Source organism: Taudactylus pleione, unplaced genomic scaffold (assembly GCF_031769625.1).
Source record: "Taudactylus pleione unplaced genomic scaffold, aTauple2 ptg000520l, whole genome shotgun sequence".
Taxonomy (NCBI): Eukaryota; Metazoa; Chordata; class Amphibia; order Anura; family Myobatrachidae; genus Taudactylus; species Taudactylus pleione.
The window spans coordinates 9,373,731-10,527,163 of NW_028284922.1; the positions used below are offsets into that span (position 1 = coordinate 9,373,731).

Genomic DNA, 1,153,433 nt, shown 5'->3' on the forward strand with positions numbered 1-1,153,433 from the left:
ATGATTCAGTGGTGAGCGTGACGATGGAATGAGAAGGTGAGGAGGTCCTGTAGGTAAGGTCAAAAGGAAACGAGAAGGAGAGGAGTTTGCAAGCGGCAGCTTCCATGGAATTATCAAGTGTAATTAAGTCATCCAAGATCTGGGATGGAAGGTCAGGAGAGGGAAAGTGGGACAGCCAGGCCACAAAGTGGCAGGTGGGACCTGGATGATGGGCAGAGAGCTTTCATAAAGGGACACAAGGAAATACATCAGGCTTTAAGTGATGCAAAAAGTGAATCATTCTCTTTGTGACACAGTGGGGGTCAGTGGCGTATCTATAATGGGTGTCTGGTGCACATGGGCCCCACACCACACACCCTGTACCCATGTTCTACAATACTACTCTGGAGTCCTTCGTCGACGGCACTGCAGAAATCTCTGAGAAAATGGTGCAGTGCCCCTTTCCCTGACTATTTGTCCATGCACGGTAGCAAAATTGCTGGAGAATTGGCTGCCACACCATTTTCCCTGGAGACCTTTGTATTCGCAGTGGACTCTGGCTAGAGAGGAGGGGGTCCGGACATACTGAACACGTGCCTCCACCTCTCATAATATAGGGTGATTCGATTAAGAGCGAACTGTTATAGTTTTACAATTTAACCTCATGCGCAGTTCTATTGTAAAGCGTGTACCCTGGGGTATGTCCGCCGGTCTCTATACTGACAGTGTAATTCCAGCAAGGGATTTAACATCGGCGTCGAAATACCGATGTGGGAACCCTAACCCCCGTCTTCCCGATCGTCGCTGACCGGGTAAGTCTTACACTTAGCCTGGGGATGTTGAGGTTAGGTTTAGGGACCCTTGGGGGACTTAGAGTTAGGCTAGGGGAAGGGGGGATTAGGGGTAGGCACCCCCCCCGGGAGGGATAGGTGTGGGGTGGGGGGGTTAAGTTTAGGCACCCCTGGGGGGGAGGATAGGGTTAGGCGGGGTCAGTGGCGGGCTGGGCCGGGGGGCAGGGTGCGATGTGCCCCCCGGGCCACACCGCCATGCAGGCAGTCTGTGACACAGGCTGCACCGCGTGTGTAACGCTGACCGGATGGAGTTTGGTTAACGCTACACTGACTAACACACAGCCGCCGGCTTCGGCAGCTGTGTTTTTGTTTTGATCAGCAGCCAATGAGAGTCTGACAGACTCATTAGCTGCTGCTGCGCCCACTGCAGGAGCCGCTCCATCTTCCGGCTTCCGCAGTGGGTAATGGGAGAGGCGTCATGACATCATGACGTCTCTCCCATAATTTAGAGCAGCCCGGCCCGGGAGGACAGACGGAGGAGCGGATGGCGGTGGCAGGAGCCGGGTTCGGGTAAGTGTTTTTTTTTGGGGGGGGGGGGGGGGGTTTGTATTACGTGTGTCTACTGCGGCGGGGCTGGCACTACAAGGGGGACACCACTACTGGGGGCACTGCAAGGGGGGAGGGGGCTACTACTACTGGCGGCACTACAAGGGGGGGACTACTACTACTGGGGGCACTACAAGGGGGGGGACTACTACTACTGGGGGCACTACAAGGGGGGGCTACTACTAGGGGCTCTACAAGGGGAGGGGACTACTACTAGTGGCACTGCATAGGGGGGAGGGGACTAGTACTAGGGACACTACATAGGGGGAGGGGACTACCACTGGGGGGCACTGCATCGATGGACCACTGCTGGGGGCTCTATATAAAGGGCAATACTGGGGGTACTGCATAGGGGGGAGACTACAACTGGGGGCCACTATTTACAGGCCACTGCATAAAGGTTACCACTATTAGGGGCACTGCATGGGGGGTGGACTGCTACAGGGGGCACTATATAAGGGGCAATGCATAGGGGGTACCACTATTGGGGGAACTATATAAGGGGCTTACTACTGGGGGCACAAGGGCACTGCACAGGGGGGACCACTACTGGGGGCACTGTATAAGGGGCACTGCATAAAGGGGGATCACTACTGGAGGCCTGCATAAGGGGATCCTCTCCTGGGGCACAGGGGCCACTGCATATGGGCACTACGTCAGGGGGCTGCCCCTAATCTTTATTTTTACTTTACATTAATCCCATATGAACCCGCCTCCTCCCTGGAACACTTGAGGGGGGGGGGCACCGTAGCACTCACGTTCTTCGGGCACCCTGGCTACATGCTACTCCTCTGCCAGGGCGCCTGCATGCATTTGCCCCCCAGGCTAAAAGTTGCCAGCCAGTCCCTGGGCGGGGTTGAGGGTTAGGGATAGGGAGCATACTTACCTCTGTTGGGCTCTCCACCGTCGGCCATCTGCTGTCGGGTTTTGAATCCCATTCCGTACCCTGGTAATTGCTGACCAGTGTGGTGTACATAGGTGGGAGTAGTTTTAGGTCTAAAAATATGCCACACATAAAACTTCTACCAAGTAACTGATTATAGACTGTCTGGGTTCTGTGCTGTTTCTGTAGCTTGTCTTGATACCTATTTTTTCATCAAAATTGAATTAAAATCTGCATTTGTACTGCAGCAAGCACCATAGTTTGATCTCAGTATTCATATTGTTTTAGAGAATAAAATACATCTGTACATCTTTAGAAATGGCTATTATGTATTTATAAGGTGTTTCAGTATAGTGTAGAAGTTCAGCAGATAACAAATGTAGTTTTAAAAAGCAGACGCCATTACTTGCCTAAACCAACAAAGAGCATGCAAAGAGCCTTACAGATGTGGACAAATGGTAAATGAATATGTTGGAGACAGTAGTATGCAGGATGTTAATTCTGATGCTAAAGTAGAATTTTGTTGTATGGTTTTATGGGCAAAGGGCTTCATTCACAGATTTACACAATGCCAACACTTACACAGATCGAGGGATTGTTTGCCACTGCGCCTGCGTGTAAGCCCCATTGCGCACGTGCAGCAATTGGTTTGCGATTGTGCTTGCACAGCGGATTCATTCATAAAGTGAGTGACAGGTAGTCAGCGTTTGGGGGCGGTTAGGCAAATACAGGCGTGTCTGATCGTTTGAATGCTATCCCATGGGCGTGTATAAATTAGCCATGGCAATCTCCTTCGCAGAATGAGTGCTTTCAGCGTATCAGGAGAGCTGTAGAGTTTGAGGCAGGTCAGACTTACAACCTGCGTGGCTGCCCGTTGTGCGGCGATGTTTACGCTGTAGTCGGGCGTATATGAGAAGGCAGCATCGGGCGTCCCTATGCCTGGGTAAGCTTTGGAAACATTAGCATATTTTCGCAGCTGTGTTCTGTGTGAAATTGCAGCCGTGATTGCATCAGTTTACAACTCTGAATCCTTCCCAAAGTGTGAAGGAAAAGATGATCGTTTTTTATGTATATATATAAAGTATTGTGGTTAAAGTGGGGTACGTCGCACACGTTACAAGATTTGTAACGTACACTTACTCACCACTGTGTTTCCATTTTAAACTACATTTTTAATTATCTTCATAGGAATTATAGTAAAAGCAGAACCTTTGGTGCAGGCTTTCTCTAAAGTAACCCACACACACTCACACTAAAACTGAAACCCATACACCATCTGTTGTTGATATTTCCCCCAACCAACTAAATAACTGATTTGCAGGGAAAGTACTTAAACACCACAAATGTTTCCAGTATTGAACATACAACAATGCATCCATCACATGCAAGTTATACGCTTACAGTATTTTACTTTTATGAAAAAATAGTAAAGATATTTCTATAGTAACATGTCTGCCCCACATTGAACAACATACATCTCTTTTATTCTTTCAAAGGAAAGTGATTGGGGAAATATGGCAGCCATTACAATAAGGTTGCCTCTCTTTTTTAGGTTAGGTAGTGACGGGTAGACAGAAAAAGTACTCAAGCTGGTGTATAATTCCTCCTCCCCTGTGTCTCTTTTGTCACTAAGCACAGGATGGTCAGGCAGTGTTCTGTTACTTTGTGTAGTGCAGGGACTAGTCTTCTCTTCTGTCCCGGCAATGCACCACCTGATGCTACAAGCTGAGGATAGGGCTGAATACTCAGGGACCAGTCTGCTACCTCTGGGAGCAGATCTGGTTGTAAAAATTAAAACAAAAAAAAACGTGCCTGTAAGGAAGCCAGTTTTCTGCACACGTACACCGTTTATCGGCTAACGTTCCTGAATGCACACCTACTGTATGCAGTTATCAGGCTGTTCAGCCGATATCGGGTGATCGGCCTGATGACTACATAGGTGTGTACGAAGAGATTGACTGACTGTGGGTTCTATTTACTAAACTGTGTTAGGAGATAAAGTGAACGGTGATAAGCTACCAGCCAATCAGCTCCTAACTGCCATTTTTCAAACACAGCCTGTGACATGGCAGTTAGAAGCTGATTGGCTGGTACCTTATCACCATTCACTTTATCTCCTAACACAGCTTAGTAAATAGACCCCTGTATCTCTTAAATAATTGGACCAGAGTTTAAATCCTTCTGATGAAATTGCTGGTTACCAGTGAAGAAAGAAACCCATTAAGAGCTTGCTACGCAGGGCTTGGGAACTATTTTACCTGCTACAGTGCCGCAATTAGATACAATTCTGGGATCGCCTGTCGTCACATGTCTCTGACTGTGCATGGTGTTAGCGTTACTTCTAAACCAGATTGGCAACAACTAAACTGCCGGTGACAGTTCGACAGCTGTACCAGACGTGTTACATACCTACGGTGTTTGTGAGATCACTGTGATGGAAAATGTGTCCTTCACAGGAAGTTAGACCAGAGGGACTGCTCCAACTGGCAGTTCCACAAATTACATTTTCACCTCCTAGTTAGGGGTATTTGAAGTGTGAACATTTGACCGTGTTTATATCCATCACCTTTTCATTACTTGTGGAATGAAAAATTGTTAGTTGTGTGTTTTTGGATTCTGCATGCAGCAGCATTATCAGGCAGTCATAATAAAGCATCTATTGGCAACTGGCATTAGAGATGGTACATCAAAAGTCAACATTAATGTTATTGATGTGGTTAACATCGGTCACAAAACAATGATGCTGCTCAAATATTATTCATGGATCATCAATATTTTAACTAAAAAACATAACTACAAATATAATTAAAAATAAAACCACATACAAGTGTATATTATTGCCTGTATTAAAATACACACATGATTTTGGAGGGGATTCAAACTCCAAACCACATGTGTCACACATTTAACAAGAAAGCTATCTGTAATTATGAAGCATGTTCTTGCACCATAGTAATGGTAGCTACTTCACTGACTTAATCCCACTTTATTAAAATACACAACACTCCAAGAAAGGGATTTAACACCAAACTTCCTATACCCATATCATATTCTGGCATCTAGCTTGTGAGCTATAAGTTATAGTGTAATATTTCTACACCTAGTCAGTAATAACTCATTTAAATACCCCATAGTATTTTAAACACAGATTGCTCAGTATACAATATAGGGTGCAAAAACTCATCTATTGCTGTCAGACACTTTCATTTTGATCTATTTGCTCCAGTGTAGATGTAGAGATGTAATTATTAGTTTTGACCACTGCAGCTAAGCAAATCAAAAGTACCCTGTTGGAGGTCTGAGCAAATGTGTGTTTTAGATATAAGGGAGATTTAAATGAAAAGGAAGAATTGATAAGATGCACATATTCTTTCTACCTTGGGGCTATGGGTTAGGTGTTGCTGAGATGAAACTGATGTGTCGGCAGAAAGGACTGTGCTGAGGAGGGGTGCATATGACCATCGGTCCTTGTTAGCAATTGCCAGAACTGCCAGATATGGATGCACAGGGCCAGGCTAGCTATGTCCTAGCTGCACTTAGCTACCTGCACGGAGGAGTGCAGGGCCGTTGGTTTGTTGTCACACTGCGGTGCTGGAGTGACCTGTCTCCTGACCAATCTCCAGTGCAGTCAGTCACATCATACAGTGGTACTTGCTGAGCGCTGCTGAGTAGTCCCAAGTCGAAAGGAAAGGGTAGAAAGGGGCTGTCCAGTCACGAGAACCAATCAGAAGCCATAAAAAAGACATTGTAGGAAAACCATCATTTGTGTCCACATTTTAGTGTCGAAATATTAAATATCGACCTTTTGAATGTGTCGACCATTTAACCCTGTTGACCTAAATACATGTCTACAGAATGGTCAACCATGTCGACCTATTGACTGCCAACACTCAGAATGTGTCGACATGTTTATTGTTGACCATTCGACCGGTATTCCTGCCATGATAGCTACCTCACATTATGTCACTGCTCTTAGGGAGTGTGTTGTCTGCATTTTCATAGCAATAAAATGGCTGCCTGCACTGTGTAGGCAGCTGGTGCATGTCAGGTCTTGCAACTGATTAATGTGCAGTGCAACTTGATAAATGTTTCTGCTCTATGAGAAGAGTCATTCGCTGTTTGCGTTATACAAATTTTCTTTGTTTGAACTTCTCTAATTTGTTAAAGAAAATCTGGACCAATTTTTTAAAATTTATGTATGTAAAAGTACACTTGACACCTACTTACATCACGTAACTGGTACGAGTGGTCTCTCAAAACCTATTACTGTATGTCACGTAACTGGTACGAGTGGTCTCTCAGATTAATTGTCGGCCATAACTGTAATTTATACTCTTGGAAACAAATGCTTCTTTTTTTTCTTGGAATGTTTTAGAAAGGACAATCAGTTGTGTGTACAATACACCATCCAAAAGAAATACAAAGTGTCAGATAAAGACATAGTACAATTTTATTGGCACACCAAATTTACATTGTAACTTGTTTTTCTGTAACTATGACTTGCCATCACTTTATTTTGGTTAGGAAAAATAGGAACCGTAAATAAAATTATACAGTAAAGAGTATCTCTGACCAAAACAAAAAATATGACATGTTTAATACAGTCTGGAAAGAATCTGTGGACTTCGTGACTTAAAGACACAAGTACTAAAGTTATAACAATAAGTAAAAAAACCTCAAAAATGAACAATCCATAACATTATTACCTACTTAGTATAAGAGGTATATGAGACCAGAGTATGACATAACTTATGTCAATTTATTTTTAGCAATTTAACTGTACAGACTAGAGCACCTGCTTGTTCCTTGGTCAAGGACATAATTGCTGGAAGGTAGATGAAAGGTGGATATGTAATTGTGAACCTTCGTGATTGCCATCTATTACAAAGCAGCGTGCAGTCTGAGAGACTGTTTCAGTTAAAGGTTGAAGCTATGTCTAATTGTACAAGCTTAGATTAATAACAAACAAACCACTAGATGGCACTAGTATTCCACTAATAGGATTTCCAGACAATTCTTTTGTCTCGTCTGCTTGGTGTCTTTTAAAAATCCAATTCCTGCTTTTTCAATGAATAAATGGTAAATCTTGCCATTTGGAAAATCAATATCCACTAAATATATTATTTAAAATAAAATACTTTTCTGTAATATTACTGAACACTGAGAGAAATGTGGTCATAAATATTTGTTTACTTCTCTAACCATGTTACTGGCACAACTATGATTTTCATAATTCATCCTGTTTTGAGACTGACAGCCTGGCTCTAGTGATGGGGAGAGTATAGCTGTTTCTCTGTTGAAAGTCCAGGATTTGGTCATATTGCATGTGGGAAATTTTAATAAGCCAGTCTCTATAGAGGAGATTCTACAGTACATTAAGGGGCTTATTTACTAACATGGTGCAATGTGTACACATATTTTGTTAACAAAGCAACCAGATAGTATTTACTTCTTATGTAATAAAATAGTAATATGCACACAGATGTACTTATAGTAACCAGATGCTGTCTATTTGTAGTGGTATATGAAAGCTAATGGTTACTACAATATTATTTGTTATTATATAGCACCATTAATAATGCAGTGAATAGTTGTCATTCACAGTCCCAGCCCAATTGAAATTTACAGTCAAAATTCCCTGACACACAAGCAGGGGATGGCTGGCAACTTACCGGCTGGGGGGCAAAAACAAGCATGTGGCCCTTGCTGTTCTACGGGAGTAGAAAAATGTGACTGAAAACAAATATATAAATATATATATGTGTTTGTGTGAGTGTCCGTCCCACAGGGACCTTACCTTCTCTGCCGACCTTGGTTTTTCACCGTAGGGGTCAGTGTCACTCCTCAGCTTTCCATGTGCCAGATTCTTTACTCCGCTGGCTACTTGATTCTCAGCGGACTAAACCTGAGCAGCATGGAGACTGGTATTAGAGAGAGAGAGAGCGAGAGAGAGGTTGTCTATCACCTGAATTGCCCACATTCTGGTGTGATCAGCTCCCTCCAAAGGAGAGGAAAACAAGACTGGCACATTCTGCAGCTGCAATAGAAGTTTGGAACTCCGGGTTTTCTGTGCTGCACAGCTCAAAGTGGAGTTATGGAACTCCGGGTTTTCCAGGTTGCCCAGGGCCAGCAGGAAGTCAGCAAAACAGGAAGTGTTTAAAACTCATCTGCCTGATACTTTTCGCACTGATGCTGACTAGCGGCCAGTTAGTAGGAGAGAGTGTTGTAATGCCAGGGACCAATGGCTATGTTTGGAAATCCCGGTGCTGTGTACCTATTAGCCAATCCTCCAAATCAGGGGTTAATATTAGGGTTGCAGCAAGGACTATAGACAAATTCTGTGTAGATTTGCAAATTCATCAAATATATACATGCGTAATAGTCTGTGCCACCACTAAATAATATCCCACACAAACTCTTGTAAAAGCTAATAATATGATGATAATAATAATGTAATAGTGGTGTATAAATAAATGACAAAAGAATTATAACTACAGTATTTGAATTATAACAAAAAGGACATGCAATGCTGTCCAAATATTGGTCCTGGAGATAATAAAAATGGGATGTGTCAGATCTAAAATAAATTAAAATTGACCCACTTACAATCTTACAAATAATAAATTTATCAAATACACAATAGACATAACATTCACAAAATCACATACATATTATCCAATGTAACAAATATAAAATATAACAGTACTGTTGCAGATCTCTTAGATTCTTTTGATAGTAAAAATCATTCAGACAATTCTTTTAGGCTTGCTCCAAGAACAGTCCTTAAAGGTGCGTACACACGCAGCGATTTTTTTGGTCGACTGAACAATAACGTCCAAAAAAATTGTCCAGTTTCTGCCCCAAAACGATGAAAGATAACTGCAAATGCGCGCTCCTGTAGTTGGTAGTTATTGTTCATCGCCCGAACCTCCCGTCTAACCTGACGATAATGTCAGGTTGAACATGTTCGGGGATGAGGGAGGGTGGCCGGCACTGAACGAAATCGTTCTTGATTTTGTTCAGTGTTTCTGCTCAGTGTCCTGCCGGGGACACACGGGACGATTTCATTCATGGAGCTAATCGTCCCGTGTGTATGCACCTTTAGTAGTCAAGGAATTACCTGCTATATATTATTAACAGTAACGCCTCAGTAATAAAAGGAAGAAGTAAGGTCCCGGTTGTATCCCTTGGATTGAAGAAAATAGGTGTATGTACTCTGTTATATATAATTAGGCCTACAAATCCAGTTACTTCAATATCGGTTGCAAGATGATGATTGTTGGCTTTCTTAAACCTGTAATACCTTGCAGTACACTTATCCTTAACACCAATGTCTGGTTAATAAATATTATGCCTAGTTTTGAACCTCCTCTGTTGCATTTATAGAAAATGACAATCACTGACCAATAAGGGAGTGGTATCAGTACTTACGTACCCTCCTTAGCTCCTACATGTATGTATCCACTACTGGTGATACTCACGGACCTTAATCGGACAGCCAGCAGCGGTCAATTTGATAGTGCTCTGAACCCGGGTATATCAAATGGCAGCTAGCTTACATATTACCGGTGCCTTACTCCGGTAAGTTCTGTTATGTGCCTGTGTGTGTCCAGGCTTATGCTCACGTATCCTAAAGTGCAGTGTCTGCTGCTATTAAAGACACTGCACTGAGGGCCTGATTCAGAACCGCTCGTGAGCGCATAGTGCTCGCAAGCGGGTCGATGGTGGGGTACTGCGCACACACAAGCCCCGGAGCGAGAGAGAATTTCTCTCGCTCCGGGGCTCACTACAAAAGGGGCGGCTGTCAATGTTGATCGACAGCTCGCCCCATTTTGTAGGCGGGGAGGGGGGGTGGCTACACAAATGGAGGCGTTCCCGAAGGAGCAGGAAGCTCTCTGGGGCTTGCGACGCACGAGACCCTTTCACAAGGGTCTCGTCGCAAGCCCTAATGGTCGCAACCATCACCTGGCCGCTGTGGGTGGTCACCCACAGCTTAGCAGGCGGCCAGGAGGCCGGAACAAAAAAGAAAAAAAATGCCCTGATTCAGAGCGAGCGCTCTTCAAGGCTCTGAATAAGGCCCTGAGTTCATAGACGAGGCCCACGGAACCTTCAAGATTTGAAGACTGTTTGTGTGGAAGAATGGGCCAAAATCACACCTGAGCAATGCATGTGACTAGTTTCTCCATACAGGAGGCGTCCTGAAGCTGTCATTACCAACAAAGTCTTATGTACGAAGTATTAAATAAATTTCAGTAAGCGTGTTGAATACTTTTTCCCTGTTTCATTTCACATTACTACACATAACTTAATTTATGGACATCTATGGTTTGATTTCTTTGCATGTGAGGATGGCATTGGTTGTTGCTTACATTTGGTGAAAATGTCATTACAATAGCCCCATTACAAATATATTTACTGAGAAAAATGTTGATGTGTTCAATACTTATTTTACCCACTATATATTCACACATATACACATGTGCTCCCATCTTAAACTGTGTTCCCCATCCCACACTGTACTTCCATATCCAACAGTGTTCTCCATATCCCACACTGTGCTTCCATATCCCACACTGTGCTCCTCCTTCCCACACTGTGCTTCCATATCCCACACTGTGCTCCCCTTCCAAAACTGTGCTCCCCTTCCCACACTGTGCTTCCATTTCCCACACTGTGCTCCCCCTTCCCACACTGTCCTCCCATATCCCACACTGTGCTCCCCCCTCCTGCACTTTGCTTCCATATCCCACACTGTGCTTCCCCCCTCCTGCACTGTGCTTCCATATCCCACACTGTGCTTCCCCCCTCCTGCACTGTGCTCCCATATCCCACACTGTGCTCCCCCATCCCGCACTTTGCTCTCCCCTCTTGCACTGTGCTCCCCCATCCCACTGCTTCCATATCCCACACTGTGCTCCCCCCTCCTGCACTGTGCTCCCCATCCCACCCTGTGCTCCCTTATCCCACACTGTGCTTCCCCCCTCCTGCACTGTGCTTCCATATCACACACTGTGCTTCCCCATCCCACACTCCCCTCCTGCACTGTGCTTCCATATCACACACTGTGCTTCCCCATCTACTACTGTACTCTATCAATCTCGTCCTCATCCCACATTGTGCTCTCACATCCCTAATCCCACACTATGCTCCCCCATACCACAATGTGCTCTCCTCTCCTGCACTGTGCTTCCATATCACACACTGTGCTACCCCATCCCACACTCCCCTCCTGCACTGTGCTTCCATATCACACACTGTGCTTCCTCATCTACTACTGTACTCTATCAATCTCATCCCACATTGTGCTCTCCCATCCCTCATCCCACACTGTGCTCCAAACCCTATCCCATATATTCTGTTCCCCCCTCCCACCAAGGCTGCACTTACCTACAAGGCCAGCCAAAAAGAGAAAGCCCTGGGCAGTCTTTTGTGTTCTTAACAGACTCAGAGTCCTGCTTGCTAGCAGCTCGCTCCTCCAAGTCTGACTGTGACTGCAGTCTGCTGTGTTACTGTAGGTTGCTGCCCATGCCACTATTCCACAGGAAGCTGCTGCTAATTGCTGCTAGGCGGGACTGAAGAGGCTCAGCACTGGGGTGGGGGCGGGGCTGCCTGATGACTCCTCGTGTTTCTCACCCAGTGATCCAAGGAATCAGACAGTTAAACTTACATCAGACTTCTCGTATCACTAGCTGAGAGATCCGAAGAGTCATCGGGCAGTTGCCCCGCCCCCACCCCAGTGCTGTGCTCTCCAAGCCAGGAATCAAGCTCATGACCTTATTGTTTTGAGGAAGTAATGCTAACCACTGTGCCAACAGTGTATTTTTTCACATAGAATAGTTTTGATTTTAAATAAGCCCAAAGATAACTTCACATATTAAAATTAAGTAAAGACAAATACCAGCATATTTTCTGAAAGTTTTGCTGTGCAGAAATTGGAACCCATAGGTTTTAGAATTTCTGCTTGTCTGTACGTTTAATTAATACATCATTATCATTTATTTGTAAGGTGTCACAAAACCCAGCTGTGCTGGATAGGTGGAATATTCATTATTTATTACCAGTTATTTATATAGCGCACACATATTCTCAAGCGCTTTACAGAGAATATTTGTCGATTGACTTCAGCCACTGCTCGAGTGGAGTGACCTGTTGGGGTGGGGGGGGGCTTTGAGAACTGAGTTTGGGAAACAGTGGTCTAGGATAGTGTTCTCCAACTCACATTTGCACAATATATCATACGGTACATTGTATAGTGTGTACCCATCTTAAGTGATGAGATCCAGAGCCTGTCACTAATTTTAGCTTGTACGCTGCAGCAATCACCTCTCATGAATGACCAGCAACATCAGACCAGACATTGGGTCTGATTCAGAGCCGTTCGCTATTTGCGGTCGTTCGTTCAAAAACAAGGGGTGGCTATTCAAATGATCCGTTCGCAAATTGCAGTCTGTTCACACCTCTAAGTCTGAACGAGCGAGCAAAACATACGCTCGTTTATTTGATAAAAACGCCCCCTGGCCGCTCGCACCATACGTCATGTCCGCTATTTATTAGATTAATCGAGTACATCGTACAGCGTATGAACTGCTCGCTATTCTTGTGGTTGGTTTTTTCAACCGCTATCTTGCGAGCAGTTCTGAGTTAAAAAAAAACAAGTGACGTGGTCAATGACGCTGCTGTATTAATTATGCACTCCCTTAAAACGCCCGTTTTGACCTTTAAGCACGCCTGCGTTCGAATTCCACTCCCCCGTTTTCAAGCACCTTCCCCTGTTACCACCCACATACGCCTCATTCTGTCACTCAAAATAGCAGGCACTCGCTATATAGCGTACAAACGATTTTCGGCCGCACTGACTGGTTTGCACATGCGTACTAAAAACCGTACGCATGCGCAGATGTGCAAACATCGCTCGGAATGAGCGTACTGCCGCTAGCGAGCGGCTCTGAATGAGGGCCATAATCCGATCACTAGCCCCAGAGTGCCGCTTTAAAGATCAGTCAAAGTTTAATCCTTCTTGTCCAAGTCACACTGCCTGCCTGCTCACCTTACACGTCTCTGGTAGTTTTCCCATCCTCCTCCTATGGAATGTGCTTGGAGCCCTGGACAGTAGTCAGTTCCTGGTTCCCTCAACATTGGCCAGCTTCTTGCTTAATTAATACAAAATGGGGAGGGGCGGCCCCTGTATTAGGATGGAAGAATATCAACGGAGAGTGCTTATGCCAGCATCAGAGAAATACTGCCCTTACTATGGCTCTATGTGTCTGATGGTTGGGAGGCAGGCAGTGGATCCTCCTGAGCTGTAACCAGGCATTTCAGCGCCTTGGGCGAGAGAGAATACCTGCACACACATCCCATTGTGGTGGGCCAGTAGTAGTCACTCCTTGTGGTGGGACTTGTATCTCACCACTTCAGCTATGGCTACGTTAGTATTTTTGGTAATCTATCAGTTATCAATTAACTTCTTCAATTCATCAACATCGGTCCCAACCGATCAAGTTCATCAATTCATTAATATTGGACTCATATCAATGAAGTTCTTCAATTCTTCAAAATCAGTGTCAACCCGATCAAGTTCATTAATTTGTCAACATCGGATTCAAATCTATCAAGTTCTTCAAATCATAAACATCCGGTCTCAAACCGATCCAGCTCTCAATCCAGCATCATCGGTACCAATCTGATTCTGCTCATTCATTCAGTATTATCATCTCCAGCTCTCATTCCAATCTGCTGTTTACTAAAGATTCCATTCTTGTTCTCGCCTTTGGGCCCATCATCCTCTGCAGCTCCTCTACCTCTTCACAGCAATTCATGAGGAAGTCCTGGCTCAGGTCACCCAAGTTTTTTCAACTCCCAAGTCTCCTCTTCAGTATCCCACGCCTGTTACAAACCAAACCAACCCTCAGGCGTGACATTGCAGATACCATACCTCATACACTGACCTACCCCTCACTCACCACTACTCCTTAACCCCATATCTCACCCACTGAAATACTCCCCATTCACCATCATGCCCTCTCCCCATACCTGTCACAAATAACCTTTCCAAAACCTAAAAAAAAACCCAGCCAAATAAAATAGTATAACATTTCCATTTCTTAAAATTGTCCTACTTTTCATTGGACCCAATTGCAATTCATTCCTGCTGGCTGTATTTTCCCAGCCTGAGGCTATTACTGCATTCATGGGACACTGGAATCGGCCGTTCGCTATAGATATATATATATACATATACATTTACACACAATGCAATATATATTATGATTGCAATAGTAATGTTAGTATAGAGGCTATCTATCTGAATATGCAAACCTAAAGCATATTATAGAGGTAAGAAATAAGTAATATTGAGGTTGCAGACCCAGTTTACTCTCCTAATAAAATGTTTGAGGTTTATATATTTGGATTAATAGCATTTGTACTAACATTAATATTGCATTTTTAATATACTGTATATTCCTAAGTATTCTTTTCATGTTACAAATAGTTTTCTTTGTATTGTCTTCTGTCCTTCCATGTGTCTTTATGTACCCCTTTATGTGTGTATGTTGTGTAATGTTCTCAACTTCCACATCTGTATGTGGTAAACTATGCCTTCCCTTCTCCCGTCTACATGGCCTGTATTATGTTGCTCTCCCATCTATATGTCCTGTAGTGTGCTTCCCCACTGCCTTGTTTGTATGTTTTTTTTATTGTGCTATTCCTTTTCTCTCATCTGTATTTCCATTATTGTGCCCCCTCCCCATCTGTACACCCATTATTGTGCACCTCTCCCTATCTGTATACCCAATATTGTGCGCACTTCCCATTTGTATACCCATTATTGTATACCCCTCCCCATCTGTACCCCTCCTCATCTGTATACCCATTATTGTGCATCTATCTCCTTCTGTATGCCCATTACTCTGCCCCACTCCCCTTCTGTATACCCATTACTGTGCCCCCACCCTATCTGAGTATTTTCTATTCTCTGTTCCCTCCCCTGCAGGAGTTAACTTGCTTGATTTCTTCTCGAGTTCTCCTGTCTTATCCAGCACCATAACAGGGTGGCAGCGCTGTGCCGACCTCTCCACCTAAACCTGTAGTGTCATGACATCATGTCTAGGGGGTGGGGTCCCCGGGTCTGCAAAGTTGAGCACTTGGAAGGTTCTAAGAGGCTGATCTAGCAGTGCATGCTAGTGAAGTTCCAGATAGCAGGGTGTGGACCCAATGTGAGCTTCCATCTGCATGGGTTCCTATACCACAAGTAACATCCGAGTTCGGTGTTCAAGGGGTGACTGCTGTCCAGTCTATTGTCCAAGTTATGACTGCTGCCCAGTCCCAGTGAGGGCCATCCGAGATACCGGCTCAGTGGGGGCCATCCAAGATACTGGCCTAGTCAGAATCATCCAAGATACTGGCCAAGTTGGGGCCAACCGAGATTCATTTTGGGGTGCAGTTCTAAGTTCACCCAAAATGACAGAAGTACTTTGATTATTCTTTGACTAGCGCACACACAGGGAAATTCCCAAAGATGTAAATGTTAGTAGCTCAGCTGCAGTGTATTGTAATAGATACTGTATAAAAGTTCCCCTTTGCCCAGCTGTATTTCTGCCATCTTCGCAAACTAGGCCTGATTCAGAGGTGGGCGCAGACATGGTGTTGGCTGCGTCTTTTGCCACAGTCACATCTGTATCTTGCTCCTGAGGAAGCTGGATGGATTTTAACCAGTGAAACGCGTTGAGCTTTTTATATTCTATTTGGAGATACACCTTCCTGTCATTTGGCGATTATCCACCTTGGACTTTTAAACACCTGCTGATTTTGGCGACTTGTTATACTTCCGGAGGAGGCTGACAACCCCATCTACAATTGTACAGGACACTGCATGTGCCCAGGGACTGTAGCATAACCCCCATCTACAATTTTCCGGTAATCCTCTCGCCTAAAGGGAAACTTGAGTCCTAATTGATTATCTTCAGCCTATATGAATGTGCAATATTTGGGAAGGAGGTTCCATTGAGGATTTAACAGACCTGTAATTTTGGTATCATTATGTCGCTTTCATTTACTGATTCACTTGTATTTTAGTTTTATGTGATTTTTTTTTGTCATAATATTGTAATAAATTTGTGTTTTTGTGACATAATGTCCATTGGTAATTTTCTACAGCACTGTTTTTTTCACCTTTTGTGTTTACTCATTTCTGGGGCTGACAACCCCTTTTCCAGCAGCTCTCTGACAGCGCTTAGGTTCTTTTTGTTGTTAACCAATGTGAGCTTCTGACTGTATGGGTTCCTATACCACAATTAACATCCGAGTTCGGTGTTCAAGGGATGACTGCTGTCCAGTCTGGTGTCCAAGTTATGACTGCTGCCCAGTCCCAGTGGGGGCCATCCGAAATACAGGGCCATCTGAGATACCGGCCCAGTCTGGGTCATCTGAGATACCGGCCCAGTCTGGGTCATCTGAGATACTGGCCCAGTCGAGGCCATCCGAGATTCATGTTGGGGTGCAGTTCTAAGTTCACCCAAAATGACAGAAGTGCTTCGATTATTCTTTGACTAGCGCACACACAGGGAAATTCCCAGAGACGTAAATGTTAGTAGCTCAGCTGCAGTGTATTGTAGTAGATACAGTATAGAAGTTCCCCTTTGCCCAGCTGTATTTCTGCCACCTTCGCAAACTAGGCCTCATTCAGAGGTGGGCGTTGGTGTTGGCTGCGTCTTTTGCCACAGTCACATCTGTATCTTGTTGCTAATGCTGCCTCGGATTGGTAAAGAACTGAGATGCCCATTTGCAGCATCTTAAGACAGTCAATTTCCATCTGGTGCATCTTTAGACGCACCATAAAAACTTTCACCAGCCCTATGGCACATGCAGTTTCTTCATCTGACTATGGCCTCCTGTGTGATGGCTGTGCATCTTAGAACCCAACTACTTTTAGCGACATGCAAACCTGAGCTTCGCCACCACTCAGGAATACTCCTAATTTCACAGACTGTACATCCGATTCTCTGCAAAGACAGTCTGGACACATGTGCAGGCTTAGCACATTGGCTGTTTGTGTTCACCACCAACACTGCATCCACCCCTGAATCATGTCCTCTGTGCCTGTAATACCTTTCCCATCTATGCCTCTGACCCCTTCACCATTTATGTCTCTGCCCCCATTCCCATCTATGCCTCTGACCCTTTCACCATTTAGGTCTCTGCCCCCAATCCCATCTATGCCTCTGACCCCTTCACCATTTATGTCTCTGCCCCCATTCCCATCTATGCCTCTGACCCATTCATCATTTATGTCTCTGCCCCCAATCCCATCTATGCCTCTGACCAATTCACCATTTATGTCTCTGCCCCCATTCCCATCTATGCCTCTGGCACCCAACCATATTCAATTTCACACCTAAGGATGGCAGGTAAGAATGATTTTTTTATTTATTTTTTGTATATTTTTTTATCTTTATCTTATTAAAGCAAGACATGTCAGTACATTGAAAAAAAAATTATAATAAATTCTCATAGTAACGACAACAGAAGAACAAAGAATGATGCTTCCCCAAACTTTCGAGAAAGACGAGTCGCTGTAATAGATGACAGCTTTAAAATGTAGATCACAAACTATAACAATATAACCATAGTACATGTTTACATATGAAGTATACAACGAATGAATGGAATGTGTCACCCGTCTCCTGGAGAAAAATAAAAGAATATGTATGAAAACATATGCTCCTATACATTAATCAAAGGGTCCCCTTCCATCAATCTCAACCCATACCAAGATGTCAGGCGTAAATAATAGTGTATTTTTCTCTGCATCGTATTAGGCAGAGTTCCTATATAGCTCTCCCAGACATCAAAGAACCCTCCGACTCGTTTCTCTTTCTCAGAAATGGGGCGGTATTCAATTAGTTTTGCACCCGTGGAAAAGTTTTGACTTTTGGCCGACATCGCGTGTTTTGGACGGGGAAGCTTATTGTGCGCGTCTCCGCTTTTAGCTGTTTTCAATTCCTAAACAGGCAAAAAGTCAAGCGGCAAATGCAGAACAGGCAGACAGTACTGTCAGACTTGGGGAAATCAGCCTTACCTCCCCAAAAAGATGCACTAACATTGGGGATCAATGTAGAAGTGTTCCAATAGCCCTAATATAACTAATTGGGGTAATGAAGTTTAAAAACCTTGTTATTAGCGTCCTTGCAAAGTGTTGAAGAATGGAATTAAGCAGTATTTTTTAGTGAAAATAAGTTGTCCCATCAAAATTGGGGTGCTTGAAAATGGCTACTAGCATATTTTAATGTCTCTAAAGTGAAGTTTTAGAAAAGTGAAATTCCTCCGTCATACAAGCACCTGCAATCCCAAAAACACTTGGCCTCTTCTTAGAGCACCCCCAGAAGCTTATTTCGCTAGTTTTTGAAGTTGTCACCCCACCTTTGTCATTTTCACTCCCAATTTCAAAGGTGTTTTTTGGGGGAATCCTGGAATTTTTTAATTATTTTTTTTGGGGGTGAATTGTCCTTTGGTGGGGGGTGTACCAAGGGTTTTGAGTGGTTTCCCAACATCTGCACCCCAAAATATAGATTTTACACTTTTTTTCACCTGCTATTCTGTGGAGAAAAAGTATTGCCTATTTCAGTGCCTTGACTTTCCGCATAGGCGAAAACGGAATGGAATTGAATACGGATTAAAAAAAAAACGCAAAATTATCGTTAACTACCACGCGAAAATGGCTTTTCGCTTCTAATTGAATTCGGCCCATGGTTTCAACCCAGTCCTTCCTAAAAATATGATAACGTTTTTCTTTATATAAATTAAATAAAGGAGGACCTGGATTAACCAAATTCTGAAGTATGGTCTTTTTGGCTGCAGAGCTTATAGCCAGCAAAAGTTCTCTTCCGCCCTTAGTGACTCTTTGAGATTTAGGAAGAAATCCAAATATAGCCCATTCTGATGTGAAGGGGACATAATTAATCAACATACTTTCTGCATCCTGTTTCACCCTCAACCAAAATCCTCTAATTATTGGCCAATTGCAAAGAGAATGATATGTCTTCCACCTGGTTATTACATTTGGGACAACAGTATGATGAAGACAATCCCATAAGGCAGTGGTTCCCAAACTGTGCGCCGTGGCACCCTGGGGTGCCTCGGGACACTTCCAGGGGTGCCTCAGCACCAAATCAAATTATTTATGGTCAATGTAATGTAAATATGTGGACAAACAGAAGCTGAAACCTGTCCACCACCACATAACTGAGCCTAAGAATGACAGCTAAGCACAATTTACTTCACTTTAATACTTTACTAAAAAAATTTCTGAATCTCTCAATAACAAACTTTTGGCTTAGGGGTGCCGTGAAAACAATGTTGTTACTCTAGGGTGCTGTGGTACAGAAAAGTTTGGGAACCTCTGCCATAAGGTATTGTCTATTTGGAGACAGATATGTTCTGTGAATCACATTGTAAAACAATACTTAAACATACTCGAGGACAGTAGATTACAGGCAGTATGGAGAATTCATAGGAAATCCTGGGTAGAAAGAGTAGGAAAGTGGACAAGCCACTGTCCCATTCCTGTTTGAGAGCTGTATGGTCTATAGGAGTTTCCAGTGACACATAGTAATAGGATATAGCCTTCCTACCCATAGGCATACAGTACTTGCCTACCTTTGTTGTCTCTTCCCTGGGAGTGGAGTTGCGAAGGGGGCAGGGCCTGACGGGTCGTGGCATTAAGACCCGGCCCTTTGTGATAAATGACTGCGATTGACGATAATTTAAATAGGGGGCATGACTAAATGGCACAATTCATCGAGAATCACATCATTAAGCCCCGCCCCCTACACGGGGACCCGCGATCACTGTGGAAATTCTGCCCTAACTGCCCACTTCACTAGGAAGTGGGCAGAATGCGGGAGAAGTGCCTACCCTTCCAGGGGTGCAGGGGGTTACCTGAAAAATCAGGAGCCTCCTGCGAATTCCAGGAGGGTAGGCATGTATGCACATAGGTCCCCACCTCAATAATTTATCAAAAGGATTACCCAATCAGAATCCCCCAGATCTCTAATCACAGTAGATATATAATGTTGTGCTTGTAAGAACACCACAGGAAAAGCCTGAATTATCTCAATTTTGTCTACCGCCTCTAAATAAAGAAGTCTTTTGTTCTGAAAGTGGACCAGACTATCTAAAGAGTTAATTCCCCCTGTCCTACAAATATTGAAGGGGTAGGCAGACATGCCATCCTGAAACTCTGGATTTTTACAGAAACGAAGGTTCAATGAGTGATGAGCATTAAGCCCCTGTCCGTGTCGTGAAATATGCCAAGTTCGTCTTATAGTCAACAGAAGGGGATTATATTGTTTCAATGGTATATTATGGTCTTGTAAAAGTAAAAATCTAAATATGCTCATATTGTCCACAAATTGAGCCTCCAAAGTAGTGTTAGCATATATTACTCCCCCATGCAACCAGTCAGTTAGATAATGTAATTGGGCAGCATGACTCTCTCGTATTATATCTGGAAAATTGATACCCCCCATTGGCTCTCACTTGGCACAATTTTTGTAGACTAATTCTAGGTCTTTTCCCATGTCATATAAAAAACATTAAATTTTGCATTAATCAATTTTACTTCCCTTTGGATGAGAAGAAGAGGCAAAGCTTGTAAGAAATATAATAACCTGGGGAACGTAACCATTTTGATCAAATTTGCCTAGCCAAGATACAAGAGTAATAGGTAATCCCACCCTCTGAGCTCCTCAGCTATGTGTAGAATCGCCCTTGTTATATTATGACTATAAAGATCCGCCGGATTCCTAGTTAGGGTAATCCCCAAGTAAGTCAAAGATGAGGCAGCCCATTGTATAGGTATTGAATCCCTCCAATTATTAAATAAAAAGTTTTTATCTTTAAAGATTTTAAAATATTTTTAAAATTTTAGAAAAATAATTTTAATATCTTCTGTAACTTTCTATTTTTTTGTGTGTGTATGTCATATGGAAAGGTCTGATGGCATGTGGTAAGGTTAAGGTCCAATGGCTTAAATTAGAGATGAACGGGTTCGGATTTTTCCGGCAAAAAACGGGACTCAGAAAGAGGCAAAACTTTTTCATGAACAAACATAATCATTCCTGGACTTTTGTCTAATACATTAATCCAGAGGCAGCATCACTCAAAGGGTTCAGCGACCCCTTCTTCAGGAATACACATGATAACAATGCATAAAAAAGTGAATATAAATACCTTACCCCTTGTGCCCATCACACTGACTCTCACTGTACTCCCGCCAGCGCTCAGACCATCCACAATCTCTGTCACATCACTCTTTATTCGTTTAACTCTCAACATTTGAGAGTATGGTAATCCATGACGTAAGGCTAATGGATGGAAACTATCATTGGTCAATAATGTGTCCTTATCAGTTTCTTTTGTAAATAATGAGTGATGCATCAGAGGTTGGGGATGCACTTGATGTATTGGTTACTAAATTCCTACAGTGGGGGTACAAAACATCTCATTCGAAAATGGTTAAACTAAAGGTAATGCAAATGCCTCGTAGTAAGAAGTTTGGTCCTAAAACAAAAAACATGACAGATAAGCATCCGACACCATGGGTAAATTGTTATACTAATGCTAGTGTTAACATCAATAAAAAGGTCAAACAGTTAAGGCCCATAGTAGAAAGTGACAGAGATTTGCCATTATTAAATAATACCCGATTAATGACAGCTTATACAAGAGGTAAAATTGTGAAAGCCCTATTGGTCACATATGACATTACTGATCTGAATAAACCTACTACCACAGCACACTTTTTGAGTAAAAAACCCGTCTGTCACCGCTGTACAAGCTGTGTGACTTGCCGTTCTCTTATTCCAGGCAGCACAATTAGCCACCCATATACTGGCAAAAAATTATCACAGTTTGTGATATATGCTCTGTCTTGCCCATGTGGTAAATACTATGTGGGCAAGACAGAGTGCCAGTTTAAAGAAAGAATGGCTAATCATCGTACAGCAATTAGGGCAGCTCTCCAGAATGGAGTGGAAGAACAACCAGTAGCACGACACTGTTTAGAAGCGGGACATAATATATCTAGTATACGTTCAAAAATGATTGATCAAGTACCCCAGTCTAGGGAATAAATTTACTAAGATGGGAGTTCTAGAAGAAGTGATGTTGCCCATAGCAACCAATCAGATTCCAGATATTATCTTCTAAAAGGTGCTAGATAAATGAGAAGTAGAATCAGATTGTTTTTAATTATATGTCGGTGAGTTAAGATATTGCACATTTTTATGGTAAATCACTTAAATAATAGTTTAATTATTCGCCAATTTTAATGTCTGGGCTGTTGGTTGAGGTCACATGCTCGCATTCAGGTGCTTGCTGGTGAACATCACTGATCACCCTTCACAAGTGAACACAATTAGTCAGATGTGGGAGGGAGTTCTTGGTTATAGAAATGTATTTTAGTGTGAGGTATGTTAATACCTGATGACAGGCTTCTGTCCGAAACATATGTTGGATTACAAATAAACATTGGTGTTTGAAGAGAATCTTGAGAGTGCCACCTTTCATCTATTCCTTGTGTGTCTATTATTAATACCTCTAAGTCGTTATTTAGCGCTGCAAGTCGCTTAAGAAAGAATTGCTTTCCAGTCCAATCATATGGTTCCAAAGCACAAAAAGTTATTTATGTAAAAGGGATAACATGATGTAAGATTTAACAATTAGAGTAAAAAGCAATGAAAATAGTAACAGCCGATACATACGCGTGCACACTGGTCCCGGTATACAGTCATCAATCCAGACGTCTGTGGTCGCAAGAAGATGTGTGTACACTGAGCTCAGGACACAGCTAATATACTTTACAGATTTCTGAGTTAACAAAGGGACAAATTGAGAGGTTCTCATTGGTTCTTGCTTCTGGTCAATCTGGTCATTGGTCAGTTCATACGGTGTCATCAGGGGTATGACTCAATCTTCCAACAGTCACATTGTGTAGCTTACCGCCGAAGAACTGGTTAATACTGGCTACAACACTGCATACTAGTAAAAACATTCTATTCAATAACATCCTATCATCCATAACTAGTGGACGCATGATGCGATTTCTTTGCCGAAAGATGTCTGCAAATAAACAGGGATTAGTATACCAAACATGACATGTCCACTATATTCTGAACCATAGATCTCATTTAAGTACATCTTACATCATAATTATTAGCTAACAAATACTCTGGTTATTAACTATAATGTGTGGGAACCATTTTATATGTATGCGTTCGCATATGTGCGTCTGTGTATTGAAATAGAAAATATGTGTCTATGTTTATGTACGTGAATATACAGTCAGGTCCATAAATATTGGGACATTGACAGAATTTTCATGTTTTGGCCTCTATTCACCACCACAATGGCTTTGAAATGAAACAAACAAGATGTGATTTAACTGCAGACTTTCAGATTTAATTTGAGGGTAATTACATCCAAATCAGGTGAATGGGGTAGGAATTACAACGGTTTCTATATGTGCCTCCCACTTTTTAAGGGGCAAAAAGTAATGGGACAAACTAAACAATCCTAAATCTAACTTTCACTTTTTAATACTTTGCTGCAAATCCTTTGCAGGCAATTACAGCCTGAAGTCTGGAACGCATAGACATCACCAGATGCTGGGTTTCATCCCTGGTGATGCTCTGCCAGGCCTCTACTGCAAATGTCTCCAGTTCCTGCTTGTTCTTGGGGTATTTTCCCTTCAGTTTTGTCTTCATCAAGTGAAATGCATGCTCAATCGGATTCAGATCAGGGGATTGATTTGGCCATTGCATAACATTCCACTTTTTAGCCTTAAAAAACTCTTTGGTTGCTTTTGCAGTATGCTTCGGGGCATTGTCCATCTGCACTGTGAAGCGCCGTCCAATGAGTTCTGAAGCATTTGACTGAATATGAGTATATAATATTGCCCAAAACACTTCAGAATTCATTCTGCTGCTTTTGTCAGCAGTCACATCAGCAATAAATAAAAGGGAACCAGTTCCATTGGCAGCCATACATGCCCACGCCATGACACTACCGCCCCCATGCTTCACTGATGAGGTGGTATGTTTTGGATCATGAGCAGTTCCTTTCCTTCTCCGTACTCTTCTCTTCCCATCACTCTGGTACAAGTTGATCTTTGTCTCATCTGTCCATAGGATGTTGTTCCAGAACTGTAATGGCTTTTTTAGATGTTGTTTGGCAAACTCTAATCTGGTCTTCCTGTTTTTGTGGCTCACCAATGGTTTGCATTTTGTGGTGAATCCTCTATATTCACTCTTGTGAAGTCTTCTCTTGATTGTTGACTTTGACACATATACATCTACCTCCTGGAGAGTGTTCTTGATTTGGCCAACTGAAATAATTCTTCTGTCATCCACCACAGTTGTTTTCCGTGGTCTTCCGGGTCTTTTTGAGCTCTCCGGTGCGTTCTTTCTTTTTAAGAATGTTCCAAACAGTTGATTTGGCCACACCTAATGTTTTTGCTATCTCACGGATGGGTTTGTTTTGATTTTTCAGCCTAATGATGGCTTGCTTCACTGATAGTGACAGCTCTTTGGATCTCATATTGAGAGTCGACATCAACTGTTTCCAAATGCAAATGTCACACCTAGAATCAACTCCAGACCTTTTACCTGCTTAATTGATAATGAAATAACGAGGGAATAGCCCACACCTGCCAATGAAATAGCTTTTGAGTTGATAGTCCCATTACTTTTGGCCCCTTAAAAAGTGGGAGGCACATATTGAAACCGTTGTAATTCCTACACCGTTCACCCGATTTGGATGTAATTACCCTCAAACTAAATCTGAAAGTCTGCAGTTAAAGCACATCTTGTTTGTTTCATTTCAAAGCCATTGTGGTGGTGAATAGAGGCCAAAATCTGAAAATTCTGTCAATGTCCCAATATTTATGGACCTGACTGTATACAGATGAGCGTCCATGTGTAAGTATGTGAATACGCATATGATCGTCTGTGTATATATAAGTATATATATATGTGTGCGTTATGTGCATCAGCGTATGTGTGTTGTGAATACGCAGTTTAGCGCATCGGATTGCACCCACGCAAAGTAGCGTCCTAGTAACACGTTATCAGACCATAGATGACTATATCGTCAGATAATAATTGTACAGCGATCATATCCAATTATTTGACTTTGACAGTATACATATATATGTATATATATGTGTGTATGTGTGTGTGTATATATATATATATATGTGTATATATACACACACAAACACACACACACACACATATATATATATATATATATATATATAGTTTAATCGTCAGTATTAACCTTTAATATATTCCTGCCTATAAACCTCTAAGATTCACCTGCCTAGAACCTCTAAGACAAAAACCTGCCTATAACCTCTAAACAGAATGCTAATTGCGTACGCAGTATAACCGCAAATAAAGACAGGAGTGGAATCTGTGTTTCCAACGCACAAGTATTATTCAGGTAAAAGTACAGTCAGTTACACGCAATCTATACATACACAAGTTAGGCGTAAAAGGAAATAATACAGACCCAAGTACAGTTATACATACGCTGCGCCTCTGGACCCAGAGATAGACCTCAGGCTAGATATCCTCAGTACACCCAAAATTCAGCATGAACTGGCAAACCAGTATTTGGACACATGTATTTATTCCCCCCCAGACTGAAACAGGACAAAGGGAAAACTTCCTGCTGATCTCATTGGTTCCCAGAGGAGAAGCATATGTTACGCCACATTTAACAGGTTGTTTCAAATAGACTTTCCCTGCCTCCGACAACAGGGGTCTTTCTAGTAACGCCTCCTGTAACATTCCATCAGCTAAACATTTTGTTGCTTGTAAGTTCTGCGATCCGTAACTTGAGTTTGCATGATGCGATCTCTCCACCGATAACACCGGGATGCTGAAAAAAGCGTACGCATCAGAACGAAACCAAACACACCTTGCTTATCATGTATAATACCTTAGTTATCAAAAACCTCTATTTCTTAGCATTTAAACTAACTTAACCAACTTGAATCATACAATTTGATGCTAATGGAACCTTGTGTGCAAATATGTAGTGTGTGGGTATTCGGGGTTTGGTATAAGGACGCTAGTTATTAATGGGTGAGATTTAAGTGCATAATCTCTCATACACGAAGTGAACATCCAGCAGTGTGGATGGCTGAGGGTTGTAGTTCTACATGCCCTCTGTCAGCAGGCCCCCACCTGTTGTGTGTTCAAAGGAATACAAAACCTCTTTTGTTCTCACAGACTCTTGTGTGAAATGCAAATGTATTACCACCTCAAGCTGTAGAGTTTGGGGCCATCCTGTCTAGGATTCAGACAAATCCAATTGTGTAGATCAATGCCTGGATTATATTACAATTGCCACAACTATACTTTATCTGCATCCAGGGATTCCCAATTTGTATGTAAAAATACCCATTGTCTATTCTTATTTACTTTTACTCAGAAAGCTTGTTTTTCCAGTTGCCCTTGGTAGGTTAACAAAAACATTGCCATCTGTTCTTAGCTCCTGAGTTATAACTTGAATTGATGCTGGCCACAAAATGGTGTCCTGCGATCTCATTTCCAAAATGGAGTCTTGCGGCCATTCGCAAGATGGCGTCGCCGCGATTAAATTTTAAACTGAACTTGTCTCAGCCAATTATTCAGCTTCGACAATATATATATATATATATATATATATATATATATATATACAGCATGTGATGGATATTTGGTAAATCATAAGGGTAGATTGGTACCTATAAAATTTTGCGATTGCCACTGTCATAGTTCTCATTCTATTATATGTTATTATGGGTTTTACATTTGTAACCAACATCCCCAAAAACCTGCATTAACCCCTGCAGCCTACATTTATTTAAGTCTACCAGGAGTTCAAATTCTAAGTATATATATCCAAGTATAGATTAGCTTGGATGTGTGCCGAATATTGTAACCAACCTATAGGGCAGTATTCAGTTTGAGGTGAAAACCCGTTATAGGCTATAATTTTTGCCTGTTTTAATTATCCCCGTATTCAATTTCAAAGACTTTTCGCCGGTGCGAAAAGTCTTTGTAAAAAAATGGGGATAACTTTTCATATTTTACGTGGTGAAAAAAGTGCAGAATTGGGGTTTAGGGGTGCAAGCTTAAAAAAAATAGCATGCACCCCTGGGAATGGCCCCTAAAATTAATGTGTCAAAAAAAGTTTTTTAAAAAAAATCGGGACACCCCAAAAAATTAGCTTGAATTTTGGGGTAAAAAAAAACAAAATATGGGGGACAAAATCCTAAAGTAGCGAAATAGATTCCACAGTTGTCCCAAATATGCGGCAGGTGTTTTCTTCATTGCAGGTAGTAGCGGCAGGTGCATTTTTGAAGAATTTTTAAAAATAACTTTAGGGACTTAAAAATATACTTGCACCCATTTTCATGTACCCCAAATTTGATGGAAACAGTTTAAAAAAAAAAAAAAAAAATCTAAGTGCTAGTCTTCACCCCTTCTTTTTAAGCCGCATTTATGCACCTGCCGCAGCTATTACAAACCCCGACTTCCTTCAGCAGACAAAAATGGGGGTACCCATAGTGATCTGAACATCTTTAGGGGGGTGCCAGGAACAATTCCCGAAAATTCCCTGATTTTTTCTATACTTACCTTTCCTCCGGGTTCCAATTCCACAGCTTCTGGAGTTGAATACGGGGTTAAGTGGGCACGTGCCCGATACTTTATCCCCTGCCAAACCTCCCATGTGGAGCGAAAAGTCCGGCATGTGAAAAGTCCGGACTTTTCGCTCCAATTTGAATACCCCCCATAGATGGGATGTAGTTGGCATCCCGGCTAATGTTCCAGCATTTGTGGTCACAGGTTGCAGCTAATGTTGCAAAACAGCTGTTGTGGAGGCAAGTGCCTAACCCTAAATGCAATGTTGGCATTTCACTTGTTGACATTTGTGATGTGATTGTGAACATGACAACATTTTGCAGATGTCGACATTATGACTGTCTAAAAGTCGACATTGTGACCGCTGATATGCTGACCGCATTGCCAAATTATGCAAATTAACTTAGACCAAAGGTTCCCAAATGCGGTCCTCAAGGCACCCTAACAGTTCAGGTTTTAGATATATCAATGGTTGGGTATGGGAAGCTGGCGCTCGGGATGCCGGTGGACAGAATCCCGACGCATGCATCCCGACAGGGTTAGGATAATGACAACTGTTGGTCACTATCCTAACCCTCTACCTACCCCTAACTCTCCCTTCGTGGGGCCTAAACCTATTCTCCCACCCTAGTACCTAAACATAACCCTCCTTCCTTAGTGCTTATCCCTAACCCTCCCCCTAGTGCTTAACGCTAAACCTCTCCCTAACCCCGCTACTTACCTTCGGGATGCCAGTGCCGCATCCCCAATGGTTGAACACAGATGGTTAAATCAAATTGACTGAGGTACTATTTAAGTCACCCTTGGTCAAGCATAGAAATCCTTAAAACCTGGACTGTAAGGGTGCTTTGAGGACCGAGTTTGGGAAATTCTGATTTAGACTGTCCAATCAATTACTTTATAGGAAACCAATAAATTTCCTATTGTGAGATTTTTTTCATTGCATCTTTACAGTTTGGGAATCAAGGGTGAATCCATTTTGGGGCTAACCCCCCCCCTTTTCCTTGTAAAACTTTTTACCTGTCCACTACGGCACATCAGGCAGTGAGAGAGAGGAAACTGTGGCGCTCATTCAGAGTTCGTCATGAGCGCTGAGCACTCACAACCGACTCGATGTTGCCCCACAGCGCATGCGCACAACGGAGCTGGTGCACCGTCGTTAGGGGTCTCGTAGCAGACAGGGCGAGCTGTTGATGTTGAGTGACAGCTCGTCCCATTTACTGGGCATGCCCGGCCAAACGGAGGCGTTCCAGTCGGAACGCTTGCCATTTGGGGGCGGCCCCACTGACATCATTGCTGATGTCAGTGGCGAACTTCCTGCTCAAACAGAGCAGGAAGCTCCCTGGGGCTTACGAGTGCCCAGACCCTACCCTAGGGTCTGGTCGTAAGCCCCGATGGTCACGATGGTCTTGACCATCGCGACCATCACCCATATCAGTCGTTAGAGCTGTGGGTGTTAACCCACAGCTTAACGATTGACAAGGAGGCGGCTGTTCAGGATGCAAGCGGCCGTTCTGATTCAGAGCGACCGCTTGCATCTAACGACCGCCTCTGAATGAGGCCCTGTGTCACCTGAGGTCAATCCAAAAAATAGACGACCTCAGCCAACGCCCTGCGCTCAAGAGAACAAATTTCTAATAGTATAATAGTTGTATTCAAAATATATTGTAATATATATCTAGAAAATGTAATAAAATGATCAAATTTCACAGTGCTGCAAAAGCTAAATGTCAGTTGCTAGTCTGACATAAAAAACTACAATCATAGAGAAACGGGAGATTGGTATACAGACTGCGGTGTTGGATGGACACCGGCCTCAGCACAGCCGCCACTTCGCCTCACATGCCAGATGGTCAATTCACGGCAATGTCACTGCTGAGGGCTACCTAGCCTTGTGGACCATTCCATCTCCAACGACATTTTTCCGTAGCAAGCCGGCGCACTACAAGTGCCAGTTGGAAACCAATTCACATCAGGCTTTTGCGTGGTGAGCATTTGACCCTTTATTTTCACAAATTGAACTCAAAACAAAGGAAAAATCCCTTATTGGGTAAAGATTTACTAAATGGATACTTTTTAAATGGCCATATGAGTTGTTGCAACAACTGTATCACTGTGATATATACTATTATCCAAGAGTTACATCTTATGAATTTATGAATATTGTTTTATTGTATGTTCAATAAATGTTGTTGGTTATTTTTTGATTCAGAGAGACTAATGTGATTTTCTGATTAATCAAGCACATGTTAGTATCCAGTCACAGTAGCAGTGTCTCTCTATAGTGAGAGAGAGGAGACTGCCCCTCCCTCCTCAGTCGATGCTGCAGAAGGTTCAAGTGAAGCTGCTACATAGCATACAATGGCATAGCTATGCAGTGGCCAGCGGTAGTGGTTATGGGGTGGATCTCTTGTTGTGAATAAGCATTTAAGACTTTGCTATATGGCATCTGGATTGGGAAGTCGATGAGTTGGAGAGGCCGGCTAGAATCATGAGGGATGGTAGACAAAGGTAACAATAGCCAGGCTTAAAGACTTAATAGGAGTCAGCGGCCTGTATTCAATTAGCCACGAAAAGTCGGACTCCGCGAAAAAGTATCACTGATTGCGACTTTTCACCAGGCGGAAACTTATCTCCATATTCAATTGCAAACACTTTTCGCGTACTCGAAAACACAATGCAATGTAATAGGCAAAAAAGATTCACCTCTGAAGATGTGCAAAATCGCTATTTGGGGTGTTAAGGTGGGAAACCACTCAGCACCCTTGGGACAGCCCCCCAAAGGATAACCGTAAAAAAAAACCTAAAAAAAAGTGAGGAACACCCCAAAAAGGCACTTTGAAAATGGGGCGAAAAAGTGCAAAGTGGGTACAAACTTAAAAAGTAACAAAATAGACTTTTGGAGGGTCTGAAAGTATGGGTGAGGTGTTTTTTTGATTGCAGGTGCGTTTTTAAAGTTTTTTTTAAACTCTACTTTAGAGACTTAAAACCATGCTTGCACCCATTTTCAAGTACCCCAAATTTGACAGGACTACATATTTTCACAAAAAAAACCTGCTTAATGCTATTCTTCACCACTTGTGCAAAAACGCTAATTAGAAGATATTGACTCACCTTAAGTACCCCAAATAGCTTTATTAGGGCTAATCGGGGGCATGTACATTGATCCCCAATGTTAGTGCATCTCTTAGGGGGTGTCAGGCTGGTTTTCCCAATTCTGACAGCACTTTTCACCTGTTTTGCATTCGCCGTGTTGCGTTTTTGCGTCTTTTGGAATTGAATACAGCGAATCGAGGGGACGCGTGCAATAAGTTTCCGCGGCTAAAATACACGATGTACTGTAGGCGAAAAGTCCGGCATGCGAAAAAGTATTGCGGGTGCAAAACTAATTGAATACGGCCCAGAGTTATGTAGATTTGGGAGGGTCATGTCCAAACCGACATCTAAATTGCAGTGTAAAAATAAAGCCAGCATTTGTGGGCTACATGCAAAATCAGCCGGTATTTACATTGCATGCCAAAAATAAATGTATTTGCACTCTTTGCTTTGCAACTTGGTTTGTTGTTACTTGCTTTTTTTTAGCTTTGCTCCCGTCTCAGGCTCAGCCCCATCCAAAATCATCTCCTAGCAATCAGCTGTCTGTGTGACCATGATTTAAATGCAGGAATATATATATGTGTGTGTGTGTGTGTGTGTGTGTGTGTGTGTGTATGTATATATATATATGTATATATATATATATATATATATATATATATATATATATATATACTTTTGTTTGTTTGTACTTCATATGTTATTCAGATTTGACCTTTTTCTGTCTGTGTCTGCTGACAATTCAGATTCTCTCCTAGTGGGAGATCAACATTGTTTTACCAATATTTTTGCCCTATCTATCCTGTCATAGGAATATAATTTTGATTTCCTCATACAGGATTAAAGCTATAAAGGTGCATACACACACAATGATTTTTTGAACGATTTAACGATAACGACATCGTTATCGTTCAATCGTTCAAAAAATCGTTAAGTGTAAAACGATGAACGATTATCGTTCATGCGCATTCACGTTTGTCGATTGTAGTTTGTAGTTCAGTCAGACTGGCCAACTGAACGATTTTCAATCGAAGTTGCAACATTTTTCCTTCAACACACAGAAAATCATTTATTAAGTATAGTAAAACCAACTACTTTGTAAAACGATTTTCGTTCACTTTTTCAAAGGAAAAACTGAACGAAAATCATTCATTACTTACATTGTTGTGTGTGTACGCACCTTAAACAATTATATACCTTTGTTTATTTTTATTATTGAATTTTCAGTGCCTTGGTGCACTAATTTTTTAATGAGTAATAATTAAAAATTTATGTTTTATTAATATGCAATCATATCTTACATAATTTTTGTATTAGTATTATACTTAAGAGTGCCCCACAAAATAGTCTACTTGACCTGCCTGTGCAGGAAATCCTTTCTATACAATTGAACCATTTGACTATTGGGAGCACCACCAACATGTGTAATCAAATAGAGAAGCTGTTTCTCTTAGTTACTTCCATAATTGTTGGTTTATTTACAGACATTTAATTACCGTTTATACTCTTGTGCAGAATCTTTTTCCCAGTCCCTTTTTCCCATTTTTACAATGTCTAGATAGACACCAGATGTTAGACAGTCAATAGGTCGACATGGACAAAAGGTCGACACACTAAAGCTAGACATGTAAGAAGGTCTACAGGTACAAATGGTCATAGTGTCAAAAGGTCGACACGAATATGGTCAACACATGTTTTTTGGGGTTTTTTAGGGTTAGGGACTTACCCTGAGGGTTAGGCACCAGGAGGGAGGGTTAGGCGCTTACCGGAGGGTTAGGGTTAGGCACTAGAAGGAATGGTTAGGGTCAGGCACCTACCCTGAAGGTTAGGGTTAAGCACCAGGAGGGAGGGTGAGGGTTAGACACCAAGAGGAGGGTTAGGGTGAAGATTAGGGCTAAAAAAAAAAATCACATGTCGACCATTTTTGTGCTGACCATTTTCGTGTCAACATTTTGACCCGGTCGACCATTTGAACCTGTTGACCTTCTTACATGTCTACCTTTAGTGTGTCAACCTTTTGTCCCAGTCGACCTATTGACTGTCTAATATCTGGTGTTAATCTAGACACTGTCGACCTTTTTACTGTCTATCTGTTAATCTACACCCCTCTCACACTGCCTCTTTTTTAGGAGCAGACTCCAGATGCCACCTTTTTAGGCTTGGCAGAAAGGCTGTGTAATCAGTTGATTTAATCCAAGAGCAGTTTTCTGGACTGAGGGGTCTATTTACTAAGCCTTGGATGGAGATAAAGTGGACAGAGATAAAGTACCAGCCAACCAGCTCTTAACTGTCATTTTTCACACACAGCCTGTGACATGGCAGTTAGGAGCTGATTGGCTGGTACTTAGCTTAGTAAATAGACCCCTACATCCCTTTCCATACACCAAGAACTTCACACATTTCCCTGATCTGCGGCAGTCATTAAACTATGTTTTCATGGCAGCTTTCTACTGTGACTGCGAGAGGAGAAACCAACAGTTCATCATGGGTTTCAATAGGGAGTCTTGAAACACTAAGAGGGGTATTCAATATGAAAAGTTAACTTTCCTGGCGAAGTTAACGTTTCATATCGGAGTTTTTTTCTGCGTAAAGGTATGGTGCGCGCTCCCGCTTATCCCCGTATTCAATATCAAATTAACGAAAACGGGAAACTCAGAAGTTGGATTTGCGTAAAGTTACGAATTTTTCCTTAAAATAATTGTAAGACCCCCCCTAAAGTTGTAAAGACATGGGGGAACACTATGGGTACCCCCGTTTTAGCCTTTAATTGAAAGTCGGGGATTTAAATAGCCGCAGCAGGTGTTTTTTTCCCGACATTGAAGAAGTGATGCAGAAGAGCACTTAGATTTTTTTTTCGTTTTTTTAAGTGGTCCCATCAAATTTGGGGTACATGAAAATGGGTACTAGCATATTTTGATGTCCCTAAAGTAAGTTTTTAAAAATTCTGCATTTGTGCACCTGCCGCTATAAATCTATTCTAGAAAACACCTGCCACATACTTGGAGAATAGCCCTGAACCTATTTCCCTATTGTTTAACAATTTTTTACCATTTTTTTTTTTTGCACCCCAATTTTTAAATTTATTTTTTGGGGTGGCCCTATTTTTTTTAAACTTTTTTTTACACAGTTCTTTTTTAAATGTCAATCTCAGGGGTACAGGCTATTTTTTTTAAGCCTGCACCCCTAAACCCCAATTCTGCAGTTTTTTTCGACACCTATTCAATGGTGACAAGTTATCCCCGTTTTTATCAAAGACTTTTCAAAACTGCGATAAGTCTTTGAAATTGAATACGGTGTAAATCTAAAACCAGTGATATTAACGCAAAAAAGTTAAAAAGTGCGATATTAACGCAAAAAATTATGTTATCGCACCCATATTGAATACCCCTATAAGTGGATACAAAAGAATGGTGGTAGCCACTACTGCATTTATCTTCCTTCTGATTGGATATTGACCAATATATTTAGACCTCAGTATAAATTAGGGCATCTTAAGGATGATGCGGGAGAGCCATACGTTATTGCCCACTAAGAACAGTGGCACATTTCATCTACTTTGATCTGCAAACCATTTTTGGTTGGCTACCACTATCTTAAGCCACCCCTGACGCCTCTTCCACAGTCCCTGGAGAGTTTACACATGCCTATCTGCAGAGGTTTCCCAATAGGAGCTCACCATAGGAAGCATGAAATTTGGATGACCACAAACTGGAAAATTTGGTTAAAGTAGAATCCAGCACCAGGTTGCGCTATACAAGCAATTAGGACCAGTCATTCTGGAAATTTCAGACACAGTACACACCGTCACTGTTCATCTGGGGGTGGTACTCTGACAAGAAGTGGAGTAAAATTACCATTATGTTGCAGTAGGCAATCTAAAAGTGACAAACTGGACATTTTGGCTGGAAATGATATCCCTTGAAAGTGCATTCAACTTGAAGATTCACTTTGGTGATAATCTAAGTTATAGTACAGACAGCGTTTTATTTTCAGGGCTGTCAAGTGGGTGGAGGAAATGATCTGCTACCAAATGAATGGGCAGAGGCATCAGGAGCCAAAATTACAATTTCTGTGGCACTACATTAGGTGCATGCATAGGCAGAGTAACCCAGGATGATTTGTTGGGTGTAGATCAGGGATGTGCATACTCCATATCAGACTGCAGAGTTTTGGCTATAAAAAATATTAGAATACTACAAATAAGATATTTATAACTTATAAATATCTACTTTGTATTTTTTTATAGGCAAAACTCACCAAAATTGCAGCACTCCCTAGAAATACAGGGAGAGACAAGAGATGAGGCAGCAAGAGCTCAGCCTCACCTCAGATATCCAGACACTGCCTGGAGCACAGGGCTGGGCCACGAAGCAGCCACTAGAACACAGAGAAATAGAGCTAATGGAGGCATGCCTCGCTGTTGGGGGGCATACCTTGAGCTTTGATGGCCACCACTGATGATCAGGTGACCAGCCCAGCAAGGGTTAGGTCTTAGATGAAGTGGGCTCGTCCAAGAAGTACTCAGACAACGGTATTCAGCAGCCGCACTGAGGAGGGAAGGAAATGGAATATGCAGGAAACACAAGGAGAAAAAGGTGAGGAGGGTCCACTATGGACAACAGGACACTGTCTGGGGGCTTGTAAATCACTATGTGACAGGATAGGGGTTTTTCCTGCAGACTCCAGTAGCTGGCACCTCATCACTATGCAGTGATGGCACCTTCTGTGTAAGGGGTGGGGGATTTTCTCTGTTAGGGGGAGATCTGTGTGTGTTTGTGGGGGAAATCTTTTGTGCTGGGGGGGATCTTTTGTGCTAGTGGGAGATATGTGTGAAGGAGGATCTGTGGGGGGGGATTTGTGCTATATATTTGTGGGTAAATCTGGCTCTGATACTAGCTAGTGCCTCCCCAGCCACTGACCTCACCGCACGTCCCTGGTGTAGATGGTATTTAATGAGATCAGTTCACAGAGACTGGACTTGACATACATCAGCACACAGAAAGTGTCATGTGTTACTGATACTGGTGCTATGGGCCATCTATCCACAATTTCTACAGGCATTGGCCTGATCTTCTGAACAAAGGTAATTCTCTATAGTTCCACTTCTGGACACCAAGAATCCTTGGTTTATATGGAGCAGGATCTCTAAATGCCTTACTTGCCATGATGTGCGAGTATTATATGCCATGTAGGCCTTATGGTGCATACACACGGTTAGATTTTCTGTCAGATCTGAACGATATTGATTCTAAAAATCGTTCATATCCGAAAGAAAATCTGACATGTGAGCCTGCAACGATGAACGATGCGCGTTCCCGCTTGTCAGATAACAATATTTGACATCTGATGTGTTTGCAGTCAGATTTGGACGATTCCATTCATTTTAATACAGTCTAAAATCATTCAATCATTCAATCATTCAAATCATTGGTAAAATCGTTCAAATAGTTCAATCGTTCATCGTTCATCTGACATATCTGACCGTGTGCATGCACCATTACAGTTTGCATGGTTAGGCATGACCTGAAATGAGTAGACTTGCATGAAGTTACCAGTACATGGGGCTTGTTACCAGCGGTACCGACCCAGCTTCCTGTGAACAGCACATTGCCAGTTTATTCAACCTTGTCTCTGTGAACCAACAGAACTATGTACCTTTCTTGCTGCTTTCCAGTGCTTGACCCCCTGGCTTTCTGGGAACTAACTTTCTGGCTACTGACTCCTGGTTCTGTGCTGCAAATGTGCTGAGAGGATTATAATCATCACACTCCCTTCAGGGGATGTAGTTATGACGCCTATGTTAAATCCCATTTCCCCTTCAGTTATGGCCACACTGTACATGTATAGAAGACCCTGATATTCACAAAAGGACATGCCCCAGTATGATCTCCAGTGACCCTGCTTCATAAACAACCTTCTCTGGCTCTGAGTCCCTGGACTTTGCTATACTAAAGTTCCAAAGCTTTTCCTCTGTATTAAAAGGTATATTACACCCTTTTTTTATTATATACTGTTCCTGCCATCGTTATCCTCCAAACCAGTAGCCACTATACAAATATCATCCTACCTCACCAGTCTGCTGCAGGACTTTCTTTGCCGAATCTGAGTAAACCCTGGATGCACATCTTGATGGACTGCAGTACTGATTTAGTGATTTTTAAAAGCTTTTCATTTTTGGAGGGTTGTACTAGATCATTTTGGAGGGACCCCTATGATGTGTGTCCATCCCCTCCATAGATTCCCACTCCATCCTTCTGTGTATCTGTGGGAGACCAACGTGTGTGCAGTTATGGCACATTTGGGCTGACTGAAAAGCCAAATAGGGCCATATTGATCATATATCAGCCTCCACATATTGTCAGAAGGATGGAGCGGAGGACCTCAGTAGATCCATCACTGACAGGAGGACCACATGTATGCACAGACACCTACTTTCCCTGCCTCATCTTCTCTGTCATACTTTCATATATTTCGAATATACATATTACTGAATTTAGTGCTGGTGAATGCTGAAATTCAGTGTTAATAATGGAATTGCTTTTGGGGTGAGGGGGGGGGGTGGTTTACAGTTTAATTGTTCACATATTTACTCAATTCGTTGATCTCAGCCCTCTGCCACCCGGGGAAATGACATCCTACTGTGTTTATTCAACCCTTATATGCAATGATTATGTTATCAGGCTAGCCAGGCAAAGAGGGAGGAGCAAATCTAATTTCAAAGCAGGATTAGGTTGAAATAATGAGGACACCACGTTTCAGTTACCATGGAAACATCACATCTTGAAATATAGCATAACTGCTGTACGGCTGAGAGAGAAGGCAGGTTAGCTTTTCTCTGGGTTTTTTTTTTTTCAATTCTCCCTTGTTTAAAGAGACCTGCTGCCTAATTATATGAGAAATATATTTATGTGGGTAACAAAAAGCAAAAATACTCTTTGTATTCCTTTTCAATATTTCTGCCAGGAATGCAATGCTTAATACTTACAGAAATGTATTTGTAAATTCTATGCCTATGTTATTATTTCTAAATATTTTTGTTATATAAAAGCATTCCAATGTAGTGCAGAGTTTATTACCTGTAAATATTTTTTTAGTAGAGACATTTTATGTTGTGGATAAAAGCACTATGAAGACTACAGACATTTAAATGTTCAAAAAAAAAAGCAAAATAAATGTAGGTTTATTTAATTTTTTTCCTGTCTGGTACATAGTTTTTAGGTGGTGCATAGTGATTTTGGGTAGATACATAATTGTTCAGTTCTTTGGGGTTCTCTCAAGTGTTTATCACCAATTTGCGCATGTGCCAGAGGGATCTATTTACTAAGCTGTGTTAGAAGATAAAGTGACTGGTGATAAGGTACCAGCCAATCAGCTCCTAACTGCCATGTCACAGGCTATGTTTGAAAAATGGCAGTTAGGAGCTGATTGGCTGGCACCTTATCACCAGTCACTCTAACTCCTAACACTGCTTAGTAAATAGACCCCCTAGTCTCACTGTGCATGTATCCAGTTTAATTACTGTTGTTACTCGCTGTGAGGTTTTATTCACAAAGTGATTGATAGACAGTGACTGTTTCTGGCCAGCAATGGGGGGGGGGAGTGTCTCAGCTCGTGATTGTTATCACATACGGAATAGTCCCATAGTAAAAATGGCTCCGGGTTCTCAGTTAGGACTACTCAGAAGATCAATTATCGACTGATCCGCTACTGAAGCTGCGTTGCTTGGATTTACGGAGCTGCTGGTGGGCGTCTCATCCCGGGGGCTGCGACATTTGCATATATTTACGCACAGTCACAATCAGACTCCTCTCTGTTATGTCTCTTTGGCTACTCTGCTCAGGTGATTCATACGCAGAACAAGCATCAAGCAGCGATTGTTTTTTGGGATTCCGCACGTACAGAGAACCCATTCGCAAAGTGACAGGTAGTCAGCGTTTGGGGAAGGTAACAGGGGTGCTTAGAAAAATTCAGATGTGTCTGACCGTTTAAACGCCATTTCATGGTCGTGCATAAATTAGCCATGGTGATCTCACATGAGAGATCTCTGCATGTCTGTAGAGTCGCTGTATTTTGAGGCTGGTTAGATCTTCCGCAAGGGCTGCATGGCTGGTGGATATGCATTGATGTTACTGATGTTTACGCTGGTACGTCATGTCGGACACTGATGAGAAGGCAGCAATGGGCGTCCCTAAGCACAGCTGCAGTCCTTGAGAAATTGCAGCTGCGATAGCATTAGCGTCCATCTCTGAAGGCCCTTAGTTCAGACTGTCCTCTGTATAACCCCTGGGGCATACTGTGGGGTCTATTTACTAAGCTGTGTTAGGAGATAAAGTGAACGATGATAAGGTACCAGCCAATCAGCTCCTAACTGCCATGTGACAGGCTGTGTTTGAAAAATGGCAGTTGGGAGCTGATTGGCTGGTACCTTATCATCGTTCACTTTATCTCCTAACATAGCTTACTGTAGTAAATAGACCCATTAGTAAATAGACCCCGGTGTCTGTGAAACTCATGTGTACTAGACCCTCGGCTGGTTGACTATGTTAAGCACAAATGTAATATCCAGGATGATTTTGGCTTAAAGCTAATTGCCATTTTAAATCTAGTGGCTCACTTGCCAAAATTGTACATGTACTCGCAAACAGAACACTACTACATTACTACATTAGGGCCTGATTCGGATTTGTATGCAACGCCGATGATTTATGTACAAAACCAATGGTGGGGATGTGCAGAACGGGTCCTGCATGATTTCACACAGTGTTCCCTAAGCCGACGTCTGATTGACAAGCTGCAGCCGTTTGGGGGCAAGGAGGGGGCTGTGACTGGGTCCATTCCACAAAAATGAGGACATGGCCTGGCAGCGTGAACAGGGTTATTCAGATGGCCGATGTTCACATAAGTGATCCGATGGCTGTGTTTTCAGATGCAGCTGTGTATCACAGAAGCATGTAGGCGGTGTCTATTTACACAAGACCCCTCCTGCTGCTTTTGCATTTTATAGTACAAAGATGCAGTGACTGTGCTGTGCTACTCCGTGAAAACGTGAATAAGGCCCTTACTGTTTACTTCCATTCACGATGGCTCCTACCCTCTTAGAGGAGGGGGCTGCCAACACCGAAAAGAAGAGGAGACTGAAGAAAAAACTCACCCACCTCCTACTAGCTGGGTCCCGGCGCCAGCAAAATCAATCTGACAGGCTCACCCCACCCTGTTGGTGGGGTGAAATAGCCCCATCCTTGACAAAGCACCCACAACTGGTGTGAAACGTGTTGGAAACAAAGAAGCAGTAACAACCAGGACATTCCACCTTGGTAGTGGATAGATCCCCTTTGGGAGATGTACCCTAACGTCAACAGTTACTGCCCAACGTCTGTCACGGACTCTGAGGAGATTTCCCCTGTTAGTGGGGTGAAAGCTGAGGTCCTGGGTTGAGGGAGGAACCGGAGGCGTGGTGCCTGAATATAATATCTCCTCATCCACGGATGTGAGAAGTTGACGAGACCAGTACAAAGGTGCGGAGTCTAACCAGCCGGGAGGTGTTCGCCCGTGACCCCTCCAAGTGGGATATGGGCTCAGCTGCACCCAGCTGGCAGGTCACTGTCCTTTGCACTGGTGTCTGATACCGTGGGAATAGAGTCAAATAAACAATGGGCCTGTAAATATACTTCAATAAGAAGTAACACAGAGGGTGGAACCTAGGACTGGAATGCTGGAGACGCAGGTATAATAAAGGATAGGTTCTTGTAAGTGAGTAGGAACCTGACTTGCACACAGGCTGGATGTTAATACACTGTTGCAGAGAGAGGCTGGAACTTGTCTTGCACACAGGCTGGATGTTAATACACTGTTGCAGAAAAAGGCTGGAACTAGATCACCAGTAAACACAAGCGGACCTGGAACGAGGTAGCAGCAAGAATACACTGGTAGTGACAATGTTGCACAGGCAACTTCCTGTGATCCAGACTCTGGCTTTATCCCCTGCAGTAGCAGATCATTGGTGGACAGCGTCAGCTGACCAGCACCATGCTACCATTGGGTATGGAGTCATCAGGTGATGAAAACTGTCATGGCCGCATCCACGATGGCAACCACAGAAACCAGGCACGGAGCAGTCCAAAACAGTTCACATGGCACTAGGCAGGCTACACAGCACGTACCCTCCGCTGCCCCTGACATCTGACCCCACAGGAGATCAGGAGAAGCCGGCACAAAGGTGAGTAATGGCCAATCCTAGGCCGCAACCTGACAGTACCCCCCCTTTTAGGGTGGACTCCGGATGCCCACAAGGCTTCTCAGGGAATCTTCTATGAAAGGCTCGTTCTACTGGACCATAACCTCTCCAATCCATAAGGTACTGAAGAGTATTTCCCCAGTGACGGCAATCCGATCTTCTCCACCTCGTACTCAAGTCCCCGAAGAGTCTGAACCTGAGGAGTCTTGGGAGGAGACTGCTGGAACTGATTAAGCACCAAAGGGCATAACAATGATACATGAAAAGTATTACAAATCCTGAGTTGAGGAGGAAGTTCCAGCTTGTATACCACAGGATTAACTACATTAAGAATACGGTAAGGATCGATAAAACGAGGTGCCAGTTTCATGCTTTGGACTCTCAGACAGATGTTCTTTGAAGATAGCCACACCCTGTCCCCAACTTTTAGGAGAGGAACAGCTAGACATTTCCTGACCGCAAACTTCTTATAATTATGGGAGGTTCGTTTCAACAAATAATGCACCTCCCTCCATAACTCTGAGAATGACTTCATCAAATCAGCAACTGCAGGAACTTCCACACTAGGTAGGTCTAGAATGATATCTAAAATTATGGGCTATCTCTGCCCAAGGCAAAAGGTCATCCCAGTCATCCTGCGAGGAGCCCACAAAGAGTCTGATGAATGTCTCCAATTCCGGGTTTACCCTCTTCATCTGGCCGTTAGTCTGAGGATGATAGGCTGATGAAAACTTCAGTTTGATCCCACAGGAAGTACCAAGAGCCCTCCAGAATCTTGCTACAAACTGTACTCCATGGTCAGACACAATTTCCTTTGGCAACCTATGGAGCCTGAAGATCTGCAGAATGAATACCTTAGCCAACTGTGGAGCTGAGGGAAGACCGGTTAGAGGGATGAAGTGGGCCATCTTTGAAAAGCGGTCAACCACAACCCAAATTGTATTATAACCCATTGATGGCAATTCAGAGATAAAATCCATCGAGATATCAGTCCAAGAAGCATCTTGCACCAGTAGTGGATGAAGAGGACCAACAATTTTACTTCTACTGGACTTATGCTGGGCACACTTAGTACAGGCTACAATGAAGTTATGAACATCCTCACGCATGGAAGGCCACCAGTAGGAATGCTGCAGGAATTTATATGTCTTGTGAATGCCGGAATGCCCATCAAACAACAGAGAAGCATGGGCCCAAGACAACAACTTCTTTCTCAAACAAAATTCCACAAAAATTTTGCCTGGTGGAGGAGTTAGTACCTGTGTGGGAGCCAGTACAAAATGGTTTAAAACGGTTTGCTCCTGTGGGAGATCTTACTCCAAGGGAGATAGAAAAGACCGCGAGACAAAGCATCAGCTTTTTTGTTTAAGACTCCAGGCCGGAATTGCTATTTGAAATTGAAGCGTGTGAAGAAGAGGGACCAGTGTGCCTGTCTGGCATTCAAGCGATGAGCTGTCTGAAGATAAAGCAGATTTTTATGGTCCGTGATGATGGTAAATGGGAGCTTCGCCCCCTCAGCAGATGTCTCCACTCCTCTAAAGCCAGGTGCATGGCCGGTAATTCTCGATCACCAATTGTGTAATTCTTCTCAGCTGGAGAGAACCTCCGGGAGAAAAATCCACAAGGATGAGACTTCCCATCGTCTCCTGCCTGCGAAAGTACTGCCCCTACTCCAACAGAGGACGCATCTACCTCCAGAACAAAGGGTTTCCCCAGGTGTGGTTGATGAAGAATTGGGGCAGGGGAAAATGCGGACTTTAATTCTTCAAAGGCCGAAAGGTCTAAGGGAAACCAGTGGGAAGGGTTAGAGCCTTTCTTGGTGAGGGCTGTGATAGGTGCCACTACTGTAGAGAAATTTTAAAATAAACCTTCTGTAGTACAGTAGTTCGAGAATCCCAGAAAACGTTGTGTGGCCTTCAGTGTGGTTGGTTGAGGCCAGTCTCGAATGGCCTTCAACTTCTCGGGGTCCATTCTCAAACAGTTGCCAGAAATAATATGTCCCAAGAATGGCACAGAGGATTGTTCGAAGAGACATTTAGAAAGTTTCCCGTACAAACTGTGTTTTCGAAGGCGGGCCAGGACTTCCTTGACATGACATTAGTGGGACTGTAAGTCTTTGGAGAAAATTAATATATTGTCCAAGTATACCACTATGAATTCATAAAGCTTATCTCTGAATACTTTATTAAAATATCCTTGGAAGATCGCTGGAGCGTTGCATAATCCAAATGGCATTACAAGGTACTCAAAATGTCCATCCTGCGTGTTGAACGTGGTCTTCCCCTCATCTCCAGGTTTGATGCAGATTAAATTGTATGCTCTGCGTAGATCCAACTTGGAAAAACACAGCCTCTCTGCACTCTATCAAACCGTTCCGAAATGAGAGGCAAGGGGTAACGGTTCTTAACTGTAATTGCATTGAGGCCCCTATAGTCAATGCAAGGTCGAAGTGTTTTTTCTCTACAAAGAAAAATTTGGCACTAGCAGGAGAAGAAGAAGGTCTAATGAAACCTTTGGCCAGATTTTCCTTGATATACTCTGTCATTGCTGCAGATTCTGGTATGGACAGAGGATAGACACGACCCCTAGGAGGCACCTTCCCTGGCAGATCAATGTTGCAGTCACAAGGGTGATGAGGAGGTAGCTTATACGCCGATCTCTCATTAAAAACATCTGCGAACTACTGGTAAGCATTCGGCAAGCAGGGCTCAGAAGGCTCTTTTCTGAGTTGGGACACCTGAGGAGACTGTGTGGAGAGAGAGTGACCATAGACCGTTATAACCCGGGAAAGACACTGATGACCACAAATTGATCCCCAAGCTAAAACTTGCATCGTGGACCAATCCAAAATAGGATTATGCTTCCTGAGCCAGGGAAGTCCTAACACTATCTCGTATGACTTCCTAGAAAGAACGAGGAATTCTAGTGTCTCCTTATGAAGGCAGCCCACTTGAAGGGTCACTGAGTGAGTAATGGAGAAGATTGGGTTACCCAGGATTATGCTACCATCCACCCCCGAGAGGTCCAATTTAGCAGAGAGGTGTGTCACAAGAATACCAAGGAAAAGCGTCATGGCCTCGGAAATGAAATTCCCCACTGCTCCCGAATCCACTAAAGCTTTTAGGTCTCTCGTCTTCTCCTTATAGCAAAGAGTGACAGGTAAATAACTATCCATGATGTGGGTGGGTTTGATCAAAACCCCTAACTGGACGCACCCAGAGCCAGTTAGGGTCTTGCGTTTTCCGTAAGGAGAGGACAGTTCTTCAAGACATGGTCTGGAGTGGCACAATATAAGCAGGCTTGTTTTGAAAGCGACGGGTTCGCTCAGTGGAAGACAATCGAGAGCAGTTAACCTGCATAGGCTCGTCTCTGCTGGAGCCAAGAGTAGGAGAGGAATATGCTGCTGGAGGCGAAGAACTCTGAATACGATCCCATCGACCTCTGCTGGTTGTACGCTCCCGATGGCGCAGATCAATCTTAATGCAAAGGGATATTACGTCCGCGAAGGACTCTGGTAGATCCCGGGAGGCCAGTTCATCCTTCATCCTCTCTGACAATCCATGGAGGAAGGCTGCTTTCAGTGCCTCCTCATTCCATTTTAGCTCTGAGGAGATGGAACTGGACTACGGTACTGTCCAACCATACGGATCCCCTGACGAACTCGTAATAGGTCCGCGGATGCATAGGCAGTGTGACCAGGTTCATCGAAGATTCTCTTGAAGGAGGAAATTAATGAGTCATAATTGGACACCATGGAATTGGCCTGTTCCCAGAGGGGAGAAACCTAGTCCAAGGCCGTCCCAGACAACAAGGAAATAATGTAGGCCACTTTAGACCGTGGTGTTGGGAAGTTTTGTGGTAAACACTCAAAGTGAATTTCATATTGGTTAATAAGCCGACGACACCGTCATGGATTTCCGTCAAAGCGTTCCGATGTAGCCAACTGGAGATGAGACCTCGGACTACCGAACCCTGTAGGAGGAACTGGTGGGTTAGGTGGTGGTACAACTGCAGGCAATGGTAAAAATGTTGCCAGAGATGCTTGTATATTCATCAGTTGCCCAGAGAGCCCTTGCAGATATTGACCCACTTGACGTTGGGCCACCTCCTGGTTATCTATGCGAGTGGCTAAATTCTGTAGCGCACTCGCCGCCTGGGACTCGGAAGCTTCCATTTGGCCTGTGCAAACTGTCACGGACTCTGATCAGATTTCCCCTGTTGGTGGGGTGAAAGCTGAGGTCCCAGGTTGAGGGGGGGAACCGGAGGTATGGGGAATGAATATAAGATCTACTCATCCATGGATGTCAGACGTTGATGAGACCAATACAAAGGTGCGGAGTCTAACCAGCCGGGATGTGTTCGCCAGTGACTCCTCCAAGCGAGTATGGGCTTAGCATGCACCCAGCTGGCAGGTTGCAGTCCTTTGAACTGGTGTCTGATACCGTGGGAATAGAGTCAAATAAACAATGGCCCTGTAAATATACTTCAATAAGAAGTGACAGAGGGTGGAACCTAGGACTGGAATGCTGGAGGCACAGGTATAATAAAGGATAGGCCCTTGTAAGTGATTAGTAACTTGACTTGCACACAGGCTGAATGTTAATACACTGTTGCAGAAAGAGGCTGGAACTTGTCTTGCACACAGGCTGGATGTTAATATACTGTTGCAGAGAGAGGCTGGAACTTGTCTTGCACACAGGCTGGATGTTAATATACTGTTGCAGAAAGAGGCTGGAACTTGATCACCAGTAAACACGAGAGGACCTGGAACGAGGTAGCAGCAAGAATACACTGGTAGCGAAAACATTGCACAGGCAACTTCCTGTGATCCAGAGTCTGGCTTTATCCCCTGCAGTAGCAGATCATTGGTGAACAGCGTCAGCTGACCAGCACCATGCTACCATTGGGTATGAAGTCATCAGGTGATTCAAACTGTCATGGCTGCGTCCATGACCGCAACCGCAGAAACCAGGCACGGAGCAGTCCAAAGCAGTTCACATGGCACTAGGCAGAATACTCAGCACGTACCCTCCGCTGCACCCAACGTCTGACCCCACAGGAGATCAGGGGAAGCCGGCTCAAAGGTGAGCAACGGCCGATTCTAGGCCGCAACCTGACAACGTCATTAGTTACTATCCATGTGGACATAGAGGGGAACTATAAAATTGTGGCGAGCGAAGCAAGTCACCGTGCCGAAGCGTGGCAAGTGAAACGAGCCCGCAAGGGGACAAATTTCTTATTTTGGTGGCCTTTATGGGAACAGCACTTCTGCCCTCACTCCACGTACATAACTTACAGGTACATCTACTGAAGGGCATCTATACACTACCAATCCACCTTGAACATCGGGCAGCAGGTGATATCATCAAGCGGCACTGTGGTCACACGCACGGTACATGCCGGGCAGCTGCTGGACACCACCAGAAACTGCACCCAGGAGGTTTGGAAGTGCATCAGCCAGTAGGGTAAGGTAGGGAAAGTATACATCTTTGACCAGTAACCTCACAGATTGTTGCATACTGTGTATGCATCGCAGTGTGCAAACTAGCAACTGTGATCGCAATGACTATACAGACCCTTCGTAGAGTGATTTACAGGAAGTGCCATTTGTGGGTGGTAACGAGGGGGGGGTGGTCGGGTGAAAACAGACGTGCCAGTGTGTTTCAACAATGTTGCAGGGACGTGCATAAATTATCCTCTGCGATGCCCTACTCAGCCTGAGGCCTCATAGCATGCGATAAAGTTAGCAATTTCTGAGTAAGGTCAGGGCTTGTGCAAGTGTGCGTGATGCTGTGATGGTACACGATTGTACCGATGGTTTTGCAGTTCTGTAAACATTAGGGATGTGTACCAAGAAACGTGGGCGTCCTTGTGTAGTACAGCAGCATACTATCGCAGTTGAACTGTATGCGTAATAACTATTGCATTCGCAGTTGCATTCCTTGCTGAATCAGGCCCACAGTTCTTTGCTGAACCCTGCAATACACTGCAATACTCCGGTTGAAATCCGAACACTGGGACCTGCTATTCACTACCAAAACTATCAAGCAAAAGCTGTAGAAAATATATTTGTATTGTCCTATATATTTTTTTCAATCGTGTTATTCTTCTTTATATTCCTTTTTATTTTTGTTTTATTTATACATTATTCATCAATTAAGCGCTCGTGTTATATGCACTTTTGCTTGCAACTATAGCCAATTTGCGTGCGACTCAGAATCAGCCCTTTAGTATCTAATAACACGTTTCTACAATATGTATTGGTTTGGTTGGAATCTCAGCTCTCTACCCTCCAGCCTCTGTCTTGGAATGAATGGTACACAAGAGGGTTGCCCCTTTTTATTCCTTTTTTGACCTCCTAATGGATTCCCTAGCTACCAGGATTCGACACACTGAGGGTGGAAACTTTCACTGTACTCTGACAACACCCTACCAGTTTGGTTTTGTCTTGCCAAACATTACCGCTTTTAAATTTGACTAGTAACTCCATGAAATCTGGGCAATTTCAGAATCCTTCACCCTATTACATGTGGCCCAATGTCCGTTCCAAGCACTGCCAATAAATATCACCCTATGAGCGCTGTCACCCTGCACTAGTTGATGTCTTTATTTGTATGGGTGCCTTCTCCACCAGGGTATCAGGTCTGGGTGGACACAATCCTGCTTTGCTCTCCACATCAATGTCCATTATTCTCTGCTCTCCCGGCTCATTCTCACCCATTGTTTGGTCTGTTCCTTTTATTCCTTAGCTCCCACTCCCACAACTGTCTAGGCCACTTTTATACAATGTGGACTTCAATCGTGGTCTCACTCCTTCTGCATTTTTCCACTTCTATAGAACCTTGAGGATGTTTTTGATGCTGAGGACTGCTTTGACATATGGTTGTTTATAAACAAATCTTCTATTTGTGTCCGCATTAATGAAAATCCATACAACCTCCTATATTGGTTGTATCTGGTTCTGATCAAATATATCCCACTGGTTCTCCTCTCTGTTAGAGAGGCTGTCTGGACAATATATATTGACAGTGTGGATATTCAGAATGTCGTCAATTACAGAATGTCAACATAGCATAATGTCGGCAATAAAATGTTGACAATTTTTTAAACGATTTTAGGCTTCGGGTTAGACTGTGGTTCTGGTTACGGTTAGGGATACTTCAATGCAAAACTACATGGTAGAAATGCCAACATTCACAATGTCGACAAATTGTTCAAGTAAGAAATGAGGGGGGGGAATGCAGCACACTTTCTTTATCTCTATGTCATTATTATTTTTATCTTCTATTTATAATGTGCTGGCATATAATAATGCAGCACTATACTATAAGGGTATCATGCTATATATAAATTACATACAAAGACATGAAACAGATGGTGAAGATGCCAGGTAGTGGAATAACAATTATATTTGCCGGTGGGGAAAGTGCATGATGACTGTTGTCCCCAAAATTGATTGGTGGCAGCTGCTGCCACCAAGTAGGTGGCTGAGATGACAGCAGCAATGACAAGGGGCAGCAGATATTGGACCCCCACTTGGTCCAGCTGCTGAACTGAGACAATATTAGGGGGGTCTATTTACTAAGCAGTGTTAGGAGACAGAGTGAAAAATGATAAGGTGCCAGCCAATCAGCTCCCAACTGTCATTTTTCAAACACAGCCTGTGAGATGACAGTTGGGAGCTGATTGGCTGGCACCTTATCACTTTTCACTCTGTCTCCTAACACTGTTTAGTAAATAGACCCCTAGAGCTTCTAAATACCCTGGTCCTTGGTGTCATGGCTCCTTGGCACTACCATGTAATCTACTATACTGCTTTTTAGCTGTCTTAAATTTGTGGGAAGATGATTATGTGGGAGGTTGGCACAGAGCTTATCTATAGTACTGCCACCCACGTGCAGCATGTCATGTACTGTAATGTTCTTTTCAGAAATGAAACATGCTCAGTATTTGGATTCTTGGTCAAGTATCAAATGAACAGAAGTAGCATCACTACAAATGTACTAATTGCTATTTACTGAAACGACTTTTCTCCTTAAACATCCACATACTGAACTGGTACATTATTCTCAAAAACTTTCTTAACTTCACAACAGTCTGTGCCTGGAATACATGCTGAGATTTTCTGACTTAACTGATCACGTCACTGATTTATATGATAAGCAGCTACAGTATTGTGATGGATATAAAAGCTAGTTATTGGGACTGCACTTTGTTGTGGTAACAGCTATTTGTGAGCAAGTGTGTGCTGTACAGACGTGTCCTCATACACTGTGGCTTCAGTTGTGCCAAACAGCGCCTCTTGGTGTGCCATGTCCTGAGCAACTTGGCCACGCCAAGTGTCTTATTCACTCAAATTGTGTGTCTTATTCGCACAAATAAAACGACGACTGAAAGCGACAAGACTGCTTTGCTAGGTTGCACTGATCAATTTGATGTGCAACATTTGTAAATCTGTGTGCGAATGAGTCTAAATCTGTATCCAAAGTGCTACGATGTAGCAGCCATGGCTTTTTCTAATTCCAAGTTCAGTTGTGCTTCACCTGCTACTTTGTACGTGTTTGCATGTTTAAATGATTTCCTGTGAGGTTAAAGTGTTTTGCTGTATCTGCGATGCAAATAAGATGCAACATTTAAAGAGAAATATGGTAGAATCAGGGGTGACAAGAGAGGGAGGGGGCGATATTGCATCAACTGCATCTGGGCAGACTCCTGTCTTCCCAGACGATTCAACGCGTCCTGGGTGGAACCAGGGCCCTGAGTACCAGTACAAACTGTCACAGACTGAGGAACTTGGAGTTGTGTACCCGAACTGGGGTGTTGGACAGAGACATCTGGATCATTAGATGGTTTGAAACTGGAAGGTTTAATATAATTTCTGCTCATACAGTTGAAATAAAAGAAGATTGTAGTGTAAGATGAAATACTAGAGTCGTCTGAGCAGAGATAACGCAACTAAAAGATGCTGAATAAGATTGTAGGGGAAAGTCTCTAACTAGTCGTTGAATTTGGAAAAGGAACTGTACACTTGGAACTTGAATGAACTTGATCTCTGGACTGGAGTATCGTGGACTGAACTGAAGAACTTGGATTTAACTCCGGACTGGAGTACTGTGGATTGAACTGAAGAACTTGGATTTGACTCCGGACTGGAGTACTGTGGATTCAACTGAAGAATTTGGAATTGACTCCGGACTGGAGTACTGTGGATTGAACTGAAGAATTTGGAATTGACGCCGGACTGGAGTACTGTGGATTGAACTGGAAAACTTGGATTTGCTTTGTTGTGCTGGAAAGCATAGGTTTCACACCTCGAGCTCAGGAACATAGGTCATGCTGCAGCAACGGATATTGTTGTATTGGCAACCAGCATTTGTTACAGGGAGGTCCTTGACAGCACCAGGCTGGAGCGGATTGGCTCTGACTAGATGCATCGGTATCACCTGACCTGGCCCAAAATGGCTGCGCCCAGGTCCTGGAGAGTTTGAATGCTGGCGCGCCGTGTGCGCGCGCAGGGATCTGCGGCAGCAGGACACAGGCAACAGCGGGGATGTTGCAGCCAATCCTCCAATGGAGGCCCTGCATCGGAGATCGCCAGAGTAGCAGGCCAATGGCACAGCAGAGTGCGACGGCACAGACGCACAGGAAGGTACAAGGGTCTGGGGCAGAGGTCTCTGGCACGGTTTGTGACAACCTCATAGCAGCCCAGCACACGCTGCTGTGTGCTGGGCTACAGTGGGAGACTGCTCTCGGCAGCAGTCTCCTATGCCTGTGTGAGGGAGCGACCACACCCTCCCCAGCTGTGCGCCAGGCTGAGGGACTCACAGCGCACCCTTCCCCAGCGTTCAGCGCCGCTATATTACTTTGAATCCTAAGGGGGTGTGGCCATGCCTCCCGCAAAGAAGCCACTCCCTCTTCCCCCAGGCCTTGCAAGGCTCTCTATGCCCCTGGGTAGATTACACCTGTCGGAGCAGCTCGGTTGTGCTGGGCATCTTGTGCTATATGGTGTAATGAGGTTAGGTGCATGAGGACACATCTATATATAGTCATAACATACTTGCCTACTCTCCCAGAATATACGGGAGACTCCAAACGTTTGTGGAGCTCTTCTGGATTTCTGAGAGAGTATACCCAGCCTTCTGGAACCAGCACATCCTATAGCAAAAACTCCTAAGTTATTATACTTACTTATTCCTGCTGTTATACTGCCTATCAAAGCATTGTCATAAACTGATTGGAATATGTGTTTTCTATTTATAATGTGTTTTAAAGGTAACCTTTCTAATTTAATTATTTCCCTGTTTACTCAGATGTGATTGATCTAGATTGAGGGATGTAGACAAGCAATAAGGTATTCTAGGGAATTGCATTCACAAGACTAGTTTACGGTGAAAATTGCATTAAGTGTCGGTCTTACAATTTAGAGATTGTGGTTATGGATAATGGCACTGGGGTATGCCAGGGATATGCTGAAGTAGTTACTATGCGTTTGCTATTCTGTTTAAGTAACCAACTTGTTTCCTTTTACACAGCCATAGTGACTCTTTGGGGGCGATTCAATTATTTTAACTAATGGGCGTCTGACGAAGCATTTCAATTGTTGCTCCGTTTGGGCATGCATAGCAACGGTTACACACATTTCTGCTCACAGCTTTCTGAGGCGGCGAGCAGAAATGTGCGATAAGTCGGTTGTTTGAGCGCCCAAAGCAGGACTTTTCGTGGCTGTACGCGGCTTAACCCCGTGCTTTGGGGCGCACACACGTGGCACGGGTACCCAAATGGAGCATCAATTAAATTGCTCTGTTGGGGCCCAAATAATAATTGAATCTGGCTGCCAGATGCAGATCCTGTAAAAATAGATAGAAAAACAAATATTTTAATATGTATTAAACAAGAAAAATACTTTATTTGAATAACCAAAAATGTTTTCTTGTTGCATCTGCTATCGCCATCCTAAAGGAAAGCCTATGCTATTGATGGCAGAGAGCCCGGCATGGAGATTAGCCCTACCCCCGACAGGACCCACCTCTGATTTCCTGCTGCACAGTGTGTCATGGCCCACACAGCCCAGCTCCCACCATCGATGTTAACCACTGCAGGCACAATTGATGGTAACCATTGATTGGAAATCCACTGATGGCCATCCCTAGATATAGGTATAATTGATGCCAATAATACATTTGTGATACACTGCGATGGCCATAGCATCCTGCACTGCTTGATATATTGCAAGAAAAATTCACATTTTTTCTGGGTATAGGGATTTTAACTCTTTAATAAATAAACTCCTTAGACTCTTATGAAACAAATGACTTTGTTTCTACATGCATTTAATTGTTATGCATGTTGGTTCCCTGTAATTTGTTAATCACCTCTATATAAATCTATATATCTATATAAATATAAATAGTGACAAGACAAAACAAAGGTAACCCTTTTCTTGCAATGGGATGTAGTGATATTGCCGGCGGATGGGATGCCGGCTGTCGATATACCGCCGCCGGAATCCCGCCACCCAGCATAATACTGATGCCAATATCCTGAATGACATCAGGATACCGGCATCGGCATCCCGAACCGCCGGAATCACGAACGACCATGGCCGGGTAAGTATTGTCATGTCCCTGTGGAAGGGGGGGTTAGGTATAGGCACTCCGGGGGGAAATTAGGGATAGGCACTCCCCACCCCCCCTTCCAGGAGACTTAGGTTTAGGGTGCCAGGATATATCTGTGAACAACGTTAATCACAGACATATCAGGTTGGCCCTGCAGCACAGCCAATGCCTATATAACTGACAGATATATTGGTGCATTGACCCACCGCCCACTCGTACACTGGCTGCAGGGACTGCCAACACTGATATTACATATTATTGTGATGTCAGGCCAGACATATTGAGCGGCCGATTGGTAAGCTATGCTTCTCAATCAGCCACTCGGGTAATGAATCAGTCTCCTGCCCAATCTGTCATCTATGTGTTTACCCAGCATTAGGGTAGATTCTAAAGCTGGTCTATTCTTTCTTAAAAGCTATTTAGTGCAGTGTACTTATTATACAGTTTCATTAATATTGTAGCTTACAGAAAATATGTAACAAATAAAGAGCGCTTGTGAATAAACATGTATGAATGTAACGCAATACCTGTAAAAAAAAAAAAAAAAAAAAGGGATTAGTAAAAGATGTTTAAAACCCTTTTTTAATTTTAGGAAAGTCCATAATTGACATCAGGGTTCCGATAACATGCCTTGCAGTGCGGTGTGATACTGGAGTCAGACGTGAAAAACTAACTGTCTCTCCCTATATCTGCCTACCTTTAACGGCTTCCGCTCCGTCCGGCTGGTTCCCTGCACGGGGTGATCGTCTTCTTCGTCCGTGTAAACGGCCCGATGCTGCAAAGGTGCAGTGTGATGACGTCACTATGTCTCTGCTGTGTGTCAGATGTGCGCTAAAACCAACGCGTTTCAGGCTCCTGGCCCTTTTTCAAGGATAGAAAATAGAAAGTCAGCCACTTAAGGGTGTAATGTACATCATATATTTCTTTGCTAAAAATGGCACTATAATCACACAGAATCAACATAATTCTAAAAACAATATAAATTACTTATCACGTAAGTCCTGAATAGTTATTATAACTTATTACTGGATATTACCAGATGTGTATGTTTACAAATCTGATAAGGAGGCTTCTAGCTGTAAAATAGTTTATTGTGTCTTACATGATATGGCAATGACTAAATGTAATGTACTTTATCTTGCAAAAGATGAGAAGATTTCCCATAGTCAATACTGGATTTTTGTATATATCCTTTAGTGACAGGATGGACTTTGTAACTAACTTTGCACCATCTGTATTTGGATTTTTACAAAAGACCCACCTGTTCTTGACTGTCTTGCGTCCCCGCAATTGGTCAAATAGGACAGAGATCAAAGGCAGAGGATAGGAATTTTTCACGGTGATCTTGTTAATACCTTGAAAGTCTATGCAGGGCCGGAGGGATCCATCTTTCTTTTGGACGAAAAACAAACCAGCACCTACCGGGGACTTGGATGGCCATATGAACCCTTTCTCCAGAGCGTCCTGGATATATTCTTGCATAGCCTTACTTTCAGGAACTGACAAGACGTACAGTCAGGTCCATAAATATTGGGACATTGACAGAATTTTCATATTTTGGCCTCTATTAACCACTACAATGGCTTTGAAATGAAACAAACAAGATGTGATTTAACTGCAGACTTTCAGATTTAATTTGAGGGTAATTACATCCAAATCAGGTGAACGGTGTAGAAATTACAACGGTTTCTATATGTGCCTCCCACTTTTTAAGGGGCCAAAAGTAATGGGACAAACTAAACAATCCTAAATCTAACTTTCACTTTTAATACTTCGTTGTAAATCCTTTGCAGGCAATTACAGCCCGAAGTCTGGAACGCATAGACATCACCAGATACTGGGTTTTATCCCTGGTGATGCTCTGCCAGGCCTCTACTGCAAATGTCTTCAGTTCCTGCTTGTTCTTGGGGCATTTTCCCTTCAGTTTTGTCTTCATCAAGTGAAATGCATGCTCAATCGGATTCAGGTCAGGGGATTGACTTGGCCATTGCATAACATTCCACTTTTTAGCCTTAAAAAACTCAGTCACATCATCAATAAATACAAGGGAACCAGTTCCATTGGCAGCCATACATGCCCACACCATGCTTCACTGATGAGGTGGTATGTTTTGGATCATGAGCAGTTCCTTTACTTCTCTTCTCTTCCCATCACTCTGGTACAAGTTGATCTTTGTCTCAGCTGTCCATAGGATGTTGTTCCAGAACTGTAATGGCTTTTTTAGATATTGTTTGGCAAACTCTAATCTGGTCTTCCTGTTTTTGTGGCTCACCAATGGTTTGCATCTTGTGGTGAACCCTCTGTATTCACTCTTGTGAAGTCTTCTCTTGATTCTTGATTTTGACACATATATATCTACCTCCTGGAGAGTGTTCTTGATTTGGCCAACTGTTGTGAAGGGGTTTTTCTTCACCAGGGAAATAATTCTTTTGTCATCCACCACAGTTGTTTTCCGTGGTCTTCCAGGTCTTTTGGTGTTGCTGAGCTCTCCCGTGCATTCTTTCTTTTTAAGAATGTTCCAAACAGTTGATTTGGCCACACCTAATGTTTTGGCTATCTCTCTGATGGGTTTGTTTTGATTTTTCAGCCTAATGATGGCTTGCTTCACTGATAGTGTCAGCTCTTTGGATCTCATATTGAGAGTTGATAGCAACTGATTCCAAATGCAAATGTCACACCTAGAATCAACTCCAGACCTTTTACCTGCTTAATTGATAATGAAATAACGAGGGAATAGCTCACACCTGTCCATGAAATAGCTTTTGAGTTGATAGTCCCATTACTTTTGGTCCCTTAAAAAGTGGGAGGCACATATTGAAACTGTTGTAATTCCTACACCGTTCACCCGGTTTGGATGTAATTACCCTCAAATTAAATCTGAAAGTCTGAAGTTAAAGCACATCTTGTTTGTTTCATTTCAAAACCATTGTGGTGGTGAATAGAGGCCAAAATCTGAAAATTCTGTCAATGTCCCAATATTTATGGACCTGACTGTAGAGCCTACCCTTGGGGAGTCTGGCATCAGGTAAAAGATCGATAGCACAATTGAAGGACTGATGAGAACATCGGCTTTCTTTTTAGAAAAAACCTCCGCCAGGTCACGATATGGAGCAGGAATGGTGGGAGTTTCTGTAGAAACGACTGCGGCAAGATGAACAGAATGAGACAACAATGAACAAAACAGGAGGAATCCCACTATAGAATCTCCCCAGGCTGCCATTGGATAACTGGGTTGTGTTTATTTAACCATGGTAAACCCAGTACAACGGGAGCCATTGGACACTGGAGGAGAAGAAAGGACAGTACTTCCTGATGAAGAACACCAACGGTTAACTGGGGTGGTGTCCGGAAGGAAATAGGACCTGAAGAGAGATTCCTACCATCAAGAGCAACAACAATGACTGGGTTATCCAGAGGTTCAGGAGAAAGTGCCAAAGTCTCGAAGAATACCTGGTCCATAACATTTTCTGCGGCCCCACTATCAATAAAGGCAGAGACTGTGACCTGGCCATACGAAGACTGGAACAAGGTGGGGAAAAGGACTGACCTTAATCTGTTCCGATAGACCCAGTTGGAACTGACTTTGCAGAGCAGATTTGTTCCATCCAGAGTCCACGGCCCACTTCCGAAACTCAGTACAGTAATCCTCCACCGTCCAGTTTTCCTGTCTCAGAGACCGAAGGCTAGCCTCTGCCATAGCTGCTTTGTCTGGGTCATCATATAATAGTCCAAGAGCTGAGAAAAAGGAGTCCATGGTCTGAATTGCCGTAGAAGTGGAGAGGAGACCGAATGCCCAAGTCTGCAGGTCCCCTTGCAGGAGGGAAATAATTATCCCAACTCGCTGGACCACGGAATCTGAGGATTGAGGCATAAGTTTGAAATAGAGTTTGCAGCTTTCCTTAAAGTTAACAAAGTCCTTACAACTCCTCGAGAAACGGTCGGGAAGATTAAGTTTGGGCTTACCAACCATGGGGTGGATTGGTGCTGTCCGCGTCTTCTCTACTTTGATGGAAAGTTCCTGTACTTTCTGGGTAAGCACCTGAAACAGGGCTGCTAGAATTTGTGCCGGATTCTGTCCAGGTTCCAGGACTAATCCTCTATTAGTCTCTTAGGCTGGCCGGTGATAATGCTAAGAACGGAGGGTTATTCGGGTAGAATAAAGTCTAGTGACAGCCTTGAGGACTGGTATACCTTGCTAGTTGTGGCCTGAAGGCCGAGGGCAAGATGCAGCCTTTAGGCTGTGGAAGCAGCCTTGAAGGCTGGTATGTTTTGACTAGTCATGGCCTGAGGGCTGAGGGATAAGATGCAGCCTTTGGGCTGTGGAAGGAGCCTTGAGGGCTGGTATGCCTTGACTGGTCATGACCTGAGGGCCAAGGGTGAGATGCAGTCTTTGAGCTGTGGAAGCAGCTTTGACTAGTTGTGGTCTGAGGGCCAAGGGTGAGATGCAGCCTTTGGGCTGTGGAAGCAGCCTTGAGTTCTGGTGGGTCTTGACTAGTTGTGGCCTGAAGGCCAAGGGTGAGATGCAGCCTTTGGGCTCTGGGGGCAGCCTTGAGGGTTGATGAGTCCAATGTGCACAAAGATGTGGAGGTGCGGCCAGTGTCGCCAGGTTGACACTGGTGGTGGTGCACCAGATTGCACACTTAGGACGCTGAGGTGCAGCCTATGTCGCTGGGTTGACACTGGTGGTGGTGCACCGTATTGCACACTTTGGATGCTGAGGTGCAGCCAATGCCACCGGGTTGACACTGGCGGTGGTGCGCTGGATTGTACACTTTGGACGCTGAGGTGCGACCAATGTCGCTGGGGTTGACAATGGTGTTGGTACACTGGATTGTGCACCCGGGATGCTGGGATGCAGCTAATATCGTTGGGTTGACACAAGCCGCCGGATGCTGGCAGGCGCCCCTGGATGAGGATGCATGCTGTGCTGCCTAGATGACACAAGCAGCACTAGCAGATGGTATGCAGATCGAGCCACCTGGATGGAACAAACGGCAACGGGAAGACACAGCAGAACTGGACTCTGGAACTCAACTGATCAACAGGAGACTGGCACAACCGGAAACACGAGTAATGCTATCACCGGCATTGGAGCAGTGTTCACAGCAGCATGATATGGATTTAGGAACCAATCCAGATCAGCCCAAGAATAACAGACAGGAGGTAGGCGGAGACTTCAATGAATGCTGGGCTGGCGTTCAGCTCGCACAGCACTAGCAATGTGGCGGCTTGTGACATGAAGTTTGGCCCATGAGAGTAAGTAAGTCCCTCCAGCTATTTAATTGCAGAAGTATTTTGGTGAGAAGAGGGGTATAATTAAATTTATAAAGGTTGCGGAGCATGAATGTAATTTATATATTTCATGACATCATGTGAAATGTAGAGGAAATACATTTATCACGTCTAGATTCTGACATAGACTTACTGCCTGTTGCATGTGCTGTTGTGGCTCTCTGCCTGATTGGCTCTCAGTCGCTTCCTAGCTACCTGGACTCTGGCTGCTATGTGCAGCTGCTCACCTGTGGAGTTTTCTCATTACCTGACTGTTCTGTCTCTGCCTCCCTACGCTGATTGGATCTCCTTCCTTCTTTACCTCTGCTGGTTCTCTGCTCTGGTGCCAGCTATAGCATTTGTGGCTTCCAGTTCTAGTGAGAAGTTCATCCTCCTGTGTGTTCCAGCTCCTCTTGTCCCAGTGTCCATGTACTCCCTGCTAGTTACATCTTAGTGGCTGCCACTTCCCAGTATCAGTGTAGATTCCTTGCAAATAACATGAGAGCAGTGTCTGCCACATTTCAGCGTCTGTGTAGATTTCCTGCAAGTACATCATAGCAGTGTCTAATTTGCACTTCAGTACTGTGTGAACTTTTTGTGTATTCATTCCAGCAGTCTCAGCAGCTCCTCTGTGTCTGTGTGGCCAATCAGCTAAATTACACCCAGCTGTCTGCACTGCAATTCAGTGTTTATGTGCACTATCTGCAATTTACAATTCCTCAGTTCAGTAGCAATGCGTTTGTCTGCATGTTCAAACAGCAATTAAGAGTTTCTGATATAACCAAGTGCATTCCAGCTCTCAAGGCTGCAACTTGCCAAGTGCATACCAGCTCTTAAGGCTGCAACTTGCCAAGTGCATTCCAGCTCTCAAGGCTGCAACTAGCCAAGTGCATACTAGCTCTTGAGGCTGCAACTAGCCAAGTGCATACCCTTCTCAAGGCTGCAACTAGCCAAGTGCATACCAGCTCTTGAGGTTGCAACTAGCCAAGTGCATACCAGCTCTCGAGGCTCCAACTAGCCAAGTGCATACCAGCTCTCGGGGCTGCAACTAGCCAAGTGCATACCAGCTATCGAGGCTGCAACTAGCCAAGTGCATACCAGCTATCGAGGCTGCAACTAGCCAAGTGCATACCAGCTCTCGGGGCTGCAACTAGCCAAGTGACAATGTGGACAGTGGACTGTCGAGTACTGCATGCTGACACGGTAGCAATATGATTTAAAGCATTGTAACATGTAGACATTATGGGGTCTATTTACTAAGCTGTGTTAGGAGATAAAGTGAACGGTGATAAGGTACCTGCCAATCAGCTCCTAACTGCCATGTCACAGGCTGTGTTTGAAAAATGCCAGTTAGGAGCTGATTGGCTGGTACCTTTATGACTGTTCACTTTAATTCCTAACACAGCTTAGTAAATAGACCCCTATAACTTTAAACATGATGGTAACGTATCATGTTGAAAGTTCTAATGCTGACACAATTACAGTGCTTTATTGCATGTCGTGTTCAACATTCTGCTGTCGGTGCTGACATTGTGACTATCAACTAAGGGATCTATGTACTGTACTAAGCCTTGTAGAGCGAGAAAGTGGATGGAGATAAAGTACAAACCAATCAGTTCCTAATTGTCATGTTATAGGCTGTTTCAAAATTACAGGAGCTGATTGGTTGGTTCTTTATCTCCATCCACTTTATCTCTCTCCAAGGCTTAGTACATCTACCCCTAAATAACTACATAACTACATATAATTAGTAATAATTCTAGAGGAGGGGTCAATGCATAGGGCACTATTAGGATTATGGACATAGAGCCTGATTCAGACTTGTATGCAGCCACTGGCCTTGGCACGCACAAAATGGGGTCGACACGACCTAATTTTCTGACCCGCTGGCCGTCGTGCCCTGTTCCTGTTTCCAAATGGCCACTGACTTCAATAAGGTTGCGGCTTCTCCGACACTGCAACCAGATCATGCCCAGTCCATACATCATCGAAGCTGTATGCAAACCATTGGGTTTGCTTACTACTCTCTATCAGGACCATAGGCAATAAATGCTAATTTATTTTTAACAATTGGGCTGTGAGAGTGCCTCGCTTGAGGAATATTCTTTTTAAAAATACCTGTCAAACTATATCAATGCCCATTCATAAAATCCAACAATGCTGTACATGATATATATTTATACTCAGTGGTCGAAGTGGGGCAGTGTATGGCGTATGACATACTGCCACTTCCTGGCCCCACTTCATTTTAGATGCAGAGGAGAATGTACCAGTGCTGGGATCCAGTATGGCATCCCAGCGCTGGAACAGCGGTGGCAATGTGTAGAGATGTGTCCCACAGGGGACACATCTCGATCGAGGCAGCGGAGGCGCTGGCATGTAGCCGGGACAAAGAACCGGGTCCTGGCTGCACTAGAAGCACCACGCACTGGGCGGCCGCCAGCCAATCACGAGGCTCGCGGCCGCCAGCCAATCACGAGGCTCGCGGCCGCCAGCCAATCACGAGGCTCGCGGCCGCCAGCCAATCACGAGGCTCGCCGCCGCCCGCCAATCACGAGGCTCGCCGCCACCAGCCAATGAAAAGCTGCCAAATGGCAGCTTCTCATTGGCATGCATCGACGACAGATAGCAGCAACGGAGAACCGAGGCTCTCGGTGGCTCCATTCCAGCAGCGCTGGTCAGGGAATTAGAGAGACGGGAGGGTGTAAGAGAGGGGCAGACAGAGGGAGGCAGGCAGTTAGTATTGCAGGGGGTGAAAGAGAGAGAACCAGTAAGTGAGAAGGGCAGGGTGTGAGAGATGGGAGCAGGCAGGGAGAAGTGTGTGTGTGTGGGGGGGGGGGCGGTGAGAAATACAGTGAGGTGTTATGGAAGCAGGGGCCCAAAGGGGGGGTGGGGAGATTCAGTCTCCATACCCCCACCTCTAAATTCCCACTTCGAGCACTGTTTATACTCCCTACTGCATATACAGCAAAGCAGCAAAAGTTATTTTTAAATATTTGTGTGTATCATAAATTCACATGAATTCTGAGGTGTTGTTTGTTCTGTGGCATCTGCTATTTTTTTTTTGTAGTCTAATATTACTTGATATTACATTTGTATGTTAGAGGAAAGAAAAACAAACCTTTGGTCTGAAAGATAACATGTAGCACAAATAGAAAATGTGTTTGCATAAACCTGAGTCGTTGCCAACAATCACGTCCATGTAGCAACTATTGGATTGGCCTCTCATAAACACCCTTGCCAAAACGTATTCCATGTTTGCAGGTCCGGTTGGAAATGTACACGGTGGAATAAGTAAAAAAGCTGCTTCAAAGTTGGACTATTTTAAAGCTACTCCAATATTTAATCATTTTCTTTTCCTCAGAAAATACATAAGTTTGTCGTCATTTATGTCTTAAATTAATCAAGAGCGAGGGAATATTAGAATTGTTGCGTGGATGGGACTACAAAGTCTGGGTGGTATATTTACTAAAGTGCAGGTTTTTAGAAGTGGAGATGTTGACCTTAGCAACCAATATAATTCTAGCTATTATCTTATATAAGGTGCTAGATGAATGTTAAGTAGAACCTAATTGGTTGCTATGGGCAACATCTCTACTTGTAAAAACCCGCAGTATAGTAAATATACCCCTGGGCATCTATGCTACAGGCCCCCCGTATTCCTTAGGTGTCCTCTCCCCCTCTCCTTGCACCTTTCTAATCTTGGTGGTGTCGTCTTCTGGCTGCTCATGATTCGGATCCATTATGCCCAGCATGACTTCCTGGTGCTGAAAGGTCTGTGGGCTGCCGATGTTGGAGCTATTGCTGGGCCCTGGGAGCAGCACCATCGATGCCCCTCTCAGCCCCTGTATCTGGTTAGCAGGGTACCTGGACGCTCCGGCCAGTGCTTCGCTCATGGTGTTAACCCCTTGTGGTACAGTCTTATGATGATGTCCCCCATACTCAGATGCATGCCTCTATTAGCTCTCTTTCTGTGCAGCTTATTGCCTGTGGTGTGGCCCTGCTCCCAGCACTGCAATCAGTGTCTGACTATACAGAAGCGAGGCTGAGCTGTTGCTGCCTCATCTCTCGTCTCCATGCAGTCCCAGGGAGCTCCACAAAGCTGGTGAGTGTTAACTATAAAAATGATTACAATAAGCAAAGAAAATGTTTATAAGTCATAAATATCTTCTTTGTATTATTCTAATCCTTTTTATATCAAATCCCAAGAGTATGACAGGGGAGGATCTGCCTCCCATGACTGCACGTCCCTGGAATTTACAGACGGTACTACAGTAGCAGGCTTGATTACTTAGAGAATCATTGGCCAATCTCTGCCAATGATGAAGGACATTTTTGCTAGATGGAGCTTAGCAAAAGCTAATAAGATAATTGCTGATCCTAGTCACACGTGTCATTCCCTTTTGTCCATGTTGCCCTCAAAGAAATATTACAGATGTTTTAAATGCCATACTAGCAGGATTGCAAAATAGTTTTTCTACTTCAGGGCCCATAGGGTATCCACAGGATACCTTGGGGGTATAGGTGTGACGTCAGTCATCGGGCACCATAGAGTTAAGCTTTCAGCCTCCCAGGATGCACTAGGGTCCCCCTCCTATACCCCGCCCCCGAGCCAAGGCACCTCAGTTTCGTTTGGTGCCCGACCGGAGTCGGGTGCACCTGTTGGAGTGGGGGCTAGAAGAGCTCCTGAAGCTTTTCTCCATGCAGTTGTGGCTGCACATCTGGATGTAGAGCATGGACAGTCAGTCCTGACGTCCATGCTGTCTTCCCTACACCCCCGCCGGTACCAGAACGCCGGTACCAATCCGGGGATGCTGGTGAGCATCTGGGGTCACAGCTAGCGGTGACCCCAGATGTTCCGGACCATGGTCGAATTCAAGGGGGACAGCAAGGTAAGCAGCGGGGTCCCGCGGTGGGTCCCCGCTGTTCCATGGTCCAGAGTCCCCAGGCAGGGGGCTCCCTGGGGACTAGCTGCAGCGTGGAGCCAGGTAAGAACCTGCGCTTCCACTACCTCCCTGGGACAGCGGACCGCAGCTGCGGCGTCCCGGGGGTTAAATGCATGCCAGGGGAGCGCGCCTTCCCTGTCTCACAGCCTGCGCCTCCCCCGCTGCACACAGCCCTCTCTGCACACTGCCGACTGGTCCTGTAGCAGCGCTCCTCCCCCAGGCCAGCCTCCTCTCTGCTCCTCGGCGGCCATCTTTCCAGAACGCATGGTGAACGCTGCTGGAAGCACTGGACGGAAGCATCGTGGTCTGGGTCCCCCCGCATACCTCTCCTCCGCTGTGGTCAGGTCTGTGTATGCAGCGCTGTGTCCTACCAGGCCCTGCGTCTGCGTAGTTGAGTGATCAGCGCTGTTAGTGCAGGAATTGATTTTTCTTTGCATTGTATGTGACTGTACTAGCGCTGCTGCCTGTAACTTTTCTTCTGACTGTCAGCTTTATTACTGTCCCTGTCCTTTCTGCTAAGCCCTTGTGGTGTGGTGCTGCAGGGTGGTCTCTCGCCTATTTAATATATAATTGGTGAGAGGGGTCACATACTTGGTGCCATCATGTCTGAAAGTGATTTTCCTCTCCGGCTACAGTGTACTACGTGTAAAGTACCGTTAGCGGAGGGGGAGGGTAGCGCGGAGGGCCTCTGCCGGCAGTGTTTGTCTATGGCGCGGCCTATTACGGTTACAGCACCGCGGTACAGGAGCCGCCCTGGGCTTGTTTCGCTCAGACGCTTACGACCTTAGTGGGCCAGTTAGCTCCGCAGCCCGCGTTTACACAGATGGGTTTGTCCCAGCAGTCAGTGGTGTCGTCACCCATGCAGGGTTTCCCACGACAATTGGTGGTACCCTACAGTCTCCCTATTTCCCCGCTCCCGGTTTCTCAGGAGCCGGCGTGGGTTAACTCCCTGACGAGTTCTGTACAGCACTTGTCGGATGTGTTGCAAGGGGAGTCTGTGATGCGGCCACATAAACGGCCGGTGGCGTCTCTGTCGGCTCCTTATGAGGATGACGAAGGGACGTCTGATGATGGGGAGATTCTGGATCCTTACGATCAGGAACCTCTCCATACTAAGGACGCTGACGCTAAGTCCAAAGTATATATTCCTGGACTTATTCAGGTAGTCCGCACAGCCTTGGTGATTGAGGATGAAGTTCCCCCAACGGCTAAATCCAAGTATGCCTTTTTTAAAGATGTGAAGAGCGATGCCACAGTCTTTCCTCTTTCGGGTCAGTTAATGGACCATTTAGAGGAGGCGTGGAAACAGCCTGGCAAACGTTACCAGCCGCAAAGGCACCTGGCGGTGGCTTATCCGTTCGCGGATAATTATTTTGCAAAGTGGGAATCCCCTCCACAGGTGGATTCTCACGTGACCCGTCTTGTCCGTAGTGCCACATTGCCGATGCCATGCATGTCCTCCCTTAAGGATGCTACGGACCGCAAGGTGGAGATCTGCCTGAAGTCCGCTTATTCCCTTGCGGGGGGGGGGGCAGCACGGCTGGCTATGGCCATTTGCTGGGTTGCCAGAGCGATGGAGCGCTGGGCGGATTCAGTAGAGGTGTCTTTTGATTCCGACTGTCCGGCCGATCAGGCGGAGTTGATTGGTAATCTCCGTGATTCGGCCACTTATATCAACGAGGCGGCCTTAGACATTAGTACCCTGGTGTCTCGAATTTCTTCAGCAGCGGTGGCCGCTCGTCGCACCTTGTGGTTGCGATCCTGGAAGGCGGACGCTGATTTCAAAAAGGGTTTGGAGGCGTTGCCATTTACCGGAGAACTTCTCTTCGGTCCGGATCTAGACAAGATTGTGGCCACGCTGGCGGCAGCCAAATCGGCATGTCTCCCGTCGGCCGCTGCTCCTTCTGGTTCTGGACCATCGTCCTTTCGGTCTTATAGGGCCCAGGGCAGGCCCAAACCACAGTCTTTTCCTCGACAGGCTGGTCCTAAGAAATCGGCCAAGCACCGGAAGCAGGCATGGAGTACCAGACGTCCGGCCCCTAAGCCAGATGACAAGCCTGCGGCCTGACGGTCCGGGCCTCCCTTTGGGGGATCCCAAAGTGGGAGGCCGCCTGCTGCAGTTCGCCCGGTGTTGGTCGGTTACCACGACAGACACTTGGGTTCTCGAGGTGGTCTCCCAAGGGTACGCCCTCTTTCCGGCACAGACCCCCGGCTCGATTCTTCACCACGGGTCTACCATCAGACCGGAACAAGGCCACGGAGCTGCGGAAGGTCTTGCACACTATGCTCCAGGCTGGAGTTATAGGGCCTGTTCCATTCTCCCAGAGGGGCCAGGGTTTCTATTCAAATCTTTTTTTGGTGCAGAAACCCAATGGGTCGTATTGTCCGATTCTAAACCTCAAAGCTCTCAACAAGTCTTTGCGGGTGCCGAAGTTTCGGATGGAGACCCTACGGTCCATCATTCTGGCGCTGGAACCTGGGGACTACATGGTGTCATTGGACATACAGGACGCTTACCTGCATGTCCCTATTCTTTTGCTCCATCAACAGTTCCTCAGGTTTGCAATCCGCAGCGACCACTTCCAGTTTCGGGCGTTACCTTTTGGCCTGGCGACAGCACCGCGTGTGTTCACCAAGGTGATGGCGGTCATGGCGGCTTCTCTGTGGCTGCAGGGAGTCCGTATGTTGCCGTACTTGGACGACCTTTTATTAGTGGCAGGATCTCCCGAGCTCCTTCTACGCCACTTGGACCTGACCATTGCACTACTGCAACGGCACGGCGGGTTAATCAACTGGCAGAAGTCCACTCTAATCCCGTCTCGGTGGATTCTGCACCTCGGAGCCTTATTGGACTCAGGACAGCATCTTCGTGACGAGGGAAAAGATCTCTGCTTTACAGTCGCGGGTGCGCAGTTGTCTGCACAGCCGCCGGGTGTCTCTACACTCGGCGATGAGGTTACTGGGCTCCATGGTGTCGGTGTTCGACATGGTGGAATATGCCCAGTTTCACTCCAGACCTCTGCAGCACCTGATCCTGTCCAAGTGGAACGGGCTGCCTCAGTCTCTGAAGTACCAGACGATTGTGCTCACCCCGGAGGTTCGCCTGTCCCTTACCTGGTGGTTACAGACGACCCATCTCAGCAAGGGACGTCCGTTCTGGGTTCCAAATTGGGTCCTGTTGACAACGGACGCCAGTCTTCGGGGCTGGGGAGCAGTTTCGGGTCCACACTTATCCCAGAGCAGGTGGACCCCGACAGAAGCGGAGCTTCCAATCAATATATCTTGGAACTCCGTGCGGTCTTCAATGCTCTCCGGAAGGCACATCGGGTTCTCCGGGGTCGTCCGGTACAGGTCCAGTCGGACAATGCTACCACCGTGGCCTACATAAACAGGCAAGGAGGAACCCGAAGTCGGGTGGCTCTCGCGGAGGTCTCTCGGATCCTGGTATGGGCGGAGCGCAATCTTCCGGCCATATCAGCGGTCTTCATCCCGGGAGTGCTAAATTGGGAGGCGGACTTTCTAAGTCGCCAGGACGTTCATCCGGGGGAATGGTCCCTGCACCCGGACGTTTTTCAACTGCTGGTGGACAGATGGGGTCTTCCAGAGATCGACCTCATGGCGTCCCGGCACAACAACAAGTTGCCGGTGTACGGGTCTCGTACAAGAGATGAAGGGGCGTCTCTGGTGGATGCTCTGTCCGTCCGGTGGACGTTCCGGTTCGCATACCTGTTTCCTCCGATTTCCCTTCTTCCACAGGTAATCCGGAAATTCAAACAGGAAGGAGAGACGCTCCTGTTGATAGCTCCCGCGTGGCCCAGACGGCACTGGTTCTCAGACCTTCAAGGTCTGTCCGTGGACAGTCCTCTGCGGTTGCCGCTACGACCAGGGGGTTTTCCAGCTCTGTGGTGCGTATCATGTTACGAGCTCGGAAGCCGTCTTCCGCGAGGATATACCATCGCGTGTGGCATACGTTCTTCCAGTGGTGTCGACCGAGAGGTTATGCACCGCGGGAATTTCGTCTGTCTCGGATACTCGCCTTCCTACAAGCGGGACTAGATCATGGGCTTTGCCTTGCTTCTTTGAAGGTACAGGTTTCGGCCCTGTCTGTCTGGTTTCACCGTAGGATTGCTACAATCCTGGATGTGCGCACCTTTGTGCAAGGTGTTCTCCGCATTCAGCCGCCCTTTGTTCCACCTGTGGTGCCTTGGGATTTGGCTGTGGACCTGAGGGCTCTCCAGGGACCGTCGTTTGAACCACTGGGCTCAGTGGATCTTAAATGGCTAACAGCTAAGACTGTTTTCCTTCTGGCCATAGCTTTGGCCAGACGTGTTTCTGATTCAGGGGCTCTCTCTTGTAGACCCCCTTTCTTGATTTTTCATGGGAACAGGGCAGTGCTCCGCACTCAACCTGAATTTCTTCCCAAAGTTGTTTCCCAGTTTCATGTTAAGGAGGAAATAGTTGTTCCGGCCTTTAACTCACCTGGTCTTTCAGTGGGTGAGGCCACTTTGGATGTTGTGCGGGCCTTAAGGACTTATGTTGACCGCACTTCTTCCTTTAGGAAGTCGGACGCCTTGTTTGTCCTCTATGGCTTCCGTAAAAAGGGTTGGCCTGCTTCAAAGCAAACTTTGGCAGCCTGAATCCATATGGCTATTTCTGAAGCTTATCTTCATGAAGGCCTGCCGATTCCTCCTTCTGTGAAGGCTCATTCCACTAGGTCTGTGGGTCCTTCGTGGGCAGCTCGACGTGGTGCCTCTGCAGTCCAGATCTGCAAGGCTGCTACGTGGTCCTCTGTCCATACCTTCGTGGGGTATTACAGGTTTGACACCTTCGCCTCTCAGGATGCTTCCTTCGGGCGGCGGATTCTCCTTTCAGCACAGGAGCGTCCCCACCCTTAAAGGATACTGCTTTGGGACATCCCCAAGGTATCCTGTGGATACCCTATGGACTCTGAAGTAGAAAATATGAGATATGGTAAGAACTTACCTTTGTTATCTCTATTTCTACGAAGTCCATAGGGTTCCACAGGACTCCCGCCCTGTCGCACCTGTGCTGCAGATGGGCTTTGCTCTGGTCACCGGTTTTTCCGTCTCCCTCTGGTGAGAATGTGATTCTTGTGTGTGTCCAGATCTTTTTTCTCTCTCTTCCTTCTCCTCCTCTGGCCTATGGCTTGGTAACTAACTGAGGTGCCTTGGCTCGGGGGCGGGGTATAGGAGGGGGACCCTAGTGCATCCTGGGAGGCTGAAAGCTTAACTCTATGGTGCCCGATGACTGACGTCACACCTATACCCCCAAGGTATCCTGTGGAACCCTATGGACTTCGTAGAAATAGAGATAACAAAGGTAAGTTCTTACCATATCTCATATTTTATCAACCTGTAATTGTTAGCTTAAGTTCTTAATATTTGTTGTACTTTTCAATATTTTATTGGAGCTGTCAGATCTCATTGTAATTTCAAATATGTATTTTAAATGTTGAAGTGACAAATAAATAAATTTAATTTGTTGTTGCTCCCTGTTTTGGCTTTATTATGTTCCATTCACAGTACTGTGATTGGCTGACCATCCCATGCTTAGCAATCAATAACCAAATGTTTGTATCTCCAGGACGGGAGGTCTGACCAGTAAACAAATATGCAGACAAGGCACATAGCTTTCAGCTTAGGATGGAATGGCAAAGCTGCATGCAAGCAGCAAGCAATCCTGTCCTTGCTAATATGCAAATGTAACAGGACGTGTATAACACCCCCTACTGGATTTGCGATCCCAGCACTGCGACCAAGGTCACGATGGTGGATGGTGCTGGGCTGCTGGCTAGCTGAGTAAGCCTCGGTGTACGCAGGCTGGCCGGCTTGCGAGGCCAGGAAACTGTGTTCGTGGTTGCAACCCCTGGCCTTGTCACTCCAAGAAAATGTGGCCGACACGCCCCACTTCCAGGAATGCCAGGAGTTGCGTGCGATCACGCAGGACCTGTTCTGCACATTCGTAGAACTGGTCCTGTGTACGCGCAGATTCCCGATGATGCAATTACGCACAATGCTGAATTAGCCACATTGATACAAAGTCTATAGGTGTGCCATTATTTTTAAATAAAAAAACAAAACACTTTACAGATTTATCCCACTTAACCTTTATTGCTGACAACTTTGTTTAACACACCACATTTCATGACCTTTCTATGAAGAATCATTCTTGCCTCTATTATTACAGGTACAGTATTTATTTCTCTAAAACCAGTGTAGGATCTCCAGTGTTTCCCTTTTATACCTGAAGATGGCAGCAGGAGGTCACAAACACAGAAATAAGGTTGGAGTAATGATATTTGACTATTTGCAGCCACAGTTGAACACAACAAAGCCTTTTAAAGTAATATTATAAGAAAATAAAATAAAAAAATAAAATGGGTACACAAGTCTGTTTCATCGACTGCAGCTTACACCTGTGTCAAATAAGGATTCAGCCTGAAATTGTTATAAGCAATATTATCTATGCTGCAAATAGGAGACTTTACAGTGTTATTTCTAAGTATTTAAAATAAAATCCAGTACACAAGCAGAGGTGTAACAGTGGCAGTTTCTCCTATCGTCTTTACACAGAGATTTACAGCCAGTGTTCTGTAGCACTGCAGTATGCACAAGAATGGTTCACAGATGAGTCACTGGAGAGACCTACCTATTATCACATGATCCCCAACACCAGTCACTCTGCAGTGTGCTCTGATTTGACACATGTCTTATGCTGGGTACACACTGGCAGATATATTGGGCGATCAGTTGATCCGGCAATATATCGTGTGTGCGTCAGCCAGTGTGTACCAGCGATATCTCTATGAACGACGTAATTCCCAGACATATTGCGTCTGCTGTGTAGCAGGGCCGATGGCAGATATATCTGCTCATCGTGCTATGTGTACGGGCGGTCAGCTGACCACCCGCACACTTGCTGCAGAGGCTGCGGGGAGGGGGGCGTGAGCGACCCGCGGCCAGATGATATTTGTTCAGTGTGTATGAACAACCATCATCTGCAGATATATCTTTTAGGAGTGTACCCAGGTTTAGATACATGCTGCGCAAAGGGGTGCAGAGAGGGGGGTCCGGCGCCTGGGTCCGGCGCCGCTGTCCCCCCTCCCTCTTACCTCGCAGCAGCCCAGCACATGCTGAGCAGCAGACGCAGCAACCTCCTATGCCTGTGGCAGGGAGCGATTACACTGATTGCACCTCCACCTGGCTTTGCGGTGGACTGAGGGGCTCACAGATATAATTTTTATCCTAAGGGGGCATGGCCACGTCTCCCATGATTAGGCCACACCCCCTGTCCTCTGGCCTGGAACAGCTCTCAACTCCCCTGGCTGCGCTGGCTCAGTATCAGCCATGTTCATGGAGAGTATACTAATAATAATAAGATGGGGGATGGGCACTTAAGAAGAAAAAGTTATTGAGAAGTGCAACATAGCCAGTAGTGAGCAGGCCAGGAAAGCACAGGAGACTTTCCTGAGGAAAGGTGCACTCCATGTTTTGCCTTGCATAGTATTGCCATTTTAAATTTCCTGCTGAAATAGTGTGTCTGGGGATGCAGTCCATCTCACACTGCAATGCTCCATACAAAGTCTGCATGGGGGGGCCAGGGGCACTTCCAAAGGTGGACAGTGGGTGTGGATGTGCATGGAGATGAAATATCTGCATTTACATAAAACATACTGAACATCCACGTGTGTGAAAGGAATATTACCTTCCTTTCACACATTGAAATATTTTATTACACCTCTTATTACACTATGCTTGCCTACTTTCCTTCCGGGATCTCCTGGTGTTGAAGACCAGGTGGGAAATTTAGGTGCGTGGTAACGCATTTTGCATCATTGCTCTCCCTCTTGCAAAGCCACAATATGTACAATTGCACAGCATGGTATGGGACCAAGATGAAGTGACTCTCTGCGAGGAGGGTGGTCTACAATCCCGGGAGTTCAGGAGAACGCAATTAAATTTGTGAGTCCCCCTGAACATTTCAGGAGAGTTGGCAATATTGTATTAATCATAGGCTGAGCCACAGATTTATCTTTTCTGTGTTTTGGTAGAAAGTAGGGATGGACATCAGAAGCCCACCATGAAATGATGGCTGGGCTTCCGCCACCAAAACTCGACTGTAACTAACCATCTCATTAAAAGAATTTGATAAGAAAAATATTTCAATGGTTTGCACATGTGCGAAACACATGGTCATTCCTGATGTTAAACAGCTGAATTCTACAAACCACTCCCTGCAACGGGTGTCAACACAGGGAGGCACGCCAATAAGTTTGCTGGAGTTTTTGCTGGAGATAGGGCTTCTCCCTATCTATGAGAGGCTACCTGTGAGATTTGCTTACTTTCTACAGCGAAAACGTTCACATGTAAAGAATGTGGAAGCCTATGTAACAAGGAAAGCAGAATTGTATCCAAAAAGGTGCTATTGTGGTTCACATACATAAAATGTAAGAGTGTCCATATAAGTGCAATACATTGTAGAGAAAATATAGTCTTACTCTTTTCATTTAATATGAAAGAATGCCTTCTTTATTCCCACTGTTCAGTAAATGAACCAGTTTGGTCTCCGGAGGGTTCCTAATACTTGTCATCCATTGATAGAGATCACAGACTCTTTTGAAAAATAAGCAAAATAATTAGCCACAAATAGTGCAGTACCCTCATATAAAATCAACGTTTATTGATTTCTACCTCCAACCTCTGGTGAAATCAACAAAAGTGTATCTTAAAGACACGAGAGATGTTTTAAAATAAATATTTTTTAGTGAGTGCTGACTCCACTCTTTATACAATTATAGAAACAGAAAAAGGTTTGGAGGCAGTATCATAGTTTTTAAATAGATCATATTTACATGAGAATGTGAAAGATTTTATCCATGAAAGTATTCAATTTATCCTTGCGAGTCATTATTTTTATCTTAATGACGCTTACTATCTCCAACAGATCGGTACAGCAATGGGTACCAAGTTCACCCCCAGTTATGCCAATTTTTTATGGCCTTTTGGGAGGACCAGTCATATGGCAGCAAAGTAATCAGCTGGGGGCGAACTTGGGATCCTGGAAGCGTTTTATTGATGATATTGTATTCATATGAAGAGGCACTGAAGAGGATCTTCATACCTTTTGTGATAAATTAAATGTAAATTATCTAAATATTAAGTTATCCTTCTCTATAAGTAAACATGAGATTGTATTTTTAGATCTTAACATTTATGTCAAGGAAGGGAAAGTTTACACAAAAAAATAACAAGCCAACAGACTCAAATAGTTAAATAAATAGGAACGGGCATTCTCTATGGACAATTGATAAGTTAAAAGAAACTGCACAGAAAAAGAGGTATGTGAGTCACAGATTAGTGAATTGGCCGAATGTTTTATAAGAAATGGGTACAATCGTCAGAGTATTAATAGGGCTAAAAACAAGATTAATGAGATAGAAAGAGGAGATCTTTTATCAGAGAAGGTTAGTTCTGTAAATCAGGACAACAAACAAAAATTTGAGTGGGCTTTTATTTGTGATTTTAATCCACAGTTTCAGGACATTTTTAGAAGAAACTGAAAGTTTCTGAAAAAGGACCCAGTTTTAGGTGACAAATTACCAGAATATCCATCTTTTATTTATAGAAGGACTGCATCCCTTAAAGATAAATTGGTAAAGAGTGCTATAGAAGATGATAAAATAAGTAGTGTAAGATGCGGTGGCTTCCACATTTGTGGGTTATGTTTAATGTGCAGGACCACCAAGGGCAATAGCAAAATAAAGGAGTTTGAGAGAAATAGGGTAACATACTCAAATCAAGAATTCATAACGTGCAACTCAAAAAATGTTGTGTATGCTCTTGAGTCCAAATGTGGACTGTTATACATCGGGAAGACAAGTAGGTGTCTTAAAACTGTACTTTCCGAGCACATTTATAACATTAGAAAGGGTCTTGAAACCCATACTGTATCGGCCCATCTTAAGCAAAAGCACCAATGAAAAGAATGTTATATAAAATATTTTTTGGCAATTCAGCAAATTAACCCAACTTGGAGGTCCAGGAATGTAGATACTAAATTATCACAGTGCAAAATGAGGTGGATCTACAAATTAAAAATCCTCACCCCTAATGGCCTCAACAGCGATTTTGAACTCAAATGTTTTTTTATGAATTCTATGAGTTCCCTATGTTTACCTGTTAATTTTTCCCTTTTATATTTTAACATATCTTATGGGTTTTTATATATGTTTATAATTATTTAAAATTTAATTTTATTGTTTTGCTCATTGTACTATATTATTTTAATACATTTTTATATTTTTCCTTTTTTATAAACTTGTCACTGCATTTACCATGTTTTGGACATTATATGGACTGCAAATAAGATGTTTACACCATCCAAATTCATTGATAAAAGGATGCCCCCCTTTTAAAGAAATAGTAAAGTAATGGAAACCGAGCAGCCACCTCACTTCCGGTAACAGAGATGGTATAATCACAGTGTACCTAAACATGAAAAACAAATCTATTTAAATCTTGTAATTGCATTGAAACTGTAAAATAATAGATTTATATTTATTTATATATTTATATAAGTTTTAATTGGGAACATTGAACTGTATGAACAGATGTATAGCTATCTAAATGAGTTATTCAATATTCAGATATTTCGAAACAGACCCATTGATATACATATGAATGGTATAATTGTTTATATTTATATTGTGCCACCAATATACGCAGCCCTGTACAGGGAATATTTTGTCATTCACATCAGTCCCTTCTAGTCAGTAGCTAATTAACCTGCCAGTATGTTTTTGGAGTGTGGGAGAAAACTCTCACAAACATAAGGAGGACATACAAACTCCACACAGAGAGGGTCCTTGGGGGTAATTCAGAGTTGTAAACTATTAGCGTCTTTGGATGCAGCAGCGATGATGAAATATGCTAATTATGCATGAGACATCTTGTGTAAATAGACGCTTCCTGCATGCTTCTGCGATCCGCAGCTGTGTCTGAGGACGCAGCCATCGGGTCATCTGCAAAAAAAATCGACCATATGAGTAAACCATAGGTTACTCAGGATGGCCGGTGTTTTCACACTACCGGGGCCAGGGAGGGCCACTGACCTCGGCATACCTTGAAAATGGGGCCGACACTCCCGTTTTAAGAACGCTGTCCAGCCCGACCCTCCCTGCCCCCACATGGCTGCAGCAGGTGCATGTGCCAATCACTGTTGCAGTCAGTGATTGGCACATGCGAAGTACAGATCCTGTGCATACGCCGATCATTAAACATCGGACTTCTCAGGAATCAAACTTATCACCCTAATGCTGTAAGACAACAATGCTAACCACTGTACCACTTCTCTGCCCAATAAGCACACATCTGCTTTTGATTAGTTGCTGCTACGCTGTCTGATTACTTGCTAGTGTACCAGCTCATTTCTGCACATAGCACTATATTATGAGATAAGCCCCATTGTCAGAACTGCATATCTTCATTTATTTATATGTGCTATGCAGTGTAATGATTTCACTATACTTCATCGCTCATAAACTCTGTTCTGTTGTATAGAATAAATGAAGATATAAGGGAAACACATGTGCATTGAAAGGACAAACAAGTCCCATTATTTGATCTTTGCAGTACTAGCAATTCTAACCACTGTGCCGCTGTGCGTCTCCATTGTACACACATCTCCTTTTAATGAGATTCTATGTCGCCTGATCACTTGCTATGTGCCACAGCACATTTACGTACATACAGTAGCACTACATTATGAAGTAAGCAGCATTGTTACAAGTACAGCTTTTTTTTTCATTTATATGTGCTATTCAGTGTAATCATTTCACAGTACTTTATCACTCATAACCTCCAATCCGTTCTATTGAATGAAGATATAAGGGGGATGAATATGCATGGATAGGACAAATAAGTTTAATTTGATCTCTGCAGTACATCACTGGGAATCCGTTCCAGTTTGTGTTGCAGATGACTGAATAAAGCTTATCACTCTGACTATCGAGAGCCTCTATTGCTGTCTCTTAATAATGCCAGTTCTTGAGGCAGAAGACCTGTATTGGGTGCTTCTAATTGATAAGCATCTGATACATTCCCCACACCTTTGTATTCTACAGGTCTCTGCTTCAAGTGTTAATAAATAAGGTCTGTAGCAAAATGATAAGCGCCTTTCAATTTCAATAGAAGATTATGCAAAATAAAATGTATGAAATGTGGAGAAATGGAGGCAAACGCTTGTCATTATTAATATCTTTAAATTAATTGTTCCCTAGTGGGAAACATGTTTTAGCTTTTTTTTCCCCAGGGGTTGTCACGTCAGTCAATTTATAAATATATGATTAGAATTGAAAGCACTTTTATATGTTAATGTAATCTCTTACCCTATGAGTAGACTGCTATAGTGCTGAGCTTTAAATAGGCCCATTCATTGTCACGTACAGGACATAAAGGAAACGTTTACTACATAATTCAGCTCAACTACTTGTATTAAGAGCCTGCGATATTTTTTTTTTTAAGAAAACCTATGAGAAACAGCTAAAATGTTACTTACTAAGGGGTCTATTTACTAAGCAGTGTTAGGAGAAGTGATAAGTGAAGAGTGAAAAGTGATAAGGTGGCAGCCAATCAGCTCCCAACTGTCATTTTTCAAACACAGCCTGTGAGGTGACAGTTGGGAGCTGATTGGCTGCCACCTTATCACTTTTCACTGTGTCTCCTAACACTGCTTAGTATATAGACCCCTAACTAACCTATATTGAAAACACAAAAGATACACAGCTACAGATTTTTTATTACAGTGTCACATACAGTATGGGACATTTCATAGATGGCCCAATAGAGCAGTTCCTATGGGAATAAAATGATGGTGTTATATTTTTGAGAATTAGTGCCAGTTTCCCTGCTGTTCTCATGTAGAGGTGTCTTGATACTGTATGCGCTCCGAACGGGCGCAGGGAAAAACTACGCACTTAATATAGGAGGAGTATCCATAAACTCTATCTATGTCAGCCTACATTCATACACAGGTTACACTATAACTTATATAAAATAAAGACAATGAGACTTACTGGCAGGGAAAATCATCATTTGTTTTTAGGGAAAGGGTACAGTGACGAAGAAAGAACGGCCCCACATACAGTGAACCATCTGTTCCCAGCAAGATCATTTTAAATGGGGGCCACTGCCAGCGCATAGCAAATAATACTCCAAATCTAGATGGTGACCAACTGCCAGCCCATTACTCAACTCAACTCCTTGATGGGGGCCAACTGCCAGCCCATCACTAATCGCTCAAGATATCCAACTCACCTCCCAATACACAACAAAGCCCACAGGGACCGGTGGTGGTGCTGCTGACTTCAGTAGGCTAGAATCAGCCTAACCAATGAATTGGCAGGGAAAGCACCCAATGCCTACAAAAACCAGCCACTGCTACCATTGTTTCCTGACAACTAAGGTTTCCTTAAGGAACCACAGTCGCTACCATACCAAAACGAAAGACCTCTAAGACGAAGATGGGATTTGTACAGAGTCGTCCACCAGGTGCGGAGCTAATCCGCCGCTGTGTGTATTAGTACACACCATAGGTCGCCCCATCAAACATTGCACCAGTCCTATGGAGGCGCAGATTATCCGTCTGAACATGGTCGCAAGTGATGCATTCGCAGTGCACTGATCTTTTGATTGTGGGAGGAAACCAGAGATCTATGTATGCATTTTATATGCATGTTAGCTTGCAGGCTAGAGATTAATTAATATTTTTCAACTTTATTGAATCACACCAAATGCACTGAAATGTACAAAGAACCGTTCAAAATAACGCCTCAGCATGTAGTTCACATCCCAACGCATAGAATGCTGGCACTCATAATCCCTTCACCGGAATCCAGAAGGGTCAGAATTCCGTCTCAAGAATCCCGGTGGCTGCAATCCGGACTGTAAGTATTAGGGTTAGTGGTAAGGTTTAGGGGTTAAGGTTTTCGGAGCAGCTGTTCCCACACCGGAGAAATGATGAATTGCTCAGGTGATAAGTATGCCCTGCTCCGATGATGAATAGGATCTTATATTTGCGGAGGAACTTGCAGGTGACTGGCCTCCAAACTGACTAAAGGGTTACATGTGCAATTCTTTGTTTATCGAAGGATATGTTTCTTTGTTGTTGGTGAGTGGTCTGATCTATGTGTCCCTGAGAGTTCTGCAATAAGCCTTTGCTTGGATGGTTTCAGCGTATAGATTTGGGGATAAGCTGAATTTTCTTAAGAATCAAAGGATTTAGTTTAAATGTAGAAAAATCTGATTATTTATACTTTTTATATAATTATCCGCTATCTGCACATGAATGTCCCAACTCTACCTGACACACTCACAAAATGGAATTTATTTTCCTTTCTTCCAAAGTCACCCCTCCCCCCAATTCTCCTTTACTGTCGGTAACACCACAAATTCCTCAAGCTCCCTGGCACTGCCCTCTCCACTCCTCTCTCATCTAGTCTATCCCAATCCTCTTCCATCCATGAAACATTACCAGAAAATGCTGCTTTCTTATACAAGATTCAACTAAAGCAGGTCATACACTGAATGGTTATCATTCAGATCAGCCGATCAAACAACTGCTTTGACTGATTATCGTTCAGTATATGGACGGCTTAAAATGGTCTTTGGTTTGGTTATCAAACCTGTCCAATCCTCTTGACCATCGTTCAGCTGGCTCCATGCTGTTAAATGCAGATCGCCTCCATCAAGCAGTGTATCCGATAATCATGCCATCGTTCCATCCATCCTGCATTGCACCGGATTGCAACTCAATCGTGGATGCTTTTACTTTGCGTGCACAGAAAAAAATGTATATATTCACCTACTGAACATTTGAAATTTCTATGCATCTGTACACTGAGGGTCTGATTCAGCAGCGAACGGAGTTGCTATCGCAGCTGCTTACATGGTATTAGCTGCGATAGCTCTAATATGGTAATGCAGCAGGAGGCGTAATGCATGCATTACTGATCCAAGTTGTGTTCTAGAATGTAATATTGCATCATAAATTATTTGGTAAAATCCCTTGCAGGGACAGAGCTTGCGATAAAGCTCTGTCCCTGCGAATCCCCTCCGCACACTTATCACGGTATTTTCACAAAAAATACCGTGACAAGTGCCGACGCATGCGCCGACCGACCGTTGCTAAGCCCCGCTCCTGGTACTAAACCCGCCCCCGCGATTGCAGACCCCCTCCACCCCCACAACTCCCCCTCCCTTAATTACACTTACCTGCAGTCATCGGTGCTCCAGTGATGTCCTCCGTGGCTCCGGTCAGCTGACATCCCGTACTGCACTGGAAGTCAGTCAGGTGACGACCGGGCACCAGTGTAGGCTGGGAGACCAGCTAACCAGAGTGTGGACAACACGGGAGCCCCGATCTACGGTCCCTGGACTCAGGTAAGTTTTTCTTTTTACTATTATTTTTTCTTTTTTTTTAGCAATGATCAGCATGTGGTCTGTTTAGACCACACAGCTGATCACTGTGGCCGGCTCCAGGCTCTGCTCTGCCCATTAGAGCAGAGCAGGAGTCCGGTAACCGGGGGAGACTCTGGATAACGCCACCTCCAGGTGGCGTTATTATCACAAGGCTTTCCCCTGTATTTTTTCACAATTTATTTTTAGTATTTTTGGCCAGATCGCATTTCCCATTACAATTATGGGAAATGCGATCTGCTTACTAAAAATAAGTGATACTTAGGGGTTGGAGTAGAATTTTACGAATTCTGCTCCAATTGCCCTTTAGTAACTTTAGGTGATACTAAAATAATGTGAAAAGGGTGTGAAAACACCCTTTTTCACTTTATTTTAGTAAAAATAATGTTAATAAATAGAGCCCGTAGGGAGAAAGTAGAGAATTTGTAGGCAGTGCCTGTCCAACTATTAGGCTATATGCTGCAGCCTAAAGTGCAAGGACTTGGGGGAGGGGTTGCCACTTAGATGGCAGCTGGGGAATGAAATGAAGACCTAATTCAATCCAGGATGGCGCTGCCTGAAGAGCTTGGCTACATCTGCAGGTACATCTGCTGATTATAGTTGTTCATACACACTGAACAACCATCACTGCCATCGAAAGATATATCTGGCCGGTGGTCGTGTTTCGCTCCCCTCCTCAGTGACCCATGCAGCAAGTCTACGGGTGGTTTGCTGACTGCCTTTACACCAGAGATGCCTACCGGCAGGGGGCTGCCAGATCGGCAAAATCGGGGGGCGTGGCCGGCGCTTGTGGGCAGAACTGGGGGCGTGGCCACGCCTTCGCATCATTTTGATCCCCCGCTACACAATACCGATAATCCCGGCATTGTGAAGCAGGGGACGGGGCTAAACTGAAGCAATTTGGCGTGAATCTTGTAATTGCGGTGGGGCAGGAGGGGTCGGCAGCTGCCAGGAGACTTGCCTGCCTTCCCAGGAGGCCAGGAACGGCACCCGATTTTCATGAGGCTCCCGACCAAATCGAAAGTGTAGGCAAGTATGCTTTACACACAGCACGATGCACCCATATATATCTGCAGGGGATGTAGTCAGTATCCCACTGTGCAGGATGCCGACGTGTGAAATCCCGGCACCGAAATCCCGACAGCGCCGCAATCCCGGCACCAGAATCTTGACAACCGGCATCCTGAAGGCAAGTATCGGGCGTTAGTGGGAGGGTTAGGGTTAGTCACCGGGGAGGGAGTGTTAGGTTTAGGGTGCGGGGAGGGGGAGGTTAGGTTTAGGCACTAGGGGGGGAGGTTAGGGTTAGGTATCAGGGAGGTAGGGCTAACAGTTAGTCTTACCTTAATTCCTTATGGGTGTCAGAATTCTGACTGTCGGGATGCCGCTGTTGGTATTCTGACCAGCGGCATCCCGACCGCCGGGATCTCATACCCAATCCTATCTGCAGATATATAGGGCATCGGCTGTGCAGCAAAGCCTACGCGATATGTCTGTGAACAACATCATTCACAAACATATCGCTGGTACCCCCTGGCCGACGCACACAGGATATATCAGCCATTCAATTGAACATCCGATATATCAGCCAGTGTGTACCCAGCATTACAGTTCTCAAACTGCATGGAGTTCTACCTAATTACTGGAGGAATTCATCATTCCCCCTCCCCATAACTATCTATTCCGAAAAGCTGTCATTTTTTGCGATGACAGCTTTTTGGGAAATAGATACTTTTCCCAAACTACGCTAACTTACCGCAGCTGTAATCAGTGCTGCGCATACGCTGTTACATTCATAAAACCAGCGCATGTGCGCACTCCCTACAGCTGCGGTAATTGTGCAATGGGCAACATCTCCACTTCTAAAAACTCTCACTTTAGTAAATTTACCCCTCTGTCTGGAGGAATCCAGCTGGCTTGTTTGTTTCCAATTGCTCTGACAGTAGGGGGTAAATTTACTAAGAATTGAGATAGGTCGAGATGACCATCTCGGGTGACTTATTCATTTTTTTCCTGCTTGCAAATTTACTAAAGGCAAAGTCGGGTGAGTTCGAGAGAGATTTCTCTCATCTCACTCGTAAAACTCGAGTGAGATAGCAATCTCGAATCAAATCACCATCGGGCCAAATCGGAAGTACTTTTCTACTAAAACATACATCTCTCAAATTTACCAAGAATCGGAATGACAAGCTCGGGTGAGATAGGAGCAAACTCTCTGTCAAAATCACTTTTCAAACTCTCAACCCCCTGAGCTGCGAGATGGTCAAAAACATACACAAATCATTGTGATTTGTGTATGTTTCTTTGTGTAAACGGTTAAAATAGGGTTACGTTAAAAAAAAAAAAACGTGAGGTCCCCCCCAAAAAGACTAACCAGCCCCAGGCTTGCCGGCCTGTCCTGGTTCTTAATTTACAGGGTAAAAAATGTGTAGGGTACCACTGTAAATTACGAACCAGCACTAGGCAGCAGGGACAGAGCTGGTTTTAAATATATGTAGAAAAAAAAATGATGTGAGGTTCCACGTATATTTAAAACCAGCCCTTGACCCTTTCTAGCGGGGGGCTGATGCCACAGCCAGGGGTGCCCTTTCACCGGGCTCCCCAGCCGCAGCATCAGTCCTGACCGCTAGTCAGCCCAGGCCAGGGATCCCTGGGGAGTTGAGTACCCCTCCAATAAAGGGGTACCCCTCTCCAGGGCACCCCTGGCCTAGGCTGATAGCCCGGGGCTATCCCCGCCACACCTGGGTGGTGGGTGACAAGTTGATTGTGGTAGTGTAGTATAAAAATAAGAATAATTCACATTGTCTTTACAGTGTCCATTGGAATTACCTGAAAAAAAAAGCCAATACTCACCCTTTTGTCCCTCGATGTTCTCCGCAGTAATTCAGAGGTGCCCGGCTACTCTGTATCAACATGCATCAGCATGTTGATACAGTAACAATAATGAGAACTCAGGGTGGAGGAGTTGCTCATTGGCTAAGTCCATGTGAGTCCCAGCCAATGAGCGGCCGCTAATGTAAGCCGCTGCTGATTGGCTGACGCCCCGGCAATAATGAGAGCTCAAACCCTGAGTTCTCATTATTGTTACTGTATCAACATGCTGATACAGGATTACTGTGGAGAACATCGGGGGGACATAAAGGTGAGTATTTTAACAGGTAATTCGTTGGGATACTTTACATTGACAAGGGGACGGGAACATCTGGAAACAGGTGAGTATGTGTAAGTGTGTTTATGGATGCAATAAAGCTTTATTTTCACGGTGTGTTGTGTGTTTTATTAACCATTTCTTTACAGGTGAACTACAGGTACCAGTGGGCCATTAATGCCCTGCATGCTGGTACTTGTGGTTCTCCAAGTACCAGCATGCGGGGGAGGCTTGCTGGGACCTGTAGTTCCACTGTAAAAACAATTAAGAAAATTCAAATTTTTATACTACACCTAACACTATCAACCCGCCACCCACCACCCAGGGGTGGCGGGGATAGCCCACGGGCTATCAGCCTAGGCCAGGGTTGCCCTGGAGAGGGTAACCCCTTTATTGGGGTGTCCCTAACTCCCCAGGGATCCCTGGCCTGGGCTGACTAACGGTCAGGTCTGATGCTGAGGCTGGGGGGCCCGGTGAAAAGGGTCCAGGGCTAGTTTTAAATATACGCGGACCTCACATAAAATTTTTTCTCCGTATATTTAAAACCAGCTCTGTCCCTGCTGCCTAGTGCTGGTTCTTAAATTACAGTGGAACCATACACATTTCTTACCTGTAATTTTAAGAACCAGGACTAGCTGGCATGTCCAGGGCTGGTTAGTGTTTTTTGGGGGGAACTCACGTAATTTTTTAAAAAAACAACATTTATCTATTTTTTACAAGTATTAACACACAAGCAGCAAGCACATATCTCACTGATATGTGCTGGCTGCTAGCTCGGGAGAGATTTGCAGAGAGAAAACACTGCAATCTCGAGTGAGTGATCTCCTGCAAAATGAGTTACTCGGGAGAGATATCTCGTTCTGCTTCACCATCGGCAAACTCGTTTAGCCTTAAATCGCCTGTTGGTAAATTTGGAATAAAAAAAGGGATTAAATCACCCGAGTTTTGGCGAGTACCTGCGAGATAAATCACTTTGAAAATCGGGACCATCTCAAATCTTAGTAAATTTACCCCTAGGTCTGATCTCTCCTGCCTCCAGCAGGATTCCCACAGCTCCCCACTGAGATGTCTTCTCAACTCCCAGATGATCCACAGGTGAGAGTTGACATATCTATACTGTATCTTCCCTTATTGAGCAATAAGGCAGACTATTATGGCACTAATTGACTAAGAATTAACACCAATAAATAATTGCTTACTTAATTTTGTGGCATAAATAGATATAGGTTGCTCATATTTCTGTGCTATCAGTTCTCATTAAGCCGAAGAAATATAATTAGCACAAGCTGACTTAATGTATGGTAATTAACATAGTCAAACATAGCGCTCAATGGAATCTCTTTATTGATAACTGACAGTTCAGACTGAAGCAGGAGATCACCTAAACAGGCTATTCATTTACAGATGAAGAAATTCTGTGTTTAGGGCTTCTTTAGTTACAGCAGATTATGTTAATATTAATAGAACATATGTCTGTTTAATAATAAATCTGGTACAAAAGGAAATCCAAACCTAATTTAGCGAGTAATTAATTAAAGCTAATAAAGCTGTAAAGTTATTACTTTTGCAAATCAACTGTTGAAATGTTATCAAGTAGATGTGGAGAGATGCAGTCTCTAATACCCCTTTTCTACCTAAATTCTGGGTCTGACCCGGAGTTGGAACAAAGGCCCTCATTCAGAGCTGTACGCTCTGAGCAGAGCGCACGCTCTGAATGAGGGCCGGCCTCCATGAAAATGGAGCGTCCTCCTGGACGCTCGTATAGCTGTGGGTCACCACCCACAGGCTATACGAGCGTGCAGTTTGATGGCCGCGATGGTTTTGACCATCGCGACCATCGAAACTGCGAGCCGGAGCCTGCGGTTGAGGTTTTCAACCGCAAGCTCCGGAGTGATTTTGGCTCTATCAGAGCCAAAATCACTCCCACTGACATCACTAGTGATGTCAGTGGGCCGGCTTCTGACGGGAGGCGTTCCCGTGGGAACGCCCCCGTAAGGGAGGCACGCCCCCGGCACGCCTACCAAAGGGGGCGTGCTGTCAATCAACATCGACAGCACGCCCCCTTTGATCAGACACAACGAGCGAAGGACTTTCCTTTCCGTCGTGCACATGCTCAGTCCAGAACATCGACCCACTTGCGAGCGGACAGCCGCTCGCGAGTGGGTCTGAATCAGGCCCAAAGTTCCTATCTGGATCAGACCCGGAATTTTGCCGGCGCCGACTCGGGATATTCCCGAGTCAGCGCCGCTCACACTGGAGTCGGGTCTGCATAGACCCGGCTTTTCCGGAGTGAAAGTGGTCGCTCGACCCGGCGATCCAACCCTCTTTCCTTTTACACCAGGGAGCTGCCCGGGTTAACCCTTAAAAAACCCGGGTTTTAGCTCCAGTGTAAAAGGAGTATAACATTAGAACTATTGCTCAGCGATAAAATAATTTAGGGGTTATTTACGAGCAAAGAGGAAATGTGCAGAATTCCATTTACGCCAAATATTTCCCTTCTGTAAAGGTCATTAAGGAACTGCACACTATGGGCCTGATTCAGACCCACTCGCGAGCGGCTGTCCGCTCGCAAGTGGGTCGATGGTGTGCACTGCGCATGCGCACGAGGGAGGGAGCTCCATCGTGCGCATGCGCGAGACGCGACGAGCGAAGGACTTTCCTTCGCTCGTTGTGTCTGATCAAAGGGGGCGTGCTGTCGATGTTGATTGACAGCACGCCCCCTTTGGTGGGCGTGCCTCCCAGACGGGGGCGTTCCCAAGGGAACGCCTACCGTCAGAAGCCGGCCCCACTGACATCACTAGTGATGTCAGTGGGAGTGATTTTGGCTCTGATAGAGCCAAAATCACTCCGGGCCTTGCGGTTGAGAAACTCAACCGCAGGCTTCGGCTCGCAGTGGCGATGGTCGCGATGGTCAAGACCATCGCGACCATCATCCTGCACGCTCGTATATGCTGTGGGTGGTGACCCACAGCTATACGAGCGTCCAGGAGGACGCTCCATAATTATGTAGGTGGGCCCTGATTCAGAGCGAGCGCTCTGGTCAGAGCGTCCGGCTCTGAATTAGGGCCTATGTTGCCAGGTATATATTTAATTTCATGTAATTGCACTTAATTGTCCGCTTTGCATATGAGTAACAAGGATCATGCTCAGATTCTGGTTTTTGCTACTCCCTAATCCAGAGGTTCCCAAACTCTGCTTTTACGGTCCAGATTTTAAGGATATCCATGCTTGAGTCCAGATGGTTAAATGACTGTAAATTGACTGAGGTACTAATTAAGGGCCTGATTCAGACCCACTCGCGAGCGGCTGTCCGCTCGCAAGTGGGTCGATGTTATGGACTGAGCATGCGCACGACGGAGGGAGCTCCGTCGTGCGCATGCGCCAGACGCGACGAGCGAAGGAAAGTCCTTCGCTCGTTGTGTCCGATCAAAGGGGGCGTGCTGTCAATGTTGATTGACAGCACGCCCCCTTTGGTGGGCGTGCCGGGGGCGTGCCTCCCTGACGGGGGCGTTCCCACGGGAACGCCTCCCGTCAGAAGCCGGCCCACTGACATCACTAGTGATGTCAGTGGGAGTGATTTTGGCTCTGATAGAGCCAAAATCACTCCGGAGCTTGCGGTTGAAAACCTCAACCGCAGGCTCCGGCTCGCAAATTCGATGGTCGCGATGGTCTCGACCATCGCGACCATCACAATGCACGCTCGTATAGCCTGTGGGTGGTGACCCACAGCTATACGAGCGTCCAGGAGGACGCTCCATGAAAATGGAGCCCGGCCCTCATTCAGAGCGTGCGCTCTGCTCAGAGCGTACGGCTCTGAATGAGGGCCTAAGTCACCTGTGCTCAAGCATGGATATCCTTAAAACGTGAACTGTAATGACGGAGTATGTGAACCTCTGCCCTAGTCCCTCCTAAATTAGGTCTGTACCTACCTTTTGCAGTTCATCCAGAAATGCACATGATACAGATAGTAGGATTTACATTTTACCCATTGTTTTACTAACATCTACTGGGGGAAATGTACTAAGCCTAAAGAATGATAAAGTGGAGAGAGATAAAGTACCAACCAATCATCTCCTAACTGTCACTTTACAGACTGTGTAGGGTATAGTCTACCTCAAGTGCTGAATTTGCTTCCGATGGTACCCAATGTACCGATGGTTGCATACTCTGCCTGGAGAAGACGTGCGCTAGTGGGCATCTTAAGACAGACTGGTGGGCTTCTGCATACACAAAGCGATCGCACGGCCAGACATAGCGGGCGTATTTATGGCTTGCTGTGCATTCGCCTGCCATGCCGTCACTTAGCCGAATTTGCATATGCTACAAAAGTGCATTCGCATCTAGTGACCGGGTCTGAATTGAGCCCAAAGTCCTTTTGAAGAGAGAGAAATCAGCTGCTGACCCCCTAAAAATGACAATGCCCACTCCTAAACACACCATTTCCCCCATTTAATCTCTTATACATACAGGGGGCTATTCAATTCATCGTGCTGTTGGGTCAGACTTAAGGATTTCTTCTCGTACACCCCCCTGGCTGTTTTACTGCTTAGCGCAGCGATGACAGACGCGCAGCCAGCGCTTTAGTTGGAGAATGCCGGTTCTCACGACTAAACACCCAGGTTAAGTCATGAGAACGGCATTCTCTGACTTTACCACTTGCCGACTAAGCAGATAGCGCAGTGAGTTGAATAGCTCCGGGAGCTCCATCCTGGAGCTAATCAGCATCGCGCTGAATTAAATCGCCCCCTCAGTATCATGTCCGACTAAAGAAATCCCATGTTCGCATGTAAAATGAGTGTAAGCTTACAGTCCAGTGGGACATGACTCCAGACATATGCGGTTTTGCACTTTCATAAACGACCTCAACAGTGTAACATGCTCTAACTTGCCCAAAGCTAATTGTTGATTGGTTGCTGTGCATATTACACATTGTAACATTTGAACTTTGGAGGCTATTTTTGAAATTAACATTTTTGAAATGGATAAAAAAAGTTTTCTAAGTTATTTAATATTATTTATTTCTTATTGGGGCAGCTGAGCAAAACTCAGCTATCACAGGGAAATCAATGTAGCCCATAGGGGTTACTTATCATCATAAAACTCACATTCTGATGAGGTACAAGGCAGTCATGTACATGTGGGGAACTGGAATATTAGTTTGAGCTTACCATTAAAGTTGTAACACACAACAACAAAAAAAATATATAAAAGGATTTTAAAATATATGGTAAATGTAGCCATCACTGCATACTACAAGCACCAGCATAACCCTATAGGTTCCTGGCTGCAACTGGATATGCTGCACCCTGTACATGCTGCCGATTGTATTAACCTTGTGTTATTCTGCACCTGTTCTCTTCTGGTTAAGTTTATTTGCTGTATGGACTGACCTCCACCGTACACTGCTGCCACCTACCGCCATCAAAGATCAGCCAATAGGTTATGGCCCAGGCACCAGCGTTTGAAGATAGACGATAAAATGAAGAAAGACTACAGAAGCCCAGAATAAGGGGATAGTAGTAGTAACACACATCTCCTTTGCCAGCATCCTGCTATGTCCTTAGACTAGTAGTCTTTATTTTAACCCTTATATAACACTAATAGTAGCCAAAATGTAAAATATGGACACTCTCTAGACCTAGGGGTATATTTACTAATGTTTGAATTTGATTTTAGTGTGATTTGACATTGGATATTCATAAAATTTTCGATTTCGCATTTGCAGATTAACTAAAGACAAAATCATAGGTCAAATTGAACATAAAACAGAATTCCACTCAGATCCCACTCAAAATTAAAACATCGGTAAAAGATCGATATGTTTACATAAACCAACACACAAATCCCTTATTTACTAATATTTGATTTAAAATCAAACACAAAATCGAACTTCAAATCCCCAAATGAACAGACCTGCTTCATGCTTTCGATTTTAGCATGAGCAGGTATGTATGAAACAGATGTATGCACAGATCAGTGAGATTTGTGCATATATTTGTGTGTAAAAAGCTTAGAAATTGTTAAAATTAAAATAAAAAATGTAATGGGGGTCCCCCCCCTAAAATCACAACCTGCCTCAGACTTTTCAGGGCCAGTCCTGGTTGTATAAATACTAGGGGTGTGCACCGGCCACTTTTTGTGTTTTGGATCTGGATCTTTCTTCGTGTTTTGGATCTGGATTGGTTTTGCCAAAACCACCCTTCGGTGTTTTGGGTTCTGGGTTTTGTGTTTTGGATCTGTATTTTTTTTTAAAAAAGCATAAAAACAGCTAAAATCACAGAATGTGTTGATTTTTCTGCTCCTATGCTATTATTAACCTCAAAAACCTTAATTTCCACTCATTTCCAGTCTATTCTGAACACCTCACACCTCACAATAGTGTTTTTATGACCAAAAGGTTGCACCGAGGTAGATGGATGACTATGCTAAGCGACACGAGTGGGCAGCACAAACACGTGGCCCATCTAGGAGTGACACTGCAGTGGCAGACAGGATGGCAGTTTGAAAAACTAGGCCCCAAACAGTACATAATTCAAGAGAAAAAAAAGAGGTGCAAGATGGAATTGTCCTTGGGCCCTCCCACCCACCCTTATGTTGTATAAACAGGACATGCACACTTTAACAAACCAATCATTTCAGCGCCAGGGTCTGCCACACAACTGTGGTTGAAATGATTGGTTCGTTTGGGCCCCCACAAAACAAGCTGGCAATTAATCTGTCCCTGCACAAACTGGCTCTACGGAGGCAAGATGTCGTCCTCATCCTCATCCACCGATTCCTCACCCTCTTCAGTGTTGTGTACATCCTCATCCTCACAGAGTATTAACTCGTCCCCGCTGGAATCCACCACCACAGGTCCCTCTGTACGTTCTGGAGGCTGGTCTCCCTGGAAGAGTTGATAATTCATTTTTATGAACATCATCTTCTCCACATTTTGTGGAACCAACCTCCTACGCCTTTCACTGACAAGGTTCCCGGCTGCACTAAACACTCTTTCGGAGTACACACTGGAGGGGGGGCAACTTAGGTAAAATAGAGCCAGTTTGTACAGGGGCCTCCAAATTGCCTCTTTTTCTTGCCAGTACAGGTACGGACTGTCTGACATGCCTACTTGGATGCTGTCACCGATGTAATCCTCCACCATTCTGTCAATGGTGACAGTATCATATGCAGTGACAGTAGACATGTCAGAAATTGTTGCCAGGTCCTTCAGTCCGGACCAGATGTCCAAACTTGGTCCTGCCAGCCCTGCATCACCGCCAGCGGGTTGCTTAGGATACCTAAGTTTTTTCCTGGCAGCCCCAGTTGCGGGAGAAAATGAAGAAGGAGCTTGTTACGTTCTGGTTTATTTGTGGACCCAGGGTGGTAGCAGGAGCAATCACAGAAGCAGATTTGTAAATAAAACTAGGATTTTTAATAAGTGCTCGAGTGGACATATAATGTGGCAGTAAATAAAAGTCCAGGAAAATATAAATGTGCACAAGAGTTCTGTGGTGGAAGCAAAAGGGTTAATGTCCAGGTAGAAACAATTACAGCAGTCCAGGTGTGCAGGTAGTGAAACTGAAAATAAACAAGTCAGGTTTGCAGATAGTGAACTGAAGTGCAGGATGTCAGCAGGCTCAGGCACTCAGGTATGGGCAAGGGTGATGGAGGTAGCGGGGTAGTCCAGTGGGAACTAGGAGCTGACAGGCAGACTGGCAGACAGCGGATTCACAGGAACAGGAAAGCACAGAGAACTCCCTCTTAGCTAGGCTGAGATACACGTTGCACTGGCAAAGAAGGAAGGCACTGACCCTTCCTAAATACCCCATGCCGTGCTGTTACTGGCCGGAGGGAACATGTGACTCACCAGGATTGGCCAGCCGCATCACATGGCCAGAAGGCAAGATGGCAGCGCCCATGCCAAACGGAATGGAGACGCCACCCAGGCCTTACCAGCGCAGAGTGACAACAGGCCCGCACAACAACGCGTGCAGCCAAAGCCCCCCGCCAGACACCAGCTCCGCCACCAGACAGCCCGCGCCACAATGACCTCACAGGTAACACTCGCCTAGCGCCATGCTGAAATACCCTGGCCGTGACAGTACCCCCCCGTTTTGGGGTGGCCTCAGGACACTCACCAGGCTTCTCCGGATGGGCAGAATGGAATCTCCTGATGAGCGTGGGAGCGTGGACATCACGAGCATCGGTCCAGCAACGTTCCTCTGGACCGTAACCTTTCCAGTCCAGCAAATACTGTAGATGACCTCTGTGTAGACAAGAGTCCAAGATCTGGGCGACCTCAAACTCAACTCCTCTCTCCGTCTGGACTCGAGGAGAAGCAGGTAGAGCACTATGGAATTTATTCAGGACCAGGGGCTTCAATAAGGAAATATGGAAGGAATTACTGATTTTTAGGTATGGGGGTAACTGTAGACGATAGGCCACTGGATTAATGACTTCTGTTATGGAGAAGGGACTGATGAAGCGTGGTGCAAATTTCATAGAAGAAACCCTCAGACGAAGATTCTGGGTGGATAACCTGACCTGGCTTCCAACTTGCATGCGTGGAACTATTCTACGCTTCTTATCAGCCTGGGTCTTATAGCGAGAGGATGCCTTCAACAAATCAGACCGTACTTGAGTCCAGATGGCAGCAAAATTCCGCACCATGTCCTCCACGGCTGGAACATCGAAAACAGGCAGGCTTCGAAATTCGGGAACACGAGGATGAAGGCCATATACAACCTGAAATGGCGTTTGGTTAGTTGACGAGTGGTAGGAAGCATTATGTGCAAACTCAGCCCACGGCAGCAAGGCAGCCCAATTGTCCTGGGAAGATGACATAAAAATTCTTAAGAAAGTCTCTAGATCTTGATTAACTCTCTCGGTGGAGCCGTTGCTTTGCGGATGGTAGGCCGTGGAAAAGTTTAACTTCACTTGAAGAACAGAACACAAAGCCCTCCAGAATTTTGCAGTAAACTGCACACCACGGTCAGAGACAATTTCAGCAGGAAGGCCGTGTAGACGAAATATGTGTTGGACAAACAACTGTGCCAGGTCAGGGGCAGAAGGTAACTTCTTCAACGGTATATAGTGGACCATCTTAGAAAATCGGTCTATTACAACCCAGATAGTGTTGAAACCTTGAGAGACTGGCAGGTCTGTGACGAAATCCATGGAGAGATGCGTCCATGGACGTGATGGAGTAGGTAATGGAAGCAATTCCCCAGCTGGAGCTTGTCGTGATGATTTATGCTGGGCACAGGAGGAGCAGGAAGAGATAAACTCCATTATGTCTGCCTTCATAGAAGGCCACCAATAGTGTCTTTTCAGGAACTCCAAGGTCTTCCGAGTGCCTGAGTGCCCTGCGAAGCGAGAGGAATGTGCCCAAGTGAGAAGCTGCTTCCTTAATTCCGGGGCCACAAATGATTTTCCCGTAGGAGGCTGAAGTTGTAATGCGGCGAAAAATCTTGATTCCAAGACAGGGGTATTGCTTTGATTTTCAGATTGATCATCACAGAGGAGAGATCTCGATAGGGCATCAGCCTTCTGATTAAGTGCTCCAGACCGAAAGGTCAGGGTGAACTGAAACCTGGCAAAGAATATTGCCCAGCGGGCCAAACGAGGACTCACACATTGGAGGTTTTTGAGAAATAGGAGATTTCTATGGTCCGTAAATACAGTAAATGGAAACTTAGCGCCTTCTAGCAAATATCTCCATTCTTTCAACGCCAACTTTACAGCTAGTAGTTCTTGCTCACCTATGGCGTAGTTCCTTTCGGCAGGAGAGAATTTTTTAGAAAAGAACCCACACGGATGGACTCGGTTGTCCTCATAACGTTGAGACAAGACTGCTCCCACAGCTTCAGATGATGCATCTACTTCCAACAAAAAAGGCCTGTCCAGATCTGGTTGTCGAAGGACTGGTGCTGAGATGAAGGCCTGTTTTAGAAGATGAAAGGCAGACTCTGCCTCAGGTGACCATTGGGCAGGATTAGCACCTTTGCGGGTCAAGGCTGTAATGGGAGCCAGCAGTGTAGAAAATCCCTTAATGAAGCGTCTATAATAATTGGCGAAGCCCAACAATCTCTGGATGGCCTTCAGTGTCTGAGGTCGGGTCCAATCCAGAATTGCTTGTACCTTCTTGGGGTCCATTTCTAAACTGGAGCCAGATATTACATAGCCGAGAAAAGGTACACTGGGCACTCCAAAGACGCACTTCTCCAGTTTGCAGTAAAGGTGGTTTTCTCTCAAACTGGTCAGGACCTCCTTAACATGTTCTTGATGTTTAGCCACAGAGGGTGAAAAAATCAGTATGTCATCCAGATAGACAACAACCGAAACATATAACAGATCCCGGAAAATCTCATTAACGAAACTTTGAAAGACAGCAGGGGCGTTACATAATCCAAAAGGCATTACCAAATACTCGAAATGTCCATCTCTGGTATTAAAAGCGGTCTTCCATTCATCGCCAGCTCGGATATGAATGAGGTTGTAAGCCCCTCTTAGATCTAATTTAGAAAAAATGACAGAGCCCTTGACCCTATCAAACAACTCAGTAATCAGGGGAAGAGGGTATCGATTATTTACAGTAATGTCATTAAGGCCTCGATAATCGATACATGGTCTTAGACCACCGTCCTTCTTGCCAACGAAGAAAAACCCAGCTCCGGCAGGTGAAGTAGAGGGGCGGATGAACCCCTTTGCCAGGTTGTCCCGGATGTACTCGGTCATGGCTTGAGTCTCAGGCAAGGACAGCGGATAGGTACGACCACGAGGTGGCATCTTATCAGGTATCAATTCAATTGGACAGTCCCATTCCCTATGAGGGGGTAAGATATTTGCTTGTTGTTCAGAAAAAACGTCGGCAAACATCTGATATTCCTTGGGAATGGCAGAAGAAACTAATGAAACGGTCTTTCTCACAGGTCGAATTTTTGGAAGACAGGATTTCTGACAGTCCATACCCCATGACAGAATCTGCATAGAACTCCAATCAATCCTGGGATTATGTTTACGTAACCAGGGTAGACCAAGAACAATTTCTTGAGAGGCCTCTGATATCACCAGGAATTTTAAGGACTCAGAATGAAGTGCCCCAATTCGGACCAATACAGGTTGAGTCTCTTTGGTGACTATCCCGTTAGTCAGAGGGCGTCCGTCTATCGAGGTCAGAGAGATAGCATGGTTGAGAGTCAAACAAGGTATCTGAAATTTATCAATGAAACTAGACGTTATGAAATTTCCGGCTGCTCCTGAGTCGATTAGAGCAGTAGCAAAGACAGGTTTGGGTTTAAGATCCAAGGCTAGGGTAATCGTGAAATCTTTAATTTTTGGAGGCGGGTTCATAACTCCTAACTTGATGTCTCCAGGGTCAGTTAGGATTTGGCATTTCCCGGTTTACGGGGACAGGAGATCAGCAGGTGACCAGACTCTCCGCAGTACAGACAGAGGTTCTTTTGCATTCTTCTCTGACGTTCTTCTTTGGAGAGGTGTGTATGATTCACCTGCATAGGCTCGTCTTCAGTGGGAGAAGGAATGGGACGGGTAGAAAAGGAGGGGGTAAATGACCTTTGCCGGTCAGTTCTGTTTTTTTCAGCCTGACGTTCCCTGAAGCGTAGGTCAACTTTGATACACAATGAAATCATGTCGTTCAGATTAGTAGGAAGCTCTCGAGTGACTAGATCATCCTTTAGTCGGTCTGACAACCCATGCCAGAAGGCCGAGGTGAGGGCTTCCTCATTCCATTTGAGCTCTGATGCTAAAATTTGAAATTGCACGGCATATTGACTGACAGGATGGACCCCTTGCCTCAGTGTCATGATGTTTGATGATGCTGATACAGTACGCCCAGGTTCATCGAAAATCCTCCTGAAGGATGACACAAAGCCTGCGTAATTATCCAGCAGTGGATCTGAGCGCTCCCAGAGTGGGGAAGCCCATTCCAAGGCCTGGCCGGATAACAGAGAGACTATATAAGCCACTTTAGTTCTTGCAGTTGGAAAGTTGTCAGGCTGCAGGGTAAAATGTATGTCACACTGATTTAGGAATACTCGGCAGAGTTTATGATTGGCGTCAAATTTATTTGGTAAAGGAAGACGTAAGCGGGGAGATGATCTGCCTCCTGTATTCCCAGACGCTGATGCGGATGTAGTTGCTGGTACTTCAGGGGTAGAAAAGGAAGTTTGCAAACTATCCTGTCGCTTGGACATCTCTTGCAGAAATTTAGCCATCTGATGCTGCATGTTTTCCAGATTTTCCAATCGACCAGAAATGCACCTGAACAAATCCACTCCTGACTCCTGATCCGTGGCCGGCTCCATGAGGCCAGTGCAAACTGTTACGTTCTGGTTTATTTGTGGACCCGGGGTGGTAGCAGGAGCGATCACAGAAGCAGATTTGTAAATAAAACTAGGATTTTTAATAAGTGCTCGAGTGGACATATAATGTGGCAGTAAATAAAAGTCCAGGAAAATATAAATGTGCACAAGAGTTCTGTGGTGGAAGCAAAAGGGTTAATGTCCAGGTAGAAACAATTAGAGCAGTCCAGGTGTGCAGGTAGTGAAACTGAAAATAAACAAGCCAGGTTTGCAGATAGTGAACTGAAGTGCAGGATGTCAGCAGGCTCAGGCACTCAGGTATGGGCAAGGGTGATGGAGGTAGCGGGGTAGTCCAGTGGGAACTAGGAGCTGACAGGCAGACAGCGGATTCACAGGAACAGGAAAGCACAGAGAACTCCCTCTCAGCTAGGCTGAGATACACGTTGCACTGGCAAAGAAGGAAGGCACTGACCCTTCCTAAATACCCCATGCCGTGCTGTTACTGGCCGGAGGGAACATGTGACTCACCAGGATTGGCCAGCCGCATCACATGGCCAGAAGGCAAGATGGCAGCGCCCATGCCAAACGGAATGGAGACGCCGCCAGGCCTTACCAGCACAGAGTGACAACAGGCCCGCACAACAACGCATGCAGCCAAAGCCCCCCGCCAGACACCAACTCCGCCACCAGACAGCCCGCGCCACAATGACCTCACAGGTAACACTCGCCTTGCGCCATGCTGAAATACCCTGGCCGTGACAGAGCTGTTGACGTGTCACGTTCCGCTTCAGCTGACAGTGTTTTCACCAGCAGGTCTTTGCACCTCTGCAGGCTTGTGTCGGCCGGAAAGAGAGACACCACATAGGCTTTAAACCTAGGATCGAGCACGGTGGCCAAAATGTAGTGGTCTGATTTCAACAGATTGACCACCCTTGAATCCTGGCAAAGCGAAAGAAGGGCTTCATCCACAAGTCCCACATGCTGAGCGGAATCGCTCTGTCTTAGCTCCTCCTTCACTTTCTCCAGCTACTTCTGCAAAAGCCTGATGAGGGGAATGACCTGACTCAAGCTGGCAGTGTCTAAACTGACTTCACGTGTGGCAAGTTCGAAGGGCTGGAGAACCTTGCACAATATGGAAATCATTCTCCACTGTGCTTGAGTCAGGTGCATACCCCCTCCTTTGCCTATGTCATAGGTGGATGTATAGGCTTGAATGGCCTTTTGCTGCTCCTCCATCCTCTGAAGCATATAGAGGGTTGAGTTCCACAGTGTCACAACCTCTTGCTTCAGATGATGGCGGGGCAGGTTCAAGAGTGTTTGCTGGCGCTCCAGTCTTCGGCACGCAGTCGCTGAATGGTGAAAGTGGGCAGAAATTTTTCGGGCCACCCAAAGCGTCACCTGCACGTCCCTGTCGCTTTTCAGAAAATTCTGCACCACCAAGTTTATTGTGTGAGCAAAACATGGGACGTGCTGGAATTTGCCCAGATGTAATGCCCGCACAATATTGGTGGCGTTGTCAGATATCACAAATCCCCTGGAGAGTCTAAGTGGGGTAAGCCACTGGGCGATGATTTCCCTCAGTTTCTCTAAGAGGTTGTCGGCGGTGTGCCTCTTACTGAAACCGGTGATACACAGCGTAGCCTGTTTTGGAACGAGCTGGCGTTTCTGAGATGCTGCTACTGGTGACGCTGCTGCTGTTGCTGCGTAAGGTGATACATCTACCCAGTGGGCTGTCAAAGTCATATAGTCCTTAGTCTGCCCTGTTCCACTTGTCCACATGTCCGTGGTTAAGTGGACATTGGGTACAACGGCATTTTTCAGGACGCTGAGGACACTTTTGTTGACGTTTCTGTACAGTTTCGGTATCGCCTGCCTAGTGAAGTGGAATCTAGACGGGATTTGGAACCGGGGACACACTACCTCCATCAATTGTCTAAATCCCACTGCACTAATGGCGGATACCGGATGCACATCTAACACCAACATAGCAGTCAAGGCCTCAGTTATACGTTTTGCTTCAGGATGACTGCTGTCGTACTTAAAGGACTGTTGGAGGGTCAATTGTTTAGTAAAAGTAGTGGTGTTCCTACTTCCTCTCTGGGATGATGAACGACTCCCAGCAGCAGCAACAGCAGCAGCGGCAGCAGGAGGTGTAGCAATGCAGGATCCTCCGGAGGAATCCCGGATAGGAGAGTCAGTCATGCCAGTGACATGGCCTGCATGACTACTTCCGATCCTGACTAAGGAGGAAATTGACGAGGAGGGAGTTGACGGTGTGGTTTGCAGGTGCTTGGATACATCAGGACAACGGGATTTAGTTGTCCCTGGACTGTTTACGGTCTTAGCCAAAGTTTCTGAACTTGACAGTAACTTATTATGAACGCGCTGTAGGTGCCGTATAAGGGAGGATGTTCCTAGGTGGTTAACGTCCCTACCCCTACTTATTCCACGTTTACATATGGTACATATGGCAAGACAGTTGTTGTCCGGATTTGGATAGAAATATTGCCAGACCAAAGAGGTGGAATGTTTGGTCTTCTGCCCAGGCATGACCGTGATGGGCTTTTTCATCCCACGGACAACAACTGTCTCCCCCGGAGCCTGATTTAAACAAACCACATCACCATCAGAATCCTCCTCGCCAACTTCCTCCTCAGCGCCAGCTACACCAGTATCCTCATCCTGTTGTACTTCAACAGTGACATCTTCAATTTGCATATCAGCAAGTGGACTGTGGGTGCTCCTTTCAGCACTTGCAGGGGGCGTGCAAATGGTGGAAAGAGCCACCTCTTCCCGTCCAGTGCTGGGAAGGTCAGGCATCGCAACCACCACCACACTTGGACTCTCCTTGGGGATTTGTGATATCTTCTTAGAACGCACAGTTCTTTGCTGTGCTTTTGCCAGCTTAACTCGTTTGATTTTTTTAGCGGGAGGAGGGCTTCCATCGTCATGTGAAGCTGAATCACTAGTCATGAACATACTAGTCATACTAGTATGACACACACTAGTCATAGGGAAAGACCTTAGCCGTTCCTTGCCACTCCGTGTCATAAATGGCATATTGGCAAGTTTACGTTTCTCTTCAGATGATTTAAATGTTTTTTTTAAGGTCATTTTCCTGAACTTTGTCATTTGGGATTGTATGTGGCTTCTACTATGACATTGGGCATCGGCCTTGGCAGACGACGTTGATGGCATGTTATCGTCTATGTCATGACTAGTGGGAGCAGCTTCAGCACTAGGAGGAAGTGGTTCTTGATCTTTCTCTATTTTATAGAGAAAGTTTGGTCCTCCATTTATGTTATATCGATTTGATATATACGTGCGGCTAAGGCGCACACAAACACAGAAAATATTTTTTTATTTTTGCTGGAGAGTAGTGCACTTTGTGGGTTACACCACCCTTTAAGAAATGTGCCAGCCGGCCCTTTACTTATGACACAGGCGCACGCTTGGCACTACTTCGTTGATGCACATGCGGCTGCTGCGCACACAATTCACAAACACAGAAAATATTTTTTTATTTGGTTTGGAGTGTACTTTGGGGGTTACAGCACCCTTTAACGGTCAAGCCAGCCGGCCCTTTACTTATGACACAGGCGCACGCTTGGCACTACTTTGTTGATGCACGTGCGGCTACTGCGCACACAATTCACAAATACAGAAAATATTTTGTTATTTGGTTTGGAGTGTACTTTGGGGGTTACAGCACCCTTTAACGGTCAAGCCAGCCGGCCCTTTACTTATGACACAGGCACACGCTTGGCACTACTTTGTTGATACACGTGCGGCTACTGCGCACACAATTCACAAACACAGAAAAAATATATTTTTTTTTAGCACTTAGGGGGAGCACCCCTGACGGACAGGGCACCCCCTGGACAACACTACAGCACCCCTTTAGGACTGGGACACTGCACAGGACTTTGGAGTGGACACAGCCCCTATGGACAACTGACTGCACAACACAGTCCAGCCAGCCCCTATGGACTTTGAAGTAGTGGACACAGCCCCTATTAACAACAGCAGCACAGCACAACACAGCCAGCCCCTATGGACTTTGAAGTAGTGGACACAGCCCCTATGGACAACAGCAGCACAGCGCAGCACAGCACAGCACAGCACAGCACAACACTACTCTGCACTACACTACACTACACAGCCCAGCCAGCCCTAACTCCCACCCTCCCTCTTCACTGTCCACAGCCGAGTGAGAAAATGGCGCCGACGCGGGTACCTTATATAGGGTCCAAAACCCGCGAGACTCGGAAGGCGGGATGATGACGTTTTGCCTTGATTTCAGAATCCGAGTCAGGCGGGAAAAGTCGAGCCTGACTCGGATCTGCCTCGGATCGGGGGGGTTCGGATTTCAGAAATCGGAACCCGCTCACCCCTAATAAATACGGATGACAAAAGACTTAGGGGTCCCCTTTATTTACCACAACCGGTACTGGGCTAAACGAGCCGGTCCTGGTTTTGGAAATACAGGGGACAAAATGAGTAGGGGTCCCCTGTATATAACGTAACCAGCACCGGACTCTTTCTCGCGGGGGTGTAATGCCACAGCCAGGGGAACCCTTTCACCAGGTCCCTCGGCCAAAGCATCCCAGACCGGGGATCCCTGGGGAAGTGGGGACCCTCAATAAAGGGACCACCCTCTCCAGGGCACCCCAGACCGATAGCCGTGGGCTATCCCTGGCACCCCTGGGCGTTGGGTGCCAGGTTGATAGTGTAAAGTGTAGTGTAAAAATAGATGTAAAAACATTGTCTTTCATAGTAGAACTACAGGTCCCAGCAAGCGTCCCCCGCATGCTGGTACTTGGAGATCCACAAGTACCAGCATGCGGGGCATTAAGGGCCCGCTGAGTGAGCTCCAGCCTGGCCCTGGCAGTGGGTGCAGCAGCCAATGAGAGTCTGTCTGACTCTCATTGGCTGCTGAAACACACACATCGCCGCCAGCGCCGGTGGCGATGACTGTGTAACTGTAGTGTGGACCGCACTCACTGCGGTCTGCACTACACTTAGTGATTAGGGTCTGTACCGTGGCCCCCAGCGCCCAGAGCACGAGCCCCGTCAGCCCTGCCCTAGTTACGCCACTGTTTGTGGATTCATAGCATCATTGGTCTATTAATCTCACAACAGTACTATGATGTAAATGAAGAGAAGGAAATGTAAAGGGCCCCATTAATCTGCGATGGATTGCCACGATCCCGCGATGGTGCAGCCCGGCATCGCAGGATCGCAGATATCCAACATGTTCGATTTTCCTGATTTGACGATCGCTATCAAAAAATGATCGTGATTGTCTAATCGGGGACATTTAACATGTAAAAATTCAGCGATCCTGCGACGGATCGCTGATCATCGATGGCTGGCGGTCAGCGTTTCCATTCGTAAACGCCGGCATTTCCCATCGCATTGCTTCATCGCGACAATTCGTCGCAGATGTATTGGCAGCTTTAGATAGTTTCAGGAGCCTGCTTTGTTACACCCAGCTGACGTATCAGATGTTGGTGTGGCCTGTCCATGAATAGGGCATAATTAGCACTTTTCCAGCTTTCCAGCTTTAATATGTATCATGCAAAGTGTATTGTGTGTTATAATTCCAGCATATACAGGACCAGTGATCACAGTAAGCTAAGTAGGGCCATCCTGCCTGAACTAAATCTTTTTTTTCAGATGTGGGCTCCTTTCTAAGGCATTGGAGCAAGTCTGGTTGCCTGGGGAAGCAGCAGAAGAATCTAGCACTGCCCTGGACATATATGTACATATTGGTCTTCTTATGCACTACATAGTGTATTATTATATAGTATTAATAATTAACCCTATTGTAGCAGTGCACCCCTAACAGTGTATGTAGAAGATTCACAGGTTTTGCTAATTATTTAATTTTGTAATAATGAGAACATGCAGCACTAGTAAAATTCTATTATATTACTTTTTATATTGTGGTCATGGTGTGGGCTGGGGAAGGGAGTTTCCAAGCAACCGGAAACCCCCTCCTGCATTTGCCTATGGCCGTTGTGCCTGCTCAGAAGTTTGTGATGTTGTGTTGCTGGCATCCATTTCCATTTCTAATCAAATAGAAAAAAAGCTATTTAAAAGCACCATGTAATTTGTTACAAATGCCATGGCTGTGTAATAGCATAAACTTCTGCACATACAAAACCCATCTTAATTACATAGACTGCATGTAAAATCCTGATCCATACTTGTATACTTTTGAAAAAGTATTTCAGGGATAATGTGAAAGCACCACCTACAGTATGAGTGCGGCGGTAAAGTGGGCGTGTACTGCTACATCTGAGGGGCGTGTCATAACACTGACTTACATCCAAATGTAAATGAGCCCCAAAGCAGTTAGTAAGATCTATTTGTTGATGAAAACATACTGATGCTTTTGAGAAAATGTATGTAGCCATAGGGATCATTGTGCCCTCTAACCAATGCAGGGAAATGATACTAATGATCCCAATTGAATGTATATATCTCTGTTTTATTTAAATATAACAGCTACATAATGGGAGTAAGGTGCAATCAGGGTGATTACTAGACTTTTCAGGGAGATTGCTGCTATATCAGGAAGTCTCCCTGACAATGAGGGAGAGTTGGCAAGTACTGTATGTCCTAATCACCCCAGTCCAATTTATCCAAACTGTAAATTGTATTACTCATTAGTAGAGATGAACGGGTTCGGATCTCAGAAATCGGAACCCACCCGAACTTAGGGGATCCGAGTCAGAGCTGAGTCGGCTTGGGTTTTTCCGCCTGACTCGGATCTCAAAACAAGGCAGAACGGCATCATCCCACTGTCAGATTCTCGCGGGTTTTGGATTGTATAAAAGGTTCCACGATCGCCGCCATTTTTCATTCTGGCTGTGGAGAGTGAAGAGGGAGGGAGCTGGGAGCTGTGCTGTGCTGCTGTGCATAGGTGCATAGAGGTTATCAGTCACTCAGGGGCTAGCTGTTGTCCATATAGGGGCTGGAGGTTGTCCTGTCCATAGCGGCTGGCTGGCTGTTGTCCATAACATAATCCATATAGGGGCTGGCTGGCTGCTGTCCTGTTCATAGGGGCTGGCTGGCTGTAGTCCATAGGAGCCGGCAGGCTGTTGTCCATATAGGGGCTGGCTGTTGTCCTGTCCATAAGGGTTGGCTGGCTGTTGTTGTCCATAGGGGCTGGCTGGCTGGCTGGATGGCTGTTCTGTTGTGTTGTAAAGGGTTTGCTCTGTCCATCAGGGGTGCTCTTCACCCCCAGTATGAAAAAAATAAATATATATTTTTGTATTTCTGTTTGTGCGTTAGCCACACTTATTATTATCAGCAACGTAGGTGCGCAGGTGTGCTGCCTGTGTCTCATTTATCAAGGGGCTGCTGCCTCGTTCAGGGGTGCTTCCCCTCCCCCCCCCCAGTGTGGAAAAAATAAAAACAATTTTTTGTGTGTGCGTGTTAGCCACACCAGCCGTGTGCAAAAAATAAAAACAATTTTTTTGTGTGTGCGTGTTAACCACACTTATCAGCAACGTAGGTGCACAGGGGTGCTGTGCATCTTGTGTCATTTATCAAGAGGCTGCTGCCTCGTTCAGGTGCTCTCCCTCCCAAGTGCCCCAAAAAATTTAATTCAGTCAATCAATCAAAATCAATCAATCAATCAATGTTTTTTTGTGTAAGCGTTATCACCAGCAATGTAGCTGTGCAGAGGTGCTGTCTGTGTTGTTCATCAAGAGGCTGGTGCCTCGTTCTGGTGCTAAAAATGTATTTAATCAATCAAAATCAGTCAATCAATGTGTTTTTTTTGTTTGTGTGTACGCGCGTTAGCCACACTTATCACCAGCAACGTAGCTGTGTAAGGGTGCTGCCTGTATCGTTTATCAAGAGGCTGGTACCTCATTCGGGTGCTAAAAATTAATTAAATCAATCAATCAATCTCAATCAATCAATGTGTTTTTATTTGTGTGTGTGTGCGTGTTAGCCACACTTATCACCAGCAACGTAGCTGCGCAAGGGTGTTGCCTGTATCGTTTATCAAGTGGCTGCTGCCTTGTTGGGTTCTAAAAATTAATTAAATCAATCAATCAATCAATCTCAATCAATGTGTTTTTTTTTGTGTGTGTGCGCGTTAGCCACACTTATCATCAGCAACCTAGCTGCGCAGGGGTGCTACCTGTGTCGTTTATCAAGAGGCTGGTACCTCATTCGGGTGCTCTCCCTCCCAAGTGCCCCCCCCCAAAATAATTAATTAATCAATCAATCAATGTGTTTTTTGTGTGTGTGTGTGTGTGTGTGTGTGTGTGTGTGTGTGTGTGTGTGTGTGTGTGTGTGTGTGCGTTAGCCATGGCATCAAAAACGTCTCTGCTGAGATTTGCATAAACCTTTTCAAAGGTGAAAATAGAGGATATGGTTTAAACAATGGAATAAAGCAGCTAAAACTGCATTCTCTGATTATAGTGTCCCTACTCCCTACCCATGGCTTCTCTACATGACTTTCAGTGAGTCAGAGAGGCAACTCCATGCAACCGTATTCCAGAGTGCAGCTGCTCCTCCTGTAGCCCAGGTCAGAAAATATACAGGGGGTGTGGGGATGATATGGACTAAAATGGAGCTCACATGCACTAATGTGGACAATGAATGTCCAATCTAACAGGAGGTGCAGCTGTAATTTATACACAACACAGGATGGGATGACGATATAGGCTTGGGTGATGGTATAATCTGGGATGATGTATACATCATCTTCTTCACACAATATTAATTTGTCCCCACTGGAATCCACAATTAAAGGTGCCTCTGTAATTTTTGCACGTAATTGACGGTAAAGGTCTTACTCATAGAGTTTGTAGTTCATTTTGATGGGCATCATCTTTTCCACATTTTGGGGAAGTAGTCTCAGGCCGATCACTAACAAGGTTCCCGGCTGTGCTGAAAACTCTTTCTGAGTACACACTGGAAGGTGGGCAGCTCAAGTAAAGCAAAACCAGTTTTGTGTAAGGGCCTCCAAATTGCCTCTTTTTTCCTGTCAGTAGTTATTTGCATCTCTTCAGATCTGTGTCCGTTGGGAAGAAAAAACAATGTCTTCATCCCTTCTTCAATCTTAAATGTTGCATTTGCTACTCTGTTCCGCTTGTCCACAATATCTGCTCCGGTTAAGTGGACAGTGGGTACCACGGCAGTTTGAACTGAAGGCCACTAACTAACTATATTTTTTTTAATTATATATAGTTGCTGTTCGCGCTCTGAGGTCTGACAATGTTCTATAATATACAATCCTAGTGTGTTAGTTGAGGTATAAGGACCTAAGTGAGTAAAAGTAATGATGGATTCTAGTGTATATATTGTGTTTAGTGGACCACTTCGTCCGAATCTTGCTTATGCAGTCCTGGTGTAAACCACCTGTGTAGAACTGTAGGGTGGCTGTTCTTAGAACATTAGTCCCAGTGACATAAACTAGTTTGCTATAACATTAGGCAGTGTGTTCATCTGTATATGCATCAACATTCAGAATGATGGTATTAAAAGTTAATGTTACACTGTTCGTAATAGGGATGTATTGTAGATGTATTCTCCCCTCTCCAATGGTCTCTGTACCAGGAAACTGCCACTCCACCTCAAGGATTCACAAAACAAACCAGACAAACCACAGTATCAGGTGCTGATAGATACTTTGGTGCGGAAGATAAGTGGCATAAGGAACTTACCCAGCTCTCGGCATGATCCCGCAGGTCCACCAATGGCACTTCCTTGTTGGCTGTTGAGTGTGGGTGTAAGGGGCAGGGGACACAAGGTCCAATATTAGCTGGACAGAACACTATACATATATGGAAGGGTTAAATACATTTATTTCTCTGTGCCCTTGCCTGGTTGCGGCCATAAGGGTCTCAGAGCAAGTATTAGAAGGTACTGAAGCAAATCAATATGACATGCAATCTGAAAGTTAAGTCAGGAAGATCTTAAATAAACACTGGCCTTTACTCCATATGGATGAGAGGCTGCACACTATTTTAATGACACGACCAGATCTGGTCTTAAAAAAGGCACCAGACCTGGGAAGAAAATTAGGGGTGAACCATATAAACAGTAAACAACTGCACAAACAATCCACCTTAGATAGACAGGTAGTGAAATCAGGTTTTTACCACTGCGGGCAATGCAAGGCCTGCAAACAACTGCGATACAAAAGCACTGCACCAACAGAACAACTGATCGCTCTAAATACTGGGAAAGTATATAAAATTAGGAGCATGATTACATGTGACAGTCGTAACATCATTTATGTCCTACAATGCCCTTGTAAACTACAATATGTAGGGAGAACAACTATACCCCTAAAAGTAAGGATAAATTAGCATATTAACAACATTAATAAAGCCTTTGTTGGGCATAGTGTATCACACCATTTCAGAAGCATGCATAATGGTAAACTAGATGGCCTTAAATTTATTGGGATAAAAACAGTAGAACCCAACTGGAGAGGGGGGGGATCACTCAAGTAGGATCGATAGAATAGAAAGCCGTTGGATCTTTGAGATGAGGACCCTCCAACCAGAAGGCCTTAACATAGACCCTTAAGAATGGGTTTTGGTTTCTGTTTCCCATAAGACACTATTCAGGTGTTGCCATCGCCAGGGTCCTCTGGGCGATGGGACCTTAATGCAAGGAACATGGACACTGACTAGAAAGGGCACTCTACAACATCCCACACAGCTGTTGATATAACAAGATGATCATACTGCAAAGGCTTCAATTAAAAATAAGTTCAAAATAAGATAAAGTAGATTACCAATGAGATTGCAGAAAACCATGACTTAAGCAGCAAAAAGAGGAAGTACTTGGTAATCATTATTATAGTCACAAGATAACAAATCTCAGCTACATCATATTGTACTTACAGTCAAGAGTATGCAATACAGTAAATACAATTTTGAAATATGTACTAGCTCATATTATGCCCAAGGACTTTAGTAGCAATTGTGTCAAGAATCTACCTGCAAAAGAATGAGTGTCAAAGGTATTATTAATACAATAGAAGACAGTATATGAGGATGCATATAAATAATCACACCAAAGATGGCCGCTCACGTGATGGAGACATTATTTCCACCATTACAACAGTGGATAACATAACAACAGATGAGCTGCAGGAGAAGAAAGCAACAGTATCAGGTTACAGCGTGTCTGCGCACAGACGAAGGAGCATGCGCAGTCCCTATGAACACTACGTGGTTATGCATCATCACAGGACAGATCGCGCTCCCGCGGATGATGTGGGGGACGGAGCTACACCGGAAAACTGGAAGTAATGGACAGGTGATGGAATGAACGCTACTCATAAGGTATTTAAACCCCGATTTGGGAACAACAATTCACCTACCCTTGAAAAAGTCCCCACATGGGATGAAACGCGTTGGGACTATATTTCCATAGATACTTGACTTTACGTATTTTAACTTTCAGATTGCATGTCATATTGATTTGCTTCTGTACCTTCTAATACTTGCTCTGAGACCCTTATGGCCGCAACCAGGCATGGGCACAGAGAAATAAATGTATTTAACCCTTCCATATATGTATAGTGTTCTGTCCAGCTAATATTGGACCTTGTGTCCCCTGCCCCTTACACCCTCACTCAACAGCCAACAAGGAAGTGCCATTGGTGGACCTGCGGGACCATGCCGAGAGCTGGGTAAGTTCCTTATGCCACTTATCTTCCGCACCAAAGTATCTATCAGCACCTGATACTGTGGTTTGTCTGGTTTGTTTTGTGAATCCTTGAGGTGGAGTGGCAGTTTCCTGGTACAGAGACCATTGGAGAGGGGAGAATACATCTACAATACATCCCTATTACGAACAGTGTAACATTAACTTTTAATACCATCATTCTGAACGTTGATGCATATACAGATGAACACACTGCCTAAAGTTATAGCAAACTAGTTTATGTCACTGGGACTAATGTTCTAAGAACAGCCACCCTACAGTTCTACACAGGTGGTTTACACCAGGACTGCATAAGCAAGATTCGGACGAGTGGTCCACTAAACACAATATATACACTAGAATCCATCATTACTTTTACTCACTTAGGTCCTTACACCTCCACCAACACACTAGGATTGTATATTATAGAACATTGTCAGACCTCAGAGCGCGAACACCAACTATATATATTTGGGAAGGTGGGGATACCTTCCAGGTGTTCAGCAGCTATTACTCATTAGCGCAAAACCTTATATCTATCTATATTTTTTTTAATGCCTTTGTACAGGTTGGGAAATGCTTTTTTGGAAGGTTTGCAAAGGATTATTTAACACTGAATTGTTTTTGGAAAGCACTGTTCCTAGTCCCCTTCTGGGATCAAAATCCACTCCTAGCCGCAGAAGCAGGCGCAGGATTCTCAAGAAAGACACAACTTAAGGCCTTAAATCGGGTAGCCAACCTCGGTCCTCGAGAGTTACTAACAGTTCACATTTTCCAGACCACCTAGCTGGTGCACAAATGTATTCATTACTCACCAACATATTTGCAAAGATCCACAGGTGGAGTTAATTATTTATTACACTTGTATTAAACATGCACTGTTGGTAGCTCTCAAGGACCAGGGTTGGCTTCCCATACCTTAAATCATAGATCTTACACTTGTCCACATATCTGTGCTGGTTAAGTGGCACTTTGAGGCCACTAACTATGTTTCTTTGAATGTCCCTGTACAGGTTGGGAAATGCTAGGTATGAGAAAATCCACTCCCAGCAGCAGTAGCAGGCATGGCCCTCAAGGATTCTTCTGGGGTAAGGACTGATGTGAATGTGTCAAATTTTTTTTGTAAATGCCTCCTCCCCTCCCCTTCTACCTCATAAATTGACTTTGGAATAAAAATATGAAATTAAATTTACTACCAATCAACCCTTCCTGTCCCTGCCCTGCCCTGCCTTCAACTACATACGTACTCCAACTCCCTCAGGCCTCTCTTGAATAATAAAAACATTTGCTTCCTGATGTGCCATGTTGGAAGTTGAATTGCCATGTGTTTGTGCCGCCCACTGCTGACGCTTAGCTTAGTCATACAGGAAAAGGGGAAGAAGATTGATTGCACAGGAAAACAGTTAATTCTAACGATCTAATTATAGATTCATTGGATACACGTATCTAGGTATATTTCAAAAACTGGAGGTGCATCCCAGGAGTAAATATTATCAAGGTTTAGAAGAGGAGAGAAAAAAAAAAAAAAGAAAAGGCTCCTATCAGGGCACACTCCTGTGATGTATTGATGGCTACAAAATTAGTATTGGAGAAATAGGACAAACTGATTACATCTAAGTGAGATCATAATCATATGTGAAATTGACATTAATGTCTCAATTAGCAGACAGACCACCATATATTTACCCATTTAATATATCTGAAATAGATGTATTGATGTTGATATTAAAACTAAAGTTTATTAAAATCTTAAAATGAAACATTGACACTCGAAATCAACTTATTATACAAAGACAGCATAGACAAATAAGAACATTAATAGTGTATGATACACTATATCTATTAACAGTGATCCACTATATCCAGGTCTATTTGACAGTACTGGAAGTATAGTTATAAATATTTGCTAATGATATACACAATTGAAATCGACAATTCATCGAAATGCCACCCTAAATAGTACACATGCGATACTTCACTAATCACAGAAACCATGCATATGGTGCTGGGGGTATAGTTATAAATATATGCACAATTGGAATAGATAATTCATCAAAGTACCACCCTACCTAGTACACATATTAAAATGCAATATTTCAATGATCACAGGAAACATACATATGTTATGTCTAGTGAAAGTAGTCCCTCAGTAATCCACCGGAACCAGTGAAAAAATAATACATAGGATGAGCCCACCACAGCCTTCTAATGTGATATTAGTTAATAAAGGTGTAATGTACTGTTATCTAGGGTAGGATATTCTAAGGTTGAGTGGATCCACCTGTATATTTAGATATACAAATAACATATAAATATAAAAAACATGTATCACAATTGACATACAAAACTAAAGGCGAAATAATAAACAAATACATACAACATGCAAAAGGTATAATGATACCACAATATTAAAATACTGAACACCACGGATACCACCTATATATATAATATGGAGGTTATTAGAGGCGTCCCTCTATTCCGATCTGGGAGAGTACATATGGTACTAAATATTTTCCTGATATAGATACAGGTATAGAGTGGTGTGCTTATATGCCCAGGATCTGCTGTTGCCTGTCTTAGATATTAGAGGACAGGGAATGAGAGTCCCAGGAACTGGCACCAGAAATTAGAAAGCTGCTTCTGCTGTTACAGCCCAGTCTCACCAGTATCCCTGTTGCCGTACAGCAGCGCAGGGAATCCAGGCAGCTGGCTATAATGAGAGAGCAGGAAAAAGTAGAAGGAAGACAGTACCTGCCAATATTGTCTCCCTTCTGTATGATCGTCCGTGGTGCAGGGGTCCAGAGTGCGCACTGTGGAGCCCACCAGCAGGCTGTCTGACACGTGTTTCGCCGGGGCTTTATCAAAGGAAGAATCCAGATCCAAAACCGAAAAGCAAAACATGGAGGTGAGGTTTTGGCAAAACCAATCCAGATCCAAAACCAGGGGAGATCCAGATCAAAAATCAAAACCAAAACATGGGGTCAGCGCACATCTCTACTCATTAGTAAATCCTTCACCTCTTCGGGTCACTAGCCTTGTACATCAACCAAGACTACCACCAGACATTGTGGGTCCCAGTACAAATTAAACAGGTAGACTCCCTTAAACCATCACCTTTTTCCTGCCCCTTCTTCTTCCCCTACACCTCCCTCCATTTACCCTGCCACTTTGCCACTTTTACCTATATGGGCACCTTTGCAACACTACTTTATAATTTATGCAACTAAACTTTGGACTCATTAATCCCTGTGTAAAATGCATCTTCTATGTAAAGTACATGGGTTAGAGCAGAGATCAGTAGCAGCAAATAAGCAACGTTTCCTTCTTGATTCAAAGTCAATTTTCTTAAATATCACTATATTATGTTAAAAAGTGTGAATTCTAAGATAAATAAACACCACAAAGCATTAATATAGGTTATATAATGTTGGTGCTGAAGTATTATGTGCAGCAGCCAGTAGCAGCACTGTCACTATATAAAGGACAGCTTACGGCAGGCCCATGGGCCCCTTACAGTTGCATCCCCCTGACAGTGGACCTGACTACTGCTGTTACATGTGGAATGCAATAGGTTTGTTTGTAGTAAAGGCCTTACAACCATTGTGTCTCATGTCACCATAGTCAGTATTGCTGTTATCAGCATGTTCTAGGATTGTAGCAGTGTCCCACCTGTGTTACAGGGCCTGATTCAGAGATGGACGCAGGTCACATCGCTGCTGCATCTTAGGATGCAGCAGCGATGTGAATGTAATGCTAATGCAGCAGGAGGCGTCTGAGGAGAAAAGGCGCATACTGACAGCATTGCACATCCGAGTACTGCATTCGAAGCTGCAGCATCGGTTCACCTGCGTAGCCGAGGCCAGGATATCTGCGTCTTTCGGCCCTTGCCTCGGCACTCTCAATAAATGGGGGAAACATGCTCCAGTTTCCGGAAACGCAGGCTGGTGCCTCCCCCTCTTCTCCCCCAAATGACTGCAGCCTGTAAATCAGCTTGAGACACTGCGAGCGAACGCACACATGGAGGGCTGTGGGGGCCAGATTAACAATGGGTCAGATGGAGCTACAGCTCCAGGCCTCCACATAAAAATAGGCCAATCAGCATGATGATGGCCAGCTGCCTAGCTGGTCGCACAGTCAGCCATAAATTCTAAGTATTAAAATGTGTATTTATTTTTTTTCTCATAAAATGATGCAATTTTTTTCTATGTTGATGTATTTAGGGAGACAGTGGGGCTGATAGTGTATGGGGTGTACACATCCACCTGGCTCTGGCCACACCCACACAGCACTGTTTATAGCTCTTCCCCTTCTCAATATAGGCCTTTGAACATTTTGTGCTCCAGACCCAGTGGCCCTTAATCCGGCCCTGAGGGTTGCAGGAGCGCAGTATACACCCTGCATCCTGCGCATGCACAGTCCTTCCACCATCAGAGATGTAGGGAAACCATAGTGTTTGCATACATTTCTGATTGAGGCCCACAGTCACACTGCTTATAACAAACATGTTTAATACTCATTTTTGTTTTTCACATGCTAAGAGAACAGTAGTGGGCATGAGGTCAGTGGCGTATCTATAACAGGTGCAGGGTATGTGGTTCATAGGTTCTAGGGGGGCCCGCGCCACACGCTCCGCACCCATGTTTTATACTCACCTCTCTGGAGTCCTGTATCGATGGGACTGCATAAACTATCAGTAAAATTATGTGGCTGCCATTTTATCAGCGATTTGCGGCTTTTGCACATGATCATGGAAACATGCACATATGCAGTAAATTCTGGCACCATGCCAGATCTACACCCCTGCCGCTGAAGGAGAGGTGGTCCCACACTGAGGCTGCACACAAGCCCCCTCCTCTCTTAATACGCTCCTGCAGGAGGTCCATGATGAGTTTATTTAATTTTTTGACCCTCTTTCTGCAGCCTTCATTCAAGATTATGCACACTAGGTGGAAATGTAATAGTCTGCGAGAAGTAGGGATCAGCGCCATTCTGTAAAGTCTGGCCAATGTTTTTAAGTACCACTAACTTAAAAGGCAAAATGGCAATAATTTAAAAAGCAAAACCAATCTAGTTTTGCCTTTAAAATTATTGCCTCTTTAGTGTTGGAAATTATGTATGTACAGGTGTTGGTACTGTAGAATTATTTAAGTCCACAGCAGTGGATGACTCAAACTATGAACAGCCCAGTTTCTTAACCAGTGGTGTTGGTTTATTGATAGATAACAGGTACAGCCGTACTCACTGTTACACTGGTAAAGAAGCAAAGATCACCAGCCGGTGAGTGTATGCTGCAGACAGGTAGTGGTGCAGGGATGCTGGAACAGCTTTATATCAGTAAATAAACAGGTCTCTCACATGGAGCTAAGCAGGAAACTACTGTCTCCCACCATGTCATTCTACACAGTACTAAGATGACTGCAGTCACATGTGGCTGCAGCACATCAGGTTGGAGGTCAGACCTCCCTGCAGTCTTTGTGTGCTCAGCAGCATGTATGCACAGTGGGAAGATGGTGGAGGGGTGCACTGCTTTCTAACACCCCCCCTCTTTGCTACGAGCTTCTCCAAGATACACAAGCATTTAATTTCAGCCTTCTGTAGTGACCTGTAAATGAAACTGGGTTAAACACATAAAAAGGCATCAACACATCATGTGACTTCAACTTGGCCTTCTCGGAAGATTCTTTAGCAAAAGTTCCTTCACTGGTAGCATGGGCCTTAACAAGTCTCTTTTCCTATCTTGAATTTCCATTCACACCAATCAAAATTTTTTTTTGACTTCTGGATCTCCGGGGACTCACTGAATGCAAGGTTTGCTAATTCCTTTTCATATCTCCTGGGTGGTTTGCCAATATTTAAATTTGCAGAAGATCTTCTGTCTGGTTCAAGGTCCACACTGAAAGTCTCTGTTTCTGAAATATCTTTAGTAGATATGTGCTGGTTGCCGGGTTCAATTTTATTCGGTCCTTTTTCGCCAAATTAGTGCAAGTTCGGATGTATCTTATTGGCTATCCAAAACACGTGGGAGCCGGATAGCCAATGTGATGCCGTTTTTGAGATCCGAACATAAGTGAGTAAAACCGAATGAAACCGAAGCCACACATCTCTAATCTTTACTTACTGGTATGTCCAGTGACACATACTGTACTATACTCTATATATCAGCTTCCAACTTTTCTTCAATTTGCAGTTTCTTTCTTTTATATTTCCTTGGGGTAAGTAACTGATTAGATGTAGAACAATATATAAAGCCACAATGAGTGGTAGAAGAACACAGAAATAGGTCAATACAGTACATACAGAATGATAAAATAAGCAGTATTATTAACAATTCTATAATAAATAAAATGTCACAATAAATATGATAATCAAAAATTGATCACAGGCGCTGGCTCCCTGTATGCTCTTGGCTGCATTTGGAGAAATACTTCTACCCTGTACCTGCTGTTGCACGTTGTTAACCCTATGTTATACTGCACCTGTTTGTACCGGTTAATAAACAAATCCCTGGTTAAGTTGATCTCCTGTGTGAACTAACCTCCATCACACACCACTGCCACTTACCATCGTAGTGTCTGTCAATATTTTCCTCATTCCCTGGCTTTTTAACATTTCTGTAGTACAGTGATTTACATAATTAAACCCCACTCTATACTCCAGCAGCAGCAACTATTAAGGTGAAACCCCCTGTCCTCCCTCCCCCATTTGAAGTCCTGCAGTGCTGAGATATGAGTCTGACTCATCCTTAGCTCTAAACAAGTCAACAAATCACCTTCTTCTTTTGTGATTTGACCAAAATCACCTGCGGTTTGGCAGGGCCGTAACTGGGATGGTGCGACCTGTCTGTGCCATGGCACAGTGCACCGCAGGGCAGGGGGTGCTGTTCGGACCTGTCAAGTTTCCTGTTTATTATCATTCTCACTTGTAGCTTCCTCTTCTTTTATCCCCAGCTTCTCCTGGCCTCCCCTATCTCTTCCCTCTCCTTTCCCCATGAGGCCATGGTCCTTTTTCAGGTGCACTATCTCATGTCCCTATTTAAAAATTGTGTGTGTGGGGGGGGGTTGACGCCAATGCTCTCTCTGGCACAGAGCACCAAAAAGTCTTGTTACGGCTCTGCGATTTGGGACTTCACAAACAGAACACAAATCTGCTTAGTAAATCTCCCTCCACATCTTATAACAATAGTAAACATTGTTGGTGCTACTGTAGTTCATTTATTGTATGCTGTATCATGCTACAAAAAAAATAGTAAATATTAGTAAATAAGATATTTTTTATGTTATTCTTGTTGCAATCTACATCCTTTCCTATTTCACTTTTGATTTGTATTTATAATCCAGTCCAATAGCAGTTAAAGAGATGAATTTGCTTAAACTGAATTTTATTTTTGCTCTCTCACTGAGGGTAATTGCTGCTCTATCTGGGAATACCACTATTAGTCACATTTAAACCTTGTTAGTTATTTGGGAAATTCACAGTACATAACAAATAAGTAAAATGTGTATGGTTATCATCTTTCTGACAGACACTTTCGCATTTATGCTTTGCATCTGTTACCCTGGGATTATTGTTGTCAGCACTTGGTTTACCCAGGTGAATGTTGTTTATTTATTTATTAGGACATAAGTCGCTTATGCTGGGCATACACTGCCAGATAAAATGTCTGTCAGACCGACAGACATTTTATCTGGCTGCCTGCAAGCTGCAGATGTCGCCGGCATACACTGTGAGAGAAATCTCACAGTGTATAGCCCGACATCCGCGCTCCGCCCCCGGGGGAGGAGACATTTCCCTGTTCCTTCCGTAGGAAGGAACACAGGAAATGTCTATCTGTCGGCCACGCTGGGCATACACTGCCCGATGCGGCCGACAGTTTCCCGGGTAAATATCGCATCGGACGGGCATGCTGGACAATCCAGCATGCCCGACCGAGCAATATTTAACCCTCGGTCGCCCGCATACACGCTGCAATTATCGCGGCGATCCGCCGATATCGGGCGGATCGTCCCGATAATTGCAGAGTGTATGGCCAGCATTAGCAGTTGATGGCTTCATCTATGCAAAGCCAAAAAAAAACCTTAAACCATCTTATCTTAATCCAGAAATAAGACACAGGGACATGACTGGCGATAAAAAGTTGCAGCTTTTATTAATAGTAATCAAGTAGAGATGGGTGGTGACTGGGAGAGCAAAATACATAATAATCAAGTGAGGGCATACATACACCCCTGGTGCCTGGTGTGGGGAACCTCCTTCCTCTTAACTGTTACGCTACCATAGAGAAAGTGCCCGGGTCTCCACACATAGGTAGTACCAAACTCACTTCCTTTCAAAGAGAAAATAATCATAACCTACAACCACCTCTTGCCACAGCAATGCCCACTGAAGGGCAGTGCTTTCCCCTAAGGCTGTGCCTCCTTGGTAAGAAAAAACATAAACATTAGAACAAAACAGTTATGTCAAAAACAATGGCAAAGTGATAATAAAATAGGCAGTTAGAACAATGACAAGTTATCCGAAATATAACAAAAAAAGGTTGGTCTGAAGGGAATCCAAACTGTAAAGAGAAAGACACCTCCCCCAACCAATCTATTTATCCCATCTACACCTCTTATCCCATAGGCTAACCCCTCAACAAGCAGCCCATCAATCTTCCAAGGTACACTCCACCCCCATATACCAGCAAACAGTCTATGTCAGACATCCCCTCCAATCTGGGCACTTATGTGCCACCAGCTAATTGAGCTCTCAACTATCTAATAGAGCTTCAAGTAGTAAAAATTTAACTTTTGGTTTTTTTTCAGACTGATAGGGGGTAATTCCATTCACAGCTACTTTATGTGCAGTTGTGATGTGTGGCTGCTCACATCATTTGGAATTACGGTAGAGAAACACTGATCATTTTGCTGAGAAAATGAGTAATGTTGCCCCTCTCCTGGATCCACCCACGCCGCAGCAGCACTGCAAAAGAGGGACAATGTCCTCTTCAGCAGCTGGCCCGGGTAAGTAGTATCCACTCTACTCCCCCACTCGGTGTTCCTGGTCCAACTTTGTACCAGTCCCTAAGTGTTTTTCTGTAGAATCAGGGACACCTACAGTAGTGGAAATAATGGCGGTGCATCAGGTGCACCCCACTGCTGTTCCTGAGAGCTCAAGGGTCTGCCGCAGCGCAGACTGGAAAATGCCATTGATCTCGGATTCCCGATAGTCACTGACCTGGTTTGTCCCAGCCATTACTGTACCTGTGCGGCTGTTACCGTGGAGCTAAAGAGCTTGTGAGGTGACACAACCCGGAAAATGCCAGCATGATGAGCCGGCTACTGTCAGGCACTAAAGTAAGTCCTAAGCTGGGTACACGCTTGTCCAATTCTCATCCAATCCAACTTCAGACCACCTGGTTTGTCAGATATTGGTAGAGTGTGTATGCTCACAAGACTTCTGGTTTCATACAATCTTGGTCTTGTGAAAATATTTTTAAACCTGCTGAAAAATTAGGAGACCAGATTGCTAATCACCAGACCAATTTAGATGTGTTCGCTCCCAAGACTGGTTTGTCCAATTATTCTCCCAATGAGTGGCAGACTGGAGGAGTGTCTATGGTGATTCAATCCTTTCAGCAGGCTGTTTCAGCAGATGCAGGTTGGAAGTCTGTTGACAAATTGGACAACTGCGTATGCATAGATTGGAAGTAGAATTGGCGACCAGGTCTACAGAAGGATTGTATAAACAGTCTGATTTGGGGTCTGATCTCCTGAGGATTGGACAAGTGTGTACTCAGCTTTACTGTATATGAAAGGGTGGGGTGAATGTGGGTGGGGGCCCCACCAGTTGCTAGCACCCAGGCCTATCACTCGCTAGTTCTGCCACTCGGCACCTAAGCTGTGTGTTGCTATGTTTCTTAACATTATTGTACAATTTTTAATAGAGATTGCCACTTACTGTGATGGAACTCGCAGGAAACCCCAGACACTTTCTACGGGTTCAGATGCAGAAAATCTTAAATATATAATAATCATCTTTCATACAGTAGCTCTCTCACGGGCAGACAGTACTGCAATTTGGAACAGACACTAGTTAATTACTTGTTTTGTTGTATTTTTCAACAGCATTTTTTTTTTTTCATTTTTGGAATCCTAGATAGCAAGTTACCTTCATATATTACCATTTTTAGTGGTGTAAGTCTGTCATTTGGTAAACACTTTCAGTTGGCAATCAATTACTGGTGTAATATACTAAATGTAAGTAATGCTCTTTATATTATTCTGGCTTATAGCTCTACCTTATTTTCCTGTTTAATTATTTGAGAATAAAAATGAATTCTGGGTACAAAAAAAAAAAGAAAGAAAATGAATGATGCTTAAGTAACCCAAAAAAAAAAATCTAGCTTTTAATGTTCTGGAAATAAAATGACAGCGGATGAAGAAGAGACAAAAAAAAAATCACGAGACATATTTAAAAATTCTGAGCAGGTTCCACTTGTGTCTGCGGGAAGAATGCCTAATGGGTATATTTCCACTCTCTCAGCAGGATGATGCTTAGCATGAACTAGCTCCCAAGAGAGATCGTTGTGTGCTCGCTCCATGCAACAAAGTTGAAACACCAGATTCACATAGAAGAGAAAAAACATATACTGGCTGTAGCATTCTCTTAAAAAAAATTTAATTCTTGTCTTGATTAATTGTAGAACTGTTTATCAAGCTTGCAACAAAACTGAGTTAATAGTGGTCTATTTTTTTTATTTCTGCGTGTATATTAGATTAGAGTAACAAATTCATACACTATACTACATTTTAATATGACCAGTTGTTACAACATTTTTTTTCATGAATTACTTTCTATAAATTCTATTAGCCTCATGCGGAAAGACCAGCCCTGTTAAACAGTAATGATGAATACCTGCTAAAATAATTTTTTTTATTTTATTTTGAGAAATCATAATCCTGCCTATCGATGGGTAGTAGTCATATAGTCGACTCACTCGAAACATCGACAGTCAGTATGCCAAATGGAGAATGCCTTCGGCATAATGCCTATATGGTTGTAATGTTACTTAAAGCAATTTTAACTGTGTCGATATTATAAATTTAAGGTGATGCTTTACAATCATGTTTAAAGTTATAATGTTGACATGGTGAAAATGCTTTAAGTAACATTGCTATATCCTAGTTGTAAGATATCTGTATGGTACTTGAATTGTTTATTTTATATGTATTATTTGGTATAGATTATTATTAACATAAACATATAAACTCCACACAAATCGAACTCCGTCCCAAAGCCTTATACTACAGTAGTTTCACGGTGATAATATATTTTCTCCTTCTTGACTAACCAAACATAAGTTAAACTTTTGTTTTGACTGTGTGTTTATCTTGGTTTGTGTACTGTATGAGGCATATTAAATTGTGTGCGAGAATAGCAAAAATCCCACACATGCGAGGTTTTGCCTGTATGTGTGGGATTTTTGCTAGTCAATCAGGAGCGGGGTTTTTCACTTTTTGCGCGTTGGGAGGCTTTTCTTTGCGCACCTCCAGACCACGACCAATTTTTCCTAAAATCCACAATTTTAGGAAAGAAGGACGGTGCCCTATGTGTTGCAAGTCACAGGGACGGGTTACGGGCGAGCAGCATTGCAGCATGCCCTTCTCTCTGCATGCTGCCAGAACTGCTCGGCCAGGCTTTTGGGCCGGACCAGTTAGAAAAAAAGAAAAAGGAGGGGGGTTTAACCGCCTATTGTTCCTCAGCACACTGAATAGTACCTGCAACAATATATGAAAACAATATGGTCATAGAAATCAGAGATATTAGTTGCATGCATTTGCAAATACATGGGAAGCTGCTAGGCCACGTCACGGCTTCTCTGTCACTAGCAGTCCCTAACACTAAGGGGTTCACATCCAGGGCGCAGTGCTCCCTGAAAAACGTCCAGCCCAGGACCCCCCCAGGGCATCACAAGAAAAATGGAAAAAGAGTGACAGTGCAGTGTAAAGTACAGATGTGTAAGACTAATTAATGAGTGTTGGAAAAAGGGGTTAAAATATATGTGAATTATTACATGAAAAAAATACAAACATAATATGTGATGTAAGAAGCAACTATGTGTATTAAGTGGTGATGCCATGAGGGGGCCCAGCCAGACCAGCCCCGGGGGCCTTACGCCCGAACGCTCACCCCAAATGTAAAATATACCAATTATAAGGCCTCATGATAAAGGCACATATAAATTTTGTCAAATGTAAGGCCTCCTGATAAAGGCACATACATAAATGTATCCACATTGAGAGCCAGCTTACCTGAGAGTCACCCCTGGGAACTCCAACTAGCACTACTAGAACCAGCATGCCCTACTAATGCTGGCTCCTTCATGCCTCTCATACCAAACAAACAAAAAATGGCAGCTGCTCAATCAATCTAGCCGTACTAATCAGGTGCATGAAAGGGAGGGGTCATACTAAGTAGAAAGTGGATGGGGGTTTAACCCCCTATTGTTCCTCAGCACACTGAATAGTACCTGCAACAATATATGAAAACTATATGGTTATAGAAATCAGAGATATTAGGTGCATGCCTCCCTTTCATGCACCTGATTAGTGCTGCTAGATTGATTGAGCAGCTGCTATTTTTTGTTTTTTTGGGCGGGACCAGCCTGTCAAACCAATAAAGTGCCAGATGGTCCTGGTTGTGTGGTGCACTGGGTCTTGAGCACACAGATGCAAGTGTATCTTACACAATAGTACTGAGGTTGCATTATAATACTATGCCATGTTCTCTATGGGATCGCCTATTCAGTGGCTGGTCATACCCCTTCAGTGGTCCCCTGCCATCACTTTCCCCTGGTGGGCTCTTTATTCCCCAGTCTAACACTTGATCAATATGTAATATGAAGATGCCAAAACATCTCTCCGCTATTCAAAAATATTTAGGATATTCGTGCGGTGGAGGCGAATGCAACATTCTGTGTATCCTGGGTTGATGATCCTCCTCTGCTACAATATTGACTACAAAAACACCTAAAAATATACTAACTCCACTCCCAAATAACGCCACTTTGAAACACCCTCAGTAAAAGATCTGTGGCATTTTTTTAAAAGCACCAAATTCCAATTTGATGAGGTTTCACTAATTTTGCGTATCAGAACCACGAGCAATTTTCTGAATTTTCTAAGTTTTCAAAACTGCCACTTGATACTGTGGTGAAAGCAGGGTGTAGGGTGTAATAAAGTTTAAGCCCCTCTGGTATCCACTCTCATGCAACGGGAGATGCATCATCCCTTTGAGAGAGACAAAGTACAGAAGTTACCCATAACAGCCAAACATCTTCTAGCTATCATTTATCTAGCACATTTTATAAAATGACAGAAGCTGATTGGTTGCTATAGATGACTTCTCCACTTTTTCTGTATCTCCCCCCAGTAAGGTAATATGTGCTTTGTATTGTTAACTGCAATTATGCATTTCAAAGTGTTTTATTTTACATTTACTTAAATGTCGCCAGGTGTATTCTGCTGGTATTGCTAGCTTCTTCAACATGCCCCCTTTTAGAGCTGTACTCACCAGAGTTCTTATGGCAACCAGTTACCCGGAGGCACCAGGAGGTATTATGGCAACCAATAGCTAAAGACTTTGCGATATCGCTTTGCCGAATATGCTGGCCAGCTGGAGAAACATATTGGTACAAAAAGACACACATAGGTTAATGGTGGAAAGGACATTGGGCACAAGTGTCTTATCCTATATGACTTGTCAAGTGTTGCTTTGTTTTTTATCTTGCTCAAATAGATTCACTGATGCTGATCCTGGTGTGATACCCCAACAGGTGTTGTAAGAGTGTGTTTTGGTGTTCTGTTCTCTTTCCAAGATAGTGATGGACTGTCAAACTCTTTATTGGTTCTCTTGTTCCTCCATAGAGGTAGGGAGAGTTGTCCCACACACAATACATACGTTTTTCTAAAGGAGCATTTCTTTATTAAAGAAAAGATTTGTCCAAAAGGAAACAAGTCATCTATTAAACATACGCGGCTGCTGAAAACTTAATTGTATCAAGAATGTACATTCACAATAACATTAAATATGTCACACACTGTAAAATTCAGAAATTAAACTTTATTTAGCAGGAACTTCTTCAATGCTTCTACTGTAAAGGAAATTTGGATTAGCATCCCTCAATAGTTGCTAACACTATTCTATCTAGAGCAAAGTTCCTTCATCAACAAATTATCAAATTGGTAAACTTTACACTTTTACACTTAACTCTACACTTGAGATCTTATCCTACTTTCCTAATCCTAAATTATAATAATAATAATAATAATACTACTAATAATAATAATAATATATCTTATTGCACTAACAATTATCATATAATATCAGTAAAGCACTATAACAATCTCCTAAATGGAGTTCCCACCTTTTGGCGAGTATTCGTGCGTTGGTGCACTTTTATTATAAAGTTTGGGGGACCGAATATTAATGTCACTAACATCAGGACTACGAAATCAATCCGATATCCAAATAGTTGTATCCTCTTTCTTGCAACTAGGTTTCTTAGGTCTATTGAACTAATCACTGAATTATGTATGTGCCTAAATAATAATAATAATAATGCCTAAATAATAAATAATACATTTCTCCTCCTTTTGTTATAGGGTAGTTTTTATAACTTATAAATTAAATCCTGGAGATATATAGTTCACTTGTGACATCTTGTTGTCCCTCAGGTAGCTGCACTATGCACTATGCACGATGCCGGGTCTGACTGGAATTTGCTGCCTCTGTGCAGCTAATGCCTGACAGACTTTGGTTACTGGCTAGCCTTTAGTCACTTACTCCTGCCATAACTTGTCATAAAGGACCGGTTCCTTATACCGAAGTCTGTGGGGCCTATTCATCAAAACTAAAATAACATTTTTAATGACATTTTCCTTAATTAACGTTATTTTAGTGTTCATGAAGAGACTTAACACAGGAGATATCACTGATATCTCCTGGTTAAGTCCCCCTGCGTTAATTTCCACACTCCCCATACATTAGTACATTATTATGGGGATATGGAAATTATGGTATACATCAAATTCTGAAAATGATGTATTTTTGGAATTTGATGGAGTTACTATCCGCCACTGTGAGATGGCGAATAGCAGGTGACACCTGTGGCAGCGTGGGCAGGTCCCCGGCATCTCCCTCTGGCGCTCTGGTCCGTCCTCTGGCTCCGGTGGCTGCTCTGACACTGTGTTCCCCCAGCAGAACACAATAAAGTTTAGGAAAAAAAAAAAAAAAGTATATATTTTTTTAAACTGTACTGTGTTCTGCTGGGAGAACACGTGTCAGCACAGACATCGAAGCTGGAGGCGGCCTAAGCGGGCAGGTAAGTCGGGGACAGGGGGGGAGGTGAGAGGAGGTGGACACAAAATTACCGCAGGTGTAGGCCGTGCTGCACATGCACTGGTTTTACAGATGTAACAGCGCATGCACAGCACTGATTACAGCTGCGGTAAGGTAGTGTAGAGAGGGATAACTATCTATTTCCCGAAAAGCTGTCATCGCAAAAATGACAGCTTTTCGAAATAGATAGTTATAGGGAGGAGGAATGATGAATTCCTCCAGTAATTAGGTAGAACTCCATGTGAGTTCTAAACCTAATTACCTCCATCAGGTTTTTAGGTATGATGAATAGGCCCCTCAGTTACAGTAGCCATACAGGGCAGGCAGCTAAAGCTCACCCCTGCTTTATTTCACTAGCTGCTTAGTGTTTGTTGGAACAGAAGTAATGAAGAGGTTACATTTAGCCAGTGCCAGATTAAGGCCTGGAGCTGAAATTTATGAAGGGCATGTTGTGTGCCGTGGCAGGGGTGTGTGACAAGCGATGTGTCAGCGTGACTAGTGATATGGAGGCATGATAAGTGTGTGGGTGTGGTATACACAGGGAGTGTGACTATCTCTATGGGGGGCATATCTGGCACCTACCTTCAACCACTTTAAGGTGGAGCTATAACAAGAAAAGTTTGTGTTTTTTTGTGAAATGGTGAGAACTGTATGGTCTGCCTTTCCTTGACTGCTAGAATAGTATAGATTAATAAGGGAAAAAAAATCCAAAATTGTTCCCTGATTTTGGCATATTTCTATACATTTCCATTCCAGATCCCTAGCCACTGCAGTAAATTAATAAATGAACTGCCTTCTTAGGTGTTGCCTTTTAAAAAAAAGAAAATAATGGTAATACTGGACCAGGGCGGTCAGGGTTATTAGATGTGTTTGTGGATTCCTCTATATCGGTGTGTGTGTGTGTGTGTGTGTGTATGTATACAGAGAGCATTACAGTGACCACCATATAATACAGAAAGCATCGCAGTCTCCACCATTTATTACGCAGAGCATTACAGTGGCCGCCATATAATACAGAGAGCCTCGCAGTGAGTGCCATATAATACAGAGCATCAATGCCCACCATATAATGCATTAAGCATCCTAGTGGCCCCTGAAATAGGGTAAAACAGATAGCAAGCAGCTGGCAGATCTATATTGATAATACAGCACAGCCCCCAGCCCACCTAACTCCTCCATCCTTCACTTCCATTCCCCTCCATACCATGTGCACCGCTACTTTGTCAACACGCACACACTGAGCTTGCGGCTGCGTTGGTCAAGACAAGAGGCCAACACAGCTGTAGTCTGTGGTCTGCGACGCCCCTGATGAGTGATGATTATTGATCATCATCAGCCTTCATTGATCCAGCTGCAGCAGCGCTCTCTCTCTCTCTCTCTATATATATATACACACACACAGTATATACATATATATATATATATATATACAGTGTAGATAGATAGATAGATATCTACACTGTGTGTATATATATATATTAGGGGTGAGCGGGTTCGGATTTCTGAAATCCGAACCCCCCCGAGCCCCCCCGATCCGAGTCCGATCCGAGTCAGGCTCGACTTTTCCCGCCTGACTCGGATCTGAAATCGAGGCAAAACGTCATCATCCCGCCTTCCGGGTCTCGCGGGTTTTGGATACTATATAAGGTACCCGTGTCGGCGCCATTTTCTCACTCGGCTGTGGACAGTGAAGAGGGAGGGTGGGAGTTAGGGCTGGCTGGGCTGTGTAGTGTAGTGTAGTGTAGTGCTGCTGTTGTCCACTACTTCAAAGTCCATAGGGGCTGGCTGTGTTGTGCTGTGCTGCTGTTGTTAATAGGGGCTGTGTCCACTACTTCAAAGTCCATAGGGGCTGGCTGGACTGTGTTGTGCAGTCAGTTTTCCATAGGGGCTGTGTCCACTCCAAAGTCCTGTGCAGTGTCCCAGTCCTAAAGGGGTGCTGTAGTGTTGTCCAGGGGGTGCTCTGTCCATCAGGGGTGCTCCCCCCAAGTGCTAAAAAAATAATATATTTTCTGTGTTTGTGAATTGTGTGCGCAGTAGCCGCACGTGCATCAACAAAGTAGTGCCAAGCGTGCGCCTGTGTCATAAGTAAAGGGCCGGCTGGCTTGACCGTTAAAGGGTGCTGTAACCCCCAAAGTACACTCCAGTCCAAACCCCAAAAAAAATTATTTTCTGTGTTTGTGAATTGTGTGCGCAGTAGCCGCACGTGCATCAACAAAGTAGTGCCAAGCGTGCGCCTGTGTCATAAGTAAAGGGCCGGCTGGCTTGACCGTTAAAGGGTGCTGTAACCCCCAAAGTACACTCCAGTCCAAACCAAAAAAAAAAATATTTTCTGTGTTTGTGAATTGTGTGCGCAGTAGCCGCATGTGCATCAACAAAGTAGTGCCAAGCGTGCGCCTGTGTCATAAGTAAAGGGCCGGCTGGCTTGACCGTTAAAGGGTGCTGTAACCCCCAAAGTACACTCCAAACCAAAAAAATATATATTTTCTGTGTTTGTGACTTGTGTGCACTGTGGCTGCACGTGCATCAACAAAGGAGCAGCGCCAAGCGTGCGCCTGTGTCCCATAAGTAAAGAGCCGGCTGGCTCATTTCTTGAAGGGTGGTGTAACCCACAAAGTGCACTACTCTCCAGCAAAAATAAAAAAATATTTTCTGTGTGTGTGTGCGCTTTAGCCGCACGTATATATCAATATAACATTAATGGAGGACCAAACTTTCTCCGATAAAAATAAAATAGGGAAAGATCAAGAACCACTTCCTCCTAGTGCTATTGCTGCTGCTGGGAGTTGTTCATCATCCCAGAGAGGAAGTAGGAACATCACTACTTTTACTAAACAATTGACCCTCCAACAGTCCCTAGCGATGAGGATGAAGTACGACAGCAGTCATCCTGAAGCAAAACGTATAACTGAGGCCTTGACTGCTATGTTGGTGTTAGACATGCGACCGGTATCCGCCATTAGTGCAGTGGGATTTAGACAATTGATGGAGGTAGTGTGTCCCCGGTTCCAAATCCCGTCTAGATTCCACCTGCATCCTCAAAGCAGCAGCGACAAGCGTGCGTCTGTCTGTTAAAGGGTGGTGACACCCTCAAAGTGTGCTACACAAACAATAAAAATATTGTTCTTTTTTTTTTGGTCTTTGTGAAATGTGTGGGCTGTAGCCGCACTTGCATCCTCAAAGCAGCAGCGACAAGCATGCGTCTGTCTGTTAAAGGGTGGTGACACCCTCAAAGTGTGCTACACAAACAATAAAAATATTGTTCTTTTTTTTTCTGTCTTTGTGAATTGTGTGGGCTGTAGCCGCACTTGCATCCTCAAAGCAGCAGCGACAAGCGTGCCTCTGTCTGTTAAAGGGTGGTGTAACCCTCAAAGTGCTCCAAAAATTAAAAAACTATTTTTTTAATGTGTTTGTGAAATGTGTGGGCTGTAGCCGCACCTGCATCCTTAAAGCAGCAGCGACAAGCGTGCGTCTGTCTGTTAAAGGGTGGTGACACCCTCAAAGTGTGCTACACAAACAATAAAAATATTCTTCTTCTTTTTTCTGTCTTTGTGAATTGTGTGGGCTGTAGCCGCACCTGCATCCTTAAAGCAGCAGCGACAAGCGTGCGTCTGTCTGTTAAAGGGTGGTGACACCCTCAAAGTGTGCTACACAAACAATTAAAATATTGTTCTTTTTTTTCGGTCTTTGTGAAATGTGTGGGCTGTAGCCGCACCTGCATCCTTAAAGCAGCAGCGACAAGCGTGCGTCTGTCTGTTAAAGGGTGGTGACACCCTCAAAGTGTGCTACACAAACAATAAAAATATTGTTCTTTTTTTTTTGGTCTTTGTGAATTGTGTGGGCTGTAGCCGCACTTGCATCCTCAAAGCAGCAGCGACAAGCGTGCGTCTGTCTGTTAAAGGATTACATCGGTGACAGCATCCAAGTAGGCATGTCAGACAGTCCGTACCTGTACTGCAGGAAAAAGAAGCAATTTGGAGGTCCCTGTACAAACTGGCTCTATTTTACCTGAGTTGCCCCCCCTCCAGTGTGTACTCCGAAAGAGTGTTTAGTGCAGCCGGGAACCTTGTCAGCGAAAGGCGTAGGAGGTTGCTTCCACAAAATGTGGAGAAGATGATGTTCATAAAATGAATTATCAACTCTTCCAGGGAGACCAGCCTCCAGAACGTACAGAGGGACCTGTGGTTCCAGCAGGGACGAATTAATACTCTGTGAGGATGAGGATGTACACACTGAAGAGGGTGAGGAATCGGTGGATGAGGAGGATGAGGATGACATCTTGCCTCCGTAGAGCCAGTTTGTGCAGGGACAGATTAATTGCCAGCTTGTTTTGTGGGGGCCCAAACGAACCAATCATTTCAGCCACAGTTGTGTGGCAGACCCTGGCGCTGAAATGATTGGTTTGTTAAAGTGTGCATGTCCTGTTTATACAACATAAGGGTGGGTGGGAGGGCCCAAGGACAATTCCATCTTGCACCTCTTTTTTTTCTTTGCATTATGTACAGTTTGGGGCCTAGTTTTTCAAACTGCCATCCTGTCTGCCACTGCAGTTTCACGCCTAGATGGGTCACGTGTTTGTGCCGCCCACTCGTGTCGCTTAGCATAGTCATCCAGCTACCTCGGTGCAACCTTTTGGACATAAAAACACTATTGTGAGGTGTTCAGAATAGACTGGAAATGAGTGGAAATTAAGGTTATTGAGGTTAATAATAGCATAGGAGCAGAAAAACCTACAAATTCTGTGATTTTAGCTGTTTTTATGCTTTTTTTCAAAAAAATACAGATCCAAAACACAAAACCCAGAACCCAAAACACGGAAGGGTGGTTTTGGCAAAACCAATCCAGATCCAAAACACGAAGAAAGATCCAGATCCAAAACCAAAACACAAAACGGTGGCCGGTGCACACCCCTAATATATATATATACATTATATAGATATCTACACTGTGTATATATATATATATATTGCAAATATGTAATATGTATGTTCGCATGGCCAGTCGCAGGCTGCTGTAGAAGGAAAAAAAAATCCTGTCTAAGGCAGCATACTCAGCAGCTGCATCTGTGAGCTTATTCTGATGGTGGGCCTGGAGCTGTAGCTCCATCAGCCCCTTTATTAATCCGGCCCTGCCTTTAGCACAGAACACAGCTCGCTCACTCTACTGAGATGGAGAGGTATCAGCTACTTCTTGGGTCTTAAGGAATGTACCTGTTAACTTGCTCTGAATGATGTTCTGAGGTGTATAATAAGCTGACAGACCTGGTCCTTGTGTGCACCACCAGAGGCTGGTACAGCACTTCCTATCCAGCTCTGAGCCTCAACTGTCACTCAACAGGGAAGAGACAGCTTCAGGGGTGACACGGAGTTCATTTCCCACAGAGCTTACTGACATTCAATACAGGAAGTCCCGGTCTCATGCAGCAGACAGCCCCTGCGCTGACTCTCTCCCTCAAAGTTGTCCAGTAGCAGCTGCCTCCATTAGTCACAGCTGACAGCTCTCAGTCAGTGCAGCTCCTACCCCCCAGACAGTTACTCCTTAGTCCCCCAACTGTCAATGTGGGGCTCCTATTTATACACTTCGGTCCAGTGGTCGAAGTGGGAATTTTATAGTGGGGGTATGGAAAATCTAAGGTTGCACTTATGTGCGCACCGGAAAAGGGTGCGTGTCCTTACGATGCGCTCTTTTTCAGTAGTATAGTGTACCACACTGTAGTACCCCTTATACACATTATTCCACACAATAGTAGTGCCCCCTATGCAATGCCCACAGTGCCCACAGTAGTAGTGCCCTTTATGCAATGCCCACAGTAGTTGTGCCCTTATACAATGCCCCCTATGCAGTACCCACAGTAGTAGTGCTCTTTATACAACGCCCACAGTAGTAGTGCTCCTTATAGTAGTGACCCCTATACATTGCCCCACAGTAGTAGTGCCCTTATACAATGTACACAGTAGTAGTGCCCCTATGCAGCGCCCCTGGTAGTAGTGCCCCCTATACAATGCCCACAGTAGTAGTGCCACTATACATTGCCCACAGTAGTAGTGCCCCTATACATTGCCCACAGTAGTAGTGCCCCTTGCAGTAGTGCCCCCTATTCATTGCCCACAAGAGTAACAGTGCCCCCAATACATTGGCCACAATAATAGTGCCCCTTGTATTAGTGCCCACAGTATATAGTAGTAGTGCCCCTTACAGTAGTGCCCAGAGTAATAGTGCCCATATTAGTGCCCCTTGTAGTAGTGACCCTTGAAGTAGTGCCCTTAGTAGTAGCAGTAGTGCCCCTTGAAGTAGTGCCCATAGTACTAGCAGTAGTACCCATAGTACTAGTAGTAGTGCCCCTTGAAGTAGTGCCCATAGTAGTAGCAGTAGTGCCCCTTGAAGTAGTGCCCATAGTAGTAGTAGTAGTGCCCCTTGAAGTAGTGCCCATAGTAGTAGCAGTAGTGCCCCTTGTAGTAGTGCCCATAGTAGTAGTAGTGCCCCTTGAAGTAGTGCCCATAGGAGTAGCAGTAGTGCCCATAGTACTAGCAGTAGTGCCCCTTCAAGTAGTGCCCATAGTAGTAGAGTAGTGCCCCTTGAATTAGTGCCCATAGTAGTAGCAGTAGTGCCCCTTCAAGTAGTGCCCATAGTAGTAGCAGTAGTGCCCCTTGAAGTAGTGCCCATAGTAGTAGTGCCCCTTGAAATAGTGCCCATAGTAGTAGTAGTAGTGCCCATAGTAGTAGTTCCCCTTGAAGTAGAGCCCATAGTACTAGCAGTAGTACCCATAGTACTAGTAGTAGTGCCCCTTGAAGTAGTGCCCGTAGTAGTAGCAGTAGTGCCCATAGTAGTAGCAGTAGTGCCCCTTGAAGTAGTGCCCATAGTAGTAGTAGTAGTGCCCTTTGAAGTAGTGCCCATAGTAGTAGCAGTAGTGCCCCTTGAAGTAGTGCCCATAGTAGTAGTAGTGCCCCTTGAAGTAGTGCCCATAGGAGTAGCAGTAGTGCCCATAGTACTAGCAGTAGTGCCCCTTCAAGTAGTGCCCATAGTAGTAGAGTAGTGCCCCTTGAATTAGTGCCCATAGTAGTAGCAGTAGTGCCCCTTCAAGTAGTGCCCATAGTAGTAGCAGTAGTGCCCCTTGAAGTAGTGCCCATAGTAGTAGTGCCCCTTGAAGTAGTGCCCATAGTAGTAGTAGTAGTGCCCATAGTAGTAGTTCCCCTTGAAGTAGAGCCCCCTTACACATAAACACACAGACAAACACACATGAAAGCATACTTACGTGAAGCCCCGCTCCGGTGCCTGTCGCCGTCCGCCAGCTCCTCACTCTGCACTGTGGGAGAGGACTCCCACAGTACACAGTGCATAGTCCTCTCCCGTCAGCTCTGCGCTCTGCATTGTGGGAGAGAGAGAGACGACATGACGTCTCTCCCCAACATGCACTGCAGGAGCTGGGAGGCGGACCTCAGGAGTGAGCTCAGTCCTCCGGCTGCAGGGAAGGAGTCGCCGGGGGCCTGCTGGTAATGCAAACTCAGCAGGTGCGCATCATATGGAGAAGGCAGCATCAGCGCCTTATCCATATGCCTCTCGGCGGCGGGCGGGTCAGTGCTGGAAGTGCCGGTATACCATACTGTTGTATACCGGCTCACTTCGAGCACTGCTTCGGTCACATACTCATAGTGCAGGCAGGACTCCGAATTCTATTAGAAATGGGAGACTCTGTGACATGAGTCCACAATCCGGCACCACAGTCTCGGCTGGCTGGATCACACCACTTACCTTCTGTGAGGGAGTTTACATAGACATATATACATAAACCATTAAGTTCCTATATTAAACAACCTAGGTTAAACTAATTAAAATTAGGAGTGAGCGAGTTCGGTTCTACTCGGTTCCGTTCGGTTTTAAAAACCGAATCTTATTGGCTATCCAAAACTTGTGATAGCTGATAGCCAATAAGATTCGGTTTTTAAATCCGAACGGAACCGAGTAGAGCCGAACCCGCTCACCCTTAATTAAAATATGTATATACCCAAAACACAAAACATATGTTATAGATATTAGCGATATCTGTGGAAATAAATAAATTATTGTTGTATATAACATTTTTCTTTATATATATATATATATATACATATATATAATATTCTATATACATTCCATAGACAAAGAAACCTTACGGTTTCACATGTCCCATTAAGGCTTCGTAGACATGATCTGAAACTTCACAAAACCTATTGAATTTCTGCCACTCAAACTTCAAAAAGCAATGAAATTACGATCATTAAGGCTCACGCCTTAATGGATGTGTTCCTTGCGTAATACAGATATGGTATGCTATTACACCCTGTGGTTAACTGCAGATTCAGCATTCTCACTGAGTGAGATTGCTGTCACTCACAAAATGGTGGAGCTGCTAATTCACACAATTGTGTGCTCATTGGAATACACACATGCAGTCTATGCAACTGAGGTCTGAGCAGAACATAGAGCTCCGCAGATGGGATAAGAGTATGGTGGATGGGGGAAGAAGACAGAGTGGTGTGGATGGGGCAGACAGAAAGGCGTGGAAAGGGGAAGATTAAGCAGTACAGATGGGGGCGAGCCAAAGTGATGCAGATGGGTGGAAAACAGTGGTGCACATGGGGGGAGATAGAGTTGCATGGTTTGGGGGAACAGAGCGACATGAATGGGGGGTACAGAGTGGCATGGATGCGGGAAGACAGAACACTGGGCTCTGAGCCGGTCTTGGTTCTGGAAATACAGGGGAAAAAATTAGTAGGGTTCCCCTGTATTTTCCAGAACCAGCACCGGACTTTTTCTATCGGGGGGATAATGCCACAGCCAGGGGTGCCCTTTCACCAGCCGAAGCATTAACCCTGGCCGCTAGTCACCCCACTCTCGACGGGATATACAGGGTGGCCCTGATAATTTTTCCCCCCCGTATTTCCGGAACCAGGACCGGATCAGATCCCAGTGCTGGTTGCGCTGAACACGGGGGACCTCTACGTCGTTTGTCCCCCGTTTTATGGCAACCAGGACTGGTTACGATTAGCCTGGTGCTGGCTGTGCTTAATACGGGGGACTCCTACTTCGTGTCCTCTGTATTTTGCACAACCAGCACTGGGTCACTAAAAGCCCGGTGCCGGTTGCTCTTTTGGGGGAGGGGGGGGGCATGCCTTTTTTACATGTTACATTTTTTTACTCACAGATGCAGGCTTCACGAGCCTGCATCTGCCGCAAGTGCCGGCTACCTCCCCCAGGTCCTATTGACCGCCGCTCGCCCTGCCTAGACCACTAATGGCCGCACCACAGCCTGCCTTCTCCCCTGGGTCTCAGCCAATGCTAACGCCCACTACATACCCCCCCCCTCCCGGGTCCCAGCCACAACAAACGCCGGCTTTCTTCATCCTGGTCCCGGCCCCCGCTACCGCCTGCAGAGGCCAGCCATCTTGGCGCATGCAAGTGAAGCCAAAGTGAGTACACCTGCTGTAGGCTCCTACTGAGCCTGTGCAAGGAATTGAATCTTCCTATCTCTACAATGGCGCCATTGTGAGGTAATAGTTTCAAAACTGTAACTTTCTCAATTACCTGAACCCCAAGAGACCCTAAATGGAACAATAGCTACCTAATAAAATAAACCCCAAGTCTAAATTTGCCCCCTACCCTGAGTTATGCCTTCACAAAAATCCCCCATAGAGAATAGCAGAAAAGTGGTCCTAACTGAGAATGTCACAAAAAACTGACAGTTGGAAATTTAGATCACTCCCAAATCCTCATTTTTAAATTTTTATGTTGCCCTGAAATTTGGCATGCAGCACCGAGCGAAAGTTCTAGCCGCCCACGCCAAATTTCAGCTTGGTACCTCCTATAGCTTCTGAGGTGTAGCCCCTTGAACACCATGTCTCCCCTCTGGAATTCTGTATGGAGCTTTCTGGTTTTTTTCAATTCAGCCTGATATAAGGGCACAACTGTGCCCTTATAATGTATATATAATATTTAACATTTGCATTTGCACATGTGACTACACACATCATATATAAATAACTTTAGTGGGGTGCCACACTGGTAGTGTTCCAGCTGTTACCCTAGGTCATGAGGAGACTCCATTTTGCAGGTACCCATTCCAGTGGGAAATTGGTATCTAGGTCACAGTTACGACGGGATGTAGTTTAAATACCCAACCCGTTACGACTCCTGTTGGATTGGTCTTGGAATATGCTAGAGCTGATGGGCAATAGAGCTGACTATTGACCAGGTACCACACATTATTTCACAAACAGTATTCCTTTGTGTAAAACATTCAAGGTGGTGATCTCAGATTGGAATCGGTATGTAATGCCGCTGGATATAATGCCGGCAGACTAAATACCGACAGTGGAAGGCCGAACAATAAAGATCCCGACTAGGGCTCGTAAGTACCCTAACCCTCTTCCCCAAACCCTCCCTTAGGGGTGCATAACCCTAACCTCCCCCCAGTGGTGCCTAACCCTAAATCCCCTACAGGGGTGCCTAAACCTGACCCCCCCTTCTCGCACCCTAAACCTAACCCTCCCGGGAGCGTGCCTAAGCCTAACCCCCCTTTCCCCTAGCATAACCCTCCCCGGGGGGTGCCTAACCCTAAGTCCCCCCCAAGGGGGCCTAAACCTAACCCCCCACACACGGCTAACAGCTACAAAGTCTCGGCTTACCTTCGTTTGGGATGCCAGGCGTCGGGATTTTGGCATCAGGCTATAGATAGGCGTCAGAATTTAGACGCCTATCTTTAGTCCCTCGTCGAGTTTCCGGCGTCGGGATTCCAATGGGCGGCATTCCGGACGGCGGTATGTTAACCACATCCCCTCAGATCTGGTATTTATAAAAAAAACAAGTTTTATGTGCAGGTTTGTCTTTGGTAAGTGTGGCAGTTTCAAAACTGCACAGAAAATCCCCTCAAACGGTTTAAAAGGAAAAGCAGGCGAGGCACTTGTGGGAGACTTACAGTTTTGTAAAAGATGCAATTATACTTAACAATATGTCTGTGTAAAAGTAAGAAAGTTGTACACTAGCAGTTGTTACTTATTTTATTTCATAATGTATTGTTAAATGTGCTTGTTGGGAATATCAGTACACAGACTTGCCTGACCGCGTCCTCCAGCAGCATATGACATGAATCTTGACAGAAACATAAAATAAATTGCCTCATTATAAGCAAAATGTATCATGTAAGGGACCATAACCGGCACAAAAGACTCACAGTGATATTTTTTAAGTAGAAACCAGACATAGTGTAAATTGTGAATGTAAGTGACATCTGATTCACATGACAGGTTGGGTGGAGTCAATTAAGGTCAGGATAATATGTTCATTGTAGCTTGAACTGGTAATGGCAATCAGACGTGTGACCTTACATTGTGCAGGTCACATGTGATAGTGATTATTCTTTTATTTAACATAACATGCATTATGTATCATGAGGGGCAAAGTAATGTCATCTATAATGTGGATATGCAGAAATGGGCGGGGAGGCTCCAAACAAACAATAGTTACATGTGATTACTGGGTGCTCTCACAAGTGGCCTGTCAGGTAAAGTCAATGACTCCCTAATGGACCTACTACATTTGTTATCTGTGGAATTCTTGTCCAACAGTCAGACAGAGAAGCCGCCCATCATACTGAAATATGTGGTATCAATAACCGCTCATATTAAATTATACCCTTATACATGCTTAAAGTAGGCACCTAGTTTGTGTCCAGAGGTCCAGGTACTCATAACTAGTCCAACAGTAGGACCTGTATAGACACCATTGGCTACACAAATGAAAAATGTTCCCCCAGCACACAGCAAAGGACCAGCAATGAGATTATATAATAGAATACTACATAATAAAAGAAATACAGAGATCTCAGCTCACATATATTTGTAAACATATGTTTAAGCCACCATGGCGTATCAAGGCTTCTCTGTATTGGTGGTCCCTAAAGCTACATGATAATACTGTAGCACCCACTTTCGGTCATATAATTGTATACTGTTTAGCTACATGACAATAGCTCATACATTATTATATCTAAATTGAGAACCCCCAAATCCTCACATGGCACTACAAGAACCCGCACACCCTCCAAATGCCACCATTAGATGTACTTAAGTGGTTGCCTAGAAGCCATTTTAGGGGTTTCCTAAACACTGAATGAGTAACATTATGTCACTCAGCCAGCGTAGTGCTGGACGCAGTTATTGGCTGCCCCTCCATGTCGGCGATGGGAATGTAGTGCTTGGTTTTTAAATCATAGCCAAGTGTCACGTTCCTGCTCTGAAGAGCGATGGATGTTTCTCCCACTTCCTGTCTGCTAGGGTAAGAAGCAGCGGGAATGGGGGTGTAACTTTCGAGAAGGAGGTGAGTTCCGCCTTGGGTGCGCCAGAGTATACACAGGCCCTGTCTTCATTGTATAAGGCTGTAAAGAAATAACAGAAATCCTACATATTAATCAATGGACCAACTAAGGGAAACAGTAGATGGAAACTGACTTTATCAGGTCCAAGACCCATAATTTCAAAGTCTATAGCTCAAACTGGGCCTTATTGTGAAGTAGTAAATTGGAGAAAACAAAGGGGGGGGGGGTTTGGGACTGCGCTCGACCCTATGCGTCAGGCTATATTTGTTGCTGCTTAAAAACGTGAGTGGGGTTCACTACCTAGCTCACTTAAAGTTTCAATGATAGAAAAAAGGGGGGGGGGACGTTTAAGCACATCCAATAGCCAGGAGAAAAAAATTGTAATTTCTTAAAAGTAAACACGTGCAAAAATATGCATCAATTATATGATTTGGTTGCTGTCTACCCACAGATGGAGTGTACAGGTCCAATGATCTTATATTGTAGTATAGCACAGTGATCCTGACACAGCCGCCAGCGCTACACGCGGACGTGATAGGCAGTCTGCCGGCAGACCACCAGCTCGTCGGGACTCTGGAGCGGATTCACCGCAAGAAGATTCATGCCTAAGGATATAATCCTACAATAATGTAAACCGCTTTAGCGGACAGACCCGTTAACAAAGACATTTCTACACAAAGGATTCCGTCTCACCGGCCAGTACAGGAGACTGATCTCTACATAAGAGACTTATTGGGGAATTACCCCACATCCGGAAAAAGCTACTATAGAACTTTTTACCCTTTCTTAACCAGTGTTTAATCCTAATTAGGATCAGCAATTACACATACACAGTCTTGTATATGTCCTTGTTATATGTTTTATGTTTTCTAGATACCTGTACCACATCCCTATTAATTTTATATACACTGTTATGTATTGCACAATTAAATAATTAAATAATTTATTTTTAGTAACCACGCCACTGTGCTTATTTTTGTACCTTGACTTATATATGTGACTGCATTGATTTTACTAAAACACTGTATAGTTACCCATTAATGAGCCAGAGAGAGCCGACTCAGTTGTGATACCTATTAATGTATAACACTGCTAAATACCTTTAACTCTATATATTTAGTGACCAGGCTGCTATATTTATTTATTTATCGATTCATCAATTTATTTATTTATATCGAATTGTACAAACCATATAAATTTGTTTAGGTATAAGAGAATGGCCTGACCAACTTTGTTCCTACATTTTACTACGATGTTATATACATTGTTTATTGTATTGTATATTTACAGAGACCACGCTGCTATATATATTTAACATTATACAAATTTAATCAATTGTCTATACTACAATATAAGATCATTGGACCTGTACACTCCATCTGTGGGTAGACAGCAACCAAATCATATAATTGATGCATATTTTTGCACTTGTTTAATTTTAAGAAATTACTATTTTTTTCTCCTGGCTATTGGATGTGCTTAATCGTCCCCCCCCCCCCCCCCCTTTTTTTCTATCATTGGGCCTTATTGTGCATGCATCATTCCTGTATAAAAGGTTTTTGGTCCCGATTAGGACATAATTGGTAGCAGGGCCAGACTGACCATCTGGAACTTCTGGCAAATGCTGGAAGGGCTAATGGGCTGATCCAGCCTCCCTAAGTTAGGCTGAGCTGATCCACCTCTGGCACTCGGCTTGGCCAACACGCAGAGAAACGGGGTGTGCCATGCCCCATGACTCACGGTACGCCTCCATGAGGCATGATTACACTCCTTTATCATGCAGTAAGGGATACTGGGGCGAATTACAGCGCCTGTCTGTCCCTGGTTGGTAGATTTATCCAATTAAATGATGGCTGTCAATGCATGAGTTAATGAAGGGATATTTTCATGCTACCTCTGCTTCCAGGTTCAGGCTCACTGCGCCTTCTGTGGATGTGCGGCTGTCGGCCTGCGCTTGCGCCAGTGGGGGCAGGCGAAGAGGGATCCTGGGGATTCCTCTTCAAAATAATTGACGATGGAGTAGCCCATAGACAACCCTAGAGTGGTGCTTTATCTGTGATTGGGTAGTGTAAGAAACCATACCATATACAGCATCCTGCCCATCTATTAAGAAGGCATGCTCACCAGAGATAAACTCATTATACATTTTCGGTGCTCCCTGGGAGCAGTCCTTTCTATTTGATAAAAAAAACAATACAGTATGTATTATGCATCTGCCGCCCCAGCAAAGATATATTTTTTTTACTAAATTGTGGCGATAGAAAATTCTTTTGCTGTGAGAGTCGCCAATAAAATTTGTTCTATCTCTTCAAAATGGGATGTAGTGATGAGACCGGTGGCCTCAATGCTGACAGCGGAATCCCAGCAAGGGATGTAACATTGGCGTCGAATCCCGACGCCGAAACTCCCATGACGCCAGCCCAAATGAAGGTAAGTCCGGGGCACCCTTAGCGTTAGCCGTGGTGGGGGAGGGTTAGTATTAGGGAGTCTAGCGGGGATAGCGGTAGGTTTGGGGGTGGAGATTAGTGTTACAGTATGCACCCTTAGGAGGGAGGGTTAGGGTTAGGCACCACCGGGGGGAGGTTAGGTTTAGGCACCCCTCCAGGAAGGTTAGGTTTAGGGTGCGTGGAGGGGGTGTTAGGTTTAGAAACCCCTGGGGGAGGAGGTTAGGGTTAGGCACTTTGGGGGAGGTTAAGGATAGGCACCACTAACGGAGGGTTAGGGGGGGGACAGGGGAGGGTTAGTATAGTTACCTACCCCAGTCGGGATCTCCTCAGGTTGGCCATCCGCTGTCGGGATTTCAATCCCGTTCCCTTCAAAATGACAGCTGTACCCCTAAGTATGCAAATACTGTCATTAAAAGAGCTTAGTGCTGAAACAAACTTAAATGTTTTACAGATTTGTACAGCACAGCAAAAAATAAACAAAAGAAAACTCTTGATCTTGTATTTGTTTCATTCTATTTGCATACCATTCTGCTGTTACATGGGATACCACAAAATCCCTGCTTAATTAGTGTGCTCCCATTGCATGGCAATCATCTTGATTATCAGATCAGTCTGTGTAGTAGGCTAGCACTACCGTAATTACAATACAATGCAATCCACCAGCCCTCTACGTAAACTGAATGCAAACACATCACAGCCTGCAAAAAAATTATAGCAGAAATTCAAGAGCATAATATGATTTAATTAATCAAAGCATGTAATTAGTCAAGTGTCATCAATGGAAAAATGTGGCATATGTACAGTATATATACTAAAAAATCTGCATATTAATATTGATAGATTTTATGCCCTGTCTTGCAAAATACATATAAGGTTCAAAAAGCCTCAGGACACAAATGCAGGAGTTGACAGATATTAAAGAAGAACATTTACAACCTTTTAGATAGTTCAACTTATTTTAGGGTCAGGTATCAGTCCTACAGTAGAATAGGGATAAAAATCTATGGAAAAATTTCCATGTAGAACATACTTCACTGTTGTCTCTGGAATGTCCATGAGACTCCCAAGTTTCGTCTAGTTCTCCCTGACTCCTGTGAGAGCAGAATTCCTCCTGGGTGTCACCCTCTTCCTTAGATAAGTGGATGGGACAGAGGTTTCATGATACAATTTTCATCGTTATAGTGCTGGCCTTGCTAGGTGAAGGCAAGATTTTCTGCATTGCGGGGCCATGCTGAAATGAATCGTGTCACCACTTGGCTCTTGGACCTCCTCTCCAGATCTCCTGGAGTGGAGGTCCCAAAAGTAGTTGAGTATGCTTTAGAAAGATCCCAGTTGTAGGTTAGAAACCCACGACCACTCAAAAAAGTCAATGAATCTTCTAAAAGGACATGAATTATGCCAACATATAATGTATAATATATGGATATCAAAGTAACATTGCAGTGAAAGTAAAATCCAAGTGCAAAGCATGGTCATAGAAAAGGGTTGTGCTAACAATTTTCCCATAGTAAAGTACTTTAAGCTGCTCTACGATCTACAAGTTACATTCTTCTAGTTTTGCCATATTCATTTAGTTTTGCCATATACATTTCCTCATCCCATGGCTCCACGTCAAGTAGGATGGAAGACTTTGTGGTAAGTGCTGTATTTTTTAGATTTGTTAGATGCATATTGTGCCAGACATTCCTCTCTAATTCTCTTAGACCCTTCACTTACCTCCTTCTCATCGGAGCCAAACAAGTCAACGTCATCATTATCCACATCTTTAGCGGCCTTTGCAACACTGTCTGTTGTGTCTTCAAATTTCATATACTTTTGTAGAAATTAAGTATTGGGGCCATTCATTATACTGGTAATGTAGGAGTTACCAGGGATATCTCTTGCTTACCTTTTCAACCCCAATCGGTCCCGCTGTCCTCATACACTAGTATGGGGACCTAAATTCATGAAGCTCTGAGATATTACGTTTTCAAAGCTTGACAGAGGGAACTTTTGCCATCACCAAATGGCATTTGTTCCCACACCCCTGGTCCTTCCTTATGGGAAGGATCCCCGATTGCGAAGAGGGATCCATTTAGATCAATCTGCCATTGTTTGGCTCCTTCCTACGGAAGCTGCGCATGCCTTAACCCAGTTCACTAAGGTAGCTACTAAAGTAGTGGTGAAAGGAATCGCGGGGACAGCTGATCTTCTGATCAGCAGTCTCCACACCGGAGTAATGTTGAATTGCTGCGGCGCTTGCAGCAAATTAGATACTTAATTATCAGGGGTCAACCCACCCCCACTAATTAACAAAATGAATAGACCCCTAAGGGGAAAGTATATTATTAATCAAATATTTCATGCGAAAATAATCATGACAATAATAAAGGACTTTTCATCCTATTGTATCAAAGTGAATTCAAATTCAAAAAGAGTATTCCTGCGATAAGTAGAAAAGTGGAAAAATGGTCTCAGCATAAGACCACCAAAATCATCTATAGCAAAGCTGATCTTACATTTAGTAATCTTAAGTTTATTAAAACTATTTCAAAGCTATTATATTGAAAAACAAATCATGGACATGGTACTGAATTATTTTACGGTACCAACTGGGGACAATAAAACACAAACTGTGACAATGGATGGACTGACTTAAGGGTCAAACTTACATTTTATAGGGTTATTTGAGAAGATTATTTTTCATACATTTTATTGGATATGACAAATATTAAATAAAGATATTAAGTGATCATGTTAATATAGGTAGTGAAGTAATTAGTGAGGACAGTGCTAAGTTTAGCTAAAGTGAGAGTAGGTGGGTGCATACATACAGTAGGTAGGGGGTTTTAAAATATCAGATGTTTTAACAAATGGAGAAAATCTTTTCAATCTTCTGGTGCTGTAAGGGGTGACTGTGGGAGTAAGTCTGCTGCGGTGCAGGTGTAGACGGACACTTACCTCACGCCACTCGCTCTCACCTTCAGGCCGTAGATGACGCTCCATCACTGGTCACAGACCATGCAAAGGAAGATAAACGCGCTAAATCGGGATGATATCCACTCAGATCAGTGAAATGTCATCATTGTCACTTTTGGCCTCAGACTTTGTTACACATAGTGTTCATTCTAGCAGTTCTTCTTTCCTGCCTGGGGTATCACTCTCTGCTCTGGTGCTTCTAGCACAAAAAAATGCTGTATATCAGTAGGTTGTTGCATCAGCTGGGCGTGCTAGAAGGAGCAGAGAGCGATACCCCAGGCAGGAAAAAGGAACTGCAAGGGTTGGGACGGATGCAGGGTGCTAGAATGAAGACTATCACTGCCCAGCACCGAGATGCAACAGACTGATTTCGTCCAAAGGGAAGAGGACGGGGATAACACACAAAACACGGAGTAACTCGCCAAATGCATTCTTGTCATTTGCAGCCAACGATGAGAATTGAATCGTCACCATACTCTGGAGTTTTGGGGTTAAGTCGATTATGACAAACATTTCCCAAAGATAGGTTTTCTTTATGCAATATCACTCCACGTGAAATTTTTAAAATAGAAGCCCCAGAAATTGTTGCAAAGGATATGACTGACTGAGTATCCCTAAGGGATTGCCAGCACATAATGGATTTGGCTAAGTAGGAGTATTTATTTCTCATTTCTTTCACATACGTGACTAATCAGTTTATAAGTATTGCGGCTACAGTATATAATAGTCAGCAACCAATCAAAGCATCCCAATGTTAATAGCACAGAGTATTTCAGTCATGGCTGCCTTCCCTCCCGGATACTGCAGTAGACTTCCGGATCAAGGTGAAGTCTCTCACTCTCTATGGCAGACTGTGCAGTCCGGACTTGACGGGAAAGAACACACTGCATACAAAATGTTATGGCAATTTGTGGTGCTCTGTCCCCTTTCTGCCCACCTTGACCTCCCACTTTGTGGACCTCGAAGAGAGGGGCGATGGACTGTGCATGTACAAATCCAGATGTTAGGGGGAAGAAGGGCGAGCGGCATTGAAAATTTCTTGGGGAAGGAGATATCATGATGGATTCCCTGCCTCAGTAGAGCTTACAATCAATATTTCCTACCACATACACATACAGCACATCATTGGTTTTTGCATGATGTTATTATCCCACAAAGTTAGCAAAGTGGCCTGTGTTACTATACGCAGCCAATGCCTGCTACCTTTTATCTGTTATCGCTGTTGTTTGCGGTGATGACAGATGAGGACTAATTAGTGCTTTTTAAGGAGAAACTGTTGCAGGGACAGCAGCTCAGTAAGAGGATGGTGAGGTGATGAGTCTGAAGTATATCAATAGCTTTCACTATCACTATAATTTCGGGTTACAGCCCAACTTTTCTTCTGTGCAAGCACGGCCATTAGGCTGTGTATGTGCAAAAGAAATGATCTGCCAAGATGGAGAGAAGGAGCTGTGTAGCCTGCCGGGGAGGGACCAGATGATCCCAAATCAGGTTCTCTGTCACCCATAGATAAGACAGATGGCATTAGCGAAAAGGAACAAGCTGTGACAGTTTTTTGGAGCTTACCATAGTTCTCTATTACCATAGAGAACTATGGGGGTGGCTGATGCAATCAATTTAGTACAGACCACAGGAGATAACGGAGATATCTCCTGCGTTACAGTGTTCATAAATCACAGGGATATCATATTGTGAGCAATAAATAAGGAAAATAAGGCACCACCTGGCATCAGCAGTGTGCAAATAGCCAATCATAAGTGTTTTACTAATGGTGATGACCATCATTATTCTCATCTGTACCAGCCATTGGTTGTCACAAGGGTTGGGTATGGGATGCCGGCAGTTGGGATCCCGGCTGTCAGAATCCCGACAGGGCTAGAATACCGACACTTGTTGTTCGGTATGCTAACCCTCCCCCTCTCCCTACCCTAACCCTCCCTGCTTGGTGCTTGAACCTATCCTCCCCCTCCCCGCACCCTAAACCTATCCCTCCCCCCTTAGTGCCTACCCCTAACCCCTAAACCTAACCCTACCCAACACACAGCTACTTACCTTCAATATCCCGGCGGTCGGGATGCCAGCGTCGGTATTGTGAGAGGCATCAGGAATCCGGCACCAGTAATTACAGCGGCGGCATCGCGGCCCCGGAATACTGACTGTATCCCATCACAAGTTATGGCGACTTTCTCAGACCTATTTGCATAATAATTACAAGTATTTTGGAAACATCTCAATATGGAAAAGGAATATTAATAAAAATTACATTTTACGTTAAAATTATGACAGCGAAAACACTGCAATGCAGACAAATCCCGCTGAAGTACCACAATCTACGAGATGCAGTAAATAGCTATTTTATTATCATTTTGAGACTATTAATACCTAAAAGAACATACACATGAACCTATTTATACTTTACTATGAGAAACAGAAAACACCTTTTCTGCTGAGTAAATTGGCACATTACAGTGTCCTTACTCCAGCCTGAGGCAGCACAACGGCTGACACCCATCTAAAGATCTGGCTCTCATTCCACACTGGAAAATCGAGGATTTCGCATAGGGGGTAACTTGATCCTCTTACAGACTTCTCAGAGTGCTGAGCAACAGAACGAGCCTTCTCTAATAGTAACCCTCTGCATTGCAGCAAGAAATGTGAGGAATAAATGTGAAACACATTGTGCTTATAGAAAGGAACGTACACTCAAGCTAGGTGGTCTATAGCATGCCAGCTGTTATGGTACATTAAAGCTGGGTACACACTGGAGCGATGTCGGTCTGATATGCTACATCGCTCAGTGTGTACACTCAATATGCACGTGACCGCGGTCGCTAGTGATGTAAGGTTTGACGTGCTGCACATCAAACCTGACTATGGCCCTGATTCAGAGCCGGACGCTCTGACCAGAGCGCTCGCTCTGAATCAGGGCCCTCCTCCATTAAAATGGAGCGTCCTCCTGGACGCTCGTATAGCTGTGGGTCACCACCCACAGCATATACGAGCATCCAAAAAGATGGTCGCGATGGTCTTGACCATCGCGACCATCGGACTTGCGAGGGAAACCCTGCGGTCGGGTTTCCCAGCCACAAGCCCTGGAGTGATTTTGGCTCTATCAGAGCCAAAATCACTCCCACTGACATCACTAGTGATGTCAGTGGGGCCGGCTTCAGACGGTAGGCGTTCCCATGGGAACGCCTCCGTCTGGCCACCACGCCCCCGGCACGCCCACCAAAGGGGGCGTGCTGTCAGTCACCATCGACAGCACGCCCCCTTTGGTGCGAGACCCCGAGCGACGGATTCCCCATCGCTCGCCGGGTCTCGCGCATGCGCACGACGGAGCTCACTCCGTCGTGCGCATGCGCAGCGGGGACCATCGACCCACTTGCGAGCGTACTGCCGCTTGCGAGTGAGTCTGAATGACCCCCCCTATATTGCATGCGACCTAATGTATGATAATGAAGGACGGAATGAGTGATTGTTCTGTCATTCATTAATCATTGTAGTGTGTACCGGCAATCATGCACGGATTGCCGGTCGTCTCAGTGTGTACTCAGCTTAAGATCCACAATGCTGAAGAGAAATTGCCTATTTCCCTAGACTGTAGAGTGTAAGCTTGCGAGCAGGGCCCTCTTACTTCTTTATCTGTCTTTTATTAACCAGTCTTGTCTTATTACTGTTCTGTTACTGTTTTATTCCCAATTGTAAAGCACAACATTATATGCTGGTGCTATATGAGTAAATGGTAAAAAAAAACGAACGGAACCGAGTAGAACCGAGCCTGCACATCCCTAGTACTTACCTTCAGTCCATGTCAATCCAAAGGCTCAGTTGCTAAATTGCCGCAAATCTCTCTAGCAATTGTCTAACTCGCACAGACAGTATGAAAAAGGTCTTTGCAGCAAACATTACCCACAACAGATTAGTTCATGGTCACTGTTTATCACTGTTTATCATCCTTCTTCATTAAATAGCATCTTTTATCGTTGCTACTGAATTTGTGGTGCTTCAGTACTTCGGTGGAATTTATCAAGAGACTGTTGCTGGGACAACACATCCGATAAGATGCTGTCTCTGTAGTTTCAGCATATCTCCCAACATCTGCGAGATGAAACTAGGACACTAGGTCCGAAAAAGGAAGTGGCCACGTGGGGATGGTGCCGTGGCATTGCAGCACGCAGCCATTTTCACCACTCCCGGATAGTGGGCTGCAGTGCTTAAAGTGGTCCTAGAGAAGTGAGGGAACTCACCCTCCGTGTCCTGCAAAAAATGACAATGCGCGCTGCAGGCGTGCAGCGAAAAAGGGGTGTGGCTCCAAAAAGAAAGGGGCGTGGCCACAAAATAAATGGGCGTGGTCACACAATCGTATTCCCAATTCAAATTACACCACTCAGTAGCACAATCTTGATTCATCCGATTCACATTACACCACATAGTAGTGGCCCTTATTCATGTATTACACACAGCAGTGCCCTTTTAACACAATGCCCACAGTAGTGACCATTTTACACAATGACCACAGTAGTGACCCTTTTACACAATGCCCACAGTAGTAATGCCCCTTATACAATGCCCACAGTAGTAGTGCCACTTATACAATGCCCACAGCAATAGTGTCCCTTACATAATGCCCCCAGTAGTGGTGCCCCCTATGCAGTCCCCTTAGTAGTAGGGCCCCCTATGCAGTGCCCCCAGTAGTATGCCCCCCATTAGCAGGCCCCCAGTAGTATGCTCCCAGTAGTATGCCCCCCATTAGCAGGCCCCCAGTAGTATGCCCCCCATTAGCAGGCCCCCAGTAGTATGCCCCCATAAGCAGGACCCCAGTAGTATGCCCCCAGTAGTATGCCCCCCATTAGCAGGCCCCCAGTAGTATGCCCCCCCAGTAGTATGTCCCCCATTAGCAGGCCCCCAGTAGTATGCCCCCCATTAACAGGCCCCCAGTAGTATGCCCCCGAAGTAGTATGCCCCCCATTAGCAGGCCCCCAGTAGTATGCCCCCCATTAGTATGCCCCCATCAGCAGGCACCCCCGGAAGTAGTAGCCCCCCCCACTAGCATTAGCAGGCCCCCATACACATAAAAAAATAATAATAAAAAAACCTTACCTGCACACGGGGATAGACAGGCGCGCGGTGATGTAATCGTGCTGTCTGTCTCATTCCCGCCGGCACCAGAGGAGAGGAGGCAGGGCGGGCAGTGGGCCAAATGTCAATCAGGAGATGATTGACTGACTCTAGTAGCCCCGCCCGCCACCATAACTGATTTATAAATGATTATTATATGGGTGGGCTGGGCAGCGTTGGTGTGCAGCACAGAGCCGACCGGGACAAGCATGATGCGTAGACGATCATACACTACACTACAGTAAAAAAAAAACACCCTTACATTTTGGTGCTACGCAGGCAACGCAGCTCTTTTAAGCGCACCATGTAATGCAGATATTGCTGACCTTTGTGCTGTCACTGTCTGTGTCCTAATTTCTGTCAGTCTCACTGGCTGCCTCAGTCTTTTTCTCTCTTAATCAGATCCCGGCGTTATGCTGAGCAAGGAGAGTGGGCAAAGGGGGCGGGACGGACAGGCATAGGGGTCGAGCCAGCCGGGCAGGCTTATCCAGTGAGAACGTACCTGAGTCACCCCACATTCAGGCTGACAGCCGCAGGTCTGCAGCCGGCAGCTGACAGTTTCCAAAGCCAAGCTAAGCGGGCGGACTGCTCCCATTTGAAGTGACGGAACGCAGTTCTGCCCCGTTCCGGCCCACTTTAACCCCTGGTGGGCTGCCCCCAGACTGTTTCCAACATTGTGCAGATGCTATTCAGAGCAACGTTGAGAGTGCTCCCCCCACTGTGGCCTATGGATGGAATGGTGGGACAGTCTCTGAACAGCTGGACTGTCCTGCTCACAGTGGGGCAGTAGGGAACAGGGGTGGCTCAAGGGGTAGGCTGACAGGGATATTGGCCAGGGCGCTGCGGCCTCAGCGTGCATCCGCAGTCACCACCAGCGCTGCAACCACACTCACTATTGCTAAGGTCACACAGCCAAAGGTGGATGTTATGGGGCCCGTACCACCTCCAGGGCCTCCTCTTCCATCTAGTCACACTGCTGTATAGAACTACAGCTGCCTGCAGGTTCTTTGTAATCAGTGGCAGCATCAGAGTAAGGGGGGCAATGCGGGGGATGAGCAGCTGTGCCTCGCTGTACTCCTCTCTTGGCAACCTTTGGAGTAGAGATGGCTAGTGAGTGAATGTCTCGACAAAATGACTCGAATCATTTAGATGTTCGAATGATTCAAGTCACTCAAAGTTTGGTGTGTCAAGACACCCACCTCTCTAGCCTCTCTCACTCACACAGTCAGAGGGAGCCAGGAGGCAGAGGCAGTGTGTCAGTTAGTGTGTCATTACTGTAATCTGCGGCAGCTCCGTGAGTTGGGACTCAGGAGAGTCATCATTGATGTAATCCTGTCAGTGTGCCCATGCTGCGGGTGCCTTCACTGACTCGGGAGACAGCAGTGCAGGGCTGTGGGTGGCAGAGCTGCCAGCAACTCACTCAGAGTCACGCTGCTAGCGCTGGGTTCCGGGGCGAGTGCACTGACTCAGGAGAGTCAGTACGGATGAATCAGCAGCAGTGTGGGGCTGTGGGGGGCAGAGCTATCAGCGACCCACTCAGAGTCGCCGGCGCCCCTGCTTGCCAATGCTCAGTAGTCTGCACAGTCTAAAAGAATTGTGTCCCGAGACACTGTCTCGAGAGCCGACACTCCACTGAGCTGAGCCATGAGCTCTGCCCATGACTACTTTGGAGGCATGCTCATGACATTATGATGTGATGCGTGCCACGTCAGTGTTAAGTCCGCTCACTGTCCGGATAAGCATTGAGCCTAGTTCCACTTCATCCAACAAGTGCAGAGCCACGAACAGGATAGTGCCGCTAATCGTTACACTGGGTGTGCTACAGGAGACAAGACCAGAAAGGAGTTAAGTGCTGGTGCTGATGCTGCTTGGGGGAAGCATTGCGTTGAGAGGGAGAGTGCATGCAGAGAGGGGTGAGTGCTAAGAAGGACTCATTATAGGCTGCTGGCAGTGGGTCAGTGTGTACTGGAAATGGGTCAATGTGTGCTGGAAGGGGGGAGGTGCGTTATGGAACAGGGTCTGTGCATGCTGGGAGGGGTCAGTGCCTGCTGGAAAGGGGTCAATGAGTGCTGGGAGGGGTCAGTATGTACTGCGAGGGGGCGGTGAATGCTAAGGAGGATTCTGTATGTGCTGGCAGGGGGTCAATGTGTGTTGGTCAGGGGTCAATGTGTGTTGGCAGGAGGTCAGTGTGTGCTGGGAGGTGGGTGGTGTGTACTGGGAGGGGGATGATGTGTTCTGGAAGAGGGTTAGTGCATGCTGGAAAGGATTCAGTGTGTTGTGGGAGAGGGGTGGTGTGTGCTAGGAGGGAGTGGTGTGTACTGGGTGGGGGGTGCAGTTTGAAAGAGGGTTGGTGCATTCTGGGAAGGTCGATGCATGCTGGGAGAGGGTCGGTGCATGCTCGGAGGGGGGCGGTGCATGCTGGGAGTGCTGGTAGGGGTTCAGTGCATGCTGGAAAGGGGTCAATAAGGTCTGGGAGGGGTCAGTGTGTGCCAAAAGGGGGAATTTAGTACTAAGAGGGATTCAATATGTGCTGGCAGGGGGTCAGTGTGTGCTAGAAATGGATCAGTGTGTTTTGGTTGGGGGTGGTGTGTGTTGAAAGGGAGCAGTGCATTCTGGGAGTGGGTCAGTGCATGCCGCAGGGATATAAAAGTACAGTCTAAGAGTCTCCTCATTCCCAGAATGTCGGACATGATGACATCATGCCATGTGACATCATCAAGCCTGCCACTCGTGAATGAGCCAGAGTAGCAGCTCAGCATTACTATACCTGTGCATGCATAGCACCATCTTGTACACTTTATATGAAAAATACAGTAGAGGACTGCTGTCCTCCCCCTAGCCCCTGAGACAAATACCTGCATATGACCACTGTTCCAGTTTCCAGTGCTTTCACCGTTACCGCAATACCTGGGCCAGTCACTGGCTGGTGAGCTGCCTAACCCCGCTACAAGCTTCGCTTCAAGATCTGGGCATCCAGAGTAACTGTTTCATCCCCTACTCACTGTAACTCTCCCCTCACTACACTAAACTTCACTATCAATTCATTCTCCTACCTGCACCACTGTGTCTTCTCTTGCTGCTGCTAACAGCTCCGATTTCTAAACACTGCAGTGCGCCTGGTCACATGACACATCCAAGTTATCCATCAGTGCACAAGGCACACCCTCCATACTCGGAGGCATGCCTCTATTAGCTCTCTTTCTGTGCAGCGTACTGCCCGTGGTGTGGCCCCGCCCCCATTTTTTTGCATTCAAAGACATGCGGTAGACAGTTTTGTGACATCACTTTTAGTGTTGCAGCTGTGGCATTTTTCACTTCATCATCTGTTGAGAACTTCTTTCCACACAGTTGTTTTTTCAGGGTTGGGAATGCCCAGAAATCACAGGGCTATATGGAGGGTGTTCCAGTGCTGTTTCAGTAATTTCAACAACAGCAGCAACATGTGGTCGAGCATTGTTTGGTGCAAAAACCACTGATTCTTCAGCAAATGTGGTCTTTTCTTCCTCATGGCTCCACGCAAATGGGTTTTCAGGACATTTGCATAGTAGTCACCATTAATTGTCTGTACATGGGGAATCCAGTGCTGTAGGATCATACCGTGCACATCAAAGTACAGCAGAAGCATACAGTATATTTACACACCAAAGGAATCACACAGAATTTTTTGGGCAGAGGCGAATTTGCTTGTTTCCATACACTGGAGTGTTGTTTGGATTCCGTATCATAATGACAAATCCATGATTCGTCACAATCGATGTCAGGAAATTGGGTATCCTCTCCGACATTCGAACGGTGATTCAATTCGTCATCATCTGCTCTTCTGTTAGATTTCTGGGTACCCACTTGACACACGGCACAAACGCAATGCATTTTCAGTTCCTTTGTCACAATATGCTAAACCCGATTCCATGTGAAGCCGAAAGTTCGGGTATAGTTAACCTGTCATTTTTCAACATCTCAGCAGCTTTGGCAATGTTGACATCTGTAACCTCGCTGGATGGTCTCCCAGAATGCACTTCGTCAGTCACTCGCGTATTACCCTCTTTGAAGTGCTTCCACCACCAAAATACTGCAATACAGCTAATTGTTTCTCCACCGTATGCTCGCCGTAACATTTCCTGAGTTTCATTTTCGCTGTTTCCAAGTTTATAATCTCACAGACACAACTTCCTCATCCACCATGATGAAACATACGAAGATCTTCCACTCGCTGTGACCAAACAAAGAGGACTACGACTGTCCACCCGCTGGTTCAGACACATCGATATATGAGCTTCATAGTAACCAGCATAACATTGCCACGTCCTTATGGGACAGAAAAACAGAGGCAGTCACATTACTTTTCAATCAGCCCTCGTATTTAGACTTTTTGATGCCAACTCTTATAACTCGTTACTATTACCTGTTATACATATACAGTGAAGCTTCAGCATTGTGATTGGTTAAGTTTATTCTAAATAGAGATGAGCGGGTCTGGTTCTCAGAGAACCGGACCCACCAGAAAATAGTGGATCCGAGTAGGATCCGTGTCAGGCTCTGGTTTTCCCGCCTGACTCGGAATCCAAAATGTCATCCTCCCACTTTCGGATACTCGTGGGTTTTGGGTTGTATATGAGTACCTCCCCAAGGTGATTAGTGCCATTTGCTTGCTGAGTCTCGGGCTGTTGGGCTGTGCTGTGATGTGCTACGTCCAGGGGGGCCTGTGTTGTCCAATCCAGGGGTGTGCTGTGCTCTGTCCAGTGGGCTGTGTTGCCCATCCAGGGGTGTGCTGTGCTCCATCCAGGGGGCTGTGTTGTCCAATCCAGGGGTGTGCTGTGCTATCCATGGTTGTGCTGTCCATCCAGTGTGCTCTGCTGTCCATGGTTGTGCTGTCCATCTAGTGTGCTGTGCTGTCCAGGGTTGTGCTGTCCATCCAGGGGTGTGCTGTCCAGGGGTGTGCTGTCCATCCAGTGTGCTGTCCATCCAGAGGTGTGCTATCCGTTCATGGGCTGTAAAAAAAAGTCAATAAAAGTTAAAGCAAATAATAAGTTAAAAAAAAGTTTCAAAGTAGATTTTTTTGTGCTGTACCTCAGTGTATCCATATAAGCACTGTGATGCTGCAGGCCGTAAATGCCCCCTCCTCCAGAGTATCCATATAAGTACTGTGATGCTGCTGCCCATGCCGCACTGTAATATTCATACAAATAATTGTGATGCTGTAGGTCATACCGCAGTGAAATATTCATACAAGTATTGTGACACTGCCGGCCATACCGTAGTGTAATATTCATACATGTATTGTGACGCTGTAGGCCATACCACAGTGTAATATTCATACAAGTATTGTGACACTGCCGGCCATACCGTAGTGTAATATTCATACACGTGTTGTGACACTGTAGGTCATACCGCAGTGTAATATTCATAGATGTATTGTGACGCTGTAGGTCATACCGCAGTGTAATATTCATACACGTATTGTGATGCTGTAGGCCATACCGCACTGTAATACTCATACACGTATTATGACGCTGTAGGTTATACCACAGTGTAATATTCATACAAGTATTATGATGCTGCCGGCCATACCGCAGTCTAATATTCATTCAAGTACTGTGATTTATGACGCTGCCGGCCGTACCACAGTGTAATATTCATACAAGTATTGTAACGCTGCTGCCCTACCGCAGTGTAATATTCATAAAAGTATTGTGACGCTGTAGGTCATACGGCAGTGTAATATCATATAAGTATTGTGTCACTGCAGGCCGTACCCCAGTGTATATATATAAGCACTGTGCGTTTGTGCCGTGGATTTGTGTTGCTGCTCTGACGCTTACTTTTTTTGTGTCATACTGTATTTATTTAAACTAAAATCACAAATAGGTGCAAAATACTCTTATGCCATTTTTCAACCTTGATTTGTAGATGCCAACCTGGTGGGCTTGGCTTTCCTTGATCATAACAGCCATGTTTGGTCAAATACAACTCAAGCACCAAATGGAGAGGCTATTTTGTGATGGTATCTGGAGATGTTCTCCCTCCTCCCCTCCCAGCCTTCTCATATACAGTCAGGTGCATAAATATTGGGACATTGACAGAATTTTCATATTTTGGCCTCTATTCACCACCACAATGGCTTTGAAATGAAACAAACAAGATGTGCCTTAACTGCAGACTTTCAGATTTAATTTGAGGGTAATTACATTCAAATCAGGTGAATGGTGTAGGAATTACAAAGGTTTCTATATGTGCCTCCCACTTTTTAAGGGGCCAAAAGTAATGGGACAAACTAAACAATCCTAAATCTAACTTTCACTTTTTAATACTTTGTTGCAAATCCTTTGCAGGCAATTACAGCCTGAAGTCTGGAACGCATAGACATCACCAGATGCTGGGTTTCATCCCTGGTGATGCTCTGCCAGGACTCTACTGCAAATGTCTTCAGTTCCTGCTTGTTCTTGGGGCATTTTCCCTTCAGTTTTGTCTTCATTAAGTGAAATGCATGCTCAATCGGATTCAGGTCAGGGGATTGATTTGGCCATTGCATAACATTCCACTTTTTAGCCTTAAAAAACTCTTTGGTTGCTTTTGCAGTATGCTTCGGGTCATTGTCCATCTGCACTGTGAAGCGCCGTCCAATGAGTTCTGAAGCATTTGACTGAATATGAGCATATAATATTGCCCGAAACACTTCAGAATTAATTCTGCTGCTTTTGTCAGCAGTCACATCATCAATAAATACAAGGGAACCAGTTCCATTGGCAGCCATACATGCCCACGCCATGACACTACAACCACCATGCTTCACTGATGAGGTGGTATGTTTTGGATCATGAGCAGTTCCTTTCCTTCTCCATACTCTTCTCTTCCCATAACTCTGCTACAAGTTGATCTTTGTCTCATCTGTCCATAGGATGTTATTACAGAACTGTAATGGCTTTTTTAGATGTTGTTTGGCAAACTCTAATCTGGTCTTCCTGTTTTTGTGGCTCACCAATGGTTTACATCTTGTGGTGAACCCTCTATATTCACTCCTGTGAAGTCTTCTCTTGATTGTTGACTTTGACACATATACACCTACCTCCTGGAGAGTGTTCTTGATTTGGCCAACTGTTGTGAAGGGGTTTTTCTTCACCAGGGAAATAATTCTTCTGTCATCCACCACAGTTGTTTTCCGTCGTCTTCCGGGTCTTTTGGTGTTGCTGAGCTCTCCGGTTTTGTTCTTTCTTTTTAAGAATGTTCCAAAAAGTTGATTTGGCCACACCTAATGTTTTTGCTATCTCTCTGATGGGTTTGTTTTGATTTTTCAGCCTAATGATGGCTTGCTTCACTGATAGTGACAGCTCTTTGGATCTCATATTGAGAGTCGACAGCAACTGATTCCAAATGCAAATGTCACACCTAGAATCAACTCCAGACCTTTTACCTCCTTAATTGATAATGAAATAACGAGGGAATAGCCCACACCTGTCCATGAAATAGCTTTTGAGTTTATAGTCCCATTACTTTTGGCCCCTTAAAAAGTGGGAGGCACATATAGAAACCGTTGTAATTCCTACACCGTTCACCTGATTTGGATGTAATTACCCTCAAATTAAATCTGAAAGTCTGCAGTTAAAGCACATCTTGGTTGTTTCTTTCAAATCCATTGTGTTGGTGAATAGAGGCCAAAATATGAAAATTCTGTCAATGTCCCAATATTTATGCACCTGACTGTATACGCTCAGAAGTACAATGATAAGAGATGTTTAGTACCAGACTTTTAAATCCCTCTGCCCCCTTCCTGCTCTGCTCAGAACTTCAAGAATCGAAATGGGCAGGTGCATTACTCCCGTTGGTGGGAGGGCCCAAGGACAATTCCAATTGGCACCCCTTTTCTTTGCATTATGCACTGTTTGGGGCATTGTAGACTGTCTTTTTGTGTAGATGACAAACATTATTGTTATAGTTTATTAAACTGCCATCCTGTCTACCACTGCAGTGCCATTCTCTTTCCTAGATATGCCATGTTGGTAATTGAACTGCCACAGCCGCTGAAGTCTTCGACATGCGGTTGCTGAATGCCAAAAATGTCCAGAAAATGTTATGGCCACAGACAGCATCTCCTGCATGCCCCGTTTGGTTTTTTATTTTATAAATGTGGAACCCCCAAAGAGCTCAACTGGGGCAAGGACTGATGTGAAGATTAAAATATTTTTTGTAAATGCCTCCCCTTTTCCCTTATAAATTTGCTTTAGAATTAAAAATTTTAATTAAATTTACTATGAATCAACCCTTCCTTTCCCTGCTTTCAACTACATACACACTCCAACTCCCTCAGGCCTCAGTCTTAAATTAATAAAAAAACATTTGTTTCCTGATGTGTCATGTTGGAAGTTGAACTGCCACAGCCACTGAAGTCTTTGACATGCAGTTGCTGAATACGAAAAATGTCCAGAAAGTTTTATGGCCACAGACAGCATCCCCTATATGCCCCTTTAATTTTAAAAAAAAATTCTGAACCACCCAGTTGATTGGGTGGGCAAAACATGGCAGATTTTCAAATTTACCCAGTTTTTTTCATTGCTCCCCTTCCCCCAACCCCAACCGATTGCTCCAGTACCCTGGTGAATTGATAGGCTGTAATAAATAATGGTTCAGCTCACTAAACACCTGCCTACTTTGTATCTAGGTTACTCTATGCATAATAACTGAATAATGTAGATGGTGGGTGTCATGCAAGAGACCGGAAATATGAGCAGCAGCACAGAGCATCATCCTGCTAGGATGTGTGCAATAAAGTGCAAATACGTTCAATGATAAAATTAGTTGTGTATATTGGTCACATACATACATATTTACATGCTACATATGGTGCATAAAGCAGGCTGAGGCATGCCACCAAACAGGCCCGGCAAACAGTATGGATACTGGGAGTTGTAGTTTAACCGGAGAGCTACAGGCTGCTTTCCCCTGATGTAAACAGCAAGTCTTGGTCCCATTATCCCTAACAACTTCCCTGAGCACAAAGTAAACATCTGTTTACAATGTGTACTATTTAGCAGTACCTCCACAAGCAAGGCCACCGCATTTCTATTAGATGTATAAAAAACCTCCTCCAGATCAAAGATGTCTTTCAGGAACTGAAGAACTTGATCCTACATTGATCCTCCCTCATAAATTTTCTTCAGAATCAAAACCTTAAAATAAATACATTTACAAACTAATCAATCCTTCCATCCTTTCCCTGTCTTCAGTCCATAAACATATTCTAACTCCCTTGGGCCTCTGACCTAGTTCTCGATGAGTGAAAACATAATTGGTTTTTAAACTTCCTCTGGGGTTGTATAGTTTATTAAACTGCCATCCTGTCTACCACTCTGTGCCATGTTGGAAGTGCCACTCTGTGCCATGGTGGAAGCTGAAGTGCCACATGTTTGTGCCAACCACTGCTGTAGCTTAGCTTAGTCAGCCAGCTAGCTTGATGCAACCTTTTGGCCTAAACTGGATGAAATCAATATTGTGAGGTTGTCAAAATTGATTGGAAATGATTGGAAATATATGTTATTGAGGTTAATAATACTGTAGGGACAAAAACAGGCCCAAATTATGTGATTTCAGCTTTTTTTATTATTTTTTAGAAAAAAATACAGATCCAAAATCAAAACACGCAAGGACAGTTTTGGCAAAACCAAATCCAGATCCAAAACACGATGGAGATCCTAAACCAAAACATGGGGTCGGCGCATATCTCTAATTCTAAACCTGTACATAAACTCATGTACAAGTTTGCAGCTTGTTACATTGCAGCTTGTTACATTGCAGCTTGTTATTATTAATATTATTATCATTCGTCATTTTATTATCATCATTACTATAATTATTATTCTTTAATTCTTTGTTTACATAGCACCAATATACTATTATAATACCAATGCACTGCACATTCAAGGAGTCATTTTTGAAATCTAGTATATTGGACCTGGCATTCTTCCCCCAACACACATACCCCAGTTGCACTTTCCCTTCTCTCCATCCCCTCATAATCAAAGCTGGGATGGGGGGAGTGGACATGGGTGCGTGTCTGTCCCTTGTCATACATGCTCTTGCTGGGCATGACTGACTTGGGACTGACTTTGTAGAAATATTATATAGATATTATGGGTAATAATAAAGTAACAATAAAACAAAAGCCTCACCAGGGGCTCTATTATCATTATTTTTAATAAAATAAAGTGAAAAGGGTGTTTTCACACCCTTTTCACATTATTTTAGTTTCACCTAAAGTTACTAAAGGGCAATTGGAGTAGAATTCGTAAAATTCCACTCCAAGCCTTAATTATCACATATTTTTACTAATCAGATCACATTTCCCATAATTATAATGGGAAATGCGATCTGCCTGGTAGTATTGGCGATCTCCCTGTGATATTGGCTGAATTCGCATTCAAAATGCGGATTGTAGTAAATAGAGCCCTAGATCTTACAAAGTAAAGAAGTTGAGAGAAATGAAAGATAAGGTAAACAGTGCAGTGGATCAGTCCTGTTTCACCTTTGCGAAGTGGTCATTTTGTGGTGCATTGGAAAATTTTGGGCCAGTGGGCTAACCCCTAAACATAGCAATCAGCTATTTTTGATTTTATTATATATAATGGGATCCCAACCACTCCATTAGGCATCCCACACTAATTGTCACCCTTCTGTGAAATTTTCATCCAAATCCATCCAGTGGAAGGCCCAGAACAGGCTCCCGGGTCAAAATTCTGCCCAGCATGCCCGGGTCAAAGTTCTGTCCAGCGTACACCTGCCCGGGTCAAAGTTCTGTCCAGCATACACCTACCCTCCAGTATGTCTTCTGGGATCCAATGCTATGACTTTGTGAAGTTTTCGTCCAAATCCATCCAGTGGAAGGCTCACAACAGGCTCCGCGGGTGAAAGTTCTGCCCAGCGTACACCAACAGGATGTTGACCGGGACCCTAACCCCCTAAAATTATATATACATATATATATATATATTTCGTACGGAAAGTATTCACAGTGCTCCACTTTTTCCACATTTTGTTATGTTACAGCCTTATTCCAAGATGGAGTATACAATACCCCTTAATGACAACGTGTAAAAAATTTTTTTGAGATTTTTGCAAATTTAATAAAAAAACCCCAAAAAACTAAGAAATCACATGTACATAAGTATTCACAGCCTTTGCCATGAAGCTCAAAATTGAGGTCAGGTGCATCCTGTTTCCACTGATCATCCTTGAGATGTTCGTACAGCTTAATTGGATTCCACCTGTGGTAAATTCAGTTGTTTGGACATGATTTTGAAAGGCATACACCTGCCTATATAAGGTCCCACACTTGACAGTGCATGTCAGAGCACAAACCAAGCATGAAGTCCAAGGAGTTGTCTGTAGACCTCCGAGACAGGATTGTCTCGAGGCACAAATCTGGGGAGAGGTACAGAAATACATCTGCTGCTTTGAAGGTCCCAATTAGCACAGTGGCCTCCATCCTCCATAAATGGAAGAAGTTTGGAACCACCAGGACTCTTCCTAGAGTTGGCCTGCTGTCTAAACTGAGCGATCGTGGGAGAAAGGCCCTAGTGAGGGAGGTGACCAAGAACCCGATGGTCATTCTGTCAGAGCTACAGCATAACTCTGTGGAGAGAGGAGAACCTTCCAGAAGGACAACCATGTCTGCAGCAATCTGTTCATAAGGCCTGTATGGTAGAGTGGCCAGACAGAAACCACTCTTTAGTAAAAAGCACATGGCAGCCCGCCTGGAGTTTGCCAAAATGCACCTGAAGGACTTTTAGACCATGTGAAACAAAATTCTCTGGTCTGATGAGAAAAGATTGAACTCTTTGGCATCAATGCCAGGCATTATGTTTGGAGCAAACCAGGCACTTCTCATCACCAGGCCAATACCATCCCTACAGTGAAGCATGGTGGTGGCAGCATCATGCTGTGGGATGTTTTTCAGTGGCAGGAACTGGGAGACTGGTCAGGATAGAGGGAAAGATGAATGCGGCAATGTATAGAGACATCCTGGATGAACACCTGCTCCAGTGCTCTTGACCTCAGACTGGGACGACGGTTCATCTTTCAGCAGGACAACGACACTAAGCACCCAGCCAAGATATCAAAGGAGTGGCTTCAGGACAACTCAGTGAAAGTCCTTGAGTGGCCCAGCCAGAGCCCAGACTTGAATCCGATTGAACATCTCTGGAGAGATCTGAAAATGGCTGTGCACCAACGCTTCCCATCCAACCTAATGGAGCTTGAGAGGTGCTGCAAAGAGGAATGGGCAAAACTTCCCAAAGATAGGTGTACAAAGCTTGTGGCATCATATTCAAAAGTACTTGAGGCTGTAATTGTTGCCAGAGGTACATCAACAAAGTATTGAGCAAACGGCTGTGAATGCTTATGTACATGTGAATTCATGTTTTTTTTTTAAAAATTCAGTTTGCAAAAATCTAAAAAAACTTTTTACTCATTGTGATTATGGGGTATTGTGTGTAGAATTTTGAGGACAAAAATGAATTTATTCCATTTTGGAATAACGCTGTAACATAACAAAATGTGGAAAAAGGGAAGTGCTGTGAATACTTTACGGATGCACTGTATGTGTATATAATATATATATATATATATATATATATATATAGTTTTTTAAACATACATTGTAAATCTGTTCTGTTGTTCAGATGAATAGCAAATTGCAGCATGTGTTAATTCATTAATCAGAAAAATAAATCCGGATTTTTTTCTCCATGACACTACAGTATGTTTGTCACTATGCCAACTGAGATTTCTAAATGAATCTGATTAGGGTTTATACATTTTCTCATGGAAGAAAAAAAACCCTGAAGTCAAACACTGCATACTAAAACTAATTTGATATATCAAAGCTGATGGCAAATGCTGTGTAGTACCAAGAATTCAGTATGTAGTCAGTGGGGTTCTGGTTCACTATATCCTGACATGACGGAGTCGGTGCAGCCAGTTAGAATGAAACTAGTTTTTGCTTTTTACAACCAAGTTTTTTCCATTATCCGTAAATGGTTTTCCCATTCAAACTTTTTTTTTCCTCTTTTATGTATTTTTGGAGGTTCCCCTTTCTCTGGCCTCCTTTTCTATCCGTCACTAAAAAGTCTTGAATTCCCCTCAGTAATCATAATTATAAACATATGCTTTAAGCCCAGGCTACCATTTGGCTTGCAGTGTACACTACAAAATGATGGCTATTTTTTTTTTTTTGCTTGCATTTCTCATGCCCGTGTTTGGTTCCCCCTTGATCATTAAAATGAAGAAAAGTGGCACATCCTGTATAAACCATCGGTTTCTCTAAGGAGCCTGTGTTTCAGGTCTGAGAAATATATCTTGGCTTGAGCATTACACAAGAAAAGGCTGAGTGAAATGGAGAAGTCTTAATTGGTTAGGACACAAGGAGGCTGCAGAAAGTACAGTAGCTTTACACGACACTGAGCAAGGTCTCATTTTGGGGAGTGGATGGGTGTGTGGGTAAATATTATGACAATTTCCAGCCTATAGTTCACAGTTGTAATTGACATTCTCAGAACGGTCTCTTTGTAGCAGTGAAAGGGTGAACAAGCTCAAACATTCTGAATGTAATTGGGTTTTCCAGCTACGGCAGAGCTTCTCTATTTCAGGAAATTTCAGGAAAAGTTGTTGTATTAAAAATAGCATATGTCTGCCAAGGAAAGTCTCGCAAATCGTGTGTTTTTCTTCATGTACTAAACACATGTTCAATACAAACTTTGCAATTTTCAAATATATATATATATAATATATATATATATATATATATATATATATATATACACAGTATAGCTATATATATATATATATGTATATATATTTATATATATATATATATTATATAGTTGCAGGTAAAGCAACATGAAGATACATGCACGTCATAAAGATACTTATCTTACGTCAATAAAATAAAAAGATTTATACTCAACTCTAAATGACCCCCTCAGAATCTAGACTGGTGATAGCTCCGTGGCTGGGACGCTTTTACTGATACTGATACTGTTAGTCCTTGTGGTCCAGGGCCACCAATACATTCCTGTAACAGGCCTGTGGTTTTTTCTCCAACACATGGGTCCAGCCTCCTTTCTTCTATCCTGCTCTCACCAGAGAAGAACATACAATATACACAAGTTGCTTTTGCTTAGGCAGATTTTCCAACAAGTCCTCATCATCAGCACGTCCTTGTACCTCTCTATAGCATCTGCACAGGATAAGCCTTCAAACTGGTGCATTTGTGAATATTTAGAGGTCTGCTTTGCTGACATTTGAAGTTTACCTACGTGATAACACCTCTTCACACCCCAGTTCTGCCTTTCTGGTCATGAGGCTTATTGCGCCCAAATTGCGTACCATTCTGCATATCCATGTTCAGATGGAGATCCTGCAGCTCCAAAGGGCTTGTGCAATCTCCAATGGTTCGACTGATGGTGCGTATCAATATATACAGCGATGGATTTGCGCCACAGTCGGTGGGCATCATTGGCCGAGGCATAAAGACACAGTCGCAGCGGTGGCGATAGAGACAGTCGCTGCTGCAACTGTGCCCACCTCTGAATGAAGCCCCATGTATGGCACTTTATGAAGCCACACATTGCTGGGATTCCAGTGTGTCTGCTGGAAATAATGAAATAATATAATAAATAAAATGTGTACAGTCCCCCCCACTAAACAGAATCAGCACTAGTGCTTCTACCTAGGCCAGTATTGAAAATGTCAGAGAGACAAAGAGCATGCCCCCCACCCCCAGCTTTCCAACCAGCCATAGGCTTGACCTGCCAGGGATAGTGGAACCATAGAGGGGAGACCCACAGTGTGGGGGCCCCCCACCTTCATTCTACCAGCCCTAAGTCAGTTGGCACCAGGGCTGGTTTACCCAGGGAAGTGTTCTTTACAGTTGGACTACATGTCCAAAAAAAAAAACATAATAGGTGACGTGGCTTGTCCCTTTCGGGACCCCGCCAGTGATGAGAAGTCACTAGCAGACATTCTACATAGACATGAATGTGCCCACCGATTGGTCAGAGTGTGGCAGTTCCCATGATCTTACCAATCAGCATGTCCCAATCATCATCCCGGTTTTATTTATTGACTATAAATTCGAAGTGAAGTTCCGCAAAATGCCATAGTAAATGCGAATCTAAAAATTGCATTTTCTGAATTTCGCACTAATACATAACAACCTGTTACATTACAAATTGACTCTAAAATAATAAAAAAAAATAAAAAAAAATGACTAAACTAATTTTTATTTAAAAAAAAAAAAAGTTTAATAAAATAGGTGTTGTGTGCAATTTTTGTTCTTGTTTTCAATGTTTCACAGCATGACACTAAATTAAAATACACACATTTCTAGTAGAATACCCTTAGTTCATTCTTTTTTTGTTTAACTGTGCTGTTACACTTGCATCTCTTTTTGGCATGTCAGTTATTTTAACACATGTCTTTATCTTTACAGTGCACTAGCTTGTTTTGTAAGGTATTTTTTTTCCTTCTTTTTGTCATTTTGAACATTAAAAGAAGCTTATAAAACATCCCTTGTCTGAGTGGAAGCAGGAATATTCAAACAACCTTTCTGTGAAATTCGTTAAACTATTCTAGAGGTCACTATCTTTATCAATTTTATTCCACATTTATTGCAGCGTTGCATCGGAATCTATTTTACCTACAGTATGAACACATGAGTTTTTCTACCCTTTCACTTTTAAATAAAAAGGAAATATGAATATAAAAGCATTCGACTTAACATATTTTTACGCCTAAGCAGAGAATATTTACTCTATGTAGTTTACATGAAAATGTAAAAAAATATTTCCATTCCAATGTGTTAATGTTTGGAAAGTCAAATTTCTTTTTAAGGGGTCTATGTACTCAGGGCCTGATTCAGACCCGTTCGCTATATGCGTGCGTTCGCAAGTGGCCTGATGTTCTGTGTACGTGCATGAGCACACTTCGTTCTGCGCGTGCGCGAACTACTCACTGCGATCGCATACCGCTCGCTCGCCCTGCAAAGACAGCCCAGTGTAATGAGTGACAGGAGAGGCCGTTTCTGGGTGGGGTTGGAGATGCGAACGCAGGCGTGCCAGAGTGTTTCAACGCCATTTTAGAGGCGTGCATAATTAACAGGCAGCATCATAGTACACGTCACTTGCCTTTTTTTACACTGATTTCCTCGCAATGCTTGCGGTAGGGTAAAGCTACCTCAAGCACTGCGTTCACATCCGATGGTGCTCGATGTACCAATGTTTTAATGCACTTCCTGGAAATGACGTGGTGCTGGTGGGCGGCTCTGCCTGTGCGATTGGGCGTACGCATACACAAAGTGGCCGCTCACTAAGACATGGTGGGCGTGCTTATGCCTTGGCGAGCGATCGCTTCCCGTGGCGTCACTTTGACAAATTTGCATACGCATCCAGCGAGCATACGCAGATAGCGAATGGATCTGAATCAGGTCCTAAGCTTTGGAGAGAGATAAAATGGACGAAGATAAAGTACCAACCATTCCGCTCCTAACTGTCAGTTTGCATGCTGTGTTGGAAAATTACAGTTACTGTAGTAGCTGATTGGTTGGTACCTTATCTCCATCCACTTTAACTCTCTCCAAGGCTTAGTACATAGACTCCTAAGTGTGTAGTACCCAGCTAGGCCATGGCATCTCCTAGTGGTGATGAGTCATGTTCCTTATCCATTTGGCTTCAGCTGGAAGTGGAGTGTCTGGTCTATTTGGTGAATTAGATACTTTCAGTGGGTACACAATGTCGACACTCATAATTTCAACAACACAATGTCACCAGTTATGCAGAATGCCGACGTTAGGGTTCGTCTGTGGGAGGGGATGGTTAGGGTTAGACACTAGGGGGAGGATTAGGCTGTGGTGGAAGTATTACAGTTAGTGATAGGGGTAGTGTACTCACTGTCTCTGGATCAGATGCTGATCCCAGAAGACTCCGCTGCACCATCAGAGCCACTGGAGTCGCAACCAGGTACATGATCACCACACTGCCGAAACATACAGTTTTATCAACATTCTAATCATGATGTTATATTTCATTAGTGTCCACATGATGAATGCTGACATGGCCATTTGGCTACATTCTTTTAGGCTGCAGTGACCAATCATACAAGGCACATTCGGTGCTGTCAGATTGTTGTCATTCTCTAACTGTACTATCATACAGTCTCAATCGACTTATCTAGGCCCTGGACATTCAGAAAAGAAAACGGTAACAAATTAAGCAATAGCAAAGAAACAAAAAAACACAAAGTAAGGGGAACAGAAACTAATAAGTAACAGATACATAACTAATAAATAATCATTGTGAATAATCAGCCTAAAGAGGCCAACAGAGAACAAATACAGTATGAATAAGTGGGATGTTTGACATCCTGGTGGTCAGGATGCCGGTGCTCAGAATGCCAGTTACAGAATCCCGACACAAGTCAGAATCCCGTTGCCAGCATCCCGACCACCGGCATCCCGATGGTAAGTATTGAGGTTAGGGGGAGGGTTAGGGTTAGGCTGCTGGGGGAAGCGTTAGGGTTAAGCTGCGGGAGGTTAGGGTTAGGCTGCGGGAGGGGAGGGTTAGGTTTAGGCTTCGGGGAAGAAGGTTTAGGGGTAGCATTAGGGAATTTACTAGCAAGTGTCGGCATCCTAACCCAGTCGGGATGAGTGCCGTCATCCTGCACCCAACCCAACCCAAATAAACAAAATGTTCAATGCTGTGTCTGACCTAGGGAGCAGCACCGCCCCCCCTTTTCAAATAACAGTCCCAGGATGGAGTAAGGGAAAAAAGGGCAGAGAATTTTTTTTACTTAAAAGCATAACACCCCAACAATAGACTACCCTAACATTAAGAGGAAAGTCTAATCGGGGTGGGGCGGGGGGGGGGGTCTCCAGCAATAATACGTAGTTAATACCAGGTAGTGTTATGAAGGCAACTCATAAGACAACGTTTCATGTGGTCTGGAAGGGAATCTTAGTAATGCTGGGTACACACTATGCAATATATCATTCGTACAATCGACAAACTATATATCACGAGTGCCTCGGTGGCTGTATACACCTGATGTCTGTGTATAATGTTGTCCACAGACATATCAGGTCAGCCCTGCAGCACATCTAGTGCCGATATATCTGAAACATATCGGTGCATATGCATGTGTGTACAGCTGACCCGTCGACTGCCTGTACACTTCCTGCCTGGATCCCCGACACTGACATCTCAACTGGGCTGGCAAATCTAAATGCCCGCTCAGTTGTGATGTCACCCCAGACACATCGAGCGGCCAATTGGTAAGTGTGTATCGCTTACCAATTTGGATGGCGGATCGGTCTGCTTAAGCCACCCCTTAAGGAATAAGAAACGTGTTCCTTATTCAATTTGCATTTAGCAGGAACAGGAGTGACAGGTCTTTAAAATAAATATGTCAGCCTCTGTGGTAATCTGCGGAATTTCTCTTCCCGTTTTGGAAACAGTGGACATGAAACTTGACTCAAGGTTCTCATCCATATTGTAGAAACTTGTATGACAGTTAGAGAAGGTGTACACGTAATCAGGAGGTGTAGCGTGTGTGGAGCATGTGCTCCGGGAGTTGGATGGGACAGGGGGCGCCGCCAGAGGCAGTTTACCATGATTTTATATTTGACAGTTCTAGTGACTGACTGCTGGTATCACCCACCAAGTTCCCGGTGGCACATTAGTGTTAAGATGACCATAAACGAAAGCACCGAGTGCACAGACAACATGCACTTACTGTATTCCTATAGGGGCTCAGCTCTTCATCTTCATATGCTGTGCCTCCTGACCCTCTGCTCCACCTCCTCCATCTGAATTACACAGGGATTGTGGCTGTACTTGTACTGCCACAATACCTATTCTGATTAAAATCATTCATTCATTTAAAAATATATATATTTTGTCCTCATCTACAGCATTTGTTTTAATATGTAAAGGTTTTTAAATATTTTCAGTGTGTTTTAATTAAATGTATCTATTTGTAAACTGTTTTATTATGTTGTTCCAATTTATGTACATTTGGATAATAAAGGGAAAATATTGCCCACACCACAAAACCATACTTGTTATCTTAAAAGTGACTGTGAGACAATTGTCTAAATTGTTATCCAGGTAGAGCATATTCTATGTATTTTCCAGAATCCAAACCTCCCATACATATCCTTATAGCATTCTGTAATCAGTATTTCATAATTTTATTTATAACTAACTATTTGTGGTAGAATCTGATTGGCTGGTATGGAAAAACAAGAGATATGGTAAGAACTTACCTTTGTTATCTCTGTTTCTACGAAGTCCATAGGGGGCACAGGGTTGACCTTGGGGTATAGGTTGGGTACCAAATCCGGGCACCACGCAGTTAAAGCTTTCAGCTCCCAGGATGCACTGGGTCCACTCTCCCTATAACCCCGCCCCAAGCCAGAGGCACCTCAGTTTGTAAGTAGCCAAACGCTGAGGGAGGAAAGAAAGAGAGAGAAGACTGGAACACTCAAGAACCACACTCACAGAGAAGGAAACGGGAAACTAGTGACCAGTAACACAGCCCATATGAAGCCAGGTGCATCAGGGTGGGCTCCCTGTGGACTCTATGGACTTTGTAGAAACAGAGATAACAAAGGTAGGTTTTTACCATATCTCTTGTTTTCTACTTCAGGGTCCATAGGGGGTCCACAGGGTTGACCTTGGAGATGTCCCAAAGCAGTCCTTATAAGGGTGGGGACACTCCTGTGCTTAGAGGAGAATCCGTCGCCCAAAGGAAGCATCCTGAGAGGCAAAGGAAACCAATGCATAGAACCTTAAAAAGGTGTGGACAGAAGACCACATGGCCACCTTGCAAGGCAGAACAGCCGAGGCCCCACAGCGAGCCGCCCACGAGGGGCCCACAGCCTGAGGAAAACAAGGATCAACAGAAAGGCCTTCCTATGTGTAGGCCCCTGAGAAAGACTTACGAAGCCATCCAGCCAACATCTGGTTATAGGCCAGCCAACCTGTCCTGTGAAAACCAGAAATCCCAGACCACAAATAAGGAGTCTGATTTCCCTAAGGAGCTTGAACGGATCACATAAATCAGTCAATGAGGCCACACCAGCCGAGAGGACTGGAGACTGAATGGCAGTACCATAAGTACCAGAATAATCTGGAATCTAAAAACCACTTTAGGAAGAGACACAGGTCGAGTGCAACTCACACCCTGACATGATGAACCATCCAGAAGAGGGAGCCACATGAGAACGCTCCCAATTCCTACACTCTCCTGGCGGATGCAAACGCCATAAGAGAGAGAGAGAGAGAGAGAGCCTAAGCAATAGACCATGTAATGGCTATCACAGCCAGTGGTTCAAATGGATGTCCCCGGAGGGAACGAAGAACCACTACTAAATCTCAAGGAGCCCCTAGGGGGTACAAAGGGAGGCATAATCCAGAAAACACCCTGAAGGATGAACCGGATACCAGAGAGTGGAGCAATTCCACATCCAAACCATACTGACAGTGTAGAGATCTGCATTGTCAGAAAGGCCAGTCGGAGGGTGAGACCCAAGCCAGATGGAAGGAATGCCAGAATTTCTGGAAATCCTAAACACCGGAGGATCGTAGCGACAGGTACGATATCATAAGAATTATGTATGCCAGTCTGTGGTAGATCCCAGCAAAAGCTGATCTATGTGCTCTAAACATCTCAATGATGACAGAGCCAGGGAAGCCTTAGGACCACAGTAGGGACGCAGTCAAAGACAAACAATCCAGGTCCAGGGCAAAACAAGGACCCTGAGACAACAGGTCCGGATAGTGAAGCAGCAGGAATGGAGTATCGATAGGGAGACTCCGAAAATCTAAGTACCCGTGACGTCTGGGGCAATCAGGAGCCACCAGCAGGAAAGCATCTCTGTCTCAATTGAAAAACCTTCCGAAGACCTTGAGGAGGAAGGGAGATCGGAGGAAACATGTACACAAAGTGGAAGGACCACTGCACTGACAATGCATCACAGAAGGTCAAAAGGCCATGAGGACCCCCTCTGGGAGACCCCCTATGCTCACTAGGAGTTGAAACCTCTCTAGGAGAAGAGACCAGTCCCTGTAATGCACGTTGTGATGGCTGAGGAAGTCTGCTTCCCAATGGAGAACTCCCAGAATGAACACTGCAGAGATGGCCAGGGGGAGACTCTCGTCAGAAATTGTGACACTCTCGTCACTGCTACCTAACGACCAGTGTCTCCTAGATGTAGACCACTGTTGTGACAATGTCGGACTGAACCGATTCAGGTTCACCATGAAGCCTGTGTTAGGCCAGAGTGAGGGCCCAAGACAGCCTAAAGTTCCAACAAGTTAATGGGCAGGGCGGAAGTGACAGACATCCAACAGCCCCGAAAGGAGTACGGACCGATCACAGCACCTCAGAGACTGGCGTCCGCAGTAAGGATTAACCTAGATGAGATGGCCATAACCACCCCGATAGAGACAGACACATCTTCGGAAAGAACATCTCTAAACAGTGATCCGATGGAAAAAAACGTTCCATCTGGAGAGGATCAGTCTTTGCAAAGGCCTGGAATGGAACTGAGCATATACCATCCTTCCAAAGGTAGACACCCTGGATTCCAGAACCCACATGACAGAGTGTATAGACACCTGTCAACTGTGGAGACATCTGCGCACATGTAGTTAAAGAGTGGAGATCTTGTCTGATGTCAGAAAAGATTCTCAGATTCTGAGAATCCAGCAGAGCTCCCAGATGAATCATATACTGTGAGGAATTCAGGGAGGACTTTTTCCCAGTTGATTAACCCTTCGTGCTAGTGAAGGGAAGCAATGGATAACCGGAAATGGCTTCAAAGAACCCTGGAGATCCTGTAAAGAACAGGAGGTCTTTTGGATACAGCAGCAGTCGCATACCCTGAACAGGTGGACCGTCATAAAAGCCATAAATCTGGTAAACCCCGGTGGGGCTGTGGACAGTCCAAAGGGCAGAGCCTGAAAATTGGAAGAGTTGCTGTGGCACAGCAAACCTGAGCTATCGCTGATGAGAGGGCTCTATAGGTAGCTGTAGGTACGTTCCTGAATAACCAGCGATATCATAAGAGTCCCCAGGATCCTTAGCTTGGCTGATTGAGCGTAGGGGTACCCTCCTGAACCTAGGCACCTTTAGGAATTGGTTCAGGGATTTCAGATAGATGATAGGCCAATGAGGACCATTCGGCCTCTGCACCAGAAAGTAGAATAACCAGTCCCTCACTGAGATAGCGGGGCTGGCATAATTATCCCTGCTTATCGCAAGGACTGTATGGCTTTCTGGACCTGTAAGGCCTTGTTTGGGTCTGAAGAAAGGCCTGTGTAGCAAAATATGTGGGGAGGCAATCTGAGCAATGAGATGACGCACCCATGAGAAACTTCAACTCGTACCCAAGCATCCGTGGTGACTTGACACCCACACTGGGCGAACTGAGAAAGTCGGTCTCTCACTCTGGGATCCCCCAGATGAAGACCTGTTGCATCAGGCTGAAGGTTCATCCTCCGGTTTAGAAGCAGGGCGTCTGGATGTGCAGGTCTGCCCGGTACCAGGTATGGTGGCCCTCGTGGAGACCGACAGCCTTTAGGCTGTCCTTGAGGACAAAAAGACTCAACAGATGTAGTCCGAGGCCTCGTAGTGGAAGTAGCTGAAGGCGGAAACTTGGCAAGTGAAACTGCCAACGTTGCTACAATCTTGTAAAGGTCAGGACCAAACAAGATCTCCCCAAAATAGTGTAACCATTTTAAGGCCTATCTTGGAGTCTACCTCTACCGTCTATGAGCGCAGCCATAGGGTTTGGTGGTGGATACAGTCACAGTCGAACCCTGAAGAGTAGGAGACTGGCATCCAATGTTGTTGCTCCAACATATGAAATTGCATATTTTAAATGTGAGCGACAAAAGGCATCTGATCCCCAGAAGTTTTTGAGGGAAAAAAGGTCTACAAATGCAGCGGCCCAACACTCAATAGCATTAGCCACCCCTGCGATAGCCATGGTTGGACAGGCAACAGCCCCTGAAAGCGTGTATATTGATTTCAGGCAAAGTTACCACCTACGGTTCCGTAGAATCCATCCCGGCAAGGATGGGAGGCGTAGTAGTGCTCTTAATCAGACAAATAACATGAGGATCCACCCCAGGAGGTGATTCCTATTACTTGCAATGACCCTCAGGGAATGGGAAATATGAGGCCCAACGCTCTTGTGATACCTCTTATCCATCCATTGCCCGACCTCCGCCATGTGATCTACCCACTGGTCAGAGAGGGGGAAAACAGCCGAAGACACATTAATTGCTTAAACTGAGGGTATTTTGATTTTAGGTGTAGGTTCAACATCCTCTATAACCAGGATGGACATGACCACCAGCACCAAAGCAGGGATAAAAAATACATGATCCAGGCACCCCCTCGTGTGAAGGAGATCGACACCTCATCCGGTGCACCCTTGGCTGACGATCTGTGTTAGACAGCAGTGCAAAGTGGGCAGTAACCACAGGGCATTTATTACGCCATTTTGTGTCCCATAGAAATGACATCCACCCAGGGTGGCTGTTGTGGTAGTCCCTGCCAGGGAAATGACAGACTGTTACCTGAGGGAATATTAAAAATCCCGGTAGGGAGCATAGTCTGTGTCACAGGGGTAATTGCAAAAACTGCGAGATACCCTGAGAGGGAAGGGTAATATGTTGAAGCAAACCAAAGTGGGTTACAACTATGGGGGCCGCAAGGCGATCTGCAAGGGAGGTCAGTGTCTTGAGAAACAAACTGCCCCAGGGGGATTCTGAAAGGAGCCGGCACCTCATACCTAACCCTTCCGAGTCAAATCCTCCGCATTCACACCTGCAGCACATGACAGGCAGGATAGCAAAAAATGGGTGCAGTATCATGCTATATTCCCTGGTCAGACATATCTGACTAACACTCGTGGAAATATCAAGCAGCGCTATACTGGTCCTGACTAATGCTAAGATTAGCTGCAGGGACCCATTATCAGCGTATGCAACACACAGTTCCATCTAAATTATGGCAACATGCAGCACGCAACAGTATGTGACCGACCTCACAAATATTGACAAGGGACTGGACCAACTGCCATCCTGAGAGATTTCTGCTGCACCACAGAGAGAAAATGGCCACTGGAGACCTCAGAGGAAGCGTGGCCCATGGTGAAAGCAGCTCAGCGACGCCAGACTATAGTTACTGAAAGGCGCGCTGAGCTGAGGGGAGGAGCCGCTACAACAGGGAAGGCTTCCTCCCCTGGCTGGCTATTAACCCCCGGGACGCCGGCTCCCAGAACCAATCGTGAAGTCTCTGGTGGTCTAGTGGATACGCGGGGTATGCCTCCATGGAGGGGGAACCCGCCACCACTGCCAGCGCCTCCGGTCTGTCCCCAGAGACCGGAGGCATTGGACTGCATTTTTAAATGCGCGGATCACCGCAAGCAGTGACTCGTGACCATACCTGCTCCCCGACGATCCGGCAGCAGTCCTGGGCACCCGCAGAGTCCGGCTAGTACACACTCTGGGGTCCTGCTAAGATCCCCAGATCTGTACTGGCGTCTCAGCACCGGCGGGGTGACGGAGCGGCAGCTTGGACGTCCTATGGACAGTCTGATGCTGCCGCTCTGAAGAGTCCAAAAGTAAATTGAAAAACCTATGAACTCATAAAAATAAAATAAGCTTAGGGGCTGCTAATCAGCCCCCCTGCGAAAACGGTGACCCGACTCCAGCCGGGCACCAACTTAAACTGAGGTGCCTCTAGGCTTGGGGCGGGGTTATAGGGAGAGTGGACCCAGTGCATCCTGGGAGCTGAAATCTTTAACTGCGTGGTGCCTGGATTTGGTTCCCAACCTATACCCCAAGGTCAACCCTGTGGACCCGCTATTGGACCCTGAAGTAGAAACAACTTTTATTTTAAGAAGCTTTAGTAAATCTACCCCTTTGATACTCAAAGCATTTTGGAACACAGATAATTGTTGACTCACACAATCAGCAGATAATGTAAGCTCGGTCCCAGCATAACGTAGCTCAATTTGTTTATCAGTTCTTCCAAGAATTCTCTGCAGCATTCTTCAGGAACGAAGTAGATTTTGGTCTATAGAGTAAGCTATTAAAACAATATATGCAACACACAGGGACCGCTATGAGGACTAGATTTGTGCCAAGTTATGCAAATCTTTTCATGTGTAAGTGGGAGGAAGATTGCGTTCGGAGGAGGCATGATTTTGGCGTAAATCTAGTCCTATGGAAAAGATACATAGACAGCGTCTTTTTCATCTGTCAGGGACCTGAAGGCCTCCTCAATAAATTAATTGACTACATCAACGACAGGAATCTTATTTTCACTACAACATACAATGTTGAATTCCTTGACCTAGACATACACATGGGCAATTACAAATAGAAATGAAAACATTCTATAAGAGCACAGACATTAACAGTTACATACTGTCCACCAGCAGCCATCACCCCAATTGGTTAAAAAAAACATACCACTAGGACGGGATGAAGTCATTTTGCTGGCGGACGGAATACCGGGCGTCGATATACCGAAGGTGAACAGGATATCGGCATCTGGAAGAGCAGGAATCTTGATCGTCCGGATGGGTAAGTCATTGCTCTCTCCCCCGGGGAAGGGGAGGTTAGGTTTAGGCACCCCTCGAAGGGAGGTTAGGGTTAGACACCCCTGGGGAGGGTTAGGGTAAGGCTAGGGGAAGGGGAGGGAAATAAATACAAAGGGATACAAATACAAACTCTCTGAGTTAGTAGGGATGTGTGTGTCAGATTACTGCTGCACATAGATGATGATGATGATGATGTTCTGGAAGTGGGTGATGTGAGGACAGGACAGATGTGTGACTGTATAGGGATTACTTACTGTATTATCAGTATCAGCTGCACAGAACCCTGATGTAGGACATAACTCTTTTCTTATTCACTGCCGCCATACATATTGGTGTAAAGGGTCATATTTTAACAGGTGCTACATGGACTGAAGAGAACATGATCCAAGGATTTTGTAAGTATTATAGTGGTAAGAGAGGGATGTGTGGGGGAGTGTAAATACTACAACAGTCAGTGTGTGTGTGTCTTGTCTTTATTGTTATAGTTATTGTCCGGGCATGGTGGTACTCCCAGACTTGCTGGGACTTGGAAAGAACCTGTAAAGAACAATATTTGTAACTTTCAATTACCAAACAATCCTGCATTCACTGACATCAGGAATGAGGGAAATAGCCCTTTCAGCCCAGAGCTGGTTATCCCTCAAGAGAGGGGACCCCATTTTTTATGGGGTTCTGACTTTCAAAAGGATTCCAGCCCTGGGCTGACCATTTTGGGAGCTGGTTAATGTCATGGCAGATGGACTAATAATAATAATAATAATAATAGTGTTATAGCAGCGAGACTGTGTGTCTCGCTGCTATAGCATTATCCCAGCAGCTGGTTCAGCCCCATGCTGGCTATTAAAAAATTGGTGGAACCCCATGCCCTTTCTTTCCCCTATGTTCCAATACCAGCTCAGGTTCAGATGTCCAAGGCTATTGATTTGAGGGGCACCCAGTTTTTATTAACTTTAATTATTTGGCTGCTCCTATGCTACAGCATCAAAAGCACCAGCTCTCAGATGTGTCTTTAGCAGCACTGGCTGTAAGCAGCTGTGTTATTTTATTATTAACTGTCTACATTTTTTTATTCAATCTCATTATTTTGACTGTCAAACTTATGATCCTGTCACCCTTATGTCCATGTCTGCATTATATTTCCCCTGTATTATACTACATGTCTCAGCATGGCAGTACCTCCTATTATGTTTAAAATTAGGGCGTGCAGTCCAAGCCCCCCCTTACATGTCTACATTTTGTCAGTTGGCATTTTGCTGTCTAAGTTTTTGACTACATTCTTTGCAAAACTATGGTCCATATTAATTCAGTAATATCAAAACCAGATGTTGCTGATGCAGTGGTAATACTATGCAGAAGAGCTCGCTCGCAGTACCCCCTATGCCGTGGCACCATTTGGGTGTGGAGAAGGGGCAGGACTGTCTCCCAAAATGGACAGAAGCTGTTCCCAAAAAGTGCCAAGTACAGTGCCTGAATAATTTGATGCAGATTTACTGGCCTTGGCTACAGATACGGCTATTCTGAGTGGCCTTAGGTTTACTCAGATGGCTGAATCCCCGACCGATGGTCATGATGGTGATCCAACGCAGCACTCGGATCTGCAATGCCATAAGGGGGCATCTTTTGTCTTCAGATGCCTCCTGCGGTTTTAGCCAACTGTGCTGCCTCATGCTATTGTTAATTAGTTTAAATTAGTAGCAAAAGCTATGTCAAAGGTAACTGGTTGTGTAGATGCACACGAGGTTGGTGACACAAAAGACCACTGGTCAACAACCAGATATTTGTTAAATATGGAAATGTTACTAGATGCTGAACCAGTAGAAAACAAACAGTACGAGCATGAATGTAATGTCATGGTTGTACTGCAATACCGTTACACTTGGACTATTGTATGCAGAGATCTAAGTCCTACCCAGAGAGCACCATGAGGTGATCATGAAGAAGAAGAATGATGTGGAATAATCCTCATACTATTGAGATGGGGAGTTGGAGTTATAATGCACAAGAGAGAGATTATTCCGCAGTGCCTGAAAAAGTTAATAGTTCCATATAACTAATTACTGCAGAGAGGGAAAATGGTTGCTAGGCAATGTAAGCATATCAGTTATATGTAAGCCTGTGTTTTTTTTTCTTCTTTTCCTGTTTTATTCTCCCATGTTATGATACTTTACAGACAAGTCATGCTGTTATACTTATCTCATGTGCACTGAATACAGCTGAGTTCTTGTTGCTCAAATTCCTCCTTCTGTTCTCGGTAACAAAGTTCCTGAACTTATAGAGCAATATTCTATCACTAGGAGAACAACTGAATGTTTATTTTGAACCTGAAGGAAGTTACAACCCAAGAATGTGTCTTGTTAGGAGTCATAATAAAGTTTTTATGTAAATAGTGGGAGGACAAGGCTGTTTGGGCTGTTGGGGATTTGCTGCTGGTTTGGTCAAGCTCAAGGGGCCCTAGCTGCTGATGTTTCTGAGATTCTGGGTGCTGGTGTGTGTAGTGGTGAGGCAGCGGCCATACCCCTGAACCCAACACCGTGAGAGTGGCCTTCATGGCCATTACACTCATGGTGTCGGATTCGGGGGTGTGACCGCTGCTGTGTATGCATCCCCTGGTGTCTTGGCATCAGTGAGTCTCTTGGCCAGAGGCGTAACTAGGGTTTTTGGAGCCCAGGGCAAATTGAAAAACAGCACCTTCCCCCCAAAATAAAAATCTATAAAAGAATTATATAAATCTTAAATTGATACATAAACTATTAACCCCTAGGTTGGTCAAGGCTTTCCTCAGCTCTCCCCAGAAGGAGAGAACCTCAGAAAACTTAGAGCAAGGATAGCCCATAACATTAACCCCTTACTGCAGCAGCAGCAGCTCCCACTTTGTTAGGGCTGCTGCCAGGAGTGTGACCGCAACACCAGTGTCACGCTCCCTGAGCTTCAGCCTGCTACTTGGCCTCACCGTCCCCGGTGGCTCCCAGCTGAAGGTATGGGGGGAGAGGAGAGACACACAGGGAGGATACATTTCTTCAGAGATTCCACATTGTGAGAAACCATCATATAGGTAAGGTGCATATGGTATGGAAAGGAATGTTCCCAGAGTGACAAGAAATGGGTGGTGTGTCATTTTGACACGCCCTATTTTCAGTAGCCATGCCCCTTACGGTATGTGACAATGTCCATTTTTTTACTTTGGCTTGCACACATAGTTTAGTTTGTGATTGTGTGTATGTGGGGGCACCGTTCTTCATCTTGCCCTGGGTGCAGAATACACTACTTACATCTCTATGGTGGGGGCTGGAGAGAGACTGTGGGGGCTGGAGAGAGAATGTGGGGGCTGGAGAGAGAATGGGGGCTGGAGAGAGAATGTGGGGGCTGAAGGAACACTGGGCCTGATTCAGACCCGGTCGCAAGCGCTGAGCGCTCACAACTGGGTCGATGGTGGCCCAGAGCGCATGCACACAACGGAGCCGGCTCTGTTGTGCGCATGCGCGAGACCCGGATAGCGATGGGCAATCCGTCGCTCCGTGTCTCGCACCAAAGGGGGCGTGCTGTTGATGTTGAGTGACAGCACGCCCCCTTTGGTGGGCGGGTCGTAGGGGTGGCTGCCCAGATGGATGTCAGTGGGAGAGCTTTCGGCTCTGTTTGAGCCGAGAGCTCTCTGGGGCTTGCGGCCACGAGACCCTACCACAAGGGTCTTGTCGCAAGTCCGATGGTCGCGATGGTCTTGACCATCGCGACCATCAACCTGGCCGCTCGCCTTAGCTGTGGGTGGCAACCCACAGCAATGCGAGCGGCCAGGAGGCCGCTCCATAAAAAAAAAAAGACGCCCTGATTCAGAGCGAGTGCTCTGTCAGAGCGTCCGGCTCTGAATCAGGGCCACTGCTATATGTCAATGACATATATTCCTATGCAAACTTGCATCTTCTGGACCATGTGATTTCTAACATAACTACCGACTGAAGTCACCATCTACCCAGGAAGGAACAATTCCTTCAGAGGTTTCTCATTGCAGAGAAACCACATATAGGTAAGGAAGACTCTCAAATTAATGGCCTGTACCTGCCAGGGACCTGGGGATGCGGGGCCCCTGAAAAAATAGGTGTACTGGGCCCCATGATTTCTATTGCCGGCCCGGTAGCATACTACTATTTCTCTGGAAATGTGGGTGAGTGCAGTAACATGCGTAGCCACTAAATTTGTCATAAAACTGGTCATAAGCAATCCCTGCTTTGGTATAGTTATAGCATCAATAATATGCCAAATTACAGTATACGCAAGATCCATACAAAATAGATTTCTTTTTTTTGTGATGAGGTATACAAAAGAGCTGCACGGGTGGTATTACACATATATTTGGTTTATTTCTTATTTTTAAATGATGGGAGCTAAGCTGGCAATTATACAGTTGTGTCCCTATAAACCTATGGGTAAATTTACTAAGCGTTGGTTTTTCAGGGGTTTTGAAACATCTGTTTTACTTTATTTTTTTGAGTTTTATAATGGGATTTTGACCAAACCACCATAAAACCGATGCATATATCTGGCCAATCAAAAGGAGAGGAATAACCGTGCAATTATAATGAAGGCAATTATTATTATTATATATTGCAAAAAAAAAATCAGAAACTTTTATTGATAATTCCCTTATAAGGGAAATACTATTTTATTACTATATTAGTGGAAAACTTATTGTGTAATTTTATTAAGAGAGCAATACTATTTATTAATTATATTAAAGGGGCAATATTAAGTACATTTTAATTTGTATTTAAAATGTTTATTTTTTATGTCTATGTAAGTGTTATCCACATCATAAAACATATAGGGCCTGATTCAGACCCACTCGCGAGCGGCTGTCCGCTCGCAAGTGGGTCGATGTTATGGACTGAGCATGCGCACGACGGAGGGAGCTTCGTCGTGCGCATGCGCCAGACGCGACGAGCGAAGGAAAGTCCTTCGCTCGTTGTGTCCGATCAAAGGGGGCGTGCTGTCAATGTTGATTGACAGCACGCCCCCTTTGGTGGGCGTGCCAGGGGCGTGCCTCCCTGACGGGGGCGTTCCCACGGGAACGCCTCCCGTCAAAAGCCGGCCCACTGACATCACTAGTGATGTCAGTGGGAGTGATTTTGGCTCTGATAGAGCCAAAATCACTCCGGAGCTTGCGGTTGAAAACCTCAACCGCAGGCTCCGGCTCGCAAATTCGATGGTCGCGATGGTCTCGACCATCGCGACCATCACAATGCACGCTCGTATAGCCTGTGGGTGGTGACCCACAGCTATACGAGCGTCCAGGAGGACGCTCCATGAAAATGGAGCCCGGCCCTCATTCAGAGCGTGCGCTGTGCTCAGAGCGTACGGCTCTGAATGAGGGCCATAATGTTTCATCCTTCATTAAAAGCATTTTTAAACCATACTAACCAATCGATCAATTACTTTTATCATCTAAACTACACCTAACTGTATTGCTAATTGTTGAATCCTACTGTAAGGAATTATATGATAAATAAATTATGGTAAAACGCGTGGTGTATTAAGGAGTAAGACGTAAATGTTTTGTGTAATGATGGTGGGAAACTAAATATGGTATGAGGTAGTACTTCGTGGTAATGTTACATTTGTGTGAGTCCCACCTTTCAAACCATAATAATTTTACACATCACATGTAAAGTTGGATCTCGGCAACGGAATCGGTATGAAATACCGCCGGCCCTCTGGCCGGCAGTTCGAATCCCGGCAGCGGCAGGCCGACAGAAGCAGAGATCCCGGCAGCGGAAGCCCGACAGCGCTGGAAATCCCTATCGTTCGTAGGTAAGTAAAATCTAACCTAACCTTACCCCCTAACCCTAACCCTACTTAGGGGTGCCTAACCCTAACCTGCCTCCCAAGTGCCTAAACCTAATCCCCCCTCTAAGTGCCTAAACCTAACCCCCCCTTTCCCCGCTGCCTAAACCTAAGTCCCCCGGGGGGGTGCCTATCCCTAACCCTCCCTCCCCCTAGCCTAACCCTAACCCTCCCGGGGGGGTGCCTAACCCTAACCCTCCCTCCCCCTAGCCTAACCCTAACCCTCCAGGGGGGTGCCTAACCCTAAGTCCCCCCCGGGTGCCCTAAACCTAACCCACCCCCCCGCGGCTGTCTGCTCGCTGTGCCCGGCATCCCTTCGATCGGGATGCCGGGCGCCGGTCTCCCAGCATCGGGCAAATGACAGGCATCTAGATATAGACACCTGTCATTTAACCCTCGCCGGGATAAAGCAGTTGGGAAGCCAGCTGTCGGGATTAAGACAGCCGGTTTCCCGATTGCATCCCCTCGGCAACATGTCTGTACACATATTCATGACATATTTGCCTACTCTCCCAGAACATCTGGGAGACTTACACTTTTTTGGGGAAGTCCCGAAGACTCTGAGGACAGTGTGTTATTCTCCAGCTTCCTGCCCACTTCCTAGTGAAATGGGCAAAACAACGACATGATGATGCAATTCCTAATTACTTTTTTTTTTTACAACACTTTAAAATATATCTACAGGCTTCCCCTTCTCTATTTGAGTTTGAAGCATTCTTTACTTGTGTAAAATGAGTGTTCAATGCAGTGCAAAGTGATTTGTTTATACACTGTTGCAGCAGTTTGCATAAATGGAAGTGTTTTAAATGCTTACAACCAATAATACACAATCATCATCATCAGTATAGAATTTACACCAGAGTTATAGCACCCGCAAATCAGACCTCTTCAGCTAGCTATGCTTCCGACATTTTCCACCCCTGCTAACAACTCTGCACACTGTAATTAAGTTTCTTACCTAAACATATCCTACATTCTATTACAATGTGTAAGGTTGACGGCAGTCTAATACAGTGTTGCTGAATATATAACAGGCATAAATAGATGTCAAATATAGTTTGTGTATTCAATGACAAATTTAAGAATAAATCTAATATTTTTGGGAATTGTTCTTCCTGGTATATGGAGATGTGATAATATATCTTTAATTTTGGTAACCGAGTGACTGGCTCTTTTTACGAGTGTGACACATTGCACCACATTGGCGCCCAGCTGAGAATTTGAATCCTTGAATCCTTTAAGCCTAAATGCTTTCTTGTTGAGATATTGTGCTTAGTACTGTACGTGCTAGGAAAGTTTATTTAGCTATATGAAGGTGGAGGCATACAGATTATATTGAATTGTGTTTAACAGCTCAGTGTACCTGGTATTTGGTAAAAAGAGACATTTTCTCTTAAGCACATTATTACTTTAATATTATTGAAAAATTTTTTTATAGCAAACCATTTTGTATCACCAAAATTGTGTTATTATTCATAATGTAATTTCTATGTATTTTTTTATTTTAATAGCTCAAATAAAAGCAAATCGTTGCAATTAAATTAGCGCAAATGATAGCACATTGCAAATATTGTAGATGACATTTATTGAATTACTCCCTTTGTTAGAAGATGGTAGTGAAATCTAGTATTATTCAAATATTTATAAACATGATACTGTACCCAAACTTAAGTTCAGATCTTACAGCTGTTCTTGGTTTCTAAAATAAACTGCATGGTCTATTGTATAACAATAGTCAAGATAATGGTATTAAAAAGTAATGGGAGTCAGATAAATTTACTATAATTAATTAACAAAAAAATATACAGCATATACACAAATAAAATGAACAAATACGGAAATTACCGAAATACGGAATTTTTTTTTACCATGTCTGAGATAGTAAAACCTTTGTTGTTTGATGGTTTAATGTACACAAACTTTATTTAAAGTACAAAATTCTTAAAAATATTGTATGAAATTACCTGCAGGCTATGTGTATAAGGTGTATGTAACACATAAATGCATTCTGTGTTTAGATTTGGGTCCCATTCTCAATATATTTCATTATGATATGCACATATTCCAAAATACGGAATATTCCGATATACAAAATACTCCTGGTCCCAAGCATTTTGGATATGGGAGACTCAACCTGTAAATGTATCAATAAAAAGTCTAAAAAACACAACACTAATAAGCCCTTATTGCGTCCGCGTGCTTTAGCACAGGAGATTTAAATAGTACCTTAAACTAAACTGCAGCAGTGTAGTAAAAATGCCTGCAACTTAATGAGTAATGTACAAAGTTCCATATACCGAATTAGGGCTACACTTATGAAGCACACCAGGCTTTACAATGAATGTGATTGCTGCTTTAAATTTTCAGCTCCTACCCAACTAATTAGTTAACCCAGCATAATTTATCCGTATGGATATCCTTAGTGGTGGAAAGATGGAGAACAGGATATCTGGGTAAAAGATTATTGAAAATCCACTTTGTAAGCATAGCTCCTGTACCTGCAATAAATCTGTCCCCAGTTGATCACCAGGATATTGGTAGGGGTTGGGTACGGGAAGCCGGCACTCGGGATCACAGCGGTCAGTATCCCAACAGGGTTAGGATACCGACACTTGTCAGTTAGTATCCTAAACCTCCCTCTCTCCCTACCCCTAACCCTTCCTCCCTAGTGCTTAAACCTAACCTCCCTCCCCCAGTGCCTAAACCTACCGCCCCCTCCCTGCATCCTAAACGTAACCTTCCCCCTGTAGTGCCTAACTCTAACCATCCTCATAGTGCCTAACACTAACAATCCCATTAGTGCCTAAATCTAACCCATAAACCTAACCCTCCCCCTAACCCCAGTACTTACCATTGGGATGCAGGCGGCCAGGATGCTGGTGCCAGGATTCTGACTGGTGTCGGGATTCCGGTGCCGGCATTCTAAATGCCGGCATCCCAACTGTCTGGATTTTGACCGGATCCCATTTGTAGATATGAGCTACCCATAATGCCCTAGGCAGAGGTAACAATGGCTATGGCCTGGTCCGTTATCTGCATAGTCAGAGAGAACATAACATCGCTGGACAGATGCTGATGAAAACGCTCTGCAGTTTGGAGAAAGTATTCTGCTGGATCCGTATGATGCAATCTTGGAGAAGGTGAAAGGAGCTGCCACTGTGGAGTATCTCCAGACAGCTGACGCGTTTCATCACATGACCCATGATTGTGTCAAAGGAATATATTTATTTGACACTGTAACCAAATCTAACTGCAGATCTTGCAGCTTTTTTGTTTTCTAAAATAAATTTCATGGTCTACTGTATAACAAACTTTGTCTTAATGGGATCCAGACTATGCAGATGTGTCCTCATATACTGTAAATAGCCCATCTCGGTGCGCCAAGTCCCGTGTGTCTCAGCCAAGCCAAAGATCTTTCTCTCTCAAAATGTGCATATTTGTTTTTTGCATAAATAAAACAACTGGATGTGACAAAACTACATTGCTAGATTACACTGATCAATTTTATGTGCGACATTTGTACATCTTTGTGCGACTGAGTCTGGCTCTGTAAGAAATGCTCCCACGCAGCAGCCGCTACTTTTCCTTACGCCAAGTTCTGTTGAGCTTCATTTGCGACTTTGTAAGTGTTTATAACTAGAGATATGCGCCGACCCCCATGTTTTGGTTGTGGATCTGGATTCATCTTTGTATTTCTATTTTTGCAAAAACACCCTCAAGTGTTTTGGTTTTGGAAAAAATCAATAAAAACGGCAAAAATGTCCAAATCCAAAACGCAAGTTTGGTTTTTAAATCCCAGTTCCGAACCGGCGACAGATCCAAACCAGGACTCGGTTTTAACCGGGGACTCGGTTTTAACCGGGGACATAGACAGGCTTTGGAGTGTAGGCTATTCTCCTGAGAGTCCATGGAAACTCGACAAAATTCAGGAGTCTCCCAGTCATTCTGGTACAGTAGGCAAGTATGCATGTAAGTCTGTTACAGGCTGATCTCTGAGCTGACCTGGCTACAGTACAGTACCCTTTGGTGAACATTATTATTATCTCATTGTTGTGCATCTTAAAAACCCTTTTTTATGAGACTTGCATCTTATGGTGCGTACAGATGCGACAATAGACAACGATAACTACATCGTTGTTCGATCTCCCGGGTGTGCTGGATGATCGATATTGATCACCCAGCACACCACCAACTCACCAACAACTATAGCGATCCATGATCAACGATTGCGGGTCCCTATAGTAACCTGGTCAATATCGACCAGGCTGGCCTGCATGGACGGCCGATGGTCGATATTGACCATACCTTCCCGTGCATCGCAGGCCTTTGGGCACCGAAAAATTAACGATAACGATATGATCGATATTGTTCATATGGTCCATTTTAATCGTACCTTGTGTACGTACCATTACACACAGAATAAAAGAAACTGCACTATACAGTTGGTTAGTACTGATAAAACAGGGATATTTCAAGGACAAAATTAAATCTGGGGCAAAATCTGAGACTGCCACTGTAAAATAGGTATAGTTGGAGCACCGGGAGCTTAGCAGTCACAAAATGAGATAACCTTGAAATGCTGCATTTGTACCAAACAATTGTTTAATTATTCTTTGTATTTGTAATTGTATAGTTGTATATTATTACATCCGCCGACACTGTTCAAAAATCAAAGAATGTTAAATGTTTTGAAGACATAACACCTTTAATAAGTTATTATTACATTTTTTCTGCGCACTCATCTATTTCTCTTTTCCCATTTCTCTCCTTATCGTCCATGCCTTATATTCCTAATTAAGCATTTCTTTGTGTACTATCTGCACTACTTCCAATCCTGTTCTGCAATGGTCTGACATTCTATTTGCATAAATTATAAATCTTTTATTCATTTTTATAAAATATATACTGTTCATCAGGAGTCTTTTTACTGATTGATCAGTGGTACCTCCAGTACCAAATTAATTTTATTCTCATTTTGACAATATGTGGGTGATTGAAATGTTTTTTTTGGGTGCCCTAATACAATGGTCACCCAACGGAGCAATTCAAGTCGCTCCAAATGGGGTCATCCTTGTATTGCCACATTGGAGGATCCTGGGGTACATCCAGGTGAGTTGGCACCTAATTTTAATTTACAAAATTACATGTATGATCCAAAGTGGTGCTATTATCATGTAGTGTAGGACCACCAGAGCTGAGACACCTTGCCGTGGCTGGTGGCTTTCCGTATGTTTGATAATGTATATACTGAGATCTCTGCATTACTATTATCATGTAGAATTTAAGTCTCTTTTGCTGGCTCATTGTAGTGTGCTATGGGAATTGTATCTGTTTTTTCTTGTCTAGATTAAGGCCTCCCTTGCATGCACCTGTGATGGGCCAATAAATTGATTGAGCGATGACCATCATGTGTATCACTATACTGTCCCAGAGTGCAAGGGTTAACTTAGCGGTTAGACCGGCCAGTCTGGAAGGGGTAAGCATATACAGTACATGGAAAACTAAACACAACCTGCCTAAAAATACTGTAAAAATGGATGAAAAAATGAAATACAAATGAGTCAAATGACAAAATATATACATTTTCTATTCATTTTATCCTGTTCTTTTTTAATAGGCAAAACCCAGAGGGTGCTACTGCCACTGATGCAATGTTATTGTCATATGATGAATATGGACCTAGATATTTATTTGTTGTGCATTTCTCTATACTCCACAGCCCGGCCAGTAGGGGACTGTTTTTACCTACTGTACATCAAAGTCAATTCCTGAAATATACTTTCCTCATGTATGACCTACTTATATAGCATCAGTGTGTCTTTAATGATGCTTTCTCAACAATGCTTATCCCTGAAATATTATATCTGCTCGCCAGGCACTATCAATTACATTTTGCAGGGAAAATACTATTGTTGCAGGGCTGGGGAAAGAGATGTTATTTAAGTCGACTGGGAAATTGTCAGCATAGAATAGGAATATTCAGTCAAGACATTCATAGTTATGAAATTAAATTTCAGTGCAATTTTAACTTATTTTCTACAGTGAATGTAATAAATCTTTTTTTTTTTCTGTTGGCCAATAATTACATATACCAATAATTATGCAAATAAGCTAAATTATGACGGCGCTGCAAATGATGAATAGGATTAAAACTTTTAACTCTACTTTTCCAATCTTTTTCAGGCACTGAAATGAGCATCTATGACTGAAAATAATACCAATCAAATATAATGGTGTATCTTTATTATAGTTGCAACAAGTAATGCAAAGTCAGTCATTCAGCGATGGATTCCTGTCTGTGTCCGTAATCGCAGCGTGATCGCCGCTCATGCGCAGTGTGGTGCATACACATGCGCAGTATGCAACAGTTGGCCGATCTGCGTACTCGGTTGCAATTGCCATCCATGCTGAGTTAGGCCCAATGTTTAGTATGTGCTGCAGCTCCAACATGCAAGGACTGTGGCTCTTCTCAAGTCCTTCAACTCTGTGGCATATTAACAATGGGTGCAGGGTGTGCACTGCACATGGGCCCCAGGCCGGGAGGTAAAGAGTTAATTAGAATTGCATTCCAGACTACAGTCTAGGGATGGCATCGACCATCGATTATTAACAACCAATGAGGATTAACTACCGATGGCTGATGGTTTTGCCATAGATGGCGGAGATCCAATGGTTATTCGCCAATGTTTTTTAATTTTTCCTGCTGGTGCAAGCAACAAGGAGCTTAGCCCTGGCCCCCAGTGGCCTGCTGAGTCTCACCCCCAACACTGATTGGTCCCTGGCTCGTCATGCTCCCCAGCAGCGGTGACCATCAATAGGTGAAAACCATTAAAGCTTTTGGCTTTGCCGCCATCTTCCATACTGCATGTCTGTCACTCAGTCTCAGTTCTCTTTCTCTCAGCCAAAACTTCATTTATGACATTATGTTTACACTAGAGACACCACCCACAGTTGTTTAACTGCTTAGGGATCTGGAAACCTTGATATGGAGCAGCGGACTGGCCTAAATGATTTAAGGTATGAACTTGAAGTGCATTAAAATAAAGGAGACATAAATTATTACTATCTGCACAGAGAACAGGTAATAAACTCAACTGATGATTCATTTATGCTGCTGCTGACTTTCTTCAATGAGGTTTCTCTTAGCTAGTTGGTGCCCTAATGTTTTCTTTCACGCCTTAAGAAAATAATCTGGCCATCCAGGGAGGTTAAATACCTTTCCAAAACGAAATAACTGCCATTTAACACTTATTAAAGAATCACCTTCTGTTTACACACATCACCTGTTGTTTACACTAATTACACCCAAGACAGCGCACAGCATTGCCCATGTACAGTAGCTGAAGCCCCTGCTTCAACTACATGAGCAACGTTGTGCGCACTAAAGTTAATTGTGCCCAGCTCTCACAGAGCAATGTGAAGCAGAACAAAAGCACTCATTGCAATCTCCAAAATCAGAATGGCTCCATCAGAGTCAAATCAGCTGGTCAACTGCTCTGCTGTCTTCTACTGTTATTTTAGCCTCCACAACCTGCTGCTGTGGTGTATGGCAATCTGGATTCTGGAATGCTGAGGGCAGGGACGTTTAAAAAAAAAAAAAGGTAGTTGAAATATTGAAAGTTAAGCAATGAGTGAACAACTAGTGTTACCTTTTTCCAACCAACCCTGACATTAAATCAATGGTACCACATTTAATAAATATTCATACTTGCCTGCTACCAGCCTCTACATTACATAAACAGCATTGACACTTAATAAATAAAACTATTTCTTCCAACCAACCTCGACATGAAACTATTAGCGTTCATGTTTAAGAATTATGTCTATTCCCCTCAACCAGCTCCAGCAGCAGTATATTTAATAAAAGCATCCATCCATCCCAATGTTAAATGAATCGCATACAGAATTAATAAATATAACTCCTTCACGTTGGAAGGACTGTGCTCCTGCGGTGCCTCCCTCCAGCACCTGACAGGAAGGACTGAGCCAGCGGTCACTAGAACCGGCTGGAGTCTGTCAGACAGGTCCGACCTCTGACACGAGCTACTGCGCTTGTGCAGTATCTCAGAGCGTCTTTCCTCCCAGCCATTCCATGAGGAGCCATGACGGACCCATAAGACTCTCACAGTATAGTCACTCAGAGCCACATGGCTGGACCACAAATTTACTATACATCCACCATTATAGTACAGGATATCACAGCTACCATCCAACGCGGTATTAGTCACCACCACACCAGTCGCACTGCAAGGCCCAGCAACACCGTGAGCTCCAGGTTGCCTATATATATATATATATATATATATATATATATAATATATATAACCTGGTATAGTCAACCACCCCTCCGGGGGTTAAACACAGCACAGCACTGCAGATTTTCATATAGAATTAGTTCTTTATTACCCACATCATTTCGAGGTGCTAAACCCCGTCCTCAGGTGAGACAATAAACATAGACTTAACATATTCTTACCTTATATCCCCCCGGTCTTGTTTGTCCTCTCCAATGAGGCTGCTAGTACCAGGCACCCGTATACAGTCGGGCGGCTGTGGCGCCTAACATGTTACTCACCACTGAAGACCCGGTTGCTTAGCAACCTGGGCTCAACAACCCCGGCTAACCGCAGCTACATAAGAGGAGACAACACAAAAATATGTAAAAATTTTAATCTATGTGCACCTTATAATGCTATATCAGGGAACTGATAATTATATATTATAATAAACATAGAAATATATAATGTAACATGATGAGTTAGTTAACATTGTAGTAGGTCCACAGCCAAATGCAAGACAATCTAATATTATAATTATAACAAACATGTATGTTACAATGTTGACACTGAAACTGAGAAAATATAAATAAACAAGTTATGATAATTGAACTGTTAATTAGAAAGTATGCATAACTATAACAATGTATTCCATGAGATGCGCTCACTAAGGGCTCTATTTATTAACATTATTTTTACTAAAATAAAGTGAAAAGGAGTGTTTTCACACCCTTTTCACATTATTTTAGTTTCACCTGTAGTTATTATAGGGCAATTGGAGTAGAATTAGTAAAATTCTACTCCAACCCCCAGTATCACTTATTTTTAGTAAAGCAGATCGCATTTCCCATAATTGTAATGGGAAATGTGATCCGACCACAGTTACTAAAAATAAATTGTAAAAAAATACCGGGGGAAGCCCTGTGATAATAACGCCACCTGGAGGTGGCGTTATCCAGGGTCTCCCCCGGTTATCGGGCTCCCACTCTGCTCTAACGGGGAGAGCAGAGGCGGGAACCGGTACCAGTAATCAGCTATGTGGTCTAAGCAGACCGCAAGCTGATTGCTATAAAAAAACAAACAAAAAAATTAAACATTTTTTTTTTTACTTACATGAATCCAGGGACCTGTGATCGGGCCTCCGGTGATGGCTCCTCTCCGGTCAGCTGGTCTCCCATAGTACACTGGGGCCCGGTCATCAGGTGATTTGGCCCCAGTGCAGTATGGGAGATCACCTGATCGGGAAGCCCAGAGAAGATCACCGGAGGCCAGGAGGATGCAGGTAAGTGTAATGAAGGGAGGGAGGGTCGCGGGGGTCTGCGATCGTGGGGGGTGGGGCTTAGCACGGGGGCGGGGCTTAGCGTCGGTGGGGGGGTAGTAGCGGTGGTCGGTCGGCGCATGCGCGGGCTCTTAGTCGCGGTATTTTTTCCGAAAATACCGCGACTAGAGTGCGGATGGGATCCGCAGGGACAGAGCTTTATCGCAAGCTCTGTCCCTGCAAGGGATTTATAGTAAATCCCTGTGAGATTGCCTGAATTCGCAATGCGAATTCACTCGGTAATATCACACTACAATCCGCATTCAATATGCGGATTGTAGTAAATAGAGCCCTAAAACCTCTAGGAGATACTGTGTCCAATCTATATATCCATGAGACTTCACGCCTTATTAATGTTCTGGATCTATCCCCACCTCGGATAAAATCAGGAATGTGATCGATGATATTATACCGTAGTGTAGTCAATTGGTGTCCATGTTGTTTAAAGTGTACTGCTATAGGTTGTTCCATTGGTTTACCTTCAAGAGCTGCTTTAATTGCAGACCTGTGGAATGCCATGTGCTCCTTAAATTTGCGGGTTGTCATGCCGTCATAGTTTAGTCCACAAGGACAAACAAAGATATAGACTACATAATTGGTATCACATGTTAAAACATGTTGGATATGAAATATCTTTCCGGAATGCGGATGTTTAAATGTTGATCCCGTTATTAGATAGTTACAAGCGACACAGTTGGGGCATTTATAGCAGCCTGATTTTTTTCTGTATATTTCAGAGGATCTCATGTTAGCTTATGTAATGCCCCACTATGCAAGATATTACACCTGACACCGTTCATCGCATTACATCGCATGTCTGTTATTACACAGACAGACAATTCAAAGCAGTTTCAGCAGCAGCTCAGGAGCAGGTCACATGACCAGTGTCAGGTGGTAGGAAAGTGACAGTTGGGAGCAAGCAGCAGTTGGTCAGAGAGTATGCTGAGGTACCTGAGGATGGAGCAGGGGTGTTGCTAACCTTATGGCCAAAATAAAGCCCTGTGTCACAACAGTAGAGGTGGCACATACTGAGGGGAGATTCTCCTTCCACCATCAAAGCTGTACTCAGTGACTGACACCAGAGACAGGCTGAGAAGCACTTGGAGAGCCAGCTACAGACACCAGAGAAAACTGCCCCTAGTTACTTCAGTCCACCAGTACATAAAGGAGGACAGCTGAGAGCTAAAGAAGCAGTGAGCCTAGAATAGTGAGTACTGAAGCTCCTGAGGTAACGCAATACATACCTTAGGCCAACCAAATCACCAGCATATTACACCACAAAGGCAGTGAGTCTCATCACTAGCAGCGCAGATAGCCGAGGAGGGAGCTGTGATACTGAGCATAAAGACAGACACTATCCAGTCACCAACTGTTAGTTCAGGTGCTATCTCCCCAAATGTATGGACAGACTGAGCAGCTCTTCACTCAGTATAGGCTGTGGGACAAGGAGTAAGAAAAGCCCATCGCTGCCGCATATAGTTATAACAATAAGCGCTGCGGACTGTACTTTAAGGAGAACAGCAAAATATTTAAAGGAGTTTAAGAGATAAGCTAGACAGACTCTGTAATTTGAGAACTAGCTATTACGCCCAAGACCAGCACCTAATGTAACCCGCAGCCAGTTATCCAGGAGTCACTGAAAAGAGGAGAGAGAGTTGTGCACCACCGAGGTTATAACCTAGTTACATCACAAGTGACATTTAGGGGTGGCTGGTTATTTTATACAGCAGTATAAAGTTTAAAGAAAAATTATTATGATACAGTTGTAATGCTTATATGTGTTTACCAAATCTTCACTCGAAAATTATTATTTTATGATACAGTATGTAGGAAAAGTTGATTCAAAAAGGTTATTTATAGAGTTTTGTAAGTCATTTATTCTAAATTATATTTGTAATACTTGGCACAAGTTGTTTGGTGTGAATTGGTTCCTCAAAGGAAAAAGCTGCTGGAACGAGCCTGAAGAATAAAGATAACATTTTCTTACCTAATTTGTGTTTATTCTGGAGGAAATCATTGTACAATAACCAATTTCTAATAACGAACCTGTTAAGCCACGAAGTATAGTGGACTGTAAGTTTGGGGGTACCACACTTGTCCCATGATATCCGTCTGTACTAGTAAATCACGTAGATTTCTACCACGCCTATAGCATGCCATCAGTCTAGATGGATAGAAACAAGTTAACTCTATCACATGGCCTCTGCACTCACCATAATAACTAACAATAATAATGAACAGTGTAGTTTTGGTTCATAAACTGATGCTGGTGAGTGCCATGGATTAGTGATATATATATATATATATATATATATATATATTTATATATATACATATATATATATATATAATCGCCATCAGCAACAAAACTGTGTTACATATTTAACACCACATGCATCTTGGTCAAGCACATTATACCCTGGTTTAACACTATTGTCTGGAACACTACTGCTCCCAGCACAATCTGCATACATATTATAGTGACAGTCTACCCGGCTATCAGGACATACCCAGCCTGCTGTCACCACGATACTCTGCTAATACTTCAACAACAACAACATTCAATTAATGATTAGACCCAAACCTCACCACACCTATAAGTTAAGAGCCCACACACAAATTACAGTAAGTGCTTTCCAAGACCATCAGCAATCATTAGTATCATCCTTTACAAGCACAAATATATTGAAAAGCGCCATATTGCATTGCAGAAATGCTGGAGGCGCAGTCCAAGAGTCTCCTAAGGTCTCTTATGGGGCCCATACATCTACGATCCCAATTCCTCATTCTGCCAAATTGGCGGGCAATTATGATCGGCAATCCATCAGCAGATTGGGGAAATTCAACATGTAGAAAATTCCCGCCTCGTTGATACCGAACGTTTTGGGTCGGGAATCGAGATTCTTCAACATGTTGGGCCAAATGTAATACTGTGAGAGTTTAGAAAATGTGAGAGTTTATCAGTAAACTCTCACACTTTTTAAACTAGGCCAATGAAATAGTCTGAGAACATGCAAACTTGCATGTTTTTAGACTAAAAAAACTCTCACGATTTAAATTCTAATCGAGATATTTTCCCATTTTGAAGATGAAACTCGACCAAAGTGAGAATTTACTGCTAAACTCTCACATTTTCTACACTCTCACCGTATTACATTTGGCCCGTTGAATTTTCCCGGCATCGGCAAAACAGAATTGCGGCAATCGGTCGCAGAGGTATGGGCCCCTTAAGATGCAAACTATGTGCCTATGTGCCTATTTCAGGGAAATGCCGCAAACGGTAAGTATGCAAATCTGCACAAGATGACGTGTTGGGATGCAAGGAACAATGTAATTCGAACAAATTAGATGTAATTAGATGTAATTTTTTATTATATAAATGAATTACATATGTACATGCCTGTCCAAGAATGAACTTAAAATGTATCATTACAAAAGGCAATTTTATGGTCCCTTACATCCATGAGTTATACAGATTTGCCCTCGTGCACTGTGACTTCAGTCGCAGTAAACAGCCCCTCTCGGCGTCTCAGTTCCTGGGCGACTTAGTCGCGCTGAGCGTCTTTCTCGCTCAAAATGTGCATCTTATTCACATAAATAAAACAACTGAAAGCAACAAAACTACTTTGATAGATTATACTGAACTACCTGATGTGCACATTTGTATGTCTTTTTCTCATGCCAAGTTCTGCCTTTGTGTTTAAAACTAATTCCAGCGCAGTTAAAATATTCTACACTCTGATTGGTATGTCATTGCGTATGTGATGCAAATAAGATGCAAAATGTAAAGAAAGCAGATCAGTTGCTCTGAGCATCACGTGCCGTATGGCATATAGACCCTGGATGTACGCAGGCCCGGCGACAATGGGGTCTAAGGGGACACCTGTACCGGGCCCTAAGATCCAGAGGGCCGAGATCCAGAGGGGCATAATATGGGTCGTTGACTCACTGCTCCAGTTGGTGCAGTGTGGCCGCAGCCGGGACCCATACCCACCGCTGCACATCTCCCTGCAGCGCTGGGCTCTGCCAGGTTGTTCAGATCCACCCCTTGCCAGGTGTGACCTAGCAGTCAGCAACGCAGTGGCGTGACATCACAGGTCATGTTGCCGGCGCTGTTGCGATGTTCATAGCTGTGGACAGGTGAAGATATGGTAATGCAATAGTGGCTGGGACTTGTACTGAGATGTCCACATGAGCCACCGTAGCTGTTTGCACCTGCCTACACATACGCAGCATGGGACGCAAATCATGCAAACAAAGTTTTCCTTAGTGAGTCTATGGTCAGTTCCCGTGACCATTCTGCACAATCATATGGTTGCTCAGGTGTCCAATAATGGAAGGACCTGTGACCATACATGCGTATTTGTATGCAGTTGCTTGGATTTGCGATGCCATCAGTGGGCGTCTCGATGCAATACCCGGTGGCTGCGACATTTTCAGATTTTTTTTTGCACATCTGCAGCTACATACAGGATGGCAGCTATGTACAGGATGGCAGCTATGTACAGGATGGCACCCGTGGTGACATTAGCGTACAACGCTGACTTAGGCCCAATATCACACTATACAAGTAACAGTCTATTGAAGATATGGAACCAACAGCTTAATATTATTATTTATTGTCCTCTTTGATATTTGTGTGTTATTCCTCTATGCTATGCCTATATCAGTAGCTTAATGTTTTCCTTCAACATCAGTGATCTGTGCATTGTACAGTATGTAGAACCTTCAAGAGCTTTCAAGACTCATTGGGCTCAATCCAATTACATGAAAAGGGTGTGAGTTGCTGCTGCAACAGCGTTAAAATGCCGGCAACAGCACTGCATCTTGCATCCTTTGCGGCCAGCTCCAAGTCCAAATTTGCATAATTTTGCTCAGAGCCCTATGGGACTGCGAGCACTTTATGCGAATTTGGGCTGTCGTCAAGTGTGCCCGTTGTTGCAATGACTCGCACCTGCGAGTACATCACAGGTAATTGGATTGACCCCTTAGACATAAAGAATGTATTTATACTGTATTGGTATAGTAGAATGTTGTTGTTATCTTTTTCTATCTCAATATTATGTATGCGGTAGCGCAATGGTAGATCATTTGGGCTATTTTCTTTCTCTATATTACATTTGCTGCTATTTTAAGCCATAACTTATATTAATTTCCATAGTTGGTAATAATGAAAAAAAAAGTGCACCCATTCTAAAATTAGATGTATTGATCCAGAGCAGTGGCAGACGTGTGGCATATTATAATCTGGAGGCATTGCTCTAAGGCAGGGGTGGGGAACCTTTTTTTCTGCAGAGGGACATTTTGATATATATAACATTATTCATGGGCCCGGTGCAGGCCACGCTTCCTCCCTGTGATGTCACATGGGGGGGCCACAATCGCCGGTGTTTACAGCAATGCCCTGAGCATGTGGGGAGCTGTAAGGGCAGCGGTGTGACCATATGAAGCATCCTAAGGACGCCCCAGGCGGCACTGCTGCATAGATTCTGATGAGGCTAGCAGAAAAAAGCTCAGAGGGCCAGACCAAATGATTCCTTATACGGCCCCAGGCCTGTAGTTCCCCATCCCTGCTCCGAGGCACTACTATTCATCGGGGGTACTTTTGTATGCCATATGAATTGGGGCACTGATGTGTGGCATGTTATGAATTTTGGGAACAAATGTTTGGCATATTATGAATTGAGGGCACTGCTCTGAGGCAAATATTATTTGGGCACTACTGTGTGGCATATTATGAAATGGGGGCACAGATGCCTTGCATATATGAATTGGTGACACTGCTGCATGGCATATTACTATATGCATCTCATCACAGTGAGCAAAACTGAAATCTAAACGCATTAAAAATACATTTATTTACATTAATTGTTTATTACAGATGTGTCCTCACTCGCCTAGCAGTTTTTACATAGATAACCAATTTGTACTTTTGCATCATCTTTGCTCTACGTACATATCATCTTTTATAGCACCACATTTGCATACCAGCAGATTTGTAGTGTACTGGGTACTTAGGATTTGCACTTTTCTCGCAATTGTGGCAGTGTAAATTTGCACAATGATGCATGTCATGGCTCATTCATATCGGTCCCCGGCCTCTTGCCTTTTTTCTCAGATTTGTGTCTTTTTTGCATGGCTGTAGCACACAAATCCACTAGTGCGCAAATTAAGTAATAAAAAGTGAGTGAAACAGATGTATGATGCGACTTTTCGCATGTTTCATGGCGTGCCAAATGAGGCTTTTTGGTGCGATTTGAAGATTGGTGTACGTGGACACAACTGTAGTTTTAGTGTTTCTTAAAATATTAATTACTAAGCATAGAACCCTTACCTAATTGCTGGGATGCTAACTGTCAAATATAGTTTCAAAGTAATTTTCTTAATACTGTATGGCACTGCAAGAAAAAAGTGATAAAAGATACACATAAACCTGCGCTGTAGCGCTAATAAAAAATTAAAAACCACTTGTAATGCCTAATAGATATATAGTAAAATGTAATTGTTAATACCAATCTGACATTAAATATGCTAAGTATACAGTACATATACATTATAAACGTGATAAAAGAAAACTCTCAAGAGGTCATAGTATAAAGAGAACGTTCAACATACTGAGCCTTACAGTTTTAATGGCCCTTAATTTAGCTCCACAAAAGGTAGCGATATAATAGTTCAACAGATATTAAAGTTAATGGGCTTAAGCCATCCATAAATGTGTAATGTTCACAACTCTTTCTGAATCTTTTACAATAATCCTATGAGCCTGTTTGAACGTACAGCCAGTTCTTAATGGCAAAAATAATAGCCACATTGGTATGTTGGTTCTAATTGATGTTTGGTGATTGATTTGTGTGTGTTTTAAAGGCTTTCACCTCTTTGTCAGCTGTCAGTTATAGCTTCATGCCTTGGTGTAAACTAGCTGATCTGAATACCTGGTGAATACTCTGTACTGCTGGTATCCTGAATCCTTGTCTGTTAATTCAGTTTGATCTATGGTCTCCTGCTCCTTGCCTCACCAATTGTTAAGTATCACCTTACTTAATACTGGGAAGTGTCATTTATTTGCAGTTACCATTATCAAGCTACCTGTTGTTAAACAGCTTCTGTTGTTATTGTAACAAAACGTTTCATTATAAAGTCTCTTTGTACTTGTATATTGTATTCTACTAATCCAGCTTTAACCCTGTGATCACCTGTTTATTGTATAAACCTCTACTACCCTGAGTTTAAGAACTGGCGGCATCTCAGTACCGGTGAGAGGGTCTCTTTCTATGGAAAAAGGGCAGTTGTTATAGGCAGAGGACCTCTGTAGTGTGGTTCTAGAGGTTTTATGCAATTGTTCAAGTGTATTATAACATCAACAAGAGAAAAAAAGTATTTTGTGACCACATAAATGGCAATTTGAATCATCAGATTAATTATTGATATCACCCCTAATAAAGTAACCTAAAATAATAATGTCACTTAAAATATCTAGAAATATAACTACCATTTTTACAACACCCAGTCCATCTTTACAACTTATGTTGGTAGAGAATATGAGTATCTCAGCAATTAAACATCAACTACAGACATTCTGTGCAGCCTCTGATCACGTACACTGGAGACCCAGTCTCCTAGCAATGACCAGGACCAGCATGCAAAGCAGCTACTCACGCTGGCATTCAGACCTCCTAGCAACCAGCGGGACCTGTGGAGGTTGTGAGATGCCCCGCTGGCCACCGCGGCTCATTCATTTCAGAGTAGACTGCTAGGCCGTTTAGGTTGTTAGGGTGTTTAGTATCTAAAGTGTTTTGTTCTAAAGTGTATTGAGCATTTAAAACGAGTATTGGTGTTATACCAGAGTTCTTGTTAGCTGTGAAATGACACTGCCATCTTTCATCCCACAGGTAAATTGATCACTGCCTACTCCCATCAGATGCAGCTGATCTATGTTTTTATAGCTTAGCAGCAATTACATTGCATAGGTAAATAATATTAGTTGCTTTAAGTTGTTTTTAAACTTGCACTATGTTTTATAAATTAAAGGAAAAGAGTGGTATACTGACCTCACTATGCACAGATTTGATTAGCACATTTTGCTGTGGGTGGAGGGCTGTTTGTAAGGGGTGGGGTAATCAGGATGCACTGACGTAACTAGGGTATTTGGAGCCCAGGGAAAATTAAAAAATGGAGCCTCCCCCTCCCTATGTGCGCGCACCAAAAAATTAGCGTGGTCACGAGGGGCGTGGTCACTTAAAAATGGGGTGTGTCAACATGACGCACACCCCATTCTCGTCACTCTGAACATTCCTTTCCATTCCATATGCACCTTAATGCAATGCCCCTTATACAGTCCCCCTATGCAGTGCCCCCCAGTAGTGGTCCCCCTAATGCAGGCCCCCAGTAGTGCCCCTTATACAGTACCCCCAGTAGTGGTCCCCCTTATGCAGGCTCCCAGTAGTGATCCCCCTTATGCAGTGCCCCATGCAGTGGTCCCCCCTATGCAGTGCCCCCAGTAGTGGTCCCCCTTATACAGGTCCCCAGTAGTGATCCCCCCTATCCAGTGCCCTTTATACAGTGCCCCCTGTAGTGATCCTCCCTATTCAGTGCCCCCAGTATTGGTCTCCCCAGTGCAGTGCCCCTTGTGCCTCCAGTAGAAAGACCCTTACAGGGTGTCCCCAGTAGTAGTCCACCCAGTAGAGGTACCCCCCAGTAGTGCCCGCAGTACTGGTCCCCCCTGATGCAGTGCCCCCAATAGTAGCCTCCAGTAGAGGTCCCCCCCAATGCAGTGCCCCCAGTAGTAGTCCACCCCAGGAAAGGTCCCCCCCGATGCAGTGCACCCAGTAGTGCAGACAAAGATACACGACGAGTGAAAAAAAATTTAAAAAACACTTACCTGAATCCACGCTCTGGCTCCCGCTGCAGTCCGCACCTCAGCCCTCCCGGGCTGGCGCACTCTGCATTATGGGAGAGACGTCTCCCAGTACCCACTGCAGGAGCCGGAAGGCGAAGCTCATGAGTGGCTCTTGCAGTGGGTGCAGCAGCAGCCAATGAGAGTCTGTCTGACTTTCATTGACTGTGGAAACACACGCATCGCCGCCGTAGTGTGTGTAAACGCACTGGCGGCTCTAGGCATGGGCTAGTAGGGCCGTCACCCGGAGCGCAGCCATACTCCCTGCCTGAGCACTGAAAAGGCTCGCCTCCCACCCTTCGTCTGGCGCTATTGGGTAAGCGGGGGGGGCACAGCTGCACAGCACAGGACGGCGCTGGGCTCAGGGAAGCCTAGCGTCGGTCCTGAGTAAATGTGTAGTGCTGACTGCACTCACTGTGGTCTGCACTACACTGGCTAACTAGGACAGGCCAGTACAGGGTAAGCTGCTAGGCCATTTAGGCTGTTTATATATATATATATATATATATATATTGAAATAAAGCCGGCACTCCACAGGTTATATGAAATACTGGTGCCTGGGTGCCATCTGATGGTCTAAACAGGCCAAAATGTATACATGCAATCAGGGCCATCTCTACCTATAGGCTAAATGGGCAGTTGCCCAAGGGCCCCTGGATTCCAAGGGCCCGTGGCCGATAGCACCCCTACCCCCATCGCATAGCTGCCACCGCTGATAGTCCTGCATGGGGAGGAGGCAGCAGCGGGTACTGGCTCAGGGCAATGCAGCCGATGCATTGCACCGGGGCCCGCTGTGGTGCAGGGGCCCATAGCTGCCGCTGCACCCCCACTAGTGTCCCCAGGGTCCCAAGTGTAGGGTAGACCGCAGTGAAAGCGGACACAGGCATAGGGGGATTACTACTGGGGGCAATGCATAGGGGGGACTACTACTGGTGGCACTGCATAGGGGGGACTACTAGTGGGGGCACTGTGTAGGGGGGACCACTACTGGGGGCACTGCATAAGAAATTGGTTGTACTGTACATGTTCAGACGTTGACTTGTGTTTTTTACCTGTAAATGATTTCTGTTTTTCTGCCGATAGCCAACACCCCCCCTCCCTCGGCACAGCCTCCACTGATAGCATCCCATCCCCGGCAGAGGATTGTTTGATAGGGGCCCCAGTGCATTGCTTTGCCCAGGGGCCTGCACTGCTGCTAAGACAGCCCTGCATGCAATAAACAGCGGCACTCACAGGACTTGCAAAGAAGACTCCAGACTCCCAAGGTCAAGTTCAACGTTTCAGTCAAACAACTTTTATCAAGAACCATAGAACAATGAAAAGGTACATACCTATATACCAGCATACATCCCATAGTGACAAAACGTGTAACCTGCCCAGCGACTCCCGCCGGATGAAATGACGTCATCAAAGCGGACCCGCCTCCTCTTGATGATGCGGCCATCAGACGCATTGTTGCCATAGTGATGCTCCACAACAACGGAGCTCACTACGTGCAGGCGTCAGGCCGATCATGTGACCAGCCCCGCAACTGACCAGTAAGGTCCGTTTACTGTGTGTCAGACCGGGGTGGTAACAGAGAACATAGTGCATGCAGTGAACGGTAACTAAGGAAACCAATGTAAACAGCGCTGCGAACAAAAACAGCACAATTAAATGCAATGAAATAAACAAACTGCATGCTCCCCGATATGTTGAAGCGGGTACCTGGGCAGGCTATAATCATGTGTGAAAAACAAAGTGGTGTTACCATGACAATAGGTGCTCATGAACAATAGTGGTGACAATAAAAATATGAAATAGTGAACATTGTACTCACAATAAAGCGGCCATAAACCTGTGCACACATTTTTACATATACATAAACTGAAAAAACTATAAACTCTGGAAACACCGGGTAAGGATGACAAAGAGATCTGAAATCCATGTACTGTGGAAAGTAATCTACTGACTAAGTAAATCTAGGTAGGTTATGCATATGCAAAACATAAGGCTCAATAAGTCTAAATGCAAAAAACAAAGAGGAGTTAGAAGTAACCGCTGAAAACATGAGTTCATCGAATGAACACCATGTTAAAAATGCTTACAATATACATTGTGGATCTCCCAATGTCAAGGTTTTACTAATATGCCCCATATGACATGTCAAGGATCAATAGTGAGTCAAAATCCATCAGGTCTTATGAAAAGAATGAATGTCCATACCACACCAGTGGTAGCTATTCAACCTGTGAAGAGAATATATAATTAATCCCTCCAACAAAAATAATAATAAAGTAAAGGAATCTATATTCGATATGAATAAAGAGAAGAAGACAGAAAAAAGAACAACCTGAGTAAAGAGACAGAAAATATACAATGGATGGAACAGATGTGAGACGACTAAGGATCTCAGTATGTTACAGCACCAGGTATTCCATGGAGGTCTCCCATCCAAGTACTAATCTGGCCTACACTGCTTAGCTTCCAAGATCTGACGGTATAAGGCATATCCAGTGTAGTATGACTGTAACAAAAATGTATACAATCCAAATTATTAAGTCCTTGATCACTCTGAACCTACCATCTAAGATCATAGGGAAATGAGAAAAGAACAAACCATAAAAAGAAGATGAATAAACAAAGAAAAGAATGAGGAATTGGAAAAAACCAAAACAGATTGTAAGACCATCAAGAAAGAACATGGGATAATGGGTAATAAATGCCCAGTAAGTAGTTGCAGGGTCAATAGACTCTGACAAATAATGAATGTGGTCTCATTTTCAAAAGAAACATGAGAAAGATAATTGTTCATTGAGTCCATGAGGAGATACAGTGTTCATCTTATGGATCCAAAACACCTCACGTTGTAGAAGTTTCTTTTCACGGTCACCTCCCCTTTTGTTGGGTGGAATATGGTCGATGAATTTGTATACCAAACTCGATAAAGGATGTCTTGAATTCTTAAAATGGCGGGCCACCGGCTGGTCGATTTCTTTACCTTCAAGGGCCTGTCTTATGGCAGATCTGTGTTGAGCCATTCTGGTTTTGGCTGTGCATGTAGTTTTTCCAATGTAGACCAGACTGCAAGGACATCGGATCATATATATAATGTATTTGGAGGAACATGTTAAAACATGATTTATTGGTATGCGTTTCCCTGAGTGAGGATGTGCGACATCCGGACCTGTCTCTAAAAAACTGCAAGTGGTACAACCTGTGCATCGGTAACATCCGGGTTTTTTAGCCAGAAAATGCTGTTCACTTTTGCGCGGACCATAATTTACATCATTATGGACTAGCCAATCTTTCAGGTTCCTACCCCGTTTATATCCAAGCATAATTCTGGAATTCCTCAATGGTTTAATAGAGTCATCAGTATTGATGATGGGCCAAAGGCGTTTTGAAGTGGAATTGATGAATTTACTGGCAATGTTATGTTGGTTAATGAATAACATGGTGTTCGTATTTTTCGATGTGGAAACATTAAGTACAGAAGTCTGTTTATTCCGTTCAATAGCTCTCTGTTTAGCTAAATGAAGATCTTTCTGTTTGTATCCACATTGTATGAATTTTACAATCATGTTGTCAATTTCTTTGTCTGCAAGCTGTGGATCACTTGTGATTCTGAGTGCTCTTAGGAATTGTGAATATGGAAGACTCCTTTTGAGTGAAGTAGGGTGATGGCTTTGTGCATGCAATAAAGTATTGCTATCTGTAGGTTTGTGATAGACGGATGTACTAAATTGAGAACCTGACCACACAATGTTGATATCCAAGTAGTGCACATTGCTGGAACTTTGTTCAAATGTGAACGTGATGTGGTTATGCAAGTTTATATGAGTCATAGCATTAATAAAATCTGTTTCAGTTCCTGACCATAGGACCATAATGTCGTCGATGTAACGGATGTAAAACACCAAAGATTTGTTGAACTCAGGATTATTCAATAAAAATGTTCCTTCTCTACAGAAAACATGTATACATTGGCCAAAGATGGAGCTACATGCGAGCCCATAGCGCAGCCTTTCTTCTGCAAGAAAAATTTGTTGTCAAATAAAAAGTAATTGTTGTTCAAAGTCTGTTTCAAAAGACATATGTAGAAATCAATGTTTGGTCCATGATAATCCTGATGTGACTTCAAAAAAGATTCCATGCAATCACATCCATCTTGTTGTGGAATGCTTGTATATATAACGAGTTTACGTCTATAGTACATAGAAGTAAATCATGTGGAAGATCGTTTAAATTGCCAAGTTTTTCCAATAGTGAATTAGAATCTTTTAAAAAGGTGGGTTCCTTACCAATCAACGGTTGTACATAGAAATCTAAAAATTGTGATATCTTACTGTACAGGCTGTCCCTGGCTGAGATGATGGGACGACCAGGGGGGGCAGATAAAGACTTGTGTATTTTTGGTAATGTGTAGAGTAAAGGAGTGATGGGTTTATCAACTGTAAGAAATTGCATGGTATCTTTAGTTATAATGCCATTCAAAAGTGCTTGTGCAAGGCAGTCATCTAGTTCTTTTTTGAATTTCAACACTGGATCAGAACCTAAGGGTAAATATGTCTCCGTGTCGCCTAATTGGCGATAAATTTTTTTTATGTACTGTTGTTTGTCTTGAATAACGATAGCTCCCCCTTTATCTGCAGACCGAATAATGATAGAGTCATCATTACTCAGAGAGATAAGGGCTTGGTATTCGTTTTTGGTAAGATTATGCTGTATGGAGTGCCTGCCTTTGTACTGTGTGGAAACTTCATAATCCAACAATCTAATAAAGCTTTTGATGGAAGCATTGTTAGAGGCAGGATCAAAAGATTATGTGGTTCTGAAGGGAGTAGTATCAGTAGATGGTAAAGTGATATCTGAATTACTAAAAAATTCTTTGAGTTTGAGACTTCTATTCAATCTCCACAGGTCCTTTTTCCAGTTGAAGCTATTGAAAGAACAAGTTGGATTAAAGGTTAAACCTTTCTGTAATAATTTAGATTCTGCCATGTTGAGTGTCTTACTAGATAGGTTTACCACTATGTTGTTTTCTTGTACACTTTTTTGCCTCGACCCCTGTTTCCCCCGTCTAGTGTGGGACCGTTTCCTTTTCTTGCGCGTGTTGCTACCCCTAAAGGGGGACGCTATGTGACTGTGAGTGAAGTAGAAGGAAAATCCTGGTCACTTTGTGATGAGTTTGCACCACTAGATTCTTCGGTGTCTAAAAAGCGTCTGGGAGTTCTAAAGCGGGTTCTTTGGGGCCTAGAATTTAATGTTCTGCCAGTGGCCCAGGAGTAAACTCTCTGTTCCTGATAATCAATAGTCACTTTGGCCAGTTTCTCCTTTTTGTATTTAATCAAATTTTTCTTGTAATCTTCCACCTGAATGCTTAATTTTTCAAGCCAATTGTTGGAACTGTCTGTTGAAAGACAAGCTTTATGTGCACTCTCAAAATTTTTAATTTTATCCCGAATATTGCTGAGTTCCTTGCCAGATTCTTCTATGACCAATAATATTAGATCGAGGGAACATTTATTAAGGACAGCAACCCATCTTCTACAGAAATCTACATTATTTCTGCCTATAGTCGGGATATTTTTAATCCTAAATCCTCTCAGAATTTTACGCTCCTTGTGGTAGTCAGAAAGGTTAACTCCGTGTAAATAGTAATCTAACTCCTTTTTCTTGAGTTTGAGTAATTGAACATATAATTCATCTGCAGAGGAGGCACCTGCAGTGTTCAAAAAAGTGTCTTTGAAGTAAAGATTCTCCGCTTCGGACTCACTGAAACTTAATATCTCACCTATAGGTAGTTGTATGTTAAGAAAACCACTCCCGTCAGTTGGAGTTGTGGTAGCCCCTTTGTTGATTTGAGACATAACCAATATGATGTAGAGTCAAAAGGATATTATTGACGGACAACAAAAATTAATCTTAATGAAAAAGTCAATACAATAATAGTGGTATGAATGTAGTTGCAGAAAACTGATTGTAACCATATGCAAAGTCAAATCCAAGGTGTTCCAAAGAAATAATCAACAGGTTTATAAAGCAGCTTACAAAAACAGAGTAAAACAAAGTCCATAGAACTACCCTAAACCAAGAAAAAATGTGAGGAAAAAATTAAAGATAACTTAAAAAAATATATATATTTACACGATGTTCTGATTGATAAGTAGAGTAAATGAAAAGAAGGGGTGCCATGCAATCCAAATGAATGAAAAAAAATCCTAACCAATTGGAAAAATATATTGAAATAAAGCCGGCACTCCACAGGTTATATGAAATACTGGTGCCTGGGTGCCATCTGATGGTCTAAACAGGCCAAAATGTATACATGCAATAAACAGCGGCACTCACAGGACTTGCAAAGAAGACTCCAGACTCCCAAGGTCAAGTTCAACGTTTCAGTCAAACGACTTTTATCAAGAACCATAGAACAATGAAAAGGTACATACCTATATACCAGCATACATCCCATAGTGACAAAACGTGTAACCTGCCCAGCGACTCCCGCCGGATGAAATGACGTCATCAAAGCGGGACCCGCCTCCTCTTGATGATGCGGCCATCAGACGCATTGTTGCCATAGTGATGCTCCACAACAACGGAGCTCACTACGTGCAGGCGTCAGGCCGATCATGTGACCAGCCCCGCAACTGACCAGTAAGGTCCGTTTACTGTGTGTCAGACGGGGGTGGTAACAGAGAACATAGCGCATGCAGTGAACGGTAACTAAGGAAACCAATGTAAACAGCGCTGCGAACAAAAACAGCACAATTAAATGCAATGAAATAAACAAACTGCATGCTCCCCTATATGTTGAAGCGGGTACCTGGGCAGGCTATAATCATGTGTGAAAAACCAAGTGGTGTTACCATGACAGTAGGTGCTCATGAACGATAGTGGTGACAATAAAAATATGAAATAGTGAACATTGTACTCACAATAAAGCGGCCATAAACCTGTGCACACATTTTTACATATACATATACTGAAAAAACTATAAACTCTGGAAACACCGGGTAAGGATGACAAAGAGATCTGAAATCCATGTACTGTGGAAAGTAATCTACTGACTAAGTAAATCTAGGTAGGTTATGCATATGCAAAACATAAGGCTCAATAAGTCTAAATGCAAAAAACAAAGAGGAGTTAGAAGTAACCGCTGAAAACATGAGTTCATCGAATGAACACCATGTTAAAAATGCTTACAATATACATTGTGGATCTCCCAATGTCAAGGTTTTACTAATATGCCCCATATGACATGTCAAGGATCAATAGTGAGTCAAAATCCATCAGGTCTTATGAAAAGAATGAATGTCCATACCACACCAGTGGTAGCTATTCAACCTGTGAAGAGAATATATAATTAATCCCTCCAACAAAAATAATAATAAAGTAAAGGAATCTATATTCGATATGAATAAAGAGAAGAAGACAGAAAAAAGAACAACCTGAGTAAAGAGACAGAAAATATACAATGGATGGAACAGATGTGAGACGACTAAGGATCTCAGTATGTTACAGCACCAGGTATTCCATGGAGGTCTCCCATCCAAGTACTAATCTGGCCTACACTGCTTAGCTTCCAAGATCTGACGGTATAAGGCGTATCCAGTGTAGTATGACTGTAACAAAAATGTATACAATCCAAATTATTAAATCCTTGATCACTCTGAACCTACCATCTAAGATCATAGGGAAATGAGAAAAGAACAAACCATAAAAAGAAGATGAATAAACAAAGAAAAGAATGAGGAATTGGAAAAAACCAAAACAGATTGTAAGACCATCAAGAAAGAACATGGGATAATGGGTAATAAATGCCCAGTAAGTAGTTGCAGGGTCAATAGACTCTGACAAATAATGAATGTGGTCTCATTTTCAAAAGAAACATGAGAAAGATAATTGTTCATTGAGTCCATGAGGAGATACAGTGTTCATCTTATGGATCCAAAACACCTCACGTTGTAGAAGTTTCTTTTCACGGTCACCTCCCCTTTTGTTGGGTGGAATATGGTCGATGAATTTGTATACCAAACTCGATAAAGGATGTCTTGAATTCTTAAAATGGCGGGCCACCGGCTGGTCGATTTCTTTACCTTCAAGGGCCTGTCTTATGGCAGATCTGTGTTGAGCCATTCTGGTTTTGGCTGTGCATGTAGTTTTTCCAATGTAGACCAGACTGCAAGGACATCGGATCATATATATAATGTATTTGGAGGAACATGTTAAAACATGATTTATTGGTATGCGTTTCCCTGAGTGAGGATGTGCGACATCCGGACCTGTCTCTAAAAAACTGCAAGTGGTACAACCTGTGCATCGGTAACATCCGGGTTTTTTAGCCAGAAAATGCTGTTCACTTTTGCGCGGACCATAATTTACATCATTATGGACTAGCCAATCTTTCAGGTTCCTACCCCGTTTATATCCAAGCATAATTCTGGAATTCCTCAATGGTTTAATAGAGTCATCAGTATTGATGATGGGCCAAAGGCGTTTTGAAGTGGAATTGATGAATTTACTGGCAATGTTATGTTGGTTAATGAATAACATGGTGTTCGTATTTTTCGATGTGGAAACATTAAGTACAGAAGTCTGTTTATTCCGTTCAATAGCTCTCTGTTTAGCTAAATGAAGATCTTTCTGTTTGTATCCACATTGTATGAATTTTACAATCATGTTGTCAATTTCTTTGTCTGCAAGCTGTGGATCACTTGTGATTCTGAGTGCTCTTAGGAATTGTGAATATGGAAGACTCCTTTTGAGTGAAGTAGGGTGATGGCTTTGTGCATGCAATAAAGTATTGCTATCTGTAGGTTTGTGATAGACGGATGTACTAAATTGAGAACCTGACCACACAATGTTGATATCCAAGTAGTGCACATTGCTGGAACTTTGTTCAAATGTGAACGTGATGTGGTTATGCAAGTTTATATGAGTCATAGCATTAATAAAATCTGTTTCAGTTCCTGACCATAGGACCATAATGTCGTCGATGTAACGGATGTAAAACACCAAAGATTTGTTGAACTCAGGATTATTCAATAAAAATGTTCCTTCTCTACAGAAAACATGTATACATTGGCCAAAGATGGAGCTACATGCGAGCCCATAGCGCAGCCTTTCTTCTGCAAGAAAAATTTGTTGTCAAATAAAAAGTAATTGTTGTTCAAAGTCTGTTTCAAAAGACATATGTAGAAATCAATGTTTGGTCCATGATAATCCTGATGTGACTTCAAAAAAGATTCCATGCAATCACATCCATCTTGTTGTGGAATGCTTGTATATAACGAGTTTACGTCTATAGTACATAGAAGTAAATCATGTGGAAGATCGTTTAAATTGCCAAGTTTTTCCAATAGTGAATTAGAATCTTTTAAAAAGGTGGGTTCCTTACCAATCAACGGTTGTACATAGAAATCTAAAAATTGTGATATCTTACTGTACAGGCTGTCCCTGGCTGAGATGATGGGACGACCAGGGGGGGCAGATAAAGACTTGTGTATTTTTGGTAATGTGTAGAGTAAAGGAGTGATGGGTTTATCAACTGTAAGAAATTGCATGGTATCTTTAGTTATAATGCCATTCAAAAGTGCTTGTGCAAGGCAGTCATCTAGTTCTTTTTTGAATTTCAACACTGGATCAGAACCTAAGGGTAAATATGTCTCCGTGTCGCCTAATTGGCGATAAATTTTTTTTATGTACTGTTGTTTGTCTTGAATAACGATAGCTCCCCCTTTATCTGCAGACCGAATAATGATAGAGTCATCATTACTCAGAGAGATAAGGGCTTGGTATTCGTTTTTGGTAAGATTATGCTGTATGGAGTGCCTGCCTTTGTACTGTGTGGAAACTTCATAATCCAACAATCTAATAAAGCTTTTGATGGAAGCATTGTTAGAGGCAGGATCAAAAGATGATGTGGTTCTGAAGGGAGTAGTATCAGTAGATGGTAAAGTGATATCTGAATTACTAAAAAATTCTTTGAGTTTGAGACTTCTATTCAATCTCCACAGGTCCTTTTTCCAGTTGAAGCTATTGAAAGAACAAGTTGGATTAAAGGTTAAACCTTTCTGTAATAATTTAGATTCTGCCATGTTGAGTGTCTTACTAGATAGGTTTACCACTATGTTGTTTTCTTGTACACTTTTTTGCCTCGACCCCTGTTTCCCCCGTCTAGTGTGGGACCGTTTCCTTTTCTTGCGCGTGTTGCTACCCCTAAAGGGGGACGCTGTGTGACTGTGAGTGAAGTAGAAGGAAAATCCTGGTCACTTTGTGATGAGTTTGCACCACTAGATTCTTCGGTGTCTAAAAAGCGTCTGGGAGTTCTAAAGCGGGTTCTTTGGGGCCTAGAATTTAATGTTCTGCCAGTGGCCCAGGAGTAAACTCTCTGTTCCTGATAATCAATAGTCACTTTGGCCAGTTTCTCCTTTTTGTATTTAATCAAATTTTTCTTGTAATCTTCCACCTGAATGCTTAATTTTTCAAGCCAATTGTTGGAACTGTCTGTTGAAAGACAAGCTTTATGTGCACTCTCAAAATTTTTAATTTTATCCCGAATATTGCTGAGTTCCTTGCCAGATTCTTCTATGACCAATAATATTAGATCGAGGGAACATTTATTAAGGACAGCAACCCATCTTCTACAGAAATCTACATTATTTCTGCCTATAGTCGGGATATTTTTAATCCTAAATCCTCTCGGAATTTTACACTCCTTGTGGTAGTCAGAAAGGTTAACTCCGTGTAAATAGTAATCTAACTCCTTTTTCTTGAGTTTGAGTAATTGAACATATAATTCATCTGCAGAGGAGGCACCTGCAGTGTTCAAAAAAGTGTCTTTGAAGTAAAGATTCTCCGCTTCGGACTCACTGAAACTTAATATCTCACCTATAGGTAGTTGTATGTTAAGAAAACCACTCCCGTCAGTTGGAGTTGTGGTAGCCCCTTTGTTGATTTGAGACATAACCAATATGATGTAGAGTCAAAAGGATATTATTGACGGACAACAAAAATTAATCTTAATGAAAAAGTCAATACAATAATAGTGGTATGAATGTAGTTGCAGAAAACTGATTGTAACCATATGCAAAGTCAAATCCAAGGTGTTCCAAAGAAATAATCAACAGGTTTATAAAGCAGCTTACAAAAACAGAGTAAAACAAAGTCCATAGAACTACCCTAAACCAAGAAAAAATGTGAGGAAAAAATTAAAGATAACTTAAAAAAATATATATATTTACACGATGTTCTGATTGATAAGTAGAGTAAATGAAAAGAAGGGGTGCCATGCAATCCAAATGAATGAAAAAAAATCCTAACCAATTGGAAAAATATATTGAAATAAAGCCGGCACTCCACAGGTTATATGAAATACTGGTGCCTGGGTGCCATCTGATGGTCTAAACAGGCCAAAATGTATACATGCAATAAACAGCGGCACTCACAGGACTTGCAAAGAAGACTCCAGACTCCCAAGGTCAAGTTCAACGTTTCAGTCAAACGACTTTTATCAAGAACCATAGAACAATGAAAAGGTACATACCTATATACCAGCATACATCCCATAGTGACAAAACGTGTAACCTGCCCAGCGACTCCCGCCGGATGAAATGACGTCATCAAAGCGGGACCCGCCTCCTCTTGATGATGCGGCCATCAGACGCATTGTTGCCATAGTGATGCTCCACAACAACGGAGCTCACTACGTGCAGGCGTCAGGCCGATCATGTGACCAGCCCCGCAACTGACCAGTAAGGTCCGTTTACTGTGTGTCAGACGGGGGTGGTAACAGAGAACATAGCGCATGCAGTGAACGGTAACTAAGGAAACCAATGTAAACAGCGCTGCGAACAAAAACAGCACAATTAAATGCAATGAAATAAACAAACTGCATGCTCCCCTATATGTTGAAGCGGGTACCTGGGCAGGCTATAATCATGTGTGAAAAACCAAGTGGTGTTACCATGACAGTAGGTGCTCATGAACGATAGTGGTGACAATAAAAATATGAAATAGTGAACATTGTACTCACAATAAAGCGGCCATAAACCTGTGCACACATTTTTACATATACATAAACTGAAAAAACTATAAACTCTGGAAACACCGGGTAAGGATGACAAAGAGATCTGAAATCCATGTACTGTGGAAAGTAATCTACTGACTAAGTAAATCTAGGTAGGTTATGCATATGCAAAACATAAGGCTCAATAAGTCTAAATGCAAAAAACAAAGAGGAGTTAGAAGTAACCACTGAAAACATGAGTTCATCGAATGAACACCATGTTAAAAATGCTTACAATATACATTGTGGATCTCCCAATGTCAAGGTTTTACTAATATGCCCCATATGACATGTCAAGGATCAATAGTGAGTCAAAATCCATCAGGTCTTATGAAAAGAATGAATGTCCATACCACACCAGTGGTAGCTATTCAACCTGTGAAGAGAATATATAATTAATCCCTCCAACAAAAATAATAATAAAGTAAAGGAATCTATATTCGATATGAATAAAGAGAAGAAGACAGAAAAAAGAACAACCTGAGTAAAGAGACAGAAAATATACAATGGATGGAACAGATGTGAGACGACTAAGGATCTCAGTATGTTACAGCACCAGGTATTCCATGGAGGTCTCCCATCCAAGTACTAATCTGGCCTACACTGCTTAGCTTCCAAGATCTGACGGTATAAGGCGTATCCAGTGTAGTATGACTGTAACAAAAATGTATACAATCCAAATTATTAAGTCCTTGATCACTCTGAACCTACCATCTAAGATCATAGGGAAATGAGAAAAGAACAAACCATAAAAAGAAGATGAATAAACAAAGAAAAGAATGAGGAATTGGAAAAAACCAAAACAGATTGTAAGACCATCAAGAAAGAACATGGGATAATGGGTAATAAATGCCCAGTAAGTAGTTGCAGGGTCAATAGACTCTGACAAATAATGAATGTGGTCTCATTTTCAAAAGAAACATGAGAAAGATAATTGTTCATTGAGTCCATGAGGAGATACAGTGTTCATCTTATGGATCCAAAACACCTCACGTTGTAGAAGTTTCTTTTCACGGTCACCTCCCCTTTTGTTGGGTGGAATATGGTCGATGAATTTGTATACCAAACTCGATAAAGGATGTCTTGAATTCTTAAAATGGCGGGCCACCGGCTGGTCGATTTCTTTACCTTCAAGGGCCTGTCTTATGGCAGATCTGTGTTGAGCCATTCTGGTTTTGGCTGTGCATGTAGTTTTTCCAATGTAGACCAGACTGCAAGGACATCGGATCATATATATAATGTATTTGGAGGAACATGTTAAAACATGATTTATTGGTATGCGTTTCCCTGAGTGAGGATGTGCGACATCCGGACCTGTCTCTAAAAAACTGCAAGTGGTACAACCTGTGCATCGGTAACATCCGGGTTTTTTAGCCAGAAAATGCTGTTCACTTTTGCGCGGACCATAATTTACATCATTATGGACTAGCCAATCTTTCAGGTTCCTACCCCGTTTATATCCAAGCATAATTCTGGAATTCCTCAATGGTTTAATAGAGTCATCAGTATTGATGATGGGCCAAAGGCGTTTTGAAGTGGAATTGATGAATTTACTGGCAATGTTATGTTGGTTAATGAATAACATGGTGTTCGTATTTTTCGATGTGGAAACATTAAGTACAGAAGTCTGTTTATTCCGTTCAATAGCTATCTCTGTTTAGCTAAATGAAGATCTTTCTGTTTGTATCCACATTGTATGAATTTTACAATCATGTTGTCAATTTCTTTGTCTGCAAGCTGTGGATCACTTGTGATTCTGAGTGCTCTTAGGAATTGTGAATATGGAAGACTCCTTTTGAGTGAAGTAGGGTGATGGCTTTGTGCATGCAATAAAGTATTGCTATCTGTAGGTTTGTGATAGACGGATGTACTAAATTGAGAACCTGACCACACAATGTTGATATCCAAGTAGTGCACATTGCTGGAACTTTGTTCAAATGTGAACGTGATGTGGTTATGCAAGTTTATATGAGTCATAGCATTAATAAAATCTGTTTCAGTTCCTGACCATAGGACCATAATGTCGTCGATGTAACGGATGTAAAACACCAAAGATTTGTTGAACTCAGGATTATTCAATAAAAATGTTCCTTCTCTACAGAAAACATGTATACATTGGCCAAAGATGGAGCTACATGCGAGCCCATAGCGCAGCCTTTCTTCTGCAAGAAAAATTTGTTGTCAAATAAAAAGTAATTGTTGTTCAAAGTCTGTTTCAAAAGACATATGTAGAAATCAATGTTTGGTCCATGATAATCCTGATGTGACTTCAAAAAAGATTCCATGCAATCACATCCATCTTGTTGTGGAATGCTTGTATATAACGAGTTTACGTCTATAGTACATAGAAGTAAATCATGTGGAAGATCGTTTAAATTGCCAAGTTTTTCCAATAGTGAATTAGAATCTTTTAAAAAGGTGGGTTCCTTACCAATCAACGGTTGTACATAGAAATCTAAAAATTGTGATATCTTACTGTACAGGCTGTCCCTGGCTGAGATGATGGGACGACCAGGGGGGGCAGATAAAGACTTGTGTATTTTTGGTAATGTGTAGAGTAAAGGAGTGATGGGTTTATCAACTGTAAGAAATTGCATGGTATCTTTAGTTATAATGCCATTCAAAAGTGCTTGTGCAAGGCAGTCATCTAGTTCTTTTTTGAATTTCAACACTGGATCAGAACCTAAGGGTAAATATGTCTCCGTGTCGCCTAATTGGCGATAAATTTTTTTTATGTACTGTTGTTTGTCTTGAATAACGATAGCTCCCCCTTTATCTGCAGACCGAATAATGATAGAGTCATCATTACTCAGAGAGATAAGGGCTTGGTATTCGTTTTTGGTAAGATTATGCTGTATGGAGTGCCTGCCTTTGTACTGTGTGGAAACTTCATAATCCAACAATCTAATAAAGCTTTTGATGGAAGCATTGTTAGAGGCAGGATCAAAAGATGATGTGGTTCTGAAGGGAGTAGTATCAGTAGATGGTAAAGTGATATCTGAATTACTAAAAAATTCTTTGAGTTTGAGACTTCTATTCAATCTCCACAGGTCCTTTTTCCAGTTGAAGCTATTGAAAGAACAAGTTGGATTAAAGGTTAAACCTTTCTGTAATAATTTAGATTCTGCCATGTTGAGTGTCTTACTAGATAGGTTTACCACTATGTTGTTTTCTTGTACACTTTTTTGCCTCGACCCCTGTTTCCCCCGTCTAGTGTGGGACCGTTTCCTTTTCTTGCGCGTGTTGCTACCCCTAAAGGGGGATGCTGTGTGACTGTGAGTGAAGTAGAAGGAAAATCCTGGTCACTTTGTGATGAGTTTGCACCACTAGATTCTTCGGTGTCTAAAAAGCGTCTGGGAGTTCTAAAGCGGGTTCTTTGGGGCCTAGAATTTAATGTTCTGCCAGTGGCCCAGGAGTAAACTCTCTGTTCCTGATAATCAATAGTCACTTTGGCCAGTTTCTCCTTTTTGTATTTAATCAAATTTTTCTTGTAATCTTCCACCTGAATGCTTAATTTTTCAAGCCAATTGTTGGAACTGTCTGTTGAAAGACAAGCTTTATGTGCACTCTCAAAATTTTTAATTTTATCCCGAATATTGCTGAGTTCCTTGCCAGATTCTTCTATGACCAATAATATTAGATCGAGGGAACATTTATTAAGGACAGCAACCCATCTTCTACAGAAATCTACATTATTTCTGCCTATAGTCGGGATATTTTTAATCCTAAATCCTCTCGGAATTTTACGCTCCTTGTGGTAGTCAGAAAGGTTAACTCCGTGTAAATAGTAATCTAACTCCTTTTTCTTGAGTTTGAGTAATTGAACATATAATTCATCTGCAGAGGAGGCACCTGCAGTGTTCAAAAAAGTGTCTTTGAAGTAAAGATTCTCCGCTTCGGACTCACTGAAACTTAATATCTCACCTATAGGTAGTTGTATGTTAAGAAAACCACTCCCGTCAGTTGGAGTTGTGGTAGCCCCTTTGTTGATTTGAGACATAACCAATATGATGTAGAGTCAAAAGGATATTATTGACGGACAACAAAAATTAATCTTAATGAAAAAGTCAATACAATAATAGTGGTATGAATGTAGTTGCAGAAAACTGATTGTAACCATATGCAAAGTCAAATCCAAGGTGTTCCAAAGAAATAATCAACAGGTTTATAAAGCAGCTTACAAAAACAGAGTAAAACAAAGTCCATAGAACTACCCTAAACCAAGAAAAAATGTGAGGAAAAAATTAAAGATAACTTAAAAAAATATATATATTTACACGATGTTCTGATTGATAAGTAGAGTAAATGAAAAGAAGGGGTGCCATGCAATCCAAATGAATGAAAAAAAATCCTAACCAATTGGAAAAATATATTGAAATAAAGCCGGCACTCCACAGGTTATATGAAATACTGGTGCCTGGGTGCCATCTGATGGTCTAAACAGGCCAAAATGTATACATGCAATAAACAGCGGCACTCACAGGACTTGCAAAGAAGACTCCAGACTCCCAAGGTCAAGTTCAACGTTTCAGTCAAACGACTTTTATCAAGAACCATAGAACAATGAAAAGGTACATACCTATATACCAGCATACATCCCATAGTGACAAAACGTGTAACCTGCCCAGCGACTCCCGCCGGATGAAATGACGTCATCAAAGCGGGACCCGCCTCCTCTTGATGATGCGGCCATCAGACGCATTGTTGCCATAGTGATGCTCCACAACAACGGAGCTCACTACGTGCAGGCGTCAGGCCGATCATGTGACCAGCCCCGCAACTGACCAGTAAGGTCCGTTTACTGTGTGTCAGACGGGGGTGGTAACAGAGAACATAGCGCATGCAGTGAACGGTAACTAAGGAAACCAATGTAAACAGCGCTGCGAACAAAAACAGCACAATTAAATGCAATGAAATAAACAAACTGCATGCTCCCCTATATGTTGAAGCGGGTACCTGGGCAGGCTATAATCATGTGTGAAAAACCAAGTGGTGTTACCATGACAGTAGGTGCTCATGAACGATAGTGGTGACAAATTAAAAATATGAAATAGTGAACATTGTACTCACAATAAAGCGGCCATAAACCTGTGCACACATTTTTACATATACATAAACTGAAAAAACTATAAACTCTGGAAACACCGGGTAAGGATGACAAAGAGATCTGAAATCCATGTACTGTGGAAAGTAATCTACTGACTAAGTAAATCTAGGTAGGTTATGCATATGCAAAACATAAGGCTCAATAAGTCTAAATGCAAAAAACAAAGAGGAGTTAGAAGTAACCACTGAAAACATGAGTTCATCGAATGAACACCATGTTAAAAATGCTTACAATATACATTGTGGATCTCCCAATGTCAAGGTTTTACTAATATGCCCCATATGACATGTCAAGGAGCAATAGTGAGTCAAAATCCATCAGGTCTTATGAAAAGAATGAATGTCCATACCACACCAGTGGTAGCTATTCAACCTGTGAAGAGAATATATAATTAATCCCTCCAACAAAAATAATAATAAAGTAAAGGAATCTATATTCGATATGAATAAAGAGAAGAAGACAGAAAAAAGAACAACCTGAGTAAAGAGACAGAAAATATACAATGGATGGAACAGATGTGAGACGACTAAGGATCTCAGTATGTTACAGCACCAGGTATTCCATGGAGGTCTCCCATCCAAGTACTAATCTGGCCTACACTGCTTAGCTTCCAAGATCTGACGGTATAAGGCGTATCCAGTGTAGTATGACTGTAACAAAGATGTATACAATCCAAATTATTAAGTCCTTGATCACTCTGAACCTACCATCTAAGATCATAGGGAAATGAGAAAAGAACAAACCATAAAAAGAAGATGAATAAACAAAGAAAAGAATGAGGAATTGGAAAAAACCAAAACAGATTGTAAGACCATCAAGAAAGAACATGGGATAATGGGTAATAAATGCCCAGTAAGTAGTTGCAGGGTCAATAGACTCTGACAAATAATGAATGTGGTCTCATTTTCAAAAGAAACATGAGAAAGATAATTGTTCATTGAGTCCATGAGGAGATACAGTGTTCATCTTATGGATCCAAAACACCTCACGTTGTAGAAGTTTCTTTTCACGGTCACCTCCCCTTTTGTTGGGTGGAATATGGTCGATGAATTTGTATACCAAACTCGATAAAGGATGTCTTGAATTCTTAAAATGGCGGGCCACCGGCTGGTCGATTTCTTTACCTTCAAGGGCCTGTCTTATGGCAGATCTGTGTTGAGCCATTCTGGTTTTGGCTGTGCATGTAGTTTTTCCAATGTAGACCAGACTGCAAGGACATCGGATCATATATATAATGTATTTGGAGGAACATGTTAAAACATGATTTATTGGTATGCGTTTCCCTGAGTGAGGATGTGCGACATCCGGACCTGTCTCTAAAAAACTGCAAGTGGTACAACCTGTGCATCGGTAACATCCGGGTTTTTTAGCCAGAAAATGCTGTTCACTTTTGCGCGGACCATAATTTACATCATTATGGACTAGCCAATCTTTCAGGTTCCTACCCCGTTTATATCCAAGCATAATTCTGGAATTCCTCAATGGTTTAATAGAGTCATCAGTATTGATGATGGGCCAAAGGCGTTTTGAAGTGGAATTGATGAATTTACTGGCAATGTTATGTTGGTTAATGAATAACATGGTGTTCGTATTTTTCGATGTGGAAACATTAAGTACAGAAGTCTGTTTATTCCGTTCAATAGCTCTCTGTTTAGCTAAATGAAGATCTTTCTGTTTGTATCCACATTGTATGAATTTTACAATCATGTTGTCAATTTCTTTGTCTGCAAGCTGTGGATCACTTGTGATTCTGAGTGCTCTTAGGAATTGTGAATATGGAAGACTCCTTTTGAGTGAAGTAGGGTGATGGCTTTGTGCATGCAATAAAGTATTGCTATCTGTAGGTTTGTGATAGACGGATGTACTAAATTGAGAACCTGACCACACAATGTTGATATCCAAGTAGTGCACATTGCTGGAACTTTGTTCAAATGTGAACGTGATATGGTTATGCAAGTTTATATGAGTCATAGCATTAATAAAATCTGTTTCAGTTCCTGACCATAGGACCATAATGTCGTCGATGTAACGGATGTAAAACACCAAAGATTTGTTGAACTCAGGATTATTCAATAAAAATGTTCCTTCTCTACAGAAAACATGTATACATTGGCCAAAGATGGAGCTACATGCGAGCCCATAGCGCAGCCTTTCTTCTGCAAGAAAAATTTGTTGTCAAATAAAAAGTAATTGTTGTTCAAAGTCTGTTTCAAAAGACATATGTAGAAATCAATGTTTGGTCCATGATAATCCTGATGTGACTTCAAAAAAGATTCCATGCAATCACATCCATCTTGTTGTGGAATGCTTGTATATAACGAGTTTACGTCTATAGTACATAGAAGTAAATCATGTGGAAGATCGTTTAAATTGCCAAGTTTTTCCAATAGTGAATTAGAATCTTTTAAAAAGGTGGGTTCCTTACCAATCAACGGTTGTACATAGAAATCTAAAAATTGTGATATCTTACTGTACAGGCTGTCCCTGGCTGAGATGATGGGACGACCAGGGGGGGCAGATAAAGACTTGTGTATTTTTGGTAATGTGTAGAGTAAAGGAGTGATGGGTTTATCAACTGTAAGAAATTGCATGGTATCTTTAGTTATAATGCCATTCAAAAGTGCTTGTGCAAGGCAGTCATCTAGTTCTTTTTTGAATTTCAACACTGGATCAGAACCTAAGGGTAAATATGTCTCCGTGTCGCCTAATTGGCGATAAAAATTTTTTATGTACTGTTGTTTGTCTTGAATAACGATAGCTCCCCCTTTATCTGCAGACCGAATAATGATAGAGTCATCATTACTCAGAGAGATAAGGGCTTGGTATTCGTTTTTGGTAAGATTATGCTGTATGGAGTGCCTGCCTTTGTACTGTGTGGAAACTTCATAAATCAACAATCTAATAAAGCTTTTGATGGAAGCATTGTTAGAGGCAGGATCAAAAGATGATGTGGTTCTGAAGGGAGTAGTATCAGTAGATGGTAAAGTGATATCTGAATTACTAAAAAATTCTTTGAGTTTGAGACTTCTATTCAATCTCCACAGGTCCTTTTTCCAGTTGAAGCTATTGAAAGAACAAGTTGGATTAAAGGTTAAACCTTTCTGTAATAATTTAGATTCTGCCATGTTGAGTGTCTTACTAGATAGGTTTACCACTATGTTGTTTTCTTGTACACTTTTTTGCCTCGACCCCTGTTTCCCCCGTCTAGTGTGGGACCGTTTCCTTTTCTTGCGCGTGTTGCTACCCCTAAAGGGGGACGCTGTGTGACTGTGAGTGAAGTAGAAGGAAAATCCTGGTCACTTTGTGATGAGTTTGCACCACTAGATTCTTCGGTGTCTAAAAAGCGTCTGGGAGTTCTAAAGCGGGTTCTTTGGGGCCTAGAATTTAATGTTCTGCCAGTGGCCCAGGAGTAAACTCTCTGTTCCTGATAATCAATAGTCACTTTGGCCAGTTTCTCCTTTTTGTATTTAATCAAATTTTTCTTGTAATCTTCCACCTGAATGCTTAATTTTTCAAGCCAATTGTTGGAACTGTCTGTTGAAAGACAAGCTTTATGTGCACTCTCAAAATTTTTAATTTTATCCCGAATATTGCTGAGTTCCTTGCCAGATTCTTCTATGACCAATAATATTAGATCGAGGGAACATTTATTAAGGACAGCAACCCATCTTCTACAGAAATCTACATTATTTCTGCCTATAGTCGGGATATTTTTAATCCTAAATCCTCTCGGAATTTTACGCTCCTTGTGGTAGTCAGAAAGGTTAACTCCGTGTAAATAGTAATCTAACTCCTTTTTCTTGAGTTTGAGTAATTGAACATATAATTCATCTGCAGAGGAGGCACCTGCAGTGTTCAAAAAAGTGTCTTTGAAGTAAAGATTCTCCGCTTCGGACTCACTGAAACTTAATATCTCACCTATAGGTAGTTGTATGTTAAGAAAACCACTCCCGTCAGTTGGAGTTGTGGTAGCCCCTTTGTTGATTTGAGACATAACCAATATGATGTAGAGTCAAAAGGATATTATTGACGGACAACAAAAATTAATCTTAATGAAAAAGTCAATACAATAATAGTGGTATGAATGTAGTTGCAGAAAACTGATTGTAACCATATGCAAAGTCAAATCCAAGGTGTTCCAAAGAAATAATCAACAGGTTTATAAAGCAGCTTACAAAAACAGAGTAAAACAAAGTCCATAGAACTACCCTAAACCAAGAAAAAATGTGAGGAAAAAATTAAAGATAACTTAAAAAAATATATATATTTACACGATGTTCTGATTGATAAGTAGAGTAAATGAAAAGAAGGGGTGCCATGCAATCCAAATGAATGAAAAAAAATCCTAACCAATTGGAAAAATATATTGAAATAAAGCCGGCACTCCACAGGTTATATGAAATACTGGTGCCTGGGTGCCATCTGATGGTCTAAACAGGCCAAAATGTATACATGCAATAAACAGCGGCACTCACAGGACTTGCAAAGAAGACTCCAGACTCCCAAGGTCAAGTTCAACGTTTCAGTCAAACGACTTTTATCAAGAACCATAGAACAATGAAAAGGTACATACCTATATACCAGCATACATCCCATAGTGACAAAACGTGTAACCTGCCCAGCGACTCCCGCCGGATGAAATGACGTCATCAAAGCGGGACCCGCCTCCTCTTGATGATGCGGCCATCAGACGCATTGTTGCCATAGTGATGCTCCACAACAACGGAGCTCACTACGTGCAGGCTTCAGGCCGATCATGTGACCAGCCCCGCAACTGACCAGTAAGGTCCGTTTACTGTGTGTCAGACGGGGGTGGTAACAGAGAACATAGCGCATGCAGTGAACGGTAACTAAGGAAACCAATGTAAACAGCGCTGCGAACAAAAACAGCACAATTAAATGCAATGAAATAAACAAACTGCATGCTCCCCTATATGTTGAAGCGGGTACCTGGGCAGGCTATAATCATGTGTGAAAAACCAAGTGGTGTTACCATGACAGTAGGTGCTCATGAACAATAGTGGTGACAATAAAAATATGAAATAGTGAACATTGTACTCACAATAAAGCGGCCATAAACCTGTGCACACATTTTTACATATACATAAACTGAAAAAACTATAAACTCTGGAAACACCGGGTAAGGATGACAAAGAGATCTGAAATCCATGTACTGTGGAAAGTAATCTACTGACTAAGTAAATCTAGGTAGGTTATGCATATGCAAAACATAAGGCTCAATAAGTCTAAATGCAAAAAACAAAGAGGAGTTAGAAGTAACCGCTGAAAACATGAGTTCATCGAATGAACACCATGTTAAAAATGCTTACAATATACATTGTGGATCTCCCAATGTCAAGGTTTTACTAATATGCCCCATATGACATGTCAAGGATCAATAGTGAGTCAAAATCCATCAGGTCTTATGAAAAGAATGAATGTCCATACCACACCAGTGGTAGCTATTCAACCTGTGAAGAGAATATATAATTAATCCCTCCAACAAAAATAATAATAAAGTAAAGGAATCTATATTCGATATGAATAAAGAGAAGAAGACAGAAAAAAGAACAACCTGAGTAAAGAGACAGAAAATATACAATGGATGGAACAGATGTGAGACGACTAAGGATCTCAGTATGTTACAGCACCAGGTATTCCATGGAGGTCTCCCATCCAAGTACTAATCTGGCCTACACTGCTTAGCTTCCAAGATCTGACGGTATAAGGCGTATCCAGTGTAGTATGACTGTAACAAAAATGTATACAATCCAAATTATTAAGTCCTTGATCACTCTGAACCTACCATCTAAGATCATAGGGAAATGAGAAAAGAACAAACCATAAAAAGAAGATGAATAAACAAAGAAAAGAATGAGGAATTGGAAAAAACCAAAACAGATTGTAAGACCATCAAGAAAGAACATGGGATAATGGGTAATAAATGCCCAGTAAGTAGTTGCAGGGTCAATAGACTCTGACAAATAATGAATGTGGTCTCATTTTCAAAAGAAACATGAGAAAGATAATTGTTCATTGAGTCCATGAGGAGATACAGTGTTCATCTTATGGATCCAAAACACCTCACGTTGTAGAAGTTTCTTTTCACGGTCACCTCCCCTTTTGATGGGTGGAATATGGTCGATGAATTTGTATACCAAACTCGATAAAGGATGTCTTGAATTCTTAAAATGGCGGGCCACCGGCTGGTCGATTTCTTTACCTTCAAGGGCCTGTCTTATGGCAGATCTGTGTTGAGCCATTCTGGTTTTGGCTGTGCATGTAGTTTTTCCAATGTAGACCAGACTGCAAGGACATCGGATCATATATATAATGTATTTGGAGGAACATGTTAAAACATGATTTATTGGTATGCGTTTCCCTGAGTGAGGATGTGCGACATCCGGACCTGTCTCTAAAAAACTGCAAGTGGTACAACCTGTGCATCGGTAACATCCGGGTTTTTTAGCCAGAAAATGCTGTTCACTTTTGCGCGGACCATAATTTACATCATTATGGACTAGCCAATCTTTCAGGTTCCTACCCCGTTTATATCCAAGCATAATTCTGGAATTCCTCAATGGTTTAATAGAGTCATCAGTATTGATGATGGGCCAAAGGCGTTTTGAAGTGGAATTGATGAATTTACTGGCAATGTTATGTTGGTTAATGAATAACATGGTGTTCGTATTTTTCGATGTGGAAACATTAAGTACAGAAGTCTGTTTATTCCGTTCAATAGCTCTCTGTTTAGCTAAATGAAGATCTTTCTGTTTGTATCCACGTTGTATGAATTTTACAATCATGTTGTCAATTTCTTTGTCTGCAAGCTGTGGATCACTTGTGATTCTGAGTGCTCTTAGGAATTGTGAATATGGAAGACTCCTTTTGAGTGAAGTAGGGTGATGGCTTTGTGCATGCAATAAAGTATTGCTATCTGTAGGTTTGTGATAGACGGATGTACTAAATTGAGAACCTGACCACACAATGTTGATATCCAAGTAGTGCACATTGCTGGAACTTTGTTCAAATGTGAACGTGATGTGGTTATGCAAGTTTATATGAGTCATAGCATTAATAAAATCTGTTTCAGTTCCTGACCATAGGACCATAATGTCGTCGATGTAACGGATGTAAAACACCAAAGATTTGTTGAACTCAGGATTATTCAATAAAAATGTTCCTTCTCTACAGAAAACATGTATACATTGGCCAAAGATGGAGCTACATGCGAGCCCATAGCGCAGCCTTTCTTCTGCAAGAAAAATTTGTTGTCAAATAAAAAGTAATTGTTGTTCAAAGTCTGTTTCAAAAGACATATGTAGAAATCAATGTTTGGTCCATGATAATCCTGATGTGACTTCAAAAAAGATTCCATGCAATCACATCCATCTTGTTGTGGAATGCTTGTATATAACGAGTTTACGTCTATAGTACATAGAAGTAAATCATGTGGAAGATCGTTTAAATTGCCAAGTTTTTCCAATAGTGAATTAGAATCTTTTAAAAAGGTGGGTTCCTTACCAATCAACGGTTGTACATAGAAATCTAAAATTTGTGATATCTTACTGTACAGGCTGTCCCTGGCTGAGATGATGGGACGACCAGGGGGGGCAGATAAAGACTTGTGTATTTTTGGTAATGTGTAGAGTAAAGGAGTGATGGGTTTATCAACTGTAAGAAATTGCATGGTATCTTTAGTTATAATGCCATTCAAAAGTGCTTGTGCAAGGCAGTCATCTAGTTCTTTTTTGAATTTCAACACTGGATCAGAACCTAAGGGTAAATATGTCTCCGTGTCGCCTAATTGGCGATAAATTTTTTTTATGTACTGTTGTTTGTCTTGAATAACGATAGCTCCCCCTTTATCTGCAGACCGAATAATGATAGAGTCATCATTACTCAGAGAGATAAGGGCTTGGTATTCGTTTTTGGTAAGATTATGCTGTATGGAGTGCCTGCCTTTGTACTGTGTGGAAACTTCATAATCCAACAATCTAATAAAGCTTTTGATGGAAGCATTGTTAGAGGCAGGATCAAAAGATGATGTGGTTCTGAAGGGAGTAGTATCAGTAGATGGTAAAGTGATATCTGAATTATTAAAAAATTCTTTGAGTTTGAGACTTCTATTCAATCTCCACAGGTCCTTTTTCCAGTTGAAGCTATTGAAAGAACAAGTTGGATTAAAGGTTAAACCTTTCTGTAATAATTTAGATTCTGCCATGTTGAGTGTCTTACTAGATAGGTTTACCACTATGTTGTTTTCTTGTACACTTTTTTGCCTCGACCCCTGTTTCCCCCGTCTAGTGTGGGACCGTTTCCTTTTCTTGCGCGTGTTGCTACCCCTAAAGGGGGACGCTGTGTGACTGTGAGTGAAGTAGAAGGAAAATCCTGGTCACTTTGTGATGAGTTTGCACCACTAGATTCTTCGGTGTCTAAAAAGCGTCTGGGAGTTCTAAAGCGGGTTCTTTGGGGCCTAGAATTTAATGTTCTGCCAGTGGCCCAGGAGTAAACTCTCTGTTCCTGATAATCAATAGTCACTTTGGCCAGTTTCTCCTTTTTGTATTTAATCAAATTTTTCTTGTAATCTTCCACCTGAATGCTTAATTTTTCAAGCCAATTGTTGGAACTGTCTGTTGAAAGACAAGCTTTATGTGCACTCTCAAAATTTTTAATTTTATCCCGAATATTGCTGAGTTCCTTGCCAGATTCTTCTATGACCAATAATATTAGATCGAGGGAACATTTATTAAGGACAGCAACCCATCTTCTACAGAAATCTACATTATTTCTGCCTATAGTCGGGATATTTTTAATCCTAAATCCTCTCGGAATTTTACGCTCCTTGTGGTAGTCAGAAAGGTTAACTCCGTGTAAATAGTAATCTAACTCCTTTTTCTTGAGTTTGAGTAATTGAACATATAATTCATCTGCAGAGGAGGCACCTGCAGTGTTCAAAAAAGTGTCTTTGAAGTAAAGATTCTCCGCTTCGGACTCACTGAAACTTAATATCTCACCTATAGGTAGTTGTATGTTAAGAAAACCACTCCCGTCAGTTGGAGTTGTGGTAGCCCCTTTGTTGATTTGAGACATAACCAATATGATGTAGAGTCAAAAGGATATTATTGACGGACAACAAAAATTAATCTTAATGAAAAAGTCAATACAATAATAGTGGTATGAATGTAGTTGCAGAAAACTGATTGTAACCATATGCAAAGTCAAATCCAAGGTGTTCCAAAGAAATAATCAACAGGTTTATAAAGCAGCTTACAAAAACAGAGTAAAACAAAGTCCATAGAACTACCCTAAACCAAGAAAAAATGTGAGGAAAAAATTAAAGATAACTTAAAAAAATATATATATTTACACGATGTTCTGATTGATAAGTAGAGTAAATGAAAAGAAGGGGTGCCATGCAATCCAAATGAATGAAAAAAAATCCTAACCAATTGGAAAAATATATTGAAATAAAGCCGGCACTCCACAGGTTATATGAAATACTGGTGCCTGGGTGCCATCTGATGGTCTAAACAGGCCAAAATGTATACATGCAATAAACAGCGGCACTCACAGGACTTGCAAAGAAGACTCCAGACTCCCAAGGTCAAGTTCAACGTTTCAGTCAAACGACTTTTATCAAGAACCATAGAACAATGAAAAGGTACATACCTATATACCAGCATACATCCCATAGTGACAAAACGTGTAACCTGCCCAGCGACTCCCGCCGGATGAAATGACGTCATCAAAGCGGGACCCGCCTCCTCTTGATGATGCGGCCATCAGACGCATTGTTGCCATAGTGATGCTCCACAACAACGGAGCTCACTACGTGCAGGCGTCAGGCCGATCATGTGACCAGCCCCGCAACTGACCAGTAAGGTCCGTTTACTGTGTGTCAGACGGGGGTGGTAACAGAGAACATAGCGCATGCAGTGAACGGTAACTAAGGAAACCAATGTAAACAGCGCTGCGAACAAAAACAGCACAATTAAATGCAATGAAATAAACAAACTGCATGCTCCCCTATATGTTGAAGCGGGTACCTGGGCAGGCTATAATCATGTGTGAAAAACCAAGTGGTGTTACCATGACAGTAGGTGCTCATGAACAATAGTGGTGACAATAAAAATATGAAATAGTGAACATTGTACTCACAATAAAGCGGCCATAAACCTGTGCACACATTTTTACATATACATAAACTGAAAAAACTATAAACTCTGGAAACACCGGGTAAGGATGACAAAGAGATCTGAAATCCATGTACTGTGGAAAGTAATCTACTGACTAAGTAAATCTAGGTAGGTTATGCATATGCAAAACATAAGGCTCAATAAGTCTAAATGCAAAAAACAAAGAGGAGTTAGAAGTAACCGCTGAAAACATGAGTTCATCGAATGAACACCATGTTAAAAATGCTTACAATATACATTGTGGATCTCCCAATGTCAAGGTTTTACTAATATGCCCCATATGACATGTCAAGGATCAATAGTGAGTCAAAATCCATCAGGTCTTATGAAAAGAATGAATGTCCATACCACACCAGTGGTAGCTATTCAACCTGTGAAGAGAATATATAATTAATCCCTCCAACAAAAATAATAATAAAGTAAAGGAATCTATATTCGATATGAATAAAGAGAAGAAGACAGAAAAAAGAACAACCTGAGTAAAGAGACAGAAAATATACAATGGATGGAACAGATGTGAGACGACTAAGGATCTCAGTATGTTACAGCACCAGGTATTCCATGGAGGTCTCCCATCCAAGTACTAATCTGGCCTACACTGCTTAGCTTCCAAGATCTGACGGTATAAGGCGTATCCAGTGTAGTATGACTGTAACAAAAATGTATACAATCCAAATTATTAAATCCTTGATCACTCTGAACCTACCATCTAAGATCATAGGGAAATGAGAAAAGAACAAACCATAAAAAGAAGATGAATAAACAAAGAAAAGAATGAGGAATTGGAAAAAACCAAAACAGATTGTAAGACCATCAAGAAAGAAAATGGGATAATGGGTAATAAATGCCAAGTAAGTAGTTGCAGGGTCAATAGACTCTGACAATTAATGAATGTGGTCTCATTTTCAAAAGAAACATGAGAAAGATAATTGTTCATTGAGTCCATGAGGAGATACAGTGTTCATCTTATGGATCCAAAACACCTCACGTTGTAGAAGTTTCTTTTCACGGTCACCTCCCCTTTTGTTGGGTGGAATATGGTCGATGAATTTGTATACCAAACTCGATAAAGGATGTCTTGAATTCTTAAAATGGCGGGCCACCGGCTGGTCGATTTCTTTACCTTCAAGGGCCTGTCTTATGGCAGATCTGTGTTGAGCCATTCTGGTTTTGGCTGTGCATGTAGTTTTTCCAATGTAGACCAGACTGCAAGGACATCGGATCATATATATAATGTATTTGGAGGAACATGTTAAAACATGATTTATTGGTATGCGTTTCCCTGAGTGAGGATGTGCGACATCCGGACCTGTCTCTAAAAAACTGCAAGTGGTACAACCTGTGCATCGGTAACATCCGGGTTTTTTAGCCAGAAAATGCTGTTCACTTTTGCGCGGACCATAATTTACATCATTATGGACTAGCCAATCTTTCAGGTTCCTACCCCGTTTATATCCAAGCATAATTCTGGAATTCCTCAATGGTTTAATAGAGTCATCAGTATTGATGATGGGCCAAAGGCGTTTTGAAGTGGAATTGATGAATTTACTGGCAATGTTATGTTGGTTAATGAATAACATGGTGTTCGTATTTTTCGATGTGGAAACATTAAGTACAGAAGTCTGTTTATTACGTTCAATAGCTCTCTGTTTAGCTAAATGAAGATCTTTCTGTTTGTATCCACATTGTATGAATTTTACAATCATGTTGTCAATTTCTTTGTCTGCAAGCTGTGGATCACTTGTGATTCTGAGTGCTCTTAGGAATTGTGAATATGGAAGACTCCTTTTGAGTGAAGTAGGGTGATGGCTTTGTGCATGCAATAAAGTATTGCTATCTGTAGGTTTGTGATAGACGGATGTACTAAATTGAGAACCTGACCACACAATGTTGATATCCAAGTAGTGCACATTGCTGGAACTTTGTTCAAATGTGAACGTGATGTGGTTATGCAAGTTTATATGAGTCATAGCATTAATAAAATCTGTTTCAGTTCCTGACCATAGGACCATAATGTCGTCGATGTAACGGATGTAAAACACCAAAGATTTGTTGAACTCAGGATTATTCAATAAAAATGTTCCTTCTCTACAGAAAACATGTATACATTGGCCAAAGATGGAGCTACATGCGAGCCCATAGCGCAGCCTTTCTTCTGCAAGAAAAATTTGTTGTCAAATAAAAAGTAATTGTTGTTCAAAGTCTGTTTCAAAAGACATATGTAGAAATCAATGTTTGGTCCATGATAATCCTGATGTGACTTCAAAAAAGATTCCATGCAATCACATCCATCTTGTTGTGGAATGCTTGTATATAACGAGTTTACGTCTATAGTACATAGAAGTAAATCATGTGGAAGATCGTTTAAATTGCCAAGTTTTTCCAATAGTGAATTAGAATCTTTTAAAAAGGTGGGTTCCTTACCAATCAACGGTTGTACATAGAAATCTAAAAATTGTGATATCTTACTGTACAGGCTGTCCCTGGCTGAGATGATGGGACGACCAGGGGGGGCAGATAAAGACTTGTGTATTTTTGGTAATGTGTAGAGTAAAGGAGTGATGGGTTTATCAACTGTAAGAAATTGCATGGTATCTTTAGTTATAATGCCATTCAAAAGTGCTTGTGCAAGGCAGTCATCTAGTTCTTTTTTGAATTTCAACACTGGATCAGAACCTAAGGGTAAATATGTCTCCGTGTCGCCTAATTGGCGATAAATTTTTTTTATGTACTGTTGTTTGTCTTGAATAACAATAGCTCCCCCTTTATCTGCAGACCGAATAATGATAGAGTCATCATTACTCAGAGAGATAAGGGCTTGGTATTCGTTTTTGGTAAGATTATGCTGTATGGAGTGCCTGCCTTTGTACTGTGTGGAAACTTCATAATCCAACAATCTAATAAAGCTTTTGATGGAAGCATTGTTAGAGGCAGGATCAAAAGATGATGTGGTTCTGAAGGGAGTAGTATCAGTAGATGGTAAAGTGATATCTGAATTACTAAAAAATTCTTTGAGTTTGAGACTTCTATTCAATCTCCACAGGTCCTTTTTCCAGTTTAAGCTATTGAAAGAACAAGTTGGATTAAAGGTTAAACCTTTCTGTAATAATTTAGATTCTGCCATGTTGAGTGTCTTACTAGATAGGTTTACCACTATGTTGTTTTCTTGTACACTTTTTTGCCTCGACCCCTGTTTCCCCCGTCTAGTGTGGGACCGTTTCCTTTTCTTGCGCGTGTTGCTACCCCTAAAGGGGGACGCTGTGTGACTGTGAGTGAAGTAGAAGGAAAATCCTGGTCACTTTGTGATGAGTTTGCACCACTAGATTCTTCGGTGTCTAAAAAGCGTCTGGGAGTTCTAAAGCGGGTTCTTTGGGGCCTAGAATTTAATGTTCTGCCAGTGGCCCAGGAGTAAACTCTCTGTTCCTGATAATCAATAGTCACTTTGGCCAGTTTCTCCTTTTTGTATTTAATCAAATTTTTCTTGTAATCTTCCACCTGAATGCTTAATTTTTCAAGCCAATTGTTGGAACTGTCTGTTGAAAGACAAGCTTTATGTGCACTCTCAAAATTTTTAATTTTATCCCGAATATTGCTGAGTTCCTTGCCAGATTCTTCTATGACCAATAATATTAGATCGAGGGAACATTTATTAAGGACAGCAACCCATCTTCTACAGAAATCTACATTATTTCTGCCTATAGTCGGGATATTTTTAATCCTAAATCCTCTCGGAATTTTACGCTCCTTGTGGTAGTCAGAAAGGTTAACTCCGTGTAAATAGTAATCTAACTCCTTTTTCTTGAGTTTGAGTAATTGAACATATAATTCATCTGCAGAGGAGGCACCTGCAGTGTTCAAAAAAGTGTCTTTGAAGTAAAGATTCTCCGCTTCGGACTCACTGAAACTTAATATCTCACCTATAGGTAGTTGTATGTTAAGAAAACCACTCCCGTCAGTTGGAGTTGTGGTAGCCCCTTTGTTGATTTGAGACATAACCAATATGATGTAGAGTCAAAAGGATATTATTGACGGACAACAAAAATTAATCTTAATGAAAAAGTCAATACAATAATAGTGGTATGAATGTAGTTGCAGAAAACTGATTGTAACCATATGCAAAGTCAAATCCAAGGTGTTCCAAAGAAATAATCAACAGGTTTATAAAGCAGCTTACAAAAACAGAGTAAAACAAAGTCCATAGAACTACCCTAAACCAAGAAAAAATGTGAGGAAAAAATTAAAGATAACTTAAAAAAATATATATATTTACACGATGTTCTGATTGATAAGTAGAGTAAATGAAAAGAAGGGGTGCCATGCAATCCAAATGAATGAAAAAAAATCCTAACCAATTGGAAAAATATATTGAAATAAAGCCGGCACTCCACAGGTTATATGAAATACTGGTGCCTGGGTGCCATCTGATGGTCTAAACAGGCCAAAATGTATACATGCAATAAACAGCGGCACTCACAGGACTTGCAAAGAAGACTCCAGACTCCCAAGGTCAAGTTCAACGTTTCAGTCAAACGACTTTTATCAAGAACCATAGAACAATGAAAAGGTACATACCTATATACCAGCATACATCCCATAGTGACAAAACGTGTAACCTGCCCAGCGACTCCCGCCGGATGAAATGACGTCATCAAAGCGGGACCCGCCTCCTCTTGATGATGCGGCCATCAGACGCATTGTTGCCATAGTGATGCTCCACAACAACGGAGCTCACTACGTGCAGGCGTCAGGCCGATCATGTGACCAGCCCCGCAACTGACCAGTAAGGTCCGTTTACTGTGTGTCAGACGGGGGTGGTAACAGAGAACATAGCGCATGCAGTGAACGGTAACTAAGGAAACCAATGTAAACAGCGCTGCGAACAAAAACAGCACAATTAAATGCAATGAAATAAACAAACTGCATGCTCCCCTATATGTTGAAGCGGGTACCTGGGCAGGCTATAATCATGTGTGAAAAACCAAGTGGTGTTACCATGACAGTAGGTGCTCATGAACGATAGTGGTGACAATAAAAATATGAAATAGTGAACATTGTACTCACAATAAAGCGGCCATAAACCTGTGCACACATTTTTACATATACATAAACTGAAAAAACTATAAACTCTGGAAACACCGGGTAAGGATGACAAAGAGATCTGAAATCCATGTACTGTGGAAAGTAATCTACTGACTAAGTAAATCTAGGTAGGTTATGCATATGCAAAACATAAGGCTCAATAAGTCTAAATGCAAAAAACAAAGAGGAGTTAGAAGTAACCACTGAAAACATGAGTTCATCGAATGAACACCATGTTAAAAATGCTTACAATATACATTGTGGATCTCCCAATGTCAAGGTTTTACTAATATGCCCCATATGACATGTCAAGGAGCAATAGTGAGTCAAAATCCATCAGGTCTTATGAAAAGAATGAATGTCCATACCACACCAGTGGTAGCTATTCAACCTGTGAAGAGAATATATAAGTAATCCCTCCAACAAAAATAATAATAAAGTAAAGGAATCTATATTCGATATGAATAAAGAGAAGAAGACAGAAAAAAGAACAACCTGAGTAAAGAGACAGAAAATATACAATGGATGGAACAGATGTGAGACGACTAAGGATCTCAGTATGTTACAGCACCAGGTATTCCATGGAGGTCTCCCATCCAAGTACTAATCTGGCCTACACTGCTTAGCTTCCAAGATCTGACGGTATAAGGCGTATCCAGTGTAGTATGACTGTAACAAAAATGTATACAATCCAAATTATTAAGTCCTTGATCACTCTGAACCTACCATCTAAGATCATAGGGAAATGAGAAAAGAACAAACCATAAAAAGAAGATGAATAAACAAAGAAAAGAATGAGGAATTGGAAAAAACCAAAACAGATTGTAAGACCATCAAGAAAGAACATGGGATAATGGGTAATAAATGCCCAGTAAGTAGTTGCAGGGTCAATAGACTCTGACAAATAATGAATGTGGTCTCATTTTCAAAAGAAACATGAGAAAGATAATTGTTCATTGAGTCCATGAGGAGATACAGTGTTCATCTTATGGATCCAAAACACCTCACGTTGTAGAAGTTTCTTTTCACGGTCACCTCCCCTTTTGTTGGGTGGAATATGGTCGATGAATTTGTATACCAAACTCGATAAAGGATGTCTTGAATTCTTAAAATGGCGGGCCACCGGCTGGTCGATTTCTTTACCTTCAAGGGCCTGTCTTATGGCAGATCTGTGTTGAGCCATTCTGGTTTTGGCTGTGCATGTAGTTTTTCCAATGTAGACCAGACTGCAAGGACATCGGATCATATATATAATGTATTTGGAGGAACATGTTAAAACATGATTTATTGGTATGCGTTTCCCTGAGTGAGGATGTGCGACATCCGGACCTGTCTCTAAAAAACTGCAAGTGGTACAACCTGTGCATCGGTAACATCCGGGTTTTTTAGCCAGAAAATGCTGTTCACTTTTGCGCGGACCATAATTTACATCATTATGGACTAGCCAATCTTTCAGGTTCCTACCCCGTTTATATCCAAGCATAATTCTGGAATTCCTCAATGGTTTAATAGAGTCATCAGTATTGATGATGGGCCAAAGGCGTTTTGAAGTGGAATTGATGAATTTACTGGCAATGTTATGTTGGTTAATGAATAACATGGTGTTCGTATTTTTCGATGTGGAAACATTAAGTACAGAAGTCTGTTTATTACGTTCAATAGCTCTCTGTTTAGCTAAATGAAGATCTTTCTGTTTGTATCCACATTGTATGAATTTTACAATCATGTTGTCAATTTCTTTGTCTGCAAGCTGTGGATCACTTGTGATTCTGAGTGCTCTTAGGAATTGTGAATATGGAAGACTCCTTTTGAGTGAAGTAGGGTGATGGCTTTGTGCATGCAATAAAGTATTGCTATCTGTAGGTTTGTGATAGACGGATGTACTAAATTGAGAACCTGACCACACAATGTTGATATCCAAGTAGTGCACATTGCTGGAACTTTGTTCAAATGTGAACGTGATGTGGTTATGCAAGTTTATATGAGTCATAGCATTAATAAAATCTGTTTCAGTTCCTGACCATAGGACCATAATGTCGTCGATGTAACGGATGTAAAACACCAAAGATTTGTTGAACTCAGGATTATTCAATAAAAATGTTCCTTCTCTACAGAAAACATGTATACATTGGCCAAAGATGGAGCTACATGCGAGCCCATAGCGCAGCCTTTCTTCTGCAAGAAAAATTTGTTGTCAAATAAAAAGTAATTGTTGTTCAAAGTCTGTTTCAAAAGACATATGTAGAAATCAATGTTTGGTCCATGATAATCCTGATGTGACTTCAAAAAAGATTCCATGCAATCACATCCATCTTGTTGTGGAATGCTTGTATATAACGAGTTTACGTCTATAGTACATAGAAGTAAATTATGTGGAAGATCGTTTAAATTGCCAAGTTTTTCCAATAGTGAATTAGAATCTTTTAAAAAGGTGGGTTCCTTACCAATCAACGGTTGTACATAGAAATCTAAAAATTGTGATATCTTACTGTACAGGCTGTCCCTGGCTGAGATGATGGGACGACCAGGGGGGGCAGATAAAGACTTGTGTATTTTTGGTAATGTGTAGAGTAAAGGAGTGATGGGTTTATCAACTGTAAGAAATTGCATGGTATCTTTAGTTATAATGCCATTCAAAAGTGCTTGTGCAAGGCAGTCATCTAGTTCTTTTTTGAATTTCAACACTGGATCAGAACCTAAGGGTAAATATGTCTCCGTGTCGCCTAATTGGCGATAAATTTTTTTTATGTACTGTTGTTTGTCTTGAATAACGATAGCTCCCCCTTTATCTGCAGACCGAATAATGATAGAGTCATCATTACTCAGAGAGATAAGGGCTTGGTATTCGTTTTTGGTAAGATTATGCTGTATGGAGTGCCTGCCTTTGTACTGTGTGGAAACTTCATAATCCAACAATCTAATAAAGCTTTTGATGGAAGCATTGTTAGAGGCAGGATCAAAAGATGATGTGGTTCTGAAGGGAGTAGTATCAGTAGATGGTAAAGTGATATCTGAATTACTAAAAAATTCTTTGAGTTTGAGACTTCTATTCAATCTCCACAGGTCCTTTTTCCAGTTTAAGCTATTGAAAGAACAAGTTGGATTAAAGGTTAAACCTTTCTGTAATAATTTAGATTCTGCCATGTTGAGTGTCTTACTAGATAGGTTTACCACTATGTTGTTTTCTTGTACACTTTTTTGCCTCGACCCCTGTTTCCCCCGTCTAGTGTGGGACCGTTTCCTTTTCTTGCGCGTGTTGCTACCCCTAAAGGGGGACGCTGTGTGACTGTGAGTGAAGTAGAAGGAAAATCCTGGTCACTTTGTGATGAGTTTGCACCACTAGATTCTTCGGTGTCTAAAAAGCGTCTGGGAGTTCTAAAGCGGGTTCTTTGGGGCCTAGAATTTAATGTTCTGCCAGTGGCCCAGGAGTAAACTCTCTGTTCCTGATAATCAATAGTCACTTTGGCCAGTTTCTCCTTTTTGTATTTAATCAAATTTTTCTTGTAATCTTCCACCTGAATGCTTAATTTTTCAAGCCAATTGTTGGAACTGTCTGTTGAAAGACAAGCTTTATGTGCACTCTCAAAATTTTTAATTTTATCCCGAATATTGCTGAGTTCCTTGCCAGATTCTTCTATGACCAATAATATTAGATCGAGGGAACATTTATTAAGGACAGCAACCCATCTTCTACAGAAATCTACATTATTTCTGCCTATAGTCGGGATATTTTTAATCCTAAATCCTCTCGGAATTTTACGCTCCTTGTGGTAGTCAGAAAGGTTAACTCCGTGTAAATAGTAATCTAACTCCTTTTTCTTGAGTTTGAGTAATTGAACATATAATTCATCTGCAGAGGAGGCACCTGCAGTGTTCAAAAAAGTGTCTTTGAAGTAAAGATTCTCCGCTTCGGACTCACTGAAACTTAATATCTCACCTATAGGTAGTTGTATGTTAAGAAAACCACTCCCGTCAGTTGGAGTTGTGGTAGCCCCTTTGTTGATTTGAGACATAACCAATATGATGTAGAGTCAAAAGGATATTATTGACGGACAACAAAAATTAATCTTAATGAAAAAGTCAATACAATAATAGTGGTATGAATGTAGTTGCAGAAAACTGATTGTAACCATATGCAAAGTCAAATCCAAGGTGTTCCAAAGAAATAATCAACAGGTTTATAAAGCAGCTTACAAAAACAGAGTAAAACAAAGTCCATAGAACTACCCTAAACCAAGAAAAAATGTGAGGAAAAAATTAAAGATAACTTAAAAAAATATATATATTTACACGATGTTCTGATTGATAAGTAGAGTAAATGAAAAGAAGGGGTGCCATGCAATCCAAATGTATGAAAAAAAATCCTAACCAATTGGAAAAATATATTGAAATAAAGCCGGCACTCCACAGGTTATATGAAATACTGGTGCCTGGGTGCCATCTGATGGTCTAAACAGGCCAAAATGTATACATGCAATAAACAGCGGCACTCACAGGACTTGCAAAGAAGACTCTAGACTCCCAAGGTCAAGTTCAACGTTTCAGTCAAACGACTTTTATCAAGAACCATAGAACAATGAAAAGGTACATACCTATATACCAGCATACATCCCATAGTGACAAAACGTGTAACCTGCCCAGCGACTCCCGCCGGATGAAATGACGTCATCAAAGCGGGACCCGCCTCCTCTTGATGATGCGGCCATCAGACGCATTGTTGCCATAGTGATGCTCCACAACAACGGAGCTCACTACGTGCAGGCGTCAGGCCGATCATGTGACCAGCCCCGCAACTGACCAGTAAGGTCCGTTTACTGTGTGTCAGACGGGGGTGGTAACAGAGAACATAGCGCATGCAGTGAACGGTAACTAAGGAAACCAATGTAAACAGCGCTGCGAACAAAAACAGCACAATTAAATGCAATGAAATAAACAAACTGCATGCTCCCCTATATGTTGAAGCGGGTACCTGGGCAGGCTATAATCATGTGTGAAAAACCAAGTGGTGTTACCATGACAGTAGGTGCTCATGAACGATAGTGGTGACAATAAAAATATGAAATAGTGAACATTGTACTCACAATAAAGCGGCCATAAACCTGTGCACACATTTTTACATATACATAAACTGAAAAAACTATAAACTCTGGAAACACCGGGTAAGGATGACAAAGAGATCTGAAATCCATGTACTGTGGAAAGTAATCTACTGACTAAGTAAATCTAGGTAGGTTATGCATATGCAAAACATAAGGCTCAATAAGTCTAAATGCAAAAAACAAAGAGGAGTTAGAAGTAACCACTGAAAACATGAGTTCATCGAATGAACACCATGTTAAAAATGCTTACAATATACATTGTGGATCTCCCAATGTCAAGGTTTTACTAATATGCCCCATATGACATGTCAAGGAGCAATAGTGAGTCAAAATCCATCAGGTCTTATGAAAAGAATGAATGTCCATACCACACCAGTGGTAGCTATTCAACCTGTGAAGAGAATATATAATTAATCCCTCCAACAAAAATAATAATAAAGTAAAGGAATCTATATTCGATATGAATAAAGAGAAGAAGACAGAAAAAAGAACAACCTGAGTAAAGAGACAGAAAATATACAATGGATGGAACAGATGTGAGACGACTAAGGATCTCAGTATGTTACAGCACCAGGTATTCCATGGAGGTCTCCCATCCAAGTACTAATCTGGCCTACACTGCTTAGCTTCCAAGATCTGACGGTATAAGGCGTATCCAGTGTAGTATGACTGTAACAAAGATGTATACAATCCAAATTATTAAGTCCTTGATCACTCTGAACCTACCATCTAAGATCATAGGGAAATGAGAAAAGAACAAACCATAAAAAGAAGACGAATAAACAAAGAAAAGAATGAGGAATTGGAAAAAACCAAAACAGATTGTAAGACCATCAAGAAAGAACATGGGATAATGGGTAATAAATGCCCAGTAAGTAGTTGCAGGGTCAATAGACTCTGACAAATAATGAATGTGGTCTCATTTTCAAAAGAAACATGAGAAAGATAATTGTTCATTGAGTCCATGAGGAGATACAGTGTTCATCTTATGGATCCAAAACACCTCACGTTGTAGAAGTTTCTTTTCACGGTCACCTCCCCTTTTGTTGGGTGGAATATGGTCGATGAATTTGTATACCAAACTCGATAAAGGATGTCTTGAATTCTTAAAATGGCGGGCCACCGGCTGGTCGATTTCTTTACCTTCAAGGGCCTGTCTTATGGCAGATCTGTGTTGAGCCATTCTGGTTTTGGCTGTGCATGTAGTTTTTCCAATGTAGACCAGACTGCAAGGACATCGGATCATATATATAATGTATTTGGAGGAACATGTTAAAACATGATTTATTGGTATGCGTTTCCCTGAGTGAGGATGTGCGACATCCGGACCTGTCTCTAAAAAACTGCAAGTGGTACAACCTGTGCATCGGTAACATCCGGGTTTTTTAGCCAGAAAATGCTGTTCACTTTTGCGCGGACCATAATTTACATCATTATGGACTAGCCAATCTTTCAGGTTCCTACCCCATTTATATCCAAGCATAATTCTGGAATTCCTCAATGGTTTAATAGAGTCATCAGTATTGATGATGGGCCAAAGGCGTTTTGAAGTGGAATTGATGAATTTACTGGCAATGTTATGTTGGTTAATGAATAACATGGTGTTCGTATTTTTCGATGTGGAAACATTAAGTACAGAAGTCTGTTTATTCCGTTCAATAGCTCTCTGTTTAGCTAAATGAAGATCTTTCTGTTTGTATCCACATTGTATGAATTTTACAATCATGTTGTCAATTTCTTTGTCTGCAAGCTGTGGATCACTTGTGATTCTGAGTGCTCTTAGGAATTGTGAATATGGAAGACTCCTTTTGAGTGAAGTAGGGTGATGGCTTTGTGCATGCAATAAAGTATTGCTATCTGTAGGTTTGTGATAGACGGATGTACTAAATTGAGAACCTGACCACACAATGTTGATATCCAAGTAGTGCACATTGCTGGAACTTTGTTCAAATGTGAACGTGATGTGGTTATGCAAGTTTATATGAGTCATAGCATTAATAAAATCTGTTTCAGTTCCTGACCATAGGACCATAATGTCGTCGATGTAACGGATGTAAAACACCAAAGATTTGTTGAACTCAGGATTATTCAATAAAAATGTTCCTTCTCTACAGAAAACATGTATACATTGGCCAAAGATGGAGCTACATGCGAGCCCATAGCGCAGCCTTTCTTCTGCAAGAAAAATTTGTTGTCAAATAAAAAGTAATTGTTGTTCAAAGTCTGTTTCAAAAGACATATGTAGAAATCAATGTTTGGTCCATGATAATCCTGATGTGACTTCAAAAAAGATTCCATGCAATCACATCCATCTTGTTGTGGAATGCTTGTATATAACGAGTTTACGTCTATAGTACATAGAAGTAAATCATGTGGAAGATCGTTTAAATTGCCAAGTTTTTCCAATAGTGAATTAGAATCTTTTAAAAAGGTGGGTTCCTTACCAATCAACGGTTGTACATAGAAATCTAAAAATTGTGATATCTTACTGTACAGGCTGTCCCTGGCTGAGATGATGGGACGACCAGGGGGGGCAGATAAAGACTTGTGTATTTTTGGTAATGTGTAGAGTAAAGGAGTGATGGGTTTATCAACTGTAAGAAATTGCATGGTATCTTTAGTTATAATGCCATTCAAAAGTGCTTGTGCAAGGCAGTCATCTAGTTCTTTTTTGAATTTCAACACTGGATCAGAACCTAAGGGTAAATATGTCTCCGTGTCGCCTAATTGGCGATAAATTTTTTTTATGTACTGTTGTTTGTCTTGAATAACGATAGCTCCCCCTTTATCTGCAGACCGAATAATGATAGAGTCATCATTACTCAGAGAGATAAGGGCTTGGTATTCGTTTTTGGTAAGATTATGCTGTATGGAGTGCCTGCCTTTGTACTGTGTGGAAACTTCATAATCCAACAATCTAATAAAGCTTTTGATGGAAGCATTGTTAGAGGCAGGATCAAAAGATGATGTGGTTCTGAAGGGAGTAGTATCAGTAGATGGTAAAGTGATATCTGAATTACTAAAAAATTCTTTGAGTTTGAGACTTCTATTCAATCTCCACAGGTCCTTTTTCCAGTTGAAGCTATTGAAAGAACAAGTTGGATTAAAGGTTAAACCTTTCTGTAATAATTTAGATTCTGCCATGTTGAGTGTCTTACTAGATAGGTTTACCACTATGTTGTTTTCTTGTACACTTTTTTGCCTCGACCCCTGTTTCCCCCGTCTAGTGTGGGACCGTTTCCTTTTCTTGCGCGTGTTGCTACCCCTAAAGGGGGACGCTGTGTGACTGTGAGTGAAGTAGAAGGAAAATCCTGGTCACTTTGTGATGAGTTTGCACCACTAGATTCTTCGGTGTCTAAAAAGCGTCTGGGAGTTCTAAAGCGGGTTCTTTGGGGCCTAGAATTTAATGTTCTGCCAGTGGCCCAGGAGTAAACTCTCTGTTCCTGATAATCAATAGTCACTTTGGCCAGTTTCTCCTTTTTGTATTTAATCAAATTTTTCTTGTAATCTTCCACCTGAATGCTTAATTTTTCAAGCCAATTGTTGGAACTGTCTGTTGAAAGACAAGCTTTATGTGCACTCTCAAAATTTTTAATTTTATCCCGAATATTGCTGAGTTCCTTGCCAGATTCTTCTATGACCAATAATATTAGATCGAGGGAACATTTATTAAGGACAGCAACCCATCTTCTACAGAAATCTACATTATTTCTGCCTATAGTCGGGATATTTTTAATCCTAAATCCTCTCAGAATTTTACGCTCCTTGTGGTAGTCAGAAAGGTTAACTCCGTGTAAATAGTAATCTAACTCCTTTTTCTTGAGTTTGAGTAATTGAACATATAATTCATCTGCAGAGGAGGCACCTGCAGTGTTCAATAAAGTGTCTTTGAAGTAAAGATTCTCCGCTTCGGACTCACTGAAACTTAATATCTCACCTATAGGTAGTTGTATGTTAAGAAAACCACTCCCGTCAGTTGGAGTTGTGGTAGCCCCTTTGTTGATTTGAGACATAACCAATATGATGTAGAGTCAAAAGGATATTATTGACGGACAACAAAAATTAATCTTAATGAAAAAGTCAATACAATAATAGTGGTATGAATGTAGTTGCAGAAAACTGATTGTAACCATATGCAAAGTCAAATCCAAGGTGTTCCAAAGAAATAATCAACAGGTTTATAAAGCAGCTTACAAAAACAGAGTAAAACAAAGTCCATAGAACTACCCTAAACCAAGAAAAAATGTGAGGAAAAAATTAAAGATAACTTAAAAAAATATATATATTTACACGATGTTCTGATTGATAAGTAGAGTAAATGAAAAGAAGGGGTGCCATGCAATCCAAATGAATGAAAAAAAATCCTAACCAATTGGAAAAATATATTGAAATAAAGCCGGCACTCCACAGGTTATATGAAATACTGGTGCCTGGGTGCCATCTGATGGTCTAAACAGGCCAAAATGTATACATGCAATAAACAGCGGCACTCACAGGACTTGCAAAGAAGACTCCAGACTCCCAAGGTCAAGTTCAACGTTTCAGTCAAACGACTTTTATCAAGAACCATAGAACAATGAAAAGGTACATACCTATATACCAGCATACATCCCATAGTGACAAAACGTGTAACCTGCCCAGCGACTCCCGCCGGATGAAATGACGTCATCAAAGCGGGACCCGCCTCCTCTTGATGATGCGGCCATCAGACGCATTGTTGCCATAGTGATGCTCCACAACAACGGAGCTCACTACGTGCAGGCGTCAGGCCGATCATGTGACCAGCCCCGCAACTGACCAGTAAGGTCCATTTACTGTGTGTCAGACGGGGGTGGTAACAGAGAACATAGCGCATGCAGTGAACGGTAACTAAGGAAACCAATGTAAACAGCGCTGCGAACAAAAACAGCACAATTAAATGCAATGAAATAAACAAACTGCATGCTCCCCTATATGTTGAAGCGGGTACCTGGGCAGGCTATAATCATGTGTGAAAAACCAAGTGGTGTTACCATGACAGTAGGTGCTCATGAACAATAGTGGTGACAATAAAAATATGAAATAGTGAACATTGTACTCACAATAAAGCGGCCATAAACCTGTGCACACATTTTTACATATACATAAACTGAAAAAACTATAAACTCTGGAAACACCGGGTAAGGATGACAAAGAGATCTGAAATCCATGTACTGTGGAAAGTAATCTACTGACTAAGTAAATCTAGGTAGGTTATGCATATGCAAAACATAAGGCTCAATAAGTCTAAATGCAAAAAACAAAGAGGAGTTAGAAGTAACCGCTGAAAACATGAGTTCATCGTATGAACACCATGTTAAAAATGCTTACAATATACATTGTGGATCTCCCAATGTCAAGGTTTTACTAATATGCCCCATATGACATGTCAAGGATCTATAGTGAGTCAAAATCCATCAGGTCTTATGAAAAGAATGAATGTCCATACCACACCAGTGGTAGCTATTCAACCTGTGAAGAGAATATATAATTAATCCCTCCAACAAAAATAATAATAAAGTAAAGGAATCTATATTCGATATGAATAAAGAGAAGAAGACAGAAAAAAGAACAACCTGAGTAAAGAGACAGAAAATATACAATGGATGGAACAGATGTGAGACGACTAAGGATCTCAGTATGTTACAGCACCAGGTATTCCATGGAGGTCTCCCATCCAAGTACTAATCTGGCCTACACTGCTTAGCTTCCAAGATCTGACGGTATAAGGCGTATCCAGTGTAGTATGACTGTAACAAAAATGTATACAATCCAAATTATTAAGTCCTTGATCACTCTGAACCTACCATCTAAGATCATAGGGAAATGAGAAAAGAACAAACCATAAAAAGAAGATGAATAAACAAAGAAAAGAATGAGGAATTGGAAAAAACCAAAACAGATTGTAAGACCATCAAGAAAGAACATGGGATAATGGGTAATAAATGCCCAGTAAGTAGTTGCAGGGTCAATAGACTCTGACAAATAATGAATGTGGTCTCATTTTCAAAAGAAACATGAGAAAGATAATTGTTCATTGAGTCCATGAGGAGATACAGTGTTCATCTTATGGATCCAAAACACCTCACGTTGTAGAAGTTTCTTTTCACGGTCACCTCCCCTTTTGTTGGGTGGAATATGGTCGATGAATTTGTATACCAAACTCGATAAAGGATGTCTTGAATTCTTAAAATGGCGGGCCACCGGCTGGTCGATTTCTTTACCTTCAAGGGCCTGTCTTATGGCAGATCTGTGTTGAGCCATTCTGGTTTTGGCTGTGCATGTAGTTTTTCCAATGTAGACCAGACTGCAAGGACATCGGATCATATATATAATGTATTTGGAGGAACATGTTAAAACATGATTTATTGGTATGCGTTTCCCTGAGTGAGGATGTGCGACATCCGGACCTGTCTCTAAAAAACTGCAAGTGGTACAACCTGTGCATCGGTAACATCCAGGTTTTTTAGCCAGAAAATGCTGTTCACTTTTGCGCGGACCATAATTTACATCATTATGGACTAGCCAATCTTTCAGGTTCCTACCCCGTTTATATCCAAGCATAATTCTGGAATTCCTCAATGGTTTAATAGAGTCATCAGTATTGATGATGGGCCAAAGGCGTTTTGAAGTGGAATTGATGAATTTACTGGCAATGTTATGTTGGTTAATGAATAACATGGTGTTCGTATTTTTCGATGTGGAAACATTAAGTACAGAAGTCTGTTTATTCCGTTCAATAGCTCTCTGTTTAGCTAAATGAAGATCTTTCTGTTTGTATCCACATTGTATGAATTTTACAATCATGTTGTCAATTTCTTTGTCTGCAAGCTGTGGATCACTTGTGATTCTGAGTGCTCTTAGGAATTGTGAATATGGAAGACTCCTTTTGAGTGAAGTAGGGTGATGGCTTTGTGCATGCAATAAAGTATTGCTATCTGTAGGTTTGTGATAGACGGATGTACTAAATTGAGAACCTGACCACACAATGTTGATATCCAAGTAGTGCACATTGCTGGAACTTTGTTCAAATGTGAACGTGATGTGGTTATGCAAGTTTATATGAGTCATAGCATTAATAAAATCTGTTTCAGTTCCTGACCATAGGACCATAATGTCGTCGATGTAACGGATGTAAAACACCAAAGATTTGTTGAACTCAGGATTATTCAATAAAAATGTTCCTTCTCTACAGAAAACATGTATACATTGGCCAAAGATGGAGCTACATGCGAGCCCATAGCGCAGCCTTTCTTCTGCAAGAAAAATTTGTTGTCAAATAAAAAGTAATTGTTGTTCAAAGTCTGTTTCAAAAGACATATGTAGAAATCAATGTTTGGTCCATGATAATCCTGATGTGACTTCAAAAAAGATTCCATGCAATCACATCCATCTTGTTGTGGAATGCTTGTATATAACGAGTTTACGTCTATAGTACATAGAAGTAAATCATGTGGAAGATCGTTTAAATTGCCAAGTTTTTCCAATAGTGAATTAGAATCTTTTAAAAAGGTGGGTTCCTTACCAATCAACGGTTGTACATAGAAATCTAAAAATTGTGATATCTTACTGTACAGGCTGTCCCTGGCTGAGATGATGGGACGACCAGGGGGGGCAGATAAAGACTTGTGTATTTTTGGTAATGTGTAGAGTAAAGGAGTGATGGGTTTATCAACTGTAAGAAATTGCATGGTATCTTTAGTTATAATGCCATTCAAAAGTGCTTGTGCAAGGCAGTCATCTAGTTCTTTTTTGAATTTCAACACTGGATCAGAACCTAAGGGTAAATATGTCTCCGTGTCGCCTAATTGGCGATAAATTTTTTTTATGTACTGTAGTTTGTCTTGAATAACGATAGCTCCCCCTTTATCTGCAGACCGAATAATGATAGAGTCATCATTACTCAGAGAGATAAGGGCTTGGTATTCGTTTTTGGTAAGATTATGCTGTATGGAGTGCCTGCCTTTGTACTGTGTGGAAACTTCATAATCCAACAATCTAATAAAGCTTTTGATGGAAGCATTGTTAGAGGCAGGATCAAAAGATGATGTGGTTCTGAAGGGAGTAGTATCAGTAGATGGTAAAGTGATATCTGAATTACTAAAAAATTCTTTGAGTTTGAGACTTCTATTCAATCTCCACAGGTCCTTTTTCCAGTTGAAGCTATTGAAAGAACAAGTTGGATTAAAGGTTAAACCTTTCTGTAATAATTTAGATTCTGCCATGTTGAGTGTCTTACTAGATAGGTTTACCACTATGTTGTTTTCTTGTACACTTTTTTGCCTCGACCCCTGTTTCCCCCGTCTAGTGTGGGACCGTTTCCTTTTCTTGTGCGTGTTGCTACCCCTAAAGGGGGACGCTGTGTGACTGTGAGTGAAGTAGAAGGAAAATCCTGGTCACTTTGTGATGAGTTTGCACCACTAGATTCTTCGGTGTCTAAAAAGCGTCTGGGAGTTCTAAAGCGGGTTCTTTGGGGCCTAGAATTTAATGTTCTGCCAGTGGCCCAGGAGTAAACTCTCTGTTCCTGATAATCAATAGTCACTTTGGCCAGTTTCTCCTTTTTGTATTTAATCAAATTTTTCTTGTAATCTTCCACCTGAATGCTTAATTTTTCAAGCCAATTGTTGGAACTGTCTGTTGAAAGACAAGCTTTATGTGCACTCTCAAAATTTTTAATTTTATCCCGAATATTGCTGAGTTCCTTGCCAGATTCTTCTATGACCAATAATATTAGATCGAGGGAACATTTATTAAGGACAGCAACCCATCTTCTACAGAAATCTACATTATTTCTGCCTATAGTCGGGATATTTTTAATCCTAAATCCTCTCGGAATTTTACGCTCCTTGTGGTAGTCAGAAAGGTTAACTCCGTGTAAATAGTAATCTAACTCCTTTTTCTTGAGTTTGAGTAATTGAACATATAATTCATCTGCAGAGGAGGCACCTGCAGTGTTCAATAAAGTGTCTTTGAAGTAAAGATTCTCCGCTTCGGACTCACTGAAACTTAATATCTCACCTATAGGTAGTTGTATGTTAAGAAAACCACTCCCGTCAGTTGGAGTTGTGGTAGCCCCTTTGTTGATTTGAGACATAACCAATATGATGTAGAGTCAAAAGGATATTATTGACGGACAACAAAAATTAATCTTAATGAAAAAGTCAATACAATAATAGTGGTATGAATGTAGTTGCAGAAAACTGATTGTAACCATATGCAAAGTCAAATCCAAGGTGTTCCAAAGAAATAATCAACAGGTTTATAAAGCAGCTTACAAAAACAGAGTAAAACAAAGTCCATAGAACTACCCTAAACCAAGAAAAAATGTGAGGAAAAAATTAAAGATAACTTAAAAAAATATATATATTTACACGATGTTCTGATTGATAAGTAGAGTAAATGAAAAGAAGGGGTGCCATGCAATCCAAATGAATGAAAAAAAATCCTAACCAATTGGAAAAATATATTGAAATAAAGCCGGCACTCCACAGGTTATATGAAATACTGGTGCCTGGGTGCCATCTGATGGTCTAAACAGGCCAAAATGTATACATGCAATAAACAGCGGCACTCACAGGACTTGCAAAGAAGACTCCAGACTCCCAAGGTCAAGTTCAACGTTTCAGTCAAACGACTTTTATCAAGAACCATAGAACAATGAAAAGGTACATACCTATATATCAGCATACATCCCATAGTGACAAAACGTGTAACCTGCCCAGCGACTCCCGCCGGATGAAATGACGTCATCAAAGCGGGACCCGCCTCCTCTTGATGATGCGGCCATCAGACGCATTGTTGCCATAGTGATGCTCCACAACAACGGAGCTCACTACGTGCAGGCGTCAGGCCGATCATGTGACCAGCCCCGCAACTGACCAGTAAGGTCCGTTTACTGTGTGTCAGACGGGGGTGGTAACAGAGAACATAGCGCATGCAGTGAATGGTAACTAAGGAAACCAATGTAAACAGCGCTGCGAACAAAAACAGCACAATTAAATGCAATGAAATAAACAAACTGCATGCTCCCCTATATGTTGAAGCGGGTACCTGGGCAGGCTATAATCATGTGTGAAAAACCAAGTGGTGTTACCATGACAGTAGGTGCTCATGAACAATAGTGGTGACAATAAAAATATGAAATAGTGAACATTGTACTCACAATAAAGCGGCCATAAACCTGTGCACACATTTTTACATATACATAAACTGAAAAAACTATAAACTCTGGAAACACCGGGTAAGGATGACAAAGAGATCTGAAATCCATGTACTGTGGAAAGTAATCTACTGACTAAGTAAATCTAGGTAGGTTATGCATATGCAAAACATAAGGCTCAATAAGTCTAAATGCAAAAAACAAAGAGGAGTTAGAAGTAACCGCTGAAAACATGAGTTCATCGTATGAACACCATGTTAAAAATGCTTACAATATACATTGTGGATCTCCCAATGTCAAGGTTTTACTAATATGCCCCATATGACATGTCAAGGATCAATAGTGAGTCAAAATCCATCAGGTCTTATGAAAAGAATGAATGTCCATACCACACCAGTGGTAGCTATTCAACCTGTGAAGAGAATATATAATTAATCCCTCCAACAAAAATAATAATAAAGTAAAGGAATCTATATTCGATATGAATAAAGAGAAGAAGACAGAAAAAAGAACAACCTGAGTAAAGAGACAGAAAATATACAATGGATGGAACAGATGTGAGACGACTAAGGATCTCAGTATGTTACAGCACCAGGTATTCCATGGAGGTCTCCCATCCAAGTACTAATCTGGCCTACACTGCTTAGCTTCCAAGATCTGACGGTATAAGGCGTATCCAGTGTAGTATGACTGTAACAAAAATGTATACAATCCAAATTATTAAGTCCTTGATCACTCTGAACCTACCATCTAAGATCATAGGGAAATGAGAAAAGAACAAACCATAAAAAGAAGATGAATAAACAAAGAAAAGAATGAGGAATTGGAAAAAACCAAAACAGATTGTAAGACCATCAAGAAAGAACATGGGATAATGGGTAATAAATGCCCAGTAAGTAGTTGCAGGGTCAATAGACTCTGACAAATAATGAATGTGGTCTCATTTTCAAAAGAAACATGAGAAAGATAATTGTTCATTGAGTCCATGAGGAGATACAGTGTTCATCTTATGGATCCAAAACACCTCACGTTGTAGAAGTTTCTTTTCACGGTCACCTCCCCTTTTGTTGGGTGGAATATGGTCGATGAATTTGTATACCAAACTCGATAAAGGATGTCTTGAATTCTTAAAATGGCGGGCCACCGGCTGGTCGATTTCTTTACCTTCAAGGGCCTGTCTTATGGCAGATCTGTGTTGAGCCATTCTGGTTTTGGCTGTGCATGTAGTTTTTCCAATGTAGACCAGACTGCAAGGACATCGGATCATATATATAATGTATTTGGAGGAACATGTTAAAACATGATTTATTGGTATGCGTTTCCCTGAGTGAGGATGTGCGACATCCGGACCTGTCTCTAAAAAACTGCAAGTGGTACAACCTGTGCATCGGTAACATCCAGGTTTTTTAGCCAGAAAATGCTGTTCACTTTTGCGCGGACCATAATTTACATCATTATGGACTAGCCAATCTTTCAGGTTCCTACCCCGTTTATATCCAAGCATAATTCTGGAATTCCTCAATGGTTTAATAGAGTCATCAGTATTGATGATGGGCCAAAGGCGTTTTGAAGTGGAATTGATGAATTTACTGGCAATGTTATGTTGGTTAATGAATAACATGGTGTTCGTATTTTTCGATGTGGAAACATTAAGTACAGAAGTCTGTTTATTCCGTTCAATAGCTCTCTGTTTAGCTAAATGAAGATCTTTCTGTTTGTATCCACATTGTATGAATTTTACAATCATGTTGTCAATTTCTTTGTCTGCAAGCTGTGGATCACTTGTGATTCTGAGTGCTCTTAGGAATTGTGAATATGGAAGACTCCTTTTGAGTGAAGTAGGGTGATGGCTTTGTGCATGCAATAAAGTATTGCTATCTGTAGGTTTGTGATAGACGGATGTACTAAATTGAGAACCTGACCACACAATGTTGATATCCAAGTAGTGCACATTGCTGGAACTTTGTTCAAATGTGAACGTGATGTGGTTATGCAAGTTTATATGAGTCATAGCATTAATAAAATCTGTTTCAGTTCCTGACCATAGGACCATAATGTCGTCGATGTAACGGATGTAAAACACCAAAGATTTGTTGAACTCAGGATTATTCAATAAAAATGTTCCTTCTCTACAGAAAACATGTATACATTGGCCAAAGATGGAGCTACATGCGAGCCCATAGCGCAGCCTTTCTTCTGCAAGAAAAATTTGTTGTCAAATAAAAAGTAATTGTTGTTCAAAGTCTGTTTCAAAAGACATATGTAGAAATCAATGTTTGGTCCATGATAATCCTGATGTGACTTCAAAAAAGATTCCATGCAATCACATCCATCTTGTTGTGGAATGCTTGTATATAACGAGTTTACGTCTATAGTACATAGAAGTAAATCATGTGGAAGATCGTTTAAATTGCCAAGTTTTTCCAATAGTGAATTAGAATCTTTTAAAAAGGTGGGTTCCTTACCAATCAACGGTTGTACATAGAAATCTAAAAATTGTGATATCTTACTGTACAGGCTGTCCCTGGCTGAGATGATGGGACGACCAGGGGGGGCAGATAAAGACTTGTGTATTTTTGGTAATGTGTAGAGTAAAGGAGTGATGGGTTTATCAACTGTAAGAAATTGCATGGTATCTTTAGTTATAATGCCATTCAAAAGTGCTTGTGCAAGGCAGTCATCTAGTTCTTTTTTGAATTTCAACACTGGATCAGAACCTAAGGGTAAATATGTCTCCGTGTCGCCTAATTGGCGATAAATTTTTTTTATGTACTGTAGTTTGTCTTGAATAACGATAGCTCCCCCTTTATCTGCAGACCGAATAATGATAGAGTCATCATTACTCAGAGAGATAAGGGCTTGGTATTCGTTTTTGGTAAGATTATGCTGTATGGAGTGCCTGCCTTTGTACTGTGTGGAAACTTCATAATCCAACAATCTAATAAAGCTTTTGATGGAAGCATTGTTAGAGGCAGGATCAAAAGATGATGTGGTTCTGAAGGGAGTAGTATCAGTAGATGGTAAAGTGATATCTGAATTACTAAAAAATTCTTTGAGTTTGAGACTTCTATTCAATCTCCACAGGTCCTTTTTCCAGTTGAAGCTATTGAAAGAACAAGTTGGATTAAAGGTTAAACCTTTCTGTAATAATTTAGATTCTGCCATGTTGAGTGTCTTACTAGATAGGTTTACCACTATGTTGTTTTCTTGTACACTTTTTTGCCTCGACCCCTGTTTCCCCCGTCTAGTGTGGGACCGTTTCCTTTTCTTGTGCGTGTTGCTACCCCTAAAGGGGGACGCTGTGTGACTGTGAGTGAAGTAGAAGGAAAATCCTGGTCACTTTGTGATGAGTTTGCACCACTAGATTCTTCGGTGTCTAAAAAGCGTCTGGGAGTTCTAAAGCGGGTTCTTTGGGGCCTAGAATTTAATGTTCTGCCAGTGGCCCAGGAGTAAACTCTCTGTTCCTGATAATCAATAGTCACTTTGGCCAGTTTCTCCTTTTTGTATTTAATCAAATTTTTCTTGTAATCTTCCACCTGAATGCTTAATTTTTCAAGCCAATTGTTGGAACTGTCTGTTGAAAGACAAGCTTTATGTGCACTCTCAAAATTTTTAATTTTATCCCGAATATTGCTGAGTTCCTTGCCAGATTCTTCTATGACCAATAATATTAGATCGAGGGAACATTTATTAAGGACAGCAACCCATCTTCTACAGAAATCTACATTATTTCTGCCTATAGTCGGGATATTTTTAATCCTAAATCCTCTCGGAATTTTACGCTCCTTGTGGTAGTCAGAAAGGTTAACTCCGTGTAAATAGTAATCTAACTCCTTTTTCTTGAGTTTGAGTAATTGAACATATAATTCATCTGCAGAGGAGGCACCTGCAGTGTTCAATAAAGTGTCTTTGAAGTAAAGATTCTCCGCTTCGGACTCACTGAAACTTAATATCTCACCTATAGGTAGTTGTATGTTAAGAAAACCACTCCCGTCAGTTGGAGTTGTGGTAGCCCCTTTGTTGATTTGAGACATAACCAATATGATGTAGAGTCAAAAGGATATTATTGACGGACAACAAAAATTAATCTTAATGAAAAAGTCAATACAATAATAGTGGTATGAATGTAGTTGCAGAAAACTGATTGTAACCATATGCAAAGTCAAATCCAAGGTGTTCCAAAGAAATAATCAACAGGTTTATAAAGCAGCTTACAAAAACAGAGTAAAACAAAGTCCATAGAACTACCCTAAACCAAGAAAAAATGTGAGGAAAAAATTAAAGATAACTTAAAAAAATATATATATTTACACGATGTTCTGATTGATAAGTAGAGTAAATGAAAAGAAGGGGTGCCATGCAATCCAAATGAATGAAAAAAAATCCTAACCAATTGGAAAAATATATTGAAATAAAGCCGGCACTCCACAGGTTATATGAAATACTGGTGCCTGGGTGCCATCTGATGGTCTAAACAGGCCAAAATGTATACATGCAATAAACAGCGGCACTCACAGGACTTGCAAAGAAGACTCCAGACTCCCAAGGTCAAGTTCAACGTTTCAGTCAAACGACTTTTATCAAGAACCATAGAACAATGAAAAGGTACATACCTATATATCAGCATACATCCCATAGTGACAAAACGTGTAACCTGCCCAGCGACTCCCGCCGGATGAAATGACGTCATCAAAGCGGGACCCGCCTCCTCTTGATGATGCGGCCATCAGACGCATTGTTGCCATAGTGATGCTCCACAACAACGGAGCTCACTACGTGCAGGCGTCAGGCCGATCATGTGACCAGCCCCGCAACTGACCAGTAAGGTCCGTTTACTGTGTGTCAGACGGGGGTGGTAACAGAGAACATAGCGCATGCAGTGAATGGTAACTAAGGAAACCAATGTAAACAGCGCTGCGAACAAAAACAGCACAATTAAATGCAATGAAATAAACAAACTGCATGCTCCCCTATATGTTGAAGCGGGTACCTGGGCAGGCTATAATCATGTGTGAAAAACCAAGTGGTGTTACCATGACAGTAGGTGCTCATGAACAATAGTGGTGACAATAAAAATATGAAATAGTGAACATTGTACTCACAATAAAGCGGCCATAAACCTGTGCACACATTTTTACATATACATAAACTGAAAAAACTATAAACTCTGGAAACACCGGGTAAGGATGACAAAGAGATCTGAAATCCATGTACTGTGGAAAGTAATCTACTGACTAAGTAAATCTAGGTAGGTTATGCATATGCAAAACATAAGGCTCAATAAGTCTAAATGCAAAAAACAAAGAGGAGTTAGAAGTAACCGCTGAAAACATGAGTTCATCGTATGAACACCATGTTAAAAATGCTTACAATATACATTGTGGATCTCCCAATGTCAAGGTTTTACTAATATGCCCCATATGACATGTCAAGGATCAATAGTGAGTCAAAATCCATCAGGTCTTATGAAAAGAATGAATGTCCATACCACACCAGTGGTAGCTATTCAACCTGTGAAGAGAATATATAATTAATCCCTCCAACAAAAATAATAATAAAGTAAAGGAATCTATATTCGATATGAATAAAGAGAAGAAGACAGAAAAAAGAACAACCTGAGTAAAGAGACAGAAAATATACAATGGATGGAACAGATGTGAGACGACTAAGGATCTCAGTATGTTACAGCACCAGGTATTCCATGGAGGTCTCCCATCCAAGTACTAATCTGGCCTACACTGCTTAGCTTCCAAGATCTGACGGTATAAGGCGTATCCAGTGTAGTATGACTGTAACAAAAATGTATACAATCCAAATTATTAAGTCCTTGATCACTCTGAACCTACCATCTAAGATCATAGGGAAATGAGAAAAGAACAAACCATAAAAAGAAGATGAATAAACAAAGAAAAGAATGAGGAATTGGAAAAAACCAAAACAGATTGTAAGACCATCAAGAAAGAACATGGGATAATGGGTAATAAATGCCCAGTAAGTAGTTGCAGGGTCAATAGACTCTGACAAATAATGAATGTGGTCTCATTTTCAAAAGAAACATGAGAAAGATAATTGTTCATTGAGTCCATGAGGAGATACAGTGTTCATCTTGTGGATCCAAAACACCTCACGTTGTAGAAGTTTCTTTTCACGGTCACCTCCCCTTTTGTTGGGTGGAATATGGTCGATGAATTTGTATACCAAACTCGATAAAGGATGTCTTGAATTCTTAAAATGGCGGGCCACCGGCTGGTCGATTTCTTTACCTTCAAGGGCCTGTCTTATGGCAGATCTGTGTTGAGCCATTCTGGTTTTGGCTGTGCATGTAGTTTTTCCAATGTAGACCAGACTGCAAGGACATCGGATCATATATATAATGTATTTGGAGGAACATGTTAAAACATGATTTATTGGTATGCGTTTCCCTGAGTGAGGATGTGCGACATCCGGACCTGTCTCTAAAAAACTGCAAGTGGTACAACCTGTGCATCGGTAACATCCAGGTTTTTTAGCCAGAAAATGCTGTTCACTTTTGCGCGGACCATAATTTACATCATTATGGACTAGCCAATCTTTCAGGTTCCTACCCCGTTTATATCCAAGCATAATTCTGGAATTCCTCAATGGTTTAATAGAGTCATCAGTATTGATGATGGGCCAAAGGCGTTTTGAAGTGGAATTGATGAATTTACTGGCAATGTTATGTTGGTTAATGAATAACATGGTGTTCGTATTTTTCGATGTGGAAACATTAAGTACAGAAGTCTGTTTATTCCGTTCAATAGCTCTCTGTTTAGCTAAATGAAGATCTTTCTGTTTGTATCCACATTGTATGAATTTTACAATCATGTTGTCAATTTCTTTGTCTGCAAGCTGTGGATCACTTGTGATTCTGAGTGCTCTTAGGAATTGTGAATATGGAAGACTCCTTTTGAGTGAAGTAGGGTGATGGCTTTGTGCATGCAATAAAGTATTGCTATCTGTAGGTTTGTGATAGACGGATGTACTAAATTGAGAACCTGACCACACAATGTTGATATCCAAGTAGTGCACATTGCTGGAACTTTGTTCAAATGTGAACGTGATGTGGTTATGCAAGTTTATATGAGTCATAGCATTAATAAAATCTGTTTCAGTTCCTGACCATAGGACCATAATGTCGTCGATGTAACGGATGTAAAACACCAAAGATTTGTTGAACTCAGGATTATTCAATAAAAATGTTCCTTCTCTACAGAAAACATGTATACATTGGCCAAAGATGGAGCTACATGCGAGCCCATAGCGCAGCCTTTCTTCTGCAAGAAAAATTTGTTGTCAAATAAAAAGTAATTGTTGTTCAAAGTCTGTTTCAAAAGACATATGTAGAAATCAATGTTTGGTCCATGATAATCCTGATGTGACTTCAAAAAAGATTCCATGCAATCACATCCATCTTGTTGTGGAATGCTTGTATATAACGAGTTTACGTCTATAGTACATAGAAGTAAATCATGTGGAAGATCGTTTAAATTGCCAAGTTTTTCCAATAGTGAATTAGAATCTTTTAAAAAGGTGGGTTCCTTACCAATCAACGGTTGTACATAGAAATCTAAAAATTGTGATATCTTACTGTACAGGCTGTCCCTGGCTGAGATGATGGGACGACCAGGGGGGGCAGATAAAGACTTGTGTATTTTTGGTAATGTGTAGAGTAAAGGAGTGATGGGTTTATCAACTGTAAGAAATTGCATGGTATCTTTAGTTATAATGCCATTCAAAAGTGCTTGTGCAAGGCAGTCATCTAGTTCTTTTTTGAATTTCAACACTGGATCAGAACCTAAGGGTAAATATGTCTCCGTGTCGCCTAATTGGCGATAAATTTTTTTTATGTACTGTTGTTTGTCTTGAATAACGATAGCTCCCCCTTTATCTGCAGACCGAATAATGATAGAGTCATCATTACTCAGAGAGATAAGGGCTTGGTATTCGTTTTTGGTAAGATTATGCTGTATGGAGTGCCTGCCTTTGTACTGTGTGGAAACTTCATAATCCAACAATCTAATAAAGCTTTTGATGGAAGCATTGTTAGAGGCAGGATCAAAAGATGATGTGGTTCTGAAGGGAGTAGTATCAGTAGATGGTAAAGTGATATCTGAATTACTAAAAAATTCTTTGAGTTTGAGACTTCTATTCAATCTCCACAGGTCCTTTTTCCAGTTGAAGCTATTGAAAGAACAAGTTGGATTAAAGGTTAAACCTTTCTGTAATAATTTAGATTCTGCCATGTTGAGTGTCTTACTAGATAGGTTTACCACTATGTTGTTTTCTTGTACACTTTTTTGCCTCGACCCCTGTTTCCCCCGTCTAGTGTGGGACCGTTTCCTTTTCTTGCACGTGTTGCTACCCCTAAAGGGGGACGCTGTGTGACTGTGAGTGAAGTAGAAGGAAAATCCTGGTCACTTTGTGATGAGTTTGCACCACTAGATTCTTCGGTGTCTAAAAAGCGTCTGGGAGTTCTAAAGCGGGTTCTTTGGGGCCTAGAATTTAATGTTCTGCCAGTGGCCCAGGAGTAAACTCTCTGTTCCTGATAATCAATAGTCACTTTGGCCAGTTTCTCCTTTTTGTATTTAATCAAATTTTTCTTGTAATCTTCCACCTGAATGCTTAATTTTTCAAGCCAATTGTTGGAACTGTCTGTTGAAAGACAAGCTTTATGTGCACTCTCAAAATTTTTAATTTTATCCCGAATATTGCTGAGTTCCTTGCCAGATTCTTCTATGACCAATAATATTAGATCGTGGGAACATTTATTAAGGACAGCAACCCATCTTCTACAGAAATCTACATTATTTCTGCCTATAGTCGGGATATTTTTAATCCTAAATCCTCTCGGAATTTTACGCTCCTTGTGGTAGTCAGAAAGGTTAACTCCGTGTAAATAGTAATCTAACTCCTTTTTCTTGAGTTTGAGTAATTGAACATATAATTCATCTGCAGAGGAGGCACCTGCAGTGTTCAAAAAAGTGTCTTTGAAGTAAAGATTCTCCGCTTCGGACTCACTGAAACTTAATATCTCACCTATAGGTAGTTGTATGTTAAGAAAACCACTCCCGTCAGTTGGAGTTGTGGTAGCCCCTTTGTTGATTTGAGACATAACCAATATGATGTAGAGTCAAAAGGATATTATTGACGGACAACAAAAATTAATCTTAATGAAAAAGTCAATACAATAATAGTGGTATGAATGTAGTTGCAGAAAACTGATTGTAACCATATGCAAAGTCAAATCCAAGGTGTTCCAAAGAAATAATCAACAGGTTTATAAAGCAGCTTACAAAAACAGAGTAAAACAAAGTCCATAGAACTACCCTAAACCAAGAAAAAATGTGAGGAAAAAATTAAAGATAACTTAAAAAAATATATATATTTACACGATGTTCTGATTGATAAGTAGAGTAAATGAAAAGAAGGGGTGCCATGCAATCCAAATGAATGAAAAAAAATCCTAACCAATTGGAAAAATATATTGAAATAAAGCCGGCACTCCACAGGTTATATGAAATACTGGTGCCTGGGTGCCATCTGATGGTCTAAACAGGCCAAAATGTATACATGCAATAAACAGCGGCACTCACAGGACTTGCAAAGAAGACTCCAGACTCCCAAGGTCAAGTTCAACGTTTCAGTCAAACGACTTTTATCAAGAACCATAGAACAATGAAAAGGTACATACCTATATACCAGCATACATCCCATAGTGACAAAACGTGTAACCTGCCCAGCGACTCCCGCCGGATGAAATGACGTCATCAAAGCGGGACCCGCCTCCTCTTGATGATGCGGCCATCAGACGCATTGTTGCCATAGTGATGCTCCACAACAACGGAGCTCACTACGTGCAGGCGTCAGGCCGATCATGTGACCAGCCCCGCAACTGACCAGTAAGGTCCGTTTACTGTGTGTCAGACGGGGGTGGTAACAGAGAACATAGCGCATGCAGTGAACGGTAACTAAGGAAACCAATGTAAACAGCGCTGCGAACAAAAACAGCACAATTAAATGCAATGAAATAAACAAACTGCATGCTCCCCTATATGTTGAAGCGGGTACCTGGGCAGGCTATAATCATGTGTGAAAAACCAAGTGGTGTTACCATGACAGTAGGTGCTCATGAACGATAGTGGTGACAATAAAAATATGAAATAGTGAACATTGTACTCACAATAAAGCGGCCATAAACCTGTGCACACATTTTTACATATACATAAACTGAAAAAACTATAAACTCTGGAAACACCGGGTAAGGATGACAAAGAGATCTGAAATCCATGTACTGTGGAAAGTAATCTACTGACTAAGTAAATCTAGGTAGGTTATGCATATGCAAAACATAAGGCTCAATAAGTCTAAATGCAAAAAACAAAGAGGAGTTAGAAGTAACCGCTGAAAACATGAGTTCATCGAATGAACACCATGTTAAAAATGCTTACAATATACATTGTGGATCTCCCAATGTCAAGGTTTTACTAATATGCCCCATATGACATGTCAAGGAGCAATAGTGAGTCAAAATCCATCAGGTCTTATGAAAAGAATGAATGTCCATACCACACCAGTGGTAGCTATTCAACCTGTGAAGAGAATATATAATTAATCCCTCCAACAAAAATAATAATAAAGTAAAGGAATCTATATTCGATATGAATAAAGAGAAGAAGACAGAAAAAAGAACAACCTGAGTAAAGAGACAGAAAATATACAATGGATGGAACAGATGTGAGACGACTAAGGATCTCAGTATGTTACAGCACCAGGTATTCCATGGAGGTCTCCCATCCAAGTACTAATCTGGCCTACACTGCTTAGCTTCCAAGATCTGACGGTATAAGGCGTATCCAGTGTAGTATGACTGTAACAAAGATGTATACAATCCAAATTATTAAGTCCTTGATCACTCTGAACCTACCATCTAAGATCATAGGGAAATGAGAAAAGAACAAACCATAAAAAGAAGATGAATAAACAAAGAAAAGAATGAGGAATTGGAAAAAACCAAAACAGATTGTAAGACCATCAAGAAAGAACATGGGATAATGGGTAATAAATGCCCAGTAAGTAGTTGCAGGGTCAATAGACTCTGACAAATAATGAATGTGGTCTCATTTTCAAAAGAAACATGAGAAAGATAATTGTTCATTGAGTCCATGAGGAGATACAGTGTTCATCTTATGGATCCAAAACACCTCACGTTGTAGAAGTTTCTTTTCACGGTCACCTCCCCTTTTGTTGGGTGGAATATGGTCGATGAATTTGTATACCAAACTCGATAAAGGATGTCTTGAATTCTTAAAATGGCGGGCCACCGGCTGGTCGATTTCTTTACCTTCAAGGGCCTGTCTTATGGCAGATCTGTGTTGAGCCATTCTGGTTTTGGCTGTGCATGTAGTTTTTCCAATGTAGACCAGACTGCAAGGACATCGGATCATATATATAATGTATTTGGAGGAACATGTTAAAACATGATTTATTGGTATGCGTTTCCCTGAGTGAGGATGTGCGACATCCGGACCTGTCTCTAAAAAACTGCAAGTGGTACAACCTGTGCATCGGTAACATCCGGGTTTTTTAGCCAGAAAATGCTGTTCACTTTTGCGCGGACCATAATTTACATCATTATGGACTAGCCAATCTTTCAGGTTCCTACCCCGTTTATATCCAAGCATAATTCTGGAATTCCTCAATGGTTTAATAGAGTCATCAGTATTGATGATGGGCCAAAGGCGTTTTGAAGTGGAATTGATGAATTTACTGGCAATGTTATGTTGGTTAATGAATAACATGGTGTTCGTATTTTTCGATGTGGAAACATTAAGTACAGAAGTCTGTTTATTCCGTTCAATAGCTCTCTGTTTAGCTAAATGAAGATCTTTCTGTTTGTATCCACATTGTATGAATTTTACAATCATGTTGTCAATTTCTTTGTCTGCAAGCTGTGGATCACTTGTGATTCTGAGTGCTCTTAGGAATTGTGAATATGGAAGACTCCTTTTGAGTGAAGTAGGGTGATGGCTTTGTGCATGCAATAAAGTATTGCTATCTGTAGGTTTGTGATAGACGGATGTACTAAATTGAGAACCTGACCACACAATGTTGATATCCAAGTAGTGCACATTGCTGGAACTTTGTTCAAATGTGAACGTGATGTGGTTATGCAAGTTTATATGAGTCATAGCATTAATAAAATCTGTTTCAGTTCCTGACCATAGGACCATAATGTCGTCGATGTAACGGATGTAAAACACCAAAGATTTGTTGAACTCAGGATTATTCAATAAAAATGTTCCTTCTCTACAGAAAACATGTATACATTGGCCAAAGATGGAGCTACATGCGAGCCCATAGTGCAGCCTTTCTTCTGCAAGAAAAATTTGTTGTCAAATAAAAAGTAATTGTTGTTCAAAGTCTGTTTCAAAAGACATATGTAGAAATCAATGTTTGGTCCATGATAATCCTGATGTGACTTCAAAAAAGATTCCATGCAATCACATCCATCTTGTTGTGGAATGCTTGTATATAACGAGTTTACGTCTATAGTACATAGAAGTAAATCATGTGGAAGATCGTTTAAATTGCCAAGTTTTTCCAATAGTGAATTAGAATCTTTTAAAAAGGTGGGTTCCTTACCAATCAACGGTTGTACATAGAAATCTAAAAATTGTGATATCTTACTGTACAGGCTGTCCCTGGCTGAGATGATGGGACGACCAGGGGGGGCAGATAAAGACTTGTGTATTTTTGGTAATGTGTAGAGTAAAGGAGTGATGGGTTTATCAACTGTAAGAAATTGCATGGTATCTTTAGTTATAATGCCATTCAAAAGTGCTTGTGCAAGGCAGTCATCTAGTTCTTTTTTGAATTTCAACACTGGATCAGAACCTAAGGGTAAATATGTCTCCGTGTCGCCTAATTGGCGATAAATTTTTTTTATGTACTGTTGTTTGTCTTGAATAACGATAGCTCCCCCTTTATCTGCAGACCGAATAATGATAGAGTCATCATTACTCAGAGAGATAAGGGCTTGGTATTCGTTTTTGGTAAGATTATGCTGTATGGAGTGCCTGCCTTTGTACTGTGTGGAAACTTCATAATCCAACAATCTAATAAAGCTTTTGATGGAAGCATTGTTAGAGGCAGGATCAAAAGATGATGTGGTTCTGAAGGGAGTAGTATCAGTAGATGGTAAAGTGATATCTGAATTACTAAAAAATTCTTTGAGTTTGAGACTTCTATTCAATCTCCACAGGTCCTTTTTCCAGTTGAAGCTATTGAAAGAACAAGTTGGATTAAAGGTTAAACCTTTCTGTAATAATTTAGATTCTGCCATGTTGAGTGTCTTACTAGATAGGTTTACCACTATGTTGTTTTCTTGTACACTTTTTTGCCTCGACCCCTGTTTCCCCCGTCTAGTGTGGGACCGTTTCCTTTTCTTGCACGTGTTGCTACCCCTAAAGGGGGACGCTGTGTGACTGTGAGTGAAGTAGAAGGAAAATCCTGGTCACTTTGTGATGAGTTTGCACCACTAGATTCTTCGGTGTCTAAAAAGCGTCTGGGAGTTCTAAAGCGGGTTCTTTGGGGCCTAGAATTTAATGTTCTGCCAGTGGCCCAGGAGTAAACTCTCTGTTCCTGATAATCAATAGTCACTTTGGCCAGTTTCTCCTTTTTGTATTTAATCAAATTTTTCTTGTAATCTTCCACCTGAATGCTTAATTTTTCAAGCCAATTGTTGGAACTGTCTGTTGAAAGACAAGCTTTATGTGCACTCTCAAAATTTTTAATTTTATCCCGAATATTGCTGAGTTCCTTGCCAGATTCTTCTATGACCAATAATATTAGATCGAGGGAACATTTATTAAGGACAGCAACCCATCTTCTACAGAAATCTACATTATTTCTGCCTATAGTCGGGATATTTTTAATCCTAAATCCTCTCGGAATTTTACGCTCCTTGTGGTAGTCAGAAAGGTTAACTCCGTGTAAATAGTAATCTAACTCCTTTTTCTTGAGTTTGAGTAATTGAACATATAATTCATCTGCAGAGGAGGCACCTGCAGTGTTCAAAAAAGTGTCTTTGAAGTAAAGATTCTCCGCTTCGGACTCACTGAAACTTAATATCTCACCTATAGGTAGTTGTATGTTAAGAAAACCACTCCCGTCAGTTGGAGTTGTGGTAGCCCCTTTGTTGATTTGAGACATAACCAATATGATGTAGAGTCAAAAGGATATTATTGACGGACAACAAAAATTAATCTTAATGAAAAAGTCAATACAATAATAGTGGTATGAATGTAGTTGCAGAAAACTGATTGTAACCATATGCAAAGTCAAATCCAAGGTGTTCCAAAGAAATAATCAACAGGTTTATAAAGCAGCTTACAAAAACAGAGTAAAACAAAGTCCATAGAACTACCCTAAACCAAGAAAAAATGTGAGGAAAAAATTAAAGATAACTTAAAAAAATATATATATTTACACGATGTTCTGATTGATAAGTAGAGTAAATGAAAAGAAGGGGTGCCATGCAATCCAAATGAATGAAAAAAAATCCTAACCAATTGGAAAAATATATTGAAATAAAGCCGGCACTCCACAGGTTATATGAAATACTGGTGCCTGGGTGCCATCTGATGGTCTAAACAGGCCAAAATGTATACATGCAATAAACAGCGGCACTCACAGGACTTGCAAAGAAGACTCCAGACTCCCAAGGTCAAGTTCAACGTTTCAGTCAAACGACTTTTATCAAGAACCATAGAACAATGAAAAGGTACATACCTATATACCAGCATACATCCCATAGTGACAAAACGTGTAACCTGCCCAGCGACTCCCGCCGGATGAAATGACGTCATCAAAGCGGGACCCGCCTCCTCTTGATGATGCGGCCATCAGACGCATTGTTGCCATAGTGATGCTCCACAACAACGGAGCTCACTACGTGCAGGCGTCAGGCCGATCATGTGACCAGCCCCGCAACTGACCAGTAAGGTCCGTTTACTGTGTGTCAGACGGGGGTGGTAACAGAGAACATAGCGCATGCAGTGAACGGTAACTAAGGAAACCAATGTAAACAGCGCTGCGAACAAAAACAGCACAATTAAATGCAATGAAATAAACAAACTGCATGCTCCCCTATATGTTGAAGCGGGTACCTGGGCAGGCTATAATCATGTGTGAAAAACCAAGTGGTGTTACCATGACAGTAGGTGCTCATGAACGATAGTGGTGACAATAAAAATATGAAATAGTGAACATTGTACTCACAATAAAGCGGCCATAAACCTGTGCACACATTTTTACATATACATAAACTGAAAAAACTATAAACTCTGGAAACACCGGGTAAGGATGACAAAGAGATCTGAAATCCATGTACTGTGGAAAGTAATCTACTGACTAAGTAAATCTAGGTAGGTTATGCATATGCAAAACATAAGGCTCAATAAGTCTAAATGCAAAAAACAAAGAGGAGTTAGAAGTAACCGCTGAAAACATGAGTTCATCGAATGAACACCATGTTAAAAATGCTTACAATATACATTGTGGATCTCCCAATGTCAAGGTTTTACTAATATGCCCCATATGACATGTCAAGGAGCAATAGTGAGTCAAAATCCATCAGGTCTTATGAAAAGAATGAATGTCCATACCACACCAGTGGTAGCTATTCAACCTGTGAAGAGAATATATAATTAATCCCTCCAACAAAAATAATAATAAAGTAAAGGAATCTATATTCGATATGAATAAAGAGAAGAAGACAGAAAAAAGAACAACCTGAGTAAAGAGACAGAAAATATACAATGGATGGAACAGATGTGAGACGACTAAGGATCTCAGTATGTTACAGCACCAGGTATTCCATGGAGGTCTCCCATCCAAGTACTAATCTGGCCTACACTGCTTAGCTTCCAAGATCTGACGGTATAAGGCGTATCCAGTGTAGTATGACTGTAACAAAGATGTATACAATCCAAATTATTAAGTCCTTGATCACTCTGAACCTACCATCTAAGATCATAGGGAAATGAGAAAAGAACAAACCATAAAAAGAAGATGAATAAACAAAGAAAAGAATGAGGAATTGGAAAAAACCAAAACAGATTGTAAGACCATCAAGAAAGAACATGGGATAATGGGTAATAAATGCCCAGTAAGTAGTTGCAGGGTCAATAGACTCTGACAAATAATGAATGTGGTCTCATTTTCAAAAGAAACATGAGAAAGATAATTGTTCATTGAGTCCATGAGGAGATACAGTGTTCATCTTATGGATCCAAAACACCTCACGTTGTAGAAGTTTCTTTTCACGGTCACCTCCCCTTTTGTTGGGTGGAATATGGTCGATGAATTTGTATACCAAACTCGATAAAGGATGTCTTGAATTCTTAAAATGGCGGGCCACCGGCTGGTCGATTTCTTTACCTTCAAGGGCCTGTCTTATGGCAGATCTGTGTTGAGCCATTCTGGTTTTGGCTGTGCATGTAGTTTTTCCAATGTAGACCAGACTGCAAGGACATCGGATCATATATATAATGTATTTGGAGGAACATGTTAAAACATGATTTATTGGTATGCGTTTCCCTGAGTGAGGATGTGCGACATCCGGACCTGTCTCTAAAAAACTGCAAGTGGTACAACCTGTGCATCGGTAACATCCGGGTTTTTTAGCCAGAAAATGCTGTTCACTTTTGCGCGGACCATAATTTACATCATTATGGACTAGCCAATCTTTCAGGTTCCTACCCCGTTTATATCCAAGCATAATTCTGGAATTCCTCAATGGTTTAATAGAGTCATCAGTATTGATGATGGGCCAAAGGCGTTTTGAAGTGGAATTGATGAATTTACTGGCAATGTTATGTTGGTTAATGAATAACATGGTGTTCGTATTTTTCGATGTGGAAACATTAAGTACAGAAGTCTGTTTATTCCGTTCAATAGCTCTCTGTTTAGCTAAATGAAGATCTTTCTGTTTGTATCCACATTGTATGAATTTTACAATCATGTTGTCAATTTCTTTGTCTGCAAGCTGTGGATCACTTGTGATTCTGAGTGCTCTTAGGAATTGTGAATATGGAAGACTCCTTTTGAGTGAAGTAGGGTGATGGCTTTGTGCATGCAATAAAGTATTGCTATCTGTAGGTTTGTGATAGACGGATGTACTAAATTGAGAACCTGACCACACAATGTTGATATCCAAGTAGTGCACATTGCTGGAACTTTGTTCAAATGTGAACGTGATGTGGTTATGCAAGTTTATATGAGTCATAGCATTAATAAAATCTGTTTCAGTTCCTGACCATAGGACCATAATGTCGTCGATGTAACGGATGTAAAACACCAAAGATTTGTTGAACTCAGGATTATTCAATAAAAATGTTCCTTCTCTACAGAAAACATGTATACATTGGCCAAAGATGGAGCTACATGCGAGCCCATAGCGCAGCCTTTCTTCTGCAAGAAAAATTTGTTGTCAAATAAAAAGTAATTGTTGTTCAAAGTCTGTTTCAAAAGACATATGTAGAAATCAATGTTTGGTCCATGATAATCCTGATGTGACTTCAAAAAAGATTCCATGCAATCACATCCATCTTGTTGTGGAATGCTTGTATATAACGAGTTTACGTCTATAGTACATAGAAGTAAATTATGTGGAAGATCGTTTAAATTGCCAAGTTTTTCCAATAGTGAATTAGAATCTTTTAAAAAGGTGGGTTCCTTACCAATCAACGGTTGTACATAGAAATCTAAAAATTGTGATATCTTACTGTACAGGCTGTCCCTGGCTGAGATGATGGGACGACCAGGGGGGGCAGATAAAGACTTGTGTATTTTTGGTAATGTGTAGAGTAAAGGAGTGATGGGTTTATCAACTGTAAGAAATTGCATGGTATCTTTAGTTATAATGCCATTCAAAAGTGCTTGTGCAAGGCAGTCATCTAGTTCTTTTTTGAATTTCAACACTGGATCAGAACCTAAGGGTAAATATGTCTCCGTGTCGCCTAATTGGCGATAAATTTTTTTTATGTACTGTTGTTTGTCTTGAATAACGATAGCTCCCCCTTTATCTGCAGACCGAATAATGATAGAGTCATCATTACTCAGAGAGATAAGGGCTTGGTATTCGTTTTTGGTAAGATTATGCTGTATGGAGTGCCTGCCTTTGTACTGTGTGGAAACTTCATAATCCAACAATCTAATAAAGCTTTTGATGGAAGCATTGTTAGAGGCAGGATCAAAAGATGATGTGGTTCTGAAGGGAGTAGTATCAGTAGATGGTAAAGTGATATCTGAATTACTAAAAAATTCTTTGAGTTTGAGACTTCTATTCAATCTCCACAGGTCCTTTTTCCAGTTGAAGCTATTGAAAGAACAAGTTGGATTAAAGGTTAAACCTTTCTGTAATAATTTAGATTCTGCCATGTTGAGTGTCTTACTAGATAGGTTTACCACTATGTTGTTTTCTTGTACACTTTTTTGCCTCGACCCCTGTTTCCCCCGTCTAGTGTGGGACCGTTTCCTTTTCTTGCACGTGTTGCTACCCCTAAAGGGGGACGCTGTGTGACTGTGAGTGAAGTAGAAGGAAAATCCTGGTCACTTTGTGATGAGTTTGCACCACTAGATTCTTCGGTGTCTAAAAAGCGTCTGGGAGTTCTAAAGCGGGTTCTTTGGGGCCTAGAATTTAATGTTCTGCCAGTGGCCCAGGAGTAAACTCTCTGTTCCTGATAATCAATAGTCACTTTGGCCAGTTTCTCCTTTTTGTATTTAATCAAATTTTTCTTGTAATCTTCCACCTGAATGCTTAATTTTTCAAGCCAATTGTTGGAACTGTCTGTTGAAAGACAAGCTTTATGTGCACTCTCAAAATTTTTAATTTTATCCCGAATATTGCTGAGTTCCTTGCCAGATTCTTCTATGACCAATAATATTAGATCGAGGGAACATTTATTAAGGACAGCAACCCATCTTCTACAGAAATCTACATTATTTCTGCCTATAGTCGGGATATTTTTAATCCTAAATCCTCTCGGAATTTTACGCTCCTTGTGGTAGTCAGAAAGGTTAACTCCGTGTAAATAGTAATCTAACTCCTTTTTCTTGAGTTTGAGTAATTGAACATATAATTCATCTGCAGAGGAGGCACCTGCAGTGTTCAAAAAAGTGTCTTTGAAGTAAAGATTCTCCGCTTCGGACTCACTGAAACTTAATATCTCACCTATAGGTAGTTGTATGTTAAGAAAACCACTCCCGTCAGTTGGAGTTGTGGTAGCCCCTTTGTTGATTTGAGACATAACCAATATGATGTAGAGTCAAAAGGATATTATTGACGGACAACAAAAATTAATCTTAATGAAAAAGTCAATACAATAATAGTGGTATGAATGTAGTTGCAGAAAACTGATTGTAACCATATGCAAAGTCAAATCCAAGGTGTTCCAAAGAAATAATCAACAGGTTTATAAAGCAGCTTACAAAAACAGAGTAAAACAAAGTCCATAGAACTACCCTAAACCAAGAAAAAATGTGAGGAAAAAATTAAAGATAACTTAAAAAAATATATATATTTACACGATGTTCTGATTGATAAGTAGAGTAAATGAAAAGAAGGGGTGCCATGCAATCCAAATGAATGAAAAAAAATCCTAACCAATTGGAAAAATATATTGAAATAAAGCCGGCACTCCACAGGTTATATGAAATACTGGTGCCTGGGTGCCATCTGATGGTCTAAACAGGCCAAAATGTATACATGCAATAAACAGCGGCACTCACAGGACTTGCAAAGAAGACTCCAGACTCCCAAGGTCAAGTTCAACGTTTCAGTCAAACGACTTTTATCAAGAACCATAGAACAATGAAAAGGTACATACCTATATACCAGCATACATCCCATAGTGACAAAACGTGTAACCTGCCCAGCGACTCCCGCCGGATGAAATGACGTCATCAAAGCGGGACCCGCCTCCTCTTGATGATGCGGCCATCAGACGCATTGTTGCCATAGTGATGCTCCACAACAACGGAGCTCACTACGTGCAGGCGTCAGGCCGATCATGTGACCAGCCCCGCAACTGACCAGTAAGGTCCGTTTACTGTGTGTCAGACGGGGGTGGTAACAGAGAACATAGCGCATGCAGTGAACGGTAACTAAGGAAACCAATGTAAACAGCGCTGCGAACAAAAACAGCACAATTAAATGCAATGAAATAAACAAACTGCATGCTCCCCTATATGTTGAAGCGGGTACCTGGGCAGGCTATAATCATGTGTGAAAAACCAAGTGGTGTTACCATGACAGTAGGTGCTCATGAACGATAGTGGTGACAATAAAAATATGAAATAGTGAACATTGTACTCACAATAAAGCGGCCATAAACCTGTGCACACATTTTTACATATACATAAACTGAAAAAACTATAAACTCTGGAAACACCGGGTAAGGATGACAAAGAGATCTGAAATCCATGTACTGTGGAAAGTAATCTACTGACTAAGTAAATCTAGGTAGGTTATGCATATGCAAAACATAAGGCTCAATAAGTCTAAATGCAAAAAACAAAGAGGAGTTAGAAGTAACCGCTGAAAACATGAGTTCATCGAATGAACACCATGTTAAAAATGCTTACAATATACATTGTGGATCTCCCAATGTCAAGGTTTTACTAATATGCCCCATATGACATGTCAAGGAGCAATAGTGAGTCAAAATCCATCAGGTCTTATGAAAAGAATGAATGTCCATACCACACCAGTGGTAGCTATTCAACCTGTGAAGAGAATATATAATTAATCCCTCCAACAAAAATAATAATAAAGTAAAGGAATCTATATTCGATATGAATAAAGAGAAGAAGACAGAAAAAAGAACAACCTGAGTAAAGAGACAGAAAATATACAATGGATGGAACAGATGTGAGACGACTAAGGATCTCAGTATGTTACAGCACCAGGTATTCCATGGAGGTCTCCCATCCAAGTACTAATCTGGCCTACACTGCTTAGCTTCCAAGATCTGACGGTATAAGGCGTATCCAGTGTAGTATGACTGTAACAAAGATGTATACAATCCAAATTATTAAGTCCTTGATCACTCTGAACCTACCATCTAAGATCATAGGGAAATGAGAAAAGAACAAACCATAAAAAGAAGATGAATAAACAAAGAAAAGAATGAGGAATTGGAAAAAACCAAAACAGATTGTAAGACCATCAAGAAAGAACATGGGATAATGGGTAATAAATGCCCAGTAAGTAGTTGCAGGGTCAATAGACTCTGACAAATAATGAATGTGGTCTCATTTTCAAAAGAAACATGAGAAAGATAATTGTTCATTGAGTCCATGAGGAGATACAGTGTTCATCTTATGGATCCAAAACACCTCACGTTGTAGAAGTTTCTTTTCACGGTCACCTCCCCTTTTGTTGGGTGGAATATGGTCGATGAATTTGTATACCAAACTCGATAAAGGATGTCTTGAATTCTTAAAATGGCGGGCCACCGGCTGGTCGATTTCTTTACCTTCAAGGGCCTGTCTTATGGCAGATCTGTGTTGAGCCATTCTGGTTTTGGCTGTGCATGTAGTTTTTCCAATGTAGACCAGACTGCAAGGACATCGGATCATATATATAATGTATTTGGAGGAACATGTTAAAACATGATTTATTGGTATGCGTTTCCCTGAGTGAGGATGTGCGACATCCGGACCTGTCTCTAAAAAACTGCAAGTGGTACAACCTGTGCATCGGTAACATCCGGGTTTTTTAGCCAGAAAATGCTGTTCACTTTTGCGCGGACCATAATTTACATCATTATGGACTAGCCAATCTTTCAGGTTCCTACCCCGTTTATATCCAAGCATAATTCTGGAATTCCTCAATGGTTTAATAGAGTCATCAGTATTGATGATGGGCCAAAGGCGTTTTGAAGTGGAATTGATGAATTTACTGGCAATGTTATGTTGGTTAATGAATAACATGGTGTTCGTATTTTTCGATGTGGAAACATTAAGTACAGAAGTCTGTTTATTCCGTTCAATAGCTCTCTGTTTAGCTAAATGAAGATCTTTCTGTTTGTATCCACATTGTATGAATTTTACAATCATGTTGTCAATTTCTTTGTCTGCAAGCTGTGGATCACTTGTGATTCTGAGTGCTCTTAGGAATTGTGAATATGGAAGACTCCTTTTGAGTGAAGTAGGGTGATGGCTTTGTGCATGCAATAAAGTATTGCTATCTGTAGGTTTGTGATAGACGGATGTACTAAATTGAGAACCTGACCACACAATGTTGATATCCAAGTAGTGCACATTGCTGGAACTTTGTTCAAATGTGAACGTGATGTGGTTATGCAAGTTTATATGAGTCATAGCATTAATAAAATCTGTTTCAGTTCCTGACCATAGGACCATAATGTCGTCGATGTAACGGATGTAAAACACCAAAGATTTGTTGAACTCAGGATTATTCAATAAAAATGTTCCTTCTCTACAGAAAACATGTATACATTGGCCAAAGATGGAGCTACATGCGAGCCCATAGCGCAGCCTTTCTTCTGCAAGAAAAATTTGTTGTCAAATAAAAAGTAATTGTTGTTCAAAGTCTGTTTCAAAAGACATATGTAGAAATCAATGTTTGGTCCATGATAATCCTGATGTGACTTCAAAAAAGATTCCATGCAATCACATCCATCTTGTTGTGGAATGCTTGTATATAACGAGTTTACGTCTATAGTACATAGAAGTAAATCATGTGGAAGATCGTTTAAATTGCCAAGTTTTTCCAATAGTGAATTAGAATCTTTTAAAAAGGTGGGTTCCTTACCAATCAACGGTTGTACATAGAAATCTAAAAATTGTGATATCTTACTGTACAGGCTGTCCCTGGCTGAGATGATGGGACGACCAGGGGGGGCAGATAAAGACTTGTGTATTTTTGGTAATGTGTAGAGTAAAGGAGTGATGGGTTTATCAACTGTAAGAAATTGCATGGTATCTTTAGTTATAATGCCATTCAAAAGTGCTTGTGCAAGGCAGTCATCTAGTTCTTTTTTGAATTTCAACACTGGATCAGAACCTAAGGGTAAATATGTCTCCGTGTCGCCTAATTGGCGATAAATTTTTTTTATGTACTGTTGTTTGTCTTGAATAACGATAGCTCCCCCTTTATCTGCAGACCGAATAATGATAGAGTCATCATTACTCAGAGAGATAAGGGCTTGGTATTCGTTTTTGGTAAGATTATGCTGTATGGAGTGCCTGCCTTTGTACTGTGTGGAAACTTCATAATCCAACAATCTAATAAAGCTTTTGATGGAAGCATTGTTAGAGGCAGGATCAAAAGATGATGTGGTTCTGAAGGGAGTAGTATCAGTAGATGGTAAAGTGATATCTGAATTACTAAAAAATTCTTTGAGTTTGAGACTTCTATTCAATCTCCACAGGTCCTTTTTCCAGTTGAAGCTATTGAAAGAACAAGTTGGATTAAAGGTTAAACCTTTCTGTAATAATTTAGATTCTGCCATGTTGAGTGTCTTACTAGATAGGTTTACCACTATGTTGTTTTCTTGTACACTTTTTTGCCTCGACCCCTGTTTCCCCCGTCTAGTGTGGGACCGTTTCCTTTTCTTGCGCATGTTGCTACCCCTAAAGGGGGACGCTGTGTGACTGTGAGTGAAGTAGAAGGAAAATCCTGGTCACTTTGTGATGAGTTTGCACCACTAGATTCTTCGGTGTCTAAAAAGCGTCTGGGAGTTCTAAAGCGGGTTCTTTGGGGCCTAGAATTTAATGTTCTGCCAGTGGCCCAGGAGTAAACTCTCTGTTCCTGATAATCAATAGTCACTTTGGCCAGTTTCTCCTTTTTGTATTTAATCAAATTTTTCTTGTAATCTTCCACCTGAATGCTTAATTTTTCAAGCCAATTGTTGGAACTGTCTGTTGAAAGACAAGCTTTATGTGCACTCTCAAAATTTTTAATTTTATCCCGAATATTGCTGAGTTCCTTGCCAGATTCTTCTATGACCAATAATATTAGATCGAGGGAACATTTATTAAGGACAGCAACCCATCTTCTACAGAAATCTACATTATTTCTGCCTATAGTCGGGATATTTTTAATCCTAAATCCTCTCGGAATTTTACGCTCCTTGTGGTAGTCAGAAAGGTTAACTCCGTGTAAATAGTAATCTAACTCCTTTTTCTTGAGTTTGAGTAATTGAACATATAATTCATCTGCAGAGGAGGCACCTGCAGTGTTCAAAAAAGTGTCTTTGAAGTAAAGATTCTCCGCTTCGGACTCACTGAAACTTAATATCTCACCTATAGGTAGTTGTATGTTAAGAAAACCACTCCCGTCAGTTGGAGTTGTGGTAGCCCCTTTGTTGATTTGAGACATAACCAATATGATGTAGAGTCAAAAGGATATTATTGACAGACAACAAAAATTAATCTTAATGAAAAAGTCAATACAATAATAGTGGTATGAATGTAGTTGCAGAAAACTGATTGTAACCATATGCAAAGTCAAATCCAAGGTGTTCCAAAGAAATAATCAACAGGTTTATAAAGCAGCTTACAAAAACAGAGTAAAACAAAGTCCATAGAACTACCCTAAACCAAGAAAAAATGTGAGGAAAAAATTAAAGATAACTTAAAAAAATATATATATTTACACGATGTTCTGATTGATAAGTAGAGTAAATGAAAAGAAGGGGTGCCATGCAATCCAAATGAATGAAAAAAAATCCTAACCAATTGGAAAAATATATTGAAATAAAGCCGGCACTCCACAGGTTATATGAAATACTGGTGCCTGGGTGCCATCTGATGGTCTAAACAGGCCAAAATGTATACATGCAATAAACAGCGGCACTCACAGGACTTGCAAAGAAGACTCCAGACTCCCAAGGTCAAGTTCAACGTTTCAGTCAAACGACTTTTATCAAGAACCATAGAACAATGAAAAGGTACATACCTATATACCAGCATACATCCCATAGTGACAAAACGTGTAACCTGCCCAGCGACTCCCGCCGGATGAAATGACGTCATCAAAGCGGGACCCGCCTCCTCTTGATGATGCGGCCATCAGACGCATTGTTGCCATAGTGATGCTCCACAACAACGGAGCTCACTACGTGCAGGCGTCAGGCCGATCATGTGACCAGCCCCGCAACTGACCAGTAAGGTCCGTTTACTGTGTGTCAGACGGGGGTGGTAACAGAGAACATAGCGCATGCAGTGAACGGTAACTAAGGAAACCAATGTAAACAGCGCTGCGAACAAAAACAGCACAATTAAATGCAATGAAATAAACAAACTGCATGCTCCCCTATATGTTGAAGCGGGTACCTGGGCAGGCTATAATCATGTGTGAAAAACCAAGTGGTGTTACCATGACAGTAGGTGCTCATGAACAATAGTGGTGACAATAAAAATATGAAATAGTGAACATTGTACTCACAATAAAGCGGCCATAAACCTGTGCACACATTTTTACATATACATAAACTGAAAAAACTATAAACTCTGGAAACACCGGGTAAGGATGACAAAGAGATCTGAAATCCATGTACTGTGGAAAGTAATCTACTGACTAAGTAAATCTAGGTAGGTTATGCATATGCAAAACATAAGGCTCAATAAGTCTAAATGCAAAAAACAAAGAGGAGTTAGAAGTAACCACTGAAAACATGAGTTCATCGAATGAACACCATGTTAAAAATGCTTACAATATACATTGTGGATCTCCCAATGTCAAGGTTTTACTAATATGCCCCATATGACATGTCAAGGAGCAATAGTGAGTCAAAATCCATCAGGTCTTATGAAAAGAATGAATGTCCATACCACACCAGTGGTAGCTATTCAACCTGTGAAGAGAATATATAATTAATCCCTCCAACAAAAATAATAATAAAGTAAAGGAATCTATATTCGATATGAATAAAGAGAAGAAGACAGAAAAAAGAACAACCTGAGTAAAGAGACAGAAAATATACAATGGATGGAACAGATGTGAGACGACTAAGGATCTCAGTATGTTACAGCACCAGGTATTCCATGGAGGTCTCCCATCCAAGTACTAATCTGGCCTACACTGCTTAGCTTCCAAGATCTGACGGTATAAGGCGTATCCAGTGTAGTATGACTGTAACAAAGATGTATACAATCCAAATTATTAAGTCCTTGATCACTCTGAACCTACCATCTAAGATCATAGGGAAAAGAGAAAAGAACAAACCATAAAAAGAAGATGAATAAACAAAGAAAAGAATGAGGAATTGGAAAAAACCAAAACAGATTGTAAGACCATCAAGAAAGAACATGGGATAATGGGTAATAAATGCCCAGTAAGTAGTTGCAGGGTCAATAGACTCTGACAAATAATGAATGTGGTCTCATTTTCAAAAGAAACATGAGAAAGATAATTGTTCATTGAGTCCATGAGGAGATACAGTGTTCATCTTATGGATCCAAAACACCTCACGTTGTAGAAGTTTCTTTTCACGGTCACCTCCCCTTTTGTTGGGTGGAATATGGTCGATGAATTTGTATACCAAACTCGATAAAGGATGTCTTGAATTCTTAAAATGGCGGGCCACCGGCTGGTCGATTTCTTTACCTTCAAGGGCCTGTCTTATGGCAGATCTGTGTTGAGCCATTCTGGTTTTGGCTGTGCATGTAGTTTTTCCAATGTAGACCAGACTGCAAGGACATCGGATCATATATATAATGTATTTGGAGGAACATGTTAAAACATGATTTATTGGTATGCGTTTCCCTGAGTGAGGATGTGCGACATCCGGACCTGTCTCTAAAAAACTGCAAGTGGTACAACCTGTGCATCGGTAACATCCGGGTTTTTTAGCCAGAAAATGCTGTTCACTTTTGCGCGGACCATAATTTACATCATTATGGACTAGCCAATCTTTCAGGTTCCTACCCCATTTATATCCAAGCATAATTCTGGAATTCCTCAATGGTTTAATAGAGTCATCAGTATTGATGATGGGCCAAAGGCGTTTTGAAGTGGAATTGATGAATTTACTGGCAATGTTATGTTGGTTAATGAATAACATGGTGTTCGTATTTTTCGATGTGGAAACATTAAGTACAGAAGTCTGTTTATTCCGTTCAATAGCTCTCTGTTTAGCTAAATGAAGATCTTTCTGTTTGTATCCATGTTGTATGAATTTTACAATCATGTTGTCAATTTCTTTGTCTGCAAGCTGTGGATCACTTGTGATTCTGAGTGCTCTTAGGAATTGTGAATATGGAAGACTCCTTTTGAGTGAAGTAGGGTGATGGCTTTGTGCATGCAATAAAGTATTGCTATCTGTAGGTTTGTGATAGACGGATGTACTAAATTGAGAACCTGACCACACAATGTTGATATCCAAGTAGTGCACATTGCTGGAACTTTGTTCAAATGTGAACGTGATGTGGTTATGCATGGAGTTTATATGAGTCATAGCATTAATAAAATCTGTTTCAGTTCCTGACCATAGGACCATAATGTCGTCGATGTAACGGATGTAAAACACCAAAGATTTGTTGAACTCAGGATTATTCAATAAAAATGTTCCTTCTCTACAGAAAACATGTATACATTGGCCAAAGATGGAGCTACATGCGAGCCCATAGCGCAGCCTTTCTTCTGCAAGAAAAATTTGTTGTCAAATAAAAAGTAATTGTTGTTCAAAGTTTGTTTCAAAAGACATATGTAGAAATCAATGTTTGGTCCATGATAATCCTGATGTGACTTCAAAAAAGATTCCATGCAATCACATCCATCTTGTTGTGGAATGCTTGTATATAACGAGTTTACGTCTATAGTACATAGAAGTAAATCATGTGGAAGATCGTTTAAATTGCCAAGTTTTTCCAATAGTGAATTAGAATCTTTTAAAAAGGTGGGTTCCTTACCAATCAACGGTTGTACATAGAAATCTAAAAATTGTGATATCTTACTGTACAGGCACCTGGCTGAGATGATGGGATGACCAGGGGGGGCAGATAAAGACTTGTGTATTTTTGGTAATGTGTAGAGTAAAGGAGTGATGGGTTTATCAACTGTAAGAAATTGCATGGTATCTTTAGTTATAATGCCATTCAAAAGTGCTTGTGCAAGGCAGTCATCTAGTTCTTTTTTGAATTTCAACACTGGATCAGAACCTAAGGGTAAATATGTCTCCGTGTCGCCTAATTGGCGATAAATTTTTTTTATGTACTGTTGTTTGTCTTGAATAACGATAGCTCCCCCTTTATCTGCAGACCGAATAATGATAGAGTCATCATTACTCAGAGAGATAAGGGCTTGGTATTCGTTTTTGGTAAGATTATGCTGTATGGAGTGCCTGCCTTTGTACTGTGTGGAAACTTCATAATCCAACAATCTAATAAAGCTTTTGATGGAAGCATTGTTAGAGGCAGGATCAAAAGATGATGTGGTTCTGAAGGGAGTAGTATCAGTAGATGGTAAAGTGATATCTGAATTACTAAAAAATTCTTTGAGTTTGAGACTTCTATTCAATCTCCACAGGTCCTTTTTCCAGTTGAAGCTATTGAAAGAACAAGTTGGAATAAAGGTTAAACCTTTCTGTAATAATTTAAATTCTGCCATGTTGAGTGTCTTACTAGATAGGTTTACCACTATGTTGTTTTCTTGTACACTTTTTTGCCTCGACCCCTGTTTCCCCCGTCTAGTGTGGGACCGTTTCCTTTTCTTGCGCGTGTTGCTACCCCTAAAGGGGGACGCTGTGTGACTGTGAGTGAAGTAGAAGGAAAATCCTGGTCACTTTGTGATGAGTTTGCACCACTAGATTCTTCGGTGTCTAAAAAGCGTCTGGGAGTTCTAAAGCGGGTTCTTTGGGGCCTAGAATTTAATGTTCTGCCAGTGGCCCAGGAGTAAACTCTCTGTTCCTGATAATCAATAGTCACTTTGGCCAGTTTCTCCTTTTTGTATTTAATCAAATTTTTCTTGTAATCTTCCACCTGAATGCTTAATTTTTCAAGCCAATTGTTGGAACTGTCTGTTGAAAGACAAGCTTTATGTGCACTCTCAAAATTTTTAATTTTATCCCGAATATTGCTGAGTTCCTTGCCAGATTCTTCTATGACCAATAATATTAGATCGAGGGAACATTTATTAAGGACAGCAACCCATCTTCTACAGAAATCTACATTATTTCTGCCTATAGTCGGGATATTTTTAATCCTAAATCCTCTCGGAATTTTACGCTCCTTGTGGTAGTCAGAAAGGGTAACTCCGTGTAAATAGTAATCTAACTCCTTTTTCTTGAGTTTGAGTAATTGAACATATAATTCATCTGCAGAGGAGGCACCTGCAGTGTTCAAAAAAGTGTCTTTGAAGTAAAGATTCTCCGCTTCGGACTCACTGAAACTTAATATCTCACCTATAGGTAGTTGTATGTTAAGAAAACCACTCCCGTCAGTTGGAGTTGTGGTAGCCCCTTTGTTGATTTGAGACATAACCAATATGATGTAGAGTCAAAAGGATATTATTGACGGACAACAAAAATTAATCTTAATGAAAAAGTCAATACAATAATAGTGGTATGAATGTAGTTGCAGAAAACTGATTGTAACCATATGCAAAGTCAAATCCAAGGTGTTCCAAAGAAATAATCAACAGGTTTATAAAGCAGCTTACAAAAACAGAGTAAAACAAAGTCCATAGAACTACCCTAAACCAAGAAAAAATGTGAGGAAAAAATTAAAGATAACTTAAAAAAATATATATATTTACACAATGTTCTGATTGATAAGTAGAGTAAATGAAAAGAAGGTGTGCCATGCAATCCAAATGAATGAAAAAAAATCCTAACCAATTGGAAAAATATATTGAAATAAAGCCGGCACTCCACAGGTTATATGAAATACTGGTGCCTGGGTGCCATCTGATGGTCTAAACAGGCCAAAATGTATACATGCAATAAACAGCGGCACTCACAGGACTTGCAAAGAAGACTCCAGACTCCCAAGGTCAAGTTCAACGTTTCAGTCAAACGACTTTTATCAAGAACCATAGAACAATGAAAAGGTACATACCTATATACCAGCATACATCCCATAGTGACAAAACGTGTAACCTGCCCAGCGACTCCCGCCGGATGAAATGACGTCATCAAAGCGGGTCCCACCTCCTCTTGATGATGCGGCCATCAGACGCATTGTTGCCATAGTGATGCTCCACAACAACGGAGCTCACTACGTGCAGGCGTCAGGCCGATCATGTGACCAGCCCCGCAACTGACCAGTAAGGTCCGTTTACTGTGTGTCAGACGGGGGTGGTAACAGAGAACATAGCGCATGCAGTGAACGGTAACTAAGGAAACCAATGTAAACAGCGCTGCGAACAAAAACAGCACAATTAAATGCAATGAAATAAACAAACTGCATGCTCCCCTATATGTTGAAGCGGGTACCTGGGCAGGCTATAATCATGTGTGAAAAACTAAGTGGTGTTACCATGACAATAGGTGCTCATGAACAATAGTGGTGACAATAAAAATATGAAATAGTGAACATTGTACTCACAATAAAGCGGCCATAAACCTGTGCACACATTTTTACATATACATAAACTGAAAAAACTATAAACTCTGGAAACACCGGGTAAGGATGACAAAGAGATCTGAAATCCATGTACTGTGGAAAGTAATCTACTGACTAAGTAAATCTAGGTAGGTTATGCATATGCAAAACATAAGGCTCAATAAGTCTAAATGCAAAAAACAAAGAGGAGTTAGAAGTAACCGCTGAAAACATGAGTTCATCGAATGAACACCATGTTAAAAATGCTTACAATATACATTGTGGATCTCCCAATGTCAAGGTTTTACTAATATGCCCCATATGACATGTCAAGGAGCAATAGTGAGTCAAAATCCATCAGGTCTTATGAAAAGAATGAATGTCCATACCACACCAGTGGTAGCTATTCAACCTGTGAAGAGAATATATAATTAATCCCTCCAACAAAAATAATAATAAAGTAAAGGAATCTATATTCGATATGAATAAAGAGAAGAAGACAGAAAAAAGAACAACCTGAGTAAAGAGACAGAAAATATACAATGGATGGAACAGATGTGAGACGACTAAGGATCTCAGTATGTTACAGCACCAGGTATTCCATGGAGGTCTCCCATCCAAGTACTAATCTGGCCTACACTGCTTAGCTTCCAAGATCTGACGGTATAAGGCGTATCCAGTGTAGTATGACTGTAACAAAAATGTATACAATCCAAATTATTAAGTCCTTGATCACTCTGAACCTACCATCTAAGATCATAGGGAAATGAGAAAAGAACAAACCATAAAAAGAAGATGAATAAACAAAGAAAAGAAAGAGGAATTGGAAAAAACCAAAACAGATTGTAAGACCATCAAGAAAGAACATGGGATAATGGGTAATAAATGCCCAGTAAGTAGTTGCAGGGTCAATAGACTCTGACAAATAATGAATGTGGTCTCATTTTCAAAAGAAACATGAGAAAGATAATTGTTCATTGAGTCCATGAGGAGATACAGTGTTCATCTTATGGATCCAAAACACCTCACGTTGTAGAAGTTTCTTTTCACGGTCACCTCCCCTTTTGTTGGGTGGAATATGGTCGATGAATTTGTATACCAAACTCGATAAAGGATGTCTTGAATTCTTAAAATGGCGGGCCACCGGCTGGTCGATTTCTTTACCTTCAAGGGCCTGTCTTATGGCAGATCTGTGTTGAGCCATTCTGGTTTTGGCTGTGCATGTAGTTTTTCCAATGTAGACCAGACTGCAAGGACATCGGATCATATATATAATGTATTTGGAGGAACATGTTAAAACATGATTTATTGGTATGCGTTTCCCTGAGTGAGGATGTGCGACATCCGGACCTGTCTCTAAAAAACTGCAAGTGGTACAACCTGTGCATCGGTAACATCCGGGTTTTTTAGCCAGAAAATGCTGTTCACTTTTGCGCGGACCATAATTTACATCATTATGGACTAGCCAATCTTTCAGGTTCCTACCCTGTTTATATCCAAGCATAATTCTGGAATTCCTCAATGGTTTAATAGAGTCATCAGTATTGATGATGGGCCAAAGGCGTTTTGAAGTGGAATTGATGAATTTACTGGCAATGTTATGTTGGTTAATGAATAACATGGTGTTCGTATTTTTCGATGTGGAAACATTAAGTACAGAAGTCTGTTTATTACGTTCAATAGCTCTCTGTTTAGCTAAATGAAGATCTTTCTGTTTGTATCCACGTTGTATGAATTTTACAATCATGTTGTCAATTTCTTTGTCTGCAAGCTGTGGATCACTTGTGATTCTGAGTGCTCTTAGGAATTGTGAATATGGAAGACTCCTTTTGAGTGAAGTAGGGTGATGGCTTTGTGCATGCAATAAAGTATTGCTATCTGTAGGTTTGTGATAGACGGATGTACTAAATTGAGAACCTGACCACACAATGTTGATATCCAAGTAGTGCACATTGCTGGAACTTTGTTCAAATGTGAACGTGATGTGGTTATGCATGGAGTTTATATGAGTCATAGCATTAATAAAATCTGTTTCAGTTCCTGACCATAGGACCATAATGTCGTCGATGTAACGGATGTAAAACACCAAAGATTTGTTGAACTCAGGATTATTCAATAAAAATGTTCCTTCTCTACAGAAAACATGTATACATTGGCCAAAGATGGAGCTACATGCGAGCCCATAGCGCAGCCTTTCTTCTGCAAGAAAAATTTGTTGTCAAATAAAAAGTAATTGTTGTTCAAAGTTTGTTTCAAAAGACATATGTAGAAATCAATGTTTGGTCCATGATAATCCTGATGTGACTTCAAAAAAGATTCCATGCAATCACATCCATCTTGTTGTGGAATGCTTGTATATAACGAGTTTACGTCTATAGTACATAGAAGTAAATCATGTGGAAGATCGTTTAAATTGCCAAGTTTTTCCAATAGTGAATTAGAATCTTTTAAAAAGGTGGGTTCCTTACCAATCAACGGTTGTACATAGAAATCTAAAAAATGTGATATCTTACTGTACAGGCTGTCCCTGGCTGAGATGATGGGACAACCAGGGGGGGCAGATAAAGACTTGTGTATTTTTGGTAATGTGTAGAGTAAAGGAGTGATGGGTTTATCAACTGTAAGAAATTGCATGGTATCTTTAGTTATAATGCCATTCAAAAGTGCTTGTGCAAGGCAGTCATCTAGTTCTTTTTTGAATTTCAACACTGGATCAGAACCTAAGGGTAAATATGTCTCCGTGTCGCCTAATTGGCGATAAATTTTTTTTATGTACTGTTGTTTGTCTTGAATAACGATAGCTCCCCCTTTATCTGCAGACCGAATAATGATAGAGTCATCATTACTCAGATAGATAAGGGCTTGGTATTCGTTTTTGGTAAGATTATGCTGTATGGAGTGCCTGCCTTTGTACTGTGTGGAAACTTCATAATCCAACAATCTAATAAAGCTTTTGATGGAAGCATTGTTAGAGGCAGGATCAAAAGATGATGTGGTTCTGAAGGGAGTAGTATCAGTAGATGGTAAAGTGATATCTGAATTACTAAAAAATTCTTTGAGTTTGAGACTTCTATTCAATCTCCACAGGTCCTTTTTCCAGTTGAAGCTATTGAAAGAACAAGTTGGAATAAAGGTTAAACCTTTCTGTAATAATTTAGATTCTGCCATGTTGAGTGTCTTACTAGATAGGTTTACCACTATGTTGTTTTCTTGTACACTTTTTTGCCTCGACCCCTGTTTCCCCCGTCTAGTGTGGGACCGTTTCCTTTTCTTGCGCGTGTTGCTACCCCTAAAGGGGGACGCTGTGTGACTGTGAGTGAAGTAGAAGGAAAATCCTGGTCACTTTGTGATGAGTTTGCACCACTAGATTCTTCGGTGTCTAAAAAGCGTCTGGGAGTTCTAAAGCGGGTTCTTTGGTGCCTAGAATTTAATGTTCTGCCAGTGGCCCAGGAGTAAACTCTCTGTTCCTGATAATCAATAGTCACTTTGGCCAGTTTCTCCTTTTTGTATTTAATCAAATTTTTCTTGTAATCTTCCACCTGAATGCTTAATTTTTCAAGCCAATTGTTGGAACTGTCTGTTGAAAGACAAGCTTTATGTGCACTCTCAAAATTTTTAATTTTATCCCGAATATTGCTGAGTTCCTTGCCAGATTCTTCTATGACCAATAATATTAGATCGAGGGAACATTTATTAAGGACAGCAACCCATCTTCTACAGAAATCTACATTATTTCTGCCTATAGTCGGGATATTTTTAATCCTAAATCCTCTCGGAATTTTACGCTCCTTGTGGTAGTCAGAAAGGGTAACTCCGTGTAAATAGTAATCTAACTCCTTTTTCTTGAGTTTGAGTAATTGAACATATAATTCATCTGCAGAGGAGGCACCTGCAGTGTTCAAAAAAGTGTCTTTGAAGTAAAGATTCTCCGCTTCGGACTCACTGAAACTTAATATCTCACCTATAGGTAGTTGTATGTTAAGAAAACCACTCCCGTCAGTTGGAGTTGTGGTAGCCCCTTTGTTGATTTGAGACATAACCAATATGATGTAGAGTCAAAAGGATATTATTGACGGACAACAAAAATTAATCTTAATGAAAAAGTCAATACAATAATAGTGGTATGAATGTAGTTGCAGAAAACTGATTGTAACCATATGCAAAGTCAAATCCAAGGTGTTCCAAAGAAATAATCAACAGGTTTATAAAGCAGCTTACAAAAACAGAGTAAAACAAAGTCCATAGAACTACCCTAAACCAAGAAAAAATGTGAGGAAAAAATTAAAGATAACTTAAAAAAATATATATATTTACACGATGTTCTGATTGATAAGTAGAGTAAATGAAAAGAAGGGGTGCCATGCAATCCAAATGAATGAAAAAAAATCCTAACCAATTGGAAAAATATATTGAAATAAAGCCGGCACTCCACAGGTTATATGAAATACTGGTGCCTGGGTGCCATCTGATGGTCTAAACAGGCCAAAATGTATACATGCAATAAACAGCGGCACTCACAGGACTTGCAAAGAAGACTCCAGACTCCCAAGGTCAAGTTCAACGTTTCAGTCAAACGACTTTTATCAAGAACCATAGAACAATGAAAAGGTACATACCTATATACCAGCATACATCCCATAGTGACAAAACGTGTAACCTGCCCAGCGACTCCCGCCGGATGAAATGACGTCATCAAAGCGGGACCCGCCTCCTCTTGATGATGCGGCCATCAGACGCATTGTTGCCATAGTGATGCTCCACAACAACGGAGCTCACTACGTGCAGGCGTCAGGCCGATCATGTGACCAGCCCCGCAACTGACCAGTAAGGTCCGTTTACTGTGTGTCAGACGAGGGGTGGTAACAGAGAACATAGCGCATGCAGTGAACGGTAACTAAGGAAACCAATGTAAACAGCGCTGCGAACAAAAACAGCACAATTAAATGCAATGAAATAAACAAACTGCATGCTCCCCTATATGTTGAAGCGGGTACCTGGGCAGGCTATAATCATGTGTGAAAAACTAAGTGGTGTTACCATGACAATAGGTGCTCATGAACAATAGTGGTGACAATAAAAATATGAAATAGTGAACATTGTACTCACAATAAAGCGGCCATAAACCTGTGCACACATTTTTACATATACATAAACTGAAAAAACTATAAACTCTGGAAACACCGGGTAAGGATGACAAAGAGATCTGAAATCCATGTACTGTGGAAAGTAATCTACTGACTAAGTAAATCTAGGTAGGTTATGCATATGCAAAACATAAGGCTCAATAAGTCTAAATGCAAAAAACAAAGAGGAGTTAGAAGTAACCACTGAAAACATGAGTTCATCGAATGAACACCATGTTAAAAATGCTTACAATATACATTGTGGATCTCCCAATGTCAAGGTTTTACTAATATGCCCCATATGACATGTCAAGGAGCAATAGTGAGTCAAAATCCATCAGGTCTTATGAAAAGAATGAATGTCCATACCACACCAGTGGTAGCTATTCAACCTGTGAAGAGAATATATAATTAATCCCTCCAACAAAAATAATAATAAAGTAAAGGAATCTATATTCGATATGAATAAAGAGAAGAAGACAGAAAAAAGAACAACCTGAGTAAAGAGACAGAAAATATACAATGGATGGAACAGATGTGAGACGACTAAGGATCTCAGTATGTTACAGCACCAGGTATTCCATGGAGGTCTCCCATCCAAGTACTAATCTGGCCTACACTGCTTAGCTTCCAAGATCTGACGGTATAAGGCGTATCTAGTGTAGTATGACTGTAACAAAAATGTATACAATCCAAATTATTAAGTCCTTGATCACTCTGAACCTACCATCTAAGATCATAGGGAAATGAGAAAAGAACAAACCATAAAAAGAAGATGAATAAACAAAGAAAAGAATGAGGAATTGGAAAAAACCAAAACAGATTGTAAGACCATCAAAGAAAGAACATGGGATAATGGGTAATAAATGCCCAGTAAGTAGTTGCAGGGTCAATAGACTCTGACAAATAATGAATGTGGTCTCATTTTCAAAAGAAACATGAGAAAGATAATTGTTCATTGAGTCCATGAGGAGATACAGTGTTCATCTTATGGATCCAAAACACCTCACGTTGTAGAAGTTTCTTTTCACGGTCACCTCCCCTTTTGTTGGGTAGAATATGGTCGATGAATTTGTATACCAAACTCGATAAAGGATGTCTTGAATTCTTAAAATGGCGGGCCACCGGCTGGTCGATTTCTTTACCTTCAAGGGCCTGTCTTATGGCAGATCTGTGTTGAGCCATTCTGATTTTGGCTGTGCATGTAGTTTTTCCAATGTAGACCAGACTGCAAGGACATCGGATCATATATATAATGTATTTGGAGGGAACATGTTAAAACATGATTTATTGGTATGCGTTTCCCTGAGTGTGGATGTGCGACATCCGGACCTGTCTCTAAAAAACTGCAAGTGGTACAACCTGTGCATTGGTAACATCCGGGTTTTTTAGCCAGAAAATGCTGTTCACTTTTGCGCGGACCATAATTTACATCATTATGGACTAGCCAATCTTTCAGGTTCCTACCCCGTTTATATCCAAGCATAATTCTGGAATTCCTCAATGGTTTAATAGAGTCATCAGTATTGATGATGGGCCAAAGGCGTTTTGAAGTGGAATTGATGAATTTACTGGCAATGTTATGTTGGTTAATGAATAACATGGTGTTCGTATTTTTCGATGTGGAAACATTAAGTACAGAAGTCTGTTTATTCCGTTCAATAGCTCTCTGTTTAGCTAAATGAAGATCTTTCTGTTTGTATCCACGTTGTATGAATTTTACAATCATGTTGTCAATTTCTTTGTCTGCAAGCTGTGGATCACTTGTGATTCTGAGTGCTCTTAGGAATTGTGAATATGGAAGACTCCTTTTGAGTGAAGTAGGGTGATGGCTTTGTGCATGCAATAAAGTATTGCTATCTGTAGGTTTGTGATATACGGATGTACTAAATTGAGAACCTGACCACACAATGTTGATATCCAAGTAGTGCACATTGCTGGAACTTTGTTTATACATTGGGAGATCCACAATGTATATTGTAAGCATTTTTAACATGGTGTTCATTCGATGAACTCATGTTTTCAGCGGTTACTTCTAACTCCTCTTTGTTTTTTGCATTTAGACTTATTGAGCCTTATGTTTTGCATATGCATAACCTACCTAGATTTACTTAGTCAGTAGATTACTTTCCACAGTACATGGATTTCAGATCTCTTTGTCAACCTTACCCGGTGTTTCCAGAGTTTATAGTTTTTTCAGTTTATGTATATGTAAAAATGTGTGCACAGGTTTATGGCCGCTTTATTGTGAGTACTATGTTCACTATTTCATATTTTTTATTGTCACCACTATTGTTCATGAGCACCTATTGTCATGGTAACACCACTTCGTTTTTCACACATGATTTTAGCATGCCCAGGTACCCGCTTCAACATATAGGGGAGCATGCAGTTTGTTTATTTCATTGCATTTAATTGTGCTGTTTTTGTTCGCAGCGCTGTTTACATTGGTTTCCTTAGTTACCGTTCACTGCATGCGCTATGTTCTCTGTTACCACCCCCGTCTGACACACAGTAAACGGACCTTACTGGTCAGTTGCGGGGCTGGTCACATGATCGGCCTGACGCCTGCACGTAGTGAGCGCCGTTGTTGTGGAGCATCACTATGGCAACAATGCGTCTGATGGCCGCATCATCAAGAGGAGGCGGGTCCCGCTTTGATGACGTCATTTCATCCGGCGGGAGTCGCTGGGCAGGTTACACGTTTTGTCACTATGGGATGTATGCTGGTATATAGGTATGTACCTTTTCATTGTTCTATGGTTCTTGATAAAAGTCGTTTGACTGAAACGTTGAACTTGACCTTGGGAGTCTGGAGTCTTCTTTGCAAGTCCTGTGAGTGCCGCTGTTTATTGCATGTATACATTTTGGCCTGTTTAGACCATCAGATGGCACCCAGGCACCAGTATTTCATATAACCTGTGGAGTGCCGGCTTTATTTCAATATATTTTTCCAATTGGTTAGGATTTTTTTTCATTCATTTGGATTGCATGGCACCCCTTCTTTTCATTTACTCTACTTATCAATCAGAACATCGTGTAAATATATATATTTTTTTAAGTTATCTTTAATTTTTTCCTCACATTTTTTCTTGGTTTAGGGTAGTTCTATGGACTTTGTTTTACTCTGTTTTTGTAAGCTGCTTTATAAACCTGTTGATTATTTCTTTGGAACACCTTGGATTTGACTTTGCATATGGTTACAATCAGTTTTCTGCAACTACATTCATACCACTATTATTGTATTGACTTTTTCATTAAGATTAATTTTTGTTGTCCGTCAATAATATCCTTTTGACTCTACATCATATTGGTTATGTCTCAAATCAACAAAGGGGCTACCACAACTCCAACTGACGGGAGTGGTTTTCTTAACATACAACTACCTATAGGTGAGATATTAAGTTTCAGTGAGTCCGAAGCGGAGAATCTTTACTTCAAAGACACTTTTTTGGACACTGCAGGTGCCTCCTCTGCAGATGAATTATATGTTCAATTACTCAAACTCAAGAAAAAGGAGTTAGATTACTATTTACATGGAGTTACCCTTTCTGACTACCACAAGGAGCGTAAAATTCCGAGAGGATTTAGGATTAAAAATATCCCGACTATAGGCAGAAATAATGTAGATTTCTGTAGAAGATGGGTTGCTGTCCTTAATAAATGTTCCCTCGATCTAATATTATTGGTCATAGAAGAATCTGGCAAGGAACTCAGCAATATTCGGGATAAAATTAAAAATTTTGAGAGTGCACATAAAGCTTGTCTTTCAACAGACAGTTCCAACAATTGGCTTGAAAAATTAAGCATTCAGGTGGAAGATTACAAGAAAAATTTGATTAAATACAAAAAGGAGAAACTGGCCAAAGTGACTATTGATTATCAGGAACAGAGAGTTTACTCCTGGGCCACTGGCAGAACATTAAATTCTAGGCCCCAAAGAACCCGCTTTAGAACTCCCAGACGCTTTTTAGACACCGAAGAATCTAGTGGTGCAAACTCATCACAAAGTGACCAGGATTTTCCTTCTTCTTCACTCACAGTCACACAGCGTCCCCCTTTAGGGGTAGCAACACACGCAAGAAAAGGAAACGGTCCCACACTAGACGGGGGAAACAGGGGTCGAGGCAAAAAAGTGTACAAGAAAACAACATAGTGGTAAACCTATCTAGTAAGACACTCAACATGGCAGAATCTAAATTATTACAGAAAGGTTTAACCTTTATTCCAACTTGTTCTTTCAATAGCTTCATCTGGAAAAAGGACCTGTGGAGATTGAATAGAAGTCTCAAACTCAAAGAATTTTTTAGTAATTCAGATATCACTTTACCATCTACTGATACTACTCCCTTCAGAACCACATCATCTTTTGATCCTGCCTCTAACAATGCTTCCATCAAAAGCTTTATTAGATTGTTGGATTATGAAGTTTCCACACAGTACAAAGGCAGGCACTCCATACAGCATAATCTTACCAAAAACGAATACCAAGCCCTTATCTCTCTGAGTAATGATGACTCTATCATTATTCGGTCTGCAGATAAAGGGGGAGCTATCGTTATTCAAGACAAACAACAGTACATAAAAAAATTTTATCGCCAATTAGGCGACACGGAGACATATTTACCCTTAGGTTCTGATCCAGTGTTGAAATTCAAAAAAGAACTAGATGACTGCCTTGCACAAGCACTTTTGAATGGCATTATAACTAAAGATACCATGCAATTTCTTACAGTTGATAAACCCATCACTCCTTTACTCTACACATTACCAAAAATACACAAGTCTTTATCTGCCCCCCCTGGTCGTCCCATCATCTCAGCCAGGGACAGCCTGTACAGTAAGATATCACAATTTTTAGATTTCTATGTACAACCATTGATTGGTAAGGAACCCACCTTTTTAAAAGATTCTAATTCACTATTGGAAAAACTTGGCAATTTAAACGATCTTCCACATGATTTACTTCTATGTACTATAGACGTAAACTCGTTATATACAAGCATTCCACAACAAGATGGATGTGATTGCATGGAATCTTTTTTGAAGTCACATCAGGATTATCATGGACCAAACATTGATTTCTACATATGTCTTTTGAAACAGACTTTGAACAACAATTACTTTTTATTTGACAACAAATTTTTCTTGCAGAAGAAAGGCTGCGCTATGGGCTCGCATGTAGCTCCATCTTTGGCCAATGTATACATGTTTTCTGTAGAGAAGGAACTTTTTTTGAATAATCCTGAGTTCAACAAATCTTTGGTGTTTTACATCCGTTACATCGACGACATTATGGTCCTATGGTCAGGAACTGAAACAGATTTTATTAATGCTATGACTCATATAAACTCCATGCATAACCACATCACGTTCACATTTGAACAAAGTTCCAGCAATGTGCACTACTTGGATATCAACATTGTGTGGTCAGGTTCTCAATTTAGTACATCCGTCTATCACAAACCTACAGATAGCAATACTTTATTGCATGCACAAAGCCATCACCCTACTTCACTCAAAAGGAGTCTTCCATATTCACAATTCCTAAGAGCACTCAGAATCACAAGTGATCCACAGCTTGCAGACAAAGAAATTGACAACATGATTGTAAAATTCATACAACGTGGATACAAACAGAAAGATCTTCATTTAGCTAAACAGAGAGCTATTGAACGGAATAAACAGACTTCTGTACTTAATGTTTCCACATCGAAAAATACGAACACCATGTTATTCATTAACCAACATAACATTGCCAGTAAATTCATCAATTCCACTTCAAAACGCCTTTGGCCCATCATCAATACTGATGACTCTATTAAACCATTGAGGAATTCCAGAATTATGCTTGGATATAAACGGGGTAGGAACCTGAAAGATTGGCTAGTCCATAATGATGTAAATTATGGTCCGCGCAAAAGTGAACAGCATTTTCTGGCTAAAAAACCCGGATGTTACCAATGCAGAGGTTGTACCACTTGCAGTTTTTTAGAGACAGGTCCGGATGTCGCACATCCTCACTCAGGGAAACGCATACTAATAAATCATGTTTTAACATGTTCCTCCAAATACATTATATATATGATCCGATGTCCTTGCAGTCTGGTCTACATTGGAAAAACTACATGCACAGCCAAAACCAGAATGGCTCAACACAGATCTGCCATAAGACAGGCCCTTGAAGGTAAAGAAATCGACCAGCCGGTGGCCCGCCATTTTAAGAATTCAAGACATCCTTTATCGAGTTTGGTATACAAATTCATCGACCATATTCCACCCAACAAAAGGGGAGGTGACCGTGAAAAGAAACTTCTACAACGTGAGGTGTTTTGGATCCATAAGATGAACACTGTATCTCCTCATGGACTCAATGAACAATTATCTTTCTCATGTTTCTTTTGAAAATGAGACCACATTCATTATTTGTCAGAGTCTATTGACCCTGCAACTACTTACTGGGCATTTATTACCCATTATCCCATGTTCTTTCTTTGATGGTCTTACAATCTGTTTTGGTTTTTTCCAATTCCTCATTCTTTTCTTTGTTTATTCATCTTCTTTTTATGGTTTGTTCTTTTCTCATTTCCCTATGATCTTAGATGGTAGGTTCAGAGTGATCAAGGACTTAATAATTTGGATTGTATACATTTTTGTTACAGTCATACTACACTGGATACGCCTTATACCATCAGATCTTGGAAGCTAAGCAGTGTAGGCCAGATTAGTACTTGGATGGGAGACCTCCATGGAATACCTGGTGCTGTAACATACTGAGATCCTTAGTCGTCTCACATCTGTTCCATCCATTGTATATTTTCTGTCTCTTTTCTCAGGTTGTTCTTTTTTCTGTCTTCTCTTTATTCATATCGAATATAGATTCCTTTACTTTATTATTATTTTTGTTGGAGGGATTAATTATATATTCTCTTCACAGGTTGAATAGCTACCACTGGTGTGGTATGGACATTCATTCTTTTCATAAGACCTGATGGATTTTGACTCACTATTGCTCCTTGACATGTCATATGGGGCATATTAGTAAAACCTTGACATTGGGAGATCCACAATGTATATTGTAAGCATTTTTAACATGGTGTTCATTCGATGAACTCATGTTTTCAGTGGTTACTTCTAACTCCTCTTTGTTTTTTGCATTTAGACTTATTGAGCCTTATGTTTTGCATATGCATAACCTACCTAGATTTACTTAGTCAGTAGATTACTTTCCACAGTACATGGATTTCAGATCTCTTTGTCATCCTTACCCGGTGTTTCCAGAGTTTATAGTTTTTTCAGTTTATGTATATGTAAAAATGTGTGCACAGGTTTATGGCCGCTTTATTGTGAGTACTATGTTCACTATTTCATATTTTTATTGTCACCACTATTGTTCATGAGCACCTATTGTCATGGTAACACCACTTCGTTTTTCACACATGATTATAGCCTGCCCAGGTACCCGTTTCAACATATCGGGGAGCATGCAGTTTGTTTATTTCATTGCATTTAATTGTGCTGTTTTTGTTCGCAGCGCTGTTTACATTGGTTTCCTTAGTTACCATTCACTGCATGCGCTATGTTCTCTGTTACCACCCCCGTCTGACACACAGTAAACGGACCTTACTGGTCAGTTGCGGGGCTGGTCACATGATCGGCCTGACGCCTGCACATAGTGAGCTCCGTTGTTGTGGAGCATCACTATGGCAACAATGCGTCTGATGGCCGCATCATCAAGAGGAGGCGGGTCCCGCTTTGATGCCGTCATTTCATCCGGCGGGAGTCGCTGGGCAGGTTACACGTTTTGTCACTATGGGATGTATGCTGGTATATAGGTATGTACCTTTTCATTGTTCTATGGTTCTTGATAAAAGTCGTTTGACTGAAACGTTGAACTTGACCTTGGGAGTCTGGAGTCTTCTTTGCAAGTCCTGTGAGTGCCGCTGTTTATTGCATGTATATATATATATATATATATAGTGTATTGAGCATGTATAATCAATATAGGCGTTATACCAGCGTTAAACTGAAGGAAAACAGATTAAAAACATAGGACTACACTCAAGCTACACAGTGAGTCAACAAAATCTTCAAACCTAACTCCTCCAGTCTGCATAACCGGCACACTCTACACTGATCTCCCTGGTTTGGCGACTGCAAAACTTTTCTCAGCTGCAGCTACTTGTATTTGAAAATGTCAGATTCTGAGAAACATCTGAATGCACATCCCAAACAATATCTTTTTGCTTTTTATACACTTGATTATCCTGTCTAAATTTACTTCTTACCAGTTTATTATTTACTACTCTTTTTTTTTTACTTTTATTGCTCCTACACTATTTACCTACAGTACTCTCTTCCACTACTTCACCGCTGTATTACACTTTTTATTGTCTGCCTCCCCTTTAAATCCCTGCATCCTATGCTGTGCTTTCATGCCCACTTCCTACTTGCTCACTTGTCATCCTTCACTCTCGCCTTCCTACCGCCTCCACCCTGTGTCGCCCACTATGCCTCCTCGCCCCTGCACCATATCAACCATCTCCACCGGCTCACTCCTTCACCTTATATCTAGCCCATCCCCCCCTTACCCACAACCTAGCCAATCTCATCCACATATCCCCTGTCCCCTCCCTACCATTCTCCTGTGCCCTCTGGAATACCAGATACATCTGCAAAACACTGCCCACTATCCACGACCTTTTTATTTCCCACTCTCTAAATCTTCTCACCATCACCGAAACCTGGCTCTCCTCCTCTGACACCACCTTCCCTGCTGTCCTCTCCTATAGGGGCCTCTCCTTCACCCACTCTATCAGACCTGACAACTGCCAAGGAGGCAGAGTGGGCATCCTCTTATCCCCCAATTGCACCTTTTGCATTATCCCACCAGAGCCCTCCTTTTTTTTCTCCACCTTTGAGGTCCACTCTATCCGTCTCTTCTACTCCTTTATCACCTTGTTGCAGTCATCTACCATCCCCCAGGGATCCCCCACCCAATTTCTTGACAACTTCGCTGCCTGGCTTCCCCACTTAAACTCTGCTGGCCTCCCCTCTATAATCCTTGGTGACTTTAACAACCCAATTGACATCACAAATCCTGCATCCACCAACCTTCTTGCCCTTTCCTCTTCCTTTGGACTTTCTCAATAGACCTCTGCCGCTACTCACTGTCTCGGTCACTCCCTTGACCTTGTCTTCACCCATCTGTGTGCTCTCTCTGATTTCTCCAACTCTCCTGTTCCCCTCTCTGACCACCATCTACTCTCCTTCACTCTCTCAACTCCTCCTCTCACCCAAAACCACCATCACTAGGCACAATCTTGAGATTCTCGACCCTGCTGTCCTTCTACAAGATCACCCTCACTTCTGCACTTGGCTCCATTGCCCCTCTCTTCTGTCCCCCTCCGTCATTCCAAACCCCAACCCTGGCACTCCAAACTGACCCGGTTTTTCCAAAAATGCTTGCGCAGTACCGAGCGCCTCTGGAGGAAATCTCGCCCTCTGGCGGACTTCCTTCACTTCAAGTTTGTCCTCTATTCCTACAGCTGGGTCCCTCGCCAAGCAATCCTTCTTCCAGTTGCTCATTTCCTCTCAGTCCTCCAATCCCCACCGCCTCTTCGGTACTTTCAACACTCTCCTTTGCCCCCCTCCACCCCTCCCATCCTACCTCAATTCATTTGACTTTGCCTCCTTCTTCTCTTTCAAAATTGAGGCAATCCACCACATTATATCCTCCAATCTCCCTGCTGCAACCCCACCTCCCCCACCATCCACACCTTCCAACCACCCCGCCTTGTGCTCCTTCAGCCCCATGGGTGATGAGGTCCACTTCCTCATCTTGTCCTCTCCGCTCCACTGGCCCCCTTGACTCCCTCAGTTCTCACCTTGTACGCTTCCTCTCCGCCACCGCCTGCTCCCACCTTTCTCACCTTTTCAACGTATCTCTCTCCACTGGCATCTTTCCCTCATCATTCAAAAATGCTCTTGTTACACCTATTCTAAAAAAAGCAACCTCGACCCATCCTCACCAGCCAACTACCGCTCCATTTCTCTTCTCCCTTTCGTCTACAAACTACATGACGACTTGTCTACAGCCACCTCACCAGCTATCTCTCTGACAACTCCATCCTTCATGCTCTCCAATCTGGCTTTTGCCCACTTTACTCCACTGAAACTGCCTTGGCCAAAGTCACCAATGACCTGCTTGCAGCCAAATCCAAGGGCCACTTCTCTCTGCTTATCCTCCTGGACCTATCTGCAGCATTCAACACCATGGATCATCCTCTCCTCCTCCGCACCCTTCAGATCTTTGGCATCTCTAACACTGTCCATGCCTGGTTCACCTCTTACCTCACCAACCGCTCCTTTTCTGTGTCTGCCTCTGGCTCCACCTCCCTCCATTCCATCCTTCCCATTGGTGTCCCACAGGGTTCTCCCTGTACACCTCTACACTAGGAGAACTAGTTCCTTTGGCCTCCAATACCACCTCTATGCTGATGACACGCAACAATACCTCTCCTCTCCTGAGTTCTCCTCTTCTGTCCTCTCTCAGGTATCCAGCTGCCTCTCCACCATCTTTTCCTTGATGTCCGAGCACTCTCTGAAACTCAACATGGACAAAACCGAACTCATCGTCTTTCCCCTAATAGAGTCTCCACTCCAACCAATCTCGCTATCACTGTTGACATCACCATCATCTCCCCTGTTCCCAAACTTTGCTGCTTCTGTGTCACCCTTGACTAAACCCTCTCTTTCGCCCTGCACATTCAATCTCTGGCTCAATCCTGTCGGTTCCAGCTACGCAACATCGCTCGCATTAGACCTTTCCTCTCCCAGAGTGCTACCAAACTGATTATTCACTCACTAATTATTTCTCTGCTCTACTACTGCAACCTTTTTCTCACTGGCCTCCCACGTTGCCATCTTGCTTCCCTCCAATCTGTTCTCAATGCTGCAGCTAGTCTTATCTTCTTCTCCCGCCGTTCCACTTCCGCTGCTCCCCTCTGCCAAAACCTGCACTGGCTCCCTTTCCCCTACAGAATCCTCTTCAAACTCCTCACCTTCACGTACAAGGCCCTCTCTAACTCTACTGCTCGCTATATCTCCAACTTCATCTCCTTACATACTCTTTCGCTTCCACTTTGGTCTGCCAATGACTGTTACCTTTCCTCCACCCTGGTTACTTCATCTCATGCTCGTATCCAAAATTTTGCCCGTGCAACTACCCTTCACTGGAATAAGATCCCTCACTCGATCAGGCTCTCCCTGACCTTGCAGAGATTCAAACATGCACTGAAAGCCCACCTGTTCATCACAGCATACCCTTCCACCCCATAACTGTGTCACCAGGTCGCTCTCCCTCCTGCCTCAGCCATCTCTACCTTGCCTACTTCCTGCGCTCAGGTCCCCATCTACACACTCATGCCTTATGTCATCTGTCTGTCTCCCCTTTCCCCTAGATTGTAAGCTCCTAGTAGCATGGTCCTCCTCCCTACTGTATCACAGTCCTCTTCTCTAGCACTTCAATGACAGGTTTCATCTTCCCAGCTGTATTGTGTATGGATAATTGTGCTGCTAATTGTTACTTGTGCTCTGTTTATATTTTGGTTACTGTATTGTAATGTTATTTTCTGTATACCCTGTACTGTATGTACAGGGTATATGTGGCCCACTTGTGGCGCCCTATAAATAAAATTAATAATAATAATATAATAGTATGTCTACCTGTACCATGACGTGCGTCTTTCTATGCAGAAGGTGCAAGCAGTCGAAGCAGGCAAGCCCATTGTCACCTGCACAGACCAGCAAGGCTTTTGCTTATTTATCACATGCTCCATCTATCAGCACCAGGCCCACCAAGAGCCGCGCCAGGCCCGGGTAAAAAGGGGACATGGTCTAATCGCGGGAGGCGTGGCCACGTCCCTTATGAAAAAAGAAAAGTGTTGCAGAGCTGCGAAGTGGCGCTGCTCACTGGTGAGGGGGGCACAGTGATCCTTCTCAGCCCGGCGCATAACCAGAGGGGGGGCGCGATCAGCTTGATCGCTCCCTCCACAGGCATAGGAGACTGTTGTGGCTGCTTCTTAGCAGCCACGAGCAGTCTCCCAGTGCAGCCCAGCAGTGTGGGTTGCTCTGATATAAGAGGGGGGGAGTGGTGCCGGACCCAGGCCCCCGCTGGGCCCCTCCAGCAAGCCCGGACCCGGGTAATTAGTACAGACTCTATCCCCCCCTCTGCGCCCCTGAGCTGCACTAGAGATGAGTAAATGAGCATCACAGTGATGTTGGCTGGATTCTAGCAGATTTGCAAACTAGTTTTTTCAGTGTAAAATAAAGAGGTAGAAATGTGAGGTGCAGATAATGGGGACTTTGGGCCTGATTCAGAGATAAACGCAACTGCAATTTGCACGCAGATCGAGCGATTATTTACCATTGCATATGCGTAAGCATCACAGTGCGCATGCGCGAAGGCAGCAGTGCGTCTGCTGTGTGTTCATGCAGACCACGGAGGCCCATTGCAGATTGATTAACAGGAAGTGACCGTTTGGGGGTGGAGACAGGGGGTGGTTAGCAAAACGCAGGCTGTTACATGGGCGTGCATAAATTAGCCACTAAAATTGTATATGCAGCTCTGCGTGGCAGAAGAGCTCCCTGGCCTGCATCAGGTCAGACCTGCCGCAACGGTGAAATGGCTGCCGATGTACTTCGATTGTACCGATGTTTTTAGTAGTAAGGATACTGCCTTTGAACCTCTATATACCCCTGCCTATACCTTCTAATATCCTTCCTATAAACCTCTAAGGGTGACGCTAATTTGCGTACACAGTCCTCCAGTAAATAAAGACTCCAGACTTAGAACATGTGGTTCCAAAGCACAAAGTATTATTCAAGTAAAGTACAGCAGTTACACGCTATGATCCTCATCTAATCTTAGCGCAAAGAGATTATACAGACCCAAGTACAATTATACATACGCAGCGCTCTCTGGTCCAGATGTTAGGCATCAGCAAGAAACCCCTCATCAATCAGCATTCAGCACAAAGACTAGGAACCCAGGGTCAGCACACATATTTATACCCCCCAGAACAACACAATAGAGAAGTTTGTTGCTAATACCATTGGTCCTAAATGAGAGGGCATATGTTACAAGGCATTTAACAGGTTGATTCAAATAGACACAACCCAGCCTCTAACAACATCCTAACAGTTGTTCATATTATGTACATTTTGTTGCTTGAAGTCTCTGAGGTCCATAAGTTGAGAATGCATGATGCAATCTCCACACCGATGGTACCAGAATACTGTTGAAAGAGTATGCATCAGTACAATACCAATCACGGCTTACTTATCATGTATAAAACCTTAGTTACCAAATAATCTTTATTTCACAGCATTTATGCTAAATGAACAAACTTAAATCTTATACTTTAAAGCTTATTAAACCTTTTATGTGAATATGTAATGTGTAAGTATGCGGGGTGTGATGTAAAGATGCTAGTTAACTTGGGGCAGATGCGTGCGCATGAAGCTAATAAACAGTGTTTTCATACAGGATCTTATGCATTCGCTAATATGCAATTGTGCGTATTAATGTGTGTATGAGAAATGGTGCACTTAAATCTCACTTAAACTAAGTGTACACCTAGCAGTGTGGAATGCTGAGCATTATAGTTCCACACGCCCCCCTCTCTCAGCAGCCCCCACCCTTCCCAGGCTAAAAAGTACAGTCCTTTGTTCTCCCAGGTTCTTGTGTAAATGCAAATTAGCACAGCTACAAGACCCAAACCTCAGATAACACTCTTGGCTTTGAAGGTATTTTATTGTAGGAAGCCTGCTAATGTAAGGTGCTACAAACGACCCTCTTGCTGTATTCGAGCAGGGCCACCAGGAGTGAGAGCAGACATTATGTCCAGGAAATTTGTCTACACAGGCTAGTTGTCACGTGGCCATTTGCTCTGTTGTTGCTAATGCAATCCTTTTTTGACATACTGTACAGCCATTTCTGAAATATATCCTTTAGGGGAATTATAATAATATACACTTTATCCAGAGCACCCAAACTACGTAAAGTCATGAAATGGGCTTTTGATGAATCACCGTAACTTATGGCGATGGTCACAGATGCAATCGCATGATGCTAATAGTAATATCGCCACATGTACTAAAGTGTGAGTTTATCTAAAATGGCGCTTAGGCGGCCATTCGCAAAATGGCGTCTTACGATCTCATTTCCAAGATGGCATCTTGCGGCCAGTCGCAAGATGGTGCCACTGCGATTCAATTTTAAACTGATCTTGTCTCAGCCAACAATCCAGCTTCGACAGTAGGTATGCGTAGTTGTACGCAGGTGAGGAGGCAGTAGAGGGCGTCTTTATGCTGGGGTGTTCTTTGCTAACATTAGCATATTTTTGCAACTGCGTTGCGTACGGAGATGCAGTTGCGGTCGCATTAGCGTACATCTCTGAATCATGCCCTTTGTTCACAATCACTGCTTTATAATATAAGCACATTGTTATGATTACTTTCCCACTCACTTAAGTTAATTATCTTAATAAAACAAGCCAAGGCAGCAGCTGATGTGGCGGTTCGCACCTGGAATATTTGGTTTTGCTTAACTATCAAGCTGTTACCACATCTGTTCCTTCTGTTCTGCCATTCCAAGATGGCTGCCAGTTTCCGTGTGCCTATTTATAAACTTCTGTAGTGCACAAAGATGGTTTATCTGCTGAACAAAGATTGGTCTTGGAATACTCTGTTGTAGCTCTGTCTCTAGTCAAGTTTTGGATTTGCAGACCATGTCAGTTCTGTCTCTATTCCAATTCTGTTATCTCCACCCAGGGTTCTTTTTCTTATTGGTTCAAGTAAATTCTGTGTTCTATATTAGGCTGTCTGATCTGGTGATCTGAAACTTCTAGAGATTAATTAAATATGTATTTTATTTGTATGTAAATCCTCTTCTTATTCTCTGGTAGATTCTCTTATTGATCTGATAATTTGCAAACTAAAGTCTCCAAGATATGCGTCCATATCTCCGGATAGAATAAAATACAAATAAAATTGTGTTTTCTTTTAATAACTTCTCAGGAGAGCCAATAAATAGCCATTTGAAATGTAGACAGGGATGCCAATGATTTTGTTTATTAAATCAATGTAATTAATTAGTACATTTGTGCACAAGTACTACTGTAGCACTGTTTCAGCACGTTGTGGGGGTGATTCAGGCTGGAATGGTATTGCAAAGCTGCACACAGGCAGCTTTGCAATTCTGTCCTTGCAAATATGCAAATGCAGCAGGAGGTGTATGCTGCATTTGCGATCCCAGCTCTGCAACCGAGGTTGCAGGCTGGGATCACCATCGCTACCATTGGTGGTCAATGGTTGCTATGGTGGATGGCGCCAGGTCGCTGGCCAGCTGAGTAAGCTTCTGCTTACTCAGGCTGGCCGGCTTGCGAGGCCAGAAAACTGTGTCCATCAACACAGTCCCTGGCCTTGCCACTCCCGGAAAACGGGGCGGACACGCCTTAGTTTCCGGGAACTCTGGCTGATCCCACCCCTGCACCGCCCCTTAAATGCCTATGCCTGTCAATCAGGCAAAGGCATTGAAAGGGCTGCGTGCAACTACGCAGGACCCATTCTGCACACTTGCAGAATGGGTTCTGCACACGTGCAGATTCCCAATAATCGGGAATCTGCATTCAGCATTGCACTTGCATGCAAAGCTGAATCAGCCCCATTGTTCTTTATTGCTTATCTATCTCACACTGCACAAGGAAAACCCTTTCTTTTAACTTCCCGTGCCTGTTGCTGACATTCCTGCTTTGACTCAGATTCAGCTTTGCCTTTTTTTGTCTTGTATTTCGAAATAAGCTAATATGCCTTATAGAGATGTAGAGTGTAATATCATCGAATAATAAAAATAGCCAGTAAAGCACAATGATTATTCAAAAAAGTTTGAGAACAGCCATGCTGCACAGATCACTATGATCTGTGCAGGCTTTGTTTTAATAATACGTTTTAAACGTTGTAAACAATTTTTTGTATAATAAAATGGCATGGGGTCCCAGGACTAGGCTGATATTGGTAAATAGGGAGACAAAATGGTGATGAGTACCCCCTATTTTCCAATAACCAACGCTAGGCTCGTTCTTTAGCAGGGGGTTACACAGTATGGGCTCCCCTTGTCATAATGTTAACCAGCCCCAAACTGGTCAGCCCAGGGCTTCAATCCCTAGAAAGCGGGGTGCCCCCCAAAAATGAGTTATCTTCTCCCCAAGGACAACCAGCCCTGGGTTCTTCTCCACTTTGGGTTAGGAGGTAAGTGTCAACAAAGGTAAAATAATATTGTTTTTTACAGGTGACCTACAGGTCTCAGCAAGGCTGCTCAGGCATGATGGCACATGTTGAACCACAAGTAGAAGCATGCCCGGACATCAAGAGCCTGTACTCAGCCTGTAAAAGAAATACTAAACAAAAGACAGGAGACACACACAGAGTATTGTAGTATTTTAATAAATAAAAACATATACAGCCCTTGTTGACCCATTTATTACTCACAAGATGTAGGAGTTCACTTGTAGCATTCCCGAATCTTGGCAAAACAAACAGCACTACTGCTGCTCCAGGAGCCCTGTCACAAATGGGAGGTCACTTGGGGACACTCCATATTAATGAACGGTTAATGCTTTGATTGCTCAGTTTGTGGCAATTCCCATGCTGGTTTTTTTTTAGCTACTGGTAGAATTTTATTTTTTTCTACAGACGGGACATGGTGGAGGTTTGTCCATGTATCTCACCACTGTAGAAGGAGAACGGGGCAGAGCAGGACAGGAAAATTTATCCTGTGTAAAGATAAAGTCCAGGGTTGGGTACAGGACCAGTAGATCTCTTACTAAAGATATGGTAAAAGATGAACAACAAATGGCTTTACGCAACCTTTGTAAAGCAAAAACGAAAAATACATATATATATTTTATTTGCAATTTATCCTTCACGTGTCATTTTTGTTCCTTCAATATAAGACATGAACAATAATACATCAATTCAGTTTGCCATAGTTGAGCTTAGAAAGTTTTAATAATTCTTAATATTTTCTTTTTTTAAGTCTTTTCTTGAATTTGAATTAATAATAAAATAATTGTGAATCGGTTTGCTGAAAATCAATCTATTGTTCCAATTTTCAGATTTGTTTCATGAACCAGACTACAGGAGTATCACTGCACTCTATCCGGCATCAAAGTCAAGTAATACTGTATATCATCTTATTCACTGACACTCTCCTCGTAGCAAGTGTTGTGATCAAATGTAATTATTCCTCAATTGGCTTACAGGATGAATTCAAACCACATTTGGGCTTGTGGACTCCTTTAGTGATCATGAATTATTTGTGGCAGCAGGTGAAAGATAATTTACAAAATCTGCAGCAAATTTGGCTGTCTTCAAGGCAGTTTTAATATTGTTAGAATGTTTTCTGAAACCCTGATTCAACCTTCCCATCTGAGGATACTCCGAATAACCAGTTGCATGGGCAAATTATAGTTTTTGACACTGCCTGACATATGGGTGTGATTACCACAAATCATATATTTATATTCTATCATATTTATTTAAGGTATACCCAATGCAACAACTACATCATAGTAAGTTTAGGTCATTATATTTATAGCGATTTGTCAGATTTCTGAAAGCTAGATACTCCTTATTTCCTCATTATAGTTTTGGTATATTTTGTTAACAATCACAATGTCAATAGTCATTAAATCATACCTCCCAACCGTCCCGACTTCAGCAGGACAGTCTTGCTTTATGGGCACTGTCCTGCTGTCCCACCCATGGGCAGCAGTGTCCTGTGGGCAGGGGAGAAGGTTCGGGGGGTCACTCTGTCACAGCTGCTCTGCATGCATATATCATCCACACTGTCCCGGGAGAGGCTGGGGGCTACCCAACAGTGTGATGAGAATGGGGCATGATGAGCAGTTATGCCCCCAAAATGTGTGCAACAGGGGGTATGACTTTGCGCATCGTGAGGCCATGTCCATTTTTTCTGGGCACGTTTCTTCAGTGCTCGCACAAAAGTCCCAACCCCGTCCTCCACCATTGTAGAAGTTATGTTATATAGACACTATAATACTGACAGGTATAAAATGTCAACATGTTGATAATGTCGACAACCACTGTCGATGTGCAAAGTGTTGACACTGAAAAATTACGACATGTACAGAATGCTGAGAAGAAAAAGAAAGAGAAGGATACTTTCTTTTTGTGGGGCACTCAAACTACTATAATATATATAAAACTTGACAAACATCTCTACGTGAACACTGAAAAAACAAAACAAACACAACATGTAATCTGGGCCACAGTAGGTCCAGTTATGAGTGACTGATAAGAGATAGGAAAAAAGTTTTATATATATCCTATCTCTAAATCCCAATATGGGTCAGACACAAAAATTATGACACTGTGGTCAAAAAGGCGAAAATATGTATATATTGAAGGGGATTTGTATAAGGAAATATAAAGGATATCTGCCATTCAATGTAATAGTCGATGACTACCTAGCTAACTCACTGTAAATAGGGGTAGTTACAAAATTGCTGTCTATACTGATAAATTTCATACCTGAACCATCGTCATATGGGAACAAATGTATAATACCACAAAAAATGATTATCAAAATAACATTCGAGCAGAAAAATACATAGACCACATAAATTACAGTTGTTCTCCAATTTGCTATCTAAATTGATAAATTTCATACATGGAGCATCATCATATGGGAACAAGTGTATAATACCACAATAAATGAAATATAATGTGCGAGAAGAAAAATAAAAAAATTGACCACAAGGATTGTAGTTATTCTCCTGGGCACAGTGTATGTATATACATATAAAAAACTACACACACATATATACACATGTGTATATAGATAGTACTTCCTGATATATAATATCTGTGATCTTGGGACAATTTCATTCCAAGTGTGATAGAAAGCAGGATAGTTTAAAGGAGGAAAGGCTCTCCATTATTGTATGGGAAAAATGGCTGCTGTGAAATGTCTTGCATAAGCATAGGACACTGTGTGAGCGGATTCCACCCTGTACATGGGGATAGAAATAATAGGACACAGGCATCTGCTGTTGGACAGGGCATTTAGAGGGCGAATCTGATGCTCGAATGTTATTTTGATAAATCATTTATTGTGGTATTATACATTTGCTCCCATATGATGATGGTTCATGTATGAAATTTATCAGTATAGACAGCAATTTTGGAACTACCCCTATTTACAGGGAGTTAGCTAGGTAGTCACCGACTATTACATTGAAGGGCAGATATCCTTTATATTTCCGTATACAAATCCCCTTCAATATATACATATTTTTGCCTTTTTGACCACAGTGTCATAATTTTTGTGTCTGACCCATATTGGAATTTAGAGATAGGATATATAGAAAACTTTTTTCCTATCTCTTATAAGTCACTCATAACTGGACCTACTGTGGCCCAGATTACATGTTGTGTTTGTTTTGTTTTTTCAGTGTTCACGTATAGATGTTTGTCACATTAGTTCATTATTTTAATAGCATACATATTAAAAGCTAAGTTTTATATATATTATAGTAGTTTGAGTGCCCCACAAAAAGAGAGTATCCTTCTCTTTCTTTTTCTTCTCATATAATACAACTCTCGAGGGTGCACCTTCATAGAGAGACTTCTTGGGATTTTGACCCACTTAGTATACTTATTTTGGAATACATCTACTATACAAGTGATTCTGTCAGTAGTCCCACCAGTGCTTAGGCTATCCTCATCCCCTTTTCCCTATACAAAGTAGATGTACAGAATCCTGACAAACAATTTTAATCCTAACCACGCCCTAAACCTAACCTTAAAATTTGTATTGTCTACATTTTGACCATGTCGACATATCATACAGTATGTTGACATTCAGGTGTCGACATTTTAACCATGTCATCATTATGATACTATGGTGTTGGCCTTTTGGCTGTCGACATTGTGATTATTGAGATTTTTCAGGTTGTATCATTTTAGCCATGTCACCATCAAGACATTCGGCAATATGATGTTGACCTTTGACTGTCCACATTCTGATTGTCGATATAATGACTACATCCCCTCATTATTTGTCGCTGCCTGAATAAATTCCATATGCAATCAGTTTAAAGTCATTAGAGGCACATCTTTTCCTATGGATCAGGGTCTCTTTTGCTGATGGGTATCATAGAAGTCACATGGGATACAATGCCTCTAATTGCACCCCTGCGTCTTGCAGATGCTATGTCCCAAAAATGTTAATCCTCAAATTACTCCAAACAATTTTTACTTAAAGGAGAAATTTATTGTGGTCTATAACAATCTAGGCATGGCCATCAACCAATGATGGATAACACCCATCGATGGTTTATCTACAATGGTCTTGCCATTAGTGAAAGAGGACCAATAATTCCCCAACATTGATGTCAGAGGTGCAGCAATGTTTTTTCTTTTTTTCCCTGCACAGAGCTTGGTCATGCCTCTTGTTGCACTGCTCAGATCATGCCCCTTCCCTGGTTGGCCCATCACCTACTGAGTCCCACAGCAGGGATGCCCATCAATGGTTAAAACCATTCATGGGTTTCCATCGATGGTTTCATGCCATCATTGTTAAACACCATTGGCACCATTGATGTTGAACCCATCTATGGCCATCCCTATGAAAACCACAGATTTATCTGGGATTTTTCTTGTGGTTTTTAAAGCTGAAGTTTTACGATTAAAACCCACTGAAAAACTGCTAAGAGTTTCTATTTTACAAAGCATCAGATAAGACATCGCTGAATAAATACAAAGCGCTAAATCTATCAATGTGCAAAATGCTGTAATAAAATGAAATAAAAAAAACTTGGTTGTGAGACACAAAACAGCTGCAACTACATAGCATTGAGCCTTCTGGCCACAAGTGAAAAAGCCATTCTGTTTTTAAATTTCAAAACATGTCCTCCTATATACATATATACAGGTATGGGATTTCTTATGTGGAATCCTATAATCCAGATATTTCAGAAAAACAGAAAGAAAAGGAAATAATTGGTGCGGTTTCACAATTATGTTATACCCAAGGACATAATCACCTACTGCCTCCTTCCACAGTCACAGTGAGGAACACTGCTAATCAATTTAATGAGAAGGAGAACGACAGGATCAGTGTGGGGAAAACCCTGGTTCATATAGTATATTTGAGGCATGGTGCTCTGAAGTATAGAAAAATATTTTAACCTCAATATCTAGAGGTAAGTGTATTTTATTTTCAGCACATTATAATGCTGAATGAATCTTAGCTAAGATCTGCAAACAAACGAGGACCTTTGGCGAGGCTTGCAAGTTTATGTTTTAATCAAATTATAATAAAATACCTCATATTTGAATTTTGCTATATCGTTGGTTACATATGGTGCAAAAATAGATTTATTTGTAGATTTTTAGTTTTATTATTAAGTTCAGTAATAAAAAGCTGAGGTAATAGGCTGGTTGATATTGTAATGTTTAATAATACATTTCAAAGACATATACATTGAATGTCTGTATCCAAGAATTTTTAGAATTTCTATTTTAATTTTATTTCTTTAAATATTTAGAAACCATATCACAGGAGCATACGGTTGCTCGGTAACAGAACAGATGCAATACGATTTATAAAAAATATCCTATGCATTCAGCACGTTTGCAACACATCCGCACCTACATTAAAATGTAAAATGATTTATTATGAGTGTTCTACTGGTACAAACGTATACCCCCAATAAAGAGGCATTGTCAGAATAGCATGAATGAAACAATGGCCCTCATTCAGAGCCGTTCGCTATTTGCGGTCGTTCGTTTAAAAACAAGGGGTGGCTATTCAAATGATCCGTACGCACATTGCAGTCTGTTCACACCTCTAAGTCTGAACGAGCGAGCAAAACATACGCTCGTTTATTTGTTAAAAACGCCCCCTGGCCGCTCGCATCCTACGTCATGTCCGCTATTTATTAGATTAATCGAGTACATCGACCAGCGTATGAACTGCTCGCTATTCTTGTGGTTGGTGTTTGCTACCACAAATTTGCGAGCAGTTCTGGCTATAAAATAACCCAGTGACGTGAACAATAACGCTGCTGTTTTAAATATACACACCCATAAAACGCCCGTTTTGACCTTTAAGCACGCCTGCGTTCGGATCTCCACTCCCCATTTTCAAGCACCTTCCCCTGTTACCACCCACATACGCCTCATTCTGTCATTCAAAATAGCAGGCACTCGCTATATTGCGTACCAACGATTTTTGGCCGCACTGACTGGTTCGCGCATGCGTACTAAAAACCGTACGCATGCGCAGATGTGCAAACATCGCTCGGAACGAGCGTACTGCCGCTAACGAGCGGCTCTGAATGAGGGCCAATGTATTGTACTTTTCACAAGCTTCCGCTATTTCCAAATAAAAATTCAGTACAAAAAAATACAGTGTGTTCTGTATCTCAATTTCTGGATATTATAAATGTATATGTAAATAATGACAATTAATATTTCAACAATGCTTGCATGATACATATCAGCTGAATTCCTTAGCCTTGTACCAGAAAAACAAGAATTTATTCATAAACTGCAGATATTTTTTAAGAGTGTGTAGAAAATTCACAAATGGTTTACCAGGTAACTAGGGATGAGTTAAAATGCATTATTTATGAGTTCAGAGCCTATCCGCCAGCATAGCAATTTATGCAACAGCCTGTTTCTCCTCGTCGCTGTCAGCCAACCTCAGGAAAAGATTTTCATGTTTTGAGCAGGTATGGGATAAGTCCTGAAATAAATGTAAAAATAATATCTTAGAAAACTTTTGTTACAAGGCTCCCAGAGAATCTCAAGCAATGTCTTATCATTTTTTTAATAATCAAATATATATATTTTTTAATACATATTGTGTTATAATTTTAATTTTGAAAAATTATGAATTAAAATATTTTATTAACGTGTGAATGTGCTCTATTTTCTCCAAAACTCCTCTTTAGTTGAACTCACAGAAAACATTAATACGTCAGAAACTTTTCTATGATGTCTTGATGCAACCATTTTGTGGATTGAACCAATATTTAAGCCAACCTGCTAGAAATCAGTGATATCACTGATATCAGTGATATCACTGATATCAGTGATATCAGTGATATCACTGATATCAGTGAAATCAGTGATATCCTAACAGCTTCATACTGTATGAAGCTGTTAGGACATTTCTCCTGGACATAATATCATCTCTTCTCTTACATTCCCTCCTCTATTATATCCCATCTTCTATTATATGTTTGCAACATATACTGTATAAAGAATGGAAATATTTATTTCTGCATTTGTCAAGTTGAACTTTTTTTCAAACCATGTGTTGTGGTTAAGGAGAGGAAGCTTATTAGTAGTCCCTTTGAAAAAAGGGACTGTAGTGTAGAGCTATGTTTTGGGGGTGACTCAAGCAACTGGCTTGGTGGCAGTTCTAAAGGGTTCCCATTCCAAGCTTTGAATTACTACAACCTGGTTTATGGTTGTCACCTGGCATAAGGTCAGATGACCAGTTCCGTGAAAATTATATTACTTAATTATTTATTCTTCACCTGGACAGACTCTGTGAAGCCACTGACCTGGCAAAAGACATTTGATAAATTGCAAACTAAAATTATTTGTTATTTCTGCAATAAGAATTTTGATTTACGGGCGAGCTTTGACATTTACTCAAGTATGCCTAGATTTACAGGGAAGCACACAATGGTGGTGCCTGCTGCCATATGAAGGTATCTTTATTTGTGCAGCTAAAACCGCCAGTAGGAGAAGTTAGGCAGATGGATACCCAGTTTTTGTAGTGAAGTACAGAAAGGTGATTTAATTTTGCAGGATGGGATTATTTAAATTATTTAATGGGCACATTTATAGACATGCGTAGTTGGAGCACAGTTTTTTCCTCATAGTTGTGGTGCTTCAATTCTCCACCACCTCTCAGGTCACAAATCAGGTGAGAGGGGAATTTATCAACGATTAACGATTCAATTTTAATTGGTTCTATATTAATGAATTAATGATGGAAACACCAATTATTTTGTAAACTTGAGTACAAAATAATTATATAAAAATATTAATTTCACCATTATTACTATTATTATATTATTTTAACCATTATTTATTTTACAAATATTATTGACCACTTAATATTTATTAAACATTATATTGTCCGCTTAATAGATTTTGTCATTTTCCCTGAATAATAATTTCATTGAATAATTGTGCTACTATAACCATAATTATTTTGCCCCTTTAACTACTGTACTGTAAGTTATAATAAATGACAACTTAACACATACAGTATATGTAATGTGCTTTCTTACTACGTTCTGAGCAAACAGAGACCTCAAACTACATGCAATTTGGCCAACCAAAGCCATTTTTGACAGCGGTTTGACCCAAATCGCTGGTAAGTTTAGCCGTCAATTTGAGCTGTAAACTGCCAAACTGTTATGTTCTGTCTTTGTTATCAGCAGCATGCAGTTGAGTCTCTGTAGTTTGTGTACTACGGTTGCTAGGCAACCGTATTCACCTTCCCTTCCTGAGCTGACAGGAATTCATCTGTAGCCTATTCATTAGCCTTGCTAGGCTCCAATCTGCTCATTTAACACAGCTGATCAGCAGCACTCACATGCTCACATGATATATACCCAGGATCTGATTGGCCCAGTATCATATACAGTCAGTGGCGGCTCAAGGCATGGGCAAGCAGTACCATCGCCCTGATCGCCATACCTTGAAGGGCGCACTCACCAAAACCCGCTCCCCACCCACCAGCTGGCGTTATTGGGTATACGTTCAGGGGGAGGGAGCGGGGGAGGGAAGGGGTACGACAGTGCAGCACAGGACGGCACTGGGTGCAGAGAAGCCTAGCGCTGGCCCTGCATACAGTAAATACATTCAGTGCTATTCTCACCTTGTTTATGTTAGGCTCTACCTAGTCAATCCGGTGCTGGTGCCTATATTTTGGAATTCATTATTGGACCCTCTCTGTATAACCTCTGCTTGTATTTTGGATTAACCTTCCGACCGTTGCCTGAATTTTTGAACCTTGTCTGTATTTTTGACCATTGTCCCAGTCTTCAGCTTGCCCAGACCTGTGCCTGTCATTTGACCATTCTCCAATCTATTTTCCTTTTGACCTCAGCCTGTTCCTGACTATTCTCATTGTGTTTTGTGTCTCGTTGGTCTGTGTGTTTCCATTTGTGCTCTGCCTCCTGCTACTGCACACATGCCTACTCTCCCAAAAGTTGCGGGAGGTGCACGATTTTTCGGGTAATCCCCTGCACCCCCAGAAGAGTAGGCATATCTCCTGCATCCCGCCCACTTCCCAGTGAAGTGGGCAGGATGAGGAGATTTTACAGAGAATTTTCAGGTCTACGAGTAGGGGGGCTAAAATGATGCCAATCTCGTCATTTAGCCCTGCCCCCTACTCGCGGACACGCAAATTGAGGCCTTTTACTGTGGTAGGGCGGGGCCTCATGACATATACAGTCCAGACCCGCCCACCAATATGTCAACAGAATCTCCTCTCAGGCTTCTCCCAGGGAGGAGATTTATAAAGTCGATAAGTATGTGCTACTGTCTGTACTAGTTCTGTTAGCAATGCTATATATTACTGGGATCAAGTACAGAGGGCATCTGAGTACTAGTGAATGCTGTAGTTCTGGGAAAGGTGGCTGCTATTGGAGAAGACAATCCTGCACAATAGGTTCTATAGCAGTCGCGATCAGCTACTGTGCAGTACAAAACCAGTGGTTCACAGGGCAACATCAACAGTAAGTCCATTTTAGAATTCAATAGTGTTTCTCACAGTGGTCGAAGTGGAAATTTTGAAGTGGGGGTATGGAAATATCAGGGGGGATTTACTTAGGCAGACACAATCCTGAGCCCCCCTTATATTTCCATACCCCCACTTCCTCCCCTCACAGCTCACCTGCCCTCACATCTCCCAGCTCACATCACAGCTCCTAGCTCACCTGCCCTCACAGCACATCTCCCAGCTCACAGCACACCTCCCAGTACAGCTCACCTGCCCTCACACCTCAGCTCCCAGCTCACCAGCCCTCCCAGTACAGCTCACCTGCCCTCCCAGTACAGCTCACCTGCCCTCCCAGTTCAAAGCACAGCTCCCAGCTCACCCACCCTCACAGCTCCCAGCTCACCTGCCCTCCCAGCTCACATCACAGCTCCCAGCTCACCTGCCCTCACAGCTCCCAGCTCACTTGCCCTCACATCTCACAGCAAAGCTCCCAGCTCACCTGCCCTCCCACCTCCCAACACAGCTCTAAGCTCACCTGCCCTCCCACCTCACAGCACAGCTCCCAGCTCACCTGCCCTCCCACCTCAGCTCTCAGCTCACCTGCCCTCCCACCTCCCAACACAGCTCCCAGCTCACCTGCCCTCCCACCTCCCAACACAGCTCTCAGCTCACCTGCCCTCCCACCTCAAAGCACAGCTCCCAGCTCACCTGCCCTCCCACCTCACAGCACAGCTCACAGCTCACAGCTCCCAGCTCACCTGCCCTCCCACCTCACAGCACAGCTCCCAGCTCACCTGCCCTCCCACCCCACAGCACAGCTCCCAGCTCGCCAGCCCTCACATCACACCTGCCCTCATACCTCCCATTACAGCTCCCCTGACCTCCCATTACAGCTTCCATACCCTCCCATTACAGCTTCCATACCCTCCCATTACAGCTACCCTGCCCGCCCATTACAGCTACCTGCTCACCTGCCCTCACACCACAGCTACCAGCTCACCTCCATGTCATCTTCCAGCATACACCAGTGCCGCGCTGCACTCTACTGACCGGCGCTGCTCCGACCTCTTCTCCTCACTCCTCATCGGTGTAGCATACTGAATTTAGCACCAGCTGCGGACCGCCCCTGATTGGCTTGCAGACCGGCATCCAATTAGGGACGGCCACTTGGCCGCCCCTGATTGTCTTGTGGCCGGAGCCAAATTCAATATGCCGCAGGTCGTTGCTGACTGGCCACCTGTCCGCGATCCATGATTGGCTCGTGGCCGGAACCAAGTGTAAACAGGCAGTGCAGCCACTTGTTAACTTGCGCTGGGACAGTGACAGTCCCAGTGCCGGGTGCCGAAGTGAAGTGCCAGTATGACATACCGTTTCATACCGGCACACTTCGAGCACTGGTTTCTCAAAACCAGAATCACTGGATATCATATGCCACATAGGGGGTCTATGTACAGTACTAGACCTTGGAGAGAGATAAAGTGGACAGAGATAACGAACCAACCATTCAGCTCCTGACATTTTTCAAACACAGCCTGTAAAGTGACAGTTAGGAGCTGATTGCTTGGTGTTTTATCTCCGTCGACTATATCTCTCTCCACAGCTTAGAACATAGACCCCTTAATCCTCTATACCTTTTACTTTGTGCCCCAATAAGATTGATTTCCAAGCCTAAACTGAGCCCTCAAATGGAAAGGACCCAGGGGTGTATCTAGAGGTCTGAGCGCCCCTGGCAAAATAGGGGCCTGGCGCCCCCCCACCCCATTGGCAGTTAGCAACACAGGATTTTAGTGGGGTATATATATATATATATATATATATATATATATATATGAGGGGGACAAGGACAAGCGCCTTATAGTGGCAGAGGCAAGTATTATTAATAAGGAGGAAAAGCACGTGTGTGTGTGTGTATATATATATATATATATATATATATACACACACAAACACTGATCATACACACATAACATTCACAAAGCATACTTGCAAACACACACACACACAGAGCATACTTACACACACGTGGTCTCTGCTGCTTGGACTTCCTCCTAGGTGCCGGGCTGCTGGGCGAACGCAATCCGCTTTCTCCTATGAGGGCATGCTCCCTCTGTTACTGCAGCACAGGCACGCTGCTCGGACCCTGCCGGTTCAGCTGTCAGTGCTTCCGCGTCAGGTGGTATGACGCGGAAGCGCTGACAGCTAAACAGGCATTGGCCGGGCAGCTTTAATTATGGTGGGTGGCTTGTGGCCGGAGGAGAGACGGAGACAGTCTCTAAGAAAACAATTTGTTCCGTCAGGAGGGGTCTGCCACTGCTGGCCACGGGTGGCACTGCCGTGTGGTGCCAGCGCCCCCCAACCGGCTGGCGCCCCTGGCGAGTGCCATCCTGGCCAATAGGGAAATATGCCCCTGAAAGGACCCAAGCTACTTTGACTCCTGAAATTCTGAAAATATTGTGCTTACCCACCGATTATCCTGCTTTGGCGAGACAATTCTGTTTTTTGGGCACTGTACCATTGTCCCACCCATGGTCTGCGAGGGGGAGCACTCTCTCACTATGCAGAACAGCGGATGAACGGATGCTGTGCTCACGGTATCTGCAGAGTGTGGGGGAGAGCCCGGTTCCAGCCCTGCATGCCCCCAGAGTGAGGAAACCCAGGGCGTGCCCTGGTGCCACACCCCTTACAGTGAGGTATGGATTATGGTTTCAGAATGGAATATATCACTCGCCCCCAAAACAATACTGTGGTGAAATTTCAAACTGTTTGGTCTCACTGGTACATCTACAAACACACACTTCTACTCAAGACCTTATGAGCTCTCGGCCTCAGTTGGCTCAGAGTTCTTCCTTCCTCTAATCGCCTGCCTTGTTCACCACCCTTCCCCCTTATTACCCTGCCTCTCTTTTCCCCTCCCTTTTGTAACCATTATCCCTCATTTAACTTAATTTCACACCTCATACTCTATTATTCCCCTATATCTCAACTCTTTTTATTTACCTTTTATATGGTCCTTATCTCGTGCCTCTAATTAGAGTAAGTACATATGTAATTGCTCTTGATCCATTGCTCTGACCAGAACTATGTTTACAGTAGCTTCTTATAGTATGCCACATTGCTCCTGATATGTTACAGCTTTAAGTTTTATTCCTTAAGCTCTGTTGTGATTGTTTATGTATGTATCATTTACTTTCTAATACAATAAAATAAAGATAATAATAATAATAATAATAATAATAATAATAATAATAATAACAGTGATCTGTGGCAGTTTTGAAATTGCTGGGAAACAAATGGCTTTTTGATAAATCTCCCCCAGGTCCTTTTCCTATACTTATAAGTGGATGCACTTTGCACTTTCCTAAATGAAGCTACAGTAATCCAAGCAGTATATTAGGATAAAAATGTATTGGGACATTGTCACTACTGTATTTTATTCTGTAAAAATGCTGACGTGTGAACCTAAAAAATTCAGAATGACACTGAAGTTGGTGTACACCTTAAAATGTGTACGGTGAACAAATAGGTGAACTTATAAATATAAAACACTTAGGGGTATATTTACTAAAGTGAGAGTTTTTAGAATTGGAGATCTTGCCCGTAGCAACCAATCAGATTCTACTTAACATTTAACTAGCACCTTCTAGAAGATAATAGCTAGAATCTGATTGATTGCTATGGGCAACATCTCCACTTCTAAAACTCACTTTAGTAAACTTACCCCTTTGGATTCAGCATATTGGACCTCATTCAGAGTCGGTCGAAGCAGCCGCACGGTCGTACGGAAAAAGGGGCCGGATATGCAAATGATTCCCTCGCAAGTTGCGTCCCTAAGTTCGGATCGGTAGTTGGCCGACCAAGGGGAGGAAGCGGTCGGATGACAAAAAAATACGCCCCCTTCTCGTACGCATTGCATGTCATCTCCGAGCATATAAGGATTAATCGAGACCATCGGGAACCATCGGAACTGCTCGTAGAGTTTAAGGTTGACCATACCCTCTCTTAAGCTCTACGATCATGTCAGTGTAAAAACCTCCCAGGTCACATGTGCCATGACGCTACTTTGTTAATTATGCACTCCCGTAAACCATATGCACTCCCATAAAACGCCGTTCGCATAATGAGGCACACCTGCGTTCGGATCTCCACTCCCCCGTTTTCAAGCACCTTCCCCTGTTACCACCCACAAACGCCTCCATCTGTCACTCAAACTACCGACCTGGCTGTGTTCAAGGAGAGAGAAATTTCTGATTGTAGTGGCTAGTTTGCGCACGCGCATTGCGAACTTTACGCATGCACAGTATAGAAACCTATAAGGGTTGCTTTGCCGTTGGAAATGAGGGGACCAAGGTACAGTAGATATCAGACCTGACTCCTGTTAGAACAGAGCAGGGGCTGGCTGGCAACTTTCAGCCTGGGGGGCAAACCAGAGCAAGTGGCCCAACTTTTCTACCGGCGAATGCAATTTTAAAAATGGCCATAACAATAATGTCAGCGGATATTTCCATACCCCCACATCAAAATGTCTGCTTCGAACACACACACACATTATATATGTATATATTATATATATATATATATATATAAAATCTGCTAATATATAGAACAAAGGGGGCGCGCTCCATAGTGCATAAAAGTTTTAATCATAAAAACATAGACAGACAATCCTGTCTGCAGACATGTAACATTCGTACCGTGTATCACACTGAGTGGGCTGTGTACCACTTGGTTTAATGTAAGTATACCCGGCAAACACAGTCAGCCGCTCCTCATCCTCCGGGATAAGCCACGTACCGCTCGCTCGGAAGCTGCAGCCATATATATACACACACTCACACACAAAATCACATTTAGTCAGCACACACACACACACAGTCACACTTGGCACACACACAGTCACACCTAGTCAGCACACACAGTCACACCTAGTCAGCACACACACAGTCACACCTAGTCAGCACACATACAGTCACGCCTAGTCAGCACACATACAGTCACACCTAGTCAGCACACAAACATACAGTCACATTTAGTCAGCACACATACAGTCACACTTAGGCCCTGATTCAGAGCCACTCGTAAGCGGCCGCTCGTTCGTTCTGACCGATGTTCGCACATCTGCGCATGCGTACGGATTTTAATACGCATGCGCGAACCAGTCAGTGCGGCCGAAAATCGTTTGTTCGCTATATAGCGAATGCCTGCTATTTTGAGTGACAGAAGGAGGCGTATGTGGGTGGTAACAGGGGAAGGTGCTTGAAAACGTGGGTGTCGAATTCGAACGCAGGCGTGCTTAAAGGTCAAAACGGGCGTTTTAAGGGAGTGCATAATTAATACAGCAGCGTCATTGACCACGTCACTTGGTTATTTTTTACTCAGAACTGCTCGCAAAATAGCGGTTGAAAAAACCAGCCACAAGAATAGCGAGCAGTTCATACGCTGTTCGATGTACTCGATTAATCTAATAAATAGCGGACATGACGTATGGTGCGAGCGGCAAGGGGGCGTATTTTTCAAAATTACAACCGCAAGTTTTGCACGCTCGTTTAGACTTAGAGGCGTGAACAGACCCCAATTAGCGAACGGTTCATTTGAATAGCCACCCCTTGTTTTAGAACGAACGACCGCAAATAGCGAGTGGCTCTGAATCAGGGCCTTAGTCAGCACACACATACAGTCACACTTAGCACACACACAGTCACACTTAGCACACACATACAGTCACACTTAGTCAGCACACACACACAGTCACATTTAGTCAGCACACACAGTCACACTTAGCACACACACAGTCACACTTAGCACACAGTCACACTTAGTCAGCACACACACACAGTCAAATCTTAGTCAGCACACACACACAGTCACTTAGCACACACACATACAGTCACACTTAGTCAGCACACACACACAGTGACACATACAGTCACACTTAGCACACACACACAGTCACATTTAGTCAGCACACACACAGTCACACTTAGCACACACACAGTCACACTTAGCACACAGTCACACTTAGCACACACAGTCACACTTAGCACACACATACAGTCACACTTAGCACACACACAGTCACACTTAGTCAGCACACACACACACACACAGTCAAATCTTAGTCAGCACACACACACAGTCACTTAGCACACACACATACAGTCACACTTAGTCAGCACACACACACAGTCACACTTAGCACACACCCAGTCACACTTAGTCAGCACACACCCAGTCACACTTAGTCAGCACACACACACAGTCACATTTAGTCAGCACACATACACACAGTCACACTTAGCACACACATACAGTCACACTTAGTCAGCACACACACAGTCACACTTAGCACACACAGTCACACTTAGTCAGCACACACATACAGTCACACTTAGCACACACACAGTCACACTTAGTCAGCACACACACACACACAGTAAAATCTTAGTCAGAACACACACACAGTCACTTAGCACACTCACATACAGTCACACTTAGTCAGCACACACCCAGTCACACTTAGTCAGCACACACCCAGTCACACTTAGTCAGCACACACACAGTCACACTTAGTCAGCACACATACACCCAGTCACACTTAGTCAGCACACACACAGTCACACTTAGTCAGCACACACACACAGTCACTTAGGCCCTCATTCAGAGCTTGATGCTCTGAGCAGAGCGCACGCTCTGAATGAGGGCTGTCCTCCATAATTATGGAGCGTCCTCCTGGACGCTCGTATAGCTGTGGGTCACCACCCACAGCCTATACGAGCGTGCAGGTTGATGGCCGCGATGGTCTTGACCATCAAGACCATCGCCACTGCGAGCCGGAGCCTGCGGTTGGTTTCTCAACCGCAAGGCCCGGAGTGATTTTGGCTCTATCAGAGCCAAAATCACTCCCACTGACATCACTAGTGATGTCAGTGGGCCGGCTTCTGACGGTAGGCGTTCCCTTGGGAACGCCCCCGTCTGGGAGGCACGCCCCCGGCACGCCCACCAAAGGGGGCGTGCTGTCAATCAACATCGACAGCACGCCCCCTTTGATCAGACACAACGAGCGAAGGAAAGTCCTTCGCTCGTCGCGTCTGGCGCATGCGCACGACAGAGCTCCCTCCGTCGTGCGCATGCGCAGTGCACACCATCGACCCACTTGCGAGCGGACAGCCGCTTGCGAGTGGGTCTGAATCAGGGCCTTAGTCAGCACACACATATTTTAAATAACAAAATGTTTATATCACTGTTACACTACATTTATATGCCCCACTCCACCCTCCACTTACCTGGTATGGGTGTAGAAGACATGAAGCAGGCACTCCTCATCTCTGCCCTTTCTCCTCTATGGGTATGATAAAAAATGTATTTTATCATTCAGCTCCTCTTCGGTTCTTCCCACTCCCCCGATAAGCCACGCCCCTTTCTCATTCTCCACCCACTTGGAATTGTGGGTAGGGAAACCTGGCTCCCCATTGGTCGACAGCAGCCATCTTTTTGTAGTCTGATATGGGGGCAGCCATTTTATTTTAGTCTCTGTTACCTGAATCGGATCTCTCTCGGGGCAGCAGCACGGGAGCCAGAGCATCGCATCCTGTGGTGTCTGCCAGTGCCTGCCGGTCCTGAAATACTAGAATTGTACTGGCCCGGGGGGCAGATGGCACCCTGCCCCCCGGCCCAGCCCGCCACTGGAACAGAGGTTACTTTTTCTTTTTTTTTCGATTTCTGCATTTTGTTAGCATAACACTTCCAGCTTCCCTGCCTCAGCCACACAATCTGATCCCTCAGGTCAGGAATCCAATGTCTGCCCTGGGTTTTTTCGCTATTCGTGCCACATATAAATTGTCTATTAGGATTGTCTAGTAGTCCTGCTCCAATAAAGCCAGGTCATATAGTTGTTTTCCCACCACTTCAGGGGGAGCCCAGATCACTTGGCTGTGTTTTGCTTTGATGCTCTGCAGTTACAGGAAAGACAGCTCCTTTTTAGCATCAGCACTGTTAGTGGTGTCTCTTTCAGAGTCCACTACCTGATGCACATCAGTTTTATTTATAATCTGTCCCGTGGTGTTCTCGGTTTCTGGTACTGAACCACACTGATAATTTAAAAGGCACACCTGTTCTATGCGGCCCCACTTGTGGCACTATGAACAGACCTCGTCATGGAACCAGCAATGACTGGTGTTGTGGGATGATTTGCCACAACGAAAACATGGGTATCGCTAGTCAGAAATCATATATCTGTAGTGCTTTCTGGGTCTTTCTGCTGTAGTTCGATTGGCTGCTGTCAGCATGGAAATACTGTAGGTCAAGGCCCTGTCTAGAGTTAGGTCAGGTACAGAGAGCGGTGTTTTCTGAATGCTTTTGCTATTCATACCACATACTAGTCAGTCTCAAAGATGTATGTTAGTCCTACTCAAAACTTGCAGAGCTCTAGTAATTTCCTTAATTCTGCCACATATTCTATCATGGATTTGCCCTGGTGCTGACAGCATCTATAAAACCAGAATCTCTCAGCAATCACCAATGGCTTCAGATTATGCGGCTCTGAAAAATGTCAACAATAGTCTTAATGTATTTAGCAGCAGGACTTAATGGAGCCAATAGACTGCACATTAATCTGTAAGTTTTAGGCCTGTTTGAGTTTGCCACTCAGGGGCATTAAAGCTATTTTGATGGAAATGACCACTTGCATTTATCAAGGTTACGACACCGGGAGAGAGCTTCTGAGAAAGCGATTTCCCGGGGAATACCTATAAGCAAAGTGATAGTTACTACTATCCTTTGCATGAATCATGCATCAGTGGGGCAGAAATTAGGATTTTGATATAAAGCTATAATGGTGGGGGGGGGGATATTTCCTTATGCCTATCCAGCCTTGCTTATTGTACACAAACTGGCTGATGTCAGCAAACAGTATCTTGCACTTTGTTGCGTAACAGTTGCAAATAACAAACTGTCGAAGCTGGATAATTGGCTGAGACAAGTTCAGTTTAAAATTGAATCGCGGCGATGCCATCTTGCGACTGGCCGCAAGACGCCATCTTGGAAATTAAATCGCAAGACACCATTTTGCGAATGGCCGCCCAAGCGCCATTTTGGATAAACTCACAATTAAGTACATATGGCGAGATTACTATTAGCACCATGCGATTGCATCTTTCATCATTTCTCATATACACAGTAATACGCACAATTGCGCTGTTAACTAGTCGCATATTAGCGAATGCATAAGATCCTATATGAAAAAGCTGTTTAGTAGCTAAATGCGCATGCATCTGTCCCCAGTTAACTAGCATCTTTATATCAAACCCTGTATACTCACATTACATATTCACATACAAGGTTCCATAAGCTTTAAGGTATAAGATTTAAGTTTGTTCACTTAGTACAAATGCTGTGAAGTAAAGATGATTTGGTAACTAAGGTTTTATACATGCTAAGTAAGCTGTGTTTGGTTTTGTACTGATGCGTACTCTTTCCACAGTATTCCGGTATTATCGGTGTGGAGATTGCATCATGCATTCTCGACTTATGGACCGCAGAGACTTCAAGCAACAATATGTATATGATATGAATAACTGTTAGGATGTTGCATGTGGCAGGAATCCAGAGACCCTCAGTTGTTGGAGGCTGGGTTGTGTCTATTTGTCAGCCTGTTAAATGCTCTGTAACAGATGTACCCCCCTTGGGAACCAATTGCATCAGCAACAAACTTCTCTATTGTGTTGTCTATTTCTGGGGGGTATAAATATGTGTGCTCCAACACTGGGTTTTAGTCTTCATGCTGAATGCTGATAGACGAGGGGTTTCTTGCTGATGCCTAACATCTGGTCCAGAAGCGCTGCGTATGTATACTGTACTTGGGTCTATATAATTCCTTTGCACCGAATTGTGTCTGGATCAATTGCGTGTAACTGACTGTACTTTTACTTGAATAATACTTGTGCTTTGGAACCACAGATTCCAGGTTTGAAGTCTTTATTTACTGTATGACTGCATACGCAAATTAGCGTCATTCTTAGAAGGTATAGGCAGGATATTAGAAGGTATAGGAAGGAGTGCATAGAGGTTCTAATATAGATTCCTTAGTTGGGGGCTCGTAGTGAAGTCACTTACCTACTCACACGGTACATACGGCTATCGATATCTCAGCAAAGGGTGGAGTGGCCACATGTGGGGTTTACCTGCAACCACTTTACGCTGAAAGACCGCTATCCGTTTCCGTGTGAGCCAAGGAAGCTGACTAGAATCCAGGGACAAGAGAGGAAAAAGTTTGTTTTCCTTTTTTGATAGAACCTGACGTTTAGAGGGGTGCGGCAGTATTGAGTACGCGGCTGAGTCGCAGTTTTGCGCACAGTAAAGATGCACTTTTGTGTACGCAGCTAAAGGTTGTCATACGGTTGTGTGGTAGTCGCATTATTGTGTATGCGACTGGTCGCACAATAGCGTATACGTACTTCCGGTCGTGCTGCCACGTGTTTAAATAAAACCATTGAGGTTTACATTTTTCAATTGTTATCAATATCTGGGTTAACGTGTATTTTTCTGCGCAGGAAAAAGTGTGTAACAGTGATTATGTGTTGATAGGGGTAACATGTTCCCTACAGTTAAGGGTATCGTATGATCCTTATGGGCTAGGTGCAAGGGTTAGTCTAGCCGCTCGGTAAGTAGCTTTACTATTCACAGTAGCAGGTGTACATTTGTGTTCTTTGTTGTAGAGAGGTGCGTGGAAGTAGCCGACATACAAACTTCCATAGGTGTGGAAGTTGCCTTACTAAATCTTATCCGGTTGTGGAAGTTGCCTTTTTCAAATCTTATCCAGGTGTGTGGGCGCCGCCGACTTAAATCGTCCACAGGTAAGTGAAAGTATCTTGATTGTCTTTCACCAGTTTAAATCTTTATTGAAAAGCTTAGGATTTTGTCTCAGAATGGGAGCCGCGCAAACAGTAGAGATGTTAGACAATGATGTGCTGCTAATGGAGGTGCTGATTGGATCAGCTCATCGTATTATGCATACTAAGTACGGTACTTATGCGATAAGGTATTGTGATGTATGGTTTAAAATGACGATGAAGAGTGTTAGACCGTTTCCCAGAATTGGTAGTTTTGATAAAGATGTATTAGATAATGTCCGGGATCACATCAGTCTGATGCGCTCCTGAGAGAAAAAGGTTAAATATTATGAATGTTTAAAACTGTGGCAGCATGAAGGGGATGCGTGGCTTAAAAATGTGCAAGCAACGCAAACTAGCGTCGCGAGCACATTGCCAGAGAATACATCCGCGATGCTAAATTGCAATACAGCCGAGCCGCAAAATGGCGCGCATGTGCGGCAAGGTAGCATTGTGGAGAGTATTGCCAGCAGTTCACGCTGTAACAAGCAATTTGTACCCTCTCTTAAGCAACCATAAAGAAAATGTTTATGATGTGGATGATGAGCCTATTGTAATGTCTGCCATTTCCCATGCTGTGCAAATGATAGATGCTGCATCACCACAATCACGAGTGGTGCCGCCATCTCCATCGGTAACAGCAAGGGAAGTGCTAACACCCTCTGCACCCGTAGAGGAAGTTGTTCATACCATACGTAGCAGCAGCAGATTAAACCCCCAGCCAGGTAACCAGGTCAAAGGTAGCAGCGCTACCGGTCTGCATCCCATTCGGACAATAACCGGTCCAAATGGAAATGCAGATGCGAACGGTATAGTGCCCACGAGGGAAGTGGTAATGCATTGTCCTTGGACAAGAGCAGAACTAAACTAGCCAAATGTCAAAGATTTTTGAGAAATTTGGGTAGTTCACATGATCCACTAATAAAGATTGGCGTGTGGTGTTAAGGGCCTGTCTACCACACAATACCGACGTGACAACATTTATCACGGATTGTGTACTGGATGGTGATGTTCCCTTAACAGACCAAGTAAACCAAGGTAACATTTCCCGCATTGTAACTCAATTGGGTATATATTTTCCAGTAGTAGTTAACTGGAATAAAATTTTCACCATTAAGCAAAAAGAGAGTGAAACTGCAGAAGATTATTGCGATCGGGCTCTGCAGGCTATCATCCAGTACACTGGGACAGAAGATATTAAAGATAGCACTCACCACAGGGGAATGATAGGCACGGTACTAATGGACGGTCTGAAAGAGAATTTAAAGAATCGGGTTCAGACCTCACAGCCTGGCTGGAGGGGACTCACAATAGATACCCTCTGCCATAGAACATGTTAAAAACATCTAAAAAAAGAGAGAGACCCAGAGCAAAAAACTAATGGCTGCCAGTATCCAAGCTCTGGAGGGAATGACGGTAACATCACAGCCAACAGACACACTCGCATCTGCACACACACTTACACCTGAACAATTATATGCCCTCACTAACCCCACGCAACAACAAACACAGCTCTATTCCACTAACCCAATACAACCACAGGTCCCATACTCATATCCCCCACAATACCCTTACCCTCCCTATCCTTACCCATATCCACCACCTTTACCCTCTGCTCAAACCGTACAACAATACATATTACCCGATCCACGGACATGTTTTACTTGTAAACAAACAGGACACTTAAGTAGACACTGTACAGTAAAAAGAGTAGGAACTCCAAATCAGGGAAGACCTGGATATCCCCATAAGGGATATGCACAGAGAACTGCAAATGTTCAGCAGGCACCAGCTCCAATTGTGGCCGTAAATGCTTTATTGGAGAACGGTAGCCAACGCTAGGGGTCAGGTCATTCCTGTAGTCTACAGATAGTCAGGTTAACGGGAAGTACTAGGGAAGAACCAGTCATGATGGTTGATGTAGCTGGTACTGAATATCCTTTTCTTGTAGACACAGGGGCGACCAGGTCAGTGATAAAATCTCCCGTTAATTTACAGGTGACCAACGAGACAGTACCAACAATGGGTGTAACAGGTAAAGTGGAACATTATCCTTTAACAAAGTCCACAGAGGTTATTATTGGGCCGTTGCAAACCAGACATTCTTTCCTTCTGGCTGCTGCGGCTCCTACTAACCTGCTGGGTAGAGACTTGTTATGTAAGATGGGATGTGTTATATATTGCACCCCTGATGGTGTATTTTTAGATATCCCAGAGAGAGTTGCACACGAGGTGCGGGATATATTGGACACTCCCCAAAGAATAATGTATCACTCTACAAGTTTAAATGAAAATCCATCTCAGGTAGATGAAATGTTGTCCCAAATTCCAGATTCCCTTTGGACTATGGATTGACAGGACACTGGATTAATGTAAGCCTGTAATGGTAAATTTAAAAAGCGGTAGGCAAGCTCCAAAAATTCCCTAGTACCCACTAATACAGGAGGTAGAATTAGGTGTTTTTCCAATAATTGAGCGATTATTGCAACAAGGAATTTTAGTTCGTACAGCTAGTATAGCCAACAGTCCCATCTTTCCAGTGAAGAAGAGTGGTGGGAGGGGTTAGAGGCTGGTACAAGATTTTAGAGGTGTTAATAAGGTAGTAGAGAGCCAATTCCCTATAGTGCCAAATCCAGCTGTCATCCTGATGCAGATCCCACCAAATGCAACCCATTTCACTGTCATTGACCTCTGTTCTGCTTTCTTCTCTGTGCCTCTGCACCCTGACTGTCAGTATCTATTCGCATTTACATACAGAGGTGTACAATATACATGGACACGGTTACCCCAAGGTTTCATAGACAGCCCCAGTATCTTTTCCCAGACATTACGCGACTGTTTACAATCCTTTCAACCTGCAAATGGATCTGTTCTAATTCAATATGTGGACGATTTATTGCTATGTTCTGACTCGTTTATGTCATGTTTGAATGATACTAAACTTTTGTTACTTCATCTCTTGCATACAGGACACAAGGTGGCTAAGGACAAACTACAGCCGTGCCAATCCAGAGTAAAATATTTGGGACACTGCCTAACCCATCATCTCACAAATGATAGAATCCAGGCCATACAAAACATGACACTGCCGCAGAATCAACAGCAAATTCGTACCTTCTTGGGAATGTGTGGATATTGTAGAATGTGGATCCCAGGTTTTTCTATTTTGGCCTTGCCTTTACAGGAATTAGTCTCTTCCTCAAAGCCCGATTGTGTCATACACACAGAGGAATCAGAGCAGGCTTTCCTTAATCTTAAGGATAGTCTGACAAAAGCTCGTGCATTGGGAATACCTGATTATGAAAAACCTTTTGATTTGTATTGTACGGAAGCCGATGGTTGTGCTGCAGGTGTCCTTACATAAAAACATGGTTATGCCAGTAGGCCCGTTGCATACTACAGTGCCCAATTGGACACTGTAGCAAGATCACTCCTCACTTGTTTGAGAAGTGTAGCAGCTGCCGCTCTATTGGTGAGTAAAAGTGAGGACGCAGTACTGGGTCATGATATGATTGTCTACACTCCCCATGCTGTATCTGCTCTGTTGAACTTGGCTCAAACCAGACACGTCTCTTCAGCTAGGTTTACCAAATGGGCACTAGCTCTAATCGCACCCACAAACATCACTGTTAAACGTTGCAGCACGCTGAATCCAGCGACGTATTTACCATATGTACAACATGATGTACAAAGGGTGAAAGGAGAGGAGTTGCTGGCGGGAGGTGAGTTCAGCAGACATAATGATATGCACGATTATATGACATATCTGAATCAGACCTTTACTGCTAGACCTGACATACATGACACACCTTTAGAGAATGTGGATGTGACTTTTTATATGGATGGGAGTTGTCATAGACAAACAGACACAGGTGAATTATGTACAGGTTATGCTGTTGTAAATGACACAGACATCATAGAGGCTAAGCCTCTTGGTCCTCCTCACTCAGCCCAGGTGGCAGAGTTAGTAGCACTAACTAGAGCGTGTGAACTGGCAGCAGGCAAATCTGCTAACATTTACACTGACTCGAGGTATGCGTTCGGGGTGGTGCACGATTTCGGGGCTCTATGGCGTCGAGAAATTTTATGACAGCAGCAGGCTCACCAGTTGCACGTTCCCGACACATAAACATCTTTTAGAAACAATCCAACTGCCCAAAGCGGTGGCAGTAATTAAATGTAAAGCCCATACATGTGAGGAGGATCCGGTGTCACTTGGCAACAACAGAGCCGATGAAGCTGCAAAATGGGCAGCAGGGTTAAAAATGTTTTCTCAAATTGAAAAAATTATCTCATTCCAAACAATTGATATTCTGAAATTAATTTAGATGCAAAATTTGTGTTCAATTCAGGAAAGATCCATTTGGAAGTCCAAGGGATGTGGGCAAGAGTCCTCTGGGCTCTGGAGGGATGGACAAGGTAAGCCAGTAGCCCCAAGGCATATTACCCCAGCCTGGCTGAGGCAGCACACGGTCTGACTCATCTAGGAAAACAAGGTATGTGCAAGTTGGTGAGAGCATACTGGTGTGCACCAGGTTTTTCTTCACAAGCAGAAAAGATAGCAATGTCCTGTCTGACCTGCTTGAGGAAGAACATAGGGAAAGCGATCCCTATTGAATCGTCCCACATTCCACCGACTGATGGACCTTTCCAGGTGATACAAATTGATTTCATCCAATTACCACTCTGCAGGAACCTTAAGTATGTATTAGTGTGCACGGATGTATATTCTAATTGGGTTGAGGCCTACCCAGCGGCCACTAATTCTGCTGCGTTTACTGCCAAGAAAATAGTTCAGGAATTTGTATGCAGGTACGGTATCCCTAAAATCATTGAGAGTGACAGGGGTACTCATTTCACAGGTGATGTTTTTCAAAATATGTGTAAGCTGATGGGTATTAATAGCCGACTTCACACCCCCTACCGACCGCAAGCCAGTTCCAAGGTAGAGAGAATGAACGAAACTATTAAAAATAAGTTAAGTAAAATCATGGCAGAGACTGGACTAGGATGGCCAGAAACGTTACCTTTGGTCCTAAATAGCATAAGGACCACTCCTAGACCCCCTCTAAATCTGTCCCCATTTGAAATACAGTTAGGTAGACAACCTCATTTGATTATGTCCACAGGAAGACCTGAAGGGTAACAACGAGGTAACTGTAAAGTATCTTATATCAATGAGTAAGCAGTTAAAGCAACAGCAGCAGAAACTGAAATTGTTGTCTACTGATATGCCTGAAACTAACTGTCATGATGTTGAACCCAGGAGAATATGTTAAGATCAGAAATTTCTTGCATTCAGGTTGTTTGACTGATCGGTGGGAAGGTCCATACCAGGTGCTGCTGACGAGTACTACATCTTTGAAGGTGGCCGAGAGAGATACCTGGCTCCATTCCACTCACTGCAAAAAGGTCAATCAACCGGTGGAGAAACAAGTCGAAGACAAGGCTGATAACGTGGATCTGTCGCTTGCGAGCTTGTTCCGGGAGGATTGAAAAGGTCGTAGTGAGATACCTGAACTAAGAGAAATTTGCAGGTCTTGTTGTGACAATGGACGGGCCTGCTGTGTTCATTTTCATATTTTCTTTTAGAGTGTTCACCATCCTGGCCGGTTCAGGAATATCCAGTTTCTGTGATGGGAGACCGATTGAGGAAATGGGAGCTGATGGCAGTGCTGATGGAGTGGAGTCAGGAGGAGTGCAATGCCAATCAGGGGAGTGTCTGACCAATCTAAGTACTGTTATTGTTAAGAGAGCTGTCATTCCGGATACTCGGGGACGGTGCGGAAGTTTATCGTCTGAAGATTCCTGTATTTGTGAGCTATGTGGGTCCCTAGTTGATGAGAACTGTATCCAACGGTGCCAACCTAAATATAACCCGTACTGGGGTGGGTATCCTTTAAAGGATTATCATAAGATGGTAGACAAAGTGTTAAATCAAACTGATTGCTGGGTGTGTTTACACGTGCCACAGGGACAGCATAACGTAGGGTTGGTGCCATTTCCGCTGAATATCACGGAAATTTTAGAATTACAGAAAGGGAAAACATTGGATGGAAAGTTCCTCTCGTCCAAACCACCTCATTTCAAACTCTATCAATTCCAAGTAGATAGATCACTTTTGTGTTTAAACATAACCTGCCCCAATAAACCCGGGAGTTGGGAAGTGACGGGGAATAATCAGACGATGACATTCTCACAAAGAGCTGATAATGAGCACATAAACCATGATCTGTTGCACTCAATTAAATCTGGTGGGAAACATTTTAGGTATCAGTATACATTGAGTTCCACCCAAAAAATTATTGGTAAGGTGCCAGATGGTTATTGTGCTAAAATAATAAAGCCAGAGACTTGCATGAACCAGATGGAAGACCCAGAAATAGGATTGTTTGCAAGAGAAATGTGCTTAATGATAATGATGCATACCATCCCTTATGTTCTCCCTGAAAATGTATATTTTATATGTGGAAGAAAAGCGTATAAGTGGCTCTCCCCGAGTTCCGAAGGTTTGTGTTACCTGGGAAGAGTAGTCCCAGAAGTTATGACCCTCACACATGTTGAAATGCTTGGTATACATAAAAACACACCGTCACCATATCTTCACACACAATATGAACACAGAGGCAAATGAAATATGATACCTGGTGATGTGCATAAAGCCACTCAGTTAATCAGTGAGACAACTGGCTTTCAAGTTTTAGTCGCATTGGATCCCACCAGGATTGCTCGGGGTACATTAAATTTTAGGTATATTCAGGAACTTGCTAAATTGATAGATAATATCACCGAGATGTACGATGACACATTCAGGTATACAGGGAGAGAATTGCAAGCGTACAAGAAAGAACTGGTGCAACACAGGCTAGTGTTGAATTATTTAACTGCTGTTACTGGAGGGTATTGCATAACGTTAGCCACCCAGTTTGGAGTAAAATGTTGCACCTACGTCACCAATGATACTAGTGACCCCAAGGAGGTGATAGACCGAAAGATGGATGAAATTCTGCAGCTAAAATGGGAGTTTCGTAAGAACCATAGCGCTTCAGTGGCTGAAGTAGGGGAAAAGATAAAAGGATGGGTTTCATGGCTGAACCCAGTAAAATGGTTCTCAGGTCTAGGGGAATGGGTCCAGGAAGTGATCGCCAGCATAGGCAAATTCTTGATCCTTATACTAATTGTCATCATAATAATTGGCATGTGCGTCCAGTGTGTTCCTATTGTGTTGAAGTGTGGAAAATGTAAAAATAGAGTAAAACGCAAGAACAAAACTATGATGGTGGTCAGTAATGACAATATGAATACCGAGGTAAATATAGAACTGCATTACAACCCTGAACTAGGAAATACCATAATTTAATGTATTATATTTAGACATGCATAGAATGTATTATTGAAATGTTATTTTTAAAACACCTTAGATGATGTAAAGTCTAAGGGCCTGATTCAGACCCACTCACGAGCGGCTGTCCGCTCGCAAGTGGGTCGATGTTATGCACTGAGCATGCGCACGACGGAGGGAGCTCCGTCGTGCGCATGCGCCAGACGCGACGAGCGAAGGAAATTCCTTCGCTCGTTGTGTCTGATCAAAGGGGGCGTGCTGTCGATGTTGATTGACAGCACGCCCCCTTTGGTGGGTGTGCCGGGGGCGTGCCTCCCTGACAGGGGCGTTCCCACGGGAACGCCTCCCGTCAGAAGCCGGCCCACTGACATCACTAGTGATGTCAGTGGGAGTGATTTTGGCTCTGATAGAGCCAAAATCACTGCGGAGCTTGCGGTTGAAAACCTAAACTGCAGGCTCCGGCTCGCAGTTTCGATGGTCGCGATGGTCACGACCATCGCGGCCATCAAAATGCACGCTCGTATAGGCTGTTGGTGGTGACCCACAGCTATACGAGCGTCCAGGAGGACGCTCCATTTTCATGGAGGGCGGCCCTCATTCAGAGCGTGCGCTCTGCTCAGAGCGTGCGCTCTGCTCAGAGCGTACGGCTCTGAATGAGGGCCTAAATTCCCCTGCAAGACTGCGTTTATAAGATTGGTGCATTCCTACACCTTTCACATGATCTTCTAAGATCCGCGGTGTGCGTATAATAGCAGTTTTATGTCCCCACCCAGAGACACATTATTGATGGATTAAGAACCACCTTGTGACATCCCACAATAACACTAAATAATATGTAAATGTAAGCCTAAATTAAATTCAAAGAGTAGATTGTGATAGCATGTTGTTCGCTATCAAAGGGTGGACTGTCGAAGCTGGATAAATGGCTGAGACAAGATCAATTTAAAATTGAATCGCGGTGACGCCATCTTGCGACTGGCCGCAAGACGCCATCTTGGAAATTAAATCGCAAGACACCATTTTGCGAATGGCTGTCCGAGCGCCATTTTGGATAAACTCACAATTAAGTACATATGGCGAGCTTACTATTAGCACCATGCGATTGCATCTTTCATCATTTCTCATATACACAGTAATACGCACAATTGCGCTGTTAACTAGTCGCATATTAGCAAATGCATAAGATCCTATATGAAAACGCTGTTTAGTAGCTAAATGCGCACGCATCTGTCCCCAGTTAACTAGCATCTTTATATCAAACTCTGTATACTCACACATTACATATTCACATACAAGGTTCCATAAGCTTTAAGGTATAAGATTTAAGTTTGTTCACTTAGTACAAATGCTGTGAAATAAAGATTATTTGGTAACTAAGGTTTTATACATGCTAAGTAAGCCGTGTTTGGTTTCGTACAGATGCGTACTCTTTCAACAGAATTCCGGTATTATCGGTGTGGAGATCGCATCATGCATTCTCGTCTTATGGACCGCAGAGACTTCAAGCAACAAAATGTATATGATATGAATAACTGTTAGGATGTTGCATGTGGCGGGTATCCAGAGACCCTCAGTTGTTGGAGGCTGGGTTGTGTCTATTTGAATCAGCCTGTTAAATGCTCTGTAACAGATGTATCCCCCTTGGGAACCAATGGCATCAGCAACAAACTTCTCTATTGTGTTGTCTATTTCTTGGGGGTATAAATATGTGTGCTCCAACACTGGGTTTTAGTCTTCGTGCTGAATGCTGATAGACGAGGGGTTTCTTGCTGATGCCTAACATCTGGTGCGGAAGCGCTGCGTATGTATACTGTACTTGGGTCTGTATAATTCCTTTGCGCCGAATTGTGTCTGGATCAATAGCGTGTAACTGACTGTACTTTTACTTGAATAATACTTGTGCTTTGGAACCACAGGTTTCAGGTCTGAAGTCTTTATTTACTGCGTACGCAAATTAGCGTCATCCTTAGAAGGTATAGGCAGGATATTAGAAGGTATAGGCAGGATATTAGAAGGTATAGGAAGGAGTGTACAGAGGTTCTAATATAGATTCCTTAAAGCATACGGAACCTATTCATTATCACTATTTGGTCCATTACACATGACAAAAAGCTAGTTTCCACATTCATTAATAGATGGATCCACCTTTTTCCAAAAAGCTTGACTGCGGGAACCTATGTTACTGTATCCTCAAATGGCGTGGGTTCCCGTTGCAATAGTTATAGGCCCCTAATAAGAAAAGGATCGAGAGAGAGAGAGAGAGAGAGAGAGAGAGAGAGAAAGAGAGAGAGATATGTATATAGTTTAGTAGCTCTTTTATAAGAGACACTTTCTATTTTGACTGCAGCAGACTCTGCCACATGGCCTATTCCAATGTGTTCAAAATCTTCTGCTCCTGAATTTCCCACCTAATTTGTCATAGCAGTTAACAATGCTGTACGAATTGAGTGATTTTTTTTTAAAAAGCATCAGTTAATTAATTTAGTACAGGTAACAAAATGCAAAACTAAATTAAGTGGGTAGAGTGTTTTGGACCGGATGGAAGGGGTCATGTTGGAGACTCCATTTTAGCAGATTCACTTTAACAATGTGTGCTGAATTTCTAAAGACTTTGCAAACATCATTCATTATTTTAAAATTGCATTTATCTATTTTTAAAGTTTCAAAATGCAATCCCTCCAACGCTGTCTCTTAAAATATGTAAATGAGGAGAAAAAGATTTATATACTTTTTCACCAAACGTACATACAAATAATACAGGTGAAATGTCGTATTCACAGTAGAAGGCCGACAGCTACAGTGCAATTAAACGTGTTGCTCCGTACGCAGTTGATGCGAAGTGTACGAGTAAAAAAGAGCTTCAATCCAAACAGAAAAACAAGGGAACAGATAAATGAGCTTGAGCTCATTAGTAATCAAATGAGGGTTGTGAATGTTAACCCAGCACAGCTGACATCTGCTGTGAATTTGTTAGCTGATGTTGCTGGAGAGGTTGTAGAACCTCATGTGGTCTCAGCAGGCAGCGAGTAGAAACAGCCTAACACCCTCTATTGTCTCAACATGAATGAAAAGAGGAATGTACCCCCCAAAGCACCTAACAAGCAACTAGGATGTTTGTTTGGAAAACTTCATTTAAAGTCTATGTTATAATACCTTCTAGGCTGTATTAGCATTCATGTTAAAAGAGTTGTATACGTAAACAAACAGTATTATGATTATTAGGCAGAAGAGAAGTAATACATCATTATTTATTCCTATAATTGTATAGACTGTTTTCATGTATCACTGTCTTATTTTAGGAGATAGTGTTTTACGTACTTTCTTTTTAGGTAGAGCTAAATTAATAAAAGAAAGTGCCTGTCCTAGGGGGAAAAGCAAGTTTGTGTGATGTTCTGGATAGACTGGAAAAGAGGCTGAATGTCCACAATTGTGGCTTCTCGTTGTCCTGCACCCTCAGGTCTTGTTCTGAAGACATTATAGCGTGGTGAGCAGAAAGGTTCCCCACTTTAAACTCCATGGGGGAATTCAATAGTTTTTTTGGGTGGCCCAATGGAGCTATTGTGCCGATTGAGATGTGATGTGCCGATTGGGCGCGAGTACCGCGGGTGCACATTATTTCTGCTTGCACCCACCTGAGATGGCGATCAGAAATGTGAGAAAAGTCCGGATTTTGGGTGCCTAAACTGCATTTTTGGCAGTAAGCTCAATAGTATACACGTCTAAACCTGGTGCATTTGGGCACGACATGCATGAAACATAATGGGTGCCCATAACGTGTGAATATCGAAGTTAGATGAGGCTTATTTTTCGGTTAGTCAAAAAATTTTTGATACATGGGGGGGATTTCAATTGTTTTTTCACCCCCAATCTCCCGACATTTTACATGGGAGATCGGGCATGAAAAAACAATTAAATTCCCCCCTATATATCAAAAAAATTTTGACTAACCAAAAATCAGAGTCAGGCGACCTGAGAAATCATACATGTTGGACAATGTTGATTCCGCGAGTCCAACCCGCAAAATGGTCGTAATCAGCAAGTTGGTGATTTTTAACAGGTTGAATTTCCCACATTCCCCACCAGGGGTGATCATTGATGTATACCGAATAGCATTATTGATTGCTGAATGGCGGATTGGATTTGCAGAACAGGGAATACGTCCGTAGATGCATGGCTCGTATAAAGGGGGGTATCCACTACGCGACATGAAAGTCTGCACAACCAGCGTTCAGACCTTCATGTTGCCGAGTTGCGGGCACAACACTGAACGGCGTTCACTGAACGTCATTCAGTGAAGGAGCCCGACCTCCTATCTCAGAACATGCTGAACCTGATGAGCATCGTCAGGTTGACGGGCATGTTCCGTAGATAGTCGGGATCGGCAAGCTCTTCGCGCATCACTGGTCCTTGCCAGCTATCCATTAGCAGACTATCCTAACAATTCGACCAAAACCTTCTGGTATTGGTCGCATCATGCAGAAAGTCTGCTAATGGATAGGCCCCTTAAGCCTAAGCATGATCTGGGCTGTAGGACTGATTGTGGGTGTGGTGATTGGAACACAGCCGTCTAGCCCCTCCTTGTCAATCACAGGCCCAGTATGCCATTTGATCTTCGAAAAATTCATATTTGTCTTTATTGACTCTAATTCCATACGCCTGTAGTCAGTGGATGACTTTAATTAAATTATCAAGGTGCTTAATATTATTACTTCCAGTGACAACAATATTGTCTAGATGACATTAAGTACCTGGTATTTTTTATAATATCTGATCCATACTTACCTATTCTCCCGGAAGTTGCGGGAGACTCCCTATTTTGTACGAACCTGTTGTTTTGTAACAGTCCCTTGTGTGTATTTATGGTGAGGTACTTCATTGGTTTCCTCCACCTCCATCTACAGATACACTTTTGCCAGGTCTATTATTGTGAAATTGCTATTCCTGAGAAGGCCACTAAGGTATGCTTGGTTTTTGGCAGAGGATATTGCAGTCTCAAATGTGAACAGTTACTTGCTCTTTTTTGCTTTACTCCCACCTCAGAATCAGGCCCGGTGTGTTTCTTTTCTGGATAACAGCATGTTAGAAAATGTGGAACAGAAAACAAATGTTACACTAACCAGGAAATAGCAAGTACCAAGTTCCGGAGTGTCCTGCCACAGACTGCCTATAACAAATAGTGCCACAAACACCACAGGGACAATTAATTCTACTGTGTGACGTGGAACACTCAAGGCCATATAGAGCATGTGAATGTAGCCATCTATTATCTGTGTAGAGTGACATGCTGGGAAACAGAAGTATCCTACTTTTTTCCTAAAAAGAACCTTGTTAATACCTGAATTTGAAGTTGTTCCAACATCCATACACCAATACCCCTTTGCAGCACACACTCAATGGTTGCTGAACTGTATAGAACCCTGCTTCGCTCAAGCTCCGCTGCATCATCAGTGTCCATGTAACAGTGAATACAGCTGTACCTGCTATCCTTCAATAAACCAACATCACTGGTTAAGTAATTGGGCTATTCATAGTTTCAGTCATCTGTTGGTGTGTGCCTACATTACTCTGCAATATCAACACTTGCACACATAAATTCCAACAGGTTATGGGCCCAGGCACCCACAGACTCAGACGTACTAGCTATTTGGATGCCCAGAGCAGCAAACAAACATCCTCTTAAGTACATATGTAATGCAGACTGCATAAAAACAGTAAAGACAGCAGACAGTGGGCCTGATTCAGAGCCGGACGCTCTGACCAGTGAATCAGTGCCCTCCTACCTTAAAATGGAGTGGCCGCCTGGCCGCTCGCATAGCTGTGGGTGACCACCCACAGCATATGCGAGCAGCCAAAAAGATGGTCGCGATGTTCAAGACCATCGCGACCATCGGCCTTGCGACGAGACCCTTGTGGTAGGGTCTCGCTGCCGCAAGCCCTGGAGTGATTTTGGCTCTATCAGAGCCAAAATCACTCCCACTGACATCACTAGTGATGTCAATGAGGCCGGACTCAGACCTATGGGAACTCCTCCGTCTGGCAACCACGCCCCCGGCACGCCCACTAAAGGGGACGTGCTGTCAGTCACCATCGACAGCACGCCCCATTTAGTGTGAGACCCATAACGACGGCTTGGCCGTCGTTATTCGGGTCTCGCGCATGCGCACGACGGAGCTCCCTCCGTCGTGCACATGCGCATTGGGGGAACATCGAACCGCTTGCGAGCGTCCTGCGCTCGCGAGCGGGTCTGAATGACCCCCAGTGTTTCCACCACAGTACAGCAGCAGTGAAACTGATTAAAGTACAGAAGCTGCAGAGTCATGCCTGTAAGAAGCATGAATACAAGAGCTCCTATTAGGAACAAATCTTATAACTATCAGTGTCCTAGAACAGAAAAGCCACATAGTTCACTTTGCTAAAAGAAAGTGCATTGTGAGAAACAGAAAAGGGAAAGTCAGAGCTACAGTCACAAAGTGTCAGCAAATGTATGTGCTTGATACACAGCACTGTTACACAATGATATCAACTGAGGCATTGGAGATGTGGCATAGAAGATTTGGTCACCTTGGATTTGACATTGTTCACAGAGCGGGATGGTCACAGTAATGTCGGTGACTAATGCAGGGAAAACAGTATGTGAGAGCTGGATTGCAGGGAAACAAAGTCAGCCATTTCCAAAATCAACAAGTTGAACTACAAAACCACTTGAAATAGTATATATGGGCCTGATTCAGAGCCACTCGTAAGCGGCAGCTCGTTCGTTCAGTGCGGTCGAAATTCATGTGCTCGCAAAATAGCGAATGCCTGCTAATTTGAGTGACAGAATGAGGCGTATGTGGGTGGTAACAGGGGAAGGTGCTTGAAAACGGGGAGTGGAGATCAGAACGCAGGCGTGCTTAAAGGTCAAAACGGGCGTTTTATGGGTGTGCATAATTAAAACATCAGCGTCATTGACCACGTCACTGGGTTTTTTTTAAGCCAGAACTGCTCGCAAAATTGTGGTAGCAAAAACCGACCACAAGAATAGCGAGCAGTTCATACCCTGTTCGATGTACTCGATTAATCTAATAGATAGCGGACATGACGTAGGATGCGAGCGGCCAGGGGGCGTAGTTTCCCAAAAAACGACCGCAAGTTTTGTTTGCTCATTCAGACCTAGAGGCGTGAATAGACCGCAAAGAGCGAACGGTTCATTTGAATAGCCACCCCTATTTTCAGGACGAGCGAGCGCTAATTGCGTCCGGCTCTGAATGAGGGCCTATGTGTGTAGTCTAATGGAAGTAAAGTCTGTGAGTGGGTACAGATATTTTGTGACATTTATAGATGACTACACAAGGATGACACTTGTACTTCATCAGTACAAAAATATGGATGCAAAACAATTTCTTTAAAACAGAAATAAAACACAGAAACAGAAAAACTATACTCACTTACTGCAGTTTTCCTCTAATCTGATGCTTAGAGAAGGCTACAGAGTACGGACTGTCTCTTATCCCCAATAAATGACAATATCTAAAATAATATTAGCGCTTGTTTCTTTCCCACATCCATATCCTATGCAACATCAAATGAAGAGGTGCACTTATATTCTCATTTGTTTTTCAACCATTTTATTTTCCAGTTCTAGTCATTGGTAATATTAATATTATAACTCTCTTTTTGAACATAATACAGATAGGGCAACTAAATATATTATGATTTTCCATACACATTCATATGAAACATTATACTGTAGTTTCCTTATGTGGCATGTACAATATACATCATATATATCATTGACAAATGTTCTTGATTACAGTGGTTACACACTTATACAAAGGTCTTCACAAACATGCATTATGGTAGGTTTTGCTTTGATGAGTTATATGTCAGATATGTATATATCATTTATGAATCTCCCAAACTCTTAGGATCTTGAGTTCTTAACCGGGCAACAAGCAAAGGTTTGTTCTTATTGATAGCCAGGTAACTTTGAATAAACAGGAAAAGGGGCAGTGAATCCCTTGCTATGCACACAGTGAAAACTACTGCGATGATATATTAAGCAGTGAAAACAGTGGAGAAGTTACAACTTCTGTTACTCACACTCACCCTTTCAGCCAGGGGCAGAACTATGGGAGACAATGTAGGTGCCTGCCGCTGAGCGCCAGCACTGAAGGGGCACCTCCTTCATTGCCAACAATATATTCACCGCACCTAGGGCTGTAAATATGTACCCAGAGTGTACCGTCACGGCCGCCCAATACATGACACCTCTCCCCGGCACCTGAGAAGGTACCATAACCATATACTAGTGAAGGGCTCCATGTCAGACCATCAGATGCCGCTTCCGTCTAGCTATAGCCTGTCCCCGCTCATTGATGTCGCTGCTCCTCAGCAGCTTCTCATGCCAGTGTGACATGTCTGGCGTCCCCCCTCGCCCACATCTCCCCGTCCTACTCCTCTCTGGTGGCAGCTCTAGCCGTGCACCAGCGACTGAGTTTGGGGGCAGATATTTGGTGGAGCGACTTCCCGGCATGTGAAGCAGTCGGCAGTAGACTGGACATTTTGTGATTTGTAGTTCCACCACAGTAGCAGTCTTACAGTATCTTGACTCAAACGAAGTCCTCAAAACCCCCACATCAGGAGGGCTCCCCACCCCACATATCAGGAGGGCTCCCCACCCCACAACAGGTGGTTTTCCCTCTATCTGGGGTATCAGGAGGGCTCCCCACCCCACAACAGGTGGTTTTCCCTCTATCTGGGGTATCAGGAGGGCTCCCCACCCCACATCAGGTGGTTTTCCCCTCTATCATGGGAATCAGGAGGGCTCCCCACTCTACAACAGGTGGTTTTCCCTCTATCTGGGGCATCAGGAGGACTACCCACCCCACATCAGGTGGTTTTCTCATCCATCAGGGATATCAGGAGGGCTCCCCATCCCACATTAGGTGGTTTTCCCTCTATCTGGGGTATCAGGAGGGCTCCCTACCCCACATCAGGTGGTTTTCTCCTCCATCAGGGGTATCAGGAGGGCTCCACACCCACATCAGGTGGTTTTCCCCTCCATCAGGGGTATCAGGAGGGCTCCCCATCCACATCAGGTGGTTTTCCCCTCCATCAGGGGTATCAGGAGGCCTCCCCACCCACATCAAGTGGTTTTCCCTCTATCTGGGGTATCAGGAGGGCTCCCCACCCCACATCAGGTGGCTTTCCCCTCCATCTGGGGTATCAGGAGGGCTCTCCACCCCACATCAGGTGGTTTTCCCCTCCATCAGGGGTATCAGGAGGGCTCCCCATCCACATCAGTTGGTTTTCCCCTCCATCAGGAGGATCCTGAGCCTCATGCTAATTGTACTATACAGGTCACTATTTTATCTGTGACTAACGCATAGCTGTATATACCCGAAAAAGCGGGGATATCCTGCAAATTTACTTTAGTAAATAGGCCTAATAGAAACAAATTCACATATTCTTTATTAGTGTTTTTGTGCAGATAGATAGATAGATAGATAGATAGATAGATAGATAGATAAATAGATAGATAGATAGATAGATAGATAGATATGCACCATATTAATTTTCCCTTTTTTTAAACGGGGACACAAATTATAACTTGCCTCCGAGCGTCTGGGATGAATTTACGCCACTGCTTTCAGCACCTTAGAATGTATAATTGAATATGACTTCCATCTGACCTCCCACTTCTAATCGCTTTTTAATACCAATTACTCCTTCCTCTATGTTTTGCACTGTACTAGTCTTTAGCAATGCCCACTTTATGTATCAGGGATCTGTCCCTGCTCAAATTTAAATGTTCTTTTAGTCTGTTCCTGTACCAGCGCTGCTGAATGCATTTGGAGGAAATCCTGTACAACGCCTGATTTCCTTAATTTTCTATCCCGTTATTCTTACTGTAGTCCTATTGTAATTTCATGCAATACTCAATTGCACCAACATATTCTCCCACCAACTTATTTCCTTAAACTCCCTTATGGTAGAAGTCTGACGTTCGGCTACCTTTAATAAATACATAATAATTAGAACCTTAAATAAAACACATGACTAGTTGGCGTTTAAATTTTTTTAATCAAATTTATTTTTGATATCGTATTGCATTATTAAAACGTTAGTGTGCTGGTGGACTAAGGAACTAAAAACTAAACAAGGCAATGACTTGTGAAAAACAACTCAATCATTGGCGTTCAACTTTCCCCCAATCCACAAAGCACGCTCGGATGGGCAGAGTCCAATCTCCAGGTCAGGGCAACACTGGCCAAACACATTATTTGTGGTGAGAGGACACCCAACTGCTATAAAGAAGATACACTATTCATAAATAAACATAAGTTCTTTCTGCCAACAACAAATGACAGGACTACAACACCACAAAATTCAGTAACAGGGAGCGAGGGAGCAATTCTGTCATGCCCCTAATAACACTAACAACACTCCACCCCTCACACACAATAGGCACAATAGGAGATCGCTCAGGACCTTGTACTGCCGGAGTCGAGTCACAACATGGCTAGTGACCCGGCCAGTTTGAATGCGCTACTGCGCATGTCTGACATGTCTAAGGGGTCTATGTACTAAGCAGTGATAAGAGATAGAGTGAAAAGTGATACGTCTGTGATAAGGTGCCAGCCAATCAGCTCCCAACTGTCATTTTTCAAACACAGTCTGTGAGATGGCATTTGGGAGCTGATTGGCTGGCACCTTATCACAGACGTATCACTTTTCACTCTATCTCTTATCACTGCTTAGTACATAGACCCCTAAGTATCTTCCAGCTATGTCGTCCTTTGAGGAATGGCGTGCTCCTGAGTATCTCCTGAACACACTGTGTGAGAAACTGCAAGTACACTATACTCCACTGCCACCACTGTGTATATGTGTGCAGGTGTGTGCTTCCCTATACCGCACACCACCTGCGTTAACCCCCACATGTTCCTGGCTGTAGCTCCTGCTACATTGTGTACCTACTGCATTAACCCTGTGTAACCCTGCAATCCATTCTGCCTGGTTAATACAGTAAATCAATTTATTACTATTATTATCCTTTATTTATATGGCACCACAAAGGTTTCGCAGCGCCTTGCTTACACAGTGCTAAATTAGCAAAGAAAAACAGTTAATAGTAATACAAAACAATACAGGACAAGGACATGGTTTATAAACATTGCTGCATACCACAAGCAGCAGGGCGTCAGTAACCAAGTGTTAGGTGCCAACTGGGGAGTTAGGAATAAATGATACTATAATTTGGGGGAGGAGAAGCACGTGAGGGACGAGGGCCCTGCTCATGAGAGCTTACATTCTAAAGGGGAGGGGCAGACAGACAGGGGTGACACAGATGGGGTAGATAGTGAGGACGGAGCATGGAGCAGTGGGTTAGGATATTTGCTGCGGAATGTGTGTGTTTAAGATGACCTGATGTTATGTCAAAATTAAGTCCTTCATTCATCTATCTCTATGGTAGAAAATTAATTTTGTTTATATGTTATTTACTTGAGAAATGTACAAAATAAAGTTATAGCACTTTAATTTTGGTGTGCTACAATTTAGCATCTAAATACATCCTGCTAAAAATGCAGCTATTATGGGACTTCCCCCCCATCCTAAAACAGTAGTGTATACTTTAGTCCCAGCTGCTGGGTGCTATGCCATGCTCCTGTGAGTGGGTGCATCTCACATGCTAGACCCAGCCACAAATAGGTGCAAACTGTAGTAGAGGCTGTGTGATATAGAGACAGTATGGATAAAAGTTGTTAAATGTTCAAAAATACAGGTAAAAGAATAGTGCTGCTAATGTATGAGCACAGCTCCAAAGGTGAAATATAAAGAGAGGTGTGTGAGTAGTGGGTGAAGGAATTAGTTATTAAAAGAATGATTAAAGTGGATAGATGTGATGCAATGGAAAAAGGCAATACAGTACAAGCAAGATTTTCTGTAGTATGAAGGCAAAAATTACAATGTCCTAACTGTGCAGAGTTTGTATATTCTCCCTGTGCTTGCGTGGGTTTCCTCCGGGTACTCTGGTGTCCTCCCACACGCCAAAAATATACTGGTAGGTTCATTGGCTCCAAACATAAATTAACACTAGTGTGTATGTGTGTGTGCATGTGACAGATTGTAAGCTCCACTGGGGCAGGGATGGATGTGAAATATTCTCTGTAAAGCGCTGCGGAATATGTGTGCGCTATATAAATAACTGGTAATAATAATAATAATAATGTACAGAGCGGGTAAGGTCAGAAGTGTTTTGAACAACAAAGATCAACAAACAAGAGCAGAACGCAGATAGGAAAGTACTTGCAATGTCCAAGCAGCTAGTGCAGTAAGGAGTTTCCTGGATACAGCAGCAGACCGTGAATTCGGTAATTCACATAAGTATGTTGCTTGATGTTTAGAAAGTGTTCTGGTTTTGAGGATTTTTCCCTCAGTTTTCCTCCAGCTTAACTCCGGCGTATCTCCGTCTTAGTTATCAAATTGCAATTACACTTATAATCTAACACTTTGAATCTAAAACTAACTATCGCAGCCTATGTCTATGTAGCCTAACTGGTCACTGGTTAAGTCATTCATCATGTGGACTGATCTCCATTACTGTTAACTGATACGCTATATAGGAGCACAAAGAAACACAAAAGGTATGTTTTAATTATGTTAATTTTCTGATATCAACTATATAGTATTTATGGGTGTTTATTGATGGGTGACTCTGTCATATTTTCACACTCAGAGTCAAAATAATACCCAATCTCTTTAAAGAGGGAACTGATTAAAAGTTATATTGTATTTATGTATATTTCCTGATATCAATTATATCAAGGCCAATGGAAGGTTTTTTCTGAGTACGCTATATAGGAGCAACAGAAAGTATAATCAAACAGGAACTCCTCATTTCTGTCCAAACTGGATAAACATAAGCTGCACACTTAACATGTAGGAAAGAAGAGAAAGAAGAGAAAAGAAAGAACACCTTCTGCTGTAACAGTCTAGATCAGTGCTGTAAAAGAGCGGTAGTACGCCCTGTGCCGGCCCCATTACTGAGCGCATGACATCATGACATTGTTCAGGGGGGTGGGACTGCCAGCATGAGGAAGTACAGCACTGCCTGGAGTGGCTGCACAGACGGATGTTAGAACTCTGTTTTGTTTTGCCATGTTTCCCAGATGTATGTTTCCCCACCACTATGTGAGCAGCAGTTCTGGATCCTACCAGAGGGGTTGCTCTTCTGACTTTGTTCTGTGGCCAGGTGCAAGGTGATTATTCATTCATTACCAGCAAGGACAATCCCTGACACTTGCTGTCAAAACTGGATTATTGGCTGAGACAAGATCAGTTTAAAATTGAATCGCAGCGACACCATCTTGCGACTGGCCGCAAGACGCCATTTTGCAAAATGGCCACCTAAGCGCCATTTTAGATAAACTCACACTTTAGAACATGTGGCGATAATACTATTAGCATCATGCAAATGCATCTGTGACCATCGCCATAGGTTACGGCGATTCACCAAAAGCCCATTTCATTACTTTACGTATTATAAAGGATATATATATATTTTCAGAAATGGCTTTACAGTATGCCAAAATTGCATTAGCTGAATAGAGCAAGTGGCCAAGTGACAACTAGCTTGTGTAGATAAGCTTCCTGGACAGTGTCTGCTCTCACTACAGGTGGTCCGGCTAGAATACACACCTTACATTAGCAGGCTTCCTGCAATGACATGATTTCAAAGACTAGAGTGTCATCTTAGGTTTGTCTCTTGTAGCTGGGCTATTTGCATTTCACTCAAGAGACTAGGAGAATAAAGAGTTTTTCTCTTGAAGCCTGGGACAGGCGGGGGGGACTGCTGACAGAGTGGGCATGTGGGACTATCTGGCTCAGCATGTCACACTGCTAAGATGTTCACTTAGTGAGAGTTAAGTGCACCCTTCCTCATACACACATTAATACGTCTTTATATCAAACCCCAAATACTCACACATTACATATTCACACATAAGGTTTAATAAGCTTTAAAGTATATTATTTAATTTGGTTCAGTTAGTTTAAATTCTGAGAAATAAAGATATTTTGGTATACTGTACTTGGGTCTGTATAATTCCTTTGCACTAAATTGTACACAGATCATAGCGTGTAACTGACTATACTTTTACTTGAATAATACTTTGTGCTTCGGAACCACATGTTCTGAGTCTGGAGTTATTGTATGACTGCGTACGCAAATTAGCGTCATCCTTACAGGTTTATAGGAAGGATTTTAGAAGGTACAGGCAGGGGTATATAGAGGTTCCTTTTAATATCGTCATTGCCTATTTAGTCTGCCTGATCCCAGCACTCTTTGCTGGGTCATTAATGTTTCCTGTGCTGGACTTGTGTTCTTCTGACAGCCCTGTGACTGTTTAGACCTTGCCTTTGTCTCCAGTCTGCCATAGATCTTGTCAGTAATTTGCATTACTTTGTCTGCTGCCTCAGCCCTCTGTCTGGATTCTGGACTTGTTTATTTGTAACCTACTCCTGTTCTGTGCCAGGGACTATATTCACCTGCTGCCTGCTTCTGACCCAGTTTGTATTTACATTTTTCCTTTTCTGCTTGCCTGAAATGAACTGTAGCTTGAGTTTTGCTTTCATATTCTGCAGCCTGCAGGGGCTTCACTTAAATTCCTGCATTCACGTGTGCTTATGTTAAATAAACCTTTTTTGAGCACCTGCAACTGATACTGATCAGTGTTTTGGTTTATGTACATTGTGAGTTCATAACAACGACATGGTGAGTGTCTGGATAGTCCAAAGAACACTTCGGGCGGCACTGCAGCAGCAATAGTGGCTGCAGGGTGCCATTCCAGGCCAAAAGCAAGGGTCATGGGGCAGTAACAGTGCTGCACACAGAGCCCTGCCCTCTGAGTAATGTCAATGTTCCTAAACCCCTAGTTATAGCCCTGGTCTGGATAAACACAACCACTAATTTTTTTTCTAATAATTACACACTGTTGGCACCTATATTAACATCTATAGGATATGACAATAAGAAACACTTGAAGACAGCGCTCTGTTCTCTGCACTAGGCAGTGTGAATAGAGGAAAAGAAAGTGGTGGAGAGGAGGAGAAGGAAGGGACAGGGAAAAGCACACGCTGTCTTGTCAGCATGAGAGAGAACTTGTTCTGTGTGCAGACAAAACTTAGGTGCTAATGCTGAGATGAGGTAGTATTCCTGTTTGCACTTTACACCTATGTTGTTATGCAGGTTTGGTACTTGCACCTCCTTACACTTGGAGGCAGACCAGGGGGTCTATTCATTAAGATCTGCAATATAGTATTGTTACTTATCACTACAGACCACATCACTTTGATGCGATCTATAGTTGTGATAAGTAAATTAAAAGCAAATTATAGAAACAGAGGGCCTGATTCAGAGCCGGACGCAATTAGCGCTCGCTCATCCAGAAAATAGGGCTGGCTATTCAAATCAACCGTTCGCTCTTTGCAGTCTGTTCACGCCTCTAGGTCTGAACGAGCGAACAAAACATGTGAACGTAATTTTGAAAAAAACGCCCCCTGGCCGCTCGCATCCTACGTCATGTCCGCTATTTATTAGATTAATCGATTACATCGACCAGGGTATGAACTGCTCGCTATTCTTGGGGTTGGTTTTTGCTACCACAATTTTGCGAGCAGTTCTGGCTATAAAATAACCCAGTGACGTGGTCAATGACGCTGCTGTTTTAATTATGCACACCCATAAAACGCCCGTTTTGACCTTTAAGCACGCCTGCGTTCGGATCTCCACTCCCCGTTTTCAAGCACCTTCCCCCGTTACCACCCACATACGCCTACTCCTGTCACTCAAATTATCAGGCATTTCGACCGCATTGACTGGTTCGCGCATGCGTATAACGATCCGTACGCATGCGCAGTTGGGCAAACATCGCTCGGAGCGAACGAGCGGCCACTTACGAGCGGCTCTGAATCAGGCCCAGAATGTGAAGTGATACAGTATGTACTTGTAACATGTATGTAGTTTATATTGTCAGTTATAGTAGTGAATTTTCAGGTATAGAGGGTTTGGAGAGGTATCCACCAATTAATCGACGTTGATAATTGACCTGGATAATAATACACCTCCAATACCAAAAGCTGCATTCTAGCTCAAGGCCCACATTCCAAGGACTGGGGTGAATACCCTATATTTAAGGTGTCCGTTTTTTAACTGACAATATAAACTACATACAAGTTAAAGTACATATCACTTCACATTCTGTTTTTATAATTCGCTTTTAATTTATGTAATAAAGGTTACATTTTAGGAGATACTGCTTATTGAGTGCCCCACTTTAGAATACTACCTCTTTTTCTTGCATGTGATATTTAGTCTAGGGTGCACCTCCCATGATAAATTAAATATAAAAAGTATATACTGTATTTTACTATGTGCAGTATATAATATGTAAAGAATTAAACTGCTCTTGTGCGGGTACTAAATCCTTTTTTTCTTAGTAGCACTGCTGGAGTAGTAATAAGCATCTTCCGCTGTACCCTGCTCTATGAATAGCACGAAGCTGGGAAGAACCCTGTTTTTAGCTAAACAGGACACTTCAATGCTTCATGAATAGACCCCCAGGTGAGGGAAGAGGCAGATAGGGAGTTACCTTGCACTGTGAAAAGTCTGCTAAAACCATTTAAAGACTATGAAGATTATGGAGCTCATTCTCAGACAGATCTCTGTGTACAGACACAAATGGCAAGTATGAGCATACAGTGCATGTGCGTATGTCCATCCGATTCTGTGTAGGACAAAACTAGGCCAGATCTGTCCTTCTGTAAAATTGAGCGTTTCGAGGTGGGAACTGGGCCGTGAGTGCCGTGAGTGCTGATTGCACAGAACAACCCTGACCCAAGGGCAGGGTTGGACTGGCCCACAGGGGTACAGGAGAAATCGCCGCTGGGCCTCACTGCCAGCGGGCCCACCCCTCCACTTCTAGGTGTCAAGTTCCAGACTTCAAATTATAGATTTTTACTCTATTAGATGTCATTTACTTGGTGGAGCAGGAGCACTGATCAACATGGGGGCTTGGTTCCATTCTATAGAACTACACCAAGATTGGTTAGCCAAATGTCTGTGGTGGTTGGCCACACCCCCTCTGGTGGATGACCTCACAGCTTAAGCATGGGCCCCTATATTCCCCCTGTGGGCCCTTCATGCTACAGTCCGACACTGCCTGCTCAAATTTGCACTAACCATAGCAACTAGTCTGATATTTGCCTTCATTGTCTATGCTACACTTGAAAGACTGGATATTGACCTAGATGAGGCAGTCTGACCGTGGGCAGAATGTTCTACGCATCGCATCTTATCATGTATATACCGGGGTTATAGACTAGAGGAGATTACCCAGGTGCCATAGAGATGCACCACAAATAGGTGTAGCTAAACTGACCAGGACAATACAGTGAGTTGATCACATTTAAGAAGTTACTCTTTCAGTGGCTTACTAATTTGTATTACTGTCCTTAAGAACTGAGAGGGAGATGTAGCATGATTCTAAAGAGTGGAGAAGTTGCTAAGGATATTGAATTAGAACTAGGGGTGTGCACCGGCCACTTTTCGTGTTTTGTGTTTTGGTTTTGGATCTGGATCTTTCTTCGTGTTTTGGATCTGGATTGGTTTTGCCAAAACCACCCTTCCGTGTTTTGGGTTCTGGGTTTTGTGTTTTGGATCTGTATTTTTTTGAAAAAAAGCATAAAAACAGCTAAAATCACAGAATTTGTAGGTTTTTCTGCTCCTATGCTATTATTAACCTCAATAACCTTAATTTCCACTCATTTCCAGTCTATTCTGAATACCTCACACCTCACAATAGTGTTTTTATGTCCAAAAGGTTGCACCGAGGTAGCTGGATGACTATGCTAAGCGACACGAGTGGGCGGCACAAACACGTGACCCATCTAGGCGTGACACTGCAGTAGCAGACAGGATGGCATTGAAAAACTAGGCCCCAAACTGTACATAATGCAAAGAAAAAAAAGAGGTGCAAGATGGAATTGCCCTTGGGCCCTCCCACCCACCCTTATGTTGTATAAACAGGACATGCACACTTTAACAAACCAATCATTTCAGCGCCAGGGTCTGCCACACAACTGTGGCTGAAATGATTGGTTCGTTTGGGCCCCCACAAAACAAGCTGGCAATTTATCTGTCCCTGCACAAACTGGCTCTACGGAGGCAAGATGTCATCCTCATCCTCCTCATCCACCGATTCCTCACCCTCTTCAGTGTGTACATCCTCATCCTCACAGAGTATTAATTCGTCCCTGCTGGAACCACAGGTCCCTCTGTACGTTCTGGAGGCTGGTCTCCCTGGAAGAGTTGATAATTCATTTTATGAACATCATCTTCTCCACATTTTGTGGAAGCAACCTCCTAAGCCTTTCGCTGACAAGGTTCCCGGCTGCACTAAACACTTTTTCAGAGTATACACTGGAGGGGGGGCAACTCAGGTAAAATAGAGCCAGTTTGTACAGGGACCTCCAAATTGCTTCTTTTTCCTGCCAGTACAGGTACGGACTGTCTGACATGCCTACTTGGATGCTGTCACCGATGTAATCCTTTAACAGACAGACGCACACGCTTGTCGCTGCTGCTTTGAGGATTCAAGTGCAGCTACAGCCCACACAATTCACAAAGACAGAAAAAAAAAAAGAATATTTTTATTGTTTGTGGAGCACACTTTGAGGGTTACACCACCCTTTAACAGACAGACGCACGCTTGTCGCTGCTGCTTTGAGGATGCAAGTGCGGCTACAGCCCACACATTTCACAAAAACCGAAAAAAAAGAACAATATTTTAATTGTTTGTGTAGCACACTTTGAGGGTGTCACCACCCTTTAACAGACAGACGCACGCTTGTTGCTGCTGCTTTAAGGATGCAGGTGCGGCTACAGCCCACACAATTCACAAAGACAGAAAAAAGAAGAATATTTTTATTGTTTGTGTAGCACACTTTGAGGGTGTCACCACCCTTTAACAGACAGACGCACGCTTGTCGCTGCTGCTTTGAGGATGCAAGTGCGGCTACATCGCACACAAGTCACAAACACATTAAAAAAATAGTTTTTTATTTTTTGGAGCACTTTGAGAGTTACACCACCCTTTAACAGCCAGACGCACGCTTGTCGCTGCTGCTATAAGGATGCAGGTGCGGCTACAGCCCACACAATTCACAAAGACAGAAAAAAAAGAACAATATTTTAATTGTTTGTGTAGCACACTTTGAGGGTGTCACCACCCTTTAACAGACAGACGCACGCTTGTCGCTGCTGCTTTAAGGATGCAGGTGCGGCTACAGCCCACACAATTCACAAAGACAGAAAAAGAAGAAGAATTTTTTTATTGTTTGTGTAGCACACTTTGAGGGTGTCACCACCCTTTAACAGACAGACGCACGCTTGTCGCTGCTGCTTTGAGGATGCAAGTGCGGCTACATCGCACACAAGTCACAAACACATTAAAAAAATAGTTTTTTATTTTTTGGAGCACTTTGAGAGTTACACCACCCTTTAACAGACAGACGCACGCTTGTCGCTGCTGCTTTAAGGATGCAGGTGCGGCTACAGCCCACACATTTCACAAAGACCAAAAAAAAAGAACAATATTTTAATTGTTTGTGTAGAACACTTTGAGTGTGTCACCACCCTTTAACAGACAGACGCACGCTTGTCGCTGCTGCTTTAAGGATGCAGGTGCGGCTACAGCCCACACAATTCACATAGACAGAAAAAAGAAGAAGAATATTTTTATTGTTTGTGTAGCACACTTTGAGGGTGTCACCACCCTTTAACAGACAGACGCACGCTTGTCTCTGCTGCTTTAATGATGCAGGTGCGGCTACAGCCCACACATTTCACAAAGACCAAAAAAAAAAGAACAATATTTTAATTGTTTGTGTAGCACACTTTGAGGGTGTCACCACCCTTTAACAGACAGACGCACGCTAGTCGCTGCTGCTTTAAGGATGCAGGTGCGGCTACAGCCCACACAATTCACAAAGACAGAAAAAAGAACAATATTTTAATTGTTTGTGTAGCACACTTTGAGGGTGTCACCACCCTTTAACAGACAGACGCACGCTTGTCGCTGCTGCTTTAAGGATGCAGGTGCGGCTACAGCCCACACAATTCACAAAGACAGAAAAAAGAAGAAGAATATTTTTATTGTTTGTGTAGCACACTTTGAGGGTGTCACCACCCTTTAACAGACAGACGCACGCTTGTCGCTGCTGCTTTGAGGATGCAAGTGCGGCTACATCGCACACAAGTCACAAACACATTAAAAAAATAGTTTTTTATTTTTTGGAGCACTTTGAGAGTTACACCACCCTTTAACAGACAGACGCACGCTTGTCGCTGCTGCTTTAAGGATGCAGGTGCGGCTACAGCCCACACAATTCACAAAGACAGAAAAAAAAAGAACAATATTTTAATTGTTTGTGTAGCACACTTTGAGGGTGTCACCACCCTTTAACAGACAGACGCACGCTTGTCGCTGCTGCTTTGAGGATGCAGGTGGAATCTAGACGGGATTTGGAAACGAGGACACACTACCTCCATCAATTGTCTAAATCCCACTGCACTAATGTCGGATACCGGACGCACGTCTAACACCAACATAGCAGTCAAGGCCTCAGTTATACGTTTTGCTTCAGGATGACTGCTGTCGTACTTCATCCTCATCGCTAGGGACTGTTGGAGGGTCAATTGTTTAGTAAAAGTAGTGATGTTCCTACTTCCTCTTTGGGATGATGAACAACTCCCAGCAGCAGCAACAGCACTAGGAGGAAGTGGTTCTTGATCTTTCCCTATTTTATTTTTATCGGAGAAAGTTTGGTCCTCCATTTATGTTATATTGATATATATACGTGCGGCTAAAGCGCACACAAACACAGAAAATATTTTTTTATTTTTGCTGGAGAGTAGTGCACTTTGTGGGTTACACCACCCTTTAAGAAATGAGCCAGCCGGCTCTTTACTTATGGGACACAGGCGCACGCTTGGCGCTGCTCCTTTGTTGATGCACGTGCAGCCACAGTGCACACAAGTCACAAACACAGAAAATATATATTTTTTTGGTTTGGAGTGTACTTTGGGGGTTACAGAACCCTTTAACGGTCAAGCCAGCCGGCCCTTTACTTATGACACAGGCGCACGCTTGGCACTACTTTGTTGATGCACGTGCGGCTACTGCGCACACAATTCACAAACACAGAAAATAATTTTTTTTTTGGTTTGGACTGGAGTGTACTTTCGGGGGTTACAGCACCCTTTAACGGTCTAGCCAGCCGGCCCTTTACTTATGACACAGGCGCACGCTTGGCACTACTTTGTTGATGCACGTGCGGCTACTGCGCACACAATTCACAAACACAGAAAATAATTTTTTTTTTGGTTTGGACTGGAGTGTACTTTGGGGGTTACAGCACCCTTTAACGGTCAAGCCAGCTGGCCCTTTACTTATGACACAGGCGCACGCTTGGCACTACTTTGTTGATGCACGTGCGGCTACTGCGCACACAATTCACAAACACAGAAAATAATTTTTTTTTTGGTTTGGACTGGAGTGTACTTTCGGGGGTTACAGCACCCTTAACGGTCAAGCCAGCCGGCCCTTTACTTATGACACAGGCGCACGCTTGGCACTACTTTGTTGATGCACGTGCGGCTACTGCGCACACAATTCACAAACACAGAAAATAATTTTTTTTTAGGTTTGGACTGGAGTGTACTTTCGGGGGTTACAGCACCCTTAACGGTCAAGCCAGCCGGCCCTTTACTTATGACACAGGCGCACGCTTGGCACTACTTTGTTGATGCACGTGCGGCTACTGCGCACACAATTCACAAACACAGAAAATAATTTTTTTTTTGGTTTGGACTGGAGTGTACTTTGGGGGTTACAGCACCCTTTAACGGTCAAGCCAGCCAGACCTTTACTTATGACACAGGCGCACGCTTGGCACTACTTTGTTGATGCACATGCGGCTACTGCGCACACAATTCACAAACACAGAAAATAATTTTTTTTTTGGTTTGGACTGGAGTGTACTTTCGGGGGTTACAGCACCCTTAACGGTCAAGCCAGCCGGCCCTTTACTTATGACACAGGCGCACACTTGGCACTACTTTGTTGATGCACGTGCGGCTACTGCGCACACAATTCACAAACACAGAAAATAATTTTTTTTTTGGTTTGGACTGGAGTGTACTTTCGGGGGTTACAGCACCCTTAACGGTCAAGCCAGCCGGCCCTTTACTTATGACACAGGCGCACGCTTGGCACTACTTTGTTGATGCACGTGCGGCTACTGCGCACACAATTCACAAACACAGAAAATAATTTTTTTTTTGGTTTGGACTGGAGTGTACTTTCGGGGGTTACAGCACCCTTAACGGTCAAGCCAGCCGGCCCTTTACTTATGACACAGGCGCACGCTTGGCACTACTTTGTTGATGCACGTGCGGCTACTGCGCACACAATTCACAAACACAGAAAATATATTATTTCTTTAGCACTTGGGGGGAGCACCCCTGATGGACAGAGCACCCCCTGGACAACACTACAGCACCCCTTTAGGACTGGGACACTGCACAGGACTTTGGAGTGGACACAGCCCCTATGGAGAACTGACTGCACAACACAGTCCAGCCAGCCCCTATGGACTTTGAAGTAGTGGACACAGCCCCTATTAACAACAGCAGCACAGCACAACACAGCCAGCCCCTAAGGACTTTGAAGTAGTGGACAACAGCAGCACTACACTACACTACACTACACAGCCCTAACTCCCACCCTCCCTCTTCACTGTCCACAGCCGAGTGAGAAAATGGCGCCGACGCGGGTACCTTATATAGGATCCAAAACCCGCGAGACTCGGAAGGCGGGATGATGACGTTTTGCCTCGATTTCAGATCCGAGTCAGGCGGGAAAAGTCGAGCCTGATTCGGATCGGACTCGGATCGGGGGGGCTCGGGGGGGTTCGGATTTCAGAAATCCGAACCCGCTCACCCCTAATTAGAACCTCTATACACTCCTGCCTATACCTTCTAATATCCTTCCTATACCTTCTAATATCTTGCCTATAAACCTCTAAGGATGATGCCATTTTGAGTACGCAGTCATATAGTAAATAAAGACTCCAGACCTTTTACCTGTGGTTTCAAAGCACAAAGTGATATTTCAAGTAAAAGTACAGTCAATTACACGCTATGATCTAAGTACAAATTAGTGCAAAGAATTATACAGACCCAAGTACAGTTATACATATGAAGCGCTTCTGGACCAGATGTAGGCATCAGCAAGAAACCCCCGTCAATCAGCATTCAGCAAGAAGACTCAGACTGGGGTCACAACACACACGTTTATACTCTCACAGAAACAGACAACACAATAGAGAGGCTTGTCGCTGATGCCATTGGTTCCCAGGAGGATGCATCTGTTGCAGAGCATTTAACAGGTTGATTCAAATAGACACAGTCCAGCCTCTAACAACTGGTTGTCTCTGGTTTCCTGTTCATGCACATCCTAACAGTTGGTCATATAATGTACATTTCGGTGCTTTAAGTCTCTGCGGTCCATAAGTTGAGAATGCATGTTGTGATCTTCACACTGACGATATCAAAATGCTGCTGAAAGAGTGCAGATCAGTATAATATCAAACATGACTTACTTATCATGTATTAAACTTTAGCTACCAAATAACCTTTATTTCACAGCAATTATAATAAATGAACAAACTTGAATCTTATACTTTAAAGCTTATGAGACCTTTTATGTGAATATGTACTGTGTAAGTATTTGGGGTTTGATATAAAGACGCTAGTTAACTTGGGGCAGATGAAGCTAATAAACAGCGTTTTCATACAGGATCTTATGCATTCGCTAATATGCGACTAGTTAACAGCGCAATTGTGCGTATTAATGTGTGTATGAGAAATGGTGAAAGATGCAATCGCATGATGCTAATAGTAATATCGCCATATGTACTTAAGTGTGAGTTTACCTAAAATGACGCTTGGGCGGCCATTCGCAAAATGGCGTCTTGCAATCTCATTTTCTAAAATGGCGTCTTGCGGCCAGTCGCAAGATGGCGTCTTTACGATCTAATTTTAAGCTGATCTTGTCTCAGCCAATTATCCAGCTTCGACATTGCCAATAGCAACCAATCAGCTTTCACCTATCATTTTATGGAATGTACTTGATAAATGCTACCTCAAAACTGATTGGCTGCTATGGGCGCCTTCTTCACTTGTCCACTTCCCCACTCTTTAGAATAACTTGTCCATCTCCCCCACAGTCACCAATGGGGTTACCACCCATTATGTATCAAAGAGGGTAAATATGACTGAAATCTGAAAATTAATTACATGGAACAGTTCGGACTCTTAAGGATCAAATCCTGATAGGTCCGTGAAAGAGAATGAGTCCTCCCATATTTTGAAGTATATTTCCTTTGCTGAGGTTTTTCTGGCTTTTACCTCTGGCTGCATTCCCAAGTTTAATGTGTTTTATTTTCTTTCAACATCCAAGCCATTAAAATGAGGACGGTGAATTCAGGAAAACAGGAAGCAGCCAAGGGGAAGATTCATTTTCAGTGACCATAATCTGTGAGGCATAAAAGGAATAATCAAAGTTACCTCTACTCTCTCCAGCTAGATCCTGTGCAATATCTTCATTATTACTGAAGAGGCAGAAAACAACAAATCAAGGTTCCATAGTTGTGAAACTGCATCTGTCCTCTCATCACCAAAGTTTTTCTTATAATGCGCACCGCTGCCTGTTCGGTGCTGCGCAAGTTCTACAGGGAAGTAGCAATTAGGTAAATCAGAATACGACAAATTAAACATAAGACACATGATTGGACAATTGAGTTGAGAACAGTTGGGCATCAAGACAGGACATACAGTATGTAAGTTCTCAGAGCAGGTATAATCATGCAGTACATAGCATGTGCAAATCAAACAAATCATGTAACTATGGGCCTGATCCAAGTTGTATACTATGCTAATATTTTCGCAGTTAAGCAATAATCGCCAAGGTGCGCATGCGTCAATGTACATTACCGTACTCACTCGCAGCAACTATTTATTCTCAGTGTGATTGACAGTCAGGGAGCATCTGAGGGAGGTAACTGCGAGTGGCGTCATAGAGTGCAGGGGTGTAGTGACTGTGTCGGGGACGTGTCATCCAGCGTCTGCGATTCCATATACAAGAAATATGGCTTTGGCGTCTCAGTTTCCACGCCCATTTTGTTGGCCATAGGTTTATTCAGGACTGTGACAATGCTGCTTCTTTGTATGCAGATGCTGCAACATTTATTGCAAATACTTGGATTTGCAAAGCCGCAGGTGGGCATCTCAGTACATCGCCCGGCGGGTGTGACATTTGCATATTTTTGCATCACATCTGCATACACATAATCAGCAGCAGCGGCATTAGCATACAACTCTGAATCAGGCCTAATATTACAGTTCTAGGTAGCACAAAGGATGGACAGTGTTCAAATGGGTAGATGCAGGGTATGTGTGTGTGTGTGTGTGTGTGTGTGTGTGTGTGTGTGTGTGTGTGTGTGTGTGTGTGTGTGTGTGTGTGTGTGTGTGTGTGTGTATGTGTCTGTGTTTGGGTGGGGGGGGGGCAGACATGAGACATAAGATTCTGAGGACCCTGTCTGTGAAAGCTTTCAGTCTACAGGGAGAGGGCACAATGGTCACCAAGATCAGATCAGAAAAATAATTCTGGCTGCCTTTCGTTGCCATTGGGTCCATGAAATAGCAACTTAAACAGTTAAGCTGAAGATTCTTGTATCAGATTTTGCAGTAAGAAGCATCAAGTTCTTCCCTATATTGCAATGTACAAAACTGCTGACTTATCCTTTCTTATCTTAGCATTAATGTCCTCGAAGGAAGAAAGTGTCTGACGTATTGACAAGACTCAACTTTATAATGTTCAATACTACGTCCTCTAGTTTAGAGTAAAAGATCTCGTGCTCCACAGCCTAGTGTGCTGTCATTTACAGTAACACCATCCAGGCGCTAGAGACCTGCTATTGGGCAAATATTATTTTCTTGTTCCTGTTGATTCCGCTGTAGGATGAATGATACTGTACCTGAAACAATTCTGCAAGTTCATCGGGGTCATATGATCACTGGCTGATACAAATTTTAAGAATGTCATATATATACCCTTTTGCTCATAGCTAGTTTCCTGAGCTATTCTGGCAGTGTTATTATCCTCTTTATTTTGCTGTCTGGCAGTGACAATGCCCATTGAAATGTATTGAAAATTATGGTGAAATAATCCAGGTTTAGGAAGGTTCTCATTGGCCCCCTTGAGATGAAAGAGCCACCCAAATTGATGCTGAAACTACATCACATTATCTGTGTATATATCTAAATGGCATGGGTACAGAATGTGGGCGCTCGGGATCCCGGCAGTCAGAATTCCGCCGTCGGCATCCCAACAGGGTTAGGATACCGACACTTGTCGGTCAGTATCCTAACCCTCCCCCTCTCCCTGACCTAACCCTCCCTCCCTGGTGCCTAAACTTAACCTCCCCCTCCCCACACCCTAACACTAACCCTCCCCCTTACCCCCGCTACTTACATTCGGGATTCCGGCGGTTCGGGATGCGGCGCCAGGATTCTGACAGGTGTCGGGATTCCGGCGCCGGCATTCTGACCTCTGGAATCCCCGCAGTCGGGATATTGACCACATCCCATCTAAACTTGTCGGGCTTTCTGCTAACACCAGATTATCATCTAGATTATGGGCAATCGTTATTCCTATCTCTCAGATTTACAACTAAAGTCCAGAGTACCTTTGTAACCCATTAGGGTAACCCTACCCATTAGGGTAACCCAAGGACCTTTACAAAGGTACATTGTACAATAATACATCTTTAAATCCTGTCCATTGATATTAGGTATTGTTGACAACTATGCATACACTGACTTCTACTGTGAGTTATCATAGCAGAATCATCTGTCAGTAGCCTTTTCATATACAGTATTTGTCAGTAAAAACTAGTTTTGAGAGTTGGCAGCCCTAATACACAGGCAAAGTGCAGCTCACTCTGTATGAAATATGTGTCTTTCTTTAATCCTTACATTATAAAGACAGACACATATTTCATATAGAGGGAACTGCTAATATAGAAGTAAGGAACATGCTATTTTATTAACTTGGTTTTCCTCCTTTAGGTTAAATGATTTTAACCGGAGGCAAGAATTACTTTATAAAGGTTCCCCAGGGCACCACACAAATGAAAGATAGCAGTGAAGTGTACTTGACTCCTTCAATCTGGATTACCACCCTCCCACCCGCCTATGATGTTTTTAAATAGGGACCCAGCATGTGCTGACTGCACAGTCTAAATATCAAAGCCACAGGTAAGACCTTTATGCATTTATATCTATATAGCAAGTCAGTTGTGGGGCATACTTGCCAACACTCCCGATTCCTGCGGGAGGCTCAAGTTTTATTGACCAGTCTCCCGCTGCCCCGTAAAGTTTATTAAATCCCCCGGATTCCCACTGCTCTGTTTTATTCCGGACTGTGCATGCGCTAGTCCGGATGTGACAGGGGCGGGGCCTGATGTCATGATTCAAAATAGGCTGTCCCTGCACCGCAGAGTTGTGGGTAGTGTCAGCTGCCTCTCCCAGCAGAGCCTGTGAGTCATTAGGAAACACCCCCGAATGGCAATAAATACGCCCATAGGCGGAGCTAGACATGCCCTTTGTGCAGAGCTTGACACGCCCCCTCAGCAGCAGCACATTCTGCTATCACCTATAATCTCCCTGAAACTGTTTTTTAAAGTTGGCAAGTATGGTTGTGGGGTGAACTTTGGGGCGTGGGGCCCCTTGAATTGCTCTGGCTGAGCCACCTCGTGGCATCACCATTTAACATTTATTTTTAACACTTTATATCACGGTTTGTTTTGTATTTATGTAACATTTTCACACATTTACAGTATTTTTCACTTCTAACACTAAGCAGCCACTTTCACTTACCTAACACTTCTACACTTCACTACTATCTTTCATTTGTGTGGTGCCCTGGGTTGGTCTGGCTGGGCTGGTTTGAGGTTCCCCTACGACGCCCCAGACATAAACCCCTATAATGTAAGGGACTTACTCGATGAGGTTTGTCAAAACCGGATAATTGGCGAAGACAGAATCTGTTTGCAATTGGAATCTGCACAATGCTATCTTGTAAAGGGCGTCAAGACTCCATCTTAGAAATAAAATCTCACAGCACTATTTTGTAAAAAAAAGGTACATAGTCAGCCTTCCTCAAACACAGGCAGACAGTGTTTAACACAAACACTAACTTATTAGCATTTGGAACCCTATACAAAGCCCATCTTCAACCCAAAACAGGCAGAATAAACAGGGAGGCTCCGACAGCACAGCTGGAAGCCTCCTTCCTGTATGAGGATTAAATTCACTGTATAAACACATTTTGCAATTGCAGTTTAAAAACATCAGAAAAATACATGTGTGCTTGTGTGTGTGTATATGTATATATATATATATATATATATATATATATGTGTGTGTGTGTGTACATGTGGCCCATCATGCATGGACTTATGTGTATAATATCACACACAGACTTATATTTGCAAAGTAGCAAAATTCCTTGCAACTCATACACACAATGTTAAACAGAACACAGTCAGCTTTTTAGTGATCCTTCCCAAAATCATACTGGCATGGCCACACACACACATAGATGCCCTTCCAGCTTAGTGCTGCTCGCTGAGTGCCCCACCGACCCTCAGACGCACAACGCAATTCAGTGCTGTTTTCCCTGCATACATACATTTAACAGCAATGGTCCCGTAACGCAAAAAGGATAATTATTACTTGGTTTAAACGCAATGTCAGTATATAAAGAAATGAATGTTTTCTGTAACTATGGCTTAGTAAATGACAATTGGGCTGTGTGTGGAGCCGTACTAATCTACTCTGTTTCCACAGCGTTCCGGTGACATCAATATGAAGATCAGAACATGCGGCTATGAAATATGAATGTTAGAGAGAATAACTATTTGAAATGTTGTTTGCCATAGCAGCTTAGATTTGTATGTGGGGGATACAAAAGGAGGTTGGAGACCTTTTGTATCCATTTGGAATTGTCCAATAAATGCCCTGTAACAGATTTCTAACCTTTACCAAAAGACAATAACATGGTGTAGGCTTGTTTAAATTTTTGTCCAAAGGACTGGTTATTCCAGTCTAATCAATAGAGATAGCTAACTGGGAACAGTAGTTCAGGTAACCAAAAGGATACTCCCTTTCTGATGACCTCACAGGTAAAAGGGGCGGGAACATAGCATGCACATCCTGAGAACACACAGCCAGCAGACACACTTGCAGATCTTTGGAAGAGAGAGGTTCGCTCCCTCACAAGACAACGGAAAAATGGGTCTCAGTTCCTCTGGGTTATAGCTAAGTATAAAATGTGCAATATTTAGCCTATTTGGGTGTCTGTAGCTATGTTTGGTGTTAATCTGTTATTAGCTTAGCATGGTGTGTGGTTTGTAGTTTTCTAAGGATATTCATGAGTCTGTGTTAGCATACAGTGGATGATATGTTATCTAATCTGTACTCTTCATCTACACTGTAGGGTACAATAGTCTGTTATCAGCATGCAGGAAAGGGATTGATTATGGAGTTTTTGTAATATTTGTAAATGGTTGATGCTGGTTGATTGAGATCCCATGTGCTCTGTGTTAGGGCCTTCCCTGGTGTTCTGTGTTAGGGCCTTCCCATGTGCTCTGTGTTAGGGCCTTCCCATGTGTTCTGTGTTAGGGCCTTCCCATGTGCTCTGTGTTAGGGCCTTGCCATGTGCTTGAACAATATCTCTGCTTGGGAGAGATAGGCTTGATATGTGTTGTGTACTCATGAATGTAATCATAGGGTGGTATCAGTTATATATTATGGAAGTTGAATTAATAACAGCTTTGAATGGTCATAAGTAATTGCCGTGTGGGTCAGATAGGTATATTGTCTGCAGTTTATTAGAGATGGCTACTTCCATGTGGGGTGAACAAAGGAAATTATAATTCTACCCAGTTATGGTGTTGTATGGGTCAGATAGGTATATTGTCTTTATTATAATTGTGATCATTTATGGATGTATGATTTACAGAGTTACAACTTAATGTGAGTTTTCAAATTGGAGTTTGCCTAGGGATCATGAGGCTTGCAAACAAAGGAAGAGCATGTGCCTCAGCCCTTCCCCCTCCCCACGGACTAGTGGGTACTGGATGAGGTCTGTTGTAGGATGGTATTGTTGTATATTGGAATCAGCTTGTGTTGTACATGTTGGAATATTAAATGGTGCAGTGTTTGCCTGATGTGTTGGCATATGATATCCAGCTTGCATATTTAATTAACTATGGCATTATGGGAGATTTCAATGAGGTAGCTTCATAATGGAGTTTGTTTGTAGACCATGCGGTTTGGACAATAGGGCAGGAAGGAAGCATTCCTAAACCCCCCTTCACACACAAACACACACACACACCATCACCAGCCATCTTGAACATGTGCTCCCAGCAGACAATGATATCTCTCTCATTGTATTTTGATGTGTCTCTTTTTCTCTCTCTCTCTCTCTCTCTCTGTCTCTCTGTCTCATATTGCTCATTGTATTTTGATCTTTAATAACCGTTTCATGTATTTTAACTGTACCTTATGACCTAATGTTTGTACAATTTATTTGCACTCATTATTAGATCATAGCGTTGTAACATCTGTACTTTTACCTGAATAATAATCTTTAGCGCTTTGGACCGCTATTCAACTGTCTCAGTATTCCATTAATGGTATAATCAAACACAGCGCTAATTAGCGACATCTTGTGGTTTCAGAAGGTATAGGCAGGTTTTGTCTTAGAGGTTCTAGGCAGGTGAATCTTAGAGGTTTATAGGCAGGAATGTATTAAAAGGTTTATTGACAAATTCAACAGGTTACCTTGACTTTGGTGGGTAAGCTCATAACTTTAGCCAAATTTATGCCAAAAACCTTCGTATAATTATTACATTTATTATAACTTTAATATTTATATGGTGCACTTACTCTCTTTTTGTCCTAAATAATTCAACTGACACGACATCTTAGGGTAACAAAATATACTGTAATAAGCAAGTATGTAATTTATATCTAGTTCGTATGGCTTTGTATTTTAATAAAGCTGTTATTGAAATAATAAACAGGAGGTAAATGTCTAACTGAAATCCCTGCAACAAGGGGAGAACATTCTCCTGTGAGCTCCTGTTACCTTCCACCTTCTGAAACCTGGTTTATTTGCTGTGTGGACGCTCCCTATTGAAGCACTTACAACCCATGTTTTAAAAAAAATGCTTTTTGCATTAACTTATCTTTAATTTCTATGCTCTCCGAGAACTCTGGGCCTGATTCAGACCCGCTCGCGAGCGCTATGCACTCGCAAGCGGGTCGATGGTGGCCCAGTGCGCATGCGCACAACGGAGCCGGCTCCGTCGTGCGCATGCGCGAGACCCAGATAGCGACAGGCAAACCGTCGCTCCGGGTCTTGTACCAAGGGGGGCGTGCTGTCGATGTTGAGTGACTGCACGCCCCCTTTGGTGGGCGGACAGGGGGCGTGGCTGCCCAGGCGGAGGCGTTCCCATGGGAACGCCAACCGTCTGGGGCCGGCCCCACTGACATCAAAGCGATGTCTGGTAGAGCCGAAAGCTCTCTGGGGCTTGCGGCAATGAGACCCTACCACAAGGGTCTCGTCGCAAGCCCGATGGTCGTGATGGTCTTGACCATCGCGACCATCTTCCTGGCCGCTCGCTATAGGTGTGGGTGGTCAAAAAACAGAAGGCTGGCCCAGATTCAGAGCGATCGCTCTGTCAGAGCGTCCGGCTCTGAATCAGGCCCTCTATCCATTGTCACTACTTCCCTCATACCCCCTTCCCGTAGTGTATACTGCTTTATTCTGATACTCCTATGCAATGCCTCTCATGCCACATATTGACACTAAAGCCACCTTGTCCATATCCCAGCCTCATTTTTACCACTCCACTCTCCTATTAATCCCATCCAGACCTGGTGCAGCTCTCTTTTTATCCAAAACTACACTCATCACAGCCCTAGATGAGGCAGCTCCAGTTACCACACGTCATCTCTGGCAATCCAAGCCCCAACCTTGGTACTCCAGCCAGACGTGGAACCTACAAATGTGCTCACATACTGCTGAATGCAAACTCTTACTGCATGCTGACTTTTTCCATTGCAAATAAGTCCTGTCTTCTGCCTACAGTGGTCTCTATCTCACCAAACCAACCATCTATAAGTCCCTAATCATGTCTATCAACTCCTGTCGCCTCTTTGCCAACCCCAACTCTCCGCCCCCTCCTCCTTCCATCTCTGCACTTCTTCCCCGCCTTCCTCAAAGACAAAATCGACATTTTCTATTACCAAGTGTTCTCTCACCATTTCCCAGACCACACACTCATCTCCTCCTGCTAACCACCCCTGGACCTCTCTCTCCTGTTACTGAGACTGAGCTTAGGTCCACACACTTTGCTCTTCCTCTGCTCCCTCAATCTATCCATTCTACCGAGATGCAGTTTATACGCTGGCAGTCAAAATACAGATGCCATAATCCCGAAACCCGGCATAGTGCTGATGCCGATACCCCGAAGGGCAACAGGATACCAGTGTCGGCATCCCGACCTTCAGAATGCTAAATGTCTGGATGGCTGTAAGTGTGCACAGTTAGCGGGGGATGGTGGGGTTAGGCACCCCTGGGGGGAGATTAGGGTTAGACACCCCCCGGGGAGGGTTAGGCTACGAGAAGGGGGGGGTTAGGGTTAGGCACCACTGGGGGGAGGTTAGGGTCAGGCACCCTCCCGGGAGGGTTAGGTTTAGGGTGCAGGAACGGGGTAGGTTAAGTTTAGGCACCCCCGCTGGGAGGTTAGGCACCACTAAGAGAGGGTTATGGTAAGGGGGGGGAGGGGAGGGTTAGGTTCCTTACCTGCGCCTGTCGGGATTCTGCCTGTCAGCGTTGTTATTTGAACCGGCAGCTATTCAACTGCCGGCATCTCATACCTGATCCCGTCTACCATATTTAATATATTTTGTGTGTGTGTTTGTGTGTGTGTATTCAGTATCCTGGTTGTTGGAAGAATGAGACACAATTCATGGTAAATTTCAAGTAAAAAGGAAGAATTATGGAAAAGAGACTGCCTGTTTTTCTGTCCTATTCTATTCCATACTGTATAATGTCCATACTGTAAAAATCTATCTACTATATTCATTACGATGCATGGAGAATTCCAGGAAAAAACTGCCGTGCGAATCTTGAAAATGGATCTGGTCATAAGGTGAGCTGAGGGAATTTGTGTGTGTTTTTTCTTATATAGATTAGCCCCATCCTTACATGCACCTGTGATGGACCAAATAAATTGTGTAACTTGCCATTTTGTGTATTATAAGGTGTAAACTGCCTGCAGCCTTTATGGGAAGATTCAAGTAAGCACAGAAGCTGCCGGAACCACGCACGTTCTGTGTCGGACTGGGGCATGAAGTAAACACCAGGGGAATGCAATGGCAAGGGCCCACACGGGCGTTACTAGCCATTGGGTAGATGTAATAATCAACTAGAGGGGCGTGGGCATCCCACGAAGGACATGGTATAATTTTATAATAATAATCTGTGCCCCTTTTAGTCTATTAATATTTGCCCCCTTTTTTAAAATAGTAATTATATGTGCTCCCTTTATTAGAATAGTAATTATATGTGCCCCTTTATTAGAATAGTAATTATATGTGCTCCTTTATTAGAATAGTAATTGTATGTGCCCCTTTATTAGAATAGTAATCATATGTGCCCCCTATACAAGAATTGTAATCATTTGTGCTCCCTTTATTAGAATAGCAATTATATGTGCTCCCTTATTAGAAAAGTAATTATATGTGCCCCTTTATTAGAATAGTAATTATATGTGCCCCCTTTATTAGAATAGTAATTATATGTGCTCCCTTTATTAGAATAGTAATTATCTGTGCCCCTTTATTAAAATAGTAATTATATGTGCCACTTTATTAGAATAGTAACTATATGTGCCCCTTTATTAGAATAGTAATTATATGTGTCCCATTTATTAGAATAGTAATATGTGCCCCATTTATTAGAATAGTAATTATATGTGCCCCTTTATTAGAATAATAATTATATGTGCCCCCTTTATTAGAATAGTAATTATATGTGCCCCCTTTATTAGAACAGTAATTATATGTGCTCCCTTTATTAGAATAGTAATTATATGTGCCCCTTTATTAGAATAGTAATTATATGTGCCCCCTTTATTAGAATAGTAATCATATGTGCTCCCTTTATTAAAATAGTAATTATATGTGCTCCTTTTATTAGAATAGTAATTATATGTGCCCCTTTATTAGAATAGTAATCATATGTGCCCCCTATACGAGAATTGTAATTATATGTGCTCCCTTTATTAGAATAGTAATTATATGTGCCCCTTTATTAGAATAGTAATCATATGTGCCCCCTAAACGAGAATTGTAATTATATCTACCCCCTTTATTAGAATTGTAATTATATGTGCCCCCTTTATTAGAATAGTAATTATATGTGCCCCTTTCTTAGAATAGTAATCATATGTGCCCCTTTATTAGAATAATAATTATATGTACCCCCTTTATTAGAATAGTAATTATATGTGCCCCTTTATTAGAATAGTAATCATATGTACTCCCTATACAAGAATTGTAATTATATGTACCCCCTTTATTAGAATAGTAATTATATGTACCCCCTTTATTAGAATAGTAATTATATGTGCCCCTTTATTAGAATAGTAATCATATGTGCCCCTATACGAGAATTGTAATTATATGTACCTCCCTTTATTAGAATAGTAATTATATGTGACCCTTTATTAGAATAGTAATTATATGTGCCCCTTTATTAGAGTAGTAATTATATGTGCCCCTTTATTAGAATAATAATTATATGTACCCCCTTTATTAGAATAGTAATTATATGTGCCCCTTTATTAGAATAGTAATCATATGTGCCCCCTATATGAGAATTGTAATTATATGTACCCCCTTTATTAGAATAGTAATTATATGTGCCCCCTTTATTAGAATAGTAATTATATGTGCTCCTTTATTAGAACAATAATTATATGTGCCCCCCTTTATTAGAATAGTAATTATATGTGCCCCTTTATTAGAATAGTAATTATATGTGCTCCCTTTATTAGAATAGTAATTATATGTGCTCCCTTTATTAGAATAGTAATTGTATGTGCCCCCTTAATTAGAATAGAAATCATATGTGCTCCCTTTATTAAAATAGTAATCATATGTGCTCCCTTTATTAAAATAGTAATTATATGTGCTCCCTTTATTAGAATAGTAATTATATGTGCCCCTTTATTAGAATAGTAATCATATGGGCCCCCTATATGAGAATTGTAATTATATGTGCTCCCTTTATTAGAATAGTAATCATATGTGCCCCCTATACAAGAATTGTAATTATATGTACCCCCTTTATTAGAATAGTAATTATATGTGCCCCCTTTATTAGAATAGTAATTATATGTGCTCCTTTATTAGAATAATAATTATATGTGCCCCCCTTTATTAGAATAGTAATTATATGTGCCCCTTTATTAGAATAGTAATTATACGTGCTCCCTTTATTAGAATAGTAATTATATGTGCTCCCTTTATTAGAATAGTAATTGTATGTGCCCCTTAATTAGAATAGTAATCATATGTGCTCCCTTTATTAAAATAGTAATCATATGTGCTCCCTTTATTAAAATAGTAATTATATGTGCTCCCTTTGTTAGAATAGTAATTATATGTGCCCCTTTATTAGAATAGTAATCATATGTGCCCCCTATATGAGAATTTTAATTATATGTGCTCCCTTTATTAGAATAGTAATTATATGTGCCCCCTTTATTAAAATAGTAATTATATGTGACCCTTTATTAGAATAGTAATCATATGTGCCCCTATACGAGAATTGTAATTTATGTACCCCCTTTATTAGAATAGTAATTATATGTGCCCCTTTATTAGAATAGTAATCATATGTGCCCCCTATAGGAGAATTGTAATTATATGTGCTCCCTTTATTAGAATAGTAATTATATGTGCCCCCTTTATTAGAATAGTAATTATATGTGACCCTTTATTAGAATAGTAATCATATGTGCCCCTATACGAGAATTGTAATTATATGTACCCCCTTTATTAGAATAGTAATCATATGTGCCCCCTATACGAGAATTGTAATTATATGTACCCTCTTTATTAGAATTGTAATTATATGTGCCCCCTTTATTAGAATAGTAATTATATGTGCCCCTTTATTAGAATAGTAATTATATGTGCCCCTTTATTAGAATAATAATTATATGTACCCCCTTTATTAGAATAGTAATTATATGTGCCCCTTTATTAGAATAGTAATCATATGTGCCCCTTATACGAGAATTGTAATTATATGTACCCCCTTTATTAGAATAGTAATTATATGTGCCCCTTTATTAAAATAGTAATTATATGTGCTACCTTTATTAGAATAGTAATTATATGTGCTCCCTTTATTAAAATAGTAATTGTATGTGCCCCCTTAATTAGAATAGTAATCATATGTGCTCCCTTTATTAAAATAGTAATCATATGTGCTCCCTTTATTAAAATAGTAATTATATGTGCTCCCTTTATTAGAATAGTAATTATATGTGCCCCTTTATTAGAATAGTAATCATATGTGCCCCCTATATGAGAATTGTAATTATATGTGCTCCCTTTATTAGAATAGTAATCATATGTGCCCCCTATACGAGAATTGTAATTATATGTACCCCCTTTATTAGAATAGTAATTATATGTGCCCCCTTTATTAGATTAGTAATTATATGTGCTCCTTTATTAGAATAATAATTATATGTGCCCCCCTTTATTAGAATAGTAATTATATGTGCCCCTTTATTAGAATAGTAATTATATGTGCTCCCTTTATTAGAATAGTAATTATATGTGCTCCCTTTATTAGAATAGTAATTGTATGTGCCTCCTTAATTAGAATAGTAATCATATGTGCTCCCTTTATTAAAATAGTAATCATATGTGCTCCCTTTATTAAAATAGTAATTATATGTGCTCACTTTATTAGAATAGTAATTATATGTGCCCCTTTATTAGAATAGTAATCATATGTGCCCCCTATATGAGAATTGTAATTATATGTGCTCCCTTTATTATAATAGTAATTATATGTGCCCCTTTTATTAGAATAGTAATTATATGTGACCCTTTATTAGAATAGTAATCATATGTGCCCCTATACGAGAATTGTAATTTATTTACCCCCTTTATTAGAATAGTAATTATATGTGCCCCTTTATTAGAATAGTAATCATATGTGCCCCCTATAGGAGAATTGTAATTATATGTGCTCCCTTTATTAGAATAGTAATTATATGTGCCCCCTTTATTAGAATAGTAATTATATGTGACCCTTTATTAGAATAGTAATCATATGTGCCCCTATACGAGAATTGTAATTATATGTACCCCCTTTATTAGAATAGTAATTATATGTGCCCCCTATACGAGAATTGTAATTATATGTACCCCCTTTATTAGAATAGTAATTATATGTGCCCCTTTGTTAGAATAGTAATCATATGTGCCTCCTATATGAGAATTGTAATTATATGTACCCCCTTTATTAGAATTGTAAGTATATGTGCCCCTTTTATTAGAATAGTATTTATATGTGTCCCCTTTATTAGATACTGCGCCAGCCATAGCCTGGTGCAAGTGCCGATGGTGGATAGATACGATAGTCTGCCGAGTGTTCAGAAGCACAGGCAGAATACAGGGTCCAGTCACATTGAGAGTGGGCGTCTCAGGGCTTGCACATTCTGGCGCAAAATAGTACACAAGCAGGATTATGAATCTAGTATTTTCATATTATCGCTGCTGCTTTCGCTATGGCGAAAGATGCTAGAGCGAACACAACAGCATCCACTTCTGAATTTGGCTCAATGTGCACCCCTATCAGTTTAATAATAAATACAATGTGCCCTTTAGTCTCTATCTCTCTCTCTCTCTACCTATATATTATTAAGTGTTACTAAAAAAATAAGTCATCACATAACGCCCGCCTCCAAACTTTAGAAAAAAATCCTCACTTTACCCAACCCCATAATACACCACTAAGATATACTACCCCCCACACACACACACACACACACACTGAGCTACACACTGACCTGAGACAAATCAAATCCACACAGCTACTGGTTACCAGATGGGCAGGTGCACATGGAGCACAATAAGATGCCAGTGTGCATCTGCCTAATGACAGTGTGACCGACACACCAACTGATTAACACAGGCCCTTGGAGGAGGAGGTACTGAGACAGAAGGGGAAGAAGACTTAAGATGGGTACACACTGGACGATGTGTACCCGGACGATATGTCGGCCTGACGAGCTGACATATTGTACCGCGAGTACACATTAGAGTGATGTAATGACTCTCTCATTCCGTCCTTCATTACCTGCAATGTTGCCGCATGCAATATTGTCAGGTTGGCCGTGCAGCACGGGATTGGGCGAGCATGCATATTGGGACAAGACACTGGCCCTCATTCAGAGCCGTACGCTCTGAGCAGAGCGCACGCTCTGAATGAGGGCCGGGCTCCATTTTCATGGAGCGTCCTCCTGGACGCTCGTATAGCTGTGGGTCACCACCCACAGGCTATACGAGCGTGCTTTGTGATGGCCGCGATGGTCGAGACCATCGCGACCATCGAATTTGCGAGCCGGAGCCTGCGGTTGAGGTTTTCAACCGCAAGCTCCGGAGTGATTTTGGCTCTATCAGAGCCAAAATCACTCCCACTGACATCACTAGTGATGTCAGTGGGCCAGCTTCTGACGGGAGGCGTTCCCGTGGGAACGCCCCCGTCAGGGAGGCACGCCCCCGGCACGCCCACCAAAGGGGGCGTGCTGTCAATCAACATTGATAGCACGCCCCCTTTGATCGGACACAACGAGCGAAGGACTTTCCTTCGCTCGTCGCGTCTGGCGCATGCGCACGACGGAGCTCCCTCCGTCGTGCGCATGCTCAGTGCATAACATCGACCCACTTGCGAGCGGACAGCCGCTCGCGAGTGGGTCTGAATCAGGCCCACTATACGATCTGGCCTATATGTCATTTCGATTTGGCTGGAAACAACATGTCATGCCGACATCATCCCAGTGTGTACCCAGCTTTAGGGGCAGGTAGGACAGAGAAGGATAGGAGAGTGACAGGAAGGAAGCAGCATGACAGAGAAGGGAAAGAGAGAGGGGGATGTATAAAGTCTGTAGAAGGAGAAAAAGATAGTAGGGAATAGAAATATACAAAATGGGAGAGAAAAAAAGGCGAGGAGTGTCAGATAGAGAAAGAGAAGCACACAGAGGGGGAAAGAGAAAGATTGAGTAAAAGGGGAGGGGGCAAAACTGCACTTCAGAAGCACCTAAAAAATACATTCAACTCAGAGTCTTCTCTTGCTCAGCTCCTATTCTCAGCTTGCCTCTTCCTGGTTGCTTCTCTGACGGCTTCTCCCGGTAGGTGCTGCCCTGTGGTGTCTCTCTCCTGTCTCACTCAGAGTCTCATGCTGACTAGGGAGGAGATCTAGCCACTACCCTGATGTGGCAGTGTATAGCTGCTTATTGTTAAGGCTTGGGCATGATAGTAAGGAATAGTCCTGCAACAGCCTTTAGGGCTAGCATATCTTGGGTGGATGCGACCGTGCAGCTGTGGAGGCAGCCTTGAGGGCTGGAATGCTGTGGTTAGTTGTGGCTTGATGGCTGAAGACGTGATGCAGCCTTTGGGCTGTGGAGGCAGCCTTGAGGACTGAGAAGTCTCTGATGTTAAGAGCCCAAAGGCGAGAAGGAGTTGCCAATGTTACTGGGTTGACACTGGTGATGGTGCGCCAGGTTGCGCACTCTAGATGCTAAGGTGCGGCCTATGTCACCAGGTTAACACTGGCGCTGGTACACTAAATAGCATACCCTGGATGCTGGAATTTTTTGCACTTCGGACGCTGAAGTGCAGCCTATGTCACCAGGTTGACACTGGCGCTGGTACACTAAATAGCGTACCCTGGAAACTGGGATTTGCACACTTCGGATGCTGAAGTGCAGCCTATGTCGCCGAGTTGACACTGGCGCTGGTACATTAGGTAGCGTACCCTAGAAGCTGGAATACATGCTGTGCCACCAAGATGACACAAGCGGCAACAGCAGATAATATGCAGATCTGGCCACCTGGATGGATCAAACGGTAGTGGGAAAACAAAGCAGGACTGGACTCTGAAACTACGACAGATCAACAGGAGACTTGATACCACTGGAGACACAGTAAACGCTATAACCGGCATGGAGTGAAGGGCTGGCTGGAATTTAACAGAAACAGGGCCCAATCAGAGCAAGCCTCCCTAATGACAAACTAATGTGCAGCTGGGCTGTGCACAGACAGGAGAATCAATTAGTGTGCACCTGATACTACACACAGACAGGCAGTAATTAATGCAGATTCTCAGTAGCAACTAAGGCTGGAACTGCAAACCATATGCTGCAACCGCAGATCCTAACAGGAGGAAGGAGGAGACTTCAGCGAATGCTTGCCCGGTGTTCACCCCACACAGCATTGGCAGCGTGGCGGCTTGTGACACTTATGCAGCTATGATTGTCTGGCTGGGTCTGCAGTGACGGTGCCTGCCAATAATAGCTGCTGCACTATACTAGACCCACTTATTGTATTATTGTAGTCAGGGATCAGAAGCAGGGTGGGGGGCATTGGGGATCTAACTGGTCCCCCGCTGGGCCAGTCCAACCCTGGCCCCATATTGACTTACACTAACACCCACACATGAGATATATATATATATATATATATATACACAAACAAAGGGTCTAACACAGATAGACAGTGTGTTTCATACACATAGTGTCTGTTTGACTGACAGAGACACACACATACGGGCACAGCCTAAACCACACAAGAGTGTCCCTAATACCTTACAGACCAGTAGTTTTCCTCACTGTCAGTGTTGACCGTGCTCTGGAAGCCTAGAGGTTGCACTGCAGTAGCTCCTCTCCTTCCTGTCTCTATGGTGAGGTGACTACACTCTGCTGGAGGACTGAGCCGTTGAGCCACACCCCCTGCTAGATCTTCTTCCATCCTTCGCCTATTCAGCTCCGCAGCAGATTGCAGTGCTCAGAGTTGGCTGGTGACAGACCCTGACATACATACTGGGCAGCAGCCCCCCAACCCAGCACCCCCTCCCCGACTCTCTAAATCCCACCCCCTTGCAGAAAGGGGCATAGCCTGTAATCAATGGGGCCCATCGGGGAATTACCCAGCTCCCCGGCAGCCCAGTCCGAGCCTGCGCATGTTAACTCACAGAAGGCTGTTCCTGCTTGCAAGCTGTGGAGGTGCGATTAGAATCAGTCTACCATAATGGGCTGATAACACTGGGTAACAGTCAATCTGTTGCCAGGGATTTAAGAGTTGATTTTGATTAATTTTGTGGTCCTGATCATGAATATGCCATGCTTATTTTTCAGTTGGCTCTAGTTTTTGAGATAAGCATATGTCTTTTATATTTATGAAAAATTTTATTAAACAATGTTAAAAATAGTTAAAAAGATTTTTTTTATTCTGATTACATTTGATTAGTAAAATGTTATAAAAAGAGAGAGCATAATTACATACATAAGTGTTAGGAATCTATGAGAACCGTTTTTTGTAGGATATGCTTTTGTATTCTTGTTGCGGGCAATCCCTCTGCAGACTCCAACAGTAATCGGCCATCATGTGACGATCCCACCTTCCTTGATATCTTTCTTCCATTGCCTGAAAATCCTGGTGGAACCGTTCACCCTTTTCTTCGCTTAAATCTCCTAGATTGGACGGGAAGTGATCTAAATGGCTGTACAAAAAATGTACTTTAATACTCATGTCTGAGCAGGTTGTTAACTGGGATGTATTGTGTAGTACTGTTGTAATTAGGGGTGTGCACCGGCCACTACGTGTTTTGTGTTTTGGTTTTGGATCTGGATCTTTCTTCGTGTTTTGGATCTGGATTGGTTTTGCCAAAACCACCCTTCGGTGTTTTGGGTTCTGGGTTTTGTGTTTTGGATCTGTATTTTTTTTTTAAAAAGCATAAAAACAGCTAAAATCACAGAATGTGTTGGTTTTTCTGCTCCTATGCTATTATTAACCTCAATAACCTTAATTTCCACTAATTTCCAGTCTATTCTGAACACCTCACACCTCACAATAGTGTTTTTATGTCCAAAAGGTTCCACCGAGGTAGCTGGATGACTATGCTAAGCGACACGAGTGGGCGGCACAAACACGTGACCCATCTAGGAGTGATACTGCAGTGGCAGACAGGATGGCAGTTTGAAAAACTAGGCCCCAAACTGTCCATAATGCAAAAAAAAAAAGAGGTGCAAGATGGAATTGTCCTTGGGCCCTCCCACCCACCCTTATGTTGTATAAACAGGACATGCACACTTTAACAAAGCAATAATTTCAGCGCCAGGGTCTGCCACACGACTGTGGCTGAAATGATTGGTTCGTTTGGGCCCCCACAAAACAAGCTGGCAATTAATCTGTCCCTGCACAAACTGGCTCTACGGAGGCAAGATGTCGTCCTCATCCTCCTAATCCACCGATTTCTCACCCTCTTCAGTGTTGTGTACATCCTCATCCTCACAGAGTATTAACTCGTCCCCACTGGAATCCACCACCACAGGTCCCTCTGTACGTTCTGGAGGCTGTTCTCCCTGGACGAGTTGATAATTCATTTTTATGAACATCATCTTCTCCACATTTTGTGGAAGCAACCTCCTACGCCTTTCGCTGACAAGGTTCCCGGCTGCACTAAACACTCTTTCGGAGTACACACTGGAGGGGGGGCAACTCAGGTAAAATAGAGCCAGTTTGTACAGGGGCCTCCAAATTGCCTCTTTTTCCTGCCAGTACAGGTATGGACTGTCTGACATGCCTACTTGGATGCTGTCACCGATGTGACAGTATCATATGTAGTGACAGTAGACATGTCAGAAATTGTTGCCAGGTCCTTCAGTCCGTACCAGATGTCCAAACTTGGTCCTGCCTGCCCTGCATCACCGCCAGCGGGTTGCTTAGGATACCTAAGTTTTTTCCTGGCAGCCCCAGTTGCGGGAGAAAATTAAGAAGGAGCTGTTGACGTGTCACGTTCCACTTCAGCTGACAGTGCTTTCACCAGCAGGTCTTTGCACCTCTGCAGGCTTGTGTTGGCCGGAAAGAGAGACACCACATAGGCTTTAAACCTAGGATCGAGCACGGTGGCCAAAATGTAGTGGTCTGATTTCAACAGATTGACCACCCTGGAATCCTGGCAAAGTGAATGAAGGGCTTCATCCACAAGTCCCACATGCTGAGCGGAATCGCTCCGTCTTAGCTCCTCCTTCACTTTCTCCAGCTGCTTCTGCAAAAGCCTGATGAGGGGAATGACCTGACTCAAGCTGGCAGTGTCTGAACTGACTTCACGTGTGGCAAGTTCGAAGGGCTGGAGAACCTTGCACAACACGGAAATCATTCTCCACTGCACTTGAGTCAGGTGCATACCCCCTCCTTTGCCTATGTCATAGGTGGATGTATAGGCTTGAATGGCCTTTTGCTGCTCCTCCATCCTCTGAAGCATATAGAGGGTTGAGTTCCACCGCGTCACAACCTCTTGCTTCAGGTTATTGGGGGGGCAGGTTCAAGAGTGTTTGCTGGTGCTCCAGTCTTCAGCACGCAGTCGCTGAATGGCGAAAGTGGCCAGAAATTTTTCGGGCCACCCAAAGCGTCTCCTGCACGCCCCTATCGCTTTTCAGAAAATTGTGCACCACCAAGTTTATTGTGTGAGCAAAACATGGGACGTGCTGGAATTTGCCCAGATGTAATGCCCGCACAATATTGGTGGCGTTGTCAGATATCACAAATCCCCAGGAGAGTCTAAGTGGGGTAAGCCACTGGGCGATGATTTCCCTCAGTTTCTCTAAGAGGTTGTCGGCGGTGTGCCTCTTACTGAAACCGGTGATACACAGTGTAGCCTGCCTAGGAACGAGCTGGCGTTTCTGAGATGCTGCTACTGGTGACGCTGCTGCTGTTGCTGCGTAAGGTGATACATCTACCCAGTGGGCTGTCACAGTCATATAGTCCTTTGTCTGCCCTGTTCCACTTGTCCACATGTCCGTGGTTAAGTGGACATTGGGTACAACGGCATTTTTCAGGATACTGAGGACACTTTTTCTGACGTTTCTGTACAGTCTCGGTATCGCCTGCCTAGTGAAGTGGAACCTAGACGGGATTTGGAACAGGGGACACACTACTTCCATCAATTGTCTAAAGCCCACTGCACTAATGGCGGATACCGGACGCACGTCTAACACCAACATAGCAGTCAAGGCCTCAGTTATACGTTTTGCTTCAGGTTGACTGCTGTCGTACTTCATCCTCCTCGCTAAGGACTGTTGGAGGGTCAATTGTTTAGTAAAAGTAGTGGTGTTCCTACTTCCTCTCCGGGATGATGAACGACTCCCAGCAGCAGCAACAGCAGCAGCGGCAGCAGGAGGCGTAGCAATGCAGGATCCTCCAGAGGAATCCCGGATAGGAGAGTCAGTCATGCCAGTGACATGGCCTGCAGGACTACTTCCGATCCTGACTAAGGAGGAAATTGACGAGGAGGGAGTTGATGGTGTGGTTTGCAGGCACTTGGATACAACAGGACAACGGGATTTAGGTGTCCTTGGACTGCTTACGGTCTTAGCCAAAGTTTCTGAACTTGACAGTAACTTTTTATGAACCCGCTGCAGGTGCCGTATAAGGGAGGATGTTCCTAGGTGGTTAACGTCCCTACCCCTACTTATTTCACCTTTAAATATGGTACATATGGCAAGACAGTTGTTGTCCGGATTTGGATAGAAATATTGCCAGACCAAAGAGGTGGAATGTTTGGTCTTCTGCCCAGGCATGACTGTGATGTGCTTTTTCATCCCACGGACAACAACTGTCTCCCCCGGAGCCTGATTTAAACAAACCACATCACCATCAGAATCCTCCTCGCCAACTTCCTCCTCAGCGCCAGCTACACCAGTATCCTCATCCTGTTGTACTTCAACAGTGACATCTTCAATTTACATATCAGCAAGTGGACTGTGGGTGCTCCTTTCAGCACTTGCAGGGGTTGTGCAAATGGTGGAAAGAGCCACCTCTTTCCGTCCAGTGCTGGGAAGGTCAGGCATCGCAACCGCCACCACACTTGGACTCTCCTTGGGGATTTGTGATATCTTCTTAGAACGCACAGTTCTTTGCTGTGCTTTTGCCAGCTTAACTCGTTTATTTTTTTTAGTGGGAAGAGGGCTTCCATCGTCATGTGAAGCTGAACCACTAGTCATGAACATACTAGTCATACTAGTATGACACACACTAGTCATAGGGAAAGACCTTAGCTGTTCCTTGCCACTCCGTGTCATAAATGGCATATTGGCAAGTTTACGTTTCTCTTCAGATGATTTAAATGTTTTTTTTAAGGTCATTTTCCTGAACTTTGTCATTTGGGATTGTATGTGGCTTCTACTATGACATTGGGCATCGGCCTTGGCAGACGACGTTGATGGCATGTTATCGTCTATGTCATGACTAGTGGCAGCAGCCTCAGCACTAGGAGGAAGTTGTTCTTGATCTTTCTCTATTTTATTTTTATCGGAGAAAGTTTGGTCCTCCATTTATGTTATATCGATTTGATATATACGTGCGGCTAAGGCGCACACAAACACAGAAAATATTTTTTTATTTTTGCTGGAGAGTAGTGCACTTTGTGGGTTACACCACCCTTTAAGAAATGAGACAGCCGACTCTTTACTTATGGGACACAGTTGCACGCTTGGCGCTGCTCCGTTGTTGATACACGTGCAGCCACAGTGCACACAATTCACAAACACAGAAAATATTTTTTTATTTTGTTTGGAGTGTACTTTGGGGCTTACAGCACCCTTTAACGGTCAAGCCAGCCGGCCCTTTACTTATGACACAGGCGCACGCTTGGCCTTGCTCTTTTGTTGATGCACGTGCGGCTACTGCGCACACAATTCACAAACACAGAAAATATTTTTTAATTTTGTTTGGAGTGTTCTTTGGGGGTTACAGCACCCTTTAACGGTCAAGCCAGCCGGCCCTTTACTTATGACACAGCCGCACGCTTGGCGCTGCTCCTTTGTTGATGCACGTGCGGCTACTGCGCACACAATTCACAAACACAGAAAATATTTTTTTATTTTGTTTGGAGTGTACTTTGGGGGTTACAGCACCCTTTAACGGTCAAGCCAGCCGGCCCTTTACTTATGACACAGCCGCACGCTTGGCGCTGCTCCTTTGTTGATGCACGTGCGGCTACTGCGCACACAATTCACAAACACAAAAAAATATTTTTTTTATTTTGTTTGGAGTGCCCTTTGGGGGTTACAGCACCCTTTAGCGGTCAATCCAGCCGGCCCTTTATTTATGGGACACAGGCGCACGCTTGGCACTACTTTGTTGATGCAAGTGCGGCTACTGCGCACACAATTCACAAACACAAAAAAATATATATTTTTTTGGAGTGCCCTTTGGTGGTTACAGCACCCTTTAGCGGTCAATCCAGCCGGCCCTTTATTTATGGGACACAGGCGCACGCTTGGCACTACTTTGTTGATGCACGTGCGGCTACTGCGCACACAATTCACAAACACAAAAAAATATATTTTTTTATTTTGTTTGGAGTGCCCTTTGGGGGTTACAGCACCCTTTAGCGGTCAATCCTGCCGGCCCTTTATTTATGGGACACAGGCGCACGCTTGGCACTACTTTGTTGATGCACGTGCGGCTACTGCGCACACAATTCACAAACACAAAAAAATATTTTTTTATTTTGTTTGGAGTGCCCTTTGGGGGTTACAGCACCCTTTAGCGGTCAATCCAGCCGGCCCTTTATTTATGGGACACAGGCGCACGCTTGGCACTACTTTGTTGATGCACGTGCGGCAACTGCGCACACAATTCACAAACACAGAAAATATTTTTTATTTTGTTTGGAGTGTACTTTGGGGGTTACAGCACCCTTTAACGGTCAAGCCAGCCGGCCCTTTACTTATGACACAGGCGCATGCTTGGCACTACTTTGTTGATGCACGTGCGGCTACTGCGCACACAATTCACAAACACAGACAATATTTTTTTATTTGGTTTGGAGTGTACTTTGGGGGTTACAGAACGCTTTAATGGTCAAGCCATCCGGCCCTTTACTTATGACACAGGCGCACGCTTGGCACTACTTTGTTGATGCACGTGCGGCTACTGCGCACACAATTCACAAACACAAGAAAATATATTTTTTTATTTTGTTTGGAGTGCCCTTTGGGGGTTACAGCACCCTTTAGTGGTCAGTCCAGCTGGCCCTTTATTTATGGGACACAGGCGCACACTTGGCACTACTTTGTTGATACATGTGCGGCTACTGAGCACACAATTCACAAACACAAAAAAATATATTTTTTTATTTTGTTTGGAGTGCCTTTTGGGGGTTACAGCACCCTTTAGTGGTCAGTCCAGCCGGCCAATTATTTATGGGACACAGGCGCACGCTTGGCACTACTTTGTTGATGCACGTGCGGCTACTGCGCACACAATTCACAAACACAAAAAAATATTTTTTTTTATTTTGTTTGGAGTGCCCTTTGGGGGTTACAGCACCCTTTAGCGGTCAATCCAGCCGGCCCTTTATTTATGGGACACAGGCGCACGCTTGGCACTCCTTTGTTGATGCACGTGCGGCTACTGCGCACACAATTCACAAACACAAAAAGATATATATTTTTTTGGAGTGCCCTTTGGGGGTTACAGCACCCTTTAGCGGTCAATCCAGCCGGCCCTTTATTTATGGGACACAGGCGCACGCTTGGCACTACTTTGTTGATGCACGTGCGGCTACTGCGCACACAATTCACAAACACAAAAAAATATATTTTTGTATTTTGTTTGGAGTGCCCTTTGGGGGTTACAGCACCCTTTAGCGGTCAATTCAGCTGGCCCTTTATTTATGGGACACAGGCGCACGCTTGGCACTACTTTGTTGATGCACGTGCGGCTACTGCGCACACAATTCACAAACACAAAAAAATATATTTTTTTATTTTGTTTGGAGTGCCCTTTGGGGGTTACAGCACCCTTTAGTGGTCAATCCAGCCGGCCCTTTATTTATGGGACACAGGCGCACGCTTGGCACTACTTTGTTGATGCACGTGCGGCTACTGCGCACACAATTCACAAACACAAAAAAATATATTTTTTTATTTTGTAACGGACAAGCCAGCCGGCCTTTTACTTATGGGACACAGGCGCACGCTTGGCGCTGCTCCTTTGTTGATGCACGTGCAGCCACAGTGCACACAATTCACAAACACAGAAAAAATATTTATTTTTTTTGCACTTGGGGGGAGCACCCCTGACGGACAGAGCACCCCCTGGACAACACTACAGCACCCCTTTAGGACTGGCACACTGCACAGGACTTTGGAGTGGACACAGCCCCTATGGACAACTGACTGCACAACACAGTCCAGCCAGCCCCTATGGACTTTGAAGTAGTGGACACAGCCCCTATGGACAACAGCAGCACAGCGCAGCACAGCACAGCACAACACTACACTGCACTACACTACACTACACTACAACACTACACTACACAGCCCAACTCCCACAGCCGAGTGAGAAAATGGCGCCGAGGCGGGTACCTAATATAGGATCCAAAACCCGCGAGACCCGGAAAGAGGGATGATGACGTTTTGCCTCGATTTCAGATCCGAGTCAGGCGGAAAAAGGCGAGCCTGACTCGGATCGGCCTCGGATCGGGGGGGGGGGGTTCGGGGGGGTTCGGATTTCAGAAATCCGAACCCGCTCACCCCTAGTTGTAATAGCTGCTTTATGTCTCCGGTACACCTGCACCAGCACTAGAGCCTCCTGTGTGGCCACTTGGTCTCAGATTTTGTCGCACTTAGTGGACATAAAGTGACAGAAGCACAGGCTCGGGCTGCAGTGCCTCATGCTACGAGGTGTTCACAGCATTTGTGTCCTTCTATCTATATGCCCCACATGAATTCCTGTTGGATTTATTCTACTGCTCACTCTAGTCAGAGTATGCCGCTGTCTATAGTCTCTCCGCGGGCAGTTAGATTAGTAGCGGGGGAGCAGGGGCATAGGGTTCATCACCCATGGCCTTTAGAGTCTGACTCGGTCTCCTCATCAGACTCCGGTACAGGGAGTAATGGGTCTGTCTCGGGACAGAAGACCATTAGTTCCTAGTGGATGTCCCCTGTCTGGAAGAGCGGAAGCTGTCCTCAGTACAGAGACAGAGGAGGTTTCTTTGACATCTAGGGAGCCAATCTTTAGACGTCAGAAGGTGATTAAGAATTACTATTCTCAGTCTGGGTGCTGACGAATCTCAGGTCTGAAGCATTTTTTGTGCTATCAGGAATATAAACCTCTTGGTACCCATGTTGTTTCACCAGGGTAACAAATGAGAGTTCCCCAAAGATGCTCATGTAACACATGAGCACTATACTATCCATTCCTGCAGTATCCTCTTTATAAGAGGTTACAGATAGAAGACTTAAGAGTTTTCATTAACTAGAGCTACTACCAGACCAGCCGCGGTTGTAGCCTGGGTGGCCAGAGTTATGAAGGATTGCACAAGGTCTCTGGGAGTAACCAGACAGTAGCAGTTTTCTTTCAGTGGATGAGAGAGTAACTGTGTATATGGGGGAAGCGATTATTTACACTGGTTTTCTGGCTTCTAGGGTCCTGGCAAGCTCAGGGCAGACAATAGACCACTATGGCTAGAGGATCTGTCAGCGAACGAGCCCAAGATATCTGGGTCATCCAAGTGCCCTGCTTTCAAGCCAGATGGAAGGCTACTGTCTGATGGGGAGTAAGTCCTGTGCTGCAGGCTTGTCTGAGCAGGTGGTTAACTAGGATAGATTGTGTAGTACTGCTGTAACAGTTACTTCATGTCTCCGGAATACCTGCACCAGCACTAGAGCCACCTGTCTGGCCACTTGGTCTCAGATTTTGTTGCACTTAGTGGACAAAAGCCGCAGAAACACGGGCTCTGGCTGCAGTGCCTCATACTACAAGGTGTTCACAGTATCCTGCAATGTAGTTGCCCCCCATGAATTCTTGTTGTGTTTATTCTACTACTCACTATAGTCAGAGTAGGTCGCTGTCTACAGCCTCTCCACAGGCAGGTAGATCAGTAGCGGTGGGCCTCCTCCTGGCGAAGGCCAACTTTTGCAGTTCACTCAGGCCTGGTATCACAGATGCCTGGGTGTGAGAGCTGGCTCTCTGGGTTATGCCATCTCGTTCTGGAGACATCCTGCTTAGAGGTTGTGGGGCATGACCTTTCCTGCAGACCCAGTCAGAGCCTCGGCCTACCGGGAGTCTATTAGGGCCCTCCAGGGATCAGGAGTTATAGTCCCTGTGACACAACAGGGAAGGGGTTATTATTATCATTTGTCTTTGAGTCAAAAACCCAATGGGTCACACCACCCTAGACTGAATCTACGGTAACAAATCCATCAGGGTGTCCAAATTCCACTCTATGGTCAATTGGGCTGCAATGGAGCCTGGAAACTTCATGGTCTCATTGGATATACAGGATGCATATCAGCATCTCCTGATTGCAAGATCCCACCAAGCCTTTCTCAGGTTGGCAGTAGATCAGCAACGTTACCATGTTCAGGCTCTACCCTTCGGTCTAGCACAGCCCTTAGGGGGTTTACCTAGATAATGGAGTGACGGCTCATCTCAGAGGAGTCAGGATACGGCCATATCTAGACTAGGGCAGCACAGATGGTGTAATGGTTATCGTTTGCCTCACAGCACTGAGGTCGTGGGTTCGATTCCCACCATGGCCCTAACTGTGCGGAGTTTGTATATTCTCCCTGTGCTTGCGTGGGCTTCCTCCGAGCACTCCAGTTTCCTCCCACACTCCAAAAATATAATGGTAAGTTAATTGGCTCCCAACAAAAATGAACCCTAGTGTGTATGTGTGTGCGTGTACAAATAGTTTGTAAGCTCCACTGGGTCAGGGACTGATGTGAATGGCCAGATCTTCTCTGCAAAGTGCTGTGGAATATGTGTGCGCTATATAAATAACTGATAATAATAATAATAGACTACCTCCTGATATTGGCAATCTCAGGAGATGTTACAATGTCATCTACGGATGGCCATTGTCTGCTTACAGGAGTACGGTTGGGTAATCAATTGGGAGAAAAAGTCGACACTTTTTCCAACTCAGCGGAGGGTGCACTTGGGGGCACTCTCTGGGACAGAGGATTCATCTACCAGAAGACAAGATTGTCGCACTACAGACTCATGTTCACAATCTATTTTGCAAGCAAACAGTGTCAGTTCACTTGGCTATGCAGATGCTGGGCTCTATGGTAGCCACATTCGACATGGTTGCTTATGCCCAGTTCTACTCCAGGTCCCTGCAAATCCCAGAGGGGTTGCATCTCACCAGAGGTGAGGCAGGATAATACTAATAGCTTGGTTCTCAGATCCAACTCATCTATCCGTAGACAGTCCATTTCCACTGCCTCTATGGCAGGATCTGCTAATACAAGGTACCTGCCTATATCAGAGTTTACCTCGTTTGGCTTTGACGGCATGGCTCTTGAGTCTTCCATCTTAAAGGCCAAGGGGTTTTCTCCTTCAGTGATACAGATGAGGCTGAGACCAAGGAGCCTGCTTCTGATCATCTATCACAGGGTTTGGCAGTAATTTTTTCTTTGATGTTCCCAATAGGAAATATGACCCTAAGATATTCAAGGCATCAAGGGTCCTTGTTTTTTTCTAGGCTGAATTAGACTTAGGTCTTCGCCTGGCTACCTTGAGAGTCCAAGTTTCGGCTTTGACTGCTTTGGTTTCAGCACAAGATTGCTCCTTTGCCAGATGTTAGAACATTCAAGCAGGGAGTACTGCGACTGCAACCTCCCTTCATATTTACAGCACAAAAAACTTCAAACTCACTTTCATCTGTGTTGTCACTTGCACTGGATGAAATTAACATTTCCACATCATCACATTCAACTTCGCACAAAGAACTGAATGATGGAACAGGTAAATCTTCACTATGTGGTATCGTTGTTTTGCAGATTTCATACTTGGGTATTCCCATTTGCGTTTCTTAAATCGATTCATACCCTTCACATTTACAGCACAAAAATAGCAGTCACTCAAGTGATCTTTTGGCTCACAACACATCATAGGTATGCCGAAATTAAGTCCTTTTCGATCACCTTTAGTCCAATTGTGGAGTGATTCAAGGCAAGTTTTACAAACTTTGTGAGGCACCCAAATCTTGTCTTGTGACGTCCGAAATAAGCCTGATATGCTTCTTTTTTTACGAATACAGTTATATTTTTTCTTTCTTTTGCAACACTATATTTGCCACAAATATAACAAAAAACTTCAGGGTATTTAGTACACCATCTCCGAGAAGAACTCATTTTTACGTCAAAAACGTTTTGTTTCACACATTCAGTGCTAACTCCCAACAAAAGCCAAGGACGTGCTGAACAAAACAAACCCAAACGGCGGGAAAATTGGTTGTGATGGGACAGATAGATGGTCCAACAAAGGAACAGGAGGTGTGCTAACTGCGTCACTCGGTTCTCTCCGTTGCTCCTCTCTGTATGCTGGGAGGAGGCGTGGCTGTGGTCTGAGGATGTCCCAGCAGGCTCAGCAGTGCACTGCCACGTCTCCTCCTAGCGTTAGTGAGGAGATATGAATGTGGTATGTGTTGCTCCTCTCTGTATGCTGGGAGGAGGCGTGGCTGTGGTCTGAGGATGTCCCAGCAGGCTCAGCAGTGCACTGCCACGCCTCTTCCCAGCGTTAGTGAGGAGATATGAATGTGTTATGTGTTGCTCCTCTCTGTATGCTGGGAGGAGGCGTGGCTGTGGTCTGAGGATGTCCCAGCAGGCTCAGCAGTGCACTGCCACGCCTCCTCCCAGCGTTAGTGAGGAGATATGAATGTGGTATGTGTTGCTCCTCTCTGTATGCTGGGAGGAGACGTGGCTGTGGTCTGAGGATGTCCCAGCAGGCTCAGCAGTGCACTGCCACGCCTTCTCCCAGCGTTAGTGAGAAGATTTGAATGTGTTATGTGTCTCATACGTGACTACCAGCTAAATAAAACAAATTCTTGTTATTGTTGAAAGAGGTTAGTTGTTAAAAAAGCAAAACTAAGTTGATTCTGTTAAGTAAAGCAGGCCTAGACTAGTAAGGTACTTCAAATGGAGAATATAATTTAATTTGATAATTTTTCATTAATTTGAAAACTGGAGCCAATTCAGCTATAGCGAAGATCTAATGCGAAAATAGGACCTGTGAGTACTCTCAAACTGATCTTACATCCTTGGCAAGAAAAAAAAAAATTTTTTTTTTGTTCCCCAGTGTAATGTAAGATGCAAGATTTTTTAATGGTACTATTCATTAAGAAGATATTGGGGCTAATACAGATTTGGAGGTAAAACGGGCGTACATTGTTAGAAGAGACTTACTTGTGTGTATTGAATCTGACCCTCAAAGGCATTAGAGTATGTTAGCCATGGCTTACTAAACTGCTTTTCAGTACTAGAATGTTTTGGAATGTTTAGCCTTATTTTTCTGTGTATTCTTTAATGTTATTCTCATTCTTCCTAAATGTTCCTTTTTTGGGAAACAATCTCTATTTATTATCTAATTCCTTCAGGACTTTCTTCCTTCAGGACTTTCCTGCTGAATTGTTCCTCTTTTAACTCGAATCCATACATCGGTACTGCTTATCTCCTCCATTGATTTCAAAAACATTTAACATATAGTACTTGTACTGTTTTATAGCAACAAGGGGATTGTAGTTATATATTGTTTTTTTGTTATTTTTTTTTCTCTCTAAAGCACACGAACAAACCTGTGCATGTATGAAAAAGTGTATTTCATTATTTATTGGGATCTAGCAGATTTGCATAGTCTCATTTTCTGACATAAAACCTCCTTAGTTGCAGTGCTTACCACAAGTGACCCTAAATTATCACCAGTTAAATTAATTATCACACTGCAGTGTACAGTATAGGAATCGGCTGCGTAACAAATTGCACTATATTCTGCTGTAACTGCATCCTAGGATATGCACTTAATCATTCCCAACTGCATCAGAAGCAAGTTTATTCCATACATCTATCACCTTATTTGTACAACATCAATTCCCTTAACAAGATGCAAATTATATCCCAAAAGAATGATCATAGCTAATTACTATTTCGATATAATGGGTGTAATGCAGCGCTGACTGTACTGTATGCCTATAGGGGTAGCATATCTTCCGTAACTCCCTACTGTTCTCGCAATGGCCGCACACGACTACGAGAAGCCAGGCGCATTCTGATCACATCTACACTTTCAACTGGAGAGACGAAACCGGGGTTTGGTGGGGCGTCCAAATAAAAAAAGGCACAGTTCAGTATGGTTGTGTTTGTGTAAATGCGACCCATGTATACCAGCGCATAAGCCAATATATACCTGTTAGGAAGCCTATCTTTTGCACCTAGTATAGGGCAGGTACAATTAAACACATGATGATGATGACAGCTATACCTGTGTGTGAAAAGATGTTATTTTTCCAAGCACGTTTTGTTTGAGCAATGTGCGCCCAATTTATACCAACTATGCCAATATCATCTTAAAACATTAAAAAAATTCTTGCATCTAATATTAATAAAATGTTCACATTTTAATAGCCATGATGTTTTTTAATAACCATGAGCAAGCACACCTACATATAATGAATAAAAATGAGCTAGAATGTAAAGAAATACATAAATGCATAACATAAAATGATCAGTTTCCTATGGGACCCTGCTTGATGAAATTGAAACAGATCTTTGAATGGTATATGCAAAGGCAGCCCACTGAGTGGACAGGAAGTGACCCCGTTCGCATACTGCTTCTTTAAAAACACACAGTGTAGCCTGAAGCTATACAGCCTCTCTCGCACTGGTGCTCTCCCTCTCTCCTCTCTCTCTCTCTCTCTCTCTCTCTCTCCCTCTCTCTCTCTAGCTCGCTCTGTCTTGCCATAGAGGGTTTTAGCCAGCAGTTCTCAGGCAGTGTGATCTGTGTTTGCATACTGCTAGTTTATGCTGGGAAGAACGCAGAGTCCATGTGCACTTTATGGATGCTGATGCTACGCTGATTCTCTGGAAGCAAAAAAGAATATGTCCAGCACTCAGCATGACCCATTCTATTCTTCTCCGTTTGGCCCTTTTTACAGAAGGCATACTCCATACATGGTACAGCCAGAGTATCGCATATATGAGCTGAACAAGAGGCTGCAGTCTCGTACAGAGGTAAGACCTTTTAACCTTCCCCTAGAATCGTTATTATTCATTTATTCCATACTTACTCTATGGCTAGTTCAATCTCTGCACCTAAGTCCTTGTTGACTATTATCACTTCATAACCCCGGTAAATGGTCAATGTGTTCTGTAATAGTGGAATGCTGTGTTATGTTTTTACATTTGTATCAGGTACTTCTGAATGACTGGGGTAAAGTTAAGTTCCAGAGTTTAGTTGTCTTTTTATGCATTGTTTTTGTTTGTTTGTTTTTGTTTACCTTTTGTTGTGAATAACTTCACATATTTTGATGTTGTTACACATTTTTAGAATACTGAATAATGTTTGTTAGTTGTTCGTATACATTTCAGAAAATGTGACATTGTTTAGAAGACAATTAAAAGTAGATATTTTTGTACCTAACACAACAAAACAAACATCAATATTTTTTTTGAAAGAATTTTTTGTTTGTTTTTTTAAATTTCAAGAAAAAAGTTTTGTTATTTTGGAAGAGATTTGGAGATATGTAGCATAAATTAATTTTTTGTAAACTGTAGCTTGAATGGGGTGGGGGTGAATGCTACACAGACTGGATGTGGAACGGAGTTCAAACTCTTTGTACAACTCACTTTTTAAAGTGTTGAAAAGTGTGTGAACTGGATTAATGCCAACCGCCCATAGCACCTGTATCTCCAATTGTACGCTGTCGCCACCCTGGCGTGTGTGTGATTGCACGGCTGTATGATGTCAACAGTTCAGAAGTGTGGAATTATTTTACAGAAGTGTGAAATGAGACACTTGGCATGAGGCTAATTTGACTGATGCTCTGGGATGCAAGGCAGCTATTAGGTATTCTGGGTTAAAGGTATCGTAACAAGAAAATTAAGGTTCATACTTATTTAAATAACTTTTAGCCATTTTAATGCTGCTCACCTAACATTTTAGATGTCGATTTCTTTATATTGTGTCCTGCAAGTTTAGGGTAAAGTTTTATAAGCATCATCTTTTATTAGGTTTTGTTTGCTTGTTCTTATGTTATTTACCAATAAAGAGTAGACATGTGCTTTTGCCTTTCTTCTAAATATACACAGAGTCACGTGCACAATACACAGCAAGCAACACAGTGCATTAATACTTAGAGGAATGCATTGTAAGGTGGACGTGACAGCTTTGGTCATGCTATGCCAGACAGACAGATACTTTTTGGAGCCAGCAAAGGTGTTTCCTAGCAAGATCTATGACCAGAAAACACAGGGAAGTAAGAGGGAAGGGGATTTGATTTCAATAGAGCAAGTGACCCTCTTGCATTAAAGGGACCAATTACTGTAGTTCTCTATGTAAATGTAAGCCTGGCCAGTTAGCCTATGAAGGGGATCATTTTAACTCCAATTATTTCCCGCATGGGTGGTCTCATAATTGTTATGCATCTTTTATTCTTCAATTGTTTAAATCGTTGAGGCACCATGGATTTACTCTGCAGGATGCTGGGAAGACCATTCATTGGTTTTAGTCTGGCAAAAGCATATATTAATTGGAATGCTGTCATTATTACATATACAGGGACAGAGATTCAGCTATAAATAAATTGTAAGTGACACACGTGAAAGACTGGGTCACAGTTAATCCCCACTCAGTACAACAGAAAAATTGTTTTAATTGTCTATATAATGTGTGTTAATTGGGCAGTCAAGTGAGCTAAATGAAGCAATAAAGACTGCTGCATCTGTTTATGGTCTTACAAATCAGAATGGTAATATCTCACAATCATTCCTCTATGCAGTGTGAAGAGCTTGCAGTCAAAATGTGCTTAGTTATCCAAGAGAGTTTATCACATTGTTCATGCGAGAGGTTATCCTACAGTAATGTTTCTGGCCATCAAGTTAGAAACATACGTGTCTAAGAAGGCAAAGGAAAAATATGGATATAAACAGCAAATGATCATAAATAATTTTTTTTTTTAAACCATGTGCCCCTGATTAGCACAAACGAACAGGACGATTTGGAACAGGTTCGTAGAAGTGATGAACTAATTTTCCTGTGTGGGTCCTAAAAGGATGTATAGGAAGAAGCTCATGGCCCAACTTTTATTTTCAAATCATGGGATCCCTTAGCATGCATTAAAATGCAATCATGTTAATGCCAAGACGATATGTTTTCAGTGTATATTCAACTTGCCCTAAAAAAGTTGCCACAAGTGTCTATAAGAGTTGAATAAATAAATACTAGAAAAATGTTTGTTTTTCCTCTGTGGGGCCATCTGCTGGCCACAGGTGGAATTGCTGCCGTCGTATTTGTTTATATACAGTAATTTCAAATTTACCAAGCAAGATTTTTTACCTATATAAGGTTCACTGCAGATCTTGTTAAAATCACATTTCAACCTAGAAAATCTACCTCTTAAATGCCTATACAGCTTGCCACTTTGGTTTCACTTGTATGTCATGTTTTCTTTCACATTTAGCTTACATTAATTTATTTGTTATTGAATTGTCTCATATCAAAGACCATTTTACATGCTTATGATTGGGTGGGCTCTACTAGCCATTCAGAAAATCTGGTAAGGCAAGCCACAATTAATATGCGCTACCAACTACGTAAAAGATTTTAGTAGCCGCAGTTCTGAGGTCGGCCACATACAGCCTTTAATCTATTCTGGTTGTATAATACAGAATAGGCAAATTAACTTAGTTCACCAACTTTAAGCATCATTGAGGGAGGGTCAGTGAGCGGAGGGGGTCAATGACAAACCGTAATCTCTTCATTATGGCTCGTAGTCTTCCTGCTTACACCCATCCCATCCCCAGAAGGGTAGAACCTCAGGAAAAATAACTGTAAGTAGCAACCCACATGTCTCGAGAGAGTGGACACCTTAGTAAAATCTTATAGTAGGAAGCAGAACAGTTTTTAGTAGTTATGGTTAAGTTTTTTCCACTTTGTGTTAATTGTGTTGTTCTATAAATCCCATCTACACATAGGGTCACTTTATCTCTCTGTTGTATTGATTGATTAATAATAAATATACACATTTTATAGACTTATCTTTGGGATAACACTCAAAATTGTATGTAGTATCGAAATAATATATAAACTAACTAAAATACTTGAGATGGCTTATAGTCCTCCACCTAAATTGTTTTTATTAAACTTTTAATTAATGGTGGATCAGGCAGGAAGTACAAAATGTACTATATAAAAAAGAATGGGGGTGTATTAAGTTTGTCTTATGAAAAACTCACATCTAGGGCTTGCTGAATGTGTGAATATATAGATCAGATTGCTTGGTGTCCTCTTCTGTATAGGGACTTTGTTATATATGCTATCAGATGTAGACTCATTCTACAAACACACACATACACCTGTATACACACATACATATATTCATCAGTGGTTCCCAACACATTTATTACATTATGTTGACACAGATTCTGAATTTAAGATTTAAGACCGCTTCTGGCACTTATCCACAGGGTATTGAGAATGATGCTGATCCAAAATACTTTCCACAAATTACTAAAAATTAATTGTGGAAATAAATAAACACAAACGGCATTAACACCCTTTGTATTTGCAAGTTCAAATTTGCATTACTTTAAAAGTCACACAATTTATTCATTGACTGCACTTGTGTAAAAAATTAGAGGGCCACCTGTTGTGAACTGTTTTAGTGAATGTAGTGTACAATAAATATGAAATATCCATCTCTATATGAGGTCCTACAGCATGGAAGAGACTCTTCAAATATAACAAAATAAAAAAGGAAAAACTTAGAGAGACTCACACATTTGGGGAAGGGTACAAGACGACTGCAAAAGGGCTAAATGACATCCCTGGTACAGGAATGAAAGAACTATGGAACCACTGCCATACTGCCTAGATCAAGCCACCTGCTTAACTTATGTACTTATCTGAAGCTGACTGTAACATTGAGCTACAGAAGCTACAGTGGCTGCTATGGAAGATATTTTATATGGGTCAATAATCTCCAATGCATTCTGCAAAAAGGAATGCATGTACGGGAGGGTTATCTAAAAGTTACGAAGTTACGTAACTATTGGGCCCGCCGCGCAAGGTTATTAAGATTAAGCAGACAGTTTATACTAGCAAGGTAGGAAGCCAGCATGCAAAGTCGAAAATGTAAAAACATTTATTCTTCTATATCAAAGAGCAGCAAATTATCAGTGTATCCAAACTGCCTGATGGCTGATGAGATGCTTATAGGGCACCTTTGTGAAAAGCTGCCATGTGTGCTGACTTATGTCTGTAAATATCTGTAGTCAGTGTCCAACTCACAATCCAAGAACAACCATGGTTGGATTATTGTGTCCCATTACATCCTGAGTTTATGCAGTTTTTCTGGCTATAGTAAACAGACTCATCATACTTTAAAGCTGCATTTGTGGAGTTGTATTTTTTGTTGTTGTTCGTTGTTGTTTGGTTGTTTATTTTGTTTTCTATAGTTATCTGCAATTTACATCAATGCCCTTGAAGGTGAACGTCTTAAGTCTGAAAATTCCACTTTGCAGCACAGAAGTTAAAGAGATAAGAAAATACCACTCCATCCAAATGATCCTAACTTTACATGGAAGCTCACTATTCAGCAGCTGTTTGCATAATGTAACATAGTCAGTAGTGCAAGGGACAAGGGGAGGGATGGACTTGCTGCTTAAACATTTGCAGAAACCGAGTTCCCTTAAATTTACAGAGGTTCAGGAAGTGAGAAGTTAAAAATCCAGTCTTGGGGTTTTATTAAGTTAGATGCATATAAATGTTTAACAATGGGGGTAATTTTCAGCGCTAAGTATAAGAGCAGATAGTATCTGGCCACTGCTGTGATATATAGTAACAATGGTGGTCATCTGCAGTGCTAAATATAAGAGCAGATAGTATCTGCCCACTGCTGTGATATATAGTAACAATGGGGGTCATCTGCAGTGCTAAATATAAGAGCAGATAGTATCTGCCCACTGCTGTGATATATAGTAACAATGGGGGTCATCTGCAGTGCTAACTATAAGAGCAGGTAGTATCTGCCCACTGCTGTGATATATAGTAACAAGGGGGGTCATCTGCAGTGCTAACTATAAGAGCAGATAGTGTATGCCCACTGCTGTGATATATAGTAACAAAGAGGGTCATTTTCAGTGCTAAATATAAGAGCAGGTAGTATCTGGCCACTGCTGTGATATATAGTAACAATGGGGGTCATCTGCAGTGCTAAATATAAGAGCAGGTAGTATCTGGCCACTGCTGTGATATATAGTAACAATGGGGGTCATCTGCAGTGCTAAATATAAGAGCAGGTAGTATCTGGCCACTGCTGTGATATATAGTAACAATGGGGGTCATCTGCAGTGCTAAATATAAGAGCAGGTAGTATCTGGCCACTGCTGTGATATATAGTAACAATGGGGGTCATCTGCAGTGCTAAATACAAGAGCAGGTAGTATCTGGCCACTGCTGTGATATATAGTAACAATGGGGGTCATCTGCAGTGCTAAATATAAGAGCAGATAGTATCTGGCCACTGCTGTGATATATAGTAACAATGGTGGTCATCAGCAGTGCTAAATATAAGAGCAGATAGTATCTGCCCACTGCTGTGATATATAGTAACAATGGGGGTCATCTGCAGTGCTAAATATAAGAGCAGATAGTATCTGCCCACTGCTGTGATATATAGTAACAATGGGGGTCATCTGCAGTGCTAAATATAAGAGCAGATAGTATCTGCCCACTGCTGTGATATATAGTAACAATGGGGGTCATCTGCAGTGCTAAATATAAGAGCAGATAGTATCTGCCCACTGCTGTGATATATAGTAACAATGGGGGTCATCTGCAGTGCTAACTATAAGAGCAGGTAGTATCTGCCCACTGCTGTGATATATAGTAACAAGGGGGGTCATCTGCAGTGCTAACTATAAGAGCAGATAGTGTATGCCCACTGCTGTGATATATAGTAACAAAGAGGGTCATTTTCAGTGCTAAATATAAGAGCAGGTAGTATCTGGCCACTGCTGTGATATATAGTAACAATGGGGGTCATCTGCAGTGCTAAATATAAGAGCAGGTAGTATCTGGCCACTGCTGTGATATATAGTAACAATGGGGGTCATCTGCAGTGCTAAATATAAGAGCAGGTAGTATCTGGCCACTGCTGTGATATATAGTAACAATGGGGGTCATCTGCAGTGCTAAATATAAGAGCAGGTAGTATCTGGCCACTGCTGTGATATATAGTAACAATGGGGGTCATCTGCAGTGCTAAATACAAGAGCAGGTAGTATCTGGCCACTGCTGTGATATATAGTAACAATGGGGGTCATCTGCAGTGCTAAATATAAGAGCAGATAGTATCTGGCCACTGCTGTGATATATAGTAACAATGGTGGTCATCTGCAGTGCTAAATACAAGAGCAGGTAGTATCTGGCCACTGCTGTGATATATAGTAACAATGGGGGTCATCTGCAGTGCTAAATATAAGAGCAGATAGTATCTGGCCACTGCTGTGATATATAGTAACAATGGTGGTCATCAGCAGTGCTAAATATAAGAGCAGATAGTATCTGCCCACTGCTGTGATATATAGTAACAATGGGGGTCATCTGCAGTGCTAAATATAAGAGCAGATAGTATCTGCCCACTGCTGTGATATATAGTAACAATGGGGGTCATCTGCAGTGCTAACTATAAGAGCAGGTAGTATCTGGCCACTGCTGTGATATATAGTAACAAGGGGGGTCATCTGCAGTGCTAACTATAAGAGCAGATAGTGTCTGCCCACTGCTGTGATATATAGTAACAATGAGGGTCATTTTCAGTGCTAAATATAAGAGCAGGTAGTATCTGGCCACTGCTGTGATATATAGTAACAATGGGGGTCATCTGCAGTGCTAAATATAAGAGCAGGTAGTATCTGGCCACTGCTGTGATATATAGTAACAATGGGGGTCATCTGCAGTGCTAAATATAAGAGCAGGTAGTATCTGGCCACTGCTGTGATATATAGTAACAATGGGGGTCATCTGCAGTGCTAAATATAAGAGCAGGTAGTATCTGGCCACTGCTGTGATATATAGTAACAATGGGGGTCATCTGCAGTGCTAAATACAAGAGCAGGTAGTATCTGGCCACTGCTGTGATATATAGTAACAATGGGGGTCATCTGCAGTGCTAAATATAAGAGCAGATAGTATCTGGCCACTGCTGTGATATATAGTAACAATGGTGGTCATCAGCAGTGCTAAATATAAGAGCAGATAGTATCTGCCCACTGCTGTGATATATAGTAACAATGGGGGTCATCTGCAGTGCTAAATATAAGAGCAGATAGTATCTGCCCACTGCTGTGATATATAGTAACAATGGGGGTCATCTGCAGTGCTAACTATAAGAGCAGGTAGTATCTGGCCACTGCTGTGATATATAGTAACAAGGGGGGTCATCTGCAGTGCTAACTATAAGAGCAGATAGTGTCTGCCCACTGCTGTGATATATAGTAACAATGAGGGTCATTTTCAGTGCTAAATATAAGAGCAGGTAGTATCTGGCCACTGCTGTGATATATAGTAACAATGGGGGTCATCTGCAGTGCTAAATATAAGAGCAGGTAGTATCTGGCCACTTCTTTGATATATAGTAACAATGGGGGTCATCTGCAGTGCTAAATATAAGAGCAGGTAGTATCTGGCCACTGCTGTGATATATAGTAACAATGGGGGTCATCTGCAGTGCTAAATATAAGAGCAGGTAGTATCTGGCCACTGCTGTGATATATAGTAACAATGGGGGTCATCTGCAGTGCTAAATATAAGAGCAGATAGTATCTGGCCACTGCTGTGATATATAGTAACAAGGGGGGTCATCTGCAGTGCTAAATATAAGAGCAGATAGTATCTGGCCACTGCTGTGATATATAGTAACAATGGGGGTCATCAGCAGTGCTAAATATAAGAGCAGATAGTATCTGGCCACTGCTGTGATATATAGTAACAATGGGGGTCATCTGCAGTGCTAAATAGAAGAGCAGATAGTATCTGCCCACTGCTGAGATATATAGTAACAAGGGGGGTCATCTGCAGTGCTAAATATAAGAGCAGATAGTATCTGGCCACTGCTGTGATATATAGTAACAATGGGGGTCATTTTCAGTGCTAAATATAAGAGCAGGTAGCATCTGGCCACTGCTGTGATATATAGTAACAATGAGGGTCATCTGCAGTGCTAACTATAAGTGCAGGTAGTATCTGGCCACTGCTGTGATAAATAGTAACAATGGGGGTCATCAGCAGTGCTAAATATAAGAGCAGATAGTATCTGGCCACTGCTGTGATATATAGTAACAATGAGGGTCATCTGCAGTGCTAAATATAAGTGCAGATAGTATCTGGCCACTGCAGTGATATATAGTAACAATGGGGGTCATCAGCAGTGCTAAATATAAGAGCAGATAGTATCTGGCCACTGCTGTGATATATAGTAACAATGAGGGTCATCTGCAGTGCTAAATATAAGAGCAGATAGTATCTGGCCACTGCTGTGATATATAGTAACAATGAGGGTCATCTGCAGTGCTAAATATAAGAGCAGATAGTATCTGGCCACTGCTGTGATATATAGTAACAATGGGGGTCATCTGCAGTGCTAAATATAAGAGCAGATAGAATCTGGCCACTGCAGTGATATATAGTAACAATGGGGGTCATCATCAGTGCTAAATATAAGAGCAGGTAGTATCTGCCCACTGCTGTGATATATAGTAACAATGAGGGTCATCTGCAGTGCTAAATATAAGAGCAGGTAGTATCTGGCCACTGCTGTGATATATAGTAACAATGGGGGTCATCTGCAGTGCTAACTATAAGAGCAGGTAGTATCTGGCCACAGCTGTGATATATAGTAACAATGGGGGTCATCTGCAGTGCTAACTATAAGAGCAGGTAGTATCTGGCCACAGCTGTGATATATAGTAACAATGGGGGTCATGTGCAGTGCTAAATATAAGAGCAGGTAGTATCTGGCCACAGCTGTGATATATAGTAACAATGGGGGTCATCTGCAGTGCTAACTATAAGAGCAGGTAGTATCTGGCCACAGCTGTGATATATAGTAACAATGGGGGTCATCTGCAGTGCTAAATATAAGAGCAGGTAGTATCTGGCCAATGTTGTGATTTCTATGCCTGCCTGGTTTCCGACGTTACAGTGTTGCACAATTACTACTCATCCGTAAGTATTGCATCTCCTTGTGTGCAATAAAGTCATTTTTGTTTGTCGCTTAAAACCCATGAACTCAGCATTCTGCATATTTAACAGGATATTGTTTCCTCATTCTAGGTCCATAAGCAGATGTGCCTGTATCCCTATATGCGCTACTCCCTGACTGGGTGCTCAAATCATTTAACAATGCTCTGAGCTTAAAGTGCAGCAGCTGGATGTTCATCCAAACCTGGTGCATATTCCATCACTGTGAGCTCAAAGCCCATTTCTTCTGCCAGAGCTTTCTGTCATCAGATCCTGGCGAGGGCCCCGATTATATCATGGGGAAATCCCATTGGACTGATTATCCACAACTAGATTTTCCCTTTGAACTGATGCAATGAAAACATAATTTCTCACTAAATTTTACACCTGATGAGAAATATGTGGGGAAACATCAATAAAAGTTCAAATTAAAGAGGTGCAAGTACAATAGGAGCAAGTAAATGGTGCAATGGCATCCCACCATTAAATATACTGTATTAAAAACACAGTACTGTCCACAAGCATAACGCATGCACAAAACCCACTACCGCACTGAGAACTGTGGGCCTGATTCAGAGACGGATGCTAATGCAATTGTCACGCAGATTGAGCGATTATTTGCCATCGCGCATGCGTATAAGTGCAGTGGTCACATTGCGATTACAGACGCTCAGTGGATCCCATCACAAAGTGACTGACAGGTTGTCAAAGTTTTGGGGTGGTAAAGGGGCGTGGTCAGAAAAACACAGGGCGTGCCTATCCGTTTAAACGCCGTTACATGGGCGTGCATAAATTAGCCATTGCTATTGCATATGTAGCTCTGCGTGTCAGAAGAGCACCCAAGACTGCTGCAGGTCAGACCTGCCGCAAGGGTAAGATGGCTGCTGATGTTTGATGTTACCGATATTTACACATTTATGTGTCGTCGCACGCAGGTACAAAGGCAACAGTGGGCATCTTAATGCTCGGGTGATCTTTGCTCACAGAGCATATTTTCGCTGTTGCGTTGTGTATGTAATTGCATTAGTGTACATCTCTGAATCCGGTCCTGTGGCATGACCATGGAATCATAGATGCAGTGCTGTTCTCTTTGGCTTTGTAGAGAAGCCCCTGTTAATTGGTGGTTGGCATCTGGTTGTACCAAAGTTCTAGTGAGACAACTAAACAGGTAAATTGTCAATGATTTATCTCACACACAGGGAATATTATGTATAGTAAAAGCTATGACTGTTGCTTACATAAAGGTTGCCCAGACAGTGACTATATACAGTGTGTTCAGACCTAGGTTACTATTCTGCATAACTCTCTCTAGCTTTCCTCTCACAAAACAGAAGGCTTTAGCACAGCACTCTCATTCAGTAATCACAGTATCTCTCAATAGACCTCTAACCTGCTCCCCAGGCAAGAGACTGACACATTGTTTATCAGCCTCTCACAGGTGGCCTGACAATCAAGACTGCCAATCAGCTTCTGACTACCTGGGGCATATATATCTCCCCGACAACCTTTCCTGTTTTGTTTTTTTGGCACAGGTGACACATATGTACGTAAATATTGCACAGTGACAGGGCAGCAACTGGGGCTGAGCTAGGGAGGCACTTGCCCTGGGCTCCTGATTGGGGGGGAGGAGGAACACAGATTTATAACTAGGGTGGTGCAGCTGCAGGTACTGGCTGCCTCCTCCCCTGTATGTGCCACTGCCACTTACCTCCCACTGGCCGCCACAATGTATAATAGTAGTGGGGCAACCGGCACCTTCTCTGCTAGATGCACCACTGCTAATATACATTATAGCGGGCAGCGCTGCAGCTCAGCCCCATGCACATAACCACTCCACCCCTTCTGCAATGTCTGCAGGGACTGGACTTCCGAAGGGCATGGTTGATGCTAGATCCAAGTGTACTGACAACCATGTGACCCATGATAGCAGGGGGAGGGGCAAGGCCATTGAGCTAGCAGTTTACTATCCACGTGGACATAGAGCTGGAATAGTAACCAGCGGTGAGCAAAGCAAGCCACCATGCATGAAGTGTGGCAAGCAAAGTGAGCCCGTGAGGGTACACTTTGGGCCCCATGTTCTGAATCTTGCTCCTCCCCCTGCTGGGTCACATGGTTTGTGACGTCAGAGATCCCTCAGTGTACTTAAATATAGACCTAACTGCTGGGCACAGGAGCCTTTCCGTGGCTGGTGCTGGGCACAGGAAGTACAATGAGGATGAATGATGAGAAGGAGGGATGAGAAGAATTATGAGAAGGAGAAATGAGGAGGAAAAGGAATGATGATGAGGAGGGATAAGGTGGAGGGGCTCTACCATGGCATAAGTTAATAAGGGGCTCTACCATGGCATAACGTATATATAAGGGGCTCTACTATGGCGTAACATGTATAAGCGGCTCTAATGTTGTGTTAAGTGTATAAGGGGCTCTATTGCGTGGCGTAAAATGTATAAGGGGTAATACTGTGTGGCAAAATGTGTGTTCATTCTAGCACCCTGCACTTATTACAACCCATGCAACCTCTTCCCTTTGCCTGGGGTTTTGCTCTCTTCTCTGGTGCTTCTAGCACACACAGCTGATGCAACAAACTACTGAGATACAGATCAGAGTGTGTTAGAAGCACCAGAGCAGAGTGACATCCTAGGTATCAGGGCCGGATTAAGGGGGGGCGACAGGGGCGGTCGTCCCTGGGCCCCCACACACGGAGGGGCCCCCATTAGTAGCAGTGCAGCCGATGGCTTGCACCGGGGTCCGCTGTCTGCACCACCGCTAGTGCCCCTGCCGCTAGTGTAGTGTAGACCGCAGTGAGTGCGGCCACACTACACAACTGACAAACAGACAGCCGCCGCCGGCAGCTGTATGTTTGTTACAGCATCCGATGAGAGTCAGACAGACTCTCATTGGCTGCTACGTCAACGGAGGGAGCCAGCTGTAGCTCACTCATGAGCTCCGCTTTCTGGCTCCCTTTGCAGGGTGTGATGATGGGAGAGACGTCATGATGCTGACGTCTCTCCCATAGTGCAGTGGAAGAGCCGGGACTCGGAGCGAACAGCGGCGGTCTCGTCAAGAGGGGGGATTCAGGTAAGTTGTGTTTTTTTTTTGTGTGTGTAAGGGGCACCGCATAGGGGGGGCCACTACAGTGGGCAATGCTTAAGTGGGGCTGATACAGGGGGCACTGCATAGGGGGGGCCGCTACAGGGGGCAATGCATAGGGGGGGCCGCTACAGGGGGGTACTGTATAGAGGGAACACTTCATGGGGGCACTGGGGGGCGCTACTAGGGTCAATGCATAGGGGGGAATACTACTGGGGGCACTATATATGGGGCACTACATAGGGGGGGACCACTACTGGGTTTGGGGGTGCTAGATAAGGGGCACTACTGGAAGCACTGTATAGGGGGACCACTACTGGGGGCATTATATAAGGGGTACTGCATAGGAGGACCACTACTGGGGGCACTGTATAAGGGGCATTACTACAGGGGGCACTGCATTGGGGGGACTACTACAGTGGGCACTGCATTGGGGGGACCATTACTGGGGGCACTGCATAAGGGGCACTGCTACTGGGGACATTGCATAAGGGGCACTACTACAGTGGGCATTGCAAGAGGGTCCTTACTACTGGGGACATTAAGGTGAATAAAAAGAAAAAAAAAGTTCCTAGGGTGACAAGAAACAGTGGTATATAGGGGCCCCCACAAGTTTGTTGCCCAGAGGCCCCCACAGACCTTAATCCGGCCCTGCTAGGCATGAAAGAGAATTTGCATGGGTTGTAAGGGGCATTAGTGTGTGGCATAATGTGTTGTAAGGAGCATTACATGGGGCCGTATTCAATTAGGTGCGAAAAGCCGTTTTCGCTGAAAAAGTTTCGCCGGTGACGTCATTTCGCCTGCGGAAACTTATACCCGTATTCAGTTGTGGTGACTTTTGCAGACACTCAATGCATTGAACCTGGCAAAAAAGCTTCGCCTATGAATAGCAGTCAAAAAAAAGTGCAGAATTGCAGTTTTGGGGTGCAAAGGTGGGGAAACCACTCTGCACCCTTAGGACAGGTCCCCAAAGGTAAACTGTGTGAAAGAAAACCCTAAAAAAAATGTAAAGTACACCCCAAAAAATTACTTTGAAAAAGGGGGCGAAAAAGTTCAAAGTTGGGGTACAAACTTAAAAACTAGCAAAATAGACTTTGGGGGTGTCTACAAGTATGGGGGTGTTTTTTGGGGGGATTGCAGGTGCTTGCTAAAGGTGAGTTTTTCAAATTTTTTAAAACCTCACTTTTGCGAATTTTAGCCATGCTTGCACCCATTTTCATGTACCCCAAATTTACTGGGACTAGTTATTTTCACCAAAAAAACCTCCTAAATGCTATTCTTCACCACTTGTGCAAAGACGCAAATTAGCAGCTAATGAGAGCATTTAAGGACCCCAAATAGCTTCAGCAGGGCTAATCGGGGGCATCTACATTGATCCCAAATGTTAGTGCATCTTTTGGGGGGTCAGGCTGATTTCCCCATATCTGACTTTTCACCTGTTTGTGTTTCGCTGGGTGCCGTTTTCGCCAATTTCTAATTGAATACAGGGATAAGCGACGCGGGCAATACTTTTCCGCATGGAAAACCAGCGATGACGGCGAAAAGTCCTGCAGTTTTTGCACCTAATTGAATATGCCCCATAATGTGGCATAAAGTATAAGGGGCCTTACTGTGTCACAAAACCACACCCCCTTTTCAGAAGAACGCCCTCTTTGTTTTGCTATTTTTTGGTGGGGGGAGTGGGGATTGTTGCCTTGCCCCAGGTGACAAAAATCCTAGTTTTGGCCCTGACAGTGACTGCTTTTGCTAATTTATTGAAGGTTATTCTGAGCTTATATTGTAGATAATTCTATGATAGATAGGTACAGGAAACATCTACTTCATACAATAGAACAGCCATTGCTTATGGGGGGACATGTAACAAGACCATACTGTTACTTACCACACTGATTCATAGGTTTAATGGTATATTTATTTTTTAAATGCATTTCTTCAAAAAATGCTGAAACAAAAAGTCAGTATATACTGGATTCTGAAGTAGAACAAGCTGGGGTTTCCAGTCATCATACTGTATGTCAGTACATGAGGATAGCAGCAATGATGCTTCAAAAAACTAACATTAGCATATATTTTAAGGATGGAAATTCACATTTCTAGAACTTCCACTTTCTACCCAGACCATCACATAGTAAATAGGGTGGTTGCTTCTACCAAATCCTTCCCAAATTATCTTACTGTTAGATTGCAGGGTAAGGAGAGGTTGGCCTTTCAGTCCAACTTCCTATAGAGCCTCTTTACTGGGGTTTATCCCCCTGTAAAATTGGCCTATCTACTGGTGCACCAAGATGGACCCTTCTTCTTTTGTGGCAAGACTGGCCTCTGTCCTCGTGCAGCAAGACTGGCCTCTGTCCTCGTGCAGCAAGATTGGCCTCTGTCCTCGTTCAGCAAGATTGGCCTCTGTCCTCGCTCAGCAAGACTGGCCTCTGTTCTCGTGCAGCAAGATTGGCCTCTGTCCTCGTTCAGCAAGACTGGCCTCTGTCCTCGTTCAGCAAGATTGGCCTCTGTCCTCGTTCAGCAAGATTGGCCTCTGTCCTCGTTCAGCAAGATTGGCCTCTGTCCTTGTTCAGCAAGACTGGCCTCTGTTCTCGTGCAGCAAGATTGGCCTCTGTCCTCGTTCAGCAAGACTGGCCTCTGACGTCGTGCAGCAAGACTGGCCTCTGTCCTCGTGCAGCAAGATTGGCCTCTGTCCTCGTGCAGCAAGATTGGCCTCTGTCCTCGTGCAGCAAGATTGGCCTCTGTCCTCGTGCAGCAAGATTGGCCTCTGTCCTCGTGCAGCAAGATTGGCCTCTGTCCTCGTGCAGCAAGATTGGCCTCTGTCCTCGTTCAGCAAGATTGGCCTCTGTCCTCGCTCAGCAAGACTGGTCTCTGTTCTCGTGCAGCAAGATTGGCCTCTGTCCTCGTTCAGCAAGACTGGCCTCTGTCCTCGTTCAGCAAGATTGGCCTCTGTCCTCGTTCAGCAAGATTGGCCTCTGTCCTCGTTCAGCAAGATTGGCCTCTGTCCTCGTTCAGCAAGACTGGCCTCTGTTCTCGTGCAGCAAGATTGGCCTCTGTCCTCGTTCAGCAAGACTGGCCTCTGACGTCGTGCAGCAAGACTGGCCTCTGTCCTCGTGCAGCAAGATTGGCCTCTGTCCTCGTGCAGCAAGATTGGCCTCTGTCCTCGTGCAGCAAGATTGGCCTCTGTCCTCGTGCAGCAAGATTGGCCTCTGTCCTCGTGCAGCAAGATTGGCCTCTGTCCTCGTGCAGCAAGATTGGCCTCTGTCCTCGAGCAGCAAGATTGGCCTCTGTCCTCGTGCAGCAAGATTGGCCTCTGTCCTTGTTCAGCAAGATTGGCCTCTTGTTCAGCAAGATTGGCCTCTGTCCTTGTTCAGCAAGATTGGCCTCTGTCCTCGTGCAGCAAGATTGGCCTCTGTCCTTGTTCAGCAAGATTGGCCTCTGTCCTTGTTCAGCAAGATTGGCCTCTTTCATCATGCAGCAAGATTGACCTTTCTCTAAAGACGCATCACGACAGATCTGCACTGCTACAAGACGCTGCAAGTAACGGTTTCAGTATTAACAAAATTTGCTGGAGCATTAGCATTAGAATCAGCCCGGTAGTGTGCAGCATGTACTGTATGGAATGAAGCCATGTGAATGTGTGAAGACAGAGTTTAGCCAGTGTAGTTTACCTTGAGTGCCAAAACGCATTGTCCCATTACAGACAAGGATAAACTAAGCACAATCTAATTAGTTAGTTTGGGTTTCCTTTGCTTCCTTACAGCTGAAAGTAAAACAACGAGGGCCATTTATCATAGGCAAACGTGCATTTGTGCAGCAATATGTCATCTATGCATACGAAGCTGACGGCTGCTGATAGGCTGCTGAGATTGGTCTGTAGACCATTTATTTTCCTGCTCTGAACAGGGCACAAAGTGACAGAAACAAAATGCAATTGCAAGTCCAATATTCACTGGTAACTGAACAAAAGGGCAACTACATGTCCAAACATGGAGGCACACTTAGTTGTTGAAGGGCACTTCTGCGCCCTGGGAAAGCTCCAACTGCCCCTGCCCCCACCAGAAGTGATGTCATGGCGTCACAGAAGAGGGGACTGGGAACAGGAAGCTTTGCACTGGGTGCACCCTAAGAAGGTGCCAGGCGGGTCTCCATGCTGCGTAGTGCCCTTCCACCCCACAAGCCGAATATAGGTTACACCAGGGCAGCAGAACTGGTCACACACACCTAGGTACGGCCCTGGGAACTTTTGTCATTTGAGTTGTAATACTTGTCCTGGATATAGATGGGATGGATTTTTATGCCTGCTCATTGAACATTTGTGTAGAGTTGCCCATAAGGAGGGACACATTTTGAGGTTATCTGTCATATCAGAGCCCCGTCATATCAAAATGTTATGTATTGTTGCCTTTGTTTTCTTTATCCACCTTAAAACACAAGAACATTGTTGTTCTAAATATAGTTGTATTAATTAGACCAGTGGTTCCCAAACTGTGCGCCGTGGTTTGCGGTGCCTCAGGACACTTGCAGGGGTGCCTCAGGACACTTGCAGGGGTGCTTCAGGACACTTGCAGGGGTGCCTCAGGACACTTGCAGGGGTGCCTCAGGTTGATGGTCCAGCACCAAATCAAATTATTTATGGTCAATATAATCTAAATATGTGGACAAACAGAAGCGCAATCCTGTCCCCCACTACATAACTGAACCTAACAATGAAGGTGCATACACACGCAACGATTTTTTGAACGATTATTGTTAAACGATATCGTTTAACGATAATCGTTTGAAAAAATCGTTCACTTTCTGAGTCAAACGATGAACGATTATTGTTCATGCGCGTTCACGTTTGTAGTTTGTAGTTCACTCAGACTTGTCAACTCAACGATTTTCATTAAGTTAATATGCAAAAATCGTTTGTAGTTCATAAAAATCGTTCATTACATTTAAATGAACATAGTAAATGAACAACTTTAGTAAACGATTTTAGTTCATTTTTTCAAGGTAGAAAATCTTTTACTAAAATCGTTCATTAACTAAATCGTTGTGTGTGTATGCACCTTCACAGGTAAGCACCATTTACTACACTTTACTAGTTCACTACATTTTTTCTGAATTTCTCAATAACAAACTTTTGGCTTAGGGGTGCCGTGAAAACAATGCTGATACTCTAGGGTACCGCGATTCAAAAAAATTTGGGAACCATTGAATTAGACGTTGAATATTGAGATATAACATATTTCATACTCATCTCTAAAGGAGAGATGGGCACAGAGACAAAATCTGTACAGTGATCTATAATTCATCATTCATATGGTCGGCTGTGTGTGTGTGCGTTCGTGTATGTGTACAATATATATTTTGGGAAATTAATGCAATGAAATCATGTAATCAGTACATTGAATGTGACTCTTGTCCTACTATCCATTTAATTGTAAAGCGGAATATTTTGGCACTATAAAAGAAAATGTTAATAATACTAATTTACTTCCCAAAGTTACTTAATAAAAAGTTATAATAATAATGAAAGATATACAAAAAATTGCCCATAGCAACCAATCAGATTATAGCTATCATTTAACTTGAAAATTATTGAAAAAATCATCTTATTGGTTGCTATGGGCAACACCTGCACTTTTTCTTTTTTATAAGATTTGATAAATTTCCCCCCTTTGTAAGGGATGTGAGTTAAAACAACACAAGAGGTCAGTGCTTAGACAATGTTTTGCTTAGGAATCCTATATGTCCCCCTTTTTCCACTGTCTCACAAGCACAAGTGAGGAAAATGGCACACACACACTCTCACTCACACACACATACTCTCTCTCACACACACACACATACTCTAACACACACACTGACACACATACGCGCACACACACATACTCTCTTACACACACACTCACATACACACGCACACATACACTCTCATACTATCTCTCACTCACACACAAAACATACTCTCACACACTCACATATATACACACACTTACACTCAGATACTCTCACTCACTCATTCACACTCATACTCACACACATACTTTCCAAATGAATTTGCTGCCGTTTTAAAGACCACAGTCTCAGTTTTATTATATGTATTTATTCCTTTCCTGCAGCACTTTTGCTATTTGCTGCCATGTATGTATCAGGATCATCATCAATTCCATAAAAATAGCGTATATGAGAATTGGTTTCTTTTGTCAGATATTGTTGCTGACTCCTCGTTATGACCTTGAAAGCTCAGACAGGTACATTTGTTTATAAATAGCATTAATATACCATTAACTGGCAGTCTGCAGTTTCCAGAACATATCTTTCCTGCTAATTATCAATAATGTTGTGAATAATGTTGCAGATCTTATACTGTACATGTAAATGATAATTTACACTTCTAGTCATGTAATGGAAAATACCTGAACTTGCCATGTTCAATATTGACTTTTACTTATTGTTGCCGAGACAGTTAATGGCGGGTGACTGGGATACCCTTAGAGCTGTCTTAAAAACGGGATGTACTGTAGTTGACACACCGACGGCCGGGAAGCCATCTGTCTAAATCCCGGCGACTAAATCCCGACACGGGACTAAAGACAGGCATCGAAATACTGATGCCTGTCTAGATCCCGACGTCGGAATCTCGCCAGACAGCTTCCCAAATGAAGGTGAGCCGGCACGTCTTAGCTTTTAGCCGTGGGGGGAAGGGTTAGGTTTAGGCACCCCCGGGGGGAATTAGGATTAGGCACCCCCCGGGGAAGGTTAGGCTGCGGGGAGGGAGGGTTAGGCACCTCCGGGGGGTGGTTAGGGTTAGACTCCCCCTGGGGAGGGTTAGGATTAGGGTGCGGGAAGGGGGTTTAGGGTTATGCACCTCCGGGGGGAGGTTAGGGTTAGGCACCACTAAGGGAGGGATAGGGTTAGGGGGGTAGAAGGTAGGGTTAGTGTAATTACTTGCCCCTGTCAGGATCTCTTAGCATCGGTATAGTGGCGTCGGTATTTCACCCAGCAGCTACTCAGGGATATCATACCCAACCTCTTAAAAACACTTGACTCAACTATGACCAGACTCAAATGTGCTGTCAGTATTAAGGATATGGTTATATTGGTTGCCCATATGATTGTGTCTGCCATCTCTAAGGGCTCAGCCATACCTACTGGTATTTTAAATGTGTTTTACAAATGTTTTATAATATTTGTAAACACTGGAAACCGTTGAAGCGAATGTTTCAATGCACATTGGCCATTAATTTGCATTTCATTGTTTTTTGGCATGCCACTTTACTTATATTTGGTGGTTACCATGATTAAATACAACTGGAAGGCTACAGCTAAATCTAAAACACTAGTAAGAAAGAAAGAAAGCAACAAGGCATATCAAAAGCATAAAAACTAAAATTTAAATTAATAGGTTATTTTCTTTTCGCCGTTCTCTCTCCAAACTAATAGTAAACTAGAAAATATCTATTTATTGCTGGAACTCCAGGGAATGTTATTTGGTGAAAAGGTTCTGGAACTCCAGGGGAGTGCCGTGTGGTGAGAAGGTTCTGGAACTCCATGGGAGTATTGTGTAGTGGAAAGATTCTGGAACTCCATGGGAGTGCCGTGTGGTGAGAAGGTTCTGGAACTCCAGAGGAGTGTTGTGTAGTGGAAAGATTCTGGAACTCCAGGGGAGTGTTGTATGGTGAGAAGGTTCTGAAACTCCAGAGGAGTGTTGTGTAGTGGAAAGATTCTGGAACTCCAGGGGAGTGTTGTGTGGTGAGAAGGTTCTGAAACTCCAGAGGAGTGTTGTCTAGTGGAAAGATTCTGGAACTCCAGGGGAGTGTTATGTGATGAGAAGTTTCTATTTCAGTGGTCACTTCAGAGTGGGCAATATTCTGTGTACTTACAAGACAAAACTCTCATAACTACACTTCAGGGACTACTGTACATGTTTCCTTCATATATTGGCAGTGGCTGCAAAGTAGATAATATTATCACTATAGGCAGTCAGTCCTTTTGCTGTTTCCATTCCCCTTTTCAGGTTAAAATAATTTTATCAGTTCCAAATTGATTGAATACTTACAGTGGGAGACCTGGGGATATATTTACTAAAGGTCAATTTTGGTCGATTTTTGGTCGATTTTGTATTTCAGTGTGTAAATCATACATTTACTAACATGATATTTACATAAAAATTTTTTTAAACAATGTAAAAAATCATCTGTTAGTAAATGTGTGATTTAGACCCTGAAACACAAAATCTACCAAAAATCGACCCAACATCGACCAAAATCGTCTTTTAGTAAATATACCCCCTGGATTCACTTGAGACCTTTGGTTTACAGGACTAGCATGTTCCTTTCTCTTCTAACACCAGCTGGTTGAGGCAGACGTTTGGTACCCTGAGACAAGGGGATCCCTCTGATTGTGGTTTGATATGCTTTTATATCTTTAAAAATGTGAGTGTGCTGTATTAATAAATGTAACCCTTTTTAAAAAAAAAGGTGTTGCACCACCGCTGTTTCTCTGTTTACTTTTGAGTACAACACTGTAAGAGACTTAGCGGCATATTCAATTAGGTGCGAAAAGTCCCGTACTTTTCGCATGCTGGACTTTTCGCCGACATCGCTGGTTTTCCATGGGAAAAAGTATTACGATCATCCCCGTTTAGCCCCGTATTCAATTCAAAATCGGCGAAAACGGGACACGGCAACTTCGGACCTGGTGAAAAGTGCTTTCAGATTTGGGGAAATCTGCCTGACACCCCCCAAAAGATGCACTGACATTGGGGTTCACTATAGATACCCCCGAATAGGCCTGCTGAAGGTACAGTATTTGGGGTACTTAGATACTCTCTATAGCTGTTAATTAGCGTCTTTGCACAAGTGGTGAAGAATAGCATTTAGCAGGGTTTTTTTGCAGATAATAAGTAGTCCCAGCATATTTGGGGTACATAAATATGGGTGCTAGCATATTTTAAAGTTGCTAAAGTGAAGTTTTAAAAAACTTTAAAAATCCACCTGCCGCAACCACCTGCAAACTTAAAAACACCTGGGGCATACTTGGGGACCCCCCTGGAGTCTATTTCGCTAGTTTTTACGTTTGTCCCCCAACTTTGTACTTTTTGCCCCCTTTTTCAAAGTAATTTTTTGGGCTATTCTTAAGTATTTTTTAATCTTTTTTTTTTACACAGTTCACCTTTGGGGAGCTGTCCTAAGGGTGCAGGGTGGTTCCCGCAAGTTTGCACCCCAAAACCCCAATTCTGCACTTTTTTTCAAAAGCTCTCATAGGCGAATCTTTTTCGCCTACTCCAATGCATTGACTTTCCGCACCGGTGAAAAGTCTTTGGAATTTTAATATGGGGATAAGTTTTCGCCTGGTGAAATGACGTCACAGGCCATACTTTTCCGCAGAAACTGACTTTTTCGCCCTTACTGTAACTCATCAAAGGGTATTTTCATTGAGGGAATTGGGCTCCACATTGTATGTTGTGCACACTCTTGTGAAATATATTTTACTTGTTTATACAGTATGTGACAGTAGATAGTGCCAAATAGAACAATATTCTTGAACATGACACATACAGTCTTTATAGAATGGCTGCATTATCTACTCTGCACATTACACACACAGGTCCACCTGTCTGTTTGCTGGCTGGCACCTGTAGCTCTACACAACACTTACTGCATCACCTACATCCAGTAACGCTTCAGCCCAGCAGCTGTCACCTGGGTGTGCTCCCCCACATAGACACAGGGGTTAACATACCAAATGGCACTTCCCCTCTCTATCTCTGGCTCTGCACTAGCCACTCACTTCTCCTTTTATTTGAGAGCCTCTCACACATGGGGAACCTCACCCTTTAACAGGCTGCTCTTACCCCCTCCCACTCCTGGGTAGTGACTTCCCCCTTTCATTGGGCACTCCAGGCTTTTGCTTTACTCCATCAACAGCTCCTCCTACCCTGGGCGTTGTGGCAACCATCACGGCCATACCCTTTTCCCTTGTCGGGGGACCGCAGACACCCCACCACTCCTCAGCTCAGAGATGACTCTTCTTTCCTAACTGTCACTTACTGGTGATAACTGTTCCCAACTGCAACAGCCTGGCCACGCCCCCTTTTTACTCTCACCAATGGGGCGCTACATATATATATATATATATATATACACATTTCATATATATATATATATATATATATATATATATACATATATATAGAGAGAGAGAGAGAAACAGCATGAGAAATCTGCAGCAACTGGGTAATGCCAACATATCAACATGGACCAGAATCTCTAAGTCAGGGATGGGGAACCTCAGACCCGGGGGACAAATAAGGCCCACAGAGTTATTTGCTTTTTTCTGCTAGCCTCATCTATCTAGCAGGGTGCCTATAATGGCATCCTGCAGCCAGAATCTATGCAGCAGTGCCGCCTGGGGCGTCCTTAGGAAGCTTCAGACGGTCACACCGCTGCCCTTACAGTTCCCAGGAGCATCCTCAGGATGCCCCGGGCATTGCTGTAATCACCGGCGATTGTGGCTCCGCCCCATGTAATGTCACATGGAGGGAGCGTGGCCTGCTCCGGGCCCGTAAATAATGTTATATATATCAAAATGGCCCTCGGCAGAAAAAAGGTTCCCCACCCCTGCTCTAAGAAATGGTCCCAGCATTTTGCTGAATCCATGCCACAAAAAAATCCAGCCTGTTCTAGTGGCAATGATACCTGCAAACTAACAAAGTGACCACCAGGGGTATGTATTCAGATGATTAAAGTAGATAGTTATAATAATAATACAAACCACGGGTATAATACATGTTTGATTAAGTTTATTGGGTCATATTTTTAACTATGATATGTTTGACACAACCGTGGTGCCAAAGTTAAATGAATACAAAAGTAATGTTATCATTATGCTTAGAAAAATATCTGTGTGTTCCTAAATGAATACAACTTAACTGAACTGGAAGGATAATTTATTGCAAAGCTTAATTTATATCTTTAGTAAAACATGAATTTTCAGTTCAGTTTTGGGTGAAATTATCCTGTAAAGCTGATCTGCACCAAATATTTTCAAAAGTACCCGTCCCAGTAATTGGAGTTCCAAGGGCTCCTCTGTTACTTAAACATATCTAGACTCAAAACTGAGGCTAGAGGGTTTGTTTACTAAAGTGGAAAACAATATGTTGGACTGCGCTTTAATGGTTAATATCTGAAGGTGACTTAATTGATTTGTAATATGAATGTTTTTGTATAAATTATCTTTCTACCTTGGTAGACCTTGTCTGAATAGTCACAACAAAACAGGGCTTCTCTTATAAAGATACACAAATTTATTACAACAAAATAAATAACAAACTAACTGACATAAAATCCCTAATTTAAAACATACAAAACTTGATAGAATGTACAGTATCAGATAATTAGCATCGTGGGTTGATAGATACTTGTAACTTATTAATGTTAAACCGCTGAGAAAGCACATCAAATAATAAAAATGCCCACAGTCTTTAAATATTTGTTGGTAGCTGTGATATTCACTTAAGGCTTGTGCAGTGATTGTAATGCACAGCCCATAAATTAAACAAGTTCTCTTATCCTGGCGGAATAATAAATCCCAATAGATGCGAGTGTTGATATCTGGTGGTTGTTACTCACCTTGGTGTGTACCTCCAGAGCAACCACAGCTATCACATGGAGGTAGTAGTGCACTGCTGATTGCGTTAAGTCCATTAGCCGGGGAGACCAGGAAGCAGATAGTACGGCGGCCGCCGCTAGCACCCGGCCAATCCCTCTGAGGCTGCTTTGTCTCTGGTCCGATCACGGGACTCGCTCAATTGTCAGATATTCAGGTGTTGGTAATGGGCTGATAAAAGATGGAATACCAGTGGCAATTAACCCTCTCGTCGCCGCGTTTCGCTCCTCGTTGGGAGCTTTATCAAGACCTACTAAAGTACTGGTTTATAGAAGTGGAGATGTTGAGTCTACTTATAATCTATCCAGCACCTTCTAGAAGATAATAGCTAGAGTTGCTATAGGCAACATCTCCACTTCTATAAACCCACACTTTAGTAAATATACCCCTAGAAGTATAAGTAGGAGGACCAATCGCAAGCTTCAATCCAGAGTTACAGCTTGTGATTGGCCCTCTCACTCAAACACCATCTCAGCCGCTATTAAATATTCTTCAACTAAATTGATTTTCCTGTATAAGGAATATATAAGGCTATTCTCCAGGGGTTCTGTTGATGGGAACCATAGTAAAATCTTTAACATAGGTTGAAGTGCTGCTTTGAGGAGAACCATTATTAATATTATTACATGATATTATATAGATCACAGGTTCTCAAACTTGGCCCTCAGGACCCCAATCAGTGCATGTTTTCCAGATTTTCTCACAGAATCACAAGTGATATAACTAGCTCCACCTGTGGATCTTTTAAAATGTGTCAGTGAGTAGTGAATAAACCAGTGCACCTGCCAGGTGACCTGTTTGGGGTCCTGAGGACCAAGTTTAAGAACCACAGATATAGATTAATCAACTGTTGAAACAAATGTTTCCAAAGGGAACTCCACTCAATTTATGTGTAATGCACCCCATTTCAAAATAAGATAACAATATAAATACTAGTCTGGTCTTTTATATCCTTGTTATGTACAATAAAGGATTCATGGCCAAACACTAGCAAAGGTCTGCTACCTGTGATGCCATTTAAAATAATTTGCATTACCGATCACTTTACTATTACATATCAAGGGTTGTGCTTTTATTGTGTTTTTTTAATACAACAATAATCTCTTAATGCCGCAATAAGAAATTATAATAATTACGGTAAGTCTAAAACCCGATATATAATAGACATTCCCTTAAGACAGGTGAAAGTTATAATATTTTCCAAATCACCTTTTACTAAATATAAACGAGAAGAGTTACCATTTAAGTTATTGCAAACTTGATTCTGATTAGCTTTAATATCTATAGTCTTTATCCAAAGCTACAAATATAAACTTTTTTTTTTTTACAACATAAAAACAAATATTTGTTTCCAAAACTATAAATGTACAAATTTCCCTTGAGCCAATTTGGTGACATGATAAATTATTCTTTTTTTTTTTTTAATTTAATGGGTCAAAAATGTGTTTTATATGTTTTAAGGGTATAAAATGTTTATTCAATCTGTTACTTCTATAGTACTTTCTAAAAGTCAATTTCATTCTAAATGCCAAACCGTTTTTCAGCTTGACCTTCACAAACTGACGCTGCTTGTAAAATACTTTTAAATTTTACTATACAAATTCCTCAACTCTACTGTATTTATAGCAACAAATAGAAATCCTGAAATTGAGCCCTTAAAAACCTTTAAAGTCCATTTGCAACAGAACATTTTACAAATGTGTACTTCAAAGATATCGCCTGTCGGAACATCTTAGGTTCATTGTTCCCTTACTGTATTACACTCTGGTGTTAAATTTCAACCACAAATTACTCCTAATATCTATTGTATTCCCTTTAATTCATTTGCAGTAATGTAATCTGGAGCTGCTGATAATATTTCAAAATCATTCATCTACATTTCTGGGGATATCCCGTCAGCCGTGACACACTGAAACCTGTCGAAAGTTCGATGTTGCTGAATTGTATACACATCTCTGTACAACATTCATCCAACAAAAAAAGAGAGTACTTTATGATACTGTATTACCCAGAATGTATTGTAGAAACAATATCGATTTCTGATATTACTCTTATTCTTATGAGTAGAGATTTGCTAATCAATGTATCTGAATTGGCCTTTCAGAGATTCCCTGCAAAATAATGAATTTGCAATTAAGTGTAAATTCATCTAAAATTTGTAAAAAAAATAACTGGTTTATTGAGCAGCCCTGTCTGTATATACAAACAACAGCACCGTAACTTTGAGTTACGGTGCCCAGTGCCAGCCATGGCCCCCTCAGTGCATGATGTCAAGACGCTATGCCACGGTGAGTGGAGCCACAAACAATCGGAACAACAGAGCTGCCCGAAGCATCCTCAGGATGCTTTGGAGGGCTATTATGGCTGTAGTCTGCCGTTTGGAGCGGTACTGCATCTGCAAATCTGGCTGCAGGGTGCACCCTTCTAGCCAGATACAGTGACTTTGCATGGATTATGGATTTTGCCAAATTGGTGCATTCATCTCCATCTCTGTACATAACCTAGAGCAGAGGTTCCCAAACTCCACCATTAAAGTTCACGTTTTAAGGATATCCATGCTTGAGCACAGGTGACTTAATTAGTAACAGATTTGAAATTCTAATGAATTTGGTGGCTTGAGGACTTAGGGGCTATTCATCATACCTAAACTTTCTCTGGAGGTAATTAGGTTTAGAACTCGCATGGAGTTCTACCTAATTACCGGAGGAATTCATCATTCCTCCTCCCTATAACTATCTATTTCGAAAAGCTGTCATTTTTGCGATGACAGCTTTTCGTGAAATAGATAGTTTTCCCTCTCTACACTAACTTGCCGCAGCTGGAATCCGTGCTGCGCATGCGCTGTTACATTCGTAAAGCCAGCGAATGCGCAGCACTGCCTACAGTGGCGGTAATTTTGTGTGTGTGTCCCCTGCCCCCTCCGCTCACCTGCCCCCATCCCCCTCCGCTCACCTCCCCCCCGTCCTGCACTTACCTGCTCGTGCAGCAGCCTCAGGCTCCATCTGCTATGCTGTCATGTGGTCTCCCAGCAAAACACAGTACTCTCTAGAAAAAAAAAGTTTTTTTTTCTAAACTTTATTGTGCTCTGCTGGGGAGAACACATGACAGCATAGCAGATGGAGCCAGAGGAGAGTCCAGAGCGATGGAGGAAGACACCGGGGGACCTGTCCAGCTGAAAGCAGGTAAGTGTTACCTACTATACGCCACCTCACAGTGGCGTATGGTAACACAATAAAATTCCGAAAATACATCATTTTCGGAATTTGATGAATAGCCTAATTTCCAGTGTGGAAATTAACGCAGGGGGACTTAGCAAGGAGATATCAGTGATATCTCCTGTGTTAAGTCTCTACATGAATACTAAAAAAACATTAATTAAGGAAAATGTCCTTAAAAACGTTATTTTAGTGTTGATGAATAGGCCCCTATATCTTGTTCATGGTTTTTGGGCTACTTCAATTCTGTTTTGATTGCCGTGGCTATATTTGTGGTTCAGTATTTGACTCCACCACCCACAGTTAAAGCAAAAGACCATAAAATAAACTACAAAATATTTCCTGTCCTAACTTTAATTGCTACATTTTATATTTTTCTAAATTCTGTTTGTTTTTGTTTGTTTGTTTTTTTCATTTGTCTAACCTTTGACAATTTATTGGAAAATTTTAAACTTTAACATGTATTTGCCGTAACCAGTACGAACTACTTTCAAATACTTGATCATCTGTAGTTGTTATACTGAGTATTCTACAGTGACTGTATTCCAACACAGGGTAAATGTGGAATAGGTAGTGACTTTATTACATCATCCATCTCTTAAAACAGGTACCATAATACAGCTATCAATCTGCAGTGCCTACTTATTCTCTTTCTTAAAATGATCTGCGGAGCATTTGCCAGGCATTGGCTCTCTCCCAGGCTGTCGTAAAAATACAGGACAGAAAGAATTACCACCAGTTAATATATATTTTTTTGTGCTGTATTAACCTTTTGAAACATTGCCATGTATCCAGTATTGCATAATACAGCACACTTAAAAAAACAACAAATTTTATTTCTTCCATTAAAACTTCTTCACTGGTATTGTATGCATGGGCTGTGTGCTACTCCTAAAACAGTTTCAAAGCCTTTCAAATAACAATTCTATGAACATTTTTTCCCATATAGAGGGGCACCTCTCCGCACAATCTTCCTGCATCAGTGTGGCTGGAATTTCTCATCACTATTCTGTGTTATCAGGGACACTGCACCTTGCACCAGCTAACGCTGAGAATGAGGTTTCCCACTTGTCTCCATTCCCCTCCGCCCACTGCCTATACCACATGCAGTGCTGTCCTCTGTAACGCAATCACAAAAGTGGATGAGTCACTGCCTCCCCCATAATCAGCACACTCCTCTCCTACTGCTGGGAGCATTCTGATATCTGATGATCTGATTGGCTATGAGTGGTATGGCAAATAAGAAGGCTCTATGGAAAAAGAAGTTAATATTATGCATAAAATCACTATGTCCACCGTATACAGTTTGATGCCTACAAAAATAGCTTAAAGCCTGTGATTTACGTGTGACCATATTAGGGGTGTGCACCGGCCACTTTTCGTGTTTTGTGTTTTGGTTTTGGATCTGGATCTTTCTTCGTGTTTTGGATCTGGATTGGTTTTGCCAAAACCACCCTTCCGTGTTTTGGGTTCTGGGTTTTGTGTTTTGGATCTGTATTTTTTTGAAAAAAAGCATAAAAACAGCTAAAATCACAGAATTTGTAGGTTTTTCTGCTCCTATGCTATTATTAACCTCAATAACCTTAATTTCCACTCATTTCCAGTCTATTCTGAACACCTCACACCTCACAATAGTGTTTTTATGTCCAAAAGGTTGCACCGAGGTAGCTGGATGACTATGCTAAGCGACACGAGTGGGCGGCACAAACACGTGACCCATCTAGGAGTGACACTGCAGTGGCAGACAGGATGGCAGTTAGAAAAACTAGGCCCCAAACTGTACATAATGCAAAGAAAAAAAGAGGTGCAAGATGGAATTGTCCTTGGGCCCTCCCACCCACCCTTATGTTGTATAAACAGGACATGCACACTTTAACAAATCAATCATTTCAGCGCCAGGGTCTGCCACACAACTGTGGCTGAAATGATTGGTTCGTTTGGGCCCCCACAAAACAAGCTGGCAATTAATGTGTCCCTGCACAAACTGGCTCTACGGAGGCAAGATGTCATCCTCATCCTCCTCATCCACCGATTCCTCACCCTCTTCAGTGTGTACATCCTCATCCTCACAAAGTATTAACTCGTCCCCACTTGAATCCACCACCACAGGTCCCTCTGTACCTTCTGGAGGCTGGTCTCCCTGGAAGAGCTGATAATTCATTTTGATGAACATCATCTTCTCCACATTCTGTGGAAGCAACCTCCTACGCCTTTCGCTGACAAGGTTCCTGGCTGCACTAAACACTCTTTCGGAGTACACACTGGAGGGGGGGCAACTCAGGTAAAATAGAGCCAGTTTGTACAGGGGCCTCCAAATTGCCTCTTTTTCCTGCCAGTACAGGTATGGACTGTCTGACATGCCTACTTGGATGCTGTCACCGATGTAATCCTCCACCATTCTGTCAATGGTGACAGTATCATATGCAGTGACAGTAGACATGTCAGAAATTGTTGCCAGGTCCTTCAGTCCGGACCAGATGTCCAAACTTGGTCCTGCCTGCCCTGCATCACCGCCAACGGGTTGCTTAGGATACCTAAGTTTTTTCCTGGCAGCCCCAGTTGCGGGAGAAAATGAAGAAGGAGCCATTGACGTGTCACGTTCCGCTTCAGCTGACAGTGTGTTCACCAGCAGGTCTTTGCACCTCTGCAGGCTTGTGTCAGCCGGAAAGAGAGACACCACATAGGCTTTAAACCTAGGATCGAGCACGGTGGCCAAAATGTAGTGGTCTGATTTCAACAGATTGACCACCCTGGAATCCTGGCAAAGCGAATGAAGGGCTTCATCCACAAGTCCCACATGCCGAGCGGAATCGCTCCGTCTTAGCTCCTCCTTCACTTTCTCCAGCTGCTTCTGCAAAAGCCTGATGAGGGGAATGACCTGACTCAAGCTGGCAGTGTCTGAACTGACTTCACGTGTGGCAAGTTCGAAGGGCTGAAGAACCTTGCACAACACGGAAATCATTCTCCACTGCGCTTGAGTCAGGTGCATACCCCCTCCTTTGCCTATGTCATAGGTGGATGTATAGGCTTGTATGGTCTTTTGCTGCTCCTCCATCCTCTGAAGCATATAGAGGGTTGAGTTCCACCGCGTCACAACCTCTTGCTTCAGGTGATGGCGGGGCAGGTTCAAGAGTGTTTGCTGGCGCTCCAGTCTTCGGCACGCAGTCGCTGAATGGCGAAAGTGGCCAGAAATTTTTCGGGCCACCCAAAGCGTCTCCTGCACGCCCCTGTCGCTTTTCAGAAAATTCTGCACCACCAAGTTTATTGTGTGAGCAAAACATGGGACGTGCTGGAATTTGCCCAGATGTAATGCCCGCACAATATTGGTGGCGTTGTCAGATATCACAAATCCCCAGGAGAGTCTAAGTGGGGTAAGCCACTGGGCGATGATTTCCCTCAGTTTCTCTAAGAGGTTGTCGGCGGTGTGCCTCTTACTGAAACCGGTGATACACAGCGTAGCCTGCCTTGTAACGAGCTGGCGTTTCTGAGATGCTGCTACTGGTGACGCTGCTGCTGTTGCTGCGTAAGGTGATACATCTACCCAGTGGGCTGTCACAGTCATATAGTCCTTAGTCTGCCCTGTTCCACTTGTCCACATGTCCGTGGTTAAGTGGACATTGTGTACAACGGCATTTTTCAGGACACTGAGGACACTTTTTCTGACGTTTCTGTACAGTCTCGGTATCGCCTGCCTAGTGAAGTGGAATCTAGACGGGATTTGGAACCGGGGACACACTACCTCCATCAATTGTCTAAATCCCACTGCACTAATGGCGGATACCGGATGCACGTCTAACACCAACATAGCAGTCAAGGCCTCAGTTATACGTTTTGCTTCAGGATGACTGCTGTCGTACTTCATCCTCCTCGCTAAGGACTGTTGGAGGGTCAATTGTTTAGTAAAAGTAGTGGTGTTCCTACTTCCTCTCTGGGATGATGAACGACTCCCAGCAGCAGCAACAGCAGCAGCGGCAGCAGTAGGCGTAGCAATGCAGGATCCTCCGGAGGAATCCCGGATAGGAGAGTCAGTCATGCCAGTGATATGGCCTGCAGGACTACTTCCGATCCTGACTAAGGAGGAAATTGACGAGGAGGGAGTTGACGGTGTGGTTTGCAGGCGCTTGGATACAACAGGACAACGGGATTTAGGTGTCCCTGGACTGCTTACGGTCTGAGCCAAAGTTTCTGAACTTGACAGTAACTTTTTATGAACGCGCTGCAGGTGCCGTATAAGGGAGGATGTTCCTAGGTGGTTGACGTCCCTACCCCTACTTATTTCACCTTTACATATGGTACATATGGCAAGACAGTTGTTGTCCGGATTTGGATAGAAATATTGCCAGACCAAAGAGGTGGAATGTTTGGTCTTCTGCCCAGGCATGACCGTGATGGGCTTTTTCATCCCACGGACAACAACTGTCTCCCCCGGAGCCTGATTTAAACAAACCACATCACCATCAGAATCCTCCTCGCCAACTTCCTCCTCAGCGCCAGCTACACCAGTATCCTCATCCTGTTGTACTTCAACAGTGACATCTTCAATTTGCATATCAGCAAGTGGACTGTGGGTGCTCCTTTCAGCACTTGCAGGGGGCGTGCAAATGGTGGAAAGAGCCACCTCTTCCCGTCCAGTGCTGGGAAGGTCAGGCATCGCAACCACCACCACACTTGGACTCTCCTTGGGGATTTGTGATATCTTCTTAGAAAGCACAGTTCTTCGCTGTGCTTTTGCCAGCTTAACTCTTTTGATTTTTTTAGTGGGAGGAGTGCTTCCATCGTCATGTGAAGCTGAACCACTAGTCATGAACATACTAGGGATCGACCTTAGCCGTTCCTTGCCACTCCGTGTCGTAAATGGCATATTGGCAAGTTTACGTTTCTCTTCAGCTGATTTAAATGTCTTTTTCAAGGTCATTTTCCTGAACTTTGCCATTTGGGAATATATGTGCCCTCTACTATGACATTGGGCATCGGCCTTGGCAGACGACGTTGATGGCATGTTATCGTCTATGTCATGACTAGTGGCAGCAGCTTCAGCACTAGGAGGAAGTGGTTCTTGATCTTTCTCTATTTTATTTTTATCGGAGAAAGTTTGGTCCTCCATTTATGTTATATCGATTTGATATATACGTGCGGCTAAACACAGAAAATAATTTTTTTTTTGGTTTGGACTGGAGTGTACTTTGTGGGTTACAGCACCCTTTAACGGTCAAGCCAGCCGGCCCTTTACTTATGACACAGGCGCACGCTTGGCACTACTTTGTTGATGCACGTGCGGCTACTGCGCACACAATTCACAAACACAGAAAATAATTTTTTTTTTGGTTTGGACTGGAGTGTACTTTCGGGGGTTACAGCACCCTTAACGGTCAAGCCAGCCGGCCCTTTACTTATGACACAGGCGCACGCTTGGCACTACTTTGTTGATGCACGTGCGGCTACTGCGCACACAATTCACAAACACAGAAAATAATTTTTTTTTTGGTTTGGACTGGAGTGTACTTTCGGGGGTTACAGCACCCTTAACGGTCAAGCCAGCCGGCCCTTTACTTATGACACAGGCGCACGCTTGGCACTACTTTGTTGATGCACGTGCGGCTACTGCGCACACAATTCACAAACACAGAAAATAATTTTTTTTTTGGTTTGGACTGGAGTGTACTTTCGGGGGTTACAGCACCCTTAACGGTCAAGCCAGCCGGCCCTTTACTTATGACACAGGCGCACGCTTGGCACTACTTTGTTGATGCACGTGCGGCTACTGCGCACACAATTCACAAACACAGAAAATAATTTTTTTTTTGGTTTGGACTGGAGTGTACTTTCGGGGGTTACAGCACCCTTAACGGTCAAGCCAGCCGGCCCTTTACTTATGACACAGGCGCACGCTTGGCACTACTTTGTTGATGCACGTGCGGCTACTGCGCACACAATTCACAAACACAGAAAATAATTTTTTTTTTGGTTTGGACTGGAGTGTACTTTCGGGGGTTACAGCACCCTTAACGGTCAAGCCAGCCGGCCCTTTACTTATGACACAGGCGCACGCTTGGCACTACTTTGTTGATGCACGTGCGGCTACTGCGCACACAATTCACAAACACAGAAAATAATTTTTTTTTTGGTTTGGACTGGAGTGTACTTTCGGGGGTTACAGCACCCTTAACGGTCAAGCCAGCCGGCCCTTTACTTATGACACAGGCGCACGCTTGGCACTACTTTGTTGATGCACGTGCGGCTACTGCGCACACAATTCACAAACACAGAAAATAATTTTTTTTTTGGTTTGGACTGGAGTGTACTTTCGGGGGTTACAGCACCCTTAACGGTCAAGCCAGCCGGCCCTTTACTTATGACACAGGCGCACGCTTGGCACTACTTTGTTGATGCACGTGCGGCTACTGCGCACACAATTCACAAACACAGAAAATAATTTTTTTTTTGGTTTGGACTGGAGTGTACTTTCGGGGGTTACAGCACCCTTAACGGTCAAGCCAGCCGGCCCTTTACTTATGACACAGGCGCACGCTTGGCACTACTTTGTTGATGCACGTGCGGCTACTGCGCACACAATTCACAAACACAGAAAATAATTTTTTTTTGGGTTTGGACTGGAGTGTACTTTCGGGGGTTACAGCACCCTTAACGGTCAAGCCAGCCGGCCCTTTACTTATGACACAGGCGCACGCTTGGCACTACTTTGTTGATGCACGTGCGGCTACTGCGCACACAATTCACAAACACAGAAAATATATTATTTTTTTAGCACTTGGGGGGAGCACCCCTGATGGACAGAGCACCCCCTGGACAACACTACAGCACTCCTTTAGGACTGGGACACTGCACAGGACTTTGGAGTGGACACAGCCCCTATGGAGAACTGACTGCACAACACAGTCCAGCCAGCCCCTATGGACTTTGAAGTAGTGGACACAGCCCCTATTAACAACAGCAGCACAGCACAACACAGCCAGCCCCTATGGACTTTGAAGTAGTGGACAACAGCAGCACTACACTACACTACACTACACAGCCCTAACTCCCACCCTCCCTCTTCACTGTCCACAGCCGAGTGAGAAAATGGCGCCGACGTGGGTACCTTATATAGGATCCAAAACCCGCGAGACTCGGAAGGCGGGAAGATGACGTTTTGCCTCGATTTCAGAATCCGAGTCAGGCGGGAAAAGTCGAGCCTGACTCGGATCGGACTCGGATCGGGGGGGCTCGGGGGGGGTTCGGATTTCAGAAATCCGAACCGCTCACCCCTAGACCATATATTCCCAAGAAAACATAATATGGCAGGGCTTGACAACTCCCAGTGAGTTCCAGCCAGTGGTGTTTGGCAGCGGTTGAAATGCCAGTTGGTGTGGCTCCACTATTTGAATTTTGAACTGCGTTGCAGCCCTACCTCTTACCAGGGAAGTCCAGAACCAGAGCATTGTGTCCCTCCTGGAGAGGGTCATGTTGGGAGGTATGTTATAGTATTGCAGCGTTCATTTCATGCACAGGAGTGCATGTGCTGAGTGTCACATGCGGTGACTGCTGTGCCTCTGTCCGTCCCGGCCTGTGCTGACTCATCCTGTCCTGCTCTGACCCATGCTGTCTGTCTCAGTCTACGCTGATCCTCCTGTATGTCCAGGCTGTCTACTGTCGCCTATCTCTGGCTGCATAGAGCTCCCCGGTAATAGGGTCTATGTGTGACCAGGGATTGCAGAGCGGCTTCAGAGGGATAGTGGTGTGACCACGAGGGGAGGGGGGTTCTGTTGTACTTTCTGGCACCATTGTTGCAGGGACGGTTTTAGAAAGGAGTGGCCCATGCTCAGCCTCCGTGCGGACCGCCTCCACTCTCCATGGCGCATTATCTCAGAGGACTCTGGCCCTCTGTCTACTAGGCAGGGCAGTAACTAGGGGTGTGTGAGCGGTGCGGCCACGCAGAGCTCTGTGGGCGGCACCACTGCTCACCCATGGTCCCTGCATCTGGCTAGCAGGGTGCCTATAATGGCACCCTGTTGTTAGAATCTCTGCAACAGTGCTGCCTGGAGTGTCCTCAGGATGCTTCAGGTATGCCCAACACAGCCCTTACAGCACCCCGGAGTATCCTGGGGATGCTCCGGGCATTGCTGTAATTACCAGCAATTGTGGCTCCGCCCCCTCTGTGTGACATCATGCGGAGGGGGCATGGACTGCCCCGGGAGCCTGTAAATGTAGTTATGACACTGCTACTATGCATGCATGTGCAGATGTTTGGGAACTTTATTGGAAATGGCAGAGAGGTATATATAGTAGTCTGTGAGTCCGGGGTAAGCAGTGTGGGCCCCCTAATGCCGAGATTTAGGCAATGCCGATATTTATGCAGTGTGAGCAATTGTGTGTCATTACGCATGCGCAAATGCTGAACTGTGCACGCACAGCAATTATACGACAGTCACGCTTGCACAGAGGATTCACTGGCAAAGTGTATGACGGGTAGTCAGTGCTTGGGGTGGCTAGGCAAGCGTAGATGTGTCAGGATCGTTTAAACTTCATTTCAAGGGCGTGCATGAATTAGCTATTGCCACCTCTTTCGCTGCATGAGAGCTCTCTATGTGTCAGTGTTTGAGGCAGGTCAGACATGACTTACATGCTGCGTGGCTGCCCGATCTGCGTCACTGTTATCAATGTTTACGCTGTATGTGTGAGAAGGCAGCAGTGGGCTTCCCTATGCTCAGCTGAGCTTTGGAAAACATTAGCATATTTTAGCAATTGCAGTTGCGATTGCATTAGAGTAAATCTCTGAATCAGGCAGGCCCACAATACATATACCCATGTCAGCAATAATCACAGCAATGTCTAATATGCCATGCAACGTGCACACCAAATGCTGTAATATGCCAAACAAGATGTAACACACCAAGCAATATATATACACACAGTACAGGTACACCACTGATTTCCAGGCAAGTTATGGTACGACACTTCTTTTAATCCAGACACATGTTCTGTGCATAGCCACTGGCGATGCTGTGTCAGTGCTTACACTTATTCAGTAGTGAAACAGCCAGTAATCCTGACAGGATGTAATCTGGATCCCTCACAATGCCACTGTAGTGACAGCGGGATCCCAACGAAAATTACAGGGCTAGGGTTATGGCGCGTATCCACTACACAATATAATGAACGACTGAACAATAACGATATCGTTCAATTGTTCATTATATTGTGCAGTGGACATTGAGCCCACACTGAAGGATATATAGTTCAGTGCCGTCACCCTCCCTCATCCCCGAACCTGCACAACCTGACGATATCGTCAGGTTGTACAGCAGGTTCGGATGAGAAGCGACGTCGAAAACGACCAGCGGGAGCATGCGTCGCTGGCCGTTAACGGCATATCCACTGCACGATATAATGAACGATAACGTTATCATTCATTATATCGTTTAGTGCATACGTGGTTTTAGACTGCAAGAGGGACTTAGGCTGCGAGAGGGGGGGTACTTAAGCTGCAGGAGGGTTAGAGTTAGGCTGCGGGAGGGTTAGCCGTGGAGATGCTGCTGCTGTGTTTTACTAACGTGACCACTGTCATTTCGGCAATACAGATAATCCTGCACAGTGCTAGAAAAAAGGGTGCCGGAAAATCGGTGGTGTGTCTGTATAAAATTGAAAGAACAGTCTAATGCAGAAGATCTTTTCTCCAAGTGCAGTTTTAAAAGTGAGTTGACAAAGCCTCTTACCCATAAATGGGTAATTCAAAAAGGAAGGGCACTGAAAATCCCACTACAAGTTTGAATCATGTCAGCTATACTAGACATGGGGCCACAGGGAAACTTTAGTGTCAGGGTAACTCCAGAGCAAGTACTCTAGCTAAGATCTTGTTTTAGTTTATCTTCGTAATTTCCATCCAAACCTATTTTTTTATTTTAGTTTTGAGTAGAATTAAAATTCAACAGAAATACAGCTGGTTCCAATTCAGTATTTTATGCAATGTAAAAATTATTTTCATCTTTTCTTTTGAGTTGAGTTCCCAATATATTTATAAGTCTTTTGTGACTTGTAAAATGCTGACAAGAAGTTTATGACATTTAACAAGCTGTGGTGAGGCACACATAAGCTTTTACCGTATATGAAATAGAAAGAATTTTTTTTTTGTTCAGTCTTAAAAGCTCCCCATTGTTCAGTAATTGTACATTATTCTCCAGAAACCATTTTCTAGAGTGTGAATCATGCTGTAGGATTTGGGCTCATTTTTCGACATATCAGAACAACTAACCTTCATAATATGTAACATGCACAACAGCCAAAGGTTTAGGAATATTTAGTAGGACATTAAAACAAGTATTTCGATTGCGTTAATTTTAATTTACACATTCCAGTGTTTTGTACCTATGATAGATTACTGTACACCTTAATCCATTCATTCTATGACCAGTTTGTCAAAATAAATTCTAATGATACTTTGGGTTCTGGGCCCAGGGGCGTATCTAGACCTAGGGGGGGCTCCATAGCAAAATTTTCACGGGTCCCCCTAGGTCCCTGGCCTCCCCCTCTTTGCACTGTCCTCTCCTTCACTCACCTGGTCTGTGGTCGCGTCCTCCTTCAGCGTGTAGTGCGCAGGGCAAGCACACCTCCTCTCCCGGTCGGCTCCATCTCTCCTCACTGCATACTTGCCTACTTTTGAAAACCACATTGAGGGAGATTGCAGATTGCTGTAGAATGCGCTGGGCGTGTCGTTGTGGTGGTGTAGTCTGCTCCACCCAAACGGCGTGTCTAGCTTGACCTATGGGCGTATATATTCCTCCTAGCTCCCCCGTTGGACCTAAGCCCGGCGGATGAAATACCGGACGCCAGATGGCCGGCAGCAGGAGATCCCAACGGAGGTAAGTAAACCACCTAACTCTCCCCTCTTCCCCCCTAGCCCTCCTTTAGGGGTACCTAACCCTAACATTCCCCCCCTAGTGCCTAACCCTCACCTTCCCTCTGGGGTGCCTAAACCTAACCCCCCCTCCCTGCACCCTAAACCTAACCCTCCAGAGGGATGCCTAACCCTAACCTCCCCCCGGGGTGCCTGACCCTAACCCCTGCTTCCCCTAGCCTAACCCTAACCCTCCCGGGGGGGTGCCTAGCCCTATGCTCCCCCGGGAGCCTTTAAACCAAACCCCCCCCATGTGGCTATCCACTCCCGACGCTCCGGCTTACCTACAATCAGCAAGCTGGGCATCGGGATTTCGGCGTGGGGCTGATGATAGGCGTCAGAATTTTGACAGCTATCACTAGTCTCTTGCCAGGATTTCACAGTCGGGAAGCCGGCGGTCGGCATTCCTAACTACACCCCCCCTCCACTGACATTAATATAGCTCTGCAATGCCACATTGACATTAACACTCAATCGCCCCCATTCACATTAATAGATGCCCTCCACACACACACATTAATAATCTCACTACACACACACATAGATCCCCTCCACACACACACACACTAATACATTAATAGATCCCCTCCACACACACATTCACATTAATAGATCTCACTACATACACACACACACACACTAATAGATCCCCCCACATTTACATTAATAGATCCTCACCCACATTCACATTAATAGATCACCTCCACACATTCACATTCATAGATCCCTTCCACAAACATGAATAGATTCCCCCCACATTCCCATTAATAGATTCTCTCCACACACAATCACACACACATTCACATTAATAGGTAAACGCACACACAGTATATCTCCCCTCCCTCTCCTTTCCCGCGGCACTAACATGAATAGATGTGGCAGGAGCTGCAGTGAGCCCTAACACTCACAGGGGTCTATTTACTAAGCTGTGGCAGGAGATAAAGTGAACAGTGATAAGGTACCAGCCAATCAGCTCCTAAATGCCATTTCACAGGCTGTTTTTGAAAAACGGCAAATACGATCTGATTGGCTGGTACCTTATCACCGTTCACTTTATCTCCTAACACAGCTTAGTAAATAGACCCCACAGTCTCATGCAGCTCTTCAGTCCTCCGGTGTCGGCTACTCCTCCCTCCGTTTACCAGGGAATGCTGGGAGCATCAGTCTCTCCCAGCAGTCTGTGTGCAGGGGAAGGCGCACCCAGGAGACCTCCGGGCCAGTAGCACTCCTGCATCCCTGCACCCATCCCGTGACCCACGGTGAGTGCACCCCTGCGTCTTGACGCAGTCAGACCCCACCCCCTTCTCACGCATGCGCAGTCCATAATTTAATACGGGGCAGTGGGAATGCAGGGGTTCAGGCTACTTTGTGGGGATGCAGATATCCTGGCCTCGGAAGCCATTAGGATTCGGTCAGGCTGCGGTAAGCTTCAGCTACTGCAGCCTGGCTGAAGGGAAAACAATCGCAGCCTATGGTCGCGATTGTTCCAGCCCTGGAATCACGAAGATGCAGCAAGGAGGTTCCTGCTTCCTACCGACACCTGGTGCATTTGAATTTGTTATAGACAGAATTGCACAGCCGCTTGTGTGCGGCTCGGACTGGGCCACTGATTACAGACCACGCCTCTTTCTGTGATGGGGTGTGGCTTAGAGGGTCGCATTTGGGGAGGGGAGTGCTGGGTCAGGGGGGTTGCTACCCAGTATGTATGTCAGGGTATGTCACAAGCCTGCAATACAGCTCTTCTAGTCTGTGACTCTGAACTCTGCAGTTTGCTGTGGAGCTGGATAGGCGAAGGATGGAAGAAGATTCAGCAGGGGGCGTGGCTCAACTGCTTAGTCCTCCAGCAGAGTGCAGTCACCTCACCATAGAGACAGGAAGGAGAGGAGCTACTGCAGTCCAACCTCTAGGCTTCCAGAGCGCTGCCAACACTGACAGTGAGGAAAGCTACTGGTCTGTAAGGTATTAGGGACACTCTTGTGTGGTTCAGGCTGTGTCTGTATGTGTGTGTCTCTGTGTCTGTCAGTCAAACAGACCATACAGTACGTGAATGAGACACACTGTGTTAGACCCTTTGGGCGGTATTCAATTGTATCGCCCCCGCCCCCCCTATGCGCCAGACAGGAGCTATTCAATTGTTGCTCCTGTCGGGTGCGATCATCTGCTGGCGCACCATTTTAGCTCGCAGCCTCAGGGGGTTGCTAGCTGAAATTAGTGAAAAGTGACCTGTTTGGGCGACCAAGCGCCACTTTTCACAATCGCGCCCAGAACTTTGGTCAGAGGTAGCTGTTTTATTTGGCTAAACCCGACCACTATGGGCGTGCGCTTGCTCAGTCCCGTGCTCCATGGCCAAGCGGACGATAACGCATGCGGCGCCATTGCAGGTAATGAAGGACGGAACGAAAGATTGTTCCATAGTTCATTACATCTCTCTAATGTGAACTCGCCGTACAATATGTCAGCCCAATAGGCCGACATATCGTCCGGGTACACATCGTCCAGTGTGTACCCATCTTAAGTCTTCTTCCCCTTCAGTCTCAGTACCTCCTCCTCCGAGGGCCTGTGTTATTCTGTTGGTGTGTCGGTCACACACTGTCATTGGGCAGATGCACACTGGCACCTTATTGTGCTCCATGTGCACCTGCCCATCTGGTAACCAATACCTCTGTGGATTTGATTTGTCTCAGGTCAGTGTGTAGCTCAGTGTGTAGCTCAGTGTGTGTGTGTGTGTGTGGGGGGGGGTATATCTTAGTGGTGTATTATGGGGTTGGGTAAGTGAATTTTTTCTAAAGTTTGGAGGCGGGCGTCATGTGGTGACTTATTTTTTTAGTACCACTTAGCGATAGGTAGAGAGAGAGACTAAAGGGGACATTGTATTTATTATTAAACTGATAGGGGCACACATTGGGCCTCATTCAGAGGTGGACGCTGTTGTGTCTGCGCTAGCATCTTTCGCCAGAGCGAAAGCAGCAGCAGTAATATGCAAATACTAGATTAATTCTCCCCCTTGTGTACTAGTGGGCGCCAGAATGTGCAAGCCCTGAGATGCCCACTTTCAAAATGACCGGACCCTGTATTCTGTATGTGCTTCTCAACACTCTAATATCATCAGACTATCGTATTTATCCACCATCTGCACTTGCACCAGGCTAAATGTGGGCTCTGTTGCTGCGGCTCTGTGTTTTGCCTGTGCACGATGTAACACTGCGGTGGTTCTGGACAGGTTATCATCGGCGCAACATCACGTACACTATCGACACTTTCACCAGCCCTGTGGCAGGTGCAGTTTCTCTGCCTGAACATGGCACCCCTGGAAGTGGCTGTGCGTCTGATAATGCGGACACTTTCACGGACATGTCTGCGACACTCCCAGAACGCGACCACAAGATATTCTTTTTGCGTATAATTACTATTCTAATAAAGGGGCACATATAATTACTATTCTAATAAAGGGAGCACATATGATTACTATTCTAATAAAGGGAGCACATATAATTACTATTCTAATAAAGGGGCACATATGATTACTATTCTAATAAAGGGAGCACATATAATTACTATTCTAATAAAGGGGCACATATAATTACTATTCTAATAAAGGGGCACATATAATTACTATTCTAATAAAGGGGGCACATATAATTACTATTCTAATAAAGGGGGCATATATTACTAATATAATAAAGGGGCACATATAATTAAAATTCTAATAAAGGGGGCACATATAATTACTATTCTAATAAATGAGGCACATATGATTACTAATCTAATAAAGGGAGCACATATAATAATAGTTGCCTACCTTTTGATTGTCCTCCCCAGGAGAAGCCTGGGGAGGACAAACAGATGGGCTGTGACGGAGGCAGGGCCTGACGGGTCATGTCATAAAGCCCCGCCCTCTTCACTGCAAATTGCCGCGATTGGCCTAAATTTAAATTGGGGGTGGGGCTAAATCGAGAGCCTCCAGCGAAAACCCGGGAGGGTAGGCATGTATGCATATGATTACTATTCCAATAAAGGGAGCACATATAATTGCTATTCCAATAAAGGGAGCACATATAATTGCTATTCTAATAAAGGGAGCACATATAATTACTATTCTAATAAAGGGAGCACATATAATTGCTATTCCAATAATGGGGGCACATATAATTGCTATTCCAATAATGGGGGCACATATAATTGCTATTCTAATAAAGGGGACAAATATTAATAGACTAAAAGGGGCACAGATTATTATTATAAAATTATACCATGTCCTTCGTGGGATGCCCACTCCCCTCTAGTTGATTATTACATGTACAAAAATGGCTAGTCACGCCCGTGTGGGCCTTGGCTACTGCATTCCCCTGGTGGGCCCTACATGCCCCAGTCCGACAATGTTTGCACTGTTTCTGCTTTTGTACTTCGTCAGGCGCTGCAGGCCCCTTGTAGTGCCATATTAATAAAGGATAGTAATAATATTAACACAATTTGTATGTGCCTCACCCTCTACACTCTAGTTTTATTACAATACTACTTTGTATGAACAAGAAGGTTAAATAAATGAATAGAAACGGAAAAGCATTAATTTCTGGAAGTAACATTAGCCAGTTTTTAATAGCGCCTGAAAGAGAATGTGCTGATTCATAGTGACAATCACACTGTAACTTATGTTTAAAGAGCAGTAATAGGGAGAGGTTAGATTGTAGTCATTTGACATTTTTTATTTTCTTATCTCATTCTTTACACTGGAAACAGCAGCATACTGTATATCATGTAGCTCCCTTCTGCTATTCAGGAGTTATGTCATAGACAAGGGATTTAGCCATCCTTAAAGCACTTACTCCCACTTGGGCAGCACCACTGTATATAATACCAGACATGTTTTACAATACATTTAAACATTGTGACAATGACAAGAAGCTTTTATATCCTAACTGTAAGAATACAGAGGAATACTATATTTCCTTCTCTGCATTAACGCGTGAATCAATATGAGTGGCCTGGTAACATTTTTCATATTTGTAAGATGAATTTTGGGGCGTGCTACATACACCATCTGTAATGAATGAACCTTGGACCATTGTTTTTCGAATACAATCCTCGCGACACCCTGATTATATATTAATTGATATTTACATAGAGCACAAATATTGCACATAACTTTATAGTAGAGATGAGAACGCGGATCCCCGTGTTTTGGTTTTGGGTCTGGATTTATCTTCGTGTTTTGGTTTTGGGTCTGGATTTATCTTCGTGTTTTGGTTTTGGGTCTGGATTTATCTTCGTGTTTTGGTTTTGCTAAACCACCCTCGTGTTTTGGGTTTGGTTTTGAATCTGTATTTTTTTTTAAAGAATTAAAAAAACAGCTAAAATTATGTCATTTGGACCTGTTTACATGCAATCCAAAACCCGAGTCTGCAAGTTCCGAGCTGACAATGAAACCAAGCCGGGACTCGGATTGACTTGGGACCCCAAAGTGATGCCGAACTTGGACTCGGTTCGACTCGGAACCCCTAAATTCAGTTGTTGTCAGTTCTCTGGGAACCGGACCCTGCACATCTCTACTTTATAGAGAATATTTACTCACTCACATCAGTCCCTATAACAGTGGAGTTTATAATCTATATTCTCTATCACATGGGCACACATGTACACACTAGGGATATTTTTTGCCAGAAGCCAGTTAACCTACAGTACCAATATGTTCAGGGGCGGATTAGGAACTTAAAGTGGCCCTGGAAAAAATTCTGAGAGTGGCCTCATTCAAATTTAAAGTGTAGGTGCCCCAACACAAACATAAGTAGTGTTAGCAAACAGCCAACTTGACAGCCATACAATACAGGGAGCATATTTGTGCCTACAGCACAAACAGCATCCCAGTCAAGGGCGTAGCTATAGTAATTCCGGAGAGTGCGGCTGCTACGTGGGCCTCTGGGGCCCGACCCTCTTTCTGCACTGAGACAAACTGCCATCTCCTTAGCCCCGGGTTTTCTATTCTCACCAGTGTACTGCTGCAGGGCATCTGGGCCCAGAGTTGATCCAAGCTACAGCCATCTCTAGATGCTGCCTGCATGCATTGTGATGTCACAATGCAGATCACAGCCCTATATAAGGGATACCCAGCTACTGGCAGCCATTTTGTGGTGACATTTTGTCCTACATTGATACTCTCTGAGAAGTTCCTGTTTTATTTAGGCGACTTTGGATAACGACTACTGATATGAATTTTGGATTATATCTTCCAATAAGGTCCTGAACAGCAACATCTTCAAAAAAAGAATCCGAATAACATCTTTAGGTAAGAACTTTATAACAAATTTTGGCCTGTCACCCATAACCCTTCAGACACCATTTTATCTGCAGTTTTTAATTTGGAGACCTGGACGCAGATTCAACACCCAGTATATGCCTACGCACCTGTCCAATTTTGCATCTGACCTCTGACAGTGAGTGCAGAGAATGTGGCTACTATGGGGCCAGTCACTGGCCCAGCATCTCTGCCTCCATTTCTCCTCACTAACTGAATTAATGAATCATAGTCTTCTTATATACTATGTTAAATCATAAACATTTAGGATTAGGGAGATTATATAATTTTTTTTAAAAATATATTTTTTCATTTTTAATGCTTACTATATGCTAATCACCATTCATTTAGTCCTGCATGTCAGCTAAGTATTCAGATATTAGATCATTTGCAATCAAAATGGATAAACTGCTAAATAATTTGCACAGGGGAGCCCTTTAGGATTTTGATATGGGGCCCCAATAGGTCTTGCTACTCCCCTGATCCCAGTGATCATCAGAGAGCATCTCAGTCATCCCCACAAGTTTAGAGACCAGCTTGGTTACCACCATAAAGTACAGAGCTCATTCCAGGGACTGCCACACATTAAATTGAGCATCCTATTGGCAATACAGAACAAACAGCATCATAGTTACCACCATACAGCAAAGACTGTGGGGGTCATTCAGACCCGGTCGTTAGCGCCGATGCGCTTGGACCGGGTCGATGGCCCCCCACAGAGCATGCGCACGACGGTGCCGGCGCCATCATGCGCATGCTTGAGACCCGCTACGACCGACAGCGCTGGTCGTAGCGGGTCTCGATCCAAAGGGGGCGAGCTGTCGATGTTGATTGACAGCTCGCCCCGTTTGGAAGGCGGACTGGGGGGTGGCAGCCAAACGGAGGCGTTCCCATGGGAACGCTTACCGTTTGGGGGCGGGCCCACTGACATCACTAGTGATGTCAGTGGAGAGCTTCCGGCTCAGACAGAGCCAGAAGCTCTCCGGGGCTTACGACAAGGGAGACCCTACCCTAGGGTCTCGTCGACCATCGCGACCATCACCGGAGCGGTCGTTAGAGCTGTGGGTGTTAACCCACAGCCTAACGACCGCAACAGAGGCGGGCGGTCAGGATGCAAGTGGCCGCCCAGTTTCTGAGCGACCGCTTGCATCCCCCGACCACCTCTGAATGAGGCCCTGTATCCCATGATCACCATACAGCACTGACAGCATCCCAGTGACTGCCATAATGTACAGACAGCATTCCATTGAATGCCATACAGTACATTGAGCATCAAGGTGATGCCATACAGTACCATCATAGTGTACATAGCACCCCAGACTTGTAGCTTGATCACTTCTGGATGACAAGCTCATGGAACAGCGCTCTGGCCATAGTCTGTGTCCAACATACTGCGTGGAGAGTGTAGACCAGCATGGAGATCAAGTAATTGTTTCCTACAGTTTAGTAAAACTAGCCAGTATTTTGGTTTAAGTTATTATATAGAGGTATGTTTTCTCATAATTTTCCACTAGTTAAAGTTAGTATTCTGCAGACTAGAGTACGAGAATGCCAAATTAAGTATCCCTGAGTTGGTTTAATCAAAATTGTATTTTGATTGCTGGCAGTCTAAATAGTGTGGGTTTCGGCTAGTTTGATAAAGGGATCTTCATATGTGCAATGTATGTTTGGATGATTATGTAATATTTCCAATTTCCAAATGTTGAGGAGGGGCGGTCTTGTTGGCTGGGACCTACTCTGTTAATCCCCAGTGGTGAATCGTCTAGCTGGTTGGTAACAGAGAAGGCAGGACTTTCCTCTCTGTTAGGGAGTTTCCCAGCTGCTGGACTTGGGGCGTTGGTTCTCCTCCTGTCAGCAAGGCCAGATTAACAATGGGGTGGATGGAGCGGCCTCCACATAAAAATAGGCCTATTTTTTTCACAATATTCTAATATCTTTTTTATTTTTATGTACTTAGGGAGACAGCGGGGCTGATGGTGTAGGGGGTGGCCACACACACACAATACTGATCACAGATTCTCCCCTTCTCAAAATACATTTACAGCCACAGTCCCATGTAGCCCTTAATGCAGCCCTGCATGTCAGCCATGGTTAGGAACAGCAAGGCTTTTTCGGCAGCTTATTCTTCAAAAGGGGCTGGGCGAGTGGTGGAACTTCACCCAGGGTACCCGGAAGGCAGAGACATGTACATAGTACATAGTAGAGCTGTAACTAGACATTTTGGTGCCCTGTGCTATAAAGAGCATCTGAACCCCCCACACACATACATTTTTTAAATTAGATTAGGATCTATAACCCCAGTCTTAATAGTCACCATGAGCAGTGTGTACAGCACCACATTACCCTAACACTGTCCTACTGTACTTCACATCAGGTAAGGTCAGAGAATTCCCCATTAGTAGGATGGGAGACATTTCACTACAACTCACTAATGCATTAGTGTGAACAGTATTATAGCCAGGTAAGAGTGGGGTCTAGGATCAAAAGTAATAACCACAAGCACATTAATTTATTATACACTTATAGTACTGTAACCCCAAAGACAATGAGATATTACTACCCCCCCAGTAATATTAGTATACAACCCCCCATACATCACTACTCCTCCCCCCCAGGTAATATTAATATACACTATCCCCCACACACATACACTCATATTACTACACTCCCCCCCCCCAACCCACCTCAAACCCCAGGTAATATTAGTATACAAACCCCCCATACATTACTACTCCTCCACACCAGGTAATATTAGTATACACTCCCCACCACCCCACACACATTACTACACCCTCCAACCCACCTCAAACCCCAGGTATGATTAATATACAACACCCCCCCCCATACATTACTACATCCCTCCAGATAATATTAGTATACTATACACCCACACACAAACATTACTACAACTCCCAACCCACCTCCTCCCCAGGTAATATTATACACACCCTACACCCACCCACACACACACAGTATACCTCCCATTTCACCTCAACCCCAGGTAATATTAATAGTATTACCCTTCCCCCAAAATAACAGGAATCAATAATAAGCCCACACAGCCACCACACCCCAGGAACTTAACTCTGCCTGTTCTTGGTGCTGCGCTCTCCTCACACATCGTCTGATACAGGGGAGAGGCCGGGACAGAACAGACATGGGGAGGGGGCGGGCACTTCAGGAGCACATGTAGCTGTCCATGTTATCCAGTTGCCAGCAAGTCTCATCCCTGCTCCTCTGTGGGCTGCAGATCATTTTCTGCCGGTGGACACGACACAGCCACAAGAGCAGGGTCTGCCAGTAATGCTGCTGCACCTGTAGGGCCAGGACGCTGACTGTGCAGGGGCTGTTCCCTCAAGGCCAGGTTGACACATCACCTCCTGAAAAGTGAGTGAGAGGGACGGGAGTGGGTAGAGACAGGGAGAATGAGAAGGAAGAACAGAGGGGGAATTCTTCCAGATCTCACAAGGAGCTGCTCTATTAACCCAGCGCCCAGTGTGGTGGCCTTGCGCTCTATGTGGTGGAACCACCCTAGTTACGGCCCTGGTAAAGTGCTGACTGTATTATGCAGATTATTTAAATGGCTACACACAGGGGAGTTACACCACTGGGCAGCGTAAAAATATTATTTACAGTATATGCAAAATAAAAACACAAAGCAATACACTGGGAACTACTGGTGAAGCTATGGCCAATCTACCCTTGCCCTCAGCCAGGGCCGGCTCTAGGCACGTACCACCTGAGCGGCGCCACCAAGAGTGGGCGCGCCGATTTCCTGCCGCCATTTTCCCTCTCTGACTGGCGCTTTAAAGCTTTTTCTGGCTGTCACTGCCTGTCTGAATCCCCACTGGTCTGCTGCGTCTGCCCCTGCTGCCCGCCCCGCTTTCTGGCTTGAGCACACACCCACCCACCTACTGTCAGTCAGCCAGCCAGCCAGGATTGGGCAGCGCTGGGTGTGTTGTGACCCCTTAAGAGAGAGCGTGAGACATCACACACCATCCCTGCCCACGCAATCTCTGACTCCACTTGGGCTATGGAGGCAGCGGTTACTACGTCTCCCAACTGTAATTTTTGTAACAGTTGACAGCTGGGAGCTGATTGGCTGGAGCACCATTTATCATACACAGTGACATTTATCACTTGATTTGGTGATAAAACTCGTTAATAAATGAGGCCCTCTGGACCTTATTTATCAACAATTTTTATCGCTCACAGTGGGCAGGATGCTAGCGGTGGCAGGAAAAGGTCCACATGTACCCGAAATGTTGCTGAATTGCACAATAAACACACTTTGTTTAGTGCAACTGTTCTAGAGTGCCGTCTATTTTTGCTCATCATTTCCTATGTATAGGAAGCATTCACTCTGTGGGGGCCAATGTGTTTTTGTTACTGTGGAGTGTGTAGTTTCACTCTGTGTGAGGGAAGGGGTGCTCCACAAATTCTCGCACAAGGTGCTACTAGACCTGGGGCTGGCCCTGCCCTCATCAGTGAGTGTACAGGGGCCTAACCACAGTGTAGGTAACCCCTCAGCAGTGAGTGCTCAGGGTACTAACCGCAGTGTTGGTACCCGCTCAGCAGTTAGTGTCCAGTGTGCTGGCCCCAGTTTAGGTACCCCCTCAGTAGTGAGGGCCCATGGGGCTGCCTCCAGCTGCACAACTTGTGCACACGTGTTTGCAGACACTACAGAAGTTGGATTACCAGGAGCAGAGAGCACACAGCTTCAGAGGTGCCTCAATGTTTGACCAAATCCTGTAACGGCAGAAATGGGAACACATACACTGCCAGCCTACCCTACCATACTTCCAGTCTGCCTGCCTATATACCGTGGCATACTTCCAGAGGACTGTAATACTATGCAATGAAAGATGCTGCACCCCCCACAGACAACCAAGTGGGTAAATACTCCATGCACCCCAGACAGCAGCTCCAAAGGTGCATGCACACCCCGGAACTTCACAGAGGCACTCACACAGCATCAGGAAATGCCTGGTGTCCACTGCTGGCTAACTTATGCCCGGTTATGAATGAGAAGATGGTCTCAGGGAGTCTGCAGGCGGGGGAGGGGGAGCAACGGGTGACCTCTGCCACAGTAACCGGGAGGGCAGCTGCCAATCCCAGCATCCACAGAATAGATCCACAGGCAGTCAGTGTGTGTGACCCCGGATTTAAGACGCTGCCTGTACGTCACATCCCTACTTTCCAGCACCTGACACCACCAGCGGGGAGCTATGGGAGGGTGAGTGGTGGATCAGTAAGGGGTAGGCTGATCTGCGACGCACAGCCATAGGTGGCTGGTCCCTGGGCAGGGGTCAACCACCATGAACAAATCATGTCGACTTCAGCCATTAATATGCCAGGGTCGACAACAACAGCAATATAAGTTGTTTTCAGTGGCCCCAAAACAGTCCGACCCATCGGGAAAACTCCAGGTGAGGTCTATGGCCAATACGCCTCTGAGTATGTTTTTGGAGCACATGTATTCCGTATCATCTAGCTGGAGCATTCATTGTTGACTAATGCATTTTAAAAGATCCACAAGTGGCCCTAATTATGCGATTTGTAATTCTCGAGGAGACCCTGAAAACATGCACTGTTAGGGTCCGCTGAGAACTGCTTTTTAGAAAAACTGTTCTTTGTGTTCTATTTAATCCATAACTATGCATTGAGGCGAGCAGTGCCACAGGGAGGATGAAGAGATTAGTGAGAATGACATGCAATAATTCTGTATTGGTGAGAGTCATTCTATAGGTTTTTTGCCTACAAATTAAAAGAAAGCGGTCTGAAGGTAGCGCAAATATCTCAAAGCACAGGATGCTCCTTAGGAGGGGAAATAGGGGCTCACCTTCCCTAGAATAGCTATACAAGAAAACCAAAAGCCCTCTAGCGCTTCCTGTCATGTCCGTGTGTTATAATAATAACATCAAGCAATGTAATGCTGAATATAAATAAATTTAATTGGTATCATAATAAATATATTCTGAATGAATAAAACAGGTAATACCGGTATAAATAAAAAAATACAAACTCACAACATAAAACATAAAACGTACAGTGCAGTAGCTTGATATTATTATTATAACACACGGACATTACAGGAAGCGCTAGAGGGCTTTTGGTTTTCCAGGCGAAAGTATCGCACGTGTGCCCACTATTCCCCGTATTCAATTCCAAAGTAGGCGAAATCAGGAACAGGCAAAACTTGGATCGGCGAAAATATACGTGAATTTTCGGGAAATAATTGTAGGACCCCCCTAAAGATGTCCAGACATGGAGGATCACTATGGGTACCCCCAGTTTTGCCTGCAGGAGAAAGTCGGGTTTTTAAATAACCCCTGCCGCATATAAGGGAACCCCTCTGGACTCCATTCTGCTAATTTAGAAGTGTTTTCCCAATTTTTTTTTACTTTTTTTTTAACACACATTATTTTTAGTGACCATTCCCAGGGGTACAGGCTATTTTTTTTAAGCCTGCACCCCTAAACCCCAATTCTGCACTTTTTTTCGCCTGCTAAAGGCAAGCGAAAAATTAACCCCGTTTTTTTACATTGACTTTTCGCATCGGGAAAAGTCAATGAAATTGAATACGGGCATAATGGAAGTAGGCGAAAATGACGTCATCTGCGATAAATTTCGCCTCAAATAGACTACGGCCATAAGTGGGAGACTGGTCACTGTGTCAGAGAGTCAGTGTATCCTGTAGCAATCAGCATATTTTTGCTAAAATCACTGATCATGAGTGTGGCCATGCTCTCCATGACAGGACCATTTAACATTTATTGGTAACCGTGGCTTGAAATATAAATAATTCTGGAAAGGTCTTAAAAGCAGGTAGCAAGTATTGTGTATTATGCTGTAAGCTACTCTTGTCTTGCATCCCCATTGCTGTTTTTTTTAAAGTCCCAAACTTGATTGCCACTTAAACGGGATTATCATTGTGTTATGTGGGGACTGAAAGAACATGTTAATGTTATACTATTTTTTATTTTATTTTAGGTATAAAACTTTGAAGGCATCCTGGAGGGTGTATGGGAGATTTATAGATCCAAGTTAATGCAGCTAGAAGGTGCAATTTTGCACCTTAGTAAAACCCTGTTGCAGTGTAGGTGGGGTGGCAAATTAAAACCATTTGGTTAGATTAAGAGCAGGGGTGGTCTAGCCTGGATCCTGCTCATTTCCCAAGTGAATTAGGACATCTGGAATCTTATTGACACAATTCACATTGAATTGATCCATCATGGTCCCACCCTGCTGGCCAATATAGCAGTGGGGTAGGTCCATGATAATGTAAATTGTGACACCATGCTCTCCACCACTTCCACCTGGAGATCTCATTGAAAGAGTCGTATGGTTATATCACAGCTGTCCAGTATTTGTGTGCTACGTGCAAAAGCAGGCTGTGGTTTCTTGCGTGGAAAACAAATTGTATTTGTGCAACGTGTTTGCCTGGGGGCATATTTTCACCATTAAACTGGATATGCTCATACATACTTCCCAACATTTGGGAATTTGGGATCGGGTGGGATGCATACCTGCCAACTTTCTGGCTGCTCCTTCCGGGAGGGATCGGCCAGATCGGCAGGAGGGCGGGGGAGGGGACCAGGGGGGGCGTGGCCGGGTGGGTGACAGCACTTGTGGGCGTGATGGGGGCGGGGTCACGCGATCACGTCAGTTTGGCCCCGCCCCTGGTACACAATGCCGATAAAATAGGCATTGTGAAGCAGGGAACGGGGCCAAAATGATGCAGATTGCGTCACCGGCCCCTGCGCTGCGGGTGTTGCAGGGGTTATTGTGGGGGGATAGGAGGGGTGAGCGGCAACCGGGAGAATTGCCTGCCTTCCCGGGAGGTCGGGAGCGGCACCTGATTTTCAGGAGGCTCCCGACCAAATCGGGAGGGTAGGCAATATGGTGGGATGTGTCTGCGTCACACTGGATGGAGGTGACTTTGCCAGAGGGGGCATAACTGTACCCCTGTTGGCAAAAATAATATAATTTTATTACCACGATCACAGGTTGTCTGAGAGCTCCTGATGGATAAGGGAATAGATGGAGGAGAAGTGATACACTCCAGGGGTCGCATTGGGTGTTCTACTAACTTATGAAATGGCCGCACATTCCCCTTAATCTCAGTAATAAGTGAAATAAATATATATATTTAATTTCTTTTAAAGGACAGCTATTTGTAATAACATACTAGCATGTGTAGTAAACAATATAATAAACAAATGACAGCACAGAAGGATGGAGCTGGGGGCCGCAAGAGAAGGCTAAGGGGGGCACATGCAGTTTATCACTGTGCTAGAGAGACACAGCGTCGTATCTGGACGGCTGTGCGCCCTGTGCAGCACTGCCGCCCCTCTCGCTCCCTCTCCGCCCCCCTCCTCCCCCTGAGCGCTTACCTTTCCTTCCAAGGCGTGGAGGGTGGGCGGGATCCTGTGCCGACGTTCTTGTACGCCGCACACCACTGCCGGAGGTCTCTTCCTGCCGACCTTTGGCGTCGGGAAGTGTGTGGCCAGTGCCGTTGGAGGATTCCGTCCTGTGCGGCGGCACCGACCGCACCACCCTCGATACGGCCCTGGGGAGACATATTTGAGTGCAGGAAGCATAACCCTGGCTGAGAGAAAGCTGACTGACTAAAAGCTAGCCGGCACGTAATGAGAAAATCCCGGAATAAAAGAAGTTCAGGGCAACACAGACGGTGTAATGGTTAGTATTACTGCCTCATAGCGCTGAGGTCGTGGGTTCGTATCCCACTACTGCCCTAACTGTGTGGAGTTTGTATATTCTCCCTGTGCTTGCGTGGGTTTCCTCCTGGTACTCCAGTTTCCTCCCACACTCCAAAAATATACTGGTAGGTGAATTGGCTCCCAACAAATTAACCCTAATGTGTATGTGTGTGTGAGCATATGGTAGGGAACATAGATTGTAAGCGCTACTGGTGGCAGGGACAGCACTGCGGAATATGTGTGCGCTATATAAATAACTGGTAATAAGATGAAACTTCCAGCGCTCAGCAATTACACTGCATATATCGCACCTCTTTCCCATTGTCTCACATATTACCAGGTTCTATGACAAGAGTAAAGATCATGGCTGCTGTAGTGACTGATGCTTCTTTATCCCTATGATACATCTGTTATAGAACGCTATTGGCAGGAAAGGGATAGATATGCCTACTGTGCCTTAGTCCACAGTGCAATAATAATTTGACTTCCATACATCATTATAGGCTGGCAAAAGGTATTAAAACTCAGGCAAATATGTGGAAGCGTCTCACACTTATGGAAGCATCTTACTTTAGTTGTTAGAACTGAGCCAAGTCAGCATTGCTTAAAAAATATTCTCTATATAATAAGGATTTATTTTTAATAATGTGTGCAGAGGTTATTCTGAACATTTTCATATATTTTGTATTTCACAGCAAAATCTGGTGCAATCACATTGGTTGATATGTCAAGATAAACCTAAACGCCATCCATACATGGCATTGGTCTTGCCAAACAATAACATCTACTGGTCTCAGAAAGGGCCACACCCTGAATGTATATGGTCATCAAGATGAGACTTGCAAGAGAGATACTGTAGTTGTCTATTTTACACAATATGGTTACACAATATCACACACTCAGGACCGGCCCCAGGTCTACTAGCACTCTGTGCGGGAAATGTCAAAGTTCAGTTTGATTATTATTATTATTTTTTATTAAAAAACCTACACACACAATGATATAATATGGTCACTTTTGGACATATCCTCTCTACTTAATATAACCTAGTCACTTTTGGACTGGTCCTCCACACTTACTATAACCTGGTCACTTATAGACATGTCCTTACCCCCTTAATATAATCTGGACATTTTAGGGGGGTTCTCAGTGCCTGCTGCCAGATCACTCTTTACATTGTCTAACTATGCTACAGAGATGTTCTCTTTTGAAGTCAATAGTTTGATTCGATATCCCACCCAGCTTCCATCCTCTAAACATCAGGGAGAGTCTGAATGGAACTGCTAAATTATGGGTGAATGGTAAAATTAGAGTGTAGGAGTTGAACCCATTTCTAGATGGGAGCAGGTGTGCAAACATTTAGAAATCATCAGAAAAACATCAGTTCATCTCTGTGTAAAAGGATTAATAGTGGATTATGCCAATGTCAGAATATACTGTACAATCTATGGCCCTCATTCAGAGCCGGACGCTCTGAGCAGAGCGCACGCTCTGAATGAGGGCCGTCCTCCATAATTATGGAGCGTCCTCCTGGACGCTCGTATAGCTGTGGGTCACCACCCACAGCCTATACGAGCGTGCAGGTTGATGGCCGCGATGGTCTTGACACTTTGATCAGACACAACGAGCGAAGGAAAGTCCTTCGCTCGTCGCGTCTGGCGCATGCGCACGACGGAGCTCCCGCCGTCGTGCGCATGCGCAGTGCACACCATCGACCCACTTGCGAGCGGACAGCCGCTTGCGAGTGGGTCTGAATCAGGCCCTATGTTTTTGAGATTTTTTTAATACAGTCATAAAGCATTTTTGTCATCAAGCTTCTGGAAGTTTTAAGTCTCTCAACAGATATAAGGGTGGATTACACAACCTGTAGCCAATCACATCATGTGATTTCTTACAGTAGCACAGATGTTAAGGATATGAATGAGCTGGTAGTGTACAAGGCAGTGACCTGTCCACTCTGTTGATTATATAAAGACAGGACTACTGTACATGTGACAGAGGCAATACCATGATGAGAGGGGAGGGGAAGGGATGCAAATAGGTGGCCACAGCCGAAGAGCTAGATATCAGAAGACACACATAGAATAGTATTGTTAGGGGACCATGCTATCATATTAAACTAATGTGGAATAATTGTAGTATTAAACACAACTCAATATAGCAAACACACCTCTATACCATGACGGACTGGGGCTGCAAATCAGAATTGTTAGCATGCATGTAAAATGGACATGGTCACACTTCATGGGGACATCCTGCGATCATGGGGGCATGTCCTTGCCACACGCCCTGTCTCTCTGTATGGCAGCTGAGCAGCTCTGATTTTCATGTGGCCAGACTGGCCCATCTGGTCATAGGTCCTTCTGGAATTTACCAGATGGCCAGTCCGGCCCTGCCTCTATATAGCATATATTATAACCCGAGGGTATATCAAGAGAGGAATTTAAGGGGAGATGTACTGTAGCAAAGCTTCTAAAAAGGAAAAAAAATTTAATTTGGCCATAGCAACCAATCAGCATCTATCATTTAACTAGTACATTCTATAAAATAATAGATAGTATCTGATCTGATTGGTTACTATGGGCAACATATTCATGTGCCCTCGTTAGAAGATTTGATACATCTCCACCTTAGTTCTGGTTCAAGATCATGTTTTTGGAATCTCCAGACAATTTGTAGCATGCATTAATCTGTAACCTAGATTTTCCAATCTGTACAGAGAGAGTAGCGATGACATAATACAGCTCTTGTAGATCGAGTAGTGCAGGAACAGGATTAGTAAATCCTCCCCACTAATGAATGAGATGGGCTGAGCGTAGAATAATAGCTGCTATTTGTTATGCTGCACTATCTGCAAGCAGAACTTGATGTCTTCTCCGTGGCAGGAAAATCTACTTCTGTATATTTCTGAAAATAAAATACATGGTTAGTGGATTATATAACAAAAAAAAAATGGCAAATCCTATTGTACAGTGTTATGCTGTGACCCAGTGAAGCAGGTATAAGCATGTCTTATCCCCCCAAGTACAGCAGATTTCTAATAGCAGAGATGTATTACACTGGATTTCAAGCCAACCTTAACCCCTGATTCAGCAAGGCACGCAGTTGCAAATAAGCCCGCAATCGGTTGATTGTTGTGTACTGCGCATGCGCAAACTTGGCACCGCGATCGGGACAGCGATCACAGATTATACGCAGACCCATGGCAGAGTGATTGACAGGAATTGCTGTTTGTGGGTGGTGACAAGAGGGGGTGTCGGCTGAACGGAGGCGTGCCAGTGCGTTTCAATGCCGTTGCATGGGCGTGCATAAATTAGCCACTGTGATACCAGAGGCCGCCTGAGGCCTCATAGCGTGCGCATAAGTAAGCAAATCCTTTGGAAGGTCTGGGCTTCATTAACTATCCGATGTTACTCGATGTTACCGATTGTTCCTCTATGTTGTCCAAGTATACGGATGTGAGTAAGGGGAAGTGGGCGTCCTTATGTCAGGCTGCGATCGCAATGACAATGCAAACATTTACATAGCACCACTGATTTTAGCAACTGCATTGCGTACGTATAAGCAGAATAGCGATCCCTAGTGATCCAGGCCCCTAATGCACAAATCAACAACATCAGTCACCCTGTTCGTTTTGCTTTGTTTCATGACATGACATTTGTATGTTGGACTGATAAGATAGGTTCACAGAACAGTTTAATTAGATGGCAACTTATCCCACACATGAACCGTTTGAAAAACTTGCTGAACCATGACATTAACATTGTGATATAGGGCCTAATTAATAGATGTACGCTAATGCAATCGCAACTGCATTCCCTCACGGGTCGTAGCTACTAATATATGCTAATGTCTTCCGAAGCACAGCCGAGCATAGGGACGCCCACTGCTGCTTTCTCATATCCGTCCGACAAAGCGCAACAACGTAAACATCGGTTGCATCAACGCAGCATGTAAGTTAAGTCTAACAAGCCACAACCACTGCAGCTCTCCTGACATGCTGCGAAGGCGATCGTGATGGATAATTTATGCACGCCCACGGAACGGTATTTAACCGGTCAGACACACCTGCGCTTTTTTTCTAACCACTCCCCCATTACCACCCACAAACTCTGACTACCTGTCACTCACTTTGCGAATGAATCCTTTGTGCGAGGGCAATTGCAAACCAATCGCTGCGCGTGCGTAGTGCAGCCTAAACGCAAACAATCGCGCAATCTGCGTAAATATAAGCATTGCATCCGTCTCAGAATCAGGCACATAGGCATTATATGTCCATCTCGCTATGTGTCATGTCCACGTGTATGAAGGTGAAAAATTTTATAATTTTTAGTTGTAATAATAAAACTAAAAATATTTCCAGCACGGGTCTCCCAATGGATCTGTATATCCCTATCCCTCGAATTTCCTTGTTAGTTTGAATTAAAAAAAAAAAAAACTCTATTCGCGTTGAGCTAAACCTACCGTATATCTCTCAGCAAGTCTTTTCTCCAAGAATACTGTACTGCAACCTGTTGACGCAGTTTGCCCAAGTCAATAAATATTGTTTTAGTCTCTGGATGGAAAGAGGATGTAACAGGAATAATTGTGATTTTTAATGCGACAGCCGTACAAAAATAAAACTGAACAATACTATAGTTTTTGTGGCCAACAGGAAACACCAACAATGCTCCCACCTTTTTCCTGTGACTTACCCAAAGTTCCTTCCAGGCGACACAGATAACTGATACTGCTCTGGATTCAGCGGAATGCCAGTGAAAAAAGAGGATACACTTTGTGTGACATCTTATCTGATGGAAAGTGGGCTTTATTATACAGGAGCCTCAGGTTCAACAGTGTCTATTGTAGCTCCAATCCATCAGTTCTCCTTTGCCTGATAATAATTTAACTGTGCAAATACCTTGTTAGCCTTTATATATTGGTACGAGCAGCTGCATTCAGAATTTCTGTGAACCTTTTTGATAATCAGGCTAGAAGCAAGTCAGTTGGTGTTATCATTACACATCCCGGCAGGTGTGGTTAGTCAGATAGGGGAAATTACTCATAAAATAATTGCTGAGAAATTATTTTCATTTTGAAGTCTGTTATAATAACACCTGATAAAAACAGGTTCACTAAAATACTGGTTATAGACCAAGAACACAAGAAGGCTTATATAAAATGGCTGGTAATCAGCAGCCAGCACATGCGTACAAGCTTCTAGGGACTGCTGGGTAGGGATGCCCAATAGGCAGGGGAGTGGCTCCCACTGGAAGCATCTCTCTGCTATAGATGGACAACGAATTGCAATGGTTATAGACCATCGATGTTTTTCTTGTGATGTTAGTGTTTTTACCATTCGAGGGTGGCTTTCCAATGCTTGTCACCATCTAATGGTAATGATTTGATGGTGTACCGATGGTTACCTGTTTTTTAAATTCCTGCCCTCTCCCTGGCTCCTTCCTTCCTGGCTGTTGCTCTCTGCATCGCGGCGCCCGGAATCTTAGCTTCAATGGAGGCTGTCCCTATCTGCATCAGACGTGACCGGCTTGGTCCCTCCCCTCTTCCAGGCTGCAGCTCTGATTGGCTCTCACTGTCTCAGTGCTGCAGCAGCCAGCTAAGCACTGCAACTATGTACATGCTGGAGCTGTTTTAGTGGTGATAGTGTAGAGTTTCCTATTCTAAATTTTAAGTAATGCTTTCCATGCTGCACTCAGGAGTGGGATGGGCTTGCAGCTTCGGTTTGGCTGAGAGCACTCGCAAGTGTAACTTCTGCATCTGTCAAAACTCTGGAGCAGCAGGTAGTCACTTCTCTAGGCACTGCCCCCAGTCACGCCCCTGATCCTGCCCCTAGTCCCCTCCCTGGCCGCCGCACTGCAGGATTTTTGTGCATGCGCTAGTCTGTATTTTTTTCCATCAAATTCTTTTGATGTGATGGTTAATTACCATTGTGTGAAAAGTTTCATTGGCGGAAGGCAGCCCAGCCATCGTTTGATGGTGGACTTCCAATGTCTTTCCCTACTCTCTGCTACTCGCAGCCAGGACGGGCAGTCCCAAGGGGAGAAAAGACCTTCCTCTGAGACTGCATGTTCTGTGTGTGATTGGCTGGGAGCGCTTCCAATGGGAAGCTACTGCCAGTCACAGAGTGTTGCCAGTGCAGTCACGAACTGCAACTGGCTCACTGAGGTAGCGTATTTTACTGGGGGAGGGTCTCGGCCCTGCAGCCCCTAGGTAAATTTGCTACTGCGGATAATAACATTCACATATAGATTTTAAGGTTTAAGGAGCATATGAGAATGGATATTATAAAATTGTAATAATGGGGGAATGTTGTTTTCCTTTGCACATCAGACTTCCTGTTGGTAATCCTAATCCAAGTCAGTCCCATTTAGCACTGTTGTGATGAAAATGTATAACAACACAGAGCAAATGTTCAGAGCCAATGATAGCACAGATGGGCCTGTGTGCTGAGGGCATGGCGTAGTCAAATCCGAGAGACGTGACCATACTCCCACAAATTAATGTAAAAAAATTGTACAGAGACCAGCGGCATACGCAGTATGCACCATCAACTAATCTGTAGGCCTGATTCAGCAAGGATCGCAGTTGCTAATACGCACAAAATCGGCCGATTGTTTTGCAGTGCGCGAACCAGCCAATGTGATTGGAACTGCAATCGCAGTGGCGACAGACCCATTGCAGAGTGATTGACAGCAAGTGCAGTTTGTGGATGGTAACGGGGGGAGGTCGGGCAAATGCGGGCGTGCCAGCGCTTTTCAACGGTGTTGTAGGGGTGTGCAGAAATTAGCCACTGCGATACCATACGCAGCCTGAGGCCCCATAGCGTGCGCTGAAGTTAGCAGTTCCTGAGAGAGGTATGACCTGCCTCTGTGCGCTGTTGCAGTTGTCATCCGTGATGAATCAGACCCTTAGGGAACTTTTCAGCAGTTGTCTGACACTGAGTGCTGCATCTCATTTTATTTCCTATTAGTGTAACCAAGCCTTTTGCCATCTCAGATCTCCCTAATGCTATTCTATTTAATAAAAACTTTTTTTTACCACAACCTAATGCATTTGCTTATATTTTTATTTTTAACATTGAACCTCAACTGCCGTTTATCCATGTTATGACCAATACCTTTTTATATCCATTATAACCCTCCATCTAGCTGTGTCTTCTACCACTTGGTAAAGGTAATCTGGGCCGAATTATAGGCAGGGTGGCCTATAGGTAATGCCATCAGCTTCTTTTTGGGAGGTTTCCCTGAGAGTCCCCCGCGACTCGCGCAGACGCAGAGGGACTCGTGGCTTATAAACCCGAAGTCCCCACACTGCAAAGGACAGCTTTTATCGGGAGAGCTGTCCTTTGCTTAAATCATCATGTATACGGCGTTACTAAATGTCAATATCAGACTCTCCACCTCTCTACAAATCTTCAAACGGGCTCTCAAGACCCACTACTTCATCAATGCCTTCCAGCTCTCATCCTAACCCACCTCATGCTCTTTCTTTCCTATCTTCCCCTTCTGTGTCACGCCTGTTTGTCTGCTCCTCCCCTTTAGAATGTAAGCTCTCATGAGCAGGGACCTCTTCCCTCATGTGCTTCTATTTACATTTTCTTCTACTCTCTACTCCCCATAGGGCACCTAACACGTGACTGCCAACTCCCGGCAGCTTATTGTGAGTGCTTTAATCACTCTTTCAGCAATGTATATAAGTTGTGTCCTTGTCCTGCACTGTAATGTACTGTAAGTTACTTGTTTCTTGTTCACCTATTAGTTCTATGTACTATGTAAGGCGCTGTGGAACACTTGTGGCGCCATATAAATAAAGGATAATAATAATAATATGGAGTTTGGAATTGGATGTAATTGAAACTCCTGGTGCAAGCTCGCCATGAGAACTGCTGGCAGAATCCAACAAGTGATCTAATTGGATTAACCTGTAAGTGTAGGGTAACGCAGACACAAAATATTATATGGAAAGACGCTCCCTAAAGGAGACGACACAACCCAGGCAACTCAATCCGTCCACCACTGTTAGGGTGATTCATAGCCAGGATCACACCTGCCATATTTTATTTTTAACCACATTCAGTGAATTCATTATTTATGTACACTAATATACTGTATGTTAAGATGGACCCACACCACATTTGTCAGTCACAGTCACACACAAGGACACACCATCCACCCCAGAGAACCATAAGACACACCCAGGTGTAGCGCTGGTTATACTACCCCCCTTTCTATCATTGTCACCTACAGTATACCAACACTCATAGGTTCTGCCAATAATACAATATATTAAGTTGTATCTATTCTAGAGATATGCAAAATCCTGGCAATTTTGCATGAAAGAAGTGTCATGGTGCAGCAGCTGAGCAGCTGTTTGGCAGAGATATGAGGTTACAGTGACACCATTTGCTTGCTCCCCATTTGTATTGCCATATCACATAATCCTATCTTCTGTTATGGGATGTGGTTGGGGTAAGACTGGGAATACTTAAGGTCATATTTCACTTGTGAAACGCACAGAATTTCAAGACCCAATGTGACATGAGGTAAATACTTCATGTAAATGTTGTGCAAATTTCACTTATTTCTACTTATGACAGACTGCAATCATACTCAGTGAGTGTCTTTATGGTCATTTATCTCTTCCCATAATTCCTCTGCTTTGCCACCATTGTTACCCATGGACTCATATTCTGTCAAGGTTTGAAGCAAGATTACATATAGACGAGACACTTCCTGTCTTTCTTGTCTTTTTTTGTTCTTCCCAAACATTCTGCAGCTTTCCATTTGCCCTGTAATTAATTATATTCTAAATATTTTTTTTAGTTACTGTTAGAAGGTTAAATATAAATGTGAAGCATGACGTGACACCATAAGCAATTCTAATAAACAAAGAATCAAATTAAAAAGTACATATTATTAATCTAATATATTGTTCATCCTCTTGTTTGCTTAGTATGTACCATGGGCACATTTCTATGTTCAGTGTACTGCTTGCTAGACGAGCTACATTTTAAGCAGAGTGGATAATATACCTGTCTTGGTAACTTCCTGCTGTGGATGTGTTTGGGGTACTTCCTGTTATGGATGAGTTTGGAATACTTCCTGTAGTGGATGTGCTTAGGGTACAGTACTTCCTGCTATGGATGAGTCTAGTGGTATTTGTTTTTGATAGGTTTGGGGTACTTCCTGCTATGGATGGGTTTGGGGCACTACCTGCTATTTATGGGTTTGGGGTACTTTCTGTTTTGGATGGGTTTGAAGTACTTCCTGCTATCGGTACTTCTTGCTGTGGATGAGTTTGCGGTGCTTCCCCCTACAGATGGGTTTGGGGGTTTTCCTGTTATGGATGAGTTTTGGAGTACATTCTGCTATGGGTGGGTTTGGTGCACTTCCTGCTACAGATAGGTTTCGTTTAGTACCTGGTGTCTATGGGTTTAAGTACTTCCTGATATATGGAAGGGTTCGGGGTACTTCCTGTTGTGGATGAGTTTGAGAAGGATAGTGTTGTAGAAGTTTTATTTATAAATCAAGTTACAGCATCACCACCATTAATATAAATCTAGTTACAGCATCACCACCATTAATAGCACAGTGTGAGGACTAGTTATTAAGCTTAACTGTGATACATTGTCTGTCGTAATACTAGTTCTGTTATCACCGATTCAGATTGGTGAAAAAATGGATGAAAATATGCCCAATACCACTGTCAGGCAGAATTTCCCCCAAAAGCCGGCTTTTACCCGGCATTTGCATGCCGGGTCGATTTGCCGGTCCCAGCCTGAATCCCTGTTCAGACAGAATAGCAAATTACTGGGTCAAACATTTTCTGTTCAGACAGAATAGCAAATTACTGGGTCAAACATTTCAACCCGGTACTTTGTTGATAAACACAGGTTTTTCTTATGTCTGACAGGTCATCCCGGGTCGAAATTCCCGGGTCTCCGACCCTGGTAAATTCCTGGGTCGTAGTCCCGGGAATTTGGACCCGGGTTGACCATTACAGAAAAAGGACTCGTGTTGATCATCAAATTACCGGGTAGCAATGTTTGACCTGGTAATTTGGTTTTCTTTCTGAAAGGGGTATTATTCTTTAATAAAGTATTCAATTCAAAGTATTCAATGGACAATATTGTTTTAAATATTTTGTACAAAATATTTTCATACATTTGTTACAATTATTGTTGCTCAGCTGCCCTTGCGATAGTTTACTGATAAATTGAGATAAGTGATGATCTCACTCTCTATCAAAGCCTTTTTCACATATATTGTGGTGGTACATGGCCATGATGATGATAGCAGGGAACAATGCTTCACTTATTTAATTAATTATTTTTTTTAAATAATAAAGCTTTTAATCAAAGTGGATTGGGGAGGAATATTTATTTTTAGATTTTTTTAATTATTTTTTATATTCCTATTATTTTTTTTGCAAATGACTGCATGTCACTGGGAATGTGTGAACCAAGTCACACTAGTACAGATGTATCACAGACAGGTTGGCAAAGGGCTAAGAGTTCTCTTACCGCTGCCAGGCTGTATCACCGGATTGCTAAGGATCATTCAGCCACTCATACAAAACTGTAATGGTAAATTGTGGCAGTCTATAGCAATAGACCTATACAAGAGAGTAGGCATTGGGGAAGAAGTATCCTGTTAGCCTGCACAGGAATCAGTCTGCATAAATGAGATACGGTTACTCACCCTTCCCGCGTGCACTTCTCACCCTTTCCACGTGCACTTCTCACCCTTCCCGCGTGCACTTCTACTCTCCAGAAGATGTAGATATTTGAAAATGTCTTGTAGCGTGCTTCCGTTACATTGGTATTTGGGGATAATAAAAGTTATTCTGTTAGTATGTTTTATTTTCCAAGTTCCAGCCACTCTGTTGGTATGCTCGGCTGGTCACATCATTATCCGACTGCTGGTTTTCTGCATTGGCGAGACATAGTAAACAAGCCGGAGAGAATGTAACATGTATTGGGAAATCAGTGAAATGCATTTTATTATTTCAGAAAATGCTAGCAAAAAAGCAAAGAGTAGAAATGTGAAAAAAAAATTTTAATGAGAAGAAATTATTTGGGTCTAATACGCAGGCCTAGTAGTCAGACTGCCAGTAAGGGGTAAGGAGGAGAAAATGCATTAAGGTACTGTCAATCCCACCCAGGGGTGTAGCGAGGATGGTTCCAGTGGAACATGAGCTCCGGGTGCCAAAATGGACAGAGGACGTCATCCAGGGTTCCGGAATTCATGAGGCGCAGCACAGTATGACAGCCGCCTGTTAGTTTTATCTCGGTTTGTTATTCTCTATATCCTAAATAAGTTACAGATCTGAGATCCGTTTCTACATTTCAAGCTCCCTCAAGCTGCCAAGATTGTCTCCCCTCCAACCCTCCCTCCTCTGTGATCATCTTCTGTCACCTCCCCTTTCCTGTCAGATTGATTACATTCACTTCTCACCTCTTTAATTCCCTCCCCTCTCTACCCTGTGATCGGCTCTCTGCCCCTGTCCACTCCTTTCTTATGGGCTTCTGTCACCACCCCTCTCCTCTCCTTTTCTTATTGGCCTCTGTCACCACCCCTCTCTGATCGGCTCATTCCTCTCCCCTCTCCTCTTTGATCCCCTCCCTCCTTCTCTCCTCATTCATTCATTGTGTTTCAATGGACTTAAAAGTGGCAGATCTGAGGTAAAATCCTAAACTTCAATTATAAGATATGAGTTTACAAAAAGTCACTGCTTTGCTATGTAAAGTAACGGTGGTGTTGCCAGGCATGACCACAAAGTGTTATTTGAAAGGTCTTTTAAAAAATATTAGGCGACCTGAAATAATAATAATGGTGGCAGACTCCAGGGAAAGCTGCTCGGGGCAGTAATTGCAGTAATAAACTGTGCACCCTGTGGAATTTCAGTCTACTTCATGTATTCTGTCAATTTAAGTAAAATGATCAGAATATATAATACAATCTCCTCAATTGACTATTAACAAGGATTCAAAGGAGATAAAAGTCAGATCCTAGGTGCTATACACCATATAAAGCAGTGACAAAGGAGCTACCCTTTAATGTCAGATAGTGCATCACCGAAGTATTCTATTCCCCCAATGGGACCTCATTGCCCAGAGTGATAATGACACTATTTGCTGTTGTTCTCTTCACTTCAGTATTCCCAGCAGGCTGGCCTTACCCCAATGGCACATTTCAGTACAGGGAAGGGGGGGGCTATGACATGCACTTTCTCCAGGCGCCATGGTTCCACGCTACTCCTGTGATCCCACCTACTCAGTTCATGCGATTAGATGTAGAAGTGTCCGTGAGGTCTGTAATGAGGGTTTTGATAACACATAGCATAGTTTTTATGCTAAAGAAGAAAGTATTATGGTCAGCTGTTTTGGTGTGTTTTATAGGAACTGTAACCTGAAAAATGTTTTGCTTTACTGTGCCGAGTGAAAAGGAATGTATTCATATATTAGGACCATATGTACTGTGGTGTATACCATAATTGATGACTTTTGAGACCTCCCCTTCATGTGACCCTGGGGAGGAGATCCAAGTGGTAGGTGGAGGGGGCGTGACAAAGCATTTGCATAATCATGGCCTCATACCACCCACTTCCCTAGTGAAGTGAGTAGGTCTTGGAGCATTCGCTGCTTTTCTGGGAATCTTGGGGGATTCCCTGAAATCCTAGAGTCTCCCAGACATTCCGGGAGTGTGGGCAGGTATAGGTTATACAGTTTTTTTAAATGTAGGCTGATCTGTTGGACCATATATCTTCTATGGTAGTAGTTCTACCTCTTAGCTACCCCTTTTGGATGTAAAAATACAATAGTCTTAATAATACACATACACAGTATATCAGAGTACTAATCTATATTTTAATAAATATGGGTTAGTATTTATATATAGGCTAACAAGTTATAGCACATTTATTATGCAACTACAGTGTATACAAGCAATGTCTCAGACTAAGCTAATTTACTGCCCGCATAAATACGAAAAAAAGTTACACAAAGTTGAGTCTTGAAATTTTTTTATTTTTCTTTACTTTACTTATTTCTCCTCTTATATCTCAAATATTAGGCAAACCTCTCCAGGTATGTATTTTAATATTCTGCCAAAAGAAAGCCCTATCTCTCATGAAAATAACAGTATAAAATGTAGGCAGTAGTATTAGAGCTGATGGCATCCAGGGAAAATAAAAAAAATTCGACCCTTGACAACTTATCTTTAAAATTCTAGCTAAATTCTCATATTGAACCACAAGATCATCACTCACTAGAAACATGAAATAGAAAAACGCAAGAGCAGGGCAAAATATCAATCTGACAGCCAATGGGGCGTAGCTAGACCTATGGGGACCACACAGCAAAATTTCCCCAGCCCCTCCCCTGCTGTGCACTACACAGAGCGGGCAGGTGGTCACCTCCTGTACCCCATGGGCGGTGGCTTCTCCTTTCTTAATAGTGTGCTGCAGCAGACCCATCTGCTGTCCTGGCCGGCTCCATCTCTCCTCACTGATGCTTGAAAGAGGAGTGGCCACGGTCTGGGGATGTCCCAGCAGGCTCAGCACAGCCACGCCTCCTCCATGCAACAATGAGGAGAGACGGAGGAGGAGGCAGCCGGTCCAGCAGATGTGCCTGCAGCCACTGCTGAGGAGAAGCCACCCATGGGGCTCAGGAGATGAGCGCCTGCCCTGCACTTAATAGTACTGTGGTGCAGCATAAATGGGTGCAGGGCTAGGGCCCAGCCCTGGAGGTGGCACAGGCACCGTAGCAGCCGTATCCCCTGCTCCTACAGTAGCAATGCCATTGACGGCAATGAATATGCACACACACTGTTTTCGATGAACTTGGCAAAATCCAACACAGAACTAACTAGTGCAAATGGCGGACACCACCTATTCATGACATCGCAAGAATGTGCAACCTCCCCTTAGCTCTCATTCACAAAGCCCAGCACTTTCAAAAACTTTTAATGTTCCCTACATCTTTTCTGCGCCTGAACTTTATTTCCGTTTCACGTTTGCTGACAAATGACACAACCCCGTGTACTTGAAATGTATCACTTATTTCAACCTCTCCCTTCCAAACAGACTCTCGACTGGTGCCGTTGCTCTTCTCAACACTGCGCCATTCCCTGACTCTTTCCTACAATTACACATAAATGTGACGGGGGATAAACGTGACGGGATGAGAATGAAGTGGAATTTTTTTATTTTTTTTATCATAAAAATGGAACCCCAAAAAACATAGCTCCCAGGGTATGTGCCCGACTTCCCCTCCCTAATCATACCACTGGATTTAGAATATATTTATTAAGCTTAAAACCATGCATACAGCTGTTTCCACAGGGCTTAGGCAATCAGGGTAATTTAAGAAATCCGCGATATCTCCTGCATTAGGCAAAGTAAGACTGAAGACAGAGAAATGATTTCCAATAGTCTCAGTGATAAAGGAGGGGGGGACTCTGGCTACGAAGTGGTTAATGGATTATGGAAATGTAATGTACTTTATGACTTGAGTCAATGGAGTGCAAGTGAATATAAAACTGTCAAGGTAAATTATAGATGCTGTAATGGATTGTTTTCATAATCACTATTTACTGATGGTAAACATCCATTATGGAGGGGACCGTCTTCTTAAATATGTGGTATGGATGATGAAATATTTAAGGGAAGGCGGATATACAATTTTAGATTACCGTTAATTACAGTGAGAGTGGGCACTAGATGACCTCTCTGCGGGTCTTGAGTCCACAGGACAATGCATTAATTCCCTGCTAATGTAGATACATGTGATCAATTTCCATTTCTTAGAGATGTCTTTATGCAGTCTGAGAGCAGTCATACCAAGCAATCTGCTATAATAGCAGCAACACTCCCATGTGTTATGTCTTCAGAAAGTTTTAAGCACTATCTGAGAACCCTGATGTGTTCTATAATGATTTTAATTTATTCATAAAGCTGCAACATATTCTGCTGTGTTCTACATGTAAAGTAAATATAAGGAATAAACAGGTTATACTTTAATTAACTATTTATGGTGCTGCACCAGTGCTAAATATACATTTATTTCCAATCCAGAGTAGTAAGTATTGTTGACCCAAACTCTCCAGATATATATATATATTAGGGATGAGCGGGTTCGGTTCCCTGAGAACCGAACCCACCCGAACTTCGGGGATCCGGGGCGATCCGAGCCCAAGCTCGGATCTCCCTGTCTGCCCCGGATCCCTCTCCCGAGGCAAAACCTCGAGATCTGCTGTCGGATCTCGAGGTTTTGCCTCGAGCGGCCATTTAAAAAAAAATGCCTTTGCCTTTAATGGGCAAAGTGCTGATTGGCTGACAGAGCCGTCTGTCACGGCTCTCAGCCAATCAGCATTATGGTGCTCATTTGCATGTAGCACGGACTCGTGAGATCCGTGCTACATGCATCTGTGTGATTGACAGTGACACAGAGCACAGATGGGTCAGTGAGACCCGTCTGTGCTGCTGTGTATTTCAATGACACAGATGCACGCACGGACCAGGAGATCCGTGCTACTTGCATCTGTGTCATTGACACAGAGCACTAACGGGTCCGTGAGACCCGTCTGTGCTGCTGTGGTAAATAAAAAAAAAAAAACCTGTGTAAAAAGAGAAAAAAATGGCGTCCTCCCCCCCAAAAAAAGAGCAACCAGCCCCGGGCATTAGTGACCCAGTGCTGGGTGTGCTTAAATACAGGGGACAAACGACATAGGGGTCCCCTGTACTTAAACACAACCAGCACCGGGCTAGTCAGAACCAGAGCTGGTTGCCAAAATACGGGGGACAAACGACGTAGGGGTCCCCCGTATTCTGCGCAACCAGCTCTGGGCTCTGATCCGGTCCTGGTTCTGGAAATACAGGGGAAAAAAATGAGTAGGGTTCCCCTGTATGTTCCAGAACCAGCACTGGACTTTTTCTAGCGGGGGGCTGATGCCACAGCCAGGGGAGCCCTTTCACCGGGCCCCCCAGCCGCAGCATCAGCCCTGACCGCTAGTCAGCCCAGGCCGGGGATCCCTGGAGAGCTGGGGACCCCCCCAATAAAGGGGTCACCCTCTCCAGGGCACCCCAGGCCCAGGCTGATAGCCCGGGGCTATCCCCGCCACCCCTGGTGGCGGTGGGTGGCGGGTTGATTGTGTGGTGTGGTGTAAATAAAGAATATCAAACATTGTCTTTACAAGTAGAACTGCAAGTCCCAGCAAGCCTGCCCCGCATGCTGGTACTTGGAGAACCACAAGTACCAGCATGCAGGGCATTAAGGGCCCACTAGTACCTGTAGTTCACCTGTAAAAAAATGTTTAAAAAAAACACAGGACACACACACCGTGACAGTATAAGTTTATTAAACATACATACACACACACACACACACACACATGTACACATACTCACCTATGTAACCCTGTAGCATCGGTCCACTTGTCCGGTAAAGTATCCATAGGGGACCTGTGAAAAAAAACATACTCACCATCTCCTATGCGAGGTTCTGTCCTCTTCGTTCCAAAGTAGGCATACCCGGACTTGGCAAAAAAAAAAAAACGAAAACGCGATCCACGAACTTAGTACCGTTCTATAGAACGGTACTTCCCGAATGAGAGCTTAGCGGCGGGGTATCACCATGGAAACCCCGCTGCTAAGCGTTCATTGGCTGAGAGAGGCCATCTCCCGTCTCTCTCAGCCAATGAACGGCTCCCTCCATTGTAGTCAATGCTGGGAGCCGCAAGGTTATTAAAGTTTACCCTGCGGTTCCCACCATTGACTACAATGGAGGGAGCCGTTCATTGGCTGAGAGACGGGAGATGACCTCTCTCAGCCAATGAACGCTTAGCAGCGGGGTTTCCATGGTGATACCCCGCCGCTAAGCTCTCATTCGGGAAGTACCGTTCTATAGAACGGTACTAAGTTCGTGGATCGCGTTTTCGTTTTTTTTTTTTGCCAAGTCCGGGGATGCCTACTTTGGAACGAAGAGGACAGAACCTCGCATAGGAGATGGTGAGTATGTTTTTTTTCACAGGTCCCCTAGGGATACTTTACCGGACAAGTGGACCGATGCTACAGGTTACATAGGTGAGTATGTGTACATGTGTGTGTGTGTATGTATGTTTAATAAACTTATACTGTCACGGTGTGTGTGTCCTGTGTTTTTTTAAACATTTTTTTTACAGGTGAACTACAGGTACTAGTGGGCCCTTAATGCCCTGCATGCTGGTACTTGTGGTTCTCCAAGTACCAGCATGCGGGGCAGGCTAGCTGGGACTTGCAGTTCTACTTGTAAAGACAATGTTTGATATTCTTTATTTACACCACACCACACAATCAACCCGCCACCCACCGCCACCAGGGGTGGCGGGGATAGCCCCGGGCTATCAGCCTGGGCCTGGGGTGCCCTGGAGAGGGTGACCCCTTTATTGGGGGGGTCCCCAGCTCTCCAGGGATCCCCGGCCTGGGCTGACTAGCGGTCAGGGTTGATGCTGCGGCTGGGGGGCCCGGTGAAAGGGCTCCCCTGGCTGTGGCATCAGCCCCCCGCTAGAAAAAGTCCAGTGCTGGTTCTGGAACATACAGGGGAACCCTACTCATTTTTTGTCCCCTATATTTCCAGAACCAGGACCGGATCAGAGCCCAGAGCTGGTTGCGCAGAATACAGGGGACCCCTACGTCGTTTGTCCCCCGTATTTTGGCAACCAGCGCTGGTTCTGACTAGCCCGGTGCTGGTTGTGCTTAAGTACAGGGGACCCCTACGTCGTTTGTCCCCTGTATTTAAGCACACCCAGCACTGGGTTACTAATGCCCGGGGCTGGTTGCTCTTTTTTGGGGGGGTGCACGCCATTTTTTTCTTTTTTTACACAGGTTTTTTTTTTTTTTTTTTACCACAGCAGCACAGACGGGTCTCACGGACCTGTCATTGCTCTGTGCCAATCACACAGATGCATGTAGCACGGATCTCCCGGGTTCGTGCTACATGCAAATGGGCACCATAACGCTGATTGGCTTCCTGTCTGCCACTGCAGTGCCACTCCTAGATGGGCCACGTGTTTGTGCCGCCCCCTTGTGTCGCTTAGCATAGTCATCCAGCTTCCTCGGTACAACCTTTTGGCCTAAAAACAATATTGTGAGGTGTGAGGTGTTCAGAATAGAGTGGAAATGAGTGGAAATTAATGTTATTGGGGTTATTAATAGCGTAGGAACAAAAAAAGGCCCATTTATGTGATTTTAGCGGGTTTTTTTTATTTTTTAAGAAAAAATCCAGATCCAAAACACAAAACCCAGAACCCAAAACACGGAAGGGTGGTTTTGGCAAAACCAATCCAGATCCAAAACACGAAGAAAGATCCAGATCCAAAACCAAAACACAAAACACGAAAAGTGTCCGGTGCACACCCCTAATATATATATATATTTATATAATACTTTCTTATTTTCATTGCTTTGTAATTGTTTACTGAGGTGCTACCAATCACTCTTAGCTTTACATATATAAAACCTAAAAGAAACAGCAAGAAGAGTGCATGTTAGAGTACACTTATCAGGTCAACATTTAGTTACATCATTATCCCTAGATAATGATGTAACTATGGGGCCTATTCATGATGTTAATTATCGGGGTCTGAAAGGACCCCAATAATTAACATTCTGACTCGCCGTGGCTACCGGAGCAATTAATCATTGCTCCGATGCTGTGACAGCTGATACGATATCAGCTGTCCCCGCGAGCTGCTTCACTGCTCATTTTTAGGAGCAATGAAGCTTTTCACTGCTCCTTTCGGAGCAGTGACGGGACTGTGCATGCCCGACCTACAGGTCGCGCATGCGCACAAGAGCTTTGATGTCTGGCGGAAAGAGCTGGACAGGGCCGGAAAGATCTGAAAGGGAGCAGGAGCATCTGAAGATGGCGAATGCTCCCGTAGTAAAGCTCCAAAAATATTGATGAATTCTGTCCCCATACTAGTGTATAGGGACAGCAGGCCATTCCGCAAGAGGAAGGTAAGTAGGAGATGTCTGTGATACTAGTGTATGGGGACAGCAGGCCATTCCGCAAGAGGAAGGTAAGTAGGAGATGTCTGTGATACTATTGTATGGGGACAGCAGGCCATTCCGCAAGAGGAAGGTAAGTAGGAGATGTCTGTGATACTAGTGTATGGGGACAGCGGGCCATTCCCCAAGAGGAAGGTAAGTAGGAGATGTCTGTGATACTATTGTATGGGGACAGCAGGCCATTCCGCAAGAGGAAGGTAAGTAGGAGATGTCTGTGATACTAGTGTATGGGGACAGCGGGCCATTCCCCAAGAGGAAGGTAAGTAGGAGATGTCTCCACAAGTCTCTTGTTTCCTAAGGGTATGCCTTATCTGTTTCCTAAGGGTATGCCTTATCTGTACAGGTGCAAACAACCTTTATGCAGAAATCCTCACACTGGGAGGATGGGATGAAAGGACTTATGGTAAAAGGGAGGTGGGGTCTCATCTATTCTGACAACCATTCTGCCAGAAACTTTGCACAAATGGCCTGTAAAATATCATCTCTTATTGCCACTATTTTCAGCTGTAAGATAGGAGATAAGGAGAGTGTCCGATAAGAGGCTGTCCCGATTATTACTGTGCCTTGTTGAGAGTTCTTTCACCATTTACTTATCACAGCAGCGATGGAACAAACTTTTGTTTTGTTATTCGGTGACTTTGAGGTCTTTTTACTAAGCAGTGTTAGGAGACAGAGTGAAAAGTGATAAGGTGCCAGCCAATCCGCTCCTAACTGCCATCTCACAGGCTGTATTTGAAAAATGACAGTTGGGAGCTGATTGGCTGGCACTTTATCACTTTCTTATCACTTTTCACTCTGTTACCTAACACTGCTTAGTAAATAGACCCCTTAATCCCTCCCCGGCAGGCTGGACTATGCATAAGTGCTACCATCCTGCCCAGTGGCGGGCTGGGTAGGGTGCCATGTGCCCCCCCAGGCCGCAGCGTCATGCGGGCCGCGGGCCGGTGCAGTCTGTGTCACTGGGACACAGACTGCACCGCTTGTGTAGCGCTGACCGGACGGAGTTCGGTCAGCACTACACTGACAAACACACAGCCGCCGGCTCCGGCAGCTGTGTGTTTGTTGTAAGCAGCAGCTAATGAGAGTCTGTCAGACTCTCATTAGCTGCTGCTGCTGCGCCCACTGCGGGAGCCGCTCCATCTTCCGGCTCCCGCAGTGGGTAATGGGAGAGACGTCATGATGTCATATGACGTCTCTCCCATAATGCAGAGCGGCCCAGCCCGGGAGGACAGACGGAGGAGCAGATGGCGGCGGCGGGAGCGGGGACAATGTAGCCAGACTAAGCATTTCTTAGCTTGATAAATAATTTCAGTTTGCAGTCCCTGAGGGTATTGGGATATTCGGCATTAGCATAACACAGGTGACATCTGCTATATAGCCTGCGTTAGGCATTTATTAAATATCACTGATACCTTAAACATGTGGATATAGCCTTTCCCAAATGTTTAAGGAATGAAAGCACAAATACGACCCTTGGTGATTTAGATAAGGGGTCTGGAGGAGTCAGGGATCACTTTTATTAATATTGTCTTATTTTATTTATTATAATTTTGAAGAGATGAGATTTGATATGGTTGCAGGGACGACTCGATACATGTCTCCCCAGTTCAACAGCAATGTTAGATGGATATTACCGGTAACCTATTGCTGCTTCTGTATGGATACATGATTATGTGTGTCCCCCTGCTCAGATTACATACTGTGCTACTGCATGTCTACCGGTGTCAGTATGAATGGGTATCAGGCACAGCGCTGGGACCAGCGGTTGTCAGCAACATCCTTTTTCAAATATTAGCTGGTTAGGAGACACAGCGAGGCGACCAGCAACATGACGGAACATTTATCTGAGTCTTGTTAGAGCACACACAGTGTATTGCAGTAGAAATGTACAGTGGTTAAAGCAATTACACAGTATTGTTCAGTCTGCTCACTTTAACCACTTGACATACCACTTTAACCCCTGCACTGCTGTTAGTTTTCTCCCATTTACCATAAAAGTTAACGTTGAAAGACTTATTTTTGTCTTGCATGAAATGTAGTTATTTTAGAAATGTTTGATAAATGCTGGGCTTACTTGAATATCTCCATTAACCCTTTTGATTCGAAAAACAAATATACCATGAGCATTCCGTGTTTGAGGACGGGGTAGACCTGCCTTTCTTGTACGTGGGTGTTCATCTGCTACAATAAATCCTGACCCAGGAGGGTTTGCCATATTCAAAATCAAACCACTTTTAAGGTTTATATCAAAATGGAAAGTGTATGGAACTGATTATAAATTTTCTGAAACAAAGGGGTTAAGGGGTCTATTCATTATGTTAATTATCCCCGATAATTAACATACTAACTTGATGCAAGCGCCAGAGCAAACCATCATTGCTCCGATGCGGAGACAGAAGATCAGAATATCAGCTGTCTCCCCGTAGCACTGCTCCTTTTGGAGTAGGGACACTAGTGCGCAGGTCACGCATGCGCACAAAAGTCCTGGCGGAAGGAGCCGGACAGGGGTGGAGGGATCCAAAAGGATCAGTCTTCGCAACCCCAGACTACTTCCCATAGTGAATGAGCAGGTTGCAAGTCGTGAGCGGGAGCAAACGCCATCTGAAGATGGCGAATGCTCCCGCAGTCAAGCTCCGAAAATACTGTATTTTCAGAGCTTGATGAATTCTGTCCCCATACTAGTGTATGGGGACAGCGGGCCATTCTGGGAGAGGAAGGTTAGCAGGAGATGTCTGTGATACTAGTGTATGGGGGCAGCGGGCCATTCTGGGAGAAAAGGGTAAGCAGGAGATGTCTGTGATACTAGTGTATGGGGGCAGCGGGCCATTCCGGGAGAAAAGGGTAAGCAGGAGCTGGGCTGGGGGGCAGGGTGCCATCTGCCCCCTGGGCCGGTACAATTGTACTACTGTGGGGCCGGCACACCCAGCATGCAGGGAGAATAGTCTGCTTTCCTCCCAGCTACCAGTTACTGTAAACAGCAACCTGTCAGTTTGACTTCTAAAGCCCCGCCCCCAGGGACGAGCAGCGACCCCCCTCCCCCTCCCAGCCGCAGCAACATTGCAGCACAGTGGAAGGCTTCACCTCCTTGCGCTGTACACTACAGTGATCCGGTGCCTCCTCTGCGCGGCTGCACCGCGCGACTTCAGGACGTGTGAGGTCACAAAGGTGCCACTGCAGCCACACTATTACCGCGTCCTGAAGGAATCAGCACACTGAGGGGGTCATTCAGACTGGCTCGCGAGCGCAGGACGCTCACAAGCGGGTCGATGTTGCCCCACTGCGCATGCGCACGACGGAGGGAGCTCCGTCGTGCGCATGCGCGAGACCCGGATAGCGACGGGCTCTCCATCGCTCCGGGTCTCGAACCAAAGGGGGCGTGCTGTCGATGTTGATTGACAGCTGCCAGACGGAGGCGTTCCCATGGGAACGCCTACCGTCTGAAGCCGGCCCCACTGACATCACTAGTGATGTCAGTGGGAGTGATTTTGGCTCTGATAGAGCCAAAATCACTCCAGAGCTTGCGGCAGCGAGACCCTACCGCAGGGTCTCTGTCGCAAGCCTGATGGTCGCGATGGTCAACCCACAGCTATGCGAGCGTCCATAAGGCCGCTCCATTTTCATGTAGGAGGGCCCTGATTCAGAGCCGGACGCTCTGACCAGAGCGCTTGCTCTGAATCAGGGCCCTCCTACATGAAAATGGAGCGGCCTTATGGACGCTCGCATAGCTGTGGGTTACCACCCACAGCTATAGCGAGCGTCCATGATGATGGTCGCGATGGTCAAGACCATCGCGACCAACGGGCTTGCGACGGAGACCCTGCGGTAGGGTCTCGCTGCCGCAAGCCCTGGAGTGATTTTGGCTCTATCAGAGCCAAAATCACTCCCACTGACATCACTAGTGATGTCACTGGGGCCGGCTTCAGACGGTAGGCGTTCCCATGGGAGACGGTAGGCGTTCCCAATCAACATCAACAGCACGCCCCCTTTGGTGCGAGACCCAGAGCGACGGAGAGTCTGTCGCTGTCCGGGTCTCGCGCATGCGCGCGACAGAGCTCCCTCCGTCGTGCGCATGCACAGTGGGGCAACATCGACCCGCTTGCGAGCGTCCTGCTCTCGCGAGCGGGTCTGAATGACCCCCTGAGTGCAATTACAGGCAGCTGAGCAGCTCCATGACGGAGCTGGCAGGGTGACTGAGCCTCCTAAGGTAAGCGATCAGCAGGGTTTTTGCCACACCCATTTTTTATATTACAATGCGCCAGGGCCACTTACTTGTGTTTGCCCCCCAGACTGAAAGTTGCCAGCCAGCCCCTGTCTGTGATCCTAGTGTATGGGGACAGCGGGCCATTCCGCCAGAGGAAGGCAAGCAGGAGATATCTGTGATACTAGTGTATGGGGACAGCAGACCATTCTGGGAGAGGAAGGTTAGCAGGAGATATCTGTGATACTAGTGTATGGGGACAGCAGGCCATTCTGGGAGAGGAAGGTAAGCAGGAGATATCTGTGATACTAGTGTATGGGGACAGTGGGCCATTCTGGGAGAGAAAGGTAAGCAGGAGATATCTGTGATACTAGTGTATGGGGACAGCGGATCATTCTGGGAGAGGAAGGTAAGCAGGAGATATCTGTGATACTAGTGTATGGGGACAGCGGGCCATTCTGGGAGAGGAAGGTAAGCAGGAGATATCTGTGATACTAGTGTATGGGGACAGCGGGCCATTCTGGGAGAGGAAGGTAAGCAGGAGATATCTGTGATATCTGTGCTTTACTTTCTTGATGAATGGCCCGGACACTTAATTTCTACAATTGCAGATGAACATGTTCATTTTCACCTGCTTTTGTAGAAATTAAGTGATGAAGAGACCCCTAAAAGAGATGTATTTTGTCCCCTTTTTTATTATTTTCATTACTTAACATAATGAGATGATTTTCTAAAAATATTAATCACTTTTCTGTTTTATTATGGTTAAAAAAGATAACAGTTAAAAGAATAGGATCCGGTCACATGGTCGACAGTTGCCAGGTCGACATTCATAATGTCTACATGGTTCAACATGTCAACAGACAACGCGTCGACATCCTCAGAATGTCGTCATCTGAAATGTCCATCAGATGCCTTCCCCCGGAAGTGTCGGTCACACATGGCCATTGGGACTCGGAAAACGAAACTTGAGATGTGTCTACTGGCGGGACCAAGTAAGTGACCGCTGGTCCACCAAGGACGTCAAGCCAACATTCTGTCATGTCGACATGTCAATTGCATAGACATGAAGATTGTTGACATGGTAACTGTTACCTCTTTGATATTTCGACCATGTTGCCATTTTCATGTCGAGAGCATGTTGACACGAGAACTGTTGACCTGAAATACGCACCCGTTAAAATAATGAGCATCTCTGTAGCATTAAGGTTAAACTTTTTTTACAGAGAGCAGCAACATTAATAATAGAGTACATTTCTAACAGCAGTCATGACTGCCTGCAAAGTTCTTGTGCGGTACGGAGAGAGAGGGAAAGATGGACGTAAGAGCTCTGACTTTTTATCTTTTCAAACTCAGCTGATATATGTCGGCTGAAATTTCCCACTCACAAATAAATAGGCTAGAAACTATTTTTATGTCAAAATAATTTCTAATGATCTTATCACTAATTGGAAAGACAAGGTGTAAACTTTTTTTTGTACACTGCAGGAATTAAACTTTAACAAATCTCAAGTATCTGCAATTTGTCGATATAAAGCAGCCACCTGCAGCAATCGCCCTCATTATACGTGGCCCTCTGTTGGGAGCCTCAGACAGAGTGGTATTTATTTTTTAACCACTTTCTGATAAAGAATTTTCTTTACTGTTTTTTTTTCGCACCCCACACTGCAGAGAGGGACGCCATTTACTCATCAGGGCGGGACTTGACAGAGATAGGCTTGTGATAGACAGCCTGGCTGCCAATCAGATAAGATAATATGCTATGCATAGGTCTTTGCAGAGAAGTGGCCATGGAGCTCTTGGTTATGATAATGTAATTATTATATAGCGAGATCGCCAGTAAGGGGGAATTCAGTTAGCCGTGATAAGCCGCTTTTCCGTGAAAAATGGCTTAACGTGCGAATTTGTAATTCTCACGCAATCCTATTAGCCGCAAATTCTCCATACCATTTCCCCAAAAAAGTTTTCACCACCTCCTGAGTAGGTGAAAAGTTGTGCCAAATCCCTATTTTTAGCTAAAAATGACTAAGGGCCTGATTCAGAGCCATTCGCTATTTGCGGTCGTTCGTTCAAAAACAAGGGGTGGCTATTCAAATGATCCGTTCGCAAATTGCAGTCTGTTCACACCTCTAAGTCTGAACGAGCGAGCAAAACATACGCTCGTTTATTTGTTAAAAACGCCCCCTGGCCGCTCGCACCATACGTCATGTCCGCTATTTATTAGATTAATCGAGTACATCAACCAGCGTATGAACTGCTCGCTATTCTTGTGGTTGGTTTTTGCTACCACAATTTTGCGAACAGTTCTGGCTTAAAAAAAACCCAGTGACGTGGTCAATGACGCTGCTGTTTTAAATATGCACACCCATAAAACGCCCGTTTTGACCTATAAGCACGCCTGCGTTCTGATTTCCACTCCCCGTTTTCAAGCACCTTCCCCTGTTACCACCCACATACGCCTCATCCTGTCACTCAAATTATCAGGCATTCGCTATTTTGCGAGCACATGAATTTCGGCCGCACTGACTGGTTCGCGCATGCGTATAACGATCCGTACGCATGCGCAGATGTGCGAACATCGCTCGGAACGAGCGTACTGCCGCTAGCGAGTGGCTCTGAATGAGGGCCTAAGTCGGCAAAAACATTTAATTAGCTTAATTTGGCCAATAATTACGTAATTTTGGTGTGAAGAAGTACGAAGTGCCGGAAAATGGGTTCATTGATGTGGGACAGGTATATGTGGGTGCTATATGAGTGGGACAGGTATATGGGGGTGCTGTGTGAGTGGGACAGGTATATGTGGGTGCTATATGAGTGGGACAGGTATATGGGGGTGCTGTGTGAGTGCGACAGGTATATGTAGGTGCTATATGAGTGGGACAGGTATATGGGGGTGCTGTGTGAGTGGGACAGGTATATGTGGGTGCTATATGAGTGGGACAGGTATATGGAGGTGCTGTGTGAGTGGGACAGGTATATGTGGGTCCTATATGAGTGGGACAGGTATATGGGGGTGCTGTGTGAGTGCGACAGGTATATGTGGGTGCTATATGAGTGGGACAGGTATATGGGGGTGCTGTGTGAGTGGGACAGGTATATGTTGGTGCTATATGAGTGGGACAGGCATATGGGGGTGCTGTGTGAGTGCGACAGGTATATGTGGGTGCTATATGAGTGGGACAGGTATATGGGGGTGCTGTGTGAGTGCGACAGGTATATGTGGGTGCTATATGAGTGGGACAGGTATATGGGGGTGCTGTGTGAGTGGGACAGGTATATGTGGGTGCTATATGAGTGGGACAGGTATATGTGGGTGCTATATGAGTGGGACAGGTATATGGGGGTGCTGTGTGAGTGGGACAGATATATGGGGGTGCTATATGAGTGGGACAGGTATATGTGGGTGCTATATGAGTGGGACAGGTATATGTGGGTGCTGTATGAGTGGGACAGGTATATGTGGGTGCTGTGTGAGTGGGACAGGTATATGGGGGTGCTGTGTGAGTGGGACAGGTATATGTGGGTGCTGTATGAGTGGGACAGGTATATGGGGGTGCTGTATGAGTGGGACAGGTATATGTGGGTGCTGTATGAGTGGGACAGGTATATGTGGGTGCTATATGAGTGGGACAGGTATATGGGGGTGCTGCATGAGTGGGACAGGTATATGTGGGTGCTATATGAGTGGGACAGGTATATGTGGGTGCTATATGAGTGGGACAGGTATATGTGGGTGCTATATGAGTGGGACAGGTATATGTGGGTGCTGTATGAGTGGGACAGATATATGTGGGTGCTGTGTGAGTGGGACAGGTATATGTGGGTGCTATATGAGTGGGACAGGTATATGTGGGTGCTATATGAGTGGGACAGGTATATGGGGGTGCTGTATGAGTGGGACAGGTATATGGGGGTGCTATATGAGTGGGACAGGTATATGTGGGTGCTATATGAGTGGGACAGGTATATGTGGGTCCTATATGAGTGGGACAGGTATATGGGGGTGCTGTGTGAGTGCGACAGGTATATGTGGGTGCTATATGAGTGGGACAGGTATATGGGGGTGCTGTGTGAGTGGGACAGGTATGTGTGGGTGCTATATGAGTGGGACAGGCATATGGGGGTGCTGTGTGAGTGCGACAGGTATATGTGGGTGCTATATGAGTGGGACAGGTATATGGGGGTGCTGTGTGAGTGCGACAGGTATATGTGGGTGCTATATGAGTGGGACAGGTATATGGGGGTGCTGTGTGAGTGGGACAGGTATATGTGGGTGCTATATGAGTGGGACAGGTATATGTGGGTGCTATATGAGTGGGACAGGTATATGGGGGTGCTGTGTGAGTGGGACAGATATATGGGGGTGCTATATGAGTGGGACAGGTATATGTGGGTGCTATATGAGTGGGACAGGTATATGTGGGTGCTGTATGAGTGGGACAGGTATATGTGGGTGCTGTGTGAGTGGGACAGGTATATGGGGGTGCTGTGTGAGTGGGACAGGTATATGTGGGTGCTGTATGAGTGGGACAGGTATATGGGGGTGCTGTATGAGTGGGACAGGTATATGTGGGTGCTATATGAGTGGGACAGGTATATGTGGGTGCTATATGAGTGGGACAGGTATATGGGGGTGCTGCATGAGTGGGACAGGTATATGTGGGTGCTATATGAGTGGGACAGGTATATGTGGGTGCTATATGAGTGGGACAGGTATATTGGGGTGCTGTATGAGTGGGACAGGTATATGGGGGTGCTATATGAGTGGGACAGGTATATGTGGGTGCTATATGAGTGGGACAGGTATATATGTGGGTGCTATATGAGTGGGACAGGTATATGTGGGTGCTATATGAGTGGGACAGGTATATGTGGGTGCTATATGAGTGGGACAGGTGTTTTTAAGATTGCAGGTGGCTGTTACAGCAGTATTTTTAAGGTTTTTTAAAAGTGTGTTTAAATGACACAAATGTATAGTTATTATAGGCATTTTTATGCACCCCCAATTTAAAAAGAACATGTATGTGGCTAAGAATCACTGGCTTTCTATCATTATGTCACTGTTTTTGAACAGGCATATAACAGTCATTTTACACATTTTAAGAACCACTAATACACTCTTATATTGTTATACTATTGTAGTTTTGCTTTTTTTGGGTACAGGCAGATTTCCCCATTTTTACCCCTAATTATTGTGGGTACCTCTGCGAAAAATTATTCTGTGAATGCCACATTGCGTATTTTGCTAAAGGATTGTTTGAAAAACGCTAATGCACATAGCCGCGATAAGCAAAAATAACCCACGAAGTGTGTGCGATAACAAACGCATTATCACGGCTAATTGAATTGTACCTAAGCCTTTTTTGCTCACTACTCTAGTTCTACTTTGGCAAACAGACTTAGCCATGACTTTTAGCCCAGGTGTGTATATTGGCAAACAGACTGAGCCATGACTTTTAGCCCAGGTGTGTATATTGGCAAACAGACTGAGCCATAACTTTTAGCCCAGGTGTGTATATTTTTTAATATTGCATTATAGAATAAGCCAAAATGCCCAGACAATAAATGTAGCAATTTTTGTTTTGTTTTTAAAACAAAAGTAAAAGAATTACACAGAGTTAATTAATGACCTGCTAACAACAAATGTCTAGTTTCTGTTGCATTTTAGATAATTTTATGTAAATTAATTTTAGTCAGAGCCAGACTGGGACCTTAAAATACACTTTTGCAAGCAAATCACACAGGCCCATATTTATTTACATACCTAAAGCAAAAATCCTAAATGTCCCAGTTAGCACAATTGTTCTCTAAGAGCCTCAGGATTTAATCTGTATGATGATACTACCACTGACCCAACACTAATGGGAGCCAAATGGACAGAGTACAGTGTCAGTGTAGGAGGATGTGTTGCTATGGGGATGTGATGGTTTTCCTGCAGAGGTGAGGGAATACCACAGGACAAAGACTTTTGGAAGATGGAATGGTGTCAAGAAGGGCAGCAAAGAAGCCACTTCTCTCCAGGAAAAACATCCGGGACAGACTGATATTCTGCAAAAGGTACAGGGATTGGACTGATGAGGACTGGGGTAAAGTTATTTTCTCTGATGAATCCCCTTTCAGATGGTTTGGGGCATCTGGAAAAACGCTTGTCTGGAGAAGGAAAGGTGAGTGCTACCATCAGTCCTGTGTCATGCCAACAGTAAAGCATCCTCAGACCATTCATGTGTGGGGTTGCGTCTCAGCCAAGGGAGTGGGATCACTCACAATTTTGCCTAAGAACACAGCCATGGATAAAGAATGGTACCAAACATCCTCCAAGAGCAACTTCTCCCAACCATCCAAGAACAGTTTGGTGACTAACAATGCCTTTTCCAGCATGATGGATCACCTTGCCATAAGGCAAAAGTGATAATTAAATGGCTCGGGGAACAAAATATTGAAATTTTGGGTCCATGGCCAGGAAACTCCCCAGACCTTAATCCCATGGAGAACTTGTGGTCAATCCTCAAGAGGCGGGTGGACAAACAACCCACAAATTCTGACAATCACCAAGCATTGATTAGGCAAGAATGGGTGGCCATCAGTCAGTATGTGGCCCAGAATTTGATTGACAGCATGCCAGACCGAATTGCAGAGGTCTTGAAAAAGAAGGGTCAACACTGCAAATATTGACTCTTTGCATAAACTTAAAGTAATTGTGAATAAAAGCCTTTGACACTTATGAAATACTTGTAATTTTACTTCACTATACCATAGTAACATCTGACAAAAAGGTCTAAAAACACTGAAGCAGCAAACTTTGTGAAAACCAATACTTGTGTCATTCTCTAAACTTTTGGCCATGGCTGTACAGTGCCATATTTCCCTGGTTTGCATTAATTTTCTTTCCACGGATCTGGCTTCCCATGTCCTAAGTAATCTCCTTCCCAAATTTGGTGACATTTTGTTTTTCAGAACAAGCTACAGACGGGTCTGAGCAGGGGTTGTTTACTTATTGCCGCCCTGCACTTTCAGTATAAAAATTAGAATATTACTCTTACCCATACAGTACGTTATGGCTACAAGACGTATCACTATCTAATATAAAACAAAAAACTGACATTTTTAAATGTTATAAAAACTACCTATAATGAAGACAGCAAGAAGCAATTATTTGTGTTTTAGAGTACAGTACTTTAAAAAATATATATATATTTTTTCTTTTACCATTTTCAGTTGGATTTTTATATTGACTTGATGGTTTTATTGGTCTGACAACATGTGGACAGGTTTTTTTTATTCTCTCTTTGCTCTGATTTTTTCTCTAGTCCTGAATGATAAGTTCCGAATCTGACCGAAGGCTTGGTCTGTGAGCGCAAGCGCTTCAAATAAACGCAAAGCTGCCTTAATCTTGTCCTGGTTACACCCTATAACCTAACAAAGTCTCAGTAAAAACAAGCAAATATGGACTAGATTTGGGTGCTAGTGTCAAGGCCGGATTATCAATGGGGCAGGTGGAGCTACAGCTCCAGGCCTCCCATTAAAAATAGGCCCACAGGATATACTGACTGCAGTGCAGACAGGAATTTTTTTAATTTTTTTTTCCTGTCACCACCAACAGCCCAGCTCACTCACCTCCCTGCCAGTTTAGTCCATTGTCACCCCAACTCACCCCCCCTCGGATGGTCGGACTGTCGGTCCCGAAGCTCCGCCCATGATGAGTCATCTGAAGCTCCGCCCCCTGTGTTGTCCTACTGCTATGCTGTCTCTCCTAGCTCAGGAAGGAAAGCAGCCCAGGCCCCAGCATGTCTAGAACCCCTCCACAGGTCAGTGTAATCTCTAGCCATATATATGTATCTATCTATCTGTCTTATCTATCTATTCTATTTATATGCTTTAAAATAGGTAGGTACATATGAATGTATGTGTATATATATATATATATATATGTGTGTGTGTATATGTCTGTGTATGTATTATATATATATATATATATACAATGTGTTTATATAAATGTGTGCGAATAGATATGTGTGTGTGCGCTTGTGTGTACAGTATATATATATATATATATATATATATATAAAACACATACCTGCAAACTATTGATATTGGAGAGCAGGGACATTTGTGTAGGTGCACGAGTGAACATAGGGGGCGATAAGTGACGTGGTCTTGCGGGAAATGCTGTGCCCGCGAGCCACGCCCCCATTTTAGTCATACTGGGGGCTTGCTCAGTGCTCCTGAAGATGCTGGACAGCCCCCCAGCCTCTAACAGAGCAGCCGGCAATGTGTATATGCCCATGGGTGGGACAGTGCCTCTAAAACGGTCAGTCACACCACTGCATCACATGTCACTCCCCCTGCAGCGGCACACAATAGGCCCTTCATAAATTTCAGCTCCAGGCCCATGTGGACATTAATCTGGCACTGGCTAGTGTATAACCAAATTCTAATATAGTGGGTAGGAATGGATCTTAGTAAAGTAAGTGATAATAAAAGTAAAGTACACAATCAACTCCTTTCAATGCCAGATCGTAGTATCCATTCCATATTCCAGCTGACATCTTGCTGCAGAGATCTCTGTACCCTGTGTGAGCTTCAGCTTACATTAGTAGGCTCCAGCTCTGCAGCCTTTGTTGCATCATTTGTTCCAGAAAGCAGCGTGAGAATGCCTGGCAGTCTGAGAGAGAGAGCGAGATGCCAGAATCAATACCATACCATTCTGCAATAGCTCTCCCAGATTTGAAATTCTACAGTATATAAATTACCATTGAAAATAAAGTAACTCTAATCCTGGCCAGGCAGACTGGATCTCAGAGCCGATGATCCTCAGCCATCTGTGACTGCAGGTGGTCCTTAGCTGTCTACAAAGTGTCCAGGGGGAGTCCAGATTTTAATTATGATCTTGTCATTGAGCTCACTGTCTAAATTGGGTGATCTGTTCAATGCTGGACTAAGGTGTGTTAGGTTCAGTCGAAGGAGCCCACTGTAGGATCATAAATAATATATATAATATAAATACTTCATGTCATATATGTACAATAATTGACAACCTTTACATGTTTTATTAATGACTTTATGATACCGTAGCTCCGTAGAATTATTTTTCCCACTTTTGTCTGTGCACCAAACATGCTTTAGGGGCCTACCCTGGATTGGTAACTGTTACGATCAATCTGAGTCTCTCTGTGTGTGTTGATAAATTGCCCATAGATTTATTTGGTGAGTGGGTCAAGTGACTGAGTTTGTACAAAATTGGCCACTAGGCCAGCGTAACAGATACGTGCAAAGATGTTTGGGAGAAAAAAGTTACACTTTCCCCTGTAAATGCCAGTGAACATGAAATGTAAGCGCACATGTGCTCATGTAATGTCGGAACTGACTGGTTGGCATAGACTGGAAGAACATAATAAATAATCAGATCTGGAAATCAATTGCTTTGTATACTGCAACAACTGGTGGTCAAACTTGAGCTGAGTATGTGATCTGGAAGTGTAGAAGGCTGGGATGAAAAGCTAAAGAATTATAACATTAAATGTGCTACCACTAGTAGTTAGAAAAGCAAGTGCTGGGTAGCATGTCACTTTTCAGACTGTCTATTCAATATTCGTGCCCAAATTCAGTGCAGTCCTACTGTTCTGTAATTAAAGCATCTCCCTTAAACTGGGTACACACTGACAGATATATTGGCCGATCAATTGATCGGCCAATATATCAGGTGCCCGTAGGCCAGTGTGTACAAGCGATATGTCTGTGAATTATGTCGTTCACAGACATATTGTGTCGGCTGTGCTGCACAGCCGATGGACAGATATAGCTGTCCATCGGCTAGTGTGTACGAGCGATCGCCCGTACACATGCAGCAGCAGCCCCGGGGAGGGGGCGGATTTGCCCCTTGGCCAGCGGGACTTGCGGCTGCCTGGAAGATGATAGTGAACGATCACTCAAGCTGCAGATATATCTTTGCAGTGTGTACCCACCTTTAGTCTTCCATGTCATCAGTTAAAGAAACATCAAATCAACTTATGCTAATGCACAGATGAACATCTGAACTACAATTCCCAGCATGCATATCCAGAGACAGTAACAGAGCCAGTGGTTGTTTATCTTTAAGTTAGCCTGGGCTGGTAAAGCTTCATGCAATACTTGGAAGTTAAGGGGAAATATATTATTTCCTTTTATGACAGGAGAATTGAGTAATTGTTGATTCAGCCAATTGCTGTCCAGTCAGCTGTACTGACATCCATTTCATTCAGCCTTTGAATTTCAAACTCCAATAGCTTTCATGGCTGGAGAAGTAACTTCTACCAGATCAAGAGGGTGTAGCAACCTCCTGATCCGTACTGGTTCCAGGCACTTGATTCCTGCAGTTCTACACATTGGGAGATTATTGACAAAATATATATTTTCATCTATCCTACTCCTTTAAAGGCGATACTGTACCTTCATTTATTAATCAGAAGTGTAGTACTGTGCCGCAGCAGTAATCATTGCTGTCTCACGGTGCTGTAGTACTGGGTTAGATTTCCATCAGGGCCCTAGCTGCATGAAGTCTATTTATTCACCCTGTGTGTGCATGGCCTTACTAGCAGGTACTACAGTGTCACCCCCTGCTACTGACTGATTTAGCTCTGAAGTCTGTATTTCTGTGCCTGCAGTAGGCAATTTATACTGCAAGCTCCACTGAAGCAGAGGATCGTTTTGCTGAATAAAACATCTCTGATTGTAGAGGGCTGCAAAATATGTTGGAACTGTATAAATAAATATAATAATAGTAAAACTAATGTATAACTATCATCTAGATATTTTTATGTTCCACGAATTTTACAGTAAACATATTAGTAAATATTGTAGTGCGGAGTGATGGCTGCCATATTTACTGTGCCTTTAGCTACGCGTCTAAAAAGCAACAGTTACCCTATGGGAGTCTTGAATACTGTAGGCTCAACAAGAGCTTGAAATAGATTTGATGACAGCAAAAATCAGAGAGGACGGAAGGACCCCATAATTATGTTTATATCTAAATAAGTTAATCTCCAGGAAGGAGGGAATGAGGGATCAAATACAGAGTCATAGCCAACAAACAGAGATATTAGGATGGAAGTATCAGGTTCAAGTGCTAACACTTCTGCACTAAAGTCTTATAATTACAAAAGTTGTCATCATTTATCTTTCTTCACCACCCTCAGACTCCGTCGTAATGACCTTATCTTTACTAATACGCAATGGCCAAAATACTCTATAAAATAGAAATATAGGGGGTATATTTACTAAGGTCGATTTTAATCAATATTTAATAATATTTATAAAAGCCAAATCAAAATTGTCTGTTAGTAAATGTGTGATTTAGCTCCAGAAACTCATTGATTTTGAACGATTTTCATCCATTTTAATTCGATAAAAGTCAATCTTTAGTAAATATACCCCTAGCTATGCTTTTGTTAAAAAATCTGGCTTTTCTAATATCATTACTGTTTTCTCCTGTTTTTTAATGAGAATATGTAAGTCAAAAACAGCAGGGATTATATTGTCAGCCTTCAACATTAACCTTTCGCACTAGACCGAAGAGCTAAATCTATATTTCTGTATGATTGATTAGAAACAAAATAAAAATATTTTATTAATAGCAAAGTTACGTTTTACGACTTGTATCCACTGTTATGTGAGATAATGTTTGTACTGAATTTAAATTGTAATAGTTGTACCAGGTTTTCTGTAAGTGACCGATTACACAAAGCAGGGGAAGACTGTAAGAGGGACCTCAATTGCACCCATTACTACGGCAGGTCAACATAATATGGGACTAAATTGAACAGGCTATTACCACTGATAACTTGAAGCATCTCTTACAAGCCTTCGAACAATTGGCAGTGATTAATAATGACACTTTAGAGATTAATAGAAGTCCAGCGCCTCAATAGTCTCTGAAATAAAATACAGTTAAAGATTTTGCAAGAACTGGATTAGATTTGAGTACATTTCATTTCAAATGTATGTCTTGCCCTGTAGTCCACAGATATTTAAATATAGTATTTGGAGGTAGAGATAAGAGGTTGCACATTACACATTTGACTCTGGAATATTAACAGTTCTATGTATTTGTTAACACAAGAAAGTTATGTCTGCCGCTTTCTTACATGATTAATAATGGGCAAAAATGTGTCGCATTTTATAATGTTTTAAAATCTTTATTAGGGGTCTATTTACTAAGCAGTGTTAGGAGACAAAGTGAAAGGAGATAAGGTACCAGCCAATCAGCTCCTAACTGCCATGTCACAGGCTGTGTTTGAAAAATGGCAGTTAGGAGCTGATTGGCTGGTACCTTATCACCGTTCACTTTATCTCCTAACACAGCTTAGTAAATAGACCCCTTAGCTGGGTACACACGAGACGATGTGTGTACCCAGTGACGGCAGATGCGACAGCACCAGGGGCGTTTCTAGAGAGGAGGGGGTCAGTGTGCAGTCTCCGACACGGGCCCCCTCCTCTCCTCCCGGCGGACAGCAGCGCACTGAGCGGTGCGCAGCCAGCGCCGCACTTATAGACTCTGGGTACTAGAGTGTGCCCAGAGTCTATAGCACATGCACAGGTCACCGGGAAAATGGCCACGGCGGCTATTTTCCTTGTACTGCGCATGCTCAAACGACGGGAAAATGGCCGCAGTGGCCATTTTCCAGCTGTTTTTACAGGTGCAGACACCGGAGTCGATGTGAGACTCCGAAGAGGTAAGTTTTATGCATGGTGTGTGGTGAGGGCCCCCCTGGACCCCGGGGCCCGTGTGCACCGCACACCCTGCACGCATTATAAATACGCCCCTGGACAGCCCTATATATCAAGTGGTCCATACACACTGCACAATCTGATGTTAGACTGCCCGATATATCATTCCCCCGATGCATCCCGCTGCATCCAGAGGCATGGTGTCAGCCGCCAGGTCTTCTAATCTGCCATGCATGCACAGCAGATCTGAAGATGCAACAAACGGCACATGGGAGTGCGCAATCACCTGTACACACTGAGCGATGTGGCCGATATATCATTCTGATTGGCATCGGAACAATATATTGACCTTTATGCTTTGGCGTGCACATTGTCTGAATTTCCATCACATGTAAAACCGAGTTTAACTTTTATTTTATCTTTATATTTGTCCAATGTAAATATTTGGGAAGGAATTTATACAAAGGTGATTGATAAAACACTTCACTTTGTTTTTATGGTGGTGCATGTAAATCTCCTTGCAGTAGAGATACCATTGCTTTCCTTATTTTACTCATAATCCAAATAACCCCCCCAAAATTGTTATTCTGACACATTACAAAGGGTGTAGCCTAGGGGCATGAGGTAGGTGTGATCTCATTATGATGTCATTGGGGGTGTGGCTAATTCCTGAAAGGCACAATAATGTAACATGAAGCAAGCAAAGAGGCAGCAGCTACAATTCCCTTAATTAGTTTGTAATCTGTATAGAGGCACATTGTAAAACTCTGCGCTATATTCACGTTCACTTTGCTGTAGATTTACTGTAAGCTTTCAATCACTCTGCTTTCCTTTGCACCTATTTGTGTGCCAAAAACTTTATACTGTGCCCTAACCAACCGTGACAAATAGTTTGTCCTCCAAACAGGCCTAACAATCTAGTAGTGTTTCCGTACATTTACAAAAAATGTTCAACGCTCATTTAATAATAAACAATCTTTATTTGGGGGAGTGGGAGGGCAAATATTGAAATGAATGAAGTAAATGATTGAAATATACACCTATATACTAGGGATGTGCGCCGGACCATTTTTGCCGGATTTGGATTTGGTTCTAATTCGTCGTCCGGCTTTGGATTTGGATTTGGATTTGCCAAACTGCGGTGACTGGCTTTGGATTTGGATTTGGATTTGGATTTTTTTACAAAAATTGACAAAAAAAGCTAAAATCACATAAATTGGTCTTTTTTTTCTTCCTAGAGTATTATTAACCTCAATAACATTAATTTCCAGTCAATTTAGACCATATCACAGCTTATAATATTGTTTTCAACATTATTGGCCAAAGGTTGCAGTGAGCTGACTGGTTACTAAGCGACAAAGCAGCGGCACAACGACACAGACACCACAGTATAAAGCACATCTATGACACATTGCCACACAGCAGTGGCAGAAATGAAAAGTAGTGCACCCACCCAGTGGGGTACGGCCAGCAGAGTCACAGTACTTGTTTACAAAGTGGGCTACGGCCCTAGGAGTCACAGTGCACAATCTTATTAGCATTACACCGCACATAGGGCCTGATTCACATTACACCATAAAGTAGTGTCTCTTATTTATGTTACGACACACAGTAGTGCCCCTTTTACACAATGCCCACAGTAGTGACCCTTTTACACAATGCCCACAGTAGCGGTGTCCCTTACACAATGTCCCCCAGCAGTGGTGCCCCCTATGCAGTCCCCTTAGTAGTACGGTCCACTATGCAGTGCCCCCAGTTGAATGCTCCCCAGTAGTATGCCCCCCATTAGCAGGCCCCCCCAGTAGTATGTCCCCCATTAGCAGGCCCCCCCAGTAGTATGCCCCCCATTAGCATGCCACCCAGTAGTATGCCCCCCCAGTAGTATGGCTCCCCCAGTAGTAGGCTGCCCCAGTAGCAGGCCCCCCCAGTAGTAGGCTGCTCCAGTAGTAGCCCCCCCTGTAGTATGGGCCCCCCCCTGTAGTATGGCCCCCCCTGTAGTAGGCCCCCCCCAGTAGTATGGCCCCCCCCAGTAGCAGGCCCCTCAGTAGTATGGCCCCCCCAGTAGCAGACCCCCCCCAGTAGTATAGCCCCCCCCAGTAGCAGGCCCCTCTGTAGTATGGCCCCCCCCAGTAGTATAGCCCTGCCCAGTAGCAGACCCCCCCCAGTAGTGCAGACCCCCCCCAGTAGTATAGCCCCCCCCCAGTAGCAGGCCCCTCTGTAGTATGGCCCCCCAATAGTGCAGATCCCCCCCAGTAGTATGGCCCCCCCAGTAGCAGACCCCCCCCCAGTAGTATAGCCCCCCCAGTAGCAGGCCCCTCTGTAGTATGGCCCCCCCAGTAGTATTGCCTCCCCCAGTAGCAGACCCCCCCCAGTAGTGCAGACCCCCCCCCAGTAGTATAGCCCCCCCAGTAGCAGGCCCCTCTGTAGTATGGCCCCCCCAGTAGTATAGCCCCCCCCCAGTAGCAGACCCCCCAGTAGTGCAGACCCCCCCCCCCCAGTAGCGCCCCCGGACCTTTGACAAGTAAAAAAATAAAAAAAATAAAACTTACCTGTATCCCAGCTCCCGCACCGTCCGCTCTGTCACACGCTGAGGAGGGAGCCGGAAGACGGAGCTCATGTGTGAGCTCCAGCCGGCTCCCTCCGTGCAGCAGCCAATGAGAGTCTGTGTGACTCTCATTGGCTGCTGTAACAAACACACAGCTGCCGCTGGCGGCTGTGTGTCTGTGTCTGTGTAGGGCAGAGCGCTATCACTGCGCTCTGCCCTACACGCGAGGAGACCTGATGTCGGATTCTCTAGTGAGAATCCGACATCAGGCGGCCGCCGTTCGGCCCCGAACGGGGATCCGAGTCAGGCGGTGAACACCCGAACAGGGTTCGGGTGGACTCGGATCCCCAATGTTCGGAGCGGTTCGGATTCCACAGAATCCGAACCGCTCATCTCTACTATATACACCTATTATTTAACATAAATGAGTGAATTAGACCCTAAAGCTGGCCACACACTAGACCAACTTTCATCCAACCAGCCAACTAGTTGATTGGTTGGAATGAAAATCTAGTGACATATGGGAGTAACTGATGATCAGCAATTTGCTCCTGAATGCCAGAAAACATGAAAATGGTCGTCAGACAAGTTTGACCAAAACAATTTGTTCGAACAACAGTTTTTAGTCCATTTTCCGGCGTTTGGGCGCAAATTGCTGATTGTCATTTGCTTTCATCCCTTACCAGGTTTTCATTCCAACCAATCAACTAGTTGGCTGGTTGGATGTAAGTTGGTCTAGTGTGTGGCCAGCTTAAGACTGATAGTGCTGATGTATAGCAGGGAGGTGGATTTGGAGAGACAGAGTGATTCGCATTGCTAGTCACACTAATTAACATGCCAGCAGCTCTACTGGTCTCTGTGGGGCAAATGGAGAAGGGGGTACAATTGTTCTATTACTCTCAAGTTAATTAAATAACCTCAGCCCTAACATTTGCAGATCTTAATTACATATGTAACTTGCAAAGTAACAATTTATTTTTTATATTTATTATTTATGTCTGTCTGTCAATACCAACTCTTATTTTATTATTGTGTTCCCAATTGCAAAGCGCAAAAGAATATGTTAGCGCTGTATAAATTAATGGTAATAAATATTGTCTTTGCACTGCATTGGGCATAGAAAATGACTGAGGCCCCCCAACCCACCCTATGTGCAAAGGTACCTTATTTTCAGGTAAAGCTGATATTTTTGCATTGATGAATAAGTTGAAAAAAAAAGGTGGCACAATGATAACACAAATAAACTATTGTGACCTTTACTACATGTTATTTTATCTATGTAAAGTAGAACACGTGGGATGATTATTAGTACTGAAGTTGTTTCACTGTTTAAAACTCTTTACAGTATCTCTTTATGAGCGATTCAATTTATATGTTTCTGGGCACATAACATGTTTGTTACGGTGGCATGTGTGACTCCCCCATGATTTGCTTGTGATTACATTACACACTATACAAGACTAACAATGCAATTAAAATTAAGGCTTATTGATTACTTTTTGTACTCTACTTTCTGAAAACACACAAGTGTCTGGGAATCCATATTAGGTCCTGGAGGCTTTCTACAATCAGTTTCAAGTTTAATTAGATACAGTTTCTATTGTAACAATACGCTCACTTAACATTTAGTAACATTCCAGATAGAAACAATAATAATAAAATGGCTAAAAGTACAGCGGAATCACTGGATTATAGGATTGGAATACAGTTTGCGGGAAATGTCATCTGACTATACAAATGGATTGAATCAAATACATAGTTTATTACATAAGGAAATATATAGGGGGAGTTTCTTATGAAAAAGTAAATTGACCTAGATAAAGGGCAATTAGCTCATCTGGTCCGCCCATTTTATTTGCTTATGTTTTACAAACTAAAAGCAAAAAAGAGCAAGTAACTTTGCACCTTGGCAAAACCATGCTGCACTGCGGGTGGGGGCAGATTTAAAATGTGCAGAGAGATTTGGCTGTGAGATGGATGTGTCCAAACTCATATCTAAATTGCACTATAATACAGCTGCCCAACATTTGTGGGCTGCATGCAGAATCAGCCAGTATTTACCCTGCATGCAAATAAATAAATAAATAAATGTAATTCCACACCTTTCGTTGCAACATGGTTTGTTTCAGAATCAAAGTTACTTACGGATCAACTGACGGTCCTTCCGATGGTACGATCATGAGTCTTGGCGTACACACCGTGCAACCATTCGTAAATGACGCCTGTGTGTACTCCACATCACATCGTCCCATCTGACGTGCAGTACATAAGATAAGACGATGCGATAAATTATGTATACAAACGACAGATGGAGAGTACACACTACACAATGGTTGTGCAGAGTGGTCACAGGTACCATGATCAGGGCTGCCATCAGAAATTTTGGAGCCTGGGACTAGCAAAATAGGCAGGGCCCCCCAAGCCTACCCCCACTGGCCCGCCAAGCCTACCCCCCTGGCTGTGTATACAGGGCCAGATTAAGGTCTGTGGAGGCCCGTGGGCAACAAAAATGTGGTGGCCCCTATTAAATGTGGACAAACTGGGGTATGCACAATGGGAACCTCATGCAGAGCCCCCAGTAGTGCCACATATGCAGAGCCCACAGTAGTGGTGCCCTTTATGCAGTGCCCCCAGGAGTGGTTCCCCTTATGCAGTGCCCCCTATGCAATGCCCCCAGTAGTCATGCCCCCTGTAGTAATGTCCCCTTTTGTAGTGCCCCAGTAGGAAAGCCCCTAGTGCCCCCAATAGTAATGGTCCCTGTAGCAGTGCCCCAGTAGTAATGCCCCAAGTAGTAATGTCCCCCATTAGTTGTGCCCCCAATAGTAATGCCCCCCAGTAGTCATGCCCCCTGTGGTAGTGCCCCCAATTGAAATGCCCCATGTATAAATGCCCCCAGTAGTAATGCCCCCCGAGTATTGCCCCCACTAGTAGTGCCCCCTGTATAAATGCCCCCAGTAGTAATGCCCCACAAGTAGTGCCCCAGTAGTAATGCCCCCAGTATTAATGCCCCCTTTGGTAGTGCCCCCTGTATAAATACCCCCAGTAGTAATGCCCCCCGAGTATTGCCCCCAGTACTAGTGCCCCCTGTATAAATGCCCAGGTAGTAATGCCCCCCGAGTATTAGCCCCCAGTAGTAAAGCCGCTTGCAGAAAACATAGAAAAACTAATACCATGAGCCCCGCTCCCGCTGCCATCCGGTCCGCTCGGCTGCTCCTCTGCACTATGGGACAGACGTCATGACTACATCCCTCTACAAAAAATGGACACACCATAAATATTGACAGCACTCAAACCTGCCACACAAAAGGGGTGAGCTACCTCCTCGAGTGCCTTTGCTGGAAACAGTATGTAGGCAGGACAGATACAAAGAATCAGCGAACAATTAAGAAATATCAGCAAAGGATGTGAAGAACACCCTTATGTATCCACTTAAAAAATAAACAGGATTGTGACCCATCAAAGCTGAAATTCATAGGGATCAAGGAAATAAGAAAAAAATGGAGCGGGGGAATTACACCCTACAGATCAACAGGGAGGAACTAAGACACATGATCATGCTGGATACCCTCCACCCAAAAGGCCTAAATATAGACAATGACATCAGCTCCATTATCTGCAGCTAACATCCTTTGCCAATATACCCCCACACATAAAGATGTAAACCTGATTAACCATCATACACACACACACACACACAAATGCACACACAAATACACACAGAGAAACATACCCTACGCAACATCGACTCACAAGACTTGTCTGACATATTCACTCCCCATATCCCTGCACCCACCCTGATTGCACTGCACATAATACAGCACACTAACCCCTACACACCTTACGACTAACATCCTTGTCACCATATCAAACACACCCATATGCGACATAGAACGAGAACGTATCATGATATATCTATACAGGTATGGACGTCTATCGCCATTAACACTCAGGACACAATACTGCACAATACATGTCAGTACGTCAGGGGCGCACTGTCATGAGGTTGGGGTCTAGACTAGAGAAATAAGTAAGGATTCCACAAATTAAACACCCCCCCCCCAGAATATGTAGAATATTATATTTTATATTTATTTTTATTTATATTTACTTTTATTACTATTTTTGTTATTTATTGATTTCTAAGAGCAATTTTATTGTTCTATACTGTATATTTACCAATACACAAATGTCCATAACTATAGACATATAATGCCACAAAGATGGCCAACTGGACACCTACCTCCACCAAGATGGCTGATTAACCCCACATGTTCCATCAACCAGCGGCTCTTGTAGTACTCATTCAAAGGAGCATGTCACACCATCATTGGAAGTGCTCACACCAAGATGTCCACCACACCTAACAGATACACCCATTGTAAACATACACCCATTCCACTCACCAAGATGGCCAATTAACCCCACATATTCCACCAACCAGCAGCTCTATCAGTACGTATTAAAAGGAGCCTGTTACACCATCGGAAGTGCCCACACCAGACAGATACACCCATTGCACACATACACCCCTACCATGGTGGGCGATTAACTATTACTATCTTACTACAAGAGCATATAAGCTACAGCCTACAACAAGATGGAAAGGAGACTAAACCAATCAGAGCATCACACTGACCTACCAATCAGAAAGAAGGTAGGGATCTGCAAGACCTTTTAGAGGATATCCAAACAGCACAACTGCTTGACTTATATCCCCAGAGGAAGGCCATCCGCAGGCGAAACACATTGGGGCCACTACTGCTACACCACACTTACATCTGTGTTTGAGTGCAGCTACAGTCGCTGACATCCCTAACAACATGACCGACGTGACCGAGAACCCAAAAGACACTGTGTGCAAACAGCCAAGCAGAGCCCAAGCAAGAGGTGTGTGCCCCACAGTAAGTTCTTCACCAGAGACATATGTGGCCAGCACCACCAGAACAGTGGACACTCCCACTGGATCGAAGCCCTGGTGGTGATCCCCACAAAGAGAACTGCCGGCAGCATAACCGCCTGAGAAGTGAGCCCGCTGAAGCTCTGCACCAGACAGCACTAACACACCTAGACAGATAAAAGAAAGCGTACCACAGGCGCTGTCACATTTATGAATTCCTCTCATTTTTTTTCCTTGGATGCAGTAAATCTACTTGAGGTGCCCTATATTCCTACAAAGGTTTCTTTAATCTCTTTCACCACCTCCAGTAATGATATCTTCACTGTATAAGATACAAGTTCTCCCCGTAGGGAATTAACTCACCTGGGATCAGGTATTGGTGTTCCCCAAAAGGTTTCTTTGCATCCCTCAGTTATTCCATACAGAGGCTTTATACGGTGGGTAATAAAAAGTCCTTTATTCTGAATCTTCTTTCCATAAACATTTATTACAGGCAAATAATCCAAAAAATGATAAAAACATAAACCATAAAATCAAAGCTGGAAACCACCAATAGCCACTAGAGTCACCTTATCCGGAACAGGGTTCCTCCAGGGCTTTCCTTAGATCTTAATTAGGGGTGAGTTCAACACTAAATTAAACATCCTACTAAACATTCCAATGCGTTTCTGACCTTCCTGGTCCTTCCTTCCATCTGTGTGAGTGCAGCTACAGCCGCTGACATCCCGAACATCGTGACTGACGACCACGTCACGTGACCGAGAACCCAAAAGACACTGGGTCTCGTTCAGAGCCAGACGCTATTTGCGCTCGCTCATTCAGGAAAAGGGGGTGGCTATTCAAATGAACCGTTCGCTCTTTGCGGTCTGGTCACGCCTCCATGTCTGAATGAACAAACAAAACTTGCGGTCGTAATTTTGGAAAAAACGCCCCCTGGCCGCTCGCATCATACGTCATGTCCGCTATTTATTAGATTAATCGAGTACATCAACCGGCGTCTGAACTGCTCGCTATTCTTGTGGTTGGTTTTTCCTACCGCAATCTTGCGAGCAGTTCTGACTATAAAACAAACAAGTGACGTGGGCAATGACGCTGCTGTATTAATTATGCACACCCTTAAAACGCCCGTTTTGACCTTTAGGCACGCCTGCGTTCTGATCTCCACTCCCCGTTTTCAAGCACCTTCCCCTTTTACCACCCACATACGCCTCCTCCTGTCACTCAAATTAGCAGGCATTCGCTATTTAGCGAGCACATGATTTTCGGCCGCACTGACTGGTTCGCGCTATTGATACCGTTTGAACAGCATCGATATTAGAGAGATTTGATTGCACAGACCAGATAGCCCATACCTCCCATTTCAATATAAAATAACTTTGTCACACAGAAACAGTTTGCGGTTCCAACACACACAAAGGTACTATATTGTAAAAAGGGTATAAACAGCCTTAATCTATACAATGCAGCTATATACAGGATAAAGACAAAGATACAATTACCAACACTTCGCCATGCGGTCTGGATCCTAGACTAACAGCTGTCCATCAGGATTGCTGTGTGTTTCTTTAGGGTCAGGCAGGGAGAAAAGTAGCAAAGGAAAAGGGATGGGATCCAGACTGCATGGCAATTTATAAGGTGTACAATTACCTTTGAACATAAGCTGAATACTCAGAGGGGTTCCCTATTGGCCCTTTATTACTGAGTCACAATGGTTGTTGCTATTCATTTGTTAGTAAATGGTTGACGTCACTGGAGGTTGAACTGTTAAAAAAAATCCCTTTGTACTAACATTTGGCATGCAAATCTACAGGGGAGGTGTACAGTGATTTATACAGTATAGAGTATAATTCTTGGCAGGTCTTCATAACTCGATAGTGATCCCTTCCATATTCATTCTGTTGGTTTCATATTCCTGTTGAGACAGAGGGAAATCGGTAGATACTACTCATGACCCATTTATCTTATTCCTAATCCCAGATATCATATAACTGCTATTTAACATGTAACATTCACTGCATACCTTTAAAACACATAGCATTGTGCGTATCTCAGTCAGTTTAGGGTTAAATGGGATATAAGTTTATTGTAAGGAAAGGCTGCTGTCCGTCGGGGTAAGGTTTCCGACAATAATACTTAAAAGCTGGCTATGCGATTGAAACGCAAAACAGTATTTAAACAGTATTGCTGTACTAACTTTATGTGTTTATGTAATGTAAAAATGGCGCTTAACTGTTGTGAGCACAGAAGCATGGCTCGCCATTCACAATATGACGAGTTGTGGGGGCATGGGATGCGTGTGCATGTATAGCGAGCATGTGCAATTGCGCGTGCGCAAGTGCGTGCGCAAATGCGGCGGGAGCCTGTGTTCGCATAAAATGGCCGTGGACGATCAAATCGTCCAATGGATGTCGTGTTGCGATTCGTGCGCAATTAAGCGATCGCAACCAATTTATACGGTTTCGACAGTCCACCCTTTGATAGCAATTATACGCTATCACCATACGCAAGCAACAATTAATAATTGGTTATCTGATTAGCCATACTATAAGACATTAGTTAATGTTATTGTTATGGGATGGCATGAGTTGTTAATTTACCCATCAATGAAGCGCTCTTGGGGTAAGGGACATAAAACTAGCCTTATGTGCACACCACAGGCCAGACTGAAGAGGTCGTGACCATATGTTAGATGTGGGAATGCACCTAACCCATAAGGATAATTTTGAATTGTGTAGAGACTTCATTTTAAGATGTTTTGAAATAGCATTAATAACACTTTTATGCACTGCTAAACAAATCCAAATCACATCATTACAAGGTACGTGTTCTTATGGGACTTCTACTATCATTCGGATCTTATTTCATGTGGACACTGTATTATAAAATATTGTTCAATATTCTTAACGATATGACTCCATGTGGTCATTTGAATCGTTGAATAATGCGCCCCTGGAGGACATAAAGTAGCCCCTCGTACGCATACCACATGGACTCTAAGTCGAGGACCAATGGGGAGCTAGTGTGGGAAAGCACCACTCCATGGAGAGGACAACCTTGGAAGAAAGGGGAGATGAAGACTACATTTAAACTAGGGTGTTCTAAAGAAACATTGACAATACTTCATTATACATGGCAATATGCAAGCAAACATTAGATCATACTCTCTAATTCAGGGTTATAATGTAGGGTATTAGTTACATTAGTATTCACAGCATCATGGGTAACTACCATCATTATTTCATTTTCCTGGTTTCCATTGGAACAACCTTTTGCACACTTCATAGCCGCTGGAACACATCTGATACATATGCCAATTATTAGGATGACCACCAACACTAGGATCAGGAGTTTCCCTATACTCGCAATCAGTCCTTGGACCCACTCTCCTAGACCCGAGAACCATTTCATAGGGTTCAACCAGGAGAACCACTCTTCGACCTGTTCCTCCACTTCAGCGATTGAAGCATTATGGTTCTTCCGAAATTCCCATTTCAACTGCAGAATTTCATCCATTTTCCGGTCTATCACCTCCTTGGGGTCACTAGTGCTATTGGTGATATAAGTACAACATTTAACACCAAACTGGGTGGCTAGGGTTACGCAATACCCTCCAGTGACAGCAGTTAAATAATTCAGCACTAAACGATGTTGGACCAGCTCTTTCTTGTACGCTTGCAACTCCTTACCAGTGTACCTAAAGGTGTCATTATATAGCTCGTGATATTATCTATTAATTTTGCGAGATCTTGAATATACCTAAAATTTAGAGATCCCCGAGCAATCCTGGTGGGATCAAGTGCAACTAAAATCTGGAAGCCAGTCGTCTCACTTATCATTTGAGTGGCTTTATGCACATCACCAGGAATCATGTTTCTCTTATTTCTGTGTTCATAATGCGTATGAAGGTATGGAGAAGGTATGTTCCTATGGACATCAATCATTTCATTATGTGCAAGAGTCATGACTTCAGGGAGTACCTTTCCCAAATAGCATAGTCCACTGGAACTTGGAGAGAGCCATTTATACTCTTTTCTAGCACAAATATAATATACATCATCTGGGAGGATGAATGGGATGGAATGTTTCATGATACCGGTACACATCTTTTCTATGAATGATCCCATCCCTATCTCCTCCATTTGGCTAATACAAGTATCAGGTTGTATGATCTTCGCACAGTACCTGGGTGGTACTCTTCCAACCATCACTTTAACATTACTCTGCGTATACCTGCACCTATAGAATTTCCCACTTGTAACAATGTTGTATAAAAGTGCTGAGTCTATACATACATTATCGGCTCTCAGTGAGAAGGTCATTGTCTGATTAATTCCTGTGACTTTCCAATTCCCAGGTTTGTTGGGATTGGTGAAGTTGAAACATAACAGGGATTTATCTACTTGATATTGGTGGAGCTTCAAATTAGGGGAATCGGATATGTTACATTTTCTGTCCACCGGTTTGCCTCCCTGTAAGTCAATGACTTCAGAGACCTTTAAGGGGAATGGGACTAACCCTACATTATGCTGTCCTTGAGGAACCTGGGAGCCTACCCAACATTCGGTTTGGTTCAAAACCTTACCTACTAGGGAATGGTAGTCCTCTAACGGATGCTCGCCCAAGTATAAATTACTCTGGGTCTGACATCGTAGGATGCATTTATCATTGACTACAGGCCCACAATTTGCGCACATACAATACTCTTCAGACAATAAACCTTCACACTGCCTCCGAGATTCCAAGAGAGCAGATCTTTTAACCACTACAGTGCTAATATTGGTCAGGTACTGGCCTTGTTTTTGCAGCTTTCTCTCTCAGCTCCTCTCCACCGACACCACTACCGATCTCTCTCTCCATCCTCCGACCACCAGCACAGAACCAGGACATCCCAAAACACAACAGTATGATATGAGCTCTGGGAGGATACACAAAAGCAGTTACAACCTGAAGCCCCATCACCATACCAGGTCTTACCAGCCTTGTTCAAGTGCTACTGATACAATTAGTAGCTTTCACGGAACAGGCTTGCAATCGACAGGTCCAGGTTCTCTGTCTCTCCCCTGGTCTGGTTCCACTCAGGAGTTTTGACCTTCCGACAATGGCTGGAATGGACCCAGGTGTCTCTCTCAGCTACTTTCACGGATGTTGTACTTGTCAGTAGCACTTGGTATGGTCCTTCCCAATGGTCAGTCAAACAACCTGAACGTAAAAAGTTTCGGATCATAACATACTCTCCAGGTTCAACATCATGACAGTTCATTTCAGGCATATCAGGTGATAACAGTTTTAGTTTCTGCTGCTGCTGTTGGAGCTGCTTACTCATCCCTATAAGGTACCTCACAGTAACCTCGTTGTTACTTTTCAAATCTTCCTGAGGACTTATAATTAAATGAGGTTGCCTCCCGAACAGTATTTCGAATGGGGAAAGATTAAGAGGGGATCTAGGGGTGGTCCTGATACTATGGAGCACAAGAGGCAGAGCTTCTGGCCATCCCAAACCAGTTTCAGCCATGATTTTACTCAGCTTGTTTTTAATAGTACCATTTAAGCTCTCCACCTTGGCACTGGCCTGCGGTCGATATGGGGTGTGAAGCTTACTATTAATACCCATCAACTTACACATACATTGAATAACATCTCCGGTAAAATGGGTACCCCTATCACTTTCAATTACTCTAGGGATACCATACCTACATACAAACTCCTGAACTATTTTCTTTGCCGTGAATGCAGCAGTGTTGGTAGCAGCTGGGTATGCTTCTACCCAATTAGAGAATACGTCTATGCAAACCAAAACATACTTCAAGTTCCTGCAGGGTGGTAACTGGATGAAGTAAATTTGTATGACCTGGAAAGGGCCGTCTGCTGGAGGGATGTGAGATGGTTCGGTGGGTAGTTTTTCCTATATTCTTCCTTAAGCAGGTCAAACAGGACATTGCCCTCTTCTCTGCTTGGGAAGAAAAGCCAGGTGCATACCAGTATGCCTTCACTAACTTACACATACCCTGCTTACCCAGATGGGTCAGACCATGTGCTGCTTCTGCTAAGCTTGGGTAGTATGCCTTAGGAGCTACTGGCTTCCCTTGTCCATTTCTCCAGAGCCCAGAGGACTCTTGCTCACATCCCTTGGATCTCCAGCTTGCCTTTTCCTGATGGGTACACACACCTTGCATTTCAACCAGTTTCTGCATGTCAACCATTTCAAATACCAACACTTTACCCATTTGATTAAGTTTTAAACCTGCTGCCCATTTGGCAGCTTCATCAGCCCTGTTGTTACCCAATGATACTGGATCATTTTCGCAGGTGTGGGCTTTACACTTAATGACAGCTACTGTCTTGGGTAGCTGTATTGCCGTCAACAGTCGTTTTATGTGATGTGCATGTGCTATTGGTGTGCCTGCTGCCGTTAAAAAATTTCTTAGACGCCATAGGGCCCCAAAATCGTGCACCACCCCTAAAGCGTACCTGGAGTCTGTGTAAATATTGGCCGTTTTTCCTTCGGCCAACTCACACGCTCTCCTTAGTGCCACGAGTTCCGCCACCTGCGCTGAATGGGGTGGACCGAGTGGTTCGGCCGCTATAACGTCCTTGTCATCAACCACAGCATAACCTGTACATAACTCACCTGTATCAGTCTGTCTATGGCAACTCCCATCCGTGTAAAACGTTAAGTCTGCATTTTCTAACGGTGTGTCATGAATGTCAGGCCTAGCTGTAAAATTTTGATTTAAATACTCCATACAGTCATGCCTATTAATTCCTGTACCAAACTCACCTTCTACCACTGGTAACGATTCACCTTTACCTTCCACCCTTTGTGCATCATGAGGCACACTTGGTAAATATGTAGCAGGGTTTAAAGTATTACACCTCTTTATAGTAATGTTGGTCGGTGCAATTAACGCTAGTTCCCATTTAGTGAACCTAGCGGAGGAAACGTGTCTGGTCTGGGCCGAATTTAACAGGGCATTAACAGCATGTGGTGTATGTACAGTCATGTCATGGCCTAACACTACATCCTCACTCTTTTCCACTAAGAGTGCGGTTGCAGCTACGCTCCTTAAACACGTTGGGAGTGCTCTTGCCACAGCGTCCAACTGGGCACTGTAGTATGCTACTGGTCTATTGGCACCACCATGTTTTTGTGTGAGAACTCCTGCCGCACAACCAGCAGCCTCCGTACAAAATAAATCAAAGGGTTTCCCATAGTCTGGAATCCCCAATGCAGGTGCTCTTATCAGACTGTCCTTAAGATTAAGGAAGGCTTGCTCTGACTCTTCAGAGTGCAAGACACGGTCTGGTTTTGTGGAAGATACTAACTCCTGCAGTGGTAAAGCCAGAATGGAAAAACCGGGTATCCATGACCTGCAATACCCACACATGCCCAAGAAGGTACAGATCTGGTGCTGGTTCTGCGGTAGTGTCATGGTCTGTATGGCGTGGATTCTGTCCGCTGTCAGATGTCGGAGGCCTTGGGTAAGACAGTGTCCCAAGTATTTAACCCTGGTCTGGCACGGCTGTAACTTGTCCTTAGCAACCTTATGCCCTGTGTGCGAGAGGTGAAGCAACAAAAGTTTAGTATCATTTAAACATGACATAAACGAATCAGAGATAACAACAAATCGTCTACATATTGGATTAGTACCGATCCATTGGCAGGTTGAAAAGACTGTAAACAATCATGTAAGGCCTGGGAGAAGATACTGAGGCTGTCAATGAAGCCCTGGGGTAGTCGTGTCCATGTGTACTGTACGCCTTTGTATGTGAAGGCAAATAGGTATTGGCAATCAGGATGAAGGGGGACGGAGAAGAAAGCGGAGCATAAATCTATTACCGTGAAATGGGTTGCGGTTGATGGGATTTGCATAAGGATGACAGCTGGGTTAGGCACTACGGGAAATTGACTTTCTACCACCTTATTAACCCCTCTAAGGTCCTGTACCAGCCTGTACCCCCTCCCACCACCCTTTTTCACAGGGAAGATGGGACTGTTGGCTACACTGGCTGTACGGACTAAAATTCCCTGCTGTAGTAAACGCTCAATTATGGGGTGAACCCCTAACTCCACTTCTGGCTTTAATGGGTATTGGGGAATTTTAGGAGCGTGTCTACCGTTTTTTAGGTTTACCATGACGGGAGCTACATTTGCCATTAACCCAGTGTCCTGTCCATCCTTAGTCCAAAGGAAACTAGGTATTTGTTCTAACATTTCATCTACCTGAGCTGAACCCTTGTCTGATGTTATGGTGTGCAGCATTAACCTTTGGGGAGTGTCTAGCACATCCCTTACCTCGTGTGCAAACCTTCCTGGGACATCCATAAATATCCCGTCAGGGGTACAATAGATAATACATCCCATTTTGCACAACAAATCTCTTCCCAGGAGATTAGTAGGGGCTGTTGCTGCCAGGAGGAAAGAATGCCTGGCATGCAAAGGCCCAATGGTAACCTCCGTGGGTTTGGTTAAAGGGTAATGCTGTACGCTACCTGTTACACCCATTGCTGGTACTGTCTGGTTTGTTATCTGTAGATTTTCAAGAGATTTTAAAACAGACCTGGTCGCCCCTGTGTCTACTAGGAAGGAACGTTCAGTACCAGCTACATTAACCTTTATTACCAGCTCTTCCCTAGTACCTCCCGTTATCCTGACTGTCTGCAGACTACAAGTATGACCTAACCCCTATAGTTGGCTATCTTCCCCCAGCAAGGCATTTGCAGCAACTATGTGGGCAGGATTTATCTGGTAGTTCTTATGGTTACGAGATGCATCAATACGTTGCTGCATGTGGGGTTCCTGAATTATGACTCTACAGTCCTTCCTAAAGTGTCCTACTTGGTTACAGTTAAAACATTTCTTAGCTGATCTGTTGGGGAAATTTTGTTGAAGTCCGGGAGGAGGGGATTTTGAGTGTGGGTATGATGGTTTTGGGTGTGTGTGAAGAGTGTGTTGTGGTCTGGTGTGGTATGTGTGAGGGAATTGTATGGGTTGGGCCTGCGCAGGATGGTAGGTGTTTAAGACTTGTAACTGTGCAGGTGGATATGTGTCTGTTGGCTGTAAGTGCATATCTTCTAGAGCTCGAATGCTAACAGCCATCAATTTCTCGCTCTGAGCTTCACGTTTCCTGGTGATATTTTTGTCATGGTCTATTGCAGTTTCCCTGAGCGCGTCAACTGTTATCCCTCTCCAACCAGGGTGTGAGGTCTGAACTCTTTCAAACTGTCTTTTAGACCGTCCATTAGAACAGTGATGACCATTCCCCGGTAGTGTGTGCTATCCTTAATGTTTTCGATCCCAGTGTACTGAGTGATCATCTGCAGCCCACGATTAAAGTAATCTTCTGCAGGTTCACTTTCCTTTTGTTTAATGGAGAAGATTTTACTCCAATTAACAACTAACGGGAAAAATATGGCTAGTTGGGCAACTATACGGGCAATGCAATCCTGATTACCTTGATCAGTTAAGGGGATGTCTGCATCCAGAGTACATGCTGTGATAAACTTTTTCACATCTGTACCTTCTGGGAGACATGCTCTTAACACCACTCGCCAATCCTTGTTGATTGGCTCATGGGCATTGCCTAGATCCTTTATGAAATGCTGACATTTTGCCAGATGTTTCTTGGGGTCAGGAAATTCAGACATAATGGAATGTAGTTCCGCCCGTGTCCAAGGACAGTGCATCGCTACTTCCCTTGTGGGTATGACACCATTCGCATCTGCGTTCCCATTAGAGACAATAATTGTCCTTACAGGGTGGATGCCTCCCACCTCTATACCTTTAGGCCTATTACTGCAGCGAACGGTATTAGTAACCTCCACTATTGAAGCAGTTGGTTCTAATACTTCCTGCACCCTTATTAAAGGAGCCTCCCCCACCATGGGTTCTACTAGGGCCTCCCCCCCATGAGCTAAGGATCCCTCCCCCCTCTTGATGCCATAGGGGCAGCTACTTGTACTTGCTGGGAAGGGACATTTAATAACTGCACAGCATGGGATACAGCAGACATTGCTACAGGATCACTTTCTGCATCATAGACATTTTCAAAATATTCACTCAGGACCGGGTACAACTTACTTGGTTCAGTTACAACATTTTTATAGTTTTTGTTATGTGGTAATGTATCATCACCGCCCACCACATAAGGTGGCGGGGGTGCGCAAGCGCGATTCGCAATACCTTTGGCAACGCTACTGTGCCGCAAGTTTGCATTTCCCTGTGATGCGTACGCTACGCTGTGTAGCGTTGCATGCGCATCACCCCTAGGCATGCACGTGGCTCCACGCGGTGCCCCATGCACGCCATTAACCCATGTGCGACTCTCAATCAGCCAGAGTTTCAAAGAATCATCATACTCCACTCTTTTCTTTAGGGATTTCACTCTACATATGTGATCCCTAAGGTTATTTAAAATCTCCATATTAAAGCTTCCAATCTTTGGGAAATGTTTCTCACTCTTACCCGTCATCTTAACCCACACAGTACAGTGCGTCGTTACGTACGCACCATATTTAGTGTACATTATATGAAGAGCCGACCCGGTCGGACCTTGCATACACAGCGCATCGTCTACCATCCCTGTTGACTGTTTTGCGCCCATTTTGCGAAAAAAACAACAACAATGATGAGACCGGTGGAAGAATTAACCGATAGGCTGCCTCCACACACCTATTCTACAGTTAGCTAATATCTAATAATAGGGAACACAGCAATACCTACTAAGGCAAGCACAGTACCACCTATAATAGGGAACACAGGAGTTATCTAGCTATAGATAAAACCACAGTAACCACCTATTGTCCTTTTGTCCCCGCAACCAGCCTCAGTCAGAGATGCCACACTCATATGGTCCGGTCGCAACACTCAAAGGCCCTAACTGACCGATGAATATTACAACTACACTGGAAGCTATATTTTATCGTTAACTCTCTTTAACGATAGGAAACCAGGAGGATCCCCTCTGCCAGTATACCTGTTATGTATACCCTATATTTATTACCTAAAATAGGGACCACGAAGGCACAACCTATTTAACAATCTCAATCATACACCTTACACACTTCTATATTGTGGCCAAATAACAAAAATAAAAAAATACCTTTCTTTTGATTAATAGCCTTTTGGAGATTACAGCCCTATCAATATGACGTATTTCAGTCTTGATGATTTATTTGAATTCTAACAGAAATGCTAGTCACATGCTTCACTTGCTGTTGTGCGCTCGGTTACAAACAATTAGATGTAATCACTACACATGGCAGGAAGTGGCCGTACATCCGGTCGCACGCACTATGCTGCGACTGTTTGCACGTGGTGTACACTAAAACCTTTGTGGTGTTATTGTGCGATCGGTTGCGCATGCAATGCGCGGCTGTTCTACAACAACGTGGGCAAGCACAAATCTCTCTCCACTATCCCAGATTGTAATCAGCCCTCTCTGAATTCGCAAACTGCGAGTCTCCGTCTCTGAACAAAAATAGGAACACAGGAAAAAAGTCTGCGGGCACCTTCCCAGTCTTTTGTTCCAAGACGAGGGGAGCAGTTCAAAAACACAGCGATGGGTGATATCCAACTCGGTAAGCCCCCATTTATTGATACCGTTTGAACAGCATCGATATTAGAGAGATTTGATTGCACAGACCAGATAGCCCATACCTCCCATTTCAATATAAAATAACTTTGTCACACAGAAACAGTTTGCGGTTCCAACACACACAAAGGTACTATATTGTAAAAAGGGTATAAACAGCCTTACTCTATACAATGCAGCTATATACAGGATAAAGACAAAGATACAATTACCAACACTTCGCCATGCGGTCTGGATCCTAGACTAACAGCTGTCCATCAGGCTTGCTGTGTGTTTCTTTAGGGTCAGGCAGGGAGAAAAGTAGCAAAGGAAAAGGGATGGGATCCAGACTGCATGGCAATTTATAGGTGTACAATTACCTTTGAACATAAGCTGAATACTCAGAGGGGTTCCCTATTGGCCCTTTATTACTGAGTCACAATGGTTGTTGCTATTCATTTGTTAGTAAATGGTTGACGTCACTGGAGGTTGAACTGTTAAAAAAAATCCCTTTGTACTAACATTTTGCATGCAAATCTACAGGGGAGGTGTACAGTGATTTATACAGTATAGAGTATAATTCTTGTCAGGTCTTCATAACTTGATAGTGATCCCTTCCATATTCATTCTGTTGGTTTCATATTCCTGTTGAGACAGAGGGAAATCGGTAGATACTACTCATGACCCATTTATCTTATTCCTAATCCCAGATATCATATAACTGCTATTTAACATGTAACATTCACTGCATACCTTTAAAACACATAGCATTGTGCGTATCTCAGTCAGTTTAGGGTTAAATGGGATATAAGTTTATTGTAAGGAAAGGCTGCTGTCCGTCGGGGTAAGGTTTCTGACAATAATACTTAAAAGCTGGCTATGCGATTGAAACGCAAAACAGTATTTAAACAGTATTGCTGTACTAACTTTATGTGTTTATGTAATGTAAAAATGGCGCTTAACTGTTGTGAGCACAGAAGCATGGCTCGCCATTCACAATATGACGAGTTGCGGGGGCATGGGATGCGTGTGCATGTATAGCGAGCATGTGCAATTGCGCGTGCGCAAATGCGGCGGGAGCCTGTGTTCGCATAAAATGGCCGTGGACGATCAAATCGTCCAATGGATGTCGTGTTGCGATTCGTGCGCAATTAAGCGATCGCAACCAATTTATACGGTTTCGACAGCGCATACGTATTACAATCCGTACGCATGCGCAGATGTGCGAACATCGCTCGGAACGAACGAGCGGCCGCTTACGAGCGGCTCTGAATGAAGCCCACTGTGTGCAAACAGCCAAGCAGAGCCCAAGCAAGAGGTGTGTGCCCCACAGTAAGTCGTTCATCAGAGACAGCTGTGGCCAGCAGCACCCGAACAGTGGACACTCCCACTGGATCAAAGCCCTGGTGGTGATCCCCACAAAGAGAACTGCCGGCAGCATAACTGCCTGAGAAGGGAGCCCGCTGAAGCTCTGCACCCGACGGCACTAACACACCTGACCAACGCCACTGCCACCCACCACCGGACGACTTGCAGCCCAAGCAGCACCACAGGACCAGGTAGAGTGCACAGACACAGCAGATAAGTGGGACACTGGTTACTGCACACCGATAAGGTACTGTTTCAACACATTACCCTATAAGATAGCGACTGCTTTTGCCAACCTGGAGACTATATCAACCACGACACATACACAGATTGGATAAGGCACACAGATGCCCAGCAGCTCTGTGAAAATTCTGTGACTTTTCTTATATAACAGGAACTGTTCAAACCTCACACCGAAGGACATCATTGTTCAGTTCTATACCCTACTGTGGAAACTTTGTACCCCCACTGTTCCCTTACATCCACCCTGTTGTTGTTTAGAGAACAGGGATGCAACATTGTATTACACTGTTTGCCAGTGAATATATATATATACTAACGAAACTGATTCAGAACCTTTATATACCCCTGCCTATACCTTCTAAATATCCTTCCTATAAACCTCTAAGAATAACGCTAATTTGCGTACGCAGTCTGACTGCAAATAAAGACAGGAGTGGAATCTGTGGTTCCAACGCACAAGTATTATTCAGGTAAAAGTACAGTCAGTTACACGCAACTGATACATACACAATTTAGGCGTAAAAGGAAATATTACAGACCCAAGTACAGTATACATACGCTGCGCCTCTGGACCCAGAGATAGACCTCAGACTAGAGACCCTCAGTTCATACAACCTTCAGCATGGACTAACTAACCAGTATTCTGACACATGTATTTATCCCCCCCAGACTAAAACAGGACAAAGGAGAAATTTCCTTGCTGATATCATTGGTTCCCAGAGGAGAAGCATATGTTACAGCACATTTAACAGGCTGGTTCAAATAGACTCTCCCTGCCTCTAACAGCCATTGAATCTTTCTAGTAAAGCCTTCTGTACATTCCAACAGTTTAAACATTTTGTTGCTTGTAGGTTCTGCAATCCATAACTTGAGTTTGCATGATGCGATCTCTCCACCGATAATATCGGAATGCTGTAAAAAATGTATGCATCAGAACAAGACCAAACACAACTTGCTTATCATGTATAATACCTTAGTTATCAAAAACCTTTATTTCTCAGCGTTGAAACTAACTTAACCAACTTAGATCATACATTTTGATGCTTATGGAACCTTATGAGTGAATATGAAATGTGTGGGTATTCAGGGTTTGGTATAAAGACATATTTAATGTGTGTATGAAGATGAGTGCATTGGTCTCTAACATTTTAGCATGCTGGGCCAGATAGTTCTACATGTCCTGTCAACAGGCCCTCCCACCTTTCCTGTGTTCAAAGGGAAAAACCGATTTTGTTCTCCTAGACTCTTGTGTGGAATGCAAATGTATTATCACCTCAAGCTGTGAAATTTGGGGCCATCCTGTCTAGGATTCGGACAAATCCAATTGCGTATATCAATGCCTGGATTATATTACAATTGCCACAACTTTACTTTATCTGCATCCAGGGATTCTCAATTTATATGTAAAACTACCCATTGTCTATTTCTATTTACTTTTACTCAGAAAGCTTGTTTTTCCAGTTGCCCTTGGTAGATTAACATTGCCATCTGTTCTTAGCTCCTGAATTGTAACTTGAAATGACGTTGGTCATAAAATGGCGTCTTGCAGATTCTTGTTTCTAAAATGGAGTCTAGCTGCCATTTGCAAGATGGCGTCGCGCACCCTTCAATTTTAAACTGATCTTGTCTCAGCTAATAATCCAGTTTTGACAATATATATATATATCTATATATATATATATCTCCAAAGTTCCCTTTCATAGAACGAGGCGGCACTCCCAGTGAAAGGGAGTGTCGTCACGTTCTTTGAATGGGAACTTTGGAGATTGTATTTTGTTTTGGAAGGCACCCCACCGATGATTGTGTTATCCGGAGTGCCAGGCTCCTTGGAAAATATATATATATTGTCTCTCATTACCCATGAAAGACACTACTAAGTAAGACTAGTTCCGATCATATTGTTGACCACATCCACACATGCCAGACATAGGGGCAGAGCGCAGTAGACTTGTTTTACTATAAATTTAATGCAATCTAGTAAAATTTGCTGTGTTGTTCTGGCATATCTTTCTTTATGGGTAAGGAATATTTTTTTGCTGATATGCAGTGTTCATGATTAATGATGTTGTATAAAAACTGAGTGTCACAATTTAGTACCCTGAGTAAAAAGTTGGATTCCAGGTAACTTTTCAAAGATTATGATAACAACTCAAAAAAATGCTGATCCAACACCGAAGGATTTAAGAAAACAATTGTTTGATAAGCAAGCTTTTAAAGAATCAATTTCTAAAAACTCCGTCTCCTTGGATGACATAAGCCTATTATGAAAGTCATGTAAATACTTAAATAAGGGTATTTGGGTATCTTCACTGTCTTCACTGTCCGGCACTCAAGCTGCTCGTGGTACTACATATCCCAATATGCACTGCCACAGTGTTAGCATGCTCTAACAGCAAAACTGTCACAAGGCATGCTGAGATGTGTAGTTCCATAGCAGCTGGAGTGACAAATGGTATTTACACCTGATCTATAACATTTTTAAAAAAATTAGCAATATAATTCACGCTTATGCAATCATTATTTCAAGTGACATTTGTCTTGGTATGATATTTGTTATTTGTTCATACTGTTTCTCCATCATTTAAAAATCTTTGGCGCTCTTTGACATATAAACTTTCAAAGATCTGTAATGAATCATTCAAAATTCATAAAACTGGTGTAGCCAGGAAGGACCAACCAAGGGTCCTTCACCATTAGCACATTCAGAGGGAACCCTCCCACCATGGCCAGCAACCATGGGTGTATGTGACACTGCAGAGGCCATACACTAGCGCGATCTTGGGCCGATTCCACAATTTTAGACGCCTCGTACGATGCATTGTGTGGAGATCGTGTAGTATTTAGGTAGGAGTACGATCCGTTGCGCGCTCCCGCCGCTCTTTTAACGTATCTTATGATCAGACATGCAGCCCATATTATCCGTCGTAATCGTATGCAGATTATGCCGTTTATTTACGCATGCGATGCATCGTGCATCCGACCGCCATCATTTAAATCTATTATGATGGCTTGTTTTTGGTGAGGCACATGATCAATCATATCACGACCAGTCATATAGCGGCGAGTGATCGTACGTCAGATCGTATGTACATCGTATGTCAAAAAAGCATCAAATCATATGTCCGGGACTGCCAGGGAGCTGCCGGGGAGTTCAAGGGAAAATGTATGATGAATCGCCTCTTATGCTGGTCGTACTAGTGTATGGCCAGCTATAGGGATTGTCCAGTAGTACTGCTGTCCATGCACAACCTGGTCTCCTAGTAACTGCTCTGTAACTCCTGGTTCTCCATTGACATCATGGCTCCAACTCCAGGTGTCACTGGCAACAGCACGTGCGGTCTCCAGGGTAACTAGCTCAACCAAAGCAGTTCCTGCCATGCCAGTGAGAGAATGGAGGCCCTGAGTAGTGTGGGATCAGTGACCAAGAAGAATGCCCCACCTCCCTGGGATAAACTAGGTCTACTACACCAATATTGGCACTGAAGCTAACACCCCCGGCAGCACAGTCACCACCGCCACTCCATCCGTGCAGCACTGACCACGGCTCAGACACGATAAGTCCACTTGCCCCTACACCTACCAGCATCTGGGGGGTAAGAACCCCTGGTTGCAACATACCCTGATACCCCTCACTACTGGAGGAAACATACCCCAATACCTCTCATCCACATGCCCAGTCACCTATCACTAGTAGATGCAGGCTCCTCCACATACCCAGGTACCCCTTACCACTGGAGGCAGATTCATCTACACACACAGGTACCGTTACTACTAGAGGCTCATCCACATGACCAGGTATCCAAGGCTGATTCAAGGGAGGGCCATGCACCACGGGCCCTCCTCTCTCAATGGGCCCCCCACTAACTGCCACTAACCAGATCACCAATCTGCAGCAGAAGCCATCATACTGCCCCTGGTCTGGAGAGCCTCCACAGCTCCTCAACCTAGAGGCCCCACAGACTTACTTTGCAACACAGCTGAGTCAGTCCTTCACTTTTCCTGCGGTGCCCGAACCCTAGATATGCTACTGGTGAGCTACATGGTACAGGAAAATAATGAGCAGGCCGATCGTGCTGTTGGGCATGTGTTTCCATGCATATTTTGTCCTGCATTCTTTAGGGAACCAGGTTATATTTGCCACGGTTAGTGAATTTTAAATAAATTCAGCAAATGTCAATTTATTCTGTACAAAACTGTAATTTGAAAATTTATTAAAAATGTATATAAATGAGAATTAAGGTGTATAAAATGACAATAGTATAAATAAAATACAGATCATAGATAATCTAATCGTGCTTGATCAGGAAGCATTAATGCTATATTCTCAACCTCCACATGAATGCAGTGAACCAATAATCATAGAACAGAGGTGTGATCTGTTCAAAGGAGAGTAGCTAACTCCAAGTACCGATAAAGTCACAAATAAAGGAGTCACATTAGTTGTGAGTCATAAATATAGGGAATAAGATGAACAAGAGAAATTGGATGAGATAAAGGGATTAAAGGACACAAAAAAAACTTAGGGAAAGTTCTGGAACAGGAATTGTAGTTTACATCGATTACTAAATGTTCCCATTATACAAATGCAAAGGAAAGGTTTTAGGTCACCTTTAATCCCGGAATTTGCTTGATACGTGAATAAAAATAGCAAAAAGTGTGCATATCAAAATATTTATTTAATTTCATATCTTTTGTAATAGAAATGTAAACCCTATGTATGAATAATTTATTTCCAAGGGAAAATAATAATTGAACCTGAAATGGGGTAAGACTAGGCAATAGTTGTTATGAATCATACACAGGGGCGTATTTATAATGGGTGCAGGGTATGCATTGAACACGGGCCCCTGGGTCCGGGGAGGGGGGGGCACACTGCACACCCTGCACCCATATGTTTTAATACTTACCCCTCCGAAGTCCCGCATCGGGCTGTAGCGCTGAACACAAAAAACTTGAAAATGGGCGCTGCGGAAATGGAAATCGTCGGGAAAATGGCAGCCATGCCATTTTCCTGGTGACCTGCGCATGCGCAGTAGACTCTGGGCATAGACTAGTGCCCAGAGTTTATTGCTACAGTGATACGGCTGGCCGTCGGGAAGAGAGGAGGGGGCCTCAGACAGGGAATGCACACGGGCCCCCTCCTCTCTAAAGACGCCTCTGCTCATACAGTAATGGTGCGTACACACTGGGCGATTAAAGTGGACGACTGAATGATAACGATATCGTTATCGTTCAGTCGTCCACTTTATCGTCCATTTTTAACACAAAAAAGATGAACGATGATGACGACGCGCGTTCCCGCGGGTCGTTCGTCATCCTCATTCATCGGGCTGACATGCAGGCCAACCTGACGACCTCGTCAGGTTGCTGCATGTCAGGGAATGGGTGAGAGAGCCCGGCGCTGAACGATATCGCTAATGATATCGTTCAGCGGCTGTGCTCAATGTCATGAACGACATTGAGCACAGCCTGCCGGGGACACACTAGACGATATCGCTCAGGGAGCATATCGTCTAGTGTGTATGCACCTTAACACTTGATAAATTCTTAAAACAAGAAACTTTTACTTCACCTACAGTATTATAGCCGCCAGGACTTCAGCGTGGACAGTAAGAACTTATCTAATGCTGTGTATATTCAGTATAACAGTATAACTAATAATGGATAATACAGGGTGTTTCACTCTTTATTGGCCCCAATGTTTTTCTTATAACGCTTAAAGTAATTGAAATAATTTAGAGCAATGTGACACAGACACACCATGGTCTATGAGAAATATGAGGAAGTCATAACAAGTGTAGTAAGTATTCACCATTAGCATCCAGGCCAAATGTTCATGCTTGCGCAAAGTGAAGAACACCCTAGTCAGCAAATAGAGGAGCCACACCAACTGCCAGTGATGATGCCAATGAGGATGGCAGTTGGTGTGTTTCCCCTATTTAACTTTTGGACTGTGCTGCATTTCCACCTCTGGAGCCGCCACTGCTAGTCAGTAGGTATTCCTGCTTCTGATAGTGGTGTTTGTATACTGAGGCGTCCACATTCATCGTGTCTGTGTGTTTTACGTGCCGATATGAACCTTCATCGACTCAATTTTCCAGTATGTCTGGGCAATAAATATGCGTTGCTCAGCTGTGTAACCGTTCATATCGGCACGTAACACACAGACACAATGTAAGGCTGTGTCAAATTCCACTAAATTACATCAGTTACTTTAAGAGTTATATGAAAAACGTTGGGGTCAATAGCAAGTGAAGCAACCTGTAGTATTCCTATTTATAAACAGATGTAAAATACCACTGTATACACATAAAACAATTACGAGAATTTCCAGAGCAGGCTGTGCTATATAATTAATGCGCTAAATCTAGGACAAACATTTAAGGCTAACCATATAACAGTATAGAAAAGGAATAAGGCAAAAACATGCTGAAACAGATCCAAGGTCAGGGCAAAACAATGTAGTAATAAACTAGCAGAGGTCAAACAACAGACAAATACAAATGTATCCTGGAGCAGAGAGGCACAGCCAGTAATGAGACCTATTGAAACCACAAAGACCCCGGAGAGTACTTGCCTACCCTCCCGATTCGGCTGGGAGCCTACCAAATATCGGGTGCCACTCACGGCCCCCCGGAAAGGCAGGCAAGCCTCCCGGCAGCCATCAACCCCTCCGGACCCTCCGCAGTTACTACAGAAGCCCCCACCGCGGGGGTGTCCGATGATGCTATTCATGCTGAATCGCGTCATCATGCCCCCTGCTTCACAATGCTGGTAATCTCTGCATATTGTAGCAGAGGCAGGACCAAATCGTGTGACCACACCCCCACAGAAATCCGGGTTATATGTCCGACAGTGCCCCCCTATGCCGGCCATGCCCCCCTGCTATGCCAACCTGGCAGTCAGAATATCGGCAGGCATGCCTCGGAGAGATATGTCAAACCTTGGAGAGAGATAAAGTGGAAAGAGATAAAGTACCAACCAATCAGCTTCTTACTGTCATTTTTCAAATACAGCCTGTAACATGGCATTTAGAAGTTGATTGGTTGGTTTTATTTTTCTCCACTTTATTTCTCTCTAAGGGCTCTATTTATTAACATTATTTTTACTAAAATAAAGTGAAAAAGGGTGTTTTCACACCCTTTTCACATTATTTTAGTATCACCTATAGTTACTATAGGGCAATTGGAGTAGAATTCATAAAATTCTACTCCAACCCCTAAGTATCACTTATTTTTAGTAAAGCAGATCGCATTTCCCATAACTGTAATGGGAAATGTGATCCGACCAGAGTTACTAAAAATAAAATGTGAAAAAAATCGGGGAAAGCCCTGGAGGTGGCGTTATCCAGGGTCTCCCCCGGTTACCGGCCTCCTACTCTGCTCTAATGGGGAGAGCAGAGCTGGGAGCCGGTCCCTGTAATCAGCTGTGTGGTCTAAACAGACCGCAAGCTGATTACTGTAAAAAAAAGAAAAAAAAAATAGTAAAAAAAAAAAATTACTTACCTGACTCCAGGGACCGGTGATCGGGCCTCCGGTGATGACTCCCCTCCGGTCAGCTGGTCTCCCACAGTGCACTGCGGCCCAGTCATCAGGTGATTGGGCCCCAGTGCAGTATGGGAGATCACCTGACCGGAGGAATGGAGACCATCACCGGAGGCCAGAGGCATGCAGGTAAGTGTAAGTAAGGGAGAGGGGGGTCGCGGGGGGGGAGGGGGGATCGCGGGGGGTCCGCGATCACGGGGGCGGGGCTTAGCGGCGGTGGGGGGTAGCAGCGGCGGGCGGTCGACGCATGCGCGGGCACTTAATCACGGTATTTTTCGCGAAAATACCGTGATAAGGCTCCGAAGGGGATTCGCAGGGACAGAGCTTTATCGCAAGCTCTGTCCCTGCAAGGGATTTGTAGTAAATCCCTGTGATATTGCCTGAATTCAGTCGGTAGTATCACACTACAATCTGCATTACCAATGCGGATTGTAGTAAATAGAGCCCTAAGTATTGATACATCTCGCTGCTCCCTGTTGTCAGTCATTTTTGTGAATGTGGTGAGAAGATAAACACTAGTTGCATGTTCGATTGCACAGACTGCACTAACAGGTTTCCATGCAGACAGATACAGTATCTAGTAACAAATAGGGGTGACTAAATCGGAACAATGTTCCCTTATTTACATAATAATCATGGACTATAATATCAAATCATCAATGCCAGCAATCTATATTGTGACAAGTTCTTACTCCTAGAAAACCTGCAAAGGGGAACCCTGACCCCGTTTATGAATAGAGTTACATTTTATTTTACATTTTGCCAGTTCAGGCTGAGGTTGGTAATTATTTCTGCCTATAGTCATTTTCAAAATAAATAAAAATAAAAACTCAATCACCTATGGGGAATTAATACGACCACACAGCTGTAAATGTTGTATATTTCCCAATAAGTGATGGCGTAAGGTTTATTTAATATGATTAAGATTCATAGACATAATTTCAGAGATAAATTATACTCTGCAGTAAAGGATGAACACCGGAATAACTACCGCATACAGTAAGGCCTCTTTTATTGAGCTGGGCATAAAACAGTTCAGTGCCAGAAATGTGGATAATGAATGTACAGCATGTGCATATAATTAATGTGTGTAGTGCCGTTGTGTAAAGAGAATTTTGAGACAACACATTATATAAACTGCAAGGTAAGTAAATATTATGGAAAGGAGGGTAGCAAATGCTTCAGAATGCAGGAAGTTATCTGCACGTAGAATCAAAGTGCTTCAAATTTATCATATTTAACAGAGCCTGTCAAGTATTTATAGCATTTATGATTTAACATTAATGATCAAGGTATGTAATGTTTTCCATTAAACTGAAGCTCATCAATGATATTCTGCCTTATCGTATGACTGAGTGACATATCATAGGGATTCATAGAAACTCCAATTGATGGTCCTAATATTAACCAATAGAAATTCTTATTTTCCACAGTGACATATACATTTTTTATTACATCTGGCATGTACGTAGAATAAAGTCCTGGTTGTTTTTAAGGTTTGAGCAAAGTTAAGAATAAAGTAGTATTCTAGCATTCCATAGGAAATAGAAGACTTTAATATGGGACAGCAGGTCACCATGCCTAATACTTCCAGGAAAGCACAACGCTAACTGTAAGCAATTTTTCAAGGGCTAGGAGGCCAATTGTAAGTGACAAATAAGCAGATTTCTCCACCCACCCCCTATTGGCAGAATAGAGGGGGTCTCAGCAGCAGCTGGTTTTGCCACAAAAGTGTCAAAAACACTGAAATGCAAATGTTTCATGTCAGCAGCCAGTTCTTGATTGGTTAAAAATATTCCGCTATTTAATTGTGTTTTTCATCTTTTCTTCCTGGTTTCTATGATCTTTTTGTCCATCTGCTACATCTTCACTTATACCATTTGCAGCCACTTGGCCCTACCTCTTCTAACTTATTCTAGTCTTCTCCCATGTCTCTTGTATGTGATTCTTGTCACTTCACACTTATCTCCAGCCCCTTGTTTCTTATCTATTCTTCTATCCTTTCTATATGTCCCTTATAAACCCAACTGTCTCCCGTTCCTTATCATTGTACTTCAGTCTGTCAGCTCCCTTGTCTCTAGTCTGTGAAATTTGTCTTCACTTATGACTCTTGTCAGCTCTTATAACTCCATGTGGCTGTGGAATATGTATGCACAAATGGCGGTGGTATGGCAAAGTATAGGTACACACCAGCGGATGCCCAGTACTTAACCAATGTGGTGGTTTACTTTGCAGTAATGTGAATAGTACAGCTGTACTCACATTTATGCATACACAGACTCTATTGCATGGAGCGGAGCTTGAGCAGAGCATACAGGTCACCAGCCAGTGACTGTATGTGGGTAGCACTGTAGGATGCAAGTGATACCAGCAAGTCTAACAGGGTGGAACAAGCAGTTACTAGCAGGGTCTCTCTGGATTTTGTGGAAGGTGTCCGTCTCCCACTGTGGCGATCTATCGCATTGACAAGATTGTGCCGCGCATGCCCACAAGTACAGACAGTGACCATCTTTGCAAGGGGATTGAAGACCCCTAAAGGAGACAACATGAAGCATGCACAGTAGCGCTCTCTAGCTTCAACAGTTGTAGAGTTTTATCCTTCTGTACAAGCATCTCCAGAATACATGAAAGCCGTACCAAATGAGGATGCTATGCAGTTACATAATCATAGACCAAGAGCTTCGGAGTCTCTCATATTTGTGATACAAGTATCTTTGTAATGCATTGGGGAGGAAGCTTAATATTTAGCTCCTGTGGCTGCAGTTCAGACATTGCAAACAGACTGAGTATGGTGCATGTTGTATCACAGCTTGGGTCCTATGGGGTTTTGGACCTGATCACAATTGCAACTGCTGTAACCCTTAGTGTGACATAGCTATGGGCAGGGCCACCGAGATGTCTGGCGGGCCTGGGTACAGCCAGATAAATAGGATGAAGTGGCCGGGGGCGTGATTATGCCTCTGCTGCACTCCTGGGTTCTAACAGGGGCATAGGCCTGAGTCATTTGTACCTTCTCCCCCCTTCTTGGTGACCTTGACTGTGGGTGAGTAAACTTCTGAGTAAACAAATACAAGAGCACCCTTCAATGATTAAAATCATTTATGGGTATCCCTGACTGGATGTAGCATAAGAAGCATAAGAAATATAAAATTAAATGCAAATCTATAAAAGGTACCTCCTGGTTCAACACCATTTCATCTAACCAAATCCCCCTTATCTGTCAGCTTTCCTCACCCAAGTTATTATTATTCAACTATACTGAAGCTCCTACCAGCATTTCATTCTCCCACTCACCCAATACTTACATACTGTACTCTTTCTGCAAAGAAAAAAAAAAAGTTTGTCATAAATATCCAACATCACTTTAAATGTGTTTTGCATGTTTACTTATTGCTACATTCATAGAATAAAGACATATTTGAATACAAAATATGTTCGCTGGAATCTAAACCACAAATTTAATTTTACAAGGATGAGACACGTAGACACCAATGAGGACCAACACACTGAACTTATGGTATTTTAAAATAACAGGAAAAATAAAATACAAGATACTTCATTCACCTTTGTGAAATGCTGGAGGGCTCAATTGTCATCTCATTTTTTTTTGTAAAGAAAATGTAAATATAGAAAGGCTTTATTATGTTAATATGAATATTCACAGGGAATAAAATAGACCTGATTTGTTATTCAAGGTAAACTAGCTATTACATGATTCTGAATATGTATTGCCTCCCTGGAGTCCAACTAAATTAAAAAGTACTGTAGCCGTTTTGCAGGAAAAGTTCTACCACTGTGTATTTAAAACTTGTATTACAAAAAGTTTGCAAACAAAAAATATGGTGGTTGCTCATATCAGCTTAATGACATTGCAGAGGTGCTTGTAAAGGCTGGGGTTTACACTGAACCACAAAAAAAAAAAAAAAAAAGATTCCCTCCAGCTCACGGCAGCAATATCAACAAAAAATACTTAAAACCTACATGATAATAGAGATTCAGAGGTATTAGTTACATACATTTGCAAATTTATGAATAAGCGCCAGGCCATCATCTAGGCTCCTCTATACTGGCGTCCCTAATATTAAGGGGTTCACGTCCAAGAAGCAAGGTACCCCAAAAATTCCAGCCAAGGACCATCCCCAGGGCATCACACGAAAAGTGGAAAAAAGGTTTTTTTTTTTCTGCATTACAAAAAGTTTGAAGGAACTGTAGCATAAGAACAGAGGGCCTGATTCAGAGGCGCACGCTCTGAATCAGGGCGGGGAGGATTTTTTATTTTTTTTTCCTGTCCGCTCGCAAAGCTGTGGGTGCCCACCCACAGCTAGTGCAAGCGGGCAGGAGATGGTCGCGATTATCGTGACCATTGGCCTTGCGAGGAGACCCTATGGTAGGGTCTCAGGTCTCGCAAGCCCAAGTGGACTTCCTGCTCTAATAGAGCAGGAAGTCCGCTACAGACATCACTCGTGATGTCAGTAGGGCCGCCCACAAACAGCAGGCGTTCCTTTGGGAACGCCTCTGTTTGGTCAGCCACCCCGCCTCCCCACCTACAAAACGGGGCGAGCTGTCGATCAACATCGACATCCGCCCCATTTTGTTGCGAGCCCTGGAGCGAGTGATTTCTCACTCACTACGGGGCTTGTGCATGCGCGTGCATACTGGCCCACCATCGACACGCTTGTGAGTGCTATGCGCTCACGAGAGGGTCTGAATCAGGCTCAGAGATTGAACTTCTACAAGATTTGACTGTTTCATTGTATTAGTTAATCTTCTATCAGCAAGACTATAATAGAGGTTAAAGACAACATACATTTGATTTAGGATCATGTATATCAATGTGTAGATGGTCAAGCTTGTAAGCATGAAGGAAGAAAAGAAGATTGCATTCTTCCATAGTATGTAGTCAGGAAGCCGACGCTCGAAATGCCTACCGCTGGCTTCCCGACTGTCAAATCCTGCAGGGGTCTAATGATAGTGTCAGGTTTGGATTATTTTTGAACCCGGGGTGGATGCAGGAGAGAAAACTGGAACAGGTTTGCAGTATTGAAATGCAGCAGGTTTAATAGGAGTGTTATGATTCATGAATCAGTGATAAATATTCTACATTTTCTGAAATTAAATCTGCATATATGCCAGTTGAAGGAGTTGTACATTTACAAATAACTATTTTTTGGTTTGCATGGACTTTCCTGCAATTTTTACTATGCATTCATTGTTTTATGTTTCCGGGGTTTTTTCTTTTAATTTATTTTGTGCTTTTCACCAGTTTGTTTATATCATCAGGAAACAATTGGCAGACATCTTGCAGAAAATAAACAGGCCCAAGTGATGTGTGGCTGAATAACAGGTGTTTAGGCAGAGAAAACAAGTCCAATTAATGAAATTGGAAACTGGTGTAAGGCAAAGAAAACAAGGTCCAATGGAGGTGTGACTGAGGAACAGAGATCTGAAGTACTGGAGTGGGCTTTGAGTCCAGAGAGCTGGAGGGATCACAAACCATGTGGAGAGTAACGGGGTATTGCAGGGTGGTTGCGGGTATCCGGGAACAGCCTGAAATGGAGACAGAGCAGGAAACGGAGCACTGGTGGGACTACAATAATCACACTGAGCTTGCGCTGTGTACACGTTGCACTGGCAACTAGAGGGCGTGCTGAAGTACCATGGGAAAGTGCATGATAGGCTGCTGAGAGTCACATGCAGAAGCTCCAACCTGATTGGCCCATTCAGGTCATATGCCCAAAACCAAGATGGCGGCGCCCAGCAGTCCCCAGCGCCGCAGTGCTGCTAGTCTCCCCTGTCACCAGATGGCCTGTACCCTTGGAACAAACACGCGCATCTCGCACCAACCTCCACACACCAGCACCCCCACCTGTAGGACCACGCCAAGGCACCGGCATAGGCAGAGACTGCGAACCGCCTGGAACAACAACTTTAGTCGTGATAGATAGGCGTCGAAATCCCGACGCCCGGCATACCGAACGAAGGGTTAGGGGCTCCCAGGGGTACCTTAGGGTTAAGCACCCCCCGAGGGGTAGGGTTAGGCTAGGGGCGGTTAGGGTTAGGCACCCCGGGGGGAGGTTAGGGTAAGGCACCACCCGGGAGGGTTAGGTTTAGGCTGTGGGGAGACGGGGTTAGGTTTAGGCACTTTTGGGGGGAGGTTAGGGTTAGGCACTAGGGGGGAGGTTAAAGTTAGGCACCCCTAAAGGAGAGTTAGGGTTAGGGGGGGGAGAGTTAGTTAATTTACTTACCCATCGGGATCTTCACTTCCGGTCTTCCGGCGTCGGGATTTGTAAATCATACTGATTCCATTTCCCATTTAGATCATAGTGAATATAGAAGGCAGAACAGAATATTTTCATTTACATTTAATAAAATAGTGTTTAAGGGTTTGAGGAGTTGTTTGCCCCATTAAAATACATTTTGCAATTATGCTGTAAGGGGTACATTTACTAAAGTGATAGTTTTTAGAAGTGGAGATGTTGCCCATAGCAACCAATCAGATTCTAGCTATTATCTTCTAGAAGGTGCTAGTTAAAGCTTAAGTAGATTCTGATTGGTTGCTATGGCTTGTAGACTACAGAAGTGGGGAGCGCTGTTTTTGCAATACCCGCAATGGAAGCATTCATTCAGCTCTGATCATCATGGAGCCATTTTGGTTTGTTTCGTTGCCAATCAGAAAGTCAAAACTCATTATATAGACACCATGTAAAAAGGTACAAAATGTCAACATGTTCAAATGTCGATAGACAAAATATCAACAAGTACATAATATTAACACTCAATTTTAAGCGTAACCCTAATCCTAAACCCTAACCCAGTGTTTTTCAAACTCTGTTGTGCAGCACAGAATAGTCCTCAGTTGTGCCGAGTCATATAGTATGTTCAAGACAGGCGACCACACCTGCAGTTCTAAGTTCGGGCACGGGCTGTGACCTTTCGAGACTCGGCGGCATAACATCATCGGCCACGTTGTTGTCCCGCCCATACAGTGCTCACTGCTCTATCTCTTTGCAGTGATTTAGTCACTGAGGCTGCAGTCACTGCTGGGTACCGGAGCCACCAATGGCATAGGGACAGGGAGGTACTGGGAGCTCCTCTCTCTTCTCTGCTACTGACAAGTAAGTCTTTTGTGGGGGGGGGGCTAAAGCAATAATTAATGTGTTTTATTTGGGTAGGCCAACCTGCTTGTTTTATTTTATTTATTATTTGGAGTGGCTCAATGTACTTGTTTGTCTGTATTCTGTAGGGGCCAATGTGTTAGACTTTTCTGTGGGGGCCAATGTGTTTTATTTTCCTATGGGGGGCAATGTTGGGTCCAAAACCTGAAAATAATAACACATATCAGCATATATTAAATATATGTTGACATTTGTTATTATATATTATATTTGATTAAAAAATATTAATGGTGTGCCTTGGCAATTTTAAAATCTTTATCAGTTTGCCATGAGTTGAAAGGATGAAAATCACAGCCCTAAACCTAAGCCTAAAGCTGCATACACACGTAACGATTTTGTAAGTGAACGATTTTCGTTAACAATTTTCGTTCAGTTTTTCCTTTGAAAAAGTGAACGATTTTTTGAAGTGTAATGAACGATTTTTTGAATGATTTTTACAACGATGAGCGAAAAATGTCCCTTCCCTTAATGAAAATCGTTAAGTTGGTCAGTCAGAAATGGACAATGAACTACAAACTACAAACGGGAACGCGCATGAACGATTATCGTTATAACACAGAAACTGATTGAACGATTGAACGATAACGACGTCGTTACAGTTAAATCGTTCAAAAATCGTTACGTGTGTATGCACCTTAAAATTTCTATTTTTGACAGTTTGACCATATTGGCATTTCAAATGTCAACATTTTACTGTGTCGACATTTGCAGATGTCAACACGTTGGAGTTGTCATTGTTATTGTGTCAACCTTTAGTTTGTTGACATTGTGATTGTTGACTACATCCCGCATGGAACTGGTTTTCAAAATGGCAGTGGCACTCTTTGTTTTTTCACTCTCCCTGTAAAGGTGCATACAAACGGGACGATCGACAACGAGATCGTTGTACGATCTCCGGGCATGCTGGATGTTCGATATCGAACATCCAGCACACCATGAACCCACCAAAGATGGGCAACGACCCGCGATCAACGATCATGGGTCCCTATAGCAACCTGGTCGATATCAACCAGGTTGGCCTGCATACATGGACGATATCGCTATTGTCTATACGTGCCCACGCATCGCAGGTCGTTGGCCACCGAAAAATGCACGATATGAACAATGTCGTTATCGTTCATATCGTCCATTTTAATCGTACCGTGTGTACGCACCATTATAGTGGAAACCAGTCCAGACTATGCAACACTGGGGCTGAATAGTTTTTGGGTGAAAGCATGCAGGTCGTTTGTCAGCTAAATATTTTTACAATGTTCAATGTGCAATATGGGAAAACTGTTTTATTATTTTTTTATTTATTGTAGTTTTAACAGGATATGTTTCCATTTAATGTGGTTCAAAACATTTTACTTAAACTTGGGGTATATTTACTAAAGGACAATTTTAATTGATGTAAAATCAATGAAAATCGATCAAAATTTATGAACATTGATGTTGTGTTTCTGGGGCTAAATCACACATTTACTAATACCTAAAAAACAAAAAAAAGAAAAAAATTCTCTGTTAGTAAAATTGTGATTTACCCCCAGAAACACAACATCAGTGTTGATCGATTTTGATAAATTTTCATTGATTTTAAATCAATCAAAATTAATTAAAATTGACCTTTTGTAACTATAAAGTCAAAATAATAAAATATTAATTAATATAACAATGCAACAGCAAAACTGCAAGGCTGGAATGATAGGTCTTATTTTGACAAATATGCTGCATGTGTTATATGTTTAAACTGATTAAAAAATAATCTGTAGTACACATAGAGCCGTATTCAATTTGAGCCGAGCCGTGATACTTTTTCGCGGCCCAGACTTTTCACCTACTTCGCCTGTTTTGCAGGTGGAAAAGTATCGCGCGCGTGCACGCTTTACCCCGTATTCAATTTGAAAGTAGGCAAAAAAGGCACCCGGCGAAACTGAAACAGGCGGAAAGTACTGTCAGATTTGGGGAAATCAGCCTGACACCCCCCAAAAGATGCATGGACATGGGGCATCACTATGGGTACCCCTGAATAGCCCTGCTGAAGGTATTTGGGGTTTTTAAACTGGCTCAATAGGTGCCATTTTGCGTTTTTCTGTAAGTAGTGAAGAATAGTATTTAGCAAGTTTTTTTTGGTTAAAATAAGTATTCCCAGCAAATTTGGGGTACTTGAAAATGGGGGTCAGCATATTTAAAAGTTGCTAAAGTGGAGTTGAAAAAACTGTGAAAAATCCACTTGCCGCAAACACATGCAATCAAAAAAACACTTGGGGCACACTTGGGGACCTCCCCAGAGTCAAGTTCGCTAGTTTTTAACTTTGCACCCCAACTTTTTTTTTTCTCCCCCTTTCTCAAAGTCATTTTTGGGGTGTCCTTAAGTGGTTTTAAAATTTTGACACAGTTTACCTTTGGGGGACTGTCTGAAGGCTGCACGGGGGTTCCCGCAACGTTGCACCCCAAAACACCAATTCTGCACTTTTTTCCGCCTGCTATTCATAGGCGAAACTTTTTCGTCTGATACATTGCATTGACTTTCCATCTAGGTGGAAAGTCGTTCAAATTGAATACGGGGTAAGAGCAAAACAGGCGAAAATGACGTCATCGCCGAAAAAGTATCGCGGATCCGGACTTTTCGCCTCAAATTGAATACAGGCCTTAGTATTCCAGGATGGATATATAAACTAGTAAATGATTTAGCTATACTTAAGGAATGAACACAACAATACATGCTAATACATTTTAAAACATTTTCCTCAAATAAAATATAAATATTTTTTTCAGTGCAATAATGATTGTGTGGGGAAATAATTTGGGAGTGATTACTGTTTCTTATATAAAAAATTAATTGGTCTGCTTGTTTGTCTGTCCGGTTATGCATTAGGACACCACTGCACCGATTGGGATGAAACCAACGTGAGGTGGTCCAGTAGAATCCTGGCCAGGTTTTAGGGGAGTTAGGGTCCCAGTTGGACCTCCCATTGGTGTATGTTGGGCAGAACTTTGACTCGGGGAGCAGTTAGTCTCAATACCGACATCTGAATCCCGACAATGGACTTACGCTAGGCGTCAGGAATGCCAGCTTGAACTAAGTAAGTCTGGGGCGCCCTTAGCGTTAGCCATGCTTGGGGGGGGGGGGGATTAGGTGTAGGGAGCATAGCAGGGTTAGGGTTAGCTTTTGGATGGAATCTTAGAGTTAGGCAACCCTAGGGGGGAGGGTTAGGCACCATCAGGGGGAGGTTAGGGTTAGGTTTAGGGTGCAGTAAGGGGGGTTAGGGTTAGGCACCCCTGGGTGGCAGGTTAGGGTTACGCACTAGGAGAGGAGGGTTAGGGGGGGAGAGGTGTAGGGATAGGGTACTTACCTGCCCTGTCGGGCTATTCAGTTGCCTGGACTTCATACCCATTCTGTTGTAGATGTTATTGTATGCTTTGGTGCAGTGCTTCTTTCTTCCGTGGTCTTACACCTTACAGATCAATAGGGAGGAACTAAGACACATGATCATGCTGGATACCCTCCACCCAATTATTATTATTATTATGTTACTTATAGCGCCAGCATATTCTGTTGCACTTTACAATTCAGAACAAACTAGTAATAAAACAAAACTGGGTAACAGACAGACAGGGGTAAGAGGACTTTGCTTGTAAACTTACAATCTATAGGGAAATAGGCATTGATACACTAGGATTAGTGCTACTATAAATCTTGTATCAACTTCTAACTTTAATTTAATACCTGCACCATTTTTCTGAGTACCTGTAACCTTGTTTCAAAGGAAAAGAAGCATTTTGCAGATATATGTAACAACATATAAAACACTTAGAAAATCACATTTAAACTGTGACTCAATTAATAAAATCTTAGAAGCAGCGGAGTAATGGCGCTGCTTATAAGATTTTATGAATTAGTGCCAGCCAGTGTCAGCATATGACTTCATGATGTCATGCCACGAGGGACGGGGCCATAAGAGACTGGAACAACAGCACTTCCCGGAGCATCGTCAGGATGCTTCGGGGGCCTGTAATGGCTGCAGTCTGACGTTTGCAGCATCCAGAGGATGCTCCAGGTGACACTATATTTTCGATTATCTGCAGGATGCTAGCCATATACAGGGACCGTGGATGGTTGGCGGTGCCGCCCATAGAGCGCTGCCTTCTGTGATGGCACCGGTCGCCCATAGCTAGTTACGGCCCTGCTTATGTGTTACAAAATGTGAACAACCATTTAAAATGTAACAATTAATCCTAGTGCATCACACACATGTTTGGCTTATTTATACATTACAATGTTGAAGAGTTAGTTGTCACTGATGACTAATTAGGCTACTCTATAGCCAAAAACACTTTCCAGAGAGGGGTAAAATTATCATGATTGTTTATTTACAGTATATAGCGGGATCAATGTATGCAGCATTGTACAGATAATATATGTCATTCATAGCAGTTCTTGGCCCATTGGAGGTTACAGTCTAAATTCCCAAAACAAGAGAACAGACTCACGCATTCACACTAGGTTTCATTTTGTTAGAATACAATTAACTTACCAAAATGTTTATGGAGCGTGGGAGTAAGTCTGGACACCTGGGGGAAATCCACACAAACATGGGTCGAGCATACAAACTCCACACAGATGGGACCCTAGTTGGGAATTGAACTTATGACCTCTGTGCTTTGAGGTAGTATTGCTAACCTACAGAACGATAGAGTTGCACATTACTGACTGCAAATATCAGTTTTATTCCATTATAAGAGACCCTTGGTTTTAGGAACAATCAATAGCCCATGTGGTCAAATGCCAAATTCATATTTATTAGCCTAGACCCAGGGGGGATAGAAAAACGATCCTAATATCTTTCTGACGCATTTCTCCAGCAAGTATTTTGGTTTCATCTGAGTTCTGGGACTGTAGCATACATACATAACAGAGTTTGAGGGACAGAGAGTGATTATCAGACCTAATGCTTTGCAGATTAAATATCTCTAAAACACAACATTCTGCTGAAGAGACTGGAATATTTTCTTTCTATGGGATGGAAGGCATTACACCATGTGCAACTGAAACCAGCATATGGGCTTCCATGTGTGCATCCCTGCATCCGATTGTGCAAGGACTGAGATGCCCAATTGCAGCATCCATAGACTTTGTAATACCGATTGATGTGCCCTTAGACCATCGGCCAATCTCTCTTGCGCCCAATACATATTTAATACACTTTTCCCTGTATGCACCTGAAATTGCAATTACAACTCTGTACGGACACAATTGGGATGCATGCTTGGAGCAACTTATTATATGCGACATCATCAGTGCGTGCACCTTTGAATCAGGCCCAATGTGAGTTTTACTAATATATTTAGTTTACTTAATAAAAAAATTTACTTACAGTTCCTGCACCCTCCTTTCAATGTAATGTGTTGTTGGTGGACAGCAGGCTGTCTGTCTGAAAGAAGACTGGGATGGCAGGACTCTGCTTGCTACACCACTTCTGAGGTCCCGGTGGCTGGGCCTGATGCCTGTGCTTATAATGGAATGAACTTTGCACATTCCATTTGCACTTTTGCAGGAAAAAACATTTCTTGACACAATTAGACCAATGTAAAAAGATCTTCAAACACAAGTCACACATGTAATAAAGTCCCAATTTAAGCCATATATAGTATTTTAGGTGAAAACTGTTAATTAAAAGAGAATGATTTTAAGTAGGGAAACAGTTGGACTTTAATGTCACATTTTCCCTGTTTCCACCGGTATATGTTCGGGAAGCAGGAACTTCCCGACTGCTTAAAATCGGCAAGGGTTAAATGACAGATGTATAAATCTAGACACCTGTCATTTTACCGACGCCGATCGAAGGGATGCCGAGCGCGGACAGCCGCAGGGGGGGAGGGTTAGGTTTAGGGCTCCTGGGTGGGACTTAGGGTTAGGCCCCCCCCGGGAGGTTAGGGTCAGGCTAGAAGAAGGGGGGGTTAGGGTTAGGCACCCCCCGCTGGGGACTTAGGTTTAGGCGGCGGGGATGGGGGGGTTAGGTTTAGGCACTTAGAGGGGGGATTAGGGTTAGCCACGGGGGGGGAGTTTAGGGTTAGGCACCCTAAAGGAGGGTTAGGGTGTAGAATTAGGTTAGTTTATACTTACCTTTACCATGCGGCCGGCGGTAAATCATACCGAAAGCGTTTCCACCCTGCATAATTTTTAGAGAACTGTCAAAATCAGGCAATTGTATGAGAGTGTTTCCAGTGACTGTCCACCTTTTTAATGCTTTTGGTAAGCAGGTACCCCTATTTATGCACTGTGGGTTCACAGGTTTTTTTCAGTCCAAATGCTGTAGTTTTCTAACCACGAGGAAGCAAAAAAAATGGGGATATGAATAAAAGCAGACCTCTCACTTAAACATACTAGATTGCCATTGCCATGATAGGAGCTGGCTCAAAGGTCATCAATACTATTAATCATCCCAAACCACCCAATATACAAATTAACTCTGTGTGCAGCCATACAGTTGTTGGGTCCAGTTTGGGCACAATCTCTAGCATCTTAGTCACACATGGGATGACAGACACACATAAGCAGGAGTAATAACAGCAGGAAGCATGTTCAACCACAGTATTTGGGCACTAATGTTGTCTTTTAAATTACTCTAAGGCTTTACGGACTTATGCTTTTTTAAAATGTATTATTTCCAAGGTCCAGTGTTTCAGAATAATCACCCAAGCAGTAACCCAGCTGAATTGCTTTGACTTTGGAATGAACTTACTGATAATGAGGACTGACTTTTTTTGCTAAGATTGAGGATGTATTTACATAATTTTTGTTTAAAATATTTTCTTCAGTCCATTAGATGTCAAAAATCCTTTTTACATATGTTTGTAAAAACTTTGAAACTGCTGGAATACTATACCTTATATACCTACAGTACCAGTTATGAAAGAGCAACAGTTTTAAAACTGTTCTGGGAAATATTCACCTAATTTCTCACCTGGGCCCAAAATCCTGTATGTTTCTGCGTGGGATGTCCCCAATTTTTTTTTATTTTTGTTTATATTGTTTTTATTGTTACTGGGTATATGTGCTCGCTCAGACCACCCTCACAGAACTTTACCTATGTGAAAAGCCCCATTACAGCCCATGTACTGTTCGACTCTTCAGTCAGAAGTGTAGATGTGATCAAAATGCGTATGACTCAGCATTGTCCGCACTTGCGTGTGTATAGTTCCAGAGTTTAAAACAAGTTCAGTACAATATCAGGCAAGATTCTCTCCACCAATATGCCTACCTGTCCATGTTTCAACAACTGAATTAGGATTAGGTGTGTCAGGGGCTGGCTGGTAACTTTTAGCCTGGGGGGCAAATGCATGCAGGCAGCCCTGGCAGAGGAGTAGCATGTAGCCAGGGTGCCCTAAGAACGTGCGTGCTACGGCGCCCCCCCCCCCCCTCAAGTGAGCCAGGGAGGAGGCGGGTCCATATGGGATTAATGTAAAGTAAAAATAAAGATTAGGGACAGCCTCGTTGTGATGCAGTGCCCCCCTGTGCCCCAGGAGAGGACCCCCATATGCAGGCCTCCAGTAGTGCCCCCAGTAGTGATCCCCCTATGCAGTGCCGGCAGTAGTGGTGCCCCCAGTAGTGGTACCCCCTATACAGTGCTCCCTATATAGTGCCCCAAGTAGCAGTCCGCACACCATGCAGTGTCCCCAATAGTGGTAACCCTTATGCAGTGCCCCTTAAATAGTGGCCCCAGTTGTAGTCTCCCCCCTATGCAGTACCCCCGGTATTGCCCCTTTTATAGAGCCCCCAGCAGTGGTCCCTCGATGCAGAGCCCCCTCCCCCCTATGCAGTGCCCCTAGTAGTTGTCCCATCCCCTTGCAGTGCCCATAGTAGTAGTAGTCCCCCCATGTAGTAGTAGTCCCCCCCTTGTAGTGCCCCCAGTAGTAGTCCCCCAGTTGTAGTCCCCCCCTTGAAGTGCCCCCAGTTATAATCCCCAGTAGTGGTCCCCCCTTGTAGTGCCCCCCTGTAGTGTCCCCAGTAGTGATCTCCCCCTTGTAGTACCCCCAGTAGTAGTCCCTCTCTCTTGTAGTGCCCCCAGTAGTGGTTCCCTCCGTTGCAGTGCCCCCAGTAGTCCCCCCCCTTGTAGTACCCCCAGTAGTAGTAGTCCCCCCCCTTGTATTGCCCCCATTAGTAGTAGTCCCCCCTTGCAGTGCCTCCAGTAGTGTTTCCCCCAGTAGTGGTCTCCCCCTTGTAGTGCCAGCCCCCCCCCCAGTAGACACACATAGTAAAAAAAAACAAAAAAAACCCACTTACCTGAATCCCCGCTCCCGCCGTCGCCATACGCTCCTCCGTCTGTCCTTCCCGGGCCGGGCTGCTCTGCATTATGGGAGAGACGTCATATGACGTTATGATGCCTCTCCCATTACCCACTGCGGGAGCCGGAAGATGGAGAGGCTCCTGCAGTGGGCTCAGCAGCAGCTAATGAGAGTCTAACAGACTCTCATTGGCTGCTGATCAAAACAAACACACAGCTGCTGGAGCCGGCGGCTGTGTGTTTGTCACTTGTGTAGCGCTGACCGAACTCCGTCTGGTCAGCGCTACACGCGCGATGCAGTCTGTGTCACAGTGACACTGACTGCCTCCGGCCGCATGGCACTGCGGCCCGGGGGGCACATGGCACCCTGCCTCCCAGCCCAGCCCGCCACTGAGGTGTGTTTTACATTTCATGCAAAGATTTTCTCCATAAATTTTCCCAGATTAGTTTTCATAACGCACATTCACATGAAATATATCCATTGTGGGTGGGATGGAGTAATGCGCCAGCCATTGAAAAGTACCCTAAAAATATAGACTATACTTTTTCTCAGTTAATTGGACTAATTCAGCATTAAAATCCAGAGGCTGGAATCCTGTGGTGTACACAGTATTGTGTAGACCACAGAAATGCTGGCAATTATTGTAAGTACTGATATCTCTGTGTACTGTACACATGTTTAGTAAAAGGACGATGATAGGGGTGGTGGTGGAAATTGCCTGGGGATACCAGGGAGGTGCAGCCATGCCCCAAGATGGTGTTTCCATGCCTCCTGCAGCATGTAAATAGAGCACTGGTGTTTGCAATTGGGTGTGGCCACATCCCCACATGCTTCACCCCCCCCCCCCCAGTACATGATCCCAATAAATTTGTCAAATAGGGATGGCCATCAGTGGATAACTAACGATGGTCACAATCAATGATACCATCGGTGGTTATCATTGATGGTATAAAACCATTCAAAGGAAACCGTTGATGGTTTCAACCACCGATGTCTTCCCTACTGTATGACATATTGGGCTGTTGGCCAATCAGAACTGAGGAGTGGGGCTTCATGGGTGCATGGGGAGATGGAGCTAGATTCCCTGCCCTGGCATTAAGTCAGAAAAAAAGCATCGGGAGGGCTCTCTGCCATCAATGGCAAAACTATCTGGCATCAACTGTTAACCATTGATGTTTTGTAAACATCGATGGCGATCCCAACTGTTGGTGCCCTACTTATGTAGCAAATAGGGAGTCACAGTACACAAACACAGGAATGAAAAGGTGCAGATCTGTTAAACACAATTCCGCTCTTGTTTAATGTAAATGCTCATATTATATTTATGTGCCAGTATTTTAAAAAGAACAAACAAGAAAATGAAATCATGTATTAGTGAATTAACCAGTAATTCCAGGAAATCACCACTTTTCTACACTTTTTTTCCCCCTAAATTATATTTAGGTTTGTAACTAGGTCTGCTTGTTTATTTGGTTAGAACCGCTCAGTAGCAATGTATATATAATGGTTCTTACATGAGAGCTAATGAACGGACTGCGTCCCATTGCGTATCATCTACTAACATCATTGTCAGCATTTGGGGAGGGCTGCGCCTGCTTGTAATGGTTCTTTAGATGTTTTTTGCATATATCGTGTGATATGCAACGCTATAGAATATATAGAAAAGCAATGATACAAGTTAGGCAGGTAATTGTATATACAAAATTGTTCTATTAGACCACAAGTTCTCAAACTCAGGACCTCATTCAGAGTCGGTCGTTGCGGCCGCACGGTCGTAAAGTAAAAGGGGCCGGATATGCAAATGAAGCGTTCGCAAGTTGCGTCGTTAAGATGTGATCGTTAGCTGGACAAGCGAGGGGAGGATGCGGCCGTAAGACTAAAAATACGCCCCCTTCTCGTACGCATTACACGTCATCTCCGGCATATAAGGATTAATCGAGACCATCGGGAACCATCGGAGCTGGTCGCAGAGCTTAAGGTTGACCATACCCTCTCTTAAGCACTACGATCATGTCAGTGTAAAAACCTCCTATGTCACATGTGCCATGACACTACTTAGTTAATTATGCACTCCCATAAAACGCCGTTTGCATAGTCAGGCACGCCTGCGTTCGGATCTCCACTCCCCCATTCACAAGCACCTTCCCCTGTTACCACCCACAAACGCCTCATCCTGTCACTCAAACTAACGACCTGGCCAAGTTGAAGGAGAGAGCAATTTCTGATCGTAATAGCTAGTTTGCGCACGCGCATTGCGAATTTTACGCATGCGCAGTTTAGCGAACATCGGTGGCGTACGACCGTGCGACCGCAATGACAGACTCTGAATGAGGTCCTCAGTCCTCAGGACCCCAAACAGTGCATGTTTTCCAGGTCTCTTCACAGAATCATAAGTAAAATAATTAGCTCCACCTGTGGATTTTTTAATATGTGTCAGTGAGTCATGAATACACCTGTGCTCATGCTGGGTGACTTGGAAATCGTGAACTGTTTGGGGCCCTGAGGACCGAGTTTGAGAACCACTGTACAGTATTAGACTATTAAGTATAATACAAAAAAAACCCATTCCTAAAATAATCAACTTTTACCTATGTGATGGATGTAGGTATAAGACTTATACTGACTTTACAAATCAGATCCTTTTAGAGAATAATTGAGCGTTTATGAATACATTTATACTAGAGATGTGCGCCGACCCCCATGTTTTGGTTTGGATCCAGATTAATTTTCCTGTTTTGGTTTTGGTTTTGCAAAACCACCCTCATTTATACATCAGATTAATAAGAGGGAACATTTAATACAAAAGAGGGACAATGGTATTTGGGTGCGAAAGAGCATGAATTTGTGTACTATAGAGTTGGAAATATCTAGAAGAAAATAGCCACTGACCACATTATGGGCCTGATTCACAGGGGAATGCTGCTGCGTGAACTCTTGCGTCTGCTCCCACAGTCGCAGTTGCGATAATATGCAAATACTAGTTTCAGGCCTCACCTGGTGTAGTAGCCAGCGTCTGAGGATGAGCAAGCACTGAGACGCCGGCTTTCAGCCTCTCTGCACACTGTAACACCTCCGGTGATTCCACCATCATGTGTGCAGCTTCTCAGTCTAACCATTTCCTATAACATACCAGCGACTACCATAACACCCCCATGAGGCATCATTATTGTTGTGTTATCCTCTGATACTTTTGTCCAGGAATGATGATGTTTGTCCATGAAAGATGACGTTTTGCCTCTTTCTGAGACCTGATTTTTGGCGGGAAAAATCTGAACTTGGCGGGAAAATTCGAACCTATCCAAGCCTGCACATCCCTACTTTAAATTCTCTAAAGCAATAGGCATCTTTATTTGTCTATTTTATCCAAGCAAGCAGGATGTTTCCTTTGTATCTGATAGATGCTGCTTTTCAATTTCCAGGACTGAGCTTGTTTCGATATTGATGGAAACTGACTAGCTTTGACAGTGCTATGGAGAGTGACCAGTACATGTTTTATTCTGTCACAACTTAAAACTCGTTTCAGCCTGACAGCCTGACTACCTTTCCATCTCTTTTATCGCCTCAGTTAACAAGAGATCTATAACTAAACGACTAGCTGGAAACTCCCTTGATAGTTATTCTGTAATATTAACACGCTTTAGTGTGCACATAAACAGTTCCTTTTTCCTATATTCTTTCATGTAGTTCACAAGCTACCAAAGAAAGGATGGACATGGATGGATAGAAGCTTGTAATCATTAATGATCAGCTGCAGTAAATCAGCAGCATTACTCTGTCTCTTCCTATATGGAGAAAATAAGTGATGTTGAAAATTTGCCTGAATCAGTTCTGCCGATAGAATGTGCAAGTTTTGCGCATTGCCATTTAGCACAGTTGTACATTTGCAGTTTGCAGAACCTCTGGTTATAGCTGTGATAATAATGGTCAGTTCATTCTGTCCTGTTGTGTGATTGGGGCAGGCAGTGCCAAAGATGTTCAGTTTCAACTCCCAGGCCTGCCAGTTGGGGAGCTAACCACACCACCGATTCTCAATGGCACTTCTAAAACCCTCCCCCCCAGAACCTCTTAAGGTTGCATTTACCGTAAGAAGCCAGGTGCCAAAAGCCAGGAATCTCTTGAAGATTGGTACAAGTCACATGCAGCTGTGTCGTCCCTCGGCTTTGCACCCTGGGTGACAGCCCCCTACTGTATGTATGGCCATGGTGGTAGGAATGGGCTTCCTTAAAGGTCAAATTATTTAATTTAATTCTGATAGCTAGTTCTGGGAACAAACAGAAATCAGTGAAATAATTTCAAAAATGAATAAAATAAACATCTGACTTGTTCAGAGCATAGAAAAAAAGAGGCTAGATGCATCATGCAACCATTAATAATTATACATAATATGCGAGGTTTTTGGCATAAATTTGGCCAAAAATTATGAGCTTACCCACCAGCGTCAAGGTAACCTCATTGTAAGTCCCTAACACTATGGGGGTTCATGTCTGGGGCGTGGGGCACCCCCAAACTATCCCAGTCAAACTACCCCAGGGCACCACACAAAATAAAATAAAACATAGCAGTGAAGTGTTAGGTAAGTGAAAATGGCTGCTTAGTGTTGAAAGTGTTAGAAAATAAATGTGTGAAAATTTAACATAAACAAAGTGATAACATTTTTTAAAAATAAGTGTTAAGTGGTGATGCCCCAAAGAAGTCCAGCCAGAGCAATTCAAGGGGCCCCATGCCCCAAAATGTACCCCATGACTGGTTTGCTACTGGTTTAGTTAGTACTAAATGCATATAGGTCTTACCTGTGGCTTAGCTCTACAGACTCTGCAGTCAGTAAATGATGGGTCCCTAATTAATAACATCAGAGGCAGGTGGGCGGGGTGCTAGTCCAGATTGAAGGAGTCTTGGCCTTCATATGTGTATACATACACATAATATAATAAATATTTTAGGGGAAGGAGGCCTGGACTGCACACCCTAGCTCTTTCTAATGGGATGTGCTACCTAACTGATACTACAACATAGAAAAAAAGAGATCAGATGCACAATACAACCATTAATAATTATACATAATATGCAAGGTTTTCGGCATAATTTGGCCCAAATTATGAGCTTACCCACCAGCGTCAAGGTAATTTTTTTGAGCATCGGTATATAATTTTCATTGAGACAAAGTGCTGTATAAAACTGTCCACCAGGGCTGTGCGTGAGTGCCATACAGGTGCCATTGTGTGCCAAGTAGTGTTTTACAGTTTTATTTATTTTTTCTTTTCTACCAAGATCATTATTTGGGCTTTGAAATCATACATCTTTTGAAGGCATAATGCGAGATACAGAATTTGAAAACTTCTATCTCACACAATATTGACAGGAGAAACTTGGGAGGAAGGGAGCTATGCTGGAGATACTAATGATACTGACCCTGAGAAGCGGTAAGAGTTAGTATCAGAGGGAATGAATGTGTTTCTGCCTCGCTGATACATGCATGTACAATGGAAATGAACACCCAGATGTGGGATTTCAATTCCACTAATTAGTTGAAAAAAAATTAAATAAAAAATAAAAATTCAAAAATAACATAAAAACATGTAGAAAATATTTGCATTGAAAAAATAGAAAAATGCTGTATTCTAAGTATATGGTTATAACAGAATTAGGGTTGCGTCAATATTTGTACAGCAGCAATAGTTTCTGTTAAATAGGATGGAGACCCTGCAAATCTTACTGGTGATGCTAGCACTCCTTTCTCCGTCAGTGATCTCTTGATGGAAAAACAAAGCCTATCTCCACCAAAAACACCCTTCAACAAATAGAATCATATATGTTACAGAACTAACTGAGGAAATGAAACATTGAATACATGCATTTCACCAAAGAGAGAACGTTAGCAGATTTGTAACATGTTTTTGAAGCAAAAGCTACAAAATGTTCAGGTAGAATAGTCTGGGGAGTCTCAATGAAGAAAAATATAGAGGTTTACTGTAGCTGTAAGCAAGTTTGTGAGTACGCCAATTTGTCTTTGTCTCATTTGGCCTGTGCGGGTTAGGTTGATTCTCCTGCCTTTAACCAGCCTGTTGTGTGTATTACGCTTTTCTTTGCCTTCTCAATACTCTTATCAGTAAGCCACATTGTCAGAGTGTAGTCAGTCTGTGCACAGGCACTTAAGGAGTGATTTATTAAATGGCTTAGTCCTTTGACTGAAAACTGGGACCATGGAAAACTAAATGCAAAATTTTAACTTTTAGAATAAACTTGTGCATCAGTACTTTAAAGATTTGAATTGGTCATCAAACATTTAGGGGTCGATTCAATTATGCACGATGCCGGCAATGCCGTGAGTATCCATACGGTAGAAATATCCCCTAAATCACCCATGTTAGTGGGGGCTGCTAACTAAAATGCAACGTTTAGTGGTAAAATCATGGTAAGGTCAATGAAAGGTGGCATTGGCGACTTTCCAACTCTGTCACAGCACCCCCTAATTTGCTGAATTCCTTACACTGTTTTCATCATTTTCAAGAATATTATATTCACTGAGAGCGCAGTATATAAGGTATACCTATACACCTGTGCTCAGGGTAATAGATAAAATAAAATTGAGCACACACAGATCACTCAGTGCAGATAGTGGTGTCTACGGCACAGTGGAGGGAAGGGCCTGGCAATACCTGGTCACCCTCCTTGGGCCCCCACTCTGCTTTAAGCTTGCATGGGGGGCCAGAGCATATGCTGGGAAGGTGCAAATAGAGCAGGGGTGGGGAACCTTTTTTCTGCCGAGGGCCATTTTGACATATATAACATTATTAGCGGACCTGGTGCAGACCACACCCCCTTTCCGTATGATGTCACAAGGGGCGGAGCCTGAATAACGTGGCAAATAAGTCAGATCATGATTATTCTTTTTTTTAATCCTTTGTGCTGTAATGTGCCTGACAAGACAAATAAACAGCATACATGATAGGGAGATTGGGGTGCTTTATATATCTATTTAATAAAATTGTGATGACCGCAAATCAGTATATTGCATAACTATGTCCATTTAAGAAACAGATTTTCACTTTTCTTTACAATCAGTGACTTTGATAGCACCCCTAATTAACAAAAAAGAAATGAACAAGGTACCCTTTCTAAGCTTTGGCTCCCTTTCAGCTGAGAGTAAAAACTAGATAAATATGGTCCACAATGCAGCAATAGTGTTTATATAGTTGACGCATGTAGCAAATGCAGAGAGCACACAATACTAAGGGGTAAATTTACTAAAGTGAGAGTTTTTAGAAGTGAGTTTTAGAAGAGATGTTGCCCATAGCAACCAATCAGATTCTAGCTATTATCTTCTAGAAGGTGCTAATTAAGTGTTAAGTAGAATCTGATTGCTTGCTATGGGCAACATCTCTTCTAAAACTCACTTCTAAAAACTCTCACTTTAGTAAATTTACCCCTAATTGTCATAGAGAGAACCCACAGTTGATGCCTGTAAGCTCCTTATGTAATGCTATAAAAATGTGATTGTTGATGTGATTGTTGATTTCCAAATTACTGGAATCAATTCCACTTTGTACAACAGTGGAGCAGAAAGAGTTAAGAATGTAAAACTCATTGTGTCATGGATGGGTTTTTGCCAATGTTAGAGCAAAACACAATGTTACAGTTACATGGTCTAAGAAAGCCGTCTCTGGAAAATATATTGTCTGGTGTGATAAATTTGGTTCCTGCTGCTTCATGCTGGTAGGAGAACCAGGAAATGACAACAACCATGACAGGTGGTGATGTTATGGTGTTGACTGGATTTTTATGGCGGCTCAGTTGGTCTCTTGGCTTGAGAAGAATGCCACAGAATATCTGGATATCAATGGCAATCAGTTGCATCTCTTCATGACCAGCGACAAATGTCATTTTTTCTGAAAGATGCAATCCATACTGCAAGGCTAAAATTTTTTCGAAATGGCTCAGTGACAACAGTGAATCCAGCATAATGCAGTGCTGAGATGAAACTAGGGATGTGCGGTTCAGTTTTTCTGAAAAACAAACACACCCGAACTTAGGGGTTCCGAGTCAAATCGAGCCCCAGTTCGGAATCAGTTTGGGGTTACGAGTTGAACCAAGTTCCGGCTTAGGTCTTCTCACAATTTGGAATTCTGATTTAAGAACCAAACTTGGGTTTTGGATTGCATGTAAACAGGTCCAAATCACATGATTTTAGCTGATTTTTATCGTTTTTAAAGGAATCCAAAGCCAAATTCAAACCAAAACACTTGAGGGTGGTTTTGCCAAAAACAAGGTCAAAACACGATGATGATTTATAATTAAAACCAAAACACGGGGTCTGCACACATCTCTAGATGGAACGCAACATTCAATGTACAGTAGACATCCACAACCAGATATTTTTTATCAATTATGGGATACATACCTATGCCATTTGTTTGACACCTTGTTGAGTCCCATTTACTAATTATCGCTATTCACAGCAATAAGAAGTTAGCTGCCACCACCATGTATCATCTCACAAATGTAGGAACCAGGGCTCCAACAGTCCCTGCAATGTGTAAAAGTAAAGTGATTGCATAAAGATCACTTTACTTTTAAATTGCTTTTGGTTGTCACGCTACTGCACAGGTGTGTTCTGCTGACTACGCATGCACAAGTGATCCTATGGAACCTCCTCCCAGTGCCTTTTGCAAAATGGAGCCTACACAGTAGGTTACAATGGTTTACGCTGTCTTCATGCATTGCATTCCAGAGCTTAGTAAATTCAGCCAGAAAGTAGGCCTCATAGGTTTTTTGGGGGCTGCTTTTGTGGTCGAAAACGGAAGAAAGCAGCAGATAACTTTGATATTTATTGTTTGTGGGTACCCACCCAAAACAAATAATAATTGATAAATAGGCCCCTTAGAATTGGGAGGGGCATGTCCTAGCTGTACTCTAATTTGGAGTGTAAATAGAAAGCTGTTCAGTTTATCCTGCATGCAGAAAATAAAGGAATAAATGCATTGGCACCTCTTGTATTTGAACAGGATTTTTCCAGGAACAAAGTTACTTTTGTTTTATGCTTTGGTAAGAACTCCCAGGACCTGATTAAGCAGAGGACGCTAATGGAATTGCGTTTTTATGACCAGCCCCCCTGTTACCTCTACCAAACACTGTCTACCTGTCACTCACTTTGTGAATAGATCCTCTGTGCTGACGTAATCGCAAAGCAATCGCTGTGTGCACGCATGCGCAATGGCAGACAATCGCTCGTTCTGCATATATATCGGCATTGCATCCACTGCTGAATCTGGCCCTGAATGCAGAAAAACTAACGTAATATTCTCAGCCTTGGCAAAAGTGAAACTTATCCTTCAAAAAGCTACAATTATCACCTGATAAGCCTCCTGTGAATTCATGTCTGTTACAGAATTTGGAAAAAGATGAATGTTCTCCCATATTCCATATTCCCATATCAATCCTACCATTCTTTTTTGTAATCTCCAGAAGGTAGTTCAGGATTTTGTTTGGTATGGCAGGAAACCTTGATTTCGCCATGATATTCTCTATAGGAAGAAGGTGAATAGGGGCATTTAGTTATCACATTTCTTACTGTATTATCAAGTGGTCCATCTAAATAGAATTGCAGAATGGCCCAAGTCTCACTCCAGTAAACAATGGGTTCAGGTGGAAGTAAATTCTAGCTCAATTCCCCTATGGGCCTTACCCTGGATCCGTGTTCTCCCTCGGATCAAGCACCCCACCATTTCTCCCACTTTACAAATTTGGAGGAAGTTACGTGTCTCACCCTCCCCTTTGTCCTCAGTTCTGTTTAATCCCAATTTTCCTCCGGGCTTAATGGCCCGTGCTTTTCGGCACTGGAGTTTCCCTGGTTTTATTATATTAATTCATCTGGTTCATGCGGGTGGTCTAAATTCCTTCTCGGTTTTACAAGAGGAAATGGGGCTACTTCAGTCAGAACATTGGTCCTACCTACAACTTGGCTCCTATGTTACAAACACTAACACACAGAGTGTTCTACTTAGGAATCTAACTCCTTTTGAGGAACTCTGTATACAGACAGCACCATTTCACCATTTTATATCTATAAAATTTTATTGGGTGGTCTCTGCCCAAAGTTACTGCTGCGTGGAATGCAGAGTTGAACATTAAACTCACTGATAAACAATGGTCCACATTGTTCCAGTGTCTCCATGTATCATCTCTCAGTGTGTCTGTCCTTGAGACTCAATATATAGTTGTTACAAAGTGGTACAGGTATCCCAGTATCTTGTGTAGACTGTTTCCAGGGGTTCCTAACACCTGCTGGAGATGGAAGTGTAAGCTCCTTCCTACACATCTGGTGGTCTTGTTCCTCTCTTAGTTCCTGTTGGACTCAAGTTATCCAGCTGGCTAAATAAATTGTGGGTGATGGGGTGTCTGAAGGTCTGGAATTTTGGATTATCAATCTAATCAAGTGCCGCTCTCCAAATATAAATAATCTCTTTTGAGACATCTGAATAATGTGGCTCAGGTGGTTTTTCAAGTTAGATGGCGGTCACCACTCCCTCTGTCTATTAAGGACTGCTTCCTTAGATTACACATGTATATGTCCATGAAAGAGATCTCATTGTCAGTATCCAACCACCTTGCCACATTTACAACCACTTGGTTCTATTGGCTAGAGTTCAAGGAGTCCACTACATTTAAAATTTCCTTTTCCTTTCCTCTGTGTATCATCATTTCCTACATAAAATCATCTTTAATGCTAATCTCAGATTTCCTTTTGTGCTCCGCAATGCAATGCAGTGTATGAGCGGTCAGACGCACACTTACAGGTTCCGTAGACTGTGCATTTGCAATGGAGTTGGTAAGCACACCAGCATCAATGCAACACCGGTTGCACCATCGGCATTTGCGGTAAGCTAGGGTCTACTCTAGCTACAGTACTCTCCTCAGATCCAGGAGACCTCCTGGCATGTTAATGAAGAACACTTCCCTGACCGGGAATCGAACCCGGGTCTCAACGGAGAGATGCCGGATCGTATCACTAGACCACCAGGGACATCGGTGTTGAAGACAAATTGTTTTGTGCAATCAGAGGAGAGTGTAGCAGTAGATTGACCAGGCTGATACTGGATTAATACTTTAGATATATAATAAAACACTTCTTACTGTAACCGGAATGCTGGAGTGGTAGATCTTGGCAACGTATTCACCAGGCTGAAACTGGGTTGTCGCTGTAATCCAGTATTCAGGAGCACTCAGATGGTAGCAGGACCGGATGCAGACAAAACACAGAGATGGGTAGTAGGTGATGATACCAGGAACGGCATCAAATGGAGCAGGAACCAGTAACACTCACCATGTAATGAGAATGGTATACACAGGCGAGTTGTAGGTTTGGATAACTGGAACAGGTAGGTATTCTCTGTGCAACTAGTGGGGATAGCTGCTTCAGGCATAGACATAACCGTATGCTGACCGGACACCGGAATGGATAGTGGATGCTGATACCAGGAGCGGCATTAATGGTGCAGGAACAAGGAACACTCACCATGCAATGAGAATGGTATACACAGGCGAGTTGCAGGTTTGCATATTTGGAACAGGTTGAAATTCTCTGTGCAGCCAGTGGAATAGCTGCCCCAGGTGTAGATCACTTGCAGGAATCTGTATATCAGAAGGAAGCAAAACTGCACAAACTGGATACAAGTAAGCAACAGGAGCTCAGTATAGCTCACTCAGTAGGAACTGAGGTTAGACATTGTACTGGCAATTAGGTGGAGTCAGCAGATGGGATATATATCCCTGGGTTACCTAGGATAGGCTGAGCAGAGACAGGTGGTATGGTGAGGCTCAGGCTATCACTTGATTGGCTGTTGCAAACAGGTGATCGGGGTTGTCACTGCAGTAGTCTGTAGCAGGCTTAGATCTTGCTTGAGGCCTAGCAGGCCGAGAAACACTGAAGCCTGTGTGTCTGGGATGTGATAGAGAACGCTGGCAGAATCGGTAAGTGACCCGGCGGCAGGGGAAACAGACCCGGGTTGTGACAAGCATTGCTCAACTGTGGGAATATTGGAATAGCATCAGTCTCTGAATCAGACCCATTGTCTGTGATTTTGCCCTCTAAACTGATTTATTAGACAGACTGCCAATCAGCAGTTGTCTCTCATCTAACAGAAGAGCTCAGTAGCATGGCTCTTTATTACAGGGGAGGGAGAGAGGATTTTTCAAACACATCCTGACTGGAAATATAGCTTATACTGCCTGTGGTTTGAGCTCTCTTGCCTGTCACAACCACCTCTTTTTCTTTCTGTCAGTTTTTACCATTGTTTTTTTTTGCTGCTTGGTAAATCTCCTCCTTAGTATATGTTATAGTGGCTCTGAGGAACTTGGGGTCTACACTGAAACGCGTCACCAGTAATAGTGTTTTACATTTGGGACATAATCACATGATCCACAGATCAATATGTTGTCTGGACACCACTTCATTTTGATAATATAGCTGATGCAGTAGTGCTTTTCTTTATGATGGTACTCAAGAGTATGCAGTATCAGCACCTTTTTAATTCTTATAAATAGTTCTGGAAACAGGAACAAACCAGTAAAATAATTTCAGTAATTAGTAAAATAAGCATCAAAAGACCTGTCCAGAGCGTGGAAGCCACTAAAAATCTTGTATTATTATTATTATCCTTTATTTATATGGCGCCACAAGTGTTCCGCAGCGCCTTACATACAGTAGTACATAGAACTAATAAGTGAACAAGGATCAAGTAACTTACAGTACATTACAGTGCAGGACAAGGACACGTTTTATATACATTGCTGCAATAGCGATTAAAGCATTCACAATAAGCAGCCGGGAGTTGGCAGTCACTAGTTAGGTGCCCTTATGGGGAGTAAGGAGTCGAAGAAAATGTAAAGAGAAGCACATGAGGGAAGAGGTCCCTGCTCGTGAGCTATCATCTTGTAACCCTTTCTCTGAAAAAAGCACTGTATAAAAGTCTTCATATAGATGATATCTAAAACGAACTCACAATTTCCACTGACAGTTAAAGGTCTTTATATGGATGTTCTTATTATACGGAACTTTTAATTCACACTGATAAATAAAAAGGATCAATTTATGCTGCATATATGCAAGTCCTGTAATGTTTGGTTAGTTGTTAAATGATTGATGCATCTATATATTTACAATTATGTTATATGGCTTTTGCCCAGTGCTGCCATTGCTGTATTTGTTTTTGTTCTAATTATTTTTTAATATGTAGATTACAATGTGCATTTCCATAGCCAATACTATTTAAAGTAGTTTGCAGTTTTGTATAGTGTATAAAAAAAAAACCATTGTGTTAATCAACTAGCGCTGGTTATAGAAATGTATCATATAAAGGGCGGTTTGCATCAAGCATCGCATTTTGGTTCCCACCAATGATCGCATGCATACCGGATTTTATTACCGTAGTATGCATGAAGATTTTAGCAAAGGACAGCTCTCCCGAAAAGAGGTGTCCTTTTCAGTGTGGGGACTAGTGGGTTTATGACCCAGGAGTCCTTCTGCACATACGTGCTGTACGCCAGCACATCTGCGAGCCATGGGGAAAACTCCAAAAAGAAGCCCATAGGCTTCTATTAGGCAACATCATCTATAGATAGTGTTGCCTATCAGTTCCAAGGTCTGAAAAGTTTTGCTATCCAGAGTTTGGTGCATATTGGAATTGAGGTCAAACCTCTGAAAACTGCATTTTCGGAGGTGTGACCGTATTTTGCAGCATAGTGCATCCTGCTGAAAGTGACTTTAAAAAGCAGCAGTTTTTGGCATTTAAACATCTATTAATGTCTGTTAAGGTCAGATTGAATGGGGCCTGGATCATGCATGTGTGTTAGGAAGAAGAAGAAAAGGACCAATTGTCAAATCTTGCCAAAAAAAAACAAAAGTAATGGCGGCAGGAGACAGGAAGGTAATAAAATCTATGTTCGGTTACTAATGAAACAAATAATGAAAAATAATGAGCACATAATAATTATCTGCTCATTATGTTTAATTTTTGTGTTTAATTTTTTTTGTCAGATCTTATGCTTTTACTATTAATACTGTGTTTTATGTTTATGTGTATACATGAAATCATTGTTTTATTTGTTGCAACTTCCTTGGTCCTTCTCATGGATTTTGCATAATTCTAATCCCACACAGACTGTATTACCTTCCTGTCTCCTAGCACTATTACATTTGGGGTTTTCAGCGTGTTTGTCCTTTAGAGGAACTGGCAAATTCTTTGCTGGTTTTTGGCTTCAAGTCAATCTGTAATATAAAGTGGCGAATCTAGGGCGGGGTGAGCAGTGAATGTGCCCTGGGCGCCGTGGCAGGCTCGTCAGAGGGGGAGGGGCATACCGCTGGCCAGGGTAGTGTAACCGGTGGAATGGAGTGTCCGCTGCTGGACATCCCGCTAGGTGGTTATGAATGTGCTGCTCTTTCCCAGCCTCCCACTGCTCCGTCTCCGGAATTACTCACACATCACAGCAGCACTCTCATTGTTCTTTTCAGCTCCTGAGGTCAGACAGACCGACCACCAACGGCCGTCTCCTCGGTGCTATATTTGATGATTTCTAAGATCACTGTCTGCTCTCCCGCCTCAGCCGCCTAAAGCATCTCAGATCTAGTCAGAGAGAGGGACTTCAAGATTCTTCTCCCCTCGCACCCCCGCAACCTAGCCCAGAAATCACACCCCACACACTATTACAGATAGGATATGGCAATATATGCTGTATATATACATATAATAGGTACAACAAACAATAAATAAATCTAGTGACCAAGGGTTACAACAAAATAATTTTTTGAATTACACATAAGTCAAATTTACATATAAATGTGCTTTAATTTCGATGATCACTGGCTAATATGCTTGTGACATTTTTTTTATTTAAATATGTATGCACTTTTATTGCAATTAACCAGTTTATGTATCTATATAAAATGCGCCATTTTTCAATTTGCCCATGGCGCCTAAAACCCTAATTGCACCTCTGGTAATATAACAATATACGCAGATCATTTGGAGTGACCCACACAATTCTTTTATTATTTGTTGCTTATTATTGTTACGATTGTCAAATCTTCTTCTATTCCTCTCCCCAAAACAACAATTCAGAGTGACTCAGAGTGACACGCAAATCCGTTTTGCTGACAGACTTTGCAATTTTTTGCATTGCTTGTTCCGTGGCTAAGTATACGTAACTTTGAGCAACTACGGAGGATTTATATAAATCTCAGCATCTCCACTTGTAGCTGAATGGATGTTACAGGGGGCAGCTAGGTGTTTGTACACAGTTTACGCGTTCTAAGGGCGTGTAGGCGGAATTGCGCGCTATTCACGTGTACGCATATGCAGAGATGCGTCTGAATTCATATCACTTGCTCCAGATGTAGGGGGGTGGAAATGCGCGCTGACGGTGTTGACAGCACATTTCACAAGCAGATGGACCTACACAGATGCAACCATCTCTGATACAGGCGACAATGCTTATTTATTTTTGAGCATGCAATGTGGCTGCATCTGTGGCTTACCTTGCGTGCAACTCTGAATGAGGCCCAAAGTGAGCAGCCATTTACTTTATCTTTTCGTACTACAAGTATTCCTGCTAAATCTATCCCTCTTACATACAGTGTTACTGAGGGATTACTTCAAAAATTACTTCAAAAATTACTTGCTACTTCAAAAGACAGATGACCTCATTCAGAGCCGCTCGCAAAATGCAAGCGCTCACTCTGAATGAGGGCGGCCGCATCTAAAAAATGATCAGGCCTCCTGGCCGCTCGCTAGGCTGTGGGTTACCACCCACTGCCTTAACGAGCGGCCAGGATGATGGTCGTGATGGTCAAGACCATCAGGGCTTACCATGAGACCCTTGTGGTAGGGTCTCATCTGCTGCAAGCCCCAGAGAGCTTTAGGCTCTAATAGAGCCGGAAGCTCTCCCACTGACATCACTGGTGATGTCAGTGGGGCCGCCCACAAACGGCAGGCGTTCGCTTGGGAACGCCTCCGTTTGTGTAGCACCCCCCCACGCCTACAAAACGGGTCGAGCTGTCGATCAACTTCGACAGCCACCCCTTTTGTAGTGAGCCACGGAGCGAGAGAATTTCTCTCTCGCTCCAGGGCTTGCGCATGCGCAGTGCGGCCGCTGCGCGTGCGCACAACTAAACATCGACCCGCTTGCGAGCGCTCAGGCGTTTGCAAGCGGGTCTGAATGAGACTTTGTATAGGTATATTTATGTTTGTACAGGTATTCCTCTGATCTTCATCATATAATGTAGGAAACACAGGGCCTTATTCAGTAAGGATCGCAGTTGCTAATACGCACGCAATCGGGCGATTGTTGCGTACTACGCATGTGTATGCATTGCAGTGCACATGCACAAACCGGCCACTGCAATCGGGACTGCGATCGCAGCGGCTATGCAGACCCATCGCAGAGTGATTGACAGGAAGTGCCGTTTGTGGGAGGTGACAAGGAGATGGTCGGGCGAACGCAGGCGTGCCAGTGCGTTTCAACGGCGTTGCAGGGGCGTGCATAAATTATCCACTGCGGTACCATGCGCAGCCTGAGGCCTCATAGCGTGCGCTGAAGTTAGCAATTCCTGAGTGAGGTCTGACCTGCCTTAACTGTGCGTAAGGGTCCGATGTTACTCGATGTTACCGATTATTTCACTATGTTGCTAAAGTATACTGATGTGAGTAAGGGGAAGTGGGCGTCCTTATGTTTGGCTGCGATCACAATTTGAATGCAATTATTTGCATATCACCGCTGATCTTAGCTAGTGCGTTGCGTGTGTATTAACAGAATAGCGATCCTTGCTGAACCAAGCCCTGTGTACAAAACAAAGGGGATTCATTGGCTAAAAAAACCCGTCAATTTTAGATAGCTAAGAGAAGTAATGAGCATTCAAGTGTATGAATGATTCTCTTGTATTGCATGTCTTTTTGGATATACCATATTATTGATTGCAATTGTAAGTGAAGTAAATGAGGGATTATGATGCTTCACATTTTAAGCTGTTGTTGAGTTGACATGACCTCAGTAATTCATTTACCTTTATTTACCTTGACTCGTCATTACAGTGTTGTCAAGAGAAGGAAATGAAGCTGCTTGCTGTGGTATAAAGTCCCCGTCTAGGCAATGCGCCAGTCATGCTGTGAGGCACAGTTCCTAACAATAAAAAGTAACAGCTTTACAAAGCTCGCTTTCTAAACCCACTTGGAACATTTCCATTTTGAAATTACTTCCAGCTGTTCATTTAGATCATGAACTGTTTGTCAATGTTGACAATTAGCAGGATAAGGATTTCATTGACCATACTGTAAGGATCAATGGCAGGTGCTGCTGCTGCTAGTTATTTAGCGCCCTGTATTCGGGAGGGCGGATTCCTAATAATTCCTTTTAAGCTACCTTGCTGAGAAAACACGACACATCAATAAATCTCTTTCACAAGAATGATATGTGAAATCGATATTGGTTCATCATGAAATCCCATAAAAGCTTCGACAGGGAGAATAAACTTGGTAACACTTTTCAAGGACTTGCAAAAAATTGAAGACGGGATTTGCAGTTATCATATGAGCAAAGTTCTCAGTTCTGTATTTAATGATAACAAAATTAGGTTATTTGCTTGACATTTCTATGCTGCATTTTGTTTAATCTTGTTGTATGAATGCTTGGATACATGGCACTGTACACTTTCAAAGTGGTGATGGCATGTACAGGGGCGTAAGTTCATACCAGGTGCTCGGAGGCAAAATAGACTATGTTTCCCCCCGGTGGCTCCGGCTTGTGCATGCGCCGATGTCTCTGGGTACAACCATAGTAGCACAGCTGAGGGGTTAAAGGAGGAAGTAATCTGCCAGTAATCCTGCTAGTTGTAAATAATCTCCAGCCATTTATCCCCAGTTGTCTTGAGTCTCATCTCTCCTTGTGTCTCTCCAGCCTCATTCCCCCCGTGTTTCTGCAGCTCCAACCTTCCCAGTGTCTCTCCAGTTCCAGCCAGCCCCCTTCTGTTTCTCCAGCCCCCCTGTATTTCTTCAGTCCCTACCAATCCCCCTGTGTCTCTCTAGCTCCAGACAGCACACTTCTGTCTCTCCAGTTCTAGCCAGTCCCCTTCTGTCTCTGTAGCTCTCTAGTGTCTCTACAGCTCCAACCAGTGCTGCAGTCTCTCCAGCCCCTGAATCCCTCTTGCTCCAGGCTAGACACTTACCTCTTTCTGTGTTTTCTGGCTTCTCCTTGTGTCAAGGCTCCTCCTTTAGCGCACGCCACCTCGCAATAAACAAAAAAACTATATTGCACCAGCTGCCAGCGGGGCCAAAAGATCAAGAGATAGCGGCTACCCAGACCCCACAGATTGTTCCATCTATAACTGCTGCCTGCGCCGCTTCAGTGATTAGTGGTTATAGTTGGATTTATCTGTGGACATTCTTCCAGAGCAACTCAATGCATAAAAGCATGCAGACATGGTTAATGGGTTTAGTTGTTGTTCAGTCCATACACCAGAATGGGGAGGAAATTTGATCTAGGTGACTATGACCATGGAATGATTATTGGTACCAAATGTTGAACTACTGGGATTTGTGCAGAAATACCTTGTTAATGAGAGAGATCAAAGGAGAATAGTCAGAAAGCTTCAAACTGCAAGGAAGGTCACAATAAATGAAATAGGCCTGTGGTATGAAAAAGAGCATCTCTGAACGTACACATTGCCAAATGTGAAGTGGATGGGTTATAGCAGCTGAATTTCCACTCTTGTCAGTGTCAGCTGAGAACTGGAAACTGAGGCTACAGTAGGCACTGGTTCTACAAAACTGGACAATTGAAGATTGGGAAATATGTCACTTGGTCTGACGAATTTAAATTTCTTCTCTGACATGCAAATGGTAGGGTTTGGCGTAAACAACATGAGTAACTCATAGATCCATCCTGTCTCATGTCATCATTTCAGGCTTGTGGCAACGATTAAATACCACAGCCATTGTTGCTGCCCATGTGGATCTCTTTATGGCACCAATATACCCATCTTTAAATGGTTATGCCCAGGATAATGCACAATGGGGGTCATTCAGACCCGCTTGCGAGCGCAGGACGCTCGCAAGCGGGTCGATGTTCCCCCACTGTGCATGCGCACGACGGAGGGAGCTCCGTCTTGCGCATGCGCGAGACCCGGCGAGCGAGGGGCTCACCATTGCTCCTGGTCTCGCACCAAAGGGGGCATGCTGTCGATGTCGATTGACAGCACGCCCCCTTTGGTGGGTGTGCCGGGGGCGTGCCTGCCAGACGGAGGAGTTCCCATGGGAACGCCTACCGTCTGAAGCCGGTCCCACTAAGACCATCGCGACCATCATCAAGGACGCTCGCATATGCTGTGGGTGGCCACCCATAGCTATGCGAGCGGCCAGGAGGCCGCTCCATTTTCATGGAGGAGGGCACTCATTCAGAGCGAGCGCTCTGGTCAGCGCGTTCAGCTCTGAATCAGGCCCAATGACACAAAACCCATGTCATCTCTGGTTAGTTCCAAGAATGTGATAATGAGTGTATATGGGTAGAGCTAGCCTCCTTTTTATTCACATCGCTTACAAAAATGCAGCTAAATCTATGTTTTTATATAGTACAATTCTCAAAGATTTAAGTCAGAATATATATAACCCCCTGCTCCCTCCCCAAAATTAATATACTTACGTTACAGCACAGCCATGACCAAATTTTGTCTCGTATCCCATACAGATGTGCAGGAAAACTCATGCACAGCCCATTGTTAAATGGATGATATGTGCAGAGCTGATCAGCACATCACTCAGCTGCAGCACATTATAGGCCTGATTCAGACCCGCTCGTAAGCGTCCGCACGCTCGCTCTGAGCGATGGACGCACAACTGCGCATGCGTATGGTTTGCAATGCGCATGTGCAAACCAGTCATTGCGATCGGAAATCGTGCACTCTTAAAACACAGAGGGGCTGCTATTTTGAGTGACAGAATGGGCCGTTTGTGGGTGGTAACAGGGGCAGGTGCTTGAAACCGGGGGAGTGGTTGTGTGAACGCAGGCGTGCCCAACGATCAAAAGGGCATTTAATGGGAGTGCATAATTAGCAAAGGAGCGTCATCGATCACGTCACTTGGTTGTCTTTTAGCCTGAACTGCTCGCAGTGATTACGGGAAGTAATTCTTACCTCAAGCGCTGCGAGCAGTTCAGATGCCGTTGGATGTTCCCGATTAATCTAATAAAAACAGGAGATGACGTGATTTGCGAACGGCAAAGGGGCGTCTTGAAAAAATAGCGAGCGCATTTAGCGGACGCTCGCACAGACATAGAGGCGTCCTCACACAGCAAAGAGCGAGCGCTCAATTTAAATATCCGGCCCTTTTTTGAAAGTGAGCGGCCGCAAATAGCGTCCAGGTCTAAATCAGGCCCTATATGCGCACCTGAGCGCTATCAGTATGGAGTCCATTGCATTAAGGGTGAGCAGGGCGAAGTGACATTGCAACAGCACCTCATCTTGCCCCCATCTCAACCCAGACTCACGTAAATTAAATTTGCATAGTCTTTTGGGGCTACGATCAAAAGTCCACGATAGAGGGACTACCCTAAGTGGCACATATGCGCACACTCACTCGCACTCCAAATAGACTTGTGCCTTATTAAATCAACCCTTACAGATGTGTCCTCAGAGTACTGTCAGTATTCTATCTATATTATCTCCAAATTACTTACCCTCCATTCCTTTCAGGCCTCTGTTTAGCATTTACATTGCTAATAAGTTTGTACCCTTTCCTTCTAGGTATATGATGGCAACACATTCCTGGATGCACAGTACAATTGTATGAGATGTATCATGCTAAGTGATCCATAGATACAAAAATTAAAGTACCCATAATAATGATGGCACATAAATATAGAACATAATTGCCTACCCTCCAAGATCAAATGGGAGGCTCCCAAAAATAGGGTGCCGCTCCCAGACCACCTGGAAAAGTGGGTAAATCTCCTGGAGGCTAGATCCACCTGGCCACAGCTGCCCATTCCCTGAGTAAAGCGGGCAGTACAGGAGGCCGGTTACTCAATTTTTCGTTGAATCACGTCATTGTGGCTCCACCCTCTGCTTCACAATGCAGATAATAGCACCACTCTATAAAGGAGGCAGGACTACTATGATGCAATGGCATTGTCACACCCCCAAACCCGCCCACCTATTGCACATCACTCCCCCCACAGTGCCGAAGGTAGGCCTGTACGAGATAGACACTGTGCTCTACATGTGCAAGAAAAAAATCAGAAATGTCGATATAAATATATAATGACTGTGGGTAATGAAAAATCTCAGCAAATGCAAACATATTTGTATTGTTGGATCTATCTGTATGGAATCCTACGAGAGCCTGGCTTTTATATCTAGTTATTTCAGATTTGACCTTTCTGGATCACAGTCCTCCTTAAAACAATTACATTCCAGAAGCTCTTGTTTCATTTCACGAGGCATTAATCTCCTTTAGAACAGATCGCTCTCCCTATATACACATAAAATTATTTATATTGCAATATGATAGTGTGTTGTGTTGACATCATTAATAAAAGGGAAATAAGCAAGCAAGAATTATTTTAGCTTTTTGTATACACTGTACTGTATATACGTATTATTTTGCATTGAGAACCCTCTTTGTGCAGCATATTTATTTTTACAGTTTTCATTAATAAATGCCATATTTTTTATTCAGCAGATTTAAAAATAAAATATGCATGAACTGCAAGAACACAGGGTAACCTTACAGCCAGGGCTGGTAGAATCCACATGTGCATTGCACTATATGGGGTAAATTTACTAAAGTGAGAGTTTTTAGAAGTGGAGATGTTGCCCATAGCAACCAATCAGATTCTACTTAACATTTAACTAGCACCTTCTAGAAGATAATATCTAGAATCTGATTGGTTGCTATGGGCAACATCTCCACTTCTAAAAACTCTTTAGAAAATGTATGTGTTTTCTGCGCTTTCTCTATGTGGGTTGGTAGTACCATACATGCAGCTGCGAATCGTATCACCAACGTGACCATGGTCGGTGCCCTTGGCCGAAGCTTACTCAGCCTGGCCATCGGAATTCCTCTGCTAGGTCCAGGAAGTCTGCATCCGACGACGCAGACCCTGGGCTTGGCACATCTACAAAACGGGGGAGATACGCTCACTGGCTGGTGAGCTGAATAGGAGCTCGTTCCACTAAAGCTTTGCTCCTTTACCAGTGTGCATGTAACAGTGAGTATGGCTGCAACTGTTATCTTTCAATAAACCAATACCACTGGTTATGTACTTACAGGGCCGTAGCTAGGGTAGTGCAGCCGGTGCCATCGCACAGGGCACCACAGGTCAGGGGGCGCTGTTTGGGCCTGTCAAATTTCTTGTTTATTATCATTCTTGCTCGTAGCTTTCTCTTATTTCATACCCAGCATCTCCTGGCCTCTCCTTTCTATTCCCTGGCCCTTCCCCATGAAACCATGGCCCTTTTTTGGGTGTATTATGTCCCTTTGAAAAATTAGGGGGGCGCCAATGCTCTATCTGGCACAGGGCACCAAAAAGTCTAGTTACGGCTCTGTAGTACTTGGGCTGTTCATAGTTTAAGCCATCCGCTGGTGAGAGCCTGTGTAACTCTGCACCTGCGCACACATAGGGATGGTATATGTTCTTAAAGTCATTGGGGTTAATCCCTTACGGGGCTGCAAAAAGAAATGTGCGAGTTCAGAGGTACCATAAGTGTGGCATACAGTCGCACTAACTCGTGGGTGCAAGTTAATCGCACCTAATTAAATTGTGCCCTTTATATTTCTCATTTCTTCAAACATCATATATAGTCAAAAAGTAAAAATATCTTCAGCTTTTCATATAAAGTGCAACAAACTATGGCGGCACTAAAAAAATGTAAATAAATAACTTCAAGGAAAAATACCCAATGTAACTGATCAATTCATACATGAATACATACTGTATATTCAGTTAGTTTAAAGGTAGTTCTTAAAGGAATTACCTTAGGGCCTCATACAGATTTGGGAATGGAGTTAGAAAAAGCAAGTAACTGATCATCTTGGTGAAACCATGCTGCACTGCAGGTGGGGCAGATTTAAAATGTGCAGAGAGATTTAGATTTGAGGGGGGTCCAAACTGATATTACTAAATTGCAGTGTAAAAAAAAGTTGTCCAGCATTTGTGGGCTACATGCAAAGGCGGCCAGTATTTTTCCTGCATGCAAAAAAAAATGTATGTATTTGCACCCCTTGCATTGCAACATGGTTTGTCAGGGTTCACAGTTACTTGCAATTTCTTAAGGTACGTATCCACTACCCGATTTTACCAGGCCATTGAACGATAACGACGTCATTATCGTTCAATCGCTTGCAAATCGGGCATTTTAATGTAAAAAAACAACCAGCAATGCGCACACCTGCTGGTCCTGTTTGACATCTATCATCTCCCGAACATGCTGGTCAACCTTGCGATGTCGTCAGGTTGCCCATGTTCGCGGATGATTGATGTTCCTACACTGAGCGACTGAACGTTCAGTGCAGGCACATCACAGACTGACAAATGACTGCATGATTACAGTGTCGTAATCGTGCACTCGTTTCACAGTCACTAAGAGGATACGCACCTTTACTCTATTCCCAAACCTGAATCAGGCCCTAAGTTACTTGTGTAGATGTATTAATGATCACAAAAGCTCTTTAAACAGTTTAAAAATGTTACATTTTCTTTTTGTTGTTATTGTTTCTTTGTTACTATGGGGCTTATTGATCAAAGAATTTTTAAAGGATATTGCCCAGAAAAAAAAAATTGTGGGGAGGTACAAGCAAATTGTAACGTTCCGCTGAATGTATCTACGGTGACCGCAGCATAAATCGCAAGAATGTTTCAATGGAGGCAGCTTCCTTGGCGAATTTACCAAGCTCCACATTCCATCTTTAGATTACGATAGCCACTGTATATATATATATATATATATATACAGTCAGGTGCATAAATATTGGGACATTGACAGAATATTCATATTTTGGCCTCTATTCACCACCACAATGGCTTTGAAATGAAACAAACAAGATGCGCTTTGACTACAGACTTTCAGATTTAATTTGAGGGTAATTACATTCAAATCAGGTGAACGGTGTAGGAATTACAACGGTTTCTATATGTGCCTCCCACTTTTTAAGGGGCCAAAAGTAATGGGACTAACAACTCAAAAGCTATTTCATGGACAGGGCTATTCCCTCATTATTTCATTATCAATTAAGCAGGTAAAAGGTCTGGAGTTGATTCTAGGTGTGACATTTGCATTTGGAATCAGTTGCTGTCGACTCTCAATATGAGATCCAAAGAGCTGTCACTATCAGTGAAGCAAGCCATCATTAGGCTGAAAAATCAAAACAAACCCATCAGAGAGATAGCAAAAACATTAGGTGTGGTCAAATCAACTGTTTGGAACATTCTTAAAAAGAAAGAACGCATCGGAGAGCTCAGCAACTCCAAAAGACCCGGAATACCACGGAAAACAACTGTGGTAGATGACAGAAGAATTATTTCCTTGGTGAAGAAAAACCCCTTCACAACAGTTGGCCAAATCAAGAACACTCTCCAGGAGGTAGGTGTATGTGTGTCAAAAGTCAACAATCAAGAGAAGACTTCACAAGAGTGAATATAGAGGGTTCACCACAAGATGTAAACCATTGGTGAGCCTCAAAAACAGGAAGACCAGATTAGAGTTTGCTAAACAACATCTAAAAAAGCCATTACAGTTCTGGAACAACATTCTATGGACAGATGAGACAAAGATCAACTTGTACCAGAGTGATGGGAAGAGAAGAGTATGGAGAAGGAAAGAAACTGCTCATGATCCAAAACATACCACCTCATCAGTGAAGCATGGTGGTGGTAGTGTCATGGCGTGGGCATGTATGGCTGCCAATGGAACTGGTTCCCTTGTATTTATTGATGATGTGACTGCTGACAAAAGCAGCAGAATGAATTCTGAAGTGTTTCGGGCAATATTATATGCTCATATTCAGTCAAATGCTTCAGAACTCATTGGACGGCGCTTCACAGTGCAGATGGACAATGACCCGGAGCATACTGCAAAAGCAACCAAAGAGTTTTTTAAGGCTAAAAAGTGGAATGTTATGCAATGGCCAGGTCAATCCCCTGACCTGAATCCGATTGAGCATGCATTTCACTTGATGAAGACAAAACTGAAGGGAAAATGCCCCAAGAACAAGCAGGAACTGAAGACATTTGTAGTAGGGGTCTGGCAGAGCATCACCAGGGATGAAACCCAGCGTCTGGTGATGTCTATGCCTTCCAGACTTCAGGCTGTAATTGCCTGCAAAGGATTTGCAACAAAGTATTAAAAAGTGAAAGTTAGATTTAGGATTGTTTAGTTTGTCCCATTACTTTTGGCCCCTTAAAAAGTGGGAGGCACATATAGAAACCGTTGTAATTCCTACACCGTTCACCTGATTTGGATGTAATTACCCTCAAATTAAATCTGAAAGTCTGCAGTTAAAGCACATCTTGTTTGTTTCATTTCAAAGCCATTGTGGTGGTGAATAGAGGCCAAAATATGAAAATATTGTCAATGTCCCAATATTTATGCACCTGACTGTATATATATATATATATATATATATATATATAGCCACTATAGGCTACATACTGCAAAAGTTACCGGGAGAGGATTTCCAAAGGATCCCTCCATGGCTCTGTGCGGTCACACACGTACTATCAGCAGACTGCGCATGCGCAGTAGAGTGCCTGACCCAAGAAACTGAAAGTAACGTGATCGCAGCCCCTCCCTCCTACATGTGTACTTTAATACATCACGGCAGTACATAATTTCTTTTTGCTGCGCTGAGCAGTGATAAGAAATATTTAATTATTGGGTCTAAACCCTGATAATAAATGTGCCCTATAAATATAGAACTTATTTTCCAAGTGTAGTTGAATGGCAAGGAGAGAAAAAGAGGGTGGCCCCAATAATAGCATCTCTCCAAAGAGGCCTCAGAGGTGCAGGATTGTATGTGAAAACAAATTCCCCACATGTCTGTGCTATTATATATTTCCTGAGGATGGCTGTAATTACACAGACAAATCACATTCCCCTTTACAGCTTTATATGAGACTACAATTACAATTTGTACTTCTGGGGAACCTGCTCCTTAGGGCAAGATGTATTAAGAATTGTATAACATAATGTAATCATTAATGTCCATCTTTGCCTACTTACCTGCAGTAAGATCCGCTCAACCCTTCTTCTTGGGGGAGCTGCTCTGAGATTCCCAGCTGTCTCGGCAATGTCATCACTTCTGGGTTTCTGACTCGAGTGATGTTATGTAATGTGCATGGGTGCCCATCTGGTTGTGCATACGCTGGTAACCACTGTCCTCCTTGGCCACTTTGCAGAATTGTAACCAGTAGGGTACAGTGCATACCTCCCAACTTATGTGACTGTTAGAGAGGGACCTACAAGCACGCCAAAGGTGTTTACCCCAAAAAGGGGTGTGGTCTCACAGCAAGGGGTGTGGCCTCTTGGGAAATTCTGTACCAGAGAGTCACGGAAATGCTGTACCTGCAAGGGCTCTGGGAGCTGCTGGGCTGCCCCCAGACCAGCTCTCCAGAGGGTAGATGCCGCACGCATGTGCACGGCATCTATACACAGCTTTCTCTGCTAAGCATTGCAACGGGTGAGAGGGGGCCCCCCACAATCTTCCACACACCGCGAGAGATCGCAGCCAGCGGGTGGGACGGCAGGACAGTGCTTGAAAAGTGGGACTGTCCCACCCAAATCTCCAAATTCGCTTGCGTGCTGTCTCGACACTATGTGCACCTCTAAATTCCTAAAATTCCTAAAAACTCCTACGGCGCATACGATACAAAGAGGGAGACGTACTAAGCTCTGGAAAGTGGAAGTGATAAACTATCAGCCACTCAGCTGCTAACTGTCATGTTACAGGCTGTGTTTGAAAAATGATGAGCTCATTGGTTGGTAGTTTGTCACTCTCCAATTCATCACTTTCCAGAGCTTAGTACATCTGCCCCACAGAGTTTACACACAAAGGTCCTGTTGCGATTCATACACATAGTAACAGAAATGTCTTGTAAACATGCTGGGCATTCCTGGTTGGTGACTGAGAGGTGGCTAAACAAACGCAAGGAGGTGCTCCATCTTGTGGGCGTGTTATGGGAGCGTCATGGCCGTGTCGCTGAACTGTTTTATATCGTACATGCCTACCCTCCCGGTTTTCGTGGGAGGCTCCCGATTTTTCGGGTAACCCCCCGCACCCCCGGAAGGGTAGGCATTTGTCCCACATTCTGCCCACTTCCTAGTGAAGTGGGCAGAATGAAGAGAATACCTGCGGCGATCGCGGGTCTCCGTGAAGGGGGCAGGGCTTAAGATGTGATTCTGCATGAATCACAGCATTTGGCCCCGTCCCCTATGTAAAGCGAATCATTAGGCCCCGCCCCCATAGGCCCCCTGCTGCTTCTCTTACCCGGGCATCTTCCGGGAAGAGATTATTAAAAGTAGGTAAGTATGTTTTATATCACAGATGCTTAATCGTTCACTTTGGAGGCCATACTGAGACGGTAAATCATTATGAGTGTCTGTAGATGCTGTAAAACTCCCTGATGCGTCTTTAGACACCATCATCGGTTGCACCATCAAAACTTGCAACAGCCCTATGGCAGGTGTACTGCCATAGGTGTACTGCCATAGGTGTATTGCCATAGGTGTACTGCCATAGGTGTATGGCCATAGGTGTACTGCCATAGGTGTATTGCCATAGGTGTACTGCCATAGGTGTACTGCCATAGGCATATGGCCATAGGTGTACTGCCATAGGTGTATGGCCATAGGTGTATTGCCATAGGTGTACTGCCATAGGTGTACTGCCATAGGTGTATGGCCATAGGTGTACTGCTATAGGTGTATTGCCATAGCTGTACTGCCATAGGTGTACTGCCATAGGTGTACTGCCATAGGCATATGGCCATAGGTGTACTGCCATAGGTGTACTGCCATAGGTGTATGGCCATAGGTGTACTGCCATAGGTGTATGGCCATAGGTGTACTGCCATAGGTGTACTGCCATAGGTGTATGGCCATAGCTGTACTGCTATAGGTGTATTGCCATAGCTGTACTGCTATAGGTGTATTGCCATAGGTGTACTGCCATAGGGCTGTTGCAAGTTTTGATGGTGCAACCAATGATGGTGCCTAAAGATGCATCAGGGAGTTTTACAGCACCTGCAGAGACTCATAATGTGTGTCTCAGTCCTTGCACATTCATAAGCACAGATATGCACAAGGGAAGGGAATTCTAACACCATTTGCATAAAGTCACAAATGGGCGACCGCCAAAAGACGCAGACAGGGCAGTTTCAGCGTCCAGCTCTAAATCCGGCCCTTGGTGTTTTCCATGGCACCACTGCATTCCACATAGGGTAAGAGATGTCGGGGTGATCCTGGTGCAGTACTTGAGCAAGGGGTATAGGGTCTGGCAAGAGAGAGCTTCTGAGGCTGGGTGCGTTTGGCATCTAATAGCCTTCCAGCGTCCCTGAATGTGTTAAATTCAATCTTCAGTATTATAATAGCAAGGAAATAAGTACATGTACATAAATACTGTTGGCATTGCCTTTCAGTCCTAACATTACTACAGCAAAATGTGTTAAATGGTTTATAATGTCTGTAATAGCAGCCAGGAGCTCACACTCGCCCACATCGCTGATAACAGACAGACTACACAAAACCTCCTACTTTATCTTCTGATAATAGACAGGTAACACAAGCTTCACCACCACATCTCATATAATAAACATCTCTTATATAAAAAAAAGAAAGAAAATTTGAGTGACTTCATCTCTTCCAACAAGTTAGAGAACCAATTTGTGTTTAATAAAATCACTGCGACTCCTACACAATGTACTATGGGCCTGATTGTGAATCGGCCATATCTGCAGAAACGTACGGTACACGTCTCACGGATTCCAGAATACTGCGTATGTCATTAACCACTGTGACTGCTCGGGTTCGGCCGTATGCTGACTGAGGGAGTACGCGTTGCTACTGCAAGTGGATTGAACGCAGAAATCTTTACGGGAAATGGGCGTTTCTGGACAGTGACTGGGCGGCATCTTAGGGAACGTACAAACTGTTTCATCTCATGGTAGTGTCAAGGGAGTGCCATGGGCATGTATGCCAACTTCCTTGCTTGATTGTAGCGTAAAGACGAAGAAGGGATGCCTTTCAGATGGATCTTTTGCACCCAGCATGGGGTGGGTGCAAGTTCAAATACTAATGATGACAGCTGGAGGGTTGGCACCATTGTTGCCCCATGGCACCTACATATGGCTATACAGGGTGGCGGGAATGGCACCCTGCAGCCAGTAGCGCTACTGCAGAGCTGTCCAGAGTGTCCATGGGATTCTTCCGGGCAGGCGCCCTGCAGCCTCTGGAGCTGCTCGGAGCATTCTTAGGACACTCCACGCAGTGCTCAACCTCTCAGAGCAGGCGGCATCGTCCCATAGGCGTGGCATCATGTCACGGGTTAGGGAGTAGGGTGGCACAGACAGACTGTCGCCCTGTTACGTCGCTGCTAGTAACTGCTTATAAAACATATGAACTGTAACCCAGACAGAAATAGAATACCAAACATTAAACATTCTCTTCATTGCAATGTACAAATAATTCTAGCTGCACAAGACTGTCCTTGTTTTGGAACTCTGCTTTGCTCACGCACTTGTCACCTTCTTTTAACTGGTGGTGTGCATGCATTTCACTTTGCGGACTACATGGCCTTTAACATGCTCTATTGTATGAAGGGAGAACATATACAAGGTAGGGATCAGTAATCAAGATCATACTGTATTTTTAATGAGCTGAGTCATCTCTTTACACATACCACATGAGCCATTAACAATATGTCTCCTACACACAGGGCCGCTAAGACATCAGACGGGCCCCTGTACTAGAGAGGGTGCTTGGTCTAATGCAGAGACGTGGCCACTCCCCACACTGCATATAATTCCCTCTGAAGCACCAAATAGGGCCTTTGTTCCACCTCTCAGTCTAACCTGGGCCCCCGCCAGGCACCATAGACAGGTAATCTGTATCCTGCCCCACCACCGCTCTCTGTGCCCCTGCCTACGTGTTCTCAGGCAACACACCTATTCCGGGATGAATAATTAATAATTCTACTTAACATATGCCACCTGGCTTTACTTTAAAACTGATGAGGAATACAAGTCTCTTTTTTCTAATTAAAATGTAAAGATTGTTATGTCTATACATCAGTGGCGTATCTATAATGGGTGCAGTGTGTGGGGCACACGGGCCCCCGGGTCCAGGGGGGCCCCGCACCGTGCACACCCTGCACCCATATTATTTTAAACGTACCTGTCCGTGGTTCCGCAGCGGGTGTCAGCGCTGCTCAGAACACCTGAAAATGGCCGCCGTGGCCATTTTTCTGGTATTCTGCACATACACAGTAGACTCCCGGCACACTCTAGTGCCCAGAGTCTACTAATGCTCCAGTGGCTGGCTAGCCGCGTCAGTCGGTTGCCGGCCACCGGGGAGAGAGGAGGGGGCCACGCACGGGGAGTGTACTCGGGCCCCCTCCTCTCTTAAGACGCCCCTGCTATACATTACTGTCAAAATTAAATATAACAACCCATCCTATATTGTCTCAGGTTATAAAATGTTTGTTGAGTTAAAACTGAACTAAACCTAAGCTATGCTCTCTTATATTTAACATAAAATTCTAATTTGATGGCAGATAAGAACCACTTGGCCCATCTAGTCTCCCCTTTTTTACCTTTTAGTAACCTCAACCCTATGTGATCCTCAGTTCTTTGTAGGATATTCTTATGCCTATCTCTAGTATGCTTAAATTGCTGTACTGACATACTGTAGCCTCTACCACTGATGGGAGGCTATTCCACTTATCCGTTACCCTTTTTTCCTCAAATTTCCTTTGACCCTCCAGTCTCAGGGCATGTCCTCGTGTTCTAATACTCCTCTTCTTTTGAAGAATGTCACCCTCCTGCACCTTGCTAATACCCATGATATATATGAAAGTTCCTATCATGTCCCCCTTTTCCCTTCTCTCCTCCAAACTATACATATTAAGATCTTGTAGTCTTTCCTGGTAAGCTTTGTGATGTGAGACATTCACCATTTTTGTTGCCCTTCTTTGTACAGTCTCTAATGTACAGTATTTATATATATATATCCTTCTGGAGATGTGGCCTCCAGAAATGAACACAGTATTCTAGATGAGGCAGTTCCCCAAAACTTACCCGGGTGTAATATAACATTCAGGATGTCGACATATTTAGAATTTTGACATGCCGACATTCAGAATGTCTACACTGAGATAATGCAGATATGTCCAAAATATCGACATCTGGAATATCAACAGAATGTCAACAGTCCTATTTTAGGCAATCCTAATTGCAGCCTAAATAACTTGCAGCCTAAGCCTCACCGTAAATTCATGTGCTGGCATTCTGACTCTCAAAATTCATAATGTCAACATTTTGGACATATCTGGAAATACAAGTGGGGTTTGGACGCGCTAGTGATTAAAGGTGGGGTGGAAAAAAGGGTATTGTAATGGACAAAACAGATGTGTGCAGATGTTACAATGGTCAATAGTTAATGAGACCGGCAATTGCTAATGCTGGCCATACACGCTGCAATTATCGGGACGATCCGCCCGATATCGGCGGATCGCCGCGATAATTGTAGCGTGGGGGGGCGACCGAGGGTTAAATATTGCTCGGTCGGGCATGCTGGATTGTCCAGCATGCCCGTCCGATGCGATATTTACCCGGTAACTGTCGGCCGCATCGGGCAGTGTATGCCCAGCGCGGCCAACAGACAGACATTTCCTGTGTTCCTTCGAACAGGGAAATGTCTCCTCCCCCGGGGGCGGAGCGCGGATGTCGGGCTATACACTGTGAGATTTCTCTCACAGTGTATGCCGCGGACATCTGCGGCTGGCAGCCGGCCAGATAAAATGTCTGTCGGTCTGACAGACATTTTATCTTGCCGTGTATGCCCAGCATAAGTAACCAGAGGACTGAAAAAAGACACATAGAAACAAAAGGATGTTTGTAGCTCTTTCATAGAAAAAATGTGTGTGTGCTGGAAGAAAGTGAATCTGTTGTGGCAGTCCCGTGTCTTGCACGCTGAGAGTGGAGCAGCGGTTAAAATCTTACCCTATCTTACCCTATTGACAGCGCAGACTGGAGTCCGCTGACGACTTGTGGGAACGGGTGGTATCGGCTAAAAGCTCTGTGCTGTTGCCGTCCTGCTGGAGTCTTCCCGGGCTGTGTTGTTTCGGGCTCTGTGGAGCGAGTCGAAGTCCGGGGTTCCTGCTGCCGCTTGCGCTCCTGTTGTCTCTCCGTGCTCTTACTGCGGGCTTTTCCTAACACCAACGCGTTTCGTCATTCAATGACTTTTTGGACATATCGACATAATGTCCGTGTAATAAGTGTGAAAATCAAAATTCCGAACTTGTCAACATCCTGAATGTCGACATTTAAACCATGTCGACATAGGGTAAGTGGCCACATACCACTCACCCTATGGCATTCAATCCTTATCTATATTTGTCACAATAGATAGTTTACATGTCTATTTTGTGTACTGCTGTCGTTACACCTTTATGCCTTATAAAATAGATAACTATAGATTAAAATGTAAATGTAAGCATTTTCTAAGCTGCCACTGAGTCTGGGGGAAAAAAATTTTCAGCGATTTGCCTGGAACAATGGACGGCTCTCAGATTTCTCAAGATTAGACTTCTCTAGTATTGATGAGTGACATTTTCAAAAGTGCTGTGCAAAATATTTAACTGAGTTCTGTATTTGGCAGCAAAAAATTCACTTGTTAAAAAGAAAAAAAAACAAAAACTGGATTATATGTCGGCAGAATAACTTCTACCTCTAGCGCGTTATCTTGCCAGACACAATTTACCATAGAATTTCTTTGCTCAGCTTTGTCCACCAGAGAGTAACAAGCTGTATGTATCAGGCAGACAAGGAAAATTCATTACTTCTGTTTGTGGTGCTGTGAAACCCAAATCTCCGAATTTACACTTTCCGTGAATTTAAACTTCTTTCATAGTTTGTCCGTTACCTAAAATTTTTGTTTTACAATTTTCATTTAATCTTTCACAGGAGTGTACACGGTAAGGCCTTATATACACTGGCATTGGTTCTGCACTAAAGAAACACATACAAACGCCCCTGAAATCGCATGTCAAGTACAGACTCATTTGTCAAGTGGTTGCTATTTGCGATTTAACTCACATTTGAGATCACCTGGGCTTTCCCAATGCTTTCACCTGCAGTATACGCAAGTTATGGAGAAGGCTATGATTAAACAATGCTGCCGCAGTCCTCACGAACGCAAATGAATAAGGGGCCATATAAAACAATGGTCTTCATCTTAGTTCCTTGTACTAGAGTGAAAAATATTAGTACATCACACTAAATATATTACAGTGAATAGGAGACCTAATAGTATTCCAGATACAGTATTTGGATAGTGCTGCACAGTAGTGTTTGTTCTGTTCAGTGTTCGTAAAGTAGTAAATGTATTAGTAATGTTAAATTACTCCGTATAACAGAATGGCTGTATTTGCTAATATCATGTACAGATGTATTTTTCATGACCACTCTGGTTAATTGCAAATAGTCTCATCTTCTTCTCACATTTGTTACTTTTTGAAAACTTTGGGGCGTTTTTAGAAATCTTCCTTATTTTTTACACTTATGCAGATTTGACACCAATTTTACCTAGCTCCCAGGATAGCATGTCCAAGGCTAAATGACTGTACTGTATGAAAAAGATAACTACAATTACAGAACTTAAGGCAAAACATTCTCATGTCACGGCACCCTTAGGTGCATAGTTATCACAATCCGCATCTCTGATGCGATTGGAATGTGATAAATTCATCCAGAATCGGAATGCGATATTAGAATACATTGCAAGGATGTTTCAAATATCGCATGCAGGGACGGAGCTTGCGAGAGAGCTCTGCCCCTGCGAATCCTCTCCGCACACTTCTTAGGGTATTTTTTGCAAAAAATACCCTGCGAGTGTGACTGCACATGTGCCACTAAATCCGTCGCCCCCTGCGACTCCTACCCCCGCACCCGCCCCCTCCCCTCTTCCCCTAAGCTAACACTTTCCTGCATGGTGATTGGTGATCCCGTGAGCATGGCTGTAGAAAGCTGGCCGGGGAGAAGGGACGTGGCCTATTTGTGGGAGGCGTGGCCACGTTCCCTCAGAAAAATCAAAACAAAACCTTTTTGTAGCACCGCTAAGCGACGCTGCGCGCCGGGGAGGGGGGCGCTGTAAGCCACCCAGCCCAGCGCAAATCAAGGGCGAGGGGCGCAATCAGTGTGATCGCTCCCCCCACGGATTGATGAGACTCCCACTGCAGCCCGGCACACAGCAGCGTGTGCTGGGATGCTGACAGGTAGGAGGGAGGGGGGAGCGGCTTCTGACCCAGGCCCCCGTCAGACCCCTCCAGCAAGCCCAGGCCTGGGTAATAAGTACCCGCCCCCTCCCCCTCTCTGCGCCCTTGCCCATGAGCTCTTCTGTGACTCTGGTCAGCTGATTGCCAGGATCCTGCTCTGTGACCCCCCCAGTCAGCTGCTCTGTGCTGTAGACTGAGATGCCTATAAACTAGAGATGAGCGGTTCGGATTCTGCGGAATCCGAACCGCTCCGAGCATAGGGGATCCGAGTCCACCCGAACCCTGTTCGGGAGTTCCCCGCCTGACTCGGATCCCCGTTCGGGGCCGAACGGTGGCCGCCTGATGTCGGATCCTCACTAGAGAATCCGACATCAGGGCTCCTCGAGTGTAGGGCAGAGCACTGTGATAGCGGTCCGCCCTACACAGAACAAACACACAGCCGCCAGCGGCAGCTATGTGTTTGTTACAGCAGCCAATGAGAGTCAGGCAGACTCTCATTGGCTGCTGCACGGAGGGAGCTGGCTGGAGCTCACTCATGAGCTCCGTCTTCCGGCTCCCTCCTCGTCGCGTGGCAGCAGAGTGGACGGCGGCTGGAGCGGGGATACAGGTAAGTTTTTTTTTTTTCTTTATGTGTGTATGGGGGCCTGCTAATGGAGGGGCCTACTACTGGGGGGGCATACTACAGGGGGCCTGCTACTGGGGGGCCTACTACTGGGGTTCATACTACAGGGGGGGCATACTACAGGGGGCCTGCTACTGGGGGGGCATACTACAGGGGGCCTGCTACTGGGGGGCCTACTACTGGGGGGGCATACTACAGGGGGCCTGCTACTGGGGGGCCTACTACTTGGGGGGCATACTACAGGGGGCCTACTACTGGGGGGGGCATACTACAGGGGGGCATACTACAGGGGGCCAGCTAATGGGGGGCATACTACTGGGGGGGCATACTACTGGGGGGCTGCTTATGGGGGCATACTACTAGGGGGCTGCTTATGGGGGGCATAGTACTGGGGGGGCATACTACTGGGGAGGGCATACTACTGGGGGCCTGCTAATGGGGGGCATACTACTGGGGGGCATACTACTACTGGGGGCACTGCATAGGGGGCCCTACTACTAAGGGGACTGCATAGGGGGCACCACTACTGGGGACATTGTGTAAGGGACACAACTACTGGGGGCATTGTGTAAGGGACACTATTGCTGTGGGCATTGTATAAGTGGTATTACTACTGTGGGCATTGTATAAGGGGAATTACTACTGTGGGCTTTGTGTATAAGGGTCACTACTGTGGGCATTGTGTAAAAGGGTCACTACTGTGGGCATTGTGTAAAAGGGGCACTACTGTGGGCATTGTGTAAAAGGTGCACTACTGTGGGCATTGTGTAAAAGGGGCACTACTGTGTGTCGTAACATAAATAAGAGACACTACTTTATGGTGTAATGTGAATCAGGGGCACTATGTGCGGTGTAATGTGAATAAGATTGTGCACTGTGACTCCTAGGGCCATAGCCCTCTTTGTAAACAAGTACTGTGATTCTGCTGGCCGTACCCCACTGGGTGGGTGCACTACTTTTCATTTCTGCCACTGCTGTGTGGCAATGTGTCATAGATGTGCTTTCTACTGTGGTGTCTATGCTGCTGCGCCGCTGCTCTGTCACTTATTAACCAGTCAGCTGACTGCAACCTTTGGCCAATAATGTTGAAAATATTATAAGCTGTGAGGTGTTCTAAATTGACTGGAAATTAATGTTATTGAGGTTAATAATACTCTAGGAAGAAAAAAAAGACCAATTTATGTGATTTTAGCTTTTTTTGTAAATTTTTGTAAAAAAATCCAAATCCAAATCCAAATCCAATCACCGCAGTTTGGCAAATCCAAATCCAAAGCTGGACGACGAATTAGAACCAAATCCAACTCCGGCAAAAATGTTCCAGTGCACATCCCTACTATAAACTGAGATGTTAGTGTGCAATACAACCTACAGTAAATCCTGCTGGCCCTGCCACGACTCAGAAATGCTGGTATATTGTATTTTAGCTTAAATAATAACTTGTACCTTGACCTATACTAATAATTGGCATTCACGACTTTTGTAGTATGTGTGCACTAGTTTTGAATCACCAATTATTTCTATACCTGTGTAGAAGCAATGCACTAATATGTGGGGATAACAAAGATTCTCTATTGCAGTTTATCACAGTAATAGAAAATCAGTTATCCCCGCAATTTATTTGAGATAATTGCGTCGGGCAGCTGAGTGACGCTCATCTCTCTACCTATACTAGATGGCAGTGTTAACGCTGAACGTGACTTGGGCTTCCATTTCAACATTAAATATTAAAAATGTATAGAAAAAAATCTGTAATTGCTTTTAACAAAAATGGTTTATGGTTAAATAAACAAATCAATCAATCAATCAATAAATAAATATATAAAGCAGTCTTTCTGTTGCTTGCCCACGCTGTTAGATACGGGATGCCGTCATAATCCCGACCTTGGGGATTCCGGCGCTCAGAATGCCGACACCTGTCAGAATCCCGGAAGCAGCATCCCGACCGCCAGAATTCCGAATGTAAGTAACAGGGTTAGGGGAGGGCTAGCATTAGGGTTAGGGATTAGGCACTAAGGGGGGAGGGATAGGTTTAGGCACTAGGGGGAGAGCTTAGGTTCAGGCACCGGGGAGGGAGGGTTAGAGGTAGGTTTAGGATACCGTCCAACAGGTTTTGGTATCCTAACCCTATCAGGATGCCAGCGTCAGAATTCTGCTATCACATATAAAATGCCTCTCTCTTCTATGTACACTGCTGCATAATATGATGGTGTTATATAAGTAACTGCTATCACATAGAAAATGCCTCTCTCCTCTATGTACACCGCTGCATAATACGATGGTGTTATATAAGTAACTGCTATCACATATAAAATGCCTCTCTCCTCTATGTACACCGCTGCATAATACGATGGTGTTATATAAGTAACTGCTATCACATATAAAATGCCTCTCTCCTCTATGTACACCGCTGCATAATATGATGGTGTTATATAAGTAAATGCTATCACATATAAAATGTCTCTCTCTTCTAAGTACACCGCTGCATAATATGATGGTGTTATATAAGTAAATAATATCACATATAAAATGTTTCTCTCCTCTAAGTACACCGCTGCATAATATGATGGTGTTATATAAGTAAATAATATCACATATAAAATGCCTCTCTCCTCTATGTACACCGCTGCATAATATGATGGTGTTATATAAGTAAATGCTATCACATATAAAATGCCTCTCTCCTCTATGTACACCGCTGCATAATATGATGGTGTTATATAAGTAAATGCTATCACATATAAAATGCCTCTCTCCTCTATGTACACCGCTGCATAATATGATGGTGTTATATAAGTAAATGCTATCACATATAAAATGCCTCTCTCCTCTATGTACACCTCTGCATAATATGATGGTGTTATATAAGTAAATGCTATCACATATAAAATGCCTCTCTCCTCTATGTACACCTCTGCATAATATGATGGTGTTATATAAGTAAATGCTATCACATATAAAATGTTTCTCTCCTCTATGTACACCGCTGCATAATATGATGGTGTTATATAAGTAAATGCTATCACATATAAAATGCCTCTCTCCTCTATGTACACCGCTGCATAATATAATGATGTTATATAAGTAAATGCTATCACATATAAAATGCCTCTCTCCTCTATGTACACCGCTGCATAATATAATGATGTTATATAAGTAAATGCTATCACATATAAAATGCCTCTCTCTTCTATGTACACCGCTGCATAATATGATGGTGTTATATAAGTAAATGCTATCACATATAAAATGCCTCTCTCCTCTATGTACACCGCTGCATAATATGATGGTGTTATATAAGTAAATGCTATCACATATGAAATGCCTCTCTCCTCTATGTACACCGCTGCATAATATGATGGTGTTATATAAGTAAATGCTATCACATATGAAATGCCTCTCTCCTCTATGTACACCTCTGCATAATATGATGGTGTTATATAAGTAAATGCTATCACATATGAAATGCCTCTCTCCTCTATGTACACCGCTGCATAATATGATGGTGTTATATAAGTAAATGCTATCACATATGAAATGCCTCTCTCCTCTATGTACACCGCTGCATAATATGATGGTGTTATATAAGTAAATGCTATCACATATAAAATGCCTTTCTCCATGAACAGCAGATAGTGGTGTACTTGAAAAATATTTTTCCATTTATCACATGAACAGCAGAACATACTGTACATGGAGGGTGATCATTAAAAACAACTTAAGAACAATTAGTATCAACTTCGTCCTTCAAAAACAAAATAAAAAAATCTGGTAATATGTAAGCATTGTTAAAAAACTATAAAAAATATTAATGCAAAATTAAAAGACCCAACTAAAGAAAAGGTAAAGTGGATGCATTTTGTACTCTCTATTCTCAATCGTTGAATACCATACAATTGTGTAATTATTATTATTATTATTATTATTATTATTATTATTATTATCTTTGTACGGCATAAACAGAACGTCAGCTGAGCACCACTATAACTACTCCACAATATTTTGCATCAGCCAAAACTGTCTTGAAACCTACTAGGAATTCATTAACATATTTGAGACCTTTTTTTTACTAATTAGATGTGAATTGTCAACTTGTCTACTTTGATGAAGTGTGAAATTTAATATACTACCCTGCACAGGCAGATGTCAGGTGTACCAGTAGTCTTTAAAGCTTTAAACAAATAGACATTTTGCTAAACTAATTGGCACCCAGGCAGAATTGGATGACATGTGATGCTCTGCTGACATTTGCGCCGTGTAACTGGTTCCCATCTCCTCCGATGCTGACTCACTGTGACAGAATCTTATAATTGAGGCCATCGCATTTAGAAGTGAAAGACAGAAAAACTCATGGCAATTGTGTAGTGTGGTCACATGGCTGACCTTACATTTTAAACGATTGTTTCTAAAATTGTTAACTATAGATGAGTTCTGTATGTCCTGCACGGCTTTTAAGCACAGGACGCAAATGTTACCTTCATTTTATTTGAAAAGATTTTTATCATTAACCTAGGTAACGACACATCCCCAACCCAAGCAACAATTCTTCTAATAGACCCATACCACCTTTATCTTTAGATTAACTGGCACCCACTACTGGACTGGTCAACGGGCAATTCTAAACGTCTGCAGCCAAATTGAAATGAGGCAAATACTCGTATGCCACAAAACAGTGCTGACAATGTTGTTCCCTAATTGCAACTGCATATTTTGGTAGTGTGAAATAGAGCAGGGAGGGGGAGATCTGTTGAAAAATAGGGACTGTATCTATTCTATTTGATATTTACAATTACAGTTTTAGAATTTGAGCATATTGGGTTTTCAATATTTGGAGACTTTTAAAAAGCAACCTTCTGAATATGACAATCAGAGGTGTTATGTATAGTAACCAAACAGATTCCAGCTATCATTTTATAGAATGTACTAGATAAATGATAGCTACAATATAATTGGTTGCCATGGGCAACATCTCCATTTGTCCCCTTCAGAGGGTTTGAAGATATCTTCAAAAGTGAAGCAATTGCTGGGAGTGCTGCACAATATAAGTACAGTATAAGTAACTGGCTGTCGGAAGATTTGCAGTAGTGGGCCTATCATTGTATGCTTGTTGAACCAACTGACAAAGCTACTATATAAAAGCGACAATTTGTCCTTCTGTCTTTCTGTACAAATCCACAGTTTACAAGCCACGATTGTGAAATTTTACATACGAGCGTATTAAAACATGGCGGAAGCAACTAAAAAAAATTGAAATAAAAATGAATTACTGTTAAATTTTAATTAATGAAAAACCACAATTTTTGCATAGCATTCGCCCTCTACAGGTCAGGTACGGAATTACAAAAGGATTTAGCTTACCTACTATTTTTTTCTTTTCTATCTTCTCTACTAAATCAAAATTAATCACTGTTAATTTTTAATTAATTAAAAAACACAATTTTTGCATTGCATTTGCCCTCTACAGGTCAGGTACGGATTTTGAAAAGGATTTAGCTTTTCTTCTATTTTTTCTTTTCCATCTTCTCTACTATATAAAAGCGAAAATTTGTCCTTCTGTACTTCTGTCTTTCTATACAAATCCACAGTTTACAAACGAAAATAGTGACATTTTACATACGATTATATTAAAACACGGCGGAGGCAACTAAAAAAAATTTAAATGGAAATGAATTACTGTTCATTTTTAACTAATTAAAAAACACAATTTTTGCGGACGCTCATTGTGGGACCTCACGGTATATGGGTAGGGCCTTGAAGCAAACTTTTTGTTTTGTCATGTTTTGTTATGATCTAAATGTTTATTATCGAAGAGAGCATTAGCTGGCTTTGCCAGCAGTCTCAGCTCTCTGACTATACCAAATTACGCAACAATATTCATTTACAGGTCCTACTTCCTTCGAAGTCCTTAGGACTGTTGATGGGGAAGTTTGTCACACTTTTCGTGAGGCCTGCCTAAGGAGAGGTTTGTTGGAGGATGATGGGTAAAAAAACATTCTTAAAATCCCGGGCAACGCCGGGTACTCCAGCTAGTCTTGTATGAAAAAAAAAAAAGTAATAAAAAACTTGAAATGTTAAAATTCTCAAAATGTGTTAACATTTTTGTAAAGAACAAATTGATTATTTGATTTATTTCTGTAAGCTTCTATACTGTACATACATTAGTTGACATCTTATTCTCAGATCTTCTTAATTGGGGTTTACATTAAATATCCAACTATATAATTTTACCGGTGATAACTATTATTATTATGCCTCATCAGTGTCGGACTGGGACATGAAGGGCCCACCAGGGAAATGCACTTGTAGTAGCCCATGCTTAAGGGGTGTGGCCAGCCACAACAGGGGGTGTGGCCAGCCACCACGGCTTGGCAACCATTAGAGAGGACATAGCCTGCAAACAACATGGATACAACAGTGAGTGGCCTGGTTCCCATTCTAAATATATATAGGGGATCCTCGTACACAGTCAGTATGTACAACTCAATGAGTTTGCGGACAAATACATGACATTGTAGAAAATAAAAAAGGTTCAATTATGTAAATTATTACCAATGGGAAGACTTAAGTGTTGGTTACTTTTTTTTTTTACAACTACATTCTTAGTTTGCAATAGGCTTTATTTTAAATGGTATTAGCTCTATTAGCTCTATTAATCTAACCCAGAGTTTCCCAAACGTGGTCCTCAAGGCTCTCCAACAGTTCAGGTGTAGAGATTTCCATGGTTGATCACAGGTGGCTTAATTAGTACATCAGTCAATTTGATTTAATCACCTGTGCTCAACCATGGATATCTCTAAAACCTGAACTGTTGGGGAGCCTCGAGGACCACGTTTGGGAACGTCTGATCTAACCACTAATTTTGATTGGCAGGAAGACAAATTTTGCTTCTATAGAAACAAACCAAGCAATAACTAAACACACTGAACTGTAGTCAATCCCAGATTTCTGTGTATATCATTTAGTGTAGTGACAAGACAGGCTTTGTTCTGTCTGCATTTAGCTTTTACAGAAGACCCACTTGTTCTTGACTTCTTGCAGTGAAATGGGGGCATATTTATTTACATTATTTTTAGGTAGTTTTCACACCCTATTCACATTATTTGAGTATCACATGAATGTATTAAAGGGCAATTGATATAGTTTTTGTGAAAAAACTACTCCAATCCCTTCAATTCTTTTAGTATGCAGATCGCATTTCCCATACCTGTAATGGGAAATTTAATATGCCTGAATTTCACTAAAGATAAATTGTAAAAAAATACCGGGGAAAGCCCTATGATAATAACGCCATCTTCAGATGGCGTTATTAGGGCTTTCCCCTGTTTTACGCGACTCCTGTTCTGCTCTAACAGGCAGAGCAGAGCCGAGCCCAGCACCTGTGATCAGCTTTGTGGTGTAAATAGACCACAAGCTGATAACTTAAAAAAAAAAAAAATCTGGATCCAGGGACCGGTGATCGGTGCTTCGGCGAGGCTCTCTATGCTCCGGTCAGCTGGTCTCCGGGGTCACAGTGCAGGAGCCCGAAGACCAGCTGGCCGGAGTCCCAGAGAGAGGACCTCACTGGATTTTATAAGCTTTTTGTTTTTAATGTCCCACATCACTTACTTTCATGGCAGTATACAAGCATGATACACTTTACTGACTTGGGATACAGCTTATGTCTCTTCACCTTAGGTATTTGTGCATATGCTCTGCACACAAAGGGGTATATTTACTAAAGTGAGAGTTTCTAGAAGTGGAGATGTTACCCATAGCAACCAACTGGAGAAGGTTGTCCTATAAAGTAGGACAACAAAAGAAAACTCCTTTTTGGGGGCACTCTTAATAGATCATATACAAGAAATTATTATTACTTAATACGTAACCTTTATTTAATAAATGCACTAAAAAGGACAAAGACAGACAAACAACAGTAAACATAAACCATGGTATATAAATGTTTTAAAAGAAGGGAAATATCAGCTCCACAGTGTTTAATACCATATATAGCTGTAGAGCATATAATATCCTATTGTCTCCCTTCACCATCAAAATATGATGAAATAGAATCTGGCGAAAATATTCAGTATGCTTGATACCATAAAGAGCAATAATCAGATATCATGTAGTTTGGTTCTTGTGTTCAAGCAAATATAGTGGCAGGCATCTAAGATTGCAATTCTTGCACACCAGTGCACAACCATAAAAAATATAAATACAATGGTTCAAAATATCCGTACTAAATCGTACTTTGCAACCTTCATATACCAGAGAGATATATAATTTTTGGTAATAATAACCCTATAAGTAAACTGTTTCCTAAATTAGTATTTCATACATATGCATATTGTGATAGTCCTCCTCTGAGTAATATCTTTTTATGCCAATCCAGGATAGGTATGCATCGCTCCATATACTAATGTGAGGTAACTAGTTCGTGCAAAGAATGAGATGGTCATCATACAACATAAATTAGTTAAAGTGATAATCAGTAGTTACAATGAAATCAGGCAGTCTGCAACCGATTATTCCTTTTGGAAAAGTTGATAGTATCGCAGTCCTGTAACTGGCTTATAGTCTCAAGGGAATAATTACCCATATCAGTCTGAACATTATATTCTGACTGTGTAATCGTAGTAACTATACCTTTATGCAGTCTGCAGCTGATTAATCATAGAATTGGTGTTTAATAATCTCACACTTTTGTAACAGATATACAATCCCTTAAAAAATCAAGGGGTTAATCCTAAAATTCTGTCAGATCATCATGGTCTGACAGTGTAGTCGTAGACACATTCCATTTATACAGTCTGCAGCCGATTAATCATAAAACCAGTGATTGATAGTCGCCCACTAATATAACAGGTATACAGTCCCTTTGAGGAATCAAGGGTTAATCACATCTGTCAGTCAGATTATTAGGTCTGACCAAAACCATCTAAGTGGTAATACCATCTAAGTCACAATAAAGAAAAGATTGCGCAAAATACTTTATTGTGGATATCGCTACGGGGGGTATTTCAGGGAAACAGAAATAGGTTACCTCTCTGTTTGATAAAGCCAGAACGGCGAAACGCGCGTCCAGGCCACGTGAGTATCAGCTGTGCTCAGCTGACTTCATGGCAGGCACTTGCACATAGCTCCGCTTTACTTCGCGGTGACTCCAGAGAGGTAATCTATTTCTGTTTCCCTGAAATACCCCCCGTAGCGATATCCACCACACGGACCCGATTATTATGCCTAGCTTGTCTTGGGCAAATCAATCCAGGATATATTGACACTCAGGTGGTAATGCTGATTGGAAGGTGATGATCACAATAAAGTATTTTGCGCAATCTTTTCTTTATTGTGACTTAGATGGTATTACCACTTAGATGGTTTTGGTCAGACCTAATAATCTGACTGACAGATGTGATTAACCCCTTGATTCCTCAAAGGGACTGTATGCCTGTTATATTAGTGGGCGACTATCAATCACTGGTTTTATGATTAATCGGCTGCAGACTGTATAAATGGAATGTGTCTACGACTACACTGTCAGACCATGATGATCTGACAGAATTTTAGGATTAACCCCTTGATTTTTTAAGGGATTGTATATCTGTTACAAAAGTGTGAGATTATTAAACACCAATTCTATGATTAATCAGCTGCAGACTGCATAAAGGTATAGTTACTACGATTACACAGTCAGAATATAATGTTCAGACTGATATGGGTAATTATTCCCTTGAGACTATAAGGGACCTATAAGCCAGTTACAGGACTGCGATACTATCAACTTTTCCAAAAGGAATAATCGGTTGCAGACTGCCTGATTTCATTGTAACTACTGATTATCACTTTAACTAATTTATGTTGTATGATGACCATCTCATTCTTTGCACGAACTAGTTACCTCACATTAGTATATGGAGCGATGCATACCTATCCTGGATTGGCATAAAAAGATATTACTCAGAGGAGGACTATCACAATATGCATATGTATGAAATACTAATTTAGGAAACAGTTTACTTATAGGGTTATTATTACCAAAAATTATATATCTCTCTGGTATATGAAGGTTGCAAAGTACGATTTAGTACGGATATTTTGAACCATTGTATTTATATTTTTTATGGTTGTGCACTGGTGTGCAAGAATTGCAATCTTAGATGCCTGCCACTATATTTGCTTGAACACAAGAACCAAACTACATGATATCTGATTATTGCTCTTTATGGTATCAAGCATACTGAATATTTTCGCCAGATTCTATTTCATCATATTTTGATGGTGAAGGGAGACAATAGGATATTATATGCTCTACAGCTATATATGGTATTAAACACTGTGGAGCTGATATTTCCCTTCTTTTAAAACATTTATATACCATGGTTTATGTTTACTGTTGTTTGTCTGTCTTTGTCCTTTTTAGTGCATTTATTAAATAAAGGTTACGTATTAAGTAATAATAATTTCTTGTATATGATCTATTAAGAGTGCCCCCAAAAAGGAGTTTTCTTTTGTTGTCCTACTTTATAGGACAACCTTCTCCAGTTGTATATAACCCTCACTCCTGGGGAGCACCACCAACCAGTTCATTAGCCAGGGATGTGTTTTTCAAACACCCCTAAGAGCAATTTATATGTTGGTCTTTTTCTGAATGAGTTTCTAATTATATTAATCCAGTGCGGAGTCTCTCTCTTTGTTCTTGTACCCATAGCAACCAATCAGATTCTAACTTTTATCTTCCAGATGGTGCTAGACAAATGTTAAGTAGAATCTGATTGGTTGCTATGAGCAACATCTCCATTTCTAAAAACTCTCAATTTAGTAAATATACCCCAAAGAGTCAAAGATGTTGGCTTTCCTCCAGACCATGCCTCTAGCGGTGCTTTGGCTTTACTGTGTGTGCACGGTTCTTCAGATATACTGTGGTAGCCACTACTTCTGCCCAAAAACACCTTTCTAGGCCAGCGTCACTTTGCATAGTCTGCACTGTCTCCACAATTGTGTTGGTGAACCACTCGCTGACACCATTCTGTTCTGGCGTGCATGCAATGGTTAATTGGTGATCAGTGGGATATTTCTTCAGGAACATCTTTATTTTCATATTCCCCACCATTGTCAGATCTCAAAATCTTCAATTTCTGACCTGTTTGAGTTTCCAGCAAACTCTTGTTGTCTGCAATTTTCTTTATTACTTCACTTATGGCTTTGGTGAAGTAAATGTCTGTCATTTTTGTGAAGTTATAGATAACTGTCAGAAAATATCAATATCCGCTTATTCATTTCACTTCCATCAGACCACACACGTCTGCATGCACCGATGCTAACGGTGCCTCAGCTCTGGTTGTTTTGTGCAGAACTACTGTATCAGCATTTGTCTCAAACAGTATGAGTTCTTAAAACTACAGCAGTTTAGCCCTCACAATCTCCATTGAAAGTTCTGTTGCACATGATTCCAAAGCCACCACCAAGAAGTCAAATCCAGGCATCAGATTCTGCAGCATCGCCATTGCAACATCCTAATTGTCCATCTGGACTCCTACAGGTGTCAGCTGCAGAGATATTGGCAACATCTTGTCAATGTACTTATTCATTTCTCTGCATGCACTCAGTTTGCTACTGTACAGTGTATGCCTCAGGTTTATCCTAATTAAACCTTTATCTGCATACACTGCTTGCAGGGCTATCCACATGTCATGTATTCCCATGAATTATGGAACACATCTGCTGTTCTACAGCTAGGACAATGGTTCCTATGGCTCTATCCACTTCATCAGGGTTTGGATTGCCACCTGGATTATTTGTGATCTTAAAATACAACAAATTAAGACTGCGATGTTTAATTTAAACCTTTTAGACTATGAAATGGCAGAAAGATACACATCAGTCAAGGCTCCAAATGTAAAGAAAAAAAGCCCTTGTGTTAAAGGGGCGAAATGCATCAGCGGACCCCTTTATTGACAGCAACCCTAAGTGGGACCGGTATATTGGAGAAATCTGAACTTTTTTCAAACGGAGGTAATACAGCAAGTCTTTAAACAAACCTAGCTGGGACTTCAGTTGGCTCCAACTTATCAAGTGCATCAAAATCAGCTGACAGGCACAGGAGACTGAGAGACTGAGAGACAGTCTGAATGACTGTGGAGACCAGAGATTCCATCCAGCGTGGTAAATATACAACACACTCTATAAAATATTGCCTATATTAGCCTCAATTGTTCATCAACTGTGAAAGTATAATTTGTGGTGTGGAACCAATATACACGGCTGTATCATTCTGGACTAGACCTTAAATCGGACTAAACAGTTTCATACTGAAAGTTTTACATCAGGTCTAATTAATGGACTGCAACAAAATGTTCTTCTAAACCACAAAATTGTTCTGGGTTATGGCTCAGAGATAAACCTATTTTTAGGAATATATTACTGTTATAAGTGTTTTAATATTGAAGAGAAAGGACCATAAGAAAACACTCAAGTGATAGTATTATGATTATTTATATGTACTGATGTAGATTGTGAGATTTGTTTTAACTACATAATGTGATTAAACTATCAATTGATTCTTTACATTTGGAGCCTTGACTGACATGTATCTTTCTGCCATTTCATAGACTAAAAGGTTTAAATTAAACAGCGCAGTCTTAATTTGTTGTATTTTTGGTTGGTGTATATTGGGTACACACAAGCCCTTTATTGTTGACTTGCAGCTGATAAATAAATTAAAATTGTAAATATTTACACATATTGGTTATATAAGTGCCAGGGTCACTGGTTTGTTATTTGTGATCTTCCACAGATTCTCTTGCTTTAGCTGCATTTCCATGTGATGTAATTCTCTGAGCCTCTTTGCAAAGCTCATGCTGGCTGCTGATCTGTGTCTTCTATGCAGGACTGTTGCTGCATGTTCTGTATTCTTCACACTTGGGTGCTGGGTCCATAACCTATTAATATAAACTATTGGTGAAACATGGGTGCTTTCAGTAGGGTAATAGCAGAATGTGAAATGGAGGCAGGTGCGTTTCTAGAGAGGAGGGGGCCCTTGTGCAGCCTCCGACACGGGCCCCCTCCTCTCTGCCCGGCGGCCGCCAGCGCACTGAGCTGTGCGCAGCCAGCGCCGGAGTTATAGACTCTGGGCACTAGAGTGTGCCCAGAGTCTATAGTGTATGCACAGGTCATCGGGAAAATTTTCCCTGTACTGCGCATGCGCAAACAACGGGAAATTGGCTGCCGCAGCCATTTTCCAGCCGTTTAACAGCACCGGACCCCCGCGCCGACGTGGGTCTCCGGAGAGGTAAGTAATATTATAGGTGCAGGGTGTGCGGTGCAGGCCCCCCCTGGGTCCAGGGGCCCGTGTTCCCCGCACACTCTGCACCCATTATAGATATGCCCCTGAATGGAGGATATTCCACACATAGGGCTCTATTTACTACAATCCGCATATTGAATGCGGATTGTAGTGTGATATTACCGAGTGAATTCGCATTGCGAATTCAGGCAATATCACAGGGATTTACTATAAATCCCTTGCAGGGACAGAGCTTGTGCTAAAGCTCTGTCCCTGCGGATCCCATCCGCACTCTAGTCGCGGTATTTTCGGAAAAAATACCGCGACTAAGAGCCTGCGCATGCGCCGACCGACCACCGCTACTACCCCCCACCGACGCTAAGCCCTGCCCCCTGGTGCTAAGCCCCGCCCCCATGATTGCGGACCCCCGCGACCCCCCCTCCCTTCATTACACTACCTGCATCCTCCTGGCCTCCGGTGGTCTTCTCCGGGCTTCCTGATTAGGTGATCTCCCATACTGCACTGGGGCCCGATCACCTGATGACCGGGCCGCAGTGCACTGTGGGAGACCAGCTGACCGGAGAGGAGCCATCACCGGAGGCCCGATCACCGGTCCCTGGATTCAGGTAAGTAAAAAAAAAAATGTTTAATTTTTTTTTTCTTTTTTTACAGCAATCAGCTTGCGGTCTGCTTAGACCACACAGCTGATTACTGGTACCGGCTCCCGCCTCTGCTCTCCCCGTTAGAGCAGAGTGGGAGCCTGGTAACCGGGGGAGACCCTGGATAACGCCACCTCCAGGTGGCGTTATTATCACAGGGCTTCCCCCGGTATTTTTTTACAATTTATGTTTAGTAACTATGGTCGGATCACATTTCCCATTACAATTATGGGAAATGCAATCTGCTTTACTAAAAATAAGTGATACTGGGGGTTGGAGTAGAATTTTACAAATTCTACTCCAATTGCCCTGTAATAACTACAGGTGAAACTAAAATAATGTGAAAAGGGTGTGAAAACACCCTTTTTCACTTTATTTTAGTAAAAATAATGTTAATAAATAGAGCCCATAGAGTCCTTAACCAGACTTGCTGGTTTATTGGTAACAGTGGTATACACAGTGATGCAAGGTAACAGTGGTGGCAGTGGTGTCACAAAGGGGGTGTGGGGGGTACGGGCCACACCCGGGTGTCACCCGCCAAGGGGTGACACCAAGGTGCAGGCTCCCCCTCAATGACAGGAGCCAGGTGCTGCACTGTAGCATTAAGTGCAGCACTCGGCTCCTGTCACAGTGAAGTATCCAGCACTGCCCTGCCGGTAGTGTCTAGATTACCTTCACGGAGCCCTGCCCTGCACCTCTAGCACCCCCCACCACCCCATTGATAACTGCGGGCCGGGATTGGGCCGCGAGCCACGCCCCTTTTCCGAGGCCGCGTTCCTTCCCTGAGGCCACACCCCCTTTTTGGTGGCATCCCTCCCTGCCCACTGAGTTGTGGCCACTTGTTATACCTGTAACAGCTGTAATGCAGGTAATACTGGTCTCACCTAGAGGAGCTACATACTGCACATGTGTACAGTACTGTGAAACTCAGTGGTGTTCCCTGGGTTGCACATGCACAGTGGTATGTCAGTGGCATCATCCCGCCGGGGTCACTGCACAGAGAGGAGGAGACAAATTTAGCTTGATTTCACCGCAAAATGCAGTTTGATTTTATTTCAGCACCTCAGGGTTACTATAAGTGCATCATATGCATGCAGTAGATTGCACATATGAGATGCAGGCATTGCTTGCAATTGAAGTCATCCCTTAGCCTCCCTTCCTAAATACTCCTATAATTTCTGTTCAACTAAGACTATTCCCTTATACCTGATTTGCCTGAAATTGCACTTTAAATTCATCTCTTTTTTTTTTTTATTGGCTTTCCCTTATTGTCAGCACTAGAAAGTTCAGTGTAGATCAGATGTAATAGTACAGTAGCTGACATGCTATTGACATCATTGCATTTCACTTTGGTTGCAAACAATATTCATCCTATACTTATCTGACGGCCTAATTAAACAGTTGTCTAGTCATGTCACTAGGACACTGTATTGTCAATGACAAAGTCAAGCTTCTAGAACACTGCTGTGACAGTCTTATGGACTTCTAAACATTTACTATTTTTGAGACGCTCACTGTTCAAAGTTACAGTACACCAAAGAGTCCTGTTTTGACATAACATTTCCCTGTAAACAACGCATAACAACTTTGTCTCCTTGGAACATTCTGGATTCATCTGTCTTACAATTTCATATCAGAGAAATTGCCAATTCTACAGTCTGCTGTCAGTGTAGTACAAATTCCAATTCCTGGCAGCTTCCCTGGCAATAATTATTATTAGAGATGTGCGGGTCCGGATTTCTGAAATCCAAACACACACGAATTTAGGGGTTCCAAGTAGAACCGGGTCAAGGTTCGGATTCACTTTTGTGATCCAGTTTGAACCGAGTCCCTGTTCGGATCTGTTGCTAGTTTGGAACTTTGATTTAAAAACCAAACTCAGGTTTTGGATTCGGGCATTTTAGCTGTTTTTATTGATTTTTTATTGATTTTTACATTTTTTTATCTATTTTTGTAAATTTTTATCCGAATCCAAAACCAAAACATTTAAGAGTGGTTTTGCAAAACCAAAACTCGAAGATGAATCCATAACCAAAACATGGGGGTCTTATAATTATGATGCTAATTATGGTTTAGTCATCTCTCATCCTCTCTCCTCTCTTCCTCTCTCATCTCTCTTCCTCTCTCCTCTCTTCCTCTCTCACCTCTCTTCCTCTCTCTCCTCTCTTCCTGTCTCGTTCCCACTTTATTACCAGCTTTTAGTTTGTTTTAGTGTCCATTATATTCAACACTCTTTCATGAACAACTGAAACCATTATTTGTCCCCCTCTTTGTATAGTGATCCTCAAATATGGTCATCCACAGATCCATAAACAGCTTTCCTTCCCATAACTGTTACGGAGAGATTAATGAGTAAGAGAAATCTCAGACGTGAGTACAGAGGAATTCTTGCAACATCTATAAGCAAAAACATAAATTTACATTTGTATTGTACAGTAAAAGTACAGCACACTTTAATAGGGGTATTCAATATGGGTGCGATAACATCGTTTTTTGCGTTAATATCGCACTTTTTAACGTTTTTGCGTTAATATCACTGGTCTTAGTTTTACACCATATTCAATTTCAAAGACTTATAGCAGTTTTGAAAAGTCTTTGATAAAAAATGGTGATAACTTTTCACCATTGAATAGGTGTCGAAAAAAAGTGCAGAAATGGGGTTTAGGGGTGCAGGCTTAAAAAAAATAGCCTGCACCCCTGAGATTGACATTTAAAAAAAAAATGTGTCAAAAAAAGTTTTTTTTTAAAAATAGGGACACCCCAAAAAATTTATTTAAAAAATGGGGTGCAAAAAAAAAAATGGGAAAAAATTGTTAAACAATAGGGAAATAGGTTCAGGGCTATTCTGCATGTATGCGGCAGGTGTGTTCTAGAATAGAATTATAGCGGCAGGTGCACAAATGCAGAATTTTAAAAAAATTACTTTAGGGACACCAAAATATGCTAGTACCCATTTTCATGTACCCCAAATTTGATGGGACCACTTAAAAAAACGAAAAAAATAACCTAAGAGCTCTTCTGCATCACTTCTTCAATGTCGGGAAAAAAACACCTGCTGCGGCTATTTAAAGCCCCGACTTTCAATTAAAGGCTAAAACGGGGGTACCCATAGTGTTCCCCCATGTTTTTACAACTTTAGGGGGGTCTTACAATTATTTTAAGGAAAAATTTGTAACTTTACGCAAATCCAACTTCGGAGTTTCCCGTTTTCGTTAATTTTATATTGAATACGGGGATAAGCGGGAGCGCGCACCATACCTTTACGCAGAAAAAAACTCCGATATGAAACATTAACTTCGCCAGGGAAGTTAACCTTTCATATTGAATAGACCTATAAATCTCAAATATCAATAGCAAAAGGAAAAAAATATTATTAATATTAGTATAAGATTGATGATACAAACCATTTTGAAGGAGGTACCACACTTTGCTAAATATTTTTTTATTGAGAGCAGATTGTAATATTGAGTCATAGGTCTTGCCCTGCTAGGCTAATGTACAAGGTGGATGGGGCCTTTGCAACTGCTCTGACTCGTTGCAGACAAATAATAATGTATTGATCAAATATATCACAAATTGAGGGTTGAATAGTAAATAAATATAGGAGAACTGTAACTGGGAGAAAGTGCATTCAAATTACATTTTAACATCACCTGGGAGAGGTCCTTCGCTCCAAGGGACAGTCTGATAAAAATTAGGGGTGTGCACCGGCCACTTTTCGTGTTTTGTGTTTTGGTTTTGGATCTGGATCTTTCTTCGTGTTTTGGATCTGGATTGGTTTTGCCAAAACCACCCTTCCGTGTCTTGGGTTCTGCGTTTTGTGTTTTGGATCTGTATTTTTTTTAAAAAAAGCATAAAAACAGCTAAAATCACAGAATTTGTAGGTTTTTCTGCTCCTATGCTATTATTAACCTCAATAACCTTAATTTCCACTCATTTCCAGTCTATTCTGAACACCTCACATCTCACAATAGTATTTTTATGTCCAAAAGGTTGCACCGAGGTAGCTGGATGACTATGCTAAGCGACACGAGAGGGCGGCACAAACACGTGGCCCATCTAGGAGTGACACTGCAGTGGCAGACAGGATGGCAGTTTGAAAAACTAGGCCGCAAACAGTACATAATGCAAAGAAAAAAAAGAGGTGCAAGATGGAATTATCCTTGGGCCCTCCCACCCACCCTTATGTTGTATAAACAGGACATGCACATTTTAACAAACCAATCATTTCAGCGCCAGGGTCTGCCACACGACTGTGGCTGAAATTATTGGTTCATTTGGGCCCCCACAAAACAAGCTGGCAATTAATCTGGCCCTGCACAAACTGGCTCTACGGAGGCAAGATGTCGTCCTCATCCTCCTCATCCACCGATTCCTCACCCTCTTCAGTGTTGTGTACATCCTCATCCTCACAGAGTATTAATTCGTCCCCGCTGGAATCCACCACCACAGGTCCCTCTGTACGTTATGGAGGCTGGTCTCCCTGGAAGCGTTGATAATTCATTTTTATGAACATCATCTTCTCCACATTTTGTGGAAGCAACCTCCTTTCGCTGACAAGGTTCCCAGCTGCACTAAACACTCTTTCGGAGTACACACTGGAGGGGGGGCAACTCAGGTAAAATAGAGCCAGTTTGTACAGGGGCCTCCAAATTGCCTCTTTTTCCTGCCAGTACATGTACGGACTGTCTGACATGCCTATTTGGATGCTGTCACCGATGTAATCCTTTAACAGACAGACGCACGCTTGTCGCTGCTGCTTTGAGGATGCAGGTGCGGCTACAGCCCACACAATTCACAAAGACAGAATAAAAAAGAAGAATTTTTATATTGTTTGTGGAGCGCACTTTGAGGGTTACACCACCCTTTAACAGACAGACGCACGCTTGTCACTGCTGCTTTGAGGACAGTATCATATGCAGTGACAGTAGACTTGTCAGAAATTGTTGGCACGTCCTTCAGTCCGGACCAGATGTCCAAACCGGCCCTTGACTTATGACACAGGCACACGTTTGGCGCTGCTACTGTGTTGATGCACGTGTGGCTACATCGCACACAAGTCACAAACACAGAAAAAAAAAGTTTTTTATTTTTTGGAGCACTTTGGGGGTTACACCACCCTTTAACAGACTTATGGGACACAGGCGCATGCTTGGCACTGCTCCTTTGTTGATGCATGTGCAGCTACAGTGCACACAATTCACAAAGACAGAAAAAAAAAGAAGAATTTTTTTATTTTTTTGTGGTGCGCAATTTGAGGGTTACACCACCCTTTAACAGACAGACGCACGCTTGTCGCTGCTGCTTTGAGGATGCAGGTGCAGCTACTGCGCATACATTTCACACACAAACACAGAAAAAAAGAAGAATATTTTATTTTGGTTGGAGCACACTTTGGGGGTTACACCACCCTTTAACAGACAGACGCACGCTTGTCGCTGCTGCTTTGAGGATGCAGGTGGAATCTAGACGGGATTTGGAACCGGGGACACACTACCTCCATCAATTGTCTAAATCCCACTGCACTAATGGCAGATATCGGACGCACGTCTAACACCAACATAGCAGTCAAGGCCTCGGTTATACGTTTTGCTTCAGGATGACTGCTGTCGTACTTCATCCTCCTCGCTAAGGACTGTTGGAGGGTCAATTGTTTAGTAAAAGTAGTGGTGTTCGTACTTCCTCTCTGGGATGATGAACAACTCCCAGCAGCAGCAACAGCACTAGGAGGAAATGGTTCTTGATCTTTCCCTATTTCATTTTTATCGGAGAAATTTGGTCCTCCATTTATGTTATATTGATATATACGAGCGGCTAAGGCGCACACAAACACAGAAAATAATTTTTTATTTTTGTTGGAGACTAGTGCACTTTGTGGGTTACACCACCCTTTAAGAAATGAGCCAGCCAGCCCTTTACTTATGGGACACAGGCGCACGCTTGGCGCTGCTTCTTTGGTGATGCACGTGCAGCTACAGTGCACACAATTCACAAACACAGAAAATATTTTTTATTTTGTTTGGAGTGCCCTTTGGGGGTTACAGCACCCTTTAACGGACAAGCCAGCTGACCCTTTACTTATGGGACACAGGCACACGCTTGGCGCTGCTCCTTTGTTGATGCACGTGCAGCCACAGTGCACACAATTCACAAACACAGAAAATATTTTTTTATTTTGTTTGGAGTGCACTTTGGGGGTTACAGCACCCTTTAACGGTCAAGCCAGCCGGCCCTTTACCTATGACACAGGCGCACGCTTGGCGCTACTTTGTTGATGCACGTGCGGCTACTGCGCACACAATTCACAAACACAAAAAAATATATTTTTTTCTTTTTTTTGGAGTGCACTTTGGGGGTTACAGCACCCTTTAACGGTCAAGCCAGTCGGCCCTTTACCTATGACACAGGTGCACGCTTGGCGCTACTTTGTTGATGCACGTGCGGCTACTGCGCACACAATTCACAAACACAAAAAAAATTTTTTTTTTATTTTGTTTGGAGTGCCCTTTGGGGGATTACAGCACCCTTTAACGGACAAGCCAGCCGGCCTTTTACTTATGGGACACAGGCACACGCTTGGCACTACTTTGTTGATGCACGTGCGGCTACTGCGCACACAATTCACAAACACAAATTATTTTTTTTGGGGGGGAGCACCCCTGATGGACAGAGCACCCCCTGGACAACACTACAGCACCCCTTTAGGACTGGGACACTGCACAGGACTTTGGAGTGGGCACAGCCTCTATGGACAACTGACTGCACAACACAGTCCAGCCAGCCCCTATGGACTTTGGAGGAGTGGACACAGCCCCTATGGACAACAGCAGCACAGCACAACACAGCCAGCCCCTATGGACTTGGAGGAGTGGACACAGCCCCTATGGACAACAGCAGCACAGCACAACATAGCCAGCCCCTATTGACTTTGGAGGAGTGGACACAGCCCCTATGGACAACAGCAGCACAGCACAGCACAACACTGCACTACACTACACAGCCCAGCCAGCCCTAACTCCCACCCTCCCTCTTCACTGTCCACAGCCGAGTGAGAAAATGGCACCGACGCGGATACCTTATATAGAATCCAAAACACGCGAGACCCGGAAGGCGGGATGATGACGTTTTGCCTCGATTTCAGATCCGAGTCAGGCGGGAAAAGTCGAGCCTGACTCGGACCGGCCTCGGATCGGGGGGGCTCGGGGGGGTTTGGATTTCAGAAATCCGAACCTGCTCACCCCTAATAAAAATTCACGGGGACGATTTTCGTTTTGTACACATCACCTCTATTTTCTATTCTTGCATGAATTGCATTAATGAAAAAGTATATACTATGTGGAAAATCTATTGACAATATCGTTAGACAGAATTTATGTATTCAACTAATTACTGATTACTCAATTGGAGTCAAAGGAACGGAAGAATTTGTACATATGTGTAGTCACTATAACCTTATTCATAAGGCTTGGCTAAGTTAAATATATTCATTCATGATTATTATTTAGGAGCTGGTAGAATATACAGTATAAATAAGAATAATAAGAATCTCTTATTTACAGACTATGCAAAATGTAGAAGTAGCTGAGACATTTGTAATGTAAAATAACAATGCATAATGTTAAACATTTTTCAAATTAAAGAAGATCCAGGAACAAGCAAAGATTTGTGAAAGTGGGACATAATTGGGTTAGAAATAAAAAAAAATGTTGACTGCTCTGTTTAGCTGCAGAACAGATGCCCTGTGAAAGGGGCAGATAGAGACAGGGAGAATGGTAATTGTGCAGGGCATGGCATGGAGGCAAAAACCTGCAGGGAACTTATATATGGTAATTTTCTGATCAAGGTTGCTCTCTTTAAATAAAATTGTTATGTGTAAAGTTTAATAGTTGTTGTACAAAATTCCAATTTTAATTGCAAATTGTAAAAAAAGGGGAGGAAAAAAAACCCAGAACAACAAGAAGTAACTTTGGTAACAAAATCCCAGGTCTTGGAAGAAAAGTTTGATGGAAGAGGGAAATAAAAGAAAAAACATTTTAATTCAATTATATGCACAGCTCAATATCAATCTATGCACAGCTCAATGTTGTTTACTTGCATTGACAATAAACTAAATGTACTTAAATGAGAAGAACTCCTCAATGACTTTGTAGTGGACTTGGTTACTGGCAGTACTCATACAATGCAGCAGGAGAAATATCCAGGTCGACCTTAATTTCTTAGTGGTTTTCTATACAAATGTTGTGCAAAACACAGCAACCAGCAATTATGTCACAAACGTTAGAAGGCGAGCACACCACCGAATCTGTCTAGACATCAGAAATAGCTTTTTAAGGACACCGGGATTTGCAAGTGGTGTCTGCAGCCTGGAATGGTTTCTATATCCTGCATTTTTTACAAAACCCCAAAAATAATATATATATTTTTTTAAAAATAGGATATTTACAATTTTAGTCCAATAAAAAAAAATCACCTAACAACTAAAATTTCCTTCTTCAATATTCTATTACAGCGCTGATTGCTTAGAATATGGCAATCATTAGATGATCCATCAAAGCCATCAATAAAGTTGAGATTGTTCTTGGCATCACACATAACCTGCATATTCATAGAAGTTTTTGCTGTTTCTAAAGGACTCTTCCATTCTGTACAGTGGCATATGTGCCACAAATGGAATCATTTACACCTAGGACATTTGGTATTCCTACTATGGAAAAAATGCCCTTTTAACTCCCTACTCTGAAATTAATTCTACAGAAGACTTGTACATTTAGAGGAATATTTTTTAAGATTTCATGACCTAAACCAGACACCATGAAAAGGTTGACTGTTGTAAACCTTGCACAATTGTCACTGTCGGCTGAAAAGTACAAAGCGCCATATATAACAAACATGAAAGCTGATTTTGTTTAAAAATTGAAACAGGAATTCAACAATTTCCTGGCCCCTATACATGTTTAGTAGAGCTGAATGTGGGTATCTAAAGCAACATGTAACTTTCCTTATTGCTCTGGATATTTTTTGCTGCGTAGTCAAGTATTGCTCAACATCTACAACCATAAAATAATGGTAAATGCAGAAATAAGTAACTTTTTCTTAGCAATAAAAAAAAATTATACATTTTGCAAATTTCTGTTTGCACCACTGAATTTGAGTTTTCACGGGCCACCTAGAGTACACTATACTTTACTATATTAAAAAAAAACTAAACAAATTGGCGTAAATGTAGTGCTTCTTGCCTGCATAGGTGTTCAATAAAAAGTGAGTTGAATCACACTACTGAATTTTTTTTTTACAGGAGTATCATTCGCGAATCATTCTTTTGTTGTGGACCTGCCCAATTTGTGATTACTGCCCTGTTATAGGCTTAGCACATGACATTTTTACAATATCAGCAATGTAAGTTTATTATTTATTTCGCCCTAAGATTCCTGAAGAGAACAAACTAATCTGTGTGAATTTCAGATGTTGGTCACTCAATTATAGGCAGTGCATTGTGGACCTCATTCAGAGTCGGTCGTTGTGGCCGCACGGTCGTACGCCACCGATGTTCGCTAAACTGCGCATGCGTAAAGTTCGCAATGCGCTGGCGCAAAAGAGCTGCTACGATCAGAAATTTCTCTCTCCTTGAACACAGCCAGGTCGGTAGTTTGAGTGACAGAATGAGGCGTTTGTGGATGGTAACAGGGGAAGGTGCTTGAAAACGAGGGAGTGGAGATCCGAACGCAGGCGTGCCTAATTATGCGAACGGTGTTTTATGGGAGTGCATAATTAACAAAGTAGTGTCATGGCACATGTGACATGGGTGGTTTGTACACTGACATGATCGTAGTGATTAAGAGAGGGTATGGTCAACCTTAAGCTCTACGACCAGTTCCGATGGTAACCGATGGTCTCGATTAATCCTTATATGGCCGGAGATGACGTGTAATGCGTACGAGAAGGGGGCGTATTTTTTGTCCTACGGCCGCATCCTCCCCTTGGTCGGCCAGCTAACGATCCGATCTTAAGGACGCAACTTGCGAGTGCATCATTTGCATATCCGGCCCCTTTTCCCTTACGACCGTGCGGCCGCAACGACCGACTCTGAATGAGGTCCTGTGTTATTGTGCCCCCATTTATAATGTACTGCTGTAGAAAAGAAATAGAATATATAATAGTAGCTGTTATTCTTCTTCTTACTATTATTATTGTTACTATTTTAATAGTGATTATATCCTAACCACTAGTTGACTATATTTTTCTCTCTAGTAAACTAAGTTCCTATAGAACACAAAACCTTAATATACACTTTCATACATTTTGTTTGAATCGGACATTCATTATTTTATTAAATAACATCATTTTATAATTCCGAGGCTGATGAAAATCAATTAGTCCTGTACTTTTTACTATAAGAGTTAATTTTCTTTATTATAGGAGATAAATACAGATTATTATTATTATTAATAATAATAATAATAATAATGATAATAATAATGTTATAATTATTATGTCCTGTATTACTAATTGTGTATATTGCATCACGTTTTTCATGCAAACATTATAATATGCCAGTAATGGGCTGTATGTTTTAGTCTCCCCATCCCCATTATCCACATTTGGTCAATTACCTCCTGTAAGCAGGGGCATCAAATAGAAAATGAGTCAACATTCTATGTATATGCTGAATGTTACTTGTTCCCTTCGCATGACTCTGTGTGTGGTGAGCCTATACCGTCTGCCATGGGAGAACTTAGTTGCCATGGCAATTTCTCATTACCGTTGAATAGAAAAATAATTAGTCTGGTAAAACTCCACACTACCTGTCAGTCCATAACTTAAAGCTGCCTAGGGCAGTTCTTGAATTTCACTTTTTAATCTTTTGTTTCTTTATATTTTTTTTTTATAAAAACCGAAGCATTTTTTTTCTAATTCTGATTTCTGCATTTCTAGTTGAACAGATCTTTTGAATTAAATTTTCCGCTAACTTGGACTTTAGAAATGTTTGCTAAAAAAGCAATTTGGCGCTCACTTTTTTAAAGTAAAGTTCTTTCCTTTGGCCTGGCTAAGAAATTACATCATAATGTTTTAACCATATAATTTATTTGTTTTATACAGAAAGAAAAAAGTAAAATAAATTAGCAGAACACAATCGACTTAATTAAACAGATTTAACTAAAGTCACAAAATCCCTTTAATGGGGAAGTGAAATTTAAAAAAAATATGTGTGTATACTTTCTGCATCCTACTAGCAGGAAACATATCATTTAACATCAGAAAATGGTGCTATTCACAAATATGTTGCACACAAACTTATTTTTTAAGATACAGTTCCCCAAATAACAAGCCAGGGTGGCCTACAAACCGCACACACTGCACCCAATTAAATATACTCACCTCTCCGTTGGCCTGGCGCAGGCTGCAGCGCTGCAGACATCACAGAGAAAATGTCCACCGCGGCCATTTCCTTGGTGATTTGCTCATGTGCAGTAGAGATGTCCGGGGATGCATTGTGGGTGCCATGTTCCCAGAGACCTGCGCATGCACAGTAGACTTTGGCACAATGCCAGAGTCTACTGCGCTGCCGGAGAGGAGGGGGCCTGATCAAAGCCTGCACACGGGCCCCTTCCTCTCTTAAAGCGCTTCTGGCTCAACATTTATTTCGATTATATACAGTACAACTCTTTGGGGTCTATTTATGAAGCCCCTTTTTACTTAAAATATTGTAGAATCTGCAGTATTCTCATGTTTAAATGATTCAGGCTATATTAATTAATGTTGCCAAATGCAGTTCCCATTATTATCATTGCAGACTACAGTTTGACCCCTATTTACCAAGCTTGTAAAACCTACGCTTGGCCCCATTGGTTAATGCCATCTTCAAATGATATTAGCTGCTTTGCATCTATAGCTTGGCGCACTCCGCCATGAGGTCCGACTGGGACCGCAAACACTCCATTAGGCATTCCAGACCAACTGCTACCCCTCTGTGAAGTTTTCATCCAAATCCATCCAGTGGAAGGCACAGAACAGGCTCTCTGGGTCAAAGTTCTGCCCAGCATACACCAATGGGAGGTCTGACCGGGAACTCAACCCCCTAGTATGTCTTCTTGGATCCAATGCTACCACTGTGTGAAGTTTTCATCCAGATCCATCCAGTGAAAGGCTCAGAACAGGCTCCCCGGTTTAAAGGTCTGCTCAGTGTACACCAACGGGAGGTCCAACTGGGACCCTAACCCCTCTAAAACCTGGCCATGATTCAACTGGACCACTTCGTGTTGGTTTCATCCCTATCGGTACAGGGATGTCCAAATGCATAACTGGACAGACAAACAAACACACCAATGAATTTTATATACTGTATAAGATTACATAATTCATGAAAGTAATGAGACATTGGGGTAAATTTACTAAGATTCAAGATGGTCCCGATTTTCAAAGTGATTTATCTTCCTGGAACTCGACAAAATTCGGGTGATTTAATCCCTTTTTTTTTACCAAATATAACAAGAAGCGATATCAGGCTAAACGAGTTGGCCGATGGTGAAGCAGAACGAGATATCTCTCCCGAGTATCTCGTTTTGCAGGAGACTACTCACCCAAGATTGCAGTGTTTTCTCTCTGCAAATCTCTCCTGAGCTAGCAGCCTGCATATGTCAGTGAGATATGTGTTGGTTGCTTGTGTGTTAAGACTTGTAAAAAAGGGTTAACTGTTATTAAAAAAAATGACGTGAGCCCCCCCCCCCCCCCCCAAAAGACTAACCAGCCCCGAACTTGCCAGCCTGTCCTGGCTCTTAAAATTACAGGGAAAAAATGTGTAGGGTTCCACTGTAAATTTAAGAACCAGCACCAGGCAGCAGGGACAGAGCTAGTTTCAAATATACGTAAAAAAAAAAGACGTGAGGTTCCACGTATATTTAAAACCAGCCCTGGACCCTTTCTAGCAGGGGGCTGATGCCACAGCCAGGGGTGCCCTTTCACCGGGCCCCCCCAGCCGCAGCATCAGTACTGACCACTAATCAGCCCTGGGATCCCTGGGGAGTTGAGTACCCCTCCAATAAAGGGGTACCCATCTCCAGGGCACCCCTGGCCTAGGCTGATAGATGTTCAGATGTTCAGGTGCCCTTCTCAACGTAAGTATCCGTTCGAAATACCTGCAAAAAGAGGCCAATACCCACCCTTTTGTCCCTCGATGTTCTCCGCAGTAATCTTTTTAGGTGGCCGGGCACTCTGTAACAACATGTATCAGCATGGTGTTACAGTGTCGCAAATGACTTCAGTGTCCCGGCTGCCAACCAATCAGATGCGACTTCCATTTTTTTTCAGGTATTTCGAACGAATACTTTACGTTGAGAAGGGGACCTGAACATCTGGTAGCAGGTAAGTATGTGTGTGTATGTATGTATGTAATAAAACTTTATTCTCACGGTGTGTGTTGTGGTTTTTTAAACATTTCTGCACAGGTGAACTACACATACCAGTGGGCCCTTAATGCCCGGGATGCTGGTACTTGTGGTTCTCCAAGTACCAGCATGCGGGGGCAGCTTGCTGGGACCTGTAGTTCCACTGTAAAGACAATGTTGTTAATTCTAATTTTACACTGTACCTACACTATCAACCCACCACCCACTGCCCAGGGGTGGCGGGGATAGCCCCGGGCTATCAGCCTAGGCCAGGGGTGCCCTGAAGAGGGGTACCCCTTGATTGGAGGGGTACTCAACTCCCCAGGGATCCCTGGCCTGGGTATGATTAGCGGTCAGTACTGATGCAGCTGGGGGGCCCGGTGAAAGGGCACCCCTGGCTGTGGCATCAGCCCCCTGCTAGAAAGGGTCCAGGGCTGGTTTTAAATATACGTGGAACCTCACGTAATTTGTTTCCAATGTACATTTAAAACCAGCTCTGTCCCTGCTGCCTGGTGCTGGTTCTTAAATTTACAGTGGAACCATACACATTTTTTTCACTGTAATTTTAAGAATGAGGACTGGCTGGCAAGCCCGAGGCTGGTTAGTCTTTTGGGGGGGAGGGGGGAATTCTCACGTAATTTGGGATTGCTATCTCACCCGAGTTTTACAAGTGAGATGAGAGAAATCTCTCTCTGACTCACCTGACTTTGCCTTTAGTAAATTTGCAAGCAGGAAAAAAATGAATAAATCACCTGAGATGGTCATCTCGACCTATCTCGAATCTTAGTAAATATACCCCATTGTCTATTTTATTCAACTGGATTTATGGATTTAAGCTTTTTCTTGTTGGTGATCTTCTTGCGTTTAACAGTTGCCATCCTTTATTATGTCCTGGGATGATTAAACGACACTCTTGAAACTAAATATTCCTTTTTTCAATAACTTGTCTATATAGCCATAGTGGGACCACAATCAACAATGGGCAGGATAGTGTTTAACTTTATTTAGAATACATGAAATCACTTAATTTTCTGCTAGTATAAATATGGCACTCTGCATTTAGGTTATCTGTACTCAATGAACAAGTTATAGCATGGAATACAATTTACACAATTGTGAAATTGTGTAGATTAAAATTTTCTTTTCAATAAACTAATTACATTAATAGAACTAGTACTGTGGATACGACGTACCATAAATTCAAGCACGCAATAATGAATATTTTTTCATTTTATCACCAGGAAAAATAATGCCGTGTACTTTTATATTTAAATTGAATCCAGGGTGGAAATCTTGGACCCCTCATTTAGGACCACAGTCTGAGCTTTGTGACCAGATTTAGCGAGCTAACTTTGGCCCTCATTCAGAGCCGTATGCTCTGAGCAGAGCGCACGCTCTGAATGAGGGCCGCCCTCCATAATTATGGAGCGTCCTCCTGGACGCTCGTATAGCTGTGGTCACCACCCACAGCCTATACGAGCGTGCAGTTTGATGGCCGCGATGGTCTTGACCATCGCGACCATCGCCACTGCGAGCCGGAGCCTGCGGTTGAGGTTTTCAACCGCAAGGCCCGGAGTGATTTTGGCTCTATCAGAGCCAAAATCACTCCCACTGACATCACTAGTGATGTCAGTGGACCGGCTTCTGACGGTAGGCGTTCCCAAGGGAACGCCCCCTTCAGGGAGGCACGCCCACCAAAGGGGGCGTGCTGTCAATCAACATCGACAGCACGCCCCCTTTGATCAGACACAACGAGCGAAGGAAAATCCTTCGCTCGTCGCGTCTGGCGCATGCGCACGACGGAGCTCCCGCCATCGTGCGCATGCGCAGTGCACAACATCGACCCACTTGCGAGCGGACAGCCGCTTGTGAGTGGGTCTGAATCAGGGCCTTTATGCCTTTTGTTCCGACCAATGTAAGGGTTAGTGTTAGCACTACAAAATTAATTAGATTAAACTTTCAGGGGTGGTACATTGGTCCCTGTATCGCTTCCTTTTTATTTTTAATCAAACAGCTCTAAGTGGAGTTTCTGTGTGACCACTTACACTTCTGCAGTTAGATATAGCACAATATGCTGTGCTAAGATTGCCAGTGGAGGTGAGGAGACGCATGACAGGGTCTAGTAGACTGGATTGATTCTAGGTTCTCATCCTCATGACAGCAAGAACCCTGAGTGTGCTGACGTAATGCATGACAGTGTAGCCACACAGCTAAGGGTTACACTCCAATAAGTGTACAATAAAATGTTGTTATATCACAACACTTCAATAAAAACAACGTTATACAGAATTACTTTAATAGTAGGTATTTTTATAGGATAATAAAGTCAGGGGAGACTTGCTTGTCAGTGGCAGATATGAATATTTATGTAAATCAGATATCGCAGATACAGTACATTTATAGAGACCATGGACTACGTAAATGTTCTTAGGAAGCTGAGATGTATAGTACACACCACCTAAAAGAAATGTCCCTTTTCCTTCACTTGGATACAGTCCCAAGCATAGGTAAATCCTCTCCTATCCAATATATAAGACTCATACTCAATGACAATACTATGCAATGCCCACTAAACTAGGAACTAGAAGTTGATTAACTGTTATTCACCAATAACAAACTCAGAACCAAGTTTAGGGAATGTTTGCGCTAAAGAAGCCAAATAGACATAATTTATAGCAAAAGTAGTCTATCCTAGAGATATCCTTCACCCTAACCCGTTGCAACGAGGCAGTTCAGTTCATAGGTCACTCACAGTCCTGCATTAGTGTTGTAGCAGTGAGCTGCTCATACACCAAGTTGCGTTGTGTGTGGCAAGTCAAAGAGAGGTCTCACAGTGTATGTGGGAAACAATCGGCCCTCCTATTTAGAGCCTTAAACAACTAGTTGTGGATACACCAACAGCATGATGAAGAATGCCCACGACAGACTGTTTGTTCTTGAACAACTTTTTTGAAAATACTACCCAGTTCTAAACACATAATTCCTAACTTCATTTATGGTTACAAGAAAAATTTATTTTGGAAATTAGTACAATTACTTGTGAATACTGTATTTGCCTTGGCTGCTGCCAAATGTTGCTGTGCCCCAACCTGCTTCTTCCCAATATATAGATCCCCATCCTCACTCCTTGCCAATATATAGATCCCCAACCTCACTCCTTGCCAATATATAGATCCCCAACCTCACTCCTTGCCAATATATAGATCCCCAACCTCACTCCTTACCAATATATAGATCCCCATCCTCACTCCTTGCCAATATATAGATCCCCATCCTCACTCCTTGCCAATATATACTGTAGATCCCCATCCTCACTCCTTGAATATATAGATCCCCATCCTCACTCCTTGCCAAAATATAGATCCCCATCCTCACTCATTGTCAATATAAAGATCCCCATTATCACTCCTGGCCAATATATAGATCCCCATCCTCAATCCTTGCCAATATATAGATCCCCATTCTCACTCCTTGCCAATATATAGATCCCCATCCTCACTCCTTGCCAATATATAGATCCCCATCCTCACTCCTTGCCAATATATAGATCCCCATCCTCCTGGCCAATATATAGATCCCCATCCTCACTTCTTGCCAATATATAGATCCCCATCCTCACTCCTTGCCAATATATAGATCCCCATCCTCACTCCTGCCAATATATAGATCCCCATCCTCACTCCTTGCCAATATATAGATCCCCATCCTCACTCCTGGCCAATATATAGATCCCCATCCTCACTCCTTGCCAATATATAGATCCCCATCCTCACTCCTTGCCAATATATAGATCCCCATCCTCACTCCTTGCCAATATATAGATCCCCATCCTCACTCCTTGCCAATATATAGATCCCCATCCTCACTCCTTGCCTATATATAGATCCCCATCCTCACTCCTTGCCAATATATACTGTAGATCCCCATCCTCACTCCTTGCCAATATATAGATCCCCATCCTCACTCCTTGCCAATATATACTGTAGATCCCCATCCTCACTCCTTGCCAATATATAGATCCCCATCCTCACTACTGGCCAATATATAGATCCCCATCCTCACTTCTTGCCAATATATAGATCCCCATCCTCACTCCTTGCCAATATATAGATCCCCATCCTCACTCCTTGCGAATATATAGATCCCCATCCTCACTCCTGGCCAATATATAGATCCCCATCCTCACTCCTTGCCAATATATAGATCCCCATCCTCACTCCTGGCCAATATATAGATCCCCATCCTCACTCCTTGCCAATATATAGATCCCCATCCTCACTCCTTGCCAATATATAGATCCCCATCCTCACTCCTTGCCTATATATAGATCCCCATCCTCACTCCTTGCCAATATATACTGTAGATCCCCATCCTCACTCCTTGCCAATATATAGATCCCCATCCTCACTCCTTGCCAATATATACTGTTGATCCCCATCCTCACTCCTTGCCAATATATAGATCCCCATCCTCACTCCTGGCCAATATATAGATCCCCATCCTCACTTCTTGCCAATATATAGATCCCCATCCTCACTCCTTGCCAATATATACTGTAGATCCCCATCCTCACTCCTTGCCAATATATAGATCCCCATCCTCACTCCTTGCCAAAATATAGATCCCCATCCTCACTCATTGCCAATATATAGATCCCCATTATCACTCCTGGCCAATATATAGATCCCCATCCTCACTCCTTGCCAATATATAGATCCCCATTCTCACTCCTTGCCAATATATAGATCCCCATCCTCACTCCTTGCCAATATATAGATCCCCATCCTCACTCCTTGCCAATATATAGATCCCCATCCTCCTGGCCAATATATAGATCCCCATCCTCACTTCTTGCCAATATATAGATCCCCATCCTCACTCCTTGCCAATATATAGATCCCCATCCTCACTCCTGGCCAATATATAGATCCCCATCCTCACTCCTTGCCAATATATAGATCCCCATCCTCACTCCTGGCCAATATATAGATCCCCATCCTCACTCCTTGCCAATATATAGATCCCCATCCTCACTCCTTGCCAATATATAGATCCCCATCCTCACTCCTTGCCAATATATAGATCCCCATCCTCACTCCTTGCCAATATATAGATCCCCATCCTCACTCCTTGCCTATATATAGATCCCCATCCTCACTCCTTGCCAATATATACTGTAGATCCCCATCCTCACTCCTTGCCAATATATAGATCCCCATCCTCACTCCTTGCCAATATATACTGTAGATCCCCATCCTCACTCCTTGCCAATATATAGATCCCCATCCTCACTACTGGCCAATATATAGATCCCCATCCTCACTTCTTGCCAATATATAGATCCCCATCCTCACTCCTTGCCAATATATAGATCCCCATCCTCACTCCTTGCGAATATATAGATCCCCATCCTCACTCCTGGCCAATATATAGATCCCCATCCTCACTCCTTGCCAATATATAGATCCCCATCCTCACTCCTGGCCAATATATAGATCCCCATCCTCACTCCTTGCCAATATATAGATCCCCATCCTCACTCCTTGCCAATATATAGATCCCCATCCTCACTCCTTGCCTATATATAGATCCCCATCCTCACTCCTTGCCAATATATACTGTAGATCCCCATCCTCACTCCTTGCCAATATATAGATCCCCATCCTCACTCCTTGCCAATATATACTGTTGATCCCCATCCTCACTCCTTGCCAATATATAGATCCCCATCCTCACTCCTGGCCAATATATAGATCCCCATCCTCACTTCTTGCCAATATATAGATCCCCATCCTCACTCCTTGCCAATATATAGATCCCCATCCTCACTCCTTGCCAATATATAGATCCCCATCCTCACTCCGGGCCAATATATAAATCCCCATCCTCACTCCTTGCCAATATATAGATCCCCATCCTCACTCCTGGCCAATATATAGATCCCCATCCTCACTCCTTGCCAATATATAGATCCCCATCCTCACTCCTTGCCAATATATAGATCCCCCTCCTCACTCCTGGCCAATATATAGATCCCCATCCTCACTCCTTGCCAATATATAGATCCCCATCCTCACTCCTGGCCAATATATAGATCCCCATCCTCACTCCTTGCCAATATATTGATCCCCATCCTCCTCGCCAATATATAGATCCCCATCCTCACTCCTGGCCAATATATAGATCCCCATCCTCACTCCTTGCCTATATATAGATCCCCATTCTCACTCCTTGCCAATATATAGATTCCCATTATCACTCCTTGCCAATATATAGATCCCCATCCTCACTCCTGGCCAATATATAGATCCCCATCCTCACTCCTTGCCAATATATTGATCCCCATCCTCACTCCTTGCCAATATATAGATCCCCATCCTCACTCCTGGCCAATATATAGATCCCCATCCTCACTCCTTGCCAATATATTGATCCCCATCCTCCTCGCCAATATATAGATCCCCATCCTCACTCCTGGCCAATATATAGATCCCCATCCTCACTCCTTGCCTATATATAGATCCCCATTCTCACTCCTTGCCAATATATAGATTCCCATTATCACTCCTTGCCAATATATAGATCCCCATCCTCACTCCTGGCCAATATATAGATCCCCATCCTCACTCCTTGCCAATATATTGATCCCCATCCTCACTCCTTGCCAATATATAGATCCCCATCCTCACTCCTGGCCAATATATAGATCCCCATCCTCACTCCTGGCCAATATATAGATCCCCATCCTCACTCCTTGCCTATATATAGATCCCCATTCTCACTCCTTGCCAATATATAGATCCCCATCCTCACTCAGTTACTTTGTAGCTGCTGCTGTCACTGGGCCTGATTCAGAGCCGCTCGTAAGCGGCCGCTCGTTCGCTCCGAGCGATGATCGCACATCTGCGCATGCATATGGGTCGTAATGCGCATGCGCCAACCAGTCAGTGTGATCGGAAATCGAGCGCTCGCCAAATAGCGAGTGCCTGCTAATTTGAGTGACAGGATGAGGCGTTTGTGGGTGGTAACAGGGGAAGGTGCTTGAAAACGGGGAGTGGAGATCCGAACGCAGGAGTGCCAAACGGTCAAAACGGGCATTTTAAGGGTGTGCATAATTAACAAAGCAGCGTCATCGACCACGTCACTTGGTAGTCTCTTAGCCTGAACTGTTCGCAGGATTGCGGTAGGATAAACCTACCACAAGCACTGCGAGCAGTTCAGACGCCTTTCGATGTACTCAATTAATCAAATAAATAGCGGAGATGATGTAGGATGCGAGCGGCCAGGGGGCGTCTTTACAAAATAGCGAGCGCATATTTCGTTCGCTCGCTCAGACATAGAGGTGTCAATAGACCGCAAAGAGCGAGTGCTCAATTTAAATAGCCGGCCCCTTTTTCTGAACGAGCAAGCGCAAATAGCGTCCAGCTCTGAATCAGGCCCACTGTTCCATCAATCTATGGTGTCACAAGCTGCTGGCTACATCTATATCATTAGCATACTGTAGGTTGGATTGTGTACTTTGTATTCCACCAACCTTCAAAAACTCAGTAAAGGGTTGAAAGCAACCAAACAAAGGGAGTTTGTCCCTCATCAATGATGAAAGCAAAATCATCACTTGACTATGTTACAGTGAGCGTGATGTGTTATGCTTTGTTCCTTAGCGACATGTCCTCTTGTCATCCTCAGGGACATCTTTTGATACATTTACTTGTTGTAAACTTGTCACCGCTGTTTTATTATGTATACCAAGGGCACATTTCCCTTCATAATATCTGACGATCAGTGTTTAAGGCATGTCTGACAGAGGATAATCACTTAGTTTGCTTAATTGTGAGCATCTGTGTACAAACAGCTGAAAAAATCCAAAGTAAACTACAAAACATAAACCTAGAAACGTCTGAAACACAGGCTCAAATGAAACCAATATCTGTTCACTGATGTACTTACATAATTGCCTTTTCAGGACAGGAAAAATAATATATGTATTATTTTGGCTGGTTCGGTTGACCCTTCAACTAGAGGTCTGTAAAACCGCTTGTATCAGGGATACTTTTCATGAAAATGCAATACCACCTAAACAAATAGAACGTCAGGGCTCATTCCTATAGTATTTCATAAAGTGTACAGTCGTTGTCCATTACTGAACCATAATATACAGTTCATTAATGACAATGAGTAACAATAAAGGACGATGTCATTCTCATATCAGTTCAGATTTGTTGTGTACTATTAAAGAGAATTTTGGGCCTTTTACAAATTAAAAAAATATATATTCTTACAGTACATGCATTTTAACTAAATCACAGAGGAAGAAAAGGAAGCAAAAAAACAAAGGTCCTTAATTAACAACAAAGCAGAACTGCTTTGCGCTCGCTAAAGGATTTAGCATAGGGTTATACCCCTTTTTTACTGCCCAAAAAAACCCAGCTTATTGCCGGCTCTAGGTCAGGCTGCAGTTGAAATGGCTCCCAAAAAAATAACAATCCTACCCAGGTCTCGACCAGGGTTGAACATGGGTAGGACCCGGGTTACATGGCAGTGGAAACAGACACTACCCGGGTTAGGCGACCCGGGTAACATTTCTAGACGTGTTTGGAGCTTCTGAGGCCCTTTTGTGACTTCATCTTTGTGTGCCTCAAAAAAGTCAATTTTTAATGACATCTATAGGGTTTTACAGGGCTGACCCGGGTTCGGTGGAAACGGGGCCGACCCAGGATTAACCTGTGTTGAAGTGCAGTGGAAACAGTGTCTGAAGCTGGGTCCGACCCAGGTTGGATCAGTGTTTAAAATCCTGGGTTCGACCCGGCTTTTTGGTGGAAAAGGGGTATTACTATAATATTACAATGAAAAGCAGGGACAGCCAGGCTGCCTGGAGATTGGCCAGGCCATAAAATCCACCTCTCCCATATACTCCCTAATAGTTCCCAATAAGGTAAAACACTCAGGACAGCTTTTAATGGCAATGAGATTATACATAACTGTTCAGAATAGGGCAGTGTAATGTTAGCTGTTATGTAATAGTCATGGCCAAACTGGTTATCTGGCACTTCTGGTAAATGGCAGAAGGGCAGACGGCATGATAAGCCGGTCCAGCTGCCTGAATGAGTAGCTCCACCTCCTCGTGCTATGGTCTGTAAGCATGCTGAGACTGGGCGTGCCAGTTGGCCGTGGCCCTGTGACTATCGGCATGGCTGGTCACGCCTCCATGGTATGTGACTATGTCCTTTTCCTTGTGCTCTCCTGCCCTACAAATGCCGCCCCTGATTCTTGCTCCCAGTCTGTCCCTGGTAACAGTAATGGGTATATGTGCTTTTAACTGCTCCATTGCTTCCGAATTACTGCCTATGGGCCTAATGCAGAATGAGTACTACGCCAGTTTCTGTAGTGTAAATTGTGTGACTTCAATCTGTGTTGGTCCAGAAAAGTGGGCACATCCAGATTCACATTTATCTGTCTCTAACACCTGCTTGTGTATGGAAAGGAGGAATGGGACAGGACGGAGCCCTGTACAGTCACGGTGTGTTTGTACACATATGCAGACCAAGGTAAAGATGCATGGGTGCCCGAGAGAGCCAAATTTGTGGGTGCACGTGCAAATAGCAGATGATTATGATGACATGCCCCAGCAATAGTGAATTAGCTGTTTTTGATCACTCCGCTGGTACTGAATGGTGATTTATTTGTTGCTTGGGCACATATTACACTTTTGCGTGTGTGCTTAAAGCAACCCTTTTTTGGGGGTGGGGAATAGCTTTTGCTCTATCAGGGAAGATTTAACTGCTTTATTGGGGCTGGGTACGGGCTCCAGATGGTAAGGATGCCGGCAGTCAGAATACAGACAGCAGCATTCCAACAGTAAGAATCCCGATTTCTTTATCTATTATAAGTAGAGATGTGCGGGTTCGGATTTACTCGGTTCTTATCACCATTTTACCGCAAGTTCGGATTAGTTCGGATTTATTTTATTGGCTATCCAAAACACGTGATAGCCGATAGCCAATAAAATGCCGTATTGAGATCTGAGTAAAACCGAGTAAATCCGAACCCGCTCATCTCTAATTATAACCCTTACCCTAACCCTCCTCCTAACTCTAACTCACACCTCCCGCAGCCTAACCCTAACCATCCCCCTAGTACCTAACCCTCCCCAACCCTAAGTCTCCTCCTGACCCTAATACTTACCTCCGCATTCTGAGCCTGAATTTGCAATGAACGCAAAATCAATCACAACTGCAATTGCCTACAGATTGCAGTTGCTAAAATATGGTAATGCCTGCCAAAGCACAGCTGACATAAAGACGTCCACTGCTGCCGTCTCATATCTGTCCAATGTCACTCTTCTGCGTAAACATCGGTACCATCGACATCGGGCAGTCACGCACCCCATACCACATGTCTGACCAGTTGCAAACACTGCAAGTCTCCTTATATGCGAAGAGCTCTCATGCTGTGTATGCATTCTCAGTGGCTAATTTATGCCATACTTGCCAACTTTTAAAAAACAGCTTCAGGGAGATTATAGGTGATAGCAGAATGTGCTGCCGCTGAGGGGGCGTGTCAAGTGCCTATGGGCGTATTTATTGTCATTCGGGGGTGTTTCCTACGGTAGCAAATGAAAACTGTAGTGCGCACTAAGAGCAACATGCTGTCAGAACGGGCTGCTTCAGGAAAAGTACCTGCATTGGGCATACCTTTAGCCTGTAGTATATGTATATGTAATATCTGTGTGCGAGAGTGAAATGTGCCACTTTTGTAAACAATAGATGTGTGTGGGAGGATGAGTATAGTCTATATCTGGTAGGAGTGTAGGACTCCACAAATAGAAGAAACAGAACAGAGTAAAGTGAAATATTACAACTACTGTTGCACAAACTATTGGCACAGAATGGGAACAGATCCCCTGGTTGTTTAATAATCGAATTATATGTATCAGTATCACACACATTAAATATATCAGATACATGGATACAGAATTATTCCCACCTATGTGCTGATCTGTGTGATTTGTCTGACACATGATAAATAGCACATGGGAATTACAGAGGTGCAAGCATAGCCTCCTGAGATGAGCCCTGGCATGGGCAGGGTATAGGGGTATGGAGAAGAAGGAGGATGTAATAGCGTGTAAAATGGGCACCAGCAGTATAATAATCAGAGCTTTCAGCATTGCCTCCTGCAGGGTGAGGTGACAACTGACATTGTTAGGGGAAAATGTGGGGGAGGTGGCACAGGAAGGTGCTAAAAGCTGATCACATTATCAGAGTAACCTCCTCCAGTCCTCACCCAGAAGGGAACTATGCAAACAAAACTGTTGTTGCTGCAAGGTTCCATATCAGGTATCAGTCTTTATAACTTCACACGAGGAGTAACCAAGAAATCATTGGGACCCTGACCCTCTGCTCTCTGTTTGTAAGGTCCAAATCCAACAACTCTGCTCTCCTGCTCTTCTTCCTATCCCTCCTGTTTATCTTGCTACACGTAGTGCACCTTCAACCACAAGGTACACAGCCAATCACACACCCTGAGCACTGCTATTAACTACAGTACTTACATGTGTTTGGGCTGGATGGCAGGGGGAGGGAGAAGTACCAGCCACTGATGCAGTAGAGAATGAGAAGCACACTGCACAGTCACTCGGCTCTGCCTGCACTAATGACTCGCAGGCTCTGCTGGGAGAGGCAGCTGACACTACCCACAACCCTGCGGTGCAGGAACAGCCTGTTTTGCATGATGACATCAGGCCCCGCCCCTGTCAAATCCGGACTAGCGCATGCGCACTCTGGAATTAAAACAGGGCAGTGGGAATCCGGGGGATTTAATAAGCTTTGCGGGACAGCGGGAGACTGGTCAATAAAACGGGAGCCTCCTGCGCGAATCGGGAGTGTTGGCAAGTATGATTTATGCACGCCCATGAAACGGCGTCCAAACAGACATGCCTGCGTTTTTACGATCACTACCCCAAAACGCTTACAGCCTGTCAATCACTTTGCGATGGCTTCATCTGTGTGTCCGTAATTGCAATGCGATCGCCGCGCATGCACAGTGCAGCTTATATGCATGCATGATGGCAAACAATCACCAAACAATCGTCTGTAATCGCCAATGTGTTCGCTGCTGAATCAGGCCCTGTGCCAGGATTCTGACTGTCTGGATGCTGACTACATCCCCTTTATTGATTCTTTACATCGAATATGTTTGTTGCAAATAAAGAAAATGTTTACAAATATGGGCACAATACCAAAATACTGTCAATGCATGTGACGTATGTCTGACATTAACCAGGCACAAATGCTACTATTGGCGATCGGTGGGCATCTTCAGATAAATATCACTTTGCATTTGGTAGCAATTGTGGCCTTTTTAATGACAGCAACATGTAAATAACAGCCATCATCATAGAACTGTGGAGGTGGGATACGGTCAATATCTCGACCACGGGGATTCCGGCACTCAGAATGCCAGTGCAGAAATACCGGTGCCGGCATCTCGACCGCTAGAATCCTGAAGGTAAATAGCGAAAGTTGGGAGGAGAGTTACAGGTAGGCACTAGGGGGAGAATTAGGGTTAGGCACTAAGGGGGGAGGGTTAGGTTTAGGGTCAGAGGAGGGTTAGGTTTAGGGTGCATGGAGGGGGAGGTAGGCACTGGGGGGAGTATAGGGTCAGGCACTGGGAGGGTTAGGGTAGGGAGAGGGGGAGGGTTAGAATACTGACAGACAAGTGTCGGTTTTCTAACTCTGGCCCGTATTCAATTAGCCGCGAAAATCCGATCTTGGTTTTTCGCGTGTCGGAAACATCTCCGTATTCAATTCCAAATGCTTTTCGCGTACACGGAAACTCAATGCAATGTAACAGGTGAAAAAGATTCGCCTCTGAATAGCAGGAGAAAAGAAGTGCATTCTTTTATTTTGGGGTGCAAAGGTGGGGAAACCACTCAGAACCCTTGGGACAGCCCCCCAATTAACAACTGTGTCAAAAAATCCCTAAAAATAGTTTAGAACACCCCAAAAAAGTACTTTCATTTTGTGGGCGAAAAAGTACAAAGTGGGGGGACTAGCGAAATAGACTTTTGGGGGTCTGCAAGGATGGGTCAAGTGTTTTTATGATTTCAGGTGCATGCAACAGGTGCATTTTTCATGTTTTTTTTGTAACTTCACTTTAGAGACAGTAAAAGACGCTTGCACCTATTTTCAAGAACCCCAAATTAGACAGGTCTACTTATTTTCACCGAAAAATACTGCTTAATGCCATTCTTCACCACTTGTGCAAAGACGCTAATAAGAAGCTATTGAAACAACTTACTTACCCCAAATAGCTTTATTAGGGCTATTCGGGCACATCTACATTGATCCCCAATGTCAGGGCAGTTTCTAGGGTCTGAGGCTCCCAGTGCAAGCAGTCAAAATGTGCCCCCCCCCCAAGAAGCAGTAATATTGTGGAGTGGGCGTGGCCTCATCATGAGGGGGTGTGGTATCACAGTAAGGGAGACCACAGAATGTCAGCCACTGTGACTACTGAGTACAGGGGTGGCTAACCTGTCAGAGGCAAAGCGCTGAAAGATATATGTAGCTAAATCAAAGACAGACAGCATGCGCACGCCTGAGGCGCGCGCTCAAAAAATTGGGTGTGGCCTAGCTGTCACAAGCCCACGCCGCATTTCTGTGTGCATGCCTTTGGTGTGACATTTGCATCACACCCGTTTTTAGTCGCGTTGAGAGCGAACCCAGCACATTGAAAATACAAGCCAGATCCACATAAAATACACTGCAACAAACCACTTCCACATAAAATATATTGGAAAACCAAGAAGCACATAAACTAAGTTTTAAAACCACATTCCCCTCAAATACATTATTAAATCCAGAACCACATAAAACACATTGAAAAAACAAGATTCACATAATACACACTTCATTCCAGCCCTCTCCCTTGCCATTCCATCCCGATAGGTATTAGGCTTCCCTGGCTCTCAGGCAAAAGTGCCCATTATACAGTGCCCCCGTAGTTGTCCCCATATGCAGTGTCCCCTGTATTTGAGCCCCTTATGCAGTGCCCCCTGTATTTATGCCCCTTATGCAGTGCCCACAGTGGTAGTACAACTTATGCAGAGCCCACAGTAGTGGTGCCCTTTATGCAGTGCACCAAGTAGTAGTGCCCCCTGGAGTGGTGCCCCCTATGCCATGCCCCCATTAGTAGTGCCCCCTGTAGTCATGTCCCCTGTAGTCATGCCCCCATCAGTAATGCCCCCAATAGTAATGGTCCCTGTTGTGGTGCCCCAGTAGTAGTGTCCCCAGTTGTATTGCCCCCAATAGTAATGCCCCCTGTAGTAGTGTCCCCTGTATAAATTCCCCAGTATTAATGCCCCTGTATTAGTGCTCTCAATAGTAATGCTCCCTTTGTAGTAGTGCCCCAAGTGGTAAAGCCCCAAGTAGTAGTGCCCCTGGGCCCTGAGTAATGCCCCCAGTAGTGGTGCCTCCTAAGCAATGCCCCCAGTAGAAGTGCCCCCCGAGTAATGTCCCCAGTAGTAGTGCCCAGGTGCCCCCAGTAGTGGTGTCTCCCCCAGTAGAAGTGCCCCCCTTAAAATGTCCCTAGTAGTAGTGCCCAAGTGGCCCCAGTAGTAGTGTCTCCCCCAGTAGAAGTGCCCCCCTTGTAATGTCCCTAGTAGTAGTGCCCAGGTTCCCCCAGTAGTGGTGTCTCCCCCAGTAGAAGTGCCCCCGTTGTAATGTCCCTAGTAGCTGTGCCCGGGTGCCCCCAGTAGTGGTGGCTCCCCCAGCAGAAGTGCCACCAGAGTAATGTCCCTAGTAGTAGTGCCCGGGTGCCCCCAGTGGTAGTGCCTCCCCCAAGTATTATCCCTAGTACAAGCTGCCTGCACAAAAAAAAAAACACTAATACTTACCTTCAGCCGCGCTCCGGTATCCGCTCCGCTCGGCTGCTCCTCTCCACTATGGGAAAGACGTCATGACGTCCTCCCATAGTGCACACTGGGGGAGCTGGAAGCTGGAGCCTCCCTCTCCGGCTGCTCTGCTCTGCCGGGCGCCCGCTGGTAACTGAATCTCATCGGGCGCCCGGCAGTTCACAGGCTGTTTCTGCAGCAGGGGTTGGAGGCGGCGCGCCCCGTGCGATTGCACGGGTCGTCTGCCCCTAGAAACGGCCCTGCCCAATGTTAGTGCATCTTTTTGGGGGGTTCAGGCTGATATCCCCATTTCTGACAGCACTTTCCGCCTGTTCCGACTTCACGGCTTGCCATTTTCGCGTGGTTTGGAATTGAATAGGGTGAATAGCGGGGGTGCGCACGAGAAATTTCCACGTCCAAAACACATGAAAAGTCCAGCAGGTGAAACTTTATTGTGGACGCAACACTAATTGAATACCGCCCACTGTCGGGATGCCAGCGTTGGATCCTGACCTTCGGCATCCCATACCCATCCCGTGGAGGTAATTGTAACTGTTTATGATGGAGGAGTGGGGTTATACTGTAATCACAGTTTTTACTAAAGGTGCATTACTGAAGAATGTGTATTAAATTTAAGCTTCATATGTGACAATCTTAGTATTTTGATTTGGTTTTACTTGTATAATTTAAATTTAAATTTTGTTTTGGTTACGGTAATGCAAGCAGGTACGGTATTTAGTTTATGTTGTAGGATTTCACAAAAAAATGTGGATGAAAAATGATAAAAACACATAGAATGATTTTGAGCTGTTTTTGTTCTAAATTAACTATTTACTGTATATAATTTGCATACATTTACACATATGTACAGATCATTTACAGATAATTCTCTATTATGTGAGCGATCCAGCATTTCTCACATTACAGGCTGCTTTGTTGAGGGAAGCAGTAACACAGTATATTACAAATGTGTCCTCATACACTTAGAGATATATTTACTAAAGTGCAGGTTTTTAGAAGTACAGATTTTGCCCCCAGCAACCAATTAGATTCCAGGTATAATTTATCTAGCACCTTCTAGTAGACAATAGCTAGAATCTGATTGGTTGCTATGGGTAACATCTCCACTTCTAAAAACTCGCACATTAGTAAGTATACCCCTTACAGCGGTTTTCAATATGGGAGCGATAACATCGTTTTTGCGTTAATATCGCACTTTTGACGTCATTATCGCAGGTTTGACTTTTACACCGTATTCAATTTCAAAGACTTATCGGAGTTTTGAAAAGTCTTTGATAAAAAACGGGGATAACTTTTCACCATTGAATAGGTGTCGAAAAAAAGTGCAGAATTGGGGTTTAGGGGTGCAGGCTTAAAAAAAATATGCTGCACCCCTGGGAATGACATTTAAAAAAGAACTGTGTCAAAAAAAGTTTTACAAGAAAATAGGGACACCCCAAAAAATTAATTAAACATTTCGGTGAAAAAAAAAAAAGGGAAAAAATTGTTTAAGAATAGAGAAATGGGTTCAGGGCTATTCTGCAAGTATGCGGCAGATGTTTTCTAGAATAGAATTATAGCGGCAGGTGCACAAATGCAGAATTTTTAAGAACTTACTTTAGGGACATAAAAATATGCTAGTACCCATTTTCATGTACCCCAAATTTGATGGGACCACTTAAAAAAACGAAAAAAATCACCTAAGTGCTCTTCTGCATCACTTCTTCAATGTCGGAAAAAAACACCTGCTGCGGCTATTTAAATCCCCGACTTTCAATTAAAGGCTAAAACAGGGGTACCCATAGTGATCCCCCATGTTTTTACTACTTTAGAGGGGTCTTACAATTTTTTTAAGGAAAAATTTGTAACTTTACGCAAATCCAACTTCGAAGTTTCCCGTTTTCGTTAATTTTATATTGAATACAGGGATAAGCGGGAGTGCGCCCGATACTTTAACGCAGGTAAAAACTCCGATATGAAACGTTAACTTCGACAGTGAAGTTAACGTTTTATATTGAATACCCCTCTTAGTGTCTTTACACCATATGGCGCAAGATGCCCGGCATGACAGAGAAACTCTGAGACCAGTAACGCACCATTTCTGTTAACATTTTTAATCTTAGTCGCATCACAGACACAGTGGAAAATATCTCACAGTGTATGATAGATGCTGGCAGGGCCGTAAACTAGGGTAGTGTGACCAGCGCCATGGCACAGGGTACCGCAGGGCAGGGGGCGCTGTTTGGACCTGTCAATTCTCCTCTTTATTATCATTCTCACTTGTAGCTTCCTCTTCTTTTATCCCCAGCATCTCCTGGCCTCCCCTATCTCTTCCCTGGCCCTTCCCCATAAAGCCATGGTCCTTTTTTCGGGTGCACTATCTTATGTCCATATTTTAAAAAATGGAGGGTGGGAGGGGCGCCAATGCTCTATCTGGCACAGGGCACCAGAAAGTCTAGGTACGGCTCTGGAAGCTACTGTAGACTTTCTGTTACCTGGGCAAAGACACAGCTGTCCCTCCCCTTTCCAATAGGTAGTAGTCAGCATTGCCTACCAGCCATTCAGCTCCTAACTGCCATGTCACAGGCTGTGTTTGCAAATGACAGTTAGGAGCTGGTTGTCTGGTACGTTATCTCCGTCCACTTTCCCTCCATCCAAGGCTTAGTAAATAGATCCCTTAGTCACACACAGATGTACAAAAGTTGTAAACCCCAGCGGCCAATGTACACTAGCAATGCAGTTTTGTCACTTTAGTTATTTATGTAAATAAGATACACATCTTGGCATAAATTTACTAAGCTCCGTGTTTGTCTGAGATTGCAATCATGGGAGAACTTTTTACAAACACGGGAATTTACTAAGGAAAAAATGGGTGTATTTTCTGTCTTTTTAGAGGTGAACACGGCCGATTCCGAAGTTAAAATGCACCCGTAAATACAAGTAGAAATTAATACACCATCGTCTAATTAAGGCAGTACTTTCCATAGACAGGAATACAACATGGAAATTTACTAAGAATCGTGATTATATAATCACGGGCGTAATAAAGGCAAAAACAGTTAAGAAATAGAAGTTTGAAATAGACCCCCCTCCTGAGCAGCAGATCAGTGTGATCGGTGTATGTTTATGTCTGTAATTTGAAAAATAAAGGGTTAATTTAAAAAAAATGGTGTGTGGTTCCCCCTCCTCAAAAAGCATAACCAGCCCGGGCTCCTAGCCAGTCCTGGTTCTAAAAATATGGGGGTAAAAACGTGTAGGGTACCCCCGTATTTTATGAACCAGCACTGGGCTCTGTGAGCCAGTCCTGGTTTTAAAAATAGGGGAAAAAATGTTGTGGGGTTCCTCCTATTTTTAAAACCAGCAACAGACTCAAACTTAACTGGGGTGTAATGCCACAGCCAGAGGAACCTTTCACCTGGTCACCACGGCCAAAGCATTAACACCCCAAGCTAGTCTGCCCAAGCCTAGGATCTCAGGGGAGATGGGGACCCTTCAATAATGAGGTCTCCCCACTCCCAGGCTTAGGCTGAAGCCCGGGGCTCTTCCCTGCACCCCTGGCTGATGGGTGCAGGGGTAACAGTGTGAATAAAAGATGGGTACTATTGTTTTTACAGTGGGACTACAGGTGCCAGCGTGCCTGCCCTTTGGCACTTGTGGAAGTACAAGTGCCAGCAGACGGTCGCCACCCCTACCCACACTGTTAAAACGATAGTAAAAAAAAAAACCACAGTACACATTCACACTATTACCCCTGAACCTACCGGCCAGGGGTGCAGGGAAGAGCCCTGGGCTTTAGCCTAAGACTGAAGAGCTCAGAAGAGGTGGGACCCCTTCATTGGGGGGTCCCCACCTCCCCTGAGATCCCCGGCTTGGGCTGACTAGCATGGGGTGTTATGGCTTTGGCCAGGAAGACCCGGTGAAAGGGTCTTCTAGATGTGACATTACACCCCAGCTAGGTTTGAGTCCAGTGCTGGTATTAAAAATAGAGGACCCCATTTGCCCCCCAATTTTTAAATCCAGGACACAGAGCCCAGTGCTGGTTTATAAAATACGGGGGCACCCAACACCTTTTATTCCTTGTATTTTTAGAATCAGGACTGGCTCAGGAGCCTAGGGCTGTTTATGCTTTGAATGGGAGGGGACCTCACGCCATTTTTTTAATACTTTACTTAATTTACCACAAACAAACAGCCTGTACGTATCTCACTGATATGTGCAGGCTGCTTGTTCGGGAGTGTTAGGCTAGGGAAACACGGGTAGCAACGATCAGATACACATTGGAAAACACGATCCTGACAAACACAGGAGCTTAGTACATTCCCAAATATCTTTTAGAACCCCCCCCTCCAGTGTCTGATCATTCCTACCTGTGTTTAATCTCGTACAAACATGGAAAAAACACGATTCTTAATAAACTTAACCCCCATAAGATAAAGACTAAAACTTACATTACATAAGTTACACAGTTATTTCAAATCAAATGGTATCACCATCACCACAAACATCCCAGTAATCAGCATTATGCTGTATACATGAAGTTATTTTAAAATTAAATTACATCATCATTACTGTACAGTATATAAGTTTAATGACATTGGTGAAACACCATTGTGAGCTGTGAGGTGTAAAAATTGACTGGAAATGATTGGAAATGAATGTTTTTGATGGTAATAATACTATAATAACAGATCCAAGTTACATGAATGTAGCTGTTTTTATCATTTTTAAAAGAAATCCAGATCCAGAACCAAAAGCAAAACCGAATCCAAATCACTTCAGGGTGGTTTTGCCAAAACCAAAACACAACAATGATTTTGAACCAAAACCAAAACATCAGGGTATGTGAACATCTCTAATAAATAGAGTAAAATATACACACTTACTACATTCTTGCCGACAATCACATTTTTGTAGCTAGGCCAGGGCGCTTCTCGCCATTGGCAGTAGAATTGCAGTATATTGTCGTCTCTTTCTCCTCATAGACTCTTGATTCCCAGCATTATGCTCCCCCTCACGCCCATTTCACTAGGAAGTGGGCAAGATGTGTGAAGGCCATCTGCTCTTCCCGGAGTCAATGGCACTCCCCGAAAATTTGGGAATCTCCCAGATGTTCCAGGGACGTACAGTAGGCTTACTGTACCTGTCCTGCTGAAACCTCTCTACAGAATGAAAACATTAGATCTGCTATTGCATATGGTGCTCTAGTGCTAAGCAGGTTCCCTCTATCTCTAACCACCAGTGAAAGCAGCTAACTCTTCCAAAGTATAATGCTCATGGATTGGTCCAATAATACCATGTGACCAGAACATGGGCTTGTAGGAGTTGCAGTTGTATCTCTGGTATAACATTACACACAGAGACTTTGGCAGACTACAATTACCTGATAATCAGGAGCCTGAACCAAGGGACAAATGTAATAGGATAAGAGTTTAGAAAATGTGAGAATTTAGCAGTAAACTCTCACACTTTCAAAGTCAGCCACTGTAATACACTCCGAGAACATGTAAACTCGCATGTTTTTAAACTAAAAAAACTTTAATGATTTAAACTCTCATCCAGATGTTTTCCCTTTTTTAAGAAAAAACTCGACCAATGTGACAGTTTACTGCCAAACTCTCACATTTTCTAAACTCTCACCCAATTACATTTGGCCCTTAGTTGCCGCCCATTCAGGCTCCGATCCCATCATGTGAAAATATAATTTTTGACCAGCTCAGAGGAGTGCTGGCAATTGAAGGTCAACCCAAGATTTGATTCAGAGATGTGAAACTTGAATTTTTTAGATTAGCGTGAAGCTACAGTAATGTATAGTATAATGCTTTGTTTTACTTGAAATTACATTTTCTAAATGTTTTCAAAATACTAGCTTTTGCTCTGAGTATGCTGTCTTGCTCACTTTGTGTACCTGTACATTAATGTATATATATTATCATTGTCCTTTCCAGGATAGTGACAATCTTTGGTGGGATGCCTTTACAACAGAATTTTTCGAAGATGATGCAACATTAACATTGTCATTTTGCTTAGAAGATGGACCAAAGAGATACAGTAAGTCAGCAGCTACACTCAGTCTGTATAATATTCATGAAACCTGGATGTCCATCACTGGTGCATGCACTGTAGACACTGCTCCTTAGGCCTTTACAACCAACTATATGACACAAGATATTTGTCAGCAGTGTTGCAGTGCAGAACAGTACCATACTACCCTAAACAATTCATCAATAGCTCGGTACATTTTACATATACAAGATCCTAAAGGGATAGAAGCAGCTCTTACATTGCCCCTAAGAACATGTGTACTATGTCTACAACTTAATACGGGATGCAGTCAGGAAGCCGACAGTCGAAATGCTGACCGCCAGCTTCCCGACTGTCTAATCCCGGCAGGGGTCTAATGATAGGTGTCGAAATCCTGACGCCTGTCATTCTCCCTACGGGGGGAGCCGACGCCCGGCATACCAAACGAAGGTAAGCCAGGCGGCGGGCGCGGACAGGTTAGGGGTTCCCAGGGGGGACTTAGGGTTAGGCAGCCCCCCCCCCCGGGGTTAGGCTAGGAGAAGGGAGGTCAGGGTTAGGCACCCCTCAGGGGAGGTTAGGGTTAGGCTGCGGGGAAGGGGGGTTAGGTTTAGGCACTTACAGGGGGGTTAGGGTTAGGCACTTGGGGGGGAGGTTAGGGTTAGTAATAGTAAAAATACTTACCTGTCAGGATCTTCTGTTGCCGGTCTTCCGGTGTTGGGATTTGAACCATGCGAAGGGCGGTATTTCATACTGATCCCCTTAATACGACCCCAATTGTCATCATTATATAATAAAGCATGCTTTCTGGATTTCTATTTCTTGTTCAATAAGATATGTCAGATTAACATGTAGATTGTATAGTGAAATATGATACATTGGAAGCATCAATAAGTGTTACAATCAAAAGCAAAACACTCTTTCTGTACCATGATTAGTGCTCAGCTAGGTTACCGGAACCTGTCAGTTAATAAGTCACAGACAGATATTAATAAGACCAGGAGAGTGCCTAGTTATAGTTACCTACTCTCTCTCTCTTCAGAGACACTTATACATTTTTGGGAGTGCCCCTGGGCTCCTGGTAGAGTACACCAGCCTCTGGGATCCCATCCACTTCACTTGCGGTCTGGATGATGCGATTTAGGGTGAACTGCGTCATTCTGGCTCTGCACACTTCCACCCCTCCTACTTTGGCCTAGTTATTATTCTGTTTTACGTGGCAACTAGAATGTTGCTCCTATAAACACTTGTACATGACTTGTGGGCACGTTAAAAGAATAAAATATAGTTTTCTAGAATTATTTTTTAGTCTAACAACATGGTAAATCCCACTCATAAATCAGACCTCTTTGGTGGTGTCACAGTGCAGACCTCTAAAATCAAACATTCCAACATATTGTCGTTAGGAAGAGGGAAGGGGAAAGGCCTTGCTTCACGCCCCATTTCCATCACTCTGGGATCTTGCCTGGCACTCCCAGAAGCTACTCGCTGCGGAATATGTGTGCGCTATATAAATAACTGGTAATAAATAAATAATAATATTGGGCTGCCCCCTGGCTCTCCCTCACACTGTTTAGAGGTGAGAGAATGCCCCCCCAACTTTTCCTCCTGTGTGACACTGCAGCTTGCCAGTGGAATGGTTGGACAGGGCCCGAATCGTGGGTATACTAAAATCACTAGTGGCTTTCCACTGCAGTCTGGTAACATTTAAATGTCCCCATTCTCTGCTGTTGAAACTGCATAATTTGAACTGAATTACTTAATTTTCTCTTGATGCTGGAGATGAAGCTTGGCAGTGCCTTGAAGCTGCCACATCCGTTTGGACATACGGACACTAGTTGGTGCTTTATCAGTCACTGCTTGTCGATTTATCAGTATTATATAGCAATCGGCATGCTGGGTGTTGCCTATTGGGTAAGATGGAAGCCGTCATAAACAATAAATGATAAGTCAATGTTGATAATGGCCCAGTTGTGGACTGGCTGGCCCTTACTGACAAGTAGCCTCCGGGGAATTTGGCTCCTTTGCCATCCTGGTAGTTGTTTCTCATGTATTTGAGAAGTATATGAAGTGTTATTGCTGCATAGCAAATCCGTATTTTGCAAACAAAACTAATGGCTAAAAACTTGGGCGTAAGTGTATGTGGTCATGTGCCTGGCATAAACTGGGCGGATATGCTACTGGTGCCCACCTGCACTTGTCTTGCAGCTTTCTATATACACACAATTGCAGTTTATTTTGTGAAAGCAAATTTTACCTGCGTTTTAGGACACAACTGAGCCCCCAACTCTGTAGTATCAGCCCCTAGTCCTGCACAGAGGGTAAGGAATGATACCATAAAATATACAAACACAGTGAAAAATCTAGGCGCTTTCTCTGGGTTATATAATGATCCTATAATATAGTCTCTAGGCTGTATACATTTCCCAGATGTAAATTCAGTTCCAGTTGTTCCTCCATCACTTATTCATTGCATCATGGTCATAGATATGCAAAAGAAGGAGATAATCACATATAGTGAAATACCATTTATTCAAATAACAAATTCCTTAAAACAATTCCACCCCCCGTGGGATATTCAGCGTACCAGCAGTGAAGGTGTATCCTGTACACCAGACAACACATTCAACAGCAATGGTTTCAATCTGGATTTTAAAACCTGTAAACGTGTCCACTGGATATGGAGATCTTTCCCACCACTCACGGTACTGGTAGTCTGCTCCCACCTTCCACCAACGCATTTCAACTTGTTAAGTCTTTTTCAAGGTGTATGTTTTCTGGTGGATAATGGTGTTTTAAATACCCCTCCCTCCCCTGTGATTGGTTAATTGCATCAAGATTAAAAAATGCATTCAACCTATCCTTTCATGTACACATACCTCTTACATCGGGCATCCTGAACCCCATATTTGTATATTCATTCTCCTTCGTTAAATAACTTAAATGAAGCCACAGTGAATTTATACTTCCGGTTCCGCGTTCCCTCGGAACGCACTCGTGGACTTCTGGGTAAATTGCATTACCCTTTCAGTTGTCCATAAATGCAGCATGCGAGTCACGCACCAACTTCCGCATTCTCACGGCTGAGGGCCGTGTACGTGACTCACTTTGTCACATGGCTCACCATCCTTGCCGCGCATCTTCTCCCTGGAGTAAGCGTGACCTCCCGAATCACGTGACTCAACACATGTCTTGTGACTTGACAATGGAATGCAAGCTTCCTAGATGGCAAATCCGGAAGTATGCGTTCCAACCCCGCATTCATATTGTGGACTAATCAAAAGGTATTGACCACTATAAAGTGCAAGGTGCCCTTCATGCCAATTGGAATACAATAAATACACTAAAAAGCTACAATCAAAATGGTACATTTACTTTATAAAATACTGTTTACATCATCCATAAAATATTCTTTAAAATCATAGAGGTTTTTTAAAAATGTAAAATAGATAGATTTAAAATCCTACAGAATATACATATAAAATATATAAAATAAATAAACAAGTACATCTTGGATCTCATTCAGACCCGCTCGCAAGCGCTGAGCACTCGCAAGTGGGTCGATGTTTAGGCCTTGTGCACGCAGGAAGCTCCCTGGGGCTTGCGGTTGCGGAAACCCAACCTTAGAGTCTCGTTGCAAGCCCCGATGGTCACGATGGTCTTGACTATTGCGACCATCAACCTGGTCGTTCGCTAAAGCTGTGGGTGGTAACCCACAGCTTAGCTAGCGACCAGGAGGCCGCACTTCAAAATACAAGCGGCCGCCCACATTCAGAATGAGTGCTCGCATTTTGCGAGTGCCTCTGAATGAGGGCCATAGGGCTTTATTCAGAGGCGGCCATACGGTCTACGACCGCACGGCTCCTCGATGTTTGTCTAGTGCGCATGCGCACGAGGGAGCCGGCTCCTTCGTGTGCATGCGTGAGACCCGCTATGACCGACAGCACTGGTCGTAGCGGGTCTCTTTCCAAAGGGGGCGAGCTGTCGATGTTGATTGACAGCTCGCCCCATTTGGAAGGCGGGCCGGGGGCGGTGGCAGCCCAAACGGAGGCATTCCCATGGGAACGCCTGCCGTTTGGGGGAGGCCCCACTGACATCACTAGTGATGTCAGTGCAGAGCTTCCGGCTCTGACAGAGCCAGAAGCTCTCCGGGGCTTACGACAAGTGAGATCCTATCCTAGGGTCTCGTTGTAAGCCCCGATGGTCGCGATGGTCAATGACCATCGCGACCATCACCCTAGCGGTCGTTAGAGCTGTGGGTGTTAACCCACAGCCTAACGACCGAAACAGAGGCAGCTGGTCAGGATGCAAGCGGCCGCCCAGTTTCTGAGCGACCGCTTGCATCCTCCGACCGCCTCTGAATGAGACCCATAGACCTTTGTATAGGAAACAGAAAATTTTATAGAAACCACTTTAACTCAAAATCATTATTTAAACTGTTCGGTTTAAGAGTATTTAATTCATAAATGGTTTTCATTTCCACCTTTGCTAATTCATTGTCGATGCCCTTCCTTCTCCAATGTTGTTTTACCTGTTTAATACCCTGTACTTTCTTTATACCATTCACTGAGCTTTGATGATATTCTTTAAAATGGCTCGACAGTGAGTGGTTGTCAAATCCCTTTTTAATATTCCTGAGGTGTTCGCTCCATCTCTTTTTAAATTGTCTCGAGGTACAGCCCACCTATTGAAGTCTGCATGTACACTCAATAATATAAATATAGTTTCTACTATTACATGTTAAAAAGTCCTCAATAGGCCATATAATATCTTTAACTCTATTTGATGCGTATTCGCAGGTTTTACTTTCTTGTTTACCATGATTCCTACACATTGCACATAGCCCGCATCTAAAAAATCCTTTGGTTTTAATTCTACCCCCTCTAATTACAGGTGCCGCACTTTTCACTAATTTATTTCTAATATTCTGTGCTTTTTTATATATAAATTTGGGATGTTCAGGGTGATGGTCTTAATCACAGGGTCTTGTTTTAATATTTACCAATATTTCCTCACAATCTTTTCTATTTGTTTATATTGGCTATTAAACGTAGTAATAAACTTATATAACAGGTCTTCTTGATTCACATCTACCATTCTCTTTATATGTTGATTAACATCCTCTTGTTTGTAGCCCTTCTGTATAAATTTCTTCTGTAAACCATTGGCTAGTATTTTAATCATCTCTACGTCGGTGCAATTTCTTCTCATCCTTGTAATTTGCCCTTTCGGGATGTTTTTTAACCACTGCAGATGGCGGTTGCTCTCTGTATTTATATAAGAGTTATTATCAGTTGGTTTATGGAAATTTTTTATTTTTAATTCATTCTCCTCTATATAAATAACTAGATCTAAGAAACTGATTTCTTTTTTGCTATGACTAAAGGACAGATGTAGATTAAAATAAAATTGTTACTGTTGAGTTTTTCACAGTATCTAAGTGTATCTTTCTCTTCTCCATCCCAAATAAAAAATGTAGTCTATGAACCTATACCACCGAATAACATTACTAGATGCCGAATTGTTGATCCATATGTTCTGCTCCTCCCATAGCCCCATAAATAGATTGGCATATGCGGGCGCAAATTGTGTCCCCATGGCTGTACCTCGTAATTGTTGGTAAAATTTATCTTTAAACCAGAAGAAATTATTATTTAAAATAAATAAAATACCCTGTTTAATAAAATCAATATGTCTCTTTTCCATACCTCCTTACTTAGAAAGTGTTCTACTGCTGTACCTCCTTGTACATGATCAATATCAGTATACAAGGTGCTTACATCTGCTGTACCTAAAATATAGGACTCCTTCCAGGGTACAGCCTTCATTTTACTCAATAAGTCTGACGTATCTTTTAAATATGATTTTATTCTTAAAACTTCTGGTTGTAAATAAAAATCTAAAACCTGAGATAAATTGGCTGTTATGGAATCCGTACCCATCACAATAGGCCTTCCTGGGGGTTAAATCCTTATGAATTTTAGGTAAAACATAAAATACTGGGAGCATTGGATCATCTTTTACTATATATATTTCTTCATTTTCTGTGATCATATCGTCCTTTCTGGATTCCAAGACTAATTTCATTAATTCTCTTTCTATTCTAGTACTAGGGTTCCCTTTCAATATTTTGTATGTATCTTTGTCCCCAAGTTGTTTAATTATTTCGGCTTCATACTTCTCCTTGTCCATTATGACCATGCCTCCGCCCTTGTTGGCAGGTTTAATCACAATATCTGCATTCTTTGCTAGGTTCTTTAATCCCTCTCTTTCTTTTTTTTATCATATTGCTATTTTTCTTCCATTTGGGTATTAAACCTTCTAGGTCTGTAGAAACCATCTTATTAAAAGTTTCTAGGAAACAACCTCTATTATATGTAGGGTCGAATGTGGATTTTGGTTTGCATACTTCCACATTAGTATTCGCTTCCACTCCCTTACTTAGGAAATATTTTTTAAGCAATATCTTTCTCACAAACTTTTACAAGTTGACTTATGTTTTGAATTAATTCAACTTGCTATCTGGGGCAAATTTCAAACCTTTTTTAAGTACCTTTTCTTCTTCTCTTGTAAGATCATGGCTACTTAGATTGAAGGCCTTGGTCTCAATATTCTCCCTTCTGTCAGTGGACGCGGGCTCATCCTCCTTTTCAGGGATTGAGTTCAAGATTGCCTGTTTATCTTTAGTTTTCCCTGCCCCTCTTTTTCCTCTTTTATATTTTTATTTTTCTTATTCCTATTTTTTATCTCCTCAGTTTGTCTTTCCGACTCCTCCCTAAAAAACTTTCTTCGTTCAGGAGACTGAATCTATTTGATGTTGGGATGGACTTCCTATGTTGGCTATCTTTTGCTTACTATTCATCTTTAGTGAAGAAACCTTTCAATCTAGGTGTAACATAATCTCCTTTATCAGATGGATTCCTGTTGACCTTATTCCAGGTATTTTCTTTCCTTTCCCTGGTTCGATCTTTTCTTCCTGGGGTATGATAGTATCTGTCCCTATCGTAATTTCCCCTTTTTCATCTGTCGTTATTGGGTCTATACTCATTCTTTCTTTCATCATTCAAACTCCAAGATTTACTCCTTACTTTATCCCGTTTGAGTTTCCTGTGTCTATACTGGGTATCTAAACACCAACATGGGGAGTTTTCTTCGTCGACTATTCTTATAGGAGGATCCACCTGATCTTTTCCCTCACTGTAAAATGATACGTCTCCCTTTGTGTCAAAGTCCCTACACTCTCCTTCTTTCTCTTCCTTATCTCTTAAAAACGTTCTCTTTTTTCTAAGGATGATCTCTTTTTCTTTTTTAACCACCTTATATTCCATTTCCCTTTCTAGGATTTTATATTCATTTAATTCCCTAATTGGTTCTATTTTTGTTGTCAGATTCATGATTTCCTCTTCTAAACCCTCCAGATCTTTCCTCCTTTCTTGTATTATCAGATTCATAAGATTATAGGAGCATTCCTCCTATGCTCTTTCCCATCTAGTATCAAACTGCTCAGTTTTTCATTTACATGCTGAAACTTTATTTATTCTTAAGCCTCTTGGGATCACACCCTCTGCAACATACTTCTCAATGGTTATAGCTTCCCACCATGCACAACTTTCTCTAAGGAGGCAATGTTCTAATTTCCTGACTATATTTTCTAAGTCCTCTTCTCCCCAGTCCATTTCTAGATCTTTAGTAGCATCTACTGTATCAAAAATTGAATTATCTAGGAATTTCCTTTGATCTCTATAACCCAGCATGGTTCAGCAGTATTTACAATGGTGAAAAAATTGTGTCAAATAAGTCAATTGAAAACACCGCGCTCCATTGTGAATGCAGCCAGACAGACCTTTCAAAAGAGGTCACCACCTCTTCAATACGTAAAATATACAAACACAGTGAAAAATCTAGGCGCTTTCTCCTGGTTATATAATGATCCTATAATATAGTCTCTAGGCTGTATACATTTCCCAGATGTAAATTCAGTTCCAGTTGTTCCTCCGTCACTTATTCATTGCATCATGGTCATAGATATGCAAAAGAAGGAGATAATCACATATAGTGAAATACCATTTATTCAAATAAAAAATTCCTTAAAACAATTCCTCCACCCCATGGGATATTCAGCGTACCAGCAGTGAAGGTGTATCCTGTACACCAGACAACACATTCAACAGCAATGGTTTAAATCCTGATTTTAAAACTTGTAAACGTGTCCACTGGATATGGAGATCTTTCCCACCACTCACGATTCTGGTAGTCTGCTCCCACCTTCCACCAACGCGTTTCAACTTGTTAAGTCTTTTTCAAGGTGTATGTTTTCTGGTGGATAATGGTGTCTTAAATACCCCTCCCTCCCCTGTGATTGGTTAATTGCATCAAGAGTAAAAAATGCATTCAACCCATCCTTTCATGTGCACATACCTCTTACATCGGGCATCCTGAACCTTATATTTGTATATTCATTCTCCTTCATTAAATAACTTAAATGAAGCCGCAGTGAAGTTATACTTCCGGTTCCGCATTCCCCTTGGAATGCACTCGTGGACTTCTGGGTAAATTGCATTAGAGAATATTTTATGGATGATGTAAACAGTATTTTAGAAAGTAAATGTACCATTTTGATTGTAGTTTTTTATTGTAGCTTTTTATATTGTATTTATATTATTGAGTGTACATGCGGACTTCAATACGTGGGCCGTACCTCGAGACAATTAAAAGAGAGATGGAGCGAACACCTCAGGAATATTAAAAAGGGAATTGACAACCACTCACTGTCAAGCCATTTTAAAGACTATCATCAAAGCTCAATGGTATAAAGAAAGTAAAGGGTATTAAACAGGTAAAACAACATTGGAGAAGGAAGGGCATCGACAATGAATTAGCAAAGGTGGAAATGAAAACCATTTATGAATTAAATACTCTAATACCGAACGGTTTAAATAATGATTTTGAGTTAAAGTGGTTTCTATAAAATGTTCTGTTCCCTATACAAAGGACAATATGTACTTGTTTATATATTTTATATGTATATTCTGTAGGAATTTAAATGTATCTATTTTACATTTTTAAAAAACCTTTATGATTTTAGAGTATATTTTATGGATGATGTAAACAGTATTTTAGAAAGTAAATGTACCATTTTGAGTGTAGTTTTTTATTGTAGCTTTTTAGTGTATTTATTGTATGTATTGTATTCCAATTGGCACTAAGGGCACCTTGCACTTTATAGTGGTCAATACCTTTTGAATAGTCCACAATATGACTCGCACGCTGCATTTATGGACAACTGAAAGGGTAATGCAATTTACCCAGAAGTCCACAAGTGCGTGCCAAGGGGAATGCGGAACCGGAAGTATAACTTCACTGCGGCTTCATTTAAGTTATTTAACGAAGGAGAATGAATATACAAATATAGGGTTCAGGATGCCCGATGTAAGAGGTATGTGCACATGAAAGGATGGGTTGAATGCATTTTTTACTCTTGATGCAATTAACCAATCACAGGAGAGGGAGGGGTATTTAAGACACCATAATCCACCAGAAAACATACACCTTGAAAAAGACTTAAGTTGAAACGCGTTGGTGGAAGGTGGGAGCAGACTACCAGAACCGTGAGTGGTGGGAAAGATCTCCATATCCAGTGGACACGTTTACAGGTTTTAAAATCCGGATTGAAACCATTGCTGTTGAATGTGTTGTCTGGTGTACAGGATACACCTTCACTGCTGGTACGCTGAATATCTCACGAGGGGTGGAATTGTTTTAAGGAATTTGTTATTTGAATAAATGGTATTTCACTATATGTGATTATCTCCTTCTTTTGCATATCTATGACCATGATGCAATGAATAAGTGATGGAGGAACAACTGGAACTGAATTTACATCTGGGAAATGTATACAGCCTAGAGACTATATTATAGGATCATTATATAACCAGGAGAAAGCGCCTTGATTTTTCACTGTGTTTGTATATTTTATGTATTGGAGAGGTGGTGACCTCTTTTGAAAGGTCTGTCTGGCTGCATTCACATTGGAGCGCGGTGTTTTCTATTGACTTATTTGAAGGAATGATACAATGTTCACACTTTTGGTCATTTGAATTTGGTAAAATGTGAATAAAATGTAACTGTTTTTGTAAACTGATCATACTTTCTCCTAACTTCTAAAATATCTTTGTTTCCTAGCTACATATCTTAAGCAGCACAGTTTGTGATATTGGGGGGAAAAGTACAAAAAACATTTTATGTGGCACTAATATACAATCCCAAAACTGGCAGAGAAATGCAGGAACATCAGCTGTGTTGTTTGCTGTGTAATATGTAAGCTGTGTGATGGTTTCATTCCGTCTGGCAATGGCTGTGTTAAATGTATTTTATTGCCATACATACTGCACATTGAGCTTTTTATAATAATGAACTTAATTTGACCCTCTGGGCCTCTTGCCAAGCATAGAAATGATTCACATATGTATTTTATTTTTTCCACTATATGTGTAGTTTGTGGAGTAAAGGCGATTATTATGTGTAGCTCTGTGGAATAGACTGCTTTCATTGTGGAAGGAAACAATGCTTCTTGATAAAATGAATGGTGAGCCTGGTTTACAGTCGCATATCTAGTAGAGAGTCAGTGTGGCATTGCTGAGCAATATGATGGACTCCTCTGTGATATACAGTAAAAGGAATTTGCTGTCACACTGATGTTTATGCATAAGCCAGGAGTTCTAGATCTGCACAGCAGAGCAGCTAAGATGCTTCATGTACTGTATTGTGCCAGAGAAAGAACACTGCATGCCAACATAATTACTTCAGATCAAGTGGCACATTTAGGGAAGCTGTGCAGAGTCCTAGGTGCCTTGAATACCCACTAACCAATAAAACTGTCTACAGACTACTCAGAAAGTACCATAAAGATGCTCTTGTTACAACCATAGTCTGTTTAAATCAAAACCGTGGACTACAGTATGGCATAAACAGTATACCAGATATATATATATATATATATATATACTGCAATACCACGGGTGCGGCACTCAGGGCTATATAGAAGCAAAGATACTACAACACTGCAAGTTGTAGCAACGTTTCAATCACTTTATGATTTTCATAAAGTGATTGAAACGTTGTCACAACTTGCGGTGTTGTAGTTTCTTTGCTTCTATATAGCCCTGAGTGCCGCACCCGTGGTATTGCAGTTACTTATTTTGTGGGGGCACCGGGCACAATTATTTATGGATACGAGTGCCGGACCATTGTGACTTTTTTTTAACAGTTTTTTTTTTATTGAAGCGTTGTTCAAACAAATATCCAATAGACAACATAAACACAATGGAAATAAGTGCTACATAGAAAATTAATATTCTGAGTAGAGAATTAGAAGAAGAATTAGCTGAATAATACAAATTCGACATACAGTGCCTTGGACAATTTTCAAAGAGAGTAAAAATCATATATTGGGATTCCAAATTTGAGAAACAGCAATTATTCAGACATTACATAACAGCACTTGTAATAACACGTAAAAAAAATCGAAAAAACAAAAAGGGAAAAGAAGGAAAGAAAAATAAAAAAGAAAAAGATAAAAAATAAATAAATAAACAAAAATAAATAAAAACTCAAAATGTGCATCTCATTCACATCAATAAAACAACTTGGAGAAACAAAACTATGTTGCTGGTTTGCACTGATCAGTTTGACGTATGACATTTGTACGTCTGTGTGTGACTGAGTCTGAATTTGTATAAAATGTCTCCTATGCAGCGGCCTCAGCTTTTTCTCACGCCAAGTTCCGCTGTGCTTAATCTGCGACTTTGTACATCGGAAAAACCAATTCCTAGCGTATTTAGTACACTATGAGTGGCTTTCTGCTGCTTCTGTGATGCGCATAAGATGCAAAATGTAAAGAGAAATCCGGTACGCTACTCCTCTCGGAATGGCTGAATCATGCTGGGTGTCTTGCACTGTATGGTGTATTGACGCTAGGTGGTAAATTTACTAAAGTGAGAGTTTTAATAAGTTCAGATGTTGCCCTTAGCAACCAATCAGATTCTAATCTATTATCTTCTAGGAGGTTCTAGTTAAATGTTAAGTATAATCTGATTGGTTGCCATGGGCGGAATAAATACGAATTACCGCCAGACACAAGTTCGGCGGTTCAAATCTCGACAGCGGCAGGCCGACACAGCTGAAAATCCAGATCGTCCCTAGGTAAGTATCAACTAACCTAACCTAACCGCCCTAACCCTCCTTAGGGGTGCCTAACCCTATCCTTCCCCCCAGTGCCTAACCCTAATCCCCCCTCTAAGTGTCTAAACCTAGCCCCCCCCTTCCCCGCTCCCTAACCCTAAGTCCCCCCCCCTGGGGGTGCCTAACCCTAAACCCCCCCCCGCGGCTGTCCGCAGGGCGCCCGGCATCACTTCGATTGGGATGCCGGGCGCTGGTCTCCCGGCGTCGGTAAAATGACAGGCATCTAGAAGTAGATGCCTATCATTTAACCCTTGCTGGGATAAAGCAGTCGGGAAGCCGGCTGTCGGGCTTACGTCCGATGGCTTCCCGATTGCATACCCCATGGGCAACATCTCCTCTTCTAAAAACTCTCACTTTAGTAAATATGCCCCTAGGTGTATGTTTACACATTTGTATAATGGATTTGCAATATGATAACAAGTCAGTATGGAAAGACTTCCATGCTAATTCTTTTTTTGCGCTGATATAACTCCTGTTCCATTAAACCTTTTACAATGGGAATCCGCCCATCTGAATCCCTGGCAGTAATCTAAGAGAGGTCTTTGTATTGCTTAAGCGTAAAATACAATTTGGGGCAAAATCACCTCAGGGCCTTACATTTACTAATGTTGTCTTAAACTTACTTTACTTAAGTGTATTTTGCACTGGTTTAGGGGGTTTACAGTCTATGGGGTTTTTATCAGGTTAATGTAATTGGTATAGATAACAGCATATTTGGATATATATAAATGTGACTGTGTCACAGTAGGACTGGAGGTTACGTTACTATTTTGAATTTCAACAGCATATTGCAGATAGGTTTCATTACGTAAATTTTATTAAACGGAAAACAAAATAGTGTATCTGCTTGTTGTGCAAATTGGACAGAAACACTTGATAGTGAAGTGATTGAATAGTTTAGCACTCAGATATCTGGCATTTAAACAAAGCAATTCACATTCATCTCCTTTATTTTATAGTAAATTTAGGATTAAACATACAGTGAACCCTAAATTCAGGACCACTAGGAGGGTGGTGGACAATGGTAAATAAGTAAGTGGTGCTTAAGGATCATTTCTAGTGCATTTCATCTATGCTTAATCAAAACACTGTGTTTACTGTAGGGAGATTTACTTACAGTAATCCTCCAGGGTGTCAGCCCCGTAGAAGTGACCATAACCAGCGGCAGCAGTGGTCAGTTTCACCACCATCTGAGTATTCACCAATAGGTCTGGCAAACAGGATGATGGTTCATCTGGAAATTCAACATTTTGGGTCAATTCAATTAGGAACAATTGTGGGCACTGTGCCAGTGCAATGTTAGCCTGAATCACCCCAAATTTGGTCCAAATTCGCTCCTAAATGCAGCCCCAAAAGGGTGTGTATTAGTAGCGATGTGCAGTTCAGTTGTGCTGAAACCTGAACTTTGGGATTCGACTAGATCTGAGTCCCGATTTGGGTCTTCTTGCCAGTTACGAACTCAGGGCCTGATTCAGCTTTGGGAATAGAGTGAGATTTAGCACGTAACTGATCATCTTGGTGAAACCATGCTGCACTGCAGGTGGGGCAGATTTAAAATGTGCAGAGAGATTTAGATTTGGGAGGGAGGTGTCCAAACTGACATGTAAATTGTAGAGTAATAATAAAGCTGTGCAGTATTTGTGGGCTACATACAAAAGCAGCCAGTATTTACACTACATGCAAATTAATGTATGTATGTACACCCCTTGCATTGCAACATGGTTTGTCCAGGTACACAGTTATGTGCTAATTCTCACTCTATTTCCAAGCTGAATCAGGCCCTCAGATCGAAAAAAACAGATCTTACGTATTTTGGATTGTGTTCCAGTCCCTCCCTAGTGATTTCAGGTGCTGTGAGGTGGGCATAATTGATTGGAAATGACTATAAGTGGATGTTATTGATGTTGATAATACTATAGGCAAAAAACAGGTCCAATGTACATGATTTTAGCTGTTTTTATCAATGTTTAATAAAAATCAAAACCAAAACACAATGACAATTTAGAACCAAGACACAATGATGATTTAAAAACAAAAACAAAACTGGGGGTCTGCGCACATCGGTAGTATTAAGATGAGAAATTTAGGGGCAACCATAAGTGGTGATGATGTGCACACTACATATTGGCTGTCAAGATACTCAGTTTATTGACCCTAATGGGAATATATTACTTCTTCGTCACAGAAAATAAAAATATCAAATTGATGGGAAACATTATCTCATCAGTCATAAAAAATGCAATGTTTCCATTGATTATTCCAGAGCACAAACAAAAACAACTGCAATAGATAATTTATAGAACATTGGTCTCAGCTGCTTCTTAATAGCCACAAAACAGATCTCCCTGAATCATGCCATACTTAGTGATGGATTTAATTGCAGAAGCAACGTACCTCTACAGATTGTAGCTGTAAAACTGCCCCAAAGGATGACTTAAGGGTACTTTTATTTTTGGTATCCTGATATTTTTTTTTTTTACACATCAATTTGTACTATCTAATGGAAAATTGGAAACAAAATAGAATATAGTTATGTGTAGTTAGAATATATATTTTTTTCATCATTTTGTTTATTTATGGTACTTAAATATGTTGTTTAATGTTTTGCCTATTTACCGTGTTATAATGCTGAAAGCAGCGCCATAACAGAGCAGTAGTGCACCCTGTGCCACTCCGCCCTCAATAACCATGATGTCACGCCTAAGGGGCGGGGCTGCCATCTCTGCGAAGTAGTGCACTGCCCGGAATGTCCTAAGGACAACTGATAAACCTGCATCGCCATAATAAATAAGGCAAAATATTCACTTTGTATCAGATTTATCCTGAAGTTCCCTAATTTATAAACAGTGCACAGTATGGCTGTCTATGAGACACGTCAATAATGAGCTATTTTCAATGAAGTTATATATTTGATATTGCTTCTTACTTAATTGTTACAAGTGTTCTATTGTTGTCTCTCTACTTAATTATCTCCTTATCTCTTATCTTACTACAAATCCATATGCTTTATCAACAAATTAATCTTATGAGTTTTGTAGTTCACTGTAGGTAATAATATCATCCCTCTTCTGGGAATAACAAGATTAAGTAGAATTAATCTAATTAATTCAGCTATAAAAGCCTGGCTTTGACATCTTGTTTCCACATAAGGTGTTCTGTGTGTAGTTGGGTCTAAATGGTTGTTGTAACACAATATATTTGTGTGATTTATGTTCCAAACTTCAACTTTTAATGTTCCCAATAATCACTATTCCCAAATGAATAAGACGGGATACCCAACATCAGCAATATCATATGGTTCAAAATGTTACCACACAATCACTTGATATCTGGATGATGGCAAAGTTATTTTGTTGGAAGAGGAAATGGAATGGGTGATAGAGGCAATAATTGAATGGTCATGATAGAGTTATGTGGCTGTTCAGTGGTATATCTCCATAGCATGAAAAGGGTAATGGAAGTGAGCAGAACCCCCATCAGCACGGCTTTGTTGGGTCATTACTGAGTATGCTGTCCTCTGCCTAACCCTCAGCCCAGCATCATTGGGTTTGAACTACTGCTCTATCCCCGCCCCTGATTAATCACCTCGCCATTCCGGCAGAGCCGCTCCCTAGTCCCCTCATCAGTGTCACGAACGTGATTTGTCACGTGACGGCTAAGAGCCAATGAGGGTACTCGGGAGTGGACGGAGCTGCTCTACACTGTGTGCAGCAGCACTTACTGTGCTGCTGCACACAGTAGAACCACACAGTCACAGCAGCAGAGCCCCCATCCGGGAACAGGTGCCACTGGACACCTGTTCTTGGTAGGGTTGCACCGACCATGTGTGGGGGCCCCTCTGTGTGTGGGGGTCCCGGGGCAACCGCCTCTGTCGCCCTCCCCCCCTTAATCCGGCCCTGGATACATTCTGCTAAAACTGTGCCTATAAAGCAAATAGGCATGGGATAGGGATCACATTTAGAATAGACTTTGCATGTACTGTATCATCATAATCATGGCCAATACTAACGCAGGAACCTAGTGCAGTTTAACCTGCCTATTAAATGTACATAACAACTAAACAAAGGGTCTCCACAAAACTCAGTATAATGTGGCATTCCAGATGCTGTGTAGTCACCGGGAACAGTAACCCACCCTGCAGGGAAAGGTACGTCAGCTGCATACTGATAATGTTCTGCTACCTATTTACCGTTATCATATCCTCATTATACTCTCTTGGCCCCTTTACCAGAAAATAGAAATAAAGAATATAAATATTATAAATAATAAGTAAATATGAATATACAACACTGTTGCGCAATTTACTTGAAACTTCAAATTTTGGTGAATTTATAGTCTATAAATACATTTTTTGATGAGGATGATGATCAGTACATGTTGTTGTGTGGCGTAGTTGTGGTAGAAATGGGGGAACTTAAGTACAACTTCCAAAGCAATGTGCATCATTTCTCAGTCACATACTGTATGTAACAAGATGAAGATTTTGGGCCATATTCAGCATCACTTGATTTCTACACACTCGCAGAATGGGTCCTGAGCACGCGCAGATTCCCGATAATCACACTGCTGAATCAGGCCCAATGATCATGAAAAAGCTGCAGACAACTGGACCTCTAAGAAGAAGAGAATAGATAATATACAAAAATGTAATCTCTAGTTTAAATCAATATAAGGATTTCAACATTTTATTATTGCGATGACCCCCCATCCGGCTGAAAAATGCAGCTTTTATGGGACTGTCCCACCATCCTAATAGTGAATACTTTAGTCCCGGCTGCTGGGAGGTATGTCATGATCCTGTAAGAGGGGACTTCTCATGTTCTAGACACGCCCCCAAAATGCTGTGGCCACACCCCCTCCAGGGGGGGACCCAGTGAAGTTGCTGTACCAAGATTTCTCTTGACAGCCCTGGTTTTCAGATCAGCTATCTCCGCGCTGTAGCAAAGATTAATTGAGAGGCTGGCCAATCACGTTCAGGCAGTGTAAACAGTCACTCCTCCAGGTGCTTGAAATTATCATGTTGTGTCAAGACTATGGAGTCTATTTACTAAGCCTTGGATGGGGATACAGATGACGGAGATAATGCACCAGCCAATCAGCTCCTAAATGCCATGTCACAGGCTGTGTTTCAAAAATGGCAGTTAGGAGCTGGTTGGCTGGTACCTTATCTCCATCCAAGGCTTAGTACTAAGACCCCTAAACCACTATAGACATTACTGTATATTGTACTCATTACGGGCCATCCATTCTGAATACTGTCGCTACATGGGGTAAAGACGCCTAGCCTAAAGACGCACGGGCAGTTATTCATAAAGAGAGATCATTTCAGGTTCAATACTTTTAAAGTACTCTGCTCAACTTTATACATTGCTCCACACTTTCCTCATCCCCTCGTCTCCATATTATGACACCCGGGGCCTGATTCAGCGAGGGACGCAAGGGAGAGAACGCACGCACTCGGCCCCTGTTTTCACACTGCGTATGCGTATGCATCACACTGCACGTGCGCGAACTAGCCAGTGCGATCGAGTAAGGGTACGCAGATTACACGCAGTGTGTATGCAGACCCTTCCGATATTGATTGACAGGAAGTGCCGTTTGTGGGTGGTGACGGGGGGAGGGTTGGGCGAACACAGGTGTGCCTGTTTGTGCGTAATTAAGACAGTGCAGCAGCATACACAGCCAGAACGACTCGATGCATGCAGGAGGCACCCAAAATCCTGCGCCAGGTCAGGTCATCCTCTATTGTGCGTCTGGGTCCGATGGTTCTCGATGTTACCGATGTTTGTGCTATCCTGCGTACAGATTGAGCATTGAGTATAGAGAGATGGGCGGCACTATGTATTGCTGGGCATCTGCATTGTGCTTGTGCTGCGGTTGCGTGCGTATGCATTGATTAGCATATACACGCAGCGGACGAGTGTGTGCGTTCTCCCCCTTGCGTCCCCTGCTGAATCAGGCCCCCAGCTACACTGTGTTTAGCGGTTTAGCGTAAAATGCAGCTGGGTGGCATAGAGTAGCATAGAAATGACAGGTGGTGGGAAGTTGGGAGCAATTTATTGAGTTCAGCAGAGTTCCTTAAGAATATTGGACTTGAATTACTCTGTCTTTATTTAATACTGGGTGTGCGTCTTTTGGCCAACACTGATAAGTCTTTGTCTAATCCTGCATTCATGACAAAACGCAGTCCAGTACTACTGTATAGTGTAATGAATGACAGTACAAAAGCTTCATTGGCTGTTTGACGCATGTGCTGTGCAGTTTAGGAAAAGTGACATCTGGTGGACAGAGAGTAGTATTACACACTCCGGCTTTTCCAGCGCTTCAGTACGTTATGCTGCACCTTACTGCAGCATGATGCGCTATAGAACGCCAGGCAGTGGCACAGCAGGGTGTGACTAGCATGGCACGCTACATGGAGTATGAAGCAGGGCACATCTGTAAGTGCATGCCCAAATTATTTTGACCTCTTCATGCACTTTATACACAATCTTGCAAGTACCTGGTCAGTGACTAAGATGTCCACATGGGAAAATATAAAACGTCATCTTGTTTTATTCTAATACTGTATACTGGTGTTTTAACATTTTCATGTTCCAAATAATTCATGTACATTAAAGGAACATGACAATTCCTTTAAAGTGACACAATTTTATATACAGTCAGGTGCATAAATATTGGGACATTGACAGAATTTTCATATTTTGGGCTCTATTCACCACCACAATGGCTTTGAAATGCAGACTTTCAGATTTAATTTGAGGGTAATTACATTCAAATCAGGTGAACGGTGTAGGAATTACAACGGTTTCTATATGTGCCTCCCACTTTTTAAGGGGCCAAAAGTAATGGGACAAACTAAACAATCCTAAATCTAACTTTCACTTTTTAATACTTTGTTGCAAATCCTTTGCAGGCAATTACAGCCTGAAGTCTAGAACGCATAGACATCAGCAAACGCTGGGTTTCATCCCTGGTGATGCTCTGCCAGGCCTCTACTGCAAATGTCTTCAGTTCCTGCTTGTTCTTGGGGCATTTTCCCTTCAGTTTTGTCTTCATCAAGTGAAATGCATGCTCAATCGGATTCAGGTCAGGGAATTGACTTGGCCATTGCATAACATTCCACTTTTTAGCCTTAAAAAACTCTTTGGTTGCTTTTGCAGTATGCTTCGGGTCATTGTCCATCTGCACTGTGAAGCGCCGTCCAATGAGTTCTGAAGCATTTGACTGAATATGAGCATATAATATTGCCAAAAACACTTCAGAATTCTTTCTGCTGCTTTTGTCAGCAGTCACATCATCAATAAATACAAGGGAACCAGTTCCATTGGCAGCCATACATGCCCACGCCATGACACTACCACCACCATGCTTCACTGGAGGTGGTATGTTTTGGATCATGAGCAGTTCCTTTCCTTCTCCATTCTCTTCTCTTCCCATCACTCTGCTACAAGTTGATCTTTGTCTCATCTGTCCATAGGATGTTGTTCCAGAACTGTAATGGCTTTTTTATATGTTGTTTGGCAAACTCTAATCTGGTCTTCCTGTTTTTGAGGCTCACCAATGGTTTACATCTTGTGGTGAACCCTCTATATTCACTCTTGTGAAGTCTTCTCTTGATTGTTGACTTTGACACATATACACCTACCTCCTGGAGAGTGTTCTTGATTTGGCCAACTGTTGTGAAGGGGTTTTTCTTCACCAGGGAAATAATTCTTCTGTCATCCACCACAGTTGTTTTCCGTGGTCTTCCGGGTCTTTTGGTGTTGCTGAGCTGTCCGGTGCGTTCTTTCTTTTTAAGAATGTTTTTGCTATCTCTCTGATGGGTTTGTTTTGATTTTTCAGCCTAATGATGGCTTGCTTCTCTGATAGTGACAGCTCTTTGGATCTCATATTGAGAGTCGACAGCAACTGATTCCAAATGCAAATGTCACACCTAGAATCAACTCCAGACCTTTTACCTGCTTAATTGATAATGAAATAACGAGGGAATAGCCCACACCTGTCCATGAAATAGCTTTTGAGTTGATAGTCCCATTACTTTTGGCCCCTTAAAAAGTGGGAGGCACATATAGAAACCGTTGTAATTCCTACACCGTTCACCTGATTTGGATGTAATTACCCTCAAATTAAATCTGAAAGTGTGCAGTTAAAGCACATCTTGTTTGTTTCATTTCAAAGCCATTGTGGTGGTAAATAGAGGCCAAAATATGAAAATTATGTCAATGTCCCAATATTTATGCACCTGACTGTATATATTAATGTTGACATATTATTTGCATTAGTTTATGAATTTATACTTCCTCTACAAAATGGCTTAAACTCAGCAAAAGCCACACCCCGAAACATAGTAGTTTAGTTTCATTGTGCTACCTTGAAAATGTAAAAATGCCAATTTGGGTTGCTAAAATATTTGTGGACTCCAGGTAAATCAGAAAACATGCACGGCCATCCTCATTGAGTATTATATCATTCTATCATGCTAAGTAAAAGCTTACTTTTACATTCTTGTGCACTGCAGACTTGGCACATTACTGGAGATATCATGTAATTTGTGGGAAACATCCCAATACACCAAATCCATATATGTCTGGCCACCACTACCCAATCACACTGGGCAGAAATGTGCCCATACCCACAACATATACCCATGTAAGGTAAATTCTGCATCAATTCTGCATCAACTTTCAGAAGCATTAAGGCTTTTGTAAAATACAATAGAATTCTAGGGAAATGTTCATTAAATTCACTGTACTATGCTGCAGGGAAGTTATGAGACGTACTGAATTAATGAACGCTCCTCTAACGCTTTGTAAAAGTGAGGACAAAGTGCAAGGTTTTGTCTGCTATTGTAACTAATGCTGCGTACGAGCACATGCATAATGAGCAAGTATAAGTGTCACTTGTAGAAAAAGCCTTGTCCGCACATCGGAGTACTCATTGTGTCCAGAAAACAGCTTTGTAAAGTGACAAAATACTACACTCATCATTGTGTATTATATTTTCTCTGTGTTTCAGAACGATATTGAGAATTCAGTTTAAAGAGCAGATAAGGCCAAATAAATGGAGTGATTTTACTTAAATATGTTCTCTTTTATGCCTCTGAAGCAGGTTGCCATCTTAGGATAGAAGTTTTTCTGTAATTAGGAAGGCAGTGTGTGAGTGACAGGCAGTGTGTGAGTGACAGGCAGTGTGTGAGTGACAGGCAGTGTGTGAGTGACAGGCAGTGTATGAGTGTCAGGCAGTGTGTGAGTGACAGGCAGTGTGTGAGTGACAGGCAGTGTGTGAGTGACAGGCAGTGTGTGAGTGACAGCTTTACAGACTTAGGGGTCTCATTATCAAGCAGTGAAAAGTGTGGAGAAGTGGACCAGTGGAGAAGTTGCCCATAGCAACCAATCAGCTCCTACCTATTATTTGATAGATTGTACTTGATAAATCCTACTTTAAAGCCGATTGGTTGCTATGGGCAAATACTCCACTTGGCCACTTCTCCACGCTTTTCACTGCTTCATAAATAGACCCCTTAGGGCTATATTTACTAAAGTGCAGTTTTTTTGAAGTGGAGTTGTTGCCCATAGCAACCAATCAGATTCTACTTATCATTTATCTAGCACCTTCTAGTAGATAATATCTAGAATCTGATTGGTTGCTATGGGCAACAACTCCACTTCTTAAAACTCGCACTTTAGTCAATATAGCCCTTAGGGCCTGATTTAGAAGTGGACACAGGGCCTGATTCAGACCCGGACGCTATCCCGCAGTGCGCTCGCTGTTGCCGATGGTTGCTAATCTGCGCATGCATCGCAGTGCGCGTGCGCAAACTACACAGTGCGTTCGCAGATCCCTCGCCCAGCAGAGTGAGTGGCCGTTTGTGGGTGGTAACAGGGGCAGCCCAAACGGGGGAGTGGAGGTGCGAACGCAGGCGTGCCTGAGTGTTTCAACGCTGTTTTAGAGGCGTGCATAATTAACAGGCAGCGTCATAGTACACGTCACCAGCCATTTTTTTGTTTTCCTCACAATGCTTGTGGTAGAAAAAAGCTACCACAAGCACTGCGTTCACATCCAATAGTGGTCGATGTACCAATGTTTTCATAAACTTCCAGGAGATGACGTGGGGCAGTGGGCGTCTCTGCATTCGCTAAGGGGAGTCTGCATACACAGAGCGAACGCTTGTACAGGTAAGATGGGCGTGCTTATGCCTTGGCGAGCGATCGGTCCCCACCGCATCACTTTCAAATATCTGCATACGCATCGAGCGAGCATACGCTCATAGCGACCGGGTCTGAATCAGGCCCACAGTGTCAATGTTGGACGCATGCAGCCAATGTTTTCAGTCTGCGCATGGGTCCGAGTCGCACATCCCGTGTCCCAAAGGTTACCGCGCCGAAACGCAGAACACATTTGGACACAGATGGTGGGACACAGTAATACTTACCGCCGGACATCGCAATTGTACAGATCGCATATGCACTAACTCTTCTGCACAGTGGACTTCCGGGTTTATGACCCGGGAGGCCATCTGCGCATGCTGGGAGGGATCCAATCGGGGCATGCTGGGAGGGATCCAATCGGATCCCTCATAGCAGCGCGATGCGGTAGAAGCCCATTGGCTTCTATAGGGTAACGCCAGCAATAGCTGGCGTTACCCTCCGCATCGCAGCCTGGTGGACAGGACAATGATGCATACGGAAAATGCTGTAAACGGGGATTTTACCGCATTTTTCGTTTACTGCATCCCACCCAGAGAGAGTGATTTTCTGTGGGCGATTCTGGGTGGTAACAGATGGGTGTCTAGCTAGACGCGGGGGTGACGCAGTCAGCGACTGCATCTAAAGATGCAGTTGCACTTACATAAGCGGCCATGTTCAGATGGAGATTCTGCACCTCCATAAGGCTGATGCAATCTTCGATGGCGAGACCGATGGTGCGCCTTAATACGCACAGCAACGTATTAGCACAGCGGCAAGTTGGTGTATCAATAGGAAGAACGTTAGCCATGGCATTAGCATAAGGGGATGGTCCAGTGATTTTACAGTAACTGAAATTACTTCATGATCAGCTTTTTGACCTACTGTAGTGTATATGCAATCCCATCAGGGCACTGTCCAAAAAATGTGGGAGACAGTTCAAATCTTTGTTATGGGATAGAATAATGTGTCTTACCTCCATGGCTCACTTCTGAAATTTCATTGTGGTCCTGTATCTCTCTGGGCTCTATTCGTTAGGTTAATTTTTGGGGTCTGAGCGGACCCCGATAATGAACATTTCAACTCATGACAATTCATCATTGCTCCGGTGCGGAGACAGCTGATCTGAAAATCAGCTGTCTCCCAAAATCTTTTCACTGCTCCGAAAGTATGGCGCCTGCGTGAACTAGATTTCGCACAGGCGCACAGAAGCACCAGCATCTGGTGGAAGGAGCCGAACAGGGGCGGAGGGATCTGAAATGATCCCTCTTCACAACCCGGGACTACTTCCCATAGGGAAGGAGCGTGTTGCGGGAGCAAACGCCATCTGAACATGGCAAATGCTCCCGCAGTCAAGCTCCGAAAATATTATATTTTCGGAGCTTGATGAATTTAGCGGGCCAGATTGTGAGAGAAAGGTAAGCAGGAGATATCTGTAATATCTCCTGCATTACCTTTTTGATGAATGGCCCGAAAACTTAATTTCTACAAAAGCAGGTGAAAATTAAAATTTGAACCTGCTTTTGTAGAAATGAAGTGGTAATGAATAGAACCCTCTGTCTTAGATCCAGTGTTACTTTCAGAAAATGAATCCAGCTCTCATTGCTGGAGTTCCTTTCTTTATAGCATTTTCTTAATTACGGTAAAGGAACAGAAAGGCTATGAACTTGACTTTATAATACTTGTCTGTGTTTACCACACACATAAGTTATTCTCCTAATAAATATAATCTTCTCTTCATTTTTATTTGGTCATAAAATAGGATTTTTGTTGTAATGAAAATAGAAAATAGAGGAAATACTGTACTTTCAGCTACATCAAGCAACTGAGATTCATGTCACTTTCAATTACAATGTGCTGCATAAATGCATTAGTGTGTAATTGGTGGCATTATAAAAATCATGCCGTTGTTGACAAACGTTACACCATTTTAGCACACTGACATCATTATATGCACTAATGCTGGGTACACACTGGCAGATATATTGGGTGCCCGTCGGCCAGCGTGTACCAGCGATATATATCTGTGAACGACGTTGTTCACAGACATATCGCGTCGGCTGTGCTGCACAGTCGATGGGGCATCGTGCTGTGTGTACGTGCGGTCAACCGACCACCCGTACACTTGCAGCGGCAGACGCGTGGAGGGGGGCGCAACACACCCCCCGGCCAATGGGATCCACCTCCCCCAACACAGGGCACAGATGATGGTTGTTCAGTGTGTACGAATAACCATCTTCTGCAGATATATCTGTTTAGTGTGTACCCAGCTTTAGAGTGCACAAACCAAACACAGTAATTAATTTGCAATCATTTTAAATCTTTGTGCAACATTTGTTTAATCTTAAAATTATATCAAAACATCTAATTTAATTGTAAAAGAATATATATTGTATATGGACTGTAGTGTATGAGAGATGGTATCCAGAATGGTAGGTCTAAACTAAAAAGTCAATAGATCAACACTAGAAGGTCGACAGTCAGGGTTAAAAGGTCGACAGTGACTTAGGTTCAAAGGGTTAAAAGGTCGAAATTTAAATGGTCAACACAAAAAGGGTTGACACATGGTTTTTCATGGTTTTTAGGGTTAGGTTTAGTGTTAGGATTAGGGTTAGGCTTAGGCTAAAATATATAAAGAATAATGTGTTGACCTTTTTTGTGTTGACTATTTGAATGTCGACCTTTTAAATCTGTCAACCTATGACCTGTCAACATTTTAACCCTGTCAACCTTTTAACCCTGTTGACCTATTGACTGTCGATCTTCTGGAGTATATCTATTGACTGTCTAACATCTAAATGTAGACCTATCAATCCACACCCCGAGATATAAATAGAGTGTAGAATTATATAAGTATTTGCAAAAGCACAAATAAAATATTTTGTTCCAGGGCAGTGTATATTATACAAGGACACAAATGTTATTAGAAAGATTTGTTGTAAATTGACATATGTATGTTTTCCATTTGGCACAGTTTTACTACAAGTTGCGAAAGTGGGAGAGACAGACAATTTCCATGACTTTGCAACTCTCTTACAAGAGCTAAAAAATAATAATAATAATAATAATAATAATAATAATAATAATAATAATAATTAAAAAAAAAAGACATTAATCTGTTTTCCAGTTTGTGGATACCTACAAAAAAATTTGACCAAACGTAAAATTTTACAAAATATTTTTATACCATATCTCCAACAAACATCTTGACCAGATGTCTAAAATATGTCTACAGCTACAGGAATGCTTTGCCATCTAGAAATTAATTTGTAGCAAGATTCTCGAGTACTAGAATTTAAAATAAAAATAGTTTTAGGCTTTTAAAAATTTGACGCATTAAATCTCACAGCTAAATCACCAAAACGGGCTATTACATTTGGCTCTAAGTTTTAATAGAATTTATATAGTGCTGAATTTAATAATTTAATGGTCCATTCCCTAATTTAATGGCTAATCACAAATGGCACAATGCGTGCGCACGTTTGCAGCACGATCGGCAAAGATGCAAGAGGACACGTGTACTTTTCTGGAGATGACCTGATGGGCCGGTGACTGACTGGTTGAGCTGTTCCGTCTCCAGGTACTCCCAGTTGACCCATAGCCACGCCACTTTTTCATGCACGCGTACACACGATGCCAGGGCTGAATGTCGCCCCCAGTTCATCCCTGGTTACCGGCAGGTAAATGAAAAAGTAATCTGGGCAGTTAGTGATTATAATACCCTTTACAAAGATAATTAGAGCCTTTATCTTAGACCAGGACAACATACTTTTGAGAGAAAAATCTTGATAAAGTAGTCTGAAAGAGTCTGCAATACCAGTGTAAAAAAATGTATGCTGTATTTGATGAATTTGAAATAAAACATTAATGGTGGTGCCAGACTGGCACTTTGTACTTCATATTTAGAAAACATGGCGTGTAAGTTCTCCAAATGAGATTCCTTCATTCCAATAAGTAGAACAGACTGGATGTCACATTAGTGCTTTCATCGTTCCAGCAGATTTCCAAGTGCTAACAGCAGCAGTTTGGACAAGTGTGTGTTGCACTAAGAAACAACACACTTGAATTGTATTATATTTGAGCAGACCCTGTTACAGTGAACGCTTTAGGTGCTCATTATGAGTTATGGCATTATAAAAGGACTGCGCTTTTCCAGCTGCGACAAAAACTCCATAAAAATTAGGCACGAGCGCTTGGGAAACTGGAAAGGTGCCACCACACTAGTAAGAGCTGTAATAAGTACGTGCCAACATTGTTACTGTGTTCACAGACATTGAGGCTGCATGTGACAAAAACTTTTTCTGATCTAGCACAAAATGTTATTTTTAATGTCTTCCTATGTAATATTATGTAATTTAGTTCCAGTTGCCTAGTTTCCACATTTAAGGTGTCAATCTCCTTTTGGCAGTAACCCACAACTTAATCACCCGTCTCCTCAACACATCTGAAAACGAGTGAAAGGAGAAATACCTGACTGAAGCCTTTTAAATGGGCTGCTGCACTCATATATGTTATTGCAGACCTGCGTTTATCTGGCACTTGCGTCTCCTAACGACTGGAGAGGCGGGGAGAAGAATTGTTCAATCAATCTGGGGGAGAACTAGTACAGTAAGGGAGTGTTAACGAAGATGGAACTGATGCAGATGCAGGAATTAACATATACAACTTTAAGGAGGCGTTTTCTTTAGCACCTGCTACAAGTAGGGCTGGATTGAGGGCTGTATGGGCCTGGGGCTAAAAACCTTCAAGGGCCTATTGTGAAAAGTAGAGAAGTTATGACCAGTGCTGTGAAGTGACGTGCGGTGAGGTCAATGGAAGCGGGGGGCACACATGTACAAAGACATATATAATACACATGTATAAAGACACAGTTTTTATATCAAAACTCTGGAGCATGATAGGGAGTATGATAGGGGAGTATGACAAGGGAGGCTCTGCCTCCCCTGCCTACCCTGACTGCGCGTCCCTGGTGCTGTGTGGGTGTGGCCAATGCCATGTGGGTGTGTACACCCTCATATACTGTACTATCCCCCAATGTCTCAAATATGTAAAAGTACTTTATGACAATTGCCTAATTTTGTGAGGAAAATAAATATACATTTTTAATACTTATGATTTACGACAAACCATGTGGCCAACTGATGGCCGTCATTATCATGCTGCCATGATGAATGGGCCTATTTTTATGTAGAGGCCTGGAGCTGTAGCTCCATTTGCTCCAATGGTAATCTGATCTTAACCACAAGGCAGGAGCAAATACACAAATATACAATCAGATTCTTCTTAACATTTAACGAGCGTCTTCTAGAATAGCTAGAATCTGATTGGTTGCTATGGGCAACATCTCCATTTCTAAAAACTCACTTTAGTAAATATAACCCTAAGGATGATTGTCTGGTGTAAACCAGGAGCATGTCAACATCTGCATCGCTCTTTATATAGCAGGGTTGCCGACATTTGGCTCCCTCCATCCGGGAGGGAGCTGTTGGGTAAGCACACGGGGGGCTGTTGCGGTGAAAAGGGGGCATGGTCTGGAGCATGCAACATTGTTGGGGGCGATATTAATGGCATTGTGGGCGGGGCTACGATGATGCGATTCAGCGTGAATCGCGTCACCGCTGCCCCCCAGCTGCCGGGTTTATGCAGTCGGCTCGCTGGGGATGGTAGGCTTGCCTGCCTTTCCGGGGGGGCCAGGAGTGGCTCACGATTTTCTGGAGGCTCCCGGCCAAATCGGGAGGGTAGGAAAGTATGTTATATAGTTAAAAAGATGCTATTTTTGCATGCAGTTTGTTCAAATTTAATTTACAGACATTTTAAGAACAACTCAGCATTGTCTTTATCTTTCTTTGGGCGAGATGCACTATCCTCAAAATTGCGGTTAAACCTCAGAAAATTTTATTTTCGGAGGTTTGACCGCAATCCACATATGGATGAAGCTCCGGAAAACTCTCCAGAGCTTTGTCCCTAATAAAAGCCTATGGTGTCTTGTATTACTGGAATCTTCCCAGAGACGGCTCCAATATGTTCCCTCCCAGGGTCCTCCGCGGCTTATGTATGTGCTGGCCAATGCCTGTGCATGCGCAGAAGAACTCCCAGCTCATAAACCTGGAGGTCCTCACACTGTAAAATACATCTGTCCTTTGCAGTTTCAACCACAAATCTTCATGCATAAAGCGTTAGTAATCGCTGCTAAGTATGCGCTCAGTGTGGGGTGAGTCGCATTCAAAATGCGATTCGTGATGCATTCCTCCCAAGGGCTTTTAGTTTTTCATTTAAATCCCTGTTATAAATCCTTCGCCATCTTAAGGGCTCAATTCATTGTCGCACGTGATTTTTACCTAAAAACATGTGGCGTTACACAGAGGCTGCGCACGGAGGCGCTGTTGAGATTGAGACGCACAGCATCAAAAATTCCTGGGAAAAGTACGCGGCATTCCTGGGCGGTGATTGGGAGGTGGCTAAACAGACGCACGGAGATGGTCCATTTTATGGGGGGTGTTATGGGAGTGCCGCGGGCGTATTGCTGAAGTAATTCCATACACAGATGCGCAGTTATTCACACTCAGATGGAAAATCTGCAACTGCCATAGGACTGGTGCAGGATTCAATGGTGCAACCGGTGGTAGTGTCTAAAGATGGCCAGGTGCTATTACTGCGTCTACGGGTGTCTCAGTCCCTGCAAATTCATTCACACGGATGTACACCAGGGATGGACTTTTGTATGAATTCACAGATGGGCAACCGCCAAAAGTCCTCTGAATCAGGCCCTGAATTACCTAAACAATGGACAAAGATTTGAGTGACGAATAGATGTAGTTATAATTTGGGTCAGAAAATGATGATGAATGAATTCCTCAGTAACACTGATATAGAGAGAAGAAGAAATAATAATCTCCCATAGAGGGGTGCTCTATCCTTCATGGGCCCATCTAATGGATTTATCAAGAAGAGCTTTACATTTATTAAAATGTAAATATGGAATAATGTATCTACTGCTTGAAGAACTGCCATTATTACGTCATCTTTAGTAATTGCAGTACCGTTGTAAAAAATATTTATTTCAAAATCTTAGTTAATGTCTAAAGTGTACTCTTATTACAAAGAAAGTATATAGAGAAATAATATATAGAGCCTCCAATATTTATTTTCTTATCGATATTAAACCATTCACATTATGAAATAAAAAGCTGACGCCTCTTACAGTATTTGTTATAGTATTTAGGTGCATTGTAAAATATTTTTGATCATCAGGACATTCACCTTATGTTTGTGCATACTCTTGTGACCGTTTATTAGTTGCAGACTTACATATTATAAGATGAAGCTATTCACTGACACATAATTCAGCTAGGGTTGGGCACTAGGGGGAGGGTTAGGGATAGGGTGAAAATACTCGGCGGACCGCCACCCAGTCACACGTCTGTGCCGGCACTGCTGATCACATGACTGCCGGGACCCAGAATATGAAGCTGGAGACACCGCTGCTGCCGGGACATGTAACTAACTGCTGGGCCACAATATAGATATATATATTATACATATTTCAAGCAGACTCCCTGATATAGCAGCAATCTCCCTGTTTCCCTGAAGAGTCTAGCAATCTCCCTGACTGCACCTTACGCCCAAATACGCATTTTATGTGTAATGACAGAAATTTATGTTTTAAATAACCTTTTTGCACTATTGCACTGACACTTTAGCACACTATCCAATTTTTAGTAGTATTCCTTTGATCTACATTTATTACTTATATGACATCCTAGATACAAGTAGCGAGTGATCCTATTCACAGCTACACTTTTGTATTAATTAAAATATTTTGTATATATAATTTATGGTTGCACGGATTGCACTGACACTTTCATTACACTATCTTATATCCAGCTCCCATTCCCTCTCTTTTTTATTGATTTTATCTTTGTTTATATTCCATTAGATGAATGCACATTTCTAGATTGATACCCACTATTGTATGATTTTATTTATTTTCTATGCTATAAGCACTATTTGTCGCTGTACACCAAGTTCACTTTTAAAACATTCCCAAGCATAACAGCAGACTACCACTGTTGTTTTCTTCTCCTTGAGATAGCTGACACCTATAACCAGATAGGAAAGTGCGATTAGATATCCAGGTGGCGCTTATTTATCTTCTACATATATATATATATATATATATATATATATATAATTATATATATATATATACTGTATATATATATATATATATATATATATATATATATACATACAAGCTTTCCCTTTGTGTGAAGCAAACTGAAAAAAACAGGCGGCACTCCTTATCAAAATATATATATCCAAAAAACTGGCTGTTTAAGCTAGAGAGAGAGCAGTCACCGCTTATCAGTAGAAAAGATCATCCATATTTATTATTTATGAGCCCCAAAGCAGTTAGTAAAATCTATTTGTTGATGAAAACACACTCATACTTCTCAGAAAATACATGTAAACAGAGGGATCATTGTGCCTTATAACCAATGCAGGGAAATTATACTAAGGATCCCATTTGAATTAGGGATGTGCAGGCTCGGTTCTATTCGGTTCCGTTCGTTTTTTTTCCCCGAATCTTATTGGGTTTCAGCTGTCACGAGTTTTGGATAGCCAATAAGATTCGGTAAAAAAAAACGAACGGAACCGAGTAGAACCGAGCCTGCACATCCCTAATTTGAATGTATATATTTCTGTTTTTTTTTTATATAACAGTGTCATAATGGGGGTAAGGTGAAATGAGGGAGATTGGTAGACTCTTCAGGGAGACAGGGAGATTACTGCTATTTCAGGGAGTCTCCCTGACAATGAGGGAGAGTTGGCAAGTATGATATACTTGGAGAACTATATGCTCTCTCCCTAGTAGTATATATACAGTATATGTATATATATCTATATAAGATTACCACTCTCTTGCGTCTTATTCCATAATCGCCAGTATCACCCACTACTGCCACTGTCTCAGTATTGGTCAGACTGGACGTTAGTGGATGACCTCATGGCATACTGATTGTCAGGGAGACTCCCTGAAATAGCAGCAATATCCCTGTCTCCCTGAAGAGTCTAGCAATCTCCCTGATTGCACCTTACCCCCATTATGTAGCTGTTATATAAAAGAAAAAACAGAGATATATACATTCAAATGGGATCGTTAGTATAATTTCCCTGCAATGGTTATAGGCCATAATGATCCCTATGGCTACATGCATTTTCTGAAAAGTATCAGTGTCTTTTCATCAACAAATAGATCTTACTAACTGCTTTGGGGCTCATTTACATCTGGATGTAAATCAGTTTTATGGCACGTCTCTCAGATGTAGCAGTACACGTCCACTTTACTGCCACACTCATAGGTGTTTCTTTCACAATCTCCCTGAAATGCTTTTTCAAAAGTAGGCAAGTATGCCTCATGGCATGATAGGAGCTGCTGTGGGTGGGCACACACAACAGGTGCCTCTCGGATGTCTGTATGCAGTGATCAGAGAGCTCTGCCAGGCGGAACTCTCTGTCTGAGTAGCAGCCCCACATGCATAACAGCTCAGAGTTGCAGCCATTGTAGAGATGGAGACTAAGCAGTCTCCTTCTAAGAAAAAAATTTGTTCTGAAGGCGAGGATTTACGGTACTCAGACCCTCCCCCCCTGAGTGCGTCACTGTTTCTGCAGTCTAAGGGAAGCAGCAAATAATAAATGTCCCTTATAATAATGGATGGAGTATGCACATTCTTGTAATTAGAAGTGAATTATAACAACAATTAGCACATGTAACAAGCAACATGAATGTTCCACCTGACTAAAAGGTCCAATCCTCGTGATATTTGGTAGAAAACCCTGTTAGGCAGCTATGGGAATCGGGAAACAACATTCACTATTTGACAGCCAGAGATGTGGAGAGTTTCCAGTCCACATTTCTCCTAGACAGCTGGACACCTTTAGCTGATCTTAGGATGTAGGGCCTGCCACTGTGTACAGCTATTAACAGCAAACTGCACTGTACCTGTATCCCATGACCCACGTACATCACTTCTCCCTTTATGCGTGCTTTTGGAATGATCTTTTCTTTTAGTTTAAAACTTTAGAGAATGCAACTGATCTGATACCTCTCGGTAGCTCTGTCGAAGCTCCTCCGGGCCTTTATAAGGAGTGAGCTTTTCCAGTGACAATATCATCTACTGTATCTCCTAATATGTCCTTATATAAATGTATAGGGATTATTGAGGGTTCGCGCTACTAGGGTATGTATCGCACCTCAAGTTGTTATACACATATGAGATGTTCCAACCTCTCAAAGAATTGTAAAGAATTGTAAAGATAAACAAAATAGTGTGTAAACACTCAAAGGTCCTAATATTGTCCAATGCTATGTTTACAGCACTATACCATTTACACACTAATTATATACACATAGCATTGGACAATATTAGGACCTTTGAGTGCTTACACACTATTTTGTTTACCTTAAATAAATGTGATTATGTTGTTGAAATGTGAAGTGACTGCTTCAGGTAGATCCCTTATATGTTCTGGCCGTATTGTCTATGTCATCTAATACCCCTTTCAGACATAAACCCCGGCTTTAACCTGGCTAGGAACCCTGGACACTGAACACTGGTTAAATCCGGAGTTTCAGTGCCTACCCCCTTTCACAGCTAGGGTGACAGCCCAGAGTTATTCCCAGGTCGTCTCCCTCCACACTGGACCCGATTCTTCCAGTGACCAAGGTCTTCCGTATAACAGTGGACGCTTAAAGGTCAGGGCCGAAACTAGGATATCTGTCACCCGGTGCAAGGCAGCAATTTTGCGCCCCCTCCCTTCCTGTACCTGGATTTTGTCCTTGCTCCTCCATAAGGCAGTGCACTACTCAGACGTCCCTGGAATAGTGACTTACATTATTCCACACACCATAAAGCCCATTACACATTATGCCACACACTGTAATGCCTATTACCAAAGTGCCACTTACATATTTGCCCAACACCATTTTATGCCCCACAGTAAGGCTTCTAATTACTTTAATATTACCAGCTCGTTGCCAGGGGTTACATGCTCGTTGCCAGGGGTTACATGCTCGTTGCCAGGGGTTTCATGCTCATTGCCTGGGGTTTCATGCTCGTTGCCAGGGGGTTTCATGCTCGTTGCCAGGGGGTTTCAAGCTCGTTGCCAGGGGGTTTCATGCTTGTTGCTATGGGGTTTATGCTCGTTGCCAGGGGGTTTCACGGGAGAAGATGCATCTTTCAGCATCTTCAACCGGCATTTCTGGGAACGCTGTGTGCATTGCGCTGGCCTAACAGACACTAGAGGTCCAGTGGCGGTGGCCATTTTTGGATGGACATTTTCTGAATCTGCAGCCCCCAAGCCACCGCGAGTCAGCCCTTTTACACCCCCTGCATTCTGGCACCCGGTGCACGTGCACCTCTAGCCCCCCCTAGTTGCGGCCCTGTAAAGGTGATGTCTCCAAGCGCTACTGTGCCTGCCAATTAAGTCTTTTTAGGCATGACCCAGGTCATCAAGACCCGGGGTATGCCTTTCAGACATAAAATGGGGCATTGACCCGGGTTGCAAGTCCCGGGAATGGAAACGGTATGAAATACCGGCAGTCGAGATGCCTTCTGTCAAAATGTAGACAGTGGCATCCCGATGCTCGGTATCCCGTCAGGGGTCGGGTAACTATGTTAACCCTTCCCGCTTCTCCCCCTAACCCTCCCTTCTTGCACCCTAATCATCTCCACCCCGCACCCTAACCCTCCCTTTAGTGCATAAACCTAACCCTCCCCCCTAGTGCATAACCCTAACCCCCCCGTGGGGCCTAACCCTAACCTCCCTCCACCAAAGCCTAACCCTAACCCCCTGGTAGTGCCTAAGCCTAAAACCCCCCCGCGGCTAACAGCTAAGGCGCCCCGCTCTACTTACGATCAGAATGGTGGCTGTCGGGATTCCGGCATCGGTATCTAAACTGGTGTCGGCATTTTGACACCTATGTTTAGTCCCGGGTCGGGATTACGACGCCGGAATTTCAACAGCCGGCATCCAGTCCGCCAGCAAATTGACTGTAACCACCGGGAATAACCCTGGATGATTGTATAATCGTGGACCCGGGACTCCGACCTCGGTAGTTTCTGTTCACACATAGCCAAGACCCGGGTTGATGCGTCTGCACAGGAAAAAAAAACTGTTTTTTTTTAGCGTATGTGTGAAAGGGGTATAATAACCATTTCAGAGATAAACCCCGGCTTCAACCCGGCTTGGAACCCTGGACACTGTATGTGTGTAAGGGTTATGATGAGTGACTTTTCCTTGTGTCTCAGTATCTCTGTAAAGCCTGTAATGCTGCAAGACATGTGCATGAGGAATAATCTAATTTGTATGTTCCTCTAATATATTGGTTTGTTCTGATATCTGTTTAATGTGAGCACGGAATTCAGAATGCTCATCACTAAAATGTTTGACATTTGCTGATCTAACAGATGGATTTAGTAGGAAGCTCACAAATGTACCTTTTGATCTCTGATAGTTCATCTGTTTCGCTCAGGTTTCTCAGAACTGATAGGCGGATACATTGCATTATTGTTCTGGGGGAGCTATCACCAATTTGAAGAGCTCTCAGTACTGTGGTGTTAAGCAGGGGCGTATTTATAATGGGTACAAGATGTACGATGCACGCGTGTACCTGGGTCCAAGGGGGCCCACACACCACACACCGTGCACCCAATTAACTATACTTACCTCTCTGCCGGCCTGGCGCTGGCTGCAGAAATCACTGAGAAAATGGGCACTGCAGTCATATCTCTAGTGATTCGCGCATGCGCAGTAGAGATGTCCTGGGAACGCGGTGTGGACGCCATGCTCCCGGAGACCTACGCACGCGCAGTAGACTCTGGCACCGTGCCGGAGTCTACTGCACTGCTGGAGGGGAGGGGGCCCGATCGGAGCCTGCACATGGGAGCCCTCCTCTGTTTTACTCACATTGCAGCTGCACTAATGTTAATAATTAGGTTACAGGAGTCGCTTACTCACACTTCCAGGACACGTACAGGTCTCACACCCTCATCTAGAATTGTGCTTTGTTGTAAAAGTGTGAGGACTGACTGTGCATAAGCCTGCTGCTGCCCAGGTGTAGTCGGGCACTTACCTTACTCCACTCACTCTAACCTTCAGGCCGCCAATGAGGTGCCAGTGGATGGTCCTGGGATGCAGGTCAGATGAGGATGAGGCGGAAGATCCTGTTCACAGACGCTAAGTCCAGATGGCCTCCACTGTGCTTAGAGGAAGGTCATCATTGGCACAACCGATGGAAATCGTCTGAAGGGAAGGATAGGGGTAACAAATAAACACAAATGCGTTTATCGAGTGTACTCTTGTGACCTTGCTGGACGAACGGTCATAATCTCAGCACCTGATAAATAAACAACAAAACAGCCCACCCACCTGGCTGTGCTACGCTGACTTTCACCCTAAGGGGCATATTTATCAATATTATTTTTACTGAAATAATGTAAAAACGAGTGTTTTCATACCCTTTTGACATTATTTTAATATCACCTGAATGTATGAAAGGGCTTTTGGAGGAGAATTTGCAAAATTCTCCTCCAAGCCCTTAAATTCAAACTCAAGGGGCTAAGGAGAACCAGCCCCAACGCGTTTTGGCCCACTGGACTTCCTCGGGGGGAAGTCCAGTGGGACAAAACGCGTTGGGACTGGTTCTCCTTAACCCCTTCAGTGGACTATTCTGTCATACCATTCAAAAGATAAACAAATCTTTTTTAAACTCTGTTTTTACTTTGTATATTTGTGTTGTGTTTGGTCAGAATTAAAAACAATTCCCTTACGGATACTCTCTCCATTTCCTGGTCTGAGGTCCACCACACGGTGACGTTGGGAGCTGGATTGTTTGTGACCTGCTACACATATGAGTGACACCGTTATAAGCATTATGTTATGCACTATCTGGCACGCAGATCTATGTTAGTCCATTGTCATTTCTACCTGGTATGAGAATTACTACACTATATTACTCTCTATGGGCAAAACTTTTTAAGCCCTACTTTAAGGTTACTAAAGGAAGAATACCCCTGGGAAACCCCTTGAAGTGTGGCCATTTGGAACATCACTTGAACAGCAGATAAGCTTATTTATATATTAATTTGGTACGCACATTACCTACTTTGAGCACAAGTTAAAAACTTTTTTAAATATACTACACTATTAGGCTCACATTTTCATTACTATTTTTCAATATATATATATATATATACATACTGTATATATAAATCACGGGGGCTCTGCACTCACCATAATAACTAATAATAATAATAATAATAATAAACATAATAAACAGTGGGTTTAACACTAAAACATTAATGTGATGGCTATGTCCATGTTATAATTCTGAGAAATAGAGTAGGGACTTGCAGTAAAGTGGGGTCCCGTGATGGGGGCTGGAAGCTTAAGTGCATTGATCAATTCATGAACCAAAACCCCACTGTTTATTATTATTATTATTATTATTATTATTATTATTATTATTGTTAGTTATTATGGTGAGTGCAGAGCCCATGTGATTATATATATATATATATATATATATAATATATATATACAGTCAGGTCCATAAATATTGGGACATTGACAGCATTTTCAGATTTTGGCCTCTATTCACCACCACAATGGCTTTGAAATGAAACAAACAAGATGTGATTTAACTGCAGACTTTCAGATTTAATTTGAGGGTAATTACATCCAAATCAGGTGAACGGTGTAGGAATTACAACGGTTTCTATATGTGCCTCACACTTTTTAAGGGGCCAAAAGTAATGGGACAAACTAAACAATCCTAAATCTAACATTCACTTTTTAATACTTTGTTGCAAATCCTTTGCAGGCAATTACAGCCTGAAGTCTTGAACGCATAGACATCACCAGGCGCTGGGTTTCATCCCTGGTGATGCTCTGCCAGGCCTCTACTGCAAATGTCTTCAGTTCCTGCTTGTTCTTGGGGCATTTTCCCTTCAGTTTTGTCTTCATCAAGTGAAATGCATGCTAAATCGGATTCAGGTCAGGGGATTGACTTGGCCATTGCATAACATTCCACTTTTTAGCCTTAAAAAACTCTTTGGTTGCTTTTGCAGTATGCTTCGGGTCATTGTCCATCTGCACTGTGAAGCGCCGTCCAATGAGTTCTGAAGCATTTGACTGAATATGAGCATATAATATTGCCCGAAACACTTCAGAATTCATTCTGCTGCTTTTGTCAGCAGTCACATCATCAATAAATACAAGGGAACCAGTTCCATTGGCAGCCATACATGCCCACGCCATGACACTACCACCACCATGCTTCACTGATGAGGTGGTATGTTTTGGATCATGAGCAGTTTCTTTCCTTCTCTTCCCATCACTCTGATACAAGTTGATCTTTGTCTCATCTGTCCATAGGATGTTGTTCCAGAACTGTAATGGCATTTTTAGATGTTGTTTGGCAAACTCTAATCTGGTCTTCCTGTTTTTGTGGCTCACCAATGGTTTGCATCTTGTGGTGAACCCTCTATATTCACTCTTGTGAACTCTTCTCTTCATTGTTGACTTTGACACATATACATCTACCTCCTGGAGAGTGTTCTTGATTTGGCCAACTGTCGTGAAGGGGTTTTTCTTCACCAGAGAAATTATTTTTTTGTCATCCACCACAGTTGTTTTCCATGGTCTTTCGGGTCTTTTGGTGTTGCTGAGCTCTCCGGTGCATTCTTTCTTTTTAAGAATATTCCAAACAGTTGATTTGGCCACACCTAATGTTTTTGCTATCTCTCTGATGGGTTTGTTTTGATTTTTCAGCCTAATGATGGCTTGCTTCACTGATAGTGACAGCTCTTTGGATCTCATATTGAGAATCGACAGCAACTGATTCAAAATGCAAATGTCACACCTAGAATCAACTCCAGACCTTTTACCTGCTTAATTGACAATGAAATAACGAGGGAATAGCCCACACCTGTCCATGAAATAGCTTTTGAGTTGATAGTCCCATTACTTTTGGCCCCTTACAAAGTGGGAGGCACATATTGAAACTGTTGTAATTCCTACACTGTTAACCCGATTTGGATGTAATTACCCTCAAATTAAATCTGAAAGTGTGCAGTTAAAGCACATCTTGTTTGTTTCATTTCAAAATCATTGTGGTGGTGAATAGTGGCCAAAATCTGAAAATTCTGTCAATGTCCCAATATTTATGGACCTGACTGTATATATATAATGTGTATATCTTGCTTCAGCAACACCTACACACATATATATATATATATATATATATATATATAGACACACACGTATAACAACACTTACAGGCAGGGTGTTGTAGTACACTAAACTATGGTCAACAGGCTACTGCTATATTCCCCAACAATACATTTACCAAACAAAGCAAGCAGGTACCTTACCAACAGCTTACCTTTAATAAGGGCTTGACTGCGGGAGATGCAATGAGGAGGTGACAGGGTCATTTACCATGGTAAGCTTCACACTGATGGGGCCTACACCCAAGAATGGTTCAGCCAGTGGGCCTCCTGGACTCTGGGCCTCTAAATCCTTCACCTTATGGTCAGTTCCCTCAGGGCTTCTGGGACTCTTCACCTGAGGTGCAACAAAATTTGTTAACTCAGGACTAACTATATCTTCTGTGCCGATCTTCACCAGGTGAGCATCGGCCTGCTAAATATATTTTGCAGTGACCACTGCTGCACCAGGACTTCCGCAATCCTCACCAACACCACTTCTTGCGTGCATCACCTCTTCTGTCTTCACCTGGGGGGCAGTGGCCTGTTTAAGCTCTTTTACAAAGGACACCACCTCCTGGGACTTCCGGCCTTTTTGTTGGTGTTCTCTTCCCTCTCTAATCTTTAGGAACTCTTCTCTGCTCTATCACTGTCGGACTGTGGCCTACCTCCTCCTGCTGTCTAATATAGCCAGTGCCAAGGGGTTGGGTCATGGAGCAATTGGCTCATGGCAGCCATCTTAGATTTGCGCCACTGTGACCAGTGATTGACTTGCTCGCGTCACCTTTTTCGAAATGGGCTGCTGTGATTGGTGATTGCAAATTCAGGCTGCTCGACTCCAGAATCCAGGCCTGCCACTATGCCCGGGTCCTCCGCCGGACCCTTCTACACTTGTGCAAATTAAAATGTGTTTATTTGAAAGTACAGCATGAAGACCGGTAACGGTATTTGTCACCGTAGAGGACATGGAAAACGTTGTTGTTTTTTTGCAGGGAGTAAAAAGCTGTGTTCCCTTAATATTATTATTATATTTTATTTATAGGTTGCCACGGCAGAGCTGTACAGTGAATACCCATTTATGTGCCTTAACCCCATTTCTATCTCATTTAAATCATCTCATTAGCAAGGAAGGATCATTTTCCTATCATCTGACAATACACACTAGTGATATCGCTGTTCATGTGGCTGACCAATTAGGAGTGACTTCTAGTCTTCTGTTTCTCTTCAAGTCTCTATAATATTATCAAAGCATGTTCAATCTGTCTCCCTGATTGGACGGTGCTGTAGTGTATGCTGGTACCATATAGATAAAGGCTAATTATAGTAATAGTGGCAAAAAGAAAGAAATAAGTAATTAATTTGGTGATAGTCCATTTTAGTACACAGTTTATTAAAAATCTAATAGATCAGGTTTGTTGTTTTGTCATTATGCTCTTGTGCTGTAATCCTGTAGCATACTGCCCCAGTGGAGAGACCAGTTATAGAATGAAGCCATGTATGCAATCTCATTTATTTTTGCCATGCTTCTTAACACCATATCCTTTAATGAACACAATCATTTATTTTCCTTCTCAATCAACAATTGCACAAGTACTGTACACATGAGCAAAGTAAGAACAATTTATTCTATTTATTCAGGTTGTTGTCACTGCAAAGGGCCTAGTTATGTTCCATTGTCACATTTTTTAGAAAAAAAAGTTAAGCTGAGGATGTGCTATGAGCATGTGGATTGCACTAACGTACAGTAGGAATTATGGGCCTGATTCAGAGCCGGTCGCTATTTGCGGTCGTTCGTTCAAAAAATAGGGGTGGCTATTCAAATGAACCGTTCGCTCTTTGCGGCCTGTTCACGCCTCTAGGTCTGAACGAGCGAACAAAACTTGCGGTCGTTTTTTGGGAAACTACGCCCCCTGGCCGCTCGCATCCTACGTCATGTCCGCTATTTATTAGATTAATCGAGTACATCGACCAGGGTATGGGCTGCTCGCTATTCTTGTGGTTGGTTTTTGCTACCACAATTTTGCGGGCAGTTCTGGCTATAAAATAACCCAGTGACGTGTTCAATGACGCTGCTGTTTTAATTATGCACACCCATAAAATGCCCGTTTTGACTTTTAAGCACGCCTGCGATCGGATCTCCACTCCCCGTTTACCTTCCCCTGTTACCACCCACATACGCCTCTTTCTGTCACTCAAATTATCAGGCATTCGCTATTTTGCGAGCACATGAATTTCGACCGCACTGACTGGTTCGCGCATGCGTATATCGATCCGTATGCATGCGCAGTTGGGCAAACATCGCTCGGAGCGAACGAGCGGCCCCTTACGAGCGGCTCTGAATCAGGCCCTGTATTCAGATATAAGCAACATAAATAATGCTGCAAAAATAAAGACATGCATCCAGGGGTGTATCTAAGGATCCGAGCGCCCCTGGCAAGGTAATGGACTGACACCCCCCATAATTTCAGGACGTGCCCCCCAGTAGTAGCCCCCCCTTTCCAGTGCCCCCAGTAGTAGTCCCCTCTATGCAGTGCCCCCAGTAGTAGTCCCCTCTATGCATTGCCCCCTGTAGTAGTCCCCCTATACAGTTCCCTCAGTAGTAGTCCCCCCTTTACAAGTGCCCCCAGTAGCGGCCATCCCCCCCCATAATGTGCCCCCAGTAGCGGCCCCTACAATACAGTGCCCCCAGTAGCGTCCATCCGCCCCCATAAAGTGCTCCCAGTAGTGGCCCCCACAATACAGTGCCCCCAGTAGCATCCATCGCCCCCCATAACGTGCCCCAAGTAGCGGCCACCCTCTATACAGTGCCCCCTAGTAGCCACACTCCCCCACTGTGCTGTGCCAGAAAAAAATAAGCAGCTTACCTTATTCCCCGCTCCTGCCGACGACTCTCCCATCACCAGCTGCGGGGGTGAGCCGGAAGGTGGAGCTCATGAGTGAGCTCCAGCCGGCTCCCTCTGTGGGCGTAGCAGCCAATGAGAGTCTGTCTGACTCTCATTGGCTGGCTGCTATAACAAACAGACAGCCACCGCTGGCAGCTGTGCATTTGTAAACTGTAGGGCAGACCGCTCTCACTGCGGTCTGCCCTACACTTAGGGCCCGGTGGACTAGCAGGGTAGTCCACCCATTGGCTGCTGGTGGCACTGCTGGACGGCGCCCCCCCCCTTTGGCTGGCGCCCCTGGCGAGTGCCATCCTGGCCAATGGGTAGATATGCACCTGCATGCATCCAAATAATATATTGTGACAATCGCTTATTTTTGCACAATTCAGGCCTGATGTGCGCTATGTACACAGCAGTTGGGTCTTTGGACGCAGCTGCTGTGTGCAACAGTATATGCTAATGCTGCAGGAGTCATCGGAAGGAGAAAGACACCTCCAGCCAACATCTCAGTTCTGATGCCTGTGTCCAAAGACACAGGATCCGATCACAATCACGACCATCGGTGTGATGAATGCAGCCATCGGCCATCTGAGTAAGCCTGAGCTGCCGGAACTGCCCAGCCGGGGCCAGGAAGTCTGCACTGAAAGATGACCCCGGCAATGGGTTTAATTATGTGGGTTTAAAAATGGGTTTAATTATGTGGGACATGTATTTTGTGGGATTGTATCTATGGGAAATTAGTTTTTGAATTTGTAGATGGGAGTTACAAGTGTTTTTTTTTTAATTATTAAAAATCACATCACATAAATTTTTTCTGTACCAAAAATATTCTAGAGGTTTTAACATGTTTCCACTGTTATTAAAAATGTAAACGTCAGCCATTTGACACCTTTTAAGAACCTCAACTCCATTGCTTATGGCCACTGGTAGCCTTCTGTTATACAATGTTATTTGCCACTTTTCCATGGTTCAGAGAGTGCTTTCCCCACTGCTTCATGCACTTCTCCCCTGGTTGTGCACTATAGAATTACCCCGTGGGTGCATTCCCAAAATAGCCCACGTTATGTGTGATAAGCTGACCTGCAATAAAAAGTCAGTTTACCATGATTAATTGAATCGTGTGTAAAAGTAATAATCAGGGCCAGCTCCAGGGGTAGCCGCACACTGTGCAGCATGGGTAATCGTCACCCCCTAGTCATGCGCGCCCAAACTGGGGGCGCGGCCTAATAACCATAGGTCACACCCCCTAAATGATGCTATTCGGGGGCGTGCCCGCATGGCACGCCTCCCGTGTAACGCCAGGCTGGAGCTAGCCCAGCACTCTGTCACTATTTGGGCTTCCCCCAGCTCTCTCCCTGCACTGAATGGATGCCACGCGCATGCGTGCAGCATCCATTCAGCTACTCCGGGTCTGGCACCGCCGCACAGCTGCGGCGGTGGGGATGCCCAACCTCCCGACCACCCGTGGGATACTTAGTGCCTATCCCTAACCCTCCCGGCGGCCCCTAAACCTAAGGGGTATATTTACTAAAGTGCAGGTTTTTAGAACTGGAGATGTTCCCCATAGCAACCAATCAGATTCTACTGAACATTTATCTAGCACCTTCTAGAAGATAATACCTAGAATCTGACTGGTTGCTATGGGCACTTTTAAAAACCTGCACTTAGTAAATATACCCTCAGCATTCTGAGACATTCACATGTTGACATTTCAGATGTTGATTTTGTGAACATGTTGACATTCTGTGGATGTAGACATGGTGCCTGTCGACATGTTGAACCAGGTCGACATTCTAGTGTCAACATTGTGGTGCTAACATTTTGAATGTCGACATGGTAACTGCCTGACCGGATCCCACCAAGCCACATCTGTAGCGTCTTCCTATATGACGATCTATGCCAGCTAGCAAAATGCATGTTACCTGGGCAGCACAGATCTCTCTGTCTCCATATATACAAACCAAGTGGAAGATTTGAAACTCTAAAATGAAACACATCTTTCCTCCCACCATCTACCCAGTTGTATATCCTCAGGTGCTGATTCTGAGTCGGGCGGATCTGTTAGCGTGGACGCAAATGGCGAGTTTTCATGCGTCTTCATGCTTCTCCTTCCTACGCTGAGTCAGACCGAGATTCTCCGGATCTGTCTTACTGTGAAATAGGGCATTTTGGCGTGGGAACTGGGCAGTGACAATGTAGTCACATGTAACCACCATGACTAGTGCGAGTGTCATGCAAGTGGCTTTTCACTTTAAAATGATTGCCGCTTTAAGAATACGGGAAGACTTGCAGGAGTTCTCGCAGAGGCACCAGATCGCACCCTATTACATAAGCCCCCAGGACTGATGATCACTCCTCTATAATAGCCTTCGAAAGACCAATGTAAATTACTCAGATGAATTCAATATATAAAGACAAAAAAAAAATATATAAAAAAAATAAATAAAAATAATAATAATAATAAATTACAAATTACTGGGGGAACTGGTAATGTAACCATTGAAACTCTTTTATATCATATACATTAACATCTTACAGAATGTATGAAATAAAAATGATAAAACACAATTGCCAAGAAAAAAATAATTTGCTTAACATTGGTTTGTTTTTCTCTTTCTTTTTTTTTTTCTCTTTTTCTTTGCTGCTCTGCAGTCATTAAAATGAGCTGAGTTCTGCTGTGGAAAATGCAGGATTAATTATGAAAATTCTGGCTCTGGGAAGACTGTGAATTCCACTTAGTGCTTTCACTAACATAAAAAATTCCGATATCTATTTTAAAGAAAGAATCCAGGGGTCAGGGTGCAGGGGAAACATCCTTAGAAATATAGATACAGTTTTGATATTCTGCTAATTCTCTCCTTTGTTTCCCCATTCCTCAGGGGTATACTTACTGCTCTGTGTCTGTGTCTGTTCATCTAAGACACTTTCAGCTGGGAATACTTATTGCCGCAGAATGCGGACTACAGAAAAGGAATAACACGTGCATACATGTTGGTGGCAAATGTGCCGCACAATTGTGGCAGCTTACCCAATGCAAACCGCTGCATGGTGGTGCTATATAAATGAATGTAATTCATAAAATGAGGTATTAAAGGAAATTACCTCCTAAAAGAAGAAAATGAGGATCATTAAGGAACTGTGGGTGAAGACATGTATATGATTCATTATATAAGCTTTTTGTTTGTCAACTCAATCCAGAACCAGTGTTTAATAGCAAACATACAACTAGATATTTAAGCCTGGAGTAAGTCAGATATGCCCTGTTTGTTTTTAAAAGTGTAAGCAGATTTTTATGGAGTTAATGAATAGTTGTATGAGAAGAATGCACAATGGAGTTACACATTTGGAGGCTTTCACAGAGCTGTGGAAGTCAAAATCAGAAAAGCCTAATAGTCATTATCAAAAAGTTTGCATCTGTTTGGCTGGGTTGGGTATGAAATCCCGGCTGTCAGGATGCCGCTGGTCAGAATACCGACCGTGGGATCCAGACAGCCAGATTCCCGACACCCATAGGAAGTAATGGTAAGTAATTTTCTAACCCCTACCCTAACCTACCCTCCCCTGTGCCTAACCCTAACCTCCCCCCTAGTGCCTAAACCTACCCTCCTCCTCCCCGGACTCTAAACCTAACACCCCCTCCTCGGTGCCTAAACCTAACCTGCCCCCCTAGTGCCTAAACCTAACCTCCCCCTCCCCTATAACCTAAACCTAACCCCCCCCTCGTGCCTAAACCTAACCTCCCCCTCCCCGGACTCTAAACCTAACACCCCCTCCTCAGTGCCTAAAGCTAACCTCCCCCTTCCCACACCCTAATCCTAACACTCCCTACCCGCTTCCTAACCCTAACCCTCCCCCTTACCCTGCTACCTAACCCTAACCTCCCCATAACACCCCGATACTTACCTTCGGGATGCCGGCAGATGGGATATTAGTGCCGGGACCCCAACCTGATGGGATTTCGGCGCCGGTATTCAGACCGTTGGCTCCCCGCACGCCGGGATGTTGACTACATCCCGTTTTACTGTATGATAATCATATTTTAAAAAGGATGATACACTATGAGTGACCCCATCTCACTTAATTCAAACTTTATTTGCACCTTGGTATAGTTTTCTTTTATATGGTGAATACAACTTTGTTTATTAATAACACTGTTTAGTCGTGTATTATATTGTGTATGAATTGGCACTGTTTTTTATAACATGTATTACAGTACTACCACTGTGGTGCCACATCACCTGGCATAAGCTTGGCACATTTACTAATGTGGACTTCAGGAGTAATGGTGGTACATATGCTACTGAAAGTTCTGATTGAAACATACATTAGTAAAAAACAGGTACTTATCATTGAGGTCATCACTCCCAATCTGCCCAGGCTTGCTTTGATTTAGCAGCAATATCATCTATGGGCACTTGGGGAAGGTGCTTTTGTTACTGTAGCACCGAAGCGACTGGTGTTTCTTCATTGCTGACATGTTTCAATAAATATTTTTTCTATTCTACAAACTGGTGAGTGCACCCCATATATTTATTAACATATTATACTATTATACTTGACTTAGTTTTAAAAGGAAGCTGTCATAGCTCAAAGAATATGATGCCTGATTCTCTCAATTGTTGGAAATGTCTGGAACTGTCAATCATTTGTCATATTCTAACACATTAACAACATGTGCCTGATCAGCATGTCAGCATAGCGACTGGCTGCCCATGAACAGACAACTACATCCTCTGATTCCTGGATGCGTAGTCTGTGGTGCTGAATTGAGCTGACATTCATTACTGACAGACATGATTTTCTATACCTATGTTTACCATCTAGAAAAGCATTCTCGCTTATGCCATAATTGCCCTTATTAGTAGAGTGACACTTACGACTGCAATGGCGAATCTCTGTGGAACGCCCAAGTCTACTGAAAAGACTCATTCATCTTATTCTTTTGGAATGGTCATTAACAAATGGAAGGTTCTCTATGGAACAGATCTGGCTATGGGGGAGATTTATCAAACCTTGGAGAGAGATAAAGTACTAACCAAACAGTTTCTAACTAGGGATGAGCGGGTTCGGATTTCTGAAATCCGGACCCGCCCCTGAGCCCCCCCGTTCCGAGTCGGGAACCGAGTCCGGCTTGGGTTTTCCCGCCTGACTCGGAACTGAAATCAAGGCAAACGTCATCATCCCGCCTTCTGGATCTCGCGGGTTTTGGATTCTATAAAAGGTCCCCGTGTCGGCGCCATTTCTCACTCCGGCTGTGGACAGTGAAGAGGGAGGGTGGGAGCTAGGGCTGGCTGGGCTGTGTTGTGCTGCTGTTGTCCATAGGGGCTGTGTCCACTCAGTCCATAGGGGCTGACTGGGCTGTGTTGTGCTGCTGTTGTCCATAGGGGCTGGCTGGGCTGTGTTGTGCAGTCAGTTGTTCATAGGGGCTGTGTCCACTCCAAAGTCTATAGAGGCTGGTTGGACTGTGTTGTGCAGTGTCCCATAAAAGCTGTAGTCCTAAAGGGGTGCTGTAGTGTTGTTCAGGGGGTGATCTGTCCTTCAGGGGTGCTCCTCCAAAGTGCACTCCAAAAAAAAAAAAATGTTTCTGTATTTGGGAATTGTGTGCACAGTAGCCGCACGTGCATCAACAAGCGTGCGCCTGTGTCCCATAAGTCTGTTAAAGCGTGATGTAACCCCCAAAGTGCACTCCACAAAAAATAAACAATTATTTTTTTTCTGTGTTTGTGTGCGAAATGTTTGCACAGTAGCCGCACGTATATCAACAAAGGAGCAGCTCCAAGCGCGTGCCTGTGTCCCATAAGTCTGTTAAAAGGTGATGTAACCCCCAAAGTGCGCTCCACAAAAAATAAACAATTCTTTTTTTTCTGTGTTTGTGTGCGAAATGTATGCGCAGTAGCCGCACGTGCATCTACAAAGGAGCAGTGCCAAGCGTGCGCCTGTGTCCCATAAGTCTGTTAAAGAGTGGTGTAACCCCAAAGTGCTCCAAAAAATAGAAAACAATTTTTTTCTGTATTTGTGACTTGTGTGCACTGTAGCCGCACGTGCATCAACACAGCAGCGCCAAGGGTGCGCCTGTGTCATAAGTCAAGGGCCGGTTTGGACATCTGGTCCGGACTGAAGGACGTGCCAACAATTTCTGACATGTCTACTGTCACTGCATATGATACTGTCACCACTGACAGAATGGTGGAGGATTACATTGGTGACAGCATCCAAGTAGGGATGTCAGACAGTCCGTACCTGTACTGGCAGGAAAAAGAGGCAATTTGGAGGCCCCTGTACAAACTGGCTCTATTTTACCTGAGTTGCCCCCCCTCCAGTGTGTACTCCGAAAGAGTGTTTAGTGCAGCTGGGAACCTTGTCAGCGAAAGGCGTAGGAGGTTGCTTCCACAAAATCTGGAGAAGATGATGTTCATAAAAATGAATTATCAACGCTTCCAGGGAGACCAGCCTCCATAACGTACAGAGGGACCTGTGGTGGTGGTTTCCAGCTGGGACGAATTAATACTCTGTGAGGATGAGGATGTACACAACACTGAAGAGGGTGAGGAATCGGTGGATGAGGAGGATGAGGATGACAGCTTGCCTCCATAGAGCCAGTTTGTGCAGGGACAGATTAATTGCCAGCTTGTTTTGTGGGGGCTCAAACGAACCAATCATTTCAGCCACAGTCGTGTGGCAGACCCTGGCGCCGAAATGATTGGTTTGTTAAAGTGTCCTGTTTATGCAACATAAGGGTGGGTGGAAGGGTGGGTGGAAGGGCCCAAGGACAATTCCATCTTGCACCTCTTTTTTTTCTTTGCATTATGTACTGTTTGGGGCCTAGTTTTTCAAACTGCCAATCTGTCTGCCACTGCAGTGTCACTCCTAGATGGGCCACGTGTTTGTGCCACCCACTCGTATCTCTTAGCATAGTCATCCAGTTACCTCGGTGCAACCTTTTGGACAAAAAAACACTATTGTGAGGTGTGAGGTGTTCAGAATAGACTGGAAATGAGTGTAAATTGAGGTTATTGAGGTTAATAATAGCATAGGAGCAGAAAAACCCACAAATTCTGTGATTTTAGCTGTTTTTATGCTTTTTTAAAAAAAAAAATACAGATCCAAAACACAAAACCCAGAACCCAAAACACAGAAGGGTGGTTTTGGCAAAACCAATACAGATCCAAAACACGAAGAAAGATCCAGATCCAAAACCAAAACACGAAAAGTGGCCGGTGCACACCCCTACTTCTAACTGTCATTTTTCAAACACAGCCTGTAAAATGACAGTTAGATGATGATTGGTTGGTACTTTATCTCTCTCCAAGCTTTTATACATCTCCCTCTATATATGAAAAATGCTTCCAGTTCTGCATAGGCAGTAAATGCATTACTCCCGTACACAGTAGTAAATGCTCCACAGTGGTAGTATTAAATGCTAAAAATACAGTACACAATATTGCACATGACTAGACAGTGCTATTAATAAATATTAAAGTTAAATTTGATATATAAAAGGGAATAATACCAAGATTCAAACACAAAATAAAACTTTTTATTAAGTTTAAATTAATACTAACATCCCTTCATCTTTAAAAAATCATTTGGAAATATTATTTATTACTGCGGAATGATTGCTAAAATCACTGTAATAATGCAAATAGACCACAGTATCACCATAACTATAATAATAGCATGAGTGGGAGAGATTCAGACATATCCAGCCAATGAGGAGCGGCCAATGTCTAAGTGATACACCTCCAACCTCTGTAACTCTCTTGTAATCAGCATGGGAAGCATTTTGCGTGAACACAATGACTGTACCTTGGCCGCACTTACTCCCAAACCCCTTCCGTCTCTCTCCCAGCACACGAGTTATAAGCCCATAATGCATCAAGACTTATTGGTCTGCGCAGTTGGAAAAGAAACAATTTGCCGGCGGCAAAACCGTCCAACTCTACATGTGTCCTATTGTGTTTAATCAAATATATTTCAGAAGTATCAACATGATTCACAGTTTATTTTGTTTAAAGTATATTCAATAAAGCCCCATCTGGTTTGTCAGGGAGAAGCTCTGGTAGGTTGCTAATCAGAACCTAGCTATTGCCATTTGCAGGCAGTACTGACTCTCTGCTCTCTGTGAACCTGAGGAGGTAGATACTGTAAGGTTCAATTATACCATTAAGCTGGCTCACGACTTGTAGGAACGTTTCTTTGCAAGCTATTCTAGCACGGTTCTAAGGACCCTTTATCTGTAACATTGTAATTTAGTTTTTAAGAAGAACAATCTGACAAAAATAAGAAGGTAGGTCATGCCATAGGATCTATAACAGTCAATTGCATTTATTTGATCGAATGCAGCTAAATGTATCTCGCTACTGTGCAACAGTAAAGTTCATCATAGGAAAATGTACCCATAGAAAAGTAGACTTTGACGGTATACAAAGAACAAACTGGGATTTATTGGCCATTTGTGATGCATTATCAGCATGCCTGCTCCATTCACTGCTATCCCAGAGTATTGTCCCTGTCCTTGGGTGACTTTATACCAGGTTGGCTAAATTTCTCTGTATATTCAATAAAATGTGCCACAGGCTAAAGCTGGCCACACACTAGACCAACTTACATCCAACCAGCCAACTTGTTGATTGGTTGGAATGAAAATCTGTTAAGGAATGAAAGCAAATGACAATCAGCAATTTGCTCCCAAACGCCGGAAAATAAATAAAAACTGTTGTTTGAACAAATTGTTTAGATCAAACATTTAACAAACTTGTCTAACGACCATTTTCATCTGTTTTCTGGCATTTAGGAGCAAACTGCTGATCATCATTTACTCCCATTCCTTACCAGATTTTCATTCCAACCAATCAACAAGTTGGCTGGTTGGATGGAAGTTGGTCCAGTGTGTGGCCAGCTTTAGAAGGAAAATGTACCCGAAGTTGTGGAAGTGAAAACTAAACATGCGTGAGAGCTAAACAGCAAGATCAGATCTAGCATTCAGTGTTTATTTACTTTTATTTATTAACAGCTTCTTATATAGCGCAACATATTCCGTTGCGCTTCACAATTGGAAACATTAATAGAACAAAACTGGGTAATAACAGACAGACATAGAGGTAAGAAGGCCCTGGTCGCAAGCTTACAATCTATAGGGAAATAGGCATAGACACAAGGACAGGTGCTATATATTGCATTTTGGTCCAGCCAGATTGCAGAGTTTCTTAGTGGGCTGTATTATCCAGTCACACAGGAAAGTTGGCCAAAGATCAGGAGGATGTGAAAGAAAGACAATGTGTGAGGTTATGTGTGAACTGTGAAAGGGGATGTAATTAGATATGGAAGCTATGAAGGTTATGTGGGCGGTTCTGGAATCTGATAAACTTGTCTGAAGAGGTGAGTTTTCAGGGAACGCTTGAAGGTTTGGAGACTAGAGGAAAGTGTTGTCAGTGCTTCATTTGTATCACTACAATGGCATCTGGTCAGAATGTCGACAGTTACCATTTCAACATTCATAATGTCGACACTAGAATGTCGACAAGGTTCAACATGTCAACAGGCAGGGCCGGCTCTAGGGGTGTTCGACCAGTGCACAGGGTCGCCATCCGTAGAGGGCGGCACCCCTCCCCAGCATCCCGATTTCAGCGGGACAGTAATGTCCCGCTGTTCCAGTCGCAGGCCGAAGTGACCCTTCCTCGGGTGGTCAAATCGGGAGCATGCGGACCCCCACCGCCGCAGCTGTGCGGCGGTGCCGGACCCCCAAAGAGCATGCGTGTGGCAACCATTCACTGACGGGAGAGAGCTTGGGGAAGCCCAGCCAGTGACGGAGTGCTGGGCTTTACCCCCAGCCTGACGTTATTTGGAGGCGTGCCATGAGGGCACACTTCCAAATAACGTCACACAAGGGGCATGGCCTATGGTAATTAGGCCACACCCCCAAATTCGGTTAGGGCGCTCTCTCAAGAGCCGGCACAGGGTGCTCAGAATCCTGGAGCCATGTCAACATTATCAGAATGTTGATATGTTCACAGTGACAACATCGAAAATGACACTCAGGTTTAGGCGCCGCTGGGAGGGCTAGATTTAGGCACTAGGGGGGGGTTAGGGTTAGGTTGATGGGGGGAGGTTAGGGCTGGCACTATGGGTTTGATTATGGTTAAAGGGGTAAGCGTTAAGGCCAGTGTATTCACTGTAACACCGTTCCGTCAAATGTCTGCGCTGGAATTGTCCTCACATAACCACTAGGACCCGGAGGGTGCTGCTGTAGACAACGCTGCCTACAAGACAAGGACACTGACTGCTGGCCACCAGGGACATTGTGTTGGCATTCTATCATGTTCACATTCTATAATGTTGACATATCAACCATATCGACATGTTGAATGCCCACATGGTTACTGTCGACATGCTGCAATGTTTTTTAATGTCAACATGATGACTGTTAACATAACATATTCCCTCTGGCTTATTAATGTTTAGTTTGCCTATGTCTGAACAATGGGCCTGATTCAGAGCCACTCGTAAGCGGCAGCTCGTTCGCTCCGAGCGATGTTTGCCCAACTGTTCATGCGTACGGATCGTTATACGCATGCGCGAACCAGTCAGTGCGGCCGAAATTCATGTGCTCGTAAAATAGCGCATGCCTGATAATTTGAGTGACAGAATGAGGCGTATGTGGGTGGTAACAGGGGAAGGTGCTTGAAAACGGGGAGTGGAGATCCGATCGCAGGCGTGCTTAAAGGTCAAAACGGGCGTTTTATGGGTGTGCATAATTAAAACAGCAGCGTCATTGACCACGTCACTGGGTTATTTTATAGCCTGAACTGCTCGCAAAATTGTGGTAGCAAAAACCAACCACAAGAATAGCGAGCAGCTCATACCCTGGTCGATGTACTCGATTAATCTAATAAATAGCGGACATGACGTAGGATGCGAGCGGCCAGGGGGCGTAGTTTCCCAAAAAACGACCGCAAGTTTTGTTCACTCCTTCAGACCTAGAGGCGTGAACAGACCGCAAACAGTGAACGGTTCATTTGAATAGCCACCCCTATTTTCTGGACGAGCGAGCGCTAATTGCGTCCGGCTCTGAATCAGGCCCAATGTTATTAATCAAAAATACAGTCACATTTACCATGCATCCATTGTCTTCCCCTTTAAAATATCAAACTGGAATCTGATTTTATGCTACGGACCAATTGTAAATATCAATGTAATGATGCAGATAGAGCCATACTACTAATTGCAGTGGTGTCAGTGGGAGTGGTCAGGACACACAGCCAATCAGTGATGGCTGCCAAACATCATCATCTTCAGTTAATATTTGAACCAGGAGTCGAGTACCCTGCAAATGATCCGCCTCCTGCCAGACGCTAATGTGTCATTGTTGTGGTCAGCATTAGACGCATGTGCGCAAACATGCCTTTACTTTAATTTTTTCTACACTCTCATGTCCTCTCCAACTTCTGTTTCTCTCTAAGGGACGTATTCAATTAGCCATGAAAAGTGTCGTTTGGAGAAAAGTTTTCTCCAATTTGCACTTTTCGCCTGTTTTCAAAGTATCTCCATATTCAACTCCCCGGAGTATTCCCCTAGGCGAAAACTCCATAGGCAAAAACAGGAGAAAAAGTTTCTCCAGCAAAAGGCCGGAGAAAAGAAGTGCAAAATCCATATTTTTGGGGTACAAATGTGGGGATTTGCTGCAGAACCCTTTGGACACCCCCCTAATGACTAATAGGGCAAAATGTTTATAAAAATAACTTAATTAACCCCCCAAAAAGACGTAATTTTTTGGGCAAAAATTAAAAAAGTGTTGGAAAATGGAAAAAAGTGGGGGGCCTGGTACTTTGGGGGGGTCTATATGGTTGGGACAGGTGTTTTTGAGATTGCACGAGACTGCAGCAGGTGTACTGTTGAGATTTTTTAAATCTTCATTTTAATGACATCAAAATATACTAGTACCTATTGTCAGGTGCCCCAAATTTTTCCTCGGTACTTATTTATCAGAAAACCCATCATTGCTTTCTATCATTTTTCCACACATATGCAAATATGCACATAACAGCCCATTGCCACAGTATAAATTCACTAAATACCTTTATTAGGGCTATTGCTACTATTCTATCTATATTGATTCCCAGGGTCACTGACGCTTTTTATGGGGTACAGACTGATTTCACCCAAAAAAAGATGTCCTTCGCTAGTTTCACTTTGTAAAACATTCGCCTATCCACGTTTTACGTGTTTTACAATTGAATAGGGCGAAAAGCGGGGATGCGCATGGAGAAAACATTGCGGCAAAGCAGGCGATGAGGAGAATTCAATCCGCTTTTCGCCAGACGGCACTTTTCGTGGCTAATTGAATTCGACCCCAAGTGTAAGGAAAGATCCTGACAGAGGCAGGCAAGTACCCTAACCTCCCCTGTCCCCCCCTAACCCTCCCTTAGTGGTGCCTAAACCTAACTTACCCCTGGGGGTGCCTAACCCTAACCCTCCCCCCTAGGGGTGCCTAACCCTAACCCTCCCCCCTAGGGGTGCCTAACCCTAATCTCACCCCCCCAAACCTAACCCTAACCCCGCTAGACTCCCTAATCCTAACCCTCTCCCAGCGGCTAACGCTAAGGGCGCCCCGGACTTACCTTCGTTCGGGATGTCGTCCTCGGTATTCTGGCGTCGGTATTTCGCTATCGGGATTGTGATCGGCGGTAGCAACATGACTACATCCCCAAAAGAATATTTGAAGCACATGTGCAAAAGAAAATAAATTTGTGTGAAGAACGCACCAAAGTTGGCCTGAATAACATACCCACCTTTGTTTTTCTAAAGCAGATGGAATGTCCATGTATAAGACCTTATGCATTAAGAGATTATCGTGCAAATTATGAGACTTGGAGCCATTTGTGGTTTTATTTAGCATTAAGAGGTCTATTTATCTTAGAGAGCAAATCCCTAAATCTGGATTTCTCTGGACAAGATACATGCTTTAATAATAAAATAAAGCATTTCTTCCTTTAAACAAATATATGTCATTATTTTGTTTTCTATTTTTATTTATCACAAATGTATTTATTTATTTATTTTTAAAAATGAATTACTACTGGAAGCCCACATCCAGCGCAGAGCACACATGTGACCTGGCAGAGATGACCAGGACTGGTTTTCATATTGCTGGCAATCAGCACCACCAGGGAGCAGAGGCTCACTTACCTGATGGACTTCCATTGGTGAATTGTGGCCATAGTAGTTATATAAAATCTATATTATGAGCACATATTGATTTATGGATCTCTAAATCATGGTTGCTTTAAGGAGCAGGTGGAATGGCTTTGGGCGCCACCTGGGGCATTTAGGATCTTTACATTCTTTCTTTCAGTGAGCTCTGCATGTAGACTATCTGTAATAATGCTGGTTGTCTGTAAGCTCTCATGGAAGTGGAGAGAACCCAGGGCCGGATTAAGACTTGTGGGGGCCTCAGGGCAACTAAGTTATGGGGGCCCCCTCCAAGCCACACGGCACCTGTGCCTACTCCCCCCGCAAGCCACACGGCGCCTGTGCCTACTAATCTCCCCCCCACCCCTCGCAGCCATATGGCGCCTGTGACTACGTCTGGTCCCGCACCCCCCTCCAGCCCCATACGGAGCTTCTCTTATCTTAAGTGTCCCGGCCAGCAGAGCTGCTCCTGGGCTTCCTCCTCAGCGTCATGGACATGTGTTACATGACGCTGATGAGGGGACTGGGGAGCCGCTCAGAGTTTGTGCTGCACACAGCAGCACTCTGCATACAATAGAAAAGCTGCAGCTTCTGAGCCCGGCCCGCATTCGGGAACAGGTTCTGCTGGACAACTGTTCTCGGTAGGGTCACATCGACCCTGTGTGGAGGCCCCTCTATGTGTGGGGGCCCAGGGATGACCGCCCCTATCGCCCCCCCTTAATCTGGCCCTGATAGATCCACTTCAGTTTTTGTGCCCTGACGTCATCAGCTACTGTCCAATGTCATTCCATACCATCCACTTGGGCACAGAGGATGGAATATAATCTTGTGGCAAACATAGCGAGCCACCGAGCCCGAAGCGTGACGAGCGAAGCGGGCCCATGAGGGGCCAACTTTCTTTTTTTGGTGTACTGTATTGGCAGAGCACCGCACTTCCGCCCTCACTGTACATCACTTCCAGGTTCAGAAACTGAAGGGGAAATATACCTTTCCAAGTTCCTATAGGCAGGGTCCTCTCTGCCTCATGTGTCATAATTGCACCTCCTTTGTTTACCACCAATCAGTGGTGGCTCAAGGCACGAGCTAGCAGGGCCGTCGCCCAGGGCGCCATAGCCTGACGGGCGCTGCCCTGCGCCCTGCTTGAAGAGTACTCACCACAGTGACCGGTCGCTCTCCTCCCACCCACTGGCATTATTAGTATACGCGCAGGTGGAGGGAGCGGGGGAGGGAAGGGGTGGCAGCACAGGACGGCTCTGGGTGCTAAAAAGTTTAGCGTCCTCCCTGCCTCCAATGTACGTTCTTATGTTTAACTGGTTTTGTGCAAGCATTATGTCTTTATGTTTATTTGTACCTATAGAATTTACACTTGTTTTTTTTGCTACCTGGAACTGTACACGTTCAATTTGTAATATATATTATTAATATGTTTATTTTGTATATTTTGTGACTGGTATGCCGACTGCTCGGCATTGCAGAATTTGTGGCACCATACAAATAAATGATGATGATAATATATACACATTTTCACAATGAACCGTGATCAGAATCCACGAATTATAAACTATGACATCAGAACTCACCGTTCACATTAGTGTTATTTATAGATGCTTATAGAGGTAATTCCCATCCCTTTTGTACTATAGATTATAAAGTAATTAGGTGTCAAATATGCAATTTATAGCATAGGGTCCAAAGATGGGACTTTAAAAAAAAAAATGAAGAATATAAATGCAGCATTTGTCTACCTTTGCGATTTTAAATGGACAGCAAATGCTAATGTCTTTGCAGTGGTAGCTGTATGCCTTTCCGAGACAGCATAATGTTTCTCAGGGTGAGCGGGCAGGATTAAAATGATTGCTGTTATATCTCCGTTCTATGTTTTTATCATCTCTACCAAAGCGTTTGCGTTTTATTTTGTGCCTGGATTGGAATAATATTCAGAAACCATGCAGTGAGCTGATTTTTTTTTTTTAAGTCTGTTCGCAGCTTAAACAAAGATCTGGGATTTTGTAGCTAAAGACTGAATGAAATACAACAGATTAATCCGTTATATTTAACATTTGCTAATTTCTAGCAAGAGGTTTTTTAATTTTCAACATTTGCTATCTGCAAAATCCAAAACAGAATGTTAATTCTCCATAACTAATCATCTCAGCACAATGTGGTTTTCTGTTTTACAACAAACATCTTTTTTTTTTACAATTAGTATTATTATAATTACTATTACAGCATTAAATTACTCATGAAATTGGGATTGTTTTTCTATTTAAGGGCCTGATTCAGAGTTGAACGCTATGGCGATTTTCATGCAGTTGAGCAATTATCGGTGGCCTGCGGATGCATCACAGCCACATTGCGCATGCGCGGCAAATTAATTGTGATCAAGCTCACTGTGAGGATTTACTCACAATTGATTGACAGGAACAGACCGGTTTGGAGGCGGTTACAGTGATTCCCAGCCAAAACGCGTGGCTGTTTCCTGGGTGTGTACTAGCCATGGTCTGTAATCGTGCATGCAGAGGACAAAGCCCCATCGTCTCAGCTACTGCGGCCATTCTGAGTGGCAATTAGCATATTCTGAGTGACCATTAACATATTCTGAGTGACCATTAACATATTCTGAGTGATGCATTAGCATATTCTGAGTGACCAATAACATAATCTGAGTGACCATTAACATATTCTGAGTGATCATTAGCATATTCTGAGTGACCATTAACATATTCTGAGTTATGCATTAGCATATTCTGAGTGACCAATAACATAATCTGAGTGACCATTAACATATTCTGAGTGATCATTAGCATATTCTGAGAGACCATTAACATATTCTGAGTGATCATTAGCATATTCTGAGTGATCATTAACATATTCTGAGTGATGCATTAACATATTCTGAGTGACCATTAGCATATTCTGAGTGATTATTAACATATTCTGAGTGATGCATTAACATATTCTGAGTGACCATTAGCATATTCTGATGACCATTAACATATTCTGAGTGATGCATTAACATTCTGAGTGACCATTAGCATATTCTGAGTGATGCATTAGCATATTCTGAGTGACCATTAGCATATTCTGTATGACCATTAACATATTCTGAGTGATGCATTAGCATATTTTAGCAATTGCTAAGCGGCAAAATGCGTTTGCATTAGCGCACGAATCAGGCCCCTCTGTATGTTATGCCGACACTCTTTTTTTCATCTTAATCCTAACCCTAATTGCAGCACAACTGTAACCATAATTGCAGCCAAACCCTAACCCTAATTTCATGTGTTGACATTCTGACTGTTGACATTCATAATGTCGACATTTTGAACAAGTCGATATTTTCATTGTTGTTGTTCAATGTTCAATTATGGATGTCAACATACTGATTACTGCCTGAAAATATACAATTTCTTTTTCATGTACATATCATAAACTAAATGAATTAGTTATTTCTAAGATTCCTTTAAAAATTGCATCAATTCAGTAAAATATAAAATTGTGCATTTCTGGTTATGAGTAAGGTGTTTTCCTCCAAGTATAACAGTATAAACATAAAACCATCAGACAGCATAGATGGTGTAATGGTTAGCATTGCTGCCTTACACTAAAGGCGCATGTCCACTACACAATAAAAATTTATAATTAAATGATAACGACATCGTTATCATTCAATCGTCCATTTATGCCAGCAACGACCATCGAAGCGCTTTGTCATCACCTGAACATACTGGCCAACCTGATGAGATCGTCAGGTTGTGCATGTTCGGGGATGAGGGAGGGCACAATATCCACTGCACAGTATGATGAACGATTCAACAATTACAATGTTGTAATCGTTCAGTCGTTCTACACTCGTGTAGTGGATATGCACCTTAAGGTCTTGGGTTTGATTTCCTCGATGGACCTAACAGTGTGGAGTTTGTATATTCTCACCGTGCTTGTGGCTTGTGTGGGTTTCCTCCTACAATCCAAAAGTATACTGGTAGGTTAATTGGCTCCTGCCAAAATACCCTTGTGTGTATGTGTGTGTGCATGTTGTAGGGAATATAGACTGTAAGCTCCACTGGGGCAGGGAATTATATGAATGGCCAAATATCCTCTGTAAAGCGCTGTGGAATATGTGTGCGCTATATAAATAACTGGTAATAAATAGATAAAACTATGGGCCTGATTCAGAGCCGCTCATAATCGGCCGCTCGTTCGCTCCGAGCGATGTTCGCACAACTGCGCATGCGTACGGGTTGTAATACGCATGCGCGAACCAGACATTGCGGTCGGAAATTGTGTGCTCGCAAAATAGCGAATGCCTGCTATTTTGAGTGACAGGATGAGGCGTTTGTGGGTGGTAACAGGGGAAGGTGCTTGAAAACGGGGAGTGGAGATCCAAACGCAGGCGTGCCAAACGGTCAAAACGGGCGTTTTAAGGGTGTGCATAATTAACAAAGCAGCGTCATCGGCCACGTCACTTGGTTGTCTTTTAGCCTGAACTGTTCGTATGATTGCGGTAGGAAAATGCTACCACAAGCACTGCGAGCAGTTCATACGCCTTTCGATGTACTCAATTAATCTAATAAATAGCGGAGATGACGTAGGATGCGAGCAGCCAGGGGGCGTTTTTTCAAAAATAGCGAGCGCATGTTTCGTTCGCTCGTTCAGACATAGAGGCGTCAACAGATGGCAAAGAGCAGGCGATCTATTTAAATATCCGGCCCCTTTTTCTGAATGAGCGAGCGCATATAGCGTCCGGCTCTGAATCAGGCCCTATGTGTTCTGCATGCTGGCCTACTCTTAGTTAGTCTCCCTCCTCTCCTCAAAAGAGAAGTACAACCCCAACTAGTTACATCATTATGGCCCCACCCTCTCTACGCGGTTCCGTTAATTATAGAATTACACTGCGGGGGGGGGGGCAAAAGCTTAATGATTCCCTTGGAATCATTTCTTTAACCTGAATCAAACCCAAGACCTTTGTGTTTGAAATTACAGAAGCTGATTGGTTGGTACTTTATCTCTCTTCAAGCGTTGATAAATTTCCTTTATCTCTCTCCACTTTATCTCTCTACAAGATTTGATAAATCTCCCACTAAATGATCTGCATCTTTGTGTGAAGAATGTACTGTGATCTTTAAACACTTTTCCAAGAAGCAAATCTGTTCTAAAAATAATAACAACCAAGCAGTAATTAGTTTAGTATCTAGTTTATTATATAATTATCTGTCTAGTGTGGGCAAGTAAAGCAAGTGTCTGACTGTTTTTTGTGTGCAGATTTGCACCTTAGAGTAATCTCTTTCAGGAATTGCCGACATTCTGGCTGCCCCTTTTGGGAGAAGGGAGTAGCCAGGTCTGCATAGCAAGGCGGCGTGGCCGGCATATGGGGGCACAGCCGGACAGCTTACTCGGCATTTGTGGGTGGAGCAGGGTGTGGCCACTCGGAAGTGTCATTTTGGCCCTGCCCCACTACACAATGACGAGTTTACTGGGATTGTGAAGCAGGGGGTGGGCCAAAATGATGCATTTCGGTGTGAATCGTGTCAGCGGCCCACCTGCTGCGGGGGGTTTCCCTTGTTACAACGGGGGAGGGGCACCAGAGGGGTCGGCGGCTGCTGGAAGGCTTGTCTGCCTTTGCAGGGGGCCGGGAGCGGCACACGATTTTCATGAGGCTCCTAGCCGAATCGGGAGGGCAGGCAGGTATGATCTCTTTTTTACTGTTTATGTAAGAAGTACGACTTACACATAAACCAAAAGTTGAGACAAGTTAAGATAGAGAAAGTACAGTGCCTAGAGGTGGCCAAAAATGTTAGGGAGGGAGAGTTATATAGCACTTTCTCTCTATTTGCTGAAATTGATCTGCAATCTATATACATCAGAAAGCGGCTGCTCCACGCAGGAGTAGCTTCCTGTCCAGTGAGCCCTGTAATACAAGCACTGTACACAGGAGGAGATGTACTATGAACCATTGAACCGGCCATATGGGGGTTTCACTGATACCGCTTCTCCCCCATGTGTTAATGTGGGGTTGCTGAGGGGCATGGCGCAGCCCACAATGCTGTGCCATGCCCTCCAGCACCTCCCACCTGGCTGCCCACTCCTGAAACAAGTATGATCTCAAATCTCTCTCACTATCAACAGTAACCCAATGACCTCCCTCAGTATCCCAAACCCACTTCCTTGGTGCCACAACCTCTGCTTTATTCCTCACATCCAGTCTCTCTCCGATCATGTTGGCTCCACCTTTGAAATGTTGCTAGCAACCAAAACTCTTATGCATTCTTTCTCTCTCTTCTCCCCTGACTACTGCAACCTCCTATGTAGTAATCCCATCGGTATGTAGTCGGCATCCCGGCATGCGGGATGCCGATGGTCTAAATACCGGCGCCGAAATCCAGACAGATCGGGTTCCTGGCACCAGTATCCCAACCGCCGGCATCCCGAAGGTAAGTATCGGGGTGTTAGGGGGAGACTAGGGTGCGGGGTTGGGGTTAGGCACTTGGGGAAGGTTAGGTTTAGGCACTAGTGGGGTAGGTTAGGTTTAGGCACCTGGGAGGGGGTGTTAGATTTACGGTGCGGGTAGGTTAGGTTTAGGCACTAGGGGGGAGGCTAGGGTTAGGCACCAGGGAGGGAGGGTTAGGGTAGGGGTTAGGAAAACACTTACCTGTCTTCCCTATGGGTGTCGGGATTCTGGCTGTTGGGATGCCGCTATCGTGTTCTGACCAGCATCATCCCTACAGCCGGGATTTCATACCCAACCCTTCCCATCACCTATGTAGCCATCCTACATGCTGCAGCAATACTGATTCTCCATTCTTGCTTTTCCACTTGCTCAACTCACTTACTCCTATGGGCCTCAATGTTGATATGTTAGTGCTATGTGGCGGTGGTATGCATTGTTACTGAATAGCAACTCCAGATACACTACACAGTCCAGGTGCTTAACCAGGTGTCAGGTTTATTGGAGTATAGTAGTGGTTACTGGTTTAGCCGTACTCAGAGTTTCACATTTGTTCATCTGGATGGAGCATAGCTAGAGCAGCTCATACAGAGCACCAGCCGGTGATATATGAAGGTAGCGGTGCCGGTATACGCAGCCCATAACAGAATAATGTAGCAGTGTCTCTGGAGGGCTGCTTATTTCCCACCCCTGGCCTCCGGGCGGCTGCACAGCCTGTACTCTGAGCAGCTCTGCAGCAGCGCTACAGGCTATATGGTGCAATTACAGACACCCTGCAAAGCCACATGCAGTTGTCGCGGGGCAGTGCCAACTCCAGAGCAATGACACCGTGCACACACTCCTAGTCATAACCCTGCATAGTGGGCAGAAATATAGTTTAGAAAAGCACAGAGTGAAAAACCTGCTCCTTGAACGCAACAGACTACAGTCGCTATCAGCATGTTCAGGTACCTGTTAGGAAATTGTGCAAGAGAATTCATCTAATCTACATAACGCTTCAAGCCTGGCAGACACTACTATTTGGTTTCTATTACATTTTATTATTTGTAAAAGTCCTCAAAAGTGGAATTTTCCTTTCTAACAGGCTTTGCCATTAGAGTTAACATTGTCTATTACAAAACTGTATTTATGAGTGTTTTATTGTGTGATTTGACAGTCCGTCTTATCCAGATTATCAGCTTTCCTCTCTGTCTTGATTGACATCCTGTTTGCGAGTTTCCTTCCAACAAAGTGAGCTACAGGGCTGATATTTCCTATTAGAAAATCTTTCTGAATCCACCCACATTTCACTTCTCACTGATCTAAAATAGAGAAATGGATGAATGTATGTAATTCATGAGATTCCATTGTCATCAGGTATGTTGTCTGTTACACCAGATAAATACATCTCTAGGGGGACAATGGCAAATCCACACAATATGTGCTGAATACTGCGACTCTTCTGCTCATTTACAGTTTGGAAGAACCAACGTGAAATATTCTTACTAACAATTTAATAACATTGTATTTCTTATTTCATGTAATTTTAGGGAACTGTATCTCTTATACTCATATTTGTGCCTTATCAGGGTTATAGTTATTTTGTGAAAGTTTCAGGAATTGGTATTTTATGAAAATATATGATCTTATTCATTTCATGGCATTATATTATTTTTTGGATTTAATTTCATATTTTTTCTAAAGAATTGTCATTGCCATGTATGCTAGGAAAGTGTTTTCAGTTCAAAGCATACATATCTCAAGGAAAATACATCTATACAAATATATTTTCATACAATGATGCATACTCGCTTACTCGAGGAGACCAGGAGACCAGGGAACCCTACTGGATCCCACCCACTTCCCTCCTGCACTATAGTCCTGTCCCTCACTTTGTGCATTGGGTAGAGCAGGTTGAGTCCATGGTGGCCCAATTCACATCGCCATGCCCCTGCACTTGCCTGGAGTTAAGGTCCCAAATGTCAGCTAGCATGCAATAATCAGGGTCATCATGATGGTGTGCTACAGCTGCCACCGTTGCGTCGGCGGGCGCGTTGGGGGTGTGATGGTGTAAGGGACTGTCACGGAAGACGCACTTCCAATGGTACCATAGGGTTGCTCTAATGTCCGATGGTGCTGCTGATGTTGACTTGTAGGAACGACTATTTGCGCACCGTATCGGTATTCAACCGCAGCCGGTTGGCGTCTCAGTAGACAGCCTATCGGCTGCTGCATTAACATTAAGTTGCATTGGCTACTGCATTAGTATCCGCCTCTGAATCAGGCCCTTTGGCACATGAGTGACATACAGGAGGCAATAAAGACAGTCCAAATATCCCCTTGTTATCATGATTAAGTTAAATCATAAATTAGGCTAAACTGAACAATGGAAATACATAAAAGAGGTGGTTGTTAAGTGTTAGTAGGCAGGATTTTGAAATTATGTTTTACTTTTGCCACTATGTTTTGGCGCAGATTGCTTATCAACTAGGGATGTGCAGGCTCGGTTCTTCTCGGTTCCGTTCGTTTTTTTCCCGAATCTTATTGGGTTTCAGCTGTCACGAGTTTTGGATAGCCAATAAGATTCGGTTGGCTATCCAAAACTCGTGACAGCTGAAACCCAATAAGATTCGGGAAAAAAACCCGAACGGAACCGAGTAGAACCGAGCCTGCACATCCCTATTATCAACGGCTAGTTCCAAGGACCACAAAGTTGGTGTTCACCTTGAAATGCTCTAGGCGCTCATACGTAACATAAATAAGTATTGTGGGTCTTTTGTTTGGGTTCATAAATGACTCTAATTGTCTCCCAACATAAGTTTTTTTATTATTCATAAAATGTTTATGTAAATAAGTTCTAATTTCCTCAAAGATTGAAATGTAATCATAGCTCATCGGCAAAGTTTCTTATTTTATTTCTATAGATTTTTTTTTTATTCTTCAGTAGATTTGTTTATTCCTTTGTTGTTGCTTTGGTTTTCTGACTACAATATTTATTCATTTATGGCTACGAATTTGTCAGTCTTTGTAAAGCAAAGAGTGTGACTTCATCAGCCGGATGGAGTGCCCTATTGTAAGACTGCGGTGCACCTTTTATTCTACTTTCATTCCAAGAACATAGAAATAAAATAGAAGTGAGCATATCCTTCCAGCAGAAGGGTCAGCGGAAAAACAGTTATGACGAGAAGTACCAGTGATCTCTAATCCCAATATTGTGTAATGCAGTTTCCACCCATGCTGTACAGCACAATGTGATCTAGTCTTAACCCCTTTTGTGGTCATTATGTTATTTTTCATGAGGTTCCTTCGCTTTTTATTTCCTTTCTAAATGCTGTTTTTACAAGCATGATGTTCCCATTCTCTAGTATCTCCTTTAACATTGTGATTTGGCTTTTCAGCTCTCTGTGACATCTGTGCTCCGGCATCGCACACATACACTGTCTCCTGCACTCCTCCCTTGTGTACATGCCTTGCTGTTAACCTCTTTACAAAGTCTTCATACTATAGGGGCTGTGCCATTTAAAAAAAAAATCCTTTTACATCTGCTCTAGTCTATGCCAGGGTCTACAGTCACTCCATTGATCATCCAGCGTGCTAGTTAAAGTTATTTCAATTATCCAAAAAGCTGTCCTTGATTTATCAACTAGCATCTCTAACCTAACCTCATTTTCAAATGCGGCATGTTTCCTTCCCCAAGCTACAATGTTTCCTTTCTAACTGTCCATCTCATATCTTCCTCTATTTCGTGGTCCTAAGCCTCCTTGTGTATATCCATAATATCTATGGATTCCACTATGCAATGTTAACATTTTAATGTTTAAATATTCCTTTAACATCCATTTCTTTGGGATTTAGTCAGCATCCCGACATGCGTGATGCCGACAGTCTGAATACCGGCGCCGAAATCCCTACAGGTCGGGATCCCGGCACCAGTATCCCGACCGCCGGCATCCCGAAGGTAAGTATTGGGGTGTTAGGGGGAGGTTAGGGTAAGGTAGCAGGGTTAGGCATTAGGGGGAGGGTTAGGGTTAGGTACCGGGGAGGGAGTGTTAGGATTAGGGTGCAGGGAGGGGGAAGTTAGGCTTAGGTACTAGGGGGGGAGGTTATGTTTAGGCACTGGGAAAGGGGTGTTATGGTGCGGGGAGGTTAGGTTTAGGCACTAGGGGGGGAGGTTAGGGTTAGGCACCGGGGAGGGAGGGTTAGGGTAGAGGTTAGGTAGTTAGGTTAGAGTAGGGGTTATAAAAATACTCATCGCTGTTCTCTATGGGTGTCAGGATTCTGGCTGTCGGGATGCCGCTGGCTTCATTCTGACCAGAGTGATATAACAAAGGGTTTGTCGCGAGGCCGTGCCTTTCTCTGTGAGGCCATTCCCTCTTTTCGGCCACATGCACTGAAGGTGCACGCAGGGAGTTTACTTACCGCACTAGGGCCGGGATGTACTAAATGGAAAATGCTGTAAAAACCCCTTTTCGGGCTTTTACCGCATTTTCCATATGTATCATCGACTGGCCGCCGGGGCTCCGATGCGGAGGGTAACGCCAGCTTTTGCTGGCATTACCCTATAGAAGCCAATGGGCTTCTACCGCATCGCACTGGTATGAGGGATCCGATCGGATCCCTCCCAGCATGCCCCACGGCCGTCGCGTCACTCTGCATATGCGCAGATGGAATCCTGGGTCATAAACCCGGAAGTCCACTGAGCAGCGCTGATCGACAAGGACATCTGTTATCGGAAGAGCTGTCCTTTGTGGTACTGATCGCATGGCGGGATCTACTTTCCGTAAGATTAGTCACCGACTCCAGTAATGCCATTGCACTGTACAGTGATTATCAGTGGTCTGCACATGCGTCTGTGCCAAGTTTCATTACTGTCGGTGGTCAAGGATTTGACTGCAGTGTGGTTGGTAGTCAGGGACTGTTTGTGGGAGGTAATTGGGGAGTCGCTGCTCAAAATTAGGTGTGTCACCACCATTCATTGGGTGGGTCGCAGACTGCGATTGTGATCCCATATGCATATAATGTGGCTCCGATGGCTCAGTTCTGGCATTCATTCTGAGTGACCATAGGGTTACTCAAACCTTTTGCGAAGCCTTGGTGGGTGTCTCAATAGAAATCCCGGTGGCATATTTTCCCACAACTGCTGTCTACAAATTTCTCTGAATCAGGCCCAGGGTGTGGTACGAAAAGTCAACATGCACGTCGACACCCAATATGCTGACATTCAAAGCATTTGACATGTTGTTACTGTCTACAATTAACATGGCAACACCAGAATGTCGACATGAGGGTTTTTTGCTTATTTTAAGCCTCAACGCTAAACCTAACCCTAACAATCAATAAAAAACATATGTCAATATTCTGGTGTCGACATGTTAAATGTCAACATTATGAATATGTATCGACATATTGGTTGTTGACCTAAAGTTCATGTTGTCATTCTGACTGCAGACATTCAGAACCTGTCAACACATCCTGGTGTCGACATTCTGATCAGATACCACAGAGATAAACTGCCGAAATTGCACATAGCAACCAATTGGATTCTGAGCCTGATTCAGGCCCGGTCGCAAGCGTTGAGTGCTCGCAACCGGGTTGATGGTGGCCCACAGCGCATGCGCACGATGGACCCGACTCCGTCGCGCGGTTGCGCGAGCCCCGGCTAGCGACGGGCAATCCGTCGCTCCGGGTCTCGCACCAAAGGGGGCGAGCTGTCGATGTTGAGTGACAGTTCGCCCCGTTTGGTGGGCGGGCCGGGGGGGTGGCTGCCCAAACGGAGGCGTTCCCGAGGCAACGCTTGCCGTTTGGGGGTGGCCCCACTGACATCACGAGTTATGTCAGTGGAGAGCTTACAAGAGCTCTCTGGGGCTTGCGATGAATGAGACCCTACCACAAGGGTCTCGTCGTAAGCCCGATGGTCGCGATGGTCTTGACCATCGCGACCATCATCTTTGCCGCTCACTATAGCTGTGGGTGGTCACCCACAGCTATGCGAGCGGCCAGGAGGCCGCTCCTAAAAAAAACAGCACCCGCCCTGATTCAGAGCGAGCGCTCGCTTTTTGCGAGCGCCTCTGAATCAGGCCCTCTGTCATTGATCTATCCATAAAAAGTAGAAGTTGGGCAACTTCTTCACTTTATCTCTCTCCAAGATTTGATATATCTCTCCCCCCCACGCACTTCTTTCAATGGTTTTGGGTGGGGCTCAAGCCAAGGTACATTACACAGGGAAGGGCCCGCACCACACACCCTGCACCCATACTTTCTAATACTTACCTCTCCAAGGTCCCGTGTCAGGTGTCTCAGCCCTGCAGCCATTTTCCTGGCATTTTGCGCATGCGCCGTGAAGAGATTGCCGTGAAAATGGCGTATGCGCCATTTCCCCGGTGACCTGTGCATGTGCAGTAGACTCTGGGCACAGACTAGAGTCTACTGATGCTGCATCCGGCGGCGGTCAGCCTTCAGTCTGCCCCCGGGGAGAGAGGAGGGGGCCCCAGACGGGGAATGTACACGGGCCCCCATCTCTCTTGATGTGCCCCTGAGTGTGGCTATAATGAGGCGCCCTCAGACAGCTGTGTCGGAAAGAAGTTTTGGGGGCCAGCAATGCAAAAAGTCCTGAAGCAATGGAGGTTAGGGGATAGTCTGATGAAGAGAGACATCTGAGTATTCAGATTCAGTGCTGGATCTCTACCTCCGTCCTGTAAAATGATTTACAACTGGGAATGCTGGATTACCATATCAATTCTACATCCATTTTACCAAATTTATGCTGAGAAATTATATGTACCTAATAGTAGTTGTACTTATTACCTTAGGTTTTGTAATTGATAACGCCATGGTATGTACATTGGGCCTGATTCAGCAAGGAACGCACGGATGCAGATGCACGCAATCGGTCGATGGTTTGCTCTGCGCATGTGTATGCACCGCAGAGCGCGTGCGCGAACCGGCCAGTGCGATTGAGTATGCGTACACAGGGAGTCCACAGCCCCAGGGACAAGTGATTGACAGGAAGTGCTATTTGTGGGTGGTGGCGGGGGAATGGTCGGGCAAACGCAGGCGTGCCTGTGCGTTTGGACGGCAGTTCAGGGCATAACTAATCCCTTGCGGCGGCGGATGTAGCCTGAGGTCTAGTTGCAGACAGGAAGTCTCGCTATGTCTGCGGGAGGGTCAGGTCAACCACTATTGTGCGTATGGATCCGATGGTTCTTGATGTTACCGATGTTTCCGCTATCTTGCCAGGTATAGAGGATGTAAGTAAAGGGAAGTGGGTGGTATTATGTAGCGCTGGGCGTCTGCTTATTCTGCTGCGATTGCCATGCCTATGCATTCATTAGCATATTCTCGCAGCGTCCGGGTGCATGCGTGCGCTCACTTACGTTCCTTGCTGAATCAGGCCCATTGTCCCACACTGACATATCAGGCAGCAGAATGGTTAGATGCCCCTCTGCCACCATACATACTTCTATATACTTCAGCCGGAAAAAAAACATGCATAATTCATCAATATTAACTACGGAAGGGTTTTGTAACTCTGGTCCTCAAACCTTACTAACAGCCAAGATTGTGTCCATTCTTAAGTACTGTATAAGCTTCAGTTATGTAGATTCAACTAGCTGTGCTCAAGCATGGATATCCTCAAAACCTTGGCTATATGCCTCATCGGCTAGATTCCCAGTAGGCCTAGGCTTCTTTGTGACTGTCTCCTCCTCTGGGACCAAGGACCTCATTCAGAGGCGGTCGGAGGATGCAAGCGGTCGCTTAAAAAACTGGGCGGCCACTTGCCTCCTGACCGCCCGCCTCTGTTGCGGTCGTTAGGCTGTGGGTTAACACCCACAGCTCTAACGACCACTCCAGTGATGGTCGCGATGGTCAGAGACCATCGCGACCATCGGGGCTTACGACGAGACCCTAGGGTAGGGTCTCCCTTGTCGTAAGCCATGGAGAGCTTCTGGCTCTGTCTGAGCCGGAAGCTCTCCACTGACATCACTAGTGATGTCAGTGGGGCCACCCCCAGACGGTAGGCGTTCCCATGGGAACGCCTCCGTTTGGGCTGCCACCCCCCCCGGCCCGCCTTCAATCAACATCGACAGCTCGCCCCCTTTGGATCGAGACCTGCTACGACCGGCGCTGTCGGTCGTAGCGGGTCTCACGCATGCGCATGACGGTGACGGCGCCGTCATACACATGCTCTGTGGGGGGCCATCGACCCGGTCCGAGCGCATCGGCGCTAACGACGGGGTCTGAATGACCCCCCAAAAGCTTTATTTTATGTATGTGAAACACAGATTAGATTGGATCGTTCTTCCCCATTCACCCCATTTTATGGGTGTCAGTAATGAGCTACAGTATGTACAAGCGATCGACAGCAGGGAACTTAACTCCCTGCCGTGTGACCAAAGGCGCCACATGGAACCTGTGCAGAGGAATTCTAATGCTCAGGCAGAATTTCAGCAAACCGATTAGGAACAAAGGGGGTCATTCAGACCCACTCGCGTGCGGCAGTATGCTCGCAAGTGGGTCGATGGTGCTCCGTCGTGCACATGCGCGAGACCCGGCGAGCGAAGGACTTTCCATCGCTCTGGGTCTCGCACCAAAGGGGGCGTGCTGTCGATGTTGATTGACAGCACGCCCCCTTTGGTGGGCGTGCCGGGGGCGTGCCTGCCAGATGGAGGCGTTCCCATGGGAACGCCTACCGTCTGAAGCCGGCCCCACTGACATCACTAGTGATGTCAGTGGGAGTGATTTGGGCTCTGATAGAGCCAAAATCACTCCAGGGCTTGTGGTTGAGAAACCCGACCACAGGGTTTCACTCGCAAGTCCGATGGTCGCGATGGTCAAGACCATCGCGACCATCTTGTTGCATGCTCGTATATGCTGTGGGTGGTGACCCACAGCTATATGAGCGTCCAGGAGGACGCTCCATATTAATGGAGGAGGGTCCTGATTCAGAGCGAGCGCTCTGGTCACAGCGTCCGGCTCTGAATCAGGGCCAAAGTATGCTCAGCCATCCCCATCTTGTCACTGCCCAATTAGCCCCCTTCATGTCGGGGCCAGTCTTTCTGATACCTCCAGATTGCCAAGGCAGACCTAATGTCACCTCTTGTCCTCCACTGCCACCATCTACCCTCACTATAATTGGCTGTTAATTGTTCCCCCACTCCCCAGCCAGATGCAAAATAAAAAAATAAGAAATAATTATTATAAAAAAAAAGAATCACCTGGCCATTTAAAGAAAGCAACTGTGATTATCTGTGAAGTGGTGAAATATCAACATGCACAATGCTGACATGGTAATAATGTCGACATGGTCATAATGCATACCTCCCAACTGTCCCTATTTCAGCGGGACAGTCCCGTTTTAGAGGCACTGTCCCGCTGTCCAACCCGCAGGCCACAGTGTCCCGCAAGCAGGAAGGAAGTTGAGGAGGACCTGCTAACACTGCTGCTTTGCATAGCTGAGCAATGGTGAATTGATTACTGTGCGCGTCATCCATATACACAGTGCCGGCTCTTGAAGAGGCTGGGGACAGGTCTAGCAGCTCCCGAAGTGCTGGGCAAGCCCCCAGCATGACGAAAATGGGGACATGGCTCATGGGTGCGGCTCAGCGCTCGCGACCGGATCTGAATCAGGCCCTATGTTCCCAATGACAGATCCCTATACTTTACAGCTGTGTCAAATATTTTAGTTCCTTGTAATTGAATTATGAAATGAATACTCCTCAGCAGATGAAGGCATTTTGACTGAGGATGATTGTAATTAACCAGTGGGTTTGCACGTGACACATCCCTGATGGTTAATATCTTTAAATACTGAAGATGTAAAAAGACAGTTACAGCAGGAAACATGAGCGTCTGAATGACAGCTGAAATGGAATCTAGAGAAAGTCTCTATAACACCTGGGTTTAAAAAACATTTAATCACTGTCTAGATATACATTTCTTAAAAGGTATATCTACTCAGAGGGGAAAAGGTACTGACGGTAAAGATAAAAGAGTACAGATGATGATATTTCTATGTCTATGCTTCGGATTTACGGGGCTGATTCAGAATTGTACGCTGTGCCGATATATACGCAGTTGATCAGAAATCTGTGCAAGCGTCAAGGGACATTACGGTAGTCGCTGACAGCGACTATTTCCTCGCAGTGGGATTGACAGGCAGGGAGAATTTGGGGGAGGTAAGTGGGAGTGGCGGTAAAGAACGGAGGCGTGTCATGACCATTTCGAAGGTGTGTCACATTCTGCGTTTGCCATTCCGTACGCAGTAAGCATGACTCCGGCATCTCAGTACATGCAGCCATCCTGTGCGGCCTTAGGGTTATTCTGAAGAACGATAAGTGAAGTATCTGTGACGATGCTGCGTCTTTGTACGCAGATGCTGATTTGCAAAGCCGCAGGTGGGCGTCTCGAAACATTCCTTGACGTCTGTGATATTTGCATATTTTTGCACATCCATTGCACACACAGATGCAGCGGCATTAGCGTATAACTGGGAATCAGGCCCTATATGCAGCAGTGCTTACACAGAGTACTGTATGGCTCGTGGCTCTAGAAAAAATTATTCTGGCACCCCTTTCAGCAGGGCTGTAACTAGGATAGTGCGACCAGTGCCATGGCACAGGGCAACGTAGGGCAGGGGGCGCTGTTCGGGCCTGTCAATTTCTGTTTCTTATCATTCTCACTAGTAGTATCCTCTTCTTTTATCCCCAGCATCTCCTTACCTCCCCTATCTCTTCCCTGGCCCTTCCCCATGAGGCCATGGCCCTTTTTCGGGTGCGTTTCTTATGTCCCCATTTTGAAAATAATGGGGGGGGGGGCGTCAATGCTTTTTCTGGCACAGGGCACCAAAAAGTCTAGTTATGGCTCTGCTTTTCAGACTTTAGACACGGGAAATTGCCGGGTCTATCAACCTGGCAAATTCCTGGGTCTCACCCCGTCCCTGGTAAAGAGCAGGGTCGTGGACCCAGGACTTCGTCCCAGGTTGTTTGTATTTAGGCATAAAAAATCCCGGTTCGATGCGTGTTCACGTGCAAAAACCTGGGACTTTGATATAGGTCTGAAAGGGATATAAGTATAAGGTATCACTTAGGTGTAGTAATATCCAATGCTCCGCAGTGTTAGTCTGAAGCAGACTGGATAATCCTAGACAGTGCTTAAAGTGGTCCTAGAGACGTGGTGGAACTCAAATCTCCCCCCCTTCCCATCCTCTGCGTTGACAAAAAAGAGTTGTGGTCTCAAAAGAAAGGGGCGTGGTCACATAATAGTATCCCCAATTCAAATTACGCCACATAGTACCACAATCTTATTCAAATTACACCGCACATAGTGCCCCTGATTCACATTACACCACATATTAGTGTCCCTTATTCATGTTATGACACACAGTAGCGCCCCCTTAATGCAATGCCCACATTAGTGCCCCTTATACACAATGCCCACAGTAGTAGTGCCCCTTATACAATGCCCACAGCAGTAGTGCCCCTTACACATAATGCCCACAGCAGTAGTGCCCCTTATGCAATGCCCACTGTAGTGGTGCCCCTTATCAGAGCCGTAAATAGACTTTTTAGTGCCCTGTGCCAGAGAGAACATTAGCGCCCCCTCCACCACTTTTTAAATAGGGACATAAGATGCACCTGAAAAAGGGCCATGGCCTCAAGAGAAGGGCCAGGCAAGAGATAGGGGAGGCCATGAGATGCTGTGAATAAAAGAAGAGGAAGCTACAAGTGAAAATGATAATAAATAGGAAAATTGACAGGCCCAAACAGCACCCCCTGCCCTGCGGTGCCCTGTGCCATGGCACTGGTCGTACTACCCTAGTTATGGCCCTGCCCTTTATGCGATTCCCCCAGCAGTTGTGCCCCTTATGCAGTGCCCCCATAACTAGTGCCCCTTATGCAGAGTCCACAGTATTGGTGCCCCTTATGCAGTGCCCCCAGTAGTGGTGCCCGTTATGCAATGCCCCCAGCAGTGGTGCCCCTTAGGCAGTGCCCCCATGCAATTCTCCCATTAGTAGTGCCCCATTAGTAGTGCCTCCATTGGTAATGCCCCCAGTAGTAGTGCCCCCAGTAGTAGTGCCCCCAGTGGTAATGCCCCCATTAGTAGTGCTCCCAGTAGTAATGTCCTCTTTAGTACTGGGGGCACTAGTGTTAAGTTTGTAGGAAGAATACTGTATTCTCACGAGCATGTGTCATGCTCTGAAAATTAATTGGTACAAGCTTTGACTCATATGGCTGCCATGTAGAGAGTTCAAACTCCTGATATTAGTTACTTGTGTATAAAACCAGTAGGGATGGGCATCAACAGGTTTACCCTCTATGGTCTCTATTGATGGTGACTACATTGATGGCAGTAAACCATCGAGGGGAAACAAATAATGCTTTACACCACTGACGGCCATCCATGCAGGGCTAAGCACTGTCGGATGGGATGAAAAAACCTCCTCGCTGTGCTTTCTCCCATAGATGGCATTAGATTTCAGACATTCATGACTAAACCATTGATGATCGAGGGCCATCCAGGGACATATCTATAGTAGGTGCAGGGTGTGCAGTGCACATGAGCCCCTGGGTCCAGGGGGGCCCACACCGCACACCCTGCACCCATATTTTCTAATACTATGAGGTCCCGTGACCACTGCGTCCATTTTCCCAGCATTTTACGTATGCGCAGTGAAGAAAACACTGGGAAAATGGTGGCAGCGCCATTTTCCCAGTGACCTGCGCAGTAGACTCTGGGCACAGACTAGTGCCAAGAGTCTACTGCTGCAGTAGTTGACAGTCAGCGGTCAATCTGCCGCCGGCCGCCGGGAAGAGAGGTGGGGGTCCTGGATGGGGAATGCACACGGGGCCCCATCTCTCTTAATACGCCCCTGTGGCCATCTCTAAATTTTAGAACATTTGCAATTTTATATTTCGCACTTAATTATTTATAAAATTAAATATATTTAATTTTCCACAACATTTTAAACTACATGCATACTGTATATACAGGTATGTTACATCTGTTAAAATATTGTGCATCTTTATAAAATCAAATTTAGGTTTAGATAGTAGAGCATATAGAAAATGCTCAGAATGCTCCAGCTCCAGGACTCCACATAAAAATAGACCCGTCATCAGCATGATGATGACCTGCTGCCTAGCTGGTCACACAGTCAACCATAAATTATGAGTATTACAATAGTTTTACTAGTTTTTTCACAAAATTCTGCATTTTTCCTATTGTTATGTACTTAGGGAGACAGTGGGGCTGATAGTGTAGAGGGTGTACATATGCACTTGGCCCTGGTCACACCCACACTTCACTGGTTACAGCTTCTCCCCTTCTCAGTATAGGCCCTCAAACATTTTCAGCCTCACGACCCTGTATGTATATTTTATATATTTAATGGGATGTAGCCAATAGGTGGACATTGTTAAACTGTCGACAGGCGATGTATCGACATGCTCAGAACGTCCACATGTGAAACGTTGACATTGTCATAATGTCGATATTAGGGTTAGGCTGTGGATGGGAGTGTTAAGATTAGACAGCAAGGGGAGGTTAGGGTTTGGCTGCGGTGGGGGAGGTTAGACGCTAGAGGGAGTTATTAGGGATAGGAGTAGAATACCTACCAGAACGCAGGATGAACACCTGACCCGAAAGTGACAGTCACATGACTGGCAGGACCTGGTAGGCCTTCCTGGAGCTGACAATCTAAATAATCTCTGGATATTCAGGCCACTCACTGCAGTATTGGGACATTTGTCCAACATAGGCTGCAATATTGCAGTGTGTGAGGTTCAACAGCAAGCTGATTGTAAATAGCTGGATCATTCATAGACTTGTTGGTAGAGTGGCAGTTGGAAGATACCTGCATATCACGCTACAGGCCTGTGGGTGAGATTATCTTCCGTGATAACAGGCCCCAGTCATGCTTGGAGCAATGTGTCCGCTTGTCAAGAGGAATCATGTGGGCCCTATGTGTCTGTTTGGCCCTGGTCCTTGCACCATGGGAAAGGATCGGATTGGGGGGCTGGTTTTGAGTCGCCACCTGCTGTGATTACTTTAGAGTCTTTTTCCTCAGTTGGGTCTGAGACTTTATGCTAAAGCTAGTATCAGCCCTTCCCCTGGTATACAGCCGTGCGTCTGACTGTGCAAGGACTGACACGCCCACTTTCACTGTCTTCAGACGCATCTATCGAAACCTGTACTTGCCCTATGGTAGGGGCAGATTGTCTGTCTGAGTATGGGCTCAACTGTGAATGATGAAGCGCCTGTGTACGCAACCACTTTAGTCACACTCCCATATTACGCCAATAAGATGGACCATCCCTGTGCGCCTGAATAGCCCCCATCCAGTCACCACCCTGGAACGTCCAGCACATTTACGATACATTCCTGATACGATCACAACTGCGCCTCTCTGCGTACACACCGTGTAATACGGTGTAAGAGAGAAAATCATTCAACTCCGTGAATATGGTTATTGCTTGTGACTCATAATAAGGGATCTAGAATTATCCAAGAGTAAAAGGAAAAAGGACTCATAACCATGTCCTGAGTGTGATGTGATAACACTACGGACATGAGCTTATTATAACTTGAAAAATGTTACAATTTGCAGTGTAATTTGCACCTACCCCTTTAGGTCATTGCAGTGATTCCCAAGATGGGTGCCCCCGGGGGCCAAACGCTGGCGGCAGGGACGGTTCTAGACATTGTTGAGCTCAAGGCGAAAGTTCACAGTTGCGCCCCCCCCCAAAAAAAACAAACAAAAGACCCCCAACTTTTTGTAGATGACGTTCCTCTGCACGCGCTGAAAGCACACGCGCTTCCGGAAAGGGGGCATGTCCTTGCGGAACACCCCCAATTCATCAAACTGTGGGCCGTGCACAGCACTTATGAAGGTGCTGGGCTTCCCCCAAGCTCTCTCCTCGTGGCGAATAATTGCCATGTGCAGTAATGCGCCTTACACAGTAATGGCCTTTATAAATACATTATGCCACATGCAGAAATGCCCTTTATAAACAAATTATGCCACACGCAGTAATGCCCTGTATAACACATGCCACACGCAGTAATGGCCTTTATAACACATTATGCCACACGCAGTAATGCCCTGTATAACACATTATGCCACATGCAGTAATGCCCTTTATAAACACATTATACCCCACGCAGTAATGCCATGTATAACACATTATGCCACACACAGTAATGCCCTGTATAGCACATTATGCCACACACAGTAATGACCTTTATAACACATTATGCCACACGCAGTAATGCCCTCTATAACACATTATGCCACATGCAGTAATGGCTTTTATAACACATTATGCCACATGCAGTAATGCCCTGTATAACACATTATGCCACATGCAGTAATTCCCTTTATAATACAGTATCCCCAATTCAAATTACGCCACACATTATTCATGTTATGACACACAGTGGTGCCCCTTTTATACAATGCCCAAATTAGTGCCCCTTATACACAAGGCCCACAGTACTGAGTAGTAGTGCCCCTAATACAATGCCCACAGTAATAGTGCCCCCTATAGTAGTGCCCACATTAGTAGTGCCCCAGTAATAATGCCCCCTATAGTAGTGCCCACAGTAGGAATGCCCCCTATAGTAGTGCCCAAAGTTGGTATGCCCCCAATAGTGCCCTTTATAGTAGTGCCCCTAGTAGGAAAGCCCCTTATAGACATGCCCCCAGTAGTACTGTCCCTTTATAGACATGCCCCCAGTAGAAATGCCCCTTATAGACATGCTCCCAGTAGTAATGCCCCCCTATAGACATGCCCCCAGTAGTAATGCCCCCAGTAGTAATGCCCCCTTATAGACATGTCCCTGTATAGACATGCTCCCAGTAGTAATGCCCCCTATAGACATGCCCCCAGTAGTAATGCCTCTTATAGACATGCCCCCAGTAGTAATGCCTCCTGTAGTAATTCCCCTTATAGACATGCCCCCAGTAGTAATGCCCTCTTATAGACATGCTCCCAGTAGTAATGCCCCCCTATAGACATGTCCCCAGTAGTAATGCCCCTTATAGACATGCCCCCAGTAGTAATGCCCCCTTATAGACATGCCCCTTGTAGTAATGCCCCCATGCCTCCCTTCTGAAAAATAAAAAATACAAACAAAATACTTACCTTAGGCCCCGCTCCTGCATTCTGGTCCGACCACGGCTCCACCACGGATCTATGAGAGAGACGTCATGATTTCATGACGTCCCTCCCATAGTGCTCTATGAAGGAGCCGGAGCTCTGGAGTAAGCTTCGGCTACCTTTGCAGGGAGGGAGCCGGGTGCCCACTGATAACAAATTTCAGCGGGCGCCCGGCAATGCGGGGGGGACCGGTGCTGTTTTTTTTATTATGGGATTTTTTTTTTTTTACCTTCTGGGGACTCAGTGGCGCCCCCTAGGGGCCGGCGCCCCGGACGACTGCCCTGTTAGCCCACCCCTAGAACCGCCACTGGCTGGCGGTCTAGTACCAAATCAAATTATATATAGTCAATGTAATAGGGGAAAACAAGTACTGGTGACTGCCAATCATAAAATATGTGGACAAACAGAAGCGCATCCCTGTGCACCACCATACAACTGGCCCTACGGATGCAGCACAATTGACTTAATTTAATACTTTTTTTTCTGAAATTCTCAATAAGAAACATTTGGCCTAGGGGTGCCGAGAAAAAAATTCTGATATTCTGATATTCTAGGATGCAGTGATTCAAGAAAGTTTAGGAACCACTGGGTCATTGAATAGAGGGTAAGCCAGTCAATATAGAAGTTACATTTATTTGAACTCCATATGCAATAATTTCATAGAGGATGCAATTAATTTACCAGTGCCTATCTTTAGCCCCATGCCAAGATCCCGACGACCGGCATCTCGGATGAGGTAAGCCAGGGACAGTGAGGTTGCAGCCGTGGGCAGGGGGGGGGGGGTCAGGTTTAGGCACCCCCGGGGGGGACTTAGGGTTAGGCACACCACGGGGACGGTTAGGGTCAGGCTATGGGAAGGAGGGGTTAGGCACCCCCGGGGGGAGGTTAGAGTTAGGCACCTCCCCGGGGAGTTAGGTTTAGGGTTCGGGGAGGTGGGTTAACATTAGGCATTACTGGGGGGAGGGTTAGGGTTAGGCACCACCAAGGGAGAGTTAGGGTTAGGGGGGGAGAGGTTAAGGTACTGTACTACTACTTACGTGCCCCTGTCGGGTTGTCCTCCTGTCGGGTTTCCGGCGTTGGTATGAGAACCGGCAGCTATTCAGCCATCAGTATTTCATACCGATTCCATTTCATAGTGATCATCAGAATTTTAAAAGAGCTAAAACTTTCTATCCTTTTAGAGTCAAATATCAATAACAGCTGTGGTTTACCTAATGCCGGTCCTCCAGTCTAAGCAACGCTCCTCTGTTTTACTATCATATCAATATACAAATAGAAGCCCTATTTGACAGTCAGAAGCAATCTTCCTACTGTTGCATTCCTTACTCTCCTTTCTCTGTGTATATCTTTATATTTTCAGATTAATTTTGTCAGTCTGAGGAGCTAGTAATGGAAAATTCCCAGCTAATGAGAGATTGAGTTTTTTCTCTACCTCTCTCTCTTTTTCTGCAGTGCAGAACTTAAAAAAAAATGTGTGTTCTTTCCTTGGCAAGGAAGAAAAAATTAAACTTGGATGAATGTTATAAATATTATATGCTTGGGGTGCCAGAGGTACCTGGAGTCCTTATGCTTTGATGGGTGGTTTGAAATTAACTCTTTGTGGGATTTATATTATGGACGATAACATTATAAATATTAAAGAACGTCAGCTTGTACAGGTTTCCTGGTCATTCTGTACTTCGCAACTTCTAGATACAGGATATTTGTATCTTATGGTTTTGATATTTAATTTTGTTTATTAGTTATTCTTTTATTTTGTTATAATACCAATTGTTGCAATAATATTCTTAAGAGAATGCTAATGACTTTCATTGAATTTGGCATACATAGGGAAAAAAAGATTTATTTACAAGGCAAGAAATGTTGCATCACACCAATCTTTGTTTTACACGTTCTATTTGTACGGAATCGGTATTACATAAGCCCGGTGGATGTAATACCGAAGCCGGAAGGCAGAAGACTGAAGATCCCGACAGGTTAAGTATTTTAACTATCCCTAACCCTCTCCACCACGAACCCTCCCTTAGGGGTGCCTAACTTTAACTATCCCTAACCTCCCACCTAGTGCCTAACCCTAACCTCCCCCCAGGGGTGTCTAAACCTAACCCCCCCTCCTCGCACCCTAAATCTAACTCTCCCTGGGGGTTGCCTGACCCTATCCTTCCCCCTGGGGGGTGCCTACCCCTAACCCCCCCCCCCCTTCCCCTAGCCTAACCATAACCCTCATGGGGGGTACCTAACCCTAACTCCCCCCGGGAGCCCCTAAACTAACCCTCCATGTCCTCTCCCGACGCCCAGAGTGCCGGCCCTGCCCCCTTTGCGCAGGACAACATGACATTGCGCATAAGGAGGCGGGGTCGCTGGCACCGGTAACAACTGCAGTGCCTGAACCATCTTCAAGACACTTCAGACAGCTGTAATTATGGCAGAGTGCCTACCTGTAGTGTCCAATGGACACTACTACAGGCAGCACTGCCAGAGCCTGAAATGGCACAATGCATCCAGAAGCAGGGGCTGTTGGGTGGCAATGGTGCCCCCAAATAACCCTGCACTCTGTGTGGCCACACAGATCGCACACCCCTAGTTACGACCCTGACGCGAGGAATTGCGCAGTAGCTCATATCAGAACTCTGTCTTTTGCTTTTTTTGCCCAAATGAAGGACAACATTGCACACAGAAGTACCTGAAATACCAGTGCCAGTAGTCAGTGTACCCTCGCATAGCACTTTATTCATATTAGTGATGTGAATAAGGCGCATATTTTGATGAAAACGTCTCTGGTGGGAGTCTGGGTGCATCTAAATTGTAAAGTTCATGGTGTGTGAAATCAAGGGCACAGTGATGGGGAGGCGGGTACTAATTACCCAGGCCCCGTACTTGTTGGATGGGCCCAGGTCAGCTGCTCAGGAGGACAAAAAAAATTCCCCGGGGGTGTGCCCATGCCACTCAGATATGGCCACACCCCCAGCACCTGGGCCACACATCAAATAGCCTTCCTATGAGCAAAGGTGTATGGGAAACACATCTGTATGGCAAGTAGAGACAGGCTTGCTTGGTGAACTATAACAACCAGAGATGTGGAGTCATGTTAAGCTAACACACATACTGTTTGTTGCAAGGCATCGCATGCCACTATTCTGATTTTCTATTTGACCCTAATAACATACAATGCTACTTTTGTTATTTCTTTTCTCCTATTTATTTATTGATGGAAATGTATTATTGTAATATAATCTGCACAACGTACTGTCTGCCATTGCGATTCTGCTGTCTTCCAGAGTGAAAGTGCTGTGTTTTCATATGTAAAGTGTTGTCTCCTAATTATTTGCTACATTGTGTTATTTTAGTGCTGTCTGCCAATTGAACAGCATGGTAATGTTGTCTACAAATGCAAGGTCCTGTCAGCAAATTATATATTATAATATATTCTCCAAACTGCAGCAGTGTTTCTGCATCATGTACTTCAGAGGAGTACATTTCTGTTTATATGGCTGTCTGGAAATGCTACACGACTATCTACAAATATTGTGCAGTTCCAAGGTAAATGCATACATAGAATCAAATGGCTTAGAACAAGCAAAACTTTTCAATGTAAATTTAATACAGTAATTGCCTTCCTATAAAATATATCTAACATACCATTGCTTTAAAACTAAAAAATAAGTGATTTAATTAATTAACAAATATTTACAGTAGTTGGATCACCCTTAATGATGTTTTCTTATGACTACTGACATAATGAATTGGCATTGATTGGAGGCAAAACTCCTATTAGTTTTATCAACATGTGATGTCAGTAAGCAAAGGGCTCACATTGCATTTTATCAATGTGAGTAGATTTACTCTTCTGGTTTCGCCCTCAAGGAACTCTTATAGTAAGTCGCAGTGATCAGTAATAGAGTCTATCACCAGAATTGAATAGTAGCGGATCCCAGAAATACACCAGTGAGCTTTCCGTCTCTCTTCACTTGCAGCAACAATCACCATCGCTGACCAATTGTGACATCAGTGAATCCGATTGTATGTGCTGGAGTGGGTGCAGATAGCCGGGTGTCTCTAAACATTGTTTTGGCATACACGCACTGATAGCGGGTCCTGGCAATACCCCGGTGAGCCAGTCCAACTCTGTCTATAGCTAATACCCCACAGCTCAATATCTCTGAATGGAACTCACCACATTTCATACAATGTCTTTCATTATCTCTATAGCAAATATGACTTGTTTCTTGAACTGGCAAATACACAGCTCCAACCCCCCCCCCCCCCCCCCCCCCCCCCCCCCCCCTGCAAGGGAGATTGGAACTTCCCATAAATGACACATGCAAACTCAATCTTTGGACTAAGTTAATAGTAACACCATGGATGCTGTGGGAATGTGGGATCATATAGTAGAGCAGTGGTCCGCACCCCAAACAGTGCATGTTTTTCAGGTCCCTTCACAGAATGACAAATAAAATTATTAGCTCCACCTGTGGAAATTTTAAAATGTGCCAGTGAGTAATGATGGAAAAGCCCCCTATAACGTGTGTGAAACGCGTCTGTAGGATCGCAATACGCTGTTTCATCATCCTTTGCTAATCCCCTTGGATTGCTTTGAAGATTTGCCCGGTGCTCATCTGGAAACCAAATTCAGCGGCAGCGTTACTTTGCACTAAATGTTCCTTCAGGAGAAGGAAGAGCTGAGTGGCAGAGAAGACTTATTCTGGCCACCCACATGCTAATCAGACCTGAGATGCGATCACTTAGCCGGAGTTTCTGGTAATGCAAGTCGCTTCCACATTCAGCTGGTCTGACGTTTCTAATTCTTGGGACTTATAGTCTTCAAAACTATATCTATACTGCACATTTGAACTTCCATCAAGTATATCCACAGAAGCTCATTTATACTATTACTTTCAACGGGATGAGGTTTTTATGAGGGTTATAATACCTTATGATATTTTTTGAAACAATATCTGTTGTATCAGATTTTATTAAATTGTCACTATATAATTATATTTGTAATTTAAATGTGTCTCGACCTCTCATTACCATACCAGGGTTATACAAATTTCCTTTATTTCCAAGCGAAATTCCATTTTCTTTTATTACTTTTTTTATTTAGTTAGCAATGAATACACCTGTGCACCTGTTAGGTGACCTGGAAACCGTGAACTGTTTGGGGGTCCTTTAGACCAAGTTGAAGAACCACTGAAGTAGAGATTAAGGAAAAGGAGGAAGGTGGCGTTAGAGAGTCAGGGAGGTCTGCAGAGACATAGAGCCGTATTCAATTTGAGCCGAGCCACAATACTTTTTTGCGGCCCGGACTTTTCCCCTACTTCGCTTGTTTTGTAGGCAGAAAAGTATTGTGTGCCCGCTTTACCCCGTATTCAATTTGAAAGTACGCAAAAACGGGACCCGGCGAAACTTGAACAGGCGGAAAGTCCTGTCAGATTTGGGGAAATTAACCTGACACCCCCCAAAAGATCCTCTGACATGGGGGTTCACTATGGTACCCCCCGACTTGGCTTGCTGAAGGTATTTGGTGTTTTTAAACGGGCTCAATAGCTGCTAAATAGTGTTTTTCTATACGTGATGCAGAATAGTATTCAGGAGTATTTTTTGCAGAAAATAATTTATCCCAGCAAATTTGGGGTACTTGAAAATGGGGGTCTGCATATTTACAAGTGAATTTGAAAAAATCGTGAAATATCCACCTGCCGCAATCACCTGCAATCCAAAATACACTTGAGGTATATTTTGGGGACCCCCCTCCTCCCCCCAGTGTCAAGTTCTCTAGTTTTTAACTTTGTCCCCAACTTTTTTTTTTTTGCCCACTTTTTCAAAGTGATTTTTTGGGGTGTCCTTAAGTGTTTTTTTTTTTTTATTTTGACACGGTTTACCTTTGTGGGACTGTCTGAAGGCTGCAGGGGGTTCCCGTAACGTTGCACCCCAAAACCCAAATTCTGCACTTTTTTCCGCCTGCTATTCATAGGCGAAACTTTTTCGCCTAGTACATTGCATTGACTTTCCTCCTAGGCAGAAAGTCTTTCAAATTGAATACGGGGTAAAACCAAAACATGACGTCATCGGCGAAAAAGTATCGCGGATCCGGACTTTTCACCTCAAATTTGTCCTTTGTCCATGACATGGTCCTGAATATATTTCAAATGTAGCAATTTGCTTCAGTGTTAGGATTAAACTTTAATTGTTATTCATATTTGTGACGGTTCAGTTTCACTGGCATGGAGGAAGTTGTCAAAGGGGATGGAGCTTCTCTCTGAAGGTAATGAGTAGGGTGATGTATGAATGTATGTTTTCATGCATCATTCCTAAAAAGAAAATATTATTGGAATGATAACTTCACTAAAACCGGCTGGTGTAAACATCAAGGTGTAAATTCCCAGGCATACCTTGTAATAATCTCTTTTCTTATGTATCGTATATCTAGAAGTCTCCAGGCTTCTCTTGCACTTACTGTGTAACCAATGTGGTATTTTTTTTTATTATTCAAAATAAGTACAATAATAATAAAAATAATATATATTCCAGTAATCTGTTTTTATTCTCCAAACCAGTCATTCACCTTATTCTTACCGCTAATATGCATCATAGACACTGTCAATATTTTACTCACATCCCCAGTTTAGGCTGCAGTTTTATCAAGTCCCTGCAAGAAGCAGATAGCAGCAGCATATGGAGATTAACTACATAAAGAACCCGTGTCAGCGTGTTTATGGAGTCATTTCATTAGCAATACAAATTTTGTTTCTAATTAAACTTCATCTCCCATTATTTTGAAAAACAATCTCATTGCCCACTTAAAGATGAAGTAATAGGTGCCTGCATTTGGCTTATACAACTTTACTTGCTGATTTCATTTATATTCTGTGTGATAATGCAGACTAGTTTATTACCGATGGGAACTTTGCTTAAATTAGTTTCTTGTGCATGTTTTTTCTGCTCTAGTTTTTTGTAGCCTTCAAACTACCACCTGGTTTTGCTTTAGTGCTGACTTCTTCTACTCCAGAACTTGCAGTACTAACACCATATATTCTCTCTTCTCTTGAATCACATCTATATACATGGACCTCTCACATTTTTGCCCATGTCTCCTCTCATAGGTCACCCAGCCCCCGCCTAATTCTAAAGTATGTGGCCACTCCCAGACCTCCAGCCATGGTCCCAGAAGGAACATTGGGCCTGATGTTGTGCACTGCGCATGCGCACGACGGAGGGAGCTCCGTCATGCACATGCGCGAGACGCGACGAGCGAAGGACTTTCCTTCGCTCGTTGTGTCTGATCAAAGGGGGCGTGCTGTCGATGTTGATTGACAGCACCCCCCCTTTGGTGGGCGTACCGGGGGCGTGCCTCCCAGACGGGGGCGTTCCTAAGGGAACGCCTACCGTCAGAAGCCGGCCCCACTGACATCACTAGTGATGTCAGTGGGAGTGATTTTGGCTCTGGTGACCCACAGCTATACGAGCGTCCAGGAGGACGCTCCATAATTATGGAGGTGGGCCCTGATTCAGAGCGAGCACTCTGGTCAGAGCGTCCGGCTCTGAATCAGGGCCATTATTTGTGCAGTTCTAAATTGTTATAAAACTTTCAGTTGGCAGCATCTAGAGAAGAAAGGGTGGCAGATGTGTGTGAGTGTACGTGTGGTCAGGGGGAGGGGTTGTGGTGATGCAAATTGAATCATCACAGCCCTGTCTAATTACCTGAGAAGTTGGATGGGATCTGGGAGATTGGGCTTCTCTCCAAGGAGTTTGTGGTAACTAGTGCGCGTTAACCAGGGGCGTATCTATAATGGGTGCAGGGTGTACGGGGAACATGGGCCCCTGGGTCCAAGCGGGACCAGCACCGCACACCCTGCACCCATAATATTACTTACCTCTACGGAGTCCCACGTTGGCGTGGGGCTCCAGCGCTGTAAAATTACTGGAAAATGGCTGCAGCGGCCATTTTCCCATTGTTTGCGCATGTGCAGTACAGGGAAAATGGCCACCGCGGCCGTTTTCCCCGGTGACCTGTGCATACATTATAGACTCTGGGCACACTCTAGTGCCCAGAGTCTATAACTCCGTGTGCTGCCGGCCGCCGGGAGGAGAGGAGGGGGCCCGTGTCGGAGACTGCACACAGGTCCCCTCCTCTCTAAAAACGCCCCTTGCATTAACCCATGGTTTACCGCATGGGGAAAATGCAGTTTGATTGAATAGTTCTGGCAGTGATTCCCCCGAGCGACAAACCCTGTGACAAACCCCGCGTCTAAATGAATTCCCCTTTATTTCAATTACTTTAATTGAATAAACTAACCTGCTAACAGCTTCAGCATACGCTAAACACTATATTTGCCTGTTCACAGCTAAAATAAAAAAACATGTAAAACTGGGGCTAAACATTGTCATTGAGGTTCTTCTATGTTACTATATGGCAGATCAAACATAACATTGAGTTTTCTGCATTTCATTTTCTGTCTTTAACATTTCCCTGCTCTCTTTAAATGGTGTATTCCGTATATTATATGTTTATGTCCTCTAAGTGTCTTTCTCTTGATATTATATTGTTTTTTTTGCATTTGTTTTCTTTCATAGCCACCTCTGTACCTCGGCCACCTGCTGAGAAGTGTTCTGCCTATTTTACCTTTATTACTGTATATAAAGTAGGTGCATCATGTTCTCCAGTTATATCTGTGAGCTTCTTATGAATCACATCCCCATTTTATAGAAGGCAATACTGCAGCCTTTATATCTATGAATTGTAATGGGTATGTAATACCGACTGGCGGGATGCCTCCTGTCAAAATACCGACAGCGGCATCCCAATGGTCAGTATCATGACAGGCATCGAGTAAGTATACTTACCCTCCCCCTACTCCCCCTAACCCTCCCTTCTTGTAGCCTAATCCTAATCCTCCCCATCCCGCACCCTAACCTTCCCCAATAGTGCCTGAACCTAAGTCTCCCCTAGGGGTGAATAACCCTAACCTAGGGATTCCGGCGTCGGGATTAATATAGGCGTCAGTATTTCGACGCCTATCTTAAGTCCCGTGTCGGGCTTCCCAGCCGCCGGTCTGCTAACTACCCCTATGAATCTAATATCAAGGGTTACATTTACTAAGTGGTGGCTTCCAAAAGCTGGCGCTTCTCGGCATGTTTAAGCAGGAAATTAGACAGCATTCTGGTGTCGACATGTTCAATTTCAACATTCTAGCAATGTTGACATTTTAACCATGTCGACATATTGTTTTTTCAACTAAAGTCCATTTCATATTTCTGAAAGTTTAAATTTTGAACCTGTTGACATTCTGAATGTCGAGCTTCTAAATGTCGACCCTAGATAGTGACCCTAATAACATTAGCAGAGCCGTAATTAGACTTTTTGGTGCCCTGTGCCAGAAAGAGCACTGGCGCCCCCCCTATCTTTTAAATAGGAAGATAACACACCCGAAAAAGGACCATGGCCCTATGGGGAAGAGCCAGGGAGGCCTGGAGATGCTGGAGATAAAATAAGAGGAAGCTACAAGTGAGAATGATAATAAACCGGAAAGTGCCATGGCACTGCTCGCACTATCCTAGTTACGGCCCTGAACATTAGAATTCTAAGCTAAATCAGATATTACTACAGTGTTTGCTTCAAATAGATTGCTATTGTTTGTGTTTATTTTATTACTGATTCTGAATAAGAAAACAAATATTTTGTTTATGGGTGATTGTGAAACAGAGGAAGAAGCTGATCTTTCCTTCCCTGTTATAGTATTTTGTGTTTCCCTGCCATTATTACATATGGGAAAGAGAAATGTGGTTTTCATACAGCTGTATTGAGATCCTTTGCTTATGGGAACCGAGCATGGACCTGCAAACTGCCCTTATCGGGAAAGTTAGAATTCTCTTTTAATAAAATGCATATGTTATAATGTAATGTGTCTATGGGGTTTATTTACTAAGCCTTGGATGGAGATAAAGTGAATGGAGGTAACGTATAAGCCATGTCACAGGCTGTGTTTGAAAAATGACAGTTAGGAGCTGATTGGCTGGTACCTTATCACCGTTAACTTTATCTCCATCCAAGGCTTAGTAAATAGGCCCCTATGTATCCATCGTGCATTCATATGTGAAGTCCCATCACGCATAGTTAAGTGTGACCGTGCCAGGATTCCGTTATGTGTTAGGGTCCATACCCCCTGATGTTAGGCACAAGTGCACACCCTGCAGACACATGTAGACTTACAGTGCAGACGAAAAGTATTCACAGCGCTTCACTTTTTCAACATTTTGTTTAGGGATGTGCGCCGGACCATTTTTGCCGGATTTGGATTTGGTTCTAATTCGTGTTCCAGCTCACATAAATTGTTTTTTTTTCTTCCTAGAGTATTATTAACCACAATAACCTTAATTTCCAGTCATTTACAGTCAATTTAGACCACCTTACAGTTTCAATTAAAGTTTTCACCATTATTGGCCAAAGGTTGCAGTGAGCTGACTGGTTACTAAGCGACAAAGCAGCGGCACAGACATCACAGTTTAAAGCACATCAATGACACATTGCCACACAGCAGTGGCAGAAATTAAAAGTAGTGCACCCACCCAGTGGGGTACGGCCAGCAGAATCACAGTACTTGTTTACAAAGTGGGCTACGGCCCAAGGAGTCACAGTGCACAATCTTATTCACATTACATCGCACATAGTACCCCCGATTCACATTACACCATAAAGTAGTGCTTCTTATTTATGTTACGACACACAGTAGTGCCACTTTTACACAATGCCCACAGTGGTGACCCTTTTACACAATGCCCACAGTAGTGACCCTTTTACACAATGCCCACAGTAGTGACCCTTATACACAAAGCCCACAGTAGTAATGCCCCTTATACAATGCCCACAGTAGTAGTGCCACTTATACAATGCCCCCAGCAGTTGTGTCCCTTACACAATTCCCCCATTAGTGGTGCCCCCAATGCAGTCCCCTTAGTAGTAGGGCCCCCTATGCAGTGCCCCCAGTAGTAGTATGCCCCCCAGTAGCAGTGCTCCCATTAGCAGGCCCCCAGTAGTAGTGCCCCCATTAGCATGCCCTTAGTATGCCCCCAGTAGTAGTATGCCCCCCAGTAGTAGTATGCCCCCATTAGCAGGCCCCCAGCAGTAGTGTCCCCATTAGCAGGCCCCCAGTAGTAGTATGCCCCCAGTAGTAGTATTGCCCCCATTAGCATGCCCCCAGTAGTATGCCCCCCCTAGCAGGCCTCCAGTAGTAGTGCCCCCATTAGCATGCCCCCAGTAGTATGCCTCCCAGTAGCAGTGCCCCTATTAGCATGCCCCCCAGTAGCAGTGCACCCATTAGCATGCCCCCCAGTAGTATGCCCCCCAGTAGTAGTGCCCCCATTAGCATGCCCCCAGTAGTAGTATGCCCCCAGTAGTAGTATGCCCCCAGTAGCAGGCCCCCAGTAGTAGTGCCCCCAGTAGCATGCCCCCAGTCAGGGCTGCCATCAGAAATTGTGGGGCCCGGGACTGGCAATATAGGCAGGGCCCCCCCATGTTTCTGCAACTCCTACCATACAGTGTCTTTCCAGTTTCAGTGAGCCACTCTTCTGTCTCCCCAGCTGCCCCCCCTTCTGTATCTCTCCAGCCAGCCCCCCTTCTCTGTCTCCATCCTGGCCCCCTTTTGCTGTGTCTCTTGCCAGCCCACCTTGTCTCTCCAGCCCCTTGGTCTTGTTGCTCTAAGACCTACTCCTCATGCAACGCGCTCCTCCCTTTCAGAGGCGCGGTGTGATGGGTGGGGATGTGGACAGGTGGCAAAGTGGGCGGGCAGTGGGATTGCAGGGGCAAATGCATGATTTGCAAGAGGGGGTTTCCTATTTATATATATTTATTTTATTTATATATGCGTATATATAAGCAATAACTTGGCTGTATATATATATATATATGTGTGTGTGTGTGCATATATATAATATATATATAGTATTGGACGGCATCACTCATGGGTACTTTCAGGCAAGACTTCAAACTACAAACAGAGGCCCTCATTCAGAGCCGTACGCTCTGAGCAGAGCGCACGCTCTGAATGAGGGCCGGGCTCCATTTTCATGGAGCGTCCTCCTGGACGCTCGTATAGCTGTGGGTCACCACCCACAGGCTATACGAGCGTGCCTTTTGATGGCCGCGATGGTCGAGACCATCGCGACCATCGAAATTGCGAGCCGGAGCCTGCGGTTGAGGTTTTCAACCGCAAGCTCCGGAGTGATTTTGGCTCTATCAGAGCCAAAATCACTCCCACTGACATCACTAGTGATGTCAGTGGGCCGGCTTCTGACGGGAGGCGTTCCCGTGGGAACGCCCCCGTCAGGGAGGCACGCCCCCGGCACGCCCACCAAAGGGGGCGTGCTGTCAATCAACATTGACAGCACGCCCCCTTTGATCGAACACAACGAGCGAAGGACTTTCCTTCGCTCGTCGCGTCTGGCGCATGCGCACGACGGAGCTCCCTCCGTCGTGCGCATGCTCAGTGCATAACATCGACCCACTTGCGAGCGGACAGCCGCTCGCGAGTGGGTCTGAATCAGGCCCAGTGTCTTTGTCCAAAGTTTCATTCCATCTGAACTTTTAGCAACAATGGGCCTGATTCAGAGCCGCTCGTAAGCGGCAGTACGCTCGTTCCGAGCGATGTTGGCACTTCTGCGCATGCGTACGGTTTATAATACGCATGCGCGAACCAGTCAGTGCGGCCGAAAAACGTTTGTTCGCTATATAGTGAATGCCTGCTACTTTGAGTGACAGGATGAGGCGTATGTGGGTGGTAACAGGGGAAGGTGCTTGAAAACGGGGAGTGGAGATTAGAACGCAGGCGTGCTTAAAGGTCAAAACGGGCGTTTTATGGGTGTGCATAATTAAAACAGCAGCGTCATTGACCACGTCACCTGGTTGTTTTATAGTCAAAACTGCTCGCAATATAGTGGTAGGAAAAACCAACCACAAGAATAGCGAGCAGTTCATACGCTGATCGATGTACTCGATTAATCTAATAAATAGCGGACATGACGTAGGATGCGAGCGGCCAGGGGGCGTATTTTTCAAATAAACGTCCGCATGTTTTGTTCGCTCGTTCAGACATGGAGGCGTGAACAGACCGCAAAGAGCGAACGGTTCATTTGAATAGCCACCCCCTTTTTCTGAACGAGCGAGCGCTAATTGTGTCCGGCTCTGAATCAGGCCCAATGTTCTTAATGAAAATCTGGATGGACTGAAATGGTGATTGTACCTGTGAATGATGCCGTAGAGATACACTGTGTGTATATATAATGTGCATCTACAGTATAGATATATATATTTATACATACTGCCCAGATATTGTCATATATATATATATATATATATATATATATATATATACACACACACACACATACTGCCAAGTTATTGCTTACAGATATACACTGTGTGTGTGTATATATATATATATATACACACTATAGTGTCTCACACACTATAATATATATATATATATATATATAAATATATATATATATACAGTGTGTGTGTAATATATATATATATATATATATATATATATATTAGGGGTGTGCACCGGCCACTTTTCGTGTTTTGTGTTTTGGTTTTGGATCTGGATCTTTCTTCGTGTTTTGGATCTGGATTGGTTTTGCCAAAACCACCCTTCCGTGTTTTGGGTTCTGGGTTTTGGATCTGTATTTTTCTTTAAAAAAGAATAAAAACAGCTAAAATCACAGAATTTGTAGGTTTTTCTGCCCCTATGCTATTATTAACCTCAATAACCTTAATTTCCACTCATTTCCAGTCTATTCTGAACACCTCACACCTCACAATAGTGTTTTTATGTCCAAAAGGTTGCACCGAGGTAGCTGGATGACTATGCTAAGCGACACGAGTGGGCGGCACAAACACGTGACCCATCTAGGCGTGATACTGCAGTGGCAGACAGGATGGCAGTTTGAAAAACTAGGCCCCAAACTGTACATAGTGCAAAGAAAAAAAAGAGGTGCAAGATGGAATTGTCCTTGGGCCCTCCCACCCACCCTTATGTTGTATAAACAGGACATGCACACTTTAACAAACCAATCATTTCAGCGCCAGGGTCTGCCACACGACTGTGGCTGAAATGATTGGTTGGTTTGGGCCCCCACAAAACAAGCTGGCAATTAATGTGTCCCTGCACAAACTGGCTCTACGGAGGCAAGATGTCATCCTCATCCTCCTCATCCACCGATTCCTCACCCTCTTCAGTGTGTACATCCTCATCCTCACAAAGTATTAACTTGTCCCCACTTGAATCCACCACCACAGGTCCCTCTGTACGTTCTGGAGGCTGGTCTCCCTGGAAGAGCTGATAATTCATTTTGATGAACATCATCTTCTCCACATTCTGTGGAAGCAACCTCCTACGCCTTTCGCTGACAAGGTTCCCGGCTGCACTAAACACTCTTTCGGAGTACACACTGGAGGGGGGGCAACTCAGGTAAAATAGAGCCAGTTTGTACAGGGGCCTCCAAATTGCCTCTTTTTCCTGCCAGTACAGGTATGGACTGTCTGACATGCCTACTTGGATGCTGTCACCGATGTAATCCTCCACCATTCTGTCAATGGTGACAGTATCATATGCAGTGACAGTAGACATGTCAGAAATTGTTGCCAGGTCCTTCAGTCCGGACCAGATGTCCAAACTTGGTCCTGCCTGCCCTGCATCACCGCCAGCGGGTTGCTTAGGATACCTAAGTTTTTTCCTGGCAGCCCCAGTTGCGGGAGAAAATGAAGAAGGAGCTGTTGACGTGTCACGTTCCGCTTCAGCTGACAGTGTGTTCACCAGCAGGTCTTTGCACCTCTGCAAGCTTGTGTCGGCCGGAAAGAGAGACACCACATAGGCTTTAAACCTAGGATCGAGCACGGTGGCCAAAATGTAGTGGTCTGATTTCAACAGATTGACCACCCTGGAATCCTGGCAAAGCGAATGAAGGGGTTCATCCACAAGTCCCACATGCCGAGCGGAATCGCTCCGTCTTAGCTCCTCCTTCACTTTCTCCAGCTGCTTCTGCAAAAGCCTGATGAGGGGAATGACCTGACTCAAGCTGGCAGTGTCTGAACTGACTTCACGTGTGGCAAGTTCGAAGGGCTGGAGAACCTTGCACAACACGGAAATCATTCTCCACTGCGCTTGAGTCAGGTGCATACCCCCTCCTTTGCCTATGTCATAGGTGGATGTATAGGCTTGAATGGCCTTTTGCTGCTCCTCCATCCTCTGAAGCATATAGAGGGTTGAGTTCCACCGCGTCACAACCTCTTGCTTCAGGTGATGGCGGGGCAGGTTCAAGAGTGTTTGCTGGCGCTCCAGTCTTCGGCACGCAGTCGCTGAATGGCGAAAGTGGCCTGAAATTTTTCGGGCCACCCAAAGCGTCTCTGCACGCCCCTGTCGCTTTTCAGAAAATTCTGCACAACCAAGTTTATTGTGTGAGCAAAACATGGGACGTGCTGGAATTTGACCAGATGTAATGCCCGCACAATATTGGTGGCATTGTCAGATATCACAAATCCCCAGGAGAGTCTAAGTGGGGTAAGCCACTGGGCGATGATTTCCCTCAGTTTCTCTAAGAGGTTGTCGGCGGTTTGCCTCTTACTGAAACCGGTGATACACAGCGTAGCCTGCCTTGGAACGAGCTGGCGTTTCTGAGATGCTGCGACTGGTGACGCTGCTGCTGTTGCTGCGTAAGGTGATACATCTACCCAGTGGGCTGTCACAGTCATATAGTCCTTAGTCTGCCCTGTTCCACTTGTCCACATGTTCGTGGTTAAGTGGACATTGGGTACAACGGCATTTTTCAGGACACTGAGGACACTTTTTCTGACGTTTCTGTACAGTCTCGGTATCGCCTGCCTAGTGAAGTGGAATCTAGACGGGATTTGGAACCGGGGACACACTACCTCCAGCAATTGTCTAAATCCCACTGCACTAATGGCGGATACCGGACGCACGTGTAACACCAACATAGCAGTCAAGGGCTCAGTTATACGTTTTGCTTCAGGATGACTGCTGTCGTACTTCATCCTCCTCGCTAAGGACTGTTGGAGGGTCAGTTGTTTAGTAAAAGTAGTGGTGTTCCTACTTCCTCTCTGGGATGATGAACGACTCCCAGCAGCAGCAACAGCAGCAGCGGCAGCAGGAGGCGTAGCAATGCAGGATCCTCCGGAGGAATCCGGGATAGGAGAGTCAGTCATGCCAGTGACATGGCCTGCAGGACTACTTCCGATCCTGACTAAGGAGGAAATTGACAAGGAGGGAGTTGACGGTGTGGTTTGCAGGCGCTTGGATACAACAGGACAACGGGATTTAGGTGTCCCTGGACTGCTTACGGTCTTAGCCAAAGTTTCTGAACTTGACAGTAACTTATTATGAACGCGCTGCAGGTGCCGTATAAGGGAGGATGTTCCTAGGTGGTTAACGTCCCTACCCCTACTTATTCCACCTTTACATAAGGTACATATGGCAAGACAGTTGTTATCCGGATTTGGATAGAAATATTGCCAGACCAAAGAGGTGGAATGTTTGGTCTTCTGCCCAGGCATGACCGTGATGGGCTTTTTCATCCCACGGACAACAACTGTCTCCCCCGGAGCCTGATTTAAACAAACCACATCACCATCAGAATCCTCCTCGCCAACTTCCTCCTCAGCGCCAGCTACACCAGTATCCTCATCCTGTTGTACTTCAACAGTGACATCTTCAATTTGCATATCAGCAAGTGGACTGTGGGTGCTCCTTTCAGCACTTGCAGGGGGCGTGCAAATGGTGGAAAGAGCCACCTCTTCCCGTCCAGTGCTGGGAAGGTCAGGCATCGCAACCACCACCACACTTGGACTCTCCTTGGGGATTTGTGATATCTTCTTAGAAAGCACAGTTCTTCGCTGTGCTTTTGCCAGCTTAACTCTTTTGATTTTTTTAGTGGGAGGAGGGCTTCCATCGTCATGTGAAGCTGAACCACTAGTCATGAACACACTAGGGATTGACCTTAGCCGTTCCTTGCCACTCCGTGTCGTAAATGGCATATTGGCAAGTTTACGTTTCTCTTCAGCTGATTTAAATGTTTTTTTCAAGGTCATTTTCCTGAACTTTATCATTTGGGATTGTATGTGCCCTCTATTATGACATTGGGCATCGGCCTTGGCAGACGACGTTGATGGCATGTTATCGTCTATGTCATGACTAGTGGCAGCAGCTTTGGCACTAGGAGGAAGTGGTTCTTGATCTTTCTCTATTTTATTTTTATCGGAGAAAGTTTGGTCCTCCATTTATGTTATATCGATTTGATATATACGTGCGGCTAAACACAGAAAATATTTTTTTATTTTTGCTGGAGAGTAGTGCACTTTGTGGGTTACACCAGCCTTTAAGAAATGAGCCAGCCGGCTCTTTACTTATGGGACACAGGCGCACGCTTGGCGCTGCTCCTTTGTTGATGCACGTGCGGCTACTGCGCACACAATTCACAAACACAGAAAATAATTTTTTTTTTGGTTTGGACTGGAGTGTACTTTGGGGGTTACAGCACCCTTTAACGGTCAAGCCAGCTGGCCCTTTACTTATGACACAGGCGCACGCTTGGCACTACTTTGTTGATGCACGTGCGGCTACTGCGCACACAATTCACAAACACAGAAAATATATAATTTTTTTAGCACTTGGGGGGAGCACCCCTGATGGACAGAGCACCCCCTGGACAACACTACAGCACCCCTTTAGGACTGGGACACTGCACAGGACTTTGGAGTGGACACAGCCCCTATGGAGAACTGACTGCACAACACAGTCCAGCCAGCCCCTATGGACTTTGAAGTAGTGGACACAGCCCCTATTAACAACAGCAGCACAGCACAACACAGCCAGCCCCTATGGACTTTGAAGTAGTGGACAACAGCAGCACTACACTACACTACACAGCCCAGCCAGCCCTAACTCCCACCCTCCCTCTTCACTGTCCACAGCCGAGTGAGAAAATGGCGCCGACGCGGGTACCTTATATAGGATCCAAAACCCGCGAGACTCGGAAGGCGGGATGATGACGTTTTGCCTCGATTTCAGATCCGAGTCAGGCCGGAAAAGTCGAGCCTGACTCGGATCGGGGGGGCTCGGGGGGGTTCGGATTTCAGAAATCCAAACCCGCTCACCCCTAATATATATATACACATACACATGCTGCCCAGTTATGGTTTCTGAAGATTTCCCCCAACATGTGACAACACACAGCCCAATCTCCCACTGGAACGTGTAGCAGGTGCCCTACCTGCAGCTGGAGTACAGTAACCACCGATGAAATGACCGCGCGAGTTGCCTAGGAGGAGGCATCGGCTTCCCGCACTCTTGCAATATCATCTAAGTGCAGCTACGAGGAGCTACCGCGCATGCGCGGTAGCTCCCTTCACTGAGAAGCAGCCTGTTCGGAACGCCAGTGAGACGGAGACAAGGATCTCCGTCTCACAGAAAAAAAAACCCACTCGTTTAGCAGCGCAGCGGCAATGGATTGGCAGGCGGAGGCGGGGGGGGGGACACTGGCATTGCGGGCGGGCCCCCTCTCTGTCCGGGCCCGGTACTCTAGTCCCGGCAGTCCCCCCTGATGGCGGCCCTGCCCCCAGTAGTAGTATGCCCCCCAGTAGCAGTGCCCCCAGTAGCAGGCCCCCAGTAGTAGTGCCCCCATTAGCAGGCCCCCAGTAGTAGTATGCCCCCAGTAGCAGTGCCCCCATTAGCACGCCCCCAGTAGTGCCCCCTTACAAACACACACATAAAAAAAAAACTTACCTGAATGCCCGCTCCTGCCGCCGTCCGCTGTGCTCTGCTGTATAACGCGCGGAGGGATCCGGAAAACAGAGCTCATGAGTGAGCTCCATCCGGCTCCCTCCGTGCAGCAGCCAATGAGAGTCTGCCTGACTCTCATTGGCTGCTATTACAAACACACAGCTGCCGCTGGACAAAAATGAATTTATTCCATTTTGGAATAAGGCTGTAACATAACAAAATGTGGAAAAAGTGAAGCGCTGTGAATACTTTCCGGATGCACTGTATAATCCATTCTGCTCTAATGTACCCATTGTCTTATACTTGTGCTGTGGTGCAGTTTTTTCCCTACACCTTGCTTGGCCCAGTAGGAATGCAATGTAATCCATAATAAAATTTAGCAGTAGGGGCCTAAATGGTAAAATGTTACCTGCGATTTTAGCTCTGGAATATTTAACTTGATGCTTGTTTGCTAAAATTGCAGCGAAATCAGTATTTGGGTTCGATTGTAGGTGAATATTGCTGGAATCCCTCATTACTGAACAAACCCTAGATTCAATATAATTTTAGCTAAAGGACAAATACGCAGCGGAAACTGGTGTGATTATCTCACACTGACAGGTGAGCGTGAGATTAAAGCTGCAATTTTATTTAGAATTTCTGCATACTCAGTGGCAGAGAAGATGTATAAGTATAAATTGAATAATAGTGAAATCATGAATGCATTACTTTGAGTTGTGCATTGTATTGCTTTACCCCCGAAATACTGATATATCTATTTCTTGCACATTGCACTGTGAACTTTCTGCTGCTAGTGCACCTCAAAGTGGAAAACAATTTATAGATCGTGCACAGTTAAGAAATGGTGAGAGACAAAAAATATAACCACCACTAATTCAAAAGTTATCATACACAATTCAAACCCATGAAACTACAAACAGGGGCACCAAGAGGGGGCAGAACGGATACTAATTACCCGTGCTTGCTAGAGGGGCCTGGCGGAGGCCCGGGTCTGGCACTGTCCCCCCCGCCCCCTCCCTCACAGCAGCCCAGCACACAGCTAGTGCTGAGCTGCAGTGGGAGACTGCTCGTGGCTGCTGAGCAGCAGCCGCAGCAGTCTCCTATGCCTGTATGAGTGATCATGCCCCCACTCGGCTTTGCGCCAGGCTGAGGGGTACACAGCATCCCCTCCCCAGCGCGCAACAATTTTTTTAATCCTAAGGGGGTGTGACCACACCTTCCGCGATTAGGCCACGCTCCTTCACCCGAGCCCAGCCGGCCTCTCTACGCCCCTGACTACAAATCCTGATCCACATGTCCAATTGTAGATGGGGCGTATATTTCTGCTCTGAAATGTCTATAAACTACACTGATTTTTCATGAAATATATATATATTTTAAATTTGGCTTACAATGTGTATTTTACCTACAAATATATATATTGCTTTGAGTCAGTGACTTCATTATCTGTAGCACAATGCAATTTTTAGTTCCGCAATGAAATATTCTCCAGTATATCACTGTCCTTTTCTGTGCAAATATAATATATATACTGTATGTTATGGAAGAGACTGTGGGCACACACACTAATTTACACTCTTTAAGACCTGGACAAATGTTGTAAAGGTGATAAGCAAACAATCCACATTGTATTAGTTCATGGAAATATTATAAAATATTGACTATCGTTGCTGCAAGTTTATTCTGATGTTTGCAATAATTTACTGACTATTAGGTATATCAATCTAAATTCCAGAAATTGCTGCAGAATGTCTCATTGTAAACTATTTGCACAGTGGATTGATAACTAGACCAAGTTCTTCTTAGCTTTGTGGTATTCCTTATTTGTTTGTTTTAGGAATTTTATTACTAGCCATTTTAGTGAGAGGGTATTGGGGGTTGATTGTAATCATTGCATACACTTGCCAGCATTCACTATTTAAGTTTCATATTGGTAGGCTGCAGGCCTTGGCTGCTGGTGCATAATATTTCTAAGTGCATAATTGAACTTTGAATTTCTAATCAAATTTTGGCGTTATACTGGCGTTAAACTGAAGTCAAACAGAAGGAGACCGCTCTAACTTCAAACCATCCAAAACCAGAACATTTGGACAAAGTATAAACAAGAAATGTAAATTCACCATCTCTTCACTACAAGCAACTGCTGTCTGCATAACAAGGACATTCCTCACTGGACTCTGGGCCTGATTCAGAGCTGGACGCTCTTTCAGAGCGCTCGCTCTGAATCAAGGCGTTTTTTTTTTTTTTTTATGGAGCCAGCCTCCTGGCCGCTGGCTAAGCTGTGGATGACCACCCGCAGCTTTTGCGAGTGGCCAGGTGATGGTCACGATGGTCACGACCATCACGACCATCGGGCTTGTGACGAGCCCTTGTGGTAGGGTCTCTTTTCCTGCAAGCCCCAGTGAGCTTCCTGCTCCAATAGAGCAGGAAGCTCACTACTGACATCATTCGTTTGGCCAGCCCCCCCCTCCCCGCAAACTGGGGTGAACTGTCGATCAACATCGACAGCTGCCCCGTCTTGTAGTGAGTCCCGCAGCGAGTGATTTCTTGCTCGCAGCAGGGCTCACACACGCGCAGCGTGCGCACTGCCCGCCCATCGACCTGCTTGCGAGCGCATAGCGCTTGTGAGCGGGTCTGAATTAGGCCCTCTGTTTGCTCACTGTAAGAACTTACTTGCTAATATTTGTGCTGGCTCTCTGGTTTCACAAATACCTCAAAGCAGAATGGATCTGTGCCAATTTCAGTTTATCTCTTAGAAATATTGTCTTTCTTAGGTCTTTGCCAAGCCTGTCATCTGTCTTCTAATACAGTATATTCAATTTCTTCCCCATTAAATCTCCACTTTTCCTCCACTCAATTATAAACTTTTGTTATTGTACAGACACATTTTCTTCCACTGTACTTTTACTTGCTTCTCTGCATATCTTCTGCACTATCTCTCACATTCATGCTTTTTTCCTACATCTAGATTTCCTCCCCAAACTCAACCCAGCCACACCATTACCATGTTTTCTTCCATTTCCCCCTCCACTCAGTGTCTACCTAATCCTCTGCTTTGCTCCCTTCTTCCACCTTTATCAATTCCACCTTGTCATCTCCACCTCCTCCTTCCTTTATCTCCCCTCCTCTGTCTGTCTTCCTCCCTCTCCTCTTCCATTACTCCACTTTTGTTCCCTTCTACCCCACCTGGGTCCTACTAATCCTTCCTCCAAGCCTCCTCTCCATGCCACACCATCCCATCTCCATCCACGTCTTCCTCCCTGCCCACCACCTTCAGGTTTCCTCCCAGCACTGGTGCCCACACAATATCTCCACTACATTCATCTTGGTCACCCAAATTTATCTCACCATCTCGTTACAGCAACCCTGATAATCTCATTCACATCTCTCCCATAAACACTGTCCCTCTATCTTGTGCCCTCTGGAATGCCAGATCAGTCTGCAATAAACTTGTTCCCACCCATGACCTTTTCATTTTCAAAAACTTGCATCTCCTAGCCATTACTCAAACCTGGATTTCACCCTCTGACACCACTTTCCCTGCAGCTCTCTCCTCTGGGGGCCTCATCTTCTCTCACACCCCTCTACCTGGGGGTAGCCATTGTGGTGTGAGGGGTCCTTCTATCCCCAGGTTACTCCTACCCTCTGAACTTACATTCTCTACATTTTCAACCAGTACACCTGATAGCAGCTGTCATTTACCATCCCCCTGGCCCTCTCTCTAAGTTCCTTGGCAACTTTGCTTCTTGGCTCCCTCACTTTCTCTCCTCTGACCTTCACTCCATTATCCTAGATGACTTCAAATTTCCAATTGATATCCTCACAGAATCCTCTGCCTACAAACTCCTTACCCTCACATCTTCATTTGGTCTCTCCCAATGGACCTCCTCACCCTCCCACGTAAGTGAGCATTCGCTTGATCTAGTCTTCACTCCCCGTTGTAATATTTCTGATTATTCCAACTCCCCATTCCCCCTCTCTGACCATCACCTTCTCTCTTTTTCCCTATCCCTCTCTCCTTCCTCTCCTCCACCTCCTAAGGCTGCCATCACTAAGCGTAACATTGATGCTATCAACGCCATTTCTTTTTCTTGCCTGCTTGACTCACTTCTCTCCCCTATCCTCTCTCTCTCCTGCCCTGAACAAGCTGCTTCCCTATACAATGCCTCCCTTACTTATGCTCTGGACTCTGTTGCTCAATCAATCACTACTCACCCTCACAGAGCCACACCACAACCCTTGCATTCCAAATGCACCAGAAATCTGCAAAAGTGTAGAAAAACCGCCGAGCAACAGTGGAGAAGATCACGCTCTAAGGCAGATTTTCTCCACTTCAAATTTATGCTCTCATCCTACAGTGCTGCTCTTTCCCTCTAAACAGTCCAATTTCAAGAACCTCATCTCCTCCCAGTCCTCAAAACCCCAGTATCTCTTCACCACCTTCAACTCCTCTGTCCACCCCCTCCTCGCCTCCCCTCCTCACTCACTGCCCTTGACATTGCTACCTACTTTACATCTAAATGTGATTCCATATATCAGGACATCTGATATCCCACCAATCCCCCAGCTCTACACCTCCTCCTTTCCCGGATCACCCATCGACATACCGACATACTTCTCCCCTGTATCTGGAGAGGAAGTCATGGCCCTCATCCAGTCCTCCCCCCCTTCCACATCCCCCTTGACCCTATCCCTTCACATCTCTTCCGCTACCTCTTTCCTTGTGCCTCTTCCCATCTTGCCCACCTCCTCAATGTCTCCCTCTCATATGGCACTATCCCTTCTGCATTCAAACATGCCCTTGTCTCCCCCATTTTTTTAAAAACCTACCCTTGATCCTAACACTCTCTCCAACTACCGTCCCATCTCTCTCCTACCTTTTGCCTCCAAGCTCCTTGAGCGTATGGTCTACAACCGCCTTACCACCTTTCTTTCTTCCCACTCCCTCCTTGACCCTTTACAGTCTGGCTTCCGGTCTCTCCACTCCACTGAAACTACCCTCACAAAAGTCAGCAATGACCTCCTTGCTGCCAAATCCAAGGGCCACTACTCTCTGCTCATTATCCTTGACCTCTCTCCTGTTTTCGACAATGTGGACCACCCTCTCCTGCTGCAAATCCTTCACTTCCTTGGTCTACGTGACACTGCCCTCTCCTGGCTTTCCTCCTACCACTCTGACCGGTCCTTCTATGTCTCCTCTCATGACTCCTCTTCCATGCCACGGCCTCTTACAGTAGGTGTTCCCCAAGGTTCTGTTCTTGGACCCCTACTATTTTCCCTCTATATGTCCTCTCTAGGTGAACTCACCAGCTCTTTTGACCTCCATTATCATCTCTATGCTGATGATACTCAGATCTACCTTTCCTCCCCTGACATCTCCCCCTTTCTCATCACTTGTATCTCCATCTGTCACTCTGCTATCTCTTCCTGGATGTCACAGTGATTTCTTAAACTTAATAGGTCTAAGACTGAGCTGATAATTTTTCCACCCTCAAACATAACCTCACTTCCTACTATTTCTTTAACAATTGATGGCACACCTATCTGCTCTAGCCCCAAAGTGCACTGTCGGAGTTATCCTGGACTCCTTCAAACCACATATCCAGAGCCTCTCACAGTCCTGTTGATTCCATCTCAAAAATATTTCCAAGATTAGACCCTTTCTCACCCAGGATGCTACTAAAACCCTCATACACTCACTGGTCATCTCCAGATTGGACTACTGTAACCTCTTCCTATCTGTCCTCCCCAACTCCCATCTCTCTCCTCTCCAGTCTGTCCTCAATGTTGTGGCTCGACTCATCTTCCTCTCCAAACACTCTATATCTGCCTCCCCTCTCCTACATGCCCTCCACTGGGTCCCCTTCCCTTTTAGAACCCAATTCAAGGTTCTGTTATGGTCTCCAGCTATACCTCTAAGGTGGCTGTCTAGAGACCAGATAGGCAGAGAGTTGATGTCAGAACTGGAGTTCCAAGAAGGTTGATGGTGAAACCAATGGAGCTAGGAGAGATGAGAATCTGGTTGTTGCAGTTTTTAAGAACCGATGATGCGGCTAACGCCGATGGTGCAGCCACCGGGCCGATGGTGCGACTAATAAGCCGGTGTTAGTGGCCAATGGGCCGATGGTGTGGCTGGTGAGCCAATGGTGTGGCCAATGGGCCGATGGTGTGGCTAAAAAGCCAGTGTCAGTGGCCAATGGGCCGAAGGTGTGGCCAAAGAGCCTAAGTTGTGGCTGGTGTAGCCAATGGGCCGATGGTGCAGCCAAAGAGTCTAAGTTGCGGCTGGTTAGCCGATGGTGTGGCCAATGGGACGATGGCATGGCCAATGTGCCGATGGTGTGGCTAACAAGCCAGTGTTAGTGGCCAATGGGCCTAAGTTGTGGTAGGTGAGCCGATGATGAGGCCAAAGGGCCGATGGTATGGCCAATGGGCCGATGGTGTGGCTAATAAGCTAGTGTTAGTGGCCAATGGGCATATGGTGTGGGCCTAAGTTGTGGCTGGTGAGCCGATGGTGTGGCCAATGGGCCGATGGTTCGGCAAATTAGCCGGTGATAGTGGCCAAATGGACCGATGGTGGGGCCAGTGGCCTGCTGAAACAGCCAATAGGCTGATGATGCTGGGAAGTGCTGGGTGCTGCGGCTAGAGGAGCTGATGGCAGCACAGATGATGCAGGAGTAATGGAGGCAGATGATGTCCTGGAGACGCTGCTGGTGGTGCTACGGCTGAGTGAGCCGATGGCAGCACAGACGATGCTGGAGTGATGGTGGCAGCCCATGTCCTGGAGGTGCTGTTGGCGGTGCTGCAGCTGAGCGAGCCAAAGACAGCACAGGGATGAGGTCGAGGATGGAACGGCAGTGCTGCAGGAGTCGCCGGGGGAGCCGGTCAGGAAACAGACAATACCTCCAGCGTCAGCCAACGGCAGATTACAGCTAGGGCTGCACCTAGGAGAGCCAGTGGCAGCACGAGGACGGCTGGAAGAAAGAGTGTCCTGGAGCAGCCAAGTGGTCGGAGGAGACACGGAGTTCAGAAACAGGTAAATAATGCTGACCATGAGGCTGCCGAGGGGATAACTAATCCAATATAGTCAGCAGAGCGGAAAGAGTCCCCTGGCTACAAATACCAGAGAGCACCAATCTCACAACAAGGAAATTATGATATCACTTCCTGAGGCATGCTGATCGAGGCATCCCAGGATCAACTGGAGAAGCCCCATCCTTTCCAGGTACTCTGATAGGAAAATCACAGTTGATAACAAGTTCTCACACTCGCTTACAAAGCCCTATCCCATTCCTCTCCAATTTACATCTCTGACCTCATCTCCCTTCACTCTCCTGTCCGCCCTCTACGCTCAGCAAATGCACGCCACCTCTCATGCCAACTGATTACTTCCTCCCACTCCCTTCTCCAGGATTTTGCCTGTACTGCTCCCGACCTTTGCAACTCTCTTACTCTCCCCATTAGACTCTCCACCTCTTTACAATCCTTCACACGGGCTCTCAAGACCCACTACTTCATCAAAGCCTTCCAGCTCCCATTCTAACTTGCTGCAACATGCTCCTTCCTCCCTGTTTACTCCATTTGTGTCTTGCCTGTTTGTCTGCCCCTCCCCTTTAGAATGTAAGCTCTTACGAGCAGGGCCTCCACCCTCTCGTGCATCTCCTTACTTTACTTTCATCTACATCTTACCCCCCACAAGGGCACCGAACACTTGGTCGCTTATGTGCTATTGCATATGTAGGTGTTATAGTCACTAATGTAGCAATGTATATTATCCATGTCCTATATTGTATTGTACTGTAAGTCGCTTGTCAAATGTTTTGTTTATGTACTTTGTAAGGCATAGCGGAACACTTGTGGCGCCATATAAATAAAGGTTAATAATAATAACTATTCCTTATAGTACAAACAAAACATATATCGTATAGTTGCTTGGTAGAGTCAAACAATTTTTCTATTGTTTACAGTGGTACTTAAGTTTGTGAATCCTTCATAATCTTCTATATTACTGCTGAAATTTGGCCGACAACTACCTCAGATTTTCACACAAGTGCTAAATGCTGATTTTTTTTATTGAGGAAAATGATCAAATATCACATGTCTGTGAGTGGCAAAAGTATGTGAACCTTTGCTTTCAGTATCTGGTATGACCCCATTGTGCAGCAATAACCGCTTGCAAACATTTCCGGTAATTGTTGATTAGTCCTGAACATCGGCTTGGAGAAATTTTACCCCATTCCTCCGTACAAAACGGCTTCAACTCTGTTATGTTGGTGGATTTCCTCCCATGAACTGTTCGCTTCAGGTCCTTCCACAACATTTCGATTGGATTAAGGTCAGGACTTTGACTTGGCCATTCCAAAACTTTACATTTATTCTTCTTTAACCATTCTTTGGTCGAATGACTTGTGTGCTTTGGATATTTTACCTGATTCAGAGCCGTTCGCTAAGGCGCGTTCGCTCGCTGCCGGGCGATTGTTGCTCAGTGCGCATACGTATAATTCGCAATTCGCGTGCGCAAGCCAGTCTCAGCGATGGGGAATCGTGCGCTCATGGTACACAGACTGCCAGCTACTTTGAGTTACAGATAGTGCCGTTTGTGGGTGGTAACAGGGGAAGGTGCTTGTAAACGGGGGACTGGTGTTGCGGACGCAGGCATGTCATGTAGACAAAATGCCGTTTAAAGGGCGTGCATAATTAGCAAAGTAGCGTCATTGTACACGTCACCTGCATGTATTTCAGCCAGCACTGATCGCAGTGCTTGCAGCGGGGTAAGGCTACCTCAAGGGCTGCGAGCAGCTCTGATGGCTTTCGATGTTACTGATTAATCCTACAATTCCAGGAGATGACGTGTATTGCGAGTGGAAAGGGGGTGTCTTTATACACTTGCGAACGCTCAGTGCCGTAGCTCGCTAAGACATAGAGGGCGTCCTTACGCCATGCAGTGCGAGCATTTAATTTAAATATCCGTCCCCTTTTTGCCAGCGAGTGGCCGCATCATGCGAGCAGGTCTGAATGAGCTCCATTGTCTTGCTGCATGACCCACGTTCTCATGAGATGCAGCTCATGGACAGGTGTCCTCACATGTTCCTTTAGAATATTCTGGTGTAATTCAGAATTCATTGTCCCATCAATTATGGCAAGTCATCCTGGGCCAGATGCAACAAAACAGGCCCAAATCATGATACCACCACTACCGTGTTTCACAAATGGTATGAGGTTTTTATGCTGGAATGCAGTGTTCTCTTTTCTGCAAACATAACGCTTCTCATTTAAACCGAAAATCTCTATTTTGGACTCATCTGTCCATAAAACATTGTTCCAATAGTCTTCTGTCTTGTCCAGGTGATCTTTAGCAAACTGCAGATGGGCAGCAATGTTCTTTTTGGAGAGCAGCGGCTTTCTCCTTGCAATCCTGCCATCCTGCCATTGTTGTTCAGTGTCCTCCTGTTGGTGAACTCATGAACATTAACATTAGCTAAAGTGAGAAAAGGCTTCAGTTGCTTAGAGGTTACCTTGGGTTTCTCTGTGACCTTGTGAACTATTAGACGCCTTCCTCTTGGTGTAATCTTTGTTGGTCGACCACTCCTGTGGAGGGTAATAACGGTCTGGAATTTCCTCCATTTGTACACAATCTGACTGTTGATTGGTGGAGTCCAAACTTTTTACAGAGAGTATTGTAACTTTTTCCAGCCTGATGAGTATCAACTCTTCTTCTGAGGTCCTCAGAAATCTCCTTTGTTTATGGCATGATACACTTCCACATGTGAACATCAGACTTTGATAGATCCCTGTTCTTTTAAAAAGACAGGTTGTCCACTCACATCTGATTGTCATCCCATAGATTGTAAATGCCTGACTCTAATTTCACCTTCAAAATATCTGCTAAGCCTAAAGGTTCACATACTTTTGCCACTCACAGATGTGATATTGGATAATTTTTCTCAAAAAATAAATGAGCATGTCTAATTTTTTTTGTCTCATTTGTTTGATTTGGTTCTCTTTATCTACTTTTAATACTTGTGTGAAAATCTGAGGTAGTTTTAGGCTAAATTTCAGCAGAAATATAGAAAATTCTGAAGGGTTCACAAACTTTCAAGCACCACTGCCCCTCCCATTACTGGGTTATTTGGAACTATATTGACATCTATGGTTGATACATCATCCATAAATAAGGTATATTATCCATTTATTAAAGCATACATTGTAGCTACAGTAATTAAAGTAACGTATCCCTCCCTTGTTTAATTATACACAGTGTATTCTTACTTAAAGCATTACATATCTTCCCAACCAGTGGCGGATTTTACCACGGGCTGCAGCCCCCCCAGTAAAATCATCCACCAACAGGGACTGCCTACAGGGCTGTCTTAACAGCAGTGCAGGCCCGTGGACAAAGCATGGCACTGGGGCCCCTATTAAACAAACCTCTGCACGGTATGATATGTGATCGATGGAGGCTGTGCCGGGGATTTGGTGTTGGCTAACGGCAGAATAAGAGAAGTCATTTACTGGGAAAAAAACACAAGTCACAGTCTGAACATGTACAGTACAACAAATTTCCTATGCAGTGCCCCCAGTAGTGCCCCTTATACATTGCCCCAGTAGTGGTCCCCCCTATGCAGTGCTCCCAGTAGTAATCCCCCTATGCAGTGCCCCCAGTAGTAGTCCCCCTATGCAGTGCCCTCAGTAGTAGTCCCCCCTATGCAATGCCCCCAGTAGTAATCCCCCTATGCAGTGCCCCCAGTTGTAGTCCCCCCTATCCAGTGCCCCCAGTAGTAGTCCCCCATATGCAGTGCCCCCAGTAGTAATTCCCTTATGCAGTGCCCCCAGTAGTAGTCCTTCTATGCATTGTCCCCAGTAGTAGTCCCACTATGCATTGCCCCCAGTAGTAGTCCCCCCTATGCAGTGCCCCCAGTAGTAGAACCCCCTATGCAGTGGCCCCAGTAGTAGTTCCCTCTATGCAGTGGCCCCAGTAGTAATCCCCCTATGCATTGCCCCCAGTAGTATTCCCCCTATGCAGTGCCCCCAGAAGTAATCCCCCTTATGCATTGCTGCCAATAGTAGTCCCCCCATACCGTGCACCCAGTAACAGCCACCCTTCCCATGCAGTGCCCCCCAGTAGCGGACCCTCCTATACAATGCCCCTAGTAGCTCCCCCCTATATAGTGCTCCTAGTAGCGCCCCCCTATTCTCTGGCAGTCCCCGTGCCCCCTTACCTGATCCCCGCTCCTGCCGACAATCGCTGCTGTCCACTCCTCCGGCTATGGGTGCACAGCGGGCCCCGGTGCAATGTACCGGCTGCACCACCACTAGTTTCCCCCTGAACCGGTATCTGCCTCCTCCCCATGCAGGACTATCAGCGGTTGCAGCTACAGTATACGATGGGGGGTAGGGATGCTATCGGCCACGGGCCCTTGGAATCCTGGGGCCCTTGGAATCCTGGGGCCCTTGAGCAACTGCCCATTTAGCCTATAGGTAGAGATTGCCCTGACTACCTAGGCTAGCAGTGGTAGTGACTTTTCATTGGAAGCACTCCCTGCTCATCACAGCCAGACAGGCAGTACCAGGGGGAGGTGTTTTCTCCCCCTGGGACTGCCAGTCTGGACTACAATAGCAGAGAGAGAGCTTCCCATGTGAAGCCACTCCCCTGCTATTACGTCAGCCCTATCTGCAGCCCTTATAAGCCAGCCTGTCTGCTGGCAACTCTGGGCTTAAACCATCTCTGCTCACGGGCTTCCTCCCCACACTGTGAATAGATGCTGTGCGGCATCTATTCTCTCTCTGCTTACCCACTGCTATGCAGAGCAGCGGTGCGTGCTCACCCCAGCTTCCCTCCCACTGCCGGACACTGCGGCATGTGGGTGGGACAGCGGGACAGTCCCAAAAAGAACGGGACTGTCCCGCTGAATGCGGGACAGTTGGGAGGTATGTTTATCAAGTACATTCTATAAAATGTAGCAGCTGACTTGTTAATATTGACAACCTCTGCATTTGTTAGCTCTCTATAAGATTTGATATCCCCCTATGTAGTCAATTTAACATACCCAAGCTGTTGTTCAATGTCAGGGTCAGAAAGTAACCTACTGGCAGGCAAATTGACTGGTGACAAAAATGGACCTAAGCACACCTTGTGACATATTAAAGCTTGAACATGGGGGCTGTGACTTTGGCATGCTGGGGGTAGGACTGTGTCATTTTGGGAAATACCACCTTTTAATTACCATGAGCGCTGTGCAGTGGCATAACTCCCAGAGACAGTGGACACATGGAAAGGTATATTTCCCCTTCAGTAGCGGTACCTGGAAGGGATGTGGACTGAGGGCGGAAGTGCAGTTTTCTGCCCACACAGTCCACCAAAAGAAGAAAGTTGACCCATCGCGGGCTCGCTACACTCGCCACAAGCTTATATTCCCCCTCTATGCCCACTTGGATGGTAGGGAATGATGTTGGACACTGTCTGATGACGTCAGGGTACAGAAATTGAAGGGGAACTATCCACTTCCGTGGAAGCATTGGCCTCCGGGCACCAGATATCAGGGGGGCAGCAAGGACCAAGAGGTCTGCTGAGCAAGAACAGATCTCTCTCCACACATTTTATAAGTGATTTGCTGGACACTGCTGGCTGCTTTCCTTGCTCTGAAGTCCCCTTGGGAACTCCCCTCCAGGGCTTTGAGCTGAAATGTCCTCAAATGCGTGGTGAACATCACAGTGTGTATACAGTCAGCTACAGTGTCTGAAAGAAAGGAGAGCGGTAGTTGTTTTAAGGACAGAGGAGGATTGGACCTCACTGGGAGTTTTCCCAGGGACCAGCCACCTATGGCTGTGCTTCACAGATCAGCCCACTTAGCTCCCCGCTGGTGGTGTGCAGTGCTGGAAGCTTTAGGCCCAAGGGCCCAAAGCTTCTAGGGGCTCGCCAACCCCCCCTTCCGCCCTGCAGCCATGGCCAGTTGGTAAATTAGTGATATTTTTAACAGCCGGCCGCTGGTGCACTGTATTCCTCCATCCTATCACCTGGAGGACTGGTCCTGGTCTCAGCCTCCTCAGAGGAGACTCCTCTGCCACTGTTCCGACTCCCGACCCGGCCACAGGTGCACCCGCCGGCACCTCAAAAGTAAGGGCTGCACTGCGGCTGAGCTGCGCAGCATGACTCAAATCACTACTAAATCCTACAATTATAACCCAACAAAATCTCACTATGTATTTAATATGGTATTATTGCAGCAATAAGCGCCGGGGCAGTGTGAGAGACACGACTGCCCATACACGGCAGTCTATTTCCAGTGCTGCTGTGGGATATTTATTTACTTGTGGGGACAAATTAAGTTGCAGGCACGTGATTTGACTGCAAGGGACGACTTCTCAGCTCCAACTCCACTCCTCTGGTTACCAGGAGCAACCACCAGCGGCCCAGCGCCTATGTTTTATATAAGTCATTTTGGAAAGATTGCACAACTTTTCTTTTTTGGGCAGCTGCAGCCTATTAATTACCCAGACACAGTAGGGTAAGTGCCCCAGTGCATTGCTTTGCCCAGGGCCCACAATGCTGTTAAGACAGCCCTGTCTGTACTTTTTGTGTACTGTGTAAATGTCTCTGCCCACGTCTGGGTACCCGGGCTGAAGATCCACCACTTACCCAGCCCCATTTAAATAATAAGCTGCATGGCCTGGGGCTGTAAATGTTCAGTGGCCTATATTGAGAAGGGGAGAATCTGTGATCAGTCCTGTGTGTGAGTGGCCACCCCCTACACCCCGTTTCCCTAAATACATAAAAATAGAAAAGTTGCAGAATTTTGTGAAAAAAAAATAGAAAGACCTATTTTTATGTGGAGGCCTGGAGCTGTTGCTCCATCCACCACATTGTTAATCTGGTCCTGCTGACAGGAGGAGAACAAACGCCCCAAGTCCAGCAGCTGGGAAACTCCCTCACAGAGAGGAAGGTCCTATCTACTCGGTTACCAACCAGATAGAGCACAGGTTCTCAAACTCTGTCCTCAGGACCCCAAACAGTGCATATTTTGCAGGTCTCCTCACATAATTCCTAGTGAAATAGTTAGCTGCAGCTGTAGATCTTTTAAAATGTGTCAGTGAGTAATGAATACACCTGTGCACCTGCTGGGTGACCTGCAAAAAGTGAACTGTGTGGGGTCCTGAGGACCGAGTTTGAGAACCACTGAGCTAGAGGATTCACCTCTGGGGATTAAGAGAGTGGGTCCCAGCCAACAAGACCGCCCCTCCTCAACATTTAATTGACTCTTCATAAATGGGGTGAGGGAAATATTTTATAATCATCCAAAAATACAGTGCACATATGAAGATCCCTTTATCAAACTAACCGAAACACACAGTTTTTAGATTGCCAGCAATCAACATACAATTGTGATTAAACTCTCTCAGGTATACTTAATTTGGCATTCTCGTACTCTAATCTGCAGAATACAAACCTTAGCTAGTGCAGACCCTCCAACATGATCCCTTCCATTAGGTACAAAATGCTCTGCTCCTGGACTTTCCTCTTAATTTATGATTGCAGACACCTGTGGTGAAACACCTGTCTCATCAATTACCTAGTTCAACACAGGTGGCTGCAATCATACATTAGATGGGAAGTCCAGGAGCAGAGCATTTTGTACCTAATGGAATGGGTCATGTTGGAGGGTAGGTTAGTGGCAAGTTATGAGAAAACATACCGAAATAAAACAAAAAAAAAAAAAACAAAACCAAAATACTGGCTAATTTTACTAAACTGTAGGAAACAATTACCTAAAATAATGATGTAGACTAGAATCAGGGGCGTAGGGAGGGCGGTTCCAACGGAGCTCGAGCTCCAGGCGCCTTAAGTTGCCAGAGGGCGCCCTGAAGTCGGACTCCGGAAGCAGCTGTCAAGTAGCTGACAGCCTGCCAGGTCCGTGTCCAGCCTGTCAGGTGCTGTGATACAGAGCAGCAGCAGAGTCCTGTCCTTCCTTCCTGCTGCTGCTGCTCCAGTGAGAGACTCCGTGGTCAGAGGAGCTTGTGCTGAGCCCTGATTGGTGGAGCTCAGAGCACATGTTCATCTGACCCCAGCAGAGGGCAGGGCTACAGCAGCATGAAGAAGCTGCAGGGTCCGACTTCACATTAAGGTGAGAGAGGTACCCCAGTTATGTCTATCACCCTCCCAGCCTGTATGTGTGTATGTATGTGTAACCCTTCATGCCTGTATGTATGTATGTTACCCTGTGTGTATGCATGTGTGCATGTGTGACCCTGCCTGTATGTATGTGTGTGTATGTGTGCATGTATATATATATGTATGTATAGGTGTATTTATGTATGAATGTGTGACCCTGCCTGCCTGCCTGTATGTATGTGTGACCCTGCCTGTATGTATGTGTGTGTATGTGTGCATGTATGTATACATGTATGTATATATGTATGTGTGTATTTATATATGTATGTATGTATGTATGTGTGACCCTGTCTGTACTGTATGTACTGCATGTATGTGTGACCCTGCCTGTATGTATGTGTGACCCTGCCATGTATGTATATATAGCGGTTATATTATATAGCACACACTTTTGAAGGGAGGGGGGGGCGCCTTAGCATGCTCGTGCTCTGGGCGCCCTGGCCACATGCTACACCTCTGACTAGAATAACTATATGCACCTAAACAGCAGGGTAGATTTTTCATAGGCTTCACTGGTAGAAGTATGTAATTTGTTTTGTCCAACATGTAACAGGAATTGGGCAACAAGGGTCCAAGTCTATTGACACTGAAGCATGGTGGTCTCCTTTGCTGGTCTCCACACAGTTTGTTGGAGAGTGCTGTTCCATGGGTTTGTCATCCAGAAGTGATCAAGCTACAAGTCTGGGGTGCTACGTACATTATGATGGTACTATATGGCATCACCTTGATGCTCAATGTACTGTATGACATTCAATGGAATGTTGTCTGTACATTATGGCAGTCACTGGGATGCTGTCAGGTTTGTATGGTGATCATGGGATACAGTCTTTGCTGTATGGTGGTAACCATGATGTTGTTTGTGCTGTATTGTCACTAGGATGCTAAATTTAAGGTGTAGCAGTCCCTGGAATGATCTATGTACTTTATGGTGGTAACAAAGCTGGTCTCTAAGTCTAAACTTGTGGGGGTGACTGAGATGCTCTCTGTACTGTATGATGATCACTGGGATCAGGGGCGCAGCAAGACCTATGGGGGCCCCATTTTGCAGTTTATCCATTTTGATTGTAAATTATTTAATATTTGCTATCTGCCTACTTAGCTGACAACCAGGATTAAATGAATGGTGATTAGCATATGGTAAGCTTTATAAATGATTTTTTTTTATATTCTCCCTAATCCTAAATGTTTATGCTATAACATACAGTAGTATATAAGAAGGCTACAATTCACTAATAAATCAGTTAGTGAGAAGAGATGGAGGCAGAGACGGCTGAGCCAGTGACAGAAGATACCCTGAGGCAGGGGCGGCCTGGGCCCCATAGCACCCACTGTCTGAGATCTACCGCAAAATTGGACAGGTGCGTAGGCATATACTGGGTGTTGACTCTACGTCCAGGTCTCCAAATTAAAAATTGCAGATAAAATGGAGGGAGGTGTCTGAAGGGTTATGGATGACAGGCCATAATTTGTTATAAAGTCCTTACCCAAAGCTGTTATTCAGATTCATTTTTGAAGATGTTGCTGTTCAGGACATTATTGGAAGATATAATCCAAAATTCATATCAGTAGTCGTTATACAAAGTCACCTAAATAAAGCGGGAATTACTCAGAGAGTATCAATGTAGGACAATATATCACCACAAAATGGCTGCCAGTAGCTGGGCATCCTTTATATAGGGCTGTGACCTGCATTATGACATCACAATGCATGCAGGCAGCAGCTAGAGATGGCTGTAGCTTAGATCAGCTCTGGGCCCAGATGCCCTGCAGCAACACTCTGGTGAGAATAGAAAACCCGGGGCTAAGGAGATGGCAGTGTATCTCAGTGCAGGGAGAGGGTCGGGCTCCAGAGGTGGCCAGGGCCCCGTAGCAGCTGCACTCTCCGCACCTACTATAGCTACGCCCTTGACAGGGATGCTATTTGTGCTGTATGGCAGGCACAAAGATGCTCTCTGTATTGTATGGCTGTCAAGTTGGCTGTTTGCTAACACCACTTATGTTTGTGTTGGGGCACCTACAGTTTAAATTTGAATGAGGCCACTCTCAGATTTATTTCCAGGGTCACTTTAAGTTCCCAATCCATCCCTGTTTAAGGTTGTGCACTAATTGTTAAGATAACTTTTAGGGTTCTATTTCTTATCATTTGCAGCCAGCATCCGAAATAAAAATTCCTTATCGCTGCAATAAGGAACCTTTATTCTCTCAGATGTACCAGCAAGAGCTGGAAATTCGGCAAGTATACCTGCAGCATGTCTAGAATATGCATACACCACCACAGCCCAACACAATACACAGTTCCAGAGCCCAACTCCGAAAGAAACAATGTTAGATGTGCTATTTATAGAGCTGCATTGTTGGCATGTATAAATTGTGCTAATTAAGATGAGCACTCCCTAGTTGTAACACTGTGTGTGTCCTGCCAGTAACACAACAGCGAGAAGGGTCTGTGATATGCAATCAGCTTTTTCTGGTCCTCCGTTCCCTCATGTTCACGCTGCGTGTCACAACATTTCTCTGGCTCCAACGTCTGGCACCAATCCTGAGGGCTCTGAAGAAATAATTCCACAAAGTGGCATAAATTAATGCAACTAATTAACATGATGTTAATTATTTGTAAATTGTATGTTTGGATACACATTACTTGAGAGGCATATGTTATATTCAATGTTTATTGAAACAAGTGACTGCTAATCGTATCTCCTGAGTGTTCCTTTTTAGAACAGTCAGCAAACAGCAGGCTCACTAAAAAATAAAAATTGCCTCCTAAGGGAACGCATGAATTATTGCGCATAATGAAATGAGTAACTAAACCAGCCAACTACCTTGAAACGTCAGCTTGAAAAAAAAAGTTTTCAATTGCTCTCATAGGTAATGAATGTTTGTATGAGATATTCCACATACTAATTCTGCATTGATCACTGCCTAAGATTTCCTCTGTGTTTTAGTTGCTGAAAGTGCAACATGAAAGTTTACAGGGAGTTTTAAATACGTCTCAACTGATAAGATTTATAAAGAGAAGATCAAACCTCAGAGCGAAAATCTCATCTATATATTTAAAGCAGACGTACACTTTTACTTGTGTATAAGGACGAAACTAAAATATCCTGTATTCTTTGCGTTCTACAACCAGTTCAGCTGTACAGCATGCTGTAAAACTCAGATTACCCGAGTAGGTCAATTTAAATGTTCTATACACCCTACTGGTATGCAGTCGGGAAGCCGGCGGACGTAATCCCGATTGCTTTATCCCAGCGAGGGGGGGAGGGTTAGGTTTAGGGGGGGGGGACTTAGAGTTAGGCACCCCCTCGGGAGGTTAGGGTTAGGCTAGGGAGAGGGAGGGTTAGGGTTAGGCACCCACGGGGGGAACTTAGGGTTAGGCACCCCCCCCGGGGGACTTAGGTTTAGGCGGCGGGGAAGGGGGGGATTAGGTTTAGGCACTTAGAGGGGGGATTAGGGTTAGGCACTGCGGGGGAAGGTTATGGTTAGGCACCCCTAAGGGAGGGTTAGGGGGGGAGGATACAGGGCCGGATTAAGGGAGGGGTGACAGGGGCGGTCGTCCCTGGGCCCCCACACATAGAGGGCCCCCACACTACTGAATGCAGCAGCACAGTCAGTGCTGCTGCATCAGCTTGGGGTAGGGCGGTAGTGTGGACGGCACATAAGTGCCGTCCACACTACACAGCACAAACACACAGCCGCCGGCGCCGGCAGCTGTGCGTTTGTTTTAGCAGCCGATGAGAGTCACACGGACTCTCATCGGCTGCTGCGCTGCGGCCCACTGCCGGAGCCTCCGTGTTCCGGCTCCCGCAGTGGCTGATGGGAGAGACGATGACGTCTCTCCCATCATGCAGAGCGGGCCGGCCTGGGAGGACACCGGACGGAAGAGCAGATGCCGGAGCGGGGCTCAAGGTAAGTGGAGAATTTTTTTTTTTAGTGTGTGTGTCTGGGGGTGGGGACAACTACTCCTAAGGGCACTGCTGCATTTGGACTACTACTAGGGGTACTGCTGTGGGGGGGGGGAAGTACTACTAGGGGCACTGCTGTGGGGAGGGGGGAAGTACTACTAGGGGCACTGCTGTGGGGGGGAAAGGATGACTACTACTAGGGGCACTGCTGTGGGGGGGGGGAAAGGACTACTACTAGGGACTTATGGGGGTACTACTAGGGGCACTGCTGGGGGGGATTGGACTATTACTAGGGACACTGCTGGGGGTACTACTAGGGGCACTGCTGGGGATAATACCTGGGGGCAATGTACACTGCTGCGACCACTACTGGGTACACAGCATAGAGGGTGATTACTACTAGGGGTACTCCTGGGGGGACTACTGTTGAGGGGGGACTGCTACTGGGGGCATGGCTGGGCTCGGCTCTGTGTGGCTTGAAGGGGGCCCCCGCAACTTAGTTGCCCTGGGGCCCCCACAAGCCTTAATCCGGCCCTGGGAGGATAGGTTAGTTAATACTTACCTTGGGACGATCGGGATTTTCAGCCATGTCGGCCAGCCGCTGTCGGGAGTAATTCATACCGATTCCCACCCTACTTACCCACTCATTGCAACATAGCTACATGTCCCCAAGCACTACCAACAACCGACTCTATTAATGGGATAATATACTCTCTACTGTAAATTACAATGATATTAGAAGACACTAACGTGTAATTTCATACAGGTCAAAAGTCACATACAAGTCACATCTCCAATGTGATTTACAGTAGATCTGCAGGGTGTGCTTTAATCTTTATAATATACAAATATTCATAGTGAACACTGAAGTGTCTGACATCAGATCTCACCACTTACAAATAATGGCATCAAGATTTACTGCTTACATATACATATATATAGAGAGAGAGGAGTCTAGACATGCATAATGCGGGTCAGTGCCGTAACAGGGCTTTACGGCACCCAGGGCCGGCCATGCTCCGCCAACCGTATGACATCATACTGATGGGGTGGGGCTGCCAACGATGGGAAAAACAGCAGCACTATGGGAGCATCCTGGAGCGCCCAAAGGACAGTGCCACCCACACAGCCCTGCACTCTGTGCCATGGTAACACTCACACACCCCTAGTGACAGCCCTGATTCCATCTACGGCCCGATTGCCCATTCTACCGATCCGATCCGCCGATCAAAGATGCAGTTCAGCAAACATGGGATTTGCCCTGATACAAGATAAACGCTGGGTCCCCATTAGTTTATACTAACATTATTATAAGAAATACATGTGTATCACAGAGGGGTCTATTCAGCATTAGTGTGTTCATTAGCTCACACAGGGGTCTATTCAGCAATGTTGCCCAGAATATTATTGGGTATCATCGTCACGATTTTTTATCAATTATAAATATTTATGGCTGCTATTCTGCATTTTTTGGAGCAGGGACACGCTGTCCCTGCGTTGATACATTAGGCATTGTTTTCGGTTTCCGAAAACAATGCCTGCTGTTACTGCTACTGTGCATGCTCAGTCATGCGCTTCCGAACAGTCGCCATCCCTGCTTTGAGGTGACCGCCGATGGGTAAGTGCATCTCCAGCCTGCCCAAAGTGATTGACATGTGTATACAGGCTTCAAATAAGCCTGTATACAGTACATATATATTTATGTGCTTTTATATTTAACATTTATATATAAATGTTAAATATAATATCACATAAATATACATGTACACAGGCTAATCTAAAGCCTGTGTACACGTGTCAATCTATTTCAGCAGGTTTAACGGGCTCTAGAGTGACTTACCTGTCCGCGGTCACTGCAAACCATGGACGGAGACTGGGCGGTGTAACACGATGCTGCAGGGGCTTATGGGAAAATGTCCCTCTGTCCCTGCAGTTTTCAGGGAATTTAATGTAATTTCTTCATACAACGCCATTCTGAGATGGCGTTATATAAAGTAAGGATTTTTCGAGTAAATTAACGCTTTTTGCTTTGCTGAATAGCAAAAAGCGTTAATGCACTATAGAGATCAATGGCTGATCCCTACAGTGCAATACTCTGCGAGATGGGAATTAATGGAGAAGATAATTTTGTTATCTTCTCCATTAACCCACTGCTGAATAGTGGATTTACATAAAAAATGTGAAAATTATAACAACCACAATTTTTATGTAAAAATATCATTCCTGAATAGACCACACAGATTCAAAAATACATATGTAGCAGGTAAAATAAGAAAATGTTTGACTGCCATATCTGCAATCCTAACTCCTAAGGCGCAATCCTCTCGGCTTGGTCTCAGGTGAAGATGGAGTTAATGAACATAATCTAGGAATACAGGGGAAGGGAAAGAGTAGGTATGATTGAGATATGTTCAACTCTGCTGCATGTTTTCAGACAGGAAAAAAATCCCAGTTTGAGCAATTCCATGATGTCAGAAATCGCCCAGTTTATAGGTCCACAAGGCATTGGTAGAATGTATGGTGCACACAGATTTTGAAAATTAAAAAGTTAGGCTGGTTACCCACTGAGGTTAGGAAAATGTAAACAATACCATGTGATAAGTGCATTTGGTGGTAACCAGGACTTTCACCTGTGGTCAGGGGTGCCAGCCAACACTGCAGTGATAAGAAAATGGACAAGTGCTAAAAACAGCAAGCACAGGTGGGTAGGAGTCATTGGAACCACTATGATGTTCCATCCACATAAAGCACCTGTTTACATAAATTTCTAAGTAGACCATATTTCTCGACCACATCCCTGTAAAAGTAAATAAAATTAGGCCATACTTATGGCCTTACTAAGGACAATAATATACAGTAAGCCATTTATACTATTTGCTCATCATAACAGTAATTAAATCTAAACCCCTTATCGTACCACAATAATATCATTAGTAAGAATCTGATCAGACAACTCCACCTCCAGCCACTAGAGGATGTTTTTGGCTTGAACTTGCCCTTAATCAAGATGGCCCGTTTTACTTCAACCCTTACAGTGGTTTTGACCAATAAATACGATCGTCCTGAATAAGCCTTTACATGAGTATTTACTGATTATACAATTTCAAGTGGACCCATCACATAGATATATCAGTATCTTGTGAATATAAAACAGGCTCACTGGATGTCAGCCTCATTGATATCACTGGTTACATGCAAACTGAGTGGCTGCAGATGGATTCGGCCTACAAAATGGCTGCCTTCATTGTATGGAAGTGACAGGTTCACTTTGATCTACCATTACTTTTCAATAAATTGCTGATCCCCTGCTGCCATTGAGAATTAAAAAAATAGTGATTAATAATTAATATAACAGTCTATATAAGGTATAGTTTGAAGATCACACACTACCAATGGTACACAAAGACATCCCACTCACTAAAATCTCTCCTTTCAACATTAAAGTAATGCCAGGAACCCTGGTGAAAGGGTGTGGGCAGGGAGAGGATTTTTTTTTTTTCAAGTAGGGCAAGATTTATCAATCTCTGAGAGATAAAGTTGAGAAGTTGCCCATCCCAATCAGCTTCTAATTTTCATTTCAAAGACGGTGCTAGATAAATGACCGTTAGAAGCTGTTAGGTTGCTATGAGCAGCTTCTCCACCTTATCTCTCTACAAGATTTGATCAATCTCCCCCTTATTCTGTAAAGAGACTAATGAATTTAGTGGCGATCTCCCAGGTTTCCAGAGAGAATCGACAACCCTCCTAGATCCTGGCGGGGTCTTCTATGTTATTTTGGCCCTGACCTCTGTGGCCATAATGAGCCAATTAACTGCAGAAAATCCCATGCACCTCCCACTGACCTCAACCTCATCTGGAGGACATCTTAGAACAGTACGAGAGTATGCATTTTATATAAATAATAGTTTACCTAACCTTAGGTTAGATTTTTCTTTTGGCTCAATTATTTATTTAAAAGGTGTTGATTAAAAGGTGCTGACCAAAGGGGCTTGCTACTGGTCAAATAGACGCTATATTACATTTGTGTCACAGTCAGTAATGTCATTGAGGTCGGTCACTCAGTGTGCTAAATAGACCCCAAAAGGGGTGTGGTCTCTCAGGGAAGAGGCGTGGTCATGCAGCACGCATCCATTTGCATCACTCTGGGTTGTGCCCAGACTTCCCTGATATGCTGGGCTGTTCCAAGAGACTCTGGCCCTGAGAGCCGGATGCTCTTTCAGAGCGCTCGCTCTGAATCAGAACGGCTTTTTTTTTAATGTGAGCCGGCCTCCTGGTCGCTCGCTAAGCTGCGGGTGACCACCCACAGCTTTTGCGAGCGGCCAGGTGATGGTCGCGACCATCGCGACCATCGGGCTTGCGACAAGACCCTTGTGATAGGGTCTCGTCCATTGCAAGCCCCAGTGAGCTTCCGGCACTAATAGAGCCAGAAGCTCACTACTGAGGCCGCCCCCAAACGGCAGGCATTCCTTTGGGAACGCCTCTGTTTGGCCAGCCACCCCCTCTGCACGCCTCCAAAACAGGACGAGCTGTCAATCGCCCCTTTTGGTGTGAAACCCGTAGCGACGGAGCGCCCGTCGCTTGTCGGGTCTCGCGTATGCGCACGCCGGAGCCGACTCCGGCATGCGCAGTGAGGGACCATCGACCCGCTTGCGAGCAGGTCCGAATCAGGCCCTCTATTCGCACTGTAAGTTCCTTCTCAATGGCTGGGAGCCAAGTGCTGCACAATTATGTCACTCAGGAGTAGCCGGCATTTTGGTGTCACCCCTTCAGCTGGAGAACCACACACCCCTAGTGACGTCACTGGCCACAATATGTACTGTATAGCATTATGGAGGTACGATTTAGCTATTAATGAGCTTAGCATAATCAGTTTTTTTTAATATGCGCTTTTATGGAACTTATAAACCTCATGTGTGGATGTTATGCATAGTTGTTAGAAACACTTTTATATAAGCCAATTTGTATTTCATGTTTGATGGTCCTTCAACTCCTGCATCAGAGCCACTGCCTGGGCATCAGTTATTTCCTAAATACAGGACCAGCTTAATAACATTTAATTCATTCTTTATACTTTATGTAGCAGATATCTGAATGGTTACATTTCAGACTGTTATATAACTGCAATTAAGAAAAAGGTAGACAATTCTGAAAGCTTCAAACATAACGTGTAAGGGCAAATTTCAAAAATTGCCCACAGCCCTCAATCTCTCTTCTTCTCGATATGTGGATTTATTTGGATGAATAAATACAATCTCTGCTCTCATTTCATACCGCATGCTCCCAGGACACAATTTCCGTACATTTGGAGTAATTCCATTTGTTTTCTTAATTAAAGAATGTGCCACAATTGCTAATGCCAATGTAAAAATAAACTATACGTATGCTATTGTGTAATAAGATGCTATAGTTGACCATCTTAATTATTAAATGGACCATTAGATGTATTAGTATGCTACCATGTTGCAGCTGCAAGGGATATCGGTTGCTGGTGTTTGAGTTTAGCTGACAGGCCAGTTGAAAAGGCTACTCTGAGCCTCCTCCAAGAAATGACTCAGAGGACAGGTAAAAAAAAAAGTATTGGAAGGTTTTGCAAGTGCAAGAGTCCCAGAAAGACCAATTATAAAATCTGTATGTTTCTCACAGTAAGAGGCAAACATATACAGCTGCTTGGTTAAACACAGCGGACAGAGCCACAATCCAGAGGGAAGATAAATTATATTCAGGCATCAAGTGTTCTGCTCATGTTTTTGTCATTGCAGTTTGGAATTAGTCTGGAAAGAATAGCTGAAACGTGAAAACATCTACAGTGCTGGGCTTGAGCATTGGCTGTAAGATCTTGGGTCCCTATTGATGAAAAGAAATATATTGCATTTGTGAGGTCATATTGTATATGCAGTACGGTGTTCTTTTGTATACACCGTGGAATCTTTTGATGTGAATAAACTAAAAGCTAAAGCAGCATAGAATGGGCTAAATATATAACTGGAAATCTATTCTACAAAACACTGTTGTATGTCTATTCAAATATTTGGCTAAAATACTATTTAAAAAAAAAAAAAGAGCAAGCATTTGAAAAAATAATGAATCAATTGATTTCAGTAGGGAGTTCATTGTGCAAGCAAGCAATGGGAATAGGGAGTTCAGGAAAATGTAGAGACAGAAACCAGCGTTGATCAGCCAAATGCATGAACAGCAATATACTTAGGGCATATAAAGAAGCTAGTCATTGTATTCTTCAGTAAAGGCAGACTCTATTTTCGAGGATCCATATTTTGAGACCTAAACTTGATAATTTTTTATATCACTTAATAATATGAGCAAGAGGAATCAGTGCCACATTAAGGATTGTGGAGGCTCCTAGGCTGAAGAGCTGTGGAGGCCGGACCAGCTGCAATTACAGAATGATAGCTATAAGCGACTGCTGCTGCAGATCAGTGGTCCGGTTAGTGGCAGTCAGAGTGGGGCCCTTCGGGAGATGAGGGCCTGGGGCACATGCCCCTCCCTCAAATCAACAATAGGTACCTGGTCATATGGATGAGCCTGCCTCTAGGGTAAAGGGTAGCTGTGTACTGTATGTAGATGATTCTGCCTCCAGAGGTAAAGTGTACCTGGCCATGTGGAGGTGCCTGTGTCTACTAGTGAGGCATGTGAAGGAGGGGTATCTGGGTAAGTTGCCTCCAGTAGTGAGGGGTATCAGGGTATGTTGCAAACACTGGTACTTATCTTGATGTCCTCCAGGTGCAAGTAGCTGTAGGGACCAGTGGTCTCATCATGCCTGAGCCATGGTTAGTGCTGCAGGGCCAGTGTAGTGGTGGTGGCTGGGCTGCCGGGGATGTCAGCTTCAAGCTGGAACCATAGGTAGACATAGCTCATGCCAGGGAAGTGGGGCATTCTTCCCAGTCACCAATCCCACACTGCCCGGGCCCTCCAACCCTCACTGGCCTGACAGGACCAGTGAGGTCCCCCGACCGCACACGCTGCTGCTTGCTACGCCTGCGGGTGGGGCCTTGATGTAAAGGGAGGACCAGCAGGGACAAGGTGGTTACTAGGAGACCAGGCTGCAGCATGGTTGGCAGCAAAATTGGCAACTCCCTATCACTGAGCCTCTGCTATGTCACATACATCCATGGCTGCTGGTCATGGCTGGAGGGTTTCCTCTCAGTGCACTAGTGGTGGGGGTCCTTTGGTGGTTTGAGCCCCTAGGCAGCAGCCTACTCAGCCTGCCTTTAAATCCGACCCTTAAGGAATTCAAATGTAAGCTTTTCATGAAAAGAATCTGTTTACTGTTGCAGTGTTCTGATTGAAGTTGCTGAAAAAAATCAACTCATACAACTAAAATGGATTTGCAGCTTAATAACTAATGATATACTTTCTACGTTTCACAGAATATTTCTTTGTTACAAAATAATGTATCGTGGCACAGTCGTTTATTTTTAATACATAGCACAATTATTGTTCTCAGGGGTAAATATTATTTTTTATATTTTTCAGGGATAACTGACTCGCATTTCAGTTACAATTCCACAGGCAGCACTGAGCACACAGTCAGACAGTACTCCAGAGCATGCACAGGAAAGCATTTCAGTTACAATTTCACAGGCAGCACTGAGCATACAGTCAGACAGTACTCCAGAGCATGCACAGGAAAGCATTTCAGTTACAATTCCACAGGCAGCACTGAGCATACAGTCAGACAGTACTCCAGAGCATGCACAGGAAAGCATTTCAGTGGCGATTGGTGAGAATTCTGGTAATCTGCCAAGCTTTCCCAGATAATATATTAAAGCACAATGATCCATAATCAAGTGCAAGTGCTATAGCACCATTTTCTAAGTTTCCCCTGTACAGTGCTGCATACACTTTATGGCACCTTATAAATAAAGTAAATAATAATAATATTAATTTTTATGGCCATGGGAGTGTCTTTTTTTCCTATCTTTGCATCATTCCCATCAATAAAATCTTTTTGAATTGCTAATAGCTTTTCTGTTTCCTGAATTTCATTATTATGCTCATTACCACTGACGTGAAATATTATTGTGAACACACTGACGCAATTCTTCTGTGACATATTTCCTTTTCTTGTTGTATAAATAGAAAACAATTGTGCCTGTGCTCAGTCTCAACTGCATGGCTTAGTGGCCCAGTTGCATGACAATATAAATGCACTATATCAATACAAAAAAGTACAGGGGATACATGTATTAGGTCGACATTCCAAATGTCAGCAATAACATAATGTCAACACTACAATGTTAAAATGTCAACAAGCAACATGTCAACATTCTCAGAATGTAGACATGGTCACAATGTTGACATGAGAAATCCCGACATTCTCAGAATGTCGACATTAGGGCTAGGCTGCAGGATGAGAGGGTTAGGGTCAGGCTACGAGGGGAGGTTAGGGTTATGCACTAGAGGGAAGGATTAGGGGTAGAGGTTAAGAATACGGCCAGTGTACTAGCCAGAACTCTGTTCCGTCACATGACTCTGCCAGAACTGTCACATGACCACCAGGACAAGGAAGGCATCACTATAGCTGTCGGGAGCAGGTAAGTCACCGCTTGGCCATCTTGGACGATATGACGACATTCAATCATGTCGACATTTCATTAGTGCTAAGGGTTATGGTATGAAAGATAGACAGTAAAAAGGTTGATAGAGTCTAGATAGACACCAGATGTTACACAGTCAGTAGGTTGACAGGGACAAAAGGTCGACACACTTCAACATGGAAGTAGGTCGACACAAAAATTTTCAACATACAAATGGTCAACACATTTTTTTGTATCTAGCCCTAAACTTCACCCTAACTCTCCCCTTGGTGCCTAAGCCTAACCCTATACATCGGGGTAGGTGCCTGACCCTAATCATCCTTTCTAGTGCCTGATCCTTCGGTAAGTGCCTAACTATAACCCTCCCTCCTGGTGCCTAACCTTAACTGTTGGGGTAAATGCCTAACCCTCTGGTAAGTGCATAACCCTAACCCCTTTTGACCCTGTTGGCCATTTGTACACGTCGACCTCCCATGTCGACATTTAGTGTGTTGACCTTTTGTCCCTGTCAACATACTGACTGTCTAACATGTGTTGTCTATCTAGACATAATCAACATTTTTACTGTTTATAGTCCGGATACCAGTGCTAAGATGTTGCATGTGGACATTATGACCATGTCAACATTTTCATGTCTCATGAACAGGGGTTATAGTGGGCCAGAACGAGGTGGAACTGCGTTACGTCACTTCCATTTTGGAGGCGGAACTCCTCCAGCCCTCCTTACCCGGCCAGTCACCCTGTGCCGCAGGGTGGCTCCATTTGCTGGGCGCCTGCTGAGATTTTGTTACCAGTGGGTGACCGGCTCCTTCCCACAGCTGCAGCCGTCGGCTGGAGTTCACTCCTGAGCTCCAGCTTCCAGCACCAGCAGTGGGCACTATAGGAGAGATGTCATGACATCTCTCCCATAGTTCCGAGGAGCGGTCGGACCGCACGGCAGCGAATGCAGGAGCGGGGCTTAAGGTAAGTATTGTATTTGTATTTTTAATTGTATTATTTTGTGTAAGGGGCACTACCACTGAGTGCACTACTACTGGGGACACTACTACAGGGAGCATTGCTACTGGGGGCACTACTACAAGGGGGCATTACTACTGGGGGCATTAATACTGGGGTCACTACTAATGGAGGCCTTGCATAGGGGACACTGCATAAGGGGTACCACTACTGTGGGCACTGTATAAGGGGCACCACTCCTGGGGGCACTGCATAAGGGGCACTACTACTGGGGGCACTGCATAAGGGGCACTATCACTACAGTGGGAATTGCATAAGTGGCACTACTGCTGTGGGCATTATGTGTAATGGGCACTTCTGTGGGTATTGTATAAGGGGCACTACTACTGTGGGCATTGTGTATAAGGGGCACTACTGTGTGTCATAACATGAATGAGGGACACTACTATGTGGTGTAATGTGAATTAGGGGCACTGTGCTACTGTGTAGCTTAATTTTAATTGGGGATACTATTGTGTGACCACGCCCTTTATTTTGAGACCACGCCCCTTTTTTGCAACGCATGCTGACCCTTTATTTGAAAAACGCCAAGTAGAGAGGGGGGGGTGAGTTCCACCACCTCTCTAGGACCACTTTAAGCACTGCTCATAAAAACATATAAGCTAGCAACTCGATGTCTTTGGCAAGTCCTTACAATAATTTATTTTAGACATGCTAACATGTAGTTAAAATCATGTGCGCTCAATTCACTACTTACCGTAATGTACACCCCAACTAGTTGCCACTGATGCTAAACCGTATCGTATTACTTGTTAGTTTTGACATTATGTCAGGGCCTATAGTAGTGGTTTGCAGAGGCTATGGTTTCCAGGTGTCACTTCTTTATCTGCTGTACCTGTCTTGGTAATATAAAGGGGCATGAAGGATTTTTTGAGGCATATATAAGGGCAAGAGGGGGCTACATGCAAAAGCAGCCAGTATTTATCCTGCGTGCAAAATAAAAACAAATAAGCTGTATTTGCAAACATGGTTCGTCTATATTTTTAGTCACTTGCTTCGTTTTTTGTTTTTTTTTCCCAACTCAAAATCAAACTCTAAGGGCCAAATGTAATAGGGTGAGAGTTTAGAAAATGTGAGAGTTTAGCAGTAAAACCCTCACACTAATACATTGATCAAGTTGTATTTTCAATACAGAAAACACCTGGATGAGATTTTAAATCTTGAGAGTTTTTTGAGTCCGAAAAACATGCGAGTTTGCATGTTCTGTGACTTTATTACATTGGTTGAGTTTAAAAATGTGACACATTTTGTAAACTCTCACCCTATTACATTTGGCCCTAGATGTTTTGATAAAAATATGAGCCCATACCTGATATTTGTCTTGTGCTAGACACACACAGATCTGTACTATCCAGGATAAGCTCCAGCAACACCTGTTATTTCTTACTGTGTGAACGACTGAAGCGTTTGTATGACTGTTTCTTGGCATTGCTCAAACACTGACACCTTTACAGATGTAGCAGAACATTTGGCCATTTCCCATTTGTATTTTCTAGTAGTGTAACAGATACACTGGATGAAGGGCCTGATTTAGAGGTGGACGCACTGCTGATGTTTTTGCAGGCTGATGTATGTTGTACTGTGGGCAGTGCCGTCGCTACCACTAGGCAAACTTAGGCAGCTGCCTAAGAGCGCCAGCCACTGCAGGGCGCCACTGGATTGATGTGTAGTGTGGACCGCACATAAGTGCAGTCCACACTACACTACTAGTAACAAACACACAGCCGCCGGCTCCGGCAGCTGTGTGTTTGTTTTAGCAGATGATGAGAGTCAGACAGACTCTCATCGGCTGCTGCGCCCACTGCCGGAGCCGGGCTGGAGCTCACTCATGAGCTCCATTTTCCTTCTCCCGAAGTGGGTGATGGGAGAGACGTCATGACGTCTCTCCCATCATGCAGAGCGGGCCGGCCCAGGAGGACGCCGGAAGGAGGAGCAAATGCTAGAGCGGGGATTAAGGTAAGCGGAGGGTTTTTTTTTCCCTGTGTGTGTGTCTGTCTGGCCGGGGGAAGGGGGGGGGACATGGGGACTACTACTAACACTACTACGGGCACTGCTGGGGGGGACTACTGCGTGCACTGCACACTGGTGGGACCACTACTGGAGGCACTGCCTAGAGGGGGATTACTACTAGGGGTACTGCTGGGGGGACTACTACTAGGGGCACTGCTGGGGGGGACTGCTACTGGGGGCACTGCTGGGGGGCCTTCTACTGGGGGCACTGCAGGGACGGACTGCTATTGGGTGCACTGCTGGGTTGACTACTGGGGGCACTACATAGGGGGAGATTACTGCTGGGGGTCACTACATAGGGGGGGCTACTGCTAGGGCCTCTGCTGGGGAGAGGAGTACCACTAAGGGCACTGCTGGGGGACTGCTACTGGGGGCACTGCTGGGGCACTACTACTGGGGGCACTGCACTGGTGGGACCACTACTGGGGGCACTGCATAGGGAGGGATTACTGCTGGGGTACTGCTGGGGGAGACTACTACTAGGGGCACTGCTGGTGGAGGGCTGCTACTGGAGGAATACTACTGGGGGCACCTCTGGGGGTAAGACTACTACTGGGAACACTGCATTGGGGGGACCACTACTGGGGGCACTATATAAGGGGAACTGCATAGGTGGGAGACTACTACTGGGGGCACTGCATAGGGGTCCACTACTGGGGGCACTACTGAGGGCACTGTACAAGGGGCACTATATAAGGGGCACTATATTGGGGGCAGGGGGGACCACTACTGGGGCACTGCATAGGTGGGACCACTACTGGGGGCATTGCATAGGTGGGACCACTACTGGGGGCACTGTATAAGGGGCACTACTGGGGGCACTGTATAAGGGTTTGTGTAGTTATCAAGGGTTTGGGTGGGGGAGGACATAAGGCTGAAGAAATGCCTAGGGTGCCAAGAAACCTGGCATCGGCCCTGACTGCGGGTGCGTCTTAATCGCACTGCGCACGTGACACGATGGGTTAAATTTGGCTGTCGTATTGAGGATTTGGACGCAAAATGATGGAAAGTTATTGAGCGTTTGTGGGCGGTAACGGGTGGAGGTGGTGAGTAGAGCGCAGGCATGTCCCAGACGTTTCAGGGATGGGATGCAGCCGGCAAGTCCGTCCTTGTAAGCAGTTGTACTGGCCCCAGAGTTTTGGTTCCTATGGACATTCTCAGCAAACATAGGGTTGCTCAGAACTTCAATGGCACGACCGATATCCGACTGATGCTGCATCTTTGTACACAAATGGTGGATTAGCGATGAATCCGGTGGGCATATCTGCACATACTACATCTGCTGCGGCATAAGCATCACTTCTCAGCACCGATCCATGTAAAGACGCAGCCCTGATTGGATTTGCCTCTGATTCAGGCTCGATATAAGGACGCATACAAATGAACACATTCGGCCATATTCAATTTGGGAGCGAATAGTCCATGCTGGACTTTTCGCTCCACATCAGAGGTTTTACAGGGATAAAGTATCGTCCGCACACCCGCTTTATCCCCGTATTCAATTAGAAAGCAGCGAAAACGGGACATGGCGGAAAGGTAAGTATTGGGAAAATTAGAACATTTTCAGGAATTCATCCTAGGCCCCCCCAATGATGTCCTGACATGGGGGATCACTGTGGGTACCCCTGTTTTTCCCTGCAGAAGGTAATTAGGGTTTTTTAAATAGCCGCGGCAGGTGTTTTGAAGAAGTGATGAAGAATAGCACTTTTTTGGGGGCAAAAAATAACTATGCCCATCAAATTTGGGGTACATGAGAATGGGTGCAAGCATATTTTTAAGTCAAAAATGCACCTGCCGCTACCAACCGCATTCTTTTAAACACCTGCCGCATACATGGGGACCCCCCCTGAATTAATTTCGTTATTTAAAAACTTGTTTCCCATTTTATTTTATTTTTAACCCCAAAATTAAAATAATTTTTTTGGGGTGTCCCTATTTTTTTTTTTTTTTTTTTACTTTTTTTTGATACAGTTAATTTTTAGGGGCAATTCCCATAGTGAAAACTTATCCCCGTTTTTTTTTCAAAGACTTTTTGCATCGGGGAAAAGTCTTTGAAACTGAATACGGGGATAATGAAAATAGTAAAAAATGACGTCATCAGCTATAAATTATCGCCGATAACGGTCTTTTCGCTTCAAATTGAACATGGCCCCTTGTCTTGCACCAGTGAGTTCTTTTTAATAAATACACCAGGTAAGATCACTAAGAAGTTAGTGCCTATTTCTGCACTTGTATAGGCATCGGCGCTAGTGACAAGAGCAGAAAACAATGGTGTTATGCAGCAGTTATTGTGTTGTAGTGGGTGCGGAAAATATGTGGTTGAATTTTACGGTAATCCATAAATAATATATATCATATCCCAAAAAAACCTTTAGAATCCAACAAAATTGGTCATTTTAACTGTTCCATTAATATCAATGTCCATTAATATCAATCTCAAATGGCATTAATAGTAAAGACCGCTAAAAAAATTATTCATTAATGGAATGATTTTTTTTCAGTGCAGGCACCATGGCCACTTTGTGTTACGTGCAAACTGCATGTGAGAACACATATAAACCCTTATACATTTGGGGCCTGATTCTGAATCGCAAGACCAAATGCGGCCGCACCTGCCGATGTTTTAGCACCACAGCACATGCGTCAGGGGCTGCAAGCAAATATTCAAACTTATGTTCAATTCACAATGCAGTGGTAGGCATATTGGTCTTTTTCTGCAGCCGCTAAATGGTGTTTCTGGTTGACAACTGGGTGGTAATAATCCGAGTGCATGTGAGAGAACCGTTTCGTGGCTGTGTTGCGGTGTGTCGCAGGGTGTCTAGCCATGGGTTACTTGCTATTCTGAGACGTGCGTTTGCAATGAGGATGCCAAATTCAGAATGATCTACTGCACTTAGCATAGGGTAGGTGTAAGTGCAAATGATATTGCTGAATGCTTCGCTAGTGTGGGGCAGTGCAATCGCAAAGACGCATGCGAATGGGAATACAGTATAGTCACAATAGCATTCCGTTCACAGTGGGTATCTGGAATCATGTTCACATGCAGCATGAGTTCACACGGGTTTGTGAACGTGTCCAAACATGGGTTGGGTACATAACATCGAAAGTTAAAATATCACCACCAAAAGATCAACTTGGTTAAAACATTGACAATCAAAATTGTCAATGATCGATAGTATATCGATGATCAATGGTGTTCCATTAACAATGTTTTGTCCATGATCGATGATAGAACATTATGACTGGTCAATATTATGAATGTCGTAATTTTGATGTCACCACTTTGACTGTTGACCTTTTGACTGTAGACTACATCTCTCTAAACACATGCAGCACAGAGGGCCTGATTCAGAGCCGCTCGTAAGCGGCCGCTCGTTCGCTCCGAGCGATGTTTGCCTAACTGCGCATGCGTATGGATCGTAATACGCATGCGCGAACCAGTCAGTGCGGCCGAAAATCGTTTGTTCGCTAAATAGCGAATGCCTGCTATTTTGAGTGACAGAATGAGGCGTATGTGGGTGGTAACAGGGGAAGGTGCTTGAAAACGGGGAGTGGAGATCAGAACGCAGGCGTGCTTAATGGTCAAAACGGGCGTTTTAAGGGTGTGCATAATTAATACAGCAGCGTCATTGACCACGTCACTGGGTTATTTTATAGCCAGAACTGCTCGCAAGATTGTGGTAGCAAAAACCAACCACAAGAATAGCGAGCAGTTCATACGCTGGTCGATGTACTCGATTAATCTAATAAATAGCGGACATGACGTAGGATGCGAGCGGCCAGGGGGCGTATTTTTTAAAAAAACGACCGCAAGTTTTGTTCGCTCGTTCAGACCTAGAGGCGTGAACAGACCGCAAAGAGCGAACGGTTCATTTGAATAGCCACCCCTTTTTTCAGAACGAATGAGCGCAAATAGCGTCCGGCTCTGAATCAGGCCCAGAGCTTTTTCCATTAATTTCAATGAGCATCAGCCTGGTCAGTGCAGGGATGAGCCCAACGTGGGGTGAAATAATGAGTTAAAAAACAGCATGTTCCCTCTCCCAGAGATTACCAGACATGCTTTAAAAAAAAGGTCTGAGGCCTGAGGGAACCAAGATAATGCCAGTATCATTGTCCCTAATACCACCTCCCTATTATACCAAATATAAATGACACACACACACACACACATTACCAAATACGGCTCTCATTGTTATCTTCATCACTATCCAATGGGATATCTGTCTGTCACTAACACAACTGCTCAGCCCGTTACGTGCATTTTGCTATCCAGGACACTTGTGCTTGGCTACTGCTTACGGAAGACCCAACCAATACAGATCACAGATTTTCTGTGGCATGTGTGTGTTTCTAGTGAGCATTTGAATCAACTTTTATGGGGATTTAGTCTCGCATTGGATTACAAAATCAGAAGAATTTCCTGTTATATTACAATGAAGAACAAAAAGAGAAGATTTATCTTATAATTAAGTGGTGAACGAGTGTGGAGTATTTTATTCCATTAAACTTTATTTTTATATTCAGTTGTATTTTATATACAGTTGTTGTATATGTTCATGTATCAGCATGGTTTCAGACAATGGCTGCCAGTGCATGCTGCAATATGCAGTTCCACAATAGCACTGAGATGTATCAAATCTTCTAAAGAGTGGAAAAGTGGACAAATTGAGAAATTGTCTATAACAAACCAGTCAGCTTCTGCCTATTATGTTATAGAAAGCTTCATATATGACACTCCACCTTGTTTGATACATTTCCCCCATGTCCTTTTGTACAAGGACTGGGGAGAAGGCAATTCCATTAAATTGGGTAGAAGGGGGAGTGAACAGTTCTCCTTGGTGGCTGCAATCTCTTCTTGCACTATTAGGCTACAGAGTCAGACATGTGATGCACTGGCATTTGCTGATTGGCTTCTTTGCTTTTTTTTTGCACTCTGATTGGCTTGAGTGTCACGTGGGCATTTATTTTTTATTTTCCACCAATCCAGATTCAGGAATATATTAGGAAAAGTTTTGCAGATTAATTATCCCAGCTCCGAATCTATGAAATCTGGCCTAATATTAGAAGTAATAATACTGTATACTGTACATGTGCCCAACTACACTATGAATTCAAGTATTAGCACATGAAAGATCACTAATGCTCTCTTAACTGCTGCAATTATTTATAGGGTGTGCAACCTACTACATATTATCAGGGTAAAGAATGTACTATGTTGCAAGAGCTGCTTATCTGTAGGAAGCAGCTACAGTATATCTCGGAGAACCACTGCTTCATAATATATATTCCATGACCATCCGTAGACTTGTGCTTAGGATGCAGCAACTCTGTTCCCTGATGCCAACCAGGAAGACAGTCCATGCATAAAGAATGTTATCTGATCTTTAAAAGTTAAAAAAAATGGTAAATAAAAACAGACATACTCCAAAGTCCAATGAAAGCATTAAATTGGATGCTGGTTATAGTGGCACGTACAGTATATGTGATGGGTCTGATGTCTGGTACTAGCATGGAAGTCCTTTCCCTCAACAGCACTAATTTTATCATCAGCCATTTTTAAGAGGATGCATTAAAATGAAAAATAAAGGCACAAAACGATTGGGTCATTTATTGTCTAATCACAGAGCACCTCCCTATGTTGTAAATGTATTGAGGAGTGTGCTGCTTATATCGTACAGGAGTACAAAGAGGAAGAACTGGATCTTTGGGATGTAGTCACTATGGGCTTAATTCATTATCGATCGCAACTGTGAATACGCACGCAGATGGCCGATTGTTGCGTTTTGCCCATGTGTATGCATAGCAATGCACGTGCTCGAAGCACTGCGATTGCAGTGTCTATGCAGACCCATCACAGAGTGATTGACAGGAAGTGAGCGTTTGGGAGTGGTCGGCGAAATGCAGGCGTCAGTGCGTTTGAACACCGTTACAGGTGTGCATAAATTAGCCACTACGCTGGTAGACTACATAGTTTGAGCTCCCACTGTAGGTGATGAGGTTAGCAACTTCTAAGTAAGGTCAGACCTTGTGCAACTGTGCGTGAGGCTGCAATGGTACTCGATGTTACCGATGGTTTTTTATTTTGCTAAGTATTACAGATGTGAGTAAGGGGATGTGGGCGTCCTTATGTTAGGCTGCGACAGATGGGGGCATTGCGATTGCAAACATAAGCATACTATCGCAGTCGACCTGCATGCATAATCGCAATAGCAATGTGTAATGAATCAGACCCAATGTCAACAATCACAATGTCGACAGTCAAAACATTGACATATAACATGTTGATACTTGCAACATGTCAACACAGTTGAAATGTTGATATTTGAAATGTCAACAAAGTCAAACTGTTGACAAAAGAAATTTTGGGTTTAGGGTGAAAGGATTAGGGTTTAGTGGTCAGGTTGGGGCTTAAAGTTGGGTGTCAACATTAAGTACCAGCAACATTTTGACATTATCGTCATTTTGCAATGCCCCACGCACCTCCCACCTGGCTGCCCGCTTCTGGAGGTGGCAACCCTAAAAATTGGCAACTATTCTTCAAAATGATAATGCATTTTCTCTGTCTTGATTTAAACACTTACCATGTGTAGAAATTATAGGGTAGCCCAACAAGGCTTGCCATTTTTTAAATTAGAGAACCTAGTGCTGTAAATGGAGTGACCCTTTTTTTATTTGGCCCAGGATGGGGGTATGGGGGGATATGAGCTTTAGATTCCTTTACATCTGTGGAAAATTCTATTATATTTATGCTGTTTCTGTCACTGTCTGGAGAGCAAACAAAACTTCAGTACATTATTATATTGTGTACAAAAAGGGTAATGCAACTGTACCACTGTCACACTGCAACCAGATGCTATTTTGGCATAAGTATATGTATCTGTATGTCTGACAGAGGTATACAGATCTGCTTTCTGATGGACGTATTTTGAGATACCTGAGACTTAAAAAAATGCATCCAAATTTGAATGAGGCCTATAATGTGCAGTTTAGTAACTGTATATAGGGCGCACTACTGGGTGACTTCTATACAGATATATATTACAGTACTTTTCATTCTTATTAGAGTTATATGTATGCTGTCAATTCCATGTTATCTAAAGTGATTTCATTCTAAGGATGTAAAACTACTGAGTCTATAGTCATCAGTGTGTGTCTTGGTGTTTAGATCTGATTATTTTTTCTGTCTTTTCTCCCTTAGCAATCGGAAGGACTCTTATTCCTCGATACTTTAGCACAGTGTTCGAAGGGGGTGTCACTGATCTCTATTACATTCTTAAGCACTCCAAAGAATCATACCACAACTCATCCATCACCGTGGACTGTGATCAATGTACCATGGTCACTCAGCATGGGAAACCCATGTTCACAAAGGTAATAACAAAGCTGATTTCTTCCCCATGTTTAAGAGTGATTGATGATTTTTCTTCTTCTCACAATAATGTAACACGGCTTCTCTTACCAAATGCAGAACTTTTATGTTTCAACTGAGCCTCGAACATAAGGTCTTTACTTTTACAAGTAACATTTGTTTTCCTTTAAACAGTGAAGCATATGTCTATTATTCATGATGTGTATAGAAAACATGTGTCTCTGCATATTTCCATTTAATAAAATAGGCAACATCTTCTATCCAGATAGATGCTAATCTAAATCTCTCAAATTCATCATATGCCATAGACAACTAAGTCACGTAACACATAAAATACAGGAAGACGTTTTTGTAATGTATTGGAAGTGCTCTAGTAACATCACAGCATTCCAGTAATAGGAAACAAGCACTCTCAGTGATATCACTGCATTCTAGTAATAGGAAGCACTCTCAGTGATATCACTGCATTCTAGTAATAGGAAGCACTCTCAGTGATGTCACAGCATTCTAGTAATAGGAAGCACTCTCAGTGATATCACTGCATTCTAGTAATAGGAAGCACTCTCAGTGATATCACAGCATTCCAGTAATAGGAAACAAGCACTCTCAGTGATGTCACAGAATTCTAGTAATAGGCAGGGCCGTAACTAGGGTGGTACAGTCAGTGCCACCGCACAGAGCGCAACAGCCCTGAGGGTGGAACCAGCTGCCAACCGCAATTTCTAACCACCAGCTCATCCACTGAAGGGGCATGCCACTCATTCACCCTAGTCTCCACCTCCCTCCCGACCTGGTCCTGCTGTTCACTGTCTATTGACACCTGTCACATGACGTCTCTCCTCCCACAGTTCCTAGGGTGAGGAGCTCTTGGTGAGTTGTCATCAGGGGTGCAGTATATTAGGCGGCGGCGCGGTGTCCATCAGTAAGCTCTGTCTGCAGCAGGTCCTAAACAGACAGTGACAGGTCCGACGGCAGCAGCGACCAGCAAGTCCCTGATATGTGTGTGACAGTGCCAGTGGGGAGAGTGTTTAATCCCCACCAGTCAGAATGACTCAGACTAATCACAGTGCATACATATGAGGGGGGTAGTACACACACGTGACCATTTGAGTGAGTACAAATAAACACACTTTATTTACAAGTAACAAACAAACAATGAACATACAAAGTATACAGTATACTCAACTTTTGTCTATATATTCAGATGACAACGGTAATTCATCATCTTCAACATAAGATGTAGTTCATCTTCATCTGGGGAGCCCTCGTTTCACAACGCCCAGGCAGTTCAATATACATTGCAGACACCATGCACTGCAGTCTCAGGTCCATGCACGAGCCAAAGAGCCTTTGTCTAGCTCTTGATTTATATACCCTAATAGGGTGTTGGCTTTCCGGATATTAGGCCCATATTAGTTACAAACTGGGTATCAAGCACTGATTGGTACAAAATACTGTAGCATGGACCATTTTTACCTCTTGCACATGCTCTGTAAGCACTAACATAGAGTGGGGCAAAAAAGAATTTGGACAGCCACCGATTGTGCAAGTTGTTGCACTTTAAAAGATTAGAGAGTTCTGTCATTTCCATCATAGGTACACTTTAACTGTGAGAGACAGAATCAGAACCAAAAATTCTGGAAATCACATTGTATGATTTTTAAACAATTTATTTGTATATTCTTGCGGAAAATAAATATTTGTACAATCAAAACATTTAACTCAATACTTTGTAAAGTAACCTCGGTTGGCAATTACAGAGGTCAAACGTTTCCTGGAGTTCTTGACCAGGTTTGTACACACTGCAGCAGGTATTTTGGCCCACTCTTCAATGCAGATCTTCTCTAGATGTGTCATGTTTTGGGGATAAACTCTGTTTCAAAGCCCCTTTGTGTAGAGAATATGGACATCACTAACAGTTACCCATAATGCTTAGCATCTCTACACATCTTACAATGGTCATTCTATTGGAATGTGGCTCACTGTCTACTGATAACACCATATAAGCTGTTAATGGCTCATTATACATCTACTAATAGTGACAGGTACAAGTTAGGGCCCCTCAATTTATGTCTTGTTTGACATCAAAAGGTGAATATGACCATTCTATGCTTAGACTGAAACTACAATCTCTTTTCAAACCTCAATGGGGCCTAGCAAGGGTTGTGTTACAACTCATATGCCTATGTAGAAATTAATTATTTAACTCACTGGTTACAGTGGCGTTTGGGGTACTACTTTGTGATGTAATGTGAATAACAAACACTACTGTGCAGTGTACACTACTCTGCTCTGTTCACCTTATGGTACAGATTACGCCATCCTAAAATGGCGAATCTGTACCGCAGGAGAAGAACGGAAAGCTGAGCTTTCCGTTCCTTCATGAATCGCACTCATCATACATTAGTATGGTGATCTGATGCAGGCATGGAGCGGGGATGCTACTGGAGAAGTAATACACTTATCCATGGTAACGTTGCTCCATGAATAGCACAAAGCAGAGAAGAGCCCTGATTTCAGCTAAACAGGGCTCTTCTCAGCTTCATGAATAGACCCCATAATGAGGTCTTCTCATTACTCCATGCTGTGTATGTCTACTATAAGATGGGGTGTCCCAGAACCCTGTGCTGTGTATATCTGCTACAGGATAAGTGTCCCCGGTGTTATGTGCTGTGTATATCTGCTACAGGATAAGTGTCCCCAGTGTTATGTGCTGTGTATATCTACTACAGGATAAGTGTCCCCAGTGTTATGTGCTGTGTATATCTGCTACAGGATAAGTGTCCCCAGTGTTATGTGCTGTGTATATCTGCTACAGGATAAGTGTCCCCGGTGTTATGTGCTGTGTATGTCTACTACAGGATAAGTGTCCCCGGTGTTATGTGCTGTGTATATCTGCTACAGGATAAGTGTCCCCAGTGTTATGTGCTGTGTATATCTGCTACAGGATAAGTGTCCCCAGTGTTATGTGCTGTGTATATCTGCTACAGGATAAGTGTCCCCAGTGTTATGTGCTGTGTATATCTGCTACAGGATAAGTGTCCCCAGTGTTATGTGCTGTGTATATCTGCTACAGGATAAGTGTCCCCAGTGTTATGTGCTGTGTATATCTGCTACAGGATAAGTGTCCCCAGTGTTATGTGCTGTGTATATCTGCTACAGGATAAGTGTCGCTAGTGTTATGTGCTGTGTATATCTGCTACAGGATAAGTGTCCCCAGTGTTATGTGCTGTGTATATCTGCTACAGGATAAGTGTCCCCAGTGTTATGTGCTGTGTATATCTGCTACAGGATAAGTGTCCCCAGTGTTATGTGCTGTGTATATCTGCTACAGGATAAGTGTCCCCAGTGTTATGTGCTGTGTATGTCTACTATAAGATGAGGTGTCCCAGAACCCTGTGCTGAGTATATCTGCTACAGGATAAGTGTCCCCAGTGTTATGTGCTGTGTATATCTGCTTCAGGATAAGTGTCCCCAGTGTTATGTGCTGTGTATATCTGCTACAGGATAAGTGTCCCCAGTGTTATGTGCTGTGTATGTCTACTATAAGATGGGGTGTCCCAGAACCCTGTGCTGTGTATATCTGCTACAGGATAAGTGTCCCCGGTGTTATGTGCTGTGTATATCTGCTACAGGATAAGTGTCCCCAGTGTTATGTGCTGTGTATATCTGCTACAGGATAAGTGTCCCCAGTGTTATGTGCTGTGTATATCTGCTACAGGATAAGTGTCCCCAGTGTTATGTGCTGTATATGTCTACTACAAAATGATTCTGTCTGACTGGAAATTCAGAAGACCCAAAATGTAATGAATGGAGGTCCTCCCTCTCTTTCCATTCATTCCAGTTACCCTTTATTCGGATCTTAATTGGGTATGTAGTTATCATGTTGACAATCACAGCGTCGTCATTCAAAAGATCATATCATAATGTCGAATGCCATAATAGCGACATTGTTATAATGTCGACACCTGTAAAATGTTGGCATGGGCAAAATGTCTACTTTTAAAATGTCGAAAATAAAAATTTTAGGGTCAGGCTTAAAAGTGTGTTTCATTTGACTATGTCGACATTTTGTTAATGTCGACAATTTACAAGTCGACATTGTGGCTGTTGACATTCTGAACATGTTGAAATTCTGTCTGTTGACATTTTGTACCTGCCGATATTATGGTGTCTATATAATGACTATCCACATTGTGTTTGTCGACAAATCATAACATAATCATTACTTGAACCTTTGGAAATCTGTCTTTCCAACCGAGAGCAATTTCCCTGGACTTCAGAAAACATAGGTTAGAAAGCTGCCACATATATAACCCACCGATATAACTTCCCTGCGTTTGTATTTTTTTGGTTTAATGAATACTAATTTGTCCTTAAATAAGTTATTGCCTAAATATACTGTATTTAATGTTATAATAAGTTAAAGGTCTATATTTTTATTAAACAAAGAAAAGACCAATTTACATATAGATGATACAGTTTTTAGAGCTGCAGCTTCACCCGCGCATTAGGATAATAATCACCACCACAGCTTCAGTGCCACTAGAACATGATTTATCTCAGAGAGACGTTTTCCGCTACCTCAGCTCCTATAGATCACGTCCCCTCCTCTGTCTCTCCTATACTAGACTTATTCCTCTCAGCTTTCCAGTTATCGCTCTCAGGCACTTTTCTCAGTTTTTGGCTTCTGTATCCCTCTCAGGCTGCCATGTGCTGTCTTCTCTGAGTAATTATATTTACTTATATTATTACATTATGTGCATGCATAACTTAGTGGGTGATGGAGCAGACACACCTGAGCAGCTGCCCCATGCTACTTACAAGAGGAGGAACAGAGCAAACTAACTCATCCCCTTACATATTACTTCAGGAGAACTGTGAACCCCTCACAGTTTTGCTTCTATTAGAACATATTTTAGTCATTCTGACTTTACTCATCCTCCCTCGTTTGTAACAGTTTTACTGCATAGAAGAGGTCCCTCTCTTTATTCAAAGTGCAGACTCTTGTTCTTGTCATCTTGTCCCGATGGTAGAGAGTTAGAAGTCCCTCATTACTGCGGCTCTCGGGCTTATAATATGAGGTCTAAGGGCAGTCTGGTACTACTGCTGAACATCCATTAAATGGCAGGCAGGAGTGGTACAATGCTGCACTATATATATATATATATATATATATATATATATACCCACACTTGTTCTTGACCTCAGCATACTGAACTTCACAATGTTTCATTTTTCATTTGAGGCCAAGAGGTTGTTCTCTGTGGCTTCTTAATTTAGTATATATGACACAATGGGGCCATCAGTGTTGACTCAAAGTTATCTTCATTGGTTTTTTGATTTGTATATGCTGTACTGAAGCCCCTTGGATATGGCATATTGAATGAATGTACTCCACACCTCTTCCAAGGGTGTACATTAATGGTAGAAATAAACGGTTTGGTTCTGCTGAAAAATAATATTCTGAGCTGTGAGGTGATCAAAATTGACTGGAAGTGAATGTTATTGACGTTAATAATAATACTATAGGAACAAAGAACAGGTCCAATTTACATGATTTTAGATGTTTTTATAAATTTTTAAAGAAATTTGGATTCAAAATCTAAAGTATAACCGAACCCAAATCACTTGTGGGTGGTTTAGCCAAAACCAAAACACGGCGATGATTTAAAACCAGTAAATTGGGATTTGCGCACATCTCTAATTAGGAGAGTAGGAATAACATTTGATTTGTTTTAGTGTCTTTTCTTGGTCTAAATGTCCCCTTTGTGAATGAAGTGTCTTCTCCAGTGGCGTAACTAGGGTATTTGGTGCCCAGCTAAGTTAAAAAATGGAGCCGCCCTTCCTAAAGTATGTGCGCACACGCGCCGAAAAAGTGTATTATAAGTGTATTAAAAGTGCAATATAAGTACAAAGACACACACAAAAACAAACAAACAACAACACTTACCTGAATCCCTGCTCCTGTGCCCATCTGCTGTCCGCTCCTGCGGGAGCCGGAAGGCAGGAGCCAGAAGGTGGAGCTCCTGAGTGAGCTCCAGCCCAGCTTTGGCAGTGGGCGTAGCAGCTAATGAGAGTCTGTCTGACTCTCATTGGCTGCCAAAACAAACACACTGCCGCCGGGTAGTACAGGTGTATTACCTGGCACCGGCGGCTGTGTTTGTTACTGTGTAGTGCGGACTGCACTGACCAGTGTCCTGGACCGTGGCCGGCAGCGTCCTACCCACGCCGCCAGTTTGATGGCGCCCAGGGCATGTTCCCTGCTCGACCCCCCCTAGATACGCCACTGGTGTTCTCTACATGAGACATCTTAGATAGATACCAACACTATGAATCTCAGAGTCCCTGTTCAAACCTTGAATGTGAATGGTGAGCAGCTGACAGGAGAATCATTTTCAACACAAATTCAAGTGCAAACATGATCATGATCATCAACTGTGTAAAGTCTATCAGATCATTATTGTTAAGGTCTAGGCTTATACAGTACCTGAAGTTCTTATTCACACTATTTTACCTTAATTACTGCATGATGTACTGTATTGAAATACTGTTTAGTTCCAGTACTACAATTACTGACATTGGAACAATTCCTGTCTAACCTTACATTGATTCATATTTTCCTGTTGATATATTATTATCCATTCACCAAACATAAATAAAAGTATTTGGCACAAGAGATACAGGGATAATATTGTTGAAAGGAATATTCAAATAAATATAAATGAAATATAATAAAATAGAGTCATGAAAAATTTTGTTTGGGTAATTGTCTGTTTGTAAATGTACAAATGCTGAAACACTTACAAACTCAGCTAGTGTAAGCATACGGATTGGGCTGGAAGTGGGTAAAGTGGTTATTCATATTTAAATGGAATGTGCACCATGCAATCTAGTATCAGACTGCCACAGAGGATATATAAGAACCCTTGCCCTTGGCCCAGATCACCCATAGACAGCCTCAGCTGGTTTCCACTATAACATGAAGACCACGGGCCTGATTCATAGTTGTACGCTATTGGACGTCTTTGGACGCAGCTGCTTTGCAATAATATGCTAACGCCTCAGGAGGCCTCTTGCAAATAGACGCCTCCTGCCGGCTTCTGTGATCCACCGCTGCGTCAGAGGACACTCTGGGTGACTATCGGTCAGGATGGCTGGTGGTTTCACGCAGCTGAAGGCAGTGAAACTGCATACAAAGACGCAGCCCATGGCTTCTGCACACCCACAAAGCGGGGCAGACATGCCCCCTTTTCTGAGACATTACCTGATGCCACCCCCTAATGGCCACAGCCTGTCAGTCAGGCTGCAGTGTCTGGGAACTGAGAGCGAGCTCACAGAAGGAGATCTGCACATGCTCAGTACAGCTCCTGTGCATACGCAGATCTTCAAACAGCTATCGGGGTTTGCGAACAACTCTGAATCAGGCCCCATATGTGTGTTCCCTCTACTATAATGAGAATCAGCTCCAGGCTAGACGGCAGAGGTCTGATGCCTGAATTGTATGAGGTTAGAAACAACTTTGCCACCTTGCTACTTAAAGGAACCCAATCTTTTCAATAAACCTGCCCACACATCACAGGTAGATGGCAGAGCAATGATCTTGTAGCTCCTGTGAGGGATACAGTTATTGCACTGTGCTGTGCTCCTCAGACGCACCAAGATCAGCCTTGGTATTCACTAATACATAAAGAACACAGTAGGCAATATATAGACAGTTACCTAGGAGTCCAATGGTTAGGGGATGCCTAAAACACTGAGGGGCCTATTCACCATCGGATGCCGTATGGACCCCGATGATTAAGTATTGATCTCGCTGCGAGGGATACTTAAGTATCCAACCCGCAGCGGGGGAAACGTGACACCAGAGCAACTAATCATTGCTCAGGTGCGGGGACAGGTGCTCTGAAAAGCAGCTGTCCCCTCGGTTAGTATCTCAGCTACAGAAGTAGCTACAGATGTAACTGCGTTACTTACCTCCTCCCCAACGTCCCGGCTACGCATGCGTGACCTCGGGTCACGCATGCGCACAGCCACCGGGGAGGTATTGAGGAGGTGGAGGAGGGATCCACTAGGATCCCCCTTTGCATCCCCGGAACTCCTTCCCATAGGAAGGAGCGGGGATCAGAGAACAATCCCCGTCTGAAGATGGAGCTTGTTCTCGGAAGCAAAAAAGTTTGCTGAATATCAGGGGTCCTTTTCGGACCCCCGATGATGAATGGTCCGGTAACTAAAATATGCGGAAACTAGCGTTTCCGCATGATTACCGGGCCATTTAGTTTTGATGAATAGGCCCTTGAATAAGTGTTATAATGTCACTTACCTTATGTTACTATTGTCCCTGAGGCGCACCCACAATGAGCAACGGTTGCTGATTAGGAGGAGATGCAGCTGGCAACGCCTCACATTCTAAACTGCCATCTACTGCTCCCCCACGTCTGAGATGTCTATGTAGTCACAGCCATTTACTATACTCACACCCTGAGGAGCAGAAGATGCCAGCCACATCTTATGTTTGCTACAGGGATGGAGCTCTGATACAGAGAAGCCAGCACAATCACTGCTACCTATTATAGTGGTTATTATAGTGGAAACCATTACAGGCTGTCTAGGGCTGAATGAGAATATGTAAAAGAGGAACACTGCCAATTTTGTAAAAGAATATTATATATATCTTTACTTTAATCAATGCATGGTTTCTGTTTATTATTTGAAAACAATTATGTGTTACTGTTTCATGAATACTATAGTTTGATTTGTGATTTGTGATTTTATTTATATTTCTTTTTTGATACAAAAAAAATAGATAAAGTGTTATTACTGTTTTAAACAGAAACAGAAGGGTGTGACAATTTCTTTAGTGAGATCACTTGTCAAAATCTTTATGAAGAGGAAGGTTAAAAACAAAATGTTTGGCGGAAGTTTACTAAGAATTGTATTTGGTCGATTTGGCCAAATGCTGTGATAAAGGAGCGATTTTGCAAATCGGGAATTTACTAATGGTCAAATCGCATGGATCTTGCATGTCAAACACAACTTCCCAAACCAAAGCACGTCAAATCACCATCGAAGCAAACATCGTCAAAATAACATCGGTCCCAATGCAAATGACACATTTATTAAGAATCATGTTTACCACCCAAGACTCGCACCCAAATCGCACCTCAATGCACTAAATCAATGCACTTGTTTTAAACATTGTGTTGACATGTGAAAATCATTTTAATTAGCTCTGACTTATTAGGATGCTTATAAAAGCCCACAAATTCAGCCTCAGCACTCTCTTTCTGCTGACAAGCATGGCTAAGGCAGGATACTCAGTTGGCTATGCACACTCCAACAAAACACTAACACCACCAATGCCCGTGTTCTCAGTGGTTTGTTGGCATATTTATACCACCATGATGGCGCCACTGTAGGATGGCCGAATTCATACCAATCGGATTATGGCCCTGATTCAGACCCACTCGCAAGCGGCTGTCTGCACTGAGCATGCGCACTACGGAGGGAGCTCCGTCGTGCGCATGCGCCAGACGCGACGAGCGAAGGAAAGTCCTTCACTCGTTGTGTCTGATCAAAGGGGGCGTGCTGTCGATGTTGATTGCCGGGGGCGTGCCTCCCTGACAGGGGCGTTCCCAAGGGAACGCCTACCGTCACAAGCCGGCCCACTGACATCACTAGTGATGTCAGTGGGAGTGATTTTGGCTCTGATAGAGCCAAAATCACTCCGGGCCTTGCGGTTGAAAACCTCAACCGCAGGCTCCAGCTCGCAGTTTCGATGGTCGCGATGGTCACGACCATCGCGGCCATCAAACTGCACGCTCGTATAGGCTGTGGGTGGTGACCCATAGCTATACGAGCGTCCAGGAGGACGCTCCATTTTTATGGAGGACGGCCCTCATTCAGAGCGTGCGCTCTGCTCAGAGCGTACGACTCTGAATGAGGGCCTATTATGTTTGCAATTTTCTTTGCTTTGCTCCGATTTCACTTACAAATTTAGCGTATTACACATTTGCAAATTCAGTTGCGGAAAACACCTGAATTGATTGATCTTGCACACGCCTTAACACGACTAGATACACCATGTAATGACCAAACACAAGCAAACATGATTCTTTGTAAATGTGCAATTTGCTGGGAAAAAACGTTCCGGCAATAAGGTGTGACAGTGGATCGCAACCCAACACAATGTTAATGAATTTCCCCCTTAGAGATAGAGAGAGTGAGAAATTGATAGGGGCTCCCACACGATTGACCCCACAGATTGTTTCCTGTGTGCCACCACAGACCGTAATCCAGCCCTGATGGTGCAAGAAGAGATTACAGCCCCTGAGGAAAAGGGTTCACATGCTGTAAAAGTTCTCCCCCTTCTACCTGATTTCATGGAATTGCCTTCTCACCAGTCCTTGTGCAATAGGACATGGGGAAATGTATTAAGCTTTTATTGGAGAAGTCATTTATGAAGCATTCTATAAAATGTTAGGTACAAGCTGACTGGTTACTATAGGCAACTTCTCAACATGCCCATTTCTCCCCTTTTGATATTTCCCCCTTTTGTGAGCAGTGCTATTATGGAACTACATAATGCAGCATGCACTGGCAGCTACATAAGACTATATGCTCATTGTACACATCTAAAAAAAAATGTGAAATACAGAACATTATCTCTAGCACCAGTTATCTATGATGTGGCCAGCATGTTGGCAACGGGATCCGGTCACATGGTTGAAATTCATAGTGTTGACACCACAGTATCGACATGTTTTAACATCTCGACAGACACCATGTCAACATCCTCAGAATGTCAACATGTCAAATGTCGTCATGTGAAATGTTGATAGTCTCAGAATGCCAACGGTTAGGGTTAGGCGTTACTGGGATGATTAGGGTTAGGCTGCGGGGGTATGTTAGTGTTAGGCTGCAAGGGGGAATGTTAGGGTTAGACACTAGGGGGAGGGCTAGGGATTAGGGTTAGTCGGAAGAATACTCACGGAATACAGCTCCCGTTACACATCTCCACTGGATCTTCTCTCCATGATTGCCAGGACCTGGAAGGTGATAGTGGAGTAGCCACGACCGCCGGGACCATGTAAGACACTAGCACTACTAGATCATCAGGGATGGTTTGTCGACAGTCTATCAAGTTGTCATGTCATCCATGTAGGCATGGCCACTGTCAACATGCTACGCATGTCATCATTTAGACCATGTCGACATTCTCATGCCGACCTTGTGCATGTCCACACGATAACTGTTGACCAAACATACCAGACCCGTTGGCAACCATCGTCTTGGCTGGTTTAAAATTTTCCCATGGCATTTTCACAGATATTAAGTGACAAAGGGGGAGATGTATCAAGCCTTGGCGAAAGATAAAGTGGATTAGTTGCCCAAAGCAACCAATCAGCTTCTATCATTTCAAAGACTGTGCTATATAAATGACAGAAGCTATTTTGAATGAAGAACCATAAGGTATTTATTACACACATCCTACACACAACTTCCCTTACCGTGTCTCTACTGCAATCTGCTAGATATTTATTCTCACGGTAAAACAAAATTTGGTCTTTGCTTTCTAATGTATAGATCTGTAATTGTGTACTATACTTATGGGGACAATCCAGGAAAAAGAGCTTAGCGCTCCAATCAGCTTCTAGCTATCATTTATTCAGGACATTCTATAAAGTGATAGTTAGAACCTGATTGGTTGCTTTGGGCAACATCTCCATTTTATCTGTCTCCAAGGCTTGATACATCTCCCCTAAAGACTGAAAACTTAGAGTTTGCACTTCAAAATTACCATCAGGTGTAGCTTCAGTCTCAGAGCAATCAACATACACAGCATCATAAACCTCATTACATCAGTGAGATCAGCGTTAGGTGTACAATTATCTTTTTTTTTATTCATTTCTATTTATTTATAACTGCAGAAATGACATAACAAAGCTTCAAAACAGTAAAAAAAAAACAATCAGGTTCAGCAGATTCCCAGGTTACATAAAAGTTGCAGACCAATAAAATAAACACTAAAAAGTATATCTCATTTGTAAATATGTAGAGAGATCTGCTGGTTTTTTTTCTGTTCTATTTAATTCACGGGAGGGCTGCTGTCTTCTGACAACCAGTAAACCAGCTATGAATGGGCCCAAAAGCTGAGAATGACAACAGGTCTGGGGCTGGAAGGAAAAGAGGGGCATGGGAGGGAGCACAAGAATGGTATTTAAGAGTGAGTAGAATAACGAGTAGGTGATGACATGTGTAGTTTAGGTTATTCAGGTCATAGATGGGCTATCATGTGAGAGCTGATCCTACTTGATCTTACTTAGTAAGTGCCAGGTGGGGCATTTTTGAAACTGCCACCGACTATGATGCTAAGCAAGGAAAGATGCTACATATCGACTTTGACTAACCTTTTATGCAGATACTATGCAACCGATCACTGATATGTTATCCATCTACCTTATCGTATTTGAATTTAAAGTGCGTTAAAAACACAAATGGAAATATTGTAGCCATTTGAGTCTGAATTAATTCAAAGCGGATCAAACATGGTTAAACCTATTCGCCTTGTTTGAATCCACCTGAAATTTTTAAGTCCAGGAATTTGGGAATTTATTGCAATTTTTTTTAACTTTAAGTTTCTTATTCAAACTGGTTCTCGAGCCACTTGAAACGAATTGGAGCATCTGTAATTGCCAGGGTAATTTATTCCCTGATGAAATCGTCCAGCATGATGAAACGTGTCCGAGAAACTCTGAAGTATTAACAAAGTGATTCCACATTTCATTGGAGCAACGACTTGGTGCATGACAGAGTGTGAACTGATATCCACTAAATACGGATTCAATTGAAAGTCATTCACAGCAGCTATCCGTCAGTCCTCGCACACGGAGCTAAGTGTGACATGAATCCCTGCAAGTATTACTATGCAGCAAGGTGAATGCTGGTTTGCCAACCAGATTATAATAGCAGCGAGACATCAGGTTGAATATCATGAGGTGTCGGCTTGGGGTGTACTGTTTTGCGAGAGCTCTTGCTAATAGACTACTTCAATTGACCTTGCAGTTTCTACATGCCCAGATAAATATTGCTTTCATTCTCGCCTTTGAAATCTATAAAGGTTTTAACCATAAGACAGCCTGAGTTATATGATTCTAACTTGAAACTGTGACTTAAAGTGATATATCCTATTTCTTGATAAAATCAAATGGAAATATAATTAGTTATGGAAATTTCTGATCATCAGAACAAAATAGAATAATAGAATAGAATAATTGCGTGTTTTGGATTGAATTTAAGTCCCTCTCAGGTGGTCAAAATTGACTGGAAATTAATATTATTGATTATAATACTATAGGAACAAAAGAGGTCCAAGTTACATGAATTTAGGTGGTTTTATTAATTTTTTAAAGAAATCCAATATCAAAACCAATAAAGAAATCGAACCAAAACACATTTTTGAGGTAACAACTTTTGCAGTAACCGTTTTCTGAATATAAAAATGTAGTGTATTTACAATTTGCTCAATATGTCATCAGGCAATATAATCGCTCTTTTTCTCATGATTTAACTTTGTGACCTGGCTTAAAAAACATTCAAATGGATGCCTAATCCCACTCTTTTGATTCTTTTACAAGAAAACTCACTGTGAACCTAAAGGAATATTAGAACTGAAGTGTATAGTAGTGGCTGTCTCTTCTCCCACTAACCCTGTAACAGATCCTGGTAATACATTTTCCCTCCAAAAGTCCAGCGTAAATTCCTCTTCTGGGCACACAATTACTAATCTGCTATACATAGGTGCTGAGAAAACGTTAAAACTCCTCTGCAGGAGTTGTTGCTGGTTTATTTTCTCACAAGATGTTAAAAACTAAGATTTACGATAGCAACCAGTCAGATTTTAGCTATTATCTTCTAGGTGCTAGACAAATAAGTATAATCTGATTGGTTGCTATGGGCAACAACTCCACTTCTAAAAACACACACTTATACCACTAAATATCAGCATAAACAATATGCTCCACATACTGTAAGTCTTTTTTTAAGAAACCACCAGGTACTCTGTTACTTTTCTCAACTCCAGAAAGTTTAACACATTTGTCTATTGATATCACCGACTTCCCTACTTCCAATGTTATAACAGCATCTGGTGAATGTTAATTATTTCTTAAAATGGTGCACTGTACTCTACTGAAGGAGTTACCATCTGCCCCAACTGTAGCATCCATCTCGGTCCAGAACATTCTCCACCATCATAGATTCCCTCAAAAGATCATCTGCAACTGTGGCTATTAGTTTACATCTAAATTTTGATTTGCCATCTGTAAATATATTACATTTTGCTCTGCATACCACCTTCAAACCAATTGGCAGATCGAAAGGACAAATCAAAATTTAGAAAGAAAATTCAGGATATATATTTCTGCTATCCAGGATGATTGGGTGGATGTCTTGCCCTGGGCTGTATTCGCCCATTTTCATGAAACATATCCCAAATCTATGTTTGCTAATGTATATGGTGATAACTCACACCTCACTGTTCCTTCTTTCTGTATCTCCTTTGGATGTTACTACTGTGGATCCACCACTTCTGAATATTTCTGCCATCTGGAGTCAAGTTAAAGATAACCTTCTTAAAGACTCTACCCACTATAAATGAAAAAGCCTTAAATGATAAGTAGGCAATGTGAGATGGTTAGATTCCAGATTAACACCCAGAGATACTGTTTAGTTATCAACTCGTCATCTTAAAGTACCAAGCATGAATTTAGCTCACAGGTCCATTTAGACAGAATCCTTTGTAGGATTTATCTAGTAGCATTCCAGTTGGGTAAACTACCAACTCTGCGAATCCCAAAATAATTCCATGTATCCTTATTAGGGGTGAGCGGGTTCGGATTTCTGAAATCCGAACCCCCCCGAGCCCCCCCGATCCGAGTCCGATCCGAGTCAGGCTCGACTTTTCCCGCCTGACTCGGATCTGACATCGAGGCAAAACGTCATCATCCCGCCTTCCGAGTCTCGCGGGTTTTGGATCCTATATAAGGTACCCGCGTCGGCGCCATTTTCTCACTCGGCTGTGGACAGTGAAGAGGGAGGGTGGGAGTTAGTGCTGTGTAGTGTAGTGTAGTGTAGTGCTGCTGTTGTCCACTACTTCAAAGTCCATAGGGGCTGGCTGTGTTGTGCTGTGCTGCTGTTGTTAATAGGGGCTGTGTCCACTACTTCAAAGTCCATAGGGGCTGGCTGGACTGTGTTGTGCAGTCAGTTCTCCATAGGGGCTGTGTCCACTCCAAAGTCCTGTGCAGTGTCCCAGTCCTAAAGGGGTGCTGTAGTGTTGTCCAGGGGGTGCTCTGTCCATCAGGGGTGCTCCCCCCAAGTGCTAAAAAAATAATATATTTTCTGTGTTTGTGAATTGTGTGCGCAGTAGCCGCACGTGCATCAACAAAGTAGTGCCAAGCGTGCGCCTGTGTCATAAGTAAAGGGCCGGCTGGCTTGACCGTTAAAGGGTGCTGTAACCCCCGAAAGTACACTCCAGTCCAAACCAAAAAAAAATTATTTTCTGTGTTTGTGAATTGTGTGCGCAGTAGCCGCACGTGCATCAACAAAGTAGTGCCAAGCGTGCGCCTGTGTCATAAGTAAAGGGCCGGCTGGCTTGACCGTTAAGGGTGCTGTAACCCCCGAAAGTACACTCCAGTCCAAACCAAAAAAAAAATTATTTTCTGTGTTTGTGAATTGTGTGCGCAGTAGCTGCACGTGCATCAACAAAGTAGTGCCAAGCGTGCGCCTGTGTCATAAGTAAAGGGCCGGCTGGCTTGACCGTTAAGGGTGCTGTAACCCCCGAAAGTACACTCCAGTCCAAACCAAAAAAAAAATTATTTTCTGTGTTTGTGAATTGTGTGCGCAGTAGCCGCACGTGCATCAACAAAGTAGTGCCAAACGTGCGCCTGTGTCATAAGTAAAGGGCCGGCTGGCTTGACCGTTAAGGGTGCTGTAACCCCCGAAAGTACACTCCAGTCCAAACCAAAAAAAAAATTATTTTCTGTGTTTGTGAATTGTGTGCGCAGTAGCCGCACGTGCATCAACAAAGTAGTGCCAAACGTGCGCCTGTGTCATAAGTAAAGGGCCGGCTGGCTTGACCGTTAAGGGTGCTGTAACCCCCGAAAGTACACTCCAGTCCAAACCAAAAAAAAAATTATTTTCTGTGTTTGTGAATTGTGTGCGCAGTAGCCGCACGTGCATCAACAAAGTAGTGCCAAGCGTGCGCCTGTGTCATAAGTAAAGGGCCGGCTGGCTTGACCGTTAAGGGTGCTGTAACCCCCGAAAGTACACTCCAGTCCAAACCAAAAAAAAAATTATTTTCTGTGTTTGTGAATTGTGTGCGCAGTAGCCGCACGTGCATCAACAAAGTAGTGCCAAGTGTGCGCCTGTGTCATAAGTAAAGGGCCGGCTGGCTTGACCGTTAAGGGTGCTGTAACCCCCGAAAGTACACTCCAGTCCAAACCTAAAAAAAAATTATTTTCTGTGTTTGTGAATTGTGTGCGCAGTAGCCGCACGTGCATCAACAAAGTAGTGCCAAGCGTGCGCCTGTGTCATAAGTAAAGGGCCGGCTGGCTTGACCGTTAAAGGGTGCTGTAACCTCCGAAAGTACACTCCAGTCCAAACCAAAAAAAAATTATTTTCTGTGTTTGTGAATTGTGTGCGCAGTAGCCGCACGTGCATCAACAAAGTAGTGCCAAGCGTGCGCCTGTGTCATAAGTAAAGGGCCGGCTGGCTTGACCGTTAAGGGTGCTGTAACCCCCGAAAGTACACTCCAGTCCAAACCTAAAAAAAAATTATTTTCTGTGTTTGTGAATTGTGTGCGCAGTAGCCGCACGTGCATCAACAAAGTAGTGCCAAGAGTGCGCCTGTGTCATAAGTAAAGGGCCGGCTGGCTTGACCGTTAAGGGTGCTGTAACCCCCGAAAGTACACTCCAGTCCAAACCTAAAAAAAAATTATTTTCTGTGTTTGTGAATTGTGTGCGCAGTAGCCGCACGTGCATCAACAAAGTAGTGCCAAGCGTGCGCCTGTGTCATAAGTAAAGGGCCGGCTGGCTTGACCGTTAAAGGGTGCTGTAACCTCCGAAAGTACACTCCAGTCCAAACCAAAAAAAAATTATTTTCTGTGTTTGTGAATTGTGTGCGCAGTAGCCGCACGTGCATCAACAAAGTAGTGCCAAGCGTGCGCCTGTGTCATAAGTAAAGGGCCGGCTGGCTTGACCGTTAAAGGGTGCTGTAACCCACAAAGTACACTCCAGTCCAAACCAAAAAAAAATTTATTTTCTGTGTTTAGCCGCACGTATATATCAAATCGATATAACATAAATGGAGGACCAAACTTTCTCCGATAAAAATAAAATAGAGAAAGATCAAGAACCACTTCCTCCTAGTGCTGAAGCTGCTGCCACTAGTCATGACATAGACGATAACATGCCATCAACGTCGTCTGCCAAGGCCGATGCCCAATGTCATAGTAGAGGGCACATACAATCCCAAATGGCAAAGTTCAGGAAAATGACCTTGAAAAAGACATTTAAATCAGCTGAAGAGAAACGTAAACTTGCCAATATGCCATTTACGACACGGAGTGGCAAGGAACGGCTAAGGTCGATCCCTAGTATGTTCATGACTAGTGGTTCAGCTTCACATGACGATGGAAGCACTCCTCCCACTAAAAAAATCAAAAGAGTTAAGCTGGCAAAAGCACAGCGAAGAACTGTGCTTTCTAAGAAGATATCACAAATCCCCAAGGAGAGTCCAAGTGTGGTGGTGGTTGCGATGCCTGACCTTCCCAGCACTGGACGGGAAGAGGTGGCTCTTTCCACCATTTGCACGCCCCCTGCAAGTGCTGAAAGGAGCACCCACAGTCCACTTGCTGATATGCAAATTGAAGATGTCACTGTTGAAGTACAACAGGATGAGGATACTGGTGTAGCTGGCGCTGAGGAGGAAGTTGGCGAGGAGGATTCTGATGGTGATGTGGTTTGTTTAAATCAGGCTCCGGGGGAGACAGTTGTTGTCCGTGGGATGAAAAAGCCCATCACGGTCATGCCTGGGCAGAAGACCAAACATTCCACCTCTTTGGTCTGGCAATATTTCTATCCAAATCCGGACAACAACTGTCTTGCCATATGTACCATATGTAAAGGTGAAATAAGTAGGGGTAGGGACGTCAACCACCTAGGAACATCCTCCCTTATACGGCACCTGCAGCGCGTTCATAAAAAGTTACTGTCAAGTTCAGAAACTTTGGCTCAGACCGTAAGCAGTCCAGGGACACCTAAATCCCGTTGTCCTGTTGTATCCAAGCGCCTGCAAACCACACCGTCAACTCCCTCCTCGTCAATTTCCTCCTTAGTCAGGATCAGAAGTAGTCCTGCAGGCCATATCACTGGCATGACTGACTCTCCTATCCGGGATTCCTCCGGAGGATCCTGCATTGCTACGCCTACTGCTGCCGCTGCTGCTGTTGCTGCTGCTGCTGGGAGTCGTTCATCATCCCAGAGAGGAAGTAGGAACACCACTACTTTTACTAAACAATTGACCCTCCAACAGTCCTTAGCGAGGAGGATGAAGTACGACAGCAGTCATCCTGAAGCAAAACGTATAACTGAGGCCTTGACTGCTATGTTGGTGTTAGACGTGCGTCCGGTATCCGCCATTAGTGCAGTGGGATTTAGACAATTGATGGAGGTAGTGTGTCCCCGGTTCCAAATCCCGTCTAGATTCCACTTCACTAGGCAGGCGATACCGAGACTGTACAGAAACGTCAGAAAAAGTGTCCTCAGTGTCCTGAAAAATGCCGTTGTACACAATGTCCACTTAACCACGGACATGTGGACAAGTGGAACAGGGCAGACTAAGGACTATATGACTGTGACAGCCCACTGGGTAGATGTATCACCTTACGCAGCAACAGCAGCAGCGTCACCAGTAGCAGCATCTCAGAAACGCCAGCTCGTTACAAGGCAGGCTACGCTGTGTATCACCGGTTTCAGTAAGAGGCACACCGCCGACAACCTCTTAGAGAAACTGAGGGAAATCATCGCCCAGTGGCTTACCCCACTTAGACTCTCCTGGGGATTTGTGATATCTGACAACGCCACCAATATTGTGCGGGCATTACATCTGGGCAAATTCCAGCACGTCCCATGTTTTGCTCACACAATAAACTTGGTGGTGCAGAATTTTCTGAAAAGCGACAGGGGCGTGCAGGAGACGCTTTGGGTGGCCCGAAAAATTTCTGGCCACTTTCGCCATTCAGCGACTGCGTGCCGAAGACTGGAGCGCCAGCAAACACTCTTGAACCTGCCCCGCCATCACCTGAAGCAAGAGGTTGTGACGCGGTGGAACTCAACCCTCTATATGCTTCAGAGGATGGAGGAGCAGCAAAAGGCCATACAAGCCTATACATCCACCTATGACATAGGCAAAGGAGGGGGTATGCACCTGACTCAAGCGCAGTGGAGAATGATTTCCGTGTTGTGCAAGGTTCTTCAGCCCTTCGAACTTGCCACACGTGAAGTCAGTTCAGACACTGCCAGCTTGAGTCAGGTCATTCCCCTCATCAGGCTTTTGCAGAAGCAGCTGGAGAAAGTGAAGGAGGAGCTAAGACGGAGCGATTCCGCTCGGCATGTGGGACTTGTGGATGAAGCCCTTCATTCGCTTTGCCAGGATTCCAGGGTGGTCAATCTGTTGAAATCAGACCACTACATTTTGGCCACCGTGCTCGATCCTAGGTTTAAAGCCTATGTGGTGTCTCTCTTTCCGGCCGACACAAGCCTGCAGAGGTGCAAAGACCTGCTGGTGAACACACTGTCAGCTGAAGCGGAACGTGACACGTCAACGGCTCCTTCTTCATTTTCTCCCGCAACTGGGGCTGCCAGGAAAAAACTTAGGTATCCTAAGCAACCCGCTGGCGGTGATGCAGGGCAGGCAGGACCAAGTTTGGACATCTGGTCCGGACTGAAGGACCTGGCAACAATTTCTGACATGTCTACTGTCACTGCATATGATACTGTCACCATTGACAGAATGGTGGAGGCTTACATCGGTGACAGCATCCAAGTAGGCATGTCAGACAGTCCATACCTGTACTGGCAGGAAAAAGAGGCAATTTGGAGGCCCCTGTACAAACTGGCTCTATTTTACCTGAGTTGCCCCCCCTCCAGTGTGTACTCCGAAAGAGTGTTTAGTGCAGCCGGGAACCTTGTCAGCGAAAGGCGTAGGAGGTTGCTTCCACAGAATGTGGAGAAGATGATGTTCATCAAAATGAATTATCAGCTCTTCCAGGGAGACCAGCCTCCAGAACGTACAGAGGGACCTGTGGTGGTGGATTCAAGTGGGGACGAGTTAATACTTTGTGAGGATGAGGATGTACACACTGAAGAGGGTGAGGAATCGGTGGATGAGGAGGATGAGGATGACATCTTGCCTCCGTAGAGCCAGTTTGTGCAGGGACACATTAATTGCCAGCTTGTTTTGTGGGGGCCCAAACGAACCAATCATTTCAGCCACAGTTGTGTGGCAGACCCTGGCGCTGAAATGATTGATTTGTTAAAGTGTGCATGTCCTGTTTATACAACATAAGGGTGGGTGGGAGGGCCCAAGGACAATTCCATCTTGCACCTCTTTTTTTCTTTGCATTATGTACAGTTTGGGGCCTAGTTTTTCTAACTGCCATCCTGTCTGCCACTGCAGTGTCACTCCTAGATGGGTCACGTGTTTGTGCCGCCCACTCGTGTCGCTTAGCATAGTCATCCAGCTACCTCGGTGCAACCTTTTGGACATAAAAACACTATTGTGAGGTGTGAGGTGTTCAGAATAGACTGGAAATGAGTGGAAATTAAGGTTATTGAGGTTAATAATAGCATAGGAGCAGAAAAACCTACAAATTCTGTGATTTTAGCTGTTTTTATGCTTTTCTTCAAAAAAATACAGATCCAAAACACAAAACCCAGAACCCAAAACACGGAAGGGTGGTTTTGGCAAAACCAATCCAGATCCAAAACACGAAGAAAGATCCAGATCCAAAACCAAAACACAAAACACGAAAAGTGGCCGGTGCACACCCCTAATCCTTATGAAGGACATTGGTCATAAACCATTATTCTTTTCCTAATTCTGTTCCTACTCCTGTTTTGGTTCAACAGCAAGAAGAATACGTGATTTATGATATTCTAGACTCTAAAGTCCCCAATGGCATTCTCTACTTCCTCATCAATTGGAAAGGCTTTAGCGCTAAAGAACTATTTTGGATTAAAGATTCAGATGTACCTACATGAAGTCTTCTTAAAAAATTTCCTAGCAAATTTCCTAGCAAATCTTTTTTGGGGGCATTTGGTGCCCACCACTAAGGGTCTGTCAAAGTACTGGCTTACCTGGTCCAATGGAAAAGTCTAAGTCATGGCCATGCTGGGTCCACACTGCCTCCAAATCTCTCTTATATCCATCAGCTTTGCTTCATCTCCTCCCAGCCTCTGATGCTTCACCTAGGCATGTATAAGCAGCATTTCATCTCATGTATAATGGTGGTAAACTAACCACTAGTGGTGCTCTATTTGAATTGGCCAGCCTGTTTAAACTGCACTTTGAGTACCATTCGCTGTTATAATATTAGATCCCATCACTAGCTCCAGCGTTACAGTGTTTTCCATTCTACCAGACTTCTGCCTGTTTTGAGTCCCTGTGCCTGTGCACCTGATCTTTACCTTGTTAGCTATATTTATCCAGTGCCTGTGACCCAGAACTTTGTCTGTTTTACAAATTTTGCTCCAATGGCTGGAGTTCCGACCTTTTCTACGCATGACAATTCTTCAGATTTTGATTCTGAACCACACTGCATTAGAGTAGCACCTTATCACAAAGCTAGTCACATTAAGGGGGCAGTGGGAGGGACGCAACCTGCAGGATCTCAGCAACTAAGTCCTTACAACCTTGTGGTGTCTCCTGGTGAAGCCTGGGGGTTCTGACAGACTCAGGACCATCCTTCAATTGACAACCAGAATCCATACTTGTAGACTGTATCTTTACAGTTTGTAAGGAGAAAGTGGGCAAGTAATGGAAAAATAATAATAATTAGGGTTTGGAGATTACATATGTACTGTAAGTTTAGACACAGTAGAATTATCTTTACATGTGATCAGCCATAAATAATAGACCAGCTGGTTGACAAGATTTACAGGCAGCGGCGGATTACAATTTGGTACCAACACAGGGCCCATAACTGTAAGGGGGCTTAGACTTTCCCAAATCAAACTTAGCTATGCAGTTATGACTTTAGGACCCTAATAAAAAATTATACTGGGGTGAGGAGCTTGCTGTAAATTCCTATGAAATTTAGGTAATTTGTGCTGTTAATTGCAGTGCTTTATATATATGTATAGCTATATACAGGCTCTTACATTTAGCCAAAGACAACAGCTTAACTTCAAAAATGGTCCTCAGTGGATAAAAAATATAGGTGTTTTGGTTGGTAACTGGGCTAAAAAATATATACTGTATAATATGTATTGGCCCATAGACTGAAAGCTGCCCAGATCTTGTGCTACTTTTAGTCTTCCACTGGACAGAGGCTCACTGTTTGGAACAGGTGCACATGAGTACAGCATAAGGCACAGACAATATTGGACTCCTTTGCTGACAATGTGAGTGTAACAAGCTATATATAACACCAGACTACAGTGATTTTTTCTTCTTAAGGAGCTTAGCAATATAGATTAACTTTCCTAGTTAAATGCAGCCTTTAGTAAAGTACTTTGATGGAAAAAACTACAAGTTGCTTCTAGTTTGTGATAATAAACCTCAGTGCTGGTGGATAATATCTTCATTGAGGAAAATGTATGTTTATTCCATAAACCAAAAATTATAAAGTGGTGTCCATCTTTTCTCTGACAATTTTAAATGGTAATGTTTAGTTTTAGCATCTCAGAATAGTGCGATTCCTGTTCATATACCATACAGCATACATGGTTCAGCCTAAGTGTATATTGTGCCGTTTACAAACCTGCATCTTAGCCGTTACCATTATGCTTGTGCTTTGATTGGTGCATAAGTGAACCTATATCTATACTTTACATTTAAAAAGAAAATACATGATTATGTATACATGAATATGATCTTACTAATGCAGTATGTTTTGTCTATGGCTGCATGAAATAGGTTTGTAGCTTCTCTTTATCCGTACAAATACTTTCTGCATAATACATATATATTGCGGAATACATACTGCTTGGTTGCCTGTAAGTCAGAAAGGGTTAATCTGCTATTGGTTCCGTAAAGAAATGTTCTTTTCTCTTTTTTTTTTTTTCCTTTTTCCCTGGTCTAGTCTGGAGGCAGCACGTGATCCTCTGAATGACTGCCAGCCTCTTTCTTGTTGATCCTCCGGAGACCATCTGTGCTGGGGGCATTGATTAGAGTGTGTCTGCTGGGATTACATCTTTTCTGTTGCCATGCCAACTAATCAGCTGATTTCATGGTTGCCATGGCAACAAAATGTCAGAGCTCCGAGGACGGCAACATGAATTCAGCGCAACACAAAAATGTTTTCTTAATTGGAGATCCTTTTGATTTTTAGGACTCTTCTCTAACACGCATCCTGGACACATTTTTAAAATAAAAATTTGCATTAATGGTGGATCTTAAAACTTGGCACAAATGAATTCCCCGTTTAGGGGAAATAAAACGAAGCCCGGTGTTTCACTTGCAAACTACAGTCTGCTGTTGCTATTTCATGTTTGGGATTCAGAGTGTGCAATTTCTTTTTCTATTCCTTTAAGCACTTTCTTTTTTTTTCCTTTTGCATTGCCATAAAATAACAACATCCCTTCGGTGCAGCGTTTTTATAGCTATACAGGAGATGCGCTTCTATAGGTCTCTAAGGTTCTTATTATACAAATAGATTATAGTTGGTGTGGGACGTTGACCCTTGACCTTCAAGCGGTATGATCCCAAGACACTGTCAAATGGTGAATTTGTGTGGTAAACCTTGAAAATTAATCAGCTCCGCAGATAGGCGAATACTGCTTTTCCGTGTTCTCTCAGACTTGTAAACAGCTGACGCATACTCATGCTGCATGAAAAATGTAACTTATTTTCCTATTATAGCCGCTTATTAAAAAAAAAAAAAGCAGAACTAAAAATACGCTAAATTAAAGGCTATTGTACAGAAATTGCACAATAAGTTCCCTCAGGCAACTACAGTTAATTTAAAAAAAATTGCAATTGTAACGTGTCAATGTGTTATTTAAATTAGAATACAAATTTTAATAACAAAACCCAAATATAGAAAAATGAACTAATACAAATTTACTTGGGTAGAATTCCACTTTCAGGTTACTTTAATTTATTGTATATGCACTCCTGCAACTTTTACCAAATATTTTACTGCTTTATTTGCTTCCATCCATGCTTTTTCCCCATGTTTTTAAATCATCAGGAATACCTGTTTATTTTCTATTACACTGGTATATGATGCAAATCTGATCTCTGGATACAGTTTTTTTAATGTAGGGTGCTGTGCACTTTTCCAGGATAACAAATTTAAATACTCTGGTCCATACATTAAAAGGCAAAATATGCAGAATGAAAAAATACAGCAATATATTCAGTAAAAAATGCAAGAAGATATGCACAAGACAATAAGCATTTTAGATTAAACTTTTCACATTTTATCACTTGGGGGAGGGGGGATTTTTATAGGTTTGAAATCACAGATTATCTGCAGGTTCTGGGCAATTTTGTTACCTAAACTGATAGATAAATCATCCAGTGGTATGAAGGGTTAAAACTCAAATCAGCTGGAATGTTCAGTGACTTTGAAAAAATCAAGAAAAACTTAATCTCATGTGTTTTAATGCAAACCGCATGCAGTATTTTTTTTTTAAATAACACTTTATTGAAACATAAATACATAATATGACAAAAACAAAGATGAGATATATAACAAATATAATATATAAGACACAAAAGTATCAACATAGTATATAAATAATTAACAACATGAGATCATCAATATTCGTATTAGTAAATAAAGAGGATAACTAGACTCGGACCTGCATATCACAGCCAAGCATGCATTTTTTTTTTAAACGATGCCCTTCTAGGCAAGGGAGCCCAAATATACTTAATATTAACTGGGTGGGTACCAGGGTTAAAAAAATTAAAATTTCTTCTTAATTATTATTAGCACCCCTTTCTTATAATAATTATTAGTGCCCTCTTAGTAAGTAAAAATAATATTTCTGCCCCTTTTATTTTTATTATGCAGTCAATCACGTGGCTTCTCAACAGAGGATGGGCACCAATGCGTCAGGAAGGGAAGGGGGTATTTTTTATATTACAGGCTAGCAAGCTAAATAACTGCGGCTTGTGCTAGTCAACTTTCACAACTGCCTCCTTTTTTGGTAGTTTTTTTCGGGGCGAGTTTTCCTGTGATTTGGTGGCCGGGTTTGAAAATGGCAGTATTGCTCTGATAAATCCACTGCCTTATAAATTATCCAGAATATTTTTTTAAAGGTGCCAGTTAAAAAAAACAATATATATATTAGGGGTGAGCGGGTTCGGATTTCTGAAATCCGAACCCCCCCGAGCCCCCCCGATCCGAGTCCGATCCGAATCAGGCTCGACTTTTCCCGCCTGACTCGGATCTGAAATCGAGGCAAAACGTCATCATCCCGCCTTCCGAGTCTCGCGGGTTTTGGATCCTATATAAGGTACCCACGTCGGCGCCATTTTCTCACTCGGCTGTGGACAGTGAAGAGGGAGGGTGGGAGTTAGGGCTGTGTAGTGTAGTGTAGTGTAGTGCTGCTGTTGTCCACTACTTCAAAGTCCATAGGGGCTGGCTGTGTTGTGCTGTGCTGCTGTTGTTAATAGGGGCTGTGTCCACTACTTCAAAGTCCATAGGGGCTGGCTGGACTGTGTTGTGCAGTCAGTTCTCCATAGGGGCTGTGTCCACTCCAAAGTCCTGTGCAGTGTCCCAGTCCTAAAGGAGTGCTGCAGTGTTGTCCAGGGGGTGCTCTGTCCATCAGGGGTGCTCCCCCCAAGTGCTAAAAAAATAATATATTTTCTGTGTTTGTGAATTGTGTGCGCAGTAGCCGCACGTGCATCAACAAAGTAGTGCCAAGCGTGCGCCTGTGTCATAAGTAAAGGGCCGTCTGGCTTGACCGTTAAAGGGTGCTGTAACCCCCGAAAGTACACTCCAGTCCAAACCAAAAAAAAATTATTTTCTATGTTTGTGAATTGTGTGCGCGATAGCCGCACGTGCATCAACAAAGTAGTGCCAAGCGTGCGCCTGTGTCATAAGTAAATGGCCGGCTGGCTTGACCGTTAAGGGTGCTGTAACCCCCGAAAGTACACTCCAGTCCAAACCAAAAAAAAAATTATTTTCTGTGTTTGTGAATTGTGTGCGCAGTAGCCGCATGTGCATCAACAAAGTAGTGCCAAGCGTGCGCCTGTGTCATAAGTAAAGGGCCGGCTGGCTTGACCGTTAAGGGTGCTGTAACCCCCGAAAGTACACTCCAGTCCAAACCAAAAAAAAAATTATTTTCTGTGTTTGTGAATTGTGTGCGCAGTAGCCGCACGTGCATCAACAAAGTAGTGCCAAGCGTGCGCCTGTGTCATAAGTAAAGGGCCGGCTGGCTTGACCGTTAAGGGTGCTGTAACCCCCGAAAGTACACTCCAGTCCAAACCAAAAAAAAAATTATTTTCTGTGTTTGTGAATTGTGTGCGCAGTAGCCGCACGTGCATCAACAAAGTAGTGCCAAGCGTGCGCCTGTGTCATAAGTAAAGGGCCGGCTGGCTTGACCGTTAAGGGTGCTGTAACCCCCGAAAGTACACTCCAGTCCAAACCAAAAAAAAAATTATTTTCTGTGTTTGTGAATTGTGTGCGCAGTAGCCGCACGTGCATCAACAAAGTAGTGCCAAGCGTGCGCCTGTGTCATAAGTAAAGGGCCGGCTGGCTTGACCGTTAAGGGTGCTGTAACCCCCGAAAGTACACTCCAGTCCAAACCAAAAAAAAAATTATTTTCTGTGTTTGTGAATTGTGTGCGCAGTAGCCGCACGTGCATCAACAAAGTAGTGCCAAGCGTGCGCCTGTGTCATAAGTAAAGGGCCGGCTGGCTTGACCGTTAAGGGTGCTGTAACCCCCGAAAGTACACTCCAGTCCAAACCAAAAAAAAAATTATTTTCTGTGTTTGTGAATTGTGTGCGCAGTAGCCGCACGTGCATCAACAAAGTAGTGCCAAGCGTGCGCCTGTGTCATAAGTAAAGGGCCGGCTGGCTTGACCGTTAAGGGTGCTGTAACCCCCGAAAGTACACTACAGTCCAAACCAAAAAAAAAATAATTTTCTGTGTTTGTGAATTGTGTGCGCAGTAGCCGCACGTGCATCAACAAAGTAGTGCCAAGCGTGCGCCTGTGTCATAAGTAAAGGGCCGGCTGGCTTGACCGTTAAGGGTGCTGTAACCCCCGAAAGTACACTCCAGTCCAAACCAAAAAAAAAATTATTTTCTGTGTTTGTGAATTGTGTGCGCAGTAGCCGCACGTGCATCAACAAAGTAGTGCCAAGCGTGCGCCTGTGTCATAAGTAAAGGGCCAGCTGGCTTGACCGTTAAGGGTGCTGTAACCCCCGAAAGTACACTCCAGTCCAAACCAAAAAAAAAATTATTTTCTGTGTTTGTGAATTGTGTGCACTGTGGCTGCACGTGCATCAACAAAGGAGCAGCGCCAAGCGTGCGCCTGTGTCCCATAAGTAAAGAGCCGGCTGGCTCATTTCTTAAAGGGTGGTGTAACCCACAAAGTGCACTACTCTCCAGCAAAAATAAAATAATATTTTCTGTGTTTGTGTGCGCTTTAGCCGCACGTATATATATCAATATAACATAAATGGAGGACCAAACTTTCTCCGATAAAAATAAAATAGGGAAAGATCAAGAACCACTTCCTCCTAGTGCTGTTGCTGCTGCTGGGAGTTGTTCATCATCCCAGAGAGGAAGTAGGAACATCACTACTTTTACTAAACAATTGACCCTCCAACAGTCCCTAGCGATGAGGATGAAGTACGACAGCAGTCATCCTGAAGCAAAACGTATAACTGAGGCCTTGACTGCTATGTTGGTGTTAGACGTGCGTCCGGTATCCGACATTAGTGCAGTGGGATTTAGACAATTGATGGAGGTAGTGTGTCCTCGGTTCCAAATCCCGTCTAGATTCCACCTGCATCCTCAAAGCAGCAGCGACAAGCGTGCGTCTGTCTGTTAAAGGGTGGTGACACCCTCAAAGTGTGCTACACAAACAATTAAAATATTGTTCTTTTTTTTTCTGTCTTTGTGAATTGTGTGGGCTGTAGCCGCACCTGCATCCTTAAAGCAGCAGCGACAAGCGTGCGTCTGTCTGTTAAAGGGTGGTGACACCCTCAAAGTGTGCTACACAAACAATTAAAATATTGTTCTTTTTTTTTTGGTCTTTGTGAAATGTGTGGGCTGTAGCCGCACCTGCATCCTTAAAGCAGCAGCGACAAGCGTGCGTCTGTCTGTTAAAGGGTGGTGGCACCCTCTAAGTGTGCTACACAAACAATTAAAATATTGTTCTTTTTTTTTCTGTCTTTGTGAATTGTGTGAGCTGTAGCCGCACCTGCATCCTTAAAGCAGCAGCGACAAGCGTGCGTCTGTCTGTTAAAGGGTGGTGACACCCTCAAAGTGTGCTACACAAACAATTAAAATATTGTTCTTTTTTTTTTGGTCTTTGTGAAATGTGTGGGCTGTAGCCGCACCTGCATCCTTAAAGCAGCAGCGACAAGCGTGCGTCTGTCTGTTAAAGGGTGGTGACACCCTCAAAGTGTTCTACACAAACAATTAAAATATTGTTCTTTTTTTTTCGGTCTTTGTGAAATGTGTGGGCTGTAGCCGCACCTGCATCCTTAAAGCAGCAGCGACAAGCGTGCGTCTGTCTGTTAAAGGGTGGTGACACCCTCAAAGTGTTCTACACAAACAATTAAAATATTGTTCTTTTTTTTTCGGTCTTTGTGAAATGTGTGGGCTGTAGCCGCACCTGCATCCTTAAAGCAGCAGCGACAAGCGTGCGTCTGTCTGTTAAAGGGTGGTGTAACTCTCAAAGTGCTCCAAAAAATAAAAAACTATTTTTTTAATGTGTTTGTGACTTGTGTGCGATGTAGCCGCACCTGCATCCTTAAAGCAGCAGCGACAAGCGTGCGTCTGTCTGTTAAAGGGTGGTGACACCCTCAAAGTGTGCTACACAAACAATAAAAATATTCTTCTTTTTTCTGTCTATGTGAATTGTGTGGGCTGTAGCCGCACCTGCATCCTTAAAGCAGCAGCGACAAGCGTGCGTCTGTCTGTTAAAGGGTGGTGACACCCTCAAAGTGTTCTACACAAACAATTAAAATATTGTTCTTTTTTTTTCGGTCTTTGTGAAATGTGTGGGCTGTAGCCGCACCTGCATCCTTAAAGCAGCAGCGACAAGCGTGCGTCTGTCTGTTAAAGGGTGGTGTAACTCTCAAAGTGTTCCAAAAAATAAAAAACTATTTTTTTAATGTGTTTGTGACTTGTGTGCGATGTAGCCACACTTGCATCCTCAAAGCAGCAGCGACAAGCGTGCGTCTGTCTGTTAAAGGGTGGTGACACCCTCAAAGTGTGCTACACAAACAATTAAAATATTGTTCTTTTTTTTTCTGTCTATGTGAATTGTGTGGGCTGTAGCCGCACCTGCATCCTTAAAGCAGCAGCGACAAGCGTGCGTCTGTCTGTTAAAGGGTGGTGACACCTCAAAGTGTTCTACACAAACAATTAAAATATTGTTCTTTTTTTTTTGGTCTTTGTGAAATGTGTGGGCTGTAGCCGCACCTGCATCCTTAAAGCAGCAGCGACAAGCGTGCGTCTGTCTGTTAAAGGGTGGTGACACCTCAAAGTGTTCTACACAAACAATTAAAATATTCTTCTTCTTTTTTCTGTCTTTGTGAATTGTGTGGGCTGTAGCCGCACTTGCATCCTCAAAGCAGCAGCGACAAGCGTGCGTCTGTCTGTTAAAGGGTGGTGTAACCCTCAAAGTGTGCTCCACAAACAATAAAAATATTCTTTTTTTTTTCTGTCTTTGTGAATTGTGTGGGCTGTAGCCGCACTTGAATCCTCAAAGCAGCAGCGACAAGCGTGCGTCTGTCTGTTAAAGGATTACATCGGTGACAGCATCCAAGTAGGCATGTCAGACAGTCCGTACCTGTACTGGCAGGAAAAAGAAGCAATTTGGAGGTCCCTGTACAAACTGGCTCTATTTTACCTGAGTTGCCCCCCCTCCAGTGTGTACTCCGAAAGAGTGTTTAGTGCAGCCGGGAACCTTGTCAGCGAAAGGCGTAGGAGGTTGCTTCCACAAAATGTGGAGAAGATGATGTTCATAAAATGAATTATCAACTCTTCCAGGGAGACCAGCCTCCAGAACGTACAGAGGGACCTGTGGTTCCAGCAGGGACGAATTAATACTCTGTGAGGATGAGGATGTACACACTGAAGAGGGTGAGGAATCGGTGGATGAGGAGGATGAGGATGACATCTTGCCTCCGTAGAGCCAGTTTGTGCAGGGACAGATAAATTGCCAGCTTGTTTTGTGGGGGCCCAAACGAACCAATCATTTCAGCCACAGTTGTGTGGCAGACCCTGGCGCTGAAATGATTGGTTTGTTAAAGTGTGCATGTCCTGTTTATACAACATAAGGGTGGGTGGGAGGGCCCAAGGACAATTCCATCTTGCACCTCTTTTTTTTCTTTGCATTATGTACAGTTTGGGGCCTAGTTTTTCAATGCCATCCTGTCTGCCACTGCAGTTTCACGCCTAGATGGGTCACGTGTTTGTGCCGCCCACTTGTGTCGCTTACCATAGTCATCCAGCTACCTCGGTGCCACCTTTTGGACATAAAAACACTATTGTGAGGTGTGAGGTATTCAGAATAGACTGGAAATGAGTGGAAATTAAGGTTATTGAGGTTAATAATAGCATAGGAGCAGAAAAACCTACAAATTCTGTGATTTTAGCTGTTTTTATGCTTTTTTTCAAAAAAATACAGATCCAAAACACAAAACCCAGAACCCAAAACACGCAAGGGTGGTTTTGGCAAAACCAATCCAGATCCAAAACACGAAGAAAGATCCAGATCCAAAACCAAAACACAAAACACGAAAAGTGGCCGGTGCACACCCCTAATATATATATATATATATATATATATATACATATATATATATATATACAGTATATATCCCTTAAGTCGCTTGATAAATAGCATTGGTGTTTATCCTGTTTTATATTCAATTATGAGCATGTGAGCAGGGCCCTCTACATCTCTTTCTGTCTGTTGATATTCGCTCCTGGTTGTTGCAAGTGCATTTGTCCCCATTTGTAAAGTATGGTAGAGTATACTGGTGATGGAAATTGTAATAACTTGTCAGCCCCAATATCTCCCCTAAATGTTCTTTAGCTTGATATATAATTTATGTAGGAAATGTGACACTATGAGGCAACACTTGGTATTCTTTCGTATTCACTATGAACTAAATATAATGATTCTTGAAGTTATAGATCATTAATGTCAAACATTATTATGAGTTACCTTCTGGCCAACACCAGCTTCTTACCTTTAACCTTTACCAAGATTTATTGATTCAAGGAACAAAAATATAATTAAACAAATTTTAAAATAAAAAATGGTGTTTATGCAGAGTGAGACCTATTACCATTTCCATAGGGTAAAATGTGTAAAATTACTCTGTGCACCCAGAAAAAGACTTTGCCTGGAGACTACAGTGCGGTTTGTGTAATTGCGAACACACTAGACTGGCACAGAGACATATGTACACAAATCCAAGCCATATCAATTGCAGGTGCTTAAGGGCAGGTAGAAATACACAATGATGATAACGGTTTTCAGCATTAGCAAACCAGTTCTAATTGGCTGATGCAAAAGCGCCATTAACACTGATAGGAGCTGACTTTGTTGCTCATGTACAGTATATGTTATGTTTTTGTGTGCATACAGTATTTTGCCAATTTTTCTATTTTCATATGAGATGGAGAATCACACTGGTTGCGCACCCCTCCTCCCTTATCTATTCCTGGATCTGTCTCTGGATTAGCACTGCCACAATCACTATATTTTTATATTTTTGTTGTAGGGGCATGGCAATGCCTGCGCAATTAGGCCATGCCCCCTATAGTTCCCATACCCGGCACCACTCTCTGCGGCCCTGGCTGTGGTGATTATTGATAGCACAATATTTTTGTTGCAATAATCAGATGACCAGATTTTGCAGATCGTCAGATCAAAATTTGATCATTAGACCCCAAAATACATTTTTGTGAGCAATAGAATGTTATTGTGCATAACAGCTACTGTATATCAAGGCTAGTTTAACATGTCTTTTTATCTAACTTAAAGACTAGGGGCCTGATTCAGAGTAATGTCTAAGCCAAGTGAATCTGCAAGTAACCAATCAAAAGCAGGACACTACTTGAGCTATTAGTCATCATTATTATCAGCATGTCACGATCCTCACTCAATTTTCCCATATTCTCCTATGTTTTACTTCTGCGGTGTTTGTTCCAGCTAGCGCTGAGGTCCGCTCGCGCTGTGACCGCTATTAATCCCGGATGACACAGAGGTCTGCCTGCACTGCACATCGCATCCAGCTTACTATGAGGTCTGTCCACACTGTTCCTGCTCTGTGTTTTCAGTGTGTTTAGTTAGCAAGCTAGTACTCAGGCTGCACACCAGAGTTCCCTCCAAAACTCAGTATGGGTGCAGCCATGTTGGATTCAGTCACCTGACTCTCCTCCACCACTCAGAGTGCAGCTCTCAAACCTAGTACAACGTTGCATTGCTGAGGTAACAGCTCTGTGCTGAGCTCCCAAGTACTCTGTATCTGATCGGTTCCAGTCCGTATCATTCCAGTTCTAAGTCTGGTTCTCAAGTCTCCAATTCCACCTAGTACTCCAGAATGGTTTTACCACAGAGACTTGTTCATAACTAGCTCCATCGGTCCCAGACGATATCTCCATCTATCAGTCCTAGCCAATTTCTCCAATCATTGGTCCCAGCAGATATTTCCAATCATCGGTCCCAGCTGATCCTCCAATCATCGGTCCCAGTCGATATCTCCAAGCTTCGGTCTCAATCCGATCCAGTACTTCAATTCATCATAATCGGTCTCAAACTGATCCAGTACTTCAATTCATCATCATCGGTCTCAAACCGATCCAGTACTTCAGTTCATCAACATCGGTCTCAAACAGATCCAGTACTTCAATTCATCAACATTGGTCTCAAACCAATCCAGTACTTCAATTCATCAACATCGGTCTCAAACCGACCCAGTTCTTCAATTCATCAAAATCAGTCGCAAACCGACCAAGTTCTTTAATTCACTAACATCAGTTCCAACATGATTGTCTCCAAACATCGGTTTCAATCTGATCCTGCTTCATCAATTCCATAATGTTGATTCTATTTCATGGATTCTATAACATAGGTTCAAATCTGATCCTGCTTCATCAATTTCATATCATCGATTCTGCTACATCGGTTCCTAACTGATTCTACCACTACAGTTCCAATTCAATTTCCAGTCTAATAAAGGTTTTCCCTAATGTCCTCGCTTTCGGACTTATCACCTCCAGCAGTTTCACTGCCTATCTTCCCTCATTGCATGAGGAAGTCCTGGCGCAAGCCACCCAGATTCAATCACGCCTTCCTAGGCTCTCCTTCAGCCTCCCACGCCTGTTCCAACTAACTCCAAACATCAGACGTGACACAGCACTCACACCAGAGTTCAAGCAGCCACAAGGTATACAGCCACAGACAGGAGTATGGGTGCAGGTCTCCAACCGCGATTTTATTGTAGTTGCGCCAATGCTATCTTACTTTACTATTGTTCCACCTGATGGCCCCTTACCTTCTCCGTCCTGCTTCACTCGTTTTACTAGGGTGTAAGGGTAAGATGTGTACATTATTCAATTGCCGCACATTGCATACTTCTGTTATCGGAACATTTTTGAAGATGTGAAGTGTAAAAAAAAATGCATTTTATGTTACACAAATTGGCGTACAAAGCTTCTCTGGACAATTTCCTGTCAAAACTCCTCCTCTGTTCAGCTCTCCAATACAAAAATAATAACTAGAGGTACAGTACTTATATTTGTGATACCCCTGGCTCTGGCAGGATCCAATGGACATTGCAATATATAGGAGGCTGCCATTAGGTGGAGCCATTATGTGCCAAAACTGAGATAAGCCAGCAACAGGACAGTGTGTTTGTGGTTGCCCATACACAGTTGAGACCAGGAGAGGCTGAGGAGCGGAGTGCAGAGAGGGTTCAGCTGCCGCAGGTCTGCTGTGAGAGTCGGGACTGGGCAAAGCATTATTGCTAAATTGGTGAGGTGACAGAAGCCACTAAGTTCCCGCTGATGGTGCGCTTAGTGACCACTGCAGAATTGCCAGCTGAGACTGACAGCCAGAGACATTGTGTCAGCACTGGGAGCCGCATTTGAGATCATTGGAGGCTGTGAGTGAGTAAAAGAGCTGTAAAAGGGAGACATCCCTACTGAGCCGCAGCGCTACTGAGAATTGTTTATGAGCTATTTAGAACTGTTTGAGAACTACTGGAAACTGTTACAAAGCTATTGTGATGGTGTATGACAGATACTAAGATTTGTTGAGAGATACTGAGATCTGGTATAATTCAAGTATTGTGTAATCCTTACTTGCGCAAGTGACTATGGGGTCCATGTACTAATACTCCACTTACCGTGGAAAAAAACAACTATTCTGAGTACAAATCACGTTACTGACTCCTGTTTCGCAACGAGAACAGGCAAAGGTGGTAACGCGTCTTGTACTAAGAATAGCCCCGCAGAGGAGAGTGAACTTTAAGTCATCCCTTCGGCAATGACAGCAGAGAAATATATTCTGTGACTTGAATGCACCTCTCTCCCATGCAGCTGCAGCAGTGAGAATATTTTTGTTTTTTCAAAACTTGATTGACAACCGGAAAAATGTGAGCATACTTCCTGCTCCTGGCTGGTCTTCAAGTGAGGAGAGGGCAGAGGCAGCGAGAGCCACTAATTGCAGCATTGCTGCGCTCTTCACTCAATTTGTGTACAACATCTCAATTCTTTTCCATTATGAGCGAACGTAGGATTCCTAGAGGGGAATTCCAAGTGCTTAATTTTACAACAAAGGAAGAAAAAACTTTATTTAATAGCAGCTGGTAATTAAAATTAGTTCCACTTACACCAAACTTCACAACTTTGGAACACCAGGAATTCTGATAGGGAGCCTTGATATATTGTGACAGGGGTGGGACTAGCACTTTCGAAGTACTAGGCTACCACTTACCCCCTACCATCCCATTTTATGCTGTGCACACTATACAGGGGTGTATCTAAAAGGGAGAGATTGTGTACTAGGTGACAAGAGGAGGGAACTAGCGGGGGAGCCAGAATGCAGCTGACTCAGCTGCGATACCGGAAATCAGGGAGAGATGGGGAGGGGCCAGCACAGTTATCCCTTTCCAGTGGCTGTGCTCATCATCAATAGGATGCATGGTTCCTGTCTTTGTATGGCACAGCCTCCTTCTCATTGACAGCAGCAACCATGGCGGAACCTGGATAACAGGCAGCTGCTTCCTGGGAACTGCTGTATTGTTGCAGCAAGAGAGGAACATATTCAACAAATGAGATGGTGGTCACTAATACTCTGGGTATTAAATGGCGGTCACTAATGCTGTCTGTGTTATTTGGCGGTCACTAAGGCTGTCTGCATTATATGTAGGGATGTGCGCCGGACCATTTTTGCCGGATTTGGATTTGGTTCTAATTCGTCGTCCGGCTTTGGATTTGATTTTGGATTTGCCAAACTGCGGTGACTGGCTTTGGATTTGGATTTGGATTTTTTTACAAAAATTGACAAAAAAAGCTAAAATCACATAAATTGGTCTTTTTTTTCTTCTTAGAGTATTATTAACCTCAATAACATTAATTTCCAGTCAATTTAGAACACCTCAAAGCTTATAATATTGTTTTCAACATTATTGGCCAAAGGTTGCAGTGAGCTGACTGGTTACCAAGCGACCAAGCAGTTGCACAGCGGCACAGACACCACAATTTAAAGCACATCTATGACAAATTGCCACACAGCAGTGGCAGAAATGAAAATTAGTGCATCCACCCAGTGGAGTACAGCCAGAAGAATCACAGTACTTGTTACATAGTGGGCTACGGCCCTAGGAGTCACAGTGCACAATCTTATTCACATTCCATCACATAGTGCCCCTGATTCACATTACACCATAAAGTAGTGTCTCTTATTTATGTTACGACACACAGTAGTGCCCCTTTTACACAATGCCCACAGTAGTGACCCTTTTACACAATGCCCACAGTAGTGACCCTTATACACAATGCCCACAGTAGTGACCCTTATACACAAAGCCCACAGTAGTAGTGCCCCTTATACAATGCCCACAGTAGTAGTGCCACTTATACAATGCCCACAGCAATAGTGTCCCTTACACAATGCCCCCAGCAGTGGTGTCCCTTACACAATGCCCCCAGCAGTGGTGTCCCTTACACAATGCCCCCAGCAGTGGTGTCCCTTACACAATGTCCCCAGTAGTGGTGCCCCCTATGCAGTCCCCTTAGTAGTAGGGTCCCCTATGCAGTGCCCCCAGTAGTAGTATGCCCCCCAGTAGTATGCCCCCCATTAGCAGGCCCCCAGTAGTATGCCCCCCAGTAGTATGATCCCCATTAGCTGGCCCCCAGTAGTATGCCCCCCAGTAGTATGCCCCCATAAGCAGGCCCCCAGTAGTATTCCCCCCATTAGCTGGCCCCCAGTAGTATGCCCCCCAGTAGTATGCCCCCATAAGCAGGCCCCCAGTAGTATGCCCCCCCAGTAGTATGCCCCCCAGTAGTATACACCCCATTAGCAGGCCCCCCAGTAGTATGCCTCCATTAGCAGGCTCCCCATAAGCAGGCCCCCAGTAGTATGCCCCCCCCAGTAGTATGCCCCCCATTAGCAGGCCCCCCATTAGCATGCCCCCAGTAGAATGCCCCCCAGTAGTATGCCCCCCAGTAGCAGGCCCCCTGTAGTATGCCCCCCCAGTAGCAGGCCCCCCAGTAGCAGGCCCCCTGTAGTATGCCCCCCCAGTAGTAGGCCCCTCCATTAGTAGGCCCCCATACACACATAAGAAAAAAAAAAAAACTTACCTGTATCCTCGCTCCAGCCACCGTCCGCTCTGCTGCCACGCGACGAGGAGGGAGCCGGAAGACGGAGCTCATGAGTGAGCTCCAGCCGGCTCCCTCCGTGCAGCAGCCAATGAGAGTCTGTGTGACTCTCATTGGCTGCTGTAACAAACACACAGCTGCCGCTGGCGGCTGTGTGTTTGTTCTGTGTAGGGCAGACCGCTATCACAGCGGTCTGCCCTACACTCGAGGAGCCCTGATGTTGGATTCTCTAGCGAGAATCCGACATCAAGCGGCCGCTGTTCGGCCCCGAACGGGGATCCGAGTCAGGCGGGAAACATCCGAACAGGGTTCGGGTGGACTCGGATCCCCTATGTTCGGAGCGGTTCGGATTTCACAGAATCCGAACCGCTCATCTCTAATTATATGGCAGTGACTCTTGCTGCCTGTAGTGTATGGCGATCACTAATGCTCTCTGTAATATATAACAGTCACTAATGCACGATTACCATCTGTTCATATACATTGTGCTTCAACCTGCAGAGCAGTCAGCTAAGCCAGAAAGGCTTTGCTGGGCCCCCATTGCCAGCGATGGGGAGCATACAGCTTACACCCTCTATAGATGGCGTAAGCAGTACAGTCATAAACAGCGGTAAGCTAGGCTATGTACTAAACAAATGTCATAATGCCATTTAGCATTAAAAAAAAACCTGTAAAAATAGCACTTGTTCTTCTTACCTGGAGCTCTCTGTACAAAATGCATTGGGTTCTTTAGAACCTGTATCTGGATACTTCAACACTTCTTTTCACCTTCATTGTTCCCTTAATTTTAGTTTATCATAGAATTAAAGATAAACTACACAATCGGCTATGGAAATTTGTACAACAGATATAGAATAATTACAACTCCGTATGACTTATAATAAAATGATAGTAACAGTAGAGATTTTTGGAAAAATATAGTCTTAGCTGTGTAAATAAATACTGTTCGAGTAATGTGTAAACACAATACCATGACTTAGTGTTCTGCAGAGAGAAAAGGGTAACACACGAGGGAAGAAGAGGGAAAAAAAAGGGGGGGTGACAAATAAATTGGAATAATTTATAATGGTCAATTATTTCTTCCAGTAGGTGAGGACAATAGGACAACATCCACAAGTCTCCAATGTTATTCAGATACGTGTATTGATGATTGTTTTATTGTGAGTGTATTACTTATTTTATATCTTAAACACATTTTTAAAATTTAATAATTTCACAATCTATATACAGTACACTCCTCCATCTTATGTATGTATGTATGTATGTATTGTGACAAAACACTGGGGAAGTTGTCAAGTGGAGAGATATAGTGTATGTCACAGGTTCCTAACTTCTGTCTGGTAGACAGTTGGCAATCTTGATTGCCAGACCGCCTGTGAGAGGCTGATAAAAGGTGGATCAATTTCTCTAGTCTGTCTCACTGCCTGGGGAGTAGATTGAGGCCTACAGAAAAAGAGAGACCATTACTTGTGATTGTAAGTGCTGTGCTAAATGCTGTTTTTGGTGAGATGGGCTCTAGTTCCTTCCACCTTGTGAAAGGGAATTGTATGTTAGAGCCGGACAGGCCAGGATTTATATTTATGATTTGTATTTCTTGTGCTCTCACATAAAACTAGCTGCGTGCTTGTAATTGACTGCTTCTGTCAAGGTGCTGCCATTTACCCCAGGAGATAGCACCCCTGAACTGACGTTGCGATAATATATACAGTATATATATACCAAGAGTAGAGCAGCACTCACATATTATTGCATACTTGCTGGGGTGCCACACTGAGACCGATCCAAAGAAAAGGCCATTTTATCATTTTTTTTTTAAAAAGAGCGCACTCGCCAGGCTTTTAAAGAGAGAAAAAGAGATATACTCAGCACTTTATTCTTGCATCAGCGCCATATAGACAGTCGTCATTTGTTGACATTTGGGCCCACGCAAGGACATTTATCAAGACCCACAACCTGCCATACAACCAGACATAGTTGAAGTCCTTTCCACTATGTCTGGTTGTATGGCAGGTTGTGGGTCTTGATAAAGGACCTTGCATGGACCGAAACGTTGACCAATGACGACTGTCTCCATTGCGCTGATGCAAGAATAAAGTGCTGAGCATATCTGTCTTTCTCTCTAGAAAAGCCTGTTGAGTGTGCTCTTATTCCAAAATATTATATATATATATATAGACACAAAAAAAGGGGTGCACTCACCAGTCTTCAAAAATTCCTTTATTCCAACAGTAGAAGGTATTGTATAAACAGGATCAACGTTTCGGTCCCAAACGTGGACCTTTGTCAAGACTTTGTAAATAAATAAAGGTGACTTTATTCGCCAACGTTTCAAGACCTGTGCGGTTTAATGTTGTTGTTTGTATTGTGCATCCTGAGGAAGGGACGGAAGGTCCCGAAACGTTGATGGATTAAACTTCTATTTTTGCATATTTCATGTGAAGGTCTCTGAGTGCCGCCTCTGTGTGCTATATGGATCTGGGACACTGTTCGCTGTAAGGAGGGCACCGGAGCAGGTATATCCATACCATTCATTGGGAGTGCCGGATCAGCTGTGTTTTATATATATATATATATATATATATATATATGTATATATATACAAACCAACATAAGTCCGACACGCACTATAAAATAAAAGGTACTTTACCCCGTTGCCCTCTTCTCAGCATATAGCAGCATATGCAGATCAATAAATGTGTTCAACAAGCGGCCATCAGGGAATCAAGAAACATGACAGACTCCAGCCTATGCGTCAACATTTCAATGTTTGATAAACATTGAAACGTTGACGCATAGGCTGGAGTCTGTCATGTTTCTTATATATATATATATATATATACGAGAGTGAGTCAAAAATTATCTGCACATCAGTTCATTTGTGACTGCAGTGCTAGAAAAAATGGCTGCCCCACTTGTGATTTGCACGAAAAAAGAGCAGCGTGCAGTGATTCGTTTTTTGTGGTCTGAGGGTGTGTCTGGTGCCGATATTTATTGAAGACTTTATCACAGTATAGAGAAAGTGTTTTGTCGCGAAGAAGTGTGCTCACTGAAGGAATGAAGCCTACAATTCAAACAAAACGCAGAGGACTGCTATCCAAGGGTGCTGTGTTGTTGCATGAGAATGGACATCCGCACACCGCTGATCATACTGTCGACACTCTCCAAAAACTTCGTTTTGAGGTGTTAAAACATCCTCGCTATAGTCCTAATCTTGCCCCATTGGATTATCACCTGTTTGGTCCCCTGAAAGAAGCCCTAACAGGACAAAGATTCACGTCTGATGGAGGGGTTAAAGACAGTGGTGCATTCGTGGCTCCCAGCTCAGCCTAAAACATTTTTTAATGAGGGAATACAAAAGCTTGTTGACAGATGGATAAAATGTATTGAAAAGCAGGGAGATTATGTGGCAAAATAATGTATTTGTCTTGTCTGAAAAGTTGATTAAAATAAATTCTACAGCCAGAGTGCAGATAATTTTTGACTCGTATATTAAACAGGACATGCACAGATTAACAAACCAATTACTTGAGTGACAGGGACTGCCACTTGTGGCTGAAGTGACTGGTTTGTTTTAGCCCCCACAAAAAAAGCTATCAATGGACAGATGCCATTGCTGGCAATGATCTCTACGTACAAACTGGCTCTACAGAGGCAAGATGTAGTCGCCATTATTGTCCTCACCCTCATCAATGTGTACAACACCTTCACACAATATTAATTTGTCCCTGCTGGAATCCACCACTACAGGTGCCTCTGGACTTTGACATAATTGCAGGTAATTGCAGATTGCTGACAAGGTTCCCGTCTGTGCTGAAAACTCTTTCTGAGTACACACTGGAGGGTGGGTAGCTTAAATAAAGCAAAGCCAGTTTGTGCAAGGGCCTCAAAATTGTATTTTTTTCTGCCAGTAGTCAAAGGGACTGTCTGATATGCCTATTTGGATGATTCTTTGAATGGTGACTGTATCAGATAGTCGTAGTAGAGGTGTCACTAATTTTAGGAAATTCTTTTAGACCCGACCAGATGTCAAAATGTTGTGTTGACTCATCTGCATCACCGGTGGGTCTCTTAGGAATTCTGCAGTTGCCTGAGTAAAAGAAGGAGGAGACAATGCCATGTTACGTGCCACTTGAGCTGCCAACTTGCTCGCCAAGAGCTTTTTGCTTCTCTTAAGATCTGTGTACGTTGGAAAGAAAGACATGATGTACAACTTAAATCTAGGAGCAAACACAATCGGCAAAATGTACTGAACCAATTTTAAGATGCTTACAACCCTTGGATAAGCGAATAAAGGACTTGATCCACAAGTCTGACATACTTAGCGGAATCACTTAGTTTCAGCTCCTCCTTCAGTTTTAGAGCTGCTGTTCCAAAAGTCTTATTAGGGCAATCACTTGACTCAAGCTGGCAGTGTCTGAACTTACTTCAGAGGTAACAACTTCGAAGGATTTCAGTACCTTGCACAACACGGAAAGTATTCTTCACTGCCCTGGAGTAAGGTACATTCTCTCTGTCATGGCTCGTTGTGTAGCCTTGGATGGCTTTTTGCTGTTTCTCCATCTGCTGAAGAGTGAAGTACCATCTTGTTACTACCTCTTGATTCGGCTGGTGGTAAGGCAAACTCAACTGTTGTTGCAGGTGCTGCAATCTTCTACATGCAGCTGCTGAATGACCAAAATTTCCTGGATTTTTTCAGACAACAGACAGCGTCTCCTGCATACCCCTGTCATTTTCAAAAAATTCTTCACCACAAAATTGATTGTATGAGCAAACATGGGACGTGTTCGAAATCACCCAACTGTAATGCTATCACAATATTTGTGGTGTTGTTAGAAATCACAATTCCCAAGGAGAGTCCAAGCAGGGTAAGCCAATATTCAATCCCTGAGTTTTTCTAAGAGGTTGATACCAGTATGCCTCTTAGTGAAGCCAGTGATATAGAGAGTAGCCTACCTCTGAATGAGCTGGCGTTTGTTTGATACTGCTGCTGTTTGTGCTGCTGAAAGCAATATAACCAGCCAGTGGGCTTTCACAGTCATGTATCTTTAGTTTCACCAGTTCCACTTTTAACGTCTAGGCAGGGAATTGCTTTTCTAGTTAAGTTGAATCTAGATGGGATTTGGTAGCTGGGACACAGGACCTCAGTTAACTGTCTAAAACCCACTGCATTAATGGTGGATACTGGGTGCAGATCTAATACTACAGTAGCATAGCTTTTATGATGTCAGTGATCCGCTGTGCAATTGGGTGACAGCTGTCATACTTGCTTCCTCTATCAAAGGATTGTTTAACAGTCAATTGTTTTTTTAAACTACTACTAGTAGTAGTCTTCTTGGTCCCCTTCTGGGATGAAGATACACCCTCAGCAGCAGATGCAGGAGGCCTAGAATTCTAGGATTCTTCTGAGGAATCCTGGATAGGGGAGGACTCCGTTAGCCTTATCAAATTAGATGTAGCACTACTTCCGATCATTACTGAGGATATTGATGATGAAGGTGCTGGTGATGGAGAGTGCAAGTGCTTGGTTGGATCTAGCAGAGAGAAGGGAGCTAGTTGATTCTGGACTGCTTGTTGTTACTTTTTTAGCATAAGTTTATGATTTTGCCAAAATCTTTTCATGAACGAGCTGCAAATGACATAACAGGGAAAAGGTTCCTAGATGGTTAAAGTTCCTACCTTTACTTATTGTGGCTTTACAAACAATTGTTGTCTTGATTTGGGTAAAAATAATTTCATACTAAAGAGGTAGATTTTTTAGTTTTATGCGCAGTCATGACAATGGCCTTCTTATCACAAGCCCACCGACTGCGACACACTGCACAGATAGCATAAGGTCTAGGCCCTTAACCTACTGACTATTATTGACTATTATATACAGTATCACAGACACAGGGCCAAATGTAATAGGGTGATAGTTTAGAAAATGTGAGAGTTTAGCAGTAACATTGGTCGAGTTTTATCTTCAAATGGGAAAACATCTGAATGAGATTTTAAATCGTGAAAGTTTTTTGAGTTTGAAAAACATGCAAGTTTGTTCTGTTGCTTTGTTCTCTGACTCAATTACATTGGCCGAGTTTAAAAAGTGTGAGAAAGTGAGAAAACTGTCACATTTTCTAAACTCTCACCCTATTACATTTGGCCCACATTATCAGATTCACGGGCTGAAGTTTTTATCACAAAAAAAAAAAATGTTTAAGCCACACACAAGTAATATTATTAGTAATATTTCATGATGTTCCTGCACCATAGAAAAAAGACAATGATTTGCTGACTGCCTATCTAAAAAACTAGCTCGGCCAGTATTACCTAACCCAAATTAGGGATGTGCAGGCTCGGATAGGTTCGAGTTTGCACGTGGAGTTCGGATTTTTCCCTCCAAAAAAACGGAACTCAGAACGAGGCAAAACGTCATCTTACATGGACGAACATCATCATTCCTGGTCTTTTGTCCAGGAATGATGATGTTCGTCCATGTAAGATGACGTTTTGCCTCGTTCTGAGTTCCGTTTTTTTGGAGGGAAAAATCCGAACTCCACGTGCAAACTCGAACCTATCCGAGCCTGCACATCCCTAACCCAAATGCAAAAATGGCGTGGAGAATCTCCTTGGTTAAGGTAAGTTCGGGCGGGTTCTGCTTTTAGGAAACCGAACCCGCTTATCTCTAATATATTAAAAAGTTCAATTCTGAGTGCTTGATGAAAATACAATGCTTAACTGGTAAGTTCCAAGGGTATTTTTTTTTTCTGTTCTCCACAGGGGAACATATATTGTAGGTGTTAATAAGCCGTGTTCAGCGTGGAAGATCTAGAGAACAGGCGTACAGTATGTGGCGCAGCATGCTGAGAAATGGGACTGCTGGCAGTAATGATGATCGAACTACATGTAATGTAATAGTGTAATATTGTACATTTTGAGGGTGTTATATATGTGGTATTGCAAATTTTTTTAGCTTAATTGTAGATATATAGATCATATTATTTTATAAGTTTGAAGAGGATGCATTATTGCAATAAACTTATATAGTATGTATACGCTGTGCCCTTGTGTGCCCATTCATAGATATAAGAATTTAGGGGTCTATTAATCATCCCTTAATTTCTACAAAAAGGTTAAAATTAACATTTTCCCTTAGTTTTGTAAAAATAAACGGTCAGGGCTGTTCATTAAGCATGTAGTGCAGGATATATCAAAGATATCTCCTGCTTACAATTCTCCACCGATAGTTTCCACAGTCCCCATATTTTATTATAGGGACATAGAAATGATGCAATTCATCAAGTTACGAAAAAGTATCAGACACCAGCGGCTGGGAGCCGCAGCCTTCGGCAGCTCTGGTGACAGTGCATGCATGCCGGCGGTGATCACACCCAAACATGGGGAATCCAAGCTATTCTGAGTTCCGGCTCGGGTTTTCCCTCTAAGTTCGGATCCCAAAACGAGGCAAACCGTCAGCTACCCGCTGTCGGATCTCGCCTGTTTTGTATTGCATATAAAAGCCCCTTATTTCGTGAACGGACGGGCGCAAAGGGTAAGGGTGTAGGACTGTGGGCTGGAGCACTGTGTTCTAATAAAAATGCCATTAGCACACCATCGGGGTGCCATTAGGACTAGGTGAAGTAGATAGGAGTGCAAGTAGCATTATAAGAAGCAGCTGGAGCAGGTGCCTGGTGAAAAGGGATGGGGTGACTCCGGCATCCTCATTGTCAGTGTTTGATTCATTTGTCGCACACACTGACTGCACACTCACACACTGCAGTGCAAACAAACAGACAAGCTATTGTTTATCTGTCCAAAAGTCCTTTACTGTGTCTGAGGCTGCTGCACCCCAAGAAGACCTCTTTGTTATGAGTTTTTTCCCCCCAGTTATATATATAATAAAAGCAAAAAAAATAAAAAATTCTCCCAAAACCTGTTCTCCTGGTGGGAGTGTACTGCTACATCTGAGAGGCGTGACATAAAATTGACATACATCCAAATGCAGTTAGTAAGATCTACTTGTTGATGAAAAGTTAAACACACTGATACTTTTCAGAAAATGCATGTAGCCATAGGGATCATTGTGCCATATAACCAATGCAGGGAAATTATACTAATGATCCCATTTCAATGTATATTATACCTCTGTTTTTTTTTTTTTTAAAATCTAACAGTTTCATAATGGGGGTAAGGTGTTATCAGGGAGATTACTAGACTATTTAAGGAGAACAGGGAGATTGCTACTATTTCAGGGAGTCTCCCTGTCAATGAGGGAGAGTTGGCAAGTATGCCTCCAGCTTTGTGCTAATTATTATTAGGGATGAGCGGGTTCGGATTTCTGAAATCCGAACCCCCCCGGGCCGAGTCGTATCCGAGTCAGGCTCAACTTTTCCTGGCTGACTCGGATCTGAAATCGAGGCAAAACGTCACCATCCCGCCTTCCGGATCTCGCGGGTTTTGGATTCTATAAAAGGTCCCCGCGTTGGCGCCATTTCTCACTCTGGCTGTCTACAGTGAAGAGGGAGAGTGGGAGCTAGGGCTGGCTGGGCTGTGTTGTGCTGCTGTTGTCCATAGGGGCTGTGTCCACTCAGTCCATAAGGGCTGACTGGGCTGTGTTGTGCTGCTGTTGTCCATAGGGGCTGGCTGGGCTGTGTTGTGCTGCTGTCAGAGGGGCTGGCTGGGCTGTGTTGTGCAGTCAGTTGTCCATAGGGGCGGTGACCACTCCAAAGTCTATAGAGACTGGCTGGACTGTGTTGTGCAGTGTCGCATTAAGGCTGTAGTCCTAGAGGGGTGCTGTAGTGTTGTCCAGGGGGTGATCTGTGCATCAGGGGTGCTACCCCAAAGTGCACTCCAAAAAAATGTTTTTTTTCTGTGTTTGTGAATTGTGTGCGCAGAAGCAGCACGTGCATCAACAAAGTAGCGCCAAGCGTGCGCCTGTGTCATAAATCAAGGGCCGGCTGGCTTATCCGTTAAAGGGTGCTGTAACCCCCAAAGTGCACTCCAAAAAAAAATAATATTTTTTTTGTGTTTGTGAATTGTGTGCGCAGTAGCCACATGTGCATCAACAAAGTAACGCCAAGCGTGCGCCTGTGTCATAAGTAAAGGGCCGGATGGCTTGACCGTTAAAGGGTGCTGTAACCCCCAAAGTGCACATCAAACAAAATAAAAAAATATATTCTCTGTGTTTACGAGTTGTGTGCACTGTGGCTACACGTGCATCAACAAAGGAGCAGCACCAAGCATGCGCCTGTGTCCCATAAGTAAAGGGCTGGCTGGCTTGTCCGTTAAAGGGTGCTGTAACCCCCAAAGTGCACTCCAAACAAAATAAATAATAATTTTCTGTGTTTGGGAATTGTGTGCACTGTGGCCGCACGTGCATCAACAAAGTAGCGCCAAGCGTGCGTCTGTGTCATAAGTAAAGGGCCGGCTGGCTCGTCTGTTAAAGGGTGGTGTAACTCCCAAAGTGCCCTCCACAAAAAATATAAAATTCTTCTTTTTTATTCTGTCTTTGTGAATTGTGTGGGCTGTGGCCGCACCTGCATCCTCAAAGCAGCAGCGACAAGCATGCGTCTGTCTGTTAAAGGGTGGTGTAACCCCCAAAGTGCGCTCCACAAAAAATAAAGAATTCTTCTTTTTTTCTGTCTTTGTGAATTGTGTGGGCTGTAGCCGCACCTGCATCCTCAAAGCAGCAGCGCCAAGTGTGCGTTTGTCTGTTAAAGGGTGGTGTAACCCCCAAAGTGCACTCCAACATAAATAAAACATTTTCTTCTGTGTTTGTGAATTGTGTGCACTGTACGTGCATCAACAAAGGAGCAGCGCCAAGCATGCGCCTGTGTCCCATAAGTATGTTAAAGGGTGGTGTAACCCCCAAAGTGCACTCCACAAAAAATAAACAATTATTTTTTTTCTGTGTTTGTGTGCGAAATGTATGCGCAGTAGCCGCACGTGCATCAACAGAGCAGCAGCGCCAAGCGTGCGCCTGTGTCATAAGTCAAGGGCCGGTTTGGACATCTGGTCCGGACTGAAGGACGTGCCAACAATTTCTGACATGTCTACTGTCACTGCATATGATACTGTCACCACTGACAGAATGGTGGAGGATTACATTGGTGACAGCATCCAAGTAGGGATGTCAGACAGTCCATACCTGTACTGGCAGGAAAAAGAGGCAATTTGGAGCCCCTGTACAAACTGGCTCTATTTTACCTGAGTTGCCCCCCCCCCCCTCCAGTGTGTACTCCGAAAGAGTGTTTAGTGCAGCCGGGAACCTTGTCAGCAAAAGGCGTAGGAGGTTGCTTCCACAAAATGTGGAGAAGATGATGTTCATAAAAATTAATTATCAACTCTTCCAGGGAGACCAGCCTCCAGAACGTACAGAGGGACCTGTGGTGGTGGATTCCAGTGGGGACGAATTAATACTCTGTGATGATGAGGATGTACACAACACTGAAGAGGGTGAGGAATCGGTGGATGAGGAGGATGAGGACGACATCTTGCCTCCGTAGAGCCAGTTTGTGCAGGGACAGATTAATTGCCAGCTTGTTTTGTGGGGGCCCAAACGAACCAATAATTTCAGCCACAGTCGTGAGGCAGACCCTGGCGCTGAAATGATTGGTTTGTTAAAGTGTGCATGTCCTGTTTATACAACATAAAGGTCGGTGGGAGGGCCCAAGGACAATTCCAACTTGCACCTCTTTTTTTTCTTTGAATTATGTACTGTTTGGGGCCTAGTTTTTCAAACTGCCATCCTGTCTGCCACTGCAGTGTCACTCCTAGATGGGCCACGTGTTTGTGCCACCCACTCGTATCACTTAGCATAGTCATCTAGCTACCTCGGTGCAACCTTTTGGACATAAAAACACTATTGTGAGGTGTGAGGTGTTCAGAATAGACTGGAAATGAGTGGAGATTAAGGTTATTGAGGTTAATAATAGCATAGGAGCAGAAAAACCCACAAATTCTGTGATTTTAGCTGTTTTTATGCTTTTTAAAAAAAAAAATACAGATCCAAAACACAAAACCCAGAACCCAAAACACGGAAGGGTGGTTTTGGCAAAACCAATCCAGATCCAAAACACGAAGAAAGATCCAGATCCAAAACCAAAACACATAACACGAAAAGTGGCCGATGCACACCCCTAATTATTATTATCCTTTATTTATATGGCGCCACAAGTGTTCCGCAGCGCCTTACAAAGTACATAAACAAATAAGTGAACAAGAAACCAGCGAATTACAGTACAATGCAGGACAAGGACGTGGTTTATAAACAATGCTACATTAGCAATCATAACAGTCAAATAAGCAACAGGGCATAAGCAACCAAGTGTTAGGTGCCCTAGTGGGAAGTAAGGAGTAGATGAAAGTATAAGTAAAGAGAAGCACAAGAGGGTAGACGGCCCTGCTTACATACTAAAGGGGAGGGCAGACAAACAGGCGTGACACAGATGGGGTAGACAGGGAGGAAACAGCAAGTAGCAGCAAGTTTAGGCCCCATACACGGTGAGATTCAAAGTTGGTAAGATCAGTTGTACGATTTCCCTTGAAATTCTTCGCTTGAAATTCTTCATAAGATGTGGTCAAATGGTGTACAATTGATCATTAAGATCATAGGATAAGATGCATAGAAGTGTATCACATCGTACACAATCAGTTGAGATCTCTCTGCAAAACCATCTGATCTGCGATCCAACTAGATGACGGCTGGGACGCGCATCGGGGTCGCAGAAGACTCAAAATACAACTATTCGCAAACGATTGGTCTGACCAACCTGTAGAAAATGCCAAAATCGTGTTAAAAAATCGTCCTGTGTATGGCCAGCTTTAGGATCTAGATAATCTAGCAGCTAATCTAGATGACTCTGCTAATAGTAGTTACACTATTTGTTAACCTCAGATTAACTTTGTTTTATATGATGTGAACAAAACAAGGAGCTTATTTTTTTATCTGGGACCACCCCTCCCCTTCTCCTTTTACCACTAGGGCCTACTCTCCTGCAACTATAAAGTGGGCAAGTATCCCGGAGCCTGCAGTCACCTGTCCCCAGCCGCCTACTTACCGGTGAAGTAGGCGGTCCGGACAGCAGATGGGGCGATTCGAGCTGAATCACGTCGTCGTAGAAACGACCCCCCCTGTACAATGCTGATAATCTATGCATTGTATAGAGGGGTCGTGGCCACTATGACACAATTGCTACCACCACACTGCTTGCTATGCTGTGCCATGCCCCCTGTACCGCCCCTTATGTAGCACCATGCTCCCTGCATCACCGCCCATTGTGCCGACCTGGTTGCCCCTTGGTGGGGACAGTCAGAAAGTCGGCGACTATGCCACACATCTGAATTTATTTTGTCTACCTTGTATCTCCCTGCTTTATATACTGTATGCCCTGTAGTGCCTTCAAAATTAACAACAATAGTAGTAGTAGTAGTAATAATAATAATAGTAATAATAATAATAATAATAATAATACAAGCTCTCATATACAAAATCCTGGTTCATAAAAGATATTTAATCTACTTGTACTTTTTTTAAGGATATTTGCTGTATACTGTGTACAGTGTAAATGGTATGTATTGGCATTCAGTTTGGCTGCAAGCTGAGTGACAATAACAGAAGATACAGCTATGGAGAATGAGACAGTGAATGCCAGACCTCATCCACACATTCCACCAGCTATCAGATCTGGCAGATTCCTACTGTGAATTCCCATTGCTGTCAATGAGAGTTAACAAGCAAAAACAACCAATCTGCATTCGCCTTAGCTGGATATAAAACCTTTTGTGTGCAAAGCTTTTATTTGTTAAGAGCCATTAAAACTCTTCCCCAGCAGTGAAGAGAAGGCAAAATTGCCATAACTGTTAAAGTCGAAATTTCAAAACAGAGCAAAAAACGGATGCTCTAATAACTTTTGATTTTTTAACTGCAGGCTGTGCAGGATGCTTCATTACACAGGATTCAGGGAATATTGATCAGTGTCTTATAAGCGTCTCTTCAGAAAATACTAGTGGGACCACAATTCTGAAAGTCTGAAACATATCCACATGCCGCATAGCATTCTTTTTGTTTTAAACATGAATGAAACATATCGCTGAACATGTTTAGGTTTCAGAGAGAAAGAGTTTAACATATACAAGACAACATCAGTTGTTTTTATCTTTCAGTAACATCTGCAAGAAACTTAAGGGAGAACTAAAGATTGTGATTACTGAAACCATATAGTACGTACAGTATCAGCTTATCTTTATACTCTTTGGGAATGCAGCTTAAGGACTGCATACATCTGAGCCGTGATTCCCCGTTCTGCCGTCGCCGACCCAATCCGTCGGCAGATCGGGAGAAATTGAAGATGTTAAAAATACCCAACACGCAGATTCTGACCATTTTCAGCCTAAATGTTGGCAGAATGGGATATTGCGGCAATGCGTTCTAGATGTTATGATTGAGAGATACCATTTTGGGATAATATTAGCTACTCGTGTTGGGTACCGGATCCCGGCGGTCGGGATCCCGGTGGTCAGATTCTTGACAGGGTTAGGATACCAACACCTGTCAGTAAGTATCCTGACCCTACCCCTACCCTAACCCCACCCAGCTGACTAAACCCAACCCTCCCCCCCAGTGCCTAAACCTAACCCTCCCCCCTAGTCCCTTACCCTACCTTTAGTGCCTAACCCTAGCCCTCCCCCTAACCCCACTATTTACCATCAGTAATAATCCCGTCAGCTGGGATTATTACTACTCCCCTTACACATGTTTGTGATATTGTAAAAACAAAGAATATCTGTAACTGTAATACATTGCCTCTATGGTAGACACTGTATACACTACTGATTTCATGGTTGCCAAAATGCAGCTATTTTTACATATCATTGCTTGATAAATTACCACCAAAATGGAGTTTGGTGTGAAAATGTAGTTGTCTACCCCATCATTTTATAATTAAGTGATCATAATATAATGAAAGACTGCTTAAATTAGCATTTACTAAGAACTGGTTTGTCTGCAGATTACACACTGCGAATTCAGTTTGCAGATCCTGGATTTAGCAACCTGGGATTTGGAGGCTGAAATGTCACACCGCATCTGCGTTATGGCACTATGATGGCCGCTAAACTAAACGTGGTTCAAGCCAAACCGCAGGGTAAAATCAGATGTGAAGCTGAAGCATACATTTTTTCTTGGCAGCTTAGTAGCTTAGATTTCATTTGTCTGGTGTAAGAGTCTGGTTGGGGGCCAGTCCACTTTGAAAATCGTTGTGGAAATAAATAGGTAAATAAGAAAAGTCCCTCAGCACAATACCTAAACAGCCCTTATATGTAGCTTGTGCTGTTTGTCATTAAAACAGAGTCACCCTGTTAGTGGCAAAGGGCACCAAGTTATCCAGCTTAGGCTGTTTTCACTATGTGTCTCCCTGTCATAGGGTCTATACAGCATTAGAGCAGTACCCTTTAACGCAGGTGTGGGCAATGGGCCTGATTCCAAGATATAAGGTGTTGCAATCGCAGCTGCGATTTCGTATGCTGCAGAGCAGCTATTGTTTGTAAAATGCACCCTCCTCTATCGGGATGTAGTTATGAGACCGGCGGCTCTAAATCCTGGCAGGGGAATCCAGAAGGACGCCAGCCCGAACGAGGGGGGAAATAATGACGGCTATCTTAATCCCGATGCCAGAATCCAGAAGGACACCAGTCCGAACAAGGTAAGTCCGGGACGCCCTTAGCTGTTAGCTGCAGGGGGGAGGGTTAGGTTTAGGTACCATAGCAGGGTTAGCGTTAGGTTTTTTGGGGGGGTTAGGGATAGGCACCCCTAGAGGGGAGAGTTAGGGTTAGGCACCACTGGGATGGGGGTTTAGGGTTAGGCACTAAGGGGGGAGACTTAGGTTTAGGCATTAACGGGTTAGGGTAAGGGTGCGGGGTAGGGAGGGTTAGGGGTAGGCTACAATAACGGAGAGTTAGGGGGAGAAGGGGGGAGGGTAAGTATACTTACCTGACCCATGTTGGTATACCAAACATCGGGATGCTGCTGTCAGTATTTTGACAGGAGGCAACCCAACAGCCGGCATTACATACCGACACCCATCGGAGCCATCGCAAATAACACCGCAACTGCTTACACATTCGCAGCCCATACACAGGTTTTCAGATAATCGCCCATGTGAGTAACCCTAAGGTCATGCACCAAGGGAGCTTGGACTGAGATGCTGGAGCCATCCTTTGTGCATAGGGGATCTCAGACGCCTGTTGTGACCTGCCCAAAAAACGTCCCCAACCTGCCTGCATTTTGCCAACCACTCCCCCGTTGCCTTCCCTAAACGGTGCCTTCATGTCAATCACACTGCAATCCCTGAAGGTATGCGCGTGGCATTGGAGAGGGGTTTTGACTTATGCACATTTTGGTTGCATGCACAGTTCACAGATAATCTCTCAATTGCGCAAAAACAACGCACCTCTCTGAATCAGGCCCAATAAGCGGCTCCACAGCTGCAGTGGGGCAGCTACATATCAGCATGCCCTGGCACAGTTTTGCTCTCGGTATGCTAAAACTGTGGCAGGGTATGCTGGGATCTGTAGTTCACGACCAGCTGGAGGGCCGCTTATTGCCCTCACCTGCTCCTAAGGGGTAGATTTATCAAACCTTCTAAAAAAACTTACAGGTGTTTCCCGTAGCAATCAATCAGATTTTGGCTATTATTTTCTAGAATGTACTAAATAAATGTATTTATTTATTAACAGTTTCTTATATAGCGCAGCATATTCCGTTGCACTTTACAATTTGAAACAACATTAATAGAACAAGACTGAGTTGTAAAAGACAGACATAAATATGAGAGGGCCCTGCTCACAACCTCACAATCTATAGGGAAATAGGTGTCGATGCACAAGAATAGGTGCTACATATTTCAAATTGGTCCAGCCAGATTGCAGAGGTTCTTGATAAGCTGTATGATCCAGTTACACTGGAAAGTTGGCCTAGGGTCAGGAGGATGTGAACGAAAAGACTATGGCCCTCATTCAGACCCGGACACAAGTGGCCGTTCGTACGTTCGGCGTACGTAAAAAAATATTTAAATTCAAGCACTTGCTCGTATTTTCGCACGCAGCCAAACATCCTCCCCAAACTCAAGCGACCCCTCCTCTAACTAACGAGCGTGCCAAATAGCGAGCGTACATCCCCGAAGTGGCTTGAAGGGAACGCACGCACTAGTACTACCCGGAAGTTGGACTGGCAGATTTCGAATAACTGCTCATTTATTCTGCCTACCTCCCTCAATCGTATCATGCCAATCAATATATCAATTCGCTAAATTGTTGTTTTCTTTTTTTTTTTAACACAATGCAATAAACTTTATTCATGTCCGTGTTTGTGTTTCCCCGCAGAATACGTACGGCTTAAACATTCGCTTTTAATTGTCAAAATACATGTTAGCCCCAATTAAATAATTCTTCTATTTGTTTTTCTACCCGCATATTTCCCGGAGTTCATTTCTTTATTTAAATTTGCTTACGCATGTCACTGCATCAAGCCTATCATAAGTCTCAAGAGATTTCTGGCCCTGTCGAACACATGACTCATACACTAACCAATAGAATTGGTCCTGTTAATTACCCAAATACATTAGCCAATCAAAAATTTTTGGGGCACTTTATTAAAAATGATTTTTATCAAAAACACCATTGCCATCATGAGAGCCTCCGCATTCACCAGGCGCGAGCTGCTGGTGCTAACGGAGGTCATGGATAGGCGGATCACCAGCCAGCCTCCACCCATCACCAACCGCGAAAAGCGTTCCGCATATGCGGAGGTACGGGCCCGCCTGCGCTCCTTCGGCTCACGCCGCCAGATCGGGCAGCTGGAGCGCAGGTGGTCGGACCTGCAACGGCGGACGCCCCGCTTGCTGGCATGCTTTCGCATGCAGATCGCCGAAAGTAAGTTTTATGGACTGTGGTTTTCATGTTTGTCTTTGTGGCCCTAACTGCGTGTGCATGTTTTCCCTGTATTTCATATTTATTCATTGTACTCATATCTGCATGGCCATGTTTTCCCTGTATTTCATACTTATTCATTGTACTCATATCTGCATGGCCATGTTTTCCCTGTATTTCATATTTATTCATTGTACTCATATCTGCATGGCCATGTTTTCCCTGTATTTCATATTTATTCATTGTACTCATATCTGCATGGCCATGTTTTCCCTGTATTTCATATTTATTCATTGTACTCATATCTGCATGGCCATGTTTTCCCTGTATTTCATATTTATTCATTGTACTCATATCTGCATGGCCCTTTTTTTGGGGGGGGGTTTCGAAAATGGTCTTTTTTCGCGGATTTGTGTTGAAACTAACCACAATTTGTTTCACATCTTTTAGGGGCCCAGCGAAGACTACGCCGTCATCGTCCGGCCAGACGGCGCTCACGGCCACTCTCCCCAACCCCCAGCCAACACTCCACAACCACTAATTCCCCTATTCCCCACTCCTCCCCAGCCTTCCAAGACCCTCTGGCTGAAATTTCGGGGCTCCTTCCCCTCTGTCCCAATTCCCCCTCTCCTCCAACCACCCCTCTTAGAATTACTCCCTCCCCGGAGTCGGTAATTACCCCGCCCCGATCTTTGGGGAATGGAGGCACCTCCAAGGAGGACGATGGAGGGCCTTCCGGAGCTGGCGTTTTAGCTTCTGGTATGTTTTTCTTTGGGATTTTTTATCGACACAAACTGTTTGTATGTAATCATGTGTGGTTCCTTTTTTGGGGGTTTTTGGCTACACTTTTGGGGATTTTGCCGATTGCCTTTACCTGTTACTGCTGATTTCAACATACACATATCACACCTGTCGGAATTTGTACATTGGCCTTGTATTTTTGGCCTACACCATTTTTGGTTGATGTGTTTTAATGGTGTAATTATGGTTTTTTGTTTTTTTTGTTTTTTGTTGGGTTTTGGTTTTGGCTTGTTTTTTAATGTGGTTTCATTATTGTTGTATTAATCCCCACACTTTTCTCACCCACAGAGGAACAGAGGCGTCGGGCAGAATTAGCCGCCTGTGTGGCCCGGATGCGCCACAATATTATCGGTGTGCTGGTGGTCCTTGACCATATGTCGGTCCTCCTTAGGGATTAGTTTTTTTTGTTTTTTGCTCATTTTATAAATAAAGTGTTATTTTCTAAGTAACGTTCTGACTCATTCGTTTTTTCTAAATCACAGATTGTTTACCCTGACATAAGTAGACTGTTCCTGCAAGGTTTACCAATTTTTGACACTAAGATTGTGTGTTGTATTTTTATGTAAAACAGCCACAAGAAACACCTAACAGTAACAATCTCATTTCCCTTTTTTGGTGTAGTCACAATTAGATATTACTACATTTTACAGGTTCCTAGTTGGGGTGCAAGCTGCTTAGGCCAATCTTACAAAGCCAAATGATTGTACAGGCTTCCTTTGGGTGTTGGTTTGGACCCTGAAAACATATTACATTTTAGCTCAACTGGCGTCAGTACTGGATTACCCCTTAGTCAAATGTAACGTGTGTGAACCTGGTTACACTTGCTTGTAACATTCCAAAAAAGGTACAAAATTTCACTCTCAAAACATTTATTCACAACATAACTGAAAAATCAAAGTGGTCACTCACAAACCAAACACACAGTGATAATCACAAATACAACACATACCAACAAAACCAAATAAAAAAACAACAAATCAAGAACTGGTTGACGAAGGACCATGCCAACATGATTCCACAAATATGGCGTTGCAATATGGGTTCCATAATATATCCCCAAAATGTCCACATACAGGTTTTTTAAGGGTAGCAGGAAGTAGTCATCGTTGGAGTGCCAAAGATTATGTGAAAAAACAGAAGATGGAGAAAAAAAAAAAAAATTAGATGTTCTCAAACAAACCCTACCACATTAGGTATAAACACTGTTGTTTTGTCAATAATTACCTAAAAAATCTGGCCACCACATCATCGCGTATGGCCCCCCCACATACTGACCTCCGACCAACCTCGGGGGGGCCATCCTCAGGTAAGGCATCCTCTGGCTGCATTGGGACACCACTCCTTATGGCGATGTTGTGAAATATCCCACACAGGACCACAATTTTCGAAACCATATCCGGCAAATACATGAGCTCGCCACCAGAGCGGTGGAGGCATCTGAATCGGCCTTTTAAAAGGCCGATACAGCGCTCCACCACTTGCCTGGTGGCTGTAAGTGCGGAATTATACTCACTTTGTGGCCCTGGTGTGGGAGCTAAATAAGGAGTGAGCAGCCAGGGCGTGCAAGGGTAGCCACTGTCTCCTGTGAAAAAGAATAGACAACATCAGGATCACTCTGTATGAAGCTTAACATTTTTATGTACCAAAGGTCTCCACTTACCCAGAACCCACGCATCACCAGCTTGTAGGTTGGTTAATTTGTGCCATATCCCTGATTGCCGGATGACGAAGGAGTCATGTGCACTTCCTGGTAATTTTGCATTCAGGGACAGGATCTGGAGGGAGGCATCACAAACCACCATTACATTGAGGGAGTGATAGTGTTTCCGGTTTCTAAATATTGCCTCCAGCCGTGCTGGAGGCTTAGTGGTATGTGAGTACCATCCACAACCCCTATGATGTGTGGGAAGCCAGCTATTTGGTAAAAATTGGCCTTGGCCACACTAAGGGCACCCATATCCAAAGGCATTTGAATAAAATGATGGAGGTGCTTGAAAAGTGCCTCCATCACTGCCCTCAGGATCCGGGAAAAGGAGGATTGTGATATGCCCGCCACTATTCCCACCATTGTTTGGAACGATCCTGAGGCACAGAAATGTAACACCGCCATAAATTGCGTAAGTGGTGGTATTGCTGTAGGACTGTCAATTTGCCGCTCAAGATCACTCTCTATTAATGAGAGAGTGTCTATGATGATTTTGGGAGGAAGACGGTATTGTCTTAAAACCTCATCATCGGGCATTCCAAAAAGGGTGACACGTGTTCGAAATATCTGGGGCCTTGCACGCCTACGATGCCTACGCCTGGGACGAGATTGAGGTTGGTCGGCTTCCGGGAGCATGGCCAGAACAATCCGACCCAGATCAACCTGAAATGGCAAGATTCAGGCTTTTTAACCCCCCCCAAAAAATAAACTTTTTACTTAGCTTGAAGATACCATCCATTGATGCTTACATGCCGGGGTATTGTCATGATATGTGGAAACTCAAAATAATCACAACATAAATATACATCATTTTATGCTGCCCATTTCTGTTTCAAAAATTTAAGCAAGACCAAACATAAAAGGGGAGAAACACACATTTGGGCAAAGAGCAAATCGACATTGCGCACACTACGTCAAATTGAGGCCAAATGTAAGCAACAAATGCTAAAGAGAAAACACAAACAATTTTAAGGGATGAATAAGCATTTCACAAAGCGCAAATTATTTTGCAAATACAAGTCACAATAGAAAGTATTAAAAATGCGCAAATTATTTTGCAAATTCAAGTCACAATAGAAAGTATTAAAAATGCGCAAATTAGTTCGCAAATACAAGTCACAATAGAAAGTAATAAAAATGCGTTAATTAGTTCGCAAATACAAGTCACAATAGAAAGTAATAAAAATGCGCTAATTAGTTCGCAAATACAAGTCACAATAGAAAGTAATAAAAATGCGCTAATTAGTTCGCAAATACAAGTCACAATAGAAAGTAATAAAAATGCGCTAATTAGTTCGCAAATACAAGTTCTAAAAACGCAGCTAAAAACAAACAAAAAAAAAACAGATTTCGGATTTTGAAAATCAAAGGTTACATGTGTAAGGCCAAACAAAGTTGCGTAAAGACAAACAAGAACATTTACAAAACAATTTAACAAATGAACTTACCAAGAGATAATATATAAGAATCCGGATCAAAAGGTCTTTGGGGCAGAGCCAAAATAAAACCTAAGAGAGATGAAATGACGCCAATAAAAAGTTAGAAAAATCTTAAACAGAAGGAGACACAAATTGTACCAAAGTTTGACTTCCCAAAACTTACAAAAACTGGAAACGGCCAAAAAAATTAGAAACGAAAAAAAGCGAACGGAACTAAAAAAACCAAAATATCCAAAAAAAATACTTCCAACAACGAAAACTCCTACACCAGCCAACAATCAACTCCAACCAAAGTAACCTCCAACATTCAAAAAACGCCACCTCGACTCGAGACGCCCCAAGCCATAAATAGTGTTTAGTTTCCCGCACAAATTAAGGAGGGATCATAGGAACGCACAATCAATGATGCGGCTGAAAAATAAGGTCGCATGTATAAATACGTCACGAGCCAAAACAAACATTCTGGTGTATTTCTTGTTTGGAGCTCAGACATGGCTACAGACCAGGGAAACAATGGACAACAGTCAGGCGGTAAGTATTTCAGGCATTTTGACTCAATGATTAATTAGAAACATAATATTGTGCAAGTTGTGAAGTTGAGAATTCTCCAAAATTACACAAATAGGTGAGGAGGATGACATGGAAGAGGCTGCCGGGCCCAGTCTTCCGGGCAAAGCTGCCAAAAAGAAAAGGCAGCCACAATTCACAAGAAAGGAGATGGAGGTTTTGATTCAGAAGTGTGTGGACATCCTGCCACAGGCAGACAGGAATATGAGTGCAAGCCAGAAGTGGAGAATGTGGGAAGAGGTAGCCGATGATGTCAATAGGGTGGGTGATTATGTCCGTCTAGCCCGGGATGTCAAACGGCGGTAAGTAAACACTTGCCCCCCCTAAAACCAAAACCCATTTTAAACAAAAGGATAATGGTTCCAATTTCACCCACAGATGGGCCGACTTCAAATATCGCCTGAAGCAAAAACTGGCGGACAGGGCTAGGCATGCAAGGGGGACAGGTGGGGGTCCCACCCCTGTGTCATTGGAGTTGACTGATTTAGAAGAGCTGGTACAGGGGTGTGTGCAGCCTGTGGAGGTGTTTGGCGTGTCCAACATGGATACGGACATTCCAGACTTTGCGGCTCCTCATGTTGTCCCAGGTAAATATTGTGATGTCACCAACTCTGAAATGTTATTGTGCCAATATGTAGATTCTAATGTGACTCTTTTCTCATTTTGCCAACAGAGACACAGGCGGATGAGTCTGCTCCAGAGGGGAGCCTTGGCCGCAGAATTTCTGCTGGCTCTGCAGGGGAGGAACCAGTACATCCGGCTGAGGACCCTGCAGAAGCCAGTCCAGGGCAATCCCCCTCGCAGGCAGTGTCCCTCCTCACAGGACTCAATTTTAAATCGAGAGAGATTCTGCAGAGGATGGACGCCAGTCTGGTACGGGTGGCTGAGGCCCTGGAGCAAAATGCTGCGGCCAACGTGACCATTGGTCAGGCCCTGGCGGAAAATACCAGGGCCAACATCCGCATCGCCACTGCCCTGGAGCAGCTCGTTCGCCAGCACATGGTGGAGCCGACCTCCCTTCCTGCCGGAACATCAGGATCCTCCACCTCTGGCACAACATCAGCCAATCCTCCAAATGTGCCTAGCCCTGTGCTTAGTCCAGAGGCCACAACATCTGCCTCTGGACAGGCCAGCCCGATGACATCCCTGACCCGGTCTGGCGCCCTCCCTCCCCCAGCCAAACGGCCGAAAAAACGGTGACAGCATTGGCTACTTTTCCCACACTCCTTCTGTGCTTGCCTCATATTCCTTTCTGGCCAAAACTTCCCTCTCCTTTCTTGTGAATTGTTTTTAATTTTTGCATTTACGTTTACCAACAATTTTTTGTTTGCAAAATTAATAAATATTGTGGAATGAACACTGACAAAAATGTTTTGGTTAAATATGTGCATTTATTTTTTGGGGGATACCAATAAATTTACATCAAATGTACGACTTTGTATTCTGACATTATTGTAAAAATGGGTTACATTTAATCCGGGCCCACAAGCCAACAACGTTCAACCAAAAAAATTACACATTGGAAAAAAAGGGCTCGTTAAGGAATGTTTAAAACATTACCTAAGGAGGAAAAATCACCTTGCAAACACAAAATGAGGCACCAAACCTAAACATGATGACATTATTGTTACAATAGTCCAAAAACAACACATTGCGGCCAAATACACCCCCACAAATGTACGCTAATTGATTGTGTAATCCAGACATTAGCAGCTATGATTTCCACCTGCGTTTGGTTTTGTGCTATCCAAAAAAACTGCTTTCCAAACACATACCAAGCCGGTTTTCAATCAAACACTAATTGATTTTCTGACAAGCCGTGATTAATCGATGCAACATCGTGGAGAGCCGGGACGGAGGAGAAGGCCATCGCCACTGTGGTCGAGTTATCCAGCCCCTAAGCTGTGCGAGCATTTTGAAGGGAAAGAGGATCATCCAGTGACGTATGAGTTTGTACGAACACATTTGACATTCGCATTTGTTAATGTATGTACGCCCAAAAAACGCCTCGCCACGCCTGCGTTTTTCCATCTCCTCCCCCGTCAACACCCAAAAACGCCCTGTTCTGTCAATCACATTTGACATGTCACTTCCTGTACGCTATTTTACGAACGAGACAAAAAAAGCTCGCAATCTGCCGTACGCACATGCGCAGTGTAACACCGACGCATGTGCGGTTAGTCAACATCTGAACGCAACGAGCGTACTGCTGTTAACGAGCGGCTCTGAATCAGGGCCTATGTGTGGACTGGGAGAGGTGATGTAATTAGATATGGAAGCTATGAAGGCTATGTGGGAGATTCCGGAATCTGATAAGCTTGTCTGAAGGGGATGAAGTCAGGAAGCCGATGGTCGCAATGCCGGTGACTAATGACAGACGTCGAAATACCAACGCCTGTCATTATCCCTATGCCGAGAGCCCGACGCCCTGGCATATCGAACGAAGGGGGGGAGGGTTAGGTTTTAGGGCTCCCGGGGGGGACTTAGGGTTAGGCACCCCCTGGGAGACTTAGACTTAGGCTGCGGGGAACGGGGGTTAGGTTTAGGCACTTACAGGGGGGATTAGGGTTAGGCACTAGGCGGGGAGGTTAGATTTAGGCACCCCTAAGGGAGGGTTAGGGTTAGGGGGGGTTAGGAATAGGTTAAATTCTCCACCGTCGGGCATCCACTGTCGGTATTTGAACTGCCGGGCATAGGTCCGGCGTTCATTCATACTGATTCCGTCTGAAGAGGTGAGTTTTCAGGGAATGCTTCAATGTTTGTAGAAAGTCTTATTGTGCGTGGGAGGGCATTCCACAAGGTGGGTGCATCCCGAAATAGACCTGTAATCGTGAATGGGAGCATGAGAGACGCAGATCTTGTGCTGAACGAAGAGGTCGGGTTGGGAGATATTTTGAGATGAGTGAAGAGATGTATGTTGGTGTGGTTTGGTTAATAGCTTTGCTGTATGTGTGAGTGTAAGTATTTTATATTGAATACGGTAGAAGACTGGTAGCCAATGGAGGGACTTACAGAGTGGATAAGCAGACAATGAACGTTTGGCAAGAAAGATCAGCCTCACAGCTGCATTCATAATGGATTGTAGCGGCAAGAGTCTGTTTTTGGGAAGACCAGTAAGGAGACTACTGCAATAGTCTATGCGGGAAATAATGAGTGCATGGATTAAAGTTTTTGCAGTGTCTTGTGTAAGATATGGTCGAATTTTAGCTATGTTTTTTAAGTGTACAGTATGTAACAGGATTTTGAGACAGATTGAATGTGGGGAACCTACCTTTGCTGTCTCTTCCCCGGGAGAAGCCCTGGTAGGAGAGGCAGGTGGGTGGTGACAGGGGCGGGGCCTGATGATTTGCGTCTTTAAGCCCCGCTCCCTCATGGTAAAATGTCTGTGATTGGTTTAAATTTAAATAGGGGGCGGAGCCAAATGGCGCAAATCACCTCATTAAGCCCGGCCCCCTGCACGGACACCTGCAGTTGCCGTGGAAATTCTCCTAATTCTGCGGGAGAAATGCCTACCCTTCTGTCGGTGCGGGGGGTTACCCGAAAAAATCGGGAGCCTCCCGCGAAAATCGGGAGGGTAGGCATGTGTGGAACAAAGGACAGTTCAGAGTCAAGGATGACAGCTAGGCAACGAGCTTGTGGGGTGGGGTTGATTGTCGAGTTGTCAACAGTGATAGAGATATCAGGTTGGTAACTACTATTGACCAGCGGAAATATAATTAATTCTGTTTTGGATATATTAAGTTTGAGATGGTGAGTAGCCATCCAATATGAAATGGCAGAGAAACATTCATTGATAGGTAGAATATGATTGGTTGTATTTGCTATGGGAAATGCCTCCACTTTTCCTATTACAAGGTTTGATAAATCCCCCCTTAAATGAGAAAATAAAAAAACAAAACCTTACTCCCATTGAAATAACAAATTGTACAATGTGAAATTGTACCTGGTTGTGAATGGGTGAAAACCCTGCAGGCTTGAAGGGGTTAAGAAGATATAACTGTGATTTTGAGCTCTATTTATTAACATTATTTTTACTAAAATAAAGTGAAAAAGGGTGTTTTCACACCCTTTTCACATTATTTTAGTATCACCTATAGTTATTACAGGACAATTGGAGTAGAATTCGTAAAATTCTACTCCAACTCCTAATTATCACTTATTTTTAGTAAGCAGATCGCATTTCCCATAATTGTAATGGGAAATGTGATCCGACCAAAGTTACTAAAAATAAATTGTGAAAAAATACCGGGGAAAGCCCTGTGATAATAACGCCACCTGGAGGTGGCGTTATCCAGGGTCTCCCCCGGTTACCGGACTGCTACTCCGCTCTAACGTGCAGAGCAGAGCCCGGAGCCGGCCCCAGTGATCAGCTGTGTGGTCTAAACAGTGGTATGCCCCAGTAGTATGCCCCCATTAGTATGCCCCATTAGTAGTGCCCCCATTAATATGCCCCCATTAGCAGTGCCCCCAGTAGTATGCCCCCTCAGTAGTATGCCCCAATTAGTAGTGCCCCTAGTATGCCCCCTTTAACAGTGCCCCCATTATCAGTGCCCCCATTATCAGTGCCCCCAGTAGTATGCCCCCATGAGCAGTGCCCCCATTAGCATACCTTCCAACTTTCCCGCATTCAGCGGGACAGTCCTGTTTTTCTGGGACTGTCCCGCTGTCTCTCCCGCGGGCCACAGTGTCCCGCGGTTGGGGGGGAAGTTGGGGGAAGCAGAGCGAGAATAGATGCTATTCACAGCACGGGGGGGGAAGCCCGGGGGCAGCCCAGCGTCTTGGAGATGCTGGGCACACCCCTTAGTGATGTAAGTGGGGGCATGCCCCGAGGACACGCCCCCTTTACAATCAGGCCATGCCCCCTTTTTGGGCGCGCTCGCCTCTGGCGTGTGCAAGTCCCGACTCCCCTGAGGAAAAAGTTGGGAGGTATGCAGTAGCAGTACCCCCAGTAGTATGCCCCCAGTAGCGCCCCCTTACACACAAAAAAAAATAAAATAAAAAACTTACCTGAATCCCCGGTCCTGCCGCCGTCCGCTGTGCTCTATCACGCGCTGCGGAGTGAGCCGTAAGATGGAGCTCATGAGTGAGCTCTAGCCGACTCCCTCCGTGCAGCAGCCAATGAGAGTCTGTCTGACTCTCATTGGCAGCTATAACAAACACACAGCTGCTGCTGGCGGCTGTGTGTTTGTTTCTGTGTAGGGCAGACCGATATCACTGCGTTCTGCCCTACACTAGTGGGGCCCTGACATCGGATTCTCTCATGAGAATCTGACATCAGGAGGCCGCCATTTGGCCTCGAAGGGGGATCCGAGTCAGGCGGGGAACACCCGAACAGTGTTCGGGTGGACTCGAATCCCCAATGTTCGGAGTGGTTCGGATTCCACAGAGTCCGAACCGCTCCTCTCTGTCTGCAACTATATGATAGTGCTAGTATCAGCCCTTCCCCTGGTGTACAAGCGTGCATCTGAGGACTGAGACACCCACGTTGAACATCATTAGATACTGTAATGCTGTGTAGTGCGTTTCAAAACGCCACCATGGAATTTGCACCAGCCAAATTGTAGATACAGATTTCCTGTCAGAGTATGGTCTCCAATGTGAGTGATTAAGTGCTGTGTAAACAACCACTTCAGTGACATGCCTGTCACAGTCCAGGTTTAAGCATACCCATGCTTAAACACAGGTGATTTAATTAGTACCTCAGACATTTTGATTTTACCATCTGTGCTCAAACATGGGTATCCTTAAAACCTGGACTGTTATACCCCTTTCAGACTAGCAGCAAAATCCTGGGTTATTGCAGGGTTAACCCTGGTTGCTGCTAGGTGTGAAAGAGGGAAGGGATGGATTCCTGGGTCAAGTGACCCAGCAATCCAACCCAGGTAGCTTGCAGGGTTTAACATGAGAACGACTGTGCAGTGTAAACGGGTAATCCGAGTCGTCCACCCCGGGTCCCGTTTACAGCATGGGGACTTCCTGGTTTCTCGGCGCTTGGAGATTACATCATCAGCAGGCCATTAGTGTAATAGGGGTATTTGTGTGCTTTGAGAGCCCAGTTTGAGAAGCACTGCTCCATCAACTGTATTGAAATATATGGTACTAGCCATTAAGGTGGCTGCAGAGATATGCTACTCTCATATGCTCTCAAGTAATGTTTTAGGCTAATATGACCTTATTACTGTATTACTTCTCCTCTGGGGAGTTTGCAGAATATTTTCCATTATTTTAAGTATTTTTTATTTATCTATCCAGATTTTATGTTGTTTATTATGTTCTTACTAATGTCAGAAATAGAGTTAAATATTTAATTAATTGTGACCATTTAATTTGTATTTATTTAGTAACATTTCCATTGCACACCACCAACAGATACACAGAGATTATATTGAAGGTATTTTTTTTGCTGCTCTGTGGGCATTGTGTAAAAGGGTCACTACTGTGGGCATTGTGTTAAAGGGGCACTACTGTGTGTCATAACATAAATAATAGACACTACTTTATAGTGTAATGGGAATCAGGTGCACTATGGCCCTCATTCAGAGCCGGACGCTCTGAGCAGAGCGCTCGCTCTGAATGAGGGCCGTCCTCCATAAAAATGGAGCGTCCTCCTGGACGCTCGTATAGCTGTGGGTCACCACCCACAGCACATACGAGCGTGCAGGATGATGGTCGCAATGGTCTTGACCATCGCGACCATCGCCAGTGCGACCAGAAGCCTGTGGTCGGGTTTTTCGACCACAAGCCCTGGAGTGATTTTGGCTCTATCAGAGCCAAAATCACTCCCACTGACATCACTAGTGATGTCAGTGGGGCCGGCTTCTGACGGTAGGCGTTCCCTTGGGAACACCTCCGTCTGGCAGGCACGCCCCCGGCACGCCCACCAAAGGGGGCGTGCTGTCAATCAACATCGACAGCACGCCCCCTTTGATCAGACACAACGAGCGAAGGAAAGTCCTTCGCTCGTCGCGTCTGGCGCATGCGCACGACGGAGCTCCCTCCGTCGTGCGCATGCGCAGTGCACACCATCGACCCACTTGCGAGAGGACAGCTGCTTGCGAGTGGGTCTGAATGAGACCCAATGTGCGGTGTAATGTGAATAAGCCCACTTTGTAAACAAGTACTTTCCTTCGCTCGTTGTGTCTGATCAAAGGGGGCGTGCTGTCGATGTTGATTGACAGCACGCCCCCTTTGGTGGGCGTGCCGGAGGCGTGCCTGCCAGACGGAGGTGTTCCCAAGGGAACGCCTACCGTCAGAAGCCGGCCCCACTGACATCACTAGTGATGTCAGTGGGAGTGATTTTGGCTCTGATAGAGCCAAAATCACTCCAGGGCTTGTGGTCAAAAAACCCGACCACAGGCTTCTGGTCGTACTGGCGATGGTCGCGATGGTCAGGACCATTGCAACCATCATCCTGCACGCTCGTATGTGCTGTGGGTGGTGACCCACAGCTATACGAGCGTCCAGGAGGACGCTCCATTTTTATGGAGGACGGCCCTCATTCAGAGCGAGCGCTCTGCTCAGAGCGTCCGGCTCTGAATGAGGGCCATAGTGCACCTGATTCCCATTACACTATAAAGTAGTGTCATTTATGTTATGACACACAGTAGTGCCCCTTTAACACAATGCCCACAGTAGTGACCCTTTTACACAATGCCCACAGAGCAGCAAAAAAAATACCTTCAATATAATCTCTGTGTATCTGTTGGTGGTGTGCAATGGAAATGTTACTAAACAAATACAAATTAAATGGTCACAATTAATTAAATATTTAACTCTATTTCTGACATTAGTAAGAACATAATAAACAACATAAAATCTGAATAGATGAATAAAATTACTTAAAATAATGGACAATCTTCTGCAAACTCCCCAGAGGAGAAGTAATACAGTAACAAGGTCATATTACACCCCTTTCACACATAAGTCAGAAAACAAAGGTGTTTGTATGTGAACCCGCATCGACCCGTGTCTGGCAGATGTGTGAAAGGTCTGTGACTCTGGTTTTTCCCAGGACTAGCAACCCGGGTCAATGACCCGGCTCAAGTCTGAAAGGTGCGACCCGGGTCTTGATGACTTGGGTCACACCTAAAAGAAATTGATTGGCCGGAGACAGTAGTGCTTGGAGAATACATCCTCTCCAAGCGCCCACTGAATGCCGGAAGACCTGGGTCACTGTATGACCTGGGTCCGGTGTGAAAGGTGACGACCCAGGAATAACCGGGGTTGTCGCCCTTGTGTGAAAGAGGTAGCCCGGCTTCAACCCGTGCTCAGTTTTCTGGGTCCAGACCAGGTTGAAGATGGGATTTTAGATCTGAAAACGGTAATAGAGGGAGTAACTTGGTGGGGTTGTGCATTTCCATTTGGGTGTTTGGGGCTCTTATTTAACAAGAAGAAGATAATAAGAAAACATTACAGACCCTTCATCCCTCAGCCTCATTTCAATTGCATAAATGTCTGTTGCAGAAAAGTGCTGACTTCTAGATATTAATGTAAAGTAAGGATGTAAAGTGACAGCTGAGTGCACTCTAATCATTATAGTACTGAACAATTGGCCTCATTGATTGGACATGTGGGTCACATAACATTGGTGAATTAACTATGCTTATTCCAGGGCAGCTCCTGAACTGCATTTACAAAAGACTATAATCCCCTTCCGTTGTGGTTATGTCTCTACAACCATCCACTTACTGATGTTACCTGTTTTGTTTCCATTTCAGAGTCTTGAGTCTGTATTTTGTTTTATTTACTTTGTGGCTTCCTCTTTATACTTGAAGAGACACTAACCTCAAATTTGTTTTTATATATTTCATGTAGTATAAATAGTGTGTAAATTATGTCTGGAAGCTTACTCTATATTTATATGTTACTATTATGATTGTTATTAATCAGTTATTTATTTAGCATTTATGTTATGTTCCATCACTAGCTGATAAATGGAAAACCTATACAGCAGTGCTATATTGTAAAATGCTTCCAAGCTGTTCAGTAGTTTTGTGATCTCATAAGTAATAAACAATAGCAGGTATTGTCTTGCTGTTGATGTATTTGCATCACGCGGGTCATACACGACACAATCACAGTAGGCCCTCAAAATGTAAGGACAGGGATGAGAGCGCTGCATTTCAAAGCCTATTGGTTACATGGGATTATATAGCTATTTTGAGCTTCTGCAGCTGACCGGCTGGGGAGCACTTTCCTTGTGCTGTATCGGTTATTTTTACCATTCAGTAGCTAGAGCACACCTTTATAGCAGGTATGTTGCATGAAAGGTCGCATAGACCATAGACGCAGTCACAGAAGCTAGCACCTGCAACCTGACCGGTACTTCTTGTCATGTAAACTAGCATTCATGTGATTTAAATCTTCTTTATAATTGCAGAATAAATTAGTGAATAAATAATAAGTAGTTAAACATATAATAAATAAGTAAAATAATTATTTAAACATGTTCAAAATGCTTTAAAAATGAATAAAAGTAAAAAATAAAAATACTACAAAGAAATAAGCAGTTGACACTAATCCAATTACTGAGCTCTATCCCACACTGTACCCTGAAGCTCTGATGAAGTGGAGATGGGGAGTGAGGTGAAGGAGTGCACTCTTGGATTACTGGGAAGACAATCAGGCATTTGAGCTGCAGTTTTGCACTTTTGTGATATATAAATGACCCTTTCTGTCTTGCTCCAGGAATTTATATATGCAAATATAGATATGATTTTTATAACATTCCCTCTGCCCAATAACAGATGAAGAAAATTATTTATAGGTAAATGTCATGTTAACAGGAAAGCACTATACTGTATAGCACCATATAGATACAAATATACAGACAGTATACATACATACTGTACATTTATACATACATTTTATCTATGTGAAATTAGCAGACAACTTGCTGTGATTACAGAGAATTATTATAGATCACTAGCTGTAATGACTGCCATTGCCAGGCTTTTTTTTCTCCCCCACCCACCACTTTTTCCCCATATTCTCTCTCTTCTCCACTCCAACATTCCCCCTCATCTCTCCTTCTGCCACCCTCACTGTCTCTCTCTTACATCATTTTTATCAGCAGTTAATTTTATTAAATAGATAATACTACACAGTCATTAAAAGAATTGCTTGCCTATATTTCGTACTCCTCTACTGGTTTATACACAACATTATGCAACATTTTTTTTAGTATACAGTTTTTCTTTCTAGCTTCCTACTGTGCTTTTCAGGGGCTTTTCAGGGGATTATTATAACACATGAAAACTAATACGTGCATTAGACACATTCATGTGATAAATTGTCTATACGCTTTTCCTGTGTGTTTTTTTAACCAATATAATCTATTGTATTGGTAGAGTGTTTCAACCTTGAGATATATGTCATGCAGGGTTCTAACGGATAGATCTATCAATGATTGCAGAAAATAAATGAATCATATGCGAGCATCTTTGTGGCTGATCGCCAGCGCACCGCCAAGCAGACCGTCTGTATGTGTTAATAAGATATTGCCGAGACAGCGGCTTCAATATCAGGTGAATTATTTGCTTTGGGGTGTCTGACCTGACATAGGTAATATGCATGCACTGTCTTCAGGATACAAGTGTGCAAGTGGCCACTAATTTGCGATATTGTAACTAGGGAGGCCAATCCCAGGATCGGGGCGGCGGGATTCTGGGATTTTGACCAGAAAACGCTGTGATTTAAATCCTGAGATTAGTGCTTCCAATCCTAGAATTTCTGGTATAGCAGTGCGCATGCGAAGTTTAGCTTGGCAGCGCTGAACACTTGGCTCAGAGTGCGCTGCCCTGGCTCTGGCAAGCTGTGACATCAGAGATCATGCTGCGCAGCCCCACGCCAGCCCGCCCCTTCAACAGCTGCGCCCAACCGCCCGCTTAAGTGAAGGTGAGCCGGTGAGGTGACAGTGAGGGTTGCGGCTGAATGTGGTGAGTGACACAGTGAGTGACTGTCATTGTGTCACACAGTATCTGAGGGCTGCTGAGAGGCACAGTCTCGGACTGACAGACACGGGAAGTCACTTTGCTGCTGTTGCCATTCCCAAGACCAGCACATGCACAGGGGGCCACCCAGTATACAGATCTGTTGCTCGCCGCTGCAGCGTCTCTTTCCCAAACGGGAATGATGAAAGGTGCACCGCCGTTAATGAGATCCATGTATCATGGCACCTTCCTGCCTCTCATGCTGCTGCTGCTGCCGCCACACAGCTAATAACCTACCTATTTGAAAACTGCTGGGGTTGCTAAGGGATATTGGAGGAGTGACCAGGATCTAAACAACTACACTCTGTTATTCAAGTGCGTTCTGGTGCGCATTCTTTTTATTGCCAGGCAACTTATTATTAAGGAAGTACTACACTATATATTTGTTTCATCTGGCTTTGATTGAGTCCCTCCTATAAAGGTTTCCAGCCCTTGGAATCCTGGCTTTATCCCATCATGTGGAATCCCCGTGCGGAACTACAGATAAGCTTAAAGATTTTTTCTTATTCTTTTTAAGCACGTGCACTTTTTGAATTTACTACACTGTCAGGCGCATGTTCTTTCCAACCCCTTCTTCCAGATCACATTTATCCAGCTGCCACACGGAAATACGGAAAGACTGCTGCCACCTTTACCAGAAGGACTTACGAGTTTTAATGTAGCACAAGTTTTGCACTTAGCTATTTGCGCAAGACACTTGGGACCAAAACCTGTGTGCCGTTATAAAACAAACCTCCATCTCCATATATATATATATATCCTGACGAAAGAACTATTAAAGATTCTGAAACGTTGACATACAAACTGGGCTTTGTGGAATTATTACAAGTCGTCAGAGTGCCGTCTCTCTACTGTTGACTATATATATATATATATATATATAATTATATATATATATATATATATATATATATATATACAGGAATTATGATGCCACAGTTTGGTGATCTTCTGTACAAAAAACGAGGAGTGCCAAACGTTTTGCTGTCACTATATATAAAATATATATCTTTTTTTATTATTTGTTGGCGATAAGCACAGTTCCGCATTCTTTTTGTTTTTGGTTCAATTGCTAGGTTGGATTAGTTCACCATTCACCATTGGAACTAGCTACTAAATAGTATTTTTTCACTTGTGCTATTGGTTAATATTTAATTGGTTACACTCTTGTAGTTGCATATTTACTTTTTTATTAAGCGCCAAGGAAATTCCTTTTTTTATTTTGTGGTGTATTAAAATCGCTGTCTGCATCTAATCCAGAAAGGAGTGTAGTGCTGTGTTTTCATCCAGAAACAACAAAAGTTACCACATGACCTGCATGGCAGAAATCAGAACAATGTAATAATAACATTTCTGTTGCATGCACAAGCCAATGTACTAAAGCCATCCAAAGGTGGAAAATGTCTTCAAATCCTTCCAGTAGGATTTAAATCTAGATGTACGTCCACTCAATACGGTAGTCACGTTAAGAAGATGACAGTCTTGGATTCCAGTAATATGTCTAATAATCACATCCCTAGGAAGTTCCCTCTTTGCAGGAACCCCATAGGGCTGTTCCCTTGCCTATCAGTACTGAAACATGCAGTGTAACCTGCATCCAGGAGTGGTTGGTGTGTCGATTGCTTTTATATAGAGCACAGTACATGGCACATTTATGTAAGAAAACATGCATAAATATATGCAAAGGAATTGGTGCTGAAATTGGTTTAGTTACTGGCAAAGCTGATTTCTTCTGTCAATATAGGCTTGCCTACACTCCCAATTTGGTCGGGAGCCTCCCAAATATCGGGTGCCGCTCCTGACCCCCCAGAAAGGCAGGCAAGCCTCCCGGCAGCCGCCTGCCCTCCCGTCCACTAATAGAAATCCCCGCAGCGGCGGGGGGCAATAACGAGATTTGCGCTGAACCGCGTCATCGCCTCCCCGCCCCCTGCTTCACAATGCCTTTAATTTTGGCATTGTGAAGAGTATAAGGCCCGCGGGATCATTTAGTCTGGCCCCCTGAGCTTTTTTGTGCTAGCCTCATCTGGCTATCAGGGTGCCTAGAATTGCACTCTGTAGCCAGAATCTATGCAGCAGTGCCACCTTGAGTGTCCTTAGGACACTTCAGACGGTCACACCATTGCCCTTAGATGCTCCCCGGAGCATCCTCAGGATGCTCTGGGCATTGCTGTAATCACCGGCGATTGTGGCCCCGCCCCCATGTGACATCACATGCAGGGGGCGTTGCCTACAATTAATGTTATATATATCAAAATGGCCCTCGGCAGAAAAAAGGTTCCCCACCCCTGGTTTAGGAGAAGTGACATTCACCTTATTAAATACAGCTTTGGAGAAAGAGGTTGCCAGGCTGTGGTTTGGTCATATAAACAGTTTGTTGCAGGAAATATATGTTACTTCTCTAAACTTTTTATAGTGGTGCTTGTCATGGGATAAATGACAGATTGCAGTGGTAGCATTTTCTTATTTGATATTTATTTCCGTACTGCACAAAATTGTTCTTAGTCACAGGCTACAGATCTGCTCTGTTCTCTGCTGGTACAATATGCAAATGTATCGCTTCTTTCTACAAGAACCTGTGGTGGACCCTATATGTTTTAGAAACAATCATGAAATATTTATTAAATGTTATCTCTGAGTACATCTCACTGCAGAGTCTGGATTTCTAGATGGGAAAAGTGGCCCAGTAAAGCTACCAAAGATAGCAGGCCAAGGCTACATCCAAGTAGGATGAGGCTTCCGCAGGGGAGAGGCATGACCCATTATATCCAATTATTTAATTTTGGAATGTCTGGAGCTTATTGATGAGTTAAACCGGTCAGGGCCGGCACAATGCAGTCAGCAGGGTAAGCGTTGCAGGAGGGTGGCGGGCTGGAGAGGTGCCTTCCCCGCTGCTTGCTGCCTGAGCTCCCTACAGCTGCATAAGCTGCGCTGCTGCATCGGTGACAGACAGGCTGAGTCAGCCAGGGCAGCATCATGGGCGGGACTGGCAGCACGAAACTGGACCGGGCAGCTGCGGACATAAATTACATTTAAATTCAAGCAACAAAGGATTCGTGGCGACCCTTTGCGGATGTATAGAGGTACACGACAGGGATACCCGATGTCCCCCCTCCAGATCAATTTGTCTATCAACCTGCTATTTCGCCTTCTGCAATCATGGTCGAAATTTAAAGGGATCATGATAGGCGGGGCAGAAATTAAACTATCAGCTTTCGCGGATGATGTGCTATTATATATTTCTAATCCCAGGGATACACTGCAGTTGATTTTGAACAGGCTGGCGGATTTTGGAGCCATTTCTGGTTACACAGTAAATTTGTCTAAATCCGTTGGTCTTTATTTAAACCCACGCATCCACACACCACATTGGAGTCATCGTCTACCTGTTACATGGGCCAAATCCTCTATTGAATATCTGGGAGTTCAAATTCCAAAAGGCCATCTGAGATATACAGTCTCAACATATCTAAAGCTACTATACAAATTTCCAATGAATTAGGGGGATGGAGTAATCTCTTACTATCTTATATGGGTCGAGCAAGCTTGATTAATATGGTGACATTTCCTAGGCTATTATATTTAATCCAATCACTCCCAATACTATTGTCTCAACGAGATGTACAATATTTGAATTCCTTATTTCGTAAATTTATCTGGGGTGCAAAGAGACCAAGGATTAGTTTTATTAATCTACAACAAGCTAAACATAATGGGGGGATTCATTTTCCAAATGTATTGCGTTATAGTCATGCAGCCATACTACGATACTTGAAGGATTGGCTGCATGGACAAGATATGTATGCTAATACTTCTCTTGAAAAACATTTTTTATCAGACTGTAGTTTAATAGGATTTTGCACCAACATGATGCTGAAGTTCCGCTACAACTCCAGGATAATCCATTACTTTGGTCCACACATAAAGTATGGCACATTCTGCGGCATAAACAGAATGCAAACTCATACAAATCTATCTTTTCTTCTTTTTTGGGGAACCCTGAATTCTAACATGGCCAGGCGTCCTTCCCTTTTACGAGATTATATGAACAGGGACTGATGACAATTAATGCCTTATTGGACAAGCAGGCCAAAAGACCTCTAACTCATTCTCAAATGATAGAGAGATTCCCTTTGTTCCAATTTTACCCACTCGCTTACATGCAAGCAAAGTATTATATTATTGCAACCACCAAGTGGTTTTCCGATGTTGATTGTGATAACCCATTAGATAAACTACTTCTCTCCCCCCCAGTATCTAAACATGCTTTATCCACCTATTACTCTTTTTTGAGAACACAAATTGATCATGCCCAAATACATACCGGCATGAATAAATGAACAATTGATATTCCCTCTCTCTCCTGTGAAACATTAAACACAAAGCTAGCCACTTCTAGAAAAATCCTTCCTGCCGCACAATACCATGAGATGTTTTTGAATCTATTTCATAGGGCATACTTTTCTCCCCATGTGCAATTTAGGGCAGGAATGGTGACATCACCCTCATGTCCTCGTTGCCAATCTCCACTAGCTGACACATATCACTATTTTTGGAAATTCCCACTTCTTAGAATATTTTGGTTACAGGTGCGTAGATACGCACTGGATAATTTGGTGAATTATTTGCCTTTTACCAACGAATGGGCGATGTTTGGGATATTACCAGATGGTCAGAGAGTCACAAAAGGCTGTAAAAAACTATTACTGATTATTAGTGCGGTAGCAGGTAAAGCTATTTTGCATGCCTGGATAAATATCTCCCCTCCTACTCTAAAATTATTTCAGGAAAAACTTTTTCATGCGTTTAATATAGGGGTGTGCACCGGCCACTTTTCGTGTTTTGTGTTTTGGTTTTGGATCTGGATCTTTCTTCGTGTTTTGGATCTGGATTGGTTTTGCCAAAACCACCCTTGCGTGTTTTGGGTTCTGGGTTTTGTGTTTTGGATCTGTATTTTTTTGAAAAAAAGCATAAAAACAGCTAAAATCACAGAATTTGTAGGTTTTTCTGCTCCTATGCTATTATTAACCTCAATAACCTTAATTTCCACTCATTTCCAGTCTATTCTGAATACCTCACACCTCACAATAGTGTTTTTATGTCCAAAAGGTTGCACCGAGGTAGCTGGATGACTATGCTAAGCGACACAAGTGGGCGGCACAAACACGTGACCCATCTAGGCGTGAAACTGCAGTGGCAGACAGGATGGCATTGAAAAACTAGGCCCCAAACTGTACATAATGCAAAGAAAAAAAAGAGGTGCAAGATGGAATTGTCCTTGGGCCCTCCCACCCACCCTTATGTTGTATAAACAGGACATGCACACTTTAACAAACCAATCATTTCAGCGCCAGGGTCTGCCACACAACTGTGGCTGAATGATTGGTTCGTTTGGGCCCCCACAAAACAAGCTGGCAATTTATCTGTCCCTGCACAAACTGGCTCTACGGAGGCAAGATGTCATCCTCATCCTCCTCATCCACCGATTCCTCACCCTCTTCAGTGTGTACATCCTCATCCTCACAGAGTATTAATTCGTCCCTGCTGGAACCACAGGTCCCTCTGTACGTTCTGGAGGCTGGTCTCCCTGGAAGAGTTGATAATTCATTTTATGAACATCATCTTCTCCACATTTTGTGGAAGCAACCTCCTACGCCTTTCGCTGACAAGGTTCCCGGCTGCACTAAACACTCTTTCGGAGTACACACTGGAGGGGGGGCAACTCAGGTAAAATAGAGCCAGTTTGTACAGGGACCTCCAAATTGCTTCTTTTTCCTGCCAGTACAGGTACGGACTGTCTGACATGCCTACTTGGATGCTGTCACCGATGTAATCCTTTAACAGACAGACGCACGCTTGTCGCTGCTGCTTTGAGGATTCAAGTGCGGCTACAGCCCACACAATTCACAAAGACAGAAAAAAAAAAGAATATTTTTATTGTTTGTGGAGCACACTTTGAGGGTTACACCACCCTTTAACAGACAGACGCACGCTTGTCGCTGCTGCATGGAGGATGCAAGTGCGGCTACAGCCCACACATTTCACAAAGACCAAAAAAAAAAGAACAATATTTTAATTGTTTGTGTAGAACACTTTGAGGTGTCACCACCCTTTAACAGACAGACGCACGCTTGTCGCTGCTGCTTTAAGGATGCAGGTGCGGCTACAGCCCACACAATTCACATAGACAGAAAAAAAAAGAACAATATTTTAATTGTTTGTGTAGCACACTTTGAGGGTGTCACCACCCTTTAACAGACAGACGCACGCTTGTCGCTGCTGCTTTGAGGATGCAAGTGTGGCTACATCGCACACAAGTCACAAACACATTAAAAAATAGTTTTTTATTTTTTGGAACATTTTGAGAGTTACACCACCCTTTAACAGACAGACTCACGCTTGTCGCTGCTGCTTTAAGGATGCAGGTGCGGCTACAGCCCACACATTTCACAAAGACCGAAAAAAAAAGAACAATATTTTAATTGTTTGTGTAGAACACTTTGAGGGTGTCACCACCCTTTAACAGACAGACGCACGCTTGTCGCTGCTGCTTTAAGGATGCAGGTGCGGCTACAGCCCACACAATTCACATAGACAGAAAAAAGAAGAATATTTTTATTGTTTGTGTAGCACACTTTGAGGGTGTCACCACCCTTTAACAGACAGACGCACGCTTGTCGCTGCTGCTTTAAGGATGCAGGTGCGGCTACATCGCACACAAGTCACAAACACATTAAAAAAATAGTTTTTTATTTTTTGGAGCACTTTGAGAGTTACACCACCCTTTAACAGACAGACGCACGCTTGTCGCTGCTGCTTTAAGGATGCAGGTGCGGCTACAGCCCACACATTTCACAAAGACCAAAAAAAAAAGAACAATATTTTAATTGTTTGTGTAGCACACTTTGAGGGTGTCACCACCCTTTAACAGACAGACGCACGCTTGTCGCTGCTGCTTTAAGGATGCAGGTGCGGCTACAGCCCACACAATTCACAAAGACAGAAAAAAAAAGAACAATATTTTAATTGTTTGTGTAGCACACTTTGAGGGTGTCACCACCCTTTAACAGACAGACGCACGCTTGTCGCTGCTGCTTTAAGGATGCAGGTGCGGCTACAGCCCACACATTTCACAAAGACCAAAAAAAAAAGAACAATATTTTAATTGTTTGTGTAGCACACTTTGAGGGTGTCACCACCCTTTAACAGACAGACGCACGCTTGTCGCTGCTGCTTTAAGGATGCAGGTGCGGCTACAGCCCACACAATTCACAAAGACAGAAAAAAAAAGAACAATATTTTAATTGTTTGTGTAGCACACTTTGAGGGTGTCACCACCCTTTAACAGACAGACGCACGCTTGTTGCTGCTGCTATAAGGATGCAGGTGCGGCTACAGCCCACACAATTCACAAAGACAGAAAAAAAAAGAACAATATTTTAATTGTTTGTGTAGCACACTTTGAGGGTGTCACCACCCTTTAACAGACAGACGCACGCTTGTCGCTGCTGCTTTGAGGATGCAGGTGGAATCTAGACGGGATTTGGAACCGAGGACACACTACCTCCATCAATTGTCTAAATCCCACTGCACTAATGTCGGATACCGGACGCACGTCTAACACCAACATAGCAGTCAAGGCCTCAGTTATACGTTTTGCTTCAGGATGACTGCTGTCGTACTTCATCCTCATCGCTAGGGACTGTTGGAGGGTCAATTGTTTAGTAAAAGTAGTGATGTTCCTACTTCCTCTCTGGGATGATGAACAACTCCCAGCAGCAGCAACAGCACTAGGAGGAAGTGGTTCTTGATCTTTCCCTATTTTATTTTTATCGGAGAAAGTTTGGTCCTCCATTTATGTTATATTGATATATATACGTGCGGCTAAAGCGCACACAAACACAGAAAATATTATTTTATTTTTGCTGGAGAGTAGTGCACTTTGTGGGTTACACCACCCTTTAAGAAATGAGCCAGCCGGCTCTTTACTTATGGGACACAGGCGCACGCTTGGCGCTGCTCCTTTGTTGATGCACGTGCAGCCACAGTGCACACAATTCACAAACACAGAAAATAATTTTTTTTTTGGTTTGGACTGGAGTGTACTTTCGGGGGTTACAGCACCCTTAACGGTCAAGCCAGCCGGCCCTTTACTTATGACACAGGCGCACGCTTGGCACTACTTTGTTGATGCACGTGCGGCTACTGCGCACACAATTCACAAACACAGAAAATAATTTTTTTTTTGGTTTGGACTGGAGTGTACTTTCGGGGGTTACAGCACCCTTAACGGTCAAGCCAGCCGGCCCTTTACTTATGACACAGGCGCACGCTTGGCACTACTTTGTTGATGCACGTGCGGCTACTGCGCACACAATTCACAAACACAGAAAATAATTTTTTTTTTGGTTTGGACTGGAGTGTACTTTCGGGGGTTACAGCACCCTTAACGGTCAAGCCAGCCGGCCCTTTACTTATGACACAGGCGCACGCTTGGCACTACTTTGTTGATGCACGTGCGGCTACTGCGCACACAATTCACAAACACAGAAAATAATTTTTTTTTTGGTTTGGACTGGAGTGTACTTTCGGGGGTTACAGCACCCTTAACGGTCAAGCCAGCCGGCCCTTTACTTATGACACAGGCGCACGCTTGGCACTACTTTGTTGATGCACGTGCGGCTACTGCGCACACAATTCACAAACACAGAAAATAATTTTTTTTTTGGTTTGGACTGGAGTGTACTTTCGGGGGTTACAGCACCCTTAACGGTCAAGCCAGCCGGCCCTTTACTTATGACACAGGCGCACGCTTGGCACTACTTTGTTGATGCACGTGCGGCTACTGCGCACACAATTCACAAACACAGAAAATAATTTTTTTTTTGGTTTGGACTGGAGTGTACTTTCGGGGGTTACAGCACCCTTAACGGTCAAGCCAGCCGGCCCTTTACTTATGACACAGGCGCACGCTTGGCACTACTTTGTTGATGCACGTGCGGCTACTGCGCACACAATTCACAAACACAGAAAATAATTTTTTTTTTGGTTTGGACTGGAGTGTACTTTCGGGGGTTACAGCACCCTTAACGGTCAAGCCAGCCGGCCCTTTACTTATGACACAGGCGCACGCCTGGCACTACTTTGTTGATGCACGTGCGGCTACTGCGCACGCAATTCACAAACACAGAAAATAATTTTTATTTTGGTTTGGACTGGAGTGTACTTTTGGGGGTTACAGCACCCTTAACGGTCAAGCCAGCCGGCCCTTTACTTATGACACAGGCGCACGCTTGGCACTACTTTGTTGATGCACGTGCGGCTACTGCGCACACAATTCACAAACACAGAAAATAATTTTTTTTTTGGTTTGGACTGGAGTGTACTTTCGGGGGTTACAGCACCCTTAACGGTCAAGCCAGCCGGCCCTTTACTTATGACACAGGCGCACGCTTGGCACTACTTTGTTGATGCACGTGCGGCTACTGCGCACACAATTCACAAACACAGAAAATAATTTTTTTTTTGGTTTGGACTGGAGTGTATTTTCGGGGGTTACAGCACCCTTAATGGTCAAGCCAGCCGGCCCTTTACTTATGACACAGGCGCACGCTTGGCACTACTTTGTTGATGCACGTGCGGCTACTGCGCACACAATTCACAAACACAGAAAATAATTTTTTTTTTGGTTTGGACTGGAGTGTACTTTCGGGGGTTACAGCACCCTTAACGGTCAAGCCAGCCGGCCCTTTACTTATGACACAGGCGCACGCTTGGCACTACTTTGTTGATGCACGTGCGGCTACTGCGCACACAATTCACAAACACAGAAAATAATTTTTTTTTTGGTTTGGACTGGAGTGTACTTTCGGGGGTTACAGCACCCTTAACGGTCAAGCCAGCCGGCCCTTTACTTATGACACAGGCGCACGCTTGGCACTACTTTGTTGATGCACGTGCGGCTACTGCGCACACAATTCACAAACACAGAAAATAATTTTTTTTTTGGTTTGGACTGGAGTGTACTTTCGGGGGTTACAGCACCCTTAACGGTCAAGCCAGCCGGCCCTTTACTTATGACACAGGCGCACTCTTGGCACTACTTTGTTGATGCACGTGCGGCTACTGCGCACACAATTCACAAACACAGAAAATAATTTTTATTTTGGTTTGGACTGGAGTGTACTTTCGGGGGTTACAGCACCCTTAACGGTCAAGCCAGCCGGCCCTTTACTTATGACACAGGCGCACGCTTGGCACTACTTTGTTGATGCACGTGCGGCTACTGCGCACACAATTCACAAACACAGAAAATAATTTTTTTTTTGGTTTGGACTGGAGTGTACTTTCGGGGGTTACAGCACCCTTAACGGTCAAGCCAGCCGGCCCTTTACTTATGACACAGGCGCACGCTTGGCACTACTTTGTTGATGCACGTGCGGCTACTGCGCACACAATTCACAAACACAGAAAATAATTTTTTTTTTGGTTTGGACTGGAGTGTACTTTCGGGGGTTACAGCACCCTTAACGGTCAAGCCAGCCGGCCCTTTACTTATGACACAGGCGCACGCTTGGCACTACTTTGTTGATGCACGTGCGGCTACTGCGCACACAATTCACAAACACAGAAAATAATTTTTTTTTTGGTTTGGACTGGAGTGTACTTTCGGGGGTTACAGCACCCTTAACGGTCAAGCCAGCCGGCCCTTTACTTATGACACAGGCGCACGCTTGGCACTACTTTGTTGATGCACGTGCGGCTACTGCGCACACAATTCACAAACACAGAAAATATATTATTTTTTTAGCACTTGGGGGGAGCACCCCTGATGGACAGAGCACCCCCTGGACAACACTACAGCACCTCTTTAGGACTGGGACACTGCACAGGACTTTGGAGTGGACACAGCCCCTATGGAGAACTGACTGCACAACACAGTCCAGCCAGCCCCTATGGACTTTGAAGTAGTGGACACAGCCCCTATTAACAACAGCAGCACAGCACAACACAGCCAGCCCCTATGGACTTTGAAGTAGTGGACAACAGCAGCACTACACTACAGTACACTACACAGCCCTAACTCCCACCCTCCCTCTTCACTGTCCACAGCCGAGTGAGAAAATGGCGCCGACGTGGGTACCTTATATAGGATCCAAAACCCGCGAGACTCGGAAGGCGGGATGATGACGTTTTGCCTCGATTTCAGATCCGAGTCAGGCGGGAAAAGTCGAGCCTGATTCGGATCGGACTCGGATCGGGGGGGCTCGGGGGGGTTCGGATTTCAGAAATCCGAACCCGCTCACCCCTAGTTTAATATGGAATGGATAGAAACCACATTGGAGAAAGGGTCTCAAAATGTTTTGGTACTTGGGAAAGTTATATCTCAACCTTGTCTATTGGTATTAGGAAACATATCTATACATCATTTAAAAATACAGACTGGTATATACTTCGTGAACTATCAAATGATCCTCCAATCATTTTGGAATCCTAAAGCCAAATTATAGTGGAGAATATTAACGTATTTTTGACTATATCAATATCAAAATAAAGGGAAATACTCATGTCCATTTGTTATTTTATTTTTGGGGGGATACGCTGGGTTCTCAGTCTCGTCCCATAACTCTCGCCTTTCATTTTTTGACAAGATTGTGGTGAGGGTCTTATTGGCAGCATTGTTTTAAGGTGATTGATTTGATTATATATATTCAATTTATTGTTATGAATCTGTGTTATTATTGTAATGATTTAAGATCATTTTTTTTTACTTTGTCTCCAGTTACTGATTTGATATGTAACAAATACTGTTTTATTTTTATATATATTGTTTATCTATATATTGTATATGGTGTTTCAATAAAAAGAACATTTTAAAAAAAATAAAAATTCAGGCACCGACCCTAACTACACTTTCTATATCCTAGAAAGGGGACCAGTTGTTTCAGGAAGACTTAAGTTTTTAACAACACCATTCGAAAGGTTTGTATTTTACTCCATACGGTATATTATAGAGGACTGAACTGATATTTCTGAGACATTAGCCGTTTATTAGGTGAGCTAATTGTCCACATTCGCATAAATATTGGTTACAAATTAATGCATGGACTGTTTTTCTATGACTATTGGTTCTGTCTATAAAATAGCCTCCTATACTTTGTCAGTAAAAGCTACCCTTTATGTCTCTGACAAAACTTCTTCAGGAACAGCTACTATAACACGGATTAACCAATTGGGCCAAATACCAGCCAATTAGTATAGATTAGAGATGTGGACGGACCTTGTGTTTTTGGTTTTGGATTCATCTTCGTGTTTTGGTTTTGGATAAAATTTGTTAAAAGAATCTATTAAAAATCGACCAAACTCAATAAAAACAGCTAAAATGTCCGAATCCAAAACCAGAGTTCAGTTTTTAAATCCAAGATCCGCATCGGGACTCGGTTCGAACCGGGACACAAAAGTGAATCCGAACCTTGACTCAGTTCTACTCGTAACCCCTAAATTCAGGTGTGTTCGGCTTTGGAGCTAAGACTTTATATTGGAGTAAAGTGGAGCACAGTCACACCTTTCTCACTCGAAATGGCCCGCTGTCCCCATACACTAGTATGGGGACCTAAATTCATCATATTTTCGGAGCTTGAGTGCGGGAGCATTCGCCATCTCCCGCAACCCGCTCCTTCTCTATTCCTGGGCTGCGAAGAGGGATTCTTTCGGATGACTCCAGTCCTGTCCAGCTCCTTCCGAGGGATGCCAGAGCAGTAAAACTGTTCGGGGAGACAGCTGATTTTTGGATCAGCTGTCTCCACGCCGGACCAATGATGAATTGCTCCAGCGTTCGCTGCGAGTAAGAATGTTAATTATTGCGAACTCCTCAGACTCTGATAATTAAGAAAATGAATAGACGCCATAGATAGGTGAGCTCTGTGACTGTAGTTAATTAATTATAGGGATCGTCGATAATAATTTGTTTGTATCTTCAAGTTGTCTGACACCCTCGCAGATAATGCAGACTATTTTTATAGAAGAAAATAGATAAATGAAACACCTACTGTATATCTGCACACTCATGCAGCTTAACACAATTGTACACGGTAGCATCACCAAGAATCGCCAATCAAATTATCGTAAAGTGTACTTGTGAACAATCATAAATGTACTGAATAAATATGTTCCTTATTGAATGTTGGATGTCCGCCTGGAGTTTTTCACTCGTGCGATCGAATATTTCCAGCAATATCCACCTCAATGAAAACATCAGAAAATTGCAATAGTATATTTTCCCAGGGATAAGTACAGGGTAATATAAGCCCTAAGGGAAGGAGTTCCTAATCCACCGTCACCCTAAAAGTGGTTGTTTTCACCCTAAAAGTGGTTGTTTTCAGGGAATTACTGTACCTTATTTTGAGGGGTATTCAATATGAAACGTAAACTTCGCTGTCGAAGTTTACGTTTCATATCGGAGCTTTTACCTGCGTTAAAGTATCGGGCGTGCGCCTGCTTATCCCCGTATTCAATATGAAATTAACGAAAACGGGAGCCTGCGAAGTTGGATTTGCGTAAAGTTACGAATTTATCCTTAAAAAAATTGTAGGACCCCCCTAAAGTTGTAAAAACATGGGGGATCACTATGGGTACCCCCGTTTTAGCCTTTAAATGAAAGTCGGGGATTTAAATAGCCGCAGCAGGTGTTTTTTCCCGACATTGAAGAAGTGTTGCAGAAGAGCACTTAGGTTATTTTTTTCGTTTTTTTAAGTGGTCCCATCAAATTTGGGGTACATGAAAATGGGTACTAGCATATTTTTAAGTCCCTAAAGTAAGTTTTTAAAAATTCTGCAATTGTGCACCTGCCGCTATTTTCTATTCTAGAAAAAACCTGCCGCATACTTGCAGAATAGCCCTGAACCTATTTCCCTATTGTTAAACAATTTTTTCCCATTTTTTTTTTCACCCCAATTTTTAAATTAATTTTTTGGGGTGTCCCTATTTTTTAAAAAAACTTTTTTTGACACAGTTCTTTTTTAAATGTCATTCCCAAAGCACCTGCACCCCTAAACCCCAATTCTGCACTTTTTTTCGACACCTATTCAATGGTGAAAAGTTATCCCCGTTTTTTATCAAAGACTTTTCGAACCTGCGAAAAGTCTTTGAAATTGAATACGGTGTAAAACTAAAACCTGCGATAATGACGTCATAGGTGTAATATTAACGCAAGAACGATGTTATCGCTCCCTTATTGAATACCCCTATTTGTCTTATAGAGTGAGAGAGAGAGAGAGAGAGAGGGGGGGCATAGTTTGTTGTTGTAGGTCACAGAAAGAATTGTTTTATTATGCCCTTTTTGAGCATTGATTTTTTTATGACCGCTTCATATTCAATAACATCAACTATCAAAGCAAATGTGACCAGTAATAATGCAGGGATTGTTGATTGTTCAGAAATGTGATTGTCCAAGTTTGATAATTGTGATTACCTGTTACAGGAAAACTATTGATACATGGGGGGTTTATTTACTAATCATCAGGTTGTAACACCGACACCTCTATTTGTGTTTATGCCCGATATTTAAAAGGGGAATGCTTTCTCTGGCCATTTTTGCTAGTAAAAGCGCTGCTGTTTAAATATCGGAAATAAACACTAATAGAAGTGTTGAGTTTTACAACCTGACACTTAGTAAATAAACCCCCCGGTGTCTGTGGGAATATAGAATAATTAAGTAATTAAGCAATTTATTTGTTGTAATTGCTCAAAATCTCAAGAATCATAATTAATTAAATACTTTTATTGAAATATTGGCTAAAATACATGTATGGGTGATTGGGTGGCATTATGGCACAGTGCTTAACATTGCTGCCTCACTACTCTAGGGCCATGGGTCTGATTTTGACCAAGGCACTCTTTATGTAGAGTTTGTATGTTCTCCCAGTATAATAATTTGTTTCCTCCAGGTATTCTGACTTGGACCCACCACAGTCCAAATAATACTGGTGGGCGGTGGGCTAGCTGGCTGGCACAGGTACTGATGTGAATGCTTCAACAGTCTCCATAAAGCCCTGAGTGTTTGTGTGTATATATGTACTATATATATATATATATACACATATATCCATCCCACAAAAGCTGTCACGTGGTAGCTCAAATATACAAATCTTTTATCCAGTATGTTGGAAGGGAGGTCACTTACCATAGATTATGTATTCAAAGTGATTTTATCTTCAAAATTATGCATACCATAGCCAAACCAAAGATTTTCGACATTTCGATTCACCAGAACCTTTCTCAAGACAGACAACCAGAGCAACATTACCGCTTATGCAACAGTCAGACCAGGAACACAATGGCATCTCACAGGCCCCTCCATTTATACCACCAAAAGCACATGTCAAACAATGTGTACAGGAAATGACCTCATATCCTGTCACTTCAAAGCAATACAGGAAGTTACATTGCAGTACAGAAAGTGACCTCATATCCTGTCACGTCAAAGCAATGCAGGAAGTTACAATGCAAAACAGAAAGTGACATCATATCCTGTCACTTCAAAACAATAATACATACAGAATTACAAATAGTTATTATAATGTGTACCACAATGATGCATGCAAATATCTGGACCAACCTGAATCAATAAAATATAGCACATCACCTCCTCATATCAGCTTTGGACTACTGGCTACTCATCTGGCACTCACCTGTAACACTAAACACATTCCGGTTGCTAGCCTTAAGCCACAGACCGGAGGTGCCTTGTGCATCAAAATGGGGGATAAGCTTAAAGCAGGGTGTATTCACCATTCACCTTACACAAAGTAAGGTGAATGGTGAATACACCCTGCTTTAAGCTAATCCCCCCCTGCAATGTGTGAGGGGGTCTCCCATGACCCCCTCACACACTGCAGAGCACCTTCCAGTCACCAGCATTAAGCTGCAGATCGAAAGTGTCATGCGTGTCAGAGTGGGAAGCAAACCCGCCAGTCAATGTTGCTGTTAGGTTATAGCCATGGTCCACTAGTTAATGCTTGTTGGAGGGGCAAATATTTAATAGCTAAATATAATTAAATAAAATACTTAATAATTCAATATTAAAGTTGAGCAACGTTATACACAACAGCGTCAATATTAATGGACAGAACTACAAACTGATAGACATAATACTCATGAACACTTACCATCACCATATTATTATAGATTATCCCCATATAGATGCAAACATTAGACTATTTCAACTGTCAGATATTATTAATATAATTGACCAAGTTAGTATATGATCACAGAGGTAATTAAACTATCAAGACATGCTAGTAAGGATGTCTTCTCACAAGAACTTGCTCAGTGGCTTATACTCATTTAGGCCTCTAGGTGCTAAAATGCCAAACTTAAAACTCTACCTGCTCTCACATTTACGAAGAAGCTGGACTGGTTCGCCTCCCGGTACCAGAGGTGGTACCCAGTCAATAATTTTGCATTTGAGACTGGCAACCTGATGCCTAGTTCTAAAAAAATGTCTAGCAACTGGCTTATCCGTCACTCCAGATTGTAGGGCCAAACAAATGGAGACACAAAGATTGGCCATGCCTTCTCTAAACTTCCTTGTTGTTAGGTCAACATAGTATAATCTGCATGGACAAATCAAGATACATATTACAAACTCCAGAGTACAGTATAAGTTATATTGGATCTTTATATTTCTGCCAGTATGTGGATGTGGCAAAGTCAAACCTGCCTCCATTAAACGGTAAGTGACACATCCACCACAATGGTGGCATCCAGGTCTCTGCGTCATTATATGAATCAGTTTGTCTTGGTTTTCCGGGTATAATGACGGTTTCATTAATAACTGCTGCAGGTTCTATAGGCAATCGTAGTTACTCCCATATTTGTAAAAGCTAGTGTTTTATCAGAGGAAACAATCAGACATTTCCGTAAAGTTTTTTGAGTGACAGCTGCCATATTGTCCAATCCAGTGGTAAAGATCAAGTGATCACTTACTTTGTTCTCTTTAAGGGACATATTTATTAGCACTATTTTACCTAAATAATGTGAAAACGGGTGATTTCACACCCATTTCACATTATTTTAGCATCACATAAATTGATTAAAGACCAATTAGAGTAGTTTTCGTGAAAAGTGACTCCAATCCCTTCAATACACATATCTTTAGTAAGCAGATCGCATTTCCCATACTTGGAATGGGAAATGTGATCTGCCCAGAATTACTAAAAATATATTGTGAAAAAATATCGGGGGAAGCCCTGTGATAATAACGCCACCTGGAGGTGGTGTAATTGGGGCATAGACCGCGGTCTCAGTGCAGGACCCGGGAGACCAGCTGACCAGAGCCCCAGAGAAAGGACCTCACCAGAGCACCGTTCACCGAGGTAAGTGTAAGCTGAGCGGATGGGGGAGGTGAGGGCTGCGAGGGGGTCACGCAAAGAGGGGCGGTGGTGGGGGGGTTTGTGGTAGCCAGAGGTGGTGCATGCACAGACACATTCTCCCTGTATTTTTTGCCAAATATATACAGTCCTCTGAGACGGCTCTCTATAACTCAATCAATATGACACTATTCACAACTCCTGTGTAATATTGATTGAGTTAGAATGCTGCCACAGAGGACTGTATACTTGGGGCCATATCTTGGTTCCTTTTGGAGGGCACCTACAACGTTACTTGTATATCTGGGAGTGCCACCCTTGGGGACTCTATATAAATATGTGTATATATATATATATATAAATATATATATATATATGTGTGTATGTATATATATATATATATATATATATATATATATAATACCGATGTGCCTGGCACTCCCAATGACACACTATAAATATCTGCTGCCGGTGCCTTCACATAAAGAAATGATACCATGTAGCAAGGTGCGGCACTCCAGGCATAAATAAGAACACAACTCTCAGCTGATATAGTCAACGTTTCAGTTCTTGGCAGAACTTTTATCAAGATAACACAGTAAGTAAGTGTACATACCTTTATACAGCTATTGCACCACGAGTGAGGCCAAGTTCCGGGGCTGGGACCACTCACCCGCCCGGTTGGCGCATTGCGATGATGTCATGATGCTGGTCAGCGTGCATACGGCGCCCTCTCGCGTGTCACCATCACCATGACTACAGTAAACAAAACAACACATACATTGAAAATAAGCACAAATCATTGCTAAATACCTTGTTCAAATCAAGGCAACAGTAGATGAACCTATAATTTATATTGTTTTAAACACCTAATGCACATGATATATCCTGTGCATGTCACCCCACGCTTCCTGAAGCAACTCCCACAACTTGGATTGGTTTGATGGGCACTTCTTGCGTACCATACGGTCAAGCTGCTCCCACAACAGCTCAATGGTGACTGCGCTGGCCACTCCATTACAGACAGAATACCAGCTGCCTGCTTCTTCCCTAGATAGTTCTTGCATAATTTGGAGGTGTGCTTTGGGTCATTGTCCTGTTGGAGGAGGAAATTGGCTACAATCAAGCGCTATCCACAAGGTATGGCATGGTGTTGCAAAATGAAGTGACAGCCTTCCTTATTCAAACTCCCTTTTACATTGTACAGATCTCCCACTTTACCAACACCAAAGCAGCCCCAGACCATCACATCACCTCCACCATGCTTCACAGATGGCGTCAGGCACTCTTCCAGCATCTTTTCACTTGTTCTGCGTCTCACAAATGTTCTTCTGTGTGATCCAAACACCTCAAACTTCGATTTGTCTGTCCATAACACTTTTTTCCAATCTTCCCCTGTCCAATGTCTGTGTTCTTTTGCCCATATTAATCTTTTCCTTTTATTGGCCAGTCTCAGATATTGCTTTTTCTTTGCTAATCTGCCTAGAAGGCCAGCATCCCAGAGTTGCCTCTTCACTGTAGACGTTGACGCTTTTACAGGTACCATTTAATGAATATGCCAGTTGAGGACGTGTGAGGCATCTATTTCTCAAACTAAAGACTCTAATGTACTTGTCTTCTTGCACAGTTGTACCCCTGGGCCTCTCACTTCTCTTTCTACTCTGGTTAGAGCCTGTTTGTGCTGTTCTCTGAAGGGAGTAGTACACACCGTTGTAAGAAATGTTTAGTTTCTTGGCAATTTTTCACATGGAATTGCCTTCATTTCTAAGAACAAGAATAGACTGTCGAGTTTCACATGAAAGTCCTCTTTTTCTGGCCATTTGGAGAGTATAATCGAACTCACAAATGTGATGCTCCAGATACTCAACTAGCTTAAAAGAAGGCCAGTTTTATAGCTTCTCTAACGTGCAAACCCATTTTCAGCTGTGCTAACATAACTGCATAAGGGTTTTCTAATCATCCATTAGTCTTCTAACTCGCTTAGCAAACACAATGTACCATTAGAACAGTGGAGTGATGGTTGCTGGAAATGGGCCTCTATACACATATGTAGATATTCCTTTAAAACCAGACGTTTGCAGCTAGTATAGTCATTTACCACATTAACAATGTATAGAGTGTATGTCTGATTAATGTAATGTTATCTTAATTGAAAAAAACAGTGCTTTTCTTTAAAAAATTAGGACATTTCTAAGTGACCCCAAACTTTTGAACGGTAGTGTATATATATATATATATATATATATATATATATATATATATATATGTATATATAACAATTATATTTCTATAAACAATAAGATTAATTTCAATAATTTTTTGTGTTCAAATAAAATTAAATTGTCTTTATACACAACACACTGTGGGCCTGATTCAGAGTTGGGAATAGAGAGAGATATCTCTCTCAACTGATCATCTTGGTGAAACCATGTTGCACTGCAGGTGGGGCAGATTTCAATGTGCAGAGAGAATTAGATTTGGGAGGGAGGTGTCCAAACTGATATCTAAATTGTAGAGTAATAATAAAGCTGTGCAGTATTTGTGAGCTACATGTAAAAGCAGCCAGTATTTACCCTACATGCAAAAAAAAATTATGTATTTACACCCCTTGCATTGCAACATGGTTTGTCCAGGTACACAGTTAAGTGCTATCTCTCTCTCTATTCCCAACTCTGAATCAGACCCATTATTCAAACATGCAGATTGATGACATATGTACTTTAGTGTTTTACTTGTGTATTAGTTATCATTTGCATATCTTTAAATTGTATGTAGAAGATATATATATATATATATATATATATATATATATATATACACACACACAGGACAAAATAATCTGCACACACTTTCAGTTAGTAAAGTGAAAAATGAAGGTGCCAGGTTCAGGTAAATAAAATAGAAAAATATCCAGCTCAATGTGGAATATAGACCAGCACACTAAAGTATAAATAGTTCATTTAATATCCATGATATAGCAGGGGAAACAAGCCATCCAACAATAATACCTATTGACCTATAACAGCTGTGAACCCACATGTTCTACTAGAAATAGAACCTTCACTATGAAAATATGTTAACTTCTAATAAATGTTGCAACGACACAGTCAAATGTCTGCAGGCTAGTTTGTAAAGTCCAACAACTCTACTATTTATCCCACAAAGGGGGAAAAGGAAAATTCCTCATTCAGGCCATGAAGACTCCTGGTACCTAGAAGATGAATCCATTTACACTCCTTCTGTGCCACCTCCCCTCCTTAATGGTGGCAAATGGTCTATTGGCATGAAGACACAATCTTTGATTGTGTGACCACTTGTAACAAAATGCTTAGCCACTGGTGGTTTATAGATTCAAGTTTCACACTCGCTTTTTTAATGGATCTATGCATGGAGATTCTTTCCTTTACTGTTCTAATTGTCTTGCTAACATAGTATTTGTTGCAAGGACAAATTATAATGTAAATTATAAATTTAGTTTTACAATTCATCTGATGTTTCAGATGGAATACAGTATCCTTCATATGGTGTGTGAACAGAGGACCTGTCTTCATGTACTGACAATTTGTACAACCAGTACATTTAAAGGCTTCTTTAGTGGATTTAAGCCAACTCATTGAGGTAGAAGAAGTACCAGAGCTTATATCAGAAAACAGTATTTGGTCCTTTAAATTAGAGTTCCTTTTTTAACAAAAAAGCAGTGTGTTTTGACAATATTCCTGAAGTATCGGGTTAGTTTGAATTATGTGCCAGTGTCTGAGGATGGCTTGATGATGCCCCTAGATGCAATTGAATAAGTGCTCGAAAAAAACAGCCGTTCATTTCCATTAATATTGCATTGTTTAGGCATAAGTAAATTTCCTTTATTCAACTTTTTGCATCTTTGTATGGCATTGTTCACTTCTTTGTGATCATATCCTCTATTAAGGAAATTTTGTCCCATAGAATCTAATGCTTTTGACAATCTCTTGTGGTCCGAAGTAATTCTAGCCACTCAAATTAGTTGTGAGAAGGGAAGGCCTCTCTTGAGAGGTTGGGGATGGAACCTAGTTGGCAGCAGAAGAGTGTTTTTGTCCATAGGTTTTGTGTAGAGTTCAGTAGAAAAATGATCTTTGTCTATTCTAATGCGCACATCAAGATAATCAACCACTTCTGAACTGTACACATAAGAAAAACGAATAGAACCTGGCAATACATTCAAACTATCTACAAACTCTTTAGGCAACATCTCACCGCCAGTCCACAACAAGACAAGGTAGTCTATAAACCGAACGTAAAATCCATTAAATTGGAAGTGTCTGGAATTACCCATAATATGTTTGTTCTCAAAATGATACATATAAAGGTTCACATATGCCTGGGCCATATTTGACCCCTTAGCAGTCCCTTTAACTGGGTGTAAAAGTCGTTATTAAACAGAAAATAACTTTTATGTAAAATCACCTCCATTAGTAATAGAAGAAACGCTAAAGGTAGACCATCATTAAGTGGACTGGTGGAAAGAATCTCTCATACAGCCTGCATCCCTTCTGTGTGTCCTATATTTGTATACAAACTAGTGACATCCATTGTCACCAGTAAACAATCATTTAAAAGAATAGTAGCTTTCATTAATATCCTCACTGGGACTTATAACAGAAGACTGTCTATACACTGCCACATTTGGGGGGTTAAGGGACACCTACCCCCCAGGCTATTACTCTCCATCCCACTTCATCATCCTCTACATACCCACATCCATACCTGTTTCCTCCCCCCCTCTCTCCCCCCATTCCTTTTTTACGTTTCAACATTATTTGTTTTTACCTATTAGAACCATTTGTACTGCAACATTACTCACCACTTTACTCCTAAAAGCACTGTGACTCTATTAGTTAAATACATCTCTTTTGTGTCAGCTTGATATTTACATATGTATATATAGAGGCTTAGTTACACATTTACACACAGGCGCAGTCTTCATTTGCTGATTTAAGTCTTGGCTTATTTCACCTTTACCCATATATATCTTAGAAGGAAGGGGATTTCCTTCTAGAAGACTTGCTACCTCCTCATTTACTAGAACATCTAGCAATCCTACTGTGAGCGCTTGGCACCTCCTCTCGTATCTGCTAATGGGTATTATTGTTGGATGGCTTGTTTCCCCTGCTATATCATGGATATTAAATTAACTATTTGTACTTTAGTGTGCTGGTCTATATTCCACATTGAGCTGGATATTTTTATATATATACACATATATATTTATATATATATATATATATATACAGTCAGGTCTATAAATATTGGGACATTGACAGAATTTTCTGATTTTGGCCTCTATTCACCACCGCAATGGCTTGGAAATGAAACAAACAAGACGTGCTTTAACTGCAGACTTTCAGATTTAATTTGATGGTAATTACATCCAAATCAGGTGAACGGTGTAGGAATTACAACGGTTTCTATATGTGCCTCCCACTTTTTAAGGGGCCAAAAGTAATGGGACTATCAACTCAAAAGCTATTTCATGGACAGGTGTGGGCTATTCCCTCATTATGTCATTATCAATTAAGCAGGTAAAAGGTCTGGAGTTGATTCTAGGTGTGACATTTGCATTTGGAATCAGTTGCTGTCGACTCTCAATATGAGATCCAAAAGAGCTGTCACTATCAGTGAAGCAAGCCATCATTAGGCTGAAAAATCAAAACAAACCCATCAGAGAGATAGCAAAAACATTAGGTGTGGCCAAATCAACTGTTTGGAACATTTTTAAAAAGAAATAACGCACCAGACAGCTCAGCAACACCAAAAGACCCGGAAGACCACGGAAAATAACTGTGGTGGATGACAGAATAATTGTTTTCCTGGTGAAGAAAAACCCCTTCACAACAGCAGGCCAAATCAAGAACACTCTCCAGGAGGTAGGTGTATATGTGTCAAAGTCAACAATCAAGAGAAGACTTCACAAGAGTGAATATAGAGGGTTCAACACAAGATGTAAACCATTGGTGAGCCACAAAAACAGGAAGACCAGATTAGAGTTTTCCAAACAACATCTAAAAAAGCCATTATAGTTCTGGAACAACATCCTATGGACAGAGGAGACAAAGATCAACTTGTACCACAGTGATGGGAAGAGAAGAGTATGGAGAAGGAAAGGAACTGCTCATAATCCAAAACATACCACCTCATCAGTGAAGCATGGTGGTGGTAGTGTCATGGCATGGGCATGTATGGCTGCCAATGGAACTGGTTCCCTTGTATTTATTGATGATGTGACTGCTGACAAAAGCAGCAGAATGAATTCGGAAGTGTTTCGGGCAATATTATATGCTCATATTCAGTCAAATGCTTCAGAACTCATTGGACGGCGCTTCACAGTGCAGATGGACAATGACCCGAAGCATACTGCAAAAGCAACCAAAGAGTTTTTTAAGGCTAAAAAGTGGAATGTTATGCAATGGCCAAGTCAATCCCCTGCCCGGAATCCAACTGAGCATGCATTTCACTTGATGAAGACAAAACTGAAGGGAAAATGCCCCAAGAAGAAGCAGGAACTGAAGATATTTGCAGTAGAGGCCTGGCAGAGCATCACCAGGGATGCAACCCAGCATCTGGTGATGTCTATGCGTTCCAGACTTCAGGCTGTAATTGCCTGCAAAGGATTTTCAACAAAGTATTAAAAAGTGAAAGTTAGATTTAGGATTGTTTAGTTTGTCCCATTACTTTTGGCCCCTTAAAAAGTGGGAGGCACATATAGAAACCGTTGTAATTCCTACACCGTTCACCCCGATTTGGATGTAATTACCCTCAAATTAAATCTGAAAGTCTGCAGTTAAAGCACATATTGTTTGTTTCATTTCAAAGCCATTGTGGTGGTGACTAGAGGCCAAAATCTGAAAATTCTGTCAATGTCCCAATATTTATGGACCTGACTGTATATATATATATATATATATATATACAGTCAGGTGCATAAATATTGGGACATTGACAGAATTTTCATATTTCGGCCTCTAGTCACCACCACAATGGCTTTGAAATGAAACAAACAATATGTGCTTTAACTGCAGACTTTCAGATTTAATTTGAGGGTAACTACATCCAAATCGGGTGAACGGTGTAGGAATTACAATGGTTTCTATATGTGCCTCCCACTTTTTAAGGGGCCAAAAGTAATGGGACAAACTAAACAATCCTAAATCTAACTTTCACTTTTTAATACTTATTACAGTCTGAAGTCTGGAACGCATAGACATCACCAGACGCTGAGTTTCATCCCTGGTGATGTTCTGCCAGGCCTCTGCTGCAAATGTCTTCAGTTCCTGCTTGTTCTTGGGGCATTTTCCCTTCAGTTTTGTCTTCATCAAGTGAAATGCATGCTCAATGGGATTCAGGTCAAGGGATTGACTTGGCCATTGCATAACATTCCACTTTTTAGCCTTAAAAAACTCTTTGGTTGCTTTTGCAGTATGCTTTGGGTCATTGCCCATCTGCACTGTGAAGCGCCGTCCAATGAGTTCTGAAGCATTTGACTGAATATGAGCATATAATATTGCCCGAAACACTTCAGAATTCATTCTGCTGCTTTTGTCAGCAGTCACATCATCAATAAATACAAGGGAACCTGTTCCACTGGTTGCCATACATGCCCACGCCATGACACTACCACCACCATGCTTCACTGATGAGGTGGTATGTTTTGGATCATGAGCAGTTCATTGCTTCTCCATTCTCTTCTCTTCCCATCACTCTGGTATAAGTTGATCTTTGTCTCATCCGTCCATAGGATGTTGTTCCAGAACTGTAATGGCTTTTTTAGATGTTGTTTGGCAAACTCTAATCTGGTCTTCCTGTTTTTGTGGCTCACCAATGGTTTACATCTTGTGGTGAACCCTCTATATTCACTCTTGTGAAGTCTTCTCTTGATTGTTAACTTTGACACATATACACCTACCTCCCGGAGAGTGTTCTTGATTTGGCCAACTGTTGTGAAGGGGTTTTCTTCACCAGGGAAATAATTCTTATGTCATCCACCACAGTTGTTTTCCATGGTCTTCCGGGTCTTTTGGTGTTGCTGAGCTCTCCGGTGCGTTCTTTCTATTTAATAATGTTCCAAACAGTTGATTTGGCCACACCTAATGTTTTTGCTATCTCTCTGATGGGTTTGTTTTGATTTTTCAGCCTAATGATGGCTTGCTTCACTGATAGTGACAGCTCTTTGGCTCTCATATTGAGAGTCAACAGCAACTGATTCCAAATGCAAATGTCACACCTAGAATCAACTCCAGACCTTTTACCTGCTTAATTGATAATGAAATAACAAGGGAATAGCCCACACCTATCCATGAAATAGCTTTTGAGTTGATAGTCCCATTACTTTTGGCCCCTTAAAAAGTGGGAGGCACATATAGAAACCTTTGTAATTCCTACACCGTTCACCTGATTTGGATGTAATTACCCTCAAATTAAATCTGTAAGTCTTCAGTTAAAGCACATCTTGTTTGTTTCATTTCAAAGCCACTGTGGTGGTGAATAGAGGCCAAAATATGAAAATTCTGTCAATGTCCCAATATTTATGCACCTGACTGTATATATAATGTATTCCTACAGCAAGTAAGAGATGCTTCCTTTGTACAAATTTATGTCACCTGGTCTCGTACTTCCCTAGTATTCTGATTCTATTGAATTACTACTGGTAAACATATTCACTTTTCTTTGCTCGCTGAACTAAAATGCATGGCAAGACAAAGAGACACAATTTAGAAATTGGGTATTGCTGGATGAAAGCTTTTATCATTTCACTGGCACTTCAATTCTTCTCCTTTTTACTATTTCCTGTGTATGAATTGAGGAAACGGCTCAAACCATAATAATATTTGTTTGTTTATTTTAGCAGTGGTCTGCACAATATATATTTAAATGATCATTTGGCTCTTATGTGGTTTTGTCATATGATTCATTTAGAAACAGAAATATGCTTCCAATATTTACGGGCACAGAAACCTCATTATTTAAAGGATTCCATTTTGAAATATGTAATGGGGTTATAAAATATACTTATTCAAATATGTGTCCTGTAAGGCTTTCTACACAACAGTTAAACCGTCAAGTTGAAGTTTGTCCTAGTTCACATAAAAACAGTAATTTCATATTTATTTTCCAGCACAAGACACACTGTGAGGTAAATGTCCCTTTAAATGTGAACATGTATTTGTTTATGTTTGTAATGTAGGTATGCACTGAAGGCCGGCTCATCCTGGAGTTTACATTTGATGATCTCATGAGAATCAAGACGTGGCACTTTACCATTAGACAATACAGAGAATTAGTACCTCGCAGCATACTAGCCATGCATGTAAGTATTTACATTCAGCTGTGGAGCAGGATCTTCCATATCTGCCAACTGTCCATAATTTTAAGGCACAGTCCCAGGTTTTAAAGATTTGTCCTTGTGAATGTCCCTGGCATGCAATATTGACCATCTTGCACAGTACAATTTCTGCTGTTTTGCATAGTGCAATTCTCACTAGCCTTTCTCTTTCCCTGGCACGTATTCCCTGTTTATTGATCGGGATGGGAACAATAAGAGGGCAAATTAATGGCCTAGAATCAAGGAAAAACAGTATACATAATAATGGGGTTTGTAGTCCACAAATGCATTCCTCCCACCATGACCCATTCCAGGAGGGACAAAATGTTCTGTTTCTGGACTTCCTTCGCAATTTCTTATTGCCATCACCTGTGCTGAAATACCTTTCTCATCAATAAACTAGTTCAGCACAGGTGACGGCAATCATAAATTAAGAGGTAAGTCCAGGAACAGAGCATTCTGTCCCTCCTGGAACTGGCCATGTTTTGAGGTTTGCACACATGTCCATGTCATACTGTCAGGGGTGATGCTACCAGGGCCGTAACTAGGGTAGTGCAACCAGTGTCCTGGCACAGGGCACCGCAGGACAGGGGGCACTGTTTGGGGCTGTCAGTTTTCCTGTTTATTATCATTCTCAGTTGTAGCTTCCTCTTCTTTTATCCCCAGCATCTCCCGGCCTCCCCTATCTCTTCCCTGACCATTCCCCATGAGGCCATGGCCCCTTTTCATTTGCACTATCTTATGTCCCTATAGTCAAAATTTGGGGGGGGGGTGGCTCTCTCCAGCACAGGTCACCAAAAAATGTAGTTACGGCTCTGGAAGCTACTGTAGACTTTCTGTTACCTGGGCAAAAACACAGCTGCCCCCCCCCTTTCCAATAGATAGTAGTCATCATTGCCTTCCCTGGACATAATTGTAATTATTAAATCACATGGTGGTCTGGTGGGTCAATCCTCCCCCCATCCCCTTTGCCCTTTCTCTTCATGAACCTATCTTTCCTCTTTCCTACTCTTCCCTTTCTTTTACACCCCTTTCTTCCTCTCTCTCAGCACCCTCTCCCCCCTCCTGCTTCTCTTTCATATCATCTGTCCATCCTCCTGAAATCAGATCCTTCCCTTTCCCAGTAGTGCTAGGTGAATTATATGTGTAATAAAGAGGGTCACCTCCATACCTTGCACTTGCTTGTCTTCCTTACATTTCAACAGGCAGGTTGGAGGAGGAGTACATCTGCAGGATTGCCTAGGACACAGCTGCACTCACTCTGCCAGCCCTTTCGCCACTGGCGATCAGAGAATTGGTCCTATAGAAGCCGTGTAGGACCAATACTGTAGCATGAACAATGCAGCCTATGGCCGCATCCAGCTGCACCACTAGTAACGCTGGAGGCATCCAAAAATTTTCAATAGTGGTGTAGCCCCAGAGGCAGCCTGAACCTGCTTACAGTGACAGTGATAGATTACACATCACCTCTCACAGTGATTCCTGCGTTCAGCACCCCTGTGTACTATATTTAACGTGCAGAGATGCACCAAACTGTCGTGGCAATTATTTTAAGAAGTTGGAAACTATGACATTCATAGGTGTCATAGGTGTCTTTATTTGCGATGCGACTAGGATGCAAGAGTAGACTGTGCTGATTCATTTGTATATCAATGTGCACCTGAGTCTGTAAATGAAGCACAACGGAACTTTAAATGGAAAAAGCTGCAGCCGCTATACTGTAGCACTTCGTATACGGATTCTAAGGGAACAATTTACAAAGCAGCGGCGTTACACTGACTCTAGGTACTGTTTTAAATATGTACCTGCAACCCGCCGGGAAGCAGCAGCGGGAGAAGCTGCTGCTTCGTAAATTCTGCCCTTAGACTCAGTCACACACAAATATACATACAAAGTAATCAGCATATTCTGCTGGTGCATTCTAGTTTCATCGCGATGGGATTTAGATGCGTTTATGGCAAAAAAGAAGCCTGGAGCTAGCAGAGTCTCACAGAACCTGGCACGCTGAGAGGCACTTTTTGCCGCGACTACAGCAAAGATGTTTAAAGACACATTTGTATTAGCCAACTTACTGCTGCTCACACAGTGATTGCCGGGGCAGTCACACAATTATGATGATGCCTCCTCATGTAGAGACTTATACAAAGGATAGTGACCAGGACTGTAGGTGAGGAAAAGAGTAAAATATAGATATATACTTTGGCAGTATGCGAAAGAGTTTTAAGTCAGAAAAGTATTTGGTGACGAAAAAATGAGCATTATCTATCAATTACCCATTCAGGCTGCAGACATTTTGTGGGTTAAGCATAAGCAAATGTTTTATGTGGAATGGGATTGTATTGCCAGTGGCTGTATAGCCGCTGGTTCAAATCCTGGCAGCGAGAGACCAAGAGGCTGAAATCCCGACAGGGTGAGGTAAGTACCCTAACGCTCCATCTCCCCCTAACCCTCCTTTAGGAGTGCCTAACCCTAACCTCCCCCCTAGTGCCTAACCCTAACCTCCCCCCGTTAGTGCTTAAACCTAACCCCCCCTCCCCACCCCCTAAACCTAACCCTCCTGGGGGTTGCCTAACCCTAACTGCCCCCCTAAAGGTGCCTAACCCTAACCCCCCTTCCCTTAGCCTAGCCCTCCCCCGGGGGTCCCTAACCCTAAGTCCCCCTGGGGTGCCCTAAACCTAACCCTCCCCCACCCCCGCGGCTAAGAATACGGGCACCTGTACTTACCTCGTTCGGGCCCGCGTCATTCTGCATTCCGGCGTAGGTATCTTGACACCTGTCTTAAATCCCTAGCCGGCATTCCGGCATCGGGATTGTGACCGGCGACCGCATAACTGCATCCCGTTTTATGTAACAGGCCCCTTCATCATTGAGGATGCGATGTGGATGCGATGTGGCAAATGCCGTTTATCATGCTCTCTGAAAACTGAAAGTTTTCAGAGCTTGATAGTTAGGCCCCCCACCCCAGCTCCGTTCATTCCTATTGCTAAAAGGTCTAGAGTGTGAAGAGGGATGCGTTGCTCTGGCCGTCTCTGTACGCATCTGTGAACATTCGCCGATGATAATTAGCAGTGAAAGTGGCAGCATTAAATTGCTCCGGTGCATTAGTGTCCACCACCGGAACTAGCAGTCAGTTAGAAACTTAATTCGGCACGACCACCCCTAAATGGACAGATGTCTGACTATAGAAATATACCTGTGATATTTCTGATTGTTGAGTAGTTTATATTCAGTTAAATATTGTAGTAACATTTTACTGTTTTGTACTGTACTGTAATGTTATGCGTTTAGTTAATAATATGTTATTGTGTTTCCTCTGTTTATAGGCACCAGACCCGCAGGTGCTAGAGCAACTTTCCAAAAACATCACTAGGATGGGTCTAACCAACTTCACCCTCAACTACCTCAGGGTAAGTGACAACCTCGAATAAAGTTCAGTTGATTATTGAAATATGTAAACAATGTATGGTCAATACAGCGGAATCTGTAACACGAACCAAGGATATTGTTAATGATAATAAAATGCAGAATAAGTTATGACCATTACAGAGACTATAAATAATATCTATTTTAGTGCCAGACTTGTATACGACAGACTTCTTTTTGTTTATTTGAATTTTTTTTATTTAAAAAAAAAACAAATTTGAAAAAGAACAATTAAAATGATGGGTACAAAACCACAGAATGTGTATTAATTGAGTTTATTATAGCTGCTGTGAGTAATTGTATTTCCATAAAGGGTTTACACCCACCTACATGAGGTACTTCAGTACTTGTGTCAGTAATGCACTGCTTTCACAGCTATATCCCAACCACGTGTACAGAATGATTTGTTAATACATGATTATTTTGTCATACCACGTTGATGTATTAATGAATGTGCTAAAATTACATTTACAGAGGATTTGGCATACAGGGCTGACAATTTACACAATAGTAGTCCATTCAAAATATGCCTGTACTGTATGTGCTGGCTCTAAAAATACGGGTGGACACCTATGCAAATTTTCATATTTTGAGGACCAGGGCCAGATCCAAGAACACAGTGCTGGTTCATTAAATAATGACCCCTACACAATTTTTTCCCCGTATTTTTTTAACCAGGGCCAGCTCAAAGAACCGGGGCTGGTTATGCTTGGTGGGATCCTATGTCATATAAAAAAAAATATTACTCTTTTTCCAGTTAACTGGCGGCGTCGCATGTGATGCAACCACAGCCGGCAGTGCTTTAACTGGCAACGTTGCATCACATGCAACCGTACCACACCGCTGTTTCCCCCGGCTATTGCAGAGGAGATCCGTTCGGCACAAGTGCAGAATGGATCTCCTCCGACTCCCCGGACCTCCCGAAAGTGATGCAGCAGTCTGTGACCGCCGACATCACTCCTAGAATGCTGTGCGAACAGCACTCTAGGACACATGTGCCGGGGATCACAGTGTGAGGAGGGGAACATATGACTCTGGAGGGGGAGTAGGGGTTAAATAATAATAAAAAACATACTGGTCACAGGGTAGGAGGAGGGTTTTTTTTTACAGGGGAGAAGGGTTGGTTTGGAAAATTGGGGTGTGGGGATATTATTATTAGAATTTATGACTCCTGGGGGTTCTTTTGCCTATAGGGGTTGGGAAGTTATATTATAATGGAGGCCTATAGACAAAATCCATGTGAGTTGCTCTTTAGTAAATTCCCAATTTGCAAACTCAGAGGTACTGTATATCACTGCAGATCACCACCAAGAGCATCAAAACAATTCCTAGTAAATTCCCCCTTACACTCTAAAGGACTGTATTGAGGATCTGCAGATCATTGCAGTCTTGAACAATACTGTAGATTGATGGTAATGAGCTGGCAGTTCCCCCATCTAGGCATTGAGTTGTTAATATGGGCGGGCATTTGGCCCCCATCTACGCATTGAGTTGTTAGGGACTGCCTGGCAGTTGGCCCCCATCTACACATTGAGTTGTTGGTGATGGGTTAGGAGCTGACCAAGGTTTTTAGAAGTGGAGTGGTTGCCCATAGCAACCAATTAGATTCTAGCTATTATCTTCTAGAAGGTGCCAAATAAATTATAAGTAGAACCTGATTGGTAAGTATACTCCCTTGAGTTTTTGGTGATGAACTGACAGTTAGCACCATCTAGGCCAGGGATGGGCAATAAGCGTCCCTCAAGCTTTTGCAGAACTACACACCCCAGCATGACCTGACACAGTTTTACTATGAGGACATGCTAAAATTGTGACAGGGCATGCTGGGTTGTGTAGTTCAACAACATCAATAGGGCCGTTTATTGGCAACTCCTTATCTGGCAGTTGACCCCTTTTAAGCCTTAAATTATTGTTAATGGGCTGTCTGTTGGCCCCCATCTACGCCTTTTATTTATTGTTTGGGCAAGATGGCAATACTGTGTATAGGGCAGTTATTTCTTTGCCACCATACCTTTTTACTGCTTTAAATAATAAATTAAATAAAGCTGACCCTTTTCCCCGACAATACAGTCAGGTGCATAAATTTTGGGACATTTACAGAATTTTCATATTTTGGCCTCTATTCACCACCACAATGGCTTTGAAATGAAACAAACCATATGTGCTTTAACTGCAGACTTTCAGATTTAATTTGAGGGTAATTACATCCAAATCAGGTGAACGGTGTAGGAATTACAATGGTTTCTATATGTGCCTCCCACTTTTTAAGGGGCCAAAAGTAATGGGACTATCAACTCAAAAGCTATTTCATGGACAGGTGTGGGCTATTCCCTCATTATTTCATTATCAATTAAGCAGGTAAAAGGTCTGGAGTTGATTCTAGGTGTGACATTTGCATTTGGAATCAGTTGCTGTCGACTCTCAATATGAGATCCAAAGAGCTGTCACTAACAGTGAAGCAAGCCATCATTAGGCTGAAAAATCAAAACAAACCCATCAGAGAGATAGCCAAAACATTAGATGTGGCCAAATCAACTGTTTGGAACATTCTTAAAAAGAAAGAGAGAGAGAGAGAGAGAGCTCAGCAACACCAAAAGACCCGGAAGACCACGGAAAACAATTATTTATTTATTATTTATTAACAGTTGCTTATATAGCGCAGCATATTCCGTTGTGCTTTACAATTGGAAACATTTATAGAACAAAACAGGGTAATAACAGAGAGACATAGAGGTAAGAGGGCCCTGCTTGCAAGCTTACAATCTATAGGGAAATAGGCATTGATACACAAGGATAGGTGCTATATATGTTGCAATTTGGTCCGGCCACAATGCAGAGTTTCTTGGTGGGCTGCATGATCCAGTCACACAGGAATGTCGGCCAAATGTCAGGAGTATGTGAAGGAAAGACAATATGTGAGGTTATGTGTGGACTGTGAGAGGGGATGTAATAAGACATGGAAGCTATGAAGGTTATATGGTCACTTCTGGATTCTGATAAGCTTATCTGAAGAGATGAGTTTTCAGGGAACGGTTGAAGGATTGAAGACTAGAGGCAAGTCTTATTGTGCGTGGTAAGGCATTCCATAGAGTGGGTGCAGCCTGAAGAAAGTCCTGTAACCGTAAATGGGAGCAAGTAATGCGCGGGGATGAGAGACGCAGATCTTGTGCTGAGCGGAGAGGTCGGGTTGGGATATATTTTGAGATGAGTGAAGAGATGTATGTTGGTGTAATTCGGTTAATGGCCTTATGTGTAAGTAACAGTATTTTGTATTGAATACGGTAGAAAACCGGCAACCAATGGAGGGACTGACAGAGCGGGTCAGCAGACGATGAACGTTTGACAAGGAAGATAAGCCTCGCAGCTGCATTCATAATGGATTGTAATGGCGATAGCCTGTTTTTGGGAAGACCAGTAAGGAGACTATTGCAATAGTCAATGCGGGAAATAATGAGTGCATGGATTAGAGTTTTTTCAGTGTCTTGTGTGAGATATGGTCGAATTTTGTATATGTTTTTTAGATGTATGTAACATGATTTTGAGACAGATTGAATGTGGGGAACAAAGGACAGTTCAGAATCAAGGATGACACCAAGGCAACGAGCTTGTGGGGTGGGGTGGATTGTTGAGTTATCAACAGTGATAAAGAGATCAGATGGGTAACTGTTAGAGAGTGGTCAACAGTGTCAAAAGCAGCAGAGAGATCTAGAAGAATTAGGAGTGAGTAATGGCCTTTAGCCTTGGCAGTGATCAAATCATTTACTACCTTAGTCAGTGCTGTCTCTGTGGAGTGCTGGGAACGAAAGCCACACTGAAGTGGGTCCAATAAGTTGTAGGTGTTAAGAAAGTGTGTGAGGCGGGTGTAGACAAGTCTCTCCAGTAGCTTGGAGGGGTATGGGAGCTGGGAGATAGGACGGTAATTTGAGAGAGTGTTAGGGTCAGAATTTTGTTTTTTCAGAATGGGAGTAATCACTGCATGCTTGAACAGTGATGGAAAGATGCCAGTAGAAATTATTTCCCTGGTGAAGAAAAACCCCTTCACAACAGTTGGCCAAATCAAGAACACTCTCCAGGAGGTAGGTGTACAAAGTCAACAATCAAGAGAAGACTTCACAAGAGTGAATATAGAGGGTTCACCACAAGATGTAAACCATTGGTGAGCCTCAAAAACAGGAAGACCAGATTAGAGCTTGCCAAACAACATCTAAAAAAGCCATTACAGTTCTGGAACAACATCCTATGGACAGATGAGACAAAGATCAACTTGTACCAGAGTGATGGGAAGAGAAGAGTATGGAGAAGGAAAGGAACTGCTCATGATCCAAAACATACCACCTCATCAGTGAAGCATGGTGGTGGTAGTATCATGGCGTGGGTATGTATGGCTGCCAATGGAACTGGTTCCCTTGTATTTATTGATGATGTGACTGCTGACAAAAGCAGCAGAATGAATTCTGAAGTGTTTCGGGCAATATTATATGCGCATATTCAGTCAAATGCTCCGGAACTCATTGGACGGCGCTTCACAGTGCAGATGGACAATGACCCGAAAAAGTAACCAAAGAGTTTTTTAAGGCTAAAAAGTGGAATGTTATGCAATGGCCAAGTCAATCCATTGGCAGTATGCAGGTAAAATTGACAGTGTAGGTAAATATGACAGTGCGGTAAGTATAATAATAGCAGGATTATAATACTATACTATAATAGGAAAAATTATCAGTCAAAATGACAGTAGCCTACTAATAATAAGCAGTGGTAATAAAATCATTGGAAAGATGTACAGCAATATAAAAACTACTTTGAGACATGTGCCATTATTATTATTAATAATAATAATAATAATAATAATAATAATAATAATAATTTTATTTATATAGCGCTTTTCTCCCATAGGACTCAAAGTCGCTTTACAGACATCAGAAAACATGGTACATTGTACAAGGATTTGGTGTTGCAAAAAAATAGAAAACCACACTGAGATAATTAAAATCAACCGAAATCTAGAGAGCACAATAAGCATATTGCAGGGTTGGTGCAAACATTTTGAGAAATAACTTCCATGGGTTATATATTCCACCCACAAAGGTACCAATGAGGAAGCCGTCTTGGGCGCACTACGTAGGATTACCCTGGGTGGAATAGGTTACGCCTAGACGAGATGACACAAAATGGGTGGTTGCAAAATCCTGACGCTAGGAGTAGGGTCCCAACATAGTAGTCAGGTCCATGTATTTTTCATCCCATCCATGAGTGCACCAGGTGAGGCAGCCATGGTGGGCGCACTACGAAGGTTGCACTGTGGGTGATAAACCATACAAGGACCCAAGGAATATATGGGAAAAGTGACACATGTGTGGCAGTATGATATACCCTTTGTGAATAGATCCTCATGAAGTACATACTGCCCATGGAGGATGCACTTCAGTGGATGTATAGGACACCAGCATAGCATACAGTGGGGTGGAAGTACATTTTACATAACAAGGAATAGTAAATACAGCAAACAGTGCTGCAGTTCGGACATGAGATTTACGGGTGACTGAAACATTTGAAATATGAAATGCACTGAATTAATAGATCCACGTGTTTGTTCATCCTGCCCAAGAGTGAACCATCCGAGGCAGCCATCTGGGGCGCACTGTGTAGGTTACATCTGGCAGGGTGTGCAAGTAGCGGAAGTATAACGTCCAGGTGGACATACTACAGTATGTATACTTTTATTTTCGTTAAAAGACTGAGGGGTCTATTCATCATTACTTAATTTATTCAAAAGCAGGTGAAAAATAAAATGTTCACCTACTTTTGTATAATTTAAGTGTCAGACCCATTCATCATTCATGGAGATGTAGAAATTACGAAATTCATCAAGTCCCAAATGTCTTTTTTTTGGCACTTGACTGAGAAACTGTACGCCACCCTGAGATGGCGTACAACCAATGGAGGCTTCAGAGGTGGGGCTGCAGCGCAGTCCAAAATTCAAACAGGTAGCGACACCAACTGCCAGTGAGTTTCAACCAGCAACGTTTTACAACATTTGGAGTGGCAGTTGGTGTGGCTCCCCTATTTGAATTTGGAGCCTCCACTGTGTACAGCCCCCAATAATCTTTACAGGCTGCTGTTTACACGGTAGCCTGTGAAAATTAACAGTCCAGCCACTGCAGCCAGCAGAGGGATCTATTAAGATCCCTCCCTGCTGTGTCTGCATTGCAGAGCCCCAGCAGCTGAGAGCTCCGGGGCACCACAGACATGTGGCCAATCTCATCATCAGAAGACAGGTGAGAGTGAGCGGAAGGGGGTGAGGATGCCATGGGGGGAGGGGGTTTGCAGCTCGGACACCCTCAATTCCGGTGGGCGGGCTGCTTAGACCAGATCGGACACTTGTGGTGGCCATGGGGGGGGTGACAGGGGTTTCCATATTAGACACTTGCGGTGGCCGTGGGGGTGTGTGGAAGGAGGCCGGATCGGACAACCGTGGTAGCCGCGGGGACGTGTGGGGTGGTGAAGAATAGAGAGGGGGGGCAGACCCAGTGAGAAATTCCTTATGGATACCTCACCTGTAAGGGCTAAAGTATCACTTTTTCAAAAAGTTGACTCTGCAAAAAGAGCAGCTTTTCGGAAGTGATACTTTTGTTAGTGAGATATGATGAATGCCTCCAAAAGATTTTTTAAACTCGCAGCGAGTTTAAAACATATCACTAGTGATAATTATGTTTTGATGAATAGGCCTATGAAGAAATAGTTGAAATTTTACAACCAAAAAACAGGAGAGGTGTAGAAATTACCAGTGAATGAATGCACAATGCTAACAAATAACCAGACAAGTCCAGAAAATTAATAATATGACTTGCATATATAAAACATAGGGCCTGATTCAGAGGCACTCACTGTTTGCGAGCGCTCGCTCTGAATCAGGGCGTTCTTTTTTTTTTTTTTTCAGCCTCCAGACCGCTCGCACAGCTGTGGGTGACCACCCACAGGTTGTGCGAGTGGCCTGGCGATGGTCGCGATTATCGCGACCATCGGCATTGCGAGGAGAACCTAAGGTAGGGTCTCAGCACTCGCAATGCCGAGTGGACTTCCTGCTCTAATACTGCAGGAAGTCCACTACTGACATCACGAGTGATGTCAGTAGGTCCGCCCACAGACGGTAGGCGTTCCTTCAGGAACGCCTCCGTTTGTGCAGCCACCCCCCACCTACCCGCCTACAAAACGGGGCGAGCTGTCGATCAACATCGACAGCCGCCCCATTTTGTTGTGAGCCCCGGAGCGAGTGAAGTTCTCACTCACTACGGGGCTTGCGCACGCGCATGGCGCACACCGCGCATGCGCACTGGGCCACCATCGACCCACTTGCGAGTGCTGTGCACTCGCGAGCGTGTCTGAATCAGGCCCATAGTCAACAGACCTAATCTAAGGTTGTATGAATTAAATTGAATATTACTGTATTAAACCTGAAAATATTCATTCACTGGCCGATCCACCCTATAAGTTTTCCATTTGGAACATTTAAGGTACACTAAAAATCAGTGACTGTCATTAATAACATTAGCTGCTGTTATATTGTTTGTAATTAAGAGTAGTTAAACACGATAAACCACACATAAATTAAATGTACCCCACACCTTGTCTATGAGGATGATGAGAAATAATTCTGTTAAATGAGCCAAAACTCCCTCCTGTAATGTATTTAATTAAAGATATTTTTGGAAGTGGATTCTGATTTTCAGCAAAACTCAGAAACAGTTGAAGAGGAAAATCAAACTATATACCAGGAAATAGTTTGTATTCCCCCGAGTTATATTTTCTGTCACTGTAAATGACCCAGGAACATGCTGATACCTGTGTGGATTCTAGTCTGAACATTTTATACCTGAAACTCGTTATGTTATACTGTAGGAATTAAATGTGTTACCTAGCAAACCATATACATTTCACAAGAGGTCTTCTTCTGTCCCTGCATTCCCATTTCCCCAACAAAACAATAAACTGCTCCCATATGGTCCCTCATTTTCCAACAGAATTAATACATTCATTATAAAATGTAAAAAATCATATTTAACATTCATTTTTTTTCTGCCCATGTTATTGTCATTGGAAAATCAGGGTGGGAATTCGGAGCAGAATATTGTTTTTGGGCAAAATAGATCACAACTCTCGGTTTTGTATATACCAGCATAATTTAAAAGAGATCATTTTCCCAGGCACAAGATAATAAAATCGTGCTAGTGTGTTTTGTTTGTGTTTTGTTGTAAAGAGTCGTTCCACTTTTAAACATGTCATGTCCCCTCCGTACTGCAAACAGGGAAACTCCATGGTTACATAAAGCAGGATCTGGATTGCACACAATGTAATGTTGCTCAAACTAATGCATGAATGATACAATAATATACAATATCTAAGGGTCTTATTAACAGTTGGATGCAAGATCATTTCCACAATATAAAACAGAGTCAAAATGTGCAGCTACAGTATATTTAGAGTTATACACATCTTGCCCTGGAGAGGTGGTTAGGGTTTTTCTTATTGAGCTCATCCCTTATATTCTATTTAGATTTATTTATATGTTTTGGAGCACCTTTTAGGAGACTCCTATTTTGTTCATTGTAAGCAAAAGATAGGAAAAGATTTTACAATGCTGATTATAATATCAAGTTGTTTTATAAATTAGATTATATTTTTTAAGTGCATGCCCACGCCCTACAAAATATATTACATTATCGTTCTGCGCATGCACAGTATACTGAACACACATGTGCGGGGGCAATTGCCGGGGAGGGTCTCCTAACTAGGTATGCAATATGTAGTCCATGGGCTACAGATGGTGTAAGCTGCAGGCACTGGCATCACAAGGGGGGTGCGGGCCGCACTCGGGTGTCACCAGCCGAGGGGTGACACCAAAGTGCTGGCTCCCCCTCAGTGACAGGAGCCAGGTGCTGCATTACGTGCAGCTCTCTGCTCCTAGCACAGTGAGGGAGCCGGCACTCCACACAGGCTGGTCACCGGGGGCGGCCTGCACCTCCAGCACCCCTGGTGTGACAAAAAACTGGGGTTCGCACACGAGGTCACGATCCCCCGCCTGCGATGCCACGCCGCCTTATTTGCCGGCAGTACGAGTTCCCCGCCGCTGCCCGCACCGGGTGCAAAGAGAGGTAGGGACGCCACTGGCTGCGGGGACTGAATTCCGTAATGCATTGGAAACCTTTGTGTTGTGGGTTGCGGCTGCTGGCTGAAATGTAGGGACACCAGGAGATATCTGCTGTGATCCCTCCATTATACATTCAGTATGTTGTGACAGAGCTTTATCAGCTGTCCTGTTTGTAATATAGAAAATTGTGTTGGAAATGGTGAAGGCTGTGGCTTATCTTACTTCATTATAGCTTTCTCATGGTTTCAAACTAGGACCCAGATATACCGGGCACTGTCCCACCATCACATCTGCGGCTTGCAGTATCCCGCAGGGGGTTAGGAGGCCCGCTATCACCCGCTGCTTTGCTTAGAGCAAGTGGTGAATAAATGCCGTTTGCATTCGTGCCGCATCTATTTACTGAAGAGAGGGACTGGGGCATGCTCAGCAGCTGTCAGGTCACTGGGAATGCCTCCAGCATGACAAAAATGGTGTTTGAGTTATGACTATGACTTTTCCCATGAGACCACGACCCCTTACTTTTTTCGGACAAGCGCCTTAGGCCCGTGCAAAAGTACACCAGGGGGTGCCAAAATATATAGTCGTTTACCAAAAGATTTGGGCTCGGGCCGGCCCTGCACATATAATTTCCAACAATAAAGTGAACCAGCACCAGCTTCTAAACCCCCAGGGATGTAGATATCGGCATAATGGAAAACAAAATGTGACCCTGGATTGGCACTTTTGCCATCCCTGTAGTCCCAGTGTAATAGATAACATTAACTAAAAAATACATTACCTGAAATACCAAGACATTCAATGTGAATCGTCTTATTTGTATAAATATAATATCATACATCCATGTACCAGACATACGTTTATAATGGTTACTGCCATATGTTCACTCTGAATGCATCTATGCTGTCAATTTTGAGTTGCCCCTATCCAGGGCCAGTGCAAGATTTCTTGGCACCCTAGGCATTTCTTCAGCCTTATGCACCCCTCCCCCCACCCTTGATAGCTACACAAGTCCTTATACAGTGCCCCCAGTAGTAGTCCCCCACCTATGCAGTGCTCCTTATATAGTGACCCCAGTAGTAACCCACCATATGCAGTGCCCCCAGTAGTGGTCCCCCCAATGCAGTGCTCCCAGTAGTAGTCTCCCTCCCAGCAGTGCCCCCAGTAGTAATCTCCCAATAGCAGCCCTCCCCCAGCAGTAATCCCTCCCTATGCAGTGCCCCCAGTAGTGGTCCCACCAGTAGCAGTGCCCCTAGTAGTAGCCCCCTCCAGCAGTGCCCCCAGCAGTAATCCCCCCCTATGTAGTGCCTCCAGTAGTAGTCCCCCCAGCAGTGCCCCTAGTAGCAGTCTGCCCCAGCAGTGCCCCAGTAGCAGTCCCGCCAACAGTACCCCTAGTAATAGTCCCCCTCTATGCAGTGCTCCCAGTAGTACCCCCAGCAGTGCCCCCCAGCAGTGCTCCTAGTAGTCCCCCCAGCAGTGGCCCTAGTAGTACCCCCATCAGTGCCTCCAACAGTGCCCCTAGTAGTACCCCCATCATGGCCCCTAGTAGTACCCCCATCAGTGCCCCTAGTAGTAACCCCATCAGTGCCCCTAGCAGTACCCCCATCAGGGCCCCTAGTAGTACCCCCATCAGTGCCCAGTCTGAGGCCCACTTCCTATATAGACTCAATCAGTGCATTGCTTTGCACACCTGGAAAGCCTGAGACACTTTCCACTCAGGCTAGCACCCTTATTACATTGGTTAGAGCATGGAGTCTGGCATTGTAATATGCACACCAGTCAGAGGCACAATATAGGTAAGTCCTGCAAATATTTACTGTGTAGTGCAGCTTTGGTTCATTTTTGGGGCGTGGGTCCCCCTGGATTGCTTTGGTTGATCTGCTTCAGGGCATCGCATTATAACACATTTTTCCTTTATAACACATTTTAACCCTTCACCGTTTGTTTATTATATATGAACTTCACTTTTTATTTTTATTCTTTATATGCAGCCTGGCTGCTCTTAACTATCTCTTTTACACTGCACTTTTCTTACTATGATGGTGTCCTGGGGCGGCTTAGCTGGGCTAGTTTGGGGGTGTCCTGTGCTCTGGATCTGAATCCTAGTATGTTAGGGACCTACCAGACAGAGGTTACCCGGATGCGGTGGGTAGGCCCGTAACCTTGGCCAAGATTATGCCAAAAACCTCTATTCATTGCAAAAATGTATTTATTTATATATAATCAGTTAATTTGGAGTTGAGCACCTGTACTTCTTTTTTTGTGCATGATGGGAGAGACGTCATGATGTCTCTCCCATCAGCCACTGCGGGAGCTGGAAGCCCGGCTCCTGCAGTGGGCGCAGCAGCTGATGAGAGTCTGTCTGACTCTCATCGGCTGCTAAAACAAACACACAGCTGCCGGAGCCGGCGGCTGTGTGTTTGTTCCTAGTAGTGTAGTGCGGACGGCAGTAGTGTAGAGCGCCGGCCACTGCAGGGCGGTAGTGTGGACGTATGTGCCGTCCACACTACCGCCCTGCAGTGGCCGGCGCTCTTAGGCAAATGCCTAAGTTTGCCTAGTGGTAGCACAGGCCCTGCCCTTATCTCATGATATCTTGTAATAGTTCAAGTTCAAGTAACATGGGAACCAAATAACTACCCAGGAGTAACAATTTAATGGATTCCTTTGGAATGGGGTCACTTTGCAGGTACCATGGCTATGGGTGTAAACAGTGGGACAGGAGGAAAGAATGGAAAATTGTGCATCAGAGCTTTTATCGGTTTGCTCTCTGTCCAGCGGATTACACTGCTGGCCGTGAGAGAAGCAGGCACTATAATAAGAAGCATGAAGAGGTTAAGGCAACTATTACTCATGTTTGTTTACATTGAATCATTTAAATGAAGAAGGACCTCACACTGGCAGGTAAATGGCTGAGGGTCACAGGCAGTCTCTCTTCTTACACTGTTGTGACATCTCAGATGATTCTCTAGAAAAGGTCTCATCCACAGAACACATTTACTTCCAGTCTTCAGACTTTCTAAGATCTGTTTAATCAGCTCAGGTACAGTAAGTGGCCACCCGCTGTTTCTCCTATTTATAAATAGCTCCAGTCAAATGAGCAAGAACTACCCGCTCATGTCAGTTCATTGTATACTTACTATAAATGAATAGTTCCTACATTGTTTCATGTTCTGATTTCTAGAGGGCCATCAAACAAGAGGGGGTCATAGTCTTGCTGCATTTACTGTTCCTGTGATTGATGGAATCACGAGAAATATGAATGGACCTTATAACTGCTGACTTATTGAAATGTAAAATAATATAATATCTGGAAATTATTTTGGTAAATAAAAAAAAAAAATACCAATGCAAAATGAATGGGATTGAAAAGGGCAGAGTGTATGTACAGCCTCATCCAAAACCGACTAATAGGAAGCTAATGGTCATGTCACCTTCTCCTAATGCGCCTACATGCAGGTCCATTGCTGGGGCACATGGAGCTGACGGAGGGTTCCCCATCTGTCCCAATTATAATTCAAACTACATCTTGAAATATGAATTATAGAAATAAATGAGACAATTGTATTAAAATCTAAAAATACTATATGACCAATGCAGACCGTAACATCATTACAAAGCTAGAAACGTTGAACAGAGAGAAATAATTATATATATCTAGATATATATTATTAACAAAGGGATATATACTAAAGTGCGGTTTTATAGAAGTGGAGATGTTGCCCATAACTACCAATCTGATTCTAGCTACTATCTTCTAGAAGGTGCTAGATAAATGATAAGTAAAATCTGATTGGTTGCTATGGGCAACAGCTCCACTTCTATAAACCCGCACTTTGGTAAATATACCCCAAATAGACCAATATAGACAATGTCAGCAATGGTTCTCAGAGTAACCACAATGTAAAGGGGCACATCCACTAGACGATCTACTCCCTGTCCAATCTCTATACGATTTTCCCTTGATTTTTTCCCTTGAAATTTTATCTTTCAGTCTGAACGATCTGCAAACGATTTGTCAACGATTTACAAACGATTTACAAACGATCTTTAATAAATCAAGTGAAATTGACCTGCATGTTCAGTCGACTGACGAGACGATCAAACGACCAGCGGGAGCGAGCATCGTTGATCATTAACAACCAAACACTGCACGATTTATAAACGAATTTTAAACGATTGAACGATAACGACGTCGTTATCGTTCAATCACCTACTAAAATCGTGTAGTGGATGCCCCCCTTAAGGGATAAAGACAGGCTCTTATACAGCATATATATTTATATATATATATGTATATATATATACACACACACATATATATATATACAGTCAGGTCCATAAATATTGGGACATTGACAGAATTGTCAGATTTTGGCCCCTATTCACCACCACAATGGTTTTGAAATGAAACAAACAAGATGTGCTTTAACTGCAGACTTTCAGATTTAATTTGAGGGTAATTACATCCAAATCGGGTGAACGGTGTAGGAATTACAACAGTTTCAATATGTGCCTCCCACTTTTTAAGGGGCCAAAAGTAATGGGACTATCAACTCAAAAGCTATTTCATGGACAGGTGTGGGCTATTCCCTCATTATTTCATTATCAATTAAGCAGGTAAAAGGTCTGGAGTTGATTCTAGGTGTAACATTTGCATTTGGAATCAGTTGCTGTCAACTCTCAATATGAGATCCAAAGAGCTGTCACTATCAGTGAAGCAAGCCATCATTAGGCTGAAAAATCAAAACAAACCCATCAGAGAAATTGCAAAAACATTAGGTGTGGCCAAATCAACTCTTTGGAACATTCTTAAAAAGAAAGAACGCACCGGAGAGCACAGCAACACCAAAAGACCCGGAAGACCACGGAAAACAACTGTGGTAGATGACAGAAGAATTATTTTCCTGGTGAAGAAAAACCCCTTCACAACAGTTGGCCAAATCAAGAACACTCTCCAGGAGGTAGATGTATATATGTCAAAGTCAACAATCAAGAGAAGACTTCACAAGAGTGAATATAGAGGGTTCACCACAAGATGCAAACCATTGGTGAGCCACAAGGAAGACCAGATTAGAGGTTGCCAAACAACATCTAAAAAATTTATTACAGTTCTGGAACAACATCCTATTGACAGATGAGACAAAGATCAACTTGTACCAGAGTGATGGGAAGAGAAGAGAAGGAAAGGAACTGCTCATGATCCAAAACATACCACCTCATAAGTGAAGCATGGTGGTGGTAGTGTCATGGCGTGGGCATGTATGGCTGTCAATGGAACTGGTATCCCTTGTATTTATTGATGATGTGACTGCTGACAAAAGCAGCAGAATTAATTCTGAAGTGTTTCGGGCAATATTATATGCTCATATTCAGTCAAATGCTTCAGAACTCATTGGACAGCGCTTCACAGTGCAGATGGACAATGACCCGAAGCGTACTGCAAAAACAACCAAAGAGTTTTTTAAGGCTAAAAAGTGGAATGTTATGCAATGGCCAAGTCAATCCCCTGACCTGAATCCGATTGAGCATGCATTTCACTTGATGAAGACAAAACTGAAGGGAAAATGCCCCAAGAACAAGCAGGAACTGAAGACATTTGCAGTAGAGGCCTGGCAGAGCATCACCAGGGATGAAACCCAGCGTCTGGTGATGTCTATGCGTTCCAGACTTCAGGCTGTAATTGCCTGCAAAGGATTTGCAACAAAGGATTAAAAAGTGAAAGTTAGATTTAGGATTGTTTAGTTTGTCCCATTACTTTTGACCCCTTAAAAAGTGGGAGGCACATATAGAAACCGTTGTAATTCCTACACCGTTCACCTGATTTGGATGTAATTACCCTCAAATTAAATCTGAAAGTCTGCAGTTAAATTACATCTTGTTTGTTTCATTTCAAAGCCATTGTGGTGGTGAATAGAGGACAAAATATGAAAATTCTGTCAATGTCCCAATATTTATGGACCTGACTGTATATATATATATATATATATATATATATATATAATTATTATTATTTATACGGCACCATAAGTGGTCCACAGCGCCCTACATAAAGGGTACACAGAACATTACATTACAATACAGGGTGGTAGGTACAGAGGAAATTTGAGGAAAAATGACTTCACAGAAAGGGTAGTGGATAAGTGGAATAGCCTCCCATCAGAGGTGGTAGAGGCTAAGGGCTCTATTTACTACAATCCGCATTTTGAATGCAGATTGTAGTGTGATATTACCGACTGAATACGCATTGCAATATCGCAATTGAATACGCAATATCACAGTGATTTACTAAAAATCCCTTGCAGGGACATAGCTTGCAATAAAGCTCTGTCCCTGCGAATCCCCTCCGCACACTTATCACGGTATTTTCGCAAAAAATACCGTGACAAGTGCCCGCGCATGCGCCGATTGACTGTCGCTGAGCTCCACCCCCGTCGCTAAGCCCCGCAATCGCGGACCCCCCCTCCCCACGACCCCTAATTACAATTATGGGAAATGCGATCTGATTACTAAAAATAAGTGATAATTAGGGGTTGGAGTACAATTTTACGAATTCTACTCCAATTGCCCTTTAGTAACTTTAGGTGATACTAAAATAATGTGAAAAGGGTATGAAAACACCCTTTTTCACTTTATTTGAGTAAAAATAATGTTAATAAATAGAGCCCTAAGCCCTAAGTAGAGCAATTTAAACATGCATGGGATAGACATAAGGATATTCTTCATAAGAAGTAAGGATCAATAAGGTTTGAGGTAACAATATGTTTAAAAATGGGGCAGACTAGATGGGCCAAGTGGTTCTTATCTGCCGTCAAATTCTATGTTTCTATGTTTCTATAAACAGAACACAAGTAACAATTAGCAACACAACTCTCCATACACAATACAGCTGGGAAGGTGAAGGCTGTCATAGAAGTGCTAGAGAAGAGGGCTGTGAGACAGTGGGGAGGGGGACCCTGCTCCTAGGAGCTTATAATATATATATATATATATATATATATATATTAATTATAGTGCTATTTTTCAGCAGGAACCTCTCATTAACTATAATGTAAAATGTCCTGGCCAATTCTAAAGTCCCTTTTGAGTGCCTTCTTTTCTAAATACTATATATATGTATATGTGTGACTTTTTTTTTTAGCTGTACGGAATACTTGAATACAACATCTAAAACATTGAAGGACTCTGAGATTTTTAGTTTCCCTAATTTCCATGTTCATGGCTCAGCCATTAATAATGCTAATTATGACAACTGAAAAGTATAAAGGACTGCACATGAAAACACGTGAACTGATTGTCAGTCTATTACTACAGACTGTTTTCTTATTCCCATTTTTTTCCCCGGTAATTTGCTGTCTGGAGGCCAAGCATCTCTCGGGTTGGCACGTTACCATGCAGCAAAGATTTCTGCATGTCTCCCATCTATGAAAGCCGCACACTTCCTACAATTCTGTCTAAAAATAGAACTGGTTATGTGAAAAACACCACTAACAGTTGGCTGCCCAACTGTTTTCATGATCTCAGTGTGCAGACTCTAGCAGGGAAAAATGTTTTGTTAATAAACTCAAAGGATTGTGATTTTAGATGCATAAAAATTGTTCCTGTATAATACAGTTGTCCAAATGTTCATCCCTAATTTTCATGTTTGCTCCAAATTATTATCAAATATTATATTTGGAGGTTGCAGTTGGATATAAATAATATGAAGTGTTTTAGTATATTGCCTTAAGATTCCTTTCACTTAATGCCATACTGTAGTAAAAACATAAAATATAAAATGTCACACTGGGCTTCTTATGAATATAGTTCTTTGCTTTAACACAATTGTTAGAAATAAACCATAACAAAAATATTAAATGCCACCTCCCAAAATAGTTGACCAAAATAACATAATAGATTTGAAGTTACTGGTCCGTGCTTTAAATGTATGTTCTCTGATCAGATCCAATTATCATGCATAAAATCCAATATAAGTATAAACTATACAAGTATGAACTATATAGTTTATTATGAAAATTTTAGAAATGTATTATATTTATTTTTCTATTAGGATGCTCCTCTTAATTTTTCATTTGGATTTTTTTTTTTATAGATGTTACTGTTGAAACTTTTGCTAAGGTTCATTAACAAACAGGAGAACATTAATGCTTCAGTGTGTGTATTACTAGATGTAGGTTTTGTTTGGGTGCTAACCCCTAGATGTAGCAAAGGTTCCCTCAATATACGATAAGCACGTACCTGTGAATAGACATGAAAATCAATGGTAAAAATGAGACAATTTATTAATAACAATAAGAAGAATATAACCCTTATAAAAAAAAGAATAAAACACTTAAAATTCCAATAAATGCATCCAGTGCATCCAATTAAATGTATAACATAAAACCTGGGAGTATATTTAATAAAGTGTTGGTTTTGCATTTTCTGGTAATTTTCCTGTGGAGTTGCATCCTATGGATTTACTAAAGCCCAAACCACCGGAGATCTGCAAAGTCTAAACTTTAGAATACAATATAACATACTGTATAAGAATCATGCATTAGATGTTTTGACTAGTAATTTATTATTCGTCTGTTTTGTAAACCGTTGAAGAAATCTCTAAGAAACCTCCCAAGTAAATGACTTGCTTCAAGCCGGCATATTTGTAGAAAACATGGCAAAGATTCCTAGGATCTGTGCAGGCTCCTAAAAAAAAACCCACACGAAATCAAACAACGGTGTGAGATCCCCCTCCCAACTGATAAGCAGCCTCAGGCTGGTTATAAAAAAAACAGGGGAGACAAAGAGCAAAGGGACCCCCTTATTTTCTACTAACCACTACTGAGTTTGACCAGCCAGAGCTGGTGGAATTATATAGAGGTGAGAATTCTAGCAGCCCTAAGCCAGTTGGCACCAGAGCTAGTTTCATTAAGGGAATTGCTGCCCATCACAAAATGTGCAGGCACTCCCTCAGTGGTACAACCTGTGCTAGTACCAATAGCACTAGGGCTCTTCTCCTTATCCCCGAGGCTTAGGGTATGGAGGTAATAAAACGTATTAATAATAGTATTAATAATATTGTTCTTTGCTGGCATACTATAGGCCACAAGGCCTGTCATGACTTGGACTGCCAGGGCAGCATGGCCTAGTAGACAGAGCACACTAACACCTGTAGTGTATCTGCAAAGGAAATAACAATAAAGACAGGTTACACACCAAATTTAAGAAGACTTTTAATGATATAAAACACCCTCAGACCCATAATTTACCTATTTATTACTAACAAAATCCTATGAGACAGGTCCTCTTTGGTTCATGGATGCATCTCAGGTTACTTAAAATAATAACAAATTTAAAAAACACTGCTAAATATATGTACACTCTTATAATAACGAATGGGACCACTCAGATTGGTCAGATCTCGGGAGCTCCTCAGGCTCTGACCAATAACGACCAATTAGTGTACTACCTTCAGATGGAGATGATGATACTGTGTGTGTAGGATGGATGTCTAGCTAAATATATGTTCACATTGCATACTGCAAAATTCTCCTGAAAAACATTTACTTATGCAGCAGTGCAGATGAGAGAGAATGGACAGGAACACCATTTCCATAACAAATTATTTGCAGGAACTGAATTCTAGTGAATTAACTAAGTGATTTTAAACTTTTGGTTTGATTTACTCAACTCTCTTCCCTTGACTTTTACACTAATATTGCTTCTTCCCCTGGCACTTTCCCCATTTGTGCCATACAATTGTTACTGTGTTGGAGGCGCCTGCTGGCAAACTGACAGAAATAACAACTGGTCTTAGATTGGATAGTTGTGCCAAAAGTCCAACCAGGAGCAGGCTGCAATTTAATCCAGGGTGTTGGCTCTCACCTCTTCTAAAAGTCCAAAGGGTAACTTGCACAAACAGAAGGCTTTCAATGTAAATGAATGTGCTAATAAAGTAATAATGTGTAATTGACACAAAAAATATTAGCACAAATTATTACAAATTAGCACAAAAAATATAGGAAATGCCATTCTACAGAGTAGATTGAATCATGCATATTACTAGATCAATTAATTTAGAAATAGGAGCTAAATTTTAAAAGCAATGCCCTCTCTGTCTGCCAATCAGCAATTGTAGCCTGATTTTGACGACAATTGGGCAAAGTGTCATTGTCGGCCACTAATTGGACCCCCTTTTCTGTATCTTTCCCTTCCTTGTTCTTAGGTTGATCAAAAGAACACATCCATGACCTCTGGAGCCATAACAAGATTGTCCAAATTTGTAAAAACACTTACAGTTCAAGCCCTTGAGGTCATATCCTCTGACAATTTTCTATACATATTGAGACATTTTATAGTTATTGTAATGATTAATAATGTTTATTTCATTTTTGGGGTTTGTATGTTATTTAAAAAAACGTAACAAACTTATAAAATGTTCTTGAAGTTTGTCCTTTAAAATATACAATACATATTATTTTAATACTGAACATCCCCTATATTACAATGAGATATTTCTAAATCCGTACAAGGCAAGCCAAGCTTCAGATGTCAGTATTGTTAGAGAACCTGTTCATGGTACTTTGTATATTACTCTCTGTATAGGCTGCGTTGTATACAACAAATACATTTTCCAAAAAATGGGCATGCTGACATCTTGTCCTGCTCAGAGGAAGGAAATGGGACTCAACACAAGGGAGCACAGTTGTGTGAGTGTGATATGTTATAAAGGGAAACACAGGGTTCCTGTTTGCTGTTTCCTAAAGATACTGTACTGTACACCTCCGATTCACCCCCCCTTGTTAGTTATCAAACGTCAGTTCACCAGTGGAAAAAAAACACACGTTTCTCTGCAGGAACACGTAGTAGAAATTAATTATTTCAGCAAAGCTTGATACATTGAGTATAAATAGAAAAGAGTCTATAGCTATGATTGCTCACAAATCTTACAAGTTTAATTTGTAGGCTGTCTAGCTCAGCCGGTCTTGAAGGTATTTAACCATTTTGTTGATTAGCTTGTTTATAGGGGATAGTTTTTTTCTTTACAGCTATACCCAAAGTTCATGTTACTTTATTGAAAATAAAGGGTCCAATATCACTCATAAATATAAAGAATATGTCAAAAGTTCAGGACCTTGTCAAACTATTTTTGACATTATAGTTTGATTAAGATTAGGTATTTTTTGCATTTCTTGCCAGTAATCTAGTAATGTAGACCAGCAAAATAAGGCATTATGGAGGTTCCAAGGAACGTCACACATGGTAGTCATCATCTAATGTTTGGATCCATGTCCATTTGTGCTATATTAGTGATCCCAGAGGGACAAATTCCTTTGGGATCTGCTGTAAGTGTGACCCTACTAGCAGCCACATGGCTTCTTTGGACATCGTTTGTTAAACGTTTTCTGAACAAAAAATTCTGTAAGTAAAGAGAAATTGGAGTGCAGGGAAGTTACAGTAAGGAAGATGTAGATGCATCACAAAGTATCTCCAACCAGAACAAGTAATATAAATAAGAAGCTCCCTGGGGCAGGCATTTGCTGCTTGAATTTTCAAAAACATCAGAGTATCTTTTACTCAGACCATTACAGCCTTCACAATGCCAGACCCGAGAGGAGAGTAGGGGGAGCAGAGGCACGTACATTAGTCTTACTTTACTTATCTTACTTACGTTTCTTAACTCCATCCAAGTATATATATTTCATTTTGGGTGGTATTATCAAGGTATGACCACAAAAAGACTTTGTGGCCATTTAAAACTTGCTCCTTTATTTATTTATGGATTTATTTATTTGTGCAATTAAATTAGTTAGGGTTAGAGTTGGAGACTATAGATTGTGAGTAGATACCATATGTCTCAACTACATTTTCCTCCCTACAGTACATTTCCAGCCTCATTTCCTCACATACTCCATACTTTGGACTTATGCAATGTGTTGTTTATCTTATTCCCTTAGTAAGGAACCAGGTCTGCCGAGGGGAGGGGAGGGCACCTGGCCCAGTGCCTGGACTACGAGCCAGCTGCTAAGAGGAGGGGGAGAAAGGCATGACAAATGTCCTCTTTTGCAGCGTGCAGCTCATATTAGTTTACAGTGAATGTTTTTGAAGGTGGCATGAACACGCCTCCCAGATTTGGTCATGCACCCTCAGTACCTGGGCCCTGTGGATGTCTCAATATCCCTGTAAAACACTACGGAACCCTTGTTACACCTTATATAAACATAAAAAGGAAGTGCAGTCCTCGTTGAGCCTAAAGAAAGTATATCTAGATGTATGAGGGAAAGTCATCTTAAAACCAGTAACAAGATTATACAACGCATTAAAATAATGATTTTGACATCTCTTTTAAAGGGTCCATAGTAAGAAATTCACAACAATAAAGAAATCAGCTATCCTTATTATAAGTAGAGATGTGCAGGCTGGTTTGGTTCGTATTTTCTCACCAAACTTGGATTTTTCCTGCCAAAAATCTGGTCTCAGAAAGAGGCAAAACGTCATCTTTCATGGACAAATATCATCTTTCATGAACTTTTGTACATATCAGGCCCATAATCATTAGGAACTATCACAGGCAATTGCCACATTTATCTATTAATTCAATCAAGTGGCCCATTATTTTCAGTGGTATTGTGTGCCACATGTAGAAATGACATTAAAATGACTAACACATAGTTTCACGGCATTGTTAATTGAGTTTCTTCTCATATCAGTATGTTCATTTTCTCAAAGTAGAGAGTTCCTGGAGCTCCCTTTACCTATAGTGAATAACATTGCGACTACAATGAGAAGCTGCTAATGATTGGCTAAATGGCTAATGGGAGTCATATCAGACCACGGTAATTCTATGTTAGTGCTCCATGCACAGTAACTCACAATCATGCATCATAGTTATTTGTGTTTTTTTTCCTGTGGATTACAAAAAGAAGATTGTTCCATAGATTACAAAAATAAATATACCCTGGATTACAAAAAGATTTGGATTATAAAATTAAGACATTGTCTAAGGAATATAAAAAGAAGATCACTTGGATTGTAAATAAAGAACATTTTCCATTACATTACAAATTAAGCACATTTCTCTTGGATTACAATTTTTTCCCAAAGATTACAAGAAGAATACTAAGTTTATGAGAAGAAATCCCATTGGATTACACAAAGAATACTAACAGTATTAGAAGAAGAAATCCCATTGGATTACATGAAGAATACTAACAGTATTAGAAGAAGAAATCCCATTGGATTACAAGAAGAATACTAACAGTATTAGAAGAAGTAATCCCATTGGATTACAAGAAGATGATGCTCTTGAAATACAAACAAAACTTTTTTTCTCAAGACATTTGTGAACAAGCGTTTGGATAATTTAATAAAATAATAAAAGTTGAACAATTATGTGTGTATTTTATTTACATATTTTTTCCCCAATTTTATTACAATAGCATGGGGTCTTATAAACCCCATGCATATTAACTGGGACACTAAATTGGCAGAGTTTCCACTCTATGCTGCTCTAGTACCCAAAACCCAGGAGTGCTGGGAGAGCTCAGTGCAATACTAATAGTATTTGGCAGTGGACGGCCAGGTTGGGTTTTTATTGTAAAATGCCCCATAGTGGCTGGCCAGACTGTGCACACTCCCACTATAACAGGGAACCCCACACACCCGAATTTAGTAACTAGGCTACTTCCTATCCTGGGGCTGGGTTTCAATGTAGCATGGGGATGCCAACATCGTTAGAAGCCTGTCTGAGTGGGAATCAGCCTGGGATATCTATCACTGGTGCTAGTTTATGAATTTAGGGTTGTACATTTCTACCTGTTATATTAATTTACTTATCAAATGTACATTCATTCATGTACATTCATTTTAATCTGGTTTGTACACATAAAAAAACACCTTTTTTGCCATTTGCATTCCCAACATATGTGCATATCAGTGATAGAAAGCCAGCACGGGCCCCACCACTGTCAGGGGGCATGACCTAATCGTGGAAGGTGTGGCAATGCCCCCTTAGGATAAAATAGAAAAAACCCTATTTGCAGCGCCGCTTCGCGCTAAGTAGTGGGAGCGGCACTATGAGCCCCTCAGCCAGGAGCCAATCAAGGGGGGGGCACTATCAGTTTGATTGCTCCTCCCCCCAAGCGCGGAGAAGGCTGCTGCTGCTCAGCGTGTACTGGGCTGCTGACAGGTAAGAGGAAGGGGGGGCAACGTTGGATAAGCCCAGGCATGGGTAATTAGTAACCGCCCCCCTCCTCTCTCGCCACCCCTGCTTGCGTATTCACAGTAACACAATGCCAGTGGGCGTTGGTCATTACACAGAATGCCTACTGTGCTTTATATCCTGAGCAGTGGTAGTTACTTAGGAACAACTGAGTTGATAACTATATGAAAACAAAAAGGGATGCTTGTTATTAGTAAAGGAAAAATATTTTAGTTTTAACATCACCCTTCGAAAAAGAGTATGATGTTTTTTAGGCCAGAATGTGTAATACACACATGTATTTAATTACTTACTCTCCGACAGCCAATCCCTTGTGTTTATATAAATAATACGAGGTTAATAATCGTAGGTTAAAACAAAATGTATTGTTTATTTACTAAATACCTCCATTTTAGGGGAACCCTGATTTTCCCCTATCATAATTCAACACGACCTATGTCAGTTGAAAAGATCAAGAGATTGTCACTATCTGGGACATTTTTGATCATGGAGACACTTTTTTTTTTAAAGTTTCCGGCAGCTTAAAAATAAATATATAATATTATCCACTACCACTTTTACATACATCGCCAATAGTTACCCTATGCTTGCAGCAAATTACAACCCCATCAATCTCTTTCTACTACTGATTAAAATACATTGAACACGCTTTTATATTTCACACACAATAACTAATATAAAATCTGTTATATATTTATATTGACTATATTGACTTACTCCCTTCCAATATCAGCACTTTTCCCCTGGCAGAAGACCCTTACCTCTCGTCACTCTATGCAGAAGACCCTTACCTCTCATCACTCTATGCAGAAGACCCTTACCTCTCATCACTCTATGCAGATATTGGACTCATTGTAACATACCATGAAAGCTTTTAGCTCAGCTAATGTACAAGAAATTCTAATTACAACCCCTGAATTGAGATTGTTTCCCAGTTAAAGTATATGTTGGTGATTAAGACAGGTCACTGTCCAAAATCTAAGCATGCAGGCACTACATCTGTGCATAATGGGTTTGATTCTGATTTAGGAGCAAACCAGGTTTCAATGCAAGGGGTGCAAATACATGTATTTATTTATTGCATGCAGGGTAGGCAGCTTCTGTATGTAGCCCACATATACTAGACATCATCATTATTATTATTACACTACAATTTAGATTTAAGTTTGGACATGGCCCTCTGACATCTACATGTCTCTGTACATTTACATCTGCCCCACTTGCAGTACAATATGGTTTTGCCAAGGTGCAAAGTTATATATATTTTTTTTGCTTTGCTCCCAACTCAGAATCAAGCCCAATATACTGTAAGGTCTTATACTACAAGAGTGACTTTTTGGCATAAACTGATTGGCTTCATTAATGTCATGATTAGGGTTAAGCTACCTATGAATTATGAAGTATTGCTTTTTGCTCATTGTGAGGGATGGCTAACTATTCTTCTTCATAGCAAGAGTAATACCCCTTTTCCATGGCCGCAAAAACCCGGGTTATTGATGTGTTAACCAGGGTCACGGCTGAGTGGAAAAGACTCCTAGGAAAAAATCCCAGGTCGAACGACCTGGTCACCTGGGATTTCTTCCCGGGTCTCCAGCAAGTTTTTACACGGGTAAGACCTGGGTAAGGCTCAGGGACGTGCAGTCAGGAGAGGCAGAGCCTCCCCTGTCATATTCCCTTCCCTATCATACTCCAGAGTTTTAATATAAAACTGTGTTTTTATACAGGTGTGCCTCCCCAGTCATTGACTTCACCGCACGTCACTGGTAAGGCTCAGTCGAAGCGGGTTACCCGTGTCATTCGACCCGGGTCCCATTCACAGTATAGGTAGAGCCGCATTTCCTGGCGCTGGGAGATGATGTAATATCCAAGCTCTGGCAGAGGGAAGTCCTGGCAGGTTCAGCATGCGGTGTAAACAGGGTTCAAGCTGCTGCGAAACCCATGTTCAGTGTCTCGGGATGGACCCGGGATTTTGGTGAAAAAGTGGTATAAGCCAATATTTGTGACCATTAATACATGAGTCAAAAAATAATAATTCTGAGCAAACAGGCCTTCTCCATCCCACTGAAGAAATGATAAAGGCGGACATAATACGGTTACTCTATTATGACAGAAGAGCAGCTCTTCATGACATAGAATAGTGTGAGTAATTCATCTCTACACTAAAGGGCAAATCTAACTCCCTCCCCTAGACTAAATAAGTCTTTGAATAGATTATCAAACAACTGGTTCCTGTTGAGGCAAATTTCATTTCAACTTTAACTTTTGTTTTACCAACTTCCTCCGCTTTGGTAGTCAGCCTTACTACTATCATATGTTATATTATATTCAGGTCATTCGGAAGATACATTTATACTACCTGGAGACATAACTGTTATTCTCTAAGTACCGTGCTGCTATTTCTTCTACCACAACTGGGTTTTAACTATTCTATTGCGCTGTTAATTTGGTACAACTATATTTCTTTGTTTCTTGCTGTGAAGAATACTAAGATATGTTCTGGTGACATAGAGCAACCCCCACTCCTTTGCTGCCCTCATTCTCTTTCCCTTTGTCCTCCCTTTTTCCCCCATGGACCTTTTACTGAGATTCTCCAAGTTAAAACCAAACAACTCGTATTGTACAGTTTTCATGTTTTCATATTGTTCTTTGCTGTTGTTTTACTTATTTTTTTTTGCAATAGAAACGATATGTATATATATATATATATATATATATTTTTTTTTTTTTTTTATTTAAATTAGGGGGAAAATACTGTAATACTGTAGTAGCTGCTACCACCATCAGTATATAGTATAACTGTGGTCCTGCTACATAACAATATTCAATTCTCTAAGACACATTTAGCAAAATGTCCCCAATTGAGGCAATAAAATTGGGGCCAGTGCACTCAGGGGCCCGTTAGCAGGGCACTTCCTGCACCCATTATAGATACGCCACTGTGCAGTAGGTATGTTGGTAAAGGTGGTTAGGGGGTGACAGCTATTAGTCCATACTTGCCGACATCAAGCTACATCGATGTAGCGATGGAGGTGGAGCAGGAGCGTGACCGCGTGATAGCGTCATTGTGGCGGGGCCATGATGGGGGATGCTTTAAATAAACAAATAATAAAAACGCTAATTAGAAAAATACAGCTCATCCTATAAGTAAATATATGCATATTTGAACGAATGCTTCTCTTGAGCAATATATGCCAAACTTCCTTCCAACTCTGCATCAGCCCATAATCTACATCAGCCCATAATATATCCGGATCTCAGGAGGTTTTGTTCTATGTCTACACAAGTTTCCTTCACCTAATAAATAGGTAGGGCCTATGTATATATTATTATTTGTGGGAAATCCCTGTTAACAGGTATCCTCAAATGATAAGTATCACCCGAATGTATGTAGCCGGGGACCGCAGCACATATGAGAGATATCTGCTGAAGTCTCCCATATTTGTTTGCTAAAGCAGCCCCCACATTTTTTGGGGGGAGCTGCTTTTTAGACGAAGTTGAAGATGGTGCTAGCCCGTTGTAGCCCATTTGCTAAATTTCACAAAAAGTACTGGGAGAGGGATCCTTTCAGAGCCCCTGTCCATGCGAGTGTATTTTAATACATTTGGATGAATCATAATTTCTTATTGCCATGAATAGCTGCGATAAGAAATTATAATTATCTGGTCTAAGACCCAATAACTAATAAATATGTCCCATAGTCCCCATATAATAACAATAGATACAGCATCAAAATATATTTGTGATTGTTATTAGTTAACACAAGTGAGAGACTAAGGGGTGTATATAATAGAGTTGCAGGAAGTCGCAAAATGTAAATGGTTTAGCCGCTACTGTAGATTTAAAGGCGGCAATTTTATAAAAGGCGAAACAATGTTGGTTTTGTTTTTTAAAACTTAAATCTAGCATCTAAACTACAGCTCATAGGATTTTCTGTATACCCCTGAGACTCATTTACATTGGCTGCAGGGGTAGAGCACACACTGCTGCTCTGCATAGCAGAGCAGCGGGTGAGCAGTGGAAGAATAGATGCAGTGCCCATGCTCACAGCAGCTTTTCAGTGTTAGGTGCGTGAATGGGGGTGCTGTGAGGCTCCACCCCCATTCACAGAGGCACCGCCCCCTGCCACTAGTCATTTAAATAGTTTTAACCATTAAATTATTTAGATGTGATGGTTAGTTACCATCACATTCAAAGTTTCAATGGTGGAAGCCCAGCCATAATTTGATGTTGGGCTTCCGATGTCCATCCCTACTCCTGGCACGCGCCTCCTGGCACGTAGGATGTGAACCAAGAGAGAGCTAAGGGGGAGATGTATCAAAACTTGGAGAGAGTTAAAATACCAACCATTCAGTTTCTAACTGCCATGTTACAGGCTGTGTTTAAAAATGACAGGAGCTGATTGGTTGGTACTTTGGGGTCTATTCATAAAGCAGAGAAAAGCCCTGTTTTTCAGTAAACAGGGCATTTCTCTGCTTTCAGCTATTCATAGAGAGAGTTTCATATGGAGAAACATGTTGTTTCTCCAGCGCTGCCCCTACTTCATTCATGTATTGTATCACCATACTGTAGTATGGTATAGTATGGTGACAGCGATTCGTGAAGCTAGTGAAAAATAAACTGATTTTTTTTCTGCTGTGGTGATAATTCGCTGCTTCAGAACGGTGTAATCATTTTCCTAATAAGAGAAGGCAGAGAAAAAGCACTCTTACCCCAGTGATGGCACCACCCACCCGGTCAGCCCTGCTGCGGCTTCTCTTCACGTCAGCTTGCCCGCATCCATTAGTCCTTTTAGTTGATGAGGTGATTACTATGAGAAGATATTACAACAGCGCATGCGCATAACTTGTTGTGAAAAAAAAACCTAACGATTCTGAGAAACCTAAGAGAAAGCCTGATGGCATTTCCTCATTATACCGCATTGCATCACACACAACCTCTCAGTGTACATGAATTGCTACTTATAAAAACTATAGATTGCATTGGACAGATGCGATCTGTAACAATTCAGTACCACTGATTACATGAATAGACTCCTTTATCTCTCACCACTTTATCTCTCAACACGGGAAGTGCTATCATGCGGCATGGATGTATTTAATTCTGGAGGTAAGGCAGGTGGCAAAGTCAAAAGGACTGAAGGAGTATGCAAGGTGGTGATTATGGGGATTTGGAGTTGGCATTGAAGCACTGAGAAGATAGAGGGCCTAGAAGCAGGACTGGCTAGCAAAGGAAAGAGCCATACTATAGGAGAGGAGAATGGATTTGGAGTGGAGGAAGTTGACAAGAGAGCTCACTTTCCTCCTTTATCTCCAGAGGCGCTAAGCAAAATGAGAGCACTTTTGGAGATATGAAGTATTTATATAAGCTTTGAGATAGATAGATAGATAGATAGATAGATAGATAGATAGATAGATAGATAGATAGATAGATAGATAGATAGATAGATAGATAGATAGCAATGGATTTTCTGATTCAGTGAATGGGAATCCTGACCTGTGTTATTTCTATGTTCTCTGAACTTACAGAAACCAGGGTAACTTTACTTTTTATGCAAAATGAGAAATGGGTCTGGACAAAGTACCTGGAATACTACTTGTGCATTTTATACTCTGCATCATAGACTCTGCTCTACATTATGCGTCATGCTCTACAGAACAGCTTTGTGAATGTTGTTGTCTTGCATTATTTTGCATAGCAGGGTTTTTCTATCTTTTTTTTTTTTGTATGTGGCATAATTAATTCCAGTGCTTGAAGACAATGTTTTTTTCTATTTCAAACAGCAGCAGCATTATTTCTGACAGCAGAGCAGTTTATTGGGGATTAGTGTGCATTGCCTTCAGGAAGTATAGATGTCTCAATCCTGCCATCTAGTGGTTACAGGTGGCAAAAGATGAAACTTGCATCATACGAAAAAATAATTTCTATTGTAGTCGACAGACTGGGCTTTAGGCATTGTATCCAACCATTTTAAATATTTTTACAGACAATTTATTGAAAATGTAGAATTTTTGGATTGACATATTATTGTGAAAAAAAATCAGAACTGAGTGCAATTTAAGTGACAAGAGAGGTAATACATTTTAAATATGGGGATCACAAGCCTCAGCTGGCCCAGATTTACTGATCCAGTGCTTAATGTTCATTTTAATACTATCAGTAATATATTATGTGTTTACCAATTAACAGTTTGATTTACTGTTTGATCAAATTTGTGTCCATATTTCCATTTTTACTAATAGTGCAGCTTTGCTTAAGTTGCTTCCCTTGATCCTTATTAGAAGTAGTCCATGCTATATATATCCCATACTTGATTACTCTCCAGGGACTGCCGGAAGCCTCCCGAAAATCAGGTGCCCCTCCCTCCTCACCGCAAGAGTAGGCAAGTCTCCCAGAATGCCCGCCCACCCACGACCGCACGCGAAAGTAGGCAGTCCGGGGGGGACGATGATGCAACTTGTGCTGAATTGCGTCCCGCCCCATGCTTTACAATACCGGAATATTGTCATTATAAAGTGGGATCCTGGGCCGAAATGGCGCGATCGCACCGACACGCCCCTGCACCACCAACTTCAGCCGCCCCCACACCCACTGCTGCACCGATCTGGCAGCCCACTTGCGGAGGGGGCTTCCAAAATGTCGGTAAGTATGATGTATCCTCACTGGTAGATGAACAACATTATTCTTCCACTTACCCCATACTTACTTGGCTTTCTGGCTGCCCCCTCCGGGAGGGCACAGCCAGGTCGACACAGCAGGGGGTGTGGCTGCTGCAAAGGTTGGCAGTGCGGGAGGAATGATGGCGACATTGCATCATTGTGACCCTGCCTCCTGCTATGCAGTGCCGAGATCACTCCTACTGGCGCCCGGGACCGGCACCCGACTTTCGGGAGCCTGCCGGATGTTTTCCGGGAGAGAAGGCAAGTAAGACTTACCCTAGTCTGTAAGCTCACACGTGCAGGGACCTCTTGTTCTCACCCTGCACTATTCTCATTTTCACAGTGTATTGTTTTCCATATAGAAATGTTATAAACAACTGAATATTTTACTTTTTTTAAAAATATTTTTTGTTTTGTTTTTCCCTGGGTTTAACTTCTATAACTAGGGGCATTTTACACTGTAATTCTTAAATAAGTGAGAGTATTATAATTGCTAGTGTATAATTAAATAAGTTTACATTTTACATTAATTTTTCCTCCAGATAAAGATTTATTTTGCTAGTATTTTGGAATAATTTGTATTTCTTAGATTGAATAGATATATGCAGTTCTCTCTGAAATTATATTAATTAATCCATAGATACTACAGTGCATCTTCCCAAATTACAGTTTAAGCATCCAGAAGAAAATCTGAGCTTATTATGGCCCAGTTGCTGTGTGGCTTGATATGGATTTATTCGGGCAAATAGATGGTTTAGTGGTTAAGGGAATTAAAAAAAATAAAACAAATAAACAAATGTGAGATTACCCTGTTACACTCTCGTAAACAGCTTTTATTTGCCGACGACATAAATGTACTGCTGCATAATCATTGGAAAGAGAACAAATGAGCATATTTTTGCTGTGACTTTCCCCTTTTTTTTATTAGGCTGCATATGATGCAGAGATTGTGTTCATTGGCTACAGCAATTTACACACCGCAATACTTATACTGACCTCCTAAATCTATAAAATGCAATCATTCTAAACAAATATCATACTATTACAACTTACATGACTTTTATGAGTTATGTGACATAAACGAATGGGGTGGTCCCTCCAATCACCCCCCTGCTTTGCTTTGGGTGTTGTATCATGGATCGACAGTCAGTAGGTTGACATCAGATGGTCAAAAGGCAATAGGTCGACAGGGACAAAAGTGCAGAACGTCAACAGGGTTAAAAGTCTGACAGGTTCAAATGGTCGATACATTAATGGTTGACACAAAAATGGTCAATATTTTTTTTGTAATTTCACCCTAACCCTCCCCTTAGTGCCTAACCTTAACTCTCCCCCTGGTGCTTAACCCTAACTCTCCCCCTAGTGCCTAAACCTAACCCTAGCCTATCTCCAACCCTCCCCCTAGTGCCTAACCCGAACTGTCCTCTCCAGCAGCCTTACCCTCACCCTCCTCCAAGTGCCTAATCCTCACCCCTAACCTTACAAATGTTCAAAAACCATAAACATGTATCGACCATTTTTGTGTCAACCATTTGTGTGGCACCATTTCAACCTGTCATACTTTTAACCCTGTTGACCTTGTGCATGTCGCCCTTTTCACCATGTCACCATTGCCAGTCGAGCATATGTTGTCGACCTATTCACTGTCGATCTTCTTTTCGAATACCCTTTGCTTTACTGAGATCCATGAAGTAATCAGACACCTACAACTGAGCACTATGCTTCTATTTCTGGCCACTGATGATTGAAGTGCCTCACCACCTTGGGACCACTGCAGCCTGAATCGGTGCAGTAACGTCAATGTTCCACTCTAAATACTATCTTTTTATGAATTGAGGCCTCTGTTGGGGATGTAGTTATGAGACCAGCGGCCGCGATGCCGTCGGTCTCAATCCCGACGCTGGAAGGCGGACAAGGGACTTAAAATAGGCGAAATACCGACGCCTATCTTAATCCCGACGTTGGAATCCAGGAGGACAACAGCCCGAACGAAGGTAAGCCGGGGCGCTCTTAGTGTTAGCTGCGGGGGGAGGGTTAGGTTTAGGTAGCATAGCGGGATTAGAGTTAGGTTTTGGGGGGTCAGGGTTAAGCACTCCTAGGGGAGAGAGTTAGGGTCAGGCACCACTGGGGGGGGTTAGGGTTAGGCACTAAGGGGGAGGGTTAGGGTCAGGCACCACTGGGAGGGTTAAGGTTAGGTACGAATGGAGGAAACTTTAGGCACTTACGGGGAGGGTTAGGGTGCGGGTTGGGGAGGGTTAGGCTACAAAATGGGAAAGTTAGGGTTAAGGGGAGAAGGGGGGAGGGTAAGTATACTTACCCGACCCTACTGTCAGGATACCATCCATGGGGATGCCGCTGTCTGAATTTTGACAGGAGGCATCCCGACAGCTGGCATTACATACCCATTCCCTCTGTTGTGGTGGCCTAATTTCATCATTCTACTTCTAACAATTTAGGAGGAAGGAGGTAGCAAGGGGAAAGGGGAACATTTAATAAGAGATGAAATAATCTGTTGAAATAACATTTTCTTGACAGTTTTCCTATAGTGGAACAAATATGTGTTAGTACTGTATGCTGTCATCGAAATGGAACCTCAAAACAGTCAAACATGCAGTGCAAATTCTCTTTAGTGACACCATCTGCCATGATAGATGCCTGTATGCCTACTTGCCGGCAGAGGAGTAGCATGGAACCAGAGAACCCTGGAGAAAGTGCATGTCATAGCGCCCCCTATATTAAACTGTGCCAGTGGGGTATGGCCAGCCTGCGGGGGAACACTGAAGTGAAGAGAAAACAGCAAACAGTGGCAGTATCACTCTGGGCATCGAGGTCCCATTGGGGGAATAGAATGCTTTGGTGATGCACTATCTGACATTAAGGGGTAGCTCCTTTGGCAACTTCTTTATTTATGTATAGCACCTAGGATCTGAGTTTTACTCCTTTGAATCATTGTTATTAATCAATAGAGATTGTATTATATATTCTGAGCTTTTAACTTAAATTGACAGAAAGTGAAATTTCACAGGGTGCACAGCTTATTTCTGGAGTGGGGACACCTATGGGAAGCTCCCTTCTCAGCTATGCTCCTACTTCGCAAATATACATTGCACCTATATTAATGTGAGTACTACTAACCATGTCATGTTCTGTCTACCACCATTATTATTATTTCAGGTCTCCTAATATATTTTAAAAGATCTTTCAAATAACACTTTGTGGTCATGCCTGGGAATATCTCATTACTTTAAATAGCAAAGCAGTGACTTTTTTTAATATCATAACTTATAATTGAAGTTTAGGACTTTACCTCAGATGTGTCACTTTTAAATCCATTGAAGCACACTAAATGAATGAGGAGAGAAGGAGGGAGGGGTTCAAACAGGGGGAGGGGAGAGGAAAGTGATGAACAGAGAGGGGAGGTGACAAAGCCAATGAGAAAGGAGACGGGAGGGGCAAAGAGTCGATCAAAGAGGGGTGGTGACAGAAGCCAATAAGAAAGGAGTGGACAGGGACAAAGAGCCAATCACAGGGTAGAGAGGGGAAGGAATTAAAGAGGTGAAAAGTGAATGTAATCAATCTGACAGGAAAGGGGAAGTGACAGAAGATGATCACAGAGCAGGGTGGGTTGGAGGGGAGGCAATCTGGGCAGCTTGAGGGAATTAAATGAAATGGAGAAACGGATCTCAGATCTGTAACAGGCGGCCATCATACTGTACAGCGCCCCCATGAATTCTGGAACCCTGGATGGCGCCCTCTGTCCATTTTGGCGCCTGGAGCTAATACTCCACCGGAACCACCCTCGCTTCTCCCCTGCTTGCCGGCCATAGCTCATGGCTTTGTGGGGAAAGATTGCCACTCTGTAACAGTATGTGAATTGTGCTCCAGCGCTGGGAGAGATCAAAGTATCCATGAACCTTGAGGTGAATCAGGACATACAGATAGTAGTGAATAAATAGACATTAGTGCAGGGATCATTTTCTGCGTCATAAATGATCTCCAAAGTTATATGTTTTAAATGGATAATATTTTATACTTAAAGCAAAAAATGTTAAATCATGACCAGCATTACATACTGTGTGCAGTAATGTATATTCCACATGTATTAATTGATTAAACTTATCAAATTTGTGCTTTATTTTAGTTGTGTGTAATACTGGAGCCAATGCAAGAATTAATGTCAAGACATAAAACATATAACCTAAGTCCCCGGGACTGTCTGAAAACTTGTCTGTTTCAAAAATGGCAGCGGATGGTCGCACCACCAGGTATGACGTAGACTCAGCTGACCACTCTCATCAATACCTAATATGTCATTATTTACTCATATTATATCATTTTGATTGCATCTCCATTCTTACCCAGTTATACTGTACTAGTAATAGAAAAAACGAATGTGTGTTTTACACCATAAAAGTGTTTAATACTGTAGTATAAATAGGCGACATAAAAATCACAATGATGCTATAAGTGAAATAGCGGCACGTGAAGGGTCAGCCATTTATAAAAGTTATATTCTTTCTGTCTCAACAGCAGAACCTACAAGACAGGTGACCACCAAAAGGCGGAAAAGGAAAAATTCGACCAGCAGTACGGGAAACAATACAAACAGCACTTACACGAAGAAGAAGCTACCAGCGGCAAGTCTCAACTTGTCAAGTCAAGTACCTGTAAGTGTCAATGAGGGTCATTTACGAACCGCAAAAGCTGCACACCTGCAGTGCTTCTGTAAGTGCGAAAATGCGGATACTTGTCTGACAAGCTCATTTCAAGGTGCACGGTCGCTCTGCTCCACTGTAAAAGCATTCTGACACTTGTTTTATGGCTTGAAAGATCTACCTACATTGCTGGGTCAGTAAATTAATAGGTCATGTCAAAGTCCAACTTACCGTACCACTGCTTTACGGCCACTTTTGTACATTTGAAGTTTTTTTTTTTTACATGGGGCAAAGCGTGCCTAGAAATGCGCTTTTTTGCAGAACTACAATTTAAGTTGTAAAGTGCTTCCAACCATACGTATTGCACTTTTTTGCCGATCTTACAAATTAACCTTTTCCATTCCATTATCTTATTTTAACTATCCCGTCCTGCAAAACAAAGTCTTGTTTCAACTTTCTACAATCTAAGTGGAAAAGTGCTCATGTGCCTAATGCACTGGTAGCAAGTAACACCCTTTATCCGAACAAGTTCTCCCATTGGCCAGAGCTTATATCTGTGCGCTCTTACATGTCGCCATATTGGCTCGCAGATCCATACATAGTCACATGATGTTGTAAAAGAGCATCGTGTATTGCACTGTGGTTGTCCTCTTTTGCCATTCGTAAATGACCTTTAATATGTTATAGGCGCCCTGAGGCCGCAACACTTTCTATTGTAGATTTACTACTGTACTTTCTAATTACCAAAATAAGTTCTGTTGCATAAAGTCTTAAAAAGTAATTTCACTGAAATATTGTTGATAATATATATTTTCTAGTTGTTATTTATTGACAGTTCCAAGCAGTTTAAGCGTTATAGTTTGTTTATTATACAACTTACTTTTCACTAGCTCTATCTTTTAATTGAGATGGGGTGTAAAAATAAAAGATAAAAAGGAATCAGGAATATAGAAACGCCTTATATAATGACATATAGGGCCTCATATAGCAAGGATCGCTGATGCGAAAACTGCTGCAATCGCGCACCATCGAGTACCATTGACCAGGGTTGGACTGGCCTACAGGGGTACAGGGGAAATCCCCGGTGGGCCCCACTGAATGATGGCCCCCCTCCCCTCCTTCCATCCTGTTGGGGTCAGGTTCTTGATTGTGAACTTAAATTACATAAGTTAAAAATTGGGTGCCTGGTTCGAAATGATCCCTCCTGTCAATCAAAGTGGGTGTTCCTGACAAACACTTGTCCCCTTCTTCATAAAGGGGCTCTGTTTTTTGCAGGCTGAATATATCCTCTCTAATGATTGGCCAAGTCTCTCTGTGGTGGCTGGCCACACCCCCTCTGGAGACTGTCACACCGCTTAAGCATGGGCCCCTAATTTATGCACGTTCATGCAGCAGCATTCAAGCTGACAGGCACATCTGGGTTTCTCAGACCACCCCCGTCACCTCCCCCAAACGCTCACTGCCTGTCAATCATTCTACGATGGCTCTACATGGTCTCCGTGATCGCAGTGCGACCGAAGTGGTGCCTTAGCGCATGTGCACTGGGATGCATACACATGCACAGTTCGCAACAATCGGCCAACTGCGAGCGCTTTAGCAATAGTGATCTTTGCTGAATGAGGCCCATAGTCAGCATGGATAGTGTAAGGCTAACTATGAATGTACCATAAACATGGAATAGACTTCAATGACAGATTTCACATATAAATCACTTTCATTTCAAAGGATAAAGTATCAAATCAATCTATTACATTGGAGAACAACTTGCCAGGCTATCTCCTGAAATTCCATACTAAGGGCCTGATTCAGAGCCGGACGCTCTGACCAGAGCGCTCGCTCTGAATCAGGGCCCTCCTCCATTAAAATGGAGCATCCTCCTGGACGCTCGTATAGCTGTCGGTGACCACCCACAGCATATACGAGCGTCCAAAAAGATGGTCGCGATGGTCTTGACCATCGCGACCATCGGACTTGTGACGGAGACCCTGCGGTAGGGTCTCCCTGCAACAAGCCCTGGGGTGATTTTGGCTCTATCAGAGCCAAAATCACTCCCACTGACATCACTAGTGATGTCAGTGGGGCCGGCTTCAGACGGTAGGCGTACTGCCGCTTGCGAGTGGGTCTGAATGACCCCCTAAATTTGCAGAAACACACTGTTGCTTTCATTTGACAGGTTGCTAAAAGCTGACACTCCATAACTCTGCATACACAAAACTGCACGGAGTATTTCCATGGTTGCAGAGGTTATTGATGATCAGTTTAACATCAGCAACTGTGTCTTTATGTATTTTAAGCAATTCCACGCAGAACATACTATTTCAATTATCAGAGTTATTAGACACAGGGGGATTTCAAATAGCCGTGATAATGCGCCACGTTTTCGTGTGCCAGATTTCGCACTGTACGCATATGAATTTTGCTTATCGCATCTATGCGCACTCCCGTTTTTCACGCAATCCATTTCTAAAAGCTGCGATGCTGCATTCACACAGAAGTTCATCTTGGTTTTACCCATGATAAATATGGGTTAAATGGGGAAATCTTATTGTACCCCACCCCCCCAAAAAAGGCCAAGTGATATAGGATAACAATATACTGTAGACGTGTATTAGTGGCCCTAATAAAAGTATTTGGGGTTTAATAATTGTGTCAAATGGCTGTTATATGCAAGTGATTTTTGGCAATATAAATGTTATTTTTAAACTGGGGGTGCATACAAATGCCTATAAGTATATATTTGTGTCATTTAAAGACACTTTTGAAAAACCTTCAAAATACGCCTGACACCCCCCTGCAATCTTATTATACAGCACCCCCATATACCTGTCCCACATCAATTCACCAATTTTCCTGTATTTTGCACTATCAGTCCAAAAATAACATGTCATTATTGGCCAAATTAAGCTAATTAAAAAATATTTTTTTGCCTAATTAGTCATTAAGGAGGGTGTCCTAGTGGTTCTGAACCAAGTCTCACATTTCTACCTTGAAATAGATATTTTTCCCCAAAATTTCACCTGCTCAAGAGGTGGTGAAAACGTATTTGCGCAAAATGCATGTCTAAATTTGCACCTGCTAAAAACGCCACTAATAGGACAGCGCGATAAGTATAAGTTTGCACAATAAGCCGTTTTTACGGAAAAAGCAGCTTATCTCAGCTAATTGAATTCCTCCCACAATCTTAGTGGCATGTCCCTTTAGATTTTGCAGGAAAAAATACGTTTTGTTAAAAACAGCTGGTGATCATGTTCTAAAGACAATTTCTGTTCTACATTCCCTTCACCCGTAAGTCCATGTCAATGCCCAGTATATATCACGAAAATTTAAAGTCAAGAATCAGAGCTATAAGGAAAGGGGAGAATATTGGGACAAAGGGCCTGATTCAGAGCCGCTCGTAAGCGGCCGCTCGTTCGCTCTGAGCGATGTTCGCACAGCTGCACATTCGTATGGGTCGTACTCGTAATGCGCCTGCGCAAAACAGTCATTGCGGTCGGAAATCGTGCGCTCGTAAAACAACGAGGGGCTGCTAATTTGATTGACAGAATGTACCGTTTGTGGGTGGTAACAGGGGAAGGTGCTTGAAAACGGGGGGGTGGAGATCCGAACGCAGGCGTGCCTAACGGTCAAAAGGGCGTTTAATGGGAGTGCATAATTAGCAAAGGAGCGTCATCGACCACGTCACTTGGTTGTCTTTTAGCCTGAACTGCTCGCAGTGATAGCGGTAATAAAATCCTACCACAAGCACTGCGAGCAGTTCAGATGCCTTTCGATGTTCCCGATTAATCTAATAAATACCGGAGATGACGTGTGATGCGAACGGCAAAGGGACGTCTTTACAAAATAGCGAGCGCATTTTTGGGACGCTCGCTCAGACATAGAGGCGTCAACACAACGCAAAGAGCGAGCGCTCAATTTAAATATCCGGCCCCTTTTTTAGAACGACCGTCCGCAAATAGCGTCCGGCTCTGAATCAGGCCCATAGTGTGTGAGGAGTAGGGGAGGACCAAGTCCCCTGGGGGTATGCCTATTGTTTCTGCTTTTCAGAAATGCAGCACACACCTCTTATCAGTGCTGGCAGTCAGGACACGGTCCTGTCATTTGAGTTGTGGGGACAGTACCCTGCAATCAGGAAAGTCCCTCTTAGATGGGGACGGTTGGGTGGTAATATAATGATGATGGACAGAAGAGGAAAAACAGGGGATAAAAAATAAGAAAAGCAATTTTCTCCTAAATTCAGAGAATGTCTACAACAGTCACATGTACAGTATAATGTCATTACAGGGTGGGCTAGTGATAGCAGTGGTAATTGGGAACTCAATTGCTCACTGCAATAAAAAAAAACAAGAAAAAGTTGTTGGATTTGAACAAATAATGACATCTGGGAACTCTTGAATTGCTGAGCACGTTGGATTGGTCTGTATTAATCCCTCTACTCACACTGTGATTTTGCTGTGTGAATAGTGCTACCAACACTATTGATCTTTCCATTGATGTCAAACAATGTGTAGTTCCCGTGAATTAACGGATGTTTGTTGCTTTTGACAGTGATAGGCCCGGGAGATATCTGAACGGAGAAAGGGAGTTCCTGGCCAGAGGGGGCTGCATGTAATTGGTTTTTGTGAGACATGTGATTGGTGACCAATCAATCATGTGTCCTCTCCAGCGGATTCCTTCCAAACTCCTCCCAGGCTGATCACTATCTAAAGCAGTCAGGGCAGCAGGAGACCCTGGGCCACATGCGCTCTCCAAGCATTCACTAGCAGTCTCCAGCTCTTGCATTCTTTCTTGTTAGAGCTTGTAGCACATGTGGGAAAGGCCGGATGCTATGTTATTACCGATAGGTGTCTATTGCATCGATTTAGAGTAATGTGTGGCCCTGTTGAAGGTTATAGGTCTGCACATTGGGTCCATTTAAGTGTATTTGGTTGACATCATTGATCTAAAGCATCAATGCTAATTGGAAAACACAGCATATTACGTAGTACTATATAAATATATAATAATAACTAGAATTGGGTTCTGGAGATTTCCAACTGTATCAGTTCAGTCTGGTTTTTCACACCTTCTCTCTTCTCTATTCAATTTAATAGAACTTGGCAAAAGTGTTTCTTTTTTTTTTTACCTTGCTTCAATAATGTTGCTATTCACTGCAAAGGGGTCAACTCTTGAGAGCTCCAGAGAAATTGGTATACACACACAGAGATATATATATATATATATATATATATATATATATATATACACATATATAAAATAAATCAGTGAGAAGTTTTACATACATATGTTTGCTGGTTTTACTACATTTACACAGATATTTACTAGTATAGTTCAAAAGAATGTGGCAACTAACACTATACAGCATAAATGTTGCAAAAATATTGTTATAGTTATGGTGTGATTATTATTACTGTACATTGCAGTGCTGCTTATATATCATAAGTAATGCATCATCATCCAAGGAGAAGAAGAGGGCAAGTTAATATATTTTTAACACTATCATTTCCAGTTTGCTCAGCTTAGAAGGAAAAGTATGAGATATATCAAACGTTACATCAGAGAGACCAGCTCTAAAGGGTAACTCTCGTCTACTCTACACAAAGTGAAAGTGGCCATTTTGAGGGCTTCATCGCTATTCATAAAACTACATCATAATTTACTAAAGGATAGTAAAGTGGTTCCCAACACCAGTCATCAGGCTCTGTAGCAGTCCAGGTGTTAAGGAGGGCCAACTATGGGTAGTTAAATCAAAATGACTGAAGCACTCGTTAAATCTAATGTACTTGTACTGATTCATGGATATCCTTCAGAACTATGGGCAAATGTAATATCCTGTCCTTTTCCTCCGTGCTAAGAAACATCCTGCATTGCGGTTATTGCGGAAACGCAGAATATCTTAGCGCTGAGACGTATTAAAAAGAGAGTGACTGGAGAGGTGTTACAATAACTCACCTCTCTGGTGACCGCTGCGCTGCCTGTATTGCATCAACCAGTGCTGATGTGATATGGAATGTGTCTGTGCGTGCACGGTGCACATGAGAGGGACCTTGCAAGACCGCAAGATCACATTCAGGACCAAGGGCACAGGTTCAAGGACATCGGGAGGTGGCGATGGAGCTGGTAAGTAACTTATAGCACCATCATCAGAAGAGGCGCTATGTGTTAGGTGATAAAAGGCAAAAAGCTCTGCTTTTCCTTGCTTAGGGGCCATTTATTGAATAAATATTTGAGGCTTATTCCCCAAAAACACCTGTTTTAAAGAGACAACTGCAATATTTAGTATCCCCCGAGTGTATGACAGAGGGACTGCAGCAGATATTTCTGATATCTGCTGCGATCCCTTCGTTCCTGCCAGCAGCCGCAAACCCCATAGTTTTCTGTGGGGGATGCGATGCTGCCGTATTTACCAACTTTCAGAATGTGATGCATTCCAAAGATTGGCAGCCGCAGCTACCGCCATCTGAAGATGACATAAGCCGCTGTAGCCTATGGGCTACACAAAGCATAACTTGCTAGGAGGAACCCTAGCAATGGCCGTTGCGCATTGTTGTTCTGAAGACCATGCATGCCCTGGATCCCCAGCACAGGAGTGAAGAGACCGCTATCGCGGTCACTTCACTACTGGCACATTGCAGGAAAAGGCTTCTTTCAGAGGTCCAGTTCCAGCGGGTGCTTTATGTAACATCCGGGCGGTATGATCGCATCCTGCAATACGATCATGGACGCTAATATCGCGCCCAGATCGCATTGCAAATGCGATCATTAATACACGGGTCCCTTAGTTATTGACGATCAAGTGCTGATCAAGTTGATCTCTTCAAACATTTTGGAGAGTCAGTAATAACCCCTTTTATTCAGGCAGAATAAAGGAGTCATGCCTGCCTCATAATTTTGCCCCCTGTACTGTTATGGGTGCTTGTAGACCGGAGTTGGGAAACACTGGAATAAAGACAGCGCTCATAGGAGCCAACCCTGTATGTACTGTTGGGGTTTGAGTGCTCCCAATATTTGTGCTGCTCCTGCCACTAACCATGTCTATGCATGGCATTTTGCAGTCATATGGGAGTGGGAATACTGTGACCACCCCCATATCATATCCAAAAAGTTGGATCCTTTGACACCTCTAAGATACAAATATTGGTTCAGCCCACAAAATGGCTGCCTTCAGAGTTTTGGGTACCACTTACTATATGTCTGGCCACCTATGCCTATGCCGTATTTTGTAGATGATTACTGATCAGAATTGCTTACACTATTCCTTTTATTTGTGCAGTGTGCAGGAAAATAAATGTGAATTTAGTGTCTCTTTTATGGAGAACACAGACCTAAAGCATCTTTAGGGTGGAGCCAGTGGATTTGTGTTGCATGGCAGGCAGCTAAGAGTGGCACAGAGGCTCCATCTCTACCCGCACTACTGGAGATGTGGAATGCTGCCCACAGTGAAGGGGCAGGACGTTTCTAAGCCACACATAAGGACGAGACTTATCTGGAAAGACTATGGGAACAATGGCGGTGCTTCACATTGGTTGTTGGTCATATAATGTAGAAAAAGCATTTATTTACAAAATTTGACAAATGTGTTTTTAATAAATCTATTATTATTATTTTTTATAACTCCATTAAATAAACCATATGCAAAAGCTTTCAAAATGGTGTGTGTTTTACTGATCTTACTGTATGTATTATGTGTAATGTCTGTTTTAATATCTCCTTTAACAAATCCTATTTTATTTGCAGCTCATCACTACAAAAAAATGCCTAGGCGATAAGACACGAGTCAGGAGGAATTATCGTGGAATACGGAACGGTTTGGTAAGTAATGGGCCCAGGCAAAGTTACGGGCCTGTTATACCAAACCAGTCACTATTCCATGATAATTCCCTTATTGCAGGCATGTCCTGTTACTTATTTTACCCCCCCGTTAAAGATATGTCTGTATGTTTTTATAACATGAAGACATCAGTGAAATTATCATGGAATATGGACCGGTTTTATGTTGGCTATATTATACTGACTTTTTCTCCCTCTTTTGGTGGAACAAGTTTTGCTTTGTACCCAGATTTACCTCTCCCCCTCTTCCCATCCTTCTTGTCCTAGTTATGTATTATGCACAGGATAACTTGTGTTATTTTTTTTCATTTGTATAATTTTGTATACTATAGTTCTTCTTTATTCCTATAGCAGGTTTTCCTCCTTCGTAGTTAATATTGTTGTGTAAAACAAGCTAGCTAGGTTTATATTTGTGTCCAGATATCAGCCAAAAGTTTAGCAAAATAAATATCTGAAATGAACTGAATGTCAAATGACCCTGTGCTGCCATTTGACGTACTGGAATTACAGTATGTACTTCATGTTTGAATGTAAACTATTGTGTTATTGTAAGTTGCAGGGCCGACTAGAGAGAGCCTGGGCCCCAGCACTAGTTGGATGTGGCCAAGTGTGGGGGGATGGGTATGCCCCACCTGTGGTCCTCTGCAGAACATGCATATCATCAGTGACTTGGGCATGGTTGCACCTTACTGGAGGGCCCTAACTGAGTACTTTGTATCTGTCCACTTTCCCATCAGTGCCCCTGTTAATATGTCTCCATTTGAACACTAATAACTCTCAGGGCCGTAGCAGGGCTAAAATACACCCTGTGCAGGCTCCTGCCAGGACCAGCAAGGAGAAGAGTCCTAAGGACATTCTACAGGCTGCAGGGTACCGTTCCAGACACCATGCAAGCCAAAAGTAGGTGCCATGGTGCAGCAACACTGCCTCCCTGGTCCTGCTACAGTACAGTTGAAGCAGTCTAATCTAAATGGTGAATATATAGCCCATGTTTTATATTCTTAATAAATACATATATCTTATCCATTAGTTCACACATATTAATCTACTAATATTAATCTCCCAAAAAGAACAAACTTGCAATTAGCATAATTTAATTTGTAATTGCTGTGTTATACCAGTTGAACGTGAGATGCCTTCTCTTCTGGTAGTTGTCTGAGTGAGATGGATTTGGGTGACAACACATTTAAAATTTGGTAACATATATTCATGCAGCCATTGTCTGATTTAGTAGTGGCAGGTGTAATCTTGTATTAAGTAAAAATTCTTATATTTTTGAAACTTTTAATGCAACAACATCAATTTATATATTTGGGGGGTTTGAAGGAATGAGAAATACTATATTAATTGCTGCAGTGCTTACTAATAATCATTATTTATAAAGAGCATTTCAACCAGTAGAACTCAAAACACTTTACATTATTGCATTATTACATTACATTATTGCAGAGCGTGAGTCAGCCATCTTGTTCTGTCTTGTTCCCTACCATAAACAGACAGATTATTTTTATCAGTAACCAATTAACCAACCAGTATGTTTTTGTTTTTTTTTATTTTGTGGGAGAAAACAGAGGAAAAACATAAAATTCCACACAGCTAGACTCTTGTTAGAATCAAACCCAAGACCCCTTTGCTGTAAAAACAGCAATGCTAACCACTGTGCCACCGCAGTGCCATTTGAGCATTCAAATTATACTATCTATCCCAGAATAACTGAATCACTGAAGATGCATACTACAATATTGTCAGGTTTATATGGAAACCTAAGTCGCCTTCACGATTACAGTTGACAGACTGCAAGTATCACATTGCATAAACTGGTACATTATTTTTTCTAAAATAACATAGATATCAACAGTTCCTGCAAATAAACAGATGCTTTACACAGGGATCTCTGGCAGTCACACATTTTTGTTTGCTAATTACTTAATTAGCTGTGAAAATTGGCAAATCAGTGTGAGAAGTGTCCTCGTCAAAATGTAACATAAATTGATTACTGCAATTATCTTTGACAAACTAAAATAATTAACAAAGCTTGTCTTACTCAATTGTTTTTTTTTTTTGGAACCAGGAATAATACACACTTAGCAAACATCAATAATATCTATTCACAGAAAAATCTATATTTATACATACATACTTAGCTACAAAAATCGACTCCAACATTTAGTCATCGATAGTTTTTTTGTCTTTCCTCAAGGTACCCACATAATAATGGTCTGTGCTGTTCACAGGATGTGATGGTGGTAGGAGAACCAACTTTGATGGGAGGCGAATTTGGAGATGAAGATGAAAGGCTTATCACTAGACTAGAAAACACACAATATGACGCAGCTAATGGTATGGATGATGAAGAAGACTTCAACAACTCACCTGCACTGGGAAACAATAGCCCTTGGAACAGCAAACCACCCGCTAACCAAGAGACCAAACCAGACAACCCAACGCAACAAGCTTCCCAATAGGTCATTAAATTAACAGAGAACTTGATATTGCATTGGATGACGAGTTACATATAACTGCATTGTTTTCTTTATGATAATTATTTCAACATGAGAAGTTTCTACATAGATACCTATTTCTTAAAAGCCTTTGACTAAGTATTTTTAATTAATAATTGCTTGCACAATAACTCGGAGTCTCTTCATTGAATTCTTTGCTGTTTGTGACACTTTATTGTAAAGTCATAAATTACACATCTTGTGCTCCTTTTGTGACCCCCTAATCGGTGCTGTGGAGAAACCCCCCTCTTATTAAGCAACATAAGTGCAAATTAACTAACTCGGAAAAAAAAAATTATAAATGAAAATAAATAAACAAATGGACAAAATACGACTTTTTCTCATGTTACCTTAATTGGTATCATTATTTCAGCTTAGTACTGAAAGCAAATTATGTAAAATCAATATATTTAGTCTTAACAAGAAAACAAAATCATCAAAAACAAATAAGATTTTTATTTTATAGTTTTGATTTAATTTGAGAGCAGACTAAGGAGCTCATTCAGACCCGCTCACAAGTTGCGATCGCTCGCTGGCCGGATATTTAAATGAAGCGCTCGTACTGCATCGCAGAAGGACGCCCACTATGTTTTAGCGAGCTACAGCAAAGTGCACTCGCAAATGTCTGAAGACGCCCCCTTGCCTCTCGCAACACACGTCATCTCCGGGAAATGAAGGATTAATCGAGACCATCGTGAGCCATCGGAGCTGCTCGAAGCCCTTGGGGTTGCCTTAGCCTGCCGCAAGCACAGCAATCAGCGCTGGCTGAAATACATGCAGGTGACGTGTACAATGACGCTACTTTGCTAATTATGCACGCCCTTTAAACGCCGTTTTGGCGGCCAGACACGCCTGCGTTCGCACATCCACTCCCCCGTTTACAAGCACCTTCCCCTGTTACCACCCCACAAACGGCACTATCTGTCACTCAAAGCGACCTGATAGTGGCTTATGAGCTACCAAAATCAGATTGCAACGAATGGCTTGCGCACGCGCATTGATAATTATATGCATGCGCAGATGGGAGAAAATCGCTCAGAGCGAGCGATCGCGCCTTAGCGAGCAGGTCTGAATCAGGTCCTAAATTTTTAGTAATTATAAAACTGGATAGTTAATTATATAAAGATGATTTATACAGATTATATCAGATAACATATTTAGGATCTCTCCCCAGCCTACTTTTGCTTAAAAGTCAAACAAATAAGCATTTATAAATTTAAGTAATGAAATTAGTATTTGAAAGATCAAACTTAAACTCTGTACAGTTTTGTAGACATTGCCCATTCCATGTTAGAGTTAATTACATAAAATAAACATCAGTCGAAAAATGCAACTTACATTTATTCACACTGAAAGTCTCATTTACATACATATAAAGTATCACAGCCTGCAAATAATTCAAAATATTTTTCATTTTGAGTAGAGATGAAAAACTCTCCTGTGGTTCGGCTCATTGAAGTATTTGTGATATTAGGTCAACAGGTTTTTTTTTCCAATTAGGGTAAAAAAAATATATATATATATATATATATTGAAAATTTTAATTTGCTTGTTGTATAGGTTTTGTTGTTTTATATAAACTTCTTTCATTCAAAAATATAATTAAAAAAAGCAAATCCACAAGTTGAATATTTCCTTACGAACAAACTTCTTTTGATTCATTCAAGTGTTTATTTGAAAATGACCAAAATGTTATAAATTCTGAACCGTAACCAATTGTTTCACTCATCTCTACTGATAAGCAAATTTATTAAGAATCAGTTGTGTTTTATTAATTTGATTATGAACCGTGCTTATGCCAGTATTAACTTACAATAGTTTGTAAGTGTGAAACTTTTTGTAATACTAAAAAGTCATTTGTGCTTTAACAAATGGAACATTCACTTCATTTATAACTTTGTATGATTCCTCTTCTTGAAACTTTTTTATATATTTTATTTGTTTGTTTGTTTTTTTAGTTAATAAATGCATTTTCTTCTTTTGCTGTTAATGGTCATATAAAGTTCACATAGATGGGTCATACGCTATATTATTTAACAACCCATTAACAACTGGAGATCAATAGAAATATTTACCATGTAATAGGACCTATTAATTCATTTTGAAATCGCTTTTGATCAAGGTATCACAAAAGCCATTGCAACCATTTTCATTTTGTGACAAATCTATTAAATCCAAAACTTGTGTTTATTGTATCTCAGTTGGCTTTGTCGCTATATTTCATAGTATATTTCTTGTATAAATATTTTGTAAATCCTTCTATGGCATTTTTATTATTATTGCAGTGTATTTATGTGGAACTTTATATGTCTAAATTTCTGTTTACTTTTCATATGACCATTTTATGCACACAGTATAAGTCAATGTGTTATGAGCAAATGTATTTCATGTTATGCTTTGCCAATTTGAGTGCCAATAAATTGTGCGATCATTATTGTATTGCATTTTTAAATACACTATGAACAAACCTTGAAAGTGCCTTTTAGGAAAAGCTCATTTAACATTCCAAATGAAGACCATACCTATTCAGCAATATAGGGCTAATATTAGAGCTGAACATATGCCCTGTTTGTGTAGCGTACCTTGAGTTTATTTGCATTGTGCATGCACTGAAGCCATGCATACCCCAAGTATGTGCGATGTAGAGTTGTTTGTAATCCAGTCCCATTTCCCCTTGCAGCTGAATGGATGGAACGGGGCTGTAATGGGGCGTTCTCACATAGGCAATGTTCAGTGATCATGTGCTGATGGAACTGAGGGCTATGCAGAGTTGTGGATATGCTTCAGTATGCCTCAAAGAAAGGGCTGCTGCAAGTCTACACTATGATGATGATGAGTATCTGATTAAGGGGGAATTGTATCAAACCTTGGAGAGAGGTAAGGTACCAACCAATCAGTTCCTAACTGCCATGTTACAGTCTGTGTTTGAATAATGACAGTTAGGAGCTGATAGGTTGGCACTTTATCTTTCTCCACTTTATCTCTCTCTGAAGAGTGATACATCGCCCCCTAAGCATACGGACAGCGGAGGCCCACCCTTAATGAAATAGGTGTTTAGATCTGTGCAGACAATGCGGGAGCAATTTGCATTGAACACTATATCAGCCTATGAGTATAGAGCATGACTTTATTAACTTCATCTATTTTTCTTTCATCTCTGCCCCTCTCTTATTTAAATGACCTGCCAGGACATGGAATGAATATTCACTTTGTGAAAGATAAGGACAGTTACATTATAGTATACTTATAGGAAAACGAGGAGATTAGAACATGTGCAGTATAAATACAGCACTCAGTCTTGCTCTGAATTTCCACTACAGCTTTGTTCAAATATGCATTAGGGCTGGGTGTGGTATATTTTGTTGGTATTTATAATGTTGACGTGAAGCATATCGACATGCTTGGCATGTCAGCATTTACCATGTTGACACTGAAGAAATTAGAATGTCGACAAAGCGTCTCTGTCTAGTGGCAATTTACCTGGTATGGCGGGGATGCCGGCTCCAGCTGTGTCTTCCGGGTCCAGCAGTGATGTCAGGATGACTTCCGGCTGTTCCTGTGGTGGTTCCGATGGTGAGTATCCCTAACCCCTAACCTTTCCCCTAGTGCCTAACACCAACCTCCCCTCCCGTAGTCTAACCATAGCCCTTGCCCCTAGTGACTAACCCTAACTTTACACTGCCAGTCCATGCAAAATGTCGACATTGTGAACATGTTCAATGTCAACATTTCAACAATGTCAACATTATGAATGTAGAATTTGTAAATGTCGACATTACGACTATATCCCATTAGGGCTCCCTTTTCCCCATCTACCACAAAAAGCACAAATAGGCAAATTGCTAATCCACTGTTGATAAGGCTCAAAAAGCTCAAATGTCAAAACTGTTCCCATTTGTGTTTGAGGTCATCAATCTGTACTGAGAACTTCCATTACCTGGGAAACTGCAAGTCACCATCTCTGAAGCTACAGGAAGAGATGATTTCATTTTGTCAATGCTGTTCTATGAAATATTACCCATTTTCCGTATTTGCCTGTGGAATTTCACGTTTGTCCAGTGAATGTTGTTTTCAAGTGTGGAATCCCCACATTTCCACTTAAATAATTTGTATTTCTCCTCCCCAACCATACCAAAGAGCAGATTGAATTGACTCTGTCATTGTCCCAGCTTTATTCAAGGCAAGATCCAAACTCAGAAATGATAATGCCAGAACTTCCCTCATCTGCAGAATGATCTGTTCTACAACAAAATTTGTTTGATGCAAAGATTTGTTACAATTTCCCCTTGTATCCAGCTTCAGCCCTCTATAGTCTGCAGTCAGGGGGTATTCCAGAGATCAGGCGGCACACATGCAGTGAGTCCCCTTGCTAAGTAGCGGCCCCCTCATATCTGTTACAGCGGTAACATGCTGCCAGTGGAGCGGCCATATTTACGGCGGTGTACTTGGCACATGCACAGAACAGAGCATAGACCCTGGCACAGAGCCTTTGTCCTCTGCTGTGTCTGCATAATCTTTTCAAATACATTGCCAGAAAGATGGCCGCGCCACCAGACCTTACTCCAAAGGGCTGCAAAATAGAGATGTAAATGTCTACATAGCATTTAAAATAACATTTCATGTAACAGATGTAACCTATAGCATTCTGGCAGTGTAAGCTCTGTTGGCACCATAAGCGGCACCCATCTCCACCTTGGAGGCAGTGCTTCTCCCTATCAGGAGTTGCACTTACAAACATGGTGCTCCTTACCTAACCGATAGAAAGTTCATATTGGGAGTGTGATATCATAGCCAAGCAGCACACTCCAAATGTAACACTGACATTGAGGAGAAGCAGCCGACAGCGCACAGGTAAGAAACTGAAGGCTGCTTGTCCTCTATGTCAGCAACCGGCTCTCCATGTGAGGGCGACACAAGGGCATTAAAAACACTGAACATTATATCATCTATTTTAGTGTTTCAGATGCCCCCTAACATTATTGCCCTAGGAATGCCATTCAGTATCGCCAGACATGCAATCTAGACACATTTCATTAGATAAAATAATTGGGTGGAGGTATTCATATACTCGCTGACTTTATGTGTCTCCTCTCCGTACCACTTCTGGGGGAGCAGATTATATCTTTACACCATTATACCCACAACCCTGTTGCAGCAAAAAGTGGAGCAGAAGGGCAAAAAAAAAAAAATTGCAAGGGGCATCTGCCTCAAATTGCAAGTCCGTGGGGAGGGGATGGTTCTAATATAATGCAATCTGCATCATTTTAGCCCACCCCCTCCGTATTGACCCACGATTCCCGGCTATTTTCTCCCCATCCTGCCTACTTCACCAGGAAGTGGGCATAATGTGGGAGATCCACCCACTCCTCCAGGGGTGCCGGGGACTACCAGAGAAAAATTGTGAGGCTCCCTCATCTTCTGTGAAAGTATGGGTATCCAGTTAGTAGCTGCACACAGCACCACAAATTTCGGTAACCCAACATTGCAGGTTTTCCTGTGCATCTTTTTGGAGTTTGAAGAAAAATCTGCAATGTTGGTTGTCACATGGTGCTGGAGAAAGGTTGGGATGCCAATACCCCGAGGCCTTTTCTGCCTTCTGAATACTCCCTATGTCTGAGTTACGAGAATAGCACTCCATACTGTATTTGTAAATCCAACATTCTGGATTTCACTGAACATACATTGTATAAATAGAGCTAGGACAGTTCCCATATCATTTCATTTTCATCTCCCACGGAACGCTTACGGTCATTTTCTGTGTGAAATTCTGCACTCAAAACTGTTTTTAATGGCTCCGGGACATCCTAACCCCGGCCAACACCACAGATCCAAAGATTCATCAAACTAACATCTGTGAGAACGTCAAATAGAAACCTTTCTGTGTGCAGTTGTGTGACCAGTAGCTGATTGAATATGCCACAGGCCTAATTCCACTGCATGATGCTAACTAGTGACTTGGGAGTACAGGCACTTCACCTTTAAGGGAGGAATAGTGGAGTTTTTGGGGTGCCTGTTTTAGATTGTTTACTTTTCCAGACTTATACATTATGAGTAGATAGGAAAACATGGCAAATTATATTTTCAGTAAAATAACTAATCTGGAAATTAAGTACTAATACAGGTAACTTTCCATTATACTATATCATTATTTTAAATTAGTTATTTAAATAAACTTGACAGCAATACAGTTTTGTTAAGCAATTCCATTAGACACATATTCGGATAGAATAGCATTTTGTATTTTTGTTGTTTGTATTGTTGCTTTGACTTTTATTTAATTGTAATCAATGACTTAAAAAAAGATTTTGTTACCTCACAAAGTGTTAATTTAACTTGACACCGTCCACAACCTTGGTCAGGCGAACGCTGGATGAAGTGGTGGCCTGATATCACATGCAATTTATGAATGATACCAACTGTTATTAATCAAGTACATTTTTCTTTTAGTTTTTGTTCCATATTTCTATGTTCCAGTATTGCTATTATTTGCAAATTATCTAATTGTTAATGCTACTAAAAAAATCATAATTAGACTTATCAAAAACTAATACATTATTAACGAGGCCAATTATAAAGCTCACACAGCCAGCTTTTTTTTAGAAATACAGCATAATGATGGCAGCATCGATGGAAATGAGAGACTTGAGTAAGATGTGAAAGACGTCTGTCTACAGCGCCCAGGAGAAAAGAACAATACTCCACATCATCTGTTGAGGAACTGGCCTCAGTGGATGTCGGAGCCCCCTCATTCCTTTTTAAATACACTCTAGAAATAAAAGGCATTTGCATTCGTGAGAAGAGAAAAGCTAAAAATGTTTCCTTATTGGGTATCAAACTGTGAAAGAAACCACTTCTTTTCAGACCTAAAAGGTGTTCAATTATGGAGGCGTATTAGTAAGTGAGTGGTAATTGCATAGGCTGCTCATTGTGTAGGCCTAGCTTGACAAACGGAAACAGCATACTTTTTCAGAAGCATACAAAATTGTCTTTGGTGAATACCAGTGTCCTATTTCTATTGCAGGTGCTGTAGTCCACGTGTGCTCTCACGACAATGAATATCAGAAGATTAAAAGGCATTTTCAAAAAATTCTTTAAAGTATTGATAACAACTGCCTTCACTATCGGCTAAGGAACTAATATGGTTAGCAACTTTAATGGGATATGCTCATGCATATTTCATTTATGTATTCGCTCAACTCACGAAAAGTACAGTATGTGGGATCTCCACAGTTCCTGAGATGTAGCCCCCACACTTCTATGTTATGTAGTCTGTAAAGGATTAATAAGAAGGCAAAAAATAAAATAAAAAAAAAACCTTTAGCGTATGTTGCTTGCTGCTTATCAAACAAATATTACTTTTGAAGTTTTTTGTTGTAGTTTGTACACCTTCAATGAGACAATATACTTGTATATTGCCAAAAAAAATGTCCTTTTCTCTTTGTCTACTTGTAGAGTAATTAACATGTACAGGCTATTATCCTCTTTCCTCCTCAGGCATTGTGACTTCTCCTAATATGGCCATATACAGACCTTTTACATTGACAACAAGAAGCTAGTGGTGATTGGGCAGTGGATAACCCAATCACTGCTCACTTTCACGAGACTAGTATTTGGGAGTGCAATGAGAATGCAATACTTCTAATCACTCAGAACAATGCTATACTTTTGTTTTACTATCTATCTCCCAGATTCAGAGGCGCACACAGCCGCGGCTGCGTTTTTTGCAGCAGTTGTAACCGTGTCTTATGCTAATGCTGCTGAGACGCCCACTGTCAGCAGTGCTAATATATCTCTGCCTCTTTAGAGACACCTTCCATTGCAACATTGAAGCTTGCACCAGCCCTATGGCATGTGCAGTTCTCCGTCTGAACTAGAGATGTGCGGGTCCGGTACTCAGAGAACCGACAACAACTGTGTTTAGGGGTTCCGAGTCTAACTTAGTCCCAGTTCGGTTTTGCAGTCAGTTCGGCGACTCGTACGCCTGCACAGACATAGAACATTGTCCGCTTGAATGCGACATCGCCACTACGTGCCCCTCTGAATCACGCGCTATTTGTGTTAAGGCCACTACACACTAGACGATATTTTGAGCGATTTGGCTGATTCTGACACATCGGAGTGGCATATCGTTCTAATCATTAAGTGGTTACGCACTATGCGCATTCCCGTGGCATCATTCTTCGCAACTTCAGTACATGCAGGAAGATCTGTCAATCTCGTTAACTATTCCCCGCAGATTGTGCAGTGTGTACGCACTACCGGACGACCAGGCGATATGGTTACATTATATAGTTAAGGATCAAACCATTAAACTGTGCAAGATATATAGTTTGGTCGTTTGTTAGATTGCACAGTGTGTATGCGCTAGATCGTTTGTCCGGGAGTTCAAGGGAAATCGTTGACGACATTGCATAAGTTGCAAGTCGCCTAGTGTGCAAGGGCCTTTAGTCTTCTCTACAATCATAGAATCAGCCTGTGACTAACATGCAATGAAGTAGCGAGTAGAAATATTCTTCAGTAACTCACGTACCTCCCATAATTAATGACATAGCATATATATGTTTTTGTCACGTGCATATAGCTGTCCATGAATATAGAAGCCAAAAACACTTATTGGCATTCAAGACAGCTCCCAAGCTGGCCACTAAGGATTCTGAATTTGAACCCATATACGCTCCTACCTATACCTTCTAAAACCTGCCTATAAACCTCTAAAATTGACGCTATTTGTGTATGCAGTCATACATTAAAATAAAGACTTTAGACCTTGAACATGTGTTTCCAAAGCACAAAGTATTATTCAAGTAAAGTACAGTCAGTTACACGCTGTGATCTAAGTACAATTTAGCGCAAAGAAATTATACAGACCCAAGATATAGTCATACGTATGCACGCGCTCTGGACCAGATACCGGCATCAGCAAGAAACCTCCGTCAATCAGCAAGTAGACTCCAGACTGGGGTCACTACACACAAATTTATACCTTTACAGAAACAGACAACACAATAGAGAGGTTTGTTGCTGATCCCATTGGTTCCCCATCACGGTGCGTTTGTTACAGGGCATTTAACAGGTTGATTCAAATGGACACAGAACAGCCTCTAACAGCTTGTTGCCTCCTCTATTCCCCCTGCATGCAAATCTAGGCTGTTGGTTTCACAAAATACATTTTGGTGCTTTATATCTCTACGGTCCATAAGTTGAGAATGCATGTTGCAATCTTCACACCGATGATACCGGAAAGCTGTTGAGAAAGTGCAGATCAGTATCATACCAAACACGGCTTCCTTATCACGTATTAAACCTTAGATACCAAAATAGCCTTTATTTCACAGCATTTGTAATAAATGGATAAAACTTGAATCTTATACTTTAAAGCTATGGAACCTTTTATGTGGGTGCATTGTGTTAGTATTAGGGGTTTGGGAAAATACGCTAGCTAGGTTTATCTGATTTGGGGCAGATGTGCATGCATGCAGCTAATAAACAGGATATTGTGCATTCGCTAATGTGCGTCATGTTAACAGCGCAACTGTGCGTAATGTGCGGTGTTTACGCATGTGATTCTATTTATGATGGAAATATATATATATATATATATCATTTTTAAACTGCAATGCAATGTTTTATTAGTAATGAGCTTCACTCTCAAACAGGGTGGAGACCCCCAACCGTGCTGGTGCCAGCCTGTCTGACAGTGAGTTTAAAAGAGCAGATTTCTTACCATTGTTCATTCAGTCAAATTCAAGTGTCTGGGCCTTATTACAATTGCCACAGCTACACCTGTCCACAGGTGGGGTCTCTCCCTTTACATGCAAAAACACCCACAGTTCCTGGTGTATTGTCTTTTTCTATTTACTTTTCTCAGGAGGCTGTTTCTCTAGTTGTTTTGGTATTTCTCTATGCAAGGTTGTCCCCAGTACCAAAAGCATTGCCATCTGTACTTAGCTCGTGAGTTGTAACTTAAAATGGCATCGTGCAGATTCTTATTTTTAAGATGGAGTCTGGTTTCCAATCGCAAGATGGCATCGCTCCAAGCTAATTTTACACTGATTCTGTCTCAGCCACTAAACCAGCTTCGACACCACACATCTAAAGATTTTCTGTCCAACCATCCAACTAGTTGATTGGTTGGAATGAAAATCTGGTAAGGTATGAAAGCAAATGACAATGAGCAATTTGCTCCCAAACGCCGGAAAATGGACAAAAACTGTTGTTTGTTAAATGTTTGATCTAAACAATTTGTTCAAACTTGTCTGACGACCATTTTCATCTGTTTTCTGGCATTTAGGAGCAAATTGCTGCTCATCAATTACTCCCATTCCTTACCAGATTTTCATTCCAACCAATCAACTAGTTGAATGGTTGGACAGAAAATCTTTAGGTGTGTACCCAGCCTAGTGAGGTATTTGACACCAGGGGGTATTTTTGCTAAAGGTCAATTTTAATCGATTTTGATCAGGAATACAACATTGATGTTGAATGATTTTTTTTATTCAAATTTAAATCGATCAAAATCAATTAAAATCGACCTTTAGTAAGTATACTCCCAGGTCTGGTTTAAGTTTTAAACAACTGCTGTAGTTCGCTTTTACAACTTTTTGCAATTTTCTCACTGCTGCATAACAAACGCCCATTACACCCCATCCGTACAAGAGAAATATAGGTATTCTCCTAGTAATTACTATATTTTTATGCTGGCTGAAACATATGCCCAAAAACACTTTCTACCCGTCCTCTGCAAACACTGAAGTGGACACTGCAGGTGGCAGCTAAAAGTGACTCCTTGGGCCCATCCAACACAGAGAGCCCAGAGATAACAAGATGAGATGAGCAATGTACAGAGATTCGGACCCCATGGTAGAACAACTCTATTGGTGCATATACTATATTAGAACAGTGGTTCTCAAACTTGGTCCTCAGGACCCCACACAGGTCAAGTTTTCCAGGTCACCCAGCAGCACAGGTGTAGTCATTACTCACTGACACATTTTTAAAGATCCACAGATGGAGCTAATTATTTCACTAGTGATTCTGTGAGGAGACCTGGAAAACATGCATTGTTTGGGGTCCTGAGGACCGAGTTTGAGAGCCTGTGCCTTAGAAGATGCTGTGCAGCTATGACCAATACTGGCCTATTCCCAATACTATATTACATTGTCATTATTTACAGTTAGGATTAAGACTTTGTTAACAACTGCTTTATGAGTTAAACTTCCCACCTGGAAACTCCCAGGGCCTGATTCAGCAAGGAACGCAGTTGCCTATACACACGCAATTGGCCGATTGTTGCATTATGCGAAGGCATCTGTCACAAATGGTGTCTGCGAGTTACCTGTCCCAGGTGGTGATCGGGATTCAACGGAGACCGGCATGACTGGAACCACAGATGACGTAGATAGCTCTATTTGCAAGATTTGTGTAGCAGTGAAAACTGCCTTTGATGATAAATGACAGGAACTTGGAGGAACCGGACTGGGACCGGCAGGAGGACTTGTTGAGTTGAACTGATGAGCTAGGAACTTGACTCTGGACTGGAACTATGTGGCTTGAACTGATGCGCTTGGAACTTGACTCTGGACTGTCATAACTTGGATAGAACTGATATGACAGGAACTTGACTCTGGGCTGGAATAACGTGACAATGGCTGAAGGGAAATCAGGTAGTGCTGAGATGAGGGCCAAACAGGGTGATCCGGAAATGCTGTGACAAGGTTGGAACTCAGGTGCAGGCTGGATTGGATAATTGGGAATAACAGGTCTCAGAAAGGACTGGGTAGGTTTGGGATTTAGGTTCAGGGAGGGAGTAGGTAGGTAAAAAGGAGCAGGAGTTGATCCACAGCAGGAAGCACAATGCAGGTTTACAGGGTGCCAGGGACCAACCAGGAGTAGGGCTAGCAGAGCACAGGACTAAGGTCAGGATTGACAGGTATTGCTGTAGCTGGTTTTCTGGATTGCACCAGTGGTTGCTGTAGCAGGTTTTCTGGATTGCACCAGGGGTTGCTGTAGCAGGTTTTCTGGATGCGCCAGGGGTTGCTGTCAGCAGGACTCAGGGATACATTTGTATACAGAAACAGCACGAACCATACACCACGGGAAGACGAGATGTTCAGGCCCAGAATGCTATCAGGGGAGGAAAGATATACCCTGGGTCTGGCAGCAATTGGTGGATACGGACTGGTGGTCTGGCAGTAGCATTCTGAGTGGTGGAAGGCACAACATGCAGAGGGAGTATTCATCTCTGCAGCACTGAGAATCAGAACCACACCTGTGACTCCAATCAGGGCTAGCAATGCTCACAGACAGAGGAGGCTCAGGTGAACAATCAGTGTGGAAGGGAATGGACACAGAGAAGTGTAGCAGCCAGCATGACCAGAGCAGATCCTCCAGGCAATCACACACACAGATCCATGGAGCCAGCTGGCAGTGGAAAGTCAACAGGCAAAAGGTAAAAACCAGACAGGGTCGTGATAGCATCACAGTGCGCATGCGCGAACTAGCTATTGCGATCGGGACTGCAATCGCAGAGGATGCTCAGACCCATGGTAAAGTGATTGACAGGAAGTGCCATTTGTGGGTGGTGATGGGGGAGTGGTCGGGCGAACGCAGGCGTGCCAGTGCGTTGGGACGGCTTTGCAGGGGCATGCTTAAATCAGCCACTGCGATACCATATGCAGCCTCATAGGTCTCATAGCGTGCGCAGAAGCAATTCCTGAGTGAAGTCTGACCTGCTTTAAATGTGCGTATGGGTCCGAAGTTACCGATTGTATCACTGTGTTGCCCAAGTATACGGATGTGAGTAAAGGGAAGTGGGCGTCCTTATGTCAGGCTGCGATCGCAATGCGAATGGAAACATTTACATATCACCTCTGATATTAACAACTGCGCTGCATGCGTACAAGCAGAATAGCGATCCTTGCTGAATCAGGCCCCCAGTCCGCTGACCCCTAGGCAGAACACATTGTAAATTTCTTTATTCATGTAGGATGGTATTAAACACGTGTCGCAATTCCGACTCACTCACAGGTACAGCAGCCTGGATCAGCTGGGTGATGACGGTGCGCAGTTTGGTCATTTACCAATAAATACACAATTTCACTGCACCACGAAAGAGGCTCCATTGAGTCTTTGCATTCTCCGAACAATTATTAATATTTTGCACACAAAATCACATAGGTATGTAGCATGGGCTTCACAGGCTCAATAAGAAGCATGGAGCATATGCTATGGGGGGGTGGTCAGGCAAACGCAGGCATGCCAGTGCATTGGGATGGCGTTGCATGGGTGTGCATAAATTAGCCACTGCGATACCATGAGGCCTCATAGCGTGTTCAGAAGTCAGCAATTTCTGAGTGAGGTCTGACCTTATGTCAGGCTGCGATCCCAATGGGTATGTAAACATTTACATATCACCACTGATATTAGCGACTGCGTTGCGTGCATAAAAGCAGAATAGTGATCCTTGCTGAATCAGGCCGTGAATTCCATCTAATTCAATCTGGCAGGAAATATTTGGGATTCAGTGGTTAGAACCTGTTGATTGTACATTCTTCCGGCTTCAAAAGGTTTGTCACCTTCGTAGTACAGTGACACAGTTCCGTTGTCCTCTCAAAGAGGGGACATAAAGACATCTTAAACACAGACCTCTCTTTCAGTGGTCATGCTGGGTAAACAAGCACTCTATCCTAACACAATCTGGTCATAGGCTTTGGCAGATGTGCTGGCAAAGTAACGCTCTGCTCTTTGATGTCAGCACTGACTCAGGGCCTGATTCACTACAGATCGCAATACTGCGTACGCTCGCAGTTCAACTGTGATAGCAAGCTAATCCACCGCAATCACAATGCAAACTCAGCACAACACAAGGACGCCCACTTTACCTTACACACATCCATAATGTTTAGCAGAATATCAAAACCATCGGTAATATCGAGTACCATCGCAGCCTCACGCACACTTACACAAGCCCTGACCTTACTCAGAAATTACTAACATCAGCACACGCTCTCAGGCCTCACACTGCGTATGGCATTGCAGTGGCTAATTTCTGCACGCCCCTGCAACCGCGTGCAAACGCACTGGCACGTCTGCTTTTCCCTAACCACCCCCCCGTCACCTCCCACAAACAGTGCTTCCTGTCAATCACTCTGCGAGGGGTCTGCGTAGCCTCTGCCATCGCAGTACTGTTCGCAATAGCTCAGGAACGTGCACTGCGATGCGCAGAACACATGCACAGAACGCAACAATCACCCGATTGTGTGCGTATAAGCAACTGCGATCCTCGCTGAATCAGGCTCTCAGTTCAATGACTCGGACTGCTAATTACATACTTGCAATCGACATGCAGTTTGAAAAGAGCATATTTTCCATACAGGATACACATTGATACAACATACTGTACAGTTTACACAATCCCAGATAACGTGAATGATCGGGACAACATGCGTCACTGAAAATATAAAATATCCCAATTGTTCACTAAGAAATTACTTCAACCTACCATAGGCAGTAACACGTGAAGCATGCTGATTTTCTATTTTTAGAGAACACAGTCTGTTCTATACCCAGCATGTTAAGTTGCTGCTTTTTAATATACTGTTCTCCACCGTCCATGTATCACACTGTGAAAAATGTTTCCAAGTTGACAGACCTGACACTCAGACCATTAGTTACACCACCAGTAGAGAGGAAGTACAGTAGGTGATTTCAGGTTTGCTTTTATATCTTAATTGTTTTATGCTAGTTTATTTAGAGTTAAGGAAATAGTGAAGTGAAGGTTGTGTGTAATTATAGTTATCAATTGTCCACAATATAGAACTCCAGGGAAATTGTAATTACGCTACTATCCCTTGCTTCCAGCTGGTAGAATAGCAGTGGTGCATTGGCTGAGCCCCCTGTCGTTTGGCAGCTCCTCACCCCCACAGTTGCTTCACCAACCTTTGGCCGGCTTTCAATATAACTCCTTAGACACGGATGGCGATCTTCCACTCACCTGCTATTATAATGGGTGAATGCCATCTATGGGCCTATCAGAGTTGTATGCTAATGCCACCGTTGCTGCGTCTGTGTATGCAGATGTTACAGTGGGCGGGATTTGAGACGCCCACCTGCAGCTTTGCAACTCCAAGCATGTCTGAGAGCAAAGATGCAGCATTGGTGGCAGATCATTCCATTATCACAGTTCTGAGTGACCCTATGGCTACACAGAATGGCTGCGTGTCCTGAGACACTGGAGACATCTGTATTATGTATCGGATCACAGGAGCAGTCCCCGAAAATGGTTGCACCATGTCTGCGTTTTTTGCCACCACATAAGCGCCTTTGGTAATGTACCTTGTCGCATGTGCAGTGCGACTTAGAAGCATGCGCAGTTTACAGATAATCGCTTAACTGCATATATATCGGCACTGCGTACATGGCTGAATCAGGCCCTATGTACTCTCACATCTCTCCAGGTGCTGCGTATCATAAAATAGACAACCAAACAATATATTTTTTAACAGGCGCTAGTCAATATAAAAAATTATTAAAATACATCAAAATAAACAGGAAAAAAGGAAAAAAAGAGAAAAAATAAATATGTTATATATTATGAAATCCTATTTATATCTCTCTACAGCTTTTGGCGCCAAGTGGATGCACATGGCGTATGGTGATACGCAAATGAGGATGAACAGTGTATGCAACGTGTGATGCATACGCAATACCTTCCTTTACTGTAATTCTAACAATACGCACAACAGTCTCTATCTTATTTCATAAATACAGTTCAAGAAAGAGTCAGAGTTACAAACCAGTATACATACGTTTGCATGCGTGTCCCTGGATACAGAGAGAACAGTCGTCACCAGATGACTGGTAGAATTTCAGCTACTGGTTCCTGGATCAGGGGAGCGCATTCTTATACTGTTAAAATTAGGGGTGTGCACCAGCCACTTTTCGTGTTTTGGTTTTGGATCTGGATCTTTCTTCGTGTTTTGGATCTGTATTGGTTTTGCCAAAACCACCCTTCCGTGTTTTGGGTTCTGGGTTTTGTGTTTTGGATCTGTATTTTTTTTTTTTAAAAGCATAAAAACAGCTCAAATCACAGAATGTGTTGATTTTTCTGCTCCTATGCTATTATTAACCTCAAAAACCTTAATTTCCACTAATTTCCAGTCTATTCTGAACACCTCACACCTCACAATAGTGTTTTTATGTCCAAAAGGTTGCACCGAGGTAGATGGATGACTATGCTAAGCGACACGAGTGGGCGGCACAAACACGTGACCCATCTAGGAGTGATACTGCAGTGGCAGACAGGATGGCAGTTTGAAAAACTAGGCCCCAAACAGTACATAATTCAAAGAAAAAAAAGAGGTGCAAGATGGAATTGTCTTGGGCCCTCCCACTCACCCTTATGTTGTATAAACAGGACATGCACACTTTAACAAAGCAATCATTTCAGCGCCAGGGTCTGCCACACAACTGTGGCTGAAATGATTGGTTCGTTTGGGCCCCCACAAAACAAGCTGGCAATTAATCTGTCCCTGCACAAACTGGCTCTCCTCATCCACCGATTCCTCACCCTCTTCAGTGTGTACATCCTCATCCTCACAAAGTATTAACTCGTCCCCACTTGAATCCACCACCACAGGTCCCTCTGTACGTTCTGGAGGCTGGTCTCCCTGGAAGAGCTGATAATTCATTTTGATGAACATCATCTTCTCCACATTCTGTGGAAGCAACCTCCTACGCCTTTCGCTGACAAGGTTCCCGGCTGCACTAAACACTCTTTCGGAGTACACACTGGAGGGGGGGGCAACTCAGGTAAAATAGAGCCAGTTTGTACAGGGGCCTCCAAATTGCCTCTTTTTCCTGCCAGTACAGGTACGGACTGTCTGACATGCCTACTTGGATGCTGTCACCGATGTAATCCTCCACCATTCTGTCAATGGTGACAGTATCATATGAAGTGACAGTAGACATGTCAGAAATTGTTGCCAGGTCCTTCAGTACGGACCAGATGTCCAAACTTGGTCCTGCCTGCCCTGCATCACAGCCAGCGGGTTGCTTAGGATACCTAAGATTTTTCCTGGCAGCCCCAGTTGCGGGAGAAAATGAAGAAGGAGCTGTTTACGTGTCACGTTCCACTTCAGCTGACAGTGTTTTCACCAGCAGGTCTTTGCACCTCTGCAGGCTTGTGTCAGCCGGAAAGAGAGACACCACATAGGCTTTAAACCTAGGATCGAGCACGGTGGCCAAAATGTAGTGGTCTGATTTCAACAGATTGACCACCCTGGAATCCTGGCAAAGCGAATGAAGGGCTTCATCCACAAGTCCCACATGCCGAGCAGAATCACTCCGTCTTAGCTCCTCCTTCACTTTCTCCAGCTGCTTCTGCAAAAGCCTGATGAGGGGAATGACCTGACTCAAGCTGGCAGTGTCTGAACTGACTTCACGTGTGGCAAGTTCGAAGGGCTGGAGAACCTTGCACAACACGGAAATCATTCTCCACTGCGCTTGAGTCAGGTGCATACCCCCTCCTTTGCCTATGTCATAGGTGTTTGCATAGGCTTGAATGGCCTTTTGCTGCTCCTCCATCCTCTGAAGCATATAGAGGGTTGAGTTCCACCGCGTCACAACCTCTTGCTTCAGGTGATGGTGGGGCAGGTTCAAGAGTGTTTGCTGGTGCTCCAGTCTTCGGCACGCAGTCGCTGAATGGCAAAAGTGGCCAGAAATTTTTCGGGCCACCCAGAGCGTCTCCTGCATGCCCCTGTCGCTTTTCAGAAAATTCTGCACCACCAAGTTTATTGTGTGAGCAAAACATGGGACGTGCTGGAATTTGCCCAGATGTAATGCCCGTACAATATTGGTGGCATTGTCAGATATCACAAATCCCCAGGAGAGTCTAAGTTGGGTAAGCCACTGGGCGATGATTTCCCTCAGTTTCTCTAAGAGGTTGTCGGTGGTGTGCCTCTTACTGAAACCAGTGATACACAGCGTAGCCTGCCTTGGAACGAGCTGGCGTTTCTGAGATGCTGCTACTGGTGATGCTGCTGTTGTTGCTGCGTAAGGTGATACATCTACCCAGTGGGCTGTCACAGTCATATAGTCCTTAGTCTGCCCTGTTCCACTTGTCCACATGTCCGTGGTTAAGTGGACATTGGGTACAACCGCATTTTTCAGGACACTGAGGACACTTTTTCTGACATTTCTGTACAGTCTCGATATCGCCTGCCTAGTGAAGTGGAATCTAGACGGGATTTGGAACCGGGGACACACTACCTCCATCAATTGTCTAAATCCCACTGCACTAATGGCGGATACCGGACGCACGTCTAACACCAACATAGCAGTCAAGGCCTCAGTTATACGTTTTGCTTCAGGATGACTGCTGTCGTACTTCATCCTCCTCGCTAAGGACTGTTGGAGGGTCAATTGTTTAGTAAAAGTAGTGGTGTTCCTACTTCCTCTCTTTGATGATGAACGACTCCCAGCAGCAGCAACAGCAGCAGCGGCAGCAGGAGGCGTAGCAATGCAGGATCCTCCAGAGGAATCCCGGATAGGAGAGTCAGTCATGCCAGTGACATGACCTGCAGGACTACTTCCGATCCTGACTAAGGAGGAAATTGACGAGGAGGGAGTTGATGGTGTGGTTTGCAGGTGCTTGGATACAACAGGACAACGGGATTTAGGTGTCCCTGGACTGCTTACGGTCTTAGCCAAAGTTTCTGAACTTGACAGTAACTTTTTATGAATGCGCTGCAGGTGCTGTATAAGGGAGGATGTTCCTAGGTGGTTAACGTCCCTACCCCTACTTATTTCACCTTTACATATGATACATATGGCAAGACAGTTGTTGTCCGGATTTGGATAGAAATATTGCCAGACCAAAGAGGTGGAATGTTTGGTCTTCTGCCCAGGCATGACCGTGATGAGATTTTTCATCCCACGGACAACAATTGTCTCCCCCGGAGCCTGATTTAAACAAACCACATCGCCATCAGAATCCTCCTCGCCAACTTCCTCCTCAGCACCAGCTACACCAATATCCTCATCCTGTTGTACTTCAACAGTGACATCTTCAATTTGCATATCAGCAAGTGGACTGTGGGTGCTCCTTTCATCACTTGCAGGGGGTGTGCAAATGGTGGAAAGAGCCACCTCTTCCCGTCCAGTGCTGGGAAGGTAAGGCATCGCCACCGCCACCGCACTTGGACTCTCCTTGGGGATTTGTGATATCTTCTTAGAACGCACAGTTCTTCGCTGTGCTTTTGTCAGCTTAACTCGTTTGATTTTTTTTAGTGGGAGGAGGGCTTCCATCGTCATGTGAAGTTGAACCACTAGTCATGAACACAGGGAAAGACCTTAGCCGTTCCTTGCCACTCCGTGTCGTAAATGGCATATTGGCAAGTTTACGTTTCTCTTCAGATGATTTAAATGGTTTCTTCAAGGTCATTTTCCTGAACTTTGTCATTTGGGATTGTATGTGCCCTCTACGATGACATTGGGCATCGGCCTTGGCAAACGACGTTGATGGCATGTTATCATCTATGTCATGACTAGTGGCAGCAGCCTCAGCACTAGGAGTAAGTGGTTCTTTATCTTTCCCTATTTTATTTTTATCAGAGAAAGTTTGGTTCTCCATTTATGTTATATTGATATATACGTGCGGCTAACAAAGAAAATAATTTTTTATTTTTGTTGGAGACTAGTGCACTTTGTGGGTTACACCACCCTTTAAGAAATGAGCCAGCCGGCCCTTTACTTATGAGACACAGGCGCACGCTTGGCGCTGCTCCTTTGTTGATGCACGTGCAGCTACAGCCCACACAATTCACAAAGACAGAAAAAAAAGAATTTTTTATTCTTTGTGGAGCGCACTTTGGGGGTTACACCACCCTTTAACAGACAGACGCACGCTTGGCGCTGCTCCTTTCTTGATGCATGTGCAGCCACAGTGCACACAATTCACAAACACAGAAAATAAAAGAAGAATTTTTTATTCTTTGTGGAGCGCACTTTGGGGGTTACACCACCCTTTAACAGACAGATGCACGCTTGGCGCTGCTCCTTTGTTGATGCACGTGCAGCCACAGTGTACACAATTCACAAACACAGAAAATATTTTTTTATTTTGTTTGGAGTGCCCTTTGGGGGTTATAGAACCCTTTAGCGGACAAGCCAGCCGTCCCTTTACTTATGGGACACAGGCGCACGCTTGGCGCTGCTCCTTTGTTGATGCACGTGCAGCCACAGTGCACACAATTCACAAACACAGAAAATATATATATTTTTTTGTTTGGAGTGTAGTTTGGGGGTTACAGCACCCTTTAACAGACAAGCCAGCCGGCCCTTTTTTTATGGGACACAGGCGCACGCTTGGTGCTGCTCCTTTATTGAAGCACGTGCAGCCACAGTGCACACAATTCTCAAACAGAAAATATTTTTTTAATTTGTTTGTAGTGCACTTTGGGGGTTATAGCACCCTTTAATGGTCAAGCCAGCCAGCCCTTTACCTATGACACAGGTGCACGCTTGGCGCTACTTAGTTGATGCACGTGCGGCTACTGCGTACACAATTCACAAACACAAAAAAATATTTTTTTTTATTTTGTTTGGAGTGCCCTTTGGGGGTTACAGCACCCTTTAATGGACAAGCCAGCCGGCCTTTTACTTATGGGACACAGGCGCACGTTTGGCGCTGCTCCTTTGTTGATGCACGTGCAGCCACAGTACACACAATTCACAAACACAGAAAATATATATTTTTTTTGTTTGGAGTGTACTTTGGGGGTTACAGCACCCTTTAATGGACAAGCCAGCCGGCCCTTTACTTATGGGACACAGGCGCACGCTTGGCGCTGCTCCTTTGTTGATGCATGTGCAGCCACAGTGCACACAATTCACAAACACAGAAAATATATATTTTTTTTGTTTGGAGTTCCCTTTGGGGATTACAGCACCCTTTAATGGACAAGCCAGCCGGCCCTTTTTTATGGGACACAGGCGCACGCTTGGCGCTGCTCCTTTGTTGATGCACGTGTAGCCACAGTGCACACAATTCACAAACACAGAAAATATTTTTTTATTTTGTTTGGAGTGTAGTTTGGGGGTTACAGCACCCTTTAACAGACAAGCCAGCCGGCCCTTTTTTTATGGGACACAGGCGCACGCTTGGTGCTGCTCCTTTATTGATGCACGTGCAGCCACAGTGCACACAATTCTCAAACACAGAAAATATTTTTTTATTTTGTTTGTAGTGCACTTTGGGGGTTATAGCACCCTTTAATGGTCAAGCCAGCCAGCCCTTTACCTATGACACAGGCGCACGCTTGGCGCTACTTAGTTGATGCACGTGCGGCTACTGTGCACACAATTCACAAACACAAAAAAATATATTTTTTTATTTTGTTTGGAGTACCCTTTGGGGGTTACAGCACCCTTTAATGGACAAGCCAGCCGGCCTTTTACTTATGGGACACAGGCGCACGTTTGGCGCTGCTCCTTTGTTGATGCATGTGCAGCCACAGTGCACACAATTCACAAACACAGAAAATATATATTTTTTTTGTTTGGAGTGTACTTTGGGGGTTACAGCACCCTTTAATGGACAAGCCAGCCGGCCCTTTACTTATGGGACACAGGCGCACGCTTGGCGCTGCTCCTTTGTTGATGCATGTGCAGCCACAGTGCACACAATTCACAAACACAGAAAATATATTTTTTTTTTGTTTGGAGTTCCCTTTGGGGATTACAGCACCCTTTAATGGACAAGCCAGCCGGCCCTTTTTTATGGGACACAGGCGCACGCTTGGCGCTGCTCCTTTGTTGATGCACGTGTAGCCACAGTGCACACAATTCACAAACACAGAAAATATTTTTTTATTTTGTTTGGAGTGTAGTTTGGGGGTTACAGCACCCTTTAACAGACAAGCCAGCTGGCCCTTTTTCTATGGGACACAGGCGCACGCTTGGTGCTGCTCCTTTATTGATGCACGTGCAGCCACAGTGCACACAATTCTCAAACACAGAAAATATTTTTTTATTTTGTTTGTAGTGCACTTTGGGGGTTATAGCACCCTTTAATGGTCAAGCGAGCCAGCCCTTTACCTATGACACAGGCGCACGCTTGGCGCTACTTAGTTGATGCACGTGCGGCTACTGTGCACACAATTCACAAACACAAAAAAATATATTTTTTTATTTTGTTTGGAGTGCCCTTTGGGGGTTACAGCACCCTTTAATGGACAAGCCAGCCGGCCTTTTACTTATGGGACACAGGCGCACGTTTGGCGCTGCTCCTTTGTTGATGCACGTGCAGCCACAGTACACACAATTCACAAACACAGAAAATATTTTTTTATTTTGTTTGGAGTGCACTTTGGGGGTTACAGCACCCTTTAATGGTCAAGCCAGCCGGACCTTTACCTATGACACAGGAGCACGCTTGGCGCTACTTTGTTGATGCACATGCGGCTACTGCGCACACAATTCACAAACACACAAAAAAAATTTTTTTATTTTGTTTGGAGTGCCCTTTGGGGGTTACAGCACCCTTTAATGGACAAGCCATCCAGCCCTTTTTTTATGGGACACAGGCGCACGCTTGGCGCTGCTCCTTTGTTGATACACGTGCAGCCACAGTGCAAACAATTCACAAACACAGAAAATATTTTTTTATTTTGTTAGGAGTGTACTTTGGGGGTTACAGCACCCTTTAACGGACAAGCCAGCTGGCCTTTTACTTATGGGACACAGGCGCACGCTTGGCGCTGCTCCTTTGTTGATGCATGTGCAGCCACAGTGCACACAATTCACAAACACAGAAAATATTTTTTTATTTTGTTTGGAGTGCCCTTTGGGGGTTACAGCACCCTTTAATGGACAAGCCAGCCGGACCTTTTTTATGGGACACAGGCGCATGCTTGGCGCTGCTCCTTTGTTGATGCACGTGTAGCCACAGTGCACACAATTCACAAACACAGAAAATATTTTTTTATTTTGTTTGGAGTGTACTTTGGGGGTTACAGCACCCTTTAACGGACAAGCCAGCCGGCCTTTTTCTTATGGGACACAGGCGCACGTTTGGCGCTGCTCCTTTGTTGATGCACGTGCAGCCACAGTACACACAATTCACAAACACAGAAAATATATATTTTTTTTGTTTGGAGTGCCCTTTGGGGGTTACAGCACCCTTTAACAGACAAGCCAGCTGGCCCTTTTTTTATGGGACACAGGCGCACGCTTGGCGCTGCTCCTTTGTTGATGCACGTGCAGCCACAGTGCACACAATTCACAAACACAGAAAATATTTTTTTATTTTGTTTGGAGTGCCCTTTGGGGGTTACAGCACCCTTTAATGGACAAGCCAGCTGGCCCTTTTTTTATGGGACACAGGCTCACGCTTGGCGCTGCTCCTTTGTTGATGCACGTGTAGCCACAGTGCACACAATTCACAAACACAGAAAATATTTTTTTATTTTGTTTGGAGTGTACTTTGGGGGTTACAGCACCCTTTAACGGACAAGCCAGCCGGCCTTTTACTTATGGGACACATGCGCACGTTTGGCGCAGCTCCTTTGTTGATGCACGTGCAGCCACAGTACACACAATTCACAAACACAGAAAATATATTTTTTTTGTTGTTTGGAGTGTACTTTGGGGGTTACAGCACCCTTTAATGGACAAGCCAGCCGACCCTTTACTTATGGGACACAGGCGCACGCTTGGCGCTGCTCCTTTGTTGATGCACGTGCAGCCACAGTGCACACAATTCTCAAACACAGAAAATATTTTTTTATTTTGTTTGGAGTGCACTTTGGGGGTTACAGCACCCTTTGACAGTCAAGCCAGCTGGCCCTTTACCTATGACACAGGAGCACGCTTGGCGCTACTTTGTTGATGCACATGCGGCTACTGCGCACACAATTCACAAACAGAAAAAAAAAAAATTTTTTATTTTGTTTGGAGTGCCCTTTGGGGGTTACAGCACCCTTTAACGGACAAGCCATCCGGCCCTTTTTTTATGGGACACAGGCGCACGCTTGACGCTGCTCCTTTGTTGATGCACGTGCAGCCACAGTGCACACAATTCACAAACACAGAAAAAATATTTATTTTTTTTGCACTTGGGGTGAGCACCCCTGATGGACAGAGCACCCCCTGGACAACACTACAGCACCCCTTTAGGACTGGGACACTGCACAGGACTTTGGAGTGGACACAGACCCTATGGACAACTGACTGCACAACACAGTCCAGCCAGCCCCTATGGACTTTGGAGGAGTGGACACAGCCCCTATGGACAACAGCAGCACAGCGCAGCACAGTACAGCACAGCACAACACTACACTGCACTACACTACATAGCCCAGCCAGCCCTAACGCCCACCCTCCCTCTTCACTGTCCACAGCCGAGTGAGAAAATGGCGCCGACGCGGGTACCTTATATAGGGTCCAAAACCCGCGAGACCCGGAAGGTGGGATGATGACGTTTTGCCTCCATTTCAGATCCGAGTCATGCGGGAAAAGTCGAGCCTGACTCGGATCGGCCTCGGATCGCGGGGGCTCGGGGGGGTTCGGATTTCAGAAATATATATATACACAGGTTGAGTCTCCCACAGTGGCATAACTAGGGCAGGGCGAGCGGGGTTCGTGCCCTGGGCGCCGTTGGACCGGCAGCGCGGGGGGGCGCCACCGGCCACGGTACCGGCCCGCCACTCCCTAGATAGCCAGTGTAGCGCCGACCGCAATGAGTGCGGTCAGCGCTACACATTTGCACAGGACCGGCGCTAGACTTCCAGCGCCGGTCCTGTGCTGCACGCCTGAGCCCGTTCCCTCCCCCTGAGTGCTTGCCCAATAGCGCCAGGAGGCGGTCTCAGGCTGTGCATAACACACGCATCGCCGCCAGCGCTGGCGGCGATGCGTGTGTTAAACAGCAGCCAATGAGAGTCAGATAGACTCTCATTGACTGCTGCAGCACCCACTGCAAGAGCCGGACTTCCGTCCGGCTCCTGCAGTGGGTAATGGGACTGACGTCATGACGTCATGACGTCAGTCCCATAATGCTGAGCGCGCCAACCCAGGCGGACTGGAGGGCGGGAGCGGCATCGGCATCGCGGACAGGAGCAGCGTGGAATCAGGTAAGTATATTTTTATATATATTTATTTATTTTTAAACCTTACCTATCTGCACAACGGGGGAGGGGTTGGCTACTACTGGGGGGGACATCTACTGGGGGGGGACATCTACTGGGTGTGCCATTGGGAGGACCTCTACTGGGGGGGCTACTCTACTGGGGGCTACTACTTGGGGGGGACTACCACTGGGGGCATTCTAAAAGGGGCCTAGTATTACTAGAGGCATTGCACTCGGGGGACCACTAATGGGGGCAATAATAGGAAGGGCCACTACAGGGACCACTGGAAAGGGGGGGGTCACTACTGGGAGCCTGCATCAGGGGGACCACTACTGGGGGCACTGCATGGGAGGGGGGGACACTACTGCTGGGGGCACTATATAAGAGGCTTACTGCTAGGGGCACTGCAGGGACCACTACAGGGTGCACTAGATAGGGGGGATCACTACAGGGTGCCTGCATAAGGGGACCACTACTGAGAAAACTGCATGGGGGGGACTACTGCTGGGGGCACTATATAAAAGGGCACTGCATAAGGGGATACCGCTACTGGGCGCACTGCATTGTGGGGACTGCTACTGGGGGCACTGCATAAGGGGGAACACTACGTGGGGCACTGCATTTGGGGGGCCACTACTGGGGGTACTGAGTAAGGGGAACTAATTGGGGGCTGTAGAAGAGGGACCACTACTGGGGATACTGTATAAGGGGCACTACTATGGGCCTGCATGAGAGGGACCACAACTACATACTGGGGGTACTACTGGGGTCAAGGTGCAAATGGATAGGAATGTTCAGTTTGAAAATAAAGGGGTGTGTCATGTTGACACGCCCCATTTTTAAGTGACCACGCCCATTTTTTTGCCGCGCGCGCACATGGGGGGGGGGGCTCCCTTTTCAAATTTGCCCTGGGCTCCAAATACCCTAGTTACGCCACTGGTCTCCCATATCCAAATATTCCGAAATACGGAATATTCCGAAATACGGAATATTTTTAGCATGACTGAGAAAGTGAAACCTTTGCTTTCTGATGGTTCAATGTACACAAACTTTGTTTAAAGCACAAAATTATTAAAATACAGTATAAAATAACCTTCAGGCTGTGTGAATAGGGTGTATATGAAACATAAATTAATTTCATGTATGCACACAAACTTTTTTTGTTGCACAAAATTATTACAAATATTGTATAAAATTACCTGCAGGCTGTGTGTATAAGGTGTATATAATACATAAATCCATACTGTGTTTAGATTTGGGTCTAATTCCCAAGACATTTCATTATGTTATGCAATTATTCCAAAATACAGAATATTCCATTATCCAAAATACCCCTGGTCCCAAGCATGTTGGATATGGGAGACTCAACCTGTGTATCTATATATATATATATATATATATATATATATATATTTTATTTTTTTGACCATGGTTAGTAAACAGGTTTCCCTGTTTATCTCATAAGGCAATGGACTGGCCACTCGTATACACAGGTGTGTGTGTAGGCAATATGTATACTTAAGACCTGGGGTGATCATAAACTAGTTCATCCATTGTCCAGTTGGGGTCAGCTTATTTGTACCAAAAACACAGGGAATGTTGGTGAATAGAAATTGCACATTTTGTGACACTACTGTTGTTTGTTCCAACCTGGGCCAGCAAACATTGATTTTATATCTCCTTGGGGGTTACTGGCTAAACTATAATTATATATTACATTTGAAAGCTGTAATACTAGGCTAGTTACTGCATAAGATTTTTGGATATAAGACATTATTTTTGTATTGTATTTAATATAAATCTGACTTTGACAATATTAATGTGTATATAAATAAACAGGAAAAACAATATAAACAGTAAAAAATCACCATACGTATGGCTATCACAATTAATACACACTATCCAATAGAATATATATATATAATTATATATATATATATATATATATATATATATATATATATATATTAGGGGTGCGCACCGGCCACTTTTCGTGTTTTGTGTTTTGGATCTGGATCTTTCTTCGTGTTTTGGATCTGGATTGGTTTTGCCAAAACCACCCTTCCGTGTTTTGGGTTCTGGGTTTTGTGTTTTGGATCTGTATTTTTTTTAAAAAAGCATAAAAACAGCTAAAATCACAGAATTTGTGGGGTTTTATGCTCCTATGCTATTATTAACCTCAATAACCTTAATTTCCACTCATTTCCAGTCTATTCTGAACACCTCACACCTCACAATATTGTTTTTATGGCCAAAAGGTTGCACCGAGGTAGATGGATGACTATGCTAAGCGCCACGAGTGGGCGGCACAAACACATGGCCCATCTAGGAGTGACACTGCAGTGGCAGACAGGATGGCAGTTTGAAAAACTAGGCCCCAAACAGTACATACTGCAAAGAAAAAAAAGAGGTGCAAAATGGAATTGTCCTTGGGCCCTCCCACCCACCCTTGTGGTTGTATAAATAGGACATGCACACTTTAACAAACCAATCATTTCAGCGCCAGGGTCTGCCACATGACTGTGGCTGAAATGATTGGTGCGTTTGGGCCCCCACAAAACAAGCTGGCAATTAATGTGTCCCTGCACAAACTGGCTCTACGGAGGCAAGATGTCGTCCTCATCCTCCTCATCCACCGATTCCTTGGATAAAACAGGAAAAAGGGATTTAGGTGTCCCTGGACTGCTTACAGTCTTACCCAAAGTTTCTGAACTTGACAGTAACTTTTTATGAATGCGCTGCAGGTGACGTATAAGGGAGGATGTTCCTAGGTGGTTAACGTCCCTACCCCTACTTATTTCACCTTTACATATGGTACATATGGCAAGACAGTTGTTGTCCGGATTTGGATAGAAATATTGCCAGACCAAAGAGGTGGAATGTTTGGTCTTCTGCCCAGGCAAGACCGTGATGGGCTTTTTCATCCCACGGACAACAACTGTCTCCCCCGGAGCCTGATTTAAACAAACCACATCACCATCAGAATCCTCCTCGCCAACTTCCTCCTCAGCGCCAGCTACACCAATATCCTCATCCTGTTGTACTTCAACAGTGACATCTTCAATTTGCATATCAGCAAGTGGACTGTGGGTGCTCCTTTCAGCACTTGCAGGGGGCGTGCAAATAGTGGAAAGAGCCACCTCTTCCCGTCCAGTGCTGGGAAGGTAAGGCATCGCAACCGCCACCACACTTGGACTCTCCTTGGGGATTTGTGATATCTTCTTAGAACGCACAGTTCTTTGCTGTGCTTTTGCCAGCTTAACTCGTTTGATTTTTTTAGCGGGAGGAGGGCTTCCATCGTCATGTGAAGCTGAACCACTAGTCATGAACATACTAGTCATACTACTATGACACGCACTAGTCATAGGGAAAGACCTTAGCCGTTCCTTGCCACTCTGTGTCATAAATGGCATATTGGCAAGTTTACGTTTCTCTTCAGATGATTTAAATGTTTTTTTTAAGGTCATTTTCCTGAACTTTGTCATTTGGGATTGTATGTGGCCTCTACTATGACATTGGGCATCGGCCTTGGCAGACGACGTTGATGGCATGTTATCGTCTATGTCATGACTAGTGGCAGCAGCTTCAGCACTAGGAGGAAGTGGTTCTTGATCTTTCCCTATTTTATTTTTATCGGAGAAAGTTTGGTCCTCCATTTATGTTATATTGATTTGATATATACGTGCGGCTAAGGCGCACACAAACACAGAAAATATTTTTTTATTTTTGCTGGAGAGTAGTGCACTTAGTGGGTTACACCACCCTTTAAGAAATGAGCCAGCCGGCTCTTTACTTATGGGACACAGGCGCACGCTTGGCGCTGCTCCTTTGTTGATACACGTGCAGCCACAGTGCACACAATTCACAAACACAGAAAATATTTTTTTATTTTGGTTGGAGTGTACTTTGGGGGTTACAGCACCCTTTAATGGTCAAGCCAGCTGGCCCTTTACTTATGACACAGGCGCACGCTTGGCGCTGCTCCTTTGTTGATGCACGTGCGGCTACTGCGCACACAATTCACAAACACAGAAAATATTTTTTTATTTTGTTTGGAGTGTACTTTGGGGGTTACAGCACCCTTTAACGGTCAAGCCAGCCGGCCCTTTACTTATGACACAGGCGAACGCTTGGCACTACTTTGTTGATGCACGTGCGGCTACTGCGCACACAATTCACAAACACAGAAAATATTTTTTGATTTTGTTTGGAGTGCCCTTTGGGGGTTACAGCACCCTTTAACGGACAAGCCAGCCGGCCCTTTACTTATGACACAGGCGCACGCTTGGCGCTACTTTGTTGATGCATGTGCGGCTACTGCGCACACAATTCACAAACACAAAAAAATATATTTTTTTATTTTGTTTGGAGTGCCCTTTGGGGGTTACAGCACCCTTTAACGGACAAGCCAGCCAGCCTTTTACTTATGGGACACAGGCGCACGCTTGGCGCTGCTCCTTTGTTGATGCACGTGCAGCCACAGTGCACACAATTCACAAACACAAAAAAAATATATATTTTTTTAGCACTTGGGGGGAGCACCCCTGACGGACAGAGCACCCCCTGGACAACACTACAGCACCCCTTTAGGACTGGGACACTGCACAGGACTTTGGAGTGGACACAGCCCCTATGGACAACAGCAGCACAGCACAACACAGCCAGCCCCTATGGACTTTGAAGTAGTGGACACGGCCCTTATGGACAACAGCAGCACAGCGCAACACAGCGCAGCACAACACTACACTGCACTGCACTACACTGCACTACACTACACTACACAGCCCAGCCAGCCCTAACTCCCACCCTCCCTCTTCACTGTCCACAGCCGAGTGAGAAAATGGCGCCGACGCGGGTACCTTATATAGGATCCAAAACCCGCGAGACCCGGAAGGCGGGATGATGACGTTTTGCCTCGATTTCAGATCCGAGTCAGGCGGGAAAAGTCGAGCCTGACTCGGATTGGCCTCGGATCGGGGGGGCTCGGGGGGTTCGGATTTCAGAAATCCGAACCCGCTCACGCCTAATATATATATATATATATTTATATATATATATATATAGATAGCTAAAAATACACATGTGCCTAAGACTAAACAGTCATCGTACTTATACACTTGATTCTTAATGGCATATACAGATAGCAGCCTAGATTTTGTGAGTGTTGTCATATATGTACTGTCCAGAATAAATTAGGACATCTAACTTGCATATGCCATAATTAGGAATCCAGATCATACAAATAAATTCAACCCCATTAGTGTTGGGGATTACAGTTCATGGAGAGTAATTTCAGCAGGTGTGCCAAAAAGATTTATTTGCTGTTACTTTCCGGAATAAGTAAATTATTCCCCTTGATGAAGTCATAGATTGACGAAACGCGTTGGGAAGCTGATCATACATCCATGAACTCTTCAATTTCTTTTTTATCTAAAAGATAAGCTTTTTTCAGTTTATTCCTCCTTTTTATCCTATGTATATCATTTATTGCTATGTTTTTATGTACTTTTCATTATTGTAGGTGTCATATTTATGAATTAAATAATTTTTTTAATATTTAGATATATTCCTATTATTTTAAACACGTATTTATTCACTTGCATATATTATTTATTGAGGTTAAATTATTCACTTGGCACTTTATGTGTTTATTTCTGCACTTTGTTTTAAAACACTACATATGAATTACTAAGCGTTTTTCACAGATTTACTGAATTATTTAAATAGTTAATAGAGTGTACTAAGCACTTTTGTCGCTCACATTTCAACCTATGTGTACACTATCTTTATTTTAATTTATGGTGGCTCGCCACCACCAGACTTTTGTTGTTAAGAGCTGACACCTTTAATAGAGGAGTGCAATACACTGAGAGTCATTATAAACCCAGAAGGGTTATAAGGTGGTAATTTTTTCTGCTGTTGGCGCTGGGTACATCTACAATATCAAAATATATATATATATATATAGATAGCTAAAAATACACATGTGCCTAAGACTAAACAGTCATCGTACTTATACACTTGATTCTTAATGGCATATACAGATAGCAGCCTAGATTTTGTGAGTGTTGTCATATATGTACTGTCCAGAATAAATTAGGACATCTAACTTGCATATGCCATAATTAGGAATCCAGATCATACAAATAAATTCAACCCCATTAGTGTTGGGGATAACAGTTCATGGAGAGTAATTTCAGCAGGCGTGCCAAAAAGATTTATTTGCTGTTACTTTCCGGAATAAGTAAATTAAAAAAGCATGCATGCAGAAATATATGTAAAACAAATGGCGTCCAAAGGTATAAGTCTTACGTGATCCCAGAAACATTCGCTATATCAGCGTGCATAGAATATGCTGATCATCCAACCAGCCTGCTGTCCTTGTCTAGCAGATTCTGAATCACAATGATGCGGTGTGCAATATATATGTAAAGAGCTCCCACTCAGTCTGCAGACAGCAGAGGAACTGGCTATATATCAGCCAACTCGGAGTATCCGCACATCCAGAGCCTTAGTAATGGATAGTTGGATGTACAATAGTCTTGGACACACAGGGGATCACCAAAAACAACACACCTTCTCCTGCTTAGAATTCTCTCCACATCAGCATAGTGATTAACTAGTTTCTCTGCCTCTTTTGGTTACTCAGCGGCTTCCTCAGAATCTATGCGTATCATAAAATGTAGGTTTGTGGTATAAGACTGGCAAAGAGGAGCCGGCAGTGTACATAGCTGGCAGAAAGACAGCATAAACTATGACCCGAGTAGATGTCCCCCTGTATTAGTCTATAGATGTTACTATTATTTCCCCTATCTGGAAATCATCTTTCGTCAATGCTCTGGGCCTGACTCAGTGATGTATGCAATGGTGATATTTACGCAGTTGAACGATTATCATCCGCACTGCGCAAGCACCGAGGTACCTTAGTGATGCCGCTCACAGTGCTGATTTCTTCGCAAAGCGTCAGTCAGGGACTATTTAGGGATGGTTAAGGGGAGTGGCAGCAAAAACGTAGGCGTGACGTAACAATTTTTGGGGCATGTTTCAGCATACTACTGCGATCCCATATGCAGAAAACTTGGGGCCAGTGTATCAGGGCCTAAGCAACAGGTCCCCATATAGTACAATAACGTTATTGCATCATTGTACTGTATGGGTGTCACGACCAGGGCTGTGAGGGGTCAGAGTCAGCAGCACTTACCTGTCCGGACACTCTGGTGGGGTCCCTCTGGTGGGGGCGCGGGCATATATGTTATATATATGTGCAGTATTGACACAGGGCCTGATTCAGCAAGGATCGCAAGTATGAATTCGTTCGCAGTTGGTTGATGTTGCGTCTCTGCGCATGCATGTGCGTCTCAATGCGCGTGCACAAACCAGTCATTGTGTTGATCGCAAGGAATCGCATGGCATACGCAGCTAGCACGGAGAGAATTCTGATGTTGATTGACAGTAAGTGCCGTTTGTGGGTGGTGGCGGGGGGTGGTCGTGCAAACGCAGCCATGCCTGTGCATTTAAACGGCATTACAGTGGCATGCATAGTTAAGCTCGTGTGGCAGCAGTATACGCAGCTGTACATCTCAATGTACACAGGAAGCTGCAACAATCCTGCGGCAGGTCAGGGCTATCACAGCAGTTGTGAATATGGGTTAGATGGTTCTCGATATTTTCGCAAGCCTACGTACTGATCAAGCATAAAGGGAGGTGTGCTGGGTTTATGTAGTGCTGGGCGTCTGCATCTTCTGTTATGATTGCCGTGCGTATGCATAGTATATTCTTGCAGAGGCCAGGTGTCACGACCAGGGTTTCTCGGCATGCCGGCCGGCAGGTAATACCTGTGAGGATGCTATGGCGAGGGGCGTCTGTTGGTGGCGCTGGTGTCTGGTGGCGTGCATTGGCTGCGCGTAGTCCTGTGCGGGCATATTGTCACTCTGGTCTGGTTAGGCCTGGTGGTGCTTCCGTTCCGCTCTGGCATGGGCGCTGCCATCTTGCCTCCGGTCATGTAACCTAGTCGCCCTATCCTGGTGTGTCACATGCTCTCTCTTTTCCTGTCACAGTGCGGCACTGGGTATTTAAGGGAGTGCAGAGCTTCCTTTCATTGCCAGTGCAACGTGTTTCTCAGCGAGAGCTGAGAGAGATCCTGTGCTCATTCACCTGTCTGTTGGGATCATTACCTAGCCTGCTTCACCCTGCCTGTTCCAGCCCCGCTGGATTCTCCTGCCTCCTCCATTGACTCTCCCTTGCCTGAGTACCTGTGTCAGCTGCACCTTGCCTCCACTTGCATTTCCTCTGGACATTATTTTTCTGCCTGCAATTAATTTCAGCCTCACAAAACCTGGAATACTGGACTGCCTTCTGTTATCACTACCTGGAATTTTTCCCATTGCTTCACTACAGTTCCCCAAGTGCACTTTAGTGCTATACCCGGACTTTTTGTTTTGCCACATTCATGTCTGTTAAGCCACTCATTAAAAACTCCACGTTTATTTTTATATCTGCTTCAGTGTCTGCTCCTATTACCACCCCGGGCCCACAACAAAACCAGAACCTCACAGTTTGCACTGGCCCCATGGACCCGGCCAGAGGACAGGAGTCTGGAGCGGATTTATTCCGATGTATTGCAGGCCGTTTGGAAAACCTGGAAGCTATGCAACATCAAATGGCTCAGTTCATGCAAGAAATAACTAAACGACAGGATAATCTGCAAACTTCTCTATCCACCCCTAGTGCAACAGTAGTTACACCTGCTCCTTTGTCTGTAAATACAGGTTACAGGGCATCCTCCCGCTTACACCTTCCTATGCCAAGTAAATTCGATGGCAACTCCAAGCTTTGTCATGGGTTCCTGAATCAGTGTGATATACACTTCACCTTACAGCCTGATAATTTTCCCACTGCAAGAACTAAAGTGGCCTACATTGTATCTCTGTTGTCCGGCTCGGCTTTGGATTGGGCTTCCCCACTCTGGAAGTGTTCAGATTCCCTGCTGGATAACTATACCAACTTTGTAGCATCATTCAGGAGGATTTTTGATGAGCCTGGACGTACTGTACCAGCCTCATCTAGTATTATGACATTGAAACAAGGAGCTCGTCCTGTCAGCCAATATGCAGTACAGTTTCGGATTTTGGCATCAGAACTCAAGTGGAATGAGGAAGCCCTCACCTCAGCTTTCTGGGATGGGCTTTCTGATCGACTAAAGGATGATCTGGTCACCCGTGACCTTCCTGCTAACCTAAACGATATGAATTCCCTCTGTGACAAGATTGACCTACGCTTCAGAGAACGTCAGGCTGAGAAGCACAGAACTGACCGGCAAAGGTCATTTACTCCTCCCTTTACTACCCGTCCAACCCCTCCTTCTACAGATGAAGAGCCAATGCAGGTGAATCATACCCATCTCTCCAAAAAGGAACGTCAGAGAAGAATATTAAAAAACCTCTTCCTATACTGTGGAGACTCGGGTCACCTGGTGGCCTCCTGTTCCCGAAAATTCGGGAAACGGCCATTCCTAACTGACCCTGGGGGCATCAAGTTAGGAGTAATGAGCCCGTCCCCAAATTCTAAAGATTTTGTATTGATGTTAGCCATAGATCTCAAGTCAAAACCTGTCTTCGTTACTGCTCTACTAGATTCTGGAGCAGCCGGAAATTTCATGACCTCCAGCTTAGTTAACAAGCTACAGATCCCTTGTTCATCCCTTGATAACGAGATTTCCCTGACCACTGTAGATGGATGTCCTCTAGCTAACGGAGTTGTCACCAAGGAAACTCAACCAGTACTGGTCCATATTGGGGCACTCCATTCTGAGTCTCTAAAATTCTTAGTGATACCTGAGGCCTCCCATTTTAGGGCTACCCTGGTTACGCCAGCACAATCCCAGGATAGACTGGTGCTCGATGCAAATCCTTTCATGGGGAGTTGACTGTCAGAAATCCTGTCTTCCCAAGATACGACCTGTGAGGAAAACCATCTCATTAGTACCTCCAGCAATTTCCAAGGAGTATCAAATGTTTACTGATGCCTTTTCTGAACAACAAGCAAATATCTTACCTCCTCACAGGGAATGGGATTGTCCAATCGACTTATTGGCTGACAAGATGCCTCATCGTGGCCGCACCTATCCTCTATCTTTGCCAGAGACCAAAGCGATGTCTGAATACATCCAGGAGAATTTGGAGAAAGGATTCATTCGTCCTTCCACCTCTCCTGCCGGAGCTGGTTTCTCTTTTGTTGCCAAGAATGATGGTGGATTAAGGCCATGTATAGACTATCGGGGTCTTAACGATATAACGGTCAAAAATCGATACCCTCTTCCATTAATCACCGAGTTTTTCAACAGAGTCAAAGGATCCATTATGCAGAGCTTCCTTTCATTGCCAGTGCAACGTGTTTCTCAGCGAGAGCTGAGAGAGAGATCCTGTGCTCATTCACCTGCCTGTTGGGATCATTACCTAGCCTGCTTCACTCTGCCTGTTCCAGCCCCACTGGATTATCCTGCCTCCTCCATTACCTCTCCCTTGCCTGAGTACCTGTGTCAGCTGTTACCCTGCACCTTGCCTCTACTTGCATTTCCTCTGGGCATTATTTCTTCAGCCTGCAATTCATTTCAGCCTCACAAAACCTGGAATACTGGACTGCCCTCTGTTATCACTACCTGGACTTTTTCCCATTGCTTCACTACAGTTCCCAAGTGCACTTCAGTGCTATACCCGGACTTTTTGTTTTGCCACATTCATGTCTGTTAAGCCACTCATTAAAAACTCCACGTTTATTTTTAAATCTGCTTCAGTGTCTGCTCCTATTACCACCCCGGGCCCACAACAAAACCAGAACCTCACACCAGGTATGTGCAATCTCTAACTTGCGATCCTTGCTGAATCAGGCCCACTCTCAGTAGAAGCCTTCATTCATGTTTTTTTAGGACAGATTTTTGCAGGAAAGAAAGTGGCCTACACATAGTTTTTCTGCAGCTATCCCACCCTTCCTGCTTGGAAGCTGCTGAGTCCATGTAGATCGGCATTTTCTGACTGTCAAGGCCAATTGGTTGGATGCTGATTTATGACTTTACTGTGATGAGTAGGGTCACCTTGTTTTCCGCTTCCCTTACAAGGACTACAAGTTCTCCCTAAAAAGAAAATCCTCCTTCTACCAATGAATATTGCATGCGATGTACATACTGTGTCTGGGCTTTTGTAGATAAAGAAGCAGCAGGGAACCTTAGATTTTGGGCTGGGTTGGATGATTCACCTATCTCAGAAGAAATCATTAATTACATAATCAGGGAAGAGTTTACAAACCAAGAAGATTTAATTCTTCAGGTAACAAGTTTCCAAGTATAGGAGTTATGAGTGAAATGTCTGAGAGAAGTCAATTACTGTAAGGTTACGTGACCTTAAGTACCTTCAAACAGCCTGCCCAGTCCGAGCTCACTCCACTGCACAGGCGCCCGAACCTCGCTTTCTACATTCCAACAGCAGGAAACAATAATGCCACTGCACAGGTGTCCGACTTCCAGACATCAGAGCCGCTATGGCGGCCAAAAAATTACAGTGCAGGATCCGCGAACAGCATGACGCTGAACATGCAGTCTCCCCCATTACCACTTTTAAATCCCTGACATCCCTCTGATTTCCCATGACCAGATTCTGGCAACCCCGTCTCAGGGTTTGCGCATGGAAATAGTATTGGGTAATAAAGCAAACTCCTCGGGATACTCCGCTAAATCTCAATTTTGTAACAGTCACTCTTCAGTGAGCTGTCCTATCCAAGCCCCATGACAGCAGGACATTCTAAACCCTACAAGACTGCTAGATTATTATAGTGAGCCACTAATATGCAAAAGCACATAAAAGACTTCAGTCAAAGAACCCATCTCTATGGACAACTTTCTTCCTTGCTAGTACCCAGTATGCCACGGTCTTACTGTCTATGGACGTTATTGTGCAGTTGCCTCCATCAAGATACTACACAATACGGGTGGTAGCAGACAGGTTTAGTAAGATGGCAGATATCATACCCTCTGAGAATCTAGCCTTACTGTTGATAACATTGTCTGTGACAGGGACATACAGTTCAGGGGTGTCTAAAGAGAGGAGGGGGCCTGTGTGCAGCCTCCATTTGGGCTCCCTTCTCTCTGTCAGTGCAGTAGATTCTGGCTTCAGGACACTGAGAGACAGATTCAGTTAGCTGTGGGGCTTACCGCACAGCTAAAGCTCTGCCTAATTACTGCCATTAACCTGTGCGGTAAACCCCCAGAGGGTGCACAGATTTTCCCCAAAGCCTCAGGATGTGCGAGGAAGAATCTGTGTTGAGTGCACCATCTGGGGCTTACCACATGGGGTAACTCCACAGCTCCGGGCACTTAACCCAGGAGCTATGGGTTAACGTACATTACCCATGGACTTACCACTCATGGACTTTGGCTAGTAATTGAATAGCTCCAGGCGCTAAATCCAGAGCTTTAGCCAAATGGTAAGTCCCACAACTAATTGAATCTGCCCCTAAGGTTTTATGGGGGAGATACATCAAACCTCCTAAGGCCAGGGGGACAGGTGGAGAAGTTGCCCATAGGAATCAATCAGCTTCTACCTATTTTTTTTTTATAGAATGAGCTTAATAAATGATAGCTAGTAGCTGATTGGTTGCCAGATCTCTTCCTAAACCTCCAAGGAGCATGAGCTGAATTCACAGATAACAATTCCTTACAATTCTCCACTAGCTCCTCTCCTTTTTTTCTTTTGTGTATGGATTACATTCCAAGGCTTGTTCCTTTGTAAATAATGACTTCATGCTACTTTTAGATCTTAATTTTGTTCTGCTCTGAAAAGCAGCTGTCCCCGTGATTAGGAACACTGCTACAGAAGTAGCAGCATTACTTACCTGTCCCCGTCTTCTGCGCATGTGTGACATGAGGTCACACTTGCACAAAACCGCCAAGGCATCAGTGAGGAGACAGCAAAGGCAGCGTCAGATAAAACCCTGTGGAGGCACTTAAGCATTCGAAATCTTGGGGCTCCCCTCACAAATTATCTCCAAATACATTTTTCACATTACCAACCAACAATTTTAATAAACCGTACGTAGGTTGCACTGATAAGCTGATGAACTTTTAAAATACAAAGGACCTCATTCAGACCCGCTCGCAAGCCCCAGAGTGTGAGAGAAATTCTCTCGCTCCGGAGCTCACTACAAAAGGGGAGGCTGTCGATGTTGATCGACAGCTTGCCTCGTTTTGTAGGCGGGGCGGGGGGGTGGTTTCACAAACGGAGGCATTCCTTAAGGAACGCCTACCGTTTTGTGGGCGGCCGCACTGACATCAGCAGTGATGTCAATGGGGAGCTTCCTGCTCGATCAGAGCAGGAAGCTCCCTGGGGCTTGCGGTTGCCGAGACCCAACCTTAGGGTCTCGTCGCAAGCCCCGATGGTCGCGTTTGTCTTGACCATCACGACCATTAACCTGGTCAGTCGCTAAAGCTGTGGGTGGTAACCCACAGCTTAGCTAGCGACCAGAAGGCCGCACTTCAAAACCCAAGCGGCCGCCCTCATTCAGAGTGACCGCTCGCATTTTGCGAGCGCCTCTGAATGAGGGCCAAAGTCTTTAAAGTTCTCATTTCTTTGAGTTCATTAATTTTTTCTATCTTATGGAAACAATTTTAGAAAGCTTTAATTGTAATTTTCTTTCAAGATCAAATCAATATTATTTTGATCCGTTGTCACGTGGCCCCTAAAAGGCGTGGGGCCCATAGCCTATTCGGTAATTGGGGCCTGAGTGGAAGGATCCGCTCGGATACCTCTCCACATCCCCGTAACTTCTTTCCATAGGAAGGAGTGGGGCTACGAGTACAAATGCCATCTGAGCTTGAATTTTTCCTGAGTTTGCTGTAGTTTGTCCTATTGGACCCCTGCTGATGAATGGCTCGTTACCTTAATTATGTGGAAATAAGCATTTCTGCACAGGTAACCGGCCATTTTCGTGTTGATGAACAGGCCCCCAAGTCTTAGTACATAGACCCCTATATTGTGATACAAACTGTGGTCCTGATTCAGAGGCGCTCGCTATATGCGAGCGCTCGCTCTGAATCAGGGCGGATTTTTTTCTTTTTATATCCGCCTCCAGACCGCTCGCATAGCTGTGGGGGCGGCCTGGCGATGGTCGCGATTATCGCGACCATCGGGCTTGCGACGAGACCCTTGTGGTAGGGTCTCGTCCACCGCAAGCCCCAGTGAACTTTCTGTTCTAACAGAGCAGGAAGTTCACTACTGACATCACGTGTGATGTCAGTAGGGCCGCCCACAAACGGCAGGTGTTCCTTCGGGAACGCCTCCGTTTGTGCAGCCACCCCCCCGACCCGCCTACAAACGGGGCGAGCTGTCGATCAACATCGACAGCTACCCCGTTTTGCTGCGAGCCCCGAGCGAGTGAAGCTCTCACTCGCTCCGGGGCTCACGCATGCTTACTGCCCGGCCATTGACCCGCTTGCGAGCGCTATGCGCTCGCGAGCGGGTCTGAATCAGGCCCAGTGTCCACACTGACCATATAATTCAATCTAATTCAATAAGAGCCTCACCCGTACTGCCAGAATAAAGGAGGAGAATGAGGCAAAACAGAAAGAAGAGGAGACAAATTGAAAGAGACGAAAGAAACAGAAAGAAGAAAATCAGAAAAAGAGGAAAAACAGAGGAAAAAAACCCAGAAAGAGGTAACTAGGTAACTGCATGTTCACGATTATAATATTGTTCTTGGTGGAACAAGATTTGGTTGGAGGATACAAAAGACATTAATCAAGCCACACAAAGAAATATCTCAGTTAAAAAGATATTTATTACAAAATAAAACAAAGTATATTATAAGATGTCACTTAGCTTAACTTGCTAGCTCACCTTCTTAGGATATAAATGGTTACACACTGGATCCAGGAGCCTCAATCCCCAAACATGGGGCTGGATTCAAAGATAACAAGTCCTGGTCACTGTCTGCAAATCAGTTCCAGGCAAAGGCAAATGCTGCAGGAATTTCCTATGTCCTGAACCTTTATGCCACCACTTACAATAGGTAAAAATCTATTTCAAGCTACTCTATTGGCTAAATACTGATAGGAAAGGTATAACAAACTAATACATGCGTATATATATACCTAAAGACAACGCCTGGAGTAGAGGATTTATGGCATACTTGCCGACAATCAGCTCCAGCCTTCCGGGAGGGAGCTGATTGACGGCTAACAGCAGGGGGCGGGGACCGGCCATTGATGTCACATTGGGGGCGGGACCGGCCATTGACGGCACATTGGGGGCAGAGCCGCGCAATCGCGTCATCGTGGCCCCACCCCCTCTTCACAATGCCATTATTTTCGGCATTGTGAAGCAGGGGGCGGGGCCACAATGACGCGATTCAGCGCGAATCACGTCACCGCCCCCCCGCTGCGGGGGTTTCTAGTTTTTTCTGGGGGGAGGTCGAGAGGGTTGTAAACTTCCAGGAGGCTTGCCTGCCTTTCCGGGGGCCCAGGAGCGGCACCCGAAAACTGGGAGGCTCCCAGCCAAATCGGGAGGGTAGGCAAGCCTGATTTATGGTGTGTCTAGTTTTCACATTCCTTTGTACCAACTAATGCCTGATCACCATCTAATGCCTGACACATTCATAAAAGCACTGAACAAAACATGGCTTTCAGCATCCATTTTTGCACTCCCATTACAAATATATTTATTATTTTGCTGTTAAATAGCCTGTCAACTACAGAATATTTAAACATATAACTTTTTTTTTTTTATGAATTTAACTATTTTAATTTAATAGTGTCTTCTTTTTTTTATTCTTAAATCAGGATAGTAATTTGCCATGAGTTGTGTTTGAAAATGGCGACTTGTAAGAGATTTTAGCTTTGATGAATCCTGTTGGAAAAAATGATGAGTGAACAAATCACTCATTGATAAATTCCCCCCTTACAGTAGATGAGACTAATGTATTCTCTGCAATAGGAACTGTGTATGAAATATAAAAAAAATCCTTGTGTTCTGTGTAATTTTTAAAGGAAGTTATTTTTGTTGTAGCTGTTTATTTTTCATTTCCAGCAGTTTGATCAATCCAGCCTATCAGAATCACCTCTATCCAATTTTGAAAACCTGCATCTCATTTCGGATGGGAAACATAGCTCTAAGGGGTATATGTACTAAAGTGAGAGGTTTTAGAAGTGGAGATGTTGCCCATAGCAACCAATCAGATTCTACTTAACATGTAACTAGTACCCTCTAGAAGATAATAGCTAGAATCTGATTGGTTGCTTTGGGCAACATATCCACTTCTAAAAACTCTCACTTTAGTAAATTTACTCCTTAGTGCTTTGCCTTGTTCTGGTGAAATATGCACTTTGCCATTTGTTTTACTCCAATGTACAGATTTGTGGTTTTCAGTGCAGAAATTACCTTAATACGTTTCCCAAATTTAAATCCACAGCTGAAACCATAGAATAAAATTAGTCTTTGTAAACTTGGGCTTTAATATATACCTACCTAAGCATCAGTCATTGGCACATGGTGCGTTCGGTTATGTAAAGTAAAGTGACTGGTTGTGTAACTCACTTTGAAATACCTAATTATGGAATACTGAATTAGGTACATATTTATCAGACACAATGTTATTCATGCTATGTAATCTTTTATCATTTTAAACATGTTTCATATAATGGTAAAAAATAAGTATATATTTCACATTTTGCAAATTCAAAATGTAACACAAGAATGATAGACAATTCTCATTCTCTTTGTCTGTTCATTTTTAATTTACATTTTAGACACAAAACAGCTATAGCCTTGAAGCAAGCAGGATGAGCTTTAGTTTGAAAATAAAATAAAATAATAATTTTAATAAAAAAAAATTGTATGTGAGCTGCGTGAATTACTAGCTCCATCTACTGGAGACAGATGGAAATTTTTTGCCTAGTGTCAGTATTGTTAATTCTTCAGTACGTACAGTAGGATACTCTATATGTACTGTATGTGTAATTTCATCCATCATGTCAAATTTATTCATGTAATGTGTCACACACCAGTTTATACATCTACTACTGTGATGGACAGGTTGGTTAATAGTTTCTATTGGTCAAAATATGGTTTTAATAGCTCCTACGCACTACGTATAGTATTTATTTTGAGTCTAAGCACTGACAATAATTGAATCCTTTATATTTGTATGCTGTCAGATGTCATTGCTGTGCAGCTACAAGCCTAACATTACAGGTTACAGAGAATTATTTTCCAGTGTTAGTAAATAAGATTATGGGGCCTATTCATCAACATTAAATTAATGGTTTTAAGGACATTTTTTCTTAATTACCGTTTTTAAGTATTCATTAACACATTTAATGCTGGAGATATCACTGATATCTCCTGGTTAAGTCCATCTGCATTAATTTCCACACTCCCCATACTTTAGCATAAGAATGTAGAAATTAGGCTATTCATCAAATTCCGAAAAATATGTATTTTCGGAATTTCATGGTGTTACTGACGTACGATCCCCATAAGGTTGTAGTCACTGCAGACCGGGGCCGGGCGCAAGGTCGGGGTCTGCACCAGCGGTTGCAGCCTTTGACATCCGGCCGGGTAGGTGGGGGGGTTGCGGGGACATAGTATGCGGGGGGGCCACAGCTGCTGCTGCTACATTAGCCAGGTAGATCGGTTGGAGTGGGGAGCGGGGCGGCCACAGCTGCTGCTGCTACATTAGCCGGGTAGATCGGTTGGAGTGGGGAGCGGGGTCCTGCAGCTGCTGCTACATTAGCCAGGTAGAGCGGTTGGAGTGGGGAGCGGGGTCCTACAGCTGCTGCTACATTAGCCAGGTAGAGCGGTTGGAGTGGGGAGCGGGGTCCCGCAGCTGCTGCTACATTAGCCAGGTAGATCGGTTGGAGTGGGGAGCGGGGTCCTGCAGCTACTGCTACATTAGCCAGGTAGGTTGGTTGGAGTGGGGAGTGGGGTCCCGCAGCTGCTGCTACATTAGCCAGGTAGAGCGGTTGGAGTGGGGAGCGGGGTCCTGCAGCTGCTGCTACATTAGCCAGGTAGGTTGGTTGGAGTGGGGAGCGGGGTCCCGCAGCTGCTGCTACATTAGCCAGGTAGAGCGGTTGGAGTGGGGAGCGGGGTCCCGCAGCTGCTGCTACATTAGCCGGGTAGATCGGTTGGAGTGGGGAGCAGGGTCCTGCAGCTGCTGCTACATTAGCCGGGTAGATCGGTTGGAGTGGTGAGCGGGGTCCAGCAGCTGCTGCTACATTAGCCAGGTAGAGCGGTTAGAGTGGGGAGCGGGGTCCCGCAGCTGCTGCTTCATTAGCCGGGTAGATCGGTTGGAGTGGGGAGCGGGGTCCCGCAGCTGCTGCTACATTAGCCAGGTAGAGCGGTTGGAGTGGGGAGCGGGGTCCCGCAGCTGCTGCTACATTAGCCAGGTAGATCGGTTGGAGTGGGGAGTGGGGAGCGGGGTCCTGCAGCTGCTGCTACATTAGCCGGGTAGATTGGTTGGAGTGGGGAGCGGGGTCCCGCAGCTGCTGCTACATTAGCCAGGTAGAGCGGTTGGAGTGGGGAGCGGGGTCCCGCAGCTGCTGCTACATTAGCCAGGTAGGTTGGTTGGAGTGGGGAGCGGGGTCCCGCAGCTGCTGCTACATTAGCCAGGTAGAGCGGTTGGAGTGGGGAGCGGGGTCCCGCAGCTGCTGCTACATTAGCCAGGTAGATCGGTTGGAGTGGGGAGCGGGGTCCTGCAGCTGCTGCTACATTAGCCGGGTAGATCGGTTGGAGTGGGGAGCGGGGTCCCGCAGCTGCTGCTACATTAGCCGGGCTGAACTGGGGGACAGGTAGAGGAGAGAAAAGTATCTATTTTCAGAAAAGTTGTCATCGCATAAATGACAGCTTTTCGGAATAGATACTTATGGAGAGGAGGAATGATGAATTCCTCCGGTAATTAGATAGAACTCCATGCGAGTTCTAAACCTAATTATCTCCAAGGAAATTTAAGTTTTAATGAATAGACCCCTATGTTACATAATACACAAATAAATGTTTGCGGATTGGATGGAAATCTAGGTTCAGACTAGGGGTGAGCGGGTTCGGATTTCTGAAATCCGAACCCCCCCGAGCCCCCCCGATCCGAGTCCGATCCGAGTCAGGCTCGACTTTTCCCGCCTGACTCGGATCTGAAATCGAGGCAAAACGTCATCATCCCGCCTTCCGAGTCTCGCGGATTTTGGATCCTATATAAGGTACCCGCGTCGGCGCCATTTTCTCACTCGGCTGTGGACAGTGAAGAGGGAGGGTGGGAGTTAGGGCTGTGTAGTGTAGTGTAGTGTAGTGCTGCTGTTGTCCACTACTTCAAAGTCCATAGGGGCTGGCTGTGTTGTGCTGTGCTGCTGTTGTTAATAGGGGCTGTGTCCACTACTTCAAAGTCCATAGGGGCTGGCTGGACTGTGCTGTGCAGTCAGTTCTCCATAGGGGCTGTGTCCACTCCAAAGTCCTGTGCAGTGTCCCAGTCCTAAAGGAGTGCTGTAGTGTTGTCCAGGGGGTGCTCTGTCCATCAGGGGTGCTCCCCCCAAGTGCTAAAAAAATAATATATTTTCTGTGTTTGTGAATTGTGTGCGCAGTAGCCGCACGTGCATCAACAAAGTAGTGCCAAGCGTGCGCCTGTGTCATAAGTAAAGGGCCGGCTGGCTTGACCGTTAAGGGTGCTGTAACCCCCGAAAGTACACTCCAGTCCAAACCAAAAAAAAAATTATTTTCTGTGTTTGTGAATTGTGTGCGCAGTAGCCGCACGTGCATCAACAAAGTAGTGCCAAGCGTGCGCCTGTGTCATAAGTAAAGGGCCGGCTGGCTTGACCGTTAAAGGGTGCTGTAACCCCCGAAAGTACACTCCAGTCCAAACCAAAAAAAAAATTATTTTCTGTGTTTGTGAATTGTGTGCGCAGTAGCCGCACGTGCATCAACAAAGTAGTGCCAAGCGTGCGCCTGTGTCATAAGTAAAGGGCCGGCTGGCATGACCGTTAAAGGGTGCTGTAACCCCCAAAGTACACTCCAGTCCAAACCAAAAAAAAAATTATTTTCTGTGTTTGTGAATTGTGTGCGCAGTAGCCGCACGTGCATCAACAAAGTAGTGCCAAGCGTGCGCCTGTGTCATAAGTAAAGGGCCGGCTGGCTTGACCGTTAAGGGTGCTGTAACCCCCGAAAGTACACTCCAGTCCAAACCTAAAAAAAAATTATTTTCTGTGTTTGTGAATTGTGTGCGCAGTAGCCGCACGTGCATCAACAAAGTAGTGCCAAGCGTGCGCCTGTGTCATAAGTAAAGGGCCGGCTGGCTTGACCGTTAAAGGGTGCTGTAACCCCCGAAAGTACACTCCAGTCCAAACCAAAAAAAAATTATTTTCTGTGTTTGTGAATTGTGTGCGCAGTAGCCGCACGTGCATCAACAAAGTAGTGCCAAGCGTGCGCCTGTGTCATAAGTAAAGGGCCGGCTGGCTTGACCGTTAAGGGTGCTGTAACCCCCGAAAGTACACTCCAGTCCAAACCTAAAATAAAATTATTTTCTGTGTTTGTGAATTGTGTGCGCAGTAGCCGCACGTGCATCAACAAAGTAGTGCCAAGAGTGCGCCTGTGTCATAAGTAAAGGGCCGGCTGGCTTGACCGTTAAAGGGTGCTGTAACCCCCGAAAGTACACTCCAGTCCAAACCAAAAAAAAATAATTTTCTGTGTTTGTGAATTGTGTGCGCAGTAGCCGCACGTGCATCAACAAAGTAGTGCCAAGCATGCGCCTGTGTCATAAGTAAAGGGCCGGCTGGCTTGACCGTTAAAGGGTGCTGTAACCCCCGAAAGTACACTCCAGTCCAAACCAAAAAAAAATTATTTTCTGTGTTTGTGAATTGTGTGCGCAGTACCTGCACGTGCATCAACAAAGTAGTGCCAAGCGTGCGCCTGTGTCATAAGTAAAGGGCCGGCTGGCTTGACCGTTAAGGGTGCTGTAACCCCCGAAAGTACACTCCAGTCCAAACCTAAAAAAAAATTATTTTCTGTGTTTGTGAATTGTGTGCGCAGTAGCCGCACGTGCATCAACAAAGTAGTGCCAAGCGTGCGCCTGTGTCATAAGTAAAGGGCCGGCTGGATTGACCGTTAAAGGGTGCTGTAACCCCCGAAAGTACACTCCAGTCCAAACCAAAAAAAAATTATTTTCTGTGTTTGTGAATTGTGTGCGCAGTAGCCGCACGTGCATCAACAAAGTAGTGCCAAGCGTGCGCCTGTGTCATAAGTAAAGGGCCGGCTGGCTTGACCGTTAAGGGTGCTGTAACCCCCGAAAGTACACTCCAGTCCAAACCTAAAAAAAAATTATTTTCTGTGTTTGTGAATTGTGTGCGCAGTAGCCGCACGTGCATCAACAAAGTAGTGCCAAGAGTGCGCCTGTGTCATAAGTAAAGGGCCGGCTGGCTTGACCGTTAAAGGGTGCTGTAACCCCCGAAAGTACACTCCAGTTCAAACCAAAAAAAAATTATTTTCTGTGTTTGTGAATTGTGTGCGCAGTAGCCGCACGTGCATCAACAAAGTAGTGCCAAGCGTGCGCCTGTGTCATAAGTAAAGGGCCGGCTGGCTTGACCGTTAAAGGGTGCTGTAACCCCCGAAAGTACACTCCAGTCCAAACCAAAAAAAATTATTTTCTGTGTTTGTGAATTGTGTGCGCAGTAGCCGCACGTGCATCAACAAAGTAGTGCCAAGCGTGCGCCTGTGTCATAAGTAAAGGGCCGGCTGGCTTGACCATTAAAGGGTGCTGTAACCCCCGAAAGTACACTCCAGTCCAAACCAAAAAAAAATTATTTTCTGTGTTTGTGAATTGTGTGCGCAGTAGCCGCACGTGCATCAACAAAGTAGTGCCAAGCGTGCGCCTGTGTCATAAGTAAAGGGCCGGCTGGCTTGACCGTTAAGGGTGCTGTAACCCCCGAAAGTACACTCCAGTCCAAACCTAAAAAAAAATTATTTTCTGTGTTTGTGAATTGTGTGCGCAGTAGCCGCACGTGCATCAACAAAGTAGTGCCAAGAGTGCGCCTGTGTCATAAGTAAAGGGCCGGCTGGCTTGACCGTTAAAGGGTGCTGTAACCCCTGAAAGTACACTCCAGTCCAAACCAAAAAAAAATTATTTTCTGTGTTTGTGAATTGTGTGCGCAGTAGCCGCACGTGCATCAACAAAGTAGTGCCAAGCGTGCGCCTGTGTCATAAGTAAAGGGCCGGCTGGCTTGACAGTTAAAGGGTGCTCTAACCCCCGAAAGTACACTCCAGTCCAAACCAAAAAAAAATTATTTTCTGTGTTTGTGAATTGTGTGCGCAGTAGCCGCACGTGCATCAACAAAGTAGTGCCAAGCGTGCGCCTGTGTCATAAGTAAAGGGCCGGCTGGCTTGACCGTTAAAGGGTGCTGTAACCCCCAAAGTACACTCCAGTCCAAACCAAAAAAAAAATTATTTTCTGTGTTTGTGAATTGTGTGCGCAGTAGCCGCACGTGCATCAACAAAGTAGTGCCAAGCGTGCGCCTGTGTCATAAGTAAAGGGCCGGCTGGCTTGACCGTTAAAGGGTGCTGTAACCCCCAAAGTACACTCCAGTCCAAACCAAAAAAAAAATTATTTTCTGTGTTTGTGAATTGTGTGCGCAGTAGCCGCACGTGCATCAACAAAGTAGTGCCAAGCGTGCGCCTGTGTCATAAGTAAAGGGCCGGCTGGCTTGACCGTTAAGGGTGCTGTAACCCCCGAAAGTACACTCCAGTCCAAACCTAAAAAAAAATTATTTTCTGTGTTTGTGAATTGTGTGCGCAGTAGCCGCACGTGCATCAACAAAGTAGTGCCAAGAGTGCGCCTGTGTCATAAGTAAAGGGCCGGCTGGCTTGACCGTTAAAGGGTGCTGTAACCCCCGAAAGTACACTCCAGTCCAAACCAAAAAAAAATTATTTTCTGTGTTTGTGAATTGTGTGCGCAGTAGCCGCACGTGCATCAACAAAGTAGTGCCAAGCGTGCGCCTGTGTCATAAGTAAAGGGCCGGCTGGCTTGACCGTTAAAGGGTGCTGTAACCCCCGAAAGTACACTCCAGTCCAAACCTAAAAAAAATTATTTTCTGTGTTTGTGAATTGTGTGCGCAGTAGCCGCACGTGCATCAACAAAGTAGTGCCAAGCGTGCGCCTGTGTCATAAGTAAAGGGCCGGCTGGCTTGACCGTTAAAGGGTGCTGTAACCCCCGAAAGTACACTCCAGTCCAAACCAAAAAAAAATTATTTTCTGTGTTTGTGAATTGTGTGCGCAGTAGCCGCACGTGCATCAACAAAGTAGTGCCAAGCGTGCGCCTGTGTCATAAGTAAAGGGCCGGCTGGCTTGACCGTTAAGGGTGCTGTAACCCCCGAAAGTACACTCCAGTCCAAACCTAAAAAAAAATTATTTTCTGTGTTTGTGAATTGTGTGCGCAGTAGCCGCACGTGCATCAACAAAGTAGTGCCAAGAGTGCGCCTGTGTCATAAGTAAAGGGCCGGCTGGCTTGACCGTTAAAGGGTGCTGTAACCCCCGAAAGTACACTCCAGTCCAAACCAAAAAAAAATTATTTTCTGTGTTTGTGAATTGTGTGCGCAGTAGCCGCACGTGCATCAACAAAGTAGTGCCAAGCGTGCGCCTGTGTCATAAGTAAAGGGCCGGCTGGCTTGACAGTTAAAGGGTGCTCTAACCCCCGAAAGTACACTCCAGTCCAAACCAAAAAAAAATTATTTTCTGTGTTTGTGAATTGTGTGCGCAGTAGCCGCACGTGCATCAACAAAGTAGTGCCAAGCGTGCGCCTGTGTCATAAGTAAAGGGCCGGCTGGCTTGACCGTTAAAGGGTGCTGTAACCCCCAAAGTACACTCCAGTCCAAACCAAAAAAAAAATTATTTTCTGTGTTTGTGAATTGTGTGCGCAGTAGCCGCACGTGCATCAACAAAGTAGTGCCAAGCGTGCGCCTGTGTCATAAGTAAAGGGCCAGCTGGCTTGACCGTTAAAGGGTGCTGTAACCCCCAAAGTACACTCCAGTCCAAACCAAAAAAAAAATTATTTTCTGTGTTTGTGAATTGTGTGCGCAGTAGCCGCACGTGCATCAACAAAGTAGTGCCAAGCGTGCGCCTGTGTCATAAGTAAAGGGCCGGCTGGCTTGACCGTTAAAGGGTGCTGTAACCCCCGAAAGTACACTCCAGTCCAAACCAAAAAAAAATTATTTTCTGTGTTTGTGAATTGTGTGCGCAGTAGCCGCACGTGCATCAACAAAGTAGTGCCAAGAGTGCGCCTGTGTCATAAGTAAAGGGCCGGCTGGCTTGACCGTTAAAGGGTGCTGTAACCCACAAAGTACACTCCAGTCCAAACCAAAAAAAAAATTATTTTCTGTGTTTAGCCGCACGTATATATCAAATCGATATAACATAAATGGAGGACCAAACTTTCTCCGATAAAAATAAAATAGAGAAAGATCAAGAACCACTTCCTCCTAGTGCTGAAGCTGCTGCCACTAGTCATGACATAGACGATAACATGCCTTCAACGTCGTCTGCCAAGGCCGATGCCCAATGTCATAGTAGAGGGCACATACAATCCCAAATGGCAAAGTTCAGGAAAATGACCTTGAAAAAGACATTTAAATCAGCTGAAGAGAAACGTAAACTTGCCAATATGCCATTTACGACACGGAGTGGCAAGGAACGGCTAAGGTCGATCCCTAGTATGTTCATGACTAGTGGTTCAGCTTCACATGACGATGGAAGCACTCCTCCCACTAAAAAAATCAAAAGAGTTAAGCTGGCAAAAGCACAGCGAAGAACTGTGCTTTCTAAGAAGATATCACAAATCCCCAAGGAGAGTCCAAGTGTGGTGGTGGTTGCGATGCCTGACCTTCCCAGCACTGGACGGGAAGAGGTGGCTCTTTCCACCATTTGCACGCCCCCTGCAAGTGCTGAAAGGAGCACCCACAGTCCACTTGCTGATATGCAAATTGAAGATGTCACTGTTGAAGTACAACAGGATGAGGATACTGGTGTAGCTGGCGCTGAGGAGGAAGTTGGCGAGGAGGATTCTGATGGTGATGTGGTTTGTTTAAATCAGGCTCCGGGGGAGACAGTTGTTGTCCGTGGGATGAAAAAGCCCATCACGGTCATGCCTGGGCAGAAGACCAAACATTCCACCTCTTTGGTCTGGCAATATTTCTATCCAAATCCGGACAACAACTGTCTTGCCATATGTACCATATGTAAAGGTGAAATAAGTAGGGGTAGGGACGTCAACCACCTAGGAACATCCTCCCTTATACGGCACCTGCAGCGCGTTCATAAAAAGTTACTGTCAAGTTCAGAAACTTTGGCTCAGACCGTAAGCAGTCCAGGGACACCTAAATCCCGTTGTCCTGTTGTATCCAAGCGCCTGCAAACCACACCGTCAACTCCCTCCTCGTCAATTTCCTCCTTAGTCAGGATCGGAAGTAGTCCTGCAGGCCATATCACTGGCATGACTGACTCTCCTATCCGGGATTCCTCCGGAGGATCCTGCATTGCTACGCCTACTGCTGCCGCTGCTGCTGTTGCTGCTGCTGCTGGGAGTCGTTCATCATCCCAGAGAGGAAGTAGGAACACCACTACTTTTACTAAACAATTGACCCTCCAACAGTCCTTAGCGAGGAGGATGAAGTACGACAGCAGTCATCCTGAAGCAAAACGTATAACTGAGGCCTTGACTGCTATGTTGGTGTTAGACGTGCATCCGGTATCCGCCATTAGTGCAGTGGGATTTAGACAATTGATGGAGGTAGTGTGTCCCCGGTTCCAAATCCCGTCTAGATTCCACTTCACTAGGCAGGCGATACCGAGACTGTACAGAAACGTCAGAAAAAGTGTCCTCAGTGTCCTGAAAAATGCCGTTGTACACAATGTCCACTTAACCACGGACATGTGGACAAGTAGAACAGGGCAGACTAAGGACTATATGACTGTGACAGCCCACTGGGTAGATGTATCACCTTACGCAGCAACAGCAGCAGCGTCACCAGTAGCAGCATCTCAGAAACACCAGCTCGTTACAAGGCAGGCTACGCTGTGTATCACCGGTTTCAGTAAGAGGCACACCGCCGACAACCTCTTAGAGAAACTGAGGGAAATCATCGCCCAGTGGCTTACCCCACTTAGACTCTCCTGGGGATTTGTGATATCTGACAACGCCACCAATATTGTGCGGGCATTACATCTGGGCAAATTCCAGCACGTCCCATGTTTTGCTCACACAATAAACTTGGTGGTGCAGAATTTTCTGAAAAGCGACAGGGGCGTGCAGGAGACGCTTTGGGTGGCCCGAAAAATTTCTGGCCACTTTCGCCATTCAGCGACTGCGTGCCGAAGACTGGAGCGCCAGCAAACACTCTTGAACCTGCCCCGCCATCACCTGAAGCAAGAGGTTGTGACGCGGTGGAACTCAACCCTCTATATGCTTCAGAGGATGGAGGAGCAGCAAAAGGCCATACAAGCCTATACATCCACCTATGACATAGGCAAAGGAGGGGGTATGCACCTGACTCAAGCGCAGTGGAGAATGATTTCCGTGTTGTGCAAGGTTCTTCAGCCCTTCGAACTTGCCACACGTGAAGTCAGTTCAGACACTGCCAGCTTGAGTCAGGTCATTCCCCTCATCAGGCTTTTGCAGAAGCAGCTGGAGAAAGTGAAGGAGGAGCTAAGACGGAGCGATTCCGCTCGGCATGTGGGACTTGTGGATGAAGCCCTTCATTCGCTTTGCCAGGATTCCAGGGTGGTCAATCTGTTGAAATCAGACCACTACATTTTGGCCACCGTGCTCGATCCTAGGTTTAAAGCCTGTGTGGTGTCTCTCTTTCCGGCCGACACAAGCCTGCAGAGGTGCAAAGACCTGCTGGTGAACACACTGTCAGCTGAAGCGGAACGTGACACGTCAACGGCTCCTTCTTCATTTTCTCCCGCAACTGGGGCTGCCAGGAAAAAACTTAGGTATCCTAAGCAACCCGCTGGCGGTGATGCAGGGCAGGCAGGACCAAGTTTGGACATCTGGTCCGGACTGAAGGACCTGGCAACAATTTCTGACATGTCTACTGTCACTGCATATGATACTGTCACCATTGACAGAATGGTGGAGGCTTACATCGGTGACAGCATCCAAGTAGGCATGTCAGACAGTCCATACCTGTACTGGCAGGAAAAAGAGGCAATTTGGAGGCCCCTGTACAAACTGGCTCTATTTTACCTGAGTTGCCCCCCCTCCAGTGTGTACTCCGAAAGAGTGTTTAGTGCAGCCGGGAACCTTGTCAGCGAAAGGCGTAGGAGGTTGCTTCCACAGAATGTGGAGAAGATGATGTTCATCAAAATGAATTATCAGCTCTTCCAGGGAGACCAGCCTCCAGAAGGTACAGAGGGACCTGTGGTGGTGGATTCAAGTGGGGACGAGTTAATACTTTGTGAGGATGAGGATGTACACACTGAAGAGGGTGAGGAATCGGTGGATGAGGAGGATGAGGATGACATCTTGCCTCCGTAGAGCCAGTTTGTGCAGGGACACATTAATTGCCAGCTTGTTTTGTGGGGGCCCAAACGAACCAATCATTTCAGCCACAGTTGTGTGGCAGACCCTGGCGCTGAAATGATTGATTTGTTAAAGTGTGCATGTCCTGTTTATACAACATAAGGGTGGGTGGGAGGGCCCAAGGACAATTCCATCTTGCACCTCTTTTTTTCTTTGCATTATGTACAGTTTGGGGCCTAGTTTTTCTAACTGCCATCCTGTCTGCCACTGCAGTGTCACTCCTAGATGGGTCACGTGTTTGTGCCGCCCACTCGTGTCGCTTAGCATAGTCATCCAGCTACCTCGGTGCAACCTTTTGGACATAAAAACACTATTGTGAGGTGTGAGGTGTTCAGAATAGACTGGAAATGAGTGGAAATTAAGGTTATTGAGGTTAATAATAGCATAGGAGCAGAAAAACCTACAAATTCTGTGATTTTAGCTGTTTTTATGCTTTTTTTCAAAAAAATACAGATCCAAAACACAAAACCCAGAACCCAAAACACGGAAGGGTGGTTTTGGCAAAACCAATCCAGATCCAAAACACGAAGAAAGATCCAGATCCAAAACCAAAACACAAAACACGAAAAGTGGCCGGTGCACACCCCTAGTTCAGACATCCTATTTGGTCATTAGTTCCCACCTCTTTGGGGAGGGGGGAGGAGATGTGTCAAGCCTTGAAGAGAGATAAAGTGGACAGAGATAAAGTACCAATCAGTTTCTGTTATTTTAAAAGCAGTGCTTGAAAAGTGACATTGAGGGGCTGATTGGTTGGTGTTTGGTGTCTATTCATCATCACTTAATTTCTACAAAAGCAGGTGAAAATTAAGATTTTAAAAATTTAGTGTCAGGGTTGTTCATCATCAGGGCCGGATTAAGGTCTGTGGGGGCCCCTAGGCAACAAACTTGTGGGGGCCCCTATCAACAACATTATTAAAGTGGTATATTGGCGATGTTATTAAAGAGTTATGGCGGGAACACACTAAGCGTTATTGTTGTCCAATCCAGCGGATCGGAGCGAAATATCGGCACACCGGCCATTGTGTACCCGCTGACGATGTGCGCTCCGATGCATGTATATCCAATGGGTAACATCGTTATTGACGGCCATGCTGCAGAAAGCAGCATGGCCCCTGCCGTCACTGGCAAGTGTGTATGTACTTTCTGATGCCAGCATCCCGCTGGGTCCTCGTCGCTTGCAAGGTATATACCTCCCAACTTTTTGCAAGGAGGGACAGGTCTCATGCGCACGCCATTTGTTCTACCTCTGCTTGCACGTGCTCCCCCCAACTTCCCTCCCACCAGGGACACTGCGGCTTGTCCCGCTTAATGGAGTAGTTGTGAGGTGTATGTATATATATATATATATATATATATATAGATAGATAGATAGATAGAAACTGAATTGACTATATAGCGAATAGTTTGCTAGGTGGAGGTGTAATCTATTAACATTTACTACTGAATGTGTTAGGAGGTATATAAACCATATAAGTGGAAAAGTGCACGCGCCATTTTTGAAAAGGGCACGCTAGGTGCTCACCATTGAAATCAATGGTGAGAACCGCTCATTGGCTGAGAGGCGGAAGGCTCGCCTCTCTCAGCCAATGAGCGCTCCGCACCGGTACCGAAATCCCGCAGCGGAGCTGTAATTCGGTTAGTAGTGCCCTTAGAGGACACTACTAATGTCCATGGCTCGTGTAATTGCATTTTTTTTTTGCCTAGACCCTGGATTGCCTACTTTGGAATCAATAGGATAGATCCACGCATAGGAGGAGGTGAGTATGGATTTTTTATTACAGGTACTCCATTGGATTATCTACTGGAGAAGAGGACAGATTGGCTTCAGGGATACTAGGTAAGTGTGTATGCATGTATGTTTTAATAAAAATTTACTTTTCTATGGTGTGTGTGTGTTCTGTGTTTTTATAATATTGCTTTTGTTGTGGAACTACAGGTACCAGCAGGCCTGTAATGCCCCGCATGCTGATACTTGTGGTTCTCCAAGTACCAGCATGCTGGGGAGGCTTGCTGGGAACTGTAGTTCCACAGCAAAAGCCAATATTTTAAATTTACTTGCACCACACTTTACACAATCATCCCGGCACCCACCGCTCGGGGATGCCGGGGATAGCCACGGGCTATAAGCCTGGGCCTGGGGTGCTCTTGGGAGGGTGGTCCCCAGCTCCCCAGGGATCCCCGGCCTGGGCTGACTAGCGGTCAGGGGTGATACTTCAGCTGGGGGGCCCGGTGAAAGGGTTCCCCTGGCTGTGGCATCACCCCCTGCTAGAAAGGATGCTGGTTCTGGTAAATACAGGGGGACATTACACATTTTTTTCCGTGTATTTACAGAACCAGGAATGGCTCAGTGCCCAGTACTGGATGCGCTTTATATGGGGGACCCCTATGTCATTTGTCCCCCGAATTTTGGCAACCAGGACTGGTTCTGAAAAGCCTGGTGCTGGTTGTGCTTCATACGGGGGACCCCTATGTTGTTTTTCACCTGTATTTAACACAACCAGTACTGCGGCTCTAAAGCCCGGAGCTGGTTGTTTTTTGGGGGGGTATCCCACTCCATTTTTTTTTTTTTACACAGGTTTTATTTTTAAACACAGAAGCACAGACGGGTCTCACTGATCCCATCCATGCTTCTGTGTTTGTTTTTTTAAACACAGATGAAGGTATTACGGATATTCCATATCTGAGCCTGCATCTGTGTGCAGCTACCTCCCCCGGGTCCTAACGCCTGCTACACCTCCGCCCGCACTGCCGCCGCTAACGTCCACTACCGTCCCCGGCTCCCGGCCGCACCTAAAGCGCGCTAACCCCTACCCCCTCTTCCCCGCATCCCGGTCACAGCAAACACTGGGTTCCTTCCCCCTGGTCCCGGCCCCCGCTACCACCACAGAGTTCAGCCATCTTGGTGCACCCAAGTGAAGCCACAGTGAGTACACCTGCTGAGGCTGCGCAAGAAATTGAAACTTCCTATCTGTATAATGGTGGATTTGTGAGGTTATAGTTTAAAAACTGTAACTTTCTCAATTACCTGAACCACAAAAGGCCCTATTCTAGAACAATAGCTCCCTAATAAAACAATCCCCAAGTCTAAATTCGCCCCCTACCCTCAGTTATGCCTTCCCAAAAATCCCCCAAAGAGAACAGCAGAAAAGTGGTCCTAACTGAGAATGTCAGAAAAAAATTACAGTTGGAGCTTTAGACAACAGTTCTATCTGTCCGCACCAAATTTCAGCCCAGTACCTCCAATAGCTTTTGAGGTGTATCCTCTTAAACACCCTGCCCCCCCCCCCCCCCCCTTCGGAATTCTCTATGGAGATTTATGTTTTTTTTCTATTCAGCCTTAATAAAAGGGCACGACAGTGCCCTTATAATAATCCAGCCCTGTCCATCATTCATTTAACTCAGGAGATATCACTGATATCTCCTGGTTACTATTGACCACCGATAATTTCCACAGTCTCCATACTTAAGTATCTTCCGCCTGACTCAGATTCCACTTTGAGGCAAAATGTCATCCTCATGGCGTTGGATTCTTGCAGGTTTTAGATTCTATGTAAGGCGCCGTGGACAGGATTCAGCGCCATTTCCTTGTTAAGCACGCTGATGTATGCTGTATAGGCTGTGCTGCTTAGTTAATGTGTATATAGGGGGTGTCTGCTGCTATGCTGTAGTCTGCTGCATAGGCTGTGTCCAGACTCACAACAAGTCTTACAAGTGGCTGTGCTGCTTAGTCAATCAATGTGTATAGGGGGTGCATGCTGCTGTATGCTGAGCTGTTCTCTGCTGTATTGGCTGTGCTGTGTCCAGACTCCATCAGTAAGACATTCACGTGCATATATAAGCCTTGTGACTCCACTACACGCTGTTTGAATAGAGCTGCGTCTGTGACATAAATTTTTTTTATTAAATATTTGTATTATTTTTACTGTTTTGTGTGCTTTGTTTTGCTCACATGCATATATAAGCCCTGTGGCTCCAGTCCACGCAGGAATACAGCTGCGCCATCAAAAAAAATTTTTTTTTTATTGTTTGCACTGTTTGGTGCGCTTTGTTTTGTTCATGTGCATATATAAGCCATGCAGTAATCCGCAAATTAAAAAATGGATTATGTTCCGTTTAGAGATGAGCAACCAAATACTATTGCTGCAGCCACTAGTAATGATGATGCTAGTCCTTCAACGTCATCTACTAAAGCCGATGCTCAAGGGCCTAGAGGGTCTAAGGCCCTGATTCAGCTTCGAACGCAATTGCAAAGCTGCTCGCAAGCTGCGTTGTCAAAGCTTATCCCAGCTGCGTTGTCCAACACAGCATCACAATATCTGCGGAACATCTGCCGGCCAAGATGACCCATGGGGACATGCAGCCTACCGCCGCAGATGAGAGGAAGAAGCCAGGAAATCTCCAACAGCCGACAGAGATCCTGGCCTCTTAATCCCCCCCCAATGGCGACGACAAGCCTCCATTTCAGAAGCCACTGTTGTCTCCCTCCCCGCCCAAAAACGTCAGCAGACTGTCAATCAATGACAGTCTGCTGCCAGTCTACATGCGGGATCACAGACCCGTTCTGCCCATGCACAGATCATCGGGAATCTGCATTCAGAAATGCACGCTAAGTCAGGGCATCTAAAATAATAAAATAGTGCTAAAGAATAAAACATCTAATAAAGGAAAAGTGTGGTGCAGAAAAACATAAAATTGCCAACATGCCATTCGCCACACGCAGTGACACGAAAAGACTGAGGCCTTGGCCTTTATTTGTGAGTGGTGGTTCTGCAAGTGTCAGTGAGGCATCTTCCTCTGCTTCTCATAACAATGCAAGACTTTATCACTCAGAGGAGGTGTAAAAAAATGAAAAGCACTAAGTTAGTAGAACAAACTGTGCATTCAGAAACATAAATGTCACAAATACCTGAGGAGAGTCTAAAGCTCGCCACACACTAGAACGGTATCGTTCCAACCAGCCAAGTAGTTGGCTGGTTGGAATTATAATTGTCTAGTGCGTCAGAGAAAACGATAATCAGCCATTTGCTCCCACACACTGAAAAATGGGCAGAGTTGGTCGATCCAACTAGTTGGTGAAAATCAAACATGTATGATTCTCACCAACTATCGTTCTAGTGTAGGGGGAACATCATCCCAACTGAACGCTAAGTAGGCAGACACTGGCCGCTAATGTCTGCCTACTTTTTACACACTCTGCTCTGCCACCGGGACAGCAAGCAATCAAATCCTGGCTACTTACAAGGAACTCTGGCGCACACTGACCCCACCCCCCACCCGTGCTCACTGCAGGGACTCCGGCTATCCCCCCGGCGCACACTGCAGGGACTCCGGCTACCTCCGGTGCACACTGCCAAGACTCTACCCCCTGGCACATTGCAACGCAAGACACCTGCAGGAAGCATCCTCAAGTCTCCTCCGCAAATCCGGTAACAGTGACCTCCTACTCTCTCTGGTCAGTGATGGGTGCCTTCCGCCGTCTTCCCTGCCCATCCACGATCCCCCCCCCCCCGCACGAGCACACTCCCCCACCCGTGATCACACTCCCGATTACCCAAGTTGCTTACCCAATGTGTCCCACTGTACTGCCTGTCATCCTGTGAGCCCGTGTAATGCCTGGCCCGGACACCCTCTTCCTGACAAGGTGCGCACCCATATAGTACCTGACCCCTATGATGCAGCGTGCCCATATAGTACCTGACCCCTCTGATGCAGCGTGCCCATAAAGTACCTGTGCCCTATGATGCAGCGTGCCCATATAGTACCTGACTCCTCTCCCCTGTCACTCTGTGTGCCCATATAGTACCTGACACCGCCTAACATCACCTGGGCACACATGACACCCTCTCTCCTGTTACTCTGTGGGCCTGATCAGAGACAGCAGCAATGGTGATTTTTACGCAGATTCAGCAATTGTTTGATACTGTGCATGTGCAAACGCAGCACTGCGCACACACAGATATTGCATTGCTATTACGCGCGCACAGAGGGCCCACGCACAAAGTGAGTGACATAGTCAGTCTTTGTGGATGGAAACAGAGGGGTGGTTAGAAACACGCAAGCGTGTCTGACCATTTACTTGTTGTTTTGTGTGCGTGCATAAATTAGTCATTGCGCTCTCATGTGCAGCGTATGACCTCTCTACATGTCAGGAGAGCTGCAGTGTTTGCGGCTGGTCAGACTTGACTTACATGCTGTGTGACTGCCCAATGTGCATCGATGGTAGCAATGCTTACACTGTTCCACGCCGTCGTACAGATATGAGAAGGCAGCAGTGGACGTCCCTGTGATGGGGTATGCTTTGGAAGGTATTAGCAAATTTTAGCAACTGTGATCTGTGAGAGTATCCAGTTGTGTTTGCATTACCGTCCATCTCTGAATCAAACTCATATAGCGCCTTACATCCTGTGAGCCCATATACCTCACACTTCTCCCTTGCAACCTTTGTTTTATACAGTTACAAAATTATTCATGATGTATGTATGTATATTAGTTGTAACACGGGTAAAGAAATGAGGAATCCAGACAGGTAGATACTCGGTAAAGCAGTGTCTTTTATTGGCACCAGACACTGCACTTTAGCATACGTGAATTTAGGCCTGCACACATACAGGCACATAACATAAAACAAATAAACATAAAAGTCTCAGCGCTCCTTGTGCTAATCAGTCGGCAGTGGCTTGCAACCACAATTTGGGCATGCTCTCCCAGCACAGCCCTTGGACCCTGTCACTACAACACTGTGTCCCTACTTCCTGGCTGCTACTTAGCATCAGGACAAGGAGCATCAGGTGTGTAAGAGTTTTAAACCCTTCCTGTGCTCCAGTGATTATTCCAGCTGGGTCTGTGTAAATGTGACAACCTGGAATTCCACACCTCCACTGCTAATGCAGAACGCACAGGTTTCAGTCCAGCCTCCCTTGGAGGGAACTGATTCCACCAGAATGTGGGCAATTCAGGTAAGAGACAACCCCTCTCACCACATATACTTATATATATTGACAGGGACAGCATGCTTTCACATGAGGTTAATGTGGAGAAGCAGATTTGTGCAAAGTTGGAGCAATAAACAGCATGGTAATGAGATCCAGTCCAGGTTTTCCTGAGGTCAGTTGTAAGCCACAAGCAGGGCTAATTAGCAGCACCTGTTATCTGTCTTTAAAATTGTGTCAGTGCAAATCCACAATGATCCTGATGATGAATTAGTCGCCCAGGTTATAAGCCATGGGATGACTAGTATTAGGGATCCTGGACCTGAGGGTCCACTAAAAGAACTGTGTTGCTGTATGGAAGATTCTGTGTACCTGCTGTAACATCTTGCCTGTGAACACTGCACTGACCTGCATTGAAGGCAAGTAATTCCGCAGATTGACTCTTGACAAAGCACACCTGTTAATTCAAAACCATTCCTCGTGAAGCTGATTGAGAGAAAGCCAAGAGTGTGCAAAGCTGTCATCCAAGCAAAAGGGGGCTACTTTGAGGAATCTAAAAAATAAAACATATTTTGATTTGTTTAACACTTTTTTTGTTTACAACATAATTCCATATGTGTTCTTTCATAGTTTTGATGTCTTCAGTAATAATCTACTATGTTGAAAATAATTTAAATAAACAAAAACCATTGAATGAGAATGTGTGTCCAAACTTTTGACTAGTACTGTATGATAAGTACAGGTAGGGATGTTAACCATCTGGGAACCTCCAACCTGTTGAGTCATTTGCAGCAAACTCCTAAAAAGTATTTTACATCAGAAACTGGTGCTAAAAATGTATCAACGCCAACATCTTCATCCTCAATATCCACAGTACTGATCAGAGATAGTCCTGCATCCAATTTGTTAGGGCTAGGTGACTCCTTCCCTATCCAGGATTCCTCAGAATAATCCTTCAGCGGGAAGCCTGCTGCTGCTGCTGGGGACCAAGAAGACTACTTTTTAAAAAAACAACTGACTGTGAAACAATACTTTGCAAGGGGAAGCAAGTATGACAGCTCTCCTCAGTCGCAAAACTGAATATTGAAAACAATAGTATAAGTTGTGAAGTGGTCAAAATTGACTGGAAATTAATGTTATTGAGGTTAATAATACTCTAGTACCAAAAATGGCTAAAATTATGATTTTATCTTTTTTTTTTTGCCAATTTTTGGGAAAAAAAATCAAAAGCAGTAGCAGCGGTTTGCAGGGCCGGATTAAAGGGGGGGGGACAGGGGCGATCGTCCCTGGGCCCCCACACCTGAAGGGCCCCCACACCCAGCCATCGGGGTTAAAGTGAACCGGAGGAGACGGAACCAGTTCCGCCTCCTCCGGCCACCTAACCCCGGTGCCACACGGAGACACCAGGTGCCCGCTGAGATTGTAACCCGGCTCCCTCCCCGCAGTGGCAGCCAGAGCCAGAGACTAGAGCTCACTCGTGAGCTCTGGCTTCCAGCTCAGGCAGTGAACTTTGGGAGAGACGTCATGCGTCTCTCCCATAGTGCAGAGGAGCAGCGCCAGCCGAGTGCGGATCAGAAGGCAGCAGGAGCGGGGCTTAAGTAATGATTTTTTTTTTCTCTTTAGCGCAAGCGGCTTTTCCACTGCTGGGGGAGACATTACTCGGGGGGGACTACTGGGGGCATTACTACAGGGGCATTACTCGGGGGGGACATTACTACTGGGGGCATTACTCGGGGGGGGCATTACTACTGGGGGCATTACTCAGGGGGGGGCATTACTACTGGGGGCATTACTCAAGGGGGACATTACTACAGGGGACATTACTCGGGGGGGACATTACTACAGGGGACATTAATGGGGAGGGGCATTACTACTGGTGCCACTACCACAGGGGACATTACTACTGGTGCCACTACCACAGGGGGCACAACTACAGGGGTATTACTACTGAGGGCATTACTATTGGGCACACACGGGGGGCATGACTACTAGGGGCACAACTACAGGGGTATTACTACTGCGGGTATTTATACAGGGGGCATTACTATTGGGAACACTACTACTGGGGGTATAACTATAGGGGGCACTGCATAAGGGGCAACACTCCTGGGGGCACTACTACTGGGTGCACTGCATAAAGGGCACGTAATAGGGGCCCCCACATGTTTGTTGCCCAGGTGCCCCCACAGACCTTAATTCAGCCCTGGCGGTTTGGCAAAACCAAAATGATGAATTAGAACCAAAACCAGCAAAAATGGTCTGGCGCACATCTCTAGATTTTACGCACATCTGAAAAGAAGTCTACGCAGAAATGGCTGCTTTTCAGAAGTGCTATGGATATACAACCTGGGTGATGAATAACTCCGGAAATACAGATTTAATAATAAATAGACCCCTTTATCTCTTTGTACTTTATCTCTCTTCAAAGCTTGATACATCTCACCCTGGATGAGATCATTTTGTTATGTAACAAAGTATCATACTCCCTGTAAAGCGCTGCGGAATATGCATTCGCTATATAAATAACTGCTAATAAATAAAGTGCAGTAAATCTTCACCTCCAAGACAGATCCTCTGAAAGAGGCAGGATCCCTCAAACTAGATCATATTGGCACCGCACTTCCAAGATCCCATTCAATTGAATAGCAAATGACTCAAAAGGAATTGTGAAGAAACCCCCCCCATGCTTTCTAGTATTTAAAATAATTAACTGCACAACAACAAGTGGAATAATAGGATGTGCAAATAGCCTTAATGCAATGGAATCATAAAAGAAATGGAACACCACTGCACCCATGCAATACATCAAGTACGTTCTGTGTCAGGGGGCACTGGGTGCAATACTAGGTTATTTTAAAATGAAAATCATGATAAAATATTAATCACATAACAAATGAGTTTGTTGATGTACAATATATACAAATAGTTAAAAAAAATATATATTTTTCCAGCAATAAATAAAATAATCCATCCAGTAAATAGTACTATACAGGTTGAGTCTCCCGTGTCCAAATATTCAGAAATACAGAATATTTCGAAATAGAGACTGGCATGCGGAATATGCACTGCGGTGCAGCTGAAGTATCCAGATGCAGGGTAGTGTCAGAGTATCACTAGAGATACTAATTAGGAGAAACACGGGAGAAAACACTAGTGAATATCGCTGGGAACAATCACTGGTAGATACAGCGTGGAGCCTGGAACGATGTCACAGCAAACTGTCACTGGAAGTAGCAAAGTTGTTCAGGCAACTTCCTGTTCCTGAAGTCCGGCTATATACCCTTAGGTAGCTGTCCTTTGGAGGAGAGAGTAAACTGAGCTGCCAAGGCTACCTTTGGATGAGAGAGTGATCAGGTGATACAAACAACATGGCTGCGCCCATGACTGCCGCCACAGGAACTCCGATGAGGATTGCGTGGAAGTCACTTGGGCCCCGGGGAGAATACTCAGTGTGTCACCCGTCGCTGCACCAGGCATCTGATCGCACTGCTAGTCAGGGGAAGCCGGCGCCGCGGTGAGTAACAGCCCATCCCAGGCTGAACCCTGACAGTTTAGATGTGGGTCCCATTCCCAAGATATCTCATTATGGTATGCAAATATAAGTTTAATGTCCTCCAATTAGTATGCAATCCTAGTATGCAGGATTCATAAAAGTATAAAGAATGGGGTTGATGATAGGGGACACTGGTTATAAAAATTTTCTCTCAAGCACAAGATGTGAAGTAGTGATCCTTACACCGTGTGGAATGCTGTAATTAACTTTGTTACTTGAGTATTGAAGCAGGAGACCAGAATGGCTGAACCATTCCTACCGCGATTCCAAAACGCAGTAAGCTGCTTATTGTATGTTACCGGAGCTGTAAGAGATGCCTAGATCCTCCATAGCTCTTCTCTTCCCAGGGAAGGTCAACCACTCTCCGGGCCAAGGCTCTTTATTTTGAACTCTGCTCCTGCACTCTGAGCCTCTACACAACCCAGGCTACACATCAGCTACCATCTCCTCTTGGACCCTCTGGGTCCGATCTTGACCTTGCTTCTAACACTGCTTTCTGTCCTCTCGTGAATACTGTAGGGATTTGACGTGCTTCAGGGACAGAGGAGCTATCACTGTACCCTACTGAACCATCCCTAAGAAATTTGCAGCTATATTACAGTGGGGTGCAAGAGGATCTCAAATCACTAGATCCAAATACAAATCCACTACTCTCAATTTCCAATCCTCTCCAAGGCCTGAGGATCCCATGGATGCCCTGTTTCATCTAAATACAATTCCACGTCGGTACAGAGAGCCAAAGATATCTCAGACATAATATCCCCTCTACTTGACAAAATAAATTAGCTCCCCACATGGGTGCATGACAATCTGCCAAATTCTGTTTTGGCAGATTATCAAACACCCGTGATGGAAGAAGAGCTGCATGAAACCAAGTCTCTTCTTCACACCCATGAATCAACCTTCAAAGCACTACATGAAAATTTGGTAGACCTCAAAAACAGACACTGAAATAATAATTTGAGATTGCTGGGTCTTCCGGGAACGGTGAAGGCCAAAGCTCTTATGCAGCTTCTCACCTTCTGGCTACCTTCCACTTTGGGCTTCGATGTCTCCTCTGCTCCTATCTTAGTGGAAAGAGCTCACAGAGTGGGCCCAATCACCAGGACTCCCAACAACATCCACAGTCAATTACACTGTACAACAAATTAATACTTTTAATTTGTTTCCTTTCTAAAAATAGTCATACATTACTAATTTGAGGTCAAGAAAAACTAAAATGATTTCAGAATATTTTTACTAGCTCTATTTTTTGAGCTACACTACTTGCACTATACTGTATGTTAGCGTTCACGCTAGGCTGTTTTAGCGGGGCGCAGCGCCCTGCCCTCACAGCCTGCGGGTGTCATCTTCACCCGCGGGACGCAGTGTCCCGCGGGTGGAGAAATGTGCGGTGACCCGGTCACTGGCGGAGGAGCAGCGGGAGTCAAGGACCAGCGGGAGTCAAGGACCAGCAGTTAGTCTCAATGATCAGCCACCGACCAGTGGGTGGGGGGGCACAGCAGGCCACTTACGCCCCACGGGACTGTCGGTACTTTCGCCCTTGAATGCGGCGACAGGGTGAGGGTCTTGTCACTGAGGCAGTCAGGGGAGTGGCAGAGGGCAGCAGCACAGCAGAGCTCCGGGGTGTGCTTGAATGAGACTCAAGCCACGCCTCCAATTTCAGCTCTGCAGGCATGAATCGTACTTAAAAAGAAAGAAAAAATGTTCTGTGCTTGAAGTGCCGGTATGTCATACCGTTACATACCGGCACACTTCGAGCACTGGTCATAGTGAAAAGCTATTTGAAAATAATCTGATATTTTCTTGATCAGTGCTCGAAGTGTGCCGGTATGCAACAGTATGACATACCGGCACTTCAAGCACTAGTCTTTTTTTTTTTTATTTTAATCATTATTCAGGACTGTATAGTTGTAAGCGGTGGGCGGAGGCGTGGCTTGCCTGAGCGCCGAGTGGGAAAGCTGTAAATACCGAGTGACAGTTTACTCAGGCATGCTCCGGAGCCTTGCTGTGTTGCCCGTCCCCCGCTACACTAACAATCAGCCCCTCATACTGTCCGCCGGGGCACAAGTCAGTGTCTGTGCAGCTGGCTAAGGCTCTTTCTGCTATAAATTAGCCTCACTCTTGCCGCGCTGTACCGCCGCTGGCCTTGTGTAGCTGTGTTCCATCTGAAAGGTCTCACCCACGCTGGGGAGACCTGCACTGTACCGGCCCGCCTCTTTTTGTGCCCTCCCTTCCCCTGATGGACCGGGTCTGCCTTACTCTCACCCATGCTGCGGAGCCCTCGAGTGTGCAACCGGCTGCCTGCCTGTGTGCGTGTGCCTCTGTCCCCCTGCCGGTGACAGGACAGCCTGCCATACTGGTCTGCTTTGACGACTGTTGGTGCAGCGGTCTGAGTCCTGGAGCTGTTAATGCTGCTGGGATCACTTAATTGCTGAGGGCGGCTTCTCCCACTCCTTAGTACAGCATGTGTACCCCACCACCCCTGTGCCTCATTATCCCTATGTGCCTCATTACCTCTCTATACCCCCCCAATGTGCCTCATTATCCCTGTGTGCCTAATTACCTCTATGTGTCTCATTACCTGTGTATTCCATCACCCCTGTGTGCCTATCTCTCTAAAGTAATGGGCTCCCGACGGAGCAATTCAATTGTTCTTACACCCATTACTTTTGAAGTGCCCAGAAGCACTGGATGCGTGGCTAAACCCGTCTAAAGTAATTGTTTTTGCACCCAAACTACTGTTTTGGCACCCAAACCATGGACTTTTCGCACAATACTTCTCACCACCTCAGGAGGCTAAGAGAAGAAATGTCTTCCACAGCTAATGGGTCCCTGACAGAGCAGCAATTGAATTGCTCCATCGGGTGCCCATTGGCATAGATGCCACCCAGAACAATTTAATTTCCCCGTATGTGTTTTATTTATTTCCTGTGGGGGCCTAAGTGTTTGATTTTTTCCTGTGGGTGCCAGTGTGTGGTTTTTGTTTTTTGGAGCTGTCCCGTCATGTATACAGTGGCGTTGCCTGCCATGTGCAGTATAATATCACATTGCGCTGCTGGCTCTTCATGACTACATGTGCTGATGTGAAGATGGTTTCTGTACAGCCCGGGAGATCCCTCTGCTTCCAGCTGTTCCAGGTGTACTGCAGTGAATCAGGTAATGAGTATGTTTATGTGTACTAACTTTGGGCCTGATTCAGAGCCGTTCGCTTTTTGCGGTCGTTCGTTCAAAAACAAGGGGTGGCTATTCAAATGATCCGTTCGCAAATTGCAGTGTGTCACACCTCTAAGTTTGAACGAGCGAGCAAAACATACGCTCGTTTATTTGATAAAAACGCCCCCTGGCCGCTCGCACCATACGTCATGTCCGTTATTTATTAGATTAATCGAGTACATCGTACAGCGTATGAACTGTTCGCTATTCTTGTGGTTGGTTTTTTCAACCGCTATTTTGCGAGCAGTTCTGAGTTAAAAAAACCAAGTGACGTGGTCAATGACGCTGCTGTATTAATTATGCACTCCCTTAAAACGCCCGTTTTGACCTTTAAGCACGCCTGCGTTCGAATTCCACTCCCCCGTTTTCAAGCACCTTCCCCTGTTACCACCCACATACGCCTCATTCTGTCACTCAAAATAGCAGGCACTCGCTATATAGCGTACAAACGATTTTCGGCCGCACTGACTGGTTCGCGCATGCGTACTAAAAACCGTACGCATGCGCAGATGTGCGAACATCGCTCGGAACGAGCGTACTGCCGCTAGCGAGCGGCTCTGAATGAGGGCCTTTGAGCGGTGTATGACGTGTCTATAGCATTCAATGACAGTCTGTAGGGAGTGAGAGAGGGAAGGAGGGAGTCAGAGGTACAGGGGATGAGAAAAGAAAACAGGGAGTTAGAGGTGCAGAGGCGAGAAAGGAAAGGAGGGAGTAAAAGGTGCAAAGGGTGAGAGATGAATGCTGACACCCCCTCCATTTTGAGTGGCCATGCCCCTCATGATGTGAGGCCACTCTCAGTTTTTTGGCAGCACCTTCGGCGTACATACACAGGATGCCTCCATACCCCCACTTCAAAAATTCCCACTTCGACCACTGTTCTTGATTGAATTAAAACAACTGTTATTTATTTTCTATCAATCACAAATAAGAACACAAAACAAAACAAACATACAGCATACGAAACAAACATACAGCATACGAAACAAACATACAGCATGCGAAAGTACTATCTAATATAGTGGCCTATCCATGGGGGTGCTTTCTCTTTGCTTGTCGCTTGTACTCCTCTTCTGGGGCATCTCTTGTCACTGTCCAACAGTAGTGATCACCTACCCTGATATCTTTGTTCCATTGCTGAAATGTCTTGGTGGAATCGCTCACTATGCTTGTCACTCAGTGCACCACAGTTATCTTGTGTTGGTAATCCCATGAATAGCATATATTTGAATAGGGGAGGGGACAAATAACTGATTCATTTAATTGGGTCATTATCCCCCGCCCCCTCTGCGTGGAACGCAGGTTGCTGGTAAGATTCTCTCCATTCTGCCCACTTCACTAGGAATACCCCTACATCGTCATAAATGGGCTATATCTCGGAACTCAGGGCCTCATTCAGAGGCGGTCGTAGGATGCAAGCGGTCGCTCAGAAACAGGGCGGCTGCTTGCATCCTGAACGGCCGCCTCCATGTCGGTCGTTAGGCTGTGGCTCCGTCGTGCGCATGCCCTGTGGACCAACATCGAGTCTGTTGCGAGCGCTCAGCGCTCGCGACCGACTCTGAATAAGGTCCTCAGAGCTGAGAGTTTTAAATGTCATATTCATTCTTTTCATGCTGAAATCAATTAGAAGTAACTATTTTCACATCAGAAACATTTTCATTGTTGTGCAGTGTTATATTTACAGTTTTGAATTCTGCTGACAAAGTAAAAAATCTGGAGGCCTTCTGCAATACCACAAATCTCTCCTATGAGGGTCACATTACTCATATTTCAAGACTTTTACTTGTGTACCCAGCTACGACATCGTACTCGACAGACCCGTTGGGGTTGCCGGCATCAGCAAGTGCATACATACTTGCCGATGCTGGCAGCAACGGCAGGAGGGGGGGGGGGGGGGGGGTAGCAAAAGCCATGGTGCATTCTGCAGCATAGCATCACTAGTGACATCCTCAGATCTTTCTGCATGTACAAAAGATCTGAGGACGCGACGAACGACCTGCGGGAGTACACGTGTTCATCGTGATAGTGGGTACACACTGGACGATTTCAACGATTTTTTGTTCCGATGCGTCGGAATCAAATTGCTCAAAATATTGTCTAGTGTGTACTAGGGGTGTGCATCGGCCACTTTTCGTGTTTTGTGTTTTGGTTTTGGATCTGGATCTTTCTTCGTGTTTTGGATCTGGATTGGTTTTGCCAAAACCACCCTTCCGTGTTTTGGGTTCTGGGTTTTGTGTTTTGGATCTGTATTTTTTTGAAAAAAAGCATAAAAACAGCTAAAATCACAGAATTTGTAGGTTTTTCTGCTCCTATGCTATTATTAACCTCAATAACCTTAATTTCCACTCATTTCCAGTCTATTCTGAACACCTCACACCTCACAATAGTGTTTTTATGTCCAAAAGGTTGCACCGAGGTAGCTGGATGACTATGCTAAGCGACACGAGTGGGCGGCACAAACACGTGACCCATCTAGGAGTGACACTGCAGTGGCAGGCAGGATGGCAGTTAGAAAAACTAGGCCCCAAACTGTACATAATGCAAAGAAAAAAAGAGGTGCAAGATGGAATTGTCCTTGGGCCCTCCCACCCACCCTTATGTTGTATAAACAGGACATGCACACTTTAACAAATCAATCATTTCAGCGCCAGGGTCTGCCACACAACTGTGGCTGAAATGATTGGTTCGTTTGGGCCCCCACAAAACAAGCTGGCAATTAATGTGTCCCTGCACAAACTGGCTCTACGGAGGCAAGATGTCATCCTCATCCTCCTCATCCACCGATTCCTCACCCTCTTCAGTGTGTACATCCTCATCCTCACAAAGTATTAACTCGTCCCCACTTGAATCCACCACCACAGGTCCCTCTGTACCTTCTGGAGGCTGGTCTCCCTGGAAGAGCTGATAATTCATTTTGATGAACATCATCTTCTCCACATTCTGTGGAAGCAACCTCCTACGCCTTTCGCTGACAAGGTTCCCGGCTGCACTAAACACTCTTTCGGAGTACACACTGGAGGGGGGGCAACTCAGGTAAAATAGAGCCAGTTTGTACAGGGGCCTCCAAATTGCCTCTTTTTCCTGCCAGTACAGGTATGGACTGTCTGACATGCCTACTTGGATGCTGTCACCGATGTAATCCTCCACCATTCTGTCAATGGTGACAGTATCATATGCAGTGACAGTAGACATGTCAGAAATTGTTGCCAGGTCCTTCAGTCCGGACCAGATGTCCAAACTTGGTCCTGCCTGCCCTGCATCACCGCCAGCGGGTTGCTTAGGATACCTAAGTTTTTTCCTGGCAGCCCCAGTTGCGGGAGAAAATGAAGAAGGAGCCGTTGACGTGTCACGTTCCGCTTCAGCTGACAGTGTGTTCACCAGCAGGTCTTTGCACCTCTGCAGGCTTGTGTCGGCCGGAAAGAGAGACACCACATAGGCTTTAAACCTAGGATCGAGCACGGTGGCCAAAATGTAGTGGTCTGATTTCAACAGATTGACCACCCTGGAATCCTGGCAAAGCGAATGAAGGGCTTCATCCACAAGTCCCACATGCCGAGCGGAATCGCTCCGTCTTAGCTCCTCCTTCACTTTCTCCAGCTGCTTCTGCAAAAGCCTGATGAGGGGAATGACCTGACTCAAGCTGGCAGTGTCTGAACTGACTTCACGTGTGGCAAGTTCGAAGGGCTGAAGAACCTTGCACAACACGGAAATCATTCTCCACTGCGCTTGAGTCAGGTGCATACCCCCTCCTTTGCCTATGTCATAGGTGGATGTATAGGCTTGTATGGCCTTTTGCTGCTCCTCCATCCTCTGAAGCATATAGAGGGTTGAGTTCCACCGCGTCACAACCTCTTGCTTCAGGTGATGGCGGGGCAGGTTCAAGAGTGTTTGCTGGCGCTCCAGTCTTCGGCACGCAGTCGCTGAATGGCGAAAGTGGCCAGAAATTTTTCGGGCCACCCAAAGCGTCTCCTGCACGCCCCTGTCGCTTTTCAGAAAATTCTGCACCACCAAGTTTATTGTGTGAGCAAAACATGGGACGTGCTGGAATTTGCCCAGATGTAATGCCCGCACAATATTGGTGGCGTTGTCAGATATCACAAATCCCCAGGAGAGTCTAAGTGGGGTAAGCCACTGGGCGATGATTTCCCTCAGTTTCTCTAAGAGGTTGTCGGCGGTGTGCCTCTTACTGAAACCGGTGATACACAGCGTAGCCTGCCTTGTAACGAGCTGGCGTTTCTGAGATGCTGCTACTGGTGACGCTGCTGCTGTTGCTGCGTAAGGTGATACATCTACCCAGTGGGCTGTCACAGTCATATAGTCCTTAGTCTGCCCTGTTCCACTTGTCCACATGTCCGTGGTTAAGTGGACATTGTGTACAACGGCATTTTTCAGGACACTGAGGACACTTTTTCTGACGTTTCTGTACAGTCTCGGTATCGCCTGCCTAGTGAAGTGGAATCTAGACGGGATTTGGAACCGGGGACACACTACCTCCATCAATTGTCTAAATCCCACTGCACTAATGGCGGATACCGGACGCACGTCTAACACCAACATAGCAGTCAAGGCCTCAGTTATACGTTTTGCTTCAGGATGACTGCTGTCGTACTTCATCCTCCTCGCTAAGGACTGTTGGAGGGTCAATTGTTTAGTAAAAGTAGTGGTGTTCCTACTTCCTCTCTGGGATGATGAACGACTCCCAGCAGCAGCAGCAACAGCAGCAGCGGCAGCAGTAGGCGTAGCAATGCAGGATCCTCCGGAGGAATCCCGGATAGGAGAGTCAGTCATGCCAGTGATATGGCCTGCAGGACTACTTCCGATCCTGACTAAGGAGGAAATTGACGAGGAGGGAGTTGACGGTGTGGTTTGCAGGCGCTTGGATACAACAGGACAACGGGATTTAGGTGTCCCTGGACTGCTTACGGTCTGAGCCAAAGTTTCTGAACTTGACAGTAACTTTTTATGAACGCGCTGCAGGTGCCGTATAAGGGAGGATGTTCCTAGGTGGTTGACGTCCCTACCCCTACTTATTTCACCTTTACATATGGTACATATGGCAAGACAGTTGTTGTCCGGATTTGGATAGAAATATTGCCAGACCAAAGAGGTGGAATGTTTGGTCTTCTGCCCAGGCATGACCGTGATGGGCTTTTTCATCCCACGGACAACAACTGTCTCCCCCGGAGCCTGATTTAAACAAACCACATCACCATCAGAATCCTCCTCGCCAACTTCCTCCTCAGCGCCAGCTACACCAGTATCCTCATCCTGTTGTACTTCAACAGTGACATCTTCAATTTGCATATCAGCAAGTGGACTGTGGGTGCTCCTTTCAGCACTTGCAGGGGGCGTGCAAATGGTGGAAAGAGCCACCTCTTCCCGTCCAGTGCTGGGAAGGTCAGGCATCGCAACCACCACCACACTTGGACTCTCTTTGGGGATTTGTGATATCTTCTTAGAAAGCACAGTTCTTCGCTGTGCTTTTGCCAGCTTAACTCTTTTGATTTTTTTAGTGGGAGGAGTGCTTCCATCGTCATGTGAAGCTGAACCACTAGTCATGAACATACTAGGGATCGACCTTAGCCGTTCCTTGCCACTCCGTGTCGTAAATGGCATATTGGCAAGTTTACGTTTCTCTTCAGCTGATTTAAATGTCTTTTTCAAGGTCATTTTCCTGAACTTTGCCATTTGGGATTGTATGTGCCCTCTACTATGACATTGGGCATCGGCCTTGGCAGACGACGTTGATGGCATGTTATCGTCTATGTCATGACTAGTGGCAGCAGCTTCAGCACTAGGAGGAAGTGGTTCTTGATCTTTCTCTATTTTATTTTTATCGGAGAAAGTTTGGTCCTCCATTTATGTTATATCGATTTGATATATACGTGCGGCTAAACACAGAAAATAAAATTTTTTTTGGTTCGGACTGGAGTGTACTTTGTGGGTTACAGCACCCTTTAACGGTCAAGCCAGCCGGCCCTTTACTTATGACACAGGCGCACTCTTGGCACTACTTTGTTGATGCACGTGCGGCTACTGCGCACACAATTCACAAACACAGAAAATAATTTTTTTTTGGTTTGGACTGGAGTGTACTTTGGGGGTTACAGCACCCTTTAACGGTCAAGCCAGCCGGCCCTTTACTTATGACACAGGCGCACGCTTGGCACTACTTTGTTGATGCACGTGCGGCTACTGCGCACACAATTCACAAACACAGAAAATAATTTTTTTTTGGTTTGGACTGGAGTGTACTTTCGGGGGTTACAGCACCCTTTAACGGTCAAGCCAGCCGGCCCTTTACTTATGACACAGGCGCACGCTTGGCACTACTTTGTTGATGCACGTGCGGCTACTGCGCACACAATTCACAAACACAGAAAATAATTTTTTTTTAGGTTTGGACTGGAGTGTACTTTCGGGGGTTACAGCACCCTTAACGGTCAAGCCAGCCGGCCCTTTACTTATGACACAGGCGCACGCTTGGCACTACTTTGTTGATGCACGTGCGGCTACTGCGCACACAATTCACAAACACAGAAAATAATTTTTTTTTTGGTTTGGACTGGAGTGTACTTTCGGGGGTTACAGCACCCTTAACGGTCAAGCCAGCCGGCCCTTTACTTATGACACAGGCGCACGCTTGGCACTACTTTGTTGATGCACGTGCGGCTACTGCGCACACAATTCACAAACACAGAAAATAATTTTTTTTTTGGTTTGGACTGGAGTGTACTTTCGGGAGTTACAGCACCCTTAACGGTCAAGCCAGCCGGCCCTTTACTTATGACACAGGCGCACGCTTGGCACTACTTTGTTGATGCACGTGCGGCTACTGCGCACACAATTCACAAACACAGAAAATAATTTTTTTTTGGTTTGGACTGGAGTGTACTTTCAGGGGTTACAGCACCCTTTAACGGTCAAGCCAGCCGGCCCTTTACTTATGACACAGGCGCATGCTTGGCACTACTTTGTTGATGCACGTGCGGCTACTGCGCACACAATTCACAAACACAGAAAATAATTTTTTTTTGGTTTGGACTGGAGTGTACTTTCGGGGGTTACAGCACCCTTTAACGGTCAAGCCAGCCGGCCCTTTACTTATGACACAGGCGCACTCTTGGCACTACTTTGTTGATGCACGTGCGGCTACTGCGCACACAATTCACAAACACAGAAAATAATTTTTTTTTAGGTTTGGACTGGAGTGTACTTTCGGGGGTTACAGCACCCTTAACGGTCAAGCCAGCCGGCCCTTTACTTATGACACAGGCGCACGCTTGGCACTACTTTGTTGATGCACGTGCGGCTACTGCGCACACAATTCACAACCACAGAAAATAATTTTTTTTTGGTTTGGACTGGAGTGTACTTTCGGGGGTTACAGCACCCTTTAACGGTCAAGCCAGCCGGCCCTTTACTTATGACACAGGCGCACGCTTGGCACTACTTTGTTGATGCACGTGCGGCTACTGCGCACACAATTCACAAACACAGAAAATAATTTTTTTTTAGGTTTGGACTGGAGTGTACTTTCGGGGGTTACAGCACCCTTAACGGTCAAGCCAGCCGGCCCTTTACTTATGACACAGGCGCACGCTTGGCACTACTTTGTTGATGCACGTGCGGCTACTGCGCACACAATTCACAAACACAGAAAATAATTTTTTTTTTGGTTTGGACTGGAGTGTACTTTCGGGGGTTACAGCACCCTTAACGGTCAAGCCAGCCGGCCCTTTACTTATGACACAGGCGCACGCTTGGCACTACTTTGTTGATGCACGTGCGGCTACTGCGCACACAATTCACAAACACAGAAAATAATTTTTTTTTTGGTTTGGACTGGAGTGTACTTTCAGGGGTTACAGCACCCTTAACGGTCAAGCCAGCCGGCCCTTTACTTATGACACAGGCGAACGCTTGACACTACTTTGTTGATGCACGTGCGGCTACTGCGCACACAATTCACAAACACAGAAAATAATTTTTTTTTGGTTTGGACTGGAGTGTACTTTCAGGGGTTACAGCACCCTTTAACGGTCAAGCCAGCCGGCCCTTTACTTATGACACAGGCGCACGCTTGGCACTACATTGTTGATGCACGTGCGGCTACTGCGCACACAATTCACAAACACAGAAAATAATTTTTTTTTGGTTTGGACTGGAGTGTACTTTCGGGGGTTACAGCACCCTTTAACGGTCAAGCCAGCCGGCCCTTTACTTATGACACAGGGGCACTCTTGGCACTACTTTGTTGATGCACGTGCGGCTACTGCGCACACAATTCACAAACACAGAAAATAATTTTTTTTTAGGTTTGGACTGGAGTGTACTTTCGGGGGTTACAGCACCCTTAACGGTCAAGCCAGCCGGCCCTTTACTTATGACACAGGCGCACGCTTGGCACTACTTTGTTGATGCACGTGCGGCTACTGCGCACACAATTCACAAACACAGAAAATAATTTTTTTTTGGTTTGGACTGGAGTGTACTTTCGGGGGTTACAGCACCCTTTAACGGTCAAGCCAGCCGGCCCTTTACTTATGACACAGGCGCACGCTTGGCACTACTTTGTTGATGCACGTGCGGCTACTGCGCACACAATTCACAAACACAGAAAATAATTTTTTTTTAGGTTTGGACTGGAGTGTACTTTCGGGGGTTACAGCACCCTTAACGGTCAAGCCAGCCGGCCCTTTACTTATGACACAGGCGCACGCTTGGCACTACTTTGTTGATGCACGTGCGGCTACTGCGCACACAATTCACAAACACAGAAAATAATTTTTTTTTTGGTTTGGACTGGAGTGTACTTTCGGGGGTTACAGCACCCTTAACGGTCAAGCCAGCCGGCCCTTTACTTATGACACAGGCGCACGCTTGGCACTACTTTGTTGATGCACGTGCGGCTACTGCGCACACAATTCACAAACACAGAAAATATATTATTTTTTTAGCACTTGGGGGGAGCACCCCTGATGGACAGAGCACCCCCTGGACAACACTACAGCACCCCTTTAGGACTGGGACACTGCACAGGACTTTGGAACTGACTGCACAACACAGTCCAGCCAGCCCCTATGGACTTTGAAGTAGTGGACACAGCCCCTATTAACAACAGCAGCACAGCACAACACAGCCAGCCCCTATGGACTTTGAAGTAGTGGACAACAGCAGCACTACACTACACTACACTACACAGCACTAACTCCCACCCTCCCTCTTCACTGTCCACAGCCGAGTGAGAAAATGGCGCCGACGCGGGTACCTTATATAGGATCCAAAACCCGCGAGACTCGGAAGGCGGGATGATGACGTTTTGCCTCGATGTCAGATCCGAGTCAGGCGGGAAAAGTCGAGCCTGACTCGGATCGGACTCGGATCGGGGGGGCTCGGGGGGGTTCGGATTTCAGAAATCCGAACCCGCTCACCCCTAGTGTGTACCCAATTTAAGGAAATGTTTAATAAAGGATTTTGTTTTGCTCTTTTATACCCTGCAAAATTTCATATTATTCACAATGGCAAACCTATCTACTTTGACTTTCCCATATCTGCTACTACTTTTCCGTAGTCAGGGCCCGATTCAGAGCCGGACGCTCTGGCCGGTAGGGTGTCGCTGCCGCAAGCCCAGGAGTGATTTTGGCTCTATCAGAGCCAAAATCACTCCAACTGACATCCCATGGGAACGCCTCCGTCTGGCAGCTACGCCCCCGGCACGCCCACCAAAGGGGGCGTGCTGTCACTCACCATCGACAGCACGCCCCCTTTGGTGCGAGACCCGGAGCGACAGCTTGGCTGTCGCTATTCGGGTCTCACGCATGCGCACGACGGAACTCCCTCCGCCGTGCGCATGCGCATTAGGGCACCATCGACCCGCTTGTGAGCGTCCTACACTCGCGAGCGGGTCTGAATCAGGCCCTCAGTTCACCAAATCTCTCCCTGCTCAGCTACTGATGACAATGAATCCTTATGTTCTACATTAAAAAGTATTTATATTATCACCATTTTTCTTCTTGTTTAATGTTAAGTTGTATTATTTGCTTTTTGCTTATATCGTTTTGACGTCTTTTGATTCATAATCTTTTTATATCTTGCTGCACATTCACGCCCTTCTGGCTGTATTTTTCTGGTCATATTCTTTCTGTTTTATTATTTGAAACCGTTAGTTGCCTTGTTAGATTTGAATAAATAGTTTAACAGGTTGTCATGCACCCACTTCTCCAGATTTTCCTATTATATTGGGTTTTTTCCTATCTCTCATTTCACAAGGTTTGTCCTTTATCTCTCTTGCTCCGCTTGCTGGAACAGTTTTGGGACATATAATATTCTCGTTACTTTGTGTCTGGTTTTTAGGAAGTGGATTGATTAATGTCTGCTATACTGCCTGATTGCCCGTTGACTCCTATTGCAAAACGTGCTTTGAAATTCCTGCCCTGGAATGTGGAGGGGTTAAATACATCTTTTAAAAGATGGAATGTTTTACTCCATCTGAAGTATTTCAAACCAGACATTGGGCCAAATATAATGGAATGCGAGTGTTCAGTAAACAACCAACTCGCACTCTCGTGTTTTTGAAGGTGCAAGCTGCTGCCAGAACTCACAAATGTAATAGCCTGCGAACTTTTGAGTTTAAAGCTATTAAACTATGTGAATCTGTGCAAGTATTTGTAAACTCAGACCTTTGAATGCAACTAGCACAGGGGGGAAAATGCGTAGGAATCCCCTGTATTTTAAGAACCAGCACAGGGCTCAGCTGAGCAGGTCCTGGTTGTGGAAATACAGGGCACAAAATGAGTAGGGGTCCCTGTATTTTCCATAACCAGCACTGGACTCTTTCTAGCAGGGTTGTAATGCTACAGCCAGGGGAGCCCTTTCACCGGGTATCCCGGCCAAAGCATTACACCTGACCACTAGTGAGCCCTGGGGAAGTGGGGACCGCCCCAATGAAGGGGTCACCCTCTCAAGGGCACCCCAGGCGTGGGCTGATAGCCCAAGGCTATCCCCGGCACCCCTAGCTGGTGGGTGCCGGGTTAATTGTGTATACTGTGGTGTAAAAAATAGATGACGTAATATGGTCCTTTGCTGGAGAACTACAGTTCCCAGCAAGCCTCCCCTGCATTCTAGTACTTGTAGAACCACAAGTACCAGCATGCGGGGCATTAAGGGTACGCTGGTACCTGTAGTTCACCTGCAAAATAAATATTAAAATAACGACAAGACTAACACACAGTGACAATAAAGTTTTATTAAAGCATACATGCACAGTCACACTCACTTACCTAGAATCCCTGTAGCCAATCACGTCTCCTTGTCCAGTAGAAATCCACAACACCTAAAATAAAAATCAATATTTCCCTATTTCCAGCATAGATCACCTCTTCAGGCCATGTAGGCATCCAAAGGGCTAAAAACGAATACCTGAATCCAGTACAGACAGGAGGAAGGGTATGTGTTTACACATATCCTTCCTCCGGGCGAATGACAAGGACCCAGTGTCTCCTGTCATTGCATGAGCCGCCAGCCAATCAGCAGGTGCCTCCATAGGAGCTGCCCGCTGATTGGCTCTAAGCAGTCAGGCTGCCTGTCAGCCTTTCCCCCACAGACTTCAATGGTGGAAAAACTCTATTGAAGTCTAGGGTGGAAACCGCTACATTGTAGCCAATGAAGTTAACCACAAGGTTAATAGAGATCAATATTCTAAAATACAATATAAAATATATTACAGGCCAAGAACAGTTTGGGCTGCTTTTACAAACTGTTTAATCTTTGGTAGATAATTCAGAGATCACAGTTGCATATATTTGCAAAAATATGGCTAAGCCTTCAGGCCACTTCACAGCGTTTCTGTATACTGGAGGTCCCTAATACTTAGTCAAAGTCTGGGACGCGGAACCCCAAAAAGCTGGAGAAGGCCAGCTACTCCAGGGAAGCACAACAGTCAGAGGCTAAAGTGTTAGTAAGGGTTAAAAAGATAAGTTAAGCATGAGTTTATTTACTGTAGTAATCTTAATTCAAGTAATTTATAGAGGTTTAAAACTTAAGGGGGGGTATCCACTAGATGATTAAGTTGAAAGACTGAACGATAAAATCGTTCGATGATCGTTTGAAAATTTGGTCAGACATCTCTTAGACATCTATCATCGTTCAAACATGCTGGTCAACCTGATGATATCGTCAGGTTCAGCATGTTTGCAGATGATTGATTGTGCCTGCACTGAACGACATATCGTTCAGTGTGGGCACCCTGCAGTGTAGTGAACGACTGAACGATAATGATATGGTTCAGTCTTATCACTGTCGGGTAGTGGATACCCGCCTTTAGACTTTTGGGTTAGGTTTACCCAAGCCTAAATTGGTTAATGTGGGTTTTCCCAAGTAGGCCCATAACTTACTATCTATACTTGGGTGGAGGCACTGAACTAATAGAGAAAAGGTACACCACTTAGAGAGAGGTTAAGGGTGGGTATATCATTCATTGGGACGTTAGTAACCTGGTGACCCTTTAGTGGAAAAAGGGGGGTTATACATGTATCAGCCTTCGATCCAGCGTGCTGATGGAAGGGTACTGTGGGTCCTAATCCAATGTAAATAACATCAGGTCATGCTAACATACTTACAGACAATGTGTAAATCCTTTTCGGTCAGCAGTCGGGAGACCTGCTGCTGCAGGCTGGTACGGGGGCGGGCCGGGCTGTTGGCGTAATTATGCCCGGAAAAGTATGCGATTCGCGGGTCCGCGATGAGGGGGCACGGCTAAATGATGCAAATCACTTTATTTAGTCCCGCTCCCACCTAGCGGAACCATGAATTCCCTATTAATTCTCACCATCCTGCCTGCTTCACTAAGAAGTGGGCAGGATGCGGGAGATCTGCCTACATTTCCAGGCGTGTGGGGGGCTACCCAAAAAATCCGGAGCCTCCTACGACTTCAAGGAGTGCAGGCAAGTATGCATAGTAGTTACAAATAGAGCAACAAGCCTGCACCAGCCATCTATTTTGTAATTTATAGTTTACAGTGTTGTTTGTCCTCTCTCCAATTAGTTGTTACTCAGTTCATCTGTATCTACAGATTAAATATAAAGCTTGCTGAGGTGCTACCCACTACTTAAACATTATAGAAATCATATATACAAAGAAGAAAAGAAAGTAGTTTTAATGGATGCACTGGGACCCACGTTGGTAATTTAAAATTTAATAGGTATGCATTAAAATATCTCACTGTATTAAAATTGTTAAGATGGTGAAATATAAAAAGATAGAATTGTGCAAAAGAGATGAAAATTAATGTTTACAATAAAATATGCAAAATGAAACCGTTGTCAATTTTTCGTTCTTTCAATATGATCAGTGTTTAGTAACCCAGTGGTTCATTACTTATTATAGTTAATTACTTACAACATAAATAACATAATTTCTTAAGGCTAAATGCCGTCATTAGTGCTAGAAGGAAGTAGCAAATTGTATCAAACAATGCAGTGACTAATCATGTGTATAGTCAGTATTCCAAACTGACAGTGTCTTCTCTTCCTATGCTTAGATGTCTTATCCGTATTGCCATGCAATGCTTATAGTAAATATTTCTTAGCTATGCAGTATGTACAAATATATGTTGTAGTTCTGAGTCTCTTAGCTATAAGGTTTAATTCCACACAGCAGGTATATTATGTTAGTATATAGTTGGTCAACACACCTAGTATTAATGGGTCTCCACTACATGTGATATCTATTAGTAGTTCCCATTATATCATATGTGTTTGAATCACATACCATGAAAAAGGTTTTATACTGTAGGTAAAAATGTTAACCTTTGCAGCTCTGGGTATTCATGTATACAATAATGCAGTTGAACCTTTAGGAAATTGCAAACATTCCCAGCACTGCGTATAGCACATGTATCATTTTATACATCAGTGGCTGGAGCATAGTCCTCATATATTTAACATAGTTTTCAATAATAGTAGGCAATAGCAGTTAGTCTCAGCACTATGTATAGCGCATATATAATTTTAACAGACATCAATGACTGGGGTTTATATCCATTTAGCAACATATTAAGATTGAATTTAGTTACATGACATTAACAATCGGTTACAGATAGCCTGACTGGTGAAATGGCCGTAAGCTTTCTCAAGGCATCCTGAGAAAGCCTACTTCCTTTTCACCAGTCAGGTTTTCTCAGGATGCCTTGAGAAAGCCTACGGCTATTTCACCAGTCTGGCTATCTGTAAACGATTGTTAATGTCATGTAACTATGCATCGCTGTCTCTCCGTAGCAGCTGTCTGTATCTTCTCAGGCCTTCTCGTGTTTCCCGATCTCCGTGCGGCAGTGTCCTACTTCTGGGTCCCGTGCTTGGGTCATGTGATTCTGTTCCCTTCTATGCGATTGGTAGGGAAGGGAACAGAATCACATGACCCAAGCATGGGACCCGGAAGTAGGACACTGTCGCACTTAGATCGGGAAACACGAGAAGGCCTGAGAAGATACGGACAGCTATACGGAGAGACAGCGACGCGGGGTAAACCGAGAGCCGGCTGCACGGACTGGGAGACAGATGGTAAGACTCCGTGTGAGGAGGGGGTGCCTGGCAGAGATTCCCCTATAGGGTATTTTCAGCAAGGTTTGTCCCCTCCCCAGATGACAGCTGCAGCATTGAACAGACGGCGGCCGCAGCCTAGAGATAGGTGGCCTGCTGCCTGTCTGTTTTTGGGTGAACAGCACAGTCCGGAGTCCCTACTTGTACTTCACTCCATCGGCCCATACTGCCCTCGTTCATACCCGAAGGGATACCCTACTGTCAAACCACCTTCTTGTTGTTCTATTCTACGGATGTTCATCGTTTTTGGGACTTGTTTTTTCTTCTATATATCATCTGGATTTAAAATGATATTCCTGGAATTTTTTCCTTCAATTCCCCAAGTTTTTAATGACTGTATATGTGTGGGACGCCAGACTATATAACCTGTGCAGGACATCGTATGTTATTGTCATTTTCTCCTTAATTCCTACACCTTGTTAGTACAAGGAAACAACTTTCAATTTTATATCAGAACAACTTTCTGTCTGTTCAGCTTCAAGTTACTAATCGAATCCAGCTCATTGTATTTTTGTCTAGATTTAATTTGCATGTCCCTGCCCCTCCCCATCTCCTATGTTGTCCCTTTGTTTATTGTACATTTTAGACAAACCCATTTATATATGTGCTTTATTTCCATTATCTTGAGTAGTAAAACTTGACACTTTATACGGAATTAAGTTTGCATTGTTATTTAAACTTAGAGTAAGAATACTAGTTTTGTATTATGACAGGTGCAATTTGTTTTCTGTTAAATCTTTATGTTCAAATGGGATTGGGTACCTTTACTAAACAGATATGCGGACCAAACAATTACCCATTAAGAGAGCGCAAGGCAACCAAAACCTCAATTTATTACATATAAATCATTTACCATAACAATAATAAAGCATCGTAATCTACTAAAAAACTGACTCCTGACCGACTTTAGAACACATAAACAGCCATAGTCCCCTCCAAAGATGTAGAGAGCAAAACTTCTGGACGTGGTCTGCAAGTGCAGAACTATGTAGCAGCTCAATAGCTAATTAGCATGCGCCCACATAGGGCTAATGGACAGGCCCGATTATATTTACCAGCTTGGTCACTGCTCCGTGACTCCTAGCCAGCAGCTGGTCCTGTTGCAGAGTATCTCTGCTTGACTGTTATGGTGCATACACACGGTCAGATATGTCAGATGAACGATGAATGATTTATTTTACCAACGATTTGAACGATTTTAGACTGTATTAAAATTAATGGAATCGTCCAATTCTGACTGCAAACACATCAGATGTCAGATATCGTTATCTGACAAGCGAGAATGCGCATCGTTCATCGTTACAGGCTCACATGTCAGATTTTCTTTCAGATATGAATTATTTTTAAAATCGTTTTTGTTCAGATCTGACAGAAAATCTGACCGTGTGTATGCACCATTAGCTTTAGTTGTTTATTCAAATTAGCTGTGCTGTATAGCTGAAATCACACTTGCCTCGTCACTTAGAAGTTAGCACAGGGGAATCCAGTTTTCAAAACACTTGTGCGGTACAGAGCAGGTAAGTATGTAATCCCTTAATGCATTTCTCCGTCCAAATTGGTCTGACGGTTTCCTCAGAAGGTAGATGGATATGTCAGGCATTCAGGTTATCCTTAAATACCTCCACTATCCAATCAACAATGTGGATTTTGATGCCAGAGTTAAAAACACCTGTGCATTAATCATTAAAAGCATGCATTCCAATTCCCTGGCTCAATACAAAAGAAAAAAAACAAACCAGGTTCTTTTAAACCTTATTTCACAATAACAATATAATTTTCAATATATAAATACTATTGACAATAATGGGATACAATAAATAAAAACAAGCAAATAAACAGGAGTGTAACGGACTTTAATTTATTTATTTAATCTAGAAATATGCTAGACATTCAGATCTAAATAAATTCAGAGCTTATTATGTGTAGATGCTGTAGCCCCATAAGTAGAGCTACTGACCCTGAACCACAAGATCCCAGGATCAAGTCCTGCCTATGGCAGAAAATATATATTTATTTGATCTAAGAATACATTTAATATGTAAAGATCACTGTCATCAAAGTTTAATAAATAAAGGTGCTCTGGCCTAATGGATAGAGCCACATACTCTGGACAACAGGGTCCCCGAATCAAATCCCTCCTTGGATATACAAAAAAATATATATATTTTTTTTATTTGACTTTTGCATACCAATAATATATTGTAACCTAACATAGGTCAGGACTACTAAAGCAGACAGACTCCAGGTTAATCCAACATATAACTCTAATTCAATATAAATTGTTCATCTCTATGTTTTCATTTAAACCTTGCCCACAAGGGTACCCAAGGTGAAGATCCAATACGTTTCTTGTTTACAAAACGCATTGTATCTATCACCCCTCTCGCTGTTGGGAGGATGTGTTTGATACCATGTATCGTTAAAACATCGATTATGTTTAAAACCTTGCCCCCATGTTTAGATATAACATGACGGGACACAATATGTAAGATGTTATTCCTGAGCAAATTCCTCCTATGATATTGATATCAAGCTAATTAATTGAGGTTATAAGCATTGACCTCAAGTTGCGCCTGGTTTTTGCTTTTATTGTTTTAATATTGTGATCTGAGGTGTCTAGGCTGCATTATTGGAGTGTAATTTTTGTGTCATTGTGAAAATGACATCTTTCAGGAGTGCAACGGACAGGGTAATGAGGAGGAAAATGTTGCTGGATAAAACAATGATAATTCAAATGTAACTATGAATAAATTATTTCTCAATTTGGAGACAATGTTGAAGGCGGAGACCCTACATTGGTGGGATCAGGTTACTCTCACCAAATATTTGGAGGGTAAGATGATCCCGCGTGGTCTTCGCATCTTCAAAAACTGCTCATTTAAAGAAGATCCTGAGTTTACAAATGATTGGAAGAGAGCATAAAGTCAAAAGGTTGTCAGAAGAAACAGAAAAAACCCAGAATCTTCTGAAACCTTTTGAAAATACTAAATGAGGTAAAAAGAGATAGAGATCAACTACTTACTAAAAAGATTGACGATTCTGAAAACTTCTTAGTTACTAATAAAGATAAGAAAATGGTTAGAGATAGAAAAGATTATGAGAATGACCACGTTAGATCCTTTAATAGAGGACACATACAGGTGACAAACCAAGAGTGGAAAAGAATTACAGGTATAATGATGACAGGTCGGTTTATACAAATTCCCCCTCTAGGAACAAGGTGTATAATAGAGTGGGTAGGGAGAGATTGCATTCTGATAAAATCCCAAACTCAAAGACCACTAAGGGACTACAAGTGAGAGACGGAAACATGTTGAGAGATGGGGGGTCTGTGGATTATGGGGATTAGTTTGTGAGGAATGGAGCTAGACCCAAGGTAAATCAAGGGTTTACCAAGTGGGCTGAGGGTCAGCCAACACTATATACTAATCAGGAAGAGTGTTTTTTAGGAAGAGGCACAAACCAAGTCAGAATACATGCAAACAGATACGAAAATTTAACATTTAAGAATAGAGTCACCCAAAAGGTCCAGAAGAATTCGGGGTGCAGAGGAGGTTACAAGAAAACCATTAAAAAATGCAAAAGTAAGATAAGAAATAGGGGGATTTTTAATCTGTCCTCAAGGATATTGTCTGAACATGAGAAATCTATTATTTCTAAGGGATTCAATTTCGTCCCAGCCTTAAACCCTGATCCTTTTGATTTATTTGTAGCCCTAAATAAATACACTAGAGACCTATGCCGCAAAAGATACTTTGCGAAGAAAGCCCTTAATAGAGAAGGGATTGAAGGAATTCCTCTAGTGGTTAATCAGGAAGAAGTGGGAGCACTACAAAATTTGGAGGACCTGTTTTTAGAGGGGGGTTCAATGGAGTCCGAATTGGTCCAAATGAAACTGTATGATGTAAAAAATTTTGCTAAGAAAGAGGTTTTCAAAAAGTAATCTGAGTTTTACCCAACTCAGTATAAGAGCTCTTACTTCGAATCTTTCTATACTACAACCCTTAGGGATTTCTAAAACTTATGTGCTAAGAATAAGAGGATTATTAAAACAGACAATCTACATCTCAATGAAAGGAGGGCTTTAAAATCACTTAAAAATGATAAGACAATTATTATAAAAGCGGCTGACAAGTGGGGGGGACGACAGTGATACAGGATGTTGCTGATTATCATTCTGAGGCCTACAGACAATTGGAGAATACTAAATTCTATCGGAAACTTGTTATTGATACTACCGCTGAGTATCTGACAGAATACAAGCAGTCGTTGGATTTAGCTTTGGCCGAGGAGGTGAATACTAGGGAGGAATTTTAATTTTTGTTTAATCCTCACCCTGTTACACCAATTTATTATCACCTTCCAAAGATTCATAAGGCACTTTTTGCACCCCCGAGTCGACCTATTATTTCTGGTGTTGGGTCTTTAACCACTAACCTTTCAGCTTTTGTTGATTCATTTTTACAACCACATGTAGCCTCTCTAAAATCTCACATCAGGGACACGACTCATTTCCTCCAGCAATTAGAAGTCGTGTGGGGTGACGACTACCTTTTATTAACATGTGAAGTTGAGTCGCTTTACACCAACATCCCTCATCAAGGAGGGGTAGAGGCTAGTCGCCACTTTCTTAACTCTGATGTTGACACTCAGTTTTATTTACGGCTTCAAGGGACTGCCATGGGCACCGAGTTCGCCCCCAGTTTTGCCAACCTATATATGGGTCGTTTTGAGGAGGAGTATATTTGGGGGGAACCATTTGGGGTGAACTTGGTGCTCTTTGGGAGATTTATTGATGATTTGTTTATTATTTGGAGAGGGGGTTTAGAATTGGTTTCTTTTATGTTGTTTCTTAATTCTAATTCTTTTGGGTTAAGGTTCACTCACACGGTTCACGCTACTAATATTAATTTTCTGGATATTGCCCTCTCGGTCAGGAATGGGGGGCTAAAAATTGAGACCTTTAGAAAATAGGTGGATTGTAATGGTTATTTGAATTACCATAGCTGTCACCATGTTAAATGGAAAAATAATATCCCCAAAAGCCAATATAAGCGGTTAAAGTGCAATTGTTCAAATACCTTTGATTATTCTAAACAAGCACAAGAGCTAACTATTGCTTTTAGGGAGCAAGGATATCCCAAAGAGGTACTGTGTAGGGCTCTGAGTGAAGTAGAGCAATATGACTGAGAAAATTATTAGAGAATAATGATGGGATGAGATATATTGAGATAAGAGGCATTAATGACCGGGGCTTTGATTTGCCATTTATTTTGCCATTTATCTCTAGGCACAATATATGTTCAGAACAAATTAAAAAGATTGTTCAAAATAATTTTCCGATTCTGAGTTTGGCACCACACTTAGGGACCGGTAGTTATTTTTAAAAAAGCCAAAAATCTTAGAAACTTTTTGGCACAAAGGTGGAACACATAGTACTGAAGGGGGTTGTTCCTGGTTGACTAACAAACCGAGTGGTTGTTATAAATGTGGGAGAACGAGATGTTTAACTTGTAATCGCTATGATGTCTCAGATGGCATCTGATTTCGCAGTGGATAATTTATGCATGCCCCTGCAACGGCGTTGAAACGCACTGGCACGCCTGCATTCGCACGACCACCCTCCCATCACCACCCACAAACGGCACTTCCTGTCAATCACTCTGCCACAGGTCTGCGTATCCTCTGCTATCGCAGTTCCGAATGCAGCTCCTGGCTTAAAAACACACACTGCGATGCATACGCATGCACAGTGCAAATTAATCAGCCGATTGCGTGCGTATAAGCAACTGCATTCCTTGCTGAATTAGGCCCACAGTCACTTACATTGACATGCCCGTGACACTCACATAACACGCCCACTGATGAGACCACCTCCCAGTCACCACTTAGGAACGCCCATCACGTTTCCGCCCCATTTCTGATACCATCTGTCCAGATCGCAGCAGCACCTTTGTGAACATGGGCATTGTGTGTGATTCAGATTCAGGACCTATGCTGAAGACAGTTTAGCTCTATTACCTCTCTGCATAGAATCTCTTCTGCCATTATAATGCCCATCTTACCATAATACTCATCTTTCTTTCCAGACAGTCACCACAAATAATAATAAAAGGTATGAGTAGCAGGGAACACAATACATAACCCAGCCCAAACAATGTTCAATTGACAAAAAGAAATGTTAGTAATAGTTATACATAACAAAAACAAATATTTGACTCAATTCCAAAGTTTGTCACAGTGGCTGTAAGAACTGGAACTTCATTAACCATACGGGGCCGGATTTAGAGGTGCATGAAGTTTTATTGCCGCAGCCACGTCTGCATCTTTATGCTAATGCTGCAACCGATTCTCATCCTACTGTGCCCTATGACAGGTGCAAGTTCGCATTCTGAACATGGCGTCCTGTGTCAGTGCTTCTTTTGCCGCAGAAGCTGTCGGTAACATGCTGCATCAGGCTAGCCACTCCTCTGTTACTCCTAGGAATGCCCACTGAAAACCAATCTCTCTGCAATTTCGATCTGCGTCTTATAGCGTTACCATTGAAATGCATGCGCAGTTTGACTTGGACGCATGCAAAAACTAAAAACATTGGACGTTTGCGTGCGACTTCACCCCTGCATGCATCACTGAGCCAGGCCCACAGTGCTTCAGCTACCAAAGTATCTTCTATTATTCTGAATGAAACTGGCATAAAGCTTTAAGAAGACCAGATTTATACAGTGAAAACAGGGGATGCTGTCTGACGGAGTAACCCCCTCCGCACCCCCCTCATGACACCACTGCCCCTTGCTATAGTGCCACCAATTTGGGGGCCACGTTATTTATAAAAATAATTTGCACATTTTCGCACAAAGAGTAAAACAGCAGCCCTGCACATATCCTAGGGATCCCGGCAGAGCTATACCAAAACCGCCACTCAGAGGAAACTCCTTATTTGGGTGTTTTTGTAGGCAGGTTTGCGACAAGTTAAAAACCCGCTGCGTAGTAAATCTGGTACACACTTTTAGAGGCGGAAAATCAGGATGGCAAATTCTATTCTAAAGTGTGGATTCTCAGCATTTTTGCCATGGCTTTCAGCTTAGTAAACCTTAAAATCGTGCTATAGTTTCAAACCTACCACTTAGTAAATTTCTCTCACACTGTCTAACCCTACACTAACTCAATCATTTGTGCAGAAGACGTACTGGTGGCCTGTTTAGAATGGCTTTCTCCTGCTCCTAACTGCCATGTTACAGGCTGTGTTTGAATAATGACAGTTAGGAGCTGATTGGCTGGTACTTTATGTCCGTTCACTTTATCTCCATCCAAGGCTTAGTATAGACCCCTAGGTTTCTTATCATGCCAAATATTCATCTGGAGTTTTCTCCACGATGCCGGAGAATGATGTGTTTTGCAAGCAAGTAGATGTCTTTGGTGTTTCACCTCAATATATTTCAAATAATTCAGAGACTTCTAAAAATTAATCTGATTATTTGTCTTTAGTTTACCTCTTGGTCAATTGAGAGAAGGTTAGATAAGCCCTGTTAGAGCTGGGCATGTTCCCACTACTCAGCGATGGTATTCCCCTCCCCGCAGAATAACACAGTCAGTGAAGGGTTAAAGGGATCTGCGTAAAAGTGATGATTTTACCCAGAGGGGATCCAGTGAAGCTTCTCTCGCTAATGTACAGTATAGCTAATGTCATCCCGATGGCAATAACTAGTGACAAAAAGTTTGTTACATTGAGTTACAGTAGTTGTAGGTGGCGCAGAAAAAGGTACCTACCGCAGAAGAAATCAGGACATTGTGATAAGCTGGGATAAGCCCTTACAGTAGCTGAACTATTTTACCTTACTGGATCTATTTATGAAGCTGAGAATAGCGAAAACACCTGAGAAATGGCATATTTCAGCTTTACAATTAGACTTTTTAAGGCAAAATAGTCGAATTAGAGGAAATGGACACAGGGCCTGATTCACTACCGTATGACGCAATTGCGTATGCAATAACGATTACGCACGCAGTTCAACTGCGATAGTATGCTAATCCATTGCGATCGCTATTCCCTCGCAGCACTACACAGCCCTCCTTCTGGAGGGCAAAAAACTCCTTGCCCTAACAGCCTGCAGGTGCCGTCTTCACCCACGGGTCGCAGTGTCCCGCGTGTGGGGATATGTGCGGTGACCCGGTCACTGCCGGTGAATAGAAACTGGGCGCATACGCCCGGCATCTATTCTCCCTGTCAGCAGCGCTTGGGGGCTGCCCGGCATGTCCGTAAGTGCTGGGCACACCCCCCAAGAGTGACGAAAAGGTGACGTGTCTTATAGACACGCCCCCTTTTCAATGGCCACGCTGCGCGGAAGTGCCTTCTCTAGCTCCGGCGTTCTGCCTGCCGCCGGAGCTAGAGTGAACACTACATTTACCACACATCTGTAATGTTTAGCAAGACTGCGAAACCATCGATACAATCAAGAACCATCACAGCCTCACGCACAATTGCACAAGCCCTGACCTTACTCAGAAATTGCTAACAACCACACACGCAATCAGGCCTCAGGCTGCGTAGGCCATCGCAGTGGATAATTTATGCACACCCCTGCAACGCCGTTGAAATGCACTGGCACGCCTGCATTTGCCCGAACACCCCCCAGTCACCACCCACAAACTGCGATTGCGTAGTCACTGCGATCACAGTCCCGATCGCAATAGCTAGTTTGTGCACTGCAATGCATATGCATGCGCAGAATGCATAAATCATAGCCTTCTCGCTAGGCTGTTTCATCAGGGCGCCGCGCCCTTCCCTATTTCTGAAGGGCAGAAAGCACCCTGCCCTCCAGCGTGGCTCCCTGCTGAAACAGCCTGCGGGTTCTGTCCTCCACCCACGGGTTGCAGTGTCCCGTGGGTTGGGAAAACGGCAGAGCAGCGGTCACTGCAGGTGAATGGATGCCGGGTGCTTACGCCCGGCATCCATTCACAGTGACCGCAGCGCTTGGGGGCTGCCCGGCATATCCATAAGTACCGGGCACGCCCCCAAGAGTGATGAAAAGGGGACATGTCATAAAGACACGGCAGATTTTCATTGGCCACGCGCGCAGAAGTGCCCTTGCTCTAGAGTGAACACTAAATTGCCCGATTGCATGCGTAATGGCAGTTGCGTACGTTAGTGAATCAGGCCCACAGAATGGAACCCGATTCACTGCAGACAGAACATGCAGAAATAGCACTTTATATGTTGTTCTACACTGTCCACCACTTATTAAAAGATACAGTACTACTGATATGGAGTGAGGAGATATCTGGAGACTGCAATGGAGGTCAGTGGGTGTAGAGGGAAGTTCAGTACAAGAACACAAGAAAGGAAAATAGCATTGAAGGCTACAGTACACTGCTCCCTGTATCAGGCCGCATTGTTTTACAACCCTCGTCTCAACTACTGCAAACATAGAATTTGACGGCAGATAAGAACCACTTGGCCCATCTAGTCTGCCCCATTTTTAAACATATTGTTACCTCAACCCTTATTGATCCTTACTTCTTCTGAAGGATATCCTTATGTCATTCATGTTTAAATTGCTCTACTCTCTTAGCCTCTACCACCTCTGATGGGAGGCTATTCCACTTGTCCACTACCCTTTCTGTGAAGTAATTTTTCCTCAAATTTCCCCTGAACCTACCACCCTCCAGTTTCAGAACATGTCCTCTTGTTCTAATACTTATCTTTCATTGAAGAATGTCTCCTTCCTTTACTTTGTTAAAACTCTTTATATATTTGAACGTTTCTATCATGTCCCCCCTTTTCCTTACATGTTAAGATCTTTTAGTCTTTCCTGGTACGTTTTGTGGTGTAGACCTTGCACCATTTTAGTTTCCCTTCTTTGTACAGTCTATAATGTATTAATATCCTTCTGGAGATATGGCCTCCAGAACTGAACACAGTGGCCCTGATTCAGAGCCGGACGCTCTGACAGAGCGCTCGCTCTGAATCAGGGCCGTCCTTCTTGATTTTTAGAGCGGCCCCCTGGCCGCTCATATAGCTGTGGGTGACCACCCACAGCTATAGCGAGCGGCCAGAAAGATGGTCGCGATGGTCAAGACCATCGCGACCATCGGGCTTGCGACGAGACCCTTGTGGTAGGGTCTCGTTGCCGCAAGCCCTGGAGTGCTTTTGGCTCAAACAGAGCCGAAAGCACTCCCACTGACATCACTTGTGACACTGACACCACGCCCACTTTGGTACGAGACCCGGAGCGACGGTTTGCCCGTCGCTATCCGGGTCTCGCGCATGCACACGACGGAGCCGGCTCCATCGTGCGCATGCGCACTGGGCCACCATCGACCCGCTTGCGAGCGCTCAGCACTCGCGAGCAGGTCTGAATCAGGCCCAGTATTCGAGATAAAGACGTACCAATGACCTATACAGTGGTATTATCACTTCTTTCTTTCTGCTACTGATTCCTCTCCCTATGCAACCAAGCATCTGACTTGCCTTCCTCATTGCTTTGTTACAATGTTTGCTTGCCTTTAAAGGTGCCCACACACATACCGACTTTTCATCCAACTTGGCCGATTTCGACGAATTGTGACGACAGATCATGTAAAAAATGGCCAAACCGTGAGTTTCTTCTCTTGATCACGATGCCGATGCGCGTCCCCGCTCGTCGTACCTCGCATCTTCAGATCTGCAGTGCTGTAGGGCAGATTAGCCAATCTGGGATACAATGCACTGGCTGCAAGCTAGATCTTAAGTCAGATTGGACATTTTTTAACTCCACGACTGCCTGGGGAGAGTTCAGGGGAAATCGTGTACATCGGCTGATTGGGAGCAAGTCAGTATGTGTGTGGGCACCTTAAGTCACCAGTGACTCCTAGATCCCTTTCCCTATAGTGCCTAACTGCAGTCTCGGTAGTTCCATCTCTGTCTATAGATCCAATGACCTAGACATGATGAAATGCTGGACACTAAATTAGCTAAGCTTCATTTGAGGTATCAAATATGATTCCGCGATTTACGCTAATGCAGTCGCAACTGCAATCTCTTATGGATCGCAGTTGCTAAAACCTGTGAATGCCTTCCAAAGCTTAGTGGAGCATGGGGACGCTCACTGCTGCCAAATCATATCAAATCATACAACAGCGTAAACAACAGTAACATTGATGCAGATCGGGCAGCCACGCAGCTTGTAGAAATTAAGTAATAATGAATAGACCCCTAACACGCATGCATAACAACTCCCATTCTCACTATCTACCCCACCTGTGTCACCCCTATCTGTCTACCCCTACCCTCTAGAATGTAAGCTCTCATTAGCAGGTCCCTCTTTCTCCATGTGCTTTTTCTTCCCTAACAATTATTTAAGGCACCTAACCCTGGACTTCTGCCACCGTACTACTTATATGAGTGTTATGACCGCTGTTGCAGATATGCTTATGTACTATGTACTTTTCCTGTATTGTCTTGTATTGTAAGTCATTTTGTTAGGAGCTGCAGGAACCCTTGTGATGCCATATAAATAAAGGGTAATAATAATACTCAGCGCAAAGGACAGGTACTGTTGTGTATCATCAGCAAAGCAGTGGTAGATCAGGCCATGACATCTGATTATTTTACCCAGTGGTAGCATGTATACTGCAAAAATCATGGGAGATAGTATAGAACAGCGGTTCCCAAACTGTGTGCAGCGGCACCCAGGGGTGCCGCAGCACACTTACAGGGGAGCCACAGCTGGGAACTCCAGAGTCTCTCCGCCAGAGTCTCTGGCGGCTGCAGGGGGAAAAGCTATATGCGTCTGATGAGATCACTGAACAGTGCCCGCATGTCAGGGAGAGATGCGGTCGGAGCGGTAGCAGCGACTGCTGACTCGGAGTGGAGGTGGGGTCCGGCAGTGGTGGACTGCCCCACCCACTGCTTATCTTACGCAAACGCAGCTGTGAAACAATGAAAAAATTATGGGGGGGCATGGTCTTCGTTTCCATAGGGGTGCGCAGCTCCTCCTCTATACATGCTGCGCTCCCTGTGATGAGCTCCTTCTTTGGTGAGTGTTACAGTCTCTGCAATACTTCTCTGCCCCAGCTTCCTATACTAAATCACTGTACAACTGCTTCCCTTCCCTCCTTCACAAACCACTGTACGTCTTGCCCTGCACTTTTCCTGCCACTCCTTTTCTTTCACTTCCTGCCCTTTTTGCCACTTACCTTTGTCCTCCTCATCTGCTAAAGGCGATGGAGTCTTGGTGGCAGCCGGTCAGAAGCGACACAGAGAAACCTGAAGATGGCAGGTAAGTACAATCTTCTTGTGTGTTAACTTCCATACCTGAGTCACAGCTCTGAGGGTTTTCATTCAGATTTAGGGGCCTATTTATCAAGTCTTTTTTTCCTAAAATGATGTAGAAATAGCAGTTTGTGCATAATTTTATACATTGCTGTTATGTGTAATAGCCTAATGCAGGAGATTTCACATAAAGGCTAATCAGCTCTGCAGATTGCAGTCCTCATTACTAATGGGGACTACGGCCTGACCACTATGTACCAAATGCCGAAAAGCATAGCTTTCAGAGTTTGGCGCCGCTGGCATCTAGGGGTGCCTCCAGTGTCGGACTGGGACATGAAGGGCCCACCGAGAGAATGAAGTGATAGGAGCCCATATTTAGGGGTGTGACCAGCCTCTAAAGGGGGTGTGGCCAGCCTCCATAGAGGCTTGGCTAACCATTAGAGAGTGCATGGGCTGGGCTCCTTAAAATTGTATATATAGTGTATACTGCTAGTGCATGCATGATAATGTACCAGATTAATAAATGCAATCCATTTTAGAAAATACGCCATAGTCCTGTGCAGTATAATGTAACATATGTATAACGTATAGTTCAAGTGCAGTCTTGAACATAATCACTAGAGGAGGGTGTGGGCCCACAGGCAGTGGGGCCCATCGGGGGATTCCTCTGTACCCCTATGGGCCAGTCCAACCCTGGGTGCTTCTGAAAAAGTCTGAGACAATAAAGGTGCCAGGAGCCTAGAAAGTTTGGGAACCATTGGTATAGAACCCTGTGGAACACGGCAGTGGCACTGGTGATGATGAATGTACTCCAGATGAATCTCTCTGTCACCTGCCAGTGAGAAATTATTTGAACCAGGGTTCCTGCATTAGGATAAAACTAAATTTTTCCATTTTGCTGCATAAGGTACAACCTGCCAAACGTTTTTCCTCATAACTATGGTACTGAAAAGGAAGCTAATAGCCATTATCTAGCCTTAAATAACAAAACCACAGCTCCCAAAATAATAGACCTACATACATCAAATTCAGATACATACATAAAATATATTATCTCCTATACAAGTAGGGAAAGGAGGTAAGCAACCTGTGTATCTCCAGCAGTTTTAAGACTACAAGTCCAAGGATGCCCTGCAAGTCTAGTTGGTACTATGTAGCTCTCTCCTATCTGAAGTCACCCGTGACCCAACTGTGGGCATGCTGCCCTTCTCCATAATGGCGGCGGCTAACTCGCGGCCGCGCCCTCCCTCTAAGCGCAGTCATCACTACCCTTAGTACCGACTAAAACAAACAGTCGCTGCCGTCGCCGTGTGATGACGCACTGTGTTTGGTGAGACACACATCCTCACACACACACCACGGAGGAGGCACTGGCCGCCGCGGCAGGCAGGGGATGGCGGACGCGGCGGCTCTGACCGGGGAGGACAAGGAAGAGGATGGGGGGGATAGACCGACGGCAGCCGGACCTGCAGAGACCCTGGGCTTCTATGAGATGAGTGACGGCAAGCGTATGGAGGGGAAGAAGCGCAACCTGTCAGGTGAGGAGAGGGGTGATTGACAGGTGCTTTGCAGAAACCGGGGGGGGGGGGGGGGGAGGAGGGAGTCTTTCCTCCAGAGCTCCTGACTGCTTCTGTCCTACAAGGGAGTGTCTCCCAGCACCTGTATCTGACAGTTGTCCTGGGTATTGTCTGCCAGCAGGAGCCCCTCACTGAGTGACCAGCAGCAGCTTCATTGTCAAATAGCAGCAGCAGCTGACTGTCAGCACTCTCTCTGGCTGGGTGCTGGACAATGACTCTACACGGGGCTCCCACCTTTATGTCAGCGTTATCTGGTCCCCAGCTGTCCCAACTGACAGCTCAGCAAGCTGGGGGGAAGTTATGTTTCAGAACAGCTGACAAATAGTTTAACCTGTCGCAATGATATACAATCGCATCACAATCACTACATATATACACTTAAATATATTTAATGCACTGCGTGTGTGTGGTGACCCTTGTCTTTTATATACAGTATAGGCAGTGGCGTCTCTAGCTTCATGGCAGGCAAATAATGCAAGAGGTGCTGCAGCAGCTGGAGGTCAGGCAAAAGTCTGGTACAGAGACCAAATGTTACCTAGGGTGCAGTGCAGAAGAACATGTTGATACAGGGGTGGACTTTTATGAAAGAGATGATACACCGTGATATAGAGGTTCTGATGAATTTGCCAGATAGTAAATTTATTATATGTGATGAGGTGAAGAGCTGTCTTATTGTTACACAGCCAGTGTATACATTAATGTTAGCTTCAGGCTAGTCATAACATGAGTTTCTGTCGCACTGTTGAAGGCCCTGCTTCTATTGCAGTTTAGAGCAATAACTCATCCTTTAATGAGCTTACTGAGGGCATGTGATGCAAGCATCGCAGTCTCTGAGCACCATGCTTTCTTAATGTGTGTATGTATATATATAATATATAATTTTCCAGGTAAATGAACTGGCACTCGTGTCGTGGTCCAAACTCTATGGTAATGTGCCCTCCTAATGATTGGGCATATGTAGCGTGAAGTCACTCTGTAAAATGACTCAGGCGGCACTCCAGGACTTTAAGAATATAAAGCTTTATCACACCAACGTTTCAGAGCCCTTCAGCTCTTTTGTCAAGGTACATATATATAATACATTTTTATTTTTTCTTTGTTTTATAGCAGTACTGCTCATTTCCACCCAGTTGGTGCAGTGCAAATAATCTCTAATTCTTCAAAGTGCAATTAGGTAGGTATTTTTGTTAAGCCAATGTATCTTACGGACTCTGGGCTCGATTCTGACCTGCTCGCTCCATGCGTATGCAAATTCGTCAAGGCAGGCGATGGCACGGCAAGGCATTAGCACGCACACTATGTCTTGGCGTGCTATCACTTTGTGTATACAGGCTCCTGCCTGTGCACGTCATCTCCAGGAAGTGTATGCAACCATCAGTACCATCGGACCCATACGGAGCACTTGTGACTGACCATACCCTACCGCAAGCACTTCATTGTAATGTTCAACCAAATGACGTGTACTATGATGCTGCCTCTTAATTATGCACGGCTATGAAACGGCGTTGACGCTCAGGCACGCCTGCGTTCGCACCTCCATTCTCCCGTTTTTCGTGGGCAGCCCCTGTCACCATCCACAAACGGCTTCTCCTGTCACTCATTCGGCCGGGCTGTCTATGTGCGGCGAGCGAACGCTTTCTGATCGCACGAAATGGTTTGCGCACTGCGGTGCATGCGCAGAATGCAGAAATCGGCTGACTGCATGGCAACGCTTCCTAGCTAGCGGGTCTGAATCGGACCCTCTTTTCAGCTGGTAACAGACTGCCGCAGGTTTCAGAGTCCTAGCTGCAGTTACCCGGCTTATAAGCAAGGTCCTGGTTGACTTTCCAAACCAAACTGTAGTTGCAGCAGTAGTTATTAAACGGGTGTATATAGGAGATTTAGAACTGCTGTCACCGGATCTCTTGATATAGTACGAATGTCAGGTGGATTTCAGTGAACAATGTGAGAGGTAGGATTCCACACTTTAGGTTTCTGACTAGTTTGTGTCAGAGAAAAAAGTGAACCTCAACTTCTGTGCAAATGGATGCAGGCCTCATCAATGAGTACCTGACTGTCACCCAAACACCCTATTACTGGAAACCTATAACAAATGTGGAACTCAGATGAAGGCGCCTCCCAAATGAAGATAGGAAAAAGTTTATAATCCAAAACAGTACTTTGTTCCACTTGGATGGTCTGGTTCTTAGGACCTGGAAATGGTCTTAAATTTCCAAAAGTTCCTCCTCTCTCTCACAGATATGGATATATAGAAAAGAGATGTAGAAAAAAATGTGTGGTATCGTTCAGGTGAGTGGTTTAGTGAACACTTTCTTAATCCCACACCACCAAAATGAAATAGAGACCTGAAAATAAAATAAGAAAAGTACTCAAATGAGTACACACCCTAAACGTGGTGTGGTGTATGCTTGGAAATGAGGCAAATCCCACCTCCAGTGAAATGGAGTGGTCAAAAGGGGCGTACCCCACTCACTCTGGCATAGAAGTATTCAGATGGAATCGGTATGATATCCCGGCTGCCGCATGGCCGGGAGTTCGAATCCCAGCAGCGGCAGGCCGACAGCGCTGGAAATCTTGATCGTCCTAAGGTAAGTATCTACTAACCTAACCCCCCTAACCCTAACCTTCCTTAGGGGTGCCTAACCATAACCTCCCCCCCCCTGTGCCTAACCCTAATCCCACCTTCTAAGTGCCTAACCCTAAGTCCCCCCCGGGTGCCCTAACCCTCCCCCCCACGCGGCTGTGCACTCACGGCACCCGGCATCCCTTCGATCGGGATGCCGGGCGCCTGTCTGCCGGTGTCGGGGAAATGACAGGCGTCTAGACGCCTGGCATTTCACCCTCGCCGAGATATGACAGTTGGGAAGCCGGCTGCCGGTATTAAGGCAGCCGACTTCCCGATTGTATACCATTCAGATATATAAAGGTATGTGTACCAGCAAGCGTACCATACTCTCAGAACATGTGTGTATTCCTCCTATCAAGGTATCTTTTATACACGGATCCTCAACAATGACAAGTGTAGATTTATAAATCCAAAAAATACAAAATACAAATATCAGTCAGTCTTTCTCTATTCCTGGTTCCCCAAACACATAGGTAGACACAAGATGTTGAAATGTTCAAAACTTTTCCGGACAAGTTATTGAAAATGTATCTACCTGATGGTTATGAGAAATAGGGCCTGATTCAGACCCACTCGCGAGCGGCTGACCGCTCGCAAGTGGGTCGATGGTCTGCACTGAGCATGCGCACGACGGAGGGAGCTCCGTCGTGCGCATGCGCCAGACACGACGAGCGAAGGACTTTCCTTCGCTCGTTGTGTCCGATCAAAGGGGGCGTGCTGTCAATGTTGATTGACAGCACGCCCCCTTTGGTGGGCGTGCCGGGGGCGTGCCTCCCTGACGGGGGCGTTCCCACGGGAACGCCTCCCGTCAGAAGCCGGCCCACTGACATCACTAGTGATGTCAGTGGGAGTGATTTTGGCTCTGATAGAGCCAAAATCACTCCGGAGTTTGCGGTTGAAAACCTCAACCGCAGGCTCCGGCTCGCAATTTCGATGGTCGCGATGGTCACGACCATCGCGGCCATCAAAATGCACGCTCGTATAGCCTGTGGGTGGTGACCCACAGCTATACGAGCGTCCAGGAGGACGCTCCATGAAAATGGAGCGTATGGCTCTGAATGAGGGCCATAGTCCATAAAGATTCCCATTAGCCTCCAAAGTCAACGCGTTTCAACCAAAGTGGTCTTTTTCAAGGCATCACGTAATGGCATTTGTAAGTGGCAGTAGTTGCTGTAAGTGAATTTTCAAACCTCATCACATTGGCTGACAGAAGTAACAGGGTTATGTAATGGGACCCGGCCAGAAAATGATACTTTGCTGTAGAAAATACTGAATACAAAAGCTTTTTCACAGATATATTTTGGGTTCCGGCAGATGCAGGTATAGACCCCTGGTTATATGGGACCCCTTGAGCAGGAAATAACAGAGATGCAGGCAGAAATGTAACTAACTTATGATTTTAGTGGCAATTTGTAACTCGCCACGAATTGCAGGTGATTTTGGCCTAATCCCCATATGGAATATCCAGTGATAAGAAGAGTGAAAACCCAAACGCTGATGACATGCCTGCAGGCTTTAAACCCACATAGAGGGGGCCATTTATCAAAATGTATTTGAGGTTTAAAATCCGGTTTACCTCAAATACTAAGTATCCCCCGGATGTATTAAAGTTGGACCACATCAGGTAACTCCGTTACCTGCTGTGATCCCTCCATTACCGCTGGCAGCCCCCTCCCCACAGGTTTCTATGGGGGAAGCGATGCTACCAAATTTACCAATATCCGGAATGCAATGCATTCCAGATATTGGACCCCCGCAGCTAACGCCATCTGAAGATGACGTTAGCCGCTGTAGCCTAAGGGCTACATCGCGCCCTATTATCCGGCGGAGGGATCCGCCGAAACCTTCCCCGGCTATGGTGCATGCGCACCACCCACTGTAGTGGCCGGCAGCTCTCTGGAGATATTGCAGGGACGGGCTCCATACGGAGCCCATGTCTCGGATGATACATCCTGCCGAAAAGATCGCTTTTCGCAATGCGATCAGGGTCGTTACTGACATGCCCTGATCGCGTTGCAGAAGCAATCGATAAATGGGCCCCATAGGCCCTTCCAGACCTTCAGTAACAGGCCTGTGCTATTTAGCATCCGTCCTATCCTCGGGTGGGTGTAGAGTAATAAAGCCTTGCTCCTGGCTTGGTCCTATGTAATCCAACTGGAATTAATTTAAAGAAAAAGGAAAGAAAAATTCTTGCAACTGACATTTCCTGCTGAAGAGAACGCACAATGGATAAATATCAGGCTCTCTGGCTAGTTACCAGCAGTCTATTACATTTCACCTGGAGTAATTGTAGATGAATTAATCAGATTGCCATTTCATTTTTATTTTAGATTTGGCATTGCTTGGAGAATAATACACATCACTTTCAAATGTGTTCCAGAAGCTTTTTCCCTTTTGATGATGTTCCTTTATCTTGGTGTGAATGGCTTATCACTGTGCACTCTGTTGACAAATAAAGGCAGTTGTGATATGTCTAATTACAAACTCCTATCGTTATCTTAGGGGAGTGACGTAGGTTCAGTAAATGAAAGGCGCTATCACCAGGTGAGTCTAGAGTGCTGCAGTGCATAGGGACAATAATATTGAAGTTTGTAATGCATTAGAAAGATTAGCAGTTCTGTGTGCAGTTGCTTAGTTCTATCACTCTTGTTGGTGTTCTTATAGTGAGTACAGGCAATAAAATTTATTATATATCGTGAGCACATCGGTGGGTGTGTACCCCCAATGTATCTGTGAATGAGGCTGTTCACGTATAAGGTCGGCCCTGCAGCACAGCCGATGGCGATATATCTAAAAGACACAGTATATCTGCATATCTGTATGGCCGATCCGTCATGTAAGTGTGTACACAGCATAAGGGGCAGATTCAGACACAAACTAGGTTTCCAGACTTTTAAGTGTTTAGTTACAAAATTGTGCTAAATTAATGCAGCTTTCAAAGGGAGAAATCACAGCTTTTAGTTTGTTCCTCCAGAATTGGTGATGAAAGTTTTTTCATTTATTTTTTTAAATGATAATGGTTAGTACCTCCTGATTACATCATTCCTAATGAATAATAATGTATTCATCTGTGTCTGAATAGGGAAATATGGCCAATAGAGGTCCTAAAAAGCAAATAAATGACTAAAAATTAAGTACATTTATTTGCTGAAATATTCTTACTGGCTACTGTTGTTGACTCATTAATAGAAGTCGTAATAATTAAGTCTATGAGGCATAACAGCCTCTCATGGCTACTAATAGCCCCATACAGTTTCCTTATGGCCACTAGTTATCTAATTTAACTAATTATTATTTTTTTGGTGGGGGGTCCAGTATGGTTTGCCCATTCTTTGATGCACTGATCTCGCATTGCAGAATTAACGCTAGATGCTCACCATTTGAAACTTGGAATTGAATTGCGCAATTGGTACAGACATGTAAAGTTAACATTACAAAGTGTGCGGATTAACGCGGGAGCACACCTTAGAACTCGCGACTATTCCGTCCCTGACTCTCTTACGTCTAGTTCATCAGCTGCTCATTTCCTAATGTGTTACATGAGTGGTTTTTGTGCAGTAAAAAAGAAACCGTATTTGTTACAAGGCTTTATGTGTTTGTTTCTAGAATGTAATTACTGGGCGCCCACCTATTGTGGCTGATCTTAGGCTGGCAGCCCTCCTAGACACCAGTACCCTGAACTTAAGGTTTAAGTATAATATTCGAAGAAGGGCAGCGCCTAGAGCCTTTACCGGACCCAAAGGATACACTAATATGATAAATAATATTTATTATATAAATGGTTTATAGATTAAACCTTTCTGATAAAAATTATCACTTTATATATCACATATACAATACAGTGTTCCCATTATACAAATGATGATCATACATAACAAATCCACGTCTCTGACTTTCTATTGCTAGGAGGAATATCTAACTACACTTGTCAGAAAGATATTAGCTCCATTGGTTCCTTCTATGGATATGAAAGACACATATAATAGGCTGGTATTCAATTATTGTTTATTAGTTACTTAGTAGCATATGTATCAATTTATAGCTCCTTGTTTGAACAAAAAGTATCCACACGTTATAATGGACTCCAATAGAGATTATTTAAATGACAAGCTGCTGCTCCGTAGTAAAAGTTTCATTGTGTGCAACATGCGGCTGTAAAGTATGTCTATAATGTCTCCACAATCCAGTAAATGAGGATAGCCTGGCTGTCTAACTGCCGCAGATAGTGATGATATTATAGGTATTAAACGGCTATGACAAATAAATCCGCTCACCTGATATAGCCGCCAGTGGCAGGAGCCTTGCTCAGGGGGAGACTCGGCACAAATGGTCTAGTGACCCTACTGGTGCAATTATAACCGCTCACCTTGTATGGCTGTCAGCAGCAGGAGCCTTGCTCCACGGGGACCCGGCACAGAGACCAATGCAAGCCGTCAGATGGTTGAAATCCCGGAAACAGCGTTAGTGGTTAGCATGCAGATTAGGAGCCTGCAATGTCCAGACACTGTTCCAGGTGGCGGAGTGGCAAATTAGTAAATAGTGAAGAGCTAAACACAGTCTTTTCTCCTGCAATGTTTGGAGAGCAAGTGTGCAGATGTGCAGATCAGTCCAGGGACACCCTTAACGTGTCTCTTTCTCCGTGATAATTTCTTCAGTATCAGTCATGTATACTCTACGTCCAACTTTACTTTTACACTAATATGTCTCCTTTTTTTCCTGCAAGTATTTTTATTTATTTTTTTTCCTATGCCCCTTTATGATATTTGAAATGACACAGCAGGTGTACATGGGTACTTTGTTCAGGCAGGTTGTGCATAAAACTTACTGGCTGATTTCCCAGCTGTGCCAGGGCTAGCATTTTATTTGATGTACTGTATAGGTGTGTGTATAATTTTAGATTTTCTATGATGCTGCTATATTGTGGTGTTCTATCACATGAAAACTACCTGTATTCTCAGGTGTGTACCTCTTCTCTCCATGTCCTGGACGTCAGCCTATGTGTATTTTTCCATAATTCAGCTTTGGTGCACTTTAATGAATGATGCTTGAAAAGGTGACATTGAATTCTTTGCAACCTTTGCCAAGAACATGATTGTATAGTGTTGTAACTTGCACGAGTTTTCCAGCAAAATAGAGCGTTAAAGGGACAGGGATGCTTAAACTTATAATGGTGCTTTAACACTTCACAATAAACATTTAAGAGTTGTTTTTTTTCTGAACAGCAGTAACAACCAAGACAAAATATCTTCAAACACTTCATAGAGTTGGTACATAGGTTTGCTAGCTGTATGGCTTTTCAACTGTTAAAAAGTATTCTAGCAATCCTCATGTTACAATTTGATGCTGATATAGATTGTAATGTCGGACCAGTAAGGGAAGTCTTTGGTGCAATTCCCTGTTTTAAATATAGACTGAATCTTAACAGTAATAGCGTCAAAATTGTCTTAGGTGAGTGCAGTGGATCCTTTTCTTGTATGTAGCACAGTGGTTCCCAAACTTTTTTGAATCATGACGACCTAGAGTATCAGCATTGTTTTCAAGGCACCAATAAGTTTAAGTTTGTTATTAAGAAATTCAGAAAAAATGAAGTAAAATAGTAAAGTGAAGTAAATTGTGCTCATCTGTCATCCTTAGGTTTGGTTATGTGGTTGTGGACAGGTTTGCGCTTCTGTTTGCCCACATATTTACATTACATTGACCACAAATAATTTGATTTGGTGCTGGACCACCAACCTGAGGCACCCCTGCAAGTGTCCCGAGGCACCCCAGGGTGCCACGGTGCACAGTTTGGGAACCACTGAATTGCAGCACATGGGCACCTCATTGCTCCCCAGTTCTCATCTAAAGGTTGAGGGAGGGCGATCTGTATCAAAACTTAAAAAAAGACTAGTGGAGGTGGTACACATAATAACCAATTAGATTGTAGCTATCAGTTAATCAGCACAAACTATAAAATGATAGCTAAAATCTGGTTAGTTGCTGTTGTCCTCTATAGATCTCCCTGTAGTGAGCAGCGGCATAGAAAGGATCTGGATCAACCCATCCTGATTTTTTTTTTTTTTTTATACTGTTCACACAAAATTCATAAACCCCAGTTAGTGAGATGAGAAATCTTTATCGACCAGGTACCTGAAACTACAGAATCATATCTTCTGTCAGGGTGCCATATAGGTTGTGTGCATTAATCTATCCCCTACATGTAAGGTTCTCTCTAGTACAGTGGTTCCCATTCTGTGTCGTGGTACCCTGGGGTTCCTCAGGACACTTGTGGTCCAGTACCAAATTACAATAAATTTTTTCAGTGTGATAGGCAAAACCAGTGCTAATGGCTGCCAGTCAAAGAATATGTGAACAGAAAGAAGCGCAGTCCTGTCAACCACCACATAACTGACCCTAAGGGTGACATAGAAGCACAATTTACTTCAATTTAATTTTTGTGAATTTCTCAATAAGAAACTTTTGGCTCAGGGGTGCCGTGGAAAAAATGCTGATACCCTAGGGCACCGTGATTCAAAAAAGTTTGGGAACCACTGCTCTAGAAGGTTATATCTATCTTGTATAGATGGCTTAATAGCATATTTTTAAGATGCTTCTAACCTAGCTACTTATGAGTTGGTGATTTTTAACTTCTGTGTTTTCAGCGAGTAGGAAGAAGTTTTAATGTGCGCTCCCGCATTCCTCTCTTCTCGATTTCCTAGACACATCTGTTCAAAGATAGAGCTAGTGGGGTTACTTTTTAACTTTGTTGAAACAATGTTGCAGCTCTTTACTGTGCTTTAATAGCAGTTGAAACATTTTATTATGTTTTTGAACAATACAAAAGTAATAATCTGCATTTTTTTAGTAGGATTCCAACACTGTAAAGCTGCACTACCATCTAAATGGAAGAATATTTCACTGTGACTCTTTACATTTGCTCCTGTGGTGTGGAGCGGGTGTGTTTGTTAGGACCAATTAGAAGCTTTAATTTTTGTTATTGCAGCTTCTGATTGGTCATCCTTCACACTTTCCCTCCGCATCACACAATCCTATTTTTCGGCTGTGCTAATACTATATATAGGCTCATGTACATGGGCATTTTTATCATTTGTTTTTTGTTTCTTCATTATAGCAGATCCTGTTGCTCTAACCATAGTGAAAGCAGTAACCATGGGCATGGACTGTTTCATTGCATTACTTTTCTTGTTACTGATTGTTACTGAGTGATGACTATATCTCAAATGCTGGAAGTCTCAGAACAGCAGACCTCTACTGTTCTGCTGAGTTCATTACCTGATTTGGAAAGAAAATATGACCAGGTCACCTAATTAATATTGAAAATTTAAAATTTTTGAGCTTTTTTTAAAAAAAATAAAAAACACGCCAGTGGGGGGCCAGCCTTAAAACTGTTATTGTTACAAAGCCTCGAGCAGCATCCAATTTCTTGTGTTATCTACATCATAGTGTCATGTTTTTGAAATATTCATTATTTATGCATGACAAAAAATTGGAGTTTTCATAAAATTCTGAAGGTGTTTCAGTACACAAATACGATTAAAAAAAATATTTGTTTTTTATTTATTACTGTAATTATAGAAATTTGCCCTCGGGTATGTACTGCTGGTGATATATATGCATCCAAAGTACAGTCAGTCCATAAAGACTGGCAGCTAAAATAATTAAAGCTATAACACCCAAATCTGAACTTCTCTTCCATATATTTTTGATAATAGCCTGTTGCCAGTTTGTGTTTTTTTGTATTTTTTTTTTTTTTTATCACCAGACTGTGGTATTTTTTACATGTTCAGTTGAGAAGAAGAGAATGGACTTCAAAGTGCTATTAAATCTGGATTTGTATTAAATACATGATGGTTATGTCATAATGTACTGTTTTTTTTTTTTTTTTTTTAATATTCTGGGGATATTTTTGTTTTTCAGATCTCTCATTATTCAGGTTCATCAGTGCCGAGCTCACCCGAGGTTATTTTCTGGAACATAATGAAGCAAAATACAAAGAGAGGCGAGAGCGGGTATACACCTGCCTGCGGATACCCAGAGAGCTGGAGAAGGTTGGTAGTGCTTTAATCATAATAATGGGAGTTTCCAGCAGTGATCTTTTTATAATGTTCCTATCTTTGTAATTAAAGCCATACAGACCTATCAAATATTTCTGTAAATAAGGAGGTAAAGTGTACTGGAATGCAAGAATCCATCCTGGTCCTGCTACCATCATATACATTTTTTACATTTGCACTTCGTCCATTGGATTCATAAGCCGCACTAATCACGTTATGTGGAGGGCCATTAGAGCTAAAAATAAATATAGCAAGGAGAATAACATTACATGTCTAAGTTAATGGCTAATTAGTGCACATGTATATAGGACATAGTTATTTTGTTTATTGTGTCTGTTTGTTTTTGTTTTTTGTTTTTTTTATAATTATGCCCTTTTAAAGTGATCTCTGGCTATTTTTAGTCTGATGTATTCACACAGCAAGTTGATGAATAAAGCCGTCAGGCTCTTCCTTAAAGCAGTCTGGAGGAGGAAATCTATTTCCGGTAATTGGAAGTTAAATGGCAAGTTGTTCCAGCTTCTATCTGTTTGTTCTATAAGCAGCCACTACCACTGACAATGACTGTCAGCTGATAGAATAAAGCACAAGCAGTCTGCAATGCCTGCCCTGATCTGTTCTAGCCAATGGGAGATCACAACACTAAACTTCAAACACAAATGTATTAAGAAAATTCAGCAACTAAAAAAAAAAAAAAAAAAAAATATGAAATGGTATATGGCAACTGGTCTCATACATACTGTGGAGGCAGCCATATTGTGGGCTGAACAGGTATAACCGCATAGTCATATTGGCCACTTTAGCTGCTTCCAGTAACACTACAGTGTAGGATTGTGTACGGAAACAGGTAATTAGTGGCAAGCAATGTTTCTGAGACTGGTAGGAGGGCCGTGTTTTATATTGATATGCTAATATTATCTTCTTATGCCAGATTGTAATTTAATTGGGTATAATCTTATATTGGCAGAATAGGTGTAGTTTCTGGATGATCTCCCACGTTCACACATCAACAATCGTAGCATCTCTCTGTTGCCCAATGGATCTTTCCTTCCCCTATGTAGTTGTCGAGTTGTGTTCTTTTGCCTTGAGCAGTTAATATCGCCCCCTGCAGTCCATAGACAGCTGGAGGACCTCAGGCATTATGTCAGGAAGACTGGAGCTGCCAGGACATTACCGATAGGCTGCCAGGACATTAAAGAAAGGCTGCATTTAAATCATTGCTCAATTATCTTGTATAGTTAAAGGTGGAGTTTACTTTTATTAAGAATTGAATACTTTGTACCATAGTTTATGCTGCAATAACCTAAATCTCTATAATCATTTCTTTGATGAACCAATTGCGTGCGAACGTTAATAGTGTGGTCATTTGTTTATTTCAATGTGTGATGGTGACATGTCTGCACTAAATTCAAGTGATGTATTTTGCAGATTACTTTTTCTTTTAATGTCTCAATAAAATCCCCCCTGTGTTGTTCAGCTAAAGCTGTACACTGGATACGTATGTGGTTGGGTAACTGGTTCCACTTGGACCTGGCAGCACTTAGATAACAGGCGGTATTACATTTGTCACATTACTTGGCTGTGTTCCATGTGTGTGGTTTGAGCTTGGAGACACCCTTGTCTCTTGGCTTTAACATCTGTTGACTACAGTGTCTCCTGGTTACACATGTTGGATCTGTAGTCTTTCGTAACATGGCATACGAGTCTGAAAGCTGTTTTTAAAGTGAGGAAAACTTACAAGTTTTACCTATTATTGTCTTTAAATGACTGTATACAAACCCACAAACTTATCTTTGCATCAGTCTCTTTATTTTCCTCCTAGAAGTGGCTGGTACTTTGCTGTGGTTATGTACGCCTGCCAGCTATATTACCTGTGAGCATGTGTTTGCATTTTTCTTTTGGCTTTTAAAACCTCTCTGCACTATAGAGTTACTTGTAGTAATCTACTCAATCATACTTTTTCTCCAAACCCTTTTCTTTCTCTTCTGTTCCTTGTAACTAAATAACCTATTTCCTAGTAGAATACTTTCTAATGGGGCCTGAATCCGGTGGTCTGTAGTGTCATTTTTCACCTCCCTCAAGGGTATTTTTTTTTTTTTTCTTTTTCTTTTTTCTTTTTTTTTAATACTGCGGATCTCATTCTGCCATCAAAAATCTTAGCTGGCGTTGTTTAGAAAAGCACAAGACCTGCTGTCCCCAAAGTGGTGTCTTACAAGGGGGCGATGACATTTGAACTGTAATTTCAGAAAGCAATAATCTTGGCAGGAGCCTAAGCGTGCACACAGCTAAGTGTGCCAATAACATTCCCACCCTGCAGAGATGAGATACAGAGATTGTGTGTCTGATGATCACTGCAGTGAATTGCCAGGATGGAAACTAAATATTGGAATAGATGGACAGGATATTTAGATAGAATGAATCAACAGTACCATGTTCTAAAACCAGGAAACAGGGCACCGTACCATGTTAAAGAACCAGGACACTATACCATGTTATAGAACCAGGAAACAGGACACTGTACCATGTTATAGAACCAGGAAACAGGACACTGTACCATGTTATAGAAACAGGACACTGTACCATGTTATAGAACCAGGAAACAGGACACTGAACCATGTTATAGAACCAGGAAACAGGACACTGAACCATGTTATAGAACCAGGAAACAGGACACTGTACCATGTTATAGAAACAGGACACTGTACCATGTTATAGAACCAGGAAACAGGACACTGTACCATGTTATAGAACCAGGAAACAGGACACTGTACCATGTTATAGAACCAGGAAACGGGGCGCTTCTACACAGGGGTGCTTTTAAGATATTTTACACTTTATCCTTGGACTAAATTATACTGTTTGAAGATTTTATGATTATTATATTTTATTTGGCACCACAAAGGCATCATACATAGGGGTGAGTCATGTAGCAATTTACATGGGTGTATATTAATAAAGACATTTACAGATGTACATAATTACCGTTCTCAGATTACGTAATTTTGTAGAGAATAGGAAGGGCATAGAAAGGGAGAGGGGGCAGAACTGTGGGGTGCAGAGACAGGAGAGTTAGGGGGAGTAGTGGTGGGCGTGAGTGAAGAGATGGGTCTTATGTGAAGAGTGGGTGAAAGGCTGATAGAGCTTGGGAAGGCATCCCGGAGGTTGTTGGCAGCATGGATAGAATTTCTGAAAATGAGAGTGGAATGAGATGATCAGGGTGGAGGAAAGGGGGCGATCAATTAAGGATTGACTGAAGTGGGGTGTAGCAGGAGTACAGAAGGCCAGGGATGAGTACATTACAGCAAACCAGACGGAGAGGGTGTGAATAAGGGTTTTAGTGGCTTTAGTGAAAATTGGCCTAGTTCTGGAGAAATTACGGGGGTGGAAAAAGGCAGGAAAGGTAGAGAGGCCAAATGGGGGAGCGGTAGTACACTAAGGCTTCCAGATAGCTGACTTTGGAGCCAAATGAAAAAGACCTGTTGTAAACTGGGGAAGAGGGGACCTTAACAGGGAGGTGGAAGTCAATAACTTCTTTTTAAGCCATATTAAGTTTAGGGAAATATCTGGACTTCCAGGAGTTGATGGCCAACACGCAGCATGTGACATGTGAGAGGACAGAAAGGGAGAAGTCAGGAGAAAATATACATTTGAGTGTTGGTATACATTTGGTTTTGTAGGCCAAAGGAGCTGATGAGCTCTAAATGGGAAGAGGTGTAGAGGGAGAAGAGAAGTTGGGCCAAGAGAAGAACCTTGGGGGACAATGATGAGAAGGGAGATGAGTAAGGGAGATGGAGTTAGTTCCAACAATAGGATCAATAGGACAAGTAGGATGTGATCCAGGACAATGTTTTATCATGAAGTTTATTGGAGTGGAGGATTTGGAGGAAAAGTTTGTGATCTACAGGGTCAAAGAATAGAGACATTACCATTGGATGTGGCTGTGAGGAGGTTTTACATCTTCAGTGGAATGGAGAGACAGTAAGCCAGATTGGAGTGGGTCTAGAAGGGAGTGTGTGCAGGGAAAGAAGGAGTTTAGAATCAAAGGAGGGGTGATAGCTGGAGAGATCATTCACATGGGAAGAGGGATCAAAGGAGGGATTTTTATGAATGGGGAGACATTATAACTGCTGCTTTAAATTTAGTGGCACACTCACTGAAATCACGCCAGCGCCGTAATCTCAGAACCTATTACATTATGCCCCTTAAAATAGGATTATTTAGCTAGAGAATAAAAGAGAGATTTGAAATTAAAGTGAATAAAGCTATAAAATAAATAAAATCTGCAATTTGTGAGCTCTGTGGTCTGTACAGAGCTTCCACTGTTATGCATTTGCAGTGTTGAACCCTTACTGCTCCAATACACCCAACACTTTATAACTTATTGTGTGCTGGATATGTTCCACTGCATGTAAAACAGCACCCTAGTTGGTAGTGATTGGTTACCCCCTCCTGCACTTGGCAATTGAGTGCCACTAGCTTCCATGGCAATGAGCTCATGCAGTACACTATTGACAGCAGAGTATTTGCTAGATACTGTATATAGGTGTAGTTGTGCACATGAATGTTTGTGCTCCCCAGTCAGTGGATGGACCTGGTAACACCACTGATTATAGCTGTTGCTGTTGTTTTTCTTATCTTTCATATTTAAAATGCCACAAAGTTTCTGCAGCGCTGTACAAGTAATATAATTGTCATCTCTGAAGTACAATACAGTGGTATTTGACATAGGAATAACACGGCAATAAATGACAGACTAGGTAGGGTGAGGAATGAGGAGGACATAGGGCAACTCACTATCTTGTAGGGCAAATGGTGGGATTTTGCAGGGAGATGAGGTGGTTCAGTATTAGTCACTGAATGGACTTGGGGATAAAACACAAGGAGTGCAGGTGGCATGGTGAGAAATAAGAGGAAAGGGCTCTACCCATAAGAGCTCATATAGAAGAGGAAGGACGAACAGTTGGAGGGTGTACTGGGAAGAAGGGCAGGTGAGGTGGAGATTTAATAAGAGGGTTGGTAGGGTTAATGAAATGTGTGTTGTAAGTGCATGTTTGAAGCTGGCAGAAAGTCTGACTTAGGAAGTAAGTGGGTACCAGAGGAGGAGGGCGGGCTCTAGTAGTCTTAGAGGAGGGCATGAGAGGCGCTAACCAGGGTTGGAGGTACTGTAGGGGAGTGATCAGAAGAAGAGAATGGTGAGAACAGGGGAGGCTTGAAATGGTTACAGGGGATGTAGTAAGGAAGCCGACGGTCTAAATGCGTTGTGAATACTTTCCGGATGCACTGTATTTGAGTGTTTTGGTGGCTTTGGAGACCGAAGGCTATGATTGTTTCTAAGGGAGGTGGTGTAAAACGTGGAGCGGAAGGGGCCAAGGACTGACTCTTGGGAGACACCAATAGGTATAGGAAAAGAGGAGAGGTAGAGATAGAAAAGAGACAGTAAATGAGGTAATAAGGAAATCTTTGGAGGACCGACTCCCAAAGACTGATGGAATGGAAGGTTTGATAAACAGTGTCAAGGCAGAAGACAGATTCAAGAGGAAGAGAAGTGACCATTGCCTTTGGCAGTGATAAGGTCATTGGCTTGAGTGCTGTTTCTGTGACAATATTTTAGAGGGTCAATAAAGTTTTGAGATGAGAGTAATGAGACAGACCATCCTCTCTAGGATCTTGAAATGATAAGGTAATGTTTAGAGAAGGGGGTATATTTACTAAAGGTCGACTTTAATAGATTTAAACTCAATGAAAATCGATCAAAGTAGATGGTGTATTTCCAGGGTTAAATCGCACAGAACATTTTTTTAATTTAGTTTAAGTATTAGTAAATGTGTGATTTAGCCCTAGAAGCACAACATCGATTTTTATCGACTTTATTTTTATCGCTTTTTAAATGGATTAAAATCGTCCTTTAGTAAATATGTCTTCAGAGAGAGTGAGCCTGGGTCAAGTGAGGGTTTCATATGGATGGATGAGACAAGGGTACATGCTTGTTGCTTGAAAGACGAGGGGACCATTCTGTAAGAGAGGAGCAGGTTGAAGAGAAGGCTTCAGGAGACAGGGTGCAAAGAAGATGGGAGGAAATATGATCCAGAGGGAGCGGAGAGATGACTGGAGCAGGACACAGACTTTGTCCCCAGTGAGGAGTAAAAAGAAGAACAAGGTGTGGAAGGAATAGAAGGAGATGCCCTCGCAGACTCTGTCAATCTTGGATGTGAAGTGGAGAATCGTTGATGACCTCGTATCGGTTGCAAGACCTCTAGTGTGTAACAGGCTTAAAAAAATCTGTAAAACTTGCACTGTTAGGAGTTCCGGAGGACTGAAGCTGGGAAACGCTGATCTAAGTGACCGCAGAATGATTGTTGGTGCCAGACAGGGTGGTTTCAGTATCTCAGAAAGGGCTGACCTCCTTGTATTTTCACACAAAAGTCACACGTGGCACCATTCTGTGTGACTTTTGTGTGAAAATACAAGGTCAGCCCTTTCTGAGATACTGAAACCACCCTGTCGGGCACCATTCTGTGTGACTTTTGTGTGAAAATACAAGGTCAGCCCTTTCTGAGATACTGAAACCACCCTGTCTGGCACCAACAATCATGGTGCCCAATATTAAAAACATCCAGTGAGTGATAGGTTTGTGAGCAAAGGCACATTATTAATGAGTGAGGAGAATGGCCAGAAGGGTTCATGTGGACAGGAAGGCGACAGTCCTACCTTTTTCTTTTTTGCAGAGGGGCTGCCCGGGCTGGAGTCCACGCCTCCTGTGTGCTGTGGCGGCTGTGCGTAGTCCTCCTTTTCCAATGCGTACGCGCGATAAAAAAAAAACAAACACGAAAGAAAAAAAACGTGCATGGGCTTAGGGTCTGCGTCTACTGCAGCCACAAGCAACTGAATAAAGTTGCCATAATAAAAGCAGAAGCGCTTCCTATTGGAAGCACTTTCTACTAATAGCAATAGGAGACACCTCCCCCTGGGGTCTGCATGTCTGACGTGTAGTGTGATTAGCAGGAACTGCTTTCAATAGGAAGCGCTTCTGCTTCTAGGAATGGGTATGTGTGACCCGACGTCGGCAGCCTGATGCACAAGATACCGACAGCGGAGGTAAGTTAAGTATTTCTAACCCTCCTTTAGGGGTGCCTAACCCTAACCCTCCCTCGCAAGTGCCTAAACCTAACCCCCCCTACCCGCACTCTAAACCTAACCCTCCCAGGGGGGGGGGGGGGGTGCGTAGCCCTGACCTCCCCCCTAGTGCCTAAACCAAACCGCCCCTTCCCCTAGCCTAACCCTCACCCCCCCCCATCCACGGCTACATACATACTTACCCCCAGCGTTGGATGATCGGTACGGTGTCTTGTTGGGGGGGCTCAATGTCAGGATTAACATAGGCGTCGGCATTGCGACGCCTATGTTAGATCCCTTGCCTGGATTATGCTGTCTGTATAGAGACCAGCAGCCATGCATCCGCCGGTGTCATAACTGCATACACTGCTTCTATTACGGAGGGCTGTTAATTCACTTGCAGCTGCAGGGGATTTCGGGGGGATCACAGGTGGGTGGCGGATTTTGCTGGGAGGGGGCAGTAAAATCCGCCACTGGTCCTAACCATTACTAGTAAAATTTACCTAATAAAGTGGTCACTGAGTGTTTATATATTTATAATTGTATCATAAAAGTAACATCGGGAATTGTAGACCATGTCAAATAAATATGATGACTTTGCTTTTGACATAACATTAGTGTGATACAATTGAAACAAACAATTTCTCAATTAAGTTGGCAGCTTATAAAGGAAATACAGATCCCAGATAAAGGGGGAGATAAAAAATCTGTTTGTTCTCAAGTGTTTATCCAGATGGATTTATACATTAGGGAGAATGTTTCCTAGAGGTTTAAATAGACATTGTGACTTAAACTAATTAAGTATATTCCTATACTTTGTAATATAAAGGGTAAAATAATGTGACCGGATGAAGTATAGATTACTATATTATATACTGCACATTTTATAACATTTATAAAATAAGTATTCATTTCTAGCTTGTATTATACAAACAAGCTTGAAATAAAATGTTGTTTAGGTGATTAATGACCATTAATGGGATTTAAAAATGGCAGTTTAAATGTTTGGGTTTTTTTGTAGCCAATCTATATTATGTATATGTATCCATCCATCCATCTTTATTCCATCATGTGTTATGCAGCTTATTCTGAACTGCCCATCAGTAATTCCTAGGACCTTTTTGGTAGATTTGAATACATTTTTGAAATACCTGCCCCCTATGCACATCTCTATAATTATGTATCTGGTCACTAAGGGCTATATTTATTAAAGTGTGCATTTTTAGAAGTGGAGATGTTGCCCATAGCAACCAATTAGATTCTAGCTATTATCGTCTAGGAGGTGGCAGATGAATGTTAATTAGAATCTGGTTGCTATGTACTTCTAAAAATCCTGCACTATAGTAAATATACCCATACGTTTTTTTTTTTTTACAGATATTTAACTGAGGAGACTGGTATTCTAGTTTTAGGCTCATATGTAACGTTATACCTGTACTGGATTATTATATATGAAGCACTTCCTTTGTAATATACACACCTGCTGAATGTTGTGACCTTAGAGGCTTATAGTGATTGTCATTTAATGATCATGTGATATGTAAGACATGCCTATAAAGAAAGTGTTTTACTTATAAGTGTCTGAAATGCTATGATGTCTCGCTTATCTCTATAAGGCAGAGGTTCCCAGATGCACTCCTCAAGGCACACCATTCAGGTTTTAGGGATATCCATGGTTTATCACAGGCGGTAAAATCAAATTGACTGAGGTACTAATAGTCACCTGTAGTCAAGCATGGATATCCTTAAAACCTGGACTGTTGGGATGCCTTGATGACCTAGTTTGGGAACCTCTGCCATAAGGAATTGGAAGGGGCACACCAATTTATCATTCGCAGTCACACAATGGCTATAAAAACTAATTGCTTCTCCTCCACCCTTGTCTTCCAGCTGATGTTCTTTGGGTTCTTCCTGTGCCTGGATGCTTTCCTTTATGTATTCACGTTGCTCCCACTGAGAGTTCTCCTGGCCTTTATCAGGTTCATTACTCTGCCTTGTTGTGGTTTAAGGTAAGATGCAGTTACAGACAGCCTCACCTTTACTGGTTCTTCTGGCATTTTTATTTAACAGAAGACATGATGCACACAGTTCTGCTAATGATTAATGTGTACCTGCTGCGTCATACGTTGCAGGCTGTGCCTCTTGTCTCAGTGATATCATAAGCTCCCAGTAAATTAATAGGCTTCCTGAATGTAGGTTCAGTCCATAATTAGGTTGTGTCCACTGGGTTTAGCTGATGGTGCACTTTATAATGCAGCTCCCACTTTCAAATTTGTTCATTTTAAAAATGTTCTGCAGTCACAATGTAATAGCTAGGTAGCCACCATGACATAAGAACTTCCTTATGCTAAACCTGTTGTAGTTTGGTTGGGTTCAATACGATTGTTTGACAGTGATGATGCTGCCCGTGGTTATGTGGACACTGACATGCGCCGTTATGGCGACACACTTGTAATGCTGGTAAATGCATTTTCAAAGGGCCGACATAAGTTTACATTTTCTGGTAAAGGAGCATGTTTACAGTCGTAATGCTGTCCCCTTTAAAATGCGCTTAGCAGCATTACAAGTGTGATGTGATAATGGCGTCAGAATTTCAGTGTACCCCATATAGAGTGTGTCACATCATGACCACTGACAGTCTCACTGCATCCCGTTGGGTTTGTGTTTGTGCATGCATACATTGTGCTCAGCACTGACGTCATTAGATTAGTCTGTGGTATCTTAGTACAGGTTGAGTCTCCCATATCTAAATATTCTGAAATACGGAAGACTTTTGGCATGACTGAGCTAATGAAACCTTTGATTTTTGATGGTTCAAGGTACACAAACTTTGTCTAAGGCACAAATTATTACAAATATTGTATAAAATTACCTTCAGGCCGTGTGTATATGAAACATAAATGAATTTCATGTATGTACACAAACTTTGCTTGAGTCACAAAATTATTGAAAATATTGTATAGAATGACCTGCAGGCTGTGTGTATAAGGTGTATATAACATATAAATGCTTTCTGTGTGTATATTGGGGTCCCATTCCCAAGATATCTCATTATGATATGCAAATATTCCAAAATCCGGAATATTCCGTTATCCAAAATACCCCTGGTCCCAAGCATTTTGGATATGGGAGTCTCAGCCTGTATTATGTGTTCTTCAGCCATTGGAATGTGTAATCCTGCTCAGAGTATTGGCTGCTTTTTATCTAAACACACTGTAATGAAAGAAATAGTGTGCTTATGTTACAGCAGGCCGTAGCTGTATAGTGGTGCCAGTGTCACAGCAATCCTTGTCATGCTGACGTTACATGAATAACACAGACAGGGTAATGTAAGCACGTCTCACTTCTGCAACTTCTTTCAAGTCCTTTTATTCTTTAATTATTTACATTTTTTGTCAAACCCGCACATTTCTCATTCACCACGCGCTTATTGATGCGTGCAGTGTCCATCTCTGATTGTCCCCAGAAAGGAAAACCTGCATTACAACACTGCTGGCAAAATAGACTACATTCTCATCACTGCAATCCAACCTTACTTTGTTCAGGAATACTATCATAATCTTGGACACTGCTCCTCTCTATACATCATATATAGCAGCCGTTATTGGTGCAGATGCCTCTGCTGGACAGCGACCAGTAATCTGTCCTTTTTTGTGCTACCATTATATTGTCTCCAACTATAATTGTGTGTGCAACCATCTGTGTTACTACAGAATGGCACTAGGTGGCGCTATCTCCTGGTCACTCTAAATATATGCAAGATGTCTGTGCTACATTCAGCCAGTACCAAAACAGTTTAAAGAAGAAATTTAAGAATGATCTAATTTTATTTCTTTAAACTTTTGATTCTTTAGGCAGTGAATTTTGCATTTTCAGAAGTAGAGCTGTTGAAAGTGATTTATTTATATAGATTTCTTATTTTGCAATCTAACGTAGTGTTGTGTTTCCAGTGATGGCCGTCTGCTGCAGCCGGCTCAGGTCTGTGACATTCTGAAGGGTGTGATACTGGTCATATGCTATTTCATGATGCACTATGTTGACTACTCCATGATGTACCACCTCATAAGAGGGCAGTCTGTCATCAAGCTTTACATCATCTACAATATGCTGGAGGTAAATACTAGTAACGTATATTTCTAGCTCTGTACATTCTAAAGTATTTACCATTTTGAGGCTTCACAGCCTCACTGGGCACTGAGTGTCCTAAAGCAGACACCGCACAACTTTGCTGTAGGCTGGTAAGGAAGGGAACACCTGCTGGAAATGCAGGAGGTGGCTGAGGGTGATCAGCAGAGGGTTTCAGTTCTATGTGAGAGCTCGATAAATAGGGTTGTGGAAAATAGCCACCTTGATAACTTTTGAATGCTGACTGGTCAAAGGTGTTTGTCAGCTGTCCATAAGTTTAGCATAGAACTGTCTTGCGCATATATATATATATATTTATAATATATTTTATAAACCCTTACAACACTATTGGCACGAGTAAGAAATTGGTCAAATTAAGAATACATATGTCAAAGATAAGCACGGTGCATGATAAACATAGCATGCAAATATCATGTTAATTATGAAAAACATATTTCTAGAAGGCAGTTGTCACGCAGGAAACAGATTGTATAAAGACAGCGGACATGTGTTTCTGTCTGCTTCCCTTAATCTAATTACTGATGCATGGAGGAACATAATTTATACATCTGTCCCTTGGTGCTCAGGTCAGATTAATGTATAAATCTCATGGTTACGTAAACGTCTTCATTCGAAGTTCGTTTTCTTACTAGCTTATTAATCCTCAGAAAGCGAATGGGGAGTGGCCATGGTGAGGGGACTTCCACCAATGTACTATTGGTCGGGGAGGGGATTTGGTAACCTCATTACAGTTAAAGCACAAAAACAAAGCAAAATAATGAAGGCAAACAGCGTGGAAGCTGAGCGCTGGCCAGGGCTGTGGAGTCAGTGCGCCAAACCTACGCCTCTGACTCATCCAAATGTATATTCATTCGTAACAACACATTTCCAGCTATTTATTTCCCCTGTTTTGAACAAAACTTTGTTTTCACAACAGAGGACAAATACTGCTGTACTGGGCTTTATATCACTGATCTCTCTCTACTGCCTCATCTATGAAATATATACCATGTGTAGATATAATAGCCCAACAAGTCATTTTGAAAACTAGAAAACAGTCTGCACCAAATGGAGGGGCGGCTATTTTTATTTGACCTAGGATGGAGGAAATATCGTTACTAGAAACAGTCCCACCTTATCCCTGAAAAATAGTTGTTCCCAAACGTGTGTGTGCCAATCTGGGGGAGATGAGACACTTTACGTGCCCTCCCCCTTCTCTGAGAAAATACAATAGTCGGTAAGGGCCATATTATTTAAAATAGGTTACACCCCTCTTTTAAATGGGAGAGATAATACTCCATTCCTTGACTTGTTCGTTTTCTGCAGTGTAGGGTTATTTTATTTGGCGATCACAGTGACTTTCAGAAATAACTTCTAAGGAGTCACATACTGTAGTTTGAAAGTTCGGACTTCCCTTTCTTAAACAAGGGTGCCATGATGTATGTTGGTGCTAGGCTTTCTTGTACTGAATATTGTGTAGGGTAAGCCCCACCACCTTAATTAAAGTGCTGCCTCCTCCCCCACTTTTCTCCACTAGTAATTAATGGCGGACTTTATGGTGAATAAGTTTTCAGTAATTTAGAGTGCTGCAGTGCAGAAGACAAGTGGGAGCTCTCTTCAGCATATTTAATGTACATGCTGAGGATAAGTCACACTTGTCCTTAGCATGGAAGTTCTAAAAAGTGCAGGTATTGGCTCTTTTGTCCATAGTCCAGTATTCAGAAGGTTCTGAAAAGAAATAAAAAAAAAAAAAGTAATTGTTACTACTTACTGGTAATGTCATGCACAGAGGTATTTAACCATGAGAAGCACAGATATACAAGGTGATGAGAAAAGGGTTGCAGAGTGCAGGGATATTTCTAAAACCTCATCTACAGAACTAAATCACAAGTGTTTCAGATTACAGATCCCACCATGTTTTATACCGTACAATGGTTTGCTGTAGACTGAAAACTGATAGAGCCTGCAACCTAATGGCTTTCACACATAGGGACCTTGTAATTGACTGTAAACCTTGATTAGTAATTGAAGACCTAAATGAAACCACTTATGCGCAATTAAGCAGCTCATGCATTTGTTTAGATTTTGCGGTAGGTTTCATTTTAATACATTCGTGCTGCTTACTATTATAAGCTCTGTATCTAAATAAGTACATGTATGAATTCCTATATAAAACACTGCAGGTTGATGATCTGAAATGGTGTATTTATGAAGCCTTGTTTATTATACTGTAAAAGTCTTCATTGGCGGCACCTTAGACTTGCAGTATGTTCTTTAGACATCTCAGTGGGTGCGCTGATAAGAACCTTGTACAATCGGATGTAACCTCATTGCGTTAAGCCCAGATTGATACAGCAGGATGGTTTATCGTCTCTCCAGTGGCCTCCTCTTTACTACAATCTCATTACTTTTATCGTGTGCTGTTTACAGGTTGCTGATCGCCTCTTTTCATCTTTTGGTCAAGACATTTTGGATGCTCTGTATTGGACAGCCACGGAACCCAAGGAGAGTAAGAGAGCCCACCTTGGCGTTATCCCTCATTTCTTCATGGCTGTGTTATATGTCTGTATCCTTGAAATCATACATCTGTACAGTTGGCCTCCGTTAGGAAAAGTGTGGTTACGCATCTATGTATTAATGTGCTATGGTCTGTCCTGAGACTGCCACGACAGACAATACAGACCATAGCGCAAAACATAGTCCGGAGGCAGACCTGAACCTGCCGTACGATGGGTCCAAAACTTACTAGCACTAGATTAAAGAATTATTCATTTACAGTATATTTTAAAAGAAAAAGTGGTTTGTTTGATCCCAGGATGAGCATCTACATAAAAGTAAATACATATATATGTATACAACCAAAACCAACCTGCGCTATATTAAAAACAGCCGCTCCTTTCAGTAAGTCCTCTGTTAGTAGGACCAACACATAAATACAAAACAATTACTTCAAGGGCGCTACAACACACTTAATAATATAGACAATTCTTATATTCTTCGTAAATAACAATCCCTTCAGGGTTTATAGGCTCCAGTTATTTCTGTTTTGTGAATGTAGATAACAACTTTCGTGCTCGCTTTTCAGAGCTGATCGGAGAGTTCATATGACAAAACTTGTTTTAACGTCCTTCTTGAGGTTCTATAAGATACCCTCATACCAGAAAAACACCCAAGATAGGCCCAAAGGCCAACATTAATACAATGTAAAACAATCTTTATTAAAAAATTCGCAAATTCAGATAGATAAATGTATAAATATGTTAATACATCAACATCTTTTATACAGATAAAAATAGATTTTCCACACCTTACAAATGAATGAAGGTTTATAACATAATGTCCACCATTAGTGTAAACCCTACGCGTTTCGTCTTACGTCAAGACTTCATCAGGGGTAGATCTCGAAATACATATATTTAAGGATATAGTATGACAGTGATCAGAACGGCTCTTGGAATCAATAATTAACCTCACACTCGTTGTACATATTGAGATAAATCAGATCTTTAGATCATCAACATTAGGTTATACAACACTTTTTAGGTCCTTCTTCCTCTCAATCCCACTGCCACAAAAGATTGTGGCAGTGGGATTGAGAGGAAGAAGGACCTAAAAAGTGTTGTATAACCTAATGTTGATGATCTAAAGATCTGATTTATCTCAATATGTACAACGAGTGTGAGGTTAATTATTGATTCCAAGAGCCGTTCTGATCACTGTCATACTATATCCTTAAATATATGTATTTCGAGATCTACCCCTGATGAAGTCTTGACGTAAGACGAAACGCGTAGGGTTTACACTAATGGTGGACATTATGTTATAAACCTTCATTCATTTGTAAGGTGTGGAAAATCTATTTTTATCTGTATAAAAGATGTTGATGTATTAACATATTTATACATTTATCTATCTGAATTTACGAATTTTTTACTAAAGATTGTTTTACATTGTATTAATGTTGGCCTTTGGGCCTATCTTGGGTGTTTTTCTGGTATGAGGGTATATTATAGAACCTCAAGAAGGACGTTAAAACAAGTTTTGTCATATGAACTCTCCGATCAGCTCTGAAAAGCGAGCACGAAAGTTGTTATCTACATTCACAAAACAGAAATAACTGGAGCCTATAAACCCTGAAGGGATTGTTATTTACGAAGAATATAAGAATTGTCTGTATTATTAAGTGTGTTGTAGCGCCCTTGAAGTAATTGTTTTGTACATATATATGTATATCTTTATATAATATTTTTTACTTTTTATTTGTATTAGCATTAAACAGAAGAGGTCAAACACATCATTAAATATACAGCCATGGCCAAAAGTTTTGAGGATGACACAAGTATTGGTTTTCACAAAGTTTGTTGCTTCAGTGTTTTTAGAAGTGGCTTCTTTGCTGCCCTTCTTGACACCAGGCTATCCTCCAAAAATCTTCATCCTGTGTCATGCCAACAGTAAAGCATCCTGAGACCATTCATGTGTGGGGTTGCTTCTCAGCCAAGGGAGTGGGATCACTCACAATTTTGCCTAAGAACACAGCCATGGATAAAGAATGGTACCAAAACATCCTCCAAGAGCAACTTCTCCCAACCATCCAAGAACAGTTTGGTGACGAACAATGCCTTTTCTAGCATGATGGACAACCTTGCCATAAGGCAAAAGTGATAACTAAGTGGCTCGGGGAACAAAACATTGAAATTGTGGGTCCATAGCCAGGAAACTCCCCAGACCTTAATCCCACTGATAACTTGTCGTCAATCCTCAAGAAGTGGGTGGACAAACAAAAACCCACAAATGCTGACAAACTCCAAGCATTGATTAGACAAGAATGGGCGGCCATCAGTCAGTATGTGGCCCAGAAGGTGATTGACAGCATGCCAGGGTGAATTGCAGAGGTCTTGAAAAAGAAGGGTCAATACTGCAAATATTGATTCTCTGCATAAACTTAATGTAATTGTCAATAAAAGCCTTTGACACTTATGAAATGCTTGTAATTTTACTTCACTATACCATAGTAACATCTGACAAAAAGGTCTAAAAACACTGAAGCAGCAAACTTTGTGAAAACCAATACTTGTGCCATTCTCACAACTTTTTTCCAAGGCTGTACGTGAAAGGTGCTATGAGTAGGGGTATGCAATATGGAGCATACAGAAGAAAACCGACACAGTCGAAAAACAAGAATAAGCTAATAAAGGACATGACCCCAGATAGCCAGTAGACGGCAATGCTGAGTTTTTTTTAACAGATGGAGACCATGATTTGCTGAGTAAAAGGAAAAAAAACAAAAGGAGCTGATGAGTGTTTTAAGGCCCCCATACATCAGCAATCGTGCAATTTGCAATCAATTGAAAAAGGGAAAGATTTTTATACACAATCGATTGCAAATTGCACGATTGCTGCAATCAATTGCTTGTGTGTGTGTGTGTGTGTGTGTGTGTGTGTGTGTGTGTGTGTGTGTGTGTGTTTTTTTTTTTTTTTTTTTTTTTTATGGGATGATAAATAGCACAGTGAACCAAGGAAGGGAGGTAAGAAGGGAAGGGGAGCAATCATGGCAACACTGGAATGTTAGGTAAAGTGTAGTATGAGAGAACACACTGGAGAACCAAATAATAAAACCTGTAGATGGGGGAGTTAGATGGTGCCAGGTGGGTTACTATTGTTATATTCGTACCAGGGGTCCCACACTATATGAAAAGCAGAAACTGTATAATGGAGATTTGTAATATATTCCATAGATGTAGTGTGCCAAATCCTGGTAATAACGGCATTCCTAGACGGCTGTAGAGTTTGTTTCCAGTTGCTGGCTATTTGAAGATTGGCTACATTAATTATATGACGGATGAGTTTATTGGAAGGTTTAGCTACAGCTATAATAGGTGGGTGCAAAAGAATAGGCAGTGGGTCTTTAGGTATGTGTACAGCAGTAACCTGAGCAATCAGAAGTAAGAAATCATCCCAGAACCCAGAGATAATTATACACACACTCACACTCTGTCAAAAGCTTAAGAACACCCCTATTTTTACCTTTTTTATTGATATTTCCGCAGCTTCAGGTTAAAAAATAAACAATTGAAAATAAGAAATAAATCATAGAAATATTTTATTTGCCAAATTTGTATCAATACTTTTGGCTCTTCAAAGTAGCCTCCTGTTGCAGATATAACCGCTGAACACACTGCTGGCAATCAAATGTTGTTCAGGTGTTCTTCCAACAAGCTGCAGAAGCTCCTACAAGAGTGCCGCACTTGTAGTTGCTTTGCTTTCACCCTTCTGTCCAGTTCAGCCTAAACCAGCTCAATTAGGTTTAAGTCTGGGGGATGTGCTGATCATTCCATGATTTGAAGCCTATCCTCTTTTTCACGGGGTAACGCTGATATAGGACCTGAATCATTACGGATCGCAACTGCAACAGCATACGCAGATTGGCTAATAGTGTGTACTGCGCATACGTAGTCCCCGCAGTGTGCGTGCATGAGTTAGCATTGCGATCGCACCGCCATCACTTATACAGATACAAAGCCATCACAGACTGAGGGAAGGGACGTCGGCGTTTGGGGGTGGTGACAGGGGAGTGGTCGGAGAAACGCAAGCGTGTCTGTCCGTTTTACACCGTTGCATGATCGTGCTTGAGTACTCACTGCGTGCAATGAGGTTAACAATTTCTGAGTAAGGTCAGACCTGCTGTAATTGTGCGTGCGGGGCGGATGTTACCGATGTATACGCAGGACTGCAAGGTATTACGGATGTGAGATAGTGGTAGGTGGTGTCTCTATGCTGGCTGTGCAACAGTTTTGTGATTGCAGTCATTAGCATATTTTTGCAGCAGACCTGTGTACGTAATTGCAGCCGTGATCGCTATAGGGATCCGTAGTGAATCAGGCCTGATTCATATGTGGACGGTATTGCAGCCACGACTGCGTTTTTTGTGCAGCACGACTGCGTCTTTGTACGAATACCATCGACTGTGGCGATAGAATAGAGACTCCCAACTCAAATCTGCCGCTTTGCATAATAAGTTGCACCATCGGACGACCATCAGAGCATGAGACATTAGAGCAGCCCTATGGTTGCTCAGAATGTCCATTGGAACATGATTGCTGGTGCAACTGAAAAAAGATTGCGTCACTGGCCGTGCCACACCTGTGTCTAGCTAGCCACCACCCTGTTACCACCCTGGATCGTTTACTGAAATTGTGTCTCTCTCTGAGTCGCCTGGCGTTCAACATCGGGGCACATGCACCGTGCGATTCTGATGCACGCACAGACTGAAAACATCGTCTGCTTGCTACCAAAATGGACACTACGTCCACCACTGAATCCGGCCCAGTATATTAAAAGGCTCTATATAATGTGTATATTTTTTTATGGGTGGGGGTGATTTAGTAATGATTGCGCTCTTTCATGTTAAAAGTGCTCCTGTTGCCTAAGCACAATGGAAGCAGGGGATGCAGTCAGGAAGCAGACGGTCGAAATGGCGACCGCCGGCTTCCCGACTGTCAAATCCTGGCAAGGTACTAATGACAGGCGTCGAAATCCAGACGCCTGTCATTAGACCTACGCCGGGAGCCCAACGCCCAGCATACCAAACGGTGGTAAGCCGGGCGCGGACAGCCGCGCGGGGGGGGGGAGGGTTAGGTTTTAGGGCTCCCGTGCGGCCTTAGGATTAGGCACCCCCCCAGGAGACTTGGGTATAGGCTAGGGGAAGGGGGGGTTAGGGTTAGGCACCCCCACCCCCGGGAGGCCTATGTCTAGGCTGCGGAGAAGGGGGGGTTAGGCACTAGAGAGGGAGGTTAGGGTTAGGCACCCCAAAAGGAGGGTTAGGGGTAGAGGGGGGGGGGAGCAGAGTTAGTAAATACTTACCTATTTAGCGGTCGGGATCTTCACTGCTGCCGGTCTTCCGGCGTCGGGATTTGTACCGCCGGACATAGGTCCAGCGGTATTTCATACCGATCCCGGAAGCCGCCATCTTGTGTATTAAACCAATAATTTTAAATTTATCATTGAATTCCCTTTGTATAGTCCTGTCGCAGGTTAGTAGAGTATTGTGTCATCCCACCAATAGGGGGTGTAGGTGACTGTTCACTTTACTTGCAGGATTCGAGAAGGTGCTCTGGCTACAATGTAAGCCATTTACTGGGAATGTACATGTATAACTTCCTTAATGGCCCACAAGTTTTACACGCCATCCTCATACTAGTGCAAGCGACCACCCTGAATGTGGCTTTCAACTCGCACAACAAGTCTCTTCTCACCATCATGATGTCTAACAATGTAAGTGCCTGCCCTGATGTTCACCAATGCGGTATGTGGTTTGTTTTTCTTTCCTAAATCCACATATTGTTAACATTTGTGTATTTATTGCCATCTGCTACTAATTTTGTGCCAGATTTGAACTTCTTCATTTTCTAATGGTTTTCCCTTAAATTTTAGTCCTTATTACAGTGGTATCCACAGAGCTATAATTGTAATAAAAATACAGATAAAAGGGAGAAAAAAAAACAACAAAAAATGTCATTATGTCCCTGTGGTTATATCTGAAATAATCACTCACTACAGAGGCTAACACAGTAGAAATCTTTGAGCTGCCCAGCCTGAAATGTGTGACATTACGAACGACAACATTTAAAAATTCAGTTTCAATTTTGTTTCTTGGGTCTGTGCCTTTTGAAAGGCAGGAATAAAAAGGAATGTGTGATGACATATTGTGTCTGTATCTATACATAGACTATATAGTGTGGATTTATCCCTTTCCAGAAATAAGTTTGTAGCTAATGCACTTGCCAGGGATAGGACACCTGCACTTAAGCAATTTGAAACTTGGCTTTCTTCTTAGAAACCATTAATGTGGCCGTACATGCTGTAATCCTGGCATACAGTTAGGTAATTATGTATGAGACCAAAGCGGCCTCCATTCCTGAGCATCATCTGGAAATTGTGTCTGGCTGACTGGGATCAGACTGTGTTTTGTGTGGTCACTCTCCGACCATACTAATTGGGACCCGCGTGTTTGGTCCAAGTACTGGATCTCTAGAGATTTCCAATGCAGACTACATGTGACTAGTTCAGGCAGATGGGCCAAGCTGACTGGTCTCGCCGATTTTTATTTTGTATTTTTTATTTTTTTTGTACTTCAAGGGTATTGAGAGTTATTGTCTACTTAATAGTTAGCACTTTGAAGTGATTTTCTAGCCAAGTTGTACATATTCTGCCAGCTGTAATAAAACCGTTTTATGAGGGTTTTTTTTTTTTTTTTTACTGTATATGTCATCATTGCTGTCTTGCATACCTCTACTGTCTTCTGAATTCTGTTTTGAATAAGTTTTATTATGCATTACTGCAGGACTCCTGTACAAGCTATCTCGTTTATTCACATTTTACCAGAGAAACATTTATTTCTTCAGAGGTCCATCTATTAAGCTTAAACTTAAGCCACAGACCAGGTGGGTCTTGTGCCACCATACTTTATATATTTAATAGTTTAATCATCTTTTCTCAGTTCCCCTGTACTGGAAATACATGAACACCATTTAATAAGCTTAATAACTAGCAGTAGGACATTTTGTAGACAAACTGGCTCCCTGGGCAACAATTTCTGGCAAACCCATAATTTTTACATAGTGCGTCAGTGCATTGAGGGCTAGCAGTGCACATTGGCAACAGGGCTCTCAGTACGGGGGACAGTCGGTAGTTTTGTCTACTGATCAATCTATTAAATTAAACTCCTGTTGTTCAGCATAATATATGTTCTCCCTAATTGTGCAAGGCGAGCTTGGTTTGCTCCTTTGAACCTTTCCCAGAACATCAGGGTGCTACACTTTTTTCTCGGGAGACTCCTCTGTAAACTAGACATACACCTAGGTCTTTACCCTTTCTCTCCCAGGATGCTACCAAAACCCTTGTACATTCACTGGTCATGTCCAGATTGGACTACTGTAACCTTCTCCCAGCTGGCCTCCTCAAATCCCATCTCTCTCCTCTCCAGTCTGTGCTCAATGCTGCTGCTCGGCTCATCTTCCTCTCCAAACGCTCTACATCTGCCTCCCCTCTTTTGCAAGCCCTCCACTGGCTCCCATTCCCTTTCAGAACCCAATTCAAGGCTCTCACACTCACTTACAAAGCCCTCACCCATTCCTCTCCCATTTACATCTCTGATCTCATCTCCCTTCACTATTCTGTCCGCCCTCTTCGTTCACTTAATACACGTCGCCTTTCATGCCAATTGATTACTTCCTCCCACTCCCGCCTCCAAGACTTTGCCCCGTGCTGCTCCTCACCTTTGGAACTCTCTCCCTCTCCCCATCAGACTCTGCACCTCTACCATCTTTCAAACGAGCTCTTAAGACCCACTACTTCATTAAAACCTTCCAGCTCTCATCCTAACTTGCTGCTACATCTTCCTTTCTCCCCGCCCACCCTATCAGTTGTCACTCCTGTTTGTCTTCCCCTCCCTTAAAGAATGTAAGCTCTTTCGAGCAGGGCCCTCTACCCTCTTGTGCTTCTCCCTACTGTAATTTAATTTATCTCTTACTAGCCACTAGGGCAACTAACACTTGGCTGCTTATGCGGGCATTAATGTCACTAATATAGCAATGTTTATCCATGTCCTGCATTGTATTGTATTGTAAGTCAATGGTTACTTTTTTGTCTATGTACTTTGTAAGGCGCTGCGGAACACTTGTGGCGCCATATAAATAAATGATAATAATAATAATAATTTAAACCTACCTCCCACCTTAATTAAATAAAACTCTTTTAGTGTTCCCCAAAATACTGCTTGGTTTACAGCATTTATGTTTTAAATGAATCATTTGTGAGGAGACCTTGTGACTCTCTTGACTAGTGTCTGTGAAGCGTTATAACATTGTTCTAGCAAGGTGCAGGGTGAGTCCTGTGAGATTTGTAGGATGACACCTGAAAACAGTCACCTTGAGCCCATGCATAATGTAAGTCATTTTGCAGATTGGAAATGGCACCCAATGCACAGCAACATACAATGACTACACAAACAAAAACAAAAAACTTCCCTGCACCCCTTTTTTCTCATTTCCGTAATTGCGCACTCTAAAAGGAAGCCATGTTTTTGCATTTCACTTATTTCACTTACCCCCACCTCCTCCCTACATCTTGTACAAACTTCTGCTATTCTACAAAAGCCACCTTCTTGCTCTGCAAACCTATGCACGTTGGTGGAAATGTTGGTGCACTTGCACAAATCAGCCAATATGCATTTTACATTGTTTATGCGGAGTTTTGTGCTTCGTAAATTAATTTCTACAATTAAGCAATGTATTTGCATGAAAGGTGTGGAGGTGGTGTGAGATTTGTGCTCCCTCATGTTCCTCCTATGGTTCAGTGCACAGTACATATAAGAATTCTGATGCTTGTCTTTAAATATCTTGTAACTTTGCTTGTGTCTTTGGTAACTGCTGACTGATTTCCATATTAGCTTTGTGTCTTTCCTTAATCTCAGAAAATATAGCCCTAATGAACTACATATAAGAGTATAACATTGCTCATCTGCTTTTCTACATTAAACTGTTATTGAATTTTCAGTTTGTTGAAATAAAGGGGAGTGTTTTCAAGAAGTTTGAGAAGAACAATCTTTTCCAAATGTCAAACAGCGGTACGTGGCTTCAATTTAAATAAACTTCTATGTTGTGTGTTACTGTGGGTGGTGCGGATGCGTCCTCATACACCTATCCTCAAATCAATGTGCACCATGTCTAGCCACACACTTTTCTCACACTATTTGTGTCTAATTCCTATTGCTTATGCAACAAAAGTACAATGCACGGGTACCCTGGGCACTGGTGCTGGCATTGCATGCAGCTGCTGTGTGCGACTCAGATGATAACCAGAATAACAAGGTGGAGGGTGGATATGAGTGACCCTTACTATGCATCACGCCATGTATCGTTGTGCTTAATCAGTGACTTAATACCAATGCCATGGTGACATAAATACTAATCCGATGCCTAGGACACAAAGTGATTTTGTATGTGGCCATGATGCAAATAAGAAGCTAAATTTAGGAAAAAGTACAAAGGTCCTCTAAGCCAGGCGTCTTGTGCCATATGATGCTGAGAGCAAATGTGTATGAGGTCATATAATCTATATTCGATATTCGACGATTGCACAATTTAAATTTTATATACTCCTGACACCTTGTCCATCCATGCACTGACTCCATACACAGCAACGGTCATAAATGCATATAACCCTATTCATGGCTTTCACAATCCGTTCTTCCACCTATCTTTTTTTTTTTGGTAGAGAGTAAGGACTACTTAGTCTTTTAGTATTCAAAGATCTTGAAGGGCGACCTCCTCCTAATTATATTGCTGCCCTAATTTCCTAATATGCTCTATCGTGGGTTTACTTATGTCCACTAATTAGCCTTCTGTTATTTCTCATACTATAGTTTTTTGTTTTTTTTATTGATTTTATATATTTGCTACAAAACTGTGCTTCCTACTGTAAATCATTAGTACTGCGTATCAGCCTCTTTCTCTGGATGGCAGCCCTACAAACATTACCTTATAACTCTGTCTCATCATGGAGGCTTAGATTGGACAGGTCCAGCTGTTAGTTGCTTGGGCAAGAGAGGTTGGACCAAACAAGTCTCTTATTTATTACTAGTTATTTGTATAGCCCACACATATTCCGCAGCGCATTACAGAGCGTATATGAACATTCACATCAGTCACTGCCCCAGTGGAGCTTATATTCTATATTCCTTACTACATGGTCACACCTGAACCAATTAACCTACCAGTATATTTTTGGATAGTGGGAGAAAATCGGGGCACTTGGAGGAAATCCACATAAGCATGGGGAGAATATAGAAACCCCACACAGTTAGGGCCATAGCGGGCATCAAACCCATAACCTTGGTGCTGTGAGGCAATAATGCTAACTCTTGCGAATATGACTGGACACAGCAGCTCACGATGCTTATCTGCCAGCCACATCTATGTACATACCGTATAATGATCCAAAATATATTTTTTGAATGATGTTAGTCTGTCTCCTGATATGAGTGTGTGTGTGGTCAGCTCTATTTGGCCTTTGTACAGTCGGAGTTGGCCAATGCTTAAATATTTCTATTAGTTCTCTACTATTTTTCACACAGCTAATTACTTTTCAGAATCTGCCTACACACCTCCCCTTCTATCTCATAAGCTGTGCACAGCCTTCTCCGATCTGTACACTTCTCCATATTACATGGTTCTATAAAAGTAACAGATGTTACTGGAATTTCTTAGAGTGCAGAATTGTTCTCTGCCCCCTCCCCACACACTATAGGTACATGAAAGCAGAATGATATTCCCAGTAATTCCCTACATTAGGTTACTAAAGTGTGATCATTTTTCATTCTTTAACATAACCACTGTGAACCTTCAATTACCATATTCATGCTGTACATACATAAATACATAAGGTGTGTCTGACTCTGCTTTGGCAGTATATGCACCTAGTTTAAGGTAATTGATCATCTGTAGCAGGGGCAAAGCATACAGATGTGTTCTCATACACCTTGCATCAATATGCCCGGTCGGAATCGGTATGAAATTCCTGGCAGCGGCAGCCCGACACTGGAACAGATCCCGGCAGCAGCAGCCCAACAGCGCTGGAAATCCCGGTCGTCCCTAGGTAAGTATTAACTAACCTTACCTACTCCTCTATCCCTCCCTTAGGGGTGCCTAACCCTAATCCCCCCCCCCCCGCTTCCCCGCTGCCTAAACCTAAGTCCCCTGGGGGGGTGCCTAACCTTAACCTCCCCCCGGGGGTGCCTAACCCTCCCTCCCCCTAGCCTGGAATCGGTATGATATCCCGTCTGCCGCATGGCCGGGGGTTTGAATCCCGGCAGCGGCAGCCCGACAAAACAGCAGAGCCCGGCAGTGGAAGCCCGACAGCGCTGGAAATCCCGATCGTGGTAAGGTAAGTATTAACTAACCTAACCCTCCAGGGGGGGTGCCTAAACCTAAGTCCCCCCCCGGGTGCCCTAAACCTAACCTAAACCCCCCTCTGCAGCAAGAAGAAAGGGAAGATTCTGCACAGAGCCGATTTTCTCAAATTCGATCAATATTATCCACAAAGGACCAACCATACGTGATCATTGCTTACAAATAAGATCATTCAGAAAATTGTTGGTGGTGCTCCCATAGCCCAAAGAACAATACATACAAAAACAAAGAGGAAAGTAGGGCTAGTTGTTGGGGCACACTTAGAAAACTATAATAAAATATAACTTTTATTCGATATATTTAAATAAAATGTGAGGTACCGGAATTCCCCAAGAAGAAACAAAACTATAAGAGTATAAATGTAAAATGGATCTAATAAGGTCCTGAGGTGATCCTCTGGCGAAATACTGAATAATTAATAATCGTACCAATGGGTATGGTATTCGTGATCAAAAAAAGGTAAAGGTGTTTAACCATAAATAGGATACACGAATAAGAGTATGGTTCGTGGTGCTCTGACTGACACACTTGGGGTCCCCAAATATTCCTCTTTAATCTACGGCACCTGGTATTCCCTGGGGGTCTCCCCTCCAAGTACTAACCAGGCCTAACACCTTTTAGCTTCCAAGATCAGGCGAGATTGGGCATTTTAGTGATGTATGGCCGTAGTAATAGTCATATGAGGAAGGGTAGAATGCCCCCACCCAGGTCAGAACAGAGACGTAACCAAATGATCGATGTAGGACGAGTACAGTGAGAAGTCCATTTTTATTATAAAAATCGTGTACCAAAAAAGTTTACGCATGAGCATAATTTCATTGTTACACTTGTAATTTATGCGTCAACATTGTCAAGATAGACCGTTCTGACAGAATAGGTATTATCTTAGTAAATAATTAATGTAACAAGAAAATATATCAAACAAATCGCCTTTTGATCCTAGTAGGATATCTGCAGTAATTGGATATAACACATATGTGCAAATGACATCTCCTATGTGACTCACTCAGAGTAATAATAGAGTATCACAAAATAAACATTCTCAGTTGGTCAAGGGTGTCAAAGATGTCATAAAACTATCACAATAATAGAGTTAATTGGTATGTATGGATAAATTAAGGTTCCCATATATTAGTACAAGGAAGCATAACATTAGCTCCAAGGTTGTTCTGAGGCAAAAATATCTTAGAGGGAACCTCTTGTTTCAGTATTACAATTTCCCCATGAACTCCTATGGCAGAGTAATCCGCTGTTAGGATGTGCAATGCGTTAGTAGAATGGGATTCACATACAATACACAAAATACATAAAACATAAAATAAGCTCCAAAAGAAATTCCGGGAGCACAGGAGGGAAAGTGAGATTACAATGCAGCAGTTAGTAAATTACTCATTAAGGAACATATGTATCATATGCGATCACAAGTGTCATAATATTCACATAGATGTTATGCATACAGCTTAATCTGCAAATAAAAGGAAAAGATTTATGAAACTGCCAATCTCAGTATATATGCATAGTGCTATGCCCCCCTGAATAGAGTATAACTCCTGCAGTTGAAAGACGTCCCAACAGTTTGGGAGTAAAGATCTATGCAGCAGGAAACAGTTTACATGCTCCAGTATTAGAGCCCATGTGGAATTAGAGATAAATATAAGGCCTTCTTGGCTAATACAATACCATCCCCATCGTGGTGGGAGCCCAAAGTCCTAATCCATGCATCGGCTATGCGACGGCTGTTAGGTTCCCCCACTATGCGGCATGTGAGGACGCGCGTTTCGCCCGACTGAGGGCTTGTTCACCTCGTGTGTACTGAGTCACACGTGGCCGCTACTTAAGTGCAGTGAATATTCATAGGTCCCGTCTTCTGGGAGATATCATTGGATGCTGAACGGTTGCCCGGGCAATAAGCCACGCCCAATGATTACGTGTCTAAGCAATCATGTGGCTTATCCAGGCAGCCTATCTCATTGAGGTACACAGCAAAGCATGCTGGTATCTGTAGTTTAGTGCCAGTGAGATGGAACCAAAGCGTAAATCACTGCTGAAATACATCAGAACTGGTTAAGTGTAGAGTAAGACAGGTTTGGTTAATCAGAACCTAATATCAGGCATAACAAGGAATGGATCATATTAGTAAAGAATGAATACATTCATTCCCATGATTATTTGTCAAAAGATGGTATTAATTGTTAGAAATAAATATATGTGTATATAATAACCCAGTATTTTGGCAGTTTTAACTGATTTCTAAAGCATAAAAGTGGTAAAATGATGTTCAAAAGAAATGGAGCATGCTGGTACATGTAGTTTTTAACCCTAAAGTGAGCAATTCTAATGCTGTAATAAGGCATCAACGTTATGGGTCATGCATAGGGTGTGTGAATATACAAGGGATGAATAAGATTATCTAATTAGCCAAAATTAAAAGGTATAATACATTTAGTTGTAGACACCAAATGATTTTGATCAAATATACATATAAACATCACCCGGTCTGCCCCATGTGGGCAGATGATAACTCAGTGTGTTTTTTACTTAGTGGTAAATAACTCATGGATTATTTATTTGTTAATTCATATTGAGTTAGGTTAGTCCTATTGTATCAGAGTTAAGTCAAGAATACATTAATTAATTAATAAAACAGACCATATATAATGACACTAAGGTGTAAAGAAGCCTAATCTCTTTCTTCAAGACATATTATAGTGAATGACAGTGTTATAAAAAATATATATTGGAGTGAACAATTCTCAAAAAGGTGTTCAAAAACAAAAAGTCTATGTAGTGAAAGATTTGTTTATAATAAAATAAAAAAGTGTTATAGAAGCATGGGACAAGTGAATATGTATGGCTTTATATGTTTAATTGTGAAAACAACAAATAAATATGTGAAATGATTATACAAAAAGTGACGCTTAATGGGAAGGGATAAGTATATCCAATAATTAAAGTGATAACCACACACACCCCCCTCCGCAGCTGTACGCTTGCGGCACCCGGCATCCCTTCGATCGGGATGCCGGACTCCCGGCGTCGGGGAAATGACAGGCGTCTAGATATAGACGCCGGTCATTTATCCCACGCCGGGATAAAGCAGTTGGGAAGCCGGCTGTCGGGAATCCAGCAGCCGGCTTCCCGATTGTATACCCCTAGCCTTAACCCTAAGTCCCCCCCGGGAGCCCTAAACCTAGCCCCCCCCCACCCCCTCCTCGGGTTGCCGGGCACCGGTCTCCCGGCGTCGGGGAAAAATGAGCGGCGTCTGCATCTAGACACCGGGCATTCCACCCTCGCCGGGATATGACAGCCGGGAAGCCGGCTGTCGGTAAAATGTCAGCTGGCTTTCCGATTGCATCCCGCCAGGTCCTGTGCAGCTCGGCTTTCTAAGACTAACCGCTTCAGGAGATGGCACGGATTAATATGATATGTGACACCTGTATATGTGTGTGCAAAACCTGTATATGAAGCACAACGGAACTTGGCATGGAAAAAAGCCGCAGCTGCTGCATCGTAGCATTTCATATACAGATTCAGACTCTGTGGCGCACAGATATACAAGTGTATATTATAAAATAAATCTGTGCAGTCTCCGGTAGCGGTTTGTCGCATCTGTTGGTGACTAAGACGCATTTTGAGGCAACACATTCGGCCCATGCTGAGCCAGATGAGAATGGCTGTTTGGCGCGACTTCTGCCAGAGTGTATGAGGGCACATCTGTATGCCTCCTATAAGGTGTATATGCCTGTGGCACAGTTAACATTTACACAAATTACTCTGCATGATCTGTATCAGGCCGGATCTAGCCTTAGGTCCTACAGGAATGCTATTCATCCATCTCTCAACTGCCATGTCCGCCTATAGGTAAACGAGTGCTACGTCCGCACGGCTTAATCAGCGATGCCTATGCAGGAAGGGATGGTCCGTGCTTTGGGGATTGTAATAAAACAAATGGTGGATCAATAGCACAGTTTGCACCATTTTGCTTTAGCAGTACAACTGGATTGATGGGCTGTGGGTGTTAAGAATGTCATATATTTTATTAGTGGCCATTTGGAAGATTTGTTACTAATACAGTAAAGGATTCTCAGGAAAAATAAGATTGGAAATTAATGTTATTTCAGAGATTTGTTTTTGTGGGCACTGTATAGTGAGGTGGCCATCCATAGAACTCTGTGCTAAGCACCAATGCCAGTGTCCTGCTTTTAGAAAATCCTTTCATAACTATGTTGTTTTCTAGACATAAAAGAGAGATTCACAAATTACGTGCTACTACTGATTGTGTGCCTGAGAAACATGGAGCAGTTTTCCTGGAATCCAGGTAAGTTACTGTCCTGATAATCCACAGTTGCTGGAACCATAAAATAAACAGCACTACTTATAGGCTACGGCTACTAATAGTAACATAATTGTTTTATAAAAGTTGTCAGGATGAAAATGGTCTGAAATAAGAACGACCTTTTAAGTGTGTGTGTATGTGTATGTATATATATATATATATATATATATATATATATTATTATATTATAATACAATATAATTGTGTATGTGTATATATGTGTATATATATATATATAGTGTAGCGGTGGCACTCACAGGACTTTCAAGAATTCAACAAAGGGAAACAGCCCGAATGTATAGCCAACGTTTCAATCTCCTTTAGTAGAGATTTTCCTCAGGGTGAAAAACATACAGAAAGAACACTGCTTAAATAGACCAAACACTCACCCACTTGCAGCACCATCAGGAGCTCGGCGCCGGGAGGAATGACGTCATCACGCGACATCGCATGGACGGAGCGCGCAGCGTCATCCGTCACGTGATGTCACGTGGACGGAGCGCACGACATCATCCAACACCGGACTGTCGGAAGTTACCATAGTGATACAGACAACAATAACAAACAAACATGGACGCAAGAAATCGCTGTACAAGACATAAACACACACAGCCAACAAAAACCGAAGGACAGATATATATAGCAACCGATAAGCATTGTTAGCCAATTTGGAGAACGAGTGGAAAGCAGCATTGAATTCACACCAGATACAGCAAGACCATAGATAACAGCCACATTTGTCACATTATAAATATGGTATCATGTATATAATACACTTATGACAATGTTTACAGAAGGATAATAATAACTCCCATATACATAGGATGAACATAAGTACAGACAATGAACACCAACCAGCATATATGTTAGATAAGAGCCTTATACAAACAATCTCCAGGGGTATTCACACAAAAACCCCATAGGGAGAAACCAACGCCTTAAGGGGGTACACTATCTCCAATCTCTTGACACATTGGGCTAAAGAAAGCAAGAAAAATGTAGGTTCTCATTCAAGCTGTACGGAGCCACACTATTTAGCCTGTGGATCCATCTTGCCTCCAGTTGCAGGAGGGATTTCTCTCTATCACCTCCCCTCGGGGATAAGGGAATGTGATCAACAATCTTGTAGGTTAATGTCGCCAGAGAATGATGCAGTTCTTTAAAGTGGCGTGCCACTGGTTGATCTGAGTCACGTCCACTTAAAGCCAATCTAATTGCAGATCGATGTTGGGCCACTCTTTCGCGGAATTGGCAGATGGTTTTACCCACATAATAGAGGCCACAAGGACACTTTATGACATAAATAACGAAGGAGCTCGTACACATCAGGACATATTTGATAAATATTTTGCGGCCTGAATATGGATGGGAAATGTAATGTCCTGTCTCCATATATCGACAGGTAACACAACCCAGGCACTTGTAGCATCCAGGTTTTTTTGTGAGAAAGTTTGTCACATGAGGGTTAGAGAATCCTGTAATGTCATTTCTTACCAAGCAATCTCTGAGGTTAGGACCTCTCCGATAACCCTGCATCAGACTGAAATCTTTCAAACAACGTAGATTAGGGTCACTAGTGACCAATGGCCAGTGCTTTTTTCACTAAGTAGTTAATGTCCTTGCTGGCTGAGTTATAAGTGTTAACAAAAATCATTTTGTTAGAGCATTGTTGTTTAGAAGATCTCTGTAAACATTCATCTCTCGTCATACTTAGAGCTTTATACTTGGATTTAAGGAGTTCTTTCAATATGTACCCTCTGTCGTGAAACTTATGGAGCATACAATCGATTTGCTGTTCTGCATCAGCATCGTTGCTGACTATACGTCGAATACGTAAAAACTGAGAAAAGGGTAAACCTTTTTTAAGTGCGATGGGGTGATGACTTGCTGCATGAAGGAGGGTATTCCTGTCGGTGGGTTTAGTGTACAGGCTAGTTTCTAATGAAGTCCCATTCCAATTGATTTCCACATCCAAAAAATTAATTTTATGGGGATTACTATCAAAGGTGAATTTGATGGTATTGTGCATGGTATTAATATAGGCTGTCCCAAATTCCTCACTTGTACCGCTCCAGATCACAAAAATGTCGTCAATATAACGAACAAATAGCTGTACATGCTCAAAAAAAGCTGAGTTGTCAAAGAATAATTGTTTGTCGATTTTCAGCATGAAAATATTCGCCAATGATGGAGACACGTTGGAACCCATACTGCAACCTTGTAACTGAAGAAAATATTTGCCATCAAAATAGAAATAGTTTCTACTTTAGTGTTAGTTTCAACAGTTCTGTAAAAAAAGAAACATGTGGTCCAGTATAGCTGACATTAGAAGACCAAATAGTCAGAAACAGCTGACAGGCCTTCCTCATGAGGTATATTCGTATATAAATTTACCACATCTATAGTGCACAGGATAGCAGATGATGGCAGAGTTCTGTCAGAGTGCAAGTATTCTACTTGTTTACTTTGTGGTTTTTTATATGTTCATTAAAAGTATCATTAGCAATTAACCGTATATTGCTGTACAAGTGGACGTTTTAGTGTCATATACAACCGTTTGTTAGTATGGCAGAAGGCAGTGGATTTATGAATCTCAATTTACCTATTGGTGATACATTGAGTTTCTCGGACTCAGAGGCAGAAAGCCTATATTTTAAGGATACCTTTACCTCTACTGCTGGGGCAGAATCAGCGGAGGATTTGTATTTTTCTATCTTTAAACTAAAAAAGAAAGAAATTGATTTCCAATTACATGGTATAAAGCTCTCTGATTATCATAAAGAGAGGAAAATCCCTCGTGGATTTCGTTTCAGAAATATTCCAACCATCGGGCGGCATAATGTAGAATTTTGCCGCCGTTGGGTGGCTATTCTTAATAATTTAGGGGTGATTTTATATTTTATTTATGTATCCATTTTTTCATTAAATATCTTTGTTATAAGAAGCCATATTGAGTTAGTGTTTGTGCCACATATTTTGGGTTGTTCACCGCATCCACTCAGCTGATCGGGACGCAGGGAGGAGTTGGACCAGCAGACGTTTGGAACTGGGTAAGTAATTCACACTTTACCCAGTCTGCATCATAGTGTCAAATTATACCATGATACTGCGTTCCTTATTCCCCGAGGTTGTTTTCAACTGTGACGGAGGTGGCACCCACAGCGTCTGTGCACAACATCAATATCCTGCACATTGAACATTTCTGCCTAAAGTTTTTGCTGACCTGTTATATACTTTAGACTGACATTTTGTTTGTTCTAAGAACACTCAGCCCAAAGATATTGCTGACCAGACACAATTGAGGGACTTACACTATAGCTGAACAACCTAAGGCTCAAATTAGGGGTAATGCGTATGAACTGATGATTTACACACACCTATGGTAAGTCGTCTTCATATAGGATAAGCATTGAACTCTCAGCCTCAAGTTTTTGCCCACCTGGAATCATCTTTAAGTTTTGCCTAAGACATAAGGACAGTCTAAACCTAAGATCCAGAACATTTCACACTATAGATAGGATTTATATATATATATATATATATATATATATATATATTTTATATGTAGTTTAGATGATTACATACACTATTATTTCATCAGTATATTCTACTGCCACAGAGCGCTTCAACCCAACCCCCCCCACCCCCATGTCTTTGTTGGGGTTTTCTTCTATCTATTTGAGTTAAGGAAGTAGGGACACTTCCTGGGTGAGCAGCTAGTGACAACTAATTTTTCCCCTCTGAGAGCGCTGACTGCTATCCCTATACTGTTATGCTTAATAAATGTTCCCTGGATCTGATCCTTCTGGTCATCAAGGAATCAGCCAGGGAACTGAAAATATTCGAGACAAAAAACAGTTTTTGAGGAGACCCAACAGAGTATCCTAATACAGGACAAATCCTCTAAATGGTTAGAGAAGCTTAATGCACAAGTGGATTCCTACAAACAAAATCTAGTAAGATTCAAAAAGGAAAAACTCACAAAGGTAAATAGGGACTATGATGAACAGTCTGTGTATCCCTGGGCAACGGGTAAAACACCCTCAAGGAACCGAAATATGCCAAGATCAAAATCCTTTCAACGCCCGGTTTTTGATACAGAGCCCTCTAGTGATAACAATTCCTCATTAAGTGAACAAGAACTACATTCTCATTCTACCTCCCATAAACCCCCTTTAGGGCTTACTACCCGCGCCAATCGCGGGATTGGAGGAGGCGCTTTACGCGAAGGGGCGGTCAAAATCAAAGGCAAAAGACCTTACAAAAGGAGGATTTAGTTATCAATTTGTCTTGCCACATTTTAACCCGTGCTGAAAAAGAAGTTTTGAACAAAGGATTGTCCTTCGTCCCTTCAAATAAATTTAAACCTTTTGACTGGAAGGTAGATCTATGGAGATTTGGTAGACAACTTAGGCTTAAAGAATTCTTTTCAGATTCTCCTCATGTGCCCCAGGAGCCTTCAGGCCCGTTGAGAACCAAATCCTCATTTGATCCCAACTCTTCTAATGCCTCGATCCGATGTTTCACCAGGATGGTAGATCATGATGTTTTATCCAGTGTACAGTCATCCAATACTGGTCATCAGAATATGTTGTATACCCACCGAGAAGCACTCAGAAATTTGAGTCAAAACAAGTCTATTACAATTCGCCCGGCGGACAAAGGTGGAGGGATTGTACTACAAGATACTGTGACTTACTGTAATGAAATCTACAGACAACTGGGCGACACAAATGTGTACAAACAATTATCACATGATCCGACATCAATATATAAACTAGAGTTGGACAATATCCTTCAGTCTGCAGTAAACTCCAATACAATTTCTGAGAAAACCATGAAAGCACTGTCTCAGGATCATCTTGTGGTCCCTCTTCTTTACACGTTGCCGAAGGTGCACAAAAACCTTGCCTCCCCCCCCGGTAGACCGATAATTTCAGCTCGAGAATCACTGTTCAACCCAATATCGGTATATCTCGATTTTTTCCTCCAACCGCTAATACAGGCTGAACCCACTTTGCTGAAAGACACAACATCCTTTCTGAAGAGCCTTCAACAACTCACCAATGTGCCATCATCTGCTATCCTGTGCACTATAGATGTGGTAAATTTATATACGAATATACCTCATGAGGAAGGCCTGTCAGCTGTTTCTGACTATTTGTCTTCCAATGTCAGCTATACTGGACCACATGTTCCTTTTTTTACAGAACTGTTGAAACTAACACTAAGTAGAAACTATTTCTATTTTGATGGCAAATATTTTCTTCAGTTACAAGGTTGCAGTATGGGTTCCAACGTGTCTCCATCATTGGCGAATATTTTCATGCTGAAAATCGACAAACAATTATTCTTTGACAACTCAGCTTTTTTTGAGCATGTACAGCTATTTGTTCGTTATATTGACGACATTTTTGTGATCTGGAGCGGTACAAGTGAGGAATTTGGGACAGCCTATATTAATACCATGCACAATACCATCAAATTCACCTTTGATAGTAATCCCCATAAAATTAATTTTTTGGATGTGGAAATCAATTGGAATGGGACTTCATTAGAAACTAGCCTGTACACTAAACCCACCGACAGGAATACCCTCCTTCATGCAGCAAGTCATCACCCCATCGCACTTAAAAAAGGTTTACCCTTTTCTCAGTTTTTACGTATTCGACGTATAGTCAGCAACGATGCTGATGCAGAACAGCAAATCGATTGTATGCTCCATAAGTTTCACGACAGAGGGTACATATTGAAAGAACTCCTTAAATCCAAGTATAAAGCTCTAAGTATGACGAGAGATGAATGTTTACAGAGATCTTCTAAACAACAATGCTCTAACAAAATGATTTTTGTTAACACTTATAACTCAGCCAGCAAGGACATTAACTACTTAGTGAAAAAAGCACTGGCCATTGGTCACTAGTGACCCTAATCTACGTTGTTTGAAAGATTTCAGTCTGATGCAGGGTTATCGGAGAGGTCCTAACCTCAGAGATTGCTTGGTAAGAAATTACATTACAGGATTCTCTAACCCTCATGTGACAAACTTTCTCACAAAAAAACCTGGATGCTACAAGTGCCTGGGTTGTGTTACCTGTCGATATATGGAGACAGGACATTACATTTCCCATCCATATTCAGGCCGCAAAATATTTATCAAATATGTCCTGATGTGTACGAGCTCCTTCGTTATTTATGTCATAAAGTGTCCTTGTGGCCTCTATTATGTGGGTAAAACCATCTGCCAATTCCGCGAAAGAGTGGCCCAACATCGATCTGCAATTAGATTGGCTTTAAGTGGACGTGACTCAGATCAACCAGTGGCACGCCACTTTAAAGAACTGCATCATTCTCTGGCGACATTAACCTACAAGATTGTTGATCACATTCCCTTATCCCCGAGGGGAGGTGATAGAGAGAAATCCCTCCTGCAACTGGAGGCAAGATGGATCCACAGGCTAAATAGTGTGGCTCCGTACGGCTTGAATGAGAACCTACATTTTTCTTGCTTTCTTTAGCCCAATGTGTCAAGAGATTGGAGATAGTGTACCCCCTTAAGGCGTTGGTTTCTCCCTATGGGGTTTTTGTGTGAATACCCCTGGAGATTGTTTGTATAAGGCTCCTATCTAAGATATATGCTGGTTGGTGTTCATTGTCTGTACTTATGTTCGTCCTATGTATATGGGAGTTATTATTATCCTTCTGTAAACATTGTCATAAGTGTATTATATACATGATACCATATTTATAATGTGACAAATGTGGCTGTTATCTATGGTCTTGCTGTATCTGGTGTGGATTTAATGCTGCTTTCCACTCGTTCTCCAAATTGGCTAACAATGCTTATCGGTTGCTATATATATCTGTCCTTCTGTTTTTGTTGGCTGTGTGTGTTTGTCTTGTACAGCGATTTCTTGCGTCCATGTTTGTTTGTTATTGTTGTCTGTATTACTATGGTAACTGTATCACTATGGTAACTTCCGAGAGTCCGGTGTTGGATGATGTCGTGCGCTCCGTCCACGTGATATCACGTGACGGATGACGCCGCACGCTCCGTCCATGCGATGTCGCGTGATGACGTCATTCCTCCCGGCGCCGAGCTCCTGATGGTGCTGCACGTGGGTGAGTGTTTGGTCTATTTAAGCAGTGTTCTTTCTGTATGTTTTTGACCCTGAGGAAAATCTCTACTAAAGGAGATTGAAACATTGGCTATACATTCGGGCTGTGTTTCCCTTTTGTTGAATTCTTGAAAGTCCTGTGAGTGCCACCGCTACACCTTTTTCTTGTTTGGAGGACATAAATCCCCCCCGGGGGGGGCACCAAAGCAAGGTCAGTTGCACCCCAAAAAATTAATGTAAAAATTGGGGTGAAAAAAAAAAATGTTAAAAAATTGATTAGCAATAGGGAAATAGGTATGCTGGAATATATATATATATATATATATATATATATATATATATATATATATATATATATCTATATAATTTTAATATAATTTTTTATTATTTATTTTTTTAATATATGAGAGATCGTTCACTGTAAGTGCGGGGCGGGCCGTCGGACCATAGTGGGGGTACTTTAGTGCGCGCCGAAGGCATGGCCATCAGAAAAGGGGGTGTGTCTCACCGCAATTTTCCCCAATCGCGGGACACTGAGGCTATCTGTCGGTATGATGACAGTCGGGATGCCACTGTCTGTATTGTGACCGTTAACATCCTGACTGTCAGGGTGACTACTACATCCCCTCTGGAGGGCTATTGAAAGACACATACAGTACACTGGGGCAGATGTACTAAGCCGTGGAGAGTGATAAAGTACCAACCAATCTGCTCCTAATTGCCATTTTTCAAACACAGCCTCTAAAGTGACCGGAGCTGATTAGTTGGTACTTTATCTCCATCCACTTTATCACTCTCCAAGGCTTAGTACATCTTCCCCTCTGGGACTAATAGAATAAATCATTGACTCTTACCCTCAACTCTCAAGTTTTCCCAACAGGACATGGTTTGAGGATTTCTGTTTGTGTAAAGCTGGCTCCACATCTAAAGATTATCTGTCCAACTAGTTGATTGGTTGGAGTGAAATGAAAACTGGTAACGTATGGGAGTAAATGATAGTCAGTTTGCTCCTAAATGCCAGAAAACAGATGAAAATGGTCGTTAGACAAGTTTATTAAATGTTTGCTCTAAACAATTTGTTCAAACAATAGTTTTTGTCCACTTGCCGGCGTTTGGGAGCAAATTGCTGATTTTCATTTGCTTTTATACCTTACCAGGTTTTCATTCCAACCAATCAACTAGTTGGATGTAAGTTGGTCTAGTGTGTGGCCAGCTTATACCCCTTTTCCACCTAAATTCCGGGTCTGACCCGGAGTTGGAACAAAGTTCCTATCCGGATCAGACCCGGAATTTTGCCGGCACCAACTCCGGGATATTCCCAAGTCAGCACCGCTCACACCGCAGTCGGGTCTGCATAGACCCAGCTTTTGCGGAGTGAAAGTGGTCGCTTGGAGATGACGTCATCTCCAAGCGCCACTGAAGCCGGACCAATCGGCCGGCTAGCAGCGCATTCCAGGTCATCGTGACCCGGAGTGCGCTGTTCTCACAGCAGGGTTTCACGGGCTACGCCCGTGTTAAACCCTGCTAGTTACCTGGGTTGGATTGCTGGGTCACTCGACCCGGCGATCCAACTCTCTCCCCTTTTACACCAGGGAGCTGCCCGGGTTAACCCTTCAAAAACCCGGGTTTTAGCTCCGGTGTAAAAGGGGTATTAAGCAGGGGAGCTAATTACTGACCCAGCAAAATAGATCAGCTCACCTGTGCATTATTACACAGCCACAAAACATGACCTGTTGGTGGTACTTGAGAACTGGAGTTGAGAACCCGTGGAATAAAGAATACTTAGGACAATGGCTGCTGCCACACATGCTAATGAGCCTTCTTTATACAGTGTCAGGCATCTTCCATTCTATTATGATATGTCCTGTATTTGTGCAGCTTGTGTGTTTTTGGTAGACTCCTTTGTTAAACAGGTTACAGGGAATATCTAATAATTATTGCGAAAATAGATAGATAGGCTTCCATAAGTAAGGCTCAAGCTGGCCACACATCTAAAGATTCTTTTAGGGGTATTCAATATGGGAGCGATAACATCGTTTTTGCGTTAATATCGCACTTATGACGTCATTATCGCAGGTTTTAGTTTTACACCGTATTCAATTTCAAAGACTCTTCACAGGTTAGAAAAGTCTTTGATAAAAAACGGGGATAACTTTCACCATTGAATAGGTGGCAAAAAAAAAGTGCAGAATTGGGGTTTAGGGGTGCAGGCTTAAAAAAAAATAGCCTGCACCCCTGGGAATGACATTTAAAAAAAAACTGTGTCAAAAATGGTTAAGAAAAAAAATAGGGACACCCCAAAAAATTAATTTAAAAATTGGGGTGGAAAAAAAAAAAGAAAAAATTGATTAAGAATAGGGAAATAGGTTCAGGGCTATTCTGCAAGTATACGGCAGGTGTTTTCTAGAATAGATTTATAGTGGCAGGTGCACAAATGCAGAATTTTAAAAAACTTAATTTAGGGACTTAAAAATATGCTAGTACCCATTTTCATGTACCCCAAAATTGATGGCACCACTTAAAAAAATGAAACAAATAACCTACCGTATATACTCGAGTATAAGCTGACCCGAATATAAGCCGAGGTACCTACTTTTACCCCTAAAAACTGGGAAAACTTATTGACTCGAGTATAAGCCTAGTGTGGGAAATGGCAGCAGCTGGTAGTGCCCCCAGTAGTAATTCCCCCTGGTTGTGCCCCCAGTAGTAATCCCCCCCCTGGTAGTACCCCCAGTTGGAAACCCCCCTTTTAGTGCCCCCTGTAGTAATCCCCCACTGGTAGTTTCCCCCCCCCCCCCCCCAGTAGAGAGAGACGTGATAAGAATTAAAAAAAAAATAAACACTTACCTGAAACTCCTGGTCCCGCCGCTGTCCGCTCCTTCGGCCGCCTTGCATGGGAGAGACGTCGTCATGACGACGTGTCTCCCATCACCCACTGCAGGAGCCGGAAGATGGCTCCCGCAGTGGGAGCAGCAGCAGCCGCTGAGAGTCTGACAGACTCTCAGCGGCTGCTGATTACAGCAAACACACAGCTGCCGGCACATTTTTTGTGCTGAAAAACTCGGCTTATACTCGAGTATGTACGGTAAGTGCTCTGCTGCGGCTATTTAAATCCCCGACTTTCATTTAAAGGCTAAAACGGGGGTACCCATAGTGATCCCCCATGTTTTTACAACTCTAGGGGGGTCCTACAATTTTTTTAAGGAAAAATTTGTAACTTTACGCAAATCCAACTTCGCAGGCTCCCGTTTTCGTTAATTTCATATTGAATACGGGGATAAGCGGGAGCGCGCCCGATACTTTAACGCAGGTAAAATATCCGATATGAATCGTAAACTTCGACAGCGAAGTTTACGTTTCATATTGAATACCCCTCTTTGTCCAAGCAGCCAACTAGTTGATTGGTTGGAATGAAAATCTGGTAAGGTATGAAAGCAAATGACGATCAGCTAATCAACTAGTTGGCTGCTTGGACAGATAATCTTTAGATGTGTGGCCAGTTTAAAGACCAACTAGTTGATTGGTTGGAATGAAAATCTGGTAACGTATGGGAGTAACTGATGATCAGCAATTTGCTCCTAAATGCCAGAAAACAGATATAAATGGTCGTCAGACAAGTTTGTTAAATGATTAATCTAAACAATTTGTTCAAACAGTTTTTGTCCATTTTCCGTCGTTTGGGAGCAAATTGCTGATTGTAATTTACTTTAATACCTTACCAGATTTTCATTCCAACCAATCAACTAGTTGGATGTAAGTTGCTCTAGTGTGGGGCCAGCTTTAGAGTATTTGTGACCGTTCATCTGCGCACTGTATCATCCAATGTATTTCATTTTAAAGTACTGTATAGTAATAAGCTTATATTACTGCTTATTGTTATAATAAGCTTATATTCTAAAATATATATATATAAATATAATAAGCTTATGTTACTGCTTATATACTGTATATTAATAAGCTTAAATACTGTATATTAAAATACTTATATTAATATTATATTATATTAATAAGCACACATAGCCTATAAGATGAATCTCTGAATTGTGACTGATCTTTGTATTTGTAGATCACCTATGGGTGCTGTTCCCTGATGTGTGTATGGTAATTGCATCGGAGATTACTGTGGACGTTGTAAAACACGCCTTTATAACCAAATTTAATGACATCACTGCAGATGTATGTATACAATGCATTGTCTTCCTTCCTATAGAGTGTGTGTAGTTATATACATATATAATTTTAAGCACATATATTGCAAATATTTAGTAACAATACAAATAAAAAGCAAAACAAGCTTTTACACAGCATACACCAGGCTTTATTTACACAGCATACACCAGGCTATATTTACACAGCATACACCAGGCTATATTTATACAGCATACACCAGGCTATATTTACACAGCGGCGACTTTGGTAAGCTGACGTTTCTCGGCTGGTTGTAGCTGAAAATATAAAGTGACACTAACTTTCAGCACGCCGGGCTTTACACTGAACGTGAGCGCCGAGAGATGGCGGCTTACTAAGTCACCGCTGCGTAAATATAGCCCGGTGTATGCCATGTAACGGACACCTGTATGTCGTCTGCATGCTTGTTTTGCTTTTTTGTTGTGTGACTAAATATGTGCAGTAAATGATTTTTTTAACGCTTCTCAACATGTGACTAATAAAGGGAAAATGACCAGATTACCAACTTTGGCCTCTTTATTTATTTGGTTTTAATTTTGTGTCATGAATGTATTTCCTCCCTTCCCTTATTAGCAAAGGTCAAGGAATCATGTTTGTTGTAATTAAGAGCCACAATGTAAAGAATGTATGTTTCTGCATCCTTCAGTCTCCTGTCTATAGCGGATACAGTATTAACACAGACCGTATTCCAAGCATGCCAGCTGGCTGGTGCATTGGGAAGTGGCTTTGTCCTAGTATAGGGGTAGAGCCTTTGTCCTAGTATAGGGGAAGTGCCTTTGTCCTAGTATAGGGGAAGTGGCTGTCCTAGTATAGGGGAAGTGGCTGTCCTAGTATAGGGGTGGTGCCTTTGTCCTAGTATAGGGGAAGTGGCTTTGACCTAGTACAGGGGTAGTGCCTTTGTCCTAGTACAGGGGTAGTGCCTTTGTCCTAGTACAGGGGTAGTGCCTTTGTCCTAGTATAGGGGTAGTGCCTTTGTCCTAGTATAGGGGTAGTGCCTTTGTCCTAGTATAGGGGTAGTGCCTTTGTCCTAGTATAGGGGTAGTGCCTTTGTCCTAGTATAGGGGTAGTGCCTTTGTCCTAGTATAGGGGAAGTGCCTTTGTCCTAGTATAGGGGTAGTGCCTTTGTCCTAGTATAGGGGTAGTGCCTTTGTCCTAGTATAGGGGTAGTGCCTTTGTCCTAGTATAGGGGTAGTGCCTTTGTCCTAGTATAGGGGAAGTGCCTTTGTCCTAGTATAGGGGAAGTGGCTGTCCCAGTATAGGGGTAGTGCCTTTGTCCTAGTATAGGGGAAGTGGCTGTCCTAGTATAGGGGTAGTGCCTTTGTCCTAGTATAGGGGTAGTGCCTTTGTCCTAGTATAGGGGTAGTGCCTTTGTCCTAGTATAGGGGTAGTGCCTTTGTCCTAGTATAGGGGTAGTGCCTTTGTCCTAGTATAGGGGAAGTGGCTGTCCTAGTATAGGGGTAGTGCCTTTGTCCTAGTATAGGGGAAGTGGCTGTCCCAGTATAGGGGTAGTGCCTTTGTCCTAGTATAGGGGTAGTGCCTTTGTCCTAGTATAGGGGTAGTGCCTTTGTCCTAGTATAGGGGTAGTGCCTTTGTCCTAGTATAGGGGAAGTGGCTGTCCCAGTATAGGGGTAGTGCCTTTGTCCTAGTATAGGGTAGTGCCTTTGTCCTAGTATAGGGGTAGTGCCTTTGTCCTAGTATAGGGGTAGTGCCTTTGTCCTAGTATAGGGGTAGTGGCTTTGTCCTAGTATAGGGGTAGTGCCTTTGTCATAGTATAGGGGAAGTGGCTGTCCTAGTATAGGGGTAGTGCCTTTGTCCTAGTATAGGGGAAGTGGCTGTCCTAGTATAGGGGTAGTGCCTTTGTCCTAGTATAGGGGAAGTGGCTGTCCCAGTATAGGGGTAGTGCCTTTGTCCTAGTATAGGGGTAGTGCCTTTGTCCTAGTATAGGGGTAGTGCCTTTGTCCTAGTATAGGGTTAGTGCCTTTGTCCTAGTATAGGGTTAGTGCCTTTGTCCTAGTATAGGGTTAGTGCCTTTGTCCTAGTATAGGGTTAGTGCCTTTGTCCTAGTATAGGGTTAGTGCCTTTGTCCTAGTATAGGGTTAGTGCCTTTGTCCTAGTATAGGGGAAGTGGCTTTGTCCTAGTATAGGAGTAGTGCCTTTGTCCTAGTATAGGGGTAGTGGCTTTGTCCTAGTATAGGGGTAGTGGCTTTGTCCTAGTATAGGGGTAGTGGCTTTGTCCTAGTATAGGGGTAGTGGCTTTGTCCTAGTATAGGGGTAGTGCCTTTGTCCTAGTATAGGGGTAGTGCCTTTGTCCTAGTATAGGGGTAGTGCCTTTGTCCTAGTATAGGGGTAGTGCCTTTGTCCTAGTATAGGGGTAGTGCCTTTGTCCTAGTATAGGGGTAGTGCCTTTGTCCTAGTATAGGGGTAGTGCCTTTGTCCTAGTATAGGGTTAGTGCCTTTGTCCTAGTATAGGGGAAGTGCCTTTGTCCTAGTATAGGGGAAGTGCCTTTGTCCTAGTATAGGGGAAGTGCCTTTGTCCTAGTATAGGGGAAGTGCCTTTGTCCTAGTATAGGGTTAGTGCCTTTGTCCTAGTATAGGGTTAGTGCCTTTGTCCTAGTATAGGGTTAGTGCCTTTGTCCTAGTATAGGGTTAGTGCCTTTGTCCTAGTATAGGGGAAGTGGCTTTGTCCTAGTATAGGGGAAGTGGCTTTGTCCTAGTATAGGGGTAGTGGCTTTGTCCTAGTATAGGGGTAGTGGCTTTGTCCTAGTATAGGGGTAGTGGCTTTGTCCTAGTATAGGGGTAGTGGCTTTGTCCTAGTATAGGGGTAGTGGCTTTGTCCTAGTATAGGGGTAGTGGCTTTGTCCTAGTATAGGGGTAGTGGCTTTGTCCTAGTATAGGGGAAGTGGCTTTGTCCTAGTATAGGGGAAGTGGCTTTGTCCTAGTATAGGGGAAGTGGCTTTGTCCTAGTATAGGGGAAGTGGCTTTGTCCTAGTATAGGGGAAGTGGCTTTGTCCTAGTATAGGGGAAGTGGCTTTGTCCTAGTATAGGGGTAGTGGCTTTGTCCTAGTATAGGGGTAGTGGCTTTGTCCTAGTATAGGGGTAGTGGCTTTGTCCTAGTATAAGGTTAGTGCCTTTGTCCTAGTATAGGGGAAGTGGCTTTGTCCTAGTATAGGGGAAGTGGCTTTGTCCTAGTATAGGGGAAGTGGCTTTGTCCTAGTATAGGGGTAGTGCCTTTGTCCTAGTATAGGGGTAGTGCCTTTGTCCTAGTATAGGGGTAGTGCCTTTGTCCTAGTATAGGGGTAGTGCCTTTGTCCTAGTATAGGGGTAGTGCCTTTGTCCTAGTATAGGGGTAGTGCCTTTGTCCTAGTATAGGGGAAGTGGCTTTGTCCTAGTATAAGGTTAGTGCCTTTGTCCTAGTATAGGGGTAGTGGCTTTGTCCTAGTATAGGGGTAGTGCCTTTGTCCTCTTAAACTTCTTTCTTTTCTCATATGTACAATTTTTAATAGGTGATGATTTTGTGTGAATCAAACCCACGAGACAGCAGTGCTAACCACTGTTCCATAATGCAGCTCTCAAATACATAATTAGATGAAAACTATTAACACTACATTCTCCTTTTATCAAATCACTTGGTTATTTATTATTATTTATAGCCTTTTGACTCCGATGTGTTGTGTTCCATATTAAGCACAATACCTGTGGGAAGCGATGTGCCAATGCTTTGCTCTGGGAGTGGCGTTTGCAACATTGAAACTGTATTACCTGTTCTCCTGTCATCCAGGAAGCTCCCAAATCACAAAAGAGTAAAGTAAATGGCTGCGGATCAAACCCACATCATATCTGCTACTCAGTGCAATGTCTTATGGTGCGTACACACTGGGCGATTAAAGTGGAGGACTGAACGATATCGTTATCGTTCAGTCGTCCACTTTATCGTCCATTTTTAACACAAAAACGATGAACGATAACGACGACGCGCGTTCCTGTTGGTCGTTTGTCATCATCGTTCATCGGGTTAATATGCAGGCCAACCTGACGATGTCGTCAGGTTGCTGCATGTTGGGGAATGGGGGAGAGAGCCCGGCGCTGAACGATATGTCATGAACGACATTGAGCACAGCCTGCCGGGGACACACTAGACTATATCGCTCAGGGAGCATATCGTGTAATGTGTACGCACCATTACACACAGGATAACCTAGCACATCTGCTGAGGGCATGACTTTTATATTAGCTTTCACTTGTAATATTTCAGAGATTGGAATTGTGCCTTGAATTCTAGATTGTTTTCCCCCTACCTGTGTCATTCCTTTACAGCACACTTACCACTAATGTTGTTCGCTGTTCCTGTGTGATGTTTGGTTTCTCTCTCTGATCCCTGTAGGTATACAGTGAATACAGAGCCAGCCTTGCCTTTGAGCTTGTGAGCAGCCGCCAGAAAAATGTATGTACTAAAAGCCTGTCCTTATATAGTTGTTGTTGGGCTGCGTACACATTGGAGATAGCATTCTAACATGCGTTTCCAATGTAAGCCATGTGCATGTAAATACAGATGTATTCACATACACCCATCTGAAAATCGCACCAAATAGCTCTATTTGGCGCATCACAGACTTTGCTACTAAGCTGCACCACGTGTCCTGTTACACAATTTTATACCAGATGTGTTTCTTCCTCACATCACTGATGCGACAGAAGAACACTGCGCACATCTCCTGGATACTGGCACAGGCATAGCATGTAGCAGGTGTATGCGACTCTGACATTGATCTGGGTAAAAAAGCCAAAGGACTGAGGGCTGATGGGAGTGAGCCGCACCATGCATCGTTACCACTCAGCTTTGTGCTTAATACCAATTCTAGTGCAACACATACACTGTTCCTAAGTACACTATAAGGGTGGGTGAGTGAGGACACATCTGCAGCTGTTACCAAATGAGAAACAACATATTTGTTAGTGCTTTGAACTAGTGCTGTGCTGAGGGGGAGAGTCCTGTTTTAGTCCATCTCAGTGTATCTGACCCGCGGAAGCAGAATTAAAAACTTAAATTTGACTCAATGGCAGCTCATTGTAAATCCGATGAGACGCATTTTGCTTGCACAAGGCCGCATTGTTTTGTGATTGACACTTGTTTAAAAAAACACACATTGACCACCCTTACATAAAGCAGTGCTGTTATATGCTTTCTTACTTTTAGACCTACATTAAAATACACATTGCTAATGTCATTGTGTATGTAGCCTTAGTCCAGTTTTATTTGCTATAGAACATGATGAATCTGTTATACAGATGTGTCCTCACTCAGCCCCTCTTAGCCCACCTGGTCCTGTGAGACTCTGCTAGTGCCGGGCGTCTTTTTTGCCGAAAATACGTCTAAGGCGCAATGTGATACGACTAGGACGCGCCAGAAGACTGGGCTGATTCATTTCATATGTGACACTTGTATATCTGTGAGCGAGTTAGTCTCTCAATCGGAATACGATGCAGTGGTATGCAGGTCTTTTTCCACGTCAAGTTCCGTTTACAGACTCAGTGGCACACAGATATAAAAGTGTCACATATCATACTAATCGGCACAGTCTCCTGATACGTCCTAGTTGCATCACAGTGCGACTTAGACGCGTTTTCGGGAAACTAAGACACCTGACGGTAGCAGAGTTGCACAGGACCTGACGGCTCACTCACACCAGGCATGGCGCATTGAGGCTAGATGTAGGAGGACACATCTGTACCCATCCATATACAGAAACTGATTTCTTGTAAAACGAGTACAGCCATATTTCTATCCACTCTGTGATGAATACAGAATGTGCTTAGCTACTGATCTACCAGAGGAAAACGGGCAGCTTTATTTTTAAACAGTATTTTGGCACAGATAGGGTGATGGAAACTCACTGACCCACATTCAGCTCTTAACTTCGTCCACAGTGACCCACTTTAAGTATATAGTGTTTCATATTCATTTCAGCAAGGTTACAAGAAATGCCTCCTTTCTGTTTCAGGCTTACACTGATTACAGTGACTCCGTCTCCAGGCGGATGGGCTTCATCCCTCTGCCACTTGCAGTGCTTGTAAGTATAAACGTGTGAGACTAGCCTGCCGTACAGAGGATGGGCGCTATTCATTAGCATGCACTTTATGTAAATCACTTGTGCTAGAAGCAAAGGAAAACGAGATGAGATGTAACAGATCTGAGATAAGAGAATGAGAATGGAGGTCAAGAAGGCAGTTTTGTGCAGGATATTACAGGGTGTTACTGGGAGGGTGTTTGGTCCAGGCTGTCAGTGGCTGTCTTAAGTGCTACAAATTTAATCAGAGACCTAATTATTGAATTTAAATGTATACATATTAACTAATTGGTGTTTGGTGTGCAGGTTATGCATTAGGAAGTCACAGACATGCACCCAAATATATATACAGTAAATAATTTTTACTAAATAAAGTAATTATTTATTTATTTTTTTACTTTATTGTTTTAAGTGCATTTCTGTGCTTGACCACAAAATGTATAATGAGAACTAGCTGTTGCTCGCGGCTTCGACCATGATGTAATCTCTCTTGCCAACTTTTTTTTTTTGTCTGAGTTGTTCTAGTTGTATTACTTTGCATAGGGGCCTGGTGCTGGAGTAACTCACAAGACCAGTAGCTCTATACACACTGGTGGCAGCAGCACCTTCACTCTCCACTCACGCCAATGTCACTGTGTGCCCTGTGCACAGACTGTTTCCTATCCTACACAAGTGACCGCGGGCCCAAACCACCTCTCCCCCCACCACTTACCGGCCAGACGCATGGTGCCACCCCTACCTCTTGCATTGATGTCAGTCAATATTGTTTTTGTCATTGTTTCATCTCAATCCATCAAGTTAAAGCTGAGCAAAGTGCAGGTTATTTCTAGGAGGTTCCACTACAGAATGATGCAGGTGTGTGAATTACAAACAAGTAAATGTGCAGAATTATACAATCCGGACATAAGTGCACTGTGAAGTTATGGCATCGAGACCAATGAGTGATAATGGCAGCATCGCTCTATTTTACAGGCACCATATTGGGGTGGACACAATAATTTGCTCCTCAAATCTGAAGGGATAAGTGAAATGGATTCATAAATGATGTATATGTTCTGTAGAGGTTTCATTCTGAGCTTCTTTTTCTAACCATCCTTTATCCTGGTATTAATGTCTAACAACTTGGTGGATGTTAAGCTAGATACACACTGGAACGATGTCTGAACCATATGCTGTTTTATAACGACATATCGCCGACATCGCTCAGTGTGTACCGGCGAATGCGCGCTGCCGCTAGCAACGGTCGCCAGGTTTGATTGTGCTACACATCAAACCTAGCGATATCGCTAGCGGCCAGTGTGTTAATAAATGACGGAACTGTGAACGTTACATCATTCCTCAAAGTCGTCCAGTGTGGACGCACAGTCACAGTTGACGGCCATTCATTCCGATGTCAGAACGAATGCCAGTCGCTCCAGCGTGTACCTAGCTTTAGACCTCATATCGTGCAGTGTATTCAGAATGACGTGGTTAGTATATAAATATCTTTTTGTAGAAGGAAGTTACTTTCAAGCCATTAACTGCAGCCTGAACAATATCCTACATACTTGCTTTTACTTTCACAGACCTCCATCTGTATTAGTACTTAACTGCTGTCATCAACTGTTGATGTAAAATATGTATGTACATTGATGCCCGTATCTTACATTATATATTTCATAACCACATAATAACATTGACCTGTAACAGAAGATAAAGATAGCCCTGCCTTATAGAACTTACAGTCTTGGAGGTATGGGGGACACATGATGCATAAGGCAGCAGTGGGGAAAGTGTATGTGGCAACCACAAGGCAGATGTGTGATCAGCCGCTGATAATACAGCAGACATTTTTGTACCGCTACTTGTATGGTTGGTATGAGAGGAGACAGTGGAAGGTGGAGACATAAACATATCAAGGAGGCTGCAGACATCACCAAAGGAGGAACATACAGTAGGGCCTGATTCAGAGCTGTACACTATTGCCATCATGTCTTTGCAAATACAAGCATCTGCGTTCAGAGGAGCAGCATCGGTCGCAGATCATTCCATGTTAGCAGTCCTGAGTGAGTCTATGATCGCGCAGAAGGGCTGTGAGAACTGAGACGACGGAGCCATATTTCTTGCATAGGGGATCGCAGATGCAGGATGTGACTCCCCTCAATGTGCCTGCGTTTTTAGAAGACACTCCCCGTTACCACCCCCAAATGCTCCCTGTCATACTGTGCGAATACTCACTGGGTGCAACTACGGCAATGTACCTTGATGGATGCGCAGACGGCCTACAGTCACTCAACTGCACGAATACATCAGCATATCATTCATCTCTGAATCAGGCCCATAGATGGCAACAGCAATGACAGCTGAGGTCTGGGTCCTGTAGCTGGATGCGATAACATTCCCCAGTACTATTCTTTTCACATAGTCTTCACAAGTTTTGTGTAACAGTTCTGTATTTGTGTGAAGTTGATTATATGGGAGATACAGTACAGAGCTGATCTAAAGAGCTGCCACCTCTAGCTGTCATCCATGTATCGCATGCCACACTAACGCTGGGTACACACTCCCTATGTGCAGTGCCAACCCTTTTCCCTAGTCATCTACATGTATGGCCACTTTGGACACTGATCTGCTCTCTGTAGAAGCTAAGGGAAGGACGTGTGTGTGTGTGACCAGCGTTACTTGCAGAGAGACCTTGTCCTGAATTGGTGTAGAGTTTGACCACAGATATTTTAAACACAATCTGTTCTCTTTTACAGTTAATCAGAGTGGTGACCAGTTCAATTAAGGTGCAAGGTGTCTTGGCATACACCTGTGTTGTGCTCTTCTACTTTGGGTAAGTTCTCCATGATAGTTTGGTTTTTACACCTTATTACCTGCTTAAAGGGTGTGTTTTATACATTACTACAGAATGTTATAACCCACAGTGGTGTGACAAAGCTTCATTAGCTCCCCAATGTTTTCCGCATTTTGGCAAAGATCTCACTGTTACAGAGACAAGCTTTCTGTATGCAGGCAGTGCATTGCTGACCATGTATAACCTGTGCAGGAAGTAAGAAGATGTCATTATTGTATAACTTTGGAATCTTAAGTTTTGGCTGAAATGATCCTTAAAAAGGGAAATGTCCAGTACAGGATTTATTTTCTTCTTATATTTCACTACTTAGAAAACAGGTGGGGAACCCATACAGTGATTGATCGTTATTATCTAGACCTAACTTCCTGAGAATGTTTAGATTGTGTGCTACAGTCCTGTCACTAGTAGCAGAGGCCCTGATTCAGAGCCGAACGCTCTGACCAGAGCGCTCGCTCTGAATCAGGGCCGTCTTAGTAAAATTTGGAGCGTCCTCCTGGACGCTCGCATAGCTGTGGGTTACCACCCACAGCTTATGCGAGCGTCCATGATGATGCCGCAAGCCCCGGAGTGATTTTGGCTCTATCAGTGCCAGAATCACTCCCACTGACATCACTAGTGATGTCAGTGGGGCCGGCTTCAGACGGTAGGCGTTCCCATGGGAATGCCTCCGTCTGGCAGCCACGCCCCCGGCACGGCCACCAAAGGGAGCGTGCTGTCAATCAACATCGACAGCACGCCCCCTTTGGTGTGAGACCCGGAGCGACAGCTTGGCTGTCGTTGTCCGGGTCTAGCGCATGCGCACGACGGAGCTCCCTCCGTCGTGCGCATGCGCAGTGGGGGAACATCGACCCGCTTGCGAGCGTCCTGCGCTCGCGAGCGGGTCTGAATGACCCCCAGAGTGTACATATCCTAAAATACTGAGACAGTAAAGTTTGACAAATTTGGGGAAGTTTATAAAAACAAAAAACCATATACAGCAACAATGCCGTACTACACATAGCCACTTATCACATGTTGGCTTTCTTATTGTAAACAAATAACATGTTGGAACTTTGTCAAGATGTGAAATTAACAGCAGTCTTCCTGCCTCAGTTTGAAGGTAACCAGATTGGGGTGAACACAATAATTGTGCAGGATCCTCTCTGTCTGTGGCTTTCTTCTTGGCTTTGTCATGAGTTTGCCCTTAAGTCATGTAGTCCTGTACTCTTCAACATGCACGAGTGGACTCAACATTGCTTTTAACAAGATCATGCTAGTCCTCTCCTGAAATACTAAGAGCTCTTGTGAACATTCAGATTATTTTCAATGGTATAAAGTGTCATAACTGTTCCACGATACATGTGCTGGAGATTGAGATAGATTATGAAAAGGTCCTGCTCACTTTAGTAAAATGAACCTTCTAAAAATGACAAGTAAAGTGTTCTGTACCTAAATTTGTCTAAAGGCTGAGTTTAGATTTGGGCCAGTATAGGGGTACACTTGTCATATTTTAAGTCAAATTGTGTACATTAGATTGTTTTCAAAGGAGTATATCCTTCCAAAAGTGAAAGTAAAATTTGGGTCGGAGGTCGTTAATCTCTCAGATCTGCCATTGGTCTCTCCATAGTCCTTCGTATTCAGTCTGACAATGTTGTGAAGCTTCTAGTTAGAGAGCATTAGATGGGCAATCACTTTTACAATGCTCCTCTAGAAAACAGCATCCCAATAGTGTGGCCACACTGGGATTTTTGAATGCTAAAAGATAATTGTTGTTCTTCGGCTTTCCCTAATTTACAAAAAAGTGGTTACTTATCTCTGAAGTTTAATTCTGTTACATTGTAGAATAGTTGCCTAGCACCCTACAGACACCTGCCATTCTGTCATGTCGGAGGCTTTCTTAGTTGTGCCTCCCACTGAATTACAGGTTTAATAACCACGCACAGCCTATACTCACAGACCTCGTTACCCCGCAGTCTTTCATGTATCATAGCATTACAGCAAGGTACAGTTCTGAATTCCACATTTCATCACTGTTTAGACACCGCATAGATATGTTGAAATGGCTATAACTGTCTTCCAATGTTTTGCAGCAGCTTGAATTATTCTAACATCCCATTATATCTGATATATTAACATAATAAAGATTTAATTTCCATAATGGACAGTTTTTATAATAAGAGATATGGATTCAGCTCTGAGTGCCTATTAGTGTGAATGCTTTCTTCTCTTTCTTCTGCCAAATGTAGAAATTCCACAGAGGAATTAAATCCTTAAATCCCCAAATCTTTCCAGTGAATGATTGATCTATTTCTTGCAATCATCATATGATATATCATTTTATTGTATACACATCATTTTAGTGAATGGTTCACCCTCATTTATTTCACACATCCATCTCTCTCACACCTGCCCTCAAACGAGTCTTGTACTTTCTGGTTATCATTAAAGATCTTACACACTCTGTATAATATTTACCCTGTCAATAGCTTTTACAGGTGATGCCCACGTTACCTTACTTAGTTTATATCTAAAAGACTGATTCTATTCAGCCTGTTACGCTATGTTGTGGTGAGGTATATACTCTGCTGTCATGTGTTAACAGACGACGTTCTCTGTTCTTCAATAAATTCACCTCTTATTGCATAGCCCCTGCTTACACCGCTCTACTTTTATCTTTTAAACAGACTGATAACTCTAAAGGTTCTTAACAGCATTATATTGCTCGGGAAGTCCTGTCAGTACGTGAAGGAGGCCAAGATGGAAGAGAAGTTGTTTCAGCCTCCTGCCACCAGTGCGCCAGGGAAAACGCCGAAGAAAGCCCAGAGCAAATCCAAAGCAAAACAAGGTGAGGTCTCCTGGGCCCCAGGTCCACCAGTTTTGTGCATAAAGGAAGGTGTGCATGCGTTCAGTTTGTTTGTAGAAATTGCAGATCATCTGTATTTTTTTGCAATGGCATATATGTGAAATATTTAATGACCAACATCACTTCCTTTATTATGTGTGTGACCTTATCGGAAAGAGCTGGCCGCTTGGTTCGTGCACAGGATCTGTCAATGTATCATTGGTGTTTGTATGATGGCTTCATAATCAACCAGATGCTGTCATCATTTAACCACACGAACTTATAGATCCTGATCCACACAGGCAGCCAATCAAAATCACAGTTTCTACAGCACATCTTCATTTACAGGTCCTTCTTTTGCCTTGCCTGTATAATAGGGATCACCGTCAGTGGGTTAACATTGATGGTATGAAGCCATTGATGGTTTGACCCACTGATGGTCTCACCAACCAATGGTCATCCCTGCTCTTACTCGCCGGGCCAATCAGAGGTGGTAGCAGGACTTTGTGGGTCATGTTGCAGGTGGAGTCAAGTTCTATGTCCCAGCACCAGGGGAAAAGGAGCAAAAAAAAATTGCTTGGCTGTTCCATTGATGGCAGAGAACCCAAATCTCCAACATCATTGGTTAACCAACGATGGTTGTTACCCATTGATGGACATCCCTACTGTATAATGTATACCTAACCAGGGATTTGTGTATGTGAGGCTAACTGTAAGTGTACTAATATTGAGACACCCTTGTTGTCCAGATGCTTTTCATTATTATTTTTTTTATTATTCACATCTATGCGATGAATGGTGTTCATTTTAATAACATGCTGGTAACCCAGAGGTTCTCAGACCTGATCCTTAGGACCCCCTCACATTCATGTTTTCCAGGTCACCTAGCGGGTGCACAGGTGTGTTCATTAATCACTGACACATTTTAAAACTTCCACTGGTGGAACTAATTATTTCACTTTATTCTGTGCAGAGACCTAGAAAACATTTGTTTGGGGTCCGGAGGACCGAGTTTGAGAACCTGTGTTGTAACCTGTAGCTGCCAGACATGTGCATTCATTGAGGAACCTGCATTGTAGATATTCCAAAATCTGATTGCTGCAATGGGTTACAGCACATTTCATGGAGTAGGCCCCAATGTAGCAATAGTTTGTATATGTATACATTTAAAATAGCATATACAAAGTGCTATAGTGCAGAGGAGACGACCCCCAGTATGTGTGGTTACCTTCCCAGCATTTCTATTCATTCATTTTCAGTTTGTGTGTTTTTTACAATAATGTTTCTTTTTTGGTTAGAAATCGATATGTGCACATTGATTATTTTCATTTTTTTTTAACAATGCAAAAATAGGTTGACATTTTTTCTATTAAAATGGCATGGATGCCAACATAGTTGGTGCATCCATTGTGAAAGAATATAATTGTTCACTAGGATCTAGTGTACCTGAGTTGGGTATGGACAAGTATCGGTTTCCATGATGACTGAAAAATATTCCTTGGAGGCTGCTTTGTTGTCCCTCTGTCTTAACTTTTTTTGTGTTGAATGGTGCAGTATTTTAATACACAGTTTTGTGTGACGCACTTTTATTAAAGCCTAAGGGCTCAATCCAATTAGGTGCAAAGGGGTCAATGACATAGAAACACCGGCAACGGCTCAGCGATTTGCCCCTCTCACGGCCGGATCTTACCCCAGATTCGCAGACTTTTGCTTGCAGTAATATGGAGCTGTGAACAGCAATGTGCGAGTCTGGAGGTACCGTAAGTGCAACATACAGCCTCACTTACCTGCTGGTATAATGCGGTGTGTTCTGCTGGTGTAATAACGTGCTGTGATAGTATGAGATTTGCACTTCTGGTATAATGTGGTATGTTCTGCTGGTGTAATAACATGCCTGTGATAGTATGAGATTTGCACTGCTGGTATAATGTGGTATGTTCTGCTGGTGTAATAACATGCCTGTGATAGTATGAGATTTGCACTGCTGGTATAATGTGGTATGTTCTGCTGGTGTAATAAGGTCATACTTACTGACATTCTGGCAGCCCCCCTCTGGGATGCTCTCGGGTGAGTAGGCAAGAATGAATAAGGTGGCGGTGTAGTCTGTGGTATATTCTGGTGTAATAAGGTGCCTGTGTAGTCTGTGATAGTATAACATTGCTACTGCTGGTATAATGTGCTCTGCTGGTGTAATAAGGTGCCTGTGTAGTCTGTGATAGTATAACATTGCTACTGCTGGTATAATGTGCTCTGCTGGTGTAATAAGGTGCCTGTGTAGTCTGAGATAGTATAACATTGCTACTGCTTATATAATGTGCTCTGCTGGTGTAAAAAGGTGCCTGTGTAGTCTGTGATAGTATAACATTGCTACTGCTGGTATAATGTGCTCTGCTGGTGTAATAAGGTGCCTGTGTAGTCTGTGATAGTATAACATTGCTACTGCTGGTATAATGTGCTCTGCTGGTGTAATAAGGTGCCTGTGTAGTCTGTGATAGTATAACATTGCTACTGCTGGTATAATGTGCTCTGCTGGTGTAATAAGGTGCCTGTGTAGTCTGTGATAGTATAACATTGCTACTGCTGGTATAATGTGGTATGTTCTGGTGTGATAAGGTGCCTGTGTAGTCTGTGGTATGTTCTGGTGTGATAAGGTGCCTGTGTAGTCTGTGGTATGTTCTGGTGTAAGGGTATCCACTTCACGATATACAAACGACAGCACGATTACGACATTGCAATCGTGCTGTCGTTAGTATAGCTAGTGATGTGCCTAGACTGAACGTTCACTCGTTCAGTCCCGGCACATCCCTCATCCCCGTACATGCTGAACCGGACGAGATCGTCAGCTTGATCTGCATATATGGGCGATGTCCGATATCAGAAGCGACCAGCGGGCACGCGCATCGCTGGTCGCTTCTGACCAAAACATGCACGATGCATTCGCGATTTGCGAGCAATTGCACGATAACGATGTAGTTATCGTGCAATCGCTTGGATAAATCGCTAAGTTGATTTCCCCCCATTATAGGTGCCTGTGTAGTCTGTGATAGTATGACATTGCTACTGCAGGTTTAATGTGCTCTGCTGGTGTAGATACAATGGCTATATATATTATATATATATATATATATATATTTATATATTATATTATATTGGGCTCTGCTGGTTATTTTAAGCAGGTTTTTTTAAGGGATGGGGTCACAATGTAGACATAATGTCAACATTTATGTCGACAGCTGCAAATGCCGACATTAGATTTAGGGTTGGGTGTAAGGACATACTGTCGCAATCGTAGTTTACAACATTAGACGCGACGTTAGCCGCAGCCGCCAGGTTAGTGTACTTACCACTGGATGAGCCGCATTGCCACACTGCCAATTGTCGACATTGTTAGCATGTCAACATTTCATTAGTGTCGACATGGTTCAAAATATACTGAACCCCTTTTTTATATAAAATATTCAAAGTAATAAGGTCTTAGTTTGGAATAGTAGGCTATGTTAAAATGCCTGATCCTATTACAGCTTTTTCTTACAAAATTGCTGGGTCGTCCATTTGTCCTTTGATTCTAAATATTAAATAAATGTGTCCAAGTCTGTTATGTATATTGGTGTACCTCCGTGTGGATTGAGTGTGTTATGTATATTGGCGTACCTTTGTATAGGTTGTGTGTGTTATGTACATTGGTGGACCTTTGTGAGGATTGTGTGTGTTATGTATATTGGTGTACCTCTGTGTGGATTGAGTGTGTTATGTATATTGGTGTACCTATGTGTGGATTGAATGTGTTATGAACTGTATATTGGTGTACATCCGTGTGGATTGAGTGTGTTATGTATATTGGCGTACCTTTGTATAGGTTGTGTGTGTTATGTACATTGGTGGACCTTTGTGAGGATTGTGTGTGTTATGTATATTTGTGTACCTTTGTGAGGATTGTGTGTGTTATGTATATTGGTGTACCTCTGTGTGGATTGAGTGTGTTATGTATATTGGTGTACCTATGTGTGGATTGAATGTGTTATGAACTGTATATTGGTGTACATCCGTGTGGATTGAGTGTGTTATGTACATTGGTGTCCCTCCGTGTGGATTGAGGGCCTGATTCAGAGCCGGACGCTCTGACAGAGCTCTCGCTGTGAATCAGGGCCGGGTATTTTGTTTTTCAGAACGGCCTCCTGGCCGCTCGCATAGCTGTGGATGACCACCCACAGCTATAGCGAGCGGCCATGATGATGGTCGCGATGGTCAAGACCATCGCGACCATCGGGCTTGCGCCGAGACCCTTATGATAGGGTCTCGTTGCCGCAAGCCCTTGAGAGCTTTTGGCTCTAACAGAGCCGAAAGCTCTCCCACTGACATCACCTGTGATGTCAGTGGGGCCGGCCCCAGACAGTAGACGTTCTCATGGGAACGCCTCTGTCTGGCCAGCCACGCCCCCGGCCTGCCCACCAAAGGGGGCGTGCTGTCACTCAACATCGACAGCACGCCCCCTTTGGTACGAGAGCCGGCTCCATCGTGGGCATGCGCACTTGTCTACCATCGACCCATTTGCGAGCGCACAGCACTTGCGACCGGGTCTGAATCAGGCCCTGAGTGTGTTATTTATATTGGTGGACCTCCATGTGGATTGTGTGTGTGATGCATATTGGTGTACCTCCGTGTGGATTGAGAGTGTTATGTATAGTGGTGTACCTCCGTGTGGATTGAGTTTGTTATTGATATTGGTGTACCTCCGTGTGGATTGAGTGTGTTATGTATATTGGTGTACCTCCGTGTGGATTGAGTGTGTGATGTATATTGGTGTACCTCCGTGTGGATTGAGAGTGTTATGTATAGTGGTGTACCTCCGTGTGGATTGAGTGTATTATGTATATTGGTGTACCTCCGTGTGGATTGAGTTTGTTATTTATAGTGGTGTACCTCCGTGTGGATTGAGAGTGTTATGTATAGTGGTGTACCTCCGAGTGGATTGAGAGTGTTATGTATAGTGGTGTACCTCCGTGTGGATTGAGAGTGTTATGTATAGTGGTGTACCTCCGTGTGGATTGAGAGTGTTATGTATAGTGGTGTACCTCCGTGTGGATTGAGTGTGTTATGTATAGTGGTGTACCTCCGTGTGGATTGAGTGTGTTATGTATAGTGGTGTACCTCCGTGTGGATTGAGTGTGTTATGTATATTGGTGTACCTCCGTGTGGATTGAGTGTGTTATGTATAGTGGTGTACCTCCGTGTGGATTGAGTGTGTTATGTATAGTGGTGTACCTCCGTGTGGATTGAGGCCCTCATTCAGAGCCGTACACTCTGAGCAGAGCGCACGCTCTGAATGAGGGCCGCCCTCCATAAAAATGGAGCGTCCTCCTGGACGCTCGTATAGCTGTGGGTCAACACCCACAGCCTATACGAGCGTGCAGTTTGATGGCCGCGATGGTCGTGACCATCGCGACCATCGAAACTGCGAGCCGGAGCCTGCGGTTGAGGTTTTCAACCGCAAGGCCCGGAGTGATTTTGGCTCTATCAGAGCCAAAATCACTCCCACTGACATCACTAGTGATGTCAGTGGGGCCAGCTTCTGACGGGAGGCGTTCCCTTAGGAACGCCCCCGTCAGGGAGGCACGCCCCCGGCATGCCCACCATAGGGGGCGTGCTATCAATCAACATCGACAGCACGCCCCCTTTGATCAGACACAACGAGCGAAGGACTTTCCTTCGCTCGTCGCGTCTGGCGCATGTGCACGACGGAGCTCCCTCCGTCGTGCGCATGCTCAGTGCACACCATCGACCCACTTGCGAGCGGACAGCCGCTTGCAAGTGGGTCTGAATCAGGGCCTGAGTTTGTTATGTAGAGTGGTGTACCTCCGTGTGGATTGAGTGTGTTATGTATATTGGTGTACCTCCGTGTGGATTGAGTGTGTTATGTATAGTGGTGTACCTCCGTGTGGATTGAGTGTGTTATGTATATTGGTGTACCTCCGTGTGGATTGAGTGTGTTATGTATAGTGGTGTACCTCCGTGTGGATTGAGTGTGTTATGTAGATTGGTGTACCTCCGTGTGGATTGAGTGTGTTATGTATAGTGGTGTACCTCCGTGTGGATTGAGTGTGTTATGTATAGTGGTGTACCTCCGTGTGGATTGAGTGTGTTATGTATAGTGGTGTACCTCCGTGTGGATTCAGTGTGTTATGTATATTGGTGTACCTCCGTGTGGACGGGTGTGATATATATTACCGCCGGCCGCATGGCCGGCAGTTCAATTCCCGACAGCGGCTGCACGACAAAGAAGGAAATCCCGATCATCCTAAAGGGTAAGTATTTACTAACCTAACCCTCCTTAGGGGTGTCTTATCAGGTGTCTTATCCTTAGGGTGTCTTATCCGTAGGGGCTCTGAATCAGGGCCTTTTTTTTTTTTTTTTTTCCTTTTTGTGACCACCCACAGCTATAGCGAGCGGCCATGATGATGGTCACGATGTGATGTCAGTGGGGCCGCCCCCAGACGGTAGGCGTTCTCATGGGAACGCCTCCGTCTGGGCAGCCACCCCCCCCGCCTGCCCACCAAAGGGGGTGTGCTGTCTATGTTGAGCGGTATGAGACTCGGAGCGACGGCTTGCCTGTCGCTATCCAGGTCTCGCGTGCGCATGACGGAGCCGGCTCCGTCATGCGCTCTGGGCCACCATCGACCCGGTTGCGAGCTCTCAGCGCTTGCGACAGGGTCTGAATCAGGCCCTGAGTGTGTTAAATACTGGGTTGGAATTCAAAACAAAGTGGTTCAGTTGTTAGGAGAGAATTCTGAAACTGAAATTTAAAACTAGAGGTTTATTCTTGAAATTAATCTGTTTATAAATGTCTCAACCCTCCAATTCTAAATTGAATCTGAAATCCACCTGGCTTATGTGGAATTGATCAGCTGTCTACTAATGAATGTTATGTTGCCTTACGTTTGTGAAGATGGGAGGCTGACCATAACCAGTTAAATAGTTTTTTAAAAACTGGTTAGAATTTACCCTTTTTTTTTTATTGATAGAATGTATTAATGAAAAACATATACCTAGGGGGGTGTTTTGCAATCCTCTCCGCCCCACCCCGTGTCAATAGGCCCCCAGCAGTATAACCCCCTAATGGTAATAGATTCCAGAGGCAGAGCCCCCCCACCTACAGAGTCAATGGGCTTCTACTGTATTGGTATCCCTCCCCATGTGTCACCCATAACTGCAGGGGGGACTGATCATAGGCTCGAGTGAGGGGGTCTTATGTTCCCCTCTTCGCACTTTGGGTGTACAACACATGCACCCCAGAGTGGCGTTGGCACAGCATTCTGGGGTGCGATTTTGGGAGTGATGACAGTGGTCACAGAACATGACATCACTCCTGGAGGGTCGTATTAGCAGATCCGTTCTGCACGTGTTTCCTCCATAACAGACTGGGGGCACAGGAGGATGGCATGGGATGCGACCCCCATCAGTTTTAAGTCCAGCTGGCCACGCTCGCATCCCATGGACCTGGCCAGGTAAATGGTTAAAAGCATTGCTATGTAATAAATTTTGTACTAATTACACATCATGTCTTTAATGTCAGGTACCCCTACAGATGCCCCTGTCAGCGCGTCAGTCACCAGCCAGCCCAAGCGGCAGAATTCCACTGCACCACTGCTTGTGCAAAGTAATCCCGACCAGTTCCTGACCACTCCAGACGGAGAGGAGAAAGACATTACACAGGACGGCACAGATCTCAAACACAAGTCTGCCAACAAGGATCTGCTCGACATAGACCGGTTCACCATCTGTGGAAATAGAATCGACTGAAGTGTGAGACAAAACGGGAAAGAACTATCTGAGCTCGGCACCTGGATATTTATTTTTTTATTTTTCTTTAAATTATTTCCACAGGCACGATCTGTTGCCTTTTTTAAAGGGCAGCGTGCCGTGGATCTGGCGGGTGCAGACTCGAGACGTTAGGAGCGTTTCCTGAAAACTGTTGATGGTGCCTGCAAAGCCTAGCGTAGGTGCACAGTGACTGCACGGGAAGAATTGTGCTGGGCAATGTGGAGCTTTGTATATGACGTTCTGTCTGGATCCTTGATTTTAGTGTAGAAAATAGTGGACAGTCTGGGGGAAAAAAAATCCCCACCAGTCATTGCCAGTTATTGTAGAGGTCAGCTAGCTTAGGCCAAGATCAAATGCCTTAAAAAAAAAATTCATATACACAGAACCACGATACTGGGTATCAATTAATTCCTTCCAAATAGCTTCAACCGTGTGTCATACAGTTATATATCACACTTCTAATTTATTCACCTAGTAGGGTTACATTTGTAATTTAGAAGCCTTAAAGTAAAACTATGATCTTAAATATTTATATTCTTTTCCAGAATAAAAAAATTTAAAATATATTTTAACAGGTACTAGTAAATCAACAAGTTTCACTTGCCTGGAGCATATCTCATATAAACTTGTAAAGTGACGTGAACAAGCTTCACTAGGAACAGACCGGGCTTGTCTGACATGTACAAGCTGTTTTATTTCTACATATGCCAAGTAATCAAATGCCCTCTACTAAAGTTGCTTTTTTATTTTTTTTCCCATAATGTACTAATAAAACATCTTATTGCTGTTATGTATTGTGCTGCATGCAAAAAACAGGTAACTACCATCTTTCTAAACGCTGAGCTGCAGGGGAGAAGAAACCAGAAAACTACAAGTAGTAAAGCCACAAAGTAGAAATTAGGGGCACCAAATATTACACAGCAGGGCTTAATACATAGATTTCACATGAAATAAAGAGTTATTAAAGTCTCCTACACACCGTGGGAGTCGTCATGTGGGCTGAAACACCATTTAAGAGACTTTTACAAGGAGACACCGCCTCATAAATATTAGTCATGAAACCACCTCATTGATTCCCAGACAATCTATAGACTACATTTTCATGAATATTGCCAGCCCACAAAATGGCTGCTATGTCTGGGTGCTCTTTAACATAAAGCAGTAACTGGGGGGTGGGGGCTTGTTGATGTAGTGGCATGGGTTACTGGCCCACTCGCTGATGTACATTAATATCCTGTTTACTTATATTTCTTCACATGGTCAGAACCACCAATATCTATGTGCCATAGGTTCTCCAGCCATTATCCTGTTCCTCCAGAAGAATGTGTGGGATAATAATAAGTGCAGTGGTTTTTACATTTAAAAAAAAAACTAATAATTTTTTATATGAATATGATAAATGCTGATGTCATTGTTTTCCTGCAGGTTAAGGGCCACCAATGGTTTTGTATAGGCGAAAAGCAGTCCAGTGATGTCCCAGTGACCTGAATAGATAATAACTGGATCTGTGTCCATTTTGGCATACGTCTGAGTGCAAATTTTGTACTTTGGCAGGAACACCAAACAAGATTACTGGGAGCAATTCATGGAGTCTGCCAATGACCACACCCATAGTGATCAGTGTCAGTGAACTGCCTCTAACGGGGTTGGGTACACGTTCCCGGCGCTGATAATGCTGGCGGTCAGAATCCCTACTGTGAAAATCCCGATGCATGCAGGGAAGTATTCTAACTCTAAGCCTAACTTTCCTCTTCAGCAGCCTAATTCTCACCATCTAGATCGCAGTCGTTGGGATTCTGACTGCGGTCGGAATTCCAGCGCTTGGATTCTGTCCGTCGCCATTGTATGCGCCAGGACGCTGACTACAACCCCTTCCTTAACCATACAAAAATATCTGATATTTGACCAAAGCTGCACTTGCAAAATCAAAAATTCTATTTATAATATTCATCTCCACATCCAATATAGTACATATCAACTAATCTATTTAATTGTATTGAAAACCTGGATTATATATGTTCAGCAGCAAAGCTATTCCTACTGTTTTAAAAATTTCCAGATCTAGGACAGGGAGATTATTCAAAAGATATTCTGTTTCCATATAGTATAACAGTTTATTCCTGTGAGTCCTTAACATGATCTTTTTATGCAACACCAGGCTCTCTAAATGCTAAATATTTTTTATAAGGAAATAAAATTAAATATTTTCACTTGACAATAGGTGACCTGTCACTTTGGGTCTGTACCTCATACACAGGCTGATATTTAACCAGCAATAACAAGTAAAAATAAAATGGGAAACACTATTTTGTCAGAATTACCTCATGCGGTTTTAAGGTGTAACTGTCACTGATACACCACTGTGGCAGCCATTTTGTGGGCTGAACTATCTTATTCATGAGGCTGTAGACTACAGATTGGCTTAGAACTAGTGCTATCACTGAGGCACAAGGCAAAAAGAATCCTACAAAAAGAATCCTGTGCCTCAGTGATGTCACTAGTGACTAATCACTTTATCACAATATGGCTGCCTCCAGCATGTCTGCCAGATGCACTTTAGGACCACATGAAAACGTAACCGTTAAATTAAATAGTCGACAAAGAAAACAGCCCCTTTAGGGTATTCTTCCCCTTTATAAGAATCCATGACGTTCACTTCCTTTTAAAGAGAAGCAATCGTTCCTCTGAACAGCCGGTTGCAAACCTAACCAAGAAAAGAAATCTGCGAGGTGCTGGGTTAATTTTGCCTAGAGTCTGTGCCATAGACCTGTCTGTCACTTCAACACAACGGGGTAGATTTAATAAAGCTTTTATAAATGAAAAGTGGAGGCAGTGCCCACGTCAACCAATTAGATTTCAGCTTTCATTTTATCTTAGTACATTGTAGAAAATGATGGCTACTATGTGATTTGTTGCTATGGGCAACAACTGTACTTTTTCATTTTATAGATTTGAAGGAGTCTATCCTTTTGAACGGATTTGGATTTAATCTTGGTGGTTAGACAGGAGGAGGATTTATGTAGGTAGCATTCTTATAGAAGAACATTATGCATTCTAGATAATAGGTAATGTGCTTGTGTACATACACCTTAGTTAAAGAGCTAAGGTTTGTAAAATACTGTACTGCAGTGGATAGATGGGATTGAGTGTGTTATATACTGGGTTGGAATTCTAAATAAAGTGATTCAGTTATTGGGAGAGAATTCTGATAATGAAAGGTAAAGCTAAGGTTTTCTACTTGAAATTAATCCGCTTAGAAGTGTCTCAACCCTCCAATTATAAATTGATTTGTATAGTAATCTGAAATGCAGTTTGATAGCGATTCAGGTGAAATGCTTATTTATGAAGGAAAAGACAAACTTTTTTCATTTGTTGGAAATCATATTGTGTACAAGTTTTATAAGTGCATCTTGTAAAACTAAGCAAAATAAATTTTATAATATTTTATAAACCATGTGAATAGTGTTTTAATACTGTGCAATTCATGAACATTCCAGTGTAAAACCATTAAAGTCAGGGCCGGATTAAGGTCTGTGGGGGCCCCTATCAATAAAAGTTGAAATTATATATACAGTATGTATGTGTGTATATACAATCAGGTGCATAAATATTGGGACATTGACAGAATTTTCATATTTTGGCCTCTATTCACCACCACAATGGCTTTGAAATGAAACAAACAAGATGTGCTTTAACTGCAGACTTTCAGATTTAATTTGAGGGTAATTACATCCAAATCAGGTGAACGGTGTAGGAATTACAACGGTTTCTATATGTGCCTCCCACTTTTTAAGGGGCCAAAAGTAATGGGACTATCAACTCAAAAGCTATATCATGGATAGGTGTGGGCTATTCCCTCGTTATTTCATTATCAATTAAGCAGGTAAATGGTCTGGAGTAGATTCTAGGTGTGACATTTGCATTTGGAATCAGTTGCTGTCGACTCTCAATATGAGATCCAAAGAGCTGTCACTATCAGTGAAGCAAGCCATTATTAGGCTGAAAATCAAAACAAACCCATCAGAGAGATAGCAAAAACATTAGGTTGGCCAAATCAACTATTTGGAACATTCATAAAAAGAAAGAACGCACCGGAGAGCTCAGCAACACCAAAAGACACGGAAGAACACGGAAAACAACTGTGGTGGATGACAGAAGAGTTATTTCCCTGGTGAAGAAAAACCCCTTCACAACAGTTGGCCAAATCAAGAACACTCTCCAGGAGGTAAGTGTATATGTGTCAGTCAAAACAATCAAGAGAAGACTTCACAAGAGTGAATATAGAGGGTTCACCACAAGATGTAAACCATTGGTGAGCCTCAAAAAAAGGAAGACCAGATTACAGTTTGCCAAACAATATCTAAAAAAGCCATTACAGTTCTGGAACAACATCCTATGGACAGATGAGACAAAGATCAACTTGTACCAGAGTGATGGGAAGAGAAGAGTATGGAGAAGGAAAGGAACTGCTCATGATCCAAAACTACCACCTCATCAGTGAAGCATGGTAGTGGTAGTGTCATGACGTGGGCATGTATGGCTGCCAATAGAACTGGTTCCCTTGTATTTATTGATGATGTGACTGCTGACAAAAACAGCAGAATGAATTCTGAAGTGTTTCGGGCAATATTATATGCTCATATTCAGTCAAATGCTTCAGAAATCATTGGACGGCGCTTCACAGTGCAGATGGACAATGACCCGAAGCATACTGCAACAGCAACCAAAGAGTTTTTTAAGGCTAAAAAGTGGAATGTTATGCAATGGCCAAGTCAATCCCCTGACCTGAATCCGATTGAGCATGCATTTCACTTGATGAAGACAAAACTGAAGGGAAAATGCCCCAAGAACAAGCAGGAACTGAAGACATTTGCAGTAGAGGCCTGGCAGAGCATCACCAGGGATGAAACCCAGCGTCTGGTGATGTCTATGCGTTCCAGACTTCAGGCTGTAATTGCCTGCAAAGGATTTGCAACAAAGTATTAAAAAGTGAAAGTTTGATTTAGGATTGTTTAGTTTGTCCCATTACTTTTGGCCCCTTAAAAAGTGGGAGGCAAATATAGAAACCGTTGTAATTCCTACACCGTTCACCTGATTTGGATGTAATTACCCTCAAATTAAATCTGAAAGTCTGCAGTTAAAGCACATCTTGTTTGTTTCATTTCAAAGCCAATGTGGTGGTGAATAGAGGCCAAAATCTGAAAATTCTGTCAATGTCCCAATATTTATGCACCTGACTATGTGTGTGTGTGTGTGTGTATGTATATATATGTATGTATGTATATATATATATATATATATATATATATATATATATATCACACACACACGACAGCAGCGGCACTCAAGGGACCTCAAAAAGTAGACTCAATACACACTGGTAGTTTCAACGTTTCAGCCAATGAAGACTTTTATTAAGAACACAGAAAAAGTACAAAGTGCATACCTTTATAGGACTGTGTGCGTGAATGAAGTGGTGTGTCCGCCCATCCTGCCTGTCCCGGATCGATGACGTCATCAGCAGCATAAACAGTGGCAAAAACAATGACATACATAATGTTTGTAAATAAACAAACAATGGAAACAACAAATACGAGTGCCAGACAAACAACCATAATAAACAAAGACATAAAACAGCACTATTCCCATATAGCAAAACGAACATAGATAATGAGACTCTAGAACATGTTGCAGTATTGTACAGACAGTCTGAGTTGCAAATTAGGCAACAAAAAATTAAATGATCAATGAATCAATTGTTTAAGAAATCAAAGAATATATATAACTGACAATATGTAAGTTTGAATGCAAACACACAAACTACATAGTTGGAAAAAATGAAATGTAGGAAAAACAAAATGGGCAAAACCAAAAGGGATCATAATGCAGCAAAAATGTTATAACCAAAATAATTTTAATGTTGGGCAAAAACTGTTCCCAAAGCAAGCAAGATCCCACATGCTCCTCTGCCCTAACTTGTGGACTCTAGCTGAAAGAGTCCACAGTCTTTAGTATTCTTATGAAGCCTTGACAAAGGTTCCGGAGTGGAACCGAAACGTTGGCAACTATGGATTATGTGCATGCTGATAAAGCTTAAAGTATGTTTTTGACTTCAAAAGTCTGGCGAGTGCCTTTATCTCTTCGTATAGTAGATGTGAAATCATATATATATATATATATATATATATATATATATAATTTTTTTTTTTTTTTAACACACATATATACCCAGACACTCCCCTCATTCACCAATTACTTCCCTCCTCTGTCATGCACCGACAACCCAACACCACCCAATCGCCCTCTTACATTCATCACCAACACACAGTCCATACACAACCCTCATCATTCACTATCTGCACCCCTGCAGCACCCACCGTCATATACTACTAATATAGCTGTAGCACCCAGGCAACCCCTTATTCACTACCAACACCATAGCAGCACCCAGACATACCCCTATATTTACTATCATCACCCCAACAGCACTCATATTCCTTCCCAAACACTACCAACACCCAGATACTCTTCTCATACCCTACCATCACCCAGGAATCCCCTCCTACTCTATCAGCACCCAGGCACCCCCCTCCTACACTACCAATACCCAGTCACTCTTCTCATACACTGCCATCACCCAGGCACCTTCCTCCTACACTACCATCATCAAGGCATCACCTCCTACACTACCATCACCCGGGCACCTCCCTCCTACACTACCAACACCCAGGCACACCTCTCATAACCTACCAACACCCAGTCACTCTTCTCATACACTACCCGTCACCCAGGCACCTTCCTCCTACACTACCATCACCAAGGCATCCCCTCCTACACTATCAACACCCAGGCATCCCCTCCGCTATCAGCACCCAGTCACCCCCCCTCCTACACTACCATCACCCAGTCACTCTTCTCATACACTACCATCACCCAGTCACTCTTCTCATACACTACCATCACCCAGGCACATTCCTCCTACACTACCATCACCCAGGCACCTTCCTCCTACACTACCATCACCAAGGCATCACCTCCTACACTACCATCACCCAGGCACCCCCCTCCTACACTACCATCACCCAGGCACGCCTCTCATAATTTACCATCACCCAGGCACCTCCCTCCTACACTATCAGCACCCAGGCACGCCTCTCATAACCTACTATCACCCAGGCACCTCCCTCCTACACTATCAGCACCCAGGCACCCCCCTCCTACACTACCAACACCCAGTCTTTTCATACACTACCATTACCCAGGCACCTCCCTCCTACACTATCAGCACCCAGGTACCCCCCTCCTACACTACCAACACCCAGTCACTCTTCTCATACACTACCGTCACCCAGGCACCTTCCTCCTACACTACCATCACCAAGGCATCCCCTCCTTTACTATCAACACCCAGACACCCCCTCCTACACTACCATCACCCAGGCACTTCCCTCCTACACTACCATCGCCAAGGCATCCCCTCCTACACTACCAACACCCAAGCATCCCCTCCACTATCAGCACCCAGACACCCCCCTCCTACACTACCATCACCCAGGCACTTCCCTCCTACACTACCATCACCAAGGCATCCCCTTCTACACTACCAACACCCAAGCATCCCCTCCACTATCAGCACCCAGACACCCCCCTCCTACACTACCATCACCCAGGCACTTCCCTCCTACACTACCAACACCCAGGCACCCCCCTACTAGACTGCCAGCACCCAGACACCCTCTCCTACACTAAGAACACCCAGACACCCCCTACTATACTACCAACACCCAGGAACCCCCCTACTGCACTAGCACCACTTAGATACCCCCTTCTACACTACCAGCACCCAGGCACCCACCTACTGCACTACCAACAAAAAGACATCCCCTTCACCCTCACTCATTGCCTGTTGCTGAACAGTTATCTGGTCGTCCAGCTGCAGTGTGCTGCTCGTGCTCGCTCCATGGTGCTCACTGCGCCCACCGACCAGAGCAGTGGAAGGCTGGAAGCAGGTCCCGGCCGCCTTGTGTGTGGGCAGGGAAGAAAGGAGCCGGAAGCAAGGACATGCATGCCCGGTCAGTTTGAAAAGGGGGCGGAGCCAAATCATGAGAGGGGCGGGGCCTAATCGCGATCTGCGGCACCGTTAAAGGGTTTTTAAAAATTGTCTATTAGGGGGAAGTTGCCGGGGGCAGTGTGTGGGGGCCCCTTATGCATATTTTACACGATCTCTCGTTCCGATGTGTCGGAATCGGCCGGATCGTGTAAAATATTGCCTAGTGTGTAGGCACCTATACTGTAGTTTTAAAGAATATATTGGTGATTTATGCTTATTCAAAACAGAAAAACTTTTGCTATCGGCGCTAACAATAATATACTGCAAATCTATGTGTGTGCAGCAAATTAAACCAAGGGGATTTTGTCATGATTTGATCAAAGCATTTAAGCCTGCAGCCCAGCGTCAACGGACCCCTTCTTTTTCTGCAGGTCCCTACACTAGCATATATGCACAGCACACCATTACATTGCAGTTAAATATACTCACCTCCTAGATCAGGGTTGGAGAACCTTTTTTCTACCGAGGGCCATTTTGATATATCTAACCGTATTTGTGGGCCCAGTGCAGGCCATGCCCCCTCCGTGTGATGTCACACAGGGCTGGGGCCACAATCACCTGAGTATCCTGAGGATGCTCCAGGGAGCTGTAACGGCAGTGGTGAGACCGTCTGAAGCATCCTAAGGACGCTCCAGGTGGCACTGCTGCATAGATTCTGGAGGTTACCATTCTAGGCACCCTGGTAGCCAGTTGAGGCTAGCAGAAAAAAAGCTCAGAGGGCCAGACCAAATGATTTTGCGGGCCTTATACGGCGCCCAGGTCTGAGGTTCCCCATCCCTGTCCTAGATACGGAGGGACACATCTACAGCCATGGCCAAAAATTTTGAAAATTACATAAGTATTGGTTGCTACTTCGGTGTTTTTACACCTTTTTGTCAAACATTAAGTTTATGCAAAGAGTCAATATTAGCATTGCTGACCCTTTTTTTTCGAGACCGCTGCAATTCGCCCTGTCAGTCAACTTCTGGGCCACATACTGACTGATGCCCGCCCATTCTTGCCTAATGATTTTGGTTGTGAAATGGCAGTCATGGGCACAGAGGGAGGAGGTGGTGGTCAGAGGAGGGTGTTGAACTTGGCAAAAAGGTGATGATTGGAAGACTTGGTAAATGTATTGAAGCAAGATTGTTTTGTGAGAAAGAAGGCAAAGCTGGGTGGATATGATTTTTTTAAGTTAATGTCGCTTAGTAATGCAAGTTCATATTTGGAGGTAGTGTTTGCCTAGGTTGGGGCGTGGTCTTGCGGAAGTAAAGAGTAACTGCTAAGGCAGCAATAAGGGATTTGCAAAGGCATAGAGTCAGGCCTGGTCAGAAAATTGTAGAGTTAGGGGGAGAATAGGGCTTGGCCTTGCGTGTTAAGGTTGCATTTACTGAGTGAGGCCTTTGAGGGTGTCAAAGATGCAACCTCAAGGGGATAAGATGAGATCAAGAGAGTGACTGCTGGAGTGAGAAGGGGGAAGAGGTCCAATTGGTGAGACCAAAAGAGGAGAGGGATAGTAATTAGCCAGTGTATACCTAGTGGTTTAATCCTGAGTATAGCCTGTATATTGATCACTAGCTGGGATACCCAGCGTTGCCCAGGTTGAAGACTGGACCCTGAAGTACACCTTTTAGTTTTACATTAGCCTATAATCCCATTCCATTGATCCTTAAAAGGACCGCACTGTTTGCTAACATGCTTGCAAACAGTGGTGTAACTACCATGGAAGTGGTGCGGCTGCTATGATGCCCGATCTGCCTCCCCCTGCACCTAGTCACTCACAAAAGGTGGACTGGTCCAGTCAGGGCCGTTGAGGGGGTCTGGGTGTCAGCAATGTTGATTTGGTGCTGAACTGTCAGCTGATTACAGCTGGCGCACTGGCAGGCAGTCATGGAGATACATCGCTGCCAGCTGCAATCAGCTTTCGGAATGGCAGCCAATCAACATTGGTGGATCCTGATTGGCGGATGGTCCACGGGCTCTGATTGGCTCGTGACTGGTGCCAGATTAAATATTGCACCGGTGCTGTCTGTCCATGTGTGCCGCTGCCTGCCGGTGCACCAGCTATAATTAGCTGGCAGCCTATCCCCAGATCATCACCTGTTGGCTGCTGATGGCACACAGAGGGAAGCGAGTGGCTTCTGGAGGGACAAGGGGAGGTGAGTTGCTGGGGGGGAGGGCCATAACGTGTAAGGGGCACTACTATTACGTGCAATAATGTGCTATATGGGGCACTACTACTATATGGCATAATCTGTAAAGCAATTACTGTGTGGTATAATATGTTAGGGGCATTACTGTATTGCATAATGTTTAAGGGGCACTACTACTGTGACACATAATGTGTATAAAGGGTACTACTGCGTGGCATAACCTGATTGGGCTCTGTGTGGGGGGAAATGTAAGTGTGTTTGTTTTTTACCTCTGGGGGGGCGGCTTTTAAGTTCTTGTTATATGGCCCACAAAGTTCTAGTTATGCCCAGAGGAGTAATTTGGGACATGTATAAGTTCTGTGGCTGATTAAAACCAGGTGAAATGGATTCAGCCAGCCACAAAATCTGTTTTATTCATATACTGAGGCGCCGAGAGGGGGGAAGCGAGTACTAATTGCCTGGGCTTGTTGGGGAGGCCCAGCGGGGTCCCGGGTCCAATGCTGCCCCCGCTCCCTCTTACCTGACAGAAGCCCAGCACAGGCTGTTGTGTGCTTGGCTGCAGTGGGAGACTGCTCGGCAGCAGCAGTCTCCTCTACCTGTGAGGGGGGAGCGATCACACTGATCATACCGCCGCGCTGAGGGGCTCACGGTTCCTCCCTCTCCAGTGCTCTGGGCTGCAACTAGGATTAGGCCACGCCCCCTTCCCCGTGCTGGCTCTTAACGGCCCTGTTCATGTGTGTCCTGAATTAAAGGGATAATGTGGCAAGCCTATGTATATATGATTTTTTAAAAGACATGAGAAACACAGGGGCCTGATTCTGTGTCATGATCATCACAATTAGTATTATGCTGAGCATACTTGCCTACTTTTGAAAAAGCATTTCAGGGAGATTGTGAAAGCAGCACCTATGAGTGCGCTGTACAGTGGATATGTACTGCTACATCTGAGAAGCGTGTCATTAAATGTACTTACATCCAATTGTAAACCAGCCTCAAAGCAGAAAATGCATAGGGATCATTGTGCCTTAATACCAATGCAGGGAAATTATACTAATAATCCCATTTGAATAATAAGATATTTTTGGAACAAATGGGGCGCAGATCTAGCAGCTTCAAAAATTCTATCTTATCTTGCCCAAAATACAAGAGAATCAAAAGGTATACAATAAAAATATAGATAGTACTCTTAAAGCGCTTATGACATAAAAGTTGTTGTATACTCATAAGTCCTTTAAAGCTTGTCACTCTCTGGAGATGTTTCCTCTTCAAGCAATGCATATACATAAAATGAAAAAAAGAGACAAAAAAGCACATATGTGTAGAGTTGTTTCCAACGTTCATAAAATTTTTTCATACAGAACACCTTTCTAGGGAATACATTTCTGGGGTGTGATAACGACACTCACATATAATCAATAGGATATAAATCCTGAAAAGGTATCTTTTTCTTCTTAAAGGATTCTTAGACACAATCTAAAACTTCAACACACAACCAGGGGAAGGAATTTTGGATGTACCCTACTTACTTCAAAAGCAGTAGGGAAAAGTACGTAAATGTATATAGCTCGTTTTTTTTTTATTTTCCAATATAACAACTACATAATGGGGGTAATGTGCAATCAGGGAGATTGATAGACTCTTCAGGGAGTTTGCTGCTATTTCAGGGAGTCTCTTTGGCAAGTATGATGCTGAGGGAACACTTGTGTCAGTCGTATCTCTTGCACCTAGCATGGGATAGGTGTCTGTGCCGATGATAGTGATGACAGCTGCTCTTGCGAACAGAATGGGGGCAGTGCCCAAAACGACTGATGATTCCAATTAATGGGGGTCACCAGATGTCTATTGTGCCTGTATCCCACTCTATACAGTCATCTTAGGAACTGGCGCTACATTGTTAGGCTGAGAACTGGCTTCTCACAGGTCAAGCGGCCAGAGCATGGCCGGCATAATTGTCCGTTAATGAGTGATAAGCTCCCAGATGCAGTGATCAGTGCTTAGCATACTTGGAAGTACAGCAGCATCTGGAAAGTTGCAACCTAATTTGCCCAATGATTAAAAAGCCAGTTCAGGTCTGTGAATTTCAATGGCATTTTCATTTAACCCTTTACTTCGTTAGATATGTGCAATACAACGGAGTTCGACTGCTGAAGTAGCTGAAACGATCAAACAAGCATCTTGAATTTGCCTATAATGAACGTAAAGACTTGATTCACCCATCGTTATTTAGCAACAATTATGTTATTACAAAAAACTCAGAGTAAGGAGATAATTTGGCCCCATCCTGAAAATATTGATATACAGATCTGTCCTCATTTACCTAGCGTTTTTGTGGCATATGGCGCGAGTTAGATGCTCTACTAGTAGCAATTCATACTTTTAGCTGAATTTTGTGCCTTTGCCTCATCGTAGCTGCATACAAAGTCGCTTACAGTGTACCAGGGGGTGTAGTAGGTATTACCGCCGGACGCATGTCAATCCCGAAAGCGGCAGCCCGGCAAGGTTGAAAATATATACTAACCTAATTCTACCCCCTAACCCTAACCCTCATTAGGGGTGCCTAACCCTAACCTCCCCCCCAAGTGCCTAAACCTAACCCCCTATTCCCCGCTGCCTAAACCTAAGTCCCCTGGGGGGGTGCCTAACCCTAACCTCCCCCCAGGGGTGCCTAACCCTAACCCTTCCTTCCCCTAGCCTGACCCTAACCCTCCCGGGGGGTGAAAAACCCTAAGTCCCCCCCGGGAACCCTAAACATAACCATCCCCCCACGCGGCTGTCCGCGCCAGGCAACACTTCGATCGGTCTTCCGGCGTCGGTAAAATGACAGGTGTCTAGATTTAGACGCCTGTCATTAGTACCACGCCGGGATTAGAACGTCTGGAAGCCGGCGGTCGGGATTTAGACCGTCTGCTTCCAAACTACATCCCGTGCCAGGCACACTAGATTAGTCCTTTGGTCACAAAGGAATTGGCATAACATCACAAATCACAGATGACGCATAAGGATGCCTGGTGCGGGTGTCAGAACTCTGTCTTTTGCCTTTATACCGAGATCAGTGGCTGAGTCACACACACAGGAGTACAGGAAATGTCAGTAGTCCGTATTATACTTTGTTGTATTAGTGATATGAAGATGATGTATATTTTGAGATAAAGTATCTGACAGAGCGAATGCGGACACACAGGTACGCTTTTTGTTTTGTTAAATTTAGAATAAGTGATTCCTGTTCAGATAGGAACCACTTTACTGCCAGGTTTAGTTACATGCTGGATGTTAATGTTACTACAGCAGTCAGTGATCCAATGGAGCGTGAGGTTCTGTCGCGTTCTCATGCGATGTGCGGCTATGTGCATAGCAGGTTATCACAGTAGGAATCCTTACACATTTGTGCTTGCACCTCTATAGCGTGGAAGGTTCTGGTGGAACAGGCCTCTAAGTGAATCTCCCCTTTAGCATTTACGCATAGGTTACAACAGCTTCTGTTTCTGCTATCTCCGTTGAAATGATGTTTAATGCTCTAGTCTACTCTATCCAGGGTCGCCGTCAGGGGGCTACAGATGGTGCTAATGTCCCGGGCTCACAGGGGGCCTGTAGCGCGATGATGATCTCGCCTGGCTGCTGTTTACCTGTGAGTAAGAAGCAGTTTGTTATAATGATTGTCACGCTACGGGGGTCCCTGTCGGTGTCTAATGTTCTGTTGTTGTGTGAGAGGTGGGACGGGCAGGCAGGCTCCCCTGTGTACAGGAGGATATGTAGACCTTCAGTTACATCATACTCACATAGTCTCCTGGAGGTTCCCAATTTTTCAGGTAAACCCACATGTTTGTGGGGACTATCACCCACATCCTGCCCACTTCCTAGTGAAATGGGCAGGATGGGGAGATAATACTGGGAATCGTGGGTCCATAGGGAGGGGGCAGGACCAGTATGACTCTAGAAGAACTATAAGTTTAGGTGCCATATACCACAGGACACCTTCAGCGATCTTCAGGAGTCCATGCCTCTGAGCGCCAAGGCTTGTTGGAACACTAGGTCCAATGGGTCGGAGGCTGGGAGGGAGATGAGGGGCCCTGCCTGTTTCTTCTGTACTGGGGCCCACAATTTCTGATGGCAGCCCTGACCCTATCATAAAGGAGATACAACACGCTACTGACAAAATGCTTTTATAAGCAGCAGAGATACAATGCTCCCTAATGCTGGTGCCATACTAGCCTAATACAGTAGGGGAGATGTATCAAAGTATGGAAAGAAATAAAGCGGATAGAGAGAGTACTAAACCAATCAGCTTCTAACTGTCCCTTTACAGGCTGTGTTTGAAAAGTTTGATACATCTCCCCCAGTATGATGTTATAATGTTGATATTTTGAGAATACAAAGGCCAACATTTATACAATGATCAAAAGACACAAAAAAAACTGGGTGCTAATCAATGAAGACAATGTAAGAAATAGTAGCAAATTCACCCATTGTGTCTGGCCACTACTAATATAGAAATAGCACAACAAGACAATGATGATGCGCTAATAAACCGATAAATAATATACTATGTAATTCCCGAAATGGCAGAAAATATCTCAAGACACCACCTATGTAATATTAATAATCTTTATAGAAATAGAATGTCAGTACATATATTCACATTTACACTTAGAAATAATCACATTTTCCAATATAAACAAAATCAAGTGCACTCCTAAAAATGTAAATAAATATATAAAATATACTGCCTCTAATGAAAAGTAAATCACTGGATCGTTGGTGCCTGGAGCAATCTCTTGTCATATTAATGACATATGGAAAATCTGATAATGAATATGTGAAGCTGTATTTGTACTATATACTGTATATGCACACACTGTTACACCAGTCTCTCACCACACCAATACCTAGTTACAGAGACCCATGAACAATCTGCTGAGATTGGAAGGACACACTTCCTATGAATCACGCTCGCGGTGGGCACTCCTGGTAAGTAGTGGGGGTCCGCTCGGTGTTTCACGCGTGTAGCTGATAGCCAAGGGAGTTCCCAATACACAAATCCAAACAAAGTAAGCTTTTTTGAGTCACAGTCACTTATATAATTGTGCTGATAGAGCTTCCAGCTCTCGGCTTGAGACTCTGGGCCTGATTCAGCAAGGAACGCAAGTGAGAGAACGCACGCGGCCGATGTTGGCGAACTGCGCATGCATCGTAATGCACCTGTGCAAACTATCAACTGCGATGGGAATAGAGAGCAGAGGCTACGCAGACCCAGGGCAGAGTGATTGACAGAAATTGCCATTAGTGGGCGGTGACGGGGGAGTGGTCGGGCGAACGCAGGCATGCCAGTGTGTTGCAAAGGCGTTGCAGGGGCGTGCATAAGTTAGGCATTGAGAGACCCTACGCAGCCTGAGCTCCCACTGCGTGCAAGAGATGTAACAAAGTCTGCAGTAGGGTCAGGTCAACCACTAATGTGCGTGAGGATTTGATGGTTGGCGATGCATACACACACAATTAAGTAGCAGGTGCTGGCCTCTTACCCCCCCTAACCCTCCCATGGGGGTGCCTAACCCTAAGATGGGGGGTGGGAGTGCCTAAACCTACCCCCCCCCCGCAGCTTACTTGGCACGACGCCCGTCTAGCCTGTGTTCGGTATGCCAGGCATCGGGATTTCGGCGTGGGGCTAATGATAGGCGTCGGTATTTAGCTGCCTATCTTTAGTCCCATGCCGGACTTTCAGTGTCGGGATTCTGGCGGTCGGCATTTCGACTGCCGGCATCCTGACTACACCCTGTCTGACAACCCCTGCTGCATTTGCAAAGGTAGCGCTGTCACATAGCTTACAGTATTGGGTTTATCATAGCGACCATGGGTGGTTGAGGTTTTCAACAGTAACTATTGCGTTTTAAACTTTTTTATTTTTACTCTTCTTATTGCTTACATTTCAGATGTGCCTCAAGATCGTTTTGGCAGTGTGCTCAGGAGGGGAGCTAGGTCTCCTGAGCACACACTGTATGTCCGTTTGATGGGAGAATCCATAAGCCGCATACGGAGGGACTTATAATTTTTTTTTTCACTTTAAGTTTTTATGTTAAAAATTTTTGTCAATAAATAAAAATCTAATAATAAAAACATGTGTTGTGTAATTATTATATGCTAGCATATTAGATTTTGTAAGTGAATATATATACACATTGATACATACACTGTAAAAATAACTATCAACAACACAGTATAAAACATAGGGGTGTATAAATAAAGCGAGAGAGAGAGGTACATAGAGGGAGGTGGCCGGCTTTGACTTTTGGTGAGTGTTTGTGGCTTTGTGCTGCAATTGCTGTGCGTGTGCATGATTAGCTTACTTTCGCAGTGTGCGCACGCAGAATCGCGTTCCTTGCTGAATCAGGCCCTCCACAGCACCAGATCCCGGTTTCAGTAGCGTGGCAGCAAAGCTACTGTAGTATACAATGACTGGCAGGTAAATCTCTGAGTCTCAAGCCGGGGGCTGGAAGCTCTATCAGCACAATTATACAAGTGACAGTGACTCAAAACAGCTCATATTGTTTGGGCATGCGCCATGCAGTTTATTATCTAATTAGACGCATGCACAAAAACAACAATTTGCACTAAAAATCGGCATTGCCTGCGTCTCTGGAGGCAGCCCTTAGGGCCTCACCTTGAGTTGCACGCAATGCCGATGCTCATGAAGTTGAGCGATTTTATTGCAACGGAGCATGCACAAAAAGTTCTGAAAACGCCTACAGCACATATATTACACAGGGTGTACGCACAAAGGCGCTGTTATGATTGGGACAAACGGTTTCAGAAATGTAACAAAGTGATGGGCGCACCTGGGCAGTGACTGGGAGGTGACTAGAAATTAACGTAAAAACGGTCCATTCAGTGGCGTATTATTAGGAGTGTCACAAGCGTTTCAGTTCAAGCGGCTGCATTCATAAAGGCTCAGCCACAGGTGTAGGAGATCATAGTCAGACAGAAACGGCATCTGCCATAGGGATGGTGCAAGTTTCCATGGTGCAATCGATGGAGGCGTGTAAGGACGCATCAATCGCTATTACTGCGTGCACGGGAGTCTTAATTGTTACACATTCGGCTGAATGGATGTACACACGGGAAGGAGTTTGTAGTAACATGTGTATAAACTTGCAGACGGGTGACCGCCGATATACGCTGCTGCGTGTGACTTAAGCTGCCCACACACAGCGATATTTTACCCAATTTGGCAGAATTCTATGAATCGTGACAACAAATCATGTAAAATATGGCCAAATCATGAGGGTCCACTCACGATGCCAATGCGCGTCCCTGCCCGTCGTACATCACATCTTCAGATCTGCCGTGCTGTAGGGCGGATTTGCCAATCTGGGACACAATGCACGGGATGCACGATAGATCTTAAGTCAGATTTGACATTTTTTACCCCAAATCGTGTGTAGGATTGCCGGGGAGCTGCCGGGGGAGAGTTCAGGGGTAATCGTACACATCGTGGGATCAGGTGCAGATCGCTATGTGTGTGGGCACCTTATGAATCAGGCTCTTAATGTGCAGTTGAGTATAAGAAGAGTTCTCACAGTGGTGTATCTTTCATGGGTGCAGGGTTTGCAGTTCGTACAAGCCCATGGGTCAGGGGGGTATTTATAATGGGTGTAAGGTGTGCTGCCCACACGCCGCACACCCTGCACCCAATTAAATATACTTACCTCTCCATCGTCCCGACGCTGCAGAAATCACCGGGAAAATGGCCACCACGGCCATTTCCCAGGTGATTCACGCATGCGCAGTAGAGTGTCTACTGCGCCGCCGGAGAGGAGGGGGCCCGATCGGTTCCTGCACATGGGCCCCCTCCTCGCTGCACCTTTGTCAGCAATTACAGCCTCAAGTCTTTTTGAATATGATGCCATAAGCTTGGCACACCTAGTTTTTCACGTTCCTCTTTGCAGCACCTCTCATGCTCCATCAGGTTGGATGGGAAGCGTCGGTGCACAGCCATTTGCAGATCTCTCTGGAGATGTTCAATCGGATTCAAATCTGGGCTCTGGCTGGGCCACTCAAGGACTTTCACAGAGTTGTCCTGAAGCCACTCCTTTGATATCTTGGCTGTGTGCTTAGGGTCGTTGTCCTGCTGAAAGATGAACCGTCGCCCCAGTCTGAGGTCAAGAGCGCTCTGGAGCAGGTTTTCATCCAGGATGTCTCTGTACATTGCTGCATTCATATTTCCCTCTATCCTGACTAGTCTCCCAGTTCCTGCCACTGAAAAACATCCCCACAGCATGATGCTGCCACCAGCATGCTTCACTGTAGGGATGGTATTGGCCTGCGGATGAGCGGTGACTGGTTTCCTCCAAACATAACGCCTGGCATTCACGCCAAAGAGTTCAATCTTTGTCTCAGCAGACCAGAGAATTTTGTTTCTCATGGTCTGAGAGTCTTTCAGGTGTATTTTGGCAAACTCCAGGCGGGCTGCCATGTGCTTTTTACTAAGGAGTGGCTTCCGTCTGGCCACTCTACTACATACAGGCCTGTTTGGTGGATTGCTGCAGAGATGGTTGTCCTTCTGGGAGGTTCTCTCTCCACAGAGGAATGCTGTAGCTCTGACAGAGTGACCATCGGGTTTCTTGGTCACCTCCCTGACTAGGGCCCTTCTCCCCTGATCGCTCAGTTTAGACGGCCAGCCAACTCTAGGAAGAGTCCTGGTGGTTCCGAACTTCTTCCATTTACAGATGATGGAGGCCACTGTGCTCATTGGGACCTTCAAAGCAGCATATTTTTCTGTACCCTTCCCCAGATTTGTGCCTCGAGACAATCCTGTCTCAGAGGTCTACAGACAATTCCTTGGACTACATGCTTGGTTTGTGCTCTGACATGCACTGTCAAGTGTGGGATCTTATATAGACAGGTGTATGCCTTTCAAAATCAACTAAATTTACCACAGGTGGACTCCAATTAAGCTGTAGGAACATCTCAAGGATGATCAGTGGAAACAGGATGCACCTGAGCTCAATTTTGAGTATTTTTTTTTTAATTAAATTTTCAAAAAAAAACATTTTACACGTTGTCATTATGGGGTATTGTGTGTAGAAGTTTGAGGACAAAAATGAATGTATTCCATTTTGGAATAAGGCGGTAACATAACAAAATGTGGGAAAAATGAAGCGCTGTGAATATTTTCCGGCAGCACTGTATCTTCTTTGTATTATTCTAAAAAATGTTATATCAAATCTCAGGAGTATGACAGGGGAGGCAGAGCCTACCCTGCCTACCCTGACTACACGTCCCTGAACAACGCCATCTGGAGATGTCGTTAAGTAGGGTTATCCTTGGCTCCCCGACTTCTGCTCCATTCTGATAGGTAGAGCAGAGACGAGAGCCAGCCCCTTGGGAAAAGCTATGTGGTCTAAATAGACAAGCTGATTACTGAAAAAAAATGAGTTAAAAAAAAACACACGCACTTACCTGCAGACGGTGGTCCTCTGATCAGCTGGTCATAGGGGCTCCTGCAATGTGACCCTGGTCAGCTGTTCTGTAAACCGGCATCCTAGTTTACAGCACAGCTGACTGGAGTCATAGACCTGGAGACCAGCTAACTGGAGGAGAGTGCTCACTGGTCACCAAGGTAAATATCAGCTGGGGGAGCAATAGCGGGGGGGTATTGATCGCAGTGGGGGGGTAGCGCTAGCCTGTGTCAACGCAGTGGCACTCTTACTGTATTTTTCAGAAAAATACAATGAGAATTGTGCTGTGATGATTCGCAGAGGTAAAGCTTTCTCGTAAGCTCTGTCCCTGCTTGAGAATGTTGATACATTCTTGTGATCATTCCTAAATTGGCAATACAAATTTAGGCAAAATTATCACACTACAATCCGTGTTTGAAATGCGGATTGTTGTAAATAGGGGCCTAAGAATACTGATGATCAAATTATTTATAATAAACTACAACAATTAAAGTGTTTTTTTTTTTACGAGGTAGGTGGGCAAACATTTTTGGGCAAACATTTTTGGGCAAACATGTAGTAAGAACCTTATTTAAAAAACAACGATGAATTATTTGATCAGCAGTAATCTATTCACTAGTGCTTAGAGCGAGCACCTGCATTTTTCTTATTTCTGCATTAGAACTACAGGTCTCAGCATGGTAGCAATTTTTGTGGTGTTTAAATTAGGATGTGCAGCCCTTACTCCCACAGATATACACTATATCACCATCGCTACATTAGAGGGACAATGTGCTATTATCCGCTGGTTTTTTTTACCACTCTGTTGACCAGTGCACTACAACACCCAACGATACCCTAATGCTCCAGGCTGCATCAATACTATTTGTACACCTGTTATATCCCTGTGTATTATGCTACTTGTTATTCTACCTGGTTTAATAAACCTAAGACCTGGTTCAGCTGTACCACATGCAGACTAACCGCTACCAGCACTAAACAACTGTGCAACACATTTAACACCTTATACACTTTATACACTTTGGCCCAGTGTACTGACTTATCTACTGGGACTATTTACATAACCTTTACCCAGTGTCATTCCGCTGCACATCTTTTCTAAGGCTACTATGCTAATAGGTTAGGAGACCAGCAGCCTCAAGTAGGTAGGTTCTGGTCCCCATACACTGACCCTACCAACACGTAAGTCCAAACTCTAAGGAGAATGTCATTGTGAGTGTTTTTTTGGTGCTGACCCCTATTTATAGTGGAATATAGTGTATTAAAATATAAAATGATATGAAGGTGTGGGCCCCGATACTTACACTTTCCATGGTTCACACAGTCTCCAACACAATTGGACCTACATCAGGGTCTTTATCAAGGCTGTGTGAACCTTGGAATTGGACTACAAAGTGTAAGCATGGGGGCCCACACCTTCATCCCCTTGAATTATCATTCGGAGGTCCTAGGTCCGGATGGTCTAGGGGACCTATGTTACTTTATACCTATGGTATGAACCATTTCTGTCTTTTTGCACTGATAATTCACCTTTATCAAGTGATTTTGTGATATATTTGATTCTCTTTTATTAGGGTAATTTTGTTCTTTTATTGCTGTATGTTTGTAATAAGTCTTTTATTCCCTTTTCATAAAGATAATTCTGTGTGTTTTTGAGATTGCCATTGTCTTATCCCTTTTAGAGTATAATTTTCCACATCAATAAATTGTCTCTTTTAGTGGATTATTATATATGCTCTATGTCCTTTTATATCATGTTATATTTATAAATAGTGGTCAGCACCAAAAAGCACTCACAATTACATTCTCTTTACCACTTATTTTGGTCCTTTTTGGTGAAAGGATCCAAGTGGTTTTAGTCCGCTAGATATACATATGCCCCTTACCCTTCGGAGCGCCATACCTCAAACCCCCCTTTACCTATTTGGTAAGTCCAAATTCTGCCTGCAAATAGATTGACACATTGGAGTACGAGTGAAATATTTTACAGAACAATTTGTAAATTTCAATCATATCTAGTGCCCACAAAACTAAATGTTCATTTGACTTTGGGAAGTTATAACACGGCATCAATGTCCCAATATCGCATTGCTCAGTATTCTGTTCCTTTAGTCCCCTGCAGCTCTGCTACGTAAGTGATAAGGGAAAGAACATATGGTAATAAAACACAGTGGTAACTCTACAGCAGAAAATTACACTGTAATGATGTTTGATACCAGCAGAGGTCACCTATGGCCAAAACAGCCACAACATATAATTACATCAAATAGAGCTGGGTAAGTGGACTGCAGAAATTGCTCTGATATTGTAACGCTCTCATTCTCTAGACAGAATGTTAGAACACTCGGATTTCTGTAAAAGTTCCATTATCCCTGCACAGAGATGTAGTATAGTTGCCAGGGGCAGCACTCTGCTCACTTTACACATTATTATTTATGCTGTTTATTAATCATTTAGAATTTGACACTTGGTATTGTTTGTTAATATTTAATTTAGGCTGAATCACTTTAAATCAATTTTAAATGTTAAACTGTATTTAAATTATGTTAGGCTGCTGTGACCATATAAATCTAAAGCAATGGAGGGATAAGGGTATTGACTGACACAAATAGGGTGGTCTAGAGTGATAGAGAATGGAAATTCCTGCCTAGCTATCAAGGCACCCTAACGGCCCGTGGTAGATTATAACAGGTTCTGCATGAAGCAAGGGCACAGTACATGGCAGTGGACGGCCCTCAATCAGTTTTGTTATGTTTTTTTAATTTTGTGAATTGTTGCTATTGTGCCCATGGTTGTAGTTCCTACTGCCAGCACCTATTTCTTTGGCCTTTTTTTGTTAATTATTTTTCCTAATTTTAAGAAAATAAAATGTGATGCTGTTCCTTTCTCCCCGATGCGTGGTGGTGATGTATAGTGTAATGCAGGGGGTACTCGTAGTGTAATGTTAGAAATGGCGGGGGCCATTGATATAATGGGGATTTTAATGTGATGTGGGGGCTGGTGTGAACTAATCATGTAATGTATCAGAGGATAACCTTCTTAACTTTGAGGACTAGTATTATAATGATAGGTATAGTTGCTTAGAATGAATCCTATTTATTAAATGTGAATGCTATTTGACAGAATTACATAACATTCCCTGTTTTTCTCTACCTGCTGATACATTATAATGCATTTTAAAAAAAACAATGTACAGGAAGAGGTAGCACTACCCAGATTGTCCTCCTCTTGGCATATAAGTATAAATAAAAATGAAGTTAAATGTATCAAAGTTTTCATTATATTAACACCAATAGGATATTTCAAATAAACACATAGAAATCACTAAACATTTAAATAACTGTTAAAAATGTAAACAAAAATAGTAGAAGTCATAATAAAGTCTAATTTTTCTACTTTGTTCATGGATCCAAATTATAATGTTCCACAAATAGTTTGTAATGTTTAGAATTCAGATGATCTGTAAATATATTGGGCAGCACAGACGGTGTAATGGTTAGCGTTACAGCCTCACAGCACTGAGGTCGTGGGTTCAATTCCCACTACGGCCCTAACTGTGTGGAGTTTGTATATTCTCCCTGTGCTTGCGTGGGTTTCCTCCGGGAACTCCGGTTTCCTCCCACACTCCAAAAATATACTGGTAGGTTAATAGGTTCCCTACAAAATTGACCATAGTGTGTATGTGTGTGAGCATGTGGTAGGGAACATAGATTGTAAGCTCCACTGGGGCAGGGACGGATGTGAATGGCCAAAATATTCTCTGTAAAGTGCTGCGGAATATGTGTGCGCTATATAAATAACTGGTAATAAATAAATAAAATATAGCTGTCTATTAGCTAAATAATAATCACTGGTAATCCAATGCACAAGAGGATCCTCTAGCATAGCCGGCTGTGTGTCATACATCGGATTTACTCCGGGCGGATTCAGCCCTAATCCCAGACAGGTGAAATGCAGGGTAGTCAAAGCAATGAAAAGGAAAAGATGGCTGCAGATGGCGGTAATGTCCACACTGGCATAGATTTATATAAACTCAGCCTGCAATCATCCATCCATGGCTTGTTACAATATGCAGTGAGCCGTATGAAGCTCAAATAACCAAGCAGCACATGATTTGAATAGAGATAACTGCAATAGCCGGTATTATTTACCCTGACAAAAAGCTGGAGAATAGGGGAAGGCGGAGCTGGTTGTTACACAAATACAGAAATTCAAATATCTGAAAAAATTGTAATCACAGCTATACAGTATTCTTTCTTCTATTTATATTGGGTGTAAGTTACATCCAGAAATTATTATTAACAATGAAAAACATGTTTTCGGAACAAAAATAATTGTAACAATCTGTTGTTACGGGGTTGGGGCAAATTATTCCCAATAAAATAATCTATACAAAATCTTAATACAAAGAGCGTTCATTAAAAAACTTTGCATGTTTATCACAAAATCACATTTAGCATATACAGTATGTGGTATGTAGTCTGATGACAATAACAGACATCACACATCGTCTTCACTACCGTTTCTGATTTGCAGTTAGTGCAAGTAAATGCTGCTGCATCACCTCTTACACAAGCAATATGAACCCACCCTTTACATGCAATACACTGCACCCACTCCTGGCCAGATCACGACAGCAGCCCTGCTCTGCTCATGTAGCTCCGCCCCCCTTTCCCACAAGTAAGTCACTCTCCCTCTCCGGGTAAAAAAAAAATGGCCGACGCGGGTTGGAGGGGGGCTGCCTGCTGTGCCACACCCTAGGCAAGTGCCTCACATGCCTAGTGGGAAATCCTCCACTGACTGTGGGGCACGTTGTTACAAGTAACAACTTGCCTTAGATATTGTGTAACAACTTGCCCCGAGTGACGTCATATAACCAAGATGGCCATAGTTCGATTTTCAGGCTTCAATTGATGATTAGAACAATGATAATAAATACACTAATTGTCTGTGATTCAAAAAAAAAATGAATGATAAACTCTTACCTGTAACGGTCCGGCCAAGATACAACTTTAAATCTAAGTGAAAAATATTACTTTGGAACAAGAAAAACAAGTTTGTTTAGGTACCTATTACACAAACACGTCTGTGTTAGCGTCGTTTTGCTGAGCACTGACGGTAACATGTTCAAACTTGTTCCCAGTTGCACGAACTGCGGCGCGACATGGACGTGGTTTTAGATTCATTATAATAACTTGCCTCTGAGTCTGTAACAACTAGCCCAGGCTTCCCCTACCTAACCTCCAACCCTTGTCCAAGGCTTATCGAGGGATGCAGCATGTAAAGCCCATCAGTGGATAGAACTCCCAGTTTGCTAAATACACAGTCATCCAAATGAAGGTCCGGCAGCTACAGTAAATGTGTCCATCCTGCAATCTTCTGTCAACATCTAGTAGGGGGATGTAGTCACCGGCGGCAACGTACCGATACAGTGACTTTCAGGAAAGCAGACAATCTGTGAGACTTGTTGGCACCAAGTTTCTTTATACAATCTTCCACAAATACTGATGAGGCTTTAAGTACGACAAGCTGGTAACAAAATAAAACCCAAGGAGCGTTTTAAATGCGTGCGATCTTCATGCATTATATGTACCTTTAATACAAACAGATCTAATATGTTTACATCAACCACTGCTGCCGAAGTATATCCTATAAAAAGTTTTATTAACTGTAATTGCTCCTATGTAGAATACCTTTTGGAATGTACTTGTCAAGTTCCGTATACCGGGAGAACCATTAGACCCCTGCGATGCAGATTTCTAGAAATAGAAACATAGAATTTGACGGCAGATAAGAACCACTTGGCCCATCTAGTCTGCCCCTTTTCATGTATCCTTTTGGCAACTTCAACCCTATTTGCTCCTTATGTCTCTCTGAAGGATATTCATTTCTTAGCCTATCCCAAGCGTGTTTAAATTGTTCCACCGTTTTAGTTTTTCAACTGTTTTTTTAACTGTTATTTAAAATGTTTCTACACTTTGTAAATTTCTTCACTTTGTGAATTTCTGAACTCAGACAACTGCCCCTATACCTGAATGCAAAGATAAAAGTAGGTCTGATTAATACAGGCTACAGCTGAAGCCACATGCCCATCCAATCAAAGAGGTTGATTTACCCTGTGTTAAGTAAACACTAGGCCATAAATGAGACTTCACTGACCAACATCTTCAAACAGGCAATACCAATTACAAGCATGTACAATATTATACACATACTTTTAAATACACAGCTAAGTTTGAATTAGTTCAAATATAGATTAGGAGTTGTTTGCAGGATAGCAAATAAAATCACATACATTGCCTATACAGCTGAGGATGTATGGGAGTTAATGCAGACTCTGGGACTTGTAGTACTCAGCAACGAAAATCACATACCTAGGATTAAAAGAAACATATAAGTCCATATTCAGTTAGATTCATGCAGAATAACTGTTTCTTTTTTAACTATTTAAAATGTTTCTACACTTTGTAAATTTCTTCACTTCGTGAATTTCTGAACTCAGACAACTGCTCCCGGGACAACTGCCCCCATAACATAGGAGGAATATTTTCAAAAGTAGTAGTCTGCACAATATCTCATGTAATTTTTCCTCTGTTTATAAATCAAACCCAAAAGATGTTAAATTTACTGGGTTATGTGTGTATTGTGGCCGCAAGGCTCGTTGCTGCCCTAACAAGCCGGGAAAAGACCAAGCCTCATGGATAAGGAAGGGCTTTCAGATAATCTCTTCCAAGAACTCTCACCTCATATCAGCTCAGATTCATTTACACAAGTCTTTGACCAACCTCTCAGCAATTTTGGACAATGGCGCTGCTGGTAATTTCTTGGATATATGTATTGCTGAGACCTTGAATATCTCCTTGACAAAGTTAAATCCAGCTATTTCTGTTTGTGGTCTGGATGGTAATCCTTTGGTTGGTGGTAAAATGACGAAGCAAACACCACCTGTCAGATTGTCCATTGGCTCACTGCACTCCGAGGATTTAACTTTTTTCTTAATTAACTGTCCCACACAGTTCCTCTTGTTTTGGGTCATCATTGGCTTGCTCACCATAACCCCACTATTAACTGGAAGTTAGGAGAAATCTTCTGCTGGGGTACAGGTTCTGCTTCCACTTGTTTATCTTTGCCGGTTTGGGTAATTCAACAAGTTGACAAAGTCTTCTTCAAAACTATAATGATTTTTTTGGATGTTTTTCCAAGAGAAATGCAAATTCCTTGCCTCCACTCCAAAACGATGACTGTGCCATTATCAGGTCTTCCAAATCCCCCACTGGCGCAGGGTTGGGAGTTTACGGCCATGCATCGATTACAAGGGCAACACACAAACAATAGTATAAGGTGGCACTTAATGGGCACAAAAAGGTATAGAGATTAAATATCCTGTTTTAATCACAATATAGAAATAGGCATAAAAAACATATACCTAACAGTTGTGCATGAACATATTTGACATCTACACAATGAACAGTCTCCAGGAAAACCTGATTAAGGCAAAATATTGATACACAATCCAAGCAAGCAAAACAGTTAAATCAAGTTGTTGCCTTCTAAAGTTCATAAGTTTGAAACTTGACATTCATAATGTCACAGTATATTATAATTGTAGCAATAAGTGTTGCAATAATACTGTTACACTTCCGTTTGTATGTTAAAAGTTCCGAAGAGACAAGTCTGTAGTGAAACCTCCTACATGGATTCCATATACTCACAGTCTTGGGTCAGTGAATAATTACAAATAGCCCTGCTTCTCCTGGATATACACTGGGTGAGTGAAATGGGCTGCAGCATCCAGATTACCTGTATAATAGGTACACTGTGCAGCTCTCTGTCAGGAGAGCAATGTCCACAATAAATCTGTTCACAGAAAAAGGTAGACAAAGCAACAGTGTCCTGTATATGGCGTCTTGATTCTCACTCTCAGCTGTAGAGGCATACACCCTCTGAGAGCGGTGACCACAGTGGATCAGAGCAGCAGAGTCCTGAATATAATGTTTGTTTTCTCCCCCTCAGGTAGAATAGTATGCACCCTTTGTGCTGAGCGCAGGTGTATGAGGTGATACACTGATTCCCAGGTCCAAAGAGTATAGATGGGGCAGGTTCCTTCTGTGTCCTTGATTACAGGGGGCTGGATAAGATCACCGTGAAAAACACCTACCCTTTACCCTAGATATTAGTCCTCTTTGATCAACTTATGTGCGCCACCATCTTCTCTAAGATTGATATGCGCAGAGCCTACAACCTTATTCACTTTAAGGCTGGGGATGAGTGGAAGAAGGTATTTAATACCCACTCCGGCCACTATGAATATTTGGTCATGCTCCTTGGCCTTTGCAATGCCCCAGTCGTCTTTCAGGACATAATTTATGATGTACTTCAAGATTTCCTAGGAATGTTTGTCATTGTATATCTAGAGAATATCTTGATCTATTCAAGCACCACTGATCTCCATCATTGCCACATCAAACAAGTACATCAGAAACTCTAGGAACATCATCTTTTTGCCAAACTCAAAAAAATGCAAATTTGAAGTTCAACAGGTACTGCAGCCTTTCTGGGATATCTCATCACTCCAACAGGCTTTGCCATGAACACAAGTAAACTCCAAGCCATACAGGATTGGGTCCTTCCTACGAATTTAATAGCCATCCAAAGATCCTTGGGTTCACAAATTATTATTGGCAATTTATCTGCTCTCTCACTTTTGGTAGCTCCCATTATCACTCTAAGAAAGGAGCAGATACCACCAATTGGCCTCCTCAAGCATTGGAAGACTTTGATGCCTTGAAACAGGCCTTTGTCTCAGTTCCTGTACTTCATCATACAAACCATGAGTTGCCTTTAATTGTTGAAGTGGGTGCTTTAGAAGAAGGGGTAGAATCCATACTATCTCGAAGAGAGGCCTTAGATAAGTCACACCCTTGTGCTTTCCTCTCCCTATAATTTTCTTCTGCAGAGGCTAAATACAATGTTGGAAATAGAGAGCTCCTTGCTATTAAGTGGGCCTTCAAAGATTGGAGGCATTGTTTGGAGGGGGGCATGCACATTATTACAGTCATCACCAATCATAAAAACCTACTCTACATTGAATCAGCCAAGAGACTCAACTGCCAGCAGGCACGTGGGGCGTTGTTTTTTAGCCACTTTAACTTCATCATCACTTACAGACCTAGCTCAAAGAATCTGAAAATCAATGTTTTTTCCTGCAATTTTCTTCCAAATCATGCCTCAACCTTAGTAAGTCTGCCTATTTTTCCTGCTACCACTATTCATGCTGGTCTGGCATTAGATCTTTTCTCTCAGCTTACTGGTCTTTCCTGAAAGATTTAAGGGGTCTGTTCTGTTGGAATTCCAGTCAAGTAAATGGTCAGGATATCCTGGAATTTCCAAGACTCAGGAACACCTGTCTCATTCTGTATCATGGCCTACCGTAGTTCAAGATACTAAAGCATTTGTTAAAGGTCTGCACCAGAAACAAATCCCTCAGAAGTATTTCTACTGGTCAACTTTGACCTCTATAAATTCCTGGAAGAAACTGGTTCCATGCCTCAATGGATTTTATTATCGAACTACCTGTCGCTATGGGATACAATAACATTTGAGTTGTAGTTGACCAATTCAGTAAGTTGGCTCACTTAATTCCTCTCACCAAGCTACCCAGTGCTAGGCTCCTGGCCTTTCTGTTCATTCAACACATCGTTAGATTATACGTATTGCCTCTTGATATGGTCTCTCATAGAGGATCTCAATTCATTGCTCAATTTTGGAGATCTTTTTCCTTGTTATGAGGCATAAACCTCAGTCTGTCTTTTGCATACCACCCACAGTCCAATGGACAGACTGAAAGGGTTAATCAATCCTTGGAACAATGTGCTTGATTCAGACCCGCTCACAAGCGGGTCGATTGCGTGCCAGTGCGTACACGTGAGCCCCGGAGCGAGCACAAAAATCACTCGCTCCGGGACTCACAACAAAAGGGGCGGCTGTCGATGATCGACAGCTCGCCCTGTTTTGTAGGCGGGGAGGGGGGGTGGCTGGGCGAACGGAGGCGTTCCTGCAGGAACGACTGCCGTTTGTGGGTGGCCCTACTGACATCACTCGTGATGTCATTAGGTGGACTTCCTGCTCTATTAGAGCAGGAAGTCCACTGGGGCTTGTGGCAACGAGACCCTACTATAAGGGTCTCGTCGCAAGCCTGATGGTCGCGATGGTCTTGACCATCGCGACCATCACCTGGCCGCTCGCATAAGCTGTGGGTGGTCACCCACAGCTATGCGAGCGGCCAGGAGGCCACAACTTAAAAAACAAGTGCCTGCCCTGATTCAGAGCGAGCGCTCGCTTTTTGCGAGCGGCTCTGAATCAGGCCCAATATATTCTTTGTTAAATTTTAAAATGTCATAATTGGGCCTTTGGCTGAATTTGCTTACAATAATGCTGGTCATTCTTCCACCAATAAGTCTCAGCTACTTCAGTATCTTACAGCATTTTTAACTGCTGATATCAGTATTCCTGCATTATACCTGACTACCAGGAGTCAGTCTCTGATCCTGCTTCCTGATTAACAGCATTTTCCACCTGACTCAGGTACCCTGCTGCCTGTTTCCTACTCCAGCCCTACTCCCTGTTGCCAACCATTTTTTAGCATAAGCTCCTACTGTCTAGAATATAAGCCTTGGCAGCATCTAAGTACCGGTGAGAATATTAATCTCTATGGGAAAACACTCCATCAAATATTTAGCCAATCAAATCACTGAATTATCAAGTTCAGTATAATTATAGAAGTGCTTATACGAGTGTAGATGCTGCTTAAGGACTCTCAGGTCCTGTTCACCTATCCAATTTGATGTTTAGATGGTAAGCTCATCTTAGCCAGTCTTTCAACAATCGACAATGTACAGATAGCAAGCTTCTGGTACAGCAACACGTTAAGCAAGTGTCTAAGATACAAGGAAAGATTTAATGGTGCATACACACGGTACGATTTTAATGGACGATATGAACGATAACGATAACGTTCATATCGTTAAGATCATTAATTTTTTTGTGCCTTCCAACCCTCAAATGACCAGTGATGTGCGGGAACATCTGGACGAGAATGATATTGTCCATCGGCCGTGCATGCCGGCCAACCTGGACAATATTGTCCAGGTTACATAGGGATCAACGATTGCGGGTCGCTGGCCCGTCCTTGGTGGGTTGATGGTGTGCTGGATGAACAATATCGCTCATCCAGCACACCAGGAAGGTACAGGGAGATCAGTCAGCGATATCGTTATCGCTGACTGATCGTCCAATGTGTATGCACCATAGGAGTACTAGAACTTCAAGCCAAACACACTGACTTGCCATCAAGGAATTCATGTGTCTAAATCAGTGTTTCTCAAACTTGGTTCTGAGGACCGCTAATAGCTCATGTTTTCCAGAGCACATGTGGATCTTTAGAATGTGTCAGTTAGGAATGATTGGAAAACGTGAACTAAGGGTCCTGGGCACCGAGTTTAAGAAACAAGAAGAGTGTTTGTAGGGGGCCCATGTGCAGTCTCCATCCGGGTATCCAGTCTTTAGGTCTACAGTAAAAAGGTAGACAATGTTTAGGTAGACAATACAAGTTACACAGATAATAGGTTGACAGGGTCTGAAAGTCGACACACTAAATGTTGAAACAAAGGTCGACTAGTAAGAAGGTCGTCAGGCTCCTTAGGTCGACACAAAAAAACTGGTGGATACAAAAATGGTCAACACTTTAAAAAAAAAAAATTTTTTAGGGTTAGGCACTAGAAGGGACAGTTACAGTCAGGCACCTTCCCCGACAGTTAGGGCGAGGCACCAAGGGGAGGGTTAGGGTTAGAGTGAAGATTAGGGCTAGAGAAAAAAAGTGTCGACCATTTGTCACCTTAATGACCCTGTCAACCTTCTGTTCCTGTCGACCTTTAGTGTGTCAACCTTCAGACCCTGTCGACCTATTGCCTGTCTAACTTGTATTGTCTACCTAAACATTGTCTACCTTTTTATTGTAGACCTAGTGATCCACACTCCTCCGTCCAAGGCCCCCTTCTCTCTCTCCGGTAGCACACTGAGCGCAGTGTCGCAGCAGTAGACTCTGGGCACTAATCTGTGCCCAGGGTTTACTGCGCATGCGCAGGTCACAGGGCAAATGGCACGGAAGCCTTTTTCCCGGTGATTTCTCTACTGTGCATGCGCAAAATGCAAATGGCCGCGGCGGACTCCAGAAAGGTAAGTATTAAAAATGTGGGTGTAGGGTGTGCGATGTGGCCCAGGGCACACCCTGCACCCATTATAGATACGCACCTGAGTCTGGTACTGGTTCTAAAAATAAGGGGGCCCCTACAAATTTTTTTCCCCATATATTTTGAACCAAGGCCGGCTCAAAGAGCCGTGGGCTGATTATGCTTGGGAGAAGGGACCACACATCATTGAATAAAAATTAAAAATAAAAACACATACAACACTTTAAAGGCTTTAAAAAGAGATGCAGTCAGGAAGCCAATGGTCACAATGCCGACCGCCGGCTTCCCGACTGTCAAATCCCGGCAAGGTACTAATGACAGGTGTAGAAATACCGATCGAAGGTAAGCCGGCGCTGGGCGTGGACAGCCGTGTGGGGGGGGGGTTAGGTTAGGGGCTCCCGGAGGGGACTTATCGTTAGGCACTTCCCCGCTAACTGTCCCTTCACTGAATGCTTTGCGGCAAAATGCTGCAGGGCCAGGGTTGTGATGACAATTCACAGTGCCATGCCCTCACCTCTCCCAAGTGGACATCTCTCTACCTGGACCTCCCAGAGATCAGCCCTTCAAAGTTGGGAGGGAGGGTTAATGTGTTTGTGTTTTATCTTTTAAATGGATGTCCCTTCAAAACAATGGGCAGATTTGGCCTACATCACCATCATTTGTTTGGGTCTGTGAATGCTCAAAAGGAACCAAGTCTGTGGCCCCACATGTACAGTACAAAAAAAGCAACTGGGCTTTCCCATCAGACCTCCCTCCCCCAATGATGTTAAACTATTGGGAGGAAACCATCAATAGTTATCAACTGTCGATGTTGAACCGTACTCCAAAAATTGGCAAGTCGGCAAACCACTATGAAGCACTGAAGCATGAACTACATAACCTCAGTAAGATTTCCTGTGGAATCCCGTTATTGGCTGCCCAGAGCGCCCACTTCACTCGGGAATAGGAAAGTCGGGGGCAGCCTTCAGGAGCATTGCCCGCTCTTCCTGGCAATCGGGAGAGCCACCTGAGATTTAGAAGTCTCCTGGACATTCTGGGAGAGTAGGCAAGTATGGTGTGAGACAAAAGGTGACTGGTGTGGTTGTGCGTAAGTGTGTGTAACAATAGGTGACTGGTGTGTGTGTGTAACAATGGGTGACTGCTGTGTATGTGTATATTTTACACGATTTGTTGTCACGATGCGTCGGAATCTGCCAAATCGTGTAAAATATCGCTAAGTGTGTAGGCACCTTTACAGTGGGCGACATCATCTTTCTGATTGCAAGCAAGTTTAAATACTCTATATAGACAGCTATAGCACCACTACCATTTTTATGGATATTATAACAAAAAAAACAAAAACCATAAAGCAATTCACTGGAACAATCATGTGAATATGAATACATACAGTAGTGTCAAAGTTGGAAATAATAATATAAAAGGAAGGGAAAGAGGGCTTAATGAGTATAGACACAGTATGCCAGCATTTTTATCCTGCCTATTATACAAGCAGATCGCACCATCACTTGCTGTCATTGTCTATGTGCTTTATCAGTGATATTCTTTCTGTATATATTGGGATAAAGACAATGATAACAAAGAACTGTCAAGCTCAGCCCTTTGTATAACACCCAGCATTTTACAATTAAATCCCCTGAGTGACAGTGCCCAGCCCTGGTATCTACCACTTAACCAAGCACTATAATACAATTTAATCCTGAGTGGAGGGGAATAGGACCTTTCATACTGTGATAATTCAGTGATTTGACACTGTTATTGTCTCCCTACGGTGGAAAACTCTTCAGATAGGCTGGGTACACACCTACAGATTTTCTGCCCAACAAAATCTGGTAAGGTGTGAAAGCAAATGACAATCAGCAATTTGCTCCCAAATGCCGGAAAATGGACAAAAACTGTTGTTTGAACAAATTGTTTGGATCAAACATTTAACAACCTTGTCTGACGACCATTTTCATCTGTTTTCTGGCATTTAGGAGCAAATTGCTGATCATCAGTTACTCCCATACCTTCCCAGATTTTCATTCCAACCAATCAACTAGTTGGATGGTTGGACAGAAAACCTTTACATGTGTACCCAGCCATACTTTGGAGTTTTACATATGCAAAGAAAAACAATGTATCTGTAAAGTGAGCTGCCTACATTGTAACCAGATAAACACATTTCTAGCAAATAACGAAACATTGAAATTGCATGTATAGGATTATTTCCTTTGTGTCACCTGGAAATCTGTGTGTTAATAGCTAGGAACAAAAACCATAACAAATCAATTGCCATTTGGGTGTTACTTAAACTCCATCACTCAGGTTTTTGGCAAATGAGAAAAAAGGAACCAATAGAATTAATGAACTACATGTTTTGTTGTATAATATCTGGATATGCGGGTGTAATACCTCATTTCCGGTTCCTGTTAATAGAAAGTGGCCATGTCCATACAAGCAAACCCTTCTGATATGTGCAGAGCTTCTGCATTTGTCTTCTCTCCTGATTCTTAAATCTCCTTGTCATTGGTTGGCTTATGTTGAGATCAACAAGCTCCATCAGAGTCCCCCTCTTCTCTATCACTATTGCTGACCTGGCAGATGCCCTCAGAGGTGTAGTGCTCCTGCTTTGTGTCAGGGTTGCTCCTTTCCCTCACTGGGCTCTGTGAGTTGAGGTCAATGGCTGCGTAGGCACACATGGAGATGTGTCTGAGTGCTGGGAGTCTGTCTCACCCCCTACTCACTGTAACTTTCCCATCTGATTCTCCAACCTGCATCACAGTGTATTTTCTTGGTGCTGCTGACTGAGCTACAATCTCTAAACACTGCAGTGCACTTCCTGGTCACATGACACATCCAAGGTGTCCATCAGTGTTCAATGCACACCCTCCATACTCAAAGGCATGCCTCTATTAGTTATCTTTCTGTGCAGCTTACTGCCCATGGTGTGGACCCACCCCCAGCTCTGCAAGCAGGGTCTGATTATACAGAAGTGAGGCTGAGCTGTTGCTGCCTCATTGCTCATCTCCCTGCAGTCCCAGGGAGCTCTACAAAGCTGGTGAGTGATAACTATAAAAATGATTACACTAAACATAGAAGATGTTTATAAGTTATAAATATCTTCTTTGTATTATTCTAATCATTTTTATATCAAATCTCAGGAGTATGACAAAGGATGCTCTGCCTACCCTGCCTGCACGTCCCTGGATTAGGGAGGACATGAAGCTGATTACTCTTATTCTATCATTGGCTGACTGTGATCACTTTCCTGTCCTGCAGTGAATATTACTTGGCTACCATTAGCCAAAAAGACTTGAGCTGTGATAGGAACACCAGTGACTGGATTTCAATAAGGGATTATTGGGCCACCACAAAGTGGGACATAAATTGTACACTGGTCTTTGGAGACTGGGCTCTGTATTGTATACTGGACAACATGATCTGAGCTCTGTATAGTACACTGATTTCCATGGTCTAGAATCAATGCTATATGGTACACTGAATGCCATGGAATGGGCTCTGTATGGTACACTCAATGCCATGGTGTGGGCTCTGTATGGTACGGTTATAATCCAGAAGAAACAGTTCAGCAGCTCCTGGTGAGGTTAGCTCTAGTGACCTTAATCAGTCTCTTGGCATTGATTGAGGTGTGCCAACTAGGAGTTACTATGCTGAGCTGTGTTCTGAATCTTAACTGCTGCAGCAGAAATCGGAGTCTTGCTGGTATTTGGACTTGTGATGATTGGCTGTTCAGCCTTTTTAGGGATTTCCTAAATTCTGTCAATACTGGCGTTACTTGGAAACCTGCTCTATGCTGCTTTGTGGAGTTCATTTATCTGTGCTATTTGGAAGATCTATCAGCATTTCTTCACAGTGTAATCAATCTGGGCTATTCACTGCCTTTTTTCTCCCCTTTCTTTTTTCCCTACTTTTGAAGAATATACCCCCTATTGATATCTATAGTTGATGTCTGATAAGATCTATGATTAATGTATATCTGTTACTTATTATGCTATTTTATATGTTATTTTGTATAATCGCCTGGCTTAGGGTATAAGTACATCCATTAGCAAATACTACACTATATGTGTCTATCATGACTTGTTTTGCGGAATCCCATGTAACACTATCAGATAATCTCACTATAGCGATAATTTTATATATTGTTTAAATGAAATATGAATCCAATTTTTACTGAGGCCCGCCGTCTGCCCTGATTAACCATGTATGGTGCAGGGACACTCAACTGACCTCAGAGAATTGGGAAAGAGATAAACATGTGTATAGTCATTATTGGTTATTGACTCCACATGACATTTGATTAACTTCTGACTCCACTGTTCTATAGTTCCATAATAAAATGATGATATATAATAATAATAATAATAATGTGTTATTAATTAAGATCAACAAAGAAATAATTTATGTCTTTTATACTATTGCGGAGACTTGTGACAGTTTATTTACATCACAAGACTCTGCTGCGTGCTCAGGTTCCCTTTGGCTCCTGTTACATCACACTGTCCATGAAGCCACCTTGAGCCGTGGACATGTGACTGGTTATAAACCAATGAGATTCCGCCCACGCCGCGAGTCACATGATCGGACCCGGCTCACGTGACCGTGATGGAGGTTGAATGAAAACAGGTATTTACCTAACTTTTAAGCGCACAGCAACTCCTTTTTATATAAAAATGAGATGTTGCTCTGTATTAAATTGCCTTCACAATATTTTTGGTCTAAAGTTACTTTTTGTCACATGGCTTAGTTGATTATTTATAGTCCCATGAACACCTGCTAACAATTTACCTATTACAGCAGTATAAATATCTGGGACACTCATAGAAACTTATACACTTGCTCTTGATGAAGGTGTGGGTTATTTCCACACGGAAACGCGTTGAGCCTATGGTACTGGTTCCCCTGCACATTGGATTCACTCAAGGAAAAAGGGACTATTTGGAATACCACCAACAGATCCGGACCAGCCGCCACTCCACCTAGATATCCGCCCCCCTATATATCCTCCAACATTGATCCCAACAGGAGTGGGACATTACAGTCAGCAGACTGTTGATTACCAGTTACCTCTTACATGTTCTTTTAACTTTATTAGTTTGCATGATTATGCCATCACTCCCTGATAAGGAGGTGGCAGATTATCAATGTGTCTGTTAAATGTTTTTTAACTAAGCCATGTGTAACATTAATTATTTGCTCTAGGGTCGATTTCTTGAACCCCACTTTATAGATCTATACGCCCCATATAGCGCTGTTATCCATTGTTTACCCTATTGAGGAGATTAACACCCTCCTTCTAACAGCTGCTTATTGATAAGCGCCACTCTATTTGTGGCTATTCAGAAGATCTGCCCAGTGTCTCTCTACAGTTTAATCATCTTCACTATTTAGGAGTCTGGAGCCCTGTCAGTATGTCTCTACGGCGCAACTAACCTGGACTATTCAGAAGATCTTCCCAGTGTAACCATCTGTGCTACTTGGAAAATCTGGCCAATATTTATCTACAGTGCAATTTTTTGTGCTGTACAGAAAACCTGCTACCTGTCAGCATTTCTCTACTGTGCAAATTATGTTGAACTACACATCCCGGCATGTCTGGCCACAGTGGCAGGGCATGCAGGAATGTATAGTTCCACATCAGCTAGTATTCCCTGCTGTAAACTCTCACATGCACCTCCCACACACACATCCCAGGCACCTTTCTACTCTATTTATAATACTTAGAGGGGTATTCAATATGGGAGCGAAAAGTCCATGCTGGACTTTTCTCTCCACATCAGAGCTTTTCCTGGGATAAAGTATCGGGCGCGCGCCCGCTTTATCCCTGTATTCAATTAAAAAGCTACGAAAACGGGAGCCGGCGAAATAGGATTGGCGAAACAAAAGCTGTCGAAACATGGGGGATCACTATGGGTACCCCCGTTTTAGCCTGCAAATAAAAGTTGGGGTTTTAAATAGCCGCGGCAGGTGTTTTTTTCCCGACATTGAAGAGCAGGTTATTTTTTTCATTTTTTTAAGTGGTCCCATCAAATTTGGGGTACATGAAAATGGGTACTAGCATATTTTTATGTCCCTAAAGTAATTTATAAAAAATTCTGCAAAAATGCATCTGCCGCTAATAGCCTATTCTAGAACACACCTGTCGCATACTTGCAGAATAGCGCTGAACCTATTTCCCTATTTTTAAACATTTTTTTCCATTTTTTTTTTCACCACAATTGTTAAATAATTTTTTGGAGTGTCCCTAATTTTTTTTAAAACTTTTTTTGACACAGTTTATTTTTAAATGACAATCCCAGGGTTGCAGGCTATTTTTTTTAAGCCTGCACCCCTAAACCCCAATTCTGCACTTTTTTTCACCACCTATTCAGTGGTGAAAAGTTATCCCCGGTTTTTTTCAAAGACTTTTCGAACCTGCGAAAAATCTTTGAAATTGAATACGGGGATAATTGAAATCAGCCAAAATGACGTCATCGGCGATAATTCATCGCCGATTCCGAAATTTTCGCTCCAAATTGAAGCCTGTACGTGAAGATAACATCATATTCATTATAAAACATATATACCTATAATATATTTAATTAATAGTTATATTCCCCCCAATAAACTCAGACAGTAAAATAATATCTCCTACATAAAGATCCCATATCGCAACAAAAGTCCCTACAATATATTAAAAGCCCCACAAACCCCACATTTAATAAAGAGCAACCACGTTACATTAGTTTCACTACTATCCAAAGCAGGGGTGCCGAGTGTGGGGGGGGGGCTTGTACTAATTACCCCAAACAGGGGTGTCTAGAGTGGGGTGAAGCGGGATACTAATTACCCACCAAGAGCGGGGGGAGTGGGTACTAATTATCTGGGCTGCAGTGGGGTCAAGGAGGCTGTTTCCACTAAGAACCCCTGGGTGAGGGGCTCACAGCGCCTCCCTGGTCAGCACGCAGCACTGCAGAAATCTCCCCTCCGTCAAAAAAGTACAGAGGCCTCTAGAGAGCTGCAAAGCCCATGGGCCTGATCCCACGCACAAAAAAAATAAAATACATAACATTAATACCCCTTCATCAGCCTACACATACGTTAACAACCAACTCTGACATAAAAAATGAATAATTCACCACAACAGCCCCAACATATTATTAACTAGCTGGGATACCCAGCATTGCCCGGGTTGAAGACTGGACCCTGAAGTACACCTGCAGCCTTAATTTTTTTTTTACATTGTCCTCGCCTATAATCTGGATAACTATGCAAATTAGGAGTAAATTACAGCGCAGGCAGGCGTATTCTCATAGCTTTTGATGTGGTATATCAGGAGCAGACTGATTTACAGAACAGAAATCAGTATAGCTCCCAAAATCACCTGAGTTTCAGAAATCACTGTAGAACAGTGGGGGTGATTCTGCTGCGGATGGATATGTTATCGCAGCTACCAACATGTTAGTACGTGTAGCTGCGATAGCTGTAATATGTTAATGCAACAGGAGGTGTCACGACTCCTGTGTTACTGATCGATCTGTATCCAAGGACACAGCATTGGATCATCTGCGATCCCTTCGGCTGGCTGAAGTAGCTAGGTTCAAAACTGCCTGTGCATAAAGGACAAATAGACAGACAGACACACACACACAATCTCACACACACACTTTCTCGCTTATAAAGATGTAATGGTGGTCAGGGCTGCCATCAGTAATTGTGGGGCCCAGAACTGACAATATCGGCAGGGCCCACCCCCCTCTTCCCCCGCTACCTTATTGCTACCAAATAAATTTGGGCAAAAAAATATTAAGCCTGTCCTGTGTCCAGCCAGCCCCCCCTTGTCTGTCCAACCAGCCCCCCTTATGTACGTCCGGCCAGCCCCCCTTATGTGTCTAGCCTGCCCCCCTTATTTGTCTAGCCTGCCCCCCTTATGTGTCCAGATAGACCCCCTTCTGTGTGTCCAGCAAGGACCCCTTATCTGTGTGTCAAGCCAGGCCCCCTTGTTTGTCCAGCCAGCCCCCTTATGTGTCCACCTACCTTCCCTCCCCTCCCTCATACATGTGCAGTCGTTGCCGGACGGACCTGGACTGTTAGAGCCACGGCGGGTCCTAGCAGAGGTGTAGCTAGGTGCCATGGTGCCTGGTGCAAGGGTATGTTTCGGCGTCCCCCATTCCCTGTACTGAATTGGAAGTGTGGCCAACATGTAGGGGCATGTTACATTTGCAGTGTCAAATTCCCTCACAAGAGTCTTTCACAAATGTGAAAGATTCTTCCAATGTTGCCAGGATCTAACTTTCAAGAATAGTAGTTATTGCTATTGCTGTCCCTTCGAGTTTTCTTTAGCACATAGAGGGGGTATTTAAATGAAAATAATCAACACGATATGGACAGGTAACAAAACACGGCATGGCTCCCCCCAAATTAGATACATATTGCACCACCCATGCAGCGTGGATGGTGTAATGGTTAGCATTACTGCCTCACTACACTGAAGTCTTGAATTCGATTACCACCATGACACTAACTGTATGGAGTTTGTATGTTCTCCCAGTACTTGTTCTCTGGGTACTCCAGTTTCCTCCCACAAATAAAAAATATACTAGTAGGTTAATTAGATCTTGACAAAAAATAAATGTATGTGCGTAAATATGGTAAGGAATAGAGGGCCTCATTCAGACCCACTCGCGAGAGGCTGTCCGCTCGCAAGTGGCTCGATGGTTTGCACTGCGCATGCGCACGACGGAGTGAGCTCCGTCGTGCGCATGCGCGAGACGCGAAGAGCGAAGGACTTTCCTTCGCTCATTGTGTCTGATCAAAGGGGGCATGCTGTCGATGTTGATTGACAGCACGCCCCCTTTGGTGGGCGTGCCGGGGGCGTGCCTCCCAGACGGGGGCGTTCCCAAGGGAACGCCTACCGTCAGAAGCCGGCCCCACTGACATCACTAGTGATGTCAGTGGGAGTGATTTTGGCTCTGATAGAGCCAAAATCACTCCGGGCCTTGCGGTTGAGAAACTCAACCGCAGGCTTCGGCTCGCAGTGGCGATGGTCGCGATGGTCAAGACCATCGCGAACATCATCCTGCACGCTCGTATAGGCTGTGGGTGGTGACCCACAGCTATACGAGCGTCCAGGAGGACGCTCCATAGTTATGGAGGTGGGCCCTGATTCAGAGCGAGCGCTCTGGTCAGAGCGTCCGGCTCTGAATCAGGGCCATAGAGTGTAAGCTCCACAGGAACAGGGACCGATGTGCATGGTCAAATATTCTATGTAAGGCACTGTGGAATATGTGTGCGCTAAATAAATAACTGATATATAGTAGCAGACAATGAATCTGGCACTCCACTGGACCCTGCAGGAGAACAGCATCCCCATTATAAAGAAGGCAATAAGGCGGCACTCACAGACTGTAACAGGGTGAAGCTGTGCTTTATTAGTCAACATTTCATCAAGATTTGAGGAAGGGGAGCCCGTGCCCGCAACATTGACTTCACTCACACACACACACATTTTTTATAACTGATATTTGTGGAAGCACCCCCCAAACACCCCCGCCAACCCATTCACTTATTGTAGCAGGTCCACATCCCTTATATTTATTATTAATCCCATCAGTCAGTGGCCTGTTGATTATATATTAGTGGCACACTGATATATAATCAACAGGACACTAGCTGATGGGTGTAATAATAAATATAAGGGATGTGGACCTGTTACAATCAGTGAGGGGGTGACAGGCACTGACAATGACTTTCCTCATCCCTCACTGATTGAAACAGGTCCCCATCCTTTATATTTATTATAGCACCCAACAGTGACCACCCCCATAAATTATAAAGCCATATATGCACTGTGTGCAAACATACTTTTTTTTTTTTTTTCTATGTTGGTGCGGTTGTCCCGGCGGCTCCTCTCTACAGACTCCTCCAGTCTCCGCCTATCTGACATCATCCGCACGTACGTGTGACGTCACGAAGTCACATGCACGACTCTGGTCGGGACTGGAGCGCACAGGGAGGAAGCTGCGGCTCAGGCTGTCACTGACAGCTGCGAGCCACAGGTGGCCAGGTGATCAGGTGGTAGGTGCCGCCGGCTCAGACTTATCTACTGGAGCCAGCAGCAGCAGTGCTGCTGCGCTCTATACATTTTTTTTAGAAACTACAGGGATAGGAGCGGGCCCCCCCCTTTCAGCTAAGTGTCCGGGCCCGGGACTCCAGTCCCGACAGTCCCTCCCTGATGGCGGCCCTGATGGTGGTTAATTTGTGAGACAAACGCTATCCCCCATTGCGCACAAATGTTTTGGAATGTGTGTAACTTTCAGAGTGATTACAAACACAATAATATCTTTCTAAGTGCATATGTAAGTGTGTTAATTCTTGCAACAAGTGAATAGTATTCCAGTGGGTACATAAAGAGTCCTCACAAAATTAGGAAAAATGCAGCACATATGTACAGTATGCAGTATGCTAAATCTTGTAACAATTAGATGGTATTGTCCGTAGGCACATAAAGAATCCACACCAACACATATGTATGTAAAAAGTGAGTGCAGAGATTTTGACACAATGATATCCTAATATGTGTGTTAATTCAGGTTGGTACGCAATCCCGGTCTGTGGCAAACGCAGGATTTCTAGAGGGGGGTTTCCAAATGCTTGATTTTAGAGTGAGTGTGGCCTGTCCATGAAGAAGGCATAATTAGCACTTATCCAGCTTTAATATGTTACATACAAAGTATATTGTGTTGCATAATTCCAGCTTATACAGGACCAGCGATCACAGTAAGCCATTAGATGCGGCAGTAGGGCCATCCTGTCTGAGCTGAATGTTTTTTTTCAGATGTGGGCACCATTCCATATATGTACATATCGGTCTCCTTATGTACTGGATAGTGTATTATTATACAGTATTAATTATTAACCCTATTGATGGTCTATAGCAGTGCACCCCTAACAGTGCATGTTTTCCACATCTCCTAGTTGGTGCACAGGTATATTTATTACTGGATGACACATTTTAAAAGATCCACACTTGGTGCTAATCATTTCATTCGTGATACTGAAAAGAACATGCAGCACTAGTAACATTCTATTATATTACTATTTCTATTGTGGTCATGGTGTGTGCTGGTTAGGGGGGTTTCCAGGCAGACGGAACCCCCCCCCCTGCATTTGCCTATGCCGGTGATCACAATACCGGAGGTTGCAATACAGATGCCGGAATACTGATGGTTGAAATGCCAATTCCTGCAGGTACAGTAAGGTAATCCTTCTCCTAACCCTACCCCTAACCCTCCTTTCCCACAGCCTAACCCTCCTTTCCCACAGCCTAACCCTAACCCCACCCGCCCACAGCCTAACCCTAACCCTTTCCTAACTCTAACCCCTAATACTTACCTTCGGTATCGCAGCCACCGGGATTCTGCAGCTGGGATCCTGACCGTTGTCGGGATTTTGGCGCTGGGCTTGTGAGCGCCGGCTTTGTGCGTGCCGGGATGTCAATTACATAAAGTGGGTACTAGTGTGCACTGAGGAATCAGGCTCAGAGTCTGGAGCAGGCTTAGAGTGACAATATGACATTTGCAAGAAGGACTGTGGTGTCTAAATAATCTGGTCTGGACTACAACATTTTTATGAATATGGGATACACGTCCTCAGTCAGTCTCCACACTGTGCATTTAATAATACTGGGCCCGGAGATGGCAGGATTATCCTATATTAACAAGTATTGGTGATGTACATTATAACTAATATGTGCAGTCATTGAAGCCCATCTTTGGGCTGTGAGTACAATACTAATGAGTACATAAACACAAGCAGGAGGATGATTAAAATGACCCTGTACATAATCTTACTTACTGTTAGCACAGCATTTTAAATGACCTGATTTTTTGTGATTATCTGCATTTACCTAAAAGAACATACATTGGTATGCCAGACACCGCAACAGTACACAATTTCATGCTACACATTGGGCCTGATTCAGATCTGCGCACTAACTGCACGCAATACCGATATTCGCACATTTGGCCGATGTTGGAAGCACTGCGCATAAGTCAGAGTCGCACTGCGCATGCCCCCCTGCCAAGAGACGCAGAATAAATTTGGACACGAGAACTGATGATTTCAATGGGCGTTCCTTAGGGGTAACTGGGGCGTGGCTAGGCAGACGCAGGCGTATCTGCATCTTTTGCTGCAATTGCACTGACACGCAACACCATGAAATTGCATCTGCCATAGGGCTGGTACAATCTTTGATGGTGTAACAATGGTGCAACTTAGTACGCGCCACTATGTAATAGCGCCACAATAAGTGGGCATATTAGTAGGCTCAGAATTGTTCGAGGCATTAGCATAAACACGCAATTGCATGCACCTCTGAACAAGGCCTATTGTGGCCAAAATCTTGATCCTTCACTTGGCTACTCACAATGCATAAAGTTTATTTACTACTGATGTCAGTGCGGCCGCCTACAAAACGGCAAGCGTTCCGTAAGGAACGCCTCCGTTTGTGTAGCCACCCCCCCGCCCCGCCTACAAAACGGCCTGAGATGTCGATCAACATCGACAGCCGGCCCTTTTGTAGTGAGCTCTGGAGCCAGAGAGTTTCTCTCTGGCTCCGGGGCTTGCGCACGTGCTGTGCGGCAGCTGCGCATGCGCAGGACCAAAACATCGACCCGGTTGCGAGCATGCAGCGCTTGCGACCGGGTCTGAATGAAGTCCTCAATCCCTAACTCGACTTCAAATGTGTTGTTTAATCATACCACATTATTAAAGAATATCAGCCCTCCTCATAACTCGGAATTCTTTTCTCCCATACCAATCCATAATGTATCCTTCCCATTTCCCCCTCCAACTATTCGGTCCTCCCCCTTAGTACAGTAAGTAAGCTCTTATGGACAGGATGGTTTTGAATTTTAAACGGATTGTGATCTTAAATTTAATGACATTCTCACCCTAATTGCTCTGTCTCCCCCAAATCTTGGGCTATTACATTTGGCCCTTACAGTGTTTCTTAATGACTTATGAAAGTTGCCAAGTGGTGGTGTTAAATAAAAGTTAAGAGGTAGATATATCAAAACTTTGAGGGAGATAAAATGGAGTGCTGGTACAAGCTGGAGAGAATATAAGCACCTGGTTTTTAATGGGAGCAAAACTGACAGTGATTGGTTGATGTATGTATATTAGTCGGTGATTGGTTTCCTGGGTTGTCAGGGAGTAGTTTAGCCAATCGACAGCTCTTGGTAGGTGGGTTTTTAGGTGGTATATATTTGCTGGTTGAGGAGTCATCTTCTTTCCAATTTGTGATCCCTCCCACCCCCCCAACAAAGTTTGGTATATGTTCTAATTCTTTATATAATTGATTTGTTGGAATATAGGAGCTCATTTAGACCCTGACGCTAAGCTGCGCTCTCATGCTGCAAAAAGGGGCCGGGTATGCAAATGCCGTGATCGCACTGTCTGGTGTAAGGATGCCCTCTATGTCTTAGAGAGCGGCGGCAGAGTGAACGCACGCCGGTATAAAGACGCCCACTTTTCTCTCTTAACACACATCATCTCCAGGAAGTGTATGAACAATCGGAACCATCGAGAGCCATCAGAGCAGCACACAGAGCTTGAAGTAGACCCTACCCCAGCTTAGCAAATGGCTCTTAATCTGGCCCATAATTCTATGTTCTCTTCCAACATGGGAGGAACAGCAGGCGGAAGGCTCGATTTTTGTACAACAGGGCTTGACTAGTAATTCCCTTATGGGAGCGGCGAGTCGGTCGCTACCTTAAATGGGGGACCAGGTCACCATCTCATGAAGGGACCAGTACTGGGCCATGAAAGGGGAACTGGTTCTACCCAAGTCGATTATGTGCAGGGGGATGGGTTTCCGCCCCCAGTTGTTATTAAATAATTTAATTCTGGGGCTGTGGCCGAGGTGCACTGCCTTTCGCCACCATTGCTACGATCAATGAATAATTTCAACTCGATTAATACATTTGGCTGAGACCTCCCTTTTTGCAAACTTATTCAGTTGTCTGTGTCGTTATTTTATCTTAAATAGGTGAATAGTAAATAATAAAACATTTAGGTCTTGTCCGTGCCATTATTTTATCAGTTAAGTAAGTGAAGTGTGAAAAATAAAACCTATAGGTGATTTATAAACTATGCTAGATAAATGAGAGCTGGAAGCTGATTGGTTGCTATTCTCTCTCTTGAATGTTTAATATATTACCCTCTAAAGATGGGTACACACTATATGATCTATTGTCTTATATATCGTTCCGACGCAGATTGGAACAATATTTGTACACATAGGCCCTGATTCAGAGCCGGACGCTCTAAGAGAGCACTCGCTCTGAATCAGGGCGTCTTTTTTTTTATGGAGCGGCCTCCTGGCCACTCGCATAGCTATGGATGACCACCCACAGCTATAGTGAGTGGCTAGGTTGATTGTCACGATGGTCAAGACCATCGCGACCATCGGGCTTGCGACGAGACCCTGGTGGTAGGGTCTCGTGGCTGCAAGCCCCAGAGAGATTTTGGCTCTAACAGAGCCGGAATCTCTCCACTGACATCACTCGTGATGTCAGAGGGGCCACCCCCAGATGGCAGGCGTTCACATGCGCTCTGGGCCACTATCGACCCGGTTGCGAGCGCCAAGCGCTTGCGACCAGGGTCTGAATCAGGCCCATGGTGTGTATGCTTGATCCTTAGTTCCAGGCCATTGTTCATTGAATTGTCCCATCTGCTGTGCTGCACTTCAGATGGGACGGTTCCACTGCTAACGTGGTGTTGTTGCATGGAGCATCTAGACTGCGTCACCTCACACTGGGTCGCACTAGTACATGTAGAAGTTAGTTATGATTCAGGTTTGAATCTATTCATTATAGACCTATAGTAACGATTATACTGGTAAATCACCATATTGTAGGTATATTAGACTAATAAAGGAAATGCTATCTAGTACATCATTAGCTAGATTACATGTAACACTTACATATCAGTATAGATACTCTATATTTAGACACCATTCTCAGAGTTCACCCCTTTCCTCTCCCTTCTTATTACTCTTTTTATTATTTAAATGTGCTCCGGAGACAATATTCTTAAAACATGTAGATATGTTTTATCCTCCAATGAAGATATATGTTGTGTGTGTATATGTTATAATATGTATTAACCAGTCACTTACCAAATGGTTACAAATGTCTTTTAGATGGAGAATTATTTAGTTTATAATGGGAGACTTGGAGTAGAAATCACTAATATTCTTAGCTCAGTATTTTAATATTAATACTTTTATGAGTGTCTATATATAGACAAGAATGTAGGATAATAGAATAAGTAAATACTTTTAACATGTTGAATTATGGAAGAATTTGTGTGTATATTTTTATATACATATGTTCACACAATCTCTCTCCCTCTTTTTATTATTGTTGATGTCTTAATTGAAGGGAAGAGGGAATTCATATGTATGGAATCAAATAATCAATTAAGCTAATCCTGGAAGTATAAAAGGAGACCAAATAGAGGTATGTCTCCAGTCTTGAAAAAGTCCTAATCAAGTATAGGACGAAACGCATTGACCAGAGCCACATAGTGCTTTCCAGGAGATCCAGGATTATTCTAGAGCCCAAGTTCATTCATTCATTCATCATCTTGGGAATTGTCCTGTCACTAAGGACGCAGCAACGGCCATTGGAAATCAGCACACCGCTCAGCACACCGCTCAGCAAGTCTTGCTTACTACTCAGCCAGAGGCCGGAGCCGCTCCAACACAGATGTGCCTGGGACAGGAGCCGCTGGAGGACTTATTGCCCAGCAAGCCCTACCCGTCACACATATAGCGGGATCTGGCGATCAGCTGGTTCCACAGCATTTGCCTTGCTTGTAATTCATTCAGCGGCTGGAGCAGCTACACTACAGACGTGTTTGGGCCAGGAGTCACTGGAGGACTTATCGCCCAGCAAGCCCTCCATGTCATACACACAGCGGTACTTGACGTTTTATTTTTGTCCGCAGCATTTGCTGGAGGAATAGGAGAGCGTCTCATTCAGTGCTCCCGGTTTGCACAACCAGCGGCCACAACAGCATCCCGTGAGATCCACGTCATACCCATTTGGATATCACTTGCTGTGACTGTGAATATCTCCATGGGACCATAAGTATTTCAATAGCGTGGCCACGCTTAGAGTATTCATTATTGGTTACTTAGAGACAGAGCTATTTCTTATATTTATACATCGGAGCTGGGACGCCAGCACCCTTTTACCATTATCTTTTTATTATATATTTGTTTACCAATTGTGATTCCTATCTAGTTGACACTTATTTCCATTGGATTTGCCACTCAAACAGTTACTGGCGTATCAATATATATTGTTATCTAGAGAAACAGTTACTTATATTGGATTGTGATCATTTTTGATAATATATGTGTATTTATTGGATATTAAATAGAGATTCTTATTTACCCAGTCTCCTATTCATTTTAATAGAGAGCAAAAAATACGATATTTAGTATCACTCTCCACATTGCGCATTAGCTACATGGTTTGTTGCTTTTGGGTCGCACTGTTGTAAGGTATGTACCCATCTTAAGTCTAGTTCACTGTAGAAACTTTGTTACAAAGTCAAAATTAAATAAAAAAAGAAAAACAGTTATTACACTGTTAAATATGATACATACTGTATGCTAGATTAAGAAATTGGCTGTTGCTACAGTCGCAGAGACAGTTGCCATATCATGCACAGCCTGAAGGTTTTTCTACCCACAGATCCAGATTAAGTTTAAGAATCACCCCCAGTGCCCATACTTCAAATTTAAATTAATAATGTAATTCCATTTAATGCTTTACTGCTCTCTTAAGTATATCAATAGTATTAATAAATAGCAGAGGATCCTGAAGACCCCCCCCCAAAAAAAAAAATCTGCACTAATTATCTGGGTCACAGCCCTGATTAACAGTAAAAACATCTTGACACAATTTTAGATGCATCACAGATTGGTAAATTCTTCTTATAAAATATCTTGCAATGTTAAATTACATGTACAAGCACATTGTACAATTCCTCTTTCAATACATTTTTTTTTTAACATAACCAAAAAACTAATTTAGTTCATTTTATTTGATATGAGACATCAGAAAATCAGGGCGCTCGCCTTGACTGTGCCCAAACTATATTAGTAACAGTGTGCATAACATACCCGTTATTTGTCACTGGTATGCCGGTCAGAATGACTGGAAAGAAAATAGAGTACGACGCTACATTTGTTGCCTTGGAGATGCAAAAAGGGAACAATGCCAAAATTAACTACTCACAATTAATTTTTACATTTGCTGTTTTACTAGCCGGGATATCTGGTGTTGCCCGGGTTGAAGACTGGACCCTGAAGTACACCTGCAGCCTTTATTTGTTTACATTATCCTCGCCTATATCCCCATTTCATTTATCCTGAGAAGGACCCCACTGTTTGCTAACATGCATGCAAACCAGAGGCGTCACTAGGGTTGGTGTCACCCGGTGCTGTAATGCATGGTGACACCCACCCCCCCACCACCAAAGAAAATAAAAAAATCGGGACTAAGATGAAAAGCTCCACAAACTCTTCCCCTTACCAGTCCAGCAGTCACACTGTGCCCCTCCCAGAATGGTGGGCGCACCCGGCGGACATTATGACGGCACACACGGTATTCTGGGTAGCAGTGCTTAAAATGTTCGTAGAGGTGGAACGACTCCCCCCTCCTCCCTTCCTTGGCAATATATCTAAAAAAGGAGAGCGTGCGCCTAAGACACATGGCGCAAGAAAGGGGCATGGTCATACAATACTATCCCCAATTCAAATTCCGCCACACAGTAGCACAATCTTATTCACATTACACTGCACATGGTGCTCTTGATGCAAATTACACCATAGTTTCCCTTATTTATGTTACGACACACAGTAGTGACCTCTTTTACACAATGCCCACAGTAGTAGTGCCCCTTATACAATGCCCACAGCAATAGTGTCCCCTCCCTCTTCCCACACAGTACAGAAACCTTAAGTCGTGTGTGTGTGTGTGTGTGTGTGTGTGTGTCTGTGTGTCTGTGTGTCTGTGTGTCTGTGTGTCTGTGTGTGTCTGTGTCTGTGTGTGTCTGTGTCTGTGTGTGTCTGTGTCTGTGTCTGTGTCTCTCTCAAAATACCAACCGGGCCGAATATTCAAGGTCTAAGAGAGTGTGAGCCACAAGAAAAAAAAATAGTCTTATATGGAATTTTGAAAGGGTGATTATTAATGAAAACCAACGTAGTGCCCCCGGTAGTAGTGCCCCTTATGCAATGCCACCTGTATTAGAGCCCCTTATGCAATGCCACTGCAGTTGTATCCATTATACACTGGGGGTATAAGAGCCCCTTTTGCAATGCTCCCTGTATAAGACCCCATTACGCAATGCCCTCTGTATTAGAGCCCCTTATGCAGTGCCACCAGTATTCCATTATGCAATGCCCCCAGTAATGCTGCTTATGCAATGCCACCGTATTAGCGCCACTTACACAGTGCCCCCAGTAGTGTCCATTATGCAGTGCTCCCAGTAATGCCCCTTACTCAATGACCCCTGTATTAGAGCCCATTATGGAATGCCCCCATTAGTGCCCATTATGCAGTTCCCCTTATGCAATGCTGTCTTACCCTTCTTCTGTTCCAGGCTGCTGCTCCATAGTCACTGCGGCTCCTCTCTCTTCTCTTCAGTGTCGCTGTCCACCGTGAAAGAGCCGGGTGCCTGTCAATTCCCCTCTACATCTGTATAATAAAATGTATTATCCGGCGCGTGTGACGTCATGACGTCACGTGCGCTGGGTAATAAACTTTATTATACAGAGGCAGAGGAGGAATGACAGGCACTCGGCTCTTTCACGGTGGACAGAGGGCTCCAGTAAGGCAGATAGTCTGGACAGGCAATCCCGACTGTCCCCCTCTCCTGATGGCGGCCCTGGCAGGCAGAAGTGTGGCGGCGGGGGGTGCGGACATGAGTGTGTAGATTTTGGTGTCACCCTCTTGTAGGGTGATTCCAGGTGCAGCCCGCACCCCCCTTGTGATGCCACTGTTGCAAACAGTGGTGTAACTACCATGGATGCAAGGGGTGCGGCTGTTATTTGCCCGAACTGCCTCTGTGGCCTGTTGCTCCCCGAGCACCCAGGCACTCATACAAGGTGGGCCGGTCCAGTCAGCCAGTCAGGGCTGTCGAGGGGGGCCCGGGTGTTAGCAATGTTGATTTGGTGCCGGCCCCCCAGCTGATTACAGCTGGCGCACTGGCAGGCAGTCATGGTATTGATACCCCTTAATCTTTATACCTAAATGTCGCTATTTAGCGCTGCAAGTCGCATAAAAAATAATTGCTTTCTAATCCAATTGTGGTTCCAAAGCACAAAACGTTATATTATTCAATGAAAAGTATAACGCGCTGTGATCTAGACAATTAGCGCAAAAAGCAAGTAAATACAAACGTACAAGCCGATACATACGCGTGCGCACTGGTCCCAGTATCCAGTCATCAATCCAGAAGCCTGTGGTCATCCAAGGAGAATGGCTGTAAACTATAATCAATATTCAGGTTATATACCTTACAGAGTTCAGCTCTAACAAAGAAACTAGTTGACAGATTTCCATTGGTTCTTGCTCCTGGACATTCTGGTACGATGCAGGTCATAGGTCAGTTCATACAGTGTCACTAGGGGTATGTCCCAGCTCCTCAGAAGTTTCTTTGTGTGATTTTCCCGCCGAAGAACTGGTTTAAAGTTTAAACTAGCCTAAGACACTACATACAGAGGTATACATTATGGGCCTGATTCAGAGCCGTTCGCTATTTGTGGTCGTTCGTTCAAAAATAAGGGGTGGCTATTCAAATGATCCGTTCGCAAATTGCAGTCTGTTCACACCTCTAAGTCTGAACGAGCGAGCAAAACATACGCTCGTTTTTTTGTTAAAAACGCCCCCTGGCCGCACGCACCATACGTCATGTCCGCTATTTATTAGATTAATCGAGTACATCGTACAGCGTATGAACTGCTCGCTATTCTTGTGGTTGGTGTTTTCAACTGCTATTTTGCGAGCAGTTCTGAGTTAAAAAAAACCAAGTGACGTGGTCAATGACGCTGCTGTATTAATTATGCACTCCCTTAAAACGCCCGTTTTGACCTTTAAGCACGCCTGCGTTCGGATCTCCACTCCCCGTTTTCAAGCACCTTCCCCTGTTACCACCCACATACGTCTCATTCTGTCACTCAAAATAGCAGGCCCTCGCTATATTGCGTACCAACGATTTTCGGCCGCACTGACTGGTTCGCGCATGCGTACTAAAAACCGTACGCATGCGCAGATGTGCGAACATCGCTCGGAACGAGCGTACTGCCGCTAGCGAGTGACTCTGAATGAGGGCCTATAATCATTAATTCCCTATAATTCATAAACAGGGATTTAGAATGGTACCAAACATGACTCGTCTACTAGTTTCTGCACCTTAAATATCATATACATTACATTTCACAACATAAGCATTTGCTAATAAAACCTCTAATATTAAGCTTAATATGAAGGAACCTTTTTATAAGTGCGTGCATGTGTGAGTGTGAGAATATTGTGTACACTCGCTCGTCTTGTATATTTTATATGTATTATCTAATGTGCGTATAAGTTTTGGATGGACTTTCAACAATATGCAGTGGTTAAGCAGACGCACAACGCTAATAACCAAGTATAGCATCGTACCTGATGGTATTGTGCTGACAACGCAAAATGGCATCGTCAGAGGTGACGCAAGATAGTGTCGCCAGATATCAATTTAAAAGATTTGGTCTCAGCCAATCATCCGGCTTTGACAATGGTGACACAGCAGCCAATCAGCAGTGGTGGTACCTGATTGGCTGCTGGTGCGCGAGCACTGATTGAATTGGGCACTGGTCGCTAGCCAGACTGCACCGATGCTGTCTGTCCATGTCTGCCCCAAATTTACGCCTGCTGGCTGCTGATGGCACACAGGAGGAGACGAGTTTGCTGGAGGGGGCATAATGTGTAAGGGGCACTACTATTATGTGGAGTAATGTGTTGTATAGGACATTACTATGTGGTATGATGTGTAAGGGGCATTACTGTGTAGCATAATGTATAAGGGACACCACTACTGCATGGCATAATATGTATAAGGGGTACTAACTGTGTGGCATAACATGAATGGGCTCTGTGTGGGGACAAATGTATGTGTTTTTTTACCTCTCGGCAGTGGCGTATTAAGAGACGAGGGGGCCCGTGCGTATTCCCCATCCAGGGTACCCTCCTTGGCGGCCGGCAGCAGACTGATGCAGCTGACCGGCGACCGCAGCATCAGCAGACTCTGGGCACTAGTCTGTGCCCAGAGTCTATTGCGCATGCGCAGGTTGCCGGGAAAATGGCGCTACTGCCATTTTTTCCATCAATTTCCTCACTGCGCATGCGCAAAATGCCAGAAAAATGGTCGCAACGGCTATTTTTCTGCATTTTGTGCAGGGGTGAGACACCCAACACCGGACCTGGGAGAGGCAAGCCTCAAATAATATGGGTGCAGGGTCCTGTGTACACCGTACACCCTATACCCATTAGAGATATGCCCCTGCCTTTGGCGGCCTTTTAAAATCCCACCCTTGCATGCAAACACAGAGGCTCTAGATTTAATATGGACTTGCATGAGTCATCAAGTTTGCTCAGACTGAGATTAAAAGAGTTCTTTTGTAGTTTTCTCACACATTTTTGGCAGACTGACAGTTTCCACTAGAGCCAGCCCCGGAACCTGTGTAATTTAAGACTATCCCCATTTTTAGAGATTGTTTGACAGTGTGTGGCCCTGACGAAGTTCAAATCTAGGCAAAAACCTAATCCTGGTCAAGCTACACCACCATGACAAACTTGGTGGAGCTAGGTCCAAAACTCTGGCCGTGCATAAAGGACAAAAGACGGACAGAGACGCTTTTTTGCTTATTATATAGATGTATTCGTTGTAATGGGCACAAGTTGTGAAACCACTTTTGTTTTTTTTTTGTTTTTTTACTAAACAGCAGGTTTTCAATGGCACTGGATTAAAGACAGCAGTTAATGCAAAATAAGCCTTATTTACCATTAATTACTATTGGCGTTTAATAAATATACCCCATGGAGTCTAATAAGAGGCTGATCACTGTGCCTGGATATGCCCCACTAGACAGCAGCTGACAATGATATGGAATAGACATGATTGACACAACTTGAAGCTCAGGAACACGGGTAGTAATGCCAGAGAGGAAACAAGCCCCGACATTCAGTTACAATAAAAGGCCATTTAAAATTCAAATGCTCATTTAATGATCACTATATATTATATTGTACATTATTTATAAGTTGGGGGCTGCATGGGGTGTAACAATTGCTAAATTCTGTAGCAAAAGGTCAGGTGATACTGTATGAACATTTGGAATGGAAAGCCCAAAAGGGGCTCCACTATGTATGTAGAGAAGAACAGAAACCTCCAGAGTGGATGGACTAGAAATGCCAGGCCCCATAGAAGCTGCATGGGCTGCTCCAGTGGTAGTTCTGTCACAGGTTAGGGCTATTTATTGACTGCAGCTGCAGTAACATATGGAAAGGGAGACTGAGCATTGAGACGGTCATTAGATCATGAGATGTACTAATGAAGCCACATACTGCCTTGGGGCATAAAGTGGTAACAGGACATTCGCAAATAGGCAAAGTTAGCAAGGGTATGATGCCGTCATTTGCGAATGTCCTGTTACCACTTTATGCCCCAAGGCAGTATGTGGCTTCATTAGTACATCTCATGATCTAATGACCGTCTCAATGCTCAGTCTCCCTTTCCATATGTTACTGCAGCTGCAGTCAATAATTGCAGGCTATGCAGAGTTGCGCATACACAAATATAGGTCCATTTTACATCGCTTATTCCAAGGATAGGGCTGGTGCACGTGCACACTGATAAATGATAATGGGTATGGAACCAATAGTATGGATAGGGGCGGTGTGGTCACATAAATGTGTAAATAAAAAGCTAATATCCATATATTTGTCAGCGGGAGTACAGCCAACTTGCTTTCAATTGTGCATTAACTCCAGTGTGTATTGAAGTGGAGGATATTTAGGTGAGGAGCTTTTCTTCTACGGTCAGTGGATTAAACTGTGATTTTTTTTTTGGTGACAGAGGTGTAGATCAATCTGGTGGGAGAAGTCTATCTTTTTGAATTTGATGATCTGAAAAACTTTCTTTTTTTTATGTTGGGATGTTCTTAATTTTCTGGAATACATTGCGTCAGGGGCTGGTCAGATGGTCCCACACAATGAAATGGCCGCAGTCCACCAATCTCAAGGCAATCCATCACTTTTTAGATTTAATTACAGTAATTACTACTGCCAGTCCATCAAAGGATATTCCTTTGCTGGTTGCTCCTGTGAGGTACTGCTGAACCTCACATTTTAGTGTTAACATGTTGAATGTCGACCTTTTGACTGTCGACCATTTAACCCTGTCAATTTAAATACATGTCGACATATTGATGGTAAACCTAATTGACCATGTCAACATTTTTATGTTGAAATTCAGAACCAGTCAACTTTCTGGGGTCGACCTTAATACAGTCAACCTTTTGAACAGCACCAGTGGGGACAGCCAGACGAAAGATGTTGACAAGTAGCCGTGTGATTGAAACCTATTTTCAGTCTGTGAGATAGAGAAACATCACGCAGAAGTGCGGCAAAATAAAGAAATATGTATAATCAAATGCATAATAATGTTATTTATATAGCACTTTTCTCCTAATAGGACTCAAAGTGCTTTACATTTGCCTTTACATCATAAAATACAAAAGAAGCTTAACAAGGGACATTAGTGAAATGCTTGGGTGAACAGGTAAGTCTTGAGTCTGGTTTTGAAGGACTCTAGAATAGAAGCTTCTCGATCTACACAGGGAAGTGCGTTCCATAGAGTCGGAGACACAAAGTTGAAAGCTCGACCCCCAAATTAATTCCGGGAGATTCTAGGTACTGTTAATAACCCTTCGTCAATGGATCACAGTAATCGAGTGGTACAATAATGGATCAGAAGCTGCTCCCTGGTCATGCAGGGTTTTGAAAGTCAGTAAGCCAATCTTGAAAACGATTCTCCATCTTACAGGCAGCCAGTGAAGGGAGTAGAGAATGGGTGTTATGTGGCTGGAACTGGGCTGGTTGGTTAATAGCAATTATTTTGCTGGGAGACCAACACAGAGGGCATTGCAATAATCTAGGCGCAATTATATAAATGCATGTATGACTTTAGGCAGATCTTCTGGGCAGGGGTGTTTTAAGAGAGGAGGGGCCCGTGTGCAGACAGTTTGGGCCCCCTCCTCTATCTGGCAGTGCAGCAGATTCTGGCTTAGGGCCTGATTCAGAGGCACTCGCTATTTGCACTCTGAATCATGGCGGATTTTTTGTTTTTCTAAAATCTGCCTCCAGGCAGCTCGCATAGCTGTGAGTGACCACCACCCACAACTTTTGCGAACAGCCTGGCGATGGTCGTGACTATCGCGACCATCGGGCTTGCGACGAGACCCTTGTGGTAGGGTCTCAGTTCCTGCAAGCCCGAGTGAACTTCCTGCTCTAATAGAGCAGGGAGTTCACTACTGATATCACGAATGATGTCAGTAGGGCTGCCCACAAACGGCAGGCATTCCTTCGGGAAGGCCTCCGTTTGTCCAGCCACCCCACCCCTCCCCGCCTACAAAACGGGGCGAGCTGTCGATCAACATCGACAGCCGCCCCGTTTTGTAGCGAGCCCCGGAGCGAGTGAAGTTGTCACTCGCTCCGGGGCTCGCGCGTGCGCACTGGCCGACCATCAACCCGCTTGCGAGCACTATGCGCTTGAGAGCAGGTCTGAATCAGGCCCTTAGTTCCAGAATCTACTGCACATGTGCGGATCTCCAGGAAAATGGTGCCCGAGCCATTTTCCCAGAGACAGCAGTACTGCACATGTGCGAGTCATCTGTAAAATCGATGCCGCCACTTTCCCAGTGATTTTTGCTACTCTGTAGAGCAGCACTCTGAAGACTCCAGACAGGTAAGTATAAGACTATATGGGTGCAGGGTGTGCAGTGTGTGCCCCCCTGGACTCAGGGGCCCATCTGTCCCGCACAGATTATAAATACGCTCCTGCTTCTGGGGGAATTAAGTGTTTGATTCTGGCTATGTTCCTCAGTTGAAAGAATAATGATTATATTGTGGCTGATACCTGATGTTTAAGTGTCAAGCCACTATTCAGGACAACACCAAGATTCCGCACATGTTCAATATTTTGTAGTTCTGATCCCCTAAGAGTTAGTCCTCTTGGTTGGGTATGCTGTAGCCCTGTCCTGTGACCTATCATCAGGACCCCTGTTTTATCAGGGTTCAGTCGCAGCCAACTCGCACTCATCCACTCCTGGATGAAGACCATATCCGTGCTGATCTACAAGTTATGTGCCAGAGGAAGAATGAAGAAAGTTTATTTTTGCAGTAAAGAATGGACTGGCATCCAATATAATCAACCAGTTACAGTAGTTGCATTCAATCACACCTGTTTCTATATATTTGTACTTGCTTTAAGGCCTTGCTCATTTATTGCCCACAGCCTTAGGATCTTGCTGAGGCATGGGAGAAAAGCTTTACAAAGGAGGTGTACTACTAACTATGCATCAGTGCACCACACCACTGTAAGGGAGGCAGGGGGTTACACTAAGTTAGAGTTACATTACTGCATTATATAACAGGCTAACAAATCAGGTGGGACCACAGCATGTTGGGTATGGCTATACCCATTTGTGGATGGGTCTAGCATGTGAGAAGCACCCACTCACAGGAGCATGGCATATCACCCAGCAGCTGGGACTAAAGTATTCACTATTAGAATGGCGGGACAGTCCCATAATAGCTCCATTTTTAACTGGATGTATTTAGATGCTAAATGTAACAGACAAAAACTAAAGTGCAACTTTTTTATTTTATACTTCTCTCATGTAAATAACACAAACAAAATCAATTTTTTTGTTATAGAGATAGATGAATGAAGGACTTAATTTTGACATAACATCGGGTCATCTTATACACACACATTCCGCTGCTTGTATCCTAACCCACTGCTCCATCCACACTATCTACTCCATCTGTGTCACCCCTGTCTGTTTGCCCCTCCCCTTTAGAATGTAAGCTCTTACGAGCAGGGCCCTCGTCCCTCACGTGCTTCTCTTCGCCCTACTTATATTATCAGTTACTCCTAACTCCTCAATTGTCACCTAACACTTGGTTGCTGAGGCCCTGCTGCTTGTGTTATACAGCTATGTTTATAAACCATGTCCTTGTCATGTATTGTTTTATATTACTATTAACTGTTTTTCTTGTGTGTTCATGTATGTACTGTGTAAGGCACTGCGGAACCTTTGTGGCGCCATATAAAGGATAATAAAAATAATAATAAAAAAAAATATTCCTAATGATGGCAAATTACATTACACAATCCTTTCACTTCCAGTTGGCAGGTTTATCCCACTCAATATTTTTCTACTCAGTTACTGTACTATACAAATCCCCAATACATATCATTAAATGTGTTATCCTTTCAGTTGATATAAAAATAAGAGAGTCTTGTTTTATCCTTTTGTCTTTCTCCTTTTGGATACAGAAATGCTCCATGTTCCCTTTTATATTTCTTCATTGTTGTTCTCCTGAACTGCATAGTTATTTGAAGCAGTATTTTAGCCACCCTCACCTTAAGGCAGAGGTCCCAAACGCGGTCCTCAAGGCTCCCCAACAGTTCAGGTTTTAAGGCCCCCATACATCAGAGATGGATTGCAGCAATCGTGCAATTTGCAATGTATGGGCTTCACAGATCGCAGATTGCAACCAAAAAGTGATTGGAATTGTTTAATCAGATTGTCCAACATGTTGGATTTCACAGACCGATTGGGACTGTAGATTGCTAGTATATGGACATGATCAGCAGATTTGCAGACCGTTTCTAGCAAAATGATGGGCCTTTCAAGATTGCCAGATCTGTGTTTACTGCAATCGATCTGCAAATCACTGAAAAAGATTTGTAGTGTATGGGCGCAGATTGCTGGATTGGGAAATCCTAAGATCGAGCAATAAATCTTCAAATTGTTCAATTGTGGTTTTCAGATTGCTGATGTATGGGGGCCTTTAGAGATATCCATGGTTGAGCACAGGTGGTTAAATCAAATAGACTGAGGTACTAATTAACTCACCTGTGGTCAAGCATGGATATCCTTAAAACATGGACTGTTAGTGTGACTTGAGGACTGAGTTTGAGAACTTCTGCCTTAAGGGGGTGTAATCAAAAGGTCGACAATGACAATGTCGACACTTAATATGTTGACAGACAACATGTCAACATTTCCAGAATGTCAACAGGTGAAATGTTAAAATTATGGTTAGGCTGTGGGTGGACCCGGTGGAGGTTTGGGTTAGGCTGTGGGGGGGAGGTTAAGGTTAGGCACTAGAAGAGAAATACTCACTCGAACGATCGAGGTCTGACCTGGAAGTCACAGTCACATGACAGCCTGGACCAGGAAGACGCAGCTTGAGCCGCTGCAGCCGTTAGGAGCAGGTAACCCAGCGCTGGGCCACCAGAGACGATATGTTGACATTCTAACAGGTCAACATTTAATCACTGTCTACATTATGACTGTCGACATAGACTACCTAACCCCACTTTAAGGCACAATAATGATCAAGGTTTTCAGCAGAGAGCCATTTTTCTTCCGGTTAGGTAGAGTGTAGGGCAGTGGCGTAACTATGGAGGGTGCCGGGGATGCGGTTGCTATGGGGCCCGGGCGCTTAAGGTGCCCGCCGGCCCAGCGATCGCACCCCCTGCACCCTCCATATGCCGGGCGCCCTCTGAGATTGTGTTACCAGCGGACGCCCGGCTCCTATTCAAACCCCCGGTGGCAGCCGGAGGACGGAGCTCACTCCGTCTTCCGAGTCCCGCAGTGCACTATGGGAGTGATGTCATGATGTCACTCCCATAGTGCCGAGGAGCGGGCGCCGGGGCGGACGGCGGCTTCACAGGAGCGGGGATAAAGGTAAGTGGTTTTTTGTGTGTGTGTGTGTGCGTGCACGGGGGGAGGGGGTTTGGCAACTACTGGGATCTCACTACTGGGGGCAGCTACAGGGTGCTCACTACTGGGGGCAGCTACTGGGGGCTCACTACTGGGTGCTCACTACTGGGGGCAGCTACAGGGATCTCACTACTGGGGGCAGCTACAGGGATCTCACTACTGGGGGCAGCTACAGGGATCTCACTACTGGGGGCAGCTACAGGGGGCTCGCTACTGGGGGCAGCTACAGGGGGCTCGCTACTGGGGGCAGCTACAGGGGGCTCGCTACTGGGGGCTCGCTACTGGGGGCCCGCTACTGGGGGCTCGCTACTGGGGGCTCGCTACAGGGGGCCCGCTACTGGGGGCCCGCTACTGGGGGCCCGCTACAGGGGGCCCGCTACAGGGGGCCCGCTACTGGGGGCTCGCTACAGGGGGCCCGCTACTGGGGGCTCGCTACAGGGGGCCCGCTACTGGGGGCTCGCTACAGGGGGCCCGCTACTGGGGGCTCGCTACAGGGGGCCCGCTACTGGGGGCTCGCTACAGGGGGCCCGCTACTGGGGGCTCGCTACAGGGGGCCCGCTACTGGGGGCCCGCTACTGGGGGCTCGCTACTGGGGGCTCGCTACAGGGGGCCCGCTACTGGGGGCTCGCTACAGGGGGCCCGCTACTGGGGGCTCGCTACAGGGGGCCCGCTACTGGGGGCTCGCTACAGGGGGCCCGCTACTGGGGGCTCGCTACAGGGGGCCCGCTACTGGGGGCCCGCTACTGGGGGCCCGCTACTGGGGGCCCGCTACAGGGGGCCCGCTACTGGGGGCTCGCTACAGGGGGCCCGCTACTGGGGGCTCGCTACAGGGGGCCCGCTACTGGGGGCTCGCTACAAGGGGCCCGCTACTGGGGGCTCGCTACAGGGGGCCCGCTACTGGGGACAGCTACAGGGGGCCCGCTACTGGGGACAGCTACAGGGGGCTCGCTGCTGGGGACAGCTACAGGGGGCTCGCTGCTGGGGGCAGCTACAGGGGGCTCGCTGCTGGGGGCAGCTACAGGGGGCTCGCTGCTGGGGGCAGCTACAGGGGGCTCGCTGCTGGGGGCAGCTACAGGGGGCTCGCTGCTGGGGGCAGCTACAGGGGGCTCGCTGCTGGGGGCAGCTACAGGGGGCTCGCTGCTGGGGGCAGCTACAGGGGGCTCACTGCTGGGGGCAGCTACAGGGGGCTCACTGCTGGGGGCAGCTACAGGGGGCTCACTGCTGGGGGCAGCTACAGGGGGCTCACTGCTGGGGGCAGCTACAGGGGGCTCACTGCTGGGGGCAGCTACAGGGGGCTCACTACTGGGGGCAGCTACAGGGGGCTCACTACTGGGGGCAGCTACAGGGGGCTCACTACTGGGGGCAGCTACAGGGGGCTCACTACTGGGGGCAGCTACAGGGGGCTCACTACTGGGGGCAGCTACAGGGGGCTCACTACTGGGGGCAGCTACAGGGGGCTCACTACTGGGGGCAGCTACAGGGGGCTCACTACTGGGGGCAGCTACAGGGGGCTCACTACTGGGGGCAGCTACAGGGGGCTCACTACTGGGGGCAGCTACAGGGGGCTCACTACTGGGGGCAGCTACAGGGGGCTCACTACTGGGGGCAGCTACAGGGGGCTCACTACTGGGGGCAGCTACAAGGGGCTCACTACTGGGGGCATTACAGAGGGCTCATTACTGGGGGCAACTACAGGGGGCTCACTACTGGGGGCACTGCGTAAGGGGCGCCATTACAGTGGGCATTGCATAAGGGGCACCATTACAGTGGGTATTTAATGTTTTAGGGGAACTACTGTGGTTATTGTGTAAGACCTAAGTTAGGGAGGCCCCTTAAAAATGTTGCTATGGGGCCCAAAAAGTTCTAGTTACGCCCCTGGTGAAGGGAGTACATACAGCTGGTTAAAGATGGTCCAGCAAATCCCTTAATCAAAGTACAGAAACTTATTTAAAGGACAGTTGCTGTCAAACATTCAGCTTCATTTTTATACAACAAGGAAACAGTCCTACCTTTGCTGAAAAGAGAGAGACACAGAGTGATTATACTGACCAGGGGCTTGACAGACGCAAGTCACAGCTGATAACAGAACACACTCTGCATGGAACACTGGACACTATAATAAGCTCTGCATTGGGCAGGATTCTGCAGTCTGACAACACCTAGGTCACTTACTTGTTTAGGTGTTTGTTCCCTATGACAAGACGTGTCCTGTCTTTCTGTGCTACCTTAACCCCATCATGACCCCTGTCTCCTAGGCCTTACCTTTGGCTCACTTAATTATTGCTACAGCTAACAAAATACCTGAATATTGGCAGTAGGTGCACATTGAATAGCCAATTCATTGTGTCTAGATGCATCGTATATCATTTAATAGGAGACTGCATCAGAGGCTGTAAACATTAAATTCCCAGTAGTAACACTAAGTGAGTTATACATTCGCTTTGGTATTAAAATAAAACACATTATCCTGATGTAGTCAATAATTCCTTATTATTTTCTCCTTCAATCCTCAGCCAGAGGTGAACCCTTTAAACTTTCTGCCCAGTGAATGCGCTCTTCGGACAGCAACATGTTGTCTAACCTTGTCAGGTCTGTGCCCACTGCCCTTGATGAAAAGTCCTCTCCCTCCTATGAAAGTCCCTTCTCCAGGCAGTGATTTAAATTCAGCCTGACGGCTCTCTTAAAATGTTCATGCATAAGAGAGTGAGATGAAAATATCCACCTTGCAGCAGCTAAGAGCTTTCTGTCTGAGGTTTGGATAAGCTTTGGATGTGGAGCCCCTGAGAACTGGATAATGAATAATTCATTGTGGGTGGTCTTATCACATGAATGAGGATTGTCATTGGGTTGGAGCAGGCTGACTCTCCCTTCAGTGGGTGCTCAATGAGAATGCATCAGATAGACTCACTGCAGGCAAGAGATCCTAGCAGCTGAGCAGTTCCACCGATGCACCAAGTGATCACTAACCCCAGGGGGCACCTCATCAGTCAGATACAGCAAATTCCACTGCATACAGAGACTTTATTACCTCTTGTCCTCTCCTGAGTGATACAAAAAAAGAGAGAAGAATGATATATACTGGCTTGGGGGGGTCTGTGTGTTACAGGTAAGTCTGATACTTGTATTTGCTGAGAGCACATCACACTGTACTGGAATTGCAGTATTAAATGTAATTATTATTTTTCCCAAATGCAAAGCATCACATAATTCAATGGCTTCTCTGACAAGTCACTATACTAGGTTGTCCTTGCTTGAGGACAGGTGAATTAATCTGGATGACTGATGCAGTGATTGACACTTGCTAACAAGCAGAGATCCTGGCTGCTACATTGTAACCTGTTGAGACATCCTGAGGACTAGGTTGTTTTATCAGACAGTGTTACCCTTTGAATTCGGGGGAATGATGATTAACCCACTCATCACCAGATGACAATGCTTTTTCAGATATCATGCTTGGAAACAGGCAATGCGATTAATTAAGAATTCCGCAGATACATCCTATCAACCTGTTGTTTTACTGACAAGCCTGGATATCTCCCATTAATATCATTTCACGCTTGTTTAACATCTGACTTTAAACACAGTGAGTTGTATTGAGACTACGAGGGATAATAATGATTTGCTGTTCCCGCTTGGATCACAGCTCACATGCCAGGACAGCACTGGGGGTGGTCTGCTAGTGAATGAGAGTTGTAATTGAGAATCTACTCAACTGACCTGTATAGTGACCTCCACCCTGCCTAACAGATGAACACCTGGATGAGTTGGTCTATGTGTTTGTTCTTGATTAACTCTTGCGCTGCCAGGTCCTAGGGATTGCATTGCTAGGGTTACTATACAATATATGTAGTTGTTGCATATATAAAACACAACACAATTAGGCTGGAGTATCCAACTGATATCATAATGGGATCTCTATTTGGCTATATTGAATATGTGCAAACCTGACTCCTTTTCACAGGGTTATACTATTAATTCTGCTTTTCACACTTCTATTCCCAACTTCAATAACCTGAGAGAAATGAATTAATTGGAGTTAGGTGTTGCATGCACCAGGTATGTGCTGCCTCAGATCTCAGCCATGTTTCCTGATGGAGAAAGGTCGCTAACTCAGGCTTTCCCAAACTCTGTTCTCATGACACTAAAACAGTACAGGTTCTAAGGATATCTCTGCATGTGTACATATGGTACTGTATAATAAAACTGACTGAGGTACTAATCAAGCCACCTGTGCTTTAACATGGATAGCCTTAAAACTTGGGGGTCTAGTTACTAAGCAGTGTTATGAGACAGAGTGAAAAGTGATAAGTCTGTGATAAGGTGCAGCCAATCAGCTCCCAACTGCCATATCACAGGCTGTGTTTGAAAAATGACAGTTGGGAGCTGGTTCGCTGGCACCTTATCACTTTCTTATCACTTTTCACTCTGTCTCATAACACTGCTTAGTAAATAGACCCCTTGGTCTGTTAGGGTGCCTTGAGGACCCAGTTTGGGGACCAGTGCACTAATGGTGCATACACACGGTCAGATTTTTCCTTCAGATCTGAACGATAACGATTTAAAAATCGTTCAGTCGTTCATATCTGAAGGAAAATCTGACATATCTGACATGCCTGAACGATGGATGATGAACGATGCGGGTTCCCGTTTGTCAGATAACGATATCTGACATCTGATGTGTTTGCAGTCAGACTTGGACGATTCCATTCATTTTAATGCAGTCAAAAATCGTTCAAATCGTTCAAAACTTTGGTAAAATCGTTCAAATTGTTCAATCGTTCATCTGACAAATCTGACCGTGTGTATGCTCCATAAAGCTGCATACACACACAACGATTTTGTTACCAACGATTTTATGAACGATTATCTGTCAGATTTTTTTAAAGTGTAATGAACGATTCTTTGAACTACAAATGATTTTTGTAACTTCCCTTAATGAAAATCGTTCAGTTGGTCAGTCAGAATGAACTACAAACGGGAACGCGCATGAACGATAATCGTTCATCGTTATAACGACGTCATAGTTAAATTGTTCACAAAAATCGTTACGTGTGTATGCACCTTTTACTCATAAAACTTTCACAGCTCTATTACCAAAATGCAGGACCAATATGTCAAAATACAAGCTGTTTGATGTGGGAGAGCAAAATAGAATTTTAAAAGGCAGGGATGTAACAATGTAAAATAATATGATAAATATATTACATATAATTTAGGCTTACCATACGATCCTTTTAAACCGGGACACTCATGAATTACACAGGTTCTGTGGCTGGTTGACTTCAAGTCTGCATTTCACGTGGTTTTAATCAGCCACAGAACCGGTGTAAATTATGTGTCCCAGTTTAAAGGGGTAGTATGGTAATCCTACATATAATTATATATTTTAGAGACCATAATATTGCACATAACATTATAGATCATAGTACAGTACATGGCTCTTATGAAGTCAGTTATATTCATACAGACAGCAACTTATTATTTTTGCAAGTATCACTTGTTTACTTTTGTTGCTAATTCTATAAGCCGGGGGTCATTAGCTCAGCATTTTCTTGCCATAATCTTATGAAGACTGGCTTCTGTCAGGGACTGATTGATGATCCCACGCTTATGTCAGGAGATATTTAAAACATAACGTGTGTGGGAGATGGCAGAGAGATTTCCTACACTCATTCGTTGTGTTAAGGGAACATTTTACAGCATCATTGCTTCTCAGATAACACTGTGATGGTGCTCTAAGCACCTGAATGAAAATACAATCCACATTACAGCAGGATGTGAATACAGTAGGTGATAATCCATGTGGAAGTGCAATTAAATCCACAGATGTATTACAGATGAGCTAAAGCATTGTCAGGACAGTAGAAAATAATGCACAGTAACTGGAGAAATATAAAGTATGTTGCAATACTTGGACCTCAGATGATTTATAAGCTAGTGCCACCTCTATTAATGTGCTGTATATCACCCAAATGTTGCCTCAGAGTAATTGTCAAATCAACAGCTAGCCCCATATTCATTTCTTTTAGATCTAGGAAACCAAATAAATGTACTGTACAAAAAGTACAGACATGTGGCTTATGCTGGCCATACACAGTAAGATTTTATGTCCAACCATCCAACTAGTTGGTTGGTTGGAATGAAAATCTGTTAACATATGGGAGTAAATGATGATCAGCAATTTGCTCCTAAATGCCATAAAATAGATTAAAATGGTCGTTCAGACAAGTTTGTTAAATGTTTGCTCTAAACAATTTGTTCAAACAACAGTTTTTGTCCATTTTCCTGCGTTTGGGAGCAAATTGCTGTCATTTGCTTTCATACCTTACCAGATTTTCATTCCAACCAACCAACTAGTTGGATGGTTGGACAGAAAATCTTACCGTGTATGGCCAGCATTACTTACTTATGCCGGGATACACGATACAATTATTGGGCCGATCTGCCCGATATCGGTGGAACGCCCAGCTAATTGTACTGAGTGTGTGGCTGACCGATGCTAAACTATCGATCGGTCAGGCATGCCGGATGGGTCAGCATGTCCGTCCAATGCGATAATTTGTAAGTCGGCCGCATCGGACAGTGTATGCCCAGCCGCAGCCGACCGACTGACAATTCCCCTGTTCCTTCACAGGGAAGGAATGGAGAAATGTCTCCTCCCCAGGGGATGAGAGCAAATATCGGGGCCAATACACTGTGAGATGTCTCAGTGTGTGCCCGTGATATCTGCAAGGTGTCAGGCTGGCAAATAAAATGTCTATCGGTATAAGCTGCACTGTGCATGTGCTGCGATCACACTGCAATTACAGACGCACAGAGGAACCCAATGCAGAGCGAGTGACAGGCTGTGAGCGTTTGGGGGGGGTGACGGAGGAGTGGTCAGAAAATTGCAGGCAGTCCTGTCTGTTTAAATGCTGTTGCTTGGGCGTGCATAAATTAGCCACTGCGATTGCCTACACAGCATGAGAGCTCTCTGTGATGCAAAGAGACTTGCTGTGTCTGCGGCAGGTCAGGCCTGCTGTAAATGCTGCGTGAGTGGCCAGTGTGCGTCGATGGTACCGATGTTTCCGCAGAAGAGCGACAGTGGACGGATGTGAGAAAACAGTATTGGGCGTCTTTATGCTGGTTGAGCTTTGGCAAGCATTGGTATATTTTAGCAGCTGCATTCCATGTGAATTCACAGCTGCAATTGCAATTGCGATCCGCACCGAATCAGGCCCATAGTCTGAGGGTCACTAGGAGGGCTAAGAGGAGGTGCTAAGGCACAGGCCTTGGAGCAGAGAGGAGGTGGTGATGTGAATAGCTGTGTCCCCAAATATAAAGCAGTGCAGCACGGAGGCACCTAAGCCAGCTATAGTGAGCTCACTTGAAGACCTGAGTATATAAAGATCCGGGTTTCAAACTGTGGTGACCCTTGCTGGGAACCGAGTACAAGAGCAAGGGGTACCCCCACTGTTTGGGGGTTGTGTGGCTGTTGCCAGTGGTCGCATATTATGAAGGGAGGAAGGGCAGCCCTTAAGCCACCCTCCATAGGTGCGGAAAGCAGGGGAAGACCCTATAAGCATAGTGGATAGCCTCCAGAATGGTGACAAGGGGAAGGGCTGAAAGTAAATGCATGGTGGAGGGGGAAAGACCCTTTCCCATCAAGACCCTGATGAGAACAAAAGGGAAGGGGGGGGGGAGTGCGCTGGAAGCTATTGATAGGCCATCCTGGGAAGAGACACCCATGCTGTGAAATTGAGTGCCTCCATGTAACAATGGGAAGGAGCAGGGGGTCTGAAGACAGTGTGGATAGAAGTCCTGATGCAACAGCATCTGTAAGTAAGAAGTTACAGTGAGCCAAGTTTTCTAATCTTGAGCCTATTGTCTCATCTCTATATGGAGTGAGATGTCTTGCTGTGGAATTCCTGCACCCAGCAACACCAGGTGTGTGACCTTATTGCAGTGTGTATTGCTGTGATGCGTGTACTAAGGGCCATAATCTATTAGAGGCAAAAAGTCAGTTGCCGGACTTTTCACTGTCATCAGAGCTTTTATTGGGGATAAAGTATCTGGCGTGTGCCCACGTATCCCCATATTTAATTTGGAATCGGCGAAAACGGGACCCGACGGAAGGTAAGTAGCAAAAAGTCCAGTCACTTTTGGGGAAATCAGCCTGTCACCCCCCCAAAAGATGTACTAACATGGGAAATCACTATGGGTACCCCCGAAAAGCCCTGCTAAAGGTATTTGGGGTTTTTAAACGGTCTCTACAGGTGCTGTAATGCGTCTTTAATAAAGTGGTGAAGAATAGCATTTAGCAACATTTAAAAAAAATGACTAGTCCCATCAAATTTGGGGTACATGAAAATGGGTGCAAGCATATTTTTAAGTCCCTAAAGTGAACTTTAAAAAATTGTGAAAAATCCACCTGCTGCAACCAAAAAAACACATGCCGCATACTTGGGGACCCTCCCTGAGTCTATTTCGCTAGTTTATAAGTTTGTCTCCCAACTTCTTTTTTTGTTCTATGGAACTTTTTTAAAAATGTTGACACAGAATACCTTTAGGGGACATTCCAAGGGGTGCAGGGTACTTTTTTTTAAGTTTGTACCCCAAAACCCCAATTCTGCACTTTTTTTCGCCACCTATTTTATGGTGAAAAGTTATCCATGGTTTTTGACAAAGACTTTTCGCATCTGCGAAAAGTCTTTGAATTTGAAAATGGGTAAAAGTGAAAACGGTGAAAATGACATCATCGGCGATAAAGTATCACCGATAACGAGTTTTCGCTGCCTAACTGAATATGGCCCTAAGACTGTACAGGAGGTGGTAGGTTATAGACTAGCGTGCAGATGGAGTAGGAGATTGCATTTACCATCTATAAAAACTACTGTGCAGAATGAAGTTGGCGAAAGTGTTTACAAGCGTAATGATTATTTTGCTGGAGGAAGTTCATAATGATCAATGAGCCTGATTCACGGTAAATTCACCACGGCTGCTTCTCTGTGCGCAATGGGCGTGCAAAATGATGCTAAAGCTGCAGGAGACGTGATAAGTAAAACGACGCTCACTGTCGGCTCCTCTGATACAGCATCAGATTAATTCAGTGAACATCGGATAACAAAGTAACCCTCAGGTTACTCTGGATGTCTGGGAAAATTACGGTGACAGTGGCTTTGGCACGCCCAGAAAAAAGGGCCAACACACCCCAGTTTCTAGAATGCTCCCCGTCGTTGCCCCCAAATGCCAGCAGCTTGTCAATCATGTTGTGGCATTTGGGGCACTGCGACCGACATTGCAGGCCCATATATGCACATGCTCAGATCATTTAAACATCGGAGATTTACACAAATATCAGATTTAAGTAAAACTCTTAATGTGGCCCATTGTACTTTCATCATGAGATGGTCTGGAACCCAACATTAGTGACTTCTACTGCACCTCTACTTGTGTCCAGATGACTTGTCCCTGCCCTCCAACATGACCCTTTCCATTATGGGGTCCATACATCAGAGATGGAAACCCGCGATGCTGCAATCCGGCATCACAGGATCGCAGAAATCCAGCATGTCGGATTTCGGCGATTTGACGATCGTGATCAAAAAATGATCGCAATTGTCAAATCGCGGACATTTAACATGTCAAATGTCTGCGATCCGGCGATGGATCGCAGAACATCAATGGTAGGCAATTGGTAATTTCCAATCGCAGCCCTGCATCCCTGCGATCCGTCGCTGATGTATGGGCACCTTTAGGTACACAATGCTCTCCTCCTGGACTAATGTATAATTGCAGTCACCTGTGTTGAACTAGGTAATTGATGAGGTAGGTGTTTTACCACAGGTGGCTGCAATCATTAATTAAGTGGGAAGTCCAGGAGCAGAGTATTTTGTACCTGGTGGAACGGATCATGTTGGAGGGTCGGCTAGTCTTGTGTGTTAAGCATCATAGTATCCGGGGGCTCTTGCGTGCGTCGTACTCACCATACACTGGGTGGGAAGTAGTGCACTTGATGGATAAAAAGGAGCATTTGAGCTAGTAAAAAAGCCGTTTAGGCCGCATTTTGTTGTAACTTGTTAATGAATTTCAATATATTGCCAGAGGAGAATGGTGGATTTTTTTCTCAAAATGAAACTACCATATAATAATAATAATAATTAATGCCACACTATATATGCACAGCACAGTGGCAGTATAGCCATCTGCTGGCCACACGTGGAACTGCCACAGCTGTCCCTTTTTTTTAACCTCTTGTCCAATTACCACCAAAGTCTGAGGACATGTAAATATCAGGATTCAGGAAGTTTAACTTTTACAGGGTGAAATAGGCTCTAGGGAGACCTAAGAATTCCTCCTTCAATGAGCAATATCCACATATTGAAGTCCATTCAGATATAAAATCCTGTAAAATAAAATCTCATATTACCACATTTCCTTCTGAAGTAGCAATATTTTGCTGCCCACACATATCTCATGTCACACAGTGACCGTGACTCACTAAACCTGTGTGTCTGCCCACAGAAACTGCTGAAACTGCCAAAAGAATAATGTAAAACGTTGCATAAGTAGAAGAAACAGGCTTTGGACTGTGGTTTGACTCGATTCTCACCCAGTGGCCACACATGGAAATACAGCAGATGGGCCCTTTTATTAACCCCCTTCCAACATCTCCAGCATTACCTGAGGTACCAGATGCAAATGCATCTGGTACCTCAGGTTTGCATCAGGTACCTAATGCAAATGCGTATCTTTTTTAGCAGATTTTTATCATTTGTATTTTATATGATTATTTTGTTTTTTAATTCCCTGGAATCAGCCTGTGGTTTGTACTGATTCATGACGTTTATGTTGCAAACCTGAGCGATGTCTTATTAAAAAATGATACGGTAGCTTGACAATGCCCAGCACGAATGTGACCAATCAGGGGCACTGTACCATAATACTTTTTATGGCTGATACTCAATGAGGAACCAACCCTGCTAGGCTGTAAATTCATAGAATAATAACAATAAAAATCAAAACTATTTAGAAGTAACATGTATTATCCATGGGAAATATATTGTACTACAAAGATTTTAAAATCACTAAAGGGTCGTTTTCACTAAATTTAAGAATCCTATGAATATTTCCATGTATCACCAGTAGCAGAAGTGTCAAGAGGGTATACGGTACTAATTACCAGGCCTGTTGGAGGTGCCGGGCCAGCTGCTGAGTGGACAAACGGCGATTTCTTTTCCTGAGGGTCCACGTCCTTCCCAGGTCCTGTGGATGTGTGAACAGCCCCCTGGCCAGCAGTATCCCCTTTAGGGACTCAAATGGGATAGCCTTCCTTTACAAAGCATGGAGAAGATAGTTACAGCATGTTCATCCAGAACAGCAGCAGCAGTGGCAAACGCAGGATTTCTAGAGGGGGGGTTTCCAAATGCCTGATTTTAGAGTGAGTGTGGCCAGTCCATGAAGAGGGCAGAATTATCACTTATCCAGCTTTAATATGTTACATACAAAGTATATTGTGTGTCATAATTCCAGCATATACAGGACCAGCGATCACAGTAACCCATTATATGCGGCAGTAGGGCCATCCTGCCTGAGCTGAATGTTTTTATGTCAGATGTGGGCACTATTCCAGAGCATTGGAGCAAGTTTGGGAGTCTGAGGGAGCAGCAGAAGAACCTAGCACTGCCCTGGACATATATGTACATATCGTTCTCCTTATGTACTGGATAGTCTAATATTATACAGTATTAATAGCCCTATAGATGGTCTATAGCAGTGGACCCCTAACAGTGCATGTTTTCAACATCTTCTAGTTGGTGCACAGGTATATTTATTACTGGCTGAGACATTTTGAAAGAGCCAGATGTGGGCACCATTCCAGAATCCAGACTATTGGAGCAAGTCCGGGAACCTGGAGGAGCAACAGAAGAACCTAGCACTGCCCTGGACATACTGTATATGTACATATTGGGCTCTATAGTAGTGCATGTTTTCCAGATCTTCTAGTTGGTGCACAGCTTATTTATTACTAGCTGATGCATGTTAAAATATCCACAGGTGGTGCTGATTATTTAATTTGTGATACTGAGAACAACATGCAGCGCTAGTAACATTCTATTATATTACTATTTCTATTGTGGTCATGGTATTGGCAGGGGAGGGGGGTTTCCGGGCAGACGGACCCCCCCCCCCCCCCCCCCCCGCGTTTGCCTATGAGCAGTACCAGTAACTTCGGCTGTTCTCTTATGCTATCATCATCTCAGGATGGCAATAGCTGATGTGGTACCAAAAGGAGATGTTGATGTCATTCAAATAAAGCAATTTTGTTTCTATTTAAAACTGCATTCAATTACAGTATGTGGTTTTGTTAGAGCCGAAATCTCTCTGGGGCTTGCGGCAACGAGACCCTACCACAAGGGTCTTGTCGCAAGCCCGATAGTCTTGACCATCGCGACCATCTTCCTGGCCACTCGCTATAGCTGTGGGTGGTCACCCACAGCTATGCGAGCGGCCAGGAGGCCGTTCTAAAAAAAAAAAAGACCGCCCCTGATTCAGAGCGAGCGCTCTGTCAGAGCGTCCGGCTCTGAATCAGGGCCTAATTGCAGGCACAGAAACAGACAAATCTCAGGTGCACAACTCCAAATTATCAATAATATATAAATGCAATAAAATTTTGCAATCAAGGTTTTCAGGGCACCGCATTATAACACATTTTCCTTTATAACACATTTTAACCCTTTGTTTAATATATAAACTTTATTTTTTTTATTTTCATTCTTTATATGCAGCTGCTCTTAACTATCTCTTTACACTGCACTTTTCTTACTATGCTGGTGCCCTGGGGCAGCTTGGCTGGGCCAGTTTTGGGGGGTCCTGCGCTCTGGATTTGAACCCTAGTATGTTAGGGATTTACCCTAAAGAAGTTACCTGGATATGATGGGTAGGCCCATAACCTTGACCATGATTATGCTAAAAACCTCCTATTGATTGCAAAATTTTATTGCATTTATATATTATTGATAATTTGGAGTTGTGCACCTGAGATTTGTCGGAAACTTTTAGTTACCTGGCCATTCATCATCCGGGGTCCGAAAAGGACCCTTGATATTCAGCAAACTGAGTTTTCAGAGTTTGCTTTTGAGAACAAGCACCATCTTCAGACGGCGCTTGTTCTCGGATCCCCGCTCCTTCCTATGGGAAGGAGTTCTGAGAATGCGAAGAGGGATCCCTCTGCCGCCTCCTCACTACCTCCCAGGGCCGGACTGGCCATCGGGCACTTCTGGCAAATGCCAGAAGGGCCGAAGGCCAAATGGGCCGCTTTGGCTGAGCCAGGCTTACCCGGCAGTACACCCTCCCGGGAGGCGCCTTGCTCAGCAAACAGACGTCACAAATGCGCGGCCGCGTCGTGACGCAGCACGTCATGACGCAGCTGCGACCAAGTACCATGGCAATTGGGGCAGTGGGAATCTGGGCCCCCGCTATGGAGACAGTCTGCTGCACGGGAGGCGGAGCCACAAGAGGAGCTGAGGCACAGTACACGGCATTCAGAGGAGGCGCACTTCCGGGTTCCATGCTGCTAATGAAACCCGGGCATCAGCTACACAGTGCAGCAGGACGCTGCTTCACAGGGGACTGCATATGGTGACTCTGCACACTCCAGAGGTATCTATCTCTGCCATTAATTTCCTTCTGTCTCTGATCTCACCTTATTCCTCCTCTTACTCTCTCTTCAATCTCCCCTGATGTTTGGGAAGCAATCAGGAAGCCGACTGCCTAAATACCGGCAGCCGGCTTCCTGACTGTCTTATCCCGGCATGGGTGAAATGCCGGGCATCTAGATGTAGATGCCCGCATTTCCCCGACACCGGTAGACCGGCGCCCGGCATCACGATCGTAGTGATGCCGGGCGCCGCGAGCGGACAGCCGCGGGGGGGGGGAGATTTAGGTTTAGGGCTCCCGGGGGGGACTTAGGGTTAGGCTAGGGGGAGGGAGGGTTAGGGTTAGGCACCCCCGGGGGGGGAACTTAGGGTTAGGCACCCCCCCAGGGGACTTAGGTTTAGGCAGTGGGGAAGGGGGTGGTTAGGGTTAGGCACTTAGAGGGGGGATTAGGGTTAGGCACTTAGGGGGGGAAGTTAGGGTTAGGCACCCCTAAGGAGGGTTAGGGTTGGGGGGGTTAGGTTAGCAGATACTTACCTAGCCACGATCGGGATTTCCAGCGCTGTCGGGCTTCCGCTGCTTTGCACTCTGCTCCTGTCGGGCTGCTGCTGACGGGAATCGAATATATCATACCCATTCCTGATTTTTCTCTCTCTTTTCTGTTTCCCCCTATTCCCCTCTTATCTCCCCCTATTCCTTAACTGTGCTGCCTTATTCCTCCTGTCTCCATTCTCCCCCTATTACTACCCTCTATCTCCCATCATAATCAGTATGATTTACCGCCGGCCGCATGGCCAGTGGTTCAAATCCCGACGTCGTCTGCCCGGCAAGGGTGAAAATGCCGATCAGCAAAAGGAGTGTGTTTCCTAACCCTCTCCCCCCCCCTAACCCTAACCCTCCCTTAGGGGTGCCTAACCCTAACCCCTGCAGCCTAAACCAAACCCTCCCCCTGGGGGTGCCTAACCCTAACCTCCCCATGGGGGTGCCTCAGCCTAGCCCCCCCTTCCCCTAACCTGACCCTAACCTCCCAGGGGGGTGCCCTACCCTAAGTCCCCCCCGTGAGCCCTAAACCTAACCCTCCACCCCCCCTTCGCAGCTGTCCGCACCCGGCATCCCTTCGACCGGGATGCTGGGCGCAGGTCTCCCGGCATAGGTAAACTGAAAACTTGAGATCTTGACGCCAGTCATTTAACCCATCCCGGGATTAAGCAGTCGGGAGACCGGCGGTCGGCATTGCGTCCGCCGGCTTCCCCACTCCCTCCCCTCCCCCTCTTCCTCCTCTCTCTCCCAGCTCCCCCTCTTTCTCCTATTGGCTCGATTCAATGCAACGCGTATTGAATAGCATCGGGAATGAGCTCCCAGAGCTATTAAATTCTGCGCATTGTTAGGTCGCAGAATGCCCTTCTCTCACCCCTTCCACCTTAAACAGGGTGTTTAGTTGTGAGAACGGGCATTCTCCATATAAACTTCCCGGCGCGATGCTGTTTTCGCCGCGCTAAGGGCAGAAAACAGCATTGCGCCTGGACTTTTGTCGGATTTTTGCTTGCATCCCAGGAGCTATGCGAGAAGAAATCCTTAGTCAGGCTTAGCAGTGTTCTGAACTGAATAGCTCCAGGAGCTCATTACTGGCGCTATTCAATTTGCATTGAATTGAATCGAGCCCAATGTCTCTCTCGGCTTGCCCTATTCCTTCTCTCTCTCTCTCTCCCAGCTTCCCCTCTTTCTCTTATGACTCTCCTGTTTCCCCCTCTCTCTCCCAGCTTCCCCTCTTTCTCCTATGTCTTTCCCATCTCCCCCTATTTCTCCTCTCTCCCATCTCCCCCTGTTCCTTCTCTCTTTCCCAGGTTCCCCTCTTTCTCCTATGACTCTCACATCTCCCCCTATTCCTCCTCCTCTCCTAGCTTCCCCTCTTTCTCCTATGTCTCTCCAATCTCCCCCTATTCCTCCTCTCTCTCCCAGCTTCCCCTCTTTCCCCTATGTCTCTCCCGGCTTCCCCTATTCCTCTTCTCTCTCCCAGCTTCCCCTCTTTCGCCTATGTCTCTCCCATCTCCCCCTATTTCTCCTCTCTCTCCCAGCTTCCCCTGTTTCTCCTATGTGTCTCCCGGCTTCCCCTATTTCTCCTCTCTCTCCCAGCTTCCCCTCTTTTTCCTATGTCTCTCCCGTCTCCCCCTATTCCTCTTCCCTCTCCCAGCTTCCCCTCTTTCTCCTATGTCTCTCCCAGCTTCCCCTCTTTCTCCTATGTCTCTCCCGGCTTCCCCTCTTTCTCCTATGTCTCTCCCAGCTTCCCCTCTTTCTCCTATGTCTCTCCCGGCTTCCCCTCTTTCTCCTATGTCTCTCCTGGCTTCCCCTATTCCTCCTATGTCTCTCCCGGCTTCCCCTATTCCTCCTATGTCTCTCCCGTCTCCCCCTATTCCTCCTCTCTCTCCCAGCTTCCCCTCTTTCGTCTGTCTCTCCCATCTCCCCCTATTCCTCCTCTCTCTCCCAGCTTCCCCTCTTTCCCCTATGTCTCTCCCGGCTTCCCCTACTCCTCTTCTCTCTCCCAGCTTCCCCTCTTTCTCCTATGTCTCTCCCGGCTTCCCCTATTTTTCCTCTCTCTCCCAGCTTCCCCTCTTCTCCTATGTCTCTCCCAGCTTCCCCTATTCCTCCTATGTCTCTCCCGGCTTCCCCTATTCCTCCTATGTCTCTCCCGGTTTCCCCTATTCCTCCTATGTCTCTCCCGTCTCCCCCTATTCCTCCTCTCTCTCCCAGCTTCCCCTCTTTCGTCTGTCTCTCCCATCTCCCCCTATTCCTCCTCTCTCTCCCAGCTTCCCCTCTTTCCCCTATGTCTCTCCCGGGTTCCCCTACTCCTCTTCTCTCTCCCAGCTTCCCCTTTTTCGCCTATGTCTCTCCTGTCTCCCCCTATTTCTCCTCTCTCTCCCAGCTTCCCCTGTTTCTCCTATGTCTCTCCCAGCTTCCACTCTTTCTCCTATGTCTCTCCCGGCTTCCCCTATTCCTCCTATGTCTCTCCCGTCTCCCCCTATTCCTCCTCTCTCTCCCAGCTTCCCCTCTTTCCCCTATGTCTCTCCCGGCTTCCCCTACTCCTCTTCTCTCTCCCAGCTTCCCCTCTTTCTCCTATGTCTCTCCCGGCTTCCCCTATTTCTCCTCTCTCTCCCAGCTTCCCCTCTTCTCCTATGTCTCTCCCAGCTTCCCCTCTTTCTCCTATGTCTCTCCCGGCTTCCCCTATTCCTCCTATGTCTCTCCCGGCTTCCCCTATTCCTCCTATGTCTCTCCCATCTCCCCCTATTCCTCCTCTCTCTCCCAGCTTCCCCTCTTTCCCCTATGTCTCTCCCGGGTTCCCCTACTCCTCTTCTCTCTCCCAGCTTCCCCTCTTTCGCCTATGTCTCTCCTGTCTCCCCCTATTTCTCCTCTCTCTCACAGCTTCCCCTCTTTCCCCTATGTCTCTCCCGGGTTCCCCTACTCCTCTTCTCTCTCCCAGCTTCCCCTCTTTCGCCTATGTCTCTCCTGTCTCCCCCTATTTCTCCTCTCTCTCACAGCTTCCCCTCTTTCCCCTATGTCTCTCCCGGGTTCCCCTACTCCTCTTCTCTCTCCCAGCTTCCCCTCTTTCTCCTATGTTTCTCCCGGCTTCCCCTATTTCTCCTCTCTCTCCCAGCTTCCCCTCTTTCTCCTATGTCTCTCCCAGCTTCCCCTCTTTCTCCTATGTCTCTCTCGGCTTCCCTTATTCATCCTCTCTCTATTCTTTCTCAATTCCTTCCTACTCTCTCCCAGCTCCCTTCTCCTATGTCTCTCCTGGCCTCCCCAATTCCTTCTCTCTCTCCCAGCTTCCCCTATGCCTCCTATGTCTCTCCCGTTTCCCCCTATTCCTCCTCTCTCTCCCAGCTTCCCCTCTTTCCCCTATACCTCTCCCGTCTCCCCCTATTCCTCCTCTCTCTCCCAGCTTCCCCTCTTTCGTCTATGTCTCTCCCATCTCCCCCTATTCCTCCTCTCTCTTCCAGCTTCCCCTCTTTCTCCTATGTCTCTCCCGGCTTCCCCTCTTTCTCCTATGTCTCTCCTGTCTCCCCTTAGTTCTCCTCTCTCTCCCATCTTCCCCTATTCCTTCTCTCTCTTTCCCCGGTTCCTCTCTTTCTCCTATGTCTCTCTCGGCTTCCCTTATTCCTCCTCTCTCTATTCTTTCTCAATTCCTTCCTACTCTCTCCCAGCTCCCTTCTCCTATGTCTCTCCTGGCCTCCCCAATTCCTTCTCTCTCTCCCAGCTTCCCCTATTCCTCTTATGTCTCTCCCGGGTTCCCCTATTCCTCTTATGTCTCTCCCGGCTTCCCCTATTCCTCCTATGTCTCTCCCGTCTCCCCCTATTCCTCCTCTCTCTCCCAGCTTCCCCTCTTTCATCTGTGTCTCCCGTCTCCCCCTATTCCTCCTCTCTCTCCCAGCTTCCCTTCTTTCTCCTATGTCTCTCCTGTCTCCCCCTATTTCTCCTCTCTCTCCCAGCTTCCCATATTCCTTCTCTCTCTTTCCCAGGTTCCTCTCTTTCTCCTATGTCTCTCTCGGCTTCCCCTATTCCTCCTCTCTCTATTCTTTCTCAATTTCTTCCTACACTCTCCCAGCTCCCTTCTCCTATGTCTCTCCCGGCCTCCCCAATTCCTTCTCTCTCTCCCGGCTTCCCCTATTCCTCTTATGTCTCTCCTGGCTTCTCCTATTCCTCCTCTCTTTCTCTCGGCTCAACCTGTTCTTTCACTCTCTCGTGACTCTCCCTATTTCTGCTCTCTCCCGGTTCAACCTAAACCTTCTCTTTCTCTCCTGGCTCTCCCTATTTCTTCTCTCTCTCTTCCCACTCCCCATATTTCTCCTATGTCTCTCCTGGCTCCCCATGTTCTCTCTCTACCCCTGTTCCTCCTATTCCTCCTCTCGCTTTCTTGGCTCTCCCTAATTCTCCTATGTTTGGTCCCCTCTTTCCTTCTCTCTGCCCAGCTGCCCAAATTTCTCCTCTCTCCCCCCTTTCCTACTCTTTTCCTGTCTCCCTCTATTCCTTTTTAGTATGTTGCTATTTCAAACCTGCAGATCCATGTAGTATTAATATTGTATACAATATATTGTTTATAATATTTCTATCTTATAATATTTGTTATGGGCAAATATTCAAGTTTGTGTATGTAAATAATGGACACTATTGTGTGACATAACGTGAAAAAGGGACACAGATGTAATGTGAAAAAGGGAAACTACTGTGTGTCGTAACATGAAAAAGGGACACTACTGTCTGACGAAAGGTGAGAAAGGGCACTACTGTGTGATGTAACATGATTAAGGGACACTACTGTGCAGTGTAGTATGATGAAGGGATACTACCATGTGGTGTAATGTGACTAAGGGCCACTACTGTGTGATGTAATGTGACTATGGGGCACTACCATGTGACGTAATGTGAAAAAGGGACACTACTGTATGACGGAATGTGAAAGAGACACTACTGTGTGGCGTACCGTAAAAAATTAGGTGGCTACGCCCCTTCCCAGCAACACCACACCTGAATTTTTCTCCGTGCTGCCCCTATGGATGGCGGCATACATGCTCTTTTGTCAAAATGTGTAGTTGCGGCTCTGCTTTGGTGTGCACAGATGTGTCCTCTGCGTTCAGCACCCCTTCCCTAAAAAGTCCTACAGTGAACACTATCTAATTTTCTACAGCTGCTAAACTAGGGCTTGGGGAAAATGCCTTCCCCTTTCTTTTGTGTATGACCTACACCAGTGAAGTGCCAGCTTTACCTATAGATATCTGTCCAATCTGTCTGGTGGGAAAGAAAATCTGGTCCATTTTCCAGCATCTGGGAGCAAATTTCTATTGTTATTTGCTCCCATACATTCCCAGATTTTCTGTCCCACCACACGAATTGGACAGATATATCTATAGGTGTGTACTTAGCTTAACAGAACCAACACAATACCAAATGTTTGACTCCCCTGCAGGATGTGCTCTGTTGTATGTATTTTAATAGAGAATGATGTGTACTTGTCTTTTGTTCTGATATTAATTATATATGTAAGAGCATAGACTAAGAAGTTGGAGGGGTCAGGAATAGTAAGGGGAGGAGTCTATGCCAGGAGCCAGATGCTGACGCAAGGTGGACCTGTGTGCTCTTTAAATGCCAGGGCCTATTTTTAGTCCCAGTCCGGCCCTGTCTGTAGCTGTGATACTAACCGAAGGGACAGCCGCTTTTCGGAGCAGCTGTCCCTTCACCAGAGCAATGATGAATTGCTCCGGTGCAAAGTTTCCCCCGCTGCAAGTTGGATACTTAAGTATGATGAATAGGCCCCATAGTGATTGATAGCAGTGGTGAACTGTAGGCAGGTTGAGATTTATTATATCATTTGGCTGATCATTGTCTAACTAACCTCATAATCAGCCTTTGTGATGTCACTCAGCTTTGGTATGAAACAAACACCTTGGTATTTACCTATCAGTCATCAGCTGTATCTGATATGACATCTGACAGTGTAAAGTACAATTTTATATGGAATGTAAACTACATTTTATATGGAAATAATGTTAACTTTCTAAAAATATACAGATAACAGTAGGGAAATGCAGGCAGTGTCTATTACTTCAGTAGTATGATCATTTATCTGGTTATGATCACAAACAGCATTTAAATTTCGCAAGTATTGCGAGATCCCACGTGCAGCCCTGGAGCCGGCAGCCACCGCAGCAGGGACAGCGCTGTCCCTGCTGTGGGCATAGGGCATCGGGCATCGTCAGGCTGTAGCTGTCAATAGCAGCACCGATAATGACAAGGGTTCATAGCGCCCCTGTCATTTATCGCCAAACCCCCGATCTTACATTGGGGAGAAGCGGTATCAACGCACATAACATGCACTGATGCCGCTTCGATGCTTCATACATCTCTCCCCATGTCACTGAGTAACATTATATTGTAAAAACTGTAGCCATATGCACTGACATATGCGATCAGTACTGCAAAGGACAAGAGCTGTCCTTTGTGATCAGCGCTGTGGCGTGGACTTCCAGGTGCAGCAGCCGCAGGGCATGCTGCGATGCCGATCGGATCCCTCATACCAGCGCGATGCATAGAAGCACATAGGCTTCTATAGGGTATAGCGTCGGAGCCCCGGTGGCCAGCCAATGATACATATGGAAAATGCGGTAAAACATCAAAAACGGGGTTTTTACCTAATTTTCCATTTTTTATGAAAGTGAACCCTTGGTATACATTTATTAGGTGCATCTGCTGATTTGAGTGTTATTTGGAAATAAATGTTAGATGGATATATAGTGATAGTAGTGGGGAACTGCATGTTATACGGTCACATGATCAGGCTTCTAAGGTGGTAAATCTCAAGCTGCCTGCTTTTCACTACTGCTATCGATCACTATTTATCCTACCAAGTAGCAACATTTTTACCACACTTGAGCAAAATATAAAGGCTGCATATAATCATAACCAGTCAAATGATTATTCTACTGAAGTAATATATCGCATTTTCTGCCTACATTTCACTACTGATATGTATATATCATTCTATCGTTATATATTTCATATTATTTCTATATAAAATTTAGGCTACATCAACATTACCGTACACTGGGCTTGATTCAGAGCCGGACGCTCTTTCAGAGCGCTCGCTCTGAATCGGGGCGTTTTTTTTTTTTTCTTTTTTGTTCCGGCCTTCTGGCCACTCATTAACACCCACAGCTTTTGCGAGCGGCCAGGTGATGGTTGCGACCATTGGGCTTGCGACGAGACCCTTGTGATGGTAGGGTCTCGTCCATCGCAAGCCACAGTGAGCTTCCGGCTCTAATAGAGCCGGAAGCTCACTACTGAGGCCGCCGCCAAATGGCCGGCGCTCCTTCGGGAATGCCCGTTTGGCCAGCCACCACCCCCCCTGCCCGTCTCCAAAATGGGGCAAGCTGTCAATCAAAATCGATAGCCGCCCAGTTTTGGTGCGAGACCCGTAGCGACGGAGCGCCCGTCGCTGGCCGGGTGTCGCGCATGCGCACGCCGGAGCCGGCTCCAGTGTGTACATGCGCAGTGGGGGACCATCGACCTGCTTGCGAGCGCTGTGCGCTCGCGAGCGGGTCTGAATCAGGCCCACTGAGATATCATATCAGCACATACAGCTGACGAATGACAGATCTCTACCAAGGAGTCTGTTTCATAACAAAGCTGAGTGACATCACAAAGGCAGTTTATGATGTTCATCAGACACATGGCCAGCCTACTGATATAATAAGTTTCAACCTGGCTGCATTTCACTACTGCTATCAATCACTATTTAGTATTTATCCATCTAACATTATTTTCAAGTAAAATTTTGGTAAAATTAAGCTTACCTTACACTGTGAGATATCACGTCACTGGATGCAGCTGATCACTGACAGATGTAAATCAAGGAGTGAGGGCCTGATTCAGAGCCGGACGCTCTGACAGAGCGCTCGCTCTGAATCAGGGCCGGCCCTCTGTTTTTTTTGAGCGGCCTCCTGGCCGCTCGCATAGCTCCCCCTACACCCCGATACTTACCCTTCAGGATGCTGATGGTCGGGATTCTGGTGCCTGGATCCCGATCTGTTGGGATTTCGGCACCGGTATTTAGACCATCGGCATCCTACACGGGTCTGACATATCTGAGATGCTCCAAGAAGTGTAGCATACCATATTTTTCTTAAAATTTAGAGTTCTTATACACATGGCAGCAGGGCTGCAAAAAGCCGGACCGGACCCGGATGAAGGGGCGTGGCCTAAACGCGGGAGGCGCGGCCATGCCCTCTTAAGAAAAAATCTTGTTGCAGCGTTGCGAAGCCCCCCCCCCACAGGCATAGGAGGCTTGCAGCAGCAAGCAGTCTCCCTTTGCAACCCAGCACACAGCAGTGTGTGCCGGGCTGCTCAACTAAAAGGGAGGAGGGGGGCGGCGTCTGACCTGGCACCCCCCAGCATGCCCGGGTAATTAGTACCCTCTCTCCTCCCCTCTTGGCGCCCCTGCATGGCAGACACACTGAAACACCTCTCGAAGTGTAGCAGAGATGCTGGGCTGAGACTATAACCGCATATGGATTAGTTTTAATTAAACACATACGGAATCTCAGATAAAGCACAACAGAACTTGGCGTGAGAAAAGCTGCATCATTGCACTTGCCCAGATTCAGACTAAGTGGCACACACATGTACACATGAAGCACATTTGGAGCGAGAAAGGCGAGGCCAAGTCACCCTGCACATGACGCTGAAATTACCAGCATCGGAATCCCGACGCCTTTCACAATACAGACACTGGCATCCTGCCCGCCGGGATGCCGAAGGTAAGTAGCAGGATGGGGGGCAGGGTTAGGTTTAGGCACTAAGGTGGGTGGGTTAGATTTAGGGTGCGGGGAGGGGGAGGTAAGGTTCAGGCACCGGGGGGGAAGTTAGGGTTAGGCACCAAAGAGGGAGGGTTAGGGGGGGAGAGGGGGAGGCTTAGCATATCGAACAACAAGTGTCGGTATGCTAGCCCTGTCGGGATTCTGACAGCTGGGATCCCGACTGCCGGCATCCCATAGCAATCCCCTAATCAGTTTTTTTACAAAGCTGAGTGACCTCACAAGGGCTGTTTATGATGTTAGCCAACTGATTATAATAAATCTCAACCTGCCTGCAATTCACCACTGCTATCAATCACTATCTATCCATGTAACATTATTTTTAAATAACATTTAAGTTGAAAATAAACTTACCTTACACTGTGAGATATCAAATCAGCAGATGCAGCTGCTGACTGACAGGTCTCTACCAAAAGAGTCAGTTTCATAACAAAGCTGAGTGACATCACAAAGGCTGTTTATGATGTTACCTAGTCACATGGTCTGGCCACTAATAGGGTAAATCTTAAACTGTCTACATTTACCACTGGTATCTATCACTTTTTATCCATCTAAGATTATTTCCAAATGACAGGCTAAAAAGAACAAATCAACTTACTGTACCATATACAGGGGGGCCTACAATATTGATCAAGCGATAAATGGCCCAGTAACCATGCGGAAACACTAGTTTCCACATGTTTTAGTTACCGGGCCATTCAATTCATCATCAGGGGTCCGATAGGAAAACTGACATTTTTCGGAGTTTGCTTCCGAGAACAAGCTCCATCTTCAGGCAACGCTTGCTCTCGTCGCCCCGCTCCTTCCTATGGGAAGGAGATCCGGGGATTCTAAGAGTGATCCGAGCGGATTCCTCTGATGGATCCGAGCGGATTCCTCTGATGCCTCCTCACTACCTCCCCGGCGGCTGTGTGCGTGCGTGACCTCGGGTCACACATGCGTAGTTGGGCCAACGTGGATGAGGTAAGTAACGCAGCGATACTAACCAAGGGGACAGCTGCTTTTCGGAGCAGCTGTCCCCTCACCGGATCAATGATGAATTGCTCAGGTGTAATCTATCCCCCGCCGCTAGTTCAATACTTAATCATTGGAGGCCTCCGATGTTGAATAGGCCCCATAGTGAGACAGCATATGAGCAGATACAGCTTATGACTGGCCAATATAGTCAGTTTCATAACAAAGTTAGTGACATCTCAAAGGCTGATTATGATGTTTCTCGGGCACATGACCAGTTTACCGAGGGGATAAATCTCAAACTGCTTGCATTTCACCACTGCTGTCTATCTACCGAAAATCTACTGTCTAGCCAAAGTGTTTCACTGTTCATTTTTACCTGTTTTTGTAGAAATGAATAGATGATGAATAGGCCCTTTAATATCAAGGTTTACAAAAGAATCATATGATATCTTGTGGTTGCTTTTGGGGAGGACCATGATATGACATTTCTACCACTTGCAATAAAGGGCATTGGTCAGGATGTCACCGTTCGCAATGTCGACTTTCACAATTTTAACAGCAGACAGTCGACATTGATGATGTTGACAATTCTATGAGGGTTAGGGTTAGAGTTAAGGGGCCTATATTTCTAGCCACTATCGTGTCAATTCTCTGTTCTGCCAACAACTGGATTGGGGATATTCTACATGTTGAAAAACCAGGACTTTCCAATCCCGACCCATAAATGGTTGGAATCTGTGAGTCAGATCACTGGGCCTGATTCAGACCCGCTCACTCTGAATCAGGGCCGGGCTTTTTTTTTCTTTAGAATAGCCTCCTGGCCGTTTGCATAGCTGTGGGTGACCACCCACAGCTACGGCGAGCGGCCATGATGATGGTCGCGATGGTCAAGACCATGGCGACCATCGGGCTTGCGACGTGACCCTTGTGGTAGGGTCTCGTGGCTGCAAGGAAGCTCTCCACTGACATCACTTGTGATGTCAGTGGGGCCGCCACCAAACGACAGGCGTTCTCATGGGAACGCCTCCGTTTGGGCAGCCACTCCCCCGGCCCGCCCACCAAAGGAGGCGAGCTGTCACTCAACATCGACAGCTCGCCCCCTTTGTTGCGAGACCCGGAGCGTCGCTAGCCGGGTCTCGCGCATGCGCACGACGGAGCCGGCTCCGTCGTGCGCATGTGCTGCGGGCCACCATCTACCCGGTTGTGAGCGCTCAGCGCTTGCGACCGGGTCTGAATCAGACCCACTGTTCATAGTTTACGGGCGATCGGCATAATCGGGGCCATGGATGTATGTGTCCCATTACCATTACTATTAGGGACAGAATGACAGGAAAAACAGTATGTTGACATTCTAGCAATGTCAACGTAACATAAGTGTAAACATGCAAAATGTCAACATGGACAAAGTCGACGTTAAAAATGCTGACACTGAATGTCTGACAAATTTTCTGAATCTCAGTGGCATGGCAAATTCTATGGGGAAGAGTACTTCAACTATTCAGTTATATTGCACAGTATTTACCTGCCAGTAATAATCTTCATACTGTATGTGAAATGTTTCAGTTGAATAGCTTCGCGAGCAGTTCAGCAGCAGTACAGTTAGCAGCAGACCATGGCCATTGAAACATCCACGGGGCTGGAGTAGTGTGTGGGTGTGGCCTAATCTGGGCGGTCTGGCCATGATCCCTTTATGTTGGTGCCAGTCCCAATGCCATCAGACATCCAAGGCAGCCCAAAGCTCACCCCTCTCAAAACAATTCCTACCTTACTGTACATGCCTAGTGGGAGATCCACCACTGTGGATTTTTATTCTATTGAAAACGTCCAGCACCCCATCGGTTGAGGTTGAAATGAGTGTGCAAGCTATATTACAGCTTATGTAAGTCTCATAATATGTGAGTCCCTTACCACCATGGAAAAACTATCCACAATGTTGCTGCTATAGCCACGTTGACCCCTTGACATATGTATTCTCCGAAGATAGTGCTTCTTGCCCCTTAATAATATACAGTAGTCAGCTAAATGTTAAATAATTCTTGAATCTTTGTTTACAGATAAAACAGAAATCTCAAACACCCTTGACACCCATATAGCATTGTGTGAAACAATAAAGCTACTGTAGAAGAAAGCAGAAAGTATGCAATGAAAAGTTCACGGAGTGAACATTTATGAATGTAAGAGAATGCAAGAATGAAAAACAAAATTATGTAATAATTGCAAATGAATGTACAGCATTACAAACATCAATGAAAGTTTACAGTTGTGTGCATTACTTAGATTTTCTATTTGTATCATCACAGGTTTAACTTTTTCTAACCACTATATTTACATTTAGTTAAAATATATCTAATATATAAATATGTCTGTGTGTGTGTATATGTACGTACGTACGTACGTACGTGTGTGTGTGTATGTATGTGTGTGTATATATATATATATATATATATATTTATTAGGGGTGAGCGGGTTCGGTTTTACTCGGTTGTTATCGCCACTTTACAGCAATTTCGGCTGGATTTCATTCGCTGTCCAAAACACGTGTTCGGCGATAGCCAATAAAAAGATTCGAGTAAAACCGAACCCGCTCACCCCTATTATTTATTTATATATATATATATATATATATATATATACATACATATATATATAGATATATATATATATATATATATATATTATATACATACACACAGTCGGGTGCATAAATATTGGGACATTGACAGAATTTTCATATTTTGGCCTCTATTCACCACCACAATGGCTTTGAAATGAAACAAGCAAGATGTGCTTTAACTGCAGACTTTCAGATTTAATTTGAGGGTAATTACATCCAAATCAGGTGAACGGTGTAGGAATTACAACGGTTTCTATATGTGCCTCCCACTTTTTAAGGGGCCAAAAGTAATGGGACAAACTAAACAATCCTAAATCTAACTTTCACTTTTTAATACTTTGTTGCAAATCCTTTGCAGACAATTACAGCCTGAAGTCTGGAACGCATAGACATCACCAGACGCTGGGTTTCATCCCTGGTGATGCTCTGCCAGGCCTCTACTGCAAATGTCTTCAGTTCCTGCTTGTTCTTGGGGCATTTTCCCTTCAGTTTTGTCTTCATCAAGTGAAATGCATGCTCAATCGGATTCAGGTCGTGGGATTGACTTGGCCATTGCATAACATTCCACTTTTTAGTCTTAAGAAACTCTTTGGTTGCTTTTGCAGTATGCTTCGGGTCATTGTCCATCTGCACTGTGAAGCATCGTCCAATGAGTTCTGAAGCATTTGACTGAATATAAGCATATAATATTGGCCGAAACACTTCAGAATTCATTGTGCTGCTTTTGTCAGCAGTCACATCATCAATAAATACAAGGGAAATAGTTCCATTGGCAGCCATACATGCCCACGCCATGACATTACCACCACCATGCTTCACTGATGAGGAGGAATGTTTTGGACCATGAGCAGTTCCTTTCCTTCTCCAGACTCTTCTCTTCCCATCACTCTGGTACAAGTTGATCTTTGTCTCATCTGTCCATAGGATGTTGTTCCAGAACTGTAATGGCTTTTTTAGATGTTGTTTGGCAAACTCTAATCTGGTCTTCCTGTTTTTGTGTCTCACCAATGGTTTATATCTTGTGGTGAACCCTCTATATTCACTCTTGTGAAGTCTTCTCTTGATTGTTGACTTTGACACATATACACCTACCTCCTGGAGAGTGTTCTTGATTTGGCCAACTGTTGTGAAGGGGTTTTTCTTCACCAGGGAAATAATTCTTCTGTCATCCACCACAGTTGTTTTCCATGGTCTTCCGGGTCTTTTGGTGTTGCTGAGCTCTCCGGTGCGTTCTTTCTTTTTAAGAATGTTCCAAACAGTTGATTTGGCCACACCTAATGTTTTTGCTATCTCTCTGATGATGGGTTTGTTTTGATTTTTCAGCCTAATGATGGCTTGCTTCACTGATAGTGACAGCTCTTTGGATCTCATATTGAGAGTCGACAGCAACTGATTCCAAATGCAAATGTCACACCTAGAATCAACTCCAGACCTTTTACCTGCTTAATTGATAATGAAATAACGAGGGAACAGCCCACACCTGTCCATGAAATAGCTTTTGAGTTGATAGTCCCATTACTTTTGGCCCCTTAAAAAGTGGGAGGCACATATAGAAATCGTTGTAATTCCTACACCGTTCACCTGATTTGGGTGTAATTACCCTCAAATTAAATCTGAAAGTCTGCAGTTAAAGCACATCTTGTTTGTTTCATTTCAAAGCCATTGTGGTGGTGAATAGAGGCCAAAATATGAAAATTCTGTCAATGTCCCAATATTTATGCACCTGACTGTATATACACTGTGTATATATAGTCCAAATAAGTCCACACTCTCATCTTCAATAATAAATTCCTGGGGTGACAAACCCATAAGGGATCACAACATTCCTCTTCATACAAAAAAAGAAGTGGAGGTAGCACTCACCAGTCTTCTTAAAAGCATATCTTTATTACATCTTCAGTAAAAATATCACAACATTTGAAAGTCCAACATTTCAGTCCTATGCATGGACCTTTGTCAAGGTTAAAAATCAAGTGATGTACAGCACAAATATATACCCATGTAGCTAATCAAAGAACTCCTCCCCCAATCCCTAATTTTACTTGTTGAAAACAGCTAATAGATCTAACTACATAAACAAAGCAGCCAAATATTTTTTTGTCTTTTTTTATATTTTTCTAGCGGCTGGCTTTTTCCTCTGGAGTCTGTGGTCTTTACATAATGTATATTTGAATGTTCATATGTATTAATATTGTGATATATTTGCTGAAGATATAATAAAGATATGCTTTTAAGAAGACTGGTGAGTGCTACCCCCACTACTTCTTCTTCTTTTTTTATTTATATATATATATATATATATATTTATTTTTTATGATGACTTGGGGTAATTAGCTGGTAGATGGGTGTCAGTGGTGCAGTATCTGAGGTGCTCAATCAGAGTCCACATATCTTTTTGGGTATAAATAAAAGAAAAGTGCTTTAGTGTCAGCATACTGTAGAAAGAAAATAACAAGATGCCTCGCCCCCTATCAGGGCACTGACTCGCTTCTTCGCCCCAGACTACCTTTGGGCAGCTATTCTGCAAATAAAGTCTTTGCCTGCTTCTCTGCAGGTCTATCACCGGCTTGGCTTGCTGCCACAGCTACACACAGCACAGCTCAGTCCTGGTGGCCTTTCCTGTCTCTTACAGGTCTAGACTCTGGCTTCCTTAGCCTGCAGAATAGCTGCTTCAATGTCTCACAGTCTGAGAGTCTGAGGTTTGTGGTCCTCCCTGCCTCCTTCAGGTCTGGACTCAGGCCCCCTTGACTCCAATGGCCTCCAGGCACACTGGGCTCTGTAGCTGCCAGTCCTCCTTGGACTAATTCCACATGCAGCCTGACTGCCTCCTTAGCTCTCACCTGAGCTCGCTCCACAAGGCAGCCCCTAGGTGTGACAAAACTTAGTTTAACTACCCTGTGTGGGCGGATCCCTCCAACCACACACAGAATCCATGGCTCACTATTGCCACCATTGGTGACACTACCACATATCCCCCTCCCCAGCTTGAAACCACTGGGTTCAGCGACATGGGACGAGGCATTCTCCTGTTGAAGTCCCTCTCTATTCTTCTTATCAGGGCCTTTCAACACATTCCAACACATTATCGAGACTTATCTGTCATCTTTCGGTCTCATCCTCCAGGTTCCAGAGATTATTTTCCTCTTAACTTTTTTTCTCACGTTATGGTACTTCTTCCCAAAGTGACATACTTCATCATCATACTTTTCAAATTCCAGCAAGATATTTTTTCTCAGAATCTTCTGGTTCATACAAAGAATGGCTTTTCCTTTGTTTCTTTTTAACCAAATAAAGGTTTCTCTTGCTTAAACCTCTTTAAAGGCACACATTTTAGCCAACTTCTGCTTGTCATATCTTTAACCTTCAGTCTTGAAGCACTGTGTTGGCTACTGGCAACATTCACTTGCAAATCATTTTGTTTCAAAGAGCCATCTTCATCCTGAGAGTCACCAGCATCACAACTTCCGGACTTTGGCTATATGTCAACAGACCATGTACTGGCACTGTAACTCTCAGTTACCGGACTCTCATGTCCACATAAGATACTTGAATCTTTGTTCCATTGATTCACAAACTTTATCTCACAGCTTTGATGGCTCTCTGCCACTTCAATTGGGCCTCTTATCACTTGGATTTTCTTGTGCATCCGCTTTTTGGGACTTTCAAATATGACTAACTTCCACATGTTCCACCAGCACAGGTTGAACTTCACTCTCCACAGAGATCTTTATTTTCAAATTCTGTTTAGCTGGACTACTTGTTTCAAGCTTTATAATGTGAGACCACTGCACTTCCCCACAGACAAATTCAGCAGCATTGCAAGTTCCATCCTGCTTGCATGAAGGCTGTCACGACCCTGTGTAGTTGTCACCTTTTTTGCCTTGAGACTTACCCCTGTCAGCTGCCCCATGGATCTGTGTGCGTAATTTGCCTGGAGGATTTGCTCTGATTATTGCATCTGGCCTCTCCTCTGTCTGTGAGCACTGCTAGCCCTGATTGGAATCGCAGGTGTGGTTCTGATTCTCAGAGCTGCAGAGATGAATACTCCCTCTGCATGTTGTGCCTTCCACCACTCAGAATGCTACTGCCACACCACCTGTCCGTATCCACCAATTGCTGCCAGACCCAGGGTATATATATCCTCCCCTGATAGCATTCTGGGCCTGAACATCTCGTCTTCCCGTGGTGTATGGTTCATGCTGTTTCTGCATTCAAGTATATCCCTGAAACCTGCTACAGCAACCCCTGGTGCAATCCAGAAAATCTGTTACAGCTGTACCTGGCAATCCAGTAAATGTGCTGGCAGCAACCCCTGGTGCTTCCAGAAAACTTGCTACAGCTAAACCTGGCAATCCAGTAAATCTGCTGACAGCAACCCCTGGTGCATCCCAAAAACCTGCTACAGTAATACCTGGCATCCAGTCGTCCTGTTACAGGAATACCTGGCCTGTGCTCTGCTGCTAGTCCTACTCATGGTTGGTCCCTGTCACTCTGTAAACCTGCATCGTGTCACCCTGCCTTGCTTCCTGCTGTGGATCAACTCCTGCCCCTTTTACCTACCTACTCCCTCCCTGAACCTAAAATTCCCAAACCTACCCATTCCTTCCTGAAACCTGTTATTCCCTATTATCCAATCCAGCCTGCACCTGAGTTCCAGCCTTTGTCATAGAAATTCCAGATTACCCTGTTTAGCCCTCGTCTCAGCATTACCTGACTTCCCTTCAGCCATTGTCACATTCCAGTCCAGAGTCAAGTTCCAAGCTCATCAGTTCAGTCCACGTTGTTCCAGTCCAGAGTCAAGTTCTTAGTTCATCAGTTCAATTCAACAAGTCTTCCTGCCGGTCCCAGTCCGGTTCCTCCAGTTCCTGTCATTTATCAACAAAGGCAGTTTTCACTGCTACACAAGTCTTGTAAATAGAGCTATCTACATCACCCATGGTTCCGGTCCAGCCGGCCTCCAGAGAATCCAGTTCATCACCTGAGACAGGTAATTCACAAGCACCAATCATGACAAAGGCATTGTTTCACATACAAGAGTATTACCAGGGCCGCAACTAGGGGGGGGGCTGGAGGTGCACGTGCACTGGGTGAGCCGCTGTACCTGGTGCCAGTGACCTCCAGCCCGGCGCTGCAGAGAGGCTCCAAGCCGGACGTCCGCTGGTAATATTTATTACCAGCGGGCGCCCGGCTCCTTCTCTGCAGCGACGCGGTGGAGCCGGAGCCGGAGGCTGGAGTTCTCTCCCGAACTCCAGCTTCCGGCTCTCCCCACGGGCACTATGGGGGAGACGTCATGACATCTCCCCCATAGTTCCAAGGAGCAGCCGGCGGACTGGACGTGACGCTGGATGCAGGAGCGGGGTTCAAGGTAAGTATTTATTTTTTTAATAAGCTGCACTACAGGGGCATTATTATGGGGGCAGGGGCATTACCACAGGGGCATTACTATGGGGGCATTACTAATGGGGCATGAGCACTATAGGGGCATGGGCACTACAGGGGCATTACCACAGGGGCATTACTGTGGGGGCATGAGCACTACAGGGGCATTACTGTAAGGGCACTACAGGGATATTACTATGGGGGCATGGGCAATACAGGGGCATTACTATGAAAGCATGGGCACTACAGGGGCATTAATATGGGAGCATGGGCACTACAGGGGCAATAATGTATGGTGGGCACTACAGGGGCATTACTATGGGGGTATTAACATATGGGCATTACTATGGGGGCATTACAATATGGGCACTACTGCAGGGGGAATTACATGGGGGGGCGCCAAATTACTGTCTTGCTCCTGGTGACAAAAATCCTAGTTTCGGCCCTGGTATTACCCTTCACAAGACTCTCAGTATTAACTTTCCTTAAGGTTCTGCTTTCCACAGCAAAACGATGTAATTGGGTCACATTCACATCACTCTAATCACACGGTGACAACTGAGGCTCGTATGTGGAAGCCATTAGCCTTTATGTAGACTTCCGTACATCCTGTACCTTTTGCTTTACGGGATTTGCGATAATCATTTGTATATGTCACCTTTTTATCATCAACTTCAGACACAGTTTTGCAGTCTGGACCTGTTCCCCTTTGGGAGGACTTCACACCTTCAGCTATCACTGTAAGCTGAAAGATACTACAAGGTACTTCACCGCCTTTTGCAAGACAGTCTTTCAGAAAATTTCCCAACTTTGATAATTCTGTCCCTTCTTTGACACTGTGACATTTAATGAGGACATCTTCATTGTCAAATTGCTGCTGGCAAACATCATTCTTCTGGAACATCTTACTTTGTTCAAGCATCTCACCGCTTCTCCGCTGCTCATCACACAAGACGCTCTGCAACAGTAGCATATCACTCTGTGTGCCAGCCATTTTAAGATCAAGCTGTAGCAACAGTCACCTGTGTTTATGCACTTCTGTCACACTAGGCTCAGTGGAGACATTGGGTGACATTTTGGGTCCTGAATTCAATCTTAGAGTGCCATTCAGCCTCCCTTGCTTTTCTGCTTCTCCCACTACCATGTGGAACTTTTTCTGACCTGCAGACAGCTGCTCTTCCAGTTGGGCAATTTTTGCCATGGCGCCTTCCAATTTGCTCTGAGACTGCAGATGTTTACTCTCCACAACTTAAAATTCAGCAAGTCTCAACTTTTGTACAACTATTTGAGACTCTGACACATTTAATTCACATTGCAACTCCAGTTCTTTGGTAATCCTTTCCATTTGAAATATTTGCAACTGGCTCTGTGTACTTAGCAGACATTTCTCAAGGTTCTCACTCTCCTCTTGCAATTTCCAAGTCACACCATGTTTCTGATTAAGTTTCTCCTCCAAAGATTCACTTTGCTCCACTGTTTTATGCAGACTTTCCTCCAGAAATAAATTCCTTTCTGTCAGACATTCTGAAACTGCTTTGGCTGCAGCCAAATTGGATTGGAGTGTCTGTACTTGTTCCCTAAAGCTTTCCTCAAGATGGACAACCTCCATGTCCTTTGCATCACGCTCTTTCTGAAACATCTGGAGACATTTCTCCCTTTCTTCTGAACATTCACGGAGCTTCCCAGACAGAGAATTTCTTTCTAACTCACACTCTGCAAGTCTTGCTTTTGCGAAAAGTTAAATCCACCACTTTTCCTTGTGAGCGTGCTGCATCACTCTGGTGTCCCTTGACACATTCTTTTAATTCTTACACTTTCTGCTGTAGTGCCACACACTTTTGATGCAATTCAACCATGTCTTGCTATAATACTTAATTCTTTGCTAGCAGCGCATCATGCTCATACTTTATCATAGACATTAATGCTTCAGCCTCCTCAAAGCGTTCAGACATAACTACTAATTTGAGGTCTGTTGCTTTGTGTTTTTATTCCCTCCTGCTCAAATACTATTAAATACTATTTTCAAAGAGGACAACACACTCTGTAACATCTTTTCAATTTACACATGCAAAATCTTCTCTTTCGTTGACTTTTCCTCTAAGTCACTTATCTGGTCACAATAGCATAAAAGAGTTTAATGCCAAACTTCACAGAGAGTCCTCTCTTGGTGGACCTTGCACCTTATTACACATACTGACAGTTTTACTCTGCTTTGGCAATTTAAATGTCTTTCTCTGGAACATTACTCGGAGCCCCAGCATTTTGAAAAGAGTCACCACAGAGGATTTCAAACAACTTTAAATAATTTCCTTGTAACAGACTTTTACTTTCAGACTGGGCACTCCAGTCCTGGATTTCTCCAGCTTGAAACTGAACCTTTGTAGCAGGCCTTCTGCCTTTAATAAATATTTCTTTTTATTTCCCATAATTCTTCCCACACAGCACACAGGAATAACTTGCTTTTGTTTTCACTATATTACACTTTGCCTTCAAAAGTATGTTCAATACACCAAAACATTTTTCTTCATGTGGCACTACATATGCCAGCATGTATTAAACACTGTCTCTTTAACAGCCTTTCAAAAGGAATCTCTGTTCTCTCAGTACCATATCCTGACTTAAAGAGGTCATAGGCTTGAGCATTTTGGCAGAATAAACCACAAATTTTCATTTAACCCTTCCGATGCTGCAGCAGGAATTTTCAATATTTGTGAGCATTTCACTTCACAGACAATATATATTTCATAGCTGGCAATTCACATACATTTGCATGTCATAATAGTTTTCCACATATGCAGACAATATTCCAGCAACTTGTGTAACACTTATTTCTCTTTATCTCCAAGGACAAAAGTGTACACTGCAGCACTAGTGCATCTCATCTATGCAGACAATTCTCTTTATACACTAGCAAGTTGGCAACGAAACGCAACTGCTTCAAGACTGCAGAGAATATGGAGGGCTGTCACATGACAGGAGAGCAAGGCCAAGAACCACATGTTGTAGCTGCCACCAGCAGTGCAAGGCCGTCAACTTCCTCATCCTCTATGAAGGCCCATGCCCCAGGGATTAACTCATGCTATCGATATGGTAAAGCTACTTTTACCGAAGTTAAGGAAAAAAAAGTTAAAGGAAATTTGCCTTCAGATAAATAAAAAAATGGCAATATGCCAATCACTACACGATGTGGCAAGGATAGGATAAGGCCTTTGCCTTTCTCTAGAAAAGCTGCTGGTTCTGATTCTGATAGCGCTTTGGAAAAACCAGCTGTGTGCCCTGAGAAATCGAAATCACAAATCCCTGAGGAGAGTGCGTCCGCGGCTGCCATGTGTGAGCAAGACCTAAATACTAGTGTACTGGAGGATCCTCCAAGTTCCAACATTTGTGTGCCCTCTGTAAATGTGGGCAAGGGCAGTCAACATCTTGCAGACGTAGTCATCGAGGATGCTTCTGTGGAATTGCACATGGAGGTTGAGAATATTTTGGTAGTTGAAGGTGCTAAGGATGATGTGGATGTTGATGATGAAGATGTTGGTGATGAGGATGTTGATGCCGAGGATGTCCTTTGTTTAAGTAAGGCAACAGCTGTTGCCCATGGTTTGAAAAAGCCAAAGCCCATTGTTGTCATGCTGGGACAAAAGACAAAAAAATCTACTTCTCACGTGTGTTGTTATTTCCACCCCGATCCGGACAACAGTTGCCAAGCCATATGTGACCATTGCCAAGCAAGAGTGAGTAGAGGGAGGGACCTAAACCACCTAGGAACCTCCTCCTTGTTACGTCACTTGGAGCGCATTCATCATATATCAAAGTGTGTATCGACAAGTTCCAAAACTCAAAACATAACAAGTCCAGTGTCACCTACCTGCTCCCTCTCTGTGAGATCCAAGCGCCTTCGATCTCCAACACCAACACCTTCATCATCAACATCCTCATTCGTCATCGGGAGTAGTCCTGCTGCATCCAATGTTGGTATTCGAAGCATGATTGACTTCTCTCTCATCCTTGATTCCTCAGAAGGATCCTTGATGACTACGCCTGTTGCTGCTGCTGTTGCTGTGAGTGGATCTTTATCCCAGAAGGGGACCAGGAGGAAGACTACTTGTAGCGTATCCTCCAAAAAACAATTAACTGTTAATCGTTTGCAAGGGCAAACAAGTATGACAGCAATCACCCATTTGCAAAGCAGATTACTGATGCCATAACAGCTATGCTGGTATTAGATGTGCGTCCAGTATCTGCCATTTCTGCAGTGGGTTTTCAACAGTTAATTAGGTCCTGTGTCCTCGCTACCAGATTCCTTCTAGATTTCACTTCGCTAGAACAGTAATTCCAAGTCTGTACAAGGACATTAAAAAAAATCCTTATTAATGTCCTCAGAAATGCCGTTGTACCCACTGTCCACTTGACCACTGATACAGTCAGGTGCATAAATATTGGGACATTGACAGAATTTTCATATTTTGGCCTCTATTCACCACCACAATGGCTTTGAAATGAAACAAACAAGATGTGCTTTAACTGCAGACTTTCAGATTTAATTTGAGGGTAATTACATCCAAATCAGGTGAACGGTGTAGGAATTACAACGGTTTCTATATGTGCCTCCCACTTTATAAGGGGCCAAAAGTAATGGGACTATCAACTCAAAAGCTATTTCATGGACAGGTGTGGGCAATTCCCTCGTTATTTCATTATCAATTAAGCAGGTAAAAGGTCTGGAGTTGATTCTAGGTGTGACATTTGCATTTGGAATCAGTTGCTGTCGACTCTCAATATGAGATCCGAAGAGCTGTCACTATCAGTGAAGCAAGCCATCATTAGGCTGAAAAATCAAAACAAACCCATCATCAGAGAGATAGCAAAAACATTAGGTGTGGCCAAATCCATCGGGGAGGTAGTGAGGAGGCGGCAGAGGGATCCCTCTTCGCATCCTCAGAACTCCTTCCCATAGGAAGGAGCGGGGATCAGAGAACAAGCTCCATCTGAAGATGGTGCTTGTTCTCAAAAGCAAACTCCGAACACTTTCAGTCTTCGGAGTTTGCTGAATATCACCTGATTTGGATGTAATTACCCTCAAATTAAATCTGAAAGTCTGCAGTTAAAGCACATCTTGTTTGTTTCATTTCAAAGCCATTGTGGTGGTGAATAGGAGGCCAAAATATGAAAATTCTGTCAATGTCCCAATATTTATGCACCTGACTGTATGTGGACAAGTGGGACAGGGCAAACTAAGGATTACATGACTGTGACAGCCCACTAGTTGTATTGCCTACAACAGCAGCAGCAACATCTACCAAAAGACAGCTGATACAGAGGCAGGTAACTCTTTGTATAACTGGTTTCACTAAGAGGCATACCGCTGAGAACCTCTTAGAAAAACTCAGGGAAATCATTGCTAAATGGCTTACCCCACTTGGACTCTCCTCGGGATTTGTGATTTCGGACAATGCCACCAATATTGTGAGAGCATTACATGTGGGCGAATTCCAACACGTCCCATGTTTTGCTCACACAATTAATTTGGTGGTGCAATGTTTTTTAAGAAGTGACACGGTCGTGCAGGAGATGCTCTCGGTGGCCCGCAAAATATCCGGACATTTTAGACATTAGACGACCACTTGCCGAAGATTGCATGACCAGCAGGTACTGTTAAATTTGCCGTGCCATCAGCTGAAGCAAGAGGTAGTAACTCGGTGGAATTCTACACTCTATATGCTTCAGCGGATGGAGGAACAGCAAAAGGCCGTCCAGGGCTATACAACGACCTATGGCATAGGCCGTGGAGGAGGAATACACCTTACTCAAGCACATTGGAGATTAATTTCCGTGTTGTGCAAGGTTCTCAAACCCTTTGAACTTGCCACACGTGAAGTTAGTTCAGACACTGCCAGCTTGAGGCAGGTCATTCCCCTCATCAGACTTTTGAAGAAACAGCTGGAGAAACTGAAGGAGGAGGTGAAATGGAGCGATTGTGCAAAGTATGTCGGACTGGTGGATCAAGCCCTTGATTCACTTCACCAGGATCCAAGAGTCGTTAATCTAATCTAATGAAATCTGAAATATATATTTTGGCGACCATTCTGGATCCTAAGTCCTACCTAGTTTTTTTCCAACAGACCGAAATCTAAAACTATGCAAAGAACTGTTGGTAAAACCATTGTCAGCTGCAGCCGCACGTGAAATGCCATCATCTCCTTCTTCAGTTTCTGCAGCTGCCAGGGAAAAACTAAATTTTCCATGCGTAATGCCTGCTGGTCATGCAGATCGTTCACCAAAAAATTATATCTGGTCGGGCCTGAGAGAACTGCCTACTAGTGACATGTCTTCTACCGTGACTGTCTGATGCGGTCTGCGTTCACAGAATGGTGGAGGACTATTTCAGAGATAACATCTTAATAGGCATGTCAGACAGTCCCTTTCAGTACTGGCAGGAAAAAAAGGTAATTTGGAGTCCCATACACAAACTGGCTTTGCATTACTTAAGTTGCCCACCCGCCAGTGTGTACTCCCAAAGAGTTTTCAGTGCAGCTGGCAACCTTGTCAGTGATCGGTGTAGGAGGTTACTTCCTCAAAATGTGGAAAAGATGATGTTCATTAAATGAATTACAAATTCCACGAGGAAGACCTCTACCAACAATTACATCAAAAAATTACAGAGGCACCTATGGTGGATTCCAGTGGGGACGAATTAATATTGTGTGAAGTAGAGGATGTACACACTGATGTGGATGATGAGGACGACGACAACTTGTAATGTAAAGCCAGTTTGTGTATGGGATCATTTTCATTTCCATGTCCAATGCACATTGGCAGCTTGTGTTATGGGGTCCAAACAAACCAATCATTTCAGTCACAATTGGCAGTCCTTGTCGCTGAAATGATTGGTTTGTTAAACTGCCCTGTTTCGTATACAACATAAGGGTGGGTGCGAGGGCCTAAGGACTATTCCATCTTGCACCTTTTTCCATTCCATTATGTGCTGGTTGGGCCATTGCTGCCTGACATTTTAAGTTAATGTTATGGTTGTTTTAGGAACCAATGATTTATTTTTAAATTAATGTATTAATAATTTTACAGCCAGGGGCTGTACCAATGAATTTATGTTTATTAATTATTCAGCCAGGGGCTGCACCAAATGAATAGTTTTTTAATTAATTTATTATCAATTTTACAGCCTGGGGCTGCACCAACTATCAATTATTCAATCCTCAAGGGTATCCCAACCATCATCATTGCACAGTCCTCAACTCTATTAATAATTATATCAATCAGTTTTTTATTCAACATATTGAGATTGCAGTTATTTTATCACTATAATCCATTAATCAGTTGACACACTCTAATCACCACACACAAATGTATATAAGGTAAGGGAGTGCTGAGGACTGCTTGCCTTTAAAGAAAGTGACCTCACTTACCTAAGATGCTCCTGAGAACCCACGCGAGTAATCCCCCATCTATGAGTCCATCCTACACCTACCCTTTTATATACATTTTCTGTCAACATTTTGATGGCCTACATGTTGAATGTTGACATATCGTCCACGTCAACATTTTGGTTGTCTAAATGTTGTACATTATGTTGGGCTATGTTTTGAATGTCTGAATTTTGACTGTCTTAGAAATGTACCCAACTTGTTGTTAGTGTATTTGTATAAAATAATTTTATATCCTAGCGCATAATCACTCTGCCAGCGGGTACTGCAGATTGACAGATAATAATAATGATCAAAAGGATTTCTAATCCTAATCCAATAAGATTTATTAAGAAAATAATTCACAATAGTGTAAGTAATATCAAGAAGCTGGAATGACCAATAAAAACTGTAACAACACCTAATACTGGTATACAACATGTAGACCAACAAAGGCAATACAGCATCAAAGTCCAAATGGCCTCCACAATGGTCCTGTGGTGACCTTCCGTTTCTTATGTGATGTGTGTTAGCAGAGTAATATGGTGACATCAGATAGCAGTAGCAGAGTAGTATGGTGACAGCAGATAGTAGTAGCTGTGGGAGGCGTTCGGCATCCCGGCGGTCGGGATGCCAACGCTTACATTACCGGCATGAGAATACAGACGCCGGTCAGAATCCCGGTGCCAGCATCCCGACCGCCGGGATGTCGAAAGTAATCCCAACACCAGTCAGAATCTGGGTGCCGGCATCCCGACGGAAAGTAGTGGGGTTAGAGGGAGGGTTAGGGTTAGGCACTAAGAGGGGAGGGTTAGGTTTTGGGTGTGGGGAGGGGGAGGTTAGGTTCAGGTACTAGGGGGGAGGTTAGGGTTAGGCATCAAAGAGGGAGAGTTAGGGTAGGGAGAGGAGAAGGGTTAACATACCAACCAACAAGTGTTTATATGTTAACCCTGTCGGGATCCAGGCATCTGGATTCTGACCACCACGATCCCGACTGTCGGTATTTCATAACGATTCCATTGTAGTGTAGTATGGTGACAGCAGATAGTAGTAGCTGAGTAGTATAGTGACATCAGATACAGTAGTAGCAGAGTAGTATGGTGACAGATAACAGTAGTAGAGTAGTATGGTGAAAGCAGCCTGTAGTAGCAGAATAAGTATAGTGACAGCAGATAGTAGTAGCCAAGTAGTATAGTGACAGAAGATACTATAGTAGTAAAGTACTGTAGTATGGTGACAGTAGTAGCAGAATAGTATGGTGATAGCAGAGTAGTATGGTGATGGCAGATAGTAGTAGCAGAGTAGTATGGTGATAGCAGTAGCAGAGTAGTATTGTGACAGCAAATAATAGTAGCAGAATAAAGCTATCACAGATATATGTAGTTGCATGTGCTTAGTAGCTGATTCCGACCCTCTCGATAGGACGCGATCGCTCGTAGCTGGCCGATAGTTGCAATCTGCGTATGCATTGCAATGCACGTGTGCGAACCATTGCAAATGCTCGGGAAGCAATCACTCGCTGCGTATAGACAGCCCAGCAGAGTGAGTGACAGGAGAAGCCGTTTGTGGGTGGTGACAGGGGCAATCCACTAGAAACGGGGGAGTGGAGGTGCGAACGCGGGGCATGCCTAAGTGTTTCCACATCGTTTCAGAGGCGTGCATAATTAATAGGCAGCGTCATAGTACACGTCACTGGGTTGTATTTCACACTGAAGTGACCGCAGTGCTTGCGACGGGATATAGTCAACCTCAAGCGCTGCGATCGCATCCGATGGTGCTCAATGTACCAATGTTTTCATGCACCGCCAGGAGATGACGTGCGCTAGTGGGCATCTTATGAATGGCTGGTGGACATCTGCATACACAAAGTGATTGCATGCCAAGACATAGTGGGAGTGCTAATGCCTTGCCGTGCGATCACCTGCCTTGCTGAGCATGCTGGATCAGCATACGCTGGCTGCTAGCGAACGCATCTAGCGAGCGGGTCTGAATGAGCTCCTTAGTGCGATCCTCCAGAAAAGAAGGTAAACCCAGGTACACATGTTTTTGGCCAAGGTGGTGACAGTAGATAGTAGTAGTATGGTGACAGCAGATAGTAGTAGCAGAGTAGTACGGCGAAAGTAGTAGCAGAGTAGTATGGTGACAGCAGATAGTAGTAGCAGAGTAGTATAGTGGCAGCAGATAGTAGTAACAGAGTAGTATGGTGACAGTAGATAGTAGTAGCAGAGTAGTATTGTGACAGCAGATAGTAGTAACAGAGTAGTATGGTGACAGCAGGTAGTAGTAGCAGAGTAGTATTGTGACAGTAGATAGTAGCAGAGTAGTATGGTGACAGCAGATAGTAGTAGCAGAGTAGTATTGTGACAGTAGATAGTAGCAGAGTAGTATGGTGACAGCAGATAGTAGTAACAGAGTAGTATAGTGGCAGCAGATAGTAGTAGTATGGTGACAGCAGATAGTAGCAGAGTAGGATGGTGACAGCAGATAGTAGTAGCAGTGTAGTATGGTGACAGCAGATGTAGTAGCAGAGTAGTATTGTGACAGCAGATAGTAGCAGAGTAGTATGGTGACAGCAGATAGTAGTAACAGAGTAGTATGGTGACAGCAGATAGTAGTAGCAGAGTAGTATGGTGACAGCAGATAGTAGTAACAGAGTAGTATGGTGACAGTAGATAGTAGTACCAGAGTAGTATTGTGACAGCAGATAGTAGTATCAGAGTAGTATTGTGACAGCAGATAGTAGTAACAGAGTAGTATGGTGACAGCAGATAGTAGTAACAGAGTAGTATGGTGATAGTAGTAGCAGAGTAGTATTGTGACAGCAGATAGTAGTAGCAGAGTAGTATTGTGACAGCAGATAGTAGTAACAGAGTAGTATGGTGACAGCAGATAGTAGCAGAGTAGTATTGTGACAGCAGATAGTAGTAACAGAGTAGTATGGTGACAGTAGATAGTAGTAGCAGAGTAGTATTGTGACAGCAGATAGTAGTAGCAGAGTAGTATTGTGACAGCAGATAGTAGTAACAGAGTAGTATGGTGACGGTAGATAGTCGTAGCAGAGTAGTATTGTGACAGCAGATAGTAGCAGAGTAGTATGGTGACAGAAGATAGTAGTAACAGAGTAGTATGGTGACAGCAGACAGTAGTAGCAGAGTAGTATTGTGACAGTAGATAGTAGTAGCAGAGTAGTATTGTGACAGTAGATAGTAGTAGCAGAGTAGTACGGTGACAGCAGACAGTAGTAGCAGAGTAGTATTGTGACAGCAGACAGTAGTAGCAGAGTAGTATTGTGACAGCAGACAGTAGTAGCAGAGTAGTATTGTGACAGTAGATAGTAGTAGCAGAGTAGTATTGTGACAGTAGATAGTAGTAGCAGAATAGTACGGTGACAGCAGATAGTAGTAGCAGAGTAGTATTGTGACAGCAGATAGTAGTAGCAGAATAAAGCTGTCACAGATATGTGCAGTTGAATGTGCTTAGTGCAGTAGTCCTCCAGAAAAGAAGGTAAATGCATGTATTGGTAAAGGTACTGATGGTACTGCGTGTGTAAAGCAGGTGCTGGTGGTTGTTAGTCCACACGTTTTTTGCTTAACCAGTACTGAAATTTATTGTAATCTGGTAGAACAGTAAGTAACAATTGACACAGGGATATCACAGGTGCAACAGTGGTAGGCAATCTGTGTGGAATATAGCAACCAGGTTCTTAGGGTAATGCTGGGAGTTTTAGAGTGCCAGAAGTGAGCTGGGCAAATGCACCAGCGAATGGTTTAGCCCTGGTATCCAACTATATATCGGTGGTGTAGGGAACTTGCGTTTATGTTTGGCACCAGAAAATGCTCTGGCTGTGGTGATAGTCTTAGAGTCCGCCCAGTCCTCATGGATGCTGGGGAATAAAGGCACGCGAAGACACCAGACACCACGCATGCACAGATGGGATGTGTAGTGTAGTTTTTTACAACATCTGGGGGGCCGCTTATTGCCCACCCCTAGTTTAGACTTTTGTAATATATACATATATGTGTGTATATGTACAGTAGGGCAAAAAAATATTTGGACAGCCACCGATTGTGCAAGTTGTTGCACTTTCAAAGATGAGAGAGGTCTGTCATTTCCATCATAGGTACACTTCAACTGTGAGAGACAGAATCAGAACAAAAATTCAGGAAATCACATTGTATGATTTTGAAACAATTTATTTGTATATTCCTGCGGAAAATAAATATTTGGAGTTTGGACACCTACCAACCAGCAAGAATTCTGGCTTTCACAGACCTGTTACTTCTTCTTTAGGAAGCTCATCTATCCTCCACTTGTTACCTGTATTAATGGCACCTGTTTGAACTGGTTAACTGTATAAAAGACACCTGTCCACACCCTCAAACAGTCAGACTGCAACCTCTCCACCATGGCCAAGACCAGAGAGCTGTCTAAGGACACCAGGGACAAAATTGTAGACCTGCACAAGGCTGAGATGAGCTACTAGACAATAGGCAAGCAGCTTGGTGAGAAGAGATCAACTGTAGCCAGAATCTATAGCACTCAGTGCCGTGCTGAGCCGCAGACAGAGAGGAGGGGGCCCAAACGGAGGCTGCACACGGGCCCCCTCCTCTCTTAAAACGCCCCTGCTCCTACCTGTTTTCTTTTAAGTTTATTTTTTTTATTTGTTTTACATTTATCTTATTGCTTTTTTTCCCTCCTCTTTGCCTTTCTGCCTTTTATTTCATTTCTATTCTCTTTTTCCTATCATTTTACTGTCTGGCTTCTATTTTCTATGTTGCAGCATGCCCTGTCCCAACCATGCTACATGTCAGCCAGCTCACTTACTGGCAGTGCAGCATTATGCAGCATGGGGCCCCCAGGCAAGATAACAGTTTGTGGTCCCCTTGACAGATGTATCCATATTAATATCCCCAATGGTCTGACAAGCGATTCTTTTAAATTGCACATACAGCAATATTGATACATATATTAAATACTGTAATGCACTCATCTCTAGATAGACAAACATGACACAGCTAAATATATATATATATGTATCTGCAGAATCCACTAATCATGGGCAGAGGGTGGCATCAATATGACGCAATTCTATGAGACTGCAGATGGACCACCTGCTGTTCCACAGCTCTGGGGGACACCTCGCAAATTCAGGAGTCTCCAAGCAGTTGTGGGAGACAAGTATGATGTTACTACTTAACTAACTAACTCACTAACTCTTAGCTTTACTTACCTTATCTGAGCTTGTCTCCGCTATCTAACGACTTCTTCAATTTCCTATCTGGTAGGCTGTATCTCTTTCCCTCTCTGGTCACAATTAATTTTCTATGGGCCTGGTGGCACGGCCGGGTCGGAAGCCTGCAGTGATGGTGTGGGGTGCTTGGACTGCACATGCTAATTTTAAACATAGTAAAGGTGCTACCATGCATAGCACCTCTTACTATGCTTAAAATAAGGGTGTGCAGTCCAAGCCTCCTCCCAATCCTTTTCCTTTATATTTGTGTATTTAATGTACACTTGAAGGCTGAAACTCCTTCTGCATAGTACTAGCACCCCTCCCACCTGCCCGTAGTTGATTGTAATCAGCAGAGGTTCTACATTTCTTAGGAGACACTGTTATGGTGAGTCCTTTAATTGATATAATGTGTTAGTGACCCACCTGATGGCGTTCACCTTGACGTGGCGGATGGACTGCCAAATGTGCGCTAAGAAACTAATTCACACCATGTTAATTGTAGAGTTTATCATAATTGTTTTGACTATTAGGGGTATATTTACTAAAGTGCAGGTTTTTAGAAGTGTAGATGTTGCCCATAGCAACCAATCGGTTTCTACTTAACACTTATCTAGCACCTTCTAGAATATAATACCTAAATTCTGATTGGTTGCGCAATAACTCCACTTCTAAAAACCTGCACTTTAGTAAATATAGTCTACCCATTAGTGTTCTTAGTGCTTAGAGTATGCACCAGCATTTTCTTTTTCCAGATGGCAGAAGCTATCACTGTAAGTGTTACATAATGAAAATTGTATTTGCGACCAAAAACAGAGGGACTGCCGCAGAGATCTGATATCTGCAATGGTACCTTCCAGTGGTGGCTCCAGAGGTGGGGCTTCATAATTAGTAGCCCTAGTATTTAAATAATACTGCAATCCTTTGTTTCCGGAGAATAGCCTGCAAAACTACTTTAATAAACAGGCCCCGTAGAGAGAGCCTGATTTTCTTACATGGTGGTAAATGTATATATTATATAGTTTTATAATTTTTGTACAAAATCTTTGCTCTTTAAGAGCTTGTAAACTAATTGCAAAAACAATCTACAAGACAGGACCATAATTGTCCCATGCATTATTACAGCATTCTGTACATACAATATTTTCGTTCCTCTCTGATCTCCTGGATGGCATCTACTGAGTTGCAGTCTTAATCTATGGATCTTAATACGGTTTTGTTTTCCCTTCTTCCCAGCAGTGACTTGTAAGCTCCTGTCTGCTAAATCCCTTTCTACCTCCAAGTGAGCAGACGGTCGGCTCAGACACGGGACTAAGACCATCGGCTGCTCTCTACAACACTGCGTACAGGGGAGACACCGGTTGTATTTCAACCAAACCATCTTTCAGGCTGATGTGGTTTTAACACAAATGGCTCTTCAACTGGTCTCAATGCTGCTGCTTTTCTGTGGGACTATAGTCTCTGAGAAACCCCTCGCTAATGACAGGCCGCTGGCACTATTGGATTTTGGATATGTACCTACTGGAAGCTATGATACCAACGCATACCATGAACCAGGGCCTATAGGGTTACTATTTCACATAGTGCAAGGATTCCTGTATGTTGTGCAGCCAAATACATTCCCTCAAGGTAAGTGCCTATAATCGCATTATTTACTATAACTGACTCTACCCAAGATGTCACAGTGAATTTCGGTGTAGTCATAGGCTCTTGGGAGTGAATTCTGTAATCATTCAAGGGTTTATTTATTAAGCTGAGAAAAGTCCCTTCTCCAATGTTTTCATTGCACACAGAGAAATCTGATTTTTCCAGTGTTTTACCTAGTTTGTGCTGCTTACCTCTATGATGACGGTAGCTTACTGCAATTTACTATGCGACAAAAAAGCGCCATTTTCAGATGGTGTTACCCTTAACCTGGTAAAGGGGACTTGCAAAGGCTTCAGACAAACTTTCCCTGGTCAAACATTTTACTGTGACCCTTTGCCGGCACCAATAGGCCTTTCAGAGCCCCATACTGGTAAATTACGGTGCAACTAAAATCTGTATTGCAGCGATAGGTGGTGATGCAGATGTTTAGTTAGCGCATGTTTTTAATACATAGATCCCTCAGTTATGACTGTTAGATGCTTTGTTCACAACAGCAGTAATAGTACTTATGTGTGTTGTAATCTGACATTGAGGTTGGTGGTAAGAGCAGAAGGTGATAATAATAGTGGCTGCAGAGACAAGTCTTCTCTTGTAAAGAAAAATAAAAGCTGTGGATCTAAATCTGAATGGAGAGATATCCAGACCAAAACAAATGTATCCGTTAGTTGAAAAGAAAACCACCCAATAATATAGAGGTTATTTGCATTTAACATGTAGAGTACAGTGTATACATCTTCAAATGTGTATACAACTTGAATGAAAATATTTGCAAACGTTATTTTGTACGTAGAACACACGGGGCCATCAGTTTCCATTTTTGCTAGGTAAATCGGAGGTCAAATTAGAAAGCTACAGCTTTATAGAAAGGAGACCGAGCGAGCGGTCACGTTAGGGTCATGTAAGTGCGTCAGCAAAATACATTATTATTATGCAACCAGATTTGTACTCATCCTAAAGTGTCCCGATCTTTCTCGGCGCCATGAATGCGGCAATATCGAGTAAGATGTCTCCAGAGTTATCATGGTGTATGTGGCCGTATTGGCTTTTGGTAACAGAGCTAGAGATAAAATGAAGGATTCAATAGGACAGGGTCCCAAATTGTATAATAGGTATGAGGATTTAGAAGGCAATAACCTTAACATATAATAACTGTGAGATATGGGTCATCCTCGTCCTCATTAACTTCAGCAAGAAGAGTTCTACAACATGTGTATGACTTTTTATTTTCTGTTTTTAATTGATTTTTAACATCACATACCGTCTACCGCTATTATGTACGGTAAATATTGTGTACTATAATATACATTTAAACAAAATGTAAATTTTTTCTATAAATATTGAAAAATGTACATAATGTGCCTATAAAGTTCAGAAAACCATAGAGAAAGCAGAAAATGTTAGGAAATCATTAGGTAACTATTTAAAAAAAAAAATTAACAATATAAGGAAATTGTCTTGAGGGTTAAGGGTTACATTTGTTATGAATTCATGCTGTTTTTAAACATCTGTCGTTCAGTGCTGTGTCTCTTTAAACATATGTACAGAGTGGACATGTGCCCATGGGACAGAGCATAGCAAACACAACATGAACTGAGCTGGACAGGCCGCCTTCAGTGGAACACAGGGCATACTTACTGACTTCTCTGCTGACCCCTCCAGGAAGGGATAGCCAAGTTGGAATACGGGGGAGTGATGGTACAATTCTGTTATCATGGCACTGCCCCCTACTATACAATGTTGCAATTACCGTTATTATAAAGGGGAGACGGGGCCATTCTGAAAGTGGTTGGCACTGGGTGGCCACGGGCAGCCTCTGGGAGTCTTGACTACTCTTCTGGGCGTCCAGGAGAGCCACCTAGAGATTTGCAGTCCTCCCGGACGTTCTGCGAGAGTAGGCATGTGTTTGACTACAACTTCCATCATTTTGTGCTGAAAAACCAGAACATCCATGTCAGCCAAAGTTTATTTATTTTTTATTTTTTTAAAGCCATAAAATCTACCCTATATTTCCCCTTTGAGTGTTATTCATCAATCCTATATTACTTAAATCATGCGGAAACTGTAATTTTCCCACATGATTTTAACTATTGGAGCTATTTAACAATAGCCTAATGCTGTCAGAGATATGTCCAGAAAAAGGCAAATTAGGGCTGTAAGCCTCAGTCCCCCATAATGCAGTATGACCCCTATTTACTAGACTTTGCACCGTTAACTAATGTCAGTTTCATTAGCTGCCTTGTGCCTATCGAGTCATTCATTAACTTCGTCTGCAGGTATTTGCTAAATGACACTCGCGCATGCACAGTGCCTGCAAAGACAGTAATTCCATTCCGCCCGGACAGACTGTTATGGGAACTGCTGTACCGACAAGAGAGCCCCATAAAAATTCCCTATTCTGTTAATTTTTGGGACTGGACTGCATTTTTTGTTAATTAGGCCCCTTCGAAATAAAACACTTGTATGTCCCCTGCCCTTGTTGAAAATTTCAGTCCTTCAGGGGCCAGAATTATGGAAAAATGAAAGTTAAAATTTTCTAATACAAAAGAAAACTGTCTGTTTTGGGAAATTGGGACACCCGGGAACTCTGTACTTGACAGACTAAAAATAGAATAAACGGAGTTGAAGGTCTGCCGGGCAATTCATAAAAGTTGTATGAATATTGTCAATGTGTTTCTACTGTATTTAGTGATGTAAAATTGTAGCCCTGATCTGTTTATTGAGCGGCCAGTATTCAGTGAGCACTAGAGTTTTCTCACATGTGATAAAGGCGTTGGGATTTGGAATAGGATAATGCAAGCTATTCAGTACAACTGCTCCTCTACCCACAGTGATGACATGATTCAGACAGAGCAAATAGCGTCATCGTGGTCCCACTCACTTTACTTGGGAAGTGGACAGGATCCAGGAGGGTGGTCTACTGTCCCAAGAGGTTAGGAGAACTCCATGAAATTCAGTAGTCTCCTGGATATTTTTCCAGGGGAGTAGGCATATATGGCAAGTGTAGCTTTGTATGCACAAGTATTCTATCCAGAAGATTCTGGCATATACCTGCTATGTTTACCTGTGCCTTATAATCCAGTATTGCTACACGCAGAGCTTCTAGAACATATCTGTGCTTGTGTGAAAGGACCTCAGCACCTGTTGTGCGCAGCCGGGGCTGGTTCTAGGCAATGGGGAGCTCAGGGCTAAAGTTTCCAGTTGCGCCCCCCCCCCCCCAAAAAAAGGCGTTCCTATGCTCTAACGGAAAGAGGCGTGATCGATCGTGGTGGGGGCATGTCCTTGCGGAACACATTGTAATGCCCACCCCCAGCAACTCACCTCCTCCTAATCCTCCAACTCCCAGCAACTCACCACCTCCTCCATATACAGATATACATAGGTACATACATGCACACATAGACACCCATATGATACACATATACATAGGTTCATACATGCACACATACAGTAGACACTCATATACCCATATACAGTAATCAGATACACATATACATAGGTACATACAGACAGGGCTGACATCAGGGGGGGACTGCCAGGACTCCAGTCTCGGGCCCGGACAGACAGGGGGCCCAGGTGGCAGTGGCGAGGAATATACAGGCAGCAGGCACTGGCAGGGAAAAGGAGCATCGGCGTACCAGGCAAAGCACGGCAGAGGCATTAGAAATATGGAGTCAGCCGCGAGCCAAACACAGCTCGCAGAACGGCAGCCAATCGGGAGCGACTGCTGTTCTGCGAGCTGTGACTGCCTCGCATTCGGCTCCATATTTCAAATGGCGCTGCCGCGATGCACCCGGTGTGCCGATGCTCCTTCTCTCTGCCAGTGCCTGCTGCATGTGTATTCCTCGCCGCTGCCACCCGGGCCCCCTCTCTCTCAGAAAATGCCAGAGCCTGTGTTCATTTTTAAGACAAAACAGGTGTGCTGACCCTGTCCTGTGCCCCCCTCTAGTCCAGCCAGTCTTTTATGCACTCCCCCCCCAGCCCAGCCAGCCAGCTAGCTTTCTCCTGCCTGCACCCCCCCCCAGCCCAGCCAGCCAGCATTCTCCTGCCTGCACCACCCCCAGTTCAGCCAGCCTTCTAGTACAGCAAGCCTGCCTTCCCTGCCCCTCCCCTATTCCAGATAACCATCCCTGCACCCTGCCCCAGTCCAGCCTGCATTTCCTGCCACTCCTCCAGTCCAGATAGCCTTCCCTGTGCCCTACCCCTAGTCCAGTCAACCTGTATTCCCTGCCCTGCTCCAGTCCAGCTTCCCTGCACCCCCAGTCCATCCAGCCAGCCTTCCTTGCGCCCTACCCCTAGTCCAACCAGCCTGTCTTCCTTGCCCTGCCCAAGGCCAGCCAGCCTTCCCTGCGCCACCCCCAATCAAGCCAGCATGCCTTCCCTGCCCCAGTCCAGTCAGCTTTCCCTGCGTCACCCCTAGTCCAGCCAGCCAGCCTGTCTGCCCTGCCCCTAGCTCAGTTCAGCCGGCCTTCCCTGCCCTTTGCCCCCCCCTAGTCCAACCAGCCTTCCCTAACAACTGCCCCCAAAGCCCAAACTTTGAGAATTTTCAAACTGGTTTATGCACCAACTGATGCCCCACCCTGAAATATGTCCACCCACATTTTCCACAGCTCTACCCACCTCTGCCGCATACCTCTGGGACGGAGTGGGGGTCCTACCTATTTTGTCAGAACCAGGCCCCACAATTTCTGATGGCAGCCCTGCATACAGACACTCATATTCAAATACAGATAGGTATATATACATGCAGACACTCATCCATATACAGATACCAGATACATAGGTACACATGCACTCTATATGTATACTTACTGTATATCTAAACAAAAACAAGATACACATAAACATACTGTAGGTATATACAGATGCATACACTCATATACATATACCAAATAGACATATACATAGCTACATATATGCACACATAAACTCATACCCATAGGTAGCATTCCCGCTAGGCTGTGTTAGCGGGGCGCTGTGCCCTGCCCTCCTTCTTGAGGGCAAAAAGCGCCCTTCCCTCACCGCGCCCCGCTAAGACAGCCAGCGGGTGCTGGCTTCACCCGCGAGTCGCAGTGTCCCACGGGTGGCTCAATGTGCGGTGACCCGGTCACCGCCGGTAAATAGACGCTATGCGCATGCAGCTGGCATCTATTCTACCTGTCAGCAGCGCTTGGGGGCTGCCCGGCATGTCCATAAGTGCCGGGCATGCCCCCAAGAGTGATGAAAAGGGGACGAGTCTTATAGACACGCCCCCTTTTCAATGACCACTCCCCTTTTTGGGGCTAGAGTGAACACTACATAGGTTCATATATATTCAGATATAGTTACAAATTTGCATAACTGTACTGTACATACCACAGTCACAGCCTCACAGTTCAAACTGGCAGCCCAGCATCTGGCTCCTAGAGAAGGGGATGAGAGATCAGGGGACGAATGCTGGGAATGGGCACCTGCCTTGGTATCACAGCAGAGCTCTCGCTGTCACACACTGCTTGGTATAGGCTGTCTGGGCTGCCTGTCACTGAGCCTCAGTGACAGGCAGCCTATACCAAGCACTGTGTGAAAATAAGGCACAGTGGGGTCGGGAATAGCGGGCGGCGGCTGTGGCTAATACCTGCCGCTGCCGCAAATACTGTGTAATGGGAGGATGTGTCATTTAAAGACAGTCTTCTTTTTTTCATATATATATATATATATATATATATATATATAATATATATAGGGACTTGGCAGCGCCCCTCCAGGGGCTGGCACTCCGGGCAACGGCCCTGTTAGCCCGCCCCTAGAACAGTCACTGTGCACAGCATGCAATCAACTTGTTAACTGCACAACAGTCTGTTTATGACAGCACATAATATGCAGATGGTTTCTCCTTAACGTATGCGTTGCCTCCTTCCCTGGCTTTGCTGGTCCCCAACTGCCGGGTATAGGCAACACCATCACAAGACGGCATTACCGAGTAGCATAGGGGTCTATTTACTATGCCTTGAATGGAGAGAGTCAACAGAGATAAAGTCACAGCCAATCAGCTCCCAACTGCCATGTCACAGGCTGTTTGAAAAATGACAGTTAGGAGCTTGTTGGCTGGTACTTTATCTCCGTTGACTTTATCTCCATCCATAGCTTCGTAAATAGACCCCATAAAGCGAAGCTTTCCTCCCGACTGATAAATTATGCAGACACTGCAGTCCCATTATTATCCAACAGAAATAGAGAGGAGAGAGAGCGCAAGAGTAATGAGTGATTTATCTGTGGCACCCATCATAGGAAGCTGTGATCACTCCGTTCTCCAGCAAAAAGCCAGAGGAAGAAGTTTTCACCATAAATAGACCCCACAGGCTCCGAATAAAGAAATGTGAGAGATAACACAACTGCATATGAGAATATAATTACCCCGTGTAAGCACCATGTTTAATGGTTTGCAGGGTTTGAAGTTGCATTTAGGGAACATCACATTTGGCCTGATATTGAGACAGGCACAAATCCCGTTGTCGCAGCCTCCGGGATCTATATTAAGACCCCCACCGGCGGAATCACAAATCTGCTGCTTACGTACAAGAATGCAACCATCGATCGCACATCAGTCAATTATCAGACTTCTGAGTAGTCGACACCCCCTGTTATCACCTACAAATGGTTTTTGACTTTTAATTACCATGAGAATAAATCCTCACTGTGACCGCCATCGCCAGGCGTATACGCAGTACAACTACGCTGCATGCGTGACCATCTTTGAAACAGGCCTATTGTATGCATCTAATGTTAGTATCACACTGACCCCAATTCTCATTCACAGAAAATGATATTTCATGTGAAGAAGTTTAAGCTGGTGGAATTAATTTGCTAGATAATTAAAAGATGGTTTGTTTTGAGGAGATCCTTTGACAATTCTGGGGAAAGTAGGTCAAAAGCATGAAGAGGAACATCTGAAGGTTTTTAGTTCAATAGGACCGGTAGAATCTGGGATCATTATTCTCTTTTGTTCAGTTCATTAATGGAAAATGAATAATACCTATAGACTCCCCACCTGCATGTGCACACACACCCCACACAACACATACTTTTCTATATGTGATTAGTAAACTTTACTTGGGTACATCATTATGCACAGGAAATGTTGATTATGTTTAAATGGTAATATTTATATATCATTCAGGAACGTCATTGGAATAGTACCTCCAGTCACCAAGTTGCCATTGATTTCTAAAGTAATGCTGGCCTTTGAAGTAGGGATGTCCAATGTATCTGTTGAGGAGCTGATCAGTTTTTCAGTTTTGGTTTTCTGTGTCAACTATGCTCTAGAGTGGGGATGAAATCTGAATGGAACAGGGCTATGGCATTTGCGAGTGTAACATTTTAAAACTAACTATGAAAATTGAGTAACATTTATTTCCCATTTACACTGGTTAGGCAATGCCATCAAAAGTGCTACAATTACATAGAAACGGCATTAAACCTAAAAAGAGAATCAGTTTATTAATCTTCTAGTACTGTAGTTTTTTAGAAGAACATAAATAACACAATTTTTAAATACGAGTTATGGATACAATTTATATAGCAGCATATTCAATACAGTTAGTGCACAATTAAAAACATACAGATACAATTATAATTCTCATTGCCAAATAGAATTGCAGAGCAAAATACCAATAGACTAAATGATTGTAACAATCCCTGTGTTATTGCAACAGATCAGATGCAATGTTCGGTAGTAACGATCAGGGGAATATAGTCAATGGATCCAATTGGTATTTGACATCTCAGGGGCCTATTCATCAACACTAAAATAACGTTTTTAAGGACATTTTGCTTAATTTAACGTTATTTTAGTATACAAACAGAAAAATGTAAAGAAACCTAAGTGCGCAAATCAAAAGCAGCTAGTGTAGATAGTGTCAGGAAAAGGGGTACCCTTCACCCTCTGGATTAGACAACACAAGAAATACAATAGAAATTAACCCAGAGGGACTTAACCAGGAGATATCAGTGATATCTCATGTGTTAAGTCTCTTCATGAATCCTAAAATAACGTTAGAAATACAATAGACACCACACTTCCAGCGCTAAAACCTAAATATGATACTTATGACCAGTTGGATAATACATTTATTAAACTGTACTTCACTATATGCTCCTTTTTTCTTTTTATGGGACCCATGTTTTCCATATTCATGAGGAAAAGGACAAATCTATGAAATACCCTGTCATCTGATGAAATTTGGAGGATGCTGACCTCATTAACAACTGGTCATAAGTATCATATTTAGGTTTTAGCGCTGGAAGTGTGGTGTCTATTCTATTTCTAACGTTATTTTAGTATTCATGAAGAGACTTAACACAGGAGATATCACTGATATCTCCTGGTTAAGTCCCTCTGGGTTAATTTCCACACTCCCCATACATTAGTACATTAGTATGGGGATATGGAAATTATGGTATTCATCAAATTCCGAAAATTATGTATTTTGGAAATTTGATGGAGGTGGCGAATAGCAGGTAAAACATGCAGGTGTCAGCGTGGACAGGTCCTCCGGCTTCTCCCACCGGCGCTCCGGTCCGTCCACTGGCTCTGGTTGCTACTCAGACACGTGTTCTCCCAGCAGAACACAATAAAGTTTAGGAAAAAAAACTACTGCGTTCTGCTGGGAGAACGCGTGTCAGAGCAGCCACCGGAGGCGCTGCAGCGTGCAGGTAAATTGGGGATGGGGGGATTGTATGCGGAGGGGGGTGGGGGACACAAAATTACCGCAGGTGTAGGCAGTGCTGAACATGCGCTGATTTTATAGATGTAACAGCGCATGCGCAGCACGGATTACAGCTGCTGTAAATTAGTGTAGAGAGGGAAAACTATCTATTTCCCGAAAGGCTGTCATCGGAAAAATGACAGCTTTTCTAAATAGATAGTTATGGAAAGGAGGAGTGATGAATTCCTACGGTAATTAGGTTTAGAACTCGCATGGAGTTCTACCTAATTACCTCCATCGTTTTTTTTAGGTATGATGAATAGGCCCCTAAGTATGAACCAACTCCCATTAAACTCTCCCCTGTATTGCTGACACTGATAAGTGCTTCAGAAAGCGGGAGCCGCAGTCTCGTTATTAGCTGCTCTGCTCTGCACTGCTCTGCTCTGCTCTGCACTGCAGTGAGTGACTAAACAGGGCTCCAATCACAGTGCTTCAACAACTCCTGCCGCTGAGGGACA

General features: G+C 43.5%; 3 protein-coding genes and 19 pseudogenes across 19 annotated transcripts in view; 4 read left to right on the forward strand and 18 right to left on the reverse strand.

Moving 5' to 3' along the window:
* Positions 1–196,375: 196,375 nt before the first annotated feature.
* On the reverse strand, positions 196,376–196,493 carry LOC148501339 (5S ribosomal RNA; annotated as a pseudogene).
* Positions 196,494–201,476: 4,983 nt separating this feature from the next.
* Positions 201,477–201,594, reverse strand: LOC148501340 (5S ribosomal RNA; annotated as a pseudogene).
* A 4,981-nt stretch (positions 201,595–206,575) lies between these two features.
* On the reverse strand, positions 206,576–206,693 carry LOC148501341 (5S ribosomal RNA; annotated as a pseudogene).
* Positions 206,694–211,678: 4,985 nt separating this feature from the next.
* Positions 211,679–211,796, reverse strand: LOC148501342 (5S ribosomal RNA; annotated as a pseudogene).
* Positions 211,797–216,777: 4,981 nt separating this feature from the next.
* On the reverse strand, positions 216,778–216,895 carry LOC148501343 (5S ribosomal RNA; annotated as a pseudogene).
* A 4,981-nt stretch (positions 216,896–221,876) lies between these two features.
* Positions 221,877–221,994, reverse strand: LOC148501344 (5S ribosomal RNA; annotated as a pseudogene).
* Positions 221,995–226,975: 4,981 nt separating this feature from the next.
* Positions 226,976–227,093, reverse strand: LOC148501345 (5S ribosomal RNA; annotated as a pseudogene).
* A 4,981-nt stretch (positions 227,094–232,074) lies between these two features.
* On the reverse strand, positions 232,075–232,192 carry LOC148501346 (5S ribosomal RNA; annotated as a pseudogene).
* Positions 232,193–237,173: 4,981 nt separating this feature from the next.
* On the reverse strand, positions 237,174–237,291 carry LOC148501347 (5S ribosomal RNA; annotated as a pseudogene).
* A 4,981-nt stretch (positions 237,292–242,272) lies between these two features.
* On the reverse strand, positions 242,273–242,390 carry LOC148501348 (5S ribosomal RNA; annotated as a pseudogene).
* A 4,981-nt stretch (positions 242,391–247,371) lies between these two features.
* Positions 247,372–247,489, reverse strand: LOC148501349 (5S ribosomal RNA; annotated as a pseudogene).
* A 4,981-nt stretch (positions 247,490–252,470) lies between these two features.
* Positions 252,471–252,588, reverse strand: LOC148501350 (5S ribosomal RNA; annotated as a pseudogene).
* A 4,981-nt stretch (positions 252,589–257,569) lies between these two features.
* LOC148501351 (5S ribosomal RNA) lies at positions 257,570–257,687 on the reverse strand (annotated as a pseudogene).
* A 4,981-nt stretch (positions 257,688–262,668) lies between these two features.
* On the reverse strand, positions 262,669–262,786 carry LOC148501352 (5S ribosomal RNA; annotated as a pseudogene).
* A 4,981-nt stretch (positions 262,787–267,767) lies between these two features.
* On the reverse strand, positions 267,768–267,885 carry LOC148501353 (5S ribosomal RNA; annotated as a pseudogene).
* A 4,981-nt stretch (positions 267,886–272,866) lies between these two features.
* On the reverse strand, positions 272,867–272,984 carry LOC148501354 (5S ribosomal RNA; annotated as a pseudogene).
* Positions 272,985–277,969: 4,985 nt separating this feature from the next.
* Positions 277,970–278,087, reverse strand: LOC148501355 (5S ribosomal RNA; annotated as a pseudogene).
* A 5,976-nt stretch (positions 278,088–284,063) lies between these two features.
* LOC148501356 (5S ribosomal RNA) lies at positions 284,064–284,181 on the forward strand (annotated as a pseudogene).
* A 92,529-nt stretch (positions 284,182–376,710) lies between these two features.
* Positions 376,711–874,478, forward strand: LDB2 (LIM domain binding 2). Of its 2 annotated transcripts, XM_088450642.1 has the most exons (9): positions 376,711–377,049; positions 592,978–593,080; positions 727,039–727,211; positions 823,506–823,628; positions 826,967–827,050; positions 861,203–861,326; positions 861,592–861,728; positions 869,451–869,525; positions 871,778–874,478. In XM_088450642.1, the coding sequence occupies exons 1-9, from the start codon at positions 376,918–376,920 to the stop codon at positions 872,006–872,008; spliced, it is 1,182 nt and encodes a 393-aa protein (XP_088306768.1). In that variant the 5' UTR covers positions 376,711–376,917; the 3' UTR covers positions 872,009–874,478. The 2 variants fall into 2 exon arrangements, with proteins under 2 accessions (XP_088306768.1, XP_088306769.1); XM_088450643.1 differs by lacking the exon at positions 869,451–869,525.
* Positions 874,479–966,606: 92,128 nt separating this feature from the next.
* TAPT1 (transmembrane anterior posterior transformation 1) lies at positions 966,607–1,041,393 on the forward strand. Its single transcript, XM_088450644.1, has 14 exons — positions 966,607–966,839; positions 977,422–977,552; positions 986,559–986,677; positions 988,619–988,781; positions 991,224–991,359; positions 996,967–997,064; positions 1,000,347–1,000,416; positions 1,006,998–1,007,078; positions 1,018,281–1,018,390; positions 1,022,784–1,022,843; positions 1,024,402–1,024,470; positions 1,027,206–1,027,282; positions 1,029,967–1,030,127; positions 1,037,695–1,041,393. The coding sequence occupies exons 1-14, from the start codon at positions 966,695–966,697 to the stop codon at positions 1,037,919–1,037,921; spliced, it is 1,647 nt and encodes a 548-aa protein (XP_088306770.1). The 5' UTR covers positions 966,607–966,694; the 3' UTR covers positions 1,037,922–1,041,393.
* LOC148501359 (5S ribosomal RNA) lies at positions 1,003,314–1,003,431 on the reverse strand (annotated as a pseudogene).
* Positions 1,041,394–1,100,804: 59,411 nt separating the features above from the next.
* Positions 1,100,805–1,153,433, forward strand: part of PROM1 (prominin 1) — a 238,200-nt gene continuing 185,571 nt past the window's right edge. For 6 of the 16 annotated variants that reach the window (XR_015870062.1, XM_088450645.1, XM_088450655.1 and 3 more), the window contains exons 1-2: positions 1,100,805–1,101,101; positions 1,143,824–1,144,216. Coding sequence is in view for 15 of the 16 variants with exons in the window: in XM_088450645.1 (XP_088306771.1) it covers positions 1,143,997–1,144,216 (220 nt within the window). In the remaining variant the exon portion in view is untranslated. Of the gene's footprint in view, positions 1,101,102–1,102,034; positions 1,102,052–1,102,077; positions 1,102,183–1,124,072; positions 1,124,121–1,133,007; positions 1,133,030–1,142,400; positions 1,142,536–1,143,823; positions 1,144,217–1,153,433 lie in introns of those variants that run through there. The other 10 variants (XM_088450657.1, XM_088450659.1, XM_088450658.1 and 7 more) reach the window with 8 other exon arrangements.

Bases quoted from the DNA above. Each gene is read 5' to 3' on its own strand.
- LDB2 (XM_088450642.1), top strand. From the start codon at position 376,918: ATGTCCAGCACTCAGCATGACCCATTCTATTCTTCTCCGTTTGGCCCT. The intron at 593,081-727,038 runs GTAAGTCAGCAG...TTTCTCCCTTAG, and splicing joins AGATGGACCAAAGAGATACA to CAATCGGAAGGACTCTTATT. The intron at 861,729-869,450 runs GTAAGTGTCAAT...TTTTATTTGCAG, and splicing joins ACTTGTCAAGTCAAGTACCT to CTCATCACTACAAAAAAATG.
- TAPT1 (XM_088450644.1), top strand. From the start codon at position 966,695: ATGGCGGACGCGGCGGCTCTGACCGGGGAGGACAAGGAAGAGGATGGG. The intron at 991,360-996,966 runs GTATCCTTGAAA...ATGGCCCACAAG, and splicing joins CATGGCTGTGTTATATGTCT to TTTTACACGCCATCCTCATA. The intron at 1,000,417-1,006,997 runs GTACGTGGCTTC...GTTGTTTTCTAG, and splicing joins TTTCCAAATGTCAAACAGCG to ACATAAAAGAGAGATTCACA.